Genomic DNA, 1,153,433 nt, shown 5'->3' with positions numbered 1-1,153,433 from the left:
TATGGTTGAAAGCTTTCCAAGTCTACAGGTGGAAACAGGTATCTATGTATGGAAAGCACAGAGGATCCAAAACAAGATGAACCCCAAAAGACCTACATAAAGAAATAGTATAATAAAAATGGCAGAAGTTAAAGAGAGCATTCTAAAGACAGCAGAGAAAAAGAAAGAGTTAATTACAAGAAACCCCCATAAGGCTATCAGTTGATTTCTGCATGGGGAGCTACAAGCCAGAAGGGAGCAGCAAGATATATTATTAAAAGTGCTAAAAGAGAAAACTCTGAAATTTAGATTCCTCTAACTCAGCAGGATTATCATTTAAAATAGGAAAAATAAAGAATTTCTCAGAAAAAATATTTGAAACAAATATTAAAACTAAAAACTAAAAAGAGTACAACAATACTAGAACTGCCCTAAAAGAAATATTGAAAGATCCCCTCTAAAGAGGAAAGAAGAAGATAGAAGGAGGAACAGTAACAGGATAAACATGAAGATGCAAAAAAAGGTCATCAAATCATAAAATGTGAGGGAGGAGAGTAGGAAAATATAGACTTTTCAAGAAATGTATTAAGGCTATATGACTACTAGGTTAAAGCAAACATATATAGGAAGAGGATAACATACTTAAACAACAGGGCAACCACAGATCAAAAACAAACAATAGATCACGAAAAGCAAAAATAAGAGGACACAAGCATAAAATAAGTCATCCAACCACAACAACAACAAAAAATGATAAAGGAGAAACAAACAGGCAACTGGAAAACAGGTTTAAAATGGTAATAAATACATACTTATCAAGAATTACCTTAGATGTCAATGGATAGAATGCTCAAATCAAAAGACACAGAGTGGCAGCCTGGATAAAAAACAAGAGCCTACAACATGCTGCTTACAAAAGACTCACATTAGGGCAAGGGACGCATGTAAATTGAAAGTGTGGGTATGGTAAAAGACATTTCATGTGAATGGAAAAGACAGGAATGTGGGAGTCGCAATACTCATGTCAGATAGAACAGACTTTTAAACAAAGGCCATAAAGAAAGACAAAGAAGGACACTAATGATAAGAGGATGAATTCAGGAAGAGGATATTGACACTCATCAATTTATATACCCCTAATAGAGGAGCACCCAAATATGTACGACAAATACTAACAGATGTAAAAGGAGAAATGGATGGAAATGCGGTAATAGTAGGAGAATGTAACACCCCACTGACATTAATGGACAAATCCCTAGAGATAAAATCAATAAGGCATTAGTGATCCTAAATGACACAATAGAAAGGTTAAACTTAATTAACATATTCTTAGGGCATTACCTCCCCCCAAAAGTAGAATATACATTCTTTTCACGTGCACATCAAACATTATCTAGGATTGACCACATACCGGGGCAAAAAATTAACCTCAACAAATGTAAGAGGGTAGAATTTATTTCAAGCATCTTTTTTGACCACAGTGGCATGAAACTATAAATCGACTACAGGAAGAAATATAAGAAAAAACTAGCTACGTGGGGACTAAACAACTTGCTACTGAAAAACCAATGGGTCAACAAGGAAATCAAAAAGGAAATTAAAGAATATCTTGAGGAGTTCCCATCATGGCTCAGTGGTTAATGAATCTGACTAGGAACCATGAGGTTGTGGGTTCAATCCCTGGCCTCACTCACTCAGTGGGTTAAGGATCCGGCGTTGCCATGAGCTGTGGTGTAGGTTGCAGACACAGTTCGGATCCAGCATTGCTGTGGCTCTGGCATAGGCTGGTGGCTACAGCTCTGATTAGAACCCGAGCCTGGGAAACCTCCATATGCCATGGGTGTGGCCCTAGAAAAGACCAAAAAAAAAAAAAAAAAGTATATCTTGAGACAGGGAGTTCCTAGTTGTGGTGAAGCAGAAACAAATCCAACTATTATTCATGAGGATGCAGGTTTGATCCCTGCCCTCATTCAGTGGGTTGGGGATCCAGTGCTGCCATGGATTCTGCATTCCTGTGGCTGTCGTGTAGGCCGGCAGCTGCAGCTCAGATTCAGTTTAACCCCTAGCCTGGGAACTTCCACATGCCCTAAAAAACAAACAAGAACTTTGAGGCAAATGCCAATGAAAACATAACCACACAAAATGTATGGGATACCACAAAAACCATTCTTAGAGGAAATTTCAGAGTGATACAGGCCTTCCTCAAAAAACAAACAAACAAAAAATCTCAAATCAACAACCTAATCTATAACCTAAAAGAATTAGAAGAACAAAAGCTAAAGTCAGCAAAAGGAAGGAAATCATAAACAGAGAAAATAAAAGAGAGATTAAAAAATAGAAAAAAATATCAATAAAACCAAGAGCTCATCCTTTGAAAGGGTAAACAAAATTGACAAACCTCTGGCCACACTCACCAAGACGAGAACACAAGTAAACAAAATAAGAAATGAGGAAGGAGAAATCTCAACTTATACCACAGAAATACCAAAAAAAAAAAAAAATTCAGGAGTTCCCGTCGTGGCGCAGTGGTTAACGAATCCAACTAGGAACCATGAGGTTGCGGGTTCGGTCCCTGCCCTTGCTCAGTGGGTTAACGATCCGGCGTTGCCGTGAGCTGTGGTGTAGGTTGCAGACGCGGCTCGGATCCCGCGTTGCTGTGGCTCTGGCGTAGGCCGGTGGCTACAGCTCCGATTCAACCCCTAGCCTGGGAACCTCCATATGCCGCGGGAGCGGCCCAAGAAATAGCAACAACAACAAAAGACAAAAAAGACCAAAAAAAAAAAAAATTCAGAGAACACTATGAGCAATTATATTCCAACAAATTTGAAAACCCAGAAGAAACAGACAACTTTCTAGAAATCTATAGCCCACCTAAAAATAAATCAAGAAAACAATAGATGCTCTGAATAGACGGAGCACTAGAAATGAAATGGAGTATGTAATGAAAACAACCAAAAGTCCAGGACCAGATGGCTTTGCAGGCTAATTCTACCAAACATACAAAGAAGAACTTGTAACACATCCTTCTTAAAATCTTTCAAAAGACTGAAGAAGGAACACCCACAAAGACCTTCTGTGAAGCCACCACTACTCTAACACCACAACCAGACAAAGATACTACCCAAAAAGAAAATGATAGGTCAATATACTTGATGAATATAAATGCAAACATTCTCAACAAAATTTTCGCCAACTGAATCCAACAACACAAAAAATGATCATACACCACGACGAAATGGGATTCATCCCAAGTTCACAAGGATGAGTCAACATACACAAAGTCAATGTAATATACCACATTAACAAAAGAAAAGACAAAACCCACATCATCATCTAAATAGATGTAGAAAAAAAATTTTTTTTGTCTTTTTGCCTTTTCTAGGGCTGCTTCCACAGCATATGGAGGTTCCCGGGCCAGGGGTCTAATTAGAGCTGTAGCTGCCGGCCTATGCCAGAGCGACAGCAACTTGGGATCCGAACCACGTCTGTGAGCTACACCACAGCTCACGGCAACACTGGATCCTTAACCCACTGAGCAAGGCCAGGGATCGAACCTGCAACCTTATGGTTCTTAGTCGGATTCATTAATCACTGAGCCATGACGGGAACTCTGATGCAGAAAAAATTTTGACAAAATTCAATACCCATTCATGATTAAAAAAAAATCTCTTACCCAAGTGGGTATAGAGGGAACACATCTCAACATAGTAAAAGCCATTTGTGACAAACCCACAGTCAATATAATATTCAAAGGAGAAAGGCTAAAAGCTTTCCTGCTAAAATCTGGAACAGGCAAGGAAGCCCACCTCTCACCACTTCTATTCAGCATTGCTTTGGCTAGGACTCCCAATGCTATCAGACAAAAAAATAAATAAATAAATGGTATCCAAATTGGAAGAGAAGAGGTACAATTATCACTGTATGCAGATGACATGATACTCCATATGGAAAATCCTAAGGTCTCCACTCAAAAACAACTATGATAAATTCAGCAAGGTAGGAGGATACAAACTTTATAGAAATCTGTTGCATTTCTTCACACTACCAGGGAACGAGCAAAAAGAGCAACTATAAAAATGATCTCTTTACAAATCACATCAAAAAATGAAATTCTTAGGAAAAAATTTGACCAAGGAGGTGAAAGACTTATGCTGAGAATTAGAAAACATTGATAAAGGAAATTGAAAATGATTCAAAGAAATGGAAAGATACCCCATGCTTTTTGGACTGAAGAATTAATCTTATTAACATGCCCAAACCACCTAAAGCAATCTACAGATTTAAGGCAATCCTTATCACATTACCCATGACCATTTTCACAAAACTAGAACAAAGAATCCTCAAATTTATATGGAATTATAAAAGACACAGAATTGCCAAAGCAATTCTGAGGGAAAAGAACAAAGCTAGAGGCATAGCTCCCCCAGACTTTAGACAATAATACAAAGCAACAGTAATCCAAACAGCATGCCATAAAGCACACATATTCATCAATGTAACAAGAGCCAAGAAATAAATCCACACATACCTGATCAGTTCATCTTCAACAATGCAGAAAAGAATAAACAATGGCCAAAAGACAGTCTCTTCAGCAAGTGATGTTGGGAAAGCTGAATAGCCACACCTAAATCCATGAAGTTAGCACACTCCGCACATCACACACACACACACACACAAACCCACAATGACTTGAAGACTTAAATATAAGGCATTACACCATAAATCCCCTAGAAGAGAACAGAAGCAAAACATTTTATCACACCAGTCATAGCAAAGCAAAATGAAAAGGAAGCACCACCTCACAACAGCCAGAAGGGACATCATCAAAAAGTCTTCAAACCATAAATGCTAAAGTGGGTGTGGAGGAAAGAGAAATCTTCTACAGTGTTGGTAGGAATGTAAGTGGGCTCAACAACTATAGAGAAAACTATGGAGGTTCCGCAGAAACTAAAAACAGAATTATCATATGATAGAGGAAGCCCATGCCTGAGAAGCTATCTGGACAAAACAAGAGTTGGAAAAGATGCACCCTATGTCCATAGCAGCACTGTTCACAATAGCCAAGACATGGAAACAACCTACATGTCCATCCACAGATGAATGGATAAAGAAGATATGGTACATATATAGAAGAGAATATGAACCAGCCTTAAAAAAGAAGAAAATAATGCCATTCTGAGCAACATGGATGCAACTAGAGATTATCACACTCAGTGAAGTAAGTCAGAAAGAGAAAAACAAGTCCCCTGTGATATCACTTACTTGTGAAATCTAAAATATGGTACAATGAACATAGGGGTGCGTGTATCTTTTTCAATGAAGGTTTTGTCTGGATATATGCCCAGAAGTGGGATTTCTGGGTCATACGGTAGTTCTATAGTTTTCTGAGGTACCTCCATACTATTTTCCATAGTGGTTGTACCCATTTACTTTCCCACCAACCGTGCAGGAGGGTTCCCTTTTCTCTACACCATCTCCAGCATTTGTTATTTGTTGGCTTGTTAATGATGGCCATTCCGACTGCTGTGAAGTGTAACTCATGGTGGTTTCGATTTGCATTGCTTTAATAATCAGTGATGTCGAGCAATTTTTCATGTACCTGTAGGCCACTGGTATGTCTTCTTCAGAGAAATGTCTATTCAGGTCTTTTGCCCATTTTTCAACTGTGTTGTTGGTTTGTTTGTTTGCTGTTGAGCTTTATAAGTTGTTTGTATACTTTAGAGATTAAGCCCTTGTGGACTGCATCATTTGAAACTATGTTCTCCCATTCCAGAGATTGTCTTTTTGGTTTTCTCGTGGTTTCCTTTGCTGTGCAAAAGCTTGTCAGTTTGAGTAGGTCCCATTGGTTCATTCTTGTTTTTACTTCTATTGCTTTGGGAGACTGACCTCAGAAAACATTTGTAAGGTTGATGTCAGAGAATGTTTTGCCTATGTTCTCTTCTTGGAGTTTTATGGCGTCTTGGCTTTTGTTTAACTCTCCCAGGCATTTTGAGTTTATTTTTGTGCATGGCGTGGGGGTGTGTTGTAGCTTCACTGATTTACATGCAGCTGTCCAGTTTTCCCAGCACCACTTGTTGAAGACACTATCTTTTCCCCATTTTATGTTCTTGCCTCCTTTGTCAAAGATTAATTAACCAAGGGGTCTGGGTTTATTTTGGGGTTCTCTGTTCCATTCCATTGGTCCGTATGTCTGTTTTTGTACCAATTTCACACTGTCTTGGTTACTGTAGCTGTGTAACATTGTCTGAGGTCTGGGAGAGTTATGCCTCCTGCTTGGTATTTGTTCCTAAGGACTGCTTTGGCAACACCCCTATGTTCACTGCAGCGCTCTTCATAATAGCCAATACAACCTAAAAGTCCATCGACAGATGTATGGATTAAGAAGATGTGCTACCTATACACAATGGTATACTGTTCAGCCATAAAAAAGATCCAAATAATGCCATTTGCAGCAACAAGGGTGGAACTAGAGTCTCTCATACTAAGGGAAGTAAGTCAGAAAGAAAGAGACAAATATCATATGATATAACTCTACGGAGGACAGTAGCATTTTACTAATAAAATAGCAAGGCTACACTGGAATATCTTACAGCAGCTGGAACTGAAGAATGGCAGAATGTGACACACCAAACTAGGACCCTAGGAGTTTAGGGCCTGCCACCCCCAAAGCATGCCAATCTCGTATGCTGAGTATGTTGAGCTGTTGGCACTGGCAAAACAGCAAAGGCAGGGAGAGGCTTTCTCCAAACTCCCCTACCTGCCTAAAGGCAGAGTTTCCAAAGACAACTCACTTGTTATAGCCCCCCACCCCCCACCGGGAGTGTCATCAACCAGGGAAGATTGGCTCTTAGTACAGGAGAGACCAGAAATTGAAACAAACTTTGTGACAAAATCTCATACCTCCCATCTATTCCTCAAGATTGGCTCTTACTACAGGAGAGACCAGAAATTGAAACAAATTTTGTGACAAACTCTCATACCTCCCATCTACTCTTCAAAGGCCCATTCCCCCTCCTAAAAACAATTTACTCCCCCCTAAGAGGCCTATATCCTCCTCTCCTTTCCTTATTAAGATGCGCTTTTAATTCTGAAATCTCAGCCACCTGAGGGAGTTACTACTTTTTTCCCTGGTACCACCCATATATATCCAAGGTACACATGTTAATACAATTGTTTTCTCCTATTAGCCTTTTACCACAGGAATCTCAGCCATGAGCTCAGAAGGGTAGAGGGAAAATTCTTCCTCCACTACAGAATAAATGGGGATCACTAGAGGCAACAGCATGGATTAAATCTCAGTGTTGAACAAAAGCAGCCAGATACTTCCATCCTATGACTATGTATAATTTTATGTAATAAAAATTACATCCTATGACTATATAGGATTGGTATAATGTAAATGTTTTTATGTTTTATAATACACTTTAAATACATAAACGGAATACAACTCAAACCAAGCCAAAAAAAAATAAATAAATAACACTTTAGAATTCAGAATAAGGTACCTTTTTATTTTTGGAGGGGGAGAATCACATTTTACTTACTATCTCTCCCCTGCCACCCTCCCCCAACACTGAGCAGATAACTGACCAATCCAGGATGACAGTTGCTGGTGGGGTTCCAGGTGGAATGTTGGGGTTCGTTGTGCCTGGTGGATCCATGGTAACTGAGCAGAGCCCCTTGCTGGATCCGTGCCATGGAGGGGCTGCCGTCCTCTGTGGAGCTTGGCTTCGGGCTGATCCTTGGGAAGCTGAGGGAGGGGCTGGTGTTGCTGCTGCCCAGCGGCTTTGGTTCCTGGTTCACCATCCAGAACCTCCAGTGGGAGACAGTGGCGTACAGGTCTGTTATCATCCCCTTCGTGGTAGGTCTCTTCTTTACATTGCGACTGCTTCAGTCTGTTCGAAGTCGACTTTACCTGCGACGTGAACAGCGGCTGGCAAAAGCACTGGCTGCACAGATTGAGGAGAAATGCCAACTCATTGACAAGATTCATGCTGCTCAAAAGGAGCATGCAGAGGTGGAGGCATCCTTAGAGAATGCCAGGCTAGAGACAGAGTCATTCAATGTACCTGGCCTCACTAACACCCACAGAGAGATGCTGAGGATCAACCTGATTTTGATGGAGGAACTCGATTCTCTGGCCCAAGACCTGGAGAACGAGAGAGTCAAGCAGACCAAACAAGAACAGGAGATGGTGGAGATGTTCAAGGAGCTCCAGGCCCTGGAAGAGGTCCTGAGAACCACCACACTACAAGGGGCCTTTCCCAACCAGGAGCACCAAGCACCACGCCCTGATGGCCCCTTCCCCAGCAGTGGGCCTGGGTATTAGAGCCGACCTCTCCATCCCTGCCACTCAGGCCTCCCAAGCTGCCAGGTCGCATCCATCCCCTCTGAGGGATCCTCAACTGAACTACGCCGAGGCCGGTGGTTGCAGGGAGGCTCTTCAAACTTTACCTGCTGAGCACTGAAGTGAGTTCCTTCCCAGTTACCTTCTACCATCTAAATGTATTTCAGCTCCAAGAACACACCAAGAAATGTGGGACTTTTTCTATATTCACAGAATGCTTGGGTTCTTTCACATCTGTGGCGAAGGAAATATTGTACTGAAGAGACTAATCTTCAAACTCAGTTTGAAGCTTCCTTAAGCCACATTTCTCAAAACAGTTTTGCTAACTCTTACGCAACAATCTGGCAAGTATATACTATTTTCTGTATAACTATTGCATTATAACTTTGAAAGTATATGCAGTTCATCAATACAGACTTTTAGTTGGAAATAGTAATATTATTTTCCTAGAATTAAATTCCCAATAGTTGTAAATTGATGAAAGCAACATTTTGCCCATGTTTGTACCATTAAAAAAAAAACCTCTTTTGAAATAAATAGTATGCTTAGAAATAAGCTTTATCATTTAAGATTTACATTCTAATATGACAATGGTTACATTTGAAAAATTAAACTTGATAAATTCCATGCACTTTGTTTCCTTTCCTTACTGAAGTCTGAGCCCAACAGTCACTACCTTTATTTAGAGATGGGGTCCTCTCATCAGGCGTTAAGCACAGGCTGGTTTTTTTCACAGTGGAAGGGAGGCAGCACACAACACTTTTACAATTGGAGGGAATCACACAAGCAACTGACAGAGGCAGCCATCGTGATAAGGTGAAGGAGAAGTGCCTGTGGTGACTCAGTGGGGTAAGAACCTGACATCGTGTCTGAGAGGATGCAGGTTTGATCCCAGGCCTGGCTCCGTGGGTGAAGGATCCAGTGTTGCCACAAGTAGGGGTATAGGTCCCAGACATGGGTGGGATCCCAAGTTGCTGTGTCTGCGGTGTAGGCTGGTGGATACCGTTCTGATTTAACACCTCATCTGAGAACTTTCCCAGGCCAAGGTTGTGGCCCTGGCCACTGCGCCCCAGGTGCTCTCTCAAGCCTGATAGCCACGCCTCCCCAGTTCGTGGGGTGGGGGGCGGGGGTCTCCCAGTCCACTTTCCGTGGTCACCCCCCCTGGCGTTCAGGAAGTGAGTATCTGACTTCTATTCATCGCCAGTTTCTCCAGAAGAACTGGTGCCACCCCCTTCACTTTTCCTCCTCCTCCTTTTCTTTTCCTTCCAAGGGGTGGAGAGCCCTCCCCTTCTCAAGAACTCTTCCTCTGCCTGGTGGTGGTGGTCCTGGCTGCCACTGGCCGCTCCTCTTCCCTGGCAGCTGTAATGCCCGCGATGCCTCCATAGAGCCACCTGCTGGGTTTCCGGCCAGCCTGGCCATGCGTGTCCCCTGATTGCACCCCAATCAGGGGTCGTCCAAGAACAGATTGTGTTGGCCAAATGCTGGCCCATCTTTCCAGAATTACTGTCGTTGCCCCTTGGACACCCTTTCTCCAAAGCAGACACGCTGTTGCCCCAAAGGTTGGAGACTGCTACCCTCCTCAGAACTCTTCCTCTGCCTGCTGGGGGTGGTCATGGCCAACGGGGGCCACTCCTCCTCTGGGCTTCCGCACTGCCATAAAACCCAGGCTACCTGGAGAGACCCCACCTGCAGGGCTTCTGAGCATGCCTAGTTGCCCCACTGGTGCAGCCACAACTCCCATGTGCCTGCTCCATGGAAGCCCCACCCCACACTCCCTGTGGGCTCCCCAAAGTGGAGAGACTCACACAGCCAGCTTGGCCACGTGTCCCCTGATTGAGCCCTAGGTCGTTCAAGAACAAATTTTGTTGGCCAGTTAGTTTCATCGTGTTCTCTCCTAAGTTGGTTTCCATGAACTGCTTGTAAAGGACTGGAAGGAAGTAGAACCTTGGGCACAACTTACTGATGAAAGGCCATCAGCTCAGTTACGACCTAGCACTCCGCGGAAAACCTATCCCTAGAGAGCAGCCTGACACCTTTATTTTTTGACATTTAGTGAAGAGTTTGTTCATACAGAGCAATATACTAATTAACAGAGGGCTTCCTGGCTTTTCCTTGTCTCCAAGTTTACACCTTGGGAGTAAATGAGACAAACGTGTGGAAAAGGCACAAGTGTGTGTGCTTGCACACACACAAACAAGCACAGTTGTTGCTGTTTTAATCAGAGAAAAAGGATCTTGCAAGATAGGCTAGCTTTTTAAATATCATGTATAACTCAAGAGAAAGGAGAGGACACTAAAATGGGAGAAAGGAAAAGAAAAAGGAAAAGGGGGAAATGCTGGGAAGAAGGGGGAGGGAGAGAAAAATAAATTTCTTTCCGTACTTTAAGCTAACTACATACAAACAAGTGGACAAAATCTCTAAGTGGCAAAGATACTAAGGCTGCTTCACAGCAGGCTAAAGGCATTGTAAAGAGTATGTAAGGAAAGCTTATAGGAGAACCCCACAAGGAAGTGAACTGGGAGATTTAACCAAGAGCTTAACCCCTGCCTTGCCTGAAAAAGCATTTCCATGCCTTTTCAGTTCTGCTCAGCCTCAGTCCATCCTCCTCATAATTATGTAGCAACTACGTGCCCTATGTTCAAGCCAGCAGCCCTGCTAATGGTGCTCCAAGCATTGCTTATCAGTTTCGCTTCTATAACCTTGCTTGCTCCATTTCTTCCGCAGGAACATTGTCTGCTCCAGGAATGAGGAGGTTCAGGATTGCTTGCATGGGAGAAACAAGACCCGATATTGTATAAAAGGTGCTGAGAACAAAGACCCGGTGCTCAGACTCTGGAGCTGACTCCTCTGAGCTGGCACTGGTGCCAAATAAACCTTGTTTTTCTGCATCTCCAAGTGCCATTTACCTCCTTCCACGGCCACGGTTTCTGCAGGTTCTCTGGGAGCCTCTTGGTTCTCATCTCCAACAGGCATCAAAGTGTGTAGTACTCCCAAGAAGCCTGTGGGACCCCAAAACAATGCTTGATTATCCAGACTTCATGGAGTCTTGTAGCTTCCACACCAACTTCTTTAAGCTTCCCATACTAGGCTCCGCTCCCAACATCCACTCAGCTCACATTCTTCAGACCCTGGAGAAAGCAGCTGGCCCTTAACTGTTCACAAGACGGCTGACTCCCCCAGAATAAGGTTACTTTTAGAGAGAGTGATAACTACAAAGGGGCCCACTGGGCAGCGGATGTCTCTGGGGGCTGGTAAGGTTCTAGTTCTTCATGTAGGTGGTGGATATAGAGCTGTGTTCCACATGTGAAAATTCATGGAATCATACTCTAATGTGCATACTTTCCATAGGATGCTACACTTCAGAAATTTAACAAAAATGTGAAAACACAAACCACAATGAGATACCACCTCACATCTGTTAGAGTGGCTGTTATAAAAGTAAAAAGGAGATAAATAACTACTGTTGGTGAAGGTTTGGAACAAAAAGAGAACATTCATGCACAGTTGGTTAGACCAGAAATTGGTACAGCCACATGGAAAACAGGATGGCGATTCCTCCAAAAGTTAAAAATAGAACCATGATATGATTCAGCAGTTCCCCTCTGGGTATATATTCATGTCCAAAGGAAATTTATCATTATCTCAAAGATATACTTACACCCCCATTTTAAATGCAGCATTATTAGCACAAGCCAAGACATGAAAATAACCTATGTGTTCACTGATTGATGAGTGGATAAATATATGATTATACAGACACATACATGTTTGTGTGTATGTATGCATGCATAGTGGAATATTATTTAGCCATCAAAACGTCCATCAACAGATGAATGGATTAAGAAGAGGTGGTGTATATACACAATGGAATACTACTTGGTCATAAAAAAGATCAAAACAATGCCATTTGCAGCAACATGGTTGGAACTGAGTGAAGTAAGTCAGAAAGAGTAAGACAAATACCATATGAGATCACTTATGTCTTGAATCTAATATAAGGCACAAAGGAACCTTTCCACAGAAAAGAAAATCAGGGACTTGAAAAATAGACTTGTGTTTGCCAAGGGGGAAGGGGAGGGAGGGGGAGGGACTGGGAGCTTGGGGTTAATAGGTGCAGACTGTTGCCTTCGGGATGGATTAGCAATGGGATCCTGCTGGGTAGCACTGGGAACTCTGTCTAGGTACTTACGATGGAACACGTAATGTGAGAAAAAAGAATGTATATATGTATGTGTACCTGGGTCACCATGCTGTCCAGCAGAAAAAAATACATATAAATGAATAAAAATTAAAAAAAAAAAACCCAAACTAGTATCTTAGGAAAAAAAATGAAAAATCCTGAAAGTACTGGAGCCCGTATATTAGGTAGGTAGCTTCTGAAAGGCACTAGACACTAACGGAAAAGGTGATTTTCTCATTTTAAAAATTCCATTTTGAGCAGAAGCCTCAGTCTGCACTGACTAGGAAACTTGTATATAACGCATAGTCTTTCTGAGTTAAAGAACAGAAAAACAGAGTTAGTACAAACACAGTCAAGGCAAAAGGAGGAATGAATTTGGGGAAGGAGAAAGCCAAAGAAAGTTAGATTCAGATTCTATTTACAAACTCTATCGAATTCACTAACACTGAACCATTTCAGTGTGGAACAGATTCCAGTATGCCAGACAAAGCTGGAACTATGAAACAATATCTGTATTACCACCCATGAGAAAGAGGTTGTAGTTTGAGTCAAACTAAGTTAATTTTCTGCTAAAAGAAAAGAGGCAAAAAGACAAAATCAACCCTCTTAAGGAGAATAGAACAATATTCAGACTTCTTCACTGCATGATTTTATAACATCCAAGATAGAGTCCAAAATTCATTGATACACCACTGTCCAAGAAAATTAGAGCAGGCCTTGAAATGGTACCAGAAAGTAGTTCTTAGGGCCATGCCTGCAGCATATGGAAATTCCCAGGCTAAGGGTTGAATCAGAGCTATAGCTTCTGGTCTACAGAACAGTTCATGGCAACGTGAGATCCTTGACCCACCAAGACAGGACATGATTGAACCTGCATCCTCTTGGATGCTAGTCAGGTTCACTGCCGCTGAGCCACAAATGGAAACTCCTAGATTTTGTTCTCGGTGAAGATGTGCTGATCCTTAGAGTTGTGGGAACTCAGCTCAGGAAACAGTAGGGTTGAGATAATCATTTAAGCAACACATTGCCATACAACCATTATTACACGTTTGCCATATAAAAGGACAAAGCCTATATATCACTCCTTTAAATATGAGGCTTTAACTTCAAATCTTCTGGTTATCAATCATGCAGCTTTGGTCACATTACATGGTTTATCTGAGTTTGATGTCACCTGAATACGGGAACAATATCTCTCTCACATACATTTATTAACACATATTTTTAACACAGTGCCCGTACATATTTCATTTGAATAATAACTTCAGAGAAAAAATTGTATGCAATTATGATAACACCCTTTAAAATTCATTGTGACTTTTGGAACCCTTCTAATTTTACTGGAATAAAGCTGATGTTGAAGTATTTAAAAAAAGAAAATATATGATTATACACACCTACACTTGTGTGTGTATGTATGTGTAATGGAATATTATTCAGCCTTCAATAGGAATTAAATCTTCTCATTTGCAACATGTATATGCCTTGAGGGCATTATGCTGAGTGAAATTAGTCAGAGAAAGTAATACTATATGATCTCACTGATATGTGGAAACTAAAAAACAAACACAAACCACCAAGCTCATAAGAAAACTTATCAGTGGTTACCAGAGGTGGGGGTGGGTGGATGAAATAAGTAAAAGAGATCAAAGGGCAAAAACTTCCAGTTATCAACTAATTAAGCCATGAGTATGTCATGTACAGCATACTTCCTGCAGTTAATACTGTTTTATAGTGTATTTGAAACTTGCGAAGAGAGTAAATCTTAGAAGTTCTCTTAAGAGTAAGGAAACTCAAGTCTAGGAAGAACAGAGTCTCCCAAACAGGATAAACCCAAGGAGGAACACACCAAGACACACAGTAATAAAACTGACAGAAATTAAAGACTTAGGTAGTAAAATCAACAAAGGAAAAGCAACAAGCAGCATGTAAGAGAACCCCTCATAAGACTGTCAACTTATTTTCAACAGAAACACTGCAGGCCAGAAGGGAGTGGCATGATATATTTAAACGGATAAAAGGGGAAAACTTAGAACCAAGAATACTCTACCCAGCAAGGCTCTCATTCAGATTTGATGCAGAAATCAAAATTTTACAGAAAAGCAAAAGCTAAGAGAGTTCAGCACAACAAAACCGGCTCTACAAAACATGCTGAAGGAACTTCTCTAGGCACAAGGAAAAAGCCACAAGTAGAAATAAGAAAGTCACCGCTAAAGGCAAACATACACTAAAGATAGGAAATATTCCACACACAAATGTAGCATCAAGCACAAATGTAGGATCAAAACCGGTAATCACAAGAGGAGGAGGGTACAAATGCAGGATATTTGAAATTCATTTAGAAGTAAGAAGTCAGCACTTTAAAACAATCTTGTATATATGCAGACTGCTATTTTAAAACTTCATAGGAACCATAAATGAAAAATCCATAAAAGATGTACACATGAAAAAGGAATATACACATAACACTAAAGACAAGTCACAAAATCATGAGAGAACAAAAGCGGGGGGGAGGAAACTACAAAAAAAATTAACAAAATGGCAATAAGAACATATATATCTATAATTGCCTTAAATGTAAAAGGACTAAATGTTCCAACCAAAAGACACAGCCAAAGATACAGGCTGACCGAATGGATATTCAAATAAGACTCATATATATGCTGCCTAAAAGAGACTCACTTCAGGTCTAGAGACACACAGAACTAAAATTTGCAGATGGAAAAAGGCATTTATGTAAGTGGAAATCAAAAGAAAGCTGGAGTAGCAATATTTATAATATCTAAGTAGAGTTTAAATTAAAAACTGTTACGAGACAAAGAAGGTCGCTACATAATGATCACGTGTATCAATCTGGGACCAATCCAAGAAGATTTAACAACTGTAAAAATACATGCATCCAGCAGGGGAACATCTCAATGTATAAGGCAAATGCTAACAGCCATAAAAGGAGAAATTGACAGTAATACAGTAATAACTGGAGACTTTAACACCCCATTTACACCGATGGACAGATCATCTACACAGAAAATCAACAAGCAAACACAGGTCTTAAACGACACCCTAGACCAGACAGACTTAATCCATATTTATGGAACATTCCATCCCAAAGCAGCAGAATATACAGTCTTCTCTAGTGCACATGGAATATTCTCCAGGATAGATCATATCTTGGGACACAAATCAAGCCTCAATAAGTTTAAGGAAATCGAACTATACAGCATCTTTTCCAACCATGATGCTACAAGATTAGACATCAAGGTCAAGGAAAAGAAAACAGCAAAAAAAAAAAAAAAATTGCAAACAGCCTGGGGGCTAAACAATATGCAACTACACAACCCATGGATGACTGAGAAAGTCAAAAAGTAAATTAAAAAAACACCTAGAGATAGGGAGTTCCTATTGTAGCTCAGTAGTTTAAGGACACAACATTGTCTCTGTGAGGATGCAGGTTCAATCTCTGGCCTTGCTCAGTGGGTTAAGGATCTGACGTTGCTGAAACCTGCAGTGTGGGTTGAAGATGTGGCTCAGATCCAGTGTTGCCACGGCTGTGACATATCCCACAGCTGCAGCTTCAATGTGACCCTAGCCTGGGAACTTCTATATGCTGCTGTAAAAAGAAAAAAAAAAAAAAAACCTAGAGACAAACGACAATGAAAACATGATGGTCCGAAACCTATGGGTTACAGCAAAAGCAGTTCTAAGAGGGAAGGTTATTGCAATACAATCTTAGGAAATAAACAAACAAAAATTTCAAACAACCTAACCTTATAACTAAAACAACCTGAAAAAGATGAAAGTTGGTTCTTTGAAAAGATCAACAAAATTGAAATTTTTTAGCTAGTCTCATCAAGAAAAAAGACGGGGGCGGGGGGAAGAGGGCTCAAATCAATAAAATTAGAGACGAAAAAGAAGTCACAACAGATACCTTAGAAATGCAAAGGATCATAAGAAACTATGGCAAGAAACTATATGCCAATAAAATGGACAGCCTAGAAGAAACGTACAAACTCTTAGAAAGGTACAATCTCCCAAGTCTGAACCAGGAAGAAATACAAAATATGCACAGACCAATCGCAAGTACTGAACTTGAAACTGATTTGACAAACAGGAATTCCCATTGAGGCTCAGCAGGGTAAGAACCTGACTAGGATCTATGAGGATGGTGGTTCTGTCCCTGACCTTGCTCAGGGGGTGAAAGATCTGGCATTGCTTTGAGCTGCAGTGTAGCCTGGGAACTTCCATTTGTCTGTTTGGAGGTGTGGCTCCAAAAAGACAAAAAAATAAATGCATTCTTTAAACAGAAGAACTTCCAACAAACAAAAATTTGGGATCAGATGGCTTAACAAGTATATTCTTTTGTCTTTTAATTCTTGGTCTTTTTAGGCCCTCTCCCATATAATATGGAAGTTCCCAGGGTAGGGATCAAATCAGAGCTACAGTTAGTTGTTGGCCTACACCACAGGAACACCAGATCTGAGCCATGCCTGTGACCGACACCACACAGCTCATGGAAATGCCACATACTTAAACCATTGAGAAGGGTGCCAGGGAGGGAACCCACATCCTCAGGAATACTAGTTGGTTTCGGAACCCACTGAGCCACAACAGGAATTCTCAACAGGTAAATTTTACCAAATATTTAGAGAAGAGTTAACAGCTCTCCTTCCGAAACAACTCCAAAAAATGGCAGAGGAAGGAATACACACAAGCTCATTCCATGAGGCGACCATCACCCTGACACAAAAACCACACAAAGACACCTCAACAAAAGAAAATCACCGGCGAATATAGACACAAAATTCCTCAAGATATTAGTAAACTGAATCTCACGATTAAAAGGATCACACATCGCGATTAAGTGGGATTTATCCCGCAGATACAAGCATTCTTTGATATCCACATGTCAATCAGTGAGAAATGCGACATTATCGACTTGAAGAATAAAAACTACATGATCATCTCAACAGATACAGAAAAGGCTTTTGAGAAAATTGAACACCCATTTTTGATACAAACTCTCCAGGAAGCGGGCATAGAGGAAACCGATTTCAACGTAGTAAAGGCCATAGGTGACTAGTCCACAGCTAATATCATTTCCTCTAAGTTCAGGAACAAGACAAGGATGTCTATTCTCACCACTCTTATTCACCATGATTTTGGAAGTCTTAGCCATGGCAGTCAGAGAAGAAAAATCAAAGGAATCCAAACTGGACAAAGAAGTAAAACTGTCACTGCAAATGACATGCTGGTACTACGCATAGAAAATTCTCAAGATGCCACAAGAAACTTTTAGAGCTCAATGCATTCAGCAAAGGTGAAGGATACAAAATCAAGACACAGAAATCTGTTGCATTTCTACACACTGACCATGAAAGGTCAGAAAGCGAAATTAAGGAAACAATCCCATTTACCATCATACCAAAAAGACTAAAATACCTAGGAATAAACCTACCTAAAGAGGCAAAAGATCTGTGCTCTGAAACTCCTAAGACGCTGATGAAGGAAGACAAAAATGACACAAACAGATGGAAAGATATAGCATGTTTTTGCATTGGAAACATCAGTATTGTCAAAATGACTATACTACTCAAGGCAATTACAGATTCAGTGCAATTCTTATCAAATTATTGATGATATTTTTTGCAAAACGAGAACAAAATTTTTTAAAATTTGCATGGAAATACAAAAGCCCTTATTAATCAAAGCAATCTAGAAACACAAAAACAGAACTGAAGGATCACATCAAGACGGCAGGTAAACAGGACATGGAGTTCACCCTCTCCCACAAACACATAAAAAAAGAAACTCTACCTGCGGAATGATTCTCACAGCACATCTACTGAATGCTGACAGGAGAAGACCTCAGGCTTCCAAAAGGCCAAGAAAATCACCACATAGGTGGGTAGGACAAAAGGAAAAACAAAAAAGAAGAGAGAAAAAGGAATCAGGGCAGGACCAGCATCCCCTGGAGGGAACTGTGAAAGAGGAAAGATTTCTGCATACTGGGAGGTGCCCTGACTGGTGGGGAGATCAGCTAGCAGAGAAGGGGAGCTCCAGAACCCTGCAGAAAAGTGCAGCAGCTGGTCTGAGAAGAGCAAAGCAGAGAGAGGTCCACACAGAAGGTCAGTGCCACCACCTAGCACATCCCAGCCTGAGATGCTCAAGCACTGGGGCGGGCAGGTCCCGGATACTGCGGCTTGGGCTTTGGAGGCCAGACCTGGGGAGAACACTAGTGTTGGCTGCATGTAAACAGCCTGAGAGTGCTAGGGTTTGGTGCACCACAGTCAAGAGAATACAAGAGGAGGCCTGGGCCTGCCAGAGAAGCAAGCTATGGTTATTGGCAAGCACAAGAGGAGGGGAGCAGGACTGCCTAGAAACTTCTTGTTGCATGCAGGCTACCAGGCAGCACCTGCATGGGGTACAGGGGTTGGCACAAGCCACACAAGCCATCTCAGGGTCCAGAAGCAGGCTTGGCTCAGCACTGCCAAGAGTCTCACAACCAGTCACCACACACCACCTCCCTGGGAAGGTGCACAGCCCAATGCCACCATCATTGCTACTGACAAGAGCCCTGTGACCAGCTGCCACTCATCACCCCCATCTTCCTGGGAGCACACATGCCGCATTGCTGCTGCTTCTGCTGGGGGCCCCACCACTGGGTGCCACTTGCCCATCTCACCTTTCTTGGAGTGAGCAGAGGCTGTGCGCCTGCATGTCCCCTATCAAGGGGACAGTGGTCTGCATAAACTGAGGAAAGGGACAGCAAGCATCCAAACCAAAAGCAGCCCTTACGCTGAAAACATGGTAAACACACAAGCTACCAGGGATGCTCCTACATATCAGTATGTCTCACTACAGACATATTGCAGTCTCAAAGACTAGAGCAGATAACTGTTTCCCCTAAACAGAGTAAGAAAAATATAAGCAAAATGAAGAAGCAGAGGAACTGTTCTTAGTTTCAAACAAACAAACAAACAAACAGGAGCATTCCCCTGAAGGAGCAAACAATGAAACAGACCTCTGCAGACGGACGGACATAGAGTTCAAAAGGAGGTAATGAAAATACTGAAGGAATGAAAAAAAGGCTATCAAAGAAATGCATATTACTGTAAAAAGGAACTAGAAAATATGAGGAAGGGCCAGGAAAAATTAGAAAATTTATTTGCCAAAACAAAAGCTGAGATGAAGGCATTGAAGACCAGCATGAATAATGCAGAGGAATGAATAAGTGACTTGGAAGATGGAATAATGGAAATAACCCACTCAGGACAGCAGATAGAAAGCAAAATGGAACAAAATGAAATATAAGAGCTCCATGGAACATGTCATATCTATGCACATTAGGGATTCCAGAAGAAAAAAGAGAAAATAAGATGGAAAAAATAGTTGAAAAAATTAGGGTTGAAAACTTTCCAAGTCTACAGGTGGAAACAGGTATCTATGTATGGAAAGCACAGAGGATCCCAAACAAGACGAACCCCAAAAGACCTACATAAAGAAATAGTATAATAAAAATGGCAGAAGTTAAAGAGAGCATTCTAAAGACAGCAGAGAAAAAGAAAGAGTTAATTACAAGAAACCCCCATAAGGCTATCAGTTGATTTCTGCATGGAGAGCTACAAGCCAGAAGGGAGCAGCAAGATATATTATTAAAAGTTCTAAAAGAGAAAAATATGAAATTTAGATTCCTCAAACTCAGCAGGATTATCATTTAAAATAGGAGAAATGAAGAATTTCTCAGACAAACAAAACTAAATATAGTACAGCAATAGTAAAACTGCCCTAAAAGAAATATTGAAAGATCCCCTCTAAAGAGGAAAGAAGAAGATAGAAGGAGGAACAGTAACAGGATAAACATGAGGATGCAAAAAGGTCATCAAAATCATAAAATGTGAGGGAGGAGAGTAGGAAAATGTAGACCTCAAAAAATGTATTAAGGCTACATGACTACTAGGTTAAAGCAAAGATATAGGAAGAGGATAACATACTTAAACAACAGGGCAACCACAGGTTAAAAACAAACAATAGGGAGTTCCCGTAGTGGCGCAGTGGTTAACAAATCCGACTAGGAACCATGAGGTTGTGGGTTCGGTCCCTGCCCTTGCTCAGTGGGTTAAGGATCCGGCGTTGCCTTGAGCTGTGGTGTATGTTGCAGACTCAGCTGGGATCCCGCACTGCTGTGGCTCTGGCATAGGCTGGTGGCTACAGCTCTGATTCGACCTGTAGCCTGGGAACCTCCATATGCCACGGGAGCGGCCCAAGAAATAGCAAAAAGACAAAAAACAAACAAAAAAACAATAGATTCACGAAAAGCAAAAAGAAGAGGACACAAGCATAAAATAAGTCATCCCACCACCAAAAATAAATAAATAAATAAATAAAGAAGAAACAAAGAGGCAACTGGAGAACAGGTTTAAAATGGTACTAAATACATATTTATCAAGAATTACCTTAGATGTCAATGGACAGAATGCTCAAATCAAAAGACACAGAGTGGCAGCCTGGATAAAAAAACAAGAGCCTACACAATAGCCAAGAGCTGGAAACAACCCAAATGTCCATCAACAGACATTTGGGATTGGGAAGATGTGGTATAGATACACAATGGAATACTACTCAGCCATAAAAAGAATGAAATAATGACATTTGCAGCAACATGGATGGACCTAGAGACTCTCATACTGAGTGAACTAAGTCAGAAAAACAAATACCATATGACATCACTCATACCTGGTATCTAATATCCAGCACAAATGAACCTTCCCACAGAAAAGAAAATCATGGCCTTGGAGAACAGACTTGTGGTTGCCTGGGGGGAGGGGGAGGGAGTGGGAGGGATTGGGAGCTTGGGGTCAACAGATGCACACTATTGCTCGCAGAATGGATTTACAATAAGATCCTGCTGTGTAGCACTGAGAACTATGTCTAGATACTTGCAAAGCAGCACGAAAATGGGAGAAAAAATTATGTATACATGTGTGTGTAACTGGGTCCCTATGATGTACAGTGGGAGAAAAAAGCGTTGAGGGCAGTAACAATACAAATTAAATTTAAAAAAAACTAAAAAAAAAAAAGAAAACTATTAGGGAAAAGATAAAACTAAAAAAAAAAGAGCCTACAACATGCTGCTTACAAAAGACTCACATTAGGGCAAAGGACGCATGTAAATTGAAAGTGTGGGTATGGTAAAAGACATTTCATGTGAATGGAAAAGACAGGAATGTGGGAGTCGCAATACTCATGTCAGATAGAACAGACTTTTAAACAAAGGCCATAAAGAAAGACAAAGAAGGACACTAATGATAAGAGGATCAATTCAGGAAGAGGATATTGACACTCATCAATTTATATACCCCTAATAGAGGAGCACCCAAATATGTACGACAAATACTAACAGATGTAAAAGGAGAAATGGATGGAAATGCGGTAATAGTAGGAGAATGTAACACCCCACTGACATTAATGGACAAATCCCTAGAGATAAAATCAATAAGGCATTAGTGATCCTAAATGACACAATAGAAAGGTTAAACTTAATTAATCTATTCTTAGGGCATTACCTCCCCCCAAAAGTAGAATATACATTCTTTTCACGTGCACATCAAACATTATCTAGGATTGACCACATACCGGGGCAAAAACTTAACCTCAACAAATTTAAGAGGGTAGAATTTATTTCAAGCATCTTTTTTGACCACAGTGGCATGAAACTATAACTCGACTACAGGAAGAAATATAAGAAAAAACTAGCTATGTGGGGACTAAACAACTTGCTACTGAAAAAACCAATGGGTCAACAAGGAAATCAAAAAGGAAATTAAAGAATATCTTGAGGAGTTCCCATCATGGCTCAGTGGTTAACGAATCCGACTAGGAACCATGAGGTTGTGGGTTCAATCTCTGGCCTCACTCACTCAGTGGGTTAAGGATCCGGCGTTGCCATGAGCTGTGCTGTAGGTTGCAGACACAGTTCGGATCCAGCATTGCTGTGGCTCTGGCATAGGCTGGTGGCTACAGCTCTGATTAGAACCCGAGCCTGGGAAACCTCCATATGCCATGGGTGTGGCCCTAGAAAAGACCAAAAAAAAAAAAAAAAAAAAAGAATATCTTGAGACAGGGAGTTCCTAGTTGTGGTGAAGCAGAAACAAATCCAACTATTACTCATGAGGATGCAGGTTTGATCCCTGCCCTCATTCAGTGGGTTGGGGATCCAGTGCTGCCATGGATTCTGCATTCCTGTGGCGGTGGTGTAGGCCGGCAGCTGCAGCTCAGATTCAGTTTAACCCCTAGCCTGGGAACTTCCACATGCCCTAAAAAACAAACAAGAACTTTGAGACAAATGCCAATGAAAACATAACCACACAAAATCTATGGGATACCACAAAAACCATTCTTAGAGGAAATTTCAGAGTGATACAGGCCTTCCTCAAAAAAACAAACAAACAAAAAATCTCAAATCAACAACCTAATCTATAACCTAAAAGAATTAGAAGAAGAAGAACAAAAGCTAAAGTCAGCAAAAGGAAGGAAATAATAAACAGAGAAAATAAAAGAGAGATTAAAAAATAGAAAAAAAAATCAATAAAACCAAGAGCTCATCCTTTGAAAGGGTAAACAAAATTGACAAACCTCTGGCCACACTCACCAAGATGAGAACCCAAGTAAACAAAATAAGAAATGAGGAAGGAGAAATCTCAACTTATACCACAGAAATACCAAAAAAAAAAAAAATTCAGAGAACACTATGAGCAATTATATGCCAACAAATTTGAAAACCCAGAAGAAACAGACAACTTTCTAGAAATCTATAGCCCATCTAAAAATAAATCAAGAAAACAATAGATGCTCTGAATAGACGGAGCACTAGAAATGAAATGGAGTATGTACTGAAAACACTCCAGACAACCAAAAAGTCCAGGACCAGATGGCTTTGCAGGCTAATTCTACCAAACATACAAAGAAGAACTTGTAACACATCCTTCTTAAAATCTTTCAAAAGACTGAAGAAGGAACACTCAGAAAGACCTTCTGTGAAGCCACCACTACTCTAACACCACAACCAGACAAAGATACTACCCAAAAAGAAAATGATAGGTCAATATACTTGATGAATATAAATGCAAACATTCTCAACAAAATTTTCGCCAACTGAATCCAACAACACAAAAAATGATCATACACCACGACGAAATGGGATTCATCCCAAGTTCACAAGGATGAGTCAACATACACAAAGTCAATGTAATATACCACATTAACAAAAGAAAAGTCAAAAACCACATCATCATCTCAACAGATGTAGAAAAAAAATTTTTTTTTGTCTTTTTGCCTTTTCTAGGGCCGCTTCCACAGCATATGGAGGTTCCTGGGCCAGGGGTCTAAACAGAGCTGTAGCTGCCAGCTTATGCCAGAGCCACAGCAACTTGGGATCCGAGCCACATCTGTGAGCTACACCACAGCTCACGGCAACACTGGATCCTTAACCCACTGAGCAAGGCCAGGGGTCGAACCTGCAACCTTATGGTTCCTAGTCAGATTCATTCATCTCTGAGCCATGACGGGAACTCCGATGCAGAAAAAATTTTGACAAAATTCAATACCCATTCATGATTAAAAAAAAAAATCTCTTACCCAAGTGGATATAGAGGGAACACATCTCAACATAGTAAAAGCCATTTGTGACAAACCCACAGTCAATGTAATATTCAAAGGAGAAAGGCTAAAAGCTTTCCTGCTAAAATCTGGAACAGGCAAGGAAGCCCACCTCTCACCACTTCTATTCAGCATTGCTTTCGCTAGGACTTCCAATGCTATCAGACAAATAAATAAATAAATAAATGGTATCCAAATTGGAAGAGAAGAGGTACAATTATCACTGTATGCAGATGACATGATACTCCATATGGAAAATCCTAAGGTCTCCACTCAAAAACAACTATGATAAATTCAGCAAGGTAGGAGATACAAACTTTATAGAAATCTGTTGCATTTCTTCACACTAACAGGGAACGAGCAAAAAGAGCAACTATAAAAATGATCTCTTTACAAATCACATCAAAAAAGGAAATTCTTAGGAAAAAATTTGACCAAGGAGGTGAAAGACTTATGCTGAGAATTAGGAAACATTGATAAAGGAAATTGAAAATGATTCAAAGAAATGGAAAGATACCCCATGCTTTTTGGACTGAAGAATTCATCTTATTAACATGCCCATACCACCTAAAGCAATCTACAGATTTAAGGCAATCCTTATCACATTACCCATGACCATTTTCACAAAACTAGAACAAAGACTCCTCAAATTTATAAAATTTATATAAAAGACACAGAATTGCCAAAGCAATTCTGAGGATAAGGAACAAAGCTAGAGGCATAGCTCCCCCAGACTTTAGACAATAATACAAAGCAACAGTAATCCAAACAGCATGCCATAAAGCACACATATTCATCAATGTAACAACAGCCAAGAAATAAATCCACACATACCTGATCAGTTCATCTTCAACAATGCAGAAAAGAATATACAATGGCCAAAAGACAGTCTCTTCAGCAAGTGATGTTGGGAAAGCTGAATAGCCACACCTAAATCCATGAAGTTAGCACACTACACACATCACACACACACACACACACAAACCCACAATGACTTGAAGACTTAAATATAAGGCATTACACCATAAATCCCCTAGAAGAGAACATAAGCAAAACATTTTATCACACCAATCATAGCAAAGCAAAATGAAAAGGAAGCACCACCTCACAACAGCCAGAAGGGATACCATCAAAAAGTCTACACACCATAAATGCTAAAGTGGGTGTGGAGGAAAGAGAAATCTTCTACAGTGTTGGTAGGAATGTAAGTGGGTTCAACAACTATAGAGAAAACTATGGAGGTTCCGCAGAAACTAAAAACAGAATTATCATATGATAGAGGAAGCCCATGCCTGAGAAGCTATCTGGACAAAACAAGAGTTGGAAAAGATGCACCCTATGTCCATAGCAGCACTGTTCACAATAGCCAAGACATGGAAACAACCTACAGGTCCATCCACAGATGAATAGATAAAGAAGATATGGTACATATATAGAAGAGAATATGAACCAGCCTTAAAAAAGAAGAAAATAATGCCATTCTCAGCAACATGGATGCAACTAGAGATTATCACACTCAGTGAAGTAAGTCAGAAAGAGAAAAACAAGTCCCCTGTGATATCACTTACTTGTGAAATCTAAAATATGGTACAACGAACATAGGGGTGCGTGTATCTTTTTCAATGAAAGTTTTGTCTGGATATATGCCCAGAAGTGGGATTTCTGGGTCATATGGTACTTCTATAGTTTTCTGAGGTACCTCCATACTATTTTCCATAGTGGTTGTACCCATTTACTTTCCCACCAACAGTGCAGGAGGGTTCCCTTTTCTCCACACCCTCTCCAGCATTTGTTATTTGTTGGCTTGTTAATGATGGCCATTCTGACTGCTGTGAAGTGTAACTCATGGTGGTTTCGATTTGCATTGCTTTAATAATCAGTGACTTTCAGCAATTTTTCATGTACCTGTAGGCCACTGGTATGTCTTCTTCAGAGAAATGTCTATTCAGGTCTTTTGCCCATTTTTCAACTGTGTTGTTGGTTTGTTTGTTTGCTGTTGAGCTTTATAAGTTGTTTGTATACTTTAGAGATTAAGCCCTTGTGGACTGCGTCATTTGAAACTATGTTCTCCCATTCCAGAGACTGTCTTTTTGGTTTTCTCCTGGTTTCCTTTGCTGTGCAAAAGCTTGTCAGTTTGAGTAGGTCCCATTGGTTCATTCTTGTTTTTACTTCTTTTGCTTTGGGAGACTGACCTCAGAAAACATTTGTAAGGTTGATGTCAGAGAATGTTTTGCCTATGTTCTCTTCTAGGAGTTTTATGGTGTCTTGTCTTTTGTTTAAGTCTCTGAGGCATTCTGAGTTTATTTTTGTGCATGGCACGAGGGTGTGTTGTAGCTTCACTGATTTACATGCAGCTGTCCAGTTTTCCCAGCACCACTTGTTGAAGACACTATCTTTTCCCCATTTTATGTTCTTGCCTCCTTTGTCAAAGATTAATTGACCAAGGGCTCTGGGTTTATTTTGGGGTTCTCTGTTCTGTTCCATTGGTCCATATGTCTGTTTTTGTACCAATATCACACTGTCTTGGTTACTGTAGCTGTGTAACATTGTCTGAGGTCTGGGAGAGTTATGTCTCCTGCTTGGTATTTGTTTCTAAGGACTGCTTTGGCAACACCCCTATGTTCACTGCAGCACTATTCATAATAGCCAATACAACCTAAGAGTCCATCGACAGATGTATAGATTAAGAAGATGTGCTACCTATACACAATGGTATACTGTTCAGCCATAAAAAAGATCCAAATAATGCCGTTTGCAGCAACATGGATGGAATCAGAGCCTCTCATACTAAGGGAAGTAAGTCAGAAAGAAAGAGACAAATATCATATGATATAACTCTACGGAGGACAGTAGCATTTTACTAATAAAATAGCAAGGCTACACTGGAATATCTTACAGCAGCTGGAACTGAAGAGTGGCAGAATGTGACACACCAAACTAGGACCCTAGGAGTTTAGGGCCTGCCACCCCCAAAGCATGCCAATCTCGTATGCTGAGTATGTTGAGCTGTTGGCACTGGCAAAACAGCAAAGGCAGGGAGAGGCTTTCTCCAAACTCCCCTACCTGCCTAAAGGCAGAGTTTCCAAAGACAACTCACTTGTTATAACCCCCCACCCCCCACCGGGAGTGTCATCAACCAGGGAAGATTGGCTCTTACTACAGGAGAGACCAGAAGTGGAAACAAACTTTGTGACAAACTCTCCTACCTCCCATCTATTCTTCAAGATTGGCTCTTACTACAGGAGAGACCAGAAGTGGAAACAAACTTTGTCACAAACTCTCCTACCTCCCATCTATTCTTCAAGATTGGCTCTTACTACAGGAGAGACCAGAAATTGAAACAAATTTTGTGACAAACTCTCATACCTCCCATCTACTCTTCAAAGGCCCATTCCCCCTCCTAAAAACAATTTACTCCCCCCTAAGAGGCCTATATCCTCCTCTCCTTTCCTTATTAAGATGGGCTTTTAATTCTGAAATCTCAGCCACCTGAGGGAGTTACTACTTTTTTCCCTGGTACCACCCATATATATCCGAGGTACACAGGTTAATACAATTGTTTTCTCTTATTAGCCTTTTATCACAGGAATCTCAGCCAAGAGCTCAGAAGGGTAGAGGGAAAATTCTTCCTCCACTACAGAATAAATGGGTATCACTAGAGGCAACAGCATGGATTAAATCTCAGTGTTGAACAAAAGCAGCCACATACTTCCATCCTATGACTATGTATAATTTTATGTAATAAAAATTACATGCTATGACTATATAGGATTTATTGGCATAATGTAAATGTGTTTATGTTTTATACTACACTTTAAATACATAAACGGAATACAACTCAAACCAAGCCAAAAAAAATAAATAACACTTTAGAATTCAGAATAAGGTACTTTTTTTTTTTTTTTGGAGGGTGAGAATCACATTTTACTTACCATCTCTCCCCTGCCACCCTCCCCCAACACTGAGCAGATAACTGACCAATCCAGGATGACAGTTGCTGGTGGGGTTCCAGGTGGAATGTTGGGGTTCGTTGTGCCTGGTGGATCCATGGTAACTGAGCAGAGCCCCTTGCTGGATCCGTGCCATGGAGGGGCTGCCGTCCTCTGTGGAGCTTGGCTTCGGGCTGATCCTTGGGAAGCTGAGGGAGGGGCTGGTGTTGCTGCTGCCCAGCGGCTTTGGTTCCTGGTTCACCATCCAGAACCTCCAGTGGGAGACCGTGGCGTGCAGGTCTGTTATCATCCCCTTCGTGGTAGGTCTCTTCTTTACATTGCGACTGCTTCAGTCTGTTCGAAGTCGACTTTACCTGCGACGTGAACAGCAGCTGGCAAAAACACTGGCTGCACAGATTGAGGAGAAATGCCAACTCATTGACAAGATTCATGCTGCTCAAAAGGAGCATGCAGAGGTGGAGGCATCCTTAGAGAATGCCAGGCTAGAGACAGAGTCATTCAATGTACCTGGCCTCACTAACACCCACAGAGAGATGCTGAGGATCAACCTGATTTTGATGGAGGAACTCGATTCTCTGGCCCAAGACCTGGAGAACGAGAGAGTCAAGCAGACCAGACAAGAGCAGGAGATGGTGGAGATGTTCAAGGAGCTCCAGGCCCTGGAAGAGGTCCTGAGAACCCCCACACTACAAGGGGCCTTTCCCAGCCAGGAGCACCAAGCACCAAGCCCTGATGGCCCCTTCCCCAGCAGTGGGCCTGGGTATTAGAGCCGACCTCTCCATCCCTGCCACTCAGGCCTCCCAAGCTGCCAGGTCGCATCCATCCCCTCTGAGGGATCCTCAACTGAACTACGCCGAGGCCGGTGGTTGCAGGGAGGCTCTTCAAACTTTACCTGCTGAGCACTGAAGTGAGTTCCTCCCCAGTTATCTTCTACCATCTAAATGTATTTCAGGTCCACGAACACACCAAGAAATGTGGGGCTTTTTCTATATTCACAGAATGCTTGGGTTCTTTCACATCTGTGGCGAAAGAAATATTGTACTGAAGAGACTAATCTTCAAACTCAGTTTGAAGCTTCCTTAAGCCACATTTCACAAAACAGTTTTGCTAACTCTTACGCAACAATCTGACAAGTACATATTATTTTCTGTATAACTATTGCATTATAACTTTGAAAGTATATGCAGTTCATCAATACAGACTTTTAGTTGGAAATAGTAATATTATTTTCCTAGAATTAAATTCCCAATAGTTGTAAATTGCTGAAAGCAACATTTTGCCCATGTTTGTATCATTAAAAAAAAACCCTTTTGAAATAAATAGTATGCTTAGAAATAAGCTTTATCATTTAAGATTTACATTCTAATATGACAATGGTTACATTTGAAAAATTAAACTTGATAAATTCCATGCACTTTGTTTCCTTTCCTTACTGAAGTCTGAGCCCAACAGTCAGTACCTTTATTTAGAGATGGCATCTCTCATTAGGCGTCAGGCACAGGCTGGTTGTTTTCACAGTGGAAGGGAGGCAGCGCACAGCACTTTTACAATTGGAGGGAATCACACAAGCAACTGACAGAGGCAGCCATCATGATGAGGTGAAGGAGAAGTGCCTGTGGTGACTCAGTGGGGTAAGAACCTGACATCGTGTCTGAGAGGATGCAGGTTTGATCCCAGGCCTGGCTCCGTGGGTGAAGGATCCAGTGTTGCCACAAGCGGGGGTACAGGTCCCAGACATGGGTGGGATCCCAAGTTGCTGTGTCTGCGGTGTAGGCTGGTGGATACCGTTCTGATTTAACACCTCCTCTGAGAACTTTCCCAGGCCAAGGTTGTGGCCCTGGCCACTACGCCCCGGGTGCTCTCTCAAGCCTGACAGCCACGCCTCCCCAGTGTGTGGGGTGGGGTGCGGGGGTCTCCCAGTCCACTTTCCGCGGGTCGCCTCCCCCTGGGGTTAAAGAAGTGAGTAACTGTTCTTCTATTCATCGCCAGTTTCTCCAGAAGAACTGGTGCCATCCCCCTTCACTTTTCCTTCTCCTCCTTCCCTTCTCCTTCCAAGGGGTGGAGAGCCCTTCCCTCCTCAAGAACTCTTCCTCTGCCTGCTGGTGGTGGTCCTGGCTGCCACTGGCCGCTCCTCTTCCCTGGCAGCTGTAATGCCCGCGATGCCTCCAGAGAGCCACCTGCTGGGTTTCCGGCCAGCCTGGCCAAGCGTGTCCCCTGATTGCACCCCAGGTCTTCCAGAAACAGAGTGTGTTGGCCAAATGCTGGCCCATCTTTCCAGAATTACTGTCGTTGCCCCTTGGATACCCTTTCTCCATAGCAGACACGCTGTTGCCCCAAAGGATGGAGACTGCTACCCTCCTCAGAACTCTTCCTCTGCCTGCTGGGGGTGGTCATGGCCAACGGGGGCCACTCCTCCTCTGGGCTTCCGCACTGCCATAAAACCCAGGCTACCTGGAGAGACCCCACCTGCAGGGCTTCTGAGCATGCCTAGTTGCCCCACTGGTGCAGCCACGACTCCCATGTGCCTGCTCCATGGAAGCCCCACCCCACACCCCCTGTGGGCTCCCCAAAGTGGAGAGACTCACCCAGCCAGCTTGGCCACGTGTCCCCTGATTGAGCCCTAGGTCGTTCAAGAACAAATTTTGTTGGCCAGTTAGTTTCATCGTGTTCTCTCCTAAGGTGGTTTCCATGAACGGCTTGTAAAGGACTAGAAGGAAGTAGAGCCTTGGGCACAACTTACTGATGAAAGGCCATCAGCTCAGTTATGACCTAGCACTCCGTGGAAAACCTTTCCCTAGAGAGCAGCCTGACACCTTTATTTTTTGACATTTAGTGAAGAGTTTGTTCATACAGACCAATATACTAATTAACAGAGGGCTTCCTGGCTTTTCCTTGTCTCCAAGTTTACACCTTGGGAGTAAATGAGACAAACGTGTGGAAAAGACACAAGTGTGTGTGCTTGCACACACACACACAAACAAGCACACAGTTGTTGCTGTTTTAATCAGAGAAAAAGGATCTTGCTAGATAGGCTAGCTTTTGAAATATCATGTATAACTCAAGAGAAAGGAGAAGACACTAAAATGGGAGAAAGGAAAAGAAAAAGGAAAAGGGGGAAATGCTAGGAAGAAGGGGAGGGAGAGAAAAATAAATTTCGTTCCGCACTTTAAGCTAACTACATACAAACAAGTGGAAAAAATCTCTAAGTGGCAAAGATACCAAGGCTGCTTCACAGCAGGCTAAAGGCATTTTAAAGAGTATGTAAGGAAAGCTTAGAGGAGAACCCCACAAGGAAGTGAACTGGGAGATTTAACTAAGAGACTTAACCCCCGCCTTGCCTGAAAAAGCATTTCCATGCCTTTTCACTTCTGCTCAGCCTCAGTCCATCCTCCTCATAATTATGTAGCAACTACGTGCCCTATGTTCAAGCCAGCAGCCCTGCTAATGGTGCTCCAAGCATTGCTTCTCAGTTTCGCTTCTATAACCTTGCTTGCTCAGTTTCTTCGGCAGGAACATTGTCTGCTCCAGGAATGAGGAGGTTCAGGATTGCTTGCATGGGAGAAACAAGACCCTATATTGTATAAAAGGTGCTGAGAACAAAGACCCGGTGCTCAGACTCTGGAGTTGACTCCTCTGAGCCGGCACTGGTGCCGAATAAACCTTGTTTTTCTGCATCTCCAAGTGCCATTTACCTCCTTCCACGGCCACGGTTTCTGCAGGTTCTCTGGGAGCCTCTTGGTTCTCATCTCCAACAGGCATCAAAGTGTGTAGTACTCCCAAGAAGCCTGTGGGACCCCAAAACAATGCTTGATTATCCAGTCTTCATGGAGTCTTGTAGCTTCCACACCAACTTCTTTGAGCTTCCCATACTGGGCTCCACTACCCAACATCCACTCAGCTCACAGGCTCACCTTCAGACCCTGGAGAAAGCAGCTGGCCCTTAACTGTTCACAAGACGGCTGACTCCCCCAGAATAAGGTTACTTTTAGAGAGAGTGATAACTACAAAGGGGCCCACCGGGCAGCGGATGTCTCTGGGGGCTGGTAAGGTTCTAGTTCTTCATGTAGGTGGTGGTTACAGAGCTGTGTTCCACATGTGAAAATTCATGGAATCATACTCTAATGTGCATACTTTCCATAGGATGCTACACTTCAGAAATTTAACAAAAATGTGAAAACACAAACTACAATGAGGTATCACCTCACACTGTTAGAGTGGCTGTTATAAAAGTAAAAAGGAGATAGATAACTACTGTTGGTGAAGATTTGGAACAAAAAGAGAACATTCATGCACAGTTGGTTAGACCAGAAATTGGTACAGCCACATGGAAAACAGGATGGTGATTCCTCAAAAAGTTAAAAATAGAACCATGATATGATTCAGCAGTTCCCCTCTGGGTATATATTCATGTCCAAAGGAAATTATATCTTTATCTCAGAGATATACTTACACCCCCATTTTAAATGCAGCATTATTAGCACAAGCCAAGATATGAAAATAACCTATGTGTTCACTGACAGATTGAGTGGATAAAGTAAATATATGATTATACACACACATAAATGTGTGTGTGTGTATGCATGCATAGTGGAATATTATTTAGCCCTCAAAACGTCTATCAACAGATGAATGGATTAAGAAGATGTTGTGTATATACACAATGGAATACCACTCGGCCAGAAAAAAAAAGATCAAAATAATACCATTTGCAGAAACATGGATGGGACTAGAGACTCTCTTACTAAGGGAAGTAATTCAGAAAGATAAAGACAAACACCATATGATATCACTTATATATGGAATCTAATATATGGCAGAAAGGAACCTATCTACAGTAAAGAAACCAACTCATGGACATGGAGACCAGACTTGTGGTTGTCAATGGGGAGGGAGTGGGACAGACTGGGGTTAGGGTTTAGTAGATGCAAACTACTGCATTCGGAGTGGATTAGCAATGAGATCCTGCTGTATAGCTCAGTGAACTAAATCTAATTATTTGTGATGGACCATTATGGAGGATAATGGAGAAAAAGTGTATATATGTATAACTGGGTCACTTTGCCATACAGCAGAAATTGACAGAACATTGTAAATCAAGTATAATAAAAAATTTAATAATCAAAAATCACAAAGGAAATATTAAAAAATTAAAGAAGTCTTAATGAAAATAAATAAGTAAAATAAAATTAAGTTGTGATGATGGCTATACAACCATACATTGAAAATAAAAGTCTACAAACAATAAATGTTTGAGAGGAAAGGGGACCCTCCTATACTCTTGGTGGGAATGTAAATTGGTGCATCCACTACGGAGAACTTTATCGAAGTTCTTTAAAAAACTAAATATAGAACTACCATATGATCCAGTTACCCACTCCAGGGCCTACATCCAGAGAAAACTCTAATTTGAAAATATACATGCATCCTAATGTTCATTGCAGTACTATTTGCAATAGCCAAGACAAGGAAGCAATCTAAATGTCCAACAACAGATGGATGGATGAAACAAGATATGTGGAATATTACTCAGCCATAAAAATAATGAAATTATGCCATTTGCAGCAACGTGGGTGGACCTAGAGATTATATTTAATGAAGTCAAATATAATATGATATTGCTTACATGTGGAATCTAAAAAAATGATTCAAATGAACTTATTTATAAAAGAGAAAGACTCACAGACAAAATGAGCTGCAAAAAGTTGAGAAGAAGTAGAAGCATGAAAAAAATGGCAAATCCTCCTTCCCTAGAGGCCTGCTAACTCTATGTGGGATGGCCTAGGGTGGCTCTATCTATATATAGGGAAAGGTGCACTAATATATGTCCCCGAAGGTGCCTCCTCCCCCTGCAAATCTAAGCCAACAGCAGCATACCTGCCCCCAAAACTTGTGACTCCCACTGCAGGAATGAATTACTTCTCAAAGCCCTGAATCTGCTAAAGAGAATGTAGTTACTGAAAATGAGGCAAGACAGAAAAAGAGAATGTGAATAGAAATGGCACTAGAAAACACACTTACGGTGAGTTCCGGCGGAGAGCGCGGTGAGAAGTGGATCGCGGCCCTCTGTCCCGGGGCCCTCGGGGCTCTCTGGCCTCGGGAGGCGGTGAACTAGGGGGGCTCTGGGACAGGCCTGACCTGTGCCCTGCAGAGCCCCAGAGTCCTCACGGCCGTCCATGGCCCAGGCCTTGGAGTAGCAGCGAACCTCTCCGCCGCCCCCACCTCCGCAACCAAACGGTGGCGGACCCCGCAAGCCCGGGCCCAGCCGGTCGCCGGGTCTCTCGGCCCAGCGCTGCAGGGCTTAGGCGAAGCCTCTGCCACATCGCCTTTGGGAGTCCAGCGTGGCAGGGCGAGAAGAATGGCAGCCACTTGAACGCCACGGAGAGCCGTTAGGGCCTCGACGGCCCGAGAAGGCTGCCACCCTTGGGCCTTGGAGCCCTGCGGGCTTGGGACCTGTGCTGGCCGCTCTGTGCCGGTTGGACGAGACCTCACCTCCTCCGGTAAACGACGGACAAAGGCCTTTACGGCCCGGAAGGTGAGCGGAGCCGCATCGACGACGGGTGGAACGTTAGTGGGCCATCGCTGGCTCTTGTTCTACCGAGACCTTGAAGATAGAAATGGCAGAATAACGCACCACATGTGGCCAATAGGAAGTGCCCACCTCCTTTTGGGAAGATTTATTGGCCGTTGAGAGGCCTGTGTATATAATATGAAAAAGCTGCTCTCAACTTTCCCCCCAACCTTTCAGAAGGAAACTTTTTGCTACATCTAGGCCTCCTAGGCCTTCTAGTTGTAAAGAGGTTGCCACCGTATGATAGAGTTAGAAAATCACATGTCTTGTAAATGCCCATTTTGGATTTTTTTTTTTTTAAATCAAAGAAAAGGAATGTCTTCTGGAAATGACTTTGAGATGGAATTGTTTGACCACCTCTGAAGTGACATCAGGAGTGACAGAGATCCACCTTTGTTCCGTGGGTTAGAGGACATGGAGTGGAAGACTTCAAGGAGGAAGAAGGTTGTGCGCCAGACTGGTCATACTTAGAAGACATTTCCATATTATAACCATTGTTTTGTGTGTGCATTTTATTCCTCACTTCTATATATAGATGACAATAAGCACTTTTTTGAAATATCTAGGCTTTCTAGATTTTTTGAAGTGCCTGACATATGTTAAAAGTAGAGATAGTAAAAAGACATTTTGTAAATATCTTTTTGCTAAAACTCATATGAAATATTGTTTATTTGGGGGGAGGGCGGTTGGCCAAACCACCTCTTTGAATAGTGCATTGTGTTTGTGCACTGGTTCAAGGTCGGGGGAGGAGAAGGAAGTGCAGAGAGCTCTATGCTAGTGTTTATAGCAAGGCAAGGTTAACCGTTGTTCTTTTTACGTGCATTTTGTTTCACTTTGTGTGCATATGGTGTACATAACGGACAAATGAGTCCTAATTTACAACATCTGGTCCTTCTAGATAAAGAGGTTGCCAGTGCATGATAGACATAGAGATAGTAAACTAATACATCCTATACATTTTGTGTCCTGAAAATGTGAGCATTATAGCCCTCTGGGTTGGTGGAGGGGGGAGAGAAGAGAAGGGGGGTGGTCTTATGCTAGAGATTATAACTGTTACATGTCACAGTTTATTCGAGACTGCTCTGTATATAGTGGACAAATTAAGTCCTTATTTGAAACATTTAGTCCACCTAGATGTTTAGACATGCCCGACATATGCTAAATGTAGAGGTAGTAAAATTTCACTTTGTAAACATCTTTTTGCTAAAATTCATAGGAAATATTGTCTTTTGAAATTGGAATTGTTAAACCACCTCTGTGACCAGTAGTTTGGAGTAGGTGAGAAGGAAAGAATTGCAAAAGGTAGTATGCTAGTGTGTTTGGACATTTTCAGACAAAACCATTTTTTGTATGTTAGGTGCATTTTGCCTTTCTGTGTATATAGTGTATATAATGGACAAATGAGTCCTAATAGGAGAGAGACCTGGAACAGACCCTTCCCTGATGCCTTGCAAGAGAGATGGTCCTGCTGACATCTTCCTCCCAGACTTCCCTCCTCCAGAGCTGTGAGAATACATTCCTGCCTTCCGTTTGGGTCAATTATGGCAGTCCCTGAAAACTAACACACCTGCATAGCCCAGGTATGGCAATGCTGGTTAACAAGGCACTTCTATGCTCATCTTGTAGATGAAGAAACAAGCACAGAGAACTAAAGCAATTGTCTGTGTAAGTCACGTAGCCCACACTGACCAAGATTAGAATTCAGGAATCAAGAAAAAAATGAGCTGCAAAAAGTTGAGAAGAAGTAGAAGCATGAAAAAAATGACAAATCCTCCTTCTCTAGAGGCCTGCTAACTCCTATGTGGGATAGCCTAGGGTGGCTCTATCTATATATAGGGAAAGGTGCACTAATATATGTCCCCAAAGGTGCCTCCTCCCCCTACAAATCTAAGCCAACAGCAGCATACCTGCCCCCAAAACTTGTAACTCCCACTGCAGGAATGAATTACTTCTCAAAGGCCTGAATCTGCTAAAGAGAATGTAGTTACTGAAAATGAGGCAAGACAGAAAAAGAGAATGTGAATAGAAATGGCATTTTAATAAGTAATAAGACTTCAAGGGAGGCCAGTGGTTCAGAATCACTTCTGAACTTTTAATGTAAGAATGAATCTACATCATCTTCCAAAAATGTCAGTCCAGCAAAAAGCTTGCACAATTGTGTCCATTTCAAATGCAGCCACAGAAAATAAAAATGAACCTCCAAAAGCCATCAGTGTTAGGGTGGGTTTTATAAATTGATCTCCAGTGTGTACCAGCTATTGTTGAAGTCCAAACTCTGGTGTCAGTAATACCTAGATCTCATTTAATATTAGCTGTAATAAATTGGCTCCACTTATAGTTTATGAAATGGAAAACCACACATGGAGAAATACTGAGGAATTCCCTTGTGATGTGGCAGGTTAAGGATCTGGCAATGTCACTGCAATGGCTCAGGTCACTATTGTGGTACAGGTTTGATCCCTGGCCTGGGAACTTCCACATGCTGCAGGTGTGGCTAAAATAAAAAAATGAAAAATAATGTTTAAATAAAGCGATGTTAATCAAGCACCTGCTACCTATTGGATATGAGTCCACACTAGAACATCAGATCTGGGGGTGAACAAAACACACACTAGCCTTGCCCTCACAGATTTTAGAGTGGAGCTCACAAACTAGATTCCAGAAGTAACTCATGGGGTAATATTCACTGGTCTCTAAAGGAGAACACTCTTTAAAAAATTTAATGGGAGGGTGATTTAATAATATTGTCTTCAAAGACACTTTTCAGAGAAGGACAGTGTGAATAAAATGAAACTTGAATAGGCTACAGAATACAGGCAACTGGAGACAAAACCGATACATAATCTTATTCTTTAGAGGAGTGTTTTTCCTCCAACAGAGACAATCACATAAAACTGGTTCTTTATTAAAAAAAATCTGTTTTAATTTTACTGGAGTACAGTTGACTTAGAATGTTGTATTAAGTTTTTTAGTTTTCACTGTATGGCAATGTGAATCTCATATACATAAACACATATCCATTTTTTTTCAGATTCTTCTCCCATATAGGTCACTACAGAATATTATAGATTTTCCTGTACTATATATACAGTGGGTCCTTGTTACTTAGCCATTCCATATATGGCAGTGTATATATGCCAATCCCAACTCCCCATTTTATCCTTCTCCCCAACATTTTCTCTTTGGTAATAAGTTTGGTTTTGAATCTTTGAGACCGATTTTGTTTTGTGAACAGATTCTACTGTATAATTCTTTATTAGTTCCATATATTAGTGACCTCATATGATATTTTTCTTTCTCTGACTTAGTACGATAATCTCTAGGTCCATCTGTGTTGATACAAATGGTATTATTTCACTCTTTTTTATGGCTGAGTAATATTCCATTGTTTATATATGTACCATATTTCTTTATCCATTCCTATGTTGACAGACAAGGACAGGTTGCTTCCATGTCTTGGCTATTGTAAATAGTGCTGCAATGAACATTGAGATGCATGTATATTTTCAATTTTGAGTTTTCTCTGGATATACACCCAGAAAGTGGGATTGCTGGATCATATGGGAGTTTTCAAGGAATCTCCATACTGTTCTCCCTGGAGCCTGCAGTAATTTACATTCCCACCAACAGCGCAGGAGGGTCCCCTTTTTTTAACACCCTCTCCAGCATCTATTGTTTGTAGACTTTTTTTTTTTTTTTTTTTCTTTTCAGGACCACAGTTGCAGAATATGGAAGTTCCCAGTCTAGGCTCAAATCCAAGCTATAGCTGCCGGCCTATGCCACATCCACAGCAACATGGGATTCAGGCCAAGCCTGTGATCTATAGCAATGTCAGATCCTTAACCCACTGAGAAAGGCCTGGGATCAAGCCCACATCCTCATGATACTAGTTGGATTCATTACTGATGAGCCACAAAAATTTGTACACTTTTTCATGATGGCCATTCTTACTGCTATGAGATCATACCTCACTGTAGTTCTGATTTGCATTTCTCTAATAAATTAGTGATGTTGAGCATCTTTCATATGCTTTTTTTTGCCATCTGTCTGTCTTTGGAGAGATGTCTATTTAGATACTCTGCCCATTTTCTATTGGGTTGTTTGGTTTTTTGATATAAATAAAGGGGAACTTTTAGTGACAACTATCTTAGAAATTTCCGTCTGTTCTTCTAGGTTTTAAAATTAGCCAGACCTCTGAGCCCATCATTGAAATTAGTACCAGAGGCTGCCCTCTGGGCTCCTCTCAGGTACAGTGTATGGGAGACGCGTCCCCTTCCTATGCATGCCAACTTCAAAAAAGTTCGAAATGGGCAGCTTGAAAATCCAAAGTCACCAATTTAATCTTCAAAGGACCAGTTAACTTCAAGAAACTGCACTTATTAAACAAAGTCCTACTGTATAGCACAGGGAATTATATTGACTATCCTGGGAATATTCAATTATATCGAATATCCTGGGAGTATTCAAATATATTGAATATCCACTTATATTGAATATCCAAGGAATTATAGTGAATAAACCATAACAAAATATAAAAAACAATGTTCATACTGAGTCTCTTTGCTGTAGAGCAAAAATCAACACATTGTAAATCAACTATACTTCAATAAAAAAAAAAAATTTAAAAAAAGAAAGAAACTACCTTGGCTGACAACTCCACACTTCAACTCAATCATTGGTTTACAGAAAGGAATATGCCCTCCAGCAGACTCAGAGGGGAATCCAAAATATTTCACGAACTGAGAGGAGAGCAAAGCCAATACAGAAGATGTAGTCATGGCAGGAAACAGGCCTCTGTCCAGCCATCATGGCACTTTCCTGGGCGGAGGCAGGGGTGTGAGGCGCAGTCCCTGCACCCTGTACATGGGACACCTCCGTCCTTCAAGGGCCCTCTTCTGGCCTGACACCCTGGCCCCATGACATGACACTGTAAGCACACCAGGCAAAATAACAGCACCAACGGGTACAGTCCTCATGTGAATTCCACGATTTCCCTTTCCTATCGAGCACCAAGAGGTTCAGAAGCAGCCTCTTTAGCAAAGTCTGCTCTTCATGAAGCAGCAGCACTTGCTTCCAGGAGCAACCACTCAGCTTTCACCCAAAGCTACCCTGTCAGGACTTGATGTCATTCCAACTTTCCTTCTTTCCCAGTGAAATCAAGTCACCTTCAGCCAAATGACAAGTTGAAAGCTAGAGGCCAGTGTGATTAACTGCAGTTTTTACATAAAATTTGCATTCTATCCATTAAAGACACCCAGTACTTTGAGGACACAGGCTCACCCTGGATTAATGGTGCTGGTCTCTCACTGCAGCACAGGTGAGCGCCAAATTGGAGCAGGTATAACGCCTGTGTTCACGTGGATGTGCTCAACTCACCTCACTGACTTTAGAGAATAAGATGTGTAAAAGTAGGAAACCTTAAAACCACTCCCCTCATATCACTTTAAAAACCTACTTTGAGGAGCTGCTACAGGGCAGTCCGAGGGAATTATTTTTTTTTAATTACAGTTATCATTTCTTACTAAATGTTACATTGTCTTTAAGAAAAATCAGAACATATAGAAATACAAGTTTCCAAATACAGGGGAACATATCTTTCAGAGTTAATATATTATGTCCAGGTGACCACAGAAACTGCCAGACACCACAGCCCTCACCTCCCTGGGCTGCTGGAAAGCTGGGGAGCCTCACTCTCTCCAGAGCTCCCTGCTGACATCACTGGGGACTGCCTATGCTCTAGGTGCACCCCCAGGAGGATTTTTGCCTCATCTTTTCAAAGTTGCAAGGGACATCCTTGGAGTTAAAAGTGAGCTGCCAGGGCGTCCTATTATGGCATTTTAGAGACCACTGATGGCTAAGTTGGCCAGTTGTTGCCAGAGGTACTGATTCTCATCTCCACAAATTACAAATGCCTCAAGTATGTGGTGGGGAAACCTGCAAACTCTGAATTCTAAGGAAGGTTTTACTTCTCCCTCCTAGAATTTCCTTCCTCTGCCCTATAATATAACTAACCCCAACGCCAGCACATCTTAACCCTGACACTACATTGCTAGGGAATTTACAAAAATGCCTTGAGCACCTCAGATTTAAAACATTTATAATAATACCCACCACGAAATAAAGGCAACCAAATATCTGTCCATTTCAAACTTTAGTCTTTTTTTTTTTTTAATTAGAGTGAGGATTTTTCCTTTACTTTTTCACATAACATATGCTCACTATACAGCCTATTTATTAGATCCAGAATTTTTTTTTAATCCCATTACACACAACCATCATCAAAAATCCTGTCATAGAGCCTGGTGGCATGATTTTAAAATGTTCACTAACAGACTGCTAAAAAAGTTCTCATTTCAGTGTTAAATCCTGACATTCCACTTTTCCATACTCAAAACCCCCTTTCCCTCTAAACCATTCTTGTCTGGATCTTTTCTCCTGGATTGGCCTCCTTCATCCCTTGGGCCTCCTGCCTCCATCAGTAGAAACAACCCCAATTTCTTAGGCTTCCTTGTATCACTTTTAAGAAGGTAGAGCTTTGTTATGCATTTGATTTTGTTTCTATTCCACTCATCCTCCAAGCCTGCCACAACACACTCAAAAAAGTACCCCATTCGTATTTTTAAAAAATAATGTGGATTACATATTTGTCTTACCTGTTTCATAGACTGTTAAACCTTTAGTGACTAGAAATACTAAGCATTTAACAGCAACATGAAAAACTTAATATACTCCTATGACCTATATTCTAATTTCTTTCTTGTAAAATTTTCCACACATACCTAGTTAAATTCAAATTATTTGTACTAGTTTCCAGGTTCATTAATCATAGGGCTTTCAATAATTTCTGCCCTGTACTCCTCCATTGACATAAACCAAAAAGGTTTTCTGCTTTCCTTTCTCCAAGAAGAGATTGATGACTTTTAAAGACCTAAAATCTTTTTATTAGAATCCCATTAACTATTTAATTCCATCATGTTGGGATTAGCACAAACATATACATTCATTTAAATTGCTCAGAAATGTGAAATTTAATAAAATGTACAAACACATTGCAAAACATAATATAAAACCATAACCATAAACATATGTATCCATCAAACCAGAAGTTGTCAATATAAACTTGGCTGTTTCTACATTTTCCTATTAACTTTGGCTTATTCCACTGAGCTCAGCAAAGTCCCATAATGAAGCATCAAACACTAAGTGCCAAAGGTTTAAGAACAATTCCCAAGGGAGGGAAGGAGAAAAGAAGGAAGATTTCTGAATTTAAAAATGAAAATCACAAAAATTTACATAGTATATCTGTGGTTGCGAATTAAGAAAAGATCCCCTTCACTTAACTTTAGCAACAAAACAGAGCCCTCGGAATAACGTGAGCAGCAGAGAGCTCTACTTCAGGACCCTCTCTCCCTTTCTCCATTCTGTATGGACCTCCAGTTACTCTGCAACCTGAGGCCAATGTGTGAAAATGAGGCACCGCAGTGGCTTCTCAAACTTTCATATTCCTCAGAATGACCTGTGCATCTAAGAAATACTAATTCTGATTGTCTGGGCTAGGACCCAAGATTCCACTTTATAACAAGCTCCACTGCTGCTAGTCTGGGGAACGAAAACTGAGTAGCAAATACAGAGACTTCAGCATCTTAGAACTTTGTAATTACTAGGCTTACAGTAAGAATTTTCAAAATGCAGCTATAAAGGATTGACTGGCTCACTTTGTTTTATTAAACTGAAGTGAAAAAGTCATCTTGCTTTTCCTTAATATGAACACAGGTTGAATGCATACTATTGCATATTAGCAGAATATATCAGAACCTGGTAACGTGCGTGCCTGGAGGAAGGAACCAGCCAACTGGAGGAGGAGGGAGGGAAGGGAGGGTTTTCACTGAACATTATTTTTGTAGCTCTTAAATGTTAAATCACATGGGCAAATTACTTATTCAGAAAAATAAATTGTATTTTAAATCTTTAAAGCATTTCGTAGGATATTTTCTGGAAGTTGGCTAAATGTTAAACGAATCCATTTCTCAGGAAAGTAAGAGATAGGCCCGGGGAGACCACGTGCCTTAAGTTAGCACTTTTCCTCAAAGAGGGAGCACGTTTTAGTTTAAACACCTTCTAGGATCACGCCAACATCATATTTTTATGATAACATTTTTCAACCTCATTACTCTTCTCTAGTAACAGAAGGGCCCAGCATCATGCTCCATTCACAACAGACTCAAAAAAGCTTTTTTGTGCACCCCTAGTAAGTCAGGTGCTCACTGCAGAGTACTTTCTAATCTCTTGTCTGTAAGTTTGAAAATTGGGCCTCTTTGCACTAAATGCATTCCTATTATGGGCATTCAAGTTGGTGTTCAGAGCTACAGAGAAGTAATAGCAACTGAAAACAGAAACTAAAGGACGGAATGGGTGAGAATGTGTGTGTATGCACGTGTGTGCACGGGTGTGTCCTCACATAAGCGACCCTATGGCTGACCCCGAGAGTAAACATTAGCTCGACCATCTGACCTGAACTTAACCCCTATTGACCCAGCCCCATCTGCACCCTCCCAGGGTCTCTAAGGCAGACATTCCCTTTGCATAACTTGGTCATGACTCAGCTATAAGCCTCTTTGAAAGTGCCTTCCCCATTTGCAATGGGTGAATTAATATTCATCCCTAAACCCTTAAATGCTTGTTTTGGTTCTGCTTTTTACTGAGTGGCCTTAGAGCAGAGGCCAGACACTGTGTTCTGTTGAGGCTGCCTCACATCTCTGGCGCGTCTGCTCCTCCTCAATTCGTGATGCCTGGCTTGGGTCTCCATCCTCCCTCATCTCTGGCACAACCTGTGCTTATAACTGAGAGCGGGAGTGGCAGGAGCTAAAGGGAACGGGTCAGAGACAGCAAACCCAGGCTGGAGGACGCTCACAGTCCTGCCCCAAGGATCTCTGGCAAGAGTCCAACACATGTGTCTAAAGACTCATGGGCCACCATGCCTGATGCCAGTTTCCAGGTTATCCAGGAGACGAAGCAGTGGTGGGAGAGAGAACTAGAAGCATCAGGGTGGGGGGAAGGAGGCCCCAGCAGCACAGAGGATCTTCCTAACCCTCCTGGAAGCACAGATCCCCAGAGGGCGACAGACACAGCCCAGAACCAGCATGGCTCCCAGACACATGGAGGGAGAACTTGATGGGGAGCCGAGCAAGGACCAGGCAGAGCCAAGGACCAGCCCAGGGGGCTGTATTTCCAGCAGGAGCATGGGTGCCAAGCAGGAAAGCAAAGAAAAACTTCAGAATCGTAGGCCCAGAAAATATCATGAAGACTGAGACAAGGCTATCGTTCAGCTCGCGTGGGTGCTCTCGCCCAGGGCTTGAGCTACATTCTGGTTTCCTACCTGCCAGGTGCTGGATGTGAAGTCACCGAGGTGCCTCTGCCCATGTCAGCAGCAGATCAGCGACTGAACGCTACTGAGCTGGCCCTGCAAATGAGAGGCAGGAGAAGCTAGAGTTGCACAGGGCTAGAGGAAGCAGGTACATCTGCCCAACTGCAGTTTCCCCTCACTCAAAACCCTCGGTAGCTCCACCTACCTCACCACCACATCATCATCAAAATCAGCAGCAACTGGGCATAATTGCCTCTAAAGATATCACCTGCTACCATGCTCCTCCCTCTCACCACGCTCGTACCTCTCACCACCTCCTGACAATCCAGCCCTTTGATGATCCTAGAACAAAGTAGGTAAGTCGCTACCCCATGGCCTTTGCACCTGCTGTTCCCTCTTCCCATAGGCACCTTCACAGATCTCTTTCTCTCTCCTCCTTCAATCTTCACTTAATTAGCTTTCCCTGTGTGTTTTCTTTCTACAGTTGTTTATTGTCCCCTTCACCTTTTAAAAGCACATGTGCTGAGAGGCAAGGAAAGGGGAAATAAGTTTCCAGAGAGAAAGAAGAGTATCACAGGAAAAACAACAAATGTCCATCATGTCTTTTTTCTCCTTCCAATGACACAGCCAATTGCTTCCCAATCTTTAAGCTCTAGATTGAAGAACCTCTTCCTTGAAGTTTTCCTTCATGTTGCTCTGCTTCCCTCTGCACCCTTTCTCCAAACTCCCATAGCACCGTCTGTTCCGTGCAAACTCCATACTAACAATAGCACCTGCCTCACTGGGCTCCTGGGGGGACTAGGCCAGTGAATTCATGCTTAGAAAAGAAATAGGACACTGTGGTGCTCTAATTATCCAATAAATCATAGCCATTACTACCATATTTAGTATATTGTATCACATATACTGATTAAAGTTTTATTTCCACAACTAGATCACAAGTAAATTGAGGAAAAAGATCTTACCCTGTATTTTTGAATTTTTCCCCAGAGTACTTGACACAAGTTGTTAATAGTTATGTGTCAACTGATTGAAACCAAGCATTTCCACGTTTAAAGATTCATTTGAAACCCCTCAGGACCTCTGTTTAGACGGTGATTTCAATCATTTACCTCTTCTAGGCCTGACCTTGTGTAAATACAGCAGATTCCTAAAAATGATATTTATTATAGGAACCTTGCTAGAGCATGAATAGCAGAGCCAAAATACTATATAAAAGATCAAACAAATATTGACTCAAAGGAATTTCCCCCAAGGCAGCTATTACAGTCTTATCTTGAACAGAATGTTTGCACAGTTAATTAAGTATTGCTATGGACCCAGCAAAATCCCAGGCAGACCCTGCCAGGCTGACTTTCACATTCTACCATCTTATCACTATTTACAAGTCCCTCCCCTCGAACTCCCTCACCTATCACCACTGCTCATGCAGTGTGTGGATTAAATGATAAGTAAGTCATATGCTTTTTATCCATGGACAAAAGATAAAGGAATCTCAATGCCAAAGATTCCCTTCACCTGCCCACAGCAAATGTGCTGTCTCTACCCTCCCAGAAGTCAGTCAGGATGCATCACTTACTACCTGTTGACTTCTCAGAAATGTATGAAATAGTAGAACCACGTAGAGAGAGGTGTGTACAGTGTCAGGAAACATGCCTCTATACACCAAATACTTATGAGACTTTACTTCCTAGGGTTACAGAGCGTAATAAAGTCTGACACAAGCCCAGAGCCTCCAAATGCACCTCAAATCACAGACTATTCTGTGCAGGAAGCAGGCTACTTACACTGGGTTGTCTAAAGTGTGGACGTGGAGTTCCCATCATGGCTCAGTGGTTAATGAACCTGACTAGGATCCATGAAGATGCGGGTTCGATCCCTGAAATCACTCAGTTGTTTAAGGATCAGCGTAGCCATGAGCTGTCGTGTAGGTTGCGGACACAGCTTGGGTCTGGTGTTGCTGTGGCTGTGCTGTAGGCGAGCAGCTACAGCTCTGATTTGACCCCTAGCCTGGGAACCTCCATAAGTCGAGGGTGCGGCCCTAAAAAGAGCCCCCCCCCCAAAAAAAAACTACGGAGGTTGACAATTAGGACAGGAAGGGGCAGCAAGAGTTATTCACAACCTTTGACCTTCCTGCCCTCTATCAGCCCTTGTTTCCTGAGCATTTGTAGGATGACGTCATATTCATATGATGGTCCAGGCACTCATCTGGGCCCTGGGAATTCCAGAGGGAATAAACCTACTGAGCCTGCAGGAAGGTTATTCTAGTGACAGAGAGAGAGCTCAGCAAGGGAAATAAGCAACACATACATTGTGTTAGGGATGCAGGGCGCTAAGGAGAAGAGAAAAAGCCCCAGAAAACAAACTAGGGAGGCAGGATATGAACTGTCAAAAGGCCAAAAGGAGGGAGTGAAATTACAGATGAGGAGCCCAGGGCGTCCTGGGCGAGAAGCCCATGTTTGAGTCTGAAGGGAGTGAGGGAGCCCAGCTTGCAGATCAAAGGGGAAGAGTATTTCCAGCAGAGGAGATGCCAATGCTAGAGTCTGTGGCAAAACACAGCTGGCCTGGGAAGGAGGGTGGCATACATGCACAGGGAGAGGTGCAATATGTAAGATCCGAGAAGAGCAGGGACAGGACCATACTTCCAAAATATATGCCCTTTCTTTTTTTTAATGGCTGCACTTGCAGCATATCGAAGTTCCTTGACCAGGGATTAAATCTGAGCTGCAGATGTGATGTATTTTGCAGCTGTGGAAATATGGGATCCTTAAACCTACAGAGCTGGGCTGGGGATCAAACTTGTACCTCTACAGCAACCTAAGCGTCTGCAGTAGGATTCTTAACCCATTGCACCACAGCACAATCACCAACATATGCCTTTTAATCGGTCACAGAAAGCCTACCCCTCTACCCAATTTTCACTTACTCAAAACTCTTCAGTGGTTATTTTTCCAAGAATTTATCTCTTCATATTTCAAGAGAACAACCTGCCCCTTACAAAAGAAAAAAAAAATGTTATAGAGCAAGCCAACATATTTGCCTGGGAAAAAAATCCTAAGTTTCTATTAATAAAAATGGAATTGGTTTGTGGTTTTGAGTCTAAGCTTCTATAGGTTTTGGGACCAGGCGTCACAATAGAGAACATAGCCCAGCACCACAGGCAACTGGACATGCAATGATGCTATAAAGAGATGTCAAGCTGGCTAAAAAGAATAACATGCAGAATTACAGGAGACCGAAGCATTGAAATTTACCACAGGGACTTTTTAAAAATGTTGCAATACCCGAAACTCTTTGGCAAATTTAAACGCCAAGCTGGCTAACGCAATATCCAGACTACACGCCCTACCTGCCCAGCCAGCTTCTCAACAAGAAGATGCTATCAGCCAAGATCTGCAACAGCAGGTTTGGGGGTGGTACCATAAGATCTGCTATCTTCCAATTCCATTCAGTCCCGATCAGTCCAGTTTCAAGCATCCCATATACAGTTTTCTCCTAACTAATTCTACGCAACCCATTGCAGTGACTGTACTGTTGTTGAGAATACACGGTGTCATCAAGGCAGGGAGCATGGACCACAGGCACTATGACAAAAAACAGCTATAATTACTAATACCTTGTAGTCATAATCCTTCCCCATCAGGTTCTGCTGAGGCCACCCCCACTGCCCCACCCACAAAATGGACAAATTCTTGTTGTCTAAGTTATTTCATGCCTCTCCTTGGATGGACGTCATCAAAAGAAAACTAAGTCAGTGGGACTAAAGGAATCTATACAGAGAACGTCATTTCAGAGGAAGAAATGGCTAGAACTTCAGAAAACTGTGGATCAGAGGAGTGAAAGTGAGTTTTGAGGAGACACAAGCAGGAAATGTAAGGCAGGAGAGAACACTTAGAGATGTTACTTGGAGTTTTTTTTTGAAATATGCACTGAATCTCTTTCTAATATTCTCTGAAAGAGGCAAGTAAAGTTTGCAATTTGGAAATACTTATTACATTAGTTTCTGACCTGTGTTTCTCTGGATGGTAAATTGCATCAACTACTCTTGAAACAGACTTGAGTGAAGAGTCTAGTCCACGGACATAAAAAATGCAGTGAGTTCTTCCCCTGACACAGCACATTCTGCAGTATTGAGGGCAATGACGTTTTCCAAAACAAAGCACAGGAAAGAAGTTACAGGGAAGATAACAACCAGATGTCTCCTACCTGTCTTAGCACCAAAGACAGTTATTCTACAGATGTTCAAATTCACATGCCAAAGTCCTCCCAAACTACCTGAAAAAGCAGCGATTTGGACAAAGATTCATTCTTTTGTGCATTTGTGGCAGTCTCAGCCAAGAGACCAGGTCAAAAAAACCTGCTTCTTGCAATGGTGTTCTGCAGTCATTTAGAAGTTTCTAAGAAGAAGAGCTAAGAAACAAGAACTTTCTCTAGGGATCAGCAATCTAACTGGTCAGTCCTCTCCCCTCCAAGACAACCTATCAGGCAAGTTGAGGAGCATGGTCATGCAGCCTTTGACAATGAAGGCGTTTCCACCCCCTGGGAAGCCCCTGGTCAAAGAGGATTCATACGTAATATAGAATATGCCCCATGGTGAGAAATCAATTAAATTACTCAATTGTAACAAAAAAGATAATAAATTCTCCATTCTGGCATAAAATAAGTACTTGAGACATCGATGATTATTCCAGACTTCTAAAAAATTATAAAAAACTTAAGAAATAAAACTTTTAACTAGCATAAGAACAAAACAAAAATTATCTGAGAGGATCTTCTAATACCAAGGAAAAAAATCAAAGACTATAAAGTACCATTTTATAACACAATGTTAAACACCAAAATCTAAATATATAGGACGGTTTCCATTCTGTTTTACGCTTTCTCCTAGTTTCTTGGTTTTTTACAAGGATCATATATAATGCCCACAATCAGGAAAAACATGAAAATTTCAAAATTATGCCAAAAAGATAGAAATAAAATTACCTTTAAAATGTTATGAGTAAATATACCTGACAGGTAAGTTCCTCTTCTCAGTTTTCTGTATTTTCTGAAGCTTTTAGAATGAGAATGCAGTCATTTACAATGAAAAACAACTTTGAAAAAGATGTTCAAATTATTAAAACGTCAAAGGACTAAAGTATTTATTAAGGGTCATAACTGTATAAATACTAAATGTAATCAGGAAGAAAGCTCCCACCACTGATCAAGCTCCCTTTCACAGCTAAATAAGTTACACGTCACACACCAGTGCTTCTCAGCCTTGAGGATGCACAGGAGCCACTTGGAGGGGGTGTTAGGCCACAGCGATGGGACCTGAGCAGGTCTAATGAGCTCTCAGGTGATACTAATGCTGCCAATCAATAGACCTCACTTCGACGTGGATGGAAGCGACAAGTGAGCAGAGCCTCAGGAAGCCTGCCAGCCTCACTCCAGAGTGAACAGAAGTGAAACTGAACTCAGAATCCCACCTTCTTTCCAAGCAGGGGCACAGATTCCTCTCTCTCCAGTCTGCCCTTGGTGATGAAACACTTAGTCATGTCCTGAAAAGGAGGCCAATGAAATGAAAATAATCATGACTCCAGAATCGAATGAGCTTGTTTAGAGCATTGGAAGGAGCCAGCCTTTGACTCCGACTTGGCGGACCGCCTCCGTGCTCCCTGGAATCCTCCATCTCAAACCTCTTGGTGGCTTTCAAACACCGCCTTGTTTCCTACAGTGATTCTGTCACATGCCCAAGAACAGGGGGCAGTTCACGGATTCTACATCTATCCCTCACAGGGAGACCAAAAAAAGAAAAGCAAAAAAGGCAAGCACGTACTCCACTCCACAAGCTGAGCAAGTGCTTACTCCGAGCTGACGGTGAGCATCCTGGGGTTGCTGGGAAGAAGGTGAACTTGTAAACAGTCCAAACAGCTCCTGCCCCTTCTCTCCAGACCTCACACTCCCCAGCCACCTCGGGGTCCAAAGGGAGCTAAGCACCAAAACCCCACTCAGAAACTCCAAAAGCCTCAGGAAGACTGAACGGCCCAAGAAATGACAGAGGCCCTCACCCAATCTCCTCCACCTGGCCAGCCCATCAAGGCGCTAGAGGGAGACTAGTGTTTCCTTTCGGTTTTTGTTTGTATTAAAGCATCGTTGATTTACAGCGTTGTGCCAATTTCTGCTGTACAGCACAGTGACCCAGTCCTACATATATACACATTCTTTTTTCACACGCTCTTCCATCATGTTCTGTCCCAAGAGGGTTTTCTCTTCACCCTGAGGAAAAAGGTACCTGGCTGAGAGGCCCCAAGTTCTCCACAGTGAGAACCTCAGAAAGAAACTAACTTAACCCTTCAGAAGAGCACAGAGATTTCCCCCAGTCCCCAGGTCCCCAAAACCACATCTGCCACTCACTCCCACCCCCATGCTGTCACTTCCTTCCTACAGTGAAATAATTACACTCAGTGGGAATTCTGGAGCTGCCTGTTCTAATGTTTATCTGCCGTTAACTTGTGTGACCTCAAAGACATTTCTCTAGTGCCTTTATTTCCTTTGCTATAAAAGCAAGATAAGGGAATGACATGCTTGACAAAGTGCCCTAATACAGCTCTACAGTCATGACCACCTACAAATGCTCATAGGGATGGTAATTAACGTGTTTCCTTTGCTAAGGTCTTTAAAGATAACTGATGACATGTTGTGAAAAGCATGGGCTCTCAAATGATATTTCATCTTTTGCTAAACCAAGTTTCAGGGGCAAATGCTAACTATAAAGTGACTAATAAAACAATATTGAATGTGCTTCTTTAAAAGTAAAATAGGATGTACTTTTCCATAACCATAATTCCAACAGCAGACATGGCTTCCTAAGCAGAAGAGAGAGAGAAAAAAAAAGCACCTCAAATTAGATTTCTATAATTTCACATTGAGCACTGAAAACATTGCGAAGTTAAGTGCTTAGTGTACTCCCTTACCAATGAAATATTTGCACCCCCTTGAAACCATGATTTAGAAGACTAGTTAGTAACCCAGTCTGGGCATGTGAGAAAAGCTGGTTACAAAACATTCTGTATACAAAATAATCAGCATAATCTAATTTTTTGTACATCTATGTGGGCCTAGAAAAATATTCAATAAATGGCTGGATGTCATCTTTTTCCCTACTATAAGCAGTCAGGGAGAGTAAACACATGCGTGGGAGAGTGGAACGGCTAACCCCTCAAGCTGAGAGCCTCTTGGACTACTGCATGTAGCAAATGCACAGCAACCCAGACCCCGCGTCCAGTTCTCTACCCACTTTGCTCAAGTCTGTACTTAAAATTACACCTGTATGTTGACTGGAGCCAGCCATTCTCTTGATTCACTCTGGAAACACGTGCATTCCATCTGAGCCATCAGGTAGCCAATATCCGCCTTGCACTGGAGTTTCTAGCTGGTTCTGTGCAGAAAGCTTTGGAGGACTTGAGACAACAGCATTGATTTTTTTGTCCAGGTGCCTCGGCTATTAATTCACCGACTAAAACTAAATCTCTGAGCTTTGTACCAACTCCGCCAATTGACTCTACCTTACATTAAAAAAATTAAGGCCCCAGTTCTTCCTTATACATTTGAACGAACTATATATTAAAGTTATAACACATGTTAATCATTTATGTGTCAGAATTTAATGCACACGTTTTCCAGTATCTTGTGCCTTCATTATAAAAGTTTTAAATTTTAATATATTTAGATCTATAATTTTTTCTCCACTCATTGTTCCTTTTCCTTTAAAGCCATGAAAATTGTCATTCCTATGCAGGTAAACTTAATATTATATTTTCTGCTAGTGTCTCTATCATTTGATTTGCACTATTCATCTCTTTGGAGTCTATATTTAGGATATAGTAAATTTGATGGGGTCCAAATTAATATTCTGTCCGAATCAGTTATTAAATAATCTATTAAAAATCCTTATTGCCCTATTTTGAAAATTTAGCATGAGTTACAGGTAGTTAGAAAATGATTCCAATTTACTTTTTAAAATACAAAGTACAAGAACTTCAAAATACAAATGCAAAGATACATAACGCTTTTATACAAAATCTCAGTGAGCAGTATGAGCAAATCAAATCATCATCCAGCCATTTCATCTTCAGTGGGGCATCAGTCAACTAAGTGATAATTCCTGTTTAAAATCAGTTCTTCCTATTCAGTAGAAGGCTTTGAGAATGTAATTGTAGGGTACATAAGTATATGGTAGCTGAGTCACCAACTGTTTGAATCCTCTGCTTATTTTAATGGACAGAGACTACTTCTTGGGTGGCAGTGTTATCCTAACCCTGACACACCTGGAAATAATACCCCTTGTCCTAAAAGGAAAAAAAAAAAAAAAAAAAAAAAAAAAGGAAGTCAAAGAATTCATTGTCTAATTTGATCAAGATTTAAAACCAATATTTTCATTCTATTGATTTCTCCTCCAGATATATTAGAAATCAACATACACAGTATGTGCTATGTAATTGTGCCCCTGTGTTTAGGTTTCTAAAGTCTGCATCTTGCCACTCCCATTAACACAGAGGCACCAGGAAAGCAAACGCTGAGTTTATTAGAGAAGGAAGGAAGGAGGGGCTCATTTGCAATCCTTGCAGCTACCTCTTTGAGAGCCTTGCCCACTGCGAACATTCAGAAAAGGCTACCAGTGGACCAACTATCTCAGCATCTCAGCCATAACTGATGCTTAAAGAAGAAAAGGAAGAAGAACATACATCACTCACTGAGTGCTTTCATCTGACCTCATCTCCCCTACTAAGTAATATGGACAGATTTCTGCCACCAATTCACACCCTGAAGCACAAGACACGATGATCTTTCTTTTCATTTGCATAGCTACGACTCGTCATTATCCAGCCCTATTTTTTTGACTCAACAAAATAGAATCGCTCCATTAGGATTTCAGCGTGTCTATGCCTGCAGAGACTATTTTGAATTGTGCCTTTTAGAAGCAACCACTTTAAGAAAAAACATTGTAACTTCTAAGGTATCTATGTGGCTTGGTTTTAGAATGTGAGCTTCCATGGTATGTTTTCCTGCAGCTTTTAACCAGGTCAGGGGAATGGCTGAGAGAGGTTCCTCTGGACCAAGGCACTTGATGGCAGTGCTCAGCCTGGCGTTCTCTGCTTTTAATCTGCTTCACCAACAAACGCACTGGAGAGAGCATCATCACAAATTCTGCCATGTACTGAGCATCTTCTGTATCCCAATCACGTGCTAAATGTTAAACTTGTTATATCTGGTCCTGTTTTGTTACCGGAAAAATTCTAGGATGTATTGCCTCCCCATTTCTGAAAAAAAAATTGCTCAATTTAATACTATGCTTAATTATTAACTGTAATTTTAGAGATCTTAATTTTTCAATCTCATAAGTGACTAGCATGTTAAGTTTGATACTTCATTTCACAATACAGTCTCATACATAAAATAGAAAAGTTTAACTATAAGAATGTCCTCCCTGCCCCGGCTGCTCTCTTTCTGTCGGAGAGGAATGGATGAGTCTGTCGGCAGTGTAAGGACACAGGCAACAGGAGAGAGATTACCTTCCAGGCTGGCTCCTCCCATCCCTGTCCCCATGCTACTCCCAAGCCCCAAGGAGGCTGGGAGAACAATACCAACCAACACTAACCAACCGGCTGCCTCTCCCTTGCCTCTCTCCCAGCATCTGCCTGGGAGAGTCCCCTGCAGAGTCAGGCACGCCTCACAGAAGGTTCCCAGGGAGGAGAAAGCAATGCCAGGGAGCCCAGAAAAATGCAGTTCCTTCAACTGTACTGGGAGAAAGGCAGCTGCAAGCTCATGTAAGCAAAGACACTCTTGGATGTACACAGGAAGTCTTACAGAAGAGTTCACATCTGCTAACATGTTCAGGAATGTCCCTGCAGCCTGGTGAGCCTGAGAGAGGCTACCCAGTGTTTCTGCAGGAACACCTCGGCCTCTCCAGCCTTTCCAGTAAGTGTCATTAGAGGCAATTATCATCCCCACTTCAAAGAGTCAAACCCACATGAGAACATTTTCCCTTAAAATGTACCTTCTCCCCGAAAGATCTGAGAAGCAGGGCAAGAAGGCATTCACAGAGCCTCAAGGTCAGTGCGTGGACAAATGCAAGAAGGGCACTGAGTGAAGCCAGGCCCCTGGGCTCAAGCTTGTCCAGGTGAGTGTTGGCTTTGCCCCCAGGGAAACTCCCTCTAGAAGCTGCATGGGAAGGAAATGCCAGTGCAGCTCCTGCTACTTCACTGTTGGCCCCAACCTGTCACCCCTCCCTGTGCCCATGGCCTTTACCAAGAGACATTACACCTCCTCCCACTAACTGGGCCAGAATCACCCCCAGCTCCCTGACCCTGGGCTTGCTGGCCTGTGGCTTGCTTTGGCTGGAGGAGCCTAGGCCTTAAGAGGCCTTGCAAGTTACCTCTCATCCCTTCCAGCTCTGCCACGGCCTTGGCAGGAGCCGTCAGGATGTGTGCTGCCCTCAGCCTGGACCCCAGGGGAGCAGATGAGTCCCCAACCTGGCCCCAACCACTGGGGCCACAGCTTGAAGCCCAGCTACTCAGCTAAGTCCAGCATGGAACGGCCCAGCCCCAGGACCAACCCACAACCACAAATCTGGGCTGTATCACTGTTCCAACCATAAGGCATCACCACTCCAGGCTGCAATGTTTCGGGGCATTTTTCACCTAGTGTGATTACACTAATAGCTGGCTGGTGCATCGTCTAAGGAGATGCCCACGCAAAATACGATATGCCCCTTTGCCCTAAAAATGACAATTAAATTGTAGTCAGTGCTTACCATGAGCCTTTTTTTTTTTTTTTTTTTTTTTTTTTTTTTTTTTTTTTTTGTCTTTTTAGGGCCATACTTGTAGCATATGGAGGTTCCCAAGCTAGGGATCCAATCGGAGCTGTAGCCACTGGCCTATGCCACAGCAACGCCAGATCCAAGCCACATGTGTGACCTACACCACAGCTCATAGCAATACTGGATCCTTAACCCACTGAACGAGGCCAGGGATCGAGCCTGCATCCTCATGGATGCTAGTCCGGTTCATTAACCAAAGAACCATGACGGGAACGCCAAGAGCCCATGTTTAAAGAGATTTAAGTCAATGTATTTATTCCTCATCAGAGTCCCATAAGACAAAGAGGATTTTATCCCTATTATAAAGAGGAGGCAACAGAGACACAGTTAAGTCACCTGCCCACACACCTGCCAGGTAGTAAAGGTAGGATTCGAACCCTAACCACCTGTTCCCACAGCCCTTGCCTATAAACTTTATCCTCAACAGCCTTGGAAACCTCCAGGTCCAATCTGCTGAAAATTCCACTGTGGGTTCTCACATCCTCAGGGTAAAACCCAAACCCACAAGCACAGCTGTAAAGTAGTCAAGGTCCTTCCCAGGCTGACCCCCACTTATCCCATCCAGGTCCTAGTCCCTCCTCCTCACCCCCCTCACTGCAGGCTGCAGCAAGGACTCTGAGCCCCTACACTTTACCAAACTCCCCAACTCCTTCCCACCTCCACTTGGAAGGCCCTCCCCCTTCTTTCTGGGCCACCTCTGGGTCCCCCTGGGCGACCTCCTGCAGCAACACTCTCTTTGTCTCCAGCCAGGAGCACATGGCTGCTCATCCCGAGTGTCCCTCACTTCCAGGACCTTCAGGAAAGGGTACTGACCAGGTCAGGCTGCCATGCTCTGCTTAGCTCCTCCCTGAGCCCGGCCACTGGGCCCCTGAGGTTGAGGCCTGGTCTTACTCATCTCTGTCAGCCCAGGGTTCTGCAAGATGCCTGGTCCCAGCATGGGAATTCAACCAAACTATTAAATTAGAAAGTAGATGCGAGGGACAACATGATGGAGAAAGGGATAAGGAGACAGGAGGTCGCATTTTGATTTTTAAATAGCAAGTCTTCGTTTCTAATAAACACTAAATTGTCCAACACCCCTGGGTCTCCAGCTATATATTCCCCCATTAAATTGTTCTTTCATGAAGGTTTCCTCTGCCGAACCCTCCTCAGAGGCTTCACCAGGCCATCCTGGGACAAGTAACACAAGAAACTATGTTTGCTTGAAACACTGGGGAAATTGAAGGCCTGCTCCCTAAAGATTCAGTCCTGGCAACACAAGAGCACACGTACTCTGATTTCAGAAGAGACGGAGGACAGGCCATGGCAGAGTTAGGCACGTATTAAGGACTGAAAGGGAACTCCCAAACCAGGGAGAGGATGGGAGATGACTTGACATGGGAGAGGCAAAGCTTATTTAACACCAACCAGCAAGTGACTCTGGGGAGAGGCCCCAAGCCCGGAATCCCAACTCGCAGCTGACAGGCGGTTGTTCCTGCCTTAACCTCAGAGACATCCAGAAGGTTCAGGACTCAGCTACCTGACAGCACCTTGGAAAGCTGACCAGGGCCGCAACACAGAGGCTACAGCTGCCCTCAGAGTCACGTGGCTCCCAGGCCACTTCAAACAGCCAAGCCCCAAGCTTTGAGCAAAGGGGAAACTATACCCAATGACAGTGAAAAGGTCTGTTCGGAGAGTCAGAGGCCAAAATCCTACACACAAAGATCCCTCTCCCCAAGGCAGCTTCACAACCACTCATGAGCAGTGTTTCTGTTGCTACAGACACATGTGCCTGGTGTTTCCGGGCAAGGACGGGAAGAAGCTGAGATTGTGAGTGTCCCTGATCCCCCTCACACTCGGTGTAGACGGGATGTCAGAGTTGTTGACAGCTGGGATGAAGAACCCAAAGACCTGCGAGGTCAGGCCCCCTAATGATTTTCACGTTCTAGTGACTGTTTGTTCAAACAACAGCTTGCAGAAGCGCAAGTACAAGAGAGGAACTTGAGGCTGCTCCCTTTGGCAGGGCTGGGAACCCCAAGTGTTGGTACAGGGACAACCTGTGACCTGGCTTGACGGAAGCTTGGGAATTTGGTTTGGAAATCACGCATCTAGTCCAAGCTGCATTTTGCAGTATACAAACCATGGCTAGAGAGGGTGACTCATCTGAGATCACACAGTCAGAAGGCAGGACTGGGGACAGCACTCAAGTTGCTCACTGCCAGTCCAAGCACTCTTTTCTCCACACACTTACCCCCCGCCCAACTCCCCCTTCAGCAAGTTCCAAGGCCACTCTTGGGCTCAGACTGAGGAAAAGAGTAACTTGGTGACAATGTGTGTTACCGATGCATTGCTCACACACCATAGGGAAAGCTCTGCTTTCCAACAACCCATCCCCCCCCTTCCCACCCCAACTGACCCCCAACATGGGCAAATCATCAGAGGCTTTCAATAACCCAGAACTTTCTCAGGATCCCCTTCACCACCCCCTTTCTCTTTCCATTGCATTTCTTACAGCGCTGAATCAAATGCCTGCCTGCAGTGCTCTAGTCTTCAATTTGCTGGGCTTGTCTCTATATGTGCACAGTAGGGGTGCTTGTTTTTATTATTATTATTATTATAGTTGATTTACAGTGTTGTGTAAATTTCTGCAGTATAGCAGAGTGACCCAGTCATACATATATATACATTCTTTTTCTCATACTATCTTCCATCATGTTCTATTCCAAGAGATTGGATTCATTTCCTGTGCTGTACAGTAGGGCCTCATTATGTGTTTGGTTTTAAAATGCTGTTTGCTCCACTTTTAATTTCATTTCTGAAAGCTGCAAGGAGAGAAGCTAACATTTAATCGTAAGGACTGGAAAGGACTTTACAAACTGCTTATGGAGCACAAATAGAGCAGTTATTTTCCTATTTTCTTTTTGATTGAGTTGGCTGCTGTATCATGCAGTAAACAGTGTGAACCAGAAAGCATTTCTGCATCCTTATCTCACCCCTCATATACTCAAAAGAAAAAAAAATTGTAATAAAAAATGAAAAAAGGAAAGAACCTTATATTTGCTTAAAAGTTAAATAAACTTGAAAGTTTTGTAGGGAAAATTCATTTCCTTTTGTAGCCTAAGACCATAAGGTTCACATTCCATTTTAGCAGTGGGATGATAAAAAGTAACCTGATGTTCTTTTAATCATCATAATAAATACTATATAACAAAGCTAGAATACAGCATTTCTTTAAACAGCAAAATAAAAACAGAAACACTTGTACCATACAAGTCTGAATTGACACATTTTTTAAAAAAGCCTCTGTAAACATTTTTAAGGTATGTACCTATTTAATTGCTTTTGTTAATACCACTTTCACTCTTTCCTAAAAAGATGACTTTACAATAAGGACACAGGTATGACTTTATATGCATCCTAGTTAATCCTCTGAATTGGCAAGTTTAGAATGGATGGAGTATGTTCTTTACAAAGAAAGTTGAAAGTACATCTAAACAGAACAGAAAGCCTCTCACAGCCTCTGGGTCACTCGGATATGGAGTTAGATAACATCCCTGTCCTTGTCAGTCCCACATCATAAGCACCTCTTAGAAGGACAAGGCCGAGTAGTCTTCTAGGGCAAGGTGAAGCAGAAAACCTAGACAAGTTATACTGGAGCATGGGGGCTGGTGTTATATTACCCCAACCAGACACAGCAGATGGAGTCAGGAAGTGGACTCAACATGGATTGCCTCTCTGTGGAAAATACTGTGCATGTGTACGTCCATATGTATTGTGTGTGTGTGTGTGTGTGTGTGTGTGATGAAACATTTCAGAGAAACAGTTGCTGATGAGAAACAACAGGAATTGTTGAATAAGAGGTTCCTCCTGCCAAAAAATGTAAGGTTGAATAAAAAGATTTCCAAGGCTGCAGTTCTAAAATTCTCTGGTTCTGTGGGGTAGAAGTAAATGTTCCATCAGCAAACTGAGATCCAAAATCTCTAAGGGTGAAGCCCACCTCTTCTTACAGGTCACCATTTTACGTTTGTCAGAATTATACGCTTCCTATTTACGTCTCCTGCAAAAGTCTTCTCCATGAATATCTGAGGACATGGTCTGTAATTAATTCATCTTTGTGCTCCCATCATAGTACATGAAGAAAATAGGGGGATGTCAAAAAGGTTGAAAGACAGAGAAGAAAAAATGGTAGGGACAATTTGAGTTTTATTTTTAAATAACAAACTACTATATTTTAGATGATATTTAACTCCTCAATATCTAGATGTTACATGAATAGACTCCTCAATAAAATAGTTCTTTTCTATTAAGCACTATGCCAAGCCTCCCAGTGCATAGTACAAAGGGATTTTTATTGATTGATTTCATTTTTTGATTATTTATTACTCCTCCTTCCTTAGGAGGAACCAAGTAACACCACCACCAGATTCTTTGCATATAAAAACAGTCACTGAAAAACAGCTTAAATAATCCTGGCCACCTCCTTAACCAGGAACTTTACACAGGAACAAGACAAAGATATTTGATCTCATCACTTCTATACAACATAGTACCGTCATTTTTAGATAAGGCAATAGGCAAGAAAAAAACAGGTATGATATTGGAAGGAAAGACATTAAACTATCTCCATTTTTAGATGATCTTGTACATAGAAAATCCTAATAAATTCACTAAAAAACTACTAGTCAAGCAATGAGTTTAGCAAGGTTTTAGGATACACAGTCAAAACACAAGAATCAATTGAATTTCTATGCACTACCAGAAGACAATTTAAGAACGAATTTAAGACAGTTTCTACTGTAGCAGAATAAAACGCTCAGTACTAAATTTAACTAATGAAGTGTAAGACTTAAAACACTGACAATTACCAAACATCATTGTAAGAAATTAAAGAAGACCTAATGAACTAACAAAACATCGTGTTCATGACTGGAAGACAATATTGTTAAAATGAGCTAATTCTCAAATTGATCTATTGAATCTTCAATGTAATCTCTATCAAAATATGTGCAGTCTTTTTTTACAGAAATTACCAAATTAATACTAAAATTTCTATGGAAATATAAGGGGTTCAAAATAGCCAAAGCAATTTTAACAAAAAAGACAAAGTTGGAAGACTTACATTTCTCGAATTCAGAGCTACCACAAAACAAACACTATTAAGATTGTGTGGCAGTGGCATAAGGATCAATACATAGATAATGGAACAGAATTCGGAGTAAGGAAATAATTATATATTCTGACAGTCAACTGATTTTTGATGAAGGTGCTATGACAATCAATGGGGGGAATGAACACTTTTTTCAACAAATAGTGCTGGAACAACTGGATAGTTACGTACAAAAGGAAATTTTGGATCCCAAACTCACACCATATATAAAAATTAACTCAAAATGGATAAAACATCTAAATGGAAGAGCTAAACCTATAAAACCTTTAGAAATAAACTTTTGTGACTTTGAATTAGGCACTAGTTTTTTAGATATGACACCAAAACCACAGCTGAAAAAGGAAAAAATATAAACAGGATGTTATTAAAATTAGAACTTTGGTATTTTGAAGGATATTATCAAGGAAGTGAAGAAATAACCTACAGAATGAGGGAAAATATTTGTAAATCATAGATTGTATAAGGGTCTAGTACCCAGAATAAAGAACTCTTATAAATCTAAAATAAGACAAATAATCCAACTAAAAATTGGCAAAGGATTTGAATAGGTGTTTCTCCAGAGAAGATATACAAATGGCCAACAAGCATGTCAAAAGATATGCAACATCATTCATTATTAGAAAAATGTAAATAAAACTACAGAGATACGACTTCATACTCACTCAGATGGCAATAAACAAAAAGATGGACAATAAAAAGCGTCTGTGAGAATGTAAAGAGATTGGAACCCTCTCACTTCACTGGTGGGGTAAAATGGCAGAGTTGCTTTGGATATAGTTTGGCAGTTCCTCAAAAAGTTCAATATAGAGTTTTCATATTATCCAGCAAATTCACTCCTAGGTATATACCCAATAGAAATGAAAACATATGTCCACACAAAAATCCGTACATGGATGTTCATAGAAGCATAATTCATCATAGTCAAAAACTGAAAATAATCCAAGTCTCCATCAGGATGAATGGATACACAGAATACGGTATATCCATATCATAGGATACTTTGCAGCCATAAGAAGGAATGAAGTACTGGTTTATAAACTTTAAATCTTGAAAATATCATGCTAAATGAGCTGGACATAAAAGGCTGAATATTGAATGATTCCATTTATATGAAGTCTGAAATAGGCAAATCGATATGATAGAGAGTAGGTTAGAGATTGTCAGGGGCTGACAGAAGTGGGGAATTGGGAGTAACAGTTAATAGGTACGAGATGTCTTGGTGGAGTCATGAACACATTCTGGAATTAGTGATGATGGGTGCACAGCTTTGTAAATATACTAAGAACCACTGAATTATATACATTGAAAGGGTGAATTTTATAGCATGTGTATTCATCTCAATTTAAAATTAACAGTAGGAGTTTCCTTGTGGCACAGGGGATTAAGGATCCAGTGTTGTCACTACTGTGGCTCAGGTAGCTTCTGTGTCATTGGTTTGATTCCTCGCCTGGGAATTTCCACATGCTGCAGGTGAGGTCAAAAAGAAAATAAAATAACAGTAACAATGGTGAGATACTTTAAAATACTGCTGATGAGGATGTTCATTGGCAGAACTTTCTGAAAGAGAGGTCTGGAAAAGGGTATCAAATTTTTCCTGATAATTCAAAATATAAAAATTTATTCTCCATAAATAATGGTACTTTAGCTTTAAAAATCATCTGCAATGTTGACTGTAATGTCAAAATACTGGAAATAACCTGAAAGGACAACAGAGATTTTGTGAAAGCAATTCTGGTACATCCATTCAGTTTAATACGCATCACTTATTAAAATTAGTTTTATGATGTATTGTTAAGCAGAAAAAAGAAGACACAAAATACAGCATGCAGTATGAACCTATTTTTTTTAACTATAGAAAATAGAAATAATATAACTAGACTGACCAACACTATACCCAGTAGCCAATATGGATACTGAAATTTAAATTCATAAAAATTAATAAAAAAATAAGAATTCAGCTCCTTAGTTACAACAGCCACATCAAGGGCTCAGTAAACACAAGGGGACAGTGGCTACTGCACTGGACAGAACACTTCCATCATTACAGAAAGTTCTATTGAAATGAGCTGATATAGAAAGATGAACACTAAATGGACTTATAGGTGCTTTTGATTTTCTTCTTTATGCTAATTTTCCACTTTTCTGGAATACGTATAAATGGTTATAACAAAAGAATACTGTTATTTTCATTTTTCAAAGATTCAAAGTAAACTAAAGAGGGGAATTTGATAGAGATTGCATTGAATCTGTACACTGCCTTGGGTAGTATAGTCATTTTGACAATATTGATTTTTCTGACCCAATAGTATGGTATATCTTTCATATGTTTGTGTCATCTTTGATTTCTTTCATCAGTGCCTTATAGTTTTCAGAGTACAGGACTTTAGTCTCTTTAGATACGTTTATTCCTAAGTATTTTACTGTTTTTAATGTGATGGTAAATGGGGTGGTTTCCATAATTTCATTTTCTGTCCTTTCATTGTTCGTAAACAGAAATTCAATCTATTTATGTGTGTTAATTTTGTATCCTGCAATTTTACCAAATACATTGATGAGCCCTAACAGTTTTCTGGTAGTGTCTTTAAGATTTTCTAGGTATAGTATCATGTCATCTGCAAACAGTGATAGTTTTACTTCTTTTCCAAATTGGATTCCTTTTATTTATTTTTCTTCTCTGATTGCTGTTGTTAGGACTTACAAAACTATGTTGAATAACACTGGTGAAAGTGGACATCCTTGCATTGTTCCTGACCTTAATGGAAATGCTTTCAGTTTTTCACCATTGAGAATGATGTTAGCTATGGGCTTGTCATCTATGGCTTTTATTATGTTGAGACAGATTCCCTCTGTGCCCACTTTCTAGAGAATTTTTATCAGAAATGGGTGTTGGCTTTTGTCAAAATTTTTTCTGCATATATTGATATGATCGTATGGTTTTTATTTTTCAGTTTGTTAATGTGGTGTATCACACTGATTAATTTGCAGATATTGAAAAATACTTGCATCCCTGGGATAGATCCAACTTGATCATGGTATATGATCTTTTAATATATATTTGGATTTGGTTTGCTAATACTTTGTTGAAGATTTTTGCATCTATGTTCATCAGTGATATTGGCCTGTAATTTTCTTTTTTTGTGGTATCCTTGTCTGAATTTGGTATCAGGGTAATGGTGATCTCAAAGAATGAGCTTGGAAGTGTTTCTTCCTCTGTGATTTTTTTGGGAGGAGTTTCAGAAAGACAGGCATTAACTCTTCTCTGACATTCGTCACAGAACTAGAACAAAATGTTTTAAAATATGTATGGAAACACAAAATATGCTCAAATAGCCAAAGCAATAGTGAAAAGAAAAATGGAATTGCAGGGAAAGGCTCTTTGACTTCAGAATATACTACTAAGCTACAGTTGTCAAACAGTATGGTACTGGCACAAAAACAGAAATACAGATCAATGGAATAGGATGGAAAGCCCAGAAATAAACCCCAGCACCTATGGTCAACTAATCTATGACAAAGTAGGTAAGAACGGACAGTAGAAGAAAGAGTGTTTCTTCAATAAGTGGTGCTAGGAAAACTGGACAGCTACATGTGAAACACTCTCCAACACCATGCACAAAAATAAAATAAAAATGGATTAAAGACCTAAATGTAAAACCAGATACTATAAAATTCCTAGACGAAAACAAAGGCAGAATGCTCTTTGACATAAATGACAGCAACATCTTGTTTGATCCACCTCCTAGAATAATGACAATAAAAACAAAAATAAACCAATGGGACCTAGTTAAATTCAAAAATTTTTGTACAGTAAAGGAAACCATTAAAAAAATGAAAACAACCAACAGAACGGGAAAAAACCTTTGCAAATGATGTAACTTATTCTCCAAAATATATAAACAGCACATACAACTCAACAACAAAAAAACAAACAACCCAATCAAAAAGTGGGCAGGAGTTCCCATCACAGCACAGCAGAAACAAATCTGATTAGGAACCATGATGTTGAGGGTTTGATCCCTGGCCTCACTCAGTGGGTTAAGGACCCAGTGTTGCCATGAGCTGTGGTGTAGACTATAGATGCGGCTCGGATCCTGCATCGCTGCTATGGCTGCGGCATAGGGCAGCAGCAACTGCTCTGATTAGACCATAGACTGGGAACCTCCATATGCTGCAGGCGTGGCCCTAAAAAGAAAAAAAAAAAAAAAGTGGACAGAAGACCTAAATAGACATTTCTCCAAAGAAGACATACGGTTGGCCAGGAAACACATGAAAAAGTGGTCAACATTACTAATTATTAGAGAAATGCAAATCAAAACTACAATGAGGTACCATCTCACATTGGCCAGAATAGCCATCATTAACAAGTAAACAACAAATGCTGGGGATGTGTGGAGAAAAGGGAATCCTCTTTCACTGTTGCTGGGCATGTAAATTGGTACAACCACTGTGGAAAACAGTATGGAGGTACCTCAGAAAACTAAGTATAGAACTACTATATGATCCAGCAATCCACCTCCTGAGCATATATCTGGACAAAACAGTCATTCAAAAAGATACATGAACCCCTGTGTCCATCACAAGACTATTTACAATAGCCAAGACACGGAAACAACCTAAATGTCCACTGACAGATGAATGAATTCAGATGTGTTACATGCACACAATGAAATACTACTCAACCATTAAAAGAATAAAATAATGCCATTTGTAGGAACATGGATGCAACTAGAGATTCTCATAGTAAATGAAGTCAGAAAGAGAAAGCCAAATACCATATGATCTAAATATTTGGAATACTTGGAATCTAAATAAATACTTGGAATCTAAATATTGCACAGATGATCCTATCTACAAAACAGAAACAGATCATGGACATGGAGAGCAAACTTGTGGTTGCCAGCAGGGAGGGAGGAGGGAGTGGGATGAATGGGGAGTTCAGGGCTGGTAGATGCAAACTACATTTATTTTTTTTTAATTTAAACTACAAACCATTTATTTTTTAATTTTTATTATAGTTGATTTACAATGTTCTATCAATTTCTGCTGTACAGTAAAGCGATCCAGTTATACATTTATATACGTTCTTTTTTCACATTATTCTCCATCACGTTCCATCACAAGTGAATAGATACAGTTCTCTGCTATACAGCAGGATCTCACTGCTCATCCCAAACTATTACATTTAGAATGGATAAGCAATGGGGTCCTAGTGTAGGACCCACACAAGGAACTGTGTCCAATCTCTTGGGGTAGAACACTGTAAATCAACTAATAATAGTTAAAAAATAAATAAAAAACTAAACAGGGGACAAGGGATCTTGAGAAACACTCAGGGCTGCAGGCTCCGCCAACACCACAGATGGAGGAATCCCTATGATCTGGGCAGCAAAGGGGCTGGTCCTCCCCTGCTGAGACAACACCTCTGCACCACAGGGCAGGGGCACGCTTTGCAGACTGTTGCGTGCACCTGATGAATTACCAGAGTGACAGAAGGGCTGTTCCTGTTCATTTTGTCCAGATTTATAGTTGCTTTCTGGGGAAGAGGATATGCAACCTCCTCACCTGGCCACAGCCGCAAGTCCTACTTCCTAATATAGATATCGAAAAACAATACTATTGGTTCTTCCACAGGCCTGGGGACAAGGCACTCTCAGACGTAAGGCAATTAATCCATGCTTTTTGGAGGACAACATGGAAATAAATATCTAAAGCCTTAAAAATATTACAGCCCTTTGAGCAACTGTGGTCACTTCCTGAAACTCTATTCTAAGGAAATAATTGTCCATGTGCTCAGAGATTTAGCTACAAGAATGTACACGACAGTTGTTGATAGGAGTAGAAAGCTGGGAGTTCCCTGGTGGCCTATCAGTTAAGGATTTGGAGTTGTCACTGCTCTGGGTTAGGTTAGATCCCTAGCCTGGGAACTTTTGCAAGCCATAGGCACAGTGAACAATGAATTTGAGCTAAGGGTACAAGATATGGCTTCATTGTAGAATATTATAATAGTCATTAACAATAATGCTGTGCAGAAATATTTAATGACATGGAAAATGTACACAAAGTTTAAGGTTTTTTAAAAAGGAGTTTTAATACAGTGTGAAAGGTATCAGTTTTTTCTAAGAAAAAATATGTATATACATGCATATGCATAGAAGAAATGAAAATGGTTAAAACATGAACAGCATTAATAACTATGCAGTGGGAAAATACCTGATGGGGGAGATAATCTATTAATTTCCACATTGTCTATAATGAACATGTATCATGGTGGTAATAGGAAAAAAATAAAAGTTACTATTTTTGAAAAGATGAAATCATATGATTTAAGACAGTAAATGTTTGTCCATAGAACTTGTAACAAAATTATCACTATAGCTGAGTATTTGTACATTTAGCTCTGGGCTTCCTGGCTGCCAAGTCACAAAGAGAAATACATAGAATTATGTAGGTATCCACGGCTTGATTTATCAGTTCGTCCCAGTAGATAAACTACCGCCCTGGCACCAGATCCTAGACATGTATGTACATTCCTCATAACACCAATGCCTGCCATGTAGTGTAGGACAGCAGGGGATTGCTCATGGCCCTCATCTTTGTTCTAACTATTCTTGCAGCTGATTAAGAACTGTTGTCCCGTACCTTGCAAAGGGACAAATACCATACTCACAGTGCCCCCCCTTTTTTTTTTTCTTCACAAAGTACTTCCATCCCTATTTTCCTCCCATAGCAAAGAGTCCCCAAACGAATGACATGTTTTCAATAGGACACGAAAGATGCAATATCCAGCTTTTAGGCAATATTTTGATGGTGTCACTGTTTCACGAAAATACTCAGGAGACCGTCTCACAGATGAAGTGGATCATGAAGACTGCTGAATGCAACATACTTTGAGAATGTATGTTTCTTGAAAATACATCACTTTAAGAGCCCTCTGAGAAGAGAAAGTAGAAAAAATCAGGACAATGGTTATGGATTGCTGCTCTAAAAGCTGATGGAAGCCACAAAGAGGCAGAGCTAAAACTACCAGCCCTGAGGTGGCCCCTGACAAGCTGAGCCTTCACCATGACAAGAGGTCGCTTCCAAACTGCATCTGTCAGAGTCCATGTCCCTGAAGGCTCAGACATAGGAGGCAGTGCTGTTAATTTATGGCGACATCTATCCTCCCTGTAGAAACAACTGAAATTTATTCCCCTCTGTGTCCCACCTAGAGTTTCTCTCAGATGCTATGGATCCAAGTCACTCCAAGAGAGAGCAAAGATTGTGTGGAACTTGGGAAACTATAAAAGAGCATTCCCCTTCCATATCCTCCCCACTCCCAAATGCCTTCCATTCCCTATGTCTGACACTTACCTTCAAGGCCAAAATCAAGTCTCTCCTGACCAGTCGTGTGACCTTTCTCTCATCTGTAACCTTTAAAAGCACATACTGAAGATGGCAGAATAGAAGGACTGGAGCTCAACTTCTCTCCTAAAAACAACAAAATTCACAACTAAAGTCTGAGCAGTCTCCACCCAAATGGACTGGAAACCTTAAAAAAGATACCCTACCCCAGAAGAAAAAGAGGAGGCCACATCAAGAGGTAGGAGGTGCGATTTCATGATATGAACAACCCCATACCTTCCAGGTGGGAAGCTCCACAGACTGAAAACTAACTGGCTCACAGAGACTCACCTACAGGAGTGAGAGTTCTGAGCCCCAGATCAAACCCTCACGTGCGGGGATCTGGCAATGGGAGAAAGAGCCCCTGGAGCATCTGGCATTGAAGGCCAGTGGGGCTTGTGCACAGGAGCTCCACAGGACTAGGGGAAATGGAGACCCCCATTCTTAAGAGGCACACACAGACTTTCACATGCACTACATCCCAGAGCAGAGCGAGGTCTCCATAGGAATCTGGGTCAAACGTGACTGCAGTTCTTGGAAGACATCCTGAGAAAACAGGGGTGGATGTGGCTTGTTGTGAGGGAAGGACATTGAAGGCAAAGTTCTCAGCAATATTCAGAAGCTGCCTTTCTCTGGAGGTGGCCATTTTGGGGAAATCTGGCCCCACCTGTCAGTCAGCCTGAGAAGCCCCAGGCCAAACAACAATCCAGGTGGGATCACGGCCACACCCCTCAGTAAACAGGCTACCTAAAGACTCCTCAGGCACACAGCTGCCTCTAATCCTGTCCAGAGACTAAGCCCCACCCACCAGAGGGATTAGAATCAGCTCCACCTATCAGTGGGCAGGCATCAGCCCCTCCCATCAGGAAGCCTACAGTAAGCCCCCCATACAGACTTCAGCCACAAGGGGTCCAGACACCAGAAGCAAGAGAGGCTATAGCTCTATTATCAGTAAAAAGGTCACCACACCAAAAGCCTATAAAAATGAAAAGACAGAGAACTATAACTCAGATGAGGGAGAAAGGAAAAATCCCAGAAAAACAGCTAAGTGATGAGGAGATTCTCAGCCCCCAGGAAAAAGACTTTAGAATGGTGATGCTGAAGATGATGCAAGACATTGGAAATAAACTGGAGGCAAAGATGGATAACTTACAGGAAACACTGACCAAAGAGATACAAGATATACAACTTAAACAAGAAGAGATGCAAAATACAATAACTGAAATAAAAAGTTCACTAGAAGCAGCTAACAGCAGAATACAGGAGGCAGAAGAATGAATAAGTGGAGGACAGATTAGTGGAAATTACGGATGTGGAACAGAAAAGAGAAAAAAGATTGAAAACAATTGAAGAGCGTCTCAGAGAACTCTGAGACAACGTTAAACGCACCAACATCCGTATTATAGGGGTGCCAGAAGGAGAAGAGAGAGAGATGGGGACAGAAAAAATATTCCAAGAGATAATAGCCAAAAACTTTCCTAACATGGGAAAGGAACCACTCACTGAAATCCAGGAAGCACAATGAGTACCATATAAAATAAACCCAAGGAGGAATACACCGAGACACATATTAATCAAACTGACCAAAATTAAAGACAAAGAGAAAAGCTTGAAAGCAGCTAGGGAAAAGAAACAAGTAGCATACAAGGGAACTCCAGTAAGGTTATCGGCAGATTTTTCAGCAGAAACTCTGCAGTCCAGAAGGGAGTGGCATGATATACTTCACGCAATGAAAGGAAAAAACCTCCAACAAAGATGACTTTACCCAGCAAGGCTCTCATTCAGATTTGAAGGAGAAATCAAAACCTTCACAGATAAGCAAAAGTTGAGAGAATTCAGCAACACTAAACCAGCCTTACAACAAATACTAAAGGAACTTCTCTAGGCAGAAAAGACAAGACAGCAACAGGAAACAAAAATTCCACGAATGACAAGGCTCACCAGTAAAGGTACATATACAGTAAAGATACGAAATTATCCATGCACAATTATACCATCAAAATCAGAAATCATGAGAAGAGGTGGGTACAAATGTGGGACACCAGAGATGAACTTGCAACTAAGAGAACAACAACTTAAAATAATCTCATATACATATGGACTCATATCAAAACTTCAGAATAACTGCAAACCAAAAATACAATTGATACACAAACAAGGAATCTCTGGAGAAGAAATATATCTCATAGTAAATAAGTGCATAAACCACCATGAAGGGGGTCATTTGACATCATTCTTGGAATGCTGAAGTCTTCTTACATCTGATTCTGATTTCCTCTCCATCAAAGAATTTATGATAAGCATAATTAAATAATGCAACTGTACAATTAAATAATACAGTTCTACAATTGTATTATTAATAACCATTTCTCTCCATGGTACAATGTAAGGTCTATAATGTCTCGTTTATCACATCACCTAGAATGGTGTAATGCCTATATTGAAGAATCAATAAGATGTAACAAATTGTGAGGACATATTTATATAGTTATACTGTTTTTTAACCAATTTATGCATTTTATATTTTACTTATTTTCAGAGGGTATATTATTTTTGTTATTCTTACTGGTTAAGCTATTCTTTTTATTATGCTATATAAAATATTTAATGGTATATAAGGCTTTCTTTATAAATTTCAGTTGCATAATATAACAATTTTAATATAATGCTAATTTTTAAAGAAAAATTGAAATGTAATAGATAATACTAAATAGTAAGAATGAAAGCCATACAAGATGGGATAAATTATAGAATAAATTTCCTATTTGTCTCAGCATATTTTCCATTCCACTTCTCCAGAGGGAGTCACTTAATCTGTTTCTTAAGATCTATGATATAATCATCTGTGTGAATGTAATTGTATTTAAATATATGCATTTTATTCTGTAAAAAATAAAAATAAAATTTCAGAATAAAAATAAAAAAGTAGTCACACAAACAAAAGTATTTCAAGTTGTAGTAAATAATAAGGAAATAAAGAAGGAATAAAGACGGAGAATAATAAATTCCTTGAAAAAGAATGGACAGTGAAGACCTCAATGGAGGAGTTGCTATTAATACTGAAAACAAATAAAAGGATCAAGCCCTGTGAAGATGGGGTTGAGAAGACATTCTAGAGGGAGAAAAGCAAAGAAGCTCTTGAGGCAGCAAAGAACTTGGCATTTTCCAGGCACTGAAAGAAAATTAGTGTAGATGGAGCACAGGGGTACAAGATCTTTTTGGTGGTAGGCAGTCAGAGTCTGGATCAAGTAGGGTGCATTAAGGAGTTTTATTCTAAGTACTGCTCAGGGTTTTTAAGAGAGGAGAGGAGAGCAATAATTATATGTATTAAGAAAAAGATTACTATGAGACACCAACATCAAATGCTTTCACTGACATGTGGAATCTGAAAAAAGGACAGAATGAACTTCTTTGCAGAACAGATACTGACTCACTGACTTTGAAAAATCTATGGTCTCCAAAGGAGACAGTTTGGGGGGTGGGGGGATGTGCTGGGGTTGTGGGTTGGAAATCCTATAAAATTGGATTGTGATGATCATTGTACAACTATAAATGTAATAAATTCATTGAGTAATAAAAAAATAAAGTAAAATAAAAGCACAGACCCACTACACAGCTCACTGACAGTCATCCTGCACGGCACGTGTCCTCAAAAGGCTGTAGGCTGTGAAATACAAGGCATCTCCCCTGAGCACCTACACAGGGTCTCATGCATGAGCCCAAGGTGACATGTTCATCTAAATTCCTAGTTTGTCCACTTCCCCCTTGCTAAGTTATAGATAAGGTCAGTAGCATAAATGTTAGCAAAGCAATGTTGCTAAAAGGCCAATGTTTCTTGACTGGGAGCACAGTTTTCTATGATTAATTTAACAAATTAAATTTTTGTGCTAATCACTTTGGAGAAAAAGAAGGAAATATTCTTTTTGACATCTAAGAAGTTCAGTCTCGTGGGGATTAAAGACACAGAGGTAGCTGACTGGGATAATGTTATTAATGTGTAAAAAGCAGAAGGACATAAAAACTGCAAAGAACAGCTGTCAAAAATGTTCTTCAAGAGATGGCTTTGATTTACATCGCCCTGAATTTGGGCCACGGGACTAGAAATAGTGTCTAGAAAAAGACAAGGGACCCTTCCTCCACTCTGGGCGGATTTGTCACTTGCAGAACCCTGACCTTTGAACTAGGCCATCATTTGCAGAGAACACCACACACTGAAGCCCACCTAGTGCAGGACATTGGCCAGGGCAAGGAGAACGCTGAAACACAGGCAAAAGAACCAGCATTACACCAGGCACAAGAAAATTCTGCGGAGCCAGGAGAGTGATTGTGAAAGCTCTGAAAGCTTGTCTAGTGGAAGATGAGCTGGATAGGCATTTTTCTTATAGCAAAAAACAACCCATTGGTGGGTTATGAAACCAATATAGAGACTTATAGTAAGTGATGTTTCATAAAATGTTTGTCATGAGGATGATTGTATGTGTGTGTGTGTGTGTGTGTGTGCGCGCGCGCGCGCGCGCGCATGTGCACTGGTCATGCAAACAGATTTCTTTAAAAACATTCTACAAGTCTGTGAATTAGACATTATTCAGTAGTTTACAGAAGGACATATTTCAGTTCAACAGAAGGAAAACATTTCAAATGAGTAAAACTATCTCCCAGTGGGGTTTATTTCTGTGAATGACAGGGAGATTCCAGCCTCTGAAGGACTTCAAGCAGAGCACAGGTTGTCACAGAAGATACTCATATTAGTTGAAAGTTAAATGCAAAGAACTCCCCTTCGCATTTTTCTGCAAATGTGGAAAAGGAGAGTTTCCTCCCCATTCTATGAGACTTTTCTCAGTCCAGATCACAGGGACTCAACTACCACTGAAAGCACAAGTAGAAGGGAAACAACTCCACAAAATCACAGGCGTGAATGTACACAGCCTGAAATTTCATTCAGTTGTTTATACTGGAACAGCACCTCTGTGAAAAGAAAAGTTGTGATAACTTAGACCAAGGTTCGTTACCTAGGCATACATCAGAATCACCTGGGGAGATTTTAAAATACCCATGCCTGGATCCCAACACATATCAGTTAAAACACTGGGGCCCAAGATTTGTATATTGTTTAATGTTCCCCAGGCAACAGTTGGAACCACTGATTTCTATGGATAAAATAAAAAAGACATTTATAAAGCACAGAAGGAAGGAAAGCAGTTCTAGGATTTTGCATGAAGATCATAAAAAGAAAGAGCTGTAAAACATCAAAACAGGCCTTTTGGATTCTACTCAAAGTATAGAGAGTTTAAAAGAGCACCACTCTCATGCTTATAAATAAAAAGTCAGAGAAACTCCAAGTTCATCTCTTTCTTGAATCTATTAGACAACTGGGTCTTAGGGGAACAAACTAGCCCAGAATCTGAGGAGAACCTGGCACCTGAGGAAAGCAACAAGACATGAGCACTTGTTTACCTGAAGAAGATGCAACAGGACATTGGCTAACATGTATCAGGTAACAAATAACAATGGCATACTCCTGGGAGAGTTGAAAGAGTGTGGAGGTGGGCCACTCTGGGGAAGACCTAAGGCTGACATGAAACAGACAATGAGAAAAGACCTTCAGCAAACAGCACCAGCTCTACGCTCAGGTGTCTCTAGAGGAATCTGAAGTCTGTGGTGCACTGAGGGTAAGCACACCAACAACAGACCTCAGATCCAGTCAACTCCTGACCAGCTCAACCCCACGACTGAAGGCCTATTGGAAACAGAAAGGCATTCCCATCTCCTGGCACAAAAACTATTTACCTCAGTCTCTAATGTTCTACACAGTGTCTAGTTCTCAACAAAACACAGAGCACACAAAAAGCAAGAAAAAGCAACATCGCCCTTATTTTTGGCTATAAAAGATAACAATGTTTAAAGCAAGGGTCAGCAAATAGGAACTGCAAACCAAATCTAGCTCACAGTCTTAGGAGGACCTACAAGCTAAGAATGGCTTTTAAATATTTTTTTAAGTGTTGTTTAAGAAAAAAGAATATGCAACAGAGACAGCCTGTGTGGCCTTAGAGCCTAAAGTATTTACTTTCCGGCTTTTACCATAAAATGTTTGCTAAAGCCCACTCTAAAGCAAAAATAGTAGCAATGTTTTATTTAAGGCACATGTAGAAGAAAAATGATAACATGAGCACAAAGGATGGAAGAAAAGAATTGGGAATATACTGCTGTAAGTTCCTTAAACTACACATGAAACAGTGTAATATTACTTGAAAGACTAATTAAAGATACACCGATATAGATAAACGTTCTTAGGCAATCACTAAAAATGTTAAAGGAGCATAAGTAAGTGGAGATAAAAGGTAATTCTAAGAAATGCTCTTTTAATAGGGAAAAATGGAACAAATAGAAAACTAGCAAGATAGGAGGTTTTTAAGCCATATTAACACCATAATAAATGCGAACGGTATAACACATCAATTAAAAGACAGATATTGTCACATTGATTTAAAAAGTAAGATCCAACTATCTGAGGTCTACAAGGGACTGGTCTTAAATATACAGACATAAACGGATTAAAATTAAAAGAACAGGAAAAGATACGGATGCAAACACTAAGCAAACAAAAGCTGGAGTACCTATCTTAACATCCAAAGTAGTACAAAAACCCTCAGCTAACATCATACTTTATAGTAAGAGATCATTTCTCCCCTATTGTAAGAAACAAGTCAAGGATATTCTTTCTGACCACTCCTATTCAACACTGTGCAAGAATTTTTAGACAATTGAATAAGGCAAGAAAAAGAAAGAAAAGATATGCGGATTAGAAAGGAAGAAATAAAATTGTCTTTATTCATAGACAGATAACATGACTATCTATCCCAAAGACTCTACAAATAAACTTCCTAGATCAAATGCAATGTCAAAATTTAAAAAAAATCAATTTTGGTTTTTTTTTTTTTTTTTTTTTTTTGGTCTTGTTAGGGCCACACCCACAGCATATGGAGGTTTCCCATACTAAGGGTCGAAATGGAGCTGCAGCTGTCGGCCTATGCCACAGCCATAGCAATGCCAGATCCAAGCTTCATCTGTGACCTACACCACAACACATGGCAACATTGGATCCGTAACCCACTAAGCAATGCCAGGGATCAAATCTGCATCCTCAGGGATGCTAGTCAGATTCATTTCTGCTGAGCCGGGATGGGAATTCCAATTGTATTTTTATATACTAGGAACAGGAGCAACCCCCAAAAGGAAATACTTAAGTATAAATCTAACAAAACATGTGGAAGATCTATACCCTGAAAACTACTGAATGCTGATATAAAAATCAAATATAAATGAAGAGATAAGCCATATATGCTCATGGTCTGGAATATTCAATATTGTAAAGACGTCAATTCCTCCTAAATGAATCTATAGAGTCAATGTAATCCCACTCAAAATCCCAGCAGGGTTTTTTGGTAGATACTGACAAGCTGACTCCACAACCTACATGAAAAGGCAAAAGAACTAGGAGAGCTATGACAATTTCGAAAAGGAATAAAATTGGAGGATTTATACTACCTACTTTCAAAAATTATTATAAAGTCACAGTATCAAGAGGGTGTAGTGTTGGCACATAAAGGACATATAGATCATGGAATAAAATTAAGAATCCAGAAATAAACCCTTAAGATTATGGCCAATTGATTTTCTACAAAAATGTCAAAGACAGTTCAATAGGGAAAGGATAATCTTTTTAACAAATGGTGCTGAAGCAAGTGGAATCCCACATGCCAAAAGAAAAAAAAAATTCCTTGACTCACAGTTCACATCTTATATAAAAATTAACCCCAAATGGATCATAAACTTAAGTGTAGGAGTTCCTGCTGAGGCTCAGCAGTTAACGAACCCAAATAGCATCCATGAGGACGCGGATTCAATCCCTGGCCTCGCTCAGTGGATTAAGGATCTGGAGTTGCCGTGAGCTGTGGTGTAGGTCCCAGACGCAACTTGGATCCCACGTTGCTGTGTCTGTGGTGTAGGCCAGCGGTTATAGCTCTGATTCGACCTCTAGTGTGGGAAACTTTGTATGCCATGGGTGAGCCCACCCCCCAAAAAAAACCTTAAGTGTAAAACGTAGAACTATGAAACTTCTAGAAGAAAGTGTAGAAGAATTTCCACACTTTAGGCAAAGAATTCTTAGTTGCAACAACAAAACTCTGATCCATAGAAAGATTGATAAATTGGTTTACTAAAGTTAAAAAAAACTTTTGCCCTGAGAAAAATACTGCTATGGGCATAAAAAGATAAGGCACAGACTGAGAAAATTCATTTGAAAATCACATTCCTCAGATAGGACATATATCCAGATTATGTAAAGAACTCTCAAAACTCAACAAGAACCCAATAAAAATAGGTAATCAAAATACCTCTGCTTAATACTTTTTGCAATAAATTTTTATTTGACTTTGTTTATTTTTCCCAGCCAGTTATAAGTCCAAACTCGAATTCTCAAGTATTTTTATTTGCACAGTATTATTTTACCCTGGAATTAGGCTTTTGATCTATTAACCTCTGCTGCACTTTATACCAGCCTAAAAAAAAGTATTTTCTGTGAACACAGAAGATAATTTTGAAATACAACTTTAGTAGAGACTATGTTTTCCTATTAAATAAAATTGGCTGTTTACACACACACACACAAAGTTATAACTTTCTGAGACATCAAAACTATATGTTGTCATCTTTTACTTTATTTATTTATTTATTTGGTCTTTTTGCCTTTTCTAGGGCCGCTTCCGCAGCATATGGAGATTCCCAGGCTAGGGGTCTAATAGGAGCCGTAGCCACTGGCCTACACCAGAGCCACAGCAATTCGGGATCCGAGCCAAGTCTGCAACCTACACCACAGCTCATGGCAACGCCGGATCCTTAACCCACTGAGCAAGGCCAGGGATCGAACCCCCAAACTCAAGGTTCCTAGTTGGATTTGTTAACCACTGCGCCACAATGGGAACTCCTATGTTGTCATCTTTTAAATAATGAACCCTGAGCATGAACCAGCACATTTTTAATTGCCATACTTGTTTCTTCCTCTGCTACGAAATCTAAACAATTCTGGAAAACAATGACGAAAGAAATGACCCTGATTTTTCTCTTTCCTCATATTTCTTCACTTATTTCTCTTCACCTCGTACCTTGTTTTGTAAGGCGTTGTAAATCATGTTGCGAACAATGTGGAGTATAACAAATGAAGAGATTCTGCATGAAAGAAATCCTTTAAGATCAAATTATTCGATATGTAATCCTCTCCTTCCGAGAGAATGTCCTTTTTCGCCCAATACCATACCTGCTCTGGCTGTATTCCTCACTGGAAATCAGAGAGAAACTAAGTCTTGAAGATTTCTAGCACTATGTCCAGCTTGTTGCCAACTACTGCATCCTTCTCGGAACCTACCTTATTTTTCATTGTGGTCCTTCTCATCACCTGACACAGGAAACAAAACATAACTATGTTTCCTTCCAGCAGAGTGGAAGCTCTGTGAGAACAGAGACTTTGAGGTTCTTGTATATTCTTTTTATCCCCAGAGCAATGTCTGAAACACAGTAGGTAATTATCTGTGAATAAATGCCTGCTCAAGGCCTCTCTCCACCTCATTCCTGCTTCCAGTGATCCTGGGCAGCCCCGGGCAGGACTGTTGATGGAAACAACTAAATACGCTGCCCTTCACTCTTTCTTCCAGGATTAGCGACTAGGTCTTTCTGCAAGTTTCTGTGCTAAGTAGATACTGAGAATGCTGGTTGATGAGAAGTAGTGTCCTGCTTACCCAACTGAACTCCCATCCACCTATGTCCACCACATCCAACGGAAATAAAAAGCAGCACTCGCTTCATAGTTCATATGAAAACGGGATAAATGCTTTAAAAGAGTAGACAGTGGAGGCCTGCTTCCTACTAAACACAGCTATAAAATATTCACCCACTGGACTATCAGCTGTTCTCTAGTCCAGGATCTACCACCAACTGCATCTTCACCAAGCCCCAGCCTGTTAGTTTGAAAGCAGGAACTATATGGAATCAAAGATACCGTTTATAGCAAATGTTCTCAAGAGGGGGCAGCTGAGAGCTGAAGAGGGGCAGGGCTTGGGAGGCACAGTGGAACCAGCTCTGAGGCTTTTCCAAACTACACAAGGCCCTCCCTAAATTCCTCCAGCACAAGCCACCCTACGGAACTGCCTCCATAGAGTGAGCCTCTGTTGCTATGACTATGGGAGGATGACAAACTCAGAAAAACTCTTCCAGGTCAGGTCTTGAGTGCAAGTTTTTTGAGGAATGGGACAGAGATATGGGCTGCTTACTGCTACCCAGAACAGCATCTAAGACAGGGCCTATCTCTGTGTCTCCAACCTCAGTGCCTTTCCCCCCTCAGCCACACCCCACACTTCTCCCATGTACTGAATTCTCCTCATTGCCCATAAGGCCTTGTCTTTCATCATCTGTCCCCACCTGTGGGAGACATGACTGCCTACCTTAACAGTGTAAAAGGTGTTCTCACTTTCTGCCTTGTTAACAGAATTCTGATTCTCAGAGATGGGCACCAATGAGCTCAGGGAAGGTGAACCCTCCTCCAGCTCCGGAACACTGCTTGGCCACGACAATCACAGCTTTGACAGTGAGAGACTGAGCACAGACATAGGACCATTCTGGCCAAAGGGAACTTTTGAGAAATTCTGTCTTTTGTTATCCAGAGGATCACTGAAACGTTGTCTCCCTCCCTTTCAGCTTTGGAAGTTATCACGTGAAGGCATGATGGAGCTCCAGTCACCATGTGGCAGAGCAGAGAAAATCTAAGAATCACCAAGAAGCCAATCCAGCACTTTGAACCACCTACCTCTAGACTTCTTAATCAAGACAGTAACCTAAATATTACTTATGACATCTTATGATACCTTAGGATACCCTAACACACTCCACTGCTTGGCCTTGGAAGTCCTTTCAGGTTTTTCTCCTAGAGCAGCCCTACTCATCTCCAATTCAGAGCTCAACTACAGTTTTCTTGGGAAGTTTTTTTTTTTTTTTTTTTTTTTTTTTTGTCTTTTGTTGTTGTTGTTATTGTTGTTGCTATTTCTTGGGCCGCTCCCTCGGCATTATTGTTGTTGTTGTTGCTATTTCTTGGGCCGCTCCCGCAGCATATGGAGGTTCCCAGGCTAGGGGTTGAATCGGAGCTGTAGCCACTGGCCTACGCCAGAGCCACAGCAACGCGGGATCCGAGCCGCATCTGCAACCTACACCACAGCTCACGGCAACGCCGGATCGTTAACCCACTGAGCAAGGGCAGGGACCGAACCCACAACCTCATGGTTCCTAGTCGGATTCGTTAACCACTGCGCCACGACGGGAACTCCGTTGGGAAGTTTTTGCTTGTCCCCAGTTAAACAGTCCTGGACACTGTGTTTTTGTTTGTTTTTTGTCTTTTGTCTCTTTAGGGCTGCACCCATGGCATATGGAGGTTCCCAGGCTAGGGGATGAATCAGAGCTGTAGCTGCTGGCCTAAACCACATCCACAGCAATGCGGGATCCGAGCCTCATCTGTGACCTACACCACAGCTCACGGCAATGCTGCATCCTTAACCCACCAAGCAAGGCCAGGAATCGAACCCACAACTTCATGGTTACTGGTCAGGTTTGTTAACCACTGAGCCACAATGGGAACTCCAGTCCTGGATGCTGTAATCTGTACATCTTCCTCTCCAACCAGAGTGTGAGCTTCTTAAATGCACACATTATCACTCTTGGCAGAGGCTCTGGCATATATTGGGCATTTAGTAAATGTTGAATGAATCAAAGAATGAACAACAAAACAGTAAACAAAGGATGAACATTCAGGATGTCTTCCACGTCTTGGATAAAGACCTAAAGAATGACAGCTGGTATTTGGAACCTAGACCTCCTATACTCTACTTCCTTTAGGTGGTGGTGAGCAAAGGCAGAAATAGTCCTATTTAACAAGTCCTATTTTTATGTGCCCAGAAGTCAGGCTTCTCATGGGGCACTGTCCCTCCCAAATCCCCAGCAGCTATAAGGATAGAAGAGATGGAAGAGGAAAGAGACATTCCTCCTATCTCCCTTCTCTCTAAAGAAACAGATAAACCGGAAGGTGCCAGTGATTTTTAATCACTCCATACTTAGAACTAAACACAGAGGGAAAAAGAGGATATACACATGAAAGTGAACAGACCCTACAACCTTTTATGAGTCCTCGGATGCCAGAGCTAAAACCCTCAACCTTTTCATTTATATGATTCAATCAATTTCTATACTGCATAAGATAATTTTCAAATGACCAAAACACAAGCCAAAGCAAAGAATTCTGACAGAGTCACTGATAATGAAAACAAGCCAATAACATTCTTTCTATGTTGAGGGCCTGTGCACTGTCACCTCTCAAACTTGGCTTCTAGGATGGGGTCAGGAAGTAAGACAGCCTGGAGGAGGTCTATCCATGAATAAGTCAGAGTGAGAAAAAATGGCACCCCCCCCCCAAAAAAAATACACACACCACCACCAGAGCCACCATCCCTCTCCCTCCATCTTCCCTCCAAAGTAGAATAATCTAAGCCTCCTGGGTCTCCCTTTGGTTCAAAACTGAGTAGGGACCTCTGAGAGGCACAATGTGTTACATTAACATATAGAGGAAAAATGGAGAAAACCTTCACCAAGCAACATGCTATGGGCTTTATGAATATCACATAACTTAAGGTTGTTGTAATGATTGTAATACCCTTTTTACCTTTGAGAAAACTGGGAATGAGCGAAGTTAAGCAAGCTGTTGCTCGAGGTCACGCAGCTAATAACTAGAATTTAAATTCTATACTTTTCCCACTTTATCACTCCAATGGCCAGGACCTGAGCGAGAAGAGCACCCCTCCACCTCCACCGAACCCCCACAGCACCCCAGGACACACAGACCTGGATGGAGTCTTACAACCTTAGGCCCCTGTAGTGAGAACAGCTTCACGTACCCTCGGGGTAACTAACACAGGTGCAGTGAAAGTAAAACACCGAGGAGAGGGAGCAGCGGCCCCCGCGCAGTTCCCTGGGAAGCTCCACAGAGGAGAGAAAGGAGCTCCCTCCCGGCTCCGCCCTGCTCCTCCCTTCGAGGGCCCAAACCCTGGATCCAGCTCCACTCTCCATTCAGCCTTTGGCCCCTTAGCCTTCCCCCCTCCCCACAAGCGCCGCGCAGCCTGGGCGGCTCCAAGACCCACGTAGCCCAGGTCCTAACCTCCAACCCCCGCCCCAGGCTAATACCCCGTGCAGGAGTTCGCAGCTGTTCGCCCCCAAGCAGCGACAGGACTCCGAAAGCACCACTGCCCCGGCGCGCTTGCTTCCCAGGCACGCAGGCCCGGGGAAGGCCCACATTGCCCACCGCAGCCACGCTGCCCCGCGGGGCCCGGGCGCGGAGCCCACCGTTTCTGGCTGACCGCCGCCCCCACCCCGCGGCGCCCGCCCGGCTCTCTACTCCCAGACCCGGTCACCCTGGGTCCTGGCACTGAGGGTCGGCGGGGAGATGGCATTGGTGCGTCCCCCACTGGGCGGGGCGGGGCGCGGCTCCACCCTGCCCCGAGCCACCTGGGGCGCCCGGGAGGGGGCGGGGCCGGGATGGGACAGGTGAGCCCCGCCCCTGCCGGGAGCAGCCCAAGGCTTGGGCTCCTCTGGGAACCTCGTGCATCCTCTGCCAGGAGGAAGGGAGGCCTGGGAGGTCGCGTAAGAGATGAAACCTGGGACGGTTAGGTCTTGGGAAGCGGCGGGGAGCCAGGGCTCTGCCTGTTTCTACACAGCCTGGCCCGCTGGGGAAACGGTTGGCAGAGCGTGAGAACTGTGCCAGGGGGAGCACTGAGAGCAGAGGCCAGTCCCTTTCTCTGTGGGCTGTAGAAACCGAGAACCGAGACCCTCAGGCTGACAATGATGGGGCCAAGGGCAAGTTCGTTCAGAACTGGAAGAGCTCAGAAAGGCCTTTTCTGATCATTCCCTAGCCCCCATTCCTACTTCAATCACCCCTCAAATGAGTGTCCCCTTTTTAAATAATGGCTTTAAACTAAAATAACATCATTTCATATAGTGATGTGCCCCCTTCCAAGACTGTAAGCTCCATGCAGGGCAGGAACCTCTCCTGTCCACTGTTGAATCACCAGAGGTGAAAGAACCCAGGACAGTTAATACCTGATGAATAAATGAGGTGTGACTGGATCTTTTGAGTCCAGCCTCCTATTGCTGCCCCCAGGCCAGAGTCTGCTCCAGCGTCACCCCGACTTTGTCAAGCTGCGTGGCTTCCAAGCCACCCATCCCGTTAAGCAGCTGGCTTGCGGCAGGTCCACATGCCCAGTGCACCTTTGTAAGCTGCCAAGCCAATCTTTAACTTCTGAAGATGTTACATGCAGGGGAACTCAGAAATATGATGCTTTCCTGCCTGCCTTGCACAGTGCAAACATAGCCCAGAGTTTGGACCCACAGCTGGCAGCAGAGCTGAGTCTGGGGCCCTGGAGTGCTGCTGGGACCTGCGGCTGGGAAGTCCTGAACTTCTGCAGAAATGGGGGCTTGGATTTGGTCTGAGTTCTCTAATCTGTGGCCTTTCCAGTCTTCTCAGTGGTCAAGTGTGACCTGAGACATTTGCATTTACTGAGGCCCTGACAGTTTCAAAAACAAAGACATGTTAGATTAGGAATGGAGGATGTGGTATATATTTTTTGGTGTTCCATTGAACAAATGAATGATCTTTACACACACACACACACACACACACACACACAAAGATGATGTGATACTTATACTCACAGATTAATTTCAAGACTCATTACAGAAATGCATTCCAAGTGCACAACAGGAAACCCTATACAACTTTAAAGTTTCATGGAGAACATTCTTTCAGTCAGAGCCAAGTGGCCTGCCCTCCCTCCCCCCAACAATAGGCTCAACACTCTCAAGGCCTGGACCCCATCCCCCTTCATCAGGGAGTTCTGCACAGATAGGGGTTTAAGATATAGTGTTGCCTAGCTGGCCACTTCACACTGGGCCAGGCCAGCCTGGAAAGAGTCATAGAGGATGCCCCACGCAGATGTGCCCTGGTCCCGCTGTACTCCCTCTGTGGTGGGTGGGGAGGCTGGTGTCCCAGAGTGGGGCTGTGAAAGGGCCTGCCCTTGGGACAGACACTTGCACCAGTAGGTGAGGCTGAGCTCAGGAGCCCCTCCGGGTCTCACCCACATGAAGTGGGCCCAGCCCTTCCTGTGTGTTGGTTTCAGTCAGTGGAGCATGTGATCCCAGTGATTTAGGATCCTCCTTCTGTGTGTGTGATCTTGGCTGGGCCAGCCTGGGAGGTGCTGTCACCCAGACTGGCTTGGAAATCGTCAGGCAAGTACGAGTTCTGCCCTGGTGTCATGTTCTCTGTATCTCTGTCCTGTGAGGGGAGGAGAGCGGGTTCCAGGAAGCAGTATGAGGGAGAAGGGAAGCAGGACAGGGAAGGGAGCAAACCCATTAGGAGAACACAAATGAGCAGCTTACCTCTTGGCAACTATGGCCTGGGACCTTGTGAGAAACTGTGGATCATACCTCAAGCTGAGGCATTTATCACTGATTGCTGGTATAAACCTGAGGCCCCTCTTGGCTGCCCTGTGCACTGACTGAACAATTTTAGCTCCCTTCAGAGAGAGCTGCCTGAAGCTTTATTGCACAGGGTCAGCCAGGGGGCTGTGGGTAGGGCAGTGACAACTTCAGCTCAAGGCACAGAACAACACTTCAATACTTTCAACATTAATATTAAATGCCACAGCTTCTCCCTCTATCACAAATACTGTTATTCTTCTCTCCCTCCTGCTTCTCTTCCTAGGATTTCTCCAAGAACTTCAACAATGTTCATTCTGCCCAGGAATCTACACCTAATCCGAGCATCTTGACAGAAATTCAGAAAACCTCAGTCCACCCACAGCCGTCTTATTTTGGGATAGTTGTCACTCCCTTTTTGCTGTTGAAACATTGATGATCCAGCCATTGCTGAAAACTCTATAATGAGCCATGACACTGGAGTCTCATAACCTGACACCTGGGATGATGCATGCCCACCGAAGAAGAGAGTTTTGGTGATGTAGGTCCTGGGTTAGAGATGAAAAGTCTTAACCTTCAGTTGTTTTGCTCATTTAGTGTCATTCTGATCCTCCCCAGAACTGGGTTCCCAAAGTCACCAGCTCTTTGGGGTTTTAAGGACACACATTCCCCCAGGCATTCCTATGGTGTCACAGAAGGTAGATGGGTCCGAGGAATTTCCAGTCGTGGCTATAAACTACATCTAGAAAGAGTTCTTCTCCCACCTCTATATCTTAGCCCCTGAGATCAGATGAGATCTTTTGCTTTTCAGTCAGCCTGAAATTCTTTTCTGCCCCAGGCTGAATGATATTATTTTAAACCTAAGCCTCCATCTTCTCACAGGGCCCTGCATCTCCCAGAGAGGCACTGATGAAAAAGTAGGCTTAAGTAAACTCCTACCCAAGACTGCCTCTTACTGACCCTTCTGCATGGAACACTTCTCCTTTTACTCGGTAAAGTTCCATGACTCTGAGAGAACCAGAGAGTTGAGGGTGAGAATGAGGATGTGGTAGTAAATAAGGATAGACACATAAGAATTGAGATAACCGCTTTGGAGACTGAAGAAAGAGAAAGGTGGAAGGAAATTTGGAAAGACAGAAGGAAAGGCAGAGACACGGAAGGAAAAAAAAAAAAAAAAAGAAGTACCTCTCCTTTTGTAAATCTTTACTATAATGGGAAAAACAGGGCTTATATATGTGACAATATCTTAATGTCCACAAAGAAAATACATAAATCAGGAGTTCCCGTCGTGGCTCAGTGGTTAACGAATCCGACTAGGAACCATGAGGTTGCGGGTTCATTCCCTAGCCTTGCTCAGTGGGTTAAGGATCTGGCGTTGCCGTGAGCTGTGGTGTGGGTCACAGACGTGCTCGGATCCCGCGTTGCTGTGGCTCTGGCCTAGGCTGGTGGCTACAGCTCTGATTAGACCCCTAGCCTGGGAACCTCCATATGCTGTGGGAGCGGTTCAAGAAAAGGCAAAAAGACAAAACACGAAAACAAACAAACAAAGAAAAATAAATCAGTGCAAAGTACTGTGGCTGCAAAGGGCCATGCAGGGAGGTGCTCAATGACCATAGGTACATGGCGGGGCACAGGAAGTGGGCTATCACTGCCACCACTGAGCAATCTACTGTATCATGTCTGGATGCTGCCCTTTAAGATTTCTGCTACTGTGATTTCTATATATTGAACGTATTGCCAAGTCACCAATTTTTCTTTTTAAAGTGTATGCTTGTATCTCAACTTCCTCCTCCTTGAACTGAGATACAATTTACTCATTTTTATTTCCATTTAAATGACTGAAAAGGTGTTTGCAGCCATGAGGAGAGGACTGAAGGAGAAACTCCCAAGGGTGCAGCTAGTGTCAACTATGGTATTCCTGTTTTGTTCGTCACCCTAGAGTGAACCTTTACAATGTGCCGAGAAGCGCTAGGCTCAGTTTAGTGATGGTAGAGGCTGTTATGAACTAAATGTTGCTGTTCCCTCCACTCCTTTCTGATGTTGACATCTCAACCCCCAATGTGATGATATGAGAAAAAGGCCTATGGGAGGTGACTAGGTCACAAGGGTAGAGTCCTGACGAACCGCTTTAGTGCCCGTATAAAAGGGACCCCAGAGAACCCTCTTGCTCTCTTTCTGCCACGTAAGGATACAATAAGAAGCTGCAGTCCAAAAGAGGGCCATCATCAGAGTCTGACTGGCACCTTGGTCTCAGACCTCCAGGCTTCAGAACTGTGAGAAACAATATTCTGTTGTTTATAGGCCACCCCGTCTCTCGCACTTTGTTACAGTAGCCAGCAATGAGACAGAGACCCACTATCAAATGCCTCAATGCTTCTATGAATGAGCCAGAACTTTTCCACCTTTTGATTTAACTCCCTAGCACATTTTAGCAAGCCAGTAAATTGTCTTCATTGTCTTTGTCCTAGAAGCATTAAGACTCCTTTTCAGGGCACTGTTATTTAAAACTTAGTTTTAATAGTGGTCTAATCATTTTTCTTACGTATTATTTTAATTCTGACTTTCATGAGAAACAGATGGAAAAAATGAACTATTATTCTGTTATAGATTCTGGATTCAAGAGGTTACAGCTTAATTTCCAGGTGTCTTCTTTTGCCTGCCTACATCCATTCCCTCAACAAATCTTTCTTGAGTACTGAGGGTGTAAACAAGGTTTTATTGGTCTTTGTAACAACAGGTTGTACCCTAAGAGAAGCAGGGAAGACCAAAAAAGAATACAAATATCGAAACACAAAGTGTCGAGAACATGGGAAGGGCTCCTACCATTTTACAAACGTGACTGGCTTCACCTTCAGAGCGTCCCTTTGGGTGAATGTAAATGAGATGATCATCTTTATTGTATTACTTTTGTCTGGTGAAGAGATTTAAAATTTTTATTCCATACTGTGCTTTGTTCAGACTGAAGTCATGAAGGAGGCTGCTCTGCTTGCTTAAGGAACCGCGCTGGACATGTTGAGTTCAAGTTTTAACATACAGGCTCCTCTTCAATATTGCTTCATCTGGTCAATAATATGAAGAGAGCCAGAAAGCTTCTTCAGGCTACACCTATAAATTATGTTTGAGTGTGATAATCACATTTCAAAAGGGCCTCTGGGCACACATTGCTGCTTCGTTCCTGAATAAACTCAGATGCATGCTGATTGATAAAAAAAAATCACTGTAGGACTAATTTCTCCTTTAAACTGAAAACAAAATCTTCATCTGTAACACTTTTTTTAAAGTTATGGTCTTGACTTGGTTTGGGGATAGCTGAGGAACTTCAAAGTTGGATATATGACGTGAGTTTAAAAGAAAATCTTTGGGCAGATTAGATATTGCCACTGAGGTCGAGTTCATCATCAACTCTGACACCCAAGTCTGTGTGGGACACCTTCAGAAGAATGGAGCAAAGTTTTCACAAATCATTTTGCTGCAAGAATGCTTCTGAGCTGCAAGGAGCTAAGTATTCGGGTTCATAATTTTAGAACGAAGTTTTCACCCTCTAAGGGACCTTCAAGACTTGTTCTATCATGTTTCATCCCTGTTTATTTCAGATCTGTCCAAAAGACTCACTCTCTTTCCCAAGTAGCTGTCATCGCCTGGACTCTTTTTTACATGCTGCTCGACACATCTCCTAGTTTCATGCCTCCCTCCAAAGTCCTTCCTCTGTACCCAGTTGACTCTGTGGCTCATATAGTTTCCCATCTTCCCAATCCCTCCCGTCCACACGATACCCTAACATCCCAATTCCTCAACCTCAACTACAAACTCCTCTCACCTTCATAGCCTAAATATTTTTCACTGGAAACTAAACCAAATTAAAATTCTCAGATTGAAACATCTCATCTTTGTTCACTCCCAACTCTAAACGAGGCTCACTGATGCTTCTGCCCTCACTGCCACAGATCTTCAAATTCCTTCAAAATCATGACCTTCACTTCAGTGATCCCAACACTTTCTCACAAGTTTTGTCTTACTTTGGTCTCTACCCACCTTTTTGTTCATCACTGTACTGGGTGTCAAGTGCACTCAAGCCTGTACCCTCTCTCTACCTCTGTCATACCTGTCTGTAAAACTTCCACTTTTCTCCATCCATGTCATCTAATATTGTGAAAAAAGCATGAAAACAGTCTTCATATAACAAACCCTGTTCATTTCCTTAATAAAGAAACTCTCGTCATTTTGAAGGTAACAACTCACTACCATCTTATATAAACTTTAGCCTCTCTCTTACTTCCAGTTGATAATATGCTTCATTTTTCACTGAGAAATCAGAAGCTATTGAACAGAGTTCTCAATTCTCATAATGATAGAGTCCGAAAGTTGATCTTCATCTGCACCTGTTTTCTCTTCTTTCTCCCTTTCACTATGGATTTGTTAACAGTAAATCCCGTCTTTTTTCTACTAGACCCCATTTTCCTTCTTTTCTGCATCCTTCTACCTACACTACATAATTTTTGAACAATCAAGAAGTGAAAAATAAAATAACTGTCCAATCAGAGAACACAGAGAAATAAGATTGAGGAGAAGTTAACACAGCCTTGGTAGCCTACAGAACATATCAGACGATCTGGTATATATGTAATTAGAAACCAAGAAAAAGAAAGAGTAAGTAGTAGACAAAATTTGAAGAAGTGCTGGCCTAAATTTCCCAAATTTGATTTAAAAAACCATCTGAACTTAGATACTCAAGAAACTCAGGGATCCACAAGCTGAATAAACACAAAGAAATCCACACCAAGGCACCTCATGGTCAAACTACTGAAATCCAAAGATAAAGGGATAATCCTGAAAGAAGCCAGTGAAAGATGTCTCAGTGCAGATAAGAATGAGGTTATGAATGATGGCTTGACTCCACATCAAACACAATGGAGCCCAAAAGGCAATGGCAAAAACAAGACAATGGAAACCAAATGACAACTTGAAAGTGAGAGAGAAAGCAAACATGTCTGCTCTGTATTTCATATATACTGATTTTTTTTAAACAAATGAGGATGGAATAAAGACATTTTCAGATAAATGACATGAGAGAGAATATGCTGCCTACAGAATTGTATCATTAAGAAAAGCCAAATGTTTCATGTTGAAAGAAATGAAACCATGTAGAAGCTTGAATCTATAGAAAGGATTGAGAAGCACATACATGATAAATGAGTAAATATGAAATAATATGATTTTTCTCTCCTAAGGATATCTGACTCTTTAAGACAAAAATAATGACATTTTGGAGTTCCCGTCATGGCTCAGCGGTTAATGAATCTGACTAGGATCCATGAGGTTTCGGGTTCAATCCCTGGCCTTGCTCAGTGGGTTAAGGATCTGGCATTGCCGAGAGCTGTGTTTAGGTCACAGATGCGGCTTGGATCCCACATTGCTGTGGCTCTGGCGTAGGCTGGTGGCTACAGCTCTGATTAGACCCCTAACCTGGGAATTTCCATATGCCAAGGGAGCAGCCCTAGAAAAGGCAAAAAACAAAAACAAATGACATTTTAAGGCAGAGTTTAAGATGATGGTAGAAATAAATGATGGGACAATAATGGCACAAAAGACGAGGTGGCAGGCAAAACAAAAGTACATTGTTACCAAGTTTTACATTTGTGAGTGGGAAATAGAAGTTGAAGTGGAAAATACAAGGAAAAAGTGTGAAGTATGAGAAAGTCATGAAATGTAAAACAATACAATACTAATTTTAGTGAGCAGTAAAGATTGACAGACACTGTCCTAAGCTCTCTCCTAGATGGCTTCATCTATTTCTAAAGCTTTGAAAGTCAACTCTATGTTGGTACATCTCCAATTTCTAACTCCAGATCTCTCCTCTAGAATCTAAAGTCATATATCTAGCTGTATATTTGACAGGGTATATGGCTCAATGGCATTTCAAACATAAACATACCAAAATGGAATTCTTGATTTACTCCCTGTCCTCCAATCCACTCCTCCTTCAGTCTTTTCTATCACAGCAAATGACTCCACCATCTACCCTGCTCAAACCAGAATGGAGATTTCCTCATTTTCCTTTTCTCACATTCTCTGTGATCTATCATACCAGTAAACCTAGTTTTTATTTCTAAAATACATTTCTACCACAACACCGATCTAGGGGAACCCCCATCTAAGCTTGTTCCTTGTCATCGCACTTCCGCACTCACGGTGTGAATGATCTTTCAAAAATGCCAACACAACCTTGATACGCCTTTGCTTAAATCACTTTGATGACCTCCTGTGACCCCAGAATAAAATCCATACTTTTACCTCCCCTCTTATTTATTGCACTCCAGCCACTCTGCTCTGCTTCTGTTTCTCGCTCCCTGGGCTGGGGCCTGTGTGAAGTGAATAACTTGGAAAACATGAAAAATTTAGATAGGATCAGTACCAGTGTTATACCAAGCTATACTGAAACTTGAGGCAAAAGGAAAAGTTAATAATACTGAACATATCTTTATGTAAAACATTGCTATTTTGTTCACCACGGATGGGTTTTTTGCATTAATTTTGATTTTGAAAATATGGCACTAAAATATTATTCTTCTGATTTTTTGCCACCCCCTTGCCTTGCCCTTATCCCTGCCTTGCTTAAACCATCAAAGCACTTCCCTGCTTCATGATCTTTGCTCATTCTTCTCCCTTTGCATGGAATCTACCATCAGGCAGATCACTGCATGTATGGTTCCTTCTAGACCTCAGGACTCAGCCTACAGGACACCTCCTTAGGGAATGTGATCATCCTATGTTAACACTTATCCCACCTGACCCCTCTTTATCCTTTATCATGGACAGCATCCTTTTTTTCTTTTAAGGGATTTTCACAAGCTATAACCATTTGGTTTGCTTATCTGTTTACTTGTCTATTATCTGTCTTTCCCATTAGCAGACAGTCCATATGAGCTAAGAAATCTAGCATTATGCTCAGATCATAGGAGCCATTCCATATATACTTTTAAAGTAAATTAATGAATAGGCTGAACCCATGTTGAATAATATTCTACCCTTCCTTTCCTGGTCATTGTTTTTTATTCTATTATGATCTCTCTCTCTAGTCTATGAGAGAATGAGCTCTTCCTGGAACAAATACCCTCGGAGTTTTCTCTGAAAACAAAACAAAACAAATTACAAACAAGGTTACATGGAAACCAAACCAAAATACAGTTGGGGGAAGGTAGATGATGATCCTCTTAGGTCTGCCTCAGATTTTTATTTGTTCAGGATTTATGAATTAGTAATTATTTCCATGATTGCACAAAAGCTTATAGTTAGAACCACTGAATCCAATTAACTGCTGAGCCTATTCGGTATATTCAGTGATTTTTTTTTTCTTAATTTAACCACAGGAAGAAACTCTTATTAAATTTTCAATATATAAAACCTGGCTTCTAGGTTTTCCTTTTCCATTTCTAAGATAATAAATCTGCCAATGTTTTATTCATTCAATAAATATTTATTGAATGCCCACTGTATTGCAGCAGCGCTCTCGGGGCTGGGCAAACAGCAACGAACAAGTCAAAGTCTTTGCTTTATGGGATTTATCTTTTGGCAAGGGAGACAGTGAGCTAGAGAGCAATCCAGGGAGAGATGCTGCTGGGAAGGAAACTACAGCAGCACAGGGGAATGAAGGGGTGCAGAGAGTGATGGAGGGGACCTACTTTAGGGACAGGGATCATCAAGGCCTCTTTGAGGATGTGCCATTTGTGCGAAGGCCACTAAGCTGTTTTGCCTTGAAGTGTTCGTCTTGCTTTGTCTTATACTGTATTCCAGGCCATCACGGGTTGGATTCTCTGGGAGAAGATGCTGAAGTAGGCTTTGGGGTGCATGATGTGAGTTAGGGATCAACACCCATGAAAGAAAGGGAGGGGGAAGCACTGGACAGAGAAGGCTACTGAAGGGTTATGCTCTGCCTAACCTATGTCACCACACAGGCCTTCTTAAAAAAGCATTTCCTTCTTATAGCTTTATTCATTCAAAAGTTCAAATAATCAATAAATTGTTAAGTGTCCCACTGAATAAATATTTAATAAACATCAACGAAGTACTAAGTACTCTGATAGGGACTGGAGAGGAAGGAGAAGCATGTTTTCTGCCCTCACAGGGACAGATGTGCACATGAACACTTTCAGTTAAATGTGAAAACTGTATATCAAAGGGGCTCTTGAGGTGCACCAGAAGGCATGGTTAAAATGATCTACCTGGAAGTACATTTACAACTGAGAAACCTGGCAAGCTCATTGGTATGCAGGCTTCCTCAAAAATCAAGTATTCCACTGGCAAACTATTAAAGTTATATTTTGGAAGAGCCAGAAGAAAGTTGATAAACCCTGCCCTCAGAATCTCCCAGATCTAGAACAGCTCTTCCACACTTTATCATTCAGGCCTCTGGGCTTCAGCTGATTAGTTTCTGGAACATTTGAACGGATAATGAATAAATAAAACTTTTTTTCTGGCAAGAGACTAGGTCTTGAATTATTTTTACAGGTAAGCCCTCATAGTTACAGCTGCACAAAATGCATAAACACATAATTTCCCAACCCTTAGCCACTTCCCTTTGAAGAAGCAATATGTAGTTGCTTGGAAGGTATTTATATGTTGTAACAGAGTATACACAATCTATTTGTATTCATCTAATGTCTAAAAGCTTTATTAAACAGGACCAAGGAGCCAGTCCTTTCCAACCTAAAATGAAAAGAAATCTAGAAATTCTAAAGAAATGAAGAAAGCGAGGTAAGAAGTTAAGTAAAAATAAACCTAATAAAAGGAACTGCATAAAATTTGCATTTAGAAAATTCCAGAAGCTTTATTTTAGAAAGAGAACATATCAACAATATAATTATTGTTGACATTTTTTCTATGCATCTATTTTTCCTTATGCAAATAACATACTAATTGAAGAGTTCCGGGAATGCTTGAAAAATAAAACGAAACAAATACTACTTATAATCTACAATCAAGAATAACTACTTTGGTCTCACAGTTTTATTTCTATGTATATTTTTCCAATTAATTTAAAAAATTGAACAACTTTTTAGGCCACTAAAAAATTCAGAGGTGAAAAGAGGACTCATCCTAGAATGAAAGTGTCACATAGAAGCAGAGAAACTTTATTTCAGCACCATGAGTTTGAAGGGTGACTTGGCTGTAAAAGGCTTATATTACATTTTGGCACTGCTGGTTCAAGTGACCCCAGTCTAGTTCAGTCTTTAATCCTATACGGGACACTTGATTTCCATCCAGGAGAGGACAGCGTGAACTCTTGTACTGAGAACAACTGGACTTATTTAGGGGGGTTTGTTTTTAACATAAAAGTGTGAGATGGTTTAGGAACAAAAAACCTATATTGGAATTGTTTTATCTTCTAATTCCTTCCTCCTCGGGGACCTTTCTAAGTTAGGCAAGCCTTTAGTGAGAACCCAATTGCCTGGGAAGCTTGAAGCAATTTTTCCACAGCTGGATGAAATTTGTCCCAGACTAAAATAACATGCCTGTTTGCCAAGCCTAGTACAATTTTAGGCTAGATACATGGGGCATGTTTAAAAGCACATATGTAGAACATGCATGCTTTTAGAGACCATCATTGAAGAAGAAAAATTTTACCTGCAAGTCTGCTTATCAACCTTCTAAAGTGCTTGGACAGGATCCTGAGATTGCATTTTACTTCTGTGCCTTTTCTAGGATAAGATGTTTCATATGTGATCTTTGCATGCGGCATAGCAAAGCACAGATATAGACATTAGGTTTCAATCTGAGATGGTGACAAGTTCACTCTGCAAGGTGCTGAATGAAATTCCTTTTATCACACAAGTACAAAACCACTTTTTTTTTTTAATCATTGGCAATGATTTAAGTCCAGAAAATGACTTTTTCTGTAAATCACTTTTCTAATTAATATCTTTCCCTACATCATCTTTTTTTGCTGTTGAATGAGAATAGTCTGCCATAATGGGGATCATTAAAAAGTCAGTGCTGCCCTTATCTTCATTGTATAGGGAATAGAATGGTTTTTAATATTCAAGTTGATTTTTTTTGGTTTGTTTATGAACAATGTGATGTGGACCAAAACAGTAATGAAATACTAAAGATTTGGTTAAAAGTAGACTAGATTGACTAGAGTACATATACTACCATTTGGGAAGAACGTTTACAAGACTATCAGTGCTCCTTGGTAAATGGTCACAGGAGCCACAGTCTGAAATACAGTTGTGTCTCTCTATTTCTTGGGCATGTTTTACATTCATGAAAAGGGAGAGGCTTCTCTAACACATGCTAAAAACTGAGCAGAACCCATCACTTTAGAATAATGAGATTATGCTAAAACCCAAGAACCTTGTTTGCTTTCCATTGCCTTTACTTAACTAGAGGGTTTCAGTATTTTACAAGCTGAGAGGGTCAGCAGTTGACAGATGGTTAATTTCCTGTCCTCAGGGATGCTGGAAGGCACTTCTGGAAGTAGGGAGATTGGATCTAATTCTCCTTGAGTGGTCAGCATCATCCCTCCAACTTGTGATGCACCAGCACACATTTCCTACCACCACTTTCGTTAAGACCATCTGCCCCAGCAACTTAAGTCAGGCATCAGGCAAATGTAAAAACGTCTCTCTACCCTACTCTTCACTGTCAATTATTCTGGGTACAAATGAAGATTTAAAGGATTTTAAAGTATTTTTTTTTCATGCCGAATATGTCAAAGCCTTTGTTTTTGGACCTTAGCCATTGTACCGTATAAATGTAAAGAAAATTCAAAACCTGACACTGAATATTTCCCCTCGGTTGTGAACATTTTGAACTTGACCTAAGGTGGCCCCCCTCAGCATTTACAGTTTTTTTTTTTAAGGCATGTTCTATGTGTATTCTCACCATAAGAAATAAAGTCTTGGGATAGAATGTTGATTTTATGTTTTCAGACAGTTCAGATGCTGCCAAAAAGGGATAACAAAGATTTTGATTGCACAACTTGCTTGCCAACCTTCTGAATAACCTTTTAGGACTTTTAGGTATTTCCATGTAAAGGTACATCAAATGATTTTTAAATGAGATGGTTAGAGATTATATAAGAGGCCATACTTCACTGTTATGACCCGAAGAATGAAGCAGAATAAAGTCTCAAGGTATTTATTCTAGAATTCTCAACCCTGAGGATATAAATGCCATTCAACCTGACACTCAGGTTGACATACATCTCCTGGCATCAGCATCCTCACCTGCAGATGAATGCTTCTGCTTTGGGCTATGGATTGCCTACTCACTGCAAGACCAGCTGTGGGTTCCTGCCAAGTAGAGGGCACTGCTCTATGCACATTGAGAATACCGACTCAGTGGGGACAGTAGAGCGTGTTGTGTCTCACAATGAGGTTTGTGAGGATTTAAGTCTGGAAGAGGGATAGTAACGACCATGGTAGTTCTACCTTCACCTGTAGCTGTGTTCTCAGAAAAGCAGGTCTTCTCATTTCTAAGAACTGAAGAGGAAATTTAGTTTTATGGTCACAGACCTGGACTGACAGCAGATAAAGTTTGTTGACTACTCAACAGCTAACCCACCTTCTTCCCTGCTAGCAGAAGCTTATATGGGTGGCAATGTGCTCAGGGAAGGGGAGTCCCTTCCAAACCCCCAGGCCTTCTAGGAAATGCTTCTGCCTCTAATAAGTAGGGAGCATATATCCCAGTTTTCTTGAGATAGTACTGGTTTATGTGTATTGACCTGGTAAAATTATTAATAATACCCTCTTTCACTTTAAAAAATTCAAATTCAAGTGATAAAATATATGCTCTTCCTGTGACTATGAGAGAAATCACTGCCTATCTTCCATTCTGTCTCTGGTAATGTAAAAGAGGGTATGATGCCTGGAACTGAGGCAACTATTTTATGCCTAGAAGGATATGAGCCAAGAGAGAATCAGAGAATCAGCTCTAAAATCAACTGATTGTGGAATTATACAGCCTCTAGACTTGACATTAAAAGTGAAGGTTTGTTTTTCTTAAGACCCATAGGGGAATATTCTGATACTTGCAAGGAAGGGTATGAAGAAAAGGAGAAACAGAGAGGAGGCCTTCCCATGGAAAAGATTTTGAATCCCTCTGGGTAAGATTTCTGAGTTTTATTTAGTATTATTTTCTCCATCCCTCTTAGAAATTCTGGAAATCACATTTAGTTGAGAGGGATAGCAGATAATAGAAGAATCATGGTTTACTGCTCAGTGAAGGGGGACGGGCATTGAAAAGGAGTAACTTTTTCATACTCCCTATGACGAGCCCTTCTTGGGACCAGAGGAAATGGTGGCAATATGTTTAGAGAAAAATGTTCTCACTTTACACCACCAGCCCTGCCTCAAGGGTCACCAGCTAGCCCTGGGGAGTACTCAACTTTTACATCACCAAATTAATTATGTTCAAATTCACATTTTCTTTGTATATATGATAACCCTTATGTACTTTTTCAGAGGAAACATTTAGTTGAGAAGCTCTCTAAATTGCTTGAAATTCTTTCAAAAATGGACAGAATAGAGAACATATTTCCATTTACTTATTTGAAATCACTTCGGGAAAATAATGACTAAAACACAAAAGTTCCATATGACTCGGACTGAAAAATGACTCAATTTTCTACTAATCTGTGGAAAGGCAAAGCAAATTAAAAGGCTTCTTAAAAATTGTTTCTAGTATTAATACCAAACATCAAATTGCTCAAGTCTCCTCCAGTACATACATTGATAGATGTTTATTACACCTTGGAAAGCAAAGCCACTGACTCCCAAGGGATAAGCACATGGGGAGAGGACTAACACATATAGAGTCTCCAGCACTATGCCTGGCCTGTAGTTCGCTGGGGCATTTCCTTTCTTACTATCTTCTTCACTGTGTTATTAGATGATGATGTCATTGGGAGAGGTTATGGTTTATACTTACAGGAAAGTGTGCTCGAGACAGTGGGTTCTTCTTTGACTCTTAAAGAGAACAATATTCTTTTAATTTCTCTTTCTCTAGGAGTCCATACAAGATGCTGTGCTTATGGTCAGTTGAAAAGTAGTAGGTCAGTCTGTGGGTATTGGCTTGTCTGAATGAGTTTGACATCTGTAAACATCTGTAGTGATTCACAGGAACTAAAGCATTAGTCTTCCCAGCATAATTTCCATTCTCCCTTGCATTGGGTCCTAGGCCACCTTGGGCTTATCTCCAAGGTGGAGCAGACATCATAACTGACAGGCCCCCCCCCACCCCATGTAAGACTAAAGGGAGTGAAGAGAGTGTCTAACCCTTGGCACTTTGCTAACAGCACATAAAAGTGCTCATTTCACTCTACACTTGCAAAAAAAAAAGGGGGGGGGGATATTTTTGTTTTGCATTAAATGGTAAAGATTTTTAAAATTAGCCTTTCATCAATGTGTTAAAGTCTTTTCATTAATTATGGCAGAGAGTGCATTTTTGCTACTGCTTTTTGGTTTTTAGAATTTCCTGTTCCTGCCTTCTCACTTTCCATCAGAGTATTCTCTTTTTAGCTTGAATTTTTTTGCGTAAGTGAAATTTTTTGCATGTATATGTTCTTAAGACAGTGATCCGAAACTGGGCTTAGGCTTGAGGGAGTAATGTCAGCATCACCCCATGCCTAATATTTCAAAATATTAACATTTTGAAAAAATAAGATAGGAGTTCCCTGGTGGCCTAGAGATTAAGGATTCAACATTGTCACTGCTGTGGCTTGGGTTTGATCCCTGGCCTGGGAACTTTTGCATGCTTCAGGTGCAGCACCCCCTCCCCCCAAAAAAAAGATATTCTGATACTCCCAACAAATTGATTAATTAGGTAATAAATCAATTCACCCATTTGTTATTCCACAAATATTTATCGCATGCTTCCTCTTCTAGCCACCGTTCTGGGAGCTGGAGGACAGCTTCAGTGACATGACACAGGCTGCCTGCAATTTACATAGCAGTGGAGAAACTATATGCCAAACAGCAAACAGCCAAGTGATAGATGCTAATGTCCAGTATTGAGGAGCACTATAAAGAAAAATACAGCAGGGAAAGAGGATACAGTGGGATAGTGGTGGGGATATTTTAGATACTATGATCTTAGGCTCACTGTGAACATTATCCTTGTCTTTTAGACAAAGAAGTAAGAGTTGTCATTTTCCCCTTCCGTCCGTCTGTCCCTCCCTTCTTCCCTCCACCCTTTGCAACTGCAATTAGGACAGCTAAGGCAAAGTCATGAAGAGAGCTGGGGTTATTTTTTTCTGTTTCTTCATGGAAAAGCTTAATCCTGGTAAGTATTTTACTATCACTTCCAAGGAGATAATTCTGCCTTGGTGAAACTGGCTAATATCTGCAATAAATAAATATCCTTCAGGTCCTTCAGCCCTCTTTCTTTCCTGCTCAATTCCCAAAGGCACCTGAGCTTTTGCATAACACACTCAGCTAACAAGGCTTTTCTTGGCCTGTGTGTACTGGCTCATCTCCATTTTTGAATAGAGGTGCAATTAATTTTCAAGCATTCTTCTTAATTCAGGCTTATGATGTCAAGGATAAAAATATTTCTCTAAAATAAATTCATACCAGTTCACTCTGTCCAGCAGTATTTCACCATCAGACTTCTCCTTATAGTTGATCTCAAACTCAGCCAATGAAAATCTTGTCCATTCAAGCCTGTTTTTAAGGAGCAATCTTAGACTGATGCTTGTACGGGGACACTCACTTACCTCACCTGCGAAGCTCAAAGCTTCCAGTGCGGAGGGCTCTGTATGTATTTATATACATTAGCATAATGTCCTTGGCATCTTCTTGGCTCCTCACTTTTTCTCTGGAAGTTTAAGCACTGCCTTCTTGAGACTGCTGGACAGTGGATCTGGACATGTGTCATAGTCCTTTAAAATTAAGGTACAATCCCAAACATTAACATTAAAATGTGGCTGGCATACTAATGCTGTTGTCTTCTTACTTGAGAATAAAGGATAATAGGAAAAAGTAATGTAAAAATAAAATTAAAAGTACCTAATCTTCCTGCCTATAGATCTGTTTACTAGTAATATCTTTAGAGCAAAAAGGTCATATTTTCCTGCAGCAGCAGAGTCACACACAAGAAGGAGGATTCTTTTCTGTTCCTTTCTTTGTACCAAACCCTTGAGCCAAGTATTTTTTTTCAACCACTCTTTAAATTGTTACTATTTGCACTACCTTGATTACCATTGCTAATGGTGGTGGATAATTTAAGAATGTTCCTCATCCAAAAATAACTTAAATTTAGCTTTGAAATGCATTGTGGGGTTTTCATTTTAATATGGGATAATTAAGATGTATAATATTTCACACAAATGTATCTAGTTAGATTATTTAAGGGGGTTAAATATGCTTATGGAGCAACAGTGACAGGCTGGGAGTGTGGACAGCAGCAAACACACCTGAATTCAGAGCACGGCTCTACCACAGAACGACAGGTAATGTCAGCCTCGTTGTTAAACTTGAAATGGTGGTAATCCTCACCTCTCAGGATATCTGTAGGGATTAAAAAAGAAAAAAGCATGTAATCACCGAGTAGGGTCCTCATTACATTGCAAGCTCTCAACATTAGTTGTTGTCCTTGTCTTTATTCTGGTATGTATCAAATACTGCATATATGTTTTTGATTTTCAAAAGGTCACAGATTAGATTTCATGTCAAAATCTTTTCTAGACTTTGGCAAATATATTATCAAGGATAAGAAACCAGATTAATGCTAGGAAATGTCAACTAAAAGTTACATACGTACTCCTTTGTTTCACCAAGGCCAAATGTGGGGTTATGTTGCAGTTGATGTTGACCCCATAGATTTTTGTTTCATAATTGTTTTGAAGGCAGGAGTATGCACTGATGTTGTCAACTTTACAAAGAAAATCAAGAAACTCTGTAACTCTCCAGTAGATTTATTCCAGAAAGCAAATGGAAGGCTCTGTGAGTGTTCTGAGAATGTGGTAGACAGATGAGCTCCAGTGTGGCAAATACAAATGATACATTTCTCAATAACATACCTGAAAGGAAAGCTAACAGCTTGGATCCAGGTCAGCCAGGATGGCAACTGTTATCTTCCTGAAATCTGCCAAAAAGGCCCAGGAAGCTGGGCGTGAGAGGGAAGGATTCTTAGGCAATGCAGAGCTCACTCACCTCGAATAGCATCACTGCACAATGAAACTGTAGAAAAGATTTAATGAGCACTGACCAGCTTCAAAGACAGTCACCAAAATGCTCAGGAAGCCAGAAGGTCATGTATAAAAAAGAAACTCCAAATCTAAGCCTCTACCAAGAGAGAATAAACCTTAGAGGTGTCAAATCTAGAAATACAAATGTAGGGAGAATATACCAAACACACCAACAGAATTATAAAATATGAAAATGAACTTACTGATTAAATTTTGGCTACTAGGATGGGTGGAATACCCCTGGAGGCTTAAAAGAGATCATTTAATACACAGAAGGCAATATTTTTCATAGAAATAATGAAAATATAGGACTTAAATCAAATAAATAAAAATAATGTAACTTCAAGGGGTAACAATGGATTATTAGCTTAAAGTGTCAGATTATTTGGACAAATGAAAAACGTTTAACTTAATGATGCTAGCACAGATAGCAACTTTAACACGTCTTTTGGTTTCATCATAGGGAAGTTAGATTGAATTGTCCATCAGTCTGATACAGTAAGGTAATTTCTTCATATTTTTGTCAATTTGGTAGAAATAATTCTATTCTACTCTTTTCTATTCTTTTTAAGGCTGCACATGTGGCATGTGGAGGTTCCCAGGCTAGGGGTTGAATTAATTAGAGCTGTAGCTGCCGGCCTGTGCCACAGCCACAACAAGAAGGGATCTGAGTCACATATGCAACCTACACCACAGCCCATGGTAATGTCGGATATTCAACCCACTGAGCGAGGCCAGGGATTGAACCCGAATCCTCATGGATACTAGTTAGGTTCATTAACCACTGAGCCATGACAGGAACTCCACAATCTATTTTAGTAAAATTAAAATTGAAGTACATATGCACGTAGAAAAGTGCACAAATCAAAGTGACAGTTTGATGAATTAGTGCAAATTTAAAACAGTCAGATAACTACCTTCTAGGTCAAGAAATAGAACATTACCCCAGAAGGCCCAGTTGGCACTTTCCCAGTCACTAACCCCTTCCTCCACAAAGGCAATCACTCTTGTAAACTTCAGTGTCACAGATTAGGCCAGCCCATGTCTAAGGTTTTTTTTCTTTTTTAAATAATTTCCCAAATACATTTTTTTTTACTACTATACATATACTACATATAGCATGGTGACCCAGTTACACATACATGTACACATTCTATTTTTGCACATTACCATGCTCCATCATAAGTGACTAGACATAGTTCCCAGTGCTACACAGCAGGATCTCATTGCTAATCCATTCCAAAGGCAATAGTCTGCATCTATTAACCCCAAGCTCCCCAACCACCCCCTACCTCCCCCTCCCCCTTGGCAACCACAAGTCTATTCTCCAAGTCCATGATTTTCTTTTCTGTGGAAAGGTTCATTTGTGCCTTATATTAGATTCCAGATATAAGTGATATCATATGACATTTGTCTTTCTCTTTCTGATTTACTTCACTCAGTATGAGTCTCTAGTTCCATCCATGTTACTGAAAATGGCATTAATCTGAGCTTTTTTAAACAGCAATCATAAGGTATGTATTCTTTTCCATCTGGATTCTTGATTTGTGTTTGTGAGATTCACTCATATTATTACATGCAGTGGTAGTTTATTCATTTTCACTGCTGATTACTATTCACTTGTGTGAATATACCACCATTTATTTATTCATTTCAGTTATGGGCCTTTGGGTTGTTTCCACTCTGGGGCTGTTAGGAATGAAGCTGCTGTTGCTATTTTTTGCACATGCTTTGGTGCACGTATGGATGGCCATCTGCAGAGCATATACCTAGGAATGAAATTGCTGGGACATAGGGTATGCCTCTAAAAATCGAACATTGGAAACACAGGAAAATTGCCCAAGCCTCTTTCCCCACATCAACGCCTTGATGTTTCCTACATGCTGGGAAGCGTAGCTTTTCTGCAAATGAGCCAACTGCTGCTCCTGAGTCAGTCCTAGGATGAAGAACACATGTTTTGAAGCTCCTGGGTGTTGTGGCTTGTCGAGCAGTTTCAGATCCTTAGAATTTAGTAACTCTGTGGCTCTCCTGCTGCTTTCATGCCTCTTGCCTTCCTCAGACCACAAGATTTGCACCCACACTTGGATAAACCTGCTTCTCATTAACAGCTTAAGAAATATTTTCTATTCATCCAGAATGTGTAATGTCTAGATGTAGGCTGCAATTTTTTTTTTCTATGTCAACAGATACTGCTACCTAATGAAAGATGAATTTCAAGTACCCGAGACTTGAGGTAGAGAGTTGCCACCACAACGCTTTATTAACGCTGCATGATCAGACATGTGGAAATAATACATACTGTACCCTGTACCCAGGCGTCAGTCAAGGGTAGAGTAGGAGGTATGGGGGCCAGCTTGTCACTGACTGAGTGTAACCGAAAGGCTTCTTTTTAAAACAGTTAATATCCTTAGAAAGGGAGTGAGTTGGCACTTCCAGTTGGGGATCTCTGACTCCCACAAGACTGACTCCTGAGCACTCCACAGCGGGTTCATTTAGCCTTCACCTTGTACGTGTATAAGATACAGAAATGTATTGCCAAAAACTTTAATTTTTTTTTTTTTTTTGGCTTTTAGGGCCACACCCAAGGCATATGGAGGTTCCCAGGCTAGAGGTCAGTCTAATGGGAGCCACAGCTGGTGGCCTACACCACAGCCACAGCAGTGCAGGATCCAAGCCGCATCTGTGACCCACACCATAGCTCACAGTTCACGGCAACGCCAGATTCTTTTTTTTTGTCTTTTTGCTATTTCTTGGGCCGCTCCCGCGGCATATGGAGGTTCCCAGGCTAGGGGTCCAATCGGAGCTGTAGCCACCAGCCTACGCCAGAGCCACAGCAACGCGGGATCCGAGCCGCGTCTGCAACCTACACCACAGCTCACGGCAACGCCGGATCGTCAACCCACTGAGCAAGGGCAGGGACCGAACCCTCAACCTCATGGTTCCTAGTCGGATTCGTTAACCACTGCGCCACGACGGGAACTCCATTTTTTTTTTTTTTTTTTTTTTTTTTTTTTTTTTGACTAGATTCTTAACCCACAGATAGAGGCCAGGGATTGAGCCCGCAACCTCATGGTTACTAGTCTGATTCGTTTTTTACTGCACCACAATGGGGACTCCAACCAACTTTATTCTTATATCTGTGATTTCTGAGCATATGCGAAGTGCTCTATGTGTACTATCTCATTTAATGTGTAGCATGGGAACTATGTCTAGTCACTTAGGATGGAGCATGATAATGTGAGAAAAAAGAATGTATACATGTATATGTAACTGGGTCACTATGCTGTACAGTAGAAAATTGACAGAACACGGTAAACCAGATATAATGGAAAAAAATTAAAATCATTATATAATAAAAAAAAATTTCCAATCAACTCTATGAGTGGATACTACTCTTTCTTGTCATAGATGGGCCAGGGGAGACTTGCAGAGGTTAAGGATCTTTCCCAATGATAAGTAAGTGGCACCAGTTGGTGGCAGAGTCAAAACTCCAACCCAGGTTTTAGAGACTACTACTGAAATTATGAACCACCTTGTGTACCATCTCTCTGCTCTGTTCCCTACTGGTCTGTTTTGGTCTTTCACGTGTGATAAATCTACTCCTGCTTCTTGGTTAATAACTTGGCAGAATTTAGGTCTCTCTCTCACAGGACTGTCATTTACCACATTCATCATTTCCGTCTTCCTTAGAGCATTCCCTCAGAACTCACTCAGCCAAAAACGCTGACACCCCTCCTGTTCCCTGTTCTATCAGATTATAGTTTGGTACTTTTGTGCAAGGGCACATTTGGTACAGCGGTTTGTCGCCAAGGCTTCTGTTTATTGGCTTTTTTAAGACTAGGGCCTCTTCAGGAATGATGCCACAAACTATAGCATGTTAATGGCTTACAGTAAGAGAGAGAGTGGTTGTGTGCCTATACAAAAATAAAAATTGGAAGATAATGTACACAAGGCTGGTATTAGTTTACTATATTCTCTGCTGTGTGCTAAATTGCTTAAGTCAACAGAACTAATAAAGAACAGATTGACTTGGAAAAGTGACGTAACAATAACTGAAGGAGAGCATAACAAGGCTCATAAGTGAGAATTAGACTAAATACATTTTTTTGGATCACACTTTACAGTTCATAAAGCATATTTGCATTTATTTTCTTATTTGAGTCTCATAACACACTAGGAGATAAGAAACAGGTATTATCTGTCCCACTCTACAGACGAAGCATCTGTGGCTCAGAGAAGTTGTTCGACTTGCCTTAGGTCACCAGTGATGGAACAAAGATTCACACCCAGACTTCCTAACTCCAGGTTCATATTCCTCTCATCATATCACATTGCTTTTTTTTTTCTCATTCTTTTTGGCCTCACCCACAACATATGGATGTTCCTGGGCCAGGGATCAAAACTGAGCCTCAGCTTAGATCCTTAACCCACTGCACCACAGCAGGAACTCCCCCACAGTGCTTTTTTTCACCAGAGGGTAGAGCTATTGGCATGAGCTACACAGTAGTAAGTCCAATTTTCATGTGCTGTCCATTAAAATCTAAAACCAAATCAATGTCTCTGAACCACATCTTCAAAGTCATCCTCATCTAAGAAATTCCGGTCAGTTACACACCTCTAAACTAAGTGAACAAAATCCCAACTCAATAAATTATTTAAGGTATGGAGATAAAAAGATGTAATGTGACCTGAATCAAATCTTCCTTAATCCATCCTTTGGGCAATAAAATAGGTTCTCAAGTGTATGGTAGGTTTCACTGTCTTTTTTTTTTTTTTAATTGTTTTTAAAATTTTAATTGCAGTAAAATACACATAACATTCATCATCTTAACTTTTAAATGCTCGGTTCAGTAGTGTTAAGTACATTCACACTGCTATGCAATTAATCTTCAGGACTCTTTTCATTTTGCAAAACTGAAAATCTATATCCATTAAGCAACAATCCCCAGTCTGCCCTCTCCCAGCCTCTAGCAACTTCCATCGTACTTCCTGTCTCTATGAATTTGGCCGCTCTAGGTACCTCATATAAGTGGGATCATAGGGTATTTGTATTTTCGTGACTGGTTATTTCTCTTAGTCTAATGTTCTTAAAGTTCATCCACTGTAACATGTGCTGGAAGTCCCTTCTTTCTTAAGGCTGAATAGTATTCTTTTGTATGTATGTACCACACTTTGCTTATCCATTTACTTATTGATGGACACTTGGGTTGCTTCTGCTTTTTGGCTACTGTGAACATTGCTGTTATGAACATGGATGTATAAATATCTCTTTGAAACCCTACTTTGAATCCTTTTGGGCATATGCCCAGAAGTGGAATTACCAAATCACATGGTAATTTATTTTCAATTTTTTGAGGAAACATCATACACTTTTCCGTAGTGGCTGCACCATTTTACAGTAGTGCACAAAGGTTCCGACTCTACATCCTCACCAACATTTGGTATTTCTGGTTTTTTTTTTTCTTTTTTCTCTTTATAGTAACCCCCCTAAAGGGGGTGAAATGGTATCTCATGGTTTTGATTTGCTTTACCCTGATAATTAGTGGTGTTGAGCTCTTTTCACATGTTTTTGGCCATCTGTATATCTTCTTCAAAGAAATTTACTGCTTAAGCCCTTTGCTCATTTTTAATTGTTTTGTTGTAGTTGTTGTTGTTGAGTTATAGGAGCTCTTTATATATTCTGGACATTAATCTCTTATGAAACATATTATTTGCAAATATTTTCTACCATTGCATAAGTTGCTTTGTACTCTGTTGATTGTGTCCTTTGATGCACAGAGTTTTAAACTCTGATGTAGTCAGCTTCCTCTTAATCAGTCTTAGGCTTGTGTTCCCTTTGAGAAGTCAATGAAATAAATACCCTCCCATCACCCTTTGCTCCCTGAAGTTTCAGCTCTGTCTTTAGGAACCACCCACCCCCAGCTCCTTCCCATTCAACAGCCAAAGAATTTCAGATCCCTGATCCAGGGCCCCAGGCTGACTAGCTGGCAAACATTCTGAATGTCACCCTTCTTACTGGAATTGTAACCATACCTAACAAAGAAAGATTACTCTCAGTATTTCAGCTGTACTGATCATAATACTGTCATCCTGTAGGTTGGAAGAAACTAGAATAAGAAATATTCTGGGGATATGTTCATTTGTGCTGGATATTAGATTCCAGTTATAAGTGATATCATATGGTATTTGTCTTTGTCTTACTGGCTCATTTCACTCAGGATGAGATTCTCTAGTTCCATCCATGTTGCTGCAAATGGCATTATGTCATTCTTTTTTATGGCTGAGTAGTATTCCATTGTGTATATCTGAAGGCCAGCTCTGGCCTAAACAAAAGAGAAAAATTCAGTCAATAACAGAAAATTCTCAGATATTACCTTCGCTTTGCAGCTCGACTGATATACTCTCTCAAGCACCCTACTTACTGGGGTTAAGACCAACACTTTAGCTGAGCATAGAAGGGATGGTATTATGTCTAAGCAGCATCCCAACCCCATCTTATCTGATGATTTCTTCTCTTTAAAGTATTCAAACTATTGACCAATTCTTTCAAGTAAAAATTTTACTAGACAGAGCTCAGAACTGATAAAAGCATATATTAAAAGTTAGACCGGAGACTGACTCTAAGCTTCAAAAGTCCTGACCAAATGTAGTCATCCCTTGATGTGTCTATTTGTGTTCATTTTGGCCAATCACCTTTTCCCTTCACTGCTAGCCATGTCTCATAGGTAAAAACTTATAGTGGTCAGTATTTCATTTCAGTAGAATCAACCAAACCCATCATTTTGATACAGTGACACCTCTTCAGCACTAGAATGTTTGCAATATTGAACATAGACTCATAGTCCTTTTTTTTTTCCCCCACCAAATAGTTGTCATTCTTTTTACACGATTGTCCCAAACTTACTTAAGTATAAAGTTAATCACTACAAAAAATGTGACATTAGTACACATTACCTGGGAATTTTAATTTATTTACCTCCTTTTTCTTTGATAGGATCTCCTTTCCCTCTGGTTGGGCAGTTCCATTTTCTGTCCATGCTGTGGTAGCAGGAGAGAAATCTTGAACTATATTCTCTTGAGCAGAAAAAGTGACTCTCATCTTGGACTGTGAGCTGAAATGGGCCTTTTCACCCAGCGTAGAAATAGGCTCTCTCTAGGTGTTAAACACTCTGTCTGGGAAATCCTGGTAGGCATAGGCATCCCACCCACTGCTTGAGAGTCACATCTGCACCAGTAAGACGAAATCCCAAGAGCACAGTCTGACTGAGGTATGCTGTGCCCATTGCTTACTTGAGGGTCTTCTCAGTTCCACTGGTCTTTCTCGATGAACATTTGCAGAGCCTTCCCTTAAAGGATGAGCTGATTGAAAAGTCACCTTGGTCTCTTCTCCTGCAAGGAGATTTTTGGAAAGACAAATTGAGGGACACTCAAATACAAATATCACCTTTTTACAACTTGAGCCTGATTCTCATCTATTGATTTATTTTTCCTGGGAGGAGAATGAGAGTAGGAAGACTCTAGCCGACTGAAAATGACAAGAGCACTGAGAGCCACCAGGAGATTCCTACCGTGGAAATGGCTCTGACTGTGTGTTTAGCGGTGCATGTTGGATGAGTAGCTTCCAGTGGTTTGTACAAGGCCTGGCTTCTCTGCAAAGGAGGTCCTGCTGAGAGAACAGCTGAAGGTTGCCCCCAGGATCAGAGAGCAAGCTTGTTCAGGTTAAGGTTTCACAGCACTGCTTTTATTACATTTTAATGATCAGAGTCATATTTTATTCATGGAGTTCAAGCTGAGCACCCTGGAGTCAGTAAAACACAAGAATTCCATTTTACATTCAGGCCAGCCTATTGAAAAGTTTGAAATGGAAGGGAAATTTGGGGACTGGGCATCCTTATTAAAAATGAACATAAAGGATTTGTTGAACACCGATAATAAAATATGTAGGGTAACATGATGACTTTGACAGTTTCTGTTGAATATGTCAATAGGTACATTTCGTTTGTTAGAGACCTAACATCTCATGAATTTGTAGGTTTAGAATTTCACAGTATACTTCTGGAAGAAATAGAATTCTCCCTGGAATTCCTCTCCAGCTGTGAAAGTTTTGGAACAGTCTGTGTTTTATCTTTTTCTTTTTGAGAGCGAGAAAGAGTGAGAGAGAGAGAGAGAGAGAGAGAGAGAGAGAGAGAGAGGGAGGGAGGGATGACAGGAGAAAGAGAGAGTAGAACTGAGTTGTCTTCCATTTCTACACATAATATGGAGAAGATTGAGTGAGGTTCTAATTCATTTTGTAGGAAAGAATTTAATTTCCTCTTTACCCTGCTGCTAGATGCAAGTAATGATAGGGGGTGATTAACTTTTATGTTTCTGAAACATTTTCACATGAAAGTCATTTTCAAAGAAACAGAAAGTAATCCCTGGTAATTTAGAGTTTGTCAGAGGCACTTTCAAAGTGACCTCTGTATTTTGGAGGAGATTAAGACAACACCCATGGAGGGTGACACTCAGATGTATAATTGGCATCCAATTGTGGAAGATTTACCTGTAATTCCACCAAAGCCCTAAGTGTGGCCAATCTTGACTTTTTCTTCTTTCTTTTTTCCTTTTTGCAGCTGTTCTTAAAGATCAAAGGACACCTCTGGAAGCAGACCCACAAGTTAATGGTGAAAACAGTTGTTCATCATCAACTCAGCATCAGTTTCTATGATCTGCTTCAAATCAGGGTCTAATTCCTACCTATTTAGCATGTTCTCTATAATTATGGAGTGAATAAATGAATGAGTAGAAGAGACGAGCATATGAATAAAATACTTCCTAATAGCAGATAATCCAAAAGCCATTTTTCCTTGAACATCAAAAGCCATTACACAGTTTTTGTTATAGATTTACTTCCTTAATTACATTTTGCCTGGCTTAATACTAAAATTCATGTTTTTTAGTGATTTCACACTAATTATGTGAATTTACAAGCCTAGAGGGAGCTGAATAGCAAAGAGACATCAAGAGTAAACTAAAAATGTTCCAGTGATAATTCTTAAGTGGGTAATCCAGTTAATTTTTCTAAATGCCAGCATATGTTACCTGTGTGTTTTACCAACTCCTGCTCCTTCCCAAACATTTGGACTTCAATGGAAGGAGCCGCCTTCCATGTATGCTCTGCACATACACAGTCAATGCTGTCTGATAAAAGGAGGGGCTTAATTACAAATGTTTCCAAACTACTTTTTGTAGATCCCTTTATTCTTGAAATGCTGCAGTTTTAAAGAGGCATCTATTTAGATGACAATAGGTCCCATTCCTAAATTACAGTTTTCTTCTTTGTGAAGAAAACAGGTTGTGAGGATTAAAGGAGATAATACACATAGAGAGATCTGGATAGTTCTTGACTCACTAAAAACATCCAACATGGCTCAGTGGTAATGAATCCAGCTGGTATCCATGAGGATGTGGGTCAGATCCCTGGCCTCGCTCAGTGGTTAAGGACCCATCACTGCCATGAGCTGTGGTGTAGGTTGCAGACAAGGCTTGGATCTGGCATTGCTGTGTCTGTGCAGCTCCGATTCGATCTCTAGTCTGGGAACTTCCATATATGCCCCAGGTGTGGCCCTAAAAATAACTAAAACCAAAACCAAAACCAAAACCCTACACTCTTGGGCATCTTCATTAATATTACTGTTCTATGCTATATATGCTCTATTTTATAATTACCATAGAGTGAATTAGCACAGATTTTGGCTCTCCCATGAAACTGTTAGTGGTTGGGATATCTTCATTGATACTGAGCACACAGGATAGCCTTTCATAAACTTTTCACTAAAAAACTTTTCACTAACTTTCCATGCTTTTGTAGCATACTAAATGAATTCCTTTTATTAAGTAATTTAAAAAATTAATTAAAGATGCTTAACTGCTGACTAGAGCTTCTGACTGACAAGACATACTCAATGCTATAACAGATTTATATAATGTCAGCTGTTTGGCAAATTAATATTTTCCTTTAGCTTTTAAAGACTATGACTTAGCTCAAAGATAACCATTTTTACCTACTGTGTATATAACCACATTTAAAGATTCTGATTTATCTGCCACTTTGTATTTCTCTAGGGTAGAATGTTGGGCAGAAAGGCAATAATACTTACAGCAATAAGTAGTTCAACTACTTTAAAGATATGGAAACTGAGGCCCAGAGTGGTAATGTTAGAGGCAAGGTTGGGACTAGGATCAGATTTTCTAATGCCAGTATAGTTGTTCCTTGGTATCTGCAGAGGATTGGTTCCAGGAGTCCAACGAAAACCAAAGGTCTATTATATAAACTAGTATAATACAATAAATACAGTTGCCTCTTTGTAGCCAAAAGTTTCACATTCATAGCTATGGAAGACTAACTGTACTGCACTTTTCCCCATGTACCACATGAATGTCCACATTAAGGGAAACTAAATCATCCTTCACTATCTTAGTGCATTTTTAGTCAGAAGGTTGAGAATTAAGGTTCTTTGCCCATAATAAAGATAATAGCTGAGAGCATTGGAGTAGTTCCTATGTATAGTCACAATGATAAGTCCTTTATACATATAATCTCATTAAATATTCATAGCAACTTTTGTAGTTCCTTTGTGGCACAGTGGGTTAAGGATCTGGAGTTGTCACTTCAGCAGCTTGGGTTGCTGCTGTGGTGAGGATTCGATCCCTGGCCTGGGAACGTTGTATGCTGCGGGCACAGACAAAAAAAATATTCACAGCAATATTATAAGGTAGGTTCTATCATTATCTTTATGTCATCGTTGGGAAAGCCAGGCTCAGAGAGATTAAGAACTCAGATTGTAAATTGTAAGCCAGGATTCCAAATGAGGCAGCCATGACTCTAGACAAGTCCAGGTCCTCTTCTTTGATCACTCCATGGAATGGCCCCACCCCCACCTAATCCCTGGGTGAAAGTGATGGAAAACAATGTTTGGCATCTATGGCTGCTCACCTCAGGAACTTAGGATAATCATGTAAATAAAGGCAGAGTCATGGGTTCCAGGCTGGAAAAACCAAGGAACTTCGATCTATACCCTGTTCACAGACTTCCTTTTTAGCTCAGGCTACTTGTCTTGTAAGGATAGTCATGGCCTAATGAAAGACCAGTGAAGATATGACTCCATGAGTAAAAATCCTTCTCTACTTCTGCACATTTAACTGTCAAATGAATCATTCAAGGACAAAAAATGAGGACAAGGGAAACTATAAAATTACCCAAATAGCAGTCCATGTGCCTCTTTATTTAGGAGAATCCCTCTAATACTTTACTCTTCCTTCATGAATTGCTTTTGCATGTTTTTGGCCATTTTTCACTTGAATGATTTTTAAATTGGTTTGCAAGAACTCTTTACATACTAAGCCTATTAACCCTTGGGCTGTCATAAATGTACAGCTATTCTTCTATCTCTTGATTCCATTATAATTTTATTCATTCTTTACCTATAAAATTGTTACCATTTTATGTAGTAAAATCAATCCTTTATTATTTCTCCTTTGAATATGATAGAAAGTATACTCCCATCCCAAGAATATAATAATATTCACATATATTTCTTCTATTGTTCTTATGGTGTCATATTTTTACTTTTAAAACTTTAATCAAATTGGTTTTAATTCTGGTGTTTTATATAAAATGGAAAGATTTCCCTATTTTTCCTGAATTTTTAGTCTTTTAATCCACCCATATGGTGAATAATCAACCCTGTTTCCATTTATTTGAAATATTTTAATTTCTGATATATCTAATTTCTTCATAATTTCTATGGTGTTTCATCAATACATTTCTGCATCAATATCATACTAGTTTCAATTGTTGTTGGATATGCACTTAATTTACACTTATTTATGCAATACTGGACTGGGTTTCTAGTTACTCTGTCCTTAGTAAATGACAGGCTCTTAAAGGGAGCATAGGGAGCATGAGCACATCAAGAAACGGTTGTGGGGATCAGCCCCACTAAAAGGTGGGAGGCAGAAAACATTCCAAAGTAGTATTAAAGACTCAATCAAAGTTATTTGGATTTACTTATAAGTCAAAACTCTTTAAGAATCTTTAAAACCTTTGAGACTTTGACTGAGTGACTGATATTCATAAAGAGCTCAGGTTATAAAAAATAAATATTCACATATTCACAGACTGAGAACTAATATCTTAGACTGAACTAGGTCATAGTGAAGAATGGAGAAAACTCAGACCCTGTTCTGCCAGCTTCATTTTATTAACAGATTTCAGTCCCTACAAAATATAGATCCATGCAAAATACAGAAGTAAACTGGAATCAAAACTTAAGTCAGGAGTTCCCACTGTGGCACAGCGGAAATGAACGTGACTAGTAACCAAGAGGTTGCAGGTTCAATCCTCGGCTTCACTCAGTGGTGCCATGAGCTGTGGTGTAGGTTGCAGACACTGCTTGGATCCTTCGTTGCTATAGCTATGGTGTAGACCAGCAGCTGTAGCTCTGAGTCAACCCCTAGCCTGGGAACCTCTATATGCTGCGGGTGTGGCCCTAAAAAGAAAAAAAAAGAAAAAGAAAAAAAAAAAACCCTTAAATCAGCTCACAAAATATTTAAATAAATTATTTGGCAAGTATATATTCTTCTCTTTGGAAAACTGCTCATGGAAATATTCAAATTTTGTAAAGATTACTTTAACGAATGCATAGCTACTTAAACCAGGTTATTTTAACCTTGGGTACAATTGGGACAACTGGACTCCTGGAAGAAATAATTCAGCCTTGGCATGCCCATATTTCTATCTTTTCTAAAAGTTCTTCCCTTGCAAGGTCTAAGAATAAGTAGCAACTTATTAGGGTTTGAGAGGTTCTTACAATTGTGTGCCTTTTCACTGTTCTGAGGAGAAATCTTGTAATAGCACTGAGAGAATAGTGAGCTAAACCATTCATGTGGAAGAGGAAGAGGCCATGGCCAGTTTTATAGTTCAATTTTAAAATTGAAAAAATAGTTTTCATTCCATAAAACATACTGATTTTACATGAACAGCTTGATAGGTTTTGACAGGTATGTATATCCATGTAACCAACATCCAAATCAAGATACAGAACATATCTACCACCTTAGAATTCCCTATGTCATTACTCACTAAAATCACCACTCCTGATTTGCTAATGTTATAGATTGGTTTTGCCTATTTTTATAATTCATATAAGTGGAATCATATTATCATATGTACTTTTTGGGGAGGAGCGGCTGGCTTCTATTAGTCAGTCAAATGTTTTTGACATGCATCCATGTAGTTGTATGAGTTGATACTTTGTTTCTGTTTATCACTGAGTCATAGTTCATTGTATGAATAGGCCACCATTGTTTTATTCAATTACCTGTTGATACACATTTGAATTGTTTCTAGCCCAAAGGCTATTATCAATAAAGCTGCTATAAATATTGTTATGCATGTCTTCTTGTGGACAGGTGTTTTAGCTTCTCTTGAGTAAATACCTGAGAGTAGACTTTCCAGTCAAAGGACAGATGTATGAATTACCATCATAATTTCCCATAGTGGCTGTAACATCCTAATGTCCACAGTATTTGTAACATCTTAACATCTGAACAGGAGTGTGTGAGAATTCATGTTATTGCATATTCTTCCCAATATTGGTATTGTCAAACTTATTTAATTTTAGCCATTCTACTGAGCACATTTTCAGATGCTTATTGGTTAGTTTTATATCTTCTTCTATGCGGTGACTATTCAAGGCTATTTAAAAAATTGGGCTGTCAGGAGTGTCCGTTGTGGCACAGTGGTTAACGAATCCGACTAGGAACCATGAGGTTGCGGGTTCGGTCCCTGTGCTTGCTCAGTGGGTTAATGATCTGGTGTTGCCGTGAGCTGTGGTGTAGGTTGCAGACGTGGCTTGGATCCTGCGTTGCTGTGGCTCTGGCGTAGGCCGGTGGCTACAGCTCTGATTCGACCCCTAGCCTGGGAACCTTCATATGCTGCAGGAGCGGCCCAAGAAATAGCAAAAAGACAAAAAAAAAAAAAAAAAAAAAATGGGCTGTCAAAAAAAATTGAGCTGTCATTTTATTATTGATTTTTAAGAGATTTTTACATATTCTGGACACATGTCATTTATCAGATATATTGCAAATATTTTCTCCCATTCTGAAACTTTTTTTTTAATTTTCTTTTTTTTTTTTTTTCTTTTTCTTTTTTGCCACTCCCATGGCATATGGAAGTGCCTGGGCCAGGGATTGAATCCAAGGCACAGCTGCAACAACACCAGATCCTTAACTCACTACTGGGCAGGGGATAGAACCCATGCCTCCCACCTGAGCCACAGCAGTCAGATTCGTTTTTTGTTTGTTTGTTTTGTTTTGTTTTTGTCTTTTTAGGGCTGCACCTGTGGCATATGGTTTCCAGGCTAGGGGTAGAATCGGAGCTGTGTGGGATCAGAGCTGTGTCTGCAACCTACACCAGAGCTCAGGGCAATTCCAGATCCTTAACCCACTGAACGAGGCCAGAGATTGAACCTGTGTCCTCATGCATACTAGTCAGGTTCATTAACCATTGAGCTATGACAGGAACTCTGGGTTTCTTTTTTTCTTTCCTTTTTTCTTGTTTTGTCTTTTTGTCTTTTTTTAGGGATGCCCCTGTGGCATATGGAGCTTTCCAAGCTAGGGGTCTAATCAGAGATGTAGCCACCGGCCTATGCCAGAGCCACAGCAACGCGGTATCTGAGCCACATCTGCAACCTACATCACAGCTCATGGCAACACTGGATCCTCAATCCACTGAGCAAGGCCAGGGATCAAACCCACGACCTCATGGATACTAGTCAGGTTTGTTAACCACTGAGCCACGATGGGAACTCCAACAGTCAGATTCTTAACCCACTGCACCACAGTGGGAACTCCCTGTTTTAAATTTTCTTAATGGTTATTTTAGGAACAGAACTTAAATAATTTGATAGTTTAAATTATCAGTCTCCCCCATAGTTATTGCTCTGTGTGTGTGTGTGTGTGTGTGTGTGTGTGTGTGTGTGTGTGTAGTCTAAGAACTCTTTGCTTGTTTCAAGGTGATAATCCTCTATGTTACTTAGTTTTGATTAGATATATGATCCATCTCAGATTAACATATAAGTTAGGGAATGAAGTTTACTCTTGTCTCATATAAATATCTACTTCCAACAGCATTGTTTTTTTCTTTTTAGGGCCGCACCTGCAACACATGGAAGTTCCCAGGCTAGGGGTCATATTGGAGCTAGAGCTGCCAGCCTACATTACGGCACAGCCTTAGCAATGCCAGATCCGAGTCGCATCTGCAACTTACACACCACAGCTCACAGCAACGCCGGATCCTTAACCCACTGAACAGGGCCGGGGATTGAACTCGCATCCTCGTGGATACTAGTCAGATTTGTTTCCACTGAGCCACAAGGGGAACTCCTACTTCCAGCAGATCTATTGAAAACAGTTTAATTTTCCTACTGAATCATCCTGGGGTGTTGTAAAAACTGGTTGTTAATGTGAGGATCTGTTTCTGAATCTTCCTTCAGAACTCCACACTCAGATATCCAGATGCCTTACTGGACATTGACACTTGGATGTCTAATAGACATCTCAAGTACAACATATCCTCAAATCAAACTTATCCCCCTTCAAACCGGTTTTACACACGGCCTTCATCAAAATTCCATCCTTCTAGTCATTTCAGCCAAAGATCTTGGCATTATGGAGGATACTCTCTCATACCTTATACTTCCAAAGTGTGCATGTTTACTTTCAAAATACATTTGGAATCTGACCACTCTGTAGCCATCATCATGACAATACTGATCTCTGCTTCTGCCCTTGCCCCCTGGAGCCTACTTTCAAACAGGTGGAGTTTCAAGAACTTTTGAAAACATAAGTCAAATCACTCCTCTACTCAAAACACTCCAAGGACTTTCCCTTTGCACAGGAGAAAAGCCAGGAACCTGAAAACGATCTCCAAACCCTTTCCAGCCTCATCTCCTACCAATCCTTTCTCCTCTTATTCATCAACAGTCTCTTCTACGCCATAGCTTGATGGCTAGTAGGTCCCACCTCAGGGCCTTTGAGCTGCTGTGCCCTCTGCCTGGAATATTCTTTCCCTGTATTTCCATATGGTTTCCTCCCTCATTTCCTTCATGTCATTGATCAAATGGTATCTTACCAGTGAGGTGTCACCTACTATTTAAAATCTTATTCCTCCCAGCACTTACCATTTTTAATATGTTATATAAAGCTTAGTTTGTTTACTGCCTGAATGTAGCTCCGACAGGAATGTTAACACCCTGAGAATAGGGATTTTTGTCTGTGTCCTGTTTATTCAGCATCACAAGTACTTCCTGGGACATAGGAGACATTCAATGGATATTTCTTAAGTAGACAAATTGAGTCCTTCCCACCAGGGGTTGCAAAATGTTTTAGTGTATAGAAATAAAGACTCATATTAAAACAAATTTGGTGTTAATCTTGAGACTCTTTGAATTTAGCCCCTCTTGGGTCTAATTCCTAAAAACTCAGAACAGTAACTAAAAATCCAGGGGTTAAAGTAAAAGTACAACATTCTTCCCACAGAGCTCCCTGTGCTCTAGTCCTAAGACAAATCTTGTCTCAGTTTAACGAAGTAAGGCAGAAATGCACTGAACACATTTCAGAAATACTTTCAACTAAAATTATAGAAAATTTAAAGGTTTAATACAGAATTAGGCTTTAGTTATTTGCAAAATGCATCGCATTTCCAAACAATGCTAAAAAAAGGAGTTATTATATACATTATCAATATGGTTATGTAGCTGCTAACATTAAAGCATTCACCAAATCCCAGGTAATATGCTTAGGACTTTATATGAATTATTTCATTTTAATCCCACACCAATCCTGGAAAATAGAATACGGTACTATAAATACATACATTTTAGAACTTATGAACTTGATGCTTAAGGAGGTTAGGGAATTTGACAGTTGCCTACATATTTCTTTGAGAACATGCCATTGAAAATAAACATTCTCTTAATTCCCAATGCCCATTGCACAGTCAAGGGGCTCTTCAAACCTCCCTTCCAGAGAAAATAATAGGTAATAACATGAAGAGAAACTTCAGGCTTACCTTGCTACCATCCAACTAATCCAAAAGGAAAATCCCATGGGCCCTCTGGAGTCCACAGGAAGATTAATTTTTACCCGAAGAACTCCAGACTTGAATACAGTTGGAAAAGATCTAAGTTTCAAGAGAGAAAAAACATTCTAAAGACATATTTCTAGTCAAGTTGTTCTATCTTTAGGACTTAAAGACTCCTCCAAGTACCTCTGACCACACATGCATACAAGCAAAGAGATAAGTTGCACTTAAGCTTAGAAACAATTCCAGGAGATACTAAAAAGATGCTGGGCATTGTTAGATTGAGTGAATGTGTCCTCTGTGGAAGGAGGAGTGATCTCAGGTTTGGGTCCTTTTATTTTTTTTATTTTATTTATTTTTTTATTGTAAATGTATTCTTTTATTTTTTTTATTTTCCCACTGTACAGCAAGGGGGTCAGGTTATCCTTACATGTATACATTACAATTACATTTTTCCCCCACCCTTTCTTCTGTTGCAACATGAGTATCTAGACATAGTTCTCAATGCTATTCAGCAGGATCTCCTTGTAAATCTATTCTAAATTGTGTCTGGTAAGCCTAAGCTCCTGATCCCTCCCACTCCCTCCCCTTCCCATCAGGCAGCCACAAGTCTCTTCTCCAAGTCCATGATTTTCTTTTCTGAGGAGATGTTCATTTGTGCTGGATATCAGATTCCAGTTATAAGTGATATCATATGGTATTTGTCTTTGTCTTTCTGGCTCATTTCACTCAGGATGAGATTCTCTAGTTCCATCCATGTTGCTGCAAATGGCATGATGTCATCCTTTTTTATGGCTGAGTAGTATTCCATTGTGTATATATACCACCTCTTCCGAATCCAATCATCTGTCGATGGACATTTAGGTTGTTTCCATGACCTGGCTATTGTGAATAGTGCTGCAATGAAAATGCGGGTGCATGTGTCTCTTTTAAGTAGAGTTTTGTCCGGATAGATGCCCAATAGTGGGATTGCTGGGTCATATGGAAGTTCTATGTATAGATTTCTAAGGCATCTCCAAACTGTTCTCCATAGTGGCCGTACCAGTTTACATTCCCACCAGCAGTGCAGGAAGGTTCCCTTTTCTCCACAGCCCCTCCAGCACTTGTTATTTGTGGATTTATTAATGATGGCCATTCTGACTGGTGTGAGGTGATATCTCATGGTAGTTTTGATTTGCATTTCTCTTATAATCAGCGATGTTGAGCATTTTTTCATGTGTTTGTTGGCCATCAGGTTTGGGTCCTTTTAAAAGCAGCTGAACCATGCTTGGGAGTTTCAATGCCATGATACTCTAGTTGGCACCCTGATGTCATCTTTTTCTGGTCTTTGCAGCCTTGAGTTACTTTGCCCACAAGTACAGGTAGGCCTGTCTTCAGAATCTGTTTAAATCTGCTTCCATGTGAGGAGAACAGAAACCTCCTCGGTTGGTTCACTGACTTCTGACAATCTCCAATTACACCCCAAAGTCCCAGAATTGGGCTCATGCTTCATTTTCCCAAGACCTAGTTTCTCTCTGACCCTTATTCCAGTAACTATAACACTGGTTTAACTTGTTTTCCATTAGCTCCTCCTTTCTTCTCACTTCCTTTACTCCTCATCCTTCCTAGGTTTGCTGCTGAAACTCAATTCCTGTGGCAGCAGTTTCTGTGACGTTTCCTGGGCCTTCTTCAGGTCACCTGGTGTCTGCGTGGCCCTTAGATTCTGGCTGTTCATCAGGAGGTCATTCCATCACACTCTTTCAATTAGGAAACATGAGCAAGATGTGGAAAAGGCTCCTGATCAAGGCAGCCACACAGTCATGCACAGAGAGGGAACTTAGGTTCTGTAGCACAGGCTGCAGCTCATGTGCAGCCCAAAGAAATAACTGGCCTGATAAGAGTGATGAGTCTATACAAGGCAATAGTAAGAAATGACTTCCATGGGGGAGGGCTTGATTTCATAGAGGCTCAACAGTCAGGCTGAGGAATTTTATACTTGATGAAATAGGCAGAATCACTGGAAATGCCTGTGTGTGGGGTAAAAGGATGAAAGCAAAGCTTTAAAAAAAATTAGTCTGGCTCTTATGGTGTGTCGGATGAATTCGAGGCAGAGAGACTGCATTTAGGAAGGTTTTAGAGCAACAAAAGAATGAAAATCCACAGATCATGCTTATAAGAATGGACAGTAAGATGCAAAACCAAGGAATTCTTTGAAGGAAAAACAAACAAGAGATGGTGACAGACCGCATTTATACTCACGAAGCAAAACGGCTGGGAGAAAATGGAAATATGTATTTGAAAATCCAGATGGTCTCAAATACATATTCAATTCAATGTTAGATGAGTCATACTTCCACATTTTTATAATGGTTTTTGTTTTCTTATGGTTAATGGCTACTTTCTAGGCACATACATGCTATGCATAGTCAGGGTCAGCAATATTTAAGAACCAGCTAATACATTTTGACTAGATTTGAGAGCTAGTTAGTGTGTTACTAAACTGTAAGGACCATCTGGATAGAGGCCAATACACTTTAGGAATTAAAGATAAAAAATGCTTTTATATTGTAATATTTTTCTATTAGGAATACTCCCGAGACTTGCTTGTCCCTACTCACCTGGGAATAACACATTTGGCCATTAACAAAAATGTGAATTTACATATATTTATTCTTCTGGCTTGGAGAGAGAGTGGGTTGGTAGGTATTGTTATTCTGCTTCTTGGAAGAGTGAAATTTTTTTAGAGACAGAATGATGTGCTGTATTGTGGACAAAACAGCTATTTGAGGTCAGGCCGACTTGGGCACTAATTTCTTCTGTGCTATTTAACAGCTATGTAATCTGGGCAAAAGCACCTCCCCTGTGAGGTGGTCGATTTCTTATTTGCAAAATAGGGGTAATAGTACATATTTCATGAGGCTGTCTCATGACACTTCAGTGAGTTAACAGTGTATTAATGACAGCTCCATGGAAGGCGCTCAGGAAATGCTAGCTCCCTTCCTTGATAAACTTCAGGAAAAGCTCATTTACTTAGCCAAGCACTGAACAGATTATCTTGATTAAACTAAGGAAACTAGTGTAGAATTTATTAGGGGTTGGAGAAATATATGTGTAATCCATGCTACCTCCTATCAAATTGTTCCAGAGTGTTGCCTCTAGTGGACAAGCAAGGACAAAGAGATGGAGATGACAAAGAGATGGAGACGGGGGGCAAAGTTGTCCTCTTAAAGAACAGTGAGAAACTAAGCTAGGACGTTAACCCGAGCAATAAGTTATAATTCCATCCCAAGTCTGAGCAGATTTATTTCCATTTTTGGAGGAGAGTAATTGTATCAGTGAATAGATGGAAGGGTCAACAACACAAAGATAAAGAAAGGACCAAATCATAGCAACAAGACAATAAATCCAGCACTTCTGAGGAAGCCAAACATGAAAATATAAAAATCAACAAGAATAAATGTCTGACTTTGTTTTTGGAGGCAGATGTTACCATGACTAGATGCAAATCCTAGGCACAATGTGAATGATTACGTCTTTTGTTGCATGGGAAATGGTGATTTAATATTTGAGAAATTTTTATTAAAAAATTTGTTTGGTGGAAAATAAGGACATGTGATTAATAATCAAACTGAAGGATGAAAAAGGGACAAATCAAGTTGTGAATAAAGGAAGAAAAATGAGGCAGAAACTTATTTAAGGAAGCCAGGCTAAAATATGTCCTTCAAACCTGCATAAATAGCTCCAAACAAGAATAGCAATTAGTAAGGTAATGGCCCAGGATTTATAAAACCAATAACTTTTCTTCTGTGTGTATTCTGGGTGTAGACATACTGAAAAAACAACATATTAGTTGTTAAAACTGAAGGAGCTTTGGCTTAAAATGAGGACAAATACAAGCCAAATAGCTCACATATATCATTTAATTTGTTCATGAATCCAGTTTGAGAGAAAAGAAGAAAAACATAAAAGGAACAGTGCAAGGAGATTTAAGAGGGAACATTCTTTCAAGATATTTTAGACTAAAATGAGAATCTCTGACTTCATACAGATCAAGGGAGGGAGCCAATTCCACCCTTTGAAAATGGCAAATGAGGGCCAAGGAATGAAAGAGAATGATTTCTGAAGACAGTTTTACAGAAAACTGTCCAATTATATGCTCCTTAAGGATAGAGATCATGTCTCATTAACCTGCATCAGTAATATGCTTGGGGTACTCATTTGGTGCTTTTTGAATTACCCTAATTCCAGAAATTGAAACCTGTATGGATTCAAAGAAATTCCACTTCTCTATTATTTGAATAATGCTTATTATGGTGCCAACAACAATAATTTGTCTTAGGATCTCAGCTCTGATATTCCAGAGCCTTGCCCCATGCTACTGGCATGTTTTTCTCTCTACTTTTTGTCCACTTGAGATTGCATACTGAATCAGAGGACCGTCATGTAGACAAACACCTGTGGATGTGTCCACAGATACAGTGTCATATCTGTGACAAGTTTCCTTATTTAGAATTTATTTAATTAATTAATTAATTAATTTTTTTGTCTTTTTGCCATTTCTTGGGCCGCTTCCGTGGCATATGGAGGTTCCCAGGCTAGGGGTCTAATCAGAGCTGTAGCCGCTGGCCTATGCCAGAGCCACAGCAACGCGGCATCCGAGCTCAAGGCAACGCCGGATCGTTAACCCACTGAGCAAGGGCAGGGACCGAACCCGCAACCTCATGGTTCCTAGTCAGATTCGTTAACCACTGCGCCACGACGGGAACTCCCTTATTTAGAATTTAAATGTCCAGTCAGTGGAGGAAAAGATCTAGAAAACACTAAGGATGTAATCATAAATCGACTGAGTGGATACTGAGTGAATGGCTATCAACATCTGCCTTAATGAAGCCTTAGGAAGGGCACCACGCCATAGGCACACACACTAACCTCCAGCATCTTCATGTTCTCATCTCAACCCCCATCTAGCTTCCTTCTAATATTGGGTGGGTTGACCCAAAGGAGGGAGGAAGCAGTGGGTAGCCAGAGGTAAACCCCTCTCAGGTAATGGAGAATTGACTTTAACAATCAGTTAATTTCTAGCTCACAGAGTTTAGGGATATTAACCTAGTTTGAGAGCAAACTCTCCAAAGAATGTAGCTGAAATCATCACATAAATCTTTTAAGATAAGTTAGGAAGCCAGGTCTAAAGAGGTTTCATGATGAATGATAAAACACAGGCGCCTGCATTGCATGCCCCTGAGGAAAGCAAGTGGGTGAAGTGCAACTCCGTGTGCACTTAAAGGGAAACAGGACAACCATCCCACAAACTCCGGCAGTTGTTGTTTTAATGGCTTATTTATGGCATTACAAAGCCAGTCATGTTTACTCTGCCCCACAGTTAGTCATCATTATACAGAGAAACTCAGTGAATGAATTCTTCCCAGTGAAGAAACAAACCTCCTTGCTCTAATGGGGTAGTAGTTTCGTCTGTCATCAGGTTACAGAAACCAATCATTATTTTCGGGGGAGTACTGAAATTATTTAGGAATCCTCTGTCCCCAGGCAGATAGACCTGAAGTTTTCAGCTGACCTTCATTGCTTCTGCCATTAGGGCAGTAAATCTCCCTTGAAGGCAGACAGCACTTAGGTAATTTTAGAGAGGGCAAGGGAGCAGAATTATAGGTTGTCTGGGAAGGGCTGAAAGATTAGACCTCTGGAGGGAAAAAATAAAATGAATCATTTTGAAGGGCAACTACTACTTAGGGTCAAAGTTTAAATGTCTGTAACCCATGTTTTAGTTTGACTTGCTGCTGGGATAATTAATGTTCTCAGTTCTTAGAATAACTGAAAATAAACCATCCCATTTAGAAGAGATGAATTCATTTCAAAAACCAAAAAAAAAAAAAAAAAAGAAAGAAAGAAAAACCATTAAAGGAAACCCTGCCTAGCAGTCATTGAACACATGAACACATGAAGACAAATACAAATGATTTACTCTTCTGAAATGAGTAATTTCTTTTTTTTAACGAAAAAAATCTTTAAAGGATACGAGGGATTTCTTTAAAACAAGAATGGTGGAAAAATATTAGGGTAGATTCTCATCTTCTTGTCTCTAAATGCTTCTCTCTGCATGTAACTTAATGTGTATACACGTTAAAGCTTTGATTCAAGAGCCACAGAAGATCTTGGAAGGAATCATGGGCTTCTGATTCCACCATCTAGGGAGGTGGTTGCAGAACCAAGCCTTAGGCAACACATCTCAAATGTGTGTCAGGCAGTCTTGCACACACAAGGCTTAAGCAAACAATGTGGTACCTGAAAAAGTCACCTTTCTTCTCAGCAGAAAGTTGACTAACACGACATGTTTAATCATCTATTTAGACAAATTTTAAATATTTCTGGTTTTAAAAAATACAATGCCTGATAACTCTAGAGCAAGAATATAAAATATTTTGTTATGTCAGAAAAAACTTAAACCCTAGTCTCATCTATTAGCCTGATTGAGTTACTTCGTCCTGACTTACACAGGAAACAGACATCTAAATAAATAGATGGGAAACTTAAAAAATTCAAATCTTCCAGATATCCCAAATTCTCTATGTATTTGTAGCCAATTTGGTAATGTATAAATAAAAAGTGTGGAGTTCCCGTCGTGGCGCAGTGGTTAACGAATCCGACTAGGAACCATGAGGTTGCGGGTTCGGTCCCTGCCCTTGCTCAGTGGGTTGATGATCCGGCGTTGCCGTGAGTTGTGGTGTAGGTTGCAGACGCGGCTCGGATCCCACGTTGCTGTGGCTCTGGCGTAGGCTGGTGGCTACAGCTCCGATTCAACCCCTAGCCTGGGAACCTCCATATGCCGCGGGTGCGGCCCAAAGAAATAGCAAAAAAAAAAAGACCAAAAAAAAAAAAAAAAAAGTGTGACATAGAAGTCCATGACAAAGGAAGACACTGGTTAAGTCATAAAGACTTGCAAACATTGTTTTCAGGTGTTGGCTGAGCATCGGTTTAATTGAACAGTGAGCATCTTGGGCGGTGGCTGATCAATCCCAGACACCTCTGCTGACAGGGGTGCACCAGTGTACCTGGGACAGCTGGCTCTCTCTGTTCTCTTATCTGGGCAAGTATTTCTTCAACTCGGCCTCAGTTTCGCTATTGTCTAACATCTTAGCGTAGTTATGCCTTTCAATTGTCCTGCAGTGAAAATGAAATCTCCCATTTTTATGGCTGCTATTGCTCCCTCTAAGCCAGATTAACTGAGGGAACATGTAGCTTTGGTCCTGGTCAAACTAGCTACCACTAGCTATGTTGACCTTGGCTTCTAATGAGATCCCTCTGGACCCTGAGAAGGGGCCCGGATATCTGGTCCATCACTACAAAGATTTGACAGATGAAATGAGAAGCAATTATGCAGATAAAGTCAATCTCCCCCTCTTCCCTGACCTCGCTACAAAAACCCAACAAGCAAAAAACCCCTCTTTTCTGCTAGCTAATTTCATCAGACATCTTGAAAGAAAATATTACAATCTTTTTTTCTATTATTGCTCTGTCACCTCAGTTCTCTGCTTTACTTATTTTCATACTTTTCATGAAAATAAGCTCTCACATTTCCATCTTCAAGGGCTGGTAGCCAAAGTCGAGTTTAATGGAGACCACAGAGCAGAGCCGTCTATTTCCTTGTGTGAAGACCCATCTCTGGGGAAAGGCTTGGCCCACACAGTGACCCAAACCCAGCCTTAATGAAATAGCCAGATGAAAATTATCTGTCTATCCACAGATATAAATCATTGCTTGAATACATCCAGCTGGAGGCAGCAAGGTTTGTCAACTAAGGCACCACATGTGTTTCTTGTTCCACCCCCTGAGTCTTCATCTTCTTATTGTAATAACCTTCCAAAGAACGTTGTACCTTCCGACAATCTAACAATTTGATCTCCAGCTTTGAATGACTTGATTGACTTGCAGGTTATGTTTGTTTGTAGCTTGCAGAGTTCAGCTCTCCACGCTCATTAGAGCTAATTGTACATGGACACCTTCTGCGTGGTGCCTGAAGCCCCATGCCAGGCATGGCATGGTATTTAAATCCTTTGATAACATGATTATTGAGGATTAAGAAGTAATTAAAACAACTGTCCATGACAATCAGTTCATCAGCAACTCTGAAGGAAGTCTGCTTTCTTAAAGGCACAGAACTGTGTGGCAAGCACCTGATGCTTAGAGATTTGTTGGAACAGATGAACCCTTTCCCTTCCCAGAGCGGCGGGTAATGTCATTTGGCTGCAAGTCGGTCTTTAATTATGGTGAGACTGCTCAATGCACCCTGATGGCCTTACTGCTTGCTCTTTCCCATTAATTCTGAAGTTGTAACCCAAGTCCAGAGCTGTTTCAGTGTGACCCTGAGGTTACTTGAGTTTCCCATTTGTGTTTAAGTAAATAATTGTGATCAGTAATTTTCTTCTGGAACCCTTAGAGTATGTCAATTACATGAAATCTGTTTGGCTCTGTCATGCATGCTCAGAGTTAGAAATAAATGCATAGCGCATTTGGAATGATAATTTCCAAGATATGCCTGAGCCCCTCAATAGCTCTGTGTTTCCTCTCTGGCTCATCAATATTCCCGTTGTCACTTTGAACTACACAAACTCAAGAGATAAGGTAAATACAGGGTATATTTTTATAAGCCACAGAGAAGGGATGGTTTCTATTTTTTACCACGAAGCTGAAACCATGTATTTGGTCCAAGTATAAAAGCTAGTGCTTGGGGTGATATTTTCTTTTTTTTTTTTTTTTTTTTTTTTTTTTTTTGGTTGAAAAGGTATATTGATATTTCTGAAGTAAACCATGCTATAGTTCGCTAGGAGACAGGCTGGGTTGGAGAAATGAATTAAAGTGTATGTCTGAGTACCCATTTAGAAGAGTATTCACATTCTCAACAGCTCTTAAAGAAAGGAAGTACATAATCAATAATGATGTACTGTTTGGTGTTCTGAAAACAAATCCTCCTGTAGTGAAAGAACAGATTTCTGAGATATTAATTTTACAGAACCACAAGTCAAGTTTATAGCAAGTGAAGAGGAATAAAAATCTTGGCATATCAACTTCGTAGAAATTAGGTGTTTAATTATGCAGCCTATTTTACTGCCTTGTAGAAATTCTAGAAGATCTTGTGTTCTAAAATACAAATAGTACTACAGAGTTTTATGATGACTAATCCATAAACTGATGTTATAAACTCTAATAATTTAAGAAATGACAATTGATAAAGTGGATAAAATAGGCAATAAAGTAGAAAGGCTCCAAATCTGCTAAAAATAAAACTGTCAAATTTCACTATGCAACTTAATAACCATTAGACACTGAGCAAGTCCCTTAATATCCCTGAGCTTCAGTTTTTTCATTTATGAAACAGAGATGCCAATATTTTACTCAGGTCACAAGGTTACCATGAAGACAAATGAAATATTTATGATAGCTTATTTAAAAACCATACTGTGCAGTACAAATATTAATCTAGCAATATTTTAATGTTTAATATCACGTGGCAAAAGTTCTTCAAGGATTGCAACCTTTGCCATTATTACAATGAGCTCACTGGTAGAGTTCTCTCATGGTGCAGTGAGTTAAGGTTGTTGTCACTGCAGCAGCTCAGGTCACTGCTGTGGTGCAGGGTCAACCCCTGGCCCAGGAATTTCTGAACGCTTTGGGCATGGCAAAAAAAAAAAAAAAAAAAAAAAAAAAAAATCACTGGAGTGCTGGTTGTGTAAGCTCACATTTTCAATTTTCTTCATAGATATTTATCCCTATAATTTGGATCAATGATCTCCAGCAGCATAATAATGCTCTAAATACCTTAGCTTCTCATAGATATGGATAACAGAAAAAGTTAATTCAATAAACTTTTCTACACATAAAATCTTTTTTTTTTTTTTTGAAAGGATGCCTAGGTTCTCCAATGTTAAGTTTATTTATTTATTTATCTTCATCTTTGTCTTTTTAGGGCTGTACCCGAGGTATATGGAGGTTCGCAGGCTAGGGGTTGAATCAGAACTGTAGCTGCCAGCCTATGCCACAGCCTCAGCAACACCAGATCCAAGCCGTGTCTGCGACCTATACCACAGCTCATGGCAATGCTGGATCGTTAACCCACTGAGCAAGGCCAGGGATCGAACGCGTGTCCTCATCGTGGATACTAGTTGGGTTTGTTAACCACTGAGCCACGATGGGAACTCCAAACTTTTTTTTGCTTTTTAGGGCCGCACTAGCGGCATATGGAGATTCCCAGGCTAGGGGTCCAATCAGAGCTACAGCTGCAGGCCTACCCACAGCCCACAGCAACGCCAGATCCTTAACCCACTGAGCGAGGCCAGGGATCAAACGTGCAACCTCATGGTTCCTAGTCGGATTCATTTCCGCTGTGCCATGCCAGGAACACCTCCAAACTCTTTTTGAAAATGAATCAAGAGGGAAAACTTTTTTTTTTTTTTTTTGTCTTTTTTTGCTATTTCTTTGGGCCGCTCCCGCGGCATACGGAGGTTCCCAGGCTAGGGGTTGAATCGGAGCTGTAGCCACTGGCCTACGCCAGAGCCACAGCAACGCGGGATCCGAGCCGCGTCTGCAACCTACACCACAGCTCACGGCAACACCGGATCGTTAACCCACTGAGCAAGGGCAGGGACCGAACCCGCAACCTCATGGTTCCTAGTCGGATTCGTTAACCACTGCGCCACGACGAGAACTCCAAAAATTTTTTTTAGTACCAAACCCTCGGCACATGTAGGTTCTCAGGCTAGGGGTCTAATTGGAGCTACAGCTGCTGGCCTACACCACAGTCAAAGCAATGCAGGATCCAAGCCATGTCTGCAACCTACACCACAGCTCATGGCAATGCCAGATCCTTAACCCACTGAGCAAGTCTAGGGATCAATCTGCAACCTCATGTTTCCTAGTCGGATTCATCTCCACTGTGCCACGACAGGAACTCCAGAAGGGAAAACTCTTAAAAATAGCCACTGTGGCTAGATCTTAAAGAGGCACATTGGAAAGACCAGTGCAGAGAGTAAGTAGTAAAGAGAATAATGACATCTTTCTTGCTCTATTGTTAACTTGTGTGATTTCTTCTACATCCCTTCAGATTCCCAGTCGCCTGTGAAATTTGACGAAGACCAGGATCGAAACTATGAAATGCTCTTTAGTTAAAATTTATTGGAGACGGGGTGAGAGGAGAAAAGTCAGCCAGGATAGGGTTCCTGTAAAGTTGAGCCTTGGCCACATGTCTCTGGCATAAACCACTGCCCATGGTGGAGGGGTGAGGGAGGCCTGAGGAGGGGCAGCTGTGAGCCCTAGTGGGCTCTATTGCCAGCACCCTGGGTGGCATGCACCAGCCAGCAGAGACTTCCAGGTAGGGCATTAAACAGCATCTACCACAAACTGGCACACATTTGCTTAAGATACTGTCTAACAGAAAGTCAGAGAAATATGAATTATAAAGAAATTCTCCTCAAAAATTACTTTCTGCTCTTTGTTTCATCTTTGTCAAACTACTTTGGACTCTACCTTAAAACCTTGTTAGTAGGCTTACCTTCCTCACATGCAACCACCCTGTGGTGGTTTCTAACAGTATCATCTCATCTTCCAGGGAAGGGTCCAAGAGAAAGTCTATACTGCAAGAAAAATGGTAAGTTGATTTAAATGGCTTTGACAACTAAGTTATAGCTTCTCCTTTTCTATATTACCTTCCTATTACCCATTTCCTATAAATATACAATTTACTCTCTGATTGACCATCTAGGACCAGCAGGTTGAAAAGCTGTCATCAAAACTAGGTAGCAGGTAAGATCCTGTCGTGGCTCAGGGGAAATGAGTCTGACTAGCATCCATGAGGATGTAGGTTCAATCCCTGGCCTCGTTCAGTGGGTTAATGATCCGGTGTTGCCATGAGCTGTGGTGTAGGTTGCAGATGCAGCTTACCTCCTGCATTGCTGTGGCTGTGGTGTAGGCCAGCGGCTAAAGTTTCAATTCAACCCCTAGCCTGGGAACCTCCATATGCCACGGGTACAATCCTAAAAAGACAAAATGAACAAACAAACAAACTCAAGTATTAGGTATTTAATTATGTAAATTTCAGAGCAAAAGTATATAATAGTGAATAAAAACTTACAGTGGCCTTTTTCAAAGAGAGCCTTTCACTCCCTAAAAAACATTCCAGAAATACAGATTTCTGAAGCTAAATAACTTCCATTTGGGACATGCTACATGATTTTTTCATCTCAGAACTTCCTCATAAACATTTGCAATTTGCTTTCTGTCTCTTGCATATTGCCCGCCTTCTACTTGATTTTAAGTGACTACAGGTATAGATGTCTCTTCTGTTCACTACTGTATCAACACCACCCAGCCCAGTGCCTAATTCATCACAGCTCTGAACAATTATTTGTTGGAAAAAAAATTGTGAACCTGAGCCTATTGCATCCTTGAAAATTCCTAGAGCAGGGAAGCCTGTTTAAATACATTAATTCAGTGTTTCTTAAATGAAATTTATGCCCCGACCTACCCCTCTCTCCAGCCCCTATCTGAAATATATTTTGGAAAATGCTATCTTAGAGCAAGAAAAGACAGTCAATAGAGCTTGAGATCTGGCTTTGGCCTAGATGGTGACTGGGCTGGTCATTCACCTTTTGCCCTTCCCCAAATCCATTCTCCACCTTTTTCTATCCTGACCTTACAGGCTCCATCATCTGGGCTTTATCCACCTCTGGCTGCTGGCTGATTTTGGCCAATGTGAGACAATGAAGAAGAGCCCAAGGTGCAGGAGGAGAGAGGTCAGTGTAGTTCCTTCCTCCTCCCTCTTCTTGGTGCTACAGTTCTGTCTTCATTCTCCTAGACACCTGCTCCTCCCCAGGGAAAACCGTCCATTCTCCAAGCTCACCCAGGCTCCAGTAACATGTTCCCTTCCTCCTTTCCTTTTCAGTTGTCAGGAGGGTAATGACTTCCTCTGGCACTATCCTCAGATCCTCAACTGTGCCTATCGGCAAATCATACTCAAACTTCCATGAGGAGTCCTTCTGTTGGTCTTCCAGAATCCCATGAGAGAATGCCTTTTGTATCCTGGTGGCCCCTGACCACACAATGATGGCCTCTTCAATCTGGTATGGATTGCTGAGAGGAAATCAAACAGCTTTCTGGCAGAGTTAGAGCTTCACATTGTGGTTTTGTTATTTTGATTGAAGTTTTATGAATTCCCAGAATTTCATCCATACCTGTACAGGTTAGTATAAAAATAAATCCTGGAGCCAAAGTAAGGTATTCTTATGAGTTATTCATCTTTCTAGCTCACAGGTGGGAGGTGAACTATGTACTCGATGGTTTTAATCTATTCCTCACACAGATTCTGAGCTTCAAAGAAAATAGGAACGTATTCCTTGGGGCCGTCACTCCTAATTTTTAATATAGTTCAGGACACTGAAGGCACTCAGTGCACATTAATTTAACTCATGTATTCATTTAGATGATGGCTACAGCTGCTGAGAGCAGACAAGTGGCAGCATTATTCATTAGCTTCAGACTAAAGGATAACATTTGGCAGCCCTGTGGACAAAGGGAAACAGGGACACACTTGTGAAAAGAAGGCCCCAAATCCCCAGGTATAATGTTTAGCATCTTTTTATGTGACATAAAGATGGGACAAATACACTTAACTTTGTATTATAACAGAATTGGCCATAATTAGGGTCTGTCCAGTAGTGGCAGAATAATAAGTGTGTTCTTTGGGTCTGTGAGCCTAAGTTCTATAGGTGGGGGTAATTGTGTCACTGAATGAACTGTTGGTTCACTGTTGCTTTTCTAACTAGCTTTGGTAAGTATATCTTAGAAATCAACAGATATGGGATACAGTAAGTCAAACAATGTTGCAAAGTAAAGTTCTCCAAGATAATGTGGAGAGAAAACTTCCCATTTCTGTAACCCACGAGGTTATACAAATCCATGTCTCATGGAGGCCCCCACTGGCCCTCATGAGCAGGAGGACTGGGTTATGATTAGGGGACCACTAGTCATGTGTCCCTCCAAACAAGTCTCTGAGGTTGGTCAGGTAGTAACCTATTTAGTATCTCAGGAAGCCTCCAACAGTGGCACTATAAACACATGACAGTCTATTAGAGTTGGTCATCCTTTCTATAAAGATTTTGTGAGAAGTAAATCCAATATAACCAACTGCTTCTGTTTTGATCTCTTTGTTCCTTTTTTTATTGGAGACCATTTCTTCTTGGCATAGTTTCCATCACCTTGGAGATTATTTTGCAGGATAAAATGGTTGCTTTCTAGTTTTGCGGCTCCTTTATGGATTATGTTTCCCTTCTATGGACCTGGTTCCTAGAGTTTCAGACTAAACCTGCTTGGGCAGCTAAACTTGTGATGAAAAGAATAACAACCCAGTTCTCCTGTTTTGCTTATAATTATTAATAATCATTTGTTTATCTCCTTCTCTAAGTATTAGTTCCTTGAAAGCCTGTCTCTTTAGTCTTTATCTTGTCACAGGAACTGAGTCTTCCCAGGATGACTAAGAATGGAAATAATCCTTTCCCCTGGGGAAAGCCCAACCCTGGCTTTTTATCTCCACCAGAAAAATGGCATCAGAACCCATACGTACATTCCCCAAATCTGAGTTACTCAGTCTTAACACCATGTGTAGCCCATCAACAGTCAAGGTTAAGCTTTAGCCTGATCTGGAGGTAACCACCATTACTACTCCTGAGACTACAGTCTAGGCTTATACCATTCTCCATTCACACTGTGTGGTCCCAGCCTCATAGCTCTTCAGTTTTCTCTGCTTTTGACATTGATAATGTTTCTTTCTTTCTTTTTTTAGGGCTGCACCTCCAGCATATGGAAGTTCCCATGCTAGGGGTCAAATCAGAGCTGTAGCTTCTGGCCTACACCACAGCCACAGCAATGTGGGATCTCAGCTGTATCTGCGAACTATGCCACAGCTTGTAGCTTGCAGCAATGCTGGATCCTTAACCCACTGAGTGAGGTCAGGGATCAAACCCACATCCTCACAGACACTATGTTGGGTACCTAACCCTCTGAGCTACATCAGGAACTCTGATAATGTTTTAAGTTTAGTAATTATAGCCAGAGGATCCAAAGCCCTTATTTCTAGTAATGGTATCTATCATTTGCATGAATCAATGGTCAATTCTGGTGGTTTTCCCAGAGAAAAACAATAAATTTTTATCAAGGTGAACCCAATCTCTTGCCAGTTGAAAGAAGCTTTGTTTTTCATTCCTATTATCTCCATTAAGACTTGAAAGATTTTGTAGATAGGTTTCAGACAGAGAATAAACCAGAGTATTCTGTATATTTCCCACACTGTCCTCTACATTTGATATACTTATATAGCCCTTGAAAAATTCAGGTAAATCATGGCAAATGATGGAGGACCACCATAAACTTAATTACTAGAAGACATCAACAGAGCCTAGGTATGTAACTCTTCATTAGCACATAAACCATTCAGGCTGCTCAGAAAGCAGAAATCCAAAATAGTTTCCATTCACCCAGGCTGGGCAGCTACAATGGGACTCTTGTCCAAGGGCTATGTTAACTGTTCAGCCCTCTGACAGAAGATAATCCAAAAGGACATCATTATCATGATATTCCACAGAGCAGCATACTAATCCACTGCTGCTGAGTTATTTTGGGCTCCTTCTGCCTGCAGTCTAGTAGGGAGAGAAAGGAGTTATTAACACTGATATCTTGGGGAGATATGGATACTGCTACAACACTGGAGCAGGAAGAAATACATCTGAAACACAAGAGTCACTGGGGATGCTTTCTACACCAAATACCATGAAAGGATGTTCCCTCCCATGTCCCCAGGCACAAAACACTCCCTTACAAACCACAGCTTTCTACTGTGAGACCAGCTGCTTTCTGTCTGTAGGTTTTCCTCTTGGCTCATGCATAAGGCCGATCCAAATGCCAGAGCATTGATATTCCTGGAAACAGATCTCAACCAGCAATGGGTGGAAGTTGGTGGATAAATACCCCAGCTTCCTCTTCCTTGAGGGGGAACCAAATACTGCTTTCAACAGGCCACTGCTGCAGAAGTTTAGGGAGAGAACAGCCGTGGTCGTCTGACTAGAAAAGCCTTCATGGAAGAGGTGGAAATTCATCTCCTAGAAGAAATGTTAAATTTTGACAAGTGGCAAAGAGAGGGGAGAAGATTAGAGAGGAGGAATGGTGTGGGCAAAGGTCTAGGAGTATAGTAGCTTAATTTTATTCCAGGTAGGTTAAGCTAATATTTCTTATCCTCCCTTATACATACCAAGCACTGTGCTAGGTTAATTGCCTCCTCTATTAAGGAACAAGAAACAGATTGATTTGACTGGGAGTATTTAAGCAGAGAAGCTTAAAATGTATTAAAAACAGATCTAGGAACTTGAACTCCAGCAACAAAAGTTTGAGGTATACAGGTGGGATTTGAGTAGCAGATGTGAATATGCCACATCTTAGAAGCTAACTCAATAGCGTGAGTATCAAAGGCTGGAAGAAAATGATACTGGAGGGTAGGAGATCATTTGAGAGACCCTTATAATAGGCCGAGAAAATATGACATGACACAACATAGGCCTCACCAGAGTGAGGAATGGATAGGAATGTTCAGACATGAGCCTGTCAAAGATATGCATTAGGGAAGAGGGAGAAATCAGTAATGAGCCCAAGGTTTCTTACCTGATGCTGCAGGGGGCGGAGAGACAGCAAATGACAGAGAAGGAAGGGATAGTCTGAAAAGTGGAAGAAATGACCAGCTCGCTCTACCACACCCCTCTTCCTCTTCCCGAAAACCCTCAGAGCTATGAGCTTCTGAAACACAACACCAAATTCAGTGTTTGAAGATTGGAGTCATTAAGGGAGGTAGTGTTGAACCAGATTCCAAGCCTTCCTGAGCTCCTGCCTCCTCTACGCTTTATGGATCATAACAGTTAATGAAATGGGAACCATACTAATTCGCATTCCAATTCGCAGTCCTCATGGAGAATCTTATTTTTGCAGCACCACTAGACATTCTAAATTTGGAATTTCCCAACTCCCATCAGCATAAGTGATCATTTTGATGTTTCTTAAATATAGTGTTTGGGCATTTAATTATATTATGCAGAATTTGTTAACAGCTATTTCCAAATAGGGCTGATTAAACTGAGTCTGCAAGGTGTGGTATTTATTAGTATTATATTTTCAGAACCAAGTGATAAGAGTGACCTAGCTCTTGAAGTTGAAAGATGAGTGGTGCCTAGAAAATGATTTAACGGTGATGACGGCTGGTATTTAAGTTTCAGTGAAACAGTTTTGATGATTTCTTGCGGAACTGATTAGTCCCCCAAGGGGCTGGCTGAGAGAGACACCTGTACTCTACTTTTCTCCTTTCCGTCACTCACATACACCGTGGATTCTCCTCACCGATTCCAGACTTTTTGCTCTTGTTCACATTGCTAGATGTTATGTCAGCTGAAAGAGCTGCTGACCAGGAAAAATCCAGCACTGTAGATGCTGTAGATGAAGATGGCTGTAGGTAAGAGATCAGGGGATTGTGATAGAAAGGTGATGAATGGAAATGCTGAAAATAAAATTCATCTTTCTGCTGGCCCTTCAGGGAAAGCCTGGTTGATTTTTAGCTTTGGTAAAGCCACCCTTCTGTCACATGACGATGTGCCACCTGAGTCTCATGCCTACTGTGTTGCTATGTTAATTTCCTCAGGTTTCTTTGCAAAAAAATAAGGTACCTGTGGCAATACATTCTAAAACCCCTCTCATTCTCTGTATACCCCTCCCGATTTGTACGTCCTCTCTTATTTTTAAGGGATTCAGCAGTGAATCCTGCTTGCTACTGGATGATTTCTGGTCTCTGAAACCTGCTTCATCCCAGCATGAACAGGATTCATCTGTAGCAGGATTCCACAGCCAGGCTGTTGTTCCAGAGACTGACTGGTGAGGTAGCAGTTTGGGGCCTTATTTAAAACTTTTGGCAAGATTTCACCAAACTATGTCTCAAGATCATCACCAACATGCAGAGTCTGTCTTTCTGTCTGTGGCCACCCTGGGTAATAGATGCAAAATACTAGGCTCATTTGATCATATATAAATACCACTGGTAGCTGCTCTTGGCCCACTTTCCTTTCCCAGAACTTCTATGAATATTTTAAAATATGGATATCCTGCACAGAAATGTAATTTTCAGGACATAAAATAGAGAGCAAATTAAAAATCTGTGAATTCCATATGCACGACTTTTCTTCTGTTATCTCAAATTCCAGTCTGTGAATAGCTTTCCTTCCTCCCTTGGAGCTGGAGGGATGATGTTGTCATGGGCTGTATATCCCAGGGCTTAAGCTCTAGGAATCATTTCTATGCCTCCCAGAAACTATGAGGAGCCACACACTCTATGGTATATTTTTCAGTTGTGTGTTTGGTTCTTTGATTACTTTGGTGTCAATACATTCTTACCTTTTCTGCTTTTTGTGATCCTTTTTTCTTTTTTGCCCCTAAAATTTTTCCTTCTTCTTAATGGCTCCTCAGTATTTGTGTTTGCATATCTGTGTATCATCTTAACTTTCCACTGGTAAAGGCCTTTGGTTATATTACAAACTAATTATATGCTCTTCTCTGAAAAAACCAAAAAGGTTTATTTTTATCATTTTGGCATCTTTTCCTCTCAGGAGCTAGCTGCCCCTCCCCTATTTGGTGATGCTGACTGACCACATGGTCTCACCTCCTCTGGTACCCAGCTCTGCCTGGCCCATCCCTTTAGCCTGCATGTGGATTGGTTCAAGTGTGAGCATGTGACCTAAGCTAAGCTAATCAGAGTCCTCTTCAGAAATTTTGTGAGAGTAAAACTTAGGACTGGCAAGTATTATCTCTGTCAGTATTATCTCAGCCAGGGGGAGTCTCCCTCAAAATGAAACCAGGACAGAGAAAAGCAAAGCCAGGAGAGGGGGCTGCATTGAGCCCCTGACAGCTTGGGTCCCAGGCTCCTAGTCACTCCTCCTCAGGTATCTGGGCCAGGAAGTTCCCTTTTCTGCATAAGCTATTTTGAGTTGCTTTCTGTCATATCACATAAAAGATTTCTGACTAAAACACAAATGTGAAATGCCAGTTATAAGTCAAGAAATGTCACTTTAAATGAGAGAATGTCTAGCCTATGACTAGAAATATAATTTCACATACATTAAGTAATGAGTTGTGAATGAGAGGGTCTAGATTCTTGTCCTGCTGAGTTCTCTGTCACCAGTGCTCAGAAATAGTCCCTCTAAGGGTCGCTAGCATTTTTATTCCTTGTCCCACTGCCTCATCATGTTTTTTGAAGTTCCAGGGCTCTGTATCCCTCAAGCCAGCATCAAACACAAATCTGGCCTTGTAATGAACAATGGAGACTGCTCTTCCCTTTACCATTCCTTCTCAAACCCAAGAGAAGGTCCTTCTCTTCATCTCGAACCATAACTGAGAGAAGAGCATAAGTGTGTGGGGGCTGGCTTTATTCACAGCCCACCAGCCCAGTGAGGAAAATGCCAGGCCATTCCAAGTTCTGCAGGTATGTCCAGCCCTCAGAGCCAAGGTCCATAGAAGGGATGCAATTTCTAGTTCCTCCAGCCTAAAGTCTACCTCTTCAAGCCTTATTTCCTGTTCCAGAAGCAACCTAGGCCAGTGACAGTAGAATGCCTTCTCCATGTGTGGAAAGCCTACCCCATCCAAAAGAATATGGTCTTGTTTACTGGCCCCAGTGGGAAAAGGATGGAGTACATACTGGCCAACACCAGTGCTTCCAGCCCTCAGTGACACCCTGCATGGGAGAGCGCCAGTCCAGTCCAGTCCCGTTGAGTTACTTCCTCCAGTGCCCTTCCCCCAGCAAGAGGCGGTGCTCACCCCTTGGTACATACCACAGCCGTCTTGATGCCTAGTTAAAACCCGCTCATTAACACTGTCTAGAATTGAGTTTGAGAAAAAAAAAAAAAAAGTGCAGGGTAGAGAGTAAAGGGAACATGTGAGGGAGTGCATTTAAATATGGTCATGAAGGAAGTGGTCTTTAGAGGAGACATCTAAGCTGGTTCCTAAAGGATTAGAAGGAGCCACGAAGAGAACAGTTTGCTCCTGGATGTGCAAAAGGCCCCAAAAAAGTTTTCAAAAAAAGTAAAGGGAAGCTGAGCACAGAGGGAGAGAGACAGGATGGCAGGGAGGGAGGCAGGAGGCATGTGGTGCAGTTCACAGACATTTAACTTATTCTGAATACAATGAGAAGCCATTGAAGAGTCCTACACAGGTAGGATACTTAATCAGATTTATATATTTAAAAGACTAGTTTGGTTCCACATGGAGAATAGAGGAGAGGAGGCGAGATGATAAAGAAAGAAGCCCAGTTAAAAGGCTTTTGCAGTGAAAGATGGAGGTGGCTTGGCTAGGGTGATGAAATGGAGAGATGATGAGATGGAAAACGATTTGAGATATATTTTGGAAGTAAAAGAGACAGTTCATTGATTGATATGTTGTAGGGGGTGAGGGAAGAAGGCATCAAGAATGATTCCTAAGCCCCCAGATTACATCAACAGATGGATGGTTGTACCATTTACTGAGATGGAGAAGATGGGGGGGAAAAAGTTTTTGAGAGGAGAGAAATCAAAAGTTCAGTTTTAAGGAGGACAATTTTGAGATATTTATGAGAGATCCACTTAGAGACATCCTATGGCAGGTAAATGTACCAGCTGAAATTCAAAGCCTGGGAAATGTCAGCATGTTGGTGCTATTTAAGCCATGCAACAGGATGAGAACACATGAGGAAAGGTAGAAAAGAGGCCCTAGGAACCACAAACATCAGTGGTGAAGGAAAGGAAGTTGGCAAAAGGGATTGTGGAGCAGCTGCTAAGGATGGAGACAAAGGAGAGCTCAGCTGTGAGATCTAGAAGCAAAGATCAGAAAAGAGAGCACTCGGTTTTGCTACATGGAGGTGATGGATGACCTTGACAAGGGTGGTTTTGGTGGAATGGAAGGGACAAAAATCAGACTGGGTCGAGGAGGGAAGGAGAGAGAAGGAGGTGGAGACAGCAATTGTGGAGATTTAATTGAAGCCCTTAGTAAAGAGAAGCAGGAAAAGGAAGTAGTCCCTGGGGGAAAAAAAAAATGTGGGCTCTGGAGTGTTTTGATTTTCTCAGCTAGGAAATACTGGATAGTATTTACTGATAGGGATTAAGAAATTAGGGGGAAAGTAAATGAGGATTTAGGAGAATGAGAATGACAAAGTGAACTAAGCTCTTAAGAAGGGATAAAGTTAAGAGTAATGCTTTCTAAACGCTGGTGGTTGTGAGCATGTAAACCCCCCAGGGAGCTTGTTAAATGGTAGATTCCAATTCGGGGGGGGCGGGGGGGGCGGTGCTGAGATTCTGCATTTCTAGTAGTTTCCCAGGTAATGCTGATTCTGGTGATCCAAAGACCACTTTGAGTACCACAGGGGGGAGCAAAAAGGGATATGTTTTTAAATGAGAAAATGGAGAAGAGAAAAGAGGGCATAAAAGCCATTCCTGAGAGGGGGAAAGTAAGCCCAAAAGAAATGTCGTTAGATATGGGGGCAAATTGAGGGCCCATTTGAGGTGTATAAATATGAACCTAATGTGAAACCAGTATACAACATTTAGCAGCTCGGCTGCCCACCAGGAGAGGGGATGGTTGGATTTCTCCACTGCTGGGGTTTTGCCAACTGAGTATGAGAGTGGGAATAGAGGTTAGAGAGGAAGGTCTTTCACCACGGATTGTAATGATGAAAATGGAATCCAAGCTGGGTAAGAATGGAAGTAGACTTACTGTTCCTGTATGTCAGTTGAGATGGCAATATTAATTTCTCTGAAGAGACATGTTAAAGTCATTCTGGAAAAAATACTGGTTCCTTATATAATCACATTGCTATTATTTTACAAAGCACTGATTTTAACTGAGAAATGAGAGGTATGAGATAACTATGGGTTTTCTATGATTCCTATATATTAGCTGTAAGAACAGATTACTTAACAAACAGTAGCCTAATAGTATCTAACATAACAACAAATCTAGAGGTTAAACCCTGTTGTTCTTTTCAACTGCCCTGCAATGCCATTTTGTATCCAATGTCTTTGAATCATTTTTGTCCTCATAGTTATTTCCTCCTGCTTACAAGAGGATGCTGCTGCTCCAGACAGGCCTTCCATTCATGTCAGGAAGAAAGGAGAAGAGGATGATGCCAACTGCAATTGCCTCTTTTTAATCAGAAATGCAAAATCTCTCCCAGAACCCCTCTAACAGACCTCCACTTAAACTGCATTGGCCAGAATCTCATCATCATATACACATTATGCAAGGGAAGTGGGTAAAATAAATATTTAACTTTCCGACTCTCCACAGTAGAAGTAGACAAGAGATAAAGGAGTTGGGAATGGGAAATATGTGTCTCGTCAAGGGTTGGATGGAGAGTTTATTTAAGTATCTCTGTTTCAGAACAATCAGCCTACCAACAATATTCTACAATATCAAATGTACTGTGCTAAATAATAAATAACTATCTACTCCTCTACTTGGCTGGCTGGCTTCTTTCCTTCCTTCCTTCCTTCACGCCTGCCCCTGTGGCACATGTAAGTTCCCAGGCTAGGGGTCGAATTAGAGCTGCAGCTGCTGGCCTACACCATGGCCACTCCATAGCAACACCTGCAGCTTGTGGCAACACCAGATCCTTAACCCACTGAGCAAGACCAAGGATTGAACCTGAAACCTCATGGATACTAGACAGGTTCTTAAGCCACTGAGCCACAAAGGGAACTCCCTACTTGGTTAACTTTCTAGTCCCAGATGGCATGAAGTTCTGAGTTTGAGTAGGAATATGGAATATACTTTTATTCTCTGGACCTGCAATAACTTTTAACTGGCTCATATTCCATCCCCAGATACTTCAGTGCTTGTTCAGGGGAAAGATAAAAAACGTCAAAGTTTGGAGTTCTCATTGTGGCACAGGGGGTTAAAAATCCAACTGCAGTAGCTTGGATCGCTGTAGAGGTGTCAGTTCAATACCAGCCTGGTGCCGAAGATTAAAGGATCCAGCGTTGCCATAGCTATAGCATAGGTGGCAGCTATGGCTCAGATTCAATCTCTGGCCTGGGAATTTCCATATGCTGCAGGTGCAACCATTAAAAAAAAAAAAAAAAAAAGAATGTCATTGTTAAATAAACATTTGCAAAATTAAGAAAGATGGAAGAGTATGAATTATAGAGGCACTAGAGATATATCAGCTGACATGTAACTCTGACATCACTCCTTTCCAGAAAACAGAGAATGCACATTCATTTGGACTAGAATTCAAGTGTTTTATGTAATTTGTAAGTCTCAGGCTTCACATAGTGATGGGTGTGCTATGTCACATTTGTAGTAAACCCCTGCCTGCCTGACTGGTATGATATCTGACTTCCTCCCATGGTCCTCTGTCCTGTTGCAGTAAGAAAGCTCCCAGTGTGCTTACAGCTGTCCCCAAATGTCATCAGCCTTTCTCATGTATTCATTGTCTACAGTCAAAGGAGATGGACTTTGAAAGCCCTAGAAGGAGAAACTTTTCTAAAAGTACAGATTAGGAGCCAGACTGCATGGGTTCAAATCTCAGTTCTGCCACTCGTTAGAGACGTTACTTTAGCCAAATTTGTTAATCTCTATGTGCCTCAGTTTTTCCATCTGCAAATTAGAAATAATAATATCTTTTCTAGAATGTTGTTTAGATGATTGAATGACAATACATGTGAAGTGCTTACAGCAGTACTTGGCACTTAAATGCTATAGAATTGTCTGCTATTATTGCTGCTGTTACCACTACTGCCCTCATTTATATATCTATATATCTATATCTATATCTATATCTCTCTCTCTATATATATATGTATGTATTTTTTTTTTGTCTTTTTGTCTTTTCTAGGGCCACACCTGTGGCATATGGAGTTCCTAGGCTAGGGGTCTAATTGGAGCTATAGCTGCTGGCCTACATCAGAGCCACAGCAACATGGGATCCAAGCAGAGTCTGCAACCTACACCACAGCTCATAGCAATGCCAGATCCTTAACCCACTGAGCGAGGCCAGGGGTCAAAGCCACAACCTCATGATTCCTAGTCGGATACGTTAACCACTGAGCCACGACGGGAACTCCCCTCATTTATATTTTTAATACCAGATAGTGTCTTGTGCCTTGGACACTAGAGGCAGTCAATAAACATATGCTGAAATGTGTCCTGAAGGAAGAATGATGAGGGCAGTGAGACGTAGGTGAGAAGACTGTAGCATCTATTAAAACTGATACTGATTTTTAGCCCAAGAAACCAGAGTGAATAAGAAACAAGAGACTGCAGTAGGGAGCATGTCTTTCGTGCCCTCTAGCTTAGATGTTAGCCATCTGTATTCAAAGAAATGAAATCCTGGGTTGCCAATTCCTGGATGGCTAAAACCCTCTATAAAAGTGCTTTTCGTGCCTCTGACCCTACCCCTGCTGGGAGCTTGCATGGGCTGCTCCTGTGGGGTGGAAGCCCTGCTCATGAGACCCCAACTCAGCCAGTGCGGCTCCACTGTCAGCCGTTTTATATATTGTGGTCTTACTGCTTCAAAAGGTTTTTTCTAAAAAGTCACTGCACTAGTTGAATCAAGAGAAGAGAAGATGCAGCTGCCTTTTAGGATTTTGTGTTCGGCTAACCCAGACCCAGCACATCATGCCCTTCCTGGTAGGTCTGAGTAGAGCACTGTGTGAATTGCCCTGTGTGAGTTGAAAACCAAGCAAACAGCGTGCTTGTCTAAAGACCTTTCTCCCTGCCCTCTCCTCACTTTTTATTTCTTACTGTCCTTTTGTGCACCGGTTATGCTATGCATTTTCTTTTTATGTTTTTATGGCTGTTGGGGTTGCTTTCAGAAGGATACCATAAGACGCAGAGAAATTAATGCATCAAGGGACTTCAAGCGGAAAAATCCATCTGACCTGGTGACAGTTGGTAAGCATTGGAGAAAATCTCATTTACTTGAGAACCATAAGTTTGGCAATTTCATTTCGGCTTACTTCACTGCCCTTCCCAAAGCTCCGGGTTCAATCAAAGAGAAGAGAAAAAGGCGACTTCACTGAATGTGGTCAGAGAGAGAACTTTGAAGCCCACAGCAAGGCTGTTCAGGGAAAAGGAACTGTAAGAAAAATATCTCATTGTTGTTGGTGCAAATCTGACTTCCTGATGGCCTACTGCATTTTAATGAAAACGTTAAGCCATGTACCAGCTTTCCTTTTCAGCTGATGGATGGAGAGCACTGCTCCATAAGAAGGTACACATTCGTTCTGCCTTTTTCTCTTTCCACTTGCTTTACTGGGTGTTTTATCTCGACTACTTACCATCGTCCTATGATGAAGGCTGCATTCCAGCTCATCTTGGAGTGGTTTGTGTTCTCTCACAGGGAGCGGGCCAAAGAAGAATGTCTTTTTCAAGAGAGGAGAAATGGAATTTGTCAGTGATGCAAACCAGACAGGAAGGGAAGGAAAGAGACTCTGGTCTTTCACGAAAGGGTTCAAAAACACTAAACAGTGAGCCCCGACAGATTCAGTCAGCAACTGAGGTCATCTGCCTGTAATTTGGTGATCTGGTCTCTAATCACAGAGCTGATAGGAAGAACCAGGGGCCTGTGTGGGGCTGTGCGCTTCTCTGTGCTTTGACGGTACTGACAGACACAGAGGGTTTCATCAGGCAGAGTGAGGAAGCCTCTTTCTTGGGAAGACCTTTGACCTGGTCTTGCTCTTTGTATGGTTAAGCCTTCCACCTGCACCAAACTTAACTTTTCTACACAGGCCTGAGAAATGGTTGTATCCTTCTTAAATCAATCCAATTTAAGAACTCAAAACTAAAACAATTTAATTTCTACGCAAAAGTCCATTTTAGCTTGCTTTCCTATGATGTCACCATCTCTTTGAGGATAATGTACTTTCCTGACCAGTGTTTTCTAAAATGGACTTTTAAAAGGAAAAAAAAAAGATTTCATGACAAATAGTCTAATATTCTGCAGAGTCTCTGAGGCTACATTTAATCTTATGGGGGAAAAAAAAAACCTAAGAAATAACCCAATTTTGTCTACTTTGGATGAGTAGTTTAAACCTAAATGTCAAGTAATTATTGATTGTACAACTCTATATTTATTATGTGCTAAGGCCTATTCTAGTTAACACGGTGTGCCAAAGAGTTTCAATACTTTTTGTTCATAAGATATTCAAAATTTAGCTGGGGAAACAAAATAATCTCAAATAGTAATTAGTGAGAAGACAATGTGATAATTAACTATATTTTATACTGTCAAAATAAAGTACTAAAGAGTCAAGTACAGAGAACAGAGTTGGGTAGGATAGGTGTTAATTGCACAGGATAGATTAAAAAGGCAAAAGCAGTTACAAAGGGGCCACTGTGGCACAGCTTTGTTAGGGAACTGAGGAGAAAGCTCTTAGGCAGTGTTTTGTTCTTGGTTGTATTGCATTGCTCTGCAGGCAGTTTATGATTCTTAATATCAGATCCTATTAGTTACCTTAATGTCTGGACAAAAAGGAATATACCAGTATTTCTATAACATGTTAGGTGGGATTTGAGTGTTCCTGGGAAGGGTTACCATGGGAAAAGAGGTGCGAATTTAAGCTTTTACCAGACAGCTTCCCACTGACTAAACTCATTCTTCTCTCTTAAAAATGTTTCATAGCTTTCTCTAAAATATCTAACAATGTTCTTGGGGACTAATGCCGGGGGGCTTTTCAAAGGAGTAGATTTCATTACATGATTTCACTTACCATCAACCATGTTGCTACTTTAAGTGGCAGAGAGCTGGGCCCTTCTCACAGGCTCAAAGCCCAGAGGTGTGTCAACGTGTCTTTTGAGTAATGAGGATCCTTCTTCAGCTGTTTTGCACTCTGTTCATTGGGGAAGCTAAAGAAAACAAAGAGCAAAATAAGTAGCACAGTTACAGGAGACTGTGGCAGCCCTCTGAAAGAGTTCTCATTAGTTAATGCCCAATGCTACCAAAAACAGACCACCAAAGACTTTGCTCATACACTAGTCTTTTCTTAGACTCTGTCTCATTTCATTTCCTTTGGCACCTATTCCAACAGAGGTTTCATGGTAAGCTTGGGTTTATTACAGATAGCAGGATTTCTGCAAAAGTCATACTTAATTGTACATCTCCAATTTGTGGAGTGAATGGGAACAAAATGGCCTGGGTGCTGTTTTTCATCTGAAACTGGTAAGGTGCCAGCAACTGACCTGATGGACTACCAGGGATCACCAGTATTCTTTGGATTACACTATGGGAAATACTGTGCTAAGGGCATCAAGAGACTGGGCTATGTTCCCTGAAAGAGAATCAGATGGGAATTGGCACTTGAGGATGGAAGAATGAAGAAGCCTGATCCTGGAGTGTGGTGGGTTTTCCTGAGGCCCAGCCTTATTGCCTAGAAAGAGTTTACAGATCTTTTTAACCAAGAAACTGGGGGCAATTGTAGGGTTCACTTCATTTGTTTCCAATCTTGGTACAGGGAAGGGGGATTCCTGGTTGAGCCTAGTAGTTTCCCTGGGTTGAGGAAATGGAGCTGGGAGTCAGGGAAGGCCAGAGTACTGGAGAGGTTACAGCTGCACAGAGAAAAAAACTCTAGTTCTGAAGGGTTCCCTCCATAGTCAGCTGAGTACGGATCAGTGCTTGCAGGGGCAGAAATTACTCAAGGCTGGCAAAGAACCACCTGAAAGTACCAGTGGGAACAATCAGCAGGGATCATAAAAGGCTGGAAAGGTGCCCCTTTTCACCATGTAGACCCCGTAATTCACAGGGCCTCAGGCATATGGAAGGATATTGCCTCAATGGTGGGAAAAGTTAGCCATGGACTAAACTCTGCTCTGATCTCACCTAACCAAGCTTAAAAGGAAAACCTGATAGGATCAAACTGTTTACAGTTAACGTCACTATACCCCAGAACAAAGTTCAAGTCTATTTATCTTAAAAGAAATTGAAATATCTAGCACCAAAAAAAGGAAAATTCCCATTTATAGTACCCAGTCAAACATTACCAGGAATGCAAAAAAGCAAAATGAAGAGAAAAAAAAAAAATCAATGAATCAAAACCAACCCAGAACTGACACTGATTATAGGATTTGTAAAGAAGGACATTCAATCAGTTATTATAACCATTTTCCATATGTTTAAAATGCTAGAGGAATGTCTAAAGATTATGAGAGAAGTAAACATGAAAAAGATGCAAACTGAACCCCCGGAGATGAAAACTATAATGTCTGAGGTGAAAAATATACCAGGATGCATTAACAGCATTTCACACATTACGGAAGAAAAGGCTAATGCATCTGAAGACAAACAGAAACTATCCTAAATGAAAGACTGGGGGGAAAAAAGATTCAAGTTGTGAACAGAGCTTCAGTGGGCTGGGGGAACACTTCCAGCAATCTAATAAGTATATATTGTCCCTGAAAAGCAGGGGAGGAGACAAAAAAAAATATTTGAAGGGATAACAGGAGAAAATTTTCCAAATTTTGTGAAAACTATAAAATCACAAATGCAAGGAGCTCAAAGAAAAGCACAAGAAACAGAAATGAAACTACTCCAAGGCATGTAATAATAAAAATAGTCAAAGCCAATGATAAAGATAAAATCTTAGAAACAGCCAGGGAATAAAGACACATCATATACAGAGGACTAAGGATAAGGATGACAACAAATTTCTCACAAGAAAAATTCAAGTGAGAAGACAGAAACATTCTTAAAGTGCTAAAAAAAAAAAAAAAAAAAAAACCTTGTCTATCTAGAATTCTATACACGACAAAAATGTCTTAGAAAAATAAAGGCTTTTTCTTTCAGATATACAAAGGTGGAAGGAACTCATCACCAGTAGACATCAGTACAAGAAATATAATAGGAAGTCTTTTAGACAGAAGGAAAATGATACAAGGTAGAAATATGATGGATCAACACAAAGAAATGAAGAATACCAAAACTGGTAACTGTATGGGTAAGCATATAACATCTTATTACCTATATATTTTAATAAATAATTGACTAAACAAAAATAATATAATGTGGGGTTTTTAATACAGGTAGAAATACAATGTGTGGTAATAATAGCACAAAATCTGGGAGGGGAAAAATAAAACTTCTTTGGTTAAGGTTTTTATATGTAAAATAGTATTATATAGATTCAAGGTAGGGTGTGTTAACCCTAAAGAAATCTTCAAAAAATAAAACAAAAAGATATATATAAATAAAAACCAGGGAGATAAAATAGGGTCATAAAAAAATCCAAGTGCAGAAAAAGAAGGAAAAAAAGAAAAAGGGACAAACAGAAAACAAATAGCAAGATTGTAGATTTTAAACCTAACCATATCAATAGTAAAATAAAAATTCCAATTAAAAGGTAGAGATGATCTGAATGGATAAAATGGATAAAATAGACCTGACTCTACACTGTTTGTAAGAAAATCACTTTAAACATAAAGACTTAGTAGGTTAAAAGTAAAAGGGTGGAAAAAAAATATGCCATGCTAATGATCACTAAAAGAAAGCTGGGGAGTCCCTGCTGTGGCTCATCAGGTAACGAACCCTACTAGCCTCCGTAAGGACATGGGTTTGATCCCTGGCCTCTCCCAGGTGGTTAAGGATCCGTCGTTGCCATGAGCTGTGATGCAGGTTGCAGACGCAACTCAGATCCCATGTTGCTATGGCTCTGGCGTAGGCTGGCGGCTACAGCTCTGATTCGACCCATAGCCTGGGAACCTCCATTTAATTTGGTGATGAAACTTAGCATCATTCATTATAGGACTTGATATTATGTGCCTCTTGAAAGGACGTAAAATTAAGTATACAAGCATCACCATCAAGTGTTCATACTATTTCCAAAGATGCTGGTTTACTTGGCCTGAAGTAGAACCCGAGCATTAGCACCATAAGTCTTGAAAAATTCCCTAGGTAAAGCTAGCATGCAATTAAGTTAGACAGCAAATCACTAATTTAAATATTTGAAAGGTAAATATCGATACCTCTGAATTATTTTGGAATTACATGTTAGAGTTCTAATGAAATGAGCTGAAGAAAGACACAAGTACAATGGGATATCATCTTTCTGGTTCTGGCAACCTCTCAGCCAATTTATCTTTTCCAAAGATCTTCTCCCTCCTCTTATGCACTGTTATAAACTTTTAAATGAATATGTGTCTTTAGAGCATGTTATAGCAAGAAATTGCAAGTCTAATGGAACAAGAAGTTCTACAGATCAAAAACAGTTGAGTGCCAACTCTATAAACATTTATACAACTAATAACAAAGCTTCAAAATACATGAAGCCAAAAACTGATAGAACTATAAGAAGAAACAAGCAAACCCACAATTATGGTTGCAGATTACACCACACTTCTCTCAATGATTGATAGATCAAGTAGGCAGAAAATCAGCCAGAAAACCTGAATACCAGTCCCAACCCATCTGACCTGACTGACATTTATAGAACATTCCACCTATCTACAGCAGGCACATGGTACATTTGCCAAGAGAGATAATATTCTGGTTTTTAACATAAATCTCAATAAATTAAAAAGGACTGAAGTCATACACAGTGTATTCTCTGACCACAAAAGAATTAAAATATAAATCAAAACCAGAATGATATCCAGACAATCTCCAAATATTTGGGGGAAAAAATAGCACGCTCCTTCATTACCTATAGATCAAAGAAGAATTCAAAAGGGAAATTAGAAAGTATTTTGTACTGAATGAAAATGAACCCAATATGGAGTTCCTGTCATGGCTCAGTGGCTAACGAATCCGACTAGGAACCTTGAGGTTGGGGGCTTGATCCCTGGCCTTGCTCAGTGGGTTAAGGATCCGGAGTTGCTTAACCGCAGATCACAGACCCGGCTTGAATCTGGCATTGCTGTGACTCTGGTGTAGGCCGGCAGCAACAGCTCCAATTAAACCCCTAGCCTGCGAACCTCCACATGCCACAGGTGCGGCCCTAGGAAAAAAAAAAAAAAAAAGAAAATGAACCCAATATATCAGAATTTGTTGAATTCCACTAAAACAATACTAGGAAATTTTTAGCCCTAAACTTCCATATTAGAATAAAAGAAAGACTTCAAATCAGTGACTTCAGCTTCTATCTAAGAAGCTAGAAAGGAAGAAGGAACTAAATCCAAAACAAGCAGAAGAAAGGATTGGGGGAGTTCCCGTCGTGGCGCAGTGGTTAACGAATCCGACTAGGAACCATGAGGTTGCGGGTTCTGTCCCTGCCCTTGCTTAGTGGGTTGACAATCTGTGGTGTAGGTTGCAGACGCGGCTCGGATCCCGCGTTGCTGTGGCCCTGGCGTAGGTCAGTGGCTACAGCTCCGATTAGACCCCTAGCCTGGGAACCTCCATATGCCGCAGGAGCGGCCCAAGAAATAGCAAAAAGACAAAAAAAAAAAAAAAAAAAAAAAAAAAAAAAAGAAAGGATTGGGCCTTATTCTTCCACGGTAAGCTGTGAGACCTGGGCTATCACTGTTCTCTCTGGTCCTGCCTGGTTTCATCACTTGACAAATGAAGACTGTAAACAACATCCCTGTGACATCAGTGTTTGCTAAATGCTGGGCCTGCTGCATACGAATCATAAGGGAGCTTGTTAGAAACACAAGCCCTGACCCAGGGGTGGGGAATCACCATTTCCAGGAAGGGCCTGAGAATCTGTGTATTTTAAACATCAAAGTAATAGGAATTTCCAGAGTGGTAGGCACTCTGTTCAATGACATGACTTCGGACGGGATGCAAGCAAGGACAGCTCTACCCTGGACAGGAAGGCTTTCAGCTTCAGCATGATTCCTGCCCCGTGACTCAAGTGGCCAAGTTATCATGGAGGATGGAAGGACCTGGACGGCGAGGATATGAGCAACGACCTGGCGGGACCAGTGATACAGATCTTCTGTACATACTATTACAGCTTCCTCAGGAGGCAAAAGAGACTGATTGACCCAAGTTGGTCCCTAGCTTTTCTAGCAATGTGGGAACTTAAAGGATGATTGAATTTGTTTCATTTTCATTTTATTTGTGCCTATTTCTGTTCCATAATGTATTTCTTTAATCATAAATGGATATTTATTTCTTCGAACAATCTCAACAAATTTATGCTGACATCTTTTCAGAAGATTCTCTAAGATGAACTTCACTTGGAGTGAATTATTCTTCCAAGTCTTGTTTCTTGGCTGTCCTTTGTGAAATTAGTCCTTTTGCCTGTGTGTCGGAATTTTGGTTTGCAGGCTTGTTTTGAGTATCCCCTGCAAATTTTTCCCTTCCTGACCGGCTGTCTAACCCAGCCTTCCTATTCCTAAACCAGAACCAGGTTTTACAATTGAGCTTGGGATGTACTGCCCCTAGGGACCATTGAGGGATATGGCTGATCCATTTACAGAGTGTAGGCAGTTGGCTCCGTTCCTGGGAGTAACACATTGTCTTTGCCCTTTGTCTCCTCAGGCTCAGAGCTGTATCTGAAGCCACAGTCCCAGTGGAGGGAAAGCTCTCTCTGCCTCTGGCATCAAACAGGAAACCTGGCCCTGCTCCAGGCCTCATTCACATTTAGAACTCCTTGTCCCACAGGGACCAAGCTCCCAGTCAGTAGTGCCTCCTTCCAGAGCCTAGACAACATCAGTTTGTGTTTTCCTTTTACGTCTGGTCCATAGAGGTCTAATCTCATATCAGAGTCTAGCTGAGTTTTCCTGGTTTCCTTCCTTCCTCCCTCCCTCCCTCCCTTCTTCCTTCCTTCCTCCCTTTATTCTTGCCTTTTAGATATTTCATCTGTCATTGCTATGCATTCAGAGTAGACAGGTGAACTCACTGCCTGTTGATCATTATAAAAGTCTGAATTACTTCATTTGAAATGGTAAAGAAATGACATTTTTTCCAACCCCAAGTCTCTGGAGTAAGATCCACACCCTCTACCATGACTGACTCCTATTTACTCCTCCACTTGGCAGAGCCTGAGCATTTAAATCTCCTATTAGTGCTTTCAGTACATTATACAAGTTGGTATTTATTGATTTGTTAGAAATGTTATGTGTGTGCATGTCCTGTTCTCCAAGACAATCTGCTAACTGCCTGACAGCAGAAACCCTGACTTATCATTAAAGTATTCCCCAAATGACACATTTTCTGATAGCCACACACAGAAAACCTCAATAAACACCAATTACCAGATTGATTTACTTCACCTATCTCAAATTTCCTTAATTCCTCCAATCTAGTGCATCGTGACACTTAATAAAAATATTTATACATCCAAACATAATGTTGAAATACAAAAATGGACAGCTATATTCAATAGACAAGTTATGTACACATTTGATATTTTTGGTTGTATTTCTTTTCTTGCCACGTGCTTTCAGAGTTAGCGCCTACTGATCTTTCAGCTTGGAAACGTGGCATAGCTGCCTACTATCCATTTCCCAGAGAAATGGAGAAAGAAATATTCCCAGTGAGAGGAAGAGAGAGAAGGCCTCTAGGCCTGCCCATCAGGAAGTCAGCTACCTGTGACCAGAGAGGAGTACATTCTTTCTCCAAGCAGGTGTTAACCCACCCCAGCTAGTTAAGAGCCTGCAGGGCCTCTACTTTGGGAAGATAAAGAGGCAACCTGTGTGGGGTCCCTTCTCTTCCCTCAACAGAGCCATTTGTTACTGGGGATACACCCCCTCCAGGAATCTTTCAATGCTCTTCAAACCACGGGCATGCAAAATGCACCTGACCTTGTTCAAAGGCATGGGCTACACTGCCCCAGGCAGAGAGTGAAGAAAAACAGAAAATTACATCTCTTTCCAGGCTCTTTTATTCCATTGTATGGCAAGGCTCCTGTATCTGTCGACCAAAACACTTATTAGTTCTCCCATTTTTTCTTTTCAATTTTGTAATGCACACCATCAGCTGTTAATGATTCAGCAACAGGAATCCTCACTTTGATAACATGCAGCTGGGGGATGGGGGTGGGGGTGGGCACACAAAACTTTGTATCCTCTACACTTCAGAGCCCTCATTTACCTCTGGGAAGAATGCTCTTTCTGCCCTTTCATTGAATCAGGAATGGACTTTGTACGAAACATGTTTTATCCTGTAGAAAGGCTCTTTGGAGAGAGGCATTTACTCAAAGGGAACAAATGCCTGCAGGGTGTTCTTACCAAAGAAGGGGTGGCTGGGGACAAGGTGTGACATCTGCAGAAGAAATACAGCCAAGCACTTGAGCCACCCAGTACTTCCCAACAGACCTAAGGCTCACTCACGAAACAACAGCAGAAATTTGGCTTATGTTTGAAAGACTATTTTACTCAGAATTCCACCCACCCAATGGTACTTGCATTTTAATTATAAAAGAGGGCAAGGGATGTGAAATCTGTGTGAGGCCACCGCTGTCACCACACATTCCTGCACACATGGGCAATTCCTGGCTTAGAGCAACAAAGGCTATAAATCCACAATAAGACATGTGTGTTCATGTATCTGTGTGAGAAAATGACAGATACTTAACAAAAACATAATTTGCTAAGTAATTGGAAGGTTATCCTTATACTCTAACTTTTCTTTCAAGTTTCAGCTTGGGCTTTTAAAGACAAACTAGAGAGATACCACATTCCTAAATCCTTGTAAAACGGACTTAAAACTGATTGGCAGATTTTAAAAACGTGTGTGGGTTAAGGGTGGAACGGCAGGAAATGTTTTAAGGTTTTTAATCAAGGGAGTACTCACAAGTGAAATACATTCACGCACTTGAGAATAGTCATAGAAGGGCGCTGTTGAATATGTTTGCCAGAAGATTTAGATTCTAAAAGGGGAAGATGTGAAAGGCAAGGCTCCAGTGCTCCTTGACTTGGGAAAAAGCAGGAGCTTGAAAGAGTTCATTGAAGCCCACTACCTGAACTCATCTCCTACAACAGGGAGTGTTATGGGTTCAATTGTGCTCCCAAAAAGCTATGTTGAAGTCACGATTCCTGAAGTCCTAGAATGTGACCTTATTTGAAAAATATGTCTTTGTAATTAGTTACAATAATACCATACTGGATTAGGGTGAGCCTTCATCCAAGGAGGGTGTCTTGTCCTCCAAGAAAGAAAACAGAGGAGACAGAAGACACACAGGGAGAAGACCTTGTGATGAAGGAGGCAGAGATGGGGTGACACTTCTACAAGTCGAGGAATGCAAGAATTGCTGGAAGCACCAGAAGCTAGGAGCGAGGCACAGAGCAGACTCTCCTTCAGAGACCTCCAGAAGGACACCTTGCTCTTGGACCTCTACCGTCCATAACTGTGCAAGAATACCTTTCTGCTGTTCTAATCCACCCAACTTGCGACACTTTGTTATGGAAGCCCTGGGAAACCCACAGAGGGTTAACATGTCTTCCAGGCGTCTGATGCCTGAGCATGGAAAAAGGGCTGAGATCTCAGCTTTAGAATCCAGATTTTCACTGAACCCCTTGATTCCAGCATGGCAGCTTTTGCTTTGGCTTACCTTTTAGCTGATGAGTGTATGTGGGGAGGGGTGTTCATCATATTATTCTAAGCTTGCATATGTATGAATTTCTTAATAATAAAAAGCTGAATTAATAAATATCCTTAGAGAAATGAGAGATGCTGTATCTGAGTAACAAAAACAGGCTACCAGAAAATCAGAACAGAAGACTAAAAAGAGCTCTTAGAAATGAAAAATAAGTTAGCAGAAATTTTAAAACATGACCAAAGGCTTGGAAGTTAAAATTGAAGGAAATTCCCTTAAACTGGAACAAACAGAGAGAAAATAGAGAAGAGATATGAAAATTAGAGGACAGATTAGGAGGGCCAAAATCTAGTAGGCATTCCAAAAAAAAAAAAAAAAAAAACAGAAAATAAAGGATAGGACAATTTCAAATCAATAAAATTTCTCTACACTAAAAAACATGAGTTTTCAGATTGAACTCTCATCACTACTACCATAGTTACAGAGCACAGTATAATAAATGAAAAAAGATTAATAATAAGGCATCATCGTGGTGGTTTTAAAACATGCTCTCAAATTCCTTGACAGTTCTCCTATCAAACAGTGGAATCTAGTAATTTGCCTTGAACTAGTAAATGTTGGCAAAAGCAATACAGCATGACTCTTGAAGCTAAGTCACAAAAGGCTATCCATGAGAAAGGGCTCCCCTTGTCTCTCTCTTGGGAGGCTTGCCCTTGGTAGCCAGCTACCATATTGTGAGGAAGCTAAGCAGCCCTGCAGGAGTAGGTGCTGTGAACCCAGCAGAGGTCACAGAGGGCAGCCACTGACTGGACGTGTGTGAGCAAGGTTTCAGGTGGTTCCAGCTGCCAGTCCTCCTACCAGCGGCCCCAACTGATGCCAAGAGGAGCAGAGACAAGCTGTCCCTGCTTTGCCTGCTCTACTTTCAATTTATTTTTGCATATATTGTTTTCATCTATTTAGAAAAATTGACTGAATGATCACATGGAAAAACCTGGGATATCTGCTACTCTGCTCTACTGGCCTCTGTAGTCTTGGGTCCCTGTACAATAATTTATTTGAAGAGCTGTTAAAATAGCACAGGCAACTTGTCATTTTCCCAGGATTGATGTTTTAATTTCTGGATTTTTCTAGGCCTCATCATGGTTTTCTCATCCATCTGCCACCTCAATAAATTATATTATCTCCTTAAAATATATCTCCTTTTTCCGTTAAGTTTCTTCATTTCGAGGTCATTAGGGTTTTCATTTGAGTTTGTAGAAATAATCCCTTAATCCTTTGGTAACTTAGGCAAATGGATGAAGTGAGCACCCTTTTGTGTTTCTTTGTATTTCTTCCAAATCATATTTTTTTAAAATTGTTGCACCCTTGGCATATGGAAGTTCTCAGGCCAGGGATCAGATCTGAGCTGCACATGTGACCTAGGCTGCAGCTGTGGCAATGCTGGATCCTTAACATACTGTGATGGGTGAGGTATCAAGCCCATGCTTCTGAAGCAAACTGAACCTGAGCCACTGCAGTCAGATTGTTAACCCACTGTGCCACAATGAGAATCTCCCCAAATCATAATTTTTAAAACACATTTAGCCACAAGTTTCTTGACTCCCATGTGCCCCTTAGATTTAGGCAAAATTTGAACTAAACCCTCATCCTAAGAAAGTGCTATTTCTTTCTTTTCTTTTTTTTTTTTTTGTCTTTTGTCTTTTTTTTTCTTTTGTCTTTTGTCTTTTTAGGGCTGCACCCAGGGCATATGGAGGTTCCCAGGCTAGGGATCAAATCAGAGCTATAGCTGCTGGCCTACACCACAGCCACAGTAATGTGGGATCCGAGCCATGTCTGCGACCTGCACCACAGCTCATGGTAACGCCAGATCCTTAACCCACTGAGTGAGGCCTGCATCCTAATGGATGCTAGTCAGATTCATTTCCACTTCTGGGAACTCCAGAAGTGCTATTTCTGAGAAAAGGCAGCCTTACCTTGGTAAGTGGTGCTGGCATCTTGGGTGAAGCCGTGGCAACTCCCTGGCTGGAAGACGGACCATCAGAACACCCATTTCGCCATGACTCTCAGCACTGCTGCATGGCTCCTTCTCTTAGGGAATATCACCAAAATTATCTAAAACTTGGAGATGAGGGGAAAGGTGGGCAGCCTATCCTTTCTATGCCACACAGGGGCCAGACCACCCAAAGATTAGAGAAATGGACTATTTAATTGCAGTTAGTGTTTATTATGAATTATAGGTCCGTATTAACTTACAGATTTTTTGAAGTTAAATATGAACAATTTGTGTTCTGTGGAAAAGATAATTTTTAAGTTATAGTTTATGAGGCAGTTTTGTATCCAGAAATCTTATCTTAATATTTCTTTACTATGTACACAAACACACACACACACACACACACACACACACACTCCCATTTCTCAAGTGCCCTTTGGATTACTTTTAATATCTTATTTCTCTCCTATTAACTAATGAATTGAATCAGATCTTTGACATATATTCATTTTATGTCTTTTGTGGAGTCAAGTCTTCTAACTTTTTGAGAATTACACTTTAGCAGGAGCCTGCAATGACTGAACCAAAGAGAGCTTCAAGCTCAGAAAGCCAAGGCCCCCACATTTGCTGGGTGCTACCAGGATTTTATGAACTGAACCCCCTCTTCCTAAGGGGCTTCAGGGGGTGAGCAGTATTAAAGAGTGGTAAAGATATCCATAGGATCACTGTCATTTAAAGTCTAAGTCTTAAAGTACTTCCATATATGGTGCCAGGGACTGATGAAGTGAAATTTCCAGCTTCTCAAACCTACCTACTGATCCTTTAGTAGGGAGTTTTATATGCAACCATCAAAGATGAATGGTTTTTTCTGGGCGTTACTGGTTCTGTGATGACCCTATCCATACTTTCATTCTCCACCCTCTTGCCGTGGGGGCTCTAGATGCTCTGGCTAAAAAACATTACCCACCCCATGCTTAGAGCTGGAGACATGCCTATCACTCAGAAGTGTAGAAACCGGTGAACTGGGAAGAGCAGAGAAGACACACCCCACAAAAGTACCCAAGAACTTTAAACTAACTTCCTTGGCTGTCATCAGAATTAGCAAATTCAAGACGACCTATCACCCCATGGGAACTTTGGAGATGTGGCAGTGGTATGGGAGCATTGACATCACACACAGCCAGATCTCAAAGGCCCTGCTGTTCACTCTCTCCCAGTTGCATGTTCATTTGCTCTTAACTCTTAGCTTTCAGAGCCACCACCTTTGCTTCACGGTTCTTCAATATTATCGCTGCATTTTGAGCATGACGATTCCATTCCCACCTCCACCTCACCCGCCCGCTCGCCAGTGAGCACGCACATACACGCAGCACGCACCGTAAGGCTTCTCGCTCACCAGGATTACAGTGAAGTAGTCTAGCAGCAACTCACTCTTAATGTAGTATTCTTAGGTGCTGCTGTAAACTGTTCTTGCAAACAAGTCCTAGGAATAACATATAACGCCTGCTTAGATACTTTGTTTCCAAAGCTCTTCTCTTACCTGTCTCATTTAACCCTTAAACCACAATTTTAGGCACCATTTTATACGGGAAGAAATTAAAGTTTAGGGAAGTAGAATTACTTGCCCAAGTTCAAGGTGGGTTCAAGGTGGGAGAGTAGGAGGCTTGAACTGCCTTTCTTATTATTTTATTATTTATATATTTATATGTAATTATATAAGTTATATACTATTACTTGTTATTGTTCTCATTTTATTGAACTGATCATAATCTTTCGCTGTTATTATTTATTTTAATGTTCCAATTGTTCCAGATATGGCCAGTGGCAGCCCCTTTAAGCTGGCTCCTGTATCCTTTTGACATGTCCTCCTTGTTATTTGAGACTTTCTGTACTCTCTATCACAGAAGGATGTTCCAGGCTCAATTTTCTACTTTCCATGCCCCAACCCAGGAATCAGCCATTTTTATAAGGTGCCCCATGTACTTCTGTGCAGAATGGAATTTAGAAACCAAGATCTTGTGTTAGGTGTGCTTATTGTACAGGATGTGGTTGCTTCTAGTCCCTGTCAATGAACAGAACTAGAGGGGAAAGTTTATATCTATACCTTTTACTGCTTCAATATCTGCTTCAATAAATATATTTATATAAAAACAAACACAACCATATATATATATATACACACACATGCATATACACATGTATATGCATAACTTTTCTATATCTAAATTTAAAATAAGTTTATATCGACACCTCAAATTTTAACTAATTACCTCAGAGTCCACTCTGTTCTGTTAGTTAGTAGGGGAAGTTAAAAGGTTCCCACTCAACCCCAACAGTGAGGAAACTGGCCAAGTAAATGAATACTTTGTGGTTAATGTTTTCTGTCCCTCAAGGATCACTGTTCTTCCTTGTCTGATGCTCAGTATCTTGCAAATCATTGTTTCACACAGATATTGTCCATTTTTTGGTTGTTTCCAGTGGGAGGGTAAATTTAGTCCCTGCTGTTCCATCTTAGCTGGAAGCAGAGATCTACTAATGATTTTTTGATGAGTTTTTTAATATCTTGTTATGAATACCTTCTGCATGGGCACATTATTTGAAGAAGTAAGTTGGATGTTTAATCCCTCAAGCGTAACCTTCTGAGGCTCCCAATTTCCTCTGTTAACACTCTCATATTTCACATTTACATGTTAGATTATTTGATCAATGACTTTGTCCCTTGCTAGACTGAAAGCTCAATGAGACACCGTATCAGCTATGTTTTTGTTTTGCTCATCATTGTCTTTTCAGCTTCTAGTATGTACCATTTGTTGAATAGCTATTTGGTAAAAGAATGAATTTGCTCTGTCAGCAAAACACATGGCTATTTGCATTGCTATGCTTTGAAGACAGGATTCCAGGGAACTTTAACATTTCCTCATTTGATTACTCTGTGTACTTTCACAGTGTCAGTCCTAGGACACCTCTACATCTGCTCAGTCTACCAGTCTTGGAGAATGTTGGCAAAGGGGCACTTTTGTGTTAGACCTGTGAGACTGTGCCTTGTGCTTTCCACCAAAGAGGAAGGACTGGCTGCTGGGATCCCAGGAGCCTGTGTCACTCAAGGATCTCCCAAGTCTGGACAGCCAAACACTGTGCAGAGGGCAACAGGCAGAGGTGTGTTTCTAGAGAACTAGATGATCTTATTGGAGATTCCTGTTTTCTTGTTAGAAGTAAAGTCTCATTGGGAGAAAGGGGAAGAAAATAGCTATATAGCATCCAGCATATAGTACTCTTCAGAAGACCACAGAAATACCAATAGATCAAGCAAAGCTAAATTTATTAGCTCTGCTGCAACATGGGCAACATCTCCTGGACAGACTAAGTAGAGACTCAAAATCAGAAAATTAGGGAAGGATATAGAAGACTGAACATACAAATACACAGTGGCCAAATCGTGTATAACAATAGAGCTCTGATCCACAGCTTCTGTAACAACCAGCCCAGTAAGCCAAACCACAATTTCTGCAGCAACTGGCCTAAATTGGTCCAGACTGGTCAATGACTGATAGCTCCTCTAATTTTGCACCCCTACCCCAAATTCAGGACTAACCAGAGAAAGCCAAATATGCTTTTCAAACCAATAACATAGCAGTCCCTGCTTCTAGTTAGCCTACCTCCAGTTTCTCCATTACAACTTCCAATCAGAGCATACCAGAAATCATCCTTTTTTTTTTTTAATTACAAATCTTCACCACTTTTCTGCTTGTGTTTAGTCTCTGCCAAATGCAAGTGATGGTGGCTGAAATCTCTTGCTATAGCAGATTCTGAATAAATAGCCTCTGTTCTCATCTGAGTTCCCTACCTTTATTGCCATAGGTATTTATGAACTTTGTAGAGTTGGAGCTGGGATTTCTAGGCAAGTCTTGAAAAGCAGGGACTGGTTGGAATGGGCAATCTATGACATAATACTTTTGGAAGGCATAGCAAGGCGAGAGTCTGGAAGTACTCACTTAATGAGAAGTTAGCTCTGAAATGCAAGCAGTTTAATATGCTCACAGTTTTATTTTCCAGGAGTAAGTATTCCCCAGGGCAAAGAGCTGGGCAATTGTTTTTGGGTCCCAGGAATATTTAACATAGGGAAAGGAAAGTATGCCTGATCCAAGAACTGGTTAACACAAGGACAGGGAATTATGGTGGTTCCAATTCCCGAGGTTGATGAGGGAAAAAATTCATTTTAAGTCCATTTTTTTCCCCTTTTTTACTCAACCTAGACAACATGGTCAGTCACTTGAATAATTCCCTCATTAGCATAAACAATTTCCGCAGCTACTGTCCAGTTGTACTAACCCACAAAGTGCTAAGCCTGGATTAATTCTACCATGTGTAATAAAAATGCTTTTCATCTTTTGTTCCAGCAACTACCTTTTGGTGGTGACTAGAGGAATAGAGAACTTGGAAGGGTGCTGAGACCAAGTGAGGTCTCAGAATGAACAAACACATGTCTGCTATGAGCACAAGGGAGGACTAGAGAGAGTTTAAACTTTATACTTGTCTCAAAAATGTATGTCTCTCTTGAACTTTGGATCCACATATCCAGCTACCTCTTGAGAAACCTTATCCGGATGTTCTACAACCCCGCCAATCTTCATGTGTCCAAAATTGAAGTTATAATTGTTCTTCTTCACCAAAGGTTTGTGACTCAGTCCTACAGATTGACCTTGTGATCCTTGTCAGTACAGTGGTCTAGGCAGCCACTACCATGGCTCAAATTAGCAGGCAATTTGAGAAAAAGCCTCTTTGCGATCTGGCTAAGGAAATGTGCTCTGATTTTGGAATTTTAGGCATCAGCAATGGGAATGAGGGAAAAAGATGATGAGATGATGGAAACCCAACCTCTTGAAATTGTATGTATGTATGTATTTAGCTTTTTAGGGCCAAAAGTGTGGCATATGGAAGTTCCCAGGCTAGGGGTCCAATCGGAGCTACAGCTGCCAGCCTGCCCTCCAGCTATAGCAACTCAGAATCTGAGCTGCATCTGCTACTTACACCACAGCTCAGGGCAATGCTGTATCCTGAATCCACTGAGTGAGGTCAGAGATTGAACCCTCATCCTCATGGACACGAGTCGGGTTCGTTGCCACTGAGTCATGGCAGAACTCCTCTTTTTTTTTGGGGGGGGGGCTCATTATAGAAGTAAGATCAGAGGGGCAAAGATTCAACCACTAGTAGATTATCTCAGGTACAGTGATAGACACTGGGAAAAATAAAGGCCATGAAACTTTTAGACCTTCTTGGATTGATTCTTTATTAGAACATAATAGTATATAATATCCTGTTTAGCTTACATATATCTGCCTCACAACTTCCTCTCCTTAATCTCCAACTTTCATTATCAGATGGTATAATTAGGAGACAATTCTATTTATGGGAAAAAATTAGTGTCAATTCTAAGTAGGGTGGCATCTGTGTTTATGCAAAAAGTCCTACCAGGTATAAAACTGATTGATGTCTTAAAGCAACTGAGGGGTCTCTGCTGCAGTCAAGATTACTGTTTCCTAGTAGAAAAACTGGTGGAGAAAATTGAGTTCTTATAATAAATTCCATAACTGCTTAGCAGTAAGTGATTTTTTAAAAAGTCACTTGACTGTGCAAACTGGTTAGAGTAGAAATATTTTAATGATATTTCAAGAGTTTAATGTCAACCATCAGTGTCCAATAAATGAAAATTACTTTTAGTGATACATCTGGAAATATGATGGGCTTTTGAGCCAAAATCTCTCAAGCTTTGCATAAAATCTGGATTTTTATTTCTACTGTGTGCCTGTTATATAAACTTCTAATATTTGTTATAGAGAAAAAAAATATAAACTAGATACTACCTGGAATATTGAAAAATCAGTAGAATGTTAAGACATATTAAATTTATTGTTTGTTCATTGAGAGAAGAAAGTGAATAATTTATTTAAGGATACTTAAAGAAAGGGCAATATTTTAATAAGTAGAAAGGGGAAGGGAATATATTTTGAAATAGGAGCAGCATCACTGGAATGAAAAATGTAATGTGACAAAGCAGCTACTTTGAAGGAGAAAACACTCATCTGAATGGGAAATTTTTTTATAGTCTTGTAAAATCCCCACTTTATCTTCCTTCTTATCTGTACATTCATTTAACTAGTATTTATTGAGTACCCACTCTGTTTACAGGCATTGTGTGAGGCATTGGTGATATTTCATTAAATAAGATAGTTTCTTCTCTATGAAGACTGTTTAGTGGGATTTTCATTAATGATTAACTTATGCACTCATTATATTAGGTAAAATGAGCTTTAGCTCTGCGTGACAGAAAATTTGAAGTAAAAATGGTTTAAACAATGCCTTATATAAATAAATCATCCAGACCTTGAACTGCAGGTCCATCACCACAATAAACCTCCAGTCTTTTTATCTTGCTGTGCTGCCATTCCCAACCAGTATATACATTTAGATTTTGAGTCTGTTTTTGTTCACTTAACATAGTGCATTGGGGTACATAATGTTGTTTGTATCAACCGCCTATTGATCTTTTCACTGTTGAGGAGTATTCCATTCTATGGATGTACTACATTTTGTTCATCTATCCCAAGTTGAGGGACTTTGGAGTTGTTTCAAGATTTTAGTGATTAGCTAATGCAAATCAAAACTACAATGAGGTACTACTTCACACTGGTCAGAATGGCCATCATTAAAAAGTCTACAAATAACAAATAGAAAAGAGAACCTCCTATACTCTTGGTGGGAATGTAAATTGGTGAAACCACTATGGAGAACAGCATGGAGGTTCCTTAAGGAACTAAATGTAGTACTACCATATGATCCAGCAATCCCACTCCTGGGCATATATCTGGTCAAAATTACAATTCAAAAAGATACATACAGCTGTAATGTCCACAGCAGCACTATTTACAATAGCCAAGACATAGAAACAACCTAAATGTTTATCAACAGATGAATGAATTAAGAAGATATGATACATATACAAAATGGACTACTACTCAGCCATAAAAAAGAACAAAATAATGCTATTTGCAATAACATGGATGCAACTAGAGATTCTCATATTAAGTGAAGCAAGTCAGAAAGAGAAAGACAAATGCAATATGCTATCACTTATTCGTGGAATCTAAAATATGGCACAAACAAGTCTATCTGCAGAATCAAAACCGACCCACAGAACATGGGGAACAGATTTGTTATTGCCAAGGGGGAAGGGGGAGGGAGTGGGATGGACTGGGAGTTTGGGGTTAGTAGATGCAAACTATTACATTTAGAATGGATGGGCAATGAAGTACTACTGTATAGCACAAGGAACTGTGTACAATCTCTTGGGATAGAACATGATGGGAAATGATATGAGAAAACGAACACATATATAGCACGACTGGGTCACTTTGCTGTACAGCAGAAATTGGCACAATATTGTAAATCAACTATAATTTCTTCAAAAAATCAAAAAAAATATTTTGGTGATTAGGACTTACTTCCATGGCACAGGGGGTTTAAGAATCTGACTGTAGCAGCTCAGATTGTTGCAGAGGTGTGGATTCAATCCCCTGCTCTGAGCAGTGGGTTAAAGTATCTGGTGTTGCTGCGGCTGGAGCTCAAACTCAATCCCTGGACCAGGAACTTCCATCTGCCATGGGTGTGGCCATAAAAAAAAAAAAAAAACTTTTAATGATTAAATTGCTATAAATATTTGCTTGGAGCTTTTTGTGTGAATATAGCCTTTCATTTCACTTTGGTAAACACCCAGGAATGGAAAATAGGGCCATATGTATAATGGTATAATGAACTTATAAAAGCTGTGAAAACTATTTTTAGAGTGGCTGTATCATTTTGCATTCCATCAGCAATGTATAACAGTTTAGGTTGCTCTGCATCCTCATCAGAATTTGGTATTATCAATTTTTTTTTTTTTGTCTTTTGTCTTTTTTTTGTTGTTGTTGTTGCTATTTCTTGGGCCGCTCCCATGGCATATGGGGGTTCCCAGGCTAGGGGTTGAATCGGAGCTGTAGCCACCAGCCTACGCCAGAGCCACAGCAACGCGGGATCCGAGCCGCGTCTGCGACCTACACCACAGCTCACGGCAACGCCGGATCGTTAACCCACTGAGCAAGGGCAGGGATCGAACCCGCAACCTCATGGTTCCTAGTCGGATTCGTTAACTCTGCGCCACGACGGGAACTCCGGTATTATCAATTTTTTACATTACATAAATATATAGTAGTATTTCATTGTAGTTTTAATTAGCATTTCATTAATGACTAGTGATACTGAGCTGTCTTATACTATTTGTCATCTGTATATCCTTTTTGGAAGAATACCTATTCAAATCTTTTGTCCATTAAAGAAATTTAGTTGATCGTTTTCTTATTGTTAAATTTTGAGAGTTCTCTATATATACTGGCTGCAAGTCCTGTGTCAGATATATAATTTACAAATATTTTCTCCCAGTCTGTGGTTGTTTCTCATTCTTTCAACACTTTTGTTTGACGAGCAAACATTCTTAATTTTGATAAAGTCCAGTTTATTTGTCCTTTATGGACTGTGCTGTGTATCTTACAATTGTATATTTATATGCCAATTTATAAGCCAAATTTATAAAAAAACTAAAAAATAAATTCCTCCTAGTAATAATAGATTATCTATAAATAGTACATTAGCTAAGTCTCCTAAATGTGACATCAAACAAGAAGAAATTAGATAATTTTTGCTGGGAGAACTAGATTACAGTTATGGAATATGAGACAAATGATCTAAATTTTTGAATTTAATATTAATTTAAAATTTTTGAATTTAATATGTAAAGATTTCTTTTAATTTTTAAAGATGTCTAAAATCTTTAAAACTGAAGATTTTTAGATTTTGTACAATTATAGTGTGTAAATACATGAAATGAAATGCTTCTCGGGGGCTTCAAATACCTATTTACTTATTCATCCACTTATTTCTTTAAAAATTTTTACTGAGCACCTATAGTGAGCCAGGCACCATGTTCTGAATGAGGGCACAAAGATGAATATGATGGGATGTGGAGCTTTGGACAAATAAATCAACAGATTATAACACAATGTGGGAAGAACTATAGTGGCACCTGTTCAAAGTAAACCATGCTTCTTTTAGCACAGGTAGTTATTTCATCACACTTATCTCAGTTTGCAATTATTTATTTGTGTGGTTAGCCTTAATGTTTGTCTCTCTCATGGTCTGCTCCAGGAGTATAAATATGATACATATTTTCTTCATTGTGGCTGGCACATAACAGGAGCTGGATTAACAATCGTTGAATAAATAAAATGCTTGCTATTGAAGTGCAGAGAGGAGAAGTTGCTAAATATGCAACTTATTTAAAAAGATGACATTTGAAGTAAGTCTTAAAGCAGAGGTAGGAACTTGATGGTTGGGTGGGGGTGGGTAGGAGGAGAAGGGCAGCATTGCAGCACTGTATAGTCTTAGCCTTGGGCACATGAAGTCTTATAACACTTATGGGAAGGACAAAAAGTCCCAGTGGGTTAGGACCATCCTATGTAGAGAAGTGTGGGGGCAGCAGATGAAGCCAAAGTGGAAGGCAGCAGCCAAGATGGGAAGGAAGGGCTGTATCAACCATTATGACTTTGAACTCCACAGCATTGGAGTCGGGGGTACTAAAGGATTGTAAGCTTTTTTTTTTTTTTTGTCTTTTTAGGGCCGCTCCTGTGGCATTTAGAGGTTCCCAGGCTAGGGGTCAAATCAGAGCTGTGGCCTAAGCCACAGCCACAGCAATGAGGGATTTGAGCTGCCTCTTCGACCTACACCACAGGTCACAGTAATGCTGGATACTTACCCCACTGAGCAAGGCCAGGGATTGAAACCATGTCCTCATGGATACTAGTTGGGTTCATTAACCACTAAGCCATGAAGGGAACTCCAGGATTGTAAGCTTTTCAATGACACCACAGAGCAGTTAGGACTGTTGATGAAGCCCTATAAGAGATGATAAGGGTGTGGCAGCAGCGGTAGAGAGGTTGAGAAGGGACAGACCTGAAAGCTATTCCCATTAAGTCCAGAAGACTGGATTTATGGGACTTGGGGATTGATAAGATAGGAATGGGTAAAGTAGAAGGAGAATTTTTTAGCTCTTCTGATGCCTGAAAAGTATTGTATGTAGGGAGTTAACATATTTAAAGTTTTTTTCCTGATTAATACACATTCTTTAGAATATATAGTAAAGTATAAAGAAGACAACAAATCATCTGTTATCTCAGCACACAGAGACATTGTGAGCACCTTTCTATCATTCTTCTAAAATACATTTTTGAAAAGAGAGCCTAAGGATTCTATCTCCACCAGGAAATGAGAGTCTCATGAACTGCATTAATATATTGACTTTAATTTTGAACCCAAATGTCGTTCTATGCTGAGCTGATTTTATATATATATATATATATATATATATATATCTCAAGTGAGTTAGGTACATAGATGGGAACTTCGGAAGAAAGAACTGTCATCCCTGGAAACTAAATAAAGGGCAGCAATGACACCCAGGACATGACCTCATTAGTAACAGATTTGCAGAGGTAACCTACCCAGTCACTGAGGGACATTTCCAGGTTCTGTCTGATTAATTCATGTTCAATTCATTCAATGTGCTGAGCCCTGCAGGAAGGCAGCACCGCAGCGATCATCTCCCGTGTCCAAATGTTCTAAAGGAGTGCTAATTATTTTTGCCCACCTGAACCTAGAGCTTGTGTGAACCTGTGCATATAAACTAAGTAAGAGAAAACCTTTCTGAGGTCCAGGAGCTGTTAACCAAAAATATATTATTTGTGACCCTTCCAAAATAGAGGAAATCAGAGGGAAGTTTCCAAAAAAGTGGGGAAAGGGATATTTTTATGTTGAGAGGGAGTGAATTAGGGGGAGGAACAGAAGCAATGGGATTCAGAGGCGGTCTGCCTGAAAAGAAGCTGGAAAAATAGAAAGGCCAAGGAGGAGAGAAAGGGGCCTCAAAGACGAAAGTAGCCACCGGGGCGGGCTGTCCCAGCCAAGGCAGTCTGCAGGCCAGGTACCAGGTGGAAGTGGGGCAGCGGGGGGCAAGCTTCCAGCTCCTGGGTGAACCCGCTGAGTCCTCCCTCCAGACCTTCCTGGGGACCTTCCATAGTCACCCGCCTCCACCCCCACTCAATCAACCCTCAGCGGTACTCAGAGCAGAGGCGGGTGGAGCAGTGCTCCGCTTCCATTCTGAAGTTCTGGATTGAAAGGTCCAGGAGACTCAAACATGATTTACAACAGGGAGGAGAAAAATCAATGCCTGCAGAAAGGTTAGGGGTGGGAGAATTTATTTGAGGGCGGAAGGTGGGAGAATTCTGCCACCAAAGAATTCTCCCACCAAAGCCCACGACTCCCACTTCCTCACGAGGACCTGCCACCAGCACCCCGCCCCGACTCTCTCCCCAACTCCGTGGTCCGCCCCGCCGTGTGGGTCTTTTATTGTAAAAGTCAAGTGGTCCAGGTCTGCCCTGGGTTCGACTTACTTTTCAGTTCTGGTTATTATGTGCAGCGGGTTTCTCACGGCCCCGGGGGTGGCGGGGAGTAAGTTTTGGCTGGGGCCGTTTTACACTGCCAGGCTTTCCTTTACTCAGCTACTGGCCAAGGAAGCGAGCGGCGCAGGGGGTCGCTCACTGGAAAGGGTCAGTGCAACCTGAGCAAACACTGCTGATTTTGAACGCTCACCGCGAGCAGACTTCAAAGACAGGTCTCACATCCTCCCGGTTCCGTCCGCGGAACTCGGCCACTCGCCCTGACGGTCGCAGCGTGGAGCCAGGCAACCCACCTGCGCCCGGCAGTCAGCTCTCGCCTGCGGGAGTTTGCACACTTGGCGCTCAGGCCCACGCCCTCGGAGTTGGGTTGTGCGCACCGAGCCAATGAGCTCGCCTGGGGAGAGATCGGCTCTCCCCGCGCGCGCTGATTGGTCCCACGACCGGCGAGGCCGAGCAGGCGGGCAGCAGCTGCGGGCTGCAGCGAGAGCCCGGCGCGAGTGGGAGTGGCGCGGGCGCCCCCCGCCGCCCTGTCCCTCCCCTCCGCGTTCCCTCCCTCTTTCCCTCCCTCCCTCTCTCCCTCCTCGCACTCCCCGGCTCTGGCCGCGCGCTGGCGGGGCTCCGCATTGCACACTCTGGGGGCGCCGCAGTGTTCGTGGGATGGGGCAGCGGGCTGCCGCTGGCGGCCGGAATCCGCGTGCAGCCCGGGTGAGTAGAGGCGGGCTTCCCGGGAGAACACAAAAGGAGCTGGGGCTCGTGCCAGCGGCCCAAGCTAATGTGGGGCCTGGGCCAAGCACGGAGTGGCTTGAGTCCCTGGAACTACCCAGGGCTAGGACAGTCCTTCCCCCAGCTCCCCGTTCCTGGCCAGCAGAACTGGGGTCCTCGCCTCTGCATCCCGCTCCGGTGTTTTGCCCCGGAGCGGGCAGCAGCACTGTGCGCAGCCTGGAGGGGCGTGTGTGTGCGTGTGTGTTTTGCTGGCGCGCTGGGGGTGAGATGGAAATGTCAGAAGCTGCCAAGTTCAACGCTGGATGAATCTTTCCCAAGAGTAATTTAGCACCTTCCCAGGGCCCAGCGTGCGTCCACTAAGAACTCCAGCACAAGGGAGAACCCAGGCAGCGAAGTGGCAGAACCCCACATGTTGCTGCGGGGCGGGCGGGGGTAGGGGTGTGGTGGAGTGGGGGTGGGCGGTGGCAGTGGCCCGGCTGCGTCCATCCAGAGGCGCTGCGGGAGGGGCGGTGAGCTGTGGAGCCTCCAGCCATTGCCAGAAGGCACGAGGCTCTCTAACCACCCTTTCTGGGGACTCGGAGAGGGGGCAGTTCACCCACGGAGCCGGGGCTTCGCCTGGGCTTGACTTGGTGCTCTGCTTTTCTCTCCAGTAAGAGCAGTTCCATTGATTACATTTGGTTAAACAGCCTATTTTAGTCTTAAGCTCTCTGTGCGTCGGTTTATCTGACTCGGTGTGACCCTCGCCACAATCTCACCAGCTCCCCGCCCCCAGTCCCTGCTCTGGGCACCTCACTGCACGGTTCAAAACTTGATGTTTGAGCATGATTGCATCCGGCGTGGTCCCTAGAATCTCAAGTGTCAAAATCATTTCCCATTTCCTAGGGTTCTCCAAGGACTTGTAATTTGGGGTTGGGGGGTTGAGAAGGGAGAAACTCTGGTAGCGAATTTGTTGGTAGAATAGCAATGACTTCCCAGAGCAAATGACAAAAAGAATGTTAAGCTTTTCCCTGTGGTAACTTATCCAAGGTGTGACCTCCAAAATTCAATTTTCTTTGTGGGAGGCTAGGGAGTTTAGATTCTCCAGGGGGAAGCTTATTTCTTGTTAAATTGACTTACGGTGACATACACTCTGTTCTGCTCTGTTCTGGCCAGCCATTGCAGATGTCTTGATATTATTAGAGCAATTCCCTTAAAGCCATTACATTTTTTTCAGTGAGAGGAGCTCAAAGTAGCTGTTTAAAATTTTGGATCTGCACCTTATTTCTCTAGAAGACATTAATGGTTACTGTATATGTGCTCACGTGTACCAAGTTTGCAAAAGGTATTTGTGCAATTGTCCATGAAATGGCTTAATGCACATTTATGTTAAATCCATTTAAATGTAAAACATCTATCTGTTTTCCATTTTAGTTTCCCCCTTGACCAATGGCACCAGACTGAAACAGGACTTAAAAGAGTCTTCCTTGTTTAAAATAGGGTATTCCAGAACTCTAGTCCTGAGAGCACACAGTAAGCTTTCTGAGATGGTAGGCACATAAAAGCTGTTAAAATTTTGAACTGTTTTTTTTTTGGGGGGGTTAAAAATATTAAAAATGGAGTTCCCATTGTGGCTCAGTGGTTAACGAATCTGACTAGGAACCTTGAGGTTGCGGGTTTGATCCCTGGCCTTGCTCAGTGGGTTCAGGATCCGGCATTGTCGTGAGCTGTGGTGTAGGTCGCAGAGGAGGCTTGGATCCTGTGTTGCTGTGGCTCTGGCATAGGCCGGCAGCTACAGCTCTGATTAGACCCCTAGCCTGGGAACCTCCCATATGCCACAGGAGTGGCCCTAGAAAAGGCAAAAAAAAAAAAATATCAGAATGCTTCCAAACCAAAAAAGGTTGATACCGTTCATACGTCTACATTTTGAAGTTGTTGACAGTCTTTTTAAGATGAGTGTTTACAACACAGAATGCATAAATGAGGCTGTTTATAGCAAATAAGGCCAAGTTTAAAAAAAACCAAACCACACTTCACATCATATTGTACAGTTTACATGGCACATTGAGATCTACTATTAAAATATCTGTAAGGAAGTCATATTTTATCACCCCCGTTTTACAGGTGGAACAACTGATGCTTTCAGAAATTGAGTGACCTTTCCAAGGTGAATAGCAGAGTTCAAGTTTTTTGCTTTTATTTTTTCCCCACAAATTCTCCCCTTGCTGGCTCCCTCCTTCCCTTCTTACCTTCATGCTGGGCTTCTTTCTTTCCTAGTCTCATTTCTGTACCTCTTTTTACTATTCAGCACATAGCTTTGGGACCATTATGTACTGTTCCTAAAAGGCTTGGGTTTTTGCTAAGTACCACTTATAAGGCATGGGCTGGTAAAGATTTAAGGAGAAAGCTAATAATGGTTTTCAAGGGACTGTCCTTTTCAAATAGGTATATTATTTTTATTAATGAGTTGTTAAATATGCAGGTAATCAAAACCCTGAAGAATGATGTCCTTGTGATAGTGCTTCAGGATTATCAAATGACTAATTGTGGCAGAGGCGTTTGAGAAATGTGTAAGTCTCCCACTCTGTAAGCAGAAACTCCTCATAAGTTCAATAAACAATTACAATGATCCCTGATAAATGATTATCTCAGTGTCATTCAAATTTTAAAAGAATTGACAAAACAGATTCCTTAAATATACCCAGAGCCACTCTAGAAAAGAAATCCCACTTATCAAAAGTCTTGAAATCCTTATTAACTAGTTTGCAAATGCAACAGAAGACACTGATTAAAGACAAATCATGTTTTTACTTGCATAGCTAGCAATACAGAGTTACAGATATCTGCCTACCTGATTCTTTATTGAAAACCCATAGTTTGTAAATCTTTTTTTAGGAACCTATGGCTCACAATATTTATTTGTGACATTGTACAATGTTTATTAAGATGAGTGGAATTAATTTTGTTTGCATTAATGAAGATAGGAATATTTGAAGGGTCAATTTATTAAATTAAGCCCAAAAGGGTGACAGATCCCAGGCACACTAAAAATGAGATAGCCAAAAAAGAGTGCGGAAAAATCCTTGCAGTGGATTCCCAAAACAATAATAAAAGACTCTTACATCCTTTGAAATGAGAATTGTGGAAGTACTTGGCTTACATCGCGTCAAACATACTCACAGATAAAAAGAGCACACAGTTTAAATAAATTCTTTGCTTCTGCTTTTGCTGAGTAATATTCCTACATCCAGGCTTTCTCAAACAATAAACACACTGGAGGTAATAGATCAAGAGATGGCAAGTGCTCAGGATATTCCAGAACTAATCAACAGACCAGATACTAAATCACCACAATGGCCATCACCCAAGTGTGTTGAACCTTAGTGTGTAAGGGACAGCTCTCCGGGATATTTTCTGGTGCCCTCAGGGGGGCTCCTGTGAGGGGAAGAGTTTTGGGGAGATTAAGCCAGATCCGTGTCTTTATGGACAATTGAGAGATCTGTGTTAAAACTGAACACAGATTACGTACGGTAATACCACTTATTTTGAAGAGAAGGGGGATAATGTATTACATTACATTAGAGTTTAAGGAGGAAATATATTTGTGGCTAAATGTGTTGCAGAATATGTTTTATTTTTAAACTTTCAAAAAGCCTGACTGGATTTCAAGTCCTAGTCCCCTCCCTATTCAAAACTTTGTTGTTTGGCCAAGAAACAAGAAAAAAAAGGAGTGGAGATAAATATGCATTTCTCTGAGCGGACAAATAGACTCTTCCAGATACTAGTCAGGATGGTTTTATTTATTTATTTATTTATTTATTTGCTTTTTTAGGGCCACATTCATGGCATATTGAGGTTCCCAGGCTAGGGGTCGAATCGGAGCTTTAGCTGCTGGCCTACACCACGGCCACAGCAACACCAGATCTGAGCTGAGTCTGCTACCTACACCACAGCTCATGGCAATGCCGGATCCCAGGATCCCTGACCCACTGAGCGAGGCCAGGGATTGAATCTGCAACCTCGTGGTTACTAGTCAGATTCGTTTCCGCTGAGCCACAGTAGGAACTTTTACAAATGTTTATGGATAGTATATGGTTCTTATGGGTAAGTGAAAACCACACTGATTCAGTTGAACCATAGGAATAACCTAAAAGGCAACCTAAATGGGAGGAGAAATAATAGAAGATTAAAGTCAAAATGGAAGATTGAAGATAAGTGTACTTGGGAAAAGCAACCTTGAGCACATTTACAGGAGATGGTTTTAAATTCTGTTCCCACCAGCAATCAATGTGGCTTGACAATATTCTCTCAGGTCTCTTTAAAAAAGGTTTGTCCACTAAATTAAAGTCAATATTGAGAAAGGAGAAGGATATAAAATTCTATATTAATATGATGCCATTAAAATATATAGTTGAGTAAGTTTATATAAATTCTTTCTACTTATCTGTTCATCTATCTATATAGAAAGAAAGGCACCAATATATTAATAGTGACTATCTTGGTATTATGGGATTGCAAGTATTTTTGTTGTCTTCTTTTACTTCAGTACTTTCCAAATTTTCTTCAATGAACGTATATTGTTCTTATTTTAAAAAGTGTTATGAAAATAAGGTATGGGAGTTTCTGTGGTAGTGCAGCAGAAACGAATCCAACTAGTATCCATGAGGATGCGGGTTCAATCCCTGGCCTCGTTTAGTGGGTTGGGGATCCAGCGCTGACATGAGCTGTGGTGTAGGTCGTGAGTGTGATTCGGATTTCACGTTGCTTGGCTGTGGTATACGCCAGCAGCTGCAGCTCCAGTTTGGCCCCCAGCCTGGAAACTTCCATATGCTGCAGGTGTGGCCCCAAAACACAAACAACCAACCAGAAAAACAGAAAAAGAAAATATAGTGCTATAAACTCAAATTTCATGTAGTCTTACTATAAGGAAGGCGCACTTGATTATCATTTCATGTCTTCTGCAAATCCGTAGTTGAAAAATTTGCCTGTTCTTATCCCTAATTCCCTGCATATAAAAAGCAGCATGTTTATGGAGTTCTTGCTGTGGCACAGGGGGTGATGAATCTGACTTGCAGTTACTCAAGTCACTGTGGAGGTGTGGGTTTGATCCTCAACCTGGTGTAGTGGGTTAAAAATGGTCACTGCAACTACAGCGTGAGTTGAAGCTTTGGCTTGGATTCAATCCCTGGCCTGGGAACTTCCATATCCCAGAGGTGTGGCCATAAAATTTAAAAAAAAAAAAAAAAAAAAAAGGGCAGCATGTTTAAAAAACTTTTTTTAATGATATCACTTATAACTGGAATCTAATATCCAGCACAAATGAACATCTCCTCAGAAAAGAAAATCATGGACTTGGAGAAGAGACTTGTGGCTGCCTGATGGGAGGGGGAGGGAGTGGGAGGGATCGGGAGCTTGGGCTTCTCAGACACAACTTAGAATAGATTTACAAGGAGATCCTGCTGAGTAGCATTGAGAACTTTGTCTAGATACTCATGTTGCAACAGAACAAAGGGTGGGGGGAAAAATGTAATTGTAATGTATACATGTAAGGATAACCTGACCCCCTTGCTGTACAGTGGGAAAATAAAAAATAAATAAATAAATAAATAAAATTTGGTACTAGGAAAAATTATGGCTAAAGAGGAACACCTGTGCTTTCCTTAGGTAGTGAGGATTGGGAGATCCAAAGGCATCCCATTTTGCTGTAACAATCAGGATATGAAGAACCAAGTTAATGGAAGCTGGTATCTCTTGTCCAGAGACAAAGCTTCCAGGATCTTATAAAAGATGTACCCAGTTCCCAGAATCACGGCCCTCAGAGAAGCCCCAAGTATGATATCCCCATCAGGTAATTTTCTTTTTCTCTCAGTCTGCCAATTAGGGGTCATAGTTATAATTGGTAACTAGGTACCATAGCAAGTAACCTACTTGACAGTTTAACCCTCATGAGGTTGCTACAAAGGAAGAGCTAGACAGAAAAAGTTACAGATAGAGTGAACTTGGATTCTTTTTCATGAAAATACAAAACTAGAACTAAAGCACATCTGTTGATATTTGAAAGCAAGGAAATTTGGACAGAAAGTAATAAGCTCAAAGACTAGGAGTTCCTGTCATGGCTCGTTGGTTAACGAATCCGACTAGGAACCTTGAGGTTGTGGGTTCGGTCCCTGCCCTTGCTCAGTTGGTTAAGGATCCGGTGTTGCCATGAGCTGTGGTGTAGTTTGCAGATGCGGCTCAGATCCTGTGTGGCTGTGGCTGTGGCGTAGGCCAGTGGCTACAGCTCCAGTTCGACCCCTAGCCTGGGAACCTCCATAAGCCGTGAGAGCAACCCTAGAAAAGGCAGAAAGACAAAAAAAAAAAAAAAAAAAGCTAATACCCCTCTCTCCTGCCCTGCATCCCACCTGCTTATCCTTATTCTCTCTTTTGCTAAGAGAGGATGCAGGCTAAAATTCAAAGTCGGTTCCAAAAAAAAATTTAGGTGTATGCATGAATGATTACTACTTACCGGATTGTAAGTGAAACAGAAGTATTGGGTGTGAAATCTTCATCTTCTTATAGATCTTTTAGAAGCCCTAGATGTAAGAATTCTTAAAGCCGAGACTGTCCTGTTATCTCTGACATTTTTTTTTTTTTGAAATCATGATCATTACTTGAATTATCAAACACGTATCTCTAAGCATTGTAAATGCGTAATAACAACACGATTAATATATTTGCGTGGTAGAATTTGAGGTGAGCATTTTATTTTATTTTTTTATGGCCACACCCACGGCATATGGAAGTTCCCGGGGCCAGGGATTAAATCCGAGCTGTAGTTTCCACCTACGCCAAAGCTGCAGCAACTCCCGATCTGTTAACTCACTCTGTGGGGCCAGGGATCGAACCCTGGCTTCTGCATCAGTCTGAGCCGCTGAAGTTGGATTCTTAACTCACTTCACTACAGCAGGAACTCCCTGGGTGAACATGTTCAAAAATACGCTTTATATTTTGATGCCCTAAAAGGTAGGATAAATAAAGATTGCATTATTCTCATCCCATTCCCCCTGCCCTTTTCAGTACCAAATAGTATATAGACTAGCGAATGTACACATTTGTTTCCATCAAGACATCTAGAAATACTAGTTTCTTTATGCCATTAAAGCAATTTATATAATATATACACTTACTTGAACTTACAACAATAGAGTTTATTACTTTACTTTATATGGCTTTTCATCTGCAGGATTCTACCTGCTTATGACAGATTATGTTAATTTTCTGTTGGCAGAGAGGCAGTACAGAGCAGTGTTAGAGGCTGGGATCTCCTGTGTTGTAATTCTGGCCCCACCAGTCTTGGCTGACTGTATGACCTTGGGCAAGTTATTTGGTTTCCTTCAGTTTAACTGGTTACCATTATCTAGCTAACTGACCTTTAGCAAGTTAGGCATCCAGTGTCTGGACTTCATTTGCTTCAACTATAAAATCAAGGGGATGGAATTCCCATCGTGGCTCAGTGGAAACGAATCTGACTAGCATCCATGAGGACGCTGGCTCTATCCCTGGCCTTGCTCAGTGGGTTAAAGATCCATTGTTGCCATGAACTGTGGTGTAAGTCGCAGATATGGCTTGGATCCCACGTTGCTGTGGCCGTGGCGTAGGCAGGTGGCTACAACTCTGATTCGACCCCTAGCCTGGGAACCTCCATGTGCCTCGGGTGCGGCCCTAAAAAGACAAAAAAAGAAAAAAAAAGGAATTTAAAATCAAGGGCTTGCACTAATTAAACTTTAAATTCCCAGCTGAGGAAGAACCAATGTATATATTTTTGACATTTAAAACCACCCAATAATGCAGATCTAATAAAATGGTTTTGAGCATCTAAAAGTGTGGCATAATGTCGGTACTTAGAACAAAGTAAGTTAAGAAGACAGAGTTCTTGACTTCTAAGAGCATGAGATCTATAATAAAAAATTTAAAACACCGAGTATTTCTCCCTGAAATTTGTTCTTTTCTTGCTATGTAGATATTCACTGTTCTTTGACTTGATCATCCATGTGGAACACATTGGATTTCTCAGAGTTTTTTTATCTTGCAGATAAAATAGTTGACTTTCAAGTGTTCTAAAAATATTAACTCTTAAAAATACTGACTTTAATAGAAATAATATTCTGCATTTAGGTAGGGCCCTTCTGTACAAGATCAAAAGAAAGGTATTAGAAGTGGATGGTTTTTCTTTTATGTATAACTTCATAGAATTTTTCTTTATGGAATTCATTTAATTCGTATTCCCGGTTACCCAACTGAATGAGTTCACAGAAACTTTTGTAGCAATTCTGACTTGTTCTTGGTCAGGTGTGTCCTTGGTCAGGAGTGTCTTTCCATCCATTATTTCCCAATTGACAATTCTTTTTGATCTGTCAAGGCATAGTTCAAATGCAGTCTTCCCAAAGAAGGCTTTTCTCCTGATTCCCCCATCAGTGTAAATTTTACCTATACCTATATTTTGTACAGATGTATTGTTTTTCACATTCTAGCTTATTATTTACATCATGTCTTTTTTCTCTTGACTGCTAGCATGGGCATATTTTTTTTGCACAGAGTAAGCCTTCAATGAAAAAGTTGAATAGACTTGTGCTTTCACAGGAAAAAAGCTGTAAAGATTGGCAGGGTAGTGGGGGCAGGGGTGGGGGATGGGATCACAGAAGACTGGTGTAGATGGAAGGGATAGGTTTTGGAGCTTATGACTACTGCCTCTAATCTTAGTCTCTGAATGTACACAAAGAAAGTGCAAGCTGTAACTGTTCTCCTCAGAGACACTTCCCTGCTTTTATTTCCCAGGAATACTTTCTAGATATTGAGAGTCTTTACAGAACAGATGCTAAAGCCATCAATTTCTATGACCCAGGACTTGGACAAGTTAGACATGCCATCTTCACAACTGGAAATAAAAGCTGGCTGATTTATACTTTCATACTAAGCTGTTCTGTACTTTTTTTTTTTTTTAAGTGTATGGATAATTTCGGTTAAACAAAAAACAAAGGAAAATTTCAAGGAAGAAAATAAGTGTTTCTTTTCTCATCATCCCAATTTAATTATTCATATGTAATTTTTACTACCTTAATGGCATTCTTTTTCTCTAGGTTACATGGTAGCTACCTAGCTATATGTATATAGCATATTTTTATGCTAATAGAATAAAACAGAAGACCATATATCAGATTTGCTTTATATAGGTAAAGAGCTCTTCTTTGCTCTTAACCTTTCATGAGTTTTCAACATGTAGTTAGGGTTGACACTTTTTAAACAGAGATCTAGACGAGGTTAGATCTGTTTAACCTCTAGTAGCCAGTGTTCTTATTTCTGTTCCATTGTCATAGATTGGAATCACAGCCAGCTAAAATGTTGTTTTAAGGACCACTAGGTGAGATGTGGCTGGATCAGCATCAACTCCACCCAGTTCTGAGAAACAACTCAGGGTTTATATTTTACCTTTGCCAACATTGTGATTCTTTGGTATAGCTAAACCAGGCAAGTTAAAGTCAACAGGATGCAAAAGATATTTTTCCTATCAAAGCTGTTCAGAAGCTCAGCTTTCTAAATGAAGGGAGTGAAGGCAATATGAATCATATAATAGAATAGACAGCTTTTTTTGCGAGGGAAGCCTGCAGCATGTGGAAGTTCCCAGGCCAGGGATCAAACCCCACCAGGCCACTACAGTGACAACACCAGATCCTTAATCCATTGTACCACAAAGGAACTCCCAGTAGTAGCATTTTAAAGAGAGGTACAGTTTGTAATGGTACTTTCCACTCTCTGTGCTTGGGAACTATGTAGGCGAGACCTTTGCTAGGCCAAGTGATTTCAAGAAATATTGAATGCTGAGCACCTAGAGACCTTGCAGGCAAGCGGGTAAACTCATTTCTTACAGATTCTGGGCAGTTTTGACATTGCAGGAGGGTTTCAGATCTCTCCCAGAACAGCGTACCAAGTAAAGTTGACCATGGAAAATGAAAAGAAGAAAAAGGGTGCGGAAAAGACAGAGCTGTGGAGTTCCCTTCATGGCTTAGCAGTTAAGGAACTCAATTAGTATCCATGAGGACTCGGGTTAGATCCCTGGCCTCGCTCGCTCAGTGGATTAAGGATTCGGCGTTGCCCTGAGCTGTGGTGTAGGTCCCAGACGTGGCTCAGACTCTGCATTGGTGTGGCTGTCATGTAGGCAGCTGTAGCTTGGATTTGACCCCTAGCCTGGGAACCTCCATATGCCGCAGGTGCAGTCCTAAAAAGACAAAAAAGACAGAAAAAAAAAAAAAGAAAAAAGAAAATAAGGAGCTAGAGAACTTACAAAAAGGAAAGGATCACCTACTTTATAAGTCACTGAAGAAAACTTTCCAGTCCTATCTGATTCTGATCTTATCTGGGGAAGCCATAAAATAAATACCTTTGAGGAGAGCCACAAAGCTCTCTCTGCCTTAAGTTACCTGTGTGTTTCCTCCATTAGGGCCACTCTGGTGCCAAGTCTTTGTCTCAACTAAAAGACCACTGTTAAAGGCTTCCCTGAGGGGAAGCACATGCTAGCCAGTGAATGAAGCCATACTGGTTAACAGCTGCATATTGGTCAAGAAGCCAAGTAAAAGTGGAGGGAATCTAAGATGCCAAAGGATTTGAGACAGAGACACAGAAGAGGCAACGATTTTCTGGAAAAGGGTGGGTGGAAAGGAGAGATGTTAGGATCTTTGCTTATTTCCCACTTTTAATCTAAACTCTCACCAGACTGAATTATCAACCACCAATTAATTATGGGATTTTGGCCAAGCTAGTTAACTTCTTTGAACATCTTGTTCCTCGTCATTTATAAAATGACTACACGATCAGCACTTCTAGAGCAGGATCTGCAGGAAGAGACACTGGTTCCTTGGGATGTTGAGGGAAAAAAAGTACAATGGTCAAAAATATCTGGGAAACAATGGGTCAAACAATTGCAGAATTTATCAGAACATTTAGTAACTGAGTGATCACTTTAAATATCTGAAAGGAGGTGTACTCTTCAGTGAATCCCAAATCTTGTTGACAGTGGAACCCATTGTGAAGGTGCATCTTTTGAGTCATTGTTCTGTGCAACTACAAATATGGGACTAGCTGTTGTCTGAGGTTCTTCTGGGTTTTAAACTCTGTGAATCTATGATTACATGGTTCATCTCTCTTCCTGTTTCTTTTCTAACTAGCTCCTTGCCTCTTATCCAGAAGTCTTTTTGTGTTGTATAAACCTTTTGAGCAAAAATGTATTCTGCTAGAAAATCACCACATCTACTCTAAGAGCACACTGAGATAGTGCAGTCCTGCTAGCTATGCACTTTTCCCTTAGCTTTTATGTCTTAGACTGCGTAAAGCCATAGGCAATCAAAACACGCATAATGAATTCCCTGTATACACGCACACACACCTTAACAAAAGTATTAAACATTAATAGAAAGGGGCTAATATTTCAGAAGAAACAATTTATAGAGGACCAGATTGTATTCTGACAGAGGCATTTGTTTTCCTTCCTTCTTTCCTTCCTTCTTTTTGTGTTTTTAGGGCCTCACCCGCAGCACATGGAAGTTCCCAGGCTGGGGGTCTAATAGGAGCTGTAGTCGCTGGAGTTGCTATGCCACAGCCACAACAACTTGGAATCCGAACTGTGTCTGTGACCTACACCACAGCTCACAGCAATGCTGGATCCTTAACCCACTGAGCAAGGCCAGGGGTTGAACCCATGTCCTCATGGAACTCCAGACAGAGGCATTTCTGAGCAAAGCACTGCAATTAATCACAGCACTGTATAACGTAAAGATGAAAAGATGAATACTGAATGTATACAAAACATGCACTGTTCTTCACTTCATCTTCAGGATTACAGGAGATCTTCATCACTCCTCACCCCACCAACACCAGTCTTGGATTTTCTTGCCAGATTCACCCTTTGCTGGGTGAGGAGCTGGTAACAGTCTTAGAAGGGTCTGGGTTGTGTCTCCTCCTGCTGAAATAGCTCCCCTCTCAGAGGTCGTTGGGGGTGGGGTGAAACAGGACATAATCTCTAGGTTAGAAAGAAAGAATAAGGATTCACACTGGCTAATTTTCCACAGTGTCATCATTGCATTTTGTGGATTCTCTGCAATTAGAATAATCTAAATCTCTACCGGTAACCTACAAGTAATCTGTAGCAGACAATTTACAGTGGGCTGTGACTTTAGCTTTCTTTATATGTTTTAAAAGAAATTATCACATAGCATAAAATACAAAAGACAAAAGATGATCATAATTTCCCCTTTACAATTAAATTTTCCTGTTGCACTATTTCTGAAGTTTGGTTGTCTATCTCCACCCTTATTTAAAATTTATAAGGATCTTTGTCCAATGTTCTGTCATTTGAATTCAAGCTTATTTCTGATGAAACATCAGTATTCCTATTTAGTTTTTCTTGTCTTGTTAAAAAAGTTGGAATTAGTTGTACACATATATTTTTAAACTCTAAACTGAATTTTGAAATTTGGTGAACAATTTGTAACTATTTTTTTCCCAAGTGACAAAAGATGTGTTATGATGTTGGCTTGATTCAGAGGACTCATGTTTTCCTCACTTCTTTGTGTTGTCTCGGTGAGGAATCCAAGCTGCACTGTGCCCAGGTTTTTGTTTTTCTGTTGGTTTTTTTTTTTTTTTTTTTTTTTTTTTGGTCTTTTTGTCTTTTTAGGGCCACACTCATGGCATATGGATGTTCCCAGGCCAAGTGTTGAATTGGAGCTGTAGCTGCCAGCCCACGCACGCCACAGCCACAGCAATGCCAGATCTGTGTGGAGTCTGCTACCTACACCACAGCTCGTGGCAACGCCGGATCCTTAGCCCACTGAGCAAGGCCAGGGATTAAACCCCCATCCTCATGGTTACTAGTTGGATTTGTTTCCACTGCACCACAACGGGAACTCCTGTGCCCAGGTTTTTGAATTCAGCTTTCCCGATTTCAGAGGCCACCTTTCTCTTCCCTTAAACGTGTGTGGTGCTTTAGTTCACTGCTCATGGAGAGCCCTGGCACAGACCAGATGCTCAGTAGGTATTTGATGAGCAGAGACTCTCCCTACTCCATCAGCATTTGCTGAGTAAATGAACAGGTTAGTTAACGAGCAGTGCTTCCTGTAATTATCACCACTGTCATACCAGTAATGTAACCATTACCTACCATACAAGGCTTTTTTTTCTTAGCAATTTAAAGTAAAATTTTTATAACCCACCGACATGATGCTAATTAAGAGTTTAATGTTCATTTTCCTGTTTTGAAAGATACACAGATAAAAGAATTCCACTTAGAGGGTTTTGTACAGATTTCACAAAACAGAACAGATGTATCCATGCAGCTGGTTCTGTACTGCAGCAGCTCAGTGAACTTCAGAGAAGACCTAGACTTCTCACATAGGCACGAGATGCTTTCTATTGGACTGAACTTCAGTGCCTTGAAACCACTGGGTAGGGTTCGTTTGGCATGTTACAGCATTCCCCTGTGGAATGCTCAGTCATTTTAGGGATGCTGAATTTCCATAAAGCTTTCAGCATAAACTTCAAGTCATCTTATGTGAAAGAGAATCTAGTTTGCATTTGGTCTTTACTTGATTGCTGATATTTTATAGGCTGTGCTCTGGAGGTGCAGAAAGATTGAGTCTTCCCAGCCATTTTTCAGACTTCTTGACTAGCAGGTTTCCTTTGTTAAATATAAGTTATTTGAAAAATGAAACAGACTCACAAATATAGAAAACAAACTAGTAGTTGCTGGTGGGGAGAGGGCAAGGGGGAAGGGAAAGACAGTGAATTAAGAGGTACAAACTATTATGTATAAAATAAATAAGCCTCAAGATTATATGGTTCAACATAGGGAAATGGCCAATATTTTATAATAATTATAAATGTAGTATAACTTTTAAATTGTGAATCATGGAACTCCTGCCCTGATGCAGTGGGTTAAGAATTTGACTGTGATGGCTTGGGTCCCCAGCCTGGCTCAGTGGGTTAAAAGGATTCGGCATTGCCACAGCTGTAGTGTAGGTTGCAGCTGCAGCTTGGATTCAGTCCCTGGCCTGGGAACTTCCATACGCCGAGAGTGCAGCCATCCGATAAAAACAGTAAAAATATAAAAAATAAAATAAAATTTCAAGTCACTGTGTTGTTACCTATAACATATAATATTGTACATTGACTATATCTCAAAAAAAGACGTGTTTGGGAGCTAAATATACTGGGTATATACCCTTCTCTTTTCAAACAGGAGGGGAAAAGTCTCCTCCTTTATGGCATTCCTCCAATATCCATAATTTCCTAACAATTTGCCTAGGTCATTATCAACATCATCACTTGGCAAAGTGGAATCGAGTTTTTAAAAGCACCTGTTCATTTTAATAATAAAGTTAATGACAAAAGAACTCAAATGGCTTGTTTGGGGGTTGGCATTGAAATTGATTTTAGTTGCTATAATTTACCCAACAAATGACAGTAGTAGGGTTTCCTTTCCCTTCTTTTTTTGGACAGGTGTTTGTGTCATTTTTTTGGCAGCACTTGAGAAGCTGTCCCTTATTGGTGATTTTGAGAGTTGTTCATACTTGAATAGATTATGAGTTTAATTTAGATAGCTTTGAAATCTTTAAAAAATAGTTGTCTTTTAATATTGCATCAACACATCTATATTTAACATGTCCAAAGATGTGAATGACAGAATATTTTACACTTGCCAATGCAAACATGGCAATAATTAGGCACCAAGTGCTCCTTTTCTGGGCCCTACCCAAAGACATAAAAAGGAAGGATAAGACATGGCAACTGTCCTCATAGAAATTGGAATGGCTTCTCTCTCTCTCTTTAAATATTTGAGAACCAACTCATGCCAACCACAATTCAACGTGGAAACAAAACAGTGAATGAAATAAGCAAAAGTCTCTGGGGATAAAGTAGTAAATAAGACTCACAAAATCCCTGCCCTCATAAACTTCCATTCTAGAGGAGTGGAGGCAGAAGATAAGGACATAAATGAGAAAATATGCAGTATGCCAGGTGGTGATAAGTGCTATGGAGAAACTGAAGTGAAGGAGAGGTAGAGGAAATGTTAGAGGTGGGGGGGAGGTAGTAACTTTAAATGTGGTCATTGGAGACCCCACTCTGAGGGTGTCATATGAGCACCTGGATCAGGTGAGGGAGAGAGCCTTGGGGGCCTCTGTAATAAGAGCCTTCCAGACAGAAATGCAGAGGTGCTGTATTGGCCTCATGAAATCACTTGCTTTCAAAACAGCAAGGAGACCAGTGGTGAGAGCAGTGTAAGCCAGAGGCAGAGTAGTAAAAGCTCAAAGAGATAGGGAGCAGACAGAGCCTTAGAGGTTATCTCAAAGATGTTTCCTGCCTCCCTCTCTTTCTCTTTCTTTCTTTCAACTAAGTTGGGGAGCCATTAGAAGAATTTGCACCAAGGAATGACCTAATGTATGATTTAAAATATCTCTGGCTATGGTAAGAATAAATAATAGGAGGGAGGCTGAAGGAGGCTGTTGCAGGAATCCAGATGATACTGGCTTAGATGGATGTGGTTACAGTGGAGGTGGTGAAAAGGGGCATTCTTTGTCTGTTTGGAAAGAGCGGCAGAGATAGGATTTACTGAACGGTAGGATGTGGGGCATGAGCGACAAAGCAGATTTCAAGATGGTTCCAAAATATGGGACTGGAATAACTGAAGGGGTGGGGTTGTCACGTCCTGAGCTGGGGAGGCTGAGGAGGACCACGTTTGGAAGAAGATCCGATCAGCTTGGGACACCTTGCATTGGAGATGCCTGTTAGGCTTCCACACGGAGATGGGGAGTCAGTGGTTGGGGATATGACTAAGGGTTCGAGGGAACAATCTGGGCTGAAGATAGAATTTGGGGAGCTTCACTCTCTCTGTAAAAGCCATGAAACAGGAGCAGGTCCCTAGTGTGAGGAGAGCAGATTGGTCTGTGAGAGCAGAGTGAAGACCCTTAAGTGGCAGCTGTAGGTCTTTTCTTTTTTGCTACAGCTGTCGAGAGAACTTAGGAATGTGTGGGCTGGAAGAGATGGAGCAACTTTATGGAAAGTGTGAGAATGTGTTGCAGATGGATAATATTTGAGGGGTAGGAATAATGAGGGGAGAGCATTTGGCTAAAAGGTACCAGAATTAACACACCACAGCCCCTTAGCAGGAAAGCAGGGAGGGAAAACATATCAAGATCACCATAGAATTTCCTTGCTCTTGGGAGAGGTGGGATTTCTGGTCTCTTTCCCAGGATCAAGATATGCAAATGATAGAGTCTTGAGTCCCATAAAATCTTGAGTGTTTTCCGACTCTTTAGCAACAGCTTCTCTCCCTTCTCCCCACAGCTGGTGCTGCTTTATTTTTTGTAGTAACTTGAAACTGATGTTTGGGGAATTTTAAGTACATGTGTTATCAAAACAGATGTTTCACAGACTTTTATAGACTATCGGGAGGTCAGCTCATCTTTCAGAAAGCAGCCTGGAATTTGCATTTAGTTGGCCTCATAATTTTATGTTCTCCAGAGTCACAGCATGGAAAATTTTAAATTTATTGGCAACTTTCTCTTGTTCTTGGATTTTAGACAGATAGCAATTTTAGTAAAAGTGAAAAAAAATTGTGTTACCTAGAGGCAAATTATTGAACAACTTTACTTGCCTGATAATAAAATGCTTACATGCGGTGAGTAATATGTGGGGTCATATTTTATAAAGGAAACACAAACCTCTGCCTTCCTTTTTGATGCAGAGTGGTAATTAAAACAAAAATGAATTTCAAAAAATAATGCAGTGCATGCCAACTTCAGAACGAATAGAATTTTGCCTCTTGTTCCCTTCTCCCTCACCTTCTTACTAGAATCTGGATGAGGATCAAATCTCATGTTTATTCTGGGTAAAAGTTTTTCATGGAGTGGGGAAAGCTGAGGACAGTGGCAGAACCCCCTGAGGTTGTAAGTTCTATGTTTCTGTGTTCATTTAGCTAAAGAATACCTTTAAAATAATGTGATGTTAGTGGTTTGGCACAGATAGGTATAACATTTCCAGGCCCCACTTTTTCCCTGCGTTTCAGGGAGGCACAGAACACAGCTCCAGCAGGCAGTGACAGTTTGTGAAGCCCCCAGGTGTTGGATGGAGAGCAGCAATCAGGGGTCCACTGGACCCTCAGGCATTCCAGTAGAGGGTTCCAGTCTCCTGTGGGGACAGAAATATTCTGCGTCTGCCCTGGCCAATGTGTACGCATTAGCCACATGTGGCTCCTGAGTTATTGAAATGTGGCTGGTACAGCTGAGGATCTGAATTTTATTTAATTTTAATTTACTTAAATTCAAGTGGCTACATGTGGCCAGTGTCTGCTGAATTAGGCAGCATAGCCAAGCTGACAGCTCATCTTGGGCTTCTTGGAGCATGCAGGGGGCAGATGCCCATTCCTGGTGAGTGTCCACAAGCAGATATTTCCCATCCAGACACAGCCCCCAGGGTCTCTTCTTCTTCGTCTCCGTCCCCTTCCCCTTCCACTTCCTCTTCCTCTTTCCCTTTCCCTTCCTCTTTCCCTTCCTTTTCCTCTTTCCCTTCCTCTTCCCCTTCTCCTTCTTCCTTCCCCTTCTTCCTCTTCCCCTTCCTCTTCTTCCTCCTCTTCCTCCTTTTCTTCCACCACACCCATGGAATATGGAAATTCCCAGGCAAGGGATTGAATCTGAGCCACAGCTGTGTGACCTGCAGCATACATCACACCTGTGGCAACACCAGATCCTTTTAACCCCATTGGGCTGGCTGGGGATTGAACCTGTGCCTCTGCAGTGACCAGAGCCACTGCAGTTGGATTCTTAACCCACTGCACCTCAGTGGGAACTCTCCCATGGTTACTTCTTGTGCCTGGAGATAGGACAGCACTTTGTGAAATACTTCCTCCCTGTCTTTCATGGGAGTGGGGAGAAGGAAAATAAACAGGCAGAGTCATGTTACGTGGGATGAGGTCATTGTTATGGTCTTAAAGACCTTCAATATTGAACACTGTGATATTAAAAATAGCCTAGGAGTTCCCATTGTGCCTCGAGGGTTATGAACCTGACTAGTATCCATGAGGATGCTGGTTCAATCCCTGGCCTTATTCAGTGGGTTAAAGATCTGGCATTGTGATGAGCTGCGGTGTAGATCACAGATGTGACTTGGATCCTGCATTGCTGTGGCTGTGGCATAGGCCTGCAGCTGCAGCTCTGATTTGACGCCTAGCCTGGGAACTTCCAAATGCTGCAGGTGCGGCCCTAAACAGAAATAGATTGTTTAAATCATTGAATATTTTATAACTGATTAGGCCAGAGAATTGTCCTGGGGAGTAGATTTTAAAAGTAAAATGTGAGATAATCACTTCACTAGTGTTTTGAAAGTAGGGATTCTGTGAGGGACTCGCTTTTTTTCCCTGCAGAGGGTTTCTTGCTTTATAAGGGGTGCTCTTAAGGTTTTTGCTCATTTTTTAAACTGAAGAGTGGATTATAGAAGGCCTGCTAGGTGCTTTCACATAAATACCAAGGGTGTGTGTATTGCCCTGGGTGGGGGGGGGATTATTAAGGAGAGAGATACACAGCGCAGGAGGTGAGATGACTAAGGGCTGCTCTAAGGCAGGAGGGAGGGTTGAGGGTGTGGCCAGAACCATGGTGTCACCAGGATCCAGCCTCAGGATCCTCTTTTGGGATGCCGGCATTATGAAGTGTGCCGCATTGAAATTATACTCCAGGGTCCTGGTGGGTGGCAGATCGAGAGAGAGAAAGAAGGACTCTTGCCTCTCAACAATCAGTTTTTACCTCAGAAGTTTTCCACACATGGGCAGTCTTACCACTGCAATGATGCGCTGTCCCCATTGAATTTGAGGATAAAGGTTTTTAAAAACATTTGTTGATTGATATTTCTGTTGTCATTCTGCCACTCTCCCTCATAAAACTAAATGGAGCCTTTGTGTCAGGGCCTATGCTTCACTTGCTATCCAAGTAAGGAGAGGAAAAATGGGTAAGCAGACCAAGAAAACCTAACAATAAAACAGGCAGTGAGATAGATGCTGAATGGGTGGTCAGACAGCGAAGGCATGTCCCCTGCACTTGTCCTCAAAGACATCATGGGCCTTCAGGTAGAAGAGGTACTGCACTTACCCTCTGGGGCTCGGAAGGCAAAGCTGGTGCTTCTTTCTCATGCGGTGGATGGTTTCTGAAGGCCCTTGTGTGCAGAGCCATCTGGTGCGAGAAAGGGATTTAGGAGGGGAGGTGTGAGCAGGAGGTGGAGATATGACAGTGGGAAGACCCATTCCATTTGGTAGAAGGGGAAGCTTCAGGAATAGGAGGGGCTGCCAGGAGAGGATTATCCCCCTTTGCTGGAGGTGTCCCCACAGAGACTTCCCAGACACTGGGTGGGAAAGAGGGGCCTTGAGGTGGTAGAGCAATTCAGCAGATTACCCACACTCCAGGACAAGTCCTCTCCCTGCCTCCTTTTATAAATAAAGCTTTATCAGAACCCAGCCATGCCGTTTTGTTGAAGTGTGCAAGGCTGCTTTCCCGCTGTAAGGGTAGAGGTGGGTAGTTGTGACCAGACCACATGACCCACACAGCCTAATTTACTGTTTGCCCCAGAGCAGAAGAATTTTGAGGGCCCTAAAGAGGATTGGATGCAGTGATATGTAAGATCCTTTGTAATTCTCCAAATGTAAGGGCTTCGGACAGGAACAAGCTTGTGGGAAGTGCAGAGAAGGGCTCCTGTGAGAGATGGACCTTGAAGGAAATTCTTGCTGGCCCTGGTAGAGAAGGCTATTCCACCTGACCAATTGGGCACCTCAAGGAGAAGAAATCAGTGGACCTGGGATGCTGTGAACAAACTTGTTCCAACGTCCATCCATTCAGTAGTTTGTTCATTCAGTCATTCTTTATGCCTGTAGCACATTGTCGGGCAGGGTAGACAATAATCTAAATCATTTCTCTGCCTGCTCTTGGTAATATAAGCACAAAGTCTTGCATGAGCTCCTGCTTTGGAAGAGCTCATTAAGTTCAATGTTTATAGGAGTTCCCACAGTGGTGCAGTGGGTTAAGAATCCAATAGTAGCAGTTGGGGTCACTGTAGAGTGTGAGTTCAGCCCCAGTCTAGTGCAATGGGTTAAAGGATCCAGCACTGCCACAGTTGTGGTGTAGGTCGCAGCTGTAGGTCTGATTCAGTCCCTGGCCCAGGAACTTCCATATGCCCCGAATGCAGCCATAAAAAAAAAAATTCAGTGTTTATTTTTTTATTTTGTTTGCTTTTTATGGCTTCACTTGTGGCATATGGAAGTTCCTAGGCTAGGGGCTGAATCAGAGCTGCAGCTGCCAGGCTACACCACAGCCACAACAACACCAGATCCAAGCCACCTCTGCAACCTGCATCACAGCTCACGGCAGTGCTGGATCCCTGATGCACTGAGTCAATCCAGGGGTTGAACCCACATCCTCATGGATACTAGTCAGGTTTGTAACCCACTGAGCCACAACTGGAACTCCCAAAAGTTCAGTATTTATAATTGAGTTTTATGGAGTTATTTTAAGTATAATAGCCTCACCTAGACTCAACTTAGAATTTATTCACCTGTTTGGCTTAACTGTAGAATATAAGAAATGGTTGTTCAAAAATGCAAGCCTCACTGTATTTGGCAGGAGATGTGGCTTGCAGTATTAAGAAGAGGATGCACATTACTATTCATGCCTTTTTAATTGATTAGCCTTTAAGGCTTCTGAAAGCCTTTAAAAGTTGTTTTGTCAACATTAGACCAGCTGCTGTGTAATTATGGTAGCTCTTCTTGCAGTTAAATTCTTTTAATAACGTGTTCAATCTGCCGATGCCAAAGTGCTTTGAACCTGTGATATATACTAGAGAGAGCTTTTGTTTTTACTTACAGATGGTTGGTGCCATTTCCTGGGTAACTCTGTAGAATTTTCACAGAAATTTTAAAGATGAATGACTTCAAATGGGAGGCAAATGAATTTGAACATCAGGTTACTCCTCCCTCTATAAAAATTGTTCATATGTGACTTGAATTTTGAACTTGACTCAGAACAACCTAAATATGCTCATTAAAAAAAATCTGTTCCTTGAAAACCTTTAAAAATCTCTTTTCACTGACTCTCCAGGTTGTAAATCAAAACTTTCTGGCACCAGTCAGATGATGGTATAAGCAGTGAGACTTGTGATAAAGATCGTTGCTTTATGAGGAACCAGGCATGGTGGTTCTGCTCTCCATGCAGGGGACTGAAGCTTTGCTCAGAAAACCAGATGTGACTTTAGCAGTGTGTTTTGCTATTTTTAAAAGGAGTTCTATCCTGAGGTCTGCCATGGGAAGGTATAACTTAGATAGGGACTGGTGTTCAGAAAGAGGCAAACAGAAGATCCAGTGCTTCTTTCTTCCTGGTCCGCTGTTCTCCCCAGACACTTTGAATCCTATTTCTAAGGACAGGTTGTAGTGGTGTGTAGTACAGGTAAGAGGTGGAGGTGGTGATGATGGTGGCTTTGGGGGTGGCTCCTGATAGCTCAGGCCATCTAGATAACTTCTTCCCTATGCCATTCATTCTAAGAGAGAAAGGCAAAGCCACTTCAAACAGAGGCACAGAGAAATTCCTTGATGGCTCAGCGGGGTGAGGATTCAGCATTGTCACTGCTATGGTGCATTTATTTATGGCGTGGCCATAAATAAATAAGAAAAACAGAGACATAGAGCATCAGCACCTGGAGGGACAAGAGGCTAGAGGGAGCCACAGCTGGCTCTCTCTGGTCCCTTTGTCCCATGTATATTAAGGAATGCATCTATGTTGCTGGAAAATCATGATGTAAGTCTTTCGATCACCTGTGGTGACCTTTTCTCTCCACTTTGTGGCATAAGGGGGTTGGCAGAGAAATTGACCCTTTACTGTATGAAAAAGCCAGACTGTTTCAAATTTGATTAGATGTTCAGGAATTTTAATAATCTGCAAAATCTGGAGAAGCAGCTCACCTGGAAAGTACTGGCTTATGTAATGATAGTGCCACTGACAATCATCACTTGTGCTCACTCACTCAGGAATTGAAGATTTGTTTTCCTTGGGAGCTCATGAACCCTAAGAATTGACCAATTTGGGAGGTTTGAGGACCCATGGACAGTTGAATAGAGTATTTGTGTGTTATGAAGTAGCCATTGAGACACTGTTCTGAAGAGAACTAGAATTTGTGTAATTAAAAGTTGCTTAAGTTAATTCTGTTTTTTCCTGTGGGATAAAACTCATTCCTGGTAAATGGCTTCATTTGCTCAAAGTTATAATGAATGTGGATTCAGAGTATTTTTAATATTTCAGGCTGGTAAAATAGTCTACCCAGCCATGACCAAGAAAACTAGCATGAGTCTCGTGTTCTGTCTCTAAATGTCAAAACTTGTTAATATCATTATGCATTTTTTGGTGATATCACCTTTTGCTAAGGTACATAGTTTACATTGATATGATAGGTATTAAATCCACCTTCAAGTGTTAATTTTTTTTTTTTTTTTGGCTTTTGTCTTTTTAGGGCCTCACCTGTGGCATATGGAGGTTCCCAGGCTAGGGGTCTAAAAGAAGTTGTAGCCACTGGCCTACTCCAGAGCCACAGCAACGCCAGATCGGAGCTGTGTCTGTGACCTATACCACAGCTCATGGCAATGCCGGATCCTTAACCCACTGAGTGAGGCCAGGGATCAAACCCGAAACCTCATGGTTCCTAGTCAGATTCATCTCTGCTGCACCAAGATGGGAACTCAAGTGTCAATTCTAATCATTTACATAAGACCTGATATCCTAGTTATTCTTATCACATTTTATATGCTTTCACCTGTAATGCTTGTCGCATTATTTTATATGCTTTCTCAAAGTCTTGCATAGTTTTAGAAAATTATAAACTTTGGAAATTTCTTTTTTTAATTTAATTTTATTTTTAATATGATTTTTATTTTTCCCATTATAGTTGATTTACAGTGGAAATTTCTCTGAGGGCTGTAAAATTGTTTTCGTTATTCTTCCACAGTAGTCTCACATTATCTTTCGATTGCATTGAATCAGGGAAGGAGATGTTGCCTTTAATTTCTGGTGCTAAGACTTGATAGATATAAACCTACGTGCATATATATGTACATTTCTACACACATATGAGTGATCAGTTCCCAAAGAATCCAAAGATCAGCGAGGCAAAGGACTTGTGCCTGCTCAGATGGTGGGAGTTGTGGATGTCTTTGCTTCTCAAACTACTCATCCAACTAAAGCTCCTATTATATTCAGAGGTACTCAGGTATAACATCTTTTGTTATTTGTATCAAGCATTTAGATTCTTGTTTAAAAGCAACAAAAACCTAATTTAGGAACATTTATTTTTCAGGCATTATCTCATGCCTGGAGGGAATGGATCTTTTTCTTACCCCTAACTTATTCTCTTTGGACTCACCTTTGGACTCTGGGTTTGTGTGCTTAGCTAGGAGGATGTTTTTGTGGTGTTGGACTGTGCTGCCCCACCCTTGCATGAATAAATGGAGAAAAATTGAAGGAAGAGTCAGATAGTGAGACTGATGGAAGACCAGGGCTATAGCTGGGCCTCACCAGCAGGGACCTAAATGTATCCAGTACTCTCTCCCCATCTCTTGATTTCTCTCACCTTGTTGGTTTCACTCATTCTTACTGCAGCCCAGGTGCAGAGAAGGTGACCTCTAAAGCTCCTGAGATGTACACATCTCATAGTTTATGCCACCTCATGGGACTGACTCATGCTCTCTCTGTTCCCAGAATCAATAGTCCTGAAGAAGAGAGCCTATTGCCCCAGCCTGGGACAGATGTCGACTTGGACCAATCAGCTGTGGCTGCGGGTAGGACCACACTGTACTTGGTGGTGGTGGCTTTCTTGTGTATCAGTAAAAGGAGAATCAATATGCACTGGAGAAGCTTGAAACCCAAGAGGTGGTTTCCTTTCCCATATGTGGGCACATCACCTTTTTCTTACCAACCGTGACTAGTGGCATCTTCCAGATGCTTTCTTTTTCCTGTCACTTCTGCATTGCATGCCACTGCTTTTCATGCTTTGGTGAAGAACCTGGGACAAGACATAGTGTAGATAGAAGGCAAGTTCCTGGATCAGTGATTTAGAGCAGGTCTCTTCTGTTCTTTTCCCGTGAGCCTCAGTGATGCTCCTCATCCTTGTTGAAATGTAGACAGACGTGGCAGCTCGGGAGAAGGCAAATAAAAAGGTCAAATGATGAAGCTCTCAGTCTGCTTTTGGCCCAGGAGATAATGCCCTTTTCTAAAGGCTAAATGTTTTCTCAGAATGAATAGATCAGTCATGAGTCCAAAATTTCATGACTACCTTAGGAGTTATTCTTTATGTATGTGTATAATTGTTGGAAAAAATGTACTTCTGGTTTCGTCTTATTTCCTAATTTGTTTTCATTATCCAGATTCATTTGCACATACTTTTTAGACTAAGAAAGTTTTCCAAATCCATTTAACACATAACTCTTCGAAAAATTACTGGGATTCTCTGTGTGTTCACTTAAATGGGAGTCATTCTTTTTTTCCCCCAAGTTAATGGTGCTAACTCACTTATGTTCTGCTTCTGACAGCCCTTCAGCAGCAATGTGTCCCCAAAGGAGCTGCGGTTGATTTCTAAATCTTTTGTTTTCAGCTGCTGCCTAGTTATCCCACCCTGATTGGCATTTAACCATTGAATTAGATTTTTCTCCGACTAAAGAGAGCTTTATGAGCTTTAACTTCAAGTGCCTCTATCACAGTCTGATGTTTGCATTATAATTGACACTGAGTAAGCACTTTATGCTGGAAAAGGCATTGTCTCCTGGAATTGAGGGAGGATTCAGACACAGTTACCTGACACCCTTTTTCAGGGTTCAGCTGAGTGTGCTTCGGGGTGGCTCTGTGGGTGATTAATAACAATCACCCATCTCATGTTAACATGCTTACTTTATTTCTATTGTCAGTGGTGGTCATATTCCCTGAGCGCTATTCTCGGGGCTCGTTGACTGCTGTGGCCAGAAATATAGCCCCGAAGGGTAAAGCTTGGCAGTTTCAGTACAGATGTCAAAAATAAATGTCCCACTGTTTTAGTATTATAATTTATAATCCTACTGCATAAAATGTAAAGTGATAGTTTAATTTCCACTCTCTTTTTGATATGATGGCAGAATAAATAGAATTAAAAATTTAATCAGATAAATTTTGCTGACTGTATTGTGTACATTGTTCATTCTTTGCCCCTTAAGTCATAGAATATTTTATGTTTCAAAAACAGCACCACCTTTGGACTCCTTATCTTTAATTATTGACAGTAAATAAACAAAAATTGTTCTCTGCACCTCTAAATGGATTTTGAGGGAAGGAAAATATCTTTGCCTTAAAGAGACCACAGAGTGCACTTGATGTTTCTTCTTCTTTTTCTGTTAACATATTCATTCATTCAGCCAATAGATATCAATTATGTATCTGCTTGTTCTACCTCTGGAAACTTAAAACTAGGGAGATATAAACATAAAAAACTTCCAGTAAAGCGTTATAGACACCATGATAGAAGGTGCAGTGGGACACAAAGGAGGGAGTGGTTAGTTCTTATTCAGGGAAGGCTCAACTAGAAGATGACAGCTGAAGGGGGCCATCTGACCTGGGAAGAAGAAGAAAGAGGAAGGAAAAATGTGAACTAAACCTCAGGCTTAAGGCAGCATGGTCAGTGGAAGGAGGTCATGTGTGTGAATAAGATTAAGATGAAGGGGATGTGTAGGTGGAAGAGGAACACAGAAAATGTAGAATAGAGGCCCAACCAGGGAGGTATTTATATATATAAAACACACGTATACATATATACACACATACACATGCGTACATGCATATACATGTATACACACGTGTATGAACATACACATGTGTATCCAATTACAGAATGTGGATTTTATTTTGTTTTTTTAAATTAAATTTTATTTTATTTTATTTTTTGGCCATGCCAGCATAAATTCCATGGCCTGGGAATTGAAACTGCGCCACAGCAGTGACCTGAGCCACAGCAGTGACAATGACAGATCCTTAACCCACTGAAACACTAGGGAACTCTTCGATTTTATTTTAGATATTAATTTTTTTCAGTCTTTTTATCTCTTCCTAAATTAAAAGGATTATGAATACTCTTGTGACTCTACCTGCAAAAATGTAAGAATCTTGTAGGATAGAGGAGAGGGGCAGATTCATAATTTGAAAAACCCACTGAGGATTACAGCTAAACCCAATAGAAGTCACTGAAGAATTTTAAGTGGGGGCTTATATTGTCTTTTAATATGAGTGAGCTAATTAAATTACTATTTCAATTTACTATTCTTTAAATAAAAGACTTTAAAAATTAGTTATTTGCCTCCTCCATCTCTGGGCTCTCATGATCCCCCATGTAATTTTTCCATGAGAAAACTCATTTGTTGCCCTGTTGTCACAAACACATTTTAAAAACTAATGGAAAAGGAGTATCGGGGGAAAGAATATAAAACTGAATTTGGAACAAAAGATGGAAGCTATTGTTTATCGTTTCCCATCTTTGATGTTCATAACCCAGGTCATTTCTAGGACCCCTTGTGGAGTGTCCAGGCCAAGTAGGAGAAGCGGTGGGAGAGAGTATGGAAGGCACAGTGCCTGGTGTGTCGTAGGCATGCAATGGCTGTTAGTGCCCTTGTCTTCCCCTTTCAAGCTCTAGCCCCCTCCCCCCGCCGCTTTGTTTTGGAAAATCAGGACCCATCAGAGTTTCTGTTAGTGGTTAATGTCTAGAGTGACTAGTTGAAACTGAGAAGAAAATGATGACTCAGATGTTTGATCATGTAAGTTAGAATGAGAAGGAAATTTAAGGATTGTCTGATACCCCTAGCTTCTCACTTCACTGATAGGAAAACCAAGGTCCTGAGAGTTGGAGTGACTTATCCAAAGTCACAGAGCTAATAAATATGGAGAAAAGGGCCCTGGTCCTCTGACTTGACTCCAAATATCAGATCTTTCCACTCTCTCAGACACATTGATGTCATTTCTATATGCTTTGCCTTTTTTGGTAAACAGAGTTGGCCCCTGTAAAGGTTCTACTGGGCATATCCGAAACATATCCCTCCATCAACTGCCCCCTCTTTTTCTTTCTGTTTTTTAGGCCATTTAGTGGCATCAGCATCTACCTGCTGCCTGAACCTGGTCATTTCAGCATCACTTTGGTTTCCTTCTTATATTCACTGGGTCACTTGGTCCTGTCGATTTCACTTTGGAAATGTGTCTCAGATCCATCTTTGTTTTCATTTCCTGCATTCCTTTGTCACCTGAGTCTATCTTCCTTTCTTCTCTAGACTACTGAAGTATCTGTAAGTTGGGCCTGCCTTCTGCTATTCACTCTCCTCACTGCCTGCAGCGTATTCTTTGTAAAACAGACCTCGTAATGATGGGTTCAAGAGCGTTTGGTGACTTTTCATTCTATGAAGTCCCTCTCCCTTAATGTGGTCCTTTATGATATGGCCTTAATGTACTTCTTCAACATTCCCTTCTGTTATTCTCTCCTCCTTTCAGGTTCTAATCACACCAGCCTGTATTCCCAACTTTTTGGTGTACTTTCCTGGGATGCTCTTTGCACAAGTTTAAGCACATATCAGTGCCCAATTTTATGCATGCATCACTCTCTTCATGAGGCCTTCTCTTCCTTTCCTGGTAGAGATAGAGCCATCTTCTGTTCCCCCAGAGCACTTTGTTTTTATTTCTCTAATAGCCCTCGTGGTATTGTCAGATGTGCTCCAGAATTCATGTTCTTTTTTAAAAAATGGGTCTGCTGTATTTAATAGTATGTGAACTCCTTGAGCTCAGCAGTTGCATCAGATTCATTCTTGTATCCTAGAACCTGTGATAAACTGAATAGCGGTCCCCTAAGTGTCCATGTCCTAATCCCTGGAACCTGTGAGTGTTTCCTTACATGTCAAAAGGGATTTTGTAGATGTGATTAAGGATCCTGAGATGAGATGATTACTTGGATTCTTCTTGCAGGCCATCTATAATCACAGGGTCCTTAGAAGAAGGAGGCAAAGGGTCAGTGGCAGAGAATGTATTGTGATGAGGGAAACAGAGAGAGAGGAGATAATCCATAGATGTGGAGGCTGGAATGTTGTTCTTTGAAGATGGAAGAAGGGCCCCCAGCTAAGGAATGCAGGTGGCTCCTAGAAGCTAGATAAGGCAAGGAAATGGATTCTCCTTTAGGGCTTCCAGAAGGACCACAGCTCTGCCAACACTTGATTTTATCCCAGTAAGACCCGTTTCAAACTTCCGCCCTCCAGACCTAAGAGATAAGTTTGTATCACTTTAAGCAACTAAGCCTGTAGTAATTTGTTACAGCAGCAATAGAAAATTAATACAGTGCCTACCACATCCCTAGTATGAAAAAGAACTCAGTATTATTCGCATCTTATCTGGATTAAGCAGAGTATTATTCCTGGTCCTCATAATTACAGTAGCTAATATTTATGCAAACTTTCATTGTGTGCCAGTCACTGTGCTCAACTCTTCAGGCATGATCCTCATAATGACTCTTATTAGCCCCACTTGGCAGATGATGAAACACATGCATGGCAGGTTTTAATAGTTTGCCCCAAATCACACTGCCCCCAGGTGATGGCACTGAGACTTGAAGTGAGCAGTCTGGTTCCTGGGTCTTGGTCCCACTTCTGTCTTGTCCAGCCACCTACTCGCAGCACACATAAATTTACCTGTGCTCCCCCAGTATGACACAGCATGAGGAAAGTGACACTCCATTTGGATATCGATATCTTCCCTAATCCATTGGCTTTGTAAATTGGGCAAGTCAGCTAACCTAGATCTGTGTGCCAAATCTTCCTTCCAATGTTACAGGGTTACTGTGGGTATTGAATGATGCATCATGTGTGAAAGAGCTCTAAGATGTATCAGGCACTATATGTCTGCCCTTTACCATGATATATTTGACTGCTTGTGTATCATCCACCTTCCCCTAGACCAGGGGTATGTCACTGACTAGCTGTGATGTCTGACACATGGCTTAACCTACTTGATAAACACATTTGATAAAAATGCCATTTTGGGAATTTCTATCGTGGCTCAGTGGAAATTAGTCTGACTAGTATCCATGAGGACGAAGGTTTGGTTCCTGGCCTTGCTCAGTGGGTTATGGATCCGGAGTTGCTGTGAGCTGTGTTGTGGATTGCAGCTGAGGCTTGGATCCCGCGTTGCTATGCTACCACTCCAATTCAACCTCTAGCCTGGGAACCTTCATATGGCATGCTTTCAGCCCTGGAAAGACAAAAACGAAAACAAAAAACCCCCGCCCTTTTGCCCTCTTGGTTAATAGGAAAAACCTAAGAACTCCCAATTTAGTCTCCAGCATAGAACTTCAGTTTTGTTTTTCCTTTTAAGACAAATCCTTCTCCTTGCACTCCAAAGGGAATATTTGTATCATGTAGCCCAGAGGAAGGTATGACTAACAGAAGGCTTGCAGTGGTTTCAGCAGCTTTCCAGTGGGGTTCCTTAGGATGAGGGAACATTTGGTCCCTTGAGGATGCCTATCACATGTGGTGGAGAATTCTAGGCTGGGGATGAGCAAATCCTGAGGCGTCCTGCCTCTGGAAGATTGGAAGTTTAAAAAGAAAGCCAGTGATGTGAATTTTACTCTTTCTCCCCATCCTGCCTTAGCCTGAAAGGCTACTTTCCTTCATGATGCTTTAATTGCTCATTGTCTGCCCTTTGGTGTTGAAATTAGCTGAGATCACCAGGAAAGCAGAAGGCTGAGATGTGACCTGATCAGACTTGAACTGATTGGCAGGTTCTCAACTTTTTGAAATATTGATGAGCCGCAGGATGGCTGGTTTGGGTTGAAGTGACACCTAGCTAAAAATCAGCACTTTATTATGACCTATTGTTCCTTTTGTTTACCTGTCAGATGTTTCCACCATAACATTGGGTCTGCAGAGCAAAGTTGTTGGGGTTTTTTTTTGTCTTTGTAGGTCTGCACGCGTGGCATATGGAGGTTCCCAGGCTAGGGGTCCAATCAGAGCTGATGCTGCCAGCCTATGCCACAGCCACAGCAACGCCAGATCTAAGCCACTTTTTTGACCTACACCACAGCTCACAGCAATGTCGAATCATTGACCCATTGAGCGAGGCCAGGGATCAAACCTGCAACCTCATGGTTCCTGGTTAGATTCGTTTCCGCTGCGCCACGATGGGAACTCCATGCAGAGCATAGTTTTTGATGCATGTTCAAAGCAAGTCCATCCTCAATGGTCAGTATCCCAGCCTAAAATAACACTATGATATCCTTATGTGTACATTTTTGTTCCTCTAATTATTTCCTTGGGATGGATTCTTAGACATGGAATGAGTCAACCAAGGGAATGAACTTTAAAACAAAATGAAAATTAAAACTGAACAGAATGTGAGTTCACATCGTGGCTCAGCAGTAATGAAACTGACGAGCATCCATGAGGACAAAGGCTCGATCCCTTGCCTCACTCAGTGGGTTAAGGATCCGGCATTACCGTGAGCCATGGTGTAGATCACAAATGCGGCTCAGATCCCACATTGCTGTGGCTGTGGTGTAGGCCAGCAGCTACAGCTCTGATTCGACCCCCTAGCCTGGGAACCTCCATATGCTACAGGTGTGGCCCTAAAAAGAAAAAAATATAAACAATAAAAATAAAATAAAATAAAACTGAACAAAATGAAAAAAATTGGTGTAGATGAACAAATTGCTTTCCTTAAAGACTGTGTTAATTTACATTCCAACTAGTAGTGTATGAGAGTGTGTATCTCATCGCAACCTTTGCCAGTGCTCACTTATTCAGTAAATATTTATGGAGTTCTCACAACCTCCCAGGTTTAGATTTTTTTAGTGATTTTTTTAAAATTAAAGTATGGTTGACTTACAATATTGTGCCAGTTTCTGCTGTACAGCAAAGTGATCCTGTCATACATCATACATTTTAAATTTCTTAAATTATCTTCCATCATGGTCTATGCCAAGATACTGGACATAGTTCCCTGTGCTTTGCAGTAGGACCTCATTGCTTATCTAAGTGTAATAATTTGCATCTACTAACCCCAAACTCCCAGTCCATCCCACTCCCTCCCCTCACCCCCTTGGCAACCACAAGTCTGTTCTGTGTATTGGGTTCAGACATTTTTAAAAAGTTTTCTGAAGTGCCCCAAGTGATTTGAAGTGTAGCCAGTTGAGAACTACTGGTTTGGTTGATGGAAGAAAGATAAGAAAGGAGAATTTCTCTCATCCCTTCTCTATGATCTGAGTGTCTCTCCCTATCCCCTTAGAATACATCAACTTCATTAGGTCATTCCTGCTTTGTTTTGTTTTATTTACAAGGGACACAATATTCCTAAGAGCAACCCCTTCACACTCAGTCTAACATTGTCTTGAAGCAATAATTCATAGTAGTGTCAACTGTAGGCTTAGTAACACAATTCTCTGCCCACACAGCGCTTTCCAAGTCTCAAATAGTTCTGCCCAGCGGGACTGCCTTTCAACCAAAGAGCATCTTCTTGTTTGCAGAGTGCTTCACTAATATTATCTCATTTAACTATTGCAGCAGCTCTGTGAATCTGACATTTTCATTCTTTTATAGAGAAAAGGAGAAAGACCACAACTAATAAGTAACCTTTCTCTCTGGCTACAGAAGTAGTAATCATGTGTTAGGAGCTGACTCAGTGAAGGTTTTCTCATTTCAAGGTCAGAGTTTCTAATGCTATGTCATTACCTGCCATTGGGATTTCTCTAGTTCTGCTCCTGTTTTATTACACAAATGAATCTGGTTGTTAGATTGTTTTAGGTTATTTTATTTAGTGTCTTCAGGTTTTGCTGTGCTTTCCTTTGCTCATTTTCTTTCCGACATACTCATCTAGAATTCTAAGCATCTAGAATCGTGTTTCTCAACTTGTTTTCATTATCTCTCCCTCCTCAAGGGGGAAGATTAATTTAAATTTTTTCTAATAAGAGAAATGAAATACTAAGGAATAAGATCTTGTCAAATAGGACTGAGCTTTGGAGGGCCACCACCTATTGTTATGTGTAAGGTGGGGGTTTTTTTGCCGCCTAACAACCAATTTTCATCTTCTTGGGGGTTAAAAAATGCTGTTCATAGACAAACTAATTTTGATGACCTTAACCTTGGCTGTCAAGGCAGAGAGGTGGACTGTAGGATTTACAGAAAGAACGGTTATCTTTGTGTCGTTAGTGGGGCACATATGAACCTGACGTGGGTCTTGACTGAAGGCTGTTCAGAAAGCTGCAGACCAGCTAATTGCTTAAAAGGCTGCAGTGCTTTCATGTGAATTGCTGATTATTTAAATATGCACACAGCGTGATCTAACCACCTGGAATAGCACACTTGCCTTGGTTTTTCCATATGCTGTGTGGGTCAGGTAGATAATGTCTTCCCCCTCCACCCACTGCCTACTTTTTCATAAGCTTTGTGTGGGTTCTTGTCTGCTTATTGCCACAACTCTGGGCTCAACGTTCAGATTTATTAGTTTCAGATTTGTGACAATTACATATGTTTCCATTTATAATTTTGTAGAAATAAATGCTGGCGTGTTCAGAGGCAGGAAAACACTGCCTTGGTAGATAAGGGCTGTCCCATGCTGGGCTTGACAGACTGCCACCAGCTCTGACACCCTCTGACCCTTGGCATGGAAAGAATGTAAATGAGTGGGAATCAAGGGCCCCAGGTAGCTTCTGTTTGTTTTTGCAAGAGAGCCAGATCTAAGGCCTTTGAGAAGATGCCAGATTTTATAAACAGGGAGCCAAAGAAAAGAACCAGGATAGCAGGGAGGGGTGAGGCACTGGGAAGGTGTACCTTTGGGGAGTAAAGCTTGGTGGAAAATGAACTTTCATTCACTTCCATGGGCAGAGTTTTTAAGACAAACATGCTAATTTCTTTATTGAAGTCGACCAAGATTTTAAGTCATTTATCAGGGTTCATAGAGGGCCTATTTATGGAAGTCAGAATAAAAGTAAATGAACCATGAATGCTAACATGCCTCTAACAAATTTAATAAGATTTACAAGTTAAATAAACCAACGGAGCCTATAGTTTTCTCCAGAGCCCCTTTAAAAGTTTTAACCTTATTTCCCTTTCTTTAAAAAAATTTCTCTCTTCATTTTACACAGTGTCTTGTGTGGATTCTTTAGTCTCAATGTTTAGAACATGAAAACTTGTTTTTAGAAGGAATTTCATTTTTAGTTATGTTATGAAGCTTTGGGCTCATGTGCCCATAGGGTATAGCCAAACTCTGGTAATGGATGTTTGCAGCAATGTAAGGGTTTATTTGCAGGGTGCCAAGCAAGGGAGTGGGAGACAAGCCTCAGATCCACTCCATCTTCATCTTTGAGTTAGGGATGTTTTATTTTATTTTATTTTATATTGTCTTTTTAGGGCTGCACTCACGGCATATGAAGATTCCCAGGCTAGGGGCTGAATCAGAGCTGCAGCCTCTGGCCTACACCACAGCCACAACACAGGATCTGAATCACATCTGCGACCTATACCACAGCTCATAGCAACACCGGATCCTTAACCCACTGAGCGAGACCAGGAATCGAACCTGTGTCCTCATGGATACTAACCAGATTCATTTCCGCTGAGCCGCAGTGGGATCTCCAGGGTCTTTTAAAGAGGAAGAACAAAGAAACTGGGATTAATCACATCTTGTGATGTTGCTGTGACACTTCTTCACTGCGGCTTCGCAAGTCAGGATGTTTCTGAATTATGATTCTCTGGCTGGTTAGTCCAAGGCTCAGAGGTCTGTAAGCTCATCTTGCCCTGGAGAAACAACCTGAGTTTGTATGTTAAGGATGATAATAACAGCAATTTTAGCATCTACAGCAGCAATTTTTGGTATGTTAACGATGTTATCAATAACAGCAATCCTAGTCATGTAACTCTGGTTGATTGGCATTCAGTTAGCACAGGATTGAGGTCAGAGGGGACAAGAAAGGAATTGACATCAAAGAAGACAAGCAAAGGAGTAAAGTTTGGGGTAGTGAGATTAATCATAAACTCAGTAAGGGAATTCGGTTTCAGTTAAACATTTCGTTCATGATGACTTTCTGTTCCACCTGCTGAAAAATGGAAATTTTCTTTCCCTCTCAGACAGCTAGACTTTCAATAGGGATAAATGAGATTGTGCTAGTTAGCCTTTGCTGTATAACAAACTGCCACAAGTGGGTGGCTTGAATCATTTTTTTTTGGGTATGGCTAGGGTGGGTTTTGTTTTGGGGGTTTCTCACAAGGTTGCAATGAGTCAATTGTTCATCAAAGCTGGCATCTTATCAGAAGACTTACCTGGGGTAAGATCCACTTGCAAGCTCACATGGTTGTTGTGAATTCAGTCTCTGAGGCCTCAGTTCCTAGCTGCTTTGAAAGTCACCCTCAGCTCTTTACTATGGGGGCCTTCTCCCCTGCTTTGCAACTTGCTTCCTCAAATGCCAGCAAGAGATACAGTCACTATAAATAAATCCCATCACCTTTGCCATATCCTGTTGGTTAGAAACAAGTCACTAGGGCTGTCCACATTGAAGAAGAGAAGACTATATGGGACATTAATACCAGGTGGTGCTGTCTTAGGAAGCTATGCCAAAGAGTTATAAGGCTTTATTCCAGCAAGCCTTAAGGATCTTGGATTCTTCAAGGCAAGGGACCTTGTCTTTTCTGAGATCCATCTTTATAGAGTCTTTGCTAAGTGGCGGCCAGCACTTTCTGGGTTCTACATCCCTGGGCCACCGCAGGCCAAAACCATTCTGCGAATACATGTACACAGAGAACCACCTCCAGCAAGAGAAAGGGAAAGCCCCAGAGCTTTCTAAACAAGGGCAGGAAACACACCCTCATGTTTTCCTTCTCATTTTCAAAGCTGTAACAGAAGGAAGAGAATGTATTCTGGATCTGGAGATGTTCAGTTTTTTTTTTTTCTCATTAATTTCCTGCTTGACGCTCTAAGATACCCAGAAAAGCTGTTTTGAATTGCAGGCACAGTGAATACAAATATAAGAAAGACAATCTCTTCCCTTAAGGGATTCACAGTCTTGTGTACAAGACACAGATGAAAGTGAACAATTAACAAATGTCATCAAAGCCCTGCGAAAAAGTTATGCACAGGGATGGTGGGAGCACAGAGGCTGTAAACCAAACCCTCAGGTGCAGGTGAGTGGGTATTTGGTAACATTTAAGGAAGACTCTCTGGAAGAAGTGGTGCTAAGCTGAGTTAGTTGACTTAGCCTTTGGATAAACATGGGCAGGCTTTGCAGGGTGGAGGTGGCATTAGGTGCAAAGGCTCAGGGGCAGGAGGAAATTTGGGGCCCCAGGAAACTGCAAGTCATTCAGTGTGGACAGAGTTTGGGGGCCCACTGATAGAGGATGCAATGCCAGGGTTCACCAGGCAGGACTCAAATCATCAATCAGAGTACTTGGATATTGTTCCAAGGAATTTGAGTTATACCTCAAAAGAATCAGGGGATACGCCAACTAGATACATATTTTAGGAATGGAGGAGGGTTGAAGGAGTGTTAAGAAAGAAGGCCGAAGAGGATGATGTGACAGGGTCTAAAATACGCTAAAGTCAGAACGGAGGTGTGAGGATGTATTTGAGAAATACTAAGGCTGCAGAGTCCTTATGTTCCAGGTATGGAGCCGATTGTAGAAGGTGAAGCAGAGGGAGCAGTGAAGCTTGCCTCAGATTTATGACTTAGGTGACTGGATGGGAAGTGGGGTGATTTCCCAGTATAGAAGGCATGAGAAAAGCAATAGGTGTGAGTTCAGTCTTGTAATTATTGATTATAAGGTCTTGTGGGACATCCCAGCAGAGACGAGCAGTGATCTGGGGAATATAGGAGCTCAGAAGAGAGGTCTGGGCTGGGTGACTTAGATGTCATTTCAGAATTATTTGCCTAGGTGGTCGTCAGTGCTGAGTGTGTGGAGGAGAGCACCATGGGAGGACACAGATCCAGAAGAGCAAAAAGCTAAGAGTGGGGTCCACTGACCTCACAATTAGGGGAAGGGAAACCTGTAGGAAAGCAAGATAAAGAAATGGTATGGTAATTAAAATTCCTGTGGTTGTTGGCCAAGGAAACAAACCCAAAGTAAGCAAGAATTTTTTTTTTTTTTTTTTGGAATTTATTACAAGGCTAGTGAAGTATCTGAGGCACTGAGAGTTCTGAAACTAGGGACCACAAAATCACTATGAGGGTCCTTCTCTGTCTCTGATATCTTGGGAGGGCTGTTTCTTTTTATTTTTTAAATTTATTTTTATTTTTAAAATTTTATTTTTATTAGAGTATAGTTGATTTACGGTGTTGTGTCAATTTCTGCTGTACAGCATAGTGACTCAGTCATACATATGTATATATATTTTCCTCATATTGTCTTCCATCATGGTCTGTCCCAAGATCTGGATATAGTTCCCTGTGCTATAGAGTAGGAGCTCGTTGCTTATCCATTCTAAATGTAGTGGCTTCCAACTACCAACTAAGTGAAGAAAGAGAAAGACAAATACCATATGATCTCACATGTATGTTGAATCTTCTTTTTATTTATTTTTTATTCTTTTTATTTATTTATTTATTTTGTCTTTTGGAGCTGTACCCACAGCCCATGGAGGTTCCCAGGCTAGGGTCAAATCTGAGCTACAGCCACAGCCACAGCCATGCTAGATCTGAGCTGTGTCTGCAGCCTACACCACAGCTCATGGCAATGCCCGATCCTTAACCCACTGAGTGAGGCCAGGGATCAAACCCATGTCCTCATTGATACTAGTTGGGTTTGTTAACCACTGAGTAATGATAACTCCTTCTTTCTTTTTAAAGAAGGTTAAAAAGGTTTTCCTCCTCACTGAGTTGCCTGCAGGTTGCTTGAAGATAGTGCCCAGTTGGGATCCTGGCTTAGATAGGCTAACTCTCAAGGTCCGTAACAGTCACTGCTAAAGAACAAAGCTGAGGATGTCTGGTCCTGCCTGGGACCTTCCATCCCACCCATGGCTTCATTTACCAAAGGATCTGGAAGGTTTTTTCCATGCATCTTAAGCCAGGCTAAATGAAATTTACTAACACATTGACTTAAGGGAAATTTATGTAGAGAAAGGAAGAGAAAGTAGACTTATAGGTTATGGCATATTCTAAAGAAATAGATTTTTTTTCTCTGGGAAGTGTTCTACTTTAGTTCATCAAAAGGAGGATGGAATGATGGTGATTTTATCCAAATTACTTTCTTATCCTCTGCTCCCCCACCCCCAAAACTTCAAACTGAAGAGCGAGCAGTTCTTTTTCCCTTTGATGTATAGGAAGCAAAACTGTGGCTAGTGGTAATTTCTTCACAATACTAGTCACCAACACTTTTGAGTGCCTTGCATTTGCCAGGAATCATGCCATCAAAACCCACTTAGTGGTCCTTACCAGCTGATATACTTAGCACAGATTTATCTGAGGCGCCAGACGGTGCAGCCTGCAAGACTGGTAGCAAGGATACTTGGTAAGCCTTGTTTTGTTAGTTCTTCCAGACTTTGGTAAAATCTCCAAAATACACCCAGTCAATCCTAATTTATATTTTGGATTTCTCATCTTGACCCTGGAGAGGACTATTGGACCACTGAGAGAGCAAAAGCAAGCAAGTCCCTGGGCCTCTCCTTCCCTCCGAAAAAGGCTTCAGAAATTCCAAACCCTGGGGAGGCGTTTCTTTGGCAGGAGGGGCTGAGGTATTCTAGGGGCTTGGCTTCCCTGGGCTTTTTGTTGGAATCGGTCCTTGTTCTGGAAAGGGAACAAATCTGGGACTGTGCCTTGAAAATAGAGACCTTGTAGCCTTCCTCCAGGTAAAGTTATAATGGTGACTGGGTGCCCTGAGGCTTTATCAGCCTTTAAGCTTCCCCCACCACAGCCCATCCTTGTTAATTGCAAATACTTGTAACACAGCTGTCCTAGTAAGACCTTAAGCCTGATAAAGCCTCACTCCTCTATTAAGATTGTAACTGTACACTTCACTCGTGCTGTCACATTTTTGTCAGTTTGAAGACTCTGAATCAGAAAAGTATGCTGACTGAATTTACCTAGCAGATTAGTTATCTGGATTGGCTCAGAGCCCATGAATAGAAATATTAATCCCTGGGTTGTCTTAAATACCTAGGGCAATTCATGGGGACAGCTTAATCCGGAGTGCTATGTGGATTCCATTCTCACTTGTTAATTAACAAGCTCTTTTGAGAACTTGAGATACTGAAGCTGAACACCTGACTCTAAGGTGACTCCGGGATGTTATTATCTTAAAGCTGGTCTAATCATTAATGTACAGGAGCATCTAAAGTTAGATTAGGTTTAGAAAAATTCATCCATGTAAGCCAATTTGTTTGATGTTCAGGACCAAGCAAAATGAAACCATTATAATAAAGGCCAGAATAGTGGTTACCACTGGTAAAAGTGAGGACAGGGCAGAGGCAGGAGCTTTCTGGAGTGTAGGGAATGTTCTATATCTTGCTCTGGTGGGAGTTACACAAAGACATACATGTGTACAAATTCATGGAGCTATATACATCATGAAAAAGAAAAATATTCTCATCTAAGAGTCTATGCCATCATCTCTAAGCCCACAGACTTTGTTAAAGATTCTCAGTGTAAACCTTTGCAGGGTTTTAAGATTGTGTAGGGAGTTACTCAGTGAGATTTGTACTTCGAAGAGCTCTCTCTGGTTGTTGTTGGAGAAAGGATGGGGGAAAGAGTGAAAGTGGGGACAGTGGTTTAGGAGGCTGGTCCAGCAGTCCAGCAGGAGACAGTGGACACTTGAATTAGATGGTGGTGGCAGGGAGAGAAGGGGGTGGTGGGATGGATGGGGTGCAGGAGAAGGAGGTGTTGAGGAAGACTCCCAAGAGTCCAGCATAGCAGCGTGGATGGAAGCGCCATTGCCTGGAGATCAAGACCTCAGCTAGAGATGTGTTAAGTTTCAGATGCCTGTGAGCCAGCCTGAGAGATGACAGGCAGGTGATTAAGTAAATGAGTCTGGAGCCAAAAAATAGATCTGTGCTGAAGTTATAAATGAGTGAGTTGCTGCTGTGGTATTTAAAGCCATGGGAATGCGTGAGATCACTTGGGCAAAAGCATAGAGTTGGAAGAAGAGCAATTCCAGGACTCTGCCCTGGGCAATTGCTGTGTTTAGAGGTCAGAGAGGGGAGGAGTCAGAAACAGAGGCTAAATGGGTGTGCAAGGGAGGTAGGACTGCAAGGAGACTGTGATGCTAGGTGAGGAAGGAGTGGTCCTCGGAGCAGGGAGTGGTCACCTGTGGTGGATGCTGTTGAAAGTTAAGTGGAGCACTGAAATTTTCAAGTGGATTTAGCAGCAGGGACATCATGGTCACATCAGCAAGAATGGCTTGCTCGGAGGGGTGGTGGTAGAAGCGACCGAAAAGACAGATTTGCTTTTCCATGCAGGTTTGTTGCTCTAGCTGTAGATTCAAAATAGCCTTCCTAATGTAACAATTGCGTGACAACATTTAAGTTTAATTCTAGAGTACAACGTAAAAGGTATTAATTGGGGTCCCAATTTCTTATTTGTATTAGTGAAAGAAATTGAACTTAGAAAATGCTGTGGAAAATTATTTTTGAATTCATATATTTTACAGTAGGATTTTTACTTTTTATTTTTTAACTTTTTAATTAATTTTTTAGGGCTACAACTCGCAGCATATAGACGTTTCCAAGCCAGGGGTCAAATCAGAGTTGTAGCTGCCAGCCTACAGCACAGCCACAGCAACGCCAGATCCAAGCTGCATCTGTGACCTACACCACAACTCACGGCAACACCGAATCCTTAATCCACTGAGCGGGGCCAGGGATAGAACCCCCATCCTCATGGATACTAGTCAGGTTGTTTCTGCTGATCCACAATGGGAACTCCTCAATAGGATTTTTTTTTTTTTTTTTTTCAGGGCTGCACCCACCACATACGGAGTTTCCCAGGCCAGGGGTCTAATCAGAGCTGTAGCCGCTGGCCTATACCACAGCCACAGCAATGCAGATCCTTAACCCACTGAGCAAGGCCAGAGAGTGAACCCACAACCTCATGGTTGCTAGTTGGATTCATTTCTGCTGCGTCATGATGGGAACTCCCTCGGCTGGATTTTTAAAGAAGTCATTTCCATGGTCCATTCCTCCCCCACCCTGCAGAAATGAATTGCATGATACTTGAGGCATGTTGCTTTAAAGGACAAAGTCTTGAGTGAGCTTTCTTGGGACAGTCAGAATTTTTCCAGCTGATATTAAGGCTAAGAATCCCTCTAGGCTAAAAGGACCAGCATCTTTTCTTAAACCTATTACATAGAAAGAAACCAGGACAGTCAGTACTTAATGCCACACTATTTCAAAGGTCAAAACATACTGTTTTGTTAACTTAAATACATCAGCTGAAAAAAAGGGAGGGGTGTCTCAAAATCGTGCCCAGGTCTTCACTATAGGAAGTATTTTGTGTATATGATGCTTTGGTCGTAACATTGAAAAAGAGGTAGAAGTATGACTCTTACATCCTGGAGGGTCCTGGCATCTGAGTGTTCCACAATTCTGGGAATGAAGGCAACAATTTGGGTATTACCTAGAGCCCAGCAAGTAGTGGCTGCCCAAGGGATAGCAAATGTTGAATAATATTACGAACCCACCCCTGACAATCTCCTTTCTTTTGCTTTCTTTCTGAGTCGTAGGCTCTTAAGAGAAATGATCTGTATTAAATTTCATATTCTTTTTCCACTTAGGAGATTTCTGCTGAGAATTGTAAGGTTAAAATTATAGTGAGTTTTTTATATACTTAGGTCAAGGGGGAGTTTTAACATCCTGCTTAGTAGGAAAGTGGCACATATTAGGCTTTTTACTATAGGTGGTTCATAGTTTTAGGATGAAATTTGGTTTTACAGTATAGCCACATTTATTAAATATTATATATAGAGAGATTATATAGAGATATAGATATATTTTCTATCTTTCCCCCTACCTACCACTTCCCGCTGTTTTTGCACAAATCTCCTTCTCATACACACAGGTACACCATTTTTATTTGGGGATCCATTACTTCTTCCATACCCCTTATTGCTGTCAAAACCACATGGGCTGAAGTCTGGACAGACACGTCTCCTTACCCTCTGTGTGTGGTTGGAAAACTTTTTTTTTTTCTGAATAAAAAAGATTCTACTGGGATTCCCACTGTGGCGCAATGGGATTGGTGGCATCTCTGCAACATCAGGACACAGGTTCCAACCCCAGCTCAGTACTGTGGTTGGTGTTGCCGCAGCTGCGGCATAGGTCTCAGATCTGATCCTTGGCCTAGGAACTCCATATGCCACAGGGTGGCCAAAAAAGGGGGAAAAAAAAAAGATTCTACTTCCTAAAAAGAAGAAAAAACACTTACATGTGTAATTATATATTATATAATTATCAAATATTATATCTATTTGGTTTTTCTTTTCTTTTTCACATGGGCTAGGTTGACCAAGGAGAGAATGGAGTGAGGAGCTTAATTGGCTCTGGAACTATGCCAGGATTTCAGGAAATGTTGGATGTCTAGCTTGGTCCAGGTGAGCTTGAGTCTCCAAGGATCTAGAGAGACTTGGGAGATCATCTGTGACCCATCAGAAGAGATATTTCACAAACCTCAGGGTTTACTTTAGGTTAGAATGTATGTTTTTCCTAGATGGAAGTGGAACATGTGTGTATTTATTTTGGAGATGGCCAAAACAGGACTTGCCTGATTTCTTGAGGATTTTTCATTAGTGTGAAGGAATCTTGCAAGTACTCATGTGTCATTTTTGACATGTAGGTGATATCAGGCTAAACCCTTCTGAGACTTGGTGAGGCTGTCATGGAGCTGTTGGGATGTGGGTGGGAGCAGGGAGAGACCTGAGTGAGAGCTTTCTTTTCCTCTGAAGGCCAGTTGATGATGAGAATGATGCCTGCTGGGTTTTGGTCACAAGCTAACAATGTGGTCCTGCCCTGTCTTTTTTTTTTTTTTTTTTTTTAATTCCTTTTAGGGCTGCACCTGCATACGGAAGTTCCCCAGCGAGGGGTCAACCTTCCCTGGCTAAGGGTCAACTGAGAGCTACAGTTTCCAGCTTACACCACAGTCACAGCAACACCAGAGCTGAGCTGCATCTGTGACCTATGCCACAGCTTGCATCAGCATGGAAGCCTTAGCCCACTGAGCAAGGCCGGGGATTGAACCCTCATTTTCATGGCTACTAGTCATGTTCTCAATCCACTGAGCCACAACAGGAACTCCCCGCTATCTGTCTTGGCATCATGAAAATGAAGCCCAGAAGGTTTACGTGTGTTCTGTGACCCTGGGGTCCCAACAGTCTCAAATGAGATTTGGAAATGTATCTTTTCTATCCAGAATCAGGAGAGCTGAGTTCTCCTGCTGCTAGCTCTTGGTAGACTCTTGTTTCCCTGCATCTTCCACTCTGCCTTCTTGCAGACCCTCTGTTATAAATGATACCAAGACATTTGAAAGTCCTTCCCAAATGCCAGGAAGGGATCACTTTGTTACTGTTATCGCTGTTGTTATTATTACTGTTACTGTTGTGGCAGAGAGGTGAGAAATTGGGTTTGACAGGTAGAAGAGGGGGGGCTCCAACCAGAGAGTGTAGCTGGATGCAGGGAAGCCCTGAGGCTAAGATGTGAGAGAGCTGTGCAGGATATTACTGATGAGAACAATGCCATACATATGCAAAGCATACAGAACTGGGCATCTGGTTCCAAAAGTGCTACCATTGCAAAATTACAATTGCAGCATTTTCTCAGTACAGAAGCCAAGTGTTATTGCAGCCCTGAGAGGAGGCAGCTGAGCTGGAGATAGTGAACACACCTAAACAAACACCGTCCAGGATGAAGCTGCAAAAACAGAAAAGGGCTGCCTGCTGGCATGGAAAGCGCCCTGGGGCTGCAACAACAGAAGCTGAGGTTGAGCAGTGTCTGCCTGGGCTGTGTGGTTTGCCCTGGCTCTGTTTTGGAGGCCTTGGGAAAACAGCCCTCTACAGATAAACTCTCCAGATTTGCAATCCAAAACCTGTACAAAAGAAATGGCTCTCCCAAACTTGGCAATGTTGAAGAGCTTCCTGGCTGCTAACTCACATTATGCAATCTCTTTGAGAGCCCCGAATCTCATCTGAATACTATTAATATAAATAGAGATCACTATCTCATCACCCACCCCACTGACCCCAATACTTTTTCCTTCCTTGCCTCTGAACTTGCAGGTCGGGCCCTTCTAATCTGGAAAACCCAACAGAGGGATGTTTAAAGGCCAAAGGCTTGAATCAGGTGAACCTAAACTCCTATCTGTAAAACGCTACTACTGATAACTCTTTGGCAGGAATGTTATGAGAATAAATGCAATTAATTTTATTATTTAACTGCAGTGTAAAAAGGTATTATCATTAGATGCCTACATATGTCAATGGTCTAATCATAATATGTGACTAGGTTCTCATCGTGTCCTGTGCACTGGCTTGCTGGCTTTGCTCACAATATCTCATAGTATTAATCCAAGATTACACAGCACATACGGAGCAGAACTGAGATTTGAAGTCCTTAGAACTGACAGCAGAGACCCCATGTAACCATTGCTACTGTCCCTTCATTTGGAATCTGATTTGATAGATGCAGTACTAAATTCATTTAATTAAGTATAGAGCAGTCTAGAGCTTGTGTGTTCTTCTCTTTGGGTTTTATTTAAACTGTCCATGGTGCAGTAACCAAACACTGTCCCATCCTGCCTCCTTTGTCCCACGGTGTCAGGAGATGGCATTAAATTTCACCTCCACCATGCATGGTTATGCGTATATGAACTATTCACTGTGGGGTTCCAGTGTCTTAACTGGGTTTCAGACCACTACCACTAAGAAAACTGATGGCCCCTGATTTAAAGCTTTGTTTAATAAGAAAGATGAGAAGTCTGTTCTACTTCAAATTAGCCAGGTGGTTTTTCTGTAACAAAGTAGATGACTTAGTTGCTTGCTTTCTTTTCTTCTTTTTTTGGAAAATGCACTGTCCATTGGGTCTGGGTGCAAGGAGACAGTGCAGGAATCTGCCTGCTTTGCTTAATGACCTGAGAAAACCACAACTGCTGAACAAGCCCTGGGTTGCAGTGGGCACGGTGCTCAGGAGCTGCTCTGTCAGACTTTAAGTGATGCTGCAAGAGGCAAGAGTGGGCTCTAACCTTTGGAAGGCACAGCGGCTCTCACAGGCCCAGCAGTAATGTGAGGGTAGAAAAGCAAAGCAAGGGAAACTAACTATGTTAGGGCTCCTCTGGTCCTTCCAACCTCCCCATCATCATCTTTGCTGGCTTTATTGTTATTTTTGCCCTGGAGACTCCCTCGGCTCTGGCTCTGCGTTCACTCTTCACACATGCACTAAGCATCTCCCAGGCCCCGGGCCCTGAACCTGGCCCGGGGGATCCAGTAAGACAGAATTCATATCTACATTTTGTCTGGCTCTGCATTCGCTCATCACACATGCACTAAGCATCTCCCAGGCCCCAGGCCCTGAACCTGGCCCCGGGGATCCAGTAAGACAGAATTCATATCTACATTTTGTCTGGCTCTGCATTCGCTCATCACACATGCACTAAGCATCTCCCAGGCCCCGGGCCCTGAACCTGGCCCGGGGGATCCAGTAAGACAGAATTCATATCTACATTTTGTCTGGCTCTGCGTTCACTCTTCACACATGCACTAAGCATCTCCCAGGCCCCGGGCCCTGAGACCGGCCTTGGGGATCCAATAAGACAGAGATCATATCTACATTTTGTCTCTGCTGTTTTCTAGGCAGTTTCTAAAGCTGTAGATGCCTAATACTCATTCTTGGCAATGACTCTCCCATGTGGACTTCCTGGTAAGAATCAAAGAAGCTTATTTGATCGAACTTTTAATTACAGTACTTGTCCTATTATTTCATTTTAGTTCTCTTGTTTTTAAGTGGTCAGTTTAGCAGCAATATTTTAACTTATCCTAATATTTCACTATGTTTTTAACAAATAATTTTTGAATGCCTGTTATATGCAAGGTACCACATGGCTCCTGTTTCTGATGAGTGATTTTTTGATGTGCACAGATCTTTTAAGTGAGAGTTTGCAGAAATTAAGAGGGAAGTTTTGTTCTCCACAATCTCTCATGCATTTAATGAGCTGGCCATCTTATTTTGTCCCCTTCTATGATATAGCCCCTTCGGTCACCCTGAGCAGCCCCAGAGGGAGGGGCAACCCGCCATCTCCATCACTCGAACATACTCTTCCTCCGTTTATTATAGGGCCCGTCTTCCCAGCTTTGCATTGTTGGTTTGTCTTGCAATACATGTCTTACTGCCCCATCCAGGAATCTCATGCCTACACTTTGGTTTTCTCTACAATGTTTAGCAAAGTGTCTTGCAAGGAATACAGATACACTGAAAGTACTGGTTGCCTGGATTAAATGATTTTTGTAAGAAAATGATTCTTTTTGAAGATACCAAACAGGAAACATTGTTATGACCTCATGGGCTATTGGAAGAAGATATTTATTCACTGAATTGTCAGAAGGCTGTTGTCTAAGGGAGCTTTGGGCATTTTGTAAACCAGAGTTTGGGTTGGGTCGAGCATGAAGAAGGGTGTGCCTCTGTGGAACCTGAGTTCCCTGAACTCCAGGGCAGAAAGGACATCCTCAGAGAGGAAATTCAGGCTGCAGCCCAGGAGGAAGAGGGAGGTGGAAGAAGCAGAGACCATCAGGCACCACTGAGACCTGTGTATTGACAGACATTCACCTTGGGCCTTCTGTACAAAATGGTTAAACCACCAGAAGGCTGATCTTTATAAGCTGCTGACCTTAAATGTTTAAGGGTAAAATTCAGAATAAAAAAATACCTTACCAAAGGTTGCCCAGTGCCTGGTGGAGTGGAATAGACCTTCATTTAAAAATTAATACTGGTGGAGTTCGTGGCTCAGTGGTTTACAAACCTGACTAGTATCCATGAGGACATGGGTTCGATCCCTGGCCTTGCTCAGTGGGTTAAGGATCTGGCATTGCTATGAGCTGTGCTATAGGTCGCAGATGCGGCTCGGATCTGGTGTTGCTGTGGCTGTGGCTTAGGCCAGCGGCTGCAGCTCCAATCGGACCTCTAGCCTGGGAACCTCCATATGCCATGGGTGCAGCCCAGAAAAGGCAAAAATAGATAAATAAATATAAAAATTGATATTTGAAAATCTAGATAAGCCTCTTACCAGGTTCAACCAAAATTAGCAGTAGGGGAATTTATTCTTGTGTTGTGATTAAGCTTATCTTTGTGGGTTTGTGCCTTCTCTGCTTCTCAAGAGGGAAGGAACCTTGCCCTGAGCTTGACTATGGCTTGATCAGGTGGTCCTTGAGGTTACAATATCTCTCAGGATTGGTTGTGTCTTTTAGAAAACAGGAATGCTGTCTTCTTGCCTACTTCAGAGAAAGGGAGTTGACTAGGAATCTGAAATCCTTTATGGCCAGTAGCTGTGATTCTATAATTTACATTAATTCAGCAGGTATTTACCAAGTGTAACCTACTAAATGCCAGGCATTTAGTGCCAGATGTATAGCAGGGAACAAGCAGACAGAACCCCTATCCTTGAGAAGCTTATATCTGCAGGAGAACGGGAGACAGACATTAAGCAAAATAAATCAGTAAATGATATTTCATATTTGATGGTGCAAAGTCAGTACTATAGAGAACTATCTAAAAATAAAGTAGAGCGGGAGGATGGGGAGAGATTTGCAGTTTTAAACAAGGCCAGGGAAGATTCTACCAAAAAGGTGACTTTGCACAGAAACTTGATGGAGGTGAGGAACCAAACCATATGGATCTCTGGGGAAAGAGCATTTCTGATGGGGAAAGAGCAAGTGCAAATGCCCTGGGGCAGGAGCTTGCTGGCAAGTTTGAGAAATGGCGATGAAGTGATCAGGTGAGAGTGATAGGAGGTGAAATCGGAAAGGTAATGAGAAGGGGCTGGATTACATTGTGTCTTGAAGCCTTTGGGAATAACTCTGGATTTTGCTCTGACTGAGAAAGAGTCACAAGAGGGTTCTAAGCAGAGGGAGGACATTAACTGATGTGTCTTTTAAAAGAATCGCTACCTGCTATTCTGAGATTGTGGCTAGGCAGAGGGTGGAAGCAGGGACCCCAGGTGGGAGCCTATAGGCTAGTGCAACATTCCAGATAAGAGGTGGCGGTGGCAGAGGAGTGGTTGAGAAGAGGTCAGAAGCTGGATATATTTTGAAGATTTGCAGATGGTTAGGGTGTAGGTGTGAGACTAAGAGCAGAGTCAAGGATTTTGATACATTTGGACCTGAGTGACTGGTTAGATGGATGGTCATTAGCAGGTGTTGGGCACCAAGAGAGTACAGCAGACAGATCAATAGTTCCATGTTAGCTTTACTTTTTCTATGTATGTTAGACCTCCAGCAGGAAATGTTGAGTAGATAGTCAGATACGGGAGGTATGCAGTTCAGTGGAGACATTTGGGCTGAAAATATACAGTTTTGAATCATGAACAAGGAGATGATATTTATAAGCCGTCTTCCTGGAAGAGATCACCAAGGAATCAGGGCATTTTAGAAAAGAGAAGAGGTTGTTTTTTTTTTTTTTTTTTTTTAATCTTTTGTCTTTTTTAGGGTCGCCCCACGGCATATGGAGGTTCTCAGGCCATGGGTCAAATTGGAGCTGTAGCCACCGGCCTACACCACAGCCACAGCAATGCAGGATCTGAGCTGCGTCTGCTACCTATATCACAGCTCACAGCAACGCCGGATCCTTAACCCACTGGGCGAGGCCAGGAATCGAACCCGAGACCTCATGGATGCTAGTCGGGTTCGTTAACTGCAGCACCACGCCGGGAACTCCTAGAAAAGAGACGAGGTCTAAGGGCTGACCTTTGGGACTTGAGTCTGGGATAGGGAGGAGGAAACAGCAATGGAAAGTGAGAAAAAGCAACCATTGTAAAAGAGAGAAAGCCAGGACAGCGGGGTGTCCCAGTGGCCAGGTGAAGAGAGCTTTTGAGGAAGAGGCAATGAGTTGTGACAGATGCTGAGAGTAGGTCATGTAAGACGACAACTGAAAATTGCCCAGTGGAATCAGCTCCCCAGAGGTCACCGGTGGCCTTGATGGGAACTGTTTTGGAGAATGAAGGGGGAGATGCTTATTTGGAAGGACTTGAAAACAGAATGGAAGGAAAGGAACTGGAGACAAGAATAAATGACTCTTGCAGAGTTTTGCTGTAAAAGAAAGAAGATAATAGGTTGGTAGTTCACAGGGGAACTGGAGTCAGAGGGCTCTATTTTGTTGTTTTGTATTGGGGGTTTAGATGGATACAAACACAGAAGGTTTGTTTGCTGCTAGTACTGATCTGGTGGAGCAATCAATTGTATCGAGGGCAGAATTGCTGGAATGTAGTTAGCGAGTATGTGGGAGGAGATAGAATCTCCTGGAGAGGGTGTCCTGTTTTAGGAACATGGACATTGCATCCCTGTAGCAGGTGCGGGGCTAAGTGTTTGGGCACAGATTCTGCCGGGTGGATACAGGTGATAGCAGGAGCATGGGGAAGCTCTTTTCTGGTTTCATCAGATTTCTCCGTGAGAAGCAGGTCACCCACAGACAGTGATGCTAGGGTAGAGGTGGTAGATTTTTGAAGAGAAAAGAGAAGGTATAACATTGTCATCCAGGAGACTGGGAGCGAAAGGGGACTAAGGTGTAACACTCCAGACTGATTTCTAATGCCAGTGGAAGTTATTATCAACCACTTAATTTATGACATATTATTATCAGATTGCTGTATCAATGCGCATTTGTCAGTCCTGTTCCATCTACTAAGTACTAAGTATGCTGATCAGCCTGACAAGGGATGACAGAGAGGTGAGGTGACAGAGAAAGTCAGGTGCGCAAAATCACACAGCTTGGAGTAAAATTTTGTGGGAATTCTAGAACTGTGTCTAGAACTCCTTTCCTCCATTAAGCTTCTATTTTTTTTTAATGAGTGTTCATTACTAATGATTTCCAGGTATGAAAGTCCTTCACAGGATCTGTATTTTTCCTTGTGTTTTATTACTCTGAATAGTCCTAGACAGAAAAGATTAAATAGTCTTTGTCCATCCTTATATGAGTTTCATCATCTTTAGCTGTGGTCCAGCGTATAGTGAGTTTAATGATGAGAAAATCCTCGCAGATTTAAAAAATGAAATCTACTTAACTTAATAGGAAAAACATAGCCTTGTTAATGGAAATTCTGGTTGCTCTCCAGATCATAAATACATTTTTAGAAATACTTTTTTTAACATGGAAAGTTGTAATTTCCTTAAGTGCAAAGTATTGTTATAAATAGGAATAAGGAATGAAATTATTCTTCTTACTCTGCAGTCATAGCTCATATGATGTTAATTGTGCCATATGCATAAGTAATACTACAGTAAAATATCTCTCATTTTCCCTTAGGTATGCTTAGAATTTCTAAGGTGGAATTGATTATTTTCCTGTTGTATCAGAAGCAGTTTAATCAATTCTGACTTCTACATCTCTCCCTCAAAATGCTGACTCCTTGAAACAAACTCTTCAACCTACTCCACTTTCTGCATATTTACTTGCTTCTTTTCACCCTCTTTTAGACCTAGGTCTGTGGCCCCAAATTGTATTTGCAAAACTCACACTGACATCAGTCAATATCCCAGTTGAGTGTTACTGACTCTACCATAAATTTCTGGAGTTCCTGAATCTCTCAACAGCTTGATTCAAATCTCATGTAATCTTTACTTGGTGGAGAACAACTTAGCTATGCACAAATATTAGTCATACATAAAACCTGTGTATTGAATTGAAACTATTCAGAATGTCTATAGAAGAATAGCAGATACTAAATGGATAGGCTGTTATAGTACTGTTACTTAATTTAAGAGAAAGTTATGAAAATATTGTGGACTGATCTCAGCCGGAATTCTTTCAGACAGACTAGGTTTTCATATTTTGTTAATACTTTACATATTGATTTTGCCTGGTTGCAAGGCAATGCACTTTTAGTTAAAGAGAGTCTTCTTTTTTTTTTTTTTTTTTTTTTTTTTTTTTTTTTTTTTTTTTGTCTTTTTGCCTTTTCTAGGGCTGCTCCCCCAGCATATGGAGGTTCCCAGGCTAGGGGTCGAATCGGAGCTACAGCTGTTGGCCTATGCCATGATGGGAACTCCAAGAGAGTCTATTAAAAAGAGTTTTTGCTGATCTTTTAAAATATTTTCCAAGGAAAATGGTAAGAATAAAAAGGTTTAAATGTAAATATCTGGTTTATAAAGAAAGTATTCCAGTGAATGGGCTTTTTGGTGTATTTTTTATTGTGGTAACAATATATAACATAAAATTGACCTTTTAAAAAGGTCACACCAGCAGCATGTGGAGGTTCCAAGGCTAGGGGTTGAATCAGAGCTGCAGCTGCTGGCCTACACCACAGTCACAGCAATTCAGGATCCACGCTGCTTCTGTGACCTACACCACAGCTCATGGCAATGCTGGATCCTTAACCCATTGAGTGAGGAATGGAACCTGTGTCCTCATGGCTGCTAGTCAGATTTGTTAACTGCTGAGCCATGATGGGAACTCCTAAAATTGACCGTTTTAACCATTTTAAATGTATAATTCAGTGGCATTAACTGTATCCACAAGGTTGTGCAACCATCACTGCTGTTCCACTACCAAAACATTTTGTTAGCCCAAGCCTAGTAAGTGCTAAAATTTAAATTACATGAAAATATTAAAAGTTTTCTATACCAACTGACTCACCTGGAATAAAGCCTCAAATTTTAATAGGTCATTTAATGTGTTTTAGGTCAAAAGCTATTCAGTATGAGTGTTCATTTGGTAATATGCTCATTTCTTACTAGGTTGAGCTTGACCACATCTTTGGTCTGCTTGATTATTGCTAAAATTCAGCTTTTTCAGGTAAGGTGATTGGTTTTATGAGCCTGCCCTTAATCCTTTTATCAAAGCACCACAAAATTAAACTCAACATCTGTTAGTTTAACATCAAAGTGATGTGACAATCATGTGTGTTGCCACATGTACAGTCCAAAGATCAAAGTCAGTTCAGTTTAAAGAGACCCCAGATGACAGATGGCCAAAGGAAGCCGTTCATGGAAACTCAAATGAGAGAAACATTTATCTTATCTGGTCATTATGGGTCCAAACCTCCCATGAACTGTGTAAATACCATAGAATGGAATCAGTTTGGTAAATTATGATGAACTGAGTCTACTTTGAGCAAATTTATAACTTCTCATTTTCAACCACCAATGCATCTGCTTTGAGATAGCAGGGGTGATGACTTCCTGGTAACTGATGATAGTTAACCAGTAAATAATAAAAATGAGTTTTCCTACTTATGGTGTGCTTGCCACGATCTGTATTTCTCTCTCCACTTACACAACAGGTATTGATCCTTAAGCGATTCAAATTAGGTGCTATTTCTTTTGTGATGCTTCCCCAACTGTTGTAGTCAGTCATTGAATCTTCTTAGTGCTCCGATAGTACTCTGCAAAAAATCCATATTGCAGCAAATATCACATTAAATTCTCACTTCCTCTGTCCTCTGAGCTTCTCAGGGGTAGGCGCTATGGCTTATTTTTACTTGTATTCCCACTACAGTTCCTAGCAAGCAGTAAAAACCTATGAAATGTTGACTGACTGAATGCATGAAGTAATCAATTTAAATTTCTGTGCTGGAGTTTTCATTTTTTGACAGTGCCTCAATTATAAGATGTGGATATTTTATTTACTAAGGCAATTGGTAAAATATATAGGATCCAATTTTGTGTTGACATGAAATTGTGACGTAAACTGAAGACAAAATATTCTTATCACAAACTCCTGCCCATGACCATAGAAAGCTCACAATGGCATCCTCTATAGAAATTTTTGGATGACTGCATTTGTCATGAGAGTTGAGAAAGCACTAGCTGGGAATATATCTCCTCCAGGTCCTGTGGCCGAGTGTGAAATCTTCATCATCTACTTTATGCCTGGTCCCAGTTCCAGGCACTGTCAGGGAAGCATTCCACATAACATGGTTCTTGCCACGGTTGGGTGCAAGTGTTGGCCTGGTCACTAGCTCTACAGAGGAAATTACAGCACCAATGAAATAGCCTGTCTTGCAATGTCACCATGAATCTTTGTGACTAGACTGTGGAGCTTCCCTTACTCTTCATGAGGCTCTGTCCATGTGCAATATAGCATCCTTCTACCTTCCTGTGGCTTCATGGAACCCATTCTCTCATTTTCCCTCTCTCCCCTTCAGTTCTCTTCAGGTCCCTCTTTGCCCAAAAGTGAGCTCATGAAATTCTAGGTGGCAGAGTGTGAACAAGTGACCATGGGTGTTCATAAGCGCCTTGTTTCATTCACTGAGACCAGTCTTGCAGCATTCAGAGCAGAAGCATCTGAAAGGCACGTTGCTTTCCCTAACCTCTCAAGAGGACAAACCCAGCAAGGAGTATCAGATTTATCTGGGTTTCACAGTATTTATCAGAGATAAGCCCTTCTGTTGTGCAGAAGAAATGGGTGATTTAGATAACTAGTAACAGATGTGATAGTAACAGATTTAGATAACTAATAACAGACACATCCTGTCTGCATAAAGCTACCCGTGGTGACCTTTTTCTTAAGAATTCAGGGACTTAACTGGTCTTCCCAGCCAGGCAATTGGGGAGATTTATTTTCTTGGACTGAAATAAATGAATTTAAATTAAATTGGAAATAAGTAAATTTAGCAAAGTCAATTAGTCTTGTTCCATGCAGATACTGAAAATTTTCTATTCCCATGATTATTCAACAGAGAGATCAAACTTGTTTGTGTTCTTTGCAGAACAGAAGAGCCATGAGAAAGGGGAAGGGGGAAAGGGTTGATTTTTCTTTGGCACTTGCAAAAAAATCACACATCTATACTGAGGGGGCGAGGGGAGAGGAAGAGAGTGGACTGGAGAAGCACCTGCTTTGCAGAGTGGCGTGGCATGGGGCTCCCTTTTCAGGCATTGGACAGTTAAGGCAGCACTCGGATCTAGAATGTTGCCACTGTTCCCCAAACCATTGTTTGCCCAGTGTGGCTTAATGAACACATCTTGGCAAAAGATCAAGAATTTCTCCCTCTCCCCAAGCCTGTAATTAGCCATTATAATTGCCTATGTTTCCCCAAATGAAAATGTTCTTAAAACCAAAGCCATCTATTTTAACCATTTGAATCTTCTGTAAAAAGATAAATAGCATGTGGTGGAAGTTACCTGTTCTCGAAGAATGAAGACAAACCTGAACTTAGTGATAATTATAAGGAAAGATGAATCTTCAGAACAGTAATGGCAGGGTAGGATGTTTTACTTCCTATTGCACTTAGGTTTAGAGTGTCTTTGTTTCCATTACAGCCGCCCAGGAATTTCCCCCTCTTTGTAAGATGATTCTCAGATTTCTCATCTACCCTGTGCTTTAAATGTTAATAAAGCTCATTGACGTGGAGGGTCCAGATTTTCTGCTTCTCACCGATCTCATCTTCTTGCCTTCCGCTACTAGAAGCTTTTCTCTCCAAAAGAAGCCTGATTGCAACACATAGCCTTCAGCAGCAAGGGTGGAAACAGGTCCTTTATTATCAGACTCAGTCGCCACTCAGATACCTGCTTCCCAGGTGGAAGGTACTTACAGGCATATTCCAACCTGCTGAAAGGAAGGAGGAGGTTAGTACAGAATGATATTGGTAGTGAAGAACCATGCCTTTTAGCTGAGAGCTGACTCAGAAAATAGACACATGAGCACAAATCTGAAGACCAGTGGGATTTCTGAAAAGGGAAGGAAGGGATGTGAGATGCACTGTGGTCAGCACAGAGTGGGGGCTTCTGGTAAACCAAAACTAGTGTCCCCTCTCTTGATGACAGCTTGCCACCAATCAGCAGGTGGCTATGTGCAGTCCTCATGACATTTGCTACCTGTCGAGTATAAACAATGAAATAAATTGAGAACATAGAAATATGTTTTATCAAGACTTCAGATGTCTTCCAGTCATTTTTGCATGGAGTACACAAAATTAAGGCTTATCCATCAGCCTTCCTGCTCCAGTTACGAAGATATGGTGCCCTGCCCACAACCCATTATAACTGCAGGACCTTGTGCTGCCTAGAGGGGTTAGGGACTACATGGTAAAGGATGAGAGCAGGGAGTTCCCATCATGGTGCAGCAGAAACAAATCTGACTAGTATCCATGAGGATGCAGATTCTATACCTGACTTTGCTCAGTGGGTTGGGGGTCCAGCGTTGCTGTGAGCTCTCGTGGTGTAACGGTTGCAGATGTGGCTCGGATCCTGTGTGGATGTGGCTGTGGCCCGCAGCTGTAGCTCTGATTCCACCCCTAGCCTGGGAACCTCCATATGCCACAGGCACAGCCATAAAAAGCAAAACAAAACAAAACAAAAAAAGGATGAGAACAAATGGAAAATCTTGCTGCACTGAGTGTGACAGCAACACTGTCCCTCCAGCCACATTGAGATGCTTTTCCAGAAAGCCAACTACTTCTTTTGTTTGAGACTCTCTATTTTTGTAGTAGTTTTCAATTCCGATATGAACATCTAAACAAAAATATTTCTTCAAAATGAGTAGAATCTAGGGCAGATAGTGAGACTGGGTGTGGATAGTAAGAGAGTGAAGAAAATGTTTTAATACTTTTAATTCTGTGACTTTACTCCTCCTCATACTTCTCTCTCAGGTGAAATCATTTTGAGAAATCAAAATCCTTGTTGGGTTGCAGGTAGAAGGAAGCAAACTGGCATCTAATTACATTCCCTCTCAGACTTTGCCCTTTATTCAAATAACACCATTGTAAGTTCATTTCAATGATTCATTCTTTCATGTATTTAATAAATGTTCACATAAGATTTACCACACAGGGAGTTCCCTTCTGTGGCTCAGCAGTTAATGAACCCGACTAGCATCCATGAGTATGTGGGTTCGATCCCTGGCCCCTCTCAGTGGGTTAAGGATCTGGAGTTGCTGTGAGCTGTGGTGTAGGTTGCAGATGCTACTCAGATCCTGTGTTGCTGTGGCTGTGGTGTAGGCCAGCAGCTCCAGCTCCAGTTGGACCCCTAGCCTGGAAACCTCCATATGCTACAGGTGTGGCCCAAAAATACAAAAAAAAAAAAAAAAAAGATTTACTACATGGGAGGCACTGTGTCAGAGGCTGGTGATGCAAAGGTACACAGGAGAGGTATCAGGCTGGAGGAGCTCCTGGTGGTGTGGAGGCAGACCTACCAACAGTGGCTATAGCACTGCATGCTCTGAGAGTGACCTTAAGGAATCTGGGAAGAAGTGAGCAACTCAACAGGAAAATCCTGGGAAATGGTTTTTGAGGAGGAACCTGTTTGGACCGAAATAGAAAGATGGACATTCACTGGGAAGATAATGAGAATGAGACATTCACAGCAAGGGGAACAGGACAGGCAATTGTAGGTAGATGAGAGAATGTAGAGGGAGCATGAGTATACATAATGGAATAAATTGAGAAAATGGGAAGTTTTTTTTTGTTTTGTTTTGATCAAGACTTGGAGCATCTTCCTGTTCGTCTTGCATGAAGTACACAAAACCAAGGTTCATCCGTCAGTCACTTTTGACCCATGGAAGGTGGGGTCTAAATTGTAGATGGCCTTGGTGCTACACTAGGAGTCTGGATTCCTTCTAAGTATTTTATACAGAGCATCAAAGGATTTGGCGTTAGAAATCCCATGTCCATATTTGCATCCTGGAAAGTGTTTCGTTATAAATGACCGAGCCAGCTTAACTACCTATGCCAAAAGAGGATTTTTTTTTTTCTCGTGTAAGTGTGAGGTCTAACGGGTGTACTGGTTTCAGGTATAGTGGAATATAGGGGTTAAAGTGGTATCATCAAGACACTGTCTGCCTCTCTGTCCTTTCTCTCAACAAATCTGTGTCATTCTCCCTTTTGATTCTCTCTCAGCACCTCTTCTATATGACTTGGCTTGGTTCTTAGGATACCTTCACATGTTACAAAGATGGCCACTGACTTCTTCCTCATATGTATGTATCTGTGTGTTTACACACACACACACACACACACACACACACACACACACACACACACGGCAAAGAGCTTTAGGGCAGACGTGTGGGGAATTATCTGGTTGGCTTTGTTTTACATTCCTGAAACCAATCTTTGTAGCTAAGGAGATATATATTTTATCTAGGTCTGGGTCAGAAACCACTCCTTTTACAGGTGTTGGGGGAATTAAACCTGTAATTCCCTAAACTAGTTGGGATGGGCCTCCCACTTGGTACAGGATCCTGCTAGCCACAAAAAAGGCAATAGGAGGAGTTCCCATTGTGGCTCAGTGGTTATGAACCCAACTAGTATCCATGAGGATGCAGGTTTGATGCCTGGTCTTGCTCAGTGGGTTAAAGGATCCAGGGTTGCCGTGAGCTGTGGTGTAAGTTGAAGATGAGGCTCGGATCTGGCGTTGCTGTGGCTGTGGCATAGGTCAGCAGCTACAGCTCCAATTCAACAAAGTCTGAGTGGGAACTTCCATATGCCATGGATGCAGCCCTAAAAAGAAAAAAAAAGGCAATAGGAAAGTAGAAAAAATTCTACCTACCACATTCCACTATCCTATAGAGGAAGGAAGGGGAGGGAAACAGGGACAGGAGTTAATTGAAATACTCACTTTCTTCTAAATGTTCTTAAATAATGACTTCAATTTTATTTAAATAATTAAATATGTTGAACTAGTTTTCCTCTCACCTTATTTGTTTTCTAAAGCTGATATACAAAGACAAAGGGCATTTCATGTTTGAATGAATTTCTATGAAATAGAGAAGAGGGTAACTAGTACTCATAGTGTACTGTGATACAGTGCTGTAGGATTAACCTGGTACAGCTTCCTCAAGTGTTCACATGAGTTCACAAAACACATTGCTTTATGTGAGAACAGGTGAATATATTATGGAGCAGAGTGCAGTTGACACTTAAAAAACTCAAACATGAGGCATTGCGTCGATTTCTACTCTTTACTATGGGCTGGGTCTCAAGCCCCCAGGGATAGTCATTTGCTGTACTCTACGGTCGGGGTTGTTAAGAGGAGAAGGTTGGGTGTACTGTGCACTATCATCCTGGATCAGGGGAATTTATACACAGTGAAGCCCTCGTGCAAAAATGCTGTGTCAGGAGAGCATATCTGGGCATTGGTTAATGCCCGTGGAATCTTCATAACAGCAGGGGAAGGAAGTCAGGGGGTGGGGTAATTGGGTATGATGGGCGCGGGGACAGAGGGAGGGACATGTAATTCTTGCACAAATGCTTGTGTTTCTTTTTATAAGATGATTAACTACTTTTGAAATCTGCTCTTCATATGGTCATCCCTTGGTATCCACAGGGGAATTGGTTCTAGAACCCCAGTGGATTTCAAAATCCACAGTGCTCAAGTCCCTTTAATGAAATGGCATAGTACAGTCAGCCCTCTGTGTCCATGGATACAGAACACTGACTGTAGTTTTAGCTTCATGGAAGTCAAATACCTTTTCTCCTGCTCTGTGATTTTACTTTATGAGCCGCTCAACTAAACCCATTTTCAATAACATTCAAGTTAATGGTACTTTGACTTACCTAAAAGGAAGATTAAAAATTCTCAACAGCCTGGTGAACTTAACTAATGCTGGGAATGTTATTTTTCTTCTTTCCTGGAATGACTGGGATAGTTCCAGAAAGTTCCTTGCCCAACAGAATGGTTTAGTATTTTACTGCCCTCTTTACAGTAGACAGCAGATCAAGTTACAGCATAGGACTTAAAGGTCAATTATACCCGATTTTAGAGGGAGGGGAGAGTGGCTGGGAGGTAAAAATACCCTAAGCCTTGGCTTTTAAAGACTTATAAAATTGAAGTTGCTTTGTGACATTTGAGTGATCACTTTTCTTAATCTCCATCCTGATAACAATCTCCCTAAACGTTTTCCGAGGAAGCTCTTTGATGGCAGAAACACTGTCCTATGGATGCCTGAGAGAGATGGGGCCACTTGTATGGGATGGGTGACAAGGGGGTACCCATGTCTCTTTGAATTGATATCTTAATGTTTTCCTGGGTTCATGGAAATCAAGACACCTGAAGAAGTTAAAATTTTAAGCCATAAAAATATTACAGTCACAGCTAGGCATTGACCTGTCTTCTGAGGGAGAATGACCGCGTTAGGCATTTAGAGGATGAGAACCAAATTAGAGAAATATGAAAATTAGAAACAGAGAAGCCAGAATGGCACCGTGCATTAATGAATGGCCTGAGGGAACATCTGTGCCTGTCTGCTTCTTGCCTTACAAACTGAATCCAGGCACATTTTCATCAGAATGGCTGCATTTGAATCGCTGCACGAAGGTCACCCAGATTAAGAATTTTGACCTGTCTCTGAAATGGGGCTTTGGTTTGGTGTCTTTATTTTTGCTCTGTAAAGTCTTTTGTTCTGTGCAAAGTTGATCTCTCCCTGTGCCAGGCCTCGAGTGGAGCCTCAGGTTTCCAGTTAGTCCCTCATTCTGCTCCTGATACCTCAGTCTTGTTAGCACAGGAGCCCCAGGTCCTCTGTTTGGGGTTGGGGTGCATGCATGGGGCGCACCCCATGCTAGGCGGGGCATGTCCATGGCCAGCATGGTGATTGCTCCCTTAGGATCATGCACGCAGACCCTTTCCTTATCCCTGGCTCCTGATCGGTTAGCATTTAACCTCCGAGCAGTATTCCCAAATGGAGTGACGTGTGTAAGCACTCTGAAAACCATGACAAACTGCTTGTTAATTAAATGTAATTGATTATAATAATTATTTTCCTTTGAATTTCTTGTCAGGAGATATGCCATTCAGATAGCTCCCTCATATTTTGGACCTTGAGCCATTTTCAAAACACTCTGTGCTGAAGATCTGGGAGAAGCAACCAATCATGGAAATCTTTAGCCTTCTAGCTCTACAGTGTGGTCTGCTTTCTGGCCTCTTCATCTCAGCAGTTTCTTACTCCATCTCTGTTTTGAATACTCCTCAGAGAAGACCTGCATACCTGTGATAGCTATGAACCTATGTGCTCGTTGCTTTGACCAGTTTAGGAATTTAGGGAGGCCTTAATTGTCCTCTACTCCTGTCCGCCACTCATCCAGCACTTCTGGTGGTTCTGTTTCATTGCAGGTTTTCATGTTGGCTCATTCCTACCTTGCTTAGTGGCTCTCTGCCCTACTTAGAGATAACCTACTTTTTTGACTTTCTGGATAATTCCTTTGGGCATTGCTATTTGGATTTGTGGTAATAGTACCTACCTGCCTCAACCACACAGGCCCTGTCCCTACTGCTTGACCCCAGGCATCAGGGGACACATCCTAGTTTATGTTTTAAATTTCAGGCTGTGAGGTCTTATGATAGCCAATTCTGTGTTCTAAGTACTATGCATCATTTCTGTCCATTATGAAATATTACAGTACATTAAGTCAGCAGACAGTAATTGAATGGAAATAGCTAGATGTAGTTTACAGATGATAAATAGGTTGTGACAGGACGCAGTGAGTATAATTGGATTTAAATGTGGACTCTTGTTTGGAGATACTCATCAATAATAACAGCCTTTCTTTGTTGAGCACATACACTGTGTTTGAACTGCTTTATGTGTTTCCTCTAACGTTCGCAATAATCCTGTATGGTGAACATTAGCGTCTCCATTTCACAGATGAAAGAATTGATGCACTTGCCCAAGGTGAGTGGCAGAATCAGTGTCATTGTGCAGGTGCATCTGATTCATAACCAAAGCTTTCCGTTGGGCTATGCAGCTGTGTATTTACAAAGACGAATCCTGGAGTGATCACCGGTAACCCACTCTCAGCAGGAGGAAACATTCTCTTGAACGAGGCATCACATTTGTTTATTGAATGAATGACTGATTGAATTCTTTCTAGCTGTGTGCCAGATACCGAAATGGACTTTGGAGTTTTATAGGTGAATAAAACCCAGCCCTTATCTCTGAGGATTTCACAGTCTAGTGGGGGAACCTCTTGTTCAGCATCACTGACTTAGTGTTTGGTGCCTAATATAGAACATTCTTAAAACCATCTTTGAGGAGTTCCCGTCGTGGCACAGCAAACGAATCTGACTAAGAACCATAAGGTTTCGGGTTTGTTCCCTGGCCTCGCTCAGTGGGTTAAGGATCTGGTGTTGCTGTGAGCTTTGGTGTAGGTCGCAGACGTGGCTTGGATCCTGCATTGCTGTGGCTGTGGTGTAGGCTGGCAGCTGTAGCTCCGATTGGACCCCTAGCCTGGGAACCTCCATATGCAGCCCGAGAAAGCAAAAAAAAAAAAAAAAAAACCCACCATCTTTGAGCTTTCTCTTATTTCAAACCTTTTTCTTTCACCTGATTATGGAGACAAGTGCTTGCTCTGAAGTTACTTGACTTGATGACATAAACTGTAGTAAGTCTTTGTGTGTGTGTACGGGTTTTTTTTTTTTTTTTAATAATTTTTTATGGGAGCTGTTACTAGCTTTTTGCATTGAGGTCTGATTCCATAATAAGCTAAGATAGTGTGATTGTATTTCACATTTATATGGCCTCTCACAACCTATAAAATGCTTTCCAGATACATTATATGCTTTAATCCTTATAAGGGCAGATATTAGATGCCTGTTTCATAGACATGACTCTCAGAGGCCACTCAAGAGCATGTGATGGGCTGAATGTGTCTCTGTCTTTTCTGCCCTGACACACCACATTTTCAGTGGGAGGAGGACGTGTTGCTGATAAAGGAAGCTTTCTGAAAGAGTACGTATGTCCAATAGAAGGAAGTGTCGTTATGAATATCCTGACTTGTTTGTGGGGAAGTTGAGAATAATGGATGTACCTTCAGCAGGACAACTGGAACCAAGGTACTGAGCAGAGGGAAACCTTAGGAGGGTGTCCTCTCTGGCTTCCACAACACAACCCCACACACTGTGTGGCTTAAACTATAGATCTTTATTTCTCAAATTTCTTGAGGCTGGAAAGTCCACGATCAAGATGCCAGCTGATTCGCTTCCTGTTGGGGACCCTTTTCCTAGCTGGTAGGTGGCCATCTTCTTCCTGTGTCCTCACATGGGAGAGAAAGGACAGCAAGCTCTGTGGTGCCTTTTATAAGGATGCTTATCCCATCAAAGGGCCCCACCCTTACGACCTCATCTATTCCTAATCACCTTCGCAGCCTCCACCTCCAAATACCAACACACTGGGGGTTGCGGCTTCAACATATGAATTTGGGGAGCTGGCGCTCAGTCCATGGCAGAATGTGTGATGGAGGAGAGGTCACACGTGTAGAGGAAGAGCTCTCTCTAGGCCAATCGGGGCGCCGGGTGTGAGTATGTGTGGGTATCCCAGGCACAATCACCACATAGAAAACGAGTTTTCCATGGTGGTTTGGACTGAAAGTAAGAGGAGGGTGGAATCTGTGACTCTTCCTCGGCACACTTCTGCCTTTCTCTCAACATCTCAACATCCCAGGGATTCATTCACTCGTGATTGTCAAACCTCCTCCTCCCACCCAGCCCCAGGGAAGAAAAAGCCCCAGGGAAGAAAAAGGGAAGCTGCGATTGCATAGTAGTGACTGTTATTCCCATTTATGTAAGCAGGATGCTGCCATAAAGAGGCATTATGTCAGGGGTTTTTTTTGAGGCAATACAAAAAGCTTGAACATGTATCCTTTTGAAATCCTTGAAGTCCAAATCTCACCCCCTGGTAAAATTTCCTGTCAGTTGCAAGGATGTGGCTTTTGATGGGAGCCCACTAGAAAAGGAGTCCTTGCACCCTGGCTCAGGTGAGTGATGAAAAGGGTATGGTCTTAGGTTCTTTTGATATACACACCTGGTTCAGGTAGAGCCTTGCATAAGTCTTTTCTTACTTCAGAAGTTAGGAATGATTCGGTGGTGGTAACGATAAAAGTCGCCTTTCATGGTAATTACAATCAGAGTTCTGAATACATTTATGCAGAGAGAGCTTTTCAGTTTTACACTTAAATAGATGCCATCAGAAGTATTTGGAGGGCCAATTTAGCTTGGATAGTTTCCACTTAAAACCTATTCTTGTGTTTCTGGCATTTTCATCAGCAGAAAACAAGAGAAGTCGGTCTGGTCCCAAATGCCCATGGTGAGTGCCTGAGTGAATTCAGAGGTCTTAGCCCTGTGAAGACAGTGTATTTCCTCCTTACAATGACAGAAGCATACATTTGCAAAATAAATAACTCCATATTGGCTCTTTCAGGATATCAGGAGGCACTGACTCACGTCTTTGGCACCATTAGGCCTGTTGAGTTAGCGGGCATAGAGGATGGAAGGTGTACAGGGCAGCCTCACCATGCAGGGTTGAGACAAGTGTGTCCCGCTCCCCCTGTGCAGGCAGCTGTTGGACGCAGACCCTGAGCTGCATCAGGGAGCTGCCATTTTGGACACGGCATTACTCTAACATCAGAGGGTATTATGCCCACATCTGAGGAAGATTAAGGGATCTGGGTTGCAGTGTACCGTGAGAGAAGATGAGATTAGCTTTCCCCAGCTAGAAAGACTGGTTACATTTTAAAAAGTATTTTAGCCACAGGGATTTCGAAGTTCTCTTGGAATCTATTACCATCTATTAGCTCCCAGGGCTTTGCAGCGGGGACTGCTAAAGATAGGGCAGTAGCAGGGTGATTTGCTTTCCTTTGTGGTGGGGTTTGAATACCAAGGTGCCAAATGAGACTGGAAAGGCTTCTCCAGACCCCATGACAGAGGTGGGAAGATAATACACAAAGCCTGCTTACAAATCTAGTGGCTTGACCACCTAGAATAAAAAGTGCAGTGAATCAGCTTACACTGTCACGTTTCCATCAGAATGACAAGAGAATTTAAAGACCTTCTGTTCAGAAAGTCAGTAGCCAGTATTTTTTTTTCAACTCTTAATTCACAGTGATGTCATCACTTCTCACTACACAGCTGTAAATGAGCCCAGATTCCTTTTCCTCTCCACAAAGGTGGTTTTAGAGCCTTTAGCGATTCTGTGAGCTGCCCTTCACTCTGGGTTCCTGAGGTCGTGCTCTTGCTATGACTAGACTGGGCTGAGAGCAGGTGACCTCTGCTGTTCTGGAAACAGTGATAGTAGTTGTGATCATTACTCTGTGTACCAGGCTCGTGCTACGGGCTTTCACTCTCCGCTTTATTTAAGCTTCACAAAAAAGAATATGAAGACCCTCTGCCCTGGCATCCTTTTAAAATACAGTGTTTTATAACTGAATTTATATCCATACCCTTGTGTTTCATAGTTTTGAACCCTTTTTTGATAATGGCATTTATTTTTCCCTGATTATATAAAGTAAAAATCATCTAAAATTCATGTCTCTGTGATAACCACAAATAACATTTTTTAAAAATTTATTTTATTTTTTTTTTTAGAGCCACATTTGCAGCGTATGGAAGTTCCCAGGCTAGGGGTTGAATCAGGGCTATAGCTGTTGGCCTACACCCCAGCCACAGCAACACCAGATCCGAGCTGCATCTGTGATGTGCATCTCAGTTCACTGCAACACTGGATCCTTAACACACTGACCGAGACCAGGGATTGAACCCATATCTTCATGGATACTAGTTGGGTTTGTTACTGCTGAGCTACAACGGGAACTCCTCAAATAACATTTTAATGTTCCTTCTTTCAACTCTCTCTCTCTCCACAAACATACTGTGGATATGTGTGTGTGTAATAATTCTTCACAAATTAGATCATATAACACATTTGTATTTATTGTGGAAAGCTTGTAAGAATTACATTGTCTGCTCCCTTCCTCCCTTCATATCAGGACTCTCCCACTCCCCCATTGTTAAGCAGTGCTGAACAATCTAATTTATCGCTGTCCATGTTTCTCTCCATGTATTATATAACTATCTATGAATATGTATATCTATGTTTCATTCTGCTCAAAGAGATATCTTCCAAAGCAGTGTGGGTCATGTGCTCAGGATTCATGATCCACAATTTTATTATATTTTTTAAAATTTTTATTTCTTTCTTTGTCTTTTCTAGGCCGCACCTGAGGCATATGGAGGTTTCCAGGCTAGGGGTCTAACCGGAGCTGCAGCTGTCGGCCTGTGCCAGAGCCACAGCAACGATAGATCCAAGCCGCGTCCACACGGCTTATCTTTTTTTTTCTTGTCTTTCTGCCTTTTTTAGGGCCGCTCCTGCAGCATACAGAGGTTCCCAGGCTAGGGGTCTAATCGAAGCTGAAGCCACCTGCCTACGCCAGAGCCACAGCAATGTGGGATTCGAGCCACATCTGCAACTTACACCACAGCTCATGGCAACACCGGATCCTTAACCCACTGAGAAAGGCCAGGGATCGATTCCGCAACCTCATGGTTCCTAGTTGGATTTGTTAACCACTGAGCCATGACAGGAACTCCCATGATCCACAATTTTAAATGGTAGATAGGACATTTCAAAAATAGGGGGATTATGGAGTTCCTGTTGTAGCTCAGCAGGTTAAGGACCCAACCTTGTCTCTGTGAATGAGGTTCTGGGGTTCAGGTTCGATCCCTGACCTGGCTGAGTGGGTTAAGGATCTGGTGTTGCCACAAGCTGCAGCTCAGATCCAGTGTTGCCCTAGCTGCGGCATAGGCCTCAGCTGCAGCTCCAATTAACCTCTGGCCCAGGAATTTCCATATGCTGCAGGTGTGGCTGTAAAAAGGAAAAAAAAAGGATTATTATAAGTTTTCTCAATCTTTCTCTTCCTGCTAAGCGGTACATCATGGGCTTCCCTTTCTGAAATGGCGCACAGCTAACTCACTCTCATCAAAGTCCTCATAATAGAATGTGGGCTGCCCCATAGTTTCCTTTGTTTCTATATGGATAGTCAGTTGTACATGTGCCATTTTTCTCAATAAGCTGTTCCCTCCACAGTGAATCACCATATCACTTTGTCATAGAGAAGCTTCTGTTCTATGAATGCTGCTAATGACTAAGTGGGGTTTGCTCCAGAAATGATGCTGGGATTCATTTGGGGCTCTTCATTCTGTCCTGTTCTTTATTCCTACACCATGTCTTGATTCTAATGGGTTTAAGTCTGGTATGGCACTCCCCTCACTATTCCTTTTCAAAAATGTCTTGCAAATTTTTGGACATTTAATCTTGCCAACACATTTATTATATCCAAAAGATTGCGGTTTCTAATTGGCATTGTATTAAACATAGGTATGAAATTTGAATTTATATGTTTATCTCTAAATTTTCCTTTCATTTTAATGCTATTATGTTTAAAATTTTTCCATTGCAAATATGGAGAAGAGCTCTGAACTCTCCCAGCTACCTGAGCAAACTCTTTCATTGATTCTAGTAGTTTTCATTTTAAAACTGGAGTTAGAATTTCTAGTTATATATACGTATCATTAGCAAAAAGAGAAAATCTTATCTCCCCATATACGATAAATTAACATTTTTCTTGTCCTCAGTTCACTGTTGCACTGTAATAATAGCAGGTATCCCATCTTATTCCTGGCATTTGATTGTTTGGAATGATGTTTGCAATCGATTTGCAAGAAATAGGTATTTTCATATTCAAGAGGTTTCTTTTGATTTATATTTTAATTGAAGTTTTACAAGATGATGTAGCCACTCAGTTTTCCTCCATGCAGTTGTTGCTATTATGAATAATGTTGAGGATTTGCTGGTGTGGAAACTTGATCATTGGCAAAATTCACTTTGTCTACTTTTGCATTTTCTTGCTACTATTTTATTTAGAATTTTTACAAATGTTTATAAGTCTAATTGCTCTGTGGTTTTCTTTTACTGTGCTACTTCGACTACCAATTCCTCCTGGTTTTAAGCCTAACTCAGTTTTATAACATGGATTTAGGGACTTCATGTTTCTATAGTCTTGAATAATTTAAATAACGTATTTCTATTCTTTGTAAGTTATGCGGAACTCACTGTAAAAATCATCTGTTTCTGCTCCCTTTTCCAATGGTAGGAATTTAACCACTTTCCTAAGCTCTCCAATGGCAATCGGTCTATTTGATTTTCTCCGTGAGTCGGTTTTGTTAATTTATATCTTGCAGAAATTCATACTAAGAACTTTGGAATGCAGTCGCTCCTCCCTCTCTTCCCCCTGCCTCCAGCCTTGCTCCTTCCAAGTCCTACATTTTCTTTCATTCTTGACAATTACTATCCCCTTGCAGCTTGTCTCATTTTGGAAATCTTTAACATCTAATTTACATGCTCTCAGTCATGGCATCCACAGTATCTTAGATTTCACAATATATTCACAAAAGGCACTTCTCGCCAATGTTTCTTTCTCCTTTGCTCTATCTTGAGGTCTCTTCCCACGTGTATGAGTCTTTCTCACTATTTTTTACATATGAAGAGTTTATTTTTGAATCATTGCATTTCGTCAAGGATTTTCTTGCCTGCTCTATAACCTTTGGAAATTTATTTAATTTTTTTCTAGGCCTTATCTCCTTGTCTGTGAAATAGGAGTATTAATAGCAGTTGCCTCACATGAATGTTGTGAAGACTAAAGAGCTGGTGTAAGCGTTCTGATTTTCTATTGCTATGTAATGAACTCCCCCCAAACAACAATTTGTAACAGCAGTTTGTTACTTTTTCTCATGGTTCTCTGTGTTGGTTGGGCTTAGTTGGGCAATTCTTATTTGGAGGCTTTCATGGACCCAGAGAGCAGCTGGGGCTGGACGTGTGAAGAAGGATCAGCCAGGCTGTATGTCCAAGGTGACCTTTTCACTGACATTTCAGTTTCCCTCATATAACCTCTCTCTATCAGAGAAGCCTAAATTCTTTACATGGGAACTCAGGGCTCCAAGAGGCAGAAAGCTGACAGTCTTCATAATGTCTTGGCTTAGAACTGATACAGTGAAGCTTCAACCAGGTTTTGTGAGTTGAGAGACTAGGCTTCAACTTGAGTTAGAAAGGGAGGGAAGCAATTAATGGCAGCCACTTATGCAGACAAACTGTGACAGGAGGTGAAATGCTTAAAACTGAAACTGTCACTGAATAAGTGCTGTTAAAGTATTAACTCAATACTACTGTTGTTGTCATCGAATTATCTTTAATACTTCCTTTTACTCTGACAGTTGAATATCTTATATGGGTACAGAATTCTGGGGATGTGATTCTTTTCTCCCAGTAGTGCAAAGATAAAGTCTGATGCCAGTCCATTCTTTTTCTAAGTGGCTTGTTTTTGTCTAGAAGATTTCAAGATTTTTCGTTAAAATCAGAAGTAAGAAAGCTGTTACCACTTTTTAACAGACTTTTGGACATTCTAGAAAATATAAGACGAGAAAAGAAAGGAGTAAATAAGTATTGAAGAGGAAAAGGTAAAATTTCCTCTTTGAGACGATAATTATTTTTAGAAAATGCAGGAGACTATATTAAGGAAAAAACCAACTAGAATTAAGGAGGGAATGTGATAACGTAAAATGTAAGATAAATGCATAAAAGCAATAGCTTTTCTCTGTTCTAGCAAGTACCAGGGTTTTCATTGATATATCTTTTATAATTATTCTTAACTTGGAACTGGACAAGTTCTTTCAACCTGCCAAGTGAATCTATTCGCAAACCAGGGAAATTTTTACTCTATTATCTCCCTGGTTTTTGCCTTTCCTCCACCTGCTCCTTTTTCTCTAAATATTCTTATTATTTGCATGACTATGATATGCCGACTGCCTTTCCTTGGGAAGAGCTGCCTTTTTGTTATTAGGTTCTAATTTTCCCATTTTGGAATGTCGTCTTTTATTTTATGATGTAATGGGATGGCAGAAGATGGCAGTGTGTGTGAGTGTGTGTGTGTTTGTGATAGTTCATAGTTCTCTTACTGGAGGATGAGAGGAACAAATCTTATTTCAACTCTGGGATTATGTATTCATGTGAACTTTGTTAGAGGAAACTGCAAATGTTACTGGCCATTGTAATCTTGTTATTTTATTAGCACTTGATTCAATGTCGTATTTAAACTTCTTGGTAACAGAGTTGTTAATAGTGTTTGCCACTTAGTTATGACAAAATTTTTAAGAAGTGTCAGGGCACCCTTCATTTCATGTTTTGATAAAAGTGAAGGATTTGGAGTTTGCTATTGGATGTTAGAGTTTGCTCTAGGATTTAGAGTTTTCCCCAGAATATGCAAATAAATTAAGTAAAAGAATAGTAATGTATAATTGTGCTATTTACCTGTATGACATGGGCTTGTTTCTATTTACATACATTGGGATGCAGCCTCACTCCAGGACCTTGACTCAACCTGGATTTACTTTTCTCAATACCAGGGAGACTGGAAGCTGGCAGTTCAGGGCAGACGTGACAGTTCCTGGAGACCAGGCTCCTTCCATCTTTCCACTCCTCATGCTCCCCAGAATGATAGCCCTACCTCTGGACTTCTCATCTGTATTTCAGGCAGCAAGACGGCTGACAGGCAAAGAAGGAAAAACAAAAGCCAAATGTGAGCCAGTGGCTCTCCTAGAAGCCCTACTGCGGCTTCCACTTATCCCTCATTAGCGGGTAACGTGTCCCATGATCACCCTAGCTGGGAGGAATCCTAGGAAGTGTATTTTGAGTCAGGTAGGATACCACCCTGAACAAAATTGAATTTCTATTTTTTTTTTAGGTCAAAGAACTTGTTTAATTTAGTTTTAAACCTGCATTTGGAGAATTTATTTTTCCAGTACTTTTTTCTTTTTACCACCATAATGGAAAAAATAAAAACCGTTTAAAAATGAATTTCTATTTGTAACACAGAAGGAGTGATTGGATTTTGCACATGCATCCAGCAGCCTAACTCTGGGCCCTTTACCATCCCTTTCTGCCTTCATGCCAACTCCTTCCCGCTCAACTGCAAGGCTCTATCTGTGTCGTCTTCTCCAGGAAGCCTCCTAGGAGCCCCAGGAGGGGATAGATGGCCATTCTTTGAGTACTGATGGGGCCCTTTAGCCATACAATTAAAATGACACCTAACTTATCCGTAGCATCTGGAACTATCTGTCTGTTTTATAAAAGTGTCTCCTCGTTACACATTGGAGTAGGTTTTGTGTCCAACTTTGACTCCCAGCTCCTAAACCAGTGCTTGGCACACAGTAGGGGCCTAGTTAAAGTTTGTTGAACTAAACTGTTGAAAATCAGTTAAACTTACCAAAATTTAGGGATCTCAATGTACTTTTAAAATTTCTTTTTTTGTTTTCCTCTTTTTTGAAGTATAATGTATACAGTTATAAATTCATCTGTGGGGCATGTTTTTAGATGTTTTTAATCTTGTGAAGCATACTGGTCGTTGATGCCAGCATGTGTGGGTATGTGTATGTATGCATGTGTGTGATCTGTATCTGGGTACAGTTATTAAATATACCAGTTATTTCCTGTGGCACCAACTGCTTTGACAACCATAAACCTAGTAGGTGGTCTCAGACAGGATCCCAGTGCTGTGAGGAAGGGGCAGCTCACCCCCCCAGGGATGCTGGAAGACAAATGAGGTGGTTTATCTGAAAAGTATTTTGAACTCTTACATCTCCAGACAAAAGGTGCTATGTTAATTCCCAGTACAGTTAATCCTTCATTCCCCGTGTCGATAAGAATAAAAAGAGCACAGATTTTCTAAAGGTCATTGATTTTTGATTTTGGAATTGAATTATAGTACATTTTGGCTGTTGGCAGGAGACCAGCCTCCTGTGTGGGTAAAATAAAGCTATTATTAATGTGAGTCAGTATTTCATGAATGTTTATTATCAGCTCCTGTCTCATCATCCCTATCAGAGTCAGGTGATGTGGGATACGTTTGTTTTAAGAAGGGCCAAGGCATGTGTAGTACATTTATATCTATGGCGCTTTTCAAGTTCCATCTTCGTTTTCTGACTAGGTCATCAGAAGCCCTATATTTGGGCCTCAGTAGCTTTAAAAAGGCTTTCATTGGGTTACGTTTCAAAGTTTTACTGAAATGCTTATGGGAAGATTATCTCCAGACCACTGGTAGCACTACCAATGACGTCCCTGACCATTCCAGATGAATGAATGAATGGTTGGTCAAAGATCCCAGTGTCACACATTGTGGTCCCCAAGCAGCAGCAGCAGCATCACCTAGAACTATGGATAGGCAGTCTCAGGCTCCACCCTGGACCTACTCAGTCAGAAACTCTGAGTGGAAGGTCCAGCAATCGGTGTTTGAAAAGCCATCAGGGGGGAGTTACCATCGTGGTGCAGTGGAAACGAACCCAACTAGGAACCATGGGGTTGTGGGTTTGATCCTGGGTCTTGCTCAGTAGGTTGAGGATCTGGCATTGCCCTGAGCTGTGGTGTGGGTCGCAGACACGACTCGGATCTGGCGTTGCTATGGCTGTGGTGTAGGCCGGCAGTTTTAGCTCCAATGGGACCCCTAGCCTGGGAACATCCATATGCCGCGGGTGTGGCCCTAAAAAAAAAAAAGCCATCTGGGGGATTCTGATGTGGGGTCACATTTGAGAGCTGAAGACCATAAAATCAAGATGTTTGCAAACTGTCTTGCATCCTGTGTCTTAAATTTGGTGCCCAGTAAAACATGTCTCCTTTGATATACAAGCAGGAAATCTTTTCCCAGACGAGAATGATATCACCGACCATGTTTCCACTTTTGCCTTTTCCTTTGGGAAACTTGGAACTATGCTACTTGCTCAATCATAGTCAATACATTTGCCTGGGCTTTTTATTTCCTCTTCCTTTCCATGAATTTTATTTTCTGCTTTTATTTAATTCTCTTACTATGAGCCTTTTATGATAGGCCTTCCCAAATCCATTTTGCTAGTAAGTGGGTTGGCGCTGTGGGTAGGATATAATTTGAAATAAATTGACTCACTCAGTGATTGACAGTAGAGGTATTTGACTAAGAAATGTACTAGATAGTAAAGGGAGCTAGCGTGAGATTAAACATATCTTGCAGAAAACACCATGCACGCCCATGAATACTTACTTATACATGGTAAGAAAATGTAAGCAGTATAGAAAGATATAAAATGAAAGTGTCAACTGACAGTCCTACATAGGGATGTTATTTAGCTCTCATCTTCGAATAGCCAAAAAACGTTTTCACTGCAATTCCTTATTAAATATATGGGTTGTCAAAATTATTTTTACTTATTTGTCTTGAAATATCTTTTTAAAATTTGCCAGAAACAGGGAGTTCCCATTGTGGCTCAGTGGGTAAGAATCTAACTAGTATCCATGAAGATGCGGGTTCGATCCCTGGCCTCACTCAATGGGTTAAAGGATCCAGCATTACTGTGAGCTGCAGTATAGTTCATAGACGAGGCTCAGATCTGGCATTGGTGTGGCTGTGGCATAGGCCAGCACTGCAGCTCCTATTGGACCCATTGCCTGGGAACTTCCATATGCTGCGGGTGTAGCCCTAAAAAGACAAAAATAAATAAATAAATAGGTAAATTTTGCCAGAAACATCTGTAAAATATAATTTCTCTTTAGGTAGGTAAAAGGCATTTTAACTATGAAAGATGGTCATGAAATAATAGTTATAGATTTAATTTTTTTTCTGGGGAATTAAGTTAATACCTTTGAATCTACCTAAAAACCTGCCACCATATTTATAATTGGAACATTACTTATATAGAGAGCTATTTCTAGTGTACATTTTGTTTTATATTCCATGGTTATGCAACCAGTCCCTTATTGACATATAGGTGACTTCCAACCTTTGCCATTTCAAACCATGTAGCAATGTCTAAGTATTTAAAAATTCCTATCATTTCTTCCCCAATGAAATAGTTTAATTGTATGGAATGTAAATTGTATTGTAATAAAGTTGTTTAAAAAGAAGATGATTATAAAGAAGGAAAGTGTCAATTGAAAAAAAACACACAATTTGGAGTTGTGAGTTAAGTTTTATTTGGAGGCAAATGAGGACTGTAGCCTCGGGGTCAGCCTCTCCAACAGCTGTGAGGAACTGCTCTGAAGGTGGGGGTCAGTATATATATACAATCTTAGTGAAGGGGGTACTTGTGATATCAAGCACATATTTTGGCAGAAAGTTGCTGCTAGTGACCAGGGACAGATGTTACTCTTGATGATTTCAGTGCTTTTCTAGATCTAAGATACAAGAAATTGGGCTCATATTTTCATTCTTGTGAAAAGATCTAATTATTTGAAGTCCTGTTCTGCCAGTTCTTCCCAGAGCACAAAGAGCCTCACTCCTGATTTCTGCCCAGGGTATGTTGAAGGTCAGTGGCTGCTGTGGCTAGGGACTTCATTCTTTTAGAACCAGAGGATGATCAATTTTTAGTTGGCAAAGGTAAAAACTTTCCTCACTCCCCCATTGAAGGCACCCTCCTCAAAGATAATCATAAACAATCTCTGGTGCATCTTTTTATTTAATAAATTTTATAGGGCCCACATATATATGTATATGTATTTATGCACTTTTAAGAAATGCAAAAAGCTGGAGCTTCTGGTGTGTCCCAGTGGGTTAAGAACCCTGCTAGTATTCATGAGGATATGGGTTTGATCCCTGGCCTCACTCAGTGGGTTAAAGATCTGGTGTTGCCACAGACTGTGGCGTATATTGCAGATGTGGCTTGGATCCAGCATTGCTGTGGCTATGGCATAGGCCAGCAGCTGCAGCTCTGATTTGACCTCTAGCCTGGGAACTTCCATATGCCACAGGATTGGCCCTAAAAAGCCAAAAAAAAAAAAAAAAAAAAAAAAAAAAAAAAAAAAAAAAAAGCACTACAAGTTCTGGTCACCAATTATAATGTGAGTGTGGAGGGTGGGGGTTTCCCCACACCAGTAAGCAGTGCTCTGACACCAGCTGGGTGTCCTACAATTCATCCCATCCCAGTTCTGACACTGTGTATTTGTAGAGAGCATCACAGGAGACTGTCCCACCTCCAGCAAACACTTTGGATGCCAATCTCAAGTCCAGGTTGTTACCTGTGCTTCTGATGGCTGTAGATTGGAAGTTCCAACCACTCCCTCATTGGATTTGATTAACTTGCTAGAGGGCCTCACAGAATTGAAAGAAACATCTAACCAGAATACTGGTTTATTATCCATTTTTACAACTCAGGGCCAGCCCAGTGGAAGAGATGCACACAGCAGGGAATGGGGCAGGGCACAGAGCTGCCATGCCACCTCCAGGGGCTCCACCCTCCCAGCATCTGCATGTGTTCCCCAACCTTGAAGTTCTTTGAACCATGAAAACCTTTGAAGTTTTTCTGGAGGTCTCATTGTTTAGGCATCAACAATTGACCCATTGGCCATTGCTAGTGATTTAACCTTCAGCCCTTTTACCCTCCCCAGAGCTGGTGGGGGTGGGGGTGGGGGGGCCACATCTTAGGTGGGACAGTTTGCCTCATTAGCATAACAGGACACTTTTAATCACTCTCTCCACTTAGGGAATTCCAAGGGTTTAAGGAGCTCTGTGCAGAAATGGGGAATGAAGACCAAATATGTATTTCTTACTATAAATCACACTATCACAAGCACCTTAGTGTACATTCTCAACTGCATCTTTTTTTTTCCTTCATAATATATCATAATGGTCTTCTCTCTTTCAAAAAGCTACACAACAGTCCTTTGTAATACATCCTTTGTAAGGTTGTATTTTGATTTATAAACCTACCTCCTATTACTCAATGTATATCTTGGCACACTTGGACTATACCTGCTGGGTGAATTGTTAGAATTTGGGGGTTGAAGAGTATGCATATTTAAACATTTGATAGATACTGCTTAATTACCTTCCAAAAGAGAGAAACTAATTTACTTCGCCAATGAGATTGTTGTCTCTTTTCCCACACACTCACTGACATAGGGTATCCGCAAACAAAATGTTTTTGCCAGTTTTATAGTAACCAAATTCTGTTTCTTTGAATCATTGTTTTGATCCACCTTTGTTAACTCTGATAAGACTGATCATTCTAAAGAAGATTTATTCACTAATTTTATTTCTTTTTTTGTGTGTGTGAACTGTTGTTTAGGGGTGATTAGATTTGTTTGTTTTATATACAGATTTTCTAGTTCTACCTTAGACTCCCTGAGTCTGTTTTTCGAATTGTATTCTTTTTTCATACAGTATGCTGTGTGAACACAATGTCCAGGAGAGGTCTCCCCACACAGGCAGTGTCTCTGCACTCTTTTCCAGTTAACCAGAAATAAGTATTCCATATTTCATTGTGAGCACCGTTATATTCGGGAGCCAAAATACTTGGTTGACTTTTTCCTTCTTTTAAGATAAAAAATTATATATAAAAAGTCATCACATATTCAGATCCAATCTGTCTTTTGTGGTAGAGATGAAAATGGAAGATAGAGAATAAATATTTCAGGGGAATTTCTGTTTGTGAATTATGTGCCAATGAAATGTGCTTCTTTCAAAATCATTAATGCATCATGCTCCCCATACAATTGTTTGAGTCAGGAAGCCCAGAGCTGAACTTTAAGACCAACCACAGTAACAACATTTTGCTAGGTTTCAGTTATTTTAATCTTCCTTGCATTTCTGTTGTTTTTTGACAATGTCACCCTCATCTCCGAAGAAAACCTCTCCTATGGTTTGCCTTTCCCTTCTCCCTGACGTTATAAAGGATTGACATGTCATTAAACATCACCCAACAGTTCTTATCCTCACACAAGGCAAACTGTCCTAAATATATTTAGGACACCTCTGCTTGTCCTCCAGATATATCCCCCAGTACTGAACCTGAGGTCCTTGCCACAGAGCCTTTTCTTCCTCCGCGAGATTGGGGTAGGGAAAGAGGAGGTCAAGTTTGTGAGTTTCTGGATATATTTCCTACCTTCTCATTGAACACAACATTATATGAGAAAACAGATCAAGAGAAAAGTCAGCCCAAATTTTATCATGGGTAAAGAAAAAGGAAACTTGATTAGAAAAAAAAAAAGGAATAATAACAATAATAATAAAAAAAAGAATGTCACCTTTCTGCAATGTTGCAGACTTGCCAAACCACCCTTTCTATGGCCCACATTCTTTCAGGCTTTCTCATCCCACTTCTTTTGTTCTTTCCCACCTCATTTCTCTGAGATTTGTACTTAGCATTTGTTCTGGAAATCAGTTACCAGCTAATCTATTCCCTGGCATTAGGGCTTCCCCTGGGAGTGTACCAATTGATTGGCCTTTTAATCTGGTTGTTAAAATTCCCCCAATACTCACTGGCACGGAGAAGTTTTCAATTTGCGTTTTAAAGCATTGGCCAGGGTCGTTAGGAAAGTGAGGTTCACACACCTGCTTTGTGGGACTGGCATGGTACCAGGAAACTGATTTGCAATGTGATTGTGGGCTTGTGGGGGAAAGACGTGTTTGGAACAACTGCCAAGCCCACTCTAATTCTGGCCCCCATCCACGTGCTGCCCCTTACAGCTCAGTGAGAACACACTTCACACCAGGTTAGTACAGATGTGGTTTTTTGTGGATTATAATTCTGGGTCTGTATCATTTCCTTTTTTATCCCCTTTGACCCCTACCCCAATAATGAGGCCAGGAGTGCCTGGATAGAAGCAGCTGTGCCATATTTTCTGATTTGCTGTAATTGACACTGCTGCATTGGTACTTCTCTGGGCAATCATTGCTCTACTTCACCCTAGTCCTAACTGGTTCTGAGGTCACAACTTTAATGACTGGTTTTCATTTATTTATTGCTAAGTTGGAATGCCACTAATTTAGAACCCAATATGGCAGCCACGGCCCACATGTTGTTCTTTAGTTTAAATCACAGGTAAAGTGGAATTTACCTCCTCAGTCACACATTTTGGTTGCTCCGCAGGCCCGCGTGGCTAGTGGTTCCCATCCTATTTGACCAGCCCCAGTGTAAAACATTTCCATCATTGCCAGAAGTCATACTGGACAGTATGACTTAGACCCTTGGTTTTACTTGTGTACACAGGATCATTATAGCATCTCCTGTCACTTCTTATTAAATCCCTCTGCACAAACAGGCTAGCTAGAAACTTCAGATCCCTACAATCATGAAAATAGAAACTGGAACCATCTGTCATCTCATATCAAAACCCAGTCCTTTTAAGGTCTTTGATTCAGTTCCTTGGCTTCTTCTAGTATAATTCTCTGCAATATATTCTTGGTTTTGTTTTTCAACCCATATGAAAAAGACCTGGCAGGATACACTGCAGCTGCCTAAATTGTGAGGTTTTAATATTGGAACTTTACAGAGTGAAATTAGGATGAATGTATTACTACCCTTCCTGTTTTTTCTAACTGCTTTACTTGTATTTGCTCCCTTTTGCCTTATTCTCAGCCCTTTCTTTCTATGGATAAAATCAGAACAAGTGGCTAGAAAATCAGAGAAGACAGAAAATTTGCCACCTCCAAAGAGATAGGGCACTTAATAATCAAGCCTTCGCTTCGCAATCAGAGTCGCTCATAGGGGAAATGTGAGGGTGAGAGTCCCGAGAATTGAAGGTGTCTCAGTGTGACAGATGAGAGACTGAACCGCAGGGCAGATTTCTCACTCAAGTTCACATGGCTCTTTGCAGTAGGACCAGAGTCTGAGCTCAAGTCTGCAGTGTGCAAAAGCCATTCTCTCTCCATCACTCCATGCCACCTCCAAAAATGTTGGCATATTGGTTTCCTTTCTCAAAAACTCGCCTATCTCTCTGGCTGCCTTTGGAGGACCAGTCGTGGGAGTATGTTGGTCCCAGGAGAGGCCTTGAGACATTTTCTCTTTTGCTATACAAACTAAGCATGCCAGGTCGGAAAAGTAGCTTGCACTTCCCCCCCAGGCATTTTAAGGAAGCACATCAAGGGCAACTCAGGGCAATCCCTTCACCAAGATGAAAACCACTTTCGTGAAGTGATTACCAAAGAAGCCAAGAGGAGCCGGTCAGGTTTGGAGCCAGAGCAGTGACGAAACCAGGTGGGAAACTGAGGTCATTTCACAAGTCCTGGCCTGCCCGCTTCCCTTCCCCAGTCCCCTGAGGGGCCCGAGAAGGAGTGGCGGAGGAGACCTGGCAGAATAAACTGCATGGATTCTGCTGGACTGCTTCATAGTTCCAAAGCCAGGGCTGGGGAACTTTTCAGCATGGTCTGTCGGTTGTGCCCATGGAGGAAGGGAACAGATTTTGAGGCTGTTTTCTTCCACCAGCAATTTGCAGAAGAATGTTAACATTTCCCCCAACTTTGCTGCAAATTTGAATTACCTGGAGGGTTTTTGAAATCCAAATACCAAATTCACACTGCATACCAAAGAAATGGGTGAGAGTTTTGTCTGTGTTGTGTAAGGATCCCCGCGATTCTAAAGGGCAGCAAATTTGGACCCTTGTCCTTTTTTGATCATCCCTTCTCTGTCTTAGCCTCTCTCCCTTCATTATCCTTTCTCCTGCTCTTCTTCTCTCCATGTATTCACCTTAACCCTTGATTCTTCAGGAGGGCTGGCCAGGTCCTCTGCCCCACCCAGAACAAAGACAAAAGGACACCAAATATAGACGACCTCTGGTGGCCTTTCCCCTCCAGGAGGAGATGCTGGCTCTGACTTAGTGTCCTTGCAGTGCTCACTGACTGCCTGAACTCTTCCTCCATCAGCCCATCCCTGGTGTACGCTATGCCTTCCAGGTCAGGGCTTCCCAAAGCGCTGTCCGCTCCCTCCTGGGCATCTGCAGATGAGTCCTCGGGCCCCTGCCAGTTCTGAACATTTAAAAATCTGTGTCCTCATTTCTTGGTGCTTCAGTTTTCTCATCTGGAAAATGGGGCAATAATAATGCCTACTTGACAGTGCCATGGGGACTAAAGAAAGCTCTTAGCACCTCGCACATGTTGGCTTGAACCACATGAAATTGCCATCTTTGTAGGGCAAAATGATCAACTAGTGGCAATTTCATAATTGTCCAACCCCATAGTAAGTGCTCAAAAAAAAAAAAGCGATGGCTATTTTCTCTTTTATTTAATTATTGTATTTAATTTGAATGTGATTTTATGTATATTTGATAATTTTTGTTTAGCTTTAAAACTCTTACATGAGCTTTCAGCAAAGGAGCTTAATCCTAGTTTTCTATCTGTGCATACATAAGCAGCAGTATAATTATTATAATCAGGATTAATTAGTTGACAGTAGGAGTAGGAGAGGTTCTGTCTGTGAGCCTTTTTTCTCTTTAAAGGGGAAAGCATTTTTCAAATTTGAGAAGGTCCTGCCCTAGACCGTACTCAGTCTGCTGCATTTAATTCACCTGCCCTGTGTTTTTTATCCTCACTGCAGGATGCTGATCTAAGTTTGGCATCAGCTAGAAAACCTGGGCTTTTGATTTCTCCTCACAGTACTGGATATCACATAGGCGCCTTTTGGAAGACCTTCAAAATCTCCTTTCTAGATGGGAGAACAGACCATTCAGAACTAGCATCTTGACCCCAATGAGTAACCAGATGGCTTGCTAGGTCACTAGAGGCTGACTTTGAGAATTATATTAGCCAGCAGATATGTGCTTGGGATGCTTCAAAGGGCTCTGTGTGGATATCTCCTTTAGTCCTAAGAGCCCAATGATGTAGGTATGATTTCCCCCATTTTTCAGATGAGGAAACTGAGGTGCAGAGAGGTTAAGAAACCTCCCCAAGGTCAATCAGCTATCAGTAACAGTCAGAATTCTAACCTTAGAGTTAGAATTAACTCTCTTAGAAACTGCTCCTCAGTCTGCCCAGACATTATCTGTTTGTCCTCCCAACAGTCCTCAGGGGTAGGTAAAGGGGTCTGGGTCTCCATGGCTCTGGAACTGGCACTTAACACCCTCAACACTCCCTCTGCTCTGTTGACCGGTGCCTGGTCAGCCCTGTGTGTCCCTGCTGGGTGCCGCCTTGTTGCTCCCCTTAGAGTGGCCTCCTTTGCAGTCCCAGTGCCTCTCCCCTCCTTTGGGTGGTAAGATGTTATTTCTCTAACCCTTCTTAAAATAGTTTAAAAGCACATGCCAATTCTCTTGACTTTAACTGCCCCTTTGTCCTAGAGATGCCCTAGTGTTCTTTCCCGGTTGGGCAGTCCTTGAAGATTTGCCCACAGGCAGTGCTGGAGGACCAGCCCAGAGCGATGGAGTTCCCTGGCTGATTGCCTTCCCCAGCTCTAATACCACTTCTCGAATTACCAGTTATGAGAAGGTCCACCTTTGTGAATGTGCTGGCTTTCCTTCTCTCTCTCTCTCTCTCTCTCTTTTTTTTTTTTTTTCGTTACCATGAGAGTAGAATGACAGCATGTATTTTTATTTATTAACCTAACCCATTTCAGAGAGAAAAAGCATATTAGTGGGAATAGTAAAAGTTGTTTTTTGCATCGCTGTGGCCAGGGTTAGCTGATCCAGGTTTTTAGGGAGGAGCTCTCCTTAAGGAAAAGAATATATGAATTACAATCCTAAAACTAGGAAAGGGCCTTGGCAGAAGACCCTGCAATCATGGTCCCTGAGTCTTACCCTTCAGTATGTGATAAAGCCATCTCTGGCTATGACAGTTTGGAATTTTAACATCTTTTTTTTTTCTCTAATCCCTCTTTTTTCCGGTGTCCTATTGCCAGTATACTTACTTGACTATTCGTGTGAACATGAAGGTTAACTGGATCTTTATCAAATGAAATGGGTCATCTCTGTCTCCATTGCTCCCTTGCTTCCTTTTTCCAGCTCTGCTTCCCTGTTGGTAGGAAGGAATGTGTACCTCTTGTTGGATTTTGTTGATAATGTCTTGGGATCTCCTCCCCAGAGGCCCTGTGTAGGGTTGGTGGGACATTGTGTTACCTGGCTCCTCTACCTGGCATTGCAGAAATAGGTGGCCTTGGTTGTAAGCACAGCAGGTCAACCTCAGACCATGACCATTCTCGACTAAATGACTCAAAGATACATCATCTCTCTCTCTTTTTTTTTTTGTCTTTTTAGGGTCCCACCCAAGGCATATGGAAGTTCCCGGGCTAGATTGGAGCTGTAGCTGCTGGCCTATGCCACACAATGCCAGATCGGAGCTGAGTCTGCACCCTGCATCGCAGATCATGGCCATGCGGGATCCTTAATCCACAGAGCGTGGCGACCGCTCCTCTACAAGGCTACTAGTTGGGTTCTTTACTGCTGAGCCATAAGGGCAACTCCCATCAACTCTCTTTTTAAAGAGATTTCTTAAGAATTGTGTTAATGGTTTTACTAATAGAATTCAAGCATTTGTGTATTAAGCTGGAGCTATTAATAATAACATGTATGACAGATAATGTTATCTTTATCTGCCTCATAGAGGATGATGAATGAATGGATGAGTTAACAAGAGAAATGGAAAACAAGGAGGAAATTGAGGAACAGAAATAGAACTCAGTAATGAGGAGGAGGGGGAGAGGAATCTTGCTCTCAGCTGGCTCTTTTAGTGTCAGCAGTCAGGGAGAGGAATCTGCCTAGATACCTACATTTCCTTATCCACAAAAGCCTACTCACGATTTTCTCCCCCAAGAAGGGAATTAATTTAGATGCAAAACCAAAAAATTTCTATTATCAAGGACAATTTTCTTTTATTAATAACTCTTGTATCTTTTTCTGCCTGAATGAATACCATGTAAAATCTTATTACGAGTCTGTTTTGCTACAACAGTAGGCTTATTTAATAACCATTATTTATGGAAACTCGCAAATGAGGATGATGCATTAGGAACTGAGAATGCCCATCTCAGTGAGACAGAGTGAGGGGGTCATTTGATACATTCAAACCCAAGGTAAGGAAAGCCTTCCTTCCTTAAAATGACTGCTAATTTGTTGAATGTGCTTGAAAAGTCAAATTATAATTTAGACTGTGAGTGTCACCAAAATGACACTGTGTGTTGATCTTTGCACTCTTGGAAGAGAGACATACAGTGTGTAGCCTAAGTTATTTTTTTTTTAATTAAAAAATTTTTTTATTTTATTTTTTGCTTTTTAGTGCCGCATTTGCGGCACATGGAGGCTCCCAGGCTAGGGGTCAAACTGGAGCTGTAGCCGCCGACCTACGCCATAGCCACAGCCATGCCAGATTGGAGCCTTTTCTGTGACCTACACCACAGCTCATGGCAACGCTGGATCCTCAACCCACTGAGCAAGGCCAGGGATCAAACCTGCAACCTCATGGTTACTAGTCGGATTTGTTTCCAAGGCACCACAATGGGAACTCCACCTAAGGTATTTTTTGATCAGAAAATTGGGTGATGAGTGTACGGATGTGTTTGTTTTAAAAAACATATTCTTTATTACATGAGAGGCATTGGCTAAGATTTAGTACTGATCTTCCTCCACTTACCATGGTGTTACACCTGGATAAACCTATGGTAAGTTGAAAATATCATAAATCAAAAGTGCATTTAATACACCCAGCTTATGAAACATCGTAGCTTAGCCGAGCCTAGCTTAAATGCACTGGGGACTCTTCTATTAACCTACAGTTGAGAAAAACCTATTTTATAATAAAGTGTTGAATACTTCATGTAATTTATTGAAAACCGAAAGAGAAAAACAAATGTTTCTATGGGTACAGATTGTTGTAAGCTTATGGACTGTTTGCCCCCATGGTCACGTGGCTGCTGGGAGCTGTGGCTGCTGCTCAGCATCTTGTGGGAAGACTGTACTGCATATCGCTAGCCTGGGAAAAGATCAAAGTTCCAAGTATGGTTTGTACTGAATGCTTATCACTTTTGCAATATTGTAAAGTTGAAAGTTGAGCCATCATAAATCAAGGACAGTCTATAGGTAGCTTCAAAGAACCAAGTGATTTGAAAAAAAATAAAGCCACAGGGTTTTTACATAAGCCATTGTTAGCAATTTGATTTTTTTTTTTTTTTCCCCACAAGAAGAGAGAGCACAGGCTGGCTCTCCCACCCTGTGAAAAATTCTGAAAGGGCTTGCCACACCTACAGAACTAACAATTACAGTTTCCTTGAACTCGAATTACAAATGGCTAAATGGAAACCATCTTCAAGGCCATTTCTTTGACAAAAACTTGATTAGGATTCTTGGAACCCTGGGCTAAACCCTGTTCTATGCAAGAAAGTAAATAAGATTTAGATGGGTTGGTTCTCCTTAATCTTGGGTGAGAGTCGGATTAGGTTAAGATTGCGAACAGTTGATGATGGACCGCACTCTTATCCTCCAACCTTTTCCTGACAGCCAGGAGGGCAGCTGGTTTAGCCATTGAGAGGAGGAGGCAAAACGTTGATGAGGAAGAGCCATGATTTGTAAGCTACAGTGGAGGGAGGGGAATTTTGGTTTCCTCCTGCCCCCGGAACCCATGGAGCTTAGGAGAATGAATACCCTCCACTATAGGTTGTGCAAGAGGAAGTGGTATTTTCTCTGTGAGCCAGGCTTTCATGCATACATATTTCTTGAAGAGATTAGAGATGTGGGGTCATTTGTTTACATCTGACTTTCGGAGAACATGGTGAGAGATAGGCTGGAGAGGCAGAGAACCCTTAGTGGGGGTGAGCATGGCAGTGGCCAAAGGCCCCTGGGTGGGGTGATACAGAAGAATTCATAGGCCTCAAGGTCTCAAAAAAGAATCTTCACACCAGGTCTCTAAAACCAAAACAAAGTGACCCTAAACATCACGCAGCGGTCCCAGACAGTAAAACTTGCTTCAAACATTGCAGGACATCTCCGTGAATTTACAGCCGGCAATGACTGCTTTATAACTGATTATTGCTAGCACTTCTTGCTTGTTTCTGAAGTTTTGAAACACTCTAAATTAGCAGAGGAAAGATGAATGCACCACTCTGAATACAGCGAAGACTGCCTCTGTACATACCAAGATAACTCTCCTTTGATCAAGAGGTGGAAGACGTCTGTCTGGCAATCTGAATATTGGATTTGGAGCTGGGTTATTTTGAACACAAGAACAAATATGTTTCTGATTTAATCTACTTATAATTATCATATTTTTTCTGAGTACATTTTAAACATTCACGTTTTTTGGAAGGTTTCTAAGATGAAAATTCCTAGAAAAAAATAAAATGAAAACATGACATCCTTAAACCTAGAGAAGCATTTAATAACAGACACAAAAACAAAGATTTCTCCAAACTGCTGCACCCTTCCAAGTGAATTTAAAATGGCAGGCTGGGAGTTCCTGCCGTGGTGCAGTATAAACAAATCCAACTAGGAACCATGAGGTTGCAGGTTCGATCCCTGGCCTCACTCAGTGGGTGAAGGATCCGGCATTGCCATTGTAGGTTGCAGACATGGTTCGGATCTGGCCTTGCTGTGGCTCTGGTGTAGGCTGGTGGCTGTGACTCCTATTAGATACTTAGCCTGGGAACCTCCATGTGCTGAGGGTGGGGCCTTAAAAGGGTGGTGGGGGGGGGAAGCAGGCTGTTGCTGTAATGTACCCAGTGTTCCATTCCTGCCTAAAGAGTTCTTGGACTTTATACCCTATGGCTGTTTGCACTTCAAAATGCCTTCTTGTCAAGTTCTTCAGAACCTCCAAATTGTTAGAGGAAGCAGTAAGCATACAGCCAACAAGCAGAAGAGAGTTAATACAACATCTTTTAGAAATGCGAACATAAGGCTAGGCATACTCGTCCAGACATCATTTATCCTTCAGGAACTGAAGCATTTTTGATGCAGTTGACCTTTAGATCAGATTAGGGCAAAACAGAAAGGCAGCTTTTCCCTATAACTCAAACTCTTGCCAAGGGATTCCTGAAAAAGAAATACAAAATTTTTTAAAGCGTTGATTTTTATGCAGATAGATCCTCAATTCAAATTGGGAGCATATGAACATCATTTACCCTGCTGGTTATGGAAATGGAACATCAATATCTATGAAGTCTAAAGGAGGTAATCTCTGCCTGCTTCTCTATTACTGACATTTAAAAACCAACTCTAACATTTTAGTTGGTATGCCTTAAGGATGTATTATTGTAAAGCACATATTTATTTCAAAGGAAAATTTAAACTGGTAGCTGCACTGGTCCCTTTTGGAGGACACTTGACTTGGTCAGAGCGCCTCATTGCAAGGGACAAAAAGTCACCACATAGTAGCCTGGGCAAAAGAGACTGTTTATTAGATGGAGACTGAGGCTTCTAAGGGAAGAGTTAAAAATTGGCCACAAGCAAGTGTTGCACGCAGCTTAAGCTTTTCTCTCCATGTCTCCTCTCTGTCTGTCTCACTTGGCTAGCAAGCTTTGTTCTCTTCGTGTGGTGAGGAACATGATATACACATGTTCCTGAGTTTTGCTTCTTGGGGGATTCTATTTCAGAGAGGGCTAATTGTTTTTTTTCCAGTTCTGGCTTGAAAAATACCAGGAAGAACTCTGATGGGCTTGGCCTCGGCCCAAATGACAGTGGCCTGTAGGACGGACCATGGAAGAATGTGGTGTTTTCCAATAGCAGCACTAATGTGTGTCTATTGAAGAGCCATCTCCCTAAGAGAGGGGAAGTACAGGGCAAAATGGATTCTAAATGCCCACTTGAATTATGGGTTCTTAGGTTAAAACCTTGCATTTTGATTTGAAAGCTGTAATGGAGACATAATCCATTTTATAGAAGAAAATCATATCAACAGGTAACCTCGGCACCTCTGGCATTTGCAGAAATATTCAAGTGACCTACTGTAAGCATAATCTTGCACTTCCAGACCGAGGAGGTTATTTAGAAATCCGTATTGTTTGTCATATGGACATCTGTGCGATTTTGCTGGCCCAGGATCCAGTTTTTCTTCCTTAGGAGATAGTGCTTTAGTTTTTCTTTTAGGAAACCAGTACCTTCTCTATTCTCAAACTATGCGATTTCCATGAAGTTGACACTATGTGCTTGTCTCAACAATGTGCTAGTGACTCAGCCTTGGCCAATGGAATGCCACATTCCCCTGACCAATTATGGTCCAAACATGGACTTCCTCCCGGTTTAAGGGATTTTTCTGGAACAGTTGGGAAATGGCATCCTTGGGAATGCTTCTAAAGCTGCTGGTGGCCACAGCTTAAGAAGACCTGAATGAGCATCAAGGTAAGAGAGGGGACAGAGCAGGGCCAAGTGATGGAAATTCCTGATAACAGGGTTAAAGCCCAACTGTGTCTAAGCTGGACAGTGAAGTGAGACAGTAAAACTCTTCCCCTTCCTCTCTTCCCCTCAGATTTGATTATAGCTTGTTTGATTTGGACTTCTGTGCCTTGCAACAAATGTGAAAAGTAGAATTATCTTCATGACTAGAACTGAAGTTCATAATTAGCTCTCCTGCTTGAGTACCTTATGTTCTAGACTATTCCCACATGACAAACTACCATAAAACCTAGTGGCATAAAGAAGTAACCATCATTTCATTTTTGCCGTGGTTTTTATGGGTCAGGAATGTGGGAGGGGCTTGGCTAGGAAGTTCTTGCTTGGTGTGCCCATTCAGTAGAAATCAAACAGTGGTTGGAGGTGGGGTCAAGGGGAGAAGAGTGTGCTGGAGCATCTGGGGACTGGCAGCAAAGCTCTCTCTCCTCATGAACTCTCAGTAGCTCTGTTTGTACTACTTGAACTTTTTCACAGCATGGCACCCACAGCACTCAGACTGCTTATGTCTTCAGCGTTGAGTATTCCAGAGCCCTGGGTGTAAGGTGAATCACCTTCTATGACCTATCTTTGAATGTCATATAGTATCATTTCCACAATACTCTGGTCAACTGGTCAATAAGCTTGGCCCAGAATTAAGGGGAGAAAATGTAGACCACACTTCTTTTTTTTTTTTTTTTTTGTCTTTTTGCTATTTCTTTGGGCCGCTCCCGCGGCATATGGAGGTTCCCAGGCTAGGGGTCGAATCAGAGCTGTAGCCACCAGCCTACACCAGAGCCACAGCAACACGGGATCCGAGCCGCGTCTGCAACCTACACCACAGCTCACAGCAACACCAGATCCTTAACCCACTGAGCAAGGGCAGGGCCGAACCCGCAACCTCATGGTTCCTAGTCGGATTCGTTAACCACTGCGCCACGACAGGAACTCCTAGACCACACTTCTTAAGGGTGACACATCAACAAATTCGCAGACATGTTTTAGAACACCACATATTAGAGTTCCCTTGTGGCACAGTGGATTAAGGATCTGGTGTTGTCACTGAAGTGGCTCAGGTCGCCACTACGGCTTGGGTTCAATTCCCTGGCCTGGGAATTTCTATGTTCCATGAGCATAGCCAAAAACAAAAACAAAAACCCACCACATATTATGAGCAAGCCCCAAACTGTGAGAAGGGCACCATGGTCAAAATGATATATTTAAGTAGACTTAGTTTTGTGATATTGTGCCTTAGTTTACACTTTGGGAGCTGGATTGACTTTTTTGGGTCATTAAGGCACCACATCTAGTCATGTATGGAAAAGTAAATCAAGATTTGTTGTGATCTTTCAGGCTTTAGAATTCCGTTTTGTTTTCTTATTAAGGCATTTCATATTTCTTTTTTTAATTTTATTTTTATTTATTTATTTATTTATTTATTTATTTTTGTCTTTTTAGGGCCACACCCATGGCATATGGAAGTTCTCAGGCTAGGGGTCAAATCAGAGTTGTAGCTGCTGGCCTACCCCACAGCCACAGCCACAGCCACAACAACGTGGGATCTGAGGCGCATCTGCAAACTACACCATAGCTCACGGCAACACTGGATCCTTAACCCACTGAGTGAGGCCAGGGATCAAACCCACATCCTCATGGATACTAGTCGGGTTCATTAACTGCTGAGCCACAACGGGAACTCCGCATTTCATATTTCAATATACATAGAATTGAAAAATATTTAGATTTGAATTAGTTCTCTACTTCACAATTGCTTATATATTGACTTAGTACTGAGACACTGTCATTTAGTACTTGGCACCTAATTCAATGGAAGCTTCCGGAAGTGCTTCATTGTCTTCCATTGACCAGTTTAAGGAGTTGAGAATAATCTTCTTTTACGGACTCTGTATGACATAGCCATTGGTATGGAGATTTGTAAAACTTGACTTGGGTTATGGTTCTATCACTTCTCTGACTATTTAGAAATCCTCTTTTATACTGTCTCGTACCATGGAGTAAAAATCAGAATGCAGGTCTTTCCAACTTTCTCCCAAGTGGAGGAAATCTAATAGATCTTGAACTAATTTTTTTTTTTTCTGTTTCAAAATGTAGCAAGTAATCTATTGGAATAAAACCAGCAGTTGAGTAACTCATGCAAAGGTAATTTAGAGCACAAATTAAATCTGTCAGACTGGTATTAGATTTGCAAAAGCTCATAAATAACAAATGAAAGGTCACAGAGCTGTGAAAATGAGAGTGTACTTCTTCATAAGAGAGGGACTGATCCTCAGTGGTTATTCAAATAGCAGTGCACAAAAAGGAAATGCAACATCTTTTCTAAATGTCTAGAACAGTCCAAAGACACAGTGGGCTCCAGGGGAAAGCATCAAAGTCCTAGAAAAGACCCTTCATATCCTTGAGCATGTCCAGCATCGTATTTGTCGGGTTGAGGGATTAAAGCTCCATCCACTGCTGAGAATCTGTAGAGAAAAGATACACCCCCCTCAGCAGAGGCCATATTTCAGTAGCAGTTAGACTAACTGGGAGTGTGTGTCACTCATCTTTCACTTTTCAGTTCCTAGAAAATACTAATAGAGTGAGTGGTGTTTCATGATTTACTGTAGGAAAGAAAGCAGTTGGTGACATTATTAAACAGGCCCGCCCATCCTGTTTTCTCCCGGAAAAGAGAGGTGGAAAATATGGCTCTGGCTACTCTAAAGTAGACACATTATTTTACTGTGCATTGCATGCAGATCTGTGGTGTGTCTGTGCTGTGATGAGCTTGACTTGTGTAGGAAAACAAATTATCTATCTATCTATCTATCTATCTATCTATCTATCTATTTTTTTTTTTTTAGGTTCACATCCGAGGCATGTGGAGGTTCCCAGGTTAGGGGCTGAATCGGAGCTGTAGCTGCCAGCCTATGCCACAGCTACAGCAATGCCAGATCCAAGCCACATCTGCAGCCTACACCATAGCTCACAGCAACTCTGGATTCTTAACCCTCTGAGTGAGGCCAGGGATCAAACCTGCGTCCTCGTGGATACTAGTGAGATTCTTTTCCGCTGAGCCACAATGGGAACTCCCAAATCTCTCTTTATAAAAAGCAATGTGTAGGCCTCATCTATCATGGAGAAACTCAAAAGTCAGCACAGAGAAAGGGAGAAAACATCTGCAAGTCATATATCTGAAAAGAGTCCAGAGTCCAGCACATAGAAAGAACTCTTACAACTCCACAATAAAAAGCCAATAACTCAATTTTTAAAATGAGCAAAGAATTTGAATAGGCATTACTGCAAAGAAGATATACAAATGACCAGTAAGCACATGAAAAATGTTCACCATCATTAGTCACTTGGGAAATGAACATCAAAACCACAGTGCACTTTACACTCACTAGGATGGCTAAAATTAAAAAAAAAAAAAAGAAAAAAGAAAAAGCAGTGAAAGTAGGTGTTGGTGAGGATGTGGAGCAATTTTTCAGATGGGAATGTAAAATGGTATGGCCACAGTCGAAAACTGTTTGGCAGTTCTTCAAAAAGTTAAACATAGTTACCATAAGACCTAGCAATTCCACTCTTAGGTGTATATCTAAGAGAAATGAAAACACGGGTCCATACCAAAAAATGACATGAAAGTTAATAGCTGCATTATTCTCAATAGCCGCAATGTGGAAATTACCCAAATGTCTACCAACTGATGAGTGGTATATCCATACAACAAAATATTATTCAGCCATAAAAGGAATGATGTACTGTTTCACGCTACAACATGGATGAACCTTAACAACATTATACTAAAGTGAAAGTAGTCAGACACAAGCTATATGTTGTATGATTCCATTTACGTGAAATGTCCCCAGTAGGCAAATCCATAAAGACAGAAGGTACTTAGTAGTTGCTAGGGAGTGGGGAGAGGAGGGAGATGGGAGTGACCACTAATGAGTGCAAGATTTCTTTTTTGTGTGATGGAAATATTCTAGACTAGGTGATGGTTGCACACTATTATGAACAAACAAAAAATCCCACTGAATTGTATTATTTTTAAATGATGCATTCTGTTACGTGAATTTTATCTCAATACATTTTTTTTCAAATAAAAATAACAAAACTCTAAAAAAAGCAACATGATGTTTACAAGAATTGTTAGCACATACACTAGAGATAAACCTCGAATGTTTTCTCAGATTCCTGACTGGTGCCTTCTTTTTCTTTTTTTTTTGGGGGGGGGGGGCTTTTTAGGGCCACACCCATGGCACATGGATGTTCCCAGGCTAGGGGTCCAATTGGAGCTTGCAGCTTCCAGCCTACGCCATAACCACAGCAACACCAGATCTGAGCCGCGTCCGCAACAACTCATGGCAATGCCGGATCTTTAACCCATTGAGCACGGCCAGGAATCGAACCCGTGTCCTCATGGATATAAGTCGGGTTCATTAACCAAATGAGCCATAATAGTAACTCCTTTCTCTTTCTTGATCAGAGGTCCATCCACACGAGGTTGACCCTCCACTCTGACTGCTGAAATGTAGGGGAGTGAGTTCTTTGTGGCATCAACCTTGATCAATGAGAAACAAGAGATAGGAAGGCAACAGGCAGATAAATTCTCCCTTTCTCCCTCCATGGACCACTAAGTGCAGGTAGTCCTTGAAATCCTCCAGTTCTCTGTGGCTTCTTAGGAAATGATGAGCAGCACGGTAACCTAAAATCACATTGCTTTATATTTTCTAGCTTCATTTTGCCTGTCTGTCTCTCCCTCCCTCTTCTCTCCCTCTCTCACTCTTTTTCCTTTACTCTCATTGTCTTGGGCTTGCTTCTCCCAAGTAAAGTCTTAGTATCTTTAGTCCTTGCACAGCTTCTGCTATGAAGGGCGCCTGGCCCATGACAGTAAGCAAAGGGCATGGCAAAAGTGGGAAAGAATATGCTATCAAATAGGGATTCTACCATTTTAGAAGAGACATGGACATTTTTGAGTTTTTATCCATTGGCTTTAGGTGAAAAGCTGGCTTTTATTTTTGCATAAAAAGTGAAATCATTCTATCAAACTCACTGCTTGAAAAGCACTGGTTTTCGAAGAATTGCTTTCTTCTTTATAAAAGTAAAACATGCTCATCCAAAATTTTTGAGCATGCAAATTGAGCAAAAAGAACATCAGAATGATTAGAAATCGAGCATCATTTTCATCTTGGTCCTTTCAGTTCTCTTTCTAATCATAAATAAGCCTAGAAATACATTTTTTTTTCTTAAAGAAGAAACAATTTCATGAGTAAACTGTGTTGGATTAATAAAGTGTCATCTACTTTAAGAATCTGGAAATTCTCCATTAAACACACAAAACTCATGGCTTAAAAATAAAAACCCTCCACATTGGAAAACAAGTCAGGCCTAAAGAATCAAGCTTGCCAAGGAGAACTGAATCTCTTTTAATGAATGAAATGGTTGTTTTAACTTCCTGATGCTTCACCATGTGTGGGGCGTGGGAACCCATGGGGAGACACAGGCTTGGAAAAGGATACAAAGTGATGTGCTGGAGACCTGTGCTCCTTCCTTATCTTTTGAACAAGTAGATCCTAACAAAGCAGTTATGTAGGGATCATGGGGCAGGAACATATTGTAGGGTAGCCTGGGGACAGACGGAGAGGGTGTAGAACAGCACCCACCTGTTGGCTTCCTTGATAGGGACAGCAGCAAGACCCCTGAGTATTCATGAGCCTCAGCAGATTAAAATGCTGGTGACATTTAGGCCTCTCCCCACTGGCTTTGTCCCTGCCTAGCTGGCCATAGAACTGAAGCTGGGGTTGAGGAGACATGGATTGCAATGTGTCATAGTAGTTTGGGGAATTGTCACTTTTTTTTTGATTTAATGAAAGTGAGCTGTATGTTGAGCCAGAGATAACTACGCCATGTTTACTCTCATTTAGAAAACGAAAACCGACTGATTTTGAAAACAATAGCAGTAAAAATATTGGGAAATATTACATGTCATTTGCTGTGTGACATTGTTCTTAGTGCTTTACATATGTTGGTTTCTTCCATTCCCATAGTGCATTTTCGAGGTAGGTAGTATTAGCCTTGTTTTGTAGATGAGGATGCTGGGGTGCAAGAGTGGTTAAGCAACTGGCTTGAGGTTGCACAGCAAGAAAGTATTGGAGTAAGGTTTCAAATCCAGGCATCTAGCTCTTCCCCTCTGTGTGTAACTCACAAGCTGAGAAATGAAGGCTTATGGCTGGGTAGCCATGTCACCGAAGTTGTGGTAATGTTAATTTCAGATGACATTAAGTAATGCATGATGCTTAGTGCAAGGATTGTGCAGAGGGAGACCTTTAAATCGATAACTGGAAGGAAAACTGTGGTGTAGAAATGTTTTAATGAAAATGAGTCTCTTGCAGTATTTAGTATGTGTTGACGTCAAGTTTCACATTAAAAAGGACTTCGGTTAGCAATTAGTTTATATTTAATGTTAAATTATGTGAAATAAAACCTGAAAGCTTTCTTCACCATCCCTCTTGTAACTGAGCCCCGATTGTGAAGAGATGGGGTGTTTATGTGATTCATTCGAGGTTCCAGGGGGTGCTGTGCAAATCTTACCTGACCTGATGGATGTGCAAGGAAACACTGTTGCTTCATTTAAGATGACATAATGTTTGCGTCTGTCACTCTTGGAGGGCAAGAGATCCTTGATATTTGTTTTCTCATCACATTGTTTAACCAAGTGCCTAGCACAGTGCCTGGCAGTCAATGAATGAAGTGAACCAGCAGCTCATTCCCTTTATGAATGCAAACTTGCTTAGGGGAACCAATTCCTAAACAGAGGAGGGAGTAGTGAGCATAAAATTGGCAAGGCTGGCATCATCAAGCTGTTAGAGGTTGATAAGAGTTCTCTATTTTCTAGCAATTCATCTATTTAAAAAAAATAATGAACACGGCAATTCATCTAGAGTTAATTTTAGTGTATTGTGCATTGTTTGGGGCCTGTTAATCTTTTCCACAATATTTAATAAAGTTATCATACTATTATTTAATATTTTCCTGTGCCGTAATTTTGAAAAATTGCTTGTATCATGAAATAGCTCTATTTCTGAGCTCCTTAGAGTGTTCCACTTTCTGAATTCATTTTTTATACCTTCTATCATTCTGTTTTGATTAATATTACTCTATACTGTGTTCTAAAATCTGATTAGTCCATATTGATTTTCTCTATTGATTTTGATTTGTAATATATTTACTCTCAGTCTATTTGTTTTGATAGAATAATTCTAGAATTTATTTTGTTATGCTATTTTAAAAATATCTTTGGAAATTCCTTTGTGGCTCAGCGGTAACGAACCCAACTACTATCCACGAGGACACAAGTTTGATCCCTGGCCTCGCTCAGTGGGTTAAGAATCTGGCATTGCCATGAACTGTGGTGTAGGTCACAGATGCAGCTCAGATCTGGTGTTGCTGTGGCGGTGGCATAGGCCGGCGGCTACAGCTCCAGTTCTACTCCTAGCCTGGGAGCTTCCATATGCCACAGGAGCAGCCATAAAAAAACCAAAAAAAAAAAAAAAAAAAAAAAAAAACCCAAACCAAACAAAACAAAAAACCTAACTTGACACCTTACATGGGTGCTAAAATAATGATATGTGGAAAATAGTAGAATTGAGGAACAGACTCTATAAAAAAGCTGTAAAATGGCAGGTGAATATACACAAAAATTAAGATGTATAGTTACATTCTAAGTAAGCTGGACAGTTCAACCTAATAGATTTTATTGTTCTCAATTGTAATTGAATCGTAATTGAAAAAGATTTAAAGAGAGGAGAGAATGATAATTTCTTAGTGTTAGTGACACCTTGATCTCGTTTCTTCAGGTTTTGTTTATGCACCTTGAATCAGTCTTTGAAAGAACATAGTATCACCTAGTATTTAAAAACGTGGATGCAGTGGCTGGACTTCCTGGGTTTAAATCATCTCCTCTGTGTAATTGCTGGACTTCAGTTTCTTCACAGTGAGATGATAACAGTGCCTACCTCATTGGGTTATGGGGTTATAAGGAGAATTAGATGATATATATACATAAAGGACTTCAGTGCTATGCAGCCAGTAATATTAGTTGTGTTAAGGAGATTTGGAGCTATAAAGACTCATTTTGGTTCAGGAGAGGACAGTTTACCTATATGCCTTTTTTTTGCCCTGAACCTGAAAGTCTCGCCTGTACAGGTTTCCCCAGGGCAGCAGAACCCAGGAAGGCCGCCCTCTCATACCTGGCCTTCACCGTTATCAAGGAAATGCTTCTGAGCATCTGCGCCTGACTTATTTATTGTGGCCTTCTGGCAGCCATCCCCTAGACTCCTGGCAAAATAGCTGGGTTTCATTAAAATTCAATCTCCCTTGATACCATCTCTGCTGGATATTAGCGGGGACTGCTAGCCATGGAGCTTTAGCAACATAATTAGGAATAGATTTGGGTTGAAATTTTTTGTGCTCTACAATCACAGTCTGGAAAGTTTCTCTCCCATCCACTCACTTCCTTGTGCCCTCAGCTCCTTTCCTCCCTGCATCTGGCCTGCTCGGGAGCTGGGCAGGGCCCCCCGGGCCTTTCTCCAGTTGCACCTTGAGATGAATCTTGCTTTGTATTTCAGGTGAGAGTCCTCTTTCGTCGTCCTAAGTCCCCACTCCTGGGCCCCCTGGATGAGTGACTCCTGGCTCTGCCATGGAGGCTGGCCCTGCCCTGGCCTGGCTCCTGCTCCTGAGTCTGCTGGCTGATTGTCTGAAAGCTGCCCAGTCCCGAGACTTCACCGTGAAAGACATTATCTACCTCCACCCTTCAAGTAAGACTCTCTTCTCTCTGCTGCAGAAAGGCCACTTGACTTCAAATAAGATCTGAGTTGAGAGAGTTCCTGTTGTGGTTCAGCTGGTTAGGAACCTGACATGTTATCCACGAGAATGTGGGTTTGATCCCTGAACTCTCTCAGTGGGTTAAAGATTCAGTGTTGCTGTGAGCTGAGCCATAGGTCGTGGATGTGGGGTAGGCTGGCAGTTGCAGCTCCAACTTCACCCCCAGCCTGGGAACTTCCATATGCTTTGGGTTCAGCCCTAAAAAGAAAAAAAAAGAAAAAAAAGATTTGTAAGTTGAAAAATGGCAGGAAGGTGGCAGCCTTCCATGCAAGGGAGACCTGGTAGTTTAATTGGGAGGTGCTAGTGCTACCAAAACATGTGGTATGTTTTACCGTCCCCTTTTTAAAGGGTGCATTTTTATTTTAAGATAAATTATGGGGCTTGTTTTCTCTGTTTCCCTGCACCGTTGCTTTGAGTCTGAACACCCTTCCCTCTGATTCTGCCAGCCCTGGGCCACTTATCAAAGTGAGCGCCGTCCCGGGAGGAAGGTGTTTGTGAGAGATCAGGCCTTTATAGGCAAGATAATAGCTGGTCTTCCTGTCTGTGCACCTAATTCTCAGTTTCAGTGTAATTGCCTCCTACCGCTTCCTATTCCCTATCTATCCCTTTCGGTTTCCGGTGTTTAAGAATTACCTCAGGAGCGCATGATAATGTGCATCCTGGGTCCCTTCCCTGGAGGTCTGACTGCCTGTGCTGGGGAGGTCCCCATGGGTTTTTGCTTTCAGCAGGAATTTCAGGTGCTTCTGCTGCTGCTGCTGCTACTATTCTAAGTATCACATGTTGGGAAACACTTTAGCTTTACTTCCTGTCTTGGTCACCATCTCTGTATTTATCTCATCTCTTTTATTATATTTGCTTGACCCTCTGCAGGATGGCCCCAGTGGTGGTGAGATCGGGGTATATTGTGTGCGAGGGCATTTGGCCTGAGGTGCATCACTCTTTTGAAAAACTCTGTTCAGCAAACTTTTTTGAGCAGCTACTATGTGTTAAGTGTTGTGATAGGCAAGAAAGATATAAGGGCAAATCAACCACAGTCCTTTGCTTCTCAGGATTTTGCAGTCTCCAAGGTAGAGGTTGTCACTTGGACTCCTTTGGTGCCACATGGTTAGAATATTTAACATCTCCGGGTCCTGGTTAAATGAGAGGCGGTGGGAGGAATGCTTGCAATCCACCTGACCTTGGGTCAGCACCTTGTTCAGCTGCTTCATAGCCTTCTGACTTGAAATAAACTCCCTAACTTTGTGGAGATTAAATAAAAGAATGCACACAAAGCACTTAGCACTGTGCACGATAGTAAAGCTCAATAAATGTCAGGGGAATCTTTTAAAGTGTTGATTTCTACATTTCTAACATGGCTAAAATTATATACCCTTTAGCATTAGTTTGTGGACTAGAAATAATATCTGTAAAAGGCTAAGCACATACATAGCAGGCGATCAGATGCTTGGTGTTTATGACATTGTCGTAATTGGCTCAGGCAGTAAACTGAAGATCCTAAAAATACATCACTAATTTTTTAACTTCAAATACACTTTTTTTTTTTAATGGCCACAGCTGTGGCATATGGAAGTTCCTGGGCCCAGGACCGAATCCGTGCTACAACCACCAGATCCTTTAACTCCCTATGCCAGGCTAGGGATTGAACCTGCACCTCCACAGCAACCTGAGTTGCTGCAATCAGATTCTTAACCTACTGCATGCACCACAGGAGGAACTCCCTAAATATACTTTTGACAGGCAGCACATAATTTCTTTAGACTTGTCATTTTACGCTCTCCCTAGTATAGGCTGGTGCCTAATAGTTAATTGTATGAAAAACTTATCAGGCTGCTTATTTTTGCAGGTCTGTTTATTTTAGTAACATTTGTGAAAAGAAGACGCTTTTTTCATAGTTTCTCTGCTTTCTAGAATTGCATTTTGTTCTTCCCTTCAAAACAGCCATGAGTTTTTATCACAAACCTAGGTTTCAGTCACTTGGGTTTGGTTGCCAGAACTTTCAGCTTCTATAGGATTCTTTGTCCACTTCAGTGACAGACTCAGAAGTTACTGGGCCCCAAAACAGACCCAAACCAGGCTTTCTCTGAGGCTGTGATTGTATATGCATGGTAGGAAGGAAAATTAAGGGGACTGGATTTAAGTGAACAAGAACAGAACACATGCACACACACACCCACACATTGCTTTTGCCTCAGTGGTGTGGCAGGTCATTGCTTGAGTTGAGTGGTCCCCTATTTGGAAAGTCTACTTATTTATTTATTTATTTATTTATTTATTTATTTATTTTTGTCTTTTTAGGGGCACACCTGCAGCATATGTAGGTTCCCAGGCTAGAGGTTGAATCAGAGCTGTAGCTGCCAGCCTATGCCACAGCCACAGCTGCAGTATACACCATAGTTTACGGCAATGCCGGATCCTTAACCCACTGAGCGAGGCCAGGGACTGAACCTCTGTCTTCATGGATACTAGTCAGATGTGTTTCCACTGAGCCACAACAGGAACTCCAGAAAGTCTGTTTAGAACAGGATCTTTGATGGATGATCTCTGCCACGCTGAAGGGACAATCACGTCCATGCTTTAGAAGTTGGTGGAAAAGTTCTGTTCAGCTGGCCCATGTCAATTAAATAGAGTCATGGACTGATTAAAAAAAAAAAATCACCATACAGAAAGAATGGATGGAGTTTTCTGATGTGATTTTGGAATATGGAGAAGGGTAGAAGAAGCTGTTCCTAAGTTACGTTGTATGTACATGATTCAGCGGTATGTCTAGGCTGAGTTTTCTTTCTGTCTCCATAGCTGGTCATGAGGAATATAAGTTTTCTCTGGATTCCTGTCAATGGTTCCTACTTGGCCAGAACTTTGTTTACTCTGCCTACTTTAATGCAAAGTTAACTTCACATTTCTCTGTACTATTTCAAGAAGTTGTTGCTGTGTGTCTGTTTGTTTTACACTTTGATTTTTTAATCGACCTCGGTCCTCTGCCCCTGTGTAGCACCTGCTAGGCTGTTTAGATGGAGCGATGTCTCCACAGATAAGTAGGTGTCTGTGAACATAGACCATAAAAAATATATGAGGGAAGCGTGGGATTATTTTGATTTTGAATTATTAATATAATCACCTAGACAGAGACACAAAAACTGCTTTCTTAAGGTCAGCAAGTAAGCCAGATTCCATGAATGTTAGATGCTGTTCACAACCTTCCCAAAGAGCAATGCAGTGATGCTGGAGATGTGAGAAGACACACAGGTTTTCTACACTAGACAAACATAAACTCATTTCTTCTGGGTCCTAAACAGCCCTCAGAGATAATAAGTAAAATGAGACTGGAACCCGTGTTGGGAAAGTTCAATCTCCCATGACTAATCTCCTTTGCTCTTGGTTCTCTAATCTTTGACGTTTCTGAGCCTTTTAAGAAATAAACTTGATGGCTTCCAAACTTGAGGCAATGTCCTCCATAACATTCCTTTCTATAATTTGAGCTTTTTTTTTTTTTTTTACTTTTTCATGTGAAAATTGATAAACTTCTTCCTAGCCCCCAGCCTGATTAAAGTACCACAGCCTAACAAAAACCTTCAAAGCAGGATTAGTATTAAGAAAAATGGAGCTCCTTATTTGGTTGTTAGACCTCATCCAAGACAGCAGAATTTAAGAGCCTAAGAGTCTTCATTCTATTCTTAGTCTCCATTTCTTTTCTTGTAATAGAAGCCTTTCCTGAGAAATCCAATTTTCTTCTGTTGCTTTCCTTATCATGTGGACCAAAGAGCTATATGGCTGCAGTGGGCTTGTTTACACCCAGCTAGGGTGCCAAGAAAATTTTCCCGTAATTGCACACTACAGAAGTCTTGGGGAGGAAGGGAACTTTCTAGAAAGATAGCAGGAAATTCATTTCTATCAGAAATACATTCATGGTATTAAAATTATACAGACATATTTTGTTGCCTAGTGGACTGAGAAGGAAGACCAAATTATTAGATTTCTAGAAATTTTGTATTTGCATCCAGTTTCCAAAAAACAATAGAAATTAATTTGGCAAGAATTAAACATCATCATACATTTCAAGACAAGATTCTCTTCTTGCCACGGTTTTGGTCGCTGAAGGCCTTTGTCCAGGCACAAAGTTCCGAGAGATGGAAACAAAGACAAAATCCTTTCTGATGCCTACAAATGAATTATGATCGGTTGAACTAGGGCTGACCAGGAGAGTTAATGGACAGATTATATTACAGGAAGTAACTAGGCACTTTGGAGTTTCTTTTTTTCTTTACAATCACCTTCTCTTGAGGGACCAAGGACTCATGCCCTGAAATACAAAGTACTCAGCATATTAACTCTGTGATCAAGAGCCAAATTAGATTCATTCACAGCTGGGGCCACGATTTGAAACCCTACTTGCTCTATAATGCTTTGAAGTAACAAAGAAGAAAATAGCACATCTCTTAGGAACCTCTTTCCATCCTTTTGAAAAAACTTTATCAGATGCAGTATCAGTTAGCAAGCTGCTGAAGATAGTTGTTCATCTGTGAGCCTGTTTTTTTGGCTAAATATTTCCAGAGGGGAGAATTAAGCCATTACATGGTATTGTGCTATAATTATTGACTTCAAGCTGAGTCTTTTTTCAGAGATTTGTCACTGAAAAGGGTTTGCTTATTCACTGATCAGTACTACCTGCCAAGACATAAATACAGATTCTTATAAGCACGTATTGGACTGTCGGTCTTGAGAATGCACACAGATAGGATATGAAGTTGTCGACTTCAAAAATAAAACTCACCAAAAACGAGATCATTTGGTTAATTGTCAATGATCCATGCTGATAAATACATTCAGAGATAAATGATTTTAAACAGAGCTTTATTTTGCCACTGTAGTGTTTTAGCTCATACTCTTGTTTAAATTTTGATGTACTTTAATTTCAAAGTCCAGGCCTACTTGTGTCAGAAATGGCAGTTTTTAATTTAATATGTCACTCGTCTTACAAAAGATGATTTTGAAGAGTCTATTAATCCAGATTTGGGAACACTACAACTTATTAGTGCTAGGTTCTCAATAAGTTTATTCTTGGAACGGCTGGATCATCAATCCTCATTCAAAGTTCTTAATTTATCTCTTTGATGGGAAAGTTTCCAGGAATAACTAATCCAACATTCCAGCTAAAAGTTTTACTGGCTGCAGTGACAGACAGATAAAATTGGATCCTCTAGTGAATTAATCATGCAAGCTGAAGTATTATGGTTAGCTTGCAGTTATAAACCTCGGTGAATATGATCATTTTTTGAGAAATGCCATCCTTTGACAAATCATTTACATCTTTTTTGGAAACCCCTGCTTTAATAAGTCTACTTCAAATCTCACAGACTATTTTAAAGTTCTCTTTTACACTCATTTATATATTAAATATTTTAAAGCAGATAGTGAAACTATTTTTAATGTATCCAATCAGGAAAATTTCCCAAAATATTCTATATGGTTTTTCACAATGGTATTTATACAAATAATTTAATGAAAATGTCCATAAGAAAAGTGGACATTGGGCCTTTGGAATATGAGAACCATTTTATTTTATTTTATTTTAGTTAAATTTAATTAACTGATTGATTTATTTAATGGCTGCACCTGTGGCACACGGAAGTTCCTGGGCCAGGGATTGAATCTGGTCCACAGCTGCAGCAACTCCAGATCCTTTAACCCACTCTGCTGGGATGGGGATTGAGCCTGCGCCTCTGCAGTGACCTGAGCCGCTGTAGTTGGATTCTTAACCCACTGCTTCATGGCAGGAACTCCAAACCTATTTATTTTAAATTCTTCAGGCATGTAGTTACCTAAACTAGCATCTTAACTTGAATGTAACCCACTGGTGGGATGTGAAGATATAAAAAAAATCTGTGTGTAGTTTTGCAAAACAGTTGATTTCTGTTTTATTATAGTTACATGATAGGGAGAACATGTTTAACCAGTGTGAAATTTCCTCGTCGGGAATGCAGCGGCTAGATGGCTATGTCTCAACTGCCTTCCATTCCTCAGTTTCAGATGATCCATGCACTCAGCCTCGTTCTGTTTATGAACTTAGGTCACCAGCCACTCAGAGGAACATAGAACTCTCCAATGGGCCCGTTCAAAGTGCCAGCTACCTGTCTTTTTTAGACAGTTTACGACTTCTGACCACGTTAAAGTTGTTGGATATTGTCAGTCAGGTCTGTGAAATATTGCAAGCAAGAGCAAGGATGGGCAGCTCTTCTAGGCAAGGTGAAAAGCAAAGTTATATCTGGCTCATAATTCTGGCCTTAAGCTGCTGCCTCCTCCTTCATTTATTTTTGATAAGATACTTAATTGGTTCCATGTGGGCCAAGCAATTTACCCTGAGATGATTATTTCCGCCAGTGGGACATGCAGGCTCAGCCATCTGCGAGGGAGAACAGTTGGCTCCTGCAGATGAAGTGTTTGTAGCTTTCAAAGAGGACAGGTAGCTTTACAAATTAACACACACACACACACACACACACACAGGTTCTGTGTGTAAAAGACAAAACCCTATGCAGCAAGTGAAAGTACATCCGTGAAAAAGGCAGAGACGCCCTGGCCTGACATTGCTTGTGGCCTCGTCTTTGATGCCAAGGACACTCTGGAGTGCCAGGCACTCTCCAGAGTATGACTCTCATTGACACAGCCCCACCAGGCACAAAGGCAGGCAAAGAGTGCATGTGCCTGGAGGCCTGTCCCTTTAGAAGGCAGAAAGGGGCAGCTCAGGGGTGGGAAGTGGAGGGGGTGGATAGGAGGAACCTCCTGGAATATAGAGCAGCCACATCCCCCCGTGCCCTCTGCACACTGCCCTGTGACATTGAACTGAGGCCCCTAAGGAAGGTCCCTTCTGCACAGGGAGCACGTATTTTAGCAATGAATTATTTTATCTTCTCTTAGCTGATACTTACCTGGGGTTCTTAACTGCGTCAGGTCCAACCAAATAAAAATATCAGACTAAATGAAAGCAATTTTGTAGGTAAGAAATGATTAAACATCAAGAAATTGTTAATGATTGAGCCTAATATTTACATGTATATGTTGATAGGTCTACATAAATTAATGCATAGAAATAAATCATAGAAAATCCTGAGTGCCTTTTTTCAGTTGACATTTTCATTGAGATTATTATAGATTTATTGGCATTTGTAAGGAAAAATGTAGAGATTCCATATACACTTCCCAGTTTCCCCCCGTGGTACCATTTTAAAAAACTGTAGGATAATATCACAACCAGGTTATTGATGCTGATATATTATTCTACTGGTCTTATTTAGACTTCCATCTTTTACTTGTCTTCCTTTGTATGTTGTGTATTTAGTGCTACATAATTTTATTCCATGGAGGTTTGTGTATCCACTATCACAAGTCTAGACACTAAGCATTTTCAGTAGGACAAGGATTCCTCCTGTTGGCCTCACACCCACATTCCTCTGACTTTGCCCTCTACGACTGTCATTCCCAACACCTGGCAACCACTAACCTTTCCTCCACTTCTAAAGTCTTCTCATTTAAAGAATGTTAGGAGTTCCGTTGTGGCTTAGAGGTGACGAACCCCACTAGTTCCATGAGGACTTGGGGTCAATCCCTGGCCTCGTTCAGTGGGTTAAGGATCCGGCATTGCCATGAGCTGTGGTGTAGGTTGCATACTTGGCTCGGATCTGATGTTGCTGTGGCTGTGGTAGACTGGCAGCTACAACTCCAATTGGACCCTTCCCCAGGAACTTCCACATGCCGTGAGTGAAGCCCTAAAAAGACGAAAATAAAATAAATAAAAAGTTAAAAAATGTTACATAAACGGACTCGTACTGTATATAACCTTTAAGGATTGACTTTTTTCACTCAGCATCATTTCCTGGAAATTCATCCAAATTGTTGAATGTATGAATAATTCATTTTCCTTGCTGATGTGTTCCATGGTATGGATATACCACAGTTTGTTTAACCTTTACCCATTGAAGGACATCTGGGTTGTTTCCAGTTTTTGGCTGTTACACATAAAGTTGCTGTGAACATTTGTGTACAGAGATTTGTGTGAAGGCAAGTTTTCATTTCTCAGGGATAAATGTCCAAGTATGCAATTGCTGCGTCATATGATAGTTGGATGTTTAGTTTTTTTAAGAAACTACTGGGCTATTTTGAGAATCCTTTTGAAAAAAATGAACATAGTCTAACTTCGCTACCCAGGATACTGTGCTCAACTTCAGAAATTAATCTTTTTTCTTGATCCTTTTTTTTGGCAGCCACACCATATCCTGGTGGATTTAAGTGTTTCACCTGCGAAAAGGCAGCAGACAATTATGAGTGCAACCGATGGGCACCAGATATCTACTGTCCTCGAGGTAAACTCTCCATGGACATACTGGGCTCCCCAGAGCTGTCCACAAGTGAACAGCCTACTGACCTCAATGCGTGTGTAGAGAGATGCAGGCTTGCAATCTCAGCCACGTCTCTTGTCTAAGGCTATTAGTAGATCTTTTATGTCACATCAGTAACATATCATCAGACACTGTCAGAGACATAAAGTGATCCATAGGCTCACCCCCTTTCTTATGAAGCATCGTGGGAGCTCCAGACGAGGTGAGTGATCCTTCCCACCCCCAGGCCTGCCAAATGCAGGATAAGAAAAGAGCAACCAGCCTGTAATCCACTCTTTGAAGCATTAGTCATTGCATAGTAACTTCCTTTAAGTGAAAATATGAATTGCTGTTCATATAAAGGCCCCATTTATTACATATCTTGCCGGAGGGTCCTATCCTGAGACTGCATGAAAGCTGGAATTCTCAATGTCATCATTGCACAAATAAAAACCCTGTGCTTTTTAAACTGTTAAGTTCTCTTTGAAGGGCGAGGTGGATGCCCAATCAGAGCATGAAATTTTGAGTCAAAGGCCCATTTCAAGATGAAGTAGATGCTTCATCTTCACACTCAGTTCTCTTTTATCCTCTTGAATAAAAAAGGTGGTTATATTTGGATATGAAGTCACTGTTAATTGGCTGTTTTATGTTGGAAGGAAAGTCGATTCATTTGATGGGGAGATGATGAGATTGGGATATTTTATTGACAAATGCTTGAGCGAGAAGTTAGATGGGCCTCACTGCTGATCTAATTCAGTGGTTAAAATGACTGAACACATTAACACCAAATCTGTTACTTTTCAACATAATGCAAGAGCTCTTATATTCACCCCTGTGGATGACACTCTGTTTTCTCTGGAGGCTTGGACATCAGGAGAGCATGGAAACTGCCATGAAGGACAGGTGTCAGCCATCTAAGCCAGTACTATTTATTTAACCCATGAGCTTGAGTGGAGACCCGGACTGCCCAGGAGAAATACCTGTGGGCCTTTTCAAATCATGGAGACCTGTATTTTGCTTCAACCAGTGGTTCTCACACTTTAGCATGAGCACCATTCCCTGGGGGGCTTAGTGAAATGCAGATTTTTGCCCCCATCTCTGCATCCTCCCCCACCTTCCTAGTTTCTGATTCAGTAGACCTGGGTTGGGCCCATTTTCTAAAGCATTCCGCAGCAATCCAGATGCTGCCTTCCAGAAGCCAGGTGTTAGGAACTACAGCTATACATCTGTTGAGCCCCCTCTCTGAGATTCATTCTCTGCCTCAGTTGTGTAAATATCCCAGGTGACTCTAATGAGCAGTAAGGGGTAAGGACCACAGGGAGCTCCCCTCCCCACTCATAGAAAGCAAAATGGAGTGTTGTCATCTCTAGGTTCTTCTTGTTTACTTTGAGGTAGACATGCTAGTGAGGGCCCCTAAGACCGCAGGGAGTAGAAAAGCATGGAGACACTGAAGATTGGCTTAATCACAAGCTAGGTGTCCAGCCACCCAGGTAATCAGAGAAGTCCTGAATGCATTGCCTTCCACGGTCACACACTCAGCCCGGAACCTGCAGTGTTTTCTAACATCCCCAGTCAACATTTGGGTGGGTTGCTGATGGACCTCTTTAGATCATTGCTTCTCAAATTTGGTGGCACATTCAAATCATAGGGGAAAACACGGATGCCTCAGTCCATTCCCAGAGATTCGTATTTAAACAGTATGAGTGTCCCCTGGCCCTTGGATTTTTAAAAGCTCACCGGGTGGTTTGAATATGCAGCAGAATTTAAGAACCGCTGTAAATAGTGACTCTGAACAAAACCAGGATGATTTGCTTGGGTAGCCAGTAACCTTTAGGTTGGTTCCTGCTGGGACGAAGCTGGCAGATGAGCTTTTGAAACTTGTGACTGGTCAGAGCTACTGTTCAGATAATGCGACTGCACTTCTCTCAATATTGTGCTGGCACAGATGATGCAGCAGAAAAGGAGGGACAGTGAAGTGCTCTTCTCTGGTCTTTGGGCTGTATTTCACAGAGGCCCAGTCAGTCCAAGTATGAAGCTGTACAGGTACATCCCTGTCACAGAAGGAAAGCAGGGACCCACAGCTCTCTGCCTGAATTCCTCTCCAGAAAAGAGGTCTTGATGCTTTGTTTTGAGGTTAAAATCCATCCGTCTAAAGGACAGATACCTAGAAGTATCACAGGTCTTTCCACCATTTCTCCTCTCCCCTCCCTTTCTCTCTTTTAGTTTTGTGTCCTGAAAAATTATAGGAAGAAATGGAAAGTGACACCTTGAGAACCACCAGGCCAGGCCTGTAGGGGGATGATGCGGGTGAAAGATAGGAATCTGGTTTCTTCTTTCAAGGAGCCCACAGTTTAGCCAGGGAGATAAGATCCGAACATATCAAATGTCAAAAATAGCAAGACAAAGGCCAGGGCCAAAGGAAACATGGCATTCGCTGGTTTAAGGGAAGAATTGCTCTTTGGGGGGCGGAGGTGGCCAGTGACAGAGTGACAGCATCAGGGGCTGGGGAGGTGGCAGCAGCCCTGCAGGTGAGCTGCGGGGTGGGAGAGCGAAGAGGGCGTCTTCCGGGAAGTCACTCAGAGTAGAGGGGTGGTGCGTGCCCAGGTGGGCTCGGGGACGGGAGAGACCTGAACTGGGCGCAGCAGAACATACTGGGGCACAGTAAAAGCAGAGTAGGGGAGCCAGGCTATTTTGTGGGGCCTTGAACGTCTGCTAAGGAGTGAGGGCTAGAGCTGTAACCTGAGAAAAGGTAGTTCCTTCTTGTCTAGTCTTGTTTCCCATGAGCCAACTACCTTTTCTCCACTGTTAGATTTTTCTAACAGTGAAAATAATGCCATTATTATTAGACTAAAATATAAAATGTGTCTACTGAACACTACTGACTAAGCCTGCATTTGTTTCTTCTGTTTATTATTAATTTGTGTGAAGCAGCTATAGGACTGCCAAAAGGCTTGCTAAGGGCAACTCAGGAGCTACTTTGGAAAGACACCCTGGCTTTCTGGGACATTCCTGGTGTTCTGTTGGTTGATTCTGTGGTATATTCAACAGGGTTTTAATGATCAGATGATATGAAAATGACTGGTTGAAAGTGAAAAAAAGCACTTCATTTAAATATTTATTGTATCTCTATGGAATAAGCTTGCATCCCAAATTGCTTGGGAGATTGGCTGAATTTCAAATTTCCTGTCACTCTGACTTTCAAAATGGGTGTCATGTAAGTACTTTCTCCTCTATTCCATGTTATTGCCTGTGGCACTTGGCACTTACAGATTCACACTCTGTAACCCTCCCTCCCGAGAAATGAGAATTTAAGACACCCTCCATAATGGACTGTTGTCACTTCACCATCTCAGCTTCCATTTGGTCTTTGGTCCCTGAGCACTTCCTTTGCAATAACCTTAATTTCATCAACTGCTCATTATAAATCTACGCAATTTTCTTGACTCTGTGAACCGGAATGGGAAAGGCTCTTGAAATCCTGTTCTACGAGAGACCAGTTGAAGGAATTGGTGAAGGCAAACAAAAGTTGAACGTCCCGTGCTCAGATCTATGTGGTTTTGCCTGTGCTTTTCTCTGTGCTGCGAGATTAAGAGCTCCTTGAGACAGGGATGGTGTAAGTGTTTATTAAGCGTCGGTGGAATTAAATGTCAAGTCAAAAACAGTGCAGGGTATTTTTAAAGGCTTGTTCTGTGGAGGATACCTAAGCCGCCAAGGATTTTATGTTCCTTCTTAATTATGAAGTGCAGATGCCTCCCTTGAAGGCAGAATCTTCACTGGAAATTATTGCTGATATAAAGTCAGGCCAAGAGCAATCTAGAGGTAGAAGGACACATATCCTTTTGGTTCCAGCTTCAATGCCGCTCAGTGTTTTTTTTGTGAAAGTAAAGGAAATCTGGGCATGTTCCCTTGGTGGCACTTTCTATATCTGTTATCTGGTTTAAGTAAGGAATATAAATGTGATCCCCAGCTCAACTGGAGACAAGCCCCACAACTGGGTTATAGCTCTTCAGGAAAGACTTTTTTTTTCTTTATAGGGCCGTGCCGGTGGCATTGGGAGATTCCCAGAGTAGGGGTTGAATTGGAGCTATAGCCATTGTCCTAGGCCACAGTCACAGCAATGCCAGATCTGAGCTGAGTCTGTGACCTATACCACAGCGCATGGCAACACCAGATCCTTAACCCACTGAGCGAGACCAGGGAGCCAACCCACATCCTCATGGAGACTATGTCAGGTTTCTTAACACAATGAGCCCCAGTGGGAACTCCAGTGAAGATTTCTTTTTTTTTGTCTTTTTGCCTTTTTCTAGGGCCGCTCCCACGGTATATGGAGGTTCCCAGGCTAGGGGTCCAATCCAATCTGTAGCTGCCAGGCTACACCAGAGCCACAGCAACTCGGGATCCGAGCCTTGTCTGCGATCTACACCACAGCTCACGGCAACGCTGGATCCTTAAACCCCTGAGCAAGGCCAGGGACCGAACCCGCAACCTCATGGTTCCTAGTCGGATTCGTTAACCACTGTGCCACCACGGGAACTCCCTGAAGATTTCTTTATTGTCAACTATTTTCAGACCAACTCCAGGCTGAAACAGACAAACTTTTCATTTGCTCACATAAGAGTGGATTTTTTTTTTTCTCTCTCTTTTAGGCAATTGGACACATAGGGTGTAGCCTATTAGAACTAGGGTTTGGAATTTCTGTGTGTGTGAAGTTCATTAAAATTATATTTTGTGTTTTCCAATAGTTGACTCAGCTCTCTTACCCAGTTGAGATTTTAGTCGAATTCCTGTGAGTCTCCCTGTAGAAGACTTTTGTTTCACAGCCTCTGGGAATTCCATGCAGTTGCAGAATATGAGATTTAGAGGCTGAAACTAACCTGGTAGAAATTCAAATCTATCTTTTATCTTTTAGATAAAAGTCTTTGAAATCCTTTTAGTGTGAAGTTATCAGCAGGCTGGATTCTCATATAACCTCATTACCAACCCAAGAATTATTCAAAATGTTCAGAGAGCAAGACTCTGTGGCTGAAACTCAGTTTTTTTTTTTTTTTTTTTTAATCAATTCCACTGTCCAGTGATAAGCCACATGTGGTTCACCTAGTTCTACTCAGGAAATTCTGCCTGCTTGCCCCCGCCCCCCTTGGAGATCACAATGCAAATTCAAGGCTCCTAAGTTATGCACTAAAGAAACCTGTTCAACTTTATTGAGCATTTCCAAAACTTATTTAACCACAGAACCTTTTTTGACATTACATTTCATAACTCACCTAGAGTTTTTGTGAGGTAAGAATGAGTACATTCAAGGGATTGATGCTTCAGATCTGAGGTATCCACTGCTGGAAGTAATGAGATGTTCTCAACTCTATCTTTGTTTTATGGAATGGACTTGGTGAAGGGTAAGAAATATTCTTATTCAGCTTCATTACTGATTGTCCTTCTCCCCCCAATATGGCAAGAATTGGCTTATTAGATACTGGGCTTTGGTGTAGTTTCCTGGAAAAAAAAAAAAAGAAAAAAGAAGATTCTTCAGTTGTTGTCTCTACTTTCATTCAATGGAATAAGCTTCCAAATAATAAAAGAAAGTTTGATATGGACCTAAACATATGAACAAAAGTAGTTATATAAAGTTCAGCAATAGTTATTTTAAGTTTTACTTAAAATAATTCCATACTTGAGGGGCAAACCTAATTTCCAAAACTGAAGCCATGTAATGATTTACTTATTCCATAAATGTATGATCTTATCTGCTCAGATTTACATTTGGAGCAATAAAACTTCTGGCAGCTGCTCCTGGTTGTCTGCGGGAAGAGGAGACAGGAGATAAGAACATTCCTGTTTTTATTGCTTTCTTGAACATCTGAAGTTGGGGTGGGGGTGAGAAAAGTGTCCCTAACAAGGCCATAAACATCCAAGTCTGATACTAAACAAGGAAACCAGTCCTCTTTGGAAGACGTGATAAGCCTCTCTGGGCACTGGCCTCCATTTGTTAAATCCTGCTAAAGGCTTAAACAATCAATAAAAAAGCATGCTACCTCCTCTTCATCAGAAGAACATTCTCTCCACATTTAAAACATTTTAGAGCTTTGGGGGAATTATTGCCAGCTGCAAGACTTTCACGTTTTCTTGTGAGTTCATAGGGTGACCTTTCTTACCCAACTCCAAAGAGTTCCCTAGGATCCCGAGCAGGCCAGGGACAGCGCTGATCTGACCCCAAATAATGAAATTCTACTTAGGTGCGGTGTAGGAGCAACATTTAGGGGATGGCACTGACACAGGGTGCACACATCGTTCTTGGGCAAGTCTTCGCCTTTAGCAAGAGTCAATCAGGCCTCTCAGGCTCCTGTCAGGTGGAGGAATCTGGGAAGAAGAGTAAAACCCCTGAATTTTCGTGTCTCCCAAGCTGGGTCAAGGTGGTCTGTATTAGCTCATTCTCAAGGCCTAAAATTCCTGTGCTTTCTTCTCTTGATGTTAGTACTTGGGTGAGGGGAATTTTGATTGCCTGATAAATAATATCAGAGAAGGTCATAATTCCATATTAGCCACTAAATATCCAAAATGTATAAAGCATGCAAAGTTGGGGCCAAGATATGGATGAAAAACAGCTCGGTGACATTTCTTAAGAATTATCCTTTTTTTTTTTTTTTTTTTTTTCCGTCTGAAAGTGAAGCAGAAACATTCTCTTAAATCCCAGGCTTAGAAAGCTGAGCACTGCCTGGAGGCCTTAAAGAATTACATTGACAAAGTCATTTTTCTTTAGTCTTTAAATTGCAAGTAAAAAAAAATTCTCCGTAGAGTTTTGGAAGAAATCTCAAGTTTTCAGACGCCAAAGACTTAGAGGGACTCTAGACACTGACTTCATGGTTTTCATTTGCCTTTTTGGAAAGATACCAAAACCTTGTTAGGAAGAAAATATGCCTCTCACTTCCGGTGGTTGGGTTAGTTTTCTCCTGTCATGAATTGTAGGATCCAGCTATGCTCATAGGCAAGAAGTTCTTTCTTCTGGATAAAGTCATCTTCTCCAGATACAATGAATCTATTTTTAATCATTCTGTCTTACTCAGAAATAGCTGTTTCCCAAGCAGGTGTAGGGGCTTGCATGGAGACACACACACGCACACGCACACGCACGCACACACACACAGAGTCTCTGCTATACTCTTTTCTCTCCTCGAAGATTTTTGTTACCTGCCTGAATTTTTTTCTTTTAACCTCCTGTTCTTTGAACTTTTTCACCCCTTCATCTTCCTAAAAATTTCTATGACTCTCACATCCTAAATCATCACTCCAAACTTCTCCCCGCTCCAAAAAGTGAAAATCAATATTGTGGCAGAATTCGTTGGAAGGCAAAGAGTGATAGCATCGAGTCTTGGTTTATGGAGATTCTGTGGGCAGAGAGACCAGTATCCTTCAGAAGGTCTCCTTTCTACCCCCATGAAGTGGGTCTCGCCGAGAAGATCTTTGGGATCCGGTACAAACGTAACACGGCATATATTCCCTCTGCTGTTAGATCGTAGTGTTGACACTCCTATTCAGGCAGATTGGGCCAACATTTCCCATCGCAATTAAAATATATGTTCTCTGTTGACAGAGACTAGATACTGCTACACTCAGCACACAATGGAAGTCACAGGAAACAGCATCTCTGTCACCAAGCGCTGCGTTCCACTGGAAGACTGCTTGTCCACTGGCTGCAGGGACTCCGAGCATGAAGGCCACAAGGTCTGGGCAACAAAGCAAGTGACGGTACAGCATAGACAGCCTTCCTTTCCAGACCCGACCAGTGCTCATGAGCAAATTTTTACTGCTCCCCCACCCCTGTAGGCTGCTTTTGACTGTCTTTATGCCATTGTGAAAAGGTGCTTCCTTTCCTGTTTGTGTTAAAAGAGTAAAAACTTGTAATGGGGCATAGGCTACTGGTATAAATTATGGAAACACAGCACGAAGAGTCTACTGAAAATTATTGTAAGCCCTTTCTTCATGTAGAAGAAAGTACTAAAGCTACCAGAAAGAAAAGGAGCAAGGGACTGGTTATGCGCTCATCGTAGGGCATTGCAAGTGTACTAACAGTTCATTAAGCTGAGGACAGCCAAGGCAATTTAGCTTTAATAACTTTTTGGCATTTGTTTTTGTCTTTTTGAGGCATATGGAAGTTCCCAGGCTATGGGTCAAATTGGAGCTGCAGCTGCTGGCCTACACCACAGCCACAGCATCTTGGGATCCGAGCTGCATCTGCTTGCAGCAATGCCAGATCCTTAACCCACTGAACGTGGCCGGGGATCGAACCTACATCTTTATGGATACTCGGTTTCTTAACCTTCTGAGCCACAATAGGAACTCTGATAACTTTTTGTAAAGTGGGGCTTGTGTCTTTGTTGGGATGCTGATTTGGGGAAGGTATTCACTGGCTCCTGAGTCATTTGAGCGTATGAGAAGGGAACCATCTCCTTGTGGGTTTGCTTCTCTTAAACTTCATCTGGCACCTGGACAGAAGTACTCATTGTAAAACAAACTTGGAAGGCAGCCTTGAAGGAGAATATAAAGACTCAGAGCAAGGCAGCCTGACTCACAGTTGGAACGGGGAATGCCCCGACTCTTCCGCCAGTCGTTCCGGGCAGGCTATATGCATGATCTTCTGTATCAGCCTTTGACCTTTATTTGGAGTCTGCCCACTTCTCCCCATCAACCTACATTCCTGGTGGTTGGGGGCACCTCCTACTCTCACGGTTCATGGGGGCTTCCTTCTCTTAAGAAGACACCCACTTTTCAAGCAATTTGTCAAATACACTAAATTAATGTTTCCAGTTTGAGAAATAATTATCATACATAATAATTGAAATGTGAAAGGTAAACCCAAGGGTTTTAAACTTGACCTCTGCCCCTCCCCCCCAAGCTTGGCTTGACTCTTAGGCATAAGGATGGCTGTTTTACAAAGGAGGAAGCTAGAGATCAGAGAAGTGAAGTCATGTGCTCAGGTGATACAGCTACTACTAAATAAAGAGACAGAATCCAAACTCACTTCTGACCCCTAGTTTCTCTCCTCAACATATAATATCTTCCTAGCCCATATTGACTGTGACCATACTCAGATCTCTGCAAGATAATGACTGCATAGGATATTAAGCATCACAGAGTTTTTCCAAACATTACTGTGCTTATGAATCACTTGGGGATCTTGTTAAAATGCAGCTTCTAATTTGCTAAATTTGGAATGAGTTTTGAGATTCTTTTTTTTTTTTTTTTTTTTTTTTTTTAAGCTGTGCCCTTAGCATGTGGAAGTTCCCAGGCCAAGGATCAAACCCAAGCTCCAGCAGTGACCCAAGCCATAGCAGTGACAATACCAGATCCTTAACTCCTAGGCCACCAGGAAACCCTAGAGATTCTGCATTTCTACTCAGTTCCCAGCTGATGCTGCGGCTACTGTACTTTGTGTAGCCATGGCCTAAAATAATTTCTGTTAATAATCCTTTGGGTTTACTTTTTTTCTTTTGAAGCATGAGGGAAGCAGTATAAAGCAGGAGTAATTGCATAAATGGAAACCCTTCAAACTGTAGCTCATCCATGGGAATGGAAATAATTATGCAGACAGTTCTAATGAAAGTAAATATTTAAATGTAAATTAGCCAGGTTGTAAACACTTCACTTTCGCTGTGAAAACTTGGCAAATGAAAGTGTACCATGAGATCCTCCCTGGGAAAGGTAAGTATTACAATTCCCATTTCACAGATGGAAGAGGTGAGAGCTAGGAAGACTGTAAAACTGTAATAACCACAGGGTAGGATGTCCAAAACAGAACCCACATCCCTAGAAGTTTAGTCTAGACAGGGGGCTTTAATTGCTTCCAGGTGAAATTCATCCCATCCCCTTAAATGCAGAGCTGGTGTGTCCTTTGTAGGACAGGTAATTTTCATATGAGTCTGGCTCTGAGGGAGACAGTGCCTTCAGAAATCCCTGTCTCAGGAGTTCCTATCATGGCGCAATGGAAACAAATCCAGCTAGAAACCATGAGGTTGTGGGTTCCATCCCTGGCCTTGCTCAGTGGCTGTGGCATAGGCCAGTGGCTACAGCTCTGATTTGACCCCTAGCCTGGGAACCTCCACATGCCACAGGTGCAGCCCTAAAAAGCAAAAAAAAAAAAAAAGGGGGGGGGGATCTCCCTCTCCTTCCCAGGCCTGCCAGCTTCTCATCACCCTTTTTTCTTTTCCTTTCTTTCAGGTCTGCACTTCCTGTTGTGAAGGAAATATCTGTAATTTGCCACTCCCCCGGAATGAAACTGAAGCCACATTTGCCACAACATCACCCATAAATCAGACAAACGGGCACCCACACTGCATGTCAGTGATAGTGTCCTGCTTGTGGGTGTGGTTGGGACTCACATTATAGTTGCTCACAGGCACCATGGGTAGTGGCGTCCACCAGGATTTCCATGGTCCCTGGTCATGCATGAGTCATTGGCCTGACCGTAGTTACACATGTAAAACCATAGCACTCACGTCTTCATAGCCAAGCACTTCCACTTACCGTGAGGAACAAACATTGCTTCCATGTAGTCATTTCAAGTCCAAGACCTCATCAAAGCAGCCTGCCTCCAGCACAGCCCCTGAGTTCTCCATAAACCTTTGTCTTTCCTCCAAGAAATAGTTCTGCATTTGCTAAGATGTAGGGCTCTAATTTAGAATACATGCACAAGCCACGGGAGGCTCTGAGACTCTCGGGGATGTCAGACTAGATGGTATGTGGACACATATAGATCTCTGTTCTTCAGGAGAAAGGTATGGGACCACTGGGTTAGGTCCAATCATGAATTCATTTATAGCTTTAGAGTTTTAAAACTTTGATTCCCAAATGAGTGGACTCTACCTGGAGCTTCTGATCGAGTCCTTAGAAAAATGGCAAGCAGTTTGTCCAATTTAATTGTCCTCATCTTCTCGCAGTGATGGGAACCACATTCCCTCCTCTTGTGTGAAACATAAAGTAGGCAATCATAAAAGTTTATTGTATGGGAGGAGGGACGGCTGGAGAAAATTTTCCCAACTTAATGGAAATAGCATCCATAAGGTGGCCGTTTATCCCTTCGTGTAATTGGCAAAATTGGCCTTGATTTGGCGCGTAATTGTGCTCCATGAAATCCTGGATTATACCTGGACCAATAGGTGACCAAAGAGTCTGAAAGCAGAGTGGGGTTATTTCCTCCAATCACGGGGTACTATTCAGGCGTAGCTAATAGAGACAGAGAGAGGATTTCAAGACAAAAGGAAGATGTGTGGAGTTGATCCTAGTTTGTTGTGAGGACCCAGTAAGTGTCTCCACCAAATCTTTCATCTGCAATTTATGCTGCCAAAGGGCCCTCCCCATTCTTCCTCTTCCAAGTCCCCAACGACTTCAGGGAGAAGGTTCTGTATTACGTTATGTCAAGATTGATAAGGAAAGAAGACCTAATATCCAGAATGAGCAGTAGGTGGAACAGTGGGGTGATGATGAGACTAGTAGAGAGACCCAGTGAGAAGTTTTTATTTCTTTTAGATGATCACTTTTGAAATATATGGTAAAACTTTCACCATCCTTCCTATATATTTGGCACCTCAAGTTACACATTTTTCTTCTTCCTTATAAATCATTTATACAATATTTATTTTTGTATGGCATAACTATAAACTAAAATATATTGAAAAGATTCTTTATTCTGAGCAAACGATCAAATTAGAATACATATTTTTCAACAGTGGTAGAGCGTGTAATATATGTTTATGGAACGTTATCTATAATACTTGCACCAGTGTTGAAAAAAAGTTAACGTTGTGAGCAAGAGTAAGTAATATGTTGGCCTCAAGGATTTTGCTCATGGTCTCCTCAGTGGTGTTGTCCCAGAAGTATTTGGGGCTGGGGTGACATCACTAGTTTCTCTGCAGGGTTAGGGGGCACATTTGCATGAACTTTGGTGCAGTCTTTGCTGGTCAGGAGGACAGTTTTGTCATGGTCCATATGACCACCAGCACAGGAAAAGGTCTCGGGGTCAGAAAATGAGCCCCTCTCAGGGACCAAACATGAACTGACAGCAGTGACTCTGCATTGCATCAAATGGCCTTAATTCAGAGTTGGGTAGGCTTAGCCATATGTTGCTTACCCTTGGGGTGGGGGAAGTAGAGGGGGAGAAAGCAAGACATTTATTAAGCACGTCTTATGTGCCAGACACTACGCTAAGCACTTTACATGATTTGGGTCGTGTGGTCCCTGCAAGAACCCTGTAAGGAGTGTTACTGCTATTTACACTGTACACATGAAGGTACTGAGCTCTAAGAAGCTCGACAACATGAAGCCTTTCCTTCCAGTTTAGGTTAGATGGGGGGAGGTGGGGTTGAAGAGGAAGGGAATGTGGAATTGCCACCCGTGCGAAAAATTCCAGGCATCATGAGCACTTGTCCATCTTGTGGAGTTTGTCTAGCCCTGCTTCTACAGGATGTCACTTGTGTGTCCCCAGATGATGTTTTGTTTTGTTTTTTTCTTTAGGGGGAGGGGGTGGAGGCATGGCTTCCTCATTCATTCCTCTTGTTGTCAAAGAGGAGACAGGTTGGTCCAACATCTGAAGATGGTAGAAGACAATGACAATTTGATGTTGTATATACCCACAACTACATTTTTCTGCATGGGTCACTCTCCACGGACACTTTCTAAATACTGCATGTGATTAGAATAAGACAGAAAGTCCAAATCTTGGTTCTTGGAGAAAGCACCACTCCAAAGCCTCCCTGGCTGGTGTGCAGGGACCAGGTCCACAGCGGGGAGGACTCATCCGCCACCCACAGGGTACCTGCAAACTCGACCCAGATGTGGCTGTGTGTGCCCCATATGCCTGTCAGAATGGCTGGCATTTCATTCTCTTCAAAGAAAGTCGTTTTCTCACCATCCCCAGCCTCAAGGAGCCAAGGACTGGCCATTCATGTGGAAGGCCCAGGACTGGTCATCCATCTGACTTTTCTACCACATCAAACCCTCCATTAAATCCTACCGTAGGTGACGGCTTGAAGTGCAAAGAGCCACATGTGTATATTAACCTATGTGCCCCTTATTTATTTTTAGACTCCCCACAGCATTCATGTCAATATGGGATTAATGCCTAAATTTTGTAAATACTGTACATTTTGTAAATCAACGAATAAAGGTTTTAAGTGTATCTCGCCAGGCTCCTCCCTGCAAATGCACATGCCAATCAATGATTAAGGCAGCCAGGTGTTGTACAGGCATTGACTGGGCTTAGCATTACAGTGAACTTCCTTCCAGGAGCTCACTTTTTAGGTGTATAGACAAGAAATACATGCATGAAAAGACGCAAGACAATTCACCCATGCCAAATGATTCATACAGACAGTAAGTGCTGCAGAAAATCAAAGAAGGCAAGATTACGAGACCTTTCAAGTAGATCTGCAGTTTCCCTAGAACATTTTTTTTGTTGTTGAATCAGGAAATATAAAAAAGTGTGTGTGTGTGTGTGTGTGTATCTATATATTTAAATACTATCCCATTAACTCTTTTTTTCAAATCTTTTTCTATTCTGGGGGTCAATTATGTTGGTGATGATACAATAGAAAAAAAATTTCCTTGATGGTTTCTTCTGAAACAGGAAACAAACACCTGAATAGCATAACTGTCATTTGCATTTAGGCAATGAATTTACAGCATTTTTTTTTACAGTCGCACCCACAGCATATGGAAGTTACTGGACAGGGATTGAATCTGAGCCCCAGCTGTGACCTGCACCACCGATGATGGAACCCCTACTTCCACAGCCGTCAGATTCTTAACCCACTGTGCCACAGTGGGAACTCCTTTATTGCATTTTTCTTAGTAAAATGGTAGACCTGGAAAATAACCTTGAAACACTCCAGCACATTTGCGATTCCTGGTTATTCTTTTTCACCCTTTATTTTGAAATTTCCAGGGAAATACATGTTTTTCCCAAAGTTGAGAATTTTCTATTAGGCTCTGGATTGGTAATATGGTTGGTATTCCTTAAAGTATCATACTTACATGAAGATAGCTCTAATAACTAATCTCTGTGAACACTCTGTGTGTTTAATGTAAACAGCACTGAAGGCAGACTGTGCTTTTACAGAAAATATGCTTTTGAAAACATAGATTTACATGCTTTCCAAACCTTGCCCTATTCTTTACACTTTATCTTTCCCTTCATGTAAGTACCAGGAATAAAGTGCCTCAAGTACGAGGCTGAAAATATTAAAGTGGGAGTGTCCATGGTCATGCTCAAAAAAAGCATTTCCCAACTAAGTCAGATGTTCACCTGTGTACCAAAGGTTGGGTCCCTCTTCTGAGAGTCCAAGGCAGTACTTGGTTACCCTATTTGTTCAGTGGGTAGGACTTCTGAGCAAGGCAACCAAGGACCCTAGTGCAATCATATTCCTAGTAGTCCACCTGGGTGGCTTGGAGCTCCCAAGACAGGTCCACAGAGAGGCCCTCACCCTCCCTTCCTGGAAAATGGAGGTGGTGATGGGCCAGCTAGTTGAACTAGATACTCCTGTCAACTGATCTCGACATGTTCAACCCTAGCCCAGCCCAAACATACCAACTACGCTTTGCTCCCAGACTTTTCATGCTCCTAAGAGACCATTCAGTTCTTTCAATTACCCAACTTTGAAGACAGGGAGTTCCCGGGAGGTCTGATTGCACATTCCATGTTGGTCTCGGGCTGTCTTGAATGGAGGAAGGTGTGTCTCTACACAATACACTTGGTTTTTAGGTCACTGGCAAAGCATGCACAGGGTCATTAGTTGACTAAATATGATATTAAAGTCAGGGGTGGGCCCACACTTTCGAGTGTTTAGAAAGACTTTACAGGTGGGGATAAGCCCAGTTCTAACATGTACTCAGGCCAAGCCAGGCTGTGTGAGTCACGAATGAGTCCAAATGTGTTCTCAGCTCACGGAGATCTCCTCTGCACCTCCTCACACAGACACCTCGATGCAAAGCCCCTCAAGCATGACACCTGTCCTCAAACAACTAGTCTTCACACACTACTGTGTGATGTGACCCCTTGTTGGTCACTCAGCCCTGTTTTATTGTTGGGAGAGGCTAGGTTTGAGGCAAAGCCAAGCTGGTGGGCAGCTGTGAAGCTGGACTGTAGCCATTGCCCCTTGAATACCAGGGAGAAGGCAGATGTAGGGAAAGCTCAGGCTTTGGAGGCAGACTCCTATGAGCCAAACTGTCTGTTTCTATAGAGAGAATAGGGGTTAGAGGGTAAGTCGATTTTGGATTCTCAGAGATGAATGGGTGTGTTGAGAGTATGACATATTTTCAGCCCTTCCTTTTGCATCATGGCTATTTCTGGTGGCATTTTTTCATTTTGCCCATACACAACAGAATTGCTCTTCACATGCCCTTTCCCCACTTTGACAAAAGGATTCTTTCACTTCTTTAGGAGGACTTCAGTGGAGGCCTAAATTCCAGGCCTGAATGTGCCATTGGAGGCCAGGTTTTGACACTGGATGTATCATAAACCTTGAGAAAACCATTTCTGAATAACTGATTACCTCTACTTTAGACAGATAATCCTACTTGTTTAGGCCATGATTCTGAAAATGATAATGTCCACTGAATATTTTTCAAGTTAGAATAAACGATCTGTTTCCATCAGGCTAGCTTGCTTTCTTGGCTAAAGTTTTCCCTCTCTCAATTTATTCTCTGCCCTTTGCTATGCTGGTGGTCCATACGGTACTGCCCATCCCACAATTGAGTGAAGGAAGAGCTCTCTCAACTGTTTTCATTACCCAAGGCTTAATTACTTTGAGTATCAAAGAAGGGACATTTTGATGAGTTTTCTCTTTAACACACGCAATATGGCTTTCTTTTTCCCTCCTGTGTAAAATTAAACGGGGTTGGACTAGACTTTTCTAAGTTCCCAGTCACTTCTTTGTGACCCAGAACATGACTGGTGAAAGTGCCAGAGTAGGGTTGTCATGCATGTCATCCTGGTGACAAGTGTGTGAGGCACAAAGAGTCCTGGTTCAGGAATCAAAGTCTTCATGGTATAAACCACTAGTGGGACCTCCCTTAACCACTCCAAAGCTTGAGCTGTGAAAGCTGTAAGTGAGGTCATGTTGATGAACTGAAGCAATGCGTATGAAAGCGATTCGATAATGAACAAATACATAAGAATCAGGGGTAGCTATTAAGAGACCCTTTCAGAAATCATTTCTCAGCCTCTAGATTTTAGATCTATTAAAGCTTAAAATGCAGCTACATAGAGATTACCCCTCACACCCTGTTCAGTTTCAACCACTGCAAGGGATTAAAATTTGCCAAAGGAAATAGCAAGATAATGGTATTTGCTAATGGGAAAAGCCGTAATTCTAAAATGAGCTAAAGAGAGTAACTGCTAAAAATGAAGGCTTGATCTGAAAGACATTTTGAAAACCTGCATTGGTTTTGTAATACCAAATTGTAAGTTAGAAATTTTTATGTTCAAAAAAATTCAGAGACCTGTTTTCCAGTAGATTCTAGTGGAGAACACATTCCAAGCTAAAGTCATGCTGCCTCGTATTCATGCTTTAGTCCTGTTCCCAAGTTGCTGCACAGGCTTAGAAAAATGGCAGAACCTCTTAAGGTCAAGTTCTCCCAGTTACAATGTGGATTGATAGCAGATGCTCAAAGAGTTTTCACATATTTCACTCCTAGTATGTAAGTTGAAGGTCATTTATTAAAAGCATTTGAGAAAGCACTTTTGGTATTTCAGATAAAAGTTACCATAATATAGCTAAGATACCGCATCTGGCTTTACATACTTGATATGCCCTACATGTTGTTTGTAAATAAAATCCTATAAATGTGTTAGGAAAGGGATATAAAGTGCCTTTATAAAGTAAAGGATCCTTTTTAGACCCCAACTCTATGGAGATGGATAACACCTCCTTTTTATTCTCAGCTTTTTTCCAAGTACCTGGTACATAGAGGAGACAGAAGAGACATTCATTAATTTACCAGATCAAACTGATATAGCAGGAACTTCCCTATATAATATTCCCAGTGGATGTTGTCCCACCAAAGACTGATCTTGGCCAAGTTGATGCATAAGAGTTGGAGGGTTATCTTCCACTGGTTGATCCTGTCCAGTTATACCTACCTAGCTCAGAAGGAAGAAACAATTCATTTAAACTGGGTTATCAAGCACAGATCTAAAAAACAGGCTGGGAGGATTAGAGATATGTATTTCCACCTAGTGCAAACTTCTTGACTGAGAAATCCTTGGCGTACCGGGACCAGCCTGTACAGCCATCCTCCGTCTCAGCTTCTTCCAACACTACGCTTTATCAGTGTCTTGAAACTTGGACCTTGCAGGCACTTGAAACTAGAGGACTTGACAAGATGCTAGACTAACCCCTTTGTTTTCCTCTCTCTGTAACTATGAAACTCTTGTTCCTAAACAATAGAATGGCTACAGGCAGACTCGGGGCTACACTCACATGCACAGAGTATTTAATGAAATCTTTCTATTTCCTGGAGAGACCCCTGCAGGTCACTAATAGCAAAATCAAAAGGAAAAAAATTACTCTAATTTGGGAAACTCTAGTTTCTCCAAATACTGACACAGAAAAGACAGGAAATAATCTGCTCAGTTCAAACAACAGTGGTCACTTGCCACCAGGGTAGAAATACATTAAAGATCTCCCTAGGAAGTTAGAGGGAACACTGCAGCTGGTTCTGGACTCAGAAAAATTCTGGATCTTTGAGATGAGGTTTTTGAAAAAACAAAAAACAAGAGGCTTCTTGTCAACTTGTGTACCAGGAAGAGAATATTTGCTGCAATTAGCCTTGCAGAAGAAAAGGAGGCAACCTACAGCAAAGTTTCCTCTCACTTTCTACAGAGCACGTGCTGTTGGTAGCAGAGAGGAGCCTGACTTGGTGCCTACTGTGTGGGGACCAATTTGTAACTTATTATAATTTTTTTTTTTTTCTATTTCTTGGGCCGCTCCTGCAGCATATGGAGGTTCCTAGGCTAGGGGTCAAATCGGAGCTGTAGCCACCGGTCTACACCAGAGCCACAGCAACGCGGGATCCCAGCCGAGTCTGCAACCTACACCACAGCTCACCGCAACGCCGGACCCTTAACCCACTGAGCAAGGGCAGGGACCGAACCCGCAACCTCATGGTTCCTAGTCGGATTCGTTAACCACTGCGCCACGACGGGAACTCCAACTTGTTACAATTTTTAAGTTCACCATTGGTCGTCTTTTAGTAGGTTATGACATGGTAAGCAACAACCCTAAAATCTCAGTGGCTTCAAAAACAGAGTATTTGTTTTGCTTTGTTTTATTTTTCCTCTTGCTCACATATCATCAGCTGCAAGTTGGCTCCGTGGATCTTCTTTATTCTGGAATTCAGGCTAAAAAGGCAGCCCCTTTCTGCAACATGCTGTTCTCTTGGTAGTAGGAAAGGAAAATCAAGACGACTGGAGGAAAGATTAATACATCCTAGAGGTTTTTGGGGGGATCGGCACCTTTTTACATGTACTCACATTGAAACGGAGCAGAACACTTTGGGTCTTTCCCCCATGTCCTCCACCTGCCTTTAGTCTGTGGGAAAACTTTAGCCAAAGAATAAGTTTAATCAGGTAAATGAGAAAATGCAGAAGCACAGGAAAGCAGTCAAACAGTACAAAACAATAATAGTCACTAAGCAAAGTCAAAGACCTTCAGTTCCTCCTCAAGGGCTACAGATACTCTTCTGAGCAACATCCTGCAAGCTGTCTTGTAGATACTGAAACCCCTACCAGGCGGAAGAAGTTAACTCCATGATGACCATGACAGAAGCTGCCACAATCCTGAGAACTGGCCTCAAGGAAATGCGAAAATGGACACTGGAGCTGAAGATGAGTTGTACTCAATCAAGTTGATGCTGGTTAAACCACCACATCACCAATTTCAAGATGATTGTCAGAGCTGACTGTGCTGTTTCTTCATGTAGCCCCCCCACCCCCTCTGCCTATAAAACTCTTGCCCACTAGTTGTCAGTGGGGGGAGTCGACTTTGGATAGGAGTTTGCCCCCCACCCATCCCGGCTGTCCACCTCCAAAATAAAGCAAAGTTTCTTTTCCACCAACCTTGCCTCATTATTGGTTTTAGGGGGGCGAGAAGACAGACCCCACTTTCACTACCAGCCCTGGGACCCAAGGCTGCTGTGCCCTCGCGATATCTGGCTCTCTCCCGTTTTCCGGAGAAGAGCGGTGGCCAGGACCAAGGTCGGGATGGTTGCGATGCGCGCAGTCACGGCCAGCTGGCTCCCAAAGAGGGCTTGGAATTGTGGCGGGGACACGTTCCTAGCAGGGGTTGAAGCCAGAAACCACTTGTTTCTGGGATCCTCCCTGTTTTCCCCCTTGTCAGCAGTGGCTGCCAACTTAACACTTCCCCTTGGCAGAATTTAAAGATGCATCCTGATGCGCTGGCGACCTCCAAGACCAAGTAAGTCCACCGGTGTGCTCCGCAGGCAAACTTCTCTTTAGAGCATGAAGTGCTCTCTGGGCATTTTGCTAATCCGCTCTGGCGTGTCGGCGTGCTGACCGTTTGTGATGGGGAAGCGTTTGTTGGGACGCTGTATTGGTCATCCTCTTGGAGGATTTCTGACAGTTCTGTCTTCTGGTGTGTGAGTGTATATATTCCGTTTGCATGATTGGTATTCTTGTTGCCTCTTGTAAAACGTGACCATGAGTTTTTAAGACTCCAAAGAAAATTGGTTAAGATGAAACTCTCTTGGAATTCCAAAACTGGTTCTTTTTTTGCATATGCAGTTAGAGAAAGCTAGCTTGATAAAATACTTTTTTTTCTGACCCTGAGAGATATGTGCTTAGGAGAAAGCTTGCAGTTAACTGTTACCATATCCTTGAAATAAAAACATAGCCCACATTGCCTGAGACTTCAGCCTTGGGTTAATTAGTAGAAATTCAAGCCGGGGGGAAAAAAAGGGAGGGACGATGTTTTAAACTGAAGTGTATAAGCTTAATGTATTTCAACTGTTATTAATAGACTCATAAGTTCTTCATTGAAATATTTGATTCATGAATAAGTTATAAGTTTTAAGATAAAGCTATGAGATCTCTGAATGCCCATATTTCTATGTGTGATATTGTCATAAATGGGATAAAATCTTTTGAGTGAACATTTTGGGAATTATATTTTAAGAATGTCTATCTAAAATAATTTTTCTAGATTTTCTGCAACTTGAAACTTTAGAGTTTTGCTAAATTAAGTTAAATGATGAAAATTAAGTGAATATCTAAATCATTTTTAAGAAAAAATACTGGAGCATTGCTGAACGAATCTAAGTTTACCTACTTTTGCCTTCTTATGAGAGGAAAAACACTAAAGATATTTGGATTTATTAAATGCACATCTTGTACTATATTAAAAAGAAACTGTGCTGTGATAAAAATGTATGGATTTAGAGGTTATGAAATATGTTCTAAAGTTTGCCAATCAAAAAATGCTGGTGTAACTGTTCAATTACTTGTTTCCTTTTTTTTTAAGGTTTTTGAGGATTAAAATTATATAAAAATGATAAAGGGAAGCATTTCAGTATGTAAAGCAAGTAGGATATATGTTGTCAGTGAGAAAAAATTTAAATGCTGGAGATATATTTGTCAAGAAAAAAATGATGATAATGATTTTGTCCTACAGTTGGTTGTTTCTGGGTGGGAAAAAATGGGACAAATTAATATGAATACAAAAAATGATACACAGTTTGTAAAAAAGAAATTTTGAAAAAAATTTTATGTCGTCAGAATTGATTATGATTAGATTAGGTTTAATTAGGTGAATGATAAATGAATTTGGTTATTAATTGTAAGCTGGTACAAGACTGGAATTTGGCTTTCTTTCTCCCTGTAAGAGAACAAAATTTTCCTGGAATATTAAGCTGCTTTTGATAGCAGTTTGTAAGTTTCTTTCTCTAGGTAACTTTGAGTATTCCCAAGAGCTCCTAGACATCTCAGAAGAAAGATTACAGTAAATAAGATTACTTGGTATGTTAAACTATGTGAAAAACATTTGATAACTTTCATATCATACTGATGACCTGGGCAGCTGTAGCTCTGATTAGACCCCTGGCCTGGGAATTTCCATATACCACGAGGATGGCTCTAAAAAAAAAAAAGAAAAGAAAAAAAAAAAGAAATTCAAAGAATTATAATGGAAAGCTATTATCACTATTGTTTTGCTTCTAACCATATTTTTGACAATGTTCAGGAAGGAAAAAAATTGTCTAGTGACGCTGTCACAGTGCGACTACTCATGATGTGTATCACTGCTGGCTTTAATTTTACTACTAAAAGCACATGTACAATACCTGTGTGACAATTAGGACTGAGTGATAAATTGTGTGGCCTATAAATTGTTTCCCTGTCAGCATACCTCTGTTCTTGTTTGTTATGTCTGATTAGTTTTCCCCAAACATGGATTACTAGGAAAATGTATAAACAAAAAGTAGGCCTAGCACCACGGGACATGAGCGGCAACTGAGCCACTCTGGCAATGTCGGAAAAAAATATTGATTATCAATGTTCCTATGAAAAGATTTACAAAAAACGGGGGCAAATGACAGAAGATTTTTACATATTGAGGTACAGAGAAGTCATTCTGGCTTACACGCTATTGAATTTGAACCTCAGGCTAACCAAAACAGACTGTGACCTATTAAACATACACTGTACATCTGCCTTAGCCATCAAGAAAAAATGCATTCAGAAAATAGTACAAAGATGCATTTTGATTATTATCCTCACCATAATGCATCTACTAATTTTCAAATGTTTGTCCAGGTGATTTAACAAAGTCATCAATGAGCAAGGTAATATTTTCATAATATAAAATATCAGTGCTAAGCTTGGAATGTGAGTTTATCTATCTCGGTGTCCATTCCCCAGATTTGGGCAAGGCTATGCCCTATTCAGCAAGAAGCAGCCAGAGCGATCGTCGCTCCATTCCCTCGAAGAGTTGGGGAGAATTGAAACAGAGATGGAAACTAAAACTGAGTAGTTCCTCTGCCAAGGTGAAGATTAACCTCTCTATCCAAAACGTTTTTCCCTTTCTTGTTCTGTATCTGTCCTTCCACAAGATTGAGGAGCATCAAAGAAATGGGGAGATCGTAATGGAGCAGGACCCTATAGTCCTTCCCCACGCATGTGCTCTGCCTGCTTTTTGTCTGTAGAAAAATTTTAATCAAGGAATAAGTTTAATCAGAGAAGAGAGAAAGTGCAGAAACAAAGGAAAAGTCATACAAGACCAAATAATAATAGTTCAGTCATTAAGCAAAGTCAAGCCCTTTAGTTCCTCCTCAAGGGCTTTAGATACTATTCTGAGCAACATCCTGCAAGCTGTCTCGTAGATACTGAAACCCTCACCATGTGGAAGAAGTCAACTACATGATGACCAGACTGTAGCCATGACCGAAGCTGCCAGTTCAATTCTGAGAACTGGCCTCAAGGAAATGGGAACAAACCAACCCTGTACTTAGATGAACTGTACTTAAAACAATCAAGATGACACTGATCAGACTACTGAATGACCAATTTCAAGATGACTGTCAGAGCTGACTGTGCTGTTTCTGCACGTAGGTGCCCCCCCCTCCCCGTTCCCCACCCCCGGCCTGTAAAATCTCTTGCCTACTGGTTATCTGTGGAGGAAGTTGGCCTTTGGACAGGCATCCACCTCCTCCCACCCTCGACTGCTGGTCTCCAAAAAAAGCAAACTTTGCTTTCTACCAGTCTTGCGTATTTATTGGCTTTAGGGTGCTGGACAGCCAGGCTCCACTTTCAGTAACAATGTTTCACTGGCCAAAGCAAGTCCCACTGTGAGGCTGCTACCCATAGGGGAGGGCAGTCCCTTCCTCCCCTGGCTCTTACAGTCACTGGACTGGGGCAGGTGGAGTGTGGGGAGGGACAGTCAACGCTCAGGAACAACTACACAATCTATTACAAAATCTCGGACTCAGCTGTTTGTCTGAGTCCCAGAAATGCTGTTTCTCACAGTGCAGTTCATGCCTTTTGACATGTTCTAACCAGTAGCTCTCAAGCCAAGGGCATCAGTATTAAAAACCAGGAATGTGTTAAGGTCAGGCTTGCTGGGAGAGTGGAAGTGTGGCTTTCGCCACCCATTATTTTCCCCATTACTTACAATGGTTAGATCTGATGTGGTGCCTACCTTTTCCAAAATTGATCAAGATTGCAAAAATAGGAAAATGTCTATAGGGTATTTTCTTTAGGGCTGAAGCTTGGCTTTTTTTAATGTGGAAAACTGTTATATGGGGGATTTTGAGTGGAAACTATAAAAAAAAATACAATTTTGAATGATTTATGAGCCAACTTTCCCTACCTGTGTGTTCAGATAAAAGAAAGGGAAGCGTATGATAGCTGCTTTTTAAAAATCAAGTCTATTTTTTTCCCCATGAAGATCAGCTTCAGACATTAATGATTCTGAAATGCAATTCCAGCTCCAGGCAGAAGATTTTCAGTAGATAGTTTGCCTTGAATGTTTCCTGCTGGTATCTTCAGGTGTTCAGCTGCCTCATTCTGCCCTCTGCCAGGAGAGAGCCTGTGACAGCACCCCGTCTGGATCAAGAATCTACAAAATTCAGCAAAAATGTAGGAAGCATGTACTCTGGGCTGGGAACTGTGCCAGCTAGAGCTCTCTTGATGCTTCCACATAGCCCCTCCCTAAGGAGCCAGTGATGTCAGAGGGGAAAAAGTAAATGGGAGGTTATCCTAGAGTAATAACCGCTGCCAGGTGAGACACCCATAGAGAACTGGTCAGGTGCCAGGGAGGGAAGTATAACTCACAGTTGCAAACTAGGAAGAGTTCCTGAAAGGAACAGGGATTGAACCTGCATCCTCATGGATACTAGTTGGGTTTGTAACCCACTGAGACCCAATGGGAACTTAGGATGGAAGGATTTTATGCATAGCTCCAAGACCCGTTCCTTATTCTCCACACATTTCCATCTGGTGTGGCTCTGCTGGACTGTGGCAAGGTGCTTTGACACTCTGAACCTCTGAAATATGTGAAAACCTCCCACTCCGAGCATGCAATCTCTTTTTGCCCTCATCCATTCATATCCTGCCATCATCACCATGAGTCAACACCAGCCACTTCTTGCTCTCAACACCTTTGTGGTTCAGAGACAGTTCCCCGTATCTCTGGCTGATTCAGGTTTTACCTACTGGGCCAGGGATATTGAACAGGCTGGGGGCTGGGGTGGGTGGAGGAAGGGTTGCCAGATTCGCTCTGTCTCTAGAGGTGAAGAATTAGAAGACCACAAAATGTGTTTCTCAATCCAATTCCACCATCCTTGTAGTTCATGGAAATTCCTCTTAGATTCTGACAATAGCTTGACTATTGATACTTGCTCTGGCCAAGTAAATATTTATATCTACTTCTGGGTTTTCTGAGATTTTAAGTGGAAAGTTGGGAGAGAAATGAATCAGTGGGTCTTCAAACCACATTCTGTTGTCAAATGGAACTTTCTTTCTCCCTTTATTTTAGAATGTGTAGGTCCAGTCAATGAGGTTTTTTTTGTTTTGTTTGTTTGTTTGTTTGTTTTTTGCCTTCCTTCCCAGCCCCCTCATATCTGGAAACTGGAAATGCAAAGGTAATTAGAAATGCAAAGGTAATTAGGCAGAGTTTATCATGTTTATTGAAATGTTTACTGATTTTTTTTGAAAGCTACTTCCAGAAATGTGAGGTTTACACTAAAAGGAAGTTAATTCTGAAGCTCACATTTTTATGATTCTAGATGTAAACTTGAATGCACATATTGAGAATGTGAAATGACAGGCGGTATCTTCTGTGAAGACAGGCTGGGTTTCTGCCTGTTTGTCCCTCCTCACCCCTACCCCCAACTATGAATATTGCAGCTCTGTCCTGTGAATATACGTGACAAGCGGAGACATGGTTCTTCCAGGGCCAGAGACTAAGGGTTTCCCCGTCAGTGGGTGCATTTCTGCATCTGGGGGACCCGGCTGAGTGAAAGGGGCAGCTCACTGGAGGGAAACGAGTTCTTCTGCTGTAATAGGTTTGGAATGTGGACATGGGATCTGTCAAAGGAGCTTCGCTGTTCTCCATGCTGACAGCTTGTGCTCGCTCCCTGACACGTGCGCTGCAGAAACATGACCTGGAACTGATGTGTTCTGGCAGAAACAAGCTGGGAGCTCTCACCCTCTTTCTTTCTGCTCTTTTCTCTCCTCCCCAACGGTACTGAATTGTTGGAAGGGGTGGGGGGCACATAACTCTCAGAAGGGGTTCCCAGCCCCGCCATCAAAGCCAGTTCTGTGGCTCACGAAATCTGCATGAAGGCCGTTCCTGAATTCTTAAGAGATGATGCTGTTTTGTGCATGTGGGAATTTACCAAATATCAAATAAAACTCCAGGATGGGCTGTCTGCTAAATAGAGAATGAAAGAATGAAAAACAAGATCAACTTTGTAGACGCAAGTAAGTAACTGTGACCACCAAGATAACAGAAAGTAATACCGAAACAGGAGGCAATGACCTGGTTACTCAATACACACAATCGATTTTGATGCTGGAAGATAAAGAGTGTATTGTGATCTGGCCCAACTGCCTGTTATAATGAGATCCAACTCTTTCTGTACAACTGTAAAATTTCTTTTTGGGAGGAGAAGTTTAGCTTTTGAAAATCCTACCCAGGTCATCAAGCATGAGAGTAATCAATTCACCCAACAAATATTTGAAGAGTATGTTAAGTACAGGGTATGCAGATGTGTAGAGGAAAAAGATGATTCCCATGGGGAATGTCTTTATCAAAGGCAGAGATAATAAAAAGTACAGAAATAAAATATCTGATAAGCGCATAAAGTATACATATATCAGTATGTGAAGGAATCCAGTGAGGGGCTGAAAGAGAGGATTTGAATGAGAGGAGAGAACTTCTTAAGCAGACGTGGACTTCGAAGGTGAGAGTCAAAGGATGCCAATGAGATAGTCCTATAAGGGTCGTCAGGTGAGGAAAGGGCATCTAGGTAGAGGGAAGAGTACATCCAAAGGAGAGGCACGATTTGTTCAAGGAACTGAAAGAAAATCACGTGGCAGAAGTTAGGAAGGGTGAGAGGGGTAAAGGGGGCCGGAGAGGCCATCAGGGGCAGAACGAAGGGCGTGGTAAGGAGTTTGGGGTTTGTTCTTAGTGTGATGGGAAGATGATGAAGGATTTGAAGCAGGAACTTCTCTCTCTCTCTCTCTCCTTCTCTCTCTCTCTCTCTGCCTCTCTCACTCTTTCTCTTTAGTTCTTTTTTTTCTCTCTCTCACACTCATTTTTAAAACAATCTCCAATTCAAACTACAGCCTTTCCTCCAGAACCACTTGAGTTATAATATGGGACCCTGTATTAGTTACCTACTGCTGTGTAATATGTTAACTCCCCATTGAATGGCTCATAACAACATTTACCTGCTCAGAGTTTCTGTGGGTCAGAATATGGGGATGGCTTAGCTGGCTTCTCTGTCTCACAGTCTCTCACAGGCTGCTTATGCAGTGTTGGCTGGGCCACAGTGGCATCTAGTCATGTGCAGAAGGATTCCCTTCCAAGCTTGCTCCAGTGATGGTTGACAGGATTTGTTTCTCCAGGCTGTTGACTCAGGCCCTGTAGCTCCTTGCTGAGGATTCAATTCCTCCCAGGCTGTTGGTGGGAGGCTCCCCTCCTTTCCTTGCTGTGTAGGTAGGGCAGCTCCCAGCTTGGCAGCCCATGTCTTTCAGAGTGAGGGAGCAGGGAAGGAGGAAGAGCACCCAAATGGGAGCCACACTCTTCTTCTAACCTAATCTCCCAAGGGCTATGCTGTCACTTTTACCATATTCTCTTAATTAGAAGTGACTCCCTAGGTATGTGTCATGCTCAGCAAGAAGGGATTATACAAGGGCATGAATATCAAGAAGTGAGGATCACGTAAATCATCTTAGTGGTGACCACCACATGACCCGTCACCCCAAACACCTTGCACCTGGGATATTCTCCTGCTAACCACAGTGCCATCACCCAAATTAGGAGCTAAATTGATACATGACTATTATCTAATTCTCAGACCCTTTTCAGGTTTTGCCAATTGTCATAATAATGTCTTTAAAGCAAAAGGATCCAGTCCAGAATCAAGCTTTACTTTAGTTGCCACGTCCCTATAATTTCCTTCCATCTGCTTTTGTGCCTCAGTCTTGCCTTGCTGATCATGATCTTGATACTTTGAAGTTTGCAGGCCGGTTACTTTGTTGACAGTCTCTTTATTTAGAGTTTTCTGATGTTACTTAAAGACTGGGTTCAGGTGATGCATCTTTGGCAGGAATATCATAGAAGTGATGCGTTGTACCCTATCAGGTGGAACAAGGCTTTAAGCAACCTATTTATTGCTGGTGATTTTAATTTTGACCACCAGATGAAGTTGATATAAGCCAGGCCTCTCCATTGTAAAGTTACCTTTCCTTTCCTCTGTAATTAATAAATTTTTTGGGTGAGGTGCTTTAAAACTATGTAATTTCCTATTCATCATGAAATATCCAATCTATTTGTTTATTGACATATCAGTATGGACTAATAGCTCCTCATTTTGCTCAATGAATAATTATTATTAGTGTCACTGTTTATTTTGATGCTAAATAGTTCCAGCTTTAACCAGTGAGAGCCCCTTCAATCTAGCCTCTATGTTCTTTTGACATGTCCTCATCATTTTTTGAGCATTTCCTTACTTTCTGACATGAAACATGTACTTCCCGTACCCCAGCTGTAGGATTATGCATTTCACTAAGGAGCCATGGTTCCTCTCCATGGAGAATGGTATTTAGAAACTGAGACATGTGCTTATTGTCACGAGGGTGTCACTGCCCTCATACCAATGGACAGTGCCAGGTATGTACATATGCGTGTGTATGTTCACACACATTTACATCTTTGTTTTATGTCTATCCATATATATTAGAAACCATGCATTGACACCACTGTCTCCAATTCCAATGCAGCACCATATAGCGAATTCTGTGTTTTCATTTTTCTGTATTTATAGCCCCCTTCTCCCACAGTGAGAAACCTGGCTTCCATTATTCTTAATATATATGCTTATTTGATCAGTGCCCTTGCACGCAATCAACCTTGCAGCTCTGCTACCGTTCCTCCTGCCCACCTCCCAGCATGGATCATCTTCCCACCCCGCTCAGACTCCAGTGGCCATGCTGTAATGTTACCATCAGCACCACCTCCTCTCACCCATCCAGACTCAGGCAATAGGCACCAAGCTATCTCTCCACATGGATGCCCGCCTCAGCTCTGCTTAGGTTTTGATAGCCAGATCTGGGTCATTGTGGCTGTCACCCCTCTGCGTGGAAACCTATCTTGTTTAGTGCCAGTGAAGGGCTCTTGGACTGAATGTTAAGGAACAGTAGGAAAGCAAAGAAAAGAAACAGAAAGAGGAAGAACCACATGTTGGTTCACCAAGTAGTTCCTAAACAGAGAGACACCACAGAGGCAGACCACTGCAGACTGACAGGTGGCAGGTTTGATAATTAGGAAAATTTACATATGAAGCCTGTCTACAAAGAGTAGATCTCACCCACCAGAAGAATCTGGTTTGTTTTTTTTTTGTTTTGTTTTTTGTTTTTTGTTTTTTTGTTTTTTGTCTTTTTAGGGCCACACTCACAGCATGTGGAGGTTCCCAAGGTAGGGGTCGAACTGGAGCTGTAGCCGCTGGCCTACTCCACAGCCACAGCAACACCAGATCCGAGCCACATCTGCAACCTACACCACAGTTCACAGCAATGCCAGATCCTTAACCCACTGAGTAAGGCCAGGGATCAAAACTGCATCCTCATGGATACTAGTTATATTCATTTGGGCTGAGCCACGATGGGAAGTCCAGAATCTTAAAAGTTTATATAGAGGTTTTAACTGAGTTCAGTCGCATAACACAGTGTCAATGGTCTCAACACCATTTTACTATCTTAAGACTGCATTTTTAGGCAGCTTCTAGCATGGGGAAAGCAAGCAGAATGTACATTTCAAAGGACTAGGGAAAGGGTGAGAAGCCCTGATGGCTGGGGTCCAGCCTGTGGGTCCACCAGTGTCACATCCTCTCGATGATGTCCTCCAACTCCACAGTATATTTAAAACCATTATTTCTTATTATTGAAGAGGACAGGATCCGAAGCAGGGGGACCAGTTGAAAAGCTGCTACACAAAATCCTGTGAGAGATGATGGTGCATGACTTAAGAGGTTGGCTGTGCAGTGAAGAAGAAGACATTTGGAGGGTTGAAATCACTTTCACTTGGATTGCAGGTGGCAGGTGAGGGAAAAGGCGTATTCCTTGGTTTCTGTCTTAAGCAACTCATTGAAACATGGTGCCCTTCACTAAGTTAGGAAAGACTGGGGCTTGGGGGTATAGTGTGTTGGAAAGAGACAATCATTTTTTCCAAATATATCAAAATCGATGTATATAAGAGGCTTCATCTGGGGACGCCACAAGACAGTCAAGACCTGACTAGAATGAGCTTGCCTCATATATATATATATATATATATATATATATATATATGACATATAAGAGGAGATGTTAGATAGGCATGTGTATGAAGGTGAACTCAAAGCAGAAGTCTGGGCTGGTATTGTAATTTTGAGAGCCATGAGCACAGAGGGAGGGTTGAGGGAGGGATCGCCTCTAGGACTGAAACTCAGCAACTTCAACAATCAGATGCCAGGGAGAAGTGACTAACTTAGCAAAAGAGCTTGAAAAGGAGAGGCCAGTGGAGTAAGAGAAAAAACAGAAAATGAAAGTGTTACTTCAGAATGAAGTGGGAAGCATGCTTCAAGAATGCAGGAATAGTTGGTTATATCAAATATTGTTGAGAAGACAAACATGAGAATCCCAGTATCCATAGGCTTTGTCAATAAGGACGTCATTGATGATTGTGACAATATTAAACTCAGTGTAATGGCTGGGGAAGAAACCAGATTGTAGTGGCTTAAGTAGTTAAAGAGATTCATGGAAATAGAAATGGGACATGAGACAAGACTTTTGAGAGACTTGCTCTAAGTGATAGAAGAGGTTACCATGGCACCACAACTGGCAGAGCATTTGGGGTCAAGAATGAGTCATTTTAGGGTGGGTGGTGCTGAAATCTCTATGTTGAGGACAGTAATCTCAGAAGAGAATGATGAGGCCAAGCAAAGGGGAAGATCCTAAACAGAGAAAGCCTTGGGGGTGATGAAGAATGTTGTCATAGGACAAGTGGAGGACTGGCCTTTGCTATGAGCAGTCTCAGTGATGAGTGGGAAAGATACATGGATTAACAGATAGAATTGCAGTATAGTAAGTTGGATATTTAAAAAATATATTGTAATAAATGTTTTCTTCATCATCTGGATTTTTCTTCCCCTGATGACTCTCTACTAAATAACTCATCTTGTCGCATCAGGGAAGAATTAGAAGATAATGCCTTGGTTAAAGCACAAAGAAAAGAAGGGGAAAACATGAAGTGAGGGGAGTTCCTGCCATGCAGACAGGAACATACAAAGGGAGGGGAGGAAGTTTGAAAAGAAGAGCCAGCCACATGAATCCTCTTAGGTCTAACCTGAGAGTATGTTATGTTGGAAAGTCTAGATAGATTTGTAGGAAACAGAATCTGGATGGTTGGTCCTTACTTTCTTGGGAGATCACCTAGGCTGGCTGAAATCCTCTCACATAAGCCCTGCTTTTGACATGGCATCACATCCAGCAAGGCATAGGCCTGGGAGGAAAATCAGGCTGTAAGAGATGCTTGAGTGCTGTCTCTGAGAGCCTCCCCACCAAACAAACCCACTCCCACAAGTGTGAGAAAGCCACTGTTTCCAGCTCCCTGGAGGAGTGGAGGTGCTGAGAAAAAACAGGCTCAGAATAAGCCTGAGGTTGGAATGAGGAACCTGTGATGTGGCAAGAGACCAAGGCTTCATCTGGGGATGCCACAAGAATGCCAAGACCTGACTAGAATGAGCCTGCCTCTAGCTGGGCCCTAGGGAGGCCCCCAAGGCCAGTGACTGACCTAAGGCTCCTCCCACATGGCTGTAGATGTACATGAGCTTCCGCTCTGTCCACATGCTACCCAAGGAGCAGAGAAAAGCCACAGGTAAGAGAAAACACATCGAAAGATTGAATATTTACTCCAAAGAGACTATTTAACCAAAGCCTTTTAAATCAAAAGAAACCAGTTTCATTCAATGACTTGTTTTCATTTTCCCTATGGGAATGGGGGCACCAGAGAAAGATGAGGTCAACTGGAGAAAAAGCCACCATTTCCCCAAAGGTGAGATAGCATAGTATAGCACACGTTTTGTACAGTAGGATAGTATAGACTATATTTTCACAGCAGTGTGGTAGGCTTGTTGGTGAAAAGACCAAGAAGTGAGGTTTCATCAGCAGCTTTCCCTTTTTTCCCCATGAAATACGAAGTGTGGGTGCTCCTTCAGAGTGAGGGTTAAGAGGTATGGGAGTTTGACAAAAGAAAACTTATAAAATTTTTATCTCAGGGGAATTCAACGTGCATATTAGTATCTTAAAGTCTCTGAGAAAAAAAAAAAAGACAGCTGTGCAAATTTATATTCAAGTTAGGGCAGACTCAGGTTTGGTAGATCCTGAAGCCCTCTTCAAGGTTTTCCTTTGTCTTTTGAAGGCTCTCTTTAAAAAACGAATGCAAAATTATAAATACAGAGTTTAGAACTAAACCTTGGAAAGGACACATGAAAACAAGGGTCCTTGAAGCTTTAGTTTTATTAGCTTTATGGTAAATCCACCTCTGTCTACATGTTATATGATGGTATTTGCTCGTGAGAAGATTTCCCACCCAGTACCTGCTAGTAATCCCCAGACCATGCTGACTTAACTGCTGTGGCATCTCCAACTGGCCTCCCTTCTGTCTCTCACATCTTTCCCCTCAAACACATGTACATCATTCCACAACTGCTTGCTGTCTTCCTAGAACACCAGCCCTATACGCACACCACATCTCTCTTCATGACTTAGCCTCCAACCACTCATAGATGGGTGCCTTTCAAATCTCTTAAATCACAGTAAGAAATACATTTTATGTTGTAACCCAATATTCATACACATTACATTCACAAAATGCATCTTAATTTTTTCTGCAGTGTATTCCATCCAGCATTTTCTAGCTGGTATAGTGCATATTTTAGTTGGACCATACTAAGATTATTCTTATAGCCAGCAGGTTGAGAAACACTCTGGCTAGTGCTGTATCTCTAACGCTTTTTTGTGCTGTCATTCGTTGTTTATGGGGCCTCCTCACTCTGGGTTGCCCTAACCTCTTCTATGATTTTGGAGATCATTTTCATGCCTCCAGTTGCAAATAAAATTCTATCTTTTATATAAAATCATATGTTAAGCCCTCTGTGCTCTCTTGCTGTTTGCATTCATATTGCATGGCAGATATCTGATTCTGCTTTTTGATTACAATTAGTTATTTAAAATCCAGCCCTCTTGACTTGATCGTGAAGTGTTTAAGAGCAAAACCATGTCTGATTCTGACATGGCCTTTTCTATGAGCCTTACAGCATCCAGAACCTAGTACCTTGAAAATTTATAAAGTAGGAGAAAATAATAGTGGCTCATAGGGTTGTTGTGAGGATTAAATGAAATAATACATTTAAATAACGGTGGTATACAACTAATATTTATTATACTTGTTTTACAGTTGAAGTATTTGTCTTAAGATCACACAAATAGTTATTGATATAGCCAGGGCACAAACCAAGCACCACATTCTTATTCACCATGCTATGCTGTCTTAGTTAACTGCTTCACCCACAGGAAGAACTCAGTAATTGACAACAATTAGCATCACTTAACCAAATGGTATTGGATCAAAACTGAACAAATGATGTGGAAGAAACTCTAGATTATCTGTAAAAGCTTTTGAATCTTGGGTAATTCCTTTCATCATTTTGATATTAGTTTGCTGTTTAATCTGTTGTTTTATTTTTCCGTGTGAATGGCTGTAACTCTAGGATTAAAAATCACCCGATTGGGAAAATGAATTTACTGTCTTTAGGAGACACAATGACCACATCAGATTAACTGCAAGACTAATTCAACTATGCACAAATTAGATATTCAGATAGATGAAAAGAATCCAATTTGACCAAAAAATGATTTTGAGACTGCATAGATCAAACTAATTTTCTTCCTTTTGCAATTCAGTTGAATTCCAACCTTCAAGTATATAGTGCAAGGTACTGCAGGGGACAAGAAAAATAAGCAACATCCCTTGTTGCCAAGGAGTTCATAATCGAGTATGAGAATCTTGAAGGTGGAGGTGGAGGGAATAAGATGTCTACACAAATAACCCTAATGTAAGAGAGGGTAAGATTTGTTTCATGAGGTTTCAGTGAATCCTGAGGTTCCCAGGAGGAATGGATTGTTTTCCAAGGAGGGAATTAGGGAGAGGGGGAGAGTTGTTGAAACCCTGGAGTGAAGCAAGTGTCATTATAGTTCTCAAAATGAAAAAGATGAAGCATTTTCCTCACTACCATTTTGTAGAAATTTCATGATTCCAAGCAAGATTCTAGGATTATTTATTAATAGGATGTTAGGGAGAGCCCATATATGGGAGGAATCTGAGGATTACTACATATGATTGTAGAGGTCATATCAAATGAATCTTTTTTCTTTTCCGGAGTGTCATGGTTATTAAATTGGTACAAGTAAGAAATGTGATACATATAGAACAACTGAATTTCAGGATAGCCCTGGGGACAAAACAGAAGAAAAATGAAGTACATTTAAATTGATGAATTGAATAATTGTATTCAAAGGATGCTGATTAATAGATAGATGTTACCCTGAAGGACATTCTTCAGTGTCTTTTCATAGTGTTTAACACTGTTTGATTCATATTTAATCAGAAAGTTGGATAAAGATATAGAAGACACATTCATTAATCTGCAGATGAACTGGAGCTGGGAAGAATGGCAAACAAATATTGACAAAATTAAGATCTAAAAAGAAATGATTGCTCAGGTTTACCAAGGTATAAAGCTCAGTAGTTTTCATCTTGATCCCAAAAGTCAACAGCATATGAAAAAGATGATAGAGATGTGTAAAACAAGCTTTTAGTTTTAGTTACTGTGGTTAATCACCTTGACCCTGAAACCGTTACTCCCACCACCGTCACTACCACGGCCTCAACCACCATCGCTACTGTCGGCATCACCACCATTACAACAACAATTTAATCGGCTCTTCTACTGCATTCATGGAAAGACTGTCTCTTGGGGGTGGGAGGAGCGTAGTTCCACCAATTGCATCACACTTAGATCAATGCACACAGTTTGGTGTGCCACCTGCACAACTTAGAGAGTGTGCAGGGGGAGGGCAATGACATGGGAGAAGAAATATCAAAATGTGTTATGTTCAGAACATTTAAAGGCCCTGGAGCTGGTTAGCCTGGAGTAGCAAGAATATGATAAAAGTTTCTAAATGGTCCAAGAGCTGTCATATGGAAAAGCAATTTAACTTCTTTTATAGAGCTTCAAAAGGCAAAACTAGAACCAGTAACATTAATTACGGGAATACAGCCTTCAGTGTATTAAAGAAAGTTCACATAGCTAGAGTTGTTTTAAAATGGAAATCATGGATCCTGATGCAGTATTTCTTATTGCCAGGGTGTTCAAGTACCGGCTGCTCACTCACTGGGCACCTGTGCTAGGGGTTCAGGCATCTGACAGGGAGTTGGAATTTGGCATTTTCAATTCTAGCCTGACCTCACTGAGCATGGTGGGAACCTGGGGGCTCAGAGGAAAGACCGATGAAAGAGTTTCCTAATTAGATGGTGGGACCATCAAAGGAGTCAGTTGCAGGGCACAGGCAAGGGAATGATAATCTGGAGGTGGCTGTAAGAATTTTGCTGAGCCTGGCTCTGAACCTGGAGAAGGGAGAAAAAGAGAAATGGAGAGATTTCCCACTGATGTGCATGATAAATGGAAAGGCAGATTTTAGTAGGAAATATACGTGGGTTAGTGTTGGCTCACACAGGAGACTGTTTACAATAGAACAGAGATACTGAAAGTAGCTGAGGGAGGGCAGAGGGATCTGTGGGAGGTGCTGTCTGCATTGCAAAGCTTAAGGGTCTTGGAGTCGGTGGAGGGCCCAGGACAGCAATCAGAGAGAGTAAGAATGAAGAAAGCTAGGGTGGAAGGCTAGTTTGAGTGCCATGTAGGCAAGAAGAGAAGTGCTGAGAGGCAGAACTTAGTGAACAGGAATGTCTCCAAGACCCACCTCCTCCCTGCTTCCCCTCTCACCTTGGGTTTCCGCACCTGGGAAGGTGGGGCTCACTTTGTATCCCGTTGGCACAAGGCTCTGAACTCTTGCTCTGTGTAAATCCTGGAACAGAAATCTGGCTTTAGGAGCTTCTCTTTCTTCTCTTAACATATTCATGTTTGCTCTGCGGTAACTTGCTATTCCCGGCAGGTTGACTTCATGTGCCTGGCCACCTTCGCCCGCTCCTTTCCCATCCGCAGACATAGCCTTCACCATAGTAAATGATGGATTTAAGGCACATTTCTGTGCCTGAAGCATCGGTTCTGAAACAAGAACTAAGTGAACAGGAATATATATATATATATTTTCAAATCCTGAGAAGTTCTGTCCTAATAATAGCTGGCTTTAGGAGCAAGTAGGAGGTGTTGGTATACCATCCCTCTCAGAAGGGTCTCTAAACACGTTAACTAAATTCCTTGTGCAGTATGTGACTTGGTAAAATAGCTGATGGTATGCTCGCTAGAAAGCATCCGCAGAAGGCATTTAAAGAGAAGCTGAATTTTCTTCCCACATTTGATGTGGCTGTGAGTCTTCTTAGCCATAGGGCAGCATTTGCCTTCTCTGCTAAATAGCCATTTTTGCTTGTCACAGAATCTGAAATAAGATTGCTTTGTGTACGATATCTACTGTAGTTATCTAAGACTTTAATACATTTTCTTTAAAATACTATTTTTACAGATTCTTCCCATCATTCCTTGGCCTCAAATTGTCAAGTTGAAAAGTATAGAAAGATGGTAGGAAGACCTTTTGTCATTTTAATTTTCTTCAAAAGCCGTTTACATAAATACTGCAGGAGGGTATTCTGTTCTACTCCGCTGGGCAGGCAGGGATCACCATACCTGCTTGGCTGTTAGGAAAAAGACATTTTTCCTAATGTCACTTCGCCTCTGGCAGAGCAAGCACAAAACAAAACAGTACCCCATATCTTCCGTTGTTCTCTTCTTTCAGTGAAAGAAAATCATTTTCTCCTCTGTGTTCCAGACTGTGAACACTAATAGGTGCAGACTGTACGTATTCTACCCATCACTCTACATCTACTGCCTGGCCTTGTGTCTGGCACTTAGTAGGCCTTCAGTAATACTGATTTATGTATGTATGTATGTATGTATGTATGTATTTAGTCTTTTTAGGGCTGCACCCGTAGTATATGGAGGTTCCCAGACTAGGGATCGAGCCAGAGCTGTAGCTGTCAACCTACACCACAGCCACAGCAACACCACATCCAAGCCTTGTCTGTGACCTACACCACAGCTTACAGCAACGCCAGACCCTTAACCCACCAAGCAAGGCCAGGGATAGAATCTGCATCCTCATGGATACTAGTCAGGTTCGTTTCCACTGAGCCAAGATGGAAATGAATTATTATTATTTATTACTATTATTATTAATTTTAGTAATACTGATTTATGTTGAGGGAATTCTGCTAGGTTACGTTCTACCCAGAGGAGCTTTTCTGATTAATCAAGAAACTGCTATTAGATTTGTATGAAAACTAGACCCCTCATGAGACTTAAATGTAAGAGAAAGAAAATTTATCCTCTTACTTATGTGGAGTCAGATATACCTGCCTTGGAATAAGTCTCATAAATACCATCCCACAGAAAGTGGCTTTGTTGGTCGTTACTTTGAATCATCTCATGACGGCCAGGGAAACTTAAGCTGCACATGTAGAAAGAGCTTAATAAATGGATAACAGGGAAGCAGAAAATCTGATTAGGCAGACAACCCCACCTAATCAGAAAATAACCACATAGGCTGAACACAAATGTGCTGTTCTCAGCTGATTGCTACTGGAAGCCTCTTCTCCAGGAGATTTTTTTTTTTTTTTTTTAATCTCCATCCATTTTCTTTCTCTCCCATTTCCTCTTTCAATATCCTGGTCTTAGGTTTCTAATGAAGTTGGCCTGTGTACGTGCGATTTTGTTACAAGATGCAAAGGCAACCTGGCTGTGCGCAGGGCTAAACAAGCCATCTGTGTAAATATGTTTGGATTTGTAATCTCATCCCCACTCCCCAGCCTACAACCTTTGATAGGATTAGCTGAAAGAATGGTGCCCAGGTAAATTTGCACTGACTAAACCCCGTGTGAGCCCCTGGTGGGTTAATCAGACCATTATAATCAGGTTCCCAAGCCTGAGAGCAATGTTCTTTGGGGAGCATCATGGGTGAGCATTCTCTTTGTACAGAGGGCGGGGGAAATAACCAGAGATGAACTTCATGTCTTTCATCACTGGGTCCTTTTGTGAAATAAACCATGTGCAATGTGATCCAGAAAAGCTGGAAAACAAGCAGAGCTGTGGGTTAGACTATGGCCAGCGATGTCGAAGTGTTCAGTGTTGGGCAGGTGCAGGAAGCCTCTGGCTGAGGCAAAGCTGTTGACTGGTCTTCTCTACCCAGAGGTGATGGGGACAGTCTTGCCAGTACAGGTGGGCCTTTCACCCCTACTCCTTGCTTAGTGCATCTTCTACTGCCATGGACAAATGAGGGCACTGGATTTCCTGGCAATTGAGTGAACTTGGGTCACAACATCTTGATGACTTGTTGGGCTTCTATCAATACCCATCAGGTAGGGAGAATGGATGCCATAATCTAGATAAATCCAGATCCCCAAAGGCCTGTTGATTGCAAAATCCAGTTAACTGAGTTGAGAGTGAGCCAAGAGGGATCAAGGTCCTAGTCACCTGGGCAATCAATCGTCCCTTCCCTCAGGACACACCAACACACTGACTCCAGGGTACATGTCCGAAGCTTCCCACCCAGGCCGGGTCTGCAGTGCTTGTTAGAGGTCTGGTTTTAGCTGCCAGCAGGATGCTGCATTCCAGGGAAAATAGGACTGATTTCTTTTACAGTCACCATGTGTATCCTGACTTAACTCACTGGAAGGTGATTTGTCTGTGACTTTGGCCTCTTGATCGAAGCATTGTTTGCAGGACTGATTCAGCTTTACTAGACGTAAAGCTTACAACCTTTCGAAGATTTTCTTTAAGAAAAAGCATAAAAAATTGGGTGCAAGAGTTTCAAATAAAGCTAAACACACCTCCTCTGTGACCTAGCAATTTCATTCCTAGGGATATATCCAAGAGAAGGTTAACCTGTGTCCATAAAAATACTAGTACAAGAATATTCATAACAGTGTTACTCATAATAAATCCAAACCGTAAACAACCCAAATGCCTAATAACAGGTAAATACATAAGCAAAAGAGATTCAGCCATGCAATGAAGTACTACTTCACAGTAAAAACACAAACAAACAAACAAAAGAAACTAACAGCTGGTACATATATCATGGATGAATTTGTATACAATTTTCTAGGCAAAAGAAGCCAGAGAAATGATTCCATTTCCAAACATATCTTGTTTTATTCACTTCACTTTATTACAGATTGAAGGTTTGTTGCAACCCTAGGTTGAGAAAGCCTATCGTGGCCATTTTTCCAATAGCATTTGCTCACTTTGTGTCTCTGTGTTGCGTTTTGGTAATTTTTGCAGTACTTCGAACTTTTTTATTATATGTGTTATGGTAACCAGTGGTCCTTGATGTTACTTCTACCACTTGTTGAAGGCTCAGATAACGGTTAGTATTTTTTTAAGCAATAAAGTATATTTTAACTAAGGAACATACTTTTTTTTTAGACATAATGCCATATTATTGCACATTTAACCCATCATGCTACAGACTCAGTGTAAATTTTGTGTATAGTGGGAGGCCAAAAAGTGAAAAATTGGCTTTATTGTGTTATTTTGGAACTGAATCCACTATATCTTCAAAGTTCACCTGTATCCAGTGTTCTAAAACAGGTAAAAATAATTCATGGCACTATCTATTATAATGGATAAATTAAAAAAAAAAACAAACCCTGAACTATGGTGGGAGTGCAGAATGGAACACTCACTTTGGAAAATATTTTGAAGGTTTCTTATAAAGTTAAATACACACTTCCTGCACAACCCAGCAATTCCCCTTCTTATTTTCCCAAGGGAAATGAAACCTCTGTTCACAAAAAGTTCTGCACATGAATGTTTAGGACAGCTTTATTCATAGCCGAAACCTGAAAACATCCCAAATGTCCCTCAACTGGGAATGGGTAAACAACTGTAGTACACTAACATAATGGAATACACTCAAAAAGGTGGCGAAGTTTTCGTCATCTATCTTAATGGAAGAAACCACATCTAAAAAGCTACAAACATGCTCTGTTTCTATTTATAGGGGATTCTAGAGAAATCAGACCAAGGACTTCAACAAGCTGAGAGTTCATGGACGAACTGTCAGCAAGGACTATAGCGGAAGTTCTTGGAGAGACATGGATGTTCTCTATGTTGGACATGTGATGGTGATGACTTTGCTCTGTTGATTCATCAAATCAACACACAGAAGTGTGGCCTTGACTTTCTGGGTGTTGCTCCTTCAGCAGAAGCTGTATGTATTATAGGAACCATGAAAGAAACAACCTGGTGGGGAGAAAAATCAATGAATTAGACCCAAGGAATATCCAACAGGAGACTTAGCTACTAGCATCCATATCCAACTCCTTCTCATCTCTTACAATCCCTGACTGTGAGGGCTGGCAGGAGTAAGTAGCAGTATACTTTTCTCTCTCCAGGAATTTTATCTCATGACTTGGCAGCCTAGATATCTTCTTATTAGATTAGGGAAAGCGTCCCTCTTGGCTGAGAGAGAACTGAAGATAAGGAGGTAATTCCTCTTACCTGTTAGGTTAGGCTAAGTTGAGGGAAGAAATAGACCAAACAGTCCCTGGCTCACTGTGGTAGAAGCTAGCTAGAGCTCATCCTGGTAGCCCCTCTGACTCCGAAGGGATGCTGTAAAATGAAGTTGAGGTGTGTGCTGGGAGACGAGGTGAAATGGATTTTGGTGGCCAGCATATGGTCCCCTTCACACTTGGAAACCATCCAGAATAAAAGATGATACCTTCAGTGGCTTTGCTTATCAAGGATTTGTCTTAAATCTGGGCAACTATTCAAATAGCTACTATTTTTATTAGTGCTTTTGGTAGAAAGATAAAGGAGAGTGGCAAAGAAGGTGAAAAACTGTGGCTTTCATGATGGCATAGCTTTCTTTGTTCTTTATATCATAGATAATTGATAGGGGTTGAAAATTATTGATAAAGCTAAATTTTTATCTGATGCAGCATTCAATAGGCAAATAAAGAACTATTATGTACAGCTGATTTTGAGTTGACCTGAACTTCAATGGCAGAATAGGATGAAATCTTCCAGACAGTAAGATAATGACAAGTGAGATCTTTGTAGGCTTTGCATGTGGTTTATTAAATTTTGGTTTGAGCAAGGGAAATTAGTGGCACTGGGGAAAATTTCTCCAAAGGACTGATATAGACAGAACTAAACACACAGGCATTAATTTGGAACAATTCTAACAAGCAGTAGTGACAATATAAAGTAAACAGCTATAGTTGCAGCAAAAGACAACAAAAGGTAGGCCATCATTACCAGGAGCAGTGGAAACAAAACAGAGTATTACTTTATCTTTGCATCAAAATGTAGAGGTCTACACCAGTGAGAGGTGCTGGCTGCCAGTCACTGAAAAAGACAATGCTACTAAGTACCAGTAGGTAAGCAAGGACAGAAAGAATATAGAATATATATTTGGGAGTTCCCATTGTGGCTTAGAGGTAACAAACCTGACTAGTATCCATGAGGACTCAGGTTGTATCCCTGGCCTCCCTCAGTGGGTCAGGGATCCAGTGTTGCAGTGAGTTGTGGTATAGGTCACAGACTCGGCTCAGATCCTGCATTGCTGTGGCTGTGGTAGGCTGGCAGCTAACGCTCCACTTCCACCCCTAGCCTGGGAACTTCCATATGCCATGGGTGTGACCCCTCCAAAAAATAAATAAATAAAATAAAATAATATATATGTAAAGGTAAACTACAACACCACAACAAAAGAAAGTAGAACTTTTTATTCACTGTGAGAAAGTGCTCAATAAATGTTTATTAAATTAATGCCTATGTGAATCAAGTCCTGTAGGTTATAGAACATTTACCCTATTTATAGACATATTAACCAGATATTGGAAGTATGGATTAAAGAGATAAATTTAGCACACTCACATAAAAGGAAGAAGTATTTTACACAACAGTAAAACCTAAGGAACTTCTTTCCTTAAGGGACAGAACATGAAAAAATTAGTAGGACTGGGTATAAATAAATCTACAGATTATCTATATCACTATGGTAATAAGGAAAGCAAAGGGTGTTTGAGGGTTATCTTTGAGACTGCTGCTAAAATGTAATGTAACCCGGGGAAAATTCTTCAAACTGTCTTTCTGCAAACTGTCCCTTAATGTCATCATCAGAAAGAGGATGGGCTGAGTGGCCCATATATCCCCTATATTTATTCCTTTATAAAAACAGGCATTTAAAGTAAAGCCAGACCTGAAAACAGGCAATTGCTTCACTCAGTACTCGTAGGTTCGACTGCCTTCTCAGAGATGCCCCGGAGGAGTCTTGATTGATGAGCCGATCTCAAAAGACATCTCCAATAACGGAGGGGGAGGGCCTAATCAAGAATTGCCTGTGTACCCATCTGTGTCACAAGACAGTCCCAGGAATAATTACGATAGAACTTCTCCAGCATGTGGGGTGAGGGTGGGATGGTGATTAATTAATGTTCAGAAGATTGAGAGAAAGAGCACTAGCTATTTTTGGTTGCTGTGTATTTCTGGGGTAGAGGACTGAGAAGGGAAGGAAACAAAGTGGAGAGAAGGGAGCAGAAGGTACCAGGAACCCCACAAGGACACGAAGCTTTTGTGCCAGAGAGCTGGTCCCTTGGGGGCGAAGTGTGGTTATTTCAAACAAGCAGAAAATTGTGCATGAGTCTCTGGCCCCCACACACCAATATCAGAGGATCACAGCCAGAGGATGTCTGAGCGGCATCCTGGAAGCGCCAGGCAGGACTGTGAGGATAAAGGAATCAACCTGCCTATCTACACAGCTCTGGAGACATCCTTTCAAATCTGGTTTCCATCCTGAGATTTCCCCTTTGATCTCTCAGTTGAAGAGTCTGGTCCCCACAATGCACAAATCCCTGGTGCTGGGATATTGTGTGCTGCATCCAGGTTCCTCTTTAGGATGCCTTGTCTGAGGCATCACCAACAGGCTGACCCCTGGGTCTTCCTGTCATGAGCAAAGCTGTATCAGTTGGCTATAAGCATCACTTGGATGCTATATCATGTAGACAAACGTGCTTTTTTCCTCCGTGCTCTGGGGCTTTTTGTTCCCTGCCTTCCTTTTTGTGCACCTGTGTCTCTTTTCCCCTCTTTCCCCTCTGCCTGCCCTCTCTTGATTGCTCGTTCACGCAGGACATTTTTCAGTCTACAAAATGTAGCAACACATTTATTACCCCTGGGTAACTCTGCAGACAATCAAGAAAATGCATTTCAGCATGATGAAGTGTCATGAACAATGAATGTATAGCAAAATAAATTACTCTATAAATGAAGGAAAACATTTCACTAATGCAGAATCCAGGCATATCTGAAGGTAACAATTTACTTCAATTAGAAATGATTTAAAAAAAAAAACCTATGAGTCAAAACCTGATATTTATAAAGGGTTTCAAGCTTGTAGAGAGCAATTACATAGCCAGTGGGTTTGCTGAGAAGGAGGTGGGCTGCCATCACTGGAGCCCTGCTCATCCCTTATGTCAGGTAGCCTTCTGTCATCCCAGGCCTGAGCTGATGCCCTTCAATTCTCATTACCCAGGGGCATACCTTTGTCTGGCACTAGCTTGTTTGGGGATTGCCATTTCATGTATGCATACCTCTGGCTAGATTGCAAGGATCTGTATCCTGGGCACCCAGGACAGAGTCCCTAATGTGGTGGATGTTTAATACATGTTTGATACATAAATACATGTGTAGTTGATACTGACTCCAAAATGCTGACTAATCTCCACAAGATGGCACAGTATAAAACCCAGGGTGTGGCTTCCTGCCTCCTTGTGATCTGAGCAATGCAGCTGGGCCAAGTGACCTGCAGGATCAACTGCCTATCATGGGTTGGCCTCAAGGCCAGCCTCACATAGGTTGGGTCTCAGCAGTGACCTTTTACCACAAGTTCATGCACCATCATTGTAGCATTGGGTCATATTCAAGTCTGCTGAAATATCACTTTCTCCCTGAGGTCCCCTCTGAGCTGCACAGTCCCCCCCACCCCACCAGGATTCTGTTTCCTCTTACCCTGCTCCCCACTTTCCTCCGTAGCTCTTATCTCCTTCTAATGTAATACATAATTTATTTATTCATTTTGTTTACTATTTATCATTGATCTTTTCCAGCTAGAATTAAAGCCCCACCATGTGCCTGGCACACAGTAGGCATTCAATATATACATGCTGAATGCACCAATGAATACTATCTTGTGGCACTGGCCAGGAGATATAAACTGCAGCCTAAGACAGTGGTTTTTTCGTGTGTGTCTTTTGGAAACTAGAGTTCCTCTGAGATGTTTCTGGCTGAAGGAAGCCGAAAGGGAGGCAAAGAGGGTAGGGCTTAGGGGACCTGTCCTTCGTGCAACCTCTTTTTTTGTTTTATAAAATATTTCTTTTGAGAAGGACTTCTTCTTTTAAGAAACATGTTGGATTCTACTCTTTCCGTTCCAGGAGGAAGTTGAGAGCTGAGATTTTTCATCTGCTTGCTCTGGGCTGAGCAGGGGGATGTATGTCACTTACCAGCCCAAACAGCCGTCTCTGTTTTCACCCAGGCAGCTAAATTGAGCTGCACACATTAGAGCTCCAGTACTGACAAGACAGAAGCCAGTCCTCTGGGGAGCATCCCCCCAGAAAAGCTGGGGTGCTAGATGCATATACCAGTGTTCCTTCCCCTAGGTGAGGCTGGGAGTGAAATAAACCCACAGTGGAATACTAGTCAGCCTATTTTTAAGAAAAGAAGGAAGCTCTACAATATGTGACAACATGGATGACCCTTGAAGACATCATGCTAAAAGAAATAAGCCAGTCATAAAAAGCAAATTCCACATGATTCCATTATATGAAGTAGCTAAGAGAGTCAAACACATAGAATCGAAGAGTGGAATGGTGGTTTCCACAGGCCAGGGGAGGGAGAAACGGGGAGTTACTAACTGATGGATATAAATTTTCAGTTAAGCAAGATGGAGTTTAGCTATACAACATTGTACCTATAGTTAGAAATACTGGATTATACACTTAAAAATTTGTTGAGAGGGTGGATCTCATGTTAATGGTTCCTATCACAATAAAATAAAGAAATTTTTTTTAAGGAAACATGTTTAAAACCTACTGATTCATAGCAAAAGATACCTTTTTCTATATTTAAGCAAAAATATACCATGGAGGATCTTTATTACCTATACCCTGCACCTTATGTAAAGTAAAATGAGTTCTTCTGTATTGCTTTTCAAGGTCTACCACAGGTTTTCCTAAGCTTTTTCTACATTTTTTTTCCTCAAATGTGTCGGTCGTTAGTCCAGACATTGCATGGGAGCTGGTTAGAAATGCCTCAGGCCCCACCCCAGACCTGCTGAGTCGCTACCTGCATTTTAACAAAATCCCCAGGTAATTCTAAGTCATCCCAAGGATCGGTTTTCCATCTGCAGTTTCTTACTCTTCTTAGGGTGCCGTCAGTGCAGTGGGCAGCTAGGCTTTGTTTGTGCTGCCTCTCTTCAGGCAGAGCTAGTAATGCAAAGGACTGCCGACAAAGTTGGGTAGCCAGAGCAGGCAGAGAGGGACAAGGGTGCAAATGGACATCCCGCGTTTGAGATAATTAGACTTGAACAGCTGACAGCATGCCTAGGACTGAATTGTTTGTCTAAAGAATAGAGTGAGAGCACAAGTAATTGAAATATACCATATTCCCTGAACTTCATTTCAGCCAATACTTTCAACCTCTTCCTGTAATAAATCTTCTACTGGTGCTGCTAGCAAAGAGGTAAAATGAATGGAATTACATTTCAGCTCCTTTCTCCGTTCCCTTCCCAAGCGGAATTACTAACAAGGGATGACATATCTTGAAAATAGGCATTGACAACAACAACAACAAAAAGAGGAAGAGGAGTGAAAGAGGAAGAAGCCAAAGGCCTAGACAATCCAAAAACATGTTAACTAAGCTATAGCCTCTGAAAAAGTAAGGTCTGACTGCACATTAATTTGCACATACAACCTAAAAGTCAAACTTTGTTAATTATGCTTGGAAAAAAAGTTTATTTAGGCAGCTTAGCTTTTACCCATAGTATATTTTTAAGCTGTATGCAATCAAACAGAAACATACTTCACTATTTCTTGAACAATTGTAAGAGATCCTATAAATACCTTTCAGCTTCATTTTATCTTCCCTGTAACTTAGGTTTGTGGTTCTTGATGAATGACTTGTTATCTTCCTATATGATTTTGATCATATCATTTAACAGCGCTGTAGGAGGGCACGTATGTGGTTTAGCTCTGAAACTACCCATTAAAAGATGAATAAAAAGTCAACAACATTATCCACATCATTAGCTTATGTAATAAAAAGTGATTAAATACAGCTAGCTTTCAGATGCATGTAAAATAGATCTAGCTGAAAGTATAAATTTTTATAATGTTTATGTTCTGCTTGGGTTGAATTACCTTAAATAACAGAAAATTGCCATCCCACCTCACTGATAACCATCAACACTGAAATCATTATTGGATTATGAACATTTTGCAAAAAAGGTTGGACAATGCTATAATTTACATTGCTGGTATTGTTGCACAGTTCATTGGATAACCACCTGTGCCACCCCCACCCGTGCCCTAAAAATGACCAGTTATATCTTCAGCAAACAAGAGTTAGAGCATGAGGTTTTAGGCTGCTGGGGATGGGAGTAGGATGTATCAAAGAGGGAAAGATAAACTTATTACTTAAGACTTAAGAAATGTATATGTTTTTGTATTACCCAAAGATATGGTGCGTTGAGTATTTGGTTTTCCCTCTCTGATTTCAGAGACTACCAGAAATGATGGGAAAGTCCCCACCTGTTTCTACGTTTCCTGGATTTCTCTGGGTGGAGGTTATGGAGAGGCAGGACCCAAGGAACTGTGGGTTTGGAAACTACATCTCTAGGATACCCTCCAGGTGGTTGAGTCATGTCTTATTACTGACACTACTTGGAAGGCCACCAAGTCTCAGTTCCTTAATCATCTCATCATCAGAAACTCCTTTTAACAGTGACAAACCATGTTCAACCACAGTTAGCATTGGTCATGCCTTCTCATCCAAAGATTGTATCCAGATTTGGGTTTTATAATGTAATCTATTTATGTTACATTTTCACCATGGAATTACATTAAATTTTCACAACCAGCATTTATCAGTCTTCATCCTTAATGATCTCTTAGAGTCTAAACCATCCATCTTTGCTGATGCCACTTTCTATTTGAAACATTCTCTTTCCTTGGTTTTCATGATAGAGGATTATCCTGGTGTTGCTTCTGTTTTTCTGATGAGCTCTTTTCTCTCTCTCACACTCTCTTATGGTGGTTCAATCTCCTCAACCTGAGCATTGAAATTGGTGTTCTTCAAGTTCATTGTCTTGTGGTCATCAGTCGATAATTCCAGACTGGTTCTTTCGGCTTCTTGCTCTGTTCTTTCTCTTAGTCAACCTCATTCACTCCCTGACTTCAATGACTGTTTACATGATAATGACTCCTAGGTTATTATCTTCAGGTCAGAATTATCTATTGGGCAGCAGTCTTGTAGAGGCAACTTTCATCTCAATAGCTCTGCTTGGATTTTGACAAATACCACTTCTCCCTTCCCAGTGGATTTCTATCCTATCCCATTCAAAAGCACAACCATCCAATAAAAGCAAGCCAGAAAACAAGGCATGTTCCTTGCCACCTGCCTCTCCCTCACCAGCGACATTTACTCATCACCAACCATCTGCATTCAGTCATCACCCACTTATCATTTTATCCCCAAAATCTCTCTCAAGTCTCTCCACCTACATAATCACCAGCCCAGTCCAAGTTTTTATCTCCCACAAGGATTATTTTGATTGAACTCTCTCCAAATCATTCCACACACTACAGCTAGAGTGATCCTTCAAAAATGCAAATCTAATCATGACTTTTCCTGTTTAAGAGTTTCATATTGTTCTTAGCTTAAGGACCAAGCACCCTCAACCTGGCCTACAAGGTTTATACAAACTCACCTCTGGTGACTCAGCCAGTCTCATCTTTCCCCTCATTTACCTCTGGGCTCTACCACATTGGCCTTCTATTTCAGCTCTTCACATTGTTTCAGGCTTTTTCGGGCCTTTTTCCAAAGAGTTTTTCTTTCTGGAATTCTGTTCACTCCCTTGCTGCCTTCCTATAACATTTCTCAAGATTTTCATCTTGGACGTGATCTCTTCTCTTTGGACTTTCTCCCTCAAAGCATTTAACCACTTTTAGGGTTCCAGTAGTCATTTCTGTGTAGGCAATTCCGAAGTACACCTCTTTTTGCAAATGAGCATTGACAATAATGGATATTTATACCTAAATATTTTATAGATGTCTTAATTTCAACATGTCCTATGCTCATCTTCTCCCCAAATCTATATCTTCTCATGCTCTCTATGTCTTGATAAATGGAATTTCCAGACTCAAAGCCATTCACTTTTTAAAGTGACATCTTTACTGAGATGTAATTCACGTACCAAAAGAAAAAGCTACCCTTTAAAACATGTGAGCCAGTGGCTTTGGTATATTCACAGAGTTGTACAATCTTCACTTCTATCTAATTTTGCAATTTCATTACCCTCCAAAGAAACCTCAAGTCCATTAATAGTCACTCCTCACCCTTTCCTCCCCGAGACCTGGAAACCAGCAACAGACTTTCTGTCTCTATGGAATTGCCTATTCTAGTAGACACTTCAAATAAATGTAATCATACAATATGTAACTCTTTGTGTCATTTTTGTGTCATTCATTTAGCATAATGTGTTTTCAAGGTTCATTCATGTTGTAGCATGAATTAGTGCTTCATTCCTTTTTACAGCTGATTAATGTTCCATTACATGGATATAGCATATTTCTTTATCCATTCAACAGGTGATAAATATTTGAATTGTTTACACTCTGGGCTGTAATGAATGATGCTACTCTAAACATTCCTGTACAGACTATTGTGTAGACATATTTTTCTGTTGTTTTTTCCATCATATTGCTAAGAGTGGAATCACTGGGTCTTTAAAAACTCCCAGTGAGGAGAAACTTCTCCTCTTCTCCTTTCTCTGTTTCTCTGTACTTTAGTCCTGCCTGCATCAAATTAATAAGATACAGCCAAAATAAAGCTCCAATTCTGTCACTTCATTGGTCAAAAATCCCTCAAAGACTTCCCAATGCCCTCCATAGCATTGTCCTTGCCTAATATTTTGGTATGAATTCCAACTACTCTAATATAAAATTGGCTTATTTGTAAAGTTTTCCTGAAAAATCCCAACAACATCCCCAATTAAAACATTATAGTCTTTGGAGTTCCTGCTGTGGTGCAGAGTGATCGGCAGCATCTCTGCAGTGCCAGGACTCAGGTTCATTCCTTGGCCCAGCACAGTGGGTTAAAAGGATCTGTTGCAGCTGTGGTGTAGGTCACAACTGCGCCTCAGAGCTAATCCCTGGCCTGGGAATTCCATATGCCTTGGGGGCAGCCAAAAAAGAGAAAACAAAGCAAAATAAACTATATGGACTTTACAAACTTTCCTAGAACTTCCATTTGTACTAGGATATAAGTCCCAGAACAATGTGCAGGTCCTAGAACAATGTACATAGTAGGTACTCAATAAATGTGTATTGAATGAATAAAAAAATGTATCTTGTACAAATATTTCTTTTCATATCTTTTCCCCATGTGTTCATTGAATTTATTCAACACCACCTATTGTGTCTGAAACATCTTTGACTCTTCCACTGGTAACACAATACTTGGTCTGTACTGTTTTAAATAAATAAGTGTTAAGGCCCCTTCTAGCCGGGGGGGGGGCCCTCTGGGGCAGGGGTGAGTGCTCCTGCGAGCTCCTCCGCCCTTTTCCCGAGTTCACGTGGACAGAGGACAGTAGTGCAGGTCTTTCCTTGCAGGGGTGTGAGAGCAGAGTAGCAACTGTGGGGTCTGGAGTCATGGCAGGACAGGCATTTAGAAAGTTTCTTCCTCTCTTTGATCGAGTATTAGTTGAAAGAAGTGCAGCTGAAATGGTAACCAAAGGAGGCATTATGCTTCTAGAAAAATCTCAAGGAAAAGTATTTCAAGCAACAGTAGTAGCTATTGGATCAGGCTCTAAAGGAAAGGGTGGAAAGATTTAACCAGTTAGTGTGAAAGTTGGAGATAAATTTCTTCTGCCAGAATATGGAGGCACCAAAGTAGTTCTGGATGACAGGATGAGCTGAAACAGTATTACAAATGTGGATTTGAGAACATTAAAATGAGCCCCAACTATAGTAACTGATATTTACAGCTCAGGGACAGTACCACACAATCTGGGAAATTTTAACTTAAACCCTGGAGTAAATGAGGGGGTTGTCCACAGATGGAGAGTCCTATCTAAGCCTCTGCTCTCTACAGACCCTCCCATATCTCTCTAAAGGAGGCAACATTTAGGAAACACTTGCCTTAGAGTCTCACTGTATTTAGTAAAAGAATTGGTGATTTGAATGGCTGTCTCTGTTGCTAGAGTCTAAGTAACTTATGGGGCATTTTCATACTTGTATCTCTGCTTAATAAATATTTACTGAATGAATAAATCTTTTGATATCTGGAAAAAAATAAATAAATAAGTGTTGAATAACTGAATCAATCACTCACTCAATCAAAACCAAATTACTATTTTCCAGTCTTTGGACATGCTTTGAAATTCCCCACTGCTTTGTCTTGGAGAACACAGTTTCTTGGAATATCATCTCTCTCTCCTAAAAGACTCATGCCAAGTAATACTTCGTCTATTATACCTTTGTCCTCCCTTAGTCCAGTAAGAAATAATCTCTCTTATAAGGTTGTAGCAGTTTATTAGTAACTTTCTCATGGAAAATCCTTCCCTCACAGATATTTTTGGATCCTCTTATTCAGCACCTCTCGCAACTAGCCCTTCCCTCAGTGACAAGCTACATTAAAAAGAGAGAATATGTAGTTGACCCTTGAACAACGTGGGAGCAAAGTTGAAAATCTGAGTGTAACTTACTCTCAGCCCTCCATCTAAATGATTCCTCTGTACCTGAGGTTCCACGTCCACGGATTCAGCCAACTGGGGATCTAAGTATCCACATATAAGTGGACCAGTGACCAGTGCATTTCAAACCTGTGTTGTTCCTAAAATCATGTTGTGCACACATGTGGATACCTTAAGAGGATGCAACAGAATTCCTGCTTTTTTTTTTTTTTTTCCACCTTGCATTTTCCCATTTCAGTTTATGGTAGGTACCATTAAACCAAAATCTGAAATAACCTTTGATTCCTCTCCTTTCCTGGCCCCCACATCAACCTAATCAGTAAGTTCTATTGATTATAGACCTCAGAAAAGATCCCAAATCCCTCTGCCTTTCTTTGGCACCTTGGATTCCTCATCCCCAGCCCCATGTCCAAGTTGTGGTCTTCTCTTATCTCAATTACTGCAGCGAGCTTGCAACTTGGCTCTTTAATTTCACTCTTGTATCTCTATAAGAATAAACATGTATATTCCTATTGTTAAATGTATGTTTACTTTAAGCACTTTAAGAATATATATCTGATTTATGGCTTTCTCTGGCACATAGATTAAATCTAAAGTCCTTTGCTTAGATGGGGTCCCTAGGCTGGACCCTGTTCTCTCGAGGGTCCGATGGCCTCCCAGTCCCCTTGCTCCGTCTGTCAGTGACACTGACCTGGAATTTCAGGTGGGAGTTGTATTTTACCTCCCATTCCGCTAAAAACGTGCAACTTAGGTCATGTCACTTTACTCCTGGGACACCAACACCTATCTCTAAAATGAAGAAAGTAGACTAAATGGTTGTCAATGGTCCCTTTAATTTCATTATCTTCTGGGAGTTCCCGTCATGGCTCAGTGGTTAACGAATCCAACTAGGAACCATGAGTTTGTGGGTTCAATCCCTGGCCTTGCTCAGTGGGTTAAGGATCCGGCATTGCCATGAGCTGTGGTGTAGGTTGCAGACAAGGCTCGGATCCTGTGTTGCTGTGGCTCTGGCATAGGCCAGTGGCTACAGCTCTGATTAGACCCCTAGCCTGGGAACCTCCATGTGCCGTGGGAGCAGACCAAGAAATGGCAAAAAGACAAAAAAAAAAAAAAAATTTCATTATCTTCGGAGTTCCTGAAGTCACTTGTCTCTACAGCCAGGATGGGTTGTTAGCAGGAATCATTTTTAAAACTGCCAGACAACAACAAAAAAATACATGTTGGTAATGTTAGGCTGTAACAATTTATTATGCTCAAAAAATACATCTTTGGAGACCAGGAAGATGAAAGGAGTGCTTCATAAAGTATATAATGTCTGAATTATTTTGCTTTCTTTTGAATAAATGAAGATTCCAGACAGTCCCTAAAGTGACTGCTGCTATTTCACACATGCCGTGTTGATTTATTTTGATGGCATATTTCTTTTCCAGAAAAAGTTTGGAGTTTTTTCTTTTATTAAACATGATTTTTTTTTGGTTGGGAGGGAGGTTTATCAGTTTCTTATTGGTATTGTAACAAATTACTGCAAACCTGGTATCTCAAAATTGTACGAATTTATTATCTTATATTTTGGGGCATCAGAAATCCAACATAGGTCTCACTGGACTAAAATCTAGGTGTTTGCAGGGCTGGTTCCTTCTGGAGGTTCTAGGGATGGTCTGTTTCCTCACTTTTTCTGGTTTCTAGAGGTTGACGGCATTCCGTGGGTCATGGCTCGTTTCCACATTCAGAGCCGGCAACGTGGGGTTGAATCTGACCCTCCATCTTCTGACACCAACACTCCCACCTCCCTCTTTCACATTGAAAGGACCTTTATAATTCCATGGGCCCACCCAGACAAACATAAAATAAGGACACACTTCTAAGGACCAAAGGAGTTTATTTATTTATTTATTTATTTGTATATCCTTTTCAAGTTTGCTGGTTAGCAACCTTAATTCTATCTACAACCATAATTCTCCCCATGCCATGTAACACAATACAGTCACAGGTTCCAGGGATTAAAATATAGACATCTTGGCAAGACCATTATTCTGCTATGGGGAGGCAGAGAGATTTTCATTGATGCCTATTTGAATTCTTCTGGGTTTTTTCTTAAATCTATCTCTTCCCCAAAAGACAAATGACATGAATTTTTTTGGCGGCAGTATTCAAAAATGGCCAAGTTCAACACTCTTTTTTTTTAAAAAAAAATGTATAAAATGAAGGCCAGAGAGTTTACACAATTTGTCCAAAGACATCTGTGAGTACCCAGGACTGAAACCTATGTTTTCCAACTTCCAACCTAGTATTCTTGCCAACACAAAAGCCATTGACGGCTGGTATTAATCAGTTGGGATCCAGTAAAATTCTACTTTTGTATTCGGCATTCAGATCTTGGTTCCATAAGTACTGCAGTCTATCATTTAAAGTAATATTCACTTAGTCATACAAATAGATTAAAAAATCTTTTTTGTTGTTGAATGAATGATGGAATCAACCAATCAAAATGAAACTGCATTATTCCCTGGTCATTGAACATGCTCTGAAGTATATTACCTTTCAGTAAGTATTTGTAGAGCACCTGTTACATATGTAACAATGGACTAGTGAAAGGAGAAGATGTGAATAATCATAAAATGCTGCATCTTTGATAATTCAGGACTCATGATTTTTTTGTGGGGAGACAACACAGTGATACCTTGGAGAGTTTCATCATAGTGCAAGGTATTGTGGGGTTAGTTGCTAAATGAAATTATTCAGTCAAATGGTGATACTGATGTTCAGTAGAAGAGGACAGTATTCAAATGAGATGGCTTGTGAGCTGGGTCTTTCTTGTTCAAGAAAATGCATATAGGATATGCAGGGGAGGATGCTCCTGGAGAGAAACATCATATCAAAAGCTAGAAAATTAACCCCAACATGTTGTTTGGGGATCTAGTAAGAAGATTGTCCAGCCTGCAGGTAGAGATTCATATAGACAAATGGCAGATTACAAAGTGGGATGGAAAGCATAGTCGGTGAATTCTGAGGGCTCTAGTTTGAATTATGAATGCCAGAGTTAAGGAATGTTGTTTTGTTCAATTTTTTGGGCCATGCCCACAGCATGTGGAAATTCCCAGGCTGGGGATAAAACCTGTGCCAGAATAGTGATCCAAGACGCTGCAGTGACAACACCAGATCCTTAACTCACTACACCACAAGGGAACTCTTTGTTTTGTCAATTTTTGTAAAGATTTTCAATTTTTCTCTAGCAAAAGTAAAATGTGTTATTTTTATTGAGAAATTTCAGAAAGGTTCTTGGCTTTGATAAATCACACACACACATGCACAAACCACATAAAACTATACACTATTCAAAGAACAACCAAAGTAAAATTGTACATTATATGTATTTTTTAAGTACCTACAGAATTGAGAAATGAGAAGTAGGGATATATATATTATATAATTATCCTCTGAGATAGCTCCACCCTTGCCTCTTCAATTCATGGAATCAATAACTCTGGAGCCTTCCTTTGTCTTGAGTGTTGTACTAATGGAAGGGGGATTGTTAGGGTCAGGAAAAGTTATTTGGGGGTGATGATGATTTGTGAATGCAAAATATGCATAATGGACAAGGTAGGAGAAGCATTCCATCTAAAGGGGAGCAGACAAGCCAAGGAAAAGCTTTGAGGTATGAATCATGGAATTTGTGATGCCAACATGAGGGTGCCTGAAGGCTATTAGAAGATTAAGCTGAAAAGGTAGGCAGGAGGCAGATGATAGGGGGGTTCTTTATGCCCTGCTGATGACTTTGGATGTTACCATTTGGGGCAGTTGTTTCTAAATGGGTTCTATGGAGCTCTGAAGTTCCTCTGCCAAGGGGGCACTGTGCGGGGTTATGAGGGGATAGAAGAGGCTTCTCTCATTGTTCAACCAAGGCTTAATATAAAAATTATATTTGATCTATTTATGCCTCTATGTAAGTATGCAAATGAAAATTCGCAAGGCTTAAACAATTAAATGCAAGTTACTAAATGCAAAAGGAAGTTACAGTAGGACTTTTTTTTGTTTTTGCTTTTTAGGGCCGCACCTGCTGCATATGGAAGTTCCCAGGCTAGGGGCCACAGCCACAGCAACTTGGGATCAGAGCTGTGTCTGTGACCTACACTACAGTTCATGGCGACGTCAGATCCCTGACCCACTGAGCGAGGCCAGGGATTGAACCCGCATCCTCGTGGATACTAGGCAGATTTGTTTCCACTGCACCATGATGGGGACTCCTACAGCAGGATTTTGAGTAAGACAAAATCAGGTGCATTTTAGAAAAATCCCTCTGAATCCAGACTAGAGCATTAGTCTCCTAGTGACTGTATTCCAAGTATGCAAAGTTGGCTTGATGGTTGTCAGTGGGCACCACACACCTGGTCTCTCCCAAAGCTGGGAAATGGGTTTCCCTTTAACTGTCTTTCCAGTAGTTATGCGTTAGTTTCTGATGAGAAGAACTTGTGGAGAATTAGCAGGCCAAGGTGAAGCACATCCCATTATACTCTAAAGCTATGGGGGTAATGGGATGGTCTCACAGCAGTTTCCTGGGACCCCATAGGAAAACTGAGTTCCCATTTCTCAGTCCTCTTTTGTGATGAAAATTTTTTTGCTTCTCAGACTTCTGCAAACTCCAGCTTTTCCCCTTCAAATTTAAGTGGTGACTATTTCTCCAATCTGCCAACTACCCCCTTTCCCCTGCTTGCAGACAGACCTTTGCCTCCTAGCTTCTCCCTCCTTCAGGTAAGTTGACATTCTTGTTTAACACGAATGTAATTCTTGTAGCATCCCCTACCCTGACAGACCCAGACTGATATGTGATTATTTCTGAGTATCAAATAATCCATGGCATGGGGGAGACCATCTTAGAACTTCTATTTATATTCGTTGTTTCTTTTCATCTCATGCCCATTTTACGACATCCATAACGGTGAAAGAATGAGAATACATCTTATAAATGAATCAATGTGCATGTATTGAGGGGTATGCTCAAGTTTGTTGCTTATAGTGGTGTGATGTTTTAAAAGTTTGAGGATGTTGGTAAAGAAAATGGCCTTGGGAGAGAGACAAAACAGGAGGCTATTACAGAAGTGGGGGCGGGGGGGGGAAGATTTAAGAGGATCTGTGGTGAGGCAGGAGCCGGGGTGGGGGTGGTCCTGGTTTAAGTGGTATTTAGGATGTAAAATAAATAGGAAGCATTTATGGATAGATCACCTTTGAGGAGGAAAGAGAAGGATGCTTCAAAGATGACTCCCACTTTTGCAGCTTAAGTTCTTCCTTTCACAGAGCAAGAGCTGCTGGTTAGTTGGTCAGTTTGTGTTTGCTTTTTCTCTCACCCTGCTCAACGATTTTGAAAAAAAATAAAAGAAAAAAAAAAAAACACATGCCAACACCAAGTAGAGTCCACCTCAGAAACATGAAGGATGACAGGAAAACTGTCTCCAAAATATATTGTATGAAAGCTCATAAGAAAGAACATGATTGTGGTAGATCTGTGAACAGTCCACCCACACTCTGAGCACTCTTCACCCAAATGGACCAGAAACCTTCAAAAAGATATCTTACTCCAGAAGAAAAAGAGGAGGACACATCAAGAGGTAGGAGGGGCGATTTCACGATATAAACAACCCCATACCTCCTGGGTGGGAAGCCGCACAGACTGAAAACTAACTGATTCACAGAGACTCACCTACAGGAGTGAGAGTTCTGAGTCACACATCAAATTCTCACGTGTGGGGATCTGGCATGGGGAGAAAGATCCCCAGAGCATCTGGCATTGAAGGCCAGTGGGGCTTGTGTGCAGGAACTCCACAGGACTGGGGGAAACAGAGACCCCATTCTTAAAAGGTGCACGCAGACTTTCACGTCCACTGGGTCCCAGAGCAAAGCAAAGTCTCCATGGGAATCTGGGTCAAACCTGACTGTGGTCCTTGGAGGACATTCTGAGAAAACAGGGGTCAATGTGGCATGTTTTGAGGGAAGGACATTGAAAGCAAAGCTCTCAGGAATATTCAGCAGCGATGCCTTTCTCTGGAGGTGGCCATTTTGGGAAAATCTGGCCCCACCCGTCAGTCAGTGCTGAGAAGCCCCAGGGCAAACAACAATCCAGGTGGGATCACAGCCCCACCCCTCAGGCACACAGCTGCCTCTAATCCCCTCCAGAGACTAAGCCCATCATCAGAGGGATTAGAATCAGCTCCACCTACCAGTGGGCAGGCATCAGCCCTTCCCATCAGGGAGCCTACAGCAAGCCCCCCATACTGACTTCAGCCACAGGGGGGCAGACATCAGAAGTAAGAGAGGCTACAACTCTACTATCTGTAAAAAGGTCACCACACCAAAAACCTATAAAAATGAAAAGATAGAGAAGTATAACTCAGATGAGGGAGAAAGGAAAAACCCCAGAAAATCAGCTAAGTGATGAGGAGATTCTTAGCCTCCAGGAAAAAGACTTTAGAATGGTGATGCTGAAGATGATGCAAGACATTGGAAATAAGCTGGAGGCAAAGATGGATAACTTACAGGAAACACTGACCAAAGAGATACAAGATATACAACTTAAACAAGAAGAGATGAAAAATACAATAACTGAAATAAAAAATTCTCTAGAAGCAGACAACAGCAGAATACAGGAGGCAGAAGAACGAATAAGTGAAGTGGAGGACAGATTAGTGGAAATTACAGATGTGGAACAGAAAAGAGAAAAAAGATTGAAAACAATTGAAGAGAGTCTGAGAGAACTCTGGGACAATGTTAAACGCACCAACATCCGTATTATAGGGGTGCCAGAAAGAGAAGAGAGAGAGAAGGAGACAGAAAAAATATTCCAAGAGATAATAGCTGAAAACTTCCCTAACATGGGGAAGGAACCACTCACTCAAATCCAGGAAGCATGACGAGTACCATATAAAATAAACCCAAGGAGGAACACCCTGAGACATATTAATCAAACTGACCAAAATTAAAGACAAAGGGCAAATCCTGAAAGCAGCTAGGGAAAAGAAACAAATACCATACAAGGGAACCCCAATAAAGTTATAGGCAGATTTTTTTTTTATTTTTATTTTTCAGATTTTTCAACAGAAACTCTGCAGGCCAGAAGGGAGTGGAATGATATACTTAACGTGATGAAAGGAAAAAAGCTCCAACCAAGATTACTCTACCCAGCAAAGCTCTCATTCAGATTTGAAGGAGAAATCAAAACCTTCACAGATAAGCAAAAGTTGAGAGAATTCAGCAACACTAAACCAGCCTTACAACAAATACTAAAGGAACTTCTATAGGCAGAAAAGAACAAGAGAAGAAGGAAAGAAAAAAGAGTAACAAAAACAAATCCAAAGCAATTAATAAAATGGCAATAAGAACATACATATCAATAATTACCTTAAATGTTAATGGACTAAATGCCCCAACCAAAAGACATAGACTGGCTGAATGGATACAAAAAGAAGCCCCATATATATACTGTCTTCAAGAGACTCACTTCACTTCTAGGAACACAGACAAATTGAAATTTGAGAAGATGGAAGAAAATATTTCATGCAAATGGGGATCAAAAGAAAGCTGGAGTAGTAATACTCATGTCAGACAAAATAGACTTTAAAATGAAGAATTTTTTAAGGGACAAAGAAGGACATCACATAACGATCAAAGGATCAATCCAAGAAGAAGATATAACAATTTAAAATATCTATGCACCCAACACAGGTTCACCACAATATATAAGGCAACTGCTAACAACCTTAAAAGGAGAAATAGACAATAACACAATAACAGTGGGGGACTTTAACACCCCACTTACAGCAATGGACAGGTCATCCAGACAGAAAATCAATAAGGAAACACAGGCCCTGAATGACGCATTAAACCAGATGGACATAATAGATATTTATAGGACATTTCATCCAAAAGCAACAGAATACACACTCTTCTCAAGTGCACATGGAACATTCTCTAAGATTGATCACATCCTGGGCTACAAATCCAACCTTGGTAACTTTAAGAAAATTGAAATCATATCAAAGCATCTTTTCTGACCACAATGCTATATGACTGGACATCAACAACAAGAAAAAAACTGCAAAAAAACACAAACACGTGTGTTTGTGTTGGAGACTAAACAACATGCTATGAAACAACCAATGAATCACTGAAGAAATCAAAGAGGAAATGAAAAACACCTAGAAGCAAATGACAATGAATATACGACACTCCAAAATCTATGGGATGCAGCAAAAGCCATTCTAAGAGGAAAGTGTATAGCAAGACAAGCCCACTTCAGGAAACAAGAAAAAGCTCAAATAAACAAGCTAACTTTACATCTAAAGCAGCTCCAGAGAGAAGAACAGACAAGGCCTGAAGTTAGTAGAAGGAAAGAAATCATAAAGATGAGAGCAGAAATCAAGGAAATAGAAACAAAGAAAACCATAGAAAAGATCAATGAAACGAAAAGCTGGTTCTTTGAAAAGTTCAACAAAATTGATAAACCCTTAGCCAAACTTATCAAGAAAAAAAGAGAGAGGACTCAAATCAATAAAATGAGAAATGAAAAAGGAGAAGTAACAATGGACATCACAGAAATACAAAGGATCATAAGAGACTACTGTATGCAACTATATGCCAATAAAATGGGAAACCTGGAAGAAATGGACACATTCTTAGAAAAGTACAGTCTTCCAAGACTAAACCAAGATGAAATAGAAAAGAAGAATGGACCAGTCACAAGTACTGAAGTTGAAACTGTGATTAAAAAACTTCCAACAAACAAAAGTCCAGGACCAGATGGCTTCAAAGGGGAATTCTATCGAACATTTAGAGAAGAGTTAACACCTATCCTTCGGAAACTATTTCAAAAAATCACAGAGGAAGGGATACTCCCAAACTCATTTTATGAGGCCACCATCACCCTGATGCCAAAACCAGACAAAGATACCACAAAAAGAGGAAACTACAGGCCAATTTCACTGATGAACATCGATGCAAAAATCCTCAACAAAATACCAGCACACCACATCCAACAATACATTAAAAGGATTGTACATCATGATCAAGTGGGATTTATCCCAGGGATGCAACGGTTCTTCAATATCTGCAAATCCATCAGTGTGATGTACCACATTAACAAACTGAAGAATACAAACCATATGATCCTCTCAATAGATGCAGAAAAAGCCTTTGACAAGATCCAATACCCATTTCTGATAAAAACCCTTCAGAAAGTGGGCATAACGGGAACCTACCTCAACTTGATAAAGGCCATATATGACAAACCCACAGTGAACATCGTTCTCAATGGTGAAAAGCTGAAAGAATTCCCGCTGAGATCAGGAACAAGACAAGGATGTCCGCTCTTGCCACTACTCTTCAACATAGTTTTGGAAGTCCTAGCCACAGCAAGCAGAGAAGTAAAAAAAGAAATAAAAGGAATCCAAATTGGAAAGGAAGAAGTAAAACTATCACTATTTGCAGATGACACAATATTATACCTAGAGAATCCTAAAGACTCTACCAGAAAACTGTTAGAGCTCATCCATGAATTTGGCAAATTCGCAGGATAAAAAATTAATACACAGAAATCAATGGCATTTCTATACACTAACAATGAAAGAGCAGAAAAACAAATTAGGGAAGCAATCCTGTTTACCATTGCATCCAAAAGAATAAAATACCTAGGAGTAAACCTACCTAAAGAGACAATAGACCTGTACTCTGAAAATTATAAGACACTTATGAAAGAAATCAAAGATGATACAAATAGATGGAAAGATATACCATGCTGGTGGATTGGAAGAGTTAATATTATCAAAATGACTATACTCCCCAAGGCAATCTACAGATTCAATGCAATCCCTATCAAATTACCAAGGACATTTTTCACAGAACTTGAACAAAATATTTTAAAGTTTGTTTGGAAGCACAAAAGACCTAGAATAGCCAAAGACATCCTGAAAAGGAAAAATGAAGCTGGAGGAATCAGGGTCCCTGACTTCAGACTATACTACAAAGCAACAGTCATCAAAATTATATGGTACTGGCACAAAGACAGAAATATAGATCAGTGGAACAGGATAGAAAGCCCAGAATTCAACCCACGCACCTACAGCCAACTCGTCTATGACAAAGGAGGCTAGAATATACAATGGAGAAAGGACAGCTTCTTCATTAATTGGTGCTGGGAAAACTGGACAGCCACATGGAATAGAACACTCCCTAACACCATACACAAAAATCAACTCCAAATGGATGAAAGACCTAGATATAAGACCAGACACTATAAAACTCTTAGAGGAAAACATAGGCCAAACACTCTCTGACATAAATGACAAAAACATCTTCTCAGATCCACCTCTCAGAGTATTGACAACAAAAATAAAAATAAACAAATGGGACCTACTCCAACTTCAAAGTTTCTGCACAACAAAGGAAACCCTAAACAACACAAAAAGACAACCCACAGAATGGGAGAAAATCTTTGCAAGTGAATCAACTGACAAGGGATTCATCTCCAATATTTATAAACACCTTCTGCAGCTCCATACCAAAAAAACATACAACCCCAACAAAAAATGGGCAGAAGATCTAAACAGACAGTTCTCCAAAGAAGACATACAGATGGCCGAGAAAGACATGAAAAGATGTTCAACATCACTCATTATTAGAGAAATGCAAATCAAAACCACTCTGAGGTACCACCTTACACCAGCCAGAATGGCCATCATCAAAGAGTCTGCAAACAATAAGTGCTGGAGAGGGTGTGGAGAAAAAGGAACACTAGTACACTGTTGGTGAGATTGTAAATTGGTGCAACCACTGTGGAAAGCAGTATGGAGATTCCTCAGAAAACTAAACATAGAACTACCATTTGACCCAGCAATCCCACTCCTGGGCATCTACCCAGAGAAAACCATGACTCGCAAAGACACATGTACTCTGATGTTCATTGCAGCACTATTTACAATAGCCAAGACATGGAAACAACCTAAATATCCATCGACAGAGGAGTGGATCAAGAAGATGTGGTACATATACACAATGGAATATTACTTAGCCATTAAAAAGAACGGAATACCGGCATTTTTAGCAACATGGATGGACCTAGAAACTATCATGCTAAGTGAAGTCAGCCATACAATGAGACACCAACATCAAATGCTTTCACTGACATGTGGAATCTGAAAAAAGGACAGACGGAACTTCTTTGCAGAACAGATGCTGACTCAGACATTGAAAAACTTATGGTCTCCGGAGGAGACAGTTTGGGGGGTGGGGGGGTGTGCCTGGGCTGTGGGATGGAAATCCTGTGAAATAAGATTGTTATAATCATTATACAACTACAGATGTGATAAATTCATGTGAGTAATAAAAAAATTAAGAAAAAAATAAAGTGATGGTAATTGTTAAAAAAAAAGAAAAGATCTTTTCCTATCACATAATAGTTGTTGCATATATCTCATAATTCTATTTATAGTTATCACTAATTCAAAATAACAGTAGCTGTTAGAGCTGCTGCTACATCTTTTAATTTAAAGCACTAATAAAAGGCACATGCATTCCATCACAAATTAAAAAATATTTTGATAAGTGTATTTTAGAATAATTGATTTTTAATAACATATATTTGATGTATTTAAAAATATTATTTTGGGAAAGGGCCCATGGCATGAAAAGAGACTAAGAACCCCCTAAAATTATATATCCTCAATATAGCAGCGAATATCTAATTTAAAATGAAAGGGCTACTGCTTCCAAACTTTATATTTCTAGTTTGAATACCAACTAAGATATTAAAAAATAGAATTATAATAGTTAAATCTTATAGTAACCTTAGGCATCAGAATATTATTAAGTAATGTGATTAAAACAGTTTCATGAATTAAACAAACCTGTGCACATTTGCACATGTGTGGACACATGCATGTAAATGTCTGTCATCCTTTTTATTGAGGGTAACCATAGCCATTTATACATATTAAGGCTTCTTTTAGGATATTTGTTTCCTATTAATTCATGCAATCATTTTATAAATAGTAAAATTCTTGTTAAGGTATTTACAATAATCTTTTTTTTTTTTTGTCTTTTTTTGTCTTTTTGTCTTATTAGGGCCACACCTGTGGCATATAGAGGTTCCCAGGCTAGGTGTCCAATGAGAGCTGTAGCTGCCAGCCTATGCCACAGCCATAGCCATACCAGATCCGAGCCACATCTGTGACCTACACCACAGCTCACGGCAATGCTGGATCCTTAACCCACTGAGCGAGGCCAGGGATTGAACCTGCAACCTCATAGTTCCTAGTCGGATTTGTTTCCGCTGAGCCACGACGGGAACTCTGGTATTTACAATATTCTTAATCTTCATTTAACCACATAAGCAGGTGTTTATATTGAATAATATGTGAATTATATATGAGTAAAAACATTCTGTTTTATTCACGAGTCATGCTGGGGATTGCAATCTTAAGAACTTTAATTTCATCTAAATTTTATTAATCAGTTTAAAAAATTGTTCCTTTCCCCCCCCAATACCAGAACTCAAAGTCTTCTTGAACTTTATTTCCCAAAGGCAGCAGAATGTGCTCTGAACCCCTGCCATGTAATCTTGTATTATGAACCCTTTCCATTTATGACTTCTAGGCAGCTAAAAAAAATCACTCCTCAAATCACTTTAAATCATATATAAATCACTCCCTTATAATCAAGAGCCCTTCCTTCTAGTAAGCTATTCAAAAGATACTTCCAAAAGTGAGAAGGCTGACCAATGATTTTCACAAGATAACGCAGTGTGAAAAATTGGGACATTCATATGAGAAAGACCTGAGTTTGGGTTCCTGGTCCATTACTTACAAGCTTTGTGACCTTAAATATTTTTTATTTTTTTACGAGTTTCAATTTCCTTCTCATGAATTGGAGATGCCCACACTTACCCCATACTGTTTTTGTGAATATTAAATAAGATACTTATGTAAATTTCAACAGATTAATGTCTATACAGAAAAATTGTTAATTCTAATCCCTACTGATTTATAAATAGAGTCATCACAATAGATGTGAACAAACAGTTTGACCTTTACAATAACTTTGCAAAATCTCTGAGTAGAAAACTTTTTTGTACCAGGGTAGAATGTTTAAAAACTTGGCTTTACAAACAAATAGCATCTGCCACTATAAATATTGATACTTTAAAATGTCTATGTTTCTCACAGTGTGTGTGTGTATGTGTCTTTCTCAATTTTTGAGATGGAGTTCTTTGGATCCAGTTTTTTGTGTGTTGGGTTTTGAGGTGCTGCCCACTCAACTAAAGGGAAACTATTTAAAATGCCAAGTTTCTGACAGATGTCTCTGAGCATATAATGACTGATTAAATCTAAAGCAGTGAATTCCATGATTACCTAAGTTTACATACTATCTATGTGTTAACAGCTAGTGGGAGTATCCCATTTGTTTGCTTTGGATGTTATGAATTGTTTGTGATGATATTATTTTTCCTTCTCCAAAGTTGTGGTTAGATTAAGGACTGAGTGTTTTGCCAAGCACACATCCTTTTGAAGTGGTTTGTATTACATTTTTAGGGAAATATATTTTGGGGGTAATTTTAATTGTTTAGATGATCATAAAATTTGTACACAGAGATCAGATAATAATAGCAGCTAAAATTACCAACCTTTACCCTAGAAAATGATAACAAATGATTTGCACATGTCATTTCCCCTAAACCACACAATCTGTCCATTAGATGGGTGTTATCAGGGAAAGTAAGTAACTTGTCCAGGGTTGGAAAACTTGTAAGTGGCAGAACTAAGATCCAAACCCAGGTGTCTTCCAAAGCCCTTTTTTTTTTTTTTTTTAAGAGCCATGATGCTATAAAGCTCTTTGTCTATGTATCTGAATTCAATGATAATTTATGGTATGTTGTAATGCTAAGAATTTCAGAAGCCTAAAACAGGTTGGAATTTTTAAAATGAGCGTGAAAATATAAGCCGTCTGATTTCCTAGAAACAAATAGAAATGAATACAAGATCAAATATCAAATTATTAGACTACATGAGAGAATAAAAGATAAAGCATCACTCCCCAGAGCTCTGGTGAGGAAGTCTGTCAGCATTATTTTCCAATAGGGCTGAAAAATATTTGTTTTGATCTCACATCCAGCTGCATCCCCTCCCCTGGATCTCATATTCAGTAATGGAATGTTTTGAATACTCAAGTTGAGTGAGGAACACATACTATTCATTTCTGTATCTTTAATACTGACTATTCTGTGAATTCTGGATTCCCACATTCAAGTACCTGCTAGATATTCCCATTTGGACATTTACCACAATTTCAGCTTGAATGTATCTAAATGTAAGAGGGCCAGCTATATGCACAAACAAGTATTTATTACCAAGACCATCGGGACAGGCATTAGACTCCAGGGCCTGACTTCTTGTGTTCCAATTAGATGTTACTCCTTATCTGTGTGAACAAATACATCATCTTTGCTTCACATTTCCCATCTATGCAGTGGAAATAATAACACTTATTTTATGGGATTGTTATGAAGATGAAAGGAATTATTGCATGTAAAGCTCTTAGTCAAGTGCTGGGCACATAGCAAGTACCATGGCAATATTAGTGGTTATTAGTTTTCTTCTCATTCATCCAGGCTGAAAACTATAGTCTTTTGTTTGGATTACTAGATGTGGGCAGGATGTGGGAGCAAGGCTAAGGGAGCAGTTAGCTGCTGATTCCTGTTAGTCCTTCTTTTGGAATATTTATCCCATTTTCTATAGTCTTCTCCATCACAAAAGTAATCTTTTTATCGCTGGTAATTTTGTGCCTACAGTTTACGCCCTATACCACCAAAAGATCTATCTTTTTAAACAATGATTTAACAGAATTAGTCTCCTACTCAAAAACATTCAATGTTTAATGCTATAGCATATAGTGCAAATTCCTCATTCTGGGAAGAAAATCCCTTCAATCCAGCCCCAACCTATGTTTCTAGCCTCATCTCTCTCTCTTGTATGTCAAGGAAGCTTAGACAAACCAGTTCACTCAATGCTCTGTGCTCTCCTTCACGCCACGTTCCTAGGGCCTGAATATCCTCTTATCACTATTCAAATCCTACCTGCACTCTTGGGTCAGCTCCAATTTTGTGTCCCCCAAAAACTCTAGACATGCCATAAGCTCTATAACTTGGAGCACACATGAAGGGCATCAGGATAAAAAGTCAAATTTTATTAATTCCAAGTGCACATATATAGGGGATGATTTTAAGCAAAGAAAAGGTAGGGGGTTTGAGAAATATTCAATGAATTATAAAATTTTAAAACTACTCAATTATTTTCATATTTATATAATGATGCAAGCAATGACTGAGGTAACCAGCAAAGGGCTTTCTGTATCCTATTTTGATATATAGGTCTCTTGTATAACTTTATGCTTGAAATCACTGTTCAAGATCAAATTAACAGCCCTCTCCATTTCCCTTGTCCATTCTGCTATGAGTTATACTCCTAAGAAATCTTGCAGCTCAAAAAAAGTCAATGGAAAAAACAGGAGTTTCAGATTCATAACATTGTTGAATAAGGAATTTCAATAAATGTGCTTTCTTATAGCTATAGATGTATGATTATAAAATGTAAACCTTACTGAGAAAACCCAGTATTTTATTATATCAAAGCTTTTCTCAACTACTGCTAGCACCACTGATAGCCAGAACTTCTTATCATTCCTCTCATCTCATATACTAAAGGAAGCAGAGCTGCTCAAATAAAGCAGGAGTGCTGTGAGCAAGTTATAGTTTCCTCTCTGAGGATGGGGAAGGTTCCTAATTAAGACTGCATTACAAACAGATGATCATGTCATGCAAATTGAAAGCTGACACTGTACTTGAATAATTTTTCCATAGAAAAGGAAATATTAACTTCACAACTACCTGCCAAATTATCATGAATTGTCATTTACAGAAGTAATTGCAAAGACTAAAGAACCAGGTAATCTGGATTCTGATTTGACCTTGGGCAAATCATTTAAGACTAAAGATTTGAGTTGTCACACTTAAAAAAATAAAGGGTGGGATAGATGGTTTCAAATACCCCCAAACACATCAATATTTCTATGCCCTTTTCTTTTCTTACCTATAAGGCTATATATTATTTGTGCAAGGTTCTGTTACCCACTTACCATGACCTTAAAGTTCAATGAATATGTCTATTCTCACATACCTTACTTTTAAAAGAACTAGATTATAAATTCTTAATATTGAAATAGTTATAAATTTTGAATTTTCTTTTATAATTCAAAAGACATTTTGGATTTTAAATGCCCTGTTCCAAATACCACATAATTACCTAAAAAATTCAGTAGATTCATTGTCTTCATACTTTTTCCTATACTTCACAGTATCATACATATATATTTTTTTGGCCTTGCTCATGTCATGCGGGAGTTGTGGGGCCAGGGATCAACCCAGTGCCACAGCAGGGACCTGAGCCACTGTAGTGACAATGCCCGTTCTTAACCTGCTATGCCACAGGGGAACTCCATGTATTTTTAATGACTCTAAAACCCTAACTACATTACTGCATTTCCAAGGCCTAATAGTTTAGTCTTGTTAATTTTTTGCTTTCAGAATATTTCAGAAACATAGTCTCCTTTCGCGGAGACAAGAAGCATCAAATAATTGCTTAACATGTTAATGTTAATGTTCTGGGATTATTTGAAATCTGAGACCATGTTGGATCTTTTGGTTTAACACAGCATTTAGTGACTACTTCAGGATTTCTTGGTTATCTTGCTGGTGAGGATAATGTGAACACCTCACACCAGGTCTCATTGCTTTCTTTATGTGTTGTGTTAGTGGTCAGGAGTTCTTCTCCCAGTCTTTCTTTTGTGATTCAAGCAACTGGAATGCACTGTGACAAACAGATACCTTTAAGGTTTCACAACCTGAAAAATGAAAAAAAAGATGTTTATAACTACTGAACAGTTTTTGTTGTTGTTGTTATTTCTAGGGCTGCACCCGTGGCATATGGATGTTCCCAGGCTAGGGGTCTAATCAGAGCTGTAGCTGTCACCTATGCCAGAGCCACAGCAACGCCAGATCCGAGCAGTATCTGCAACCCACACCACAGCTCATGGCAATGCCAGATCCTCAACCCACTGAGCGAGGCCAGGGATCGAACCCGCAACGTCATGGTTCCTAGTCAGATTCGTTAACCACTGAGCCATGACGGGATTCGAGCAGTTTGACTTATTATGCTGAAGATTCGATTTATATTTTAAAGATAACACCTTAGTTTTGCAGACCAAATAATAGCATCAGAAAAAAAAAAAAAAAAGGCCAAGTAATGAAGTCATTAGCCAAGTAAGGAATCCATCTAAATAGAATAGTTTAAATTTTAAATCAGCATAGCTGATAAGGTAGGATATTCTTCTTTAAAAATCAGAAGCCCCAAATTCTTTGCAAAAATGGAAGTCCCAACTTCGAGGAATTCTATGTAATTGGATGGTGACACCTATTGGCCAGATTTATCACTGCAAGCCTGTTATTTCAAACATCTATAAGCATAGTTAAATAAAGGGTTAGTGAAGTCCCAGGGACAAAATTAGGGATTTTTATCCATTTAAGATATTCATATTGTGGATACATATTAATGTAATATTTTAAATTAGATAAACATACCTCACATATATCTGTTTTGCTTTTAGAAGTTGTTTTGTTCACTAGATATATGCTCTATGAAATGGAGTGGTACAGTGGAAAGACCAACAGCTAAAGGCAATCCTGGGCTGCCAATCCTGGACTCCTCCTGCTGACTGGGACCGAACTATCCATATCAACTACAGGAGAGATCTGCTATCAGAAATGACTGTGAAGTAATGAGATTGATTTTTACATGTAATTTATGTAATTAATTAGTCTCAGTGCTTTTCAGATATCCTTCATAATACTCAATGTCAGAAAACTAGCTATGTTAAGCTTCTACAGAATCTTTAACTTGCCAGTGAAAATAAATTTAAAAATGAAAAACAGGATTAATTTGAGAAGCAGGCCAGTACATCATACCTTTTCTACTTTATTGCCACACACACTTAATTTTCTTGGAGGGAATCCATGTTCACTGTTATAAACAAAACTTCCGAAACAAAATCCATAAAGCTTTCCGATAGGCCCAACTTTAATATCAATTGTATCTCCACTGTAGATGCCTTGATCAACTCTCAGGTTTTTTCCAATATACTAAAATGATTTTTGCCACCTGGAGACATTATTGTCCTGAATCAATGTAGAGCTTGGAGCTTATTTGCATAAAAGTACATAGTATGTTGATCTACATTTGATTCTAAGGGAACTATAAATAGAGAGCAATCTAAAAGCCAAGTGTTCATCCATTTGAGATTAATTGCCTCTTCCAGGTCACTAATTCATACTCCAACGTCCCAGGAGAGTTAATTTATGTCCCATGAGTGACCACTTGACTTTGCAAAGGTATTTTAATGCACTTGGGCTTAATACGGGACAAATCTTATTACTGTAACTTATTTACACTGCAATAGACATAGTTCCCCTTCTCTTTCCCAGCTTGTTTACTCAGTGCCAGAACAAAGTCTTCCTTTTGACCCTCCTGGTGATTTAACTCAGTTTGAACGGCTCCAAATCCAGGAATTTACAATTAAAATCGTGAGACAGTAGAGATGGAATTCGTATTATTTAGAAGAACTTTAATCAAGGGTAAATGAAGTCACATGCTCTGTAAGCAAATTACAAATGGATCTCATGTCTTTCTGCTATCAAATTGGAATGTGGAGAATACATTTTCCCCAAATATTGATTCCAGTGTTAAGGATCTAACTTAGTCATAGCTTTTTAAGTAGGAGAAATAAATAGTAATCAATGAACAGTACCATGAACATTCACAGGTAAAAACCTGTCATTAAAAAATGATGATGAATCAGAGGTTTAGCCCTGCAAGTGCTGATTTTTTAGGCACTCAAAGTTTGTATGCTTTTCAACTCTAGTAGGTATTTGTATGTTTAAAAAATGTAGTTAGTTTGCAATTCTCTTAGCGAATCTTACACAAAGTAAAATTAATGCCTCTTTTTTTTACATAGAACAGTAAAATCAAAGCAGACTATAGCACTGCAACCATATCTGTTCGGTTTGTCTTCATTTTAAGGAAGCAAATTTAATGACTGGCATTTCATGTAAATATACTATAGTAAAATTACAAATGTGACAAAAATGAAATATTTCATGAAATAATCAAATATGATAAAACAATGTTTAGATCAATTAATAACTAAAGGAGAAAATCTACAAAGAAGACTGAATGTTATAAACTCTAAAAGAGAATGATTTAACTATCCAAAGATTAAGAGGTTCTTGGAAAATTTTTTTTCTCTTGTCTTTTTAGGGCCAAACCCCGTGGCATGTGGAGGTTCCCAGGCTAGGGGTCCAATCGGAGCTGTAGCTGCCTGCCTACGCCAGAGCCACAGCAACTCGCAACTCAGGATTAGAGCTGCGTCTTCGACCTACCTACGCCACAGCTCACAGCAACACCAGATCCTTAACCCACTGAGCAAGGCCAGGGATCAAACCTGCAACCTCATGGTTCCTAGTCGGATTCGTTTCTGCTGCACCACGACGGAACTCCGGTTCTTGGGAAACTCATTCAGCCCTTGGCAAAACTGATCATGTTATTTAAAAAAATGTCTAATACAATTGTAAGGAAAGTGAAATGCTTTAAAAACTTGATTCTTGGTTTAACCTAAGAATTAATATACAGGTGAAATTATATCTATTTAAAAAGAAAAACCATAGTCTTGTTTCAAAATTTCTGAGTTAACTACAAATTTTAACTACGTTCTTTAAAAGTGAATTCAACTTTAAGGGGCTTTTTATGGTACCTGATAGCCTTAAATAGCTTTTACCACTATTTTAAAAGTAGATTGTATTTTTAAAAATTTGTACCCAAACTAAAAAAAAAAAGAACATGACTAACACCCCAGAAGCCCCCTTCTCCTTCTTCCCAGTCACTACCCTTCCCCTCACAAGGGTAAGCACCACCCTGGCCTCTATAGCAGCAGTTTTGGTTTTGTACTTCATTGAGTGGAATTTATATGCAGTATGTACTCTTTGGTGTCCGTCTTATTTCACTTATTAGTAGTCTTCATTTTGTTGCAGCTATCATAAAACACTCATTTTCATTATTGTATATCTCACTATGTGAATATGCCACAATTGACATATCCTCTTTGTTGCTTTTGGGCATTTGAGCAGAGTCCTACTTTTGGCTCTTATAGATAGTGCTGGTATAGACTTTCATGAGGGCATGTCTTTTGGTGAACAGATGTGTGTATTTCCGCTGGATCTATAGCTCAGAGTTGAAATGCTAGGTCCTAGGCAGGGTATACTAAGCTTTTGAACCACCAGTTCTCTGAAATGTTTATACTATTACATTTTCTGTCAACAATAGTTGGACTTGCTCTACATCGGTGCCACTTCATTTGAGCCATTCTGGGCACATGCAGTGAGTGGTGTGGTATTGTGGGTTTAATTTGCATTTCTGATGATTAATGAAGCAGAGCACCTTTTCATGTTTACTGGCCATTTGGATAGCTTTCTGCAAATGTTTATTTTTTGCTTACTGATTTTAGGAATTCTTTATGTATTTTGAAGACAACTTTTTATATAATACGTGTTACATATATATAATCTGGATTATTGTGTATATGTATGTATATACAGTTCTGTTGGTTGTCTTCTTCATGATGTTTTTGATGATTATATTAATTCTAATATGACATAATTTTCTCCTTGTATGATTAGTGTTGTGTCCTGTTTTTTTAAAAAAATCCTTGCCTACTCCAGAGTCACAAAGATCTCCCCCCTCAAAGGCTTTGTTTAATCTTTCATTTAGATTTGCAACCCACTTGGAAGTGATTTTTTTATGTAGTGTAAGGTAGAAGCAAAAATACATTCTTTTCCTAAATGAATATCCAGTTGATACAGCAATATATATTCAAAAGATCATTCTTTTTCTCACTGCAGTGTCACCTTTGTCATAAACGAAGCCACCACTCATGTACATGGTTGCTTTGTTTCTTCTCATTGGTCTATTGTCAGTGCCACTTGTCTTATTAGTTTTATAACAGCAACATGGTTTTTAAATGATTATATAACTCCAATATGATTGGAAGGCAAATGCTTAAAGCCTGAATTTGAATATTCTGGACAATTAAGTTATAGCTTACACATATTCTATTGACACAAAGAAGGGAGGGCAAAGAAAACTTATGAAAAAGTTAAAATCTCCTGGCTAGTGATGAGATGAGAATGAAGGTTACTACTGCATGTTTTGTGCAGTGTTTAAATTTACTAGGGAGTTGAATGGCTACTTTTCAGGTATGGAGGGAACCAAGACAACAAAAGATAGAAAACAATTATGTACAAGTATGAGGTGCTGAATGGTGTGGCATAAACCAAGTCCTACAAATGAAGAAGGCAAAGGAAAGATCAGTGAAGAATGGAATAGCTAGCAAAGGCTTCATAGAGGAAGACTCCTTGAATTTATTTGAGCCTGATCAGGTCACTCTTAATGCAGAACATTAGAGACTTCATTTTTGCTTCCTTTATCTCCTTATTAAATCCATGATCATATCCTGATATTATTTTTTGTCTTTTTGTCACCTGCTCTTATTTCTTCAGATGTGCCTTTAAATCTCTCCTACTGGGTTTCAAAACAGACTTAATGGTTTTAATCCTAACTGTACATCTGAATCATCTGGGAAACTTACCAAAAAAAAAAAAAAAAAAAAAAAAGAGATACCCAAGCCTCTTTAGAATAATAAAACAATCTGTAGATGTGGGGGCCAAATCATTAGTCTGCTTAATTCAACACTTGAATCAAATGTACAGATGAAGTAGAGAAATGACGAGTTAGAAAGTATGTTTAATCAGTGGTTCTCAATTGGGGATAGGTATTGTCAGATAAAATATAGGATACCTGGTCAAATTTCTTTTAGATAAACATCTTGCTCCCCAGAAGAAATATGGCACTTTTTGGAGATATTCTCTGTCATGACGAGGGGCTGCTATTGGCATCTGGAGAATGGAGGCCAAGGATGCTGCTAAACATCCTATACCCCACATGACATCTCCCAAAACAAAGAATTATCTGGTTCAAAATGCCAAGGTAGATAAATACTGCTTTGGAGCAACAAGAGAACCAGTCATAAGAAGAGGAAACAGAATTGGAATTAAAGGCAGAATTTTGTCCAAATGTAAGGATTATATTGATGTTGCAAGAAAGAATTGAGTTTTGAACCTGAAGCCAGAGAACTGTGTGAAGTGTAGCATATATAATTGAATTTTTAGATACACTTTTCAGTACATTTTCAAAGAAATCCAGAGCATGTAGAGTTCAATGGAATGAACTCAGTTTATAAAATGGGGCAGCAGTATTAGTTAACCTCAAAGTTAGATTCTGTGACTCTTTGATATTTTTAATTGCTTAATAAATCTTCTTGATAATGACCATGAAGAGTCTCTTACATAAAAACCACAGCCAATTTTCAGGACAGTCTTTACACTAGCTGTGTGAGCTGATGTATGCTCCTATGTTTCCCCTTTTATCTACTATACAATAATTCCTAAGTTCTTGTTAAAATAGAGATTTTACAACAAAAACATATTTTTCAGTGACAGATCTAAAATCAAATTCAATGGCTCAGCCTTTAAAAGGAAGCAAATTTATGTTTCAGCTATAATTTTACCAATTTTTTATGGGGTCCTAATCAAATGAATATAACAAAACTGATCTGTGTAATGTTTTCTTACTGCAATACATAATACTTAACTATTTTCTATTACTAAGAATCTCTTGGATTGTATTTCCCAAACCTAAATTTTGTCATAACATTTCAAGGAAAAAAAATTTAAGCGGCAGTTACTGCTTTCCATGCTCTTTGTTTCTGTAAATCCTGTTGGAACACAACAGGATAAAAGGAGCTTCCCCCCCCATGTACCTATCCCTCATACAATACAATCCATAGCCAGAACCACCTAAAGGGAGGAAGTATCCTTTTCAACCAGTAGATGGTACTTTAGACTTAAATGTTGAAATCTCATGGAAAAAGGCTCAAAGAAAGATACAAGGTAGGAAAAGCCTGAATAAGCAATATGTATGCTTGTGAAACAACGACTGGTGCAAGGCAGTGGACCAAATAAAGGACAGCCTTTTTTTTGGGGGGGGGGGGAAGCTGACCTTTGCACTGTAGCATGTTGAGTAACAAACAACTCTGGCCTGTAGCTACTGGATGCCTTAAACACTCCCCCACCCCAAGTTATAACAATCAAAAATATCTCCAGATACTGCCAAATTTCCCGAGGGGCAAAACTGTCCCAATTCAGAATCACTGAGAAGGCAGAGCTATACAAACAGGCAATCTATAATTAGGCACAGTAAGGGTGAATCTCACATTGCTGAGTGAAAGAAGCCAGAGTGAACATACTACATATGGTCTCATATATAAAAAGCATCAAAACAAGCAAAACCAATTTATACTGCATAAAATCAGGAGAGTGGCTACTCATGGAAGGGGGCAATTAAGGAGAAATGCCTGAAAGGGAGGGGGATGAGCTTGTGGGGTGCCAGTAATATTCCATCTTGATATGGGTGCTCCTTACATAGGTGAGAATTTATTGAGCATATATACTTCAACAAATTTTTTTTCAAAATTCTATGGAAACCACTTTTTCATCATCTTCATAGTGAAGGAAAACATTGTAGCTCTTATTTGAATCATAAGCAACACTTATTATTGAGCTACACATTAATTAAGCAGTTTTAAATAAAGTTGTAAACTAAATTAAAAAGTTGGTCATCTCCATGTATTCATTTAAAAAACAGGCATTTAATCAAAAAATACAGAAAAGTCAATTTCAATTAATTCATTTGGTGGAAGTTACTTGTTCTTTCCAGATCTCTATTTCTATAGACAAAAGACACACAAATCAAAGATGATGCTAAGTTTAAAATGCTGTGAAAACAGCTCTGTCCCATATGGGGCAATTCTGTAAAGCACTGCAGTTTCCATCTATTGGTAAAATTGAGAAATATGACTTAGCAGCTGAGGTATAATTTTGCCTGAGAATAAACTACATTTATCTGTCTCAACCTAGGAGTTAAGAATTACTTTAAGTATGTTTAAAGATGAGATTCATGCTCTTTTACATGTAAAAATGTATTATTACCCTTATTCTTCTTTCCCGCACAAACATTATTTCAAAGCAAAACTGAGACTGATACTAGGACATGTGACAGGTAATAAAGAAAAAAGTAAGTTAACAAAAGTTTAATCTATACAATTCAGACTTATCATTGCATTTATTTAAAAAAAACTTCAAAAAGATTAATACTGTAGTTTCTTAAGAATCTTAAAAGCTGTATTTTTAAAATATTGCAATGAAAAAGGCATATGATCAGAACCAAATGTATGATTTATTTTTGGAGAAAAATAATTAAAACTGAGGTTTTTTTTTTTCCAATAAAGAGGAGAAATAATAAGAGATGATACCCTGGTTACATGTTAATTACCACATTAGGTACAATGTGGATGTGCTTAGTATGTGCTTAATGAATGAACAATGCGAAATTTAAAAGATCACAAACCACCTGCCAAAAGTGTAAATTCATAAATGTTGAAATAAATACCTACAAGTAAATTTTAAAAACTGAATGTTTTTGCCAATGTTTATAGATCATCCCAAATTGTTACATACAAATAGTAGAGCAAATAAGTTGACATTACTGCTAGTTTCCACTTAATTTCTTCATAATATGGCTGTCCGGTGTTGCATTAGTGAAGATACTTCCTACAACCACGTGGGTACCCCAGAGACTGTGACGAATCACTTTACAGCAGCCAAGATCATCAACGGAGAATCCTAAATGTCGATAGCGTTCATCTGTCTCAAAAAGAGTGTTGTTTGTATATGGTCCAAAAAACTGAAAGAAATAAGAAGTCATACTTTCATTAGAAAGGAAGATAATGAAGGAATAAGTTTTACGTAAACATGAATGAAGATCTATTTTAACACACCAAAAGTTTAAAAAATCAAGTAAGAAATAAAAAGGTCACTAACTACCCTAACAGCTCCTCTCCCCTCAATACAGGTGCATTCTGGAAATGTGAAGTGAAGGATCTAGCAGACTGCCTGTTATCTAGAACCAAAGGCGTAACATCACATGATCTTTAAAGATGAAACAAACCTTAGGCAATCATCGATGGTTCGCCTTCATAATTTTTAAGATACTGAAACTGAAGTCCAGAGTAAGTTTTTCATTTTTAGTACTCAAATCTTTCTTTAAAAAACTTTATTATAGCTGATTTACAATGTTCTGCCAATTTCTGCTGTACAGCAAAGTGACCTCATTATACATACATGCATACACACACACACACACATTCTTTTTCTCATATTATCTTCTATCGTGTTCTATCACAAGTGATTGGATATAGCTCCCTGTGCCATACAGGACCTCACTGCCTATCCACTTAAATGTAATAGTTTGCATCTACAAACCCTCAACTCCCAGTCCATCCCATTCCCTTCCTCATCCCCGTGGCAACCACAAGTTTGCTCTCCATGTCTGAGTACTCACTAAATCTTGACTTTGAAAAAAAAGTTTATACTCCTATCTTAAAGTTTAAAAAAAATTATTACTATATGTAACTAAAATATACACATAGAATTTACTGTATGATCACAACAGTGGTTTTATTTTCTTTAAAGTATAACTTTATAAATGTTAATTTCCAAAAAGTTACTTTTCTAAATATTTCTTTACCATTTATATTTTCTTAATTTTAAAAATAACTATTTCTTCCTCAATAAAACTACTGATCTCTAATTTTTATCTAATGAAAAGTTAACACACTAATTCAATGTAATTCAAATAATACCTATTAGTGAGGATGGAAAATAATACATTTTAAAATTATTTTTAATAAAATACATTTAAAGTGATAGAGAAGCTTAGCTATGCTAGAGGTTCTCAAAGTTGTGAAGGCAACTGCCTCTTGGTAATTCTTTAAATAAAATTGTGAGGTTTTCGAAATGTCCTAAGTAATATATTTGTACCAAGGTTCTAATTGTAAACAATTTTATAATAAAAACCATTCCTACTTCACATTGTATTCCAAAATGTATTTATTTATTTATTCATTTTGGTCTTTTTAGGGCTGTGCCTGTGGCATATGGAAGTTCCCAGGCTAGGGGTAGAATCACACCTGCAGCTGCCGGCCTACATCACCGTCACAGCAATGCCAGATCTGAGCCATGTCTGTGACCTACAGTGCAGCTCACGGCAATGCCGGATCCTTAACTCACTGAGTAAGGCCAAGGACTGAACCTGTATCCTCATGGATACTAGTTGGGTTCTTAACCCTCTGAGCCACAATGGGAACTCCAAAAATGTATTTACTAATTACTCACTGCCAAACCAGATGATGGGTCAATAAAGTCAGCCCAATAGCCTTCCGCTCGAAGAGCATAGCAGATTTCTTTAGCACCGTTGATGAACTGCATAGAAAAAGACAAAGGATATGCTCAAGATAGCATGACTATAGACTTTTATTTTTCAATAAATTTTTAAATAATTAACTTTTGCTCCAGATAACACAATAAGATTAATAAAAAATTAAAACTAATGTCAAATTAAGACTATTATAAAGTCCTAAGTTATTTTCATCATTCCAAAAGATTAATGGTTCACATAATACTTTCATTTCTTTTAAAAAGTCTAAATTGTAATTTTTTATTCTAGATTATTTCTTGTGCTACTAACTCCCAAATTTGTCATGGATTATAAACCATACTTGCTATTTTGTATCATTATGGAGATATTAGAAATAAAGTAAGGAAAACAAAATGTTCATAATGAAAAGATCTGAACCATTAATTCGAATGAAAGTTGTTTCTATACATGTACGTGTCTGTGTGTCCTTCAAAGACACATCTATCCCCTGATATAGTCATTAAATATTTCTGAGAAGGCACATAAAAATAGGCGAAATGGATAGATTAAGTGCAGGTCTGGACAGCATACTTACTTTTCACTATACATCCCTCTGTATCTTTTATACAGTAAATAAACATTACAGACCATGTGCATGTATAACCTATACAAAATCTTGGTCTTACTATCTTAATTCCTATGTCATCTTTATTAGCTTTATCAGAAGTCTATTCAATGAAAAAGGCTAGTAATGAATAGTAGAACCAGATTAGAATGTTTTTTTTTAAAAAAGACAGACCATAAATGTTTAAAAACTAGGGCATAGTTCCACTTCCAGCCACAACAGAGTAACAGGTATAAAACCCGCCACCTGCTGAAAACTGTAAAACTGACTTAAGTACATGAGGCGACTATTTTTAGACACAAAACAACAGTCAGACAGAAGTGTAATCCTGAGAGAAAGGAAACAAATAAGGTGATCTTTATATATGCTGCAGCCTTCTGGCTGGGGACACACTTTTCTGGTTGCATGACAAAGAAGTGGAGCCCAAGCAAAGTGATAGTGTTTGAGGAGTGACTGAGCTGAGGCAGAAAAAGAAGGCAAGAGTTCTGGTCTGTTGAATCACCTGGAATTTGTGGGGTAGGGTACTGGCAAAGAGAGATGCACAAATGAGGTTCCAAGTAGTCTGCAGAGCAACATGTCCTGGGTAAGTAGCCAAGGACTGAGCTGTGGACATACAAGGTATGATTCCTTGAGGTCTAGCAGAGAGTGTCAGCTAGAGGCTGAGAGCTGAATGGGATATTAGGGGTTATGCAGTGCTGGCTAACATGAGTTCTGGCCCATTCAGAGTGATGAGACCTCACTGACCACCTCTGGCCTTTAGCTGAGATCCTCAAAAGTCTAAGTCTCAGGCATATGGGACACATTCTAAATAAGGGGTTAGCAAGTGACAGCTTGCAGGCCAAATCTGTCTGTCTGTAGAAACACAGTTTTACTGGAATGCAGCCATGCCGGTTCATTTATACACTGCCTACGGTTTCCTTAATAATACAAAGGTAGAACTGAGTAGCTGAGACCTTATGACTTACAAAACTTAAAATTTTACCATCTAGCTCTTTACAGAAAAAGTTTGCTGATCCCTGCTATAGAAATATACAACACAAGCTAACCTATTTTCTCCAAATACAGGCATATCTCATTTTGTGGGGCTTTACTGCACTCTGCAGATAATGTGGTTTTAACATATTGAAGGATTCTGGTAACTGTGTGGCCAACAAGTCTACTAGCACTATTTTTCCAATAGCATTTGCTCACTTTGTGTCTCTGGGTCACATTTTAGTAATTCTCTCAATATTTCAAACTTTTTCATTCATGATTATATTTGCTATGATGATCTGTAATCAGTGATCTTTACTGGCGTTTTACTACTATGACTCTTAATAGGCCATAGTATAGTATAAACATAACTTTTATATACACTGGGGAACCAAAAAATCCTCGCTGTGAGTCAAAAAGACTCACTTTATTGCAATATTTGTTTTATGTTAGTCTAAACCAAACTTGTAGTATCTCCAGGGTATGCCTTTCTTGTAAACAAACAAACCCCATACTGTATTCTTTAGGTTATCTTCATATCTAATATTTACACTTATTGCTGTATGTCATTAATCCTCATAATTCTTAAAAATATGAAAACTGAATATGATCCAGAAAAGTCATGAAAGGATGTGCCATTTACAAGAACTATTGGGTGAACAAACAATACATTTAAAGGTTTGTAAAAGTTATCTAAGAGAATCCCAAATAACCACAAAAAGAACCAGTGTAAGTTTGTCTCTTAAAGATTTCTGCTCAATAGCAAACACTGACATCTGCTGGAAAAAACTAAAATAGACTTAAACTGTAAAACATAAAATATCTCCTTGGAGAGTAAGCAATCTGTGGTTCTAAAAAAAACCCACTAACATATCTAAAATAGAAAAACATGTTTCTTCTTTCATAAAAAAGAAAATAGCTTTAGTCAATATAAAATTAAAAGTCACATGATAAATAAAGTGTGTTGCCATTTCAAAACCCTGAAATTGGTTACAGAAAACTAACTTATAAGTATACTGAGATTAGTGTCAAATGAGGCTCAGAATCTTGAATAGATCAAAAAGTAGTACTGTTGTAATGCATATTTGAGAATGAGCTCTCTATCATTGAAATGATAGTGATAATAAATATATTTATTAATCGTGTCAATGTATAAATAGTAAATGTTCATTGGGTTATTGTATATTTAAATTTCACCTCTCCAAATTCAGATCTTTTAAAAAAATCAGAGATGGAGTTCCTGTCATGGCACAGCGGAAATGAATCTGACTAGGAACCATGAGGTTGTGGGTTCAATCCCTGGCCTCGCTCAGTGCATTAAGGATCTGGCATTGCTGTGAGCTGTGGTGTAGGTCGCAGATGCAGACTGGCAGCAACAGCTCCTATTAGACCCCTAGCCTGGGAACCTCCACATGCTGTGGGTGCGGCCCCAAAAAGACCAAAAAAAAAAAAAAAAAAAAAAAAAAAAAAAAAAGACAACAACAAAAAAAATCAGAGACAATGTCTTATGCCGCTCTGTAATTTCTCTGTTAACTAGCATATAACTTGTTCATGATTATTACTACATGGAATTTATTAGCAAAACTATATGAGAAGATTAAAGTGTGAAGTCTTTATCATAAAATACTCTGTTGAGTATGTAAATAATACTTTTATAAATGAAGAGAATCATAATCCAACCCTAAAGAAAATATAAAATATTTTCAAATATTATTCTGCATGTATGTTAGTAAAAAGAATTTCCGTAAAGAGAATTTTTTCAACTACAGTAGCTAAGTCAGCTAATCTTAACTTGTCATACAGACAAAACAGAAATATTCCTTTCTATCTTATAGACAAAGAAATTGATATAACTCAACATCAAACTCAGATAATTATATAAATTTTAAGTATAAGACTTTAATTTACCACTCATCATTTCTCTGACAATCTTTTCATGGGCAAACTGACAGTGTCCATCATTAAAATGAATATACTCCTGATTCAGCAATTCCCTATTTAGGAATATGTAGATACAAGTATGTGCATAAAAAAGATATGTACAGGAGTTCCCGTCGTGGAGCAGTGGTTAACGAGTCCGACTAGGAACCATGATGTTGCGGGTTCGGTCCCTGCCCTTGCTCAGTGGGTTAAGGATCCGGCGTTGCTGTGAGCTGTGGTGTAGGTTGCAGACGCGGCTCGGATCCCGCGTTGCTGTGGCTCTGGCGTAGGCCGGTGGCTACAGCTCCGATTGGACCCCTAGCCTGGGAACCTCCATATGCCGCGGGAGCGGCCCAAGAAATAGCAACAACAACAACAACAACAAAAGACAAAAAAAAAAAAATAAAAAAAGATATGTACAAATATAGTCACTGCCTGTAACAGTAAAAGTCTGATTTTCAACTCACCAATGACTAACAAAAATTTAAATAATTAAAAAAAATTATGGTTTGCCAATGTAATGTAATAATTTGAAGATTTTACAAAGAATGAAATATAATCTATGGATAATGCTATGGAAAGGTATCAAAACATTATCTTCTAGCTAAAAGCAAAGCATGGGGAAAATGTGGGTCTTAGAATTATTACATTACTATTGCATTGTGCATTGTTTACTCCTTGAAGAAGGCTGAGGTAATTTTTACTTTTTACTTGATATGCTTGAGAGAGGGAGAAAGAGAGAGACAAAGAGATATGGAGGGAGAGATCAGAGAGAAGGACAGAGAGATGGGTACAGAGAGTTAATTTTACTTTTTTGTTGTTTACTATATTTCCAAGTTTCCTAAAATAGAAATCAATTCTAAAAAAATCTGAGGAGGTACTTAGAATCTAAGCTTTACTTTTTAATTTTTTTTTTTTGGTCACTCCCACAGCATGCAGAGTTCCTGGGCAAAGGATCAAACCCACACCACAGAAGTGACCTGAGCCATAGCAGTGACAACACTGGATCCTTAACCAACTAGCCTACTAGAGAACTCTTAAGTTTTTAAAAGATACTAAAACAAAAACATTTTTACTCTCAGAAAACATGTAAGTTCTTTAATACTGAAATACACCAGCAAAGAATTAATAAAGGCTAGAAAAGATAGCCATCATTTTAAAATACTGGTTCACTGATATTTAAATAAGACAACATTAAATTATCAGCAGTTGAAACAATTACCTTTTCTAAGAGCATTTCTCTTTCATTTTCTACCTCCTCACTCCAAACAGTCATATCATTCTTAGTTTTCTGTGTTACAGTCAGGATCATTAGTTTGTTGGTAGCTACCTCTGGAAACAGTGATTCAAAATCTAAAAATGAAATAAGAATATAACTCCAGAAAAAGTTAATTAAACAAAAAGTGCATACTATACTTCAGGAAAGTGATTATGTTAAATTATTATGGTACCAAATTAGGTTTATAAATGCATATTATTTTTGAAAAGGATGCAATGAATTTAGTTTTGGTTTACTTCTTGTTGGAAGAACTAAGACATACTGTCAATAATTCTGAAGAGTAAGTTGGGTTACATGTTGTTGGTCTTGTAATTAAAGAAATAAGTTTATTATTAAGATTTTTCTTGTGTATTAGGTCATGAAGTTATACCTGTAGTAATAATCACCCAGGAGTGGGATAACCTCAGGGAAAGACTTAGGAAAAAAGTTATTAAAAAATCTACCTTTCCTATCTAATGGCAGATGTCAGGGGACATTTGAAAGCCTTTATCTTGGCCATGCAGTCATCACTTTCAGCCAGACATGTTAACACATTAAGTGGGAGTTCCTGTCGTGGCGCAGTGGAAATGAATCTTACTAGGAACCATGAGGTTGCGGGTTCAATCCCTGGCCTTGCTCAGTGGGTTAAGGATCTGGCATTGCTGTGGCTGTGGTGTAGGTCGACGGCTACAACTCCAATTAGACCCCTAGCCTGGGAACCTCCATATGCCGCGGATGCGGCCCTAAGAAGACAAAAGATTTAAAAAAAAAAAAAAAAAAAAAAAATCAAGTGACAAGCCATTACAATTTCTATGGAGTATATTACTCAACACATTAAAAGATCAGTGACATTATCTAACATACACTATTGTTAAAACACATAAAGTGCAACATACCTTTTCGCAGCAATTCTGGACATGTCTGGATTGCACACTCTACTTTGGCACTTTCAAAGTAGGTTTCTGCACTGTTAATTTCTTGCTCAACAGGTGCATCATTATTCTAAGGGGAATATGATATATAAGTAAACGAAATCTGGAATTCAAAGAAAATATCCTGCCTGTTATGAACCTGTTTTTCATACAGAGTGTGTTTTTTGTTTTTTTTTAAATAATCCTGATCTAACTGGTGATGGAGTAACAGTCAGTATTTGCTAACATACTCAAAATTTTTTCTGTGATGTCAGATTTGAAAATCCTAAAAAAACGCTGAATTAAAAAAAGGAGCATATAAATATACTGATATTCTAAGACTTAATATGAATAAGTTTGCGTCTTACAGTGTTACCTCTTCTGATATTTTGTGCTACATAATTATCCTTTCTTTTGTTCTGTAATTATAAAATGGGGATAAAGACACTAACTTACAAAGCAACACAATTAAATCTACAGCTTCTCCTACAGGAAGAGTTAGAAGCTTTTATTCAATTGAAATTTACTGGGTGCCTTTATACATCTGACATTATGACAGGGGCAGGCACTACAATGGTAAAAAATCCAGTCTTCACTCTTAGTATATAAAAGTTAGTAAAAGAAAAATAAACCAACGCAATCAATATGAAAAGTGCTATAGAGTTATGAAGAAAGTTTTCGGGAGGTGTAGATAGAGAAGAATCTTGCTTTGCTGGGAGAAGTCAGGAAAAGGTTGAAATCATATTTGAGCCACATATTAATTAATCTATTAATCTTAATAGATTAAGAATTGAGAAGAAAAAAATTCAGCAAGAGATAATTACAGTGCAAAGGCTTGCAATAGTCAAAGAGAATGGTGTAATTAAAACAACTGCGATTAGAATGCAGAAAGAGAAGGAAGTAGTGGGAAATAAGGTGAGAAAGAAAGATAAGGGATCAAAACCGTGGAAAGCCATTTATGCCACATGAAGAAGTTTTCGACATTAGTTTAAAAGCAATGAGGAATATCAAGGTATCTATAAAAAGCTAATGATAGTATTACTGTGGAGAATATATGGTAATGAGGAGGAGCAGGCAACAGACTAGTAACAACAAACATTTATTGATCAGTGAATTAAGTACATACATTTTCACATTTAATCTTCATAGAAACTTTGTGGGTCAAGGATTATTATTATACTCATTTTACACATAAAGAAACAGAGGCTCTTTTCTGAAAGATTAAGTAACCTTCTTAAGGTCATGAAATTAAGTAAACGGCAAAGGTAATCTTGACTAGAGATCTATCCTATCTCCCTAGTCTATCCTACTAAAATACCTCTAAGAACTAAGGTAAGATAAGGAGGACTTGAACTTTGGCAGCAATTGAGAATTGAAAGGACAATAATTTAAGAGCTATTTTCAGAGACGGAAGCAATGCAATTCTGTCTCTATTTATGGGACCACGATGAAGGAAGGAGTTGTAAATTTTTACTTTTGGGACAGTGGGAAGATGACTAAGTCATTCATAATACTGACAACAAAGAAGTAAGGACAAGTTTTGAGAGAAAAAGGACTAATTCAGTATTAGACATGTAAAATTTGGGAACTTCTGAGACATTCAGATAAAGACATTTGGGAGGTAGACAGCGATATAGAACCAGAAATGTCAGAAATAGAAATAATAAACTAGGAAATATGAAAATGTAGCCTGTGGAGAAAGCCAAGGACATAAGTGACCAGGAAGCAAGAAAAAGGATAAAATAAAGGACAGAGACATTTAAGAAACACAGCATTGGTAGACAGAGGAAGAGCCAAGAAGACCGAGGAGGAATTATCTGAGGTTAAAAGTCAGGGGAGGTCAACTATGTCTCAGAGTTACATTATCTGATATAACCCATAATTGTGAGGGCTGTTGCTTTCAATAATATAGCTTTCATCAAAATCTCAGCCTGGGAGTTCCCTTCATGGTTCAGTGGTTAACAAACCCGACAAGGATGCGGGTTTGATCCCTAGCCTTGCTCAGTGGGTTAAGGATCTGGCGTTGCTGTGAGCTGTGGTGTAGGTCGCAGATGTGGCTCAGATCTGGCGTTGCTGTTGCTGTGGCACAGGCCAGCGGCTGCAGCTCTGATTCAACCCCTAGCCTGGGAACCTCCATATGTGGCAGGTGCGGCCCTAAAAAGCAAAAAAAAAACCACCTCAGTCTGAAACTATGTAGAAATATGAAAAATGATAAGGATCAGCAGTTTGACAGAAACTCTGAGTTGCATGTAACTTTGTTTGATTAAGCAATGATGCAATATTAGTTTTAAGACTCATTTAAAAAATTCATTATGCAGTACCAGTTTAAAAAACTCATTTAAAAAAAAACCTCAGAAATTGTTTTTTAAAAAAGTTTTGGAGTTCCCATTGTAGCTCAGTGGGTTAAGAAACCAACTAGTACCTGTGAGGATGTGGGTTTGATGCCTGACCTCCCTCAGTGGGTTATAGATTCGGTGTTGCCTCAAGCTGTGGTGTAGAAACAGCTTGGATACCATGTTGCTGTGGCTACGGCATAGGGAGGCAGCTGCAGCTCCAATTCCACCCCTAGCCTGAGAACCTCCATATATATGCCACAGGTGCGGCTCTAAAAAGACGAAAAAGAAAGTCTCTTTGGGAGTTCCCGTGGTGGATCAGGGGGTTAAGGACCCGACAGTCTCTGTAAGGATGACGGCTGATTCCCAGGCATCGCTCAGTAGGTTAAGGATCCAGTGTTGCCACAAGCTGTAGTGTAGATTGCAGATGCGGTTCAGATCCAGTGTTGTCTTGGCTGTGGCATAAGCCTAGCTGCAGCTCTGATTTGACCCCGAGCCTGGGAACTTCCATATGCCACAGGAATAGACATAAAAAGGAAAAAAAAAAAGTTTTCCTCTTTAGGTTACTGTATCTTTTTTTTTTTTTTTTTTTTTTTGCCTTTTCTAGGGCCACTTCCACAGCATATGGAGATTCCCAGGCTAGGGGTGTAATCGGAGCTGTAGCCATCGGCCGACACCAGAGCCACAGCAACAAGGGATCTGAGCCGAGTCTGCAACCCACACCACAGCTCACGGCAATGCCGGATCCTTAACCCACTGAGCAAGGCCAGGGATTGAACCCATAACCTCATGGTTCCTAGTTGGATTCATTAACCACTGTACCACGACGGGAACTCCTGTATCTGTTTTTAAATGGTCAGAGGAATATAAAACTAGTTGGAATTTGTTCCATATATAAATTATAATTTTGATTTATAAAAGTGAAAAGCAGAGAACCTAAACTTCCAGTAACATGAAATTATATATATTTGAAATAAAAGGTTATTTAAAAACGTATTTTTGAAAGAATTATTTAATTACCCAAGAGACTGCAATGTAAAGTTAAGTGAAAAAATTATATAGCAAAAGCTGTGTATAAGTCAATGCCAAGTTTTTAAAAGCTATATATGTTGTTTTTGAATATACTGGAATTAAGTAGATATTTTTTACTCTTTTAATGAAAGTAACTTGCTCACAGTTATCAGAAATTAATACAGCATTAATAATTAGAAAAACAGAATAAGTGATATCAACCACTTACCTGAAATTCATTCACATACTGTGCCATTACAAACTCATGTCTTTCACTTGATAAAGGTTCTGCTAAAATATCAGGTAAAGTTCTATGAACCTGGCTTTTCTTCTGTGATGTGGTCCCATTGAGATGACAATCAAAACCTATGTTTCCAGGAAGCTGGAATCTCTGATCCTGAGGCCCAAATGGTCCCATAGTTTCATCCGGCCATACTGTTCGAGAGCCTGAAGAGGAAGAACAAAATGAGTAATTTTTTATTTACTAGTTAAGTGCACTGTTGACTGAAATAATGCTCTTTTTCCAATCAGGTAATTTTTACCTAACCAAAAGATATTCAAAGTTTGCTCCCCTGTCTTAACATAAATTAGTTTCATGTCATTTCCAAAATACTAATCAAAGTAACCAGCTGTCAGCTCATACGTAAGTCCATTATTAGGGAAAGAATTCAATAAAGTACTGTAATCCATGCTCTGTAATGCTTGAGAGTCATTAAAAAGAATACGGTAAATATTTACTGATAGTGAATGAAGTCTAGGACAACTTACATTAAAAGAAAAAACTATGTCAAAGAATAGCATACATGACATTTATTGTACACCCTTATTTTTATGTTTTTAAATACAGAAAAAAAGATCTGAAAGGAAATATACCAAACTTAATAGTGGATACCTTTGGGGATATTCAGCTAGTGTTACCTGGAAGCACAAAACCTTAATAGACTGGGAAAAAAATCTTGTATGAACCAATGTAACATAATACCTACTGTTTATTAGCCATATGAGTTAATATGAATGAAATACTTAGAGAAGAATATTACACATTACTTGATTCACTTAAAAAAGTTCTAATGTGAAAAATTCAAAAAGATCTGGAAAGAATAAATTAGAAAATCAAACAAATAAATACTCAAGAGTAGGGGTTTTGTTTAGAGAAAGGAAGGGATGACTACTGTAGACCTCAGTTGGTATAATATTTATAAATACTTGGCCAGAACTGAGTGACTGAAAATGGATGCCCCCAAGTACCACCATATCCCTCCTCCATACCTATGACAGACATCACCCATCATAGAAATTTTTCCCACTGAACCCAGATACAGTCACATAATTCTCAACCCCAACACTAGCCCAGTACATTTCAAACTTTTAAGCATTTAAAAATCATCTGAGATCTTCTCAAAAGGCAGGTTCTGATTTACTAAGTCTGGAGTGGAGCTCGAAATACATGGTTTCTAGTAAGTCCCAGATGACGCTGATGCTATACCACGCTCTGCTACACTGAAGGTCTTATTGAGTAACAACGCTCCAGACAGTCACTAATGATTGACTAGAGTCAGTGCACGAGCTAAAGCTTATCAGCTATTTTTGAGTAACACAGGTTTTAAAGACTATGTAGATCTGTCTCTTTAAATAAATATCCCATGTTAATAGTGGATTCTTTTCTTTTCTTTTTGGCTGTGGCGTGCAGTTTTTTGATGTGGGATCTCAGTTCCCAGACCAGGGACTGAACCTGGGCCACAGCACTGACAGTGCTGAGTCCTAACCACTAGACCACCAGGGAACTCCTAGATTTACAAAAATTCTTCATATAGCTGTCCCTAGGTATTCCCAGGGGACTGGCTCCTATGCCCCCACAGATACCAAAATCTGCATATGCTCAAGACCTGTATGTAAGAGGGCACTGTTCAGTTGACTTTTGTACAACTCAGGGGCTAGGGACACTGACCCTATGTGCAGTAGAAATCTGAGTATAATTTACAGTCAGTTCTCTGGATAGTTAGCTACATATCCTCGGATTCAGTGAACTGAGAATTGTGTAGTACTGTAGTTATTTATTATTGTAAAAAATCTGCGTATGAGTGGCCCTGAGAAACTGAAACCCATATTGTTCAAGGGTCAACTGTATGTGCATATACGTAACCTACAGAAACCTATATACATCCTCCCATATACTTTAAATCATCTCCAGATTAGCTACAATGTTGAATACAGTGTAAATGACATTTAAGTAGCTGCTGGTGTTTGGCAAATTCAAGTTTTGCTTTTTGGCACTTCCTGGACTTTTTTCCCCCAAGGATTCACCCCCCTGGTTGGTTGAATCTGAGGATTCAGAACCCATGGATAGGGAGGGCTGGCTGTATACTCACAATATAAACCCGTTACATATACTGAGTGAAAAATCTTTCATGTAAAGTACATATATGTTTAGCCTTCAAATTACAAAAACTGGAGCGTAATCAGAGATGGAATTAGAAAATGGGGGCAAGAAAACCAGGGAAGGCTTTGCATACCCAAGTGAACTTACATTACTAAGTAATGCTTTACATGAAAAAAGGATTCCATGGCCAATCTCTTTAGATATATTAGGTAAGGTTTCCAAAAGCCTTCCCTTAATATTTTAGTGTACATTATAAACCTCCAAAGCTCCACAGGATTGTATGATATAAAACATTTCTCAAACTTATCGCAGAATTTTTTTTTTTTTAGACTTTGAACAATGACTTATAGCTTGAGGATAGTTTAGTAACTGCTACCGAAAGCAGTGGGAGATAACAAAGCCTTATTAAGCAGGTGACATGATTAAAGTATTTCAGAATGATTACTATGATAGTGGTGTGAAAAATGAATTAAAAAAATCAGACTTGCAGTGAATATACACGTGCATAGTAAAAAGTGCCAGCTACATGTAAGTTATTCAGCAAAGAATGGCAAGAAGTAGTAACACAGTTTAATAGGATCAAAGGAAGATTTGTTTCAGGGAGGACAGTGTTTGAAGATAATTAGAAAGAAACTAAAGTTCAAGAAAATAAAGTTTTAAAAATATTCATTTTTTTCATATTGTAGCTTTCTGATACAAATATTTAGGTAGTTCTGATTTCATTTTGAACAGGATAAACTCAAAATCAGAAAATCAGTAAAAGCTCAAGAGGAAATATTACCAGAAACACAGCTCAAAATGTTATGAAACAGTTATAAGTTAAGTAATAATAACTTTTACTTACATATATCTGGAGGTGCAGTGGCCACATGAGACTCATCAGAACCTGAAGATCCTGCAGTTGAAAAGGCTCTTGGATTGACAACCTTTTTAACTAAAGAGCAAAATCCTGGCAGATAGGAAACCAATCTGGCTCTGTTACAGAGCACCTAAGAATGACACAGAAAGCAAAATTATTCTGGATATAAATGTTATACTAACACAGACAATCTCTGGCAAATACTCATACTGCAATGTATCTTTTAAAACTGACATTTATTCTACTATTATTGAGCACCTACCATATGATAAGCACCATGTGTGTTTAAAATTTTAAAAATAAACATGATTATTAAAAAAAAAAAAACATTAAGTTACTTTGGGTAAAAATATTTGGCTTTTCCAACAAAGGCCAGAATGAAGAGTGACACACAGAATGAAAACCTGTAAAAGTTGCCCTATTTAGCAATGAGATTCTTCTATTCTCAAAATAACTTTCAAACCTCTACTAGGACCAAAACCTATTTACTTTCTAACTCTTCGCTTACTGCTGTAAATGGTACTAATTATCTCCCATGCCATCTTTTCTCTTGGTTTTATGGCAATGTCCACTTTCCTCCATTTTAGCACCTTCGTGTACCCCCTTGTGATACACTTTCTGCTTCTATGTTCATTCCCTAGATTCTGAGCTCAGTTACAATGGATGAATATGTAACCATCTTTCATGTGTAACCTTTAAATCAAAACATTTGGGTCAGAACAACTTAGTGCAGAGGTTGGCAAACCATTGTCACATGTAGCCCTTGGTCGACTTTGGTGAATAAAGTTTGAAACACTGCCACACAAATAAATAATATTTATGTATTGTCTATGGCTGTTTTTATGTAGTAAGGGCAGTTAAGTAGTTGCATAAAGACTCTATGGCCTACAGAGCCTAAAATATATGCTATCTGTTCCTTTACATTAAAAAAAATTTGCTCTTAGTGGAAAAAATATAAGAACAAATATCACATCATTGTTGAAATGCTATTAAAAGATTTGAACAATTAAGAGATCTTTGAAGGAATATGAAAAACGTTTCATGTAGAATATACTTGGTTTTGAAGAAATAATATAAATTTTCTGGGGAAAGGGGCATTTCAGTGACTGACTTCCAGGAACAAATGTATGGAGTCATAAAGAATGTATTCAGAAGAATGGACAAAGTCCACTGAAGTGGGTATAAGGTAGTGTGGTGAAAAACAGGCTCCAAAGTTAACTTGTGAGCAACTGTAAGAGGCAGTTTATACTTGACGCAGACAGTAAAGGGCCTGTTACGTCAAGGTAATAAATCAGAATTTTAATCTGTAGGCAAAGAGGAAGTTTTAAGGAATGTACCACTACAGGCCTTGTAGAGAATGGACTGGAGCGGGATCAGAGAAGTGGTATGAAAGTGATTTACCAGGATGTTGAAAGAGTCTAGCCCTTGGAAACTTTAGAATCATTCTTTTTCCCTTTCACATAGTATCTTGAAATCCAACACACGAATTCTTTCTGACTGTATTTCTCATCTTAAACATAAGAAAACATCCTAACTGGGCTTTTTACCTCTCTAACTACTTATTTACTATTTTTATCTTCCTTTGTCTTACTCTACTCCCTTGTCACATAAAAACATCTACCCAACATTTCCCATATTTCTCTTTCTTTTATATTGCCATAAGATTTTTTTCTGCTAAAATATCCTTTTTCCCTCTCCTCCTAGGCCTGAAAAATTCTAACTCTTTCTTCAAGATTTGGATAAACAGAACCTCCTTTTTAAGTCTCCAAAATGCAATGCCTATTTCCAGAGCATTCTGCCCACCTGAAAATTTAAGCATCCTCCCTTGGGTATGTTCCTAACCTGCTTGAAGAGACAAAAATGATAATTCTCAATGAGCAACTGTGATATTTCACACAAAAGACCCAGATTTTGGCTGTTCTTAAAAACTCTGAAGATCTGGCAGCACTGGACTCACATTCCCAAGTGACATTTAGTTGGCCACACATCACTAAGGAAAGGTTTCTCCCTTTATACTGGAAATGAGCATTTCAGTTTGTAAGTCCCCACCAAAGCGTCTTAATTTACCTGTTTAGCCTCTAAAGCATGGACATTTCTGACCCTTGCTATGTATGCTAACTAAATTGTTGAGGACACACACGTGCATATTTCATTACTAACATCCATTCAGCATTTACAATGCATATAAACTAACACAAATTTTTAAAAGTATATTATTTTATGTAAACTTCTAACAATAAAGGATTTGTAAAAGTATTTTTCAAAATGCCCTACTGAAGTAATTTATTCATTCAAACCAAAATAAAGCCAGGTTAAATATTAGCATCCTACCTTAATTAATACTTCTTCTTTGAGAGTAGAACACCATTCTTTTACAACATTCCCTTCCTATGATTATGCCTAGGTAAAAATTCATCTTAAAACATAGGCCAGACTTGTGGTCTACTTTTATGACTTGGCCCTATAGTCTCATCCTTACACTATTACTATATCATGTTCAATTACAGGAATACTATCCCTGTTAATTGTTGTCATATTAGTCTTCCTAACATGTAGCTCTAATTACATCACCAACATTTAAGGAATAAAGTCCAAATTACTGAGTTTGTTTGGATCCACAATCCAACCTCATTTCCCACTTATCTCTTTATATTTTATCTTACATTAAGGAAAATAGACCTGAGTTACCGATTTTTGAAAAGAGGGGAGGGTGTCACTGAATATTCCTGCTATTCTGCCCACCCAAACCTCAGATTATCTAAATCTCACCCATCTTTCAAAACTCAAATTAAATGCTTCTCTGATTAAGTGAACCCAAACCCTACATAGATACTGTGCTCTGAATCTGCACTATACCTTTGGGTAGCTTAAAAAAAAGTTTCTATTTTTATTGTAACTGTTTTCACATATGTCTTATGTCCTCTACTATATGAACTCCTTATGGCAGGATGTGTCTGAGTAATCACTGGACAGTTAAAGTTAATAAATATATCTGGTCTATGGGAATAGTATCTCTTAGTCTCATTTTGTAGTATTTGTAACGTTATTTCCTGTACTGAAACTGCTACAAAACCTTCAGTTGACCTAACCAAAGAAACAGAAAACGTCTTAAAAACAGATTCTAAATATTTACTGAAATGGCTTTTAAAAATGTTGAAAGGATGCTGGTACCGAATTTTTTTCTAAAAACGAATCTGTAGAATAAATACACCTGTATTGAGAAGTTTAAAGCATATGAACCTAACTGCACACCCTTTTGCTTCTCTTAACATTTCTGATACACTAAGCATGAGTAACATTGTGCCACCAGTATCATTATAAGTAAACCCTTCCACTTTCCTAGCAAGTTCCCAAACTATTTCATTACCATACTGGTGCTTAAGAGACTGATTTACTCACATTGGCCATTTCTGGCGGAAAGGGCAGACGCAAATTATCTTTCCTTTCGTAAAGTTATGCCTGGGAAAGGACAAAACAAAACAGGCCGGTGACGGATTCAGCTCTGACAGACGGCTCGGGTAACGTTCACCACTGCCTGTGTCCCTCCACCGTCAAAGGCACCGAAGTGCAAGCTCTCCCCGTCCCCCAAGGAAGCCAGGATTCGTCCCCAGCCCCTACAGCGCACAGACCACGGTCCAGAGGCCGTGCAATTCTCGGCCCGGTTTGTGTCCGCAGAACACAACTCCGACTAGATGGGGTAGACTGAGAGACCGTCCACCAGTACGGAATCCTGAGGCCCCGAGCAGGTTGTTAACACAGGCCTGACCACAGCTCTAAGCGAGGGTGGGGAACGTGGAGCCGTCCACAGGGACAGCGTCCTGAGGCTCCGGGTAGGTTTTTTAACACAGGCCTGACCACAGCTCTAAGCGAAGGTTCGAGCAGCGCCGAGGGATGAGAAAGCAAAAAAAGTCCTAAAGACAGGACGACAGGATAACTGGGGACAGCGACAGGAGCCTTCTCGGAATAGGGGCAACACTGAAAGCTGGGGCACGAAGACTGGCGAATTTGGAGAGAATAACGCGGGTGGAAACAAGCCGTACCAGTCACCACCGCCGCCGCCTCCAGCTGTCCCAGCGCTCTACGCTTCCCGGCTTCAAAATGGCGGCGCGACGGCGGCGGGGTGAGCGTACGCGGGCAGCGAGCAGACTGAAGGAGTTGCTTCCGAGCGCGTCGATGGGCAGGATCGTCGAACCACCGCTGCGCACGCGCACAGTAGGCTTCCGTAGCGCCCCTTCCATTGGATAGTCCCGCCTGGCTGTGGGAGGAGAAAAGGTGAGTTGCGGTGACTGGAACTTAGAAGACGGAGGGCTTGTGAGCTGAGATTTGATGGGTCTTTCTCTTTCCTTAACTCAGTGAAATATTTAAAAGCCTTCACTCTCCCTAACACTTTCTTTTTGCTTCTAGGAAGTATAGTCCTCTGTTCTTTGTAACGTGGTTTGTTTTTTTTTGTTTTTTTTTTTTTTTTTTTTTTTTTTTTTTAGTTTTTCGTGACTTACTGTTTTTGAGAATAGGGCATTTATGTTTTTCTCTTGATAGGCTCAGTAAATATATATCAAATGATGGACCTAGAGATTATCATACTAAGTGAAGAAAGCCAGACGGAGAAAGATAAATATAATATCAATTATATGTGGAATCTGAAATTTGACACAAACATTTACAAAACAGAAACAGACACACATAGAACACAAATTAATGGGTTCCAAAGGGGAAGAGGCTGGGAAGGATGAATTGGGAGTAGGGGAGTTAACAGAAAGGACATTACCATATATAAAATAGATAAACAAGGTTTATTGTACAGCACAAAGTACTTTATTCAATATCTTAGAATAAACAAGGAGTTGAAAGAATATATGTCAAATGACTTATTTATAAAGAGTATATATTTTCATTTGTCAGTTATACTTAAAAAAATTACCCTAAGTCGATAGTTTATTCATGCAGATATTTTTAGCTGGATCATGGTGGGTAAGTTTCTTTTTTTCTTTATGCATTTAATTTCCTTACTTCTAAAACAGGAATAATAATAATGCTTAACTCATAGATTGTTTCTGAAGACTAAATCAGTTCATCTATAGCTAACACATTATAGCGAGCACGCGCATGCACACACACACACCTCATAGCTTGAGAATCATAGAGGGTTCTGAGAAAAACCACTGAACTAAGTCTTGAAGTTACTTACACCTCGTTATTTTTTCATGCCTCATAATTTCTCTTTCAATTTGGCTCACTTGTCCAGGTTATATAATAAGATTTCTGGTTGAATGATATTCGTAAGCTTTTTGAATCTGGGAACCATATGTTATTCATTATTGCCAGGACAGAAAGTCCTCTGTCAGGTAGAGGTGGAAGTTAAGTGTCAGTGGTCAGTGGAATGGCAGGAGGCTGTCAGGAATAATTTCATAGTAGGAGTGATGCTTGATCTGTGTTTTGAAAGATGAGTAGGTTTTTTTTTTTTTTCCCTGAATGCCAAGAAAAGACAGAAGGGTGAGGACATTTCAGTCGAAGGAAGCTGTGTGGTCAGAAATAAGGAATTCAGAACACTATGGGCAGTTGGGAGATCCACAAGTAATCAAGGGGTTGAGTTGGAGGTTGACAGGGGCCAGATCATAGTTGGGCTTCAGTGCGTTACTAAGGTAGATTAATCCTGGAAGCAGATTTATGTAGAATTATGGCATTATCAGATTTGTGTCTTGGGGAGATCTTGGGCTTCAGTATAGCAGATAGGTTGGAAGGATGTGGAATTGGAACTGAATCGAGTGGTTAGGAAACTATTGCTGTGTCCATGAGAAAGAACATGAGAGCCTGATTTAAAGGTGAGGGGAAAGTTGAGGAATCAATACTGCATAGCTATCCATTAGTTGCAGATGAAGAAAAGGTCAAGTTGAAGAGGACCTCCTAAATTTTTGACTTAAGATTTATGGTGAATGGAGTTGCTTTTGCTGAGATTGGGAATCCAGTGATAGTAATTTTTGAAATGTATGTTGTGTGGTGGCACTTGGGATTTTCCCATTATTTATTTTAATTCTCATAACAATCCAGAAAATGGGTGTGTTATTATCCTTATGTTAAATTTGAAGAAAATAAAGCACAAATAGATTACATGTATCACCAAAGCTTCCAGGGCTGGATTTAAATCTAGTCTCTTTGGGAGTTCCCATCATGGCTCAGTGGTTAATGAATCCAACTAGGATCCATGAGGTTGTGTGTTCAATCCCTAGCCTTGCTCAGTGGGTTAAGGATCTGGCATTGCCATGAGCTGTAGTGCAGGTTGCAGATGCTGCTCGGACCCTGTGTTGCTGTGGCTCTGGCGTAGGCCAGCAGCTACAGCTCCAATTTGACCCCTAGCCTGGAACCTCCATATGCTGCAGGAGCAGCCCAAGAAATGGCAAAAAGACTAAATAAATAAATAAATAAATCTAGGTCTCTTTGGTTTAAAAATAGTGTTTTCTTTCCCATAGGTGTTGTCTCCTAGGAGGAAAACAGGTTTTAGGAGAAAAGTAATGAATTTGATTTGGAATATCTTGAGTTTTAAGATGCCTGAGGGGCATATGTATTGGATTGTCAGTAAGTCATTTGGAAGTAGGCTTGTAGTTCAGGAAAGTGGTTTATGTGGGAGACAGAGATTTGAGGGTCATTGACGTGTGTAACGGTTAAAACTGTGGGAACCCCTTACTCTGGAGGTCAACAATAGGCTTTAAGGAAGGAAGGTCTGTAAAATTCCAGAAAATGTGTGCGGATTTTTGTATATTTGTAAGTAGATCCACCCTCTCCCCTTCCATTGAGTGAGACCGGGAATCAAACCCTCATCCTCATGGATTCTAGTCAGGTTCGTTACCGCTGAGCCACGACAGGAGCTCTGCCTCTTCGGATTGCTAAGGAGTTCATGACCCTGGTAAGATCAAGAACCACTAATGTAGAATATAAGGGAAAAGGGCACAAATCAGAAGACTAGGAAATATTAATTAAAGGGGGTAACAGAAGAAGAAAAAATGAGCAATGGCGACTGAGAAATTTTCAGTCAGAGGGTAAAAGGACATCAGGAGAGTATTCTAGACATCAAGAGGATAATTGCTCAATTTTATTCGCTGCTGCAAAAAGGTGTTATCAAGGACCCAAACCAATCCGTTGGATTTGATAACTAGGGCAATGGTGACTTTGTCAGAGGTATTTCAGTGGAGTAGTAGGGAGGTGGAATTTTGGTAACACGGAGTATTTAAGGGATGAAACACAGATTCTTGAGGGGAGAGACCTTCTTCACTGTAGTCCTTGGGCTTCATTGTATTCCTGCCACAGAGATGTGATTGGTAATATTTGTTGAAAGTTGAGCAGGTGAAGAAGTGATGACCATTAATAACCAGCTACCATTGCTAACAGCTGCTTTCTGTTCTGTTGTTTCCAGGCTCCATATTGAATAGTATTTATCTACCCAGTGACTGGGCTGGAGAGGCAGTGGTGTCTCTGTATATAAATGATGAAACTGTGACTTAGAGAGGCTTAGTAAACTGCCTGATGCACACAACTACGTGCAGTGATGAATATGAGAGTCAAACTTGGATTTGCTCCAAAGTCTTTGTTCCTTCTGTGGCAGTAAAGCAAAGGAGAAGAGAAAGGTGTGAGTATTTGTCTCTCAACTGTCATTGCAGTTTTCCTTTCTCTGCCTTCTTCCTTTCACTCTCTCTTGGATTGTTCTTACTCTTCAGAGACAAAGCAGGGCCTTCATCAAACTGTAAAGATTCATCAAAGTACCCGATTCTGAGATTATTCAGAGGCCAACATGTAAACCTTGGGGTTTTCTTTCTCATCTCACTCTCACAGCTGCCTGCATTCATGCTTTTTGATAAACACATGGCTTCCTTTTTATTCTGAAAAACACTAATTCTCAACTCTGAGCACTCAACTGTGAAAAGCTACTGTATCACTGTAAAGACAATAGGGTTATAAAACCAAAAGAGACTAGAGGGAATATTTTCTACTCAACCAAGCATTTTAGAAGTTTGGAGACAATATTCTGTGCTTTTTTTTTTTTTTTTTTAAGTTGCATGGAACTATCACCTCATTGCAAGAAAATAACGTGAAAAAGGATAATGATAGAAATTTTAAAAGGGTATAGATAAAAGAAAGAATATATGAATGCTTGTTTTTTTTTGTTTGTTTGCTTTTTAGGGCCACACCTGCGTCATATGGAGATTTCTAGGCTAGGGGTAGAGTTGGAGCTACAGCTGCTGGCCTATACCACAGCCGCAAAATGTGGGATCCAAGCCGTGTCTTCAACCTACACCACAACTCACGGCAATGCCAGATCCCTGACCCACTGAGCAAGGCCAGAGATCGAACCTGAATCCTCATGGATACTAGTCGCATTAGTCCACTGCACCACGATAGGAACTCCCCAAATCAACCGTTGAGAACACTTTTTTTTTTTTTTTTTGAAATTACCTAATGGTGCAGTAGCTCTTAAGTGTTCGGTAGATTAAGACAGGTATATGTTTTGGCCATTTCAAGAAAACTCAAGATTTTCCTGTAATCCCCTTCTTGTTTTAGTCATCCATTGCTCTGTGGCAATACGTGGATGTTAGAGTAATGTTACAGGGTGAATGTTACATGTCTCTAGGACATAATGGAGGAGGAGCCTTTGGTTTAACATTTTGGTTTTTAGTTTGAATGTAATTCATCCAGTCTGTCACTGGATTTTGTGATATAAGATGATACTGCCTTGGTCTTCCTGTCTCTTTGGTATCAGGAAATGGTTTGGTCTAGAAGAGGCATGGGTTTAGGTGGGGTTTCTGGATGTTGGCCTGATTTATCTTGAGCTACTTCTCCTTGAACTGATTATGGTTGTGTTGTAGAGCTCAAAGCATTAGACAGAGCAGAGAACAGGGGTGAGAAGATTTAAGCAAAATCTGATTAACAACTGAGTGAGAAGCATATACGTCACATCTTGTAAACTTAAGATTCAGGCTGTGGTGATCTGGCTACCAGAAGAAAGAAGTGGAAGTACTGCAGTTTAAATGAGGGGTATAAAGCTACCTGAGAGCTTCTTGGAAATGCAGACTCTCTGTCTCTAACCCAAAGCTCCTAGCCCAGAATCTATATTTTAACAAGATCCATAGCGATTCATATGTGCAATGAAGTTCTCTTGAATGAGATTGACCAGAAGGGGGAATAGGGATGGTAGCATTGGGCCTTGCATGATGTACATCACTCATCCCAGATGTGCAGAATCAGAATTTAATAAGGGAATAAGGAAGCTGAATTTTCAGAAACCCTTCAGGAAATTTTTATGGAGCCTAGAATTTGAGGACCACAAGTCCTACATTTTTATGAACACTGGAATTTGAGGACCTCCAGATGAAACTGTGGTGGGGAGAAGTGCAATACATACTATGAACACTAGCTGTCACTACTCTACAATTTTAAAATGATCCTGCTGGTTAACATCCATGAGAACTATTATAACATGTTCTAAATTTGAAATGTAAAGATCTAAGGAAAATGAACTCTAAATTAAACAAAGTTGGATTTTCCTGTGATTTTATTAAAGATCTCTAAGACATGTGAATGACTTAACAAAGAGTAGTGGTTGAAGATGTAGAAATCTTGGTACATGTGAATAAACCTATGTCCAGAAAATAATGTCTCACTGTACTTGGGGAAATAAAGTGAATGTTTTGTGATTTTAAATAACCAAACTGGGCACTACAGTCTGAAAGTGTATAAGGCAGTGTGACTCTTTATTAAAATATCTTTTCCTGACCTTCTGTCACAATGTTGGGTTTGTACTGCGTTTACCAGATGTTTAATTTTCATCATCGTGTCAGGGATTGAAAGCCCTGCGTGATGTCCATGTGAACACTGTCTTTATTTGTAGATGCTACACTGTACCGGGGGGCTTGGATTCAAGTTCTGGCCTTTCTGTAAAGCTCCGTTTGGATCACCATGATGATTCTTTAATATCTGTGAGCCTTGAAACAGGCTGATAAAGATGCCCACATAGGGGTTGTCATGAGGAGGACCCAGATAATATAATAAATATGAAATACTTTATAAATTGTAAAGTATTAAATAAATGCAAAATATTCTTTGAGTGCTTACAGTATTGGGTCTTTGGTTCACTATTGGTCTTTGAAATCCTACCAGAACACCTTTTCTATAAAAATGAGTCTAGTTCTGCTAAGAGCCTAGGTATTTTCCCCAACCAGGTCTTTTGTTTCACCCCATACAGGGTTAACTGAAAACATGTATGATACTTGGTTACATTTTAGTTTCAGATAAATAGTGCATAATTTTTTAGTATGAGTAGATCTAGATATTGCATGGCAGTCTGGAAAATCTCACTCAAAGGCAAACTAAGGAAGTTGTTTCATGTTTATATTTGTATATTTCTACACCCAAAAGTCATCTAATTGTTCAAATCTTCTATTTCTCCAGGTATGGAAAAAGTCGGGCACAAAGATAATAATGTAGAGCCAAAAAATGCTTTCAGAGAGTTATTGTTAGCTGAAAGCTCACATCTTCAAAAATGTTTATACTTCCTGTCTAGAAATGGCTTGCTTGGGCTTATATTCAGAAGACTGCTTAGAGGGAAATAGGGCCTTTTAAGTAATTAATCTTTGGAATTATTTTCATTTTTGTTATAGTCTGTTATTCTTTTGGTTTTTGGTTATTCGTTAACATCTCTTTCTCTCTCCCACTGTGTGATTGTGGGACTAGAAGGAGGGAAAGTATGAAATCTCCAAAATGAAAGTCACTTAAATGTTGATGTTACAAACAATCCTGATGCACTTCTGGTACGGCCTTCTCTTCCCAATTATATTTCATGCAGAAAAGTAATACTTTTAAAATGTGTAGACTATACAGAGAGAGTCCACAACCCAGTAATGGAGAAAAGTGGGTAGAGGGCAAGGTGGGAATCAAACATATGCTAAGTGTTGAGAAAGAGTTTTTCTAGGGAATAGTTTACAGTTTCAAAGTACACTTGAGGAGAATCACAAAATGGGGTTTGACTACAATAAAATGAAACCAAAATTATGCTTTCATGGGTTTTCCCTGAAGTAGAATGAGGACTCACAGTAGAAATCTTGATGTACTGACCAACCAAGTCTGAGGCCTTTGGAGGGTGACTGCGGAGAAATGGCACCTTTGAGTTCACCTAATGTTAATGTTAGTCTATGGACACTAGGTGGCAATACAGAGCAATGTGAGGATTTAGAATTTGTGGTGGAGATGCTGAATGAGTGGGGGAAGAGTTGCTAGAAGAGTTTTGGTTTCTTGTTGTTAACACAGACCCTTTCAGTTTATGGCAGAATGTTCCTCTGGCTGTGATCTTAAGAAACTTCAGTAGGTGCAGGTTTCGGGTCAGATTCACCTTTGGTGATTTCCTTCTTTTTTTCTGTTCCATTCTAAGACTGATGACTTCACACCTCTGCAGAGTACTTAATTAGTCTCATCAGGCATCCAAACTTGATACCTATGTCTAAATTTAGATACAGAGATGGTGAAGCTGTTTAATTGGTGTTTGGGGCCATTAGAGGGAGCCCACAGAGGAGGATGACATTGTGCTGAGGTGATTTGAGCCACCAGTGAGGGTAAGGCTGTGTTCCTGGGCTGTGTGTTCTTGTCACTAAGAACATTTGCTAATCTGCTGACAAACTGCAATGGGAATATCCCTTGGACATGCTGAAAGCCCAGTGCCCTGTCATTTGAGTAGAGCAGGCACTTCCCCAGCACAGGAGAGTATTGATGATTATCCTACTCTTTGGCATAAGGCTTCTGTTTTCTTTATGATTTGATGATGTTTGCTGGCATCTGTGATGTGTGTTTGTTAATTGCTTAAAGAAGCTTCTGTCTTTAAAAAAAACCAATAAAATCTTGGATCAGGTAAATTTTTCTCTATTTTAATTTTTATTGGTATTTCTGAGTTCCAAGGAAATTACATGCATATCAAATGATCACATTGAAAACTTTTTCCTCCATTGTTTTGGGAATTCCCTCTTGTATTTATGCCCTTTCTCTTGCCTAAGTAAAACAGATTTAGTTAGAATTTGAGGATGAAATTTACTAAGCCTGTGTTTTCAATAAAAATTGGGGATTTAAGTTAATTTTCATGCCCAAATTGTTATCCTTCTGGCCCCCTTTCCATGTTCAGTTTTATCTTCAGCTATCTTCTAATATTACCTACTGTTCGCTAAGCACACTATGTTTATTTCTGCCCAAGTCTCTCTCATCCTGTTAACACCTGCTGGTGTGCCCCTTCTCCCTTCTTTTCAGTATTCAGCTCGAAGGCATCTTCTTTAAGAAGCTCTCTCTGGGTCATTCACAGTAATCTCTTGCTTTCCTGAACTCATGTAATGTTACTCAGGTTAGCTCATGATTATAATGTAGTCTCAGTGGCTTTTTGATTGGTTTACGTGCACGCACGCACAGACACACACAGACACACACAGAGATACTAGATCACAGGCTTTTTGAAGGTGAGAACTGCACCTCAGGGACATCTAGCAGTGTGGTATGTATTGAATATACATAGTAGATATCCATCTTTTGTCCCCTTCTGTGATTCCCAAAGCCTAAAACATAGTAGGTGTTCAATAAATGTTTGTTGAAACAAACCACTGAAGAATTTAAATACTCTGCTGAAGTACTAGATCTCTGATATTAGATTGTGACATCTACTATAAAAAATGTAGTAGTTAACAGCACAGACTTTGTGAGTAAGCTTAAACCTTATTTCCTCCATGAGCAGTTCCCAAGGCCGGTACAATCCTGGTTTCTTCTGATTCTGATGTACTGAATTATCTTGTCTACTTTCATCATGTCTATATTGGGCAAGTGCTTAAGGTTCATATGTGTAGTTGAGGGTTAATACTGGTGCCTATCTGTTAGGGTTGTGATGATTAAATGACTTAATATATATATAAAACACGTAGAACTTTTCCTGGCGTATGGTAAGTGATTGCTATTGTTTGTTATTATTGATATGAGTATAGGATTGTTCACTGTTTTTTTGCATATAGAGCTTATCCTACCAAGGGATTGTAAATTTTCAGGGGAAGGCATCTTCATTTTAATATCTTAGAAACTGTAATTGTGTCCCTTTTTCAATCCAAGTATTGGAAATTTGTGTCTTTTTTCTTTTCCTGATTAGTATGACCAGAGGTTTATCAGTTTCATTGACTTTTCTCCTAGTTTTTGGTTTCATTGTTTTTGTACTGTTTTTCTCTTTTCAATACCACTGATTTCTGCTCTTTATTATTTTCTTTCACTTGCTAACTTTGGGTTTAATTTTCCATTCTGAGTATAGTGTTTTATAAATGTTATTTAATTCAAGTTAGTTTATTTGCTATAACTCCCCTCTAAACTCTGCTTCAGCTGCATTCTATAAATTTTGATATATTATGTTTTTATTTTTAAAGTATTTCCTGTTTTTCCTTTTTTCTTCTTTACTCATGAGTTATTTAGAAGTATGGTGTTTAATTTTGAAATACTTGGGGATTTCCCACATATCTCCTGTTGATTTCTAGTTTAACTCTTTGGTAGACCTAGAACATATTTTATATGATTTCAATTCTCCTAATTTTATTGAGACATTTTATGGCCCTGAATATGATCTGATTAGATGAATGTGCGCTGTGTTCTTGGAAAGTTTGTGCATTCTGCTGTTGCTGAGTATAGTGTTTTATAAATGTTATTTAATTCAAGTTAGTTTATAGCCTAGTTCAAATATTCTGTGTCCTTCAGACTCTCAGAATCCTTATTCTATTAGTTTCTGAAAGAGAGATGTTAGTCTCTAATTAAAACTAAGATTTGTCTATGTCTCCTTTCAATTTTACATATTTTGTTTTGGAATTTTGTTAGTTGGTATATACACATTTAGAACTGTTGTGTTCTTGATGAATTACCCCTTTATCACTAGGAAAAGTCCCTCATGATAATATTTCTTATTCTGAAGTATACTTTGTCTTTATTAATATTGCCACTCAGATTTTCTTTTGATTGTATATTTTTCTATAATTTTACTTTTAAGCTATGTGTGTCTATATATAAAGGGATTTTCCTGCAATCATTTTTTTTTTTGTTCCAAGTGGCTATCTCTGCTTTATAATTGGAATGTTTAAACTATTTGTATTTAATGTCATTATTCATATGGTTGGATTTAAATCTATCATTTCATTGTTTTCCAATTGTACCACATGTTCTTTGTTCCTTTTTGCTGTTGCCTTTCCTTTTATTGAGAGTAATTGACTATTTTTTATTAATTACTTTTTATTTACCTTGTTGGATTATACCTCCTTGTTTTTTCTTTTTTTAATTAGTTTCTCTCAGGTTGAAATTATGTAATTTTAACTTAATCACATTCTGCCATCAAATAATATTTTACTTTTTCATATGGAGTATGAGAACCTTACAACAGTATAATTCCATCTATTTATCCTTTATGCTGTTGTTTTCATATATTTTACTTCCACAAATTCAGTAAATCCCAAATGATAATGTTACCAATTTTGTTTTAAATAGTCAATTATTTTGAAGAGAGTTTAAAAATGAGAAAATTGTCTTTTACATTCCCCCACATATTTGTCATTTCTAGCTTTCTTCCTTCTTTTGTGAAGGTTTAACTTTTATTTATTTATTTATTTTTGCTTTATATGGCTGCACCTGTAGCATATGGAGGTCCCCAGATCGGAGATATAGCTGCCGGCCTACGCCAGAGCCACAGCAACTTGGGATCTGAGCTGCATCTGCGACCTACCTGGCAATGCCGGATCCTTAACCCACTGAGCAAGGCCAGGGATCAAACCCACAACCTCATTGTTCCTAGTCAGATCCATTTCTGCTGCACCACGATGGGAACCCATAACTTTCAATCTTGTGTTGTTTTACTTATGTCTTCCTAAGAAACTCAAACATTTTTGGAGTGATGTTCAATTGGAGATGAATTTTCTTAGTTTTGTTTCTCTGGAAATACGTGTTTATTCATTATTTTGGAAAACTATTTTCCCTTGGTAAAGAGCTGTGGGTATATAGCGTTTTTTTTTTTTTTTTTTTTTTTTTTTAATATATTTGGCTCCCATAGTTTCTGATGAAGAGTGTGCCGTTATTCTTTTCATTATTGCCCTGTAGGTAATGTGTCACAGTGTATCATATTTTTCCTGGATGATTTTAAGATTTTCTTTTTATCATTTATTTTCAGCATTTAATTATATTGTGCCTTGACATGCAATACACCTCTGGGGATTCTACTTGATGCTATGTGTGTGTGTATGTGTGTGTATGTGTGTGTCTATGTGTGTATTCCATTTTGGCTTGAGGGAAGACAAACTATTCCTAGTGCTCCGTGACTCACAGGGGCTTTTCTGACTCATTCCTTCTTATAGTTTTTTCTGTATCCTTGGGCCATTCCTCTCATGCAGACACAGACTCCACTGGAATTCTTTCTTTATGCAGCTGCTTTCTCTATAGTACTATGTTCTACAAATTCTACCTTTCTTGGTTTTACCTCAATTCTTTGTTTTTTTTAATCACTCAATGAATTTATTACATTTATAGTTGTGCAATGAACATTACAATCTAATTTTATAGGATTTCCATCCCACAACCCCAGCGCTTCCCCCTACCCCCCCGAACTGTCTCCTTTGGAAACCATAAGTTTTTCAAAGTTTTTGAGGCAGTATCTATTCTGTAAAGAAGTTCATTGTGTCCTTTCTTCAGATTCCACATGTCAGTGAAAGCATTTGATGTTGGTATCTCATTGTCTGACTGACTTCACTTAGCATGATAATTTCTAGGTCCATCCATGTTGCTAAAAATGCTGATACTTCGTTCCTTTTAATGGCTGAGTAATATTCCATTGTGTATATGTACCACATTTTCTTGATCCACTCCTCTGTTGATGGACATTTAGGTGGTTTCCATGTCTTGGCTGTTGAAAATAGTGCTGCAGTGAACATTGGAGTACGTGTGTCTTTTTGAGTCATGGTTTTCTCTGGATAGATGCCCGGAGTGGGATTGCTAGATCAAATGGAAGTTCTATTTTTAGTTTTCTGAGAAATCTCCATACTGTTTTCCACAGTGGTTGCACCAGTTTACAATCCCAACAGTGTAATAGGGTTCCTTTTTCTCCACACCTTCTCTAGCACTTATTGTTTGTAGACTTTTTGATGATGGCCATTCTGGCTGGAATAAGATGGCACCTCATAGTGGTTTTGAATTTTGAGTTTATTTTTGTGTATGGTGTTTGGGAGTGTTCTAATTTCATTCTTTTACATGTGGCTGTCCAGTTTTCCCAGTACTACTTTTTGAACAGGCTGTCTTTTCTCCATTGAATATTCTTGCCTTCTTTGTGATAGATTAGTTGGCTGTATGTGCATGGGTTTAATTCTGGGCTTTCTGTCCTGTTACTCTGATCTATATTTCTGTCTTTGTGCTGGTAGCATACAACAATTGATGATTGTTGCTTTGCAGTATAGACTGAAGTCAGGGAGCCTGATTCCTCCAACTCCGTATTTCTTTTTGAAGATGTCTTTGGCTATTCTGGGTCTTTTGTGCTTCCAAACAAACTTTAAAATAGTTTGTTCAAGTTCTGTGAAAAATGTCCTTGGTAATTTGATAGGGATTGCTTTAAATCTGTGGCTTGCCTTGGGTAGTATAGTCATTTTGATAATATTGACTCTTCCAATCCAAGAGCATGTATGTCTTTTCATCAGTTGTGTTGTCTTTGATTTCATTAATCAGCATCTTATAGTTTTGAGAGAATAAATCTTTTGACCCTTTAGGTAGGTTTACTCCTAGGTATTTTATTCTTTTGGATGCGATGGTAAATGGAATTGCTTCCCTAATTTTTCTTTCTGATGTTTCGTTAGTTGTATATAGAAATGCTGTTGATTTCTGTGTATTAATTTTATATCCTGCGACTTTGCCAAATTCATGGATGAGCTCTAACAGTTTTCTGGTAGAGTCTTTAGGATTCTCTAGGTATAATATCGTGTCATCTGCAAATAGTGATAGTTTTACTTCTTCCTTTCCAATTTGGATTCCTTTTATTTCTTTTTTTACTTCTCTGCTTGCTGTGGCTAGGACTTGCAAAACTATGTTGAAGAGTAGTGGCAAGAGCGGACATCCTTGTCTTGTTCCTGATCTCAGCGGGAATTCTTTCAACTTTTCACCATTGAGAATGATGTTAGCTGTGGGTTTGTCATATATGGCCTTTATCAAGTTGAGGTAGGTTCCCGTTATGCCCACTTTCTGAAGGGTTTTTATCATAAATGGGCATTGGATTTTGTCAAAGGCTTTTTCTGCATCTATTGAGAGGATCATATGGTTTTTATTCTTCAGTTTGTTAATGTGGTGTATCACACTGATGGATTTGCGGATATTGAAGAACCATTGCATCCCTGGGATAAATCCCACTTGACCATGATGTACAATCCTTTTAATGTATTGTTGGATGTGGTGCGCTGGTATTTTGTTGAGGATTTTTGCATCGATGTTCATCAGTGAAATTGGCCTGTAGTTTCCTCTTTTTGTGGTATCTTTGTCGGTTTTGGCATCAGGGTGATGGTGGCCTCATAAAATGAGTTTGGGAGTATCCCTTCCTCTGTGATTTTTTGAAATAGTTTCCGAAGGATAGGTGTTAACTCTTCTCTAAATGTTTGATAGAATTCCCCTTTGAAGCCATCTGGTCCTGGACTTTTGTTTGTTGGAAGTTTTTTAATCACAGTTTCAACTTCAGTACTTGTGACTGGTCCATTCATCTTTTCTATTTCATCTTGGTTTAGTCTTGGAAGATTGCACTTTTCTAAGAATGTGTCCATTTCTTCCAGGTTTTCCATTTTATTGGCATATAGTTGCATACAGTAGTCTCTTATGATCCTTTGTATTTCTGTGATGTCCGTTGTTACTTCTCCTTTTTCATTTCTCATTTTATTGATTTGAGTCCTCTCTCTTTTTTTCTTGATTAGTCTGGCTAAGGGTTTGTCCGTTTTGTTGAACTTTTCAAAGAACCAGCTTTTCATTTCATTGATCTTTTCTATGGTTTTCTTTGTTTCTATTTCCTTGATTTCTGCTCTGATCTTTATGATTTCTTTCCTTCTACTAACTTCAGGCCTTGTCTGTTCTTCTCTCTGGAGCTGCTTTAGATGTAAAGTTAGCTTGTTTATTTGAGCTTTTTCTTGTTTCCTGAAGTGGGCTTGTCTTGCTATACACTTTCCTCTTAGAATGGCTTTCACTGCATCCCATAGGTTTTGGCGTATCGTATCTTTGTTGTCATTTGCTGCTAGGTATTTTTTAATTTCCTCTTTGATTTCTTCAGTGATCCATTGGTTGTTTAGTAGCATGTTGTTGAGTCTCCACGTGTTTGTGTTTTTGCAGTTTTTTTCTTGTTGTTGATGTCCAGTCATATAGCATTGTGGTCAGAAAAGATGCTTTGATATGATTTCAATTTTCTTAAAGTTACCGAGGTTGGATTTGTAGCCCAGGATGTGATCAGTCTTAGAGAATGATCCCTGTGCAGTTGAGAAGAATGTGTATTCTGTTGCTTTTGGATGGAATGTCCTGTAAATATCTATTGAGTCCCTCTGGTCTAATGCATCATTCAGGGCCTGTGTTTCCTTATTGATTTTCTGTCTGGTTGATCTGCCATTGCTGTAAGTGGGGTGTTAAAGTCCCCCACTGTTATTGTGTTATTGTTGATTTGTCTTTTTAAGGTTGTTAGCAGTTGACTTATATATTGTGGTGAACCTATGTAGGGTGCATAGATATTTTAAATTGTTATGTTTTCTTCTTGGATTGATCCTTTGATCATTAGGTAGTGACCTTCCTTGTCCCTTAAAATATTCTTCATTTTAAAGTCTATTTTGTCTGATATGAGTATTGCTACTCCAGCTTTCTTTTGATTCCTGTTTGCATGGAATATTTTCTTTCATCCTCTCACTTTCAATTTTTCTGTGTCCCTAGAAGTGAAGTGGGTCTCTTAAAGACAGCATATATATATATGTGGATATATATATATATATATGTATATATATATATATATATATGTGGATATATGGATCTTGTTTTTGTATCCATTCAGCCAGTCTATGTCTTTTGGTTGGGGCGTTTTTTCCATTAACATTTAAGGTAATTATTGATATGTATGTTCTTATTGCCATTTTATTAATTTCTTTGGATTTGTTTTTGTTGCTCTTTTTTCTTTACTTCTTCTCTTGTTCTCTCCTCTTCCTGTTTGATGACTCTCTTTAGTGTTGTATTTGAATTGATTTTTCTTATTTATTTATGTATCAATTGTAGATTTTTGGTTTTCAGTTATTCTGAAGTTTGGATATAAGAGTCTATATATATGAGATTAAGTTGTTGATCTCTTAATTGCAAGTTCATCTGCAGTGTCCTGCATTTGTACCCTCCTCTTCTCATGATTTCTGATTTTGGTGGGATAATTGTGCATGGATGATTTTGTATCTTTACTGTATATATATCTTCTCTGGTGAGCCTTGTCATTTGTGGTATTTTTGCTTCCTATTGTGGCCTTTTCTTTTCTGTCCAGAGAAATTACTTTAGTATCTGTTGTAAAGCTGGTTTAGTGTTGCTGAATTCTCTCAGCTTTTGTTTATCTGTGAAGGTTTTGATTTCTCCTTCAATCTGAATGAGACCCTTGCTGGGTAAAGTAATCTTGGTTAGAGGTTTATTCCTTTCATCACGTTAAGTATATCATGCCACCCCCTTCTGGCTTGCAGAGTTTCTGCTGAAAAATCTGCCGCTAACCTTATTGGGGTTCTCTTGTATGGTATTTGTTTATTTTCCCTAGCCACCTTCAGTATTTTCCCTTTGTCTTTAATTTTGGTCATTTCGATTAATGCGTGTCCCAGGGTATTCCTCCTTGGGATTATTTTATATGGTACTCCTTGCGCTGATGGGTGGGGCTGTGATCCCACTTGGATTGTTGTTTGCCCTGGGGCTTCTCAGTGCTGATGGGTGGGGCCAGATTTTCCAAAAATGGCCACCTCCAGTGAAAGGCACACTGATGAATATTCCCAAGAGCTTTGCTTCCAATGTCTTCCCCCCACAATAAGCCGGTTCACCCCTGTTTTCCCAGAAGGTCCTCTAAGAACTACAGTCAGGTTTGACCCAGATTCCTATGGAGACTTTGCTTTGCCCTGGGACCAAGTACACGTGAAAGTCTGTGTGTGCCTTTTAAGAATGGGGTCTCTGTTTCTCCCAGTCCTGTGGAGCTCCTGCACACAAACCCCACTGGCCTTCAATGCAAGATGCTCTGGGGGTTCTTTCTCCCAGTGCCAGATCCCCATACATGGGAGTTTGAGAACTCTCACTCCTGTAGGTGAGTCTCTGTGAAACAGTTACTTTCCAGTCTGTGGGGCTTCCCACCTGGCAGGTATGGGGTTGCTTATATTGTGTAATCGCCCCTCCTACCTCTTTATGTGGCCTCTTCTTTGTCTTTGGAGTAAGATATCTTTTTGAAGGTTTCTGGTCCATTTGGTTGAAGATTGCTCAGCATTTAATTGTAAATTTTGTTGTTTTTAGGAGAGAAGTTGAGTTCCAGTCCTTCTATTCCACCATCTTAACCCCATCTCAGGTTTACCTGAATTCTTAACCCTGCTTCTTCAACTCAGGAAGAGTGCTTGACTCTTTGTTGTTGCATTAAAACTTCCTCCAGAAAGTGAACTGGTGAATGTTGAGGTTCTGTTGTCTCTTCTTTCTCTCAGGTCAGTCTTATAGTGCCTCTTCTCTAAGTCTGTAAGCCATTGCTTCCTACATTTTGTCTGATTTTTAAAATTGCTTTTAACACAAAGGGTGATTGTGGTGCTAAATCCATCCCTTTTTAAACTTTGTTTTGGCTTGAAAGCAAAGTATCTGTGGAAATAGTAATGAAGCTTTAAGGTGATTCTCACTTCCTGACACTTTGTTATTAAAGACCAGATGAACACCCCAGAGATTATGATAGAAGAGTATATCTGGCAAATTAATGCTCAGACTAGAGCAAATATGAGTAGTCCAGTAACTCCCAAGCAATGATATATAAAAGAATCACAAAGATCTTCTGAATTAGATTGTACTTTAATCTGCAACAGTTATGGTGGAACAATATTGTGAAATGTAGAGTCCTTTACTTCTACAATCTCTGTAAAGTCTTAGATTTTTAGAAAGTATTGCTTGCCTTGTTTTAGATGGAGTAACTAAAGTCTAAGGAGGTCATTAGCTTTTTATCTGGCAGACAGTTGGCAGGAAGGGCCCGAAAGTAAAACTAATACACCAGCTGCCTTAATAACGTGTGTGCTGGTGTAGGTAAATGAAAAGCAACTTTAGTCTTCCTACTTCACATTAGAAGACTATATATTTAACTTCCTAATAGATATAGACTTAATTGCCTTTCAGTTCATCTTGTTTAAACAATTCCTCCTAGAATTTTGCTTTGGTATGTTGCTTTAGCTTTGGCATAAATCCCTAAGTGTTCAATGCAAAACTCTAAATCTTCCTTAAAGAGAGTACAGCATTTTTATGGGCATTGTAATATCATTCAAAATGATGTAAATGTACACAAACACACATATAAACACTATATAAATATATATATATATATCTTAAAACTCTATTAAGGATTATAATTCTAACATTTTCTTTTATTAGTCTTTTAAAGTGTCTTGAATTTTCAGATAAAACTCCTTTCTGTTATTGCTCACTAAGAGATTGTTTTCTAGGGAATAATATGTAAATTATTTGCTTCTTCAGAAGTTGTTATGGTTTCCCAATGTTACATAGAACAATATATTGGGAGGATTTTTCTTTTTTGTGGAAGCTTTTACCATCTTTAAAAACTGGTCAAAATTCATAGTTACAATATCTTCATGTTAAATAATTTAAAAAATGTTCTGCAAAAAATATTCCTAGGATTAATGGAAAGATTTTTTTATATTGGCCAATTGTACATTTCAGCCATGAGTCTTAATAAATTTCTCTTTGACATGAATTTCTAAATACCAATTATAGTGAATCTGCCTCTCTAAATGAAAGTTGTTAAAACCAAATGATCCAGGTTTGTTTTAAAAATGAATGAATAAAGAAAACTTTTTATCTGCTTAAGATGCTATTGCTTTTTTTTTACAGAATGTCAAAAAAGTAATCAGTCTTCCTTTGATTAGGCTTGTGCCTTATCTTTCTCTCAAATTTCTTGACTTTTTATTTGCAAAGGAAAAGAGATAGAAAGGTATGAGGGCAGTGAGAGATAACAGCTAAGGATTTCCAAAGGATTTGATGATAGAGAAACAGGAATGACTCAGGTAGACATTGCATCAGAATTCTTGGTAGACATTGCATCAGAATTCTAGTGTGTGGGCTGTGCTACTACAGTCTTTCCACAGTTCTGATGATTGAAGTGTTATATTCTGGGCTTGCACATAGGGTGGGTGAAGATAGGAGAGTATATGATAAAAGCAAATGCTCATAAATGGAAAGGACAAGTGAGATTTTGAATAATTTTCTTACTAACTTGTTTCTCTTTATTTAAATTTGACCACCCCCCAGAAAACATGGTTAGATGATAAAATCTCTTAATTATATCTAAAGCTTATGTTTTCTTATGTGTTATAATTTTTCAATGAAGAGAATGCCACAAGCTGAATTGCAAAGAGTAGTTAAACATTTTAACATCTACTTTGAAAATATTTTCTTCACTCCAGAGCCACTTCTGGGGAAACTTTTACATAAAATTAAGGCCAAACATTTCCATATTGCCTGACTGTCAGTATATATATTCCTCTTCAAATGAACAATCAGCTAAGGATTTACTATATTTTCTTTAGTCTCTATTATATGCTGAAAATATTGCTGTAACTATAGAAACACAGAGAAAGTGTGAGTATTTACAATGTCAAGGAAAAGAGACATTTAAGTGGAAAATAATTTTAGCATTATATTTGACTTACCATTCTGGAGGATGAAGATTTGATGCTTTTCAGCCACTTGCCTGACCATGCTTAGTGCATGCCTCGTCCTGCCTGCCTCCCAACATGGCCATTTTATTAGGACAGTAAGCAAGATTTCTATTTTTCTGAGTATGTTATTTATTACTTATGTATGAGCTGAGTTGTATGCCATAATCGCTTTTCTTTTCCTGAACAACATTTTGTTCTCCCTGAAATCTGGTTTTATTGCCTTTATTTTTTATTTTAATTTTTTGTAAGATTTTAATTTTTTCTATTATAGTTGATTTACAATGTTCTGTTAGTTACTTTTATTCTTTCAGTTTTCTATGATTTTATCCCTCTCTTAGACCACACTCTCCCCCAGTTGTGGAAATGTGATCTTAGAACTTTCAGGCCCACTAGGGTTCTATCAGATTCATCTTCTTGACTAAATCTCTCCTGATACCTTTCACCTGCTCCAGTGTTAGACCAGTTGCTCTATAGCTCTATATCAGAGCTGTCATCCTGGGATTTTCTTCACAGGCCTCCTCTTTCCTGTATTACATCCCTTGTTTCCTGTCTTTCTCCTTCGCTCACTGTCTTGTATTGGAGGAACACATCTTCCAGTAGCTTTTTGAGAAGGCTTACATGCCAAATTAAATTTTTGATATTTTTTTGCCTCTAAAACTGTCCTTATTTTGCCTTCACATATAATTGTTATCTTTACTACATATAGAATTCTAGGTTCCAAATAGTTTGCCCTCAAATTTTGGAAGACATAACGGTTGTGTGCTGTGATTTCAGTGTTGGAGTTGAACAGATCTATGTAATGGTGAATCTCAGAACTTTGTGTGCACGCCCTTTCTCCTTCCTTTCTGGACCCTTATGGGATTGTCTGTTTTTCACCTCCCATGTTACGAAATTTCACAGTGATGGTGTTTGGTGTGTGACCGGATCTCATTCATCATTCTTAGCACTCACTGGACCATTTCAGTATGGAAACTCATGTCTTTCAACTCTGGGAAAATTTCTTAAATTTTTTAATTGACTATTTTCTCCTCTCCATTTTCCTTTTATTCTCACTAAGTAGCTTTAATTAAATATTTAACACCTTGTATTGTTCTTCTACTTTTATGGTTTTTCTTTCCTATTTTTTGTATTTATTTTTTCTCCTATTTTTGGAATATATCCTCAGTCTTTCTCCCAACTCTTAAGTTTTATTGTAAATGAGTATTTATACAAGCTAAGAACTGCAAATTTTAAAAAGCTGCCAAATACTATAAATGCAGTATTTTTGTCATACTTTCAAATAATATATGTTAGTAGTGTGAAATAAACTCAAATCTGTTAAAGATCATTATGAGAAGTCAGCTGCCTTCTTTTATTGACATTGCTTGTCAAATCCAGTAGTCACTCTGTTGCCTTCTTTTTATTCAGTTTCCCAGCAGCATTTGACGTAACTGACCACTTCCTAATTCTTGAAACACTTTCTTCTCTCAACCTCAGTGATCCCAGTGTTGTTCTTTCTTCTACCTCACTGGTTGATCCTGCTCAGTATCTTTTGCTGGGCTGGCTTTTCCTTCTCCATTAAGTTTCTAGAAAATAGAGTAGAATGCCCCAGCAATTTAATCTTTGGCCTCCTTCTCTCATCTTACTAACTCCTTGGGGGATTTTTTAATTTAATAGCCACTTTACTGAGCTATAATCCATATACCATGAGGTTCACTGTCTTAAACTGTGAAATTCAGTTTTTATTGTGTGTGTAAGAAGTTGTACAACCATCAGTATCTAACTTCTGAACATTTTCATCACTCCAAAAACAAACCACCTACCATTAGCCGTCACTCCTCATTACTCTTTCCATTGCAATTCATAGCAACCACTAATCTACTTTTTATCTGTATGAGTTTGCCTATTCTGGACATTTCAAGTAAATTAATCACATAATATGTGTCTGCCTTCTTTCACTTAGCTTAATATTTTCAAGGTTCATTCATGTAGCATGTATTCATAATTTCTTTTATAGCTGAATTATACTCCATTGTATGGATATAACACATTTTGTGTATCCATTCATCAGTTGATAGGCATTTGTGTTCTTTGTACATTTTAGCTATTATGAAGAGAGGTACTAAGAGTACTCATGTGAAAGTTTTCATGTGGATGTATATTTTTATTTCTCTTGGGTATATACTTAGGAGTGGAATTGCTGGGTCATGTGATAACTCTATGTTTAATTTTTTGAGGAACTGCCAAACTGTTTTCCAAAGTCACTGCACCGTTTTATGTGCCTGTCAGCAATGTGTAAGGGTTCACATTTTCACCAACCCTTGTTGTTATTCATCTTTTTTATTATAGCCATCCTAGTGGCTGTGAAGTGGTATCTTGTTGTGGTTTTGATATACACTTCCCTAATCAATAAGCCTGTCAAGCATCTTTTTATGTGTTTCTTAGCCATTTGTGTGCCTTTCCCTGACCTAGGACTGGACTATTGTCCTCAGTCTGACCGTACATCCTAAAATAACCCTGTAACTTGGCTCCCACCCCTCTCAATTGTAGGCTGGGAGCTGTCCTGTCTACCCAAGTAGCCATCTAGTGATGTGCTTGTCAATGCCCTGAAGTCAGGCCCACTAGCCTCACTCTTGACTGGAGATCTTGAAGGAACCCTGTAGTCTGGCTTCAGCCACTCCAAACTTTGATCTGAGAATGGTCCTGCTCAGGAACCCAGAGGAAACTCACTCATCCATGTGCCTGGAGGCAGACCTGCTGACATTGGTCTATGAATCCAGAGTCACCTTGCGACTCAGCTCTAGTCCTATACAACTAATTTTAGGGAGATATTCCCACCCAGAGACCTGGAAGGAGACACACCCATCAGAGCCATTGACCTTGGAAGTTATGGAACCGGAAGTGGTTCTTTGACTCAGTTCATAACCCCACCTCAGCAGCAATATGGGAATAGTCCTACCCCGCAAGCACTGGGTAGAAGGCACATTCCTTGTGTCCCTGAAAGAAGGCTGATTACCTCTGTCAGATTTCAGATATTGAAGCAGCCCTGTAAACTGGCTTCAGCCCTGCTGTCTGGTCTGGGGTGTCCTGCTCACTCAGGAACCCAGCAAGAAGCATGCTCATTGATGCCCCAGGAGGCAGGCCTGCAGATTTTAGTTCCAGCTGTGGACTCTACAGCAGTCCTGCATCTTGGTTTTAGCCTCTCTTAGCTGTAGTCCAAGGCCCATTCTGTCCACCTGGGAATTCTTTCAGAGATTCATAGAAGCCACACCTGTCTGTGTACCTGGTAACAAGCCTGGTCTGTGGATCCAGCTGCAGACCCTGAGGTGGGCACTTGTCCACCAGCCCTAATGTCCATGGCCCTGGAAGCAGTCTTCTCTACCCAGGGACCAAACAGGATCCATATCCACCTGAGTCTCTGGTAATAGGCCCAACAATGATGGATCCCATTGTGGACCCAGCAGCAGACATGTAACCCAGCTCCAACCTCAATGAACTGCAATTCTAGAGGCAATACAATCAAGCCTGGAACCTAAGAGAAGGTCTTTACCTCCTAAAACCCGTCTGTAAAGACTAGAAGAGTGTTTGCTCCTTCAAATACATAGACACTAATACTAGACATGACACCACCAAAGGAAACTAATAAAACTCCAGTAACCAGTCCCAAAGAAATGGAACTCTATAAATTATCTGGCAAAGAGTCAAAAATAATCATAATAGGAGTTCCCGTTGTGGCTCAGTGGTTAACAAATCTGACTCAGAACCATGAGGTTCTTGGTTCGATCCCTGGCCTTGTGCAGTGGATTAAGGATCAGGCGTCGCCATGAGCTGTGGTGTAGGTCGCAGATGCGGCTCAGATCCCATGTTGCTGTGGCTATGGTGTAGGTTGGCGGCTACAGCTCCAATTCGACCCCTAGCCTGGGAACCCCCATATGCCATAGGTGCGGCCCTAGAAAAGACAAAAAAATGTAATAATCATAATAAAAAAAACTTAGTGATGTGTGAAAGAACACAAATAGAGAAATAAAATCAGGGAAACAATATATGAAACAACGGATTTGAACAATGCTGTAGACCAGATAGAACTAACAAACATTTATATTAACACTTTAGCCAAAAGTGGCAGAATATTCATTCTCCTTAAGCATACATGGAACATTTCTCTGGAGTATTTCCCATGTTAGGTTACAAAACAAATCTTAACGCATTTAATTTAAGAAGATTGAAATTGTATCAGGTACCTCTTATGACCACAGTGAGATAAAACTAGAAATCAATAGAGACAGAAAACTGGACAATTGACAAATACATGGAAATAAAATAACATACTCTTTAACAACCAGTGGGTCAAAGAAAAAATCAAAAAAGAACTTAGAAAATACCCTAAGACAAATGAAAATATGGCATACCAACTCCTGTGGTATGCAGCAGAAGCAATCCTAAGGGAAGTTATTAGTGATAAATATCTACATTTAAAAAAAGTCATAAACAGCATCTAAAGAAACATGGGAAAAAACTAATCTCAAAGTTAGCAGAAAGAAGGGAATAAGGTTCAAGCAGAAATAAATAAAATGGAGAGTAGAAAAATTAATGAAAATAAGTTTTTTTAAAGAGAAAGAAAATTGATAAAGTTTAGACTAAGAAAAAAAGAGATGACAAGTAAAACCAGACATTACAACTGATGTCACAGAAATGAAAACAATCTGAAGAGACTATGTGAACACCAACAAACTGGACAACCTAGAAAACATGGATAAATTCCTAGAAACATAGCAGCTTACCAAGACTGCGTCATGAAGAAGTAGAGAAGAAGTAGAAAGTCTGAAGAGATCAAAAACTATATACTACAGATTGAGAACAGAACAGGGCAGGGCAGGGCAGGGAAGAGCACAGACTGGCAGGAAATAGGCCCATTTAATAAGGTTTTGATAATTGAGATTGTATGAAACAGTTTATTCTATCAGTCTGCCATGGTCTGTAACACACATGCTCACTCCCTAGCAGTTTCAGCCCATGCATGTACATGTGTTTGTGTATGATTATCTTAGATCTTTGCTCGGTCTGTGTCCTAATCATGAGGAAAGTACAAGGTGGATCATTTTAAGATTGTATGTGAAACGACAGTTCACACTCCTGTTTTCAATTGGTGCTTAACATTTACATAATGCCAAAACATCTGGTCTTGTCCATCATCCCAGGCAAGAAGTTAGCCCAGTTGATTGCTTGGCGTCATATACAGAAAGCAGCTGGCTGGTTCACTGGAGTTTTGATTATGGCTGGATTGGCTGGATGTTGGTGTCATGTAGACTGATGTTATGACTGGATACAGAGGTGGAACAGAGCCAGTTACAGGAAAAGCAGTAAGTGAAATAAACATTTGTGTGGAATTTCTTTGGAAAAGATAATTATTTGTCTCTAAGACTGACTCAGAAACACTGAGACCTGATACAGTGTATCTCTAGTGTCCCTTCAGTCCCGTTTTAGCTCCTTGTGCCCACATGTACCCTGCTGCATACCTGACATCCTCAGGCTACCCGGGGTCAGGCACCCCTAAGGAATCCCACTCCGGGATTTTCCTCTTGTGTCCCTCTTCCCCTTTGCCCCTCTCATCAAATATCATCTGTCCCGTTATTCAGAGACCTACTCTCTTTTGAAAGGTCAACTGGTCTTAGAATCTGGAGGACATTATGAGTAATGAAAATAAGCCAGCGACAGAATGATAAATACTGTATAATTTCACTTACAAATAGAATGAAAAAAATCCAACTCGTAGAAGCGGAGAATAGAATGGTGGTTGCTGGGGGCTGGGGAGAGAGAGGAATGAGAAGATGTTGGCCAAATGGTCCTATTATAACAAACTCTCAGTTACAAGATGAGCAGGTTCTGAGGATCTGATGTACAGCATAGTGACTGTAGTTAGTGATACTATATTGTATAATTGAAATTTGCATAGAGTGGGTCCTGTGTTCTCACCACACACACACACAGTATGTATGTGAGGTTATTGATGTATTTATGAGCATGGTTGTGGTAGTCACTTCACAATGTTTATGTGTATGAAATAATCACATTGTATATCTTAAATTATATAATTTTTATTTGTCAATTATACCTCAATCAAGCCACGGGAAAAGCAATTTAATTTTCATGAAGATGTTTGTAGGTGATACTGTGTTAATATTTATTATTTCATTTTTCCATATGTGGATGTGGTCTCCAGTGAGACTGAAATTCAGGCATATCTGGCAGTTTTTATCTTGTGTTTGCCAGGAACATGTTTACATGAGCAGTGAGGAATGTCTTGGGGAAAGGATAAGACAGGCTGGATGGCTTTTAGAAAAGAGCCTTGAATTTCCGGGGCTGGGCTGGTCAGCGTGTGCCATGGGTTTAGTCACCTAGAACTGTCCCTCAGCGCTCCTGGAAGCATATGTGAGCTTTGTGGAGAGCACAGAGACGCTAAGATCTTAAGGGAAGTTAGGAGGGTGGTGTGTGTGTGAGAGAGAGAATGAGAGAGAGCACGGAGGGGGAGGTGAGGGAGGGAGAGAGACAAAGACGGAGAGACAGAGATAGGGAGAGAGAGAGGGAGGCAGAGAAGACAGAGACAGTGAGAGAGAGAGACAGAGAAGCACAGAGAAAAAAACTGTATGAGTGTTTAAGTCCTGGCATCAAAATGGAAGTGAGATGTTCTTTGCTTTACACAATTCCTGACATAGATTTGGTTTCTGGAGGGCTCTGTTAGGGACGGGTATAATTGCAGGAATGGGGGTTGAACCCAACCAAGGTCATTGCAGGAGCCGGCAAGATGAGGATTATTTAAAAACAGGTCTGGAGTTCCCGTCGTGGCTCAGTGGTTAACGAATCCGACCAGGAACCATGAGGCTGCGGGTTCGATTCCTGGCCTCGCTCATCAGGTTAAGGATCTGGCGTTGCTGTGAGCTGAGGCTCCGACTAGACCCCTAGCCTGGGAACCTCCATATGCCATGGGAGCGGCCCTAGAAAAGGCAAAAAGACAAATAAAATAAAATAAATAAAAACAAAAAAAATAAAAACAGGTCTGAGGTAGCCTCTGAAGACCCCAAAACATTGGAAAGTTTTGGAAAGGAGTTTTCAAGGGATAGGTTGGAATAGTGGGGTGGGGAGTTGCTGAAGACATGAGGGCCTAATAACATAGGGGGACATACAATCCAGGAACATTGAAATTATTCTTTTAAATAAAACTTCATTTTCAAGTCATGTTGAGATGTGAAAAATTCAGTTATGTCTCAATCATATTTGCCTTTTACCAGAGCCTTTGAATGCTTTGAGTCTAATAAGTAGATTGATAGTGGCAATTTCAGATCACACCAATGGTAAATTGGTGAAGGAAAATTACTTTTAGGCATCCCTCTAAGTATGCTTCAAATAGTATTTAATAAGTTTGCTTCTTATCCTGCTGGTTTTGTTAGCTTAAGACATGAGGACTTAAAATATCACTATGCAATTATTGACTGAGGCTTCGCTGCAGCTGGGGAAGAGAAAGGTGTGAAATCCTTAACACTTATGAAACTGAAGTTCTCTTTCTTTATTAGCTCACAACTGGCAATATTACAATGGGAATTATTTTAGTTTGTACAGATGATTAAGGTAAAATGTGAATTAAATAATGGGTTTGCTGATAACTGTTAACAAAAGCATACCCAGTGTCTGCTCTGTATCATGCATTCTGTGGGGCTCAGGGTAAACTGGTGAATTCAGCAGATTTAAAATCTAGTGCAGGTAAATCGTGCTTAACTTCCCTTGTTGACTAGCTGATTTTATCAACTGAAAAAATATATTTTGGAAAGACTATGCCATATTTATACCCCCCCCAAATTATACTTAAGAAGAATTTTACTTTATATTATCAGGGAGTAAGTTCCTGCTCCCAAGATCTGTATGTGGGTCATGCATATCAATGTTTAATGTGTGTGTGTGTGTGTGTGTGTGTGTGTGTGTGTGTGTAGAATTATTTGTGCCTGTACCCACTGGAGCCTTATATGGCTAAAGATGTCAGTAATGTAAACATCAAATATATAGGTTTCATCTGTGGAAAAAAATTTCCAACTTTCATTTAAACTACCAAAATCGTAGTCCGCTGCTGAGAGAAAAATAAAGGCAAAGATCCTGTTTTCAAGGCATGGAGAGTTCAGCCATCAGATGGCTTTGGTTAAGATGTACTTTCTCTTTATGCTGATATTTCTATTAGAAACATCATGAGCTGGTGGTTACCTAACTGTCTAGTGCCTTCCTGGGTTTTTCTTTGTGTGTGTTTTTATAGTACCTTCATAGTGATACTGTTGATTTTTGACAGTCTTTACTGAAAAGTTATTCTTCCACAGCTTTTCTACCAATGTATAGAGTTGTGTTCTATAATGGGCAAGCTTCTGATTTTTTTGGGGGGACTATGGTTTTCCCATTACATCTCAGGGGCTCTTTCTGCCCTACTCTTACTTTCACCAGTAAGGGGTTGGTATTAAATCTTTACCCCACCAAATTATTAGTATTTAACTTATAATGGGCTTGGCCTCTCTACCTTATCTATGCTTTAGAGTGCTTGTCTATGCAGGGATTACTTTAGAATGTTTACTCCCTGAAGCTACCCTGCCATGCCTACAATAACTAAGTGATAAATCACCCCATACTGAGTTCATATTCTGCCCCATGGGAAGTGTGCTGTTGGGTGAGTGGGCCCCACCACTTCGAAAGTGGAGAGTCAAGCTGTCTGTTTGCAGAAAGGGTCACAGCATTCTCATAAATGTGTGCCAGGACTTGTAGATAGGGAAGCTGATCTTGAACGGTAGTCATTCCCCATGCCTCTTGTGCTTGAGCACTAAGGGACAATCTTATTGACTGACTCCACCCATAGAGGCAGGTTGGTTTGTTTGCCTGCTTAGACACTGGATTTAAACCCGTTATCCTCATTGTCTAAAAATAAGAACTGCTAGGCACCTATTGCTGTAAGGGACCCAGTAGACCCACCTATGAGTTATTTTTTGCATTTCCCCTCTATTAAGGATGTATTTTCTACCTAGAGGCAAAGCCACTCAAAATATTCAGACTTATTCATGTTTTAGATGTAGAAAAAATTTCTCCATGTGGCTACCATTGTATGTCCTCTGTATATTTATTTGCTTTTCATTATCCTCTTTCAAGCTGACAGTGATCATTCTGGATCAGAGCTGAAGATGTACTTGCCCCCTTGTAAGCTGGAAAAAATATACATGAATTATGGGAGAATGAAAAACCTCCTAGTCACAATCCTTCTTGGCTTTTTTCCTTTGGTAGAGAGGTGGGGGAGAGAGAGGGAAAAAAGATACCAGAAACATCATGGACTATTCCTCTTTTTCCCTGGAGTCATTGAAATAAACCTGTTGGTTCATTAAAGAAAATCAGGAGTTCCCATTGTGGCACAGCGGAAAAACAAATCCGACTAGGAACCATGACGTTGTGGGTTTGATCCCTGGCCTCGCTCAGTGGGTTAAGGATCTGGCATTGCCATGAGCTATGGTGTAGGTTGCAGACATGGCATGGCTCTGGCGTTGATGTGACTGTGGCATAGGCTGGCAGGTATAGCTCTGATTAGACCTGCCTGGGAACCTCCAGAAGCCGCAGGTGTGGCCCTGAAAAAAAGCCAAAAAAAAAAAAAAGGGGGGGGAAGAAAGAAAATCATATTCATCTATTTTTAAAAACACCTGTTTGTCCTATTTCTCTTATTTTTCTTTAATTCTGAAAGGTAATAGATGGAAAATATGCATATTCTTTTTCTTACCTGCTTTGTAATTAATTCAAATAAAACTGTGAAACATTATGTTCTAGCTTGTAACCTAGAATTGTGCAAAATTGTGTCATGTGTGCTTCAAAGTGTGTGGTGTGTAAATATTTACCTGCAATCACTACTTCTTTCTTTTGGCTTTTATCTCTCATGGCCGATATTTTTTGTTGGACTTGAATTTGGTTAACAAGTAGAATGCTAACTCTTAACAAGTATTTTTGCTACACGTATTTTCTAGTATTTGTAATTAAATGCCTTATTTATATAGTGCTTTTTAAAACTTTATTATCTTTATGCTTTAGCTCCTTATAAGCTAAAGTAAGTGTTAAAAACAGTTGCCATTGTATTCATTTTACGGGTGGCAAATTAGGGGCCAGATAATATTCATGACTTATTTTAGGTCACACATTAGGTTAGTGGCAGAGCCAAGATGAGAAGTCTTGCTTTCTACGAAAGTTGGCCACCTTGACCAAGTATGTCAGAGGGTAGGCCCTGGGCTTTGGCTCAAAGTTGCTCAAAGTACAACTGTCCTCTCTCTTCTGCCTCTTCATGAAGTCAGGAGTCTTGTCTCTCTTGTTCACAATTTTAGCCCTAGTAAGTTGCATAGTAAGTACCTGGAATGAAATAGTTGTTCAGTACATTTGTGAATGAATGAGTGAATAATTCAATGGATGAAGTACAAAAAGATGCTGAAGGTCTACTTTGAGTACCAATATAATATGCCTCCTGTCCCCTTTCCCCATGTGTCTCTTATTATGCCTAGAAACAATATTGTAATTTGAAACAATAGAGTCTGGCAATGACTTACTGTTTAAGCACTTGATATGGTTTTGAGGCAAAAATAACTTCATTTAAAACCCTATTTCTTTCTCTGACTTACTTCATGTAGTATGATAATCTCTAGGTCCATTCATGTTGTTGCAGATGGCATTATTTCATTCCTTTTTATGGCTGAGTAATATTCCATTGTGCATATATATAACACATCTTCTTTATCCATTCATCTGTTGATGGACATTTAGACAAATATCATTTGATATCACTTCTATTTGGAATATAAAAAATGATACAAATGAACTTATTTATAAAAGATAAATAGACTCACAGACATAGAAAACAAAGCTATGGTTACCAAAGGAGGTAATGAGGGAGAGGATGAGATAAATTGGAAGTTTGGGATTAACATGTACACATTACTGTATATAAAAAAGGTAAACAAAAAGGACCTATTGAATAGTACAGGGAATTATACTCAATGTTTTATATAACCTATAATGGAAAATAATCTAAAAAAGAATGTATGTATACATGTAACTGAATCACTTTGCTGTACACCTCAAACTAACACAAAATTGTAAATGAACTATACTTCAATTAAAAAACCTTGTTTTTGAGTTTGTCACCCTGGAAAATTAAATTAATCTTTCTGGGTCTTTATATCCATCTAGAACTTGGCTATAATCCTAGAATGATTTGCAATCTGATTCTCTGCATTTGAGGTCTGCTTTAGAGGGCTGGGAATATATCTTCATTATATTTTTTCCAGTTTAACACATTGTGAGTCTTCACAGGGTTGTATTCTTCCCTTGAAAAATCTATCCCTGGGAAGATGTTGGTACTTTTGGATATTACTTTTTTTAGGGCCCCCAGGGAACTAGTTAGTGGCCACATACCATCACGCTCAAATCCCTGCTCAGCCATGATAAGTGCTGTGGCAGGACATCCTATTCACAAAAGCCACACTTTGTCATAAGGTTTTTGTGGAGAGTTTCCTCTATTCTTTTTTTTTTTTTTTTTTTTTGTCTTTTTGTCTTTTTGTCTTTTGTTGTTGTTGTTGTTGTTGTTGCTATTTCTTGGGCCGCTCCCACGGCATATGGAGGTTCCCAGGCTAGGGGTTGAATCGGAGCTGTAGCCACCGGCCTACGCCAGAGCCACAGCAACGCGGGATCCGAGCCGCATCTGCAACCTACACCACAGCTCACGGCAACGCCGGATCGTTAACCCACTGAGCAAGGGCAGGGACCGAACCCGCAATCTCATGGTTCCTAGTCAGATTCGTTAACCACTGCGCCACGACGGGAACTCCAGTTTCCTCTATTCTAATCCCAATTTGGGATTTTTCAGGCAGGCAGGGCATATATATGTATTTTTTTCTTTCAGGGTCGCACCTGTAGCATATGGATGTTCCCAGGCTAGGACTTGATGGCAGCTTCAGCTGCCAGCCTGCACCACAGCCACAGCAACACAGGATCTGAGCCATGTCTGTGATCTGCACCACAGGTTATAGAAATGCAGGATCCTTAATGCAGTGAGCGGGGCCAGGGATCAAGCCTGCATCCTTGTGGATACTAGTCAGGCTTGTTACTCCTGAACCATAGCAGGAACTCCCAGGAGATCTTCTTTTGGAGGTTTTACTTGAATGATTAGTATATGCTTGAAGGAGGGGAAGCAGCCAAGGACATGGTCTGCGGGCCCCCGAGATACTGTGGAGATAAGTAGATACTGGACTGTTATTTCCATCATTTCATTTTCCCACTCTGAATGTCTTAGATACTGCGACAAATAAGACCTCTCAAAGAAGGGAGGACAGTTATCCTCTTTTTCCCCACCTCCTCTTTCTGTCCTATAAAAGTTTCGCAGACTCAATCCAAAATTGTTCTCTGAGAGCCTGTAGGGATTCTTCATCGTGTGGCAGGCTGTCATAGCATTTTTACGATAGAAAGTGTTTTTGTTTTTGTTTTGTTTTTGTCTGAAAACCAGATAACTGAAATATAGGTCAAAGTTTGGGAATTGATGCCTGCTTGTCATGTGAGAAGAAATAATTGGCGTAAAATGTAGTTAAGAATGCCTGCCATCAGCACCAAACACCACCAGCCCCTGAGAAAAGGCCTGCAGCCCAGAAAAGCTAGAACAAGCTTAGCCAGGCTGTGAATAGATCTGCCTAATTCTCGGACGGTTTTTCTGAGTCGGGTTGCCCCGGGGAGGAGCCTCTTGGGTTTCCAACAGCCCTGCTACCCGCCCAAGCCTCCAGGGGATGCTCTAGTGGACCAGCTGCATAGGAATGCCAGCTCCAGGCAGGACCCCCTACAGCCCAGAAAAGCTGCAACAAGCCTGGCCTAGTCGGGAAAAGATCTCAGACGGTTTTTCTGAGTTGGGCTGCCCTGGGGAGGAGCCTCTTGGGTCTCCAATGGCCCTGCTACCTGCCCAAGCCCCCAGGGGGTGCCCCACTCCCGCGGAACAGCTGCTCAGCACCACCAGCCCCCTGGAAGAGCCCCTGCAGCCCAGAAAAGCTGCAACAAGCTGGGCCAGACTGTGAAAAGATCTGCCTACATTCTCAGGCTGTCCTTCTGAGTTGGGCTGCCCTAGGGAAGAGCCTCTTAGGTTCTCAGTGACCCAGATAGCTGCTCCAGCCCCCAGGGGGTGATGCACCCCTGAAGAGCAGCTGCCCAACACCGCCAACCCCCTGCAAGAACCCACAGCCTAAAAACACCAGAGCAAGCTCTGCATGACCAAGTGAAATCTGCTACCATCGTGGTGTGGACCTCCCAGTCCTGTCTGCCCTCAGGAAGTCCTCCTTTACCTCAAAGAAATACTGTTAGCCCCATCAACACTCCAGAAAAGCCACACTGCCTCAAAAAAGATTGACCAACAACGCCAGCCCTCAGGAAATATTCCACGGCAGTGACAAGGCAAACACTGCCCAGCCACAGAGAGTACAACTCCCTCAGGAGAAAGAAAACAAGCAAGATGAAGAAGCTGAGAAACCACCCCCAGGCAAACCAACAGGAGAACTCACCTAAAACAGCCAACAATGAAACAGATCTCTGCAGTCAGACAGACCTGGAGTTCAAAAGAGAAATAGTGAAAATACTGAAGGAATTAAGAGAAGATATGAACAGTAATGCAGATACCCTCAGAAAGGAACTAGAAAATATAAGGAGGAGCCAAGAAAAACTAGAACATTCATTTGCAGAGATGCAAACTGAACTAGGGGCAGTAAAAACCAGAATGAATAATGCAGAAAAACGAATCAGTGATATGGAAGATAGAATAATGGAAATCACCCAATCAGGTCAGCAGACAGAAAACCGAATCAAAAAACTGGAAAGCAATATAAGAGACCTATGGGATAATATAAAGCGGGCCAATCTACGCATAATAGGAATTCCAGAAGGAGTAGAAAAAGATAAGGGAATGGAAAATATATTTGAAGAAATTATCGCTGGAAACTTCCCAAATCTAAAGGATACTGGATTCAAGATACAAGAAGCACAGAGGGCCCCAAACAAACTGAACCCAAACAGACCCACACCAAGACACATCATAATAAAAATGGCAAAAGTTAGTGATAAAGAGAGGATCCTAAAGGCAGCAAGAGAAAAGCAGAATGTTACCTACAAGGGAACCCCCATAAGCTTATCAGCTGATTTCTCTACAGGAACACTACAGGCCAGGAGGGAATGGCAAGAGATATTTAAAGTGCTAAAAGGAAAAAATATGCAACCTAGAATACTCTATCCAGCAAGAATATCATTTAAAATAGAAAGGGAAATAAAAATTTTTCCCAACAAACAAAAACTTAAAGAATACAGCAACACAAAACCCAGGTTAAAGGAAGTATTGAAAGGGCTTCTCTAAACCAAAAAGAAAGGAAGGAAAGGGAAGAAAAAAGAAAAGAAAAAAAAAAAGAAGAAGAAGAAGAGGAAGAACTAGGACTGAGGAAACCGCAATCAGAGAGCAGTCACTCAAATAAGCCAGCATACAGATTTAATCATGAACATGCTTCAAACAAAATAAAATTAAAAAGAAAAAAAAATAAAAAAATAAAAAAGAGTCATCAAAACCATAAAATGTGGGCAAGGGATTTTAGGAAATAAATAACCCTTTTTGTTTGTATGTATGTCTCTCTTCTTAATTTTAATATAGTAATGAAGTGTTTGAACTTACAGGACCATCAGGCTAAAACACACAATTATGGGAAGGGGTTAGCATACTTGAAAAACAGGGCAACCACAAGCCAAAACCAAATATTGCATTTGCAAAAAATGAAAAAAAAAATACACTCAAGCAGATAATAACAGGAGACCATCCAACCAAAAAAAAAAAAAAAAAAAAGAAAGGAAGAATGGAGAACCATAGAATCAACTGGAACACGAGGTTCAAATGGCAATAAATAATCATCTATCAATTATCACCTTAAATGTCAATGGACTGAATGCCCCAATCAAAAGACACAGAGTGGCTGAGTGGATAAAAAGGCAAAAACCTTCAATATGCTGCATGCAAGAAACTCACCTAGGACAAAGGATACATATAGATTGAAAGTGAAAGGGTGGGGAAAAATATTTCACGCCAATAGACATGACAGAAAAGCAGGAGTCGCAACGCTCATATCAGACAAAATAGACTTTAAAACAAAAGGCATAAAGAAAGACAAAGAAGGACACTATTTAATGATTAAGGGATCCATCCAAGGAGAGGATGTTACTATCATTAACATATATGCCCCAAATGTAGGAGCACCCAGATACATACAACAAATATGAACAGACATAAAGGGAGATATTGATGAGAATACAATCATAGTAGGAGACCTTAATACCCCCCTCACATCAGTGGACAGATCCTCTAGACAGAAAACCAATAAAGCAACAGAGATCCTAAAGGAAACAATAGAAAAGTTAGACTTAATTGATATCTTCAGGACACTACATCCAAAAAAAGCAGAATACACATTCTTCTCAAATGCTCATGGAACATTCTCAAGAATTGACCACATATTGGGGGACAAAGCGAATCTCAATAAATTTAGGAGCATAGAAATTATCTCAGGTATCTTCTCTGACCACAATGCCATGAAATTAGAATTCAACCATGGGAAAAGCAGAGAGAAAAAACCTACTACATGGAGACTCAACAACATGCTACTAAAAAACCAAATGGGTCAATGAGGAAATCAAGAAGGAAATTAAAAACTACCTTGAAACAAATGATAATGAAGACACAACCTCTCAAAATCTATGGGATGCTGCGAAAGCAGTGCTCAGAGGGAAATTTATAGCAATCCAGGCCTTTTTCAAAAAAGAAGAAAGATCCCAAATTGACAACTTAACCCTCCACCTAAACGAATTAGAAAAAGAAGAACAAAAAAGACCTAAAGTCAGCAGAAGGAAGGAAATGATAAAGATCAAAGAAGAAATCAATAAAATAGAGACTCAAAAAACAATAGAGAAAATTAATAAAACCAAGAGCTGGTTCTTTGAAAAGGTGAACAAAATTGACAAACCCCTGGCCAGACTCACTAAAAAGAGGAGAGAAAGAACCCAAATAACCAAAATTATAAATGAAAAAGGAGAAATCACAACGGATACAGCAGAAATACAAAAAACCATAAGAGAATACTATGAACAACTATATGGCAACAAGTTTGACAATCTGGAAGAAATGGACAATTTTCTAGAATCTTACACCCTGCAAAAACTGAATCAAGCAGAAACAGACCAACTGAACAGACCGATCACTAGAAATGAAATTGAAGAGGTCATAAAATCACTCCCTACAAATAAAAGTCCAGGACCAGATGGCTTCAAAGGTGAATTCTATCAAACATATAAAGAGGAATTGGTGCCCATCCTCCTTAAACGCTTTCAAAAGGTTGAAGAAGAAGGAATACTCCCAAAGACATTCTATGAGGCCACCATCACCCTCATTCCAAAACCAGACAGAGATACCACCAAAAAAGAAAACTATTGGCCAATATCATTGATGAATATAGATGCAAAAATTCTCAACAAAATCTTAGCCAACCGAATCCAACAACATACCAAAAAAATTATACACCATGACCAGGTTGGGTTCATCCCAGGTTCACAAGGATGGTTCAACATATGCAAATCAATCAGCATCATACACCACATTAACAAAAAAAAAGGTCAAAAATCATATGATCATCTCAATAGACACAGAAAAAGCATTTGACAAAGTTCAACATCCATTCATGATCAAGACCCTCGCCAAAGTGGGTATAGAGGGAACATTCCTGAACATAATCAAAGCCATTTATGATAAACCCACAGCAAATATAATACTCAATGGGGAAAAACTGAAAGCCTTCTCACTCAAATCTGGAACAAGACAGGGATGCCCACTCTCACCACTGCTCTTCAACATAGTTTTGGAAGTCCTAGCCACAGCAAGTAGACAAACAAAAGAAATAAAAGGCATCCATATAGGAAGAGAAGAGATCAAACTGTCACTGTATGCAGATGACATGATACTATACCTAGAAAACCCTAAGGACTCAACCCCAAAACTCCTTGAACTGATGAATAAATTCAGCAAAGTGGCAGGATATAAGATTAACATTCAGAAGTCAGTTGCATTTCTGTATACCAGCAAGGAAACATTAGAAAAGGAATACAAAAATACGATACCTTTTAAAATTGTACCTCACAAAATCAAATACCTCGGAATACACCTGACCAAAGAGGTAAAGGACCTATATGCCGAGAACTATAAAACTTTAATCAAAGAAATCAAAGAAGATGTAAAGAAATGGAAAGATATTCCATGTTCCTGGATTGGAAAAATCAATATTGTAAAAATGGCCATACTACCCAAAGCAATCTACAGATTCAATGCAATCCCTATCAAATTCCCCATGACATTTTTCACAGAACTAGAACAAACAATCCAAACATTTATATGGAACCACAAAAGACCCAGAATCGCCAAAGCAATCCTGAGAAACAAAAACCAAGCAGGAGGCATAACTCTCCCAGACTTCAAGAAATACTACAAAGCCACAGTCATCAAAACAGTGTGGTACTGGTATCAAAACAGACAGACAGACCAATGGAACAGAATAGAGAATCCGGAAATAAACCCTGACACCTATGGTCAATTAATCTTTGACAAGGGAGGCAAGAACATAAAATGGGAAAAAGAAAGTCTATTCAGCAAGCATTGCTGGGAAACCTGGACAGCTGCAGGCAAAGCAATGAAACTAGAACACACCCTCACACCATGCACAAAAATAAACTCCAAATGGCTGAAAGACTTCAATATACGACAGGACACCATCAAACTCCTAGAAGAAAACATAGGCAAAACACTCTCTGACATCAACCTCATGAATATTTTCTCAGGTCCGTCTCCCAAAGCAATAGAAATTAGAGCAAAAATAAACCCATGGGACCTCATCAAACTGAAAAGCTTTGGCACAGCAAAGAAAACCAAAAAGAAAACAAAAAGACAACTTACAGAATGGGAGAAAATAGTTACAAATGATGCAACTGACAAGGGCTTAATCTCTAGAATATATAAACAACTTATACAACCCAACAGCAAAAAAGCCAATCAATCAACGGAAAAATGGGCAAAAGACCTGAATAGACATTTCCCCAAAGAAGATATACAGATGGCCAACAAACACATGAAAAAATGCTCAACATCGCTGATTATAAGAGAAATGCAAATCAAAACTACCATGAGATACCACCTCACACCAGTCAGAATGGCCATCATTAATAAATCCACAAATAACAAGTGCTGCAGGGGCTGTGGAGAAAAGGGAACCCTCCTGCACTGCTGGTGGGAATGTAAACTGGTACAGCCACTATGGAGAACACTTTGGAGATACCTTAGAAATCTATACATAGAACTTCCATATGACCCCGCAATCCCACTCTTGGGCATCTATCCGGACAAAACTCTACTTAAAAGAGACACATGCACCCGCATGTTCATTGCAGCCCTATTCACAATAGCCAAGATATGGAAACAACCCAAATGTCCATCGACAGATGATTGGATTCGGAAGAGGTGGTATATATACACAATGGAATACTACTCAGCCATAAAAAAGAATGACATAATGCCATTTGCAGCAACATGGATGGAACTAGAGAATCTCATCCTGAGTGAAATGAGCCAGAAAGACAAAGGCAAATACTATATGATATCACTTATAACTGGAATCTAATACCCAGCACAAATGAACATCTCCTCAGAAAAGAAAATCATGGACTTGGAGAAGAGACTTGTGGTTGCCTGATGGGAGGGGGAGGGAGTGGGAGGGATCGGGAGCTTGGGCTTATCAGACACAACTTAGAATAGATTTACAAGGAGATCCTGCTGAATAGCATTGAGAACTATGTCTAGATACTCATGTTGCAACAGAAGAAAAGGTGGGGGAAAAAACTGTAATTGCAATGTATACATGTAAGGATAACCTGACCCCCTTGCTGTACAGTGGGAAAATTAAAAAAAAAAAAAAGAATGCCTCCCATCCTGACAGCATTGGGTCTTCTTTTTTTTTTCTTTCTTTTTTTTTTTTTTTTCTTGCTATTGGTTTTGGCTATAATTTCCAGAAAAATAATGGGCAGGTTCATAATTCTTAGAGTATACCTTTATTAACTCTGTCAACTTATGGTGTCTTGGGGCCCCAAGAGATAGCCTGGAAATCTCCACTTGTGCCATTTCTATGTGAGATATGTGACTGTACACACCATGACAGATTAATACAGATAGAATAATGAGTTTCTCCTATCCCCATGATAGATCTTTGGAGAAAACATCTACATCCTTTGAGAGATTTGGGAGCTGTATATGAGTTCTATGTAGAGATTATTGTTTTGAATAATATTTTTTTATTCTTACACTGGAGTGTACCCATGTTATGGGAAACGTCTGTCTCCCAATGGGTTGGATCCCAACCATTTGATTTTGGAATAATGCACACATTTTCATTTATGAAGACTGTTACAAGTAGTGTTTGAGACCTAGGACTAGCCCACTTAAGAATCTACAGAGTATTGAGTTCCCGTTGTGGCTCAGCAGTAATGAACCCGACTGGTATCCATGAGGATATGGGTTTGATTCCTGGCCTTGCTCAGTGGGTTAAGGCTCTGGTTTTGCTGTGAACTGTAGGTCACAGACATGGCTCAGATCCAGTATTGCAGTGGTTGTGGTGTAGGCTGGCAGCTACAGCTACAATTTTACCCCTAGCCTGGACACTTAAGACCCAAAAAAATCTACAGGGGAGTAGAAATACATTGTATCTTCATTTAAAAGCAGTAGGAAAACCATGGTTTTAATACTAGTAATTAGACAGAATATAGGATCAACAAGGTTGAAGAAGAAATAGCTTTTGCTTTTCTCGGAAAGCAGGTGCTTATGGCTTGTTTAGGAGCAGGCAAGCCAATGCCTCCAGGTGTTCTAGAGTGGCTTTGGAAACATTCAAAGGTTTAAGAGTTGGAGGCCAGTTTTTTTTTTTCCCCTAAGTTTGCCATCTTTTTTTTTTAAAGTGGACTTATTAGAAAAGAACACCTAAAGCAACATTATTTTTTCTCACTAACACATTTTTCTGAATAGCTTTCCCCCTTGGATAAGAGCTTGAGCATGACTCATAGCTTTTTAACTTACTCTCTAATGATTAATAGTCTTGCAGTAACTCTGAAGCTGCAAAGAGTACAGTTCATTATAATAATATATCTCTTGTCTTTAAATTTTCTTCCATCCCAAGCAAGGACCAGACTAAGGATTAGAAACCTGGAAGGGGAGTGGAGGAAGGAGGGAAAAAGGGTGGAAAGAGACAGAGAGAGAGAGAGAGAGAGAGGTGTTTTCTGGTCCCTCCAGAACCGGATGAAGGCGAGATCTTACCAATGTAACTTTTTCATGGGATGCTTTAGGGTGAAGCCCCTCTGGGACTCTCAGGTACAACTCTAATTCCTGTGAGTTGAGTGATGCCTCATGCATGTTACTTTGACACAGTGTTCCTCTGTTCCTGGACTTCTGGTGGCTGTTCATATCTTGAGTCACCTTGTCCTTTAGGCAGTTTTTTCCAGGATCCTGTGTGGCCCACAACTGGTCTACAGAAAACTCAGGTCTTCTTTTTCTCTCTTCATTGCTACTTCAGGCCTGTTTAGGCACAGCCTCTTATGCCAGCACTTAAAGTCTCTTTAACTCTGAAGATACTTGTCAAACTCTCCAAGTATCCCCTTGAATTTGTTATCACTTGACTTAAAGCAAGAAATTATTGGGGCAACCATACCTCCAGTAATTCTCCAAAAGATTCTTCTTCTGCAGTTCTTCCATCTCAAAAGTTTTTATTGGTTGGAGATGTTTGTAGAAGTGGTTTTATAGTCTTAGCAATTCTGAACAGGGCTCTTCTTCATTATTATATAATAATTTTGAAGCCTTGGCTGAAGCTTATATGGAAAGAATCCCATTTATATTCTGTTCAATGTCTAATACATATAGTTTTATTGTACTTTCCTATATAGGTATTAATAATAGTGCTTGAATCAGCTACAGTTTGAGTTCTTTATGTTCACAAATAGGGGTATGAGATAAATGGAAAGAAATAAATTGGTAAAAAAAGATGCTCTTTTCTTTGAGATAAATCTGGCAGATATATATGATGGGGGAAATTCAAATAGCAAAAAATGCTAAAAACATAGTCCAGTGTGGTCTTGAGAGTAGAAGAATGATGGTGATAAAGGGAAGCTTCTAGTAAGAGGCACTCACTGTCAAATGAGGACCACTTGGTGATTTTGTGGTCCCTGAAGGGGAAGGAAGGACCAGACATGGTGGGCAATTAAATATGACACTTCCCACCCATCCATTAACAACCTGGAAAAGATTTATAGTCATAGGGAACATTATTCCTCAAATTAATCCCTTGATTCTTATCTCCTTGTGCCAGTGCATCTCATACCTTAATTTTTTTCCATTAACCTCTTATATTCCCAGGTTTCGCCAATGTGACCTAGGAAAATCGGTTATTCTAAACTGTTTATGAAACACCTGTTAAAGGCAAGGCACTGTGCTTGGGGGTTGAAGATCTATGTTGTGATGTAGCTTATTCTCAAGGATGTTCCATTTGAGGTGATAAATCCTTTGTGTGAAGGATTGCATAGAATCATAGACCTGTTAGTGTTATGTTATTTAGTGTGTGCTTGTAGTTTTATTGGTAAGAAAACTAGATCCAGATTGGTTAAGTTGCTTTAGAGTCATCTAGTTAAATAATGGTAGAGCTAGAGCTGGAGCCCAGTTCTCTCTACTTCTGCTCAGTGCTGCTTCTATTACACTTTCTCCCCTCTCTTAAAAAATACAACACACAACACCTTGATGCACTGTTACAAAGTATCTGGCAAGTTAGTCTGATAAAAAATTATGTGCTAGAGCCAGCTCTCTCATCAGCTCTCAAGAGTCAATTGTGAGTGCTTGTCCAACTCCAAGTTTTGAAATTGGTTATGAAAGGAGAATTTATCACATAGAAGTTGGCAAACACCTACAAATCAAGGATCCCCTCTCTTTTCCAGGGAGAGCCTGTTATTTAGCAGTGTACTCCTGCTTATAAAAAATAAATGTGAGGGGAGTTCCCGTCGTGGTTCAGTGGTTAACGAATCTAAGAACCATGAGGTTGTGGGTTCGATCCCTGGACTCGCTCAGTGGGTTACGGATCCGGCATTGCTGTGAGCTGTGGTGTAGGTTGCAGACTCAGCTTGGATCCCGCATTGCTGTGGCTCTGGCGTAGGCCAGTGGCTACGGCTCTGATTCGACCCCTAGCCTGGGAACCTCCATATGCTGCGGGAGCGGCCCAAGAAATGGCAAAAAGACAAATAATAATAATAATAATAATAAGTATGATAATTTCTTCATGAAGGGGATGTCATATGAATAGATCTTATGGAGACCTGAGACTTAAATAGAAAATGAGGGAGGCTATTTGAGAATGGAATTATGGAGTGAATAGTTTCCTGGGATATTTAATAGCATAGTTTGGTTGGGTGGGAGAAATGTTGGCCGGGACTTTCAAATCACATGCCTGCAGAGACTAGGCTGAATACATGACATTTATTATTAAATATAAAAAATTTATTATTAAATATTAAAAATCAGGGTGGAGTTATGAATAATAGGGAATGTTGGGATGGAAATTAAAGACTAAAGACTTGCCTAAATGTTTAAAAAAAAGAAAAAAGCTTGGTCTATTCTACCTACTTGGAATTTCCCATAAGGATCTAACAGAGCAAACGTGGAAAGCAGTATGAGTCAGTAAGGCTCTGAGAAGAGAGTATCATTTGCCTTCTTAAAATAGCACTAGTTTCTTTGACATAAGGAAGGCAAAGTTGAGCATCCTAACTTAAGTCCTCCTTCCTTCTTACCTTGTTTCCATGTTCTCGATTGGAAATACCTGTAAATTTTTGTTTGTTTGTTTGTGGGCTTAAAAAAATCATTCAATCAGTGTTTTCTTTCATTAGTGTGGATAATGTGGGATTGTTTTTTTGTTAGTAAAACCATTCTCAGCTTTATCATCATTTATCAAGGACAGCCCTGAGGGATAAAGATTCATTCATTTTTCCAAAAGATATCATTCATATATCCGGTTTTCTGCTGAAAAAAATATTCCTATTATACAAAGTGGAAAGTTCATATAATTTATGGAAAGATCTAGAAATATTTTCTGTAATTGATTGTCTTTTCCGAATGTCCCCGAATTAATTTCACATAGCCTTTTAAACATGTTCCTTTTGTATACTAACCTGTAAGAACAGCTCCACATTGATCAGCAGTCTTTTTTTTTTTTTTTAAGTCAGAATTTCTCCTTTCAGAGATAGCTTTACTCCAACATATCAAATCCACAGGAGTCTATAATAAATGGAAGATCAGTGGAATAAATGAGTATGACTCCTAAGGAAAAGTTTTTCTGTATAAAGCAAAGTGTAATTCATATGAAAAAGTCCTAAATTCTTAAAATTCCCTAAATGTAATCATACCTCAAAGAAGCCCCCAAAAAACTATTGAATAACTCTTTGAAAATGTTTCACAAGCCCCTCTAATGATAGTGACATCCATTGTGTGTGAGAAGGACCTTACTGATATTTGCTGCCAGTAGTACACATCATCTCTTGCATCAAAGATGGATTTGACTAAAGTTCTGCCCGTGATGAGTTGGTCAGGAATGGAGCATGGGAGGAGTGGAGATAGATTGTGGCATTCAGACACTGGAAAATAAGTGACAATGTAATCATGAGAATCTCATTGACAACTTAGACCTCCTTAGCACAGACGGGCTAATTGACGGAACCTGTAACAGGGGGTTTCAGTGCCTGACTTGCTTGCCACTGTAACTCTGCCAGGGATGTGAGAGGGAAGTAGGTGCTTAATACGTGTATGCTAAAGAAGTCAGGGAAGGAGAGGGATGGTGGTGCAGGCTTTCTCATGATTTTAGGTCTGCTTCCACCTAGACTCTGGGCCTCAGCCCACGGTCCCAGGCCTCTCTCAGGATCTCCACTGCAGCGAAAGACAATACCCAATAGACTCTACCAGGCCAGGAAAATGCAGGAAATGCCATGCCAGTGAGCTAAGTTTTGGGCATTAAAGTACAAGAGATGCTGAATTTACCTCAGAGAGGGAAGATCAAGCCTGAGTGGGAGTTCTAAAATGGCCTTCTTCTTCAAAGCCTCTGAAAAGTGGCTGAAAGTGCTTTGGGAGGTACCATGTACTCTCTACAATAGCAACCAGATAAAAAAAATGTGCTCCTAGAGGCCCAGGTGTGCCCATATAGCCAGGAGAAAAACTAGCACCGTGAGTTTCTTGCTAGGATGCATTGAAATGATATTGTTTTCACTGAGATGTGTACCGTACCCACAAAACCAAAATTCCAGCTTTTGTTTGGGTTGCCAACATTTCCATCCCACAAAAATATCAGACTTCTGCTTCCTCTTCTCAGATTCCTTTCAGGTAATATTTTTACTTCTGGGATTTGTCCTGTTGCAAGACATGACTTGGTTTTAGCTCTTCCTCCCCTGGTTCGATTTGGTGCTTAGTGCCCTGAAGCACACACCATCCATGCCTCTTTCCTCCTTCCCTTCTGATCATTCAGTGGGCTCCTTCTGACGTCCATCTCCCAGTATTTTCATCTTGGTATCTGATTTCTTTTCCCCTGGCACTACAGAAGACTACTGTGTCTATGATCCATGATCAGTAGTTAACAACCCCTAGGAGCAGTCCTCAACTAATGATCTCAGGAGTTGGGGTGTAGATACCCTTGCTCCCTTACCCCTTTGGCACCATAATTTGAAAGTGTATGTTTTGTGCTGGCTTTTATCGTTTCCTTAGTGTTTCCTCAGTGAGATTAAGCTCAAATCACCTACAGTGATAAAGCATCCTTCTTTGTTTCCCTTCCTTACTTTCATACCGTTACTCCCAGCATTTCTCCCCAAAGCTATTTGCACTAAAATCCTTGTTTCAGGGTATTTTCCTGAAAGAATACAAACTTATCTTTGTCTCTAATGTTAGTGGGCTATATTCTATCTGTTCATCACTTTGGTCTTTTTAAAACCTCTCGCCAAATCGTATAGATTCTATTTCTACAGAAGATTGGGCAATGGTTCAGAAATTTTAACAAATGAAATTATATAAATAGGAAAATAATATATACTCATGATATATATTCCATGATTTTGAATCATTTGACCAAATCAAAGAAGGAATTTAGGAAAATCTGGATAGTTTAAAAGCAAGTAGTATGGTCGAAGTCTGAAAGATACCAAAGGATACCAATAATCTTTTAGGAATGATAAAAGCAGATCATGTATTGAACACTAACATGCTAGTGATGATGCTAAGCCATATGCACATGTGGCTTGCACACCCACACTCACACACACATATTTAATTATTCTCTCTTTTTTTACTGGTAAGTATAAATGGTCTTATGTAATTTGTTCCACATCAATCAGTTTGTAAGGGGAAAAATTCAAATTCAGAAGTAAAATCTTACTTTTGCTAAAGTTTATTCTCTTAATTACTTTACTGTCATCCTTAGAAGTTTTCTTCGAAGTTGATAAGCGATATGTGATCAATCCTGTGACTGATGCAGAAATGGAATTGATAAAATCAAAATTTTACAATAATGAAATTTTAGTTTTTCTTTAAGAGGATTGAGTTGGGTGTAAATTATGGGAGAAATTAAGATTTTAATTCCTTCAAGAGACTACTTACATTAATTATTTTATAACATTATTGGCAATATGCATTAAGTAAAGCTAGAAAAATGGGTCAGAGTTTTAGACATATTTCTTATGGGGCATTTTGCTATTAGTCTAAAAAGATTGTAGCAGATTAGTATCTCTAAATCACAACTTGAGGCTCAAATTTGATGATCCTGGGAAAGCTGAAATTCAGTGCTCCTTTTTGAGATTAAGCTGTGGCTGCAAGTAATTTAAAGAAAACTGACATTCCTGATAGACCTCAAAAAAGGGAAGAAAAAACAAATTGGATCATTCTATCAGTCTTTTTCAGAGCTTAGAAATCTTAATTTAAGGTGAACTGGAGAATAGGGAAGATAGGAATAGAAAGAGAAGATAGAAGAGAGAGGGAATTGACCAGGAACAATGAATAAACTGCTTACAGTGGTCTTCCATAAGAATTCAAAAGTTTCTAACTTCTGCTTACTAAGTTCTCTTACTTCTGTGTTCTAACTAATAGTTTTAAATTATATAATATATTTTAGATTGTTGGCAATTGAAGGTGAGAGTATATCCCATTTGGCTGTCTGTACTAGTTTATTAAAATACTTTGTTGGAGTTCCCATCGTGGCGCAGTGGTTAACGAATCTGACTAGGAACCATGAGGTTGCGGGTTCGGTCCCTGCCCTTGCTCAGTGGGTTAAGGATCCAGCGTTGCTGTGAGCTGTGGTGTAGGCTGCAGATGCAGCTTGGATCCCGTGTTGCTGTGGCTCTGGCGTAGGCCGGTGGCTACAGCTCCAATTGGACCCCTAGCCTGGGAACCTCCATATGCCGCAGGAGTGGCCCAAGAAATAGCAAAAAAAAAAAAAAACAAAAAAAAACAAACAAAACAAAACAAAAAAACTTTGTTAATATACAAGGTGTTATCAAGTGGAATAAGTATTTGACCTTTCAGTGTGACCATATGGTATGTGTGCTACATAGAATTGTCTTCAGATGCAAGCATCAGAAGCCCTGAGTTAAAATCCTTCTAGACTGATGGAGTTTTCTTTTCTCAAGTGACAAGAAATCTGAAGGTAGGTGGCTGCTAGAGTTCAGTGGCACAAAAATGTGAGGGTCAGTATCTGTGATTCTTGGTTGCAAGTAGCAATTGTAACTTAATCCAGTTTATGCTCAGGGCAGAAAGAAGGGGGAATGGATGGAAAAAGCTTTTCCATAACCCGCGTGTAAACTTTTCTTACGTTTCATTAGCTATAACTGAGTTCTGTTGACAACCTTTAGTTACAATGGAGATCAGAAAAAGCGAGTGTTTAGTTTCGCTGCCAATATAGAAGAGGAGGTTGGGAATGGATGTAGAATTACTCAACCAAAGTTCTTGTACACTGCTATCGTGTAAGTAGAATTATTCAATATTTTATGTATAAGAAAAGCAGTTTTAGCAAGACATACCAAGAAGGACTTATTAATCATCCTGGCTCCGCCCGTAGGTAACGCATTCCTTGTCATTGCGTGTATTTAAACGTTGAGTGCATGAATATTTGGCCAATCTCCCAAGGAGAAGATTTAAGCATTAGATGGATAAGTGGGTGAACTAGCTCTCTTTTAAAGTTGCCTTCAAATCTTTAAGATGATATTTCTTGCAATATAAGGAAGCAGTCCAATTTCTTACAATTTGAAAATTTTCTCTTTGTGGCTCACTTCCCTCTTATGTCCATTGGCACAAATCTGCTTTTGTTTTTATCTTAACATTAATACCCAGCAGTGAGATATCTAGATAGTCTCTATAAAGAAAATATCTTTATCCCCAACTGTGTTTATATCTTTAAAAAGGCCATCTTCTTCCCCCCCGGCAATGTTGACAGAATTAACGTCAGAAGAGTTTTTTTTTAATGGATGTAGTTTTTAATTTGATGCATTTTAAATCTTCAAAGGCTTTACTAAAGCTCTCACATGTTGTCCTTAAGATGCGCAGTAGGAATGTCAATATCCGTGGAAATCCTGAAGCAGGTCTCTTGTTTTTTTGTTTTCCTTTGAAGTATAAATGTGCAAAAAGAATCTCTCTTTGGGTTTGAGTCAATGTTCATAAAAGACAAATTTTTTTGAAGAGAAAATCATATAAATAGTGAGTTGAAATTTTAAATTGAATAATATTGAAAATTTTGAAATTTTGCTAAATACAGGCCAAATTAAAATGTTTCTTATTCCTAGGGAACATTGTATAGAATAAGACTGATTTTGTTTTGCTTGATGAAAGGCTAAACCAAAGATGTTAGAAAAATGCAATAATTCTTAGTTTATTCAACAGCAAATTATATTTGCCAATTCCTAGAATCAGATGAATGTTTCAATTATACCCTGTAAGTCTCAAGACAGAGAACTGTTATTATTCTCCTTTTAGGCAAATAGCACCAGGAAAGACCAATTAAACAAGAAAGTAGAGGATAAAAGATAACCTTAAAAATAAAAACAAACTATCAACTTTGATTTGTCAAAAAAGAATTCAAATGGAGTGAAAATTGAGATATATTCTTCCTCTCTTGTCAGATGTGATAATTATTAGCATTCAGTGTTGGTGAGGTTATGGGGAAATGGCCCCTTCATTTATTTCTCCTAAGGCTGATAATTGGCCAAAATGATTAGAGAGTAAGTTTTGCAGTATCTGCAAAAAGCCTCCCCAAATATAATAGTCTTTAACTCAGAAATCCCACCTCTAGGAATTTATTCATCTTAAATTCTTATATAAGTTGCAGAATATAAGCCAGAGAACAGTACTATAGTATTGTTCGTAATAGTGAAAAATTATATATAACCTAAATGAATAGCCATATTGAGAAAACTGTTAACATTCATAGAGTAGCACACTATGTAGATTAAAAAAACTAAGTACTGTAAATGAAATGTCTATGATATGTCCATTTGACTTTTAAAAAGTATATGGATGTGTGCACTTTTAAAAATGCTTTGAAGGTTGTATCATTATTATCTAATAGTTGTCACAGTTTGAGGGAAGAGTTTAGCATGATTTTATTTTATTTTATTTAAAAAATTTTTTTTTTGTCTTTTTGCCTTTTCTTGAGCCGCTCCTGTGGCATATGGCGGTTCCCAGGCTAGGGGTCTAATTGGAGCTGTAGCCACCAGCCTACACCAGAGCAACAGCAACGCAGGATCCAAGCTGTGTCTGGGACCTACACCACAGCTCACGGCAACACCAGATCCTTAACCCACTGAGCAAGGGCAGGGACCGAACCCGCAACCTCATGGTTCCCAGTCAGATTCGTTAACCACTGCACCACAAGAGGAACTCCAAGTTTAGTATGATTTTATAGAACAGTGTCTTAAAAGTTGAATTTGATTCAAGGGCCATCCATATAGTTAACTCTCAAATTAAGATTATTGCCTTCATGTTAGGTCTCTTAAAAGCCATCCATACTGTTCTAAGAGCAGTAATTTTATAAACACGATGTGGGGAGAAAGAACTGCCTGAGAAATTAGTGGGAAAAAAATCAGTTGGAAATTAATTCATTTCCATAGGCTATTTTTAAATTTGGCAGGTTGACTAAATTCAATGCTTTGGTTTGTCTATCTGAAAAATGGGAAGCTTAAAGATGAACTAGGAATAATATGAAATGTTTCTATGCCTCAGTGTTGAGCAGTCTTTAGTTATCTCTTCATTCCTTCTTTTTTTTTTTTAATTTTTAACACGGGTATTTTTAAAGATTAAGTAATTCTAAGTTTACTATCTTTACATTATTAAATTCACTGAATGATTTCTTGCTGTTAAATTTCTTGTTATTAGAAGCTGTTGCATTAGAGAAAAAATACTTTTCTCCCCCCCTTCTTTTTGACAGGAAAGTAGGATTTATTGGTGGGTGTTAAGGAGGGGACAACGTGCCAAGGCTCTCACGAGTGCAGGGCCTGCCATTTGTCCAGGGGTGTGTGATTAGGGATGTATTTGACCCCACGGCCACCCCGGATAAGCCACTTTTCTGCCACCATGTTTTCAAATTCGTCTGCATGGAACTAAGTAAATTCCTACTTCTTGGAGACATGGATCTTCTGGTGGCTAGGGAACTTGAACTTCGCCCTGCATAGGGCCTCAATCACATGCTCCTTGTTTGCAGCTTGGTGCGGATGGACCTTATGACTTGGCCAATATGGCCCCTGGCCACCATGCCCTGGGGCTTTCCAAAGGTACCACACATACTTGTCTGGAGCCTAGACTGGGGACAGCATGCCAGTCATGAATGTCCACTGGAAAGGGCTGTCTCCAAGGTCCCTGAGGGCAGTCTATACAGGCAGCAGGCTGCATGTACTACCAAGAGGGCTGCTGCTTGCAGCCATTGCACACCAGACCCCCATGGGGAAAAGAGGCTTTTCTCATTTTTGGAATATCCTGTCACAGCTATAGAGTACACTTCCTTAGTAAGGGGTAGGAAAATTATACAGAACAATTTAACTAATTTAGCTGTTTCTTGGGAGTCTTTATCAGCTCTCTCTCTCTCTCTCTTGCATGCTCTGTCATCCTGCAGCTTTTTATTTCCTTTGCACAAATGGCTCATTGTAGGCTTATACTTCCTTTGGACTCAGTGATATTTAATAAAGCCTTTGCTATGTATTCCAGATCAGAAGGATGTTACTGTTTTCTCATGGTTAGGCTGTTTTCTTATGATTCCTTCTTTTCTATTCAGTGGATGAAACTAGTGGCACTGAGTAGTGGTTGGTGAATTTTTTTTTTTTAATGCTAAGTCTTTTCATTTCTTGTATCTCTTAATTTCCTTAAGAAAAAAAATTATAGGCCACAAATACAGTGGTCATCTGTTTTTCAAATACCTCTGATTTATGAATACGTGGTCCTACATTATGCATACATTACAGAACATATTGAAAGCTGAGTTTGAGAAAAAATCACAAGTACTAGGAACAAATCTACTTTTCTAATTTCTTATATTTCAAGATGTTGTTTTGGAAAAAAGTGCTGTGACATTTGCACAGCACATACATCAGTGCATAAGCTATTATGTGTCATTTGCTGTTTATTATTCTCAGTGGAGCTGCGGGTTGAGGAAGTCACCTCTAGGCAAGAACAGCATTAGAATATTTCTGCTTCAGCATTTGGTATGACTTGGCACGACATAAAGATCTTAATGCAATTGTTTAAAGAACTTCCCAAGCTCTTTGAAGGTCAAGGTCAGTGCCATTTAAACATGATTAATGGGCATTAATTAGTTTTATTTAATTTGCCTTTTACATTCTTGTCAACTCTAAATTTTAAACAAATTTTAATTGAACCTGTAAGAAAGAGTGAATTCAAATTAATTATATTTGCAAGGCAATTCAGGATTACTGAGAATGGAATTCCTAGAAAGATTCTTGAGCATCTAGATCAAAGATGTCCAGTAGAAATATAATGTGACCCACATATATAATTTTAAATTTTCTAGTCACCACGCTAAAAAATAAAATGAAACAGTTGGCATTGATTTTAATAATATAGTTTATTTTAATCAATGTAATCAAAATATTACCATATCATCTCATAATCAATTTAAAAATTATTGAAATTAAAAATTCTCTGTACTAAGTCTTTGAAATCTGGTGTGAATTTTATACTTACAGCATATCTCAAGTTCAGACTAGTCAGATTTCAAGTGCTCAGTAGCCATATTTTCTAGAGGCTACCATACTGGATAATGCAGGTCTAGGTTAGTTGAAACTAGAGCATTAGTTCAATTTTATTTTATCTTGGCTGGTATATTATAACTAGAGTAATTAATAAATGTTTGGAATGACAACCAAGTCTAAGGACATGCACTGAACCACCACTTAAGAAAGAAAATGTAATGGATACGTTGCTGATTTGTTGCCAAGGGGTAAAGAAAAATACAAGCTGCTAGTGCCTGCTATTATGCAACAAATAAAACTCTAACCCACAAATCTAAAGGGAAAAGTAAAACTAATGAGCTTTGGTTGGAACGAGACCAGTGTCAGAATCAGTTTGACCACACAAGCATTTCCTGTAGTCTCTTGGAGAGATGGATTTAAGGGCCACACTGTGCGCCTGAGGGCAGGATGCCAAAGGCCAAGACAGAGATCTTCCAAAGGTCAGTTTTTTACGTTGCCCATCTGTTAGTTTCGTAATGAAGCTTGGTAAACTGACAAGCACACTGCCTGATTGTATGCACAGTCAGGCTGTAATAGTATCATATTACAGTTGATAGTAGCAATATCTTACATTTATACAGTATTCAATTTTTCAAAGGGCATTTTCTTTTATCCTTCCACATATTTTTACGGCAAATTTTACTAATTATGGCATACCAAGCAAGTAAGGCCAAAAATTTCATATAAGCAAATGATTATTGACTGATTAATAAGCAAATAATTATGTTGGTCTTCAAGAGGTAATGCTAATTATCACTTGAGCACTTAGTTACGTGAGGCCTCACATATCTGCATTTTGAAAGTAACAATTGGAATCTTATGATTTCAAGATAATTTGTCAGAGCTACTCCAGGAAAATGCCCAAGTCTTGATGCTTAGCCAAGTCGATCTGTTTCTTCATTCTGGTAAATTGGATTGGACCATGAAAGAGCCTTAAGGAATTTTTCCCTCAGACTCAAGTAGAGCCAATTAAGCCACTCTATTTTTTGTCTTCTGGGTTCCTTTTAGCTTTCCCACTCTACTTTCAAGGAGGGGTGGGAGGATCAAAGATAATTGATGAAGAGTTACTCTTCCTCTCTTCATTCTCTACCCAAAGATTTGCTTGATCCTCAGTGCTCTTGGACACATGTTGGAGCTCTGCTTGCTGGAAGTGGAATTGTCTGTACATGTGTTGAAGGTGATGGTGACAGTAGAGATGGGAAATGGGATAAGATCTTGAATTCTCCCTTGGTGCCAGCATGAGATAGGGCAGAGTATGCCACCAAATCATTCCCAATATTATATCTTTCTTATTTTAAATCAACTGATTTAGCACTCAAGTGTAGTGATGTAGAAATATTGTCACCTCTTTCATGAGAGGTGAATGGACTTTTTTTTTGTGTGTGTGTGTAAGATACTTACTCCTGTTTTTGGCATTATTCTTATTTACTTTGAACCAATATGGTTGGCATTTTTTTTAACCTTTTATTTTTTTTTCTACTGTACAGCATGGTAGTTACACATACATGTGTACATTCTTTTTTCTCACATTATCATGTTCCATCATGAGTGACTCGACATAGTTCCCAGTGCTATACAGCAGGAGCTCATTGCTAATCAATTCCAAAGGCAATAGTCTGCATCTATTATCCCCAAGCTCCCAGTCCATCCCACTCCCTCACCCTCCCTCTTGGCAACCACGAGTCTATTCTCCAAGTCCATGACTTTCTATTCTGTGTAAAGGTTCATTTGTGCTTTATATTAGATTCCAGATATAAGTGATATCATATGGTATTTGTCTTTCTCTTTCTTTCATCACTCAATATGAGAGTCTCTAGTTCCATCCATGTGGCTGCAAATGGCATTATTTTATTCTTTTTTATGGCTGAGTAGTATTTCATTGTGTATATCTACCACATCTTCCTAATCCAATTGTCTGTTGATGGACATCTGGGTTGATTCCATGTCTTGGCTATTGTGAGTAGTGCTGCAATGAACATGCGGGTGCATGTGTCTTTTTCAAGGAAAGTTTTGTCCAGCTATATGCCCAAGAGTGGGATTGCAGGGTCATATGGAAGTTCTATGTATAGTTTTCTAAGATACCTCCATGCTGTTCTCCAGAGTGGCTATACCAGCTTACATTCCCACCAACAGTGCAGGAGGGTTCCCTTTTCTCCACATCCCCTCCAGCATTTGTTATTTGTGGGATTATTAATGTGGCCATTCTGACTGGTATAAGGTGGTATCTCATGGGAGTTTTGATTTGCATTTTTCTAAACATAAAGGATGTTGAACATTTTTTCATGTGCTTGTTGGCCATCTGTACATCTTCCTTGGAAAAATGTCTATTCAGTTCTTTTCCTATTTTTCCATTAGATTGTTGGCTTTATTGCTGTTGACTTGTATAAGTTGTTTTTATATTTTAGAGATTAAGCCCTTGTCAGTTGCATCATTTGAAACTATTTTCTCTCATTCTGTAAGTTGTCTTTTTGTTTTCTTTTAGGTTTCCTTTGCTGTGCAGAAGCTTTTCAGTTTGATGAGGTCCCATTGGTTTATTTTTGCTTTTATTTCTGTTGTTTTGGGAGACTGACCTGAGAAAACATTTGCAAGGTTGATGTCAGAGAATGTTCTGCCTATGTTCTCTTCCAGGAATTTGATGGTGTCTTGTCTTATATTTAAATGTTTCAGCCATTTTGAGTTTATTTTGGTGCATTGCTGTGAGGGTGTGTTCCAGTTTCATTGATTTGCATGCAGCTGTCCAGGTTTCTCAGCAATATGTGCTGAAGAGACTGTCTTTTTCCCATTTTGTATTCTGGCCTCCTTTGTCAAAGATTAATTGACCATATGTGTCTGGGTTTATTTCTGGGTTCTCTATTCTGTTCTATTGGTCTGTATGTCTGTTTTGATGACTGTGACTTTGTAATATTGCCTGAAGTCTGGGAGAGTTATGCCTCCTTCTTGGTTTTTGTTCCTCAGAATTGCTTTGCCAATTCTGGGTCTTTTGTGGTTCCATATAAATTTTTGGATTGTTTGTTCTAGTTCTGTGGAAAATGTCATGGGTCATTTGATAGGGATTGCATTGAATCTGTAGATTGCTTTGGCCATTTTTACAATATTAATTTTTCCAACCCAGGCGCATAGGATATCTTTCCTTTCTTTACATTTTCTTTAATTTCCTTGGTTAATGTTTTATAGTTCTCAGCATATAAGTCTTTCACCTCCTTGGTCAGATATATTCCCAGGTATTTTATTTTTTGAGTTGCAATTTAAAAGGTATTGTATTTCTGTATTCCTTTTCTAATATTTCATTGTTAGGATACAGAAATGCGACTGATTTCTGAATGTTAATCTTATATCCTGCTATGTTGCTGAATTTGTTGATCAGTTCAAATAGTTTTTGGGTTGAGTCCTTGGGCTTTTCTATATATAGTTTCATGTCACCTGCATACAGTGAGAGTTTTACCTCTTCTCTTCCTATTTGGATGCCTTTTATTTCTTTTGTTTGTCTGATTGCTGTGGCTAGGACTTCCAATACTATGTTGAATAACAGTGGTGCGAGTGGGCGTCCTTACCTTGTTCCAGATTTTAGTGGGAAGTCTTTCGGCTTTTCTCCATTGAGTATTATATTTGCTGTAGGTTTGTCATAATGGCTCTGATTGTGTTAAGGTATGTTCCCTCTATACTCACTTTGGTAAGAGTTTTGATCATGAATGGATGTTGGATTTTTTCAAATGCTTTTTCTGCATCTATTGAGATGATCATGTGGTTTTTGATTTTTCTTTTGTTAATATGGTGCATGACATTGATTGATTTGTGTATGCTGAACCATTCTTGTGCACCTGGGATGAATCCCACCTGGTCGTGGTGTATGATCTTTTTGATATGTTGTTGGATTCGGTTGGCTAAAATTTTGGTGAGAATTTTTGTATCCATATTTATCAAAGATATTGGCCGATAGCTTTCTTTTTTGTGGTATCTTTGTCTGGTTTTGGAATTAGGGTGATGGTGGCATCATAGAATGTCTTTAGAAGTGTTCCTTCTTCAACATTTTGAAAAAGTGTAACGAGGATGGGTATAAGTTCCTCTTTGTATGTTTGGTAGAATTCGCCTGTAAGCCATCTGGTCCTGGACTTTTATATGTAGGAAGTGTTTTTATGACCTATTCAATTTCATGTCTAGTGATTAGTCTGTTCAGGTGATCTGTTTCTTCTCGGTTTAGTTTTGGCAGGCTGTAAGTCTCTGGAAAGTTGTCCATTTCTAGGTTGTCAAATTTGTTGGCATGCAATTGTTCATAGTATTCTCTCATGGTTTTTTGTATTTCTGTAGTATCCGTTGTGACTTCTCCTTTTTCATTTCTTATTTTGTTTTTTTGGGTTTTTTTCTCTCCTCTTCTTGGTGAGTCTAACCAGAGGTTTGTCCATTTTGTTTACATTTTCAAAGAACTAGCTCTTGGTTTGGTAGATTTTGTCTATGGATTTTTGAATCTCTATTTTATTGATTTCGTCTTTGATCTTTGTGATTTCCTTCCTGCTACTGACTTTAGGTTTTGTTTGTTCTTCTTTTTCTAATTCATTTAGGTGGTGGGTTAAGTTGTCAATTTGAGATTTTTCTTCTTTTTTGGGAAGGCCTGTATTGCTGTGAACTTCCCTCTGAGCACTGCTTTTGCAGCATCCTATAGTTTTGACTGGTTGTGTCTTCATTATCATTTGTCTCGAAGTATTTTATCCTTCTTTATTTCCTCGTTGACCCCATTAGTTTTTTTAATAGCATGTTGTTTAGTTTCCATGTAGTCAGTTTTTTCTCATTTCTTTTCCTATGGTTGATTTCTAGTTTCATGCCATTGTGGTCAGAGAAGATACTTGAAATAATTTCTATACTCTTAAATTTGTTGAGGTTAGCTTTGTGCCCCCATGTGTAATCATTTCTTGAGAATGTTCTATGTGCTCTTGAGAAGAATGTATATTCTGATTTTTTTGATGTAGTATCCTGAAAATGTCAATTAAGTCTAACTTTTCTATTGTGTCCTTTAGGATCTTTGCTGCCTTACTGATTTTGTTTCTAGAGGATTAGTCCATTGATGTGAGTGGCATGTTAAAGTCTAGTACTATGATGGTATTCCCATCAATTTCTCATTTTATGTCTGTTAGTATTTGTTGTAGGTATCTGGGTGCTTCTATATTCACGGCATATATATTGATGATTGTAATATCCTCTTCTTGAATGGATCCTTTAACCATTAAATAGTGTCCTTTTTTTGTCTGTCTTTATGGCCTTCGTTTTAAAGTCTATTTTGTCTGATATGAGTATTGCAACTCCTGATTTCCTGTCTTGTTCATTGGTGTAAAATGCCTTTTCCCATCCCCTCACTATTATGTGTCCTTTGTCCTAAGATGAGTTTCCTGTAGGCAGCAGATTTAAGATTTTTGCTTTTTTATCAAATTTGCCACTCTGTGTCTTTTGATTGGCACATTTAGTCCATTGACATTTAAGGTGATTATTGATAGATATTTATTTATTGCCTTTTTAAACCTTGTTTTCTAATTGATTCTATGTTTCTCTTTTTCTTCTTTTCCATTTATTTTATGCTGGAGTACTTTTCAGTTTTTGTGAATGTAATGTTCCGTTTTTGATTTGTGGTTGTCCTGTTTTTTAAGTATGTTAACCCCTTCCTATATATGCTTGCTTTAGTCTGATAGTCATATAGGCTCAAACATATCATTAAAATAAAAAAGAATCTATATTTTCTTACTTCCCTTACCCACATTGTATGATTTTGATGTCTTTTTTTAAAATATCTTTATGTTTACATCTGTAGGTTGGCTTATTTAAGTGACTGCTTTCCAATTGTGGTTTCCTCCATCTTAGTTCTTCCTTTTTTCATTTTTCTTTTTTTTTAATTTAGAGAAGCCCTTTCAGTATTTCTTTTAGAATGGGTTTAGTATTGCTGTACTCTTTCAGCTTTTGTTTGTTGGAGAAATTCTTTATTTCCCTTTCTATTTTAAATGATATTCTTGCTGGATAGAGTATTCTAGGTTGCAGATTTTTTTTCCTTTCAGCCCTTTAAAAATATCTTGCCACTCCCTTATGACCTGTAGTGTTTCTGTAGAGAAATCAGCTGATAGCCTTATGGTGGTTCCCTTATATTTGACACTTTGCTTTTCTCTTGCTGCCTTTAGAATCATCTCTTTGTCTCTGCCTTTTGCCATTTTTATTGTAATATGTCTTGGTGTGGGCCTGTTTGGGTTCAGCTTGTTTGGGGCCCTCTGTGCTTCCTGTCTCTTGATATCAGTATCCTTTAGATTTGGAATGTTTTCAGCCATAATTTCTTCAAATATATTTTCAATCCCCTTTTCTTTTTCTTCTCCTTCTGGCATTCCTATTATGCATAGATGGGCCTGCTTTATATCATCCCATAGGTCTCTTATATTGCTTTCATGTTTTTCATTTGGTTTTCTGTCTGCTGCTCTGTTTGGGTGATTTCTATTATTCTGTCTTCCATGTCACTAATTCGTTCCTCTGCATTATTCATTCTGGTCTTGATTGCCTTTAGCTCAGTTTGTGTCTCTGCAAGTGAATTTTCTAGTTTTTCTTGGCTCTTCCTTATATTTTATAGTTCCTTTCTGAGGGAATCTGCACTGCTGTTCTCATTCTCTCTTAATTCCTTCAATATTTTCACTATCTCCCTTTTGAACTCCAAGTCTGTCAGACTGTGGTGGTCTGTTTCATTGTTGATTGCTTTAGGTGAGTTCTCCTGTTGCTTTAACTGGGAATGGTTTCTGAGCTTCTTCATCTTGCTTGTGTTTTTCTTTTTCTGTGAGTTTGGAGGAACCAAACTGTAGTCTTGTAAGGCTACTTCTATGCGTGAGTACGCCTTTGTATTTTTTTTGGGGGGGTTACTATTTATTTTTGGTGTGAGAGTTTGAATATTTGCTGTCTCTTTCTTTGGTGTGAGTAGGCTGTTATCCCCAGGATGCTCCGTGTGTTTTCAGGGAGAAGGATGCAATTGGTAGGGAAGGCAGTCAGTGCCTGGTTGTTGGGCTCTCAACAGCAGCAAGGACCTGCAGGAAGGTGGCACAGGCTACACCTAGTTGCAGGGCCCTTGGAAGTTGTAATGAGCTCTAGGCAGGTCTACAAGGTGACCATTTGGCAGTATCAACAGCAGGCTGTGAGAGCAACAAGAGCTAGTGTTTGATTGCAATGCCCTCCTCTGAGGTGATTGGAACCACAGCTGGTTCCTGTTCAGGGACCCCTACTGGGAGTGGACCATGACCATGTCTAGTGTCAGTAGTAACTCCAGTGGTTTGGCTCTGCCACCTGTAGACCATGCATGAAGCAACCCGTCTCACTTAGCCCACATAGGAGGTGCTGCACAGGCTGTTCTTATTTGCAGGGTCCTGGGAAGAGACCTGGAATATGGGTTCTGCCCAGAATATTCAGCACTGGCAGCAACAGGGCCAGTGTGTTCCCAAGGGTACGAGAGTATCAATAGGTGGTATTTGGTCACGATGCCCTCCTCTGTGATGACCTTGAGGTGATTGGCGCTGCAAGTGGTGTCTGTTCATGGATCTCTAGTGGTTTTGGGCTGCTGCCACCTTTGGAACCTGAGATAACTGTGGTGGTTTCCCCCCACAACCTGTAAATCTTGCAAGAAGCACCTCATCCTGCTTAGCTCACACAGAATGTGCTGTACAAGGCACTCTTAGTTGCAGGTTCCTAGGAAGGGACAGTGATCAAGCATCTGGGCACTGTCCAGAACATTTGGCAGTGGCAGCTGCAGGGCAAATGTGCTTCCGGGGGAGCGAGAGCAACATCAGGTTGTGTTCCGTCATAATGTCCTTCTCTGTGATGCTCTCTGAGGTGGTTGGGGCTGCAAGTGATTTTTCTTTAGGTATCCCCAGTGGTGGTGTGCCATGCCCACTTCTGGAGGCAGGGATATTTGTGGTGGTTTGCTCCAGCCACCTGCAGGTCTGGTCTGCTGTGGGCTAGCAAGCAGCTTCCTGTGGTTGGAGATGCCTGGTCTGCAGCAGGCTAGTAAGGGACTTCTGGCCTGGGGTGGGAGGTGGGGGTGGGGGAACTGTGCTGGGGACGCTCCGCCCTCTGGGAGCTGGCGGGCACATGCGCATGCTTGGCATGCAAGGTGTTTCCTATGGCGTCCCGCCCCTCCTCCTTTTGTCCTCCCCAACAATGGCACCTTGCCTGTCTTGCGAGTTTGGACCTTTTCCTGCGTTCCCTCTGCCCTGGCTTTCCACTCCCCAGCCCTTAGTGTACTGCTCCCCATGCTCATGGTGCACTGTTCCTTATCCCCTTAGGCTATCCCCACCAACCCCAGCCCGCTCCTGGGGACTGACCTTTGGAGCCTTAGTCTCACCCCCCATCTGAGTGTCTCAGGCTGTGGTGTCTGTGCCGGTGGTTCAGATGATCTGTGTGTCTCTCACTCTGCTTTTCCATTCTCAGACCTGCTGCTGTGCTTTTCTTTGAGGTCCCTCCGACTCAGCTGATTCTTCTGTTGGTTAGGTGGCTCCCCAGAGTGGGGGAATCCTTTTCTCCTTCACACCTCCCTCTCTGGTATGCTAGTGCCCTCCTGATTCCTTCTCTCTCCCTCTCTCTCTTTTTTTCTTTTGTTCTACCCAGTTACGTCAAGAGTTTCTTGCCCTTTTTAGAGGTTTAAGTTCTTCTGCTAGCATTCAGTTGATGTTCTGTGTGAGTTGTTTTACATGTAGATGTGTTTTTTTGATGAGTTTATGGGAAAGGGTGAGCGTGTCCTCTTACTCTTCTGCCATCTTGCCTGCATCCCCTGGTTGGCATTTTAATCAATTTGACTATTTATAAGTGTGTCATTTTTATTGTCCGTAGAAACTACTGAAACATGTCATGTAATTACTTTAGTTATCAGTAAATTCATTCTAAAGTCATATTATACCGTGGCCAGTCATTCAATTCTTATATTATTTACTCTCTCAATTGTGCCTAGCTACTGTTGAACCAAATTTCCAAATGTGGACTATATATTTTTTAATATTTTATTTTATTTTTATTGAAGTATAGTTGATTTCAGTATTGTTAGGAATACATATTTTGCACCAGAGTTATTACAGGTTCGACTAAATAGTACATTATTAGTAATGTAAAAAGGCCTGAAACTTGCTCTCCTATCTTTTGTGGTTTTTATATTACAAGAATTTATCTTCTTTTCAGGTCAATTTTTTATCCTTATATAATACACGAAAATCGCTTCTTTTGTACAAAAATGTTGGACTTCCCCCTCTGACCCTGCTTGGTACAAATTAGAAGGTCCTTATTCAGAGACCCAAGTAGAGTTTCTGGAGCAAAATATTTGTCTTCAGATGGTCCCACTTTTCCAGTTATTGAAGATGATTGACAATCATAACACCAGTCCTGGTCCTAAGGAGGCCTTATTATCAAAGATGTTTGACTTCAAAGGGGAGGAAAGCAAAGGAGAGATGTCTCAGGAGTTTGGGGGAAGCTATTTTATTTACTTTTAAAGCAAGAGAGACTTCACGTGGTTGTTATAAAAAAAAAGTCCACTAGAGAATGGGAGATGGTGGTTTTATTATCTTTATCTTTAGTAACCAAATGAAGATGGTGGTGAGATTGAGGTGGTAGATATTTCTTTATTTAACTTTTTAAAACTAAAGTATACTAGATTTACAATGTTGTGTTAATTACTGCTGTACAACAAAATGACCCAGTCGTACATACACACACACACACACGCACACACACACACACACATTCTTTTTCTCGTATTATATTCCATCATGTTCTATCACAAGAGATTGGATATAGTTCCCTATGCTTTGCAATAAGACCTTATTGCTTATCCAGTGTAAATGTAATAGTTTGCCTCTACTAACCCCAAATTCCAAGTCTATCCCCCTCCCTCCCCCCTCCCTCTTGGCAACCGAAAGTCTCTTCTCCATGTCTGTAAGTCTGTTTCTGTTTTGTGTATAGGGTCATCTGTGCCATATTTTAGAATACACATATAAGTGATATCATATGGTATTTGTCTTTCTCTTTCTGATTTAACTTAGTATGAGAATCTCTAGTTGCATCCATGTTGCTGCAAATGGCATTATTTTGTTCTTTTTTTGTTTATAGTTCTGCTGTTCCATTTCTTTTCTTTTTTAAAATAAGTATAGTTGATTTATAATGTTTCTTCAATTTCTGTTTTATGGCAAAGTGACCTAATAACACACATTTTCCTATGCCATACAGTAGGGCCCCACTGCCCACCCATTCCAAATATAACAGTTTGCATCCAAAAATCCGGAACTGCCCATCCATCCCGCTTTCTTCCCTCACCGCTGGGAACCACAAGTCTGGTCTCCTTGGCTGTTATCTGTTTCTGTTTTGTAGATAAGATAATCTGTGCCATATTTTAGATTGCACAAAAAAGTAGCATCATATGGCATTTGTCTTTTTCTTTCTGGCTAATTTCACTTAGTATGAGAATCTCTAGTTCCATCCATGTTGCTGCAGATGGCATTAGTTTATCTTTTTTTATGCCTGAGTAACATTTCATTGTATATATGTACCACATCTTCTTAATCCATTCATCTGTTGATGGACATTTATGTTGTTTGCATGTCTTGGCTATTGTGAATAGCACTGCAATGTACATAGGGGTGCATGTATCTTTTTCATTGAAAGTTTTGTCTGGATATATGTCCAGGAATGGGATTGCTTGATCATATGGTAGTTCTATATTTAGTTTTCTGAGGTACCTCCATAGTGTTTTCCATAGTAGTTGCACCAGTTTACATTCCCACCACAGTGAAGGAGGGTACCCTTTTCTCCATACCCTCTCCAGCAGTTGCCATTTGTTGACTTATTAATGATGGCCATTCTGACTGGTGTAAAATAGTACCTCACTGTGGCTTTGATTTGCATTTCTCTAATAATTAGTGGTGTTAAGCATTTTATTCATGTGCCTGTGGGTCATCCCTATGTCTTCTTCAAAGAAATGTCTATTTAGGTCTTCAGCCCATTTTTCACTTGGGTTGTTTGTTTTTTTGTTGTCAGGTTGTACGAGTTGTTTATCTATTTTGGAGGTTAGGCCCTTGTCTATTGCATCACTTGCAAAGATTTTCTCCTATTCTGTGGGTTGTCTTTTCATTATTTTTAATGGTTTCCTTTGCTGTGCAAAAGCTTTTGATTTTAATTAGGTCCCATTGGTTTATTTGTGTCTTTATTGTCATTATTTGAGGAGGCAGATCAAGTAAGATGTTGCTGTGATTTACGTCAAAGAGCGTTCTGCCACTGTTTTCCTCTAGGGGTTTTATAGTGTCTAGCTTTATACTATTTAGGTCTTTAATCCTTCTTGAGATCTTGAGGGTTTTTTTTTTTTTTTTTTAGGGCCACACCTGTAGCATATGGAGGTTCCCAGGCTAGGGGTCCACTTGGAGCTGTAGCCACCAGCCTGCACCAGAGCCACAGCAATGTGTGATCCAAGCCACATCTGTGTCGTACACCACAGCTCACAGCAATGCTGGATCCTTAACCCACTGAGGGAGGCCAGGGATCAAACCCACATCCTCTTGGATGCTTGTTGGGTTCGTTAACTGCTGAGCCATGACAGGAACTCTGATCTTGAGTTTATTTTTGTGTATGGTGTTAGAGAGTGTTTTAATTTCATTCTTTTACATGTAGCTTTCAAATTTTCCAATCACAATTTAGCAAAGAGACTATCTTTCTTCCATTGTATGTTCTTGCCTCCTTTGTTATATATTAGTTGACCATAGGTGCTTGGGTTTATTTCTTGGCTTTTTATCCTGTTTCATTGATTTATGTTTCTGTTTTTGTGCCAGTACCATATTGTTTGAATAACTGTAGCTTTGTAGTATTGTCTGAAGTCAGGGAGCCCAATTCCTCCATTTTCATCTTTTTCTTTTCCTTCGCTATTGCTTTGGCTATTTGGGATCTCTTGTGTTTCCATACAAATTTTAAAATTATCTGTTCTAGTTCTGTGAAGAATGTCCTTGGTAATTTGATAAGGATTGCATTGAATCTGTAGATTGCCTTGGGCAGTATAGTCATTTTGACAATATTTATTCTTCCAATCCAAGAGCATCATTTATCTTTCCATCTGTTTTTGTCATCTTTGATTTCTTTCATCAATGTCTTGTAGTTTTAAGAGCATAGATATTTTGTCCCTTTAGGTAAATTTATTCCTAGGTCTTTTATTCTTTTGAATGTGATGATAAATGGGATAGTTTCTCTGATTTCTCTTTCTGATTTTTCATTGTTAGTGTGTAGAAATGCAATTGATTTCTGTGTATTATTTTTGTAGCCTGCAACTTTGCCAAATTCATTGATAAGTTCTAACAGTTTTCTGGTACTGTCTTTAGGGTTTTCTAGGTATAGTATCATGTCATCTGCAAACAGGATAGTTTTACTTCTTTTCCAATTTGGATTCCTTTTATTTCTTTTCCTTCTCAGATTGCTGTGGCTAGGACTTCCAAAACTATGTTGAATAATAGTGGTGAAAGTGGACATTCTTGTCTTGTTCCAGATATTAGTGGAAATGTTTTCAATTTTTCACCATTGTGAATGATGTTAGCTGTGGGTTTTTTATATATGGTTTTATTTGTTTTTTTGTTGTTTTTGTTTTGCTTTTTAGGGCTGCACTCACAGCACATATAGATTCTCAGGCTAGGGGTCCAATCAGAGCTACAGCTGCTATCCTGCACCACAGCCACAGCAACACCAGATCCAAGCTGCATCTGCAATCTACACCACAGCTCACGGCAATGTTGGATCCTTAAGCCACTGAGTGAGGCCAGGGATCAAACCTGCAACCTCATGGTTCCTAGTTAGATTCGTTTCTGCTGTGCCCTGATGGGAACACTGTGTATGGTTTTTTTATGTTGAGGTAGTTTTCCTCTATGCCACTCTCTGGAGAGTTTTTATCAGAAACAGGTGTTGAATTTTGTCAAAAGCCTTTTTTGTATCTATTTAGATGATCGTATGGTTTTTATTTTTGAATTTGTTGATGTGCTATTGTTTAGTCTCCACATGTTTGTGTTTTTGGCAGGGTTTTTTTTTTTTTTTTTTTGATAAAGCTTATAATCTCCAAACCAGAATAGCTGCTGGTTGTTTTTTTTTTTTTTTTTTTTTTTTCCGTTTTTATGGGCACACCTGTGGCACATGCAAGTTCCTGAGCTAGGGGCTGAATACGAGTTGCAGCTGCAGGCCTATACCATAGCCATAGCAACATTGGACCCATCTTCAACCTAACACTGCATCTTGCAGCAACACTGGATTCCTAATCCACTGAGTAAGGCCAGGGTTCAAACCTGCATCCTCATGGACATTACGTTGGGTCCTTAACCTGCTGAGCCACAATGGGAACTAGAATAGTTATTGTTCTTAAAGAATTCTATAGAAAGAAGCCACTCCCAATGATAGCAGTCAAGTATAGTGATTCTGAGTGTGGGCTCTGTAGAGGAAAGACTGAGTCCATAGTTTATATGAATGGATTTGGAGAATATGCTTAAGTATTCCAAGCCTTGGAGTTGCTACTATGGCACAGGGGGTTAAAGATCTGGTGTTGTCTCTGAGGCTGACTAGTGAAGTGGGTTAATGACCCTTCATTGCCACAGTTGTGGCTGGGGAACTTCCATATGTTTCAGATATGCCCCCCCAAAAAGGAAAATAAATCCAAAGCCTTTTTTTTTGTAATTAGCAGAATGCTTATGACAGTAGTTCTTATGAAGATGAAATTAGATAGTTCAGATAACGCACTTAGCATTTAGCAAAAACTCAATAAATTTTAACTTTTATTATTTCAGTTTTCTCTTGAATCACTTCCAGAAGTGAAATTCTAAAAGAGTATAGGTACTGAAGTGCAAATTGATTTGCTTAATTGTTAGAGTTTGTTAAAAGAAGTTATTGGGGAAAATGTTTAATATTTTGGAACTAGCATCTGATTTGTGAATATATCTGTATTTTCTTTTTCAGTTTTGGTGTCTGCTTTTAATATGAGTCATTGTGGTTTGGCTCAGTTTTCCCCTCATGAACAGTTATTTAATTATGGTCACGGAACCAACTTTATTGCATTCTGACTTTTGGAATATTTTAGGATTTGATGTTCTCACTGGGGACAGGATTGTGAACTATTTAACTGCTTTCTTTTTGAGCTTCCCATCCACAGATAGGTACAGTTAAAATAAACTAGGAATACACTAGCGTGAAGGGACTAGAATAATAATATTATGCATAAGAAAAGGCAACAATACTTAGTAGTGTTTTATAGTTTTCTTCTGAATAGATTTGGAGTGTCTTATGCTGTGTTTTCTTGGAAGCTTAATAAATAACCACCTCAAGAAATTTTTATCTTTTCCACATATATGTTTTTTCTTGGACCCAAGATTACATATATAGCACTTAAGTTAAACTCTATTCTCTTTATGTGCATACTTAGACATTGAAGCATAGACCATTTATTCTTATGGGTCAGGACCCTGTAAAAATTAATGAAATGTGTCAGAATAGTGCCTTTGGGGATGACAGAACTGGTGATGATATTCCAGATGGAAAACAAGGCAAGTTCTACCAGTGGGGGGCATTACCCACCTGGTTCGGTAGGAAAAGCCCAGTTCTGGAGAGCTCTTGTTATGATCTATCCAAATGAGTAAACTCAGTACATTTTAAACTATAAGTTGGAATAGATCAAGATCCAAGATTATGTTAAAAAAATATTGTTATACCCTTTCTACATTGTTCCAAACTCCTTTTCTAGGTGGATTCTAATTTTAGGAATATCAAATTACAAAATTCAAATATAGAGATGAGTGACTTGATTTACCAAAGGAGTTTTGTTCCCTGAAATACTTTATATAGGAATCTTTTAAATTAAGACTCACAAAACTAAGTGCTTCCAGTGATCAGTCAGGATCTATACAAGATGTAAAGTGGGCTGGATGGAGATCTAGAGACTTCAGTCCACTGGCTAGACCTAGTTTCTTAAATTTGTTCACCCAAGTCTTTAGCTGGTATGGTAAAAATAACAATGGGCTCCGAAGTCTGCAGAAGGAGTTTTAATCTGCTCTCTTCTGCTTATTGGTTTTATAACCTTGTGCATCAGTATCTTTATCAACAAAATAGGGGCTTGAAATAATCTCTAAGATGAGTTCTAGCTTTGAATAGTGGGAGTTTGGGGATACTAGTCACTTGAGCCACTTCATCCTGTAAACTTCTAAGTCATAAGGAAAAGTCAAAAAGAAAAAAAATGGAAACAAAATATGAGTTTTATTTGGAACTCTTTAATGGCTAGTTGGAGAGCACTGAAGGGATTTCTACCTCTTCCTCCCAATAAAGGTCTTAACCATTCCCCTAGACTTATTCCCCACCCCCTTTCTCACCGCCTGACCCCCGCAAAAAAAAAAAAGAAAGGGTTAAAAGTGATAAGGTGAGGAAGCCTTGCATGGAGACTGTAAGTATAAATTCTGTGAAAGTTGCGTAGAGGCAGGTAGAAGAAAGAGCCAGAAAAGTGAAATTATACTTTATTTGAAGGATGAGCTTTTATTCATAATCTTACCCAGAAGTGGACTGTCAGTCACCCAGAACATGTTGGGCTCCCATTAGGCTCTTGTATTAGACATGATTGCAGTGGAGTAGGGGTGGGGCGATATTTCCAATATTAAATTGAAACGTTTGAACCCTCTCTCCCCATTCATGCACACATACTAGTCAGCGTTCTTAGTTGCATAAAATAAAATCTAGTCTACCCAGTGTAAGCACAAATAATTTAAGTGTGAAGGTAACTTAAAGAATTGTTAAAAAAGGTGAATCCGCTTCCAAGAATGATTTCAGAAGCCCCATGCTGCTCAGGGAGCTACGCCTCTTCTTGGTTAGGACGCTCTGACCCGCTTAGCTGCCTGCTGCAGAATTTTACTACTTCTGATAATTTAACAGCAGCAAATGGCCAAATCAGAGACTTACTTCAACTGCCAGCTCCAGAACATGCCTTCTTTGCCAGGGTTGCTGTTAGCCTTGCACTCAGCCTCTCTTGCCGTGGAGCTCAGTGTGAAACAAAGTTGTGTGCCAGTGCATTCAATGGGCAGAACCTAGATGTCACCCAGAGCCCTCGCTGCAAGGGAGTCTGGGAAGTGTCGATTTTAGTTTTTTAACCCCTAATGTTGTTAGAAGGCAGTTGGAATGAGGGTTGCATGAGTCATCTATCATCTGATAAATCATGTTGCCTTACGCCTTCTGCTTCAGAAGGAAACGACACCACAGACAGGGCAGGAGGGAGCGTTCCTTGATGTGTTTAGCAAAACAATAGGCCTAAAGCCAAGCCTTAGAAGTTCTCTAAAATGTTAGCATATTAAGGACCAAGGCAAGTAGACAGATGATACAGTTTTTCTCAAAGTCTGGAGAAGATTAAAGCCTGTTAAAGCTTGGCCAGAATGCTTGCTGCCCAATAGAGAAGGCAGATAATGGAAAAAACGGGAGAGAGAAGGGTGAGACAGAGGTAGAAGAAGGCAGATGTCAGAATTCTTATTTTTTTTTTCTTCCTCTATTAGAACCATCTAGCTAAATAGAAGGAAGCTTAAGAATTTAAGGAGTCTTCTGCCCCCTCTGGATTAGGAATCTGGTATTCAATTCCCTGGCAGCCACTTCTATCGCCCAGTAAACTGAGTGGGGCAGCGTGGATAAACAGAGGGGCTGCTGGAGTTAAGACAGGGAGTTTCTGTGACCTGAGTGGAGAGGATATGGGAGGTGGGAGAGTTGAATACTAGCAGACATGCCGTGTTGACCAGGGTTATAGGGAAGTGTGGCTCTTCAGCAGAGTTGAGGGTTTACAACTCATGTCATGGTAGAAAATGTGGAGACATTCAGAGAGTTCAGGTCAGATAGGCCCTCCTCTGCTAATTCTTCTCCAACCACTTCCTTCTCCCATTTTATCCCCTGGCACTTCAAGGACACCAAATATCTCTCAGTAAAGTTTCCATAGCTCATTGTGCATACTTCTATAATGCTACCTCATATGATATTATGATTATTTGTTTATGTAGCTATCTTTTCACTAGATTGTGAACTCTCCAAAGGGGGCTTTTAATATCTGTATCTCTAGTTCTCTGCATGTTTCCTTTTGGTAGGGGCTCAATTAACATTTTTTAATATAGTAAGACATATTCTTTATCCTGTGTGTAGTTATACTTGGCCTAATCGTGTCATGATTTAGAATGGGTAATATTTTCAGGGGAGGATATGAAATATGATCATGAACCTTTAATATGGGTATGGGATCTTGTAATGTAGGTACGGAATCAGGAAATAAGCTTGTAGAAAGGGAAAGAATAGGAATTTGGAAGGGCAAGGAAAAGTAAAAAGAGTTGAACTAAGTATCTGGAGGAGGTGTGACCTTTCTCTTCTTTTCTGACTTTCTCAAGCATTTTTTTTGTTGTTGTTTTTTTGTTTTTTGGCCTTTTCTAGGGCCGCTCTTGCAGCATATGGAGGTTCCCAGGCTAGGGGTCGAATCGGAGCTGTAGCCACCGGCCTACACCAGAGCCACAGCAAGGCCAGATCCGAGTCGTGTCTGTGACCTACACCACAGCTCATGGCAATGCCGGATCCTTAACCCACTGAGCAAGGCCAGGGATCGAACCCTCAACCTCATGGTTCCTAGTCAGATTCGTTAACCACTGAGCCATGACGGGAACTCCTCAAGCATTTTTAAAAGTGAGAAATGAAATGATCTTTCTTGTTTTTATTTTAAATTGTGTAAATTATATAATTAATATATAAATGCATTCTAAGTGTACAGTTTAAACCCTATAAAAAAAAAAAAAGCTAAAGTCCCTTTGGCCTCTGTGGTAGGCTGAATAACAGTGTCCCCAGAGATGCCTATGTTCTCACCCTGGTTCCTGTGGATAGCCACCTTGCAGGGTAAAAGAAACTTGGTTGAAGATCTTGGCAAGGGGGTATAATCTTGGATTATCCAAGGTAATGATAAGAGTCTTTATGGGAGGGAGGCAGGAAGATCAAAGTTAGTAGTAGTTGTGATGATGGAAGCAAGAGTTTGAGTTGATTTAAGGAAGGGGCCACAAGCCAAGGAATGCAGGTGTCCTCTTGAAGCTCAAAAAGGCAATGAAATAGATTCTCCTCTCAGAGCTCTCAGAAGGAACTGGTCATTTCTACACCTTGACTTTAGTCCAATGAAACTGATTTTGGACTTTTGACCTCTAGAACTGTAAGATAATAAATTCACTTTTTTTTTTCAGAAGCCATTAAGTTTGTGGTACTTTATTACAATGGCAATAGGAAACAAATCTAGCCTCTTAACCTTACTCTCTCTACCAGAGGTAACCAGTGTTGTCAATGTGATGTGTATCTTTCTAAACCTTCTTTTCCATATCTATCTATCTATCTATCTATCTATCTATCTATCTATCTATCCATCCATCCATCCAACTGTGCATGTGTAAATAGCATGGGTTAGAGTGTTATTAAAATTTTACTGTGTATATTATTATACACTTTGCTTTTTTTAACTTATCATTGTGTCTCAAAATTGGTTTTGATTGGTATATATTAATATACTTCCCTCCTTTCAGCTACTCTTTGATTTTTCCATTCTGTGGTCTTTCATAACTTACATGACCACTCCACCAAATCATTTTATACACTTAGATGTTGAAATTTACCTTTCTGACATATAGGGGGAACATAACTGGTCGAAAAGCATAAAGTTCTTGCTTTAGGATATTAAAGAACCCTCAGATTTAACTATATATGATCATCATTGGAAATACTTTATTTCTCCCATGTGAACCATTTCAGGGGAGTGTGCCTGATAAAGCAATGTTAACAAATCCTGCCTGATCCAAGATTCTTATTTGTGATTTTTTTTCTTTTTAAGTCTTAGAGTTTCGTGAACAACTATGTTTTTTATTCTGTGATAGATTATAGCTTTAACAGATTAAAAAATGATAGTGAAAGATAATCCCACCTTGCAAAGCAGTCCTTTTTGATGCAGCCTTGTCAAAGCAGATAACAACACATAATAAGATGTCACAGCTTGGTGAGAAATGCAAAGCAGGTTTTAAAAACTGCCAATACTGCATAGCGACTTTAATACTGAGGATAGTAAATATGTGGAAGAAGAAACCATTTGCTGCCATTCTATTTAAATGTCTGGAAATATGTAGTTATCAGAGCACCAATAAATGTCTCCTGTAGGTCAAGTTCTTTTTTTTAAAAAAGCGCTTTGGTTTATAGAATCTCTTTAGAAATTAAATTCACTTTGCTACCCAAGACCTGTTCAAAGCACTTGCTGTCAGTCAGTAGAAAAGATTTGGCTACCACCTTGGTGTTAAATATAAATGTAGTCTAAAGGTTTAATGGATTAAAATTATGCTATTTAATTTGAAATGGAATTTCCTACCCTCCTAGCTTAGGTAGTTAGAATTTTGTGGGTTTGCTTTTAATTCCAGCCTGGTTTATAGGTCTAATAGAGAAAAGGCAGCCATGGGTTGAGAATGCAAGTGTATCAAATTTTGAATTGCGGAGACAGGTCTCCTTTTGGTAGAAGAATAAGGGACAAAAACAGCCTATTAACTCCAACTTGTTAAAATTTACCCCCTAGTTCATTATTTTCCCTCCCCCTATTCACACCAAAAGAATAGATAAAAGGTAAGCAACAACAACAAGAGATATTATATGCAGAGGTGAACACGATATGACAAGGTCTTCTTTTAATAACCAACAGTGTAAACTCTCTAGGAGGTAGACCATATGAAGTACAGCAAAAACTGTAATTATGCTCTCAGCAGGAAACCTGTTTTGGAGTGACAGTTAAGAGTGTCTCTAAAAACCTGTTAGGTTATGGCTGCTAGTCTTAATTATACGTATTAAGAGTTTGTATCTTCACTTTTTTCCTTTTAAAGTTCAAAGAAGAAACCTAATTATAACTTGGACTCAAGTGAATTGCGCCATATTTAAACAATGAACATTTGGCAACCTCATTGTGCACCATGATGTGTCGTACTGGTGCAGCTGCTATGGAAGCCAAACTGGCTCCCCCAGATAATTTGTTTTTGCTGCCTCGATGACAGAGGAAAAACAAACAAAAGCTAGGCAAGGAAAATAATGAAATTATGCTTTTTTTTTTCTTCAGTCAGTGACACCCAAGCCTTCTAGAGGGGGTGATCATTTCTTGGGTTCTGTTAAGATTAGATTATAATCGTATGAGTAAATGTCTGAATATAGGGATTGTGACCTAATATTATTGGGATCACTTATTAAGATGACACTTTATGATTTTGCTCATGTTACAAAGTTGTGAGGTGAACTGACCAAAATTAATTTCATGAGTTTAATGGTAAAATTCATGCTGATATGACTGAGCTAATGAATCTAGCTGATAAATGTGAATTTAATCTATTTGATACCCTTCTTTATGACTCTAATTCCTTGAAGTTCTCATGGGTTCCATGACCCAGGCAATTACAAGATGGTGTGGGTGAAATAATGATGGCTGAATGATTTGATCCTGAATCATTTGTTTCTCGCTATGCTCCCAGGTAGAAATGGAACTCAGAGCTAATATATTTCCTTCTCTTTGGCATGTATATCTAACTAAATTGAATTTCTATAATTTACCTTCAAATAGTATAAAACCAGAGTGGTTTTGAAAGGATTTAAGTAAGTGCTTAAAATTTTGGAAACCGTTTGTATATTGTGTATTTATTGGTACCCCCATTGAAGTTTGAATCTTGGGTAATCCAACTTTCACTTTTATTGAAATACTAATTTAGTCTTCATTATATTTAGCTTGAGGAAAACAATCACTAAGTCTAAAGTTATTAATAGTTTTATGTAGAGTCACATGGATTTTTTTTTAAAGTGATAGGGATCTGTAGACTGAATAATGACATTTCTCTAATTAAACAGCAATTGAATAAACACGATAAAAATCAAGGGTGAGCTATTCATTAATTATGATGTATTTAGCACAACTTAAATTATACTTCATAGAGTTTTTGTTATTTCTGTGTTGAATAATTTATGAAAGTAATGAGTAACATGAATCATTGTGAAACTTTTCTATATTTTATCAAAATAAATTATTTGTTGAAAAACAGAGCAAGGTTTATAAAGGAGGCATGAATATTAGTGAACGTTACTAAAAAGAAACATTAGATAGTGAACAATAACTGTTCCTATGCTCCATCCCTAAAATGTGATCAGTTCAAGCAAAGCCTAGTACAAGTAAGTATGGTTAGATGACCAGTTGCCATGATAGTAGAGCTGGTAGAAAAGATATGAGAGAACAGAGTCTCATTGTATTAAACGTGAATTTTATTTTTTAATTATTATTTTTTAAAGGCCACACCCATGGCATATACATGGAAGTTCCCAAGCCAGGGATTGAATCTGAGCAGTAGCTATGGCAACATGACTTTTTAAAAATGTCATTAAAAGGAGTTAGAGTCTTTCAGCTTATATAGCCACACAAAGCAGTAAATTATCTTAAGTGTTCCAAAACTGGACCATGAAATGGTGAAAGGACATCCTCATATTTGGGTGGCAGTTTTCCCACTTTTTATAGAAATTAAGTGGTAGAAAAGATATTATCTGCACAATTTGCGTAGTATTATCACTTTCATTAAAAGTGAAACTCAGTGCATTTGTTTTCCACTTCCTATGTATATCCATTCTTGAAGGAGCTGAATGACCATTCTGTGTAATCTTGAAGAGTGTGTTACTATATATTTTCAGAGTTAAAAGGAAACCTGAATGACTGACTTATCAGTTTCCTGTCCTTCAAGCAGAGTCACATATAAGTTAGTTCATACCAGTAAAGTTTTGAACTTTCTTTAGCAAAACCTTTCTTCTCTCACCCAACTTCTAGTGAGTTTAGTAAACCTCACAGTCAGGAAAACATCCTTAAATTTTAACTTCCATTTCAATCAGGTCCATTTTTGGGTTCCATCCTCTACAGAAATGAATGCTAACTGGTCCAAGTGTGTTTGAGATTCTTGGCTTTCTTTTGACTGTATTAACATCTACATTCATTTTGGAGAATTGTTTTATTTTCCTTTTTTCTTCCTTTTTGTCAAAAGTATTAAGTGTCATCTGGCTTTTTATTTTTCTTTAAGTTAAATACATTAATTTTGGTTGGAGAATATTGGGACAGTATTTGAGGTAAGCTGAGACCTACTAGGATATTTTATATTTGAGTTTGGAGTCATTGTTTTATGTGTAGTAATATTTTGAATTCTGAAAGTTGCCAGTAATACTTCTGTCTTACTCTTTTCTTAGTCAAGTAACTTGATCTTCTCTAATATTTCACATAAATACATAATCTGTATATAGTTATCTCATATAGACTGTCAATGTAAGTAGAATATGAATTATCAATATGAGTAAAATAGACTAATATTTATCCCTGAAGAGCTGTCTGAACTAAATACTCTCATAAATTCATAATTCAAGTGAGTAAAGGCAAGGATATTGATCTTTAATATGTAAATAGGTTATATTTTACAACAGTAACTAAATAATCAGCAAATTTTTATTTCATCTATTTTTTATTCAGTTTTAAAATGAAAATGATGCCAAGGAATTAATCTTAAAGTATTGTAAATCATCTAGTTGAAGAAAAATATTTTTATGTCAATAAGGGAATCAAAACTTCTTTAAAAAATTGTTCTGCTCTGTCCCACATCTAATAGGATTTTGTTTGTTTTATTATTTTTTTTATAAGAGGATAACATTTTACCATTAAATGGAATAGTTTAGACTGGTTCTGGGGTTTAGAGTGATAGATAATACTGTGCATTTCTCTCTTTACTATGAGAAGCTACACCTGATGTTTACCCTTGCTATAAAAGATTCAAACTCTCCAATTTGTTAATTTTCTTGAGACTGGCATCATGGTAGCCCCACTCATTTGGGTCTTACCCTATAGTTTAAGCAGTCAATTCAGTTTGCATGGAAAGGGCATAAGGACAGAGAAGGGTTATGAAAATTCTCCCTGAAAAAAGAATAGTGAAGCTGCATTCATCATTTGTCCTGATTCATCTCAGCCTCCTTTAACATGGGAGTATTCATACTCCTTTTTCTCTTCACTCCAAAATTATGTTTTAAGTGTAAATTCAAGTCTAGATTTAGGACGATTTTTTAGTTTTAAAGGACAAGTCTGCATTTTCCATCTCAGACATACATATTAGAAATATAGTCAATGCCACTTGAATAGAGGAATTTCTTAACTCCAAAATTTATGAGACGTCTGTCTATTAGGAAAAAAATATGGGATTTTCTTTCCTTAAGACATGTTTTTATTGGGACAGCCTGTTTGCCATTGCTGCTTAAAACTGATCCCTAAAGAGTAAGACCTCAATGAATCATTGGATTGCTTGCCTTGGAGCAAGGCCAGGAACAGTACTTTTTCAAGATAAACAGTGCTCAGGCTGAAAGAATGCACTGGTTTCTCAGGTGGAGCGTTCTCACTTCCCTTCTGGCATGTACTGTATTATACAGTGTCTTTCAGATAAGGCTTGAGGAAGATAACTTTATTTCATGATCCTTACTTCCTGGCTGTTTTATCCAAATACTTGTTTGTTTGTTTTATTATTAAAGTAGGTTGATTTTCCATGTTTTTTCAACTTCTCTTGTACAGCAGAGTGACCCAGTCTCACACAATCCCCAATGTCACAGTTTGCACCCACCACCCCAAACTCACCATCCATCCCATTCCCTCCTCCTCCCTCCTGGCAACCACAAGTCTGCTCTCCATGTCCATGATCTGTTTCTGTTTTGTAGATAGGATCATCTCTGATCCATATATGTGATGTATGATATTTGTCTTTCTCTTTCTGACTTAGTTCATTTAGTATGAGAATCTCTAGTTCCATCTGTGTTGCTGCAAGTGACATTATTTTATTCTCTTTTATGGCTGAGTAGTAGTCCATTATATATATGTACCACATCTTCTCAGTCTGTTCGTTTGTTGATGGACATTTAGATTGTTTCCAGGTCTTGGCTATTATGAATAGAGTTGCGATGCACTTAGGGGTACATGAGTCTTTTTGAATGAATATTTTGTTTGGATATATGCCCAGGAATGGGACTTCTGGATTTTAAAATTTGTATGGAAACACAAGAGACCCTCAACAGCAAAAGCAATATTAAAAAAAAAAGTGGAAAGGGAGGAATCAGGCTCCCTGACTTCAGGCAATACTACAAAGCTACAGTTATTCAAACAATATGGTACTGGCACAAAAACAGAAACATAAATCAATGAAACAGGATAAAAAGCCAAGAAATAAACCCAAGCACCTATGGTCAACTAATCTGTGACAAAGGAGGTAAGAACTTACAGTGGAAGAAAGTCTCTTCAATAAATGGTGCTGGGAAAACTGGAAAGCTACATGTAAAAGAGTGAAATTAGAACACTCTCTAGCATCATACACAAAAATAAACTCAAGATGGATTAAAGACCTAAATATAAGGCCAGATACTATAAAAGTCCTAGAGGAAGACAGTGGCAGAACACTCTTTGACATCTTACTTGATCTGCAACATCTTACTTGATCTGCCTCCTCAAATAATGACAATAAAGACACAAATAAACCAATGGGACCTAATTAAAATCAAAAGCTTTTGCACAGCAAAGGAAACCATTAAAAATAATGAAAAGACAACCCACAGAATAGGAGAAAATCTTTGCAAGTGACGCAATAGACAAGGGCCTAATCTCCAAAATAGATAAACAACTCGTACAACCTGACAACAAAAAAACAAACAACCCAAGTGAAAAATGGGCTGAAGACCTAAATAGACATTTCTTTGAAGAAGACATATGGATGACCCACAGGCACATGAAGAAAATGCTTAACATCACTAATTATTAGAGAAATGCAAAGCCACAATGAGGTACTGTTTCACACCAGTCAGAATGGCCATCATTAATAAGTCAACAAATGGCAAATGCTGGAGAGGGTATGGAGAAAAGGGTACCCTCCTTCACTGTGGTGGGAATGTAAACTGGTGCAACTATTATGGAAAACACTATGGAGGTACCTCAGAAAACTAAGTGGAGAACTACCATATGAACCAACTATTTCTTGAATAGTCCAGAGAACATGGTTTTTAATTCATTGACACTCATTTATTGAAGCCTGTTTTATATTCATCTCCATACTTTAAGCAGGGACCTTTGTACCTGTTTTGTTCACTGTTGGATCCTGACTTCTATCATAGAGCCTTTCCCAGACCAGGCACTCAGTGAATATTGATTAATTACCTGTTGAATGAATGAATTCAGGTTCACATCAATTGAAATTTGATTATAAACATAATTCTAGGATTCTGTAAATGCAGCCAAATTATACCAGACTGTAACTTTTAGTCTTTCTAATTGGCTGTGTTTATGCCTTCTAAATAACTACTGCATGATATACTCATTTTTTTCATTCGCTCTTTCATTCATCCAAAATATATTGATTACTTCATCCATGATTTGCATTGTGCTAGCAATTAAGATACAGCAATAAGATACATCAGGCCTCTGGATATATCACTTGTCCTGCCCTCCTTGGTTTTGCCATTCTGGATTTGGTTTAAGCAAGGACAAAAATATTTACAAAATAAAGTCAAGGTGGAGACTGACCAATGAGAAATTATCCATTTCCAAGGGATAAAAGAGGCTTAACAGATGGAACTAGGGCTCAAGAAGGTAAAATTGGTGACAGTGAGCTTCTCAGTGCTGCATGAATAATGTTTGTGTGTGTGTGCATTTGAACACATGACTGTAAAGAAGAATCGAGCAAAAAAAGAAAGAATTGTGGTCCAAAATATATCCATTTTTGGAGTTCCCGTCGTGGCGCAGTGGTTAACGAATCCGACTAGGAACCATGAGGTTGCAGGTTCGGTCCCTGCCCTTGCTCAGTGGGTTAACGATCCGGCGTTGCTGTGAGCTGTGGTGTAGGTTGCAGACGCGGCTTGGATCCCGCGTTGCTGTGGCTCTGGCGTAGGCCGGTGGCTACAGCTCCGATTCAACCCCTAGCCTGGGAACCTCCATATGCCGCTGGAGCGGCCCAAGAAATAGCAATAACAACAACAACAACAACAAAAAGACAAAAGACAAAAAGGCAAAAAAAAAAAAATCTTCAAAATATATCCATTTTTAACCTATGTTTGTACTTTTTGTTACTCTATCCCTATATCTGTGGAGATTAGAGACCCCTAGGGTGAGCGATTGCATCTTTGCATTCCTCATAGTCCTTTGTCAGTATATATTCCTGGTCAGGTTTCTGGAACTTACAATGGCCAACTTGTTTGGGTTGAAAGCGCAGCTAACAGGTACGATAATGCCTTGTTCAGGAGACCAAGGTTAAAGACATTTAGTTGTTTCTGCTTGCTCATCTCACCCAAATCAACTATTCATCAGAACTTAGTGCAGTTTTTCTAAGTAAGAATGTTATACTGGGGGATTGTAGATGTTTTCTTGGAGTACAAAGGTATCTTTTTTTTTTTTTTTTTTCAAAGGTATCTTTTTAACAGAAGATGTTTGTGATTTTCAAGAGTTCATACAGTAAAAAGCAAAAAATATCATACATTTCGGGAACTTTTATATGAATAAAGTTTAATTTATTTGTTCATTTTTTTCAACTAAATTTTACTAATAAGTACTTGTAGATCACTTGTTTTAGGAATCCTGTTGATGTTTTATTTATTATTCAAGACTATAGCTCATTTTCATGCTCAAGTGTTCACCCAATATTCAGGAATGGGTGTGTACAGTGAGTTGTTCTAGATTAGGCATTAAAAAAAGTCAGTGAATGGACTTGGTGCAGTCCATATATCCTATGTAATTTTATGAAATATTCACTCAATCAGTCCTCATTATTCATGGATTCTGTGTCTGTGAATTTGCATACTCAGTAAAAATTTTTTGTACCCCCCAAATCAATACAGTGCTTTCATAGTTCTTAGTAGACATGCACAGAGCAGCAAAAATTTGAGGTTGCCCAACATACACTCCCAGATGAGGTCCATCAAGGCAACCCTTTGCCTTCTCGTTTCAGAAATCATACTGTCAGTGTGTCCTTTTACAGTCTGTTTGGTGCTGTGTTTTTCATATTTTTGTGCTTTCTATTGGTGATTTTCCTGTTTGAAATGACCTCCAAGCCTCCCAGTGTTATCTAGGGCAAGAAGGCTATGCTATGGCTTATGGAGAAAACATATGTACCAGATAATCTTCATTCTGGCCTGAGCTGTAGTGCTCTGGTTGTGAGTTCAATATTAGTGAATCAACAATCTATATTAAATAAGATGTCTTTAAATGGAAAAACAAGGTTGTATAGCTTGGTCTATGAAACAGCTATGTCCAGAGGTTCATAGGAAGCTAACTGCATTTTCCCCTAGTAATGGTTTAGTATTCATCAATTCAGTGTTCTTGGTGACTTTATAGAACATAACTTTGGTAACTAACAAGAATTGGGGCACATGTGTTTTTCTGGGACAAGGAGGTGTAATACTTATCAGATTCTCAGTGGGAACATGACACCCTGGACAAGAACCCTTGTCTCTCTTCAGAAGTTCTTCCCTTCATAGTATTCTTGGACTCCTAGGGCTGATGTGTAGAAACTGGAGGCAGTGTTATAGTATTTGAAGTGCTAAAGAAAGAAAGCAACACAGACACATGAAACCCAGAGACTCAAATCTTCACCTTTCCATTTATTGAGTACTGTCATCATTATTGGCTTTTGCAATCAGACAGAGCTGGTTTGAATCATAATTTTCAGTTGTTTTTAGCTGTGTGATCCTGGGCAAAAAATGTTTAGCCTTTCTCAGTTTCAGTTTTCTTCTGTGTCAAGTGCATACAATAATGCCTACCTTGAAGAGTTATTTTAAAGATTAAAATAGGTGATGAGTTTAAAGAGCCATGTAAAGTCCCTGGGAATAGTCAAAAACCATTATTGTAAATGTCAGTATGGTATATACTCAATAGATCATTGTTAGTTTCTCTCTTGTTCTGCCTCCCACCTGGAAATAGTATGAGATCCCTTTTCTAATATCTGGATGAATTACTAAATTCATTCTGAAATTGCTTCTTACCAAAATGTAGTTACTAGTGGAGGAAACAGGACCTACTCTCAGTGCCCTGATTTTTTCCTGCTGATGTTTCTGGTCTGGAGCTCCACTGCAGTGATGATGGATGATTGGGGCTCTGGGTGGCACTGGTGGTAAGCAGTAAGCTGTGTTTTGGTTGCCAGGGGAATAACCATTTCCAACTCCTGGCCAAGAGTGGAGGGTTCATGGGCAGTTCTCTCAGAGGGAAGATGGGGTGACTGTAGCAGTTAAGGGGTCTGGGAATGACACCCATGTGCCCTCTTCACATCTACCTCAAGGGGACTCTTAGGGATTTCACTCTTCTGATTTGAGAACCTGAAACCCATTTCTCCCCAAGAATTTCTTTTCTTAGGCAAATCATTTCCCTTAGCATTTCACAATTCCCCTGACTTATATTATATATGCAAGACAAGGTGAATACAATGACACATCATTGAAGAATGAGGTGTTCTACAGTAATGGGTTTTCCAGGTGAAACCGGCCCCTTGCTGTGTTTTGCTTTAATAATTTCATGGAAATGGCCGTAACTTGTACTTGATACTCTTTTCACTTCTTATATGTATTTAAATAAAGTGAATAATTTAAACTTTTATTGATGACTGATGAGTCAACTACTGTACTATGAAAGAACACAGACCCTCCCCTAGCACCTGCTAATGCAAGGAGATGAATTGTCCACATATATTAAGAACCCAAGATTGCTTTCCTTGTGTTTGTTAAAAATGTTGTTGGATTTTTGTTACTAGGTGACATAAGTAGGTGAGGAATGCCAATGTAGTTTGCCTGTAGAATGAGTTGTGGTATAAACGGTAAAATGAGTCTTGATTATTTACCTACCAACACAGTCACAACTATTTGCATACATGTTTGTTTACTAAGTGTATTGACATTATTATATTATTTATAAATATAAAGTGCTATAGTATTATAGTAATATATTTGATATTTTAATGTATTAATAGAACATTTTTGAATGGAGTAAAATATACACAAGACTTTCGTATATACTTTTCCCTCTTTCCTGTGAATTCTTGCTCCAGATGAGCCAGTGAAATAGGCCTATGATATTTTATGGCCCAGGATAAAGTTGGTTACTGAGGAGTTTCAAGCCCCAGGATATCCCCACGTTTTGCTATAAATTGGTTGCTTTAGTCCCATTTATGTTTCTTCAAAGTGCAGGGTTTACATACCAACTCCCATCTCGTTCTAGGCCTCTGAGGTTGACTCTTAGGTACCACCGTCTTCTGTCTATAGGTGACATTTATAACCAAGGGCTCATAGAATGACCTCATTCTTTTTAGCTTTGGCAAAATTAACCTTCTGTCTGCAACATAATCTCACTCAATTAAAAAACAACAACAGTAGCCAGAGTAAATAAAAACAACAGCAGGCCTTACTCTCCAGTGCGTCTGTTTTGCCAGGATGTGGGGAGTGAGAGAAGGTGGGCCTGGCAGGCAGTCTTTCTCTTTCTCTCTGTTGACAACAGCCAAAATGGCCGTCTGCATAATTTGAAAACTACACATTCTGTAAAAGAGAGACAAAGAAATGTAGTTGCTGTGAAATAAAATGACTGTCACAAAGGGAAAGATCAAATGTGAGAGAAGGTGCATTCAATGTAAAAAACACAACTGGGTGTCATTCTATTTCAAAGCAGCCTAAGTGGAGAGTGCAAATATAATGCATGATAATGAGGGTGCCCAATTTTGGAAAGTGGTTTTTAAAATGCTGCAGCAGAATGCTATCTAGAGTCTCTTAGGAAAAAGCAAAATCTCATCAGGGACCTTTTCAAGCATCATTTTCTCCTGTTTTAAATGATCTCACGTGAACTGGCTGTTAGTCGACTTGGCATGACATTCTATTATTCATTATTTTTGACCATTTGCAAAAGGAACAAAAAGCCTGTTATTAGTGATTTGCCAGTTGTTGAGAGACTTAATCTAGGTACTTACAGAGCTCTTTGCCTCATGCTTATTTTGTTGTATGAAGTTGTATGATCTAAGGGAATTCATAACCCCCCATGCTCAACATAGGTAATCTCTTCCCAAGTAATTAGTTTGGGCATATTGGCAAAGCCTTTTTTACTCCTGCAGGAGATTCTGGATTTGGGGTAGAGAAAGCTTTTCCCTTTGTGTATAGATTCCTTTCTTCCATTGGATGAAAACACAACCTTCTGAGGGTACAGTGAAGAAAATGGCGATATTAACAGGGTCATTTGTGACCCATTGAGCACCTCACTGCTTGCTGGACATGCTGTGTCATATGTGGTCCATTCTATGGTATTACTTTTCAAAAGTCATTAAAGTTCTCTCTAAGGAATTGTAGACCTAGAGGGAAGTAGAATACAAGTGACATAAGAGATAAATTGCTACATTGGTGCAGAGGAAGAAGAAATCTGATTCATGAGACAAAAGGAGAAGGTCCACCAAAAAAAATGCCATATGCAGAGAGAATGAGTAAAATTTCAACATGTAGAGATTTTAAGGGATTGTAGGATGGGATTTATAGATGGCATGAAGAATGTGAGAAAAGTAGCAGAAGAATAGAATGTATCTCTCCAGAAGTCTAGATATCAGAAGCAACCTAATACAGAGTGTTCTGAAAGGATTTTAATTGATCTTATTTATAGTAATGCACATTACTATGATTCATGTGATGGTGGGTTTTGTGGGCTAGGAAAGGACTGTTTGGTAGCATCTTGTTGACCTGATGGATTCTTATGCAATGGCTTTGATCCTGATGTACTACCACAGTAATGCCACAGGCGCATTTTGTGGTAATGCTAGTCGTGACTGTGCTTGGTCATTTGTCTGATTTATAATAATCTTTTGAAGAGCCGAATTTTGATCATGCATATATTTATTTCCATACTGTTTATAGTGAAAAGAAAAAATTGATAGACTACATACAGAATATTTTGGGTCTGAATCTAGTCTTTTATTTTAAATCATGGTTTTTTGTTGTTAAGATTTCTGTATTCTAGAAGTATCATTATTTCTGAATAGTTTTGAGCTAAAAAGTGTTCCACTGTTAATGAAGCACAGAGTTGAAAAAGAAAACAACACGAAAAAAACCAGAGGTATCCTTTGGGCTGTATTAGAGAATTTGTGTAGGAAAATGTAGGTATTTAGATATCAGGATCAGATTAAATTTGCAATGAAAAATAAAACACATAAAAATTAACTTCGGAAAGGGAAGTTTATACAAGAATCTATAAGAAATAGCATGTATTGTCTTTCAGCTGTCTTTCTTCTGGGCTTGAATGTGTTTAAAACTAGCTTATATAGTGAAATGAGTTTTATAAAAAAATCAAACATCTCAGTATTTTTCAGGATATAGTTTGAGCTTAAATGATCTACTTTTCTCTTTTTTGGAGAAAGGGAGTAGGGGAAGGGGAGGGGGAGGGTAGAGGGACTGAGGGGCTGGCTTGTCACTGCCTAATACGAAGCAGCCATTTGGGACAGTTTCGAGCCAGTCCCCAACTGCCTCATTCCAGCTCTGTGGATTTGGGCAAGTTTCTTAAATCCCCTGCAACTCTGTTTCCTCATCTGTGAAATGGAGATAAAATGCCTATGTGATAGGGTTGTTGTGATGCATTACCTATGTAGTAATGTACGTAAAGTACATAGTCCTGTGTCAAGTATATATTACCCACTCGCTGTAGGCATTTATCCACATACCGTTTTTGAGCAAGACACTTTGACTTATGCCTTTTACTTAATCCTCATAACAGGCCTGTAAGTATTATTATGACTCTCAAGTTACAGATAAAAATCTTGAAACTTAAGGGACTAAAGTGGTTGTTACAAGTTTAACCAAACTGAAGGGTAATAGCCAGGAGTTCAACTTAGATCCGATGATTTTAAGTTTGCAAACACCATTTCATTAAATTCAGTCATTCCCTCCCTCTCTCTTCTCTTTGCTCCACTCCCTTACCTTCTTTCCATAATTCTTCCTTCTCCAAGGTAGAATCTTTGTTTTAAAATGTTCCTCACGATAACATATAAATCAGATGGAATGAAATAATGCTTTCATTCCAGTAAATTGAAATAAATATGATGACATCATATTTCCAAACACCATTTTTTCCCTTCAGAAAATATATCACATTCTTTTTTATATACTCAAGTAAAGCATATTAATTGTATAGACATTAGGACATATGTAATGTCCTAATGTCTATACATACACACACACACACACACACACGCATAATAAACTATTTGATATTTAATATTCAAAGACAATCATATGTTACATTTTAGTACATAGCTTCAATTAATACCTATCCACATATTATGTTTTCCCACTTATAGCAGTATCATATTACAGTTTGTTTTATAATGGGCTGTTTTTAACCAATGAATATTCAAATATATCTTTCCAAATTGGAAAATGTATGTTTACATAATCAGGTCTATCAGCTACGTAGCATTCCATTGTATAAAAGTACCTGATTAAAATAATCCTTGTTATTGGATGCTTATATTTTTCCAGTTTTCTAAACTACAGACTCTAGCATATGTATCTTTGTGCTCTTGCCCAATTATGCCTTTTGGGTATTTCCCTAGAAGTGGAATGTATGGGTTGCTGTTTATACACTTCTCTGGCTCTTAATATCTATTGCCAAATTCCCTCCCTTAAAGCCAAGATGACTACATACTTCTTTTAGCAGTGTATGAAGATGCTCATTTCTACACACCCACATTAATGGTTATCAGGCCTTTTAATCTTTGAGAACTCCATTAGGCAAAAAAAAAAAAAAAAAAAAAAAAGGGACTTTAGTGCTTTTCTTTGCATTCCAGTGTCTATTCTATAATAATCACATTTCTAAGTCTACTATCTAAACAAAATGTAAACTTCATTAGGTCAAAGACGAAGTTTCCACATATTTAAATATTTACATCTGCCATCCTTTTAAAGTAGAATAAATCCCCAAAGAGGCATTTGAGACACAACTTGGCAGAAAACCATGGATTAGCAGTATATAACCTTATTAAGAACATCCTTGAATTTTATTTTAAACCTCTAGCTCATCATTCTCAGAGCTCATTTGCTTCGTCCTGAGAATGGCAAACATTCCCCCAGTCAGAATCTCAAGAGAGAGGAAAGGAAAAGGTTATGGAAGCTAAGCCTTGGCATCACTGACTTCTATGTCTCCATGGGACTTCATTCTCCTTCAATCTTTGTCTCTCTGTGGTCAGTGCCAGAGTGGCCAGGGGTGTAATGCTGATGCCTCCTTATGCCTTAGTGAGAAAAAGGGAAAATTATGCAAAATATGCTTGATGGATTTGTTTGGGGGAAAATTTAACAGAATTGAGTTTGACCCTTCATGAATGTGTGTCCCCACTCAAAAGAAGAAGAAAACTCCAGCACTTGTCATTTGTGGACTTATTATTAATGATGGCCATTCTGACTGGTGTGAGGTGGTATCTTGTGGTAGTTTTGATTTGCATTTCTCTTATAATCAGTGATGTTGAGCATTTTTCATGTGTTTGCTGGCCATCTGTATATCTTCCTTGGAGAACAGTCTATTCAGGTCTTTTGCCCATTTTTCCATTGGCTGATTGCTTTTTTGCTGTTGAGTTGTATAAGTCGTTTATATATTCTGGAGATTAAGCCCTTGTCCATTGCATCATTTGAAACTATTTTCTCCCATTCTGCAAGTTGTCTTCTTGTTTTCTTTTTGGTTTCCTTTGCTGTGCAAAAGCTTTTCAGTTTGATGAGGTCCCATGGGTTTATTTTTGTTCTTAGTTCTAGTGCTTTGGGAGACTGACCTGAGAAAATATTCATGATGTTGATGTCTGAGAGTGTTTTGCCTATGTTCTCTTCTAGGAGTTTGATGGTGTCCTGTCATATATTGAAGTCTTTCAGCCATTTGGAGTTTATTTTTGTGCATGGTGTGAGGGTGTGTTCTAGTCTCATTGCTTTGCATGCAGCTGTCCAGGTTTCCCAGCAATGCTTGCTGAATAGACTTTCTTTTTCCCATTTGATGTTCTTGCCTCCTTTGTCAAAGATTAATTGACCATAGGTGTTAGGGTTTATTTCTGGGTACTCTCTTCTGTTCGATTGGTCTGTCTGTTTTGATACCAGTCCCACACTGTTTTGATGACTGTGGCTTTGTAGTATTTCTTGAAGTCTGGGAGAGTTATGCCTCCTTCTTGGTTTTTATTTCTCAGGATTGCTTTGGCAATTCTGGGTCTTTTGTGGTTCCATATAAATGTTTGGATTGTTTGTTCTAGTTCTGTGAAAAATGTCATGGGTGATTTGATAGGGATTGCATTGACTCTGTAGATTGCTTTGGGTAGTATGGCCATTTTTACAATATTGATTTTTCCAATCCATGAACATGGAATATCTTTCCATTTCTTTCCATCTTCTTTAATTTCTTTGATTAAAGTTTTATAGTTTTCGGGATATAAGTCCTTTACCTCCTTGGTCAGGTGTATTCTGAGGTATTTGATTTTGTGAGGTGCAATTTTAAAAGGTATTATATTTTTGTATTCCTTTTCTAATATTTTATTGCTGGTATGCAGAAATGTGACTGACTTCTGAATGTTAATCTTATATCCTGCTACTTTGCTGAATTTGTTAATCGGTTCAAGTAGTTTTTTGGGTTGAGTCCTCAGGGTTTTCTATGTATAGTATCATGTCATCTGCTTACAGTGACAGTTTTATCTCTTCTCTTCCTATATGGATGCCTTTTATTTCTTTTGTTTGTCTAATTGCTGTGGCTAGGACTTCCAAAACTATGTTGAAGAGCAGTGGTGAGAGTGGCATCCGTGTCTTGTCCCAGATTTGAGTGAGAAGGCTTTCAGTTTTTCCCCATTGAGTATTATATTTGCTGTGGCTTTGATTATGTTCAGGAATGTTCCCTCTATACCCACTTTGGCAAGGGTCTTGGTCATGAATGGATGTTGGACTTTGTCAATTGCTTTTTCTGCGTCTATTGAGATGATCATATGATTTCTGACTTTTCTTTTGTTAATATGGTGTATGATGTTGATTGATTTGTGTATGTTGACCCACAAATAATAAGTGCTAGAGGGGTTGTGGAGAAAAGGGAACCCTCCTGAACTGTTGGTGGGAATGTAAACTGGTCAGCCACTATGGAGAACACTTTGGAGATACCTTAGAAATCTAAACATAGAACTTCCATATGACCCCACAATCCCACTCTTGGGCATCTATCCGGACAAAACTCTACTTAAAAGAGACACATGCACCCGCATGTTCATTGCAGCACTATTCACAATAGCCAGGACATGGAAAGAACCCAAATGTCCATTGACAGATGATTGGATTCGGAAGAGGTGGTATATATACACAATGGAATACTACTCAGCCATAAAAAAGGATGACATAATGCCATTTGCAGCAACATGGATGGAACTAGAGACTCTCATACTGAGTGAAATGAGTCAGAAAGACAAAGACAAATACCATATGATATCACTTATAACTGGAATCTAAGTCCAGCACAAATGAACTTTTCCACAGAAAAGAAAATCATGGACTTGGAGAAAAGACTTGTGGCTGCCTGATGGGAGAAGGAGAGAGTGGGATGGATTGGGAGCCTGGGATTATCAGATACAACTTAGAATAGATTTACAAGGGGATCCTGCTGAATAGCATTGAGAACTATGTCTAGATACTCATATTGCAACAGAAGAAAGGGTGGGAAAAAAATGTATACATATAAGAGTAACTTGATCCCCATGCTGTACAGTGGGAAAAAAAATTAAATTAAAAAAAAAAAAGAAGAAAACTCCCTAAATAATACACAGCTACTACTTTGTTTTGAAGAAAATTCTTATCATATTTCCCCACAAAGAAAAACACTGGAATAGTATTGTCTTTCTATATAGAGTAGATCAGTTTGTCAAATAAGTGGGTTATTTGCAGTGCAATAAGTGGTTACAGATTTTATACACCCCCCCACACATACATATTTCATCAGGTGCTGAAAAATAATGGTGACCAGGTACCACTACGAACCCATGTGTTCCAGTCAACAACCTTTGGTACCATGTCCTGGGAATGAGATAGCTAAAGTCTTTCTGAATTAACCAAAAAGAATCTGAATGTGAGTGTGATAATAGATTTTTTTTAATGTGTGTATGTGTTTGTGTATATATATATATATGTATATATATGGCACCTCTTTCAAAAGTTGCCTGTTTGAATGTTCAAGATGAACTGGAGGAAGTCTATAATACAGTCACTGTGAAGAAATCAAGAGTTGTGAAACACTTAGAGTTTATGAAGGGAACAAAATATCACAAAACTGTGGAGTAAAGCCCTAGATTCACTGAATAATCTGAGAAAGGAGTGGAAGAAATAACATGAACTCACACTTACCTGGCGCTTATTACGCGACAGCTGCTATTTTTAGTGCTTTATATGTATTAATTCCTTCAATCCTCCAGACAGCCCTGTAAGGAATTTTATTTTATCCAAGAGATCATTAAGACACAGAGAGGTTAGATATCTTGCCAAAGGTGACACAGCTGGTAAATGGCAGAAGTGTAATATGAATTTTCTTCTGATTTTAGATTGTTTGTTTAGATGGCCAGGTGAAAAAGGGGCACTGCCAAGCAAGTCTCAAGGAAATGTGCACCCTCCACAGGAAGTTTTATTATTGGCTTCTGGGGAAGTGGTAAGTTTGCAAATATCATCACACATTTAAGTGCATTCTTAAGACACATGTGACAGCTTGACATTTGGGAGAGAAATTCTGCTGGTTTCTAAGTTCCGAGTCTGCCATGAAATGTCTGTGGAACCTGGGTTAAAACATGTCATTTTCTGACTCTCAGTTTCTTCTGTGTAAAACAAAACGGATGGATGATGTACAAAATGAGGTTCTCCAATTCTTTTATGAGACAGGCACTTAAGCACATTGTTGTGCTCTGGTAGGGAAATCTTTCTGTCTACAAAGACCTCAAAGAGGACACAAGGGTAGTGTTCTCTGCTATGAAGTGGATTCAGTGGAAGGACTTGATCATATTCTGAGATACTTCAGCATTTTTGCCTTCTGTAAATTCTTCACCTATGAAACAGGTTAGAGCAGGAAGGAAAATGGCAATTGTAGGTTTAGGACAGAGTGGAGCAAACCTTTCTTGTTTCTCTTGGGGATTAGCTTCAAGGATGGAGGGAGGGTATTGATACTGACAACAGAGACACACTCTTATCTGAAATTCAGATCAAATGATTCCACCCTGTAGAGCATTCCATGACAATGGCCTTTCCAGGAGCATGAATCTATACACAGCCCAGTAGTTAATTTCAATCAGCAGGCTTTGCTGGTATTGCTGCTCCCATTTTAGATTTACAAAGCCATTCTTGATGAAGACAATAAAAGCCTCCTGTCCCTCTGGTATTGCATTATGCTCTGACACTTTATCAGGGCACACAGACAGACGGTTGTTCTAAACCATATATAAAATGGAGCAAGCTCACAAATCATGCTTTGATATTGCACTGTGCAAACACCAAGGTTAAAAGGTAAATCTGTGCTGTAACCGTATTGATTAATTGATGTTAAGAAAGGTCAGATTAATCTTTATCTTGCTTGAAAAACTCTAGTTCTCCATGGCAGGGCTGTTGAAATGGTTCCTGTATAAAAAGATAAAAACAACAATAAGAACTGGAACCTTAATGCAAAAAAAGTGAGGGAAAACTCACCTAATAATCACTCAGAAAATGTTAGTGAAAGGAACCCTAGTGGAGAGACAATGGGGAAATCTCATCAGTCGCTCAGGTAGTTAAAGCACTGAAACAGGGACTGGAAAGTGGAAGTTATTGCGTTTTCTGTGTATTTGGGATAGGCTTCCTTGGAAACACCTTCACTAGTGAAGCAATTGTAGAAGTAAAAATAGTGACTTTAGATAATAGCCTTAAGCCTGTTCCAAGAAGGCCAGACAAGAGAGGAGAGCTTCTACTCCTTTTTTCCAATAGGATTGAAATCAGTTGAAGTAAAATACCTAACTTTCCTGACCTTCAGGTCCTACCCAGGTGAAAAACTGTCACATAACATTTCTTATAAGATCGTTTCTGTATCCCCAGGGCCTGGTGGGAAAGGGAAATCATCTCTTCCACATATGGAGATGCACAGACAACTTAAGAACTTAAGAACAACTTGCCCAACCTACTTCTGGTTCAAATGATAAAACCGGGTTTGAAGGCTAAAATTTAGGGTTTTGAGAAAACCAAGAAAAAAATAAGGAAGGATTAGTGGCTAAATCTATCTAAGAGTGGAAGAAGAAAAAAAAAATCTAGGGACCAAGAGGACAGGATGCTGGTCCTGAATGAACAACGACATTGGACAAAAGAAGGGCAAGAGCCAGGGGTGGGGATGGGAGTGGAAGGGGATGGAATTGGGAGTGAAGGTTGGCTGTTTTTTCTCAATATGCTGAAACCTGAAAAGACCTTCAGAAGCAGGTGTCTGAACCTGAAGAACCTAGCCTGTGATGTATTCACACGCAAACCCAGAAATGTCAAAGACTTACCATAATGCAAGTTTCTTTTCGGCTCAGGTGAAGCCATGTTGCTGGGCAATATTCCTGCATCTTACAGCTATGACATTTGGAACATGTGGCCTTATGACATCAATGAGGGGATTCCTGGAGGATTGCATGAGATTTTTTCCTCTAGGTTTATTGAAAAATAATTGACATCCATCACTATATAACTTTAAGACATACAGCATGATGGTTTGCTTTACATATATTGTGAAGTAAGGACCACAATAGATTCAGCTAACATCCATTCACTTGAGATGTTTTGAAAGACGGATCTGGAAGTAGATGATATTATCTTTCTTATAAATCCTACTGTCCTGGGTACAGTCAGAGAGCCTTCAACTAACTGCAAGGGAGACTGGGAAACCTGCCATAAAAAGTTACCTGTCTAGGTTTACCTTAGAGCACAAGGGCTTTAGGTTTTCATATAGAAAAGTTTCCGTGATGTATAGCACAGGGAACTATATCCAATCTCTTGGGATAGTCCACAATGGAATATAATACAAGAAAAAGAAGGTTGGAGTTCTCATTGTGGTGCAGCAGAAACAAATCTGACCAGGAACCATGAGGTTGTGGATTTGATCCCTGGCCTTGCTCAGTGGGTTAAGGATCCACTTTGCCGTGAGCTGTGGTGTAGGTCACAGATGCGGCTCAGATCTGGCGTTGCTGTGGCTGTGGTGTCAGCCGGAAGCTGTAGTTCCGATTAGACCCCTAAAATGGGAACCTCCATATGCCGCGGGTGTGGCCCTAAAAAAAAAGAAAAAGAATGACTGCGTCACTTTGCTGTACAGAAGAAATTGACATAACATTGTAAATAAACTATACTTTAACTTAAAAAAAAAGAAAAAGAAAAGTTTTCAAAGATTGCATTGCTAAATGTTGGAAGGAATTACCATGGGATGTTTAGAGAACTTGACTATTCTTTCGGGTTCTCAAGGTGGGAGATTGGACTCATTTTTCAGTGTTCTATTCTTTGTATAACTTCATACTTCCATAACTATATAGACTTTTTATTTGTAAGGGAAACATGAAAAGTAAGCCAGATATTTGGAATTATTTTCTTATCAAGGTGATTTAATTATCCCTTTACTTGTTAACCATGGCTACTTCCTACAGGTAGGTAGGGAAACTTTTAAGAAAGCACAGACACACAAAAAAGGATGGAATCAAAAATTAAATAGATTGTATTCATAAATATATCCATTTTTTAGCCTAAGGCTAGCATTATTAATAATAAACAGAGACATAAATCATAATTTGGTACAAATCTGTATGTAAAATATAAGATCTAACCTTAGCATCATAGTCACTGGAATTCTGATAGGTTGTATGTGACACATTTTGCATTTTTGTGTTCTTTGCTTCAATATATGTTAATAGATGGTAATTATATGCTTTTCATTTGGACAGCCCTTATCCAAAAATGATTTAATATTCGTACATCTAATGGGTCGCGCACAGCTATTGATCATTTGGATCAGAGTTCAATTTGAACTGCTGCTGGTTAGATTAGAAATTGTAATCATGGTAAAAGATAAATTACAAGGTCTCTGAAGATCAGTTCTGTTTTCAGATTAGATGCACTTTTAGATTTTAAACATCAAATAGGGGAGGTTAGAAAAGATCTGTGGTGGTGTTGTTGTGTGAATTTTTTAAGAAATACATCCAGAGATATCCTTCCCATCATTGATCAGGAATAGATGATACTCTGTCATGTTAAAGATGGTGAAAAAAATCCATAAATTATTTGTGAATCAGAAAAGGATGCTTATTTTGTAAATATTAATTTTGATATAATAAATCAAATGCTCTATCATTATAGTTGTGCAATTTTTAATACACAGAGAGTTGGTTTGGGTTAGAAGACATCTAAATGAAGATTAATTTAGATGAAGCAAGCCTCTGGTGACTTCAGTATTAAAGGGATTTTATCTTTGTTGAATTATAAAATAAATTTTTTTTTGTTGAATTATAAAATAAATACATTCTCATCATAGACAATTTAGAAAATTCAAAAAACTCTATTCAAGGAAAGAACATTCACCATCCTCTAACCCGCATGTGTTTTTGTTAACATCTTGAGATACCTTGTTTCAGTCCTTTTATTTGAATTTTTCATGAAATATTTCAAATATATGGAAATAAGGAGAATAACCAAACCTCACACACACCTACTACCTAGATTTAAACATGTTAAGCTTTTGCTGTATTTACTTTAGAACTCTCTTATTGACAAATACATACGTTGTAGATACAGATGCTCTGCTTTTTGCTCTTCCTTCCATTTTCCAGAGTTAACTATTATTGTGACATTTCCAATTCATAATTTTACTGTGTGTCATCCATAAACAATGTATGAAATTGTTTTTATGTTTTAAAAGTATATGTGTTATCATCATCATGGTGAACATTTATTAAGCATTTACTATCTTTCAAGAAGTGTCTGAAAGCATATTATATATATCAACTTTAGAAGGTTGGTGCTATTTTTATCCTCATTTCATAAACAGGGAAGCTAGTTATAGACAGATTAATCAACTTGCTCAAGGTCATATCCCTATTCTTTTCTAATTTGCTTTTTTCATGCAATACTGTGGTTTTAGATTTACCATGTTGATATACATGGCCCTAGTTCATTCATTTTAACTGCTGTATAGTATTACATTGTGTGAATGTCATAGTTTATTTCCCTACTGATATATCTTTGACTGTACTTTATGTATTCTTTGTGCATATCTGTGAGAGTTTCTTTAAGGGAGTTATATAGAATTTGGATTGCTAGGTTATAAATTATAGATTATATAGGTTCTATATGATTTTAGAAAATTTTGTTTATTGATCTTATAGCCATCTCACTGCTTTGCTAAACTTTTTTTAAATCGGAGTATAGTTGATTTACAATGTTGTGCCAATTTCTGATGTACAGCAAAGTGACCCAGTCATATATATCTATATATCTATACCTGTCTACATTCCTTTCCTTTCCTTTCCTTTCCTTTCCTTTCCTTTCCTTTCCTTTCCTTTCCTTTCCTTTCCTTTCCTTTTCTTTTCTTTCCTTTCCTTTCCTTTCCTTTTCTTTTCTTTTCTTTTCTTTTCTTTTCTTTTCTTTTCTTTTCTTTTCTTTTCTTTTCTTTTCTTTTCTTTTCTTTCTTTTGCTTTTTAGGGCTGCCACAGCCACAGCAATGTGGGATCTGAGCTGCATCTGTGACCTACATCACAGCTCACAGCAACGACAGATCCCCAACCCACCAAGCAAGGCTAGGGATTGAACCCACATCCTTATAGATGCTGTTGGATTCATTTCTGCTGAGATGACAGAGACTCCCTGCATTCTTTTTTCTTGTGTTATCTTACATCGTGTTCTATCCCAAAAGATTAGATAGAATTCCTTGTGCTATGCAATAGGACCTTGTTGTTCATCCATCTAAATGTAGTAATTTACCTCTCCTAACCCCAAACACCCAGTTCATCCTTCCCCCTCACTCTACCATCTTGGCAACCACAAATCTGTTCTCCATGTCTCTGAGTCTGTTTTTGTTTTGTGTGTGTCATAGATAGATAGATTCATGTGTGCCATATTTTAGATTCCATGTAACTTATGATATGTTATATCATATGGTATTTGTCTTCCTCTTTCTGGCTTAATTCACTTGGTATGAGAATCTCTAGTTGCATCCTTATTGCTGCAGATGACATTGTTTCATTATTTTTTATGGTTGAGTAGTATTTCACTGCATATATGCACCACATCTCAATCCATTCATCTGTTGATGGACATTTACATTTTTTCCATGTCTTGGCTATTGTGAATAGCACTGTTATGAACACAGGAGTGCATACATCTTTTTGAATTATAGTTTTGTCTGTATATATACCCAGGAATGGGATTGCTGGATCATATAGTAGTTCTATTTTCAGTTTTCTGAAGAACCTCCATATTGTTTTCCATAGTGGTTTTACCAATATACATTCCCACCAACACTGCAGAAAGATTCCCTTTACTCCACACCCTCTCCAGCATTTGTTATTTGTTGACTTGTTAATGATGGCCATTTTGAACAGGTGTGTGGTGGTACCTTATTTTAGTTTTGATTCGCATTTCTCTAATAATTAGTGATGTTGACCATCTTTTCATGTACCTGTTGGCCATCCGTATGGTCTTCTTTAGAGAAATGTCTGTTTACGTCTTCTGTCCATTTTTCAATTGGATTGTTTGTTTTTATGTTGTTGAGTTGTATGAATTGTTAGTATATTTTGGAGAATAAGCCCTTGTCAGTTGCATTGTTTGCAACTATTTTCTCCCATTCTCTAGGTTGTTTTTTTTTTTTTTTTTTTCATGGTTTCCTTTGCTGTGCAAAACGTTGTAAGTTTGATTAGGTCCCATTGTTTCATTTTTGTTTTTATTTCTATTGCCTTGGGAGACTGACATAAGAAAACATTTGTATGGTTGCCTATGTTCTCTTCTAAGAGTTTTATGGTATCTTGTCTTATGTTTAAGTTTTTAATCCATTTTGAGTTTATTTTTGTGCATGGCTTGAGGGTGTGTTCTACTTTCACTGATTTGCATGAAACTGTCCAGTTTCCCCAGAACTATTTGCTTAAGAGACTTTTTCCCATTTTATATTCTTGCCTCCTTTCTCAAAGATTAATTGACTGTAAGTGTTTGGGTTTATTTCTGGGTTCTCTGTTCTGTTCCATTGGTTCATATGTCTGTTTTAGCACCAGTACCACACTGTCTTGATTACAGTAGCTTTGTAACATTGTCTGCATTCTGGGAGAATTATGCCTCCTGCTTTGTTTTTTTAACTCAGACTTGCTTTGGCAATTCTGGGTCTTTTATGATTCCATATAAATGTTTGGATTATTTATTCTAGTTATGTGAAAAATGTCATGGGTAATTTTATAGGGATCACATTAAATCTGTAGATTGCTTTGAGTAGTATGTCCATTTTAACAATATTAATTCTTCCAATCTAGGAGCATGGGATATCTTTCCATTTCTTTGAATCCTCTTTAATTTTCTTTATTAAAGTTTTATAGTTCTCAGCATATGTCTTTCACAGTCAGCTTTATTCCTAAGTTGTTCTTTTTTTTTTTTTGGCACTGCTCTGCAAGGTATTTTGTATATTCCTTTTCTAATATTTCATTGTTAGTATATAGAAATGTAGCAGATTTCTGAATATTAATCTTATATGCTCTACTTTGCTAAATTTGTTTATTGGATAGAGTAGTTTTTTTTTTTTTTTTGTCTTTTTGCTATTTCTTTGGGCCACTCCCGCAGCATATGGAGGTTCCCAGGCTAGGGGTCTAATCGGAGCTGTAGCCACCAGCCTACGCCAGAGCCACAGCAACGCGGGATCTGAGCCTTGTCTGCAACCTACACCACAGCTCACGGCAACGCCGGATCCTTAACCCACTGAGCAAGGGCAGGGACCGAACCTGCAACCTCATGGTTCCTAGTCAGATTCGTTAACCACTGCGCCACGACGGGAACTCCAGATAGAGTAGTTTTTATGTGGATTCCTTGGGGTTTTCTTTATGTAGTATCGTGTCATCTACATATAGTGACAATTTTATCTCTTTTCCAATTTGATTGGCTTTAATTACTTAATTATTTTTTGTCTGATTGCTATGGCTAGGACTTCCAATACTATGTTTAATAAAAATGGTGACAATGGACATCCTTCTCTTTTTCCAGATTTTAGTTGGAAGGCTTTCAACTTTTTTCTGTTGCCTATTATAATGGCTGTGGGTTTGCCATAAATGGCTTTTATTTTGTTGAGACTTTGTTATTAATTTTTTATTAATTTTAGTTATCTTTGTTTTTGTATGCTGACAGTTATATTTTCTGTAAATAGTGACAGTTTTTTCCCTTCTATTGCAGTTTTACATATTTTCTTTTCTTCTTCCTTTCTTTCCTTCTTTCTTTGTTTCCTTTGTTTCTTTTTTTTAAATGAAGGTATAGGTGATTTACAATGTTGTGCCAATTAAAATTAACTCATTTAATCTTCAGAGCAGTTCTTTAATGTAGGTATTATCACTTACCCTCATTTTACAGATGAGGAAACTGTGTCAGAGAGAGGCTAAATATAATTAGCCCAAAGTCACACAGAAAAGATACAAGTAATGGTAGCCATTACAAAAAACCAAAACAGAGTACAAATCTCAAACCAGGTTGTTGGTTTCTGGATGCCACAATGCTGGCCATCAGACAACTTCCCCTGGGGAATCCTGAGGCTACATAGTTTCTAGCCTTATTCTTCTTTTCTGATCATTTGAAGCCAACATCTCAGATATACTGCACAGATTATTGTTCATTTCTTGTGGAAGGGCATGTTTCTCTTTCTGCATTTTCAGACTGCTCCATGTTGAAGGATGTAGAATTTGTTAGGGTTAAAGTCACATTTTGGGAGAGGAGGCTGGAGAAATAGCTCCTTTAGTGTGTAGGTCAGCAAAACAAAATGAAGCAGTGGTGATATCAAACCATGTTCAATTTGTGGCCACACCTTCATCACTTCCCTGTCAGGAATTTTTCTCTTTCCTCTTAGAGTTTTAAAAAACTTTTTAGTCATAGGGAAGTAAATTCTTTGCTCCCTATCCTTGACATTAAGGCAGTACAATACAGAATATGCTCAGGTGCTAATCCTTGGGTTGATTTTTTAAATATCTCTCTAAATGAAGTAAGAAGGATATTAACCCTGGGGAAAATATTATGGACAACAAAACATTTTTGGCTTTACAGCTCACAGGATGAGTTGGTACCAATCGTAGCTTATTTTCTCAATATTGTTTAATGTAATGGAAGCCAAAGGAACCTACCAGCTCATGGTTTTATTTCAACACATTAACTCAGCCAGTAGAATTAATTTCAAGTTCACTTGTGCATGGATCATTTAGGGTGTTAATTTGTGAGTTTGCAGAGGGACTGCTTTTTTTTTCTTTTTTTTTTTTTGCATCACAAAGTGACTTAATTAATTTTGCAAATTAATTGTTGCTATACTTCTCTTTCTATTTTTCCCCCCTAAAGCAATGACTACTTTTTGTCATCACTCGTTGGACTAGACCAGGTGCTCCTCTATGATTTTTTAAAGACCTCTGTGCACACAGCTGCTCTGGCAAGTCAGGAATCAAACTGACAACCCATTGGAAAGGCACATCCTGTCACAAGCCTAAAGAGACACGGAGCGACAGTTCCTAGGCTCAAGTGCAAGGCCTGCCTCTCAGTCGTCTCCAGCAAGGATTTTGGGTGGTGAAGGGTGCTGCTGCCAGACAGCAGAGGGCCTGAAGTAACAAAAACAAGGTCCAATGAGGTGATTGGGACTGACAGAATGTGTGCCTGTCCCACAGGCTACTTTCTCTGCAACAGGCAGCCACGTTTAATGCAGCCTATGAAAGTCTGAGCACACACATTGTTTGCTCTCTTCCTGCTACTTTCATTATTTTTATTCTTATTTTTTATTTTGGCATAGGTTTATTAATCCATTCTTCATCTAGGTTTGTAATCTGAAAAGTAGCATAGAAGTCATTTTTTCCCCCCTTGTATTATAACTCATCATGAACCATCAAGACAGGAAACACACCTAGAAATCCAAATTCACTTATATCTGCAGATATGAAAGTACTTACTACTGATTGTCACTGAGGGGTCTCTTACAGTCCATGTTCTCAGCTGCTGTTATTGGTGTACTTGCCACTATATACAAAGGGTAGAACTCAAACTTTGGTTCAGGTTCTTCAAACTTTGGAGTAACCAGGCACATATAATCTACTCAATGGTGAAGATACCAGATCTCAAAAATAAAGAGTAGGAATGATCTTTCAGAGAGAATGGTCTGGTTAAAGAACAGTGCTATTTATGCCAGTAGCAGTGGGCAGGTCACATAGGATTGACGCTCCTTATCCCCATCCCCCACCCTAACCCTTACTCGGTGGAGGTAGTTTAGAATTCAGTTAACTTTCCAGAAAGACAGATGTATTAGTCATTCTGGCTGTGATAAGAAAAGACCACAGATGAGGTAATTTACAAACAGAAATTTGTGATAGTTCTGGAGGCTGAGAAGTCCAAGATCAAGACTCTGACAGATTTGAAGAACCTGATTCTTTAGACAGCTGCCTTTTTGATGTAACCTCACATAGGGGGAAGGGGGAGGATCTCTCTCTCTCTCTCTCTCTCTCTTTCTTGCTCACTCTTGCTCTCTTTTAAATAAGGGCAGCAATTCTATTCATGAGGGCTCTGCCTAATACCAAATACCATCTTCTTGTGGGTTGGGATTTCAGCATATAAGTTTTGGAGTGACATAAACGTTCAGTCCATTACAACAGGTTTCCTGGATCACCCAGATTTGTTTTGGTAAGTTAAGGCTTATTTTTATCCATCAAAATATAAGATGAGTCAGAATGCAGGACTGGGTCATTAACAGTCAGGATATGGAGCCCTGAGGGGGCTGGAATTTGATTTTTAAATAAGGAGAGGAACCTACAGTAGTGGAAATCACAATTTCCTAATTCTGATGAGGATAGTATTCATGCCAGAAAGAAAGAAGCTATCTGCCAAAAACACAGTGCTGACCTTTAGAATGGGGTCGGGGGGGATGTTTAGGGAATCCACTTAGCAGTTAGATGTCTGTCTGAGCCAAAAAGCAGCCATCTAGACTTTTTCTTGCCTTAATCTGGAACTCTTAGAGCAGTTTATTAAATAGCCATTTCCTTTACTTCTTCCTTGCCACAGTAAGTTTATTTGGTTTAGAAGCCAGCTGGCTGTAGCCACCAGGAAGAGTCTGAGCCCTTTCCAGTCCTCAGGGAGAGAATCTTGTCACTGTATAGTAATAATTCTATTATTATCAGAATCATAATTCTGTCATAATAAGTCTAGCCACCTTGATGGTGATTAGATTCTGAATGAAATGTGCAGTATAATTCTGACCAATGAGGATGCTTCAGTTGACAGAGCTTGAGAAAGATTTTTTGATTCTTAGAATAGGTGCAAGAGAAAGTTCAGTTGTTTACTGTCTCTGCTTGAGGCTGGGTGAGAAGGTGATGATGGATCTACTGAATGTATCCCGTAATTACGAGAGGAGCTAGCCACAGGACCAAGAAGCATGTTGAAGATGGCAGAGGGCACAAACAAAGAAGCCAGTACTTTGAGGATGTCAAATAACCAGCTCCTTAACATTCTGCCTCCTTGCTTCTTGAGACATCAGATAATAGATTTTTTTTTAACTTTTACTCGGAAATTCATTTTTAGTCAAAACTTATTTAATGTCATTATAGATAAATTATATGTTCCATTACTAGAATCAGATCAGAAACCTGCATATGTAATCACTGGTCTGTTTTCTTGCTAAGTCATCCATTGGACACTGGTCTAGAGATATTTGCTCATTTATGGGTTCATTCATTCAAGATTATTGAGCCTTTACTATGAGCCAAGAACTGGGGATGAAGTATGAACCAAATCAATATTGTTCCTACTTTGATGGAATTTGTAATTGAGGAGCAGGAAGTAGGGATGCTGAACACGTGTAGTGGATTCACTGATGCTTTTACCTGAAGCATCAGCATTGGCCTTTTCAGGATGTATGCTGGGGTGAGGTGCTTATCTGGAGGCCATGATAACCTGGTCTCCCTGTAATCAGACTGCAGTGGTTATTGCTTCACAGAGAGCTGCAAGGTTATAAAAGGCCACTGGCAGGCAGACACTCGGGGCCATGCGCTTTCTCTATCCATTTGAGTAAGTCACAGTACTTTACATCATGTTCTGTTTTTTGCTCTTTGGATTGGTTCATTATTAGTAAAAAAAATGAAAGTCAGAATATATTAATATCAATGTATAAATGCAGTCCCCAATAAATAATATGTAATACAGGAATATTACTTATTATTATTCCTAATTAATATTTGGGAGAGATGGCGATCCAGATTTTAAGGAGGTGGGGTCCTTCATTAGTCTAAATTTTCTTTCTGAAATTTTCTCACTCATGGCTTCTTTTCTTCCACTCTGCAAATATTTATTCTTTGCTGTGCCCTGGGGGTTGCAGTGAATAAAGCAATGAATAAACATTGGTTTCATTTTGCCCTTGAAGAGCTTTGTTTTAAGTTAAGAGTATAGGCTTGGGAGACAAACAGCAGGTCTTGAATATTGGCTGTGACACTTATTAATTGTGAGTCCTTGAGTAAGTCGTGAGCTCTGTTTGACTTCAGACTCTTTGCATATAAAATTGTCAATAATTATAGTGCCCATCATGTAGACGTATATGGGGATTAAATGAGATAATGCACATAAGTCATTTAGCTGAATGTTTGGCACAGGGTATTGTTCAGTAAATCATAACCACTCAGAGAGCAGGTGTGTGCATAAGCAAGTCTAACACAAGCTAGCAGGCAGAAGGCCACAAGAGCTAGAGGGAAAATGCTGCTTGGACTCAGAGGAAGGAGTCTCTGGGACCAGGTTAGGGGAGCCACTTCCAGGAGGAGTGCCATTTCACCTGGGTTATCTCAGTCCTGCCTTAAAATTTCTCTTTCTGTTTCAACTCGCCTTCGTTAAGCGTGCGCTCTGGCTTTTTGGGGTAGACTCCATCTGGATGAGGGCCAGATGACTTTCTCATATTCCCTCATAACACAGCTGACTCCAAGCAGTCACTCCCTGAAAGCAGGAGCAGACATGAGAATGAGATAGGGAAGCCCATCCTCACTGCTAGAAAAATATCACTTGTTTGTCTCAGAGATTGCTTCACTGAGAGTGCCAGATCCTCGAACGAGCCATGTGACATTAAACAGATATTTTTGTTCCCCTGACCTTAATTCCCTGGTGTTCAAAAAGGGACAGATGGACAACACAATCAACAGAGGAGATCCAGTGATGTGGGCTGAATGGGATGTGGTTCATAAAGTACTCAGCACAGTACTTTGAATAGAGGTTACACTCAAAAGGCATCGTTTAAATATTAATAATCATAGATCTTATAATTCTTACTGTATTAGTCTGCTGTTGCTGCCATAACAAATTACCATGAACTTCATGGCCTTAAACAACTGAAATTTATTATCCTGTATTTTTGAATATCAGAAGTCCAACATGGGTTTCCCCAAGCTAAAATCACACCCTCGACAGGCTGCGTGGTCCCTTTCTGGAGATTCTAAGGGCGTATCTGCTTTCTGCTCATTCAAGTTATTGGCAAAATTCAGTCCCTTGTAGTTCTGGGAGTAAAACCCCCTTTTTCTGTTGGCTGTCAGTTGAGGGCTGTTCCCAGCTTTTGTGGTACTTTATTACAGCAGCCCTAGAAAACTAAACATCTGCTTTGTGAATATGCTATCGTTTTTTATGTTATTTTATGATATGCTTCATTCACTTAGCAACATGTCATGAACATTTCTCTTTAGGTAGCATATTTTAAAACAAGGGTATTTTCAATCCCTGAGCAGGAATGTAGACCTGGAGCTGCTCGAGGCTCCTTTCCTCAGGTCAGAATTGGATCTGGGAAGTAGTAGAAGTCATGGAATAGTTTCCTCTGTGGGAAATGGATCAACATGGGTGGCGGTGTGGAAGGCGAGGACTCAATAGTCCTTTATAGTCTTTCTCTTGCAGTCCCCTCATGCACCAGCACAGAATTGGACTCAAAGAGCAAAAAAAGTCTCCCTCACACTCAGTGTGCACCTGTGATACCACAACATGAGCACTGGCTGAGCAGGTAGGTCCCTGTTTTAGGAAAACCAGTGTCAAACAAATTACCAAACACATGTGAAGACTTCAGTAGTTTGATACTCTAGGAATTCCTCTGTTTGCTGCTGCAAGTAAAACCAGCCCGCCACCGTGAGAATGCAGGACTCCATTGGTGAAGGAGCAGTCGTTTATTTAACTGAGGGTTTTTTGATCTGGGGGAACTGAAACCTCATGTAAGTTAAGTGGCTGAGGAATTTTTCCTCGTGAATGTTTTCAGGATGGGTGTGGGTGTGTGTGGGTTGGGATGGGGATTGTTTGTATTCCCAGGAGAAATGGTAATGTCTGTAGACAGTTTTTGCTAGCCATAATTTCCATGGTGTCTAAATAATGATCAAATTTTGAGTGAATGCTAGGCCACAGTAAATAGAACATGGCTTTCAGGGCATTTTATATGCCTTCTAGGTTCAGCCTTCCAAAAGTTTTAAAAGTGTGTACAGCAAGTAGCATGCCAGGAATTCTCTACATATTCATGCCATTCTTGGAGTGATTTATCCTTGAAACGAAACAGCAATGGAAAACTAGGCAGACATTGCTTCCTTTTAAGGTCACTTGTCCATAGCAAAGCACCCTGTGTATGGGGATTGAAATAGGAAGGTTTATTTAGGGAGAAGACATTATGGTTATTTTGCTAGTCTATCAGGTGATATTTTATTTTGCCCAAAAATGGTAGGAATTTGGTCCTATTAAGTTAGCAATAAACTTAATAGGAAGAATTAAGAATATAAGAATATCTAAGAATACTCTCAACTTGAGTTATATTTCTTAAGTTAATGTTTAATTATTTTGACATTTATGCTAACTCTATGTACATTTTACTTTTACATTTATTTTATCTTTCAGACTTTTCTAAATCCCTCATGTAGCTTTAGACCATAGTAGCTACTTCATAGAACGAGCCTATTATTGTTCAATGTTTCATTGAAGATATTTAAGAATATCTTCTAAATAATACATACAACTTCTGTGATAATACATATTTGGCTATATGGACAGAATAAAATGAAATTGGATGATTATACTTAATTAAATCAAGATAAAGGCCCAAAACAACAAAAAGGCAATAACTTTATTTCTCTTTTTGTATTTCCTCAAGGTCTTGTATATGGGAGATAATTTGTTATATGATGGCTTCAGACTCGTGCTTGTGGCTTCTGAACTCTATAGATCTGCTTTCCTATAGGGAAAGGGAGAAGGATGATTGCCTTATAAGGAGAATAGTGCCAAGGGGCTAAGAGAACACAGGTGTGTCTGTGCCTGACTAAATCTTTTTCAGCCTAAAGACTTTCAAAATCCGGATTTATGTTGATTTTCCTTCTTAGATCATCAATCTGTAATGATGGGAAAACAAAAGTTAGGTAATGTGTGCAGTGGTAGAGTAATCCTTATTTTGTCTCCAAAAATTATATAACTGTATAATTTTTACTTCTTAGCTCACTTAGCCTATGAAGATGTTGTTTCATGAACAGTGCTAAGAAAATTTAGGAAAAATTTTGGCACAAGCATAATTATACAGAACCAGTTCAAATGTTTTGCATGGTGCTTAGAATTTGAGAGTGGTATGTGAGCTCCCAATTCAATTTGTGTTGATTAAATACTTGCCAAACCCTGAAAGAAAATCCTTTCCATAGATAAACTCTAGATATGGAGGCATGTATATGAATGTAATGGTATGAATGAAACTTTTAAGCAAAGGAATTCTCTTGCCTTAGAACATAATGAGAGATTCTATGGTATAAACCTGTAGTCAGAAAATTTGAGACAGTCATATTATTCATCGTTCCATTTCCCAGAGTGTTTTATTCCCTTTACTTATTCTGTAAAAGTAGAAGGAGGATGGAATAGGGACAAGATCAAGAAGGAGCGATACTTGGAGTTCATATTTTCTAAGATTACTTATGAATAATATTCTCTGCTTTCTGCTTTATAATAAAATATATTAATTTTTTAGAAGACTATTTGGAGGAATGTAACATCCTATTAAGAAACAGCTTTCTCTTCCTAATCCACATGTATTAGTTAATATAGGCTAATGGCATATGTGTATATATATATAATATATAAAATATATAATAGACGTTTATTTTTCTTTTATTTCATAGTCTGATGTGGATCAGTGTAGGGCTCTGCTCCATGTGGTCACTCAGGAGACCAGACTCATTCCCTTGTGTGGCTCCACCATCTTCTAGGACCTAGTTGTTCTCTGCCTTCAGCTACATGCATGTGGAAAGTGAGAGAATGTGGAGAAAACATATCCACTCTCAAGTGCATTGCTCCAGAGGCAATTCATGTCACTTCTACTTACATTTCACTGGCTGGAACTCAGTCCAGTGATGCCGTATAACTATAGGAGAGTCAGGAAAATGTAGTCTGGTGTTGGGGCCTGAAGAAGAAGAAATGAACTCTCTCCCACTATGTGCAGTAATTTTCAAGGAAATATAAAGAAATGGGTTTGATGATAAAAGCATTATGAAATATATTAATATTTATATTCATACACTGCTTATTATTATGAATACCAAGATTTTTTATACCGTAGATTCATTCATTTATTTATTCAGCGAATATTTATTGAATGCCTACTTTGTGTCACTTTGCTAGACTTGGGTAGTATGAGGGTAAGCCAGATAGTTATAGTCCTTGAATTTATCCAGTTATCAGCTTAGTGGTAGAGACAAGAAAGTGCTAGTAATGTTTCATTTCAGAATATCCAGATGCAATTTTGCAGTACTCCTGGGTAGTACAATGCCATATGAAGAATGTTTATTTAACTTCCCTTCAAATCTGTCTTTGTCATGTCTCATAACATATTCTTAATTATTTAATTAATATGCCTTTATTATCCATCAGGTATAATAATTTTCAGAGTATCTAGTGGCTGACTGTCATTCCCTAGAGATAGTGGAAATGGAGAGTTGCTTTTATTCAGAGTCGGGTTTGAACCAATTTCATCATTTTATCCCCCTTGATAAGTATTTTTAAATGAAAATCCTTTTATTCTATTCCTTTCAAACACTTACCATGAAGATATTAAAAAAAGAGTTCCTATTTTGCAACTCAGGCCTCTCCTCCAACAAAAGTACCTCAAAAGGTGAGTAACTTGAACTGGAACAGCCGAATAGAGGTTCTGGCAGAGAGGTGGTGAGAACAAAGTCTGTCTGGGACTGGGTTGACTTCTCACCTCAGGACAACCTCTTAGAAACCTCATGTGGCTGCATCTGCCCCAGACACAACCAGCCACCACCATCGTAGGTGAGATCTTCTCAAGGAATGCACATGCTTGAGAAAAGATTTGGTGCATTTTTCCACAGCCTGTGATTGTACTACATTTCACTTATTTCACTATCAGAACAGGAAAGGCTATATTAGACAAGTTAGAAACACAAGTTTGGGAATGTCCTAGTAGTTCAAGTATCTGGTGCCTTTATTTTTGGAGGCACACAGATATGAGAAGACATCCTTAAGTGACTATACCATAAGAGACCACCATTCTCACAGTCTTCCTGAATGGGTCCTGGGCTGAGGGGGCTGGGCTTGGGAGTGGCGGGCAGTGGTAATCTTGAGTTCCCAATGAACTGAGAAGCTAAAGGTCTCATCTGAGGCTACTTGATCTCCCTGGAGACCCCAGCAGCCTGGGAGCAAAATTGAAATCTATGGAGATTGCTAGAGAATGTTCTCTCCAGGACAATCTAAATATATAGTAATTCTTTCAGAAGAAAAATAACCCCAAGGACCTTTGACCTCTCCCTGTGTGCATTTGTAACCACTATGAAATTAAAAAAAAAAATCTTGACTATTTCTTGGAATTCAGTGACCCTAAACTTTGCTGATGTTCCTAGTTGTCAGTGAGTTCAAGCAAAATAACCAGACCTTAGGAAAAAAGAACACTTCTGCACAAATGACCTCAGCATAGGGCGGACCAACCTTTTTCTAGAAAAGAAGCCAGAAATGATTGAAACTCTAGTTTAACTATAGTTAAACTAAACTATTAACATTTCATCATGAGCTTTCCTCTGTGACATAGGGAAATATTTATGAGTGGATGCCAGTCCATAAGGAATGAAATGGACTGTCTGTGGAATATTAAAAGGGATAAAACTGTGTCTGGTATTAATTGACATATTTCTGAGGTACATCTCATCTCCAGAGAAATAATTTATTATCTGTAGCCTCTAGAGTTTTCAGCTCTCTCTCTCTCACACATACACACATTTATTTAAGTGATACAAATGGAAAATTCAGTACCTGTGTGTTTGCAAGAACTTTCCAATGAAAAATTTAAATTTCTTAGATATTTCTTAGGTATTTGGGGGGACAATCAATCACAAGATGAATTGTTTCATATTGAAAAAATATAATGGTTGCCAACTTGCAACTACTTCGGTCGTAAATTAAATGATAAATCTTTTCCATTGGAATTTTTCTGTTGCCAAAAAGGATTCCTCTTTTTCTGTTTGTGAAGAGCAGCTCTTTTTGAAATCTAAAGTAAAATTCAGAATAAAGCCCTTTTAAGAGTGAAGAGATTAAATGTTATTTGGGATAAATATACTTGCTGTTCTTGTTCAAACATAGAACATTAAAACATACATATATATTTGTCCAACATTTCTGAACCTCTGAAGTTGTGAGTTTTGCTCAGACTATAGAGATCATCCTCAATTGGGACATAAAGGAGAAAAAAATAGAGGGGAGCAAACAGGTGGCTTGTTATTTTTTTGTGTTCTTAACTTTTTCTTTAGCAGAATTGACTGTGCTTTGATCTCCTGAGTGATTTCTCTTTTTTGGAGGCACCCATTACATGATTTTAAGCTTAGTAAGAAAATTTGGTTACTTTGATTTTTTTTTTAGGAATGTCTTTGCTATAACTGTTCTTAGTAGATGAGTATTATCAGTGGCTCTTTAGAGGATAATTCATAGAAAAACAATGCTGATATGCCCTATGGTGTGTGATGCTTGTGAAGTATGTATGTGTGTATTGCATGTGTGTGCAGTTTCCGTGGGCTAAAACCTGGAAGTTGAACATTTAATTTTTATTTATTGATGTTTAATGTCTGCCAGGTGGATGACCAAATCTTCAGAGTTATGAACTTTTGTCTGTAAGTTTAAAACATTTATCAAAGATTGTAGAGCTTTTTATCCTTAGCTAGTTAGTCATCTGAAAATCTAGTCAGGAAGGTCAGTGATCATAAACTCTGCTGGTGGGCTTGACTATGAAATTGTCCTGCTATCTGGCACTCTCTTGCCTCAGATTCAGGTAAGGTTATTCATATTCAACCAGCTTCTTCAAGGTGGCAGTGCAGTAGGGTCTTGATTTTGAGCTGCTGACCTGGTTTTGAGAACTGCATCAACATTTTTATTGTTTGTATATGTTAAAAAACTTACTTAGTCTTTATTTTTTGTCCCTTAATATCTTCAAATCTTTTCATACATCATAGATAATGATAACTAACTGTGCCCAGTTTTATCAGGAGTAAATGAAAGGGGGGGAGCAAAACTTCTCTTTTACAGAGTTCTTAAGTGATGCTAGGTGTTATTTTTTGTTTTGAAATTTAAAACCACATGTTTCACTTGCCCTGTTCTTAAGTTCCCATTTATCTAGTATTCAAGATACACTGAATCCCTACTGAATGTCAGATCCTGGGCGGGACTAGGGTGTGGTGACTGGAAGTCCTACTTGGAACTAATAGCTCAATGGGAAATCTGATTTTTAAAGGAATATTTTAGCAAGTGTGTAATCATGCCTGGTGATAAAAGCTGAGGTGGAAGAATACTCATTTCTAGGAGAAAGTATAATTGAGATTTAATTTGGGTTGTAGGTCAGGGAGGGCCTGCATGAAGAAAGACAGCCACTTGATGTTGGATTACAAAGAAGATCTGTGTAGGTGAAGGGTGGTCGGTGTGTCTTCTCAGCATAGGGAGTAGCATGGGCAGTTACTCTGTGATAGGAAACAAGGCTAGTGTCCTGAAGGAACTGAGTGATGGCCAGTGTGACTGAGGGGTAGAGAACTAGGGATGGGGTGGGATGAATGTTGGAGGATAAGGCTGGAAAGGCAGGCATGGGCTAGACCTTACAAAGATTTGTGTTTCATTGAAAATTGGTTGGAGGCCATTAAAGTGTTGGGAGCAGGTTAGTGGCATGAGTTGATTTATGTTTTCAAGAGTGTAAACCAAAGTAATAAGCCATATAATCAGCTATACCTGTAATTTCTCTTTCTGTAGCTTGATGACTCTTATAAAATATAGATAACTCCTCATAAACATTCAAATAATTTACAAAAATACACCAAGGAAGGCAAAATTCATTGTGAACTCCATCAGTCAGAGAAAGTCGCATTTGGGTGAACTTTTTTCATATGATATTATAAATGCCTACAATTCTATATTCAATTCATTAAACTGTATGGTTTTTCCACCACTGGCCTTGATAAAAACTTTCAGCATTTTGTGGTCATCTTTCATGTCAACAGTGATGTACAGCAATATGCTTGGTGGATGCTTAGTTGTGCATTGTAGTCAATTACACTAATTGGCTTAATTCCCTATTGACAGCTTTTAGCTATTTCCGATTTTTTGCTAATATACTGATATGGTGGGCATAGATATATTTCATATATGTGATTATCTCATTAAAGCAAATGTTAAAAAGGAAAAATGCTGAAGTGAAGAATTTTTGCTTTTTTTTTTCATGCATATCGCCAGTGGTCTGGAATTTGCTTTAGATAATCATGTGAAGAAGGATCAGAAATGTTTGCTAAATGAGTAGCTATTTGTCTTATTCACAGCAAAAATATGATGGAATTTTTAAAGCAACGGAAACTCTAATTTTACTCTTTGAAAATTTAAGGCTGATTTCTCTCCTTTATTTGTGTGCACATCAGTTTCTCTTACTGGACCATAAACTCCTTTTAGTGATAGAAATGTTTGCCTTGGGCCACATGAAGCTTCTGTTCCAGCTGGGCTATTTCCTAGCTGCAAGACCAAAGACGAGAGGCTATTGCAGTAGCTGTAATTTAGCTTTAAAACTCTCTAGCATGGACAATAATGTGTGTGAATGAGTGAGTGTAAATTAACTTTAATGCATGCCTAGTTAATATTTGAAATAACTTAATCCAGAGTATACATCAGAAGCCTGCTTAGTTAGCATTAGAAAGGCTCTGAGGAGTTCCCGTCGTGGCGCAGTGGCTAACGAATCCGACTAGGAACCATGAGGTTGCGGGTTCGATCCCTGCCCTTGCTCAGTGGGTTGACGATCCGGCGTTGCCGTGAGCTGTGGTGTAGGTTGCAGACGCGGCTCGGATCCCGCGTTGCTGTGGCTCTGGCGTAGGCCGGTGGCTACAGCTCCGATTAGACCCCTAGCCTGGGAACCTCCATATGCCGCAGAAGCGGCCCAAAGAAATAGCAAAAAAAAAAAAAAAAAGAAAGAAAGACTCTGAGCAGGCCTGAGTGGAAACCTTCAGCTTCTGCTATCTCAATCTTCATTAGAGGGTTTTCAATGAGCGTGAGAACTGCTGGAAACTTTATTTCATTGGCGAAATGTATAGCGTGCCAGATATGTGGGTTAGTTAGAAATACTGTGTAGTTCTCTGGCACCTCCACCCTTGCTGCAAAATGAGTGGCACCCTGCCTCCAATTCTTTTTCTGTGTCTTCCACTGTTGAAACCCGATGCACTTAATCCAGACAGAAGCTCAGCTGAGTTCTGCCTCTATGGGATTGTGTCACCACTTTGTCCTTCATGCAAAGTCCTCCTTGGTGGGTGTAAGGTACCTGGAGCTGGGACAGGCCCAAACTTCCAAGGATAGGATTACAATGATTTATGTAGACACTTGGTAATAAGTGTAAGGAAGTATTGCTGAATTTGGTCTGAGATTTCCATGCAGTAACCTGGAACAAGATTATGAGGGAGGAGTTTCCGTCGTGGCTCAGGGCAGAAACAAATCCAACTAGAACTATGAGGTTGTGGATTTGATCCCTGGCTTCACTCAGTGGGTTAAGGATCTGGCATGGCCTTGCCATAAGCTGTGGTGTAGGTCGCAGACGCAGCTCAGATCCCACATTGCTGTGGCTGTGGCGGCTACAGCTCTGATTCGACCCCTAGCCTGGGAAACTCCATATGCCGCGAGTGCAGCCCTAAAAAAGAAAAAGATTATGAGGGAGAAGGCCTGCTGTCTTCCAGACATCCACCAGAGAGAATCTGCTAGATGTGCAGGCCCATCATAACACTCGGAATTCCTTGGAAATCTCTTTCCTTTCCTTTTATGCAAATGTCCAGCCAAGGGACTTTAAGTGACTCCTGACTGCTGGGTCCCCTTGAGCAGCCTCTGGGCTGAATTGAGATTCGTCACAAACTTTCCTTGTGCCCATACCTTTTTCCGAAGAAGAAGCTCATACCAAAAATAATGCAGATAGTGCAAATATTGCTGTAATTTTTCATGGGGAGAAGAGGAGACTGTCAAGTTACAGGCAAAGTTTAAGAAAACTTCCCCTAGATTTCTTTGTGCTCTCTCTCCAATCTCATCTCTCCTCCCCCATGCTCAAGTTTTCCAGTTATGGTTTCTTTTCTTTCCATTTCCCCATTTTTGTAAAGCCTCTAAAATCCCATTTGTTTATAGTCCACACCCTTGCAGCAAAACAAAATTGCTGCTCATCTATGCCGGCAGCACTATAGTGCTCTCCTCTCCTTGCTATAAATGAGGAGGGCTGTATCATGCCCTTTATAAATCCTCTAGCAAGAAGTTTCGGAAGGACAGTGCATTCCTTGCTCCAGCATGTTTTCCCCAGAATCCTGCTTCACGGCTGCTTGGCCCTCCACGATGCACTCGTCACCTCTACCCATTTTAGGGAAGCTAAAGCCTTTGAAACATTGTTAAAACAGAATAAGGCAAATACTGCAGGGGGGAGTGTCCCAGGGAGAGGAAGTGTTCCCAAGGGCATATTGGAGTCTGCATTCCATTTCCCTCAGAGCAGTGTCAGCAAACAGTACCGAGTGTGAAAAAGACATTTTGGACCATGTTTACAGGGCTCTTGGATGCACTTCTTGTTTTAGAGGTATGAACTCAAGTGTGTGAAAATCTTTTGATTAGCACCTGGAGGCTATGCTGCTTCAGGCCTGCCCTTGTGAGGGTCTGTAAGGAACTGACCCAGCTCTGAATGTTCTCTCCTCGAGAACTGTGTGGTGTGCCTTAAATTTTAACCCCCAAGCCTCAGGTACTTACTGTTCACAGGAAGATCTTATGTATCTCATGAAGTACTTTCTGGTTTGTACCTTGATTATAATTGCTACTTTTCCTGACTACTTAGGTTATTTTTGATCCTCTTAACTCTGCAAGGTTGATAGTGTGTAATGTGAAGGGGGAATATGGTCTAGTGGTTAAGGGCACAGGGAAATAACCTTTATTCTGCCATTAGCCAGCTCTGTAACTTTTGTTAATTACGAACTCCTCTAGATCTTAGTTGTTCATCTGTAAAATGGGTATAATAACACTACTTACCTTATAGCATGTTATGAAATACAAATGAGATAATATACATAAAATGTCTAGTGTGTAAGTCAGTAAATACTAGTTTTCATCTTCCTTATCATCCAATATTATAGTTTGAAAGTGGAATGGCTGGGAATCAAACCCAGACTTAACCTTCCAAGCTTCTGAATGATCATGTTTAACAGCAAAGAGAACAGGTAATCAGAATTAACATTTTACATTGAATTCTACAAATACCTTCTGGGTACTATTCTAAGCACAATACACATTAATTTCTTTTACAGTCATGTCAACCCTGTGAGATAGGTACAGTTATTATCATTATCCATATTTGAAGATGGAGAAACTGTGACTTAGAGAGGTTATGTAACTTGGTCAAGATTCTTGGTGACAGTGGTGAGCCTGCAGTCTGACCCAGGAGTGCAGGCTTGTAGCCACTAAGCAGTGCTCTGGATCACTGTGTGCATATGACCTGACACTGTTTTTCAGAAGTCTTTCCTAAGTGTGACAATCAATGTGTTGGTACTTCTCATGTGAGCCAGGTAAGCATGCTTGCAAAGCTGGCTGGAAGAGTATGCCAGGGGTCTCTCAGCAAACACAAGGAGTTTATCCTCCTTGTAAAGGAAGAGGACATCCAGGGAACTCAGGATCAGTCCAGAGGTGGTAACTGTAGGGGAAGGACAATTTTGAGTAAAATTACAGAGTCCAATAACCAGATTGCTTCCTGACTCAGCTTCATGGCTGATGCCTGATTAGAGAGCATAAAAACAATGATATTATTCATTTTTATGTATCACAGCCCCATATGAGTTATCTATCATGACAGTCATTTGCGTTAGGTATTATGTTTATATCCATTTTTCAGATGAGAAATTTGAGGTACAAAGAAGTTTTAAAAATATGCCTATTACCATCACAATGCTGGCGATGATGGGGTGGTGGTATAAATCTCAACACATAGACTCCAGGGCCCGTCTCTCCTTTGGATGCGATTATAGATTGACTGGCAGGAGGCATCAGAGCAGCCATGCCGTACAGGACGCTGCTTGTCTTACCTGGGACCCCAGGGAATTTTCTGAAAGAACCAGGATTTGGCATTGAGGTGGGGAAGTTGTGCACACTTTGAGATCTTATCAGTAAGAAGAATAACTAAATAGGGCTGACTAAAGTGATTCTGTTGGTCTTCTTCTGTCCCAAGATGGTGTGGCTTGAGGCAACACATTGTAAAAGAATGGTTAGGTCAGAAACTCTGCAAAGAAGGTCGATTTGGTTTTCCTGGGAGGGCCAAGCCATCAGTAAATGAAGCACTTTAAAGAAGGCATGTTTTGTAATTTTCATTAGTTTGAGCGAGAACAGTTTTCTGAGAGTAGAAAAATCATAATGGAGGTTCTGCTGTCTTTTGTAAGTGGAAAATGGTAATAATTCAGTGATGTGGCTGACTGATCATGTTTCTTTTCTCTGGGACATCATTCTGACTTAAGTGAGAGTAGTTTTTAATTATTAAGATAATGCCAGACCAACAACTCAGCTAACTCTAGCATGCTCATTAATATTTCTATCAGAAAAACCTGCAATCATTTGCGCCTTGTGATTTCACGTCAAATAAAACCTTTGCTCACCAGGTGTTTTAAATAATATAGTTTAGCTCCAAGACCTACATACAGTGTTTTCTTTATGCTAAATTAGTTTGCTTAAGAAAAGCCTCCAAGATAGGTAAAGTAAAAAGCATTGCTCCCAAGAATCAAACCAACACAACCATTTAAAACCTAATAAAAGTACATTTGGCTAAGAGAATGAATAGGATCTCATTATTCTAGTGAAAATATAGTTTGCGTTTTATTTCACTTAAGTTCGCCTTTCTATGAGTCATAAATAAGAAATGCCAAGTAATAAATACACTGTACAAAATGTGTTTTAATAATCCTAAAGGGTTTCATTACTGTGGCTATAATCTGGACATGTAAATTATGGCTGATACTCTAGCTCTCATTTATTGACTTCAGAGATTCCAGTTTTGCTGCTAAAACGCTGTAGAATTATGCTACTTACAGAATACATTAACTTGGTACAGCGAAATGGAATTGTTTTTGACTATATAAAAGATAATATCAAAATCTTTAAGGAATATATCATGATATCTAATGTTGTATAGTTTTGAATTTTTTTTTTGAAAATGAAAACAATCCATACTTCAAGGTAATAAATTGGAAAATTACCCGAGAGAAACCTAGCAGCTGTTTTCAATAACACAGGTAAATTCCAGTCATGGGAAAATCTTTGTCTGCCTCAGCTGTTGGAAAAATAGTGCATTCAACAGGCCTTGGGACTAGCAGAAAATTCCCTTATATTGTCTGTGCCCAGTCCATTGTTCTTGTTTTGTTTTGTTTTCTGTTCTCCATATTTACCTTGCGTTCCACTGAGTCTGGGATTTGGGATATTTATTGCTCCAGGAATAAGCTATATAGCACTGTATATATGTACTAAAGTCTTGTTGTTGATCTGGAATGCCCTTTCCAAAACTCCATGTAGCTATACCCTCCACCAAGTTCTAGACCAAAGGCCACGTTTTCGCTGAAGTACTTTAACTCAGTTCTTGACCCCTTCTCTGAAAGTCCTTTCTGATGGTTTACTTATATTCACATGTAACAGATATTACATAAATCTTTTATTTTTGATTTATGAAGTTTTATTCTTGGTTTATGATTTGTTTTTGATTTGTCACACAATTTTGATTTTTCAGACTTATACTGTAGTATCTGTGAGGACAAAGATCTTATCTTAAACTTACATGCATGTCCCAAGTTGCCTAGCAAGTGCTTTATATGCATTTGGGATTCAATGAATATTTGAATATTTGAACATTGAATATGTAAATGAGTGGGTTTCTCACAAACTGGCCTAGTCCAGTAGATCATTTGTTATGCCTGATTAGCTTCTGGTTTTGTTGCTATAAATGCCTTAGGTTTCTGCCAGCTATTAATGGAATAAATTAACATGGGAAATGGATTATTGTGCTTTTGAAAGGACATCATATAGTGTTCTTGGAATTGCTTAGTAATGTTTGTGCCTTATATTTTCAGTATATGTTTTATTCTTATCATTAAAAAGGCTATGAATGTACATTTGTGTATATTTTTTTCCAGGGAAGATTAGTAACTTTTGTTTTTCCTTATCCTATCCCACACTGCTCTGATTTAACCCAAGAGAACCAGAGCCTAATTTTCCCTCTCAGTGGGAAAAAAGTGGGGGTTACTATAAATACATGGCTACATCCTTGGATCACAATGGTCATTGCTTTTTCTAGTAATGCTATTCTTCTCTTCTAGAATGCTGTTCATGAGCCATATTAATCCAAGTCCACCATTTTACCTATGGATGAGCTCAAAAGTTACCTCTGCCTGAATGCCTTGTCTGACCAGCCTGTTTAACTATGTACACACAGTTCCTTCACTATTTATATACGTCATGTAGGCTGTATTATTTTAACATTCGTAAATTTACTTATTTATTCAGTAAATATTTATAACATCTAAGCCCGGTACTAGGCAATGTGACATTGCAAAGGTGCCCTAGACACATCATGTCCTCAAGAAACATATAGCATAGTAGGAGACATTGAATTTATCTGGTAATATTAGTGAGTTCCACAGGTAGTAGTAATAAGCACCACAAAAAAAGGTACAGATGGGACAATACAGGAGCTCAGAAAATAAAACCTATTTTAAGCTGAGGCTTCTTCGATTAGGTTTTCCTTTGAATGAGGCCTTAATGGGCAGCTAAAATTTGAACACCTGGTAGCTTATTGCTTTGTGATAGTTCTGTTTTGGACTAGATAGCACATCTACATGAATAGCTTCAGCTTTTTTTTTTTTTTTTTAGGGCCCACCTGCTGCATATGGAAGTTCCCAGGCTAGGGGTCAAATCAGAGCCATAGCCGCTGGCCTATAACACAGCCACAGCAATGCAGGATCCAAGACACATCTGTGATCTATGCCACAGCTCACAGCAAGCTGGATCCTTAACCCAATGAGTGGGGCCAGGGATCTAACCCACATCCTCATGGATCCTAGTTGGGTTCATTAACTTCTGAGCCACAAAGGGAACTCCTAGCATCAGCTTTTTTCTCACTCAAGACTTCAGTGAGTCTGATAAGCCCAAGCTCCCGATCCCTCCCGCTCCCTCCCTCTCCCATCAGGCAGCCACAAGTCTCTTCTCCAAGTCCATGATTTTCTTTTCTGAGGAGATGTTCATTTGTGCTGGATATTAGATTCCAGTTATAAGTGATATCATATGGTATTTGTCTTTGTCTTTCTGGCTCATTTCACTCAGTATGAGATTCTCTAGTTCCATCCATGTTGCATTGAGAACTATGTCTAGATACTCATGTCGCAACAGAAGAAAGGGTGGGGGAAAAAACTGTAACTGCAATGTATACATCTAAGGATGACCTGACCCCCTTGCTGTACAGTGGGAAAATAATAAAAAAAAAAAAAAAGAAAGAAAAAAAAAAAAAGACTTCAGTGAGGAATCAGCAAGGCTTTGCAATGCCCTTAAAGAAAATATACTCCACAGAGCATGTATGAGAAATGAAGATTATACCAACATCTACATAGGGAAGAAGAAAGTGGGTTTTAAGTCATGCATTCAGAGAGCATCTTTCAACCCCTTCACTCCCCCCAACTCCATTAACTTTCTCCCCTGTTTCTCTCCTCGGCCTGGAGGTGGGATCCCTTCTCTAGAAGTGCTCCCCTTAGATATGAGAGCTTCACTGGCTCTAGCCTCCCACCTCTGCATCTACTGGGTGCTCTTCCCTGCCGCTTTCCCCTGTCTCTGCTTCTCATGAAGCACCCTTGATCTCCTTTGAATGCTCCCACCCACTACTTAATAACGGCTAACCAGAGGCCATTATTATGTCAGGATTTCACTGCACTCAGTGCTTATCAGCATCCACCCTCCTTTGAATTCAATGAGAAATTATTAATAACAACATTTTTGGTCATACTATAATTACTTTATGTGTGCATATTCCATCTCTAGATTGCATTCTAACACCCGCAGGGGGTGGGCCACATGTTATGGTCCTTTGGCTGCCCTCTCTTGCTTCTTTTCTGGCACCTGGTGTGGTGCTGTCTGTACAGTAGGCTGTGCAGAAGGAGAAGCAAAGCTTGCTCCCTCACCGGGCAGGGATCCTGGCTCAGGCATCACTCTGCCAAGTGAAGCAGAAGCTGCAGCTGAGTAGTATTTGCCACTGACACAATAGATGATGCCTCTTTCCCCAGAAGTAGGGTTTGCTTCTGTTGATGCAGGAGACCCTTAGAAGCAGAAGCTTCTTCTGGCATCTCTAAGTGTGGGACAAGGCTTGAGTTTTATGTGCCCTGCTGTATCCCCTGGAAATGATCATGAAGGACCTGGAGACTAAGGAAGGTAAGATAAGGACACATTCCTTTCTGTCCCTGGATGTCACCCAGTGACATCTACAGCTAATATTTATCATGGCGGTTTGCCCCTTCCAGATCCAAAAAGAAAAGCATTTGACAAATCCTATTCATTAATTCTCATGATACATGCTGACATGTGACGTGCAAATAGTTCTACCATCGCCGTCAGGATCTATTTCCATATGTCATATTTATGGATGTAATAAATGTACATATGGTTTGTTTCCCTCTTTATGGTCTAATTGCTATAAATAGCATAGAGCTCTTTTAACTCAATTGAACCACCATGTATTACAAGACTGTTTATTTCTACCTTCTGAAGTAACACATGGAATTAAAAATATTTTGGAAATGAGAATCCAGTGTTTGGTGAAATGAATACAGTAAATATATCCTATGCATAACATTAGCAACATATAAAAATATATATCTTGGTCTCTAGCCACATAGGGAAAAGAAATTCCTGGGTTAGAATGTATTTGAATGTTAAAGACAAAACTAAAACCATTGAAACTAAGTCTACCACTCATAGTTAGAGGAAACTACAGGAAATCCTCTTTAAAAACTTTACTTTTTTTTTTTTTTTAAGAATGCAGATATGGGAGGGTCAAGGGCAAATCTAGGTCTTTAGCTGTAGCAACAAACAAGCAAACAAAAGTGAGCAAGGGGACAGTGGTTTGAATTTAGGCTAGTTTTTACAAAAACAAACAAAAACATGCCCCAGTAAGTTAAAAGTCTTTGACTATGCCATATATCAGGCCCATCCTAGATGCACAGCAATGCAATATAGAGCCAAAATGTTCTTGGTGGTCATTGGGTACAAGTGCCACCAAAACCAGATGTGATATGACTCAAAGCTAATTCTTGGCAAAGCTGCATCTAATGTTTATGCCTTCTAACTGTTAACCCAGTGCTCTGTTGGTCCTCACTCTCTAACATCCATTTTAGCATTTCTTGTATCTAGAAGCCATTTTTGGAATGATCATTTTTGGAATAAAAGTTGTGACTCTTGGAAGATTTTGCCTCATCATTAGTAAATTTTACCTGCATATAAGAACTCAGATATCCTCCTGCCTGTTAAAGCATTATAGTCTGTTTTCTCCCTTTTTTACACAGTTGCCATTCAGATCTTTGTCTTGAAAGTAATGGCAGGATTGAGGTGTCATTAGTTGAACTTCAGCTTGGAGATTCAGGAATACGCAGATCCAGGCAGCTCTCCTCCTATGTGTGGAGTCTCTGAGGATATAAACACACAGGAAAAGAGAACAGAGAGCCACTTTATTATTAGCTTAACTTTTTGCCAAAACACCATTGAAAGCCCTAATAATTGGTCCAAAGGCATAAGGTAAACCTCCTTTTCTCCAAAACAAATCCTGCTATCGGTGAACAAGAGATAGAATAGATGAGGGCACCAGAGCATGAGCAAGGAAGGAAAATTGGGGTGGGACAGTGTTGGGGAGCAGGATGGCACTGGGTCTTTTTACTGCTTAGACTGTGCGAGACAATTTTTGAGTACAGAGAATGGAGCCTGAGCTGATTTTCTTGCATGTGCTCCAGTGGAAACTATAGCTTTAACAGCACAGAGGCATGGAGAACAAGAGCCACATATCAGCAGTAACCTTTACAACCACAGCGTTACTGCCTTCTAGCAAGTATGGCTCAGTCAGGGCTGTATCATTTTACTAATTCCCTCTGATGAATGATGAGGACAAAGAGATCTGTGGTAGAGAACCTGAGAACCACCCTTTCCTTTGGCGATGAATATTATCATCTTCCCTAGGTTTGGCACCTCTGGCTTAAATGCCCACAGTTATCTGCTATGACTACCATGTCTTTCAGCATACCGGTCATCTTCTTCCGAACGTCCTTCCTTTGTCAGCATCCCCAGAATGGTGTGGAAGTCTCCAGACTTGGTATGACTGGTGCATATGAAATGGCCTTATTCTAGGCCACTGGCATGGTAAAAGAATATATTAAAATTTCTTTTTATACTTAATTTATCATTTATATTTTTATTTCATATTTCTAATTTCTAGTTTTTGGATTTTACTCTGATCTATAAATATGTCCGTTTACTTCATACATGTATGTTTATAAGTAAATAGATGTATAGATATAGATACAGTTAACCAATTTTTTTAATAGAGTATTGTCAAAGGTGGTATATTAGATGAATTAGCCAATCATCATCACTGGGAGCCTGGGGTTAAATTTGACCCCTTCCTACACATGAGCAACAATCTCCAGGCAGAAAAGCATAGATAAATATTTTATGTTATCCTCTCAGTCTCTATTCCCATTGTATGTAGTCAGGCCTTTATTGTTACTTTTCTGTACTATTGCCATTGTCTCCTGAATATTCTTCGTCTCTGACTTGCCCTCCCTTACAATAGCCTCCATGGGCCATTGCCTTGCTTAATGTCCTTGCTTAATGTTTGGTAAGTTCAGGTGAATATTCGCCCCCGTTTTTATTTTGAAAAAATTAAAACACACAAAAAGAGCTGAAAGACTTGTATAATGAACATGCATTATACAATTAGCCTGTATCTATAGTCAACAATGTTTCCACACTTAACTCTTTTTTCTCTTCCTCAAAGACCTTTCTTAGTTATATCTTTTTAATGAACCATTTGAAATACATTGCAGACATTCTGACACTTCAAACCTAAGTAGTTCATTATACATCTCTCAAAAATAAGGCACTCAGGGAGTTCCTGTCCCGGCTAAGTGGTTAATGAACCCGACTAGTATCCATGAGGAGGCAGGTTGGATCCCTGGCCTTGCTCAGTGGGTTAAGGATCTGGTGTTGCCGTGAGTTGTGGGGCAGGTCACAGATGTGGTTTTGATCCCTTGTTGCTGTGGCTCTGGCATAGGCCAACAGCTACAGCTCCAATTCAACCCCTAGCTTGGGAACCTCCATATGCCGAGGATGTGGCCCTGAAAAGACAAAAAAAAAGGGGGGACATTCTTTTACTTATAACAATGTATTAACTTTAATGTTCATTTAATTATACATTTAGTATATAATTCTTATAGTAAATGCCTTCTTCTTCTTCTCCTTCTCCTTCATCTTTTGCAAATGCTTTCTTAACACACACAGTGATTTTTCTCCTTCTCAACTGGTATGTTTCCTACAACAGGATGTATCCTTCTCTTGCCACCAGGGTAAAAATCTCTTGATGTCAATGAACTACCCCTATTTTAAAAAAGCTAATATTTAGTACAATGCAATGCTGTATTTCCTCCTGGCACCAACATGTGCATCCCCCTCTTTCATGCCTTATACTGTCTATATAGATTTATGGGCAGTGGATGTCATATGTGTTATTCTGGATTCTCTTCCCAGTTGTTTATGCCAGAGAATCATTAGTAGCTTCCTTGTCCATGATTAGTTTTTCTCTTTTTTTTTTAATGATTTTTATTTTTTCTTTATAGTTGGTTTACAATATTCTGTCAATTTTCTACTGTACAGCAAAGTGACCCAGTCACACACACATATATATACCTTCTTATTTATTTATTCATTTTTTTATTGTTATTTCCCCAACACATTTTTTTTCCCACTGTGCAGCATGGGGACCCAGTTACACATGCATGTATACATACTTCTTTCTCCAATTGTCATGCTCCGTTGTAAGTATCTAGACATAGTTCTCAGTGCTACATAGCAGGATCTCATTGTTAATCCAGTCTACAAGCAATAGTTTGCATCCGTTAACCCCAAGCTCCCAATCCATCCCACTCCTTCCCCCCCGCCCCCGGGCAACCACAAGTCTATTCTCCAAGTCCATGATTTTCTTTTCTGTGGAAAGTTTCATTTGTGCTGTATATTAGATATGAGTGATATCATATGATATTTGTCTTTTATCTTTCTAACTTGCTTCACTTGAGAGTCTCTAGTTCCATCCATATTGCTGCAAAAGACATTATTTTGTTCTTTTGTATGGCTGAGTAGTATTCCATTGTGTATATATACCACATCTTCCTAATCCAGTCATCTATCGATGGACGTTTCGGTTGTTTACATGTCTTGGCTATGGTGAATAGAGCTGCAGTGAACATGCGGGTGCATGTGTCTTTTTTAAGCAAAGTTTTGTCTGGATATATGCCCAAGAGTGGGATTGCTGGATCATATGGTAGTTCTATGTATACATTTCTAAGGTACCTCCATACTGTTCTCCATAGCAGTTTGGGTAAAAAAGCAAAAACCTTCAATCTGCTGCCTACAAGAATCTCACTTTAGGACAAAAGACACATATAGATTGAAAGTGAGGGGATGGGAAAACATATTTCATGCCAATGGACAAGATAGGAAAGCAAGAGTTTCAATGCGCATATCAGACAAAATAGACTTTAAAACGAAAGCCATAAAGAAAGACAAAGAAGGACGCTATTTAATGGTTAAAGGATCCATTCAAGAAGAGTATATTACAATCGTCAACATATATGCCCCAAATATAGGAGCACCCAGATATGTACAACAAATATTAAGAGACATAAAAGGAGAAATTGATGGGAATACCATCATAGTACTAGACTTTAACATGCCACTCACATCAATGGACTAATCCTCTAGAAACAAAATCAATAAAGCAACAGAGATCCTAAAGGAAGCAGTAGAAAAGTTAGACTTTATTGACATTTTCAGGACATTACATCCAAAAAACTCAGAATACACATTCTTATCAAGTGCGCATGGAACATTCTCAAGATTTGACCATATATTGGGGCACAAAGCTAACCTCAGCAAATTTAGGAGTGTAGAAATTATTTCAAGTATCTTCTCTGACCACAATGGCATGAAACTAGAAATCAATCACAGGAAAATAAATGAGAAAAAACCTACTACATGGAGACTACACAACATGCTACATTCTTTTTCTCACATTATCCTCAATTATGCTCCATTACAAGTGACTAGATATAGTTTTTATTTTAGTGACCCTTTCTTTTCTTGGTTTTACCATTTTATCTGAATTTTTTCCCCTTGTTCTTTTCAGATTTCACTGTAACATTTTCTTGAACAGATCCATTAAAACATTTTGCTTATTTACATGCTTGCTTTTTCTTTGTTCAAATGTCAACAGGAAAGAAATACAACTTAGATGACTGTTTCAAGGGATGCATGTGAAGAAAAAACTCTAGACTAATTTCATTGTGTCAGGACCAATTAGAGTGAGAATATTTGAGAAGGTCTACATGGCCGTAAAAGTGTTGTCATCAACGTGCATATGGAAACGTGTCCTTTTCAGAAGAGGAGACTTGATTCATTACTTGCCTCATCCCCAGATGCATTGGTTGAAGTGCCTAAACAATGTCTTCCCTAAACTGTTACAATTATGTATCTACTGGTGCTTGAATAGCAGGCTCTTCAGTTAGATTATAGAAGAATATCAATGCTATAAGAAAGGGCATTGCTCATTTAGCTTATCTGTTCACCACACGTAGAGAGAGTTAAACAAATGAATTAGAAGCTGACTAGTATCAGATAATGCTTATGAAGGCACTAGTACTATATCTAATACATGATAAGTATTCCACAAATTTAGTTCTTCAGCTCCAGATAGAAGTCTTTTTTTGTTGTTGTTGCTTTGACAATGCAATAATAATTAATATTGATAATGAAGACTGAAGAGCTGCCTGATTCTTCTGAATATTAAAAAGGTTTAATTTTATTATGTGTATTGCAAATTTTGAAAACTAGAAATACTGTTTAGGAAACTTTCTAATGTGTATTTGATTCATAACAATGTGCCTTTCCCCATCCTGTATAGTCAGAATCATCATCATCATCATCATCGCCTTTATGATGCACTATTTACAGTTGTCAAAGACCTATCTTAGGAAGTCCTGTCGTGGCACAGTGGTTAACGAATCCAACTAGGAACCACAAGGTTTCGGGTTCGATCCCTGGCCTTGCTCAGTGGGTTAAGGATCTGGCATTGCCGTGAGCTGTAAGGGAGATAAGGCTCGGATCCTGAGTTGCCGTGGCTGTGGCATAAGCCAGCGGCTACAGCTCCAATTCGACCCCTAGCCTGGGGACCTCTATATTCCACAGGAAGCAGCCCTAGAAAAGGAAAAAAGACAAAAAAAAAAAAACCCACAAAAAAAACCTGATTATATAAATCTCATTTAATTTTCATACTGTTCTTTTGAGGTAAACAGGAGAAGTGAATTCTCCAAGACTTAGTTTTCTTTCTTGTAAAAGAAAGAAATATGCTTACTTATATGAATGTTAAGGTAAATTGCATGTGGTCTTTGCCAGCTCTTTGATGGTCAGTTCTTATAATACTACTTGTGTTAGTTTTCTGTAGCTACTGTAGCAAATTATCATAGACTAGGTAACTTAAAATAACAAATTTAGTCTCTCATAGTTCTGGGGGCCAGAAGTCTAAAATCATGGTGTTGGTAAGACTGTGTTCCTTCCAGAGGCTCTATGGGAGATTTCTGTTCCTTGCTTTTTCCAGTATCTGGTGGCCATTGGCTTTCCTTGGCTTATGGTTGCATCACTCCAGTCTCTGCCTCTGTGCTCACATTGCCTCCTCCTCTTCTATCTGCCTTCTCTGTGTTTCTCTTATAAGAACAATTGCCATTGGTTTTGGCCCATCCAAATAATCTAGAGTAGTCTCCTCTTCTAGAGATCTTTTTATTATCTATATCTATAAAGACATTTTTTCCAAATAAGATTACATTCACAGTATCCAGGGACTAAGACATGGACATACATATTGAGGGACCATGTTTCAGCTCATCACACAAACCTTAGAGGAATACATTGAGATTATGTGCTGTAACAGATCTCTGACTCATAGTCTGCACTCTGCAGATTTTGGATTATACTCTTTAACAGTGTCTCTCTACTTCAGAACTGTGTCCTTAATTTTTCTGACTTTATGCTTGTTCAACTTCCTTGGTGTATATAAATGATTTTCCAAGGTCACAAGTCAGTGGGGTGAGATCTTTGTTTTAATTTTTCAGTCCAGTGCTTTTTCTAACAACCATACTATTAACAGTATTTACTCTAAAAGCAAAATGGGACTCAACAATAAGAAAACAATCTGATTAAAAAAAATGGGTCAAAGACTTTAACAAACACCTCTCCAAGGACGATATGTAGGTAACAGATGAGCATATGAAGAGATCTTCCACATCATATGTCGTCAGGGAAATGCCAATTAAGACAAGAATGAAATGTCATTACAAGGAGTTCCCATTGTGACTCAGCAGGTTAAGGAGCAGATGTTGTCTCTGTGAGGTTGATCCTTGGCCTCACTCAGTGAGTTAAGGATCTGGCCCTGTTGCAAAGCAGTGTCGTAGGTCACAGATGTGGCCAGCCATGGCTGTGGCATAGGCCACTGCTGCAGTTCTGATTCAACCCCTAGCTTTCATATGCCTCAGGTGTGGCCATAAAATAAAAATTTTAAAAAAGGGTGAAATGTTGCTACGTACCAATTGGAATGGCCAAAATCTGGAATACTGACAACATCAAATGCTGATGAGAATGCTGAGCAGCAAAAACTCTCACACATTGCTGGTGGGAATGCAAAATGATACAGTCACTTTGGAAGATATTTTAGTGGTTTCTTACAAAATTAAGCATACTTTTACCATACAATCCAGTAATTATTCTTCTAGTATTCACCAAAAGGAATTGAAAACTTATGTCCACTCAAAAACCTGATGTTTATAATTACCCATGATTGACCAAACTCTGAAACAACCCAGACCCAGATGTCCTTCAGTAGGTGAACGTATAAATAAACTGTGGTACATCCAGATGTTGGAATATTGTTCAGCATTAAACAGAATCAAACCATCGAGTCATGAAAAGGTATGGAGAGCCTTAAATGCATGTTATTACATGAAAGAGGCCAATCTGAAACAGCTACATACTATATGATTCAAGCTGTATGACATTCTGGAAGAGCAAAACTATGGAGACAATTAAAAACAAAAAAGAATGGTTGTCAGGGGTTGACAGAGATGAAGAGGTAGAGCACATCGATACTTAGTGAAAATACTCTATAATCTTGTAATGGTGGATACACATCATTATAAATTTGTCCAAACCTATGGAATGTACATCAGCAAGTAAACCATAATGTAAACTGGGGACTGTGGTGATTTTGTTGTGTCAGTGTAGGTTCAGCCTTAGTTAAAAAAATGTACCATGCCGTGAGTTATGTTGGTAAGTGGAGGAGGCTATGCATATGTGCGTGCAGGGAGTGTATGTGAAGTCTCTGTACCTTCCTCCCAGTTTTGTTGTAAACCTAAAACTCATCTAAAAAAAAGTCTTTTAAAAAAAAAGTGCTTAGTGTACACACTGCAAGTGATATTTCTCATTAGGATTGTGTATGAGGCTATCTCTGTTTGCCTATAGAAACAGAGAACAATTGTATGGGTGCAGGATTATTGGCTAAGAATAGCCAGGATGCTTGTGTTCAAGTCTCAGTTCTCTACTTATGAGGATGTGACCTTGGGCAATTTATTTTACCTCTCCATCTCTCAGTTTCCTCATCCATAAAATGGGAATAATAACAATAATAGTAATAGTGACAAACTGTTCATTAAATGAGTTCTGTGCAAAAGTGGTTAGAGTAGTGTCTGGTTTGGGGAAGCATAAGTGATAACTTCTGTTATTATTATTATCATCTTTATTCTTATTTTTGTTCTTGTTATGATAACTATGTAATGGGAAATAAGCTGGTCTTTGAAAGTAAGGTTTTCTGTAATTTGGAAGACCATGCAAGGTAGACTTTTAAGGGAAGATGATTCAGTTTAGGAAAAATTAAGAAACTCAAGGAACAAAGCCAATGAGGGCTAAAAAAAGGAATTCTGGGAATAAAAATGGTACTTTGTGTTTCTTTAAAGAGCTTAGTAACTGAGCTTGTTTTTTACTGCTAAATAATAAACTGTCAAATTTAGCAACTGGCTGCTTGCCCTGATCAAGGATTTGGAAAAGTGGGGGAAGGACAGCTAGTTGTTAAATAAAATTATTTACAAATGGTTTATTTTTCTCTTACATATACACATATGTGCCTATTACTTGACTCTGAGGTGATCCCCCTTCATTTGATTCAGTGGGGAAATCAAACCAAAATGTTAGTGTAATGGAGAGAGAAATGATGTGTGTTACCCAGTGGTGCTAAATGGAAGGGGTAATAAGGCACAGAATTTGAAGAATCTGAAGCCTTCAGTTCATTTCGGAGGACCTGGTGAGAGGCTAATTCAGAACTTCCTTGCAGGAGGGCTTGTGTAACAGGAGTTATTTCATTGGCAAGATTCATATTCCTCTGAAGCCTGTTCATAGGGCAGCCTGGAAACACGGGCAGCCAGGCTGTAAAGAAGCTTCTGCGGTGTGGTGTGAAAGAGACTCATATTGCTCTGGGTGCTCTTGGAAAGGTTCGACCCCAGGCTCTTGGCTGGGTTAAAACAACATGTCCACAGACCCACAGGCAGCCAGGCTCATGGTCTGTTCTCTTCTGAAAGCCAAAAAAGCTACAAAAACAGGAAGTTTTTTCATAACTCATTTGGGAGTAGAACCTGACCTTAACTGACACAAGGTTATTTAGCATCTTTACTTAGTGAGTGCATTAGTTTGCCAGGGTTTCCATAACAGGGTGCCATAGCCTTTAAAAACAGAAGTTTCTTTCCTCACAATTCTGGAGGATGGAAGTCCAAGATCAAGGTGTTGGAAGGGTTGGTTTCTTTCAAGGCCTCTCTTCAAGGTTGCAGTCTTTTCTGTCTTTCCTCTATGCCTGTCTGTCCTACTTTCCTCTTCTTCCTAGGACACCAGTCAAATTGGATTAGGACCTACCCTAATGACCACATTTTAATATAATTACCTTCTAAAGGCTCTTATCTCCAAATGCAGTCATATTCCGAAGTACTAGGAACTTTAACATATGAATCTCAAACATTTAGTCCATGTAGTGTAAATATGGACATTAAGAGGACACAAACATTTAGTCCATATAGTGTAAATATTAATGTGTCTCTAGGAGAGATATTACTGTGTTTGATTATGGGGTACTGACCCCACTGGGGGTGTGATGTTTTATGTTCCATGTACTCTATCACCTTCTAACATGTCCTTAATTCTGAATTTCAAAACACATTTTGTTTCAAGGGTTTCAGAAAAGGGCCTGTGGACCTATAACAGTTATAGCTGAGATTTCAACCAAGGCTGGGCTCCTGTTCTTTGCCATAGTGCGAGGCCATAAAATGAGGGGATGGAGTCACTGGTCTCCTAGGTGTTCCCAGCCTTTGTTATTTCATTGAATTTATGAATGAGAAGAGATGGTTTTTAAACAAATCTTCTCTCCTAAAAACTCATTGGGTGAGTGTTAAGGTGGAGCTGTATCCTATGGCCATAGAAACAGACTTGGGCTCTTTGTGTGAGTCTGTTCTCGAGTCCTGAGTACCTGGGGCTTCTTCTAGAAGCACAGGGTTGGTATGAGGAAGCCTCTCTTGCTTTGTGTGGAGGGGTGTGATTGGAGGAGAGCTAGAATGCGGTATCCTTGAACAGAGAACAAATGTAGGCAGCTGGAGAGGGCTTCATTTTAGGGGTTGAATGAGGAAGACAAAGGCTAAGAAATCCCACTGGGCAAGAAATGGGTTCATTTGTAAAGCTTATGGAGTGTGGAGTATTGGTTTCCTTCTTTTGTTCTTACTGATGGAGAGCTCCTTGCTCTTGGAAGCAGTTCTCAGGAGATATGAGGGGCAAAAATTCTCTACTGTTTCAAAGTCAACAGAAAATTCAAAATAATATATTAAAAAGCTCTTAGCATTCATTTTAGCACACTTTAAAGAGCTGGTTAATGCCATGTGAGCTCTGAAGTTTTTAGATTTTTGAGGGAAAAAGCTTTGCCTTTTAAAAGAGTAATTGCTGATATGGGGTATTAGACTTTTAAAGTATGTTTTGATACTGAATGTTTCATTAAAAACAAAATCCAAGAAGGAATACCTAAGAGAATGCTTACTTGTGTTTGATGTCTTACAGCAAACTGAGATTAAAGAAATGTTTCTCCCAGTTTTTAAAACATTTCTGTTTTACAGCGAGTTCTGATGGGTTTGTTACATGAGGAATTTTTAGGTACTCCTCAAACACATGGTCAGATAGCTTACAGAAGGGTCACATATGCAGGACATTGAGCTTTGGCAGAGAATTTGGTGCTATCCAGACTAGTGTCTTATCTTCTCTGGGCTTGAGTTTCCCTGGTCATTGGGCAGTACTGAGTGAGTGAAAACAAGACCACCAGATCTCCAAAATCTAAGGCTGAAGGCCATGGGGGTTCAGAAGAAGTAGACTGGTCTCAAGTGTGGACATGTCCTTTTGAGTTGAATGAACACTGTGAATACAGCTTCAAAGGTCATTGTGGCTGATGACCAGAGCTTTTCCCTGGAAGCAGCCAGAGAGTGTAAATGGTGTGTGTGTGATTGAGTGAGAGCATAAGTGAGTAGACAGTTCCCTTAGTGCTTATGAGGGTACTGTTAGAAAATGGTCAATGCAGAGGAATCTGCCATGTGAGCAAAGCCCAGAACCAAGGGTTAGCGGCAGTTTATACCATATCAGCTCTCAGGAATCTACTCTGTTTCTAGTAAGGAAACTCTTGCTGGTCCACACTTCTGTATTCTGTTTCTGAGTCATCAATCCAGCAGCAGGCCTGGTCACCATACGTCCATGGTCAAGCCAGTTCTCCATGCTTCTTCTTTGTTATGGCAGCACCATGACCTGAAACAAGCAAACCTTTGACAAATGTGAATCATATTCAAAAATGACCTCAAGTATCCTCAGGCCTCAATGTCTGACATCATGGGATGCTTCCAGAAACACCTGCCTTTCCAAGCTCTTTTGTGTTCGGAGCTGAGCTTGATTTATTCCTTTAGGGCAACCAAATTCAAATATTTGGAGCTCATGGAGCTTCTCTCCTGCTCTTCTGCTGTCCCTTTTTATACCACACTGTGTCTGAGGTTGGGCTGGTTCACCCATGTACCCAGGAGGGCACTTTCTATACTGTGAGTATTTGCACAAGTCTGCCCTCTAAACCCAGGGGGAGTTTCAGTCCTCTACTCGGTGGCTTCAGAGGTAGCATTTGACATCTCTGTAGGTGGAGCCAAAGTCTGTGATACTGAAGAGCACAACACAAATAAGGAGTCAAGATAGACATGAAAACTAAGCGTGCCTTGTGAAATAAAGATGAGATGCATGAGTGGCAGACAGTAGGTGATAGGAGCTTTTTGAAGGAAAGAAAGGATGGAGAGCTGGAGTGGCCAAGGGAGGCACTGTGGAAGTGCTAAGGTTTGAGTTGAGTCTTGAAAGTGAGTGGAAGGGAGCCTGAGTCAGGAAGGGAGCTCCTTTTTGATGGACAGACCAGCATGGACCAAGTTGGACTGAAGAGTGCTTACTTGCTGGGGACCTGAATTGGTTAGTCAGACTGAAAATTTTTATTGTTAGAACTCTGTAATGTAGTCAGTCCCCCTCCGGACAAAGATTCTGTCGGTTTATCATTTGAAGTACTTTCAGGCAGTTTTTCTTCCCCAAAATTCTTATAATCGGAAACATACCATCAGCATGTCTGGGCTATAACTACCTCCTCTGGCCTCTGGATCAGTCAAAATTCATGCTCGCAGAGCAGAATGGACCCCACTGACTTTTGTGTTCTTTGCACAATTTCTGCTAGATCTTCTGATCCATGCTGTGCCCTGAGGGCTGCCTTTGGAAAGCAGCCATCCTTGTGACCCCCCTCAGCCCCACTCCCAGAGCCAGCTCTGAGGTACCGCGAGAGGGAGGGAGAGAGAGGGGAAGGCAGGGGAGAGGGGAGGAGGGGAGAGGAAAATTTTTTGTTCTAATGTCATTCTTTCGTGCAATAATTTTTTTTTAATGTGACATATGTTATTTTCCCTAAAAAGCACTCTTTTTTTTTTTTAAGTTATCCAAGTAGGCAATTGGATTTACTTGAAGGCTTTGTAGTTCAGAGTGATAAATACAGTAACACTTTATGTGATCCCCACTGTCTAATTGTGTGGGGGCAGCAGTCTCTGCTTGTGAAGAATAACTTTGTAGTTTCCCTTGGGAAGGAATGCATCCCCAAATGGGTTAATTCAACTCGGATGTATTATCTTTTTAATGTTAGAGTAAACAACTGTGGCTTCTGTGTCCTAATAAGCATCTTTCAAGTGTGCCATACTTCTAAATAACCTCCTTGGATTTATTATTTATTCAGATGAAAATGAAAGTGTTATTGGCAACTGAATGAACTCAAAACTAATGAAAGAAGAAGTTTCTTAATTGGTGGAAGCTTTCTCTAATTGGAGTATGTACTGTGTACTGTGGCCCTCATACTTGATGAGGGATGTGGTAGAAAATGCTGTGGATCACATGTACACAGAGAATGTGGGAAGTTTCCAGTAGGGTCAGAAATCCTGGTCATGCTGTGGATCTGGATACTTTAAAAAGAGGTACTCACTACAGATTTCCACTGCTTCCCAGTGTCCTCTGGAGCTTTGAAGTAGCTACACAGTTAGTGTTCATGCCTAAGCTGTCTTGGTGAAGCAAAGGTCAGTATTTAGAGTGGAAGTTTCTGCTGGGACAGCTCAGCGGCCGTCTAGTTATATCCTCCTGAGCTATGTAAAATGATGGTTGGGGCAATGCTCCCTTGCAGTGGGTTACATACCAAGGCCGGTCCATCTCAGAAGGAATGAAGAATTTTCCCATGCCTATCACATGTATTTCTAAGGAGGATGAAATGCAGATACCTGACCTCCTGTGCACCTGCCTTTCCCAATACTATGTGTTCACCACAGTACACAGTGTATGGTCATCAGCTTTTGTGTTTGGGCCTGGCCTCCATATCCAGAGTGGACCTCAATGCTAAGCATTCTGTCAGTCTTCATCTCCCTCACCCACAGACCTTCTGCCATTCCTACTAGCTACAAAGGACACTGGGAAACAGGAGCACACACAAGCCTGATAGTTCTACCTTGTTGCTTTGGGTTTTTTTCCCTTCTTGTTTACAGGTACTGGTAATCTACAGAGTAAGTCACAAATTGTTCTCAGAGCTTTATTTTTTTTAATTATAGTTTTTTAATAATGATTTTTATTTTTTTCCATTACAGTTGGTTTACAGTGTTCTGTCAATTGTCTACTGTACAGCAAAGTGACCCAGCACACACACATATATACATTCTTTTTCTTACATTATCCTCCACCATGCTCCATCACAAGTGACTAGATATAGTTCCCCCTGCTATACAGTATTTCTTCAATTTCTGTTGTACAGCAAAGTGACCCAATCACACACAGTTCCTGTGTTGTACAGAAGGGCCCAATTGCCCATCCATTCCAAATACAACAATTTGCATCTGAAAATTCCAAACTCCTGGTCCTTATCCAGTCCATCCCACTCCATAAGTCTGCTCTCCCTTGACCTTGATCTGTTTCTGTTTTGGAGACAGAAAAACTGATCCCAGAGCTTTAAATGAAATGTACGCAGCTCTTCTGCAACGAGCTGTCCTAGTTGCTTGACGGTTCCTCTGCCCTTTCTTTTTAGTTCCCCCTCACATGCTGCTGAGTCCTAACTCTAAAGTGTCTCAACTTCCTGCATATTCTCTGAGCCTGGCCTTTATCCTCTGATTCTAGAGGTATATTGAGCCTGCTCCACTGTTGTGAGTGAAGGAAGCTTCTCTTGAGTGTTTCTCAGGCTCTTCACCCATTTTTCTGCTCTTGTTTTGTAATCTCAGGGAAAGAGGCATCCTTCTGCTTTGTCACTGTTCTCCTCAATCTCATGTTCTCCTGCTACCCCTTGGATCTTGCTTTTCTGGTCATTTCTCATATATATTTTTTGCTTTTTAGGGCCACAGAGGTGGCATATGGAAGTTCCCAGGCTAGAGGTCTAACTGAAGATACAGCTGCCAGCCTATGCTACAGCCATAGCAATGAGCTGCGTCTACAGCCTATGCCACAGCTCACAGCAATGCAGATCCCTGACCCACTAAGCAAGGCCAAGATCAAACCCCCATCCTCATGGATACTAGTTGAATTTGTTTCCTCTGTGCTACAATGGGGACTTCCTATTTAAAAAAAAAAAAAAAAATATATATATATATATATATATATATTTTAGGGCCACAGGTGTGGCATATGGAAGTTCCCAGGCTAGGGGTAAAATTAGAGCTGCATCTGCTGGTCTACCCCACAGCCCACAGCACACAGCAATACCAGATCCAAGCCTTGTCTGTGACCTACACTGCAGCTTGTGGCAGTGCCGATCCTTAACCCACTGAGCAGGGCCAGGAATTGAACCCACATCCTCATGGATACTAGTCAGGTTCATCATTGCTGAACCACAATGGGACTGCCTATATTTTACTTCAATTCGTTTTCCAGAGACATGATTGCACATCTCCCTCCGTTTGACAAACATACTCAAGTTGCCATTAACTAAAAACAAACACACAAACTGAAAAAACAAGTAGTCAAAATAATAAGCAACTCCCGCCCCAGAACTCCTTGACCCTGATACCATTTCTCCATCTTTCTTTTCTTTTTTTTTCTTTCTCTTCTTTCTTTCCTTCCTTCCTTCCTTCCTTCCTTCCTTCCTTCCTTCCTTCCTTCCTTCCTTTCTTTCTTTCTTTCTTTCTTTCTTTCTTTCTTTCTTTCTTTCTTTTTTGCTTTTTAGGGCCTTAAGGGTGGCATATAGAAGTTCCCAGGCTAGGGGTCAAATTGGAGCTATAACTGCTGGCCTACCGCACAGCCACAGCAATTCAGGATCCAAGCCGCATCTGTGACCTACACCACAGCTCACAGCAATGCTGGATCCTTAACCCACCACTGAGCGAGGCCAGGGATCCAACCTGCATCCTTGTGGGTGCTAGTTGGGTTTGTAACCCACTGAGCCACAACAGGAACTCCTCTCCACCTTTCTTTGCTGACAAACATCTTAGTCTGCCCCTGCCACCTCTTTGGAACCCACACACTTCTAGGAATATGAACTCAGTATTATGCTCAAAGTGTTCTCTTCTTGTCATCAAGAGCTCAGGGTCTGTAACTCAAAAGAACTCATCTCAGTTCTTAACCTCTCTACTCTCTCTGCAATATGGGGCATCTTGGCTAGCCACACTGGGATGGACTGAGTGTGTCCTTCCAAAATTCAAATGTTGAAGCCCTAATCCCCAGTGTGATGGTATTTAGACTTAGATTTTTGGGAGTAATTAGGTCATGAGGCTGGAGCCTTCTTGAATGAGATTAGTGCCCTTATAAGAGACTTTCATAGAGATCATCTATGAAAAGACTTTCATCTTTTCATAGATGATCTTTCCTTCCACTGTATAGGAATACAGCGAGAAGGCAGCCACTTACAAACTAGGGAGAGAGCCCTCACCAAGAACCCAACCATACCAACACCCTGATCTTAGACTTCCAGCCTTTAGAACTGTGAGAAAGAATTGTTTGTTGTTTACTCCAGCTAGTCTATAGTCTATAGTATTCTATTGTAGCAGCCCAAACAGCCTAAGGCGCATACCTTAAAATTTCAGTTGAACTTTGTGATGCTGAGTGCTTCTCTGTTCCTCTGATTCTTTATTACTACTATAAAGACTTGCCCTTTGGTTCTCTTCCTTATTTCTAAATGAAGATTCTCCTTCTTCTTAGTTCTTTCATTGAACTCCTTGGCTGTAGTCTTTCTGTAAGTGATTTTATATAGTCACAAGAATTAAAATAGCACCTTTTAAAGAATACCGCCAAACCATGTATCACTGCAGTGACCTGTCTTGGATGTGCATTTTCAATTGTTTGATGCATATTTTCACCTAAAAGATGACACATTGATTCAAACTTAAACTCAGCATGATCGAAACCGAACTCACTTTTTTCTTCTTGTTACTACTTTAGTTCATTCTTTCATCACTAGTTATGAAGAATACAATACATTCCTAACTGATGCTCTAATGTTTGGATATTCTGTTCATAATTTATATATGCGTGGATAAATTTAGTAATGAGAGATTATTTTTCAAACTTTGGCCTTGTTTAAAAACATTCAGTAGCAACTATTGCCTACTGAATTATACCTAGTCAGAAGCTTGCCTTTAAGATGCTTTACAATATGTATATGCCATTTTCAGACTTATTCTTCTAAAACACTCTACAAATTCCCTGTGCCACATATAAAACTGACAACTCATGGTTCCATGGATGTGCTTTGTCCATTCTTGTTTCCATTTCAATAGACTGACATGAAAAAATGGTTAATAAATAATAGATTACTTTTAAAATGGATACTGGTGGATTCATCCTGGGTTGAATCCATTAACCGACAGATGATGTCTTTCTCTAAACTGTCTCTGAATGTAGCTAAGAAAAAAATTGAGTGGAGAGGTATATATCTGTTATAACTTGTTTGTCTTTGATCATTGCCAGATTTTTATAGTGTATGTCTTCTCTCCCAAAGAATGCTGACTGTAAGTTCCTTGTGGACATGACATGACTTATTCTTCTTTATATCTTCTAAAATATGAAGAACACATAATAAATATTTCACATGTATTTGTTGAAAGGACATATGGGTGGTTAAAAAATGGATACTGTGCATTTTGTCCTTTGAGATAACTTATCTATTATTTATCATACAAGCCTGGTTTACCATTCCAAATGAAAGCTTTATGGTAAACATCTGAAGTCCTAAACAAATGGAAATTAAGCTGCTCACAAATTTATCTGGTGATTACAAGTCACTTTGTGATGCTTTTCCCATTTTATCTTCCAGCTTAATTTTGCTGGAAAGCATACCTCATGAATGGCTCTAGCAAGTTGTGATGCCAGCTGGGGGAATTTTGCCGTTTATAGCACGAGCCATTTCACAGATTTTTCAGGGATTTTTGAGACTGGTGATACTGCAAAGATAATGCGCATTCTCTATGTCAAAAGATGTGAATTAATGAGGTGAAGGAAACATTTATCTATTGCAAATGACCAGGGAAGTTTTGCCAAATTTCCTCAAGTTGTCTCTTTTCTCTTGGCATTCACTTGGAAGGAGTATATCCTGGTAATGGGAATCACATGTGATTAAAGAGACCTTCATGAACTGATGCAGACCTTCACACGGCTATAGTCAGGGGTTTGGAGGATACTGGAAGTTGACTTAATCTTTGAGACAAATCTAGAATATATAGGAAAATGTGATCAATGAAAAATGTGCAACCTCTGTATGTCCAACGCAAAGTCATATGGTATGTGTGTGTGTGTGTGTGTGGTTATCCCTATGTGAAGTGGTAATTAATATGCTGAAAATAAAAACCGTTCTAGAGAAAAGTCCTAAAAGCTGACAAAGGCTGTTACCTTTAAAGTAAAATTCCTGGATAATTGAGGATGTAGACCATCACTTTGGGAGCTTCTCTTTATCCTCTGAGTAAGAAAGAAGAGCGTTTCAGGGATTTGTGCTCTCTAGATGCTGTGTATCCACTTAACTAAAAAATAGACTCTACTTGGGGTCTACATAAAGATTTTCTTATACTTACTCTGCCTTCAACTCTACACATTTATGGCAAAGTGGAAATACTTTTTGCTCTTATTTCCTAGGCTAAACAGTCCCTTATCTGGTTCAACAGATTGACCTCTGGCCTAAAGGGCAAGTGAGACTCTTCAGATAGTTTTGTCTTGTGGTCTGTTGGATGCCATTACTCCCACGTAGCTAGAGCACATTCTTTCATTCTCTTTGGGCCTTGATTTTGCTCTTTAAAATTAACTAATTAATTAATTTTCTTTTTATAGCTGCACCTGCAGCATATGGAAGTTCCTGAATCAGGGATTGAATCAGAGCTACAGCTGTGGCCTGCACCACAGCAGCCCTGGATCTTAGCTGCATCTGTTGCAGCAACGCTGAATCCTTAACTCATTGAGTGAGGCCAGGAGTTGAACCCGCATCCTTACAGAGACTATGCCAGGTCCTTAACCTGCTGAGCCACGAGGGAAACTCCTTGATTTTGCTTTTATCTGCCTTTTTTGTTCTGTGTCAGATCTTCCCTCATCCCACTCTTTACTATTCCTATTCTTTCTTCTGCTTCCTTTGTTTTCATCTGTACAAATTTGAGATGCCTAGAAGTTAATGTGGCTTGTTAAATATTCTCTGCACAGAGCCTGGAGAAAAGTGCTGTATATATCAGGTATATAATGATAAGGAATCAAATTCTGCTCTGTACTTTTGCCTCTTTCTGGTAGTAAGTTATGTAATAATGTTATAAATGATCAATTGGCAGCCTGGTGGGGTGAATGTACTTCTCTGAGTGCCTCGTGAACACCCTGGGAATGGCTTAGGTATGAGGAAGAATATAAACTAATAATACATGCCAGCTCTGATTCCTTTGAGAATTCATGTCCTGAGAAATTTCAATGGAACAATCTAATTTTTTCATCCACAATAGTGTTTGATTTGCATTCAAGGAGGGATATTTTCCTGTCTGGCTACTTAGGGATGGAGTTCAGAGTCAGAAAACATTTTATATCCTTAGGTTTTCTTCATTGCCTATTAACAGTGAATACTCACTAAGTTCATGGCACTGCTTGGAAGGAGAGCTGAGTTAAGATCAAAACCAGGCTGGCTGGTGCCTTTGAGAGCCACTACAGCCACAAACACTGCAAGTGTCCCTTGCCGGGAACCCAGCTAAGGAAGGACTCCTCTGAGATAGCTACTATCCTGATCTGCCAAATTGCATGTACAAAAAAGAAAAGCTTATTACCTGTCGTTGGAGAATGACAACTAGATATGATAGCATTGATAATACCAAATCCCAAAGAGATGGACAGTACACTTTTTTTTCCTGTAAATTGTTTATAATTTTATTGAAACATATTATGCTCACTTAAAAACAATGTCATAGTCCTAACAAATCTAAGAGAATAAACACCTTATAAAGACTAAGGAAAGTAGGATCTTCATGGACTACAACTATCAGAGGAAAACCTCATGGAGATGGTTGAAGGGCTCTGGCTATAATGGACCAGTGGGGTATAGTGGAAAGAGGAGGGTTTTTTGGAACAAATTGACCTGGTGTGAATTCTGTTGGGCTACTTCCTGGGTGTTTGACCTGAGACTAATTGCTAAACCTCTCTGTATCTCAGTTTTCTTCTGAGAAAATTTACAGTTTCCTAACAGGTGCGGTGTAAGGCCTAGATGTAATTGGATGGAAGAGTGTGGAAGACAGCCTGTTACACAACTGAAAGAGTGGAGCAAAGGTGTGGAACATAGGGATGTGAGGCTACTAACTGGCTACTGCAAAAGGTGATCTGGAGAGGAGTACAAAGTAAGGTTAGATTGTGGGAGAAAATAGAGAATGTGTAGGTCAAACATTCTTGAGTTATTCATGTTAGCCAGAATTCAGTCAAATGCAGCACTCAGTTCTCTAGTGTGAGGGGGCTTATTGTATAAATGAGCATGCTCCTGAGAGTGCTTCAGGTTTCAGCTCTGATGTCACTTCCCTGATCTTCTGAGTCTGAGTCCTGTCTGTGCTCCTTCTACTTATGCTACATTGCAGTTGCTGTTCCTGAGACTGGCTCCCACTCTAGATAGATATGTTTCTTTAAGAGGAGAAGTCTGAGTTGAGCCCATTTTATTTACTTTTTTATTCCAGTACTTAGCACAGGATCTGGCTCTTTATTAGGCACAGAGTAGGTGCTGAATGAATATGGGTGAATGCGAAGAAGATAGGAAAGAAGAAAGAAAAAAGGAAAGAAGAGAAGCAGAAAGAGAAAGAAGAGATAACTAACCAAGAACTGGAAGTGAGGAGATTCTGGTAGATGAAGACCGTTCCTTTGAAAGCTGGTTGGTGAGCAAGGAGGGAGAGTTGACCTTTTTTATTTTATTTTTTTATTTTTTTTATTTTTTTAAATTTATTTTATTTTATTTTTTTTATTTTCCCACTGTACGGCAAGGGGGTCAGGTTATCCTTACATGTATACATTACAATTACATTTTTCCCCCACCCCTTCTTCTGTTGCAACATGAGTATCTAGACAAAGTTCTCAATGCTATTCAGCAGGATCTCCTTGTAAATCTATTCTAAGTCGTGTCTGATAAGCCCAAGCTCCCGATCCCTCCCACTCCCTCCCCCTCCCATCAGGCAGCCACAAGTCTCTTCTCCAAGTCCATGATTTTCTTTTCTGAGGAGATGTTCATTTGTGCTGGATATTAGATTCACGACTTTGGGTTTTGTTTTGAACAGGCCAGAAATTTAAGTTTCAAAGGCATAATTGATTCAGAGTCCCTCTACAACTACCAGACAGAAGTGCATTTTCCTTAAAAGCCCTGCTCCTCTCCTTTCTGTAGCTATTTTCAGTTGCTTAAGTGCAATTGCAAAAAGAAGGGAAAGCAACAATTCAGATAGTCATTTCTTGAAAAAAGCAAGCAGCCAGGGAGGACTACTGGGCTGGAGAAATATCTGTTTTACTAGCCTCTCACCCATCAATTATACTACTTATCACTGATTCTAAAAAATTTTTTTCATATGTTAACATCTCTGCACTAAGGATGCATTTTATAATCCTTGGCTTATTACAGTTATAAATGGCTATGGTTTTACTTTTTTGGTCATAAGTAAAATAGTTGTGCATCTATTAATCAATATCTTAGATAAAATGAAGAAACTGAGGCCTCAGCTAATTGAGGGGATTTCCAAAGGTTACCCTGTAAGTCTGTAGCAGAGCTAGGATGAGAATTCTGATCCTCCTTCTCCCAGGGCCTTCTAGCTCTGTGCTCCTGCTCCTGCTCCCTTCTCTCTCTTAATAATGTCACACGTCAAAACTGCATATATATCATGGTAAAATAGCTTTTTTTTCCTCCTAGCTACAATATACCAATTTCATTCCAGGATTGGGGAAAGATCACTTAGGAAATGTGAAGGTTGAGAGTTTATAATGATGTGTGTGGGACGCAGGAGAATTCACTGTTGATCCGTGCTCTGTGAAAGATAAGCAGAAGATGTTTGCCACCAAATTGGTTCAAAGAGACTCAGTTCCATCTCTTTGAAATGAGGGGATGCAGCAGGGACACCATGGCAACGCACATTTCCCACATTTCCATCATTGTTCTCTGGCCTCTTCTCAACCCCGAGGGCCTGTATAATGAGACCTTGACTCGCCTGGACTGGGGCCAATTGCAACGTACTTTATTGTTCAGTGACTGTTTGGATTTTAATGCCATTGTGGCCTGGATCGCCTTGCCTAACAATCTGGAAGCCTGAGGGAAGTCAGTCTCTTTATATTATGCATGATTTGAGGGTCCCACAGTCAGTCATCCCTGTTCCAAATAATGAATGGGCAGCTGCAAGTCTCTGTAGGGAAGGAAGATTTGGAACCCTGAGGTTTTGATCATGCTAGTCTCTGTGAGTGTCTTGCTGCAGGACTCACTTGGCTACATTTTTCTATTTCCTGAATGTGTATGCTGTCTTGGTCTCACAAAGAACCGTCTATTTCTCATTCTAGAATTTTCCACACTTAAAACTGTTGCCTGTTGTCTACTTGTCATTTTCTCTTTTTGCCACTGTGGAATTTATTATGTTAAATATATTGGATAAGATAAAAAAAATTAGAATTTGTCTGGTATTGGTCATTAGGGTGTTGGGATATTTCCATGGGGCTCTTACACAACTCTTGACTTACAGGGCCTTGAAAATACCATAGTAGTTGTTTTTACATGTTACACCATGATAACAATCTGAATCTTTCTCTTTGGCTATATTTTCACCATTGGAATTTTCTAATTCTCTGGAGAATTTAGTAATTCTCCCAGGATTAGACTTTATAGTTCTACAAGAATCAAATTATCCATTTAGCAATCAACTAGTTTCAAAAGAAAAAAAAACGCCAAATTGAATTAGGAATAGTATTTAGAAACATTTAAATAAATAAAATGTTGAGACGCAATAAATGCATAAAATGTTGAGACATAAGTCAAAGGTAAAAAACTTCTGACCATACATTATGGCTGTTATCACCTGCACACATTTACTAAGTATTATTTCTTCTAAATAATTATAATAGCTTACATTTAGCACTTCTATGTGTAAAAAATAAATTTTGGGACCTAGTTTTCTGAGTCCGAATTTAGAGAACTTGAGTAGCTGAGTATATAGGTATAGAAATTTTAGTAGATTCCCATTGATTTTTTTGTTTTGTTTTGTCTAGATTTGGGTTTCCCCCTCTGAGAAGTCTCTCATCAACTTCTCTCCTCATTAGAATGGAAATAATCAAGATTTGACATGACCCTGTTTCTCTGATCATGGTCCAGAGATTGACAGAAAACTCAAGTCAAGGTCTCTGCTGGCCACCTTGTTTTCCCTCATGGTTATCTGAGGGAGAGAGAAATCTAGAGCTGGAGATGAAGCAAGGAGAAGTGTAAAGGGGAACAGGGATGGGAGGTGGGAGGCCTTTCTAATGGTGTCAGAGGCCCTGTCCTAAAGCATGGCTTACTCCCAGCCTTGTGGCTGCACAGTGATTTCCATCTTGTGTTTTTTTTTTTTTTTAATTTATTATGCGTGGTTTCTGTTGTTAGTAACCAGAACTAAGATAGATGTTTAATGTGAATGAAATTGTAAGACTGTCTTATACAATAACCCAAGTCCAAACTCAGTTTTGAATTCTACTTTATTTAGCCTAGAAAAGCTTTGAGGAGTAGGTGGGATGCTTTGCTAAATGAAGATAAAGGACTTATAAACACACTTTCTGTATTTCTCCTACTTTTTATATTTTGGATTCTCCACTCAGCAGCATTTACTGAGCTTGAAAACCACTGGAGGGAGCAGTAGAAACAAGGATCCTTTCTACTCACATAGTCTCTATCCTTGAGGATCCTGTAATCTAGTTGAGAGAGAAAATACATAGAGGAAAAATTCTTAAATATACTCCCAAAGTATCAACTGTATGAATACAAATTAAACAGGGCAAACTAATTGTATAAATGCCGAGGGATGACAGAGGAATGAGCAGGTTCAAGGGAATCGTCTCTAAGATCTGTTTCAGCTACAAAATGCCATGAGATTGCATAGGACTGATAGTTGGATAAGGCAGCACTTAGTAACCCTCAGCCTTGGGGAGGTTGAAGAAATCAGGCCAAAGAAAAGCAAAGATTTGAATAAAACTTGATTATTGGGAGTGTGTGCTGTTCTGGGCTCCAGCATACAAGGGGACTCTGGATAGGGATTTGAAATTTGCCTGAGAGAGAGGAAGGCAAGAGAGGAAAGGCAGCAGGTCCTCTTTCAGGAGGCTTTGGCAAGGAGAGAAAGGAGAGGCCATTCACACCACACTGTCTCTACAGCTTTAAGACTGCTTCCGACGTTTGCCAAGGCAGGGTACATCTGATGGCCTTCTAGATTATTGCCATCTGAGTTTCGAATCAGCATATGTACATATTTTAATTATCTTATTTCCTATCATTAATTTGGAATATTACTTCTGAAGATCCTTATTTTAAACAAATACTGTATGGAGTGTCCTTGACCTTATATATTAAGAGATTTTGATGTGAGCTGTAGCAGCATAAACAACTACGTTTTGGAAATTATCAGACTCAATGATTGTAAGATGCTTATTTACCATTTTTGCTCCCTAAACTGTTAAGTTCCTTGACCACAAAGAATATAGCTCTTAAAAGAAAAATCTTATTTTTCCTTGTTTTTAGCACAGTAGCGGATGCCTAGTGAGCACTGAATAGAGGCAGAATGCTGAATAGTTAAAGATGGTGGACACTGCAGTCAGAGTTTGGGTTTTGAGTATTGACTCTATGAACTTGAATATGGACCCTTGAGCAGGTGAATGTCATTGTCTGTTAAAGGGGGCACTAATAGTATGTACCTTATGTGGTTATTAGGGTAACAATGATAAAGAGCACTTAGCACAGTGCCTGGCTCATGGTATGCTCTTGATAAATGGTTGCTGCCTGTTTTATATAATAATGTCTGCTTATTGAAGAAACAAATGAATACATGAATGGTTTGATAGCATTCTGTGAGAGAAGTCGTAAAATAAATATTTTGATCCAGAAAAATATATTGAAATAATCAGAAAAATTTAAAAACCTCACTATAATTAAAGGCTATGAAATTGGTTTCATCCTCTCTCCCACAGAGGATTTCATTTTCACCAGTGTTATTAGAAAGGATGGGAAAAGGACTCCATATCAGGAATTCACTTAGATTTGTGTGTAGCTGGGAACAGGGGCATGCCTACAGGCTTATGGGTTACAGTGTGGAGCTGGATCTTATTGCTGCTGGAAGCATCCCTGAAGCCTAGAAATATCCCCATCTCTTCTCTGGATGTAGTGACAAGCATATCTGCAGATGCAAGATGGTCCTGGCAGAAACTGAGCTGTCAGGCAAATAATGATAAGTCTTTTGTCATTTAAACTCATTTGGAGGGTGGGAGAGGCAGAACTGCCTTTTGTGCTAAAGCTGAAATGCAAAGGCATTACATGGGCCTGAGTCTGTGGATCTTGTCACTAAACTTCCTTAGCTGTTGCAACATAAAATAAGGACCTCCTTTGATAATGGAACTGTCTTTTTTTTTTTTTTTTTTTTTTGAACAACTTCATTTGCAGCAGCAGTGGAACTAAGATTAAATTCCATCTTTGAGGCCAAGAAAAGATAATTTAATAAAAGAGAAAATCAGAACAGCAATTCAGCTATAGCTAATCAAACTCACCAAGTAATAATGGGGTGGGGGGAGAAGGAAGTCGAAAGAATTTTCATTCATTTGCTAGGGCTGTCTTAACAAAGTAACACCGAGTAAGTGGCTTCAAACAACAAAAATGTATTGTCTCACAGTTCTACAAGCTAGAAGGCTGAAATCAAGGTTTCTGAGGGCAAGGTGAAATGGGGTAACCCATGCTTGAAAGACTCAAATTCCATGGTGGGTTTCAAGGAAGTTTTTTTTTTTTTTTTTTTAAGGGTATAGTTGTCACTGTAATCAACTGTACTCAAGGAAGCATTTTTAAGGCAAGGTAAGGGGGTGGGGTTTGCAGAGTGTGTGATCACTTCGTTGTTGCTGCGGGAACAAGGCGGGTTTAACATCATCATCCCCAGACTCCAGTAGGTCTAGGGCCCTGTGCTTATGGACATCAACTAGTTGACTTTTTCCATTGGGTAGGGGTTTTAGCATCTATAAAATAACTCAGGAAATATGCCTCAGATACTGTTATCTAAGTACTTCAGTGGGATTCTGTGACTGTCATATAGCTGATTTACTGCCTAAATTCTTACCAGTTCTCCTGGCCCAACTGCTTTTTTGTCACTACATATTCACATCCTTTCAATAGTAGATTCTTGAGCCAGGCTTTTGCGACTCAGGTGAAGCCTGGGAGACTACAGCTTTTCTAAGAAGAAGCGGCAGGCAGAGAACATGGTGGGGAGAGATTTCAGAAAGTCCCCATAGGGTCCTGCTCATTTACATTCTCTGTGTCCAAATTTCCCCTTTTTATAAGGACCCACCCTTATGCCCTCATATTAAATTGGTTACCTCTGTAAAGACCCTCTTTCTAAGTAAAGTCACATTATGGGGTAGTAGGAATTAGGACTTCTACATATCTTTGGGGGAATATAATTCAACCCATACTAGTTAAGAAAACAAAGCTTAAGTTCTCACATCTTTTGAAGGGGTCATACTTACTGCCTTAAGTATACTTTATTTAAGCTCAGGAATTTTCTAAGTGTTGCAGAATGACCAGCTATATATGAAAGAAGTCAACTTGAACTCTGGAATCCTAGGATGTGATGGAAAGAAGCACAGTGTTTGCCTTAACAGCAGGGAGGACAGGAAGGATATTGCTAACAAGTGAGTTAGCTTTTCTTTGGGGCCTCAGTGCTGGCGCAAAGGGACCATCTGGGTGCTTCACAGCTGCTCTGACCACACATACTGCCTTTCAGAACCAGGCTGTGGAGAGCTGCTGGGCTTCTCTATGTGGCAGCTGGGCCCTGTTGGACTCTGCCCCAGGACTTCCCACCACTTCACATTTCAGTCTTTTCCATGGGGACGTGGGGGATGGTGGACGCTGAAGGTCTTCTCTCTGTATTCAATTAGACCACTCTCCTAGGATGGTCGTGAGAGTTTCTTGATCTGTTGCATGTAAAGCCATTAGTACAGCCTCTCTCAAATAGAAATATCCAATAGCAATTTGAGGTGTGTTTTTGAATATAATATCAGCTATGAAATAATCAAACTAGATCGAGTTTTAAAAATCAAAGAATTTTTTTAGTTGATAGTTAGGAAAAATGATCAAAACAGTGGTGTTTAAGAATGGATGTTTAGGGTGGGCTGAGGGGTCTTATGTCCCATGTAGATTCTAATCTTTTGAAAACTAGAAATCATTGCATAACTATAACTTATTGCCTGTGTTGCAAATATGAAAACCAGCAAAATGAATATAGAGAGGTGATTTAAGGAAACATGTTGATTGATACTCAGTGAATTTTGAAACTGAAAGTGACCATTATTAATTTCATTACAGCAAATTTAATGAGGAAGACAGTTCTTCACATTTTATAAAGAAATGTGGAAAAATAGAAGTTTCCCAGCAACAAATATTAAAATCAAGATGATTTATTCTTAGCCACTATGTTAAAATTTTTGTCATATCGTGCTCTATTTTGGTTAATTCAGTCTTTATGGATTAAGATTTTTTTTTTTTTGCTTTCAGAAAGAGTATCACTATTTAGAGGCAAATATAATTTTGTAATGTTTGAATTAATTTATATATATATGCATTTAATTTATTTAAAATACTGACTTACCTCCATATGTATTGATTACTAAAAATGTAACTAAGATACAGGAAATGAGAAATGAAGACAGAAAAATAACAACAAGAAAGATAAATATAGAGAGTGGGCTCAGGGAAATTCTCTCATTTTCAGCGTGCTAGATAAATGCTCTACAATTTCCTGGCCCCAGGGAATGTGCTTTTATCTCTGCAGTTCTGTGTTTTCTGTAATTTGACTTATCATTTGTTCAGTAGATTATAAAGCGTTGTTTCCTTGGTCTATAGCCCTGAGGCTCTCGCCTTCTCCCCAGCCTAGGAATTCTGCCTCTGAATCACCACATGCAGTTGCTAGATGGAGGCAAACTTCATGTCTATAGTTGCCCAGTCTTTTATTAGAGGATGGGAACTTTTCCGTAACATTTTCTCCTGCTCTTCAAAGAACCAAGTTGAGATAAAAATTTTAACTTCTCAGATCATAGGTAAAGAAAGAGCTCTTTTCTCTCTCTGTAATTTCAGTGCTGCTGATCCACAAATATGTGCTTGGCAGTGGCAGGACAGAGGTTTGGCTTATGAGCTCAGGGCTGTTGGAAGGCAGTGTAAACTTAGGGACTCTTGGTACTTGAAGTCTTTAAAGCCAACTGTAACATCCTTTGTCTTAGCCCTTTCCACTAGAATCCCTGTCCTAACTTCACTTTCCATAATTCTTTCTCCTGTTACAACTTTTAATTCCAGTCAACATAGCAGAGCATGGTTCCACTTTCATGCCTTGGTTTTACAGTGTTGACCATTACAATGGAATTCTCAAGCCTAAAGCTAAGTCATGTCAGCTTTGCATTTACGGTATGCACCTGCAGCTTGGGGCGCAGCCTATACCAGTGTCTCAGTGAAGGGAGTTCTGAGATTACTGAACATCTACACAATCTTATTTTTGCATCTTGTTAACTCTGATTTTTTTTCCCTTGGGAGAAAACTTAGACAATCCCTTGCTTTTTCTGATTGCTTTTGGTCACCAGACATAAAACATATATTCCAATAAGTAAATATAGTGTCCAGTCCCACATAATTATCAAAACTGCCAATTTGATTTTAAGGAGAGGTGACTCTTCTTTCTCCAGTTTGGGATTGTTGCAGGTAGAAAGTCTGTGATTGAAGAAAGGCAGTGTGTTCAGCTGTTTTTCTAAACTCTTCTGCTCTTCCCAGTCCATATTCCTGTGGAGTCTGGGATGGGGGGAGGTGGGAAGGAAGAGGGAGCATTGTTTAACGGTGCGCAGTCTGTCTGCGCTGGCAGTGCGCCGTGGCTTGGCAGGTGTTTAAAGTGGACTCTGGTTTGTATGGTCCCCCCAAGGCTCTTCAGAGCCCCCTCACCTGCTAACTACTGAATGTCTCTCACCTGCGGTTCTGAGGGAGAGTCAGTGTATTTCCTTGCAGGCTGCAGTCTTGCTCCTTCCTCAGGCACTTAGGGATAGCTTCAGAAGTTTTTCTGTTACACAGTTCCTTTACATTCTTTCATATCTTTCTTCCTTTTATTTGCATATTATATAAACAGAATGAGAAAAAAATTATTCAACATAAATGTAGGAAAATAAGTCAGATCTTGGGCACCATGCAGAAAGTTTCTCAGTACATTTATTTCTCTTGAGTTCTCATAGAAACATATGGTGTCATTGCCCTAAACAGTCTAGACTCAGATATGGAGAGTACATACTGCATCACAAGTGACTTTTGCAGCACTTTTGATTCTGTTGCAAGTTAATGTGCTTAATGAATTCTGCCATTTAAGGCAGTTGAAAACTTTAACAAACATGGGCCAGTCTCCATATGAATAGTCTTTAGTAACTCTTAGTGATAATTGGCCCATGAATTAATTCCATTTGATAGATGATGAAATCAAAGTTCAAAGAAGCAAATAACTTGGGTGAGGTCACTGAACAATACTGTGGAACAGAACTGGAATTCACAATCAGATCTTTCTGACTGAAAATTCCATAGCATTTATACTATACCCTGCATTATCCTGAAATGTATCAAAATAATAGAGACTTTTTAAGAAAATGAAAATCTGGTCAGTAATTCCAAATATGCAGGTAAAGATACAGAGGGAAGGGGGCTAAACAAATGGCTTTAGGTAGGAGGCTGATATGGTTGTGGCCATGTGAAGGTCACCAGTTCAATCGATTTGGCTGCGCAGGTAAAGGAGGACCACTCTTTGGTCAAAGGGTTGGGATCCCTGTTCCAACCTCTAGTGAGGTTCTCATTAAATTTCTGTAGGTGGAAGTAGAGAATAGGGTATATGAAGTGGCACTGTCATTGGAAAGCTTTAAGAAAATGATGTCAGAAGCTTTAAGAGGCAGATGTAGCAAGTAACTTCCTTTCAGGGAATTTTTAAAATAAAATATGAAAAATGTTCAAAAAAGGTTATATAAAGTCTCTATATATACAGGGGTGTGTGTGTGTGTGTGTGTGTGTGTGTAAATGCTATGGAATTTTCAGTCAGAAAGATCTGATTGTGAATTCCAGTTCTGTCCCATGCTTAAATATGTTTATAGGCAGGAGAAGAGGGCACCTAAGAGGTTGCTTTAATCAGGAAGGAAGATCATGACATAAACTTGTCATAGCTTGGGGGCTATTAATACAGATGACAGGGCTGGCCATGAAAACAGAGATAAGTTTCTCTTTTGAGTCAAGAGTAGAAAGGTGAAAAATGAGAGAAATAGGGTGAAATGAAGAAGTTGAAAATTTACAAAGTTTTCTGTATAATTAACATGACCACAGAATTTATAATCTGTACTAGATCATTCTGAGAGTGAAAGGGGTGTCCTCTGGAAGAGATGTTGGAGTAACAAGTACAAGTCAAGGCTAAAGGAGATGTCTGGTCACCCTCTGAGGGTTTCAATCTTCTTCTTTTTTGGGGGAAGGGAGGGAACTTCCTGATTTTTACTTTATTTTTCAGTACCTTTCTTTTTAAATTTTATTTTTATTAGAGTACCTTTAATTTACAGTGTTGCATCAATTTCTGCTGTATAGCATAGTGACCCACTCATACATATATACATATATATGTATGTGTGTATATATATATTTATATATACACATACACACACACATACACACACACATTATTTTTCTCATACCATCTTCCATCATGTTCTACCCCAAGAGATTGGATATAGTTACCTGTGCTATACAGTAGGACCTCATTGCTTACCCTTTTTTCTTTCTTTTTTTTTTTTTTTTTGTCTTTTTTGCCTTTTCTAGGGCCGCTTCCACAGCACATGGAGGTTCCCAGGCTAGGGGTCTTATCTGAGCTGTAGCCGGCTGGCCTATGCCACAGCCACAGCAACGTGGGATCCGAGCTGAGTCTGCAACCTACACCACAGCTCATAGCAACGCCAGATCCTCAACCCACTGAGCAAGGCCAGGGTTCGAACCCACAACCTCATGGTTCCTAGTCAGATTCGTTAACCCCTGAGCCATGATGGAAACTCCCGCTTATGCATTTTAAATGTAATAGTTTGCACCTACAACACCAAACTCCCCCTCCATCCCACTTCCTTTCACATCCCCCTTGGCAACCACAAGTCTGTTCTTCATTTCTGTGAGTCTATTTCTGTTTTATAGATAGGATCATTTGTGCCATATTTTAAATTCCACTTATAGGTGATAGCATATGATATTTTTCTTTCTTCTTCTGACTTATTTCACTTAGTATGAGAATCTCTAGTTGCATCCATGTTGCGGCAAATGGCATCATTTTGTTCTTTTTTATGGCTGAGTATTATTCCATTGTATATATACCACATCTTCTTCTTATTAAAATTAAGGCATCTCCCTTTATTTTTGTTTTCCAAACATCCCCTACTTTATGACGTTAAGTGTATACCTATTTGGTATTTATTCTTCTATTCAAAAAATATTTTTTCAAAAGTTTTTATATACCACACAATATTCACAGCACCCAGCAAAAATTTTTTTGATAACACACCTTTTAGACTTTTGAACATGGATCCTCAATAAAATTAAACTTATTTGTTCATAAATAACATACCACTGAACTAATATGTCATGTCGATTTTATTGTAAAAGAGAAAAGTTTAAAGGTCAGATAATGCTGTAACATGCAATATTTTAAAACTTTATATTCATTGAGGACAAAATCATTTTGTTCCACATGAAGTACTAAACTTACTAGTGATAGACTTTATTAATACTGAATTTATTACAAATATTTTTAATTTTTGAAATTAATTATTTCATGTTTGAAACACAGTGATTCATAGATTGACTTCTAAGTAGACATACCTGGTTTTAATAATATGCATAACTGGAAAAGTTACCCTCAAAAGCATAGTATATGCAAACATGTAACATACACTAAGGCAAAATTTACAATGTTAGATATCTATTCATACCTCAAATAGGCTTGACAATTTTTTTTTGCCTGACTTTGAGACAGCACCCATTATGTCATCATGATATAACCGACTTATCTGCTATAAATGATAAGCACATCATTGACAGCACATCATAAACTATAGCACATCATAATACGATCATAATACTGATGAGTGAGTGAGGAGACCACTGTCATTTTTCTCAGCTCATCTCTCAGGATATTTTGTGAACCCTGTGTGGTATGTTACTATGTGATCTGGACTAAAATGGCCCTACTGACAAGCATAAGTCAAGAAGAAATAGAAATAGGAATTTCAATGTCTTCTTTCTGCACCCTAGCAGGGTGACTTGCTCATGCTTGGGGTGTAGGCATGGGCTTTGATGTCGTACTGACTTCGGTTCAAATTTTTGCTCTAACGCTTAGAAGTTATGTGATCTTTGATAAGTTATTTTATCCCTTTGCAATTCAGCTAGCTGTTTGCTTTAAAATGGTGATAATACTTGACTCAGATTTGTTTGTTTGAGAATCAGCTGAAACAGTGGCCACGAAAGAAATCCAACCAAGAGCCTATACAAGGCAGGTGCCCACTGACCCCTAGGCTGTCTCCCTCTCTGCTTCTCTTCTCCCATCTTGTTTTCTGGCCTAGAAGGATTACCCCACCTGCCATGCTTTGTTCCTATGTTTGAAAAATGAAAGAAAACAGGAAATTTGGCATATATGACCAGTTCTTTTGAGTCCTCAAATTTATTTTCCTAGAATGGCAGCTAGCAGACTTCTGTTCTATATTAGAAAGCCAGAAAGAGGACCTCTCTCCAGGTTCATATATGCCACATGTTTGTCCCAGAACTCATCAGCCAGAAAAACCTGTAAGGTCACATTCATAGTAAAAGCTCAAATTCCATTAGTTTTTCTGGCCTTCCTCACCTGTTGGCAAAGGACTTTCAGCACTCCTCTGCCAGCCCACCCACCAGTATTTCTGGGACTCTCTGTAGGGTGTCTTAAATGAGCTTACAAGCAGTTTCACCCTGGATCCACCCGGCACTACCAGGAAATTTTGTCTGCCCATTGCTCTTGTGTGCTTGGTGCCTCCCTGACACCACCCTGCATACCCTCTCCTGGGCTTGGGGTTCCCCTTCTCCAGGCTCCTTCCGTGGCCATTTCAGAACCTCATCTGGCTCTGCTCTGCACAGTCAGCAGCTGGACTGATTCCCCATAAAGACCTGAGGCTCCATCACACCAAATTGCCAGGGGAATTGTGTCAGAGATTTTCTCCCCTTTTCCTAATGTTCTCATAAGGTGGGATCACAGCAGACAAATTATACAATTTAGTATAAATAATCATGTTAATTAGCAATTATAGTTCTCTCTCTCTGTCTTGCTTACACATGTATCCAGGATCTTGGGGCATGGACAAATCTTAAATGTGTCTACCAGAATGTACCCAGGACTCCATTCTGATAACTAAGCCCTGGTAATGGGTCAGCTTGTTATATCTTCACTTCTTCCCTCAGCATAAACTTCCTACAAAAAGGCTTTTCAGCCTCCATCCAAAAAACCTTTGGGCCATCAGATTATCTAGCTATACCTAGATGCGCCTAAGTCCTAGAAGGGAGCATAGCTTGAATTCTGGTTCCAAGAGACTTCTTGACATCAAAGTGAGGAACTTTGATAAGTATTGTCCCTCTAGTTCACCAGAAAGCCACAGCATCAACTTCATTCTCATTCTCATCTTCATCCTTGTCATAATTATAACTATCATTAACCTAACAGCCACCATTTAAGTGCTTCTGGCCACCTGGATGCTGACCACAGCACTATTTAAGCGCTATTTAGGTGCATCATTGCCTTTGTACATAGGACTTGCTTGAGCTGACCCGAAATCCAGCAGGTGAACTTAACCCAAGTCCAGGATGAGTTCCTTCTACACCAGGTTCTCTTCTTAGCCTCCAACATTGCTAAAACCTGCCATACTGGTGAAAGGAGGTGTGCAGTGAGGAACTAGGGGCCTAGAGCATAGAGGTAGAGACTGGAGAAACCATAACATAATGTATAGATATGAGCCCCCAAAAGCATTCACAAGAGGAGACTAAAACTGTATTTTTATCTCCAAATATTGAAGCCTTCAATTCCATTATTATTTCCACAAATTTGTTCTACAGAATTCATTTAAAGGGCAAAAGTAACTTATTTTGCTGCATTATGCATTTTAATGAAATGCCCTGGAAGCATCAGCATCTCCTTATCTTTCTCTCCTTGGAAAGAGCAATATGTAATGAATACTCTGACACTGAAATGAGTAATTAATATGCAGCTTATTTAGTGAAGTATGAATCAGCATTTTGATGATGTCTTGTGAGGATAGGATTATAATTGGCAGGACTTCTGCCTTAAGGTTGGTAATTCTGCATTCTAGAAGGAAAAAATTCATCAGACAGTACAATGAATTTGTCGTATAAAGCATACAGCTTTACCTAGGACAAATAAAACTTTTGGAAGAAACAAATTAATAAAAACTAATTAAGGAGCTCCCACTGTGGCTCAGCAGAAACGAACCCGACTAATATCCATGAGGATGTGAGTTCAATCCCTGACGCCACTCAGTGGGTTAAGGATCCGGTGTTGCTGTGAGCTGTGTTGTCACAGGTGAGGCTCGGATCTGACGTGGCTGTGGCTGTGGCTGTGGTGTAGGCCAGCAGCTGTAGCTCTGATTTGACCCCTAGCCTGGGGACTTCCATATTCTGTACCTGCAGCCCTAAAAAACAAACAAACAAATAAAAACCCTCCTAATTTAATATATACTAGCTCTGGAATATTCAAGTCATTATAAATTTCTGAAAACTATTGAGTTATTCAAAACAATAATTTAAAAAAAATTTAGGAATTCTCTTCTGTGATAGGTTGTCTGTAAGATTAGTAGATTCTTCAAGATTTGTACACCATTTTGTCATTGACCTCATAGTAATTGTAATTCAAAGTGCTGGTTGACTTTACCAGTTACCTGATTTCTTAGGACTGCTGCAGTTCTTAGAGAAAGCTCACTTAACCATGCCTGGTTTGGAATCCATGTCTCTTTCATGAACATAGATTATTCTCACCCTTGGAAACATGTTTAATTTTTGAGCCATTGTATGGTCTTTCAGTCTACCATGTCTTCCTCTCCTTTCTCCATCAAATTATTAACCTCTCTCTTTAGAAATTCTGCTCCTACTTCTGCAAAGTTCTTCCTGATTAATCCTCTATGACCCTAATATCTGCTAGGACGGATTTAGCAAATGTGTTTTGGGGGACATACCTCTTCTGTGATGCTCTGCATCAAAGGTTTCATAAACAAAGAACTGAGGGAAATGTCGCTTCTATCACACCCCATCTGAGAGCCTTACAGCATGTTCTAAAAGTTCTGCTTTAAGGAGTTACTGTTGTGGCAAAGTGGAAACGAATTGACTAGTATCCATGAGGATTCGGATTTGATCCTTGGCCTTACTTAGTGGGTTAAGGATCCCGTGTTGCAGTGAGCTGTGGTGTAGGTCGCAGAGAGGGCTCAGATTCCATTTTGCTATGGTTGTGCTGTAGGCTGTCAGCTGTAGCTCTGATTTGACCCCTAGCCTGGGAACTTACATTTGCTGAGTGGCCCTTAAAAAAAAAAAAAAAAAAAAAAAGTTCTGCTTTAAGAAGCACAACTTGATGAACTTATTTGATCACACATATATCCCTAGGAACTGTTCTTCTACAGAATGTGCCTGAGGAACCACTACTGCAGCTGTGATAAATTGGTATTAGGCTTAAATTTGCTTATATCATTTTCAGAGTACTTAGTCATTTCTCCCCCACTTGATATAAAGGGCTTCGGCGCTGTTGTCCCATCTCCCCAAGTTCACACGTGGCACTGCTCCCAAGTGGGTTTTTAATTCACATAGACTGAATGAAAAATAGAAAGTTCTTGTGAAAGATCTGAAAATTGCCATTCCTATGTGGATTTGAAAAGATTCCTCCTATCTTTATTAATAGGATCTTAGCAACTTTGTCTTATACTGACCCTGTCTGGCCCTTCTTTAATTCTCTGGATGCCACCTTAGTTACAAATGCTGCAAAGCATACTCAACTTCAAAGCCTTTTATTTTAGCTTCTCTGGCCACAGTCTGGCCTTTCCCGGGTGTGCAAGTCACAGCTGGTAATGATGGGGACCAGATGATGCCCCAGCAGCACATGAAAGGTTTTTACCAGGATGTGGTTTGATGGTTTTGCTGGGGTATTTTGTTGTTGTTATTTTTTTCCTTTGGAATGTGAGTTGTGGCCAAGAATTATTTCCCTGATTACATTTTTCCTGTTCCTGTGCATTTGGAGAGGTGGGGAACATACAGAGATGTAAGGAACATGCTTATGAACTACTTCTCAAGCTAATTAAGAGGCTCTTGTCGGGTGACCTTTAGCTGTGACCTTTTGTCTATTCAATAAATATGCTTTTAATTATGTCCAAAGTATCCTGCTGATATCTTGGTCTATCGCTTTTACATCATTATTCTAAATCTTTAAAAAACTTAAATGTCTATAAAGATAAGTCATTGAGTATTACAGGAGAAATCCCGCCCTTATGCTGATCTTCACATCATGTGGTAGCGTGAGCATGAGTTTGGGGATCCCTGGCTGCAGAGCACTGTGTACTGTCTATAGGCTGTTACTATTTTAAATATTTATTGTGTTTTTCTCCTTGTAGAATTGTTGAATGTTCATGGTAGAAAATTTGAATGATAGAGAAAAGGACAAGGAAGAAATTAAAAATCATCTGTAATCTCAACATCATACACATCTCACTCCTTTTTTCACAGTTGGGGAAAAACAATGGAATACATAAAACCGGCCCTCCAGCCATTTATTTCAGGATCATAACTAGAAAGTCTGCCTATTGGTAATATTCACTAGGCTCAGCCTGTTAATGATTTTTGTATTCAGTGGTTCTAAAACTTGCAGCTGCCTAGTCCTGAGATGCCTTTTTTTTTTTCTTTCTATATATCTGTACTCTCTTTAGGTCATCTTTACCAGTCCCTGGGCATCGAACTGTGTACCTCTCCACAGTGTGTATCTTCAACCCTGGCCACTCTTTGCAATCTTCACTCATGTGTGAAACTGGCATCTTAGCATCTCCATTTAGATGTCTAACAGGGCTCTCAAACTTAACAAGGCCAAAGCTGAACCCCTGATGTTCCTCTCTCCAGATTTTTTTTTCCCCAGGCAGTTTTCCATATCTTAATAAGGAGCATCGCATCCACCCAGGGGCTCAGGTCAGAGTCTGAGAAGTTGTTCCTGATTCTCTCCTTGCTTCACCCCTTCCTCTCATCTAGTGTTTGTGAGTCTGGGGAGAGAAATATTTGGGATAATGCCAGTTTTTTCTGGGCCAGGCTATTATTAAGTAATGTAATTTATAGGGGTATGTTCTCCCTTGGCTAGAAACAAATGGAATCCTGTCAACTCCCATGCTGGGGGGTAGGCATGACTTTGGCAGGACAGATGTTTTCCATATTTGAGAAAAGGAAGAACTCTTATGGACGACCCAGAAATATGTAGCAGACTTCAACAACTGCTGTTTTTGGCAGCAGAAATCAACCCTAGGGGCTGAAAATTTCAAGTAGGGGCCTCTTGCGTAGCTACCAATGAAGAGTGTGCAGCAAGATTAGCACAAAGCAAAGTTCCCAGTGAGCCAAGAAACTAGGAGAACCTGGGTCAGAAGAGGTCAGATCCCAGGACAGTAGGTTATCTTCTTGGGGTGATAGGTTAATCCATTTTTCCTCTTCCACAAGGCACTTGCTGGAATGAGCTGTTGGGTAGGGCTGGGCAGAGGGCATTGAGAGAAAAGGGGAAAAAAGGAAGGTAGGGAGACTCTGGTGCAGTGCTTCTCCATAGGGACAGTTGCTCTGGGAAGGACACTGTGTGTGTGCAGACTGCCCTGCCCACTGGGGCCCACTTAGCATCTCTGATCCTGAATGCCAGAAGTAAATGCTAGTAAATGCCAGAAGTGCCTGTCAGTCACTGTGGTAACCAAAAATGTCTGTACATATTGCTGTAGGTATGAGCAGTCCCAACCTCCTTGGAGTCTCTTGTGAGAACCTATTAGTAAGGAAAGAAATCTTTAGAGGGATCTGAAGGAAAGATAGGTGTGTGGCAGGGGGAGAGATATTGACTGATTGCCGAGAGAGTACCTGGGATGATCAGACTTAGGATGTGGAGACACATGTGATCAAGAGCAACCTCTGCCTCAGGATCCTCAAGGATCCTAAGACAGAAGAGAGTGTCCATCAGGGTCCTTGGAGAGAACCTCTCCATCCTCAGCTGTCAGGGGATTCTGGGGCCCAGCCAAGAGTAGATTTGTTTTGCCGTATGCATCTGCAATCCTGTTGGAATGAGTTGACTACAAACACTTAAATAGCCAGAGTGTGCGACACATGGGAGCGTCTGTGATGTCATTTTCTCTGTGATACATTCCACTGGTCTGAGTAATACCACCTAAAAATCATATGTTCTAGCTCCCTGCAGCCTGTGCTTGGGACTAGAAATCACTTTGCCAATCATACTCATATGGCAAGATGGGTACAAGGGATAATCTTAGAGTGTGGACTCAAACCTGTCAAGAGCATTCCATTTTGTAAGTAAACCAACTTGCAGCATCCCCTTAGGTTGGTTATTTTATGTCTCTGAACCTCAGTTTTCCTGTCTGTAAAACAGAGCACTATTAATACTGTATAACCCTGTAGCAAAGAATGGATAAAATAATTATGCAAAATACCTGATACATATAATAATTATGTAAATTATCCGACTCCATAAACATTAATTCCCCAACTATCCACATAGTCCTGGAGTGAGGAAACAACTTTTGATTCAATGATCTTTTATAGTTTTATAAAAGTTTGTCTTCTTCAAGTTCTTTCCATCCTTCCTCTTGCACAACCAGTGCTAGACAACTTGGGAGAATGACTCTTACCCTCATCCACGTAGATAGCACATCACACTACAATTTACCCTGCAGCATCTGACATGTGGGGATGTGAACAGGAAAAGGGGTTCTATTTTTATACAGCCAAAAACGGGGTTCTGTTTTTTATAGGATGCAGTATACAGGTTAATCTGGGCATCAGATGTCAATTTCCTTCTAACAAATTGGTAGAAACAAAGAGGCAGGGGAAAAAAATTGCACTCTGAACTGATCGAGGCTTCAGGCAGCACCAGCATCTCTACTTGTCTTTGCATGACTAAGCATTTGTCTGCTGTCATGTAACATAACTTTGCTGTCAGTTCTTTTAAATATCTGTGAGAAACTCAAATAATTGGAGAGATTCTTTAAGAGGCATGCAAAAGTTACAGAAGTCAAGGATGTCAGCAACAATATAAACATTAAGATGGTGAGAATGAGGTTAGTATACATATAATCAGACATCAAAATGGAACAGGTCATTAATGATGCTTCCTTTTGCTGCTCTTCTTCCTTTCACACATCTTTTTTTTTTTTTTATTTAGACAACCTCTTCTCTTTTCCCCTAACGCCTCTCTCTGTGCTTTCTCTTCTTCCCACAGCACAGCCCCTATGCTCCGCCCCACCCCCAGAATATATCTTGAACACTACTAATATCCCCCATCACAGAATGGATATTGAAAGGTGTCTTTATAAGTTTATATTGAACATGAACCTAAAACAGTAATTACAAGAATTGCTGAAGCAAAAAAAAAAAAAACAAGTCCCAATATTCTCATTTACTAATTAACCCAGACAAAGGCACACTTTCCAAAGCTGCTTTCATTTCATGTAAGAGTGCCAAAATTAATGAACTATTCAACTAATTTACCTCGGCTGGAGTCTCAAAAACATGATACCTAGTTCTAATGAGAAGTGCCTTTTTTTTTTAAATAAAGCAGAAAAACTGGGAAATGAGCCAGTGGCTTCTGTCTCTCCTCCATTGTCTTCTGTCTTGGCCTTGAGGTTAAATATACTCATCACAGACAGAGGCATAGACATAGATGATATCATAGGGGCTGAACAAGAAATTAGAAACAGCAAGAGAGGCAAAAAATAAACAATGGATCATTGCTGAGATTTGTGTCATATTTGAACAAAGTAATAATAGCTGACATTAATTGGATACTCACTGTATATGTGTGAGCCCCTGTGCTGAGTGCTTTTCAAACATTATTTATCTATTTCTCATGTACCTCTAAAAGGTAGGTAATGATGATAATAGAAAACATCCTGGTAGTATGACGTATTAGGTAGAGATCTAAGCATGTTGGAAACATTGACTCATCTAATCTTTGTAACAATCATGTGAGATAAGTTCTGTTAGTATTTTTGTTTTATTTATAAAGAAATTGAGGCGCAGAGAATTTCGGCAACTTGTGCAAGATCTCAGTTAAGAAGTAGTGCACCTAGAATTTGAACGTGGGGAGAGTTGGTATCAAACAGTGCAGTGACCACTCTGCTATAGTGTTATTGGCCTAATTTCTCTGAGGTTAAAATGATGATTGGCAATGGACATTTAGATTGTTTCCATGTCTTGGCTATTGTGAATAGTGCTGCAATGAACATGTGGGTGCATATGTCTTTTTCAAGGAGAGTTTTGTCCACATATATGCCCAAGAGTGGGATTGCTAGGTCATGTGGTAGTTCTGTATGTAGTTTTCTAAGGTACCTGCATACCGTTTTTCCATAATAGTTTTACCAGTTTACATTCCCACCAACAGTGCAGGGTTCCCTTTTCTCCACATCCTCTCCAGCGTTTGCTATTTGTGCGCTTATACCTGGAATCTAATATATGGCACAAATGAACCTTTCCACAGAAAAGAAAATCATGGACATGGAGAACAGACTTGTGGTTGCCAAGGGGGAGGAGGAGGGATTGGGATGGTTTGGGAATTTGGGGTTAATAGATGCAAACTACTGCCTTTGGAATGGATAAGCAATGAGATCCTACTGTGTAGCACTGGGAACTATGTCTAGTCACTTATGATGTAGCATGATAATGTGAGAAAAAAGAATGTATGCATGTATGTGTAACTGGGTCAACTTTCTGTACAGTACAAAATTGACAGAACACTGTAAACCAGCTATAATGGAAAAAATAAAAATCATTATAAAGTTAAAAAATACAGAAAAAAAAGGATGATTGGCTTTTTATACCCAAAGTTTATATGTCTTCTGAGTCGCCAAGGAGAGAAGAAAGATCAAGATGACCCCAACTAGGGCGGGAGTGAGGTGTGATGTGTGGAGAAGATGGGTGAGTCGGTGCCCTGTGAAGGCAAGACATACAGAAGGTGGGAGAAAAACAGTGAACATGCACCCTCTTTAAGGATGCACTCTTGCTGAATTTAGATAGGAAATGCCCTTTGTATGACTTTACAGGGTCTTCGGCCTTAGTCCCTGAGAGATTCATTCTGAGTTGCTTTGCTTAGTGGCTGCACTGTATCCAGATAGCCATCATCTTTTATCTAGACTGAATTCCTAAGTGTCACTCTTGCCCTTCTAGCATTCTTTATCCACTTAACAGCCAAGAGGGAACTTTTAAAAGTTCAAATCAGGCTCCCCTGTTGGAAATCATCCAAAGCCCATCCCACTTGGAATTAAATGCAGACTCCTCACCCTGGTGTTCAGGGCCCTGTGGGACCTGCCCCTTTGCCTAATGAAGTATGACATTTTAGTCTTGAAAAGGACATTACAAAATGGGTATATGTTGCTTAGCTAAAAATGTTTTCCTTCATAAAATACTATGCACTATCAAACATGATGGAGAAATTTGCATGTGTATACTTAGTTTTCAAAGATTTAACTGGGGAAAAAAAACCACAGTTTTTTTCTCAAATAATAATTTAATTCCAGTGTTTGCCCTGTGTACTGCCCCACAACGAGAAAGATCATAGTTGTAAAATCATAATTTGGTTCCAATGCACTAAGCCAAAAATATACATCAAGTCCTTCCTTTAAAAGCAGTGATGTACCCAACACATGAACTATCTTTTAGGATAGCCTTTGAAGAGATTATACATTGAATGTGAAGGGAATGAGAATATGCCACCCTAAAATATGCCACTTTGGCACAGGAATTCTTTTGAGCCAAAGGCAATTGAGAATCAACAGATCAGGAAGACTTCTCCGATTTCCTCCTATCTGCCTAAAAACAAGGCATAAATTTCCCTTTGAGGAAGGAAGTCCACCCGCCACCCCGCCCCCCATTCCTAGGGCCAGGGAGAGGAGAGCAGGCTCATCCTGAAGGTGGGGAGTCAGCACCAAGAGAAGCTTGCAGCAGACCGTACTAATATCGACCTTCTCTTCCACTAGTTCCCTCATACAGGCCCTAGTTTCTTTCTCAGTTTGTTGTCCTCTGAAGCCCAAACCCTCTTTCCTTTCTTAAAAAGGTCTAATCCATGAATCTAACCTTTTTGAGTTTCATTTCTTTTCTCTGAGTTCTATGCATGTAACAGTTAATAAACATTGTGTACCTTTTCTCCTGTTAATTGGCAGGCCTGCTAATCACTACCTAACAGGGTAAAGGAAAACTTTTTCTTCCTCGGCAACTGCATATATAATTGTAACATCCAGGCATTCCTTTTTATATAAAACCAAGAAACAAAGAAAGTGCAGGACCGTAGTCAGAGGCATCAAAGGGTTGTCAGGAAAACTTAACCCTTCACCCATATCCAGGACATAACTGGAGAGTTTTTCAGAGAGCTGTGGGTGAACTTCAGATCTGGTCCCCTTCCTCTAAAAAGAGGGAAAGAGTGGGAGGTACAGGAATACTTCCTTCTTTACCTTCATTCAAGAGAGATTTAGGAGTTCCTGTCGTGGTGCAGTGGTTAACGAATCTGACTAGGAACCATGAGGTGGCGGGTTCGGTCCCTGCCCTTGCTCAGTGGGTTAACGATCCAGCGTTGCCCTGAGCTGTGGTGTAGGTTGCAGACGCGGCTCGGATCCCGCGTTGCTGTGGCTCTGGCGTAGGCTGGTGGCTACAGCTCCGATTGGACCCCTAGCCTGGGAACCTCCATATGCCGTGGGAGCGGCCCAAGAAATAGCAACAACAACAACAACAACAACAAAAGACAAAAAAAAAAAGATTTAAAGGTGTAAAATAAAAACAAATTCAGACTGAAGGAAGGAGAGACTTTATTTGGAATTTTTTTGCAATAGGGTGAATGTTCTGACCTCAGAGTGTGCGAAAGTCTCAAAATTCAATAGAAAAGGGACTGTCTTTTATAGTTGGTAGTCAGCGGGACTAGCAGGAACTCTTGGGGAGCAGGGCAGGTGGTGGGGATGAACAGACAGCATGATCAGGGACATTTAGCAGGATATGTTTCTCTATGAGATCAGCTGATTTTCAGAATGATCTGTGGGGGAGGGGGGATGTTGTTCCCTTAGTGCTTTAGTGTTTGCTCAGACTTGGGGGGCAAGCCAGAGTTTAGGGGCATACAGGGAAGAGAGAAGATTGACCAAAATACGGTCAAGCTGCAGTTTAGTGGGTAAGTAATGGACAGTTGCAAGCCCTTGATCAAAGGGTATCATCAGAGGAGCTTAATGCATTTTGGGGGAGACACCACGGCCCAGGCTCTGCTTTCTGTGTGAGAAATATGTCAAGTGAGAACCTGGCTTCAGTGTCCTCTAGCACTAAGGAAAGGAGTCCTCTTTGTAAAAATAGTTGCACTTGGAGACTTGGTTGGGAGAATGTATGAGTTTTCCCTGGCTTTCTTGCAAAAGAAGTCTTAACTCAGAGGACCATCTGGAAGAACAAATGGACTTTGGCCAAGAGAAACTGATGGTATTGCTAGATTCATAGAGTCTGAAACAGAAGGGTGGAAATGTGTTAGTCTTTAGCAAAGGAAGAGCAGGTTGGAGATCCTCAGAGATTGGGATCTACAAAGAACTCATAAAGGAACTTCATAGAGAATGAATTAGTTTCCAACACTTACCAAATTCAAAAAACTCTGACTTCAGACCAATAAAACAGTACCATTTAAGTATGAACTTTGCTGTGCCCCTTTGCTTTCTTTCGACTCCACTGTTCTTCCCTAGATGTCATAAATCCATGAGCATAATGTATATGGGAAAGGAGAAACCTGGCTACGGAAAGGTTTTAAATTAAAAGAACCAAACAGAGAAGGCAATGGTTTTAGAGCAAGGCTGACATGTATGCCAAACCTTGGGAGTGAGTATTCAACCCACAAGGTAGATTGCCTAATTGTGTAAATGTTACTTATCTAAAAGTGCTGTCAAAATAAAAGATAAAGTTGCAGCATATGTGCAGCATTGCTGTTTATTATAAGACAATGTGAAAAATATTCTGTCCTTTAATCACTGCTAAGGCCTTGCCACACATTTATCTCCCTGTACCATAATGGACACCAGAATTTCCCTTTTGTTTGGAGAATATTTCTGTTAACAGTTGATTAATAAATAGTTCAGACTGTAGAAAACTATTGAGAAGCATGGAAGCCAAAGCAATCAAATGGCTGAGTAATCTGTTAGGCTCCTCAAACCTTTTAAAATGCCTTTGGCTGGAGTCCCGATTAATAGAGTATGATGACTAATAGCATCAATTCTCTTTCCGCCACACCAAGTGCTCTGAGGATTGTGTCTCATAGAAGCTCCCTGTAGCTCTTCTCTACAATATTTTGAAGTCGCAATATTGATTTCTTCCTGAGAGACTCCCTTGAGACATCGTGCTTACCTCATCCAATGCCAACACCCAGTTCACTTGAGGACAATTAATGATCTGTTCAGGTCCTGATCAAATTGCTTGGTGTTTCCGTGATTATGCAGCCTCCTGGACTAGGAGCAATAAGGCAGAGAAGTATTAGGACATTGAGAGATTGGCCTCATCAGTTACCTGCTGTGACCACCAGAATTTTGTATATTAATAAGGAAAAAAATAGCCTGCTGATTGTCATTTAAATTACATGAGGATAAATTGTCTTTTGAAACTCCAAGTCATTTAAATGTGATGTAAGATCAAAATTCGCTAAAGAAGGAGAAGAGATGTTCCAGTGAACATTTCCCAGGAGGCTGAATATAACCCTTGCACAGTAGAGAAGACAAGTACATTTTGTATTCAATATGGAATACAATTTAATCCAACCAGCATATATTGAGTACTTATTATGGGCAAAATGTTGCATTAGGCCCTGAGGAAAAGAAAAAAACTGGGACCTGGGGGCCACAAATCTCCAGAGTCAATCATTGAAACCAACATGTAAATAAACATAATCCAAGACAGACTGTAACATAACATGAAAAAAAAAACCAAAAAAACCTGCAGAACCTCCAACCTGAAAAGACTACGTTACTTTGGAGCAATTAGGAAAATCCTTATTGAGAGGGGAAATATTTGAGTAAGATTTTTTTTTCTTCTTGTTATGCATGTGCCTTTAGCATATGGAAGTTCCCAGGCTAGGGGTTGTATTAGGCTGCAGGTGAGGCCTATGGCATAGCCACAACAACACCTGTTTGGTACCACCTCTGTGATCTACACCACAGCTTACAGCTTTGCTGGATCCTCAACCCACTGAGTGAGGCCAGGGATTGAACCTTCATCCTCACAGAGACTATGTTGTGTCCTTAACCCTCTGAACCACAATGGGAACTCCTTTGTGAGCCTTTTAAAAGATAAAAATTGTAAGAAAGGAATTACAAGTGAAAATAGGTGCAACAGCAAAGGCGTGATAATGGGTGTGGCAGATGCTGAGTGTAGTCCTACCATGTATTATGGGTCAGACTTTCCCAGTGAACACTGGTGGCTACTCTCTCCCAGCTCTGCAACTCTCCTGAGAGCTTTCTTTGGCTATGGGTCATGCTCAGTGAACACGCAGGGCAGGCCACAAGGACAAATAGGGGCTTCCTCACCTCTCAGGTGGGTCAGTTCCAAGGTGTGTTCTGCACTATCCCCTGGAGATACCTAGCAGCACTGCCCTCAGTTACCCAGAATGATTGATGCTTACCAACTCATTCTACATTGGCTTTCTGTCCTTTCCTGCCTCACTTCTCCACTCTCCGGATTGTTGCTTCCTGGGGTCTCCACCCAAATAAACTACTTGTATTCAAATTCTTGTAATAGATGGTGCTTCTGAGGAACTAAGCCTAGGGCAATGGACAAGCAGAATCAAGTAAATAACTAGCAAACTTTCCAGCTTTTTAAGGAGGACATGATTTATAGGACCCATAATAGAGGAAGCAGTAACAGTTTTGGCTTTTTACTCTGTGCCAGCAATTGTGTAAAGCACTCTGACACATTATATCTCATTTAATAATTGAATCCCACCCCTGGAAACTCTTGTACTCAAATACTCATAATAGATGGTGCTTTGAGGAACCCGCTGTAAGTTAGGTACTGCTACGAATCAGAGATACAGAGAGGTTAATTATGTTGTTCAGGATTGCGTATCTGTCAAGTGGGAAAAGCGGAATTAAATTGCATTTCTATGAGATGCTGAAACTAGACTTTGAAACCCAGTGCTCTTCTGTCTCCCTAATGTTGTGGGGATATTGAATACCCATCTGGAGAGTTTCTACCCACCTGGAGAAGCACTGAGTAGCCATGGAACTTCCTGAGACAGCTGAAGAACCACAGAGGGATGCTTTCATCTGCTTGCTGACTCAAACAAGAAAGAGGAGTGTTAACACTGAACAAAGAAATGATCTGTAAACATCAGGTGAACTCTGGGCATGTAAAGACCTACCTACCCAGTGCATCTAGTCCATGTGTGGTCATGTTTGGGGAGTTGCAAAATTAACATTAAGGCTCCAATTTCATAGAGAAACCTCAATTAGAGCTCTGGACCCATCATTACTGTTTCTGAGATTTCGAATGAGGTGAGTTACCTCCATTCTTTGAGTCTCAGGTTTGTTATTTGTAACAAGTTACTTCATATGGTTGCAGTGGGGATCAGCATAACTAACACATTTACAGAACTTCACCTTTTGCCTGACATGTTTAATGTATGTTAGCTACCATTATTAAAGCCTTGGGAACTATGTCTTATGTACATATACTTACTCTTTTAGGGCTCACAAAATTTGACCTCTTTACCAGTTTCCAGAAAACAATTCAGGTACACAAAGCATGTCATTGCTTTATTGAAGATTTGTCAGTCTAAATGTATGGAATAAATATAGAGATAAATTCTTGGCAAGTTGTATCCTAATAAGACCTGTTTCTCTGACCCTTTCTTACTTAGCTGTCAGAGTCTTGTAAGACTGCCAGATAGGGAGCACAGTGGCAATAGGTCATACTGGAAACTACCCTGGTATGTATGCAAGGAGGTCTGCTTTCTTCTTGCTGTGGAAGATGCTCTAGTGGCAGCTCCACTGAGGACCAAGTTCACGGATGCTGCTGCTGCATTTTGGCACGTGCAAGAGTGTGGAGAAGTTAGAAAGGAAAAGTTTAGTTACTAAAAGGCAAGCTGGTAGAGTAATCTACAAGTTTAGGGCACTCTCTCAAAATGGCTTGGATTTTTACCTATTATATGAAATATTCTTCTGTAATATATTTTATATTCATGTAATACCATTTTCTTTGTCTTAGGTAGAATTTAGGACATAGTATTTCTCCAAATTATCATCCATATGCTGATGGATATTTTTAATTGCAGTGCAGTTTGATTTGATATGAAGGGTATTTTACACTTAATTCTAGCCTTGTGCTTGGTCTTATAGGGAGAGCCAGAGAAATGGAAGCCATGTTTCCTTCCTTCTCTAAGAAGTTTATCATTTCACCAGGGAGAGGAAAATAAAGAACTAGCATGTGTTTAGAAAAAGAAGAATCTGGCTGTGGGTGTGAATGTCCTAAGGAAGAGGGAGACGCCATGTGGAGCTTGGATGTAAAGTGGCTGTGACTGGGTGAAAGCTGCAAATGACATTCATGAAGCAAAAAGCAATATGTCCAAAGGTGGAAGAAAAAGTAGGAAAGATTTATGCAGGTGTCCGTGAGCATATTATCTTGTCAGGCAAGGGAATCTTTGAAAGTAGGTTTGGAAGAGAAGACTCAGATTGGGCAAGTCTTTGGCTGCCAGGGGGAGGCGGCATCCTCCCCACATTGCTCCAAGCTCCAAGCTACCATCTTCTCACTTATATGAAGCAGCAGAATCCCAAGTATTTCCTGGAATCCAATTTGTGCCACTTACAGCAAATGATATTTTTTTAGAAACCTAAATTAGCCGTAGCACTTTCCCGCTAAAACCCCCTCCAAGCTTTGCTTTGCTATGAGGAGAAAGACAAAACCTTTAAGATGACCTTTGAGGTGATCTGGATTCTGCCGGCCACCGCAGTTTCACCCTACCTTCTACTCTCTCTTCTGCTCTTCCCTTTCACACTCTCTCCTAGTGCTCTTTGTTCAGCCCCACTGGCTTGATTCAGTTCCCCAGTAGATCCCTCCTGCCAGCCTAAAGCCTTTGCTTGTGTATTTCCTCTGCCCAGAAGACTCTTGCCCTTCACTTCTTTCTTTGACCTAATTAAGCAATTTCTGTCTTACATACTGCAGCTTACTTAAGACTGTCGAGGGAAAGCTTTCCTTTGCTCTCTAGACTAAACCTCCTGTTATATGCTCACAAAACACACCATCCCTCTCTCTTATAAGGCAGAATCTCAGTCTGTACTTAAACCATTTATTTATTTGACTATTTTAATGCCATCATCTCCTACCAGTCTTTAAGCACAGAGAGGAAAGGAAATATGTCTCTTTTCTCACCATTATATCTCTAGCACTTAGCACAGTGCCTGCCAGATTTAACAGAGATCTCTTAAATTAAGTCATGTTGAATGAATGGATTGGTGAATGAGAAATTTACTCACAAAAAATTGGATCAAGTTTGATATCTACTTTCTCATTATTATCAAGTTTGAGAAATATTCAATACTTGTTTAATTTAAGCGCTTCCTATGTCTTTCTTCAACCAGTTACATTATTGTTAGAAATACTGCTCATGAGTTGGAAAACCAATTCCACAGCTACCCTTATCTTTTATTCCTCTGAGTCTTGCTTATTTTAAAAAGGAAAGGAGAAAAAGTAAACACTTCAGTTTTGTGGTTCAGTTCACATTTCAGTTTTTCTCTCTTCTCTCTTATTTTGAAGATTGTAAATGGCTTGAGAAACCAAGCTTTTGCATTTATATTGCTCGTTTCATCTACCGATTTCTAAGAGCTTTAAAACATATATTAATACTTACAATAGTATTCTAAACTACAAAAATAGTGCCACATTAAAGCTCCTCTAAGATATAGAACTGTTAACAGGTTCATAATACAGCAAAAAGAAATTTCAGATACAAACTGGGGGGCTTGATTAAACCCTCTAAGTTGACTGATGGTGAATTCCCCCTAGAGGATCCATCATTCTAAATCCAACAACAACACTGTCTCTTTGAAGAATACATAGATTTAGAAAGCTGTAGTTTGAAAACTCAAGGATTTGAAGGATTTGCAAATAAAAAGGGCAGGATAGCATTTATTCTGCTATTTCTCACTTCTTGAGAAATGTAATTGGATTTTTAGACCTACATTTTCCCCAAATATATACATTTAAAGCTATAAATTTTCCTTCAAGCGCAGGTTTTTCCTGTACCCTGTGAATTTTGATATGTTATATTTTAGTTATTTTTACTTCAAAACATTTTCTAATTTCCTTTGGAATTTCTTTCTTTGATCCATGGATTCTTTATACATGTATTGCTTAGTTTCCAAACATTTGGCCAATTTATAGTTACCGTTTAATATTACTATTATTATTATTGCTTTTTAGGGCCACGCCTGAGGCATATGGAGGTTCCCAGGCTAGGGGTCCATTCAGAGCTATAGCTGCTGGCCTGCACCACAGCCACAGCAACGCAGGATCCGAGCTGCATCTGTGACCTACACCACAACTCATGACAATGGCAACGCCAGATCCTTAACCTCCTGAGCAAGGCCAGGGATCAAACCTGCATCCTCATGGATGCTAGTCAGATCTGTTAACTGCTGAGGCATGACGGGAACTCTCTTTTAATATTATTTTGATTTCAGTTTTAATTCCACTGTGATAAAAGTTCATTCTCTGTATGATTTCAGTCCTTTGCAGTTTCTTAAGACTGGCTACATAGTCTGTATACAAAAATTTATAAATATAAAATGCATATTTTTAAACATATTATTATACATGTCAATTAGATTAAGTTTATTAGTTGTGTTATTCAAATCTTTTATATCCTTCATGATTTATTTTTGTTTATTTTATCAGATAATGAGAAATGCTTTCTAAAATCTCCAAGCATATTTGTGGATTTGCTAAATTTTATTAAATTCTGCCAGTTTTTAATTAATATATTTTGTTGTTATAAGTGCATTCATATTAAGGATTATATCTTTTGGGAAGACTATCACTTTCAATATCATAAAATGTCATTATCACATTTCTTTAGCCTCTCCTTTTTGTTATTTTAATATAGTTATATTAGGGTTTCGTACCTTGTAGGAGGGCCATTTTATGTGATTTTTCTATTTCCATCCTTTTACTTGCAACTTGTCTCCTTATATTCAATATGTTTCTTCTAAGCGGCATATATATATATATATATATATATATATATATATATATATATATGCATATATGTATATATTTGTTATCTGTTCTTACAGCTTTTGCCTTTTAACTAGAATATTTGGTCTGTTTACATTTAATGTATTTTTTGATATATTTGATTTTTCTCTTTATCTTTTGGGTCACTGTATTATTTTCTTGTCTTTTCCATTTCTTTCTCTCTATTGGCTTGCTAACACATATTCTTTCATCATTCATTTAGTGGTTTCACTAGGAATTATAATATACATCCTTAGCTTTTGATAGCATCATCTATAATGTAGTACTTTAAAACTTCCCGACAGTGCAAAACTATTAAAACACCTCAACTCCATTTAAGTCCTTCCTTCTTTTTGGACTATTATTGATTTCTATTTCAATTCTATTTATATATTTTTGTATTTTAAGCCTACAGTGACATTTTTATTGTATTATAAAGTTAATATTAACTTAGATTTTCCTCACACATTAACCCTTTTCATTGTCTCTGTTTTCTGTAATTTCATGTCTCCCACTAAGATAGTTTTTCTTTTTCTTGAAGAATCTTTCTTAATCTCTGGCAACTACCAATCTTTTCTTCACCTCTTTAATTTTTAAACTTTTAATTATTTGTTGTTTCATTTTGTTTTCAGTCTGTTTCTCTCTGTTGTTCAGATTGGGGAAATTCTACTACTTTATTTTCAAGTTCACTAGTTCTTTCCACTGTTGTTTCCATTCTGCTGTTGTGCTCATATAGTATATTTTTTCATTTGGTTATTGATTTTTCTTAATGTTTTCTATTTCTTTGCAGAGGTCTTCTATTTTTTTACAGAGGTTTTCTATTTCTTTGCAAAGGCATTATATTTTTTTTATTTGTTTCCAGCATGTTTGTAATTAATCTTTGAAGCATTTTATGATGGCTGCTTTAAAATCCTGGTAAGATAATTCTAGCGTCTGTGTCATCTTGCTGTTGGTATCTGTTGATTGTCATTTCTCATTCAAATTGAGATTTTTCTGGTTCTTGTTATGCCGAATGATTTTTAAGTGAGCCTCTACATTTTGGGTATTATGTCAAAAGACTCTGGATCTTAGTTAAATCTGCGGTATTTTAGCTGGTGTCCCCTAGCATTGGGCTAGTGGAGAGAAAAGGGTGCCACCTCATTATCAGGAGGTGGGAGTGGAAACCCAGTTCCCCAGTCAACCTATTTGACACTTTGGCAAGGGAGGGATTCCTTATTATTATTGTAAAGGGATAGAAGTTCTGGCTCTACACTAGGCTTTCATGATAACACACCAGCGGGGAAGGACAGAGGTACTTACCATTGGCCTCTGCTGACACTGACACTGCGGATGACTGGGGAATGCCAGAGGGAGGGTTGCTCTCATTAGAGCTCAGTGGTAGTAGAATTCCTGATTCTCTACTAGGCCTTCTTTGACACCACCCCAGTGGTAAGGGTAACTCATTACTGATGTGTGTTGGGGAAGTTCAGGTTTTCCCCCCTCCCCAGTTTCCAGTTAGAAGGGAGCTTGTTACCAGTTGGTAGGAATGAAGGTCCCAGCGTACCTCTTGGCTTTCTCTGACATCAGAATGGTGGGAGTTGGAGTCATTCTTATTTAAAGTCACATGAGGTAAGTCTAGGCATCCCAGTTAGTCTGTGTTGATGGAAATGGGGTTGGGATTCAGGTTTTCTTGTGGTCTTTGGTTTGAGTAGGGTGATTATTGTATAAAAATTTTATGTATTGCTAGACTGTCTCTTTCCTGGTCATTTTGCTAGAAAGAGTAGGCTTTTCTTGAGACTTTGTTGCCTTACCCATTGGTATTCTAGGTTGCTTCTTCATGGTGTTCATTTGATTCCCCACCCCCAAATAGTTATTGATTTAGATCTTGAATGTTTGTAACAATAATTGCCAGAAATTGAAGATAAAAAGTTTTGTATCAATGTCATTATTGACCCCTAGGACAAAATTTTCAAAGTTGTGAACTGTCTTAGTGAACTATCTTAGTTATCTAAAAAGCCAAAATTTTACAAAGATCAATTGCTTCTATTCTATGTTCATTATGGATAAAATCTTCTTTTAAATCCACAAGTATGTGTTCAAGGAAAATATTTGTACACATAATACTGTCTATTATTTAAACATACAATACTACATAACATAAAATAGCAGTTTTCTTGATATACATCAAAAATCATGAGGGAGGGAATTCCCGCTGTGGCTCAGTGTTAACGAACCTGACTAGTATCCATGAGGATGCAGGTTCGATTCCTGGCCCTGCTCAGCATGTTAAGGATCTGGCATTGCTGTGAGCTGTAGTGTAACTCAGAGATACAGCTCAGATCTGGCACTTCTGTGGCTGTGGTATAGGGTGGCAGCTGTAGTGCTGATTAGACCCCTAGACTGGGAACTTCCATATGTTGTGGGTGCAGCCCTAAAAAGAAAAAGAAATCATGAGGGAAATAAAGCAGTCTGGCAACAAAAACCTTCTTGGCCAGTTTTTAGAGCCAAATAAGATTATATTCTTTTTTTTCATTTAATATTTACAGAAGCTCTCCAGTATCCTGTGAGTGACAAAGGAGAGCATGTGAGGGCAGAAAGATGTGGCAAATCACCCTACCTTATCTCCATCAAATCTTTTTGGCTAAATATTCTCAAGAATGGATTGCATGTTTCTCAAGTATTTGTTTGTATTTGCTTCTTAGGTAGGGAAGTTTCTGGAATAAGGTACCTAATAATCGAGTCATCCAGGATTTGTTCAAACAAGAGACATTTCATAATTACCTCAGAGATTGTTACTCTTTGAAGTAGGAAAAAAGGCAATAGATGCCAGATTCAGCTATTAGGCCAAATTCTCCTACAGTTATCCCCATATAGGGGCACAGTCGGCTCTAAAGTGAATTATCTAATGTCGTTAAATATTTACAGATTAGAGAGTAGAGGTATGGGCTTTGGAATCAGATAGAACTTGTTTTAAACCTGAGCTCTGCCACTTAGTAGGTACTTGACTTGAACAACTTATTTAGCCTTTCAAAATAAATTTAGTCATTTAAAATTGGCAATATATGTTGTAATCATTATTTAATTAGATATCATGATAAGTAGAGTATGAAAGTGTTAGTTACACTTAGCACATTTTGTGATCTGCACACTTTAACTTTTTATTTATGATTGTAAGGAAAGAAAGAGAAACAACTATCTCATTTAGATTCCGTCTTTCTTTGGAACCTCTTAAATATCAGGGGAGAGAAAAGTGGCCCATTTAGAGTGGTGTCTGGAGGTTTTTATTGCCAATGAACCCACTGCCCTGGAAACTCATATGTTAACACTATGCCTATGAGTACCGTGCACTTTGAATAGAGGTAGCACGTGATTCTGCAAAGACAAAAAGTAAAGGCAGATGGTAGGGATAAAGATACACTTGAATGGCAGATTGAAGCCTTGTCCATTTGAGAAATGACAATGCAGTATATAATGGGTGGTTAAAAATGTGGAAACTAGAGATGGACAATTTAAGTTTGAATCCCTCCAGCAATAGCCAACTATAAAACTTGAGATCAATTATTTTACTTCACCTCTCTGTATCACACTTTCAACATATACAAAATAGTGAATGTAATAGAATCTATCTCTTATGGTTTTGTATATAAAAATATTAGTAGATATAAAGTAGGTAGAACATAGACTGGTATATAGTAAGCATTCCATTAATATTAGTTACTATTTAACTCTGACCACAGGAAGAGTACAACATGGCAAGGCCCAGTCTGTTGTATTCCTGCCAGGTAATTTACTTATGTTTTTACTGAGAGAAAGATGAAAGAATGAGATTTTCTACAGCCTTTATATTTTGTGCTATGTGAAGAGGATTTTTTTCATGCTTCCTGCTTTGTAGTATCTTTTTAGAGACCAGAAAAAAACTTGCCTCCAGATGTCCTAATTGATGAAGAAAAATTTTATAACTGGATATCACCACCATCAATTACTTTGTTTTTGTTAACAAAATAAGCGATAACCTCATGGAAAAAGTGGACTGAGTGTCTCTAGAGTTGACTGTTGATGACCTTTAAAATGGGAAGTGGAGCCAGTGTTCAGTGCTGTCCAGTATTTTCAATAGTTTGAGTAAACTAACAGAAGGCTGAGAAACTAACGTGGGTAACGACTGATTATTGCTTAATAATATCTTTATTAGGACAGTTGCTAACTGTCTCTGAGTTCTGGATCTTTTATTCCTTGTCATAATGAAATAACTCTTCATCCATGTACAGCCTAGCAAGGAGCAGGTGTTTCTCCTTTATCTACAGATAAAACATTTCATGTAAAACAACATCCCAGTAGATTTACACAACAACCAATATTTTGACTACATCTGCATTTTTCTATTCTTATTGCTATGTGAATAGACTGTGTAGAAAATACTCAAGTTTTAGACTTGTTTTTTCCTAAGTTAAATATAATTGTTAAAAATCCTTCTTTATTGAGGTATAGTGTTCATACAAATAAACATACTCTTTTGAAGTTCAATGAATTTTAACAAATGTACACACTTTTATAACCAGCACCACAATCAAGATATATATTACATCTCTATCAGCCCCCCTAAATATTCCTGTTTTGCGCTAATAACCACCCTATCCCCCACCTAGTCCCAGGCAGCCATTGATCTCTTTCTCTCAATATAGATCTGGATTTTTTTCTTTCCTAAAATTTTATGTAAATGATACCTCATTTGTACTCTTTTTTGTGGCTGGCTTATTTCACTCAGCATACCGATTCTAAGATTCATACATATCATGGTACTTATCAGTAGTTTATGCTCCCTCTCTCTTTTTCTCTTTTTGCTACATAGTATTCCATTATATGAATATACTATAGTGTGTTTATCCACTTACCTGTTTTATGGCTATGGGTTTTTAGTTTGGAGATGTTATGAATAAAGCCACTCTGAACATTTGTTTATGAGTCCTTTTGCTATTGCTAATTCTTCCTACTGATATTTACATGAATTTTATGTGTGTGTGAAACACTTCATAGAAACATGAGAGGAGATAGACATAATATAATGACAATGTCCTTGCTTTTGTTATTTAAATAAGTGTTTTTCTGTGTTTCTAAAGATGGCGTGATGTCATCCTTTAAGTATTGGGTATGCCCTGGTGTGCCATTTGCTTGGTAGTTACTGTGTTACCAGTTACCCAGGGTACCCAAGGTACATGGGAGTGGCTAAGCATTTGGGGGTTATTTCTGTTCTTTTTTACATCTCTCTCTCCTCTGTGACATAGTTGGTGATGTCATATGGAGAGGAAGTGAGTATGTAGAGGGTATTCAGTACTTCTTTGAAGATTTTAATAGTTTTTACTGGGAGATTTTTCTTCTCTTCCTTTGTTCTGTATTCTGCTTTAGTTCATTGTACAAGCTCTCATTCACTGACACACCCCTACCCCCCAGGTGTTTCCTTAACCATTAGCCTCAGCACTGAAGCTACTGGGAAACTGGCCAAGAAGAACCAGTTTTAACAGAGTCATGCACTTCAAGCTTTTCTTGATTTTACCCTCATTTGTGCAATATGTGACATCAGCCTACACAGTCCACATAAGAAATGACTTAATTCCAAGAATCAGGATCAGTGATTTACTTACACTCCAGATTATGGTGAAATCCCAACCTTTCTCAAACTTGGAGTTCCCCTTCATTTAATTTCTTTCTGCTTTTATAGTCACCTGAATTATTTTATTTAGGTTCTGACTATCATGAATATCACCCTGAAATTCCTTAGTCAGTAATCCAGACCTCAGAAACAAGTTCTTAGAAACCACTCAAATCCACAATAAAATAAAAACCTGAGAATCTGAGACAAGTAGATAAGAGTAGCATCCAGACGTTCAGCCCTGATTGTTTTGAAAAATTCAGAGCATACAAAGAAGTGTATCCCAGTGAGGTGGTAATTACTGAGCTCAGCAGCCTATTGTTAAGATATTAAATTAAAGCCAAATAAGATACCTAACAACACTGCTTCTTAAAAATAGTGACTCATAGCCTAATTGACGTGAGAATCAAATAAATATTGTGGAACTGCTTTAGGGGGAAAGACTTCTTTTGGATTTAAGTTTCATTTAATGGAATTCATTGAACATATCCAAAAAATTTCCATAAATTGTCTAATAAAAAGCATAAAGTCTTAAAGAGTTTTAAAAAGGGATGATGAAATTCTTTCCCTTTGCCACCCACTTCATGAAAGGAGGAATATAGTGCTGTAAATTCCCCTGTAATTTTAGTAATGGGGACCTGGATTTGGAAGAGAATGTCTAGGTAAAGAGTCCAAGCTGGCACAAAACTGCCCAAAATATATAAGGAGGTGGGCTTTCAAGAGTTCTGACAAGAGAGCAGTTGGATGGAGGAACTTGACTATGATGCATTAGACATATCAGTCCCAGAGTAAACGTTCACTCAGTCAGCTTGTGGTTTTGTTTTCCTCGTGACAGAATATTGATTTGATGGGTTCTTTTCTTCTAGTTCGCTCTACAGGTTTTATTTTAAGCAGCTTCTATGTTGCTCTCTGTTATACCTTGGCATCTTAGAAGGGTTTCTACGTAACAGTTAGGTAGTCTTGATAACTTTTGTCACTGAAACTAGGTCCTTCCCAATCAAGTTGAGAGAGAGTCAGAGGAGACCTTAATGTGAGGCAGAATGAGCAGACTATTTGGCATCACAGAACAGAATTTTTTCTCTAATGCATCTGAAGGTGTATTTTCAGTGAAATTGTTAGCATTTTGTTTCTTTGCTTTCTCACTTAGAATGAGAGGATAAAAATACTTAGAGGATCCCCATGCTGTACAGCGGGAAAAAAATAAAATAAAATAAAATACTTAGAGGAATCTTGTGTCATTAAAAGAAATAATGTATGCAAAGAATCAGATTTAGTAAGTGCTCAAAAAAGTTTCCTTTGGGCATTTTATTACTGGAAGGCTATTTTCTAGCTTTCTCCTCTCTTACTTTCTAGATTGAATGTGCCTCAGGGTAACTGCCAGAGTCAAATTCTTTTTGTAAAAAGATAGTATCATTATAGGTCAAGTATTTTGTATATGCAATGTACAATTCTCAATTAAAATGACAAGTAATATAAAGTGATAATAACATAATAAGAAATACAAATTGAAAAAAAATGTGAACAGGAAAGACTTTTAAGGCCTGAGATAATGGAGCAATCAGACATAACAAATTAAAATAACTTTCCTTAATGTATTCAAGGGGATAGAAGAACAGATGGGGGATTTGGGGAGAGGCTAGTAACTCTTAAAAGTCTAAGAAATTATAAGATTGGAAGATGAAATATTTGAAGTTGAGGACTCAACATGTGACAGGAAAAGCAGGTTAGATACAGCTAAAGAAAGAAAAAATAACTGAAGGATAGGCCAGAGTAAAATATCTAGAATGAAACTCAGAGAAGCAAAAGAGTGTGGGAAATAGAAGAGAGGGCCAAAGACAGTCAGGAGGTCCTACATGCATGTAGTGGAATCCTAGAGAAAGAGAGAATAATGCAGAAGCAATACTTGAAGTAATGCCCGAGAATTTTCTGAAACCAATTGAAGACATCCAATCCTTAATTTCAAGTTCTACATATTATGTCCCTAGGCAAGATCCAGTTTCCTGAACGGCCATCAGGGGGGTCAGCTCATACAACCAGTGCTGGAGAATTAGCTGCGCATGAATGGAACTTAGAACAGTAAGAAATGGAGGGTATCTAGAAAGATAAATTCCCCTTCCATTCTTTTCCATTGACTGTTCCTAGCTGTGGTTCATTCTTGCAACCCCTACATAGAAGTTAGTGTGCTCAGCTACTAAGCAGCCTATCACGTCTCTTGGTAGTTTGATGAAATATGTTACCATATGTTACCATATTTCATTAAACTTGTATGTTGAATTCCTTGTATATTTTTTTGCCTCATTACCCCTTTTCCATATTCATACCACCCTGGGGGTACACTTCTCAAAGTAAAACATACATTTCCTAAGCACAATGTTGATAGAAAAAATACCGATTATAAAGGAGTATATATATTGTATGGTTTCATGTATGTAACATGCAAAGACAGGCCGAACTAAATTATAACATTAGTATTCAGGATAGTGACTAATTTGAGAAGGAAGACAGAATAAAGACTAGAGATGAGGGCCATTAGGGGAACTTTCCATGGTGCCTACAACTTCCTATTTCTTTGACTAGAACAGTATATATGTTAGTGTTTACTTTATGAAAACTTTTTGAATAGCACATTTGAGTTCTTTTCTATATATGTATTATAATTCACAATAAAAATGTAAACATCACACTAAAAATAATTTTAGGCGTCTTTCAAAATATGCAGTGATGGTTTTTGTGTCATGTTACACTATTTGGGAATCATCTCCCCACTTGTTAACTAATGGCAAGTATTCTAAATGAAGTTATACTGTTTGCTGGACGTCTTAATGCAGTTGACCCATAACACACATTTTTTATATTAAGAGAAAATGTTTCTATTCCTTTCTCCTTATCAGCCCCTCCAAAATATTCACATATGACCATGGGGCAAACACACAAAACATGAGGCTCATTTGATTCTCAGTGAACCATATGGTCCATCTAAACTATTACACAATTCCAGACTCTAGCCAAAATAAGCAAAAAAAAAAAAAAAAAAAAAAAAGTTTTGGAAAGAAAGCTAATGCTTATTCAACATCTATTATCCGTTACGGACTGCACCAGGACCTTATCTTTTGAAATTTCATGACAACCCTGTTAGATAGGGAGCCTTATCCTTATTTTAGTATCATTGATATTCATGTCAAATTCCCAAATAGATAATAAATGCTGCAAATGCAGCAGTTATTATTTCAATTCTTGGTATTGCATTAGTGCTAAATTAATAGATTATGAATAAGCCTTCCTAGGCCTTGATTTTTGATATCTAATAATATCAAAATCACCTCAAGGAGAATATGAGGTAAAATATCATGAAGTAAAATTTTAGTGTGCATTCATTCTACACATTTGGATCCTAATCATGCAATTCCCTGCTGCTGCTTGGCAGGGAAGCCAGTTCCAGGAAAGAGTTAATCTTCCTTTTAAGACATAGTTTATTCTCTTAACATTTTTCCTCTTTTCACTGCAGAAACAGGCCTATTAATCATTATTTTGAATCAAGGTTATGCAAGTCCAGGCAGTTCCAACTTGCAAACTGACGGAAGTTTGACCAACTAAGTCCAAATTTCCAGGACTACATTTAAGCACAGTGCACTTGTACCTTTACCTGTACTCATACTTTGCCAAGTGCATTTTCTCAAACTTTTCAGGGCTGGGATGCCTTCAAACCCGAAACAGCCTTCCTTGTATGCGGAATTTCCTCCATGCAGACCTCTAGGTGTTATAACACAGAGGCAGGTTGTCCTTGAGTGAGACTGATAGATAAATGAACCCATATTTGCTTCTTTGTTTCTCATCCCCTAACTTCAGCTGCTTTCTACCCGCTCCTTCCATGGCCAGTGCTTTTTCCTGCTGTTTGGCTCTCATGGTTCTTAGTTTAGCTGGGTTATAGCAGGTGGAGGTGGATTCATTATGGAGAAAGATCTAGCCTCTGTTTGCTTGTTATGTAGTTAATAAATCACCTTTCCCAGGGCACATCAGCTGAGCCAAACTAAAAGGAACATTTCTCAAGGAGGCCAAAAGGCAGGATAAAAATCTTTCCCAAAATGCAGTTTACCAAAGTAGCTGCCAACTCTACTCTTTGTACATGGAAGGCCAGTCTTCGTCTTATTTGTAGTCTCTAAAGTATGATCTGATATCTCACAGGCATTTCCTTTCTGGATCTTATTTTAAAATTAATTCTCATTTAATGTGGGCTTATAATGTGGTTGACACTGAATAAGAAATTTCACAAGTTTCTTTCTATCTCACTAAGCCTCAAAGGCAACTTGGTGAAGTAAATATTTTAATCCTCACTTTATAGATAAGAAAACTGACAGTCAAAGAGGTTAAGTGACTGTTGAAGTCCTCCTGGTAAGCTACAGAGCTAAGGCCCTAACCTCCACCTTGTTCTTTCCACTACACAGTTTGGGAGGAAAAGTAATTAATATGAAGATTCATAGGCCGTGTGCATTAAGCTGCCTACTTATACTCAGCAGGTCTATTATAAGATCGTTATATTTATAAAGCGCAGGATTATACATGCAGTTTGCAATCAGATACCTACAGGGATCAAACTACTTAGTTCATAGTGCTTTGATCTTAGCCAAGGAAAGGTCTTTCCTGAATCCATGGAGCAGATTGTGAGGCATGCTCCTCGGAGGTAAATAAGGAAAGAGAGGTGATATTAACAAACTTTAAAACCTAGATAGTCAGAGATAATATTTGATGATGCAGCACAGAGCTTTCTTATAGTAAAAAGCATAGTTTAACTTAGATAAAAATGTTGCAGTGGGATGACTTCATGACTGTTCATGAATGCAATCAGCTTCCTTACTGAGCATATTCAATTTTTACTGCATGAAAAAATTTTGGTGCTATTTTAACCCTCTCAAGTTCAACTTGCATTTTTATGTTCATTATTTTGGGAGTTGATGTTTAATAGGGATAAAGATAAGCTAAAGAGAGGAGGGAAAATTATATCTGTTTGTAAGATTTTTAGTGGTTTAATCTATAGAGCAGAGTATAGCTCAGGGAAATTCCTGTGGTGATATCTGTAAGCAAAATGTTTTAGCAAAATGTTAGATTTACTGAGAAGGCCATGTTACATTTTTCTTAAGTTGAGGTTGGAAGGTAGAAAGACTGACAAGTATTTTTTTCCTTTTTTATCTTGCCCAGAAACTTATACACACACACCTGGCACAACACATGTCATTCAGGTAGACCTCATCATTCATTAATAAGGCATCAACACAGTGTTGATTCATTCATATCTTTTTCTGTAGAATCTAATTGACCATCCCCTTTGCAGAAAAAACTGATGAGTCCTGTTGTTGAAGACCCCTAAGAGATTCAGATAGTTCAGGCCAGGATTATATGTTCCATTTGCCTTTCTGATTCAGCAAATGAGTTAAGAAGTCACTGTGTCTTATTCCATTGTGGCATTTGTTTGGTCCTTACACCTTTGATTTTAGTGATTTTTAAAGGCCCTTGCTGTTGATGCTGCCATTGTTTATTGGGGGAATTGAAAATGTAGTTATACATAATCATGGCTTATTGTGTTTGCTTTTGTAGAAAGAAGGATCCAGAGGGTAAATGTCTTTTTGGTATTTTCCAGCAGTGTGAACCATTTCTGGAAAGTGGCTATGATGAAAGTCCCCAGCTCAGGCACTGTTGTCATAGTCCTCTGTTCGCCCACTCTCTGGCTTCATGACCCAGTTCTTTCCTTTGCTTATACCACAAACCTTGTCGTCATTCTCACACTTCAAACACTGGAAATCTGTTTGTTTCTACTTTTCAGATATAAACCTACCACTTCTCACCAGTACCATGGTTGCCACCCCTGATCTGAAGCACCATTATCTCTTGCCTGAGTTTCTGACTAGTTTCCCTGCTTCTTCCTTAACTTTCCTACAGCCAATTCTCAACCCAGCCCTAGAGTGATTCTAAAATATACTGCTCCTTAGACTAGAAGCATCAGCAGAACCTGAGAGCTTATTAAAAATTCAGAATCTCAGACCCTGCTCCAGACCTTCTGAATAAGAATCTGCATTTTAACAGGATCCTCAGTTATCATAAGACTATCAGTAGTGAAAGATTATGAAAAAAGTGATCAACCAACCAATGAACGAAAACAAAAACTCTTTGAATTTATCATAGACCAAAATGCAAAAAAAAAAAAAAAAGCCAAAAGTAAAATTTAAACACATGAAAAATGGGTATAAAAGTGCAAGTCCTAATTTGTATTTTTTGACTCAGCAGATCTGGAATTCCTCTGTCAAGCTGCTACAGAAGTTTCTAAATACCCCAAAATCTTCACTAAAGTTTTTGCAGACCAGTTTCACAGACTGGCACCTGCCCAAGGACCACTCCCTCTCTTTCAGATCTAGCTGCTGGCTTTGCTCTCCTTGATGGTCCTGATATCACCTTTGTGCTTGGGGCCTGTGCTCCAACTGTTCCCTCTGTCTGGAGCCCTCTTTCCTAATTAACCACATGGTTAAATCCATCACCTTTTCAAGTCTTTGCTTAAAAGGTGATACCTGCTCTACTTACTGCTTGAATTGTTCTGAGGCTTCTCATATCTTTTTGTCCTTAGTCTTTGTTTAAATGTCTGTGACTCAGTTTCTTCATCTCTTAAGGAAGAATGACAGGGTTGTTGGGAGGATTAAATAAATGTATATTTATAAAGAACCTAGAGCAGTGCCGAAAACATTTTAGTATATTATTAAGTGTTAAGTATTATAATGATTACTGTACCTTAAATACATGGACGAAGGACTGCAAAATGTGGTAACCCCTGGGAAGGGTTGTAGAATTGATGGTGGGATGTAAAATATTTTGTATTTTTCACTAAATCATTTCTAGCTCATTTAAAAATTTTGCAATGGATATTTGTTTCTTTAACAATTAATGAAACATGCTACAGAGGATGAAAGGAAAGCTTTTTGTGGTTGGTCTGCTTCTTCTATCTTATTTCCCAAAGGGACGTGTACTTGAAATTAAATTGTCATTATTATAACCACCAGAAGAGCATTAATAGTAATAAGATTTTGTGCAGTATTTACACTATGGTGCTTGGCCTTGTGCCAAGTGCTTCACATGTATTATCTCACTTACTTTTTAAATTCTGGATTTCATTTATTTTTATTATTTTTGTGGTAAATATTGTGCCATTATTAATTTATTGCCTCTCAGCTCCAAATTTATCCCTTAATACCTGCTCTATCATGATGCATAGAGCTCCTTGAAGGATATCTGCTTTAAAGTGAGCGCGAGGTTAAGGGTTCTTAGCAGAGGGTGATAGAGGGGCATTGTAAGAGAGAGGGTCTCCCCCACGTTTCCAGCTGTAGCACACACAGCAAGTCCCTGGTGTGGATGTGAGGCTCTGGCAGTTTCTTACTTTCTGATGCTTCAGACTCATTTATGTTTCCTACTTAAGTCTAAAAAATCAACCATTTCTCTAAGAAGCCCTGGTTCTTTCTGATGGAGACAGATGTTACAAATCTAGATCTGCGTGCTAAGTGTGTTTTTGCTACTGAGGTGCTGTCAGTCTTTTTAACTTTAGCCATTCTTGTGGATTGTTAGTATTATCTTATTGGGATTTTAAGTTTCTTTTTCACTGATGAGTAATGAGGTAAGCACCTTTTTATATGTTTTTTGACGATTTGCATATTGTTATTTATGAAATGTCCAGATCATGTGCCCATTTTATTGCTTTTCATAGTTTTAAAAATTGAATTGTAGGACTCCTTTGTGTATTCTGAGTATGATTGATATGAGTCTTTATTGAATATGCACATATACAGGCAGTATGTTGTAATTATCTTCTCTAAGTCTGTGGCTTGCCAGTTCACTTATTAATTAATTCATTTTAAAATTTGTGTGCAGTGGTATTGATTTATTTTGTTGTTTATATAATTTTAAATATGTTAGAGCTTAAGTTTTCCATTTCATTATTTGTTTTCTATTTGTTTCTTCTGTCTTTTGTTCACCTATTTCTCTCTTATTGCCCTCCTGGGAATTCTATGAACATTTTTGGGGTTCTCTCTTCATTTATAGTGTTTCTAAGTATATCACTTTGTATAGCTTTATTAGTAGTTTCCCTGGGTATTAAAGTATACATATATAACTTAAAACAGTCAGAGTTCCTGTTGTGGTGCAGGGGGTTAAGAACATGATGTTGTTTCTGTGAGGATATGGGTTTGATTCCTAGCTTTTCTCAGTGTGTTTAGGATCTGGCATTGCTGCAGGCTGTGGTGTAGGCTGCAGATGTGGCTTGGATCCAGGGTTACTGTGGCTGTGGCCTAGACCTTAGCTGCAGCTCTGATTCTGTCCCTAGCCTGGGAACTTCCATATGCCACAGGTGTGGCCATAAAAAGAAAAAACAGACAGTCAACAGGTATCAGTGTTTTACCACTTCAAGTAAAGTGTAGAAATGTTACTTCCATTTAATTTACTTTGCTTCCCCACTTTTAAAAGAATTTTAAGAGTTTTTTTCTCTATATATCAAATACCTCATCAAATGATGTTATAATTTTTATTTCAATCATGAAATATAATTTACTGAACTCATGAGAAGGATTCTCTGTTGTATTTCTTATTCTATCTATATCCCTAGTTTTACCCATTCCAATAGTCTTCTTTCTTTTCTGAAGTGTCAAGCCTTCCTTAATCATTTGTTTTGTGTTTAGAGAACTTCCATTAGCAATTTTTCAAGTATAGGTTTACTAGTGACAAATCCACTTAAATTTTGTTCACGTAAGAATGTTTTTAATTCCCTTTAATCCCTGAAAGATATTTTTGCCAGATATAAAATTCATGTTCTATTTTCTTCTGGCCTGATGGTTTCAGATGAGAAATCATTCACTCATATTGATATTCCTTTACAAATAATGTGTCACTTAAAAACTTCTTTTTCAGAGTTCTCACGTGGCTCTGCAGGTTAAGGACTCAACATTGTCCCTATGAGGATGTGGGTTTGATTCCTGGCCTTAATCAGTGGGTTAAGGATCCAGCATTGCCACAATCTGTGGCATAGGTCACAGATGTGACTTGGATCTGGTATTGAAGTGGTTGTGACAGGCCTCAGCTGTAGCTCCAATTTGATGCCTAGCTTGGGAACTTACATGTGTTGCAGTTGTGGCTGTAAAAAGGAAAACAAATAAAAAATTTAAAAACCTTCTTTTCCTTTGTCTTTAGCTTTCAGAAGTCTAATTATGAAATGTCTTAGAATGAATTTCTTTGAGTTTATCCTACTTGAGTTTTCTCATCATTTTGAATCTGTAAGTTTATGTCTTTTTCAAAGATGGCACAAACAGAAAGATATGCCATGCTCTTGGATCGGAAGAATCAATATTGTCAAAATGACTGTGATACTCAAGGCAATCTACAGATTCAATGCAATCCCTATCAAATTATCAAAGACATTCTTCACAGAATTAGAACAGAATATTTTAAAATTTGTATGGAAAAACAAGAGACTCCACATGGCCAAAACAGTATTGAGAGAAAAAAAAATGGAGGAATCAAGCTTCCTGACTTTAGACAATTCTGCAAAACTACAGTCATCAAAACAATATAGTACTGACACAACAATAGAAATATAGATCAATGAAATAGTAGAGAAAGCTCAAAATAAACCCAAGCATCTACAGACAGCTAATCTATGACAAAGGAGGCAAGAACATACAGTGGAAGAAAGTCTTTTCAATAAATGGCGCTGGGAAAACTGGACAGCTACATGTAAAAGAATGAAAGTATAGCACTGTCTAACACCATATATAAAAATTTACTCAAAATGGATTATAAAGACCAAAATATTCATCCAGATACTATAAAACTCTTAGAAGAAAACATAGGCAGAATGCTCTTTGACATAAATCACAGCAACTTCTTGTTTGATCCACCTCCTGGAATAATGATAATAAAGACACAAATAAACCAATGATATCTTTTGCAAATTTGGGGAGTTTTCTGTAATTATTTTATTTGAACCACCCACTTTTTTTTTCAGTTCCTGTCTCTCTCTTGTTTTTCTGGGACTCTGATGATATGAATCTTAGCTTTTTTGTTATTATCCCATAGATCCCTAATACTTTTCTTTTCCATTTTTTTTCTCTATGTTGTTCACGTTGGGTTTATTTTATTGATCGGTCTTCATTTTCACTGATTCTATCATCTATTATATTCACTATACTCTTGATCACATCCAGCTAGTTAAAAAGAATTCAATTGTCATATTTTATAGTTATACAATTTTCATTTGGTTCTTTTTAAATAATTTATTTGTTGTTATTGTATGGTCTTCTGTTTTTTCCTTTGTTTTAGAAGAATTCTTAAATTATTTTTGTGGTATTTTGATGATGGTAGTTTTAAAATCATTGTCAGATAATTTCAATACCTGATTCATCTCATCTTGGCATCTGTTTGGTTGTCTTATCATTCTGGTTGTGATTTTTCTGGTTCTTGGTATAATAAATAACATTTGAGTATCCTGGATATTTTGCATATTATAGTATAAAACTCTGAATTCTGTTTAATCTTTTTTAGCCTGCATTCCCTTGTTGAGGTGTAATGCAAAGCCTGGGTGGGCATGTATATTCAGCTTGCCACTGTGCAAATGTGGGGCACTGGTTCACACTGCTTTTTTGGCAGAAGGGTGGGGTGGAAATTTGGTTCCTCCCTTGGGCCTTCTGATACCTTATCAGTGCAGGTGTGACATGGCTCAGACTGAGTTTTTCCTCAGAGAGGGCCCAGCTGACATCAGGGGAGGAGTGAAGTGTCAACTAGTGCTTTCTTTGCCTTGCTGGTATCACTGTGTGGGGAGATTGGGGTACCATTGTCTAACATTCCCATATAGAGGGTGAGGGAAGTAAAGTGGTAGAGGATATGGGAGTTAAAGATTGACTTGCTTCTTGGTCCAACTGAAACTGTAGGACTGTATATAGGAGGTGGATTTTCTGTTGGTGTTTGGTTTTTGAGTAGGGTAGTTATGGCCTTAAGAAAGGCTACCTCTTTTCTGGTATTCTGACTAGGAGGAATAGGCTTTTCTAGGAATTATGTACCCATTAGCAGTTCTGGGTTGGAGGCTTCTGCGGGTATATGGAAGGCAGTAAATAAATGCAGAAACTCACCTTAAGTCCTAGGGTTTCTACACAGTATGCCTTTTTCTGTCCACTTTCTAGAGCCCATGTGTTAGGTGAATCGTGAGAAGTTGAATCAGGGAGGAAAGGGGCTAATTTATTTCAGTTAAAACTGAAAGTCACCAAGTATACCTTTTAAAGAGCCTATGTTTTAAAATTTTATGAGATTCAAGTTACAATTTTGTTTGTGTGTTTTTTTGTTTTCATGGGTAATAATCTCAAACTAAAAAAGATGTTAGGTGTTGATTTTTCGTGAACATTGTTATGTCAGGTTTAGGAAGTTTCTATTTCTTATTTGTTGGGAGGTTTTTTTTTATTAGTCATATGTATTGAATTTTGTCAAGTGTTTTTCTACTTTTGTTGAGATAATTATGTTTTTATTAGTTTCTTAATCTGCTGAAGTACTTTTATTAAGTTTTGAATGTTAAACTAACTTTGTATTTCTAGCACAAATCCCACTTAGACATGATGTACTATTTGTTGGATTAAGCTTGCTGAAATTTTGTTTAGAACTTTTGCATGCATTTTCATTAGACATAATGGTCTACAGTGTATTTTTTCTTACTGTTCCTTTGTCAGGTTTTGGTATTAGGGTTTTTCTTCAGTACTACTGCTTATACATTTGCTAACTTTTTCAGACCTTCTCAATGCCCACAAAACTCATTTCTGTTTCTTGTTTCAGCAGGTCTTCTTTTGATATATTCCCACTTTGCCAACAATAATTAAAGCCTCTAATGGTTAGTAATTAACTTCAAGGTCAAGAATAAATTAGTATACATTTGAATTACAATCTTTTGATTTATGGTGGCTCCAAAATGAAGGTAATTAAATATTACAGCATTAAACTGTGATCAAATCTTTAAGGATGAATATTCAAGTGGTTTATTTAAATTAAAAAACTTGAAATAAAAGGCTACAAATTTTATAGTAATTCTTCCAGCTATCATTTCTACAGCTTTTTTTTTTTTTAAGGGCTGCACCCATGGCAAATTTAAGTCCCCAGGCTAGGGGTCTAATCACAGATGCAGCTGCCAGCCTATACCACAACCACAGCAACATGGGATCCAAGCCATGTCTGCACCCTACACCACAGCTCACAGCAACAACAGATCCTTAATCCACTGAGCGAGGCCAGGGATCAAACCCACGTCTTCATGGGTAATAACTGGGTTCATTATTACTGGGCCATGATGGGAATTCCAATGGCAATTTTTTTTTTAAGTTTCTTTTCCTAGTGGAACACTTTAGTGACGATGAAGGATACAAACATGGTCCATCCTTGAACTTGTTCCTCTTCCCCCACTTTCCCTGACAGCTGAACTTCCCTAAATTATTGTGAACAAGTTATGTAAAGTGGTAATTACTTTGCATCTTTAGACAAGTGAAAACTTTTTACAAAGGATGGTTATTAAATGTTTAGCTTATTTAAGGAGGATGAAAACAGAAGAAAAAAGTTATTATTAGAAGAAATTTGGGATTTGAAGAACAAAAGAATACAAATACTAAATCTTTGACCCTGGGTTTAGTACCTCAAGGAGATTCTTCTATCTTTTTCCTTTGGACTAGTTTCACATGATGCAATTCCCTGGATCCTTAAATGCAATAATGCCTTACTTTTGGTATTTAAATCAGGTGATCACTAGAAACTAATTTTTTTTTAATTTTTATTTTTTTATTTTTTATTTTATTTTATTTATTTTTTTATAATTTTTACTTAAAAAAATAGAAGTAGGTATAAGACTGATAAATAGAATATGAATCTTCGATATGTTTCACATTTTTAAATTGTTTTCCGTTGTCCATAAAAGGGTTAACATGAATCTTAACATTTTTAGGTAATTTTAATAGCAGTGGTGTTTTAATAGCAGTAGAAAAATTAGGGCTACTTTTTTCTAGTACAATGTTAATGGGAGTGTTTACATCTATCAAGAAGTGTGTTTTACATCTCTATTATGTGCCTTGAAATGTGTCAGACATTTAAAAGGTTCTCAAATGCTCTTGTGCAAGGTTAGATCACAATGCAGTGTATCCCAAAAGAGAGCGTTGTTACAAAGTAAACTGTTTTTGAAATTTTTCTCCATGAACCTTCTCAAGTATTTTCATGGGAAGGAGAGGAGGAATTTTTCCTCAGGACCTTCCCTGTTCCTTCCATCTGCTACCTCTTGGTGTTCCCTCACATTGTACTTGCACAATAGCTGAGCCCTGAGAGCTTTCTGTTTTTCAGAGTTGTTCAAAATTCTGGGTTTACCAGTTAAACTCTTTGTTTTCAGATTATTTTTGAATATTTGGAAAGTTGTATTTTCTGTCTTTTCATGGTATTTCAGCAGAAGATAAGGTGTTATATGTGCTATCTTTATCAAATATACATTTAAACGTCACAATTACTCTGGATGGTAGGTAATGTTATCTGTACATGACATTTCTTTTTTTCTTTTTTTTGATAGAGGGTGAGGATGAAACTCCAGCGTGGAGAAATTGCCATATCCAAGGTCACACAGCTAGTTGATAACAGAGCATGTACTAAATTCTAGGTATACTTGAACCCACAACCCATGAACTAGAGTCAGGATGGTCTAGAGTCCATTTATAAGAATGTTCAGCAGAAGTGGACACCATGCTGTGAACAGCACAGATTCATACAACACTTGAGACACACTGGGAGGGTATATTAAGAATTCCTTTTACAACATTATCTAAAGTGATAAATGTTCAACCATGTCAGATAAGCAAGTGACTCTAAAATGAATGAGTGTCATTTTTCTACTTTCATGAGTTAGCAGATCTACTTATCAGAATTTCAGTGATATAAGTGAAATCTCAGCTTTCTTTTTGCACTGAATTAAAATTCCATAAACCTTAAAATTCCAAGAAAACCAATATTCTTATTTTTCTACATGAAAAGACAGTAAAATTAGAATGGAATTGGAAGATTCTGAAATCTTTGGAAAAGAGTGAAAGCTACCTCAGATATCATCTACAACCAAAAAATCTCTTTTTTGGCTGAAAGTATAGCTGTATGGCTAACATTAATGGATAGAATTTTGTATTTCTTATACTTAAAGATTTTATTTCACATTATTTATTAAAATAACTCCCCAATGTTATTATTTAATCATTAGAAATATTTATTTTGTTACTCATTCTCTTACAGAAAAATGGGATAATAGGTTTGGTAGAATTGGTAGAATTGTCAAGAAAATTGAGATTTATCTTTTATCTGTATGTATACTGTAGGGGAGGGAAATTTTTTCTTTACCTTTCTTGGTTATTAGATATTCTAATAAGCAAATTAACATATAGGATGGATTATTAGGAGAAAAAAACAATTTTAGTTACTACTTATGGGGTCCCTATAAGAAGACAAGACCCACAGTCACTCGGGCAGTTGAGGCTTATATATCATTCTGAGCTCAGGAGAAGCGGGGTAGGGATCTGGAACTTCGAAGGGGAGGAAGATAATTCATAGGAGGATGGGAAGAGTAGGTGTTTGGTGAGTGGATGGTTGCCATGTCATGTGATGACAGTAGACACAGAGAGGAATTTGATCTCCAAGCTCAGCTGAACTCTCTGCAGCTTGTTACACCAAGCCTGTATTCTTTGTAGTTATCTCTGGTGATGGCTCTCCCCCTGGACCAGTCTCTATCTAAATTCTTTTAGTCAGTTCAGGGAGAGGTAAAAGTTTTCCTTGAATCTTCTGGGTCTTGATTGTCTTCAGCTCAAAATACTCCACATACCAAAGTGACACATTTTGCAGAGACTTGTTTTGACCCCCTCACTGCCTTCATTCTGTAGAGGGTCTCACTAGCCTTAAGTTTACAAGGCAGTCACAAAACTCTGCTTAATATGATATTGAACACTGGTTCTCAATAAACACTATAAAAACATGACATAATATAGCAGACTCTGTGGATGTCTCTCTCTCAGAATATAGGGGAGCTCTTTGAAGGCTGTTGTAGTTGCTGAGGGTAATGACTCTCACTTTTAATCCTTTGGGCGCTTGGAACCATCACATCCAGATGGGCCTGTGTGTCACAGAGTCATTTCTTAAATGGTAGGGGCACCAAATACCCACTGCCTTGCCTCCACATGGGAGACAGCAGCTTGGTATGATCTTAACCGCATTATAGTGAGGCTAGTTGCACCAGAAATCAATTCCTTGCTTAGCTTCTCTGCTTTTTTTAAAAAAATCAACTATATTTTAATACTTAAAAAAAACCCAAAAATAAAATAAACACATGCTGTTACTTACCTATTATGACAGATACTAAAAGGCTATTCTGTCCCACTTCTATTTTTTTAACAGTTTTATTGAGGTGTAATTTATATACTATAAAATTGTAAAGGTACCCATTGTAAGGGTATGGTTTGATGATGTTTACTATATTTACAGAGTTGTGCAACAATCTTGCTCTCACTGGACTCTCCTGAGAACCCTCCCTTAAAAAATAACACACAGAAAAATCCTAGTCTCAGGATGGCTGTTTAGGGAACTAAACAGATGTGGCAATTTAATCCAAAAGAATTATCTCCCTTGCCTACATTTCAAGAGATTCCTGGATTCAATTTTGAAATATATAGATGGATGCCTATATAGCCATTAAAATTACTGCTTGTATTGCTTGATTCTATTTTTCCCTTTCTCTATTCTCTTCTTTCATTGGTGGAGGAAACTGGGGTTATATATTATAAACATTACAAAGAATTTCATAGGCTGTTGAATGTGAAAAGAAAATGCTCATATTATTGGTATTTTTGAGGAAATTACTTAAAGTACAACAGATAGCAAAGTCACAATTAATGGTAATCACCTCCTTTCTTTCTGTATGTTTTAGAAATAATTTTATAATCATTCTTCTCTCTGTTCCAAGTTTTATTGTCTCCCATCCATTTCTCCTGCTGGCAGCTTCTCCCTGTGTTTTATGTGTTTGTCATTTTACCAGACTGGAAATACAACAGATATGAAACAGAAGCTGATTTTATCCCCATCTATGTGTACACCGTTACTTTATAACAAAGTTGTTTTGCTTTTTTTTTTTTGAAAAAAAAATCTTAGAAAAAGACAAGTAGCTGTTTGATGGAAAATCTCTCCTAATCAGTTAGCCAGAGAACAGAGTTTGAACATGATATAAATTGATAGAGGGTGAAAAAATAATTTTCAAGCAAATAAGTTAGTGCAGCTAGGATGGGCAGAACAGGATGGCATTTGCCGGAGAGAAAACACAGTGTATGTGGTTAGGCAGTGCACTTGGAAAAGGTGACACTGGAAATCGTGAAAATCAAGCTTACCAGTGTTTATAGTAATGAAATAGCACTAAAAAAGTGTTACAAGTGAAGTTTTGGATATGTGACATATAAAGGAGGTTCATCTGCCCAGAATCCTTTTGATATCACTGTTCTGTCTCAGTTGATATTTTCCTAAACACCAGTAGAGGCCTCCAGACACTTCATTAAGTAGCAAACACACCATCCACACACAGTGGAGGGCACGATACCCAGGATGTCCACTGACGTGGAGAGGAATCAAATGAAATCTTTGAGGAGGAGGATTTCAGTAAGAGTCAGCTGTAATTAGAGGAGGTACTGAGCTTTGTTGCATAAGCTGCCCAAAGGTCCGTTACACCAGAAAATGCTTGGTCTAGAATAGAAGGAGGTCATGGTAGGTGTAATTATTGTTATTTTAGATCACATTTAACAAGCTGTTGCAATGTGAGCATTTCTCTGTTAACAATCTATTATGTTGTCAGTAAGACAGTTCTCTCGAGCCACCTAACTTGCCCAGTATTCTTGGAATCTAAACACAGCAATTGGACAGGAATGCAAATAAGGTAATTCAGAGACCCCCAACCTGAGTTATTTGGCAAATACCACTTTTCTGTCTCAAGTTTTTGACTGAGCATCGTCCTAAAAGAGGAAAAAGGAAAAGTTCGCAAGAGTCACTCCCCATGAAAGCTTCATCAAAAATATAAAGAGCCTACTAATGACAATCTGAAGCATCTCTTTTATTTGTAAGTATATGTGCATTTATATGTATGGTTGCAGATAAGCACCAAGGTCTACATAGCCATTATTGATTAACTACATGCCCCACCCCTAAATTTTAATGAATAATCACAATTGGAAGTCCTCTAATGCCTGCCCTAGGATGTCTGCTGCTTCTGATATAAATCTCCATTGGATTCTGCGTGTCACTGATAATATCCATTCAGCCCTAAACCTTTATTTACTGTTTTTAAAAACTCTAGCAGCTTCTTTATATTTTAAATTTTTTATTTTTTATTTTTTGCTTTTTAGGACCACACCTGTGGCATATGGACTTTCCCAGGCTAGGGGTCAAATTGGAGTTACAGCTGCCAGCCATAGCCACAGCCACAGCAAGGGCGGTGGAGGGGGGAGCCGCATCTGCGACCTATACCACAGCTCATAGCAACGCGGGATCGCTGACCCACTGAGCAAAGCCAGGTGTCGAACCCACATCCTCATGGATGCTAGTCGGATTCGTTTCCACTGCACCGTGACCGGAACTCCCTAGTAGCTTCTTTATATTTCAGACACTTTTCTGACTGAAGCTTTAGCTGACAGCATAAATACATTCATTTTGCTTTCACATCAATTGATTTTAGCTAATTAGGAGCATTGGGGGGGGGCTTAATTTGATAAGGAAGTGTGAATGTGTTTTCCCCCCACAGCAGGATTGTTATTTGCTGGAGTATTAGGGGAGGTTAATTAGGCACCGTTCTTCTGTCAGGTTGATGGTTTTTAAACAGCATTCCCCACACAGAAGCTAAAATGGTCAGAGTGAAAGCTGGGGTTTGGCCATTGGTTTGATTTGTCGGGTCAGGTTAGTTGCCTCTGGAATGGGAATCTGACAGAGATGAACACTTGTATGCCCAAGAGGCACCAAGTCTGACCTCTCCTTTTACAGACATTCCTCCTACTGCAGGTCTCCCCCTCATTTCAGAACCTCTCAGAGGAGGCTGTCTCTCTTCAGGCACTGTCGTTCTCTCCCAACCCAACAGCATCCAGTTTGGTGTTCATCCTGGCTCTTCTGAATTTTAAAGCCAGAGTCGCAGGTTTTGAAAATTCACTGGCCCTGAAGTATTTGCAGAAAATCTTTTGAACAGTTTGGGCCCTGGGATTTCTTTGTTCAGTCTCTTCTGCTGAAGGCAGAGCAGGGCTGGCTGGCTGTGGGTCGGCCAGGAGCAGTGAAGCAAAGGGAAACAAACAACAGAGCAGCTGAGATTCCTGCTAGGAGCTTGTTTGTAGATGGAGCCCATTCAGTGTCTTTTGTTTATTTGTGAGGCTTTACGTAGGGAATGCATAAAAAGGAACTTGAAATAAGTAACCATTTAGGAAAGGAAAAAAGGGACGTCTGACCACAACATTTTTAATTTTGAGGCGGAGAGAAATGCTCATTTATATAATGTGGATTCTCTGTGAAGATACGGTTGCTCTCTAAGGCATGTGCTTTGTGTTCCCTTTGTTTCTCTTGTTTTAAACTAATCATTTACCCATTTGTCTCTTATCCTGCTTGGGATCAATTCATAAATCCATAAATAAAATAATCTCTGAATGTCTTCCAGTAGTAACCATTTGATTGTGCAAATCAAACCTTGAATGCTAGTCTTATTACCAAAAGACTAGTTGAATTGTTAAAACCTTCATGGGCAATACCTGCCATTGTCTGATATTTATAACTATATTGACTATATATGCCTAAAATAGAGTGGAGGGAGGAACCTCTTAACAGAGTGCCTGGCTCTCTGAAAGAGTTCTTGGTAGAGTGGAAAAAATAGGATATTTGGAGATGCCATCTATCTGTTGGTTATAAATTTGTTCAGTTGGTCTTTATGATTTAGTTGTCTTCTTTGTAAAATGCAGATAATAATGCCTATCTTCTAGCATACTTTATCAGTATTAATTTTTTTCTTTTATTGTCCTAGTGTTTAGCCTGATCCTTCTTTATTTTAAAACAAAAGCCACAACCATTTAAGAATGGTTGGCAAATAATATGTATTTGTTTATATTCTGTTGCCCCCCATTAATATAAGCTCCATGACGATGTGGTATGTGTCTCATTCACCACTGCATTCCCCGCTCCTGTCATGCAGCAGATATTCAATAAACATTTGTTGTACAACTCAGTGAAATATCAGCTATTATGGCTCCTAATATTAATATTATTCTTATTTTTTGTAGTTAAAAATGAACTAGCTAAAATCCAACATAAACATAAATTATACAAAAATAAAAGCAGTATTTATATTTATATTTGAAATAAGGCTAAAAATGAATTATGTAAGCTTCCATCACAAAAACACAGGAAGAAAGAAAATAAAAAACAAAGGAAAAGAAAAAAATTCTAAAATTAAGATTAGAAATTGATGAAAAAGGAAACAAACATAAAAGAAAGTCACCAAACCAAATTTGATTTATTAAAAATACTGACAAAAGTGATAAATCTTTAACAAAACTGACCCAGGGAAAAAGAGAGAAAACAAAATATTACCAACATCAGAAATTAGAAAGGTGGGTTTTAATATAGACACTAAAAACATTTTTTTTTTTGCTCTTTAGGCCCGCACCCACAGCATATGGAGGTTTCCAGGCTGGGGGTGGAATGGGAGCTACAGCTGCCAGCCAACACTACAGCCACAACAACTCAGGATACAAACTGTGTTTGCAACCTACACCACAGACGGCTCATGTCAATGCCATATCCTTAACCCACTGAGCAAGGCCAGGGATTGAACCTACATTCGTTGTGCTTGTTACCATTGAGTGACAACGGGAACTTCCCTAAGAACATTTAGAAAGGCGATATTTGAGAGCACTTTAGGCATCTACCATGTAGAGGAAATAAAACATTTTATGCAAAACAACTTACCAAAAGTGATACAGTCTAAATGATCATATATATTTTGAGGAAATTGAATATATTATTACTAAAACTTCCCACAAGAAAACTCCCAAGACCAAATGGCTTCCTCAGAAATGCTTCTAAATATTTATTATAAAAGTAAGCTTGCAACAGCTATTTCAGAGAATAGAAGAAGAACATTTCTTAATACATTTTATGAAGCCAGCACAACTTTGATACCAAAATCTGATCAGGACACTACAAAAAATAAAAATTAGTAACCAAACACAGATATGAATTTCCCTTAAAATTAAACCCATAAATCCATGGCACACACACAAGTATCTATATCCCATTTAAAATGGGGCTTATTGTAGTTATTTAAGAGGGGGTTAACATTGAAATATCAATCAGTGTCACAGTTAAGTTCATAGCAGCATTACCTTAAAAAGTTATATACTAGAAATAACCCAAATGTCCATTAGCAGGAAAATAGGTATATAAATTGTGGTATTTAAAAAAAAAATTGAAATATAGTTGCTTACAATGTTGTGTTAATTTCTGCTATACAGCAGAGTGACTCAGTTATACATATTCTTTTCCATTATGGTTTATCACAGGGTATTAAATATAGTTCCTTGTGCTACACAGTAGGACCTTGTTGTTTATAATAATTTGCCTCTGCTAATCTGAAACTCCCAATCCTTCACTCCCCTACCCACTCTTCCCCTTGGCAACCACAAGACTGTTCTCTGTGTCTGAGTCTGTTTTGTTTAGTAGATCTATTGATTTGAGTCATATTTTAGATTCCACATGTAAGTAAGTGCTATCATGGTATTTGTCTTTCTCTTTTTGATTTATTTTGCCTAGTATGCTAATTTCTAGGTTCCTCATGTTGCTGCAAATGGCATTATTTCATTCTTTTTAATGGCATCAATGTCTGTTGATGGACATTTAGGTAGCTTTCAGGTCTTGGCTGTTGTGAATAGTGCTGCTATGAACATAGAGGTGCATTTGTCTTTCAAATTATAGTATTGTCTGGATATATGCCCAGGAGTGGGATTTCTGGATCATGTGGTAATTCTGTTTTTAGTTTTCTAAGAAACAGTTTATATTCTCACCAACAGTGAGGGTTCCTTTTCTCCACACTCTTTCCAGTATTATTTTTGATGATGGCCATTCTGACTGTTGTAAGGTGCTCCCACATTGTAGTTTTGATTTACATTTCTCTAATAATTTGTGACGTTGATCATCTTTTCATGTGTTTTTTGGTCATTTATATGTCTTTGGAGAAATATCTATTTAGATCTTCTGCCCTTTTCTTTTCTTTTCTTTTTTAAAGGGCTGCAAGTGTGGCATATGGAAGTTCCCAAGCTAAGGGTCCAATCTGAGCTTCAGCTGCTAGCCTACACCACAGCCACAGCAACACAAGATCCGAGCCCAGTCTGTGACCTACATCACAGCTCAGGGCAACGAAGGATACTTAAACTACTGAAAGAGGCCAGAGATTGAACCCACATCCTCATGGATGCTAGTCAGGTTCATTACTGCTGAGTCACAATAGGAACTCCCTTCTGCCCATTTTTTGATTGGGCTTAAATGTCCGTTATCATACAAGTGAAGTAAGTCAGACAGAGAAAAATAAACATCATATAAAATCAGTTATATGTGGAATCTAAATTTTAAAAAGAACACAAATGGAGTTCCCATTGTGGCTCAGTGGAAACCAATTTGACTAGTATCCATGAAGACGCAGTTTCTATCCCTGGCCTCTCTCAGTGGGTTAAGGATCCGGCATTGCAGTGAGCTGCAGTGTAGCTCACAGACGTGGCTCAGATCTGGCGTTGCTGTGGCTGTGGCATAGGTCAGAGGCTACAGCTATGATTCAACCCCTATCCTGGGAACCTCCATATGCCTCAAGTGTGGCCCTAAAAAGACCAATAAAGTAAAATAAAATAGGACACAAATTAACTTATTTGCAGAGCAGAAACAAACTCACAAGTTTTGAAAACAAAGTTATGTTTACCAAAGGGGATAGGTTAGGGGGAGGGATGTATAGGGAGTTTGGGACTGGCATATACAAACTGTGGTATATGGAATGGTTGGCCAACAGGGACCTGCTGTATAGCAAGGGAACGCTATCCAATAGTCTGTGATAATCTATATGGGAACAGAGTCTGACACACACATACGTATATAAAACTGAACCACTTTTTTGTACAGCAGAAATTGTCACAATATTGTAAATCAGTTATACTCTGATAAAACTTAAAAAGAAGTATAAATTTCTTTAGAATTAAAAAAAAGAAACAAAATCCTTTACCTGAACATTTTAGGTGGTTTTCAAATTACTGTCATTCTAAACAGTGCCTACATGGACTCCCTTTGCAGTGCCTGGAGTGCTCTGCTTCTGGCAATCTGTCATATACTTTCCATTCCACCATCATTCACTGCCAGGTCCACACAATTACTATGGTAGTGAGAAATGCCCTCCAGTGCATCGAGGGATCTTAATCATTCCAGACTTCTTTCCCAGAATGGCATCTCATAAGCTTATTTTAAAATAATGTTTCTAGAGACCATTCCTAGTTAGAGATCTTAGGTCTAGGTAAAGAAACAACTCAAGATTCATTACTTTAAACTCAGCTATGTTCTCTGAGGAGACTAGGACATCAGGGAGCAGTTGTTCTAAAACTTTCCAGTAGTTAACATTTTGCACATTTTTTAACCTAAAAATGATATGTTCATTTTGTGAGTATATTTAAAATTCCTAGTAATTCCTCAACTTTCCAGATTTTCTGATTCCAGCAGAACCAAATTCTGATTAAAAGAAAAAGAAATGAAAAGAAATAGAACTCTTAAAACATAGCAGTTCTTCATTTTCTTGATACTATATTTCCACCCAAGCGAATGCATACTCTCAAGGTGGTAAATAGATGTTCATAATTCATTAATCCATAGTTCAAAATAATGAAGTGTGTTTTTGTGCCAACGTTTATCTAAATGAGAGTAAAAGAGTGTGATGCTGACTTCACTGCACTAAGATTATTCACAAAGGTGAAAACAACATAGCTCTCCTTCACATGAGTTGCAGCATCTACACTGATGAACCAGCTGACTCTGCAGTAGCTCTTGAGATTAAGAGGTGATAAATCCATGGAGAGAGTTGCATAAAGCGAACCTGGCCAGAGGCTCAAACTCTGTAAAACTTGATTTGAGTCAAGCAGGGAAGGTAACTTCCTCCTCAAAATGCATGGTAGATGGAATCTCTTTCCTTTAAAATGTGTGGGTAAGATAAGCCAATTCATTACACTGTACAGTGTTACTTTCCTAGGAAAATACACCTTGAGGAATGACTGGTTTCATTGTCTTTTGATAAAAGGGGTCTTTCTCTTTAATCTGTCATTTTTACTGTAGTTTGTAATGAATCCAATTTGCTTGGAGACCTATTAAAATTCATGAAAAAACAAAAAATGAGGAGCTCATGCTGTGGCATAACAGGTTTGGAGGCGTCTTGGGAGCTTCTAGGATGAGGATAGTTTGATCCCCTGTCCAGCACAGTGGGTTAGGGATCTGGCGTGTTACTGCAGCTGCAGCTTAGGTTAAGACTGGCTCTGATTTCATCCCTGGCCCGGGAGCTACATGTGCCATGGGACAGCCAAAAATAACCAAAAAAATGAAACAAAAACCCAAAAAACCCAAAACAACAACAACAAAATGACTAAAGTGGAGAAATGTGCCATCATGTCTTTTTATGTTTCCACACCTTTGAGAAAGGGTCTTAGTTAATCTGTTCTCTAATACCAAGGTAACTTTGAGTAGTCATCATTTGGGGTAGTTTGCTCTGATATTCTTGTTCCCTGACCTGATTCATTAGCTAAAAGGTGTTCTTTTTTTTTCCTCCCTTTAAAATTGTTGACCACATTAGGCTTTCCATAAGATAGAGAGCTGCTGCAAAATCCAAAGAAAGGTGACAACATAGGATAAATGCACTAATTGTTCTTCCAATAAAATCTGTAAAAAAAAAATTAAATGAACATCTGTTTGAGGGATAGAGCTATTAAAGGAAATGTTCTGCACAAACAGTATGCCATGCAGAATAGTTGTACAATAATGCTGTGAAATTTTTTAATTAACTCATAAAAGGGGGAATCTAGTAAAGGAAATGTATGCAGTGCACTCTGGAGATATTTGACAGTCTTCAAGAGCAGATGTGATTATGATTATAATTATTTTAGTAAATTGAGCCATAATTTCTCTTTTTGTTATAAAATAAGTAAAGTATATTATGAAGCTTAAGTAGAAAAAACCCTTAAATATAAATAATTCATGCAAATCCTGACTTTTGTTGTAGCTGCAGCATTGCTGTCATTTCCTTTTTTCACTGAGGTGCACTTTCTTTTTTTTTTTTTTGCCTTTTCTAGGGCCGTACCTGCGGCATATGGAGGTTCCCAGGCTAGGGGTCGAATCGGAGCTGTAGCCGCCGGCCTACGCCAGAGCCACAGCAACGTGGGATCTGAGCCGCGTCTGAGACTACACCACAGCTCACGGCAACGCCGGATCCTTAACCCACTGAGCAAGGGCAGGGATCGAACCCCAACCTCATGGTTCCTAGTTGGATTCGTTAACCACTGCGCCACGACGGGAACTCCGAGGTGCACTTTTTAAATACAAGTGAGAAGAATAAGTATTCAGGATGGAATTCAGGTTGGTTTTATGCGTACTTTGTGGAAATTGGTCTCAATAGTTTGTAGATGTGACTTTCACCATAGATTTATATGTCCATAAAAATATATTTTTATCTCTAGGAAGTATTAATTATTTGTAACATCATGGTGTGTAGTGGGTATGGAGTAATTTTATTTTATTACCAGAGAAACTCAATCAGAGACTCTACAGTATTGAACATGAAGGCTATAACATCATTTTGTGTGTGTGAGGTCAACCAGTTTGACTTGAAGTGAATCACTAACCAGACATTATACATCAAGTTTGTTTGATATTACTAGGCAAATTTATTAAATCTATGCTCCTTATTATTTTTCATCCTTCTTTATTTTGGAAATTACATATTTTTATATTCATACATTTAGTTAGTAATTACAGGAATGTTACATTTTCTATATACTGCATTTATCGCTCTTATTAACTAAAATTACTGCTAGACAGAAATTAATCAGACAAATTAGTATGCTTCTTCATGAAACCTAGATTATAGTAAACCCCAAGATTAAGACTAATGAAACAATTACTTATTTAATCATTATTAAAAATGGGAACATTGCTCATATATCTGACAGTAACTGCAGCAGGCTTTGGAAGTAGACAAATGAGTGTGTTTTTCTTGACTGCTCTTTCATGAAAGCAAGATTATTATCACCTGCTGGGAGTTTTGCATTCATATTCAACATTTTCCCTAGGGAAAAATAGTCTCTTCTTACTAGGGAAAGAGAAAATCTAATTTCTTCAATAGATTTCTCTCCTTGAAACTTAAACTATTCTGATTCTGACTTTTCAAAATTTAAGGTATGTGCAAAAATGTTCATAAGTCAAGACTGTAGACATTTATTATAGGCATAATACTTTTAATACTTTATAATAAATACTGTATTCTAAGTATAAATATTTGCTTAAGGTACTTCTTAACAAGCTTAAATTTTTAATTTAAGTTAAATATATATTAGAAAGGAAAAAGGTACTATGAGGCTAATACTGAAAATCTATCATCTTCTCCACATGTCATTGCAGCCAGCTTTCCTGAGCCTAGGGACAACTATGTTCAATCATTCCTGCTTTTAACTCTTTTGATGATTGCCTTAATGTTGGACTGCTTTTCTTATTTCCCAAATTTAGCAGTTTTTTGCTGTTTTAGCTGAAGATTTTATTCACACTACTTTTTACAACCCATTCCCTCTCTATCTAAATGAGTCCTGAATTTATTAGCTACTTTTGAAAATCTAAATGTTATATTAAAATATCAATATATTTTTTTCTATCAAATTCAGGTGCCATCCCTTGATTCTCCATATTATAAAGTGAGAGTTTCGGCACTCCTAACACTTCCTTAATCTGCTTTCCACCATGCTTGGGTTACTGGATAAAATATAGGCTACCTAGTTAAATTAGAATTTTAGATAAAATACTATTTTTTTAGTATAAATTGTCCAACTCTGTATAAGGCATATTTATATGAAAAAAGTATATATATTCATTTGGAAAATGGAAAGCTTGATAAAGTGATGTTTTATTTATTAACTAGACATGAGAAAGAAAAATTAGTTGAGGAGTGACACAAACATGACAACCAATTTACCTACATAATCCCAAAGTCTTAGGAGTTTGGGGTACCAGATACTTCTGCATTGGGCTTAGGAGATGAAGCTGAAGTCAGAAAGATCAGTGGAAAGTTCTTTCTGAGGAACAGCTAGACTCCAGATCATTTTCCCAAGCTTTCATAACCAAGCTAAATCCCAAGCCCCACCCCAGCAGAGGAAATGAAGTTTCCATTTCTGGCAAGGTTGATCTAGAGAGACTCAGGGAGAGCAAGCAAAACTAAGTACAGGGTATGGCCCTGAATTGGAAAACAAGAAGATTGAGTGATAGTCTTTTTTAACTACTGGGAGTCTTCCAGCCCTCTTTTCCTTTTTGGCTCTCAGAATGCTGATGGCAACAGACTTTAGGAATAGCCTAGGGAGTTCCTATTCTGGACTCAAAAGACTGGCTCCAAACAAAAGTCTTAAAAAAACTCTCATTAAGGCTTCTCAAGTGAAAAGCATGGTCCCTACTTTATCACTCATGGTAAGAGCCATTAATTCACAGCTAACTTCCTAACTAACTTCCTTTCTTAGTTTCTTTCCTTCTTTCCTCCTTTCTTTCTTTCTTTCTTTCTTTCTTTCTTTCTTTCTTTCTTTCTTTCTTTCTTTCTTTCTTTTTTCTATCTTTCTTTCTTTCTTTCCTTCCTTCCTTCCTTCTTTCCTTCCTTCCTTCCTTCTTTTTTTCCCCAGAGTTTTAGGACCTCACTCTTAAATATAAATTGCTGGCCAGGGAAAACCAGACATTAAATGTCCCTATAGATGACAAAACCAGAATGAACAAGAAGAAAAGAGAGATTCAGAGTAAACACATCTGTTAAAGGAAAGAGAATAAAACTTAAAAACCCCCAAAAACCTACAAGTAAAGTTCTCAGTAAGATGAGGCATTGCATTTGAAATAAGAACAGGATACATTCATAAGAGAGTATCTCATCTCTTGATCAAAAAAGGATGCTTTCAAACTACAAACAGAATAATAGAAACTTTGAAATCAGTACAATGTTTGGAATATATATTTTAGGCAGTTTTCCCCAGAAGTACCATGGAAAGGCCAAAAGGTGAAAAATCAGAATAAATGTTAGGAAAATAATATTTTTTGAAAAGATATAACTGAATAATGTGAGTTCCATAAAAAAGAGACTAGGAGAAAAATGGGGGAAATTGTAAATAAAGTAATACATTTCCTAAAAGAAATGGACATAAGTTTTCAGATTGAAAGGGTTCATAAAGATTGCAGGAAAAAAATCCACTAATAAATACCAATCCTGGAATTCCTGTGGTGGCACATTGGCAACAAACCTGACTAGAGTGTCCATGAGAATGTAGGTTCGATCCTTGGCCTTGCTCAGTGGGTCAGGATCTGTGTTTCTGTGGCTGTGGCACAGGCTGGCAGCTGTAGCTAAGATTGGACCCCTACCCTGGAAACTTCCATATGCCATGGGTGTGGATCTTGAAAGAAAAAAAAAAATAGCAATCCTGGAGAAATGGATCACGAAATTTCACAACCTCAGAGATGAAGAAAATAAATCCTTAAAGATCTGGGGAAGAGAGAGAGGGAGGAGGAACAGAAAAAGAGGAGAGAGAGAGAAGGGAGAGGAGACAGTCATACCATATAATTAAAGTATTAGCAACTTTTCAACAGAAATATTGAAACCTAGAAAAAGTAGAGCACTGTGTAAAAATCCTGAGGGAAAATAATTTCCAACCTAGAATAATGTACTCAGCTAAACTATTAATTGTGAAGGCAGAAATAAAAACATTGCAGTGTCTCAAAAATTTACTTCCCATGCAACCTTTTTAAGGAAGCTACTGAAGAGTGTGCTAATAACAAAGTGGAATAAACTAAGGAAGAGTAAAACATGGAATCTGAGACACAGGGACCAAACAGAAGGAAGATGAAGAGAACATAAAGATATTGGTGAAGGAATATCTTAGAAAAATAATTTCTCAGCAAGTCCAAATTGGAGAGAGAATGCTCTAGTGGATATGGAAAGCTTACCTGATGCATTTGACTATGCTCACATATACTTTTAAAGATGTGAATGGACTAGTGTTCATTATTTATAAAGCAAAACAAATGGAAAAAGAAGATGCAAGTGCTAACTCCAAGAAAAACAAAATATTTACAATGAAGGGAACATAATTACAGTATAGTACCTGGCTGAATTCTAATAAATATTTCTATTCATAAAAATGATATAACTAGATTGAGAAGATGATGAGAAGGTAAGAGAGAGGGAGAGAGAAGTGGGTTTGCATTGAGTCAGATTCACATCTTGCATTGTTGGAAGTCATTAGATTGTATGAATATATAATATACCTAAGAAATGAAGATATAGGTATATAATATTTTATTTATAAATAAGAAGTGAATACCAGAGGAAACAATTAAAAAGAAAAGAAAATGATTATTTGTGCTGATCAGGACTTTGGAATAGAGAGAAATGGAGCAAAAGACAACTTTTTTCTTTTGCTACCTATAGAGGTATTTGATTTTTAAAATTATGTATATATATTACTTTGATATAAATAACAATATAATGAACAAGTAAACTGATGTGTTAGATGTTCTTTTGTTATAGAAAGGAAGAAAAGAAATAAGTAAAGCCATGAGAACCCAGTAAAAGAAAGTATCAGAGGAGCTGCAAGAATGCAGACATGGCCATTTAATAGCTTAGAGGAAAGCTGATACATTTTTCTGGAGCAATTCATCTAGTGTAATTTGTAAGCTCATAAGAAACAGGAAGTGAACTGTGACTGTGGGTGGTTCCTTCTTTGTGCTCACAGCCTTTGAGCTAAGGCCACTGTGGGAAGCAGCAGTAGGCTTGTGTGAAGGATTCTTGTTGGCAATGAAAAGGCAGAGATGCCACCAGGCTTCCTCTAGTTATAGGAGCCATAGACACTGATAACTGAAAGACTTGGTGCACTGCAGTCTTTTTCAATGTGGGTTTTAAAACTCTAGAACATTTGTCACCGCTGAAATAAAAACAGTTGCTACCTTTTGCAGACCATGGCAGTTCTTTAGGACGGACCATTTGGACTGATCATCAAGCATCCCAGAAAGAACCAGTTGTTATGGGATAGGCCTTAAGACACTTCCACATACGCTATGTTATATAATCTTCCCCAAGGCAATGGAAATTAAATAAAATAGTGACACACATATGGCAAATAAAGTTAACTCTTATATTTCCAGGAGATATCACAGCTTTACTAAGCCAGTGCTGAGCTCAGTAGAATTCACTTTTGTTAAGAGGGTTAGTAGGATACTACTAGCAATGCAAAGTTAAGCTACACTAATAAAATTACGGAGTTTAGATCAAGGAAGACAATGGTTTCTCTGGAGTTTGCCTGGGTCATACCACATTTGGAAGGTTGTGGGATCTGGTCAAATTGGGGCACAGGCTGAGTAAAGGAAAAATGACTGAGGAGAATTAAAAGCAGGTAGCATGGGAAATATTTAGAGGAACCAAATATTTAAGCCTGGAGGAAAGAAGACATATTGGAGCACATAATGGCTATTTTGCCATTTAAGTACTGTTGCTTAGAAGGACTGGATTTTATCCTGGATTGTTTCTGAGACTGGAACTGATAACGCAGAAGTTTTAGGAAGCACTTGAAGGAGTAATTTCTAATGAGTAGTGAAGGGTAGGATACTATGTCTCACAGATCACTTGCTGACCCTTCATTGGAATTGTTTGAGGAGCAACCAGGTGATCATCAATTCTGCACTTTGGGAGAGGATTCCCACATTGCAAGAGAGGTTGTAACAGCTGCAGTTAAGTCTCTGATTTGGGTCTAATATTCTAGGTTCTTTGGTATGTCAGTTTTGTTATTGTCTCCAAAAACTGATTATCCAATAAATAAATATTGGCCATCTCCTGTATATCAGGGAACAAAGCAGACATTGTCCTACCTCCTGGAATGCTAAATCCAGAAGAAGAGCTAACAATTAAGTAGATCAGATAATTGCATAGATAATGTTAATAGTAATGAACATTATGAAGAAAAGAATATTATGAAAACTTGTAACACAGGATCTAATCTAATTTGGAGGGAGATGGGAGATTTCATTAAAGAAGTTATGTTTAAGCTGATATAGAGGCTGAGTTAGCCACTAGGAAACAACTCCAGATCTTGGATTAGAAAACTACACATATTGAAACAAAAATTCTGCTTTAGCACTCAACCAGTCTTAAAAATATCCCTTAGCACATCTCTTATTTATTGATATTGACTGAAGGCTACTTTTCTGCTTTATGGGGAGTCCTCTTTACTCACAGCCTAGTTGATTCACTTTGAGTTCAAACTTTGAAACCTTTTAGTTTGATGGAATGATTTTGTTGTTGTTTTTGGCCCTGACTGATATCAGGACACTACTCTATATTTGTAGGTACTCAAAAGAGTCAGATTCTGAATTATAGCCACAGAGGCAAGTGGAGTTTCTTCCCTGTCCTTGACTTTAGAGCTGAAAATATTGTCGTTTTAAATACCACCAGCAAAACAGAGGAGTAGGGGAGGGATGGGTCTAGGAGTAATAATCCTGTCCTCCTGAGTGAATTTTAGAAACCTGCAGAGTGAAATCTTTCATCTAAATTAAAGATGGACCCTCACAGAACTTCAAAGAGTCTGAAGATCTGAAAGGAATAGCCAGGGCCCATGAAGTGCTGGTGAATAATTACAACTTGAGATTTATTGGTGACAACCCTTGTGTCAAAGGTTGACTGATCAGAAAAAAAAAAGAAAGAAAAAAAAGATAGTGGCTTAAGGGAGGAGTCTCAACTTCTAAGGTGTTTTCCAAGGGTAAAATCAGCATTAATATGCAAGATAGGGAGGGAGGTCTTTATATAGATTTAGCTGGCTCAGGCTGCTTCATTTGACAGTGTCCAATTCAGTGTTTGAGAAATGTCATCATGTTTTAGACCTTAGGGATACCCTTCATGCCTGCTAAGAGCTGAAAGGGACATTCCTATGTCTTTGAGGTATTTTATTGAATCTACAGTGTTGGTTATTTTCAAATCAGTTCAGAAATACAAGGTCATACAATGACATTTAACAAGGACCTTATCAAGGATCATATAATCAAAAATGTCACCTAAAACATGATTATGAGGACATGATTGAGTGAGTTTTCATACCATTGAATATCTGTAGGGTATAAGATACTCGGATAGTCACTTTTGTTTCATATCCAGTATAGTGAGGCCTGTAAGTGCTAGGGGTCAAATTGGAGCTGTAGCTGCCAGCCTGTGCCTCAGCCACAGCAACATGGGATCTGAGCCACGTCTGTGACCTACACCACAGCTCACAGCAACACTGGATCCTCAACCCAATGAGCAGAGCTGAACCTGTGTCCTCATGGGTACTAGTTGGGTTTGTTACTGCTGAGCCAGGATGGGAACTCCCTGCCTGGGTCCTTTTGATAACAGAGCTTACAAATGCGGTCTCCAAATTGTATAACTAAGTAGAAAATTGTCACACTAAAACTGAAAGCTGAACATTTTTTTTTCAGAGAAAGCTTTTATCTTCATTCCAAAATCTTGATTTTAATTTTTGAAATAATCATTTGTTTGGCGATACAAATACTAACCTAGAAAAGAAAGTTTATGAATGAAGCAAACTGGTCACTTCAGTTTCTCTTGAATGATATTAGTAAATAAGTTATAACAGGAGAAGTGGAGAAAAAAAATTTTGAGGGCTCATTTATCTCAGTCAGTTATTCCAAGGCTCTAGATTTGGTCTTTGAGCTTTTCAAACATAATCTATAAATGCCAGAGGATATCTGCAACAACAGATTGCAAGTTTGCAGAATAAAACACCTTTAGATTAACAGAAACAAAATTTGATGAAAACCAGAATAAACTCACCAAAGAATTTATTATATAAACTATATAACTTATGTACATAAAGTATATATAAACTGTACTTTTATCATTTATCCTATATTCTAGACATGAATTTCTCAATATTTATTAAATATATTCTCAATATATTATTGAAAAATAATAATAGCTTACATTTATTGAGGGTTTACTATATTCCTGGCACAGCTAAACTCTTTTCACATATCGTCTTATTTATATTCACAACAACCCTATGAGGTACGGATTGTGACTCCCATTATAGATGAAGAAACTGTTTCATAGGGAGATAAAGTAAATTGTCCAGGTTTATACAGTTACTAAGCATTGAAGAAAGAATTTGGGTTAAGGCATTCTCAGTTCAGAGCCTGGATCTTAATCACAAACTTCACTGCAGTCTACATAGCAGCATAAATGATTGAAAAGCGATGAATTCAAACAACTTGTCTTCTTTGCGTACCCTTAAACAGCTATTTGGCTTTTAAAGTGATTTTTCCATATTTTTTATGAATTGGCTCTGTACTGAATATTTTGAAATGATGTGGATATTGTTACAAATCATACCCCCATTTACCTGCAGTAATATCACAGATGGTATTCCTATGTGAGTCAGGGGATGTTGAGAATTCTGGAGGTAGCATTTGGACTTTCACGTGACATTGATAGGTTAATTAGGACTGGAGCCTATGATTCTTTATCATAATTGTTTCCATCTTCTCGTTGATATTAGACTGTATACCAGGTAGCTGGTGACTTGTAGCAGGTAAATGAAGAATTTAGGGGGAAAACTCATGAGCATACTTTTTAGGAACAATTAGGTAATCAAAGCTAGAGTTTTTAGGATGGAGGCATTCCCTTTTCAACAGTGTCGGCTCTGAAATATGCCATTCCTCAAAGTTTTATAACTTCTAGAAACATGGTATACTTCATTTTCAAAGATCTGCTAGGTATGTTAGATGAAGTCAAGAGCCTTGAGAGTGAACCTGGCAGCCATGGAAGGAGAGAGAAAAGAATCTGGCAGGAGAGACTATCATCAGTAAAAGGAAAGTGGAAGTTGGAGCAATAATGTAATGTGTTTGGCCAAATTACATAAATTATTCAAGTTCTTCATTTTATGGATGAATTTTTCTTTTCCATGGAGTAATTAGTTTTACAGTTTTAACTTTTTAATATATTTTTATCCAAGTGGCTTTGATTGGAAATTTACCTATATAATTCTAATGTTGAATATTTTTAAAAAATATATTCTGCATTTTTGAAGTTTGGTCACCCATTGGTCCAGTCTTCAGACTTAATAGTTGAAAGAATAAGGCACAGTTATTGCGTTTCTCCCCTCATACTCTTTTCATTTTAGTAATATGTAGCATGATGTTCTTGGGCAAGTAAGACATTTGCCTTGCTTTTTCACCAGAGCAAAATTATTTTTGATTAGGCATTACTTACTTCTCAGTTCTTCAAGGAATTCATATCTCACTTCTGGAATACAAAATGTGTATCTTGAATACAAAAATATTTTGACGTTTTTATGTGAATGAGGTTTCTGATTCAAGGGCTAGGTTCATTATTTTGTTAATTTTTCATTTCATTGTCCAAATTGACAAGTGTATATCAATGTAGCGTAGGATCCAGATGCAAGGATACGAGTTTAGATGCTCACTTCTAGCTACAGCACATTTCAGTAGTGCAGTATCTGCTGTGTGGCAAGACTGAGAAAGTTTCTTAATCAAATTTTCTACGAATCTTTGATGTCTTGCTTATTTATTTTCTGCAGAACAGCAGTCTCTTCATGTTTGATGTCCTAGTAGCCAGAGCCTCTTTCTGTTAGTTTGATTGTAGAAAGAGAGGTGTCCTCACAGGGAGCCCAGCTGGATGTTTCCTGCTTTGGGCCCTAGTTTCTTTCATGGTAGGAGAGAAAGGAGAAAGAAGAGCACATGATAGAATTGGTAATTGTTTGTACTACTGGCAGAGCCTCAGATGATATTTATTCTATCGCAGTCACTTTCAACCAGAGGATTCATTTTTTGCAGCAGATGGAAGGTGGACGGCATGCAAATGCTTGGATTAAACACATTCCAGTGCTTTGAAACGCTGTCCATGTAACAGCGTTGTTTGTAGACCTATTTTGCTGCTGTTATGTTGGTATTTAATTAGACTAATTACTAAGAAAAGTTACAGTGATTTGTTTGGCTGTAATTTCCTACCAGATATTTGAATAGGAGTCAGGTGACTATTAGGATGGAAGGGAAAAATGCAAAAATTTAAGATTTGGCTGTATTTTAAGAACTTGTGTTTTAATGATTCTGGCGATGTATACAGTCTCTTAAAGGTAATGGGACTGCTATTTCTCCACTTTTTTATGGGAAGAGAATGACATTAATTGTTAGGGGATGCCACTGGGGAACCTTTGCTTAAGAGTTACTTTTGAGTTTATTACTGGAAACGAATGAAACTGGCAGGAACAAGGTCCGTTTTCTATTATATCTGGTGACCGTTTCCAGGAAAGTTTGGTTCGCCAAACCACATGGATTCTTGGTCTCTATTATAAATTGAGGAATGGGATGTCCACCCATAGAAAGTGTTAGACTTGTTTATTTGTTTTCTTATTATAATATTGGCATCTGTAAGCTCTTCATGGTACAAGGAATAAAATCTTGAGAAGGAGACGGAAAAGATACATATTCTGAGATCCAGCAAATGGAAAACACTTTGTTCCACAATTGGAAGATCTCACTGTGTACTGGATGGTGGGAAAACTCATTCTAGAAGTAAGAGAGGTTTTGTGTATTCAGCCTTCTTCGTGGATCACTGATGAGACAAATTGATTTTAATTTATATATTCTAATTTAAATTAATATTTAAATGATAATTATTAATATTTTAATAATTTTGATAGTCATTTATCATAGTTATTAAACACCTGAGACATTCAAATTAGAATAAGGAAGGTATTCATTCATTCATTTATTCATTCAATCAAGTACCTTATAAGGGGCAAACACAGGTATTTGTAAGACAATCTGAGCAAAATAAACATGTTTCTACTTTCATGGAGCTTTCACCTTAATGAAGTAATACAAAATAATGCAAATATTTTTTAATGCTAACTTTATGCTACAAAGGAAAACTTTTGCACTCTCAGCAGGTCATGAAGTAAAGATTTTTTTTTTCTTTCTTGGTTGGGATATACTCATGTTGATCCATGTAGCATCTTTGTTTCTGATTTGCTTGTGATAACATTAAGCATTTTTTTAGACAGGGTGCAGACTTTGTTTAATGTTGGGTCACACAACAATGTTAACATACAAAAGATTTAATTTATAGTAGCTACTTTACTTGTTCTAATACCTAAGCTGACCAGTTGCAGTATTAATTGAACTCCTTTCTTGGCTTTGAATTTACTAGAGATTCATGATTACGCAAAGGTCTGTCAGCCTGCTTTTTTAAAATTTACTTTGTGCCTTTTAAAGAGACTATTCAGTGACTTTGCATCCATTCATTGTGGATATTATCGCTAATAAACATGGAACTTATTAGTCATATAGTTAATATAATTAATTTTTTCAAGTCTCCAATGAGAGACAGAGTTTTCAGAGCTTATAGAGCATGACGGCCTTATATTTATTACATTTCCAGATGTTATTGTTGTTTAGATTCATGTGACTGTGATCATGGTATGTATTATCCATTCTAGTTTGTTTTATGGTAATGTTTAAAAAGCATACATATTACATTCAAAGTGAGGTAACAATTTTGACAATTATATATTTCCTGCAATTAGTTCAAGCAGGAAAGTCTCCATTGGTTATAATAGTGAATCTATGATTAGTTGATAGCTCTAATATCAAAGGTTGTGAATGATTTAATTTTTAAAATAAATTAGAAAGGACTCAAGGTTATCTTTATAATAATCTCATTATTCTGTATTGTATACTATGATAAACTTATTTGAGAGGAAGATAAAAAATGAAATTGCTCTTGATTAGCTCTTAGCAATCTTCAAGGACCAATTATCAAGAGGTAAATGTAAGCTTTATTCACCTATTCTTTAGCATGGCGTTTTGTTAGCTGAATATAAAACAAAGAGAATGGACAGTTCCCATTGTGTCTCAGTGGTAACCAACCCGACTAGTATCCATGAGGATGCGTATTTGATCTCTGGCCTCCCTCAGTGGGTTAAGGATCCAGCGTTGCAGTCAGCTGTGGTGTAGGTCTCAGACACTGCTTGGATCCTGTGTTGCTCTGACTGTGGGGTAGGCTGGCAGCTGCAGCTCCGATTCACCCCCTAGCCTGGGAACTTCCATATGCCACGGGGGCGGCCCTAGAAAGACAAAGAACAAAAAACAAACAAAAAACCCAAAGAGAATGGTTTACTGGAAGAACTTGTGTTAACTCTTCTTTTTTTTTTTCTTTTCCTGAAAATATTTAGAGAAAAGTTAAATGGGCATCTGGTTAAGTTAACCTAAATTGTACTTAGAATTTGGTGGGGTTTTTTTTACAGGTGATAATTGCAGCACTATAAATTTATATCTATATTAAGTTTAAAATATTGTGATTATTAGATATTTATTTTCAGATAGAAATCAATTAGTTGAATCTAAAGGAGTTAGAAGATACTCTGGAAAATAAAAAAGTATATATAAAACCCGTCTGGATTTGCAAACTTCTTAATATGATATAACAGAGCATTAGGTAGGTATTCATGTCTAGAGATTTCCACAATGGGGATTAGAATGATTTTCAGAGCTCATTTATAGGGGAAAAATACTTCTTATTTAATTAACAAGAAAAGGCACATCCTACAAAATATTTGTGATCTGTAGAGTTTTGGTAAACTTTGAATGATTATAACTGAACCTTGGGTAAATGTCTTAAAATTCAGTGCAAAGCTTTAGAGAGCCATACAACAGTTTCCTCTTTAGATAATTAACTTGCTTAGGAATTTGGTTCCATCCAGACAGAATTCCCAGATCTTTTTCACTTACTGAGATAAGACTGTGTGCCTTCATGTCTTTAAAAATGGCATGGAATCTAGGAAGAGGGCTCTTTATAAAACTGGAATCAAGCTAGTTTATTAATATTATACTAAAGCAAAATTCCAGTCACAGCTTTTTTTTTTGTTTTTTGAGTTTTTTTTTTTTTTGGTCTATTTGCCTTTTCTAGGGCCGTACCCGAGGCACATGGAGGTTTCCAGGCTAGGGGTCTAAAAGGAGTTGTAGCCACTGGCCTACGCCAGAGCCACAGCAACACAGGGTCCAAGTCGCATCTGCAACCTACACCACAGCTCATGGCAACGCCGGATCCTTGACCCACTGAGCAAGGCCAGGGATGGAACCCACGCAATCTCATGGTTCCTAGTTGGATGAATTAACCACTGAGCCATGACGGAAACTCCAGTCACAGTTAATATATAAAATGGTTTTATCCTCTTCTCATCTTACCTTTTTATGTTTTTATCTTTCTTTTTGCAACCCATATATACTCAAGAGAAAATAATGTCTAGTTTATGGACATTAGCTGGTGGATGCAACTTTGATATTGATAGGTTTCTTTGCAAAGAAAAGTTTTTCCTGACATTTAGACTTTTTCTATTGAATACTAATCCCATGTAAGATCATTCACAAGAGAGTATTGAAATTCTTCCACTCTGGTCAGCTTGTACTATGAAATCAAAATGATATTAGTGTCTATCTCATAACATTACTAAGAGAGTTAGTATTTGTAAAGCACTCAGGCTAGCATTTGGCACATGGTAAATACTAAAGAAGTTCTTGGTGAATCAATCAATCCGTGTTCTTTCTATGCTGTATTAATTACTATCTCCATTCAAGAGCATGTAACATTCTATCTGCTGGGTTTGGATTCCCACTCCTCTACTTATCTATATCCTATGGTTTTTTTAGGAACTTGTTCAGACTCCGCCTTCCTAAGTCTTTTGTGACTACTCCAATCTTAACTGACCTCATCTTTCTCCTATGCTCTATTTCACTTGTACACAAATACACTGTGTGTTTTTATTTGGCCCTTACCATTGGTTCTTAACCAAGGGAGGGCATTAGAATTCCCTGGAGAGCTTTTCTAAAATGTATATCCCTAGGCTCAATTCCCAAAAGTTTTTAGATTTGGGGAGTTATGCTTGGCACCAAAATATGCACATTTTATTAAAGGTGTTCAACAAAACTGATAAAAGCCCCCAGTCAGGATACACTGATAAAAATTATCTCTTGTGGAGATGTGAAATTTCTTTCATAATGAGATTATAAACTTCTTGAAGACATGAACCATGCTTTGTTCTTGTATATCTCCCCACAATGCTGAGAACATGGCCACGACTGGATAACATTCCTTTTTCTTGTTCGACTACAAGATCTCTGAGAGTGGGGCCCACAATACGCATTGTCAGAGGATTCAGAGGGACAGAGATCACAGGTGGATCATTCAACTGTTGCCACAATTATGCTGTGTAATAAGTAACTGCAGAACTTCAGCGACATACAACAATGTGCATTTGTTGTTTAGGTATTTGGGATCAGCAGGGATAGGCTAAGCATCTCTTGGATCTTTCCTGTGCTTACTCACATATATGTGGGGTGTTAGGCCAAGCTCACTTAACTGTTTACATTTCAGCAGCTCACTTATGGATCCAAGAACTGGCTCTGTTTCATAAGACTTTGATAGCTCCTTCTGGGACATCAGGCTAGTCAACATGAGTTTTCTGAAGAAAATAGTAGAGAACAAGAGGACAAAACTAGATGCAACAAGCCCATTCCAAGCCTTTAAGTGCAATCATTGACCAAAGCAAGTCACATGGTAAAAGCTCATGGAAGGAGAGTACAGCATAGTTACATAAACAACTGTGCACATCAAAAGGTGGGATGAAGTATTGTCATTTTCCCAAGCTACCACAATGGAACTCGCATTAATGTCTTTTCTTTACAGAGCCCACTCTAATGCTTTTCTGAAGGTCAATTCTCGTTGTGTATAATCCCAATCAGGATGTCTCTAAAACAGCCTTACTACCCTTGAGTAAGCAAGTCAGTAATCTTGTTTGGAGGGGAAAAATAAGTTTCAAATAAACAATCACACTAATGCCACTTCATTTGCCATTAAATAGAAAAATACCACCTTGTATTTCACAGACTTGACAGCACCCAGGTAATATGTCACACTTCATTGAACGAGAACATCAACTGCAGAAGACAAAATGTTTGTTGTTCAATAAGATTATCTACTACATGAACAAGGTTTGTGGAATTGTCAGCATGATGTGTTTGAATTCAGGAAATTAAACCAAGAACTGTGACTGAAAATGTTAAAAACACCACAAATTTGCTTTGAAATGATACAGCATCTTGTCTTCACTTGTGATTTGACCACTGGTTTCATCTTTATTACCTGTGGTGCTGCTTAGTGAACTATTGCAAAGCAGCCCATGCAGTCTATCATGGAAGTTCAATTTAGTGTTGCCAGAGAATCATCTGGGGGCTGATGATTCCTTGGCTTCCAGCAAGGCCACACCATCTCTTTGTCTAAGGAACCTTATCTCCTAAAAAGCCAGGGAATTATAACAGAGTAGCAATTATATAACTTATGCTCCTATCTGTCTATCTCTCTCTCTATCTATCCATCCATGTGTTCATCACCAAAATAATAGCTAAATTACTATGACTATTTTTTTCTAAATTAATGTACTCATTTTCCATCGATTCTTTATTTACCCTCAAGGTAGGTACTTCATTAACTCCTGAGGAGTGAGATTGATCAGCAAAACAAATATTATATAAACTGTAGAAAGGAAAATTGCTTTCTAATCCTACTTTGTCCTTACTTTTTCATGGGATTTTAGGTAATCTCTTAACTAATCAATATTCTTATCTATAAAAGCAGACAGTTTGTATATATGAATGGCAAGGGTCTTTGCCTTTGTAGCCCAATAATAGATGAAGGGTCTAAAGTAAACTCTGGGTCAATAAAATATATACATTTTTGTTTATATAGGAGAGGGCAATGTAGAATCACCCTGTAGGGGCAGGTTTGTCTTTTTATTAAAGTTGTTAAGCTGAGTTTTGCTTGGTTTTCCTTTCTACGAGGAAGGAAATTAACTTGTAGGATAAAAGGCAACACAGAGACACAGACAAAGATGTGAGTTTGTGCAATATATCTAGTAGAGTTCAGTTTCACTACCTGGCATTGATGGACAAAAATAAGTGAGACAAATTGGTATTTACATATAACCAAAAAGTTTCTTTTGAGATTTTCTAAGTATTAGAGAAAAGAAGAGCTGAGAGAGGCTTAATAAACTCTTTCTCTGACAAAAGGAGACGTTTGAGATTTTTCCATGAATGTGATGATGATGCAGCCAGGGAACACACCCATTTTCCTGGAAAGTCAAGAGTCTTAGCATTCCACAGTATTCAGGACCATCCCTCCTGCACACATGCAAACATACATGACTGATTCGTCTCTAGGCAACACAGCACCATTGGGAGCAGGCTGGTGACAAAGCTAGGTCCTCAGGCAAGTGGAGGTTAAAAGTTCAATTTCACTTTCTCAAGTGGAAAATTCTGTGTACTAACATTGTAGTCTCTTTTTTAGTCACAAAGAGGGAATAATTGAGTTGGAATTGGGGAAAAAACTTTTGTTTTAGTTCCCTTATGTATTTTTTGGTAGAGCTTTGTACCTGGTGCCACTTGCCACAAAGAAAATCTAGCAAGCACTTGGACAAACTACTCTGGGCCTAGGACACCAGGTAATTAAGGGAAGTTGTCTGGATGGTTCAAAAGGGGGATGAGAGGAACAATAGCTGGTCTTCCACTTGGGACCAGCCCGTGTTAACCTTGGAGGAAGTGGAGACTATAATAGGAATAAAGCTAGTGGCAGAAAATTAATTATTTCAAAATGTTTGTTTTCAACACAGTTTGAATTGTGGTGCCTTGTATGTGGATACATAAGCAATACCTAAAAAAATACAATGCTATGAATGTTTAACAGTCAAATGATATCTTGATGTCATTGCCACTCATATGTACATGCATTTTTAACTTGATTTGACTGCTGCAGTGGGACATGCTAAAATTGAAGCATAGTTATTTCCAAGACTTAGAAGTTTAAAAATTCAAGCTACATGGTGTTGTCTTGGGATGAAGAAATCAATCCTGTAATGGCAAAAAGGGAAAAGCATGGAAAAATAGATAATTATTGCCTAAATTTATAATTTGATATTCACATTTCAGAGATTACCAATATATTCAACAAGAAAAAGCAATAAAATATTTTTCAGGGGACACCCTGTGCAAGAGGAATAGTATACTGTTTAATTTGCATGTAGAAAAGTTGGGGTCCTTGTTTCCACAAAAAGAGAAATTGTGATTAAATAAGGGTAATTGGTGATGCTCAGTGAGAACATTTGATTGTGTGACTCATGTTTTGGAACACCGCTGCCCTATCAGAAAACTAGACTGAGACCCTCCTATTGCTGGGAATTGTCTAATTAGATGACAGGTTTTAATTAGATAGGACTCTTCAGCCTGCTTACTCTCTGCCTTTATCTCTCCATGAGCTATTTCCCCATCAGAAGGATGTGGTAGCTATAATTATTCCAGTCATCCTAAAGAAAATGTTTTAAAGTACAGTAGTTAGCTGTCAAAATGAAAGGCTAATTTCCAGTTATGAGAGCATTTTCCAAACGGAAATCTTCCTTTCATTCTGGATAGACATTTTTGTGTCCATTTCTAGCTTTATTAGACTCCATTTTCTCCTTCCTGGACAGCTAATTTCTTTTGTAACTGTTGAGAATTAAAGGAATTCCTCAATTCCAGAAATGTTTCCAGCTGTTTTAACTCTAGCCAGACTGTCTACATTACCTAAAAAAGTACCTAAAGACATGGCACATGTAATAAAAATTGCCCAGCAAGAGCATAATGGAACCAAATAATTTGGAAGAATTTCTCATAATACATGGTATTTTAATAGATATAAAGTAAAAAGAAAATCAATGGTATAATATTTGGGCAATTAAGAGCTAAATGAACAGACTTCTTTACTTTAGGATTCATCGGGTTGTTTACTTACTGACTGGCATAAGCCCTTTGGCGTCAAATTTCCGGATCTTTCAGAAGATGTGGTATATATACACAATGGAATACTACTCAGCCATAAAAAAGAATGACATAATGCCATTTGTAGCAACATGGATGGAACTAGAGACTCTCATACTGAGTGAAATGAGCCAGAAAGACAAAGACAAATACCGTATGATATCACTTATAACTGGAATCTAATATCCAGCACAAATGAACATCTCCTCAGAAAAGAAAATCATGGACTTGGAGAAGAGACTTGTGGCTGCCTGATGGGAGGGGGAGGGAGTGGGAGGGATCGGGAGCTTGGGCTTATCAGACACAACTTAGAATAGATTTACAAAGAGATCCTGCTGAATAGCATTGAGAACTTTGTGTAGATACTCATGTTGCAACAGAAGAAAGGGTGGGGAAAAAAATGTAATTGTAATGTATACATGTAAGGATAAACTGACCCCCTTGCTGTACAGTGGGAAAAAAAAAGAAAGAAAGAAAAAAAAATTTTTGAATCTTTCTACCTCTGTAGTCTTTGCACAGGAAAAGGGAGCATGGGGGAGATAGGTTTTCATTTGAGTAACTGATAAAATCACACTTTTTTTTGTTTGAAACCAACATGTGACAATATCCTCCTTCTATGTCCCATACTAAAAAGTTTCAAAGTCTCTGTGATGTATGCTAAAACTAGAATCCATATAATATTTGAACTCATCATCTCATTTGCTAACCCCTAACTCAAGCTATTGTCATCTCTTTTCTGGACAATTGTAATCACCTCCTGCTTGTCTCCCTTTTTCCACTCATGTCCGACTACAGGCTATTGCTCACCCAGCAGCCAGAGTGGTGCATTTAAAACTGGAGCCAGATCGTGTCCTTCAAATCATCAAATGGTTCTCTGTGGTAGGCAGAGTTCTAAGCTGGCCACCAAGGTTCCCACCTCCTCATGTGCACACTCCATGCGATTATTTGCAAGAATAATCCCTTGAATGTGAGCAGGACTTGTAAATGTGATGGGATTTCACTCTCAAGATTGTTACATGACAAAATGTATTTTGCACCTGTAATTAAGGTCCCAAATCAGTTGATTTGAGTTAATTAAATGGGAGATAATCCTGAGTGAGCTTGACCTAATTGGGTGAGCCCTTTTAAAGTGTCCAGGTGTTCCCAGAAGTCAGAGAAATTTGCTGTCAGGGAGAGATGCCCCTCCTGCCACGATGGAGGAAAGCTGCCATGTTGTGAGGAGGAGGGGCGTTGGCAATGATTTACGGGGCAGCCTCTAGGAGTAGGAGTTATGAGTAATCTCTGGCTGATGTACAGCAAGAAAATAGGGACCTCAGTCCTACAATCACAAGGAAATACGTTCTGCCAACAACCTGAATGAGATGAGAAGAGGATCCCAAGCCTTAGATGAGATCATAGCCCATGCTGGCATCTTGATATCAGTCTGTTGAGATTCTGAACGGAGAACCCAGCTGTGTCATGCCCAGACTCCAGGCCCACAGAAACTGTTACGATAATAAGCTCTTTAGTTTGCGGTAGTTTGTTAAGGAGAAAATGAAAACATGTCTCATCTCTCGCAGAACATGAAAAGTAGTAAGGATTTTGGTATTGGCCTGAACTTTCTCTGTTATCATGTTCTGTTCTGATACTTCTTTGCTCTGCTGCAGCTGAACTGTTCTCACTGATCCAGAACACTGAGACATGCTCCAAACTCAGCGCTTTGGGTTTTTGTTTGTTTGTTTTGTTTTTGTTTTTGTCTTTTTAGGGCCACACCCGTGGCATATGGAGGTTCCCAGGTTAGGAATTGAACTGGAGCTCCAGCTGCCGGTCTACATCATAGCCACAGCAACATCAGGTCTGAGCCATATCTTCGACCTACACCACAGCTCACAGCAACGCTGGATCCTTAACCCACTCAGGCCAGGAATCAAACCTGCGTCCTCAGGGATGCTCCGATCTGCACAGGACCTCCTATCACACATCATTCAGGTTCCTAGCAGAGAGCTCCTCCCTGACCACCCAGACTGGTCAGGCTAGGTTAGGTTTTGCTGTGCCAACAAACAATCCCCAAATCTAGATGATTTAACATAACAAAGTTTTGCATTTGTGTAATTTGGATCAGCAAGAGGGCTCTGCTCATTGTGGGTTTAAGGAACACGGACCAATTAAGGCTATTGTAATGCCGTGATTTCAGCTTTATTTTGATTAGTGTTAGCATGTATAAACTTCTCTATCCCTTTATTTTTTTCCCCTATCCCTTTACTTTTATCTATTTATGCCTTTATGTTTAAAGTGAGTTTCTTGTAGATAACATATAGACAGGTTTTGTGCGTGTGTTTGTGTGTGTTATATGCTCTGCCAATCTTTGTCTTTTCATTGGTATATTTAGGTCATTGATGTTTGACATGATAATTAATATAGTTGGTGTAATATCTGCTATATTTGTTACTACTTTCTATTCATTGCTTTTATTCCTTATTTGTTTCTTTTTGGGTCTTCCATCTCTTTCTGCTGGCTCTGTTTTTAATATATGATAGACTCAGCATACCAATTCTATCATTTTTAACTTTTTTAGTGATTTCCCTTGATTTTGCAATATGCAATTTTAACTAAGTCCACTTTCCAATTACAGCACACCACTTCATAAGTAGTACAAATACTTTATAGTATTCTCTGCTTCTCCTTCCCATAGCTTACAATATTTGTCATTAATTTTACTTATCCATAAGCTATAATACCAAGTACAATTTTGATATTATTTTCAACAAATTCTTTTCTGTTAGATACATTAAAATAAGAAAAATATTGAGAGAACTACAAATCAAAACCACAGTGAGATATAACCTCACACCTATCAAAATGACTATCATCAAAAAGTCTACAAATAACAAATATTGGTGAGGATGTGGATAAATGGGAACCCTAATAGTACACTTTTGGCGGGATTGTAAATTGGTGCAACCACTGTGGAAAAAGTAAGGAAGTTCCTCAAAAAATTAAAAATAAAACTATCAGTAATTCCACTCTGGATTGTATATCTGAAAAAAATGAAAACACCAATTTAAAAAGATACTTGCACCACAATGTTCATAGCAGTACTGTTTATAACAGCCAAGACATGGAAGCAACTCAAGTCTCCATCAACAGGTGAGTGAATAAAGAAGTTGTATATAATTTTGCTGGATACAGAATTCTAGGATGATATATTTTTTAAAAAGCATTTTATACATTTCACTCCACTGTCTTATTGCTTGCATAGTTTGTAGAGAAATATGATGTAATTTTTAACCTGCAGGTGAGGTGTTTTTTCCTCTGGCTTCTTTTGAGATTTTTTTTTCTTTGTCTTTGATTTTCTTCATTTCGAATATAATATTCCAAGGTATATTTTTATATCTGTATATGTCTTGTTTGGTATTTGCTAATCTTCCTTGATCTTTGGTGTCTGCTATTAATTTTGGAAAATTCTCAGTCATTATTGCTTGAATTTTTTCTTCTGTTACGTTTTTTTCCTTCTCTCTCTGGTATTCTTTTTATGCATATGTGATACCTTTTATAATTGTACCACGGTTTTCAAATATTCTGTTTTACCTTTTAAACCTTTTTTTCTCATTGCTTTTCAGTTTTGGAACTTTTTATTAACATTTCTTCATCCTCACTGATTCTTTCCTTGACTATTTCCATTGATGAACCCTTCAAAATATTTTTTCCTTTCTGTTAACAGTGTTTTGATTTCTAGTATTTCCTTTTGATTCTTAGAATTTCCATCTCTCTGCTTACATTACTCATTGTTCTTGCATGTTGTACACTTTTCTATTGTATCCCTTAACATATTAATAATAGTTACTTTAAACTCTTGTCTAATATTACAGCATACTAAATTCTGGTCTAATATTACAACATCTCTGCCATGTCTGTTCTGATTCTTGCTTTGTCTCTTCAAACTATATATGTTTTTGTCTTTTAGCATGCCTTATAATTTTCTGGTGAAAACCAGACATGGTGTACTGGGTAAATGGTATGAGGTAAAGAGACTTTTAGTGTGAGGTTTTGTGTTTATCCGATTAAGAGTTAGGCTGTCTTCATTGTTTGCTCTGGCTGTGGGTGTCAGAAGATGCTCTGTTTATTGTCAGTCTTTCCTCTTCTACCTCCACCAATGTGGAAATCATGGGAACAGGGTCTTTGTCTATTCTATTCTATTTGTTGATTTTTATCCCCAGAACCCATAATATTCCAGTGCTCAGGACATACTTGGTGAATGATTTAGCGAACGTATTTTGTTTAAAACTTGAGAACCCAGGAAAGTGAACCATTTAATCAGCTGAATCTGGCTTAGAAATGCTTTCTGACAGGGATGAAGCTGCATAAACCTTGTGAAGAACCTTTTTCAGATTAGCTGGGTAGATCCTTTGCTATTATCCAGCAAAGAGAGAATGAAAAAGCCTTGAAAGTTCCCAGGAATGTGGTGCTATTTTAAGGCAAGGGTATACACAGCTTGAGGGAAAATTAATTTGAAAATGAGTTTAGGAACTTCAACAACACAGGTAAAAGGTGTTAGTAACTTGAAAAATAGGTAAATTTAAGAATCTTCCCATCTCAGGTTTATGTTTATAATCAAGGATATTCAGCTTTCATTCCTTGTTTTTTGAAAAGCAAAAAGCTAAATTACCTCTTGAATATGAAATGTAGATGCAACGCGTAGAACATTTTCCTTCTCTAGGAACAGACCTGCCAGATCCTGGGATGGTTGAAATGTGGACTTCCTGCTGGTTCAGGCACACTGTCTTTGTGCTTTTTTAGGCTTATTGTTCACTCCGAGCTTAATGGGTGCATTCAGGCATGTAATGAAGAACAACACCAGCACACAAACAATTCATTCAAGTCCAAAGATAAGGTGATTTTATCAATTATATTATTCAGTAGAGTACATTTGCAATGTATTAAATAATACACAGACTGAGTGGCATTTGGAACACTGTCGTGTTGACACCCATGATATTAACAGCTGTGCTATAAAAAGAAATCTCGAATTGATGGTATTTCTTACAGTGGGTATGAAGCTTTTGTTTCACCACTTGCTAGAGAAGAGAGGTAAGAGCAATGCAGTTGTGGACTGCAGTTCCTTCTGGTGTGAAATTCATCCTGACTAAGCTAAAAACATTTGATGGCCAAAAGCATGGGCTCTCATAGCAAATTATTTTTATTTTCACCTCCATTAACCTTGACTAATGGCATGAACACAGGCTGAAAGGCAGGTGAACCACCCTCTAAGTTATCCAATAGTTACTTGATCTAAGCAAATCACTTTCTTTTCTTCTCTGTATAAAGTGTGTTATGGAGCTTTCAGAGCATGTTCATATATATCTCACTTGATCTTACAACAGATGAGGTTAGCTGGTCAGGGGTTTTCACTTCTGTTTCTAGACAAGGGACACTGCAGCATGGAGAGTAAGTGGGAAGAAGAACAATGATTTTATCTCTAAGTTCAGTGCTTTTTAAAAATTATATAACAGTGGTACTCTGGGTCTCAGCCTTCTCACTTCAAACCAAAGATAAATATACTTAATTTGTCATCTTAAGTTGTAGGAATGACAAGAGATAATTAATTTTTTAAATATTCTGACTAGTCAAAGCCTTATGCAATTATAAAATAATCATTTTGCTTTTAAGTCCAGGAGCTCTGTCCTTAAACCATAAAGCCTTCTTCTCCACATTCTTCTATAGAAAAAAATGTCCAAGATGAATACACGTGTAAAGCCCTGGAATCTTACATCTGAAAAGATTTAGGAATGAGCCCTCTTCGAGGAAGAATAGAGTTATTAAAAAGCAGTCAATGGTAACTCCTATTTGGCCCTCTCTCAGGACTTTTTATCAAATTAAGTTTTTTAAGCAAAGACTTTTTAGTTTGTTCCAATATTCTCTTTTCTAACTCATTGATACAGATATCCCTCTTATTTTGGACTAGCCTTTGTCATATAGGACTGTGATCTTCAAGGACAGAGTACAATAAGGAGTAACTATTTTAAATTCCAAAACGTGTTCTGACTGACTCTTTTTTCAAGAATACAGAGCAGGGGTTAGCGAGCTTTTTCTGTAAAGTACCATTTGTAGGACACATGGTCTCTGTCATGAATACTCAATTTGACTGTTATACAGTGCAAAAGTAGCCATAGATAACATGTAAATGGATGAGTGTGTTCCAATAAAAACTTTATTTATGGATACTAAAATGTGAATTTCATATAATTTTCCTACATCATGAAATAGTATTCTTTATTTTATTTTTTCCAACTATTTATTAATGGAAAGACCATTTTTAGCTCATGGACCATGGAAAACAGGTGATGGGCTATATTGGTCCATGGGCCATGTTGAACACTAACATGGAGCACAAGAAAAGTATTCATTGCTACTGTAGACACTACTCTGTTCAAATAATTCTTTAGGTTGAAAAATGTTTCTAGGGAGTGTATTCTTACAACACAAACTTTCAGCACTGTTGGCACTATCTAACAGTGAGGCTCTAGAAGTTAGGTGGTCATCCTTGCATAGGAAAAGTAGAAGTATGTGCTGATCAGAAAGTTAGAGATCCCAGCTTTATATTCAAAGGAGGGAAATTAATTAACACAATTTGGCATAGAGCTTGCAAAATCTTGGGGGCAAAGACATTCTCACAGGGCTAAGTACATTACCGCTCTCAATTTGGTGCTCCATAAATATCTGTTGAGTTAATTGAAATTCCCACAAAGTTCCTAAGTTCCTGCTTATTATGTAGAATGAAGTGAACATAGACTATAATTGTCTATTTAGAAGACAAGGGGTTAATGCAATGAACTTTTAAGTAGCACTCTTCACTGCTATTTAGGAAGGGTGATTATGAAAGACTTAAATGACAGTGAGATTTTACAAAAGTGCTAGGCAGTAGGGCAATGTGTGCACAATATCTAAATGATTATCCATTATGAGCTTGATAATACCCGTGACTAAGCTAATCTATGGCTATAAATTGGGTATCTATGGAACCTGCTAAGTTCTTTTAGGTCTCTAGCGTGAAATTTAATCATAATGAAGCGGCTAATTACTGCTATGTGCTATTATCTTAGAAGTTCACACATATTCTCAACTCCGATGCCAAAAACAGGTTTAGTATCTATCTCATCTTTAGTTTTTTTTCATGTGTGCTACTTTTACTTCTTCAACTATATCATAAGTTTCTTTTGGACATGATCTTATAGCATAAATAAGATAATACAATGATTAAGAGCAAGGTTATGGGGGAGTTCCCATCGTGGCTAAGTGGAGATGAATCTGATTAGCATCCATGAGGACATAGGTTCGATCCCTGGCCTTACTCAGGAGGTTAAGGATCCAGCATTGCCTTCAGCTGTGGTGTAGGTGCTAAGTGCAGCTCAGATCTGGCATTGCTGTGGCTGTGGTGTAGGCTGGTGGCTACAGCTCTGATTCAGCCCCTGGCCTGGGAACCTCTATATGCTGCAGGTGTGGCCCTGAAAAGACAAAAAGACAGAAAAAAAAAAAAAAGAGCAAGATTATGGATTCAGATTTCTGGGGATCAAATTCTGCTTTGACATTTACTAGTAATGCAACTTGGGACACATTGCATAGTCTCTCTTTGTTCTCAGCTTATTAATTTGTAAATAATGATAATAAAAGTATTCATCTGATTGGAGTAGACTGCTGTTAGAGTTAAATGAATCAATGGTTGCTGCACACAGTAAGGGTTCAAGGAATGCCAGCTAAAAATAGACCTCTGGATCCTAGCCCAATGCTATAAAATACTGTTCATAAGCTGATGACTTCTCCTGTCCTGATTCCTCCACTGAGCCGTACATAAGTTAGTTATCCACTGGGAATACTTAACACACCTCCACTTTGAAATAGAATACTCATCTCAGAGTTATCATGCCCACAAGATGCACTTGTCCTCTTTCTCATTCCAAATCCATTCTCCCTGAATCTTTCCCATCTAACATGTAGGACAACCTCACTCTTCCAGTTTTTCAGGCCAAAAAGCAAATGCAATCCTGACGCCGTCTTTGACTTTTTTCTTTTTCTCACATTCCACATCCTATCTTTTAGCATACGCTGTGAGTTCTAACAAAATACAGCTAAATCCAACTGACCCTCCCCAACTTTTCCACCACCTTACCTGTCCTTATAGTTCGAGTGCAGGTGCCTTTCACACAGGCTGTTATTGCAATAGCCTCCTGTGGCGTCCCTGCTTCTGTCCCTGATCCCTCCCACCTAGTCTTCAGGCACCAGCCAGGCTTCTGCATCCGCAGCACTTCCATGGTCCTCACACATGGTCAGGAGTCAATAAGTAAAATAAAGGAACATTTGTTTGAAATATTTGAAAGCTAATTGACTTCTGACCTTACTAGAGGCACCGAAAGAAGGCCTGTTCAAAATGATACAAAATTCTAAGTAATCTCTGCCTTTAAAATTGCCATAGTAAACAATTCCTTTAAAAGTAAGCATAGAATGAGAAGGTAATATCCATCAGACTAAAATTCTATGAGTCTATGACTTGGTAAAAGCCATAAGGCCAAGAATAAGGCAGGCAAATCAACCTAGATAAACCCTTTAGAATATTTTTGAAAAGTCCACCAATTTGGAAGGCTTAGTTTTATGAGTCCTGAATTTGCAAAGAAAGGTTGATTTTTGAGCCCCACATTTGCACCAGATATGGATATTTTATATTCATACCTAATTAGTCAAGTCCTATCACTGTATGGGGAAAAAAATCCCCATAGATAAGGATTTAGGTCTTTAATTAGGAAGCTGAAGTAGAAAAATATTTTGTGTCAAAAATTATGAATCGCAAATATTTTGCTTCTTTGGCAGTACTGTTTCAGCCTGTGAATCTTTTATTTAAGGCTTTTAAAACAAGTTAAACTGGTATAATTTCTTCGAAAAACAAAGTTGTTGCTTTTTAAGTTTATGTTTAATTGATGGGAGACTTAGGTATAAGATGTTTTTAACATTAAACCCTGGTTCTTCTCAAGTCTCTGTTGTGATTATATGTGGACCAAGGGATTCTACGAAGGACAGTTGCCAGGAACAGCATTCCTTATTCTTTTGGTGGAGGACCAGGGGCTTGGTGGGCCAAGGCCTGCTGCTGAATGCTGGTAGGGCTGCCACTCTTCCTGGGACATTTCCAGTCTGTAGCACCTCTCCTATCTGTCTCCACACTTTTTTGAATAAATGAGGGATATTACATGATTTCTGTGTCTGGAAAATTCAAAGGCTCATTTCTCTTGACTGGAAGCAAGGAGATTATGAATAAACATGGGAAAAGAAAGAAAGAGGTAAAAGAAAAGAAAAAAGATAAAGACAGAATGATAGCCAGAAATGGAAAGGGGGAAAAAAAATGAAAGGAGAAGGGGAAAAGAATGTAGAAAGAGATAACTCTCAATTTTGAATGATGTAGAGAAACTAAGGAGGGAGCGAGGAGAAACAGAGTGTGTGTGTTGTAGCAGAAAATTTTAACAGTCCTCAGAGAATGATAGGGACATGTCAAAAGGACATGGGAGCCAGCTTGAATCTGTCTCCACTGAACAGATTTGGGAACAATTTAAGCATTAAAATATAATAACAATTATACTAGTTATATATAATAAGAATTCATAAGTCCTTTTTAATTTAAATTTTAAAAACAAAGAGAAGGGAAAACTGCTCTTCTTTGCAGTAGAATGACAACCAATAATTCTAGAAGGAATCACAAAGTTAGAAAATCATCAGTGGATGCTGGTGGGTAAAATTGGTAAGTTAATTTTTTTTTCTTTTTTTGTCTTTTTAGGGCCGTACCTGCAGCATATGTGGGTTCCCAGGCTAGGGGTCACATTGGAGTTGTAGCCTCTAGCTTACACCACAGCCACAGCAGTGCAGGATCGGAGCCGCCTCTGTGACCTACACCACAGCTCATGGCAACACCGGATCCTTAGCCCACTGAGAGAGGCCAGGGATTGAACCCGCAACCTCATGGTTCCTAGTCGGATTTGTTTACACTGTGCCATAATGGGAGCTTTCAGGTGAGTTAAATTTTGATGAGCCAGGACATTTACATAAGCTTCACGTATCTCTAAATAAATTATTTATCAATTGCAGAGGGGCAAATAGCACCTTTTCAATCTAGAAGCCTGGCAAATACCAAAGTAAACATCATCCTAGTACTGAGACAACCAACATCAAATTCCTCCAGATATGATGGAAAGGACAACCCGTCACTTCCATGATAGTTATACTAGAGCATAACCTGAACTAATCATGAAGAAACATTAGACAAACTCAAACGAGGGTGTATTCTATGAAGCAATTGACCAGAAATGTGGAGGTCATGAAAGACAAGGAAAGTCAGAGGAAATGTCAAGGTCATAAAAGATAAAGTCAAGGGAAATGTTCCAGATCAAAGGAAGGTAAAACAACATGACAGCTAACTATAATGTAAGGTCCTAAGTTGGATCTTGAACCTAGGAAAAGAAAGCAGCTGTAAAAGACATTATTGGAACAATTGACAAAAATCTGAATATAGACTGTGGGTTAGTATCTTAGTCTGTTTGAGCTTACATAACAAAATACCACAAACTGTATGGCTTACATAACAGACATTTATTTATTCACAGTTCTGGAGACTGGAAGTCTAAGATCAGCATGTCAATAGGGTCATTTTCTGCTGAGAACTCACCCCGTTGGTTGCAAATGGATAAATGGCTTAGGGGTGCATTGGAGGTTGGGGAGAGAGAGCAACAGGAGAGGGAAAGAGAAAGAAAAAAAAGGAGAGAGGGAGAGAAAGAGGCTGTTTGGTATTTTTAATTTACGGGCACTGGTCCCACCCCATGATCTCATCTACCTCCTAAAGGCCCCAACTCTAAATATCATCATATTTGTGGTTAGGGCTTCAACATATGAATTTGGGTAGGAAACAAACATTTAGTCCATAACATTCAGATATCAATGTTAAGTTTCCCCATTGTTGGCAACCACACAGGGGTTATGTAAGGAAATCTTGCTCTTAGGCAATATATCTTAAAATATTTAGGGGTAAAGGAACATATTATCTCCAATGTATTGCCAAATAGTTCAGAAAAAAAAAGTATATATACATTCATAGACAGAGAAGTAGACAAATCAATCAAATCCAGCAAAATGTACATCAAAAGTATACAAAACAATTTATGCAAGAGAATCCTTGGAGGTTTAAGGTAGACCCTTATTATTCTTCATTAATCAAGCTATTACTACTCATCCTAGGTGTTAGCAAGCTTTCACCATTGTATTTATTCTTCTTTCCTGAAATGTTGGTTAGTCTTCTGACTTTCAGAGAAGATATATAAATCTGAGAGTTATCAGGTGAATAGAATGAAAATTTCCTAGCATTGTTAACATGAGGTTAATGTGAATAATGTGGCATTTTCTGTAAAATCTAATTTAATAGGGAATATACAAAGACATTTGAATTTAAAAAATCAATTGTTTGGGAGTTCCCGTCGTGGCGCAGTGGTTAACGAATCCCTCTAGGAACCATGAGGTTGCGGGTTCGGTCCCTGCCCTTGTTCAGTGGGTTGGGGATCTGGCGTTGCCATGAGCTGTGGTGTAGGTCGCAGACGTGGCTTGGATCCCGCGTTGCTGTGGCTCTGGTGTAGGCCGGTGGCTACGGCTCCGATTGTTCCCCTAGCCTGGGGACCTCCATATGCCGCGGGAGTGGCCCAAGAAATGGCAAAAGGACAAAAAATAAATAAAATAAAATAAAATAAAATAATAAAAAATCAATTGTTTGGAACAAAATCAGAGAGATGATGTAACAATTGCTTACATGAAAATCAGAATTGATAAGTAAATATAATATAAACCTGAAATATAATTAGCAAACTGAGAAAATATAATTTGGGGCTTTTCTCTTTACCATGTCAGCACATGACCAATTTTTCTTTATGGCAGTTTTATTTTTAGCCTTAACTCTATGTGATTACTCACTAATAATCTATTTTTCATCAAAAACATAACTTTTTAATTTGTTTTTACTTTGAAAGTTAATTTAAAAAATCAGAACAGGATTTTTCTCCACCTTTTTTGTTAATAAATGGAAAACCATATGATGAGGTATGTGATCTAGTTGGTGGATGGGGAGCAGAGGAGATATTTGATGCTATGCTATGTCTTATTTACTTATTTTTGCTATCCAGTGTGGCCAGTTCATTACTCACTCACTGATTTGCAGCAGTTTTTCTTTTTCGGCTTTAGCCTTTTTGCGTGAGTATTACTTTCTTTAATTGAGGTATAATTGATGTATGATATTGTATAAGTTTCAGATGTACATAATAGTGATTCACAATTTTTGAAGATGATATCCCATTTACAGTTATTATAAAATATTGGCTATATTCCTTGTGTTGTACTTTATATCCTTGTAGCTTATTTATTTTATACATAGTAGTTCGTATCTCTTCATCCCCTATCCCTATCTTGCCCTTCCCCACTTCCTCTCCTTGCTGGTAACAGCTAGTTTGTTCCCTATATCTGTGAGTCTATTTCTTCTTTGTTATATTCACTAGTTTTATTTTGTTTTTTTAGATTTCACCGGAGTTATATTATGTAGTATTTGTCTTTGTCTGATGTATTTCCCTTAGCATAATACCTTCCAAGTCTATCCATGTTGTTGCAAATGGAAAATTTTCATTCTTTTATATAAATAGGAATACTACTTAGTAATAGGAAAGAATGAAATTATATATATATAATTATATATATATATATATATATATATATATAATATATATATATATGACACCACATCTTCTTTATCCAGTCATCTTTTGATGGACACTTAGGTTGCTCATATCTTGGTAACTGGTAATAATGCTGCTATGAACATTGGAATACTTGTTTCTTTTGGATTAGTGATTTTGGTTATTTTGGTTCTATATCCAGGAGTGAAATTGCTGGGTTGTAGTTCAGTTCTTAGTTTTTTGAGAAACCTCCATGCTGTTATACAGTGGCTGCGCAAGTTTATAGTATCACCAGTAGTATACAAGGGCTCCTTATTTTCCACATCCTCGCCAGCATTTATTATTTGTAGTTTTTGATGATAGTCATTTTGACAGGTGTGAGGTGATATCTCATATTGGTTTAACTTTGTATTTCTCTGATGAGTAATAATGTTGAGCATCTTTTTATGTGCGGTTGGCCATCTGTATATCTTCTTTTGAAAATGTCTATTCAAGCCTTCTGCTAATTTTTAATCTTTTTTTTATTGAGTTATATGAAGTGTTCATACATTTTGGATATTAACCTCTTATTAGTCATATTACTTGCAAATATTTTCTCCCATTCAGTAGGTTGTTTTTTTTTGTTTGTTTTGTAGACAGTTTCCTTTGCTGTGCAAAAACTTTCATATTTAATTAGGTCCCATTTGTTTATTTTGGCTTATATTTCTTTTGCCTTAGGAGACAGAGCAAAACAGTATTGTTACGATTTATGTTAAAGAGTGTTCCACCCTATGTTCTCTCCTAGGAGTTTTATAGTTTTTAGTCTTACGTTTATGTCTTTAACCCATTTGAGTTTATTTTGTGTCTGGTGTTAGAGAGTGTCCTAATGGCATTCTTTTACGTGCAGCTGTCCAGTTTTCCCAGCACCATGTATTGAAGAGACTGTATTTTTTCCCTCAGAATATCTTTGTCTCTTTTGTTTTGTAGATTAATTGTCCATAAATGTGGGAGTGTGTTTCTGGGCTCGCTCTTCTGTTTCATTGACCTCTGTGTCTGTTATTGTGCTTGTAGCATTCTGTTTTGATTACTGTGGCTTTGTAGTCTGAAGTCAGGGAGTGTGATTTCTCTAGTTCAGTTCTTCTTTCTCGAGATTGTTTTGGCTGATCAGGGTCTTTCATGTTTCCATACAAATTTAAAAATTATTTCTTCTAGTTCTGTGAAAAATGCCCTTTGTATTTTGATAGGGATTGCTACATACATACATACATATATACATACCTCTTAGTGAAGCACTTTTCCTCCAAGATATCATAAACATATTTTCTCTTTCTAAAGAGAGCATAATTTACAAAAATAAGAGTTTGCATTTATTTCTTTTAAATTGTAACTTCCTTTTTTATCATTTGGAGTGTATTTTCCCTACCTTTTCAAAATACATGTATTTGAAATAGCAAGAATATATTTATTCTCATTTTCCATTTAAGAGAAATACATCTTTGAAAGTTGCAATGTTCATGTATTAAACAAAAGCAATTATTTATGTGTGTTACAGGCATAACTTTTATGCCCACATGTGGTGTGGGCTACTTGAAAAATCTTATTCCTACATAAACGAAGGAAGGAGCTCTGGTGCTTTAAGGAATCACATGGTCAGGTGCCACCACTGATGATACATTGGCACCTCATTGTAAATCACCCCCTTTGCCTAATTCTTTATGAAAGGACCACGTGTATCACAGAAATAATGTTTTATCTTTAGAGTAACTGTCATGGCAACTTCATTTTTCTCCCAAGGCTTTCTCTCACTTTATAAACCATTCTGCTTCACTTTTTGCACAGTCCTCTTCTCCCTTCGACCTGTGCTGAGGATCTGTGTGAAGCTGACCTTGGCATGAGTTCCCTGCTGTGAGGTTTGTCCTGTGCAAAGGGAGCCAACAGTACCACTCTGCTTTCCTTTCTGGGCACCTAGAGCAGACTGCAATTAATCAGTGTGCCAGCTTGTTCCCAAACCTGAAATCTGCGTTCCCTCTCATACACAGACTAATATTTTCTCAGAGAGGCAAGGAGGGACATAGCATTTTCCTTCTCAAGAATCTGCCAGAAATTTCAAAACAATCTAAAGCATTACAGGCAACATGCAGAAAGCATGTTGATCTAGATTCTTCCCTTTGCAGACCCTTGAATCTCATCTCACTGGCATTTCTTTGCTGCCACTTCTCCTGCCCACTTGCCTGCACACACAATAGTGGGCATTACTACATTTGTGTACTTCTTCCTGATGGCTGGCCTTTCTTCCTACATTTTCAGGGTGATGGGCAGAAAGTTTTCCTCAGGAGCATTGTATGGAAGCTGACAGGGGACAGTTACATAGCAAGGATGAGGTTCTACTATACTTGAGTTTCTATGGTCACAGGGAGTCAAGGCCAGAGAGAAATGTGAAAAAACAAGGTGGTGTTAACACAGCTGTGTACGAAGATATGTCCTGATGGTCTGAGGTGATTCAGAAAAGGTTCAGTATGTTTCCCTTTCTTTTTCATCATTGACAACAGAATCTATGATTTCCTTTTGAGATTTTTGGAAAAGATATGACAGTGAGGAGGTTAGGGTGAGATATGTGCAAACTTTTAACCCCAAAGCACAATTGATTCATCACTATTGTTCTAAAAATAAAATAGGAATGATCCACATGTAGCTGAATATAGGCTACAGTCTAGTTTCTCTTTTTTATTAAAGTCTTTGGCTACCAGTGATTTTTTTGCCTTTCCCTTAGGGAATAGGAAAGACGGAGAAAGACAGAAATCAGTGTAACATTTAAACAACAGTGTTGTCGTGTCTGTGATAGCCATCTCCACGTGATGTCATGAGTAGCTGGTGTTGCCTTGGCAACACTACAGTGGTAAACAAAGATGTTTTCTGGATGGCTAGAGGAAATGTAGCTTTTAAGCTATCTCACACCCTCCTGCCACCAACCCCCTACTATGAGTAGAAAAGACTTTCTTTCCCTTTGCTATGAATTTTCCACTTTGAGATAGAATAAGTGAGGTGATCCACTCTTTTCTACATCTATTTATTTTTATGTTCCACAATTTTACAATGCTAAAAATTTTGTTGAAACACCCTCTCAAGTTAGCAGCTATGGTATTTCATGTGGAATTCTAAAATCCCCTGTTGTGTGGCATCCCTAAGAATACACGAGGGAAAATTCTTTGATGTGAAATCTCAGGGTCGGACAAGGTTGACAAGATGAGCTTGAATGACCTTACCTCATGTGGCTGCACAGCCGAGACTACCAGTGAGGTTCTCAGAAACAGATAAGACAGCTGAGGAATGGCTCTCTTGAGATAAACGCTGAGCTGCTGTAACCAGAGTGGAAAAAATAAATCTAGGACGTTTTAAAGCATTGTTTAAAGAGTACAATAATGCAATGCAACGAATAATGGAGGACAAGCATAAAAAATGTTTTTTATAATTTCCCTATAAGCTCCACAACAAAGATGACAAATCATTATTGTTTTGTAAAAACAAATATATCTTTTAAATTTCAACTGGGAAAGGAGGATGGAAGGAAATATAATGTGCCAAAAAAAGCACTCATTAAAGTATTTATTGGTGAACTGTGGCTGTTTTTCATGAGGTAGTGACACCTACTGTAATATATGGAGAGGGAGAAAATTGTCAAAGGCACTGTTGCTTGAGATCTTCGCAGTATTTCTCACTTAAGAAGGACTAACTCCTGTGTGAGGAAGGTTATTAAAAATAAATGTAGATAACAAGATATAAATGTATGTCCTTATCAGGCCCATTAGCACAAGTAGTTTATTTCCTAGACCTGGGAGGAAATCGGATGCTTGATGGGATGCAGAAGCAGATGGACACATTTTGATTGGGGTCAGGATGTGGGAAACAGTGATCGGGACCTAGGATTTGGGTGACAATGAGCCTGAACCTCAGCTAACAAGCCTGGGTCAAAGCCTGTGATCTGGAGAGAAAATGTCCAAAGAGGAAAGGAACTGGCGACCAGCGTAGTTACAGAAACACTTCTCTCCAGGATAAAGCCAATTTCTTTGTTTGCTGAACCATAGCCTAAAAAAGCAATGCTCAGTATTTATGAGCTCTGATTCTCAGTCAGACTACTGAGAGCAACTTCCATGATTAGAAGAGAGAAAGAGATTGACTTTTGGCATCCGAAAACACATGTCCCTCACTAACTCAATTGTGACTGCCTGCAGGAGAACAGAGCTCTCTCTTTACGGCAACTGAGAGGTTATACGAAAAATTGTGTAGTGATGGGCAGCAATAGTGGTAGAGGGGCGGGAAGAGGGTCATGAGGATGAGAGGGATAAGGAAAAGAGAAAGAAACGAATGGTTTCTAAGTTTCTTGTGTTTCTTCCTTTATCTGTTTCCTTTCTACCTACTACTTCATGATTGCTGTAGGTATGTACATGGAGTACCTTAATTTGTGAGCATCTGTTCATTCAGTTTGAATTTTGTATTCTCTAGGGGAAATTTTGTAATGCAATGAGCATAAAATGAGTTGCAAAGCCATTAGTTGCAGCAGAGGTGGGGAGGGGGTCTCTTACCTGAGGTGCTGCTTTGAAAATGGCCTCTGGTACTCCTGGCTTTCCTAATTAAATGCTATCAACCCTACAGATGGTAAAATGATGTATATAATTTGCTGAATTCCCTAAACAAAGAGGCTTTCAATGGAGGAGTGCAATAAGAATATTCTTTGAAAAAAGTGAGAGCCCCACTGGAATCTGTAAACTTAACCCAAAGTAAATAAAACCCGAAAAATATTTTTAAAGGCTATACGAATCTTTGATTTATGCTAAAAGATTGAGAATCATGAAAAAGAAACATGTTTTTAAGGAGATTTAAAAAGTTTCAGCTCCCATCAAGAGCCAGACATGTACATAATTCCTAATGATTTTCAAGGAAGGTTTTAAAACCCAAACTACAGTTATGATATATTTTAGCATTCCAAACAGGTATTTAAAAATTATTTTAAAAATAATTATGTTAAGACAGCATGCATAACCTAGGGCTGTCCTAAGCAAACTAGACAATTGAAGCATGGCCATCCTACATAAATCCTCATTCTAGAGAAGTGCACATTTAGTTCTAGAACCATTGCTGCAAATCTTTCTACAGATTGGAGGAGAGCTCACCATGTTGTAATTCACTCTGTAATTGGGTTCCTCACATTTTCCAAACAGTAAGCTGAATCCTCAGGGAAGTTAACTTTCTTATGGTCTCATACCAACGCATGCACCATTTTTCTCTTGTCCCTTAGAAGTATCCTTTCTATAGTTCCTAGATACTCAATATCTTATCACCTTCCTGAAACTAATTACAACCACAGCAGTAACACCCCTAGGGACACAGTTTCAAGATTGTGATTTTTTTCCCCTGGCACTCTGCACTTATAAATTATACTAATTTTTATAAGCCTCAAGGCGTGATTGTCTGGAGTGCTGTCATATTCAGAGTGCTATTCAACTATGAGGTTGTAATATTTCTTTCTTGATAATAGGAGATCAACAAAATATATCTTTCAATATATCCATGGAGATCAAGTCTTTGAACAGTCCTAAGTCAAGGGATTGTAGTGTCAACTTGCCATTGTTTCTGGATGGGTGGCTTCTTTTTCTTATTTTGTTAGGGTAAAGAGAAAAAGACAGGTCTAACCCTTAAGTCTCTTTGCACTGCTGAACTTTCTCCCTTTAGAAGCAAATACCAGGAATGAATTCTGGAGTACAGAGAAGTAAACTAGCAGTAAAAGCACAAGGGCTGATGCTTTAGCGGAGTCTTGAGGGACAGATTTATACCAACAAGGCCTTTAGGACACTGTATATCTAGAGGTTCCAAAGTATTCAGGAAATAATTGAAAATAAGGAAATTTTGTAGTATCGTGGACTGTTTGTGGGGAATGGTGCTGAAGGACTTTAAGTAGGAAAGAGTGTGTAGAATGCACCTTTAAGAAGAAACTCAGGTGACTCTGAGAAAGCTAGGTAGGGGATGCAATACAGTGCAACATAATGGCTGAGGACCAGCTAGAAGACTCTTGCCAAAGCTTCAATAAGAGAAGAAAGATCTGAACTACGGATCTTTAGAAAACTGATAAAAATAGATGGTCAGCAAGAGATTTAGATATTAAACTTACAGGACTAGGTTTTCGCAATACAATAGATAATGAAACTGTACCAAACAACTTAAGGAAGGACTGTATTATGAAAAATAAAAGAGGAGAGGATGGCTAACAGATTTCTAGCTATGGAAACAGGGTAATTGGTAGCTTTCTAAACTGAAGGATTACTGGAGAAAGAGGGAGTATTAGTTGGGCATTGGTAGAGGTAATGAGTTACACCTAAATGTGTTATTTTTATGTGTTCATAAAACATCAGTTACAGGTGTCTGGAAACAGTAAATGTCATCCAGTCCAATTCTCTTTGTTTTACGTGAGGATACTAAGATTTGGAGGAATGAAGTAAGTGTAGGAAGATCACCCATAGTCTTACTGAAGAGTTAAGGCACCAAGGCCCTGACATTCAGTCCAGAGTTTACAGTGAGTCTCTTTCTCTGAGCCCAAACTGACCATGTCTTCACATTGTTTATTTGGTTGGTCAAAAGAAAAATTGGTTGAGTTAATAACATTTTAATTCCTGTAAAGACTTGGCCTGAGTGTTGCCCTTTTCTTAAGTTATTGCCTTGCATGCTAGTTGTGTTTCAGCAATAGTTGTCTGCATTAAGAAATTGCATAAATCCTGCTTTGGGAGCAAAATTCTATATGGAAGATGACGCATCTCTGTGATGTCACAGGTTCCTGAGAGGGTTTTCTAAAGGCTTTTGCTGAAGGCAGTAATATTCGGCCTGGGTGTCCCTGTTTCCTCTTTTTGTTTTATTTTGTGCAGCTGCGTTGGAAACAAGCAGAGGAAGTAACCAAAAGTGGATCTGGATTAGAGTGATTCTCCAACTTCCCTTTCCAGCATCTGTCTTACTATGGGGCAATTCAAACAGGAGGCAACCTCACAAACAGCCCTTTGTCAAAGTTAACAGCATGTTTTTCTTGTGAGAAATGCTTTTGCCTAATGTGAGTTTTGAAAACTGTTGCTCATCAAAAGTGGAAGTGTTTGACCTTCTTTGGAGTACACTTAATGGTGGTAATGTCACCACTTCCACAAAGTAAAGACAGATGTTTGTAATACGAGGTTGACACTGAAAAAAGTTTTTTAGGTTCACATTAATATATCATTAATAAAAGATTAATTTTCTAAAGAAGAAACAAAAAGCTCGCGGCCTGTCATTTCAACTTCAAGACATTTCTCATAGGCTTTTCCATTTATCTAATTGCAGCATGAAAATTGCCTAAACTTATGGTGACGCAATGAAGTTTCTTTGGTTGTTTTGTTGTTTGAGGGTTATTAGAAGATGGCAACATCTTGAGCTATTAGATTAAATTGTCAGTGGTCTACATTTTACTAATCCCATTTTTTAACTCTCACAGCATTTTTTTTATATTTAAGTTGATTTTTTTAATTTTTAAAATTATAGTTGATTTATAGTGTTCTTTCAATTTCTGCTGTATAGCAAAGTGACCCAGTTATACACACACACACACACACACACACATATATATATATATATACACATTCTTTTTCACATATTATCTTCTATCATATTCTATCCCAAAAGACTGGATATATTTCCCTGTGCTATACAGCAGAACCTCACTGCTTATCCATTCTAAATGTCATAGTTGGCATCTACCAACCCAAACTCCCTGTCCATCCCACTTCTTCCCCTCTCCCTTGACAACCACAGGTCTGTTCTCTGTGAATCTGTTTCTGTTCTGTAGGTAGGTTCATCTGTGCCATACTTTAGATTCCACATACAAGTGATATAATATGGTATTTGTCTTTTTCTTATAGTGATTTTGTTCAACTTGAATTAGCCAGACAGGACTCTCATATTTTAGGATATTAGCTGTGACTTTTACCTTGTAAGTCTCATCACATCTGTATTCTTACTTACTTCTGATTTCCAATTCAGAAATTATTACTTTGCCAAACGATTGTTTTTTTTTTTTCATTGCATTTTTTCTAGTTGTATTGAAGTATAGTTGATTTACAATGTTGTGTTTTGGTTGTTGCTTGGCTTTGCTTTTTTTTGGCTATAGTTAAGGCAAAGATAGATGGTTGTTTATTTATTTCTTGGTCTTATTGTCCTTGGGTAAATTCTGTCACTGAATCACTCCCTACCAGATATACATACGTGCGGATACCCATGCTGAGGCATATCTCTGCTTAAGGGGTACAGTCTTAACCTGTGACAAGTCTTCCAACTTGAAACACCCAAGTTATTAGTCCTGCAGTCACTTTAATGGGTGAAGTTTCCCACCATCTGTTTTAGGGCCTTGTGGTTTGGATTGTTTCTGTGTATTAGCTGTGCTGTGAGTGACATACTTGCTGAAATGTGCGCCAGTGGCTTTGACCTCCCTGATCACATGCAGGAAGGGAAGGAAAGAGAGGGTTGAAACTCCATGACCATCTCATTCCCATGGAAGTTTTGCTTGTTTTGTTGTTGGAACACTAGAAGGCAAATGCTTCTCACTTCTTTTAAGAAATCCCAGCTGCAGAAAGAGTGCTGACCACAACAGAGGCTGCTGCCAAAGCGCTCTATTGGAGTGCTGCTGTGGCCCAGAAATAGCTGCAAATAAGCAGAAGTTTTCAGGAAAAAAAAAAAAAAAAAGGAAAATTAAAGCTCATGGCAAAATTTCAGGATAAAAGGACTTTTATCTATGATTATGCCTATAGAAACAGTTTGTGGGTTTAAAGACCAAGTCTGCATTACTGTTCATATTGTTCAGGCTCTTTTGCTCCTGCTAGGTTGGGGAAACCCTGCCCTTGGCTTAGATGACATCAGGTCGCAACTGGTGGCTCTGTAATATTTTAAAACCCACATATTGTAAAAAAGTAAACAGAAGTTAATAAGTTGTTACTTTGTTCAGAGAAGGTAGCCTTCGATATTATAGCTATGGGCATAGTACACAAGTGGTTGGTTGCTTTTATGATGCTGTGTTTCTGTATCTTTGTGGAAATACCTTCACATGTGTTGTTTACAGTTTACTGTGACTCTAAACATGTCGTTAGTCTCAGACTGTGAACAGAATATGGCAATGGGGAGGAAAACAGCCTCTGGCTGAACGTATCAGTATTATTACTTCAGGCTGCAGGCATGACCCTGGGGTCATATTATTACTTCAGGCTGCAGGCATGACCCTGGGGTGATGACCCTGGGTTGATGAAGATTGGGATGAAGATCTTCCACCGTAGAGTGATTTCTGTGAGAGAGATTTTTGGTGAATAGCCATTTGGAGGCTTTTAGGGAATTAATAAATAACAGCCCCCTTTTCCCCCTCCTAACTTGGAACCTATTGAACAATAAGACAGAAGCCAAATAAAAAGAGTCCAAAATAATTGTTTTGTTATATAAAAGCTGCATCAGAGAATACAATTTAATATGTGGCCAAATGGACATTTAATATTTTCTTTACTCTTCACAATGGATTTAATCTAGCACTCAAAACTAGTAGAATTCCTTTTGCAGGGAGGAGGACAGCCTGCATGGTTGAGAGCAAAACATAATACCCTCTCTGTCCAGGCAGGGAGCTTGGTGAGGGAGCACAGCCCACAAGAGTACTCTCCCAAATTCACATGGCACTGACTCACTCATCCTCCCAGAGGGAAGTGTGGGAAAGGAATGAGGAGCAAGGCCAAGGGGAAAAGAGTAGGAAGTTCCTCATATAAGGCAAGAAAAGTCAAGACCCCCCCACCCCTTACCATTCATAAGCTGCATAAAGAGAGAGGAGATTGGTGCAGAGAGAAAGGTCAGCACCTAAGAAGTTCTAGGAGCGAGATAGACAGTGAACCTGCTGGTAAAGGTGTTAAAAATAGGGGAGAACAAGAACATGTGGAGATTAGAGACCAGTGTTTGTGTCCACTTTAGCTGGTTCATATGGACGTGTACGAGGCTGAATGGCACATTGGACAAGTTTAAAGGGCCAATAGTACAAAGAGTCCAAGTTCTGTCAAGGGGCAAATTCTGATGGATCTTGCTTTCCTTGTGTTTGGAACCCCAAAGGGCTTCACCCTAGGAGGAAGGGCAAACCCAAAGTAAACTGATGCTCAAAGGAATTGCATCTCATTTAAGGATCCTTTGTAAGGCTTGTAATTGAAGTGAGGTGATTCCAGAATTCTAGTGCTAACAAGTAACTGACAGAATTGAACACAAATACTCTCTATCCTAGTCCTCAATGTACTTATACAAACAACATTACAAATAAAGTGTCTGGCACATAATAAAAATATCCATACACAAAACCAAGATAACATGAATACAAATGAATGGAAATATTAGACAATAGACAATAGAAATAGATCCTCAGGATTCCAGATATTGGTGTTATCAGACATAGACTTTAAAGTAAGTATTATTTTTATTGTTCAAGGAGAAAAGAGAAAAGACTGAGAATTCTGGCAGGAAAAAAAAAAAAGAAACTTTAAAAAGTAATCATATTGAAGTTGTAGGTTTCAGAATATAGTAACCCAAATTAAGAACTCAACAGATGTTTTTGGAGTTCCTGTCGTGGCGCAGTGGTTAATGAATCCGGCTAGGAACCATGAGGTTGCAGGTTCGATCCCTGGCCTTGCTCAGTGGGTTAAGGATCTGGCATTGCTGTAAGCTGTGGTGTAGGTTGCAGACTCTGCTTGGATCCCGCATTGCTGTGGCTCTGGCGTAGGCCGGTGGCTAGAGCTCCAATTCGACCCCTAGCCTGGGAACCTCCATATGCTGCAGGATCGGCCCTAGAAAAGGCAAAAAGACAAAAAAAAAAAAAAAAAGAACTCAACTGATGTTTTTAGTTGCAGATTAGATGCAACTAAAGGAAGAATTGGTGAGATGGAATATAGGTCAGAATAAATTATACAGAATGAAGCATGGAGAGACTAGAGGAATGGGATATACAGAAAAGAGCATAAGAGAAGACATAATAAGAAAGTGAAAAATATGTAATTGAAGTTTCAAAAGAAAGAGAGAAAACAGGTCAAGAGTAATATTTGAAAAGAGAATGCTTGAGAGCTTTTGAAAACTGATGAAAGACATCCCATAGCCCTGAAAATCCAGGGCAGTGTAAATAAAAAGAAGACATATCGAGATATGTAATAGTAAAATTGTTGAATAAAAAAAGCAAACAGAATTTAAATCACGGGAAAGAGGATTCTTGTTGTTGGTGATGAGAAGGCAAAGCAAATGTAGGGATCAACATAATGCTGAGAGCTGACTTAGCAGTAACAGTGGCAGCCAGGAGGAGTGATATCTTCAAAATCTTGATATATGATTACACAAACAAAACAATCACTCCAAAAATCAATATCTTGTGGAAACTATGCTTAGAAAATGAAAACGAAGTAAAAATATTTTTAGTCAAACAAAAATAAAGATGCTTTTTTCACCAGCAGATTCACAATGAAAGCAATGTTAGTGAGTATTCTTTAGGGTGGAAGAAAAATGACTCTGTGGAAATTCAGAGATGTTCCCAAGAGAAACAAAAATGGTAATTATAGCATTCAATAAATTAATGTTATCTGTATAAAATAATAAAATTATGCCATTTTATATATAGAGAGAGAATTAAAATAAGTTATAACAGTCATATAAATTGGGAAAATAAAATAAAGTATTTAAAGATCCTTACATTGTCTAGGAAAAGAGTAAAGTACTAGTCAATTTATTTTATAAATCTCTAGTGTAGGCACTGAAAAAATAGTAAACAAAATGCACGTTAACTTCTCAGCCACTGGAGAGGAGCAGTAAATTAATTGAAAATAATCCAACAAGAAGAAAAGAAAGACACAAATAGATAACTAAATAAAACAAAACAAAGACATAGAACAAGTAGGATAAATAGTAAAAAGCAAGTAATATGGTAGATTTAACTTTTACATGAAAAGGCAAAGTTGAATAGCTAAAACAATTTTGAAAAAGAATAAGTTGAGAGGAATTAATCTACCTAATTTCAAGACTTACTATTTAGCTATAAAAATCAAGACTGGTATTGGCAGAGGGTAGGGTAGATATTTAGATCAATGAAAGAGAATAGAGAACCCAGAACTCACAGCATAACCAACTGATGTTTAACAAAGGTGCAAATGCAAGTCAATAGATAAAGGTGAATCTTTTTAACAAATGATTCTAAACCAACTGAACAGCCATGGCACCCTCCCCTTCCACTCCCAATAAAAAAGAACCTAAACTTCATGCAAAAATTAACCCCAAATGGATCACAGATTTAAATGTAAACATAAAAGCATAAAGCTGGATGGAAGATAGCATGGGGTAGAGTCCTCAGGACCTAGCACTTGGGGAAGAGTTCTTAGACACGACAACAAAAGCAAGATTCATAAAAGAAAAATATTGAAAACTGCTATGTGAAAGACCATGTCAAAAGATAAGTTACTAACGAAATATTTGCAAACCGTATATCTGACAAAGAACTCATATCTAGAATATAGAATAATTCTCAAAACTCAACAGTAAAACAACCCAATTAGAAAATGGGAAAATGATATGAAGAGGCATTTCACCAAAGAGGATATATGAATGGCAGATAAGCACATGAAAAAATGTGTTCGGCGTGACTGGACATTAGGGAAATGCAAATAAGGATCAAGATGAGACATCACTACATACCTACTAGAACTGCGAAAATGAAGTGACAGTATCAAGTGCTGGCAAGGGTGTAGAGAAATGGATCTCGTACATGGGAACGTCATATAGTATAGCCACTCTGAAAAATTGTTTGGCAGTTGCTTCAAAAATTAAACACACATTTACTATATCTGTTATCAATTGCATTGTTGGGCATTTGTCCTAGAGACATGAAAACTTATTTCCACACAAAAATCTACCCATGATTATTCATAGCAGTTTTGCTTGTAATAGCCAAAAACTGGATACAACCACAGTTCCCCAGTAGGTGAATGGTTAAGCAAGCTGTGGTACACGCATACCATGGAGTCCTAGCCAGCAGTAAAAAAGAATAAACTATTGATACATATAATAACTTGCATGAATCAAGAACATTATGCTTATTGGAAAAAATCTCACAAGAGTTACACACTGTATGATCACTTATATAACATTCTCAATATGACAAAATTACAAAGATGGAAAGTAAATGAGTATTTATGGTGGGTTAGGACTGGTAGGCTTAGGAAGTTGCTGTGACGATGAAAGAGTAGCACGAGGGAAACTTTGTGGTGATGGTATAGTTCTGTGTTTTGTTTGCGATTGTGGTTACACAGACCTATACGTGTGATAAAATGACATACTGTGCATACCCTTTGTACCAATGTCAAATTCCTGTTTGGATATTATACTATAATTATACAAGATGTAAACCAAATGAAGGGTTCGGGGTCCTTCTTATGTTATCTTTGCAACTTCCTATGAATCCATAGTTATCTCAAATGTAAAGTTTAGAAAAATCACACACATTCATCAGTAATTACATGAGTGTAACTGGATTAAATGCTTCAATTGTAAGAATATTAAATTGCCTAAGATTTTTGTTTTTTAAAGCCAAATCCTGTTTACAAGGGACTTTTTTTTTTTTTTTTTTTTTGTCTTTTTGCCTTTTCTAGGGCCGCACCCGCAGCATATGGAGGTTCTCAGGCTAGGGTTCTAGTCGGAGCTGTAGCCACCAGCCTATGCCAGAGCCACTGCAACGTGGGATCTGAGCTGCGTCTGTGACCTACACCACAGCTCATGGCAACACCGGATCCTAACCCACTGAGCAAGGACAGGGATCGAACCTGCAACTTCATGGTTCCTAGTCAGATTCATTAACCACTGCGCCACGATGGGAACTCCCCAAGGGACATTTTAACAACATTAATACATAAGAAGTTTGACTGTAAAAGAATGAAATTGCTAACCGAAGAAAGATTACCTAACTATATTAATATCAAACAGTCAGTTGAAGCAAATACTGCTTGTGAACGATTGTATGGTTTTGTAGATCTGTTCTTTTGAGCATTTGTCTAGTGTTGCAGAATTAGCTGGACCATGGTGTCACTGAGGTAAAAAAAATAAAAATTCATACCTCACTAATGATGGAACAGAACTGATAGGGATGGAATAGGCGCATAGGCACAGGTATTTGTAGAAGTCCCAATAAAGGGTGATATAGAAAGAAGGAAACCTAGGGGACATTAGGAGACCACTGTAAATTAACAATTGCTCAAGTAATCCATCAATCAGAATAAGGCAGGCTTGCTTGACTAGTGGAGGTGCAAGAATTGCTCAGGTCATTGGGTGGGGGATGGGATGAAGCCTGCGTTCAGACTCAGACCGAGGGCAGGAGTTTGAGGACTGTCCTTCTGAAGATTTAAATACACACCTTATGGGATACTAAGGAGCTACTGCTTGAAGAAAGAGGAAGAGGCAGTCTTTTTCCGACCCCCACTCCTCTTGGATGATAAAACTATAGCCCAAGGATCCTCCGGGCAGAGCCTCCTTGACTGCTCGCTTGCATCTCTCACAAGAGTCCTATCTTGATAAATCTATTTCTTGCCCATCACTTTGTCTCTCACTGAATTCTTTCCACACGGAGGCATAAAGAACCTGAACCTCAGTAAGTCCAGACATCAGGTGAGTGATTCTAATTTAAAACATGGGTTCAAGTCCCAGTCTATGTTCTGGCTATGTTCAGGCTGTTAGTGCTGTCAGTTTCAGAACCATTTCTCTCTCTCTCTCAAGCACACACACACACATACACACACAAACATGTGTGAGCACGCATGTGCATTATTTTGTAATAGTTCAACATCAACTAGTTTTTAACTTTAAAAAAAATTAGTAGGCATTATTGTGGTTCATCTTATGATTTCTTTCCTAACATCCTAACCAGGTTATGCTATATGAATAGTTTTATTTTGTTTTCTTTTATTGTATTGTCTGCTTGTCTTTCTACTTGCCCTATGGAGTGAGTGTTCAAGGGTCTTCAGAGAATAGTATATATCCTATTGTTTTCAGCATACTTATTTATTCTCCCATTTTATTAGTAGCCATGTCTGGACTTCATAAATACCTTTATTGATTTTGTACTTAACAATTCTGGTATCATAAAGCCATTCAGAAAACAGCGGCATTATTAAAATGCAGAAAGTAAATGGATCTCTAGGAAGAGGAATATTCAGTGAGCATCTAGAGAAGGAACTACAGAGACTTTATAAGCGTACATAAAACAGCCATTTTGCCTGTTAAAATCAGCTTATTCCATTGCAATCTCTCCCATGGATAATCTTTTTCTTTCCCCCTGAGAAACTCTCTAATAACGATCCATCATGATGAAACTCTATTTGAAAATGAAAGCACAAAAACTTCCTCTGAGATTTAGATGCCATTTAAATTTATCTTTACACTTACACTGCTTGAATACTAATTGCTGCTTGCCCAACTCAGGGGTAAGATATTTACTATTATTATTATTAATAATAATTAACTTTAAGATAATGATTAATTAAATCATCTACATTCTTATAGTTTTAAATTTTACAAGGCAATTCACATAAACATTTTTGTATTTCATCTTCACAATGTGCTAAGAGTTATTCATGGCAAGTGCTATTATTCCTAAAGGAAACTAAGGCTCCGGGGTGTTGCCTACCTTACCCCAAACTACACAAGTATTCAAAAAGCAGAGCTTGGTCTCAGACCCAGTCTTCATAACTTCTAGCCCAGTGCTATGTTTACTGCTCCACGCTGCCTCCCTTCCTTTATTGATAGAAGTGCAGTGACTCCTACTCTTAAAAGGAAGAATGTACACACCCATGTCTGGCACCTTCCTCATTCTGTGCTTTCCCTTCAAGCTTTCCTTTGCCCAGAGCCTAACTACTGCCTGGGGACCATTCTGTAGTCTGCCTGCTGTGAATTTGTCTTTCCTCAGCACATTTATATGGTTGTTCCTGCAACGACATGTGGTCCCATGGCAAATTCATGGCAGGCTGATAGCTGGGTGGTTTTTTTTTTTTTTTTTTTTTTTTGCCTCCCAATAAAGCCAAAGTGATTAAATAAATCCAAATCAGGCTGAGTGCAGTGCCAGGCATAGCCCACATGAAAAGCCTCAACTTTGGAAATAAGATTGGCAATGTTGTATTGAATATTCTGATAAAATTTCACTGATGAAATGCAATTAAAGACTGCTGAAGAATAGAAATGAAAACAGTGTTGGTTTTATTCTCAATTTTACAAAGAAGACAACTTTATTTGGATTCACATTCTAGTCTAATTATTGATTTCATCACCGCAAATGAAAAACAGAAGGACTATTAAAAAGTTAAGATCCAACAAAAACACAGCAAAAAGGTGGGGAGAGAGTGGAAGGAATGCAGGGAAAGTGCATACAAGGGGTATAAAGAACAGCCACTTTCAGAAGAGCTTTTTGTAACTGGAAAAGAGAGTTTGCAGCCGCTTGCATTTCAAAAGTTTCTGTGCATAGCCTGATGCCTGTCTTGAGATGAGCTTGAGAGTTTCATGATGATGGAGCTGAGGTGTCTCTGGAAGACAGGATTCATCTGGTATGGCAGGGTGGCCTTGTGTGCACCAAAACATTTAAAATCATTTTTTTCTCTGAATAATTTATACATTAAAAATAAACCGCCTTAGAGGGGTTTGCTTTTTTTGGATGACTTTTGGAGGTCCTGCAGTTTTAACCATTCCTAGCAGAATCTGCTGTTTTATATACAAAGTCAGCCTTTGATGTATGTAGGACATATACATGTCAGTCTGAGAACTCTGAATAAGATAATCAGGGAAGAAATTTATGAGAATAGGCAACAACCTTTAATAAAAGCAGTTGAGAGGTTTTTGATGGGAAATTTGGAAAGAAGGGAGAATTGGCCACGGGAGTATGATGGAGAGTGGGTTAGACTAACCAGTGAACTGGCCACTGCCCAGCTTCCTTCAACTGGGTTGTATTTCCCAAACTTCAGTCATTCTCACAACATGTCCTTAATTTTTTTTTCATATCACCCTTCGACCGCTCAATGTTTTTATTTAATATTTTTATTTGAATTGTTTCTTTAAAGCAATTTAATGTGATACACCATAAATGGAAAACCATTAACACTTCATATAAACAGAAAGACATGTGAAAGGAAATAAAATACAATTTTATTAAATTCTAACATATGCTATTGCTTGCCCTAAATTCTAAGCTTGAGGCCTTACTTTTTGTTCTTACTAGAAAAAAATAAGATACAACAGAGGAGTTTTAAAATTGTCATCATTAAACTGATTCTTTTTCTTTGAAGTAGTCTGAGAGTTTAGAGGAAAATTGTAAATCAAATAATATTCTTAATTTGTGAGTAAGTATTATTATTACTCTTTGGTGGTTTGGTTTTTTTTATTTCAACCAACAAAAACCATTATTAGGAGACAATGAAGTAAGTCACTGTAAATGTTCAATTGAAGAACATGAACTGATCACTATAAAGTCATTTCCAAATATTCTTGGGTGAATCAGCCCCTCCTTGTGCACAACCTGCATCCTACTAATCAAGACTGAAAGATTCAAAGCAGGAAGCCTAATTGGCTTAGGGAACATTTCTGTTTCTTGAATAGTGACGGCAGGGTGTTTGAGGGTAACTTCTGAAAGGATGTGTGAAATAAGAAGGTGATAGTTAATTTTATGTGCCAGCTTGACTGGGCTGCGGAATCCCAGAGATCTAATTGAACATCATTTCGCATGTGTCTGTAAGGGTGTTTCTGAAAGATGTCAGCACTTGAATTGGTGGATTGCGTTGAGCAGGTGGCCCTCCCCAATGCAGGTGAGCATCATCCAGTCTGGTGAGGGCCCGAATAGAACCAAAGATGAGGAAGCTTGAATTGTCTCTCTGCCAGACTAAGCTGGGACATCAGTCTTCTCCTGCTCTGCATGCTCCTGGCCCTCAGGCCTTCAGCCTCAACAGAATCTACCCCATGGGCTCTCCAGCTCTCATGTCTTCCAACTACACTTTTGGCTTTCCTCATCTCCAATTTTCAGGGGACAGACTGTGGGACTTTTCAGCCTCCATACTCATGTAAGGCAATACCTTATAACAAATCTCTTTATATAATAAATCTATCTATATCTGTCTATCCTATCTGTTCTCTTACTCTTGAGAATGCTGATTAATACAAGGATAGAGTTTATTCTTCCAAAGGAAATTGAAGCTCTCGTACCACAAGAAAGAAAGAAATGGATGTTGTATAATAATAATAATTTTTTAAAAAGAATAAATCTTTACCACATGGGTGTTACTCATTTGCCACAAATGAGTACCACCAATGGTTTACATCACCTCAGCCCTCAAACTCTGGGAAACACTGTGAAGAGAGAATTACTGTCCTTTCTGAGAGAGCATCTGTGGTGAACTTGGTCAGCAGCAAAAGACGAAACAGTCTTGGGACTGAAAACCGCTTGAAAATTTCCTAAAATAATCCTAAGAACAACACAGAGTCATTGAAACAGAGGAATGATGTGAGAAAGATGGTGAAATTCATCTTTTTTTTTTTTTTTTAAGGATAATACCTGAGGAGAGGCGTTCAATAATAGTGGTCAAAGTAATTTAGATAAATCCTCCTACTGTTCAAAAAATCTAGATAAAAATAGAGAAAAAATCCATTAAAATTAGAAAGCCGTTAATATTGTAACAAGACTGTGATAAATTAAGGAGCTAATAGTTTAGAGAAGACAGAAACACCATAGAGACTTCTGCTGATTCTGGGGGAAAAAGTGGCTGAGAAATTGAAAGCAGAGCTTTCAGTCTATTTATGAGGCAAGAAAGACCATAAGAGTCCTTGAAGCATGGAGCGTAAGAGTCTCTCATGCTGTACATGAGATATGCATAAAGCTGAATACTGACCTTTCACTAAGCATAACACTTCCAAGATTTAGCCAGGTTGTATGTAGCATGTATTAATACTTCACTTTTATTGCTAGAGAAAATTTAATTGCATGGATATATCACATTTTATTTACTCATTTATAAATAGACATTTTGGTTGTTTCTGCTGTGTGGCTATTATAAATAATACTTCTTTGAATATTTATGGATAATTTTTTTGTGTGGACATAGGCTTTCATTTCTCTTGAGTTTATACCCAGGAGTAAAATTGTTTAGTCATATGGTAACTCTATGTTTAACTTTTTGTGGAACTGCTGAATTGTTTTCCAAAATGTCCCATTTTATGTTCTTACCAGCAGAATATGAAAGTTCTAATTTCGCCTCATCCTTAACAACACTTGTTATGATTGCCTTTTTGAATATTGTCATCCTAATAAGTATAGTGTGGTATCTCGTAGTTTTTATTTCATTTCCCTAGTGGATAATGATGTTGAACATCTTTTTATGTGCTTATTATCCATTGATTATCTTCTTTGGAGAACTGTCTATTCAAATCCTTTGTCCCTGTATTAGGTTGGGTTATTTGTCTTTTTATTATTGAGTTATAATACTTCTTTATATATTCTAGAAATTAGTCCCTGAGCAGGTATATGATTTGAAAATATTTTCTCCTATACTCTGGTTGTTGCTTCACTTGATGAAGCCCAACTTATTTAATTTGTTGTTGTTGCTTGTGCTTTTAGTGCCATAATTAAGAAGTTTTTGCCTAACCCAAGGTTATAAAGTTTTACGTTATAATTTTTTTAAAGGTTTTATAGTTTTAGCTTTCACATTGAGATCTCTGATTCATTTTGAATTCATTTTTGTGTATGGTTTAAGGAAGAGAATACTGTTTTTTTTAACCTTTTAAATATAGTTTCTTTTTGTTTAGTTTTTATATAATGATTTTTAATTTTTTTGTTTATAGTTGGATTACAGTGTTATGTCAATTTTCTACTAGCATGGTGACCCAGTTACACATACATGTATACATTCTTTTTTCTCACATTATCATGCTCCATCTTAAGTGACCAGACATAGTTCCCAGTGCTACACAGCAGGACTTCACTGCTAATCCATTCCAAAGGCAATAGTCTGCATCTATTAACACCAAGCACCCCATCCATCCTACTCCTTCCCCATTCCTCTAGGCAAGCACAAGTCTATTCTCCAAGTCCATGATTTTTGTTTCTGTGGAAAGGTTCATTTGTGCTGTATATTAGATACTAGATATGAGTGATATCATGTGGTATTTGTCTTTCTCTTTCTGACTTACTTCACTCAGTATGAGAGTCTCTAGTTCCATCCATGTTGCTGCAAATGGCATTATTTTGTTCTTTTTTATGGCTGAGTAGTATTCCAATGTATACCACATCTTCCTGATCCAGTCATCTGTTGATGGACATTTCGGTTGTTTCCATGTCTTGGCTGTTGTGAATAGAGCTGTAGTGAACATGCAGGTGTATGTGTCTTTTTCAAGGAAAGTTTTGTCCGGATATATGCCCAAGAGTGGGATTGCTGGGTCATATGGTAGATTTATGTACAGTTTTCTAAGGTGCCTCCATACTGTTCTCCATAGTGGTATCAGATTACATTCCCACCAACAGTGCAGGAGGGTTCCCTTTTCTCCACACCCTCTCCAGCATTTGTTATTTGTGGACTTATTAGTGATGGCCATTCTGACTGGTGTGAGAAGGTATCTCGTGGTAATTTTGATTTGCATTTCTCTAAACATCAGGGATGTTGAGCATTTTTTCAAGTGCTTGTTGGCCATCTGTATATCTTCCTTGAAAAAATGTCTATTCAGGTCTTTCGCCCATTTTTCCATTGGGTTGTTGCCTTTTCTGCTGTTGAGTTGTGTAAGTTGCTTGTGTAATTTAGATATGAAGCCCTTGTCAGATGCATCATTTGAGACTCTTTTCTCCAACTCTGTAAGTTGTCTTTTTTTTTTTCTTTTTGGTTTCCTTTGCTGTGCAAAAGCTTGTCAGTTTGATTAGGTCCCATTGGTTTATGTTTGCTTTCACTTCTGCTGCTGTTGGGAGACTGACCTGAGAAAACATTTGTAAGGTTGATGTCAGAGAATGTTTTGCCTATATTCTCTTCCGGAAGTTTGACGGTGTCTTGTCTTTTATTTAAGTCTTTCAGCCATTTGGAGTTTATTTTGGTGCATGGTGTGAGGGTGTGTTCCAGTTTCACTGATTTGCATGCAGCAGTCCAGGTTTCCCAGCAATGCTTGCTGAAAAGACGGCCTTTTTCCCATTTGATGTTCTTGCCTCCTTTGTCAAATATTAATTGAACACAGGTGTCTGGGTTTATTTCTGGGTTCTCTATTCTGTTCCATGGTGTGTCTGTCTGTTTTGGTAGCAGTACAACACTGTCTTAATGACTGTGGCTTTGTAACAGTGCCTGAAGTCTGGGAGAGTTATGCCTCCTGCTTGGTTTTTGTTCTTCAGAATTGCTTTGGCAATTCTGGGGCTTTGGTGGTTCCATATAAATGTTTGGATTGTTCGTTCCAGTTCTGTGATAGATGTCATGGGTAATTAGATAGGGATTGCATTGAATCTGTAGATTGCTTTGGGTAGTATGGCCATTTTTACAATATTAATTTTTCTACCCCAGGAGCATGGGATATCTCTCCTTTTCTTTACACCTTCTTTAATTTCCTTGATTAATGTTTTATAGTTCTCAGCATATAAGTCTTTTGCCTTCTTGGTCAGGTATATTCCCAGGTATTTGATTTTTTGAGGTGTAATTTAAAAGGTATTGTATTTCTGTATTCCTTTTCTAATATTTCATTGTTAGTATACAGAAATGCGACTGATTTCTGAATGTTAATCTTATATCTTGCTACTTTGCTAAATTTGTTGATCAGTTCAAGTAGTTTTTGAGTTGAGTCCTTGGGGTTTTCTATGTATACAGTATCATGTCATCTGCATACAGTGACAGTTTTACCTCTTCTCTTCCTATTTGGCTGCCTTTTATTTCTTTTGTTTGTCTGATTGCTGTGGCTAGGACTTCCAAAACTATGTGGAATAACAGTGGGGAGAGTGGGCATCCTTGTCTTGTTCCAGATTTTAGTGGCAAGTCTTTCAGCTTTTGTCCACTGAGTATTACATTTGCTGTGGGTTTGTCGTAAGTGGTTTTAATTATGTTAAGGTATGTTCCCTCTATACCCACTTTGGTAAGAGTTTTGATCATGAATGGATGCTGGACTTTTCAAATGCTTTCTCTGCATCTATTGAATGATCATGTGGTTTTTGACTCTTCTTTTGTTAATCTGGTGTATGACATTGATTGATATGCGTATGCTGAACCATTCTTGTACACCTGGGATGAATCCCACCTGGTCGTGGTATATGATCTTTTTGATATGTTATTGGATTCAGTTGGCTAAAATTTTGTTGAGAATTTTTCTGCTCCTAGTTGCAGGATCCTGGGAAGTGACAGAGATCAGGAGTGCAGGTATTTCTTGGAGCTTTTGGCAGTTGCCCCAGCAGGGCAGGTGTGTTCACAGGGGTGCGAGCGCTCCAACAGGTGGTGTTCGGTCACAATGCCCTCCTCTGTTATTCCCTTGAGGTGAATGGGGCTGCAAGTGATGTCTGTTCATGGATCTCTAGTGGTGGCAAGCCACTCCCACCTCTAGAGTCAGAGATGTGGTGATTTGCCCCCACGCCTCCTGTAGACCATGCAAGAAGCACCTTGTCCTGCTTTGCCCCAGCAGGAGGTGCTATACAAGATGCTCCTAGTTGTTTTTTGTTTTTTTTTTTTTTTTAATATTACTGTTTGGATCTAGAGAGTGTTGCTAGAGATAGGGCAAATTCCAATATATGTGATAATGATTTACAATGTTAAATGTAATCTTTTGTAATTGTTTTTGCAATACTGATAATAATCTATCAAATACAACTCCATTGTACTGTTTGAATGTGATATAGGTACATGTAATTTTTAGGCTTATTTTTTTAAATTTAATTTTAATGGAGTTTAGTTGACTTATAATGTTGTGTTATTTTCAGGTATAGAGCAAAGTGCTTCAGTTGTAGATAAAATTATATCCATTCTTTTATCCCATATAGGTTATTACAGACTATTGAGTAGTTTCCCCTGTACTATACAGTAGATTCTTGTTGATCATCTATTTGATACAGTAATGTGTATGTGTTATTCCCACCCTCCCAGTTCTTCCCTCCCCCTGACAGTTTCACCTGTGCTAACCATAACATTGGTTTTGAAATCTGTGAGCTTATTCCCATTTTTAAAATAAGTCCTTTTGTATCATTTTTATTAGATGGTGCATATAACTGATATCATGTAATATCTGTCTTTGACTTATTTTACTCAGTATGGTAATCTCTGGGTCCATCCATTTTGCTGCAAATTGCATTATTTCGTTCTTATTATGGCTGAGTAATATATTCCTTTGTATACATGTACCACATCTTCTTTATCCATTCCTCTGTTGATGGTCTTTAGGTTGTTCCATGTCTCGGCTATTGTAAATAGCACTGCAGTGAACATTGGGGCACATGTATCTTTTCGAATTAGGGTTTTCTCTGGAAATGTGCCTAGGAGTGGGATTACTATACCATATGGTAGTGTTTTTTTTTGTTGTTTGTTTGTTTGTCTTTTTGCTATTTCTTTGGGCCGCTCCCGCGGCATATGGAGGTTCCCAGGCTAGGGGTCGAATCTGAGCTGTAGCCACTGGCCTACGCCAGAGCCACAGCAACGCGGGATCCAAGCCGCATCTGCGACCTACACCACAGCTCATGGCAATGCTGGATCCTTAACCCACTGAGCAAGGGCAGGGACCGAACCTGCAACCTCATGGTTCCTAGTCGGATTCGTCAACCACTGCGCCACGACGGGAACCCTACCATACGGTAGTTTTATATTTAGTTTTTTAAGGAACCTCCCTACTGTCTCCACAGTGATGGCACCAATTTACATTCCCATTAACAGTGTGGTGGGGCTCCCTTTTCTCCAAACCCTCTCCAGCATTTGTATGATGGCCATTCTGACTGGGTGAGGTGATACCTCATTAAGATTGACAAAGACAAATGAAAGAGCAAAAATGAATAATAGCAAACATGAAAAGGGGGGAGATCACTACAAACCCTATAGGCATTGAAGTCACCATGAAAGAATATTATGAGCAAACTTCAGAATAAAATGTAGAAATTTTGAGGGGAAAATAAAGACGCTTAACCTAGATTATACCCTAAGAAATAGTCTATTGAAATGTTGTTTTAAAAATATTGATTATGTAATTAAAATTATTCCCCTAAAGGAAATTCTAGGCTTAGATGGCTTCACTCATAAGTTATACCTAATATTTAAGAAAGAAGTAACATCAATCTTACACAAACTCTTCCAGAGAAAAGGAATGACTTCCCAACTTATATTATGAAGCTGACACAACCTGATTCCAAAACTTAATGAGGCTATTAGAGAAAAGAACAGTAATAAGGAAGTAAGACTCATGAACCAAATCCTGCAACATTATAATATATATCAGTCAATTTAGACTTATTCCAGTAATGCAAAGGTGATTTAATATTTTAGTCAATCAGTGTTCTCCACCAAATTCACACAATAAAGGAGAAAAACAATATATTCATTTCAATAGATACCCCAAAATAGCATTTGGTAAAATTCAGCATCCAGTTATAGGTAAAAAGTAATAATTCTTACCATACCAAGAATAGAAAAGAAGTTCATTAATCGGATAAATAACATTTACAAAATACTTAAAGTGGATATTATATTTAATCATGAAATGTTGACAGCTTTCTCTCAGATTAGGCATATGACTTCTTCTCAATAAAATATTGGCAGTTCAGTAAGCTAATAAAAAGAAATAAAATACATGGCATTTAAAGAGAGGTTAAACATGCTGTTATTTGTATTTGATCTGCCTGAAAATTTAGGAAAGCCTAAATATCTACACATAAATTATAAATGACTTTATTAGCAAGGCTGATGTGTAAAAGTCAATATATAAAAATGAATTGTTTCTCTATACCATTAAGAAGTTCTATGAAAAAAAAATTAAATACCTTTACAATAGGCCAACAAAACCAATTACCTAATAATAAATCTAAGAATGTAAAAAATTCCTACTCATGTGTGTGTATATATATTTATATTTATATCTTTATATTTGTATATTATTGTAAGAAATTTAAGGAGACTTAAAAAATGGAAGGACATATCCTGTTCATAGATTAGAAAATTCAGTATGGATTCCAGGAAGAGAACAATGTATAAATGGACACTTGATTTATTATATGTGACACATACGTTGATGGGGAAGGATGGACTTTTCAAAAAGTGGTATTTGTTTAAGTAGATATTTTTACCAAACTAATAAACAAATAGAAAGAAAAAAAGAAAGTTAACCCCTCTCTCACACAATACACAAAAATTAATTTCAGGCTCATTGTAGATCTATATATGAAACACAAATGAATGCAGCTTGTATAGGATAATAAAGGAACACATTTTAATGTTCTTGGCATAGAGAAAACAATTTTAAACAGGATACAAAATGTATCAATCAAAAGGGAAATTATTAGTATATTTGACTGTTAATAAAAATGATCATTTCTGTATAGCAAAAGACATCAAGAAATGAAAAAGCAAGGCAATCAAAATAATAAAAAGATCTTGTATTCAGGATATATAAAAAAAACCTTTTAAAATAAAAAAAAAAAGTCTACCTAATATAGGCAAGAATCTTGTACAAACACTTTGAAGATAAATAAATGGCTGGCAAACAACCCTCCCAGTAATAAGGAAAATACAAATTGAAATTATAGTCAATAATGTCCAAGAATGGGTCAATGGATAAACAGATTCCAAATACATTCCTACAATGAAATACAACTTAGCAATTAAAAGGAACAAACCACCAACACGTGACAACACATATGAATTTCAAGACCATTATGCTAGGTGAAATAAGACAAACACAAAAGACGACATACTATATTGCTCTATTTATTAAAGTTCTAGAAAATGCCAAGTTACAATGACAGTAGATCAATACGTTGCTCGGGTCTGTGGGTAGAAGAGGGAATTGCCTGCAAAGGGACATGAGAAAGCTTTTGGGGGTGTTGGATCTATACTGTGTGTGGTGGTGGATACAGGACTATTTTGTTAACATCACTAACTTATTCATACCATGAAAAATTATAAGCAGTAAAAAAATAGTCACTCTACCAACATGGGTGAATTTTAAAAATAAAATGTTGAGAAGTAATAATAATAAGAGAATTTATATTCTCAACTTATAAAAACAGGTAACTCTAAACTGTGGTACTTTAAGTCTGGGTGGTGGTCCCCTTTGGGCAGAGGGGAGGGGCTGATAATTGAGAGAGGATATGGTTTGAGAAGAGGGTCTTGTGGGGATGAGCAGTGTTTAGTTTTTCACCTGGGTAGTGAGTTTGTGGGTGTGCATTTTGTGATGAGTTCCTGAGTTATGTATTTATGTTTTCATTACTTTGATGATGATTATGATAAGTGTCTGGCTTTTGGAAAGGTGGGAAGTGGGGATGTGTTTAAATGTGTGGTTCTGTTTTATAATTTTTTTTTTTGAGATGGGAGATACTTGAGAAATATTACTTTTTCATGTGACTGATTCATAAAGAAAAACAGAAAGTAAGCGGTTTGAAGGGATAATTAACAGTACACAACTTCTTGAGGAGAGAAGATTTGGAGTTGAGCTGAAAGGATTGGCTCTGGATTAATGAAAGGGAGTTGGAGAGAAGGTGTGCACATGTAGGTTTGTGGGTGAGGAGCAGCAGGAGTTCCCATCTCACAGCTTCTATTCTCAGTAGATAAGAAATGAGGTGATTTGGAGGGAGGAAGTAGAAAAATGTGCAGATTTGCACTTGAAGAAATAGAGACGTTTGAAAAGATAATTGCCGAAGGGAAGGTCAGATTGACCTGGAATTCACTTGCTATTGTTTTGAGCCCAAAATGGCTTCCTGAATTTAACATATAGTTGGGGTTCTATGCAAAGAATCTCTATTCTGGACTCAGACTATAGCAGTGTGTAGCTTGGCCTCTTCAACATGCTTGCCATGGCTAAATTCCAGATCTCAAGGGGCACATAGATTATATATGAAATCACCATAGCTCTAAATAAGAAACGACAGCTGGTTCTGTGAGGAGCACATAGAGATGGAGTCAGGAAGGAGACCTGCACCTGGGGTGGGCGAGGTGACTGGAAAGAGGAACATTACCCATCATCACAGGTATCTTGACGATGGGGTAGTCTCCAGATACAACCTGTGCATAAAATCAGAGGAAACATTCTCATACCTGAATTGTCTAAGTCATCAAATTCAAAAATAAAGACCATGAAAGTATGTGCTTACCAGATGTGGCTAGATGTGGATCTTATTTTGCCTAATGCTGATTTCAAATTCAGAAGGAAAATTAGCAAGAGAGTATGAATGAATCAACAAGAATAGGTCAACTATTTGTTTCTACTTTTGGAAAGTAATTCAAAGCTGTTGTCATAGAGAGGATTAACCAGTAGTATTATTTTTGTGTTTGTAATCATGCAATCTTGTTTTTAATAGCATTTATACTAATCTTGTATATTGGAAGAGATAAAGTTCCTTTGAGGGTAATTATAATTACTTTATCAAATTAAAGTGACACCTAGCTCAAACTATTAGGCATCAATAGAAAAGATGAAAGTTTATTATACTCCATTGAAAATAAATAAAAACAAGCAGATTTTTTAAAATAGTATTCTGGTATTGAAACATTATTAAGTCTATATTTTATTTTATTTTTTAAAGGCATGTGTACATTTTCTTGGGGGAATATTTAAAAAGATAAAAAAAGAGAAATGACAGGCAAAAATATAAACACATTTTTCTTTTTCCTATCAGCTCTTTCTTTTGTAAGTTGAGAAAGAGAAATATCAGAGAAATAGAGACTTTGGATAAATTTAAAGCAAAAGATTTACATTCAGGCTCAGATGGGGAGCAAAGATTGGTAGAGCCACTTGAAAGCAGATCCTTGGATATAGTGTTAATTATTAAAAAGAAAGATTATAATCAAAGTTTGTGTGTGTATATAATTAGTGATCAGCCATTCAGTTAAAGGACCTTAAATGCCCAGTAGGATCTTTGAGCTTATCATGTTAACTGAATTTGTTTTATTTTATGACAGTAATAGTTGATTATTTTTAAGGTTAAAAAATAAAAACATATAAATGAATAGTTAATATTCTTAGCCCTCTTTGTTCCACATTGAGCTAAGAAGTCATGTTAACTGTATCTTTATTTTCAGATATTTCTGTGTTTATTCAATCATATGAAAACAGGTATTTTTTTTTCTCTGTATGTGTGTATGTGTGTGTGTTTAAATGCAGACATGGGATCTACATAAACAGATTACTCTGAAATTTGCTTTTATCACTAAAAATATATCATAGTCACCTAGTTCAACAGTAGATATAGTATAACTCTACTCAGTAATAGTTGTGGTATATTACATTATGTATATATGCACCATCATCTACTACTTTGTTCTACTACTAATATACATTCGAGTTACTTGACTTTTAGGAATTTGCTCCATGATTCTTGAACCCAGCAAGTGTGAAATCTACAGGACAGGGTGGCATACTGGACACCCAGGGAAGAGTTGATATTACAGCTCAAGTCCCAAATCAGTCTGGAGACAGAATTCCTTTTTTCCAGGGGAACCTCAATTGCTTTTCTTGTCAATTGATTGAATGAGTCCCACCCACACTATGGGCTTTAGTCAAAGTCTGTTGACTTCAATATTAAATTAATCCCATTTAAGTATTAATTCACAGCCACACATAAACTGGTTTTTGACCAAAAACTAGGTAGTATGGACTAGCTAAGTTGGTACATAAACTTAGCCCTCACATTATGTGTATTCCTCTGGGATTTGCTCTTTTCATTAACCGTTTTGTTTTTGAGATTCTTCCAGACTATAGTTTAATTCATTCATTTTTTTCTGCTCCACAGTATGCCATTGCATGCATGTGTCACAATTTATTTATTATCCATTTCCTCCCATTGTTGAATGCCTGAGTTATTTCCTTTTTTTTTTTTGTTACAAAGAGTTGCATCGAACATTTTAAATTATGACTCAGTATTCAAGTATAAGAGTTTCTTTAGATTATATCCCTAGAAGTAAACTTGCTAGGTGTTAGGGTGTGCACACATTCAGTTTACAGGATAATGCCAAATTGTTGTTCAAAGTAATGTGTCAGCTCACAAGCCCACCATCAGTGGAAGTTATATCCCATTGCACCCCACCTTGGTCTTGTCAAGCTTTTTAATGTTTGCTAGTGTTTTAGTCAAAAATAGGGGTCCAGGATTCTCTCATGAAATCTGCTAAATACTAGCTGTGTGACTGTTCACACAAAACTATGAGGCTCTTGCCAGCCTTAAATTCTACTGGTTCCAAAGGCTCATCTCAAACTACTCATATAGATAATGTCAGAAAACAAATTCACACCAACTTACTGTGCACCTACACCAAAGATGTTTAATTTAACTTCTTCAAGATGTTCACTGGGTTAATGAGCTAGATTATAAATCAAGCAGTTGGGCGTCAGTTTCTGAGTAAGGAAGCTAACCTATCTATATGGCTGTTTTTACACAGGACAGTTGAGTAGGAATGGCATTAAAGTTTGCCTATAGCAACAAATGAGATGATTGCAACTGAGTTTTTTGTATTAAACAGATGTCACAAAGTCATTTTAAATAGTGCAGTCCACTATGGGTTTCTTACTATTTAACATATTTTCTATTAGAGGGCTGTGAATTTAGGGGAACCAGGGACAGTTGGATGGAGGCTTTCAGATTTTCATTTGAAAGCTTTGTTTCATGGAGTGTTGGTTTAAAGAAGCCTTTTGTGAGTTTTTAAAAAACAATTTTCTACTCAGATAATTATTTCAAAAAGTCTTAATTTCATAAGCTATCTTTTAAATGAAAGCCTTTGCTATTCATTGATTAAATGAGTCCCACCCACACGATTGGCTTTACTCAAAGTTGGTTGACTTCAATATTAATCCCATCTAAGTGTTAATTCACAGCCACATCTAGACTGGTTTTTGACCAAAAACTAGGTAGTATGGACTAGCTAAGTTAGTATATAAACTTAACCCTCATGCTATGTGTATTCCTCTGGGATTTGCTCTTTGAAAAAGGCTTAATTTCAGAAGCTACCTTTTAAAATGAAAGCCTTTGCTATTCATTGATTGAGAGAGTCCCACCCACACTATGGGCTTTACTCAAAAAATACTTACTGTAAGAGCAACAGTTTTGGACTTTGAAAAGAATCAACAATTCCATTTCTATCTCTTACTAGTGCCAAATGGAATTTGGATGAAAATGTTTCTGTATGAGTTGTAACCATATGTATGAACATCAAGAACTTGCTATAAAAGTTGACCAGAAGAAGGCTTCTTCTCTCTTAAACAAGTTCTGTTTAGAGATTGACCATGGTCAGCATCCTTCTCTCTAAAGGACCAGATGATAACTATTTTGGGTTTTGTTGGTTATACAGTCTGTTGCCTCTACTTATCTCTGATGCTGTAGCTTGAAAACAGCCAGAAACAAGGCATATGTAAGTGGATGTAGCTGTGTTCCAATAAGACTTTACTCAAAAAATAGATAGTAGACTGGACTTAACTTGCAGGTTGTAGTTTCACCCTAATTTAAGACCATTAAATAAATTATATAAAGTATTAAGCATAGTGCACAAAACATTTGTTACCATGCTCTCTCCTCTTGCCTATATAAACCTCTGGTTTCCCTCTAGTATGAGATAATCCCTCCCATTCCTCCTTATTATTGTTTTTCAGAGGATAATTGCACTGAGCTTTGTGTTGAGGCATTGGTACTGTATTCAAAAAGGTTAATGCATTCCTTCTAAAGACATAGTGCATTTCATGGGATTGTTTATAAGCAAGTTTTGACTGATTGAATCTGTTTATTTATTGATTATAACAGTGCTTCTGTCAGGTGGGAGAAAGGGCTGCTCAGCTAGGCTGGTTAAGGCTATGGATTTGACAGGTATTTACGCTTTTAAATCCAAGGCCCATAGGGAGTAGGTGAGCCTTTCCCCTTTTTTACCTGTTTCCTGCTGGCAATCAACATTCCTCCCACTACCTAAACGTGCCAGCTTTAAGAGGCAAAAGGCACACATTGTGACTTATCAAGCTGTTCTTCTGCTTCTTACAATATCAGCAGAGCACAGCATGGAACACAGGGTGTAAACCTGAACCAGCAAGTTTTGCTTTTAGCTAATAATCATGAGGAATGATCCCAGACTTTCATGGGTATAACACACCAGTCAGGGGTTTATATTCAGATGGACCATGATGTGTGTGCCTGAGATGTGCTCCCTTTTATTTCTCAGGAGCCCATTGTCATCTCTCCATTGCCATGCCACTACTTCTCGTGAGAGTAGCCATCTTTCTCTTCGATTTCCGCTTCTCTGTTTCTGAGTCTTCTCACTTCACTCTCATCTATTCTCTACACAGAAGCCAGAATGACCTTTTAAAAATGCAATTCTCATCATGCCACTGCTTGTCTTAAATTTCTTTTTTGGCTTCACACTGTGCTTAGGAGAAAACTACAATTATCATGACTTTCTCTCAAGACCATGCATGCTCTGGCCCCAGCTCACCTCTGCAACCTTATCTAACTCCACTCCTTCCCATGCTCTTGTGTTTCGGTCATACCTGCATTGTTTAGTTCCTTGAACAAGTTCTCCATATTGTCTCCAACCTGGAAGGCTTTACTCCTTTATTCATGCTATTGTCCTATCAGTCTTCTGTTTATAGTTTTGATTTCTTAAATAAAGAGAGTACAATACACTATAGTCTATTCTATCCAAGTCACATTGTATAGGGCCTCAACTTGTTCTGTCAGTTACTACAAATCAGATATGCTGCTTATTAAATTTAGTAATCGTTGTTTTTGGCATTAGTCTAGATATGTAAAGAAAATATATGCAGTGATCTTAATAAATGCATGTACTTCGTCTTATGAAATACCGGTTAAAGAGTTCTTGAAGTGAGTGTTGCTGAAAGCAATGACCTCCAAAATTTAGTAAGTCTGGAAATTACTGATAAATTGGGCTGGAAAAAAAATCAACTTTCATGTAAAATGTATAAAAATTTGAGTCAAATGTAGGTTTATGTTGGTTATGATTTGTCTTGTACTTGGTTTAATTTACTTATCCAAGAAAAAAAAATTGTTACTTAACCCCCCCAATCCCTAAATGTGGGGTTCATGTTACCTTGTAGCAGCTCTTGAAGTTCTCCATAGCCTTTTATGAAAGCAGAGATTCAGCAAACATTGTTTCCAGGACTTCCATCCACAGGCAGAAGTGACTTTGTGAGAGCTATGGGATCCAAGCAGGAGATTGTTAAACGCTGATTTAGTCCAGAACCAAGGAGAGCCATTTCAGTGAGCTATTTCAAGATGACAGTCTCATACCCAGGTGGCTTACTTACCAGAAGCCAGTCCCACTGCAGACTTGGAAACAGCTCTGTACCCTGAGGTTTTTCTAACAGTTCCCATTTAGCCTTGGTCCCATCACCACCACTCTATGCCCAGGGATGTGGGAGGAATCAAGCCACTGATTTATCATGTAACTGGCATATAGACCTAAATCTGAGCTGTGGACCCAGAAGTGGTCTGTGAACCTGCTCCAGCCCCTTTCAGCTGCAGTCCAGGTGTCTCTGGAGGTAAACATGCTAAACTTGGTCAGACTTTAAATTCTTAAAGGGCCCTTAACCTGGCTCCAGTCAATGCTAGTCACAGTCAGCTAGCAACCTTGCTGGCACAGAGCTGTGGCAGGAGACACTCCAAGCTGAGACCCAGGAGACCCTTAAAGTGTCCTACACTTGGCTTCATCTCCTTGAGTAGCAATCAAGGAGCAGTCCAACAAGCCCAGGGACCTGGAGGGGGTCATACCTATCTGTGCTTCCAGATCCAAGTTTGCAGCTTGGCTGTGAAACCTGAAACAGTCCTGAGGCTTAGCTGCAGCCCCTCTCAGCCATAGTCCAGGGCTATGAAGTGATCAGACAGGTACATTCCCAGAGACCTGGATGGAACCACATCCATCCATACACCTGGTAATAAGCCTACTGTCTGAGGACCCAGCTTTGGACACTGAAGCAGACTCCTGTCCAAGTGCCACCCTACTGAACAAAGTACTGGAGGAAGTCTCATCCACCTGGGGTGATATCAGGCAGTATCCATGCCTACCTGAACTCCTGATGACAAGCCCACCAACCACAGACCTCACTGCAGACCCAGAGATAGCCTCATAACTAGTGCCAATCCAGTGTGACTACAGTTCCAGAGATAATCCTATCGGCCAAGGAAACTGACACAAGAAGGTCTTTACCTGTTGAAAGCAGTCTATAAAGATTGGAAGAGATGTTTGCTCCTTCAAATTCATGGACACCAATGCAAGGCTACATGGATCATAAAGAATCAGGCAAATATGACACTTTGACACCACCAAACACAAATGCTATCTGATCACAGTATTTATAGAATCTTAAAAAAAAAAAACAACTCATAGAAACAGAGGGTAGAATGATGGTTTCCAGGGACTGGGGGTGTTGGAGAAATGGGAAGATATTGGTCAAAGGGTATAGATTTTCAGTGGTAAGATGAGAAAGTTCTGGGGACCTAACATGCAATGTTGTCAATAAGTATATATAAAATCCTCTAACTTCATTAGTCATCAGGGACACACATATTTAAACCTCCATAGTTTTATAACTATATACCCACCAGAATATCTAAAAATGTTTAAGACCTACCTTACTTAACCAAGTGTTGGTGAAGATGTGAAGCAATGAAACCTCTCATTTATTGCTGAGAGGAATGTAATTTGGTACCCCTAGTTGGGAAGACTACCTGTCATCATTTACTTAATGTTAAATATGCTCATACCCCTGATTCAGCACTTTTCCTTTTGGAATGTCATCTATAAAAATGCTTGTATATGTGCATCAAAAACATGTATAAGGATATACATTGTGGAGTTCCCGTCGTGGCGCAGTGGTTAACGAATCCGACTAGGAACCATGAGGTTGCGGGTTCGGTCCCTGCCCTTGCTCAGTGGGTTAACAATCCGGCATTGCCATGAGCTGTGGTGTAGGTTGCAGACGCGGTTCCGATCCCGCGTTGCTGTGGCTCTGGCGTAGGCCGGTGGCTACAGCTCCGATTCGACCCCTAGCCTGGGAACCTCCATATGCCGCGGGAGCGGCCCAAGAAATAGCAACAACAACAACAACAACAAGACAAAAGATTAAAAAAAAAAAAAAAGGATATGCATTGTAAAGTTATTTGTTTAATATCCCCAAGCAATTCAAATACCTTTAAATAGTAGAGTGTCAATATCTTTGTGCAGTAATGAAGTTGCTTTTCAGCAATGAAAACAAGTGAACCCCTGACATGTATAAAATGAGCACTTTTCCTATTCTGTATTTCCTATTCTGACTTCCTATTCCAGTAGAAGTCAGGTACTCAACCACATATACAGTATAATTCAGTTTATATAAAATTTACACAGTGGCAAAATTAATTTGTGGTGTTAGAAACCAGCTACTATTACCTTTGAAGATGGAGGAGGAATTACCTACTCCGAGGGGACTCAGAGGAGGATTCTGGGGGCAGTGATAATATTCTATTTCTCATATATCCATTTTGAACTTTTTTTTTTTTCGTCTTTTTAGGGTCGCACCTGCTGCATATGGAGGTTCCCATGCTAGGGGTCGAATCAGAGCTGTAGCCGCCAGCCTATGCAACAGTCGCAGCAACGGCAGATCCAAGACATGTCTGTGACCTTCACCACAGCTCATGGCAATGCTGAATGCCTAACCTACTGAGAGAGGCCAGGGATTGAACCTGCAACCTCAAGGATACTTATCAGATTTGTTTCCACTGAGCCATGACAAGAGCTCCCATATATTCATTTTCTATGTTCACTTTGAGATTTCTTCAAGCTTCTCACTTATAATATTTTCCCTTTTTAATATTCAGATAAATTTAACATTCAAATAGGAAGGGAAACCAGTATCTGAATCCTTGGTTTTCATGTTTCCTGTAATGGGTGTCTAATTGTGTGGGAGATAGATGGAAATAATTGATTGACCTTGGATGCTCAGTAAAGTGATGGCAAATTCCCTGACATTTGTGTTTGAAGGTTAAATTTGAATTGAGATCTGCCTCATAAGCTCAAAACACTGAGTGTGTGTGCAGGTTTTCAGTGTTTTTCTATTATTTATGCCATTTCACTCCTTTTCTATTTCTTTTAATCAATAATTTTATGAAATGATTGACGCAAGGACCTAGAAAATCTTCATGTAAACTGAATTGATGATTCTTCCGTTGCTGTAATAGAGGACATCATTCTTCTTTTATAATGCTAAATGCCAGTCAAGGACAGGAATATTTATACTTTTGAGCACAGCGGTCGGTGCTGTTACAGGTTCATATTATTCCTCTCATCTCTTAAAGGTTATGGTCTGGACATGGGGCTCTTTTTCAAGGCATACATCTTAGTTGACTGTCTGAAGCAATTGCTGAATCAAATAATGATTTTCCAGCAAAATGCTTTGAAGCCTTAAAGAAAAGCATTCCTATTCTTATTAAGAAAGTTGTAATTTTAATTATAAATATAGACCTGAACTTTAAAAGAACCGTTTATACCCATCTGAAGTTTTCAGGGTTAAATTATCTTTGATGGTTGGAGTACGTTATCCGTATTGGATTGAACTAAATTTTTTCTGTTGCAATGCATCTTCATCAGATTATATCTAATTGTAAGCATCATGTACTCTCTGAACAACTAATAAAATATTCACTGACTGCTGCCAATTAAAACTGCATTTCTTATATTATTTCATTATCTCTGGCAGACTTCAAATTTTTCGAGAAATAAATGTACTTAATTTCTTCATATACAGTAATTTGGAATATTTGGACTTATAAACATGGGTAGCATATAGGTAAAAGAAGCAATTGCCTACCTAGAATGTAGTATGGTTTTAGAGTATTGAGAGAAGTTCCCCTACGAGTGTAAACTCAAAACATTAACAACTTGTTTTTACTTTAAGTTAAAACAAAGGGTACACAAAGAAGGTAATCATTAAAATAAAAATATTTTTATCTCTTAGGGGGGTAACATATGTATTTGTTTTCCTTTTTTTTTTTTTTTTTTTTTTTTTTTTGCTTTTTAGGGCCACACCTGCAGCAGCATAGGGAGATTCCCAGGCTAGGGGTCCAATCAGAGCTATAGCTACTGGCCCACACCACAACCATAGCAACTCCAGATCCAAGCCTCATCTGTGACCTACCACAGTCCACAGCAATGCCGGATCCTTAACCCACTGAGTGAGGCCAGGGATCAAACCCGAAACCTCATGGTTCCTAATTGTTTTCCTTTTAATATAAATCCTACTTACAAATTAGAATGAGATTGAAATGCGGCAAAGTGAAGACCCCTGTGTTCTGCTCTCTTGTTGGACCTCCTCCTTGTCATTCACTCCGCCGTGATTTCCTTAGGTCACACCTCCACCTGCAGGCACACAGGAGATGGGTATCCAGGGTAGGTGCAGGACTTGTGAATGCTTTGTTCTCTGCTTGTACTTGCTGGAATCTCAACCAGTGAGAGAAGTGAAAATATATAAATAGGAAATAGCAGAATATGGGAAATTGAATCTGAATAACAACAACATCCTGCGGTTAGAACACCAGATGACTTTGGTGTTGGGCATTTTAGCACATGTGATTAGAATGTCTTTGTCATTGTCTCAGTCAATACTTACCTACCCTCATCCTGAGTAATTATTATATAATAGCTGGCATTTGCTCAGTGTTTTTTTTTTTTATATATTTTTTATTTTCCCACTGTACAGCAAGGGGGTCAGGTTATCCTTACATGTATACATTACAATTACATTTTTTCCCCCACCCTTTCTTCTGTTGCAACATGAGTATCTAGACAAAGTTCTCAATGCTATTCAGCAGGATCTCCTTGTAAATCTATTCTAAGTTGTGTCTGATAAGCCCAAGCTCCCGATCCCTCCCACTCCCTCCCCCTCCCATCAGGCAGCCACAAGTCTCTTCTCCAAGTCCATGATTTTCTTTTCTGTGGAAAGGTTCATTTGTGCTGGATTTAGATTCCAGTTATAAGTGATATCATATGGTATTTGTCTTTGTCTTTCTGACTCATTTCACTCAGTATGAGAGTCTCTAGTTCCATCCATGTTGCTGCAAATGGCATTATGTCATCCTTCTTTATGGCTGAGTAGTATTCCATTGTGTATATATACCACCTCTTCCGAATCCAGTCATCTGTCGATGGACATTTGGGTTCTTTCCATGTCCTGGCTATTGTGAATAGTGCTGCAATGAACATGCGGGTGCGTGTGTCTCTTTTAAGTAGAGTTTTGTCTGGATAGATGCCCAAGAGTGGGATTGTGGGGTCATATGGAAGTTCTATGTATAGATTTCTAAGGTATCTCCAAACTGTTCTCCATAGTGGCTGTACCAGTTTACATTCCCACCAGCAGTGCAGGAGGGTTCCCTTTTCTCCACAGCCCCTCCAGCACTTGTTACTTGTGGATTTATTAATGATGGCCATTCTGACTGGTGTGAGGTGGTATCTCATGGTAGTTTGGGTTTGCATTTCTCTTATAATCAGCGATGTTGAGCATTTTTTCATGTGTTTGTTGGCCATCTGTATATCTTCTTTGGAGAAATGTCTATTCAGGTCTTTTGCCCATTTTTCCATTGATTGATTGGCTTTTTTGCTGTTGGGTTGTATAAGTTGCTTATATATTCTAGAGATTAAGCCCTTGACGGTTGCATCATTTGTAACTATTTTCTCCCATTCTGTAAGTTGTCTTTTTGTTTTCTTTTTGGTTTCCTTTGCTGTGCAAAAGCTTTTCAGTTTGATGAGGTCCCATGGGTTTATTTTTGCTCTAATTTCTATTGCTTTGGGAGACTGGCCTGAGACAATATTCATGATGTTGATGTCAGAGAGTGTTTTGCCTATGTTTTCTTCTAGGAGTATGATGGTGTCCTGTCGTATATTTAAGTCTTTCAGCCATTTTGAGTTTATTTTTGTGCATGGTGTGAGGGTGTGTTCTAGTTTCATTGCTTTGCATGCAGCTGTCCAGGTTTCCCAGCAATGCTTGCTGAATAGACTTTCTTTTTCCCATTTGATGTTCTTGCTTCCCTTGTCAAAGATTAATTGACCATAGGTGTCAGGGTTTATTTCCGGATTCTCTATTCTGTTCCATTGGTCTGTCTGTCTGTTTTGGTACCAGTCCCACACTGTTTTGATGACTGTGGCTTTGTAGTATTTCTTGAAGTCTGGGAGAGTGATGCCTCCTGCTTGGTTTTTGTTTCTCAGGATTGCTTTGGCGATTCTGGGTCTTTTGTTGTTCCATATAAATGTTTGGATTGTTTGTTCTAGTTCTGTGAAAAATGTCATGGGTAATTTGATAGGGATTGCATTGACTCTGTAGATTGCTTTGGGTAGGATGGCCATTTTCACAATATTGATTTTTCCAATCCAGGAACATGGAATATCTTTCCATTTCTTTACATCTTCTTTGATTTCTTTGATTAAAGTTTTATAGTTCTCGGCATATAGGTCCTTTACCTCCTTGGTCAGGTGTATTCTGAGGTATTTGATTTTGTGAGGTGCAATTTTAAAAGGTATCGTATTTTTGTATTCCTTTTCTAATGTTTCATTGCTGGTATACAGAAATGAAACTGACTTCTGAATGTTAGTCTTATATCCTGCTACTTTGCTGAATTTATGAATCAGTTCAAGGAGTTTTGGGGTTGAGTCCTTAGGGTTTTCTAGGTATAGTATGATGTCATCTGCATACAGTGACAGTTTGATCTCTTCTCTTCCTATATGGATGCCTTTTATTTCTTTTGTTTGTCTAATTGCTGTGGCTAGGACTTCCAAAACTATGTTGAAGAGCAGTGGTGAGAGTGGGCATCCCTGTCTTGTTCCAGATTTGAGTGAGAAGGCTTTCAGTTTTTCCCCATTGAGGATTATATTTGCTGTGGGTTTATCATAAATGGCTTTGATTATGTTCAGGAGTGTTCCCTCTATACCCACTTTGGTAAGGGTCTTGATCATGAATGGATGTTGGACTTTGTCAAATGCTTTTTCTGTGTCTATTGAGATGATCATATGATTTTTGACTTTTTTTTTGCTAATGTGGTGTATGATGCTGATTGATTTACGTATGTTGAACCATCCTTGTGAACCTGGGATGAACCCAACCTGGTCATGGTGTGTATAATTTTTTTAATAGGTTGTTGGATTCGGTTGGCTAAGATTTTGTTGAGAATTTTTGCATCTATATTCATCAATGATATTGGCCGATAGTTTTCTTTTTTGGTGGTATCTCTGTCTGGTTTTGGAATGAGGGTGATGGTGGCATCATAGAATGTCTTTGGGAGTATTCCTTCTTCTTCAACCTTTTGAAAGAGTTTAAGGAGGATGGGCACCAATTCCTCTTTATATGTTTGATAGAATTCACCCGTGAAGCCATCTGGTCCTGGACTTTTATTTGTAGGGAATGATTTTATGACCTCTTCAATTTCATTTCTAGTGATGGGTCTGTTCAGTTAGTCTGTTTCTACTTGGTTCAGTTTTGGCAGGCTGTAAGATTCTAGAAAATTGTCCATTTCTTCCAGATTGTCAAACTTGTTGCCATACAGTTGTTCATAGTATTCTCTTATGGTTTTTTGTATTTCTGCTGTATTCATTGTGATTTCTCCTTTTTCATTTATAATTTTGGTTATTTGGGTTCTTTCTCTCCTCTTTTTAGTGAGTCTGGCCAGGGGTTTGTCAATTTTGTTCACCTTTTCAAAGAACCAGCTCTTGGTTTTATTAATTTTCTCTATTGTTTTTTGAGTCTCTATTTTATTGATTTCTTCTTTGATCTTTATCATTTCCTTCCTTCTGCTGACTTTACGCCTTTTTGTTCTTCTTTTTCTAATTCGTTTAGGTGGAGGGTTAAGTTGTCAATTTGGGATCTTTCTTCTTTTTTGAGAAAGGCCTGGATTGCTATAAATTTCCCTCTGAGCACTGCTTTTGCAGCATCCCATAGATTTTGAGAGGTTGTGTCTTCATTATCATTTGTTTCAAGGTAGTTTTTAATTTCCTTCTTGATTTCCTTATTGACCCATTTGGTTTTTTAGTAGCATGTTGTTTAGTCTCCATGTAGTAGGTTTTTTCTCTCTGCTTTTCCCATGGTTGATTTCTAATTTCATGGCATTGTGGTCAGAGAAGATACTTGAGATAATTTCTATGCTCCTAAATTTATTGAGGTTAGCTTGTGTCCCAATATGTGGTCGATTCTTGAGAATGTTCCATGAGCATTTGAGAAGAATGTGTATTCTGATTTTTTAGGATGTAGTGTCCTGAAGATATCAATTAAGTCTAACTTTTCTATTGTTTCCTTTAGGATCTCTGTTGCTTTATTGGTTTTCTGTCTAGAGGATCTGTCCATTGATGTGAGGGGGGTATTAAGGTCTCCTACTATGATTGTATTCTCATCAATATCTTCCTTTATGTCTGTTAATATTTGATGTATGTATCTGGGTGCTCCTATATTTGGGGCATATATGTTGATGATAGTAACATCCTCTCCTTGGATGGATCCCTTAATCATTAAGTAGTGTCCTTCTTTGTCTTTCTTTATGTCTTTTGTTTTAAAGTCTATTTTGTCTGATATGAGCGTTGTGACTCCTGCTTTTCTGTCATGTCTATTGGCGTGAAATATTTTTCACCACCCTTTCACTTTCAGTCTATATGTATCTTTTGTCCTGAGGTGAGTTTCTTGTAGGCAGCATATTGAAGGTTTTTGCTTTTTTATCCAGTCAGCCACTCTGTGTCTTTTGATTGGGGCATTCAGTCCATTGACATTTAAGGTGATAATTGATAGATGATTATTTATAGCCATTTTGAACCTCGTGTTCCAGTTGATTCTATGGTTCTCCATTCTTCCTTTCTTTTTTTTTTTGGTTGGATGGTCTCCTGTTATTATCTGTATTTTTTTTTTCATTTTTTGCAAATGCAATATTTGGTTTTGGTTTGTGGTTGCCCTGTTTTTTAAGTATGCTAACCCCTTCCCATAATTGTGTATTTTAGCCTGATGGTCCTGTAAGTTCAAACACTTCATTACTATATTAAAATTAAGAAGAGAAACATACAAACAAACAAACAAAAAGGGTTATTTATTTCCTAACATCCCTTGCCCACATTTTATGGTTTTGATGACTCTTTTTTATTTTTTTCTTTTTAATTTTATTTTGTTTGAAGCATGTTCATGATTAAATCTGTATGCTGGCTTATTTGAGTGACTGCTCTCTGATTGCAGTTTCCTCAGTCCTAGTTCTTCCTCTTCTTCTTCTTCTTCTTTTTTTTTTCTTTTCTTTTTTCTTCCCTTTCCTTCCTTTCTTTTTGGTTTAGAGAAGGCCTTTCAATATTTCCTTTAACCTGGGTTTTGTGTTGCTGTATTCTTTAAGTTTTTGTTTGTTGGGAAAAATTTTTATTTCCCTTTCTATTTTAAATGATATTCTTGCTGAATAGAATATTCTAGGTTGCATATTTTTTCCTTTGAGCACTTTAAATATCTCTTGCCATTCCCTCCTGGCCTGTAGTGTTCCTGTAGAGAAATCAGCTGATAAGCTTATGGGGGTTCCCTTGTAGGTAACATTCTGCTTTTCTCTTGCTGCCTTTAGGATCCTATCTTTATCACTAACTTTTGCCATTTTTATTATGATGTGTCTTTCTGTGGGTCTATTTGGGTTCAGTTTGTTTGGGGCCCTCTGTGCTTCTTGTATCTTGAATCCAGTATCCTTTAGATTTGGGAAGTTTCCATTGATAATTTCTTCAAATATATTTTCCATCCCCTTATCTTTTTCTACTCCTTCTGGAATTCCTATTATGCGTAGATTGGCCTGCTTTATATTATCCCATAGGTCTCTTATATTGCTTTCCAGTTTTTTGATTCGGTTTTCTGTCTGCTGACCTGATTGGGTGATTTCCATTATTCTATCTTCCATATCACTGATTCGTTCTTCTGCATTATTCATTCTGGTTTTTACTGCCCCTAGTTCAGTTTGCATCTCTGCAAATGAATGTTCTAGTTTTTCTTGGCTCCTCCTTATCTTTTCTAGTTCCTTTCTGAGGGTATCTGCATTGCTGTTCATATCTTCTCTTAATTCCTTCAGTATTTTCACTATTTCTCTTTTGAACTCCAGGTCTGTCAGACTGCAGAGATCTGTTTCATTGTTGACTGTTTTAGGTGAGTTCTCCTGTTGGTTTGCCTGGGGGTGGTTTCTCAGCTTCTTCATCTTGCTTGTTGTTTTCTTTCTCCTGAGGGAGTTGTACTCTCCGTTATCAGGCAGTGTTTGCCTTGTCACTGCCGTGGAATATTTCCTGAGGGCTGGCGTTGTTGGTCAATCTTTTCTGAGGCAGTGTGGCTTTTCTGGAGTGTTGATGGGGCTAACAGTGCTTCTTTGAAGCAAAGGAGGACTTCCTGAGGGCAGACAGGACTGGGAGGTCCACACCACGATGGTAGCAGATTTCACTTGGTCATGCAGAGCTTGCTCTGGTGTTTTTAGGCTGTGGGGTTCTTGCAGGGGATTGGCAGTGTTGGGAAGCTCTTCCTCAGGAGTGCAGCCCCCCCTGGGGGCTGGAGAAACTATCTTGTCATTGAGAACCTAAGAGGCCCTTCCCTAGGGCAGCCCAACTCAGAAGGACGGCCTGCGAATGTAGGCGGATCTTTTCACAGTCTGGCCAAGCTTGTTGCAGCTTTTCTGGGCTGCAGGGCCTCTTCCAGGTGGCTGGTGGTGCTGAGCAGCTATTCCGTGGGAGTGGGGCACCCCCTGAGGGCTTTGGTGGCTAGCAGGGCTGCTGAAAACCCAAGAGGCTCCTCCCCAGGGCAGCCTGACTCAGAAAGACCGTCTGAGATCTTTTCCCGACTCGGCCAAGCTTGTTGCAGCTTTTCTGGGCTGCAGGGGGTCCTGCCTGGAGCTGGAAGTCCTATGCAGCTGATCCAGTAGGTCTCAGCACCTCCTGGGGTCTTGGGCAGGTAGCAGGGCCACTCAAAACCCATGAGGCTCCTCCCCAGGGCAGCCCGACTCAGAAAGACCGTCTGACATCTTTTCCCGGCTCGGCCAAGCTTGTTGCAGCTTTTCTGGGCTGCCGGGGGTCCTGCCTGGAGCTGGCAGTCCTATGCAGCTGATCCACTAGGGCTCGGCACCCTCTGGGGGCTTGGGCGGGTAGCAGGGCCACTGGAAATCCAAGAGGCTCCTCCCTGGGGCAGCCCAACTCAGAAAAACCATCCGAGAATTAGGCAGATCTATTCACAGCCTGGCTAGTCTTGTTCTAGCTTTTCTGGGCTGCAGGCCTTTCCTCAGGGGCTGGTGGTGTTTGGTGCTGCTCTGCGGAAGTGTAGCCCCTCCAAAGGGCAAGCAGGCCTGTGCAGGGACAGCCCCTGCGGTGGTAGGCTTCAGGCAATTGTTGAGGCCAGCCCTCCTGGATGGCAGGCAGCCCCAGGTCCGGCAAGAGCGTAGGGGGTGGTGGGGGTGGGGGGAGGGGATGCACTGGGAAGCACAGCTTTCTGCTAGCTAGCGGGCCTGTAAGCTTACTGTGGCGTGGGGGGTATTCTATGGGGACCCACCCCTTCTTCTCTCCCCTCCCCAGCACAGGCGCAGACCAGGCTCTTCTCCCAGGTTCCCTCTGATGCGGCTTTCCACTTCCCCACTCCTGGAGTATTGCTCCCTTCCTCTGCGACAGCTTTGTTTTCTAGTCTCCCAGGTAGTCTCTGCCCGGTCAAGTCACAGACCGGTTTCTAGACTCCCAAGCAGTCTCTGCTCCGCCCCCCACCCCAGCCCTTTCTCAGGGACTAACCTTCAGAGGCGAGGTCTCGGTGCCCAGCCCCCACCCAGGCGTCTCAATTTTTGGTGACTGTGCCCGTAGTTCAGATGGTCCGTTGGGTTCTTGGTCAGCTTTTCAGTACTCCAACTTACTGCTACACTCTTCTCTGCATCTGGAGATTCCTCCGGTTCGTTTGATCTTTCGCCCGGTAGGTGACTTTCCAGGGTGCGGGATCTCTTTCTCCTCCGCAGTTCCCTTTCGGGAGCCCCCGTCTCGCTCGGATTCACCTTCTCTCACTCTCCTCTTTTCTCCCGTTCTGCCCAATAATGTCACGAACTTCTTGCCGTTATTGGAGTTTAGGTTCCTCTGCCAGCGATTGGTTGCTGTTCTGTGCGAGTCATTTATTCTGTAGATGTGCTTTTTTTGTTGTGTTTGTGGGAGAGGGCGAGCGTGTCCCCCTACTCCTCTGCCATCTTGTCCTCTTCCCTTGCTCAGTGTTTTCAATATGCCAAGCACAGTGCTAGCTCTTTTATTTTGTCCTGTTTAGTTCTTTTAAAACATTTGGGAACATTATCCCCATTAACAGATAAGGAAATTGAGGACCCAGACAGTTAAGTAACTTGACAAAGGTTCTATAGCAAGTAAATTATGAAGCAGTGAATTAAAATCAGGTCAATCTCATCCAGAGCCACAATCTCTGTGTATCACATACTGCTATCTCTCCAATTCTTTTGCAGACTAAAAATAGAGGTTCTGTGCTTCCTTTTTCTTTATATACCTTGCACCTGGCTCAGTGGCTGAAGGAGTTCATGTTCAGCAGATGATTGATGAAATCAAATCCTACAGAGAGCTACAAGCCCTCTGTGAGAGACTGCTTGGTTATAGCTTATCAGTCATAAACCATTCTGTGTTTGCTGAGGCTGCCCTAATCTAGGCAACACTTGGTTTATGAAATCTCCCATTGGCCAAAGCTTGGCAAATGGTTTGTAGTTACTAACCAAATGCTGCCTCACTTCCCATTCATCCCCAGGTAGGAGCGTGGAGGGCCCCAGGGGGCTGGGGATCCAGGAGATTTCCCTCCTCATGTACTTAGCGTGAGGGCAGAGGAGTAAGAGGAGGAACTCAGCGTGCACTCAGGGTGCTGGTTGACCTTTGCACTTCAGGCTGGGGAAAAGAAGGCATTTTATAGGGCCAGAGAGCACAGCTGTCTCCTGGAAACAGTTGGATTGACAGGGCCGAGTGGCAGTTATTTAAACAGTCAGTAGTTACTTAAGTTCCCGGTGATTTGATTGCAGCCCACTGATGGCTTTTCCACTTGCATGCCTTCTCGAACAGTGGCTCTTAGAAAAGAGAACTCAGAGTAATTATGTGTGAGAAATACCTGGGTTCACAGTGGGGTATGATCAAACTTGTGAACTGCACCTTAATCCATTTAACCTCCTTTTTCTCTTGGTTGCATGAAGCCATGCCCACTGGAAGAGTCTTTTAAGCCATCCCCTTTTATCCCCTCACCTTACTATCCTTAAACACCAGTAATCCTCCTTTTAGTCTCCTTCCCCTTTGAACTATGCCTCTCACTACCTCAAAAGGAAATATTTACTCCATACTCAATCTTTCGGAAATTACTCTTGGGCAAATACTATAAGTTTAGGCTCTCTATAAGCACACCTATTATAGGATATTAGTGATAAAGTTTTAAGAGATTCAGCAGAGAAATCCAGCCGAAGATATTTAAACCTGTGTGGTTTAACTCTGTCTTTGAATCTCTCCATATACCAATCCCTTATGTATAGAATCTAGCTAACTTCCAGCTCCAATAATCCAAGTGGTGATTTGCCACCAACCACAACTGGTGGGCTTATTGTCCTAGGTGTGGTTTTAAAAAATCTCATTGGCTGTTTCTTAGAAGAAGGAAGGAAGCATATTCATACCTGTAGCAGCCTGAGTCTAAGGTTAATTCCTAGGGTAACTTTAGGCTAAGGACACAAAAAAGCCTTATAGAAGTATGCGATGGTTGGGAAGAGGCTTCGTAATCTGAATGATATTTTAAATAAGAACCAGGAATAAAACAATGTTTGGAGTCCCCCTCCCCTTCCTGGATAAATTCATTCTGTTCCGTAGATATTTTCTTGGTTTTCTGAGAAGTACCTAAAGTGAATGCATGCCCCTTCTTAGGTTCTTTGGAAAATCACTTTGCATGGAGATAGGCATGCAGAACATTTCCTGGAGAGCACTCACAGCAACAGCACCTGTGGGGAGGTAAGGGTGGTAGGATTAGGCAGAGGGATGGAACCGCAATGTGGTTGCATAAAGGCTTCGTGCTAATCCCTCATGGAACATTGGAGTGAAATGGTCTTTCAGGTTGCCCTGAAATCATGCCAACTGTCCCCAATGAGGGGGCATAACCATGGGCAAGGAAGCTCTCATTTCTTGGTGAGAAATTCAGCTGTGAGCCTCTAGCTGGCTGCACCCCCAACAGCCAAGAAAATGAGCTCCTGGACCTTTCTCATTGGTGCACACCTTGTATCCACTGTAGTCCATCCTTGTGCTGCTGGGATCTCCTTGCCTTCTATGATTCTTTCTCTCCATCTGGGAACAGCTCCTCCATGATTCCATATTAGAAGTTTAGTGAGACAAAACACAGTGCCTGTCGCAATAGCTGGTCTTGGGGCCACAATTAATACTCAACATTGCTGCCCATTTAGATTTCTTAGTTGCTTCTTATGTAGCACTTTTCCTGTCAGGTTGACTTATCTAGTGGAATGTTTGAGGTTGTCATCTGGAAGGGGTCTGAGCCCCTGATCACCATGCCCTTCTTAGACCATAGCTGCTACATTTATTTATTTTCAAAGTAGGAGAGAGAAAAGGCAAGACGTGCCCATACATTTCTCAGGCCAGTCTCATTCCAAACTAAGTGCATGGTCAGGTGCATCACTCAAAGCTATGTCAACGAAATGACTCATCTCATCTGTCATTCAGGGCCACCCCTGAGCAGCCCTTTCTCACCTTTTATCCATACACTAAGGCAACCCATTTACTAACGAAAATTACACTTTTTTCCTTTTTTATCAGTTGGTCATAAGGGGTCCTCCATGCAGTCACATGTGTGAGCAAAAAGAGAGTAATCAGAGGTAGATAATATGAAAGTCTGAGTACCTGCTCCTACCACTTACCTGCATCCTCTGGCCATGATGCTGTCAATGCCAGATCTATCACTTCTGTCTTATGATGAATTATTCCTGGGCTCTATTCCTTCTGTCTTAGGATGAATTATTATCATCTGACTCTAGGATTTGGTGTGTCTAATGGAACTCAGCTCATGATGGACAGTTCTAGCAAAATGGTCCTTTGTCCATTAGGTAGTGTCTCAGAGCTGTTTTTTGTAGGTTGTACAATTCTCTGCTGTTGATAGCATGATTATGCTCTAGAACCCTAGAGGAAGACCTTGTGATTCTCGTACTGGGGCTGGTCTTAAGCACTTCATGGTGTTTTTCTCACCATAGATAACTCTTAAGATCTTGGGCTCTGATGTATTGTATGATCCCTGGAATGTATACTTGCACTGAAGCCTGGACTTATTTCGGGGCCCTTTCCTTCTCTGTGATGCACTCAAGGCTTGCAGTTTTCCATACCACTTAGTAAACATGTAGAGGATTCCCAAGTAATGGTGCCTTTGGAACACAAAGGAGTCCATCAGATGTTGTGCTTCCTTCTTAGTGATGGAAGGAATGAGATGGACTACTTTGTCTTTTACATTGGATTGGCTATACTACCATAACACTGACCGTTGGACTATAAAACTTCCCTGAGCCTCGGTAGTGTTTATTTTCTTCTTTCTGTAGAAGACATAGTACATATGTCTTACCAAAGTCCCCACTTGCCAGGTCTTATTCATCTAGTACAATTAACATGATCTCATTGATATAGGGAACCGAGGTGATAGTCTGTGAAATGTCCAGATTATCTAGGTCACTTCAGAATATGTTATCATGGAGTATGAGAGGACAAACACAGCCCTGGGACAAGAAGGCAAATCTTGTGAATGCAAACTACTTCTCATCTTCCTTCTTGATAGAGATGAGAAACAGTACATTCTCCAGGTCATAGTCTTTATACCATGTATCTGAGATTATGTTAATCTGCTTTAAGCAAGGCACCAAATGTAACCCAGGAGCTATAATCAGAAATTTCACTTAAACCAAGTTTGTGGCAGGCTACCAGTATCATTCTTTTGTTTTAGAGGCTGTATTGGTGAGTTAAATTAAGATATGATAGGGACCACTCTCCTTGCCTCTATTAAGTCCTTAAGGCAGTCACGGAATTTTACTATTAATGTGATTTTTTTATCCACTGGGGTGGGAAAGGGTGGTTTTCAGGTTTTCCGCTAAACCTCTCCATGACTATAGGTCTTAATCCTTCAGCTCAAAAGCAACAATATGGGGGTAATGCCACCTGCCACATTCATTCCAGTTATGCATTCAGGGACCTGAGAAATGACCACTGAGGATGGAAGATGGGGGTCAGTGGACTGAGGATACTTTTGTGATCTGGATTCAATTCAGCACTCCACTTATTATTTAGCTCTCAGTACTTTAATAAGAGGGCCATTGTTATCTTTCTTGTCTCTAGGTATAAAAGTCAGCTAAAATATCTGTTCAATGTCCTTGAAATGTCTGAGTATTCCATTGCCCCCAGTGAATGCGTCCCCAAATAATTAGCCATAGATCCCTTGAGGAAGGATTGGGGATGCCATGGTGACTCAGGGTTCTTCTACTTAAGAACAAGCTTCTCTTTTAGTCAGTGGGTTCTGGATCTGAAAATTAGCTCAGATTCACAAATTGGGTAAGGAATCATGACTTTTTATTGGGCTGGGTGCCCTCAGTCTCTTGATCATCAATACTTAATTTCTTTTGAGGGTTCAAGTAGTACCCTTGTTAACTGCACCTAGGAGTGCCTTGTTCTACTAGCCATATCCATAGCTCTCTCTAGTTCGGCGCCCCCCTCCATACTACTCTAATCTTGCTGCTCATTATGATAATTACACTCACTTTGATTTTGATGCCTATGCACTTACATTTGACCTCTTTTATTTAATTCTCTATATCCAGTGGTCCCCAAACTCTACTGAACATTAGAATTATCTAAAAAGCTTTTAAAAATACTGATGCCCAGTTTGCAACCCATTCACAGCATCTGGGGTCAGGTCTAGGTATCAACAATTTTTATTTTTACTTTTATTTATTTAATTTTTGTCTTTTTAGGGCCACACCCGCAGCATATGGAGGTTCCCAGGCTAGGGTTCTAATAGGAGCTATAGCTGCCCACCTATGCCACAGCCACAGCAATGCAGGATCTGAGCCACGTCTGCGACCTACATTACAGCTCACGGCAACGCCAGATCCTTAACCCACTAAACAAGGCCAGGGATCGACCTGTGTCCTCATGGATGCTAGTCAGGTTCATTAACCATTGAGCCACAATGGGAACTCCCTCAACAATTTTTAAAGATCCTCAGGGGAGCAGTGGCTACTCCTGCTACAGTCCATGTTCCTATCATAGAGCCCAGTTCTGCAATAGCGTCTCCTACAACCAGTCAGCAGTGAACTTATCAATGATGCTAGTATCCTTTACACAAACACATTTCCTATCCCTTTGGTAAATGGGGTGTCCTTCAGGACTTCTGATGGAATATAACCAGATAACTGGTTTTCAGGCCTTCACAGAATATCCATTTACAGCACCCATTTCTCTGAACCATTTGCGCCATTTGTTCTACCACCCACAGCCATAGTTTTGAAATTTCTCCTTTACTTACTGCAGGCTATCACTTTCTCCCAGTTTCTAAGAGCTATTATAGCAGCATGTTATCCTGATTTTCTGGGGTTCTTGCAAGGATGTTAAAACTTGTATAGTATAGGAGAGTGTTCACTTAATGATAAATCCTCTCTTATCCACGTTTATGTTCTACACTCCTCCCATGCCACACACACACACACACACACACACACACACACACACACACACACATTGACACAGCACTTTAAGATCTGGTCTCATGCAGACTCTTCCAGCACCTATTAGTATGATTGACTGGGTCTTGCAGCTCCTTCAACAAATCATCCCATTTCTCCTTTTGTAGGCCCAGCATGTCCCCAGGTTGGTTATACTGTGACATGACCCAAGGTATTGGCCTGGAGACAGGAGAGGAGGAGTGGGTAAATACTAATTTGGGGAGGTGTGGCAAGTGTTGTCTTCCAGACATAGGCCTTTGTATTGTCCTCAAAGGGGAAGAACTAGCCTTGTAAAGGCAGAAGCAAGCCCTTTCTATAGCTCTAGAAGGTTTAGGAGACTTTGGAATTTCTGGTTTTTTAACTGCATAGATTCAGATATTTCTTTTTTGGTCTCAGAGTCCCATCCCTTCCTAGACATTGCCCTGACCTTGGCCCAGCACTGACTGGAAGTGAGAATTCAACTTTCCCTAGTGCTTCTCTGCCCTTATCGTTAAGTCCTAGACCAAGGGCTCAGCTTATTCTGCCATCCTAAAGATAAGACTCTTCATATGTTGCCAGCAGGCCCTTTAATTTTCACACTTTGCCTTAATTGGTAATTAATCATACTCAGACTTTCTTTGTCTCTTTCTAGTGCATAGACGGCATTCAGCAGTGTGCTAAATATCTCGTTGTGTTATAATTAACTACTTTCCTTAAACTTTTTAACATCTGCAATATTGCACCCAGGTAGCACTCCCCTTCCAAAGGTGCTCCATCCAAGTTGGCCACCAGTGGAAGTTATAACAATTGTGCTGTGACAACATCCCATGGAATGTGTATAGCAATGGGTTCCACCTCCAATATCTAGTTTTAGGTTTTGCTTCCTTGAACCACTCTTAGCACCAACCTTCTTAGACTGGGTTCCCAAGGATGCAGACTCTGGAGGGCAACTTGCACTTAGGAGGTTGCTTGTAGTTCAGCAACAACACCTGTGAGCAAATGAACTAAGAAGTTGTTAAAGTAAAGGACAATTGCAAGGAAGGCCTCAGCTCATCCCACTACAAATTTTGGAGTTAGGCAGACCTTTAGGGTTGTCCTTAATTGACATGATAATTGACATGATTCATACCCCTGCCTTGGCCAGATATTAAAATTAGGATGCCTCAGTGAGAGGCACTTCCCTTTGGCAGAGGGCTATTCTGAGACGGGGTTTGGTTGGCACCATTCCCTGCAGCAGAGGGAATGAGGAAGTAATTTTAGGAGTGGGGATTGCCAGTGCATCTTGACCATGGTTTTGGCTGTTAATAGACTGATCAAGGGGACAGTGACTCTGGGGCCAAACGAAAACCTAGGAACATAAAATATTACCTTCTTTGCTTTATAGCTTCTTAATCATGGGCACATGCAGGATAAATGCAGGATTCCTGATTTACAGTCCAGGACCCTGTTACTTTTACCTCACTATGCTTTACGTTATGCGTACATATGTCGTGTACCATAAATACAGGGAAGTAGGTAGGAAATAACAATCACTATTCCAGGTTATATTGAAATAATTTTATAAAAACTATTTTAGTGTTTGCCATTGCTAAGCAAAAGGTGTGCTTTAATTTAGGCAACAAACATGCTTCTAAAACATTTAAACAAGAATCATATTCTGAAACAAACATCTCTATTGTTCAAAGGGTTGCTGCCTCCCCTAAGGGAACTAAAGTTAAACAAACAGAAAACTGGATGTTTTTGATGTATATCAACATTGCCCCAGGGACAAAAATCCCAGGCATTGGTGACCCATTCATTTTTTCTATTCTTCAATCCTCTTCCTCCCATTTCTGGAAAATATTTCTTTCTACACTCTTGAATTTGTTTTTGTTTTTTTTTTTTTAATTTGTGTACCGACTTGGAATTCCACCACATAGACACATGCTCAAATGAATTTAAGTATTATTTTGAAAGTAAAATACTCATTGAAAGGATGACAGTATTCGAAATTATTCCTTACTGCAAATTAGCTGATTCAAATAGTTGTTCTTGACGCATGGCTGGGACTGTCTGCACTGAGAGAACAGGGTTTGGAGTGAAGAAAGGAATCATTCATGAGCACCATCATGGTGCGGCAAAAGCTGAGCAGGTTCCACAGGGAAGGACATGGATGGGACCTGGCTAAAGGGTGAGGTGCAAGGAGTAGAAGTACAGATGAAAAATTAGCAACTAGCAAAGATTGTAACTGTCTGGGGCCATGAGTGTAAGTGAACTGACTTTTCTCTTTCCTCTCTCTGCAGCACCAGTCTCCTGCTCTGGGCACCCCAAATTCAGGCCAGTGTAATTGCTACCATTTTTCAGCCACAGTGGGGCTTAATAGGCCTTTGTGGGATAATCTGAGTTCTAACTACTGTTTATTTGATAAAAATATAGGCTGAACCCCAAACCACCAATTTACAGACTTTAGTCATGGGTATCAACAGAGGAATGACTTGCGGAATCTTTGCCTTGAATGACATGCAGGAACTTTCCGTCTTCCATCCAGATTGACATCCTGATGCAAGGTGTCTCTTTTCTTCAAACCTCAGATGTTCTCTACACAGGTATAGACAGTAGAAATATTTATTAAATAAATTCTGTGATGAAAAATGCTATTCCTCTCATTTGAATACTACCTCCTCAAGGTAGCTGTGTGAAAGACAAAACTGATTATTTTTAGAAATGGCTGTATTTTAAGGCAGTTACCACAGGACGATGGAATTCTTAGGTGGAGAATAAACTCTTTTGATTGAGAAAATTTCCCAGTGGTTTTAAGATAAGCACCACCGCCCCCCCCCAAGCCCCAACTATGCCTCGTAAAGTCTGTAGGAGATAGTGTGGAACAGGGAACAAAGAGAGAGCCAACTTTCTTCCTAGTAGGAAGTAACAAGAACTTGGGTGTTGGATGCTGGCCACTTGGGTAGGGTGGTGGGAAAAAGATAAGACAGGAGAAGGATCTCTGTAGAGACTAGAAGACTTGCACTTTGACAGAATTTAGAACTTAAGGAGATAAATGGCTTATGAGAAACTCCAGACTGTGGTGGTTGTGGAATATCAGTAGTATGATGTCTAAAATCTAATCGTAAGTTTTTTTCCTTTCCCCTTACTCACACTCAGAGCTAAGTAAAAGGGGGCTATATGCAGGGGCCGTAGATGGACCAAGAGAAGGCTTGTGTAGAGGTTCTTTGGGAAAGGTCAGGGAAAGGACAGGGGAAACAGAGTGAAACAAGGACGGCCGTTGGGGGAGATGAGTCAGGAGGAGAAATTTGGAACAAATAGTAATCAGAAAACAAGTTCCTCGGAAATCCTTTAACAATGTGAAGGCCCTGATAGTCCCTAGCATATGGGATAAGGGCTTGAACTGTTTTCTTTGGGACATTAAAAAAAAATTAACCCCAGGAGGCTGGAAGACTAGGAAAAACAAATTATAAATGTAAATTTTGCTTTCATGTATTGAGTTTTCAACATTAAAAACTTGCATCTTGATGATAAAGTTCCTATTTTCCATTAATTTATTTTGGTGCCTCTTTTCTAAAAGAGATTTTCTGAATTCTTTGACTTTCAAAATCCAGGCTGAATGAATTATTTCTCTGCAGTCAGTATGGGGGCCTTCTTGCCATTTGTATGCCATTCCCTCCACCCTGATATAGTGAGACCCTTTATGTCTGTGTATTTAACTCTACATCCAGCACCTTATGCTGGGCAGGAAATGTGTGCTGGGAAGCAGCCTAGGCTAGTGGTAGAGGGCACAGACGCTGGAACCAAACAGTTCAAGTCCCTTTTGTCTCCTCCACTTATAAACTATACATCCTAGGTAAGTTACTTAAACTTTCTGTGCCTTGAAATGTCCCCATTTAAAGGAAGATCATAATAGCACCTACACAGTCTGAGGATTCTATGAGTTGCAAATGTAAAGGACTCAGAAGGATGTCTGACATTCAGTAAATATTAACTTACTATCATCACAAAATAAAAGTTTTATGGGAATATTTATTGAGTGGCTAAGAACAGGATCTATTGCTGAGTTCCAAGAATTATTTTCTGTCTTTATGGAAACTAAAACTGTGCATCTAGGTGGATCCACAAATAAATTATTTTGACTGAGAGATTCCTGAAGTTGGGAACCACATCTTCCCTAGGCTGTTATGACAGGACTCAGGGCTTCTGTGCAAAGGAAGGAGAGTACCACTTTGTGTGCAAAGGAAGGAGAGTACCACTTTGTGATGGTCAAAGTAGCTTCAGTTTGGTTTTGATCTTGTGGAGTGTGCAGAGAAATTACATTATTTATCATAATCCAGACCATTAGAGAAGTATGGAGAACAATACTGTCCTCAGATAGTAAGAAAGCCCATTTTAAAATACTGTTTCTATGTTTGTGGGTAGTATAGCCTAATATGCCAAATTCAAGACAGTCAGAACTTGGGGAAAAATGGAATATAAAGGCATGACATTGAAAAAAGATATGTCTGGATTCAAGATAGATTTTGGTATTTACTAATTCTGAGTCCTTGTGCATAATCACCCATCTACCTATCACCTGACTCAGGATTTATTTATTAATTTATTTGTTTGTTTTTTGCTTTTTAGGGCAGCATATGGAAATTCCCAGGCTAGGGGTTGCATTGGAGCTACAGTGGCAGCCTACACCACAGTCATAGCATCACCAGATCTGAACCACATCTGTGATCTACACCACAGCTCACGGCAACTTCAGATCCCTGACCCAATGAGCGAGGCCAAGATCAAATTCGCATCCACATGGATACTAGTCAGATTCATTTCTGCTGTGCCACAAAGGGAACTCCCTGATTCAGAAATGATTTAGAAGCAACTTACAAACTGATATTTAAAAGATGTAGTCAAGGTCAAAGACAAAGGATAAAATTGGAAAAAGTAGTTGGGTCATATATGACATAAAAATAGCTCTTATCATTGACAATTGACATTCTGACAAATTGGAGTTCCCGTTGTAGCGCAGAGGAAATGAATCTGACTAGCAACCATAAGGTTGAAGATTTGATCCCAGGCCTTACTCAGTGGGTTAAGAATCCAGTGTTGCTGTGAGCTGTGGTGTAGGTTGCAGATGTGGCAGGGACCTGGCCTTGCTGTGGCTGTGGTGTAGACCTGCAGTTATAGCTCCAATTAGACCCCTAGCCTGGGAACCTCCATATGCCTCAGGTGTGGCCCCAAAAAGCAAAAAAAAAAAAAAAAAAAAAAAAAAACCCACAAAACATTCTGACAAATTAGTACGAGAATGAACAACCCAAAGGGAATAGACAAAGGACATGAATAATCAATAAAGGAAGAAATAACATGTGAAATGATATCTAATTTCAATAATAGTCAAAGAAATAGAAACTAAGGCAAAAGTGAAATTTGAAATTTTCTTTATTAAATTGGTACTGATTTTATTTACTTTTTTAAGAGTAAGCTATTTCATTTTTCCTTATGTATATATAATATATATAATTATTAAAGTGTAGTTGATATACAGTGTTGTACCAGTTTCTGCTGTACTGTGTAGTGACACACATACATACACACACACACATACACATTATCTTTTCTCATATTATCTTCCATCATGGTCTGTCTATCCCAAGAGATTGTATATAGTTCCCTGTGTTGTACAGAGGACCTCATTGCTTATCCATTCTAAAGGTAATAACTTTGCACCTATCAACCCCAGACTCCATGTCCATCCCACTCCCTCCCCTCTCCCGCTTTACAACCACAAGTCTGTTCTCTCTGTTTGTCTGTTTGTGTTTTGTAGATAGGTCCATTTGTGTCATGCTTTTTACTATGCTATACACTGGGTGAGGGCCCAGAAAATAACTGTACAAGGGTGCTTCTAAGAAAATCATAAATAAAAAGGTCATAAGCCATCTACCTGAATAAATTCTGCATCCAATTTGGCCAACATTTTTGAATACTTCTTGGGTACGGAGAGTAGGTCATCCACTGTGCTCTGGGTGCCTACCATCGCTGCAGGAGACCCACACACAGGACCCAACCACCCATACGAGGCAGAATAAAACAAGTGCTATGAAAACAGAAGAAATAAAAAATTCTCACTGACTCAGAAATCTGAGTAAACCTCTATCTTAAGTGCTTAATTCTTCGGTCACTCATGCGCTTTGTCACAGTGGACGTGTGACAAAGGGAGGTTTGGATGTCAGTCTTCCATCTGTACATATAAGCCCCATTCCCCCAAAAATTGCATGAGATAGGCTGCATTGTCTCTTGGTGCCATGTCTGGAGCCAGCTCGTGGTAGAGTCTAGACAAGAGGCCCTCCTTTGAGAACCGCTTGGACTCAGGGCGCCCACATCCCTCTGAGTGGTGTTCAAAGCTGGATAATGAAGGTATATACAGCCTGCCAGTCCAAGGGTACCCATCAACCAGTGTGGTAAAGGGCTCTTCCTCTGACCCCTCCTCTATGTCTGTGTGCCCTGGTGGCAGGTGCTCCAAGTCTCTGAGCTGAGGGGTGTATGAATGCAGCTGTGTTTGTGGATCCAAGTTGGTCAAAGGTGCCTGTTGCTCAAATAGCTTTCCTTATTGGGATGCCTTCTCCTGTGGATTGGACTCCTGATCTCCAGGCCCCATGGAAATGTCATTAGTTCTCACATCGTATTCATATCTGGGGGCATTGTTCTGCTGGGTGGCGCCTGCTGCGTTAGTTAGGGAAGTCTCTCTGGTGCTTTTCTCAGAGTCACACATGATGTCCATCAAATATGAAGCATACCCCACGTGTCACACCTCCATTTCTTCCCAGGGGGACTCCTGGTCCTCACTGGGCTTATTCAGGTCCCACACATCATCGGTGTTTTCTATCATGCTTGTATCCTTCTGCGAAGATTTAGACTCCTCAAAAATATTGAGGGTGGTAAAGTTCATCACAATTTTTTCAGCAAGTACAAAGAATCTTCTGTCAAATTCACTTCCATAAATCAAAATCAAATTTGCTGGGTGTTTCTCTTTGCCAACATGGGTATATCTGTACATGAAAAAGCCTGTCCACAGAAAAAATAAACATGGTAACAGATATGGGCAAAACATACCAGATTTTAGCCTTCAACTCTGATGTTTGATCTTTCAAAATGCTGACACACTGCTTTTCAGAAGGCTGAGTGAGGCGAGGAGGGGCTGGGACCAAGGACTCTGCAAGAACGCAATGCACAGTGTCTGGCTCCAGCCAGCTGAGCACCAGCGTGTGGTTAGTCACACACTGGGACCACGTTCAAGTATAGGCACTGATTTTTTAAAAATGAGGAAAACTAATGACATTCCCAGCTAACAAGAAGAAACAGAAAAACAAGCAGTCTTCTAAACTGCTTGTGCAAATAAAAATTATTGCAACTTTATTGGGAGATGATTTGGCAACATTTATCAAATATCTTAAAAATGTGCATGCCATTTGAACCCAGAATTCCACTCCTAGGAATTTCTTCTAGAGAGATAACAGGACTAATACACAAAGCAAATCACACTAAAATGTTCCCTGCAAAACTAATTTCCAAATTAAAAATTGGAAGTGATGGGCACTCCCACTGTGGCAAAATGGAATTGGCAGAGTCCTAGGAGCACTGGGATGTGGGTTCCACCCCTGGCTTGGCCCACTGGGTTAAGAATCTGGTGTTGCTGTTGCCACAGCTGCGGCTTACTTCACGCTGTGCCTCAGATCTGATACCTGGCTCTGGAGCTCCATATGCCATGGGGTAACCAAAAAAAAAAAGGAAATAATAAATGCATATCACTGGGAGATTTAATAAATATTAGTATGTTCATACTAATATAAAAACCATTCTATATAGTTATTATATATTAAATAATTTAACAAATTACCATTATTAATATTGGCTTAATTATTAATAATATTAATTAAATTATTATGTAAACATTAATCATCTCGATATTATATATAAATTTGTTATATATGTATTATAGAAAGGCCATACTATGTTACTGTCATTAATGAAGAACTATTAGATTAAAAACCATATGCACAGTCCTGTCCTATTTTTCTAAATATGTGTGCCCAGGCACACATAAAAAAATGACAAAAATATAGTGATTCTGTTATTAATGCTTCTTTTTGGTTAGCGATATTATAGGTAATTTTTTGTTTTTTATTTAAATTGAATTTTTTCAGGAAATATGGATTGCTTTAATAATAAAAAAATCGATTTTTATTTTGATAAATAAAAAAGGAACTAACAACCCAATACTAGTTGACACAACTTCACATTACTGCCTTGTTTAAAATTCACAACATCAGTAACAGCCACCATTTGAGTTTCTGTTTTGAATATCAGGACACTTCAGTCTAGATGTAAGATAGTCCCCTTTCCTTTGAGGTCAACTCTGAACTCTCCCATGAAGAAATGGCTACTTAGTTATGCAGCACTTTCTTGGTCCACCTCCATTAACAGCATCACCTCCTTCCCTCTGTCATCTTTTTTCTCTGCACTTCCTAAGATAGCAAATAATCCACTGAAAGACAACAACTTCGTGTCTGTGATGGGCTTCTGTGTAACTCCGCTCATTCAAATAAAACAAGGCTGGGAGGGAGAATCATTAACACTAAAATGAACACAACCTTCTTGCTGTTGGAATTTTAATGCTCTCCGAAGGCCCATTAGTACACAGACTCGCTAGAGTCTAGTGGCATTTGACCTAATTTGGTGGGAGTCCTAAGCTCAGGGGCCCTGGATCCTGAGAAATCCTGCACAGGCCTGTGTATCTTATAGACGCTACAAATGGGCAAGCAGGATGCACTATACATAGATTCAGACACTGCATAATGAAAAGTTTTAAATGCGTAGACAGAGTGATTATCATTATATTTACTTGAAAAAGTAAGAAAGACTCTTAGCATTTTACAACTCAGAAGTCTCCAATACACCAGATTTATAGCAGAGTAATTTGTAGAGAAGGAAAAGCTGACACTGAAGGAATAAATTCAGTAGTTTTCATGAAAACTATTTAGTGCAAATAGTATTATTGATGATGTAATTTTTCAAGGTGATGCTTTAACTGTGCCATGAAAGAATTTAATAAGAGAAGCCCTAAAATAGCATGGCTTTAAAAAATGTAGTTTCAATTTTATTCACATTTCTAGGATATTGATTATTAGTTATGCACAAAAAGGAGTTTCCTCCTGCTCCATATAAAAGTGAATTTTGTATGCAACTCATCTTTGCCAACATTTATGTAAAAATGTTCTGTAGCTAGAGCCAGTTCCTTATATCCAGGAGGACTTAAGTTAATTTCTAAGTACAAATAGTTAAAGATTTCATTTTATTCCAGTTATTCTTAATGTAGCCATGCTTCCATAATGCACAAATTTCTTTTAAAAAAATCAAAGCATTTTAATGAAATCCTTCAGGATAGGAAACATTTACCAACTCAAATGTGAATAACAACATCTGCAGTTATTCGGAATGTAAGAGAGATGCTGAACAGGGCTTCCAGGAAAACTCGGAGTAGAACTGCTACTCAGACACAAAACTATTTTTTAACTAAACTCTATGCCAGTTGGTACAGCAGATTTAGAATTCAAAGTTTTCCTGCATTTAACTTAAAAATATGTTTCAGCCAAATATATTATTTCTACCTTAAAATCAATATTTACTCAAATTTTTCCCATATTTTTTTAATTGAAATATCATTAGCTAAAAAATTCTTAGTTCTGTTAAGGTTTTTTAAACTACCTTTTATTCTACATTGTGGGTTCACTGTGACTACAAAGTTTTAACTTAAAACAAAAAATTAAAAAATTTTCTAGTTCTGTGGAAATGTATATACATTTGAAAGAACTTTTCTTCCTATGCTTAAAATGCAAATTTTCTGTATTCTGCACTGATCTCTAATCTCCTAGGATCTGTTTGTTTTCTTGTGGCAAATGCAGCTTCCGTGTTTGGAAAACATAAGTTCATAATGATTTATGAGAAACACATTGAGGTTTCTAGATCAGGTCACGGGGCTATCTTAATGGATGTAAATAAACAGAAATTTTCATAAAAACCAATAGAGAGAGGAAAAGGAAGGGAAGAATAGCCAAGAGAGAATATTTTGGATTTTTCCTGACACACACATACAATTCTTAACAAATGATTATTAGTATCTGGCAAGTTCCAAATATAGAGCGACTTGTTTATTCTCTGATCACACACACTTCCATTAGCTATGCAGTCAGCAGGATGTTTTTCTTTTGACTTTTCCTCATTTGTCCATTACTGTCAGAATTTTTGTTGAAGTAGCCTTGAGATGAGGTTAACAATGGACTGTCTTCTCTAAGTGAACTGGCTTTGTCTCACCTCCATTTTAAGAACATATACATCAGGGTAATGGTTTTGCAAACTGGGCAAAATGTCTAGCTTGTTCTTTGAGCTAATTTTTAGAAACCTCATCTCTTAAAGTGAAATTATTCTGGGTTAGTTCCATGTACTAACTGGTTGGATGAAGTGGGAAAAACTTGGAGTGAGCCCAGAGGGGAGCAGTGCCATTTACTTTCCAAATGTATTAGTTCCCCTGGAAGATGGGCACATTTCCAAACCACCAAGCAGGAATTGTTATGGATTGGTGTCCCCATGGCTGCTAACTTATTTTTTGTGGGGCCATCATGGGTGAGTTAGAAGCTTAGTTTATTGCTGCTTGCCTCTTCAGCTCCTGGGAAAATGAACTCTTCATACGATGCAAATGCAGTTTTTTTCCCCCTAAATAATTACAAAGCAGTAATGGTTTAATAATTTCCTCTATAGTTCACAGATATACTTCTCTAGATTTAATTATTTTTTTCTAACTGAGGGCCTGATAAAACTCTCTGGTTTATATCTCTCTACTTCCTTTATTTCAAACAAACAAACAAGAAAACATCTATTAGATATATACTATGTATAAGACACCGTGGGCAGATGTAAATGCAGTTAAGCTAGGTTTCTGTCCTAGGAAGAACAGGCATAAACTCAAAGAGTCCTTTCCTGAGGTATCCCCCAGGGTATGCTTAATTCCTTCAGTAACGTATTGTGACAGCATGTGTGAACTGTCTACTGGGGAAATTCATTCTTGAGTGTCCAAGATTTTCACTGAGGATTGGATAAGTAGGCACTGACCACCTGGCACATACCAAAATTTCAGACTTTCAAAAGGAAATTGAATATTCAACATAACTGTATTGTTTGTACATTTTAGACACAGTGAATCACTCTTATGAGTTAGGAATGGTGGGAACAGTCTTGAAATACAAGCTCCCAGAAGCCAGCCAAGGGCCAACCTTGCAAGCTCGTTTTTCTAAAGACAGCAGTGTCAGGCCCACTATATTACCTCTTCCGCGTGGAAATGTACTCAAAAGCAAAAACAAAAAATAGTCCATGTGTTAGATAAAAGATAAACCTGTGAGGAAATAGCAGCTAAAGATAAAAATATAGATCAATGTAACAGAATGTAACAGAATCATAAATCCAGAAATACCTAAGAAATGTGTGGTCAACTGATTTGAGACAGAGGGTCCAGGTAATTCAGTTGGGAAAAGAATAGTCTATCCAATAAAAGGTGTTGGAATGATAGGACATTCACATGCAAAATAATGATTCCCTCCTCTTATATAGCACCACACATGAAAATAAATATAAAATGTATCATATACCTCAATATAAGAACTAAAATTATAGAACTTTCTGAAGAAAACATTGGAGAAAATTGTTGTGACGTTGGGTTAGGCAAACATTTCTTAGGACCAAAAGCATGAACTACTAAAGATAAAAGATAAATTGTGTCAAAATTAAACTTCTGCTCTTTTTTTTTTTTTTTTTTTTGTCTTTTTGCCATTTCTTGGGCCGCTCCCACGGCATATGGAGGTTCCCAGCCTAGGGGTTGAATCGGAGCTGCAGCCACTGGCCTACGCCAAAGCCACAGCAACGCTGGATCCGAGCCGTGTCTGCAACCTACACCACAGCTCATGGCAACGCCGGATTGTTAACCCACTGAGCAAGGGCAGGGATCGAACCTGCAACCACTGCTCCGTGACAGGAACTCCAAACTTCTGCTCTTTGAAAGTCATTGTAAGGGAAACTGAGAAGGCAAGACTGGTATAAAATATTTGCAAATACATATTTAAGAATATGTGTATGTTATTTAGGGCAAGTTTTAAAATTCAGAAATCAATAATAAGAATATGATGCCATTAAAAATGAGGGAAAGATTTGGTGCCACAGAAGGATATCGATTACTACATGAAAAGTTCTTAATATTAGTAGCCATTAAGGAAATACAAGTTAAAACTAAATGGAGTTACTATTTAGTAAAATGAGTTACTATTTAGTAACTCCATTTAGTAATATCCACTAGATTGGCTAAATTAAGCAAATTGACATTACCAAGTGCCGACAATGATGTGGAGTAACTGGAACTTTCATATGTTGCTGGTGAGATTATAAAATGGTACAACCACTTGGAAAACAGTTTGGCAATTTCTTATACAGTTAAATATATGCATACCATATAGTTCAGGAATCTCACTCCTGGGTATGAGTGAGAAATGAAAGCATATAACCACGCAAAGAGTGTGTGCAAATCTTAGCAGTAAGGAAGAACCCATATGTCCATCAGTTGGACAGAGAGGCAAAGCAGGAGAGAGGTTCATTCTGCCTCATTTTTTCTCCACATTTTCTCCACAGTTCTAAAGAGCTCTTTTTGCCTCTGAGAATTCTGAAAGCTCAGACCTATCACTCTCCTGCTGGCAAACCTTCAGCTGTTTCCTATCACCCAGAAGATCCGATCCAAATTCCAAACATGACATGCACAGTGCTGGTGACCTGGCTCCTGTCCATCTTGATTCCCGTTTCCTTCAGAGTTTCCTTTGCTTTCTGAATTATCGATAAGTGAATGTTCCCAGCCATTAGCTCTGCTTGGGGCCTGGTCAGAGCAGCAGTGTACTGGCCTTTAGGTTGTAGGTTTGGGGAAGGCAGGCAGAGGGGGAAAAAAAAAGGCTAAGCCAGAATTCTTGCTAGGAAGTGAAACACATTTGCTAGGCAAGAATTCAGAAGGGCAATTGAAAGAGATAATGAATCCTACTTCTTGGAACTCTAGGGGAGTTTCTAGCTCAGAGGCTTGTTTGCAGGAATTCTTTTAATAAAACAAAGGTACTGGATGTGGGAGGTGTTGTGAGCTCAGAAGTGAATGCTGAAGTTTCTAGTGCAGGTCAGCACAATAGAAGAGGCAGCATTGCACAGTAGCTAAGAACATAATCCTCAAGTCTCCAAACTCTGCCTTTCCACCTGAACAGCTGTGCTATTTCGGGCAGGCAGCTGACCTTCAAAACCTCAGTTTCCCTATCTGTAGGTCAAGTAAATGCGACAATGCATTTAAAAGCATTAACACAATCCCTGGCACATAGCAAGCCCTGATCAAACGGAATCCCTTAAGTGTCAAGAAGAGGAAGTAAAGTAACTAAAGTCTCTCTTTACTCCAACTGGAGCATTTGAAAGGTGATGAGTCCCTAAATCTACCTGAGAGGAGTAGTAGAATGTGGCGTTCAGATGAATTAAAGGTTACATCTACACCTTGTAAGGCTAGAAGCAGTGCATAAGGAACAATGGCTACGAAAACGTGAGTGAATCACTTTACCTCTTTGGACCTCAGTTTCCTTATCTATAAATCTGGACTTGATGATATTTTACAAACCTTCCAGCTCTAAAGTGTTATGACTCTATAAAATGGGATGGGTTGTTGAATTATGACAAAAGTACTCTTTCATTTTATATGACCTTAGAGAAGAACAATGCCCTCAGATGATGTGACATTTTCCAGCTCTAACTTGCCTCATTAATTCAGGATTGAAGCAATAACAGATGGGATTGACAGTGAAATTGAAATTGAAATTAGCACATAAATTATATAGAAAACTATTAATTTGGTATAGCAAACCATGGTTGTTCACAAAGTTTGGGATAATAGTTTTGTTGAGGAAAGTTTCTTCATTGGTTAAAAGTTCATGGATCTGTTTCTCTTAAACTAATTCCTCTTAATGAAATTCAAACTAGTTGAAAAGTTTTCTGAAATTATTAATTTGAGTCTAAAAATCTTTAAAAATCTTAATTCAAGTCCAATATGGAGAATAGGAATGCAGTAAATATGAGTTCCTATGCTTTTCTTTTTTCTTTCTCGTCCTATCATAGCTCCCAGCCTAATGGCACTGTAGTCTACTGAACACATTCATTTATGTGAACTGCTGCTTTGCTGAGCTGTTTTCTGTAAAAGGAGGAGAAGACTCAAAAGCCCCTTCCCAGAAATCAGCTGGGATCTGCAACCCGTCAGAACTCCCCAGTGGGGGCTGTGAGCTAAAGCACGATCAATTCCAACTTCCTTAAACTTTGCAAGGGATGGTTTGCCAAGATCTCAATTTCAGAGTTATACTTTACTGCTCAGGGAATCAGTCAGTTGCCTTTAAATGCTTCTCATAAAAATTAGATACCAATGTAGTTCTCTAACAGCCAAGGGAATTTATAGAAGGCATGGAACTTAGCAAAGAATACTTGATATGTAGAAATTTCAGAACCAATGATTTCTGTTTCAGGAGTATCTGTTGCAATTACAGACTCAAAATCAGGAAGAAAAAAAAAGTCCTGTCCTTCCTCTCAGCTGAAGCTTTTTGTCACTGAGTTCACAGAAAGTTGGCTGAGGAAAGCCTTTTATAAATATGGATTTATGTATACCCCTTCCATCAACTGCATAGAGGACAGAGAATATAGCTGGTAGAGAGAAGGAAAATGTAGGTAAGAGAAATATCTGCTGGACCAAGTAAAACAACCAGAACTTTCCCAAATATCAACAACAGCAAAAAATCCAGGAAGTCCATATTTTGTATAAGCATGATGGAAAGAAATGAAGCCTCCCAAAAGAGGGCACTTACAGTGAGATTTGAGCACTTGCAGATGCAAAGATTAAGGATTGTGTAAATATTATCTCCAGGGACCTGACAGGTAGAAACAGCTCATCACACAGTGAAAAACTGCAGACCTATAGGTCTCACAGAAGAGAATCAGCAGCAAGGGAAACAAGGGAACACGGGAATGTTGTCACCAGCCTACTCCTCTGGCCCATGGAGGAGCAAGTGGAGGTTGACACCAGTGCATTGAGTGGTATTTTCAGTCATGGTAATTAAGATTAAGTTAACAGGTAATAAGGTGGAATGCTGGTCAGAGAGCTCACAAAGGAAGGAGATCAGGTCTTGTATGTGAGCAGGATTTTTGGAAATGTCTCTCAACTCCAGAGAAACTTCTGTAATTAGTAGCAGGGACTTTTGCAACCTCTGTAATTAGTAACAAATAGTAGCCACTTTGAGCTTTCGTGTGTAAGTGAAACGCCAGTGAGCATGCCCCAGTAATGATAAATGCTCTGAAAACGTTCTTCGTGAGGGGCTAGTTTTGTGAAATGAGCTATGTAAATGTGGAGCCAAAGATAAATTGTAGAGACAACAGAGAAGGTACCGCTCATGGTTTTCCTTCCTTGCTCTGCCCTCATGCTTTGACTCCAAATCAAATATTGAGTGAACATGTTAAAAATATCTGTTTGAAGTTGGACACAGTATTAGTCTGTCTGAGATGCCCATGTGTCTCTGTCCAGCCAGTGTAAAATTCAAACAGCTCCTAGTTCAAAGCTTGGCTTGAGTAACTCTCAACAAACCCTTGATTATTTTCACAAAGAACCGATGTCCAAGACTCCCTAGAGATGCTGTTGTAGAACCCTTCTAGTTTGTCCAATGTGCAGCATCCCTGACTAGCAGAGGTGAGTTTCTAGGACTCTCTAAAAAACCAACTCCTATAAAAAGCAGTTTTATAGCCCATTTCCATCTGGATAAACTACAGTTTCCATTTGTATTTCATTAACTCTTTTCCATTTTAGTTCTCTCATTTCAAAGCATCGCGCATGCTACAACTGGTCTTATCTGTCAGAGTCCCTTGTAAAAAGTGGTTTAGAAATATCTCGATAATGTCTCACTTAGAAGAGGCTAATATCTGGTGGCTAATATATCCAGTCTGTTTCCAATATCTAGTTGAAAAAAGAAGTCAGTAATAAATTATTTGTTCCTACAAACGCAGAGGGTTTTAGTAAATTTGTTGCAGTGGATCTGTATGGTGTGTGTATGTGCATATGTGTGGCACTACATGTTATCAGAGAACATGAACTTGTGTACAGGATTACATGTGACAGAACAATGTCCTGAATAATTAAAAACATAGTAATTTATTATTCTTAACCTGATAGTGTATTCCAAGTTACTTAAATCTTCCTAGGCCACCCTTTTGCATGAAACCAACAACATACCCACTTACTTTTAGGTATGCTTAACACCCCACCTTGACAGAGTTCCTGTTCTTTTAGAGCTGGGCATCCAAGACAACCAGTATGTGTCCACCTCTGTGATCAAGCTGTTCAGAGCAGTAGAGGTTCCTGCTAGGCATAAGTTTGAGACTGTCCCAAAAGCTCCAAAGAGAGAAGGAAGGTTAATTCCAGGCTAAAATGCGACCAGTGTGAACACTTAGCTGCTCCAAGGAATCAAGACCAAGGAAAATAGAAGTGCAAGCCCCCTTCTTCATAAGAGACCAGTGGGAGACTCACTTCCTCCTCTGATCTCATGCTTATGAGCAACAAATGCAGTTTTAGAAAGATGCTAGCGTTCCCCACCCCTCACCCACTTTGCCTGTGTGTCAAGGTGTGTCCAAGTCATTCTACTCAACAGGAGACACATGGTTCAATTTCACCCATTTGGTGGGTTTCTGAAAATGAGAAAAATAATTCCAGTTCCTTTATGTAATTTGAAAATTAACTTAGATACTCCTCTAAGATGAAAAAAAAGCTCATACCCATGTGATGAGAGAAAGCAGGAAAGTAGCTGAGTTCTGTTCTTTTTTGCTTTGCTCAGCTCTGCTGCATTGGGACTCAGATGAGTATTTCTGTCAAAGAGTTTCAAATCTAATGTTCGACTAGGAAATTCATAATCCTTTGAGAGGAAGCAAACGAGTGGTTTTAGAGAAACTAGACTGACTAGATTCAAATCCAAGTCCTACCACCCCTAGTTATGTGACCTTGAACATTCACTCAACTCATTTTCTTCACCTCTAAAATATGATACTGTTAGTATCTGTCTCTTAGAGTTAATATGAGGATTAAATAAATAGTATCTTTAAGAGGTTTAATAGGAAAAAATCAGTATGTATTAGGTACTATTATTATTTTCAACTAGGCGATGGACTCTGGTTTTTATCCTCAGTTCCAATTGGCAGCTAAAATATCTCACTACCTCCCCCTCCAAGTTACTCTTCTTAATCTTGAATATGGAAAGTTAGAGTCATGGAGTGTATCATAGAGAATGGTGCTATGGAGACTTGGAGTTTGTGTGCCAATGAGAAGAAAAGAAAGCCAAAGAACAGAAACAGGAGCATCTTTTCACTGACCAGAACTAGAATGGTCCTGTTAGGCCAGTTAGGCTGTACAGCCTTTTGTTCCTTTGATTCCTCTTTCTTCTCTAATCTCAAGTTAGAGGTGCCTCCCTCTCCTTCAAAAATGAAGGCTAAGTATCAGAGTGTCTGTGAATTTTCAGACTGCAAGGGGCTGGTTTTGAGGAAAGTAATGGCAAGAAACACACTGTCTTTGGAGAGTATATTTTGTTGTAATTAAGGGAAATGATCAGCTTTACTTCTCTTGCAGAAATAGGCATTGCCAATTGAGTGGTAAAATATGTAGGAATGAGGAACCACAGCAGATTCTTATTTTAGTTATGTTCTGTAAAGTTGCTACAAACACTGAATCAGCAAATACTGAACCATTGCTCCTTAATAGGGTTAGGTTCCTGTGAGCCTCTGGTCACAACAGTTTCTTTAACCAATCAACACATAACCCTATTTTATGTAGGTTTCTGTTTAAAGATACCTTATTTAATATATACGGTTTGTTCCTTAATATTTAACCCGTGGCCAACAGCAAGCTTATATAATGCACATATTTTCTCCGTAAGACCCATCACAGCATTTTTGCACTTAAGAACAGTAGGCAGCATTTCACCATTATCTTTAAGGGCCATGTTAAACACCAAAATCATCAAAAAGGGGACATAAAGAGGCAAAAAATCTGGCATTAAATAGACTGTAAAAAGAACACTTGTTTACAGTGAGAGGAGCTGAGAGGAGAAGGCAGAGTGTCACCCTGTTCAGTGTCAGCTGGGATATGCTCATTAGGGAATTCATGGTTTTTACTCTTCTGTACATTGTCCACGCATGACTACAAAAGCACCACAAGTATGGATTTGGGGGCCACAAATAAATTTTAATGAGTAAGCAAATTCGCAAATACAGAATCCATGAATAATGAGGATAGAGTACCAGTGTACTCTTCCAGCAGTGTATATAAATTCCTCTGTTCTACATTCTCACAGCACTTGGTGGTTTCAGATTTTCATTTTTACAATTTGGTGAATGGTTTTATGTGTAGTTACCTCATTATAGCTCTCAATGCCTTTAACATAAATGGTACACAATAGGCACTTGATGTATATTCAATGAATTAATACACAGCTAGCCCACAGAATCGAACTAGTTTGCAAATTAGGAAAGCTTCCATAAAAGTTCATTTTTTTTAGGCTTTATTGGAACACTGCGGTATCTTTTTTAAATGTCAGGCAGATCAGTTACCTTGTCAAATTCACAAAGAACAAAAAGTGCTATAAATACGTTTACATTATTTTTTTGTGAATTTTTTTTCTCTTCACTCATTTAGAGGCATTCAGGTGATTTCTTTTTTTTTTTTTTTTTTTTTTTTTTTTTGTCTTTTTGCTAATTTCTTTGGGCCGCTCCCGCGGCATATGGAGGTTCCCAGATTTCTAATTATTGCACACACAAAAGAAAATGTCATGGTATATTGAAACATTATTTCCTCTACTTCCTCCATCCAGTAGCCTTTAGGGATTGAAAACAAAATCCTTAAATTTTAAATCAAGGTTGAAACTGTACCAAACTTTACCAGGAGGAATAAGGTCCAATATATAGCATATATATAGTTGTTTTATACTCTCTGGTTTTTGACCTTTTTGAATATAAGAAATGATTAATTAGTTTTATTCGTGAATGTTTACTTTCTTTCTAAATGTACTTTCAATCCTTATGTCTTCAGTGTAGTTTGGATGTTTCTTCTAAGAACATAGTATTCACTTTCCAAGTCTCATGTGAGACACCAGCTTTATTTGTTTAAATTACTTGGAAAATTTTATAGTCATATAGTATTTAACTTGGCAGTTTCATATAGGAGCATAGAAAGGAAAGCTGCCTTAAGTTTCACTAAAATGTGAAAAGACAAGTCATGGCATCCTCAATCTTTCATAGCCTTCTCTAAAATGGCTTATTTACATTACTCTTTTCTCTGAGACAAAGCAGGAAGTTGCCCAGACTTAAAAAAAAGAGTTGCTTTTGTTTCTAAGGAAGTGGATTAATTAACCATTTGTGATATTAACTAATTAACCTAATCTACATATACTTTTCAGACAGAAAAAACATAGTAATGTTGCAAAATGCAGGACCCAAGAATTGTCAACGCTCAAGGGCACTCAAGGGGCTCTCTTCTCTAAGACCCCTTTCTCAGTGAGAGGATTCTACACTGTTGACCCCTCTCTCAGTGAAGATGCTGGAGAGGTGATTATTGTTGTTTTTATGTATTGACTAACCTAGTGTTTTAGTCTGCTCAGGCTGCTATAACAAACTACCATAGACTGGGTGTCTTTAAGGGCAAATATTTCTGTCTCCCAGTTCTGGAGTCTGGGAAATCCAAGATCAAATTGCTGGCAAATCCAGGGTCTGTGAGGCCCTGCTTCCTGTGTTCTCTATGTTAGGCATAGGAGCTCCTCACTGTCTTAGACCAACTCCACCTTATTTACTTCTGATACTGATAGTGATGCTGTTTTTTGTTGGTTGCCAAAATCCCTTCATCCCATTCAGTTTACTCTGCTTGCTCTTCTTCCTCTTCTTCTTACACCCATTATATTGTTATTTTTCCTTTTACGGCCACATCTGCAGCATACGGAAGTTTCTGGGCTACAGCCACAGCAACACTGGATCCAAGCTGTATTTGTGACCTACACTGCAGCTTGCAGCAACGCTGGATCCTTAACCTGCTGAGTGAGCCAGGGATCGAACCCACATCCTCACAGACACTAAATCGGGTTTTTAAGCTGCTAAGCCACAATGGGAACTCCCCCTTACTGTTCTAAACGTTCCATGAAGTTTATATTCAAGATCCTTAAGAGGCAGTCCTGTGTTTCCCCAACTCCCATAATACACGCACATACCTTTTAAGGTTTTTGTAGTTGTTGTTTTTTAATGTGTGTATGTGTTTGTTTTGTTTTGTTTTACAGTTTTGGCACCTGTTCCCACTAACTTACTTTCGTGACTTGGATTATGACCTCCCCATGTAAGGGAAGGCAGTATAGTTACTGCCCCATCCCCATTCCTACCACTGAAATAAAATTCATGTCTCCTACACTTCTAAACACTACTAGATTCAAATAGGCTGACAATCTGCAACTCCACCTAAAGATCTCTCAAATCTTGCAGGTAAGAAATTTTATTTTCATCACAAAATATGTGCAATGATTAACCTGTCTATGTGAACTTCTAAAAGATGATGAATATTTTCTAAACTACTCTTCCCTTCATTAACAACTTATGATGATTATGAATGTATGTAACCCTCATTTGAACAAAATTTCGTACTCACTATATAGGTCACATGTATATATGATGTGCTGCGTTCCCTGTTGTAGAAGTAGCACATAGGAATATAGTAGGCATTCAAAACATAGGTCTTAAATGAAAGAACATTTACAAGATATTCCAACTCAGAGTGTCCTGGAAAATACAAATTAAAGTAACAATAAACTATACTTTGCATCTATTAGACTATAACAATTTTTTTTTTTTTTTTTTTTTTTTTTTTGCTTTTTAGGTATGCATCCATGGCATATGGAAGTTCCCAGGCTAGGGGTCAAATCAGAACTGTAGCTGCCAGCCTATACCACAGCCACAGCCACAGCAGCAGCCACAGTAATGTGGGGTCCAAGCTGTGTCTTCAACCTGCACCACAGCTCGTGGCAACACCAGATCTTTAACCCACTGATCGAGGCCAGAGATGGAAACCACGTCCTCATGGATACTAGTTGGGTTCATTTCCACTGAGCCAAAATGAAAACTCCACAATTTTTTGAGTTAAGATTCCTATTATTAAGGAGGATGTTAAGAGAAGGTATTTTCATGCATTGTTTTGACAATAGGATTGTTAACATCAATTTGAAAGGAACCTGGTCCCACCTATGAAAATACGGTACACATACCCTTTAAATCAGCAACCCAGTTCTGAGAATCCTTCTCCTAGGAAGAGAGAAACCATCTATAAGAACATATAGTCTATAGGTAGCTGTGTTTGAATATGTATTTTATGTATGTATATGCAATATGCAATAAATATATATATGTATGTTCACTTGAGAGGAGGAAAAATAAAACATTTGTGTTTTTTCAACACTGGAAAATTAGGTAAATTATTATATATCATATTTTGAAATGGTGTATAGTCATTAGAAAGATATAGTAGAGCTGTAGCATTTGACTCAGAGGGTTTTCCATGAATATTACTAAGCAAGAAAAGCAACAGAGAAAAGACTGCATAATATATTATGGATCCACTTTTCTTGATTTTCTTTGATAAAATGTGTACCACTAAATACCATTCTTCTCTTGGTTGCTCAAGTTGGTCCTCCTTGTTACCCTTATGCGTCTCCTGTCATTAATGACACTTCCAATCTAAGGCAGATGCCATTCAAACAGGCTATCAGTTGTCTTTACTTTTCTAAGTGTGGTGGTGATTAAATTGTGGATTTTTTTGTTTGATTTTAATTCCCTGGATATGGAGAAGTTGATGCTTCATTTTGATAACCTGTATTCTTTATTTCTTAATTATCACCCTTGAAAACATTTAATGAATAGATTGTTCACTTAATTTTCCCTTTACAAATGAATTAGCATTCTTTATTCTTCTTTTTAAATGATCTTAAAATGGCATTTTTGTGTCAAAGCAATTTTAGAAAAATCACAATAGGAAAAATAATAAGAAAGTGTCTCAATAACACGGAAATATTTTCTCTTATAGATGTGTTTCTAGCTATGAGTTCACAGATCGTTAGTTTTGCAATCATGATTTTTCACTGGAAAAGGAAAAAGTTTCTATTTTTTTCTTTAACAAGCATGGGAAAAGTAATTGTATAATTTTTCAACAACATTGAAATGATATGTGTGCTACTCAAAATATAGCCTCATATCATTCATTAGCTCATCTACCCACTAGATTTACCACACCTTTACAATCATATGTGCATGAAATAATGTAATAAATTTGTAGGAGTTCCCATTGTGGTGCAGCAGAAATGAATCCAACTAGGAACCACGAGGTTGTGGGTTCCATCCCTAGCCTTGCTCAGTGGGTAAAGGATCTGGCATTGCCATGAGCTGTGGTGTAGGTCGCAGACATGGCTTGAATCTGGCGTTGCTGTGGCTCTGGCGTAGGCTGGCAGCAGCAGCTCCGATTAGACCCCTAGCCTGGGAACCTCCATATGCCATGGCCCTAAAAAGACAAAAGACTAAATAAATAAATAAATAAATAAATAAATAAATAAATTTGTATATGACTTGCAGCCACGGCATTTGTGAATTTAAGATGTTTATTGGCTTTAGGTTTGTAGGTATCATTCATTCATTCACTCATTCATTCAACAGATGTTAGGCTGCACTGCATTAGTTGAAAACTATGCAATAGTAAATAAGAAAAGTAGTGTATTCTTTAATGCCATGTAGCTCACAATATAGAGGAGGAATTTTATGAAAGACACATACAAATAATTAAGCTAGGACCAATGTCATAAGTGCTGTTGAGGAGCTATATCTCTTGCTATAAGTCTTTACAACATATGAAAGAGACTCAGGATGATGGGAATAAGGTAACTTGAGGAAGTGAGGAGTGAGCTAGAGCTGAAGGCAGAGCAGGAGTGAACCTAGTGAAAGACTATGGGAGTGTTCCAGAATGGGGACACAACCTGTACAAAAGCTGGGGCAAGAAGGAGCATGACGTGTTGAAGGCACAGATGAGAGCTGTGCACACAAGCACTGAAGGGGCACTAGGAAGTGGTGAAGCTATAGGGGCCACAAGGGCAAGATCAGGGCTTCTGAACTGTCTGCCTTCAGAATAACTTGGGAAGCTTGGAGCAGCCCCAGACCCTTCAAAGATACCCTTCATGGACCCAAGCAGGGCCCATGCAGTGCTACAAAGATCCTGAGGGATTCTCATGTCAGGCAGTGTTCAGAGATGCTTGACCAGGCCAGGCTGCCTTAGACTATGTTAGGAATTAAGATATTTCTCTAAAAGTGATGCATTTTAATTGGAGGACAACAAGCTCAGATTTGAGGGTTGAGAATACCATTTAAGCTGCTATGTAGAGAATACGTTGTTGGGTTGTGGCATAGTGGATTCATACACAGGTAGCTGCATAGGTAGTCTAGCAACAGGTCTCAAGTGAAGGGACTGGTGGAGATGGCTGGAATATTGAAAAAATAAAATAAAATGAAAGATATTGCTTCATTCACTTTTTGTGTCCAGCATTGTTGTTGAAAAATCAAACATTAGTCAGATTCTTATTCATTTTTAGGTGATTCTCTTTTTATCTCCAGAAGTTTTCAGCATGTTCTCTTTATGTTTCAAATCTCACTATAATATGCTTAGTTGGGGTTTTAAACTTCTTAAATTTAAATTTTTTTTCTTATTTATCTTTTTTGACACACTTTTTGGCATTTATTCAGCTAGAGGTCTTATATATCTTTCTTTAACTCAGAAATTCTGATTCATTATTTTTTCAACTTTTTGAATTTACTGCATAAACACACACACACATACATACACATATACGTATTTTATTCCTTGTTGAAATATTCTGAGAGAGTTTATCAACTTAAACTGCCCATTTTATAACCAGTTTTCCAGTTTTATATTCTGTTCAACCCATCCAAAGAGGTCTCTACTTCAGTAATGATGCATTTCACCCTAATATTTCCAGGAGGATCCTATCCAAAACTGCTTGTTCATTTGCCATGTTTCCAGTATCTCACCACTTCTCTTCTGTACATTCCATTGGTTGATTTCCCCATGTAAGTCATTCTATTTGTAGTGTGGTTTTTTTTCCTCTGTTGTTCTCTGGCTTAACAAGTATGTTGGGTGGTAATGTTGCTTCAGGGAAGAAAAGAAAAAAAAAGCAAAAGTCCAGGTCTTGTTTGTGCTCTTAAAACACATTCTGCATGTGTATGGAGAGGGGGTGAGCACCTCAGGACCATTCTTTGTTCCTCCATCCACCTCCACCCTCCACTTCTTCTTGCTGCCAAGCTTGTCAGCATAACTGTCTTGTACTTCAGAGTGACTCTTACTGGGGCAGCTGCTTCTAATAGCCAAGAAGTGGGGTTGTTTAGGGGCCAGTCAGGCACAGGACTTCCTGCTTGTGGCTCTCAGAGCCTTAAGCAAGGTGCTTATGGCATCTTCCCAATGTTCCTTATTGCTCTTGGCTGTGCTGCTGTTGCTTCCCTATCCAGAATCAAATAGATGGGCAATAATCTGGGACTTTGGCTTTGAAGCACTGGTGTGGGCCTAACCTGGATAGAGAAATAAATACAACCTGAATGCCATCCCTTACCCATTCCCTGCTGGGATCCAGGCCGTATTTCCCCACCAACCACCACTGCTCCCACCACTAGGAACCTACTCTTTCTTCTCAAGGATTCTTCTTGGTTTCTTGGTTATTTGCTGCGTAGGGTTTTGACACCGACCAGCCTTCCTCTTTTCACTCTAGAATCTTCCTCGTTTCACTCTAGTTAGATGAGTTGAAACAACATCCATCCCAGTTTACATTTCTTTATCAAACCACTCCTAGTAAGTCAGAATCTATCCTTGTCCTTTAAAAGGCCTTCCTTCTATAGACATACATGTAAGAGTACTGTGCCCTTAAACTTTTCCAGTAATTAGATTTCAACCCTCAGAAAACTTCCATTCTTTGTCCAAATTATTTCTAAATACCTTCTCATAAACTGCTTTACTTTTAGCAGAATGTAAATCCCCATGATAGTTCCCACAGGTGGACAAGGCATGAAGTTTCTTATAAAATTATGATGTGATTAATTTTTCTCATATTTCTAGCTTTTTCTTCATATATTAAGATCCTCTAACATGTTTTTATAAATGTTTATGACTTTATGGGGGTGTTTTTATATTATTTTATATTATACATATAAAAGTATTCACCTTGAATTTAATATTGTGACTATATTTGCAGTAATATTTGTCTAAGAAATCTCTCACCATTTGCTTTTATGTTCAAAATTTCTGCTTGAAGATATACCCCAGCTATGGATTAAGTATTTTTAAAGCAATTAGAAATTTTTTCACTTTTATAGAGGAGTGTAAACCATCCATGCTTAGTTTTACTTTTTCCATATGTTTTCCTGTGCGTTGTTTGTATTTTGTTATCGTTTTGTTTTCTGCCTTTTGGAATATGGATTTTTTCCCTTCAGTGGTTATTTAGTAATTTTAAAACTGTATTATGTTTTAAATTAATCATGAATTTTAAAATAAATATTTCTCTATCAAATTAAGGAGAAATCCACAAGATGAGGAACCTAGCAAGTCATTATTCCTCCTACACTTTATTTTCCCGGTATTTTTAACATACTATAGAGACTTTTGGATTCAGAACATTATGAAGATTCCATATCTTCTGCAATAGTAATTTTTAGCATTGATATTGCTTTGTGTGTATGTCTTTTCTAGGGCCACTCCCACAGCATATGGAGGTTCCCAGGCTAGGGGTCTAATAGGAGTTGTAGCCACCGGCCTATGCTCGTGCCACAGCAATGCGGGATCCATTGTGCTTGGGAGATGATTGGTCCATCTGGAACAGCCTGTTTCAGTGAGCTATTGTTACATTAACAAAATGCTCTACTGTTTAGAGATTTAAAACAATAAGCATTTAATTATTACTCAGGCGCCTATGGATCAGCTGGGTAGTTCTCTTTTTTTTTTTTTAATTTTTTTTGCTTTTTACTTTATTTTTTTAGGGTTGTTCCTGCAGCATATGGAAGTTTCCAGGTTAGGGTCAGATTAAAGGTGCAGCTGCTGGCCTACACCATACCCACAGCAATGCAGGATTCAAGTCATGTCTGTGACCTACAACACACCTCATGGCAACCCTGGGTCCTTAATCCACTGAGTGAGGCCAGGGATCAAACCTGCATCCTCATGGATACTAGTCAGGGTCATAACCCACTGAGCCACAATGGGAACTCCTCGGTACTTCTGATGATAGGAGCTAGACTTGGCTGCTCTTCTTTAGAATTGCTCATGTGATGGAAATCACCTAGTGAATTCACTGACAGATGGCTTCAGGTAGGATAATCTTCCTCTGGTGCACATTTTTCAGTTGGCTAGCTTGGGCTTATTCACAAGGTGATGATGGAGAATCAGGGAAGAGAATAGAAGGACACAAGACCTCCTGAGGCCTGGCATATTTTCACTTATACCACATTTTTATTGGTCAGAGACACATTTTATTGGACAGAAACATCTCAGATTCAGGGATATCATATTGTCACTTATACCACGTTTTTCTTGGTCAGAGACATCTTTTATTGGGACATCTCAAATTGAGTGATGGAGAAATGGAATATACCTATGGATAAGAGGAGTGGCAAAGTGTGCGGATTTGAAGTGGATGAATATTTGGAGACATTTTTACAAAATAATCTGCCATGATACCCAAGTGGTCTATCAAATTAGGAATTTTCTTCAGTTTTGTCTGTGGTTATAATTTCTTTTCAATTATATTTTTTGTTATTGTGTCACATTCAGAGACTATAACTTAGTTTAAATCTTTGATCTCTATTCTGCATATCCATCATCTTTTTTTCTTTTTTCTTACTAGTCATGTCCTCCCCTTTTCTTTTTGTTCTACATGCTAGGAAAATTTTTCAAAATCATTTTGGTCACTTCCTTAGATTTTCTGGGTGACAGTACTATTCTTTACTACATCTAAATAGTTATTCGAAGTTTTGAATTGCATTTTTTATGTCTTTGCAATTCTTTCTTGACTAATTTATTTTTCTCTCATCCTATTTTGCATGTTTCTTCGCATTTCTCTCATAAATTTTCTTTTTTTTCCTCCGCGAGTCATAGATGATATTAAGTTTTAATTCGGTTGCCAACATGTAATAATTAAGAGATTTATTAGAAATCCTGAATTCCAGCTCTTTTGAAGTGAGGGATCTGGTAACAATACGTCTCAGATCCTGGTTGCAACAACAGGCTGTGACTTCTCCCTTTAGATAGAATATTTGAATCCAGTTCGCTACAAACTCTACCCTCCCTGACCCTGAGACTAAATTGTACTTTATCATTATACTCATGATTTTTTTATCTTATGCTAGTGTTAAATAGGAAATAAAATATTCTTGATGCCTATTCTAGATACTTATGTCCATCAAAAGGTGAGAGGGGAATGAAAGAGTGAAAGGGCTGCTTGTTTAAGAAAAATATTATAGTGTACACTGTTTATGTGGCTGTGAAGAATGTTTCTACATGCATCATATGCAAACAAAGCCTGTCAGTCCTGAAAGAGCTCCAATTAGACCCTTGCCTGGGAACCTGCACATGCCGTGGGATCCAAGCCGCATCTGCAAACTACACCACAGCTCATGGCAATGCTGGATCCTTAACCCACTGAGCAAGGCCAGGGATCGAACCTGCAACCTCATGGTTCCTAGTCAGGTTCGTTAACCACTGAGCCACGATGGAAACTCCCCTGATACTGCTTTTGGATCCAAAAATTACAGAGTTCCTGCTGTGGCACAGTGGGTTAAGGATCTGACTGTAGCAGCTTAGGTCATTGTAGAGGTGCAGGTTCAATCCCTGCCTTGATGCAGTAGGTTAAAAGATCTGGTGTTGCCACAGCCATAGTGTAGGTTGCATCCGCGGCTCAGATCCAGTCCCTGGCATAGGGACTTCCATATAGTATGGGTGAAGCCAAAAAAAATTTATAATCATTTGTTATGAGTCACTCTTAAGACATTGTCTATGCTGATTGCCAGTTTTATGCCATGACTTTTCCATTATTGATGTTCTTATTAAATTGGGATTGAATTTTAATTTTCAAGGATCTTTTAAGCATTAGATTCTGTACATAAAGTACAAACATAGTGCCTGGCACAGAAACAATCATTTAATAAAAATAATATTATTTTCTTATTTTGGGGGGATGTGAAGGGGCATTTTAAATTAGTAAAATAATAGCCTTTAAAAAGAGTAGCAGAGTTCCCGTCATGGCTCAACAGTAACAAACCTAACTAGTATACATAAGGAAGCAGTTTCCATCTTGGCCTTTCTCAGTGGGTTAATTAAGGATCCAGTGTTGCCGTGAGCTCTGGTATAGCCTGCAGATGTGGCTCAGATCCCACATTGCTGTGGTTGTGGTTTAGGCCCGCAGCTATAGCTCTGATTTGACCCCTAGCTTGGGAACTTCCATATGCCCTAGATGCAGCCTTAAAAAGACAGACAAAAAAAAAAAAAAAAAAAAGTAGCTTTTAAAAACTACTAATGGTGTTCGTTATTTGTAATTTATCACTTTGAAAATACATCTTCAGTAAGCCCCCCAGAGAAGGAAAGTATAATTTCATATCTTTGCATATATAAAATAGTTTTTTGTTATCTGAATGCACAAACATGGTTAAGTATGAGAGTTTTGTAGCATATTTATTTCTAACTTTGCACTTTTTTATCTTGAATTTTCTCTGTGTTTAGTTTTTCAGAAGAGAAATATAAGGCCATCCAATTTTTAACCTTTATAGCATGTTTTCTCCTCTCCACCTCTTCTCCTTCCTTCTCAACTTCCTTCTTCATGCTCATCCTCTTCTACATCTGATTGATTATAGAGTTTTTTGTTTACATAGTTGATGTTTCAGCAAGTTGTAAATATATTTCTATTCATTGTGCTTTAAGCTATGAATTAGAAATTAAAGGAAAAGTTAAGAAAATGCTCATCATTTGGGGCATTTTCTACTGTAGCTGGTGAAAGCAGAGATTAAAAAATACCACAGAATTAGCTACATCTAGAGTCTTGATGAAAATTTTGATATGACCAAGAAATTTTGGACATTAAGCTATGATAGATAGAATTTCGCAAAATGATGTTTTTGTATGTTAAAAAGTTTAATGTTGTCTTAGCAAGATCAATATTTATCTACAAAGAATATTCATGAGATGGCTGAAGTTAACTTCAAACTTGTTAGAATACTTATATTCATAGCTACATACTTGAGTTTCCATTGTGGCTCAGAGATAACGAACCCACCTAGTAACCATGAGGATTCGGGTTTAATTTCTGGCCTTGCTTGGTTGGTTAAGGATCTGATCCGGTGTTGCTATGGCTGTGGCATAGGCTTCAGCTACAGCTCCGATTCAACCCCTAGCCTGAGAATTTCCATTATATACCACAGGCACAACCATAAAAAATAAAAAATATAAAAAATGTTATTATAAAATAATGTATGTATTCTCCATGTTGTACAATATATCTGCATAGCTTTTAAATTTTATTTATGATAGTTTCTATCTCTTAGTCCCCTAGGCCTATCTGCCCCCTTCCTTCTTCCTTCTCCCCACTAGTAACCACTAGTTTGTTTTCTATATCTGTAAGACTTGTTTTTTTTTATATTCTCTAGTTTGTTTTAATTTTTAGATTCCATACATAAAAGATATCATAAAGTATTTGTCATTGTCTGACTTATTTCATGTAGTGTAATGCCATCCAAGTCCATCTGTGTTGTTGCAGATGGCAAAATTTCATTTTTTATGGCTGAGTAGTATTCCATAGTGTGTTTCTGGAAACAGGTTGCTTCCATGTCTTGTTTAGTGTAAATAGTGCATTTATGAACATTGGGATGTATATTTTCTTCTAATTTAATTTAATTTTTTAAATTATTTCCCCAAGACAATTTTTTTCCTACTGTACAGGATGGTGACCCAGTTACACATAACATGTACACATTCTATTTTCTCACATTATCATGTTCCATATGTGACTAGACATAGTTCCCAGTGCTACACAGCAGGATCTCATTGCTAATCCATTCCAAAGGCAATAGTTTACATCTAGTAACCCCAAGCTCCCCAAACACCCCACTCCCTCCCCCTCCCCCTTGGCAACCACAAGTCTGTTCTCCAAGTCCATGATTTTCTTTTCTGTGGAAAGGAAAAGAAATTGTGCCTTATATTAGATTCCAGATATGTGATATCATATGGAATTTGTCTTTCTCTTTCTTACTTACTTCACTCAGTAAGAGAGTCTCTAGTTCCATCCATGTTGCTGCAAATGGCATTATGTCATACTTTTTTATGGCTGAATAGTATTCCATTGTGTATATATAACACATCTTCTTAATCCAGTCATCTGTCAATGAACATTTGGGTTGTTTCCATGTCTTGGCCATTGTGCATAGTGCTGCAATGAACATGTGGGTGCATGTGCCTTTTTAAGGAAAGTTTTAGTGGGATATATGCCCAAGAGTGGGGTTGCTGGGCCACGTGGTAGTTCTATGTGTAGTTTTCTAAGGTACCTTCATAATGTTCTCCATAGTGGTTTTACCAGCTTACATTCCCACCAACAGTGTAGGAGGGTTCCCTTTTCTCTACACCCCCTCCAGCATTTGTAATTTGTGGAAATTAAAGGCATCCAAATAGGAAGAGAAGAGGTAAAACTGTCACTGTATGCAGATGACATGATACTGTATACATAGAAAACCCCAAGGACTCAACTCAAAAACTACTTGAACTGATCAACAAATTTAGCAAAGTAGCAAGATATAAGATTAACATTCAGAAATCAGTCACATTTCTGTATACTAACAATGAAATATTAGAAAAGGAATACAAAAATACAATACCTTTTAAATTACACCTCAAAAAATCAAATACCTGGGAATATACCTGACCAAGAAGGCAAAAGACTTATATGCTGAGAACTATAAAACATTAACCAAGGAAATTAAAGAAGGTGTAAAGAAAAGGAAAGATATCCCATGCTCCTGGGTTAGAAAAATTAATATTGTAAAAATGGCCATACTACCCAAAGCAATCTACAGATTCAATGCAATCCCTATCTAATTACCCATGACATCTATCACAGAACTGGAACGAACAATCCAAAAATTTATATGGAACCACCAAAGCCCCAGAATTGCCAAAGCAATTCTGAAGAACAAAAACCAAGCAGGAGGCATAACTCTCCCAGACTTCAGGCACTATTACAAAGCCACAGTCATTAAGACAGTGTGGTATTGGTGTCAAAACAGACAGACACACCAATGGAACAGAATAGAGAACCCAGAAATAAACCCAGACACCTGTGTTCAATTAATCTTTGACAAAGGAGGCAAGAACATAAAATGAAAAAAAGACAGCTTATTCAGCAAGCATTGCTGGGAAACCTGGATGGCTGCATGCAAATCAATGAAACTGGAACACACCCTCACACCATGCACCAAAACAAACCCCAAATGGCTGAAAGACTTAAATATAAGACAAGACACCGTCAAACTTCCGGAAGAGAATATAGGCAAAACATTCTCTGACATCAACCTTACAAATGTTTTCTCAGGTCAGTCTCCCAAACGCAGCAGAAATAAAAGCAAACATAAACCAATGGGACCTAATCAAACTGACAAGCTTTTGCACAGCAAAGGAAACCAAAAAGAAAAAAAAAGACAACTTACAGAGGGGGATAAAATAGTTTCAAATGATGCAATGGACAAGGGCTTCATCTCTAAAATATATGAACAACTTACACAACTCAACAGCAAAAAAGGCAACAGCCCAATGGAAAAATGGGTAAAAGACCTGAATAGACATTTTCTCAAGGAAGATGTACAGATGGCCAACAAGCACATGAAAAAATGCTCAACATCCCTGATATTTAGAGAAATGTAAATCAAAACTACCATGAGATACCACCTCCCACGTGTCAGAATGGCCGTCATTAATACGTCCACATATATCTTTTTGAATTTATGTTTATCTCTATATATATGCACAGGAGTGAGATTGCAGGATTATGGTAGTTCTATTTTTATTTTTTTAAGGAAACTTCATACTGTTCTCCATGGTAGCTATACCAATTTACATTCCCACTCAAGGTGTAGGAGGGTTCCTTTTTCTACACACCCTCTCCAGCATTTATTACTTATAGATTTTTTGATGATGGCCATTCTTACCAGTGTGAGGCGATAGCTTATTGTAGTTTTGACTTGCCTTTTTTTTTTTTTGTCTTTTGTCTTTTGTTGTTGTTGTTGTTGTTGCTATTTCTTGGGCCGCTCCCGCAGCATATGGAGGTTCCCAGGCTAGGGGTTGAATCGGAGCTGTAGCCACCAGCCTACACCAGAGCCACAGCAACGCGGGATCCGAGCTGCGTCTGCAACCTACACCACAGCTCACGGCAACGCCGGATCGTTAACCCACTGAGCAAGGGCAGGGACCGAACCCGCAACCTCATGGTTCCTAGTCGGATTCGTTAACCACTGCGCCACGACGGGAACTCCTGACTTGCCTTCTTTTGATGCTTAGCAATATTGAGCATCTTTTCATGTGCCTTCTGTATATCTTCTTTGGAAAAATGTCCTTTTAGATCTACTCATTTTTTGATTTTATTGTTTGCTTTTTGATATTGAGCTGTATGAGCTGCTTGTATATTAATCCCTTGTCACTCACATCATTTGAGAATGTTTTCTCCCATTCTGTAGGTTGTCTTTTTGTTCTGCTTATGGTTTTCTTTGATGTGCAAAAACCTATAAGTTTAATTATGTCTCATTTATTTATTTTTGTTTTTATTTCCATTATTCTAGGAGATGGATCCAAAAGGTATTGCTGCAGTTTATGTCAAATAATGTTCTACCTATCTTTTCCTTTAGGAGTTTTATATTATTCAGTCTTACATTTAGGTCTTTAATTCATTTTGAGTTTATTTTTGTATATGGTATTAGAGAATGTTCTAATTTCATTCTTTTACATGTAGCTGTCCAGTTTTCCCAGCATCACCCAATGAAGAGCCTGTCCTTTTTCCATTGTATATTCTTGCCTCCTTTCTCATAGATTAATTGACCATATGTGCAATGATATATATATATGTGTGTGTGTGTGTATGTGTATATGTAATATATATGTAAACAACTAAATCACTTTACTGTATACCTGAAACTAACACAACATTGTTAAATCAACTATATTTCAATAAAAAATTTTAAAATTTGCACTATCTGTTCATGCAGGTCTGTTATAAAAGGTTGAAAATAGGATAATAATATACACAGTAGTTAATGCAATAAACTGTATTCATTCTATGTTTCATCCATCCTTGAAGTAGATGCACGATAAGGTAGATTGTTGTACAATATTGAAGCTAGGTCAGAATGAGTTGGTAAAGGCATTTTTTAAACTACTGAAAAAAATTAATTTGTTCATGTTTTCCAAAGAAATTTCTTGCCCCTGCTTCTCAATGAAAGAATAGGTCAAAATTTTATTTTTCGGTTAAATAACAACCCAACAAAATGTATTTGAATATTTCTGTGCAAGGAAATTCCAATTAATTACAAATGTTTATTATTTAATTTCTTATTAATTTCTAGTGAAAGCATGTTGTATTAGTTTCCGGTGGTTGCTATATCAAATTACCATAAACTTGCTTTGTCAAAACAAAGAGATTTATTCTCTCACAGTTCTGGAGATCAGAATTCCAAAATCAGTTTGTTGGCTGAAATCAAGGTGTCAGGAGGGCCATATTCCCTCAGGAGGCTCTTGGGAAGAATCTGTTTCTCACCTCTTCTAGCTTCTGGTGTTTGCCTGCAATCGTTGGTTTGCAGCAGCATTATGCTAGTTTCTGTGACCACACTGCCTCCTCCTCGTCTATGTCTTTAATCTCTGTTTCTGTCTTACAAAATTACTTGTGATGACAGCATTTAAGGCCTATCTAGTTGGTCTAAAATAATCTCCCAATCTCAAGATCTTTAACTTAATCAAAATTGCAAAGACACTTTTTCCAAAAAGAGTAATATTTACCATTTCCAGGGATTAGGATACTTTATCTTTGGAGCCATCATTTAGCCCACTATACTCACCTTTGGCAAATTCATTTAGGAAGAAAAAGTCTGGCTCATTTTCCTATGCTGAAATTAGTTTTAAGAAATGAAAAGAATTTGATGAATTACATATCCAACATTGTGAAGATGAACATTGAATTTCAAGAAAGGCTATATAGTTGTAGACCTTATGAAAATGAAGTAAAATTGATTAATTTCCTATCTCAACCAATACTGGTAGTATGAATGAAGAAATACAACTGGAAGATGCTGAACTAAAGGGCAAAATGGTACTAAAAACTAAATCTGAAGCTGTGGGAATACCAGGTTTCTGAAATATCTTGGGAGTAATTATCCGAAGCATAAAAAAGGACATTCATGGATTCTTTCCATGTTCAAAATATGTACCTTTATGAACAGCTGTTTTACATTATGAAGCAGCATAAAAATAAATATTCTCAGTTAACATTTTCAAGGATGAATTATTTACTGCCTATCATAACTTGAATATTAGATTTAAATGAGTATCTTGGTGCAGAAGAAAATGAGTAAGGTTCATAGTTAAAAATCAATGTAATGGCAATGAAGAAAGAAACATTTAATAAGAAGTCATTTTCAATTAAAGTTTTTAAAAAATTAAATTTGAAATATAGTCTAATATAGTCCATGGTTGAATTATCTTGTGTGGTTATATAGGATAATTTAATTATAATGTAGAAATCTTTATTATGTGTGTAGTAATTGATATTTTCACATATTCTGCCTTTTCTTACTCTGTTCCATTATCTGCATAGGCCGTGTGTTGTTTTGAGTTTTCAATCCCTGGCTTATGTCTTCTTGCTTCTCATGGATGAATTAGATTATTTTAAAATTCCTGTTCTATTCCTAAGAATAACTTTATGAGTTTATCCTTCCTCACTTTAGCTCTAGTCCTATATTATTGAGGTAATGCCAGCTGCTTCCTAGATCCTCATGCCTCAGTGGTTTAGCAAAATAGAAATGTACTTCAGAGTCACATAAACAAAGTGGATAGTCCTGATATTTGGGGCAGCTTCCTTACAAGGAGTGATTCAGGGACTCAATTTCCTTCCATCCTTTGGCTTTACTATCTTCTCTGTCTTTGTCTGATTTTGGTATCAGGGTAATGATGGCCTCAGAATGGATTAGGAAATATTCCCTCCACTTCAATATTTTGGAATAGTTTGAGGAAGATATTAGCTCTTATTTATATGTTTGTTAGAATTCCCTTGAGAAGCCTTCTGGTCTGGGACTTTTGTTTACTGGGAGTTTTTGTATTATAAATTCAGTCTCACTTCTTGTGATCAGTCTGTTCAGATTATGTATTTTTTCCCTGATTCTCTCTTTGAAGTTTGTATATTTTTAGTAATTTATCCATTTCTTCTAGATTGTCTAATTTTTCAGCATGTAGCTGTTTGTGGTTTCTCTTAAGATATTTTCTGTCTCTGTTATATTTGTTGTTATTTCTCCTCTTGCATTATTTTATTTTATTTATTTGGATCCTCTCTCTTTTTTCCTTGATGAGCTTGGCTAAAGGTTTGTCAAATTTACTTATCTTTTAAAAAAGCCAGCTCTTGGTTTTATTGATCTTTTCTACTGCTTTTGGTTTCTATTTTATTTATTTCTTTTCTGGTCTTTCTGATTTCCTTCCTTCTGACTTTATGCTTTGTTCTTTTTCCAATTCCTTTAGATAGTTGGTTAGGTTGTTTATTTTGAGATGTTTTATTATTTCGTGAGGTAGGCCTGTAATCTTATAAGCTTCTTCAAGCTGATTTTACTACATGCCATAGTAGTAGTTTTTGTTTGTCTCAAGATTTTTTATGACTTCCTCTTTTATTTCCTCATTGCTCTATTGGTTTTTAGTAGCATATTCTTTAGTCTCCATGTGTTTGTGCTTTTACCATTTTTCCTATTGTAATTAATTTCTGTTTCATACAATGGAGTCAGAGACAGTGTTTGATATAATTTCTATCTCCTTAGATTTGTTGAGACTTATTTTGGAGCCTAGCATGTGTTCTATCCTGGAGAAACTTCCATGTGTGCACTTGAAAAGTTCGTGTATTCTGCTGGTTTTGGATGGAATGTCCTATAGATATCCATCAGGTACAGCTTGTCTAATGTGTCTTTTAAGGACACTCATGCCTTATTGATTTTCTCTCTGGATCAATGAACTATTCTTTGATGTAAGTGGGTGTTAAAACCCCCTATTATTATTGTCAAATTCTCTCTTCATGTCTGTTAACATTTGCTTTATGTATTTAGGTGCTCCTGGATTTGGTGCATATATGTTAATGAGTATAATATCCTATTCTTGTATTGATCCCTTTATCATACTATAATGTTATTCTTTTTCTTTCATTATAGAGTTTGTTTTAAAGTTTATTTTGTCTGAGTGTTACTATCCCCACTTTCTTGTCATTTCCATTTTCATGAAATATCTTTTTTTCATCCTCTCACTTTCAGTCTGTTTGTGTCTTTAGCTCTGAAGTGAGTCTTTTGATGGCTCTTGTGTTTTTTATTCAGTCAGTCATCCCATGTCCTTTGACTAAAGTTTTTGGTTCATTGACATTTAAAGTGATTATTGATAGGTATGTACATATTGTTATTTTGTTACTTGTTTTCTAATTGTTTTTGTACTTTGTTATATTCTTCTTTCAATTTCTTCCCTTATGGTTTAATAATTTATTTAGTGGTATGCTTGTATTTCATTCCTTCTAGTTTTTGTATATTCAATGTAGATTTTTGATTTGTGGTTACCATGGGTTTATATATGTTGGCTTATAACTATATCTACTTGTGTTAAACAGTAGTCATTTAAGTGAGGAAACATTCTAAAAAGTCTATATATTTTATTCCTCTTTCCCAACCTTTTGTGTTTTTGATGTCATATTTTATATCTTCATGTTTATTCCTTTACTGATTATTGTAGTTACAGTTGATCATATAATTTTTTGTCTTTTAATCTTCATACTAGCTTATTTAAGTGATTGATCCTCAGCCTTTTCTTTATATTTGCCTTTACTACTGGGAATTTTCCTTTCCTATAAATTTTTACTTCTTGTTATAGTCTTTTCCACTAATAGGTGACCCTTTAACATTTCTTTTAGGGTAGGTTTAGTTCTGTGTAAATTCTTAGTTTTTGCCTGCTTTTGAAGTTCTTTTAACTCTACTTCAATTTTAAATGATAATCTTGCTACACTTATCCTATATTGCATATTTTTCCCTGTCAGCATTCTGAATGTACCATGCCACTCCCTTCTGGCCTGCAAAATTTCTGCAGAGAAATCAGCTGATAGCCTTATGGGGGTTCCTTCATATGTATCTCTTTGTTTCACTCTTGCTTGCTTTTATAATTCTCTTTATATCATTTACTTTTGCTATTTTATTTTGATGTGTCTTGGTGTGGATCTGTTTGGGTTCATCTTATTTGGGAATTTCTGTGCTTCCTGTACCTGGATATCTATTTCCCTCTTCAGTTTTGGGAAGTTTTAAGACAAAATGTTATCAAAGGAGTTCCTGCTGTGGCTCCATGGGTTAAGAACCAAGTATTGATCCCTGGCCTTGCTCAGTTGGGTTAAGGATCCACAGTTTCCACAAGCTTTGGTGAAGTTCACAGGTGCAGCTTGGATCCAGTGTTGCCATTGCTGTGGTGTAGGCTTCAGCTACAGCTCTGATTTGAACTCTATCCTAGGAACTTCCATATGCTGCAGGTATGGCCATAAAAAGAAAAAATAAAAAAATTTTCAAATACATCTTTGATGCTTTTCTCTGTTTCTTTTTTTGGGACCCCTGTAATGCCAATGTTGGTATGTTTACTGTTGTCCTAGGGATCCCTCAGACTTCTCATTTTTTTAAATGTGGTGTTTTTGTGTTTTGTTTTGTTTTTAGAGTTTCTGATTGGGTGATTTCCATTTTTCTATCCTCCATGTCAGTTATGTGTTCTTTTGTATCACCTAGTTTGCTGCTATAAATTTTAGAAATATTTTAGGAACTAGCACCTATTGCAGTGAAAAAGTATTTATCAGAAGTGTCAGTGTCACTTGATTTTATTCACTTTTATGTTCTAGGAAAATTAATGATAATATATTTATTTTAAATAATATTTAATTATCTTATTTTGTAAAAGTGTTCTTATATACATTTATCTACTTATTCTTCTATTTGAGTATATTCGTAAAAGAAATTTGGCTTGGTTTTCCAAAGTTAACAATGGTTATTTTCAGCTCATGGGATTGAATTTGTTTTCTTTAGTCCTTTTTTGTTTTGCTTGGAAAGAATTTTTTAATGAGAATGAATCATTTTTACTTCAAAAACAAGATTACTGTTTTTTCAGAGCTGTTAGTGCAGATTTCTATTTTTAACTTATCAATTTGAAAATAGTGTACACACATATGTGGGGGTATGTGTGTGTGACTTTGTGTGTTTATATGGTATATACACATGGTAAATGTGTAGGTTGTTTACTGATACAAAAGAATTTTTGGAGCATATATACAAAGTGTAGAACAGTGCTGTAATATGATTTATTTTGATATTTTCATGTATATGTGTGTGTATTGTGGTTTACATGTATATATAGGCATTAAAGCAATTTGGAAGACTATCAAATGTTGAATGATTCTCTCTGGGTGTTAAGGTTATAGGCAAATAGCATTTTTTTTCTCATGTGTTTTTCCAAATTTTTGAAATTAACATAAGTTAATTGTACAATTAAAATAGTTTATTAACTTATTAACTTATATTAATATAAGTGTATTAACTTATATTCCTGAGAGACTGAGAAAAATATCTGTGGCTTTTAAGAAGTGCAAAGCTTCCTAATTACTTTGTACATAAAAACTTACAAAGGTAATTAAGTAAATTTACCTGGTTTCCTGGTGTCCTAAAATAATTAATGTTTTTATGAAGGGTAAAGAAAAAATTGCATAACAAATAAACCTATTAAAAATTTCTACAGAAAGTTTCCATTTTTTATGCTGTTCTTAATAGGAAATGTTTTAGCTGATATGAATAGGCAAGGAAATTTTCCCAGTTTTTTAGTGCCAAAATTTTTATGAAATCTCATCAGGCCAACCTATTTGTTCTCTTTTTCATTGTCATTGCACTGTGGTTTTCATTATTATTTACTAACTCGATTAGAGTCTACTGCTCTCGTCAAATATTTCCCAGCTTTTTTCATGTGAAGATTTCTTTTTTTGTTAAATGCTAGTAATTCATTCATTTGATTTCTCTGTGGAGGATGAATAGCTACATAGCAATCTCAAAGCCACAGGAGAATGTCAAAGGTGTTTCTTAATCTGTTTTACAAATGATTATAACAGCTGAGAAATAAGTCAAGGAGAGGAAATCACCTTCTCCAACTAGGAATTTATTGTCCATTTAGGTCTAGGAAAAATCTTTAACCCAGTGGGGATGATTACATTTTCTTTATTTTAAATTTAGAAGACTTAGAAGAGACACAAAAGAAAAACATTTAGAGTAATGTATGAATGTTTACAGTTTAGACAACTGGAGTTTTCAATGGAATACTTCTGTAAGAAGACCTGTAAAAATACAGACATGGAAATAGCCAGCTAGACTCTATTCAGAATTTGTTCATTTTTCCTTGAAAAGCTTTATTTGTGTATTTAAATTTAAGGATTTTTAAAAAAAATTATATTACAGATAGAATCAGATAGGGTCTTACTTTCTTCACATGTGATGAGAAGCAATGATATAGAAGAAGCATCATTGAGAGACAGGAAAAAACTCTTTATTTCATTAAGATTGCCTTTCATGGATGAAAAGTATTCTTAAAATATGATATATATTTAAATATAAATATCTATGCACATCATATGCCTTTTAATGTTTCAAAAATTGACAATTTTATAAACTCCAGGCTATGTGTTTTTTCCACAGAAGCAAATGGGGCATGCATGTTTCTCTTCAAATCTTCTCAACCCTCCTTGGACTTCAGCCATTGCTGCCCCAACCCATTCTATACTGCTTTGACCACCTTTGCACAAGCATAACCTGACAGGCTTCTCTTAGAACCACACAGTTTACCTACATATCACTTTCTACTCCAGAGCTTCTCCAGTACAATGATGTGGGATACTGTGGCAATTCGCCTGGCACACAGGATGTTAATTCCCAAAGGTCACCCTTGATCAGTGGAAGATGGGACTCACAGGAATCCAGTGTGTAAATATGTTTCCATTTCTTCTGTCAAAAAATAATTCAGAGACTCATCTAATAATGCTCCCCAAGGTGGTCACTTGCAGTGGTGTCCAATACAATTGGCCTACTGTCCTTTCACTTTACTATCCATAACTCTTCCTCTTCCCTCTAAGATCTCGTTCTACCCTAAGGACTTAACATACACAACTCTGGCTCAGCCTCTGTATTTGAAGAAACCCAGGTTAAAACAGAGATACCAAAAGTAGCCACAGAAAGCTGTCAGGATGGGATTTTGGAACTAGCAATAAGCACTAATTGCTGGTTGTAAGTAAGGTAGGCATAACTTCAATAGTTTCATATATCCAAAAATAGTCCTACAAATAACATATTCTAATAAATCATATAACAATCATATAATGTTTTTAATCTCTCAATAATAAAAATGTATCAACTATGCTAGAGGAAACTTTGAATTATCTTTCTAGTTTCTCTGTAGAAAATGTTACAAAGTTGTCATATGGAGAAGAAATCAAAGTGTATACAGCTATAAAAAGTAAGATTAATAGTATTATGCATTTGATATTGGGCATAAATTTTATGTTTTTTTTTCTAGTGTTTTGTGGTATTATTTCAGGGGTTGGTAAGTGACCTGAGCTAGTCTAATTTGAATTTCAGATCTTATGATGATGAACGGGCATTTTCGCTGGATTCAAACCTGAAAGATTATTGTCCCAGGGGCTATAAGCTACTTTCTTGAAAGCATGTAGGCTTAGATAATGGAGCCAATAGCAACTAGGAAATGCTTAAAAATTAAGAAAGAAGAAAATAATTTGACTCCTAGAATAAGAGGAATCTGAAACCACTGTTCCATTATATGAGGCAATAAATTCCTCTTTCTTAGACATTTGAGTTGGATTTTCCATTACTCACTACAGAAAGCAAAGGTACACAGGGATTACTATCCTCTTGAACACAATGAATGACAAAACATTTGGCTTTTTTCTGGTATAAAAACCATATCTAATTATTTCCAATGTTATTTCAAACATGGCCCATGACATCCTGAGTAAACTGTACTTATTCCTCATTCTTAATTTTCTTATGATTTCTTCAGGGAAAACTATTTTGGTTTTCATTAGTTTATTTTCTCTGATTTGCATTCTTATAGCACCTTATATTTCATTTTTATATTATATATAAATAGATGATAGATTGATAAATAGGTAGACAGATGATAGATAGACGATAAATTTGTCTTCTGTATCTCCCATAAGACTTTAAGCTCCAAGAGGGAGGCTTACCATCTTCATTTATTTTCAAAGGTATATGCCTGGCATCAAGCCCAATGTCTGTATGAAAAGAATACTAGTTAAGTGAGAAAATAGTGCCTGATGGAATGATAGAATGAATGAATTATTTAACTCATATAAACATGAAAAGCCAGAATCTTCAAATTGCTAATAAATACATGAGTATGTATATACTCATATACAATTATGTATGTATACTTATTTTATACATATTTGTGTATGTATGTGTGTACATATATAGATACATATATGTGTGAACTTATATATGTAGACACACACAGAAACATACATGTTAAAGAATGTGAAGGGAAGATCTATACAGGCCTGAATGCCATGTAATAGTCACAGTGCTCAGGATCCCTTGAAAACCCATTTGATCTTAGAGTGGAGTAGGTAGTAGAGCAGATGACAGAAAAAGAGGAAGGTATGCTCTAAATGCAATCAGCAAATACTATTTTGTTTTATGTTGAGATATTTTTTTCTACACAAATTACATAAGAAAATTACACTATCTTGGTATAATATGTGTGATGAGGATGGCTAAACATTTGCAATAAGAATAAGTCATTAAATATCCTGGGGCGAAAATACCCATAATGAAATACAAATGATCTCCTTGGTGATTGTGGATGCCATGGGACAGAACACCAACCACAAGAAAAGAGATTACCTGACTATAAAGCCAAACTGACTGCAACCCAGGGAAGTGACAACTGACTCCATTTCTACCATAGCCAAATAAGGCAGCACTATTCACAGAAGCCAAGACATGGAAACAGCGTAAATGTCCATTGACAGATGAATGGATTAAGAAGATATGTTATATATACACAATGGAATACTATTCAGCCATAAAAAAGAACAAAATAGTGCCATTTGCAGCAACATGGTTGGAACTAGAGACTCTCATACTAAGTGAAGTAAGTCAGAAAGAGAAAGACAAATACAACATGATATCATTTATATCTGGAATCTAATATACAGTACAAATAAACCTTTCCACAGAAAAGAAACTCATGGACTTGGAGACCAGACTTGGGGTTGCCAAGGGGGAGGAGGAGGAAGTGGGATGGACTGGGAGTTTGAGGTTAATAGATGCTAACTATTGCCTTTGGAGTGGATAAGCAATGGGATCCTGCTGTATAGCACTGGGAACTATATCTAGTCACTTATTGTGGCACATGATGGAGGAAAATGTGAGAAAAAAAATGTATATATGTATGTGTGACTGGGTTACTTTACTGTACAGTAGAAAATTGACAGAACACTGTAAACCAACTATAATGGAAAAAATAAAAATCATTTAAAAATGAGAATCATCTTATGATTCTCCAGAATTGCCTCCCTCCACAAAAGATTTTATTCTGATGTATCCATTAGAATTAGGAAAAATTATCCTTATCTTGGAAATAAGACAAAAAAGAATACAGCATATTTTTTCAGTGACATACTGGGACATTTTATCAACAGGTCTACCCTTGGATTATTTGCTTCTCTTGGAAAATATAATTCTGAAGCTACTCTCCAAGGAAGGAGAGATTTTTTTCTCATAAAAAGATCACCCCAAAGGTTGTGTTCTTATTGCCTCTCTTGGACCCAAACAAGCTTTCTGTCTTACCTAGACAATTAAAGTTCATATTTTCAAACACCTGTAACTAGTTTCTCAAAAGTTCTTTGAACCAACTTTATCATCCTACTGGTCACATGATTAATGAGTTAACACTCAGTGATACCCCTGTTGTATAAAAGACTTGTGTTTATTTTTTGGAAAAATTACCCTTTGAGCATGAGAATCTATGCTCATTCCTATTTATTTAGCACAACAGTTTTGAGGAATATTTAAGCCATTAATAATTTTTTTTATGACCTCACCTGTGGCATGTGGAGGGTTCTGGGCTAGAGTTGAGTTGGAGCTCCAGCTGAGGCCTCTGCCACAGCCACAGCAACACTGGATCTGAGCCACATCTGTGACCTATGTGACAGTGCCAGATCCTAACCCACTGAATGAGGCCAGGGTTTGAACCTGCACCTCGGAGAAACATCAGATTCTTAACCCACTGAGCCACAATGGGAACCCCAGTAGAAGTATTTTGAAATTATCTTTTCCTCCATTGACTTCTATTGAGAAAAATGTTGGGTTTTTCTGTATTTTAAGACATTAAGGCTACTTTTTTCCTTTTTGGGCGAGTGTTTTGTAAAGTGGGTCCCCCTCGTAGCAAAGTTGCTCTCTTCTCATTGAGACTGGTTAAATTTCACACCTGGTGCCTACACATTCTACCCTTACATAATGGAGTTTGACACATCATATGATTTTAATGGCCCTCATGCGCAGCCTGTGGATGTTAGCAACTTCAAGTGTTTGGGTAGTCTCAGCCTTTCTTCCCCCCACTTTAGTATTCTTTTTCAGCTTTCGTAAGATCAGAAACCAGTAGGCAGCTCAAGGAACTGACTTAGTAAGTATTTGAGGCCAACTTATTTCTAGATATTATGAAAGTGGTGTGAGGTGTGACAGGAGCACCAACACAGGTGACTTGTTACTGAGGCAGGGGGGCTCAAGGGGGTGCTATTAACAGTGTCTTCTAGAGCCATCTTTTTGGCACCTCTGTCCCTGTGAAGCCAGTACACCATCTGGCAGTTAGGCATAGTGCCATTTTAACAGATGGGACCCATATAGGAGGCTCTGAGACCATTTATTACTATCAACCACAGTGTCGGACAGAGTTTTCTGAGGAAATATTCAACTCACTCATTTTCACCTTGGCTTTTAATTCCTCAGTAAAAGTAGATAATATTTCTTCCTTTAAGTGAGGAAAAGACAAGAAATGGTTTTCTCTTGGGAGTCTGGTGCTATCAGAGAATGAGTTGATGCCAAATCTTATACACGCTCATTATTCATACAACTTTAGCAAAGTGACTCTTTTTTTTTTAAATATTTCCCTTTCAAAATATTCTATAACAGCCTAGTTTTTAGCCTCATAATTTGATATGTATATGTATATGTCTTTTGGATGTGATTAAAAACAAAACAGATTGAGTCATTTTCCCCTTTTGATGTCCTAGAAAGAACTGAAATTAAGAGGGAAAAAGCTATCAATCATTGGCCACTTGGAAAAATTTTGGTGGGTGCTTAACTTAGGCATATGATATTTTTATGATTCAAAGGAGTAAATGATACAATTTTTGCCCTCAAAAAACTTATCAGTTTGTTGGGAAGATAAAACACATACCTAAAATGACATTTCTTCTTTCACTGTAAAAGTAATTCATAATTGGAATAGGGCATTAGAAAAATACAGACAAATGGAAGAAAAATAAGTTATCCATAACCTTATCACACAAAACCAATTCCTGCTACACTTTGAGGTGTTCATCCCCAGTGTTTTGTTGTTGTTGTTATTGTTGTTGTTTGTGGGTTTATTGGTCTTTTTCAGTGCACACTATTTGGTTCATGTATTTATGATCCTATTACATATCTAGCTTTTGATACTGATCTTTCATAATATGCTATGATCCTATTACATATCTAGCTTTTGATACTGATCTTTCATAATATGCTATAGAGATGGCTTTAATAAACATCTTTGTAAATGAACTTTTTTCTTTTTTATTCTTATGTGCTTAGAAAATATCTCCAGGAGTTCCCGTTGTGGCTCAGTGGTTAATGAATTTGACTAGGAACCATGAGGTTGCGGGTTCGATCCCTGGCCTTGCTCGGTGGGTTAAGGATCTGGCGTTGCCGTGAGCTGTGGTGTAGGTTGCAGATGCGGCTCGGTTCCTGTGTTGCTGTGGCTCTGGCGTAGGCCAGTGGCTACAGCTCCAATTCGACCCCTAGCCTGGAACCTCCATATGCTGCGGGAGCGGCCCAAGAAATGGCAAAAAGACAAAAAATAAAAAAGAAAGTATCTCCAGAAGCAAACTTTCTGGGTCAAAGGGAATACTTGTTTATCAAAGAATTTTCAAGAGTTCCCATCATGACTCAGTGGTTAATGAATCTGACTAGGAATCATGAGGTTGCAGGTTCGATACCTGGCCTGGCTCAGCGGGTCCAGCGTTGCTGTGAGCTGTGGTGTAGGTCACAGACGCAGCTCAGATCTAGCATTGCTGTGGCTGTGGCGTAGGCCAGCAGCTGCAGCTACAGCTCCAATTAGACCCCTAGCCTGGAACCTCCATACGCCATGGGTGCAGCCCTAAAAAGACAAAAAAAAAAAAAAAAAAAAAAGAATCTCCATACATTATAAGTATATATTGTTTAATAGTTACTGAGTATACATTTTGTTTCAGACATTATATGAGGCATTTGTATTTACAAAACTTCCCTTTAACATTCATAACTACCATCGTGGATAGATATTTTAATTCCAATTTAGCTGACAAAGCAACTGAGATACACATGTCATGAAACCAGTCATGAGTATAAATGCAAGGAATAAAATGTTGTCTTTTGCCTCCAATCTAGTTCTTATTCCACCAAAATATTCTGGTTCCTTTAGATGGAGATGTTCAAAGAAGAGTGAGCTTATTATTTACCTACTCCAAAAAGTTAGTAGCATAGTTTAACTACAGACAAATATTAACTTCCGGCAGATTTTTTTTTTATTTTTTTTTTTTTTTTTAATTTTCCCACTGTACAGCAAGGGGGTCAGGTTATCCTTACATGTATACATTGCAATTACAGTTTTTCCCCCACCTTTTCTTCTGTTGCAACATGAGTATCTAGACATAGTTCTCAATGCTATTCAGCAGGATCTCCTTGTAAATCTATTCTAGGTTGTGTCTGATAAGCCCAAGCTCCCGATCCCTCCCAATGGCCTTCCTGCTTCTGTGTTTGAAGCCTGAGGTCTTCTCTCTCCCTAGAAGTATTCTTCTCTAGGTTTTACAGATCTTATCTTCTGAACAGGAATAATCCTGATAGGGAAGGAATAATTATAATTATCTGTTGCAATAAGTAATCTGCATGTTGTTTGGAGAGTTTACTCTGGTAAATCTTTCTATCTTTCTACCTAGTGGTTTTGAAACATAAACCTATCATAAGGTAGGAAATCTACAATGGTGAGAATTTTGAATATTTCAATTCAAGTCTAAGTTTACTTTCTGTATCTCAGTTTTTTAAGCATAGTTGTTGCGCCAATTTCTGCTATATAGCAAAATGACTCAGTAATACATATATATACCTTCTTTTTTTATATTATTTTCTATCATTCTCTATGCCAGGAATCTGGATAGAGTTCCCTGTGCTATACTGTAAGACCTTATTGTTTATCCATTCTAAATGTAATAGCTTCCATCTACTAACCCCAAACTCCCAGTCCATCCCACTCCCTCACTCCCCATGCTTGGTAACCACTAGTCTATTCTCTGTGTCTACGAGCCTGTTTCTGTTTTACAGGTAGGTTCGTTTGTGCCATATTTTTAGATCCCACATATAAGCAATATCACATAATATTCATCTTTCTCTTTGTGACTTACTTCACTTTGTATGATACTCTGCAGTGGCATCCATGTTACTACAAATGGTGATAGTTCATTCTTTTTTATGGCTGAGTAGTATTCCATTGTATGTATATACCATATCTGCTTAATCCATTCATCTGTCAGTGGATATTTAGGCTGTTTCCATGTCTTAGCTATTGTGAATAGTGCTGCTATGAATATAGGGGTGCGAGTATCTTTGAATTTTAGTTTTGTCCAGATACATGCCAGAAGTGGGATTGCTGAGTCATATCCTAATTCTATTTTTAGTTTTCTGAGGTTCCTCCATACTGTTTTCCATAGTGGTTATACCTGTATTTCATGTTTTTTAAGAAAGCACTTCAGAGGGATATATTTGATCTATTAGTTTCATTATTTGTTATATTTTAATGTGTTTTATGTGTATACAACTTATTTTCCCACCATGTTTTAAGTTCCTTGAAGTTAAGAATTAGTTATTATACATAATTCTCTTTATGTAATAATTACAAAAATGCCCAGAAAATGGCATGAAGTGTTTATATGTTATAAATTACCTTTCTTTGTATAGAAAGGCAGATACACTATTGTTTCACTGAAGTATTCACTAAAGTGTTAAGATATCAAAGAGAATTGTTCTTGTCATATTTGTATTCCTTAAGCAACATCACTATGCATAGATGCTCAGATATCTTTTTGTAAAAAAGTATTACAGAAAACATATTTGTAGTAATACAAAATGTTTCTACTTCATGGGATTTATACTGCTCTTGGACATCTCAAGCATATGCCTGGGAATGTGATAACAATAGAGGGCCAGCTGTCATGAATTTGCTGCATTATTTTGTTTGGGGCCATTGTATGTATATTTATGACTTAGTTCACAGACCAATCTGTTGAAAAGTGCTATTGGTGATAGAATATTACAGTACCAAAACCCACTGTGATAAAAGATAATTCTTCAGACAAAATATATATTTGGAATTTTTTTTCAAAAATAGAAATTATATAAGCCAAGAAATATGTAAGTATGTATTGATAGACCAGATATTCCATTGAAATTAAAATAAGGTTTGAAAATTATTCATTTTCAAGTAGAAGTTTATATTGGTCAGTATTCTGCTTTGACAGATATAGCACAAGTGTCAATTTTAATGGCCTTGACAGAATAGTTCCTTATCATTAAATTTTTAAAAGTTTAACCAAAAATATACATTTTTTAGTGGGAAATTACCCTTGCTCACATTTCTGTTATTAAAAGTAAAATTTGGAATATATGTTTTATTTTAAATGGTTTTAGGATACTGAAAAATTACATGAAATCACAAAAGGGTCTTCTTCAAGAAGAAAAGGTGAAAAAAGCATAAATACTAGTAAAAAGGGACTTGCACACACACGATATTTTATACATACTATAGACACTAACTCTCTATCGGTGTCACATTCATTCTTTGTTGTTATCAGTTATCATTGATGAGTGCAAAAAAGTCACATGAAATGCTTGTTGAAATAGTAATTCTTCTTATTGTTCTCATATAGTTCCTGTTGACATTTTATTACCTAATATGATTATTCATTTAATCAGATTGATAAGTACTGTTGTTATTTTCTATGGTCTTTATAGGAACCCTAAGCATATTCTTTAAATGTCACTCTAGAAATTTTAGAGAAAGTCTTGTACATTTGCAACCCACCACATGCATAAGAATCTTCACACTTTATACTGGAAAAACAAATAAGCAAATAGATATTTTTTTTAATCCCAAACTGGAAACAATTGTGTGTGTGTATATATATATATATATATATTTTAGTCTTTTTGACTTTTCTAGGGCCACTCCCACAGCATATGGAGGTTCCAAGGCTAGGGGTCGAATCAGAGCTTATAGCTGCTGGCCTGCTCCAGAGCCACAGCAACACGGGATCCGAGCTGCATCTGTGACCTACACCACGGCTCATTGCAATGCTAGATCCTTAACCCACTGAGCGAGGCCAGGGATCGAACCCACAACCTCATTGTTCCTAGTCAGATTTGTTAACCACTGAGCCACGATGGGAACTCCAACTGTGTATATGTTTACAGTAAAAAGATATAAACACAAAATGTGGTATTTCAAAGAGAACTATATAGCAATGAAAAGGAATAAGCCACAGTGATGAACAGTAACATGTTAACAAGTATCTCAAAAGCTTATACTTACATAAAAATCAGATTATCGAAGAATACTCACAGTATGAATATATTTATATAGACTTGAAAAATAGTAACACTAAACAAATGGTAAAGTGTAATTTAAAAATAAGGTTTATTAGCTCAAAGTCAGGGTATTGGTTAGGGGAAATTAAGGGACTGCAATTGAAGAGTATATATAGTCTTTTTGTTTGTTTGTTTAATTGTTATTTCCCCAATACAGCTTTTTTTCTACTGTACAGCATGGTGACCCAGTTACACATACATGTACACATTCTATTTTCTCACATTACCGTGCTCCATCATAAGTGACTAGACATAGTTCCCAGCACTACACAGCAAGATCTCATTGCTAATCTATTCCAAAGGCAATAAAAGGTCTTACTTTCTAAACTTTTTTAATGAGGACATGAGTTCATTTTATCATTATTTATATGCATAAGTTTTATAGAATTTCTTAATGCATAATACTTCCACAATAAGGAAAATTTTTAAATTCTTGATTAAAATAAACAATAGCAAGTGTTTTAGTGTATTATTTTTACTAAAAATAAACAATGTAAAGACACATGAATCATGAGAAATTCTCCAGAATGCTAGACATAGATGCAGAGCACCCAGGTTGAAATTTTACCACTTCCACTGACTATTGGAGCTTTTGGCAAATCACTTGACTTTACAATACCAATTTTCTCATTTATAACCTAAGAATAATTCGTAGCCAATTGCTTTATGGTAGAATTTTTGTAGGTTCAAATGAGCTGTTGAATGCTCAAATTTGAAGATAAAATTTTTAAAAAATATATAAGCTTTAAGTTGTAATATATGAACTATACAGCTAAATTCTGTAATATTGGAAAAAATTATTTGAAAACTTATTGGATAAATCCTTAAGTGTAAATCATAATATGACATGAACTTTCAGCAGTTGTATTTATATAAAACTCTTAAGTGCCAAATGCAAGTGACTCTGACTGTTCATTAATAAGAAATGGCTTTTCACCATGAGGCTTATACAATATTAATAATAAAACTCAGGGCAAAGCAAATGTCCAGAATTATAGCTAATCAATATACCTAATGGCTGTTTTGCTAAATATTGGTTTGTTGTAAATTATTTCACTAAGCAATCAGTTTTCAGACTTCACTTAATTGACCACATATTCCAATTTGTTAATGACTTGTTTTGGTAAGTATTAATATTTTTCCTTTATGATTATGTAATGAATGCTATAGCAATATTTTAAGTGATGTTCAACTAACTGAAAATTAGCTAACATTAATTGCTTAGTTTTCTCTTGAACTTTGGCATATTCTTTTTCAAGAGGTAAATGTAATATTTATTCAATACAGTCAATACAAATAATACCATAAAATGTTTTTGAAAATAAAGTGAATTAGATAAATTTGGTAAATTTTACAAATTGATTATTTACTAAATTAATTCTCTGGAGATTCACTTTTTTGGCGAACTAACTTGCTTCTTTATGGCAGGACAGGGACAAATTTATTATGTTTTAAAGCAGGACAGAAACGCCTGGAGAGGAAATCAGTATGTGTGAGAGGGGAGTTATAAAAAAAAAATTTTGGAAGATTTAAGTGGATGGATATTGAACTAATGCACAGGATTGAATTTTCAATCAAACTCACTCAAAACAGAGATTTTAACTAGTAATCAAGCTTTACTAACAATTCCAAGGATGTAAGTGATCAAATAAGCGCTAGATGAAGTAGAGCGTTGAATAAATATCCCACCTGCTTCCCTGGGTCTGTCTTTTTTTTGACATTGGACACACGCAACTGGCCCAGAATGATAGATGGAATCTCTAAGTGAGGTTTGTGAGTTTACTCACATAGCAGAGAATGTTTATGAAACATCTCCATTCTATACTCCACAGAGGTGACTAATTTATGTGGCATTCTTCAAGGATCCATATTTCAAAATCTTTGGATCTTGTGTTTATTTGCTACAGGTAATACTTTGACCAGGGATATTTTACAAAGGGAATTCTAAAGATTAAGTATTTTCCTTCTAGAAAATCTCACTAGTCTGCTAACATATAGGTCCAGTGGAGAGGCCTCAGGCCAGATCATTGGCTTTCTTCCGGTAACTGTAGGCATATCCCACTGGAAAAAGAGGAAATGATTATAAACTGGCTGCTTATCTCCTTTCTCTCAGAAATTTGGGTGAATTTAGAGATACACATTGCAAATTATGAAAAAAGAAAAGCAAAATGGAAAATCAAAGCAATTAGAGACTCAAGGAATGTGTAAGAAAGACAATAAAATCCAGTGATTCACAGCTCTTCAGAGAACAATATTTCTGTAGTCATAAAAATGTAAACAGATTTATAAATTTAAAATTCAGCCCTGATTGTAGAATGTAAGTGTATAAATACACATAATATAATTTTAGAATTAAGCAGTAGGTGAGTGGAAAGGAATAGTGTGGATAATAAAATTATTATCTTAAAAAGTCATAAGGTACTCTCCATGTTAATAGGACAAAGAATAAAGGAACTAGTATATCATTTTAAGTTATAAGGTTAACCAATTTTGAACTAAAAGTAATAGTAAAACTTTTACTAAGAGGTTGAAACAAAGGTGGTGTAAGTCAGTCAAGTCCTCATAAGCCATAACAATATGTCAGAAAACAAATGTCACAGTGAGGAAAATACTTGTTTTATAGATATAGAGAACACATGGAATATTTTCCTTGATATAGAAGTCATATACACAAACCAAGAAGAAAAAAGAAAATACCGGCTAGATAGAGAAATGAGCTAAAAATATGCATAGGTAGTTTATCCCCAATTTTTAAAATTTTTGCTTTATGTATTTATTTTTTGGGGGGAGCAGCACCTGTGGCATATGGAAGTTCCCAGGCTAGGGGTTGATTCAGAATTGCAGTTGCTGAGAGGACAAGATGGCGGAGGAGTAGGAAGACACGCTCGCCCTCTCCCACAAACACAACAAAAAAAGCACATCTACAGAATAAATGACTCGCACAGAACAGCAACCAATCGCTGGCAGAGGAACCTAAACTCCAATAACGGCAAGAAATTCGTGACATTATTGGGCAGAACAGGAGAAAAGAGGAGAGTGAGAGAAGGCGAATCCGAGCAAGACGGGGGCTCCCGAAAGGGAACTGCGGAGGAGAAAGGGATCCCGCACCCTGGAAAGTCACCTACCGGGCGAAAGATCAAACGAACCGGAGGAATCTCCAGATGCAGAGAAGAGTGTAGCAGTAAGTTGGAGTACGGAAAAGCCAATCAAGAACCCAACGGACCATCTGAACTACGGGCAGAGTCACCAAAAATTGAGACGCCTGGGTGGGGCCTGGGCACCGAGACCTCGCCTCTGAAGGTTAGTCCCCGAGAGGGGGCCGGGGGACGCCTGGGTGGGGGCTGAACACCGAGACCTCGCCTCCGAAGGTTAATCCCTGAGAAAGGGCCGAGGGACGCCTGGGTGGGGGCTGGGCACCGAGACCTCGCCTCCGAAGGTTAATCCCTGAGAAAGGGCCGGGGGACGCCGCCTGGGTGGGGGCTGGGCACCGAGACCTCGGCTCCAGAGATTAGTCCCCGGGCTAGGGGGGCGGGGCAGAGCGGAAACTGCTTGGGAGGTCTAGAAACCAGTTGACGGGGCAGAGACTGCCTGGGAGACTAGAAAACAAAGCTGTCGCAGAGGAAGGGAGCAATACTCCAGGAGTGGGGAAGGGGAAAGCCACATCAGAGGGAACCTGGGAGAAGAGCCTGGTCTGCGCCCGTGCTGGGGAGGGGAGAGAAGAAGGGGTGGGTCCCCATAGAATACCCCCCACGCCACAGCAAGCTTACAGGCCCACTAGCTAGCTGAAAACTCTGCTTCCCAGTGCATCCCCTCCCCCCACCTCCACCACCCCCTATGCTCTCACGGACCTGGGGCTGCCTGCCATCCAGGAGGGCTGGCCTCAACAATTGCCTGAAGCCTACCACCGCAGGGGCTGTCCCTGCACAGGCCTGCTTGCCCTTTGGAGGGGCTACACTTCCGCAGAGCAGCACCAAACAGCACCAGCCCCCGAGAAAAGGCCTGCAGCCTAGAAAAGCTAGAACAAGCTTAGCCAGGCTGTGAATAGATCGGCCTAATTCTCGGACGGTTTTTCTGAGTCGGGTTGCCCCGGGGAGGAGCCTCTTCGGTTTCCAACGGCCCTGCTACCCGCCCAAGCCCCCAGGGGATGCTCTAGTGGACCAGCTGCATAGGACTGCCAGCTCCAGGCAGGACCCCCTGCAGCCCAGAAAAGCTGCAACAAGCTCAGCCAGACTGTGAAAAGATCCGCCTACATTCTCAGGCTGTCCTTCTGAGTTGGGCTGCCCTAGGGAAGAGCCTCTCAGGTTCTCAGTGCCCCAGATAGCTGCTCCAGCCCCAGGGGGTGATGCACCCCTAAAGAGCAGCTGCCCAACACCGCCAACCCCCTGCAAGAACCCCACAGCCTAAAAACACCAGAGCAAGCTCTGCATGGCCAAGTGAAATCTGCTACCATCGTGGTGTGGACCTCTCAGTCCTGTCTACCCTCAGGAAGTCCTCCTTTGCTTCAAAGAAACACTGTTAGCCCCATCAACACTCCAGAAAAGCCACACTGCCTCAGAAAAGATTGACCAACAACGCCAGCCCTCAGGAAATATTCCACGGCAGTGACAAGGCAAACACTGCCCGATAATGGCGAGTACAACTCCCTCAGGAGAAAGAAAACAACAAGCAAGATGAAGAAGCTGAGAAACCACCCCCAGGCAAACCAACAGGAGAACTCACCTAAAACAGTCAACAATGAAACAGATCTCGGCAGTCTGACAGACCTGGAGTTCAAAAGAGAAATAGTGAAAATACTGAAGGAATTAAGAGAAGATATGAACAGTAATGCAGATACCCTCAGAAAGGAACTAGAAAATATAAGGAGGAGCCAAGAAAAACTAGAACATTCATTTGCAGAGATGCAAACTGAACTAGGGGCAGTAAAAACCAGAATGAATAATGCAGAAGAACGAATCAGTGATATGGAAGATAGAATAATGGAAATCACTCAATCTGGTCAACAAACAGAAAACCGAATCAAAAAACTGGAAAGCAATATAAGAGACCTATGGGATCATATAAAGCGGGCCAATCTACGCATAATAGGAATTCCAGAAGGAGTAGAAAAAGATAAGGGAATGGAAAATATATTTGAAGAAATTATCAATGGAAACTTCCCAAATCTAAAGGATACTGGATTCAAGATACAAGAAGCACAGAGGGCCCCAAACAAACTGAACCCAAACAGACCCACACCAAGACACATCATAATAAAAATGGCAAAAGTTAGTGATAAAGAGAGGATCCTCAAGGCAGCAAGAGAAAAACAGAATGTTACCTACAAGGGAACCCCCATAAGAATATCAGCTGATTTCTCTACAGAAACACTACAGGCCAGGAGGGAATGGCAAGAGATATTTAAAGTGCTCAAAGGAAAAAATATGCAACCTAGAATACTCTTTCCAGCAAGAATATTATTTAAAATAGAAGGGGAAATAAAAATTTTTCCCAACAAACAAAAACTTAAAGAATACAGCAACACAAAACCCAGGTTAAAGGAAATATTGAAAGGGCTTCTCTAAACCAAAAAGAAAGGAAGGAAAGGGAAGAAAAAAGAAAAGAAAAAAAAAAAAAAGAAGAAGAAGAAGAGGAAGAACTAGGACTGAGGAAACTGCAATCAGAGAGCAGTCACTCAAATAAGCCAGCATACAGATTTAATCATGAACATGCTTCAAACAAAATAAAATTAAAAAGAAAAAAATAAAAAAGAGTCATCAAAACCATAAAATGTGGGCAAGGAATGTCAGGAGGTAAATAACCCTTTTTGTTTATATGTATGTCTCTCTTCTTAATTTTAATATAGTAATGAAGTGTTTGAACTTATAGGACCATCAGGCTAAAACACACATTTATGGGAAGGGGTTAGCATACTTAAAAAACAGGGCAATCACAAGCCAAAACCAAATATTGCATTTGCAAAAAATGAAAAAAAAAACCACTCAAGCAGATAATAACAGGAGACCATCCAACCAAAAAAAAAAAAAAAAAAATGGAGAACCATAGAATCAACTGGAACACGAGATTCAAATGGCAATAAATAATCATCTATCAATTATCACCTTAAATGTCAATGGACTGAATGCCCCAATCAAAAGACACAGAGTGGCTGAGTGGATAAAAAGGCAAAAACCTTCAATATGCTGCCTACAAGAAACTCACCTTAGGACAAAAGATACATATAGATTGAAAGTGAAAGGGTGGGGAAAAATATTTCACGCCAATAGACATGACAGAAAAGCAGGAGTCGCAACGCTCATATCAGACAAAATAGACTTTAAAACAAAAGGCATAAAGAAAGACAAAGAAGGACACTATTTAATGATTAAGGGATCCATCCAAGGAGAGGATGTTACTATTGTCAACATATATGCCCCAAATACAGGAGCACCCAGATACACACAACAAATATTAACAGACATAAAGGGAGATATTGATGAGAATACAATCATAGTAGGAGACCTAAATACCCCCCTCACATCAATGGACAGATCCTCTAGACAGAAAACCAATAAAGCAACAGAGATCCTAAAGGAAACAATAGAAAAGTTAGACTTCATTGATATCTTCAGGACACTACATCCAAAAAAAGCAGAATACACATTCTTCTCAAATGCTCATGGAACATTCTCAAGAATCGACCACATATTGGGACACAAAGCGAATCTCAATAAATTTAGGAGCATAGAAATTATCTCAAGTATCTTCTCTGACCACAATGCCATGAAATTAGAAATCAACCATGGGAAAAGCAAAGAGAAAAAACCTACTACATGGAGACTAAACAACATGCTACTAAAAAACCAAATGGGTCAATGAGGAAATCAAGAAGGAAATTAAAAACTACCTTGAAACAAATGATAATGAAGACACAACCTCTCAAAATCGATGGGATGCTGCGAAAGCAGTGCTCAGAGGGAAATTTATAGCAATCCAGGCCTTTCTCAAAAAAGAAGAAAGATCCCAAATTGACAACTTAACCCTCCACCTAAACGAATTAGAAAAAGAAGAACAAAAAAGTCCTAAAGTCAGCAGAAGGAAGGAAATTACAAAGATCAAAGAAGAAATCAATAAAATAGAGACTCAAAAAACAATAGAGACAATTAATAAAACCAAGAGCTGGTTCTTTGAAAAGGTGAACAAAATTGACAAACCCCTGGCCAGACTCACTAAAAAGAGGAGAGAAAGAACCCAAATAACCAAAATTATAAATGAAAAAGGAGAAATTGCAACGGATACAGCAGAAATACAAAAAACCATAATAGAATACTATGAACAACTGTATGGCAACAAGTTTGACAATCTGGAAGAAATGGACAATTTTCTAGAATCTTACAGCTTGCCAAAACTGAATCAAGCAGAAACAGACCAACTGAACAGACCGATCACTAGAAATGAAATTGAAGAGGTCATAAAATCACTCCCTACAAATAAAAGTCCAGGACCAGATGGCTTCACAGGTGAATTTTATCAAACATATAAAGAGGAATTGGTGCCCATCCTCCTTAAACTCTTTCAAAAGGTTGAAGAAGAAGGAATACTCCCAAAGACATTCTATGAGGCCACCATCACCCTCATTCCAAAACCAGACAGAGATACCACCAAAAAAGAAAACTATCGGCCAATATCATTGATGAATATAGATGCAAAACTTCTCAACAAAATCTTAGCCAACCGAATCCAACAACATATCAAAAAAATTATACACCATGACCAGGTTGGGTCATCCCAGGTTCACAAGGATGGTTCAACATACGCAAATCAATCAGCATCATACACCACAGTAACAAAAAAAAGGTCAAAATCATATGATCATCTCAATAGACGCAGAAAAAGCATTTGACAAAGTTCAACATCCATTCATGATCAAGACCCTCGCCAAAGTGGGTATAGAGGGAACATTCCTGAACATAATCAAAGCCATTTATGAGAAACCCACAGCAAATATAATCCTCAATGGGGAAAATCTGAAAGCCTTCTCACTCAAATCTGGAACAAGACAGGGATGCCCACTCTCACCACTGCTCTTCAACATAGTTTTGGAAGTCTTAGCCACAGCAATTAGACAAACAAAAGAAATAAAAGGCATCCATATAGGAAGAGAAGAGATCAAACTGTCACTGTATGCAGATGACATGATACTATACCTAGAAAACCCTAAGGACTCAACCCCAAAACTCCTTGAACTGATCAATAAATTCAGCAAAGTGGCAGGATATAAGATTAACATTCAGAAGTCAGTTGCATTTCTGTATACCAGCAATGAAACATTAGAAAAGGAATACAAAAAAATGATACCTTTTAAAATTGTACCTCACAAAATCAAATACCTCGGAATACACCTGACCAAAGAGGTAAAGGACCTATATGCCGAGAACTATAAAACTTTAATCAAAGAAATCAAAGAAGATGGAAAGAAATGGAAAGATATTCCATGTTCCTGGATTGGAAAAATCAATATTGTAAAAATGGCCATCCTACCCAAAGCAATCTACAGATTCAATGCAATCCCTATCAAATGACCCATGACATTTTTCACAGAACTAGAACAAACAATCCAAACATTTATATGGAACCACAAAAGACCCAGAATCGCCAAAGCAATCCTGAGAAACAAAAACCAAGCAGGAGGCATCACTCTCCCAGACTTCAAGAAATACTACAAAGCCACAGTCATCAAAACAATGTGGGACTGGTATCAAAACAGACAGACAGACCAATGGAACAGAATAGAGAACCCGGAAATAAACCCTGACACCTATGGTCAATTAATCTTTGACAAGGGAGGCAAGAACATCAAATGGGAAAAGGAAAGTCTATTCAGCAAGCATTGCTGGGAAACCTGGACAGCTGCATGCAAAGCAATGAAACTAGAACACACCCTCACACCATGCACAAAAATAAACTCCAAATGGCTGAAAGACTTAAATATACGACAGGACACCATCAAACTCCTAGAAGAAAACATAGGCAAAACACTCTCTGACATCAACATCATGAATATTTTCTCAGGTCAGTCTCCCAAAGCAATAGAAATTAAAGCAAAAATAAACCCATGGGACCTCATCAAACTGAAAAGCTTTTGCACAGCAAAGGAAACCCAAAAGAAAACAAAAAGACAACTTACAGAATGGGAGAAAATAGTTTCAAATGATACAACTGACAAGGGCTTAATCTCTAGAATATACAAGCAACTTATACAACCCAACAGCAAAAAAGCCAATCAATCAATGGAAAAATGGGCAAAAGACCTGAATAGACATTTCTCCAAAGAAGATATACAGATGGCCAGCAAACACATGAAAAAATGCTCAACATCGCTGATTATAAGAGAAATGCAAATCAAAACCCTCATGAGATACCACCTCACACCAGTCAGAATGGCCATCATTAATAAATCCACAAAGAGCAAGTGCTGGAGGGGCTGTGGAGAAAAGGGAACCCTCCTGCACTGCTGGTGGGAATGTAAACTGGTACAGCCACTATGGAGAACAGTTTGTAGATACCTTAGAAATCTATACATAGAACTTCCATATGACCCCGCAATCCCACTCTTGGGCATCTATCCGGACAAAGCTCTACTTAAAAGAGACACATGCACCCGCATGTTCATTGCAGCACTATTCACAATAGCCAGGACATGGAAACAATCCAAATGTCCATCAACAGATGACTGGATTCAGAAGATGTGGTATATATACACAATGGAATACTCCTCAGCCATAAAAACGGATGACATCATGCCATTTGCAGCAACATGGATGGAACTAGAGAATCTCATACTGAGTGAAATGAGCCAGAACGACAAAGGCAAATACCATATGATATCACTTATAACTGGAATCTAATATCCAGCACAAATGAACATCTCCTCAGAAAAGAAAATCATGGACTTGGAGAAGAGACTTGTGGCTGCCTGATGGGAGGGGGAGGGAGTGGGAGGGATCGGGAGTTTGGGCTTATCAGACACAACCTAGAATAGATTTACAAGGAGATCCTGCTGAATAGCATTGAGAACCATGTCTAGATACTCATGTCGCAACAGAAGAAAGGGTGAGGGAAAAAACTGTAACTGCAATGTATACATCTAAGGATGACCTGACCCCCTTGCTGTACAGTGGGAAAATAATAATTAAAAAAAAAAAAAAAAAAAAAAAGAATTGCAGTTGCTGGCCTACACCACAGCCACAGCAATGCAGGATCCAAGCCGCGTCTGTGACCTACACCACAGCTCACGGCAATGCCGGATCCTTCACCCACTGAGCAAGGCAAGGGATGGAATCCCTATCCCCGTGGGTACTAGTCACGCTTGTTACCACTGGGCCATGATGGGAACTTCCCCCAACTTTTTAAAAATAAATAACTAAAAAGGACCAACAAATATGTGATGCTCAATTTTATTCATACTTTAAGGCTTAAAAAGCAAGTCAATGAAATAACTACCAAATTCGCAAAAACACAAAGGAGTGACAGTCAAGGTTGTGGAAGGTATGGGGAAATAGAAACTTTGCTAAATGTTGACAGCAATATAAATTCATGTATATTTTACAATAAGCTTTTTTTTTATTTTAGAGCAGTTTCAGATTACAGAAAAGTTGAGAAGGTAGTACAGAGTTTCTGTACACCCCATGCCCAGTTTTCCCATTATTAATAACATGATATTACTGTATATTTGTTACAATTAATGAACTAACATTAGTTCTTAAAATCCAGACTTCATTCAGATTTCCTTAGTTTTTACTGCATGTCCTTTTCCTGCTCAAGCATCTCACGTTACATGTAGTCATCATGTCTCTTTAGGTTTCTCTTGGATGTGACAGTTTGTCAGGCTATGCTTGCTTTTGGTGGCTATAACTGTTTTGTAGAGTACTAGTCAAGTATTTTGTAGAGTGTCCCTCAATGGGAATTTGTCTGATGTTTCTCTTATGATCAGACTGGTGTTAGGAGGAATACCATAGAGTTAAAGTGCCATTTTTAACACATCATATCAAGGACATGTACTAGGAACATAGCTTGTCACTATCAGTATTGACCTGTCAACATTACTCTACTGTAAAATCACTCATTTTTGTTCTATTTCCATACTGTCCTCTTTGGAGAGAAGTCAGTATGGGCAGCTCACACAGTGCTGGGAGCTATATTCCACCTCCTTGATAGATAGTCCACATAAATTATTTGTAATTCTTTTGTATTCTTTGTATTTTTATATTCTTTAGAAGTTTTGCCTTTCCCAGAAATGTCATAGTTGGAATAATACAGTATGTAGCCTTTTCAGATTGGCTTCTTTCACTTAAAATATGCATTTAAGATTTATCTATGTCTTTTGTGGCTTAACACATTTATTTTTATCTTTTCTACCACGCTTTATCCATTTACTTACTAAAAGATGTCTTGGTTGCTTCTGATTTTGGACAATTAAAAATCAAAGATACTATAAACATTCACATGCAGGTTTTTGTGTAGACATAAATTCATAAGTTTTCAAATTTGTTTGGTAAATGCCTAGGAAGGCAGTTGTATCACGTGGTAAGACTATGTTTAGTTTTGTAAGAAACTGCCAAATTGTCTTCCAAAATGGCTGTACCATTTTGCATTCCCTCCAGAAATGAATTAGAATTCCTGTGGCTCTACCTCCTCACCAGACAGGTTTTTTTTGGATTTTAGCCATTCTAATAGGTGTGTAGTGGTTTATAGAGGACAATTTGGTACTGGTTCCCAAAATTTGAAATGTTACTATCATTTGACACATCCAGGGATTTGCCCAATAAATGAGATTGCAAGCATATGGAAATATATTTATAACTGTCCTTATAAAGCAAATCATAACACTCTATGCAGAGTAGAGTTCCATTTGCACAAATATATATATATGCATAAGACATATCCATTGGGGCATGTAAGAAGTCATTACCAATGATTTCCTTTGGAGCAGGAAATTGAGAGGATTTAAGTTGGAATTGTGATGAGGAAGGCAACCAAAAAAGAGAGACCAGTTATTTATTATTTGATACATTTCTGCAGTGTTTTCATTCAACAATAATATATCATCTCTTTTTATAAAAAGATGTAAATGCTTTACATTGGCTTAAGTGTATATTGGCTTAAATTTATATTGGCTTAACTTCTAAAAATAGAAACTTCTTCATATGATCTGAAAAATATGGATTGAGATGATTTCAAGCAAAATAATTCACTTTCACATTTATAAGTTCAGTTGTGCTCAGAATTCAAATTATGACTTTAATAAAAGTCATGTTAAAATGATATATGGACAATATCCTTGACATCTGTAGCATCCTCTACCTTCTGACACTCTCCTGCCTTTTTCCAGAAACTCCTTCCAATCTGTAGAAATCTTCAAACTAGACCCATCATTATTAGAGGTTGGAAAGCATCCTAAGACTGTTGGGTGTATGGCTTAATCTGCATATGAGCTTAGATACACCTGACCTAATACCTGTACAAAGAATTCAGTAAAAATTACTTGATAGGAAAAGAGATTTTGGAAATCTCTTTACAGAAACATAGAAGAATGTAATCCATTAAGCAAATTTAGATCATGGCAATCAGTCATCTCTTTGACCAACTGATTTGTTCATGTATTTTTAATGAAGCTTCAACATACAAAGATTCACTGATTTGTGTTTTTCAGATGAGCTCAACGCATTTATTCTCAGTTTCCTGTGCTGACTTTCTACCGAGGCCAATTATAAGAGAAACTGGCCAAAGATTAGAGGTTAGGTCTCAGAGGGAGTTAATGAGTTTCTTTTTAAAAAACCTCAGCATTTCAGTTAGAAGTAAACACTGAAAGAGAACAAGCGTCTCAAAATCCTGCCAGTTGCAACCAGCAACCCTTACTGAGTTCTGGAAGTAGTTGAGACTACAGACGGGGAATTGATGCCAGGTGGAACCTGGACACTGACTCTAATACAGCTCTATATGAGCTGCATTTACTCCTAGCAAGCGGGGCTTTGTAAGTGAAAGCAATGAATGTTGAATGTTTTAAAATAATGAATAAATATACTTATATAAAACAACTACTAATTTTTCCTTCTTTTCTTTTTGTTGTTGCCACTCATTTTCAGAGAAATGTAGCTTTCGAGTTGCAGAAGCCACTAATAAAACTGATTATATAAAAATGTCGCTATTACAGGTTGAACTGTGTCCCCTTAAAATTCATATGTTGAACCCCTTACTCCCAGTATGTCAGAGTGTGACTGTATTTAGCTATAGGGCCTTAAAGAGGTAATTAAGTTAAAATGAGGCCATTAGGGTCAGCTCTAATCCTCTCTGACTAGTGCCCTCAGAAGAAGAGGAGATTAGGACATACAAAAAGACACCAGGGGCACATGCCCACACACACAATTTTGTTGTTGTTAAAAAATAAAGACCATGTAAGGGCATAGTGAGAAGGCTGCCATCTACAAGCCAAGGAGAGAGGGCTCAGAATGATACTGACACACTGCTGGCCCCTTGATCTTAGACTTCCAGCCTCCAGAACTGTGAGAAGATAAATTTCTGTTGTTTAAGTTCCTCTGGTCTGTGCTATTTTGTTAGGGGCAGCACTGGCAAACTAATACATTCATTCATACCGTGTTCAGGGTCCTTAGGAAGAATTCCAGCTGAAAGTCAGAGAGCAGAATGCATTTACTTATAAATGCCTAAGAATAAAATGTATTTTAGAAGAGGATTTTCAAGACGGTACAAGTGATAAGAAAGCAAGCCTGGATTGTTACCCTGGATCCTCCTGAGGGGTTAAGGAAGCAATTCCTTATGTGGGATGGGGGATAAGGGCAGGGACACCTCAGCCTGCAGACCCTCGTTTTCTGGGGATGAGCCCTCATGCTAATAATAGCCATACAAAAAGAAAGCTAAGCCCAATCCCCTCCACAAAGAATGCCAGAACCAATAATGGTTAGTGCCAACTATATAAATAACTCAGCCAAGGCCCCTTATCATGATACTTTGTAATTATAATTTCCAACATGAAGGCTCCACATAATTTCAGTGTCTAAGTTTTAATATTCACAGAAAGCATCTGAGAAATAAGTAGAATGTTTTCTCATCCAGCCTGTCCCTAAAGAGCTTATAGTTTTGGTATCAAGCTCAAAGCTAAAACTGGATCAAAATTTTCATTGTTCTAAATGACCTCATTCATCACAAAATCCTGGTTGATTTTAAATATATCAATCCGTTTCAATTTTTTTTTTCTTCCAAATGCTAGAACGTTTTTTTTTGTTTTTGTTTTTGTTTTTTTTTTTTTGTCTTTTTGCCTTTTCTAGGGCCGCTCCTGCGGCATATGGAGGTTCCCAGGCTAGGGGTCTAATCGGAGCTGTAGCTGCTGGCCTACACCGGAGCCACAGCAACACAGGATCCGAGCCGCATCTGCGACCTACACCACAGCTCACAGCAACACCAGATCCTTAACCCACTGAGCAAGGCTAGGGATCAAACCCACAACCTCATGGTTCCTAGTCAGATTTGTTAACCACTGAGCCACAATGGGAACTCTCCAAACGCTAGAACCTTAATTGTCTATAAACTAAGATGGGAACAAATTCCTTAGGAATGAGGCTATGGGTAGAAAGATTAAAGTAGAAGCCATACACGGATTAAACCATTACAGAGCAGGATCCAGTCAGCTGCTGGAGAATATAGAAATTAAAGACTACTTGCCAATTTATCTCAGTCCATTTCAGATGGAGTCCATGTCCTCCAGTCCCAGCACAAAATGCCTACAAATGTTGGCCAATTTTGAAGGTCTTGATTGGTTTCACAGTAGGGAATGAGTGACAGAACCAGAGAAACATAGCTGTACATTACATTTGGAATATAAAGAGTTTTACTTTTTGGCTAAGGGTACTACCAAAAGTCATGTAAATTACTTTTGTCACATCCAGTGCCAGAGTAACCACCGATTAGAACCAGTAAGCATCATTAGCTACTTGTATGACATTTGGAAGGTTGTGGTTGTGGCGTGGATGGGGAAATGACTTGGGAGTCTTTCCCTGCCTGGGTGATACCTGCCTGACTTTGCGGGAAATCTAAATTTATTGACCACTTACTATACACTAAGGTCTGTCTTAGGCATTTTAGTTACATTTTCTGAGTTAATCATTGGATAAGAAAATGTAGTTTTTCCTAATTGCTCAGAAAATTAGGTTGTTTGCCCAGAATGACCCACCTGGAAAATCATGGATCAGGCAAGGCAACCAGGTCCACCTATTCCAAGTTGTTCTTTCTTCAGTATTTTGCTCTGTATAGCTTTGTCTTTATATTGTGATTCAACTAAAAAAAAATACTCTTCTTTCTAGCATGTTTAAGAGTACACATTCTGAATTATATGCATTCTGACCAGCATCTCCTAAATAGATGTGGCATACCTAGATTCGATCATCATTGGTATATTCTAACTCACTCATTCTTATGGTTAGGTTTTAGTTATTTATTTGAGGGACAAACAGCTTGGATAACTAAAAGGAATAGTTAACTTCTCCAACAAAGGATAAGTGTCTTCATTAAGTAATATGTGATTTTGTATAATCGAGATATTAATGGGAAGATGGCTTAGTTTGAATTCCTTCAGAGCAAAACCTGAGATGAGAATTCAAGTGCAGTAATTTAGAAAGTATGGGAAATATAAGTAAGGAAGTGAGGAATCAGTACCTGGAAAGGAAGAGGCCAAAAAAGGGTGAGGTATTAACCAACCCATTTACCACAGTGAGTGAAGGAAGTTTAATCCTGAAGGAAGTTTAATCCTTAATGAAGCTCTATTGAGGGACAATGGAGCTGATGTATTTGTACGCCAACTCCTGAGAGTCACAGGTGGGGACTGTGACTCTTCTGGAGGAATGAATTTCCTAGTAACTCTGGCCTGTACTGTGCCTGCAGTTGAGGGAGTGCCTTCTGTACTTCTGGGAGAGGGTGCCACAGGGATGCAGATGTTGGCAGTTGGAAGTTAGCTGGATGTTCTAAAGGATATGGGCAGGAAAGGACAACTTCTGCTACCAAAGGAAATTATTATTTTTGTCATGTGCTAATTTCAGAAGCCTTTGGCTCTCAGATCAAAACTGTGAGAAGAGTAAACAGCTAAAATTTTGAAGGTTAAATAAAAAAGAAATTTTGGGTTTCTGAGGTGGGCAAAGATAGAAGCATTGGATACTTAAATTATGGAAAAGTCCCAAGCCTTTGTCAAGAAGAGACTAATTCTCCATGATTCTTGCTTGGTAGAACCCCTCTCCCCATGTCTCATTGCTTTCTGGAGGGAAAAAAAAGAAATAAGAGAGATGGGAGTGATAACTTCAGGGTTGGGATTAACATGTACATACTACTATATATAAAATAGATAGGTAACAAGGACCTACTGTATAGCACAGGGTAATCCACTCAACACTGTATAATAACCTATATGGGAAAAGAATCTGAAAATGAATGGATATGTGTATATATATAAGTGACTGACTTTGGAGGAGGGATTAAGATGGCAGAATGGAAAGACTGGAGCTCAACTTCTCTCCTAAAAAAAAAAATTTACAATCAAATGCTGAGCAACCTTCAACCAAATGGACCAGAAACTTTCAGAAAGATATCCTAATCCAGAAGACAAAGAGGAGGCCACATCAAGAAGTAGAAGGGGCAATTACATGATATAAGCAACCCCATACCTCCTGGGAGGGAAGCCCCACAGTCTGGAAAGTAACTGGTTCAGGGAGACTCACCTACAGGAGTGAGAGTTCTGAGCCCCACATCAAACTCCCACGTGTGGGTGTCTGGTACTAGGAGAAAGAGCCTCTGGAGCATCTGGCATTGAAGGCCATTGGGGCTTGTGTGCAGGAGCTCCATGGGACTTGGGGAAACAGAGACCCCATTCTTAAAAGGTGCACACAGACTTTCACATGCACTGAGTCCCAGGGCAAAGCAAAGTCTCCATAGGAATCTGGGTTAAACCTGACTGCAGTTCTTGGAGGACCTCCTGGGAAAGCAGGGGTAAATGTGGCTTGTTGTGGGGGAAGGACATTGGAAGCAAAACTCTTGGGAATATTAATCAGCATGCCTTTCTCTGGAGGTGGCCATTTTGGGAAAATCTGGCCCCACTCATCAGCGCTGAGAAGCCCCAGGTCAAACAACAATCTAGGTGGGACCAGATCCCCGCCCATCACTACACAGGCTGCCTAAAGACCCCCCAGACACACAGCCACCTCTAATCTCACCCAGAGACAAAGCCCCACCCACCAGAGGGATAGGCATCAGCCCCACCTACCAATGGGCAGGCATCAGTCCTTGCCATCAGGAAGCCTACAGCAAGCCCCCATACCAACTTCAGCCACAAGGGGGGCAGACTCCAGAAGTAAGAGAGGCTACAGCTCTATCATCTGTAAAAAGGTCACCATGCCAAAAACCTATAAAAATGAAAAGACAGAGAACTATAACTCAGATAAGGGAGAAAGGAAGCCCCCCACCCAAAGCTAACTGATCAGGAGATTCTCAGCCTCAAGGAAAAAGACATTAGACTGTTGAAGCTGAAGATGATGCAAGACATTGGAAATGAACTGGAGGCAAAGATGGATAACTTACAGGAAACACTGACCAAAGAGATACAAGATATACAACTTAAACAAGAAGAGATGCAAAATACAATAACTGAAATAAAAAAATTATTAGAAGCAGCCAACAGCAGAATACAGGAGGCAGAAGGACGAATAAGCAAGGTGGAGGACAGATTAGTGGAAATTATGGATGTGGAAAAGAAAAGAGAAAAAAGATTGAAAACAAATGAAGAGAGTCTCAGAGAACTCTGGGACAACATGAAATGCAACAACATCCATATTATAGGGGTACCAGAAGGAGAAGAGAGAGAGAAGGGGACAGAAAAAAGTATTCAAAGAGATAATAGCTGAAGACTTTCCCAACATGGGAAAGGAAGCACTCAGTCAAATCCAGGAAGCACAATGAGTACCATACAAAATAATCCCAAGGAGGAATACCTTGAGACACATATTAATCAAACTGACCAAAATTAAAGACAAAGAGAATATCTTGAAAGCAGCTAGGGAAAAGAAACAAATACCATACAAGGGAACCTGAATAAGGTTATTGGCAGATTTTTCAGGAGAAACTCTGCAGGCCAGAAGGGGGTGGCATGATATGCTTAACGTGATAAAAGGAAAAAAACTCCAACCAAGATTACTTTACCCAGCAAGGCTCTCATTCAGATTTGAAGGAGAAATCAAAACCTTCACAGATAAGCAAAAGCTAAGAGAATTCAGCAACACCAAACAAGCTTTACAGCAAATACTAAAGGGACTTCTCCAGACAGAAAAGAAAAGAAAAGGCCACAGCCAGAAACAAATATACCACAAATGACAAGGCTCATCACTAAATGTTTATATACAGTTAAAGATACGAAATCATCCACACACAATTATGCCACCAGAATTAGAAATTGTGAGGAGAGGAGGGTACAAATGCAGGACACTGGGGATGCACTTGCAGTTAAGAGACCAACAATGTAAAACAATCTTGTATATATATATAGACTCATATCAAAACTTCAGAATAACTGAAAACCAAAAATCTACAATTGATACACAAGCAAATATGAAAAATTAACTCAAATACAACACTAGATATAGTCATCATACCAGAAAAGGAGGGAACAAGAGAGGAAGGGAAGAAAAAAGTACAAGAAAAACAAATCCAAAGCAATTAATAAAATGGCAGTAAGAACATACATATCAATAATTACCTTAAATGTTAATGGAATAAACACCCCAACAAAAAGACATAGACAGCCTGAGTGAATACAAAAACAAGACCCCATATATATGGTGTCTTCAAGAGACCCACTTCACTTCTAGGGACACATACAAATTGAAAGTGAGGGGATGGAAGAAAATATTCCATGCAAATGGGAATCAAAAGACAGCTGGAGTAGCAATACCCATATCAGACAAAATAGATATTAAAATGAAGAATATTTTAAGGGACAAGGAAGGTTACTATCTAATGATCAAAGGATCAATCCAAGAAGAAGATAGAAAAATTGAAAATATCTATGCACCCTACATAGGTTCACCACAATATATAAGGCAACTGCTTACAACCATAAAAGGAGAAAAAGATAATAACACAATAATAGTGGGGACTTTAACATCCCACTTACAGCAATGGACAGATCATCCAGACAGAAAATCAATGAGGAAACACAGGCCCTGAATGAAGCATTAGACCAGATGGACTTAATAGATATTTATAGGATATTCCATCCAAAAGCAATAGAATACACGTTCTTTACAAGTGCACATGGAACATTCTCTAAGACTGATCACATCCTGGGCTACAAATCAAACCTCAGTAACTTTAAGAAAATTGAAATCATATCAAGCATCTTTTCTGACCACAATGCTATACAACTAGAAATCAACAAGAAAAAAACTGCAAAAAACACAAACACGTGGAGACTCAACAACATGCTATGAAGCAACCAATGGATCACTGAAGAAATCAAAGAGGAAATTAAAAAATACCTAGAAGCAAATGACAACAAAGATGCGACACTCTAAAACCCAAGGGATGCAGCAAAAGTTGTTCTAAGAGGAAAGTTTATAGCAATACAAGCCCACCTCAGGAAACAAGAAAAAGCTCAAATAAACAAGCTAACTTTACATCTTAAAGCAGCTCAAGAGAGAAGAACAGACAAGACCTGAAGTTAGTAGAAAGAAAGAAATCATGAAGGTCAGAGCAGAAATCAATGAAATAATAGAAGAAAATCATAGAAAAGATCACTGGAATGAAAAGCTGGTTCTTTGAAAATGTCAACAAAATTGATAGACCTTTAGCCAGCCTTATCAAGAAAAAAAGAGAGAAGACTCAAATCAATAAAATTAAAAATGGAAAAGGAGAAGTAACAACGCACATCACAGAAATAGAAAGGATCAGAAGGGACTACTACATGCAACTATACGCCAATAAAATGGAAAACCCAGAAGAAATGGACAAATTCTTAGAAAAGTACAACCTTCCAAGACTAAACCAAGATGAAATAGGAAAGATGAATGGACCAATCACAAGTTCTGAAATTGAAACTGTGATTAAAAAATTTACAACAAACAAAAGTCCAGGACCAGATGGCTTCACAGGTGAATTCTCTCAAACACATAGAGAAGAGCTAACACCTATCCTTCTGAAACTATTCCAAAAAAATCACATAGGCAGGGACATGCCCAAACCCATTCTATGAGGCAACCATCACCCTGCTACCAAAACCAGACAAAGATATCAAAAAAATAAAATAAAACTAAGGCCAATTTCACTGATGAATATTGATGCAAAAATCCTCAACAAAATACTAGCACACCACATCCAACAATACATTAAAAGGATTGTACATCATGGTCAAGTGGGATTTATCCCAGGGATGCAAGGATTTTTCAATACCTGCAAATCAATCAGAGTGATACACCACATTAACAAACTGAAGAATAAAACCATGTGATCCTCTCAATAGATGGAGAAAAACTTTTGACCAAATCCAACACCCATTTCTGATAAAAATCCTTCAGAAAGTGGGCATAGAGGGAAACTACCTCAACATAATAAAGGCCATATATGGCAAACCCACAGCTAACATCATTCTCAATGGTGAAAGTTGAAAGAATTCCTGCTGAGATCTGGAACAAGACAAGGATGTCCGCTCTTGCCACTACTATTCAACATAGTTTTGGAAGTCTTAGCCACAGCAAGCAGAGAAGTAAAAGAAATAAAAGGAATCCAAATTGGAAAGGAAGAAGTAAAACTATCCCTATTTGCAGATGACATGATAATATACCTAGAGAATCCTAAAGACTCTACCAGAAAACTCTTAGGGCTCATCCATGAATTTGGCAAAGTCGCAGGATATAAAATTAATACACAGAAATCAACAGCATTTCTATATACTATCAATGAAAGATCAGAAAGAGAAATTAGGGAAGCAATCCCATTTACCATTGCATCCAAAGAATAAAATACCTAGGAGTAAACCTACCTAAAGAGACAAAAGACTTGTACTCTCAAAACTACAAGACACTGATGAAAGAAATCAAAGATGACACAAATAGATGGAAAGGTATACCATGCTCTTGGATTGGAAGAGTCAATATTATCAAAATTACTATACTACCCAAGGCAATCTATAGATTCAATGCAATCCCTATCAAATTACCAAGGACATTTTTCACATAACTCAAACAAAATATTTTAAAGTTTGTTTGGAAACACAAAAGACCCAGAATAGCCAAAGATATCCTGAAAAAGAAAAACGGAGCTGGAGGAATCAGACTCCCTATCTTCAGACTATACTACAAAGCAACAGTCCTCAAAACTATATGGTACTGGCACAAAGACAGAAACATAGATCAGAGGAAAAGGATAGAAAGTCCAGAATTAAACCCGCACACCTACAGCCAACTAATCTATGACAAAGGAGACAAAATTTACAATGGAGAAAAGACAGCCTGTTCAATAAGTGGTGCTGGGAAAACTGGACAGCCACATGGAAAAGAATGAAATTAGAACACTCCCTAACACAGTACACAAAAATAAACTCAAAATGGGTTAAAGACCTAAGTAGAAGACCAGACAGTATAAAACTCTTAGATGAAAATGTAGGCCAAACACTCTCCAACATAAATAGCAGCAACATCTCAGATCCACCTCTTAGTGTAATTACGATAAAAACCAAAATAAACAAATGGGACTTAAATAAACTGAAAAGTTTCTGCACAGCAAAGGAAACCCTAAACAAAACAAAAAGACAATCCACAGAATGGGAGAAGATATTTGCAAATGAGGTGACTGACAAGAGTTTAATCTTCAAAATTTATAAACACTTCCTCCTGCTCAATACCAAAAAAAAAAAAAAAAACCCAAACAATCCCATCAAAACATGGGCAGAAAATCTAAACAAATGATCCTCCAAACAAGACATAGGGATGGCCAAAAAAACACATGAAAAGATGTTCAACACCACTCATTGTTAGAGAAATGCAAATCAAATCCACTATGAGTTACCAAAGTACACCAGCCAGAATGGCCATCATCAAAAAGTCTACAAACAATAAGTGCTAGAGAAGGTGTGGAGAAAGGGAACCCTATTACACTGTTGGTGGGATTGTAAATTGGTGCAACCACTGTGGAAAACAGTATGAAGATTCCTCAGAAAACTAAAAATAGTACTCCCATTTGATCCAGCATTCCCACTCCTCAGCATCTACCCAGTGAAAACCAAGACTTGAAAATACACATGTAGTCTGATGTTCATTGCAGCACTATTTTCAATAGCCAAGACATGGAAACAACCTAAATGTCCATTGACAGAAGAGTGGATCAAGAAGATGTGGTACACATACACAGTAGAATATTACTCAGCCATTAAAAGGAACGAAATACTGGCATTTTTAGCAGCATGGACAGACCTAGAAATTATCATGCTGAGTGAAGTCAGTCAGACAATGAGACAGCAACATCAAATGCTTTCACTGACATGTGGAATCTGAAAAAAGGACAGACTGAACTTCTTTGCAGAACAGATACTGCCTCAAAGACTCTGAAAAACTTATGGTTTCCAAAGTAGACAGTTTTGGGGGGGCAGATACGCTGCGGTTGTGGGATGTAAATCCTATAAAATTGGATTGTGATGATCATTGTACAAGTATAAATGCAATAATTTCATTGAGTAATAAAAAAATAAGTGATTGACTTTGCTATACACCTGAAACTAACACAACTTTCTAAGTCATAGTCAAATAAAATTTATTTAAAAATAAATAAATTGTAAAAAAAATAAGAAAGAAGGGCTCTGAATAAATTAATATTCAGTAATTTAAAAGCAATAAAGAAAGTAGTGATATGTATGAAGGGGGAGGACTATTACCAAAGGAAAACTAAAAAATTAGTCTCTTCTTGAAAAAGCCATTGACTACTATAAAATTTAATACCAAATTCCTACTTAAATACAAAATGTGAGATGATTGAGTCCTGAGAGTTATCAGAAAGAGAGAGAAAAGAGGGAGAGAGAAATCATGATATACTTGGAATATTTTGTATGTGGGCTGTCATAACACTGTACCCACTGATCAAGATATCTACTGGCTAGTAGAACCAGGGCAAAAAAAAAAAATTAAACACATGAGAAAAGGTAAAATATTAACTGTATTGCCAACAGATAGACAGAATAGCTTAGAAGAGTGGAAGTTTTCTTATGTTTACTGAAGAGAAAATTGGCCAAAGAGAATGGAGTTGGGGATAGACGCCTGGCAGCTGAAAAGGAAGCTAATTGCCGTGCTCGTTACTTTGCCCCCAACTCTTTATCTGCTCATCATCTTCAGCCACTTGGCCTTCCTTGTCTTGGGTTGAGTATGTTAACCTGATCCCATCTCAGGGCCTTTGCCCTTGCTGTTCCTGCTGCCTGGATCACTCTTCCTCTGGATATTCCCAGGGCTCGTTTTGTCACCTCCTACAGATCTCTGCTCAAATGGTAGCTTCTCCAGGGGCCTTCCTTGACTACCTTTTTTGACACTGTATCCTTCTGGCATCCCCTGTTCCTCATCCCTGGATTATTACCTCCCCAGCTCTTTGTGTCTTCTAATATTAAATATAATTATATTATATTTAATAATAATTTCTTTTTAAGCATCTGTCCCTCCCCACTATTGAAGGCTCCAGGGATGTTTGGCTTCTGTGTTCAGTGCTGCCTCTCCAACACCAAGCACATTGCCTGATGCAGAGCAGGCCCTTCATAAATATTTGCTAAATGAATATTCTAATCGACAAGCATTGATTCTTCTGAACCGTAGGGTTTTCTTACTGGGGAGACACTTGAACATAAGTAAGAGTCACTACATAAAACATAAGCAACAGATTTTAGGTCTTAGACCAGACAGACTTGGATTTGTATTATATTATGACCTAAGGCACAGCAACCAGTCTCTCTTTCCTCTTGTGCAAAATAAGGTTAATAACCCTTACTTTACAGGTTACTATTAGGATTAACAAGATAACAAATGCGCTGTCAACAGTGGTCTGCTTCAAATTCAAAAATTAGAGGTTATGTTACAATTAATATTGATAATGAATCTGGCTAAGAATTATTTGTTGATATTATTTTGGTTCCTCCCAAACTATCCTATATGTTGGTTTGAAGTTCTGAGTGTCAATCATACGGAAGGCTCCTTGTAGCATCCAGCCAGGAAGTGCTATGTAGTGATCACCGTGATAAAGACATTAGACAGAGGATCCGTGAGTGGGGCCTGTCTCCTGTGCATGTTTGTACATGTTCACAAGGTGAGGTGCTGGAAAACCTTACAATTTTCTATCAGTTGTGATCTGCCATTTAATTACTCTGCCTCTTACCCTCTCTGTGCTGAGTAAGAATGGCTTTCCCTCTCAGACCTGGATGACTGTAGATCCATCAGCCAGATGAAAGCTCTCTTCCTGCAAGCAAGCACGCAGTTCATAGCACCGTCTGGAGTGGAAGTCACTCGAGCTGCCCAATCTTTGGACTTCAGAGAAACTGTTTGGTTTCCAAGTCTAGCTTGACTACTGTGAACAAATACCTGGCTTATTATCAAGAACATCCTTAGTTAGGCAAATACGTAACAATAGCAGTAGGAATTTTAAAAATATGTTTGGCAGTTTTTTAAAAAAGAAAAAAGACCCTACCTTTGGAAACAAAATCAGTTTCACTGGTCTTGCATTACTTAGGCAGCCCGGGACACTGAACTGAAATTGCCTTTCCACAAAATTGGCTCTGGCATCTGGCAGTCAAATTTGAAATGTTTCGGGCAATACAGCTGCTTTGGAATCTCTCCCACATACCAATACATCTCTTGATCTTGAGAAAACATTTCCCGATATTCAGGAACTTTTCCATTGTTTCTTGCAATGTCCCCAAAGGATATGCAAGGCTTTCCTAGACCTCTCGACGCCCACAGAACCTTCCCATACTAAGTGCTGGCTGGTCAGAAGGAATCTCCATTCATTGGAGACCAAGATTTGAACACTCGTTCATAGACTTTTTGATTTTCTAAAATTCTAGAGATGAAGAAAGGGCCTGAGAATTTGGCTGAGTTTGAGTGAAAGTGTGCATGGAGTTCTCTTCCGCTCTGTTGTCATAGCAATGTCATCAACATAGCATTGTCCCTAATACATTTTGAGCGAGGAGCTAGCTGCTACTGAAAGAGTTAAATTTTATGTGAATCCAAAGTAGTTTTGGGTTACCAAAGGTATGTTATGGTACCTACCTTTCTTCTGTCAGCCAACTTATTCTTTTTATAGCTCATACAGAACTATCAGACTTGCCAGCTCTAAACAAGTCATTTTCCCCATGGTATGTCCTTGAACCTTAATTCTCTGACATGGCCCAGGAAAAAGAAGATTTGCTAAGGCCAAGTGACTAGGAATTCTGTATCATATTACCTGTTTTTATAAACTTACCATCTATATTAGCACATTGAATGACCTGAAAAAGGCTGCCAAAAAGAAATCTGTTTCACTTGGTTTATTCCAGTATTTACCAAATTTTTTGGACCACAACTTTCTTTTTCTTTTGTTAGATCTGGTAACATTCTGCATATCTAGCAAGTACTATAGGAAACTCAGCTTGAGTGACACTGTTCTAAATACAAATAATGTAATTAAATGTTGTTGAGAGGTCAGAGTTCTCAAAACTGCAGCCTTTGGATTTTTTGCTAACCCCCAAATGGATTGAAGGGGTCTGTAAACCTTTTCTGTAAAGGGTCATGCAGCAACTATTTTAGATTTTGTGTACATTTAGCCTGTCAAAACTGTTCAACTCTGGTTGAATGTGAACTTAGCCACAGGTAATTTATAAACGAATAGGCATAGCTGAATTCCAATAAAATTTTATTTACGAAAACAGGTAGCAACCACAGTCTGGGCCAGTTTGGGCTGCAGTTTGCAAACCCCTATATTAGAATGGGGCTGTCAACTCTCATTCACAATTCAATTATCTGATACATTGAGAATACATGTTAAGATGATTTAAAAAAAAAGTTTATGGTGATTTTTTCTCCACCTAAGTTTGGTCTACTTGAACTTTCAGGGGACTGGAAATGATCTTAGTTCATTCAGATTAGTATCTAAAATTCTTCTCAGGGTCCAGACAAAGTAAAGAACATGTCTGTTCTTTGAAACTATGAGAACAAGGTGTTAGGTAGTTGCCCTGCTGCTTTGATATTTTGCTTTAATTCTCTTCAGATGGCTACTCAGCAATTTCCTGGTTAAAAGGGAGGAGATTTGCCAGTAGGACTCCAAACTTCCTTTGGAGCTTAAGTGAAACAGGGAGGTGTTTAGGAAAGGAAATCTGCAATAAGTGCCAGAAAATACCAAACCTGTAGTTATTTTAAGTTAAGCCCTACTGTAGAATCAACAGTGTCCATTAGACACAAGGGACCACCCACCTGAGGAGCATCCAAAGATAATAATCTGTGAGCAAGAAAACCACAAAAATGCGGATGCTGAATTTCTGGCAGGACCCTGTTTTTCATGTTTAAAGAAGTGATTGTCCCTTAGATATCAACCATTTTACCGGCTTTATGCTGGCAAGGTTTCTGTTTATTGATGCTTTATCTTTGGTAGACTCTGTTTTAACCTTTTCCAGTGAAAGCATTTTGATCCCCTGCAGGAAAGTGTTAAAAGTGGGCAGAGCTTTATACAAAGCTTCCAGACTAACAGAATGATAGAATTTTAGTACCAGGAGTAACCCAAAATGCCTAATCTATGAACATTAAAAAGATCAACTCTTTAGGCATATTGTCGAAGAAACCAAGCAATCAGTGACTAGGTGTGAGAAACAGGTTTCCTGAGTCATTCTCAAGGCTGTACAGAGGATAGAGATCTCAAACTGCTGTCCTAGACCTTGTGAAGATTCCATTGTCAGGTCCCTGGATGGGCTTCTATTCTTAGCAAAGATGACATGCACATATCCAAGGTAGGGGCTGTGGGAGACTGCACGCACACTTGTTTCTACTCTGTTGCAAATGGAGTGTATACTTCGAGAACAGTTAAGGCTACTTGAGGTCCATCTATTCTCAAGTAGCAGGGGCATACTGGTTAAACCTAAACTGGGAAAGAACCTCTGACTGTGCCTGCAGAACTGGTGATCTATAAACCTCCCTCACGAGTTGATGTACCCAGTGGGGAGGTGGTGCTGTTGGGAATAAGTTTTGGGCTAAGGTCCCTGTGGTAGAAACAGGAAATGGAGGGGTTTGTATTTGTCTCCTGCTTGCATCATAGAGACTAATGTTTAGGCTTTTTGCAGGCAGAGTCCAAGAGGAACTTTTACACCAAAGACTTTATTAAAATTGGACTTCAAACAGCCCTAACTGGAGGTCCAGACCTGGGAAGAGTGGCTTTTTTTTTTTTTTTTCATTTTACCTTTAGCACTAGGAAAGTTCAAGGGAACCCAGTGCAATTTGATGGTTTTAAAGGCTTTGGTGACCCAAAGAGATGGCATGCAGGCAGGAAAGATATTTTTCATTGACACGTTGGCACATTTGAAGTGGCCACGTGCAGTAAGCTTGAGTGCAAGCATCTACTGTGTGTGGATTTGTCCCTGAGACCTTGTGGGAGATACCCTGAGAACAGAGCATGATGGTATTGGGAGGAGAATTCTCTAAGGCCAGCCCCCATTTATACACATGGGATAATGAGCCAGCAAAACTGAAACATTAATATCAATGGGTCTGCATTTTTAGCCATAGGCTGTAGAAGTCTGGGAAATACTTGACAATATTAAGATTTAAATTCCCTGTAGGAATTTTAAAGCACTTTTCCCAAATAAAAGAGAAACTTTTACTTTCTGCAAGTCATGATTCATATACTGTCGCAACCACAAAAACCCACACACAACTGAAACTGAAATATCTCAATGTGAGCAGTCTCAGGGCGGTATGTTTTGACTGTTCTCTTGTGTTTGTTCAGTATAGAAAATATCCTGTGGTTAGTGCTCCTCTCTATTTACATTCTAAGTCCCTTTTTCTCCCCCAGACAACTTTGAGTGACACTGTCTGTATGTGCAAAATCGGTTAAAATATGGAGAAATATTGTCTTGTTTAACCAATGCAAGAACATAAAGTTCCCCAACTTCAGGATTTCAGAACAACACTCACTCCAGGTAGTTTGTGCAAATAAGTGGTATTGTGTTTTGTGCTTTTAATTGCAAATGGTGGCATCTTTTTGTAAAGTTAAACTTTGAAATGGACCTTCTGTTAAATGCTCAAGAGTACTTCTTTCCAAAATGAACAATCAGGCTTTGCCCGGGTGGTGGGTCTGTGCTCCTGAAAGATGTTTTGTGTATCCCCTGCTTCTCCCCCTCCAGTTCAGCTATGCCCCCCCCCCACCCCCACCGCTTGGAATGGTTCTTCCTCCAAATCAGCATGACACTCTTTGATCCACTTAAGGGGTATCATACTCTCCTTGGCCTGCCCTCCCAAGTGGAGGGTCTTTCCAGATAAATCTCTTTTTCCATTTTCACATCTACAGCTCATGCTTGTGACAAGTGAATATCCTGCCCTCAGTGACACACCAGGTCACTGGAGTTACATGTGATCGGGAGGCTGACTGTGTGTCTGTCATGTGACAGACCTGGGTGTTCTGACCCTGGGCAGCCTTCCAACAGTTAGGATGAACTTTCGCATTTGAAGATCAGTTTTCAAAGGTGGAAGGCGTGGCTGTGGTAGCAGGGCTGCCACCATTCTCATGCTCATAGAAACCTGGGCTTGCCTGGGCCACCAACCCCAACAGTCATGAAAATGCCACACATTCCAAGGCCTGTCATCTTGCCCTGGCTTTGGATTATGCAATTTCTGCTTAAGACTGACCTCAGCCCTTCACACAAGCCAAACCAGTCCTACCTAAGATTCTTTGAACAGCAGCACACATCGCCACCTCCCTGCTTTCGGTCACACTGTCACTCCAGCTGAAATGCTCTCCCAGCTTTCTACAGACTCACCCACTTTCATCCTGCCTTCAAGCCCCAATTCCAGTTTTACTTCCTTTGTAAATCTTTTCGCATGCATGCCACCCACAGAGGTCTCACCTTCCCAGAACCTCATGGAACTTGCTCTCTGTCTCGTGGCATTCTCTAAATTCTCATCTTGTGTGAAAACTTGTTCATTTTCCAACCTTCATTTGGCCTTTCTGGTGATTATGGCTTACTTTCACAGTTAGGTTGTGAAAGAATTGATTTGTATTACTGTTTTGGGTTTGGAAAGTGTCTTAAGTTCAAATTCTATTGCTCAGAGTATTCAGTATGATTTGGGCACAGAGTAGATGATCGGTGAATATAATACCCTAGCAGCCACCATGTTTCACACCTCTCAGCAGAAGGGGAAAACTCCAGCTGTTTCGTTTGTACAATTTTCCTGATTTCTTAGAGTTAATAGCTACTTTAACATCATGTGATACAAATGGAACAAAATCATTTGATCATAATGCAATGATTAATTCTTTCAGGAAACAGTGTGCCTAGTATTGTGTCATTACTGACCTGCAGAGTTTTGATGAAGAGCTCTAATAGATTTGACTTCCCCATTTTTACTTCTTTTAATCACCGGCAAATTGCTTAACATTGTGTTAAGTCTCAACTTCTCTCTTTCAGTCAGTGTTTGTGTGTCTATATGTATTCATTAAGAAATTTAAACAGTATAATATAAATCACAGGGTTTTTATTTATTTATTTATTTATTTATTTTTTGAAATTCTTTTTTTTTTTATTTTCCCACTGTACAGCAAGGGGGTCAGGTTATCCTTACATGTATACATTGCAATTACAGTTTTTCCCCCACCCTTTGTTCTGTTGCAACATGAGTATCTAGACAAAGTTCTCAATGCTATTCAGCAGGATCTCCTTGTAAATCTATTCTAGGTTGTGTCTGATAAGCCCAAGCTCCCGATCCCTCCCACTCCCTCCCCCTCCCATCAGGCAACCACAAGTCTCTTCTCCAAGTCCATGATTTTCTTTTCTGAGGAGATGTTCATTTGTGCTGGATATTAGATTCCAGTTATAAGTGATATCATATGGTATTTGCCTTTGTCGTTCTGGCTCATTTCACTCACTATGAGATTCTCTAGTTCCATCCATGTTGCTGCAAATGGCATTATATCATCCTTTTTTATGGCTTAGTAGTATTCCATTGTGTATATATACCACCTCTTCCGAATCCATTCCTCTGTTGATAGACATTTGGGTTGTTTCCATGTCTTGGCTATTGTGAATAGTGCTGCAATGAACATGCAGGTGCATGTGTCTCTTTTAAGTAGAGCTTTGTCCGGATAGATGCCCAAGAGTGGGATTGCGGGGTCATATGGAAGTTCTATGTATAGATTTCTAAGGTATCTCCAAACTCTTCTCCATAGTGGCTGGTGCCCATCCTCCTTAAACTCCTTCAAAAGGTTGAAGAAGAAGGAATACTCCCAAAGATATTCTATGAGGCCACCATCACCCTCATTCCAAAACAAGACAGAGAAACCACCAAAAAAGAAAACTATCGCCCAATATCATTGATGAATATAGATGCAAAAATTCTCAACAAAATCTTAGCCAACCCAATCCAACAACATACCAAAAAAATTAGACACCATGACCAGGTTGGGTTCATCCCAGATTCACTAGGATGGTTCAACATACGCAAATCAATCAGCATCATACACCACATTAACAAAAAAAAAAGTCAAAAATCATATGATCATCTCAATAAACGCAGAAAAAACATTTGACAAAATTCAACATCCATTCATGATCAAGACCCTCGCCAAAGTGGGTATAGAGGGAACATTCCTGAACATAATCAAAGCCATTTATGATAAACCCACAGCAAATATAATACTCCATGGGGAAAATCTGAAAGCCTTCTCACTCCAATCTGGAACAAGACAGGGATGCCCACTCTCACCACTGCTCTTCAACATCGTTTTGGAAGTCTTAGCCACAGCAATTAGACAAACAAAGGAAATAAAAGGCATCCATATAGGAAGAGAAGAGATCAAACTGTCACTGTATGCAGATGACATGATACTATACATAGAAAACCCTAAGGACTCAACCCCAGAACTCCTTGAACTGATCAATAAATTCAGCAAAGTGGCAGGATAGAAGATTAACATTCAGAAGTCAGTTGCATTTCTGTGTACCAGCAATGAAACTTTAGAAAAGGAATACAAAAATATGATACCTTTTAAAATTGTACCTCACAAAATCAAATACCTCGGAATACACCTGACCAAAGAGGTAAAGGACCTATATGCCGAGAACTATAAAACTTTAATCAAAGAAATCAAAGAAGATGTAAAGAAATGGAAAGATATCCCATGTTCCTGGATTGGAAAAATCAATATTGTAAAAATGGCCATCCTACCCAAAGCAATCTACAGAGTCAATGCAATCCCTATCAAATGACCCATGACATTTTTCACAGAACTACAACAAACAATCCAAACATTTATATGGAACAACAAAAGACCCAGAATCGCCAAAGCAATCCTGAGAAACAAAAACCAAGCAGGAGGCATCACTCTCCCAGACTTTAAGAAATACTACAAAGCCACAGTCATCAAAACAGTGTGGTACTGGTACCAAAACAGACAGACAGACCAATGGAACAGAATAGAAAACCCGGAAATAAACCCTGACACCTATGGTCAATTAATCTTTGACAAGGGAGGCAAGAACATCAAATGGGAAAAAGAAAGTCTATTCAGCAAGCATTGCTGGGAAACCTGGACAGCTGCAGGCAAAGCAATGAAACTAGAACACACCCTCACACCATGCACAAAAATAAACTCCAAATGGCTGAAAGACTTAAATATACAACAGGACACCATCAAACTCCTAGAAGAAAACATAGGCAAAACACTCTCTGACATCAACATCATGAATATTTTCTCAGGTCAGTCTCCCAAAGCAATAGAAATTAGAGCAAAAATAAACCCATGGGACCTCATCAAACTGAAAAGCTTTTGCACAGCAAAGGAAACCCAAAAGAAAACAAAAAGACAACTTACAGAATGGGAGAAAATAGTTACAAATGATGCAACCGACAAGGGCTTAATCTCTAGAATATACAAGCAACTTATACAACCCAACAGCAAAAAAGCCAATCAATCAATGGAAAAATGGGCAAAAGACCTGAATAGACATTTCTCCAAAGAAGATATACAGATGGCCAGCAAACACATGAAAAAATGCTCAACATCGCTGATTATAAGAGAAATGCAAATCCAAACTACCATGACATAACACCTCACCCCAGTCAGAATGGCCATCATTAATAAATCCACAAATAACAAGTGCTGGAGGGGCTCTGGAGAAAAGGGAACCCTCCTGCACTGCTGGTGGGAATGTAAACTGGTACAGCCACTATGGAGAACAGTTTGTAGATACCTTAGAAATCTATACATAGAACTTCCATATGACCCCGCAATCCCACTCTTGGGCATCTATCCGGACAAAGCTCTACTTAAAAGAGACACATGCACCTGCATGTTCATTGCAGCACTATTCACAATAGCCAAGACATGGAAACAACCCAAATGTCTGTCGATAGATGATTGGATTCGGAAGAGGTGGTATATATACACAATGGAATACTACTAAGCCATAAAAAAGGATGACATAATGCCATTTGCAGCAACATGGATGGAACTAGAGAATCTCATAGTGAGTGAAATGAGCCAGAACGACAAAGGCAAATACCATATGATATCACTTATAACTGGAATCTAATATCCAGCACAAATGAACATCTCCTCAGAAAAGAAAATCATGGACTTGGAGAAGAGACTTGTGGTTGCCTGATGGGAGGGGGAGGGAGTGGGAGGGATCGGGAGCTTGGGCTTATCAGACACAACCTAGAATAGATTTACAAGGAGATCCTGCTGAATAGCATTGAGAACTTTGTCTAGATACTCATGTTGCAACAGAACAAAGGGTGGAGAAAAAAAATGTAATTGTAATGTATACATATAAGGATAACTTGATCCCCTTGCTGTACAGTGGGAAAATAAAAAAAATAAATAAATAAAAATTAAAAAAAAATCTTAGCAAGTTTTGGACAATTTATAGTTGGTCTAGATTGTTCATAATCCTCATGTGCAAAAAGATTCCGTGTGATTTCTTTGAAATAAAGGCTCATTAGCAGCAAACAATCCCACCAAGTTACATTTCACTGGATGCCTAAAGGCTTTAGTGTTTATCTTTCCAAATAAGTTTCAGAGCCCAGAGCTTGCGTTTCACATGGGTCCTACTTGTCTCAAGTTCTCACACAAGTTTCCAACCCCATCAAGAAAACTAACATGGTCAGAAAATCCTTGGCAATTTATCCTTTTGAAAAGGTAAAGTCTGTCTATTTGAAAATGAAAGAAGCCCAAACAGCCTATGTTAACCCATAAGCAAGATAATTTAAGTGCCTGTGTGTGGAAAATTTCCAATTCGGAACTGCTTGGGGTTCCCACACGGTCAAGATTAATGTCATTCCGTTCTGACTGGCTCTTCCTGTCCCCACGGGTGGAAGTGGGTTTGGAAACATGTTGGATGAAGAAATTTCCCAGTGTATCACAGTTACCAAACCAGCTGTGCAAGGTCATTTTTACACGGATAGAGTTGAAATGTTACAGATTTCTGACAGGCTTAATTACTGTACCTATCTTGTGAGCTCTGGGATCTAGGCCAGATTACAGAAAATATGGGAAGTTTTCTGGATGGTGGATAAGGATGCTCATGTGTATTGTAAAGAATTTTGGTCTAGGACTTAGTTCCAAATCGATGTCAGCGCAAACACAGACACCGGGCCTTTGTTGTTTATCAGAACATACATAGTAATAACAATTAACTACAATGTTTAGAGAGTTGGGGGTTTGGGTTTCCATTTAATTTAATTTTCTGGTTGACTTGAGATTAAACAAACACTTTTTCTATTCAAGCCTTTGGAAAGGGGAAGGAAGGAAATAACATTTATTGACTATTGTGGCAAATATAATGCTAGCTTTTAAAAAATATGTTATCTTCACGCTAAGCCTATGAAGCATGTATTATTTAAAAAAAATTCATATGAGGAAGAAGTCTCAGAAAGGTTAAGTTGCTCAAATGACAAAGCTAGCATTCAGAAACGTAAAATTAAAACCTAAGTTGGTCTGCTTTCAAAAGACCATGTCTGCCTATTATTTTAACACCATGACATTCTATTTCTTTCTACGTGTAGATTTAAAACAATGAGCATGTTTCAATTTTTCTTAAATCAGTGTTTTTTGGCATCTATTATTTTATTTCTTTTAAGTAATTTTTAATAGTTATTCCCCCAATACAATTTTTTTTCTACTTTACAGCATGGTGACCCAGTTATACATAACATGTACACATTCTATTTTCTCACATTATCATGCTCCATCATAAGTGACTAGACATAGTTCCCAGTGCTACACAGCAGGATCTCATTGCTAATCCATTCCAAAGGCAATAATGTGCATCTGTTAACCCAAAGGACCCCATCCATCCCACTCCCTCCCCCTCCTCCTTGGCAACCACAAGTCTACCCTCCAAGTTCATGATTTTCGTTTCTGTGGAAAGGAAAAGAAATTGTGCCTTATATTAGATTCCAGATATAAGTGATATCATATGGTATTTGTCTGTCTCTTTCTGACTTACTTCACTCAGGATGAGAGTCTCTAGGTCCATCCATGTTGCTGCAAATGGCATTATGTCATTCTTTTTTTATGGCTGAATAGTATTCCATTGTGTATATCTACCACATCTTCCGAATCCAGTCGCCTGTTGATGGACATTTCGGTTATTTCCACATCTTGGCTTTGTGAATAGTGCTGCAATGAACATGCAGGTGCATGTGTCTTTTTCAAGGAAAGTTTTGTTGGGATATATGCCCAAGAGTGGGATTGCTGGGTCATATGGTAGTTCTATGTGTAGTTTTCTAAGGTACCTCCATACTGATCTCCATAGTGGTTGTACTAGCTTACATTCCCACCACCAGGGCAGGAGGGTTCCCTTTTCTCCACACCCTCTCCAGCATTTGTTACTTGTGGACTTATTAATGATGGCCATTCTGACTGAAGTGAGACAGTATCTCATGGTAGTTTTGATTTGCATTTGTCTAATAATCAGATGCTAATCTTTGGACTTACTATTAAAGATGGAAAAGTGAATTCTATGTAATAATGCCTTCCAGAGACTTTCAGTAGCAAAGGCATTACTTAGTACTAAATACTTAGAATACAAAGTGTTGATTTCTGTGAAATAGTCGTTTTTACAGTATTTTGGGGACAAGATAATGAGAGTTACTTATTAATAGCTATGGGTGGGAGCATGGCCTCAAAAAGTCTTCAGAAAGAAGGCAATTTGAGCTGTAAGGAAAGGGTACCAGTGGGCATGTGATGGTACAGTGCCATGAAAGTGCACAGCACACTTGAAGCTCTGCAAGTGGTTTAGTACAGTTAGAGGATCAGAATGGGGACATATGCGACACTGATGGAAAGTGAGCCTGGAAAGGGAAGGGAGGAGACATGGCACCTATGTTATATCATATGGTCTGAGTTGTGCTGTGCAGGTGATAGAAACTGAAAGTGTGGGAGTTCCTAGGCTAGGGGCTGAATCAGAACACCTACACCGCGGCCACAGCAGCAAGGGATCTGAGCTGTGTCTGCCACCTCAACCGTGGCTCGCAGCAGCGCCAGATCCTCGGCCCACTGAGTGAGGCCAGGGATTGAGCCTGCATCCTCGTGGATGCTAGTCAGGTTCTTAATCTGCTGAGCCACAATGGGAAATCCCAGAAAACAAGTTTTAATTCCTTTCTGTTTTTGGTATCTTCCTCCTTGTTTCTCCAAATACCTGGCCACTGAAAATGGGGGGTGACTATGAGAGAGAACACTTCCTAAACACAAACGCAATTTGGGGGAGGATGAGCCTTCATTAAGATATGAGTCTGAAGTTTGACTTAGCCAAAATTGGAGATGGAAACTTTAAAATTACATTTTTCATGCCTTAATAGTGAAAAGATGGCATTAAATTGCTACATTAATAACACATTTTTGTTCAAAAACTCCAAATATATTTCTAGATTCACATTTCCAGTTAACTTTGCTAGAGAATATAGTAAGCCATTTGTTTATTTTGGGGCGATTTAGTGTGTGTGGATTCAGAATTGCACCAGAATCGATTAGTGAATTATAAACCAGTTCTGTTTCCTACATCTTAACTGGCTTAGACAAGCTAGACCATGTGAAGTTTTCTCATATGCTAAACATAATATTGACCTGATACATCTGTTTGAGAAATAATCAGTGAATATTTCTTAAAAATACTGTATAAGTAAAAAAAAAAAAATCTGGGAAAATTACCTAGGTCCATGTTGTTTACAGTAGTTTTATAGTACAGAAAAAAAGAAGAAAGAAAAGAAGAGAGAGAAAGAAAGGAAGAAAAAAAAGAAAAAAAAGTCTGCAGGCTGTGCAACAGTGCACCAGATCCATCTAAAAATGAATGGATGAAATTTCCTTTCACTTTGTAAACTGTCTGATTGTGATACATCTAGATATGTGAAAGATTTTTAATGTTTTTTTTTTACTAGAGGTTCCTAAACATTAAATTTTAAAAAAGCATTAAGCTGATATTTTTAAAGCTATGTATTTTAATAGGGTAATCATTATTTTACAAGATATCTACTATGTGCCCAACACATCAGATACTGAAAGAAATAAAAAAGATGTGGTACATGTAAAAAAAAAAAAAAAAAAAAAAGAAAGAAAGAAACTGAATGTGGAGAGACTTCAGATACGCATATAATATGATCTCTTCAAAATGAAGGGAAACCATTTAAAGTTATTTAGAAGACTCCAAAAACTTGGTGAAGGATTACCAGTTGAAGAGAGAGGAGGCTTCCAGTTTTAAATGAAGACCCCACACATCATCAAAATCGTCTGCAGGAACCCAGGTGCCTTGGGAAGAGTGACAGGTGTAGAACAAATGATACAGGATTGAATCTCACTGCCTCCCAGGCATACTCTAAAAGTTAAATTTTAAAAACCTGTTCTTGAGTTAGGGACTTGATATTTGTTTTTCTAATAAGTGAGGAGTGTAGAAATATCTTTAGATACTGTAAATTTCAAAAATTATTTGCTGTTATTTCTCCTGAAGCTGTCATTTCAATCCCCCACAAAAGTGGATCCTCGTCTTGGCTATTGTGTGAACAGAGCCGCAATGAACATGCGGGTGCATGTGTCCTTTTTAAGGAAAGTTTTCATATGCCAAAGAGTGGGATTGCTGGATCATATGGTAGTTCCATGTATAGATTTCTAAGGTTCCTCCATACTGTTCTCCACAGTGGCTATACCAGCTTACATTCCCACCAACAGTGCAGGAGGGTTCCCTTTTCTCCACATCCCCTCCAGCATTTGTTATTTGTGGACTTATTATTAATGATGGACATTCTGACTGGGGTTAACAGATGCAAATTATTGCTTTTGGAATGGATTAACAATGAGATCCTGCTGTGTAGCACTGAAAACTATGTCTAGATACTTACAACACAGCACAACAATGGGAGAAAAAATAATATATACATGTATGTGTAACTGGGTCCCCATGTGGTACAGTGGGAAAAAAAAGTGTGTTGGGGGAAATAACAATTAAAATTTTTTTAAAAAAGTGGATCCTATTCTTTTTCTTAACAGGAGGAAGGTAAGGAATGGCCATACTGGGGGGTTTGGGGAGAGGTCTAAAAAAACTTGCCACAAGTTTTTTTATTTCTTTGAAGTCATTTTATTTAAGCCACGTGAACCATATATTCTGCTCCATTATATATTCATTTATAAAAATTTAAAATATTTTGTTAATTTCTTCACTTTTCTCCAAAATTCTTGAATAAATCTGAAATGCCAGGAAAACATACCATGTTTAGCAAGTAAATTCTTATTTTGTCTGGCATAACCCTACTTTACATGGAGAATCAGGTACGACCCTATTTTGTTAGCCAAAGGCAGGCAGCCCATTCATTTAGGAAATTAATAAATGGATCCTCATTTTTAAAATCAATATGAAGTAAGTAGTCTTTCCCAAACTTTATTCACAAGAATCACATTAGTTGTGAAAAAGGAAAGTCAGAATCCATGGAGACTATTTTAACATAAAATGTTCATGGAACTAAGATTTTTTTGAAAACAAACAAACAAATAAACAAACCTAAGTGACTGTCATTGTTCTCCAGTGCGCACACTGAGACACTCAATTTCGCTGAAACTCTAGACTATGGGCAATACCATGTGGCCCGTGGTCCCTATTATCTTCCACTGCGATGTCTTGCACACTAAGCCTGCAGCTGCCTAAATCCCACATCCCTGCACTAATAGATATAACACAAAAAGGCACTCAGGTAAAAGAGCCAGAAATTTCACATCCTCTGGGCTGTAGGTATTAATGAACTCACACTTAGAGCCACTACACAATGGAACTGCAGTATATTATGAGAGCAAATTTTGCTATATGAAAGAATACTCTTTTTCTTTTTTTTTTTCTTTTTACAGCCACACCTGCGGCATATGGAAGTTCCCAGGCAAGGGGTTGAATGGAATTGGAGCTGCAGCTGCTGGGTTACACCACAGCCACAGCAGTGGTGAATCTGAGCCACATCTGTGACCTATGCCACAGCTTGTAGCAATGCCAGGTCCTTAACCTACTGAACAAGGCCAGGATTGAACCCACATCCTCACAGATACTTTGTTGGACCCTTTACCCACTGGGCCACCACAGGAACTCTGAAAGAATATTTTAAAGCATATAGAAGTATAAGTATTTTATAAAATAGTGCTGAAGTTAAAAAAGGCAAAGACAATAAAAAAAGAAAGACAATCTAAAAATAAGTGGTTATGGGGTACCTTCCAAAATCTGTTAAGCTGAGTCTTCCATAATCACTTCAGTCATTTAAGGAGTGTGAAAGGAACTAACTGTCAGTAAACGCCCACTGTATAACAGATAGAACCAGTAATGAGGTATAGATATTTTCCCACTTTTCCCAAAGAGAAGACAAAAACTTAGTGAGGAAGGTTGAATAGTAAAGTTAAACAAAAGAGTACTGGAACTCCTCCAAACTTACAAGGCTTTCTCTGGAAGCACTGTTACCTGCTTGTAATGCAGCACTTGGCAACATTCACATCTCTTTGCCACAGCCTGGAACTCTAAAGAAAGTCTCCTCATCCACAGAAGACAAAGGTGAGATGACAGATAATCTGGGGGAAGCCATTTGTCATTGGAGATGACAGCAAGGTCTCAGGAAAGAGGAACATATGATGCCACTCATATGACTTAAACTAGCACGGGCACCACCCTGCACCATCTCACCCCACGCCCAGTGTCATGGCTCTGCTCTAGGGGCTGGAGATGCAAACATATCACTCCCTCTAGATCACCAACCAACGAGTTATCAGGATTCCGGCTGGCTTTCAGAATGGACTAAAATAATTAAGGACCATGTATTTCCATGTCAGATTCTCAATCCCATTTCAGTATTGGAATAGGCTGAAATAAAACCGGAAGAAAAGACCCACATATCTTCTTGTTGACGTGTTAAGTCTTTCAGGAGAGCATGTAGCCCAGTGCCTTGCTGGCTTTCTGAGCACTGGGCTTAGTCCCATGGAGAAAAAAATGCCAAGACCTTGCAGGCTGAGGGTGCATCTTTTAAAGAATTTGCAGTGTTAGTGGTTTTATTCTAAGCAAACTTCCTAGCCCCAGAGGGCTGGCAAGCTGGGACATGCTAGGGTAATGACTAATTGGTCACACCCAAATGCCTTTGCTTCCTGCCTTGAAAGTAAAATCTTGCTGTTACATGACTAAGTAGCCTTGAAGCTCAGGGATACACCTGGGATCTAAGTCATGCAAGCCACATGCCCTTTTAATAAAACTGACAAGCAGAGCTGCAATGCTCACAGGTTTCTTTCTCAGGCCCTCTTGCTGCTGGCAGGGCAATCTTTGATGCTGAAGTCACATCCATTTCTTTTACCCCGGAGAAGAGATGTGGTGGCTATCCTTTGAGTCGCTGGTCTCAGTTCTCTCATGTTATAGCACCATAACAAATGACTGTCTGTCATTTGGGCAGGAAACATCTTCAGGGAAATGGGGAACTGGCTTTTTCACACTAGCACTTTATGGTACTTCAAAACCAATTACAGATGGAACCCAAAAGTACAGTTTTCTCAGTTTCTGATATGCTTTGCTAGATTCTGCCAGGCTCAGTGGAAACATTTCAGTCCTGAATGTCAGAGGAATGAAGCAAAATGAGACCTACCCATCATTCACTCCAACATAAGGAGGACCTTTCAGGAACTACACTGACAGTTCATGCAACTCTGAATCCAGGGACCTTTAGAAACTCAGCAGCAGTTTGATACATATGGAGAACAGGAGGCCCAGGTTCTAGTTCTAGCAATGTGAACAAGCCAGTGTTTGCCCTTATGAAATAGGAGGAGGAATTAGGTACTGCAAATATATTTTTGATAAAATTTCCAAGATTCTGACAAAGAATCTTGTGTTGTGTGTTGGAGAAAGAACAGGATCAATAACAAGGAGCAAATAATATCTGTCGTGCAAACCTGGTGCTGCACTGAATCTTCTCAGTAGCTGTATGAGGCAGGGTTCATTGTCCCCATTTTACAGATGGAAAAAGACCTGGAAACATTGAAGAGGCAGCCTGCGGTCACATTTAATCAGTAGCAGAGCAGAGATTCAACCCATATCTGTCTTGTTCCAAAGTCCACCTCACTGCATGGCCTCCCACCTGGCACGTGCGCGCGCGCACACACGCACACACACACACACACACACACACACACACACACACAAGCTGTAAGGCCCTGTGCTCATTACTTTCTTTCTTTGGACCTTAAAGCTCTTTTATTCTGCCCTGACAGGACCTAAAGGGTGCACAGGAAGCATATCAAGTGTAGGGAGAGGACTGGGAGGAGATAAGGGAGAAATGTTTAGCCTTTGCTTCCCCCACTCTCTTCCTCCTCTCCCAGAATAGTTCAACTATGAGGTATTTATATATTGATCCTCTTAGTGAGTTTTTGTTTTGTTTTTTGTTTTTTTAGGGCCTCACCTGTGGGATATGGAAGTTCCCAGGCTAGAGGTCAAATTGAAGCTGCATCTGCCGGCCTATACCACAGCCATAGCAAGGGGGAGTCCAAGTCGTGTCTGAGACCTACACCACGGCAACACCAGATCCCCAACCCACTGAGCAAGGCCAGGGATCAAACCCACATCCTCATGGACACTAGTCAGGTTCATTACTGCTGAGCCACAATGGGAGTTCTGAGATTTTTTTTTTTTTAAATGATACCACTACTTGAAAAAAGGAAAGAAGGGAGGGAAGGAGAAACAAAGCAATGAAGGAAAGAGGAAGAAATAAATGAAACTGCAAGCTACAAGTGACTTTTTTATTTCATCTCTTAGGATTTTCAGAGCTTAAGCACTCCTTAAAGTGGCAAATCTAAAAGAGAGTTCACGTTTGTAAACTATTTAATAAACTGCTTCATGAGCCAAGTTGCGCTCGTCAACTTTTATGCTTCAGTAGCACAAATCCTCAAAGCTCAGTGGCTTACAGCAACTAATGTTTATTACTTCTCACTCATATTACTAGCCCTACACAGATTGACAATGGCTATGTTCCACGGTGTTTTCATTTCAGGACCCCAAATGAAGGAGAAGCTCCTATCCAGGACATGAGCTTTTGTGCCAGAGAAAAAGGACCAATGGTAGACCCATGAGATGCCACGTCAATCTTCTGTGCTTGATTCCACTCTGGTTTCATTGATTTAAACAAGTCACACAGCCAAGCCCAACAGCCAAACATCGAGAGATATTACCTTCTTAACAAGGTGAGGAGGCAGCCAATAATTTGGAACAATATAACTTTTCTCACCTGACTTACCTTTCATGATTTACTATATCCTCTAGTCACAAATGTTTATTTCTGTACCTTCCTTGAATGAAATACATGTTCCCTCTCTCCAAGAGAGAGACTATAAAGTCCACTCCAATCCAATCACAGCAAGAGGCTCACTATCTAACATTTGATGATTTCATCTAAATCGGGGAAAGGTGGGGGTTTTTTGATCCAGAGCCTACAAAGTTAAAATAAGTCACCTGCCCACGCCCTGTCACAATACACGATAGTTGAATAAGGGATAGAATAACCATAAGAAATTGTCTCACTGAGAAAGCAGAAAGGTTGGTGACACACAGCAGTCACTGGGCTACAGCAATTCTGAGGTCTTGCTGGTCAGACTTTTCAAGTACCACCTTCCTGGGCACAGGGAATGTTCCTTGATTAAGCTCTTGGTCTGCTCCCTTCCAGGAGCTCCCTACCATTTACTCCATGGGGTCTTGGCTTCACTCTCCAAGAGGGTCGCTCTTTTTCATGATGATTCTGGCCATATACGATGACAATGTTGGAAATGTGCCTTTGGGAGCTGGTTGTGTAGCTTTCTCTGCCTGATTCCTACTGTGAAAGTTGGGACCGCAAAGTTGGTTTTAATCTCAAACAGTCAAGAGTCTATTGCATTCCAGGTTGATAGCTCTTTTGATAGTACAATTCTCCCTAAAACTTAAGTGGATATTTATCTGTTTGACTTCAGACAGTACCATGTACAAACAGCCATACCTATAATTCTTGTAGAGTCTGACCTTCCTCTTATTAAACCTTATGGTTTAACTACAGCAAATAACTGGGGACAATGATACAATGCTTCCATGGAGAATAAGAAATAAAGGTCCAGAAAGTCACATGGACAATAAAAGCACTGCAGTCTCTTTACAGGTCTATATGAAGTTTAGAATAATGATGAAAGCCTATATATGTACAGGGTCAAATTTAGATTCCTCAACAGTAGACTGATTCTTAGGGTATGTGCCAGTCTGTGTCCCTTTCTCTGATAATTAATATTGATCTACTGCCCTGTCTCTGTGCCCTTCTCAGAGTTTGCCTCAAATGCTCTTAATGAGAGGGTGGCTTGCTGTGTAGGCTATGTCCCCTGTTCAAAGTTTATTGGGTCAAGGTCAGACACCTAAACTGAGGAACTAATCAAATTTCTTTCTGAGAATTTGGTTTGGGACTCAGAGACTCTAGCTAACCTCTGCTGGAGATCTGAGCAAGGAGGCCATCACTCAGGCTATATTATCCTGGGAACAGAGACAGTGATAGTCTTGAGGGAGAGAGAAAAAAAAACAGAAAGAGAGAGAGAGAGGCAATAATAAAACATATACACTGTGGGAAGCAGAGAAATGTGTCTGCCCTTAGGATCTATGACATAGTCCTTTGCAGAAAATTTTTCTTTGCCTGAGATATTTTAAGTGAGTTTCCATAGCTTGCCACCAAATAATCATTCATACCTCCTGGTTAAACAAATTCAATATTCTTCAACCAATCCTTCCTGAGTTTCTATGAACATGATACTAAGAAAGAAAGAATTCCCAAAGAATAACAAGATGAATATGACACAGTGACAGTACTTAGGGTATTTATAAGCTTTTAAGAGAGCTAAGAACACAAATTCTCATAAGGAAGATAATAATAGAAGCACATAAAATATTGTGGCAATTAAAAAGGGATCATGATCACATATGATTAGGAGAATCAGAATTTTTTATGGAAAAATGTCCAATGAGATACAGCTATAGGATGGACAAAATCTGAGGGGCAGATTTGATAGAAAGCTTCAGGCAGAGTAAATGGCATAAGTAGAGGCCTGGACTAAGGAAATTTGGTGGTGCACTATTTCTCTGGAGCACAGGAAACATATTGGGAAGAGGAGGCAAATACCTGGCAAGATAGTCTGGGATATTGTTACAAAGGATGGTAGATACAAATATTTATCGACTTATTTATGCAGTGAATAGAATCCCACAGAAGGAAATGATACAATCATTTGGAAATGTGGCCCAGCAGCAATGTGTATAGTAGGTCTGCATGGGAAAGAAACTATATACAAAAAAATTAATAAGGTATTGAAAGAAGTCCTAATGTTTTGAATAAGATAGTCTATGTGTTAGCAGGAAGGAAGTATGTATAACTGGAAAGATAGTGCACTTGGAAGTTGGAGGGCCATGCATCCGAGCAGATATGACCACAGTGAGAACAGGGATTTGAACAGCAAAAAGCTTTCAATTCTTTCAAAGGAAATAAGGACAAGGATGAGACGCTGGAGGGAAAAGGCGTTTGGACTGATAAATTAAATATACCATGACATCCAGGTTAAGATAGGTGTCTGGTAAGACACTAGATATCATGAAATTCTAGATTTTTAACGTAAGAGAATGCTTAGAAATCATTCTGTCAACCCCTTCATTTTATAGACAAGAAAACTGAGGTCTAGAGTAATTCTTATTGCCTTATCCCAAATGACGAAGTTTATGATCTGGGCATTCTGTTGATAGAGAGTTAAGGAGTGAAAATCCAAGCTTAATGGCTCCAACAAATATCCAGACTGAGTGAGAGGAGCAAAACGTGGCTATGTAACAACTCTCCATTTGCCAGTCTGTGTGGGAAGTGTGTAAATGCCGGTCATTGGCAACATGGCGCGCCTGCTGTGTGCTAAGTACCCCACTAAATACTGTGCAACGCTTCAAAGGACATGAACAATACAGACACCATGTGCCTGGGGAAGCGCAGGCTCTAATTGGGAGGGCAGGCCAACTCTGTGAGAGCAGCCCTCACTGAGGGGTTCCAACCTAGTGTGCAAACAGAGAGACCTGGAGCTCTTGGGATTAATCAAGGAAGAATTGTTCAAAGTGTTTCTAATCCAAACAGACAAAAGGAGAGACGTTATTATGTCTTAATAACAAAACCAAGATTCATCATGTCGTAAATTCTACCCAGGATCTTACTGTCAGAAGTTGGAAGTGACTTGCTTTCTTCATTGAGGATGGTTAGGTTCTGTTTACTGAATTTACATTCAGGAAAGCTAGTTGTTCTGAATATGTTCTGGGGATACCTACAACTTTTCAAATTAAAAAATAAGAATGCGTACAATAAACATCATATATTATCTGTGATCCTTAGGTTTTAGGGACTGCTAAACTGTTTTAATAAGAAATTGAATTTTTAAGGCGGAAGTAGAAAAAGAAGTATTAATTATAATTACATTTTATTAATATCTATGCACATGCTATTTTAAAATAACTTTTAAAGCTACTTCTTTGGGAGATTTGACTGTGATACAAGACTGGTTGAAATATGCATTAAACGTCTTAAATTACAAATGAAAACTACTTTGAGCAATGCAATAGTAGCAGCATCCTTGGAAGATCTGGGATAATTCCTAGAATAACACTCAACTTTTCCATCTTGTCTCCTCTGACCCTCACCATATTCAAAAGGACAAAAGAAGGCAAGATAGGTTTTTTAAAATTCTCAGCTGTGGCCATGTAGGCACTCTTCCTGCCTGTTGGTGATTATTTTGACCTATTTATATGCAAACGAAGAAGGTCCCTGTCCACTTTAATTTGGAAATCTTGCTTTGACAGCTGGGATTTTGCCTTCTTTATCAGGCAGCACATTCCTATTCCTAAGATTTCAGCAACTAGGTGGAACTTGCCCCCTCCTTAAGGCAGCCCCTTCAAGGTCCACATTGGAGGGCCTGAGGATAAATGCCTCATACAGCATTACCGCTGTTAGGTGGCAAGTAGGAAGCCAAGTTTTCTCTCAGAGACAAAGCTTTTCAAGGCACCCACGTTTTTAAGAGACACACAGATGGTGCTACTTAAGACCTGAATAGGGCATTCTCTGCATTCCACAATGCATTTCTTTCAGAAGCAGCATTTCCCATCCTGCGGGTTATCAGGATGTCAAAAATGTTTGGGCCAGAAACACCTACATAAACTCCCACACAAAAAGAAAAACATGTTTTCAGAGCACAGTTTTCAGTCAAATACATTTTAAGGCCGTTTTCTTTTTTTCTGATACTAATGACTCATTTTCTGCATAGGGAAAAAAACCTCTCCTCACAAAGGTTAGTGTCAAAATATCAAGGTAGGCCTGCCAAACAGAGGATCTCCACCATGAAACACCTTTCTACTTTGGCGGAAAGATTTGAGGCTAGAGAATAGCATGCAACATCTCCAAGGTCACCTGGAGGTAACACGAAGAGAATTATTTTTTTCTACTGTCATAAAAGAAATTGCATTGACATATATCCAAAAAGGAGTCAGCTTATGGAAAGGTAGCAAAGGCTGTGGTGGTTATATTTTGGCTGTAAAACACTCAAACTGTTCTCCCCCCGCCCTCCATTTCAGCATATTGATAAGCAGCTCTCAAATTTGACCAGAAAATAATGACATATTTTTAAAATTGTTTGTATTATGAACTAAAGAAAAAAAACTGTTTCTGAAGCCAGTAAAATGTAATTTAAATTCTGGCTTAGATAATGAGATCCTACAGTAGAGCACTGGGAACTATGTCTAGTCACCTATGATGGAGCATAACAATGTGAGAAAAAAGAATGTATACATGTATGCGTGAATGTGTCACCTTGCTGTACAGCAGAAAGTGGACAGAACACTGTAAACCAGCTATAATGGAAAAATATAAAAACCATTATAAAACAAAAAAAATTTTTTTAAATAAATTCCAGCTTAGACATGTCCCTGACATAGGATGTTGGGTAATTAATATCTGTGAACATCAGCTCCCTCATGGATGTATTAGTATTTCCAAGGCCTGTCAAACAACACACACCAGATTCAGGAACCAGGGCCAGAAACTGATTTAATGGAAAGAAGATAGCTCATGGAATCAGCTGAGAGTCTCATGTTTGGAAACAAAAATTAAGCCAGGGAGACAGAGTGTGTGAGGACACACATCAAGCCAGGGGGCTGCCTGGTTAGAGCCCTGTCAGGGTTAGATCCCTGAGCACTGGATGCAAGATGCTACCACAACAATGGATGTCCACCTGTCCCTGCTTCTTTGGGGATGCTTGGTGTAGAAGCCAAATTCCTGTCAGGCATCTGACTAGCCACACTTGAGATGACATACCTTAGGCCACCTCTAGAGTTCTGGGAGGAGAAACATCAGATCTTCTCGGCGATCTTGGGGAGAGGCCGGGCTCGGCTTTCCAACAAGAATCACACAAGAAGGATTTCTGAAACACAAACACAGAACAGCCTGTGTGTTAAATTGTTTAAGGGACAAAATTAAAAAGTATATCTAAATTACATCTGTTCCTGAGCCCAACCTATTTTAATATGAAGGAAAGAAAAGAGTATTGATTGAGTTCTATGTGGTCAAGAATTATACTTGCAAGATCAATTGAAGGAAACACACACACACACACATACATAATTATACATTATCTATACATAAGATATAATTACATATGTATGGTAATATATATCTGCAGTCTGCTGAAGTCTGTTGGCTGGATGGCATAAATTTTCTATCTTTTCTACTTTATTGGTAAAAATGTAGTCAACATAGTACTACCTGTCATGGATAGAGGTTTGGACTCTCTTAGTGTAGAAAAGACATGAGCAAAAGTTAAGAAGAAAGCTTAAGTGATTAAAATAGGAAACTGAAGAAGTTTGAGGCACCATTAGAAAAGCAGTGAAGTAAGTCCCTTGCAGGATATGAACCTGCTAAATGCTACCTCAGGTGCATGCATTTCAAAAGCAGAAGGGAAGTGGTAGGGAGCAAGAGGAGGAAAAGGGGCCTGGCCTCAAGATGACCCTGGACATTTGAGAAGGGACCACTAAAAGGTGCTGAAGAGCTCCCAGAGGGGAGTGCTAGAAAAATGACTGAGAATGGAAAAATAACAATTGAAAGAAAAGAAAAACCCAAGTAAGACAAAGGAAAAGCATTATCTTGACACAGTTAAGAGTAAAAAATAAATGGAAGTAACTAAAGAAGAGAATTAATCTCTTATGATCAGCAAATGGACAAGAGCAAAAATAAATAAATAAACAAAGCACAAAGTAAGCGACCCTAAAACAGATGCTCATAGAGGCCAAGGAGAGAAATAATCCACGGGGGCCAAGCAAAGAGTCAACAGGTCATTTCCTCCTGTCAGGAGTCTTAAGGAAACAACTCTTGAGGCAAGACTTATTACTGTGACTGAGATGGCAAGGAGAGGAGGAGAGCAAGAGAAGGGAAGCTAGATGTCCCGCCAATGAATGCTTTCAAAACAAATAGTAATCAAGACATACTTGAATATTAAAAAAATTATATTCCTATATAGTATACATACAGGAAAGTATCTTCTTCGTAAATTCATTGCTCAGTGAATTTGTGCAGTTGAGCACACCTGTGTAACCAGATCCTAAACCAAAATACAGAATATTATTAGCACTCCAGCAGCCCAAAATAATCACCTCCTTTCCCACTAAGGGTAGCATCTTGCAGTGTGAGAGAATATACCTTTATATGTGCTTTATATAAATGGAATCATAGAGTAGTGAACTCGTTTGCGTCTTACTCTTTTTGTTCAACATTGCATTTGCAATATTCATCCATACTGTTTATGCCAATGTAATTTCTTTATTCTCGGTGCCGTGTAATATTCTATTGTTGATTATGCCACAATTCATTTACCTCCTCCTACAGCTGACGGACATTTGGGTAATTTCCAGTTTGGAGTATTATAAATAAATCTGCCATGAACATTCTAGTACATGTCTTTTGGTGACTAGGCGTACATTTCTGTTTACTGTATACCTGAAAGTGGAATTATTAGGCCATAGATATGCTATAGTAGACTGTCTACAAATACCGTCTACTAAATAAGTAATAGAAATACAAATTTCTATTCCCACCAAGCCCATGTATTTTTAAAACATAAAGGTTAATGATAATAGTTATCAGTAAGTTAAGATGCTTTCTGGAAGTAAAGACAGAATGGCATTAGAGAGTAGCATTAATTCATATGGATTATAATGAAAACATTACAAGCCAACATAAGAATATGATGTAAGAAAGCAAAGACGAATTTTTTTCCCCTCATAAGAGGGATTTCCTTGAGTTCACAGATTTTGAAATTTTCATATTTGTATCTCCATACAAAACTTGGTGGAAAAAATGGATCCAAGAAACATTTGCTGTGGTAAAATTCGGGATTTAAGCTAAGATTTTTAACTAAAGAAGTGAAGGCAGTGGAAATAGGAAGATTGTCAAAAAAGATATATTAACTTTATCCCAAATATTTTGACCCTGACATTTGGACCTCATGGCAATTCGAACCAAAGATGATTGCGCACACTTTTCTATAGATAAGTTAAAAAGGGAATGCTAGCTGTCATTATTTTGCGTTAGAAACTGAAGCTACTGTTGTAAGCTTCCAGGGAGTGACAGAGGCATGGTCCACATGCCATAAACCTCAGTGTTCACTGAGAGATCACTTCCCTAATGCCGGGGAAGTTGGAACTTCATTTCAAAGGCCTCTTCTATGGAGACATACAAAACATAGGGGAACTTCCCCCCTGGAATTATGCATACACAACCAGAGTGAGAAAAGTGATGCCAATCTGATTTACTCCTTAATGTAAAACCAAAGTGACTTAGCCATATAACCTTGCCAGGCATCATGTTTTATTTTTCTTTTCTTTTCTTTTCTTTTCTTTTCTTTTCTTTTCTTTTCTTTTCTTTTCTTTTCTTTCCTTTCCTTTCCTTTCCTTTCCTTTCCTTTCCTTTCCTTTCCTTTTCTTTTCTTTTCTTTTCTTTTCTTTCCTTTTCTTCTCTTTTCTTTTCTTCTTTTCTTTTCTTTTTTTAGCCATGCCTGCGCATGTGGAAGTTCCCAGGTCAGGAATTGAACTCTCACCACAGCAGTGACCCGAGCAACTGCAGTGACAATGCTAGATCCTCAACCTACTGTGCTACAAGGGAACTCCTATTTATTATTTTCTGATGGTAATTTTCTCTACAAGCAACTGAAGAGTATTCCCTTCTGAGAAAGTTTCGCATTTGTCTTGCCAATAATTCTTTTTCAGTTTAAATGTTATGATTAGAAGTTGGAGAGAAAAGGGAAAAGAGTTAAGCCAGCCTAAAAACTTTGTTGTTTTGACAGCTGACTTTAAGGTTTCGCTGTCAAATGACTGCTTAGGTATGATGCCCTTGGTAACATATATACTGCTGATTCTATTTTGTCAGAAGTTGCATTTATCTCTCTCTTCAATTTACATTTGTAGCTGCTTTACATTAATAAAGTCACTGTAACTAAGCACGGAGCTGAGGCTTGTGTGCCTGCCTATCGCTATACCCACTTCACCAATGGGAAAATTTCCCCTGCTATTTATTTATTATAAAATTATAACACATGTGCAATATAAAAATTAAATAACAAGAGATGTTAATTGAAAAAGTAAAAATCATCTCCTCCTTCCACTGACCATAGCTTTATTCACAAGAGGCAACTTTTTTTTTTTTTTACCATTTATGATCTTGTTTTCTATGGTTATAGTCACAACACTAAATTACATATTTGAAACTTGATTTGTCAATTTCTCCATTTTAGACCTTATCTATTTACTCCTGAATATGAAAAATGGAGAATTTAGTCCTATTTGTTGCTTTCATTCTCCACCTGTTGTTAATTTTTCCTATTCTTCTAAGGGTTAACTTTACACCTGTAAGCATTAATGTTTCTCGACCCGTCACTTTAGACAGAATCCATTGACTTCACACTGTCTTAGGTGAGGAATAAATGCGTGTGTGTCTTGCCTTACTTCTCCTCCTTCATTCCCCACCCCTCCATCCAGGTTGGTTATACCTTTCCTTTTCCATTGCAAAATTTCTCTCATATGTTTCTCTCTTTAACTGCAATGAGGTTTTCTACTTTAAATTGATTAAAAACAATAAGCAATATATACAATAATATGTTTGCACTGCCAGAACCAAGAAGTGTGATTGTGCTCATAGAGAAAGAAATATAACCCTACGTTATAAAGCTCTTCACTTCAATGACAGTGTTCCATGTTTGAAGGTCACACAGAATGCCTTGCTCTGTATATACTCCATAATTGGCATAAAAGTCATGCCGAATTTTATTTAACTTGATATTGGGGGCCATACTTTTCTTGAACAAGTTTTGGTTTTATCATCCAGGAAAGGGGGAAGAACAGTTTGTCCAAGCCATTCCACAGACACTCGTTAGCAACTGCCCTGATTACAGCCCTTCCTCCTTTCTGGCTTTAGCATCAGCTGGACCTGCTGGGCACCTCGCAGGGAAGGTAGCTGCTCCTCTCAGTGTCACTGACTCCTGTGCATCTTCAGAATATAGTCTTCTCTGTTGGGGCCTTTTCATGAATATGATTTTATCTACTTTCCTTCCCTGCAAAATTTATTTTCTTTCTTTCTTTTTCTTTCTTTTTTTTTTGTCTTTTTAGGGCTTTTTAGTAGCATATGGAGGTTCCCAGGCTAGGTGTCGAATTGGAGCTGCAGCTGCCAGCCTATGCCACACCCACAGCAATGTGGAATCTGAGCCTGGCCTACAACCTACAACACAGCTCATGGCAACACTGTATCCTTAACCCACTGAGCACCGCCAGGGAGTGAACCTGCATCCTGATTCTAGTCAGATTCATTTCTGCTGAGCCATGATGAGAGCTCCTGCAAAATTTCTAATCTCTCGATGGATCTTATATTAGTCTAGGTTCTCCGGAGAAGCAGAACCAATAAGATATCTATATCTATTTCCATACTTATCTATTAATTTATTATGAGAAATTGGCTCATGAGATTTTTGAGGCTAAGTGCCAAGATTGGTAGTCAGCAATCTGGAGACCCATAAGAACCAGTGATATATTCCAGTTTGGGTCCAAAGCCCTGAGAACCAGGAAAGCCAATAATATACGTTCCAATGAAAATCCAAAGGCAGAAAGACCAATGTCCCAGCTTGGAGACAGGCAAAGAAAGTGGATTCTCTCTTAGTCAGTCTTCTGTTCTATTGAGGCCTTCAGTGGGTTCACCCACATCAAGGAGGACAATCTTCTTCACTAGGTCTACAAAGTAAAAAGTCTTTGTAGACCAAGTAAAGAAGATTGTCTTGGTTAACTAAACATCTGGGCACCCTGTGGCCATTCAAATTGACACATAAAATTAACCATCACAAATCCTGTCTCGTTTTCAGCTCCATAGAATCTTTTATGGCATTTCTATGGAGTTTTGGAGGAGAGATAAACACAGTCTTTATTTTAAAACTAGAATTATTGTTTGCTTCCTGATGCTAGAGTAGTAACTAACAGGAATGTTATTCTTCTGGATAATGTCTACGCATGCTCAGCCCGCTCCCCTTTCCCTTTTGTGCTCTTCCCTGTATTGAGGGATCTGGATACCTAGAAATTGCATTTCCCAAACTCCTTTTCTGACAGGTTTCTATTAAGTTTTGCCAACAGGAAGTGTTTCAGTGAGATTGCAAGAACAGCAAAGGGGGTAGTCTTTCTGCTTTTGGTTCCAGCAGGAGCTGAGGCCAGAAAGTGCGAGTGACTGTGAGTGACTAAGACCTCCAGCAACATCAGTGGATCTGGAACTAGCAGGAAGCAGTAGTGGGGATGACAAATGACCACTGGCTCCAGCAGCAGTTGTGGCAACCTCGCAGTAAATGCATTATTTTTGGACTTTGTAAAGTACCACCATTCTCCCCTTTACTCTTCCACACAGCCAAAATATTTGTAATCAATTTTTGAGTATAAGTTCACCTCTATTTGAAATTTTCAGAGCATTTATGTTTTACTGACTGGACCATGAGTTATACTCACTAACATTATGTTTCTTCTCTTTCATAGATTATTTTAAATTATTACTTCCCCAATACATTTTTTTTTCTACTCTATAGCATAGTGACCCAGTTACACATACACGTACACATTCTATTTTCTCACATTATAATGCTCCATCATAAGTGACTAGACATAGTTCCCAGTGCTACACAGCAGGATCTCATTGCTAATCCATTCCAAAGGCAATAGTTTGCATCTATTAACCCCAAGCTCCCCATCCACCCCACTCCCTCCCCCTCCCCCTTGGCAACCACAAGTCTGTCCTCCAAGTTCATGATTTTCGTTTCTGTGGAAAGGAAAAGAAATTGTGCCTTATATTAGAGTCCAGATATAAGTGATATCATATGGAATTTGTCTGTCTCTTTCTGACTTACTTCACTCAGGATGAGAGTCTCTAGGTCCATCCATGTTGCTGCAAATGGCATTATGTCATTCTTTTTTATGGCTGAGTAGTATTCCGTTGTGTATATCTACCACATCTTCCTAATCCAGTTGTCTGTTGATGGACATTTCGGTTATTTCCACGTCTTGGCTTTGTGAATAGTACTGCAATGAACATGCAGGTGCATGTGTCTTTTTCAAGGAAAGTTTTGTTGGGATATATGCCCAAGAGTGGGATTGCTGGGTCATATGGTAGTTCTATGTGTAGATTTCTAAGGTACCTCCATACTGATCTCCATAGTGGTTGTACTAGCTTACATTCCCACCACCAGTGCAGGAGGGTTCCCTTTTCTCCACACCCTCTCCAGCATTTGTTATTTGTGGACTTATTAATGATGGCCATTCTGACTGAAGTGAGACAGTATCTCATGGTAGTTTTGATTTGCATTTCTCAAAACATCAGGGATGTTGAGCATTTTTTTCAAGTGCTTGTTGGCCATCTGTATATCTTCCTTGGAGAAATGTCTATTCAGGTCTCTTGCCCCTTTTTCCACTGGGTTGTTGCCTTTTTTGCTGTTACGTTGTATAAGTTGCTTGTGTAATTTAGATATGAAGCCCATGTCAGATGCATCATTTGAGATTCTTTTCTCCAACTCTGTAAGTTGTCTTTTTTTCCTTTTCTTTTTGGTTTCCTTTGCTGTGCAAAAGCTTGTCAGTTTGATTAGGTCCCATTGGTTTATGTTTGCTTTTATTTCTGCTGCGTTTGGGAGACTGACCTGAGAAAACATTTGTAAGGTTGATGTCAGAGAATGTTTTGCCTATATTCTCTTCCGGAAGTTTGACGGTGTCTTGTCTTTTATTTAAGTCTTTCAGCCATTTGGAGTTTATTTTGGTGCATGGTGTGAGGGTGTGTTCCAGTTTCACTGATTTGCATGCAGCAGTCCAGGTTTCCCAGCAATGCTTGCTGAAAAGACGGCCTTTTTCCCATTTGATGTTCTTGCCTCCTTTGTCAAATATTAATTGAACACAGGTGTCTGGGTTTATTTCTGGGTTCTCTATTCTGTTCCATGGTGTGTCTGTCTGTTTTGGTAGCAGTACAACACTGTCTTAATGACTGTGGCTTTGTAACAGTGCCTGAAGTCTGGGAGAGTTATGCCTCCTGCTTGGTTTTTGTTCTTCAGAATTGCTTTGGCAATTCTGGGGCTTTGGTGGTTCCATATAAATTTTTGGATTGTTCGTTCCAGTTCTGTGATAGATGTCATGGGTAATTAGATGGGGATTGCATTGAATCTGTAGATTGCTTTGGGTAGTATGGCCATTTTTACAATATTAATTTTTCTAACCCAGGAGCATGGGATATCTTTCCTGTTCTTTACATCTTCTTTAATTTCCTTGGTTAATGTTTTATAGTTCTCAGCATATAAGTCTTTTGCCTTCTTGGTCAGGTATATTCCCAGGTATTTGATTTTTTGAGGTGCAGTTTAAAAGGTATTGTATTTTTGTATTCCTTTTCTAATATTTCATTGTTAGTATACAGAAATGCGACTGATTTCTGAATGTTAATCTTATATATCTTGCTACTTTGCTAAATTTGTTGATCAGTTCAAGTAGTTTTTGGGTTCGGTCCTTAGGATTTTCTATACATAATATCATGTCATCTGCATACAGTGACAGTTTTACCTCTTCTCTTCCTATTTGGCTGCCTTTTATTTCTTCTGTGTGTCTGATTGTTGTGGCTAGGACTTTCAGTACTATGTTGAATAACAGTGGTGAGAGTGGACATCCTTGTCTTGTTCCATATTTTAGTGGAAAGGCTTTCAGCTTTTGTCCATTGAGTATTACATTTGCTATGGGTTTATCATAAATGGCTTTGATTATGTTAAGGTATGTTCCCTCTATACCCACTTTGGTAAGAGTTTTGATCATGAATGGATGCTGGACTTTTCAAATGCTTTCTCTGCATCTATTGAGATGATCATGTGGTTTTTGACATTTCTTTTGTTATTGTGGTGTATGAAGTTGATTTATTTGTGTATGCTGAACCATTCTTGTGCACCTGGGATGAATCCCACCTGGTCATGGTTTATGATCTTTTTGATATGTTATTGGATTCAGTTGGCTAAAATCTTGTTGAGAATTTTCACATCTATATTCACCAAAGATATTGGCCTATAGTTTTCTTTTTTTTGGTGGTATCTTTGTCTGGTTTTGGGGTGAGGGTGATGGTGGCATCATAGAATATCTTTGGGAGAGTTCCTTCTTCTTCAACCTTTTGAAATCATGCATTCTGCTGCTGCTACTGCCAAAAGCTCTGCCTAGAGCTTATTATGACTTCCCAGGGCCCTGAAACTAGGAGTAGCCTGTGGCACCTTCCTGCAGGTCCTTGCTGCTGTTGAGAGCCCAACAACCAGGCACTGACTGCTTGCCCTTCCCATTGTCTCCTTCTCTCTGAAAACACACGGAGCATCCTGGGGATAACAGCCAGCTCACACCAAAGAAAGAGACAGCAAATATTCAAACTCCTACATACAAAATAAATAGTAAACTTCCCTCCCCCCAAAATACAAAAGGGTACTCATGCATAGAATTAGCCTTACAAGGAGTTCCCGCCGTGGCTCAGTGATTAACGAATCTGACTAGCAACCATGAGGTTGCGGGTTCGATCCCTGGCCTTGCTCAGTGGGTTAAGGATCCAGCATTGCCGTGAGCTGTGGTATAGGTTGCAGACAGGGCTTGGATCCCACGTTGCTGTGGCCCTGGCGTAGGCTGGTGGCTACAGCTCCGATTCGACCCCTAGCCTGGGAACCTCCATATGCCGTGATTTCCCAGGGGGGTGAGAGCAACAACACCTAGTGTTCGATAGCAATGCCCCCCTCTGAGGTATTGGAACCATAGGTGTTGTCTGTTCAGGGACCCCTAGTGGGAGCAGGCCATGACCATCTCTAGAGTCTGTGATAACTGCGGTGGTTTGCCCCTGCCACCTGTAGGCCATGCATAAATCAACCCATCTCACTTAGCTCGCATATGAGCTGATGTACAGGTTGCTCCTAGTTGCAGGATCCTCCAGAGCTTGAATCTCAGCACCCAGCCCCTGCCTGAGCCTCTCAGGCTATGTTGTCCAGTCCAGTGGTTCAGGTGATCTGTGTGGCTCTCACTCTGCTTTGCTGTTCTCAGTCCAGCTGCTGCACTTTTCTTGGCAACTTTGAGGTCCCGCCGACTTGGCCAATTTTTCCGTCAGTTAGGTGGCTTCCCAGGGTGTGGGTTCCTTTTCTCCTTCACTGCTCCCTCTCGGGAATGCTAGTCCCATCCTGATTCCTTTTCTCTCTCTCTCTCTTTTTTTCCTTTTGTTCTACCCAGTTATGTCAAGAGTTTCTTGCCCTTTCTGGAGGTTTAAGTTATGCCAGCATTCAGTTGATGTTCTGTGCAAGTAGTTTTACATGTAGATGTATTTTTTTGATGTGTTTGTGGGAGAAGGTGAGCGTGACCTCTTACTACTCTGCCATCTTGCTCCGCCTCCTAAAGTGTGACTTCTACTACTGAACTTCATTTAATGGTTTCTGTTTTCTGCTTTCATCACATCCAGCACAGACTCTCCCAAGGCTGCTTGTCAACACAGTTAGAAATCTCTGCTTTCACCCTTGCCCTTCAGTTCTTAGCTGAGTGACGAGAGGCCAGTCCTTTAACCTCTCTTCATCTCATTTGCCTCATCTTGTTTTCCAAGCTAGTAATCCTGGTATAACTCCTATTACATGTGTCCGATGCAGAGTGAGGCCAAACAAACAGAAAAATCAAGAGTTTGGAGCAGAAAACAGTCTATTGCAGGGCCATGCAAGGAGAATGGGAGCTAATGCCCCCAAACCTCATACTTTCTGATCTATTTCTTGTCTTTCTTTGAGATGATGTGATATGTCTTTAAATGACAGTATCAGGTCAAAGAAAAAGTTAAAGCTAAGGGATGGTCACTATCTCTTATTTAATGCTTGTTGTTTTCTACTTACAATAACTCTAAGATAACTGTTATTATCCCTATCTTATAGACGGCAATACAGGGTAAGTTATGTTTATTTGACCCAAACCACACAGTACAAACTGACTTCCAAATTAGATTCTACTCTTTCCATCTGAGAAAATCATAATGATGTTTGATACAAACCCTAGCAAGTTGACTGAGCCTATGAATAGCTGGCATTCCCCTTCATACTTAAATTTTCTTAATAAAGTGAGAAGCAGGTTAATCACTTTATAGTCTTGGACTTTGAAAAGCTGGTTGATTGATTAAAATAGTCCAGAATTCAGCAGAGCTTTCCATTGCAGACAATTAAGGTAGTTATTCTAGTTATTAATGGTTATTCTAGTAATTTTTAGTCGGTAATATCTTTTAACAGTATGGTTTACATTTTTATGGTCCATGTACTGGATGGAAAAAAAGAAAAAGTTTTCCTTAGAAGATTATGGTCTTCTCATTAAAAAAAAAAAAAGTTAAGGGAAAGGAGAAAGGGAACCTCTTGCATATTACCACACAGTAGCACCACTGCACACAGAAAAATTAGCAAACAATTTTTCACCTGCTCATAGATTTTAGCTAATAAAGATGGCCTGAGACATTGGTCATGTTGTTAGGAGGATATTTACTAATCAATTATCCTCTCATGAACATGGGAGGAAGAAGATTAGTTTGGGGAAGTTTAATTCCTTGGGAAGCTTTTTGGAAAAGTCATTCCAGAAAATCACCAAGCATATCTTTCAGTTCCCAGCATTTATTGTGACAGATTTTATAGTTAGCCACATTCCCTTTGGACTGTAATGTGCCAGCAAAGTTGTTCTTAAGTAAAGAGCTCTTACAAATGTGCAAAAGAATAACACATTCGAGACATCTGTATACCCATACACGCATTTGTTTCCCTCTGCACGCAGCCACACAACCCAGATCTAAGAGAAATTGAGCTCTGCTCAAGGACATAATGATGTTTTTATGCATGCCTGGTTGCCTTTGCCATTTCTCTGCTCCTTGACAATCTTCTCCTCATAGGACTGGGAGAGCCTGAGTTAAGCAATTAGAAATGTAGAGTGAACATCCACTGTTGCACTCAGAAAAGAACACTAAGCCCTGGAGTCTCTGCTCTTTGGGGCTGACCTTGAAGCATCAGGATCTTTCATTTCCAAATATATACTTCCAGTATAATATTCCATTAGCTACCACTCTACTTAAATTTTAATCTGACTCATGTGTCTCTCTGTTTTACTTAGAACAAAGGGAAAGTCTTTCTTTTGAGATCAAGAATAAAGCACCTCTGGCGTGTTTGCATTATGTGTGTGCAAGCAGTAGCCACTCATCACTGAAGAAGAGTATTTCCCCATTGCCAGGAGCATGCATTCAAATGGTCATAGGCACCAACTGTGTCCTGGTGCTTGCCCTGATGGTCTTCATTTTGACAAAATAATTTAGCAAGAGGTTAAGTCTCAGTGTGACTATAATTTTAAAGGTTCAGTTACCCTTTGCAGATTCGTAGGATTATTGATGTTAGGAAATGGGAGGAATTCTAAAAGTAGACTTTGTTATTTTGGTAGTATTAGCAAAAACAATTAGAAAAAACATCCAATGTAGGGGCTACGTAAAGTATTGATATATGTGCCAGATGTATTTCTCCATCCTTTTAATTGAAGTGAGAACCCTGAAGTTCAGTATGTGTCTGGGCTAATGCACATACCCAACCTTCACTGAGTTTCCCAGTTATGATTAGTCAAGCCTATGTAAAAGTGTAAAATTCTTGCAGAAAGGTAATGGGAATAGACAGCTCTGAACAGCCAAACCATTTATATGACCAGAAGATTGGTAGAGCTGGACAGTTCTGGAAAAATCACATTACCACAACCTCATTTTGAAGATGCAATAACTGAGGACCAGCAGAGTTAAGTGGCAGTTCTGCATCACCCAACTTGTAGTAGCAGAGCTTCATCTTAAAAGCATATTTCAAAATGAGCGCCTCATGTAGTATTAGTTTCTGTAGCTCTTGATTTGCCTGGAGGAAAGTCTTTGAGATGGAGAGCAGTGAGAACTCCAGGTGGAAGAATGTCAAATGCAAAGTCCTGGATCCCATTCAGCACATGTCATGTTCCTGACTGCTTCCGGTTACCCGTAAATACACACATTTAGCTTATGAGAATTTGAGTTTGTGAACAATGTGTTAATATCCCTTACATAAGAAATAAAAGCTCTGAGCATGGCAAACAATTTCCTAATCAAAAATCAAGACACATGTTGTAGAGTAGGGGAGGTACTATAATAAGGTCATACATCTGAAATCAGAACTTTCATTTTTCTACTGCTTAAATTACCCTGTAATAATTAATTAATTATCCTCAAAATATTAAAGACAGGTATGGGAATTTCTGTACAAAACGCAATGATGCCTTAGCATATTTTTACTTGATTCTCATGACAACAGTCTTTTAATGACAGCATGTAGGAGCTGTCAGCTAGCTGGTGTTAGAATGCCTGGTTCATCAAGCAAATCCAAATAAGTGTCTGTGAAAGTACTGCATGGTTAGGAAGGAAAGCATGTAAGAAAGATGAAAATGCAGAGGGGAATAAGAACAAGGTCTAGATGCTCCACTTCACTGTTGTGCACACGTGTGTGCTTGTGTGTGTGTGTGTGTGTGTGGGTGTTTGAAGGGAGGATCTTCTTCACTTCTGTCATGTACTTAACTTATTTCAGTCACCATGCACTGAAGAGAAGTACAAATCATTAAACCTTAGTTTTAGAGCTGAAATATTTTCCCACTCAAATCCTTGGATTACACAGCTAAGATGCGAGGTTCTCAGATTTGCTCCCCCATGGACTGCAGGACAGAGATAAAAACTGATGAACAGGGAACTAACTCTGTGCTTCCTTGAAGGTCATGGGGTTGTGTTCACAGTGAATTAAGTGCTTGTCAGATGAGGAGGAACACAGGGAAGTCCAGAGTGTCATGTCTTCCTTTGTAATGAGTAGGAGGAGGAGTGTTTTCTAACCATTAAAGGCGTGTTCCTTCCCCGTCAAATTCCAAACCACACAAAATCATCCAGGATGTGGTTTCCCTAAACCAAGGCCAAAGGTCCTTGGCAGACAAAAGGAATGAAGTTTCTCTTTTCATTGATATCAGCAGGGTCTTCTCCTGGCCCTGGACAGCTTGCTGTGAAAATGTGTCATTTAGAAGCTGTAGGGCATAGCTTCACAGCTTCTCTGTTTTCTATCTCTTCCTCCTTTCCTTTCCTTTGCAAAGTAATTTCTCCCTCTAGATAAGGGACAATGCAGTTTGAAGGATTTGGCTGGGCACTAATTGAAGGAAGCAGTTGGAAAGGTGGCGAATTGGACAGAAAAGGTAAGAGATGTGCCCCACTTGCCCCCCACTGCAGATATCTCTGCGGGAAAAAGTACTTCAGCAAGGCCCACAGTTAGTTTGGATGTGTACCTTTTTCTATCATTCATTTCATTTGGACCTAGGCAAGATAGTGTATGTGTATGTATATACAGCATCTCTGCTTCCTTCTGTCATACATAGGTGCAAGAAATTAATTTAGACCTAAATTGGAAAGTGCTTAGGTTAGGGAAGGGTGGGGAAGTCAGTCAATTTATCTATCTAATCATCTTCAAATCAGAAATGAAAACCAACTGATTTTCTGAAAACCCTAAAATACAAGCTAATTTCTTCAAAATTATTTTTTGGAGCATGGCAAACAGAGATTAATATGATGAGGTACAATTTTCAGGTTTTCTCCTATTATGAATCTGTTGTGATGAATTGGAGCAAAGGAAGTTAAAGTTGCCCCACACTAGCTGCTGTGGGGCAATTCCTCCTTCTCCCAGTGTGTCTATCTAAAGGCTTAAGCTTGCTTGTTAAACTCAGGAACATATGTAGGGGTCTAATTTAGGTCCATCAGCCTCCTGGGATGTTGATTTGGAATTTTACACTGATGAAGCTGAAACCATGGGAACTTTACAAGATGGGGTTTAATTGTCACCTACAACTTGAAAGTGATCTCCTCTCTCTCTTCTCCTCATCATTAGACATGTACATTTTGGTGCTCTTACTATTATTTTTTTAACCCTTTGAGTAAGTGGTTTTGTTTTTTTGCTATAATGTTCTTATTTGCCTAAATTTGCTTTTATGCCAGCAAGATGTTAAATCTGTTTGATGGATGACATGTCAGAGAAGCCGTTTGATGGGCTAACTCATTACTTATTACTCCTGGAATGTGAAAAGCTTCAGTTTCATTCAACAGCATTTACACAGCTGTGCATAAGGACACTGTACGAGGCCTTGGAGTTCAGTCACTCAGCAAAATCAATCAATCAGCAAATACTTATTGGACATTGACTCTGTTGCTAGAGCAAGGTATCTAGAGTTGGGGGTAGAATATATTACCAATGCACAGAGAAATAATTTATACTCAAACACTTTTAATATTTATCAAATATTGCAGGTGATTATTTAGGAGGTATTCAGAGGAGCTGATTATATTATGAAAATGTCTGTTTAAAATTGGACATGTTTTGGAGAGCAATAGACACAAAGTCTAAAGAAACTTGCAGTAAGGTATCCAGAGTCCCATTGCATCCCCCTCATGGAACAAACCCAACAAACAAATAAACAAACAAAAACATCAAAGGATTTTCTTAGACATACAGGGTGGATGTCTTTGAGTGAGTTCAACTCTTGAGCACTGTAAGATATGCTCTGACTAAAACATTGAAAGGTTAAAAAAAAAAAAAAAAAAAACCCAGCTGCCCTGTAGGAGGCTGACTCAGTGAGTCAAATAGGCATACAACATCAAGCCAAGCCACAAACTCCAGGGAAGTCTATGTCAAGGGTTTTCAAGAAGACCGTTGCTGCCTGAAGTCTGGGGGACCCTTCTGGTCCCTCTGCCATGAAGCCTGAGGATGGTATTGATTCCTACACATCATAATAACAGCTGCCTTCTGAAGTGGTGCTGAGCCAGGCACTGCTCTAGACAACTTAGGTGTATTTTCTCTTGGAACCCTCTCAACAATCCTTGGGGGTAGTGAGTCTTAACTCTATCTTACAGATAAGAAAATTAACAATAGGTTTAGTAATGTTCCCAGGGTCAAACAACTAATAAGTGGAAGAATTAAGATTCCAATCTTGGTCTTACTTGAAATCCAAGCTCATACCCACAACACATGCTTTCATCATTTTTAAGAGCTTATCCTACTTGACATGTCTGATTTTATAGGCAAGCTCTTTAAATTTATGTGTGGGTAAAGTTTGTAGAAACATTTAGATACATGATGCATCTTTACATGGATGTGCTATAATTTCTCTACCTTTTCCTGTGTCCTCCTAAAATGTATTTCATTTCTATATTATTTTGTATGTTTTTATCACCCAACATGACCAGTTTTTCTCTTCTAGGATATACCCTGATAAATGTTTATTGAGTGAAAGGATGAATGAGTATTTCCCAAAACACTAATAGCTAGATCTTTACCCATCATCATCAATATCAAAATTTTCTTTTTCTATTAAGTGGCCACAGGTCAAAATCAATAATGGTTAGGTCCATTGCAATTTCTGAGCCAAATGAAACAGCTTCTCAGAGGGGCAGAAACTCTATCTTAATTCATGTCTGTGTTTGCAGCATCATATTTTAGTGTCTCACAAATAGTATGCTCAATAATTATTTGTTGAATGATTCAATCATTATTACTTAAAAAAATAAACATTTATTCTGTAAAAGCTGTGTGTAAGGCACTCAGTTTGGTGATGAATGGAGTGCAGGAGAGCATCATGATAGTGGTGGTCATTATTAACCTCATGCTGTACCCCGTGATGACTACTCCCTGTCCATGTAGCATTGCCCTGAATCCTCCCCAAACCTCGTAGGTACCATTGACACTTCACTGCTGGAGACGGGGAAAGTAACTCTGAAAGAAAATAAGCAAACTGATGAGCAATGAGATCCTGCTGTATAGCACAGGGAACTATATATCTAGTCATTTGTGATAGAACATGATGGAGGATAATGCGAGAAAAAGAATATGTATATATATATACATATATGACTATATATATGTATATATATATGACTAAGTCACTTTACTATACAATAGAAATTGACAGAACACTGTAAATCAACTATAATGGAAAAAATAAAAATCTTAAACAATAAAAAAAAAATAAAAAAGAAGTTAAGCAAATTATTTTCTCAAGCTCCCGTAGCTAGTAATTGGCAGAAACTAGACTCAAACCCAGGCCAGGTATTCTAAAACCCAGTGGTCTTACTTCTGGTAGAAATTCTTACCTGGCATTAAAATTTATTTATTCAGAGAATCATCAAACAATGATGCATAATCCATAATAACTAAATATATTTTCTCTTAGCTTAATCATTTAAGTTCACATGAATTCATCAAACTTTTTTGCTAGAGTCAAGCTTTGCAATTAAGTCTGAATCCTTCCCTTGGAATCCAGTGGTGTCTTTGGTGTACAAACCACACCCACAATGCATTGTCTCCAATTTCCCCTTTCAGTTTCTATTAAATGGAGCCAGAACTTAAAGACATTTGAAAAACAATTTTCAGCATAAACTCTTTCCAGATTTCTATGATTTTTTTTCCCTCAGTCTGTCCAGTTGCCTCATAAACACCAAATCTAAGAGCATTTTTTAAAACAATCTCTCTTTATCAAGTTTCTCAAAAGACTTCAACCTAAATCTCTTTTTTGAATGCTACTTAACATGTTTCCTCATAAGATTCAGTTGTTTAATTTAAAAAGCAAAATTTACTGTCATAAATAAATCCGGGAATAAGCACAACCAAGTCTTGATAAGCAAAGAATTCTACTGGTGGGAACAGGGTTGGACAAGAGAGTAGATGGGAATCATAAGCATTCATCATCCTAAGGCTTCAGCTAATGCTTTCAGAGGCAACTGAACATTAATTAATGGAGTTGAGTTTACTTAGGCAAACTTCTACTGTTTAATCACATATATTTTCCTTAGCAAACACCGATATAACACTTACTGTGTGTCAGTCGTTCCTAGGGCTTCACAATATTTATTTTATTTACGCCCAAAGCTATCCTTTAGGTATGTACTGTTATTAATCCCATTTTACAGAGAAGGAAACTGATGCTCTAAGAAGTTATCTACCTTGTCCAAGTTCATATGCCTAGTAAGTAGTGGAGCTAGGATTTGATCCAGGTAAAATACCCTTCACCTCTTCTCCCAGGCCTATCAGACTCAAGTCAGTGTACCGCCTCTCCAAAATTACAATCCACGTAGAAAGGTCATGTGTATTCCCCATCCAGACTTGCATATGATAATCACCTAATGAGGGATCCGGGGGGGTTCCCCAACATCTTGTCTAGTGGTGTTCACGAAAGATGCAAATGAGTTCCAGCCAGCATTTGATAAGCCTCACTTGTAAAATCCAGTTTCTGTGTTTCTCCCCTCTCTCCTTCCCTAAATGATAATGATGAACAGGGGCCTTCAGTTTTCTTTTGTTAGGCCACTTTCTCTTATCTCTTTACAACCATTTCCTGTATATGTTCTATCCTTTATGGCTTGCAGGCCCTGGAGTGATAATGCAGACCACGTGTGAGAGACCAGCAGGCTGGGCAGCCCTGGAATGTGTCCTGGAGGAGTACCTCAATCCTTTTATCTCTCTCTCACGGATTATGCACAGTAATCCCCCCAGCTTCCTAGGATTCCAGGTTCAAGGTCACAGAGTAATTTTCATCTCCCAATCAAACTACACATTTTAATCTTAAGCAAGCATCTTTAATTTTGTTGCCACATGGACCACTTTTATGGTCTTTATTTATAGGCCTATAAGAGAGGGGAAATGGATCTGAATTCTTAACAACTTTTGACTGGCAATGACCTCTTCTCCTCAAAAAGTGGTTTTGAGCCATCAGAACACATGAATAATTTGCGTCAAAGAAAATGTTTGTATTGCATTTTTAAAAAATATTTAATATTTCATTTAAGTTGGTAATATGTACATTGTACACATAACAAACATACAGATGTTCCTTAGAAAATCTTACTCCTATCTCTGTCTCAAGGTACCTACCATCTCTGAAAAGCACACACCATTCCCTGTTACAAGGAACATTTTAAAAATAAATATTTAAATGATCTGAAATGTCTTAATCAGTAAGATAAATGGTTACAAATAGCTATGAAGATGAATATTTAATGCCACATTTTAACTAAAATATTGCTTCTAAATATCAGATTTCCTGGAATCCTCTTAGCATCCAATTAATTCTGAGAGTAGCTGACAGAACAAGAATTCTAACATAAAAATACAAAGGCCTGGCCCAGCATTTGGACTATGAGAGATGACTTTTCTACCCGGAATACATGTGATGCTTTTTTTTTTTTTTTTTTTTTTGCTATTATAATGAATTGAAGTTAAATGATGGTAGTATTATAGAGGAAGAGAATTAAACTGCAACTCTAAGAAATCTTATTTAATGCTCTCTCTAAGAAATCAATTTTCAGTCTTGTATGTTAATTCAATTATGAATGTAATCATAGGTCTTTGTCAAATATAGCAAAGATCCTTGTAACTCTTCATGGAGATGCTTTAGTATGAGAAAGAGACAAAAGTTGTTTCAAGATGGAGCAGGAAGGACCACACCCATAGGTAGCCTCCCCCTGTCCCTAAGTCATAACACCCAGAGATGAACAGTCCATTGGCAGGTCATGTCCTGTACTTAGAAACCATCCCATAAAGAAACAAAAGCCGACAACTACTGCAGCCTCTGTGCCTTACAGTGATCAGTATGTGAGTAGGAATGGAAAAGGTCTAAGATATGCCCCAAATAAGAATCAAGATGAAAAGTTATTTGTTAAGGATATACATTCTTGTATATCCAGTTTATCTGTGCTTTAGAATAAAAAGTAATCAGCTAATTCTCTTTTGGAAGTTTAGAACCCAAAGCCTTATGAAGTCTCAGTTCTAAGTTGCATAAAAGAAAAAATTGGGAACAAGTTCTAAAGCATTTTTAGGACTGCATTTATTTTTAATTAATTTATATATTTATTTTTGCTTTCTTTTTCGTCTTTTTGCCTTTTCTAGGGCTGCTTCCCGCGGCATATGGAGGTTCCCAGGCTAGGGGTCGAATCGGAGCTGTAGCCACCGGCCTACACCAGAGCCACAGTTACGCGGGATCCAAGCCTTATCTGGAACCTACACCACGGCTCATGGCAACGCTGGATCGTTAACCCACTGAGCAAGGGCAGGGATCAAACCCACAACCTCATGGTTCCTAGTCAGATTCGTTAACCACTGAGCCATGATGGGAACTCCTATTTTTAATTTTTGATTCATGTTGTTATGGAGTCAGGATGAGGATGCTATGAAGGAGAGACATACACATCAAGTGGCTTCTCTAAGAAGCTGTGTGTGAATTTTTAACACTAATTTCCCAGAAAAAAAAAATATATCTGGAAGCACTTCAGCTTGTATTGTGCTGATTTGCCTATTGCATGCATTTTGTTGCACTGTCTATCTGTGTACTATTATTTAGGCAAAAAATATAGGGCAAAGACTTGGTCCTGATTCAAGCTGATGTGATCCAGATGAATCTCATCAAGATTTTAGTGCATACATTATATCAAAAGAGTTTTGGAGTTCCCATCGTGGCGCAGTGGTTAACGAATCTGACTAGGAACCATGAGGTTGTGGGTTTGATCCCTGCCCTTCCTCAGTGGGTTAAGGATCCAACGTTGCCGTGAGCCATGATGTAGGTTCCAGATGCGGCTTGGATCCCGCGTTGCTGTGGCTCTGGCGTAGGCCAGTAGTTACAGCTCTGATTAGACCCCTAGCCTGGGAACCTCCATGTGCCGTGGGAGCGGCCCTAGAAAAAGGCAAAAAGACAAAAAAATAAAATAAAAGAGTTTTGTTTTTAATGAGCTAATCTGCTAGTATTATATAATATTTGGACTACTCCCTGTGTAGAATCCTCAAGAAACTGGATTAAGCTCTGCTGGGATGGATTTGCCTTGTTTTCAAATACGGAGGACTTGCCTATACATTTTCTTTCACACAGCAAGACAGTGTTTCATTTGGGATTCATAATGGCAAAATCCTCATGTAAACATGCTGTAAGATGTTTACAGTTCTCCATTGCAAAAGAGATGTGACAGATAGCAAAAATCTATGTTTTATCTTTCAGAGGATGCTGCATTTCACAAGAAAAACCCTCAAATGAAGTATGCTTATTTGGTTTTGTGAGTCAGGGCTGCCTATACACAAAGGCAAACTTAACTTGTAACTTAATTACAATTAGTCATCCTTATGGGGGACAGGAAGAACCTAATTGAATTCCACAGAATGTCCCCCAAACTCATTTATTGATTATGTTATCCTTGCCTACCCCAAATGTAATCATTTTAAAAATAGTAGAGTTGCCTTAAGCAAGGTTAGAAGTTATGAATTTCATTTCCTTTAATTTCTGCTCTTCTTAGCTGCTGGCCACCAAAACAAGCAGCAGAGAAGAGAACCAGAAGTTGAATGTGCTTAAAGGAATCCACAAACTTAAATTTTTTAAATGCTTCTGAATATTCGTGATTTGATTAGGATAATGAGTCTCCTGGTATGAGTACTACATTCTGAAAATCATATATTCTGAGTGTTGCTGATTGCCACGTTTAAAGTAATAACTTGTGCCTGGAGTTCGGTGCTGTGATGACGCATTTAACTTTGGCCATCACTATCGTCACCATCAACATATTATATAAAATCACAGTTTGCCGTGTTATACTGAACCCCGGTTTAGGCCTTGCCCAGTCTGAATGGCCCTTGTCTATTAACAATTATATCCATATCTGTATGTTCTAGCCTTCAAAGCATTATTTTCATGTCTCCAACAAACTAGATCCTACAATTTAGGGTCAGTGACCCCTGGTGAATGGTGCAGCATCCATCAGATTTTTATGCAGAAGTGTGGTTTATTTGAAATGAAACAAAATTAGATCAAAACAAAACAAAATGTGTATAGGTATCCGTATCAGGTATCCTGCTGTGTGTGAAATATGAGGGTAAATGAGATCTATACTATCCTTATCCTTGTGGTAAGTAGGCCCCATTGGCAGAAAAGGAAAGTATAAAAGTCTGTGCAAATACATACACACCTGATCCAGGCGTGGCAGGTGGGGCATCAGGGAAGGAAGTCTTCCCTAAGGAAATGCTTCTGATTTGAGACATGAAGAGTGTATAATAGCCAAACATTAGAGGCTGGGGGATGTAACGGCTGTTCTAGGAAGACTAACTGTTCTGTTAAAGGTACGGAGGCTAAAGGGCACAGGAGTGTCCAGGAAATGGAAGACATTCAGTGTGATGAGGCTAAGGATGGGAATGGAAAATGATGAGCGATGAGGCTGGAGAGGAGGACAGGATCCAAAGCGTATCGTTCAGGATTTTATTCAACTTGATGGTTGATGGGTGGATTTAGACATTATTCTAAAAGCAAAAGGAAGGCACTAGAGAGTTTCAGGAAGGAAAATAACATTACATTTGCATTTTGAACCTTTTGCAGTGACTGGGATAGAGAGAACAGAACAATGGTGGGCCAGTTTGGTAGGAAACAGTTACAGCAATCTGAGAAGTGATGGAAGCAATGATAACAGAAAGGAGTAAATTATTTTTAGGAAGATATAGTAAATATGAAGAAATTGTAAATTCCTGTGATGAATAATAACTGTGGTTAGTGTGAAACTTAAGCATTAAACCTGACTTCCTGGTTGGCTCATAGGAAGATGACCCAGACTGAGGAGAAAGTTGATGAATTCTGTTGCAGAAATGTTGCAGTTCTGGTTGGAAATCCAAGTGGAAATATCCAGACATCTGTTGAGTAGAAGGATCTCAAATTCAGGAGGCACATCTGTGAAAAGTTGTAAAATTGAAAATCAACAGATATACCCTTGGAAATAGATGAAGTTGTCCAGTGTGTGATAAAGAGATTTTCTGAGGAGACTTTTAAAGGATGGAGAGAGGAAGGGTTCCAGGCTAGAAAGCCAAACCATACCTCTGCAGCAATAGGTAGGCCCCAGTGGAAGATAAACTCCCATGTGAAAAATGCCCTTGCTGTATGGGAGGAAAGAAGACATTCTTATCAGCCCAGAGGTGGCACCAAAGGAATCAGCAAATAAACTTTATTCCATTAGTTTTCTCCCATATTTTACCATCCTTCCCTTTTTCTGACCTTAGAAGCTGAAACTGCTCCCTTTTGTTCTGTCATTGCTCCACATCTGTATTGTCCTTTCTTGAAGATGCTGTAGAAGCCGGACTTCAGCACCATTTTTAGTTATTTCTGGTTTAGGTTTCCCCTACGTGCTATGCCCTTTACATGTTAATGAACTATTTTTCTTTTAAAAATAAAAGCAAAAAAGAGACTGAAAAGGAAAGATCAGAAAAGTGGAAGAGGAGTTCCCATCGTGGCGCAGTGGTTAACGAATCCGACTAGGAACCATGAGGTGTTGTGGGTTCGGTCCCTGCCCTTGCTCAGTGGGTTAAGGATCTGGCGTTGCTGTGAGCTGTGGTGTAGGTTGCAGACGCGGCTTGGATCCCGTGTTGCTGTGGCTCTGGCGTAGGCCAGTGGCTACAGCTCCGATTGGACCCCTAGCCTGGGAACCTCCATATGCCGCGGGAGCGGCCCAAAGAAATGGCAAAAAGACAAGGAAAAAAATAAATAAATAAATAAATTAAATAAAATACTTTAAAAAAAAAAAGTAAAACTGTTTAAAAAAAAAAGTAAAACTGTTTAAAAAAAAAAAAGAAAAGTGGAAGAAAAATCTGAAGAGGTGAAGAGGGTAGAACCATGGAAGCTAAGAGATGGGAGCACTTCAAGGAGAAAGCATTCAGTGATGCAAAGAAGTCAAAGCAGACTATGACCACAGGCTCAGGGCAGTGCTGGCAGGGGAGGACGTGTAGGAGGCGAGGACATGGCAACCATAAGTATAGGCAGCACTTTCAAGAAGTTTGGTTGATAAAAGGGAAGAGAAAAGCAAAACAGGATCCTTTACAAAAATAAAATTCCTTATAATATCAGTTAAACTTAAATATTATTCAGCATTGCACAATATTGAAACACAAATGGCTCTAGAGAACATTTCAAAGGAAATGCCTTTCTCTCTAATTCTTAAATATTTTGAACTTGTGCCAATGCTTAATATTCAAAATTCTTGTTTAGCACATTCCTTTTCATCTTAATCCATTTCTCTGAGCTGAAAAAGTCAAATGTTTCTTCTAAGGGCATCTTTGGCTCCACAAAGGTGGCTTTCAGCCATTTTTGGAATCAAAAGCCTGTAAGATTGCTGGTTTACACAACCAACGAGCCCTTCAGCTGCTCAACACTAACGAGAGGAAAGGGTTTGATATGCCTTTGTACCTTTTCTAAAATCTTGCCTCTTTTTTCCCACTGGGAAATAATTGAGCTACCTTAAAGTCTGACTAATTTAACCTTCCTGGTTTACAGATGAGGAAATAAATGCTAAGAGAGTTTTGGTATGTTCCCAGACATAGAATATGTACATGACAGAATGGAAACCAGAATCCAGACCTCAGTGATTTGGCTGCATATCTCATCTTTTCCCAATGAATATATACCTCAATGTAGAAAGAGTCCTGTTCTAATCAGAAAAGTAAGGTTTTTAAAAGATAGATTTCATCTCCTTTATGATATTAATAATTATTAGTGGCCACTTGAATTCTAGATGAAATGCTGGACTCTTCTGTAATGTCTGCTCATGTGAAGGACCTCAGTATGGAATCAAATATAAACTACTTCAGCGAGAGTGCTCTTTAGAATTAATGTTGACAAGAGTTTGTTTTCTTACTAAACCAAAACCATGTTCACACTTCTGTTTGATAAGTTAACCAAGAATTTCAATAGACATGTAAAAGACTACTATGATTGCAAGTATTGGGCAAGTTTCCCTAAATGTGTTAGATAAAAACTTTGCCAAATACTGTAGATATTGGAATAATTCTATTCCAGGATAAGAAGCTACTCTAGGCATTAAGTAGAAAATTTGATTACTCAAAATCCATCTGTTGTGGTGTTTTTTTTTTTTTTTTAAGGAAATTTTTCAGGAAGAAAACTGGCAAAGAAATTGTTGAAAAAAATAATAGTTGAACCAAAATGACAGCTTTGGCTGTTGGAATGAGTAGATTTGGGGGCAGTATATGAATATAAATATGAATATACACAGAGAACTTTAGCTGCAAAAAACAGTGGTATTCCAATACTACTATGAGAATCCCTTTTAAAGAACTTGAAGCGGGGAGTTCCTGTCATGGCTCAGGGGAAATGAATCTGACTAGGATCTATGAGGACGCCGGTTCAATCCCTGACCTTGCTCAGTGGGTTAAGAATCCAACATTGCCATGACCTGTGGTGTGCATCACAGATGCGGCTCAGATCTGGTGTTGCTGTGGCTGTGGTGTAGGCCAGCAGCTATAGCCCTGATTAGTTTAGACCCCTAGCCTGGGAACCTAAAACAAACAAACAAAACTTGAAGGGAAAAAAGAAAGACTATTAAGACTATTGTCTTTATGTCTTCTTCAAAAGAACTGGTTCCATATTTCCCACAAACCACTGATTGACCCCACAAGTGATGTTCTATAAAATCAGCAATGACTTTTTCTGTTTAGTGGCAGCTTCATACCTGCTTCAAAATTTAGACGCTGACACAAAACTGTGATGTATTTTACTTGCTTTCTATCCATTTTTATTTTGGTTATAATGTTTCAACTCCATGTATCTATTTTCTTATCAAATCTTTCAATGTAATATTTTTATCAGCAACAAAGTAATGTACAGAGAAAAAATAATATTCAATTTAATAAATTAACAGAAAAAATAATAGTCACGTGAATAAGCTCATAAATATAACATCTAAATACTGCAGGGAAAATAAGGTTTTTTCTCATCAAAATATTAAATTTAAAATGAGGAAAATTTAAAATTCACATAAAAATGCCAAAGATTCATTTTGGACAGATAGTCATGATAGAATATGTCATTTAACTTGAAGTCTATTAGACAAAACTGGAAATGAAGGGGAGCTGAGAAAGTTCTTGTTTGTTTTGTATTATTTTCTTGATTCAGTGGGTAATAAATACTAAATAGGTGATATGTGACCATTGATGTATTTTTTAATGAGATGAATGTGGACGAGAATTTCTGTTTGCTGTCCTGTGTTTTTTTTTTTTTTTTTTTTTTGTCTTTTGTCTTTTTTGTCTTTTGTTGTTGTTGTTGTTGTTGTTGCTATTTCTTGGGCCGCTCCCGGCATATGGAGATTCCCAGGCCAGGGGTTGAATCGGAGCTGTAGCCACCGGCCTACGCCAGAGGCACAGCAACGTGGGATCCGAGCCGCGTCTGCAACCTACACCACAGCTCACGGCAACGCCGGATCGTTAACCCACTGAGCAAGGGCAGGGACCGAACCCGCAACCTCATGGTTCCTAGTCGGATTCGTTAACCACTGCGCCACGACGGGAACTCCTGTCCTGTGTTTTAGAGTAAGAATGGAGTAGCCTTAGAAACAGTTATGCTCTGAGAATTGAAGAAATAATATAAAACTAAACCATTTTGTAGAAGCTACTGGTAACATTTAAGTATGAGTGAAAATGACCTGTTAAAAGAGTTTATTACATCTTTGTTCACTTTTATAAAATATTGGCTTATGTTGTTCACAGGTTTACAGTGTTCAAAGTGCTTTCATTTGCTATATTTCTTTATTTTCATAAGCTTCTTATATAGTACTCAGTACATATAAAGGACTTGAATATATTCAGGTTTTGATATCTATGGAGAGTTCTGGAATCAATCCTTGAGGATATCTATGAAGGATTAAGTCTGGATAAGGGAAAACATGTAAATTGGAAGCTTTCTACTTCTGGTAATAATAGAGTAGGTAATTCAACCAATACTCTTACTAAAGACTACTTGCAAAGCAGAAAATATATTTTTTTAAATCTTTCTGATGATATGGGCATTAACAATATGGGAAAGAATTTCTGGGATAAGATCTGGCAGAAACACTGATATAAGTGAAGCCAGAATTTTGGAGTTGTTCTCCCAGTCACACTTGCTGATTTCAGTGGGAATAGCTGAGAACCTAAAAGACGTACTGGTTTATTTGTGACAATGTAGAGAGACCTTGAGGATGTTATGCTAAATGAAATAAATCAGACAAAGAATGACAAATACTATATGATAGCACTTACGTTCCAATCTTAAAAAAAAAAAAAAAAAAAAAAGACAAACTCAGTAGAAACGGAGACTAGAATGGTGGGTGCCAGGGAATGGGAAGTGGGGGATTGGGGAGATGTCGGTCAAAGGGTAGAAACTTCCAGTTACATGATGAATAAATTCTAGGGATCTAATATACCACGTGGTGATTATAGTTAATAAGTCTCTATAGTATACTTGAAGTTGCTGAGAAAGTATATCTTTAATGTTCTTGCCACAAAGAGATATGGTAACTGTGTGATTGGATGGAGGTGGTAGCTAATGCTATGGTAGTAATCGTTGTATGTTTTAAACACACACAATATGTCAACTATACCTCAAAGCTGTGGGGTGAGGAAAGACTTTAATGGTGCTTTTGAGTGTCTCACTAAGCCGCTAAGATAGGAATTAGAATTCTCACATTTGGGAGGCTTGATGAAAGCCTTTTGCATACAGTTGGAATCATGAATGTTGAGACTCTAGGAATAATGATAAATTGCAAGTAGACAGATTTGTGTCGAGGATCACAGTACAGTTTTGAATCACCCCAAAGTCTGAACTTTTATCGTTGGAATCAGAGAGACCTAGCAAGATGGAATGTATCATTCAGGCCTCAAATTATTCCTGCCAACAATTTTTACTAATAAAATGAATAGCAACAAATCAAAATAACCAGGAATAAAAAATGGAAAATAAACATGAGCAGACACCAATAGAAATAATAAGTAGAAGCAGAACCTCAGAATCACAGGGGCGCCAAATAAAGAAGCTATCAGATACAGACTCTTAAACAATTATTCTTACTATATTAAGAGATATAAAAGACATTAAAATTTCAACAGAGATTGGAAACTATAAAAGAAAGACTGATTATAACTGTAACACTGAAAAAAAGGTCTAGATAAACAAGGTTAATAGCAGATAATACTAAGCTGTAAATTTAGTGAACTAGAAATTAGAAAAAAAAATCTAGAATGAAGCATATAGTGGTTAAAGGAGGAACATGGAATACAAGATACCTCTGGTATCTGAAAGTGGAGCATTCCTACTAAAACTTGCATACAACAAGTGGTGTAAAGTGAAGAAGCAATTATCTTTTTTTTTTTTTTTTGTAAAAGTGAAAATCCTCTTCAGATTTCTTTCGGTTAGTGAAAATAGGTACTAATGTTGGACTTTCCCAAACGCAGAATGGTGTAAAGCAAACTTCTGAAAAGCAGGAATGCCTGTAGTGAATCTGAGACACAGATGTAGTGGGAAAATGTAAAGTGTGTGAATCAAAATCTCCTAAGTCAGAAGAAAGAAAATAGGATAGAAGCAGAAACTGAAGAAATAATATTAACTTTCCAAAACTTCTAGGAGACATTTAAAAAAATCTGTTAAACTTCAAAGCAAAATAATTAAAAAAAAAATCCTACATCTACAGATCAAAACAAAATGGTTAAAAACGAAAAGCAATAATAAAGTCTTAAAAGTAGCAAAATCAAAGACTCTTAAAGAGGGAAAATGGCTGACAGCTGACTACTCAATAGAAATGCCATACACATGAAAAACATGGACCACATTCTTTGTTTTAACCACATAAGAACTTATTTATTTCCTTTTTATCTATTTGTTTATTTTTAATTGAGGTATAATTAGCCTATAGCCTTATATAAATTTCAGGTGTACAACATAATGATTTGATATGTTTACATACTGGAAAATGATCACCGCAATAAGTCTAGTTACCATCAGTCACTATGGAAAGTTATAATTTTTCTCTGTTGATAAGAATTTTTAAGATATATCCTTTTGGCTACTTTCAAATAGACACTACATATTATTAATTATTATAGTCACCGTGCTGTACATTACATCCCTAGGACTTAATTATTTCATAATTGGAAGTTTGTACCACATAACCCCCTTCACCCATTTTGATCACGCTCCAACTCCCCTCCCCTCTGGCAACCAATATTCTGTTCTCTGTAAATTTTGGAGGGTTTTTTTTTGTTTCATCTCTTCATTTGTTTTGTTTTTCAGAATCCACATATAAGTGAAATCATATGGTATTTGTCTTTCTCTGTCTGACTTATTCCACTTAGCATAATACGCCCAAGGTCCATCCATGTTGTCTCAAATGGCAAGGTTTCATTCATTTTTATGCCAGAGTCGCATTCATTTGTATATATACCCCATTTTCTTTATCCATTTATCCATTAGTCAATATTTAGGTTGTTTCCATATCTTGGCTATTATAAGTAGTGCTGCAGTGAACAAGGTACACTTATCTTTTTGAATTAGTTTTTTCATTTTATCTGATTTAAATACCCAAAGTGGAATTGCCAGATCATATGGCAGTTCTAATTTTAGTTTTTTGAAGCACTACCATACTGTTTTCTGTAGTGGCTATGCTAATTTATATTCCCTTCAACAGTGCACAAGTGCAACCTTTTCTCCACATCCTCCCTAACATTTGTTAATTTGTAGACTTTTTGATGATAACCATTATAATAGATGTGAGGTTATATCTCAATACTGTTTTGATTTGCATTTCTCTGATGATTAGTGATGATGAGCATATTTTCATGTGCTGTATATCTGTATATCTTCATTCGAAAAATGAAGATCTATATATCTTCTTTTTTTTTCTTTTGACTTTTTGCCATTTCTTGGGCCGCTCCCGCGGCATATGGAGGTTCCCAGGCTAGGGGTCGAATCGGAGCTGTAGCCACTGGCCTACGCCAGAGCCACAGCAACGTGGGATTGGAGTCGCGTCTGCAACCTACACCACAGCTCTCGGCAACGCCGGATCGTTAACCCACTGAGCAAGGGCAGGAATCAAACCCGCAACCTCATGGCTCCTAGTCGGATTCGTTAACCACTGCGCCACAACGGGAACTCCTGCATATCTTCTTTTTGAAAAACATCTATTCAGGTCATTCTGCTCATATATATATATATTTTTTTGCTTTTTGCCATTTCTTGGGCCACTCCCGCGGCGTATGGAGGTTCCCAGGCCGGGGTCTAATAGGAGCCGTAGCCACCAGCCTACGCCAGAGCCACAGCAATGGGGGATCTGAGCCACGTCTGCAACCTACACCACAGCTCACAGCAACACCAGATCCTTAACCCACTGAGCAAGGCCAAGGACCCAACCCACAACCTCATTGTTCCTAGTCGGATTCGTTAACCACTACGCCACAACGGGAATTCCTCTGCTCATATTTTAATCAGGTTGTTTTTTGATATAGAATTGCATGAGCTGTTTATAAATTTTGGATATTAACCCCTTATGAAACATATCATTAGCAAATATTTTCTCCTTTTCAATAGGTTTTTTCATTTTTAAGTGGTTTCCTTTGCTGTGCAAAAGCCTTTAAGTTTAATTGGGTCCCATTTGTTTATCTATTCTTTTGTTTCTGTGCCTTAGTATCCAAACAATATTGCTATGATTTATGTCAAAGAGCATACTGCCTGTGTTTTCTCCTAGGACTTTTATGGTTTCAGGTTGTCATTTAAGTCTTTAATCTATTTTGAGTTTATTTTTGTATGTGATGTGAGAAAGTAGTCCAGTTTGATTTTTTTGTGTGTGTAGCTGTCCAGTTTTCCCAACACCATTTACTGAAGAGGCTTTCTCTTCCCCATAGTAATTACTGCCCTCCTTTGTAGTAGAGTAATTGACAATATAAGTGTAGGTTTACTGCTAGACTCTGTATGCTATTCTTGTGATCTACATGTCTGTTTTTGTGCCAGTACCATACAGTTTTGAAGACTATAACTTTTTAGTTTAGTTTGACAAGATATTTGGATTGATAGGCCTTAATTATTGAGGGTATGCCAAGACCTATCAGTGTCCCAAAAGGAGGGCTCTCAGTCCACACCTAGTTTCAAACAGATTGGAAGTCAGACCATCAGGCAGCAGCTTTTAATGTGCGCAAATACAGTCCTATTGGGCCTCAATTGTAATCCCTGCTGGCCTCTAGACCAGATGATCTAGTGGTGTCCTCTAGACAACTATTGTAAAAATCAGGTCTCCAAATGAGTGCATAAGCTTATTTTGGGGAGGATCAGAGCCCTTCTTTGGGCCATCAGCAATGAGGCTGCATCCCTGAGAGCATTTTTGAAGCCTCTAGATACATTGCAAACCTGAAGCCTGCCACTCAAGCTCAAGCTCTAGGACAGGTAATTGGGCATTTTTTACAGAAAGACTGAGGGTGTGTTTCAGTCATCTGCCTGTGCCGGGCCCTGCCATAAAAATCAGGACAATGCTTACCCTGGTGTGGGGAGAAGAGGGTAAGAATTGGGTAGTGTCTGGGAGAATAGTTTCTGTCCTTGATGTGGGAAGAGATTACAGTTTACCTTGGGAAAACTTATTAAGATGTATGTTTTTGTTTGGGGTGGTTTTCTGTGTGTGTTTTATATTTCACGATATAAAATGTTCCAAGCACCAAAACAACAAAAATCTGTGCACTGGCTGAATGGCCATGAAAAAATAGAACATGTTAGTGCATTAGTATTTATTTAGGGGTGTATGGTTGTGTTCTCAGTTCTCCATTCTTTATCCAAAACTATCAGTGTTTTGGTTCAAAATTTATCTAACATTGAAGGAGCCATGATTATGACATTTTCAGAAGTGCATAACCAAGAGAGATGACAGAGTCAAGATTCAAAATGTTCTTGACAGACTTGTAATTCTAGCCCTAGACCAAGAAGAGGAAATGTTTCAGGGATAAAGGAGGCATAGCACACTGAACACTGGCTGCTGGGGTTAGGCAGCAAAGACTCCAGGGCTCCTGCTGCCAAGAAGTGTTTCAGGAGGTGCCCATGAAAATGTCAGACAGGGCTCCATGAGTGGGTCTGGCTTCAGGACTCTGATGAGCAAGTGGGTCTTGCATTCAAAGGGAATTTAAAACACTCACTCAATCACAGTAACATAGAACTGTTAACCTTCAGAAAGTGCACACAAAGAGCCTTCAGGACAGAAAACCAAAGAGTGGCAGCAGTAGCCCAGAGCTCCTCCTGTCACCTGGCAAAACAGGCCACAGAGTCCAGGAGGAACCAAGGCTGGATACTGCAAAATGGTTCTTTAAGCAACATAACAACTCACCAAGACCAGTAATATGTCCTGCATTGATCATGGGCCAGACCTCTCATTATAGTCATCAGGGGACAAAGCAAAGGGGATGCAGAGGAACCAGAACAGAGATGGTTACCTCTACCAGCCTGGCAATCACGACTGGAGAATATGAGACCAGGTAATAAAATGTTTATAGTTCTTATACATAATCACAGTCCCATCATTCTTGTCAGATGCTCTGGCTACATCCATAAAGTCTTGACTTAAAAAGCCCTTCCAGGTGTTGTTAAATGCAGACAGCAGAACCTCCTGACTTGCCCAGGAGAGATTCTGGCCCTCCATGTGAGCCAGATGACAGACTCCCTCAGGAGTTCTGTCAACAGCCTTAAATCCTTTCTGGCTCAAGTTAGAGGTGTCCATAAATCAGTTATACCAGCACAGCACAGGTGAGAACTAGCCTAAGACATAGTTGCTGCCTTGCTTGTCTGAATCCTGACTCTGGCAAGGCAGGGAGTGTGTCTGTCTTGACGCCTTCTGAATCCCCACGGCCAAACCCCAAGTAATACTCAATAATTAATGATGAAGGAGAGAAGAAATGCTGGCAGGCAGACAAGCAGAAAGGAAGGAAGAAAAAGTCAGGGAAAATGTCCTGCAATTTACGTCTGGCTATCCTTCTCACTCTAAGAGAACACAGTAACATGACCCAAGCAAACATATTGGTAGCCTGCAACAATAGAAGCCCCAAATCTAGACAGAGGGAGGGAACAGTTAAATTCCACTCTGGTGAGATCTCATCTGCGCTTTTTAATACTTAGCTGCCACAGTTAAAAAGCACATTATGAAAGTCCAGGGGTGGTAATCTAAATGATGATAGATGTGCAAACCACGTCCAAGAATAGTTGAAGAAACCAGAGCTGTGGGCTTGGAAAAGACAGGATACAGATGATCATATCCCCATATTGGAAGGGAAGGGCTGTCATGTAGAAAGTGTAAGCATATTTCTCAAACCTAACTGTGCATCCACATCACATGTTAGAGTGCAAAAACATGGACACCTCAGCCTGTTCCACATCGACTGAATCAGAACCTCCTATGGTGGTGCATGGACATCTGCTTTGCACAAAGCTGCCTAGATCACGCTGGTGTTGTCACTACAAAGCTGAAACTGAGAACCACCAGTGTAGTACTATTTTGCTTGTCTAATTGAAAGTCTTAGGACTTTCATTTGTGTAGAAATCATAGGGAGGTACATATGAGCTTTAAAAATGAAAGAATAAATAATCTTGTTAACAAATATTCTGCAAGAGAGAAATGTATGGGTTGGCAATAAAGTTAGTTTTGGAAACTATTGTAAATATAAAGAAAGATGGAAAAACAACAAAAAAATCTTCTGAGGATCCAGCGAAAATAATCCCCATCCATGTGTAAGGCCCTGTAAAAAAATCTGAGGTCCTTTCTAAGGTTTAGGTTTTTTGAGTCAAGGTACAGAACTGCCTCATTTATCTAAAAGTCAGATTTCTAGCAACCATAAGCTTTCAGAATGCACGTACTCAGAACTTTACTACACAATTTGGCAGCATGATTATCTGTTTCTTTTCGAGCCTGTATGAGATTAGGAGTTAAGAAGTAAAGATGAGAAGGCTGCTCGAAGTCACAACAGTGACAGGTACAAGAGTGAACAAAGAGGAAGAAAGCAGATAAATGTAAAAAGCAATAGATCTGTTACTGCTTCGTACATCAGTGTTTAAAATGATGTCCCTGAGTTACCTGCAAATGCTTGAATTGTGGTGAATATGCTATTATAAGAAGGCAGTTTTCACAGAATAATAAAATTTTAGGGAAAAAAAAAACCTAGAAAATTTTATTCCAAAATATTCTTACAGAAAAGTATGACATCAGAAACATAGCTCAATACATTTAAAAGAACTAAACACACCACGTAACCAGCATCCAGACTAAACAAACAATCAAAAAAACAAAACCCCCAACAAAATAGAAGATCATTTCTAGCAGTCAGACTTGCCCCTCCCACTCCATTCCCTTCACTACACTCTCCCAGAGATAGCTGCTGCCCTTCCGACTGCTTTGTCTTTGTAACTCATACATACAAACAGTCAGTGTGTATTCTTATGATATTTTATGTCTGATTTCTTTGTTAAACTCTATGTCTTTTAAATGACTCCCAGGATGCGACAGTCACTTTTTGCACAAATGACAAAACAAGAAATACAAGAAGTCACAGCTCTTGATTTCCAGACCAGAGCATTTTCACTTTCTCTTTCAGAAAGTTTTTCCTTCAAAAGAAAGTCTTTAAAACATGTTTTTTTTTAATCTAAAATGATATTTCAACTATTTGAGTAACCAAAGGCACAAAGATGCAAAAATAATAAAATTAAACGCCTAAATAAGTTATTATTATATACAGCCCAAATGTCAAATTTTGTCTTTTTATTCTCACATATTGTTCAGATGTAGGTAAATTATTGTTTTGAAAAATGGTCATTTGGGGAAGTTCCCGTTGTGGTAAAGCAGAAACAAATCTGACTGGAAACTATGAGATTGAAGGTTCAATCCCTGGCCTTGCTCTGTGGGTTAAGGATCTGGTGTTGCCATGTGCTGTGGTGTAGGTTGCAGACACGGCTCAGATCTAGCGTTGCTGTGGCTGTGGTGTAGGCCAGCACTTGTAGCTCTGATCAGACCCCTAGCCTGGGAACCTCCATGTGCCGCAGATGCAGCCCTAAAAGGAAAAAAAAAAAGTGATCATTTTGATTTCTTCTATGCCTCCACAGAATTAATTTTTTCCCAATGTGCCAATTTTCAAAAGGCTAATTATCTTTATGAATGTATGGCCTTAGTAATTAATTCTATCTTTGCATGCACTAGTATTATGACCAATATGGTGGCACAGATGGCGAAGTAAACAAATAAAAAATTAGTAAATTGACTCCAGAATGCTAAGGCCATGGTCTTTACCTCAGAGATTAAATATGCCTTCTCTGAAAGCAAAGGGGATGCCAGCCACACCTTGTCGATACCTGCCAGTTGAATGACCCCTCTTGGTCTTGGCCTGAAAGTTGTCAGTTTTACTTTAATGCTCCCATTGCTCCAAAATCCAAATATTAATAATGCTTTATTTGGAAACAACCTAAAATCAAAGACAGAATTTATCACTCTAAGGTATAAATTACAACGCATTTATTTACAGAAAGAAAAGAACCCCTAAATGGCATGTGTATGTAGAAATTCTTAAAATTTTTAAAGAGAAATGTTTGAAGAATGTTCTAGTTTACTAGTGTTTGTATGGCCTGTTTGTGGAATACTAGTGAATGTGATATCCCACAATGTTCTTTTCTAGGTTTGTGATGCTATTTACATGCTATTTAGCATCTTTTTAATGCTATTTCTTTTTATCTGGCCCACTTCAGTGTTCTGCTTAGTATGAACTACAGTATTGATTACATACTGACTTGTTAATTTGACATACATTATAATGAATGCACAACAAAATTTGGTTAAAAATTGTGTTCTCTTTAAATCTAGCAACACTAGTTTAGAATAATAACTTTGGGTAAGGCCTATAAACACTCTATAGTATAGAAAAGAGTAATTTCAGCACGCAATTGGCAATTGGATAATATGGGGGAAAGGAGCCGATGTAGTTGTATAAATAAGCAAGTAAAAAGGATACACACAGAAGCAACACCATCTCAATTTTCAGCTCAGAGGTCTCACACGACAACAATTTAAAAAAAAAACTGCTAGTTGAAGTTAACCCTTTTTTGATACTGTGTCTAAATTTACACCTTATAATTGCATGAGGCATATCTAAACATAAAATTTGTCAGTGTATATTTTTTTGAATCACTCTTTTGTGTGAAACACTCATTTGAAAAGCATTTCAGGTGACACTTTTCAAATATATTTTAAGTAATGGTTAACTTTTAGCCAAAGATTTAAAATTATATTCACTTGGCTATTTATCTTTCAAGACCCCATATAACCTCAGGATTAAACTTTCCAGTGCAACATGACAAGGGATTCTAAAATTATCTCCAGGGTTTCACAAAATTCTTAAATCCAGATTGATTTTAGTTTGGAAAAAAATGTCTAAACATTATCTTCAAGTGTAGGAACCTTTTATATGCTGAAGAACACTGGCTGAGTCACTTAAACAATAAATCCTTATTCTTTTTTTCATAAATTATTATTTTTCATAAATTATTCTTTATTTTTTATTCTTTATTTATTTCATAAATTATTCCTTTTATTCATTGACATGTTCCTGTTTGGAAAATGGCATAGGGTCAAGACAGTAGAGCCCGTGTTGGCACAACAGGACAATGGCAACAGGGAACAGTGCTTAGGAAGCCCCCAGTATAGTCCTGGGGATGCTGCTATTTTCTGTACATTGTATATTTGTTTCCTACCAAAGAGTTTGTTTGGGAATAGAAATGCCTCTTTGTATTTGTGCATGATACACATCATTTCATTGATGTTCAATTTCCCCGTCTATAAAATAGTGACAAGAACTTCCATAAGGATTTCTCACATTTAAAAACCTAGGCTTTTAAAAACCAGCTAGGGATTCCAAGGTAGATAGCATGGCTTGGAAAAATGGAGGAAGAGGAAACTGAGGAATGGTTCCTTTTCCCCATATTTCCAAATCACACCCATTCCCAAACCTGACCAGACCAGCTTTCCCAGTATCACTGCTTCTGATGTTGGATCGTGACTGGAAAAAAAGAAAGCAGTAGGATAAATTATGGAGAAATCCAAGGGTGAAGCAGAAGAGTGAATCTACATCATCTAAAAGGAAAAGCGGAACACCATTTTCTCTAATTTCCTGCCTCTGTTCCTGAATTCCTGGTGAAAGTATTCAGAGAGTCCAATCCCCAAACTCTTACTCAGCAAACAGATAGAAAATCAAGGTGAGATGAAGGGAGCAAAGACCAGAGGAAAGACATGTACAGAATTGAATTCCAGATGGGAAAAGATGAAGGAAGGCAAATGGCATTCTGGCGTTCCTTCTCAACGCGTCATGCATTTTCCTATGGGAGGAAAAGGAGGTGGCTCCGTCTGGATGTTCCAAGTCAGGGCAGACAATAAAACATCACTGCAGTGACAGCCCAGTTATTACTTTCAGGCTTGTGACCAAAATGAGACCCCAGCATGGCAGAATTAAAATTCACAATCTCATCCGTGAAAGGATTTTCAGTACCAGACGTTTTGTTAGAGGTCTTTAAAAAATTAAAAAAAAAAAAATAGCCTAATGTGTTAATATTGAAAATAGATGCATGTAATTCGAGTGAGTATAAAATACCATGTGTATTAAATTAATAATGTTTCATTACTCACCCATCACAGAGTCATTATTTTAAATAACCATATTTCATTTCAGTGGACAGAGTGTAAATGAGTATGTATTTTTATGTAAAGTGGACCTGCATCATTATTTATTCATGAGTTTTAAAAGGATCATTATTTTTGACAGACAGCTCCTGTCAAAAGATTTATGCATAAGAGCTCATGTTTCCCCACAATAATCATCAATCAATAAACTTTAGAACCTGGTACTTAAAATTCAGTGTTATAGAGATGCACATTTTGCTCTAATTAAACACATGTTTGCATTTGGAAAATAAACTGCAACCTCAGTTCAATTAAATATAATCTGAAATATCAATATTGCATGTGTAGGGTGAGTCATGGTTTTAGTTTGAGAATGTGTCTTGTTACATTTTAAGTGATTGCTTTGTTTCCACACACCACACTCTTTTTCTGTATCCCTGTGGGGCAAGAGGGGAAGCTTACAAGATTTAGCTTTTAACACTGTAATTGGTTATCAGTGGCTGTGGTTGGTAGTTTTTTGAGCACTGATGCTATCCCTCCCTGCTTTAGACCTTAATTTTAAAGGACCTGGGAGGGCATAAACCAGGCATTTCAGTAGCATAGAAAACAGCACATGTCTTTCAGTATGGGGCTTGGAAGTCAGTTGAGAAGATAGGGCGAGATGATGTACAGATAACAGCATATAATTACAAAACAGCAAAACTGTAACTGAGACTGATGACAAGGCTGGCAGAAGACAGCTTCTGCCTCTCCAATAAGGACCAAAAAGGCGATGAGTTACCAGTGTGATGCGAAGGCTCACTGCTCAAAGGAGAATTCATGGTGGTGATGTGGCCTTAACCCCAGAGGAAATAATTGAAAGTCTTGGAAGTCTCCTGGGACCAGCTGGCCCTACAGGATTTCCATAGACATTCCATTAATGTGCTTTTCCCAAATCATTCTGTCTCAAGATGAACTGATGATGCTCAAGACTGTTATTATCTGAAATGTCCTTTTGAATAATCTGAATCTGAATGCCTGAACTAAATATGCTTTACTATTTGGCAAAGTCCATTTTCATATCTAGGTTTCTAGAATTTAGATTATCTATTATTTTGATGCATCACTACTATCAAACAGCAGTACCCATTCCATCAGGGTTTGGAATTTGAAAGAGAGACTTTTCTCTCTCCCACTTTCCCCACACAGGAACTAGCAGTCATGGTAAAGCCTGGAGACAGTCAAGAGACCCCCAGGTAGAGAGCACTTTTAACCTTTGTCTGGGAGATATGCAAATCCTATTTTCAGGGCCAGTTTCTTATCCAGCGACTAAACAGCAAAGCTAATGAACAAAATGTCAGTGCTTCCCTTGACAGGGAGAGGGTGGAGAGGGAAAAAGGAGGCGGGGGGGGGAGGAGGAGGTCAGCAAGAGCAAGAGAGAGGGGAAAGAAAGGAGTCCTGAGAAGTGCTAGGAGCTGGGATGGATGTACCAACAGGACACACGCTAAAGCAGGCCTGTCGTGCAATCACAGAAATAATGGTGCTCTTATATTTTTCATTTTATTTAAAAGTGTGACATTAAGAGCTACCCATAGAATTTCCATCCAAGAAAGAAACCATCTGTTTAAGAACACATTAAAAAGATGAATTCATTTACTTGAAGAAGGATCGGTTGGGTAAAAGAGTTGTAGAAAGAGAAAGTGGAACTTTTCTATAAGAGGAACGAACACTTTAGAAGAATTCAATTTAGAGTTAACAGTCTGAGGTCAGTTTGGGGAGAATCTCATTGCTGGAGGGGGGATCTCATTGCTGGAGAATCAGAGACTTAGGAGAAAAAGCTGCCAGTGAGAAATGTTAGGAATGTCTGCAAGACCAAGAGCTGAGTGTTTATTATAAAACAGGTTTTTAAAAGTATTTTGGGGAGAATGAGAACAGAGTTCTCTGCCGCATGTTTGTATTGCACAGGAGAAGATAACTGCGGAAGAGGAGAGTATGGGGGAGGCAGAAATGAGAGAGAGGGAGAAAGAGACAAGGAGGGAGCAACAGAACCAATTCATCTAACTTCTGAGAAAGCTTTCTGTGAAAGAGGATTGGAACTATAGGTAGGGGTGCCAGGGAGAAAAGTCAGTTTTCTTTATGAATTATATTTCAACTTAAAAAGATAGTAACTCAACTATATTGCACATCAAACACACAGACACACATGTATATATTTTTTCCTTTTTCAGCTGCACTGCAGCATATGAATGTTTCTGAGCCAGGGATCTAATCCCAGCCACAGGTGCAACATACACTGCAGCTGCAGCAACTCCTGATCATTAACCCACTGCTGGGGATCAAACCACTGATTCCACAGGGACAAGCTGAAGCATTAACCCACTGTGCCACAGCAGGTTTATATATATATATATATATATATATATATATATATATATATATATATGGTTTTTTTTTTAGTGCTGCACCTGTGGCATATGGAAGTTCCCAGGCTAAGGACAGAATAGGAGCTGCAGCTGCTGGCCACAGCAATGACAGATCCAAGCTGTAGCTGCAACATACACCACAGCTTGTGGCAATGCCGGATCCTTAATCCACTGAGTGAAGCCAAAGATCAAACCCACATCCTCCCAGAGACTATGTCAGGTTCGTTAATCTGCTGAGCCATAATGGGAACTCTCTCAAACATGTACTTTGAGTGTCACAAAATTAAACTATTTTTGCATTTGGGGTATTTGGCATTTTTCCCTGGAAAATATGTTGTTGGGAATTTTATTGTGGTTCATACTTACCAACTAAGTCTTATGTCCTTATAAACTTCTTGCTGGGTAAATTTCCAAGGGACAGATTATCATCTTAAGAGACATGAAAGGTATCAGATGTCAGTAGAACAAAAGGAAAGTTCCAAGGTGCTGAGCTTCCCCAGACAGCTAATAATCTTCCTAGTCAAAGGCAAAGGTCTATTCCCCTTTATTAAAAGGAAACAATTGTATTTAGGGAAATATTTAATGTCCAGTTGGGGAGGGACCCAAAGAGTCAAGATTTCTGAAAGCCTTGAGGATATAGATTTCTGTGTATCAGTATAGGAAGCATTTTTATGTACTGCCTTTGTTGTTTTTTTTTAATTATAGTTGATTTACAATGTTCTGTCAATTTCTGCTGTGCAGCAAAGTGATCCAGTTATATATATATATATATATATATATATATATATATATATACACATTCTTTTTCTCATATTATCTTCTATCATGTTCTATCAAAAGTGATTGGATATGCTCTGCCTTTGGATTTGGTATTTGGTTGGTTAGTGTGTGTGTGTGTGTGTGCACGCGCATGTTATAAATAAGTGTAAGTATATCTACTTTGAACTACTTAATTATTTTATATTAATTAAAATATATACCTGCATATGCATTTGAAAATCTCCTGAGGTAGGGCCATAGTCTTCTTTGGATTTGGACTGGTTTCATGTCTTTCTTTCCTTTTACAAATCCTATCAATAACTTACTCTTTCCAATTTTATCACTTGTAACCAGAGTGAGAAAATGAAGACAATTGCTCAACAATCTTGAGTGTTGCAACCATCTATACATTTATATTTTCTGCCCAGTCTTTTATGGGTTGGTTTTCCTTTTCCTCTTCCTTATTTGAAAGTAATTCTTTCTAAGTTTTTACAATTGAAGAGATAGAGAAAATAAATTCTACCTAAATGTGAGTATAAATATTTTGACAGATTTTCTCCAAGTGAGCACATCTTTCTAACTGCTGCCTAGATTGAGAAATAGATCATTATAATATCCCTTCTTCTACCCCTATCAGTCACCTTCCCACCCCCCCAAAATAATCTCTATTCTGACTTCCATCACCATAGATAACTTTTATCTGTCGTTGACCTTTATTTAAATGGAATCACATGAGGTTTCGGGTTTGATCCCTGTCCTCTCTCAGTGGGTTAAGGATCCGGCATCGCCATGAGTCATGGTGTAGGTCAAAGATGCGGCTCAAATCCCGTGTTGCTATGGCTCTGGTGTGAGTCAGCAGCTGTGGCTCTGATTAGACCCCTAGCCTGGGAACCTCCATATGCCCTGGGAGTGGCCCTAGAAAAGGCAAAAAGACAAAGAAACAAAAAATTAAAAATAATAATAATAATAAAATAAATGGAATCATATAGAATATATCCTTTCCTGTCTTGCCTCTTTCCCTCAAATTTGTATTTGTGAGATTTATCTAGATTGTTAGATTTTGATGTAGTTTGCTGATTTTTATTTCTCTCAAGTATTCCATTATATAGCTAAACCACAATTCTACTAATAATAGATATTTGGATCACTTCTTGTTTTTTACTATTATCAGAGTGCCACTCTGTACATGTCAGTACATATCTTTTGGGAACACACTGCCTTTGTCCTGAGTAGATTCTTAGAAGTTGAATTGCTGGATCACAGGGTATATAATTTTCATTATTTGTGATGCTGTCAATTTTCCAAAGTGGTTGTGTTAATTCATATTCCCATGGTATATGAGAGGTTTAGCTACTCTCTATGCACCATCATTAGCAGGAGGCACTGTTAGTCATTTTTATTTTAACCATTCAAGTATACATGTAGCAGCATGGCATTGTAGTTTGAATTCATATTTCCATGATAATTAAGGGGGTTGAGTATGTTTTCATATCAGTATCTTCATGTGTTAAATGCCTAATTAAGTCATGAATTTTTATTAGTTTTCTTATTGATTCATAGATTACATGTAATACAGAATCTGAGTGACTCACTTGGACTGATTGCAGTTGATATGGTTTTCCATAGAACAAAAACTACTTTTTTGCACTCATATTTTATAAATTTTATTCATATTTGATAACTCATAATTATAAGAACACCTCTAACAAACCTAAGAGACTGTGGGTAAATATTCAGTTCATCTTCTGGGAGTAGGATGGTCTAGGCAGGTAGAGTGGCCTCTGAACAGGAGGTGAGTGTATGTCAGGAAAATAGGCTGACATGTCTTATAGGTGGTACTTTAAAGAAACAAGGGATGGTTAACTTGGCCTGTGTCTTAAGTGGAAGATTAATCCAAAACATCTTAATGAGTTTCTCACTATGAAATTATCTACAGAAGAAATAGATTTTGCTTGGTTCCTACTGTGTTTGCTAACTCCAAAAAGCAGGCACTGAGTTTTCTTTACCCTCCGTTAGTCAAAAACTCAGTCTGATATTTAAAAGCGTGGATTTTTATGTCTCAAGATCACTCTTTCATCTAGTTGGGAACTTGGTCACATTACCTCCCAAAGTTTTAGTTTCCTTGTTAGTAAAATAGAGATAATAATAATATTTACATCATGGAGTGAATATGAAGGTTAAATGAGATGATGTATTTAAAGCACTGGGATTGGCATCCTGGCATATTGACATTTAGTTCTTGGAACTATTCAATAAATTTATCTAATTTTTTATCTTTAGGGAATTAGTTCATGTAGCATCCAACCTGTGAGAATTTAGGGATGAATTTTCAAGGAATCTTAAAAAACGCATAAGTTCTTTCTTGACTTCACTGTGTTATCACTAAGAAGGTTTATTCTGTTTTTTAAACACATATTTCACAAAATACTGAAAAGGACACTGCTATCCCAGCATGCTCACGTGGTCTCCTTAAAATGCAGAATACTTGACGCTAATCTAAAGGCTATTTGCTGTAAGAGCAGAGGAAAACTTTTACCACAGTGAAAGGTACCGTCTGTACCTATCCTCTTTTACTTTTTAGTTCCTTTATCTTGCATTTTTAGAAACTTAACCTGCTTGCATTGTTTATTTGCTTGCCATGACTAAGCTTTCTACTGAGGCATAATTTATGTATAATAAAATCCACAGATTTTAATTATTATGGATCAATAAATGTGATAAATGTATATGTCCATGTAATCGCTGGCACAGTCAAAACAGAACATTTTTAAAAAGTGCAGTTGGAGTTCCCATGGTGGCACAGTGGAATCAAATCCCACAAGGAATCATGTGGTTGTGGGTTTGATCCCTGGCCTTGCTCAGTGGGTTAAGGATCTGGCATTGCAGTGAGCTGTGGTGTAGGTCGCAGATGTGGCTTGGATCCCACATTGCTGTGGCTCTGGCGTAGGCCAGCAGCAACAACTCAGGTTAGACCCCTAGCCTGGGAACCTCCATATGCCGTTGGTGCGGCCCTAAAAGGACAAAAGACAAATTAAAATAAATAAAATAAAATAAAATAAAATAAATAATAGAGTTGACATATAATTCAGTGATTCAACATTTATATACATTACAAATTGATCATGACTGAAAGTCAAGTAAATATTTGTCACCATATAAAATTTTTGCAATGTTATTGACTGTAGTCCCTATGCTATACCTTACATCTGCAGAATTTGTTTATTTTATAACTGGAAGTTTATATATCTTAATCTCCTTTACTTATTTTGCCTAACCACCCAGTCCTCTTCCCTTCTGGCAGCTACTGGTTTATTCTCTGTATCTATGGGTCTGTTTCTGTTTTATTTGTTCCTTTGTTTCATTTTCCACATATAAGTGAAATCATACAATATCTGTCTTTCTCTGTCTGACTTATTTCACTTAGCAGAATATCCTCTAGATCCATCCATGTTTTTGCAAATGGTAAGTTTTCATTCTTTTTTATGGCTGAGTAATATTCCATTGTAACTGTATATCACATCTTTTTATCCATTCATCTATTGATTGGCACTTAAGTAGCATTCATATCTTGACTATTGTAAATAATACTGCAATGAATATAAGAATGCATATATCTTTTAAAATTAGTGTTTTTGTTTTCTTTAGATAAATATCCAGATGGGGACTTGCTGGATCATTTAGTTCTATTTTTAATTTCAAAAGAAACTTCCATACTGTTTTCCATAGCGACTACACCAATTTACATTCCCACCAAGAGTGTGTGATGGCTCCCTTTTCTCCACATCTTCAATAACACTTGTTATTACTTATGTTTTTGATGATAGCCATTCTAATTTTTTCAAGGTTATAGCTCACTGTGGTTTTGATTTGCATTTCCCAAATCACTAGTAATGTTGAGCATATTTTCATGTGCCTGCTGGCCAATCGTATGTCTTCTTTGGAAAAATGCTTATTCAAGTCCTTGTTCATTTTTAATAAGATTTTTTTTTTAGGGCCACACTGTGGGCATGTGGAGATTCCTAGGCTAGGGGTCGAATCATAGCTACAGCTGCCAGCATACACCACAGCTGCAGCAACAGGTGATCTGAGCTGCATCTGCATCCTATACCACAGCTCACGACAATGCCAGATCCTTAACCCACTGAACAAGGCCAGGGATTGAACCCGCATCCTCACGGCTCCTAGGTGGCTTTGTTAACTGCTAAGCCATGAGAGAAACTCCCTAGATTTTTTTTTTTTTTTGAGTTGTATGAGCTGTCTATAAATTTTGGATATTAACTCCTTATTGGTCATATCACTTGCAGATATCTTCTTTCATTGAGTAGGTTGCATATCCATTTTGTTGATGGTTTCTTCTCTGTGCAAAAGCTTTTAAGTTTAATTAGGTCCCATTTTAAAATTTTTTCTCTTGTTTCTCTTGCCTGAGGAGACACACTTTTAAAATATTGCTAAAATCTATGTCAAAGAGTGAACTGCCTATATTTTCTTTAAGGAGTTTTATGGTTGCAGGTCTTATTTTGAGGTCTTTAATCCATTTTGCATTCTTGCCTCCTTTATCATAGACCAATTGAGCATACATGTTTGGGTTTATTTCTGACCTCTCTGTACTATTTCATTGATCTATGTGTCTGTTTTTGTGTCGGCACCATACTATTTTAATTACTGTAGCTTTGTAAGATACCCTAAAGTTAGGGATCATTGATATTTCTGTGTTTTTTTCTATAAATTATGTATGTCAGGCATATCTTTCAGTTTTGAAGGCGTGGACTTACATAGGTGGTGTTCTGTGGGGCTCAGTGGTACAACTCCCCAGAGTTAAGTGTCCCAGGATATTGTCTGTGTGGGCTACACAGTCTCTCCTATTATGTTTGGCCCGTGTTTGCTATGGTGTGCTGGTGGGTAGGGTCAATATTATTGAGGTTGGCTGAAAGGTTTGGCCACAACTGCTGCATGGGCTGATGTGAGGGGCTGGATCTCCAGAGCAAGAGTTGCTTTTGCAGGGCACCTCTGCCAGCCAAGGCAGCCTTCCAGATGCAGTCTCCCTTTAGAGGGGCTGGCTGGGGCTGATGGATTAGGCAGGTCTGGTCCTCAAGGGAGTATGAGGTGTTAGGTTGATGGAGAGTGGCACTACCACCACCTGGCCATTTAGGTAGAAAGAGAGTGAAAAAAAAAATGGTGTCCGCCAGCACTTGTATACCTGAGGAAGTTTCCACCAAATCCCTGCCCCTGTGGTACATGCCTCCAAAGCAGTCAGTGAATATTTTCATATGACCCAGTTGCTTTCCAAACTGCTGTCTCTTCACTGAGACTTGGAGAAAGTGAGTTTGTGCATAAGCCCTTCAGGAGTGGAGTCTCAGTTTCCCTCAGCCTTCTGGCTCTTCCCACAGCCCTACTGGTCTTCAAAGCCTGATGTTATGGGAGCTCATCTTCCTGGTATAGTTCCCCTAAGTCGGGGGCCTGATATGTGGCTAAGACCCTTCACTACTCTGGGGGTCCTCTGTAGTTGTGATATCCCTTCTGGTTCTAGCCAATCCCACTAGGGGGTGGTTCTGACTAGACTGCATCTCTGCCCCCCACTACCCATCTCAATCTGGCAATTTCTTCATATCCTTAGTTACAGAAAAATATGTTTGACTAGTTGGGTCAGGTAGCTCTTAGGTATAATTGTTCTGTATGTAGTTGTACTTGTGGTGTGTTTGTCAGAGAAGGTAAGCTCAGGATCTTCCTACTCTGCCATCTTGTTCTTACCTTTGCAAGGTTGTTTTGCAGTTAGACTAATCCTAGGCACAAAAATTCTCTCTCTCTTTTTTTAAAAAAAAGTTTTATTGAAGTATAGTTGATTTACAATGTGATAATTCCTGCTACTCAGTGAAGTGATTCAGTTATACATATACCCATATCAATTTTTTTCAGATTCTTTTCCCATATAGATTATCATAGAATGTTGTGTAGAGTTCCATGTGCTATATCTTGGCTTTTCTCTTTCCCTAATGAATCTTCAGAATCTGGTCTTCGGCTCTGGTGCTTCATGTTCCAGCCCTTCATGCTCTGAGCTGAAGTGAAACCAAGAAATAAAACATTTCTTAAAAAAATTTTTCTGTCATCTAAAAAAATTCCTCTGTGTTTAAGTCAGCATTCCCACAGACAGTCTCTCTTCAGATTCCTATCATCACACATTTGAGTTTTTTTCTGTTCTAGAACTTGGCCAGGCACAGTATTAAGTATGTCCCACCCTCTTTTTTTGTGCTCACCCTTACTTGGGCCTGATGAAGTCAACTGAAGTTTCTTTTTTTTTTTTCAATTCATCCAAACTCCCCCATCCATTAATTTCCCTGGCTGCTTGGGGTTCTGCTACTCTGTGTTGTCATGGAAATCTCAAAGTGTATCTGTCCTATTATGGAATGGAAAATGAAACACTCTGAGAGCCATTATTATATTTCACCTACAGTTCCTTCCAGACTGTAATAGTCAGAGTCCTTGTGTCCTATCCAGAAGCATTTGATTTTATGTCTTTTTGCAAGAGAGCAAACTGCAGGGTTTCTTATTTAAGTTACAGTATACAGTCTTAATATCATAAGGAGAGTGTAAGAGATTTGTGTCTAATTTTTTGCTATCAAACCATTTGGAAGAAATAAAAAATCATTATATCTATTGCCAGCAATACTTGTACATCAAACATTACCTATAGACTAAAAAAGTAAAAGTGCATGATGAAATGTTCATTGCAAAAGTTGGCACCATTCTGCATGAAATGAACTGGGAATCAATGTTCCAAAATGTATAGGATGCACATAGCCTAAAGTATGCCCAAGGTGATGACTTAAATCATAGAGTAAAATATTAGGGCTGCTATATATACTTATAGTTTTCCTTATGTTTTTATAATTCATTTGTGTGTGTGTGTGTTTTAAAATGTCAAATGCTGCACAGGGACATGTTATATAAAAACAATATTTGGGGAGCATGGGCCCCGTATTATCAAAAAGAGTTTGGAGTGTACAGCTGGTGGACCCAAATGTGCACTTGTTGCCTTATCAGAAAGCTCATTTGTCGCCACAGGGTTGAGTAATGACATTGTTCCTTGGATGCCATTTGCTCCCTAAAGGATTTTTCGCTTCCTGTTGAATTTTGAAGCAAATATATTCCTTAAATATTTTGTTATTCTATAGTTTTGCCTAGTAGCAATAGCACTTCGCAGAAGGCAGAGGGGAACATGGAAACAATTTGTAAAGACATAACATCCTCAGTTTTTTCTGACCTCTATTTTAAACTCTAAGAAGGCTTTCAAGGACTTATTTCCCGCAATCAAGAGTAACTATAAAATTCTGAGGGAAAAAAAAGACGTATACATGTAAGGATAACTTGATCCCCTTGCTGTACAGTGGGAAAAAAATAAATTAAAAAATAATAATAAAAAAAGAGTAACTATAAAATTCTTTGCAACAATTTTTTAATTTTTAAAAAAATTTTAATAATGATTTTTTTTTCCATTATAGCTTGTTTACATTGTTCTGTCAATTTTCTACTGCATGGCATGGTGACCCAGTTACACATGCGTGTATACATTCTTTTTTCTCACATTATCATGCTCCATCATAAGTGACTAGACATAGTTCCTAGTGCTATACAGCAGGGTCTCACTGCTTATCCATTTCGAAGGCGATAATTTGCATCTGTTAACCTCAAATTCCGGATCCACCTCACTCCCTCCCCCTCCCCCTTGGCAACCACAAGTCTGTTCTCCATGTCCATGATTTTCTTTTCTGTGGAAAGCTTCATTTGTGCTGTATATTAGCAATTTTTTTTAAAATATGTGCCATCCTGCTCTTCCCATGCCTTCTGGAAACCTCTCAGTGGAGGAAGTTTACGAGTTCTAGCTCAGTTTTCTTGAGGAGGGAAGAGTAGAGGCAAGTCCCAAGGATCACCACCTGTGGGGAAAAAGAGAGATTGGAAAAAGAACCTGAAATCTTGCAGAAACAATCACTGGCCCTCGACAGAAATGCATGTGGATAGACAAAGATGGGAATGTTTTCCTTAAATCTCCTAGTAGGCATTCAAAATATATTTATAGACTTTATTTATAGAAGAGATTCATGAAATAAACTTTGTCCTGAAAGCACAGATTTGTTAAGATATCTAGTTATTCTAACATGAAGAAGTATTTTAAAAAGTTGTCTTAACATGGCTGTTTACATGACTAAATCTCAAACAAGTTTGAATCTAAGTGCCAGAGGTTTGTTGTATTTATATTAAATATATGACAAAAGTGAATAGGTCCTTCTTATTAAACGAAAGGAAATGTATAAAAGATATGTAATACTTGATATAATGATGCTGGTAATAATATAATAATGATGATGATGGGGATAAAAAGGCATTGGTAATTGGTTTCATTGCTGCTGATGGATATATCATTTCTCTTTATTATCTTAAACGGCGAACATAACAGATTGGAAATGAAGAGCCAATGACCAAGGGCAGCATATTGTTATAAACTCGGACCCAATTTTTCATTTACATCACGAAGCTTTCATTGCTGAAACAATGTTAATCCTCAAGCTCTTGGCACAAAGAAAGCAATTCACTGCCCCTAGTCCTGTGAATTGTGTACGTCTTCAATAGACACAACAGGAGGTCACCCGTGGCTAATGGAGCAGTGTATTTCATCAGATCTGCATTTACATGTTTCCTGAAAAAAAAAAATGGCACTTGAAGATTAAACTCCCTTGCTCTACTCCATCTAAGATCAAGAGAAAAAAGCTTTATGGACTTCCTTTTTCTTCTTTATGACAAACTTTTATGCTGCATCTAAAATCATAAAGTTACTCTACCCTTACAGAAAAAAAAAATCTTGTTTGCAACTCAGAATTACTTTTGTCTCATTCAAACCAATAAAAACATTTATTAAATACACTTGCCCTCTGGAGCACACCTAAGGAGAACATTCAGCATCATCTGGGAGAGAAGATAGTTATCTGAAATATGTGTCTGATTACACAACTGCACAGCCACACTGATGAATTATTACACTCCCTGCAACTCTTATAGCTGTAGAAGAGATAAACCATGATTGGGTTCCTCAGTGGCATGTGCAGTTTCAGGGGGGCGATGAATTTGCCAGGTCATTTTCACTAATGGCCTTCGGGAAGAAGATCCTTGAACATGGCATGTTGAAAGCAAATTTGATCCAAACATGCTGTGGCTCTCAGGATGTCAAGCCCTTTGGAAATGCAAGGCACTCAAGACAGCCCCACATGATCAAAAATGGCACCAGCATCAATTAACGCCAACAACTGCAATTAGGAAACCACAGATGAGTAAGGACATGAGAGGCTCTAATTTCCCTTTGCCTGGGATCTCTGTTCCTGGTGACACCTGTCATGTTTCATTGACGTGAATACTTTTGGAGGCTAGTCACCGTCTTCTTGAAAATTGCATTTCTGACCAGAGCTCCCCAGGCACAGTGTCAATTTATCTTCATTTGCAATGGGTCCCTGGATAGACTCTGAGTGCTCCCAGAGATAGAGCTTTTACATTGGAAGAAGGGTGCAGAGCAATGACTAGCTGCAGCCATGCAGTTTAATATAGTCTTGTGGGGGAAATAAGATTAATTGGTACATAGGGAAATCAAAGTCACAAGTGCCAAGAAAAAAAATATGGCAGTGGTGCTCAGAAATGCCTTTCTATCCTTGTTCAGGAAATCAGGATCTAGAAAATAGCCCTATACTTTGGAATTGTAATATAACAGTTGATATAATTTCAAATCCATGGTAGGAATGTCACTTGGCAAAATAGAGTGAGTATAATCAAAGTAGACTATCTCCTATTATATGTCTTTTAATTTTTAAAAATGTAGATACTATGATTGCACATATGTCAATTTTTAGGGGGAACGATGGTGAGAATTAGAGTTGGACTAAGTCAGACTAAAAAGTCTCTTATTTACTCAGACAGAGATACACACATATAACACCCTTCACATTAAATAGCATTCTGTAAGTAAACCAATAGGTGGAGAAAAGCATCCCTAGATCTGCCAGCACTTAACAAAATCCAGAGACTAATTGCTTTCATCTTTTGCTTTTTCATAAGAAATAGAAGTGCTGAAGATTGAGATACTTCTTGATAATATCTTTCTCTGTAAGAGAGCTTGGAAATCCTAGAAGCCAATTCAAATGCAAATACAATTTTGTTCCTCCTTAACAGCTTCAGATAGATAAATTTGAGAACTATGCTGTAGGTCGGTGAAATGTTGTTTTTGTTTTCTTCGCTGCTATTTCAGGTCTTTTGAGAAGACATTTTTTCTAGACCTTTAGGTTCAGCCTAGAGTACTCATCAAACATTGTACTACAAGGATGCATATTAAGAGCATAAATTTACACCGGTTGGTATTTTTTCCTCACCTAATAGAATCGGGTTTAACACACTGAAATCTTGATGGATGATCCTAAGTAGTTAATTAAATCTCGTCTTTCCATTAATCTAATTTTATTGTCATAGATGTGGTCTCAGCAGTTTATCTTTAGCAGTAATCAGATTTCATTTTTAATCCAAATAAGTTCAAATGGGCTATAACTTCTACATGTTTTCCTTATTCTGCCAACATTGATCTAGAGAAGATTAGGATTCTGCAAGGGCCTTTTTCTAGCCTCTCTCATATCGATATTTGAGTAATTGTTTCTCTTTATGGGAGATGCATTTGTCCCACAACCAAGATAAATATGTGGCAGGGGCAGAAGGCGATGGCAAGTTTGAAAGCTAATGACAGGGTAGAGCAGTAGAAAGAGTTTGGGACCTTGAGGTGAACCAGACAAGTTCCTCCTTTGTAAAATGGGGGCTATGTTAATATTCACCTCATGGGGCTGTGGTGATGATTAAATGAGATGGATACTTGACTTAGAGTCGGCATTAAGAAGTAGTTGCCACTCTAGTGAAGTTCTGAGGATATTAAGCTGGTTATAGCAGATAACATTTAATGGTACTTCAAAGAGGAAAGTGTAATTTTTTAAAGAGGAAGTTCTGAAATGTCTTTCCCTCACCGTTTGGAAGACTAATGGTGTGGGTGAGCAGGATATTTAATTTTATGGGTGTTCAGTATGTTACTGGGCAGGAGACAAGAATGGGAAGCAGACGTGGACCTTGGGAGTGAGGACTCATGGAAGGAGGCCAGATCTACTTGTAGACTTGGGGCTGCAGTGAGGAAGTGGGGGGCGCTCTCTTGCAGTATCATTCCCTCAAGGCATAATGGTACTACTCCTCGTGACACCTGCAGCCAGCAGTGAGCGAATTTCACTGGAGAAGAGTGAAAGTAGGATGATGCTAATTAAAAATTGATCAGTCCACCTGTCATCCTTGTTATTATACCTGGGTGGGTATCTTCTGCCTTATAGTTCTGCCTTGTTCGTTTTAGAGTTTTACTTTCTAATACAGTGGTGACTGGCCATATGTGGTGATTTAAATTTAAATTACATAAAAATAAAACTTGATTTCCTCAGTCACACTATATCCACCTTTCAAGTGCCTGATAGCCACATTCAGCTAATGAGTGACATTGGAAGAGGCAGGCTGAGAACATTTCCATCATCACAGACAGAGTGTCACCGACAGGCTGCCAGCAGAGGAGGCTGTGGGATGGAGAGCAGTGGGGGCGGCCTGTAGAAACACCATGATCAGCATGGTAATCCTAGCCCCAGAGTTCATTCGCTGTTCTTTATGCTGGTTCTGTAACCTCTCTGAGCTTTATTTCCTTAAACCGTTAAGTGGAGACTAATAACGGCCATCTTGCAGGCTATCCTAAATATTGAAGAAATGAAAAAAGCCAAGCTTGGTGTCTGACCCAGAGTAAGTGCCTCCAAATGGCATTAATTATTATTATTATTATTATTATCGGTAACAGCAAATGCTGAAACAAATTAATGAAAGACTCTAAATTGGGAAAACGGAACTGTGGTGTTTCAGGTGCAGCAACATTTCAGTTTGATTACACCACCACTAGCTTTAATGGGTCTATGCTTCCTCATGTCTGTATTACAGAGATACCTTGACAGTTAGATTTGGAAAGTAAGGGGAAAATACAGGGCACTAGGTGATTTTTCATGAGAAAAAAAAGAGGCGAAATGTTAAAATATCTGTTTTTTAATGCATGATACACTCTAAACATGAATGCCTCTTTCCCATCAAAAACAAATGCTTTTGTACAGTTATTAATTTAAGATTAGCTTTTTCCCTACTTAATATGCAAAACCTACTGTGACAAAAATGGCCCCAGGCAGGAAAAAATAAATGGCCAGAATCACTCATTATAATTACAATGAAATAATGCTTCCCAGAAAACAATATTTTCTTTTGTTTTCCTTATCCTGATAGGAAACTGTGAAAATTGAAGCTCTATTCAGTTCATCCTTTCGTTCCACTGCAAATGCATTCCTGACAGCCATTTCAAAAGTCTTTCCCCAAACTAAAATTAATATTTTCCAGGCTAGTTTTGAGAATAGCCGCTTGTTTGCCTGATTCTCTAGCAACCAAAGAATAACTATGATTGCATATCGGGGCAGAAAGGGGCTGGTGATAAATTATTCAGACTCCAGGGTTATTTCTCTTGGATCATCAAACACTAACACTGCATTTGTACTTCAGTCAACAATCCTTCTCTGTCTCTGTGTACATCTTTTTGCGGAGGATGCTCAATTCCTTTGCAAAATATCTTCTCTTTTCTTCTCAGCAACCCTGAGGCCTTATGCTCTCTGTAGCTCTGGCTCCTGGTTCAGGATTCCAGTGGCCACAGCGGGTGTGATTCTTATTCCATCTGCTCTGGACTGAGGCAGGGGTTGCCTTGGTCTAGCTAGGGCTGTGTTTTATGAACATTACTGACTGGAATGATATCAATGTGATAGTCGAGAAATAAGAAATGTATTTGTCCTGCCTGTCCAACAGTTTATGAATGACTGGATTTTGATATTAATTTAATTAATATCAAATTAATTAGAAGGGCTTTATTGCAGCATCTGCCACCCAACAGCACAATTTCTTCCTTGTGTGGTTCAGATTATTTTCCTTGTGGTAAAAAGAAGCTGGCTAGTATAAGGGTGTGTCAATAATCGAGTTTAAGAATCACTATTTTAAAAAACTTTTTTAGATATGTAAATAGCTATGCCTATATGATTCATTGAATCAAAACTGCCTGTAATTAATAATAATATCATAAAACTAACATTTATTGAACTTTTATAAGGTAACAGTTGCTGTTCTACATGCTATATTAGAGTTTATTCAGTATTGCAACAAACTTTTTAATTATTTGAAATGTCCAAAAACAGAATGAATTCTCTTGAGAAGTAACTCCATCTAACTCTGAGGAAGGCAGTAACAAAAATCTTTTTAAATTTTATGGAAACTATAAGGTTGGGTAGTATAAGGAAGTTTTACTTTGGCTCACTGAGTTTCAAGCAGATTTTTAAGAAAGAAGGTCAGGGTGTTTAAATAAAAATGTAGGTGATTAAAAGTTCCTACTATGAAATCCTCAATTATAGTAAATCCCTTCCCCCTTAGAGCTTCAGAATTTCTTGGTGTGTCCTTTTTTTCTTGACTGTGTAGCTGAGTTTACAGTGTAGTGTGTGTCAAAGCCTCACAGTAACATTTTAAATAGTATAAGCAAAATAAAGTAAATTAAAGTAACAAAACAGCCCCAGGCAGGGAGAAAGCCTTTGATAGGAATCTCGGAAATGCCTTGTAGTGGAGCCCAAGCCCTTGCCCTGCCTCTTGATCCAGGCCCCCTTCCTGAACTTGGGCTCCAGTGCCTTTAGGATAAGCTGCATGTGAAGCCCTATTAGTGACCTGAGACAATTTGCTGTATCAATGTGTGCTGGGCGCTCCTATGCCAGCCTGCCTGGCTTCAAATCCTTGCTCTGCCAATTCCTACTTGCCTGACCTGGAGCACATTTTCTTATCTTTCTATGCCTCCATTTTATCATTTGTAGAATGAGGGTGATAATTAATAGTATTAATCTCATCAGTCAGTTGTAAGGATTAAATACCTTATCATACATAAAGGAATAGGGCCTTAGAATAGGGCCTGGCCATTGGCTTTTTGGTTCATGAACTACACCTGTTATTTATTTCCTATAATAACCTGATTTTCCCTGGTTTCTGACTTGGCTTGGCCTCTTCATTTCACCAGGGGTGTCAATGGAAACCATAGTTTGGGCTTTTTTTCTAAAATAAATACAGCAGCCAAATATATTTGGGAATTGGAACGAAATGTAGTTATCATTTTGTCTCCAAAACTATCTTTCCCAGAAATTAAAATAACGCTATTGATTCTCCCCCTGTACTAGGTTACCTTTTTGTGTTTAAAAACTAAGAGATGAGTAGAACTTGTTCTAGATGTGATGTGGGTGTGTCGTGTATCATGTCTGTGGCAGAATTGGGTGGGCTGGAGGAAGTGAGGCAGGAGGAAGAAAAGTTGTTACAAAGAGAAATAAACATAAAAACAAAAGTACACAAGATAACTAAGCAGAGGAAATACTGAGGACAGGGGGAACATAGATAGAGCTGGCCTGGTATTCCTAACTGGAAAATTGGTATCCAGTGGAGCTGGCCCATTTTGAGCTCTTTAACAACTGAAGTTTTAATGATAATAGTTCCAATCAGATTTGGAGAAAGGGGAGAGATGCCAATGGCAGGATCAGAAAAGCAGGTGAGATATTAAGGGCTAGATGTTAAATATGTCAAATTTATTCATAGCATATTTCATCAGGCAGGGAATCCATGTAAAGGCTCTACCCACTGACTGTAACCTCATAGTATTTGATTTCTCCATGGAGCCTGCTTGACTTCTCATTTAGGTTGAAGTCAACCCTAATTGAGTTGCACACTCCATCTCTTTGCGTCCATAACACCCTGGGAACAGATCCTTCTCTAACACACTGTTTTTGACATTGTATCATGATTATCTGCTTATGCTTCTGGTGAGAAAAGTTTCTTGAGAACACAGTCTAAGATGTATCCATTACCAGCCCTAGCATGTGCTCAGTATTGGTAGAGTACATTGTATATGTTGCCATTTCTTCTCTATGCCATGAGCACATAACATAGAGGACAGAGGTTTGAAGTTAAGGAAATAAATTGCATTAGCAATTTTAAGCAATGTTGGAGATTTCTCATAAGTGTTCACACCAGTCTTCTTTTCAGGTAAATCTGTTTAAAGGGCTACCCAAAACAGAGCTTGATTGGCAAGAGGGTCATGTGGATTTTGAGATTCTTCCACACAGACTGGGGATGACAGCCTGAATGACTGGTTGGCCCTAAATGCATATGTAACACAGTTGAACAAAGTAGGCTGGCCGGCATAAATGAAGGATTGTGCTAGTGTTCTGTTTCTCCATGCTGCATTGAGAGTTCCTTAGATATTTTAATATAACAATTTTGTTCTTTATATGTCCTCTAGGAAGAGACTTGGCCTCTTGTGAGCCCTTTGATCGGTCCTCTCTTCCACCCTCAACAGGGGGCACATTCAAAAAGGTTTCCTCCACAAAAGCTCTCTCATCCCCTGGCCCCTCCCCTTTCTTCCCTGGCTCACATCAAATCCACTTGCATTAAGCAGATGCTCTGGCACTTAGAGACAGAGAAAGGCATCCTTTAGCTGGTGGATGGGCCAGAGAGAATGTGATGGCAACTTTCAGATCGAATACCATCCATTTGCTTCAAATACAAACCTCTTTACAATGGGCCTTTCCTTATTAGCATCAAGGAGACTTTGAAAAACTGCTTTTAATAGATGCAGGTTCTCAGGGTGAACTCCTATTTTAGGACATCTTGGCCGGATCTGCTGAGTAGCTTCTGGGAGCAGATTGAAAATAGGATGATTTCCCATCACAGCTGTAAGGAAGCGCCAGAAGAGTCTGATGCAGGTCTGTTTTTATGGGACCTGAAACTGATGCCAGGATAGAAGTTCTCAGTGTTCTATTTTCCATCAAAAGGCACCAATGCTTTATATGTAGCCATAATATATTAAAAAAAGGATACCAGAATAGGAATGCTTATTCTCCATGGCTAAACAATAATTTTAAAAGAACAAGCTTGCATTGTTGAAAGTGACACTGTAATAGTGGAGCACACAAAACCACAATGCAATTATTAGCAAGAAGCTGGTAAGTGAGGTGGCAAGATATATTTGGGATGCTTTTGCAAATGGGTTCCATATTTAATGTGAAACAAACACCTAGTCCAGGACACCTCACAGTCAGCCTGTAGATAAGAATATTTTGATCTGTAATTAATAGTAACTAAAACTACTATGAGGTGAAGAGAAACTAGAGTCAACACAACAGGGCCATCCAAGGCAGCAGAGCTTGGTGGCTGAAACGAGCACAACTTCTAGAGCCAGACCGCCTGAGTCTGAATTCTGCATCTGTTATTTATTATCTGTTAGCAGCAATGCCTGTATGCCTCAGTTTCTTCATCTGTAAAATAGGAATGATAATAATAGAACTTACTGAAATCAGGTTGCTACAAAAATTCTGTTAATTGATATATTTTTCAAATATATTAACATACTGCTGGCTGGCACGTGAATATTTGATAAATGAATAGCATAATCTAATACTTCCACAATAATTTATTATACATTTCTCTGGGAGAAAAAAAGTCTCTTCTAAATTTAATGACTTGGAGTTCCCATTGTGGCTCAGTAGAAAAGAGCCCGACCAGGATCCACAAGGACCCAGGTTCTATTCCTGACCCCACTCAGTGGGTTAAGAAACCAGCATTGCCTTGAGCTGAGGTGTAGGTTGCAGATGCAGCTCAGATCCCCATTTCTGTGGCTGTGGCATAGGCTGGCAGCTCTAATTCAACCCCTAGCCTAGGAACTTCCATATGCCATGGGTGCGGCCCTAAAAAAGGCAAAAAAAAAAAAAAAAAAAAGTAAAGTAATATTAATATTATTATATTAAATTATTTGTTGATGCTATGGACTTATAGAGAGGCATATAAAATACAAATGTTGGTCTCAAGGAAACCATATCCTGGTTATAAAAGCAGGACATAACAATATAAAAGACCGAATATCAGTAACAAAGATATTAAACATGTACTATATTATATACTACATGTACTATTCAAAACATTTAAACATGTACTATAAAATGATTTTCTGAAAGTGCACTTAGAGAGTAATTGTGAAAGAAGGTCAGGTAAGGCTTGATTAGAGAAAGTCCTGTAAGGGTGAAAGTTCCACCAGAAGCAGCTAGGTTTCTATCAGAGAGTAATTTACATAATAAGAGAAATGGGAGGTATGCTTTGGGATGTAAAACTACCCTGGCCTCTGCTCAAGCCTCTCCTTCTAAAGAGTACTGCCTTGGTCATTCACTCATTGGTAGCCAGGAATATATATATATATATAAGTTATTTAGCAGTAGCATGTTTTATGCCAATTTTTTTCAACAGTTTCTGAGCACAGAAAAAGATTTACTGTTAATCTTCACGGGTTTTCTTGTGCTCCATCCAAAAGAGTACATCTGGTTCACATAAGATCAGGCTTTGCTTTCCCCACCACCACCACACACACAAAAATTCTGGTATAAAATTTGTTTAGAATCTAAACATTCGAAAAAGAAAATCAGTTATGGCTACTCGCAAATAGAAAACAAAATAATTAGGAGTGCACAAGACAAGTAGACATGAGCTCTTCCTAGAATTAATCCAACTAGTGCTCATGATAGAGTCAAGAAAACCAGAGGCACTAAAGAAAATACTTGATTATTTCTGTTGTTGCTGCTGCTTCCCTTTCCCCTCTCTCCACTCCTCCCTTTCCTCCCTTTATTGGCTCCTGTCCCTTTTTCCTCCCCTTCTCCTCTTCTTTCATTTTTGTTATTCAGTGGTTTTTGCATTCTTGGTGTCAAGAACGCAGTCTGTTGGTTTCAGGCTATTTCCATAATCATGGCAGATTTATTTATGTTATCATTTAGAAAAAAATTGAAGTCCATACTTTTTCAATATTACTTTTTATATGTATGATTTAAAACATATAAGGTTTTTCTTAAGGCAATTTTGGCTCGTGTGGTATAGGCACCAGTGTATATCATTACCAGTAAAATAGCATAGCAAACCGAGACATTGTGACAGTAGCTGCAGAGTAATACACCGAACCTGAAGACTAGTCTTGTTGGAGTGACTTAACAGACTTAAAAATGTCATGCTTTGTGCATTATAGCCTTAGCTGGACTAAAAACCCTATACGTATTTTAAGCTTCACATGTCCTGTTAAATTACAGTCATCTTACGTAACTTGTGCTCACTTTCCAGGATATTACTTTATTTTTAAAAGAAGTTTTTGAAGTCATATTTCTCACACCAGGAGCAATTACGTACAGGGCAACAAAAGCTCAACCTATAATGAGGGAGGATACTGTCAACAGATCCAAAACGAAATAGAGCTATGTCAGTGACCTAGAATCAACAGTGATGAGACACATAAGCCAAACCATCTACTCCAAATACTGGATGTTCTTACATTCATGTCTACTTGGAGTGAATTTGTTAGAACAGTGTTTCCCAGAGAGCTACTCCATGAGAAAAGGTCTCTACGGTTAAGTAAGACGGAAAACATGATATTCTGTATCTCCATCTTGGAAATTTATAATGCACATTAGCCAAAAACTCCTCAGAGAGCTCTTGCCATTGTTTTTAAAAATTGAGATGTCATTCACATACTATAAAGTCACCATTTTATTGTTTATTTTTATTTTATTTGTATAAACATATTCTAGGCCCCAAAGGAATGAATAATTTACCAATCAAAAGTTGGGGCAAATATTCCCGATTATGTATTGTTTCTTTTCTTTCTTTTGAACTTTCTCTTATCTCCCAGGAAACACATTCTCAAACCCACATACTCATACACACATAAAAATTCAAGTCTAGGAATTCCCTGGTGGTATAGCAGGTTAAGGATCCAGCATTGTCATTGCTGTGGTGTGGGTTCCATCCCTGGCCCGGGAACTTCCACATGCCATGGGGGTGGCCAAAAATGAAAAAGTTATATCAAGTTTATAATGTAGAGATAAGAATATTCAGCTATTTTAGAGGAAAAATAGTGAGTTTAAGAAGACTACATACAAATGTCACCTCAATGCTACATACTTTTCTCTAAAGTTTGTGATTTATTTTTGCTTTGTTTTAGCATTTTATGGAGATATAATTCATATAACAAAATTTACCATTTAAAAGTGCATATACTTCAGTGGTTTTTAGTATGTTCATTATGGTGTGTACCCATCACCACTATCTAACTTCAGAACATTTCAATCATCTCAAAAAGAAATCCTGTAACTATTAACAACTGGTCTAAATTCCCTCCCTCTCTCCATACCTAGGGAACTGCTAACCTATTTTCTCTCTCTATGGATTTGCCTAATCTGGACATTTTATATAAATGGAGTCATAAAAGACACAACTTTTGTGGCTGACTTCCTTCCCTTATGTTTCCCAGATAACCCACATTGTAGCATCTAACAGTACTGCATTCCTCTTGAAAGCTGAATAATATTTCATTGTATGCATACACTACAATTTGTTTATGTATTATGTATTATCACTTTATGGACATTGGATTGTTTCTACTTTGGGGCTGTTATAAATCATGCTGCTGTGAACATTTATGCATAGACTTTGGTATGAACATGTTTTTAGTTCTTTCAGGAATATACCTATAGTGGAATTGCTGGGCCATATTGTATTTCTGTATTTAATCTTTTGAGAAACTCACAAACTTTTCCACAGCAGGTGAACCATTTTGCATTCCCATTAGCAATGTATGAAGGTTTCAATTCCTCTATTTCTCACCAACACTAGTTATTTTCCTTTTCGCCCTGAGCTTTATTGAGATATAATTGATACACAACATTATATAAATGTAAGTGGTACAATGTGTTTATTCGATGCAATTATATATTGCAAAATGATTACCACCATAGCATTAGCTAACACTTGCATCACATAACATAATTACTATCTCTTTTTTGTGCTTAGAATATTTAAGATTTACGCTCTTACAATTTTCAAGTATATGAAATTGTTAACTATAATCATTATTGCTGTACATTAGATACCTCGAAATTATTCATCTTATAGCTGAAAGTTTGACCAACATTTTGACCAACATTTCCCCTTTTCTCCCATCCCCAGCACTTGGTTATACCATTCTGGTCTCTATTTCAATGTTTGTTTTTTAGATTCCACACATAAGTGAGAACATTCAACATGTGTCTTTCTGTGTCAGACTTATTTCATTTAGCATACTGTACTCAGGGTCTACCCATGTTCTCACAAACAGCTGGATATCATTTCTCATGGCTGCATAATATTCCATTGTATAGATATGTCACATCTTCTTTATCCATTTATCTGTTGAAGAACACCTAGGTTGTTTCCTTATCTTGGCTGTTGTGAATAATGCTGCAATAAACCTAGGGGTACAGATATATTTTTGATACCCTATATTTATTTCCTTTGGATATATACCTGGGAGTGTTAGATCATTATAGTAGTTCTGTTTTTTTAATTTTCCAAGCAAGTTCCATACTGTTTTCTATATAGGCTGCACCAATATGCATTTCTACCAATGGCACAAAGAATTTCTTTTTTCTCCACATCCTTGCCAACACTTGCTATCTCTTATCTTTTTGATGATACCATTCTAACAGGTGTGAGATAATATCTCATTGTGGTTTTAATTTACATTTTTCTTATAAGTGATGTTGAACACCTTTTCATGTACTTGTTGGCTACTTGGATGTCCTCTTTAGAAAAATGTCTACTTAGGTCCTTTGTCCATCTTAAAATTAAGTTATTTGGGTTCTTTTTTTTGCTATTGAGTGGTATGAGTTCCTTGTATATTTTGGATATTAACCCCTTATCAAATATGTGATTTACAAATTCTTTCTCTCATTCCCTAGGTTACCTTTTCATGTTGCTTATAGTTTCCTTTGCTGTGCAAAGAGCTTTTTAGTCTGATGTAGTCCCACTTGCATACTTTCACTTTTGATGCCTTTGCTTTTGGTGTTAATTCCAAAAGATCATTGAAGTTCCTTTGCAGGTTAAGGATCTGGCATTATCACTGCAGCATCTAGGGTCACTGCTGTGGTGCAGGTTCAATCCCTGGCCTGGGAACTTCTACCCTCTGTAGGTGCAGCCAAAAAAAAAAAAAAAATCCAAAATATCATGACCAAGACCAATGTCAGAGATCTTACTCTTAATGTTTTCTTCTAGGAGTTTCAGGGTTTCAGGTCTTACATTCAAGTCTTTAATCCATTTTGAGTTAGTTTTTATACATGATGTAAGATAATGGTCCTGTTTTATTCTTTTGTTTGTGGCTGATCTATTTTCCAGCACCATTTATTGAAGAGACTGTTCTTTCCACATGGTATATTCTTGAGTCTTTGGCCAAAAATTAATTGACCATTTCTGCATAGATTTATTTCTGGGTTCTCAATTCTGTTCCATTAGTCTATTCATCTGTTTTTAATGACATTATCATATTGTTTTGTACTATAGTTTTGTAAAATAGTTTTAATTTTTAGAAAATGTAATGCCTCCAGCTTTGTTCTTCTTTTTTAAGATCACTTTGCCTATTTGAGGTCTTTTGCAATTCTATACAAATTTTAGATTTAAAATTAGCCAAAGAAACCCTTAGAAAGGTCTTATACTTTTAAAAAAATTGAGAATTGAGATATAATCCATATACCTTAAAAATCACCATTTTAAAGTGTACAATTCAGTGATTTTTAGAATATTCATGAAGTTATATAGCCATCACAAACATATCTAATTCCAGAATATTTACATCATCTCAAAAAAACCTGTGTACTTTATTTACCAGTCCATCCCCATTCACTCTTTCCTCCTAGCCTCTGGCAACCACTAGTCTGATTCCCATCTCCACAATTTGTCTGTTCCAGAAATTTCATCTAAATAGAATCATATGTGATTTTTTGTGCATGGTGTCTTTTACTTAGCATTATGTTTTCAGGGTTCATCTATGTTGTGACATGTATCAGAACTTCATTCCTTTTAATGGGTGAATAATATTTCATTAATAATTATAGCACATTTTATTTACCTATTCATAATTTTTTTAATATAATGATTTTTATTTTTTCCATTATAGCTGGTTTACAGAGTTCTGTCAATTTTCTACTGTGACCCAGTTACACATACATTCTTTTTTCTCACATTATCGTGTTCCATCATAAGTGACTAGACATGGTTCCCAGTGCTACACAGCAGGTTCTCATTGCTAATCTATTCCAAAGGCAATAGTCTGCATCTGTTAACCCCAAGCACCCAATCCACCCCCCCCCCTTGGCAACCACAAGTCTATTCTCCAAGTCCATGATTTTCTTTTCTGTGGAAAGGAAAAGAAATTGTGCCCTATATTAGATTCCAGATATAAGTGATATCATATGGTGTTTGTCTTTCTCTTTCTGACTTCACTCAGTATGAGAGTCTCTAGTTCCATCTATATTGCTGCAAATGGCATTATTTTGTTGTTACTTACCTATTCATAATTTGAAGGATCTTTGAGTTGCTTTTTTGATTATTAGGAATAATGGTTATATATACATTTGTATACTTTTTTGTGTGTAAGTATATGTTCTAATTATCTTGGGTATACGTAAGAATGAAATTTTGGGATGATATAGTAACTATGCTTATCTTTTTGAAGAACTGCCAAACTGTTTTCCATAGCAGCTGTAGCATGTTACATTTCCCACCAGCAGTATATGAGGGTTCTAATTTCTCTACATTCTCACAAACACTCATTATCTTCAAATCACCCCAGTGGGTGTAAAGTTCAATCTCATTGTGGTTTCAATTTGCATTTCCCTGAAGTCTAATGTTGTTGAATATTTTTCCATGTGCTTATTGGCCATTTGTATATCTTATTCTGAGAAATGCTTATTCAGATCCTTTCCTCATTTTAAATTGAGTTACTTGTGTTTTTATTTTTAAGTTGTGTTTTTTTAAATATATTATAGATACTAGACCCTTATCAGATATGTGACTTGCAAATACTTTTTCTCTTTCTGTGGGTTGTCCTTTCACCTTCTTGATAATGGGGTTCTACAGTGATTTTTAAAAAAGTATTCATTTATATTTAATCCCAAAGTTTCTAATACTATTTGACATCGATGAGAACATCTTTTAAAACACCATGCTAGATGCTGAACTAGGTCACTGTCAGGCTTTATTTTTCCTTGGATTATATATAGATAAGAGATTAACAAAGGAAAACAAGCTTTAGAAATACAAGGAGGGACTGAATTGTCTGTATTTCAGTATGGCTGAAAGATCCCAATAGTAATGATGATTTGTTTATATAATATTAGCCCAATTTAAGAAATACTTCCAGGGAGTTCCCCATTGTGTTGCAGCAAAAACAAACCTGACTAGTATCCATGATGGATGCAAGTTCAATCCCTGGCTTCAATCAGTGGATTGGGGATCCGGCATTGCCATGAGCTGTGGTGTAGGTTGCAGATGCAGCTTGGATCCCTTGTCACTGTAGGCCAGCAGCTACAGTTCCAGTTAGACTGTAGAGGTTAGTTCCAAGCCTGGGAACTTCCATATGCCTCAGGTAGGGCTCTAAAAAGCTAAAAAAGAAAAAGAAAAGAAAAGAGCAAAAAAAAAAAAAAAAAAAAAAAGAAAGAAAGGAAAGAAAGAAATACTTCCAGACTACCTTTAGAAAATTTTTTATTAGTCCATGATATTGCACTAATGTAAATGAGAGAAGAATAGATTTCTCTAATTATCCTATAAACCCTAGGAGATAATGAGTTAAATCAAGCTCCATGCTATGTACAGATAAACCTGTGCTTTTCGCAACCTAGAGATCCCAGTGTGGATAGGATGAGAAGATATCAGGAAAAACAAAAGAGGAGGGAAGGAGCCCCTTCCAAAATACAGGACTAGAAGTCCCTTGTGGTGCAGTGGGTTAAAGATCTGGTGTTGGCATTCAGCAACTCCAGTCGCTGCTGTGGCACAGGTTAAAATCCTGGCCCAGGAAATCCCAAATGCCACGGACATGGCCAAAAAAAAAAAAAAAAAAAAGAAAAAGAAAAAGAAAAAACAGGAGGTGGGGGGGAACAGGACTAGATCTGAGAACTTCTCAGGGAGAACATTTTACTTGCTAACTGCCTGAGGAGGGACACTCCTTAGGACTTTTGTTTCAATGACCCAGAGTCCTTACTTCAAACCCATGGAAGCTCAGAGTATAAAAGGAGTTCTAAGTGTTTTACATACATCTATCAGCTTACCACAACTTTGCAAAGTAGGTAGCATTATTTCCATTTTACAGTGGAAAATATTGACAGAGGCTAGTTATTTTCCCAAGGCCAAACAGTTAAGGGGTATTGCTGGAACCACATAGCATTTAAAGAGAACAAATACCTTCTTAATGTTCTAGACCAAGCTTTAGGAGGATAGTCATTTTGGAGAATAAAGTATTGTCCATCATCAGATATGAAAGTTAATGCTAAGACAAGGAGCAGTTTGTCCTCATTGGTACCCATAGTAAAGAGGATTAATAATTTCCAGATGCTTCTTCAATAAATATACCCAAGGGATATATTTGGAGTTACTAATAAATTCCTAACATGATACTAGATAATTTTTAATGTCTCCCTTTCCCTTTCTCTGAGAGTATAGGGACCGTACTATCTTGTTCCCTTTGCAATACCAGAACCCAGCATAGTGCCTGATACACAGTAGGCTTTCTAAACCCTTTAGCCAAAAAATTAATGAATGATTGTGTGAATAAAAGAATACATAAATAATAATATGTAACAGTTTTATAAGTTTTACTATGTGCAGATACTGTCCTAAACACTTCTCATCTATTTCTTCATATAAACCATACATCAAAAAATAAGCACAATCAAGTACATTCACTGTACCAATGAGCAAACAGGCACAAGGATCTATTTCTGTAGCCTCTGCTCTTAAGTGTTGTGCTAAATACCCTCTCCAAACAGTGAACTAAAAGCTTATTTGTGTAACCACAGAGCCAGCCACAAACTGTTTCTAACATGATCCTGAGCTGTTTTTCAGAGATAGTAGATCAAAACTGCAGGTTATGCAGCCGAAGCATGTGTAGAGGAGAAAATTTTGGCCTCAAACAAGAGCTGAAACCAATGTTTCTCCCCACCAGAGCCCCAGGGCCAGGATGGACAAGAACCTGAACATTGAACCCTTCCCTTTCAGAAGGGAGGGATCCTCTGTCCAGAAGGTCTGGTGCTAAAGCCCCTTTACCATACCTTACCACAAAAGTGAAGTTCCAGAGCCCTGCAGACAAAACCCACTCACCGTCACTTCTATATATCAGCCTTCCTCCCCTAACTCAGAAAAGTTTGACCAAACCCCAGATATGGGAGATAGATATGAGCCATGCTTTCTGTCTCCCTGTTGTTTGACCTCACAATAAAGCTTTTTCTTTCCTCAAAAGCCAATGTCATAGTATTGGCTTCTCTGGACATAGGACAGCGAGCCCTTGGCCTGGTAACAATTTCCTGCCTCCATAAAATCAAGAGGATTTAGAAAGTAGTCACCTTCCAATCTAGCCTTCAGGTCCTCTTGTCTCTCTAGTCTTTAACAAATACTTATTTGATTGGTGGTGGCACTGAGAATGCTAAAGATCTGGGTTCCTCGTTTTTCCTTTTCTTTCCTCCGCTGATGACTGACAGAGGCTGAAGGAAGGTCATGAACCCTGCAGACTTCATTTATGCCTGTCATGCCAAACTACTGGAGGCAACACAGAAGCCAGAGTTGTTCACAGAAAGTTTGGATATCCAGAATGGTCAAATAAGGGGTAGCTTCTTTATCTGGTGACTCAACAAATGAAATCACCCATGCAGGAGTGGCTGCATGTTTCCAGTGTATAGGCTGACTGGGAAATTGCACCTCATCTTTAATCTGGCCTTGACATTGTGTTCTTATCTGACACAGGTTAATATAAAATGCAGACCACCACTTTTCCTGCTTGGCTAGGATGAATGCTAACCAGGGAAGGGATCTAAAGTGGTATAGGATTAGTCCTGCTCTTAGGAGGTAGTGGAAACACATGTTCAGCGATCTTTATCCCAGTGATCTTCTGAGGGAAAGGTCTGAATTTGAGTCTGAATTATCTGAAGCAGTCACGGCTGATTCTCCTTCCACCATGCCATGGGTGCTAAGGACTGCTATGTTGCTGACATCTCTCTCACAGCAGTAAGAGTGGAGCCATGTTTAAGACTAAACATATATCTCTGAGTAGCCAGGTTCTCAACTCATCATTGGGCTAATAAAGCTACTGATTCACAAACTTACTCAGCTGCCCATTGCAGTCGCCTGGGGAGTTCAAAAATACTGATGCCTATATCCCACCCTCACTCATTCCTGGAATGGTATCTGGGTGTGAGAATTTTCAAAAGCTCCCAGATGATTTTGGTAAGCAGTCATGGTTGAGACTCACTACCCTAGAGGGTCGCTTCAAAACTGCTCAGCCCTAAATTAGTATTTTTACTACACCTATTGATGAGAAGATTTTTTGTATCTTGCAAAGTTATTATAGAGATCAAATGAGATAATGTCTGTAAATTTCTCAGCACAGTTCTTAGCAAAAATGAGGTCTCAATGAATGCTAATTCTTATTTTCCCCAGCTGGGTGTATGTGCATGTACACACACACACCCACACACACATGTATCACAATCCTACCATCAAACCGTAAGTTAATAAAGTTATAGGAATTTTCCAGTTAACTGAAGATCAATCTCAGATTTACTTAAAAAATTATATGAAATTATTCTAGATTACAATAGCCCACTTCTCTGCTTAAGGCTGCCAAGCCTGACTGACAAATAATTTCTTCTTTGAACATTTAGGACTATTTTAGTGAGTCATGGTTTCTATCTTTGACATAGTCATAGTACCAGGAGGTTCAAATATAAAAATTCAGGCTGTGTTCAAAGGTGAATGGTTTATTTTATTAATCCAAGTTGTTAATTTAGTTTTTAGCAATATGTCTCTTATCTTTCACAAAGGAAAGCCAAAAGAAATTTAGTAAAAGTCCTGGCCAGTTTAGATGAAAATAATGCTTTATTGTAGTTCTGAGTATTTTTCACCATGAGACTGTGCTCTTGTATATGTGTTCATTTGAATCATGTTCAAACTTAAGAAAAATTATGCAAATTATGCTTTGATCAATGGAGTCATCTTTATGGATTCACAGGTATCTATCTATCTATCTACCTATTGCTTTTTAGGGCCATGCCCATGACATATGGAGATTTCCAGGCTAGGTGTCCATTTGGAGCTAACATCTACACCACAGCCACAGTGGCACAGGAACCAAGCTGTGTCTTCAACCTACACCACAGCTCACAGCAACACCAGATCTTTAACTCACAGAGCAAGGCCAGGGATTGAACCCATATCCTCATGGATCCTAGTCGTGTTCGTTAACCACGGAGCCACAACGGGAACTCTGTGGTATCAATATTTTAAATTTCCCCTTCAAGGCGATTGGAAACATCCTTTGAGAACAAAGTTGTCCCATTACCTGAATGGCTATGTTGAGACACTCAGGAAATGAGTGGGAGGGTGGGCAGGATAAACCATAAGAGAGAGAAAGCAGCCTGTGCAGGAACCTGAGGTATGACATGCATGGCAGATCCAAGAAATGAGTGAAGAATATTCTAGAAGATTCAAAAAGTAGAATGGAGCATATTCGGCAGGGAGGCTGGAGAGATATAGAGGCTCAGGTCTGTATCTTTGTTGAGACTTGATTCCTCATGCTGATCCTGAATAGTGTAAGTATCAAGAAGCCTTTTTGATTATAATGCAAATGCATGACATTAAGCCTTTGATTACCAAGGCATCTATTTCAAAGACATCCACCATAAATAAACATATCGCCAGCCCTATGACATAGCTACTAGGTAAACAACAGTTTGAGGAACCAGGCTGCCCTACTCATGGAGTCCCCTTCTAAAAAGCCCTGGGTTTCCTAGATAACTGATTGCTTGAGTGACCGCATTTTGTCTTCCTGCACTTTAATTTCTGCTCTTATGTATTATTGTATTTTTTAATTTTAATTGTAATTTTATTTTATTTTATTTTTTGTGTCTTTTAAGGGCTGCACTCTCAGCAAAAGGAAGTTCCCAGGTTAGGGGTCCAGTCGGAGCTGCAGCTGCCAGCCTATACCACAGCCACAGCAACATAGCATCCAAGCCATGTCTGCAACCTACACCACAGCTCATGGCAATGCTGGATCCTTAACCCACTGAGCAAGTCAAGGGACCGAACCCATGTCCTCATGAATACCAGTTGGGTTCGTTACCATTGAGCCACGATGGGATCTCCTTGCTCTTATGTTTTAAATTCTCCAATAAAGAATGAACCCATAAAACACTAGGCATGCCACCCTCAGCCCCAATAAAATCAGAGCCCATGGTACCCACTCTCTCTCCACCCATAACCTTGCCATGTAGCCCTCATGCCTGCTGTATACCCTCAGTAAGTTATAAACATTTTTTTCTTCAAAATTCCCTTATGGTGGTTGCTGAGGCATATCTTGCAATTGTGACAAGACCCACAGGGGCCAGTCCAGCCACAGCATTGGCTCTGGTTGGGGGAAGATCTGTGGGGGTCTCATCACAAGTAGTACACACCTAGCCTCAGGTATTCCTAGCCAATAGCATCACCATCAGTAGGCCAAGACCTACATGAAACGTGTATAATAAACATCCACTCATTCTCAACCTGTTTTGACTTCATGGTAAGGGTCAGCTATTTCCACAATAATTCTGTGTAATGAAACATCCTAATACTTGGTTTTAACACAATTATTTATTCTCTCTTACACATCTGGAAACTGGCTGGGAACTGGCTGATCTAGGCTGGGCTTGGCTTTAAGCAGCAGGTTGGGGCCAGATTTACATCCATAAGTCTCTCATCTCACTGGACCAGTGGGCTACCTGGGGTAGCTTCCCTCATGACCCAGGCATGAATGCAGTGGGTAAGCATAAGTACACAAGCACGTTTGAGCCTCTGCATGAAGCGTGTTGCCAGTGTCTCACTGGACCAAAGTCACAAGGCTGGGGAGTGCACTCTGTTCATAGTAGGAGGAAATACAGGTTTTAGGAGCTAAATGGTTGGGAGAAGTTTGGGCTAAAAAGTTAACCTGCCAGATCCAAGATGTTGTTTTCATAATCACCTTATGCTGCCCTGGTCATCCAGTATCACCTGTGCTGTTTTCCTGCTATGGGGTTCACAAGATCTTTGTTCACCCTGATATGTCATCTGGCCCTTATTCCCTTATGTTCCTTGAGTTATTCCCCAAAAGAAAGAATAAGCACAGTTATTCCTATACATTTACTAAGGGAAGACTTCTGGAGAATTGTTTTTGTTTTTCTTAAGTTTTCATCTGGATGTTTGACACTGTGTCAAAAGTTTTACTCTGAGGAGTTTATTTAGTGTGTTACTTCCTCTCCACATTATAGTAATATACTGGAGTTTCACAAAGATGCCACCCCTGGGGATGCTTGTCGGGAACCATGTCACAGGGGAAGGTGGATAAAATAAGTTGCCTTCTGATGCTCATTCATAGAATAAATTCCATCATAAACCTAAACGAGTTGGCCCACTTTAGAAATAAACTCATGCCTTGTTTTGTCACATTACACTGAAATTCTAATATGCAGGAGATCCTTGGTGTCCTTGGGTTTAACAACCACATTTTCTACTGTTTGGAGTGACCCTTCGGTCATGGCATGCAATCCTATTTCATTTTTGTTGACATATCTGTTTGAATGCCATGTGTCCCCACCTGGGTACCACAGTTTTGTTCTCTAATTGTTGTTGCATGTGCCTTTCTTAAGCAAAAGTCACTTTAATAGAAGTGTTTGCAAATTTGGAAGTTTTCCAAGTATCTTGAGCTATAACCTGTGTGAATGTTGAGAGTCTTTCTGTCTTCCTCTTTGAGAAGGAGAGTAGCCAATGAAATCACGGTACAATACATTAAATAAAATGAAGCAAAAATACCTCAGAGCACCTATAGCATGTATTTAGTGAAAAAAAAATATATAAGGATAGATAGATAGATATAATGTATATATTAAGTATTTTACACACTTTTTGTTCCTTCACTGATTTTTCTGCATCAGTGAAGCACACACAGAGTGAACATATGAAAGTAAAATAATAAGGAGCATAAAGGTTAGAAAGGGTGATGCTACATTTTCATTATCTGCTAATTATATTAATGCTAGAAAATGAGAAAAAAATAACTATAACACTATTACAATTAGAAATTCATTGTTGTGGGGGAAGGGCATTGGAGGCAAAGCTCTTGGGAATGTTCATCAGTGTGCGTTTCTCTGGAGGTGGCCATTTTGGGAAAGTCTGCCCCACTCATCAGCGCTGAGAAGCCCCAGGGCAAACAACAATCCAGGGGGGACCACAGACCCACCCATCAGTAAACAGGCTGCCTAAAGACCCCCCAGGCACAAAGCCACCTCTAATCTCACCCAGAGACAAAGCCCCACCCAACAGAGGGATAGGCATCAGCCCTACCTACTAGTGGGAAGGCATCAGCCCCTCCCATCAGGAAGCCTATAGCAGGTCCCCAAATTAAGCCACAAGGAGAGCAAAGTAAGAGAGACTATTATTCTATCTTTTGAAAAAAGGCCACCACACCAAAAACCTATAAAAATGAAAAGACAGATGCAACTGACAAGGGCTTAATCTCTAGAATATACAAGCAACTTATACAACTCAACAGCAAAAAAGCCAATCAATCAATGGAAAAATGGGCAAAAGACCTGAATAGACATTTCTCCAAGGAAGATATACAGATGGCCAACAAACACATGAAAAAATGCTCAACATCGCTGATTATAAGAGAAATGCAAATCAAAACTACCATGAGATACCACCTCACACCAGTCAGAATGGCCATCATTAATAAATCCACAAATAACAAGTGCTGGAGGGGCTGTGGAGAAAAGGGAACCCTCCTGCACTGCTGGTGGGAATGTAAACTGGTACAGCCACTATGGAGAACAGTTTGGAGATACCTTAGAAATCTATACATAGAACTTCCATATGACCCTGCAATCCCACTCTTGGGCATCTATCCGGACAAAGCTCTACTTAAAAGAGACACATGCACCCGCATATTCATTGCAGCCCTATTCACAATAGCCAGGACATGGAAACAATCCAAATGTCCATCAACAGATGATTGGATTCGGAAGATGTGGTATATATACACAATGGAATACTACTCAGCCATAAAAAAGGATGACATAATGCCATTTGCAGCAACATGGATGGAACTAGAGAATCTCATCCTGAGTGAAATGAGTCAGAAAGACAAAGACAAATACCATATGATATCACTTATGACTGGAATCTAATTTCTAGCACAAATGAACATCTCCTCAGAAAAGAAAATCATGGACTTGGAGAAGAGACTTGTGGCTGCCTGATGGGAGGGGGAGGGAGTGGGAGGGATCGGGAGCTTGGGCTTATCAGACACAACCTAGAATAGATTTATATGGAGATCCTGCTGAATAGCATTGAGAACTATGTCTAGATACTCATGTCGCAACAGAAGAAAGGGTGGGGGAAAAAACTGTAACTGCAATGTATACATCTAAGGATGACCTGACCCCCTTGCTGTACAGTGGGAAAATAAAAAAAAAAAAAAAAAAAAAAGAAAAGAAAAGACAGAGAACTATAATTCAGATGAAGGAGAAAGAAAAAATCCCAGAAAAACAGTTAAGTGATCAGAGATTCTCAGCCTCAGGAAAAAGACTTTAGATTCTTGATGCTGTGGATGATGCAAGACATTGGAAATAAACTGGAGGCAAAGATGGATAATTTACAGGAAACACCGAGTAAAGAAATATGAGGTATAAAACTTGAGCAAGATGAGATGAAAAATACAATAACTGAAATAAATTCATTAGAAGCAGCCAACAGCAGAATACAGGAGGCAGAATGAATAAGCAAGGTGGAGGACAGACTATAGGAAATCACTGATGTGAAACAGAAAAGAGAAAAAAGATTGAAACCAAATGAAAAGAGTCTCAGAGAACTTTGGGACAACATTAAATGCACCAACATCCATGTTATAGGAGTGCCAGAAGAAGAGAGAGAAAAAGAGACAGAAAAAATATTTGAAGAGATAATAGCCAAAAACATCCCTAACATGGGAAAGGAAGCACTCAGTCAAATCCGGGAAGTGCAATGAGTATCATATAAAATAAATCCAAGGAGGAACATCCCGAGACATATGTTAATCAAACTGGCCAAAATTAAAGACAAAGAGAAAATATTGAAAGCAGCTAGGGAAAAGAAACAAATAACAGGAAAGGAAAAAGGAACCCTGATAAGGTTATTGGCAGATTTTTCAGCAGAAACTCTGCAGACCAAAAGGGGGTGGCATGATATACTTAACGTGATAAAAGGAAAAAAAACTTCCAACCAAGTTTACTATACCCAGTAAGGTTCTCATTCCAATTTGAAGGAGAAATCAAAAGCTTCACAGAGAAGCAAAAGCTAGAGAATTCAGCAACATTAAACTAGATTTACAACAAATACTAAAGGGACTTCCCTAGGCAGAAAAGAAAAGCCCTCAGCCAGAAACAAAAATACCACAAATGACAAGGCCCAACAGTAAAGGTATATATACAGTAAAGATACAAAATCATCCATGCACATTTATGCCACCAAAATCAGAAATTGTGATAAGAGGAGGATACAAATGCAGGACACTGGAGATGCACTTGCAGTTAAGACACCAACAACTTAAACCAATCTCATATATATATACGCTCATATCAAAACTTCAGAATAACTGCAAACCAAACATCTACAATTGATACACAAACAAATAAGAAAAATCAACTCAAATACAACACTAAAGATACTCATCAAAACAGAAGAGGAGAGAACAAGAGAAGAAAGGAAGAAAAAAGAGCAACAAAAACAAATCCAAAACAGTTAAACTGGCAATAAGAACATACATATCCATAATTACCTTAAATGTTAATAGAATAAACGCCCCAACAAAAAGACATAGACTGGCTGAATGGATACAAAAACAAGACCCCATATATATGCTGTCTTCAAGAGATCCACTTCACTTCTAGGGACACATACAAATTGAAAGTGAGAGGATGGAAGAAAATATTCCATGCAAACAGGAATCAAAAGACAGCTGGAATAGCAGTACTCATATCAGACAAAATAGACGTTAAAATGAAGAATATATTAAGAGACAAGGAACAACACTCCATAAGATCAAAGGATCAATCCAAGAAGAAGATATAAAAATTTTAAATATCTATAGACCCAATATAGGATCACCACAACATATAAGGCAAATGCTAACAACCTTAAAAGGACAAATCAACAATAACACAATAACAGTGAGGGACTTTAACACCCCACTTATACCAACAGATAGACCATTCAGGCAGAGAATCAATAAGGAAACACAGACCCTGAATGAAGCATTAGAACAGATGGACTTAATAGATATTTATAGAACATTCCATCCAAAAGCAACAGAATACACATTCTTCTGAAGTGTACATGGAACATTCTCTAAGACTGATCACATCCTGGGCTACAAATCCAACCTCAGTAACTTTAAGAAAATTGAAATCATATCAAGCATCTTTTCCGACCACAACGCTATATGCCTGGAAATCAACAACAAGAAGAAAACTGCAAAAAACACAAACACGCGGAGACTCAACAACATGCTATGAAACGACCAATGGATCACTGAAGAAATCAAAGAGGAAATTAAAAAATACCTAGAATCAAATGATAACAAAGATACAACACTCCAAAACCTATGGGATGCTGCAAAAGCTGTTCTAAAAGGAAAGTTTAGAGCAATACAAGCCCACCTCAGGAAACAAGAAAAAGCTCAAATAAACAAGCTAACTTTACATCTAAAGCAGCTCAAGGGAGAAGAACAGACAAGACCTGAAGTTAGTAGAAAGAAAGAAATCATAAAGATTAGAGCAGAAATCAATGAAATAGAAATGAAGAAAACCATAGAAAAGATCAAGGAAATGAAAAGCTGGTTCTTTGAAAAGATCAACAAAATTGATAAACCCTTAGCCAGCCCTATCAATAAAAAAAGAGAGAGGACTCAAATCAATAAAATTAGAAATGGAAAAGGAGAAGTAACAACGGACATCACAGAAATACAAAGGATCAAAAGAGGCTGCTATAATCAACTACATGCCAATAAAATGGACAACCTAGAAGAAGTGGACAAATTCTTAGAAAAGTACAACCTTCCAAGACTAAACCAAGATGAAATAGAAAAGATGAATGGACCAATCACAAGTTCTGAAATTGAAACTGTGATTTAAAAACTTCCAACAAACAAAAGTCCGGGACCAGATGGCTTCACAGGCGAATTCTCTCAAACACATAGAGAAGAGCTAACACCTATCCTTCTGAAACTTTTCCAAAAAATCTTAGAGGAAGGGATACTCCCAAACTCATTCTATGATGCCACCATCACCCTGATACCAAAACCAGACAAAGATACCACACACACACACACACACACACACACACACACACAAATTATAGGCCAATTTCACTGATAAACATAGATGCAAAAATTCTCGACAAAATACTAGCACACCACATCCAACAATACATTAAAAGGATTGTACATCATGGTCAAGTGGGATTTATCCCAGGGATCCAAGGATTTTTCAATATTTGCAAAGCAATCAGTGTGATATACTACATTAACAAACAAAAATAAAAACAATATGATCCTCTCAGTAGACGGAGAAAAAGCCTTTGACGAAATGCAACACCCATTTCTGATTAAAAAAACCCTTCAGAAAGAGAGCATAGGGGGAACCTTCCTCAACATAATAAAGGCCATATATGACAAACCCACAGCTAACATCATTCTCAATGGTGAAAAGCTGAAAGAATTCCTGCTGAGATCAGGAACAAGACAAGGATGTCCACTCTTCCCCTCTCACCACTACTATTAAACATGATTTTGGAAGTCCTAGACACAGCAATCAGAGATGTAAAAGAGATAAAAGGAATCCAAATTGGAAAGAAAGAAATAAAACTATCCCTGTTTGCAGATGACATGATACTATACCTAGAGAATCCTAAAGACTCTACCAGAAAACTGTTAGAGCTCATCCAGGAATTTGGCAAATTTGCAGGATACAACGTTAATACATAGAAATTGACTGCCTTTCTATATACTAACAATGAAAGATCAGAAAGAGAAATTAGGGAAGCAATCCCATTTGCCGTCACATCAAACAAATAAAATACTTAGGAATAAACCTAACTAAAGAGACAAAAGACCTGTACTTTGAAAGCTATAAAACACTGATGAAAGAAATCAAAGATGGCACAAATAGATGGAAAGATATACCATGCTCTTGCATTGGAAGAGTCAATAGTATCAAAATGACTATACTACCCAAGGCAATCTACAGATTCAATGCAATCTCTATCAAATTACCAAAGACATTTTTCACAGAACTCAAACAAAATATTTTAAAATTTGTTTGGAAACACAAAAGACCCAGAATAGCTAAAGATATCCTGAAAAAGAAAAACAGAGCTGGAGAAATCAGGCTCTCTGACTTCAGACTATACTACAAAGCAACAGTCATCAAAATTATATGGTACTGGCACAAAGACAGAAATATAGATCAGTGGAACAGGATAGAAAGTCCAGAATTCAACCCATGCACCTATAGTCAACTAATCTTTGACAAAGAAGGCAAGAATTTACAATGGAGAAAAGACTGTTCAATAAATGGTGCTGGGAAAATTGGAGAGCCACATGTGAAAGAATGAAATTAGATCACTCCCTAACACCATACACAAAAACAAACTCAAAATGGATTCTAGACCTAAATAGAAGACCAGTTACTATAAAACTCTGGGAGAAAAACAGGCCAAACACTCTCTGACATAAACCATAGCAACATCTTCTCAGATCCACCTCTTAGAGTAATGACAGTAAAAACAAAAATTAACAAATGGGACCTAATTAAATTGAAAAGTTTCTGCACAGCAAAGGAAACCCTAAACAAAACAAAAAGACAACCCACAGAATGGGAGAAAATCTTTGCAAATGAATCAACTGACAAGGGATTAATCTCCAAAATTTATAAATGCCTCCTGCAGCTCAATACCAAAAAAAAAAAACAACAACAAAAAAAACCCACACACAAACCCCATCAAAAAGTGGGCAGAGGATCTAAACAGATAATTCTCCACAGAAGACATACAGATGGCCAAAAAACACATGAAAAGATGTTCAACATCACTCATTATTAGAAAAATGCAAATCAAAACCACTGTGAGGCACTACTTTACACCAGGCAGAATGGCCATCATCAAAAAGTTTACAAACAATAAGTGCTTGAGAGGATGTGGAGAAAAAGGAACCCTATGACACTGTTGTTGGGAATGTAGATTGGTACAAGCACTGTGGAAAGCAGTATGGAGATGCCTCAGAAAACTAAAAATAGAACTACCATTTGATCCAGCAATCCCACTCCTGGGCTTCTATCCAGAGAAAACCATGACTCAAAAAGACACATGTACTCCAATGTTCATTGCAGCACTATTTTCAATAGCCAAGACATGGAAACAACCTAAATGTCCTTTGACAGAGGAGTGGATCAAGAAGATGTGGTACATATACACAATGGAATATTACTCGGCCATTAAAAGGAATGAAATAATGGCATTTTTAGCAACATGGATGGACCTAGAAATTATCATGCTAAGTGAAGTCAGCCCTACAATGAGACACCATCATCAAATGCTATCACTTACATGTGGAATATAAAAAAAAAGGACACAATGAACTTCTTTGCAGAACAGATACTGACTCACAGCCTTTGAAAAACTTATGATTTCCAAGTGAGACAGTTTGGAGGGTGGGGGATGCACTGAGGATTTGGGATGGAAATGTTGTAAAATTTGGTTGTGATGATTGTCATACACTTATAAATTTAATACTATTCATTAGGTTGACGGCACAAAATTAATATACAAATTTAATTATTGTCCACAATGTAAATTTCAAAAAAAAATGATAAAGCATCATATATAAATGCTCAGATCTATTCGAGGAAAATTTTTAAATTCTGTTGAACTTGAAAGACTTAAATAGAAATCAAGATCTGACTTGTTCTTAGCTAAGATCAACTTTGTATATAGAACAGCATTTCTCAACTGTATTTACATTATAATCTGCCAAAGATCCTGTTTAGATATATTTTTTCTTCATCTTCCTCTCCCATTAAATTCAGTACCCCAGATACACTAAACATCTGTTTATATCCCATACATATATCTGTACTTTATACAGAAAAATATATTTTTTAAAAAAAGTAAATGTTTTTACCTCCAAGAACTATTTTTTTTCTTTCAGCTTGATACATCCCCATTAAGAATGCATGAAATATACATTCTCTCCTAATTTATTCATAACTTTAATTCATTACCAATAAAAATACCCATAATAACTATTGACACTGGATACACTGATTCAAGCTTACAAGACTGGCTAGAAAAGTTTCAAAGTATAAGAATTCTAAAGGGGGAGTTCCCATTGTGGCATAGTGGGATCAGCAGTGTCTCTGGAGCTCTGGGATGCAGGTTTGATCTTTGGACCAGCACAGTGGGTTAAGGATCTTGTGTTGCCATAACTGTGGCCTAGGCCACAACTGTAGCTTGGATGTGATCCCTGATCTGAGAACTCCATATGCTGTGGAGTGGCCAAAAAAGAGGAAAAACAGAGAGAGAGAATACTAAGGGGGACTATTTCTCCTGTTAGGTATTAGACATATTGTAGAAAAAGAGTTTAAATATTATGTAATAGATTTTCCAGGGTAGATACTTTATAAAAGCCAGTATATGGTGGAATTTAATATATGATAAAAAGTGAATGATCAAAAAAATGGATTTTAAACAACTATCCAGAAGAGTAAAAATAGGAAATTTATCTCTATTATACACTTTACACCAAAATAAAGAAAATGGTCAAGGAGTTCCTACTGTGGAACAGTGTGTTAAGAATCCAACCATAGTGGCTTGGGTCACTGCAGAAGTGTAGGTTTGATCCCAGGCCCAGCAGAGTGGGTTAAAGAATCCAGTACTGCTGCAGCTGCAGTGGGCTCTGGCCCAGGAACTTCCATATGCTATGAATGTGGCCATTAAAAAAAAAAAGAAGATGGTCAAAGATTTTTTTTTTAATTGCCCCAATATGTTATTTTTTTTCTATTGTACAGCAGTGGTTACCCAGTTACACATACACGTACACATTCTATTTTCTCACATTATAATGCTCCATCATAAGTGACTAGACATAGTTCCCAGTGCTACACCGCAGGATCTCATTGCTAATCCATTCCAAAGGCAATAGTTTGCATCTATTAACCCCAAGCTCCCCAACCACCCCACTCCCTCCCCCTCCTCCTTGGCAACCACAAGTCTATCCTCCAAGTTCATGATTTTCGTTTCTGTGGAAAGGAAAAGAAATTGTGCCTTATATTAGATTCCAGGTATAAGTGATATCATATGGTATTTGTCTGTCTCTTTCTGACTTACTTCACTCAGGATGAGAGTCTCTAGTTCCATCCATGTTGCTGCAAATGGCATTATTTTGTTCTTTTTCATGGCTGAGTAGTATTCCATTGTGTATATCTACCACATCTTCCGAATCCAGTCGTCTGTTGATGGACATTTCAGTTATTTCCACGTCTTGGCTTTGTGAATAGTGCTGCAATGAACATGCAGGTGCATGTGTCTTTTTCAAGGAAAGTTTTGTTGGGATATATGCCCAAGAGTGGGATTGCTGGGTCATATGGTAGTTCTATGTGTAGTTTTCTAAGGTACCTCCATACTGATCTCCATAGTGGTTGTAGTAGCTTACATTCCCACCAACAGTGCAGGAGGGTTCCCTTTTCTCCACACCGTCTCCAGAATTTGTTATTTGTGGACTTATTAATGATGGCCATTCTGACTGAAGTGAGACAGTATTTCGTGGTAGTTTTGATTTGCATTTCTCAAAACATCAGGGATGTTGAGCATTTTTTCAAGTGCTTGTTGGCCATCTATATATCTTTCTTGGAGAAATGTCTATTCAGGTCTTTTGCCCATTTTTCAATTTGGTTGTTGGCTTTTTTGCTGTTGAGTTGTATAAGTTGTTTTGGTCAAGGTTTTTTTAACGCAAAAGGTGATGTTATACCACCCAAGTATGAAGGAAAATATAGAGAAAAAATATATTTTTTGGAGGGAAGGTCTTGACATAAAGTCCAGAAGCCATAAAATTAAAGACATGTAGCTGTGCATAAAAATGAAAATGTTTGCATGGTTAAAAATACCATAAATGAAATTAAGGACAAACAACACATCAGAGTAAATAAACATATATATATATATATTTTACACAGTCCTTGACTAGCATTTTCAGAGCTAAATATACTACAGATGTATTCATATTTTTAGTTAAAGACATTTTTTCAAAAATGTTCACAACAGCATTTTTCTAGTAGCTAAGAGTAAAATGTCCAACAGGAAAAGACTACTTGCATGATGATGATGATGTATTCATATAATGGATACAATATAACTGTTAATGAAGAATGATTTCTAAGATATGTTAAAGGGTGAAAAAGCAAAGAATTAGACAGTATATACAGTGGTTAATGTTGTGTATCAGCTTAGCCAGACCACAGCATGAAGTGGTTTGTTCAAACACTAATCTAGTTGTTGTTCTGAAAGTATTTGTAGATGTGATTAATATTAATAATTAACTTTAAATAACACACATTACCCTCACATATTGCGGTGGGCCTCATCAAATCAGTTGAAGGCATTAAGAGTAAAACTGATGTTTCCTGGAAAAGTAATTCTGCCTTAAGACAGCAACATAAACTCTTACTTTAATTTCTAGCCAGCCCTATATATTTCAGACTTGCCATCCCCCACAACTGAGTGAGCCAATCTCAAAAAACTCTCCATCCTCCACACTCCAGTGTGTACAGAGATTACTATATGGGTTCTGTTTTTCTGAAGAATGATGTCTGATACAGTAAGTTATCATTTCTTTTTAAAAACATGTACATGTCATGATTGTATATATTCAGCAACCTCCTCTGGAAGGACATTCAAAAGAATAGTAACAGTGGTTGTCTAAACTTGTTACTCTAAGTTTGTTTTGAGTTACAAAGTTTGGTTTGCCCCCTGCAGCATCAAGTTGGGAGTGAGTTAGAAATGCAGGATCTCAGGCTCTGCTCCAGGTCCATGGATTCGTATCTTCATTTTAACAAGAGGCAGAGTTTAAGAAGCACTGGCAAAGGGATTGGGGGCTAGGAGACATCGAAATGAAATGCCACAACTCCTTCAGCCTGGACTCCCATGTACTGGTTGAACTTTCTTCCTACTGCCTCCATCCTCTGCCTCCCCAAATCACCTATCCATGGTGACAACCCTGCCTGTCCCCTTACATAAACTGCTTCTGACATGCCTCCTATTAATGGCCTTTTCTCCTTCAGCTATTTTTTTTCTTTTTTGGAAGTAAATTCTAACAGTCCAAATTAATTCCTCCTCACATCCTAAGATTTCCTACTCCGAGTCCTTGATGACTCCAGTCTACAAGACACTCTGGGGCTTGGAGAAAGGGAGGAGGTGTGGAAAACAGACACTGTGCACTTAGCTTTGCTGAATTTTCCTCAGCAATTGGAGTCAGGGGGCTAGGCTGTCAAGGAGAGGGGATAGAATTTTTGTTGTTGTTTCTGCTCATACTGTGTCTAACAGAATTTTTTTTTTAATATCTGAAGATTTCATTTAATGATAGGGTTTATCCCTCGATGCTCACAGCAGATCTTGAAAATTTTAACTTTGGGAGCTATTAAAAGTGGCGTAATTGGCTGCAGAGGTCAGTAGAAGATGAATTGATCTTATTAGAGAGCAAATTATCCAATAGGGGCTCACCTGGTTTAGAGAAACGCTGTAACTTAAACAGGAAGAGAGGAAAGAAATATAAAAAGGATGACCTTGGGAAAAAATTCAGCATGAATAAAACCTGAAAACTTTGCTTGTTTCTTGCTGTTAAGCTATGGCTCTTGTAATGTTTCCAGAGAATAAATGAGCCTGAAGCCTGACACAACTCAATATGACCTTAGAGTCTGTCTTATAACAACTCTAAGGCCATTCAAAGAACTTGCCCACCAAATGGATTCCCTAGGCTGCTCCGTGGCTTTGAGAAATGAGTTTCTATTTTGTAGGCAGCCTTCCCTATTACCAAGCTCTAACTTTGATGCTCACATTCTGCAGTGCATCAACTTCAAATAACTACCCTCAACATCAGAGACCTTCTTGTCTCCACTTGTTAACGTGTTTTCTGAGCACTTTAGGCCTAGAGGCCAATCAGACCCCATCTGTTTAGCATAGTCCAATGACACAGACATAACTCTGCAAAGTACTTCTTACTGCAGATGGGAAAGGGTAGATGGGAACATTAGGCCAATTTTAAATATCACTTGCCTGAACCTTTTTACTCCCATAACCACAAAAGAAAAAAAAAAAACAACAACAAAAAACAAACAAGCAATAAAAAACAGGCTCAAGCTTGGACTTTGGTATGGAGTTACTCTGAAGAAATGTACATTTATATTACCATATAAGAACATTATTATAATATTATAGCCCAGCTGACTCTGATGTTAATATGACATAGCAGAGATCCTATTAGTCAGGTACACAATAATAGCTTACTGTTGGAGTGGAAATTGTTGGTACTTCAAAGAACCAATTTGTGAATCACTTCCCAAGCAAGGAGAATGCCAGTATTTTTTAATAAAAGTATAGTTGATTTACAATGTTGTACCAACTTCTGCTGTACAGCATAGTGACTCAAATATATATATATATTCCCTTTCTTATATTATCTTCCATCATGTTCTATCCCAAGAGACTGAATATAATTCCCAGTGCTATACAGTAGGACCTTATTTTTTAATTCATTCTAAATATAATAGTTTACATCTACCTCCTCCCACCCCCTTGGTAATCTGTTCTCTATGTCTTTGAGTCTGTTTCTGTTTTGTAGATAAGTTCATTTGTGCAGTATTTTATATTCCATATATAAGTGATATATGGTATTTTTCTTTCTCTTTTGAACTTACTTTACTTAGTATGATAATCTCTAGTTCTATCCATGTTACTGCAGATGGCATTATTTCTTTCTTTTTCATGACTGAGTAGTATTCCATCATATACATGTACCACATTTTCTTAATCCATTCATCTGTTGATGGACATTTAGGTTGTTTCTATGTCATGGCTATTATGAATAGTGCTGCTATGGACATAGAAGGTCATGTATCTTTTTGAATTATAGTTTGTCCAGATATATGCCCAGGAGTGGTATTGCTAGATCATATGGTAGTTTTATATTTAGTTTTCTGAGGAATCTCCATACTGTTTTCCGTAATGGTTGCACCAATGTACATTACCACCAACAGTGTAGGAAGGTTTCCTTTTCTCCACACCCTCTTCAGCATTTGTTCTTTGTGGACTTATTAATGATAGCCATTCTGACTGGTGGAACCTCAGTATTTTGATATATCCCTAAAGTATAGGTGAAGCTTTCCAATTGTAGTTCACAAATTTTATTTTTATAGTATAAAATTCTTTAATCAAATATAATTTTAGGTAGAACCTCAATAATTAGAATAGAAAAGTGAGAATGCTATTAAAGTAGATAAGTGGGCACAAACTGCCGCCTATTAACGCTGCCTCTCACTCCATGATGTACTTTGAAGGACAATTATATAATTCAGGAGTTCCCTGGAACATAATTTGCAAACCACTGGCCTAGATGAATACTAATTTTAATTTGGTGTTTTTGGTTTCCCAGTTTTCTTAAGTTCTCCTGCTAGATCCATATCCTCTTGAATCCATAATTTGTATAACAGTCCTAACAGGTGGGTTTCTTCTGGGATTGAGAAACTCACACTTCTAAACACCAAGCTTTTAATCTTAATCTTGACTTTTTGAGATAAAATCTTTCTAAAGCATATTGTGCATTTCCTAATGTCCTGAAGCAGTATGGTAAATAAATTTTAATCTCTTTTGGCTAAAAGTCATCATTTTGAAAACTATAATATGTGCGATTATACTTGATAGTTAGTATAATATAGTAGAAAGAACACAGGCTCTATAGTCCATGGCATACAACCCACTGAATGGCTATGTCCTTAAGCCAATAATTGTTCCTATCTTGGTTACTTAAAAACAAAGCTCATAAATTGGAATAACACCTAATTGGCAGAAATGAGTGTAAAACTTGAGTGGAATAATGCCTGCCACAAAGTACCACATAATTTGTAAGGAGAATGTAGGGAGGAGTTGATAAGACTGCTAGCTTCCTCCCAAATCCATATTCCCCACTGAATTTCCCTGCTCACAGATCTGGTAGCGGAAAGGATTTACCGGCACCACCATTCCAGGACCTTCACTGAGTGGGACTATAGTGCCTTTCTCACTTGTATCAATACAAAATGCTGACCCATTTCTATTGCAGATCCAAAGGTTTTTCCTCCTTTGTTGGTTGAGTATGGTGAACCTCCGAGAACAGAACTGTAAAGTGGGGGAGAGGCAGTAATACAACAGAGGGAGGTAATACAACAGAAAAGGATAACCTGTTTATCTACTTACTTGTATCTTTCAGATCTGCTGGGGCTTGACTGGCACCTGTGCTATTTCCACCAAACAGTAAGTTACTGGGCCACTCACCTTGAGTCTGAACTTTTAACTCGGGGGGACCTGATGGAATCATAGAGGCTCGGGTTACATAGTCACTTGCTGTTCTATGGTCAGGAGCACAGTCTCTGCTAGGCTAGGGGCTGCTTTGACAACACTGAGTAGTTTTCTGTCCCATAAGACCCAGCCTTATGCTGGACTGCTAGGTCTTTGCTCTGACTCTTCTGTGGGAAATGACATGTAATCACCATAGATACCTCTAGAACCAGTATCTCTGCTGAATCTTATAGGCCAGGTGATGGGGCCAACAGTACTGCAGCTAGAAATCAAGTGACCCAATTCTTCAATGTCATTCTAAGAGTCTTCTTTTTAGGGTTATTTTGAGGTCTTAGTGTGAGTTTTTCGGAAAACAGAGCCTGAGACAAGGGCTTGCGTGTTGGTCACTAACTTTGGGAGACAATCCCAAGGAACTGCCGTCAGAGTCTAGAAAGACAGGAACCAGGAAGTAGAGCAAGCCAGTCCATGCATCATTCTCATGCAGTTCACAACAGTGGGCAATTGGGCTCCATGTCAGCTTGGGATCTTCTGAGGGTAAACTTCAGTTTTGTCCACTCAGGTGACGGAAATGTCTGTTTGTCCACTGACTCTGCCCCCGTGGTCATGTGTGGCTTCCAGAAGTTAAATCCAGGTTTGCTTATGCACAAGAATGGATTCTTTTTGTGCTCAAGTGGCAATGCCAGAGAAGGCTAAGGGCAGAAAAGGACCCATGTGATGCAACCCAAGCAAGGGGCTTCCAGGTTCCCCCCGCCTGCAGCCAGCATTGCTCCCCCAATAGAGTAAAAATGTAGAAGACAGGTAAGCTGTTTTCCTCTAAACAAAATGGCTGCTATAGCCCTGTTTCTTTAGTAATAATAATAAAGTAATTACTATTGCTTTTACTCTGCTAGTTATGTTGGGTAACTATTTTTTTTTTTTTTTTTTTTTTTTGCTTTTAGCTATCATTTCTTATTGCCATCCATGTACTAGTTCTATGGCGCTATTTCTAACTCCCACTAATCTGTTTCACTTCTACCATGTATTTGAAAGTCAGTTGCATTGCAGAGTTGGTTTCAAGGATGCATAAATTAAAGGTAAATAGGCCCTGGGTGGAGGCCTGAAGCAATTTTTTAAAACCACGTAAGGATGCTAAACTAAACTTATTGTGGTAATTATTTCATTATACATGTAAGTTAATCCATTATGCTGTACATCTTAAATTTATGCTGTGAGGTATGTCAATTATAGTTCAATAAAACTGGAAGAAAATTATTAAATTTAAAAAGCACAGGATATTATGATTTTTAATACGTCCATTTAGCCGACACAGTGGCCTTTTATTTCCTTTTAAATTTCTCATTCTTGTGTTACAATTGGGTGAAATGGTTAGAGAGCCAAATTATAAACTAATGTGGCTATTATTTTGATTTAACATGGGCTATTATTATGATCACATAGGATATTTTACTGTTACCATTGTTATTATTTTGTAATGAGGTAAAATTTCTGAAACTATTTCATATTATGGCAGTTTGCTAATTATTATAGATTTATTTTCTAATTCAAAAGTTATAGTCAATACACATATATGAAATTAGTACCAAATTAGTAACTGTTAAATTTACTTCATTAAATTAAAAAAATAAAGAATTGTTGGGAGTTCCCTTTGTGGCGCAGCAGGAACGAATCCAACTGGGAGCCACAGGGTTACGGGTTTGGTCCCTGGCCATGCTCAGTGGATTAAGGATCCAGCGTTGCCGTGAGTTGTGGTGTAGGTCTTAGATGTGGCTCAGATCTAGTGTTGCTGTGGCTCTGGCATAGGCCGGTGGCTGTAGCTCCGATTGGACCACTAGCCTGGGAACCTGCATGTGCCTCAGATGCGGCCCTAAAAATACAAAACAAAAAAGAATTGTTAAGCCCTACATAATAAACAGAACTCCCAATACAGGATTCCTGATCTGTGTTCCCGGAAAAGAAAGGTATTTATTTTGAAAATGAAAGATTTAAGTCAAATATCTGCTTCCTCCAAAATGTTTTACAAAAAAGTAGTAGGAGCAAAAATAATAATGGAGGAAGATAAATAAATTCAACTTCAGATATCTTTTTTCTTTGGTACAGGCTCTATCAGTTCAAATTGAGCAAAGATAAAAATGCAGATACCAATTTTGGTGTTAGCTGGGCTTCCAAGGTCTTTGAAATGTTTAGAAAATAGTCTGCACATTTTTCCCTTTTTTTTAAGTTTTATTTATTTCTTTTTTAATTGTTATTTCCCCAATACAATTTTTTTTTCTACTGTATCACATGGTAACCCAGTTACACATACATGTATACATTCTTTTTTCTCACATTATCATGCTCCATCATAAGTGACTAGACATAGTTCCCAGTGCTATACAGCAGGATCTCTTTTTTTGGACACCACACTCTTTCCAGCATTTCTTTGACTTGCACATCTGGAATCACTAAAACATACAGCTGGGAAGAGCCACCAGTGATAGTTTGTTTTCTTGACTAAGAATTAGAACCTTGGCCTTACCAAAGGGTATTTATTTGGGCAAGTTAATGATGAATTCTTGAGGAGTGATGACAAGATGGAGGCTTGGGTAGTGGCGACCATGGGATTTGGAATTGAGTTTGTCACTACACTTCTCTGAGTTTTATGAGATGCTGTTGAAGCTCTCACACCACCTATGTCAAACCTCCTGAGTCTCCTATCTGCTCACGTGCAGAGTAAGTCGTGGCCTTCTGCCTCTAGTGTGGTCAGAGTCTTACCAACGCAGGCAGTAGGTGAAAGAGGAGAGCATGGCCCACTCTCTTGCCAGCAATTCACCCCAAGTATAAATACAAGAAACACAAATCCACAGTGACATGTCATAAAGGAGAAAATAGCAACAAAGAAGATGGAGGCTTTACAAATTCAGTGGATTAGAAATAGTCCAGGAAATCAAAGAGGAAAATAACATGGCAGTGATTTTGTTTTCACATCTCTAAGCTTCCCTTAAAAAAAAAAAAAAATAGCTCATGTAAAGAAATACTGATGAATATAGGAAGGTCAGTTGCTTAAATAGTCTTCCTTTTTATGTTATTTAACAAACACTGTAAAATGTAAATTAGTAGAAACACTGGAAAAAATGTTGGCAATGCTTATAAACATTAAAATAGGTATGACAGAGCAGTTTTTCTCCTGGCAACATGCCAAATAGAAACGAGGACACCCCAGAGGCTCATACCAGCTTTTTCCATAACAGCTCCCCAACATAAATAATTCAGTCATCTACCAGCAGTAGAATGGGTCGATGAATTGTGGTCTAACCACATAATAGAATATTCAGAGCAACAAAAAGAAGAAAATACTGTTACACACAAGAACATGGGTGTGTCTCATACGCATGACATTAAGTGAAAGAAGTCAGATGCAAAAGGGTACAATTCTATGATTCCGTTTGTATGAAATTCAAAAGAAATCTAAACTAATCTACTATGATCAGAGGTCAGATTAGTAGTCACCTGGAACAGGGGTGCTGCTGACTGGTAGGGGACCTGGGGAGCCTTGTGGAATGTTTGAAACATTCTACTTCTTGATCTTAGTGTTCATTACACAGAAGAATTTAAGTGTTAAAATTCTTCAGGCCATTCGCATGATATTTATGTCCTTTACTGTAAGATGTATCTCAATTAGAAAAAAAAAAAATCACAGTAGTGAATAATACACAATGAAAGTGTGAAATTACTATTGAAATCAATGACACATAAGCCATTATCTTATTTGAAGAAACTTCCCTATGAGAGGAATTCATAAATTAATTGCATAAACATTTCTGGGCCCACATATCCAAATGAGGGAAGTCACTTAAAGTAGTCACCTTGGAGGCCACTATTCAGATTACACTGACATTGCTCTCTGATTATTGGAGCTCTGTTTTAGATAACCTTCCTAGACTTGGGGATATTTGTCCTTTGAAAGTTTTCCAAATTTTTACTATATATAAATAATTTGAAACTACTTTGGGCTGTACAGAGGATTTGCGATATGACGAATACCGTTTCTGTTGTTCAATCATGGGATGTGGTTGACTACAAAATGAGTGTAATTATGTCATCTGGCTCCAAAAATATTCCTAAGGTTGACTGAAAAAAAGATTCCTAAACTGTGTTGGTTTTTTGTTTGCATCAATGTTAAAAGGTCATGGCTTACCAAAGCCTCAAGTGTTTGTGAGGTCCAAAAGAATTTGACTCTTGGAACCCAAACAAGTCCAAATCCAGAAAACTAAGTAACTTCATATTTATTTGGGCAATTCTGACAGGAATTTATCATTGTATATCCTTATTCTCAGGAGGTGTTACAACCTTAGTTTACTGTAGGGTAGAGAAACAACCCCAGGAGTTTCCTCTCTAGTCTAAATACATCTCATTTTTGCTTTAAAGAGATGAGTGCCTCCTTTTTCCCTTCTTGAGGGTTGGGGTCTATAGCAGTGACATTTAAGTCCTTTTACCTATGGTTTTCAAATAATCAATTTTATTTAACCAACCAAATATACATTCTTTACTTTCACATCTTTCATGATTATCTGGTCATTCTCACCCTGCTATTTGAAAAATCATTCAATGGAGTGGGCAGACAAGGTTTCTCATTTCACTACCCACCTTCCTGAAGGGTGGTAGTTAAAGAGATGTCTGATCTCTCTCGGTCTCAGTTTCCTTGTTTGTGAAATGATGATGATGTAATGGTGCCTCTCCAGATTGCTGGGGAGTTATTTAAGGAGCATTCTTGGCTAAAGATCAGAGGAGAGGCCCTTCTCCCTTCTAGATCCTCCCTTAATTCATCTGCTCATTTTTTTAAGCATTGAGAGAAAAGTTCAAAACTCCAAGATGAGACAAAAAGGATTTTCTACAAGCTCTTTTAATTTCTGGTCTTGATAATATTAGATATTATTCATGTATTTCTCACATTGCATTTACAGCCATCTCTCTTTGGGGAGGTTTCTTTCTTTGAATTATATAAAGTAGTTAAAGCAGTAAAAGCACTGACAAAGATGACATAGGTACTTTCTGGTCTCATTTCACCTGGCACTAAATGACACTTTTCATTTCCTTTCTGAAGTGATGAGAGTGACGACATCCAGTCCCTCCTCATTTCTTATATGGGGCCCTGAGATGAGGACTTCTGTCTTTTCTAACAGAAGTATAACAAAATATCAGCCTGTAACAGTTCTCATGCTTTCATTCTCTTTCCTTTATGTAACATATAAAGCGTTTCAATTGATAGAAAATTGATGGATGCAGTGTTTTTAAAGGTTTAATACATTTTGATTTGGGGCTGCTTGGTACATCTATAGCATAGGAGAGCTTTAATATCCTACGTATAAATTCATTTACGTCATCAACTCAGAGACCACCATTTAGGAGAATTATTCTGGTTACTAACAGCTATTTGCCTTTTTGTTGAGTTTACTTAATTTCCAAATCTATAATCTCTCCTTGCATTAGTTTCTAAACAGTGTCACATCAGATGGTTTCATTTTACTTGTTCTAAATTAAAACTATCCTCAGACTGAAATGTATCCCAATTCACCTCAGGTTTCATAACCAAGGATGGCAATTCTGGCAGTAATAAATATCAAGCAAAAATACAATATATGCTTCTGAGGTATGCTATTTTCTTCCTTTGAGAATGCAGTAAATTTGGGCTTCCTAGCTTTACAGGCTCAAATAGGCACTGAGAGAACATCAGTCGGTTTAATTAAAATGCACACATGTAATTACTAATCCTAATGTAAAAACTATACAGTCTTGTATTACATTCAAATCAGTGGTCTGATATGATAGCAAATTTCCCTTGAAGCAATGCCAGTTTTTTGTCGGTCTGATTCTTCGTTTTGGTTTTGATTTGACAACAAATGCAATCAATAGAATTCTAAGACTCCCAGGTTAAATGAGTAAAACAAACCAACTAGAGGCACTGGTGTACACACAGAGATGCACTGACAAGCTAAGGGATACAAAAATAACATTTTTTTTAAGTAAATGAACTGGTACTTCCAAAGGGAACAACTGGGCAATGTGATTTTTTTCTAGCAGAACTCATTTGATGTTGGAGATGAGATATTGTATATAATATTATCCTATAAATCTGAAGGGATATTTTTGGTCTTACATATTCATTCTCTAACCATTATCATGTTTCTTCCTGCATGAACTTGCTCATTGAAAGCTATGACTTAAGTTGAAGAATGTTTCTGCTTGTTTATTTGTTAAGATTCATCACTTCTCTGGTTATTTATACTCAGTTCTTATCTTTACTTCTCTGAGCAAGGGACCTTGTTGGCGCCCCAATTGCTTATATCAGTGAATGTCAAAGAGTGAGTACATTGTGGTACTAGATCAAAGGCCTCCTCTTGGGTTCCCCAATTCTCTCACACTGGAGTGTAGCTGACTCTTGTCATAGAAAGGGTCAAGTTTCCTAATGTTTATTCCAGTAGATGGCCTCAAAAGATTAGGGTTGCTTTAATTATTAAAGAGCCATTTAGATTTATGCAGAAACTTAAGAGACACTTAAACTATCTTTCTACTTTATATGCTTTGCAAGTCTTGGGCTCTCAGGGGCTCAAAATAGTGAGTATTTCTTTGTCTATGCAATAACCTAGATCTGAAGTATTAAAAAAGCAACTACTGGAGTTCCCGTCGTGGCGCAGTGGTTAACGAATCCGACTAGGAACCATGAGGTTGCGGGTTCAGTCCCTGCCCCTGCTCAGTGGGTTGACGATCCGGCGTTGCTGTGAGCTGTGGTGTAGGTTGCAGATGCGGCTTGGATCCTGCGTTGCTGTGGCTCTGGCGTAGGCCAGTGGCTACAGCTCCGATTCAACCCCTAGCCTGGGAAACTCCATATGCCGCAGGAGCGGCCCAAGAAATAGCAAAAAGACAAAAAAAAAAAAAAAGCAACTACTTTAAGGTCTCCCCCACTCAAAATACCAGTGAACACTACTGAAAAGTCTGCCATGTTAATAGAAATACTAGGTGTAAAATTAGGTATTGTTGAACATAGTCTCTTACCCTATTGTTACAGCATTTTTCTATTGCTGATTTAGGATGTACATAGACAAATTATAATAGGCATTTGTCCCAATCCAGTGATTACCTTTTTAATTAATAAAACAGTCAGTCTTCTCCAGAATGAACCATGTTCCTGCACAGTCCAGTCTCTCCTCACAGATAATGTCCTAGTATACAATTTGTTCTATAGACACACATACCAGAAGTCCATGGCTGGTCTCCATGTGCAGCCCTCTCCACAAAGGACTGCAAAGCATCACAGTCTCCTCTAGACTTCTGCAAAAGGAGTTCAGATATGCTGTAAGTTGATTTTCACACCAGAGAGAAATGTCTTGTATTATAGGCTCTAAATAGTGCAGAATCGCAAAAGGCCAGAGTGATTCTACGGAAGTTATGTTGTAACTTCAGCAATGAGAAATAATTGCCATTATCAGAAGTAATGGGATGGTGGGAACCAAATTAGGAAAAGATTTACAAAGGCCTCGTGACTTGGTATCCCTCTGAATGAATTGTGTTTCAACTAAGACTCAAGAGACCTCTAGTAACTACGCTATTCTCCATGCTCTTCTAGAAACACAGCTCCCCTGGACCCCTAGAGACCTTTCAAAAGTTCCATGCCACCACATCTTGTTAAGGGCCATGACATGGAGAAGTTACTCTTGATTTGGGTAATATGGCCAAGAAGGTATGAGCATACACAGTGACTTGTATAGAATCCAAGATGCTTAGTTGTTGGGCCAAATACAAATTCTGATTCCTTTGTAGAAATCTGAAGAAAGGTCCACCTAACTAATAAATATCTATGATTCTTCTTTAGAAGCAGTTAACTTCCAGAACAAGAACTCTCAGGGAGATTCCCTCCCTGAATTCCCTCCCCGAATTCGCTGCCTGAATTAATGATACATCTCCTTTTAGACTTACATGAAATAGAAGACAGAGCTTCAAATACTCCTATCTTCAAATTGCCTCTAAGCCATATACATTTAATAGCCTAAGTAATGGTAAGATGTTAGTCAAGTCTAAGACACCTATTTAAATCATACCATGAAATAACATACGCAAAGACTAGCACAGGAGTTACATTGTGGTTTAGCAGTAATGAACCTGATTAGTATCCATGAGGATACAGGTTTGATCCCTGGCCTTGCTCAGGGGGTTAAGGATATGGCGTTTTTGTGAGTTGTGGTGTAGGTCACAGATGTGGCTCAGATCCTGTGTTGCTGTGACTGTGGTGCATAGGCCAGCAGCTGCAGCTCCAATTTGACCTCTAGCCTGGGGACTTCCATCGTGTGGCCCTAAAAAGCAAAAAATGAACAAACAAACAAACAATAAACAAGAAGACTAGCACAGAACCAGGACGTGTTGGTCCTCTTTCTTCGCTCCTAGCTCAGAGGGTTGATGAGAGTATTGCTATCAAAGTATGTTAAGTATGTGAAAGTATGCTGTTGAATACACCAGTACAGGATTTTAAGGTAGCATTATACTCCTGGATTTTTGTCCTACTGGACTAAAAAAAAATATAGGTAATCATTCAACAGATTTAATTCTGCTCTTACATGCACTTAGTTGTCAATTCATCAGTAATATTCAGCAAAAATTCATTCAGATTATAATCACTACTAATATCTGATATCTGCACAAAAATTATGTTTAGAATTGTTCATCAGTATTTTATGTATTTATAACTTTGAAAATTAGAAGCCATTTAGTTGTCTAACAACAAGGGACTGGTTAAAGACAATTATGGTACTATTCAATAATTATATCATGGTGGAAAATAATATTTAATAATAATCTAGGAAAATAATCACAATTTTTTTTTTAGGTAAGAGAAACATTACAAATACTAGATAGAGGGTATATGTAAAAATATATATACATATAGATAAATAAGAAAATTTTTAAAGACTTTTAAGAGATATTCAAAAACATTGGGAGTTCCTGTAGTGGCTCAGTTGTTAACAAACCCGACTAGTAACTATGAGGTTGCTGGTCAATCCCTGGCCTTGCTCAGTGGTTTGAGGATCTGGCATTGCCGTGAGCTGTGGTGTAGGTCACAGATGTGGCTTGGATCCCACATTGCTGTGGCTGTGGTGTGGGCCAGCAGCTGTAGCTCCAATTCGACCCCTAACCTGGGAACCTCCATATGCCATGGGTGCGGCCCTGAAAAAAGACAAAAGACCAATTAAAAAAAAAAAGAGAGAGAGAGAGAGATTCAAAAATATTAGTATAGAAAAGCTGGATTTAAAAAATACTCACAGCTGTACTTTAATATAGTGTGTATATTTCCCATAATGAATATACATTACCTTTTGTAGTGGGAAAAACCAATTATTCAAAAAGAAGATAGTCAATACAGTAAAAACAATTAATCAGACTGGCCATAGAGATTGTCTAGGCAAAACACAATTATTGAATTTTCCAGTTTTCCACCAGTTGTTTTGATTATGTAGTCACGGCTCCATTTGTCCGTGTGGAAGCACAGACTTCCAGAATGTCCAAACAAAGAAGATGTAGACAGAAGTACTAGAGGTCATTAATTTTTCCATTAGAGCCATCATCTGACTCTCCGGTCTCACGTCTCTCCAGCCCAGGATGAGTTTCTAGCTCTGAGTATCAGTCAACTCTGAGCAGGGCTACAAGAGTGTTTGTGCATGGTCTTGTGAGTGGTGAGTGGTCCCAGGCAGATATCCAAGAAGTCCAGATGTTAAGGAAGATCACTGATTGTAAAGATTCAGGGGTATTTCATATCCTTATGACAGAGGAGACACCATAAAGAGACAGTGAAAAGCAAATGGTTACAGGATGAGATTCAACTGAAGGGTAAGGTCAAATCCTTTTGTGACATCAGAAAAAATCAAGACGCTGAGCCATGAACCAGGGTTTTTTTCTTTTCTTTCTTTCTTTTTTTTTTTTTTTTCAATTTCCCCTTACTCAAATCAAACTAAAAATCAGAGAGTTCTCTGGTGGTCTAGCAGTTAGGATTCAATGCTTTCACCACTGCAGCCCAGGTTCAACCCTGGCCTAGAAGGTGGGATCCCACATCAAGTGACTTCACGCCGTGTCCAAAAAAAAAAAAAAAAAATCAAAATTTTCTGAGACATGAGCCCAAATCAGAAAATAAACGTTACTTGGGCTTTTGCCACAGGTTTAGTTACCACCGCTAGATCATGTTTGATTTACTTGTTTTGGGTGAATTGTTTTTGTATTATATTTCCTTTTGAGAAAGACAGTAACCACATAGGCATCCTAAGCAGGTGCCAATCTCTCTTTTTTGTTTTCTGCTTTTTAAAAAATTTTGCTGGAGTTCCTGTCGTGGCACAGTGGTTAACGAATCCGACTAGGAACCATGAAGTTGTGAGTTCGATCCCTGGCCTTGCTCAGTGGGTTAAGGATCCGGCATTGCCCTGAGCTGTGGTGTAGGTTACAGACGCAGCTCAGATCCCGCGTTGCTGTGCCCCTGGTGTAGGCCGGTGGCTGCAGCTCCAATTGGACCCCTAGCCTGGGAACCTCCATATGCCGAGGGAGCGGCCCAAGAAATGGCAAAAAGAAAAAAAAAAAAAACTTTGCTGCCTTATTTTAAAATGAAATAATTTTTTAATATACATTTTCTAGGGGCAGTCAAAGCACTTTCCACCAAGAAATGTTGTAGATGTTCCAAGTAACTGAGAAATTCTAGAGACCCTTTTTAAAATACCACATCTTACTAAGATATTGCTATTTTGTTCATCATATTTGCTTGTAATTTTTTTTTGTCTTAAAAACTTATATAAAGCACGTGGCAGAGGGACTGGGCTGAGGATCTCCAGGTCTCCACAGAACAGGGGCACTTGCCTTTTCATTATTACCTGCTTCTGCTGTCATGGTGGGATGGAAGCATATAGAAAAATCATGAGTAGACAGAGTTAAAACCCTAGCTTATGGGGGCAGGTCTGGCCCTGAGTGCTTGGAATGGAATGCTTTTATTTATTTACTTATTTATTCATTTATTTATTTTAGGGCTGCAAATGCAGCATATGGAAGTTCCCAGGCTAGGGGTTGAATTGTAGCTACAGCTGCTGGCCTATGCCACAGTCACAGCAATGTGGAATCCAAGCAGCATCTGCGACTTACATCACAGGTCACGGCTATGTGGGATCCTTTAACCCACTGAGCGAGGCCAGGGATCGAACCCATGTCCCCATGGGTACTAGTTGGGTTTGTAACCCACTGAGCCACAACAGGAACTCCTGGAACCATGCTTTTAAAGCTAGGTTTTAAGTACAATTTAGGGGACTTTCTGATCAGAACAATGAGACAGCAAGGTAGACAAAAAAATAAATAAATAAAAAGGAAAAAGGATTTTATCTTTTAAACCTGAGTTTCAGACCTATCTCTGCTAGCTAAGTGTCAGCTATCCCCAGGGAAGCCACTAACCTCCAAGATGTATGGAGGGGAGACAGTGATTTCCTTTTCACTGTCCCGTAATAAATATAACTTGCAACTGCATACCCACCTCCCATGCCATTTCTGCCCCAGCATTCTTGATTTCCCTTGTTAAAGTCCACTCTTTCTTTAATCTATAGAACCTGTCAGCTTCTATCAGAGTGTATAAGTATTTTTTATGTCTTTTATAGCTTCCTTCTCCCAGAATATAAGACCCATGAAGACAATGCTATTCTCTAGTTTGTTCATTATCTTCCACCAGCACCTAGAACAGTGCCAGCTTTATAGCTCATTACCTGTTTTTAAATGCATGAATGAATGCCTTATGTGCACCACATACTCAAATGAGATGTTGTATGAATCTGGCAATGTAAATCATTATTTTTTTTTATTAGAGAGCCAACTAATGAAACTAACTAATTCTGTAATATAACTTCCTCCATTAAGTTTGCTGGTACATCCCAGGAAAGATTTGATTAATTCTCTTACAAAAATTCTAGGGATCCTAATTCTGGTCCTATATATTTTGTTCTGCCTGAGCTGATGTTGAGCATTGAGGATCAAAGCAAACCTGCTTTAAATTGTGTTACATTCTATACCAGTGTCTCTCTCTAGGACAGGGTACTTGGGAAAAGTTTAGGGAAGTGTTTCCTTTCTTTGAGGCAATCAGGAGATTACTTTTTATTTGTCATGGGATAATTTGTATTTTCCAAGGTATTTGAGATATTACTTTGTGTTTTGCTTTTACTGTTGTGAAAGAAACAAAACATATAGGATCTGTTTATGATTTTTTCTTTATTTTTCTCCTTTTTTCTGATTTTTAAGAAGGAAGTTAGGCCTTTCCTCCTCCTTTCTTCAGGCGCTGTCTCAAAGGACAGACTGAACTTCTTTGCAGAACAGATGCTGACTCACAGACATTGAAAAACTTATGGTCTCCGGAGGAGACACTTTGGGGGGTGGGGGGGTGTGCTTGGGTTGTGGGATGGAAATCCTGTGAAATTGGATTGTTATGATCATTATACATCTACAGATGTGATAAATTCATTTGAGTAATAAAAAAATAAGAAAATAAACATTAAAAAAAAGCAGTATCTTCAGATAAACAGTTTTCCCCTACAAGTCGTGAAAGCCTGATCTTACTCTGGAACATACATCAGAGTGAGTGGAAAAAGAGGGCTCCATTAGTTTGAGGAGAGGCTGAGGGGTGGGGGTTGTGAATTGTCTAAGGTCTTATTAGGCATTGTAAGGACTTCAGCTCTTACTTGGAGTTAGAAGTGAAGCTATCAGAGGGGTTTGAGTTTATGAGTGAGGTACTATGACTTTCATTTTAATATGATTGCTCTGGATTTTTGTTGAGAATAATCTGAAGGAGACAAGGAGTGTAGCAGGGAAAAGAGTTGGAAGCTGCATTAATAATCTTGGCAAAAGATAGTGGTGGTTCGAACAAAAGTGGATGCTGTGGGGCTGGTGAGAAGTGGTCACCTCTTGGCAGAATAGGCCTTTGGGTGCTGTTTTTAAAGAAGAATTAGGGATGGGAGTGTTTTGACACATTAAACCCCCTCTAGCCTGCACCCCTTCAGCATGTATTTCTGGGCCTGGTGGGATTTGAGTGTTGTCTGCAGATGTAAACTGAGCAAAGCTAGCTGGTCCAAACAGGCATTGAACCCATGACCCTGATCTCATTAGCTTCAATCCTAATCAATTTAACTAAATGTGGGCCATGAACCTACAGAGAACCATGCCCTGTCCCCCCGCCCCTTCTGTAGAGTCTTACACAGTCTATGCACTGTCTGCCAACCACATATATAATCCTTGAAGTTCCTTCGCCTTTGTTGTTGGAAGAGTGTTAAACGCCTATAAAGTGGATTTAGAAAATAAAGCAAAGTTTACAGAGAGATCTGCCACTAAAAGAGTAAGCCCTGCCTACCCTGGACTCACATAACCATTCTCAAGTCAGTATTTTTATATATGTCCATTTGGATAGTCTTTTTTATTGAAAATAATTTAAAATGTCTGAATTTGCTCACTTTTTCACAAGGGACCAATTCACTTTGTGGGTACACAATGGTACCTGCTAACAGGCTTACTTAGAGTAAAGAAGTACTGTATATTACAGCTCAAATGGTAATAAGAGAGGGAGATAACCACCTCTTGAATAATAATTTTTACGCCCTTCTTCACCCAAGGCACAATGTTCCTTCACAGGAGAATTGTCACGTGAGGAACATACCAGTTAGGCAATTGGTTTGTTTTTCTAGCAGACCTGCTTTATTAGGAGGCTTCTAATGTGTTACACGTTCAGTTACGAAGTGTGACAATTTATGGTGCATTCTTGGGATTTCAGAAAAGAGAAAGATCTTGCAAATTATTATCTGTGACAGAATTATAATTTTACAAATGATTAATCTCAATCATCCATCTCTTTTTCCTCTTGGGTTAAGCAGGAAAATTATATCCTGCAAAATTAGCTGTCAAAATGTGAGCCTGTGGTTTTGGAGTATTTGTGTGTCGGGAGAGTGAAAAGAAGATCTTTATTAATGAGCTGGATTAAGTAAATAAAAAGGTTATTGTAAGAGACGTGCTGCTTTGTTGCTACAATATGTCTCATGATTTCCCAGTAGTCAGATAATATTTACCAAATTGTATCATGATTTGAAATGACTGTTACTTGTTTCCAGGGATATCCTATCACCTAAATAGGATATTTTTACCTATATCCCCTTTTGGACTGGGTGCAAATGAAGATGCATGTGCTTTTCCTTTGTTATTTGATTACAATGACTGTAGGTAAATATTTTGATCACAGAAACATTTGGAAAATATCTCAGAGTGGAGAACCTTTTACCCAATATCAACACACTGGTGCTAAGCAGTAGCTCAGGGAAGAGGAGAGGATTTAGAGAGAGAATTAAAAATCAAGAACCACCTGAACAAATCAAGAAATCTTGACATCAGCTATTTCACCAGACATTACTTTGCAACTTCAGTGCAATGAACTTTATGTCATCATTCGTATGATGTAGATCACCTATTTCTTTGACTTGTAATTATCTATGTATATGTGTCATTCTCCCCCATGCCAGGCTGCAAATTCAATTTCTGGAATATAGTAGAAATTTAATAAAGAAAAAAATAAAATGTGAAAAGTGGAAGGGATACTGAATAAAGATGATTAGAAATCACAGTGGCTCATAGGTTGGGCTGTGTACGTACCTAATCACGTGATTAACATCAAAACAGTTCCCATCATGATATATCTTTTGAAGAGTCAGGGACTGTAAGTTTTCTAAGCACACAAAATAAGGCAAAAAACGGAGCTTTTGTAAAGGCTGATGATGCTCAGGCTGTCTTCATGAGCACAGATGTAGTGACTAGTTTTCTCCCCTCTGGCTGTGCCTGAGAATCATCCTCCACATTGTAAAAAATGTGGATATCTGGACTTCCTCCACCTTAGATCTGCTGGTTTTAAACTCATCAAAGTTTCCAGACCTCAGTGTATTTCAAAGTTTGTTTTAAAGTTGCATGAGTAACCTTGAGGGCCAGGCAGCGCTGAGGATGCCTGGCTGAGGGTTGTGGCGCCGGTGTTTCTGAGGAAGGGCAGGAGACTACTTGACTTGGCTCCCTTTGCTCTTTATCACTCTTGTTTTGTCAGGCTCTTCAGCTAAAAGAACTGAAGTTTCCGTAATAAGAAAGGGAGCGGATAATAAGGGCACACATAGAACTGGAAAATGGTCAAAGTTGAGGCAACCTTCATCTACAAATTCCTTCCTTATCCTGAGCCACAGTCTCTCTCACCTCCCTCCCCCTCCCTCTCCTCTCCCTCCTCCTTTCTCTCCCTCCTCTCTCCTCTTCCTCCCCCTCCTCTGTCCTCTCCTTCCTCCCTTCTCTCCCTCCTCCGTCCTCTCCTTCTTCTCTCCTTTCCCTCCTCCATCCTCTCTCTCCTCCTTCCTTTGTCCTCTCCCTCCTCCCCCTCTCTCCCTCTCTCCTCTTCTCTCTCGCTCTCATATTCACCAGATTTCTCTCAAAAAATCCCTGTGTCTAGTGATGTGTCTGCTTTTCTCTCTATTCTCTATGGAAAGACTTCCTCATTCTTCATGGGCTCTTTTTCTGGTCTGTGTCAGAGCCTCTGGTTTCTCTTAATTTTTGCTTTTCATAACTTGTTTCTACCTGATCCCTGAGAACTGCCCATCTTGTTATAATGGTCTGTCATGCCTGGCTCCCTTTGCTAGCTACTTCCTTCCTGAGAGAGAATCTAATGGGCTTTTTTGCTGTGAGGGATAGCAAATTACGCTCAGAGACTAAGATTGCCTTTGCCAATAAACAAAACAAGTTCATTAAAATGATTTCACCAATTAATAACAAACAGGATAATAACTCTTAAGAAGCCAGTCAATAACATACCCCCAAACTATGATGGATTCATTATCGTATTGTTCCAGGCAAGGGGAGATGACAGAAATAAAGCCAAATTCAGTTGAAGTGTACCATTTCTATGAGTTTTGGTTTCTCAGGAGAGGCAGTTTTGCCAAGGAAAAGCTGACATTCATAGGCAGGACAAAAATAAAAGTCCCTTGCTGCTGTGAAATATGATGCTGTTGGGCAGGCTAGACTGCTCCATGTGTATCAGCCTGGGGACCATTGCCATGGCAGGAGCAAGTGTCTCAAGATCTTCAGACTAGATCAGCAGAGGGGTAGCTTTGCCCTGACTGACAGACACTCTAGGACATTCCTCTCAAACTCACAGTATTTTTGCCATGCCCCTTGCCATAGTTGCTCCTCCACTTGTTCTAATCCATAAGTCCTCATCAGGACCCTCAGATGCCGAATTAATAAGTGATTATCAAGGACAGCAGATGGGAGATGAGAGCCTGACACAGTTCCATTCTCATATCAGAATAACTTTACTCCTAAAGACAGCAAACAGGTGGGTCGGAAGTCATATCCAATCGATACACAACATTAGCTCAGATCATCTTTTCACAAAAGGCATGTCTCAGTTTGCTGGCTCTAAATACGTTCAAGTCAGGTGTCACCTTGAGAGCAGTCATCTGGGACTGGAATTTGGTAGTCATGTTGGCCAAAGTCTATGTGCCTCAGAATGGTCATTTTTAGGGGGGCTACATGTTGGAAGATTCCTGGTATCTTGTAGAGCATGTCTCAACATCCACTGTGTTTTAGTGTTACATTTTATATATATATATATATTATATGTGTGTCATATATATATTATGTGTGTGTCATATCTATCTATGTATATATATTTATGTAACCTGGCTTCTCATTTTTGAACTGCTGGAGTGCTGATGCACTTTTATATCACCATTGGTATTTAGCTACATACTTGGAATACTTTCTTTGTCCAATGGATGCTTGTTGCATAGGTATAGTACTTATATCCCTCTCCCTTTCTTTGCTGCCTTTGTTTCTTTCTATCCTTTCTCTCTCTGTCCCTTTATCCCTCTCTTCATCCTTCCTTTTCTCTCTTCCTTCTGTTTTTCTTCCTTCCACTACATGTAAGGACATACTATGTCAGAGACTATGCATTGTAACGTCATAACTCAAAAACAGAGTTCCTGCTGTGGCTCAGCAGGTGAAGAACCCAACTAGTATCTATGAGGATGGGGTTCAGTTGCTCAGTGTGTTAAGGATCCGGCATTGCCACAAGCGTGGCGTGGGTCTTGGATGTGGCTCAGACCTGGCATTGCTGTGGCTGTGGCCAGCTGCAGCTCCGATTTGACCCCTAGCCTGGGAACCTCCATATGCAGTGGGTGCAGCCCTCAAAAGACAAAAAAAAGAAAACCTCAAGACGTATTGGCTGCCATCAAGACGCTCACACTGTAGTAGGGAAAAGAAATCTATAGTAGGATGTCACATTAGGAATAGCATGTTTGTCCTCCTGATGTTTTGTTCTTCCCCTACCTCCGTTAGTTTACTGATTCCTTATTATGTCATTGCTTCAGGGGTTTTTCTAGGGCAGTATACAGAAGAAGCAGATGTCAGTGTTTCTTCTTGCCTTTTGTAAAATGTCTAAACACACTGAAGGGATGTTGTATGTGTCCTGGGGGGAAATTGTGAGAAGGTGTTCCTCTGAGAAAACAGGAGAAAAAAAGGAAGAAAGTCTCCTACAGCTGGGAGGAAGTGTGTGCTCGGGGCAGAGGCTCCGAGGAGGAGTGGAGATCTTGTCCCCTCTTGGTTGTGTGCCAGCGAGATGAGGGATCTCAGAGCAGACGGTGCTGGACTCACATGAGGCTCCCAGCTTCCCCACAGCATGGGAATAACAGTTCTTCTCTCTGCTGCAGCTATTTGGACTTGGATCTTAAGCAGGGCAGGAGCAATCAGTGTTCAGAGAACCTGTTTGACATCTTCTGAGTGATGCCAGATGCTGGGACCTCTACACAGTAATGAGCAAGAAGCATTTCCCACTGAGGAGTGAAACAGAACTTTACACTAGCTGGATTGAGAAAGGGCTTAGGTAAATTTAAAGCAATGGAAAAAATGGTATTTCTTATAAGACTAAGTTTGTGAAACCTATTATATATACGAGCGTATGGCTGTGATATAGGAAACTAATTTCTTGTTTTACTAATGTATAGTTGATTTGCAATGTTGTGTTAACTTCTGCCATACAGCAGAGTGACTTTATTTTTTTTCATTACGATTTAATCTCAGGGTATTGAATATGGTTCCCTGCGTATACAGTAGGACCTTGTTGTTTATCCCTTCTATATGTAAAAGTCTGCATCTACTAACCCCACACTCCCAGCCCATCCCTCTCCCACCCCACTGCCCCTTGGTAATCACAAGCCTGTTCTCTATGTCTGTGAGTCTGTATGTCTGTGAGTCTGTTTCTGCGTCATCGATAAGTTCCTTTATGTCATAGTTTAGATTCCACATACAAGTGATATCATATGGTATTTGTCTTTCTCTATCTTACTTCACTTAATATGATAATCTCTAGTTCCATCCATGTTGCTGAAAATGGCATCTTTCATTCTTTTTTAAGGCTTAGTAGTATTCCATTCTGTACATGTACCACATCTGCTTTATCCATTCATCTGTTTTTATATCTTGGCTATTGTGAATAGTGTTGCTATAGTAAACTAATTTCTGATGGCGACAATTGTGACATTCTTTGGAACTGTAGAAGGAGCTGTGATCACATCTAACTTAGGAAAATCTTTGCTTTTCACGTGACTATCACCATGAGCTTATGGAGTATGTCTCTTAATTTAGGGATAAAACTAAAACCACAGGCTAGAAAAAATAAACTCTAGGCCTATGTACCATGGGGTGACACCATGATGCCTTATCATCAAGTCACATCAGTCTGGTGCCAGCTGCCCCTTGTAAGCTAGCTGACTTAAACCAGAAGTCAGTGCTCTGGTCCTCACTGTCCACCCAAGTTATTTGTTGTTCTGTTAATTCTGACAGAATTTAACCTCCTGAAATCTCATTCAGTTTCCTCTTTTGAGAAATGAAGAAACTTTTTAGAGAAACATACGACATGTTGAACTTGCATATATAAGATTACTTATAAACTATAAAACACCTTATAAAAGTCACACACTCTAAGTAGTTCTACTAGTATAAACAGTTTAAAGTTTGTCAGTCTTTGCCCCAACTAAGTATTTTAGTTCTGTTCTAAAATCTTCAACAAGGAGCTTATGCACACTGAGGTATATGGAATGACTGGCCAACAGGTATTTGCTGTATAGCTCAGAGAATTCTACCCAATATTCTGTGATCATCTATGCGGGAAGGGAATCTGAAAGAGAATGCACGTCTGTACATGTATAACTCAATCACTGTGTTGTACAGAAGAAACTATAACAACACTATAAATCAATCGTATTTCAATAAAACTTTTAAAAATGAAAATAAAGAAAAAAAAAAGAAACAAAAAACTCAAACAATGAAAACAGTATTTATTGTAAGCACCAAAAAGCATCTTTGCATGGTGTTATGTCATTTACACATATATTTATCAATATGTATATGAGGCCAGGCCCTATGTTAGGAGTTGTAGGGAAGCAATATTTGCTACCCAAAATGTGACTCTTTGTCATGTGAGGAAGAAACAAAAAGACTCAGAAAGTGTTTCTTTTCACCTTCTTCTTAACTACCTAAAAGATAGGGGAATATTCCAAGAAAGAGTACTGACATCGGAGATATGTATGGTAAAATATGAACCATGTGGTGTGCTCATCAGGGAAGAATCTAGCAAGGTCTGTTTTTAAAAATTTCTCTCTATGGTCCCATTGTTTCTACATGGCCCAGCAAACATTTGTTTACCAAACATTTGCTCTTTTTCATCTTCCTGTGAATTGCTTTCCTTCCCTTTGAAGTCCCAGATCCCTGCCCTCTTCTCCTTGACCCCAAATGACATGTATATCTCATTTTGCCTGACTGCTTTTGGAACCTCCCATATTGATGCAGATTCCCTGTATGTATGTAATTAAAATTGTTTTTTCTCTACCGTTTATCTCATGTTAGTTTAATCTTTGGGGCAGCCAGAAGAACCTAGAATGGTGGAGGAAAATAATTTTCTTTGCCAACAGTGTTTTGTGTATTGGTGACTATTAGACAAGATGCTTGGCCAGAAGAGATTGAGATCTAGTTAGGGAGGCTAATATTACACAAGTTTAAAAAATTGTCAGAAATGCCACCAAGGTCAAGAACAGAGTGTTTTAAGAGAGATTAAGAGGAGTGAACTATACAAGAGTGAGCTTAGGAAACATTTTATAAGAAAGTGAGGGTTGAGTTCTGAAGGACGAATAGGTACCAGGCAATGAAGGGGGTGGGAGGAGAGAGCTGGGGGTGGGGGTAGAGATTGAGAGCTTTCCTGGTAGAGGCATAGCATAAGTAACCATCTCTGAGGCAAGAATGTTCGTGGTGCCCTAAAGTAACGCAGAAATAGTGCATACATTGTTCTTAAAACCTTCTTTGGTTGAGTCATTTTTATGAGCATTAATATTTTAAGAAACTTCCTGGTGGTATTCAAAACATGGCTGCATCAAAGCTTTCAAAAATAGCAAGGGAGGAGAGGTACGTATTTTATATGGATTAATTCTAAAATTTTGTATGTCTTAGACGTATGAAACAATGTTACATTATAATTTGCCAGGAAATTCGGCAGATTTTAGGAACTCTTATCTCCCTCTGGTAACATTTAATGTAATTTTTACTGCCAATAAACATCCAACTGTCTATATTTCTTCCTTTTTCTCTCTCATAAAAAACAAAGCGTCAATATTGTTTACAAGACCTATTTGCCACACTTGCTTAGCTCACTATACTTAATGCTTTACATGTTTGAGTGTAAGTTATAGTTTAGTATCTTCGTTGTCCCAATGACTGAAATTTTATTGATTCTCACTACATTACAATGATAGTAAAATCAAAATTTACATAATGTACTGTTTGTGTTTCAGAATTATTTCTGATCCATTTAGACAGATGTCATCCCCAAATAGTATAGCCTAAAACAACGTGTAGTCTGTTGACACAAAGCCTTTTTTCCAAAGTGATTAGATGCAGCCAAGCAGAATCAGCTCTCCCCTCCGTAAAGTATCATACTTTTCATTACCTTCATTAATGTATCTAACCATCACCGTGAAATGCTGCTCTACCACCGATCTGTTCCTGTTTGTGCAGCCTTCTGGCTACACCCTGACAACAAGTTTATTTTACGGAATTTTGCTCAAACTTTCTTTCCACTCAGCTTCAATTATTGCAGTTATTGAAATCATGCTACAAAAGATACCCTTATGTTGCTAAAAGTGGGGTCCAGCTGCTCACACCAATAAAGAGGCAAAGTTGCTGGAAAGGAAAGTTTGTTTTATTTCAGAGCCCTCCAACCAGGGAAGGGGTAGGGGAGGTGTACTTGTGTCCAAAGGCCAAGTCCCCCCACTAACAACCAGTGGGCAAGAACTTTTATAGGCAGAGGGAGGGGGCCACATGCAGAAACAGCAGAGTCAGTTCTGACAGGCATTTCGAAATTGGCCATGCAGTGGTCTGACCAGCATCATCTTGATTGTGTTAAGTACAGTTAGTCTTCAGTCCCAGAGTTGGTTTGTTCCCATTTCCCTGAGGCCAGTTCTCAGCATTGTAGCAGCTTATGTCATGGCTACAGTCTGGTCGTCATGTAGTTGACTCCTTCCACCTGGTGGGGGTTTCAGTAGCTGCAAGACAGCTCACAGGGTATGGCTCAGAATAGTATCTATAGCCCTTGAGGAGGAACTAAAAGTCCTTGACTTAATGACTAAAGTATTATTATTTTTTCTTGTGTGACTACTCTACATCGTTTCTGCATTTTCTCATTTCTCTGATTAAATTTATTCTTTGACTGCAGTTTTTCTACAAACAAAAGGCGGTTGGAAGACATGGGGAGGGAGAACCATAGGGGCCTGCTCCTTCTCACTTAGAGCTTGTTGCAATTGTTGTATGAATCAACACTATTTTCCCAGTGGCCAAACTGGAGCAATCTGAGTGACAGAATCATGTAGGATTCAATTATAACCCAAAGTATAAAATACATGTATAAAATATGTGTGCATATATATATATGTACATATCCATACTGATATAAATAAATGATTGAATAAATACATAAACGGTGAAAAGGAGACAGCTCTCCTTAGAAAAGAATCCCAAAGATTATTTCAACAAAACAAAAGAAAGGCTCCAGGAGAGTGGAGCTTACCCCCCCTGACTTAAGTTTTGGGTTGGATTTTACCCTCCTCCTAAGACAGTATTTAAAGGGAACAAGAGTAATTTTATCATGGAGAGACCAAAAGACACTACCCTCACAGATAGGTCAATGTTAATCAGGACAGCTTCACACCATACTGATATCACGGACCTCCAGATAGGACGCGGTGAAAAGGGCACCTCTCCACTGTCGAATTCTTCCCTAAACCCACGACCCTAGTCTAATTGTGAGAAAAACCACAAGAGAAAGCTAAATTAGGGGACATTCTACAAAGTGAATGGTCCTTAAAAAACCAGTATTATCCAAACTGTCAAAGTCATGAAAAATAAGGGAGGACTGAAAAACTCACAGACAGAGCAGACGAAGGAAATGTGACAGTGAAATGGGAGGGGGGGGTGCCCTGGGTGCGATCTTGGAACAGAAAAAGGGCGTTCGTGGTTAAACTGAAATAAAAATAAATAATAAATAAATTAATTAAATAAACAAAGGCTGGAGTTTGGTTAATAGCAATGCATCAATGCTGGCCTTTTGGTTTTGACAAATGTCCCGATATTATGTAAGAGGTTAACATGGGGAAAACTGGGTAAAGTCTGTGTAGAGACAGTATAAGGTCTTAGCAAATTTTTGATAAATCTTAAATTATTCCAAAATCAAAAGATTTCTAAGGCAAGCAAAAAAGTTATTTTACTTCTGACAGATTCTTTATTCATGATAAAAGATTACAAGATTATATTAACAAAAACTAACATGTTTTGACGGCTTACATTGTGCCAGGCACTGTGCTAAGTATGTATATAATTCTGCTTGATGCTTACAGTGCTTAGGTGAGGCAAACACTATGATAATTCCCGTTTCACAGAAAAGAAAACACTCCAGGTCCCATGGCTAATAAATGTTACAAAGCTTTTACAGACCTTAGAGTCATCAAAGAGAGAGAGAAAATTATTTTCAGTAGTTTTGTAGAATTAGATAGTGAGGGCCTACAGTGTTTAATTCATTGAGAATCAGCAAACTTTTTGCTAGACAGGCTATTCAGTTTTCGAGAACCAATCATTTTCTAAATTATTTGTGTGTGGCACATATGCACATGTGTGCTGTAAAAATAAAGCACATTGACTTTTGTTACTTCTTCACCATCAGAAACTTGATTTCCAAAGGCAGAAACACTGGCTACTGTGTGATTCACCCCAGGTCCCAGTCCTGGGGCTGTTCTCTGCCCAGAGGGGGGCTCTTTGTGTGCTAGTGCCCAACCCTCTGAATGTGCTGCTCCAGGAAGGCTGGTCCAAATCAATCATTCTTGAAGTGAAAAATTTACATTTGAAAAAGGCCCTTCCCAAGTACCTTGGACACGACTATCAAAAGAGGGAAAAACCAGAGAAATCCCTGGTTTGATTGTTGTGGCAGTGGTCATGGTTTGGTAGCGGTAGTTTTAATTTTTATTTATTTTTTGTTACAGGAATCTAAGTTGTCAATTTAAGCATTTTCATCCTGAACTGATCCGATTAAATAATTATGTTATCTTTGTGTAAGAACCTCTAGGGCGGAGATAAATTTAGAAGGGAGAGAGAGTCAGACAGACAGACAGACGAGGGTGAGTAATGGGAAGATAAATAGGTAAAACCATATTCCCACCTAATATATTCCAGCCCCGGTTTTCCTCCAGCTCACATCTTTAGTAACTAGCTTCCACAGCCTCTGAAAGGGACCAGTGAGTGGTTTTGACCAGATGCAATATACACATAGCAAGACGCTTCAAATATGACCCCGCTGTTTGTATCACCTGCCTATAGTAGCTGTTTACATAGCATGCAGATAAACAGAAAACTCATCTGTTTGTTTCCAGTATCCATATTAGCTAAAAAGAAAGTTAACGAAGGACACTGCAAAGGAGTATGGTGTGTTTAATAAAACACTTTCCCGGGGAACTGAAGGGAGCCGCTGCATGTGGGATGCGGCAGCTTATCACTAATTCAGAATCTCCCTTCAGCCTCAGACTTTTGTCTTTCTTCTTCCTGGTAGCCGCACTTTCAAGCGTGATGGCTTGCTTTGTAGTCTTCTGTGCTCTGGAAGGGGGCTCAGAGGAAACGGAGCGAGAGAGTTCATTAGGGATATTTCAGAGGCACTCAGATCCCAGGGTCTCCGTCTCATCTTCGCAGATCCCACTGTTCATGGAGAGTCTTTCTTTATTTTGTTACTTATCCTTGTACTGCCAGAGTCTACAAAGACCAGGGCTCCTGCATATGTTTCCATTCACATCAGCAGAATGTGAGCACCATTCAAAGCGTGTCCTATACTGGGGTGCATTCACTGATTGCAAATCAGCTTATTGTATTTAAAAAATTCCACGTTTTCTTGAAAATGCAGCATTTGAAGATGAAAACTTATTCTCACAGAAGCATATTACATAAAGGAAAAAAAAAGAGAGATGAGACAGAAAGCAGAAAGGAGAAAAAGAACAAAGGAAACAAAGACAAATGGACAAAGAGAATGAACAGGTAGGGTTTTGTTTTCAAATCCAGACAGCTGACCTATGAAAATCAAGTTTTGTTTGAGGTTTTCATTTACTTCTACGTATACATTTCTTTTCAGAAGCCTCTCCTCAAAGCCAATCAGCATTGCTAAAGTACTAGTCTCTTTCCTGCCTGGCGATATCAAACTGAGCCAACATTATTAGCGCTCTGCAAAATCAAAAGAGCCAGGACTGTTCTCCACCAAATGGTCCCGTTTCTCTCTCACTTTTCTGGATGTGGACCTTTGATTACAGCACATTCTCCTAATTAGGAAGTTTACTTTGAACATACTGCTTTATTCCTAGAAAGCCAATGCCCATTAATAATCTGATCACTGAAATCCATAGTTACAGGTGGGCATTTGCAGCTTTAACATGTGCTGTCTGTTCAGAGAACATTCTTAATATTAGTTAATAGGAGCTGTACATTTTTTTTTTTTTTTTTGGATCCATAGAGGAATGCATTTCATTTCCTGCTGAAGAAATAAAACTTCTAAAGCTCCAAAGAACGTGTGGATGGAAAAATGAATGAACCCTCCTTTTAGAAACCTCTATGTTTTCTTCTCTGCCCAGATGCAGTATTTATTCCATTGAGTTTGTATTAAATCTAATTTTCACTTGACGAAAGCTAAGATTATTAGGGCAGAAAAGCTGACCCAGTAATGTAGAAGCTGGCTGCATATACTTTACTTCATGAAAAGGACAACTTTTTCAACTCCAAACAACCCTCTAAAGGCTTCTGTTTATTTGTGAGTGGCTGATAGAGATACACATTCATGTCTTTAATTAGTATAACAGGCACATGTAGAGATTACTTTGTACTCAGAAATAGAAACTAGTAGGATCTTTCCCTATAAAATCCAAAGAGCATTTATTCAAAACAGCAGAACTATGTTTAACTGAGGTTCAGGGACTTCCCTTTTCCCCAGACCACTGAAACAATACAAAAGAATTTTGGGGGTTTTTTTGCACCAGACTTCTCTCAATTGCATCAAATCAACAAGTGCCCCCATCTCTGCCTGCCTCCTGGTTCACACAGTGCCAGGGAGCATCACCAACACAGTGTGAATGCCGCCCTTGGAGTCTGCAATGTGGTGATATTAATGCCCACTACGTGCAAGGAATTGGGATAGGTCCTAGGGAAATGAAAATGGCACAGTCCTTGACCTTAAATCATTTAGACTTTAGATGATATGCCATTATGTACGTATAAAATGAAATCGTAATCTAAGAGCTAAGTTATGATATTTGAGAATATAATATGTATCACCAAACACTGGGTGGGTTCATTGCCAAATGTGCATAAACAATGAGTGTTATATATTCAGATGAAGAGCAAGAGTTCACATTACACATTGTACCTTGGAGACAATGAGAGCAGTCCTCACTTGTGGAGCTATGTGAGCCTTTCCAAACCATGTCCTGGCTACTTGGGCAAGCCAGAGGAACACATCGGTGTCATGCTTTAGTTTTAATATGCTGATCCATTTTCAATTCAGCTCTGCTGCTTATTCTGTAATTTTTTTTCTTTTTACTCACTTGTCCTTTGAAAGCCTGATCTTAGACTCTGAGCTTTAATATTCTGCATTTCCAATTCTGTTAGTTTTCTCTGCAGCCAAATGTGCTTACATTCTTGTTCACCCAGTATTAATAAAAAGGATGTTTGCACAGCGGGGAAGCGCATTCTCATTTATCTCTGACCAGAATTGTGAGGAATGGAATGGCCTGATGGCCATTATCTTAACCCTATGTGACTGCAAACATTTTGAAGTAGTGAAAGAGACAATTGGACCACAAAACCCACATTAAAGTTTGCTTCTCTCATCTATAGACTGTAGATTAAGTCCCTAGTCACATTTCATACATAGGATTTTTTCTTTTGCTATAAATAAATATAAGATTATTTTGTGTTCCACAAAACAGAGTCACCTAACTTGAAAGACTGCAAAACCCATGAGTTCAGAGTTATCAGTGGGAGTTACTTGGCATATCATTCTTTGAAATTCCTCCCATCCTATTAAAGATAAACATTAAAGGTCGTGACTGTGTTGCTCTGTTGGGATGTCCTGGCCATCCTGTGGAAGGAAGTCAAAGCCATGGAAAGCTGTTTAGGTTATTTGAAGAGTGACAGCATTTTTTTTTTTTATATTCAGTTTGCTACAAACAAGATATAGACATAAATGAAAGAAAAAGGACATATGCGGATGTATGTATTGATCTATCCCTCAAAGAGAACATAAGCAATTCCAAGCCTTTACACTAATAAGGAACTCTTTGAGAGTAGTATCAGAAGCCACACACACACACACACACACACACACATCCCTAAAGACTAGTAAATATTTCTAAGCAAACTGTAATCAATGGAGAATAGTCACAAAGAATCTTTAAGTAAAAACTCTTTCTGATTATATATTTTCACTTACGGAAAAGATTTCCAGTAGGAACATGTTTTAATAAGTGGCAAGGACCAGATTCTCTCTAGTATTATACCATTCCCCCTAAATTAAGGGGTTGAGCACGAATTAATCTAATAACTCATGTTTCTTGGATATCTACTATTTGTCCAACATAGAATGGGGTGGAGGGGGAGAAAGAAAGAGAGAGAACTTCTGTTCATTGTCTAATGTCTGTAAAAGACAATAAGGCAATTCGTAAAAAGTCTACACTGAACCCTGATGGTGAAAGTGCTGACTAAAGGAAAGGCTGAAACAGCATGAACCTGGGGGCAGTTTGGCAATGCAAATACGGTGAGGTTGGTCAGAAAATGGCAACACGAGAGCGGCTGTTTTCACTGAGAAAATGCGGCTTGAGCAGAGCTTCAAAGGATAGGACTAGAGAGGGCCACTCGACGATTTGACTTGAAGTTTCAGAACAGTTGTCTCTCTGTATCACTTCCAACCAGGAGCAGTGCTGAAACACCAAATTTTTATCAAGGTTCTTGGCTGTTGGAGGGGTTACCATTATGGAGCAGGGAGGAGGTTGGAGCTTCTGGTCCCATATACCTCATAAAATACCTTAACTCTCCTCCTCTCTGCCCAGGAGCCATAGACTCCTTTCTTCTGCCTCTGGGTTCATGAATGTCACTTGTAGGAGAGATGTACCCTCCCCTAAGCCTCCTAAACTTGAATGGCATTGGGTCGAAGCACTAAATCAGGGCGAAGAGTTGAAGTCAATCGGAGAGAAGGGACTCACAACATACAAGAAAACCAAGTCTCAAAAATGATCATAATTAATGTGGATGTGGGAGTTCCAGAATTCTCTCTCCCCACTCAGTCCTCTATGGAGGTCTCTGTCGCTTTGCTTTGGAATTCTGTGGAAAACCACTAGCACAGGCTTATGCCCAGTCAATTGTGTTTTCTCTCCTTTATCTGAGTAGTCGAGGCTTGTGGTCAAGACAGATAGTGTGAAGGTGCAGAGTCTGAGCAGTTACATGCAGTAGCCACTGCAATAGCCCCCAGCTCCTCCAGGCACATGCCAGCCTTCCCATGATATGAGGTGTTTGAAAATATTCAGTGAAAGAATGAAAGAATGCAATGTTAAGACTAGAGTGCTTCCCACATGCAGATATTAGGGGGGGAAACCAAATAAAAACATTTGTGGCCTGAATGGTTATCTCAGGCCCAAGACAAACACTTCACTCTGGTGGTTCAAAGGTTATCTCTTTATACCCCTTTTATGTATTAGGGCTTTGAATGAGCCGCTGAGAAGCAGCAGCAACAGATGCTGTTCCCATAAGGTTTCTGGAATCTACTTGGCCCCCGTCCACCTCAGCAGTAGGCATTTGGACAATGTCTCAGAACAGCAAGCCTGGCACTGAAACTGCTACAGTGCTCGTTGCTGTGCACCCAGGTCTGTGTCCCCAGGCCAGCTAGGAGCTCTTTCTCACACATCCTCGGAGTTTCTCAGTCTGCCCCCTGGGAGGGAGGACATTTGTGAACGATGAGGAAGACAGAGGCTTTGCACTGGGCCTCTCACCACTCACAGTGAAAAGTGGGCACTGAGCCCTGCACCCCAAAGTGTCCTGAGGAATAGGAGCTTTCTTTTTATCGCCCCCTGTGAAAAATGTGGCAGGCCCATAGATGAGACAAAGGAAACCAAAAGAATTAGCCGATATGCTGCCAGGGCCTTAAACGCTACAAAACGGACATGGTGGACCTCGTCCCAAAGGTGACAGGAGCAGGCGGTAGTTATTTCAGCTACACTGACATCCTGAGTCCTAAGACCTCTGCTCAGCCAGCCCATACTCTGCAGAGAACAGAACTGAGAAATGGGAAATTTGTCCTCAAAGTCTTCTGATGTGATTACATATAAAACTTCAAACAGATTGTATTTTATTAAACAGGTTTATTTTTACTTTATTTCATTTTATTAAAAATTAACATTATTATTTCACTCAAGTTTTTTAATTAAGATTTTTATTCTATGAAAAATAAGGTTTTGGAGTTTTCTGATGGCTCAGAGGGTTAAGGATCCAGGACTGTCACTGCTGTAGCATGGGTTTGATCCCCGGCCTGGGAACCTCCACATGCCATAGGCATGATCGAAATAATAATAATAATAATAATAATAATAATAATATGGTCTTCAGTTTGACATCTAGACAGCAGCCAGGAAAGTAGATGCTTAATTGTTGGGCCAATAGCAGGATGATTCAAGTGCTCAAAATGCAAGCTAAGTCCGGGCAGCTACCAGGCATGGTCCTGTCTCTCCTCTCCCTATTTCTTGGCTCCTAGTTTATGAGGTGAGGCCAGAAAGAACCTCTTTATTCACTCTAGGCATAGGGATTTAGTTGGCTAATAAGTGCTTGGCTCCTGCATGGGGTGTAGGGCACACCCAGTTTAGAAATGGAATGAGGAAGCCCAGGCTTGCTTAGTCCTGTAATGCTTTCCAGGCTGCCAGGAGAGCCCTGCCCTGCCCTGCTCTCCTGATCTGAAAGGCAGGAGGTGATCCTGCCCAGTTTCTAGGAGGTGAGCCAGGCTGTGGAACAGCACAATGTCAAGACCATGTTTGCCTGGTTTACTCAACTTCTTTTCTTTTCTTTTTTTTTAATACAATGATTTTTATTTTTTCCATTGTAGCTGGTTTACAGTGTTCTGTCAATTTTCTACTATACAGCAAGGTGACCCTGTTACACATACATGTATACATTCCTTTTTCTCACATTATCATGCTCCATCATAAGAGAGGTTTACCCAACTTTGGAAGGAAAAAGCTGGTGTCACCACCGCTTTAGGGAAGGATATGTGTTCATCTACTGCCTTGTAGGAAAAAAATCTAGGAAAGAATTTAAAAAACGATTTCAGGAAAAAATACAAAAGTCACTGCAGGGCCCACACTATTTAAATACGGAATGCCCCCATGACTGGTAGGCTCTCAGCATCTTCAGGTCAACTCCACCAAGATGTTTTTCTCTGAAGATTAAGATTTGATGATGAGAGTTGTGTCTTGATTTCTTGATTTGCTTAACTATAAAAGAAACTGCATACTTGTTCAGAATTCATGTAGCTAACAAAAAGTGATGTTTAGAAAATTGGTATATGTCTAAACAATAGAAAGTGCTATTAAAATACTTGTAAACTTCAAAACATTGTCGTTCAAGGGAGCCCTGAATTTTAGCTAACTGTGTCATGAGGAGGTCCGGTGTCGTGGACAAAGGGTTTCCCTTAGGAAAGGACCCCAGCACACACACATTTAACTGCACTCACTGTACATGTCACTTATTACCACTATCACTTAGGACTCAAATGTGACTGACTTTGGGCAAATTATAGCTGTTTCCATCTGTGGCCACAAGAGCGCAGAGGTGATAACTGCTAGAAAAATGGTAACTCCTACAATGACCCCTAATAACAGACATCAATCAAACTGAAACCAATTCCTTCTCTCTCGTTTATTGGGATTCCTGGGGCTTGGAGAGGCCCACAGAGTCCTTCCTTCCACAGATGTAACCAACATACTAGTAAATGCACATCACTTACAGTGATAAACAATGTTTATAAGTGGGTCAATCAAATTATAAAGTGAAATACTAACAATGCTCCAGTTGTTAACTGTCATTTTATCATCAAAGCTACACAATGCAGTCATGGTCCTAAGGTCACAGCCTGAAGCTGGAAGAGGTCAGGTGTCACCTCTGAAGGTCATCCCTGGCCGGTGTGAACTGGCTCCCTGGGCCTCACTTCTGGTGCCGGGAGCAGCACGCAGTTCCTCAGTTACTCACACCTGCTGAGGGGTCATCTCTGCCAAAGCAACCTCCCCACCCTGGTCTGGGAGAGACAAGCCAGTCCCACCACTGCCACACCCTGCCTCTCCCTCTCAGGGACTCTGCGTGAGGAATCAGAGATCATTGCAGCATCTACAATTCAGAGTTTCTAGAACATCCAATTCTAGGGCCTTCAAGAATTTTCTCTTTTCTGACTGGAATGAGAACTCTATTGAAACCATTTCTACCTTCCACTTAGACTTTCTCCATAGAGGGTGCTGGTTCTCAAACATTTGATTCATGATTCAGGGAAAGAGAGAGCAATGGAATCCTGGTTTATGTCACAATAGAAATAGTACTGTATGAGATAAATCACCTCTAGATGTATTTGGCCTACAGGATTACCCAACATTTTAAAAATGCATTAGTGATCAGTGTTTTAAAAAAATGAGAGGATGTCCCGTAAAAATCTATGCATGGTTTATCTTGAAAATGTTGACTCTTTGGCAACACCAGGCCTGCCTTCCAACATGGTGCTGTCAGCTGGAATTGGTTTGAGTCTTTGCATGGGGCATGCACTCTCCAGGTCACCATGTCTCTGCTCTGCCCTAGTCTAAGTGTGATGCGAAGGCCAAGTGATTGGAGCCATGCAGCACCTCAACCTGAACCATTGTCCTTCATTGGCATTATGTGCCTGGCTTCTGCAGAAGTCTGCACTGTGATCCCTGCCCTAAGCTCCACAGTCCCCTTTGTGTGTCACTTACACTTTGCCTGCTGCCCACGAGAGCTGACCTGGACATGTTAGTACAGCCTTGGTGCACCTGCTCCACAGAACCCCTTCCAGTTTGTCTGCCAGAAGGGGCACATCTCAGGATGACTTTGGTCACCTTGTATCTCTTGCTTCCTTAAAACATCCAAGAGAAAGTCCTGCGGATAAGCGTACAAGCCATTATCTCCTCGTGAAAAATCTACCTCCAAATATCTAGTAGATTTGCCAACAGCTTCAAGTTAATGCCTGTCTACCCAAAGAGAATGACCAGCTCTGTGAAAAGATGATTCTTGAGCATAAATAGAGGCTCCATAATTCCTCCAGATAAGTTGCCCCAAGTTTCATAAGTAATTTAAAGGATATGTGACAGAGTTATTCAGACAAGTGTAGCTTCTGAAGTACAGTAGGAGAGTAAGACACGGAAAGCAGGCTGGTGCCTTTAGTAGCAGTGAGTGCTTGAGGGCTCAAAGACAGAATAGGCTGCTGGGGAAGTGCAGTTCACAGACCTAGCCTTGCAGCCAGGCCTTGAAGAGTGGGCAGGCTCTGATCATGTAGAAGGTGAACGGAGGAGTTTTATGTATCGAAATAACAACCTGCAAAATGCACAGAAGAGGGGAATTGCAGGCTGTGTACTTGGAAATAGAACAGTTCAGTTTGCCTGCAGTATAGTTGCAATTCTCAAACTCAAGAACACTCTATAGGGAGTTCCCATCATGGCTCAGCAGAAATGAATCTGATAAGCATCATGAAGACATAGGTTCAATATCTGGCTTCACTCAGTGGTTTAAGCATCCCGTGTTCCCATGAGCTGTGGTGTAGGTCGCAGATGTGGCCAGCATCTGGTGTTGCAGTGGCTGTGGTATAGGCTGGTGGCTACAGTTATGATTAGACCCCTAGCCAGGGAACCTACATATGCCTCTGGTATGGTTCTAAAAAGACCAAAAAAAAAAAATGCTCAATGGTTTTAAAGTTGAAGATTCCAGGGTCCACCTCTAGAAACCTGCCTTTTAATCATCATTACAAATGGTTTTGCTATAAAGGGATCACAGCCCCTCTGAGAAAAACTTGCATCGTGTATATAGTGGGTAGTTGGAGAGGTGGCAGGGTCCAGGTTACAGATACTTTTCCTAGCAGTTTAATATTTGATATTGGGGTAAGGGAGAGGGATGCCCAAGTTTGGATCCTAGGAGGCACCACAACAGAAACAGGAGGCATGAAAGAGACTGGGAACAGCCCTTGGTTCACTTTCTGCTGTTAGCTTTGCTTGGCCTCTGCTTCCTTTGATTGCCTCTAACACCACTTTCAATGGACGAGTAGATGCTCTTGGATGCGGGTTCAAATCTCTCTGGTCTTGGGCTGGACACACTAATTTTGCAGGGGTAAGCTCCTCATCTGGAAGATAGAGATGACATTGGAGTATATTTCCTGCTCTATTAAGTATCTGAATTGGGTAACACATCTGAAAGGCCTTTAGAGGACTGTTCATATATAAAAACTTAGTTCCCTAGGGAGAAAACCCAATGTTTTAAAGCTCCTAGTATGGCTACACAAGTGCTAGTACACCTGTGCCATGGCTGACCTGTGTTTGCAGGATATGCAATAATAATGCTCATTTTAAAACATTAAAAGGAAAAAAAACTGGATACAAAATTGAATCTGTAGAGTGATTATACTTTTAAAATTAAGTATCATATGTGGAAAATGTAGCTGTATTTCAACAGCTGTTTTCTCTAGTGGCGAGATTATACATAAATTCTTTTTTTTTCTTTGATTTTTCCTCCACATAGTTTCAAAATTCTCTTCATGACCATGTTTTTGTTTGTTTGTTTGTTTTCAGTTCCAGAGCTCTAAATCCATTTTGAAATCAGAAAAGTTGGAAAGCAGGATGCTCTTATGGCCTTTCTTCAAGGACCCCATTTTATTTTTATTTTGATGTTTCCTGCTTCAACACAGACCCATTTTTTCCCCTAGCTTTTTAAAATGATTTTTAAAACTGTAGTTGATTTACAATGTTGTGGCAATTTCTGCTGTACAGAAAAGTGACCAAGTATACACACACACACACACACACACACACACATTCCCTTTCTTATATTATCTTCCATCATGGTCTAACTCAAGAGACGGGACATAGTTCCCAGTGCTATACAGTAGGACCTCATTGCTTATCCATTCTAAATGGAATAGTTTGCATCTCCTAACTCCAAACTCCCTGTCCATTCCACTCCCTCCCTCTTTCCCCTTGGCAACCGCAATTCTGTTCTCTCTCTGTGAATCTGTTTTTGTTTTGTAGATAGGTTCATTTGTGCCATATTTTAGATTCCACATATAAGTGATATTATATGGTATTTGTCCTTCTGTTTCTGACTTACTTCACTTGGTATGAAACTCTGTAGTTGCATCCATAAGACCCATTTTTTTGATTGACTCTGTGTTGTGTGTGTGTGTGTGTGTGTGTGTGTGTGTGTGTGTGTGTGTGTGTGCAAAGTTTATCAAGTTCTTAGGGAAAAGGAAAAGGAAAATGCTGAAAGGTGTGCCTTGAGTTTGTGAAGACTAAGCCAATATATCTTGATTAGAACATGAATCCTTCCAATATTTACACTTTTGCTTCCAAATGTTTGCCTTCTTAATGGATTGTAAATAAATTGGGAGGGACCTAGGATGGAGCCCAATAAATACCGAGGATGCTGATGTCTGGAGAAAGGAAAAGAAGGGAATTTGTAGGAACAAGCCAATGTTAGTTCCCATGGGGCGTTATCTTGTTTCAGACTTCTCTGATTTTTTGTGGAGGATGGGAAGAGTGAAAAATCAGGAGTATATGAGAGGAGGCTTGCCTTGCATCTTGCCCTGAGCTTCCAGAGAAATAATACCTGGTGCCTTCAGGATGTTTAACAGGCTCCTCACAGCTTGAAGCCAGAGCAAGATCAAACTGCATACAAAGCTAGGACTTGCTAATGTCAGCGTGGCAGACTTCTAAGGCCTAGGAATTAGCTAGATGAGAAGAGAGACGTCTGTGTCTTCATTATGTGAGTTACTGGAATTATTAGAATGAAGGACAGAGACCAACTGAGCCATAAAGTACAGGTAATAAGTGTTTCAGAAGATGTCCCTAAGGTGGGACTCATGTCCATCCAAACTGGATTTCCAATTCACTGATTGTTTATTCAGATTATTCATTAAGGCCAATGTTTTGAGACAAAATGATCCTCTAATATGTAGTCCTACCTCTTTTTGTTCAGAAGAATGTTAGAGAGTTCAGGAAGCAAAGGGAAAATGAATGTATCAATCCAAGAGGGCAATAGCAATCTATATTATGTTAATAGGTTTTTAACATAAATTGCAGGAGTAAATTTTCAGACAATTACCAAGGGAAAAAAGTGTATAATAAAGTGTCTTATCATGCTTTCAGGCCAACTCCACCTTTTTTCACCTAAATTCATTTCAGGAAAGCAAATGAAAATATGTATGAATGTGACCTAAGCAACTCAAAGTATTTGAATGTTTATTGAATTTAGCCACTAGGTTTTTTCTGGTCTTCACAGAATGCTTTTACAAGAAATAAAGCATTTAATTGTATTCCAAAGGCCATTTATTTTCCTATTAAAGCAAAGATAAGAACTAAATGCTCTAAATTTCTGTTATCTGGAATATTTGAGGTCTTAATTTTGATATTTGTGTATGTGTGCTTATTTTTGCTTATGTTTTTATCTTTGGAGGTGGAAGATAGGATGGGTCGACTCAAACCGATAGTTATTGTAATTTTCCACTTTACCTTGCTGGCATAGGACTAATATAATTATTTTCCTAGCATTTTTTAATGGTTATCCCTATATGTCAGAAGAATAAGCCTGTGTTTAAAAAAGAAATAAATCTACACTTATAATCCCCTGCTGATTTGGGCTCTCTTTTTATTTTAAAATATTAATACTACCACTTAAAAATACATAGTTTCTACTTATTTCCTTTTAAATAGCCTCTTATTTATCAAAACATTACATTATTCTCCTTAGAGATAACCTCAGAATTTTATCACTAAATACTGGTACCCAGGAATACAATAAAGACAAAGTTGAATGCAATGTTTTTTCTTTTAGATTCATGCTGAATGTAAAGACATTAATTTTACAAGTATATTTGTGTAGCTGGTGTAACTGATAAGGAATATACAGATCTGCACTTTAAAATTTCAATACCACAGCAAACTGTAAACAGTAAAGTAAAACTCTTTTAAAATGGTGATTGCTTTTTCTAAGAATTATGAATTCTCTTTCCCTTAGAATTCTGTTCATACTAAGTGTAATTTCATCCCCCAAACAAAACTAGTTGGTGACAATGACAGGGAAACACTGATTCCTCATGAAGTATTAAATCCTGCAGCCAGTACCCAAAAGATCCAGAAGGCAGAATGCGGTGTCACTGTATTTATTTTTTCCCCCTCTAGGTCAATTAGGTTGAAATGTGAGGCATGTGAAGAGGTATCATCTTTAAAAGAAACACAAAAATTCAGCAAAAACCCAAAGTCAGATACCAAAAAGTTTGTTGTTGTTGTTTACTAAATTTTTAACTGAAAACCACATTAGATGTCTCTTTAGAACACTAATGCAACAGAAAAAGTTCATAGGAACACACTATCCCAGGCTATTAGAGCAAATCAGCCTTCTTCCCCAATCCCACTAAAAAATAAGAAACAAACAAAGAAAAACTTGTCTGTCTCAAGGAAATAAACAAGTAACACTAAAAATGCAAAATGAAACAATTACAATAACCACTCACCTGGTAATTGATAAATGATGATTGGAATGGCCCAGGGGGCCTTTTTCCACCTTGATGTGACATTTTATCTCTTTTATATCACTTACCTGTTATTCTCAGTGAAGGGAAGGGAAAAGAGAGAAAGTGAAAAATATCAGGCAAATCTCAATCCTGAAGGGACTTCAAAGTCCCAGTGGGCCCACGAGGGATGACCTTTTAGCCTCTCAGAGCTCCTTCTGATGGTGAGCCTGTCCACTGCACATCCCACTCCAAGGAATGCTCCTCCCAAGGATTGTGTACTTCCTTCTCCTCAGGAGAGGGTTGAGGCAAATACGCTCTATGTACTTTTTTATAAAAGGACTATTTGAGACTTCACCAGGTGGAAGACGTGTTATTGTGCCAACACTTCGCAATGTATTTTATTTTATTTTCATTTTATTGTACCTCTCTTTATTGGACGTTGCAGATACTGCATTTTTTACAAATTGAAGGTTTGTGGCAACCCTTCATTGAGTGAGTTGATGGGCACCATGTTTTCTAACAACATTTCATCCCTTCGTGCCTTCGTGTCACATTTTGGTAATTCTCACAATATTTCAATCTTTTTCAATATTATTATATTTTATGGTGATCTATGTTCAGGGATCTTTTTTTTTACCATTTTTATTGAGGTATAGTTAATTTACAATGTTTTTTAAGTTTCAGGTGTACAGCAAAGTGATTCAGTATATTCTTTTTCAGGTTCTTTTCCATCAGTGGTTATTATGAGATATTGAATATAGGTCCCTATGCTAGACAGTAGGTCTTTGTTGGATACTTATTTTGTATATAGTAGTATGTATATTTAATCCTAAACTCCTAATTTATTATTCCCCCCAACCTCCCCACCCCTGACTCCCCCACACCCTTGCTATACCCTTTGGTAATCATAAGTTTGTTTTCTATGTTTGTAAGTCGATTTTGTGTTGTAAATAAGTTCATTTTATCATGTTTTTAGATTACACATATAAGCTATAAAATGATATATATCTTTGTCTCACTTATTTCACTTAGTATGGTAATCTCTATGTCCCTCCATGTCGCTGCAAATGGCATTATTCCATTCTTTTTATGGATCTGTAATATTCTATTGTATAAATATACCACATCTTTGTTCATGCCTCTGCTGATGGACAATTAGGTTGCTTCTATGTCTTGGCTATTGTAAATACGGCTGCTATAAACATTGGTGTGCATGTCCTTTTTCAAATTAGAATTTCCTCTGGATATACGCCAAGGAGTGGGATTGAAGGATCATATGGTAACTCTATTCTTAGTGTTTTAAGGAGCTTCCATTCTGTTCTCCACAGTGAGTGGTGGTACCAACTTACATTCCTACCAAAAGTGTAGAAGGATTCCTTTTTCTCCACACCCTCTCCAGCATTTGTTGTTTGTAGAGATTTTAAAGATGGCTATTCTGACCTGTGTGAGGTGATACCTAATCGTAGTTTTGATATGCGTGTCTCAAAGAATTAGCATAGTGAACATCTTTTAATTTGCCTTTTGGCCATCTATATGTCTTCTTAGGAAAAATGTCTGTTTAGATCTTCTGCCCATTTTTCGATTGAGTTGTTTGGGGTTTTTTTAATATTAAGCTGTATGAGTTGTTTGTATATTTTAAGGAGGGAAGAGTATACAATGAAGAGAAGACATTCTCTTCAATAAGTGGTGCTGCGAAACTGGACAGCTACATGTAAAAGAGTCAAATTAGAACATTCTCTAACACTATACACAGGAAAAAAACCTCAAAATGGATTAAAGATCAAAATATAAGAACAGGTACTATAAAACTCCTAGAGGAAAACAGAAGCAGAACACTCTTTGACATAAATTGCAGTGATATTTTTTAATCCATCTCCTAGAGTAATGAAAATAAACAAATGGGACCTAATGGAACTGAAAAACTTTTTCACAGTAAAAGAAACCATAAGCAAAATGAAAAGACAGCCTATGGACTGGGAGAAAATATTTGCAAACAATGCTACGGGCAAGAGATTAATTTCCAAAACTGTTCACATTTTAAAAATCATATCAAATTTCTGCAAAACAGTGATATATCTAATAATGAACTTTTAAGCAAATAATTTTCTTTTTTATGAGAAACGTGACTTACTAATTATTGCTACTGATGTAGCAATATAAAAATCTTTATATCTGGGAAGAATTACAAGCTTTTAACTGTATTGCAATGTCATTAACCTTATGCCTTTGGGTTTGAAACCAAAACTATTTTCTCATCAACATAGATGTATGGAAAATACAATGAAATAACCTTGATTTCACCCTCTGAGAGGAAGTAAGAGACTCACACCTTTCGGCTTTGAGGTTTGACTGTTAGGCAGAGGAAGGACCTCAGTGTTTGTTTTCACGTGTTTTTCTGCAGCATCCTGTTATGACATCACTGTCCTATCTGTGGTGTGAAGGGTAAAGAAGGTCATAGTCTAGAAATGAACCCCATCTGAGAGCAGATCACACATAGTCCTTCCACATGCATTGTCTTTGCAATGATGTGAAAATATGAATCACTATGACTCATTTGCTTCCTGACCTAACCAGTTGTCTGGCTCTCCATATTTCATAAATTTACCTGAACTAGCTTCTCTGTCTACATGTGTGACATTATGGATTTCACCTTTTCTTTGACAAATGTTAGCCTGAACATTTTACTGAAACATTAAGATGCATTCAAACCCCAGATATTTAGGACCACATAGGCAAAATATGTCTGTGGACTCCTTAATATTACATAGCTAAATTTTATGTTTTCATTGCAAAATATTGAATTCTTTGGGCAACTCAGTCTCACCATAGCCAGAGAGTCTGAGAAATGGGGGCTTTGAAATGAAACCTTAACCGAAACTCTATCCTTTACTTTCTTTGGTCTACCCTCTTCTTGTTCCCCAGTCATCCCCACTTTGGACCAGTAAACGACAGAGTGTGGAAGCTCAGAGATGCTCTCTTCTAATACCTTTTCCAGAGAAGGGAAAAGGTAGTTCAGAACAGTGAAATGCTTTCTTTCAAGTTGCATTCAGGTCTGGGGCCCTGTGCAGCTTTATCACAGATTCTGAACAGAGTTCAGTGAGCTCAGTGGAGTGTTGGCTTTGAGGGTGGGGGAAAGGTAGGGAGGCTGTACCATTAGCAAATGGGAAAAAGCTTTCTGAAGCAGAGAAAAAGCATTTCTATAGCCAATTAGACAAATCACCCTAAAGGGGAAACATATTTCTCCATTAAAGCCTGCCAGCATACAGTATTTCCCAATTAGTTCAAAGAGCACAGTCACAGATGTGAGCCAAAATATGCAACCTCCTTTACAAGTTCTCATATCAATGGTTAGGATCTCTTTGATTTCATGAATGAGTTTAATGTTGTGTGGGGTATAGTTTTCCTTTAAAAAAAAAGGAGAGACATATAACCTGAGAAATGTAAACACGAATCCACCCACTGAAAACACACGTTGATAGCATGGCAGATGTTTCACACTAGAGTATTAAAATGGGCAAAATAATAAATACAAGTGCAAACTGCTGGTGTTCCAGTTTGAAATACCTTTAATATAAATCCAACCCAAAAAGCTAAATAAAATGCCCTTCCTTCTATGAGTAGGATTGCCATATTTAGAAAATAAAAATATAGGACACCCAGTTAAATTTGAATTTCAGATGCATGGAGAATAATCTTTTCATGTAAGTATGTTCCAGGTAGTTTCAGGGGTATTTCGGTTATTCCTGGTTTATTGAAAATTCAAATTTAACCTGACATCCTATATTTTATGCGGCAATCTTATCAGTGAGAGAATCGGGCTCCCTAGCTCAGAATGTATAAAGTTATTCATAAAAAATAAACACTGGCACATAACAAATTGCACTTCACACTTCTTGCTGAATGTTCCCAGCTGTGGAACTTGCTAACAGAGGACTGGTCACTGGGAGAACTGTAACCAGCCAGGACGTGGAGTCCTAGAAGTTTGTACCTTGAGACAATCTGTGAGAGAAAAAGACATCAAAGGAAAATATATTAGAGCAACAGTAAGAAAAAAAATGTTTTCCTGTCCACCTTTTTGCCAGTTCTTCTCTGTTGCCAAGTGGCCAGCTGGTACATTTTTCTCTTCCTTTGGCCCAAGTCCATTTACAAGACCTGCACTGGGCTACATCATTGGGCAGGCTACATTGGCGTTTGCCACAGTACATGCTGTAAATGAATTCCATGTGCTGAAGAAGTGGGGGGGGGATTCATATTCTCATAAGACTTATAGACTCTTGGAATGTTAGAGCTGAAAAAGCTTGATTATTTATAAAATCATCTAATTCCTTTATATCACAGATGAGCCGGAGACTCAGGCCCAGGGAACCTAAGTGATTTATGTGAGGACTCACAGCAGGAGCCAGGGCCAGAACCCCAGTGATGACCTCAAGTTTGGGTCACTGCTTTGCATCTCATCATCAGCAGCTATTGTGACTGGGATAGACCATGTGTGACAGTGAATGAATGATAATCCACTTGTTAATATTTTCAACCCTAAAAACCCTCTTGTCCTTTTGACCACTTTACACCCATGGTATATAATTGTAGTCACAGCTACTGATGCAGTGATGCCTCATGGGACTCATTCAGACCTACTCCTGGCTGACCCCTTACTACAGCTGAGGATGTGGGTAGGTTAGGAAAGCTCCCGACTTCTCAGAGCATGTCTTCCTTCATCTCTGGTACCCACTTCAAAGGACTGTCATGAGGATGATATGACACATGCAGGTAGAGTTCTGAGCACAGAGCCTGCCACTGAGTGAGCCCCTGATCACTGAGGAACATTGCCCACTGTTCTAAATCATGGATGTAGAGGTAGGTCTTGTGTTGACTGAGCTCATGTTCCAACCCAAAACAACACACATAGGCATCTCTACTTGAAAAGAAATGTTTAAAGTATTTCCTCTTGAATCAAGGCACAATATTTTATGAAATAAACAGATGATTTGGGCTATTATCCAACCAAACCAGGGAAACAACCCCATCCTTATTATTCAGAACTCAAATCAAACCTGCAGAGCAGGCTGTACCCATGGTGTGGGGAGTCAGGCCACATATTATATATCTTCTCTTTTCCTCTCACTCCTCTGAAACATTCACATGTGGTGGGGCTGACTTTATTTGTGCTATTTTAACAACTGTGTCCAATTACATCACTGACATTTAAAGATGATTGAATATGGGAAAAGCAAAATCACAGAGTCAGCAGAATTTGATTTTGGCAGCATCTCACCTCTCAGTTTCCAATCTTCTCTCACTACTTCACACCCTAAATATCCAGTACCTTTTTGTGATGGATTCCTAAAAACCCAATCCTGTCACCCTCATACACTCTGACAGAGTGCTGGGACCAAATAACCTTTCCCTACACTGTCCCTCTGCATGCCTGTTAAATTTCCTGTTTCTTAAGTGGATGGATCATGTAAGCATTTTGAAGAAAGAAAATTTAGCTAATTAAGTCCAAAGTGTACCTAACTGGTGGTCCAGTTAATTCAGCCAGATTTTTCACTTTTTTAAATAAGACACTTTCAGCCCAAAAATGCAGTGGCTTCTTCTCAGTTGAGATCTACTTTGAAGTGGGAATATCTGAGTGAGAGAATTTTAAGTCATGTGACCTAAGGAGCATAACCCAGATGTCCCCATGTTCCCTAGGCTTCAGGAATCACTCATCTACTTAATACCAGCTGACATGGAATGTGCCCTTTCGCTAAAGCCCTGGCATGTCAGCCTTTTTTGCCTTGTATTTCTGCAGCTCCAAAGGAATGGTGACATGTTGGACAAATCCATCCTGTAGTGATTTGTCGGTTCTTGCTCTGATCTGCTGCTCTGAACATCTTTGCCAGATACCCCTTTCCATGTCAAAACCCTGCTCTGGGCTGCTGCCATTCTGCCTAATATGTCTAGACACTAAATATTGCCTTAATATCCTCCTGAATTTTTAGAAACACCAAACCTAATACTAGGTTAGGTATTTACAAAATGTTACCAAGGCTTGGGGCTATATGTGAATTGCAATGCAAAAGAAAATAAAATTCAGAATTTAAAATCACTGCTTATAGAATCCAACCTCAGAGTTTCCGTTGTGACTCAGTGGGTTAAGGACCTGACATTGTCACTCTGAGGAGACAAGTTCGATCCCCAGCCTGGCTCTTTGGGTTAAGGATGGGCATTGCCACAAGCTGTGGCATAGACTGCAGCTGCAGCTCTTACTCTGCCCCTACTGAATAAGAACTTCCATGTGCTGTAGGTGCAGACCAAAAAAAAAAAAAAAAAAAAAAAAAAAAGAATCCAACCTCAGAATCTTTCCAAAATATTTCCTACCATTTCTCTTTTAAGCTCCCCCTGCACACCCTATCCTTTGGGTTGAGCTTGTCCTGTGTTCCAGGATTTAGATCATCTACTAATTCTATATGAACTGTGGAAATGAACTAGTGAGGTGTCCACCTAGATCTTTCCCCATTTGGTGCCAGACCCTATGGAATAAGATGGGCTAGGAGGTCAAAGGACATATGATCAACCAGGAGAGAAACTGACTTTTGCCAGGTGAATTCTTCTCCAAAGATGTCCTAAGAAGACATTTCTTAGAGCAATACTTAGCTTAGGAAAACAGGAATCTCCCAGGATCCATTTCTGAAATGCATTCAATTGAGAAAAAAAAACAACCTGTTTTTCAGGCTTAACTTCTCAGAGGGGGTGTCCACACCTAACTCTGTTCCCTCTCAGTTCCCCCCTTTTGCATTATTTTCAGAGACAAGATCACATTGATTTATTCGTTCATTCATCAGTTATTCACCAGGTATTTCCTGCATGTCAGATAGGTACGTTGTTAGCTGTTAGGGAGAAAGGAATGAAATAACATCCCCAGTCCTTCCCTATTGGAGCCTCTGTCAGCAGAGAATTTATGCAGTACAAATTCTTCAGTATATAAAATGCAAACTGTTTTAAAGAAAAGGGCATGACTCCTTAAAAGTAATTGGGGAGCTGCTCTTTAGGGGATTGGAAAAAGTTTATGGCCAGGAGATATTTAATTTGAGAAAGGATGAGAAAGAATTAGCTGTGTGAGGAGAATGTATAGGCATGGGTGTGAGTATGGGGTGGGAGGGTGGGAGTGGGGTGGGAAGAGAAAAAAGCACTTATTTCAAAGGAACAGCCTGTGCAAAAGGCCTCAAGGGCTTTAAAAGAAGTGGTAGGGGAGGGAGTAGAGATGGGGGCAGGGATGTGAGAGGGGGTGGAGAACTAAGATGCCTGGACTAGAGTGAAACAGATGTTAGGAGAGTTACAAGGGCATTCACTGTAAGCCTCAATAATGAATCTCCATTTTATTCCAAATATAAAGGGGAGGATGAAGGAGGAGAGTACAATGATCAGGGTTATGGTTTCTTTTTTTAATTGAAGTACAGTGGATTTACAAGGTTTCAGGTACACAGCAAAGCGATTTAATTGTGTGCGTGTATGTATATAAGTAGATTCTTTCTCAGATTCTTTTCCATTATAGGTTATCATGAGATACTAAATATAGTTCCCTGTGTTATACAGTGGATCCCTTTTGGTTATCTATTTTATATATAGCAGTGGATATCTGTTCATCCCAAATCCCTAATTTATCCCCCCTCTTTCCCCTTTGATAACTGTAATTTTATTTTCTGTTTGTGTCTATTTTTGTTTTGTAAATAAGTTCATTTGTGCTATATATTAGAATCCAGATATGTGATATCATATGATATTTGTCTTTGTCTGACTTACTTCATTTAGTATGATAATCTCTAGGTCCATCTATGTTACTGCAAATGGCATCATTCTGTCCATTTTTATGGCTGAGTAATATTCCATTGTATAAATATACCACATCTTCCTTATCCAGTCCTCCATTGATGGACATTTAGGTTGCTTCCATGGCTTGGCTTTGTAAATAATGTTGCTATGAATATCAGGGTGCATGTATTTTTTCAAATTAGAGCTTTCATCTTTTCTATATATATGTCCAGGAGTAGTATTGCTGGATCATATGGTAGCTCTATTTTTCTTTTTTTTTCTTAAGAAACCTTCATCCTGCTCTCCCATAGTGGTTTTACCAATTCACATTCTTACCAACAGTGTAGGAGGGTTCTTTTTCTCATAGTTTTGATTCCTTAAAGATCACTCTATAGAGATAAGAAATTGACAAAAGGGTGAGTGGACAGACAAGGAGGAGGAGTCCAGGTGATTGGTGATCATCATGACCACAGAGGAGATAAGGAAAAGATTCAAGAAAAATTATGCAGGAAGAATAGTCAGGACTTGATGGAGGTTTAGATATAGAGCAGGATGAATCTGATTTTCAGAGGGTCACAAAGGAAAATTCTGGTATCTTGAAAAGGACCACAAGTGTATTCATAGGTAGAGATTTCTTGGATTGTATACTTCAAATGCATTTTATGCTTTTTACACTCGGTAGACTATACATGAAAACAAACGTTTGAATGAGGTTTCTGGCCCTGCCACCGTAGAGATAGCAGTGCCCTTTTCTCAGGTGGGGAGGCCCAGAATAGGATAGGCTTCTGTGGGACTTGAGGGGTGTAGGCTCTGAGACCCCTGAGAGTCACCCACATAGACAAGGCACGAGGGCAGCTGTATTTGTACGCCTGGAACTTAAAGGAAAGACCTGCACTAATATTATGACCTCTTCTCATTTTCAGAATTTTACTGCTACATTCTGAGGAAAGTCAGATAGGAAATAATAAACACACCTTCTGAGAAAAAAAAAAATTTAGGAAGTTAAACATGTTCATAAAATATTAAGAAGTTTTTTTACACAGACTGCTTCTGGTTTCTATTGAAATTCCAAAGGTCTGATGGTAACCAGAAGCCCTATAGGTTTTCACTTTATGTAACATCTCTGAAATTCTGGCAGCAGAGAAAATACACATAAGGATCATTTTTAAAAATTATGATTGGCCTAGATTTTATTATTCTTTAAAACCTTCCACAAAACCACAGTACAACTTTTTGTGTGTATGATCCTAAAGTGGTTAGATACCAACCAGGCCAAACATCATGCCACCTATGCTTTCCAAAACTTTGGAAAAAATCATCAGGAAGAAACATTCATATTAAGCCTTTTTTATGACCTAAAGGATATGGTAAGTCAGCATGTTGACCTTGTTAGTTTAATACATGCTAGTTATCAATCACTGGCAATATATCTGCACCTCTCTCTCCCAAATTCATACCTTCTTTTTCTGAACTTGGAGGTATAACATGGGGAATTGAAATTATCCAGATAAATTAAAAATTTTTAAATTTTTAAATTCATATGAATGAATCAGATCACCAGGCATAGCCCCTGAAATTAACAAAATTATTATTTAGTATTTTGATTATATACTATTCTACATCACTGATCCTTTCAAGATGAGTGAATCTTAGATGAGTCAATAAAAACAAATATAAAAGTAGATTTGTGCTTTTGTGTTTACACACACACACACACACACACACACACACACACACACACACACGTTTTACTCCCAGATTGCAAAATGCAACCATTGTGATATGTTTACTATAATGAGTAGTTAAGAAACATAATCCCTGCTAGGAATTTGCTCCATGAAGGACTCGTTTAGAAAGAGATCTGCCACCCACTGAACACAGTACACTTCAAATCTGCAGGTTATTACAGTTATACCCGAATGGCAAATTGCATGAGAATTCAACACAACATTGAAATCACGTGGTGATTTCTGCAGAGCTGGGAGAATAATTTTCTGGCCCATCACCATCCAGTTTACAGCAAATCACTGGAGACACAAAAACATTTTTGAGACTCCTGCATCCCAATAAATTATACAAATTATCTGTCAAAAGCGAGTTTGATTTAGTAGGCACGAGTGCTAGGGCAAGACCCTCAGGGGAGCAAACCAAAAGCCATTGATAGAAAATACACAAAGACTGGAGGGCAGAAATTCAACAGGAAAAGACACAAGGACCATATGGACCAATAGCTTGAACGTGGCTGCCATTTCTTATGCACGGCCACGTTGTGTGCACACTTTAACAAGCCAGTCCAGACTCTTTGAGAGCACAAAGGCACAAGATTGTAGATATTCAGTGCGTGGCATGAATGAGAGATGGCAAGGTTAAAATGACAATTAAAGAGGTAATCAGCATCTATATTCTAAGTGGTTATTGGAGTTTCAAGAGATAACATGAAATGAAAAGCAGCCGAAGGAACCAGATTTGGCTTATTGTGTGGTAAAGATGAACATGCTAACATTTATTGGCCACACAGAAAGCAGTGCAGTGTAGGAGGGGCTGAGCAGTGAGCTGGAAACTGGGCTCCTGAAGAAGGTTGAATCCAAGCTCAGCCCCTTCCTAACTGTGGAGCTGTGGGCAAACTCAGGCCCTCTTCCTGCCTTGGTTTCTTGGTCTGTAAAATAAGAATCCTGATGGGACCTTTCTTTTTTTTTTTTTTTTTTTCTTTTCCCACTGTACAGCAAGGGGGTCAGGTTATCCTTACATGTATACATTACAATTACAGTTTTTCCCCCACCCTTTCTTCTGTTGCAACATGAGTATCTAGACATAGTTCTCAATGCTATTCAGCAGGATCTCCTTGTAAATCTATTCTAAGTTGTGTCTGATAAGCCCAAGCTCCCGATCCCTCCCACTCCCTCCCCCTCCCATCAGGCTTTCTAATAATGAGGTTCTCTTGTGATGAAATGTGTTATTTCTTGTAAAGCACTTAAACAATGCTTGTTAGATAAGCAGGCACTCAGTAAATGGTAGATCTTGTTATTTGGTGCCCATGAAAACAATTAGCTCAAGAGTAAGCTTTCTTTTAATCATTCATCTCGGGGACTTATTTCATGTTTTGCAAGAAGGCAAGAGAAGCAATTCATAAGTTTGTTCATGTCATCATTTATTTTGATTTCTACTGAGAAGTGAGGGTGAATGGATCACCTGGCACAGTCTTGTTCCTTCTCCCCATTGATTAAAATTTGACCAAATCTATGACCAATCTGTCTCAGTTTGGAACTAAGGTTCTAGAGATACACAAATATTTAGTGCATGAGTATGTTTATAAATCACATGCTAGGCTTTGTGGGGGGTACAAAGTGTAAAAAAACCAGGTCCCTGACCCCAGGATCTTATATATATATATATATATATTATACCGCCATCTGTGAGACTTAGGCAGAGTAGGTGAATAAGAAGTGGGGAAGGTGCCAAGCTATGCTGTCTGACACATGGTTTATGCTCAGTAAAGTCTTTCCAGTCTCATCCCTACAACATATTAAAGCTTTCTTGGGCAGACCTTGAATTCTAGCATTTCACAGTTGGAACATAGAAAAAGCAAACCAGGATTTTCCAGTATTCATTCTAATTTTCAAGCCCCATTACTTACTGTTTTCACGAATTGAAAAAAAAAATGCTATTTTCCATTGTATTAAAGACTTCCTTTGGTGGTTCCCCACATAGAGAGGAAATGAGATGCGTCTATGACCTATTATGTCATTTTATGGCTATTTTTTGCTTATATAAGATTGTTCCCCATAGAACAATTGCCTATCTAACTATAACCAGCTCATGTCATGATGTTTTCTCCACTAGCTTTTAAAATTTAAACAATGTCAGATTTTGCGATTAAAGAATTTTTCTAATATGGATAATGAAGCTAGTTCATAATAGGAAATGATAATTTATAGTAGTCCTGGAAAATTCACTCCTACAAAGCAGAAAACAAAATTTAGAACCATAAGTAGAAATCATATTGTAAAATATCTTTGCTATCTCAATCTGGAACTAACATCTTGTATTATTACAATACTAAAAAATCGCCGTTCACATTCATTTGTCCATTTCAGGATATCATAGATCTTTGCTACTATATAGATTAAAATAAAAACTACACTCTTAGAATTTTCTCAACAAAGAATGCTGCAAAGAATAATTCAAATGAGAAGTGAGCAAATATTAATAGTAGGAGATATTTTCTGTATTTTAACATTGCATACATTTAGTACTTTGCATTATAAAAAGTCATAACTTTTTTCTAAGTTTTATGGAAATGTAGTTAATTTACAAGGTTGTGATGATTCCTGCTGTACAACAAAGTGACCCAGTCACATGTATATACACATCCATTCTCTCTCAGATTCTTTTCTCACATGGATTATCACAGAATACTAGGTAGTGTTCTCTGTGCTATACAGCAGGTGCCCATTGGCCAATCATTCCATATACCTTGTGTCAATCCCAAACCCCCAATCCATCTCTCCTATCCCCATCTGTCCCTTTTCATTCATAACTGTAAGTTTTTCAAAGTCTGCGAGTCTGTTTCTATTCTGCAAACAAGTTCATTTGTATCCTTTTTTTTTTAGATTCCACATATAGGTGATATCATATGATGTTTTCTTTCACTATCTGACTAAGCTCACTCAGTATGATAATTTCTAAGTCCATCCATGTTGCAAATGGCCTTATGTCATTCTTTTTTATGGCTGAATAATATTCATATATATATATATATATATATATATATATATATATATAGAGAGAGAGAGAGAGAGAGAGAGATCTATATATATAACATCTTTATCCATTCCTTTGTCGACGGACACTTAGGTTGCTTCCATGTCTTGGCTATTGTAAATAGTGCTGCAGTGAACATTGAGGAGCATGTATCTTTTCAATTTATGGTTTTCTCTGGATAGATGCTCAGGAGAGGAATTGCTGAAACATATGGTAGTTCTATTTTTAGTTTTTTGAGGAACCTCCATACTGGTGCTCCATAGTGGTTGCACCAATTTACATTCCCACTGACAGTGTAAGAAGGTTCCCTTTTCTCCACACCATCTCCAGCATTTATTATTTGTAGACTTTTTGATGATGGCCATTCTGACTAGTGTGAGTTGGTACCTCATGGTAGTTTTGATTTGCATTTCTCTAATCATCAGTGATGTCGAGCATCTTTTCATGTGTTTTTTTTTTCACCACCTGTATGTCTTCTTTGGAGAAATGTCTTCTTAGGTCTTCTGCCCATTTTTTTATTGGGTTGTCACTAGAAGGAGATATTTTCTCTATTTTAACATTGTGTACATTTAGTACTTTGCATTATGAACAGTGATAACTTAGACCAAATTAGTATTGTGTTGTGGAAAATTATCCAAAAAAGTGAATTTATTTTTGTAATAGAGTTTGGTCATCCATAGTAAAAACCATCATCAGTGATTTTCTATTATTTTATGTCTAACATCACAGTCCATTCATATTTTTGGACCCTCTATAGCTCATTCATTTATTCACTCATTCAAAAAATGTATTTATTGAGTTTCTTCGTTGAACGCTGCAGTGGGATCAGGGTGGCAGAGAGTAAGACAGATGAAATCTTCTTTCCTCTGGAACTAATATCACCTAGTTCCTGAAACATTGTCCTAAATTCCATGAGAAATACAAATATTCCTTTGCACTAAAAGCTGGTAAAGAATAGTCAAGGTAAAAACATTGGCAAACATTTTATACACTGTTATAGCAATATAATAAAAGAAAAGTGACTTTTACTAGAAACACTCTTCATTTACCAAAGACCTGGTGTGTATTAAGTTAATGAGCTAAACATTTTATACACATTATTTTGACATCCTCAAAATCTGATACAGTACACCATAATTATTCCCACTTAACACATAAAGAAAGTATGTTCTGCTTTTTGCCCAAGGCCACACAGCTTTTAAATGAGTATGGATTTCAACATAGATCTGAGGCTCAATACAGATTTTTAAACACTATGCTCAATACATTCTGACTGATACAAGAGATTGTTGCAGCACCATAAATTGCTAGGAAATAAAGGAGGCCATCTAGATTAAGGGCCGATGAGATATTGAAAAACCAGTTAAGTGTTCAGAAGTACTCCATTAGAAAGTCTAGCTATAAGGCTGTAGAATTGGCATTTGCACAAAGAACTAAGGGTGGTGCAGTGCGGTCTTACAAATACATGTGACGATAATGCTTAACACATGGAAAAGTTGGGTGGCCCAAAGAGAAAGCATTGTTCAAGGGGACAAGAAGAGGATGCAACATTCCTGAGCTCTGTTTCACCTTGGTTTTCACCATTCCATTGCATTTGTTCATGGCTTGTTTTGAGTCATTCAAAGATCATGTGATTAGAGAGTTGTTTTCTCGGTCTTTTTCCAGGCACCTCCCATCATGCATATGTAGTTGATCGCCTGTTCCCTGTTTGAGGAAAGTAAATGAAAATAGCTCCATTCTTTTCAAGTCTTAGAGAAGAATGCCCAACAAGGAAGTCAGTTACACAGAGGGCATGGGACAATGGTGGCATAAACAGCAGGTGCTTCATGAGTCAGCAATAGCTGGGTTACATCTCAAGGACTGCGTTCTTTGAGATTTCTGAATACTCATGTCCTGATAGATTATAAACACAGGGAACTTCTATTTTGTCTATTTCGAATACCTTGAGTAAGTTTCCTGATAAAGCCAACTATAATTCTGGATAATTTGAAAACAAAACAAGAAATCTTCTAAGCCATCATGAAAGTGGAAAGCTATGGGAATCCAAACCAAAGAGAACACCAGGAATCCTGGAACTTATTCAAGCACCAAAGTTGGCTTTTATTCTAGCGCTAAAACTGGGACATTTGGAGCTTCTGTTCTGATGGCTACACAGAGAAAAAAGCTCAAGACATAAGACCTAGAGTTGAGAATTTTCCTCCTACCTCCCAGACTAATGCTTTGAACATTCAGAAAATTTCTGATGTGTTTCTTATTGTTCCCTTCCCCCAAACAAGTCAGAGCTACAATTAAATGTCAAAGACAGGAGCTTAGAGAACAGTGGATATGAGTCTGGGACTAGCATGCCTTCCTCTCATCTAGATGGTGGAAGAAGCCATGTAAACCTGCCCTCTTCATGCCCTCTCTTAGGGCCTACAGGAGCAAGTCAAACTTTCTGATAAGTGTGCCAAGTCACAGAACACATGCTTGACCCTAATAGTGAGCACAGTGGACCATGGACGTTGAGAACACAGTTCTGCACCACACTCTGCTCTCGTCCTCCTAAAATCCTGGAGACAAGCTTGAGTGCCAGTCTTTCATAGACTGGAACAAGGGCAGTCACCTAGAGGGTGTGCTGGTGGCTAAGGTTATTCGCATGCCTGGCAGTGTTTATGCCACATCTATATTTCCCTGAGCCACACCCTCAGATTCCTGGCAGCATTGCTTGTAGGACTTCTGTGACTGGTTCTTGCCCTCATTGTAAGTCTTTAGATTCTTTCTAGGTAATTACTGATGGAGTGGAAGAGAGAATCAGAGACCACAGAAAAAGAGTAACTGCTACTGCTTGCTGATTCTGGGCTGACCCTCCCAAGTCCTGACCACATGTGATAGGTACTGTCACCCCCCTTTTATTGGTGTTGAAACCGAGGCTCAGACGGGTCTAGAAACCCACCAAAGTTGCACAGCTAATAGGTAAGTCAGGACGCTACAGTCTGCACTCCAGTGCTACCAAACACAGCCTCTACTGGGCTGGCTGCCCCACTCTCAGCTACTCTGCTCAGGTACTGGCAGTGGTGCCTCTTAGAAGCTATGAGGTGTGGCCACTCCTGGTGTCAGTATCTCCAGTAACCCCTCTGTCCAGTCATGGCAGAGCTATACACTAGGAGTCCTAAGCCAGGACTTTTAATGCAGCAGGTTTAAAATTTTCTGCATACTTTAGAGAAATGGGATTCTTAAAATCCTGAAATTATATGACTTCCATTTTGTAATTTGTTTAGCAGCTTGGATATATTATGACAGCAGCCCAGTTACAGTGATCACAGGAAAATAGGTTTTTTCAGACAGGATTAAGATGGTGGAATAGAAGGACTGGAACTCAACTTCTCTCCTAAAAACAACAAAACTCACAACTAAAGACTGAGCAATCTCCAGCCAAATGGACTGGAAACCTTAAAAAATATACCCTCCTCCAGAAGAAAAAGAGGAGGCCACATCAATAGGTAGGAGGGGCGATTTCATGATATAAACAACCCCATACCTCTGGGGTGGGAAGCTCCACAGACTGAAAACTAACTGGTTCACAGAGACTTACCTACAGGAGTGAGAGTTCTGAGCCCCACATGAAACCCTCACGTTCAGGGAACCAGCAATGGGAGAAAGAGCCCCTGGAGCATCTGGCATTGAAGGCCAGTGGGGCTTGTGTGCAGGAGCTCCACAGGACTGGGGGTAACGGAGACCCCATTCTTAAAAGGCGCACATGGACTTTCACGTGCACTGGGTCCCAGGGCAGAGCGAGGTCTCCATAGGAATCTGAGTCAAACCTGACTGCAGTTCTTGGAGGACATCCTGGGAAAACAGGGGTGAATGTGGCTTGTTGTGAAGGAAGGACATTGAAGGCAAAGCTCTCGGGAATATTCAGCAGCAGTGCCTTTCTCTAGAGGTGGCCATTTTTGGAAAATCTGGCACCACCTGTCAGTCAGCTGAGAAGCCCCAGGCCAAACAACAATCCAGGTGGGATCACAGTCCCTCCCATCAGTAAACAGGCTGCCTAAAGACCCCTCAGGCACACAGCTGCCTCTAATCTCATCCAGAGACTAAGCCCCACCCAACAGAGGGATTAGAATCAGCTCCACCTACCAGTGGGCAGGCATCAGCCCCTCCCATCAGGAAGCCAACAGCAAGCCCCCATACCAACTTCAGCCACAAGGGGGGCAGGCACCAGAAGTAAAAGAGGCTACAGCTCTATCATCTGTAAAAAGGTCACCACACCAAAAACCTATAAAAATGAAAAGACAGAGAACTATAACTCAGATGAGGGAGAAAGGGAAAACCCCAGAAAATCAGCTAAGCAATGAGGAGATTCTCAGCCTCCAGGAAAAAGACTTTAGACTGTCGATGCTGAAGATGATGCAAGACATTGGAAATAAACTGGAGGCAAAGATGGATAACTTACAGGAAACACTGACCAAAGAGATACAAGATATACAACTTAAACAAGAAGAGATGCAAAATACAATAACTGAAATAAAAAAATTCACTAGAAGCAGCTAACAGCAGAATACAGGAGGCAGAAGAATGAATAAGCAAGGTGGAGGACAGATTAGTGGAAATTACAGATGCGGAACAGAAAAGAGAAAAAAGATTGAAAACAAATGAAGAGAGTCTCAGAGAACTCTGGGACAACATAAAATGCAACAACATCCGTATTATAGGGGTACCAGAAGGAGAAGAGAGAGAGAAGGGGACAGAAAAAATATTCTAAGAGATAATAGCCAAAAACTTTCCTAACATGGGAAAGGAACCACTCACTCAAATCCAGGAAGCACAATGAGTACCATATAAAATAAATCCAAGGAGGAACACACCAAGACACATATTAATCAAACTGACCAAAATTAAAGACAAAGAGAAAATCTTGAAAGCAGCTAGGGAAAAGTACAAGTAACGTACAAGGGAACCCCAATAAGGTTATCAGCAGATTTTTCAGCAGAAACTCCGCAGGCCAGAAGGGACTGGCATGATATACTTAATGTGATGACAGGAAAAACCTCCAACTAAGATTAATCTACCCAGCAAAGCTCTCATTTAGATTTGAAGGAGAAATCAAAACCTTCACAGATAAGCAAAAGCTGAGAGAATTCAGCAACACTAAACCAGCCTTACAACAAATACAAAAGGAACTTCTCTAGGCAGAAAAGACAGAAACAGGAAACAAAAATTCCACAAATGACAAGGCTCACCAGTAAAGGTATATATACAGTAATGATACAAAATCATCCATGCACAATTATGCCACCAGAATTAGAAATTGTGAGAAGAGGAGGGTACAAAAGCAGGACACTAAAGATGAATTTGCAATTAAGGGAACAACAACTTAAAACAATCTCACATACATATAGACTCTTATATCAAAACTTCAGAATAACTGCAAACCAAAAATCTACAATTGATACACAAACAAGGAATCTCTGGAGAAGAAATATATCTCATAGTAAATAAGTGCATAATCCACCATGAAGGGGGTCATTTGACATCATTATTGGAATGCTGAAGTCTTCTTAGATCCAATTCTGATTTCCTCTCCATCAAAGAATTTATGATAACTATAATTAAATAATGCAACTGTACAATTAAATAATACAATTGTATTATTAATAACCGTTTCTCTCCATGGTACAATGTAAGGTCTATAATGTCTTGTTTATCACATCACCTAGAATGGTGTAATGCCCATATTGAAGAATCAATAAGATGTAACAAATTGTGAGGACATATTTATAGAGTTACACTGTTTTTTAACCAATTTATGCATTTTATATTTTACTTGTTTTCGGAGGGTGTATTATTTTTGTTATTCTTCCCAATTAAGTTATTCTTTTTACTAAGCTATATAAAATATTTAATGGTATATAAGGCTTTCTCCTTTATAAATTTTAGTTGCATAATATACACAATTTTAATATAATACTAATTTTTAAAGAAAAGTTGGATGTAATAGATAATAATAAATAGTAAAGATGAAAGATATACAAAATGGGATAAAGTATAGAATAGATTTCCTATTTGTCTCAGCATATTTTTCATTCCACTTCTCCAGAGGGAGTCACTTCATCTGTTTCTTAAGATCCATGATATGATAATTTGTATGAATGTAACTGTGTTTACATATATGTATTTTATTCTGTAAAAAAATAAAAATAAAATTTCAAAAAGAAAAAAAAAAAAATAGGCTTTTTCCTCTAATTGAATAAATCCGTGACATATGGTGAGGTGAGTAATCTTCAAGGCTTCATGCTCTCCCAGACGGAGATTTCTCATGATTCATGAGACAATAACTGAATGTCCTTGGGGGTCTTACAGATAAATCACTCCTCTTCTGATAGTGTTAATATTCAGCTGTTATTGAGCAGGTCCGTTCTTGGCTTTGTGAGGTCATGGCATACATTTTTGGAAAACCCACCCGTTTTTACCAATTGCTTTTACTCAAAAAAAAAAAAAAAAAAAAAAACTGGGAACAGGCTTGCACAAAATATATTGAATTATGTTTGGGAAGAGTGCTGAGAAAGCTGAACTGATGATCCTCCAAAATCTGCTTGTCACCTGCTCTGAGTTTTTGAATCATGCCATGAAGAATAAAGTACTGCCAGGAGTGTCTCAGATAAAGTGTCAAAAGTGTCTGATTTAATTGTTAGCTTAAGGATTTAAGATGCTGTTTTTCCCTGGTGCTAACACCTCTCATTGATTCCAGAGCATTTCCATTTGTTGTTTAACAGAATCAGCCTTGGTATTTATAGCCCTATCACTCTAGAAGGGAAGCATTTGCAATTTGCACTTTCAATTTTGACTCCCAGACTTCTTTTTCTCTAAACACCCTTCAAGTGGGTGTCAGACTGCAATTCAATGAATGCTTTGTAAGCGGTTGCACAGAGTAATTCTCATCCCCACAGGCAAACATTTCAGAAGGACCCCCAGAATCCTTTGCTAATTAAAATCTAAATTGATGAGCCCCAGTTAGGCACAACCCCAGTGAAGTCAGGGTGTGTGGGTCCCATTTGTGTGTGTGTTCATGTGTGTGGCTGCATGCTGCAAATGGAGTCATATCTTATGGCGGATTCTATAGTCTAAGGGTGGTCACATCAATATATATTTATATCCCATTCCACATACTTTTCTTATGGTTAAATGTTAGCATACCTCCACCAAGATGTAGGGTTTTGTTTTCTCCTTTTGAACTTGAAGGGATATTTGTAAATTGCTTGACCAATAAAATGTAGTAGAAATGGTGCTGCATTATTTCTGAGGTTAAGTCATAAACAGCAACGAATATTTTGCCTCTCTGTCTCTCTGTCTCTCTGTGTCTGTGTCTATCTGTCTATCTGTCTGTCTGTCTTTCTCTCTTTCTGCTGACCTTGGAACTCAGCTATCATGTAGTCAGGAAACCCAGGCTACAAGGAAAGGCCACAGCGGATGGATAGAAAATATAACCATAAATCAGTTACATTTTGGAGAAAGCTTGAGGATTGAAATTGGGACAAAGGAAAAAAAAACCTTATTTTTCATCTTGTAACTTTTTAGATTTTTCTAGCCAAATACATTATTTACCTCATTTGATAAAAATCCCAACAAGCTTATGTCAACAGGGACATTGTAGTCCAAAACTTATTTTCTTCTTTGTGTTTTTTCTGCGTTTTTAAAAGCATGCTATTAACTATCTCATTAATGTATGGATATCTTTCTCACTCATTTCTTACATGTAGAGAATCAAAGTTGAATTTCTCTACCAATTATATAAATAAAGCCTGCCAGACTCAAAAAGAGAAATTAAAAGAAACATTTTTTAAAGAAAGGAAGTATATAAAGATTAGACCAAGGAAGCACATCTTAATAAATACCTCTTTGTAAAATAGCAGTGGGTTTTCTAGTCAACGTTACCATGTGATTTCTTTGCTGGTATCAGTGCACATCTGGGGATGGTTCGTAGGTCTTTTGTTAAACACTTAAAAAGTAAAAGTATATGTATATATGTTTCAAAGTATAGATAAATTGATATATGTATATAAGAGTACACAGAAGGACATAAAAGAAACATGGTGGCCATGTTCAGCACTCATTTTCTTACAAATTAGAACTATACTAGAGAATGCTAAATCAGATCTTAACATTTGGCCATAAAAATATTCATGACAGTTATAATGAGCATTCAGGCATAAAGTCAAGGCACATCTCAAAATAGATAAAGACTTTTCTCCAAAGGTAGCATCACTTTATTTTTTTTTAAATTACTCAATGAATTTACTACATTTAGACTATTACAATGATCATCACAATCCAATTTTATAGGATTTCCATCCCACAACCCCAGCACATCCCCCCACCACCTGAACTGTCTCTTTTGGAAACCATAAGTTTTTCAAAGTCTGTGAGAAAGTATCTGTTCTGCAGAGAAGTTCATTGTGTCCTTTTTTCAGATTCCACATGTCAGTGATAGCATTTGATGTTGGTGTCTCATTGTCTGACTGGTTCACTTAGCATGATAATTTCAGGTCCATCCATATTGCTAAAAATTCTGGTATTTTGTTCCTTTTAATGGCTGAGTAATATTTTCCTGTGTATATGTACCATATCTTCTTGACCCACTCCTCTGTTGATGGACATTTATGTTGTTTCCACATCTCGGCTATTGAAAATAGTGCTGTAGGAGCTCTATTCACAAAAGCCAATACATGGAAAAAACCCAAATATCCATTGACAGATGATTGGATTAGGAAGACGTGGTAGATATACACAATGAAATACTACTGAGCCATAAAAAAGAACAAAATAATGACATTTGCAGCAACATGGATGGAACTAGAGACTCTCATCCTAAGTGAAATAAGTCAGAAAGAGTAAGACAAATACCATATGATATCACTTATATCTGGAATCTAATAAATGGCACAAATGAACCTTTCCACAGAAAAGAAAATCATGGACTTGAAGAATAGACTTGTGGTTGCCAAGGGGTAGGGGAGGGAATGGGGTGGTTGGGGAGCTTGGGGTTAATAGATGCAAACTATTGCCTTTGGAATGGATTAGCAATGAGATCCTGCTGTGTAGCACTGGGAACTATGTCTAGTCACTTGTGATGGAGCATGATAATGTGCAAAAATAGAATGTGTACATGTATGTGTAACTGGGTCATTATGCTGTACAGTAGAAAAAAATTTGTGTTGGGGAAATAACTATTTTTAAAAATAATATAAAATGCTGCTGCAATGAACAATGGAGTACATGTGTCTTTTCGAGTCATGGTTTTCTCTGGATAGATGCCCAGGAGTGGGATTGATGGATCAAATGGGAGTTCTATTTTGAGTTTGCTGATGAATCTCCATACTGTTTTCCACAGTGGTTGCACAAAGTTGCAATCCCATCAACAGTGTAATAGGGTTCCTTTTTCTCAAGCACTTACTGTTTGTAGACTTTTTGATGATGGCCATTCTGGCTGGTGTAAGTTGGTACCTCATAGTGGTTTTGATTTGCATTTTTCTAATAATGACTGATATTGAACATCTTTTCATGTGTTTTTGGCCATTCCAATGTTTTCTTTGGAGAATATGTTTAGATCTTCTGCCCATTTTTTGATGGGGTTGTTTGTTTTTTGGTATGGAGCTGCAGAAGGTGTTTATAAATTTTGGAGATGAATCCCTTGTCAGTTGATTCATTTGCAAAGATTTTCTCCCATTCTGTGGGTTGTCTTTTTGTTTTGTTTAGGGTTTACTTTGATGTGCAGAAACTTTCCAGTTTAATTAGGGTCCCATTTGTTTATTTTTGTTTTTACTGTGATTACACTAAGAGGTGGATCTGAGAAGATGTTGCTATCCTATCATTTATGTCAGAGAGTGTTCAGCCTATGTTTTCCCCTAAGAGTTTTATAGTAACTGGTCTTCTATTAAAGTCTTTAATCCATTTTGAGTTTATTTTTGTGTAAAAAAAATAGGGAGTGTTCTCATTTCATTCTTTTCCATGTGGCCATCCAGTTATCCCAGCACCACTTATTGAACAAGCTGTCTTTTCTCCATTGTAAATTCTTGCATTCTTTGTCAAAGATTAGTTGACTGTAGGTGCGGGGGTTTAATTCTGGGCTTTCTTTCCTGTTCCACTGATCTATATTTATATCTGTGTGCCAGTACCATACAGTTTTGAGGACTGTTGCATTGTAGTATAGTCTGAAGTCAGAGAGCCTGATTTCTCCAGCTCTGTTTTTCTTTTTCAGGATATCTTTGGCTATTCTGGGTCTTTTGTGTTTCCAAACAAACTTGAAAATTTTGTTCAAGTTCTGTGAAAAATGTCTTTGGTAATTTGATAGGGATTGCATTGAATCTGTAGATTGCCTTGGGTAGTATAGTCATTTTGATACTGTGCAAAGAGCATGGTATACCTTTCCATCTATTTGTGTCATCTTTGATTTCTTTCATCAGTGTCTTATAGTTTTGAGAGTACAGGTCTTTTGTCTCTTTAGGTAGGTTTACTCCTAGGTATTTTATTCATTTGGATGCAACAGCAAATGGGATTGCTTCCCTAATTTCTATTTCTGATCTTTCATTGTTAGTATATAGAAATGCCATCGATTTCTGTGTATTAATTTTGTATCCTGCAACTTTGCCAAATTCATGGATGAGCCCTAACAGTTTTCTGGTAGAGTCTTTCAGATTCTCTAGGTATAGTATCATGTCATCTGCAAATAGGGATAGTTTTACTTCTTCCTTTCCAATTTGGATTCTTTTTATTTCTTTTACTTCTCTGCTTGCTGTGGCTAAGATTTCCAAAACTATGTTGAATAGTAGTGGCGAGAGTGGACATCCTTGTCTTGTTTCAGATCTCAGCGGGAATTCTTTCAACTTTTCACCATTGAGAATGATGTTAGCTCTGGCTTTGTCATATACGGCTTTTATGTTGTTGAGGTAGTTTCCCTCTTTGCCCACTTTCTGAAGGATTTTTATCAGAAATGGGTGTTGGATTTGGTCAAAAGTTTTTCTTCGTCTATTGAGAGGATCACATGGTTTTTATTTTTCAGTTTGTTAATGTGGTGTATCACACTGATTTATTTGTAGGTGTTGAAAAATCCTTGCATCCCTTGGATAGATCCCACTTGACCATGATGTACAATCCTTTTAATGTATTGTTGGATGTGGTGTGCTAGTATTTTGTTGAGGATTTTGCATCTATGTTCATCAGTGAAATTGGCCTGTAATTTTCTTTTTTTGTGTTATTTTGTCTGGTTTTGGTAGCAGGGTGATGGTGGCCTCATAGAATGTGTTTGGATGTATCCCTGCCTCTGTGATTTTTTTTGGAATAGTTTGAGAAGGGTAGGTGTTAGCTCTTCTCTAAATGTTTGAGAGTATTCGCCTGTGAAGCCATCTGATCCTGGACTTTTGTTTGTTGGAAGTTTTTAAATCACAGTTTCAATTTCAGAACGTGGGTTTGGTTCGTTCATCTTTTCTATTTCATCTTGGTTTAGTCTTGGAAGATTGTACTTTTCTAAGAATTTGTCCACTTCTTCTGGGTTTTCCATTTTATTGGCGTATAATTGCATATAGTAGTCCCTTATGACCCTTTGTATTTCTGTGATGTGCGTTGTTACTTCTCCTTTTCCATTTCTAATTTTATTGATTTGAGTCCTCTCTCTTTTTTTTATTGATAGGGCTGGGTAAGGGTTTATCAATTTTGTTGATCTTTTCAAACAACCAGCTTTTCATTTCCTTGATCTTTTCTATGGTTTTCTTCATTTCTATTTCATTGATTTCTGCTCTGATCTTTATGATTTCTTTCTTTCTACTAATTTCAGGTCTTGTCTGTTCTTCTCTCTTGAGCTGCTTTAGATGTAAAGTTAGGTTCTTTATTTGAGCTTTTTATTGTTTTCTGAAGTGGGCTTGTATTGCTATAAACTTTCCTCTTAGAACAACTTTTGCTGCATCCCATGGGTTTTAGAGTGTCGCATCTTTGTTGTCATTTGCTTCTAGGTATTTTTTAATTTCCTCTTTGATTTCTTCAGTGATCCATTGGTTGTTTCATAGCATGTTGTTGAGTCTCCGCGTGTTTGTGTTTTTTGCAGTTTTCTTCTTGTTGTTGATTTCCAGGCATATAACGTTGTGGTCGGAAAAGATGCTTGATATGATTTCAATTTTCTTAAAGTTACTGAGGTTGGATTTGTAGCCCAGGATGTGATCAGTCTTAGAGAATGTTCCATGTACACTTCAGAAGAATGTGTATTCTGTTGCTTTTGGATGGAATGTCCTGTAAATATCTATTGAGTCCCTCTGGTCTAATGCTTCATTCAGGGCCTGTGTTTCCTTATTGATTCTCTGTCTGGATGGTCTATCCATTGGTATAAGTGGGGTGTTAAAGTCCCTCATTGTTATTGTGTTATTGTTTATTTCTCCTTTTAAGAGTGTTAGCAGTTGGTGATCCTATATTGGGTTCATAGATATTTAAAATTGTTATATATTCTTCTTGGATGGATCGTTTGATCATTAGGTAGTGACCTTACTTTTCCCTTAAAATATTCTTCATTTTAATGTCTATTTTGTCTGATATGAGTATTTCTATTCCAGCTGTATTTTGATTCCCATTTGCATGGAATATTTTCTTCCATGCTCTCACTTTCAATTTGTATGTGTCCCTAGAAGTGAAGTGGGTCTCTTGAAGACAGCATATATATGGGGTCTTGTTTTTGTATCCATTCAGCCAGTCTATGCCTTTTGGTTGGGGCATTTAGTCCATTAACATTTAAGGTAATTATGGATATGTATGTTCTTATTGCCATTTTATTAATGGCTTTGGATTCTCTTTTGTTGCTCTTTTTCCTACCCTTCTTCTCTTGTTCTCACCTCTTCTGTTTTAATGAGTGTCTTTAGTGTTGTTTTTGAGTTGATTTTTCTTATTAGTTTGTGTATCAATTGTAGATGTTTGGTTTGCAGTTATTCTGAAGTTTTGATATGAGTCTATATATATAAGTGATTTTTTAAGTTGTTGGTCTCTTAATTGCAAGTGCGTCTCCTGCATTTGTACCCTCCTCTTCTCATGATTTCTGATTTTGGTGAGATAATTGTGCATGGATGATTTTATATCTTTACTGTATATATGCCTTCTCTGGTGAGCCTGTCATTTGTGGTATTTTTGTTTCTGGTTGTGGCCTTTTCTTTTCTGTCTGGAGAAGTCCCTTTAGTATTTGTTGTAAAGCTGTTTTGGTGTTGCTGAATTCTCTTAGCTTTTGCTTCTCTGTGAAGCTTTTGATTTCTCCTTCAAATCTGAATGCGAGCCTTGCTGGGTAAAGTAATCTTGGTTGGAGTTTTTTTCCTTTTATCACGTTAAGTGTATCATGTCACCCCCTTTTGGCCAGTTTGATTAACATGTGTCTCAGGGTATTCCTCCTTGGGTTTATTTTGTATGGTACTCTTTGTGCTTCCTGGATTTGACTGAGTGCTTCCTTTCCCATGTTAGGAAAGTTTTCAGCTATTATCTCTTGGAATAATTTTTCTGTCCCCTTCTCTCTCTCTTCTCCTTCTGGTACCCCTATAATACAGCTGTTGTTGCATTTCATGTTGTCCCAGAGTTCTCTTATTCTCTCGTCATTTGTTTTCAATGTTTTCTGTTTTTTCTCTTTTCTGTTCCAAATCCACAATTTCCACTAATCTGTCCTCCACCTTGCTTATTTGTTCTTCTGCCTCCTGTATTGGCTGCTTCTAATGATTTTTTATTTCAGTTATTATATTTTGCATCTCTTCTTGTTTAAATTTTATATCTTGTATCTCTTTGCTCAGTGTTTCCCTGTAAATTATCCATCTTTGCCTCCAGTTTATTTCCAATGTCTTGCATCATCTTCAGTATCAACAATCTAAAGTCTTTTTCCTGGAGGCTGAGAATCTCCTCATCACTTAGCTGTTTTTCTGGGGTTTTTCCTTTCTCCCTCATCTGAGTTATAGTTCTCTGTCTTTTCATTTTTATAGGTTTTTGGTGTGGTGACCTTTTTAGTGATAATAGGGTTGTAGCCTCTTTTACTTATGGTCTCTGCTCCCTTGTGGCTGAAGTTGGTATAGGGGCTTGCTCTCTGCTTCCTGATGGGAGGGACTGATGCCTACCCACTGGTTGGTAGAGCTGATGCCTATCCCTCTAGTGGGTGAGGCTTTGTCTCTGGGTGAGATAAGTGGTGGCTCTGTGCCTAGGGGCTCTTTAGGCAGCCTGTTTGCTGATGGATGAGGCTGTGATCCCACCTGGATTGTTGTTTGGCCTGGGGCTTCTCAGCTGACTGACAGGTGGGGCCAGATTTTCCAAAAATGGCCACCTACAAAGAAAGGCATGCTGATGAATATTCCCAAGAGCTTTGCTTCCAATGTCCTTCCCCCACAACAGGCCACATTCACGCCTGCTTTCCCAGGCAGTCCTCCAAAAACTGCAGTCAGGTTTGACCCTGATTCCTATGGAGACTTTGCTTTGCCCTGGGACAATTTGGTTGTAAATTTTATTGCTTTGCTCAGTTCATGTGAAAGTCTGTCTGTGCCTTTTAAGAATGGGGTCTCCATTTCACCCAGTTCCATGTAGCTCCTGCATAGAAGCTCCACTGGCCTTCAATGCCAGATGCTCCAGGGGCTCTTTCTCCAAGTGCCAGACACCCACATGTGGGAGTTTGATGTGGGGCTCAGAACTCTCACTCCTGTAGGTGAGTCTCAGTGAAAGAGTTACTTTTCAGTCTGTGGGGCTTCCCACCCGTGAGGTATGGGGTTGCTTATATCATGTAATCACCCCTCCTACCCCTTGATGTGGCCTCCCCTTTGTCTTCTGAGTTAGGATATCTTTTTGAAAGTTTCTGATCCATTTGGTTGAAGGTTGCTCAGCATTTGATTGTAAATTTTATTGTTTTTAGGAGAGAAGTTAAGTTCCAGTCCTTCCATTCCACCATCTTAATCCCATCTCCTACCATCACTTTAAAAACAAAAATTTCTGGGAATTCCTGTTGTGACTCAAAAAGTTAGAAACCCAAAAAAAAAAAAAAAAAAAGTTAGAAACCCAGCTAGTATCCGTGAGGATCTGGGTTCCACCCCTGGCCTCGCTCAGTGGGTTAAGGATCTGGCTTTGCTGTGAGCCATGGTGTAGGTCACAGACAAGCCTTGGATCTCACGTTGCTCTGGCTGTAGTGTAGGCTGGCAACTGCAGCTCTGATTTGACCCCTCTCGGGTACTTCTATATGCTGTAGGTGCAGCCCTGAAAAGCAAAAATTAAAAAAAAAAAAAAAAAAAAAAAAAAAAAAACACCAAAATTTCCAGAGTTCCCTGATGTAAGTTTAGTAGGTTAAGGAGCTGGCATTATCACTACTGTGCCTGAGGGTGTGGCTAATAATATAAAAGAAAATTTCCAACATGGTAAAGAAAGAAAAATTGTGAATAGTCTTATATCTATAAAACAAGTTGATTTGCTAGTTAAAACCTACTAATGACTGCTATATCTCCGCTATGAGTAGTAAAATCCAAAAATGGACAGTAAGCTACACTAATCCATATGCTAATGAATTAGAGACTTTAGGCTGAATTCCTGCTTAATATAGATACACATAGTTACATGTAGAAATATTTATTGATGATATACTATGATAGTGAAGGGATACAAGTATCTGTATAAAAATATGGTCATTTCTTACATCATAGCATTAAAAAAATTAACTCCAAAAGATAAAAAATAATTAAATAAATAAATAAAAATAAAAAATAAAAATTTAACTTACAATAGATCACAGACCTCAAGGTAAAACTTAACTATAAAACTTCTAAAGAGGAGTTCCCGTCGTGTCACAGTGGTTAATGAATCCGACTATGAACCATGAGGTTGCAGGTTTGATCCCTGGCCTTGCTCAGTGGGTTAAAGATCCGGCATTGCCATGAGCTGTGGTGTAGGTCGCAGACACTGCTCAGATCCTGTGTTGCTATGTCTCTGGCGTAGGCTGGTGACTACAGCTCCGATTTAACCCCTAGCCTGGGAACCTCCATATGCTGCGGGAGCGGCCCAGAAATGGCAAAAAGACAGGAAAAAAAAAAAAACTTCTAAAGAAAAAAAACACCCTAAGAATAAAAATCTTTATACCCCTGGGATGGGCAAAGATTTTTAGACAGAACACAGAAACCCAGAAAGTACAAACCATAAATTTTTAAAAATCATAAATATTATTTTATCAAATTAAAAACATTTGATATTTGAAAGACATCACTTGAAACTGAAAGGCAAACCACAAAATGGAAGAAAGTATTTCTAACATGTAGTTCTGACACAGGACTTCATATAGAATTCATAAACACATATCACAACTCAATAATAAGACAAAGAACCTACGTAATAAATGAGAAAAAGATTTGAAAATACAGATCAGAAAAGAACACACGATAGCAGATAAGTCTATGAAAATGTGTTCAACATGTTGTCATGAAGGAAACAAAAACTAAAATCATCATGAGGTCCTAGTACCTAGCCATTGAAATATCTGAAATTAATAGGATTGATAAGATCCGATGTTAGTGAGAATATGGAGTAATTGGAATTTTCAGACTGTTTTGTTGGGAATATAAAATGATAAAATCAAATTGGATAAATGTTTAGGAGCTTCTTATAATGGTAGACATATAGCTACTACAAAACTCCTAGGTATTTGTCCAGGAGAAATTAAAAATATATATATATATATAAGTATATATATATAGCCACACAAAAGCTTATACAGATGTTTATAGCAACATTTTTCATGATGCAAAAATACTGGAGGGGGGTGGTTCCCCAAACATCCATCAGATGAATACATACCTGTATGCATATGCCCATACCAAGAAATACTACCCACCAATAAAAAAATTGAACTACTGTTTTTTGTTTTTTGGGATTTTTTTTTGTCTTTTATTTTTTTAGGATCATGGCATACGGAGGTTTCCAGGCTAGGAGTCTAATTGGAGCTGCAGCTGCTGGCCTACACCACAGCCACAGCAACCCCAGATCTGAGCTGTATCTGCAACCTATACCACAGCTCATGACAATGCTGGATCCTTAACCCACTGATCAAGGCCTGCGTCCTTATGGATACTAGTCATGTTCGTTAACCACTGAACCATGATGCGAACTCCCCAAACTACTGATTGATACAACAAAATAGATGAATCTCAAAATTATTATGGTGACTGAAAGAAATAAGTATATTCTTTATTTTTCCATCTGTATAAAATTTAGAAAATGCATACTTTATGATGTTGGAAAATCGGCCAGTGGTTGCCTGGTGACAAAAGTAGCGGGTAGAATGGATTTTTAAAGGAGCGAGAGGATATTTTGACAGAGGGGATAATAAAAATATTCTATATCTCAATTGTGATATTTCTTAGGTGTACATAGATATCAAAGCTCAAGTAATAACTACATGTAGGTGCTTTATTATAAATAAATTATATTGCAGAAAAATTATTTATTTTGAGAGTCATGTACCTGTTTTGGAGAGAAGTCACCAAGAATTGAGAGAAAAACACACTAGAGTTGGAGTAAGGGGTAGGAGCCAAGCTTTAGAGCTAGCTGATACATATCAGGGAGGAAGACACTCAAGGAAAAGATACACTGGATTCTAATTGTAAGAGACTTAGCTGCTCTGACTCTGCTGTCTTCAAAGGTTCTAGTGTCCATGATAGAAGATGTTATCTGATCAAGTTAAAGCCTCTGATCCAAGTTTTCCTTAACTTTTCCCCATGCCCCCCAACCCCAGTAAAGCTAAGAGTTCTGTGAACCATGCCAGGTAAATTATAAGGTATTGTCTGTTAACCTAATGTCTCAAGTAATGATGTCTGAAAGTTGTTGAATGCCCTCTCTCATCTCTACCTCCATCCCATTTAGGACCTTTGAATTTCCACAGGGTGCTCTCATACTCAGTAGTGGAACCTACAGCAAGAACTCTCTCTCTAAAGGTGTAATGTGTGGGGCATTGTGGGTGGAGAAGGGCAGGATTGATCTTGGTCTGTGAAGCTTTTGGCTCAGCTCCTGAAACCATGAGATGCTCTTCCCCCTAACTCTAAGCTCAGCCCCGCCAAGTCATAAAAGAATACAGACCTGAGTTTTAGTGAAAGGAAAGTCTTTTGTAGAATAGATAAGTTTCCACCTTTAAAAACTTTTTATGGCACCGGAGTAGGAATCCCACTCACACAAAATCAGTGTGTCTTAGAAAAATGGCTCTTTTCCGGACAACTTCTGAGTTCTCCCTCTGTTGCCTGGACTGTGAGGTCCAACGGAGGACTCAGGTGCAAAAATGGGGTATACATGCCCTGTGTGACCTCCCCAGAACCCTGACCTAGTTGATTTAACTACTTGCTTGTCTGTAAAAGGATCCTACTAGGATCAAAGGGCATATGTATATTTTAAAGCAGGCGTGTTATTTTGAGTGGGCGGCTCTTTAACTTCTTTCCTGTGGGAAATGTTAACATCTTAAGCAATCAAAAATTATATAGCATGTATAGTAATTGTTTCACAAACTAATAATGTCCCCCCTCCTCTGCTGTTTCCTCCCCTCACCATGGGCCATAGTGATCTGAGCTGTATGCTCTAAAAGCTGTGTTGAAGTTCTTACCCCTAATATCTGGGAACGTGACCTTATTCGAAACTAGGATCTTTGCAGATATAATTAGTTAAGTATCTAGGGATGAAGTCATCCTGGGTTTAGAGTGAGCCCTAAATTGAATGATTGGTATCTTTATAAGAGGAGACACAGAAAAAGAGCCACACAAAGAGAGAGAGGCAGAGATGGGAGTGATGCAGATATGGGCCTAAAAAAGGGCCAAGGATTTCTGGGAGATAGCAGCAACTCGGAAGAAGCAAGGAAAGTTTCTCCCCGAGAGTTCAGAGAGAATGTTGCTCTGGTTTGGGGCATCTGGTCACCAGGACTGTGAAAGAATAGATACTTATTGTTTATATCCACCCGGTCTGTTGTGGTTTATTATGGTAGCCCCAGGAAACTAATACATGGGCCAATCCTGTAAACCCACCCGTATCACCAACAATATTTTGCTTAAACCATGCCCCAAAGATATGTCAGAGAAACAAGACACTGACATTAGAGTCAGTGTTTTTCATAAGTCCCATTTAAGGTCAAAGCAAAAGTCTACTAAATGGCATGCAGAGGAAAGACCAGAGCTGGTAGGATTACCAATAGCTACAACTCTTTTAGAAAAGGATCTGGAATTTCCTTGTAAAGCTGAAGATGTGCTCAGCCTTTGACTGATAATGACTGCTGCAATGGAGAGGAATGGTTGTACTTGAGGACAAGTGTGGAAACTTAAAAAACATCATTATTCCTAATAGCCTCAAACTGGAAAATATCCAAATGTCCATCAACAGGATAATGACAAGTGAAAAGCACTGTATTCTTACAAATGGCATGTTATTCTGCAGTGCATATTCATGAACTACAGTTACATTCAAAAAACTAAATGATTTTTTCAAAAATTATGTTAAACCAAAAAAAAAAAAGCCAGACAAAAATAAAGTATACCTAGTATAATTCCATCTATAGAAAATCCTGAAAGTAATCCTCAAAACTAAATTGTATTATTTGGAGAGGCATCTCTAGGTAGTAAAAGCAGAGCAAGAAAGTGATGACAATAAAATTTAAGACAGAGGGAAAGTAAGTGGTTATGATGGGGAAGAAATATACCAGGGTGGAGGGGGACATATAAACATATCAGTGGCATTTCTTTTTATTGAGCTGTGTGGTGGTTTTGTAGATATTTATTTTTCTTTTCTACACCTTCTATACCTTTAGCCATTTTACTCCTTATACATATAAAATATTTTACATATTCTCAAAAAAAGTTTTTGAAAAGGGTTAAGGATAAAAAAGAAAAGAATCCATAGATGGATGCTTTAGAGGCATAAAATGTTCTAATTCACCCTGAAGAAATCTGTTTGTTTTCATATGGTTCTTTCACATTATCTTTCTTACTCTGATTTCTCATCTGTCAGCTAAAGTCTCAGTCAAGGCATTTTCTTCTAAAACCTAAGATTCTGGGAAAGAAGGGGAATATGAAAAAACTCAACAAATCTTAACAGTTGCCTGGATGTCAGTCTTGTGGGGAATGGTGTATTTAGCTTTGCCACAGACTTGCTCCCTAGTGACTGCCAAGTGAGACTGGTTGGAGATGAGCATAGTGTGTAAGAGGCAGGCCAGCTATCATGCCACACTTTGCCATTTCCAAGGGCTTTCCACATGGTCTCCATTGAGCTTCACCCAAACCCTTTGAGAAGATCTTACTGCTTCTCTTTTACCTGAGAGATTGTTAAGCTGCAGAGATGTTAAAAGACTTGTCCAAAGTCTCAAGTTCAGGAAATACCAGGGCTGGGATTGGAAACTAGGTTTCTTCCATTCTAATGTAATGACTTTTAATGGGGTTCTGCAGCAGATGTACCAACAGGAACATACGCGTGCATGTGCCTGAGACTTGATGGTACTGAACTGATTTGATGCAGACATCTCAAACTCAGGCTGTAGAGATGAAAAAGCCAGCAGGCTCCACGGGGCTGTGCAGAAGATAGACAGGGTTTAAGCTAATCACCTTGCATCTGGGGACTTTCATCTTTTTGAGACCTGTCCTCATGGCACAGATAAAAGGCAAAATTAATATTCCTTGTGGTGGTCGGTACTCTTAGCAAAGTCCTCTGTTTACCTTCCATGTGGTTGATACTCTATTCCTCCTAAATGCTTACAGCCTCCCTGCCAAGCCCCAGTTCTTTACAAACTCAAGGTGGTGAATTACTTGGTAAAGCATTTCAGATAAACAGACATAGTCAGATCTCTGTTTGGACTTCATACTGGAGGAAGTGTGCACACCCTGTTTCATATTGCTGTCTTTGATGCCAACAAATCGACCATTTGTGATACAGCTTCTGCCAAGAAATCCCCCAGGCCCTTGTGTAGTTTCAGCAGAGGATATATGAAAAGACTGAACAAATATCAGTGTTTTATCCTCATTCCTGTCCTCAAAGCTTCTGCAAACTTAAGCAAGCTATGTTTCATGATATCCTCAGCACAGCATGGAAGTCTACCTAAACCATTCTTGGCACTGATACTTTCAGTTTAGCCGTTAAGGGGTAAATATTTGCATCTCTTAAATGCATTGATAAAGTAACAGGAATAAAATAGAAGCTAATGTGAAACCCAAACTAAGGTCTCAGAGAGCATCAAGAGGGATGGATGGATTTCTCTTATGTTTCACAGTTGATTCTCCCTTACACACTATACATAGCCTAAAACACAGGCCAGTGAGTTACTAATTGTGTAGAATGGTAAAGCTTTGTGAAAACCATTAGAATTTGGGTGACAGAGATAAGGCAACGATGGCAATGTAAAGCAAAAGCACATGGTGGCAAAGGTGGTTTATTATCTACTGAGCTGCCTGCGATGGTTTATCTGGGCATAATTCACTCCCTACTCTAACAAGGGTCTGGCCGCCTGGTGGATAAGTCAAAACTGCTTTCAGGTCACTTCCTTCTCTCCCCAGCCTTCCCTGAGAGTTATCTCCATAGTACAATTACTCACACCCTCATCATCTAAGATCATCTTTCCGATACCACCATGCTTCCATCTAAAATGAAGTACAAGAAGAGAATGAGTTTGGAATCTTAGTATAAACCTTTTGAAGAATTAGGAAGACCTAGAGTTAGAGTTTATCTTTTAAATGAGAAAAGCACATGTACCGCATAATATATAAAAAGAAGGCAATTAGTTCCTTTTAAGAATCTGGTGGAGGGAGTTCCCATCGTGGCGCAGTGGTTAACGAATCCGACTAGGAACCATGAGGTTGCGGGTTCGGTCCCTGCCCTTGCTCAGTGGGTTAACGATCCGGCGTTGCTGTGAGCTCTGGTGTAGGTTGCAGACGCGGCTCAGATTCCGCGTTGCTGTGGCTCTGGTGTAGGCCAGTGGCTACAGCTCTGATTCGACCCCTAGCCTGGGAACCTCCATATGCCGCCGGAGCGGCCCAAAGAAATAGCAAAAAGACAAAAAAAAAAAAAAAAAAAAAAAAAAAAGAATCTGGTGGAGTTTCAGGAAGACCTGTGGAGAGAATGACTGTCACCTTGAGCTAGAATCCAGCATGCCTGAGACATGTGACTCTGGTAGAGTAACATTCACATTCCTTTCTCGGTGTTTTGATTGTACATCTACCAGCAAATGAAGTTGCATCTGATATGAAAATATCCAAGGAAATAAAGAGAAGCAAATCAATATGGATTCTTAGGCTTAAATCTGCAGCAAAAAGAATTTAGCTGTTTTCAGATTTGAAGGAAACTTGGAATTGCTGGGAAGACTTGGAACTGATAAACCTCAATTTCCAAATCCGTAAAGTGGAGATAACTGTTTTTTATTCACTGGGTTGCAGTGAAGCATTAATGAGATCATATAATGCACTTAACCAAAATAAATACATGCATACATGCATACATGCATACATACATACATACATACATACATACATACATAGAGTACTTAAGAAGAAGTTGAGTATTTAATAATTGCTTAATAAAAATAACAATTAATGACCATATTCACATTATTTCCCAGAAATATTTATTTGCATGTGAAATTTCAGGTTTTCAGAGTGAATAATAGGAAAACTGCTACAGACTAGAATATTGTGTTGCAACCTACAAATCAAATTTTCTTCTAATATGTAATTTGCTGCTCACAATTAGCTGTTTCTATATTTTCCTATTTCTGAGGAGGACACCAAGGCCAATCTCTCTGGAAGTTCATAAACAAAATGCAAAGCCGGAACATTGCCCTGAACTTCTTTTATTGTGCAGAATCTATTGTGCCAAAGACTTTATCAGATACACATAAAATTAATTTCACCTATTTTAAACTAATATTCTCTAAACTATGATTTTATAATTTTGATCATGACAAAATGTTCTTTGAATTATATTCTGACTACTCTGTCTGAGAAGTGCCCTATTCAAAGAAAGCTCTTTTATTTTCCTTTTGTGCTCCTTCCTTTTAAAAATACACATATCAGAAGTACAGGAACATGTCATTTATTCAAAGGCACCTCATGGGATTTTAATCAGCTGTTATCCCAGGGACAGAGACCTTTTTCCAATCAGATTAAATATAGGTGCAAAGAATTTAGTGGCTTTTTTCCCCTCATTTTCAACAAAAGCTTTGTCCAATTAACTATGAAATAGGTTAATGGTAATTTATTACAGAAAAACTCTGTTATATCTGTGAAGTTTTGCTCTTTTCATGGGAATTGTGTGGTGATTAAAACGATTTAATAGTTTCTTAAAATAGTAGGTGACACCTCTTCTAGGTAAGGCAGTAAGCTAGCGTTTGCTGACTCTCCATCCTGTTGGAATCATCCGGAGCTTTCAGAAATGATTCATGCCTGAGCCTCACCCCTCAGAGATGCCAGTTTAATTGGTCCACCGTGGGGCCTTAACACTGCTATGATTAAAGGCTCTCCGTGTGTTTCAAGTCTGCAGCCAAGACTGAGAATTACTGAGACATCTCTGTGGTAGATGAATATAAAACACACATGGTTTACCCTCCCCTCAAGGAGCTTCAGATTCTACTAAGGAAAATATGCTTTTAAAATTCATTGAGGAGTTCCTGCTGTGACACAGTGGGATCAGTGACATCTCTGGAGTGCTAGGATGTGGGTTCGATCCCTCGCCTGGCACAGTGGGTTATGAATCCGGAGTTGCCACAGCTGTGGTGTGAGTTGCAGCTGTGGCTTGGATCTGACCCCTGGCCCAGGAACTCCAGACGCTGCAGAGTGGCCAAAAGAAAAAATTAAAAGTAAAATAAAATTCACTGACATGCTTTAAAAAGTATTTAAATGACACAATTGATCCCTGATAAATCCCACATTCCTTTTCTCTTCCTATTTATACTCTCTCACCTCTTACTCTCTAGTAAGAAAATGGTTGAAGGCCCAGCGAAAGAGACATCACAGCTTGAAATAAAAAGTAGAGAAACTGAGGACAACTTAATAACATGCTTTGTCACAGAAACCTTTAATGAAATGGAAAAGAAAAATCTTGAGAAAGGAAAGTTACTCAGCAAGTGCCTACAGAGTGTGGTAATTGTGAAATTGGAGTGTTAGAAACCAATAGTGCAGGCTTTATTTAAGGTTGTTGATACTCACTTGTTTGGTGATAAAATCGAAGTCCAGAGTTCTCCCAGGAGCTTGATTTCATCTCTGCCTTCCTCCTCAACTACACAGAGCTCTAACTCAACCCCCGTGCTGTTATTGTACCATGAGGAACCACCTTGGCCTTGTTAATAGGCTATGCCAAAAGCTGGAGCAGCCCCAGCAGAGGAAATCTGATTCCAATTTTGGGATGAAAGTACAATCCCCCCTGCCAGGTTTAAATTGAGAGCATATTATTCATTTTTAGTTAATTTCTCAGCCTGCAGAATAATTCAGCACATGTGCGCTGTGTATGTTCCCTCAGCTGCCTCCTTAGAGACCCTGACCTTGAGGGGATAGTTGTAATTGGGGGGAAAAGTCAATAAATGACAATCATAGTTAAATGCCCTATTTGTGTAAGAAAATGCATGTAATAAAAGCAAAAGAAGAACAAACACAAGAGAAGTGGATTAATACGTTTTTCTTGTCTTGGATTTAATTTTTTGCTTAATGTCAAGGTCTAAAGCACCACAGGGGCAAAGAAGTGAAATGCAAAGGTTCTCAAGACACTTGTGCTGGGAAGAAACATGATTACAGTAAGTCAGCGTGGGAGAAGCCATCCCGTTCATGGGAAAATCATACCTTCCTTCAGATTTTAACTAACTCCGTTTCTTCTGGGTAGGTTTCTTGGAGGTGTATTGGCCACCTTTGAAGGAGATCTTGTGTGCTTTCTCGTCCATACTTTTCAGGTGTATTCTTTTTTAATATTAATCATTTGTTACCATCACCTACAAGATTGTAGTGTCCATGATTCAGAAAAATATATAATGATCAAAATTCCTATGAATTCAGTTATGTCATATATATGTTATCATGTTACCATCTATTTACCTTAATATATTTATAATGTTTTACATGTTTATATGTAAATTTGTAATTAAGTGCATTTTTACGTAATTAAGGGCAATTGCATTTGCCTACATATGAAAAATATGATACATACATGTCATTTGAATGTCCTCATGTTTTGTTTTGTTTTGTTTTGTTTGCTCCTTAGGGCTGCACCCACAGCATATGGAGGTTCCCAGGCTAGGGGTCCAATTGGAGCTACAGCTATGGGATCCGAACCACTTCTGCGACCTACGTCACAGCTCATGGCAATGCTGGATCCTTAACCCACTGAGTGAGGCCAGGGATCAAACCCACAACCTCATGGTTCCTAGTTGGATTTGTTTCCGCTGAGCCACGATGGGAACTACTGAATGTCTTCATGTTTTGAAGTCCATGGTCATCCTTCCCTTTGATAGCTCAGAAAAATTCCCGGGTCCCCATCTTAGGTGTCTGCAGTGTGTGCATCCCTTCCCACTGCATTCCTGATGGTTTCCAGGAAGAGATGCTCAAGTTTCGTTTTCCCACTCTTCACCTTGCCTTCATGGCTGTAGTGCTTTTGTCTCAGTCCATCATCCCATGCATGGACTCACATTCTTCCTCTTCATTTGCCTAAGATATCCTTAATACACCAGTGTTGCACATACAACTTTCATTTAGGATTTGGGAGCAACAGAAGGGTGTGATCACATCTCAGCAAAGGAGGCAATTTACAACTGAATACAAATATCTCTGTTCAGTAATCTATCCAGCATTCCTTACCAATTATTATTGCTCCTCCCTCTCTCTCTGTCTCTTCTCAGGATCTAGCCTGGCTCCATTTTGCTGGGCTCTGTTCTCCTTTAACCAAGAATTTTTCTCATGCCTTTCACTCCTCCTTCAACAACCCTCCTCCTTCCCCACCTCAGGTTCCCCTACCAAAGCAATCAGATGTCCTGTCTTAGGTATGAGGGATGAAATGAAAATCTCTGTTATTTCATTACACAAAGAAACTTTAACCCTTTCCTTGTTACTATCTTGGGTGCTATGATTAATTTTAAAAGCCCCATTATGTGTCCTTCTTTCTGCTCTCTCAGAGAAAGCCACCCAAACACCAGTCAACTTGTAACATCTCAGTTTTTCCTCCATGCCATAAACAGGGCTGAGAATTATTTACTTGGCTGCAGCCATGCTTGGTGCACCTTCTTGAATCGAATCCCCTGCAGTGGGGTCCAGCCCAGCCTGGAAACAGATCCTCTATATATTCATAAAACTATCCATTGGGCATATGTGGCCTTTGAGACAGATCCATTTTGGTGAAAGCATTCTTTTCTCTCCACTTTATCATCAGTTGTCCTCCTTTTCCTTCTTACTTGCTTTCTGTAATAAAGAATACTTAGAAAGAAAGGGGTAAAATAAAGCTAGCAGTCAAATGTTCATTCTCCCAGAGGTGTTACATTTTAATGCACAGCACAGTCTTAAGCCATGATGGCTTAAAGCAACAGTGTCTCTGGCTGTGGGATATTAATCATCCAAAAGCCAGAGGAGACTATGTCCTTGTGTGGAAGGAGCCTTCCCAGCCCTTGGGAACCATGCTGCCTTACATGACTCCCTCCGCCATCTTCCCATTCGTTTCCCCTTACTTAATAGAGAAATTAAAATGAATGAGATGCAAGTAAAATCGTGTTTTCCTCCCCCCATTCAGGCTACTGGCTCACTCTCTCATTTATGCTTCTTTCGTTGTCCTCTAAATTGATCGTAGCACAGCTCTGAATTCCTCATTGGCACCAAACAGATTCTTCTAAGAAATCCCAGTGCCCGAATCTTATAGAGCATCGATCTATTTCCAAAAGTCAGAAATACTCATTCCTCTCCTCCTGAAAAGAGGTTAAATTGAAAAGTCACCAATCAGGATGTACACTTGCATTTTGGAATAGTGCCAAGTAAATATTCGGTGACTGGCATTATGTTGCAGTGGTTAGGATTTTGAATCAGAATTGGATCCCCTGGGTCTACATCAGTTCTGACACTAACCAGGTGACCCATGGCAGGTTATTTAATATGTCTGGCTTAGTTTCATCATATGTGAAATGGGAATAATAAGGTACCTTTCCTATGGGTTTAGTGCAGGAATGAAATGAGGCAATTCCAGTTTTAGTGCTTAAAAAAGAATATAGCAAGAAACTTAAATGTGCCTTCTCACCTCTGCTTTCACTGAGGCATCTGAGTGATAGATACAGATATCAAGGTGACTGTGAGGCTGAATTCAGAAATTACAAAAAGAAGTGCAATGAATCAGCTACACAACTCTTAAACTCCCAGCCAGTTTGAAACTATCAAATGTAAAGAGAAGAAAAAGAGACAGCCATAGCTGTTCTGAGCCCCTACAATTCCTTTTGGGGCGGGTGGTTGGGATGTATAGTCTTATACTTTAATCCGTGTTTTGTTGTTGTTGTTTTTGCTTTTTTGGGTTAGGGTTAGGATTAGGGTTAGGGTTGTTGTTTTTGGTTGTTGTTTTGTTGTTGTTGTTTTTGCTCTTTCGACCACATCCAAGGCATATGGAAGTTTGCAGGATAGGGGTCAAATTGGAGCTGCAGCTGCCGGCCTACACCACAGACATAGCAACACAGGATCTGAGCTGGGTCTGCTGTTCTTGTTTTTTTTGAACTCTGAAGTGAAAAGGGACTTCAGTAGGACCATTGTGAGTGATGGTGATGTACCTGTCTGGGGCTGAAGAACATTTTGGAACAAGACCTGACTCCCCCTCCACCCACTATGAGGACTGTGTAGACAGAGATCAGCTAGGTGCCTGGGTAGCAGAAGAAGGACCGTGCTGCTGGGTTAGGGACAGCTGCAGAGCCATTATTTGCCAGGGCAAAAGGATGCAGCAGTATTCTCCATTGACCAGAAGAGAGAAGAGAGCAAGTTACCGAGTACTAATACCGTCAGACAGAGTTGCCTGAGAGGGTTGGTGCACCCCAGCAGCTACAGCTAGCAAGGAGTATCAATGTGTTAGAGGCTGTGAAAGGAAACACCATGTGTGGTCACCAAATATAGAGAGGCCTAAAATAGTTCAAGTTTATTGCTAGAGGGCAGGTCCCTCCAAGCATCTGCATTGAGGTTCAAGAAGAATCAACAAAGTGTTCCAGAGAGAAATGCCAGTTTTTTCAACATTTGCCAGGTACAGAGAGCTGTCCAAGGGAGACATGTTTCAGCCATCTCTCACTCTCCCTTCAGCACAGCTCTGCCTCAAAGGGTCCTAAACTGGCTACAAGCTGATTGGTTGTGTTAGTCAGGGTTCTTTAGAGAAACAGAACCAATAGGATGTGTGTACATGGAGACAGATCATAGAGATATCTGTGAGATGTTTATTTTAAGGAGTTGGCTTACATGAATGTGGGACCTGGCAAGGCCAAAATCTACAGAGTTGGTTGGCAGCCTGGAGCCCCAGGGAAGAGTTGCAGTTTGAGGAGTCTGAAGGCAGTCCACAAGCAGAATTCCCTCTTGCTCAGAGGAAGTCAGTCTTTGTTTCATTAAAGCCTTCAACTGATTGGATGAGACCCATTCACATTACAGAGGACAATCTGCTTTACTTGAAATGTGCTGATTTAAATATTAATTTTATTACAATTTAAAAAGGAGAGTGAGATACCAAAAAGAACAAAACTAAGAAAGTCTTTTACTCCATAATTATTCTTACATAATATACCAGTTACAAGTGTCTTATATCTAATAAATGTTCAATAAATATTCACTATTATTATTACATATACAGATATGATAATTTAGTATAAATAGGACATAAAATCTATGCCCTTTTATATATTTCTTGATGCCAACATATAAATATAGACTCACAACCTGAAATGCATACATGTCACTGAATTGCTTGATAGGTGGAAAAGAACAAAAAAATTGTTAAAATACTTACTTTTTTAAAGTTATATTCTAATGACTGTGATTTATGTTTTAGTATTTCACATAAATACATTGCCTGGACTTTGTTCTGTGGTGGGATAAATATAAACTTTGAAATTTAAATATATTCATACTATGGCAAACACAGTTGGCTTCGTTTGTGTTTACTATTGTCTGTAGCCTGGGGGCAATGTTGACTCTTAGGTAAACAAATAATTAGCTTGCTTATTTGAATAGGAAGGTATAATTAATGAATTTGCTTACTGTTCTACTCTGCTGCAGACACATAGCCCTTTGGGTCTTTGTTCTTTCCCAGTCTCTCTCTCTCTCTTTCTCCCTCCTCTATCTCTCTATCTGCCTCTATCTCTACTCACAATATACCTTCCTACTCTGCTACTCTAGATTCCAGAAAATGTAGTTGCATCTGGTACTTAAAGTAAGGTGATGAGTCTGAGACATCAGGAATACTGATGTTCAAAGGTACATTTTTTTAGATGTTATTTTCTTGGCTGTGCAAGCAGCCCTTTAAGAGATGCTTTTAAAACTGAAGATGAAGATCAGTAAGAATAAATTTGCTGTCTGAATGTGGCAGGTTTGCATTAGGACAGAAACTGACTCAGTTACACAAATAAACCCTTTCAAATTATAGCCTTAGTGAGTCTAATTTGCCCATGGCTTTCTTGATCAATCTTTTCTCTTTCTTTTTTTTAAATTATGTATTATTTAAGAAATTTTGCACTAGATTATATGACACTTCATCTAAAATTGTTATATGGATCTTTATCTTTTGCTAAACAATTCTGCTAAAACAGTAGCCCAAGTTGTTCTTATAGCAAAATGAGATGTATGTGTGAACTCATGGGACCTGTAATCCAAAATAAATTACTACAGTGAGCCACTATTTAAAAACAGAGGTGCACTGTGGATGGCATTGTGTTAAGAATCTTACTTTTCCTGAATAATAGTGGGAAAGACTTGGCTGTCCTTTGACAACGTATTGTGTGTTAACTAATATGTGGTTAAGATTTAAACAAGATTCATGCTGGAAAATCAGGCAGTTTCAGCAACCCTATCCTCATTCCACTAGACCACTTTGAAAATAATATCTGCCAAGAGTTCAAAAGTGGGATAGAAAGAATGTCAGCCTCACCATTGACTTTTCAGTGCTGTATAAATCAAAAGACTTGCCAGCTCGAAGACAGAATGAACAGGATTCCACAGTGATGCTGGCAATTACTCTGGTAAATGTTGAGTCCCAGAAGTCAAAATTTTGTGACACTCTTCTCATATTAAACAGGAGGAAGGAAATCATCCTCAGATTTTCTGTTGATTCAAGTGGCTGATACCTTTTCAACAATCTGCGGCTTTTGTTAAAGCTTAGAAAAGCACTTTGTTAAAAAAAAAATCTATGTCTATGTTTCATTCATCAGCTCTCTGGGTAGTAAATCATAACCAATTGATCTTTCTTGAACATCCACTAGGAGCTGTGATAAACAGTGATAAAATTGGGTAACATTTACTCAAGTATGAAATACAAAAATCTGAAGTATAAATCATAAACACAAAAAGAAGACCAATTTACATGAAAATATAGCAAGAAGAAAAGTATATTTAGAAAGAAAAAAAAAGGTAATAGTAGGAAAGAAACTATTGTTTCTACCCTAGAATCCACCATGGCTATATTATATATTGCCAACGCTTGCTGCCAACCTTGTCAACAAGCCTGATCAGGATGCTTTTCCGATCCTGAGATCATTTTTAACACAGTTTCTAAGATGGTCTCCTCTCCCCTTTTCAGGGGGTGGGCTCCGCATTCCTCACTCAGCAACCAGAATTGCTGAAAGGCAACTTGCTGATGCTTCTCGAACTGAGAATGTGAGGAAGTCATGAAATTGACCAGAGTACTCCTTGCCAGCCGGACACAAGGCTTTCCAAGTAGGTAAGTGTGACAGTGATCATGCCAAGGGACAGAACAGGAGGTCCTATCTGGGTAAACAGGACATGCTTCCCCTTGTGACTTTTGGCTGACCTCCCAAAGGAAAGAGCCAAAGTAGTCAGCATCTCTGGGCGGTGAAATCAGCATCAGCAACAACTGATGCTCAGACAACTCCCTGGCCTTGGGAAGGAGCAGAGCAATGACACGGCAATGTTTCTAGGCAGAATGAATGATAATAATCCTGCAGAGACTCATTCTCAGTCTGTTCCCTACCACCTGTCACATTCCCTGTGGTAAATAGCTTTTAGACTTACGGTGATTTGTTATAAAACCAGTTATCCCATTGTCTTCAAATAGCAAGAGAGTATTTACAGCATATACTATGTGATATATGAAGATGCTAGGCCCTTTTAATTTCAGTTGGGTTCCCAATTAGGGCAGAGCATGTTGAGCTGTTATTGTGGTTTTGTGAGCTTGTTTTTAGCTCATAGAACTTCTGGCAATCACCATAAGTAAATATGAAAGGAAGACTTTGGGGCCAAACTGGTATTGGTATCATTTAATTTCTCCTTGTGTTTCCAGCCAGTTAAATGAATGGGTATCTGTGGTAATTAAACTCACTTTGATAATTAGGCATTAAGGATTCTTAAATTACTGAATGTTAATGAATATTTCCCAAGCATGGCCCCTGTATCCTAAGTGCTGCCAAGTGGAATTTATCATTGCAGTTCATCATTAAAATCTAGAGTTCATTTTCTAAAATTCCACATAGATAATTGAAACTAGAAACAGAATTTGATTTTGTTGCCTTTCTTTACATGTCTAGGCAGGTTTATGAAATTTGAACCAAAAACAAGTTTATTACAAATGAGATACAGTTGAACTCACTCCTTCGAACTTGGAAGGCCACATAGAGCAGTGAATACATTAAAGCCATAGACAGGAGATAACTCCTGCCTCTTTACAGCTCCCTGCAAACAGACAACCCATCAGATGCACACTATCTTTGCTAATAATTTGAAGCTAAGGCAGACAAAAGGTCTGAGCCATCTTGGAGGTGTGCTCTCCACACAGAAATGTACAGTGTCACCACTCTGGGTTTTCCACCAGAAGATGAGCTATACGGAGCATTTTTAATCTGAAAACTATGAATACAAGGATTCTTGGAGCTGTTTTACAACCCTTAATAATTTGTTCCCCAGGCTTGCCGTGCAAACCAATAAACCAAAACACACTTAGATCAAACACTAATCACAAACAGGAAGAACTGCAGGTACCATTTCTAGGGTATGCCTTATATACAATTATTTATTTAAAATATTTTAAGTATTCAAATATTTATTTAAAATATTCCACAAAGCCCTTCTTATGGAATCTTCCTTAGAAGGGGAAAAAGGGGGGAGAAAAGAGAATAAATGTCATTTGAGCATCTTATATGTCCCAGGCCCTGCACTAGCTCCCCATATAGCATGACTCCATCACTAAAAAGTCATGGCCTATTGATAGGGGAAGATTTATTCTTATTATTCACTAGATAAAAATCACATGAGACATTAGAACTAATCCAACATATCCTACACTGTACCAATCCACTATTTAAATCAACAATTTACAGTCACTGTGATCAGACCTGGCCCTCCAATTTCACCATCATGCTGAGGAAACTCTCTGAGCCTTGAATATCTCTTCATAAAAGGCAGATAATGACCCTACCAACTAGGAATGTTGTGAGGATTAATCTTGATAACCTGGAGAAAAAAAAAAAAGACCATAGCACATGTCCTGGTATTTAATAAGTACCTAAATACCACTTTCTCCTTTTCCTTTTTCCCTTCTTCCTAGATTAAGAAATATTCCCCCTAACCCTAGTACACTGTTGGTGGGATTGTAAATTGGTGCGACCACTGTGGAAAGCAGTATGGAGATGCCTCAGAAAACTAAACATAGAACTACCATTTGACCCAGCAATCCCACTCCTGGGCTTCTATCCAGAGAAAACCATGACTCGCAAAGACACATGTACTCCAATGTTCATTGCAGCACTATTTACAATAGCCAAGACATGGAAACAACCTAAATGTCCATCGACAGAGGAGTGGATCCAGAAAATGTGGTACATATACACAATGGAATATTACTCAGCCATCAAAAAGTACGAAATACCAGCATTTTTAGCAACATGGATGGACCTAGAAACTATCATGCTAAGTGAAGTCAGACATACAATGAGACACCAACATCAAATGCTTTCACTGACATGTGGAATCTGAAAAAAGGACAGACGGAGCTTTGCAGAACAGATGCTGACTCACAGACATTGAAAAACTTATGGTCTCCTGAGGAGACAGTTTGGGGGGTGGGGGGATCTGCTTGGGCTGTGGGATGGAAATCCTGTGAAATCAGATTGTTATGATCATTATACTACTACAGATGTGATAAACTCATTTGAGTAATAAAAAAAAAGAAATATTCCCCCTTTTCTCATGCTCAAATGTGGTCTTAAATCAGCTTTAATTGTGATATCTAATGTAGACAAAATGGAGTGAATAAAATGAATCATAAGAATGCAAATCAGCTTTAATGTTTGGAGGATCTGATATAACTCCCCAGTGAGTGGGTGGAATAAGAAAAAAGAAGAAAAAAAAAACCCTTTTTAATAGAGAAACCTATAAACTCCCTTAATAAAATTCCAATCCTCCAAGGTTGGCCCTAGGGATTGCCTTATTCCAGCCATTACCTCCACATTCCAGATAAAAGGGGCATCCCAGCTAGAGGAAGGAGCAGAGCCAAAACATGCTTTCTCCCTTTAGGTGCATTTCTTCAAAATTTACATCCCATTGGTCAGAACTTAATGATGTGGCTTCACTTGGATACAAGGAGCCTGGCTAGTATTGTATTTATTCATGGAGACCATGTGTTAGCTAAAAGGTCTATTAATGATGCATTAAAGAAGGTGCTTTTTGCCAGAGAAGAGTCATAAGGTACTCTTTGCCACAAAAAGTCATTGCAAAATTCAAGATAAGAAATAATAGCAGCTTCGAGGCTGGATATATTTTTAAGGAAGAGGCAAACAAATTTGTTGACTGACTGAAGGTAGAGTGTTAGAAAAATCACAGATGTCTCCATAGTTTTGGGGTTGGTATTAAAATGACAGAGTTGCCTTTTTTTCTATTATTTTTAAAGTTTTATTGGGGCATAGTCGATTTACAATTCTGTATTTAGCTTCAGATTTACAGAAAGTGAATCAGTTATACGTATGCATATACCTGTTCTTTTTTTCCATATAGGTTTTTACAAAGCATTAAGTAGATCTCCCTATGCCATACAGTAGGTCCTTGTTATTTATCTATTTTATATGTATTAGTTTGTAATATTAATCCCATCCTCCAAACTTATCCCCCCATCCACCACAGAGTTGCCTTTTATAGAGTTGGATAAGATACCAGTTTTGTGCTGGTCTAACCCAGGGTTCATTTGGCAGCTTGTTGTTTGAGATCCCCATTACATATACACCAGGGAGCTGGGTGATATACAAAAGTTCTGCGGGAACTTTGGGTTGGAAAATTGATGTGAAAATCATTAAGGAATAGAGGGAAGGAGTTTCAAGATCTGAGCTTGAGAAGCTAATGTTGGAGTTCCCGTTGTGGCCCAGCAGAAACAAATCTGACTAGGAGCCATGAGGTTGCGGGTTTGATCCCTGCTCTTGCTCAGTGGGTTAAGGATCTGGCATTGCCATGCGCTGTAGTATAGGTTGCAGACACAGCTCAGGTCTGACGTTGCTGTGGCTGTGGCATAGGTCAGCAGCTGTAGCTCCGATTAGACCCCTAGGCTGGGATCCTACATATGCTCCAAGTGCAGCCCTAAAAAAAGAGAGAGAGAAAGAAGCTAATGTTTAGAAATCTGAAGAATGGAGAAACCAACAAGAGACACTGAGTAGAAGCAACCAGTGAAACAGAGAAAAATCAGTGTGGTGGATTGGTGGTGAGAGCATGTGGAAGTTCTCTTGAGGTAGTCTTCCTTTGTTGAGGGAAGTGTGAGATAAGAAGCAAAACATCAGCAGAATGCGAGACAGAGGAGTGTGTGCTGGAGGTTGAGGATAGAGAAGAAGGCGTGAAATAGCCATGAATGGGTTGGACAGTATACATGTTCATCATTGATCACCATGGTGGTGGTATGGTGGTAGCTTAAGCCTTGGGAGCACAAGTGTCCACAGAGGAAAAGACAGCATTTTGGAAAGAGTTCTTATTTTTGGAGCAAGAAGAAGAACAAATGAATGTAACACAGAAAGATTTGTCAAAGAAATAGTCAGAGATATCAAGAAACAGGACCACACATTAAATAAGAATGTGAATTAGGAAGTGTGAATATTCATCTCTTTCTGGCTTTGTGATCTTAAGCCAGTAACTCAACATCACTGAACTCTACTTTTTCCCCATTTGTAAAATGGGAATAATAATAGGACCTGCCCCATAGCATTATTGTAACAATTACATGAGCTATTATTGCTTATAAAGTATTTAGAATAATACTGGCTCATAATAAGCTCACATTATCATCAGAATTGATGCAGAAGGGGAGTTGCCAAACAGCCACAGTCAATCTGAAAGATATATGTTGAAACTGGAAATTAACATCTTTGCTTTCTCTGTAGTGGGGACATTAGTAGTTCCCGGGCTGATGTTTCTGAGTGACGCATTCACATATTTCAGTCCCTGGGCCCTCTGTCGGTTCTTGCTTGGCTTCCGTGAGTCATTGGAAATGATTTTGTGCAGAATTTTCCAGGCCAGAGATATCTTGATTGAGACTCTGAATTCACCAACCTTAGAACCACTGTCTGCAGACTTCAAGATATTACATTTTTTTCTATTTAAATGATTCAAGTTGGGATTCTAGTTGGGACCTGCAGTCTAAATTATTCTGTCCAATATGCGACAGAAACAAGGACTTCCTTGGTCATAGTAAGAATACATCGAATCATATTCTACTTTTTTGATAGTTGGAATATAACAATGGAAGGCACATCTTTATCTTAATCTTTAACAATTGAATACAAAATTCTCAAAGGAAATAAATTCTGGTATAGTTTTAGAGGTACTCAAAAGTTAAATCTCCCTTTCTCTGATACAACTGAAAAAAAAATCCCAAAATGTCTTGATATTTCTTCATTGTTCCTATAATTACTGACTCATTTAATATATTCAAATGACTTTTAGTTCAATTAAGGTATAATAATAATATTTATTTTATAGAGTACATTTTCACCTAATACTTACTTAATAGAATGCATTTATGTTATTACTGAATTAATGATTAAAAGTCTTCTGGTTTCAGCTTGGAGATGTAGAAAGCCAAAAAGAATGTTATTCCCACCCTTACAACAAGAAAGAAACTGGACCCCATCAGAGAATTGAGGGCAAACAAATAACTTCAAATATGGAGAGAGACGAGACCTTTAGGGAGAAATAGCATCTGAGCATTTACTTACTTGTGACAGATTCAGCCAGACTCTACATAAGACAGTAAAAAGACACAAGTAAAATATTTTCAGAGGGAGTTCCCGTCGTGGTGCAGTGGTTAACGAATCCGACTAGGAACCATGAGGTTGCGGGTTCGGTCCCTGCCCTTGCTCAGTGGGTTAACGATCCGGCGTTGCCGTGAACTGTGGTGTAGCTTGCAGATGCGGCTCGGATCCCGCGTTGCTGTGGCTCTGGCGTAGGCCGGTGGTTACAGCTCCGATTGGACCCCTAGCCTGGGAACCTCCATATGCCGCAGGAGCGGCCCAAAGAAATAGTAAAAAGACAAAAAAAAAAAAAAAAAAAAAAAAAAAATTTCGGAAATTGCTAGAGGCTGAGTGGGGCTGCTGTGAGAGTGTAAATCCCCTGGGTGTGGCAGATATAGAGGTGTTTGCACATTCTTGCTTGCGGTGCTCATAAGACTTGGAAGAATCCTGAGAAAGCTTTTTTCATGGTGCTGACAGAGAAAGGGAATAGCAGCCACTGCCCAAACTCTGCCCAAACCCATCTCCTGTCTCCACTATAGGATGAAAGGCTTTTCTAAAGAGAAAGGAGGAACAAAAGCTGTCACCTTAGGGTACGGATGGAAATCGACTCCATCTGGGGGAAAAATGAAAAAGAAGCACCCTTCCTATGGGAGCGATACCACATGAGTATTTCTGTTTCTCCTGCAAAGTCCTGTGAAGGCCATCACCCAGGCCCAGGGACAGAGCCCTGCTTATGACTCAGGCTTAATCAGAACACCAGCAAATACTCTCCACACTCCACCCCTCAACCAGGCTAGCCTGGTGAAAAATAGCAGTGGGGAACTGCCGGGAGAGCTGCAGGGGACAGATCCTTATTAGGCAACAGTGCAAAGAGAAGATGAAAACCTAGGGAGGGAATATACATTAAAATAAGAACCTCTGTCAAACCAGCCTACACTGTAAACATAAGGTACCACTGGAGGAGTTTGGGGCCTGGGGTACACTTAGAGTAACTAAAAGAACAACAAACAACAAAAGAATCAAATGAAAATACTATAAGGAAAAGAATAAAGATATAAGGGCCTCCAACAGCTCATCAGTAGACTCGAAACAGCCAAGGAAAGAATCTGTGAACTTGATGATATATGAGTAGAAATTAACCAAAATGGGAAAAAAGAGAAAAAAAAAATTAATACAAAAGAATAGAGTGCTCAATGACCACCGTGGGAGTTTCACAGTGTAACATATATACTTGGAGAAGAGGGCAGAAATGGAGCAGGAGAAATATTTTCAAAAATAATGGCAGAGAAATCTAGGAAATCAGTAATAGGCATAAAACCACAGATCCAAAAAGCTGGCAGAACACCAAGCAGGATCAATATCACACATGCATCACACACACACACACACACACACACACACACACACACAGGCATACAGTATTCAAATTTCTGAAAATGAGAGAGAATATCTTTAAGTTAGCCAGAAGGGAAAAAAGCCTTCCCTATGGAAGAACAAACAGGAGGGTTAAAACTTCTCATCAGACTTTTCACCAGAATTAGACTTCTCATCAGAAGGTATTGGGGAGAAAGGTAAACCCAGAATTTTATATCTAGTAAAAAGAAGTGACAGAGAAAATTTTTAAATTCTAAGACAAACAAAAACTAAGAGAATTCATTGATAGTCATACTCTATAAGAAAATACTGAAGGAAGTTCTTCAGGCAGAAGAAAATGAGATCAGTCCGAAACTTGGATCTACACCAGAAAATGGAAAGAATAGGATGAATGAATGAAGATGAGATAAAACTCATCTTATGAAAATGAAGAACAGAATGAATGAAAATGAGATAAAACTTATTTTTCACTTGTAAATGTGCTAAAAGATATATGGCACATGTAAAAGTAAAGCATATGACAATAATAGCACAGAGGATAGGTGGGAAGTATTGGGAATATACTGTTGTAAAGGCCTTACATTACTTGTAAAGTAGTAAAGCATTATTTGATGGTTGACTCCAATTAATTTGAAAAGTATATTGAAAATCCCAGGGTAAACAGTAAAGACATTTTAAAAAGAGGTATAATTAATAAGTCAATAGAGATTAAAATGTAATCATAAGAATACTTAGCCCAAGAAAAGGAAGAAAGGAAAAAAAAGAAATGAATAACAAATAGAACAAAGAGAACTAGCTAACAAGAGGTTAGATTTTTATCCAGTAGCAATAATCACATTAATAGTGAATGGTCTAAATACATCAGTTTAAGGATAAAGATTGTCAGATTGAATAAAAAACAAGACCCAAGTTTGTGTTACTGACCAAAAAGCTCATTTTTAAACATAAAGACATACATTTATGTCTTTAAATTTTGAAGCTTAAGCATATAAATATGTAAAATCTATCTATATATATATATAAAACACAAAAGTTCAAAATATCAATAAAATGAATTATTAACTTCTGTAGGCACTTATTCTATGCCATATACACATACATTTTACATATACTTAAACACTTTACATCATCTCAGTTTACTATGAGGCATTTCTTATTATCCCTTACTTTAGAAATGAGAAAACTGTCACTTTAAAAATTAAATAAGGCTCCCAGTGGTTTTTGCCTAATAAATGATAGGTGGGATTAAAATCTAGGCTGTCTGATTAGAAATCCTACACAATGATTCACTATTTGAAACTGCCACTATAGATAGTTTTGGCTATGAGTTTAACAATGCCTTTTAGTCTATTGGTCAAGAATGATGTCAGTATTTTCTGATTCTTCTGAGTGCATGACTTGAATAATTTTAAAAATAGGTTTGTTTTATTATGGAAAAGATGGAGAAGGGGAGGCAGGCATGTCCTCAATTTGAAATAATTACACTCTCATTGCCAATATTTTACAGGTCTATAACAGCATATTTATAACTTTTTAACAATTTTACTTTGCCTCTGTGATCTTAAATTCTCATGCTTTCAAATTTTCTAACTGTGAATTTACATAATACTGTTTATCCTATTATTTTTGTAAAACTCTTCTGTTTTCAAAATAAATATTGGCTAGAACACCACATATTCTGACAATATCCAAGTTTCTTTAAACTTAGCCTAAGTATTGATATTTTAAAAACGTTATCTATTGCATGTATACATTCTGAATCCATTAAGATATATAAAAATATAATATAAAGATAAAGCCAGGAACTGGAAGTAATTTTCTGGAAAGCTTTGAATACTGCCAACATATGTTTATATAAGAAAAATTAGTTTAATAGGATGTTTTTATTTAAATATTAAAGTTGTAAACTTTATATTTTAGAGTTTTACTTTAGGTACGATTACCTGAATAGTCAGCATAAAACAAAATCATGTGTTCCTCACTTGATCATCACAAGGGTGTATTTGGAATGGAAAACTTCAAATTCATTTTAGCTACAGATGGTGGTTGTAAAGAACACTGAAAATGGTCATAAAGCCATTGGCCAATAAACACACCAAAAACAATAAAGTGTATCTGGAACAAACTGGCTTTAATGGCAAAAACCACCCATTGTAAGCACCAGTATCAATTTCAGCAATAAATAAATGGGTATCAACTGGGACATCTGTTAAATTTTAGTCAGAAATGCTAGACACTAGCTGGGAGTGAGAGAACAAAACTTGGAGAAAAATGTATCATCATCAGCTGACGGGAGGGGTCTGTCTTACACAGCAGACTAGATACTACACCCCACTCTGAAATTCCTCTAATGCCTAAAGTCAATCTTCCAGGTTTTCTGATTGATTTCAGTATCCAAGGAGAAAATATATACTTGACTGTGCTCTTTGGCCCCTAAAGCTACATCATGCTCCATTTCATCCACTAGAGAGAATAACAAATGAGAACCAAAGAGCAATAGACATCAACTTGATTCCTCTCTAGCTCAAAAGGATAACTGATGAGCTGTTTCCTCTCACTGCCCCATGACATAAACAAATGCCACATGTCTATGTCTTTGCTTTCAACCTAGTATGTCTGATTCCCACCAGAACATTTTCTTCTATTGAATAAAATCCCTTTGTGTACATTTGTATGTAATATTGTAATAATGTTATATTTGCTAGTGCTTATCATCTGTCAGGCACTGTAAACCCATTTTAGAGATAGCACTCCTTTTAATAGTTACAATGATTTTCTGAGGGAGTTTGTATGTGAAGACTTCTATGAGTGAGAATAATAATAAGAATTAGAAAAGCTAAGTGTCTCCCCCAACAGTGCCCAGTTAGTATGTGGTAAGCTTGGACTGAAGTCCAGGTGCCCATGTGACATTTGGGCTGAGATCTGGAACCCAGGAACCAACTGGAACCAATGTGTTCATTGGGGGGTAGTATAACCAGGACTACATGCTATGTTCAGCCAATAAGTCATTTTATGCAACTGAAGCTTAAGGCACAAGTGAGAAAAGGACAACTTTGGGAGAGATGAGCCTGTCAAGCAAGTCAAGGTCATTGGCCATAGAAAGTCATAGAGCTTTTGAGAGTCTGGCCATGGCAAGCTGCTTGAAAATGTCTGAAGAGGGGTGTGGTATGGTTGGAGTTGCAGTTACAGTTGTAAAACAATTAATTGTAGCTTCTTCTGTAGTTTGAGATGAGGTGCTACAGATACCTAAACCCTAAGACAGTGTTAGTGAAGATGAGGATAAAAGTTAGAATTGACAGCACTTACACTTGAAATGGTATCTGATGGGGAGAGGAATAAATTCAGGATAACTAGCTTTGGTGGCTGGATAGAAAGCAATACTATTAGGCAGTTTCCATTATGGGTCAGGGATAAGGAACCCAACTAGTATCCATGAGGACTTGGGTTTGATCCCTGGCTCAGCTCAGTGGGTGGAGGATCTTGTGTTACTCTGAGCTGTGGTGTAGGTCACAGACATGGCTCAGATCCCACGTTGCCTTGGCTATGGCATAGGCCAGCAGCTACAGCTCCGATTTGACCCCTAGCCTGGGAACTTCCATATGCTGCAAGTGAGGCCCTAAAAAGACCAAAATAATAATAATAATAATAAATAAATAAAAGGAGATAGAGAGAGAGAGGGAGAGAAAGCAATACTATTAAATAAGATGAAGAATTAATAGAGGAGGAAAAGGCTACATGTATGCAGGGTGCATGCCATGGTTATAGCCTGGTGGATGTGTCTAGTAGACATTTAATAGTATTTAATAATAGTTCAGTTCATTGGAGAAAGGGCAAAGAGGACAAAAGGCAATCATGAGAAATATATGAATGTCTCTTCTTTATGAACCCATCAAAGTTTATAAGATGTGATTAGAATATAAGGTTTTGGTGAATGAGACTGTATGTCTTGTTCACAGACCTTGTGGTAGGCAATCTCCAAAGACAGCCTCCATCAGTTCCTTTCCTAGGAGCAGCACACCACACCACCCATCAAGAGGTGGCATTATTTCCCCTTGCTTTTCATCTGGGCTGGCTTCCTGACTAGCTTTGTTGGGAATTCTGTCTCTACTCATGTCCAGCTTTGAACCAATTTTGAAAAAGCAGCTTCTTGCATTTCACTCAGTTGGAAATTTTAGCTCCCTGAAATTTGTGGCTTTGTTGGGACTGGGAAAATGTATTTCACAGTTCTCCTGTGGCACTATTTTAGGTTTATTCTTTGTAGGTAAGTTGTTTCTGGTGTACTCTGGTTGGGAAGGGCTAATAGTTTCTGTTCAGGGGCCAGTCGAAAGCTGTGCAAGCCTTAGGAACATTTTTCCATAAATAATGTTTTCAGATACTGTTTCTGCATGTCATGGGTGGAATTCTAGAGTCACAAGTTCAAAGGCCCTCATCACATACGGAGACATACATACCGTTTGAGCTTTTTGTTTGGGAAAATGATTTGGTTTAACCCAGATTGCTTATGAATAATTTCCAGATTAGAACAGGCTCTGGGAGCAGTTGTTAGGCTCAGTATCTATTGAAAAAAATTGGTTTCTTGAGAAGAAAAAAATAAACCACTGAAGCTATTTGCAGATTTCAATTTATGTATGAAAATGGGAAAAAGCAGTGTTTAATTTCTAAATGGAAACCTGTTTCCAGCCTGAAGAGGTCTGTGGAATAGACCTGATAGCCCTGGAACAAAGACAGTCTTCATGAGAGCAAGTGCAGTGGAAACGGTTTACCTGAGCAAAAGCAATCAGGCAATTAATTCAGCTACTTACACAAAATGACACACTTGGCTTCAGAGAAGAATTCAAATTTCTTTTTCATTCTCTATTACTTTAGGTCATGCTTTTCCCATTTTTTTCGGATAATTAAAATTTTACTATAATTCCACTTAATAAAAGATGTTTAACATGTTGCATTTTTAGTTCAAAAAAAATTTCAACAAGGCTTGGTTTTTTCACACTCACATTTTTTTCCCCCAGTTATGTCTGGCTTATCTTCGGAATCAGGAAAACAAATGCCATCCTTACCAGGGACACAGCAAAAATAGAATGATTGATACTACTTGGCACCTACTGTGCTGAATGCCTGAAGTGGAAGGCTGTGGATCAAAGGCAGACCCAAGACAGCTGATAATTTGTATACTGAGTTTATAACCAGCCAGCCATTGTTCTGATGCAAACAGATAGGCTATACATGTACTGAAACTGAAATACGGAAGAACACAGTCTAGGCAAGAATTAAACAATATTATATTCTTTCTTCTGTTGTGCTTTCTGGACACCACAGTGCCTCCATGACAGAAGTATATCTGAGCATGTACTTCAATCATGGATACTCATTTTCACATCTGGCTCTGTATATAAAATTATGACCTATAGATAATGTGTTGCATAATTTTCAATGACATGGGCACATATATGGCTTATATTTCTTTCAAATCCATCATATACATTTATGCAAGGGCTTTATTCAAATAGAGAGGGCTACAATAGAGAACGAATGTTTTCATTGCCAATTTCAGCAAAATTGGCATTTTCCTTCAAAGTACATAAGTCATTTCAATGAGCATTAAATAGGTCAATATGTGATAAAAGTAGATAATTGCAACTAATTTCCAGTAGATTCACATACACAAAAAAATCCTCACAAAAATAGATACTGAAAAAGGACAAAATGAGCAGGTTTGAGGCAGTGGTCCAGACAGTTTACACCTGATTTTAAATGATTTTGACTGGTTTACAAAGAACATCAATACATATCTTGAGGCATTTGTTATCAACTTTATAAACTACTACACTATACTTTAAAACAAGGTCAGGAAGTTCCCCAGTGGCACGGTGGGTTAAGGATCTGGTGTTGCTGCAGCTGTGGTGCAGGTCATAGCTGTGGCTCAGTTTCAGTCCCTGGCCCAGGAACTTCCACATGCCATGGGTATGGCAAACAAATAAACAAACACAAACAAAGATCAGATGTTAGGAGGAGAAGGCAGGTCTATCATGTGCTTGGGGAGGTGTGTGTGTGTGAGAGAGAGAGAGCGAGAGAAGATTCTTTGGTGTTTTGAACATACATGTGTTGTGGTAGAGGAGGGTTGGTTGAAGCGTTAATAACTTTCAGACCTTCGTTGAAAACATGCCCTGAAGGACAAAGGCATTTTTGAAGATGAATACTTACGACTGTTCTCCAGCTTGTCAAGCAGCGCTGAGAGAAAAGAGAAACCATCCAAGAATGTTGATCTGCACATAAATTCAACAGAAGGAGGCAGATGATCAATTATTTTCTGATGCCTTTCAAACAGGAAAAAATATTCTGGAAACAAAGAGCTTGCATAAAAATATATTTCAAGAACATCTCTAGCCATTTTTCCTAAGCCAGTAATGATAGCAATACTTATGGATTATCAAAACGTTTATCATTAGAAGATTTTCCTTGAATTTCCTTTAGCGTTAGTGAAAGATATATATGTCACTTTCAACAGTAAACGCGAGCTTTCCTCCCTGCCCCCACTTTGCCCTTACCAATGCAGGTGCATGTGCGCACTCGCGCGCGCACACACACACACACACACACACACACACACACACACCCCTGGAAGCCCCTTTGGTTTACACAGGTTTTTGTACTGAGGAGCATGGGAGAAATGGAATTACGGTCTCATATCAGGACCTAGAAAAAAAGCTCTGTCTAGTTTTAACTTTTATGACCACCTATTAAAGGGTAAGTTTTTTCTTGCTTTAAATCATTTTCCAAATCTTTGAATCAGAAGGGTCTCAAAAATTAATCTTTTCTACCCTTCTCCTGACAAACTTTACAAATAAGGAAACTGAGGCTGCAAATAATTAACTAACTCACCAAATAAATACAAATCTAAAATGACCCTTTCAGGATTCAACCCTTTCATAGGCCATTATCCTCTACAGAATAAAGCATAAGTTCTTTGGACCAGACTCTTCCTTTATTTTCAGTGTCATCTTTTACCCCACTTCCCTTTCCATGGTTTTGGTAAGCAACTCAGAACTGCTGAGTGCTCCCCAGTGGACACACCGATTCTGGCCTTGAGGCCTTGCTCATGGTGCCCTGTTTTCCTGGAGAGCCCTGTCCACCCCTAGCTCTCCTATGTAACTCTTCAGAAGCAGTATTCAAAGCTCAGGATAAGGCATCGTGCCTTCAGAGATGTACTTCTGATTCCCTATTTGGTTTAGGGGCCTTTCTGTGACCCCATAAAACTGAAGATCTTGACACAGATCTTAGGCCCTTGCAATTATCTGTTGATGGGGTCCTCTTCCATTTATCTCTAAGCACTTTGATGACAGAGATTGTGTTCTTTCATCTTTGTATTCCCAGCAAGCATCTGAAGCCAAATACTTTCTCAATAAATTTATGGAGCTTCTATTTTTATTACTAAAATAACGTTATCTTCTGTATTCTCATCTATATGGTAAGGATAGTTCTATTAGATTTAGAGTGTGATTAAAATTCAATAAATAAATGTCACATATAGCAACTGAATTTCTTACAGCATTTTCACATGCATCCTTTTAAGCAGATATTCTTTGAGGCAGATTATTCCTCTGTATAACAATGTCCAGATGTGTAAAAACAGAGGAAAGTTTAGGTACTCTAAGGAATTAAACTAGGGAGAAGAGGCCAAGGGAATTGATATTCTAAAATATCTGAGATACTTTATATAAAAATATGATCTATATTGAATAGTCAATGCATGAATAAAAGAAGTAGATGGAAATAGGAGAGTCGCTGATGACTGCCAGTTTAGATTGGTTTATAGAGGCTACCTGTAAATATGGATCCTAAACTTCCATAAAATACAAAAGAGCAATAAAAAAAAAGTTTTAGCTTTAACATCTGTAGAAATTTATATTTTTTTTAATGAAGTGTTAAATGATTTTAACTTTAAAGGAAAAGTCCTGACTGTTTTCTATGTCTTAAAAGGAAAATTAAGTACAATAAAACTCAGCTGTCACTAGAATTTATACAGGGGAAAAAAAAAAAGTCAAAGAGGACTGATCATATTTAGCCTTAGCCCACAATACTAAAAATCATTATTTTCATTGATAAATTAATCATGTGTTGTATTTTATTACCAAAAGAAGGAAAATTTTCCATGGGGGAAAAACGCAGAAATTAGAAAAAGGAGTACTATTTGTCCTCTGAAAACATATATCATTCTGAACTTTCCTCTTGGCTTCTTGGCAACCTCCAATTTCAAATTCCATCAATAGGCGTAACCTACATAACATAAAATTCAGGTGGCAGTCTATGCGTCTTTCTATTTGCTTTGGCAGACCTCTCATCTCTCTTAACAAGACTTGGGTAACAGATGAAAATCAATAAAATTATAGTTGGTTACAAAAGACTGCAGTCCTAGCTTACTCAGGGTTTGTATTCTACCTCCAAGGGAACACAAATTCCACAGATTTTATGCCCCTTGGGGTGGGCCAGCTCAGTTACTTGGACAAACAAAAGAAGAGGATTTGCACATTGTTCTTGGTAGTTTTCCCAGGTGTTTATTTTCTTAGAAAAAAAAAATCATAGCTTCTTTGATTTTCTAGGGAAATCCAAGCATTCTCATGGCAGCATCTTGGTCTATCCTTCTCATTCTTTCATTTGGTTTCCGTGCCTTTGCAAATTGGTCTAGTTTGTTTTCCAAGCATTAACATTTAAACCAATGGTTTATACACATGCCCATCGGTATACACAGATTTATTTGAGATTCTCTGAGGAGTAATTATACCTAAATCCCTTTTATTTAAGCTCAATAAGGCATACCAAAACGCAAGGGAGACTGATGTTATATAGATAGCCCTGAACCTGTTCTGGTTTGTGTTCAGTAAATCATTCTCAAATGACTACACTTTAACTATTATTGCTAAGGAATTGCAACATAGTCAACATCTGATTGCATCATCCAGATGTCCTCACTGAGGTGGAGAACCTCTCTTTAAAAGCTGAAATGGAATTTGACCCATCTGTGATTTTCCAATTTGAAAAAATATACCCACTGAGCTTTAAAATATTTCTTATAGTCATTCAACCTGCTTTCCTCTTTAGAAGTGTGTTATTTTAATGAATTCACCCGCTCATTCAGCTGAAACATTGAAACCGATGTGTCCACCTAACTGCAGTGACCTTCATTTCTATACCATGGAATATGTCTATTATTTTTCAGCCTAATTGTAAATCTCATATCCTATAACATGCACCCTATAGCATCATCATGACTTAGTTAGCTTTGTAGTGCCAGCCCTGGTTCATCACCTAGCACATTGGTGTGAAATTAATTCAGAAGAACTCTTATGATACTAGTGTGACAGAGTATCCCAACTGCCCCATTTTAAAAATAAAGTCTTTATGTTCTTGAATAAAATGGGTAGTCAGTAGCTTACAACTTGATGGATGTGAAGAAAGGGAACTTAAGGGTGTGAAGAAAGAGAAATAAATTTTTGTATTGGCTCCAGGAAAAAGATTGGGAAAGTTGGGGCAATAGAGAAGGATGACAGCTTGAAATGGGGCAATAGAGAAGGATGACAGCTTGAAATGGAATCTTGATTATTAAAAGAAAGGGGTAGAGCCTTAAGCTGAAGAAAATGTTTTCATGAAAGACTTTGTGAGATTCTTAGCACAGGCAGTGGAGCTTTGGGGACTAAATGGAAAAGCACACTTTAAAACCAGGAACAGAAGTGATATTCTCCCTACTTATACTTGGATAGCACTTCACTTGTGCCCTAAGCTCTTAAGGGTTTCCTCCAATCTGAGAGTCTTTCAATTATTAGTTGAGTTTATCCTATTTGGATTTATTGACATGATAGATATACTTGTTAGTTTTTGTGCGATTTGTTGTTCTTGCTTTCTAAATTATCTATTTTTTATCAATGATTTAGCTATGTTTTGTTTGGGGTATGTTTCCCAGCCAGTAGCTTCGAGGGTACTCTGCTTTTAGATCCTATAGACTCAATGTTCATAAATTTAACAATAATCTTAATGTTCCCCTCTCTCTCTCAGTTTTACAGAGTGCAATTAACTTTTCCCTTTAAACAGTGAGGAAACTGGGACATATTTTCTTCCCCTTTCCTCTTCCCCTCTATCTCTTGATTTTAGTTGTTCTGTTATTAATTCAGATTTTTCTTATGGATATTTTTATCTTGAAATAATGCATTTAAACATCCATTTTTTTGATTTAAGCAGTATCAATCAACTCCCCAATATGAAAGATTAGAAAAGTCCAATTACATTTTTTTCCCACCATTCTCCACCATCAGGAGTTTGTTAACATATTATTTCTACATTTTTAAAGCATTTAAATTCTTATCTAAAACTATAGTGCATACATTTGCTTATCATTAATGAGGGATCTGAATGGACTGATTATTTATACCTGACTGCCAAATTCTACTTGTTGGCTTCCCCCCAGGCTGGCTCCCTTCGTGGTCCTGAGACAGTTGCTTTATTGTCAGGGTCACTGCAGATAATAATATTCAGAGTCAGTGAAGGAGTTCACCTGTCTGTGTTTCTTTTTAAAGTGAACAAAAGTCACCCAGAAGAACCCTGTCATGTCCATTTCCTAGAATTGTGTCACTTCTCAACCTCAAATCAGCCACTGACAAAGACAAATTATGATGCTGGGCTAAGACTAATCATAATTAATCTCTGAAGTTCATGATGACCCCATATTTACACAAACCCAGGATCTGTTGGCAAAGAATAAATCCTGGGACAGAGGCATGCAGACGGAGGGAGTGGGTGTGAGGAATGCCTGTCAAGTGGACAACCAGCAATCTCCACTATAGCTGAGTTACAGCCACAACTCCACAGAGTATGCGTCTGCCCTTGGGATTGTCCTGTTAGATTTGGCTGCTATTCTTTCTTAGCGGTATGTGGTTGTAGCCATTTCCTAGCTTCACTGAAGAGTCTTTTCTCCTTCTTTTTCTTTCTTTCTTTTTCTTTCTTTCTTTCTTTCTTTCTTTCTTTCTTTCTTTCTTTCTTTCTTTCTTTCTCTCTCTCTCTGTCTTTCTTTCTCTCTTCCTTCCTTCCTTCCTTTCTTCCTTTCCTTCTTTCTTTTTCTTCTCTTTCTCTCTTTCTTGTTTTTTGTACTCTTTGTTCACTTTGATGAGTTTTAGAGACAATAGTGAAAAAGCCAACTTCATTCTTCTCTCAGTTAAACTAGAAATCGATGAAATGGATATTGTCCAAGAGATAAATAACTGAAAAAGCAGTAAAGAGTAATTTTACCAGTGCACTAGAGAGAAGAACATTACTAGACTTTTTCTTAGAAAATTAGGAGATTCATTCATCAAGGAGTGACCATTTCTCTTATTTGAATCTTACAGAGGCAGGAGTTCCCTTTATGGCTCAACTGTTAATGAACCTGACTAGGATCTATGAGGATGAGTGTTCGATCCCTGGCCTCGCTCTGTGGGTTAAGGCATTGCCTTGAGCTGTGGTATAGGTCACAGATGTGGCTCGGATCCTGTGTTTCTGTAGTGCTGTAGTCTGTAGGCTGGTGGCTACAGCTCCATTTCAGCCCCTACCCTGGAGACTTGGGTGGGTGTGGCCCTAAAAAGAAAAAAAAATTCTCACAGAGGCAAATATTGTACTACACTAAGAAGAGATAGAAGTGGATCAAATGATTTCATGTATTTTTTTTCTCTATTAAATACAACACTCAGAAAATTTAAATATTCCCTACACCACTTTCTTTTAGTTTTTTTCCAGAAAGTGGAAATTTTAGTTCAGGCAGTCCTGAGTCTCAGACTTGGAATAGCTTGTTGGATGATGGGAAGGTACGAAGATGGATTTGGCCCACAACCCACAGCTGATCTGTAGGGACACTCAATTGCGTGTTTATAGCAAAAGGAGGGTTCGTCTTCATCCTTTTTATAACCTTTTCTGGGGCAGAGATTGAAAGATGATGATGAAATCTTCCACAACCTTCTGTTGCCTAATCCCATTAAACTTCACCCAGGGGAAATCCCATTAAGACCTTAAACAAAGGAACAAGTCCCCCCTCTAAATAGATTAGAGAACATATATCAAGCAAGCAGCCTTTCTGAACAAAGGAGCTCTGAGTAGGGTTATTTCTTTTTCTTCGGTGCAAACAAAGCAGGTATTTTAAAGGGAAGGATGCAGTGACCCTTGGCCAGCATGATTCAGAGCAATGGCTACAGTCTCGGTGCACTGCTTTTCTGTAATCAGGATAAATCATTACATGACTAAAGCCTCGTATAAAGCAGTACTTCCTGATATCTTCTCATATGGAAACACATTGAGAAGACACTAAGATACAACAGCAGTGAAGATCAGGGGCTAGGAATGGGGGATACAACCTACATAATTTGGACATTAATGTTACCATAACTTCATTAGTAGTCTCAATTTTATGAGGATGAGGGATAAAACCAAGGCCAAGGAAAACCAAGGCCATTGCCCTAAAAGTCAATTGATCCCTGCTACTTCTCAACAGACCTCTGCCAGAAGGAACTTAAACCCATTTTTGAGATGGTGGCAGCAGTTGTGGTAAGAAGAATGATTCTAAGAATTCCTTGGGTGGTAACTTTTAGACTCCTCATGAAACCACTCCTTGGGTGGCACAATCAGGAAAGGCCCAGAAGGATCAGTCCTGTGATGCTAGGGTGTAGATGAATCCATTAATTGGATCAAAAAGTAGAATCAGAAGGAATCTCAGTCCTGCTTTGATATTATGACTGTGGTAAGATATAAAAGCCGGCCAAATGGGAAATCTGAGAAAACACAAAACAACTCCTCTTTGTGGCAACTGCTTGGGGAATCAGATATGTTAGCTAATTAAACATGGTTCCACAAATATGGTCTGTGGATTGTCACTTTTTCAAGGAACTGAATTTAGTATTTAACACCATGCAAACATATTACATTTTCTTTCATCCCTTTTTGATTATTCAGGAGACACTTTTGATCTTGAAATTTTTGTCTGGGTTCAATGGTTGCCGTCTTATATTTCTATAGGGGAAAAATACGGCTTTTTGAATGCTTCAGTGACACTTGCTACATTAGATAAGGCCTTAAAGAGGGAGTGGGTCACCTTAACTACTGTGATTTATTTATTTTGAGTCTCCTCCATCATACCGGTCCCTAGAGATTAATCAACAGAAACTACCTGATTTTAACATCTGCCAACATCTTTTTTTACAGCTTCTTTGAGAAACTGAGATAATTGCCATTCCATTGAGTCAAAACTCATATACTTTCTAAAGAGAAAAAGAATATGCCTTTAAATTTTAGAATTATCTAGACAATTATCTCATGGTTTCCCTGCAGATCTATATGTACAAAGCTAAGGTAATTGCATAATAAATTTAAGGGCTTAAAAAGTAAAACATGAGATTTACCTGTTTCTATGGTGCCTGTCTCCATGGTACCTGGCTAAAAGTACACATGCATGACCCAGCAGGTCTTTTACCTCTAATTTATGTCAGTGGCACTAATTATACTTTATACAATTTATACAATTTAAATCACAATCTTGTTTGAATCTTACATTTGAAAACAATTAGTTCTTCATACTGTTCTCCTTGGGAAACATGGACATTATTCTAGCCATGACGTGGGAGTCTTTCTAAACCTTCTCTTTTATTTTCTTTTATTTATTTTTATTTTTGTCTTTTAGGACTGCACCCATGACATATGGAGGTTCCCAGGTTAGGGGTTGAATCGGAGCTCTTGCCACTGGCCACAGCCACAGCCACAGCAATGTCAGATCTGAGCCGTGGCTGCAACCCACACCACAGCTCATGGCAACGCCAGATCCTTAACCCACTGAGCAAGGCCAGGGATTGAACCTACATCCTCATGGATGCTAGTCAGATTTGTTTCCACTGAGCCATGACGAGAACTCCCATCTCATTTCTTTTAAATGGTCAGTCTCATTTCTTCTTCACCCACCAAAATGTGTACATATCACATCAGTCTAAAGCAGTCTATAATAATGATTGAAGAGAGCATATAACAATGATAGAAATACTACTCCCTTTACACTATGGAACCCATGAAAGGGTTTTTATTTTACCACTAGTTATTTTAATTTTTCTTACAATTAAATCGAAAGCTCACCTTTTGCTTTTATTGAGTGTGTGTTTTTTTGAGCTGTTTTTAGTCATATGTGTGAAAATAAGCAGTGATCAATGCAAATTCAATGAGACAACACACTAAAATAAAAACATTCAGTAGAGTGATTTCAAAGAAAATGATAGTAATAAAAACACTATTACTGCAGAAGATGGATCAAACTAAGTTTGATAGAAAACTGGAATCAGGATGAACCCCATATCTATTCTAACATTAGGACGAGTCCTGAAATAGACAAAAGTTAGCACAAAAGCACTTACTAAGCACTAGGCACCATTCTGAGTAAGAGCTTTACACATATTATCTAGTTTAATCTTGATATCAATCCCATGAGGTAGATGATTAGCTCTGTTTTACCACAGGAAGGAAATGAGGCTTGGAGAACTTAAGTAACTTGCTCAAAATTACACAGCTAGTGCATGTTGGAGCCTGAGCTGAGGCTGTGTGGCTCCAGAGTCTGTGTCTTGTATCACCATGCTGGCTGCGATAGGTGCTAATCATAATGCAGGGAGGAAAAAAGAAGGTAGAAATGAACACCTATGCAGGAAAATGGATCCACTGCTAAAGAATTTCCCTTCTCAATATTTCAGTCCCTCTTCTCCCATGTGATGTTGATTCCAGGCCCTGCCCATGTTTTTTCTCATAGAGTCTCTTCAATTCCATCTAGCTTCTCCTCCTGCTTAATTCTATGCCTCCCAAAAATCTTTACATCAGAAAAACTGGAATCTCAAATACTTATCTTGAGGACAGAGGCAGAGAAGATACACTGAAACTTGTCACAAGGAAAATACATTTGGGGTATTTCAATCTTATTTTTAGGAAAATTGGAGGCCTGTAATACTTGAAGAAAATGATCATTTTTTTTTTTTTTGGGTCATCTGAAACAGTGCATATTAATGAGGCAGAGGATCACTTGAGAAAGTTCTTCTAGTGGGTAAACATGAAATTTGTTGTCCTAGCCTGTACACTTTTGGGGAGTCAAAGGCTCTGCTATTAGCAATGATTTGTGGTCAACAGGCTCAAAATGGGACTGTATTGGAGTGCCTGCTGTGACTAGCAGAAATGAACCCGACTAATATCCATGAGGATGCAGGTTTGATCCTTGGCCTCACTCAGCAGATTAAAGATCCTGACATTGCCATGAGCTGTCGAGGCTGCAGACTCGACTTGCATCTGCTGTGGCAGAGGCCAGCAGCTGCAGCTCCTATTCAACCCCTAGCCTGGGAACCTCCATATGCCGCGGGTGCAGCCCTAAAAAGCCAAAAGGAAAAGGAGCGGGGGGACTGTATTGGGAAAGATGGTTTATCAGATTACCCTACCTTTAGTGATTGAAAAGAGGCTCGAAGCTGATTGAAGTCAGGAAAAATGTGTGACTTTTTCCTTGCTGCTGGCATTTTTCACTTTGTAATAAATATGCTTACACTGGATTTAGATCTGTTTATTCCCTAGTCTCAGGATCCCCCCAGTTATTTACTATTGCTGCTATTATCACTTCATTGATTGGCAAATTACTATTGGACTGGCACTGTGCTGAGGACTCCATATTGTCTCATTTATACCTCACCATAATCCTATAAGGTTCAAATGGAATGAGACTGAAAGTTACTGTGGGTCCACCATGTGTTTTCAATACAAAATATCACTAAATCCTCACGAGCAGCTGATGAGGTCCTTATCTCCTTTAACAGATTAGGAAATTGAAGCACAGAGAGGTAAATAAAATTGCCCACAGTCACACAGCAGGCTGAGGCTGTCCAACTCTTGTTCTCTACTAACCAGTGCTCTATCACCCAAAGCTGGAGGTGTAAAGGAAAGCAGGCAGCTGGTCTCATAAAACTTAATATCTTCTGCCTTATCTTTCTCTTTCTGTTTTCCTTTAACTTGATGAGAATTGTTTCCAAGGTCCACTTTTGGTGAATTATTTACAACAAATGGGATCTTATACTTAAACAAAAACCACAAAAGATGTCTAAAATGAAGTACCTGCCCTGAGGGAATTTATAGTTTAGCTGAGCTGAGAAACTAACCCACATGTAAAAAACAAAATGTGTTGGACTTGGACTGTGTTAGTAGGCTGTTAACACAGAAGAATTCAGAGAGAAGGTCACTTGAGTTATTGTAGTTGTCTGTGAAATCTCTGAAACAAAGTGGACCGTGGCATAAGATCTAGAAAGATTCCTCACTGAGGTGTAAGCGTCATTGAGTTAATATGATTCTAGACCTTTAGTTCTTGAGAGATTGGACTTGTTTCTTTTTTTGTTTTCAACTAAGATTTCATTTGGACAAGAGCCCCATGGCTGAAATACTAAAAATAACCATCTTAATTTTATTTTTAATAAAGATGAGCTGGTAAGGCTATGGACTAGAGGGACGTGATGATTGGAGCAGGTAGAGAGGGAAAAGGGCCCTGAAAGGGTGTAGAGAGGGTGCCATAGGGAAACAGTTCCCTTCAAAATGTTGTCCAGGACTGGCCATGCTCAGCATTAATAGTGTGGGCCAACCTGTCACCAATACTAGAAGTTAAAATTATAGACTATTCCAAGTGGAATGTTCAATAAGAAAATTGTTTGGGCAAGAGTGGTCAATCCATGGCTGAATTCAAATGGTGTCCTGCTGACTTGACTTCCTTGGCCATGAAGTCCTTGGTGGTGCTGGCAGTCTCACCCTAAGTGTGAAACGTCACCAGAGCAGTTCCCTCTGCAGAGCCCTGAGGACAATTAACTGGTGTCCTTACCTGTCAATGTGACTTTGCCTGGACTCCTGAAGAATATTACTTAGAGGAATTCTTAGTGTGGTTATGCTTAGACTTGTCTGAGGACTCTTAGAATTTGGGAACTGTAAAAGCATAAATAAGAGATTTAAGAGAATGGCTACTGAGAGTCACCTAGTTTAAATGCTAGTCTTCTACCTGTGAATGTGGAGCCAATTATTTAACTTCTCTATTCATGCAACAAATCTTTACCCTGTACCTACTAAGTGGAAGGTGTGAAAAAGAATACCTACCTAATAGGCCTGTTGAGAATATTAAACTGGATAATGTTCATGAACTATTCAGAGCCCAGTGTCTGAAACATAATAATTGCTCAATAAATGGTAGCTATTATGCTAACAGGAATAATCAGAAGAACACTTCCACATCATTGTTAAATAGCACAGTCCATTTTTAAATTGAAATAACTGTAGAACACCTGCATGCAAAGATCTAGCCTGAAAAATTTGGATTTATTGCATACATTTCAGGTCAAATCTCATTTCCTAGACCTGCAAGAGCCAATTTAAATTTTCCTGTGTACTGGAATTTTGCTGAATTCAATATTGTTCCAATAATACTAATAATAATTATATATTTTATGAAGCTTTAAAAAACATTTTCACATTCATTAACTTTTAACTGAATTATGGCCAATAGTTTGGAAATCTCCTTGGTTTACAGAGACTTTAGTATGTAATATTTGTTTTAAATGAATTTGGCCTGGATCAGCAACTGAGGTAAAACAATTAAAATGTCCAATTTGGGGAAATTCTTGGTAGCTTTCCAACATGCCATTAGTTTTCATAATCAAGCTGTTATATGATCTTTTTTTTTTCATTATGCATGAGCAAATAGACTCCACTACACTCAATTTGAAGCAATTATTATCTGTGGCACAATATAATCAAAAAGCCACTGCTATTTGTTGAAGGATTCTTTGTTTTCCAAGATTATTAATAAAGTTATGCCAGGAGCACGTACCATGCTGCTTGGCACTCAGCAGCTGGCTCTGGCAATGAGAAGATAAATCAGAATTCTTGAGGCTTGTATTTTTCAATATTCCTGCCAGCATGTGTATTGGAGAAAAATTCATATTAAATAGCATTAATTGCCTTAATTGGCTTCAGGCTAACAAACCCATGGTACTGTTGATATGTTGTCTGGATTTATTGGGGGAACTTAGAGTCTTATTATTCCGTGGTCCAGGCGTAACACACAGAGCAAGGCAGGCAGTTGCTTGAACCTGTCATATGTTATGGAAGAGTGGGGTGTGGAGGGGCTTAGAAACCCCCTCTGATCATACCAAGGTGATAACTCTTCACATAGCCATCCAAGGTAAATAGTTCCCTTAAGAGGGCCCATGAAGGAGTATCCACCTCTTTTGACTAACTGCCAGAACAATCAGGCAAGTCTAAATAGGGAACAGAGCTCAAGATGCTGGAGGGTGGGATAGTGGGTGGAGTGTCACCTCCCCACCCCCCTACCCCAGACCATCATGCTTCATTGTTCTCAAGTAGCATGGTTTGCTTTATTTACTGATTAGTCGAATTAGAAACAAAAACAGTTGCTGATTATGCCAAATGCATTTAAGGAATAATTTTCCTGCTTAGTGGTGTTAAAATTTCATGTGATTCAGGAGTGAAAGTACTAGGATGATAACATTTGCCATTTGTAGCTGCAAATAGAGTTGAAATTTCAACTTAGGAAGAATCAGAGTTATATGTGATCAAATGGGGAAAACTTGCCATCTTAGGGACATTTGATGGGGGAGAAAAGTGCCTGAAAGCATGACTGGGATAGTTCAGATGCTCCATAAACACTTGCCAGAGAAATCGGTGCCTCCTCAGTGTGTGAAGGGTTTGGGGCTGATTCTCAGGAGATGTGGAGGAGGGTCTCAGCCTTGGTCCTACCCCTGTGTGACCTCATAATGGTCTTACTAGGGAGAGCTCAAGACTCTTCTTTCCTGTCTGCCTTGGGAGAAGCCTATAGTGCACAGGGCATGAAGGCAGAGATTGCTTTTGTTTGGAGGTTGCACAAATGTGGGAAAAGGAAATGAAAAATGAAACCAGAAAACCCCTAGAAGTGATGGAGCAGTTTGATGTATTTCTCCCTTTTTTGATGTTCTTATTAAATCTGAAGTTTATAATCACTTCCCACTCATGCTTGTGCGCAATTAAGAGCATCTGCCAACGCAAGGAAGAAAAAAATAAAAGTGAGTAATGAAATCGATGACAGAGCAGGGACTTGTTCATGTTTTTTAATCTGTAGATTTAGAAACACACTCTTGATCATTAAAAGCAGAAGTTATGTTTTATGTTCAACTATAGTTTTTAAATATTAAAGTAAAATTTTTAAAAACATAGGTAGAGATTCTTTCTGTCCCTGATAAAAGGCTTTCTCACTATGTCAATTGGTTTGAAAGTAGCACAGGATGACATCATTCTGAAGGAAATGATTTTTAATGTACTCACATTGCAGTTCAATCTCTTTGGATACTGTGCTTAGTGGAATATACTTATAAAATGTAAATGCATTGAGTTTTTTATTCATTCAACAAAAATCTATTAAGCAGTCATTATCTACTGGGCATGGAACTGGGCCCTCAAGATACAAAGATGATAAAAGGTCATGATTCCTGCCTCAGGGTGGCTCTTGGTTTATGGGTATCCTATATAAGTTAGAATGCTTCTGGTTACAAGTAACATCTTTAACCTACTTAAAAGGCATTGGGATGTATAATAGAAAAGCCAGGCATAGAGTGGGCTTCATGGTGGGCTGACTCAGTGGCCCAGCAATGTCATTAAGAATTCATGTCCTTTCTGGCTTTTCATTCCGCACAACACACAATAAGTCCATTTCATCCTCTGACTGGTTATACTAATGCTCATAGGTGCCTGCCAGTAGCATTCATGTTTTCATGCAAGGGTAGGGGGAAGGAAATAGTCCCCTTTGGTTCATAATAATAATGAAATTCCAGGAGTTCCTGTTGTGGCTCAGCAGATTACAAACCTAACTAGTATCCATGAGGATGTGGGTTCAATCCTTGGCCTCACTCCATGGGTTAAGGATCCGACATTGCTGTGAGCTCTTGCATAGGTTGCAGACACAGCTCAGATCTGGTGTGGCTGTGGCATAGGCTGACAGCTGCAGCTCTAATTTGACCCTTAGCCTGGGATCTTCCATATGCCACAGGTGTGGCCCTAAAAAGAAAAGAAAAGGAAAAAAAAGAAAAAAAAAAAAAAGAAATTCCTTGCCCCCAAACCTTAACAATCTTGTATGTCACTGGCCCCAGTAGATTCAGATCTGCAGTATCCCTAAACAGTATCTCCAGTAAGTAGGTTGGGATTGCCATAATTGGCTTAGACTAATCAAGGGCCCACTCTGCTGCAGGGACCCATCAGATTTCCTTGAGGCACGGCGGCTGTTTGGAAAAGGATTTCTATTGGGCAGAGGGAAAGGAATAGGTTCTGGATTATATCCTTTTCTTTGTTATCTTTTGTAACACAAAGATATTTCAGTAATGTGGGACTTGATTGGCAAATGATACGATTTCTAAAGGATGCTATTTCTCCTAGACCAGTGGTTCTCAAACTTGAGAACCTACAGGGCTTATTAATACACAATTTGCTGGGCCCTGGCCCAGAATTACTCAGAAGTGTGTTCTGAGTATTTGCATTTCTAACAAGTTGTGTGTGAGGCTGACTGCTGACAATTTTGTCAAGATGATGCTTCTAATAGCAATTTGGCAGCTTTTGTTGTACTAAGATTACCATGGAGTCAGACAAAATTTTCTTCAGGTTTTGAAAACATTTTCTCCCCATAGGGCAGGCAATTTTTGATTTACTATTGTTCAAATGCCTGGTTAGCCTTGAAGACACCCTTCCCTCCATTGGATGTGGCCTTGTCTAGTACATAAAGAGCCTCAAATATCTTTTGAAAGTCATTGCTACTGTTAATCTAATACAAATGGTCTTCAGAATTATTTTTAAAGCCATTAGTGCACATGTGAAATGTAAACTTGTTTTACAGCCAAGCATTAAGAAAGTTACAATTCGTATTTATGCAATTCAAAAATATCTATTATTGTGTAAATTGGGCTCTCCTACACTGACAAGAGGAAGTGTATTACTGAAAATATTGGAAAACTAAATTGCTTGGGGAATAAAAAGATCATAATGTATCGGCTCTCCACAGGCTGCATGCAGACTTTTTTTTGACATCGAATAAAGCAATTTAAACCATCTCTTCACTGCCCAGTTTTTATAACAGACGTTTGTTTAACTCAAAGGAAAGTTTGATGATCCTTGTCGCTGAACAGTTGTTGCATTTTCCAAAACAATTTGAGTTGGCAGTTGTACCACTAAGGAGGTAATTCTGAGGAACCCAGATAAATATGAGTTGTCAGAGAAAAAGTACCTGCTATAGACCAGGTACTATTCTGAGGACTGTATTCATGTTATTTTATTTAATAAATTTAATAATAAAAAAAGGAAAAATCAACAAGAGGAGCTCTCTTCATATTCTTTTATGAATTGGATTTTTTCTCTTGGTGACTGAAGAGAGATGACTCAAAGCAAAGAGCTTTACAGAATGCCTTTCCCTAGCTTAACACCCTTGGATAGGTTCTGATTTTTCATTGCATAAAGACAGTTTGTGATGGCACCAAAAACCCATGGAACTGCCTTCCTGGTAGAGCCTCACCAAGACCCTCTGCCTGGAACATCCAGCACCTAGCCATACTGACCTTCCTTTAGGGTCTGCACAGAGCCATGCTCTCTCCCATTGTGGGGGTCCCCACACCTGCCCTCCCTCAGCTGCCTCACAAATCCCTTTGCTTGATAATCCTACTCACCTTTCAGATCTCTGCTCAGATCTCACTTTCTCAGGAAAAACTTGCTGGATCATCAAGGTTTGTGAAATGAATACATGAACACAACTTATCATAGGCCAAGCATGTGCAATATATTTAATTCTTCTGTCAACTGATCAGCCTATAAGGAGTAGTCACTCTTTCACATGTGAGGACTATAATTTGCTCAATGTTGAACTAGGGCAGTGCTGAATAGGGGACCTCCTGTACTTCTGGCAAACAAAGAAGAATGCTTTCAATTTCTACAGAGCAAATAGGATTATTGTACAGTCTACCTGGATTATATATGGTCCAGAATTATCTAGGAAGACATGTGTTTTATTTACCCAAACATAAATACTGACAGGAAAAGATATTGGTTCTTTATATCTTTCTTTCTCAATGCTCAACTCTTTATTGAACTTAATAAAATCTAATATAGATGAAATGTTTTAATATAAAAATCACAAAAATTCTTTTTATGAGTAAATGCTTGATAAAAGACTTTAAGATGATGCTTAAGAATTGTTTTGATATTCTTCTAATATCTGTGTGCAGCAGAAAATTTGAATTTTGACAGAAAAAAGATAACCACGACTTTGAAGAAAAATAAACAACTTAAGATCCACTATATAAGTTACATCAGTGAAAATGCTTGAAAAATAAGTTAGGACTTAAACTTTTCTTAATGACAACTTCTACAGTGTTCAGGAGAACCCTGCATTTTAGAGATCCTCTTTCCTCCCAGCTGGTCCATAACATTCAATAGCACCATTTCCATTGTGTTGTATATACTTCACATCCACAATTTAACTGACCCTATGTCAGATAGAGTTTTCTATCCAAAGAAGATGTACAATAAATCAACGTGACCTAATCAAACTTACAAGCTTTTGCACAGCCATGGAAACCGTGAAAAAAACAAAAAGACAATCTACAGAATGGGAGAAAATAGTTTCAAATGATGCAACTGACAAGGGCTTAATCTCTAAAATACACAAACAACTTATACAACTCAACAGCAAAAAAACCCAACAACCCAATGGAAAAATGGGCAGAAGACCTGAACAGACATTTCTCTAAAGAAGATATACAGATGGCCAACAGAAACATTAAAAAAAAAAAAAGCTCAACATCACTAATTATTAGAGAAATGTAAATCAAAACTACAGTGAGGTATTACCTCACACTGGTCAGAATGGCCATCATTAACAAGTCCACAAGTAATAAATGCTGGAGAGGGTATGAAGATAAGGGTACTCTCCTTCACTGTGGTGGGAATGTAAATTGGTACAACCACTATGGGAAACAGTATGGAGGTACCTCAGAAAATTAAATATAGAAGTACCATATGATCAAGCAATCCCACTCCTGAGCATATATCCAGACAAAATTTTCTTTGAAAAAGATGCATGCACCCCTATGTACATAGCAGCACTATTCACAATAGCCAAGACATGGAAACAACCTAATGTCCATCGATAAATGAATAGATTAAGAAGATGTGGTATATATATACACAATGGAATACTACTCATCCATAAAAAAGAACAAAATAATGCCATTTGCAGCAACATGGATGGAACTAGAGACTCTCACACTAAGTGAAGCAAATCAGAAAGAGAAAGACAAATACTATATGATATCAGTTATACCTGGAATCTAATATATGGCATAAATGAATCTATCTACAGAAATGAAAGAAATTCATGGACTTGAAGAACAGACTTGTAGTTGCCAAGGGGGAGTTCAATGGACTGAGTGTTTGGGGTTAGTAGATGAAAACTAGTGCATTTGGAGTGGATAAGCAATGAGATCCTGCTGTACAGCATAGGGAACTCTATCTAGTCACTTTTGATGGAACATATTGGAGGATAATATGAGAAAAAGAATGCGTATATATGTATGACTGGATCACTTTGCTGTACAACAGAAATTGACAACATTGTAAATCAACTATAATAGAAAAAATAAAAATCTTTTAAAAAAAGCCACTCTCACATACAAATACAATTTAAAAAAATAAGAAGATGTACAAGCTCAGCATTATGGCCTAGACTTAAATAAATCCTAAATTATATGTATTCTTAGGATTCTAAGCCATTCCTGGGTTCTATTTAACTACTTCACCTTCTAATAATTAACCACTAAGATGTGGTTTAAAGAAACATTATACAAAGCTAAAAGAAGAAAATTTAAGATAAATTTTCACTATAGTTCTTTAAAGAACTTGGGGACATTATGAACACTCAGAGCAAAGTTGAAAAATAAAACATGTTTGTGATACCTGAATGAATCAGAAACTGAAGATTTGCTGGAAGATTGCCAATGAACTATAATGTACGGTAATTTTTTCTAGTAATCAAACTAAATGAAACTCGTATGACCAATTCATGTAAAGTTTCTAGAATTTTCCATAAAAGACAGTCCTACTTTTTTAATTTTTTTAACCTGTTGTATTACCTATGCCTAACATAGAGTATTCCAGAAAACATCTCATTTTTAAAGGGTTCCATTACAGTTAATGAAAAGTTCATATGGTGTAATATCATAATGACTTTTTGGTTGAAATTAATTAGATGTATGAATCTGTGAATGCTAACATTTATTTACATCCCAGGCTAAACAGTCAAAGGAGTGTGTGTTAAGCACACAATTAGAAGCAGCGATGCATTAAATTGGGCTCACCAAGAAATAATATTAATTTTAACAGTGCAATGGAAGCTCCTTGGAAAATCCAAGATAAGATTTTCTCTGCCCAGTTACCTGCTTTTGAGGCTCTTTGTCTGCCTAAGCTCTACTTTACATAAAAGTTGTTTGAAAGTTCAGAACAGAAAAGGAAAATGTATTTTCTACCTCACATCATAAGGCTGCCTAATATTCTCGTTAATCTATGGACTTCCTCCCAACTCTTTTTGATTTGCAGGGCACAAACAATATCTTACAACTCCTTTTGCAAACAGTCAGTGACCTGTTTAACCAGGGAGGGAATTCCTCACAGCTGGAAACCTTCAGTTGCAGTGTTCTTTTTTTAAAGTGTTCCTTTACTTAAACTATGAAGAAACAACAGTCCAGAAACGACAATCACTGTTGTTCTTATTTGAGTGTTAGCTCTTGGTAGAAACCATAGAACCACAGAACCAGCTGAAGAGACTTCCTTTAAGGACCATTCTGATTGATATTCTGGGATTATTTTTAATTTATGCTGGGAATTTATTGGACTGTCTCTCAGTCATATATTTAGATTAGAAATATTTTTCTAATGCTTCCTTATTCACAGTATATATAAACTAATAATGACTATCATTTATTGAATTCTAACGTTTTGTGAACACTGGGCTAGTGAAGTACATGGATTGTCTAAATTAGTTTCCTCACATGGCTCCCAGTGGGGGCGGGGTGGGGGACCTGGCCTACAGCAGCACTACCCTTCAGGCATGCCCCCGCCCCATGAGGACCTGCCTAGCCATACACCAGACCCCATGCCCCTTAGCAGCATCCGATGGGCAAAAAAGCATGGCGGGGTGCATGGGTGATGCGTACCCCTGGGTCATGCTCCCCGAGGTGGCATCAGTGCTGAATGACCCTGAGCTGAGCGAGGTGATCTGGCCCACCCTGACAGGGATCCCCGAGATCGACTTTTCCAAGATCATCCCCTCGGAGAAGCCAAGCAGCACCCTCCAGTACTTCTCCAAGGGCAAGAACCAGCCCCCCAAGGCCCAGCCCCCAAACTGCATCTCAATGAACCTCCAGAACATGATGTTGGAGCAGACCCCCTTCTGGCCCCCCAACCTCCTGGGCCAGCAGGGTGTCCCGCGGAGGCTCATGTCCATGTGCCACCCAGAACAAATGTCCTTGCTGGGCAGGACAGGTGTGCCCCACAGCCTGCACCAGGAGTCATGTCCCCAAGGCCTTATGACCTAGCTGCATTTCATGCTGATGAAGTATTGGAGCATACCGAGGGGGGGAGGGTCTACAGCCAGCACCCCCCCCCCCAACACACATATGCTCTCCCCACAGGTCTTCCTAACGGGCCCCCAGCACCAGCAGAACCTCATGGTGTCCCACACCCTGTGGCAGAGCAGCACCGTAGCAAGTCTCTGGACAGCCAGATGGGCCACCTCCCAGCGCCAGGCAGCATGGCCAACCTGCCCTTCTAGCAGTCTCCGTAGGGGCTGGGGCAGTATTGCAAATATGATAACCTTAAAGAAGTTTCTTCCCCTCCAGTGTTGGGATGGCCTGGGTCAAGGGTTGGGGTGGAGGGGTGGAGGGGGTGGGAGGGGGCTTGTGTGGGGAGTGGCATTTGTGGATGCCACTGTGCTGGGATGGGGGGCGGGGAAGTGTCAGAGTAGGGTGGGGGATTTGAGATGGGGGTTGGATCCATTTTGGCCACCAGGGCTGCCCCTTCCCCACTCCACCCAAGTCCTCTGAGCCTCAATTGTCCCTCTTTCCCTGCACGCACCCTCTTGGGCTTTGCTTTCATAGTCCTATATGGAGTACTTGGCGGGGAGAAGAAGGAGCAAGGTCCCCACCATCCCTTCTCCTCGCTGCTGTCTCCTCCTGGAGCTTCACTTTCCTCCTCTTGGTTTCTCTGCTCTCCCCACCCCCCACCCCCACTTTTTCCTTTTGCCTTCTCCTGCCTTGGTTCCTCTCTCTGCTGATGGGGCTTCTCCCACCCCACACTGCAAGCAGCTGGCCAGGTGGGCAGGTTCCAGCAGAGGCTGTAAATAGAGTGCTGCGCTTTTGTGCCAGTAAAAATAAATATAAATAAATAAATCCCTCACAAATGTTATGCATTCATAGGTTTTATTTACATTTTCATTTTATAGGAGTGAAAAGTGGGGTTTGGAAGTTGAATAACTTACTTAAACTCAGTGGCTGATAAGTGGCTAAACTGGGATTTGAACCAATGTCTGTCTATCCAATAAGCCAATCAGCCAAAGCTAAATGTTCTGGGGCAATTTTAATTGTAATTCTAAAAGACACTAGCTGATTATATCATAGTTCTTTTGTGATTTTGTGTAATGAATATCTTGTCGAACTCCCCAAAACAAATTTCACACACACACAGTGCAAAAAACAAAGCAGCTTGAGTAATAAAAATAATATTTATTGTTGTGCTGAAGAGAGAAAATATAAGATTGGGGTAAATAATTTTCAGCAACGTAAGTTTGCAATCGCTCTCTGAATTACAATCAGTAATTAATGCATTCTGTGTAGAGCTGTTCTCCTGTAATGAGATGCCCTCATGAAACTCAAATGCCCCTATTCTCCTAGTATTCTTGATAACTGAGAACTGAAAAGAAAAACAGCAGTTGGTGAACTCAGTAACAAGACAGAGTTTGTATTAGTTCAAAAGACATTTGCAAGTCAAGTAACATATTTCAGTAAATAAAAGATAGTTGCAGGCAGCTCAGAATTCCAGATTAAAGCTGTTGTGCCTTATGAAGACATTCATGTAAGAAAAAAAGAAGCAAATTTCATCATTCTTGAAAGGTGAGCACGATCTATACTTGTAGCCTACATCCACCTGGACTTTGGCTCTTGCCAAGGCAGTGTGAAGTTCATGCCACCTCAAGGCAATGAGGAAATCATCAATCCATATATAAGTGTGTAAGACTTATGACCACATCACCACCACTTCTCTCCCTGCAGTTTCTAGATATTGCATCCATGGGACTGATGGATTAGTTTAATGTTAGCTTTTCTCACCAAATAATTTGTTGTATTGGAAAAAGATAAACAAGGATGTATGAAATAAGTAGACTTATATTCTGAAAGCAGGAGAGAAAGGAAAAGTAAATTCTTTAGTGAGAACTGAAGCTTTGAGGTAACAGCTTTCCTTGTTTACATATGTAATTGTATGGCAAAGCTATTATGAACTGCTTTCATGATTTCAGTTTCATGTAGACTAATTTGATATAAAATTAGATATAAAATTTAAAGCTAAAGGAGAATTATTAAATAATCCCAGGGTCTCACTTTGTTTAGTAAATATTGCTAAGCACTTATAGTTAAGCATTGACGTGAGAGTGTAGGTGGGGAACTAAATAAAATAAAATCTTCTCTTGCTTTAATTTTACACATGAAATATAAAAATTATAACATATTATCACATCCCCTTCTTGAATAAAACATGCTACTATAAATTTATAAATATAAAAGAGTGTTTTGCCACCTCTAAAATTAAATCATAAAGCTCATAGGTTGAGGGGGACCTCATGGTCATCAGGTCTATTCATTGCCTCTAGATATAATACAAGTAGATTTGTTATTGTCATGAATCTTCTCAAAAATTCTCTTTTCCTTTTGTCCCTCAAACTTGAAGTCATTGTGTTGAACTCTTTCAGTTGTCTCTAGTTGACTTGGGAAAGAGGTGATTGCACTGTTCCCTACCTGGAAGACACACCTGACAAGTTGAAGAGAAGCAACCAGAAATGACTCAGGCAAATTGGAATTCTATAATAATTGTGGGTGATGGAAAGAGTTCAGTCTTTGATATCAACCTAAATTGGATTCTTTTTTTTTTTTTTTTTTAACTCACTTGATCAGAGGTTCTCAAGCCTTATGCTGTAGAGTTGGTTAAAACTCATCCCTGGTCCACACTGCCAATCTCATTCAGTAGGTCTAAGAGGGGCCTGAGAATGTGCAATTCTATCAAACTTCTAGGTGATGCCCATGATGTTGAAGTTGGGAAGGGGGCTGACACTTTGAGAACTTCTGCCCTAGATCACTGGGTAACTTGTTTCAACTAGCTGAGCTTTAGTTTCCTCATATCTAAAGGAATGAGGATATGAGGAGCTTTAGTTTCCTCATATCCTCATATCTCATTATCTCTACAGTCTTACAAAGAAGATGAACGAACTTATTAACACATTCCTGGCACACAGTATTTGCTCAAAAAAAAGTTTATCCCCAGTCCTGCATCAATTTACAGCGCTGAAATATTTAGGACCACCTAAATAATCCATATGTGACAAAAATACAGGTGCAGCTAAAATACAAAGTTTTTTTGGTTTGCTTTTTTAATTTAATTTTTATTTTATATTAGAGTTTAGTTGATTTACAATATTATGTTAGTTTCAGGTGTACAGAAAAGTGATTCAGTTATACAGATACATATATCCATTCTTTTCCCATCTAGGTCACTACAGAATACTGAGTAGTATTCCCTGTGCTATGTAGTAAGTCCTTGTTGATTATCTATTTGGAATTAGCATATACAGTAGTGTGTATGTATTAATCTCAAACTCTTAGTTTATCCCTCCCCCTGCCACCTTCCCCCTTTGGTAACCAGAAGTTTGTTTCCTATGTCTATGAGTCTGTTTCTGTTTTATAAGTAAGTTCATTTGTATCTTTTTTTTTTTTTTTTTTTTTTGTCTTTTTGTCTTTTTGCCATTTCTTGGGCCACTCCTGCAGCATATGGAGGTTCCCAGGCTAGGGGTCGAATAGGAGCTGTAGCCACTGGCCTACACCAGAGCCACAGCAATGTGGGATCCGAGCCGTGTCTACAACCTATACCACAGCTTATGGCAACACCAGATCCTTAACCCACTGAGCAAGGCCAGGGATCAAACTCAACCTCATGGTTCCTAGTCGGATTCATTAACCACTGAGCCACGACAGGAACTCCTGTATAATTTTTTAATTTAAAAAATTTTTAAATTTTATTGGAATGTAGTTGACTTACAAAGTGTGTTACAGCAAAGTAAATTAGTTAGACATATAAATATATACATTCCTTTTCAGATTTGTTTCCCAAATAGGTTATTACACATTACTGAGTAAATTTCCCTGTGCTATACAGTAGATCCTTGTCATCCCATCTATTTTATATATAGTAGTGTGTATATATCAATCCCAACCCCCTAACTTAACTCCCCCTCCTCCACATTTCCCCTTTTGGAAACATAAGTTTGGTTTCAAAATCTCTGAGTCTGTTTTTGTACCATTTTTTTAGATTCCACATATAAGTGATATCATATGATACTTGTCTTTCTATGTCTGACTTCACTTAGTATGACAATCTTTAGGACCATCCATGTTGCTGCAAATGGCATTATTTCATTCTTTTTATGGCTGAGTAGTATTCCATTGTTATGTATGTACCACCTCTGTTGGTGGACATTTAGATTGCTTCCATCTCTTGGCTACTGTAAATAGTACTACAGTGAACATTGGGGTACATGTATCTTTTCAAATTATGGTTTTCTCTGGACATATGCCAAATAATAGGATTTCTGGGCTTTCTATCCTGTTCCATTGAACTATATTTCTGTTTCTGTGCCAGTACCATACTTTTTTGATGACTGTAGCTTTGTGGTATAGTCTGAAGTCAGGGAGCCTGATTCCTCCAGCTCCATTTTTCTTTCCTAGGATTGCTTTGGCTATTTGAGGCCTTCTGTGTTTCCATACAAATTCAAGTTGTTTTGTTCCAGTTCTCTAAAAATGCCATTGGTACTTTGATAGGGGTTGCATTTAATCTGTAGATTGCCTTGGGTAAATCTGTAGATGGCCATTTTGACAATATTGATTTTTCCAATCCAAGAACATGGTATGTCTTTCCATCTGTTTGTCATCTTCAATTTCTTTTATTAGCTTATCGTTTTCATATTGGAGGTCTTTTGCCTCCTATATAGGTTTATTCCTAGGTATCATTTTTTTGTCTTTTCCCATGTTTTTATTTTTAATGATTTTTATTTTTCCATTATAGTTGATTTGCAGTGTTCTGTCAGTTTTCTACTGTACAGCAGAGTCATCCAGTCACACATACATACACACATTATTTTTCTCACATTATCCTCCAACATGTTCCATCACAAGTGACTAGACATAGTTTCCTATGCTATACAGCAGGATCCCATTGCATATCCACTCCATTTGCAATAGTTTGCATCTATTAACCCCAAGCTCCCAGTCCATCCCATTCCCTCCCCCTCCCTCTTGGCAACCACAAGTCTGTGTTCTCCAAGTCCATGCATTTCTTCTGTGGAAAGGTTCATTTGTGCCATATATTAGATTCTAGGTATAAGTGATATCATATGGTATTTGTCTTTCTCTCTGACTTACTTCACTTACTATGAGAGTCTCTAATTCCATCCATGTTTTTGCAAATGAATTATTCTGATCTTTTTATGGCTGGGTAGTATTCCATTGTGTATATATACCACATCTTCTTAATCCATTCATCTGTCAATGGACATTTAGGTTGTTTCCATGTCTTGGCTATTGTGAGTAATGCTGCAGTGAATATTGGGGTGCATGTAGCTTTTTCAAGGAAAGTTTTCTATGGGTATATGCCCCAAAGTGGGATTTCTTGGTCATATGGTATTTCTATATTTAATTTTCTGAGGTACCTCTATACTATTTTCCATAGTGCTTGTACTAATTTACATTTTAAATTCCCACCAACAGTGTAGAAGGGTACCCTTGTCTTTTTGATGTGATGATGAATAGGATTGTTTTCTTAATTTCTCTTTCTGATCTTCTGTTATTTATTTCTTTTTTAATAACTTTATAAAAATTTTGATTGATTGATTTTTGATTTTTTTGGGGGGGGCCCACACCCATGGCATATGGATGTTCCCAGGCCAGTGAGTGGAATCAGAGCTACAGCTGTCAGCCTATACCACAGCTCACGGCAACACCCAGATACCTGACCCACTGAACAAGGCCAGGGATTGAACCCCATCCTCATGGATACTAATCCAGTTTGTTTCTGCTGAGCCACAACTGGAACTCTGAGATTTCTGTGCATTAATTTTGTATCCTACAACTTCACCAAATTCATTGATGATCTCTAGTAGTTTTTTGGTAGTATCTTTAGGATATTTAATGCATAGTATATTGTCATCTGCAAACAGTGACAGTTTTACTTTTTTGTTTCCAATCTGGATTCCTTTTATTTCACATGCTTGTTTGCTGTTTGATTACTGTGATTTGATTATTCCCAAGTTTCCATTCTTCTGAAAAAATAATCTTAGAACATTTAGGTTGTGGTGATGATTTTATAAATATAAATATAATAAAATTCATTGAATTAAAAATTAAAATAAAAAATAATATTGATTGCTCTTTTTTATTATTATTTTTTATCCCTCACCATAAAAATTCAATATGAAACTCATATAAAGAACAAAATATCAGAGTTCCTGTTGTGGCTAAGTGGGTTATGAACCCACTGAGGATGCGTGTTCAATCCCTGGACTTTCTCAGTGGGCTAAGGATCTGACATTGCTGTGAGCTGTGGTTTAGGTCACAGATGTGGCCTGGATACCTCATTGCCATGGCTGTGGTTGTGGCTGGCAGCCGCAGCTCCATTTCAACCCCTAGCCTGGGAACATCTATATGCAGTGGGTGTGGCCCTAAACAACAACAACAATAACAACAACAAAATCTAATGTAAGATCCTGATAGCCATGTTTACAAATAGAATAAAATTTGGGGCTCACTGTTATTTCACAGAACATTCAGTCAACCTGTTCATTTTATAGATGGAAAAACTTGTACAAAGTCAAAAAACCATTTAGTGATTTGATCCCAGGTCACTCAAGTCAAGCCAGCCTAGTGCTAAGTCACCACCTCTCAAAGAGGACTTCACAACATTTTTTATTATTTTTATTTGGTTATTTATTTACTTATTTATTTTACTATTTAGTGGTATTTTTATTTTAAATAAGAAATTGGCAGGAAGGAGAGGCAGATTCTTAACCCACTGCACCAAGCCCAGGATCAAACCCATGCCTCCATAGAGACCACACCAATCTTTAGCCCAATGTGCCACAGTGAGAACTCTGAGAAAGATACAACTTTCTGATTAAAGCACCTTTAGGTTCCTCTTCCTTCAAGTCATTCCAGTAGGTTGGAAGAATTTTAGTTGCTTTCCTATCAGTTCATTTGAAACAGGGCTTGGGGATTCCATAGAGTTTCCACTCTTGCACTTTTCCAAGTAAATGAGCTTGCATTAATAGAAATATAAGTGAATGGATCTTCTCTTCAAAATCTGATGTGTCACCTAGCTCCAGAGAGAAGACCAAGTCACACCTTCCTGGGGGATGGTGAAATAGACTTTTGAAATGAGAAAATGTATGATGTGTCATTAAATGCAATTTCTTTGGAAGAATTCTCTCATTGGTAATTATTCTTATTATGTAGGTGGACAGTCTCTTAATATAGATAAAGACCTTTGCAGCTGCTCTCATCATAGGCCTCATGTTTAATATGCACTTTGTAATTAGCATGGATGTAAAGCCCCACATTTGCAGTCAGCCTCCCTTTCTGTCAGATCGGTTTTTAATCTGGGCTGTGTTCAGCTGCGAAGGGCTGATAAGCATTTTTGAAATCTCTGTACACGACAAACAGCACTTTAATCTCGTCTTTCAATTTCCAGTGCACTCATTACACAAATTCAGCTCAAAGAACCTTGATGCATGAAAATTAGCCTTCCTGGATATGGTACAATTTCTTTTCACCTTTTCTAAAATACTCTGATCCTCCAGGCCTTTCGTCCCAGGAAAATACAAGCAGTGGCTTACTCATAAAATTGAGGAAATTTATCCCCAAGGCCCATGGATGCTAAAGTTGAGCTAAACGTGAGCTATTTGTTTTAATTGAGGATGAAGGAAATGATTTCTTCAATTTTAACCTAATTTTCGGAGAATAAACATCGTTACATAGAGATAAATTATATTTCCGTGTAGTACTTTCCTATACAGAACCCTCGATTAGGCCAGCTGTCTGACAGAGCTCTCTCATTTAAACCTCAAGCCAATTAGCATCAATTTTCAACCAGTTATGTAAGCATTAACCTGTTCCTCTCTGTATGTAATCTGTCTGTGAGCCGGCTTGGAGGAGATGAAATTCTTAAAATGTCAAATTGCTTTCCTTAATACATGTTTAGGTCTTTATTTGCATTATACTCTATGCTCCAGTTTAAAGCTTTCAAAGATAAAAACATGTGAAATAGGCCTTCCTAGCATCTAGAAATCGGAGGACACTGGGGAGGGGATAAAGTTTCCCAATGCATTTAGTCTTATTTGGATTATTAAAAGTAATCAAGCTTCTGAAATTCTTCACTAGAAAAACATACATTGCTTTAACAGAAGCTACTAACACATGATGATAAATTCTTTAGTAATGATTGAAGGGCTTTCCTCTAAGTTTACAGAGCAGTATTTCCACCTTCAGCTCCTATAAAACACAAAAGTCCTGGGCTGAGCTCAACCCTCCCAGTTTGGTTTAGAGATACACTTCCCCACAACTCAGCCTTCCCCTCTTCACTATTCATAGGCAACCTGAAAAGAATGGGAGAACTTGGGGAAAGTAACTTTATTTTCAATTTAAGCTGAGGATTAAGCAAATCAAACCCAAGATATCTCATAAAGACAAAAGAATAATATTTACAGTGACTTTTTTTCAGAGCTTTCTGTAATTAGCTACCCATGAGCTTTGCTAAATTCATGACAAAGAGGACAGTTAATTCAGTAGGAAGAAATATTGGTTCTCCTAAATAAAACTCAGAGTTTTAAGAGTGAAAAAATGGACAAAGTGGGCATGTTTTATTTCCAAGGATTCAGAATTTGGAGCATCATTATACCTTCTGCACAGATGAACTACTGCTAGGTTTTAACTTTGCTTAAGCAGGATTCTGAGCCTGGGACAACAGGGCAGGGTGGAAGGGAAGTTTGGAAAGGATGGGTTTGATGAGATGACTATAATTTTCTGTTTTTAAACCTTGTTGAGCTTTGTTCTTGTAGAGAGCTGTCTTGAGAGCTCTACTCACAAAGGCAAGTTGCAGGAGACAGGTTTCCAGTGGGGTTGCTAAGTGAACAATTGTATTCAAATTACTATATCTGTCACATTTGTCTAGCCTTGTGTGTAGAACTCTAGGCAGGGAAAGAGAGTAGATTTCATTTCTGTAATGTCACTGGAGGCAAACAATAGAATTTTTCACATGGTATAATTTACTTTGTGTAATTGTAAAATTCTCTTTTTGTAATTATAATGCTATAAGCAACTGTAAAACAAAAGGCACAGGCTGTCTATTAGAGTATATCATACCTCTCAGGACTCCCCTATCAGAAAGCCAGAAAATAATTTAAGTTCCTAAGCATCCAGCCTTCCTCATTAAAGAACTTACAGTGATTTGGCTTTGGCTTTGTACCTATTGGGTAGATGTGCTGGGATGCTTATGTTGACCCCACAGACTAGACCAGGCATATCTGCTTGAGGCTGCCATACAGACCCATGTGCTCCACCCATAAGGATTCCAAAATCACCCAGAGGTCAGCCAAAGCTGTACCCTAGGCTGCGAGAGTCCACAGGTTGTGATCCATAGGCTCTGTTCTCAGATGCTCAGTGGTAATCCCATGTGGTTAACTTGCTGGTTGGAACATTATCTGTTTCATTATTACACTCATTTATTCATTTAAGAAACATTACTGAGTGTTTTTTATATATCAAGAAGTAAGCTTGAGAGAGTGGAGAGTAGGGTGAGGAAGGATTGGAGCGGGATGAGGGAGGGGATATTTATCCCCCTCTTATTTCCTCTCAGGGAGTAGATCCACTAAAGGCTCAAATAGTCAAAGAAGTATTTGTTGCTAGTGTTTCTAGGAAGATTACACATCTCTCCACTGTAGGACGCCCTCTTGTCTTATAAACTTTGGGTCATTTTCTCTCAATTACTTTGAGTTTATTATGTCTCAGTTGTTTTTTTTCATCTGCTCAAAAGAGAGTAATGGATTTTTTCCAGGGAAATCTAGAGAGGCTCTCTGAGATCTGCTAGATTACTTTAATTTATTAATTCAACAATACTGTACTGAATTTTAGAGATACAAAGAAGCCAGTATGCCTATTCCTCAAGGACCTAAGGAATTTAGAGACAAAAATAGAAAAATAAAGATTTAATTATGATGCAATCAAAGTGTGTATCATAACATAAGCTTTCTCAAAGTGGATCTCACAGACTTTTAGTTCTATTCTCTGAGCTCTCTGAGTCCTGGCACTGGAGAGAGAGCCTACTGTACTTGACTCTCTGTTCTGCCACTCACTGTTCATATCATCACAAGCAAGATATTTTGCTCCTGAACCTTAGTGTCCTCTCTGTAAAATGAAGGAGCCAGTTGCTAATTTCGTTGCAGAATTCAATGGCAAAAGACACATAATTAATTGATCCATTTCCTGTTGTATGGTGTGCCCGGTATCTTGTGTGTCTGATTTCAGCTGTGCATTCTCAGAATATCTTCTCACTATAGCACAAAAACAGCAGAGGCATGTAAAGGTAAACACAACCATGACTTATTTATGACAAAAGGGAAATCAAGAGGTAACTACTGCACACCACTGGCAGAACACACCTAACATCGATTCATTCTCCGCTTTTCTTAGGAATGCCAAATTTCTGCTTAGGAATTTCTCCCATGCTAAACCAAATTCAACACATTCCACTCTAAATTTAAATGGAAAACGTCTAGCTCAAAAATATTTCTCTAATGCTTTAAAGAATAACCCAATACCCTTTTTACGACCCACTATTTTTTATGAACCATGCAGTTGAGACTATTTTACTACAAATTATAATAAAAACACATAACGGTTTGCTTTCAGATGCTTGCATCTGCTTTTGAGGACAAGAGTTGAATGTGGAAAATAAAATGTCACCTCTTTTCAAATATGAAAGCTTAAGCAGTGAATTGGTGGCTGGGGTTAATGTGGAAAATATAGCCACCCAAGTAAACCATGGTTACTACTGACGGACAAGCAAAGGAAATGAAAGTTAAGCCAAAGCTGAGTGTGTATCTGACCCTCTGAGTCCCTTGGAGGTGTCCCTAAGTTCAGATTCACCTGTCAGGTAACCGGAGTTTCTTTCCCAAGGAAGGCATGCTACTGCCAACATTCACTTTAGAGTGTATGGATGTTCTTCTCAAGAACAACAGTGTGTCAAAAAGGCCAAACATATCATTTAGTGTCTGATGGATGCTTCAATGGGCAGAACTGAAAAATCACGAAGTTGAATTAAATTAGTTGTTTTGAATGAACAAATATTCCAAATTTCCTCAATTCTAAGATGGCTTCCATTTTAAGACATACCAAGTATTCAGTTGCTATCTTTCTGGGAAAACATGCACTTCGGCAAGAATACAAACAGTATTTTGAGTTAAAAAACCAGCATAGATTTCTCCATACGATTGCATGTAATTTTAATCTTAATTATCACAACTAATGTTGATCCCAAGCTTTTTTCACCTTCAGAGTTGAGAGATCCTTCTCAGTCACTTTTCACCGTCAGCAGCCCTGCTTTGCATCAGGTGACATCTTAGTGTTTCACTGCACTGGCCTAGAGTCATCCATTCCCTTCTCTCAGCTTCAAATGAGTAGCTGCCTACAGTGCTTAAGCCCCTTATCCCCCCAACTACTCCATTTTCCATTTTTTCTCAACCTCAGTTCATTTTCTACCTTTCTGGTCATTTAAAAACATGCTGCCTGTATCATGGAGTTTAGCTCTTTAATGGGTAGTGTCTTGTGTTAATGTTTTCATGAGATAGCATATGTAGATTGCTTTCAAAACTCTAAAATAGTTCATAAATATTCACTATTATTGTTTAAATAGTCACCTCTTCTCCATCCCCCTCCCACCCTCAAAGTTGGAGTCCTTGTGAGAATAGACTTTGTCTTCTGCCACCTTTATGTGCTGGCCAGCACTCAAAAGACCTCTAGCCCACACAGCACACACTAGTGTATATTTGCTCAGTTATAGCAAAGGGCTTAACTAGAAGCTGATTAACAGGTTGACATTTCTATTTAAAAAAACCGGTGGCGTTGATTTGCCTAGGAACTAGTTCTGGCATGCTTAGTAGCCTGTCTCCACACCTGATATGCATTAGTTTAACTACACAAAAGAAGAGGAAAAAATGAAAATAACCACCATTTTATGATTGTTAGGATTTAATTCAAATCACCAGATGTAATGGGTCCTACCTCTACTCTGGAGTCCAGATGGGGGCTTTCTTACCCCCATGGTTTCCACATGGAAACCTTTAAAAAAAAAAAAAAAAGGGAGTTCCCATCGTGGCACAGTGGTTAACGAATCCGACTGGGAACCATGAGGTCGCGGGTTCGGTCCCTGCCCTTGCTCAGTGGGTTAAGGATCCGGCGTTGCCGTGAGCTGTGGTGTAGGTTGCAGACGCGGCTCGGATCCCGCGTTGCTGTGGCTCTGGCGTAGGCTGGCAGCTACAGCTCCGATTCAACCCCTAGCCTGGGAACCTCCATATGCCAAGGGAGCGGCCCAAGAAATAGCAAAAAAAGACAAAAAAAAAACAAAAAAAAAAAACAAAAAACAAACCTGAGAGAACCACATGACTTTGTGTACTCTGTGCGATGGAGCTCTCACCCATATTTCCTATGAGTGTTCTTGTTTTCTGTCTCTTTCTTGCAATTAAAAACTAATTCTCAGAAAATTGAAGGATTAGTCAGCAGTATTGACAGAACAGGGAGAGATAAAAAAAATAGAAAGAAAAACCTTCAAGAAAGAGGAGTCTCAACATAATGTGGATAAATGGGTCCAATTTTGTCCTTAAAAACTGGTTGAAGAAACATTTGAAAAATCCCTCCTTTACCTGGAAACAGTAAACACTTTTTAAGCTTTGTCTACTCCAGTCATACCACAGGAGAAACTGTCCTGAAAAACAATTTATATATATATGTACATATATATATCCTCCTCATCCCATAATAATACAGTTAATTTTATATTTGTATTTTATTAGGGGCCGAACAAGTTTAAGCAAAGCATGACCCTGTTTACTACAACCATTTTTCTATAGTCATTCTTTGCAGGTGGCAGGTATTTTTCACTGAACTCTCTCAACTGTACTCTTGACCAATAATGACTTATCTTATAACAATAGGATATATTGCATAACACCATCCGTACCCACCAGATTCTCTGTAGGTGACAGATTGCAAATCAGAAATATTTTGTATAATGCGAACACTTTGAGAAGAGCAAGCATGGGAGAGGTAAAGAGAATGTGTTCACTGGGAGATTATTGTCACCTAACAGTCAATTATGTATTCATTTCACTCATTGTCTGCCACATGACCCATGCTGACGTGACTTTAGCACCAAGAATGTACATTGCTGAATTGAGTTACCTAATGCACCCAACATCTGTTTTTTTTTTTTTTTAAGGGACACACCTGTGGCATATGGAAGTTCCAGGCTAGGGGTCAAATCGGAGCTGTAGTTGCCAGCCTACACCTCAGCTATAGCAACACAGGATCTGAGCAATGTCTGCAACCTATACCACAGCTCATGGCAATGACAGATCCTTAACCCATTGAGCAGGGCCAGGGATTGAACTCACGTCCTCATGGATACTAGTTGGGTTCATTACTGCTGAGCTGCAGTGGGATCCCCCAGCATCTCTTAAATTTAGTAAGAGCTATTGCATTTTTTCATTCATTTATTATATACATTAACATCTAAAGATCTAACTTACATATTTTAGGACTTTTTTTTTTTTTTGTCTTTTGTCTTTTTGCCATTTCTTGGGCTGCTCCCATGGCATATGGAGGTTCCCAGGCTAGTGGTCTAATCGGAGCTGTAGCTGCCAGCCACAGCCACAGCCATAGCCACAGCAATGCCGGATCCGAGACGCATCTGCAACCTACACCACAGCTCACGGCAACGCCGGATCGTTAACCCACTGAGCAAGGGCAGGGATCGAACCCGCAACCTCATGGTTCCTAGTCGGATTTGTTAACCACTGCGCCACGACGGGAACTCCAGGAGATTTTAATATTGATTTCTAAAGATGGTACTGACTTAAAACCACTCCTCTCTAGCTCTGCCTGGAATCACACACACACACACACACACACACACACACACACACACACACACACACACAGAATCTAATTACCATCTTTGGCTTAGTAAGCCTTTATGAACTTAATGAAAGACAAAACTACAGAGATGAAATTCCTTTTGAATAATGGTCAGTCACTATCCTTTACCACATATTTATTGAGTACATTCTATGTGCTGGGAACTAGTAGATTTCAGGAAACAAAACTAAGTATCTGCTTCTACAAAGCTTGTATTTCTATATGAAGATATAGACAGTGGGAAAATAACATATTTTAAAATGTACACCATGGTAAAGTTAAGTGCTACACATGAAATTAAGTAACATGAAAGAGAGAAATTGCCTAGGGAGTGGGGGGACATTCAGAAGTACTTATCCAGTTATATTGGTCTGGAGAAGTTTCTCTAAGGAGGTGACATTTAAGTTAATACTTGAATATGGAGAAGTTGCAGTCCTATGCTGGGGAATAAATATTCCAAGCTACTGTGACTGAAGGATAACAGCCATGAGAGAGAGTACAGAGGGATGGGTTTGAGGAGTAGACAAGTGCCAGATGATGTAGGGTAAAAAAATAAATAAGTAGACAATTACTCTGATTACAATTAGGTGGTAAGATGGTGATCAGGGAAACTGTTTCAGAAAAGCAGGTTAAAGATGATATTTTTCACTCTGGTTGAAGCAGCAGAGTTCAAATTCAAAATAAGTACTGTCCTTAGGGCAGGAGGTGAACCAGATGTGGCATGGAAATAAACTGACAAATTAAAGATAGGATCTTGCTATCTTTAGCTAGATGGTAGTATTACCCTTTACTTAAAGGTTGAAAACTTGGTAAGCTGAGTATTCTGGGGTTTGTGTTGGAAATGGGGAACCATCAGCCATTGGCTCTATTTTGGCCGTGTTAAGTTTGTGGTGACTACTGGACTTCCAACAGAGGTTGTCAAGTAGACAGTTAAATATGATTCTGGAATTCAGGAAAGATATCAGTGTTGGAAATATTCATCTGAGAATTATAGAGATCATTTTCAAAGCCATTATACTAGATAAAATGGCTTAGAGAGTGAGTGTAGTTACAGAGGAGATGGCTGGAGACAACAGCGTTTGGAGAGCTGAGAAAGACCCTGAAGCAGAAAGAAAACAATGCTTCCTCTCAGCCTGGGGAAGAATGTGTTGAAGAAGAGCATCTCAAGATCTGCGAGGAAATCAGATAAGAGGAAGACAAAAATTAACCAATCGCCGTAGCAAGATGTGGGTCATTGGAGACCTTAATCAACTGAGCCTTGACACTAGGTGCTTGATTTGGATTGCACTGAGGAGAGAACAGAAGGTAAAGAAGTGGAAACAGCAACTATGTATAGAACCTTGCTAGGAATCTTGCAGTAATGTTTTGGAGCCAAGGCAGTGTTTTGTTTGTTTTAAGATGAGTAATATTAGATTCATGATGATGGAATGATGCCGAAAGTAAAAGAAAGAAATGATACCAAAGGAAAAAGGGAATGGTGTCAGAGTAAAAACCCAGAAAAGTTATGAGGCAAAGTGATCCAGAGCCTAAGCGGAGATTGAGTTGAGGCTGAGAGCAAGGTCACCTTATCTGTTGCCATGGCAGGAAAGGCAGAGTTGATGTGTACAGGTACTAAAACTGGCCGATGTGGTGGCAGCGCAGTAGCAAATTGTAGTGAGAGTAAATTGTAATGATGCATTCTCTCAAATACAGCAATTAATTGTTTTGTAAATAATAGCTAGCTATAGATGTTCTTTATTAAAAATCCAATACAGCAAATTTACAACAACAGTTGTAAGGAGAGTAGGAGTATTTTCTTTACTTCTCTCCTTATATATATATATATGTCAATAAAATTTAAATTTTCCCCTTGAAACAATTTTTATCAAATACACTGGTGGGAAAAAAAACAATTCAAAATAGAAAGGAAAGCAAGAAGAATTAATCTGCTTGAAAAATATATGAAAATGATACCAAATAATGTTGATCTTAACAAGAACATCCTTTGTTGTCAGCAGATACATTTTCAAGGCTTCCACATTTTAATTTTTTTAAATAGGGCAACTGTCAATTTGAATTACTCCATCCTGCTTTGCATAATAATTTACATATTTATCCACCAAGAATGCTCTGATAAAGGACAATATCCCATGAGAGATGAAAAAGCTTGATTCTTGAATCCCACTTTTGCATTCTTGAATGGCAAACCCTCTTTTTCAGCAGCAAAATTGTAGTATTAAGAAAGACAATGGGCCAGGTCATTGGTTTGTAGTTAATTTTTTTACTGTGAAATTCTATTATACAGAATTGCTTGAAGCAGCTCTTGTCAATACCACCCCCAGTTAAAACAGTTTTTGTTTTTTAACCATGAAAAATAATTCTTGCCTACAACAGGATCATCACAAGGAAGCTTTTATCAGCTCCAAACAAGGAAAGCCAAGCCAATTTTGAAAAAAAAAAAAAATGTTCACTATTTTCATTAACTAGTAATTTAAATATTTACTGATATCCTTTAGTGAACAAATAAAAATTTTGGCTTTAGACTTCAGACCTAGGCTATGAGTTGCTTAGGATTTTGAGAATTCTTCCTGAGGTTTTAATTCTTAACTCAATCATGAAGTTGTATGGTACAACCTAAACTTTATATCTCTTGATTTTCTGCTTCTCTATGAATGAGATATATCTATCCTGACACAGTCAAACAGCTCCGTAGTACACTTTTTGGTGTATAGGCTCTTTGCCTTGCTTTCTCAATTTCGCCAAGCATCACATACCAAAAAAGACCACATGGCACCCTGAGATCACATGTTTGCCAGAGATCTTTGGGCATCCAACACTTAGACATGACATTCAGAGTTGGAAACACTTACGGACTCCTGTGACACTAATTAAGTGAAATGCCACTGCTAACGGTGATGGTTGAAATGCCAGCTCCAGTTGCCCCACTGTGGCTCCCACTGAGAACTTCCCCCGCCGGTGTCACCTCCACTGCCCACCCTTCCACCCTGCACACCTGACTTTTCACGTCACCACAAGACAATCAGTTAGTTTGCATCCTCGCAGAGCTCAGATGTCCCTTTTAAAATCCGGTCAATAAGTGACTCCTTTTTGAAGAATGTTCTACAGAGATACAAAGTATTATGAGTGGGTCTTAGGGTCACTGCTGGGAAGCATTTCTCAGAATACCTGAGAACACTTCACTCCTATCTTTCCTTTCCAAACAGAGCATCTCCATTACTCTTTGTTTTGTGATTTTAGGGTTCTACCATACAGTTTATTTAGAGGAAGTATTCTGCTTTGAAAAGTTGGAAAAATCACAGAAATTATCCATATTAATTAATGGAAGTGGAGGGATTGGTTTCTGAGTCCTCCTAGGCTGAATTTTCACCATGACATTCTAGAGGCAATGCTGCATCCTTGTGGATCCAGGACAGAGGTGGAAGTGAAGGATGGACATTCATGGTCACTTGGTCTCTATGTGATCTTAAATCACTGGGACAGCCAGCCTGCCCAACTTAGACATGGGGAGGCAAACATTATTCAGGTGATGTCAACAAGGAAAGCGTTCTCTCCAGATATCTTAGAAAATATCTAATGTCTTCCTTCTTTCCCATTTCTTTGGGTCCTTGCTTGGTTTTTGTAATCTTTACTTTGGTGCTAGGGCCGCAAATGGAAACTTGTGTTTTTCTTGAAAAAAAAAAAAAAGTTAAATAAAAACTCATTTACAGTGTCTCCTACTTCACCTAGTGAATCACAAATCTAAATTCTCAATGATGCTTCAGTCCCTGAACACTCACAGCATGAATCAGGAAAGAAAACCATCATGTACAAGGTCCCCTACCTTCTGTACCATAGTGGAAACTTCAGAGGGAGATGTATGCTGGCAAAGGGAAGCTCTTGATCCAGGCCCACCTTGTCCAATCCTGGTCACTAGGCAGCAATGCTGTGAAGGAGCAATGAAGAAACAGAAGCTGAAAATAGACACAGAACTTGCATCACTTTTAGGATACTCCTTTGTTTAATTCTCACTCTTTCAGGAATTATTTTTGTATATCATTAAACCAGATATTTGCCTTATAACATTTCAACATTTCACTAAATGATAGGGAGTGGCTTCTTTGTTCAGGTGAGGGGACAAGAGTGAGAGGTTGTCTATTCCCCATCCCTCCCCACCACCCCTGCCCACGCCCACCCCTCCCTTCCAGGGACATCTCCATTGATTATTCTGTAAATTGTCTTATAGCAAGGTTCTGGGTCAAAATTCTGGCTTTGATGTAGAAAAAAGAATCTCTATCCTTTCTGGCTATACAGTCACCCAGCTCCTGAAGTCTCCTTTCAGGAAGGGTGAGTGGGAAGAGAAGCCATCTCACCGGCCTTGGCTATAACTACATCTAAAGAAAGAGTGGACCTAGATGCCTGGTTGGGGCTGCAAGGCTGTAATGTTTTTCTCTGATGTAGCACTCACACTTACACAGTTGGGGATGTGGTGTGAAACGGAGAGAATTATCCAACGGCTGTAATTATAGTGACTCGTTGACACAAATGCTGAGAGGCAGATGTGGCATAAATAATGAGACAACACAAAGAAGACTCTTCATTATCAAATCCAGTCCTATGTCCTCATCATGCAGGAAGTAGCCAAGGCCCCAGAGACCAATGGTGAGAAGCTCTGTTTCCCTTAAGGCTCTTTGATTATTCCCCCACCAGAAAAACTGAGCACTTGCTATCAGAGCCCTGACCTATTAGAGTAAACTGAAAAGACAAACATGAGCCATCCTCTAAGACTGCAAACTGTGTGGCGTCAAATGAAAACTGCCATATGGATGCAATAAATTGGGCATGTTTAGGGAATGTGCCAAAGCCACAGAGCAAAAGGGAAACCAAAACCAAAGCATGACTCCAGCAAAAGTTGGGCTGAGCCACAGAGACAATTACGAAAAAACAGTGAACTCCATTTTCTCAGTGGTGTAGGAGGCAGACACCACGGGTAGACACAGTAGCTTTGAAGGTAGACACACCTGGGTAACTGGAAGGAATCACTGGTGCCCGCACAGCCTGATGATCTTCTTTATAAAATGAGGGAATAGTAGCTCTTACCTTGCAAAGTCTTTGTGAGAATAAACAGATAATGATCTTGAATGTAAAGGTGAGCACAATACCAGAGATGACTTTGCTCGGTCAGTGGTGGTGTTTCTTGCTATTATTTTCCATTAAGAATAGGGTATGCATATGGGTTGAGAAGTACTCAGTTCAGAGGAGTCCCTAATTCTCTTCTCTTTCTAGCCCTCCCCCAACTTCTTCTCTCTCCCCACCAGCAGGAATATACTCATCTGCAGGCTAAAAATGGAACTCCTATTGAACACATTGACAGACTGGTTAAAATAAATGGATGCTGAGAAGGGAGGACAACATGAAGCTATTGATCATTTAATTATTGCTATAATTCATTCAAGCTTACCCTGGGAGCAGATACTCAGAGAAGAAACACAGTGTAGTTTTTTTTTGTTTTGTTTTTTGTTTGTTTGTTTTTGCCAAACCCATGGATGGCATGCAGAAGTTCCAGGGCCAGGGATCAAGCAAATGCCACAGCAGTGACGACACCAGATCCTTAACTGCTAGGCCACCAGGGAACTCCAAAACAGTGTAATCTCAAAGAGCATGGCCTCAGGAGACTGTGTGGGTACAAATCCCAGCTCCCATTTACTACCGTGTGACCTTGGGCACTTAATCTCTCTGCATTTCCAGTTTTCTCTCTGTAAAGTAGGGGGAAATGATCTACAAAATGCAATGAATGTTACCTGGATTCATTTCGGTCAAGTGCTTAGAAGAGTGCCTGGCATTTAGTAAGTGCTATTTAAATATTTATGAAGTAAATAAGCAAACACTAATAGATGGACACAGTGTAGGAGGCTGTCTCTATCTATAGCGGACAACTAATTAGAATAAAAATTTTACAGTTTTATGTTTTCTGCCAGAAATGTGCAAGATTTCAAATTTTAGGTAAATATCCCAATAGTGATAGTAAATATTCAGTTTAAATGTATATCTTTTAGAAGGAAAAAATGGTAAGCTTTGTTTGGAGTGTTATGAAAAAAGAAATAGATGCTTAACTTTTTTTTTTGGTCTTTTGTCTTTTTAGGGCCACACCTGCAGCATATGGAGGTTCTCAGGCTATGGTCGAATCAGAGCTGGCCTACATCACAGCCACAGCAACTCAGGATCCAAGCCTTGTGTGCAACCTACACCACAGCTCATGGCAACGCCAGATCCTTAAGCCACTGAGCAATGCCAGGGATTGAATCTTTGTCCTCATGGATACTAGTCAGATACGTTAACCACCAAGCCATGAAGGGAACTCTTTAACACCTAACAATTTTTTTTTTTTTTTGTCTTTTTTTTGCTATTTCTTTGGGCCGCTTCTGCGGCATATGGAGGTTCCCAGGCTAGGGGTTTAATCGGAGCTGTAGCCACCGGCCTACACCAGAGCCACAGCAATGCAGGATCTGAGCCACGTCTGCAACCTACACCACAGCTCACGGCAGCGCCAGATCGTTAACCCACTGAGCAAGGGCAGGGACCGAACCCACAACCTCATGGTTCCTAGTCGGATTCGTTAACCACTGCGCCACAACGGGAACTCCAAACACCTAACAATTTTTAAATCAATAGCATTGTGCTGACTAAAGCCTGCGTGCTGGTAGTATATGTATTACATTATGAGGCCTTCTATTTTTTTTCTTTGTCCTAATGTCTTATAATATCCCCAAATGTTAATTTATTACAGTTAGACCTTTAACACATATCATTTCTTTCTGTTTTTTGACCTAAAATATGGGGACATTTAATGGATTGGGCATTTTTAAGCCAAAGGTTTAGTTGTAATTGCTGGCTTTTATTACTGAAGCAAATATTTTTTATCATCATATAGTAGAAACTTGGGTTTTTTAGTTCTCATATAAGTTCAAGATTCCAAAAAACTTTGTCACACAATTCTTTTATTTGTGTTTTTCAGTTGCTTCACATTTGCTGCAGATGGTTCATTCATTTATCCATTCAGTCATCAAACACCAAGAATCTGTGATATGCTAGAGTCTTTCCTACAAATTGGGTACTAAATGAATAATTTTTTAGAAGCTTTCTCAGTAATATTCACTATGGTTAATGGTTATTCCACATTTCGGGACCTAGAGGGAGAATCAAATAGATTCATTAATGGATAAAATGAGTAGCCTTGAGCAGTCATTTAAAAATACTGAAACATTCACCTAATGTGATTTCTTCCTTTGTAGTAGAAGTATGCCATGATAGAAGCATTTCTCCCCTGGGAACAAGGAACTCTAGATCCACAAGAGATTAAAGATTTGGGGCAGGAAACACCAGTCCCTCACGTGGGTAGAATGGGAATGATGACAAGCAGTTTCTCTCATACTTCTGTCTGTAGGTTCCTAGATTCATGTTTTCTACATATTGGGAGCCCAACACCATAAAATTGTCAATGATTTGGGGTGTATATCCTATCCTAAAGGACACTGTTCTGTCCAAGGTATCATCCTCAAATTGGCACCTTAGTACATCTTCCAAAGATATTTTATACTATATCAACCTGGCAGCTTCTCAGCGATGCAGTATGTGATGGGACCAGTGGAGTCCATAGTCTGTGTTTACTTCTGCACCTCTCTACTGCTCTGTGGGTCCTTTTTTTTAATTATGTGGGAACCTACATCAGTAGCTCAAACAATCTCCAAGCCTTCAGATAGCTGTCCAAGCTTCCTGTGGGCAGAGAGGGTAAATATGTGATAATCTCAGTAAAGACAAATTGCTGCCTTCTGGGAGAATGAAAAGAGTTCAGTGCAATCAACTTGCCACCAAGTAGCTGATTGTTCCTGGTGGACGGTGTCATAATGAGGGTTTAACACTAGCCTCTGCTGCTGACAGGTTGTACATTAGGCAGAGGCAAACGCTTCATGAGCCCTACTGAGTAGGTGTCCATGCCACTGGCCTTATGTGTAGCCTCCATTTATGCTCCCTTGGCTACAGCACCCACAAGCTCATTGTGCCAGAACGGCAGAGGCAGAGGAGAGAGATGTTTCACTTAATGGTTCAAGCGCCTCTTCTTCAGAGGATGCTTTTGGGTAGGTATTAACAAGTGATAAAAAGATATTCACACTTCATATCCACTCCCATAATTTCATCTAGATGATTCTACCTCAGACCTTCTTGTTTCCAATATGCCAATCTTTCTTCTTCTCGGACCCAAACTAAGGAGCCTTGGGCTACTACCTTTTCCATATGAAGTCAGTGACAAGATCCACCACAGAAAACTGTTCATGAGGATTTCCCTTACTGCTACCTTTCAGGGTCATCCCTAGTGGGCTGTGGTTCAGAAACAGTTCATTTGCAGCTTGCACATGCTGAGTTGAACCATCTTTTTTTGCTTTTTTTTTTTTTTTTTTTTTTTGCTTTTCATGGCCACACCTGCAGGATATGGAAGTTTCCAGGCTAGAAGTCAAATTGGAGCTGCAGCTGCCGGCCTACACCACAGCCACAGCAACACCGGATCCTTAACCCACTGAGCAAGGCCAGGGACCGAACCCACATCCTCATGGATACTAGTCAGTTTCGTATCCCTCTAAGCCACGACAGGAACTCATGAATTAAACCACCTTTAAACCAAACTCTGCCACTTTCCTCCTCTATCAGCTATTCCTCTGGGACTTCTTGTATGGCCAGAGTATCTGAGGGTGAGGAGCCAGTGCAATGGGGGTTGATGACTCAGGCTCTGCCACCTGCTCATGCAGCTTACTTATGGTCCTGCTCATGCTAATCATGGATGTACCATTTCATCTTAAAGTGGAATACTTCTGGGCCCACTTCTTATGACTTGGTGAAACTAGCAAAAACCAACTCATGATGCATATTACTGGTAGTATGGCCCCTTGATGTCTCATGACCAGATAATACCAGGACCTAATAACATATCAGGAATGGAATTTTAAATGGTACATAGTTCTGGGCATGGCCTTCTTCCAAAACCTTAGGGTTTCTTGCCATCAACCTCACACAGCCTCTTATTCAAGCACCTGCCCTTTTATAGGAAACAAGTGACAGGGCCACTTACATCCCAGATGAAGAGCCCTTTCTCTGTCTGGGTCTACTACCCACTGAAATCTAGATGTTTTCCATGTCATGCTCTAAGTGGGTCACAGCAGTCCTCCCAAGCGTGGATATAGTGTTGTGCCACTGTCTTGTGTGTTTTTCTTTTTACTGGGTGTTGTAAGGGGCATTACTTTTTCTTTAGCTCAGAAGAGAATATTGCAGCATGTTCCAGGCTACTGAACTCTTAAAATCTTCACTGAATGTTTGTAGGGATTATCTCCTACCTTCTGGAGCATCATGGATCTTACCAAGGTCTCCAGGTACCTGCCACTTAATGCTCAATTGGGCTGAGTAAAATGATGTGGACCAAAATGACATCGTAATGTTACATCTAGATGTGTCAATATAAAATGTTCTAATCCTCTGCTGATAGGGACAGAAGAATGTATTCACTAAATCAGTGGCCACATACAATGCCCCTAAAGCCATTTTACTCTCTTCTAGCAAAGGTACCAGAGCTGGCACATCAGCATCAAATGTGGCTACTCTTTAAGTCTGTGGCTGTCTACAGTGATCTTTCAGGATCTAGCTGGTTTCTGTAGAGGCCAGAATGGTAGGTCATTTAGGGACATGATGGTGACCAGCACGTCTACATTCTTTAAGTCTTTATAGGTGACACTTTTCTTTGCTATGTCCCTAAGATACAATATTGCTTTGGATCTTGTATCTTGGTTGGGATAGGGTTAGTTTTTGGACTTCCACTTGGTCTTTCCCACTTTATAGGTCTTAAACCTATAGACCAACACAAGAGTTTGGCCAGTACCAAGTATGTTTCCAGTTACACATTTTGGGACAATGGAAATGCTTACCTGGTAAGTTCACAGAACAAGTAGATTTATTTTTTTGTAAATCTGGTACCAGGACTCCATTTATTATCTGGGTGCCACAGGACCCCACTCTAACAGGGAGCCAGGATGACACTTCGGGTCCCTGAGTATTAGTATCTACTTGGGCATTGTGTTCAACTGTTCTCAAAATGTCTGGATATTTCCTTTTCCTAGTGTATTATAAGCTCCTTTTGTAAGAACTAGGAAATCCTTTCCGTCCATACTTGGTTTAGTGTTCAAGATCCTTCTTCATTTATATCAAGTCACTCTCTCTATCAGTGGAGTCTGGATATCATAATTGGCTCAGGCCTGGAAATTAAACAAGGGACTTGTGACTTCTCCCTGGGGAAGCTTGGCTCAGCCTCTTGATCATTATCCCTTGATTTTTTTTCTGAGGAAACAATTGTAGTTTTTTCAAACAATATCTTTGTTGGTGGCCCATCTATTTTTCCCCTTGGAGCACAATGGTCTATTAACCATTTCCATACTTTGTGGGTCAGGCTCAAGACTGCCATTCTGACCTTGCCGTTTATTATAACTGTGACCACGCATCTTCTGATGGTTAGACATAGTAATAAGCTGTCCTCAGTGATTTGTGTTCCAAGCATCTCAGTGCTATTAGAGAGCCCAGTTCTGTAACAGCATTTCCTGTTATCCATCCTGGAATACAGCTATGGAGACAGCCACAACTAGGTTTCTAAAGTATGTTGATACTCTGCACACCAGTCTATATTAAGAAAGAAAAGGCCACTTCTAGAAACCTTAAGTGCTCAGAGAACTAAGATTTCAAGATTCTGGAGTACATCAAGCTCAGATTTTCCCAGTCCAAGTCTCAGAATTATATTTCTTCCTAGTCAGGGTTTTGACTTGGCTTAGAATAATAGTTAGGTTTGAAAAGACAACATTCTTTAGAATTCTTCTACCTATATAATTAAATCCTGAGACTTACCATCACCTTTTTTTATCCTTTGGCTGCAGGAGATAGAGTCTGTCTATGCTATCCAGGAAGCCCTTGGACTTTCATACTTCTGCTTAAATTGATGATTACTCATTCTCAACCCACCATTTCTCTAGTTGATGGATAGCACTCAGCTGTGATTTGATTCCTTAATATATACAATTAGTACTTCTATACCTCACAGATACTTTTGATGTTGGACCCATTCAGTCCATTTCCTTCCACCAGTATCACATTCCAGCTCACAAATGCACTGCTATAGCAGGGGGAATTGCTATCAGTGATGGAGTTTTTACTGACATTAGGCTAGTTGGTGATGGACCCCCTAGATCTCATTTACTCTTGGCTTTCTAGGAGCATACCTGGCATCAAATGCCTTAGATTGGATTCCCTGGAAAAGGATTATGAGATGGAGATTTCATGCTGGGCTATCCTTCCAGAGTTGTCCTGAATCAAGGCCTCAACTAATCATGGATGTGGGCTTACCCAAGCATAACTTTGGGAGAAGCATCTTCCTTAGGCCAAAGACAATGCTTGCTGAGGGACACAGCTGGGAGCAATCAACAACCAGCATCCCTAGCAGATGTGGGAATGAGTGCCTTAGTCTTAAAGAGGTGACAATTTCAAGCTCATTTTCAAACTTTAATTTTTCTCCTCTATTCCCTAACTTTTTTTGTTGGAAGGAATTCACACAGTGTACTCCCACATACACATGAGGTCATATGCACACATATACACACACAGCAAGCGAGTAACAAAGAGGAAGAAAAGTTGTGCTACTTCCTTTAACTTTGTCTTATAAGACATTTTCTTCATTTTCATTTCAACTGCTGATTCTTTTTTCAATTCTTTCTCAGCTTTGTGATTAGAATTCCTAACCAATGAAAGTTATAATTTTTATTCATAGTTTATAGGTCCCTGATTAAGTACCTGGATTAGGTGAAATATTTTTAATAGACCTGTTATTCTGAAATAATCATACATTCATATCCAGCTGTAGGAAATAATAAAGAGATCCCATGTTCCCTTTACCCAGGTTCAACAGTGGTAACATCTTGCAAAACTATAATACAACATCTCAACCAGGATACAGATATTCATAGTCAAGATAGAGAACATTTCTAGCACCAAATGGATTTCTTTTTTTTTTTTTTTTTCAGAGGTGTCTCTGTTTTTTATTTATTTATTTATTTATTTTATTTTCCCACTGTACAGCAAGGGGGTCAGGTTATCCTTACATGTATACATTACAATTACAGTTTTTCCCCCACCCTTTCTTCTGTTGCAACATGAGTATCTAGACATAGTTCTCAATGCTATTCAGCAGGATCTCCTTGTAAATCTATTCTAAGTTGTGTCTGATAAGCCCAAGCCCAACCCTCCCACTCCCTCCCCCTCCCATCAGGCAGCCACAAGTCTCTTCTCCAAGTCCATGATTTTCTTTTCTGAGGAGATGTTCATTTGTGCTGGATATTAGATTCCAGTTATAAGTGATATCATATGGTATTTGTCTTTATCTTTCTGGCTCATTTCACTCAGTATGAGATTCTCTAGTTCCATCCATGTTGCTGCAAAGGGCATTATGTCATCCTTTTTTATGGCTGAGTAGTATTCCATTGTGTATATATACCACCTCTTCCGAATCCAATCATCTGTTGATGGACATTTGGATTGTTTCCATGTCCTGGCTATTGTGAATAGGGCTGCAATGAACATGCAGGTGCATGTGTCTCTTTTAAGTAGAGCTTTGGACGGATAGATGCCCAAGAGTGGGATTGCAGGGTCATATGGAAGTTCTATGTATAGATTTCTAAGGTATCTCCAAACTGTTCTCCATAGTGGCTGTACCAGATTTCTTTGGGCCGCTTCTGCGGCATATGGAGGTTCCCAGACTAGGGGTCGAATCAGAGCTGTAGCCGCCGGCCTACGCCAGAGCCACAGCAACGCTCGATCCGAGCCGTGTCTGCAACCTACACCACAGCTCACTGCAACGCCGGATCGTTAACCCACTGAGCAAGGGAAGGGACCGAACCCGCAACCTCATGGTTCCTAGTCGGATGCGTTAACCACTGCGCCACGACGGGAACTCCACCAAATGGATTTCTAATGTTGCCCTTTTGTAGCCATATCCACTGCCTCCCACCCCAACTCCTTAACCCCTGGCAAACACAAATCTATTCCAGTCCTACAGCTTTGTCATTTCAAGAACATTATATAAATGGAATAAAATCATATATAACCTCTTTGGATTGGCTTTTTTTTCACTTATCATAATTCTCTGAAGAATAATCCAGGATCTTGTGTATATATATAGTGTATTTCTTTTTATTGCTATGTACAATTCTATGGCAGAAATATACCCCAGTTTAATCATTCACTCACTGAAGGACTTCCAGGTTATTTTCAGTTTGGGACAATTATGAATAAAGCTTCAGTAAACATTTCATGCGCACGTTTTTATGTGAACATAAAATTTCATTTCTCAGAGATAAAAGGGATGAAGAGCAAGGCGTGGAATTGCTGCATCATAGGTAGTTGCATGTACAGCTTTTTAAGAAACCGCAGTATTCTTCAGAGGGACTGTTCCATTCTACACTCCCATAATCAATGCCTGAGTAACCAAGTTTCTCCGCATCTCTTGCCAGTATTTGTTTGAGTTTTCCAATCTAGGAACATAAACATGAACATAGTAAGGTTTTTTGTATGTGTGCACTTTTAAAAAAAATTTATTATAGTTAGTTAACAATATTGCGCCAATTTCTGCTTTACAGCAAAATGACCCTGTCATACATATGAGCCATTTGATTTGCACTTCTCTTTTTATATTATTTTCCACCACGGTCTATCCTAGGAAACTGGATATAGTTCACTGTGCTATACAGTAGGACCTTGTTGTTTATCTGTACTAAATGTAATAGTTTGCATCTATGAACACTCTCTCTCCTCCCTCTTGGCATCTACAAGTCTGTTCTCTATGTCTTTGAGTCTATTTCTGTTTTGTAGATAAGTTCATTTGTGCCATATTTTAGATTTCACACATAACTGATATCATACAGTTATTTGTCTTTCTTTTCACTTAGTATGATAATCTCTAGTTGCATCCATGTTGCTGCAAATGGCATTATTTTGTTCTTTTTTTATGGCTGAGTAATGTTGTATTGTATATATGTACCACTTCTTCTGAATCCATTTATCTGGCCATGGACATTTAAGTTGTTTCCATATTTTGGCTACTGTGATTAGTGCTGCTGTGAACATAGGGATGCATGTATCTTTTTGAATTATAGTTTTGTCAGGATATATGCCCAAGAGTGGGATTGCTGGATCATATGGTAGAGCTATTTTTAGTTTTCTGAGAGCCTCAATACTGTTCTCCATAGTGACCAAATTTACATTTCCACCAACAGTGTGGGAGGGTTCTGTTTTCTCCAAACCCTCTCCAGCATTTGTTATTTGCAGACATCATAATAATAATAATTATTATTATTATCATTGTTTTGTCTTTTTAGGCCTGCACCCACGGCATATAGAGGTTCCCAGGCTAGGGGTCAAATCAGAGCTGTAGCCACTGGCCACAGCCAGGGCAACACCAGATCCAAGCCACATCTGTGAACTACACCACAGTTCATGGCAATGCTGGATATTTAACCCCCTGGGAGAGGCCAGGGATTGAACCTGCATCCTCATGGATGCCAATCAGAATTGTTTCTGCTGAGCCACGATGGGAACTCCTGTAGACTTGTTAATGATGACCATTCTGACCCGTGTAGTTTTGATTTGCATTTCTCTAATAATTAGTGATGTTGAACATCTTTTCATGTGCCTACTGGCCATCCATATATCTTCTTTGGAGAAATGTCTATTTAGGTCTTCTGCCCATTTTTCAATTGGATTTTTGTTGTTGTTTTTGTTGTTTGAATATTTTGGAAATTAAATCCTTGTCAATTGTGTCATTTGCAACTATTTTCTCCTATTCCATAGGTTGTCTTTTTTGTTTTTTTTTTTGTTTTGTTTTGTTTTTTTTAATGGTTTCCCTTGCTGTGCAAAAGCTTGCAAGTTTGATTAGGTCCCATTTGTTTATTTTTGTTTTTATTTCTATTGACTTGGGTGACTGACCTAAGAAAATATTTGCACGATTTCTGTCAGAAAATGTTTTGCCTATATTCTCTTCTAGGAGTTTTATAGTGTCATGTCATATGTTTAAGTTTTTGAGTCATTTGGAGTTTACTTTTGTGCATGGTGTGAGAGTGTGTTCTAGTTTCACTGATTTACATGCAGCTGTCCACTTTTCCTAGCACCAACTGCTGAAGAGACAGTCTTTCTCCCATTTTGTATTCTTGCCTCCTTTGTTGAAGATTAATCGACAGTAGGTGTCTGGGTTTATTTTTGGACTCTCTATTCTCTTCCATTGATCCATATAACTGGTTTTTTTTTGTACCAATACCACACTGTCTTGACTACTGTAGCTTTGCTGAAGTCTGGGAGAATTATGCCTCCTGCTTGGTTTATTTTTTTCCCTCAGGATTGCTTTGGCAATTTTGAGTCTTTTATGGTTCCATATAACTTTTTGGATTATTTGTTATAGTTCTATGAGAAATGTCATGAGTAATTTGATAGGGATCATATTAAATCACAGAAGCATGGGATATCTTTCCATTTCTTTGAATCCTCTTTAATTTCCTTTATTAATTCTGTAGTTCTCAGCATATAAGTCTTTTACCTTCTTGGTTAGGTTTATTTCTAAGGCATTTTTTTTTTTGGTGTGATTTGAAAAGGTATTTTTTTATACTCCTTTTCTAATATTTCCTTGTTAGTATATAGAAATGCAATGATTTCTGAATGTTAACCTCGTATTCTACTACTTTGTTGAATTTATCAGATCATCCAGTTTTTGTGTGGAGTCCTTAGAGTTTTTTGATATACGGTATATCTCCTGCATATAGTGACAATTTTAACTGTTCTCTTCCAATTTGGATACTTTTTTATTTCTCTCTTTTTTTTCTTTTTGTCTGAATGCTGTGGCTAGGACTTCTAATACTATGTTTAATAAAACTGGTGAGAGAGGGGATCCTTGTCTTGTTCCAGATTTTAGTGGCAATACTTTCAGCTTTTCTTCATTGAGTATAATATAAATATAATTATTGACTGTGGTTTGTCATAAGTATCTTTTATTATGTTGAGTAAGAATATGATAAGACTTTAAATCTATTTAGCTCTTTGATTTCTTTCATCAGCATTTTATATTTTTCAGCTACAGTATCTGTATATGTATTGTTACATTCCATTATTTTTTAATGACTGTAAATAACAGTATATTTTTATTTTTTTGCCTATATACTCATTGCTAAAATATAGAAATATTTTTTATTTTTGTGTGCTAGTCATATTCCCTAAGACCTAGCTGAACTAATTTATTCATTGTAGGAGGTATATACATGGAGGTAAATATAATACGTATTTACTAGTTGTAAGAGGTATATATGCAAACACACACATGCCTTAGTATTTTCTATGTAGCAATCAAGTCTGCATGTTTACAAAAAGGGACAGTTTTACTTCTCCATGTCTGACATATAAGCCTTTTATATCCTTTTCTCGCCTTGTTGCACTTGCTAAAATTTTAGTGTTATGTTGAATAGAGGGGTGCAAAGTGAATATCCTTGCCCTGTTTCTGATTTTAGATGAAATCATTCACTCATTCACCATTAAGCTTCATCTTACCTGTATGATTTTTGCAGATGTTCTTTATCAAGCTGAGGTGGTTCTCTTCTATTCTTGTTTTTCTGTATTTTGGATTATAGATCAAATGCCACAGATTCTTGCTGTTCTAAATGAGGTTGAGGAGATTTTCTTGAGTGAATGTTTCTCCATTTGCTGTATGCCTTTACTACAATTTCTTGAGACTTTATTTTCTAGAAAACTGAAAGTGAAACCAATTAAATTGTTATTTTTCTAGGACCGGGTTCCTGGTCAGTCCATGTGAATTGCATTTTTCTCTGTTTTCTTAAGTAGGGAAGAAAGGAGAGTATTTATCATTGTATTCCTGTAATACATGGAAATATACCTCTAGAATGAGACATGCAATATCATGTGGGTGATATGGTAAAATATTTAGGACTTCTAAGACAAATGATAAGAAATTACTAAAATTTTCAAGCAAAGAAAGGGCACCATGACTATGGTAGTTCTCATAACTGTCTCAAGAATATGAATTTGATAAAGGTAAGATTGGGAACAAGGAGACTGAATAAGAAGCTACCAAAATTGAATCAGATGTCTTATCAGCTCTCTCATTTGCAGTTTGTCTAGGAGGCAAAGCTATTACAAATGTATCCATAAAAACCTATATTAGAATGATGACATTTAAATGAAAAGGAAGAGATGGGAGAAGATTTAGTGAAAATTCTATAGGTTTGACAATGAATTAGATGAGGAAAGGGAAGAAAAATAAAGAATCAAAGGTTACATTTCGTTCCTAAGGTAACAAGCCTGTGCCATTTACAGAAAGAGGAAATTTAGACAAAGGCTCTGGTTTGCAGGGACAGCTAGTGGATTTGGATATTACTCTTGATAAAGATAAAATGCCATTACTTCATAAGGAAGGTCTGGATCCATCAGGCAATTGTCAGTTCACATCTAGACAATAGGAGAGCAGTTATTTCTAATAATGGTGTGAGTGTGGATTAAATTACTGAAATAGAATATATAGACATAAGAGAGTTGGGGATTTCCTGGAAGGCTTGAAAATAAAGAAATAAAGAGGAAAAGGGAAATAGTAAAGTATCCATTACCCTTACAACTCAGTTAACTCTATATTAATACAGTCTTTAGCATCTCAGTCCTTTTATATTCTTTTAAAATCTCATGCCCAAAGTCAGTTTGGTTCAGGATAGACTGAGCCAATGGCTCTATCATTGAATTATTACACATGAAAAGATTTTATTGTTTCTGTATAATCTGGTGATCTGTTTCTATGCCTCTATATAGGAAATAAAATACAGCATTAAAACACTGGGAAACTCCCTGTCTGCCTCCCTCTTGTATGTTTATGTGTGTATGTTTCTATCTATGCCCCTGTGCATAGATTTAAAGCAAAGGTATCTACCTCTTTGCCTAAAGTTCAATTAATTTTTAGTTCAAATGAAAGGATACATTGAGCTTAATTATCAATATATGCCTAAATGAGCTTTCTCAATTCTAGTTTCTAGTACTTTGTGTTTTGTTTTGGTTGCTCATTTATTTCTATTGCCTTTCATAACTAATTTTTTTTTTTTTTTTTTTTTTTTAGGGCACACAGGTGCAGCATATGGTAATTCCCATGCCAGGGGCCACAGCCACAGCCACAGCAACAGCAACAGCAGATCTGAGCCACGTCTGTGACCTACACCACAGCTCATGGCAATGCCAGATCCTTTACCCACTGAAAGGGGCCAGGGATTGAACCTGTGTTCTCATAGATACTAGCCAGGTTCAATTCTGCTGAGCCACAATGGGACCTCAAATAGCTAATATTTATTAAGCACTTAGTAGATACCAAATGCTATACTAAGGGTTTTAATATATCAACTCTTCTGATGCTTACGTGCACTCTCTGTGGTAGGTACTGTTATTTTCTCCATGAAGTAAAGGGAGATACAGTGACTTGTTCTTGCTCACACAGCCAGTACATGTGGCAAAAACAGGTTTCAGGTCACAGAGTCTGACTCCAGAGCTAGACTTTTCCTTTTCATCAAGTATCAAAATCTAGGGAGTTCCTGTTGTGGCTCAGTGGCTTAAGAACCCAACTAGTATCCATGAGGATGTGGGTCTGATCCCTGGCCTCATTCAGTGGGTTAAGGATCCAGCATTGCCATGAGCTGTTGTGTAGGTCGCAGATGAGGCTCAGGTCCCACATTGCTTTGGCTGTTGTGTAGGCTGGCAACTGTAGCTGCAGTTCAGCCCCTAGCCTGGGAACTTCCATATGCTGCAGGTGGCTCTAAAAAGAAAAAAAAAAAAATCAAAATCTATAATTATCAGAGCCAACATTTTCCTTATCTTTTTCAGCAGATATTTATTTTTAAAAAAATCAAAAAACCCATCCTAGCTCTCTCAGATCTTAAATACTGGAGATTAAAATAGAAATCAGATACTATTCCACTAAAAATTGACTTCTATCAGCTTTCTGAGATCTGCAGGTTCAACCAATATGAATAGTAGACAAGAATAGACAATACAATATGAAAACTATTAACAGAAAAATTAGTTTATAAACGGTTTTGGGAAGAAGTATCCTCTGAAAAGCAATCCTGCCTTTCATTAATACTTTTTTTTTTTTCAGTAAAGTAATTTTCACTCTTTATAGTTCCTTTCTCTTGGCTGAAATCTTTTGCTGGTTATTTAATCCCAGTAGAACTGGTCTCCAAGCCTCAGCTGTTCAGCCAGGCCAGCACTTGAATAAATACTATTGGGCTCAAAAGGTAAAGTTGTTGGCTATAAGAGCTATCAGTACATGACTCAGAATATGATTACATATAGTATAAGTATAATGGACAGAATGCCATTCAAATATTCAAATATCTCATCTCATTGCACATTTCAGACAGTAGTTTCACAAGAGCAAACAGGGCCAAAGATCTTAGGACTTTTTGTAAGAAAGGAAGAAGCACAAAATTCAGCTGTGATAGATATCCTTATTTAAATTAAATATTTGGTGCAAATTCCAATTAAATAAATATCCAGCTAGTAATGGTAAGACTGGAAGTGATATTGGATAAACTTGTTAGATTTTTAAATCAGCTATACAGCTGAAAAGGAACAGTCATGTCCATTCATTCACATGTTTAATCCAGGGAAGTATATCCTGGAATAAGTGTTAATTGTTAATGAGGAAAAAACATGTCTAAAGCACTCACAATTAGCACTAAAATCTGGGTCCTTGGCCCGTGTTATTTAGTCAGTTGCTACAATAAACTTTTATGACTTTTGTTCTGGAGACTTGGCCAAAATGCTCTGTCTTGCCTCTTATATGTTCTTTGGCTTTGTGAACAAGAAGTGCCCCAACATAAACCTTGAAACGTGTTTAAATCCAATTCTTTGATTCACAGCAAACAGGTCACAAGCAGCAAACCCAGTAAAATGAAATACTGGGTTTCATGGGAAATACTGGGTTTCATTTTTCATGGGAAAATGGGTTCATATGTATTAACCTATTCCATGGCAGGATGGAAGCTCTTTCTGGATTGTGACCTAGAAGATATACAAGCAAAGCAATTGTGAGAAAAGCTTACCTTCCTTTGGGCTAAACTGAGAGAATATGCATTTATCTCTCTTCTCTTTATAAGACTGTTCAGATGGAAAGGAGGGAATCTGCCTCCGTGATTCTTACTGCATGTTTAAGCCAATTCCATATACTGGGTGCAGAGAGTTGGTGGATTGCCCTGATTTCCAGAGGTGTAAGAAAAGCTGTGCTATTTGACTGATCCATTTTCACTGTCGTAAGATAACCCAACACTGCAAGTAGGACAAATAGAAGTTATTTTCATCTATAAGAAGGACCTCCAGGCTCCTCACGCTTGAAATCTGAGTAAGAATTGGACGCACTCATGAAGGTCATGTATTTAATCTGGTTGTAAAAATAACATTTGCTGGCGGGCTGCTAGAAAACGTCTATGAATGATTGGGTCCATAATTAAAAGTATGATTTTCAAGTTTCACCCTTTGGAAACCATTTACTTTTGTAGCCATTTTCGAAATATTTCCATTCTTAAGAGTTTGCCTTTAATTTTTGAGTTGGGAGGGGGGAGCTCAAAACATTAAAACCAGGAATTCAATCACAGTAGATAGGCCGTACACAGATGTCTCATACAAGTGACTCCAGAGCTAAAAGCAAAAATGAAATACTCTCGAGGGAGAGTATTATCTCTTAATGGAATATGGACAGGCAGAACCATTCACGTTAAAGCTATGTGGTACTATTAGTTACTGGATTGCTTAGCTGGTTAATTCTTATAAAGAGTTAAGAAATTTGAAAATGATGTTTCAAAAGCTCTCCTGTCTTTCTTGTCTGGACACAATGTATATTAAAAGTAGTGAACATAATTCTAAAATAGCATAGGATAGTCCAAATCAAATAGATCAACTTTAAAATATATTGGTTTTTAAGTAGATCTCTTGTCTTCCTTAATATTTTGTGCTTCCTGTCTTCAATTCAATATTAAAAATTTCTACTATACATGTTTCCAGCTTTTATGTGTGTGTGTGCATGTGTGTGTGCATATGTGTGTGTATATATATACCAAAGAGGTAAGGGTAAGGTCAGTATATGTATATACAATTTTAGGGAAGGGGGTCAGGGTATGTTCAGTCAAGCACACATTTTGGCCAAAGCTTGTTGCTGGTCACGAGGAGCAGATGTTGCCATTAATGATTTTAGTGCTTTTCTGGATATGAGAAGGTACAATAAGTTGGGCTCATAGACTCTTCTTCTGAAAATATCTAACTACCTGAAGGCCTAATCTGCCAGTTTTTCCCAGAGCACAGAGCACCTCATCCCTGATCTACACCCTAAACTCCTCTCAAGGTGTATTGAAGGTCAATGACTGCAGTGGCTAGTGACTTAATCCTTGTAGAGGCAGATGGCAGGTGCTAATTTTTAGTTGGGAGGCTTTCTAGACCTCTGTAAAGTTCCTTGCATATATTTGAGTGTCTTTAGGGGACGCCTACTCACAAATATCAACACTGACCAAATTGTAGCCAATTCTCCACTTCTTAGTGCCCTCCAAAAAGTGAGCTAAAACTGAATAACACTGTTTTTGATGATGTATAATGGGTTTTTCCCATTTTGTGTCATAGTCTATTAAATACTTCTCAAATCAGGCCTACTTGCACTCCAGTGTCTTACAGTATTTGGTGAAACAGCTCCTTGAATTTTGCATTGTTTTGTTTTCTCATGTATCAGAGTTTATTCTAAAATCCATATATGCAATCATTGCATTAGCCCAGGTGTAGATTTGCATGGGCGTTGCCCTTCTATGCTTCTGTGCTCAAAATCACAAATATGGTTTTGCAGCTGACTTGGTGTCTCAGTACCTAATTCCTTCTCTCCCTCAATATACTCTTCTGGGAAGATCCTCCAGCCCCTCAACTTACAGTGCCAGTTTGGCCCACACTAGACATGACCAGACCTTGTCCCCAAACCAGCCTGAACTCAAACTGGAACCTCTGACACAGAAACCGTGAATTGTCATTATATATAAAAGTTTATGTTACCAAGTACTCGCTGGGTTTTTATACAGAAGCTTTGCTTCTCTTTTCTGAATCAATGGCCATTCAGCTGATCTCTTTCTGAGTCGCATCTCCCAGATAGGTCCAATTTGATGAGACTCCGGAGAAATACTACAGGGAACCATGAAAACTCTGTCCTTCGCTAAAGCATTGTGATGCTGTCTGATGAAATTAGCTACAGACCGCATTTAATAGACTCTTCTTTGCTTTCATCGGGCTCACATTTACCAGCCTTTCCGCAGGGGGGTGGGGGAAGAAGAACTAGCAGTTGGCGTGCTGGTCTACTGGGACACATGGGGCAGGCACATACTGAAGGTCAACTCTACAGTCTGTCAAGTTGTGGGAAGCCCATGAGGAGGGGCATTTGTTTCATTCTCCTCTCATATCACCAAAAGTATCCAATCATGTCCCTTTGAGCAAAGGGAGAAAAAAAAAAAAAAAAACTTGGAAAGCATCAGTGCTCCTTGGATCACTTGACCATGCATTCATTTTCAACATATATAAAATTATTTATTTATGCAAAGCTATAATTTGTATAGCTTCTTATTCAGCATGAATACTACTCGTGTGCCAAACATACACAATTGTAACTTCATTAGAGTAAGTATTCAAGGCAGGAATGTCTGACCTCTAATTTCCTTCCCTGTTGTACACACACGCACACAGAAATTGCAAGAGAACATCCACATTTCCTCATTACAGACACTTTTGTTAAAAGCACTAACCAAAATGTGGAAAATATGCAGTATTCACCACACGAGATAGTTGTAATAGTATGAGTAGAATGGAGACACCAAAGCAACATCTGAAGACTAGCTGATCCCTTGAAAATGCCAGGAATTGTGCATTTCTTTAAAAAAAAAAGTTATAATGCGACAACAGAGCACAGTAAAGGGAGAGAAATAGAAGTGTTCATTTGAAATATCCTTTCAAATTTTAGAAGACAGAAGACATTGTGCTAGAATTCTATTCTTCCAGAGTTCCTGTCGTGGTGCAGTGGAAACGAATCCAACTAGAAACCACGATGTTGCAGGTTCGATCACTGGCCTCGCTCAGTGGGTTAAGGATTCAGCATTGCTGTGAGCTGTGGTGTAGGTCCCAGATGCAGCTCGGATCCCATGTTGCTGTGGCTGTGGTGTAGGCTGGCGGCTACAGCTCCGATTGGACCCCTAGCCTGGGAACCTCCATATGCTGCAGGTGCAGCCCTAAAAAAAAAAAAAAAAAGAATTATATTCTTCCTCCTTATTATAACACAAATTTGATTTTTTTTATTACTCACAAATTTGATATTAATTACCTCAGTGTTTTGAAACTTTCACAGAAAAAGAAAAGTGAAATAAAGGTATCAATTTCATCTCTAATAAAGGAGCTGACTTCCCTCTTCTGACTTCTGGATTATACTAGTACTAGAGGAAGAAGAAGAAAGAGAAAGAAGATAAAAGAAATAAACAAAAATACAAGAATAACTAAAAGTTTCCATCTTATTGAACTAAATAAAACCAAAAGGACAAACAAATGACTTTTTTAAAGGTCATTTCTATGCACCTAAAAATAATATTTATTTGTGTATTTTTTTTTCCAGAGATTGTGGCAAAAAAGGCCATAGGTGATGGTTACAAAAGAAATGTGCTGGTAGTTGGCAAGCTTTCCAACTGTCTTAATGGACAGACAGAAGGGAAATGGTAAAGACAGCCAAAACTATTCAATTGCAAAGACGAATTAGTGTTGGAGTATAGAGTTCTAGCAACACAACCCTTTGTGGAATGGGCAAATGCCAGGAATACTCTCTACTTCCTTTTTCCTCCTACCCAATCCAACTCTGAAGTAAGAAGACATTATATTGATTTGATTATTTTCAGCAAAGGAGAATGGATTCCCAAGCAAGCTGAGCAAAAGACTTAACCCTACACTTATTCTTCAAGAAGAAAGAAATCTTTCAAAGACAGTCTGCCTCTTCAATCTCACCTTGTAACTATGGGGTCCTCAGTGGATCTTCAAGGAGCCAGGTGCTAACTCTGGGCATGCCTAGTAGAACTGCCGTAGGGGAATTATTATTCAAAAGAGTATTGACAAGCCATCTGGTTTAAATTTTATCATCATCATTATTATTATTATTATTATTATTTACACAGAAGTAGGATGTAGGAAACAAATATTGGAAAATATGGCATGAAACCTCTATATCTCATCATACATACTGCTAATATCCAGGTATAAATGGGTTTACATCAACCAATCTCTGAACATGTTAAAATGACATCTACGAAAAAGAAAGGATATCAAGTATTACTTAAAAATAAGAAACATTAATCCAAGTTGAATTTATAAATTAGCTATGAATTTAGGAAATTCTCACTGAGGATGAGTGGGTTACAAACCCGACTAGTATCCATAAGGACACAGGTTCAATCCCTGGCCTTACTCAGTAGGTTAAGGATCTGGTATTTCTGTGAGCTGTGGTGTAGTTCACAGACATGGCTTGGATCCCATGTTGCTGTGGCTGTTGTGTAGGCTGGCAACTAGGGCTCTGATTTGACCCCTGGCCTGGGAACTCCCGTATGCCTCAGGCAAGACCCTAAAAAGCAAAAAAAAAAAAAAAAAGAGAGAGACTTCTGGTTTCAGCTCATGGGCATAGTCACACCCATCCTTGCAATAACAAAAAAAATTGGGCAAATTGAAAATCAATGACTTTCTTGGAGCCATCAAAAACCTGAGCTTTTAGGGAAAGATATATTAGTAGACTGGTATTAACATATACACATTACTATACATAAAATAAATGACAAGTTCCTACAGTATAGCATAGGGAATTATCTTGCAATCATGTATAATGGAAAAGCATCTGAAAAAAATATGTATACATATACGTGTGTATGTGTGTATAATTGAATTACATTGCTATAGACCTGAAACTAACACAAAATTGTAAATTAACTATATTTCAATTAAAAATAATAAAAAAAAGAAAACAGGTTTTAGGGCAAACCAATACCCTGAAATCGGAGAAACAGGCACATGGAAAAAATATCAGCCATGATCAGCTGATCAGGACCAGAAGCATCTGGAACTCATAAACTGGTAGGACACTGAAATGGTAATTTTGAATCTCTAGAAACTAAGTGTGGACCACCCTGAGAGTGATAAGCTTCTTGGGGCAGTAGTATTTAGGAGCCCAACAATTTCAAGGACTTTAACTCCTGAAGCCATACCAGGTTCTTATAACAAAGAGCTGAGATCTTTTCATGGCTCTGACAAGGAGAGAGGAAAAGTAATTTTGTGAAATATAACCAGAGCTTTCTTCATAACATGGGCCTATTCTCTTGGGAAAATATTTTTCCAGAGCCTTATCCCAAATGCAAAGGGTTTTCTTCTCATTAAATCCCCTTCTAGCCTTCTTGTCTCACTGAAGGCCAGCAGTGGTGTGGAAGAATGGAATATAGTCAGAAACAGTCAATGGAACATGGTCATGAAGTATATTTCTTTAAGGAAATATTTTGGGAATATTGGAGCCAGGGAAGTAGGGAAGTGAATACAGGTGGTGGTGATTTATACTACTGGGACACTTGTGAAGGTCAGATTCCAGAGACACAGTTCACTAAAAGACTGAGATTTAATTAGAAGCTTATAGAACACTCCCCTCTCCTGTACTACACCACCACATCAACAAGGCTCCAGAATAATTACAGCAGGTTACAACTGAAAGAGCAGAAAGACATATACTCTCTGAAGGGAAATACTTAGAGAAGGCCAAAATCAGTGGGGGAGACCAATACAAGGGTCCTGGAGGGATCTGAAGTCTCTGCCATCTACACACATGTTTGCTACAGGGAATGTTAGACACAGTCCAACTCCTAGTCAGATTAATATAATAATTCACATTAAAGACTTATTTAATCATTTTCTACTACTTGGAACAACAGGTTTGTCTTTCAGCAAATAATAACAAAGTATTCCAAAAAACAGGAGGACAAAATACACCATAGTTTGGAGTCCCCATTGTGGCTCAGCAGAAACGAATCTGACTAGTATCCATGAGGACACAGGTTCGATCCCTGGCCTTGCTAAGTGGGTTAAGGATCCGGCATTGCTGTGAGCTGTGGTGTAGGTCACATACACAGCTCAGATCTGGAGTTGCTATGGCTATGGTGTAGGCCAGCGACTATAGTTCTGATTCAGACCCCTATCCTGGTAACCTCCATATGCCGAGGGTGTAGCCCTAAAAAAAAAAAAAAAAGACAAAAAAAAACCAACACCATATTTTGAAGAGACAAAGCAACTAGTCGAACCAAACTCATATGTAACACAGAGGTTGGATGTTGGACAGAAAATTTAAAATAACTCTGATTAGGAGCTCCCTTGTGGCCCAGTGGATTGGCGACCCAGCGTTGTCACTGCAGTGGCTTGGGTCACTGCTGTGGCATGGATTCTGTCCTGGCCCGGGAACTTCCACATACCATGGGAAGGACAAAAGAAGGAAAAAAAACTGAATAATATGTTAAGGACTCTTATGGAAAATGTAGACAATAGATAAGAACAGCTAGGGGATATAAGCAAAGAGACGGAAGCTCTAAGAAAGGACAAAAAGAAAATGCTGGAAATCACAAACATGGCAACAGAAATTGGAAAATGCCTTTGATGGGCTTATCAGTAGACTTGGCTGATAAAAGAATCAATGGGCTTGAATATAGGTTAATAGAAACTTTCCAAACTAAGTGAAAAGAATTTTAAAAAATTGGAACATTCAAGAACTATGAAAAATTTCAAAAGGTATAGATGTACATAATTGGAATACCAGAAGAAGAAAGAATGAAGCAAAAAAAAAATTGAAATATTAAAGGATAAGAATTTTCCAAAATTAATGACAGACATCAAACCACAGATCCACAGAGCCAAGAAGCTCTAAACACTAAACAAGTGAAACCCATAACTAAGCATATCAGGTTTAAATTGCAATAAACTAAAGACAAAGAAAGGAATGGATACAATTCAGATAGGAATGGATTAATAATAGCATACTAACAATATTTAAAATAAATCTGAAGTAGCTATGCTAATTTCAGACAAAGCTAATTTCATAACAAGAAACCTCTTCAGGGATAAGAAGGGATATTACATAATGATAAGGGAAATTACATAGTTTTAATGTCCAAAAAGATATAACAACTTGAAATGTGTATAAACCTAACAAGAGAACATCAAGATACATGAAGCAGAAACTTACGGAACTGAATGGAGAAATAGACAAATCCACCATATAGTTAGAGCCTTAAACACCCCTCTGTCAGTAATTGATATGGCAGAAAATCAATAAGAACCTAGTTATTAACACTAGCACTGAACAGAACTAGCAACCAATTTGATGTAATTAACATATATGGAATACTCCATCCAACAGAGGCATAATAAATATTTTCCTCAAGTTTACTTGAAACATTTGCCAAGACCACATTCTGGACCATAAAATACAGCTTAGCAAGTTTAAAAGAAGAGAAATCATAAAAATGGAATTAAAATGGAAATCAGTAACATTTGGAAAATTCCAAATTACTTGGAAATTAAATAACACACTCTTGAATAGCAGGTAGGTCAAAAAATAATCTCAATATAAATTTTAAAATATTTTGGGGGTTCCTGTTGTGTCTCAGCAGGTTAAGAATCCTACACAGTGAGGATGCAGGTTCGATCCCCGGTCTTGCTCAGTGCATTAAGGATCTGGCATTGCTGCAAGCATATTAGCGTAGGTCATGGCTCAGATCCACTGTTGCCATGGCTGTGGCTTAAGCCTACAGTTGCAGCTCTGATTCGACCCCTAGCCCAGAACTTCCATATGCCACAGGTGTGCTGTGAAATTTTTTTTAAAAAAATGAAGTAGACATCATCAAAATTAAAAATTTTAAAAAGAAAAGAAAAACTTTGGACAAATTTCAGTTAAAGGACATTCTAGAAAATACTTGACTACTTGACCAGTACTCCTCAAAATTTCAAGGTCATTAAAAGCAAGTAAAGTCTGAGAAACTGTCACAGCCAAGAGAAGCCTAAGGAGACATGAAGATTAAATGTGATATGGCATATTGGATGTGGTATTGGAATAGAAAAAGAACATTGGATAATATTAGGTAATCTAAATAAAGTATGGGCTTTATGTAATAATATTGTGTCAATGTTGGTTCCTTAATTGTGACATATGTAGCGTAGTAATATGAGATGGTAACAAGGGGGGAACTGGGTGTGAGGTACATAGGAACTCTCTGTACAGATTATCTTCACAAGTTTTCTGTAAATCTAAAATTTCCTTAAAACAAAGTTTATGTTTAGAATTTAGTATTAGAGCTATACTTTGTCAACATCTTAAAATGTTTTAAAAGGTGATAAGTAGAAGACTACAAAAAATTATAAAATGATTTTACAGGCCAAAAATAACTAAAATTTATTCAAAACTAATCACCATTAACATTTTGAGGTATTGCATTTTTGACTTATACATGTATTTTCCCAAAATTAGGACCATAATATATGTACCATTTAGAACTTACTTTTTCCCACCTAAAAATATATTCTGAATGCCAGTTCATTATAAAAATAGACAGCTTCATTATTTTTATATGTGACAAAGTCTTCTGTTATACTATTTTAATTCGTTTAACCAATTCCCCTATTAAAATATATTTAAGGAGTTCCCGTCGTGGCGCAGTGGTTAACGAATCCGACTAGGAACCATGAGGTTGCGGGTTCGGTCCCTGCCCTTGCTCAGTGGGTTAACGATCCGGCGTTGCCGTGAGCTGTGGTGTAGGTTGCAGACGCGGCTCGGATCCCTCGTTGCTGTGGCTCTGGCGTAGGCCAGTGGCTACAGCTCCGATTCAAGCCCTAGCCTGGGAACCTCCATATGCCGCGGGAGCGGCCCAAGAAATAGCAACAACAACAACAAAAAATTTTAAATATATTTAAGATACAGATTTTCCTTCAAACTATGTAAGCATATATATGTACTTCATATATATGCATATATATATTTATATAGATATACTTTTTTTTTTTTTTTTGTCTTTTTAGGGCTGCACCCTTGGCACATGGAGGTTCCCAGGCTAGGGGTTGAATTTGAGCTGTAGCTGCCAGTCTACACCATAGCCACAACGCCAGATCCGAGCCACATCTGTGACCTACATCGCAGCTCATGGCAACACCAGCTTCTTAACCCACGGATTGAGGCCAGGGATCAAACCCACAACCTCATGGATGCTAGTCGGTTTCATTACCACTGAACCACGATGGGAATGACCTATGTAAGCATATTAATGAATTTTCATAGGTCAATATCCTAGAAGTAAAGATTTTCTCAATTAAAGGGTAGGTTCTTTCTAAATGCTTTAAATATATATTGATAAATTTCTCTACAGAATGGCTGTGCAATTTTATATGCCTCCCAGAAGTAAAATAGCAAGGACTTTTCTTTATACTCTCTCCAAAACTTAGGATGATATGCTTAAGATTAAAAAACAAAATTTTGCTGATCTAAAAAAAAAAATTAGTACCTTACTGTTATTTTAACTTGTATTTCTTTGATTCTTAATGAGGTTGAAGATGTATTCACTTATCCACAGGTCATTTTCATTTCCTTTTGAATAATCTCTATACTCTTTGTTAATATGAGTAACACTTTTTGTAATTGTGCTAGAACAAAAAATGTATTAATGTTTTTCTCTGGCTTAAATTTTTTTTCTTTTTTTATTCCCTTCTCTCCCTCTTTCTTTCCTTCCCTCCTTTCTTTCTGTAATAAAGTCAATTATATCAAATGATTGCTTTAAGGTTACATTTTAGAATTCATACTTATGAAAGCCCCTCAATCCTAAGAATATAAATATTTACTTAAATATTGTTTATACATTTAATCCCCTAACCCACTTGTGATGTTATTTGTTGTGAGGTAAAGACATAACTTATTTTTTTTGAAAAAGTATTAATAACCTTAACACTCCTTATTAAATAGTACATCCTTTTCCTATTGATTTAAAATTCCACTGTTATCATACTTTAAATACGTGTATGCATTTGTTTCTGTTACTTGGTCTTCCTATGCGTTCCTTTGCTTTCAATGCCTAAGCCAGTACATTCAACACTTTTATGTTTGTTGTTTTTATTTTGATGACCAAGTTGATAACGTCCTGGGTTTTTTTCTACTGCTTAGCAAAGCTCAGTAACCTTGAAAATGTACAGATTTCAGGAAGTCTTTTCTTCTTTGACTGCCTCCTGGGATGAAGGGAGGGAGTGGAATTCACTAATCTGAGGGGAGATTTCAGTGTTAAATGTTCTGGCCTCGCCTTTGTCAAAGAGGAGATGTTTCATGACCAATGATTATCTATATGTTAATTCCATTTAAAAGACAAGCAATTTAGTGACCTGTATGTTTGGATGTTAACACATGTTAAGTGCAATTGATTCTCCTGTTTTAGGTTGTAAGTTTAACACTGAAGAGGTCAAGAAGGATTAGTCTCCACACCAGTCTGTCCCCATGCCATTGCAGAGGCACAGGACAGCCTCACAAAACAGGTCAAAAGCTTTCTCACTCCTTCAAATGAATACCATCTCTCCCTTTAAGCACTATTCTTCATTGCTTCTAAGACAGTCTCCTCTGGGTGGAAAAATGCTTTTAATCAGGATTCTCCACTAATTTTTTTTAACATTTCTGAGAACTCTATTGCTCCATCAAAAAGAAAACTTGAACGTTAACAGAAGTAATTTCTTTCTTTGAGATTGGATCACTAGTTAGAGTTCTATTAGTGGATTTGCTTAATAAGATTATTAAGGGATTTAAAAAATTAAGCAGTGACCTATTGGATACATGGTAAGGTTGGAGTTATGGGTGAGACGAGTTTTCTCTCTCTCTCTCTTTTTTTTTTTTTTTTTTTTCCTAATTTTACCTCTATATTTGTTTGTGTTTTCCAGGACAGCAGCAGTTTATATTTCAGTTTGATGCTTTTATTTCTTAACATTTATGTTTCTCTACAAATAAAATGATTTAGTACATAAGAGTATGAACTCCAAAGCCAGATGACCTGTATTCAAATTCTGGATTTACTACTAGCGTGGATAATTATGTAAAACCAGGAAAGAAGACAAAGGATCACAATGAGTTTAAAAGGTTACTTACTTAAATAGAGGATATACTTCGATTTACAGCTTAGATCAGCTGCTATCAAACTTTTTAGTCACAAGACCTTTTACATTTTAATGAATTACTGAGGAAGGCAAGTAACTTTTGTGTGTATAGGTAACTCATTGATATCCTATTAGTAAGTGAAAGTGAGAAATTTTAAAGTGTTTATTTTTTAGCTCATGTTAAATAATACAAGCTGTTCACATTAACAGAAATATCGTGTTCCTAAAAAAAAAAAAAAAAAAAAAAAAGCTGGGAATTCCCACTGTAGCGCAACAGGACTGGTGGTGTCTCTGCAACACCAGGACACAGGTTCTATCCTTCGTCCAGCACAGTGTGGTGGGTTAAAGGATCTGGTGTTGCCATAGCTGTGGCGTGGTTGCAGCTGTGTCTCAGATCTGATCCCTGGCCTGGGAACTTCCATATGACCTGGGGCAGCCAAAAAAAAAGAGAAAGAAAAGCTAAATTTTAAAAAAATTTAGTTAAAAGAATGACATTGTTTTTACATTTTTGCAATTCTCTTTAATTTTCGGCCAAATTATGTAGCTGGAAAAGGGAAATCTTTAATTGCATGTTCTGAATTATGGATATTCTTTGTAAATACACCAAAACTCTACAAAAGGGTATTTTCAGAGGTTAGTTGTGACATAGAATCAAAACTACATCACTGAATTTTTCATATTCCATTAAATTAAAGTTCATTTGTATGTTTTGCAGTTTAAATGGATTATTTACCCATGCATAATTTTGTAACATCACATACTATTATCTGGAAAATAATAGTTTGTTGAATTATGCACATTTTCCAAATGTTGACAGGTTTTTTTTTTTTTACAGATACCAAAAATTGTATCGGTTAATATCACTGTTGCTCTTATCGGAATTTTTTTTTTTTTTTCCTTTTTAGGGCCACACCCATGGCATATGGAGGCTCCCAGGCTAGGGATCGAATTGGAGCTACAGCTGTCAACCTAAGCCACAGCCACAGCAACTCAGGAACCCAGCTGCGTCTGTGACCTACACCAGAGCTCACGGCAACTCTAGATCCTAAACCCACTGAGCGAGGCCAGGGATCGAACCTGCAACCTCATGGTTCCTAGTTGGATTCCACCGCACCACACTGGGAACTCCAGAAAAATCTTTATGTATGAGGAATCTATCAAGCCCACAGTTGTAAGGCACTTTTTCTAAAATTCTAATTTTAGCTTGAAAGCTCTAACTTTATCATCAACAAATATCATCAGTTCCTTTCCTTGAAGTGTCATGCTGTCTTTGTTTATATTTGAGAAATCCCTGCCAAATATTCAGATCAGAATAGTAATAACAATGATTTATTACTCTTTCCTTTTTTAAAAAAATAAGGCAACAGTCCATGGAAACAATCACCAAGTTCATTTGACAGCACAAAATGTTGCAAAAATCATTTTCCTTAAAACCAGCAGGGTATTTCAACTAAATAGCAGAAGTGCTTTATGTATACTTTTCATTTTTTTCACAATGATATTAAAAAGATGTGCATGCAAAGATTAAAATTTAATAAAATTAATGATTCTTCCTGCTATATCAAGGACATCTTACATGAAACTGGCAGTTTGTTTTTAAAAAAAAAAATCTGTCAGTATCTGGTGGTAAAGATCTTAATGGCTATTGGTACAGTTTGGTGTTATCAGTTTTACCCATCGTTGTTGTCGCATCATTGGTGCAAAAGCCAGTACAGTGAAAAAGGCGAATAATATGTCCTTACTATTATAAAAGTAGTTTTAACCTTGCCAGCCCCTGGAGAAGGCTCAGTTTCCCTCAAAGTTCCTGGACCACAGTGTGAGATTTTCTGACTCGGATATTCATGTAGATCCAGTAGGGTAGCAAATGATTTCTGCCTAGTAGATAGTGTAGCCCCAAAGTTTATTGTTCTATAAGGTAATTTGTCAAACTCATTTCAGTATGCTTTTCCTGAGTCACAATATAACATCTGTTTCTCAGACTGCTTTTTTGAAATCTGCCAAATCATTTTGCCAGCTCCTTCATTAATAGGTTAAATATATCATTTATATGGCCTCACCATGTATTTGTAAGTTGTTTTTTACCTCTTAAAAACTACACTTTGCTATGTCAAGTTGCTTAAATTCTCTATGCCTTATCTGTAAAAATGGAGATATTAATAATTACTATTCATAGGGCTATTGTAATAATCAAATGCTTTACTAGATAATACTGAATTTAGAACAGTGCCTGGCACAGCATGCATATTCTACATAAGTGTTGCCCATTACTATTTACATTATTAAGAAAAATCTCCCAAATAAATATTCCTAAATAGAGATGTGCCCTCCCCCCTCCCCACTCCTGGAAAAATCAAATTCTGATGTGAATTTTTTTTTTTGGCTCTTTTTTTTTTTTTTAGCTTTTCTAGGGCCGCACCCGCAGTATATGGAAGTTCCCAGACTAGGGGTCTAATCGGAGCTGTAGCCACCGGTCTACGCCACAGCAACGTGGGATCCAAGCCACTTCTGCGACCTACACCACAGCCCATGGCAACCCCAGATCCTTAACCCACTGATTGAGGCCAGGGATGGAACCCGAAACCTCAACGTTCCTAATCAGATTCGTTTCCACTGCACCATGATGGGAACTCCCAATGATGTGAGTATTTTTGACATGAGAACTATCCAAAATTTCAGGGTATATGTGACAATCTAAAATGAAGTTGATGTTCCTCCAAAGATCTTAGCCATCTTGCACTTCTTTCATTATAGAAAGTGAAGTCAAACCAAGGGACTACACAATCTACACATGGCAAATTTTTCCCAATGGCAAATTCTCTGTAAAATGAGCCACAAACCCAGCTGAGGTGACTCAGTGGGGTTTTGTTTTTGGACGGCTCTCCCTTGCAATTCCTGCTTTGCTCCTGTTGACTCAGATATTTGCCAGCTATTGGCGAGTGCAAAACACATGACCACAATAGAAATAAGCTTCCCATGGAGTCATGCAGACCCAGCCAGGATTTAGCCAAAAGTGCAGTGAAAATGGAATCTGAAGAGCATTTGCCAACCCACACCTGACCCAGGCTGCAATGTTTACTTGTATTGATATTCATAAAAATAGTTGGAATGTGAACCAGGAACAAACTCCCATTTTAAAGATGCCAGAAGTTTTTTTGTTTTGTTTTGTTTTGTTTTGTTTGTCCCTATCTCATAAGATAGAGTGAAGTTAGAGAATTTTAAATTATTAAAGCAGGAAAAGGAACTTTGCATTCTGTGACTGAAATAGAATGTGTCCTAGAGTAGATCTTTCCTTCTTTCCAGGAGACATCACTTTAGCCAGTCTTCTCAACCATGGAGCCGCAAAGTCATTGTACCTGGGAAAACACATCCAAAGGTAGCAGTTACAGTCTGAGCTGCTATTCCCTTATTCATGCAAACTGGTGTCTTGGCTTTTGCTGGGATGTGTATGACTGTGTCTAGTTCTTGCTCTTCCTGAGGCTTGATGGGCAGGAGTCCTGGACTTGATAGAAGAAAGCATCAAGAAATAATTCAATCTTATTTCCTAAAATAAAAAGAGTAAATAGACAATTCAAGTTTTCCTTTAACATAGTTGTTCTTATTTTTTTCATTGATGTTAGAAAAGTTTTGGCTTCATGAATATATTGGTAATGCCATGTAATTTTTTCAGATTGTTGCCAAATTTGGGGAAAATTCTATTCAGTTTTATTCCTGGATGAGTTGAAAGATTTCACCGCATTTGAAATTTTCTTGTGCGGTGACTAATCTTCATTACTCTTTGAATTGATAATATTCATTAACAAGTTTGTCACTAATGTTGTGTTTTTGTAATTATTGAGCTTAATGTTGTCTTTGCTGATATCTTTTTGTCAAATCTAAAATTTAGAGCCTTTAAAAAATGCATTCATATAGTTCCCTCCTCATCACTAATGGAATTATCAAACAATCTTCTTTAATTCTTCTTAAAATTTGTCGTTTCCTCTTAGTAAATTACTTCTTTCAATTTGATCTGAAAAAATATTTTGTTTCATCTTTTTTTCCTTTTTAGGGCCAAACCTACGACTCATGTAAATAAGGGCATATAGAAATTCCCAGGCTAGGGGTCAAATCAGAGCTACAGCTGCCAGCCTTCACCACAGCAGCACCAGATTTGAGCTGTGTCTGCAACCTACACCACAGCTCATGGCAATGCCAGATCCTTAACCCACTGAGCAAGGCCAGGAATTGAACCCACATCCTCATGGATACTTGTCAGGTTCGTTTCTGCTGAGCCACAATGGAAACTTTGTTACATTTTACTTTCGGAAGTGAGAATAATTTACTTTGATTTTATTGCTCCTACATATTTCTCGCATCTCACATTTTATTTTATTAACTTTTTTTCCTCTGCATTTTCACTAATTTTTTTAAAAGAAATATCCTTGCGTTTAGGCACAAAGATCATCCTAAAGTATATCTACATTCCCAGGATTTCCTGGAGTAACATCTCCCACCTCCCAAGGGCAGGGTTCTTCCATGCTCCAGTGGCAAAATTTAAATCATGCTCAATCTGCCAGTTGTGTTTTTGTGAGCACATTTTGCTCCCATTGTTCAAGGCTGTAGTAGCTTATTTTAGGACACATTGCAAATTTCTACAGAAAAGTGAACCTGGCACACTTTTTTTTCAGTACGCAGAGATGAGGGTTTGCTAGAGAAATAGCTGAAGGAAAATAGCTCTAACAATGCCCACGTCCAATTGTGAGAAAGGAATTAAAAAAGAAAATGAGGTTTGTAGTTTCTGTTCCTTTTTCTCTTTTCCTGGAGCATGGAAGGAAGTGCAGCCTCCACCGTGGTTTCAGACTCTAGAGAAAGTTTTATATAATCACTCACTAATTCTGACAGTTTTCCATGAATCTCTGAGAAAAACACAGGAAAAAGCTTCAGAGTGGGTCCCTGGGGATACTGAACTTGGACAGACGCCTGAGAGTTCATGTGACACTATAGAGACACGTGTGGCTCATTTATCCAGAGAAGTGCTCCTTTCCTATGTGTTTTCTTACATGTCAGCTTGAGAAAGTTCCTTCCACAAACCTTTGACAAAGTTCTGGAATCAGGTAGAAGGACTCTTGGGAGACAGATGACACCATACTTCCCATCCTTCCATGGAGGAGAGCTGTCTTCAAGTCGCCTTTGGGCAGTGACAACCAGAAAGATGAACCCTTGGAGGCTGTGCTAGTATAACACATTTGCTTATGTAAAACATCTGTCTTTGGGGCCCCAAATTAAATTTTCTCTTTTATTACTCATTCATAATGAACCTAAAAGATTTTAATGAGGTCTGTTTAGCATCTGCTAAAATCATGTCCATCGCATCTTATCTCTTTGTACCAAATGCAACCTTAACATGTCTGCATGGTTTTATCAATGGCTCCTTTGGATTTATCATCGTTTTGTTGCTCTGATTTCTGGACTCAGATAGTTTGTTCAGATTTCGAATTTGACAAGCTTCCTGTCTCAATTTCACTCTTGCTTCCACATCTGTTTCTCACTTTTTTTTTTTTTTTAAGAAACAGATGTGGCCATTCCCAAAATTGATTTGCTAAATACAATTTACAATGTCCATGTTTTCATGGATAGACTCTTTGGAGTCTGTAAATCTTTGTGAAATCTTTATGAAACAGCATTTCCATCCCAGTGCTTGTTCTTCAGACACTTTTTGGAGGTTTTGTTTGTTTTTTCTTAATTACAGAGGGATTTTTAAAGGAAAAAAAGGAGTCTATTTATTAGTACAGTAGAGTTGCATGGGTGAGGAACGTCATCTCAAGTATTAACAGCAGAAGCAGGTCTGGGCATCCAAAAGGCTGGGTTTGGAGACAGAGGAGAAAGCGAGATGGAACAAAGGCTAAGAGGAGCTCATCCAGCTGTGAGTATGCCTAGGAAAGGGACAACTGTTCAGGCCAAACATGAATTATCTCAATTGCAGGTGCTGCTGTAGGAGTGCAGATAACAAATATGAAAAATCTTTTATGTGGATGGCCTCTTGCTTGCCTAACCTTCTTTCTTTTTTGGCCATGCCCAGAGTATATGGAAGTTCACAGCTTCAACCTACCCCAGGCTTTGGGAATGCAGGATCCTTAATCCACTGCACCATAGTAGGAACTCCCCTAACCTTTCAGTGGAAAATTTGGGTTTTGGCCACTGGTCTGTGGTTAAGGGTTCTAGACCTTGAGGGACCAGGCAAGGGCTGAGCAGGACCTGACGCCTCAGTGGCCAGATAATCAAATTAGATACTCAGACCAGGGCCTAAGGAAACAGCACAGGTCTAAAACAAGTTGTCCAGAATTGGAGAAATACGAAGACAAAATGGCAGTGGGACGCATAGAAATGGGCGTGTATCAATAGAACCACTCTAAGCCGCCTGGTTGTTCATGCTGAGATACCAGTTTCTTGCTGATCCTTTTATACATTGACAGAGATGAATTCACATAAAAAGAAGAATCGATCCCTTCTCAAAAATCCTCTAATAAATACATCACAGTGGAAAAACCCCTATGCTTAAGGAAGTCAATACTCTTCTCTTGTCTCCTCCCTTTCTTCCAATAATATTGGCTTTCGAACTAGAGCTCATGGGTTCCAGTTCCCAGGGCACCTCACAGGAGAGAATTCAAGTGCAGGGTGGACAAGGCCATAGGGAAGCAAGAAAAAACCTGTCTGGAAGTAATGCCTGATACCCCCTTCGGTCTGGCCACAACCCGAAATAGCATTCCTGTTCTATGGGGGAAGGAAATTCCTCCTCCTCCCTACCCCACTCCCACCGCACCTCTCCACATCTGGAATCCCAAGCCAGCCAAGGAAGCATGGAAACAAAATTTAAGATGTGCTGAGTTGCTCCCCATAGGGAAATGAAAGCTGTAGCCCGAAACTAGAGCAAATTAGGCTTTTCCAAGCCATGGTGGGGACTGAGATTATGTAAAAGAGTAGCACACCTTTGGGGAGTTTTTGGAGTTCATTGTGCATCAAACTTTGCTTTGTATGCAGGAGGCCTCGGCTTCTGTGCCATTTCCACATGTTTACAACTGCTGGGCGTCCACGTTGAGTTCCTGCGATGTGTGTTAACACCTAGCCTGGGTGTGAGGGCCCAGAACAGCTGGCCAACATGTGTTTCCAACGGGCTGGAGCATGCTCTCCTCCAGGAGGGTAGTAAAATGCTTCACCTTGTCTTTCCTTTTCATTCCTCCCTACGTATTCATGTGGGATTTGTGAGCTAACTGTGTGAAACAGGAGGAGTGAAATGAAATCTGCCCCTGGAGTTAATGCAGGAGGAGAGGTAAAGGGAAACTTCTAGAGTCTTCAAATGGAGCAATGAGTTGATAGCCTATTGAACTGTGTTCTTGTGCATATGAAAAAAATGGCCTCAAGGGTCTAATATTTCAAAATATTTTGACTTACAATTATTGGCAAAATCCAAGCAGTATTGAGGATTTGGGGGTTTTCCTTTCTTCCTTTCTTTCTCTCTTTCTTTCTCTCTTTCTTTCTTCTTTTCTTTCTTTTCTTCCTTTCTTCCTTTCTTTCTCCCTTTTTTCCTTCCTTTCCTTCCTCCCTCCCTTCCTTCATTCCTTCCTTCTTTCCTCTCCCTCTCTCCTTCCCCCCTTCCTCGTTCTCTCTTTCTCTCTCTCTTTTTTTAAAAGAAGTACAACCAGAGACTCTTCTACTCCAGATTCTTTTCAAGTTCCCTATGTTTCAAGAATGTGCTGGAATCACTGAAATGTTATTTATCATCTGCTTCTACATAGGGATAGACTAGTTTGATCATTAATGCAAATCTCCATTGAGCAGTGCCTGGTTGATTTGAGGCAACTAACACCTTCTTCCACCATGAACCAATCAAGCTCTAGTTAATATTTGAAATGCAATGAAAAATAAAATATATCCTTTTTGAAGTTAGTTTTGAAATACTGTTGGGACAACCAAATACTGTTGTGCTCCTACTATGTACAAGGCCTAATTTGTGCAAGATGCCAAGCCTTCCTTATCTTCATGCATCAGCTCTTCCAAGATTTTGTCAGTGCTTTTACCCTGCCACCACCTCCTCCCACAGGATAATATTCTGCTTGCTACCCCAGGCACAGAGAGCAGGACCGTTTCATTTAGAGTGGCCTTATGACCAGCCAATGCAATTAAAGAAAACATGCCTAAGTATTTAAACACTGGAGCCGTTTCCCCTCTGTCCCCATGCCCCATTGTCATTTTTATCTGTATACACTGTGTTCTACTCTGGAGTAACTTGAAACAGGATATTTACAACTTAATTATTTTGTGCGTATTCTCAAAAAGGAATTTAACTAATTTTCGCTCTGTTAATAAAGCAGAGTTTTGTACAGCATATCTGTTTATGAAAGGACAGTGACACTCAAGTAAAACAATTTAAGTGAAAAAGATTTAAAATGTATATAAAAGCTTCTCTTCTAAAATGAATATAGGAATTTTTATATGTTTTATGAAGCAGTAAGTTATATATTTGAGAAGACAGGTGAATTCTCTCACGCAGGCATGTCAAAAAGATGGCAATAATGGTATTTTCAAAAGACTTTGTTTCATAGAAATAATTCAGTTTTATTTAAACCTAGATGAAGAAAACATTCACCTTTCTCTTTCTCTCTCTCACTCTCTCTCTCTCTTTGCCCTGTCTTTTTCTTTCTATAATACTTATAAAATATATATGTAATCTAATAATATATATTTATATGTAATTTAATAATAGCTCAATTTAGTAGCTGGTTTGGCACAGATTTATTATATACACAAAAAGCACTGTGGCAATTACTTTTTCTCAACTTAATCAGTTCCAAAATTTTAAATCAGCACCATTTTACTAAAACTTTTACTGCCCAAGAGAAAAATAATTTTCTTTTTATTTTTTTTCTCTGGTAGGCTTAATTTTCTGTCTACCACCACCTCCACCAATAGCAAATGAATTCAAGTGTGGAAATTTCATAGTTTCTTATCTGGTTGTTTTATCTCCATAGACACATGCACATGCACACACACTCCTCGAATCCTTAGTTTTGGGGGTCAATGAATATTTGGGATTAAAATAATACTGTTACTAGAGTTCCCATTGTGACACAGTAAAAACGAATCTGACTAGTATCCATGAGGATGCAGGTTCGATTCCTGGCCCTGCTCAGTGGGTCAGGGATACGGCATTGCCACAAGTTATGGTGTAGGTTGCAGACATGGCTCAGATCCTGTGTGGCTGTGGCTGTGGCCGGCCGCTGCAGCCCCAATTTGACCCCTAGCCTGGGAGCATGGTAACCTCCATAAACTGCAGGTGCAGCCTGAAAAAGAGGAAAGAAAAAAAAAAAAAAAAAAGCTCAATTTTAGCAACAGGAGATAAGAGGAAGGACCTACCTCCCTGTCACAAGAGTTTTAGCCTTGTGCCCTCTTCTTAGGCAGCCCAATGCTTTTTAGTAGCCATTTATTTCACTATTTTCTTCAAAATGTCTTAGACATCTAAAATTTTGAAAGCAGCATGCAAGTTTTGTTATATATACAGTTGTCTTATTCACTAAAGTTTGAAGGAGGTTGGTGTAAATGTTGCCTGACATTACTTTCATCTGTGAGACTACTTATGCTTTGCTTATTACAAGTGAAGTTTGAGGGGGTAGTTCTCCTTTCTCGTGATGGGAAGGATTTATCTGACCCCCATCTCACACGAACCAACACAAGAGCACAAGTACAGTAGCTCCAGTCAGGCCAGCCTATGTGCAAAGCTCTGTGTTCAACAGAAGTACAAGGGTGGTTAATGTGCACAAGATGAGGAGCTACTCACAGTGTTTTAGAGATGAGGAAAATGATGATTAAAAGGTTATCAGTAGCTTGCCCAGAGTCACACAGCTCTAGCCAATAGTTGCACTGAGATTTGAGCTACAAGTCATTTTTTTCCTAATGAGATATCATTACTGGAAAATTATTTCTACTCTAAGGTCAGTGAAGTGGTTTTCATATGTATATATGACTAGGAAATATATCTAAGAAAAAGCACTCATTTCAAGTTCCCCAAATGGGATTATTTTGAGATCTGAAACCATCCAAATTAGTCTCAAAAAGTAGCTCTCAATTATAGGGAAAAAAAAAAGTTAGTTATACTTGAATAAATTTATCACATTAATTTAGGTCAAAGTTATGAATATTGTTCTATTTTTTGGGGGTATTTTCTAGGGCCACACCCGCAGCATGTGGAGGTTCCCAGGCTAGGGGTCTAGTTGGAGCTGTAGCTGCTGGCCTATGCCAGAGCCACAGCAACACAGAATCCGAGCTGCATCTGTGACCTACACCACAGTTCACAGCAATGCCGGATCCTTAACCCACTGAGCGAGGCCAGGGATCGAACCTGCAACCTCATGGTTCCTAGTCAGGTTCGTTAACCACTGAGCCACGACAGAAACTCCAATATTGTTATAATTTTGTAAGCCAGATACATACCTGATAATTTGTCACAATCCTTTGTATGTTAATATTTTTATTTCATTTCTGTCCTTTTTATGATTATTTAGATACTTTTTATTTGTCAACAGGAAAAAAAACTTTAACATTGTTTTATAAATGTTTTTATCACATATAGGCAAATATTATTTACTTTTTCATTAGATACTTGATCAGAAGTACAATCCTGATTAGAATACTAGTTTCATAAAGACGTAAGACCTGCTTAGGAGTGATTCATTTTATAATGTGATTTCCAAGAGCAGCACATCGGGGTGCAAGTAAGAAATTTTATTTTTTTTCTTTTTAGGGCCACGCCACAAATATGGAAGTTCCCAGGCTAGGGGTCGAATTGGAGGTACAGCTGCGGGCCTGCACCACAGCCACAGAAACGTGGGATCCTTAACCCACTGAGCGAGTCCAGGGATTGAACTCACATCCTCATGGATCCTAGTTGGGTTCATTTCTGCTGAGCCATGACAGAAACTCCTAGGAAAAATTATTGCAAAAGAAATGTGTACAACTCTTTCAGTTTATACACATATATTAGAAGAGGAGAGGGAGGAGAAAAATGCAAAGCTCGCTCTATTGGTTTCCAAAGGCTGCCATAATGAATTACTTTCAGTTAGATGGCTTACCGCAACTGAAATGTATTCTCTCACAGTTCTGGAGTTAGAAATCCAAAATCTAGGCGTCAGCATGGCTTTGCTCCCTTTGGAAGCTCCAGGGAATTATCCTTGCTGCCTCCTGCCCCTTCTGGTGGTTGCCAGTAAGCCTTGGCATCCCCTGCTTTGTGTCACCACCTCACATGGCCATCTTCCTTTTGTATGTGTCTGTGTCCAAATATCCCTTGCCTTATAAGGGCACCAGTCATTGGGTTAGGATCCACTCTAATGACCTCATCTTAAGTTGATTATATCTGCAAAGACCCCGTTTCCAAATTAGGTCACATTCAGAGGTCCCAAGAGTTAGAAATTCAACATATCTTTTTTGGGGGGAGGGATGGGGGCAACAATTCAATCCAGTACAGTTGCCACTGAAAAGGAAATAACTAGGAGTTTGAATATCAAGCAATCACTCTTCTCAGAAAGAATGAATTAATGTATCCATATTTAGCATTTGTTTTGAAGAATAATACATTACTCACTTATGTAGCCTTCTGTGACTCTGACCTGACCAAGTTACACTAAATAAGTGAGCCAGGATGTAAACACAAATGTGAAACACAGTGTGAAGATAACTTCAGAAATTCTCTCACTTATTACTTGCTAATCAGTAACAACAGCTCTGAATAACTCAGGATATTTCATCTGTTACTTGACTTTTTAATTGAACAGGTAATTCATGAACATTTCAGAACTTCCAAATGAATGAAATTCAGCAATTAAACTACCCATTCCTGAGCCTGTTTCTGTTTCTCAAGTACCTTTCATTGAGGCAATCAGTTTCTTCTGCATCCATATGTGTCTGTATATCTGTGTGTGTGTGTGTGTGTATATGTACATAAAATACATAAAATACATAAAATCCTTTTTTTTAATACATCTAAACTGTACACATTGTTCTGCACCTTATTTTCCTCCTTGGTTATTACTTATGTCAGTATATATAGAGTCACCTCATTTATTTCATCAAATATTATATTCCACTACACAGATAAACTTTAAACTATTTACTCTGTATTTTTAAATGGAAAGATGGTTTCCCATGTTTGGTTGGTTGGTTGGCTCTTTGGTTTTTTAGCTAGTTTGTTTTTAGTTAAAATGTTGTAATAAATGTTCTTGTATATGCTTAAGAATATGTGAGAGTGTATCTATGGGATAAAGTCCTATAAGTAAAATTTCTGGGACAAAGGCTGTATACAGTTTTAATTTAATAAATTTTAACAAGTTGTCTTTCAAAGGGATCATAAAAATTCCACTTAGAACAACAATATTGGTTTCTATTTCCCAAATGTCTTATCAACTCAAATAGCATCTAATACTTTAATCTTTGCCAACGTAATAGGTGCAAAAAGAAATCTGATTTGTCATTTTATTTTGCATTTTCTTAATTATGAATGTGGTTGCCCCCTTCTTCATATATTTAAAATCCACTTGAGCATCAAAATACCTATTTATGTCTCTTGCTTACTCTTCTGTTTTGTTGTTAGTCTTTTAAAATGATTATTTAATGAATTTTTAATGAAGATTAAGAAGACTAATCATTTAAAATATGTTTTGCAAATAACTTTCCTAGCTTTTATACTTTATTAAAACTTTTCCCATTCAAAAATGTTTAATTTTCCCAATCTGTACTATTATTGTTTCTGGTTTGTGACACATTTTGAGGAAGGTTTATCCTACTCTAAAATTATATATTTAAAAAATTATTCCATGTTTTTCTATTATTTTTGTGAATCATTTAATTATGCTTAACGCTTTGATCCTTGTGACTTGATTTGGGATCAAGAAATGAATAGAGAATACAATTTTCCTCCATATGGTGACCTGTTTATTGTGTAACCCCTTTTTTCCCTCATGTATTGGAGCTATTTCCTAGATTATATTAAATTCTTACATGTTTTGTGGTTGTCATTTTGTTTTATTAAACTCTTAGTCTGAGTTTCCACTGCTTTGCAGTGAGTTAAGAATCTACCTACAAGTGGCTCGAGCCATTATGGAGGCACTGGTTCAATCTGGTGCAGAGGGTTTAAGGAGTTAGTGTTGCTTCAGCTTCAACTTTTGTAAAACAGCTGTGGCTTGGATTCAGTCCCTGGCCCGGGAACTTCCACATACTGTGTGTGCAGCCATAAAAAAAAAAAAAATTCTTAATCTCTATTCATTGATCAATGCAAGGTATTTTAATGACTAACTTTATAGTTTGAGCGGCATATGGAGGTTCCCAGGCTAGGGGTGGAATCGGAGATGTAGCCACCAGCCTACGCCAGAGCCACAGCAATGCGGGATCCGAGCCGAGTCTGCAACCTACACCACAGCTCACAGCAACGCCGGATCCTTAACCCACTGAGCGAGGCCAGGGACCGAACCCGCAACCTCATGGTTCCTAGTCGGATTCGTTAACCACTGCGCCACGACAGGAACTCCTATAGTATGTTTTAATTTTGGTAGATCTACTCTCATTCATTATTCAAAAAATATTTTAATGTAAACTTTTTTTATTTAAAAAATATTTTTGCCAGAGTTTTCTAGTTATGAGAGCAGGATTATTTTGTAGTATATAAACTTGAGACTCATCTTTTCTAAAATGCCAAAAAAAAATTGGTAATGTTTAAAATAAGAAACCTATTAAACAGTGTTTTAGAAGTAACTAACGTATTTATAATAATGTAAAAAGATAAGCTAGGCAGACAATGTTCTATTTATTGAAATTTTCTTGAGCCTCATGTTGCTGTTACTGTTTTTTCTTTAGATCATGCCTATTTGTTAAGTTTATTCCTATATTCATTTATTATCTTTTGGTCCTATTGTAAACAATAATTTCTTACCATTAAACTTTCATACTGATTATTTTATTATGCAGAAAAATTATGACTAATCCTTTATTAAATTTGTAATGATGCCCTTAATGTTTTATCATGTGTCATTTTTTGTTGTCTCTTTTTTGCTTTCTGTGTATTCTGTCATATCATAATTTTCTCTCTGCTTTTCTAATTTGTTTATACTACTGCTTTTTTTTTCTCTCTTTTTGAATTGTGTTGACTACTATTTCCAGAATAAGTTCTGATGAAAATAGGAGTAGTGAACACCGTGTCTTACCCCTTGCCTAGCATGTTGCCATTCAGCCTGACATTGGGTTTTGGTTTGTAAACTTTTAAGGAAGTGACCATAGAAGCCATAACATTCATATCTTATTAAGGTTTTTTTTCTTTTAATTCAATAATGAAAGCCAAATTTTATTATTACTTTTTTTTTTTAGAATCCATGTACATGATATCTTTCTCTGTTGGTATAATAATGAGGAAACTATTTTACTAGATTTCCTAATAAAGCATTATCCTTAAATTACTGTTATGAATCTTTTCTTATTTGTGGCACAGCGGAAACAAATCTGACTAGGAACTATGAGGTTGTGAGTTTGAATCTTTTCTTATATATCATTCTTTTCAAGTGTATTCTGTTTTCTGACATTTTATTAAGACTTTTTTGCCTAGACATTCACAAGTAAGATTAGTGTATGGATATGTTTTATTTTTCTATTTTAGCGTTGTTTTGTTTTTTTTTTGTTTTTTGTTTGTTTGTTTGTTTGTTTGTTTTCTTAGGCTGTACTTGCCACACATGGAATTTCCCAGGCTAGAGGTCGAATTAGAGCTACAGCTACCAGCTGACAGATCTCACATCAATGCCAGATCCTTAACCCACTGAACGGGGCCAGGGATCGAATCTGCATCCCCATAGATACTAGTCAGGCTTGTCACCACTGAGCCACAATGGGAACTTCCTCTATTTTAGTTTTTTGTGTCAATATTTCCTTAGATTCGTAAAATGTTCTATGTGCTCTTCTTTACTTTCTATGCACTAAAATATTTAACAGCATGATAGCTCTCTTCCTCAGAAGTTTAGTAGATTAACTTGGGAAACTTCTTTATAAAAAATAATGCTATGGGAGTTCCTGTCATAGCTCATTGGAAAGTAATATAACTAATATCCATGAGGACGCAGGTTCGATCCCTGGCTCTGCTCAGTGGGTTAAGGATCTGGTGTTGCTGTGAGCTGTGGTATAGGTCGCAGATGCAGCAGCTTGGATCCCGCATTGCTGTAGCTGTGGTGTAGATTGGCAGCTGTAGCTGTGATTTGACCCCTAGCCTGGGAACCTCCATATGCTATGTGTGTGGCCCTAAAAAAAAAAAGAAAAAAAATTAATTCTATGAATGTGTATTTTTATCTTTGACCCTAAGTGTTGAACTTGCTAATGCTTTCTCTTTTTTACAAACGTTTGATCCCATTCTGTTTATGACATACCTATTCAGAGAATCTCCAGAACATAATGTTACTGATGTTTAGATAACTGAAAAACTTTCAAGTGAAACACCGCCCAGCAGACCCACTTTCTGTCATTTCTGAGTTGACTCACCTCACCCTACAGTCAATGGAATTGTTTCAAAATTTGTTATTAACAAAGCTGACATTTTCAAGTTCACTCCACTCCTGTGGGAGCTATCATATTACACTGATTTTTGTGTAAACTAGAAAAAACATGCATATTTTATTCTCTTAGAAGTTTTACAGAATTAAATTTGTGTGTCAAATAGTTATTATTTAGTTCTAGTCATTGGTTCTATTTCTAAAAAGTATTATATAATGTATGTTATCACCTTAACTGTTGATGTTAACCTTGCGGATTGAGGTAGAAAGGGAATAAAGATAGAAAATCTTTTTAAAGATCTTCCCTTTCTCCCTCTCTTTACTCACTATTTTTAGATCACAAAGGATATGAAAGAGCTCACCTCTAGTCATACAATGTTAGAACTGAAAGGGAACATACGCATTATCTGCCCCAACACTCCTGTTTTAGAGATGAAGAAACTGAGACCAAGAGGTCACCGCGCTGATTGCAGGAGACTTGCTCACCGCCAGGGCAGTGCCTCCATACTGAGAGCAGCAGCACACCATGGTGCCACCCCAGGAATGCCTTTCTCTCGGGGGAAAGGCCTCCCAGGATCTCTGGGGTCTGAAGTGTCTAGTTTGGAGGTCCTCTTTAAGAGAAAGAGTATCTTAATTTGAAAATATAATCAAACACAGGACTCTGCGAACATGTTGCTACAGCTCCTCAGAGAGTCTTGGAAGGGACCTGTGCACATGAATGGGGCCCCCTTAGCCTTGCCCTTTATTTCTTTGAACACAAGTTTGATTCTTTTTAAGCTGGTGTCTGAATGACAACGTAAATAATGTCAATGTTGAGGTTCTTCCTAAATCAGCCCAGGACTTTTGTCCTAATTATCCATCAGAAATTTTTTAAAGCATCATCTAAACTAGATTTTTATGTCTGATGTTCTTCAGTAATTTTCACAAGTCCTAATCAAGAGGTAAAACTTCCTTGAGAGAAGCTATGTGTACTCATTCCATTCAAGGTCATGACCTGTTTGGGTTATTTTATTTAGAACTCTTGAGTATAACTTCAAGAGAGGCAAGGCGACCTGAATAAATAGCACTAAAGCCCATTAGTACTTCTTTTCACTCCATAATAACATCTGTAATGAAATTAGCTGTCACTGTCATGCAGGGTGATATATGAATCACCAAATATCAGATAGGGTCCTGGCTTCTGTGCAGAGAGGAGATGGCTTTAAATCCTGAGGTGAGCTATTTTCTTTTCTGAAGGAGAGAAATGAGTGGATACAAAGGAAGAATGCACAAACCCATCTATTTATTTTCATTTTTAAATATATATACGCACACACACATATGTATATACACATACACATGCACACACACAGACACATGCACAGAGAAGAAAAGATGGAGATTGAGGGGAGAGAGGGGTTTACAATATCAGTAAAAATAGCTGGGCAATTTGTGCCCATTACAGGGAAACATTTCTATTTTTGAAAGTTCTATGTTGATTTTCAAATATCTACTCAAATGCCTATAACTTGTGTTTTCTACAAAACTTTCTTGGCAGAATTCAAGGGATTAAACTTGTCCCTTGCTTCTCTGCTGTCCTAAGTGTTGATTTTCTCTTCATCATAAGAAAACATTTATTAAGTGCCCCTGTTGGATTTGTTAATAAATGTCATACCAAATTCTGCCTCTTCGTGGGCAGAAAAAAATTTTCATTTGTTGATGGGATTTTTAGGAACAGATTTCTGCAGGGCTCTAGGGAGACAATGTAACAGAATAGAAAGGATTGGACACCTAAAAAAAAGTGAGGATTGAGCCCTGTCTCTGTTATTTACTAGCTGTATGATCTTGAACAACTCACTTAACTTCACTGAGAATAAAAATACTGGAAGAGGGATTGGAAGGATTAGAAATGGCGTATATTTCGCTTTTTGGCCTTTTGGCTAAAATTAAGTGTAGAAATAGCACATAAAGTGCCTGACACATAGAAGATTCTCAGTAATGGTGCCATTGTGTTGTCACTTCCTGCCCCAAGGTTTACAGCCTGTGGGACAACTGAGTTCCCATTTGTATTAATTAGTTCCCAAGTCCTTGCTGGACACATTCACCCTGTCATCACTCAATACCTCCCTCAGTTGCTAAAATTCCCAGGATGATGGCATTGAACCTGAGCTAAGAAACAAGCCCACACATGTTCTTCTACCTCATCAACATCTCTCACCACTACTTCTGCTGCTGGTGATTTACAAGGGAACAGGACATTACTCCATCAAGACCAGTCTCCACTGGTGCCTTTCTAAGCCCTGAGATGCTGCAAGTGCAACGTAGGGTGGAGTAACAGGCGGGAAGAATAGGGTAGTAGTTAGGACTCTTGGATGGCAATTGTAGAGGAGGAAAATGTTTTCTTCGGCCTCCTCAGGGCCCCTGGCTAGGTCCAAAAATTAAAATGGCAAAGATAGATTAACAGGAGAAAAGCATATAAGTTATATTGAATGTTTATTTGTACTTGGGAGCCTTTGCAAGAGAATGAAGATCTGAAGAAGGGGCCAGAGCAAGAACTTTTGTACTTTTAGACAAAGGAGCAATAGATTTTTGAGGAATTGACAGGACAAAATGGGTGGGGGCTGGGGTAGTAAGTGGTGAAGAAGTAACTAAAAGAGCAAGGCTGGGGTGGGGTGACTTTCCTGCTTTTCCTGCTTTTTTGGTTTGGTTTGGTTTGTTTTTTTTTTTTTTTTTTTTTCCAAATATCTCTATATGCCAAGGGGCCATACTTTAGGGTAGAATGTCTTGAAGCCCATCCCAACTAAAGGAGTTCAACACAGACCTGTTCATATAGAAAAGAATGCATTTGCCAACCTTAGTGCATTAGTAACAGAAGTCATCAAGGTGTTCGACTTCAGAAACAATGTGCTCAGAGACTCAGAGTGACAACAGGACTCTGTCTCTTTGCATCCTTAGCTCTGCTTTCCTCTCTGTAGACTTCACTCTAAGATAGGCATTTTCCATGCTAGGTGGGCCCCAGAGTTTTCAGAATTGAATCATCTAAAACCATACCAAAGGGGGGAAAAAAGCTTTTCTTTACCTCTGGTCCCAACAGAAGGCTTATGAATTCATCCCACTGACCCTGTTTGGTTGGCTTGTAAATGAATCAACTTGACCAAGAAGAGACTCAGGTTTGAATCATGTACTGTAACTCCACCCAGATTCCACATATTATGAGTGGAGGAGGGAAGCTCTTTGAGGTGCCTTTACCAGACGGTTGAATTGAGGCTGGACAGGAACAAATAATGAACATGGTCCTCCTAACACTGTTTTGGATTTTTTCTCCAATGCAGTTTAATCCCAGTGCAAAGTCTGGCAAAGTCTTGTGTTGTTTTTTTTTTTTTTTTCTTTTAATTATAGTTGATTTATAATGTTGTTCCAATTTCTGCTATACAGCAAAGTGACTCACTCATACATACACATATATACATTCTTTTTTTTGAATTATTTTTCCATCATGATCTATTCCAAGAGAACAGATATAGTTCCCTGTGCTATACCAATAGGACCTTGTTGTTTATCCATTCTAAATGTAACAGTTTGCATCTGGCTAACCCAAAGTCCCAGTCTATCCCACACTCTCCCCCACCCCCTTGGCATCCAGAAGTCTGTTCTCTACGTTGGAATCTGCTTCTATTTTGTAGATAGGTTCATTTATGCCATGTTTTAGATTCCACATGTAAAAGAATATCGTATGATACTTGTCTTTCTCTTTCTGACTTACTTCGCTTAGCATAATAATCTCTAGCTCCATCCATGTTGCTTCAGATGGCATTACTTCCTCCTTTTTTATTCCTGAGTAATATTCAGTTGTATGTATATGTACCAAATCTTAATCCATTCACCTGTCGATGGACATGTAGGTTGTTTCCATGTCTTAGCTATTGTGAATATGCTGCAGTAAATAGAGGGGTACTTTTAGGGACACTAGTTCCATCTGTGGCTCTAAATCCTCTTTCTATACAAGTCCATATCCAGTCTGTAGGTCAATAGGGGCATAGATGTTATCATAACCAATCTCCCACCATTGCTTCCCTCTCTTCTCTTTCCTAGGCTTTCTTGCAATGCCATATACAAACTTTTCCTTAAGCCACAAAGGTAAACCCCCAGCCCGCCTGTGCACATCAATCAACAGGTGTAGACATAAATCGGAGTTCCTATTGTCGCTCAGCGGAAACAAATCTAACTAGCATCCATGAGAACCCAGGTTCGATCCTTGGCCTTGCTCAGTGGGTTAAGGATCCAGCATAGCCACGAGCTGTGGTGTAGGTTGCAAGTGCGTCTGGGATCTGGTGTGGCTGTGGCTGTGGTGTAGGCTGGCAGCTGCAGCTCCAATTTGACCCCTAGCCTGGGGACCTCCATATGCCATGGGTGTGGCCCTAAAAAGACCAAAAAAACAAAAAACAATTATAGACATAAAAGAGTGCCAACCGCCCACTAGTTGTGCAAATATCAGTCCAGTTGAGGCTCATTTAGCTCTGCTTCGTTATCATCCTATCATTATGATTCTTATTATTTCTTTTTTCTTTTTCAGGGCTGCACCTGGGTCATATGGAAGTTCCCAGGCTAGGGGTCAAATTGGACCTGCATCTGCTGGTCTGTGCCACAGCCACAGTAATGTGGGATCTGAGCCATGACTGCGGTCTACACCACACCTTAACCCACTGAGTGAGGCCAGGATCTAACCTTTGTCCTATTGGATACTAGTCAGGTTCATAATCCCCTGAGCCACAACGGGAACTCCTTAATATTATTTCAGATAGTGGATTTTCCCAGCCACACATTCTACCCTGTTGTATGCTGGGTCGGGCATGGAGGCTTTACCTAAAAATCTTAGCAATACCTAGAGCCCCTGAAGGAGTGGCAACAATCACTTCTATAGGCACAGGTTGTATAATTAGTACCATATAGCCAAGAGCCATCTTTACTCTGTGCTAACATCCTATATAAAAGGTTATATGGATGTCCTGTGTGAGAAGAGGGCAACATTGCAAAGGTGACGTAAAACATTTAGTATTTGCTTTATCCCCTCTGCACCAGCCTTCCATTTCACAGTGGAAGCAGAAAAGCAGCTTGCCAGGCTCCTAGCTGACCTTCAGAAATAGAGGGGAGAGGGAGGAGTTTCCGTGAAATTTACTTTGCACCCACCTCCTAAAATATGGCATGAGGTATTACAGAGGGTAAGTAAAAGAGAGACCTGGATAGAGAATTCTCTCCCCTCTGCATTCTGAGTATAACATGCCTGAGCCAAAGAGGAGAATTGAGCTCAGTCTGCAGGACATTTAACAAGGACTACATTTTAGAGCTAAGGAAATGGACTCAATTCCATTTACTTAGAAAAAGTCTTAATCCACAATGTGATTACTTTCATAGCAATGTTCTTTTCGCTGACCATGGCACATGAATCAGAAACTTTATACACTGCAAACTCAAATTCTAACAGAGTGTGACTAGGGATGGCAACAGAATTTAATATGACCTCCTCGTTCAATAGACTCCATTTACCTTATGCCTCAAACAGGAACCTTCCCTCAACGGGTAGAAATTTGGAAATTCTCTTCTCAATGGGGTTATTTCATAAAGAGCAGAGAATGGACCCAGCTAAGTTTCTCTGCTATGTCTGATTCTACCATAATTATAAAGGCAGAGTCAAGTTTATTTATACATTAAAAAACTGCTAGATCGGGACAATAAATAATGGAAGGATTACATTTGACCCAACGATCTTTTCCATCTGCGTCTCAATATACAGACATTGATTTCTGGTCTTGTTATAAAATATGAACTCAATTTAAATTTATTCCATAGGGATAGAGGAAAAAATTATAGCATGTAGAAGAAACAGACTCTGGAGTTAATCTGCTAAGAGCAGTCTAAGATTTCTAAAACTTCCATAGCTTTACAAGCATTTTCTTTTTTTTTTTTCATTTTTTTATTACTCAAATGAATTTATCACATCTGTAGTTGTATAATGAGCATAACAATCTGATTTCGCAGGATTTCCATCCCACAGCCCAAGCACATCCCCCCACCCCCCAAACTGTCTCCTCCGGAGACCATAAGTTTTTCAATGTCTGTGAGTCAGCATCTGTTCTGCAAAGAAGTTCCGTCTGTCCTTTTTTCAGATTCCACATGTCAGTGAAAGCATTTGATGTTGGTGTCTCATTGTATGGCTGACTTCACTTACAAGCATTTTCTTGATACATAATTTAAATAACAACTTTTGCTAAACTTGAAATTAATTACTAATACATTAAAATCTATCAATATGGAATACTGAGACTATTTTACTTTTGATAACATGAGTAACTCTAAAGTTGTAAATATGTAGTTAAGAAAATATTGATGTATATTGCAAGGTATAACAAGTAAAGCTAATTTCGGACACGTCTTCTGCTTGGTTATAAGAGGAAAATCTCAGAGCCTTTTATAATTGGCCCCTTTATTTTTGACATAATATCTTAATCATATTAACTTAGAGATCTCAATCCCTCAAACACTTTTACAATTTAATGGGGATAAAAATATCACATGTATATGTGTGGATGAGGGCATACGAAAAAGCGGCATTTTTTTTTTTTATCAAGTAAGATTCATTTCTCTAGGAGATGACTAATTGCCAATTTCACAGAAGTCTATTTGGACAATATAGCCAGAGTCATAATCAAGTTTTCAGTTGGCTGACTTGGTGCCCAAAAGTTTCAATCCTTTGGTGAAATGCCCAAGTTAAATGGCCATTTAACTGAAATCCATGGCTGAAAGCACCAGGGATTTGGCAAAGCAACAAGATTGATAGCATGACACTCTCATATGCATAGAAGAGGCAGAATAAAAAGATACATGTGGTTGGCTTTCCATCCCAAACAGAGTTTTAGTCTCAAGTGAAAGACGACCAATGCTTTCCCAGAGATGAAAGGAATCATCATCTCAGTCTCCTAAATGAAGCCATTGTTTAATGCGCACAGATACAACATCAACAAACACACAAACTCACACTCCAACAGAGGAAATGATTCAGGTTCTGGCCCAGGAAAACAACTGCACAGAGCCTCTTAACTTTATTTAATTTTAAGATACTTGGCTGATTTATGCCCTGCAGTGCTGTAGCCAGTGAGCCTTCTCTGTCTTTCACAAATCCCTTGGTTAAGTTGGCCAGAGCCATACCATAGCTTAAATGACTTTGAAACAAGCAGGGTTGCGGTTTTTTATTTATTTATTTATTTATTTTAATTTTCACTTGTCTGAATGGCTGATGTCCAGGAATCAATCATATCACCATGTGGCCAACCTAACATAGTAATTATTCCAAAATAGAAATCTCATGATAAGTTCATTAGTAACCAGTCTGCAAACATCCCAGCCTTTCAGATTCATTCCCAAGATGGAGGTAGTACTTGGTGGTTTTTTAAAATGTTGTTCAAAAAATCTTATTAAGATTTATTTCTTAATTCACTCTAGTTCTTAATTCACTTTGGTTTGGAGGTGTATTTTGTACTCAAATCCATTGACTACCATGCAGTTTATCGATTTTCACCATCTACTTTCTCTTGGTTTATCTTGCTGTTGTCTATTAGTTTATTAAATTTACTAAGTTGAACAATCTAGAATACTTTTACATATATTTTGTCTAGTTAAAACAGAATGTAAAACTATGAACTTTCCTGTTATAAACTGAATGCTTGCATCTTCCCAAAATTTGCATGTTGAAGCCCAAATGTGACTGTATTTAGAGATATGGCCTGAAAGGAGAGAACAAAGGTTAAATGAAGTTATAAAGGTAAGATACTAATCTGATAGGTCTTAACTTTAGGAAGAGACGCTAGAGCTCTGTCTTGGCCATGTGAGGACACAGTGCCAATGTTGCCATCCCTAGGCTAGGAAGAGAGCTCTCAGCAGAAACCAGCACCTTGATCTGGGACTTCCCAGCCTCTAGAACCATGAGAAATAAATTTCTGTTGTTTAAGCCACCCTGTCTGTGATGGTTTGTTATGGCCGCCCAGGTTAAGTAATACAGTTCCTCTAAATAAGGTTTTAGCTGTCTCCTTAGATTTTGATAAGCGTTCTTAACTTCATTGATCAAATATGTCATTTGCAATACCTGTATTATATTCCTCTTTGATATGAGAGTTATTTAGAACAGGGGTTTTAACATTTGCAGTTAAATTATTTTTGTTAATTTAAAAGTTGCTCATTTAATTTAAAATTATGTTTACTAAATATAACGTACATATAAAAAAGAAAAATCATGGAGTTCCCATTGTGGCTCAGCATTAAGAAGCTGACTAGTATCCATGAGGATGCAGGTTCAATCCATGGCCTCGCTCAGTAGGTTAAGGATCATTGCTGTGAGCTGTGGTGTAGGTTGCAGGTTGCAGACCTGGCTCAGATCCCGCATTGCTGTGGCTGTGGTGTATGCTGGCAACTGTGGTTCCCATTTAACCCCTAGCCCTAGAACTTCCATATGCCACAGGCGTGGAAAACACACACACACACACACACACACAAGATATTAAAAAAGAAATCATAATTTATTACAAAGTAAACATGCCTTTTTTCTTCCTCTCTTGCCAACATCCTCTTAAATAAGTCTTTGTTTTTCATTCTCTTTGGCAAAATTCTTAGTGTTGGGTCTGTTTCCCTGACTGAATTTGGTCAGATATAGTGCAGTTATTTTAAAATATATATCTGATCGTTCTAAAATCTGTTGATTTTTTTTTTTTTGCTTTATTGATAGGTTATTTCCTGTATACCTGGTTATTTTTGTTTGAGCGCTGCATACTGTATATGAAAAATTATTGAGATAAGTTGACAGCCTGAATTCTACATCCAGCTGTGGGGCTAGCAAGCTTTTTCTTTAAAGGCCAAATAGTAAATGTCACTGACTTTGCAGATGATCTTGGTTGCAATTCCTCAACTTTGTGGCGTAAAAGCAGCTGTAGATAATATGTAAACGAATGACTAAGCCTGGCTGTGGTCCAATAAATTTTTATTAAAAAACAAAAAGCAGTGGGCTGGATGTGGCTTAAGGGCTGTAGTTTGCTGACCCTTGTTCTAGAGAGGTTTTATGTTTGCCTCTGGGAAGTGGATAAGCTAGGGCCACTAGCAGTCTGGAATTGAGGAAATTCAAAGCTAGATTTCTGTTCTTGCAAACAGAATCTAGTATCTAGTTCATCCAGATTTTCAGAGCCTGGGACAGGGTTTCTCAGCTTTGGTACTGTATTGAGCCAGATAATTCTTTTGTAGGTGGGCCATCCTCGTCCCTGTAGAATGTTTAGCAGCACCTCTGACCTCTAACCCTTAGATGCCAGTAGCATGCCTCTTCCCAGTGCGACAACTAAAAATACCTACAAACTGCCAAAATTCCCGCGGTTGAAAACCACTGAGGGTACTCTTAATGATCAGACTTGAACCCCACTATTTATTCTCTTAGTGCCCCTTGTGCCATGTATATTAAAAGCTCTGTTCTCAACTTCCAGCCAGCTTTTTAAGGATGGAATAAAAAAATCTCTAGTGTGAAGGCACCCCAAAATGTTGGCCCCACTTCTCTGCATTTCCTTCTCCTTGTTTCGTTTTCCTCTGTAAAGTTTTTCTAGCTTTTATTTTAGATTATTTTCCAAGTTTAATAGTCTCTATCACTATAAATGGAACTTCCAATATATGGTACTTTTAATGGACATTTTTCCCCCCAAAATAGTTATAAATTTAGAAGGATATCATAATTTCCCTAATGTTATTCCGTTTTATCTTTAAGTAGATCTAACGGCAAGTGACAGATTGGTATAATTTTTCAGTAGATTGTTAATAGATCCCAACATTAAATTGCATTTATTATAGAACTGTTCTATATACATTAATAAGTTAATTCTAGTTCATTAAAAAACTTAAAATTAAATAATTCAATTTCCATGGGAAAAATAGAGAACTATTTTATTTCCAAATTAATTTGGCAAGTCTATAGTATAATTGAATCTTGGTATAATTTATGTTAATTATAATTTAGTACTAAAATAAAACATTCAGATCATTGAGGATACTAGATTTTGAAATGGGCAAAAATGATTTAAGTTAAAATTAGTAGGAAAAATTAAGCTTTGATCACTTCCTAGGATGATACTAATTGAGTTTGTTGAAGAGTCTTTAATTATGTGATTATTAGAGAATTATATGTTCAATATTCCTGGTTTTTTAATTAACAGCCTATGTGACTGCAGTCTATTCATTTAGCCTATTTAAGACTCTGTTTTATCTTCTATAAAATAAACTTTGAATACTTCTATCACTTTTCTATATATTTTATATATGTGTGTATATATATATATATACACACACACACACATAGAGAGAGAGACTAGAATAATCCTATAATAACTCTGTGAGATTGGTACTGTTCTTATATACCCATATTTTAGATGAGGGAGTGGATTTATGTGCTTATTATAAACATAAATGCAGTGCTTACATTTGATACAATATGACTGAATATTAGAAATGGAGTTTTAGTATGATTAATTCCATGTAACTTACATAGTTGCTATTAAATAGCTTCACTTGCATGTAACTTTGTAAAATCTCATAAAATATATTAAAAATATTACTGTAAAATACCTTAATCAGGAATATTTTAGATCATCACTGTCTTCAAATGTTCAGATGTGCCCATATATCCAAATTTAAAGCTACTAACATTCTCTTACTGCTTTTAAGGAAAGAATTAGTCAATCTTTGTCAAAGTCCTCCAAACTAGGGACTTTAAAAATAATGTGCTATGGGAGTTCCCGTTGTGACCCAGTGGTTAACGAATCCGACTAGGAACCATGAGGTTGCGGGTTCAATCCCTGGCCTTGCTCAGTGGGTTAAGGATCTGGCGTTGCCGTGAGCTGTGGTGTAGGTTGCAGACTCGCCTCAGATCCTGCGTTGCTGTGGCTCTGGCATAGGCCGGCAGCTGCAGCTCCAATTGGACCCCTAGCCTGGGAACCTCCACGTGCTGAGGGAGCAGCTTGAGAAATGGCAAAAAGACCAAATAAATAAATAAATAAAATAAAATAAAATAAAATTTAAAAAGTGCTATTGTTGTCATCTACAGTTGACAACTTCCTGGGTCCTATGCTTGAGCTTCAGCTAATTACAAAAGAAAAATTACTCTAAATATTTTACCCCAGAAAGTTTAATTTAGCAAACTTTCAAGAATCAGATTGAGAAATTATAAAACCATATTTTTACAAATTAATTTGTTCACTAATAATTGTCATGCTACAAATCATACAAATTATGTGTTTTGAATGGTTTATATGTATTTGTGGTAGAAAATTTAAAAGATAGCCAATAAAAAGTAAATTTACATACTATTTTTTTCCTCTAGTTATCCAGTTTGTCTCCATAATTTCCATTAACGGAAATTAGGCAAGCATTTGAGAAGAACTATAGCAAACTAATTTTTTTTTTTTTGTCTTTTGTCTTTTAAGGGCTGTGGCATATGGAGGTTCCCAGGCTAGGGGTCCAATCAGAGCTGTAGCTGCTGGCCTATGCCACAGCCACAGCAACGCAGTATCCGAGCCACCTCTGCAACCTACACCACAACTCAGGCTCATGACAACTCTGGATCCCCAACCCACTGGGCGAGCCTAGGGATTGAACCCCCAACCCCATGGTTCCTAGTCGGATTTGTTTCCACTGTGCTACGACGAGAACTCCGCAAACTAATTTTAAAGGAGTATCTTTCTTAAAAGCATCTTTTCTTACCTTATATATAGTACATTGTAGTTTCTAAAGTTTCTTAACACGTTTATTCTTTTTTGTTTGTTTGTTTTCATTGAATTGAAAACTCTCTCCATAATTTCTTCTTTTTAGTTTTTGTTTTATATCTTGGGGTCTCACACAATTAAGATTAATTTTCTTCCTCCTGAAAGTCCCTATATCTGTTTTCTTGTTTGTTTGTTTTTTGGGGTTTTGTTTGTTTGTTTGTTTGTTTGTTTTGTCTTTTTAGGGCCACATCCTCAAGCTGTAGCTGCCGGCCGTAACCACAGCCACAGCAATGCCCGATCCGAGCCATGTCTGTGACCTACATAAGAGCTCATGGCAACACCAGATCTTTAACCCACTGAGTGAGGCCAGGGATTGAACTTTCATCCTCACAGATACTAGTTGGGTTTGTTACCACTGAGCCACAACAGAAACTCCAACACATTTATTCTTTTGCTCAACAATCATTTGCTTAATGCCTAATTGTTTCAAGGTGATGGCCAGTGGTTTTCAACTGACATATGTTGGATTCAACAGGAAGCTTTAAAAACAATATTCTAGAAGATGGGCTGTCCAGGCATCAGATTATTTTTTTCTTTTTTAAAACTCCCCAGTGGATTCTAACATGAGCTGGATTAGGCATTGTACCCTGTGACATTATACAGGGTACAGTAAGTAGATGTTGTTCACTATGAAACACACAAAGATAAATTCCACACCAGCTCTAATCAGTTGCTAATAACACGTCAGTTGCTAATAACAAAGTGGATGAAATACCTATAGTCTATTGCAAATGTTTAAAAACTGGCTATCTGAGAGTTCCCATGAGGACACAGGTTTGATCCCTGACCCCGCTCAGTGTCTTAAGGATCCAGATCCAGTATTGCCATGAGCTGTGGTATAGGTCACAGATGCAGCTTGAATCCCAAGTTGCTATGGCTGTGACTTGGGCCAGCAGCTGCAGCTCCAATTGGACCCCCAGTCAGGGAACTTTTGAATGCCATGGGTGCAACCCTAAAAAGAGACACTTACGCACACACACAAAAAAAACTGGCTACAGGAACAAAAAGCCCCAGTTTGTGGCATTTGCTGATTTCCATGGTGTAAATACTTTCATCATGGCCAATTTCAGACTAACAACACAACTCATTGAATCCAGAGCTGGGAAGAAAGGTAAAAATGCACACCATTATACAGTAAGTATTTCTACTGCACCAAGATAACAGACAGAAATACCTCAAGAGCACAGGTAGTAACGAAATGTGCTAAAATAACTAGGGAGCATGAGTTTTGATTATTTGTTGCTTCTATTTTTGATATGAGTGGTTTAATTGTAAGTTACATAATTTAATAATTAATAATGGCTCCATTTAACAACCAGCTCACAAACCCCTCAAAGTTTAAAAAATAGTTCTTGAGAGTCCGTGCAAGCCAGCTCTAGTATACCACCACCTCCACCACATTATGATGGGTTAACTACAATAGAATAAAGGAAAGACATAAGCACCATGGAAGCTTATTTTCTCCTTTGTTCCTGAAAGCCACTTAGCGGAAGTGGTAGAGGGCATATTATCCCCTTTTGACTGATGAGGATATCAAGTTTCACAGAGATTTCAATTTGTCCCCTCCTGAGTAAGCCACAGAGCTGAACCAGTACGCCATCATCTGTCTCCCTTTCACTGTCTTACCAACACATCATTTTAGAATCATCTTAGAAACAAGGGAAATGAATGGGGGAACTTTTTCAGAAGAAGATTTCAATAAATTGAGGTATCTATATTTAAAACTTGTCCAAGCTACACCTTTCTGATCATTGAAGTGACTTCCTTTTAAAGATGAAGTATAGAATAACATTTCACGCAGAAGCTCTCTGCACCATCAATAAATACTCACTAAACACTTTGTAGTCCCGCTAGAGATGTGGAGATGGCAAAAGGAATATGAGCTTTACTCCCCACACTCAAGGAGCCTTCAGTCTTACTTGTACCAAATCACTATGTCGTATGCCTGAAACTAATATAACACTGCAGATCATCTATACTTCAATTTAAAACAAAAAACAAAAAAATCTAATGTAACTTTGTTCTTGTGTTCCTTCATGAATGTGATTCAGCTAACCTCCTTGTATCTGTTCTCATGTGTGTATGTGTCTGTCTCAGCTTCTCTCCCAACCTCTTTATTCCAGGCTCTGAACTTCCAGTTCTGTTGCATTCCTGAGAAGACTTTGAATTGGCCAGTAGTCAACCAAAAGCTTTGGTCACTGGCAGGACTTTAGATTGGCTGACCTTGGTCGAGTTCTGACAGCAGATTCTGTTCCCAAACTGGCCTTTGTAGCAGAGGTTATGGCACAGCTTTCTCCTTTCCTGGGCAGGCAGGCAGGCAAGACTGACATTTCTAGTACAGATTGAATAATTACAGAAATGCAGAAAGAAAGGTGCAAGATTTTCCGACGTTCAAAGTTCAGCCAGTGGTTGTATCAGATCAGAACACATGGCTCCATTCAGAGCAACAAATGACTTGTCTGACATCACATAATAAATTAACTTTAAACTCCAAAACTCTAGTGTATGCAGAAGTGTCAAATCACTTTCATTATCTTAGTAACAAAGTTGCTTCTAAAAATTAGTCTTTATACTAATATACTACCTTCATAAAGATTCAAAAAATTCCCCTTCTGTTTTATGAGTTTTATATCTCTGCTCTCTTGCTCAGTGGCTATTTTGTTTAAAGTGTGAGCTCCAAGGTTGAGAACATGGTTTGGCTCAATTTCATTTATTGTTCACTATGGTTCCACATCAGAATTTAAGCCAACTGATGATTCTTTCCTGTCCTTTTGTTTCCAACCATATCTGAGGATGCCAACAGCTTTTATAACTTTTTCCAAAAAGACTGTCCCTAAAGGAAACTGGGAGGTTTGGTTTTATGTTATTTAGGTCATTTAATCAGAAAGCAAATCATCTGTCTTTGATCATGCCCTTGCCAGAAGATCCCTAACTCATTAGTGTGCTATTAATGAGGCTGGATTTTAAAGCAGGTGTTGTTAAGTGCAATCAGAGCAGCTTTATTAAGCCGCAAATTGTCTTGCGATGACAAAGGAAGTCAGATTGGTCCATGCTCAGTTAACCTTTGTCTATATGCATGACTTGGCTGATTAAACAGCAATTGATAATGACCTTCAGTCTGGCAAAGCTGGAAAAAGGTGATGCCTGACGTTGGCATTCATTGTATGCAATGTGAGTGACAGGCAGGCAATCTCTTTAATTTAGAAATCTATAATGCAATTTCAGAATTAACTAATATCACAGTGCAATGAGCGACTAATTTATGTGTGTTAAACTGATATTTTGATGTGTGTGTTATATCAGAGGAGAAGCATTATTGCAAAGACAGAGTTAACATCAAGTCAAAGTAGCTTTGACTAGGCATCCTTGATAGCTAGAAAAAGAAGACTGTGGAAGATAAAGGACAGTTGTTTTTCGGAGATTATTAATTTATTTAACAAGCATACTGGGCTCCTAATATGTTGAAGACCCTGGCCTGGTGAATTAAATACAGGAGTTGCTTCTCAGAAGCTCACAATGGGGTGATAGACAGGAACATTAATTTTATTACAATTTATTCAGTGCAACAGCAGTTTTTATCATTAGCACGTGAGAAGCATGTTGTCGTTCTCAGGACCTTAACTGATTTCAAAATGTGGATGGAGAATCAGAGCTGTGTGGGGGATGGTAATTTATTGAGTGTCTATTATATGCTAGATACTTCATTCACATTACAATTCTGAATCCCTGTAACAATTCTTAGGTAAATATTTAATTTCATAGATGAAAACACAGAGGTTCATTCTATTGCCCAAGGTCAGTCAACCAGTAAGTAAAAGGCAAAACCGGGACTTGAAGTTGAGCTCTGTTAGTCTCTAAAATGTATAGCATTCTGGGGAGACACTCAAGATAAATGGAAATAAGAGTCAACAGCAAATTATGTACCATTTGCTGTGTGTGTGTGTGTGTGTGTGTGTATGTGTGTGTGTGTGTTCTAGTTTGTTCGTTGTCTGGTTTGAGAAACATAATACATGGTCGCATTGGCTTGAAATCAATTATTAACAATGGCTTCTGTCTTGTAGTTTTATAAATTTCCCTGTATTTTTTACGAGTTCATCTTCATGAACAGACATGTAATGACTTCACCATTCGTCACAGCATACATCCTTTGCACTAAGAAGGCTTTACAAAGTACCCTACTAAGATATAAATAGTCCAGAGAAGGTTGTAACTTGAAATTTTGCTAATACTTATACTTTCCAGCTTGGGGTTAAGAACATTTTTTTTCTGGGGTGTCTTAAGAGATGTGCCAAGAAAAAAGTCTAGCCAGGCTCAAATAGGTTTGTTTAACTGTTAAACAAAATTAGAGAGGTTTCTTTCTTACTGCAGGACCTTTCAGAGCCTTTAATATGCTAATGGGTATTGTGACTTTCCAAAGATAGAATTTGGTATCCAGCATTTCCCAAGTTTTCTTGACCATGAGGCTCTTTGTTCCCTGAGCACCAATTAACACTCATAAGAGTTAGTGCATACAGAGCAGAGGCTCATTCTGCCTCTTCTAAAAAATGAGAAGCCAGGTAGAGGAATAGAGAAGGAAGAGAAACAAAGATGAAAGAACATTGATACTGGAAATAGGAAAGCTCAATGATCAATTTACAGTTTTCATAACTTTGCTAGAACCTGATGTGAATACTTAAATGCTGGAAAAATTTTAATGAATTGTATGATCACTTCTGTCCTAAATATAAATGATATTCATCTAAATTGCCTAAACCAAACATCAGCAGTTACTGCAGATATTGGTTGAGTTTCTCTGAATCCTACAGCTCTCCTGAAAAACATTTGAATGAACTACAGCTCTATTAGTGGTATTGTCCTAAGTCAACCCTGCTTGTACTTGTAGAATCAACTTTCAGAAGCATATTCTTAAAACTACCAACCCAAGAACAAAATCTCTGATGTACGGTCAGGGTCAACTGTCAATCATTCCCCATCAGAATGGGGGAATAATATTTCTTTGGTCCTGTCCGGAGCCCTCCACTTTTTTCTCTGCTCTGCACCATTTTGTTTCAGCTCCATCTTCCTGCCACTGGTTGCTTCCAGCTATCATTGCTAGGAAACTAGTTAACGTCAGATACTAAAACTCTCCATCTGCAATGGCAAAGAGGTAAATTACAGGTTATCTCTGCCACTCCAAGTCCATTTGCTATATTATAATTGTTATTGCTATAGTGCTTCCTGTCCTCGTCCCGTTACTGCATTAATGCAAGTATCCCAGTAACCATGGGAGCCTTGAATTCCCCTTGAAGCTGCTGGAATCTTTCCAAACATGCACTATAATAGAATCATTGCCTGGAAATGCCTTTGGCTCACAGGGAAAGAAGGCTGCTTGGAAGACTGAGAATTGTCATATTTAAGTAGGAACCAACTTCACTTGCCACCACTTTGTAATTATTTTTTCCATTTAAACATATTCCAGACTTCCTCAGAAGACCGCTTACTTCTACCCACCTTAAAGAAGTCCTATTTCCTCCTATTTATTCTATAATTTTGCAGTAAGCATATCGCAATATAACAAATGATAAAAACAGTAACTGGTATTAATTGCAGTGAGGCCACCTGTTCAGCCCAATGACCATCTGAGTTGACTTCCACATATAAGCTAGTGTCCAGCGAATAGATGTTGGTGGTGCCTGGTCATTTGGCTTTTTGATGAGACAGGGCTGGGATGTGACCCAGATGAAGAGTTTTGTAAGACAGAGCAAAACTTACTCAAGTTTTCCTTCAAGGTCATTCATTTCCATTTCAGATAATGAACAGGATTGAATAAGGATTATTTTACAGGTTGAGCAATCACAGATTGTAACTTGGATATGTAAAAATTATTTGGGAGAAGAGGATAAGAAAAGTGTACTCTGGCTGATAGATGTTTCAATTTTCCTGAGAAAAGAAATGCATTTACCAGATCATAATCATTTTGGTAAATTACATTTCAATGCTGAGTCATCTGCACAGCAGTGAGGTGGTGCTTGCCCCGTTGAAAGATAACTTATACAGATGTAGGATGCAAACCTCTGTGCTAGAAATGGCTTGAGAGGAACTGTGAGAGGAATACAAGGCATGCTGGAAAACTTACAGCTTTTACAGTTGTCTTTTAAAAAGGAAAATGAGTCCAAAGATCTGAGGAAGAACCTCCAGGCAATATTTATACTGGAGGTAACATTGCTGTAAATGACTGCCTTGTTCCCCAAAGTTGTGCAAGTGACCGTCAGATGGATAAAAAGGATGCAAAAAGCAAGATGGCATCTCGACATTCATTCAGTTGAATTGAATAAAGTTACAACTATTTCGCTGCTTAAATCTACTCATACTCTTTTATCAGTTTTTTCACTTCACAGTTACACAAGAAGTAGTGTGATATACTGGCATCATGGTTCTCAAAGTGTGGTTCCCAGACTAGCAGCATCAGCATCATCTGGGAACATGTTACAAAAGCAAATGCTGGGACTCTATCCAGACCAACAGAATAAGAAACTGTGTGTGGGGGGGGGGTACTCAGAAATCTGCCAGAACAGACACCCCATGTGATCCCAATCCATGCAATGATTAGGGAACTTTGCAGAAGCTCTCTGGAGGTAGGAAACTGCAATTGGTCAAATTGGCTGGATGAGCACAAACAAATCCTCCAGTTTTTCTGAAGTTAACCTCTTATCAGCAAATTGAGGAGTATGTGTTACATAATTTCTTAGAATTTTTTTTTTTTTTTTTTTTTTTTTTTTTTGCTATTTCTTGGGCCGCTCCCGCGGCATATGGAGATTCCCAGGCTAGGGGTCCAATCTGAGCCGTAGCCACCAGCCTACGCCAGAGCCACAGCAACGCAGGATCCGAGCCGTGTCTGCAACCTACATCACAGCTCACGGCAACGCCGGATCGTTAACCCACTGAGCGAGGCCAGGGATCGAACCCGCAACCTCATGGTTCCTAGTCGGATTCGTTAACCACTGCGCCATGACGGGAACTCCATGTTACATAATTTCTGATTGTGTAATCCTACATAATTCCTCACACATTAAAATGAAAATTCCGGAGTTCCCGTCGTGGCGCAGTGGTTAACAAATCTGACTAGGAACCATGAGGTTGCGGGTTCAATCCCTGGCCTCGCTCAGTGGGTTAAGGATCTGGCGTTGCTGTGAGCTGTGGTGTAGGTTGCAGACTCGCCTCAGATCCTGCGTTGCTGTGGCTCTGGCATAGGCCGGCAGCTACAGCACCCATTCAACCCCTAGCCTGGGAACCTCCATATGCCGCAGGAGCAGCCTAAGAAATGGCAAAAAGACCCCCCCCCAAAAAAAGAAAGAAAATTCCTTCATAGCAGCACTATGTACAATAGCCAAAGCATAGAAGAAACCTAAGTACCCATCAACAGATGAATGGATAAAAAAAGTTGTGGCATACACACACTCACACACACACACACACTCTAGACTATTACTCAGCCATGAAAAGAATGAAATAATGCCATTTTCAGCAACTTGGATGGACCTAGAGATTATCATACTAAGTGAAGTAAGTCAGACAGACAAAGACAAATATCATATGATATCACATATATGTGGAATCTTAAAAAAAATGATAACAAATGAACTTATTTACAGAACAGAATTCCCCTCACAGACATAGAAAACATACAGTTGCCAAAGGGAAAGGGGCGGGGAGGGATAAATTGGGAATATGAGATTAACAGATCACACTACTGTCTGTTAATGAAATATACAATAAGGACATACCATATAGCACAGGAAAATATATTCAAAATCTTGGGGCGGTGGTTTCTCATTATGGCACAGCAGAAATGAATCCAGCTAGTATCCATGAGGCTGTGAGTTCATTCTCCGGCCTCGCTCAGTTGGTCAAGGATCTGGTGTTGCCGTGAGCTGTGGTGTAGGTCACAGATGCAGCTCAGACCCTGGATTGCTGTGGCTGTGTTGTAGGCCGGCAGCTGTAGCTCCAATTCAGCCCCTAGCCTGGAAACTTCCATATGCCACAACTGAGCCCCTAAAAAGCAAAAAAAAAAAAAAAAATCTTAATAGCCTATAATGGAAAAGAATACTTTGTGTGTGTGTGTGTGTGTGTGTGTATCACAATATATGTGAATCAATTTGCTATACACATGAGACATTGTAAATCAACTATATTTCAATTTAAAAACTAATATTTCACCATAACAGCTCAGTGTTGAAAGTTCATATTCAGAAAGCCATGATTTCAAGTCCCTACTCTACCCTAGTAGCTGTATCTTCCTTCTTAGGTTAAATCTCTCAGAGCCTCAGTTTCCTCATCTGTAAACTGGAGATAATAATAGTGCTCAGGTTATAGATTTTTGAGAGTTAAATCAGATAATCCATGTTGAGTGTTTACAATGGTATTTGGCATATAAGGACTCAATAATGGATGACGGTTGTTAACTGGAAGTAGAGCTGTGAAAAAAGATGCTGAATTTTCAAAAGCATAGAATTAGACAAAAGACGTCCATTTGAAACCCTCTGAGTAGAGACTGCACATTTCAGAACAAATGGGCATGTTTAGCTTTAGGTACTTGTCACTAATTGATTCATACTATTAAAAAAAAATTCATGGGCATTCAAGACTTCCATTCTTTCACAGGGGAGAAAATGTGCATCTTTCTTACAGTATTTGGTTAAAGTGCAATTATTTTAAAAATGGAGGGACCACAACATTGTAAATCAACTATACTCCAATTTAAAAAATATGGAGAGAGCTGTGGTGCAATTTGCGTGGAACAATGAGATGCTAATATGATGATGGTGATTTTTTTTTTTCCTTAACAGCTTTATTTTAGTTTGGTCCAAAAAAGAAAACACAATTGTTTGCACTGTATTTGCAAACAATCAACAAGGAAATCATGCATTAATTGTTCCGATGAAAGCATGATGCTGCTCATATTTATCTGTGTTTATCATGCACCAGACGGTCTGATTGGGTAAGTGCTCCAAAGCAGGAGAGCCCAGGAAACAGGCGCTAATAGAGGCCTCTTTCGTGTGAGGTGTTCAGTATCAGACAAGCTTTTGTTGACCTTGTTCCTAAGCACAACGGGTCTGTGTGGAGGGCTGTATGCGGCAGCGCCTCGGCCTCTGTTTTAGTTCTTAATTTCTTTCAGGGCATCAAAAGCCTTTTCTATTCAAAAGCTTTTCTTTTTCTTTTACTCCTGAGCATCTGCAATTGAGGCTGGACTGCAATCTACCAGCAGCAGCCTTTGTTCTGGCCTTTCAGGAGGCAGGGGAACAGTGTGAGTCCTTCCTAATTAATCCCTGGACCAATGAAATTCTTCGCCAAGCCAGGAGAGGCTGCAGTCCCACAGCCTAAGTGGCAGAAAAGAGGGGAAAGGCCTCTTTAATTAAGACCCAACAAAACTGGGGGAAAAATTGTATTTTGCTCTCTACAAATGTCTTTTTTAAATCCCTGTGAATGCTGGCACATGTACATGCTTTTAAATTGTGCCTTCACTTTTGCCAATGGACTGGCTACAGACTGTAAAAATTCTGGCCCCTAAGAGTGTAGGACCCAGCAGCCATGAGCCATGTCTGCGTTGCCTTTCACTAGAGACTCAGGCTGTGCTAGAGGCAGTGAGCTGATCATCAGGAGAGGGTCTCCACTTATAAAAGTGATACCAACAGCCATATCTTATGGGCTTGGCACTTAGGATGTTCACAAATGTCATTACCCTGCCGATGCCACCTGTGTGTTAATATAGTACTCTCTTCTGTTTCCTGTCTCTCTTTTATGTCTTTCATCCTTAATGCATTTATTTTTTTTCTTTGGTGACCCCCTGTGTGACTTAATACATTTAGGTTTAGAAGCTGAGTGTGCCACTCTGCATGATCATTCTGGTCCCTCTCTTAGATATGTTTTGACTTTACCTTATCATATGTATGCAAATGTTAGGTTTTGCTTCTTTATTTTCAAACTAAATATACTTTCCCTCAATTTAAAAATGTATAAGCATTCATTGTAAAAAAAAAGATATTTAATGTAGATAATCATGTGTTATTTCTTTATTTTTAATTTTTTTACTGCAGCTCAGTTGATTTGCAATATTATTAATTTCAAGTGTACAGCATAGTGATTCGGCGTCTTTATTGATTATACTCCATTAAAAGTTATTACAAAATAGTGGCTATAATTCCTTGTGCTGCATGGTTTATACTTGTTACTTATCTACTCTATATATTGTAGTTTGTATCTCTTAATCCCACTTCCCTGTACTGTCCCTCCCCGCTTCCCTCTTCCCACTGCTAAACTCTAGTTTTTTTCCTATATCTGTGAGTCTGTTTCTGTTTTGCTATAAATACTCATTTGTTTTATTTTTTAAATTTCTACATGTAAGTGATATTATCCAGTATTTGTCTTTCTTTATGTGACTTATTTCACTACGCAAAATATTCTCCAAGTCCATCCACATTGCTGCAAATGGGAGAATTTCATTCTTTTTCTGGCTGAATAATATTCTATTGTGCATACATATCACATCTTCTTTATCTATTTGTCTGTTGATGGACCCTTGGGTTGCTACCATATCTTGGCTATTGTAAGTAGTGTTGCTACCTACTGAATATTAGGGTGCATGTATTATTTTGAATTAATGTTTTTTTTTCCAGGTACATACCCAGGAGTGAAATTATTATATCATATGATAATTCTAGTTTTAGTTTTTTGAGGAAATTCCATACTGTTTTTCCATAGTGGCTGCACCAGTTGACACTCCCACCAACAGTGCACAAAAGTTCTGTTTTCTCCACACCCGGTCCAATGTTTGCTATTTGTAAACTTTTTCTTCAGAACACCATCTCATGAATGAAGGCGTGATAATTAAATGTACTGTAAGCCAGTAGAGATGTTGCCATAAGTGATAAAGCTGATTGAGGCAAACGCATGGTTTGTGGTGATCGAAGAGCAGGGGCACTGTGTAAGGGGAGTGTTTTCGGAGTGGGAAATGGAGTTTGAGGTGAGGTTTGGACATCCGCAGAAAGATATCGACCATGCAGGGGGAAAGGTGGTTGAGAGTGACCTTCAGGGTGAGGTTCTGCCACATGGAACCCACACAGCTGAGGCAGCAGCTAGAGCTGCTGGTGTGGGTGGCAAGGCACCAAGAAAACCACCGTGGTGCTCACCTATGCCCAGAGGTAAAAAAAGAAAGAGCATTCAAGAGAAGGTCTTGAAGGTAGTGCTCAAAAAAGGAAGGGAGGTACAGCAGAAATTGATAGAATATTATAAATCAACTATAATGGAAAAGATAAAAATCTTAAAAAAAAAAAAAAAAAAAAGGAAGGGAAACGCAGATTCTACAGCACAATGGAAAGACATGAGAATGTTCCCAGAGGGTGAGGGAGGCTGTGAAGAGTCTGTCCTCTGTGGGCCTGGCAAGGTGCTGAGCATAATCAACAGTGAAACAATTTCACATGAATGAACTTATTTAATTTTCCCAATTACCCCATGAACCCCACTTGGGGAAGACAGATCAGAGAAAATTTCAATAATTCACCTGTGATCATGCATCTCATAAGTGGATCTGTCCGACTCTAAGGCCCATGTTCAACAGTGTAAATTCATGTGCAGATATTCACAGAGAATAAGTGATAAGGAAGAAAGGAAAATTCATGGTTTTTTTGTTTTTATTTTTATCTTTTGGTGGCATCCGAGGCATGTGGAAGATCCTGGGCCAGGGACTGAACCCATAACACAGCAGTGACCCCAGCTACTGCAGTGACAATGCCAGATCCTTAATCTGCTGCACCATAAGGGAAGTCCAGGAACAGTCAATTTTGAAAATGTTCGTACATCTGAATGATAGTTGTCTCAGTAGAATGAAAGGGCAGTTTAATGGAAAAAAAGTAGTAAGGAAATAGAACCAATCATTATAGTTTACTTATTCCTAAAAGATGACAATGCAAAAAAAAAAGCTATGTGTCATTATTAACAAGAAAAATTGGCTGTCTTTTCATTATTTTAGAACAATTCAGAAAGGTCTTAGAAATAAGGAGTCCAAGGGGAGAGGATGATTTCTTGAGGTTCAATTCAATAATCAGTTTAATCTTTATATAAATCTAAAGAGTATTATCCTTTTAACTTTAGTTTTTATGTCTTTTTCATTTGTTATAGTCGATTTACAATCTTGTGCCAATTTCTTCTGTACAGCAAAGTGACCCAGTTAGATATATATATAAACTTTCCTTTTCTTACATTATCTTTCATCAAGGTCTATCCCAAAAGATTGGATATAGTTCCCTGTGCTATATGGAAGGACCTCATTGCTTATCCATTATAAATGTAATAGTTGCATCTACTAACCCCAAACTCCCAGTCCATCCCATTCCCTCTCTTCTCCCCCTTTGAAATCACAAATCTGTTCTCCATTTCTCTGAGTCTGTTTGTATTTCACAAATAAATTCATTTGTGTCATATTTTAGATTCCACATGTAACTGATATCATATGGTATTTGTCTTTTTCTTACTTACTTCACTTAGTATAGTAATCTCTGGTTGTATCCATGTTGCTACAAATGGCATTATTTTGTTCTTTTTCATAGCTGAGTAATATTCCATGTTGTGTATATACCACATCTTCTTAATCCATTTATCTGTTGATGGACATTTAGGTTGTTTCCATTTCTTGGCTATTGTGATGAATATAGGGGTGCATGTATCTTTGTGAATTATAATTTTGTCCGGATATATGCCCAGAGTGGGATTGCTAGGTCATATTGTTGTTATATAATTAATTTTCTGGGGAACTTCCAGACTGTTTTCTATAGTGGTTGTACCAATTTACTCTCCCATGAACAGTTTAGGAGGGTGCCCTTTTCTCTACACCCTCTCTAACACTTGTTCTTTGTTCATTTTGACTGGTGTGAGGTCAGAATGAACAAAGTACTTCTTAACCTTGAGACATTTATAGGAATTGACTCTGGCTTAGATTTCACTGGCTCACTATGCTGCCAAGGCATGAGAGTCACCTCAGTCTTAGGTCCTCCTTGTTTAATTACTTTAGCAATGTTAACAATTCTGCCCGTCCTAATTTCCCTTTTTATAGTTCAATGAGAAATTCATTTTCTTTCCTCTAACCACCATGTTTTTATTAATTCAAATATTAACTATAAGAGCCTCTTTTTTGAAGTTGTTCAAAAAATTTGCTATATTGTTCTCATTCAAGCACCTAAATGCTCACCTAATTTTGAAATTTAAGAACTGCCTGTCAGTCTGAAGTTGGCGTCGGTAAAGAAAGATGATAAGAAAGGATGGACGTACAGAGTTGTGTCAGTTGCCCCGGTGTACTTGCTTCCTCAATCAGTGATGGGTTTTGGTGGCTGTGAATCAAGAACAAAAGACACCTCTCAGTGGGAGAGCAAATTATGAACAGTAATAAGGCTCCTTCCAGTTTTCTTTGGCACATTTGTTCTCAACAGTAAATCCATGCAGGGTCCAACACTGGATTGGCAAGTGAGGAGCCCAGCAAGACTAGTCCAGGACTGCTTAGCAGGAGCTCTTGTAAGTTCAGAGGAGCCGGGATGCCTGGGTCGAAGCCATCCCCAAATGCTTCCCCTGGAATCACATCTCCTAAAGATGATGACAGAGAGAAGTGTGGCAAAGACTCTGATGTCCGTTGAGATTATGAAGTGGTGTTCTTATGTGATTTTATAGTAACGGCACTACCTCCCTGATGCTAAGAGGATGACTAATAAAACTCTGCCTAGGATGCCAAAGGTAATGCTGCCCAGGTCTGGAAGGGCAGGAAGAGTTGTTATAAGAAAATTGCCAAGAAATGCCTGAGGGTGGGGATCACTCCTGTGTATGTCTTTTGCAGAAGGTGGAGGCCCAAAATGTGTCCTGGGCCTGAGCTGCTTGAGTAGCAGGACCATTTCTATGGCACAAGATTCTAGATGGGTTAGGATTAGATTGACTTGGTTAAAGCAGAATCATTGTTTGTTTTTATCAGAGTTAATTTTATTGATTTAATGAGCTAGGCTTTTTTTTTTATTAAAACTTAATTTTTTAGAACAATTTTAGGTTCACAGCATCCTTCAGGGGAAGGTACGGAGATTTCCCACATACTCCTGCACCCACTCATGTATAGCCTCCATGACCAACATCTCCAGTCAGAGTGTTCCGTATGGTACAATTGATGAACCTCCAGGGACATGTCACAGTCACCCAGAGTGTATAGTTCACAGTAAGGTTCACTCTCGGTGTTGTGCATTTTATGAGCTTGGACAAATGTATAATGATAACATAATATCCATCATTAGAACATCATACAGACTAGCTTCACTGCCCTAAAAATCCTCTGTGCTCCACCACTTCATCCCTCCCCATCCCTGCTAACCCTGCCAACCACTGATGTTTTTACCATGTCCACAGTTTCGCCTTTTCCAGAATGTCATATAGTTGGAATCAAACAATCAGTCTTTTCAGATTGGCTTATTTAACTTGGTAATATGCATTTTAAGATTCCTCCATGTCTTTCCATGGCTTGATAGCCCATTTCTTTCTAGGGTATTATTCCACTATTTAGATGCACCACAGTTTATTTATTTATTCACTTACTGAAGGACATCTGAATTGTTTCCAAGTTTTGGCAGTTATGAATAAAGCTGCTATAAGTTTCTGTGTGCGGGTTTTGTATGAGAATCTCAGAGCTTTTTTATTTGTTTAGTTTTGTGATTTACATTTCATTTTATTTCACACCGTGTAGTTTTCTGCTTTGCCCTTCCTCCATATGGGCTTTCTGAACCTGTTTTTACGATTTCTTTTAACTTAGAAAAAAAATTTCCCCAATTCACATTCAGAAATGGGTGGCCCCCTTATCATTCCCAAATAAAGGTACAAAATGAAAATAAATTATGATCTTCAGCTTCAGGCTCAAGTCAAATCGGGCAAAGGTACCTTGTTGTGTTTTACTGGTTCTCTTTAAATTGAAATATATTATGTGTAACACGAGAAAAAAAAATTAATAATAAAGCAGCAAGCAGCTAAAGGAAGGCCAAATTGACTTCTTTATTATACTCTGTCAAAGTAGTAATTGATATAAAGTGTGCAAAGACTGCTAGGAATTTGTGAGAGAAACCAGAATAGATTTCAGGGTAGAATTAGGAATGAGTGAAGAGAAATACTAACTAGGCTTAAAACATTTCAAAAGGCCAATTTTATTGCTGATCCTTTTTTTTTTTTTTTTTTTTTTTTGTCTTTTTAGGGCCACACCCACAGCATATGGATGTTCCCAGGGTAGGGGTTGAATTGGAGCTGTAGCCACCGGCCTACACACAGCCACACAAAGCTGGATCCGAACTGCATCTGCAACCCACACCCCAGGTCACGGTGATGCCAGATCCTTAACACACTGAGTAAGGACAGGGGTCAAACCCTCGTCCTCATGGATACTAGCTGGGTTCATTAACTGCTGAGCCAAGACGGGAACTCCAGTGTTGCCGCTGTCCTTTCACTGAGATTTTTACTTTAACTGTTAACTCTGTTGGTGCTTTTCTTTTGACTCTGTAATGTCATTCAGGACTGAAATTTATAAAGAGAAGATTCTAGGACTGTCTTCAGTGGTACACTTTCTGGTTCGTTTGACAAGTCTTTGCGACTCCTCTGAGACTTGGCACAATAGATGTTCAGTAAATGCTTCTCAGACGTAACTGTGGTCAAATGTATAAACGAGCCTGACTTCACTGAGTGGCACTCAGGATGATTATCAGGACTTCACACTTCTTCCTGTCACTCATATTTCCATTTCTGTCTCCCTCCTCTCTCCCTCCTTCCCTTCCTTCTTTCCTCCCTTTTCCTTTCCCTTTTGTTTCTTTTCTTTCTACTCTTTCTTCAAGAGCCTTTTGTCCATCTGCCTATAATTTACTTACTGGTCCCCGAACCCCCAGTGGATATCATGCAGTGTGTCTGGGGACCGCAAGGGCTAAGGGGGTGGTGCAGCTTGCTGGATGGACCACTCACAGTCATAACTGAGATGGCGGCATTTCCATAGCTGTGTTTGTCTGGAGTGAATTTTCTGCAGTCACTCTGTGTCCTAGATATTGAATATGTTTGCCTCAATGTATTCCGCAAACCATTTGGATAACTATCCACATTGGAATTTTGAAGAGATTATGAAAATTGAAACAATGTGGGGCAAAATAGCACATTTTACAGAGGGGAAGAGTCTATTAATGGCACGGTGTAATCTATTCATTGTATTGTGGTCCTGTGTTCTCTTGGGAGAGTCTGAAATCTATGAGATATTTCTATATCACCATTTACATTGGTCTTTCAAAATCCCTCTGAAGACATTAGTTACAAAATAGATCAAGGTCTCCTCTTGCTTTCATTCTCTTGCAGCAAGTGCTCTGGGAGATTACATTTCTCTGGTTTGAGTCCCTGAAGCCCTGAGATTAACTTTCTCCTGGGAGGGCACACCAGCATCCTCGGAGAGTTTGGCCAATGCATGCTGAATTTCAAATTACAAGGAAAACAGCTAATAATGTTCTCAAAACTCACAATCAGGACCTACCCCAAATAACCCTAATTCTGCTTATTTCTTACCATTTCTTTCTCTCCCCTTTTTGCCCCTTTTCTTCCCACCACCTTTGGAATGACATGACTTCTGTAGGTTTCCTCAGAGGGCATATGCTGTGCTAAACACTTAAGCTTTGAATATTTGACTTCTTAGCCCTCCTACTGTCCCTCCTTTATGCAAAGTATATGCTTCTCCCCCAAATTTTATTTCTCAGCCTTATGCAGCCATAATGTGAAGTCCTAACTTTTATAAGATAATTTATATATGCAATCTTCTTAATATCAAATGCAGTTGAGTTGACTATTTTATGTTTCCTTTTCTCAAAAAATAAAGAAGAGGGTTCCCATTGTGGCTCAGCAGAAACAAATCTGACTAGCATCCATGAGGACCCAGGTTTGATTCCTGTCCTTGCTCAGTTGGTTAAGGATCTGGTGTTGCCGTGAGCTGCAGTGTAGGTCACAGACTCGGCTCAGATCCAGTGTTGCTATGGCATAGGCCAGCGGCTACAGCTCCAATTTGACCCCTAGGCTGGGAACCTCCATATGCTGCAGGTGTGGCTCTAAAAAAGAGCAAAAAAAGAGAAAGAAATCAAGCTAGTATTTACTCATGTTGAGAATTCAGTTTGTAACTCTTCCAAGATTAAAACTCCCCTTCCTCTTACAACCCCAATCAGTAATTTTAGGGAGAAAAAAAAAATTCGTGCTTATGGATCCTCCGACTACTGCTGTGCAGTACAGGTTTCTGTGATCACCAAAACGTGCTATGTCTGAACTGCCCAATTCAATAGTCATGAGCCACATGTGCCTAATGAGCACAACATGTGAACTTCTGTTTTTTCTTTTTTTCTTGTGAAACAAAACTCTAATAAAGATGAAAGAATATATTTCAGGATAGAAGAAAAACTGTTAGTAAGTCTTCCTCCCAGTGGTCCACAGTGCAATGGGAAAATCTAAAACTGGTATTTTTAATAAGAGATTTCTACTAGACTTGGTTACTAAAGAAATAGGAACCAACAAAAAATAGATGAATAACAAAGTGAGTTTTCACCAAGTTCTGGGTCTACCTATCATATCAGTTGGTTTTGATCAACAATTTAAAAAAATTCAGTCAGAGCCCAATAATTTATGTTCAACTGTTATTTTGATAAATTTAACCAAATCCGCTAGCATATGTAAAACCAAATTTAGGCGCTGTGGAAATCTAGTTAATTTCATTTAAAAATAATAATATTTTGTAGAGCAGTTTGTTAAGTACAACTCGCCATAATGCAGTGTGTGTCAAAAGACTCACTAAGTGACATGACAGCACTCACAGAGATGTCAGTACTGTGTAATTGGTCCACCCCCCCAAACTGAACCCAATCTAAGTGCAAAGGCACTTCTGACAGATTGCTGGGATTTGATTTACCCCTAACTGAGGACATAGTATTAAAATCTCAATGACATGCTTTATGAAACATAAGACTCTAAAGATGGGCAGGCTCGTGGTGTCCATTAAGTCATACTTCTTGAACAGGGTGTCACTCATATTTAACACTCAGACTTTTCCAAGTGACAGTGGGAAATTGACACTGAAAGCCTTAATGGGGTAGACATTCTGTGAGCCTCCCTACAAGCTCTGGTTTTGCTTGTGAGGCGAATGAGATGACTATGGGTATGGGAATGAGATGGAGAGAAGACCAGCTAGATGGATGTAAGACCACAAGGTCACTGGCAGTGTAGGGTGGGGCAGGGACAAGTCACTGAACTCTCCCAGTGCTCAATTTCTTCATTCCTAAAATAAAAAGTAAACTAAGGTGGCGGTTCATGGGTTTTTACATTTCATCATCAGTAACAGCTTAAATACATATCAGATAGGATAAGCTTTGCCAATTTTTAGTTTTGCCAAATAGGGACATTAAAAAGCACCATCTGGGAGTTCCCGTCGTGGCGCAGTGGTTAACGAATCTGACTAGAACCATGAGGTTGCAGGTTCAATCCCTGGCCTTGCTCAGTGGATTAAGGATCCGGTGTTGCTGTGAGCTGTGGTGTACGTCACAGACACAGCTCAGATCCGCGTTGCTGTGGCTGTGGCGTAGGCTGACGGCTACAGCTCCAATTAGACCCCTAGCATGGAAACCTCCATATGCTGCAGGTGCAGCCCTAAAAGACAAACAAACAAATTAATTAATTAATTAATTAACACCATCTAGGAGTTCTCATGTGGCACAGCAGTTGAAGGATACAGCATTGTCATTGAGGCCACCCCGGTCACTACTGTGGCATGGGTTAGATCCCTGGCCTGGGGACTTCCACATGCCTTAGGCACAGCAAAAAAAAAAAAAAAAAAAAAAAAAAAAAGGCCATTTTACTCTTACCCTGATTTCATAAAGGATAGGAAAGTTTAGCACCGAAACTATTAAACCTAGCTTTATGAAAATCTCTCTATTGACCCGAAACAATTGATAAACTTAGTCTCTGAACTTTGCATTACTCAGTGTTTATCACTAACCTGTTTTCTGCCTTCTACTATGTCTGTACTTATCAAGCCCTAATAGAAATCCTATGTTGAAAAATACAAATTTCATGGAGTTCCCTTCATGGGTCAGTGGTTGACGAATCCGACTAGGAAACATGAGGTTGTGAGTTCAATCCCTGGCCTCGCTCAGTGGGTTAAGAATCTGGTGTTGCTGTGAGCTGTGGTGTAGCTCGCAGACATGGCTCAGATCCCACGTTGCTGTGGCTCTGGCATAGGCTGGCAGCTACAGCTCCGAATGGACCCCCTAGCCTGGGAGCTTCCATATGCTGTGGGTGCGGCCCTAAAAGGACAAAAAAAGGAAAAGAAAAGAAAAATATGAATTTCTATAATTTCTTTCCTATTGCACTGGGTATCATTGGAAGGTAGATTTACTATTTAAAAAAAATTCCAATTCTATTTTACTTACTAAACTTTTATATGTCTGCATCAAAGAAAAAAAAAACTCAAACTCATTTCTGGTGCTCAGTTGTCAAATATGAGTAGTGGCTCTTAACATTGGACAGTAGAGAGTTATAGAGCAGAAGCATCTTCGTGGGCAGTGGCAATCTAACGCTCTGTATATGAATATGAATTTTCTTTCTTCTACCTAGAATTACTGATTGGGAAGTTTGAGAGGAAGGTGAGGGCTGACGCTTGGGACGGTTATCCACTGAATTCCCCACATAAGCCAAAAGTAGTTAGACTGGGTTTAGGGGATTTTCCTGAACCTCGATCTTTATGTCCCCACTTGGCTTTGACATTCTCTCTGCTTATGTAATAGAGCAAGGCCAAACATACTTTACGATTTTAGTTTCCTGAAACTCAGATTGAGATTCAGTTCCAGGTCCCAGTATTTTATGGGAGTGAAGGATTTTTGGAAACAGCTGCTCTGTTTGGAATACCCTGCTCTCCTCCTTCCAGGCCTCCTCCCCACCCTGTCTCCATCCACTCAGTCTAACCAGCAAGCCCGCCAAACAGCCTCAAATAATCTCCAGCTGCTCACGACCTAATCTCTATTTCAATCAAGCTAAGTAAACACTTTTTCTGGGAGAACTGGACACAGTTCTGCACTGGGGTTGAGTGGAAACCTCTCTACTCACATCTTCTACAACATTTGTTTCTGGAGTTTGTTATTCCTTAAAGTTTTTGGACCATGCTGCAATTAACACAGCAGCTTTCACTTATTTTTAAAATGATTATCTACCCCCCACAAAGCTTGTGGTTATTTGGTTAATTTAGTCGGTGGAGTCAGCCACAACTGATAATGAAGGATTCTTCTTAAAAAAAAAAAAAAAAAACCTTCAGAAAATGTTCAGTTACCCGCATTGATTTCATCCATCAGCAAGGAGGCACTTCATCCAGGGCTGTCTAGAAAGAGGGCAGCTACATCTGCATCACCTTCCCCAATGGCCTGCCCAATCTGTCTTTCCCTCACCTCCTGGCCCCCACTCTCCCTAAAAAACTCGGGGGGGGGGGGTGAAACTAATGTCACGGGATGTTTTCATGGTCAATGTGAATCCTGATACTCTCTTCCTAGAAACTGCTGTTTCTAAATGGATGGGAGGGGAAGTGTGTCACATCAAAATCATTTCAGGAAGCAGAACTAAAGACTAAAATCAAATGGATCTTGAATTTTCAATTTTCAAAATATTTATCAATCGTAAATATATTTGCCAGAAGGTCATGCATACACACATGTGTTTGTGCCTTATTTTTTTGCACAGATTATTCATGGTAGCCTCTTCTGGGAGAGTCAGTTTTACTGGTTACAGTAGAATGTCATGAGAGGTTCTTTTTTTTTTTTACTAACTTAAAAAAAAAAAAAAACAGATTTTATAATCCAAATACTATAGATGAGTTTTGTTTCTTGCTATTTTCTCAATAGTCAAGATTTCCTTAAAGCCATCCAGATTCTGTCCAGCCTTTAAGTTTCATTGCTTAGTTCTGCTCTGGTCACAAGCCCTGTTGGCTTAAGACCGTCTGGGCACTGGCCCTATTTCTGGGAGCCTATCCTCTTCATTGTTTTCAGGAAGCCAAGTTTTGTAAGGGTGCCTCTTACTCTTTCCAGATCAATAGAGAATAACCATCACTGAGCATCGCAGTGATGTTGGTGCCTTTCTCACGAATGCATTTTTCTCAGTTTGGCACATGGAGTATCCTCTAGGCCAACTCACAGAGCAGAGCTGGCCACTGAGCTTCCAGCATTATCTATTATATTGACATGCTGCTTTTCTGAGCCTTTCAGTATCTTCTTCCGCTCTCAATCACAGCATTACTGGCATTGCTAACTTCACTCAGCATGGGCCATTCATCACTTTCCCCTAGCTTCTAAGAGCCAACTGAGGTGCACATTTGCCTTAGCACTTGGGGTCCTTGCAAGGGGATTAACGCCTACATCACAGGAGTGGTACTATATTGACAGTCTTCCTTTTGAAACTTTATATTCTCCACCCACCTACCCCCACCCCGGCTTCTTTGATCAGCATCTTCAGGGTCTACAAATAGCCCTGGCTAATTCTGCATCTCATTTGTGGCGTAGTCCCTCTCCTCTCTTAGCAGACTCAGGGGTTCGTCACCTATATTACATTTTGATTTAACCACAGTTATTCTTCTTTGTCCAGGAAGAGAGGTCGACATATGTCCCGAAGGGAGTTCAGTCTTACAAAGCAGAACCCTCGGTAAAATCTATGAACAAAGAAGAGGAAGAATTAGGCTTTCCTAGAGACTAGTGGGCCTTTCCTGTGGAATCAGCAGATAAAGGGGACCTGGGGAAGCAACATTGTTTAATGCATTGACCCAGATATTCCCATCTCACGGTCCCAGTCTTTTCCGGTTAACACCCTGAACTCAGCTTAACCAAACTGCCGAGATTGAGAATTTAACCCTCTCTTAAATTCTGCTGCTCTTACAGTTTAGTTATGGACCCAATCCTCACCTTTCTCTGCCCTCTGGTTGCAGATGAGAGTTTTTTTACTTGCTGACAAGACCCTCTGGCCTTCCCTTTTCACTTTGAATTGTTTATCCATCATCCTTAGCCTGTTATTGTTTTTCTTCGGTGCATCAATTGTTTCCGGCAGTAGTCCTCTAATTCAATTTTTAATACAATTTCCTCAAACTGCTCTAAGGCCAAGAACACTCCCCCAGTACATTCCTGCCCACCATGATCTAATTCCAGTTCAGGAGCTGTGAAAGTTGTAACAGTAGTACCACTACAGCCTGCCAGGGCAATCCTCAGTACACTTACTACCTATGTTGATGGGATATATATTGCCAGTTACCCACCTCCAAAATGCCTTCTTAGTTTCTACCTTCTAGTTCCTCCCCTAGTACCCTGTTGCATATCAGATTCTCTGGCAAACAGACTCTCAGATAAAAGTTTGCACCCAGAAGTTCACTAGGATCCTTCTCGGGGGCAATACCTGTGGGTGACTGAATTAAGCAAGATTGAGAAGAGAGCAATAGAAATGTGATGCAGTCAATCCATAAGCTTTGATGACCCCATAGTTAGCTCTAGAGCTGCAACAGTTCATATTTGCCCCCACCTTAAAGCTAGAGAGCAGTGGCTTTACACTTTTACTTCAGTCAGCTCCTCCTAGGAAGTGTGCTTGTGTGTGGACAAGGAAGCCCTCTTTAGCTGTGAGCAGTTCTGGGAGAACAAGCATTTGACACTCCCAGCTTTGAAGAAGGAAGGACGGTCCTGAAGGGGAACCTGGGCAGCATCTGACATCATCCTTTAGGTAGCTTCTAGATTTCTTTAGACAGACAATATGTCTCATTCATATTTGTAAAGCCACTTCCTAGCAGTATGTGGATCCCAGCATGGTATCTATACAGTAGGTATATAATAAATGTGGTGGAGTTCCCTTGTGGCTTAGCAAGTTAAGGATATAGTGTTGTCACTGCTGTGGCTCTGGTGACAGCTGTGATGCACGTTCGATCCCTGGCTCAGAAACTTCCACATGCCACAGGTATGGCAAAAAAAAAAAAAAAATGGTGGATCCAGTGATCGTAGCTGGGATGGTGAGGGAAGGAAATCAACTATAATATGCAGATAAAGTTTAGGGATTTAGACATGTTGGATTTGATAGGCCATTTTGACTTTTTGTGCTGGTGTAGATGCCCAATAAACATTTGAATAAATAAATCCAGAGTAGAGGTCAGGGTTAAAGCAATAATTTGGGAGTTATCAGAATATAAATGTTGCTGGAGCTCTTCTTCTTTACTAATAGAACTCTAATTTTAAAAGTAAAGCAGACCTTATTTCCCAGTGTTTTGGGCAGATGGGTATAGCTATGTGACAGAGTTTTGGCTAATTGAAAGGAAGATCATGTTATTGAGTGGAGATTCCTTAAAACTTGTAAGAAGGGTGACAGATTCTAAAAGCGCTCATCTTTTTCCTGTTCTCCTTATGCCTAAATATCTGAAAATTTTACTGTCACAGCTATAACAGCTGTATTGTGACTCATCACGAGAGAAAGACCAATAAACAATTGGCTCTAATGTCCTTAAGCCACCACTCCTTCCCAGGATGACCAACCTGTCATATGAAAGAAACTCCTGTCTCCTGCACGTCTCTCTTTCTCATTCTTTCAGGTTCCACATGCAATCTATACCTGATAATGATCTCAAATGAGATGTCCCCGGGAAAGAATTTAGAGCGGGAAGAGCAGATGCTGTCAGAAACGCTAGGGAACACTAACATTTATGGAGTGAAGAAAAGAAGAGTAGCCCATGAAGAAGACCAACAGGACAACAGAAACTAGTTGCTGATAGAGAGGCCATGAAGAGAGTGAAGTCACTGAGGACAAAGGAGCAGTTAGTGTTTGAGATATGGCAGAGCAAACCATTAAGAGTTTAGATGTATCCATTGATTTGGTATTTAGGCATCTCTGTAGTTTAGAGCTCCAACAGAGAAGGCAATTGATAAATTCTCACTGGCAATGACTAATACTAAATTGATGCTGATGATTCACTTATTCAACAAATAATTTCTGAGCACCAAGCAAGTACAAGGTATCAGATTCCAATGATAGTCAAAAGAGACTGAGAGCTTAGAGTATCTTAATTTATAAAGATACTTCCCACTGGCTATTAATGAAAAGGTGAACATTTATTGCTTTTGGTTAGGAAATGCCTGGTTAAAATTCTGTCATGGAGTCCTTTAAACAAGGACCATTATATAGCCTACATTACACAACTACTTAGGCATATTCTTATATATCCCAGAAGCCCAAATCTTTCAGCCACATTACAGATGCTGAGAGCAGTCATGGGGTAGAACTTATGGATGTGTCTTGGGGAGAGAGCTATGCAATTGGGCCGTAAGTCAACAACACCCACTTAAGCAGATGTGATCAAGCTTGTGCCATTCCATCCATGTTGTGTGAATAACTAAAATAATGGAGAAGAGAACTTGACTCCAAGCACATATCTACATGTGTAGATAACAGCCAACAAAGGAAAACCTTAAAAAGTGTTTTTGAAGTGAAAGTAAATAGGCTACCATCAAGAAGCATGTGAAACCTTTTAATTATTTTTGCATGATCATTCTTTCATCTATCATGTAAATAGATAATTTTTTGGTTTGAAAAATCCAAACGTAAAAAGCCAGTGGCACATCGCAATAGGCTATCCTCAGTCTGACAACTGTTGGAATTCACCTGCAGTTCCTGTTAAAAAACAAAACAAAACACTTCATGGAGTAGGTGTAGTAGCCCTATCTCATTATAACATGTACACCAAAGACATAGCCTACTTCAGGGGATTTGGGTTTCTGGGCTTGAACTCTTTGATAGAGTGAAAGTATTTCCATTCTTTCCCCAGGCCACTCCAGCTCCACAGGTCAGTAACACTGTCGATTTAGAGGCAGTTACAAAGCAAGTCAAAGCAACAATAGGAACTGGTTATTACCAGAAGAGAAATGAAAGGGGTTGGTAAGATAAAAAACATGGGCCAGAAAATATATATTATTTGCACACTGGGTTTGTTGGCTATAGATCGAAGTGGGCACACAGGGGTGGGGGGGATGACAGAGAAAGATAAGCAGATTTCAACTACACATAAGTACCTGTATGAGAGAGATGAGTGAGAATTCTTTCTGTTAGAATCACCATGGTTTCAATTTCTAACCCTTCCAACTCAACAAGAGCTTCCCCAAAGGGCTTCACAGAATATAAATGTGTTTCACAAGTTTTGGAAGATTCTGCTACCTCTAGGTATTTTGCTATTGTTGTTGGGATATACGGAGGGCACAGAGTCAAGGAAAATTATAATAAAATAACTTTGCTAATCTTCATTGACCCCTTAGACATATTTCATTCGGTATCTATTTGGTAATTTTATTGTACACTGTTCTAATGCAAAATAGTAAGAAATACTTACAAAGGGATGGATAAAATGCAGTCATACTTTGGTATGACACATTCAATCCAAATAAATGACTAATATGAGGCATATATACTATATGAATGATATCCTGATATATAAATGACAGAAGTCAGAATAGATTGACCCACTTTCCTTTTAAAATATATATGCCTTAACATATGTATCAGAGAGTTTCTTTTAAGAAAATAAAATTGATGAAATGTCTATCTTTGAGCATATTGAGTTTAGATTTACTCTGTTTTGGGAGAGTTTAGGGATTCATTAGTCATAGTTCATAGAAAAACAAGCAGGAAAACAAACCAAAAAGATAATCCTTAAGTTTTGGGAAAATGAAAAGGGCTATAGGAAAGGAAAACTAATCATGGAAATTCCCACATTTCTCAGATGTGAACATTCTAGGCATACTTATAGGAATGTAAGTTCTGAATAATGATCTACTTAAAATACCCCCTAACTGTATCTGTAGGAAGGAGGTGAAGGGGTGTGTGTGGTGGGGTAGGGGCAGTAAATAATTCCTAAACTGAAAAGAAAAATAGCAGTATAAAAGTCGCAGGATACAAAATTAATACATAGAAATTGACAGCATTTCTATATATTAACAATGAAGATCAGAAAGAAAAATTAGGGAAGCAATCCCATTTACCATCGCATCCAAATGAATAAAATACCTAGGAGTAAACCTACCTAAAGAGACAAAAGACCTGTACTCTGAAAACTATAAAACACTGATGAAAGAAATCAAAGATGACACAAATAGATGGAAAGACATACCATGCTCTTTGATTGGAAGAGTCAATATTATCAAAATGACTATACTACCCAAGGCAATCCATAGATTCAATGCAATCCCTATCAAATTATCAAAGACATTTTTGACAGAACTTGAACAAAATATTTTAAAGTTTGTTGGGAAGCACAAAAGACCCTGAATAGCCAAAGACATCCTTAAAAAGAAAAATGGAGCTGGAGAAATCAGGCTCCTGGACTTCAGACTATATTACAAAGCAACAGTCATCAAACATATGGTACTGGCACAAAGACAGAAATATAGATCAGTGGAACAGGATAGAAAGTCCATAATTCAACCCGTGCAACTATAACCAATTAATCTATGACAAAGAAGGCAAGAATATACAATGGAGAAAAGACAGCCTGTTCAATAAATGGTGCTGGGAAAACTGGACAGCCACATGTGAAAGAATGAAATTAGAACCCTCCCTAACACCATACACAAAAATAAACTCCAAATGGATTAAAGACCTAGATATAAGACCAGACACTATAAAATTCTTAGAGGAATACAGCAGCCAAACACTCTCCGACATAAACAATAGCAACATCTTCTCAGATCCACCTCTTAGAGTAATGACAATAAAAACAAAAATAAACAAATGGAACCTAATCAAACTGAAAAGTTTCTGCACAGCAAAGGAAACCCTAGACAACACAAAAAGACAACCCATAGAATGGGAGAACATCTTTGCAAGTGAATCAACTGACAAGGGATTAATCTCCAAAATTTATAAACACATTCTGAAGCTCCATACCAAAAAACAAACAACCCCATCAAAAAATGGGCAGAAGATCTAAACAGACAGTTCTCCAAAGAAGACTTCCAGATGACTGAGAAACACATGAAAAGATATTCAACATCACTCATTATTAGAGAAATGCAAATCAAAACCACTCTGAGGTACCACCTTACACCAGCCAGAATGGCCATCATCAAAAAGTCTACAAACAATAAGTGCTCGAGAGGGTGTGGAGAAAAAGGAACACTAGTACACTGTTGGTGGGATTGTAAACTGGTGCAACCACTGTGGAAAGCAGTATGGAGATTCATTAGCAAACTAAAAACAGAACTCCCATTTGATCCAGCAATCCCACTTCTGGGCATCTATCCAGAGAAAACCATCACTCAAAAAGACACATGTACTCCAATGTTCATTGCAGCACTATTTGCAACAGCCAAGACATGGAGACAACCTAAATGTCCATTGACAGAGGAGTGGATCAAGAAGATGTGGTACATATACACAATGGAATATTACTCAGCCCTTAAGAGGAACGAAATAATGGCATTTTTAGCAACATGGATGGACCTAGAAATTATCATGCTAAGCAAAGTCTGTCAGACAATGAGACAGCAACATCAAATGCTATCACTGACAGGTGGAATCTGAAAAAAATCAGAATTAACTTCTTTGCAGAACAGATACTGCCTCAAAAACTTTGAAAAACTTATGGTTTGCAAAGGAGACAGTTCGGGGTGGGGGTAGGGGGATGCGCTGGGGGTGTGGGATGGAAATGCTCTAAAATTGGATTGCGATGATCATTGTACAACCATAAATGTAATAAATTCATTGAGTAATAAAAAAAGAAAAAAGAAAAATAGCAGTATAAGCATACTACCAAGAAATAGAACTGTAAATACCAAGATAAAAAGCTGAACATTTTCAAAGTCATTGCCTATGGAGAGAAGGAAATGGGAGAGGGAGAGGGAGAATGGTGTTCAGAGACCACTGTTTTCTCAACAAGCTTTGAGAACAGCTTGACTCTTTAAAATCTGTAAGTGTATTGTTTTGGTAAAAGTAACTACTTAAATCTAAAAATGCATGTTACACCCCAGCACATAATACAAAAACTACACGCATGTATGTATTTAAGAGTTCTTTCAGGATTAATTACAGTTAACTGCTCTTATTTCTGAGGACTGGAATTTAGTATTGGCAAGGGGAGGAGGAGAACTTTTATAAACTTCAGCAGAGTTGATTTTTTTTGAAAAGCATATATTCTTTTGTAGAAGTTATAGTTCTACATAAATAGAAATTGATATAAATTAAAAATTTAAATAAAACATTGCAAATTACATGGTCATTTTATTTATATGAAATTTTGTTTGTATTTAATCATAAGCATTGTACATGAATTTTAAAAGTCAGATTATTTGGCTGAATTATCTTTCTAACATTTGAAGGAGTTTCTATTGTGGCTCAGCAGTAATGAACCCAACTAGTATCCATGAGGACACAGGTTCAATCCCTGGCCTCATTCAGTGAGTTAAGGATCCAGTGTTGCCCCAAGCTACAGTGTACATCACAGATGAGGTTTGGATCTGGTGTTGCCCAACAAGTGAGCATAGAGAGCCCAGAGAAGTATTCTTTTTTTTTTTTTTTAACACACCCGTTATATTCAGAAGTTCCTCCACCAGGAATTGAACCTGTGGCACAGCAACAATCTGAGCTGCTGCAGTGACAACTCCAGATTCTTAACCCACTGAGCCACAAGGGGAGTCCAAGAAATACTCTTTTTTTGTTGTTTGTTTTTAATTTTACGGTCCCACCCACAGCATATGAAAATTCCCAGGCTAGGTATTGAATCTGAGCCACAGTTGCGACCCATAATGTAGCTGTGGCAACACTGGATCCTTTTAACCCACTGAGCTAGGCTGGGATCCAGCCTGTGCCTCAACAGCAACTGGAGCTGCTGCGGTCAGATTCTTAACCCACTGCCATGGAGGGAACTCCAAAATACCTCTTTTTTTGTTGTTTTTTTAGGGCTGCAACCAAGGCATATGGAGGTTCCCAGGCTAGGGGTACAATCGGAGCTGTAGCCGCTGGCCTACACCACAGCCACAGCAACTCAGGATCTGAGCCATGTCTTCCACCTACACCACAGCTTCCTCAACCCACTGAGTAAGGCCAGGCATCGAATCCATGTCCTCATGGATACTAGTCAAGTTTCTTAACCACTGAGCCATGACGAGAACTCCCCAAAGTACCCAAACGGCTTGGAACCTTCCAGAATCGCTTATCATTCAAATACTTACCTAAATAACTTTGGCTTCTGTAGCTCTTAGCATCAAGTGTAGCATTTAAATGAAACTCAACCCCCTAACTTGTGATTGATTAACTGTAAAGGAAAAAGTATGTGATTAGCTAACTCAGTCAGGGAACTTGTTGAGTACAGCTGAGTTTCTTGCTTTGATCTTCATGTGGGCAGCCTGGTTTGGTTGCATGCCTTAACCACAGACTGTGCTTCCAAACCCAGCAGTCTCAGAATTGCACACCCTTAGCCACAAAGGGGATTAGACAGTGGAGTGTGGTTAATCCATGCAAATCCATCCAAACTATCCAACAAAGAGTTCAAATAATGTTCCACTATGTTAGGTAGCAAGCAACACATTTTATGAAAGGCAACATGTTACCATTTCAATGTAGTTTAATTGACTGCTAATGCTAGAAATTTCTACTTTCTTTTGACTAAGGTACTTAGAATCTCAAAAGCGGAAGGGCCCTATAGGTCATTTGGGTCACCCCACTGCCTGATGCAGAACTTTACAGCACTCCTGGGAAAAATAATTTAGTCACTGCTTGGTTATTTCCAGCAGTCAAGGAGGTAGGGAGGATTCGTCACGTCCATGGCTACTCATTGCAGAGTTGGGCAGTCGTAATTAAAAAGTTTCTGCTGGGAATTCCTGCTGTGGCACAGCAGAAACAAATCCCACTAGGAACCATGAGGTTGCAGGTTCGATCCCTGGCCTCACTCAGTGGGTTAAGGATCCAGTGTTGCTGTGAGCTGTGGTGTGGGTCAAAGATGTGCCTTGGATCCCACATTGCTGTGGCTGTGGTGTACGCTGGCAGCTTTAGCTCCAATTCAACCCCTAGCCTGGGAACTTCCATATGCCGTGGGTGCGGCCCTAAAAAGCAAAAAAAAAAAGTTTCTGCTGTTGATGGGTCCATTGATCCTAGTTTTGTTCTGTGGCAGAACATTGAACAATTTCAAGTTTTCTATGAATTATGTATAGGTGGCCTGTCTTCCTATGCATTTTCTGTTCCTAAAAAATAGTTTTTTAAAATGATTTTTCCAAAAGCCTTGTTTTCATATTCTTTATGCTCCAGATATGTTCCAGGTTTTCAGTGTATAGGACCCAGACCTGAATACATATCTGTGTCTACCTTGTGCAAGCAGAACTACCACCTTCTTGTCTTTATAGTTTCTTGCTTGTAAAGTTCTATGAAGATAGCACAGGAAAGGCGCACCATTGGCAGCTCAGCCTGGTGTGGCATAGTTGGTCTCCTGAATTTGACCCGGTCCTTCCTCTGGGTAGTAAAAGCCACCATGACAGCAAATCAAGGGCCAAATATTGGGCCAATTTTGAGAAAGTGAGTAACTCTACTAGTGGCTAACAAGTTCCTTTGTGAGTCATGTGGTTTCCAAATCATTGCTAGCGGAGTTCCCATCATGGTGCAATGGAAATGAATCCCACTAGGAACCATGAGGTTGCAAACTTGATCCCTGGCCTCGCTCAGTGGGTTAAGGATCTGGCGTTGCCGTGAGCTGCAGTGTAGGTCGCAGATGCGGCTCAGATCCCAAGTTGCTGTGGCTATGGCTTAGGCTGGCAGCTACAGCTCCAATTGGACCTCTAGCCTGCGAACCTCCATATGCCTTGGGTACAGCACTAAAAAAGCAAAAAAAAAAAAAAAAAAAAAAAAAGGAAAAAAAGAAAGAAAGATAAAACAAATCTTTGCCATCAAACCATTAAAGGAGGACCTAATATAGATATCAAAGAGCAGATCGTTAGAAATAACTTTTCTATGCTGGATCCCTGTCCAGTTACGTAACTCAGAAAATGTTAAAGGAATTGAGTGATATTTTTTAAAAACTCTTTCCATTCTCATCTATTTATTGTGCAGACAAGTTTCATTAGTACTTACAACTACAAAAACAAAAAATAGCAATCATCTTAAGGCTGAACCCTGTTTAATTCCAACAATACAAAATGTCTGTTCATGGATTTATGAGTGAATTTTTCAAAAGCTCAATTCATCTTATTAAGAAATATATATCCACTACAGTTTTGCTTTTCATGCTTAATATGTATTTAAATGTGTAGTAATTTATGCTGTTTGAGTTAATTGTATACTAATAATAATAAACTCAAATTATCTTAAATAATGAGATTCTATGGTCACAGAAGTTTTTTTTTTAAACTTTTATACTTAAATGTATATATATATATTCTTTTTAAACAGTTGTAATTAGTAAAAGACTTTCTAACATAAAAATAAGAAAAAGTGAAATGGAAATATGAGTTCACATAAAAAAGAAAAAATGTAAAATTATATATGATTAAGAGGAGAACATCCTATACTTTAAAAATAAATGATCCTGGGTGTTCCCTGGTGGTCTAGGGGTTAGGACTTGGTGCTTTCACCACTGTGGCCTATGTTCGGTGCCTGGTCTGGAAACAGAGATCCCACATCAAGCTGCTACATGCCACAGCCAAAGAAAAAAGAAAAAAATCCTAAGTATTGTTATTAAATTATCCAAACTCCACTGAATACATTTAATAAATGACTGAAGTAAACATTTCATTTTTAAGTGTCAATATTATCAACATGCTAGAAATTATATTCTTTGGAAAGACTTCAAGAATTACATTCTTTAAAACTACTTATAATCAAAATTTATAGATGTCAAGGAAATCTTTCTTCTTAATGAAAATTAAACACATTTTAGGTTATTTTCCCTTATACAACAAAGAGAGTTTGTCACTTCCTTAAGCCTCTCACTAGGAAGCCTGGTGCTACTCACCTGTACTCTGGACTAATAGAGACACAGAAATTTTTTGGAGGATGTCTCTGCCATGCCATCTCTTAAATCTCTTGGTTGAAGACAAGGTGCCGAAAGCTGAAGTGATACACTTAATTATCAAAACAAGAGTGGGCATGGAAGGATGGGGCCGAGTCAAGACCAGTATAGGTAGGACTATACATAGCTCACCACGTTACTCTCACTACTGCAATAGACCTTGCCTACTAGACTTTTCTAATGAAACTGATATTTCTCCCATTTACTATGTAGGAGTCAAATATCTGATGTTTACATTAAGATAAAAAAGTCCTTTAAGCACATTTCCAGCAGAATATATATATATATTTCACCTACTTGTATGCTTTTTAAATCATCAAAGATCCAATGACTATCAGAATTCCATCTGTGGGCTTTCCATGACCAGTTTTAGTCATCCTGCCCTTAAATGCTTGAAACCTCTCCTCACTTATTGATTTTTCATACCATGTGAAATGAAACCCTGTCTCCTCTCATGAAACCCTGTCTCTCATGGAGTATTAGGGAAGCATACAGAGATGCTGTCACAGTCTTTGATTTAATTTGAGGGCCTCATTTCCTGCCTGATTGAGCTCATGTACTTTTATGGAAAATTATACAACCTCATCAGAACAGCCTCATGACTCAGTCCTTTGAGGAAATCCTGAGTGGGGACTTCTCCTTCCCCAGAAGAATGTCTTACTCAGCAGAGCCCAGAAAGAAGAGAAGGCAGCCTGGATGTAGCTGACTCAGGGATGCCCTGAGGAAGGGCAGCTCCTCTGGCTTCAGAAGAGTTGGAGGCTGGAGTTCCTATTGTGGTTCAGCAGGTTAAGAATTCAACATAGTCTCCATGAGGATGTGGGTTCTACCCCTGGCCTCACTCAGTGAGTTAAGGATCTGGTGTTGCTACGAGCTGTGGTATAGGTTGCAGATGCAGCTTGGATCTGACATTGCCGTGGCTGTGGTGTAGGCCAGCAGCTGTGATTTGACCCCTAGCCCAGGGAACTTACATGCACTGGAGGTGCGTCCCTAAAAAAGAAAAAAAAAAAAAAAAGGCAGAGTTTCATCCAACAACCTCAAAAAAAAAAAAAAAAAAAAAAAAAACAGCATTGCAGAATTTGCTAGTCTCTGGTCTAGCTTTGCAATTACTTTTAAATAAACCTCTTAGTGAATGTAGCTATTTGAAGGCTTGCCTATATTCTGATCAGGTTGGCACACTCTGATTAAAAATCAAATGTACAAATATCTATAAAGAATAATATAGAAAGATTAATTTTTCTTCCCGTAGCACCAGCATAACCGTTTTCATGGAATAAAGGAGTTATATACTGTATTGTGTCCATAGTTCTTCTGATTCTTCAGTGGTAATTTATGCCTTGAGATGTAGTAAATTCACCATTGGAATTACAAAAAGACCACAAAGAAATACATTTTTGGTAATGGATTAATTGAACCATAGACTTTCAGAGGTAGAGATAACATTATAAGTTATACAGTCTGGTGTCTGGTTCCAGATGAGGTAAACTGTAGCCCAGTAAGTTCAGATCACCTATTCAAGGAAGAATAATGGCAAAACTAGCACTGAAATCCTGTTCTGCTAGTGCACTGTTTTTCATACCCTCTGTTCTCTTATCTCGGCATATGAAAAAATAAGTTATGAAAATAATGGAAGAACCTCTCTCCCTTTGGCAGTTCTGTTTATTAGCATAACTCACAGGAAACCCCCTCCCTTCTTCCCTGCCACCTCCACCCCAGAAGCCAGAGAAGTTCAATACACCCACTTCTATGTCTGCTGCAGTTAGAGGCTCTCATTGACATAGCTCTGGCCAGGGAGATGCGAAGGATGTCTGCCAGGGGCTCAAGGGAAGACACTGTCTTTCTGGATAAAAGATGTATTGAGTTACCACAGTCCTATTCCTTATTCCTGCCTTGAATGTATATTTGCAACCCAGAGTTGAGCCAGCCATCATATGAAGTGACAAACATGAAGAAATCGCCATGAAAGTTATAAAGATGCCCTGACAAGTCGAGGCCACTGAACCATCAACAACTGCTATTTATTTCTAGATTTCTTGTTCTATGAGAAAAAAAAAAAAAAAAAAAAAAGAAGCTCTTTGGTTAGCCACTGTGTTTGTATCTTATATTATCTACAACCAAAAACATTCCTTACTGATACTTTCTTTCCCTGATTTGTGCATAAAATTATACTCTGCAAAGAAGATTGAGGACACCAACTTGAGAGGTAAATGTGTTCCTGATGGCTTAGGTCACCTGAGGAAATTTAAGAAGTGTTTCTTCAGCATTGACTACCTGTCCTCCTGAGTCCTCTTGCTTTCTTTCAAACTTCCTCCTTATAGAGGATGGAATTGGCCCCAAAAAGGTATTTCCAAGTCCTATCCCTGGTATCTGAGAATGGGACCTTTTTTGAAAATAGGGTCTTGGGAAATGTAATCCAGTTAGGGACCTTGAGATAAGATCCTCCTAAACTTAGGATGGACCCTAAATCTGATGACTAATGTCTTTATGAGAGAAAGGAGGCCTCTTGCCTTCTGAGCTGGCCCACACTCTGTCTGTGGCGTGTGGTTTCTCCCAAGCCATAGGCTGCATTCTGTCTATGTGATGTGTATCTTCTAGCATTTCTCACCCTCTGAGATGGCCCACACTCTGTATCTCTCAATAAATCTACTTCTTACCTCTCAAAAAGAGAGAGAAACAGAGAAAGGAGAGGGAGATTTGACACACTCAGACTCAAAAGGAAAAACGCCATGCTGAGGTGGAGGTTGAGATAGGAGGGCAGGTGCATGCCAAGGAATGCCAAGGATTGCCAGCAGCTACAGGGAGGGAGCAAAGAAGCCTAGAAGGGACTCCCTCTCAGAGTCCTCAGAGGAGCATAAACCTCAGAACTGTGAGAACATAAATTTCTGTTGCTTCAAGGCACCAAGTTTGTGGGAATCTGTCAAGTGGTTGTTGCTGTGTTGTTCTGGCGAAGGTGTATAGCAGTTTGATGTGCGATCTCAGTTCCCAGACCAGGGATTAAACCCAGGCCACAGCAGTCAAAGCACTGAGTCCTAACCACTAGACCACTGGGGAACTCCCTGTGGCAATCGCTTATGATGTCCTTCGGAACCTTATACAGGCACAAAGAGCCTTAGTGCTTTGATGCTGCAGGAGGGTAATCTGAAGAAGGAAGAGTGAGACACACAGCGTATGAAAAACACATCATTAAAATACAATCATGTTAAGAAAATCCTACTCCCTAGTATAGCACAGGGTTGGAAGGACTGGCAAATTGATGGGAAAACTGCCATTTTACTAAGTACCCTAGCAGTCACCTCAATTGCTTTTTTTTTTTTTATTTATATAATCTTTTTTATTTTCCCACTGCACAGCAAGGGGGTCAGGTTATCCTTACATGTCAACTGCTTTTTTAAGAGGATAAAGGCAGTGAGTAGACATTCCACCCAAAGGCCAGGCATTGTGTGGAATCCTGCGGGTTACAGGGAGTTACGTTGAAGAGATATTTGGAAGTGACTGGGTAGTTTAACTTGTTGAATCAATGGGACAATGATGGGTCAGGGAGGGGAAGACTGTCATTTCGCTAGGATAGGTCACAGAGGCTAACTGGTCTATTCTTCTGAAGATTCCACGTACTCAAGCGTACTGCTTCCCAAAATATCAACACCATCCCATTGAGAAACTGCCCTAGAAGATCCTGGGAAAGCTCAGCCACCAACACTCCCATTTTTCTTAAGCATCCTTTTGAGACCCACATATCTTGTGTCCATAGGAATGGGAAACTATCCTTTTTATCCACACTAATTTTGGATACTTTGTCCAGGACCATGGCTCTAAGTTTATGCCAAGCCTGCTTCCTCCTTACTTCCTTAGCTAAGGAAGGGAGAATTTAGAAAATTCAACAACTAACTCATCATTAATCAAGAATAAGGGGCTCTGTTTTATCTTAAATACCCTCTCTCTCCATTATAAATTCTAGTAGAGGCCATATTAAAATTGTAATTAATGAAAGAAATGTTAATTCCAGTGATATATTATTTAATGAGTTCATGATTCATTAACTTGCAAAGAATCCATTTGTTTGCATAAAATGAATCTTGATGGAGCTATATAGTTATTTAGTATGAATAATGATAGCACATTTAATAAAATTAGAACCATTTTTGGTAAATCTACAGGTTAAGATGAATTAATAATAGTTGCAAATAATGATTTTATATGTTTATATGTAAATTACACCATTATAATAATTTTAATGTTCTAATACAGTTCTAATATAACAACCCCAGTTGTAGCATCCTATCCTTACTCTTGGCGTAAAAGTTTTCCAAGTCACAAAAATGAGCCAATAAAATTAAAGTTGGATTCCTACTATCAAATCTCCTTCTTTAACAACAGAGGTATTTGGTGTGGAGAAATACAGTAGTTTTACCTCACCTGGTTTGATATAATATTCTCTAACAATCACTACTATCCTAAAATCTATATTATGCTCTTTATTTTTTTTCTTTTTAGGGCCACACCCGAGGCATATGGAAGTTCCAGGCTGGGGCCAAATCAGAGCTACAGCTGCCAACCTATACCACAACCACAGCAATTTTGGATCCTAGCTGTGTCTGTGACTTACACAACAGCTCACAGCAATGCTGGATCCCTGACCCACTGAGTGAAGCCAGGGATCAAACCTGCATCCTCATGGATACTAGTCAGATTCATTTCCACTGAACCATGATGGGAACTCCTATATTATTGTCTTAAGGAACAAATATTACACTTGATAGTTTTTTAGAAAGAGTATGTTATCATGGTAGTTTTTGCCTCCTAGAAATAAGTAGTGAGGTAAGGAAAGAAGGGAGTTACAAATGCTCAATGCAATTGTCAGATTTTGGAGACATGATTTAGCACAATTTTATTTATCTCCTTAGAAGAAAGGATGTCCTTTTAAAATAAATGAAGGGGTGGAGTTCCCGTCGTGGCAAAGTGGTTAACGAATCCGACTAGGAACCATGAGGTTGCGGGTTCGGTCCCTGCCCTTGCTCAGTGGGTTAACGATCCAGCGTTGCCGTGAGCTGTGGTGTAGGTTGCAGATGTGGCTTGGATCCCGAGTTGCTGTGGCTCTGGCGTAGGCCAGTGGCTATAGCTCTGATTTGACCCCTAGCCTGGGAACCTCCATATGCTGTGGGATCGGCCCAAAGAATAGCAAAAAGACAAAAAATAATAATAATAATAAAATAAAAAATAAAATAAATGAAGGGGTTTCCTTGTGGCACAACAAGTTAAAAATCTGGTGTTCACTGATGTGGCTCAGGTCACTGCTGTAGCACAGGTTCAGTTCCTGGCCAGTGAATTTCCACATGCTGTGGATGTGGCCAAAAAAATAAAAATAAAGAACAAAAACAAAAACAAAAAAAAAAATCAAAAATGAAATAAAATAACTAAAAACCAGCTGCATATAAACCATAGGGATTTCAGGTATCATGCCAGAGAGGACAAATTATTTTTGGATTAACAGAGCATTTATTTTATTATGAAGCTCTAAGAACAAACTGTTCTGCATTAGTGGTGAAAAGAGGGAGACTATTTTATACCAAGCAAACCAAGTCCCAGATAAATGAAGTGAGATGCCTCAGTCAGTGATAGGACCGAGACTGGAACCCAGATGTCCTGAATATCTGCCCAGTGTTCCATCATTGAAATGCTAGAAAGTCCCTTCTGGGAAAATGGGTAATAAAAAAAAAGAGAGAGAGAGATAAAAACCATAGGGGGAGGCGAAAACATTTGGTGCCTATGGCAGACTCGTTGACTAGGAAAATGTCATGCAAAAGTGCCCTGATTTTCCAGGAAGCTGGCCTCTTACTCTCCTCGTGGGGAAAGGGATTTTCTTCTGGTTGTGTTGCCCCCCAGGATTGCTTTGGGTCAATATTCTGCAAACCATGGCCAACCTAGTGTATATTCAGCTGTAAAAGTATGCGAATGTCTTGTAAGTTCATCCATGGAGCCTCCTGTGAATGGGGCCTTTTCACAATAGAGGAGCCACCTGTTGATGTGGAGAAAGGAAGTACAGATTTGGAATTGGGCCTAGCAAATTAACTGGTCACAAAAAAGCTAAATGGTCAATTCATATTCTCTAAAAAATACACACTAGAGTCTGTATTGTTTGGATTTCCCCATGATAACCATACTGACTAATTAATCCCAAATATCCACTTTAGCTGGCACTATATAGACTTAGATTTAAGCCTGGTGTAGACATGGCAAGTGAATTGAGTCAGAACACAGAGATAACTCTTTCATGTGGCAGTTTATAGAATGGACTTAATTCATTATTCCTTTCATAATAAATAAGCTTAGTAACCTTTTTTTTTTTTTTTTTTGCTATCTTTTCCAAGTGTCACTAATTCTGTTAATTTATATATAGTAGACAATATCTGGTTGGTTGGTTGGCTGATTGGTTTGTTTATTCATTCACCTATTCATTCAACAGATATTGGTTGAGAAATTTCCATGGGAAAAGCTTAGATGGAAATACAAATGGAGAAACAATGACCTGAAGCTCACAGATAGACAATAAGGGACAACAACACCGCAATAAGGATAAGTTCAGAGACAGTAGCATGAGGGGCATGGGAGAAAATGGTCAGCCCTGCTTGGGCAAGCCAGAGAGTTTTGTCAGGATAGAGGTTAGGGGTAGATATTTGAACAAGAAGGCAGAAGGAAGAGGAAATCGAGCTAAAGGCATTTGAGGCAGAGGAAATAGCAAAGCTGCAAAAGTCTGAAATAATACTAGCTTACAGTTTCTGAGGACTTACTGTAGCCAGGTGCTGTGCTAAGCATTTTCATGCATTGACTCATTTGATTACAATAACCCTATTACGTGGGTGCATTGACTTGGACAGGATATGAAAATTCAGGTCCAGCAAGGCCAGGTTACTCTCCCAAGGTTTTAGAGGTGGTGAAGGCACAGCTGAGATTCCAGCCCAAGAGGTCTTCACTGGAGCCCTTACCATCCTTAAGAGCATTTTGAGCCTAGACAGGGAGAGTGGTTTGGTGCGGCTGAAGCATAGGCTGGGTGAAGGAGGACGGAAGGAACCAAGAACTATGCACGGAGTTGGGGGGCCATGCACAGTCTCCAAGCCTCAATAGCTGAATAGGTGAAGACAGGAAGAGCAGAGGGACTTTTGGAAACCAGCCAATGCTTGGTGCTAGGCTCCCATGAAGGCCAGGAAACAAAAAGCAAATATTGACAAGCATGAATCAATGGCCCTGATGTAGGTTTAATCACACATACAGATGAACAGTTCTGGACTACCTTAGTGCCATAACGCTGGCTTTTATTCCTTTGTGACATTTTTATTCTCTAGTCAGCCCCCCAGAAGTGTTGGATGACATGTAATTATTTTCAGTGCGGAGTTTCTTTAGGGGGAAGTTATGACCCTGTTTAACATACCAGAAGATATCCTGAGGTGTGACAATCACAGGATGGATGGTGTAGTGACTTTGCTGCTTCATTTCTCATGATGTAACATATATGCCCGTAGTTTTCTTTGCCTCTGGACATTTCTCTTTCTTAGTCATAAAGCAGCAGAGTCAGCTAGTGAAGAACTTGAACTTGGGCAGAGCCTGTAGTCAGGAAGCCTTCGCACAGTCTGATCCCATCATCATGTCCCTTTGGAAACTATATGTGTTATGAGGAGGGGGGTGGTTTACGAGGTTATGAGGGCTCTAAAGCCAATGGCTGGTGTCCAGGCTTTAAGATACAACTGTGCGTGTTTCCTGTGGAAAGCAACAAATTGAGAAAAGATGTCAGCCACCAGGGATTTTCACCAGAGGACTTTGAGGGCAAAAGAGTCTTCTGGGCACAGGACTGACAGCCTTACAGTATTACCATAGTGATCCTGATCATGAAGTTAGTTCACATGCATCCGAGCATGAGAAGTTTGTTTTTATTCCATGTCTGCTGATAGATCAACGCATTTTCCCTCCTTTGCTTCCTTCCCTCTGGGTAGAACTGTCTCTAGGGTGTTAAATCTATAGAAGATAAAAGCTTACAGGATGGAGAGCTATTTTTTTCTCGCCTCTAAAAATGGATTCTTCTTTGGAGGCCAATTATGAGGAGGTGGAGGGGGAGAAGGAGAAGGAAGGTGGGGATGGGGAGTAGTGGAGAGAAGGGAGAGGAAGAGAGAGGAGGGAAAGGAAAGGGAGAGGGAGGGGAAGGGAAGCTGAGAAGCAGAGAGAGAGGAGAGAAGGAAAGCAATTTTCCTATTAGGGCAGCAAAACTGTCCTGTATCTGTCCACCCTGAAGCCCAAAGGTCATCTGGCCGTCACTCCAAGCAACATACCTGATCCCTTGGTCTATGGCCCCAAGTGCAGATCCAGGGACGGCAAAGCCAAGCTCTCAGAGAATACTAAAAGGACATGCTTGTCAACTTCTCTGTCACCTTGCCCTTAGCTATTTCTTACCCTATTTTCATCTTCAGTATTTACAGCAGGAGCTGCATTTGAGTTGATGACTGAGAGAAATGGAAATGTTTTTCCATGTGTTCTTACTCCTAAAGAACAGCAGGGCAGCTGTGTACATTCCACACTTGTTGAAAGTCATGACGAATGGGAGACCGTATCAGAAATAAAGCATGATGCTACTCCTACAAGAAGCCTTCAATGACTTCTCATATTTGCTTTATTATTTTTAGCTACCATTTCTCAAGCATTTATACTGTTGATAACTATGAAATTCTTATATGCTTTATCTCACTGAGTTTAATCTTCAAAACAACTTTTTGAGATAGGCTTAAGTATTCCCTAACTAGGGTCCTGGAGAGTGTAAAGGAATCAGGGCAAGATTACATGCATACTTAAGTTACTGACACTCTCAGACTCCAAAGTCAACACTTTCAACCACTCAACTATAAGAATTTCCTACCAAACACACCATATCACTCTCTTTGGTGTTCATTCTGTTTCATATACTTTTTAAATTGTTGTTTGAAGTACTGTAATGAAAAATATTTCTAATGTGGAATTAAATTTAAAAATCTGGGAGTTCCTGTTGTGGCTCAGTGGTAACAAACCCAGAGGGTATCCATAAGGATACTATTTCAATCCCTGGCCTCGCTCAGTGGGTTAAGTATCCAGCATTGCCATGAGCTATGGTGTACGTCATAGACCCAGCTTGGATCCCGTGTTTTTGTGGCTGTGGTCAAAGCAGCTGAAGCTCTGATTCGACCCCTAGCCTGGGAACTTCCCATATACTGGCATGTGTAGTCCTAAAAAGAAGAAAAAAAAAAAAAAGAAAAAAAAATCTGTGTTGGAGGGAGTTCCTCTGGTGGCTCAGTGGGTTGAGGATCCAGTGCTGTCACTGCAATTGATTGGTGACATTACACACAGCCTCTCCCATCTCCTGGGCATTCTGTGTTGCCTTTGTAGCATGCTTTGTACTTGCCTATCACCTTCATAAATCCCACACCTCCTGAGGACAGGGATCTCTACTTCTACCTGTGTGTGACCCTAGTGTGGGGTACACCTCTGATGGAAGTCAAACAGAAAGGAGCATCTCCATATGGTGGCCAGGGGTTCCCCAAGGGCCAAGTCCCCAGCATTCTCAGGAGCTTTCCCAAACTGGGGCTTGCAGACTCCAAAGTGTGCTCTCCTAGAAGATCTCAGGGTCTCTGAGAACCTGACTTTTCCTCAGAGGTCTTCTAAGTGTCTTCTCTTGATTGGAATTGCAAGAGTCCCCAGCTGTGTACTGGTAGAAATAGATATTGATCTCTGCCCTGGTTCCTGGCACAGAGCTCCAAAAATCCTTGTAATTTCTTAAGTAGTAAGAACACTGGAAGCATCTTTTGTTCTAGTATGTGGTCTTTGACCTGCTTCCTGATACAGATCTCCTAAATCCCTTGGAATTTCCTGGGTGGTAGGAATGCCTTTTGTTCTAATGAGGTGACTCTTGGTGGGGTCCTGGATGGCTTCGGAATGGGAGCTGGTCACCAGAAAGAAAAGGCTATGGGGAGTTTCCTGGTGGCACAATGAGTTAAGGATCCAACACATGTCACTGCTGTGGCTTGGATTTCTCCTGTGGTGCAGGTTTGATCCCTGGCCCAGGAACTTCTGCATGCCCGGGTATGGCCAAAAACAAAAAAACAAAACGAAAAGTACAAGCTATGATTAGAAGCTTGGATCTTTCTATCCCATTCCCCATCCTCTAGGAGACTTAGTTAATGGTCGCTCATGCCTGTGTGATGAAACCTCCATAAAAATCCCAAAAGCATAGGGTTTGGAGAGCTTCTGGGTTGTGAACAAGTAGGTGCTGGGAGAGTGGCACAAGGAGAGGGCATGGCAGCCCCATGCCCCTTCCCATGTACCTTGCATCTCTTTCTCCAGTTGTTCAACTGTATCTCTTATATCCTCTATAATCAGCCGGTAAAAAATGCTTCCCTGAGTTCTGTGAGCCATTCTAGCAAATTGTTGAGGCCAAAAGGAAGTGTCATGGGAAATCTGACTAATAGCTAGTAGGTCAGCAGTACATGGGACAACATGGGGCTTGCCTGGTGTCTGAATGGGTGCAGTCTTGTAGGACTGAGTCCTTAACTTATGGAATCTGACACTAATTCCAGGTGGACAGGGTCAGAATTGAATTGAATTATAGGACACACAGCTGATGTCTCTGAGAATTGCTTGGCATTGGGGAAAAGAAAAACAAAACAAAACAATAACAAAAAACAAAAAAAAACAGACATCTGGTGTCAAAAGCATTTTGTGTGTGAGTAAAAGAGACTATGAGAGTGTTTTTCTTGGACACCAACTATCTCCCTTGTTCCAAGTCTTAGTCCAAAACTGTGTGTATAGTACATGCTCCATACAATATGAAGCTGATAAGCCAATCAGCCTCTCTCCGGTCATTATGCTTCTCCTCTGGCTTACTCCACAGAAGATCCCCGTGCATTCACAAACTTCTTTCTTGCTCCACCTTTGAGAACTGCCCCAGGGATGGAAAAGGTAGAAAAGGTTCTAGGGAACAGTCTCCTCCCGAGATTTATGTCCACCAGCATCACTGTCTTATTCTCTCACCTTCTGAATTCTGCAATCTTCTTACTTTAGCCTCCAAGACCAGTTTTCATCCTCCTGCCTGGACAGACCCCTGAGTTTCTCAGATCTGGTTCCTGAGGGCCAAGACGAAGCATATAGCATCTTCCATGGCCAAAGAAGGGGCCATGAACTCACAGCCTGCAGGTCCAATCTGCCCCATAGAGAAGTTATTGGTTCTACTCAAGAGTTTCTGGTTTTTCCTTACAAATTCATTTGTAACATTTAAATTTTTCACATAAAAATATATTTTTTTGTCTTAAAAAAAATTGGAGAATTTGACAGCACTGGGGTCATGATTTTTTGGAAACTGACCCAAGACAGTCTAGTGAGATGAAACCCTTGGGTTCTTCTGATAGGTGGACAGTAACTGCTAAAACTTTCAAGAAGGTGGGAGTTAGCGACTCTTTCCAACTTCTCAGTAAATCTCAAACCAATATCTGCCTCAACTTTAGCATTTATTAAATAAACATTTGCTAGCAAGCTGTCTGTTAAGTGAGGTTGATGAAGCTCCACCAGGCTCTTGACCATTTTAGGTGTTTTGACAAAAAGTTCACTCCAGGAAGCTGGAGCACAGTTTAGAGGCAGGATTCTAGTACCCCCAGGGTCAGCCTCAGGAGACCTCAGTGCTCCAATCCAGTGATGCAGGGATCAAGCTTTGGGCACCATCCTTACAGGGCTCACTGGATTTTTATACAGGGTTCCTACAAGTTTGGGAAGTGTCTCTAAAATATAATTTAATTCTACAATAAGAGCCCATTTTTGAAATCTAATTAACAAGTCACTGATTTAAAAAAACTTCTGACATTCAATGTTTATGAACTAAATTTCTTATGTTGGTCTGACAGAAGAACTTCTAATAGTCACTTCTGGAATGTGGCCTTTTTGGTATAATATTGGCTGAATCCCTGCAATAGAAATTACTTGCAGTTCATGTTGCCTGCTACCCATGGTCTATAATTTAATGTTACCGCATGGAGCAGATCCCATTGTCTAGACCAGCAGTTCTTTCCTCTGGCTGAACATTAGAATCACCTAGAGAGCTTTAAAAATAATTCCACTGCCAAACACCACCCCCAGAGATTCTTATTTAATGGCCCAATAGGGACCAGATAGAAGTATATTTTTAAAGGTCCTTGGGTGATTTTTAAAGGTCTACCATCCGCTTCAGCTAAAGTACTTTACAATGTGTTACTGTCATGGTAACAATAATTAGCTAGGGCTGAGTGGAAGCTGCTCTGTTCTAGGGCAATGGAGTTCTCCATTGGCCTTAATAGGCACTTGTTTAAGTGAACCTTGTCGCTTGGCTGGTCCTCTGGCCACCCTAGAATTCATAGCAAGTCTACTTCTAGCCTCTAAAACATTTTTAAGCTCTTGGAGTTCCCATCGTGGCACAGCGGAAATGAATCTGACTAGCATCCGTGAGGAGGCAATCCCTGGCTTTGCTCAGTAGGTTAACTATCTAGCATTGCTGTGAGCTGTAGTGTAGGTTGCAGATGTGACTTGGATTGGCATTGCTGTGGCTGTGATGTAGGCCAGCAGCTGTAGATCCAATTAACCCCTAGCCTGGGAACCTCCATATGCCACGGGTATGGCCCTAAAAAGACAAAAAAAATTTTTTTATATTAAAATATTTATAAGGTCTTGTAGGTCCAATCGCTACATAATCAGTCCAGCCTTCACTACCTAGTCCTTGTCATGAAATAAAGTGAATAAAGAGAAATAAAAATTAATGAGGAAATTACACTCCCATGCAAAAGAAGGGCAGATTTTTCACTCAAAGGAATTTGCTTAAAAGATTGCATGCCTGGAGTTCCCGTAATGGTGCAGTGGAAACGAATCTGACTAAGAATCATGAGGTTGCAGGTTCAATCCCTGGCTTCGCTCAGTGGGTTAAGAATCTGGCATTGCCGCGAGCTGTGGTATAGGCTGGTGGCTACAGCTCCTATTAGACCCCTAGTCTGGGAACCTCTATATGCCGCAGGTGAGGCCCTCAAAGAGACAAAAAGACAAAAAAAAAAAAAAAAAAAAAAAAAACTATTTAAGGGAGTTCCCGTTGTGGCGCAGTGGTTAACGAATCCGACTAGGAACCATGAGGTTGCGGGTTCGGTCCCTGCCCTTGCTCAGTGGGTTAACGATCCGGCGTTGCTGTGAGCTGTGGTGTAGGTCGCAGACGCGGCTCGGATCCCGCGTTGCTGTGGCTCTGGCGTAGGCCGGTGGCTACAGCTCCGATTAGACCCCTAGCCTGGGAACCTCCATATGCCGCGGGAGCGGCCCAAGAAATAGCAACAACAACAACAACAACAACAAAAAAAGACAAAAGACAAAAAAAAAAAAGAAAGATTGCATGCCTGGGAGTTCCCGCTGTGGTGCAACTCAATCAGTGGCATCTTGGAAGTGCTGGGATGCAGGTTTGATCCCTGGCCTGCCACAATGGGTTAAAGATCCAAAGTTGCTGTAGCTGAGATTTAGGTCAAAACCGCAGATAGGATCTGATCCCTGGCCCAGGAACTCCATATGCTGTGGGGCAGCCAAAAAAAAAAAAGAAACACACACACACACAAATTCCAGGCCTGAAAAAAGTTTGAAAGATGCCAGGACAGCTCTAAAGAAGATTTTTAATTTTTCTAAGTCCTTGCACCTCTTCAGGAAGCTGTCCCCAGGCAAATGGCAGAGATGTACACTTAATGGTCATTTAAGCTGCTGTTAACTAAGGAACAGGGCAATGTAGCCACATGCCCCACCATTGACTTGAATGTGGTTTTATACAGGAGAAGTTTTATCAGAAAAGGGTACTTACTGGTTATTTATTTCACTTATTTCTTTCTACTAGTTGCTTATCACCTCATTTATTTCTTTCCACCCAATTTGAGCAAAAGTCAACAAAAAAAGTCTCTCCATGTTAATGATTTTGTGGTCATTTATACTACGAGGTGCAGATTCTGCTTATTCCAAATATTAGTTTATTTTCTTTTTCCCCCTTCTTGGTTGTCCTAAGTTACTTTCACATTTTTCTCCCCTTTCTATTTCAGCTTGTATCATCTGTTAGCTAGAATAATAGTTCTCTAACTTCCTAGCAAGGGGTGAGGGTTAGAGAGAGAAATATTTAGAATTCTTTGGATAAGGGATAGACTAGATTAGACAGGAATGAGTACTTGGGCAAAATTCCTAGGAGATTCTGATATCCAGCATCAATCTCTTCCCCTCATCTATCCTCCCCAACCCAAAAACCTCAATCCCATCTCCCACCTCCACCACACATAAAAAAATATTGAAAAGCACTGACCACAAACCAAGGCTTTACTTATTAAACACTTTCACAATTTCTGCTGGCACTCGGACCATTTAACGTGAAATTCCAATCTTAACGTCATCTGTCCATATCAGAATCTCAGCTGTCTCTCCATCTCTTTCTTCCACAACTGGTTCTCAGCTTTAATTGCTCGTTGAATCACTTAAGGAGCTTTTTAAAATGCCCAATGCCTGAGGTGCACCACAGATCAATTAAATCAGAATCTCTGGAGGTGAAACCTAATAATTTTAAAGCACCCCAGATGATTCCAATGGCTCAGAAACACTGCCCTAAATTTATGAACAAACGAGCTGCTTCTAATCCACTCACTGAATTCTTACAAGAAATTCAAAATCCTAGGGTTTTTAGACTATTGTGTAAAAGATTCTCCCCAGGATAGGGTGGCCAGGTGAGCAAATAAAAATAGAAACTCTGTTAAATCTGAATCTCAGATATACTAAGTATAATTTTTAGCCTGTGTTTGTCTCATCTGGGCTATCTGATATTCAAACTTCCCTGGGCCTCCTGGATTTTATCTGGTAATCTTACCCTAGTAGTTCATGACAATGCAGTCCTGGGCTCCAGTAGATTAGGAGTGCATCAAGAGGTCTATATATATATATATTTTTTTTTTTTTGCTCACACCCACAGTGTGTAAGTTCCTGGGTGAGGGATCATCGAACCCACACCACAGAAGTGACCCAAGACACAGCAGTGACATTGGACCCTTACCCTGCTGAGCCACCAGGGAACTCCAAGTGGTCTGTTTTTCTAAACAGATACATCAGATGATTTTATTGCAGGTGATGAACCACATGTTTAGGTAAGAGGTGGTCAGGCATGGGGGAGGCCAAAGAACCCAACACAGCACAGTATTATACATTGCTATTTTACCTGGAACTACTTTAGAATATTCTACTTTGGAGATCTTAAATAAAAATAGATGATACTTATTGATTAATAACTATGGGCCAGACCTTGCTAAGTGTCTTGCATGCATTGTTCATCTGTTATCCCAACACTCAATGAGTTTTTTACTTTGTTAGACGAAGAATGTAAAGCTCACAGAATGTAAGATGTGCAAGGCCACACAGCTAGTGACTAACAGTACCGCAGCCACCGGGCCCAAGTTCTTACTCTTTGTATGATATTTCCTCTTAAATGTCTGGCTAAATTAGCCTAAATTTTATTATCAAGAAAAGAGATTTTTTTCATTTATCCACTTATTCATTCAACAAGTGTTTATTGAACTATAACCATAAATCAGGGACTGACGGTCAGCTCTGGAGATAAAAATGTCAACAAGAGAGCTGAGTCCTGGCCTTCACAGAACGTATGTTAGAATGAGAAGGGAAAAAGTAAAATGAATACAATAATTTCAAAATGTGATTAGTGCTATGAAAGAAAAAAAAAAGGCTGAGATAGAAAGTGAGAGAATTTAATTGGATGGTCTAAGACGGGATTGAGATTGAGACTTAAAGTCTGTAGCCAGCCGTGCACAGAAAATAAAAGGAAAAACCATTCTGCAGTTCCCGTGGTGGCTCAGTGGTAATGAACCCAACTAGTATCCATGAGGATGGGGGTTTGATCCCTGGCCTCACTCAGTGGGTTAGGGATCTGGCGTTGTCATGAGCTGTGGTATAGGTGGCAGACACGGCTTGGATCCCATGTTGCTGTGGCTGTGGTGTAGGCCGGCAGCTGTAGCTCTGATTTGACCCCTAGCCTGGGAACTTACATGTGCCACAGGTGTAGCCCTAAAGAGGAAAAAAAAAAAAAAAAAAAAAAGTAATAAAGAAAATCATTCCAAGAAGGGAGAGGGACATGCAAAGACCCCGATGTGGGATAGAGTTGTCAACAGAACTGACTCCTGCCTTTGGCCACATGGGGAAATGGATGTGGAAGGTAGTTGGCCAGGCATGGCACTCTGTGAGGCTAACCGTAACTCTTTGGTTGGCATTCTGTGTGTCACGTCTCATTTGCTTCTTCTTCGAGTGATCGGAATATTAAAACATAAACTTGCCATCTGAGCCATGACCACTGTGTTGTCATCTAGAGACTCTTATCATCTTGATAAGCTCACTCGGGCATTGCATGTGAACAAGGTAGAGCTTGGCCAGCACTCAAAAGGAAAATTAGATACAATTTGAGAGGTAACAAAACAGAGCTGAGCCATCAATTAGGAGAACATAGGCATGAAAACCTAAAGTTAGAGGAGCTAGAAATATTTATTTCTAAGGTATTTTTTTGGGGGGAGCGTTACTTTTTTTTTTTTTTTTTTTTTTTTTTTTGTCTTTTTGCTATTTCTTGGGTCGCTCCCTCGGCATATGGAGGTTCCCAGGCTAGGGGTCGAATCGGAGCTGTAGCCGCCGACCTACGCCATAGCTACAGCAACACAGGATCCAAGCCGAATCTGCAACCTACACCACAGCTCACAGTAACGCCGGATCTTTAACCCACTGAGCAAGGCCAGGGACCAAACCTGCATTCTCATGGATGCTTGTCAGATTCATTAACCACTGAGCCACGGTGAGAACTCCTCTAAGGTACCTTTAATAATACAGTTTATTATTACTATTGCTTCTATGAGAAATCTAAAAAAAATGATACAAATGAACTTATATATAAAACAGAAATAGACCTACAGACACAGAAAACAAACTTATGGTTACCAAAGGGGAAAGTGGGGGTAGGGATAAATTAGGAGTTTGTGATTAGCAGATACACACTACTATTTATAAAATAGATAACCAACAAGGGCCAACTGTATCATTTTGCTGTACACCTGAAAGTAACACAACACTGAAAGTCAACTATACTTCAATTTAAAAAATTAGTGGCATAATAAAAAGAGTACAGTATATTATTGATTTATCATATATTTATAGTATTATATTATCCCTAGAAGAATCTTCAGAAATAATAAGCATGACATTGGTGTGTAATAACTTCACTATACAACATTACAAATCCAAAAAGTATTTATTTTCAGGATAGCTAGATTGATGATGAATAATAGGTAATGCTCACAGCGAATTTGCTTGGTTTTTTAGGCCTAATACTTTGTATCCAACTTCCTTTGAGCAGTGTCCATTGGGAACACCCAGCCATAGCACCAGAGGGTGTGGAATTTAGATGTGTGTAGGGAACGTTTCATTTGCCTGGTCTCTGACACTCACTTAGCAACAATCAATGAGGCACTGATAGCATTATTGATCATAGCAATGGCATTGTTGATTTTACGACTCATTGCAAGCCCTGCAGGCCTCTGAACAAGGGATCCTATTTCACAAAAGGTAATGATTTTCCAGATGTACTGAGTTTGACCTTTTACCATCTAGTAGAAAAAGGAGCACGTGGTTGGGAATCAGAATTAGCCTAAGACTGAAGCTTAGACTTAGTACCTTTTACATGTTCTCATCATGTAAAGAAAATGTAGGCCTGGTCGGCCTAACTCCCTGCCAAACCCACCCGCACAGGACTTCACAGGGCACACTGGTTCCACCCTATAAACTCCAGGAAATGCCATTCCCAGGAATTCCTCACTGTGACAGCCTTACCTTTGAAGAGAGAGGTCATTACAGTGCAATCACCATGTTGAACAAGCACAACTTGACTTATAATCAGAACTCAGCTCTTCTGTCATTGTCACCTTAAATTTAGTGACATTTTATTGCCCTTGGATGAAAACCCAGGCAGATCCATGACTTTTTCCCCCCGACTTTTAACTAAATCACAATCGCATGGCCTCTTTAAATCACAAATGAGTTCTTAAATCAGAAATTAGTATCTAGACCAGTATATTCATCAATAGCCGGAAAATGATTCAATGTCAGATCCAATGTCACTTCCAGCTCAGGTGAGCTTTAGGCCAAAATCTGAGATGAGAACAGGAGGTAGAATTGGCCCTTCTCGTGGCTAGCAGAGCTAGTATTTCTCTACTAGCTTTTCTCTCCCTCCGTCTCCTTCACACATTCTGTGAGAGAGGCACTGAGGGTTTCCTTCACTTAGCCTCTCTCAATGTGCCCCCAGCTTTTGCTTTGCCGTGGGTCCTCCTCACTCAGACCCCGTTATAGGAGTGCTCTTGCCAGCTCCAGGCTGGTTCCTTCTCTCATGGGGTCCGCAACTGGGTCCCAGACACCCTGGATACTTGTGCCCCACAGGCCCTGGCTGATCAGTATGAAGATCTGTTCATCCTGCTGCTCTAGCACACTCAGGCCGTCATCCCCTGATTACACTGAACACCCATCAACTATGTAAAGTTCCACTTGAAGAACCTCTCAGTAGCTCAGGAATTAGATGCAGACCTTCCTCTCCCCCCAGGGGACAGGGGTGGGGGGAAATAGCTCTTTCTATAGCAGCCCTATCAATAGAAATGCAATGAAACCACACCCATCAACCTAATCTTCTAGTACCCACATTAAAAAGAAATATAGAAATAGTATATTTTACTTAGCTCCATGTTTCCCAAACATTATCTTTCCGCATGTAGCCAATATATTAAAATGACTACTGAGGAGTTCCCGTCGTGGCTCAGTGGTTAACGAACCCTACTAGTAACCATGAGGTTGAGAGTTCGATCCCTGGCCTCGCTCTGTGGGTTAAGGATCCAGCATTGCCATGAGTGTAGGTCGCTGACACGGCTCGGATCCCACGTTGCTGTGGCTGTGGCATAGGCCGGCAGCTACAGCTCCAATTCAACCCCTAGCCTGGGAACATCCATATTCCGTGGATGCGGCCCTAAAAAGACAAAAGACAAAAATTACTTAATTAAAATAAAATTACTGCTGAGCTAATTTACCATCTCCCCCCCACACCCCGCCGCACACCTAGTCTTTGAGATCTAGTGTGTATTTTATACTCAAAGAACATCTCAGTTTCGAGTCGCTGCATGTGACTAGTGGCTACTACATGGGACAGCGAAGACCTCTTGAATATCTCTTCTACTTTCTCCATTTTTTAAGCAGCTTTATAAAAAGTGCAATTTACATACCATCAAATTCTCCCATTTTAATGATTTTAAATGATTTTTAGTAAATTTACAGTTCAGTGATTTTTAGTAAATTTACAGCATTGTGCAACCATTGCCTCAGTCCAATTTTAGAAATCTTAGGACCTCTTGTTTTACTATATACAAATTGAAATTAGCTTGGCCAGGTATATCCTTTACTAATTAATTGTTGGCAATAGCCACAAATTAGAAAAACTGTGCAAATACACCTTGCTTTCAAGTAGTTTTAAAGTGTATGTCTTCTTTCTCATTCTAAAGAAACATAGGAGAGGATTTTTAGAGTGCTTAATTTTTCCCAAGAAGTGTTTGTGCTAAGAATCAATTTCTGTATTATGATAAAATGTTAAAATAGGGCATTTTTATCACCCCAAAAAGATCTCTTTCTTTCTTTTTTTTTTTTTTTTTTTGCTTTTTAGGGCCCCAGGTGCAGCATATGGAAGTTCCCAGGCTAGGGGTCAAATTGAATTGGAGCTGCAGCTGCAGGCCTACGCCAAAGCCACAGTAATGCGAAATCCCAGCTGCATCTGCGACCTACACCACAGCTCAGGGCAACACCAGTTCCTTGACCCACTGAGCGTGAGGCCAGGGATCAAACCCTCCCTCATGGATACTAGTTGGGTTCGTTTCTGCTGCACCACAACAGGAACTCCAAAAAAAAAAGATCTTTTACAATCACTACCTGTTCTTATATCTAGATCCAGGCAATCCCTAAACTACTTTGTATCTCTATAGATTTGCCTTTTATTGGTAATTTCATATCAATGGAATCATACAATACATAATCTTTTGTTTCAAGTGAAGTACTATTTTTGAGGTTAATCCATGTTGTAGTGTGTTTTAGTATTTTGTTTCTTTGATTCCCAAATAATATTCCATTATATGGATATACTACTGTTTATTCATTCACTGGTTGATGGACATTTGGGTTATTTCCAATTTGTGGTTTTTAGGAATAATGTTGTGTCAACATGTGTGTACATGTCTTTGTGTGGACGTAACCTTTAATTTTTCCTGGTAGATTCCTGAGAGTGGAATTGGTGGGACATATGGTAAATTTATATTTAACTTATGAAGAAACTGCCAAATTGTTTTCCAAAGTGGTTGCAATGTTTCTTTCTACTTTCTGATTCTTTTTTTATATATTCTTGATCTTATAAGAATCTAAGAGCCAGGAAACTGGTCGTCCACAATATCCTTCAAAAGTTCTGCACGTGGAGTACTGCATTATTTGGTATCTGACAGTTATCACATGGCCATGTCTGCAGATATTAAATCTGGAAGAGCCCCATTTTAACATCTTATTATAATAAAGAGATTGATTCTCAGCACAAGTACCTCTTGGGAAAAGTTGAGTACTTCTTAAAAATGCTCTCCTGTGATTCTTCAGAATAAGCAAGAAGACATATGCTTCAACATTACTGGAAAACAGGGTGTATTTGCACAGCATTTCTAACATGTGGCTATTACCAACAATTAATTAATAAAAGATGTACCTAGGCAGGGAATTCTTAATTTGTGTATAATAAACAAGAGAGCCTAAAATTCTCTTAGTATCCTGGGAGGGGTAGTCTTTCTGATTAAGTAATACTAATGGGCAGCCTGAATTTGAAAGACACCTTGTCTCTCTCAGGAGTGCATCTATGGTAGCTATGCTTTCAATTAAAAGCCCCCGGATGCAGGAAGAATGGAGAGAAACATTGGATACAATCTCCATGTGGATTAGAGGAAACTCTCCCGTTGTTTCTTGCTTTTATCAGTTTAATAATCCTGTTGGGGTTTCTGAAAAAGCTTGAAACCAATGTCCTACGACTTCAGTGATTTTTCTTGGTGTTCACTAGAGAGGAATGGGAAAGACAATGTGTAGATTTAATCAGCATTTGATTTTTTTCCTTCATCTCTTTGCATGTAGAGAGGAGCAGCTGGTAGTAGGTAATCTTGCCCTTGGGAATTATCAAGTAAGAGAAAGAGACAAGCAGCAGCTTTTACAAAGGCAGCTTTTATGAGACTGAGCTAAAGAATCACCAGGGAAGCAGCTGGGTTCACCATTTTCATCCAAGTAATTACTGGAAGAGATAGATGGTTTTCAAGGTCAGTGGGAGAAAGAGGAACTAATGGCCAGCCCTTCCTCTGGGAGAACATTCACAGGAGGAGGATGGATGAAGACGTCAATTTCCCTGTTTGCTTGAAAGCAGCCAGGGTGATGTTCAGAATTCAAATCCTGCCTCTATCAGCTCTTAGCTGTGTGACTTTGGGCACATGTCTTAATGTCTCTAAGCTGTACTTTCTTCACTTGCAACATAGAGACAATAATTCCCACCTTGCAGGTGAGCATTAAATCAGATAATTGGGTAGAACTTCTTTCCATCCTCTCTCTAGAAACTAATTCAATAAATTTATCTAGAAGTCTCCATCAAACACAGTCAGCATCTAGCTGTCCTTCTCTTTTAGAATTCTTCCCACTGAAGCCATTTTGGAAAATGGTTATCACAGCCGCTGTAACAAATCAGACTTTTTAAAAAAGCATCACCTTTAAAACAAATTAATCTCTTTTGGGAAATAAAATTCAACGAAGAATTATTTACTGCATGGCTACTCCTCTGATCAAAACCAATTAGTAATATTCCTCCTTTTTATCAATTTCTTTCTTTTAACAACCTATCTTAATATTAAAAAATGAAGTTTTTAAATGTAAACAAATTATGTTCATCTTATTGTCATTTACATTTTATTTTATTTTATCTTTTATTTTTTGCTTTTTTTAGGGTCACACCTGTGGATGTTCCACACATATGGATGTTCCCAGACTAGGGGTCATATTGGAGCTACAGCTACTGGTCTACGCCACAGCGGTGCAGGATCTGAGCCATGTCTTCAACCTACACCACAGCTCACTTAACACCAGATCCTTAACCCACTGAGCAATGCCAGAGGTCAGATTCGCATCTTCACGGATACTAGTCAGATTCATTCATAACCCGCTGAGCCACAACAGGAACTCCCTCATTTACATTTTTTAAGTGAAATCACCTTCTATGTTTAAAATTTTAAATAGAGAGTAATAAAATAAGATACAGTACTTTCATAAGATGGGATACCATACAAAACTACATTGAAAGGTGTTTTAATGATATTGGAAATGATAAAGAAAAATAGAAGGTAATAATGGCACATTGATACAGCTATTCTTGACTTGGTTAAAAAAAAATCATACATAGAGAAACTGTAGAAACAACCACAAGCACAGTTAATAAACTCTCATGACCTAAGGATGTCTCCACTTAACTTTCAGCCTGGCTTTGTGGCTCGGATTTGTTCCAGGGAGAGCTGGTCTCTGCTGTGGCTGAACTAGGGTTTCTTCCTTCCCAGGGCCTCTAAAAAAGTGAGGTCTGATGTTATGTGAAGGTGGAGTTTGGGACAGATTTGCATGCCCATCCGTGGGTGCTATTAATAGCAATACTGAGCAAAACCTGGTTGCTGCTACAGACCCCACTGAAAATCAACTGTACTGTATAACTTTCTTACCCAGCAGTCACAGAGCTGGATTCTTAGAATAAGGAAGAGCTTTTTTCGTGTTTGGGGGTGGGGGGAGGAATACACACACACACACACACACACACACCAGTTTCCTTGAAAGCCATCATATTCAGTGTTTCAAAGAGTGTGTTCCAAACTCACATACATCAGAATCCCCTAGAGTGTTGGATAAAATGCAGATCCTTGGGCGCAGTTCCATGGAATCAGTCTCTGGGTTGGCCCAAAAATATGACTTTTAAACAACCTTCCATATGAAACTTTCAAATTAAAGCTGGAGAAACTATGTTCTCATGATAGCAAGAACTTATGTTCCCCTCCAATCTTTGCACACATTAATTTTCCCCATATTTGGCGTGGCGGGGGGGCGGGTGTGCTCATTCTATGTTGACAGTTAAAAGTTGTTAAAGAAGCCCCAGATAGCTTTGAGGTTGAACTTTTCTGTGAACAGGGAAGATAATCTTATGCTTTGGGCCTTAGGGAGATTTTGTTATTGGAGAAGAAAGAGGTCTTCATAAAGTCCTGCATTTGTGTCACTTGCTCCATTTTCTATCCGAGATGGCTAGTTCTGCAATTTCAGCTTCTGGCCTCCAGTTTTTAAAATTCTATTCTTTTTAAATATGAACAGTAACAAATATTATATTGACAGAAGGTTTGGGGAGAATATTCAACTTAGTATTGTTTTACTTTCTTATAATAGTCTTAATTCTGATTTTCTTCCTTTATTTCTTATTAAAATTTTTTATCCTATTTTTCACCTATTAGAGAGTAATCAATATACTTTCTAACTTTTTTCTTTTTAGGCTTAAAATAAAATAGATTTCATTATACATACGATTAATGTTCAATATTAGAAGTCAAGCCCATTTGGTCCTGCTCTCCCACTTGGGACAAGGCTGATCCCCCCTAAGGGCTTATAAATGAGCCCGGCTGCAATTTGCAGGTGCAGTCATTTTGCTGGAGCCCAAGTCAAGATTTACATATGCAAATGTTGTGTGGATGTGCCCAAACTGAGTAATTGTGCATGCAAATAGGTGATTAAATAGACAATTACCAAATCTGCATGAACAAATGGAAGTTGTGCATATTCAAAAAGCAGGGGGCACCTGAACATTATGCAGACAAGCAGCTTTCCTCAAAGCCTGTGAAAACCTAGCCCCTGGGGCCTCAGAGTTGCTTAAATCCCAGAGCCAGCCAGGTCTCAAATTGCATAAGTGGAATTTACTCTTTGACCTCAGCTGCAAGGGTAATGATCAGAGGAAGTACCATGGCAAAGGGTTTGATTTCTGCCATTTCTTTCCATATACTCTACTTAAAGCAAAAATTTAACTGAAATGTTCTTTTTTTTCTTTTCTTTCTTTTTTTTTTTTTTTTTTTTTGTCTTTTGTCTTTTTGGGGCCGCACCTGTGGCATGTGGAGGTTCCCAGGCTAGGGGTCTAATCAGAGCCACAGCAACCCTTCATCCAAGCTGCGTCTGCGACCTATACCACAGCTCACGGCAACACTGGATATTTAACCCACTGAGCAAGACCAGGGATCGAACCCCCAACCTCATGGTTCCTAGTTGGATTTGTTTCCGCTATGCCACGATGGAAACTCCTAACTGAAATATTCTTTAATGATCAGTGGTAAGAAATGAGTTTAGGATATTTCAGTATGCCCATTCTTCCAGAGAATCAATCCAAGTTAAACTTCTGTAGTACAATGGATGCAATTTTCTAATGCTCCTTCCCAATGCTCCTTCCCATACCTGTGTTGCCAAAATTGAGAATTTTTGATCTTATTTGATCTTAGGTAGCAGTAGGCTAGAGAAAAACACCCATTGGTTTTAACCGTTCATTTCTTCACAATTTAAGATCTCAGGGCTCTACCTCCCACATAACAGTGATAGATGGTGTTGTCAGTGGAGTACATCAATGAGAAATGATTTCACATAACTGGGGGCTTTTCTGAAAAAAAAGATTTGTGGTGATGCCTGGACTAGCCCGCTAGGACCCAGAGAGTTTGAGGCAGCAACAAAGTGCTGACTACTGAAATTCTCATACTTTTTAACCAAGATATTTCATCCCTAATATATTCTACTAGGATATTTTCCCACATTCAATTTTACATGAACTACTGAGAGTCTTTTACTTTGCAAAGTAAGAAGCAATATTACTGGAGACCATAAAATTGATTATTCAATTCAATCAATAAACCGGTTAAGTGAAATAATTTCTTTACTTAGCACTTGTCAGGAGGAGATTTCAAAACGTTTTCACCAGGATTAAGAAATGAATAGAATTAGCCCCGTTCCACAAGGGAGTAGCCAAGCCCTCTATGTAGAGTATTAGGCAGCACCATAAGACATGCCGGTGTGGAGAAGCAGCTGGCAAAGGAGATGCTCAGACACCAACTTCTGCATTGTCTTCTACAAGGGTCTGTGAGAAACCAATCAAGGACGCCTCCAGAATTGCAGGTCACACATAGATAGTCCATTTGTCCAGTAATGCATTTGGTGGAGAAACTTACTTTACCAGTTTAATGACTGAAGCAAAGAAATCTGAACATTTGACCAGGTATAAATGGAATTGTCAGTTCTTCACTTTTCACAAGTATCTAAATAACTGTTTCACCAATTAATCACAAACCAGTGACACAAATTCTGCTAAGAGGTATATATGTATATGCGTGCACGGATATAAGTATGTGTGTGTGATATGTATATAGATATTTGTAGATATATGTGTGTTTTCATAACACTAAAATAGTATCTAACTTTTTCATTATTTTGTATAATAATATATATGCATAAATATAATAATATATAACATGTAACATATAATATGTAATAAAAATATATTATAATATAATAATTATTGTTATTTTCATTTTCACTGATACTAGAAAAGCAGTGGTGAGTAAAATTGCTGATGTCTTGGTAGAAATCAAAGAAATGCTACCAGTAGCCATTGCATACTTCTATGTCAGGCACTCACAGGAAAAAAAAAAAAAAAAAGGTAAAAAAAAAAAAACCCAGTTTCACTTAAGAATGTCCTCGAGGAAAAATAAAATATGTGTTCATTTTGTTAAATCTCTGCCTTTGAGTACACATCTTTTTAACAGTTATGTGATGAATGATAAGTACACACAAGGCACTTCTAAGCTTCATAAAGAAGTATGTTGGTTGCCCTAAGAAAAACCACTGGTGTGTTTGTTTTAGTTGCAAGCTGAACGAGATACTTTTTCCATGAAATACACTTCAACTTGAAAGAATGACTAACAGCCAAACTATGGTTATTCAGAAATAGATATTTTGCAGACATTGAAAGTAGAGTGAGCCTGTATTCAACGGAAATTGCTTGTGGCATTTGTTGCCAATAATAAAACTAAAGCTTTCAGGCAAAAATTAATAATTTTGATCTTTCTCTTTTTTTGGTCTTTTTGGGGCTGCACCCGTGGCATATGGAGTTTCCCAGTCTAGGGGTCTAATCGGAGCTGTTGCTGCTGGCCTACACCACAGCCACAGCAATGCCAGATCCGAGCCGTCTGCTACCTACACCACAGCTCATGGCAATGCCAGATCCTTTATCCACTGAATGAGGCCAGGGTTCGAACCTGCAACCTCATGGTTCCTAGTTGGATTCGTTTCCACTGTGCCACAGTGGGAACTCCAAAAAAAAATTAATAATTTTGAAAGCTTGTAAGCCACCACGGAGTTTAACAGCTTCCCAATACTCAGGGATTTTTCTGAGGAAGTCAGTGAAATACTACTGAACATAACTTTTTTAGATTGTAAAATAAAGTGTATTACTTTGAAAAATAACATAGGAGTTCCCTGGTGGCTCAGTGGGTTAAGGATCTGGCATTGTCACTGCTGTGGCTTGGGTCATTGCTGTGGCACAGTTTCGATCACTGGCCTGGGAACTTTCACATGACATGGGTGCAGCGAGAAAAAGAAAAGAAAGAAAGAAAGAAAGGAAGAGAAAGAAACATAATTCAGTAGTGAGCCAGCATTTCCCAAATGACCAATGCATGAAGTTACAAAGTTATTCATGGGTAAAAGATCCATTCAAAGTATAAGATAGAAGAATGTCTTTTAATGTTATGGAGTTCAAACTGTTTATTGATATGGATTTTGATTTCACATTACAATTAACTTTTAAGAAACTATGAATTTTCAAGTTTTAGTCAATGAGGAATAGCCACAATTATCTGGAAAGACTATTAAAATAGATCTCCTTCGACTATATATCTCTGTGAGATCTACTTTTTTTTTCATACACTTACTTCTACCAAAACAAAATATCATAACAGATTTAGTACAGAGGCAGATATGAAGGTCCGTCTGCCTTCTACTAAGCCAGACAATAAAGAGATTTGTGAAAAGTATAAAATATTGCCTTTCTTCTCATTCATTACTTCTGTTTTGGAAAACAATTATTTTTTACAAAAATATGATATTATGTTTTTTTCAGGAAGGGGGACCCCCTCTAGGGCCCAAGCATAAGCTCTTGTCTAACACTCAGAAATGAATTTTCCAGACACACACTTGGTGACAAAGCAAAAGACTATGGGACTAGGGTTTGTTTCTGGGTTGTCTCTGGCCAGTCACCTTGCTCAGCCCATATTTGGTCTGATTCAGGGTCCGTCTTGGTGGCCTGTGCATCTCTCAGCCAAGATGGATTCCAGCGCCAATGATTCTGGGAGATTGGTTATCTCCTCCCTCCTATTGGCCCCTCCCAAATCCTCCTGGTTAGTCTTCAGGGTAGCACCACATTCCTTATCAGGACCTCCTGCTCTGAGACAAGTCATGCAAGCAGCTCTTATCTTCCTTGGCCAGGTGGGCAGTTTCAGTCAGTGGTTCCCAAACAGTGTCATGGCTTTAGTATTGTTCTTTTTAAATAACATAATAAATAAATATTTTAATTTTTGTGTTAATTTCAAACACGGTAAGTACTAGTAGATAAAATCCATATAAATAAATTCCCTTTGAGGTCTTCAGTAATTGTTAAAAGGGTAAAGGTGTCCTGGAACCAGAAAGTTTTAAGAACTGCCAGTTGAAAACAATGGTTTGTAAACTTATTTTTAACATCAGAACTCTGTCCTCAAAGGAATTTTATATAAAAGTCTAATTTCAAAAAAGATAAAAACAGAGTTGCTCTGGTTAAGCAGGGAAAAAGGACCCAAAGGTGCCCCTGTTTTGCCCCTCCTCTACCCCCTTCCACTCCCCACTTAGTCCCTTGAAAATCCCAGCTTGAGAAATCTCTAGGCAGAAGCTTCCTTGGTTGTAACAGGAGACAGTAACTAGGGCATCCCAGGCCTTGCGGGAGAGAAGAATGATGGGGGGTGAACTGTTAAGATGAGTGGTGGGGGAGCCTCAGATCAAATTTTAGAGGTGGATGCCTCCTCTCTCTCCTTTTAGGTCCATGAAATGACAAGTACTCAGGAGTCTGGAGACCCCTTACAGGACTGTTATATTTGTTCCTGAGAGCTTTAGATTCGTTTGAAATGTTCTTTAAATATTTAAAGTACTATACAGACTTCCCATTGTGGCTCAGCAGAAATGAATCCGACTAGTATCCATGAGGATGCGGGTCCAATCCCTGGCCTCGCTCAGGAGGTTAAGGATCCCGCATTGCCGTGAGCTGTGGTGTAGTTTGCAGACTTGGCTCAGATCCCGCGTTACTGTGGCTGTGGTAGAGGCTGGCAGCTGCAGCTCTGATTCGACCCCTATCCTGGGAACTTCCACATGCCGATATCGGGGCCCTAAAAAGCAAAAAAACAAAACAACAGCAACGAAAACGTTATGGCCACTGAGCTCTTAACTATGTATGGAATCACTGGTGAACACACACACACACACACCACTGCAAATGATGAATTTACCTTATGAAGAGAGGGTGGTATCTGAGTGTAGGGTGTATTCAGGACCCATTCTTGGCACAGTCTTTCCTCTGAATGACCAGTGTTGAGATAGGACAATTGAAGATGTACTTCCTCTCAAACTGTGGGACAAAACACCATTTTCAAAGGCCAGGGAATGGAATGCAATACAGAAACACACAAGAAAGTGAGATAACAGTAACAAGATTAGGGATGAATGGAATTCTTCCATGTGGTTCTGTGTTCTGGACAAGCAGGAGTGGTAGAGGGAGAGCAATATTGCCAGATAAAGGAACTCACCAGTCTTCATCTTTAGCTCTGACCTCTGCCCTGATACCCAGAAACCACAAATCTCCAACTTCTGGGTTTTGACTTCGTTATCTCAAAGGCAATTTGCCTCTGACTCACCCTGGCTCTGTGTCCCACTGTCATTACATCACCATCATTCACTCCGTCAATATATTCAGATCCCTTGAGTCCTGAGGATAAAGGTTTACTATCCTTAGGGTGAATAGTTGTCATCAGGAGGCCATTCAATGTCCAAAACATCCTTTCCCGTTGGGGAGAATCCACCAGAACTATTGGCTTATATTCCTCTCCCCTCTCCCTGTACCCAGAGACTTGGCACCCAAAATTCTGAGTCCAAATAGTTGGAACAGAGTACTGACCCAGGATGGCAGGTTTAGAGGGAGTTGTACCGAGTAGCAGCAACAATGTCCCTGTAATGTGGGACTCATTTTTCCTTTAAGATGGAGGAAATCCTTCCTATTCTTGACTGTCCAGAGGTTCCTTGGCAGCACATTTTCTGAATCTGATTCTCAAGCCTCACATTAATTATCCAAACCAGTCAGATAAAATCCTTGCAATAAAATCCTTTCTTCATACATAGCCAGAGTCAGTTTTTCTCAATTGCGTTAAAAATTTTTGAATTATGCCCTATTTCCTTTTTATTTTACTTTTTAAATTTCTTGCCTCCGGATCTAATTTATGTCCCCTAGTTCAAGCCCTGACGTCAGCCTTTCCCCACTCCAACCCAACCTCTTTCCAAAGATCTTATCAGAGCACTTATTTGCCTGTTAAAGAACAAAGGCGACCGCGATCTTCTTGGCTCCTTTGGCTTAAGGAACAAAGTTTGAACGTCTACACACCATTCAAGGTCTTTTAATCTACTTTCTGATATCCAGCACGTATCTCCTCGGCAATACAAAATTATCTCTGTAGCCCGAGGACCTAGCACATTGCCTGGCAAGTAGTAAGACACAACAACTGTTTGAAATGAATGAATGAATGACTTATCTTTTTTGTTTGTTTGTTTGTTTTTTGTCTTTTCTAGGGCCACATCCATGGCAAATGGAGGTTCCCAGGCTAGGGGTCTAATCAGAGCTGTAGCTGCCAGCCACAGCAATGCCAGATCCAAGCTGCGTCTGCAATCTACACCACAGCTCATGGCAATGCTGGATCCTTAACCCATTGAGCAAGGCCAGGGATCAAACCTGTGTTCCCATGGTGGCTCAGTGGTTAACGAATCCGACTAGGAACCATGAGGTTGCGGGTTCGGTCCCTGCCCTTGCTCAGTGGGTTAACGATCCGGCGTTGCCGTGAGCTGTGGTGTAGGTTGCAGACGCAGCTCGGATCCCGCGTTGCTGTGGCTCTGGTGTAGACTAGTGGCTACAGCTCCGATTCGACCCCTAGCCTGGGAACCTCCATATGCCGCGGGAGCGGCCCAAGAAATAGCAAAAAGACAAAAAAAAAAAAAAAAGTATGTAGAATGTATATGTTGAGAGGTTTTTTGTCTCACAGTATGTTCTATTGCTGGCAGATATTACAAGTTATTGCAGTCAGTTTGGTTCTGCCTGCCTTATCCGATAATACATCAGCAGTCCCAGGGCAAGAGCCATCTCTTATTCATCTTCGGACCCATGATGTTTTAAGCATGGAATAGATGCTTCACATATCCTTGCTGAACTTACCTCCCAGAGAAGAAGTGTGTGGTTAGAAGAGAGTGGGTGTATTCTGCTTGATAACAATTCCACTCCCACCACTTCTGCAGAAAAGATTTCTACATTTCAATGTTAAACATGATCTGTGAGGTAGGTTTTGCTACAAGCTCTTTGCCGGAAGAAGGACTCTACCTCTTGTTCTCTGTTCCGGGAGAGTGGTTACCCTGAGGGCTTAACATTTGCATAGGGACATCTCCTTGACCTCAACAGTTCTTCCTTCCCAGACCAGAGTTGCTGGGGGCTGTGGCACTCACACTGTAAATTGCACAGACAAAATTGAAATAAAATCTCCAAACTATTTCTGATAATGAACTGGGTTATGAAAGCCTATAAACATCTCTATAATTATCTCCATTAAAACCTTCTTATTAAATTTTAAATTCTTTTCATTTTGGTTCCTGTCAAAAGGATGGGATGGGAAGGAAGCCTGGGAAAAAATTATAAAGTTGTTAATCCTGTTTATGTTCATTTAGCACAGAGTTTGGGCTTAAGAGATGTAGTGTGTGTAGAGAAGGTGATTGTAACATCTTTGTGAACAAAACCCAATGATAATTAATAGACGTGGCTTGTTTTCCTTTGGCTGGGAAAGGGAGAGGGGTCAACCTCAGGCAATGCTTTTTTTATCTTGTCTGACATGGACAACTGTGAAATGTTTCTCATGTTTATCAATTTTTTTGCATAAACAAAACAAAGAATTTTATTTTAACTCTTTTTTAATTTAATGAGACTAAGATATACTCAGCAATGTAAACATTTCCAACTTCATGGATGGGCTGCCAATGGTTCATCAAGCTACTTTAGAGATCCTCACTTAAGAGTCTTTCTCTGAGGTCCTGAAGCTCCCTTTTTTAGGGGTGTCCCAGTCAGAAGAGCTATACCTTGAAGGCCCAAGAGGTGTGGACAAATACAGCTTGGGCAGGCCAAGTGGTGATATCGGCTCATCCATCATTTCATTTAGACAAATGAAAGATTACAGTCCTATGAGAAAAGGCAGCCACAGCCACACAATGCTTTGTGCACAAAGTAAATTACTAGTTTCCTGTGATCTTTCTGACAAGTAAATTACTGCAGAAAATAGCATAGATGGGAACACAATGACAAAAAAATGTAGAGACTTGGTCCTTCCAAGGAGTTATCAGACTTCTGATACAACCATTTCTAAAGAACTCCAGAACCTCACCCCCATCCTAATGGGAAGGGGATTCTCCCCCCTCATCTTTCCTTAGAATAGCTCGAAGAAAAATAATACATGACTGGCACCACTGGAAAAAGATTTCTCAGTGATCAAATGTCCTTTTTTGTGTATGACCAGGAAGAAGTTTAAGAAAAGAGAGGAGCTTGTTGCAGGAACTGCTGTGCCTATGGTCATATCATTCTAGTGTGGTACCTAAGACCACAGTGACAGAGTATGTTCTGTATAAGAAAAGATAGGTTCTGGAAAAGTCTTTTACATCTTAACACTTTCTATCGCTCCTTTTTTTTTTTTGAGTTTTGATTTGTTTTTTTTTGTTTGTTTGTTTTTGTTTTTGTTTTTGGCCACGTTCATTCAGAAGTTCCCAGGCCAGGGATCAAACCCATGCCACAGCAGCAACCTGAGTGACAGCAGTGACAATGCCGAATCCTCAACCTGCTGAGCCACCAGGGAACACCTCTAAATATTATTTTTGTTTAGTAATAAAACATAAATTCTAATTTTGTTTTTTATGTGAAATAAGGGAGAGCTATATTATCAGAATTCATTTCCCTTTGCCTATTCAAACCCTAAATTCTAAAACACCTCTAAAGGGTCTATGAACCCCCAATAAAAGAATAAAAGGTTAATTAGCAAAATGAAATAGAGCAGAGTAGGGGAAGGTATTGAAAATAATAGAAGTAATAAAAAAATCACAAATGCCATAAATTTTTGAGTTTCAATTTCATCAGAGAAAAATCTTGAGGTTGACGGACTTCATAAAATGTTAAAGTCAATTATGGTTTTTAGCAAGTTAGTAACATAAAATGATCCACTCAGTACCTAAAATATTGTATGGTAATGCTAACATTGGAATCCTGATGTTGCAGTTTGTTGAGTTTCCACTTCTGAAATCGTATAGCTGGGTACTATTGCCAGTAAAGCACTTAACAGGAAGGCTGGATCCTAATCCAGCTCAACTAATGTCTTCTTGTGCGACCCTGGGCAAGGGACAGACTCTTCAGGTATCACATGGAGAATGATGGTGTCAGCTGAGACGGGTATGCTCAAGTGTGCACATATAGCATATAATCAAGACCATTATCATAATTTTTACTAAAAAATAAAAATCACTCTTGCTTATGTAATCAAAACCTCAGAAAGCAGAAACTCATCCAAATTGGCTAGTAAGGTATATATTAAATGGATTAAGGAACTCATGGACATAAAATGCCAAAATCTTTTCCAAAGCTGGCAGACTCTGAGGCCCTGTGTGATTGTCAGCAATTCCTCCTTGTTCATACTGTTCCTCAATGTCCATTTTCTTATCATAGTCTGTTTTTTTCTGCATGGAGTCCCCTTTCCCCCTTCCTTGGTCTTGGCAAAACTGACCTAAGAATATAAAATCATTGATAGAAGTTTAGATACCAAACGTATCACTTCTTCCATTACATTTAAATAGCACCATTCAAATTCAGTTCAACAAACATCTTTGTACCGTTGTTGTATAAATAAGACTTTGTCCCTGGCTATAGAGACTTAAAGCTTTGTGCAAAGGATAGATATGTTATCAGTAAATGACCTCTGACTATAGTATAGCTTTATGTCATCTGTCTCTTTGTCAGCCTTATCCCAAATAATCCTGCATGCCAAGGCAACTGGTGGGAACACACATACGCGGTAAGGGAAGATGCTTTCTTCATTCAAAAGAACAAGGAGAATGGCCAGCCTTGAAAAGGTTAGACTCTTTGGGCCCTTTTCGACAAGTTTTTTATTTGAGGAGCAAGAGAACCTAGTGTTTATTCAATTACAGTAGATTTTCCTGATTTGGTTAGGTAGATATCAATGCCTGATTTTTAGATGGAGCATGAGAATTTGTATTTGGAACGAATTCTCTGGTGATGCTGGTGTGAGACCGTAATTGAGAACCCTGGTCTAAACAAGCAGAGTTCAAACTGAGACACGCAGGAGTTCCTGTCATGACTCAGCAGTTAACGAACCTGACTAGTATCCATGAGGATGCGGGTTCGATCCCTGGCCTTTCCATGAGCTGTGGTGTAGGTCGTAGACGTGGCTCAGATCCCGTGTGGCTGTGGCTGTGGTGTAGGCCGGCAAACACAGCTCTCATTTGACCCCTAGCCTGGGAACATCCATATGCTGCAGGTGCGGCTCTAAAAAGACAAAAAAAAAAAAGAGAGAGAGAGAGACGTGTACATCTAGGGATACAAACAAGCAAACTTTACCAGTGCTACTCAGGAGTAGATATTTTAACGGAATCAAGTTTCAGACCCTCAATTTCTATGCTACTCTTTCCTGATAATAAAGGAATCCATCTAAGAATTCACCATTGGTTTGATATTTTTGCCTTCCCTTTTGTGATTGCTCTTCTTGCACCTCGCAAAAGAAAACCACAACTCTATCCATCAGGATAAAGTTCAAAGAATCGAGTGAAATTACTACTAAAAAAACCTTTCCCTTTTTTTTTTAGTCATTTATGTAAATAGGGCTTCTTAGTGCTTATGTTTAAACAAAATAGGAATAGTATTAAGGATGAACTCTGTCTTACTTTACCTTAAGTAATTTTCATTCATGAATCCATGACCCATTAAAATGTAAGACCCACTCCTTATTAAGGGATGTCTTTCAAGAAAAATTCTGCTGGAGTTCCTTCGTGGCACAGTGGGTTAAAGATCTGGTGTTATCATTCCAGAGACTCAGGTTGCTGCTGTGACATGGGTTCAATCCCTGGCCCAGAAAATTTCACATGCTCAGGCAAAGCCAAAAAAAAATAAAAGGGAGGAGGAAAAATTTTCTCCTTCTAATTATTAATCTGTTCAATATTTCAAAGTATTTATTTCAGTTACATCAACTGTGTATGAAAATTAATTGTGATAATAAATTCAGAAAACTTTTTTAAAAACTGTAATAAAAACAAAATTTCAATATATAAATATTGTAGCATATTAGTGTGATAAGATTAGGAATAACATTTTTCAAACATAAATATATTAGGATGGGATACTTAGAAAAAAAAAAATGGGGAGTTCCTGTCATGGCGCAATGGAAACGAATCCTACTAGGAACCATGAGGTTGCGGGTTCACTTCCTGGCCTCACCCAGTGGGTTAAGGATCTGGCATTGCTGTGAGCTGTGGTGTAGGTCACAGATGCGGGCTTGGATCTGGCATTGCTGTGGCAGCAACAGCTCCGATTAGACTCCTAGCCTGGGAGCATCCATATGCCATGGGCACAGCCCAAAAAGGACAAAAGACAAAAAAAAAAGAAATGAAAAAATAAAATGGAAATATTTGGTCAAGGATAAATAAAACTATAATTTCTTACTATTAAAGCAGAAGTCTATATATTTTTTAATATATTTTTTTAATTATTATTATTATTTTTTATTTATTTTATTTTTTTTTATCTTTTTGCTATTTCTTGGGCCACTCCCGCGGCATATGGAGGTTCCCAGGCTAGGGGTCGAATCGGAGCTGTAGCCACCGGCCTACACCAGAGCCACAGCAACGCGGGATCCCAGCCGCGTCTGCAAGCTACACCACAGTTCACGGCAACGCCGGATCATTAACCCACTGAGCAAGGGCAGGGACCGAACCCGCAACCTCATGGTTCCTAGTCGGATTCGTTAACCACTGCGGCACGACAGGAACTCCCAGAAGTCTATATTTTTAAAACAGTGAGAGTGGGTATCAACTCACTAAGGTATTTTGACTCTTTGGATGCATTTTTTAAATTGAAATTAAAATTAAATTAAAATTACCTTTTTAAAGTAATTAATATTTTTCTTTTAAAATTATGTTTATATTATACATATAATTATAACAAATTATATTTTTTTCCACTACTTAAATTTGAGATAAAAAAGTTTTATTTCTGCCTAAAATACGTGATGGTTTTTATGTAGTTTTCCCCCCACCCCACAATTCTTTTAGACTGCAACAAAAATTTGAAGACCACCAGTATTGATTGTGCTTGCAGCCAGGATAAATTGGTTTCTCTCAACCAGTCGATGATCAACTATTGGTTTTACTAATTTTCTCCAAGCCACTCAAATAGCTTTCACAAAGGCTGATAGCTAACTCGAGGGTGAGGACATCCTCAGGACCCTTGGGGACTGTGAGGAGCTCACCTGTGTGAGTGCAACAACGAGGCTTCCAGTCCTAACTTTGACATCTCAGAGGTATCCCTTCCAAGGTTTCCATATACCCCTATCCACAGGCATATGAAGATGGGAGTAAAAGGCACATTCCACAAAACATGAGAACACCTAAAAGATCAGAACTGATGTTTACTATGAGAGGAGAGAGAAGAGGGAGAAAGGCAGACAAATGCATCATCCTTCCGAAAGTTAAGTTTTCAGCAGTTCTGAACTAAGTGAGGTGGGCATATGAAGACATTAGATTGGTCACCTTTAGATTTAAGGATGATTCGGGCGATGATCCTCCTCCTTATAGGAGGGCTGGGCTTTGAAGTTTGCGGTGAGTGATACAGTGTCACTGGAACAGTAGTAGTACAGCAAGCGGTCTGGGGAATTTGGCGTCTTAGATGCATATTCTTTCTGTTATTTCTTTCCCCCTGTAGTTCCCAATTTCTGGATTGCTATGTGCCAGTCATCTATCATCACATTCAATTTCCCCAGGATTGGCTAAAACTTGTCCCCATGTTCCCACTAGCTACAATCCCTCTTGACTTCCAAAGGTGCCAAGAGTGTCTCCAGGGCACTTCTCCGGCTTTCTTTGCTTATCATTAAGACCAGTCACCTCACCACACAGAATTTAACTGGGGCCACAAAGCCAGGGTCAAAAGTATGGGTAGCTACTTGGTATAATCAGTTTCTAATCCTGAACATCTTGTATGTGTGAAAATTGCACATGGCTGAAGGTTTAAAAAATATGTCCTCATGTACAAAGTCAATTTCAGGATGAGATTTACCCTTCTTCCACTACTTACCAAAATTAAAGCTTTTATGTTTAAAAAAAACCACTATCATGGAGTTCTCACTGTAGCTCATTGGGTTAAGTACCCACCATAGTGTCCAAGGATGTGGGTGGATCCTTGGCCCCCTCAGTGGGTTAAGGACCTGGCGTTACTGAAAGCTGTGCTATAGAAGGCAAATGTGCCGCAGACCCCACATTGCCCTGGCTGTGGCATAGGCTGGCAGCTGCAGTTCCAATTTGACCCTTAGCCTGGGAACGTCCATATGCTGCAGGTGCAGCAATAAAAATATATTAAAAAATCATTATCACATATTATGAAAATGAATTTTAATTGATAAATACGTTGACTTTTTTTTTTTTGTCTTTTTGCCTTTTCTAGGGCCGCTCCCTCAGCATATGGACGTTCCCAGGCTAGGGGTCTAGTCGGAGCTGTAGCTGCCAGCCAACAGCACTACCACAGCAACATGGGATCTGAGCCTACTCCACAGCTCACGGCAACGCCGGATCCTTAACCCACTGAGCAAGGGCAGGGATCGAACCCGAAACCTCATGGTTCCTAGTCGGGTTTGTTAACCACTGTGCCGCAATGGGAACTCCAGTAAATATGTTGACTTTAAAAAGTTCGAGGGAGTTCCTGTCATGGCTCAGTAGTCAAAATCTACTAGTATCCATGAGGATATGGGTTCAATCTCTGGCCTTGCTCACTGATTTGGGGATCCAGTGTTGCCATGAGCTGTGGTGTAGTTCACAAATGTGGCTGAGATCTGGTGTTGCTCTGGCTGTCGTGTAGGCCGGCAGCCACAGCTCTTATTTGACCCCTATCCTGGGAACTTCCATATGCCACGGAAGCAGCTCTAAAAAAGTTCGAAACAATTATGTTGAAGAAAACCATTAAGAACATAGAATATATAGAAAGGGATGTTAATTTTTTTTCATCTAAGAATGAAATGAAGCCAAATAAAGAGGAGTGGGGGGAAAAAAAGAAAATAGAAGATAAGGAGTTCCCGTCGTGGCGCAGTGGTTAACAAATCCGACTAGGAACCATGAGGATGCAGCTTCGATCCCTGCCCTTGCTCAGTGGGTTAACGATCTGGCATTGCCGTGAGCTGTGGTGTAGGTCACAGATGCGGGCTTGGATTTGGCATTGCTGTGGCGGCAACAGCTCCGATTAGACCCCTAGCCTGGGAACATCCATATGCCACGGGCACAGCCCTAAAAGGACAAAAGACAAAAAAAAAGAAATGAAAAAATAAAATGGAAATATTTGGTCAAGGATAAATAAAACTATAATTTCTTACTATTAAAGCAGAAGTCTTTTTTTTTTTTTTTTTTTTTTTTTTTTGTCTTTTGTCTTTTGTTGTTGTTGTTGTTGCTATTTCTTGGGCCGCTCCCGCGGCACATGGAGGTTCCCAGGCTAGGGGTCAAATCGGAGCTGTAGCCACCGGCCTATGCCAGAGCCACAGCAACGCGGGATCCGAGCCGCGTCTGCAATCTACACCACAGCTCACGGCAACGCCGGATCGTTAACCGACTGAGCAAGGGCAGGGATCGAAGCTGCATCCTCATGGTTCCTAGTCGGATTCTTTAGCCACTGCGCCACGACGGGAACTCCATGAAGTCTTTATATTTTTAAAACAGTGAGAGTGGGTATCAACTCACTAAGGTATTTTGACTCTGGATGCATTTTTTAAATTGAAATTGAAATTAAAATTACCTTTTTAAAGTAATTAATATTTTTCTTTTAAAATTATGTTTATATTATACATATAATTATAACAAATTATATTTTTTTCACTACTTAAATTTGAGATAAAAAAGTTTTATTTCTGCCTAAAATACGTGATGGTTTTTATGTAGTTTTTTTTCCCCCCACAATTCTTTTAGACTGCAACAAAAATTTGAAGACCACCAGTATTGATTGTGCTTGCAGCCAGGATAAACTGGTTTCTCTCAACCAGTCGATGATCAACTATTGGTTTTACTAATTTTCTCCAAGCCACTCAAATAGCTTTCACAAAGGCTGATAGCTAACTCGAGGGTGAGGACATCCTCAGGACCCTTGGGGACTGTGAGGAGCTCACCTGTGTGAGTGCAACAACGAGGCTTCCAGTCCTAACTTTGACATCTCAGAGGTATCCCTTCCAAGGTTTCCATATACCCCTATCCACAGGCATATGAAGATGGGAGTAAAAGGCACATTCCACAAAACATGAGAACACCTAAAAGATCAGAACTGATGTTTACTATGAGAGGAGAGAGAAGAGGGAGAAAGGCAGACAAATGCATCATCCTTCCGAAAGTTAAGTTTTCAGCAGTTCTGAACTAAGTGAGGTGGGCGTATGAAGACATTAGATTGGTCACCTTTAGATTTAAGGATGATTCGGGCGATGATCCTCCTCCTTATAGGAGGGCTGGGCTTTGAAGTTTGCGGTGAGTGATACAGTGTCACTGGAACAGTAGTAGTACAGCAAGCGGTCTGGGGAATTTGGCGTCTTAGATGCATATTCTTTCTGTTATTTCTATCCCCCTGTAGTTCCCAATTTCTGGATTGCTATGTGCCAGTCATCTATCATCACATTCAATTTCCCCAGGATTGGCTAAAACTTGTCCCCATGTTCCCACTAGCTACAATCCCTCTTGACTTCCAAGGGTGCTAAGAGTGTCTCCAGGGCACTTCTCCGGCTTTCTTTGCTTATCATTAAGACCAGTCACCTCACCACACAGAATTTAACTGGGGCCACAAAGCCAGGGTCAAAAGTATGGGTAGCTACTTGGTATAATCAGTTTCTAATCCTGAACATCTTGTATGTGTGAAAATTGCACATGGCTGATGGTTTAAAAAATATGTCCTCATGTACAAAGTCAATTTCAGGATGAGATTTACCCTTCTTCCACTACTTACCAAAATTAAAGCTTTTATGTTTAAAAAAAACCACTATCATGGAGTTCTCACTGTAGCTCATTGGGTTAAGTACCCACCATAGTGTCCAAGGATGTGGGTGGATCCTTGGCCCCCTCAGTGGGTTAAGGACCTGGCGTTACTGAAAGCTGTGCTATAGAAGGCAAATGTGCCGCAGACCCCACATTGCCCTGGCTGTGGCATAGGCTGGCAGCTGCAGTTCCAATTTGACCCTTAGCCTGGGAACGTCCATATGCTGCAGGTGCAGCAATAAAAATATATTAAAAAATCATTATCACATATTATGAAAATGAATTTTAATTGATAAATACGTTGACTTTTTTTTTTTTGTCTTTTTGCCTTTTCTAGGGCCGCTCCCTCAGCATATGGACGTTCCCAGGCTAGGGGTCTAGTCGGAGCTGTAGCTGCCAGCCAACAGCACTACCACAGCAACATGGGATCTGAGCCTACTCCACAGCTCACGGCAACGCCGGATCCTTAACCCACTGAGCAAGGGCAGGGATCGAACCCGAAACCTCATGGTTCCTAGTCGGGTTTGTTAACCACTGTGCCGCAATGGGAACTCCAGTAAATATGTTGACTTTAAAAAGTTCGAGGGAGTTCCTGTCATGGCTCAGTAGTCAAAATCTACTAGTATCCATGAGGATATGGGTTCAATCTCTGGCCTTGCTCACTGATTTGGGGATCCAGTGTTGCCATGAGCTGTGGTGTAGTTCACAAATGTGGCTGAGATCTGGTGTTGCTCTGGCTGTCGTGTAGGCCGGCAGCCACAGCTCTTATTTGACCCCTATCCTGGGAACTTCCATATGCCACGGAAGCAGCTCTAAAAAAGTTCGAAACAATTATGTTGAAGAAAACCATTAAGAACATAGAATATATAGAAAGGGATGTTAATTTTTTTTCATCTAAGAATGAAATGAAGCCAAATAAAGAGGAGTGGGGGGAAAAAAAGAAAATAGAAGATAAGGAGTTCCCGTCGTGGCGCAGTGGTTAACAAATCCGACTAGGAACCATGAGGATGCAGCTTCGATCCCTGCCCTTGCTCAGTGGGTTAACGATCTGGCATTGCCGTGAGCTGTGGTGTAGGTCACAGATGCGGGCTTGGATTTGGCATTGCTGTGGCGGCAACAGCTCCGATTAGACCCCTAGCCTGGGAACATCCATATGCCACGGGCACAGCCCTAAAAGGACAAAAGACAAAAAAAAAGAAATGAAAAAATAAAATGGAAATATTTGGTCAAGGATAAATAAAACTATAATTTCTTACTATTAAAGCAGAAGTCTTTTTTTTTTTTTTTTTTTTTTTTTTTTGTCTTTTGTCTTTTGTTGTTGTTGTTGTTGCTATTTCTTGGGCCGCTCCCGCGGCACATGGAGGTTCCCAGGCTAGGGGTCAAATCGGAGCTGTAGCCACCGGCCTATGCCAGAGCCACAGCAACGCGGGATCCGAGCCGCGTCTGCAATCTACACCACAGCTCACGGCAACGCCGGATCGTTAACCGACTGAGCAAGGGCAGGGATCGAAGCTGCATCCTCATGGTTCCTAGTCGGATTCTTTAGCCACTGCGCCACGACGGGAACTCCATGAAGTCTTTATATTTTTAAAACAGTGAGAGTGGGTATCAACTCACTAAGGTATTTTGACTCTGGATGCATTTTTTAAATTGAAATTGAAATTAAAATTACCTTTTTAAAGTAATTAATATTTTTCTTTTAAAATTATGTTTATATTATACATATAATTATAACAAATTATATTTTTTTCACTACTTAAATTTGAGATAAAAAAGTTTTATTTCTGCCTAAAATACGTGATGGTTTTTATGTAGTTTTTTTTCCCCCCACAATTCTTTTAGACTGCAACAAAAATTTGAAGACCACCAGTATTGATTGTGCTTGCAGCCAGGATAAACTGGTTTCTCTCAACCAGTCGATGATCAACTATTGGTTTTACTAATTTTCTCCAAGCCACTCAAATAGCTTTCACAAAGGCTGATAGCTAACTCGAGGGTGAGGACATCCTCAGGACCCTTGGGGACTGTGAGGAGCTCACCTGTGTGAGTGCAACAACGAGGCTTCCAGTCCTAACTTTGACATCTCAGAGGTATCCCTTCCAAGGTTTCCATATACCCCTATCCACAGGCATATGAAGATGGGAGTAAAAGGCACATTCCACAAAACATGAGAACACCTAAAAGATCAGAACTGATGTTTACTATGAGAGGAGAGAGAAGAGGGAGAAAGGCAGACAAATGCATCATCCTTCCGAAAGTTAAGTTTTCAGCAGTTCTGAACTAAGTGAGGTGGGCGTATGAAGACATTAGATTGGTCACCTTTAGATTTAAGGATGATTCGGGCGATGATCCTCCTCCTTATAGGAGGGCTGGGCTTTGAAGTTTGCGGTGAGTGATACAGTGTCACTGGAACAGTAGTAGTACAGCAAGCGGTCTGGGGAATTTGGCGTCTTAGATGCATATTCTTTCTGTTATTTCTTTCCCCCTGTAGTTCCCAATTTCTGGATTGCTATGTGCCAGTCATCTATCATCACATTCAATTTCCCCAGGATTGGCTAAAACTTGTCCCCATGTTCCCACTAGCTACAATCCCTCTTGACTTCCAAAGGTGCCAAGAGTGTCTCCAGGGCACTTCTCCGGCTTTCTTTGCTTATCATTAAGACCAGTCACCTCACCACACAGAATTTAACTGGGGCCACAAAGCCAGGGTCAAAAGTATGGGTAGCTACTTGGTATAATCAGTTTCTAATCCTGAACATCTTGTATGTGTGAAAATTGCACATGGCTGAAGGTTTAAAAAATATGTCCTCATGTACAAAGTCAATTTCAGGATGAGATTTACCCTTCTTCCACTACTTACCAAAATTAAAGCTTTTATGTTTAAAAAAAACCACTATCATGGAGTTCTCACTGTAGCTCATTGGGTTAAGTACCCACCATAGTGTCCAAGGATGTGGGTGGATCCTTGGCCCCCTCAGTGGGTTAAGGACCTGGCGTTACTGAAAGCTGTGCTATAGAAGGCAAATGTGCCGCAGACCCCACATTGCCCTGGCTGTGGCATAGGCTGGCAGCTGCAGTTCCAATTTGACCCTTAGCCTGGGAACGTCCATATGCTGCAGGTGCAGCAATAAAAATATATTAAAAAATCATTATCACATATTATGAAAATGAATTTTAATTGATAAATACGTTGACTTTTTTTTTTTTGTCTTTTTGCCTTTTCTAGGGCCGCTCCCTCAGCATATGGACGTTCCCAGGCTAGGGGTCTAGTCGGAGCTGTAGCTGCCAGCCAACAGCACTACCACAGCAACATGGGATCTGAGCCTACTCCACAGCTCACGGCAACGCCGGATCCTTAACCCACTGAGCAAGGGCAGGGATCGAACCCGAAACCTCATGGTTCCTAGTCGGGTTTGTTAACCACTGTGCCGCAATGGGAACTCCAGTAAATATGTTGACTTTAAAAAGTTCGAGGGAGTTCCTGTCATGGCTCAGTAGTCAAAATCTACTAGTATCCATGAGGATATGGGTTCAATCTCTGGCCTTGCTCACTGATTTGGGGATCCAGTGTTGCCATGAGCTGTGGTGTAGTTCACAAATGTGGCTGAGATCTGGTGTTGCTCTGGCTGTCGTGTAGGCCGGCAGCCACAGCTCTTATTTGACCCCTATCCTGGGAACTTCCATATGCCACGGAAGCAGCTCTAAAAAAGTTCGAAACAATTATGTTGAAGAAAACCATTAAGAACATAGAATATATAGAAAGGGATGTTAATTTTTTTTCATCTAAGAATGAAATGAAGCCAAATAAAGAGGAGTGGGGGGAAAAAAAGAAAATAGAAGATAAGGAGTTCCCGTCGTGGCGCAGTGGTTAACAAATCCGACTAGGAACCATGAGGATGCAGCTTCGATCCCTGCCCTTGCTCAGTGGGTTAACGATCTGGCATTGCCGTGAGCTGTGGTGTAGGTCACAGATGCGGGCTTGGATTTGGCATTGCTGTGGCGGCAACAGCTCCGATTAGACCCCTAGCCTGGGAACATCCATATGCCACGGGCACAGCCCTAAAAGGACAAAAGACAAAAAAAAAGAAATGAAAAAATAAAATGGAAATATTTGGTCAAGGATAAATAAAACTATAATTTCTTACTATTAAAGCAGAAGTCTTTTTTTTTTTTTTTTTTTTTTTTTTTTGTCTTTTGTCTTTTGTTGTTGTTGTTGTTGCTATTTCTTGGGCCGCTCCCGCGGCACATGGAGGTTCCCAGGCTAGGGGTCAAATCGGAGCTGTAGCCACCGGCCTATGCCAGAGCCACAGCAACGCGGGATCCGAGCCGCGTCTGCAATCTACACCACAGCTCACGGCAACGCCGGATCGTTAACCGACTGAGCAAGGGCAGGGATCGAAGCTGCATCCTCATGGTTCCTAGTCGGATTCTTTAGCCACTGCGCCACGACGGGAACTCCATGAAGTCTTTATATTTTTAAAACAGTGAGAGTGGGTATCAACTCACTAAGGTATTTTGACTCTGGATGCATTTTTTAAATTGAAATTGAAATTAAAATTACCTTTTTAAAGTAATTAATATTTTTCTTTTAAAATTATGTTTATATTATACATATAATTATAACAAATTATATTTTTTTCACTACTTAAATTTGAGATAAAAAAGTTTTATTTCTGCCTAAAATACGTGATGGTTTTTATGTAGTTTTTTTTCCCCCCACAATTCTTTTAGACTGCAACAAAAATTTGAAGACCACCAGTATTGATTGTGCTTGCAGCCAGGATAAACTGGTTTCTCTCAACCAGTCGATGATCAACTATTGGTTTTACTAATTTTCTCCAAGCCACTCAAATAGCTTTCACAAAGGCTGATAGCTAACTCGAGGGTGAGGACATCCTCAGGACCCTTGGGGACTGTGAGGAGCTCACCTGTGTGAGTGCAACAACGAGGCTTCCAGTCCTAACTTTGACATCTCAGAGGTATCCCTTCCAAGGTTTCCATATACCCCTATCCACAGGCATATGAAGATGGGAGTAAAAGGCACATTCCACAAAACATGAGAACACCTAAAAGATCAGAACTGATGTTTACTATGAGAGGAGAGAGAAGAGGGAGAAAGGCAGACAAATGCATCATCCTTCCGAAAGTTAAGTTTTCAGCAGTTCTGAACTAAGTGAGGTGGGCGTATGAAGACATTAGATTGGTCACCTTTAGATTTAAGGATGATTCGGGCGATGATCCTCCTCCTTATAGGAGGGCTGGGCTTTGAAGTTTGCGGTGAGTGATACAGTGTCACTGGAACAGTAGTAGTACAGCAAGCGGTCTGGGGAATTTGGCGTCTTAGATGCATATTCTTTCTGTTATTTCTATCCCCCTGTAGTTCCCAATTTCTGGATTGCTATGTGCCAGTCATCTATCATCACATTCAATTTCCCCAGGATTGGCTAAAACTTGTCCCCATGTTCCCACTAGCTACAATCCCTCTTGACTTCCAAGGGTGCTAAGAGTGTCTCCAGGGCACTTCTCCGGCTTTCTTTGCTTATCATTAAGACCAGTCACCTCACCACACAGAATTTAACTGGGGCCACAAAGCCAGGGTCAAAAGTATGGGTAGCTACTTGGTATAATCAGTTTCTAATCCTGAACATCTTGTATGTGTGAAAATTGCACATGGCTGATGGTTTAAAAAATATGTCCTCATGTACAAAGTCAATTTCAGGATGAGATTTACCCTTCTTCCACTACTTACCAAAATTAAAGCTTTTATGTTTAAAAAAAACCACTATCATGGAGTTCTCACTGTAGCTCATTGGGTTAAGTACCCACCATAGTGTCCAAGGATGTGGGTGGATCCTTGGCCCCCTCAGTGGGTTAAGGACCTGGCGTTACTGAAAGCTGTGCTATAGAAGGCAAATGTGCCGCAGACCCCACATTGCCCTGGCTGTGGCATAGGCTGGCAGCTGCAGTTCCAATTTGACCCTTAGCCTGGGAACGTCCATATGCTGCAGGTGCAGCAATAAAAATATATTAAAAAATCATTATCACATATTATGAAAATGAATTTTAATTGATAAATACGTTGACTTTTTTTTTTTTGTCTTTTTGCCTTTTCTAGGGCCGCTCCCTCAGCATATGGACGTTCCCAGGCTAGGGGTCTAGTCGGAGCTGTAGCTGCCAGCCAACAGCACTACCACAGCAACATGGGATCTGAGCCTACTCCACAGCTCACGGCAACGCCGGATCCTTAACCCACTGAGCAAGGGCAGGGATCGAACCCGAAACCTCATGGTTCCTAGTCGGGTTTGTTAACCACTGTGCCGCAATGGGAACTCCAGTAAATATGTTGACTTTAAAAAGTTCGAGGGAGTTCCTGTCATGGCTCAGTAGTCAAAATCTACTAGTATCCATGAGGATATGGGTTCAATCTCTGGCCTTGCTCACTGATTTGGGGATCCAGTGTTGCCATGAGCTGTGGTGTAGTTCACAAATGTGGCTGAGATCTGGTGTTGCTCTGGCTGTCGTGTAGGCCGGCAGCCACAGCTCTTATTTGACCCCTATCCTGGGAACTTCCATATGCCACGGAAGCAGCTCTAAAAAAGTTCGAAACAATTATGTTGAAGAAAACCATTAAGAACATAGAATATATAGAAAGGGATGTTAATTTTTTTTCATCTAAGAATGAAATGAAGCCAAATAAAGAGGAGTGGGGGGAAAAAAAGAAAATAGAAGATAAGGAGTTCCCGTCGTGGCGCAGTGGTTAACAAATCCGACTAGGAACCATGAGGATGCAGCTTCGATCCCTGCCCTTGCTCAGTGGGTTAACGATCCGGCGTTGCCGTGAGCTGTGGTGTAGGTCGCAGATGCAGCTCAGATCCCGAGTTGCTGTGGCTCTAGCATAGGCTGGCAGCCACAGCTCCGATTCGACCCTTAGCCTGGGAACCTCCATATGCTGCGGGAACGGCCCAAGAAATGGCAAAAAAACCAAAAAAAAAAAAAAAAAAAAGAAAGAAAATAGAAGATAAATCTTTTTCTTTCCTTTTTTTTTTTTTTTTTTTTTTTTTTTAGGGCCGCACCAGTGGCATGCGGAGCGTCCCAGGCTAGGGGTCCAATCAAAGCTGCAGTTGCTGGCCTACACCACAGCCACAGCAACTCAGGATCCAGGCTGTGTCCGTGACTTATACCACAGCTCACAGCAGTGATGGATCCTTAACCCAATGAGCAAGGCCAGGGATCAAACCCGAGTCCTCATGGGTATTAGTGGGGTTCATTAACTGCTGAGCCACAGCAGGAACTCCAAGGGTTAATTTCTTATCATTGAGTTTTGAGAGTTGTTTTTAATTCTAAATATAAATCTTTATTAGCTATGTGATTTATAAATACTGTCTCCTTCTCTTTGGCTTGTCCTTTCCTTCCCTTAATAGTGTCTTTGAAGAGAATAAGTTTTTAACTCTGTAAATTCCAATTTATCAGTTTGTTCTTTTATTGATGGTCCTTCTATCAACATAGTGAGAAATTTTTTACTAATTAAAACCTACAAATCTTTTCTGTTATGTTTTCTTCTAGAAGTTTTATAGTTAATTTGTTTTATGCTTAGGTTTAACTCCACTTTAAGTTAAATTTTGCATATGGTCTAATGTAGATATTGAATTTTTTTGCGTATAAATATCTAGTTGACCTAGCACTACTTAATGAAAAGATATTCTGCCTCCACTGAATTACCTTGCTTCTCCACTTTTGTCAAAAATGATTTGTCTGTTTATGTGGACTTTCTACTTTGCTCCATCAACCTGTGTCTACCACTTTACATCAGTTCTACACTGTCATAATTAATGTAGCAGTAAGTCTTGGGAATCAGATAGTGTTAGTCCTCCAACTTTATTCTTCCTTTTCAAAGTTGTTTTGACTATTCTAGGGCCTTTGCATCGCCGTAGGATTATTATCAGCTTGTCAATTTTACAAAATGTTATCTTAAAAATACTGAGTATTCTGGGAGTTCCTGTCATGGCTCAGTGGAAACGAATCTGACCAGCATCCATGAGGACTTGGGTTCGATCCCTGGCCTCACTCAGTGGGTTAAGGATCTGACATTGCCATGAGCTGTGGTGTAGTTTGCAGACACAACTTGGATCCCTCATGGCTGTGACTGTGGTATAGGCTGGTAGCTACAGCTCTGATTCTACCCTTAGCCTGGGAACCTCCATATGCCATGGGTGCAGCCCTAAAAAGATTATACACACACACACACACACACACACACACACACACACACACACATATATACACACACACACACACAGAGTATTCTGTCCTTTGAACAAGGTATATAACTAGATTTATTTATATCTTTTTAATTTCTCTTAGCAATTATTTATAGTTTTCAGTATGTCAGTCTTGTTCTTTTTTTTCAAATTTATCCCAATGTATTTCATAATTTTTATGCTCTTTTAAATTGTGTTGTATTTTAATTTCAGTTTTCTATTACTTGTGGCTAGATATCAAATTACAATTGATTTCTATGTGCAACTTATCCTATATCTTGATAAACTCCTTTATTAATTCCACTAATATTTTAGTTCTTTCTTGCCAACCAATATGCATGCCTATTATTTCTTCTTCTTGGCTTATTGCAATGGCCAGAATGTCCAGTATAATTTTGAATAAAAGCGGTGAGACCCCAAATCTTTGTCTTCTTAACTTTAAAGTGTCCAGATTTTCACCATGAGGCATTTTGGTAGTTGTAGGGGTTTTGTAGATACCCTATATCAGCTTGAGCAAGTTCTATTCTATTCCTAGTAGGCTCACAGCATCTTTATTTTAAAAAGGATATTAAATTTTGTCACTGCCTTTTCTGCATCTATTGGGGGGGTCATATGATTTTTCTTAGTTTGTTCATATGGTGAATTACATTGATTGATTTTCAAAAGTTAAACTGCATTCCTGGATGTTACATTGATTGATTTTCAAAAGTTAAACTGCATTCCTGGATGATATGCTTTTGGTCATGTTCTATTATTCTTTTTATATAATGTTGGATTCAATTTCAAAATAGGCAAAAGATTTGAAAAATCATTTCACCAAATAAAATATACAGATGATAAACAACTACATGAAAAGAATGTTCAACATTATTGGTCATTAGGCAAATGCCGATTAAAATTGCAGTAAGACACCATGCCACACTTACTGAATGGTTAAAATTACTATACCAGTTTTAGGGAGAATGTAAATCATCTGGAACTCTTAAATCTTGCTGGTGAGAATATAAAGTGGTACAACCTTAAACAGATTGATAGTTTCTAGAAAAGTTAAACATACATATATCATGTGTCCAGCATTCCACTCCTAGTTATTTACCCAAGAGAAGTGAAGGCATATGTCTATTCAAAACTGTGTGCTGTAATGTTTGTAAAAGCTATATTTGTAACAGCTCAAAACTGGAAACAACCCAAATTTCCACCAACAGGTAAATGGCCAAATAGTTTTGTATCCATACAGTACAATATTAATATAGCAATAAAAAGAAACTATTGATATATGACAGAATATAGATAAATTTCCAAATAATAGTGATAAATGAAAGAAGCTAGTTTAAAAAAAAATGGGGGAGTTCCCTACAGCTCCAATTCAACCCCTAGTCTGGGAACCTCCATATGCCACAGGTGCTGCCCTAAAAAGCCAAAAAAAAAAAGACAAAAAAAAAAAAAGATACATATCATATAGTACCACTTTTTGACCCCACTCCTTGGAATTAATACAAAGAAATAATCAGAGAAAAAAATAAAGATTCATGTAATGAAGCCCTAAAATACTGCAACTTATAAATAGAATTTCAGGAATACATTAATGTCCAAAAAACAAAGGATTGCTTTGAGAATTTAAGATATATCCAAATAATGAAATGTTGTGTAGCTCAGTAAGATGGGATTCTCAAATAATATCTAATAATCTAAAAATACATGCATTGCAATATTTAGGATTTAGACACTTATATAATTGTTTCATATTCATAGGTAAACTCAGACACACACACATATATGAATTATTTTATGATTAGAAGTAAATCTAGTGATAAAACATGACACAACTTTTTAAATTCCCCTTTATATATTTTCTTTTTCCAAACCTTATTTATCATGAACTATATAATTTTATAAAGATATAAATCAACATTGTGATAACATTGTGATGAATAATACAGAATTTTGTTTCTTTCTGTCATCCATATTCAACATAGACATGTGTTTACACTCAAGCCTCAGTGTGGAACTGGGAGACGGCACACGGATCAGGAAGGCTGTATAAGAAATGACTTGAGGAGTTCCCGTCGTGGCACAGTGTTAACGAATCCGACTAGGAACCATGAGGTTGCGGGTTCGGTGCCTGCCCTTGCTCAGTGGGTTAACGATCCGGCGTTGCCGTGAGCTGGAGTGTAGGTTGCAGACGCGGCTTGGATCTTGCGTTGCTGTGGCTCTGGCGTAGGCCGGTGGCTACAGCTCCAATTCGACCCCTAGCCTGGGAACCTCCATATGCTGCGGGAGCGGCCCAAGAAATAGCAACAACAACAACAACAACTACAACAACAAAAAAAAAGAAATGACTTGAGATATTTCTTTTTCTCAGGAAAAAAAATTGTTCTCATGTTCTATTAGATTAGATTATGGAAATTCCCAGGCTAGGGGTTGAATTGAAGCTGCAACTGCCGGCCTACACCACAGCTCACGGCAATGCAAGATCCTTAACCCACTGAGCAAGGCCAGGGATTGAACCCGCATCCTCATGGATGGAACTCCTATATGGTTTTCTTGTGTATCATTTCAAAGCATGTAAAATCTGTGTTGGGGGTTTGGGAGGTTTTTTTCCCCCTAAGGCAGTTGGAGTGAAGCTTTTTGCTTTAAACCAGTTATGAAGAAAATGAAGAAAGAAACAGAAAAATAGAAGTAATAGAAACATATTGAGGTCAGAGCCAAAAGTTTGCCTTTGTCCAGAAAGGAAGACAACTGCTAAAAGGAGGAAATCAGTGATTGGTAGCAGCAGGTGTGGAAGAAGTTTTGATTAGAAATTCCCATCTTAGCTCAGTGGTTAATGACTCCAACTAAGAACATAAAGTTTCAGGTTCGATCCCTGGCCTCACTCAGTGGGTTAAGGATCCGGCATTGCTGTAAGCTGTGGTGTACGTTGCAGATGTGGCTCGGATACCGCGTTGCCATGGCTGTGGTGTAGGCTGGTGGCTGTAGTTCTGATTGGACCCCTAGGCTGGGACCCTCCATGTGCCACGGGTTCGGCCCTAAAAAGGGAACAATGAGAGTCACTTGTGTCTTGGGGTCTTCTACTTGCTCCAGAAATGGCTGGCCCCAGGTCCACTGCGGGCCCCAAGTCCCTTGTTGGCCCACTCAGATTAGTGACACTGACTCTGTAACTGACAAACTAATTTCCCTGAGGAATAACTGGAGGTGTTTTCACAGATCTGAATTATGTCACCGGTTAAGGTTTAGTGACCTTTATCATACACTGTATTTTATACCTGAGTTAATCAGAACTTTCTGTAATTATAATTCCATATTCTCTAATTTATAGTTTTTTGCCCTTACACAGCAGTGCAGCATTCTTCTTTCTCCCCCTTTATATGATCTGATTTATGTTAGAGGAGTAATTTACAATGGCTCTAATATAAATGTTAAATCTCATATTTGTAGAGGCGCCTGTAGCACCTTCCCCCATCCCAGTGAATGGCCTTAGAGCATTTTTCATGTGGACAAATTATAGCCTCCATCTTTGCTGGTGCTGAGCAATTTGCCACCTTCGTACTTGCCAAGGCTCAGCCGTAAATTTATAAGAATGGACACAAACAACCTCAAGCCTTTAGATCTTTGATTATTCTGTTTGACCATTTTATCTCCTTCCTGCTATGGTCCCTCAGCTGCTCCTGTCACAGGACCCAGCCCTGATGTTAAACACCTGGCATTTCAACAGGGTTCAAGGTTTAAATGTTCAGAGAGGTAATTAGATCATGACACATCTCTACCATTTACTTTCAGCTTCTAAAAAGGAGCAACAGCATTTCCTGTCCAAAAAAATGGTGGAAAGACAAACTTCCACTGTTTACATTTCAAAGCAGCTCTGTAATAATAAACACATTCTAAGTGGCTTAGAAAATAATTGCATATATATTTTTTGAAAAATCTTTTAAACCTACTTATTATTAAACTTTGTATTGCGTGTCCAGCAATTGCATCCAGGTCTATCACTGTGACATTTCTGATCACTGTAAAAGTAAAGACCATACACATTTCCAGAAAGAAAAGAAATGTTCACGTGGAATTAGGTCAGGTATTAGAATGGCTTTGGCCTTCTCAACAATAATTTATAAAAGCTTGGAGACAATGGAACAGCCCTTTCAAAATTCTGACTGAATTATTTATAACTAAAATTCTTTACAAAGCCAGACTATCAGTCAAGCCTAAAGGTAGAACAAAGGTATTTTCAGAGCATCCACATTCTTAAGAAATTTACCTTCTCCGAGTTCCCATCATGGCTCAGCAGAAACATGGATGCAGGTTCGATCCCTTGCCTCACTCAGTGAATTAAGGATCTGACATTGCCATGGGCTCTGATATAGTTGCAGACACAGCTTGGGTCTGGTGTGGCTGTGGCTGTGGCATAAGCTGGCAGCTGTAGCTCTGCTTCGATCTTCTAAAAAAAGAAATTTACCTTCTCTGCATGATTCCCTAGGAAACTTTCTGAGAGTTTTTTCCCCACTAAACCAAGGAAGATAAGACGTGGGTTTTAACCCAGGAGAGAAGCAAGGGGACTCCAGTGATGACACATGGTGTTCTCACAGAACTACTGTGTATGAGATGCCAGTCCAGGCTGGGCTAGTTCAGGAATTATCAGGAGAAATTTATTCAAGAAGAGAAAATTGATTGAACACCTGACAACATCTGAAAATATTGAGAGGGGACTTTAATAATTGAAAGAGAGATTGGGCTATCCTTACTGATGAGTATACAGGAAACTAAGAAAGGGCAGGACAGTTACCTAGATCATAATCATGTCAACACTGAGTATTACACTAACCAAATTGAGATTTAACTATATTAGAGGCTGTCCTCAAGAAGTTGGCAAGAGTGGCAGGCTGGAATGATGCAAAAAAAGATAAATTCTTATCTTAAAGTAGGAAATCAATAGATAAGGCCAAAGAGTCAAAAAACAAATCAAGAGAGGAATAATCATGCAAATTTTAGAGATATAGAGGTATTAGAAAAACAAAAGGCAAGCACAGTTGAAAGTGGTTGCCTCTGGACATTTGAGCAGGATGCCATTGTTTTTGCAACTAGCCCCCTATAGATATATTAAACTCTTTTAAACCATTTGCTTCAACACTTTTTATCTGGAAGTAGTCACAAAAATTTGAACAAAAGGAGGTGATGAACACTTTTTTTAAAAAAAGCTGATGCTAGTTGGTTTTTCTTCTCATTACTTCTATATAGTATATTGTCTCAGCACCTTCTTTGTCCTTTGGTACACAGAAAAACTGGAGGCAGTCCTGCCCTGGTAGAGATGGTACAGTGTATACCTATTGTGAAAAGTAGAAAGTCATGGGAGTTCCCATTGTGGCTCAGTAATGAACCAGACTAGTATCCATGAGGATGCGGGTTTGACCTGTGGCCTCTCTCAGTGAGTTAAGTATCCAGCGTTGATGTGAGCTGTGGTGTAAGGTCACAGATGCGGCTTGGATCTTGTGTTGCTGTGGCTGTGGTGTAGGCCGGCAGCTGCAGCTGGATTCAACCCCTAGCCTGGGAACTTACATATGCTGCCAGTGCAGTGCTAAAAAAAAGAGAAAAGAAAAAAAAGAAAGGAAGAAAGAAAAGAAAATCAAAAGCTACTAGAGAGACAAAGTGCCATGAAGTTAGAGGAAAAGATGTCACTTGCAACTGAAGGAGGCTCAGTGGAGGAGAAGAAGGCATCTATCTATGTGGTCCTTTGCAAGGGGAGGGCGTCAAGAGATGTATAGCCCCTGGTCCCCAGTCGGAGTGGGGATGGCGGTGGGGGAGGGGTCCAGAAAGCTCAGGGTGTTTGCAGGAGGCCCTCGTGGGATTGCGTTTCTTGTAGCCCAGAGCGTGTGTAAGAGGAATTAAGCTGGGAAGGCAGGCTGCGAATATATTGTAGAGGCTGGTTCTGCCAGCTTAGTGGTTTCTGGGGCTTCAAATGCTTTTCCCATGTACTTTGACCCTTTGTTTTCAGAAATGTAAATCTACAGAAAGAGATGGCAAAGTCTAGCTATTGCATTATTCATAAAGCCTGCTGTCTCTTAAAGTTCCTTCACCTACTGAATCTTCCTAGATCCCACAAGGGACTTTCCCAGTCTGTCTAATTAAACTTTCATTTCCCAGAGGATTTGTTTTCTCATGTTATGGACACCTTTTTACGAGAAAAGCAGAGCTATATTCCTCCCTCAACTCAACCTAAGCCTTTTTCTTCCTCCCGGAAGTTGGAGAGTAGAATGAAAGTAAACACTATTAGCTTCCTGAATTCTTTCACACTTCAAGTGATTTTTGAGACAATTTTGATTTTGTACTGGATAGGCAGCATCAATTTATTAATATCAGGTGCACAAAAAATGTTTGCATATGATAGGGCAGGCTTGTGGTCAGGCTCTTTTGTCCTGCTTTTCTCACGTCCCACTTTTCTATTGTGCTCTGGAAGGACAAGCTGGCTCTGTGGTGTATGGGATCACCATGCTGCATCCCCCATAAAGGAATGTGTCAGAAGCTAAATTACCCGTTTTTAGGGTGGCTGGGCTAAAGTCCCTTACAAACAGGTAGCCTCTATAAACCTGTAAGAGGAGCTAAGGGGACAGCCATCAGGGGAAATTTATCTGAGCCTCCTATGTCTGAGCTTTTGCTCTGATTTCTATCCAATTAGGTCTCTTTAGCTCCCAACTTGGCTTTCTCCCAACTCTAAGCTTTGGATTTTTAACTCCCTATAGACCTGTCTGAGAATTGTATTATTTGTGGATTCCTTTTACCAGCCCCTCTGGGATCTGCTCACAAAGCTTACTTCCAGATTATAGATTTAATATGACCTATGATATTGCAATCTATATAATGATCTAGCACATTCCAGACTTTCTTTGTAGCCAGTCATTGGTCTTGATAGAAGTAAAAACAACAAAAGACTGGTTTAAGAATGAAGTCTGTTTCGCCAGTGTGTTCGTTGAACAATGCCCCTCCTTTGGGGCCTGGTCTTTTATTTCCATCTCCTTCTTATTTGTTTCTATGGAGCACAGCTAAATATTTGGGGGCTGGCAAGCTCAAGGCTCCTATCTGTTGCTTCTAAACCAGAGTTTGGGGGCATTTAACCACTAATCTCATGCTGGAACTTCTAACCCAGCAGCAGGGCCTTAGTAGGATGAAGTCTAGGGAGCAAAATTGACCCAATTATCTGACCCTCAGATAGTTAGAGAAACCATGATGATGGTGAAAAATCTAAGTAACAGCTTCCTCTATTCAGTATTTAGATCTCAAATAAATACCAAAGAAATTGTGAAACCAAGACAAAAAAACTAAGCAGAGGCAACCAGCCGTATCAGTTACTGGTTTAGGGATTTATTTACATTTTTCTCATTTAGCTTGGACAGAACTCTTTTTTTCAAATTTTTTATTTTTTAGTTGATTTAAAATCTGTCAATTTCTGCTGAACAGCAAACTGACCCAGTCATACATATATATACATCCCTTTTCTCATATTATCTTCTATCATGTTCTATCACAAGTGATTAGATATAGTTCCCTGTGCTATACAGGAGGATGTCATTGCTTATCCATTCTAAATGTAATAGTTTGCATCTACCAACCCCAAACTCCCAATCCGTCCCACTCCCTCCCTCTTGGCAACCACACGTCTGTTCTCCATGTCTGTGAGACCGTTTCTGTTCTATAGATGGTGCATCTGGACCATGTTTTAGATTCCACATACAAATGATAACATGTCGTATTTGTCTTTCTCTGACATACTTCACTTAGCATGACAATCTCTAGGTGCATCCATGTTGCTGCAAATGGCATTATTTTGTTCATTTTATGACTGAGTAGTATTCCATTGTGTATATATATGTACCATATCTTTTTATCTCATTTATCTGTTAGTAGACATTTAGGTTGTGACAAAAACTCTTTAAAAAGAAAGGTGCATGGAGTTCCCCTCATGGCGCAGTGGTTAACAAATCCAACTAGGAACCATGAGGTTTCGGGTTCGGTCCCTGCCCTTGCTCAGTGGGCTGGGGATCCAGCGTTGCCGTGAGCTGTGGTGTAGGTTGCAGACACGGCTGGGATCCTGCGTTGCTGTGGTTCTGGCGTAGGCCTGTGGCTACAGCTCCAATTAGACCCCTAGCCTGGGAACCTCCATATGCCGTGGGAGCAGCCCTAAAAAAGGCAAAAAGACAAAAATAAAATTAAATAAAATAAATAAATAAAATAAAAAGAAAGGTGCCTGTGTGTTTTTTGGAGGGGTAACAGACATTGTTGAACACTGTATTAATCAGCTTTTGCTATAGTGATAACTAATACCAAGATCTCAGTTGTTTTTAATGACCAACCCTGTGTTTCTTGCTTTTGAGTCTGGAAGTTGGCCCTGACTCTGTCGGACTCAGCTAGGTTTGGGTGGAATTCATATATCTTTTGTTTGGGGAGCACTAGTTGGAATATGCTTTTTATGGTGGGGGAGACACTCTCCAGGGGAGTGAGTGTAATCACATGATATCCTAAAACCTCTGCTAGGAACTATTAATTTCACTAACGTTCTACTCTTCAAGGCAAGTCCATGACCAAGCAAGCCAAGCCATCATCAATGGGGTAAGGATGCTGTAGTTGCTATGCACAACCTCACAACAATGGGCTGGTAGGTACTGTCTTTGCTGGAGGAGGGATATGGTTGGAGGTAATAATCCAATCTTTCCCAAGCCCTCAGCCTGTGCCAAGCACTTGTTTTTTTTTTTTTTTTTTAATTTCTCTTTACTAGAGTTCCCGTCGTGGCTCAGTGGTTAACGAATCTGACTAGGAACCATGAGGTTGCGGGTTCGGTCCCTGGCCTTGCTCAGTGGGTTAACGATCCGGCGTTGCCGTGAGCTGTGGTGTAGGTTGCAGACGCGGCTCAGATCCCGCGTTGCTGTGGCTCTGGTGTAGGCTGGAGGATACAGCTCCGATTGGACCCCTAGCCTGGGAACCTCCGCCGTGGGAGCGGCCCAAGAAATGACAAAAAGAAAAAAAAAAAAAAAATTTCTCTTTACTACCCTAGATTTAAGAGATAGACAGTATACCTGGCTTTACAGACAAGGAATTTGAGACTTTGAGAGATTAAGTAATTTGCCCAAGGACTGGCAAGTATTGGATCAGGAATTTTAGTCTAATCTGATTCTCAACCATTTTCTTTTTTCATTATTTTTGTCTAGAGAGACTAGAAGCCTGAGATGTAAAAGAATCTAAGACTACCAGAAAGAAATTGTGCATGAAGCAGAAATTGTGAGAATCATTTTTTTGAAGAGAATCATTTCTTTTTGATGAGAATCATTTCTATATAGAGTTAAAATATAAGCCTCATTAAGATGAATGAGTGTAAATGTTAGAAAATTTTCTTTGAAACTCTTTTTTTAACGCCATCCTCCAGAGGAATGGAGTAGAATGTGGTAATGATTAGAGTCTAGAGTCACTATACGAAACTGTAGAGAAGGTTTGTTTCCATGCTCTTCTGTCCCTCTGTGGTTTATTTCTTATTTCATCAGCTCCTGCTCTCTGATCTAAAACCTGGCTACTCTTAGCTCCTGTTGCAGCCTCTTCCTGTGCCAGCCCTCCCAGCAAATGTCTGAATTGTAGAATATTCCTCTTTTTGGTGCTACATAAAATCTCCAGACCATCAACATTCCAGTCAGAAGGTAGATATTTGCACCAAGACACGTAATCAAAATGACAAAAATTAAAGATACTTTGAAAGAAGATCCCTGAAAGAGTAATAACTGACCCCCAGGCAATATGTTTCTTTGACCCCCTGACCCTGGGACGTATTGCTTTTAAAAGAAGTATCTTTCAGTGGTGGAACTTTTCCTTTCTCTCTTTTTTGGGGCCGCACCCATGGCATATGGAGGTTCCCAGGCTAGGGGTCGAATCAGAGCTGTAGCTGCCAGCCTGCACCACAGCCACAGTAATGCCAGATCTGAGCCATGTCTGCAACCTACACCACAGCTCACGGCAATGCCGGATACTTAGTCCACTGAGCAAGGCCAGGGATCAAACCTGTGTCCTCATGGATGCTAGATTCATTTCCACTGAGCCAGGAGGGGAACTCCACCAGTGGTGGAACTTTCTGATAACTCTACAACAGAGCAAGTGCCCTCCAGTGAATTGGCGTGCATGGAAAGTTATTTCATTTGTATAAGGGCAAACCCCTCCCCGCTCCTTCTCATGCATAATCTCTTGTCAAGTAGATTTTATGTCTTGTTGAAAATAGATGTGTGGTTGCCGCTAGGAAGCCTCTCTACCTTTTTCCCCATGAGGTGCTTCTTATTTGTTGGGGAGGGGGACTTTGGTTGGTTCACTTTGGGGAGAGCCGCTCCACACATATTGATTGTGAGGAACAGAAACAGAGAGGATTACTTTTATGAGTCCTTCCAAAATAAGTTCTCAAGCATTCTACTCCACTGAAACAGAAGCATTTCCCTCTGAGGTGGGAGAAGGAGAGAAAAGAGAATGTGTCTGCAATTCTCTCCTCCATCTTTCTCTGGTTAATCTGAATATCGGTTTTTGAGCCGATAAATTACAAATTAGGCTCCTTGTAAGTAAAAATGGAGAGATTAATCCACAATATTCTTATTGTGGGCTTGGCACGTTGTTGGTATTCAACATCCGTTTGTTGAATGAATAATATGTTGCCCACTATTAAGAAGACCTTAGGGGCTTGGGAGTTCCCGTCATGGCTCAGTGGTTAATGAACCCAACTAGCATCAGTGAGGACACGGCTTCAGTCCCTTGCTCAGTGGGTTTAAGGATTTGGCGTTGCTGTGAGCTGTGGTGTAGGTCACACTATGGCTCGGATCCTGTGTTGCTGTGGCTCTGGCGTAGGCTGGTGGCTGCAGCTTGGATTCAGTCCCTAGCCTGGGAACTTCCATATGCTGTGGGTGCAGCTCTCAAAGGACGAAAGACCAAAAAAAAAAAGGAAGACCTCAGAGGCCACTGAATAGGTTAAAGGACTTTTCACTTGTGTTTATTTATATTTGAATCTTCAGAAATACTGGATATACATATCTTTTGTGATCAAAAATGGTATCTGAACCATCATAAATGCTATTGTCTGGATGTATCTGTAACCATTTTCTTTAAAAGTCACTGTAGGAGCCATCGTGCCTTTCTTTCCCATAAATGTATGTGCATTGCCAAAATATTTTTATAACATGATAGAATTCTGAATAAATTATCAAGACAGGAACTACTCTCTCTGAAAAATGTGGAAATTGTATTTGCACATTTAAAAAGAAGCACCTACCATTTAAGATTATGCAGAATACACTCTGGCACACACATACCAGAGCATTTTGCATTGCAGCCAGTATTCCTTTCAGGTTCTGCCTTGAAAAGTCTTGGTTGACTGACCTTATGGAATGGCTTGGGGAGAAGGGAATAGAGGTCAATCAGAGGAGAGTGGTGTGGTAGAGAGAGGACAAAGAGTAAGTAAGTGGATCATTGCTAAGGTCAGAATTCCAAAAATGCCTTGGATGCCTGGAGCATTCCTGCTGGAGATTGAAATAACATAACAGAGCGACCCCAGCTCCGGAGATTCCTGCCTCATTTATTTTGCTCTGGAAACCACTGTAAAAATGGTCCTTAGCCTCGCTTGAACACTGACCTACACTTAAATCGAAGGATACCAATAACAGTTTTACTTACAATTCCCAATGCCAATATGTCTGAAAAAATATGTTGTGAAGGAAAAGGGAGGAGGAAAAAAAAGCTTTCATGAGCATAACTTATCTTTGACTGTCACAAAATCAATAGGCTTTACAGAGCCAAGGAAATTCAATAGCTCGGCATTCATAATAAAGATTGGTTTGGGTGATTTGTCTCTCTCTAATAAGGCAGGCTTTGGACCCCAGCTTCCCTTCCTTTAAAACTTGAAGGGGGTGTGGATTTCACCATCACAGCCAAGTCCTCTTGCTTGTCTATTGTCAAGACTTTACAATGGTACTGCTTGTCTGGCCAAGCCTTGCTTCACCCAGGAGAACAGACCTCACATTGGGGCGTGGAGTAACAGATGCCCAGCTTTATACCAGCATTCAGCTTCCTTCAGCCTGCCTGACAGCCTTTTCATGCATCATGGATTCATCTGTTTCAATGAAAAACCCAGAGCAAAGCTGCAAGTATTTGTTTTCGTTTTTTTTTTTCTTAGAGACCATTTTATAGAATGTGTCCAGATATTCACTCTAGAAACTAAGCACATTGCAAAACATGTGCAAAAAACTTGAGTGCCCTGACCTAACCCAACTCTCATCAGGGGAAGCTTGTGCACCCATCAATGTGTTGAGTCAAGCAGAGAGATGGAGGACAAGGGAGAAAGTAGAGGCTACTCTAGTAGGTGGACACCCTACCTGAGGCTTGCCAACTCAGTACCTGGCTGACACCCAACATGGATCCTTGAACACAGCAGGGAATCAATAGCTGTCAGTTGAACTGAGATAAATGTCTAATATACATTGAACTCCTAACATGTGCCAGTCGCTTGTTTACTGTGCATTAGTCTTAATCTTCATAACATGCCTAAATATAGAGATATCAATATTCTTGTTTAACAGAATCACAGTCAATGTTACAAGCAGGAATCCAATCAACAGCCATCTGACTCTAAGACCAGGTCCTTTTTTTGGCCATGCCTGCAGCATGTGAAAGTTCCTGGGCCAGGGATCGAACCCTCATGACAGCAGTGGCCTGAGTTTCTATAGTAGCAATGCTGGATCCTTAACTCCCTGAGCCACAAGGGAACTCCCAAGGCAAGGTCCTTTTGACTACTCCAGAAGACTTCTCCTAGCTACATGATCAGGCCAAGGAATGAGCAAGCAACACCCTTGTTAAACATAATGCTTGCAAGTTGTGAGTATCTGTGGGTTCCTTCTCAGTTAAACTTATATTTAAACTCTATTGAACTCCAGAAACCTAGGTTTTACTTTTGGTTATGCAACTAACTCACTCCTTTTGCTGTGTGGATACACAAGAAGAAGCATATGAACCCACTTTCTAAATCCTAGATAGATAGTCTAGAAATGTAGGCTAGCAATTGTAGTGGAAGCAGAGCCCTGTCTGGTAAACAGAGGGAAAGGCTGATTGACAGAACAAAGGGAGGACTGAGCAGGACCAGTTGGGTGGCAGCTGTCTTTCCTTCCCAAAGCTGCTCTAATGGCCCCTCTTGGAAAAAGCAGGAGATGAACATTAATCAATCAGTCAATAAGAACCTATCATATGCTTACTCTGTGTTCACCCTTGATTAATCTGCAGGCCATCTGCAGTGTGGACCAGAGGATTTGAGGCTGGACCCACAATTGAGAAATAAGGTGATGGGAGCCTGGCTGAGTGTGGCAGCAGAGGGGCCATTGAAGAGGTCGGGGTTGTAAAGCCCCTGCTCCCCTCATCCACCCTTCCTGGGCAAGAGTCCCTCTCCTGACTTCTCCCAGCTGTCTGAGAGGCTGCCCCAGAACTACCAGGCTGTAGGAGAAGGTTGGCTTTCTTCCCTGGGATAAGCATCTGGCAGATGCACCAGGGAGAAGTTTAAGGGAGAAGAGGAAGCCAACGCACTGAATCATGGAAACAGCGTTTAGTTACACCAGCAGGACAAGAGAAAGAGCGTGGAGCCTCAATACCATAATCATCCTGTTTCCCTACATGTTTAAAAACTTCAGGGTTTAAACATGGACATAGAGAAGGAGAAACGGAGATTGTTATTTTTTAAGACCATCGTGCTTTTATATGCTGTGTATGTTAGGACTGAGTTAACTGTGAGAGACCAGAAATTAAAACAACAATGGTTTAAGTAAGGTAAAAGTGTATTTCTGTGATACAGGCATGCATGAGCACGTACACACACACATGCGCACACACACACACACACAGTCTGAAGGATGGCGGGCCAAGCCTGATGGGCCAGCATCAAGAAGTCATAGGAACTCAGACTCTTCTTTTCATCCTCTTTCCTATTTCATCTTTGGCCTGTGAGATCTGCCTAATGGTCCAACATGAAAATTCAAACTCCGGATTCCAGACAACAACATAGAGGAAGAGGAAAAACAATATAGAAAACCACCTTTTCTTTCAGTGACTTGATCAAAAGTCTTGCGTGGGGGAGTTCCTGTCATGGCTCAGCAGTAACGAACCCAGCTAGTATCCATGAGGATGCAGGTTCGATCCCTGGCCTCACTCAGTGGGTTAAGGATCTAGAGTTGCCATGAGCTGAGGTGTAAGTCATAGATGTGGCTCAGATCTGGTGTTGCTGTGGCTGTGGTGTAGGCCAGCAGCTACAGCTCTGATTCGACCCCTAGCCTAAGAACTTCCATATACTGCAGGTGTGGCCCTAAAAAGCACACACACACACAAAAGACTTATGTGACATTTCTCATATTTCACTGGCCAAAACTGATGGTTTGATCCAGCTGTCCTCACTGTTGGCCATGCTCCTAGCCACAATTTGTCTGTTCTATCATTACGGAAGAAAGGGAGAATGGATATTAGGGGCCAATTTGTAGTATATGTTGTGCAGGCGTAATTAAAAATAATGCCAAAGCTTCTTCCCCACAACCCCCAGAAGAGGCTGGCGGAAAAGGCCAGTGACTTTCCCATCCTATCTACATGAGTGACATTCAACTTGGAGTTAATGAATTCACCGCAGAAGGTGACAAAGCAAAACGTTCAAGGAAAGTAAAAGAAGGAAGAGGGAAAAAAAGAAGAAAGTCAAAAAGAATGAGTTCAAAGAGGAAAATTTGTGAAACATGGCAATTGATTAGATTTGGGGATTTCAGTACTACAAGTAATCCTACATGAATGTGCAGAGGTCCCTGGAAATCCAATTTTGGTGTTCCTCTAGCACACGCGCGCTCGCGCACACACACACACACACACCCCTTTCACTCACATTCATATATGCCCACAGCTAACTCCATTGTCAGGCTTATGTTATAGGTGAGTATTTGGGATTTAGCTAACTTGTTTTAGGTGATTTACCTAAGGGCAACTTTCTTAGTACTATATTACTCCTTCAGGATCACCAACACGTGGGAACATGTGAAATATATATTATCTGTGACTTCCTGTGGGAGTGCAAAACATATATTGGATATACAGGAAGAAGTGTTTCACTCCTCCTTCCTCTGTTGCTGAAGCTAGTGGATGAGAAAAAAAAATTATTAGACCCTTGCTTAAAAAGAAGCTTTGGGGACCTGGGGATTTGTGACAGCCCTTTCACATATAATGTGAAACATATAATCAGGCTGCTGGTGAATTTGTTGCTACATAAAGAAAAAATGTCTTTTTTCAGATAAGCTGGCTCTATAAAATGTGTAAGTTAGTAAGAGATAAATGTGATTCAAAACTCTCATTAAATGGAAAGCTCAGAAAACTTTGGACTGATTATAAAGCAGAGCCTGTGAGAAAGCCTGGTATCTTTTAGGGAAGAGTATATTTAATTGTTTATATAAATTAAAAATGTGGATGAATTTGGAAATAAATGCTGAATCTTAGGGAACTGATTTAAAAATTATCAATCCAAGGGAAATAAAAGATAGAGAAACAGTCACCAAATATCCAATTAATTTTTTCTACATTTCTTAGTCCCCTTATAATTAGGCTGGGCCGTTTGACTATTTTTGCTTAAAAAAATGTGAACGGATAGGATTTATCAATACTTCCACTCTGAGGCACTGTCAGTTTTCTAATTTCTCCCTCTGCCCCAAGCATCAGGACAAAGGAGGTCCCCTGTTCCAGATACAAGAACTACAAAATACTGCAGCCTGCCTCTGTGAACCTGACTTCCTCAGTCACCCTGGTGGACCAGTGCTGACCAGGTAGCATGAATGATAAACTTTTATGTCGTTAAGCATTTGTGATGAGATTGTTTATTACCGCAATACAATTTAACCAATCCTGACTAAAACAAGGAGTAAGTGAACATCTGGGAGAGAGCCAAACAGTGAAAAAAAATTTTTTGTGTGTGTCTTTATAGGGCTACCCCAAGCACGTGGAAGTCCCCAGGCTAGGGGACCAACTGGAGCTGTACCCACTGGCCTACAACACAGCCACAGCAACTCTGGATCCAAGCCTCGTCTGTGACCTACACCACAGCTCATGGCAATGCAGGATCTTTAACCCACTGATTGAAGCCAGGGATCAAACCCAGATCCTCATGGAATCTGGTTAGTCTGGTTAGTTACCATTGAGCCATGATGGGAACTGTCAAACTCTGAAATTAAAAATGAAACAAAGGCAAAACCCTCAAAATCTCTGGTTCTCAGTAGCTCTCTAAGCAGGAATTTTGCACTAATGAGGAAAGATTGTTGCTAAAAGTTCTGTCTAGTCTTAACACCAGCTCGGTTTTACCTAACTGCCAAAAGTGTTTCTGAATGTGGCAGCTCTGGGTTATTTGTTGGTCAACCCAGTCTACAGAATGGTTTCTGTTTATTCACTTTTATTGAGCTCTGTTACTACTGAGTTGAATAAAATTTGTGTGTAAGCGCCTCTCCCTGTGTCTGATTTGTTAGTTATCTGATAGGAAAGTCAACCCCCTCAGGCCAAATCTTTGAAAGAGGAAATTATCATGAGTTGGGCAGAATATATCTTATAGATTTTGCTAAATCGCAAAATGCACTGTGAGCATGTGTTGGAAAACCCTCAATTAGGCCCCAAACTGCAAAATGCTAACGAGACAAATTAGGAACTGAGTGATACAGAAATGGCTGTCTGAAATAGTGAGCTGATGGGGCTTGTGTCAGATTGCTGAGAGAAGGGCTTATCCCGTGATTAGCCCCAGGCACGCAGGTGTCACATTCAGCACCCCAGGGTGAGCTCTAATTTCCTCTGCTTCTCTGAGCCCAGGGACTTGAAACTACCAAGTGGAGGAAAGTAACATTTATGGAACATCTATGGTGTACTAATTACCATACTATATATTTTCTCAAGTAGACTTCCATTTTACAGATAAGGCAACTGAGGCTAAGGGTAGCTAAGTCACTCAAGAGCCAGGGTCAGGATTCAACCTGGTTCCAGGCCTTGCTATCATCCCACATGTTCACACTGACCAGCCCATTAACAAGACCACAGAGCTATACTCATCCTAAAGGAACTCTTCTTGGTGAGGCAGTCAAATGAACGTTGGTGCTCATTTTTTCTTTTAACCAAGATCTCTGAGTCAGTGTCTATGAGTGCATAAGGCCACAGATTCAATATGCAAAAGGTTCCGATTTCAGTGAAATTCTACTTTAAATGTATATATAGAATTAACTTTTTAAAAAATCATCAGAAAATGTGATATTCCTCATGTATAAATTTTCTTAATGTCCAAAGCTTACATTTTAAGGTCACATTTTAAAGTATTTTTCCAAAATTTTTCAGAATCTCTTTTTGCCCTCCTTTTTTTGACTTCAAGTTTATTGATACATAATTGATACATAACATTGCATAAGTTTAAGGTGAAATGCTACTTTGACATGCAAGCAGCAATGAGGCAGCCCCAGCAGACAAGATTTAGCATAATAAATCCAAGTCGTGCAACCAATAAGGTGGAGGATACAGGAAGAAGTAGGTTAAAAGTTATAATTAAAAATAACATTGACACTTTGCAGGTGAAGACTCCACACAGTGGAAAACATTCCTTTGTTCTACTCTCCATGCAGATTTCACTTCTGAAAAGTGCATATTAATATTTGTTTAGATTTTTTGCCTTTATTTAAAAAATACATGTAAGGAAGGAGCACACACAAGGAATCTAAGACACAGCCCTTTCATCTCATTCATTTTTTTGAATTAGAATTTGGAAATAAGAGTTTTGTTTTCCTATAAGCACATTCCTGATAAATAATCTTGCTAGTCATTGCAAATCATCCTTCTTGGATTATTTTATTAATTTAGTGGGTGGATTTATTCCTACTGTGCATGAGCAATAGTTGTCTCATCTTCACCATAGACTCTTACATTATGCAAAAACATAGAGACATTAGTTAGTCTTTTACTAAGGGTCTAGGGGTCCTTAAAAAATTAAACCACTAAAATTAACTTAACATTCTAAATACAAATTGATGACATTTCTATGTGAATAAGCCCTATTTTACTTTAATAACTTTATTCATCTGTAAAAATGTACCCCCACATATCTACACCATGGGGCAGTTGTGAGAACTGAAAAGGGAGCATAATTGAAAGAAAGCATCACTGCTTGAATCCTAATACGAAGCCAAGGTATATTCACTTTCTTTCTTCTTGCTACCAAATCCTAATTGCACATGCACTAAATGTTCACCAAAGTTTAAGCACCTTGAGGTCAGGTACTTTTTCAATTTATCTCAGTTTCTGCAGAGCCCAGAAAAGTATCTGGCACATTGAGTGTTTCTTAAATGAATGACTTTACATTTCTTTAGATGAGAATTTTTATATCTACTTGCAAATTTTCACTTCTTTCAAACTTTGAAAATTAGGCAACTGTAGATAATACTCCTAAGTTTTGATCTCTCCGGGATCTTTTTTGGCACATCATTCAATATGATTTCCCATCTCACTGAAATAATTCTCAGTTTCTCTTGAGAGTATTGCGAAAAATTACATTCATGCTCTAGCTCTAAATTCTTCTACAGAATGTGGTTTTGATGAGTAAACAAAGGCTTCAAATATTTCCTGCTATTACGAGTGTACTTAAAAGTTCAGTCTCAAGTTACTTTATACTGCTCTAAATCTGAAGTAAGAACCAGTCACTTAGAAAAAAAGAGCAGTTATTAAAACAAAACTTAGAAGTACAGATATGCCAAAGAATTTTTTCTGTTTTTGTTGTTTTGTTATCTTTTTCTGTTTTGTTTGTTTTAATATCTTAGGGAAGCCAGAAAAATTAGTTTCACAGTTATCAAAGAAAGCAAAATTAATGAAATGATTACAGTTGTCTAGCTTTTGAGTGTATTATAGATGTTTTCTTGTTCTTCTTTTTCCCTTTTTTTATCCTCCCCTCTTTCCATATTAACATTTGTTAATTAAACTGTTTTCTAGGTATTTTGAGGGAACAGTACTTTTTTTGTTGTTTTCTGGCATAACTTAGTTCAAAATTTTGTTTCAAAACAAAGCCAAGTTGCAGCCCATACCTGCCTTTATTCTGGGAAAAGCAAAACCTAGCAAAACATTCTTTGCCTTCACCCTTCAGTCTTGTCTTTGAAATGGTTACACAGTAGCTGATCTCTGGTAGGACAGCTTTAGCCCTGAAGAAAACTTCTATTTATAATGTTTACATACGATCCCAAAAAAGGAGGGAAAGAAGAAGAAAATTACATACACAGAGTTTTATTTAGTCTCCAGAATCATAACCCAGAAGTTAGCTGGTCAACCAGAAGAATGGGGAGAGGCGAGGGGTGGGGAGCTTACTGCTCTCAGTGTAAAGATGGCCTCCTCTCAGTTTGTGCCAAGAGGTCATCCATTCACAGCCTTCTTTGGCCGGGAGGGAACTACCAACCACAGCTGCTGTGCAGCTCTGAAAGTATCCTAGTGTGGTCAGCTCATTCCATCTTCAGCAGAGGAGACAATGTGTGAGGCTGAATGTAGACACTATGAGAGGTTTATTTAAAAGCAGAAACAGGAGTTCCCGTGGTGGCTCAGTGGTTAATGAATCTGACTAGGATCCATGATGATGCAGTTTCCATCCCTGGCCTTGTTCAGTGGATTAAGGATGCAGTGTTGCCGTGACCTGTGTGGGAGGTCTCAGACGGGGCTAGGATTCGCATTGCTGTGGCTGTGGTGTAGGCTGGCAGCTGTAGCTCCAATTAGACCCCTAGCCTGGGAACTTCCATATGCCATAGGTGCAGCTGGTCCTAGAAAGACAAAAACAAAAAAACAAAAAACCTGAAGCAGGTTGTAAGAGAATAAACAGGTAGCACAGGTAATTCTCAACCCCTGAAACCTGATCAGACCCACCTTCAGTGTTTGTTCCGACTGCCTCCTGAGATCTCTCCTTCTCTCTGCCAGCCTTGCCTCTGTACACGCTCCTCCATACCCACCTTTGAGAACAAGAGTCTGATGGTGTCTCTGTCTGTTACCAAAGTCCCAATGAAAACATAATTAGATATCTTAGCAGATCCATGGCACTAAGTGCTGAATTAGATTCCCTGGTGGATACAAGCAACAGATAATAAGAAATTCCCTAAAGTGATTCTTCCAAATGTAACTTAGATTTGGAATGTATTATCCATAGGGAGTTCCTAGTGGTTAAGTCTAAAAGTTAAGGATTCAGCCTTATCACTGCTGTGGCTCAGGTTACTGCTGTGGCTTGGGTTCAATCCCTGGCCTGGGAATTTCCACATGCCACGGGAGCAGCAAAAAAAAAAAAAAAAAAAAAAAAAAAAAAATTATCTACGTATTTTTTGTTTGAAAATTTTATCTTTCAAATGACTGTCACTAATTAAACTGGTACTATTCTTAATTATCTTTTGTTTGTTTGTTTGTTTAATGGCCACAGCTGCAGAATATGGAAGTTCCCAGGTCAGGGATTGAATCCAAGCCATAGCTGTGAACCTACACCTGGGGCAAGGCCATATGCTTTAAACTACTGCTCTGGGCCAGGAATTGAACCTTCACCTCTGCAGAGACCCAAGCTGCAGCAGTCGGATTCTTAACCCACTGGGCCACAGCAGGAACTCCCCATTCTTAATTGCTTCAACATTAAGCATCTTTAAGGAGACTATTCCAGAAGCGTGCTTAATAACAGATGGGTGGACCTTCCTGGAACTCAGCTTCTCACAATGTCCACCACTGAGATGGTCCACATTTAGCTGAAGAACCATGTTAACTCTCCTGTCCTGTCTTCGGTGCTGCTTGAGTGGGTATAAATTTCCTATAGCGTAGACTTGCAACCCAACCTGGGTTACAGAAATTGTATTAAAAACTAGTGTGTGGAGTTCCCTTTCTGGCTCAGCAGTTAACGAACCCAACTAGTGCCCTTGAGGATGCAGCTTCAATCCCTGGCCTCACTCAAGTGGGTTAAGGATCCAGCATTGACATGGCCTGTGGTGTAGGTCTCAGACAAGGCTAGGATCCACATTGCTGTGGTGTAGGCCAGCAGCTACAGCTCTGATTCCACTCCTAGCCTGGGAGCTTCCATATGCCACAGTTGCGGCCCTAAAAAGCAAAAAATAAATAAGTAAATTAATTAATTAATTAAATTAAATTTAAAAAGTGTGTGAATGTCCTAAAGGGCCCTCCCCCCCGGCAGTTCTCTTTGTCATAGAAGTTTGGATATGCTGGTGACAGTAATTTCACAGAATTCAAGCAATTTATCACCAGATTTTCCAATACTTTTCCTGGATAACGGTAATTATGAGGTGTCACCACTACAGCTGGCTGTCAGGGTGCCGAGGTGGGGAAGTGTCTGTGATGAAAAGAAATTTACAAGTGAACTTGGGTGAGAGAATGTTTTTCAGGCAGGAAAAGAAGAGGGTGTGTGGGTTCTGGTGTTTAGGGTGGGGGGAGGCTGTTTAGCTTCACACAGCTGAATAGAAACTGTGCCCAGGGGTCACAGCCAAAAGCCATCAGAAACCACACATTAGAGCTTGAAGCATCCTCTCTGCGTTCCCTATGGAGCTGGGGCGTCTTTATTTCATATAGCATTTATTCCTCTCAGGGAGGGATTTCACAAAGGAACGGTCTGGAATAGTTATCGAGTTGCTTGGGACACTAGCACGTTTGGGGCCCCTCCGCTTGGGGGACCATATCTAAGCCACTCAGGTTTCACACCATCCCTTTCTTCCCCCACAAACCAACTTGCTTGTTAATTTCTCTATAAAACAAGCCTTTACATTTCTCTGGAGACCTATTCACTAGCCATGGCCAGAGTCCTGTTTTTATTTGGTAACATTGCTAGAATAACATTCTGTGCAGGAGAATTTCTCTGGTCCTTCCTCTGTCATAACATATAAACACATGCTGGCAGAAGGCAAAGCAAAGAAGAAATACATTTGTTGACTTTGTCAGACTAGCTTCCCAACCACTTTCACAAGCTCTGCTTAGTGACTCCATCCATGCATCAAACATTCCTCAAAGATGTACTTACCTAAAATAATGAAAAATCTAGTGTGAGACTTTGTGGTTAGTACCACAAATGGTCTGATACTCAAAATACCACTGGATAGCTCCAGGTGTGTGACAGCAAAAGCTCAAATGTAAATGATTTTCATTCCCTTCACTTGCAAAACCTCAACATGCCACACAACTCTTTGAGGAGGTCAGAGAATTCCAAATAAACTGCACAGGAGCTCCATAACACTGGAGAGAGGAGAATAGTTGGTCTCTGGCCTTGGATAATATTCCAAATACCGGCACCCATTCTCCTTCTTTTATTTGATTTCAACATGGCTAGTGGACATGCCCACTGGGTGCCAGGCACTGAGTGGGTGGTGGGGAAAGAGCGCTTTTATGGCTTCTCATCATGGCTTTGAGAAACAGGTTTTCATCCTCATAGTGTTTTAACAACTCCCCCAAGGGCGTTCTTCCTGCCTCCAGACGTGGGTGCCGAGACTCTCTCCTCTGCCAAGTCCCCCCAGATGGCTAACCCACGGGGCATAATGCCCAATACCTTGCCCTTGAGTTCCTGTGTTCACTAAAGATAACCTAAGGTGGGTGGCCAGGACACTTTCCCATAGTAGACCTGTCTCCTCTGTCCAGTAACCAGGGTGCTGGTGTTCTGGAGAGAAGGTGGCTGTTCGGCTTGTTTGTTCAATCTTCCTCCTCCCCATCCTTTGTTGTCTGTCAACTCAAACCCCTACTGGGACACATTGGGAGAAAAGCTGTCACCAGTGAAAGGCCTCAGCTGCCTGGCAGCCCTGAGTCCCTCTGCCAGCTCCCCGGCCTGGGCACTGGTGTTAACACTGTGCCTCCGTTTAGAGGACAATGAAAGGGCCTGATGAATAGAGTTAAGCCCCTTTAGGTTTCCTTTTCAAGTCCACCCCACCTCTAGGCACCCCAAAATGGCCTCCCCAGGTTTTTCTCACCTCCCTTCCTAGGAAGAAGACAATGACATAGAGAAGAAACAGTGCTGCTCAAATTCAAAAGGCTTTGCCAATGGATTTTCTGTGCAAATCCAGAATGCTCTTTAATAGTGGTACAGGGAAATTTCCTCCTTTCATAATATTAATTTATGTAGTGCCTGCCCCAGTTTCCTTCCTCTGACTCTGTTTGAATTGCCTTCTACGCATTTAATGAGATGCAGTTCATTCTCCTTCCAAAGATCTTTGTGAGTTTGGGGGTGGGGGGAGCGAGGCTGACAGAGGAAGTGAACCAGTCCTTATGCTGCCTTTGAAAAGCGGTGGAAAATTATCGAGCCAGTGTTTTCCAATGGTGAGGGTAAAACAAGCCTGTGGGGTAAAGGGGAGCTCGAGTTACTTTAGAAAGGGAGGCAGAAAAGTTTTCCCGGTTCATCTGCACATTGCAAACTCACTCTCTTTCTGCTGCCTTTAGCAGGCTGCTAGTTCTCTCTTCATTCACCCCTTCTCTCTCCTGGAGCAAAGCATGGCTGCCGGGCCCCTGCTAGCTATTTGTCGTTCGAGTCTTTTTGATACAAGACATAGATCACCATTAGCCACAATTTTAGACACTGTTTGTGTTGGAGGAGGAGCAAATTTAAAAACAAACATACAAACAAACAAAACCAGACAAATCAGGGAGGGTGGCATAAAATAACTCAAGCTCCATGAAATGCTCGTGATATTATGGATGACTCTTCCTGGTAGGATACACTTTGGACCATTGCTGCTGTCAGGTTTTTGAACAAACAATTCCTTTTTTTTAAATAGTATTGCACTGATTAAGTTCTTCCATTTTCTCTAATGTACTAAGTCTATTTCATTGCTTTGTTCTCACTGCACTTCTAATTACCTGTTACCAAGCGTTTCTTGGTAACTCGCCATTGTTTATGATGAGAAATAATGCTGGAGAGCAGAGCAGAGGGAAGTCAAGGGCACTGTTGAAAACACCCTGTGAAACCTTTCATCCCATGTTCACTTTTGCACGTGATGCCTTAATGATGGATGGACTTATCCCCGTCGAACTGATGAACTCGATCCCAAGTTCATCCTTCATTGCCCAGCAAGAAATGGTCCTTCTCTGCCAAACTTGATGTGATTTTGCAGGATGTGTTTCCACTCCCTCCACTTCCAAAGCATCCTGTATGACTCTGCTGTGAACACTTGTCTTTCACATCTTCCTCCCCAGCTAGACCACCAACCTCTGAAGAATGGGAGCTATGTCTTTGATCTTTTGAGCTGTGGTGCCTGGCATGTAGTGGGGAGCCAGGAAGTGTTTCCAGGGTGTGTTTAAACAGACTCCTCTCTGCCTCATTCTCGCTCTTAGATCTTGCCTGAATTTCTGCTAATTGACCCCAAACATTATCTTTTTCATGGCCAATTGAGGTAATGTTGCCTACCAAACTTCTTTGAGAGTTTGGAGTGATAAGTTTGGAATTTGAGTATGTTGAATGTTTTCTAAAAGCTTATACATCTATGGTAGCAAATTTATTATTCTGTCAATTCAATGATCATAAGCCTTTTTCTTATCCGGAAAAAGAATCCTAGACTCATATGGTCCTTAAGTAGTTGATGTCGTGAATGCTTTGACACTCCTTTCCTCATCTGTGAAATGCAGGAATTGACTAGAGTCTTTCTAAAGTCTCTTTCAGGTCTTCAGTGCTCACTGAGGATTAACCCTATTGTGTGGGGCAGGTAGAGTTGGGATGGGAACCAGAAGGAAAATAATAGAGACTCATCCAACCATCATAGACTTCAAGAAGCAAATACTCACAAAGGGCTATTTTGATTAGTACTCATGGCTGCCAGCTGGGACTCCAGCCACAGGGACAGAAGCTGAGGGAGAAATTGCCCTCCTTATTTAGAAGTTGAATTGAGAAATGTACTGGGTGAAGTTGGACAGAACCTAAACACTGATAACCTCTTTTACTAGCTATGAATAGTTTCTTTCCTCCTCTGATGTTATACGATCAATAAAGAATAAAGCCTATTTTAAAAAATTTTTATTAGTTTTTTTCCCATTAAATAATATTTGGCAAAATATAATAAGCTTGTGCTTTCTTGGTATTAGTACTTTGGGGGCAATCTTCCAAAAGTTACCCAAGAAGAAATGAAGTAATAGTGTATGATCATGGCACACTTTCATATGTTACTGATGCAGTTGTGCAGACTTGCTTCATGCCAGGTTTTGCAAAGAAAATAACTCCATGGAAAAAAAGTCATATAAAAGTATTAGCTTGTTACACAGTTGATAAAAGGATTATTATTATAATTATAATTTAAAAAGATTTTTCAGTGTGTATATAAGTAGACATGTGCCAGGTCCAAAAAGAAATAAAGATGTTTTTGTTTGTTTTTGTTTTTTGCTTTTTAGGGCTGCACCCATGGCATATGGAGGTTCCCAGGTTAGGGGTCTAATCGGAGCTACAGCTGCCAACCTACGCAACAGCCACAGCAATGTCAGATCCAAGCCATGTCTTCCACCCACACCACAGCTCATGGCAACACCGGATCCCCAACCCACTGAGTGAGGCCAGGAATCGAACCCAAAACTTCACAGTTCCTAGTTGGATTTGTTTCCACTGCACCGTGACAGGAACTCCAGAAATAAAGATCTTGAAATATTTCCAGTGACATGGTACTAACAAATAAATATGTTATGGCTTTATCTCCTGTTTTTTGTTTTGATTATTTCTTCTTTTATTTTTTTTAGAATTAGTTGGCAAGAACAGTAAACACCCATAAAAGGGATAGATTAATGGAAGCACACATTAATTTCTATATAATCTTTCCTTTTTGCTATAAAATACCATTTGGGATATTTCAGTGTTGCTCTGATGTTTTGATACTCCATTCAGGGGATTTTGATAATAGGGATGGCTCATTTATTTTGCTATTCCATGTCTAAATTCTACATGGTGAGCTACACAAACATGCAAATTATATTTAAATGTGTTTGACCTGGCAAATTCATACATATTTTTTGTTGCGGCTTTGCTCTTGGTCTGCTGTATCTTTTTTTTTTCTGATATACCCTGAACAAAAGCTGCACTTATGTGATTTTGGACTCTGTACTAAATTCAGTGTCTTTCTACAGATATGATATGATGTTTTAAATTCTAAACAGTCTTTTAAGGATGGAAAACCACATTTACATCCTACTTAAAAAAAAGATAAAACAAATCAACCTTCCACTAAAAAGTGAAATGTGGCATTATATATGATTATTATTGTGTACTTATGACTCCTCTGCTTACTACATTTTATCATTTCTTTAATCTTTCCCCACCTAATCCATCTAGTAATTCCTCTCTTCCTCCTTGGGCCCCATTCCTTGCTCTCAGTCCAGCAACTTCTATGAGGCATCGTATTTTGAAGTGACACAGCATCAGGAAGCAAACTTTATTATTTACCTAAATCTCCATCAATAGGAGAAAATTGACCTAGGACTAGTTACAAATTAAGAGCATTTGTCTTTCCAAAGTAGCGAATGTTATTGTGTGTGTGTTGTGTGTATATGTGGTTTTAAAGTGACTGTTGATTCACAAATGTCAAAAGTAATGCTCTGTTATGTATTTATTTTTAAAGCCTTAGGAACTGCATTCAGTCTTGAGGATCCTGCTAATGACTTGCCCCCAAATCTGGATGGTCCAAGAATGCTTGATAAGAAGACAAAAGAAGCAGTGCCAAGGATGGGAACACCAGACCAGACCAACTTAAGTGAAACTGTCAACCCCCCAGGGAGCCATTAATAGTTTATTGGGTATGGAAGATGCATAGCAAAGTAAAGGAAGAAGGCTAATAACCTTTAACATTAAGAAAAATAACTATTATTGTGACCGGTGTAGCATGAAGTACAAACAGAATATTCTCTGGGCAACAAAAAAACTAACGTGTAGCCCAGCAGAGCAATTAATAAAATGAAAGCACAGTTTCTTGCAGATGGATATGTAGAAGAATAATGGCGCGGGGCTGCGCTGAGCTGTCATGCATCAGATACTACATCTGTTATGGAAATCAGGGGAAGTGGGGGCCTTTTGTTCATGTGAGAGCCCTCCCAACAGGGATTTGGCTGGAGTAGATTTTCTTGTTATTAAACATGATTTCTAGCTAGTCGAGAGCAGATGCTTCTGCAGCATTTGGAACTAATAACCAACCTTCAAGTGCATGCCACCCCTTAAAGAGGCTGGTACTGGTGGAGAGACCAATTTCAGCTCAAAGATAATGTGTTCTGTTCAGTTTCTACTTTGCACATGAATGACACTGATACCAGATGAGCCTTCTGGACTGGAGTTTGCTGGAGACAGTAAAACAATGACATTGGCCCTAAAGAAGATGAGAGCTTTCCAGGTGTACTTGTGAAGGACGATTCAGCACCAAGACAGCAGTGTTGACTTTGGTTGAAGAGCAGAGAACAGAGCAAAAGGAAAGATGTGCAGACTTGTACTGTGTTTGCCAAGCTCTCACATCTGAGCTGTGACTTTTGTTGAATGAACATAATTCATGGGGCTGCAGGTCACTTCCTAATCACTAAAAAAAGGGCACCTTTTTTTGATAAACCATTTGAATTCAACCGCCCAAAATGTTACTCCTGAGGTTTTCTTTCTTTTTTTCTCTCCAAACACAATGCACTAATTTAACAACAGCAACAGCAACAAATAAACAATCAAATATTCTTTCTATCCTAACTCTTTTGTAGATTTTTTTCTAAATAATAAATAGGCATTTGGATCAAAATCTTTGCAGTTATAAATGAAATTTGAATTAAAATGAAGTTTTGTTTTGTTTTGTTTTGTTTTTGGTCTGAAACTCAAAATCGATATTTGAAAAATTCTAAAATGCAAAGACGAGGAACAGCAAATAAGTATATATTTACATTTGGTGTGTATTCTTATTTATTGTTTTAATATAGTCAGAAAGAGGTATGAGGGTAGATATAGTCAGTGCTTTTACTATTTGTCTCAGGATGTTTTTTATTCCAAGAATTGTGCTGTAGCTAGAATTTACTTCCCTAGAAACAAGACAGTAATTCTGGAATGAAACCCCTGCCAACCATGACATAGCTTGAAATGGCAGCATATTAGGCATTTCTAAACACAAAAATAAGAGTCTGCATTTTGTTTTTATTATTTTCCCCAAATTTCATTTATGTATGATATGTATTGTTTATTGGGTAGACGCACGGCATGTGAAAGTTCCCTGGCCAGGGACTGAGCCCATGCCACAACAGTAACCAGAGCCACAGCAGTGACAACGCCAGATCATTAACCCACTGAGCCACCAGGGAACTCCCTTCCAAATTTTAGAGGCTGAATTTTGAACTTGCTTATTCAACCCTTGATTAAAGCTTGAAACACTATTCCTAAATATATGGGTTTTGACGTCCTCTCCCCAGATTTTCCCCTAAGGCTCTGCAAGGCCTGTCTTGATCTGTTGAGTTCTCAACCACCCCATATGATCCCCTCTTTGACACAAATTCGATTCAATATAAAACTAAGAATCCCACAGAGGAAGGATGGGACCAGAGTGCTTTCAGGTGGACTGAATTAAACTAGAAGGTTTGGCTGATTGATTAAATATACTCTTGAGACATGGGCCTGCCGATTAATAGCTAAGCCCTCCAACCAAGGCTTTCCAATGTTACCACATAGCTGGGATCTTCAGGCGCTAATACCATAACAACAACCAAGACTGCATGTATGAGTTGTTCTCACTTTGTCATGTGCTCTCACACGGTTGCTGGTATTTAATCCAAGCTTCACTGTTAGAGAAGGTAGTCCATCAAGATTTTTCCTAATTTAGCAAAGAGAAAAGCTGAGGGGGAAGGTGATCCAAGTATCTCACTGGATATCACACAGCCAGAATGTGGTGCAGCTGGAACTTCTGATCTGGTATGGAAGGGTCCATTTAAAAGAAACTTTTTTGTTTCTCTTTTTTTTTTTTACAAAAGTACTACATGTTTATTGCAAAAAATTTAGAAAGTACAAAGAAGAAAATAAATGCCAACTATTAGATTACCATCCCAGTAAGTTCTAGTTACAGGAAACTTCTTGGAATTAAAAAATATCCTGAGGCAAATAGTAAAAGCACTGACTATATCTATCCTCATCAGGAAGTTTTTGTTATATATATATCCTTTACAGATTTAAAAACATATGTATATGAATTCTCCGTGTGTGTACATATTCTTTTTTCTTAAAATACATCATAAACAATTTTGGATACCATTAAAAAAAGAAACTTATTTTAACTGCTTTATGCCCTGTTCCTTTTAAAAGTGAGATTGAATTTTTCTCCCTGAGATTGTAGCTAGAATTCTCACTAAAAATCCAGGACATATAAGATCCATGGGCACTTTTGAAGCTAACATTGTCTTTACGTAGCTGCTAAATTTTTGCCGTGTTGTTGGGCAGGTGTTAGTACTGAATCTAAGGAGGCTTTTTAAATGAGATGTAAACCTGGGCATCCCAGATACTTGTAATCTATAAAACCATGGTGGGCATATATTTTTTATGACTGTTTTTCACCAACAGGATGGTTAACCCTAATGCCCTGGCCAGTTTCCAGATAAAGGATTACAATTTGCCTTGCTAAAAACGTTCCCTGCTGCTTTAATTAGATATGGTATTTTCCCCTCCCTTTTCGGCACAGTCTGTATCTTGCTCTGTCCTGTCAACCAGCTGCTATCACTCACACTAGAGGGATGAATTGATTCTGCTACTATCAAGAGACAAAGCAATAGTCACAAAGCTGGATTTCCAAACAATATATAAACTTAAATGACTGATCGTTAATATTTAAAAATTAAACCATAGAATAGAAAAGGAGCTTTGAAGATTATCCGTTTAAGCTGGGTCAGAGGGAGGCCACAGTTCTAGGAAAGCAGAACACCAAATGAATTTATCCATCTCTGCTTTTAAAAATCTACCCAATTCTGGCGTGCACGCGCACGCGCGCGCGCACACACACACACACACACACACACACACACACAAAGAAGAAGAAGAAAGAGAGAGAGAGGAAGGAAGGGAGGAAGGGAGAAAGAATGGAAAAAGAAAGGAAGAAAGAAAGAGAGAGAGAGAAAGAAAGAAAAAGAAATGGGAGAGAAAGTCAAACCAATTGTTTTTTGTAAAAGTCTACTTAGTTGATTTGCTGTTTTATGAGTATAGTAAGAAAGGGCAGCAGATTCCTATGTATTACCATGATGGTGAGTAATTTTAAACCCTCTACTAACATCCTGAATTGGGTAAGGAAGCCTTCATTTAGCTAACCAAAAACCATTTAAACCAAGGACCAAGAAAGCAAAAAAAAAAAGAAAGAAAGAAAAGGAATATTCCCCACCTTGGAAGTGGATTTGTGATGAAAGATGAAATATTCATAATGTGTTACTGTAAAACAGTTTTCATGGGATTATGTGGGAAAGGCTATATCCCATATGGTGTTTCCAGACTGCATCCCAGAGAGCTGCCAGAAGGTGAGAGCTGGCTTGACAGAGGCGGCACCCATCTGCATTTGGAGATGCTGCCGCCCACGGAGCAGATCTCCGGATCTGGACCCGGCTCAAAAGCTGGACCGTCCACTTTGAGCCCACACAGCGACAGTCCCTTGTTTTACAAGTGAGATCGCTGTCTGACTCTGCTTCTCAGAGAACGTAAATAACTGCCTTCCCACTACGAAAATCATTCTTATTTTGGGTTGCTTCCTGTGTACACACATTTCCATGGATTCCATTTATTCATTCTACTGCTCAGCCTCACAATTCACACGCTTCTCTCTCCTTTTCTGTTTCACTGACCCGTTTTCTCCTTTTCATTCTTAATGAACCACAAAACTGGAATTTGAAAGTGGCAAGTACCATTCTTCAGGTCCTTAATACACTCATTTAGGACATTAAAAGTCTGAACAGTTGCATAAATCCAAGGAGTTTCAATGGCAAACATAGCAACATGGTATGTTTATGGCATAGCACATGGAGCCCATCTTAAATGCCTGTGTTCAGAGAGATTATCCTTAAATGAGAGAAACAGGCCCAATGTACTACAATATGGAGCAGTGGGGATTGTGGAAAACTGAAGGGCTCATTTCCTATATAAATGAGGCAACTTCTAATTTAGCGTCACATTTGATTTGTGAATTATAGTAACTAATTTAAATTTTTTTTTTTTTTTGGTCTTTTTAGGGCTGCACCAGCAGCATATGGAGGTTCCGAGGCCAGGGGTCAAATCAGAGCTGTCGTCCGGGCAGTGTCTGTGACTTACACCACAGCTCATGGCAATGCCGGGTCCTTAACCCACTGAGCAAGATCAGGGATCGAACCCGTGTCCTCATGGATGCTAGTCGGGTTGGTTAACCACTGAGCCATGATGGGAACTCCATAATTAAAAATTTTTTTAATCCCAACAAGGTCAAGGTATTTATAGTCTTAGGAGAATGATTAGAATGTTAAATTGACATTACATTCAGCTCAACGAAGCAACAGAGATTTACTGTATAACACAGGGAATATTATTCAATATCCTGTAATAACTTGTAATAGAAAATGACCTGAAAATATGCATATAGATAACTGAATTACTTTGCTGTACACTTGAAACTGACACAATATTGTAAATCAACTATACTTCGATTAAAAAAAAAATTAAGTGCTGTGAAAGACTAAGCTAGAAAATAGTCTTAGTTGTTCAAAGATGAGAGGTTGGTTTTCCCAGTCATCCAACAGAGGCAGGATTTCCCCTCTGCAGTGGCCCTCTGAAGGGCCATGTGACACATCACAGGAAGGACATATCAGCTTACTTCCAAATCTAAAGTAGGATCCTAAGATTAGGGACTTTTCCAACCACACCAAGATGCTTTTTTCCTTATTACTATACTTCATTCATCACTGAAAGATTTGCACATTTTTGTTTTGTTTTGTTTTTGTTTTTGTTTCAAGTGTCTGGTTAAAGCAGAAGTACATGAAATTGGACATTCATGGAACTGTAAAATAAATAAGTAATGCATTTAAAAATAAAGACTATAAACCAGTAAGAACAACTATATTTGATAATACCAGGGTGGTCAGCAGGAGACCTGATTTCTTGGCTTTTATGCTTACCGGATACCTGTCTTTAGACAACCCATTTAACATGTCTCGGCCTTCAATAAAATGAGAGAGTGGAACTATATCAGTCTTGTCTAAGGTCTGGATCAGTCTCACACTAGCAACAGGCTCATTCTTCAAATGAATTGGACTGTAGAATCCACTAACTGCACAGATAAAAGTGGAGTAACTTGGGAGTTCCCACTGCGGCTCAGCGGAAACAAATCCAACTAGTATCCATGGGGATGTGAGTTTGATCCCTGGCATTGCTCAGTGGGTTAAGGATGCCGAGTTGCCGTGAGCCGTTGCATAGGTCGCAGACACTTCTCAGATCTGGCGTTGCTGTGGCTGTGGCCTAGGCCAGCAGCTGTAGCTCTGATTCAACCCCTAACCTGGGAACTTCCATATACCTCGGGTGCAGCCCTAAAAAACAAAAAACAAACAAACAAAAAAAGTGAAGTAGCTTGCATAGAAACATACAAGGCCCTGACTTCCTGTTGAAATTACAAGAAGGGCTCCTCCAAGCCCCTTTCAAAGCTACTGGACAAAATAATCTCCAAGGTCCTTTCTAGCATTGAAATTCAGATTCTTTTTTTTTTTTTTTGTCTTTTCTAGGGCCACACCCACAGCATATGGAGGTCACCAGGCTAGGGGTCTAATCAGAACTGCAGCCACCAGCCTACGCTAGAACCACAGCAACTCGGGATTTGAGCCTCATCTGAGATCTACACCACAGCTCATGGCAATGCCGGATCCTTAACCCACTGATCGAGGCCAGGGATCAAACCCGCAACCTCATGGTTCCTGGTTGGATTCCTTAACCACTGAGCCACGACGGGAACTCTCGAAATTCAGATTCTTCATTTACTAGAGATACATTAAATTCTAACGGCTATGAACCTTGTGGCTCAGCAGATTAAGAATCCAGCAAGGTCAGTGCAGTAACTCAGGTCCCTGCTGTGATATGGGTTCAATCCCTGGCCCAGAAACTTCCATATGCTTGCAAGTGCAGCCCCTCCACCCCCCAAAATTTGACCCACAATGAAAATAAAATGATTTTTTTGGCTCAAAATAAGCTTCTTCCACAATTTTCTTATCAATATTAGCAATCACCTATAGAGTGCTCATTGTATACTAGAAATTGTCCTTGCTTTCAAGAAGCAATAAATTTGTGAAGATGAGATTTTTATATAAGTGAAATTCTATTATTATAAACAACTAATGAGAATGATAAATAAACTTTACAAATAATAATCCTGTTACCTGAATTACATGGTTTATCTGGTAATAAATGAGGCCAGCTTATTTTGTGGTCCAAATGACACTGACTCAAACTCCTAATTCCATACCATCCTCTAATTATTGCTGGGACTCCCCAAGGGTTACTTCACTTGTCTCAGGCCACTGTGGAGGCACAAGTTCGATCTCTAGCCCAGGAACTTCTATATGCTTTGGGTGTGGTGAAAATAAGGGGGACGAAAAAAAGTCTGTCTGCCGGAATAAGTCTTCACCCTCAGTCTATAACTCACTGCTATGATCTTTCTCTATCGCTGCATTTCCCTCTGCTAATGTCATTTCTCCAAGGGACCTTTTTGTTAGTCTGCTGCTGATTCTCCTCAGGAGACAGACAGTCTGTGGATGCTCCTTCAGTCCCTCCTCTGTGAGCTACAGCAGCTCCAATTGCTGTGGAAATGAAGAGAGAAAGCTCCCCTCCCAAAGAACACACACGCCCATCTGCTCGGTTGTTCTTCAAAGCATCACCCTGCATTTCCCAAGTCCTGAAATGACTCAAGAGCTGGCACCCAGATTCTCCACTCGTGATCTTCTGAGGTAAACTCTCAGTGACACAGCTCAGCTCAACTTTCAGTAATTTACACCTGCATTTAAGTAAATTATGCTTTTAGAGTGGTCCCCAAATACTGGAAGGGCACCTATTTCTTCGCAGAATGAAAGGTGCATTTTGAAGATTTTCTTAGCGCATCATTCGGGATAGGCTGGAATAGATCCTGCAACTCAGGATATGCAGGAACAGCAAACCATCCCTAAATCTTAGTGGGTTAAAAATAGAGATTGATTTCATTCTCCTGCTATCTGTAATTTGTGGGTGAGCTAGAGTTGGTTGTGAGTGGACAGACTCTACTCTTCTCTCGAGGAGAAGGGACTGGGTCATTTGAGGGGTTCTTCTCTATACCATCCTCAAAAACCAGACTGAGATTTCTACCACTATTGGTTATATTGTTGGCCCCTAAGGCAGTGGGAAAGACTTTTGGAAAATCAAGTGTTGACTTGGTGCTTACAACCTGAAGTATCACGTGTCACTTAAATTCACAATTCATTGGCCGGGGTAAGTCATGGGCCCACACCTTATTTCAAAAGAGCAGAGAAGTAAGTGAAATTTTACCATACATCCAAATGTTTGACTAACACTAATGATTACCACACCCACAAGCGTGAATTGGAATTTTATAAAATTTGCAATTTTATATTTTTTGTACCCTTCTACTGCTCAATATTCCAGAAATCTCAAGACTTAGTATCACCCAGCAACTTGACTTATGGTTGTTAACTCAAAACCATTCAGAGGAAAGAGTAGCCATTGCCACTGGAGAAGTTAAGGAAGGTAATGAAAGAGAAACAATATGAATTGGACCTTGAAGGAAAGGATTTCAATTTTCCAAAAGGAAATGGAAAGAATACGATGGAATCACACACGTGAAAACACAAAGGGGAGAGTAGACAGGAAGAGTGTGAGCAGTTTGCTTCCCCAGGCTATACTTTGTGTACAGTAATCCGGTGACAGAAGGTTGGAATGGTGGTTTGGGAACAGATTGTGGACGGCCATGATAAAGAATTTTGTCTTTCTTCTGCAGAAAATAGGGGCCATTAAAGATTTTGAGATGGGGAGTTCCTGTCATGGCTCAGAGGAAATGAATCTGACTAGCATCCATGAGGACGCAGGTTCGATCCCCGGCTTCACTCAGTGGGTTAAGGATCTGGCATTGCTGTGAGCTGTGGTATAGTTTGCAGATGCAGCTCAGATCCTGCATTGCTGTGGCTGTGGCATAGCATAGGCCAGCGGCTATAGCTCTCATTAAACCCCTAGCCTGGTAACCTCCATATGCCATAGGTACGGCCCTAAAAAGACCAAAAAAAAAAAAAGATTTTGAGACAGGGTGATGATTGCAATGGGAGAAGATAAATCTGTTAGTGAAGAAGTTGATGGATTGGCAGAAGGAAGGCTGATAGAGGAAACTAACTAGTCCACCCTTGCTATCGTCAAGGAGAGGGGCAGCAGGAGTGGTGGGAAGATCAACTGGAGAAAACCTGGCAGAGGATTTTCATTAGATTGGCTGGGTGGCTAAAGGAAAGGAGAAAGGGAAAGTAACCAGATCTGTGCCTACTTACTCCTCTGGTTAACACTGCCAAGAATCCAGGAATGCCAAGATGAACAGCAAGCTATCAAGTACCCCATGTGGTGGGTGTGTGGGGGTGTGTGGGGGTGTGTGGTTGTGTGTGTGTGTAAGAGAGAGGGAGCGGTTGGGGGAATGGATGTCTGTGGATGCCTCTATATAACTTTCTTTTCAGAGTTCCCATGTGGCTCAGCAGTTTTAGGATCTGGTGCTGTCACTGCAGCAGCTGGGGTCACTGCTATGGCATGGGTTTGATCTCTGGCCTGGGAATTTTCTCTTCCAAAAAGAAAACAAAAAACCAACAAACAAAAAACCTTTCTTTTCCATCTTGCTGCATGTATTAACTTGGCCCTGGGTAAAAGAGATTCAGTAAATCCAGTAAATTGGGTAGTGCCATGATGATGTTGAGTGCCTACTAGTTTTAGGATAAATAGCAATTTTGCTTGTTAGATAGAATTTTGCTGAACTGGTAGGACCATTCTGTGAATTCAGTGTTGTACTCTTAAAAATCCTTCTTTTGAACTTTGCAATTCAGATTGCCCTAAAACACTAACCAGATTTGACTGTTCAGTTAATTGGTGCCAAAAATTTCTTCTTTAAAAGTTCAAATCATACCTCCAAATATTTTTATTCCCCCCCACCCCCCACCCCCGCCACAGCCCTTCAATCAGATTTCTCTTGCAGATTCAGAGTCTGTGCTTCCAGTTTTACCATATCTTGCCAGCTCATATATTTCCAGCAACATGATATTAATATTTGTAAATATTTTCTTTCAGGGTATTCAAGAGGTTTTGCTCATGGCATTTCTCCAACTGACTGATTCAAAGGATCCTCAGGGCCAGCTGTAATTTATCCAAGTGACTTTACTTTCTGTTCCTCTGTTCTCCATCCTCTATGTTTGGCAACTCTGGGCTATAGCAGGTATTTCTGTTCATATGGTAGTCAAAAATATATTTTTTATCCCCACTCCTCCTCCCTTTCTTCAAGAGCTGCCCACAGTCTGTGCTACAAGCTATAAACACAACTCAGTATTTGCATTTTATATCCAAGAATGTGAGCTGCAGAGCTGGTTTACAGTAGAGGAAGTACAGTCACTAGGTTAAAAAAGGTGTTTTTATTTGTAACTTATTAAAGCCACCATTGTATCCAAATCAATTATTTATAAGAAAGAAGATGATTTTTAAAAAAGTGTTTTAAAGAATTCCAATATTTTTTTAAAAAAGCAAATTGTTTAATGTTCATAGCAGCACTGTTCACCATAGCCAAGATATGGAAACAACCTAAATGTCCGTTGACGGATAGATTAAGAAGGTGTGGTACATATACACAATGGAATACTACTCAGCCATTAAGAAGAACGAAATAATGCCATTTGCAGCAACATGGATGCAACTAGAGATTATTATACTAAGTAAAGAGAGAGACAAATACCATATGATATCACTTATTTGTGAAATCTAAAATATGGCTCAAATGAAACTATCTACAAAACAGAGACAGATTCACACACATTGAGAGGTTACCAAGGGGTGGGGGGAATGGGATGGACTGGGAGTTTGGATTTAGTAGATGCAAAATGCTAACATTTAGAATGGATAAATAGTAAGGTCCTACTATATATCACAGGGAACTATATCCAATCTCTTGGGATAGACTATGACGGAAGATAATATAAGAAAAGAAATGTATATATGTTTGCCTGGGTTACTTTGCTGTACAGCAGAAATTGGCACAACATAGTAAATCAACTACACTTTAATTTAAAAAAAAACTTTAAAAAACAAATGTTTAATAAGCATGAATCATGAAAAGTCAACACCAAATCAATTTTTAATCATAATCTGAACTACAGTATCATACTGATACTGAAAAAGCTATCATACTGACATAAGAATGCACTGATCATAAACAACATAGAGTCGAAATAAATTATTATTCTCCAGAGTTTGGAGTCATATTTGGCCTGACCCCAGTGACTACAATCCTAACCACCATTCCAGGGTTCTCTTGTTTATAAGCTGTCAAGGCACCATGCGACTTTAATAAAATAGTGTGGTGTAGCCATAATAAATAGATCACTGAAATAGAAAATAAATTCTAAAAAGACATTTACGTCTATGAGAGAATTTGACACATGATGATGGTAAGGAAAAGATGAATTATTCAATAAATAGGGTTGGGAAAACAGAACACTTGGGGGGAGAATAAATTGTGATCTCATTTCCAAATAATATCAAGATGATTTTTGGATGAATTAAAAAAACTGTGTGTAAAAAACCCAAACAGTAAAAAGCAATAGAAATAATATGTAATGATTAAAACATGATTGTGCTTTCATTTTTATTTTTATATAATATTATACATGCATTAAAATAAGGTTTATCTATGTGTGCTAATATGGAAAGACATTTATATTATGTGAAAAACAATGTTCTGATAATACAAAGAGTCTTAATTCCTTCTATGTAATATATATGTGTGTAGGTAAACACATATACACATACATGCACACATGCGTGCACACACACATGCGTGCACACAAGGAAAAAAGTGAGAAAGGATAACCTTCATTGCTAACAGGAGACTGGCAAAGAAAGAGATTGTAGGTAATTGGAATATTACCTATTTTTTAATCTATATTTTACTCTATTGCCTACACTAATGTTTAAAACTTAAACAGGGAGTTCCCTTCATGGCTCAGTGGTTAATGAACCCGACTAGGAACCATGAGGATGCAGGTTCAATCCCTGGCCTTGCTCAGTGAGTTAAGGATCCAGCATTGCAGTGAGCTGTGTTGTAGGTCGAAGACATGGTGTTGCAATGGCTGTGATGTAGGCCAACAGCTGTAGTTTCGATTTGATCCCTAGCCTGGGAACTTACACATGCCCTAAAAAGAAAAAGAAAAAACCTTAAACAGAAATTTTAATTATCTTAAAATAATTCTTTCAAATAAAAAATTACATTTGTTGTGGTTTGTTTAGTTTTTTGTGAGCATGCAGAAATTCCTGAGCCCAAGGTGGAACTCACGTCACAGTAGTGACAACCCCAGATCCTCAACCCTCTGAAGCACCAGGGAACTCCTTGATATTGCTTTATGTTGCAGTCCAGTGCTCATTATCCCCTCAATCAGTCTTCACAGAGGAGGCTTATGGGGAGCAATGCTTTAGCCCCCACATGTGTTGTTTCTGTGGCCTCTCCCATCTAAATTGTTTTAAAACATTCTGTGTATTTTCCTGATACCATATAGCACATTTCTTTATTTACTATCAGCTTTATTACGCTGGCCTGATCATGAGGACAGGGACCAGGGTCCATGCAGAAGCGCCATCATCTGGCACAAGGCCCAGCTTGATGTAGATAAGGAGATAATAAGTTAAGTACTGAGTGAATGAATGAATGAGTGAGTGAATTGCATGAATAAATAAATATGGATTAAATGAATGAATAAATAACTTACTCTAGACAGAAACCACTAGTTGTAAAGTATAGCCACCAAGGAGAAAATACAAACTACAAATAAAATTTACACATAACGAGAGAGGATTTAAACACAAGTGCCCAGAGAAGTATTGGGCAATGAGTGAACACTCTCTCCTGATTTTCTTAGAGTCTTTTTGAACAAGAAGCATGCCAGGAAGCACTAAGTGATGAAGGTCAGGTTTGTTATTTACGGAGCTGCCTGCATTTTCCAGCTATATTTCAGGTCGGGACTGGCAAGATAACAGGATACCCAGGAGAGTTCTTCTTTGATTCCGTAAATGAATGTTCTAAAAGAAACATATTGGTGAAAGACACAGCTCTCAGACCCTGGAAGGAGCATAATGCAGGACTGGCCTGAGGGAGGGAAAAAAATCAATAGCTTTAACAGAGAATGAGACCAGCTTCTTTATAGCTAATGTTGGCAAAGGGGGAAGCCTCCAGGGCACTGATATTGGCATTGTCTCCATCAATTTCCTCTGGCTCTGCTTGATAGCAGATACCAGCAGGGCTTAGGGATGCAGTGGGGTTCACTGAGCCAGGGAGAGGGGACCAGGAAAGCCCAGCTGGCTTGCAGAGATGGTCTCCCCCTGCTCGGTTCCCTCTACTCAGCCGCCATTGGATGCCCATGGGGAATCCACCAGGCAAGAGCCTGACCCCGGGAACATTAATTATATGCCTGAATCGAAATTAGGCCTCCAGTCAGGAGCTTTTCCTTCATCAGCCATTGTGTTCCAGCCACATAATGGAAAATAATTAAAAGACTTTGAAAATTAAGATCCTACTACTGAGGCTAGATCCTCTCAAACCATGCAAAGAACTAGGCATAGTCCTCCTCCATCCTATTGGTTAATGACAGACACACTTTATAAACCTAAACTTTGTCCTTATCACAGGGGTCTGTGTTCTTTAAGGAAAAGAAAGTGGTTTCCCATGACAGTACTCATTAATCAAAATCAATAACCATAAAAGCATTTTTTTTTTTTTTTTAAGGGAAGAGAAACCATCTGGAAAGAGAAACTTAAGTCCTCAGAAGGGAAACATCTTCAGCCCAGCATCCAAACTGAATAATCCCTTCACCAAAAGCAGTCTTTTTTTTCTTTTCTTTTAAACAATGATATCATCTAAACTTAGTTTCTGATATAGTCTTTCAGCTTGGGTTTTTGTTTTGTTTGTTTGTTTAATATAGGCAATCACATCAGATTCCAGACCCTCCTTCCTAACTTTAATTATGGCATCTTTCTAAAATCACATAGTTGAGATGGGTGTTCTGACTCATCTTTTTTTGGGGTCTATCTTTTATAAAAAAAACAAATTTTGGGGAGTTCCCATTGTGGCTCAGTGGTAAAAAACCCAACTAGTATCCATGAGGCTGCAGGTTTGATCTTTGGCCTCAATCAGTGGGTTAAGGATCTGGTGTTGCTGTGAGCTGTGGTGCAGGTCGCAGACACCACTTGGATCTCACATGGCTGTGGCTATGGTATAGCCAGCCACCATAGCTCCAATTTGACCCCTCAGCCACAGGTGAGGCTCTAAAAAGACCAAAAAAAAAAAAAAAAAAAAAAAAAAAAGAAAGAAGGAAAGACAGAAAGAAAAGATATTCCCAACAAAAAACATTAAACATATTGCTTTAAAAAAACAGAAGCAATTAGGAGCAACATTAAAATATGAAGCCGCTCCATAAATAATAATTTGTTCACTAAGGTATCCACATCAGTTCATGTTTGAATTTTCTAATCCAACTTTTAAATGTCATGTTCTTTCTATGTGTATAAATTTGCAATGTGAATTGTGATTTAAATTACCAGGAATTAATAAAAATTGCTGTTAAAGAAAACGAACTATTCAGTTACTCTTTACTGCACCAAACTAATGCCTTACACTATCAGCACTGCCATATTTTAAACAGTCAACAATTTCAGTGAGCCAGAGAATTGATTGAGTGTGAATTACACGGGTCCAAAACAACAGGGACATAAATTATTTCTACAGTAGCATTTTATTTAAGTTATATGATAATTATCTCAACTCTAAACAGGCAGGCTTAGTGTTCTACCAAAACATATTGGTGATAGAAGAAATTTAGTAGCAGTGTGTATGTGCTACATCTGGCAGACCTACCTCAAAATTATTGAAGAAAAAATTTGGCCATTGTCTAATTATTGTAATCTAATGTGGAGAAGCAAATTGAGGAAGGTTTTAATTAACCAGAAAATTAACAAATCTCTGCTTGATTATGGTTGCGCAGATGAAAGCTCAAGGATGTCTCAAGCAGTGTTTTGTTTTTAATGGTATGCTTTTCAGGTCTTTGCAGAGAATCAACCTCAGTAGTGAATACACATATATATATACCATGAATGTAGGTATATAAGTGTGTGTATGTGCCCTCAAGTAAAAAATATAAATATCTTGCTAAAATTGTGGAAAGGAGAGGAGCGCACATGTAAATGAAAGACATTTCAGAGACTAAAATAAAACTAATGGTGTACTTAGAGCTCTTTATGACAGCATGCACTTTGATGAGGCTGATGGAAGAATCAGGAATTTTATGTATGAGAAGTCACAAGGATAATCATGTCTTCAGCAAAAAGGCATGCATAGGCTGTGCTACAAGTTTCACCTCCAAAGGCGTGGAAGGGCAGGTTTTATGTTCCGGAGTTTACCCACACAGGAAGCAATTGAGTTTCTAAAGATGAAAGCCTGTAAAAGGTCCTGGGAACTAGCCAAAAACAGCTAACATCTCTGACAGGATATGATGGATGATTAATAAAAAAAAAAAAAGTACATAAAGAATAGAGATAAAATCTTTGAGTGGCTTGATTGATCTTTTACAAAGAAAGATTTTAAATATGCTTAAAAATATAAAATCTTAAGTATTTTAATATCTAAGAATAAAGGTCTATTTTCAGTGGTATTTGTTTATTTATATTTACTTTTGCTTTTTAGGTCTGCACCCACAGCATATCGAAGTTCCCAGGCTAGGGGTCCAATCAGAGCTACAGCTGCCAGCCTACACCACAGCCATAGCAACTCGGGATCCAAGCCATGTCTGCAACCTACACTACATGGCCACACTAGATCCCTGACCCACTGAACGAGGCCAGGAATCAAACCTGCATCCTCATGGATACCAGTTGGATTCATTTCCCCCGCACCACAATGGGAACTCCTTTAGTGGTATTTATGATTTACCTATCAGAGAGAAATATGAATCACTCAAAAGTCAAATTATCCTGGCGTTCCCTGTGGTACAGCAGGTTAAGGAGTCAGTGTTGTCACTGCAGCAGCTCAGGTTACTGCTGTGGTGCAGGTTTGATCACCAGCCGGGGAACCTGCATATGCCACTGGCTCAGCCAAAAAAAAAAAAAAAAAAATCTAATTATCTTGAAAGTTGTATTTTAAAATAAAAGTTACAAATCTTAGGTATGAATCTAAGATTGACTAGAGCATTTTCTGGTGGAAGATGAAGTCCCATGTTGTCATTTATGCTACTTTTCATGTATATTTTGGTGATCATGTTATATAACTTTGTTAAAACAGAAATTCCAACTTTTCCTTCTTCCTTATTTTACAAAATCTTGTTTCTAAAATTCAGTCTCAACACTTCAAAACATAGAGTAAGGTTTCTGATCTATTTTCCTTCTTCTCATGTTTCTTGTGTCTTTAAAAACCCCAACTCCCTGGCTTTGCTCTAATGAGGCATTCCTTTCTGCCTTCTTCCTGTTTCAAAATTTATCCCTTCTTCTTTCCTGTGAAAACAACACATTTCTGACTAACTTCTGAATTACTAGTCTCTGCTAGGAAACTAAGAAACTGATTTCATCTAAATCAAATAAATGGTAATCATTTTTTATGTCATTTTTCCAGTGAGAAGAGAAAAGCCATCGCTGACGTCTGGAGCTGGCCAGGCACTCACAGGTAGGTCTTGGTGTTCTCCTACTTTTTTTTTTTCCTTTTTAGGGCCGAACCTGCATCACGTGGACGTTCCCAGACCAGGGGTCGAATTGGAGCTTCAGCTGCCGGTCTGCACCACAGCCGTGGCAAAACTAGATCTGAGCCGCTTCTGCGTGCTACACCACAGCTTGCAGCGCTGCCGGATCCCTAACCCACTGAGTGAGGCCAGGGATTGAACCCTCATCCTCATGGACACTGTTGGGTTCTTCACCCACTGAGCCACGACAGGAAGTCCCTTGGGGTTCTGCTATCGGACATCAACAATGTCACAAAACATCAACATCAGTCCCAGGGCATAGGTCCCAGGGTGCCCCGGGAATGTGAGAGATCAAAGCAAAAATACGACTACTCTGTAATAATGTCTGAACACAACACAACGTGAGCCTTGCCACTGTCAAAACATACCGAATAACCCCCTTGCCCAGGTAATATAAATGATTAGTGCTTACTTACCAATGACAGATTTAGTGTCCTTCTATTTTTCCTTTTTTTTCTGCATAAAATTCATTAAGATATCTAATCACAGAATTAACCCCATATTCTGACAGAGTTCAATCCAGTCTGAACTCCTTCCTCTTTGACTCCTTCCTCAAGTCAAATCTATTACAAGCTCAGATCCTACAGTAAGTTACTCCTGCCACGTTCTTCTTGAGACGCCCTATGATTGTTTCATTTCAATGAGAGATAAAACCCACAGTGTTCACTATAGGCATGTTCTTGGTGATGTTTTGTGTGAAGGATATTGATACTAGCTAAGAACCAAAGTTTAATTGCTGGCAGAATTCAAACTGAAGGTAAAACTTTTTGAAAAATGAATGAGCAGGAGTTCCCGTCATGGCTCGGCAATTAACAAACCCGACTAGTATCCATGAGGACATAGGTTCGAGCCCTGGACTTGCTCAGTGGATTAAGGATCCGGCGTTGCTGTGAGCTGTGGTGTAGGTGGCAGACATGGCTCGGATCTGGCATTGCTGTGGCTGTGGTGGAGGCTGGCAGCTACAGCTCCAATTCGACCCCTAGCCTGATAACTTCCATATGCCACAGGTGCAGCCCTAAAAAAAAAAACCAAAAAAATTGACAGAAGATAGATTAACAGGAGAAAAAAAAATGATGAACAATGCTGACATCTTTTTAGTCAGGTACGCTTTCTTTCCCAGATGTAAGAAATCATGGCTTGAGTTCGTACATTTATCTTTATTTATCAATTGTTCATTCATTAAATCATACATTCTTTCATTAAACAAAGATTTGCTGGGTACATACATTATGTCAGGAACTGTGTTAGACTCAAAGGATAAGAAAAATCATAGCTCTTGCACTCATCAAACTTACACCAAGGTGCAATTTTTAAAAAATCTCTTCTGGTTCGATTACCTAACCCTAGAACCAATAGTTCCTGATCAATGGTTGTTAAGGATCTCTTAAACTTATCAGCATAACAAGATATAGAGTTGCATAAAAATTAGTCTAGGTGGAGTTCCCGTTGTGGCTCAGTGGTTAACAAACCCGACTAGAATGCATGAAGATGCGGGTTTGATCCCTGGCCTTGCTGAGTGGTTAAGGATCCAGTGTTGCCGTGAGCTGTGGTGTAGGTCACAGACGCAGCTCAGATCCCAAGTTGCTGTGACTGTGGTATAGGTCAGCAGCTAAACCTCTGATTCGACCCCTCCATGGAGGCTTGGGAACCTCCATGTGGCATGGGTATGGCCCTAACAAGACGGGGGGAAAAAAATTCGTCTAGGTTACAGCCATAACCCTGTCTAGTTAATTTCTAGACTCATAACTGAAGAGCTATGGATAATGATATAGTTTTTTGGGAACAGTGGGAAAACTTTCCCAGCCAGGGATATGGCATCACCAAGAGGTCAGACACTGAGCTAAGTATCTGCCATGTGATATCACTTAATCTTTATTCATGCACATATTCATTCATTCAAGCTAAATTTTTTGAGCATCTGCTAGTTTCAGGCACTAGGCTCAGTGCTGGGGACACACATTAATCAAAGAATCACAGATATAAACATGTGGTTAGAAAGGGTACAGAGTACCATGAGAGCGCTGACGGGAAATATGAAAGTGACAACATTGGACAGGTTAAGAGGAGCTTTACTGGGATGGTGCTAATTGTACTAAGAGCTAAAGGAGGCTAAGATGTTCAGATCAAACCTATGATATAGGTATTATCATAATCACATCTTAGAAAAGAGAACGGAGTCTCAGCTGTACCCAGCAATGGAGAAGTGGGTGAGGGTGGATTTGAACCCATGTCTCTGAGATTTTCACTGTCCACCGTGTATCTACCACATTTATTCACTCTGTGATCCTTCCAAAGGACGTTCCAGCTCTGCTGAAAATATGTGTGCACATCTGCTTCCCAACTAGGTGGAGATGTCCTAGAGGGCAGAAATGGTAGCTTATCTGACACTCAGTAACAGACACATGTAGCACTCTCCAAAGATTGCCTAAGTGATGATCAGCATAGTGCAATACTGTTCATTTTAAAAGACCTTTGTGGCAGAGAAGAGATTTTGGAGATTTTATGTATCTTGAAAATAAATGTCCGTGGAATTTTGAATAGATGCCGTTTCTTTCGTTTCTTTACTCTCAATTATAAAGGTATTTACTAAAAGTCATTCCATTGAAGTTAAGCCTGCTCTTAAAGCTGTGTAATTTTATTTAAATAGCTTTTGTGGCCTATTGCTATTTGAAGGCTTCCCTCTTTGTTTTATTTACCAGGAAAATCCAGACCAAAATTATGGTTTATTCTAAAGCAATCAGATCTGTGTGATATAGGTTTTGATTCAATTTGTTTTTCTTTCCTCATTTTTTTTTTGTCTATGTATATGTTATCTTGTTTTGTGTACATCTTTTAAGTCACCTATAATCCTTTATGGTATATCAGAGGATACAAATGCATAAACAAATAAGGCCTTACAAAGGAAATTAGATTTAGAGAATGAACTTCCATAAATACAGTCCTGTTACTCTTCTCTTTTGTTCTACTTTAATTTTAATCTTTGTATCCAGGGAAAAGCAAGGAAATCTCTTTAAAGGAAAAGAAAACAGAAAAGGAGATCTGAAGGGGATGCCTGGAGATAGGCCTATAGAAACATTAAATGATATTTTGGCGATGATGATGGTGGTGGAGCTGGTGATAAGGGGGCTTAGCGGATAACTGTGTGGAGATTTTCTATAGGACCTTTGTACCAACAGTAAATAGTTCTGTCACCTGGTTCCTGATTCACTGCCAAGTGCCAAAATTGAATGGGTAAACAAAGGTCATAAAACATGAAGGATACTGGTATTGATGTGAATGAGCAAAGAAAAATGGAAAAAAAGGCAAAACTACAACTCTGGGTATGCCTGGGTAGAAGAGGAGATGGGCATTTCATGGAGCTGGTGTTATAGAGAATTTGTTTCCTATTTCTTATTTTAGAAGAATAAGAATACCTTTATATCTTCCTTATGAAATTAATTTGTTTTAAGAGCAGACGTCTACAGAGCAAGCTTTGTGGCTAGAATGGCTCCATCTTAAAAGTTCAGCTACTTTGCATTTCATCACAGAGATAGCAATTTAGTAAGAGATCCAGCGTATTTTCTCCAAAGTCCTCAGGCCACTTTAAATCTCAAACCGATTATCATCAATTTTCAAAATGGTGTAACCCACAGTCTATTAGTATAGCTTCATAACTAGGTGTCCTAAACCTGAATGACACTGGGGGCGGGGAGAGTGGAGTAGGGGAAAGCGAACTCTGAATTAAGATTAGTTTTTAAGGCAAATGATAGATTTCAGCCAAACTCCTCCACAACAGGAAGATTTAAAAAGACTATGAGTGGTTAACACAAAGGCATTCTCTCAGAATCACCAAACGCAAGAGACAGTCCTACCCATTTAACACAGAGAAGAGAACCTGAATTTCATGTGAATATTATACCTGTGCTAATTTCACTGTCTATTTTATACAGAGATTGGGACATCTGAAAAGAAGAAAAAATCAGGACTTTGATCAGTGTACTCTGTATTGACGTTTGAGCAAACATGGATAGGAGCACAGATTTGGTTTGGCTCCGTAGCAAGCCAAATGGAACCACTCCCTTAAACGGAAAATGTCACCTAATAGTTTCTGTCAAGTCATGTTGCTCATAAAAGCAAAAGGATCCAGGAGGTAGGAGAGAAAACGGTGAGTAAATAGACTCTGGGACATTCCTCTGCAATATTAGTTCAATCAACCATTAAATCAATACTTAGTGAACTTGTAAAAAAGATGCTGTGGACAGATTCAAAGGCAAATACTCACAGTCCATACCCATCAGGCAATGTCAGTCAGCACTCCAGTCTTTAATTTTAGTAATGGCTTCAATAATTTTAATAACAATTTAAATCCCTTGCAAATTGCAACATGAATTGCTTATATTCTCGAGAGAAGTGTGCTACTCTTTACTTTGGTCATGATGCGGAAATTTAGAATTCTCTTCCATCTTTAATAGACTCTCCTATCATATACTATAAAAATAATTCAATGATTCTAATTCTTTGCCTCTTTTTTTTGGCCATGGTGTGCAGCAGTTTGATGTGGGATCTTAGTTCCCAGATCAGGATTGAACCAGGGCCACAGCAGTGAAAAAACAGACTTCTAACTACCAGACCACCAGGGAACTCCCTAGTGATCTTATTTTAGGGCTGCACCCACAGCATATGGGAGTTCCCAGGCTAGGGGTCAAATCAGAGCTGCAGCTGCCGGCCTAACCATAGCCACAGCAACGCCAGATCAGAGCTGTCTGCAGTCTACATCACAGCTCAAGGCGATGCTGGATCCTTAACCCACTGAGCAAGGTCGGGGATGGAACCCGCATCCTCTTGGTTCCTAGTCATGTTGGTTACCCCTGAGCTACAACTGGAACACCTCCCCAGTGATTCTCATTCTAATAGACCATTAAATGGGTCCACTTTTATTTATTTATTTTTTTATCTTTTTAAAATTTTTTATGGCCTTGCCCTCGGCATATGGAAGTTCCCGGGTCAGTGACTGAATACGAGTCATAGCGGGGGCAACATCCTTTAACCCACTGAGCCAAGCGGGGGATCAAACCTGCACCTCCACAATAATCTGAGACACTGCAGTGGGATTCTTAAATCACTGTGCCACAGTGGGAACTCTGGATCCACTTTTACTTCTAGCCAAATGCACTTCATTGTTAAAACTCATGTTATTAAAAAAGGCCTCATGGGTTCAGTGTATTTTTTCGTTGTTTATTTAACAAATACTTATTGGATAATCATTTTACACTAGATACTATACTGGGATAGGCTCATGGATCTCACAATTGAGTGGTCTTTATTACAGAAACACACATGACAAAATTTGGGGCACCATCTCCAAGGAACTCAGGTTTAGAGAACTACATTTCCAAGAATCTAGCTCCACTATTAAAATTTTTTAATTAAAAAAAATTTTTTTTTTTTTTAAAAAGCCTGGGAGTTCCTGTTGTAGCTCAGTGGTAATGAACCTGACTGGCATCCATGAGGACTCGGGTTTGATCACTGGCCTTGCTCAGTGGGTTAAAGGATCCGGCATGGCTGTTGCTGTGGTATAGGCCAGCAACTGCAGCTCCAAATGGACCTCTAGCCTGGGAACTGCCATGTGCCAAGGGTGCAGCCCTTAAAAAGCCAAAAAAAAAAAAAAAGAGCCTGTAATCTTCCTTTAGCCTCAGCAGACCACTAAGGCACTCTGAGAATGTCATCAGGAGAAGTAAAATGGTGGGGCGTGATCCACTGTAACACAGGCAGCTACACACTAGGAGACAGTGAGAAAAAAGCAGGGAGGTTGAAAAATTATAGATAATCAAGCCAGAAAAAAAGTCACTACTGTGTAATTATCTGTTACTTAAGGATGTGGTCCCTGTGGTTTCAGATGGACTTATTTGAGGCATGTCTGTCTGCAGGGTTGGCGGCTCAGCACAGCGGGTTAAGGATCTGGAGTTGCTGCAGCTGTGGCGTAGGTCAGAGGTCTGGCTCAGATTTGATCCCTGGCCTGGGAACTTCCATATGCCACAGGTGCAACTGAAAAAGGAAAAAAAAAATGTGTTAAGAAGTAGATCTCACCTTGTTCTCTTTTCACAATAAAAGAGAAAGAAGAAAGAAAGAAAGAAAGAAAGAAAGAAAGAAAGAAAGAAAGAAAGAAAGAAAGAAAGAAAGAAAGAGAAAAGAAAGAAAGAGAAAGAAGGAAAGAAGGCAAGGAATGAAGAGAAAGGTGTTCTTGGCAAACCTATGTTGCAAATTTTTTATCAGGCTCTTAGAAGAGGGAGTTGAGTCTCAGATACATCTAGCAATGGAGAAGTGGACGGGCCAGGATTTGAACCTGAGTCTCTGTGAGTATCTACCACACTGAGGTGCATGTGATGAGTTCATGATGATGCTGAGGACTAGAAGGGATCTTGCTTTGGGAAGTCTTCATCAACATCCCTTCCAGACAAGCTTGGTCTAGGACTCCAATGCTTCCCTCAGTGTCCCTCCTGATACTAAGTGTTTCTCTTTAGTAAGTACTTCTTTCTTTCTTACTTTTTTGTTTTTTGGCTGTGCCCGCCAAAAGTTCCCAGGCCAAGAATCGAACCCATGCCACAGCAGTGACAATATCAGATCCTTAACCATTAGGCCACCGGAGAACTAAAGCAAGTCAGCAAGTTGTTCTTTGGAGCAAATTGTATTCTAATTTCTAATTACATTTTCTGTTAGCTTCTATTATTATTTCCTAAGCAAAAATGAAAAATGTTGACCATAATGACAATAGAGTAACAAAGCTAAATTCCACAAACCATCTTTGAAATGAAGTCATGTTACTTCATTTTCTTCTTCTGAAGTGACACAGATTGCTTGAATGCAGTAATTAGGTTACTTTTCATATTTAGAATATTCTCATTTGTCTTAAGTCTATTTTGTAATGGTCCACTCTGGGCCCTTGAAATCCCTCTCTTTTTTTTGGAGGCCTGATTCCAGTATCATGCTTTGCATTCAGTGCCTCTGAAAATACAGTGCAAGGTGAGGTCCAGGTTTCCTGCAGAGTTTCTTCCTTCCTGGTCCTCCCACTCTAAGACTGCATATATTTTCTTGAACATAATTGCTTACTTTTTTCATGTATTCACTTGGGGTCATATTAAAAATGTCCTAGATTCTTTTCTTTTCTCAAATACAGTTAATTACGTTCCAGACTCTATTTTTATAATTTTCCATCCTTCCCTTCTCAGCACATGTTCTTTGAGTTTCAGTCTCTCAGCCTCAGATGAGCATAGCCCTCATTTGCTCTCCTCTTTCCTCCTGGGGTGGGTTACTATCCGCAGGGAAAAGAGGGAGTATTTACTTTGCTGTTTATTCAGTAAATTCTTATGTATTGAAAGCCTATCGTGTGCCAGAAATCAGCCCAAATGTTTGGTTATAATGATAACTAAGACAGAGATGGCCCTCTTATACTGTGATACCGCCTAGGATATGGGAAGAGTCGTAGATCCAGAAAACAGGAACATCTAACACAGCTTGTAAGAAGAGTGGGAATATACCTGGATCGGTGATATCAGAGTTGAGATCTGAAGGATCAGAACGAGTTTCCCAGACAACCATGGCCAACCATGGGAAGAGAGAAGAGGATTTCTGGCAGAAGGAACAGCCTATGTGAAGACCAGACAGAGGATAACAGTGGCCTCGTTTTTCTTTTTTCCTCTAATTTTCTTGCAAACAAAGGAATGCAGAAGAACACACATTAATAATTTACTGCTTTAGGAGTTCCCATTGTGGCTCAGTGGGAACAAACCCAACTAGTATCCATGAGGACTTGGGTTCAATCCCTGGCCTCACTCAGTGGGTTAAGGATCCCACGTTGCTGTGAGATGTGGTGTAGGTCATAGATGTGGCTTGGATCTGGCATTGTTGTGGCTGTGGTGTAGGCTGGCAGCTGCAGCTCTGATTCGACTCCTAGCCTGAGAACTTCTGTATGCCATGAATGAGGACCTAAAAAGCAAAAAAAAAAAAAAAAAAAAAAATTTTAATCACTGCTTTAGGAGTTCCTGCTGTGGTGTAGTAGGTTAATGACCCCACTTGTCTCTGTGGACCTACGGGTTCGATCCCCAGCGCAGCACAGTGGGTTAAGGATCCGGCATTGCTGCCACTGTGGCATGTGGTGTAGGTCACAGCCCAAGTTTGGATTCAATCCCTGGCCTGGGAATTTCCATATGCCAAGGGGGTAGCCAAAAAATAAAAAGAAAAAAAATTACTATTTTATTTGGGAGAAAAGAAGCTTATGTCTTCTATTCGTGGTATTATATAAGTAATTTTCTTATAGAATCATTGCTTACCAGCTTCGGGATCAGATTATGACGCATTTGGAGGCTCCCTTTGAATGGACATGTGGTCAGTGTGTGACGTGTGGACTGTGAGAGTAATTGACTTAAACAGATTTAAAGAAGCTCCCCAAGGGTAGAGCAGACCACAGGAGGGGAGGGAACCATTGCCTGGGAAAAGAAAAAATGTTCTAAGATATGAGACTCAAACTAGTGAAGAAGGAGCAGAGGAACTGGACTTTATAAACCATGTGACAATGGTAGAACATGATTACCGAGAGTAAGGGGAAGGTGATTTCTGTGCAAGGGGTAGCGGGCATGGTACTCTCTCCATCCATCCCTTCTTCTCTCATCGCTTCCTTTGGTCTCCAGTAAACTAGATGGGACAGGGAATTCCCTGTGTGGCACAGCAAAAACAAACCTATTATCCACGATGACACAGGTTCAATCTCTGGTCCTGCTCAGTGGGTTAAGGATCCTGTGTTGCTGTGAGCTGTGGTGTAGGTTGCAGACGCAGCTCAGATCCCACATTGGCTATGATGTAGGCGGGCAGCTACAGCTCTGATTCGCCCCCTACCTGGGTACTTCCATATGCCCTGGGTGTGCCCTAAAACAAACAAACAAACAAACCAAAAACCTAGACAAAACAGCAATAAAGAATGAATTAACATGATGCTTCCTCCTATCCCAATTTGATGAAACCATTTTATGATCATCTTAGAGGGGTTTGATTAGGATCGACCCACATTTAAAGGATCACCAAACAGATTTTATCACTATCTAACTGTGGGCAGCAATACAGGGAGGAACACACAAAAGCAGAGATCTGGGCTCTGCTGCAGGAGCTCACCATCTCCTACCTGCCTGCGGTCATCAGCACACTCCTACTGTCCCCTCCACCTTCAATCTGCTTTGTGTCATTGGGGAACTGGAAATCCAGCCCAGTGTTTCTCTTGAGATTTGTCAAGGAATGCCAAGGAAATTGGCAACATTCTATTCAGAAAGCTATTTTCTTCCTGCCTTGGTGGGACATCAGAGAGTAACAAAAGTAGCCCTGATATGAAAGAGCTACCTGACAAGTCTGGGTTGCTCTTGGCTGACAGCTTCATTTCAGGATCTTGCTTGGCCGAACACATCCTAACCTATGCAGCTGGAAGATGTACTTTAATAAACTGGATGAGTTTTTGAGAATAGAGGCAATCTGTTCCTTTCTCTCTGGACACCCATTCTTTACAATTAAGTCAACGTGAAAGGAATTTCCCACCATCTTCCATTTAAAGGTATAGAGAGTATGAGTAACTCCTGACTGAGGTGGGTTGAATAGATCCTGGGCTGAGCATTCTGAGTCTCATGCAGAAAAACCGCTTGGTATGAGAAGGAAAGACCTCACTCTCATTATCCCTCATTATGGAAAGATTTGGATTTGAATGGCTGAATTCTGTTCTTTGGGACAGCTGTCCCTGATCTTTTGTTCTTGAAGTTAATTGGTCCTACTGTATATACCAGTATCCTTCTTTGTCCAGAAACACACTAAGATGTCTTTGTTAAGAAAACACATCACTCTTTTTATTACTGATTATGAAAAGTCACACCCTCCAGTTTCTGTACCTGAGGTATGGAGGACACCAGAACCCTCTTCCTTTTAATCTAAGGAAAAATGTAAGTTTGCAGTTGGAGGACAAAGAAATACATTGCTTTCTTTTAATTTTTTTTTATTTTGAAGTTGTATTAAAGTACGGTTGATTTACAGTGTTGTGTTAATTTCTACTGCACAACAAAGTGATGGGGACATTTGATTTCATCGACAGAATTGGACTCATGGTAGTTCTCCATAGAGTTACAAAGGGAAAAAAAGGCAATCATTTGCAATTTGGTCTCCTTTTTGTCCTCTGATACTTCTTTGCATCTGTCTTTGAGATTTGGGATGCGAGCAGAGGACTTCAATAATACTAACAACACAGGATGGAGAAGACTATTTATGTTGCTTATGTCTCTGAATTGTGATTTTATTTGTCTTTGTCTTTCTCACCCATTAATTCATAAGGACGAGGAAGAGATCTAATTCATCCTTCTCTACACACAGCACATAACATAGTGTCTGACACGTGGAAAATACTCAAAATGTATTTGCTGGAAGTTCCCTTGTGGCTCAGTGGGTTAAGAACACAACTAGTATCCATGAGGATCCACATTCAATCCCTGGCCTCGCTTAGTGGGTTTATGATCCAGAGTTTCTGCAAGCTGAGACATATATCAAAGATGCAGCTTAGATCTGGCGTTGCTATGGCTGTGGCATAGGCTCCAGCTGCAGCTCCAATTTGACCCCTAGTCCGGGAACTTCCATATGCTGCAGGTGTGGCCCTAAAAAGAAAAACAAAACAAAAAAAGTATTTGCTGACTCTATCAGTGACTGGGTCCACAAGGCAAACGGTGTAGGCTGGTGGCTACAGCTCTGATTGGCCCCCTAGCCTGGGAACCTCCATATGCCATGGGTGCGGTCCTAAAAAGACAAACAAACAAACAAAAAACCAAAGGAGTTCAGGAAATGGTAGGGAGACCAGTGGGATGAGAAGCTGGTCCAGGAACTTTGGGAGACACGGAGTGAGGTGAGAAGAGCTTTCTGACACTCACCAGGAACGGCACAAGAGCCCTACCTCAAAGGAATGGTCTAGGTCTGCGATAGCAACTCTGCGAGCAAAGGCCATCACCTCCTAGTCCGAAGGAGTCAGACGGAAAGGGGGAGAAAGAGGACAGTCTTGGTTAGCATACCTAAATCAGTTTCCTACAAAGTGCCTCAGACTTAAGTGGCCTAAAACAACACTGATTTACTATCTATCTTATGGTTCTTGAGGTAAGAAGCCTGTGAGCTTCCTGATGTTATGTGTGACATGTTCTGGTTGTATGGTTATATATGCACTTACGCATTGTGTTGTTGTTGTTGTTGAGAAAAGGGGTTTATGGCTTTCATCAAGTTTTAAAAAAAAAAAACAATTTTTTTTTTAATATTTATTTTTACTGAAGTGTAGGTCTTCAAGGCTGCATTCTTTTGGAGGTTCCAGGGGAGAACCCCTGTTCCTTGACCTTTCCAGCTCCCAGAGGCCAACTACATTCTTTGGCTAGTGGCCCCTCCCTCTATCTTCAAGGCTAGCAGCGTAGCATTTTCAGACCTCCTTCTCTGTCCCTCTGCTGAGTCCCTTGTCACATTGCCACTGTCTGACTCTGCGTCCTCCTTCATCCCTCTTGTGCCTACATGAGGCCCACCTCGATAATCTAGAGTTATCTCCCCATCTAGAGATCTTTAACTGATGGCAAATGCAAAGGCACCACATAAGGCAACATTCACAGTTACTGGATATTAAAAGGCAGACTTGCTGGGGGCGCCATTAGTCAGCAGACGGGGCAGACCTAGGTGGATGTAGTCACACTCCGGCTCAGTGAGCAGATGGATGGCCAGGATGTTCAGCCTTCAGGCACCTGGGACCCCATGCTGTACACATGATGTCTGTGTCTACGGCAAGATCGTGTCATGGTGAAGAGCACAGAGGTCCAGAGCCAGCCTGCCCTGCCTGAGTTCTACTCCTGCTCTTCCACGTGACCTTGAAGAAAATTCCTGACTCCTCACCCATAAAATAGGGACCTTGATGGCACTTACCTTATTGAATAAGTTTGTGGTGTGGAGTGAGTTGCTATATAAACTGTTTAGAACGGTGCCTGGCACATAATTTGTGTGATTGCTGTGTTAGCTATCACTTTGACTGTAGAGCTGGCCATATAACAGATTGTGTTTTCATCTTTCACTGTGGAATGCCTTTCTGAAGTTTATTTGTTTTCAAATAGAGGTTCACTGTCAGTACCTCAGCACTCATGCAAGAAAGGCACTAATGGCTCCTTTCAAGAGAAACAAAATCAAAAACAAAAATCCAGGAGTTTCCCATGTGGCTCAGCAGTAACCAATCTGACTAGTATCCATGAGGATGGAAGTTTGATCCCTGGCCTTGTTCAGTGGGTTAAGGATCTGATGTTGCCGTGAGCTGTGGTGTAGACAAGGCTTGGATTCCGTGTTGCTGGCAGCTGTAGCTCCAATCAGATCCCCTAGCCTGGGAACTTCCATATACTGTGGGTGCAGCCGTAAAAACACAAAAAAACTAAAAAAAGAAAAACAGAAAAATCCCAGAGAGCATTGGCTTTGCCAATCCTACAAATTTTGTGTTAGGATTTATTAGAATTTGTATTCCCAGGGGGAGCAGAGACAAAGAGCCTTAGAATTCACTGTTAATGAATACTTTTTAAAAGAGCTTTAGACTCTCACTAAATACATATTTTCAACATTCAATAAATAATGGGTTCATCATCTTTGATCAAAGTGCTAATATAATTACCACCAACTTTTTTGGTAATCTCTTAAGGGTCAATTTCATTTTATAATTGAATTTTATTTCATTTATTTCAAACTTCATTTCATTTTCACTTTTCCAATGTGTTCATCAATTGAAGATTTCACAGAAAGTAAGCACAAATCTATGGTAATGCATGCACATTATATAACAAACAGATTGAGGGAGATTCATGTTCAACTGTGGAGGAATACTTTTCCCTATTGGACTTCTAACCAAACACATAAATCTAAGGTTCTTATGCAAATACTATGTTGATGACTGGCAATTTACACTGCTCTTCCATAATCACCATAAATGGACCTCAGGCACTAGGATGCTCTCGAAATACCTTTTGCACTACCGTATCAGAGCATTATAAATGTGGTGCAGCTTGTGGCTATGGCACTGTGTACCTGGCCGCACACTGGAATGTATCCTGCCAGCCAGGACCTATGACTCAGTTAACGACCATAGAAGTCAACTCAACCACATGGTGCATCGTGGTTTGTCTGTGACAGTCTCTAATAGATTAAAAACACCCTGGGACAGATGTTTTGTTTTGGTCAGGATTATATGCCAAGCCCAGAAAAGTGGCAGACACGTAGTAGGCACTCAATAAATATTTGGTCAATGGAAGGACAGAAATAAAAACTAGGAGATTTAGAAAAGAACGTTAATGTCAAAATAATCCATCACAAAGGACATGCAGCACTGAGTTTCAAGAGTCTTACGGGATGAGGTGGCTCTTTGTATTCCTTCTAATAAAAAATAATTCCCTGGGTTATTTCTAACTTTTCATTTAAGGTACATTCCCTATCAGACAAGAATCTTCAAAAGCAACTATTCCTATTTCTGGAAAAGACTAATAGAAGTGAGACACAATTAGAGCCTTACTCAGAGTTTGAAAACCACCTTTTAGTATTTAAAGAGGCATTAATCATGATCATTAATCAATAGAAAGGAATGTTCACAGAATACCTAGAATAAATGTTTGCTGAAGCAAAAAGTCAGAGGAGAAAAGGAAGGCATGCATGCCTAGGGCTGAAGACAAACTCTCTTCCTTTTGGTTTAACAAATTAAAGCTGCTGGAAAAGAACAATTCTCCAGAGGGAAACATTACTGTATAACCTATAAAATACTGCCAAGGTCAGCAGAAACTCAGCTGTTGGGTTTTTCCTCCCCTGTCAGTCACTGTTGAGAAACGAGTTTCTTGCAAGCCTGATTTAAATGTTACGCCTCAAAGTTACTCAACACCGAGGATTAGGAAAGTACTTTTATTTCCTTTACTATATGCCGACAAGAATGAGTTACAAATACTTTTGGTAAGGCTATGCTTTTAAAAAGACTTTTATAAGGCTATTCTGCAATCTCAAGGCTCTTTAATTTGTTCACTCATGCTAGAGACTTGCCTTTCCTTCTGGTTTGTGTTTCTGAGAACTATCCCCAAGAAAATAACTATACCCCAGGTTTCTAAAGCCAATTTAAAGAATGCCACAGAGATACAGTTTTTATATGAAGTGATTTATCTCTGTAGGAACAGCAGTTTTAAAGTCCTTATGGAGTCTCTTGGGACCTGCGGAAAAGTTACACCTTCGAGTCTTAGCTAAAGACTGGGTTTATGGGCGGGTATCCAGGCCTCTCTTGGTCCTAAGCTATTCCGTGCTGACTTGTGTTGTCCAGTGTTATTTAGAGATGCTGCTACCATAAACAAGGACATTTTTATTTTCCTTTTTTTGTTGCTTTCCTTTAATTGTTGCCATACTTGGGTCCTGGGTCATCTAAACAATTGGCCTCTGTGATCAAGAATAAGCCTTCCAATGGAGTTCCTGTTGTGGCTCAGCTAGTCAAGAATGCGACTGAGGGAGTTCCCGTCATGGCACAGTGGTTAACGAATCAGACCAGGAACCATGAGGTTGCGGGTTCAATCCCTGGCCTTGCTCAGTGGGTTAAGGATCTGGCATTGCTGTGAGCTGTAGTGTAGTTTGCAGACGCGGCTGGGATCCTGAGTTGCTGTGGCTCTGGCATAGGCTGGTGGCTACAGCTCCAATTCGACCCCCAGCCTGGGAACCTCCATATGCCTCGGGGCCTCGTTCAGTGGGTTAAGTAAGGATCTGGCGTTGCTGTCAGCTGTGGCGCGGGTCATGGCTCAGATCCTGAGCTGCTGTGGTCATGGCGTAGGCCAGCAGCTACAGACCAAATTCAACCCCTAGCCTGGGAACTTCCATATGCTATGGTAGGGCCCTAAAAAGACAGGAAAAAAAAATTAAAAAAAAAACCAAAAAACTTGTCTTGCAAGGTGGATGCTGGGTTAGGAACTAAAGCTTGAGACTCCAGAGGCCCAGGAATCGAACTAGGCTTATCATCAGAATTAAAACTGTGAGCTGAAGCATCACACTGTATTTGTTGTTTGTTTTTGTTTTTTGTTTCTGGCCGTGTTGTACAGCAGCTCAATGTGGAATCTCAGATGCTAGACCAGGGGTTGAAACTGGGCTGCAGAAGTGAAAGTGCCGAGTCCAAACCACTAGGCTACCAGGGAACTCCCAGAATCATACTGTTTTACTACTAAAGTGAAGGACATCTCCACATTTTCTATAAATTAATTCTAGGCAATGGCTCTTTCTGTTTATGATCAAATCACTTAGTCTAATTATGCTCCATTTCCTTCTTGGGATCTGAAATCATCGTGAAAACCTCTTATATATGCAGATTTATCCTCCCCCCAGGAAACTATGACCACGCCAAGAAAAAAAAATCCCAAAGTCTTTTCCTTCCAGAAATGTTAGGCAAGATTCTGTAATCACCTCTATTAAAGAAAACTGAACAGCTAAATCAGGAAGTAGGTAATAAAAGGCAGATCACATTTAGACAAAGACATGGTTACTTTTTTATTTGAAGGGGGAAAAAAGTATGTTTTAATAAATACTGCAGAAACATTGACCAAACAAACATACAAAGTGACTTCAACATTTAAAAAACTGCAACGAAAGTTCTGCTTTATAACAGTTATAACTTATTTTCTTTTTACAATATTTAAATACAGAAAGCACTTGCCAGCTATTTTGTAATACTGCCCAAAGCATAATGCTGCATCAATCAAAGCATATCATGTCTGTATTTTGTGGGAAATGACTGGAATGGTATTTTTTTTGCAGAGACAAAACAAAGTGCTTCTAAGACACAGAACTGAGTGTTGTAATTACCTTAATCATCTCTCCTGCCACTACTAAATGGGAGCACAGCTTCAACACTTCAAAAATGAAGCTTCATCATTGGAAAGAAAGCTCGTTTTCAACAAGCGCCAACAATATAAAGGTCAGATCTGATTTCTTCTCTGAAAGAAGCTCTAAAAGGAACTGGTCAAAAAATATCTGTAAACTATTTTAAATGCTGATTATTTTACGTAACAAGTACGGAACACGGGTCTTGGTGGGATGTGGGATCCGGGATCCGGGATCCGGTTAAGTGAGGTTTAGCAATCACTCTCTAGAAACGCCCTAGATAGTGTCAGGATAGACATTGCATAATTTTCCTCTAAGGATTCTCAAAAGCTTGGATCAGAGGGTCCTTCTCTTATCAGGTTCACTGAAAGAAAGTGAAGTAAACCAACTGATCATCAGATGCTAACTTCAGAGCTTCATCCCCAAATAGGCCTTTTGCTTTGTACTTCTGGTACCTTAATTCCAGACAGCTTACTCACAAACTGTGCTTTCTGCTACTATTCCTTCATTCGTTATCTCATCAGGTGAAAATAGTACCTACATTTTCCCCCCCTTGGATCATTCTATGACGTCAAACCAAGACACCTTTTATTTGACTTTGCATTTTTATCAACGATGGCAAAAAAAAAAAACAAAAAACCACACACCCTCTTTTCTAAACAGCACACAAAAATATTACATTGAGCAATTTACCACTTTTTAATGACAATCACAAGGATGAACAGAACCATCAGACTGAATAAGAACAGACACTTCTTCTCTAGTTGACCTATTCTCCATAGTGTTGGTCTGCACTTCTCACGAGACTGCGAAGCCTTTCTTGAGAACCACCTCGATGAGCTATCTCCAGGACAGCAAGATTTCAAAGCCTCACCAACTCTTCCTCTGGCTGTCCCATGGGTCCTGATACAATTTCCATTTTAATGATGAGCTAGGAGGAAATTAGATCACATCCTCTAGAAAACTAAACGCTAAGGTCACAGTGCCAGTTCCCCAGTGAGGACGGTATATTAATATATACTTTTTGTAAAGGAGATTAAAACACTTCAAAATTAAATCAAAGGAGAGATCCATGAATAGATTGTAACAAAGAAAACAAAAATGCAAGCACCATTCAGAGGGTGATTTTTCTTCTTGGAGGTACTCATATTCCTCCTCCTCAATCTTTAGCCCATCGGAATCTCTCTTTTTTGGCATATTTTTCAAGTCACACTTCAAATACGCTTCAACGTACTTACTACTTACTTCTCACCGCTTGCTCTACGGGCCAAACCTAAGGACAGGATTCCAAAAAGATGAGCATCCTTCCAAATGCCTCCTAAGCCTCCAGAATACATGACTTTGGCTGTGCACTTTGTCCAGACTTCACCTTTTTGTTTTGTTGGTGGTGTTTTTTTGTTTTTTTTGTTTTTGTTTTTACACCAGGTTTCCGTGTCCTCATTAAAGAAAACCAGAAATTCACATCACAGTGCAACTCTTGGCTTTGTCCTTTCGTAAGTCCGTAGCCACTGCCGAGAGTTCCGGTCTGCTGGGCATGTGTGAAATCCGCTTTGTTGCCCTCTGCGATTTGTTCCGCTTAACGTTTTTATTTGTCTTATTTACACATGCCAAGGTGGCAACATGAAAAATGTCTCTGACGCTATTTTCTGACTGTAAAGCTGAGCATTCGATGTAAGTGGCTGCTCCGATCTGTTTGGCCATATTTGCCCCCTGAGAAGCAAGAGAAGGGATTGGGATCAGCAATTTTAAGTCTCTGGGGAAAGTTATAAAGTGTGTTCTAACATCACAAAATAATAATGCATTGCAAAATGTTTCTGATATGTTAATTGAATTTTCCAAAGACTGAAAAGAAAACCCCCCCTTTAAAATTTTGAACTGCCTTGTTTATTACTTCCTAAGTATTTGCAGTCAAGACCCAATCCTAAGATGTTCAATTATCATCATTCAGTAGACACTGCTTGACTTCCCAGAGATGCTAAAGGCTGATCTAATTTCCTTTGGTCATCAATACACAAGGGCCCCATCACCAAATAGTTATTAGGAGGTGATTCCTTAGGTGGATCTAAGGAAGTGATTCATCTTGGCCACCAATTGCAACCATGGGTAACTAGATACTTAGGTCTTGGTCCAGGTCACAGCAAAGAAAGAGAATTACCCAGAGAACTGTACTATTGGAAAAAAGTGAAAAAGCTGAAGCTCATGATGTAAATGCTGCATTTCCCATGCAGCCCTGGCACGGTGACCTGGCCCCCCAAGCCTGTTCCAGCACCTCATGGAGCACTCAACTTCTCTTTTCCTGAGTGTAAAGGGCACTCAAGACTAGTCAACGGGCTGTACAAAAAAAGGAGTAACAGAATTTAGGATCAACTTTAAAACATATGTGTAAACTGGGTCACCTTGCTGTACAGTAGAAAATCACTGTAAACCAGCTATAACGGAAAAAATAAAAATCATTATAAAAAAATAAAACATATGATTATGCCTTAGGGACAAAATAAGTTGAGGAAAGGAGTAATACTGTTATAACATCTATAACTTAGGAAACACAAAATATGCAGTTTTCTAAACATGGGCCAGAGGACTAGTGGAGACAATAATAAACATGTGTGCATCAAAACGACTTATTTAAACAGCCAGAGTTTTGTTAACTGGAACACTGCAGGACAAAGATGACCATGGTATTTAAAATGATGGATACTAAACAAAATTCCAGCTATTTCAACATGACTCTCTTTAGAATCTGGTTGTCAGTTTTAAAAGAATGAACTGCTGAAACCAATTCTCCTCCTTTCTAAATACTCCGGGGAAATGCCTGCAGAAACGATGAATCTCTAGAAGACAGTTTTTTGGCATGCTCTACTTTACTAACAATGGCCTTTTAAAGTATTTTATTGTGTTGCTGAATGCAAAAGCAGATTAACTCTCTTTAAGAGCAATATTGATTTTGACCACTTTCTCTCTTTAGTTAACTTTAAACTCAGTAGGAGTAGCAGAGCTATACAAAGGGTTGAATATGAGCCACTGTTTATGTACTTCAGTAATCAAATATCATGTGATTCTGCTCCTGAATGACTGAGCAGTTCACGTTTTAAAAGATGTTTTTTTCAAAACGAGTCTTCTGTACCCATATACAACAAATGAATTCTTAGACAGTTGACAGCTAAATAAATACCGTGAAGCTTTCTGAGGAATTTCAAAATCAGAGCACCACCACAGCTGCAGCCAAACCTTGCCCCGGATTGCTTTGGTGCTCACTTGGCAGTTTTTACATTCATCTGAGCAATGGGCTGCCAGGAAGGGGCCTGGATGCCTCTCAGGAAGGCTGAGGCACAGAAATGCCAGCCTGTTTCACCTGTGTTCATAGTCTTGAGCCTGGACACACAGTGCTCATTCTGCACCTTAAGAAAAGGGCAGGCATCTGGGGTGGACCATTGGTTGAGCCTTTAGAAAAGCAGCTATTTTTTTTTATTGTATTTCTTAGGAGTGATGTTCCAGTTCTGTCACTCTTTAAAATTCACACGTGCACACCAACTACACACATACCTGGTCGTAGGACACTGGTGTCTGCCTGTGGTTTGAGAGCTCTACTAATGTACTGACATCTGTCCGAAGATCAGATTTGCAGCCGACCAAGAGCATTTTGGTGTTGGGACAAAACTCCTGGATTTCACCTTTCCACTATAGGGGGATTAAAAAAAAAAAGATGAGAAATTAACAATGGGCTGGGCAGCCTTACAATGGAAAACTATTTCTCCAATGGCAGGCACTGCAAATGGGACTCACAAGGACATTTAAAGGAACTGTGTCGTCACTCAGATGAAGAAGCAAACGTGCACTTATCTCCTAAGTAGACAGTAAATTTTAGTGCTTTTTAAAGTGGCTGCATTAGGGAACCATGTTATTCTCTATTCTCCCTCTATTGACTCATCATTATCTGTCCCCACTGCAAGAGACTGGCTGGGTGTTGTCAGAAGGTAGCTGGGGCAAAAAAAAAAAAAAAAAAAAGAAGGCAGCTGGGGCAATTTCATAATTATTGGGGTATCTCTGAAAGATAAAAGTGCCTTAGGAATAATTATATATTCTAACAAGTGACTACATCCTCAGGTATGTTGGGCTGGTACTTCCCAGCATGGAAGGCTGGGAATAAGCTCAGGTATGCGTTCACCGATCCTATCAAGAAAGACTGAGCAGCCACCAAGTGCTGAAATCTCTACTGAGATTGCAGAAACTGGAGAGAGCATTCATAAGGCAGAATGGCCTGCTTTTAAGGAGTTTCCCTTGGAGTGGCTGAGTCAGCAAAGACCATGACATTTGCAAAGGCCTATCTCTTGGGTTATCAGGGAGGCATCTGGTCCTATGTCTCAGAGGCCCTTGAGTTAGTTTTGAGTTGCATAAGTTATTAATTTAGCCTAATTTGGCTAGTAGTTTCATGACCCAACAAGAACTCTTAGAACCACCAGAAATGCCTGGCAGGGCATTCCAACTGTCTTTTTAAAGAGCAAATGGATGACTTTTTGTAGTTTCACTTCCCCAAGCCTGAGATGACCATCAGGACAAGAGTCAGGAGTTCAGAGTGTTCATAGGAGAGCTCTGGCATCAAGGAGGAGGGAGTGGAGGTCGCTGAGATCGGGAACCTGTGCCCGATTCTCCCTGCCCACACTCACGAAGATGTATTAAGTGCTCTGCTGAATATCGTGGGGGTTACAGAGATGATGGAGACAGCGCTTGATCCTCCAGAAAAAATTTCACTAAGAGTGAGGGTGACGAGGTCATGTATCGAAGACTAGATAAAGGGACATCCTGGAGTAATTTAAAAGACCTCTGGAGGAGACATCTCCAGATCTAGAAATGTACTGTGTGGGTAATGAGCTCCAGTCCAAGTACAATAGTGGATTGAAGGAAGTAATAGCCACTTTCCACACAGCCTAATTTATCCTAAGTCCTCCCTTCTTTCCTTTTTTCCCAGCTTATTTAGAGACATCTACCATGTGCTTCATGGAACTGGAGCAAGCACTGGAAAGTGAATTGAAAAAAAGATCTCTTCGGCCCTGAGTCACTCTAACCTCTTGGATATTCAAGGACTTAAAGGATTCAATTAATCAAGAAAAACCATAGCAGGGGTGGTTATCATGAGCCTTAAACTTCACACGGATGTAAAACACACTCATTAATATCTCCAAGGCCGAAGTCACTCTTCATTTGGTCTTAGAAGACAAAAGCAAAATGAAAGAGGAGCGAGGCTTTTCATCATAAATTATGCATAACCTGGTACTACATCAGGTAAGAACTCTAGTAAATAAGCAATCTCTTTTATCTACAGACAGGCATGAGGCCAGCTGCTAGTCTTTCTTCAGCTGTGTGATGACTCTGGCCTCTCTCTGCATGTTTAGCAATTGTTCACAAGCATTAAAGGCAGGAAAGGTGTATCCCTGCCAGAATCTGACAGTCACATTATTTACCTTACATACAATCATTACTCAAAATTGAAAGGAGTTAAAAAGCTAAGAAGAGCCTTTCATCTTTTGAGAAATGTATATTTCATTGAAACTAACTGTGTTTGTCATGTCTGGTAAAGAGACGGGGGCAGGGGCAAGGATTCACCTTCAAATCCTAATTTTGTAATGACACCCAAGACCAGCAGTCAAAAGGACAGGGAAAAATAAATGAATGAAAACACACACAATACGAAGACATGGCTTTGCTCTCAAGCACATCCTCCATCTGAGCCTGAGTGCACAGGGAAGAGAGCTCCGTGGAAGGTCTGATTCCGATACCCCACAGCACTCAGGCCAGGACAGAGGAGTCAGCTAGAGGCCAATACACGCCGGTCATTGGACCAGCACAGGCTTTCTCTCACTACCCTTACTCCTATTTTGGCGGAGCCCAAGAAATGTTCCTCCCTCCACCGGCCTCTGCAGGACCTGTAACCCACCTGCAACAGACGCCCTTCCTCCTGACCTGCCCTAGGTTCCATCCAGAGCTTCCTCAGGTCTCTTCCCATCTGCAGAGCCTCACTCACCTTAACTGCTATGTAACCTCATCTCTAACGTGTACAACTACTGTCTTGACTGGTATCTGACATCTGCCTGGTCACAATCTACCCTGTCGCATGTCTAGAAACACACCCCTATTCCTCCCTCCATTTATTCTCTTTCTGTTTCTAATAAATGGCATCATTAGTGAAACACAGCTTCTCTACTAAAACAGCTATAACTGTATTCATTTCAATCCCCAAATTAACGTGACATGTAAACCCATAAAGCACTATCTATAGAGTAAGTGAAGGGAAGAAAGAAGGAAGGCGTTCTTAAGAGTAATCAAATATCATTATTTTCAGTTGCACTACTGCCGCCCAAAGGATAAACAGAGAGGCTCTTAAAAGGGTATTTTGTTTCTTAAAATGAAATAAAATGTCAAGCGGGTTCATCATCAAAACATGGGACACACAGGCGTGGAAAGCTTGCTATAGTGTGAGAGTGTCCTTTGCAGTGTTTTAATTACAAAACGTGTAGCAGGGTATTAGCTAGAGTGTCTGAGCACCCAGCCAACCACATGCTTCTACTCTCTATCTGGGCCAGTACTGATTTGGGTTACCGTCCCCGCCACTTGCCTTTTTCAGGACACTGTCCAGAGTCTCTGGTCTACTGATGTCAAAGCAAATCAGCACGGCGTCTGAGTCTGGGTAGGAGAGGGGCCGGACGTTGTCATAGTAAGGAGAACCTGCGAAGAAACAAAAGAAATACCAGTTTTAGGATGAAAATCCCCTCGTCTGTCATGCATGAACTCTGGCCTTTTGAGTTAAATCCCTTGAATGTCACATGGCTCCCATCTCCTCTAATTCTTGGAGAAGAAAGCAAACAAAAGCCGAGTAGTAGTCATTTCTGCTAGGAGACAAGGAAGCCTCACTTGTATCTGACTTAAATTCAAGGGGAGAAGGCAGGATCTTGAGCTGAAATCTGTCTGGTTCAAAGAGTAGACCCTGGAAAAAGGGTGGGGTCAGCTAAGCAAAGAGAACCATTGTGAACCTTATCAGCACCACCCCATCTCCAAGTTCCAAGTTTGTATAAGCAGTGACCTTGGAGCTTGCTTACTTAAACTTATCTCCAAACCGTATATAGCCTCTCTTCCTGTTACAGCCAAAGAATGTCATAAAGGCCACACCAGATCATGTCACTTTTTTACACAGGTCTATCTCTGGGAGCGACACCAAGGCATGTTCCAAGGATCTTAGCCTGAGTTAAATCCAGAGTTCTCGCAAGGTGCAAGTTACCAGTAATTTAACCATAAAGCCCCCTCTAGTTGTTTAGGACATTTCTTCTGTTCTTTTAAGAATCCCAAAGGATGGACAATTGCACGAGGGTGATTACTATAAAATGCTGTTGCTATAAAATTAAGAGAGCTTGCCATGCTATATATTTTTTGAAAAGTCATTTTCAGTATACTGACATTTCATAAGCACAACATGAGTATCATTTTACTATACACACACACATATATATATTTGACTCCAGAATAGAGAAAAAAAATCTAAGCCACCAATCTTTTTGAAATCCAATTTCATTTTGACATCACTTTCCCTTTCCAGCAGAAAAAAACATGACACTTTGTCCCCTGATAAATCAAAACCTCACAAGTCAAAGTCAGGGAAAGAGAAAGACTAAAGAAGATTTTCAAATAATCTTTTACATTTCTATCAAAACAAAATTTTTCAGGAGGCTGCTCTTGAAAACTAGAAGTTACTGTATGTGGTTAGGGTGCCTCATCCTCTTTTCACAGGAAACTGTGGGTCCCTGGCTGTCACCAAGCAACCTCAGGAATGCTGTGGCCTTTTCACCAGCTGATTTTGCAATGAAGAGTGACTGCTTCAAGCCTGATGTGTCTATCAAACAAGGAAGAAGGGAGTGTTCTAGGCATAGGGAAAAGAAGTGTGAATAGGAGTTCCCATCGTGGCACAACAGAAACAAATCCGACTAGGAACCATGAGGTTGTGTATTCGATCCCTGGCCTTGCTCAGTGGGTTAAGGATCTGGTGTTGCTGTGGCTGTAGCGTAGGCCAGCAGCTGTAGCTCCAATTCGACCCCTAGCCTGGGAACCTCCACATGCCTTGGGTGTGGCCCTAAAAAGCAAAAAAAAAAAAAAAAAAAAAAAAAATTGTGAATAAATGCAGATCTACTACTAAGCCGCCGGAGTTTGTCCTAAACTGCAGCTCCCCGCCCACACCTGGAATCAAGAGTCTGATGGAGCAGAGACTGACAATAGAAAGGTATTTTCCAAAAGCTTAAAGGATCTAAGGGTTTTTTTTTAAAGTCATTTTAAGTAGTAAGGTCTATCAGAAAAAGGCCATCTCTGAAAATGACACAGAGCCTACTCCGTTAGCCAGCCACTCAAAAAAGGGTGATTTTTAAGAGAAAAATTCACAAATAGTTCATTAACTTCAACAGTTTTAAGAGGCCTCAGAAACGAGATGGCTTATCACCATACAGGGATATGCTTGCTTTCCTTTATTTGTTCTGTAAGGCTCCGACTTCCTCTAGTGCAGCTTCTCCTGTTCCCCTGTCCAAAGTCTAACCTGGACACAGCTCCTGCTGTGAACATCAGGAAATCTCTTTTTTGAAACGTGAAATCAGAAAATTCCAGGTCGTAGCATGGAAATCCAAAAGACAGGCACCTATAGAGGATTCCCTCTGGTCTTTCAGGTTAGCAAGAGACACCTGACCCCGGATCCAAAAAGTCACAGAGTTGAAAGGAACAAGCCTAAGGAGGTTTCAGAGACCTCTTTTTCAGGAAATCACTCCCATCAAGAAAACCAATCTCCCTATGATGTTTTCCAGCCCTGAGGACCTGAACCTTGGAGGACAGGCATTTCCTGGTGCCATATTCCTTCAGGACATAAACTTTGACTGAAATAAAAGTAAGTATTCACTGCTAATCTCTGATCTGAGGCTATTCTGCATCACAGTGAAAACCAGCTCTTCCAAACACAAATTAAGGAAAGGAAGTTAGAGAATTACAAAGGTGCCAAAAGAGAATAATGAAAATGGGAAGGAAAATAGGAAAATCCAAAGGAATGGTTTTAACGTCTAAGTCACCACGTGGCTGCAGAGAATACCCCTCCCTCCCTTTGTGTGGGGGTTTCCCTCTTCCTCCCATTTTATGGCCACAAAGGGGATGTGGCTTTGTCTTCAACCCACTGCTGGAGGCTCCTGCTGCCTAGGCGAGCTGCTTTCTGTACTTAGAGGTTATACCCACATACCCGCAAAATGTAGACACAGGCCTGACTTTAAAATGAAAGGGAATTTGCAACTTAAAGCAAATTCTTATGGAGGTTTGTTTTGATATTTTGAATGTAAAAAATGTATGTGTAAAAGTTGATGAGAAACCAACCACCTTGCTTGTTGAAGTACAGAGGTAATTTTTAAAGAGCATTAACGAGATCTCATTAGGAATGATGCTTTGATCTGTCCTATTACTTTTGCTAATGAACAGCACTCTTAGATCCACAAGAGTGTCCAAAGGTAGTAATAAAACTGATCTCCACATTTATTAGTTATAAGCATAATTTGTCTAACCACTAACCACCAGAGTAATTTGTCATTAAAAATAACAAGACCACTTACTCATGATTAGTGTGGGGGGGCAGACAAAATTGAAATGTTTTTGTAATAGAAAAATCCATTGCCTGTACTTCTTCATAAAAAAGGAAAACTGATACAGAATTAGAAAAGAACTGTCCTACTAGGAAGACTAACAATTCATCAGCTAAGCAGGACTTTTGGGGAAAGTGGGGATCCAGTGTAACTTTCAAGTGTTTACTTTGTGTTTAAGCATTTGGAATTCTTTCCTATAAAGCCCAAGCTACCGCACAAAGCAAAGAAGAAAAGCAAAGCTGGAGAGTGCATGGTGTAATCATACGCCTGTGTGTGATAACTTACCAGCCAAGAAAAAATAAAGAGGAATTCCAGGAATGCCCCTGTGAAGTGAGAAGCACTATGGGGAGGCAGAAATGACAGAGGAAGGGCAGAAAGTAAGCTGATGATCAGGGACAACACCTGCCCCTAACTCCTCCATCCTTCCAGAAAAGTCTTAAAGAAAAGCATTCTGTTAAGCCAAGCAGTAAAAAATTAACTTCTACAGATTTCTTAAAAAGATGCATGTGAAAAACTTCCAGGGTAACTGTAGAACTGAACACGAGGCAAGAAAAAGCACTGAATAATTTTTTTATTTTTTATTAGTAATTCTTCATAAAAGTACTGAACATTAATGGCAGTACATAGTAGGTACTGACATACATAGAGTGTAAACTCTAGTACCCAAAAATGTACTAGAGCTAGATTCAGTTAATCTAGGTACTTACTGAGCTTTATTAGTCAAATAAAACTCCTTCTCACCACGTGGAATAGGCTTTACGCACATGGAAATTCTCAGGCACAGCATTTCTCTTTCTCTTATATGAAACTTTAACCACCCAGCACTATTCCAAGGTCCTTTCTCTTTAACC

The 1,153,433-nt window shown here is 39.2% G+C and overlaps 4 protein-coding genes, 4 long non-coding RNA genes, 1 other non-coding gene and 1 pseudogene across 51 annotated transcripts in view; 3 read left to right on the top strand and 7 right to left on the bottom strand.

The window, feature by feature from the left end:
- The window catches only part of LOC106506169 (uncharacterized), a 241,299-nt gene extending 75,622 nt beyond the window's left edge, over nt 1–165,677 (bottom strand). The window contains exons 1-15 of one of the 12 annotated variants that reach the window (XR_014829051.1): nt 165,322–165,408; nt 163,632–163,771; nt 153,771–155,273; nt 143,098–143,233; nt 141,667–141,750; nt 129,183–129,513; nt 127,836–127,917; nt 116,288–116,398; nt 107,717–107,812; nt 106,465–106,563; nt 106,151–106,212; nt 105,208–105,319; nt 98,401–98,494; nt 97,702–97,866; nt 96,830–97,006 (exon numbers count right to left, since the gene is read on the bottom strand). Coding sequence is in view for 2 of the 12 variants with exons in the window: in XM_084998664.1 (XP_084854790.1) it covers nt 11,233–11,325; nt 31,804–31,896; nt 34,130–34,286 (343 nt within the window). In the remaining 10 variants the exon portion in view is untranslated. Of the gene's footprint in view, nt 1–11,232; nt 11,326–28,039; nt 31,661–31,803; nt 31,897–34,129; nt 34,713–44,055; nt 44,234–46,969; nt 47,037–48,051; nt 48,166–49,052; nt 49,097–49,511; nt 49,584–51,351; nt 52,374–80,184; nt 97,007–97,701; nt 97,867–98,400; nt 98,495–104,797; nt 105,320–106,150; nt 106,213–106,464; nt 106,564–107,716; nt 107,813–116,287; nt 116,399–127,835; nt 127,918–128,347; nt 129,514–141,666; nt 141,751–143,097; nt 143,234–153,770; nt 155,274–163,631; nt 163,772–165,321 lie in introns of those variants that run through there. The other 11 variants (XR_014829052.1, XR_014829049.1, XR_014829046.1 and 8 more) reach the window with 11 other exon arrangements.
- Nucleotides 165,678–165,896: 219 nt separating this feature from the next.
- On the top strand, nt 165,897–281,504 carry LYPD6 (LY6/PLAUR domain containing 6). 12 transcript variants are annotated; one of them, XM_084998658.1, is made up of 7 exons: nt 165,897–166,032; nt 189,825–189,904; nt 209,348–209,411; nt 259,715–259,903; nt 268,226–268,324; nt 275,925–276,055; nt 278,549–281,504. In XM_084998658.1, exons 4-7 carry the CDS (start codon nt 259,786–259,788, stop codon nt 278,714–278,716), a joined length of 516 nt encoding a protein of 171 aa, XP_084854784.1. In that variant the 5' UTR covers nt 165,897–166,032; nt 189,825–189,904; nt 209,348–209,411; nt 259,715–259,785; the 3' UTR covers nt 278,717–281,504. The 12 variants fall into 12 exon arrangements, with proteins under 12 accessions (XP_084854784.1, XP_084854782.1, XP_084854786.1 ...); XM_084998656.1 differs by having other exon boundaries at nt 275,925–276,079; XM_084998660.1 differs by lacking the exon at nt 189,825–189,904.
- On the bottom strand, nt 249,245–254,718 carry LOC146395735 (uncharacterized). Its single transcript, XR_014829078.1, has 2 exons — nt 252,051–254,718; nt 249,245–251,771 (listed from the first exon to the last, which is right to left on the bottom strand). It is a non-coding gene; the product is annotated as an uncharacterized LOC146395735 (long non-coding RNA).
- A 61,714-nt stretch (nt 281,505–343,218) lies between the features above and the next one.
- On the bottom strand, nt 343,219–361,734 carry MMADHC (metabolism of cobalamin associated D). 3 transcript variants are annotated; one of them, XM_084998653.1, is made up of 8 exons: nt 361,455–361,734; nt 361,039–361,369; nt 357,625–357,769; nt 354,630–354,847; nt 351,042–351,147; nt 350,110–350,240; nt 345,349–345,435; nt 343,219–343,858 (listed from the first exon to the last, which is right to left on the bottom strand). In XM_084998653.1, exons 2-8 carry the CDS (start codon nt 361,045–361,047, stop codon nt 343,664–343,666), a joined length of 891 nt encoding a protein of 296 aa, XP_084854779.1. In that variant the 5' UTR covers nt 361,048–361,369; nt 361,455–361,734; the 3' UTR covers nt 343,219–343,663. The 3 variants fall into 3 exon arrangements, with proteins under 3 accessions (XP_084854779.1, XP_003133306.2, XP_084854780.1); XM_003133258.5 differs by having other exon boundaries at nt 361,039–361,098; nt 361,680–361,734; XM_084998654.1 differs by lacking the exon at nt 361,039–361,369 and having other exon boundaries at nt 361,680–361,734.
- Nucleotides 344,049–349,868, top strand: LOC146395734 (uncharacterized). Its single transcript, XR_014829077.1, has 2 exons — nt 344,049–344,183; nt 349,820–349,868. It is a non-coding gene; the product is annotated as an uncharacterized LOC146395734 (long non-coding RNA).
- A 141-nt stretch (nt 361,735–361,875) lies between the features above and the next one.
- On the top strand, nt 361,876–1,111,863 carry LOC102159998 (uncharacterized). Of its 19 annotated transcripts, none has more exons than XR_014829057.1 (9): nt 361,876–361,911; nt 365,045–365,255; nt 448,637–448,740; nt 658,888–659,086; nt 729,700–729,889; nt 818,782–818,825; nt 819,430–819,668; nt 898,576–898,716; nt 900,556–901,180. It is a non-coding gene; the product is annotated as an uncharacterized LOC102159998 (long non-coding RNA). The 19 variants fall into 19 exon arrangements; XR_014829059.1 differs by lacking the exon at nt 361,876–361,911 and adding an exon at nt 362,079–364,537; XR_014829069.1 differs by lacking the exons at nt 658,888–659,086; nt 898,576–898,716; nt 900,556–901,180 and adding an exon at nt 1,110,682–1,111,863.
- LOC146395733 (small nucleolar RNA SNORA70) lies at nt 410,597–410,726 on the bottom strand. Its single transcript, XR_014830631.1, has one exon. It is a non-coding gene; the product is annotated as a small nucleolar RNA SNORA70 (small nucleolar RNA).
- On the bottom strand, nt 506,366–529,455 carry LOC146395732 (uncharacterized). Its single transcript, XR_014829080.1, has 5 exons — nt 529,237–529,455; nt 523,906–523,980; nt 523,331–523,469; nt 522,064–522,164; nt 506,366–506,495 (listed from the first exon to the last, which is right to left on the bottom strand). It is a non-coding gene; the product is annotated as an uncharacterized LOC146395732 (long non-coding RNA).
- Nucleotides 644,545–645,723, bottom strand: LOC100621526 (interleukin-20 receptor subunit alpha pseudogene; annotated as a pseudogene).
- Nucleotides 1,111,864–1,144,393: 32,530 nt separating the features above from the next.
- The window catches only part of RND3 (Rho family GTPase 3), a 16,997-nt gene continuing 7,957 nt past the window's right edge, over nt 1,144,394–1,153,433 (bottom strand). The window contains 3 exon segments of the mRNA NM_214296.1: nt 1,144,394–1,144,645; nt 1,146,479–1,146,613; nt 1,149,546–1,149,655. Of these exon segments, the coding sequence (NP_999461.1) occupies nt 1,144,394–1,144,645; nt 1,146,479–1,146,613; nt 1,149,546–1,149,655 (497 nt within the window).

Source organism: Sus scrofa, chromosome 15 (assembly GCF_054392235.1).
Source record: "Sus scrofa isolate SSC_HxYL_T2T_F1_AM1 chromosome 15, Sscrofa_HxYL_maternal_Yorkshire_Landrace_v2.0, whole genome shotgun sequence".
In the NCBI taxonomy this organism is placed as follows: Eukaryota; Metazoa; Chordata; class Mammalia; order Artiodactyla; family Suidae; genus Sus; species Sus scrofa.
The sequence above is the reverse complement of the archived record's forward strand: the minus strand, read 5'-3'. Positions and strand labels throughout refer to the sequence as shown.

Coding starts and splice junctions, on each gene's coding strand:
- LYPD6 (XM_013983919.3), top strand. CDS start 259,786: ATGGAGGCTGGCCCTGCCCTGGCCTGGCTCCTGCTCCTGAGTCTGCTG. Junction 268,325..275,924: donor AGATATCTACTGTCCTCGAG/GTAAACTCTCCA, acceptor CTCTGTTGACAG/AGACTAGATACTGCTACACT. Junction 276,080..278,548: donor GGGCAACAAAGCAAGTGACG/GTACAGCATAGA, acceptor CCTTTCTTTCAG/GTCTGCACTTCCTGTTGTGA.
- MMADHC (XM_084998653.1), bottom strand. Junction 351,148..354,629: donor AGTATGTGAATGAATTTCAG/GTAAGTGGTTGA, acceptor TATTCCCCTTAG/AATAATGATGCACCTGTTGA. Junction 345,436..350,109: donor GAGAAATGCTCTTAGAAAAG/GTAATTGTTTCA, acceptor TTTTCTATGCAG/TTCATCAACGGTGCTAAAGA.